This window comes from Periplaneta americana, chromosome 15 (assembly GCF_040183065.1).
Source record: "Periplaneta americana isolate PAMFEO1 chromosome 15, P.americana_PAMFEO1_priV1, whole genome shotgun sequence".
Taxonomy (NCBI): domain Eukaryota; kingdom Metazoa; phylum Arthropoda; class Insecta; order Blattodea; family Blattidae; genus Periplaneta; species Periplaneta americana.
The window spans coordinates 60,273,534-61,203,834 of record NC_091131.1 but is presented as its reverse complement, the minus strand read 5'-3'; the positions used below and the strand labels follow the sequence as shown (position 1 = coordinate 61,203,834).

The 930,301-nt window shown below is 36.7% G+C and overlaps 2 protein-coding genes and 1 long non-coding RNA gene across 17 annotated transcripts in view; 1 reads left to right on the top strand and 2 right to left on the bottom strand.

Annotated features, from left to right (window-relative positions):
• The window catches only part of RhoGAP100F (Rho GTPase activating protein at 100F), a 283,580-nt gene extending 174,721 nt beyond the window's left edge, over positions 1–108,859 (bottom strand). Inside the window, exon 1 of the mRNA XM_069847371.1 lies at positions 108,720–108,859. Coding sequence (XP_069703472.1) covers positions 108,720–108,803 — 84 coding nt within the window. The 5' untranslated portion in view covers positions 108,804–108,859. The remainder of the gene's footprint in view (positions 1–108,719) is intronic.
• A 140,559-nt stretch (positions 108,860–249,418) lies between these two features.
• On the bottom strand, positions 249,419–854,048 carry heph (polypyrimidine tract-binding protein 1 heph). Of its 14 annotated transcripts, none has more exons than XM_069847361.1 (17): positions 853,702–854,048; positions 729,616–729,748; positions 435,186–435,287; positions 404,182–404,331; positions 357,186–357,332; positions 324,547–324,684; positions 298,584–298,635; positions 298,447–298,505; positions 288,753–289,020; positions 282,653–282,751; positions 281,133–281,269; positions 275,568–275,601; positions 264,443–264,535; positions 261,370–261,586; positions 259,107–259,184; positions 258,847–258,910; positions 249,419–255,976 (listed from the first exon to the last, which is right to left on the bottom strand). In XM_069847361.1, the coding sequence occupies exons 2-17, from the start codon at positions 729,682–729,684 to the stop codon at positions 255,908–255,910; spliced, it is 1,776 nt and encodes a 591-aa protein (XP_069703462.1). In that variant the 5' UTR covers positions 729,685–729,748; positions 853,702–854,048; the 3' UTR covers positions 249,419–255,907. The 14 variants fall into 14 exon arrangements, with proteins under 14 accessions (XP_069703462.1, XP_069703460.1, XP_069703463.1 ...); XM_069847359.1 differs by lacking the exon at positions 729,616–729,748 and adding an exon at positions 648,858–648,954; XM_069847362.1 differs by lacking the exon at positions 853,702–854,048 and adding an exon at positions 853,502–853,695.
• Positions 788,727–793,465, top strand: LOC138714998 (uncharacterized). 2 transcript variants are annotated; one of them, XR_011336147.1, is made up of 5 exons: positions 788,727–788,864; positions 788,965–789,215; positions 789,480–789,605; positions 789,827–790,034; positions 790,290–793,465. It is a non-coding gene; the product is annotated as an uncharacterized lncRNA (long non-coding RNA). The 2 variants fall into 2 exon arrangements; XR_011336148.1 differs by having other exon boundaries at positions 789,827–790,087.
• Positions 854,049–930,301: the final 76,253 nt, after the last annotated feature.

The window sequence follows — 930,301 nt, the reverse complement described above, 5'->3', positions numbered from 1 at the left end:
AGGAGGTTGAAGATTAAATATTTTGAGATGGAGGGATTGTGTGGATGAGGATGCTTAAATTCTGTAGGAGGGATACCAAGGGACTGAGTGTGAATTGGCAAGAATGAAGGAAACCACTGAGGACCTGGACTTGGTGATATTGATTAATTAATTAATTTTATGCTCGACCATGCCGAAATGTAGTAATTATACACCTGGTAGCAGTCCTTTAATGTATGTCATTAAAGTACACCTACTCATTAAAGTACAGGTGTTTTCAGCCAATGACAACTCAGCTTACAGGTGTTCAGCCAATGACAAGTCAGCTTTGTACCGTTATAAAACCGCAAGTATCGATTATTCTCGGATATGCAATCGAAAGAGAATTAGCGAAAAGTCACGGAGGCTGGAAATCCAACACTGTCGCAGAAGTTTATGCTCTGTTACTGTAATAATTAGCGTTAATTGTAAATAATATTCAAATAAATTCAATTTGTCATCTCGTTTTACAATGTCGAATTCAATAATCAAGGTTATACCAAGTTTAACGGGATTACATCAAGGTCAATGACATTATTGTTCCTCGGAAAAAAAAAACAATACTTTCGCGTCTGCGCACATCTCACAATTCACGACCTAGAACAAGGTCACTTCCGATCTTGTCAGATACAAATAAAATGTATACATCTGAATAATTTCAAGTTAGAAATGTGGTCGAGCATAAAAAGTCGTATGAAACTCGCCTATAATGGTAATTAAGAAGCTCGTATGAAAATTATGAAACTCGCTTGTGCTCGTTTCATAAACATCCATACTCGCTTCTTAATTACTATCATTATAGGCTCGTTGCATAATGTACTATTAATATTTCGTTGCTTTAAATGTAGGGGTTACACATTTTATAACTAAAAGAAATATTTAGTATGCCGATATAATTTAATCGAAATGTTGGCAATAAATCTGCCTTGTCTTGCTCACATATCCACTGGAATTCGTTTTCCACGTTGAAGACTCGGCGCATTCCATTCCAAATACTTAGTAGCAACTCTGCCTTCGCCTGTAACCGGAGTCTGAAAATGTTGCCATCACCCTGCTGCCTTCTCTGTTGGAAAGCCAAGTTTCAAGACAGAAGACGGAATGCAGGATGCTGCCTGGATCACGGAGCAACGTGACTGTAAAGAACGCCGCGTGTATCTCCATTCCTTAAATCTCCACGAACGCTGGTTTTCTTACCCGCGATCAATAACATCGAAGCCCTCAAGAGCGGGAAGTTCATTCACTGCGAAAGCACATCACGCAGGCTGTCAACACGACAACACTGACTCTATTGCAATTAAAATCAACTTAACACCAATTTCCTTTTGTCAGTTATAGCAGTAGCACGACTTCATATCTTTGTTACGACACAATTGTTAAAACAGATTCTACAAAAAGCTCATAACAAGGCTCATTATAAGGTTCAATAGACTTTAAAATAAAATTTACAGCGATTTAAATTGTTTTTAATTTCAGCGTCATTACGTATCCTAGATACCACATAGAATGTACGAAAAGCTCATAACAAGGCTAACCATAAGATTCAAGAGACATTAAAATAAAATTTACAGCGATTTATTTGAGTTAGTTTTAGTATCAGCGTGATTTCGTTTCCTACACACCGTATATAAGAAATATAAAATGTACGGAAAGCTCATAACAAGGTTGATTATGAGGTTGAAAAGATATTAAAATAAAATGTACAGCGATTTATTTGAGTTGGTTTTAGTATCAGCGTGATTTCGTATCCTAGACACCATATACAGTTAACATAGATTGTACGAAAAGCTCATAACAATGCTGACTATGAAGTTCAAGAGACATTAAAATAATATTTACAGCGATTTATTTGAGTTGGTTTTAGTATGAGCGTGATTTCCTATCCTAGATACCACATAGATTGTAAGAAAATCTCATAGCAATGCTGACTATGAAGTTCAAGAGACATTAAAATAACATTTACAGCGATTTATTTGAATTGGTTTTGGTATCAGCGTGATTTCGTATCCTAGGTACCACATAGATTGTACGGAAAGCTCATAACAAGGCTGACTATGAAGTTCAAGAGACATTAAAATAAAATTTACAGCAATTTATTTGAGTTGGTTTTAGTATCAACGTGATTTCGTATCCTAGATACCACAAAGATTGTACGAAAAGCTCATAACAAGGCTGACTATAAGGTTCAAGAGACATTAAAATAAAATTTACAGAGATTTATTTGAGTTGGTTTTAGTATCAACATGATTTCGTATCTTAGATACCACATACATTGTACGAAAAGCTCATAACAAGGCTGACTATGAAGTTCAAGAGACATTAAAATAAAATTTACAGCAATTTATTTGAGTTGGTTTTAGTATCAACGTGATTTCGTATCCTAGATACCGCAAAGATTGCACGAAAAGCTCATAACAATGCTGACTATGAAGTTCAAGAGACATTAAAATAAAATTTACAGCGATTTAATTTGGTTTTAGTATCAGCGTGATTTCGTATCCTAGATACCACATAGACTGTACGGAAAGCTCATAACAATGCTGACTATGAAGTTCAAGAGACATTAAAATAAAATTTACAGGGATTTAAGTTGGTTTTAGTATCAGCGTGATTTCGTATCCTAGATACCGCAAAGATTGCACGAAAAGCTCATAACAATGCTGACTATGAAGTTCAAGAGACATTAAAATAAAATTTACAGCGATTTAATTTGGTTTTAGTATCAGCGTGATTTCGTATCCTAGATACCACATAGACTGTACGGAAAGCTCATAACAATGCTGACTATGAAGTTCAAGAGACATTAAAATAAAATTTACAGAGATTTAAGTTGGTTTTAGTATCAGCGTGATTTCGTATCCTAGATACCACATAGACTGTACGGAAAGCTCATAACAATGCTGACTATGAAGTTCAAGAGACATTAAAATAACATTTACAGAGATTTAAGTTGGTTTTAGTATCAGCGTGATTTCGTATCCTAGATACCACATAGACTGTAGGAAAAGCTCATAACAATGCTGACTATGAAGTTCAAGAGAAATTAAAATAAAATTTACAACTATTTATTTGAGTTGGTTTTAGTATTAGCATGATTTCGTATCATAGATACCATATACACTTAGTAAGTTAACATAGATTGTACTAACAGCTCATAACAACATTGACTGCAAGGTTCAATGGCCATATTACAACGATATACTTGCCAGATCAATTATTACCACGATTTCGTAATCGAGTTACCACATAAAATTATATATTGCATTAAGGACGCACAACAAGGCTGATTGCAAGGCCAAATTATAATTAAAATTAACTTAACAGTGATTTCCTTACGTTGGTTTTAGTATAACCACGATTAAGTATCCAAGCAACCACCTATCACGCACGAACCACGGGTCACAACTGCAGAACTTGGTCCAATTGATCTTGTTTGGCGTTTTTCGGATTGGCTAATTGCAGGTCGCTAGAGCTGGAAACGTTATGCTTCCATTTACCTGGGCCAAGAATTACGATCGTTGTAGTAATTGTATCTCCACTAAGCACGCAATAGTTTAATCAGGGATGTCCAACCGCACTGGATGTAGTGTTAACTCATATACAGCGATAGAATGACTGCATTCATGGTTGTAATGGGAATAGGATCCCCTTGCCTGAATTTATAGCAGCCAAGTAAGAGTTTAAAGAATATTGCCGTATACTTACAGTTTCATGGCGCTAGGAGTGATTTCTAACTTATGGTGCCGTTAGTTCAAGAGATATTAGCTCCACTGACGAAAAATAGATGTTACTTAGAGCTACGTGTACAAATAGTTCATCTGACATCAGATGACGAAGTGAGAGGAATAACGACAGTAAAAAGAGGAAGAGAGACAAATAAATATAGTAAAAACAGAGAAAGAGAGGAATGAAGACAGCAAAAATGGAGAACAGGAGAGAGGAATAACGATAGTAAAAAGAGAGGAAGGAAAAGGATTAAAGATAGTGAAAAGAGAAGAAGAAAGATGAATAAAGATAGGAAAACAGAAAAAGAGAGAGGAATAACGATAATAAAAAAGAGAAAAGAGAGAAAGAAAGAGAGGATTAAAGATAGTAACAAGAGAGGAAAAAGAGAAGAATAATGATAGTAAAAAATGAGGAACACAGAGACATAAAGATGGTAAAAAGAGAGGAATAAAGACAGTAAGAGGCGAGGAAGAGAGAGGAATAATGATAGTAAAAAAGAGGAAGACAGAGACATAAAGATGGTAAAAAGAGAGGAATAAAGACAGTAAGAGGAGAGGACGAGACAGAGGAATAATGATAGTAAAAAAGAGGAAGACAGAGACATAAAGATGGTAAAAAGAGAGGAATAAAGACAGTAAGAGGAGAGGAAGAGACAGAGGAATAATGATAGTAAAAAAGAGGAAGACAGAGACATAAAGATGAAAAAAGAGAGGAATAAAGACAGTAAGAAGAGAGGAAGAGAGAGGAATAAGGATACTAATAAAAGAGGAAGACAGAGACATAAAGATGAAAAAAGAAAGGAATAAAGACAGTAAGAGGAGAGGAAGAGACAGAGGAATAATGATAGTAAAAAATGAGGAAGACAGAGACATAAAGATGGTAAAAAGAGAAGAATAAAGACAGTAAGAGGAGAGGAAGAGACAGAGGAATAATGATAGTAAAAAAAGAGGAAGACAGAGACATAAAGATGGTAAAAAGAGAGGAATAAAGACAGTAAGAGGAGAGGAAGAGACAGAGGAATAATGATAGTAAAAAAGAGGAAGACAGAGACATAAAGATGGTAAAAAGAGAGGAATAAAGACAGTAAGAGGAGAGGAAGAGAGAGGAATAATGATAGTAAAAAAGAGGAAGACAGAGACATAAAGATGAAAAAGAGAGGAATAAAGACAGTAAGAGGAGAGGAAGAGACAGAGGAATAATGATAGTAAAAAAAGAGGAAGACAGAGACATAAAGATGAAAAAAGAGAGGAATAAAGACAGTAAGAGGAGAGGAAGAGACAGAGGAATAATGATAGTAAAAAAAGAGGAAGACAGAGACATAAAGATGAAAAAAGAGAGGAATAAAGACAGTAAGAGGAGAGGATGAGAGAGGAATAATGATAGTAAAAAAAAAGGATGACAGAGACACAAAGATGAAAAAAGAGAGAAATAAAGACAGTAAGAGGAGAGGAAGAGAGAGGAATAATGATAGTAAAAAAAAGGATGACAGAGACATAAAGATGAAAAAAGAGAGGAATAAAGACAGTAAGAGGAGAGGAAGAGAGAGGAATAATGATAGTAAAAAAAGAGGAAGACAGAGACATAAAGATGGTAAAAAGAGAGGAATAAAGACAGTAAGAGGAGATGAAGAGACAGAGGAATAATGATAGTAAAAAAAGAGGAAGACAGAGACATAAAGATGGTAAAAAGAGAGGAATAAAGACAGTAAGAGGAGAGGAAGAGATAGAGGAATAATGATACTAATAAAAGAGGAAGACAGAGACATAATGATGAAAAAGAGAGGAATAAAGACAGTAAGAGGAGAGGAAGAGACAGAGGAATAATGATAGTAAAAAAAGAGGAAGACAGAGACATAAAGATGAAAAAAGAGAGGAATAAAGACAGTAAGAGGAGAGGAAGAGAGAGGAAAATGATAGTAAAAAAAGAGGAAGACAGAGACATAAAGATGAAAAAAGAGAGGAATAAAGACAGTAAGAGGAGAGGAAGAGAGAGGAATAATGATAGTAAAAAAAGAGGAAGACAGAGACATAAAGATGAAAAAAGAGAGGAATAAAGACAGTAAGAGGAGAGGAAGAGACAGAAGAATAATGACAGTAAAAAAAGAGGAAGACAGAGAGATAAAGATGAAAAAAGAGAGGAATAAAGACAGTAAGAGGAGAGGAAGAGAGAGGAATAATGATAGTAAAAAAAGAGGAAGACAGAGACATAAAGATGAAAAAAGAGAGGAGTAAAGACAGTAAGAGGAGAGGAAGAGAGAGGAATAATGATACTAATAAAAGAGGAAGACAGAGACATAAAGATGAAAAAAGAGAGGAATAAAGACAGTAAGAGGAGAGGAAGAGACAGAGGAATAATGATAGTAAAAAAAGAGGAAGACACAGACATAAAGATGAAAAAAGAGAGGAATAAAGACAGTAAGAGGAGAGGAAGGGACAGAGGAATAATGACAGTAAAAAAAGAGGAAGACAGAGACATAAAGATGAAAAATGAGAGGAATAAAGACAGTAAGAAGAGAGGAAGAGAGGGGAATAATGATAGTAAAAAAAGAGGATGACAGAGACATAAAGATGAAAAAAGAGAGGAATAAAGATAGTAAGAGGAGAGGAAGAGACAGAGGAATAATGATAGTAAAAAAGAGGAAGACAGAGACATAAAGATGAAAAAGAGAGGAATAAAGACAGTAAGAGGAGAGGAAGAGATAGAGGAATAATGATACTAATAAAAGAGGAAGACAGAGACATAAAGATGAAAAAAGATAGGAATAAAGACAATAAGAGGAGAGGAAGAGATAGAGGAATAATGATACTAATAAAAGAGGAAGACAGAGACATAAAGATGAAAAAAGAGAGGAATAAAGACAGTAACTTGATTAAGAGAACAGATAATCAAAACAAGAACATGCGTTAAATTTTTGGCAGATGTTACGAGAACGCTGCAATATGATAGACGCGGAATTTGCAGGAAGTGTTGATAGACATCTTTGCACTCGCTAAACTCGAATTTCCCCGCCTGTGAACAACAATATTGGACCAATAATGCAATTATCTGTCTTCTATTTGCCGAAATGACAAATCAGAATATTTTAATTGTATTGTGGTGACAAGTCAGAGAAAATTCGATAGTGTGTAAAGTGAACTATATTCTAGAACAGCTTAGCCGCAACAAAATCATCAATTTTAAATTATTTTTTATCAAAAATGACGAACGAAAAATGTGCCAGGTTACTGCTTAAATAATGGGTTGAAGGACACGCAACTTTAACAACAAGTGATGTTATCTCAGAATTCTGATGGATAATATAAAAACCGTCAATAATAGTAATTTTCTTAAAATAAAACACATATTTTCTGTTCTGGTAACAATGGTTATTAAAGGAGAAAAATTCGTTCAAGCGCCGAGATCAAATTCAGATCCTTGGTTCTACGTACCAATTGCTCTAACCACTGAGCTACGCCGAAGTTCAATCCACAGCACCGGATCGATTTTTTCTCCTCTAATAACCATTGCTACTATAACAGATATATTCTACAGGACCAAAAATTAATCTTTACCTATATATTTTCTATTTTAACTGTGCATATTTTGTTATTTTAGTGCATATATTCTGGTTTATATGTGCATATATATTTTTCCCGTTTTTATTGCATATGAATCCGCCCCCTAATAATCACTGTCAGGCTCAGGTGTGGCTTAGTTCTCATAATAACCCTACTCTTTCAATGTTCACTGAAGTTAACGGAGTCATGTGTTATGCGAAATTTATACGAGTAGGATTTTCAGGCGAGTGAACCAATATCTGTAGCCAATATTGCTTCAGGTAGAGAAAGTAGAGTGACAAGTAAGAAGACGATTTGTGACGTAATATTCAGCTCAGTTTATTAGATGATGTTACAGTTTGTTCCTAAACTTTGCTGTCGACAACTCACCTCCCCTTATATAAGGACATCATTTTATTTTTACTTGCATTTTTATTGTACCTGCATTTCTGAATGTACTTCACTCACACCCCTTCACTAATGCCCTTGCTCCCGTCAGACACACAAACTTACGGCCGCTGTTGCATTCGAAGTCTTCAAGCAGTGAAGTAAACACTGCAGTGTATAGTGTGTTTCATAAATATGATTGCGTTTTCTATAGAAGAAAGAACCTATATTAATAATATCGTACTAAAAAATTATATTCAAGAAACGATAAATTCAATTTCATAGACTATGCTTCAAAATGTTTTTAATAATATGCGTACTGAATTGAAGCCTGCATTGTAATGAACGGCAACCATTTTCAGCAACTTGTTTAAAAATTCAGATTAGCTTTTTTTGAATTGAGGTGGCTAGAAGCAAAGGAATGCTAGTGACATTTGTAATAACATGAGTTAAGTGCATCCAGTGTAAGAAAAAGTATCTAAAATTTTAGTGGCAAAGGGATATTTTAATCGCATCACACATTAAATTTTAAATAAAAATTTCACCGATTTTACGAAAGCTTAAATATTTAAACCCCATTTTCTCAAAAGTAACTTAAGTGCACTAACAGCTCTTTACTTATGAGCCCCTCAAATTAAATGCACTCTCTATATTGTATGTTAACACCAATAATTAATATGCTAAATAAAGTAGACATTACATAACGAACATAGTCGCCTGAAAAGTTGAATTTTTGAAAAAAAAAAAAAAATGTTACTACTCTACTGTATTTTGATAAATTCCGTAAAAGTGATGATCAAACTGAAAATCGTAATATTATATTTCCCTACAACATAAATGGATGCACTACTTTTCTCTCCTCCTATACCCAGTAAAATGATTTGTTTACATATTGCACTAGTAACATCAAACTCCTGTAATGGAAGGGGGCAACAGTGTTTCCGAGTATAGCCAGGTTAATGTTAAAAATGTTGGTAAAAATAAAGTGATGTCCCTGTAGTTTTCAATAAGGCCACCAAATAATGTTAGTAGTTACCGAACAATTATAATGATAGAAACTAACTTATTGTTTTCAAGTTTAGAAAATAGTAAGTATTGTTTCTTCCTTATTCGTACATTCATGTCGTAGTCCATTCACTTCAAGCTTTGCTAAGATGGATCATCTTGCTCAATTTGAATATTTAATTAAAGGCAAAATTCAATTACGTCTTTAAAGAGAAAAAGGCAATGAGGTCAAAGATAATTATACAAAATAAAATTTCAGAACAAGTTATGCATTTTAAACACCTAGTGTCTGCTGTTATACATGGCGAGGTCATAGAAGTTACTGCTGAAATTCATAAATCTTATATGGCGTGCGATTTGATTAAGAGATCTTTTACAAAGATAGCACGGGAGAATATTCAATTGAAGTTTACAGTGTTATAACACTTCCACAGTTATTATGTGGGAACAAGAAAGGGGTACATGGAAAGGAAACAAAGAAATTGGACAGGACAGTTTTATGACTAGTAAAAAGATTGCAGGGCAAGTGTACAGCAAGTTAAAGAACAAACTCGAAGAGACAAAATACTTATATGGATGCTAAAACAGAAGATAGAGCTTGAGGTCTAGAAAAAGATGGTTACAGCCTAGGAAAGATGAAGCATAAATGGTACACGATTATGACTGAAGATACTATTATTATTTTCATCGCCACCATCCATATTCAAGGATCATTTGATTAGTTTTTTCCCCGACTTTATGCTGAACCAGTAGTAACAGCGAGCAGTCTTGCTCATCTTTTTATTGTGATACGAGACAATTGTTTAAGATAACTTACTAGTATTGTTAGTATGACGCAAGATTACCATTTTACCACTTAAGATAACTTCCTCATCTTGTTAGTATGATAATGATAATCATTTAAGAAAACTGACTTGTGTTGCAAGATTGCCATTTATGGTAACTTCCTCATCTTGTTAGTATGGTAAAGATAATAATTTAAGAAAACTTACTTGTGTTGTTAGTATAATGCAAGATTGCCATTTAAGATAATTTTCTCATGTTGTTAGTATGATAAAGACAATCATTTAAGAAAACTTACTTGTGTTGTTAGTACGTTGTAAGATTGCCATTTAAGATAACTTTCTCATCTTGTTAGTATGATAAAGACAATCATTTAAAAAAACTTCCTTGTGTTGTTAGTATGTTGCAAGATAGCCATTTAAGATAACTTTCTCATCTTGTTAGTATGATAAAGACAATCATTTAAGAAAACTTACTTGTGTTATTACTATGACGCAAGATTATCATTTTACCACTTAAAGTAACTTCCTCATCTTGTTAGTATGATAAAGACAATCATATAAGATAACTTACTTGTGTTGTTAGTATGTTGCAAGATTGCCATTTAAGATAACTTTCTCATTTTGTTAGTATGATAAAGACAATCATTTAAGGTAACTTACTTGTGTTATTAGTATGACGCAAGATTACCATTTTACCACTTAAGGTAACTTAATCATCTTGTTAGTATGATAAAGACAATCATTTAAGATAACTTACTTGTGGTGTTAGTATGATGCAAGATTGCAATTTAAAGTAACTTCCTCATCTTGTTAATATGATAAAGACAATCTTATAAGATAACTTACTTGTGGTGTTAGTATACGCAAGATTGCCATTTAAGATAACTTCCTCATCTTGTTAATATGATACAAGAGAATCATTTAAAATAACTGTGCATTTTTAACGGAAGGGAGGTAGGCTAAATATTCACTTTTCTGATAAGAAATCGAATCATGGCCGCTAAATCTGAAACCAGAAATTTATCATCTTTAACTACAACCGGTTATTATTATTATTATTATTATTATTATTATTATTATTATTATTATTATTATTATTATTATTACTGTATAAAGGGATTGCGGTAAACAATTTAGAGGCACGATTTACAGCGTGAAACTGGAGTTTCTCAGTGGATTGTGTCGGTGAGGACTTGTTGAGTAGAAGACAATTAACTATTAAAAATACGGCTCTGACCAACTTTCATATTGCGTGAGTCACGGAAAAACCAAATCCGGAGATGTTTCCGCCCGAGATATAGGCAACCACAACGTTCAACTCCTTTTAAATGCTACAGCACTAAAGAACTGCCTGCCAGGCGGTATCCTAGCAACGAACGACAGTTTCGCACAGAAGCTTTGCTCTGGACTAGAGTTTAACGAACTACAAACATCAAAAGGACGATTTTTTGTACGATTCTGTGCTACTGCTTAGTATTGCGAGCCTTTAAAACATTACCATTGAAATTCCGTTGTCATTTATTTACTTCGTGAAAATACGATTTATAGAACTTTATTTTACTTAAAGATATTTTAGAACCATAAGCAAGTTAAACTATGACTTGCAATATAGCTTACAAAAAAGCTTACTACGCTCTACATATCTTAAATTACTTTATCCATGACCATAACAAAAAAAAAAATGCCTTTACTGAATACTTTTGCGTTTGTAAAGGAGGCTTTCATTCAACATTACTTTATTCCAATAGTGAGATAAAGACTTTACCTCACAGTTTGAACTTTACCTCACAGTTTATTAATATTTTCCTAGTACCCGGGCACACACGTATACTTTTCCATTGAACTATTACTCAAGAAGTTAATATATTAGTTACTAGTTGTCACTACCTCTACTTCTTTATTACCATTTCTTAAATCTTCATACACTCAATCTCCTTCTCCTTTCTCTATCTATTACTACGTCGTAATTTGTGCATTGCATCCATATCCAATATGTATTTTTATTTTAATTTTGTAATAATTTATCTTTTGGGATACCAGGAGACTTTGAACCTGCGAAGTTGGGTCTATAGGATTTAATAAGAATTTAATAAGAACACGCCTTAGTCAACTGAGCTACACAGACACGATAATTGTTTACGTTTTAATATTCCTTTTAAGTTTACAGAAGTAAAATGTAAAATTATTTTAATCACATTAGTCCCGTGAACGCTTCTAAATAATCCCTGAAACTTCAAAAAGATAGAAATACACGTTTAAAATGAAAAAAAAAATATTAAAATTATATAATTAATTATAATTTGTTATTTATCAAACGCCTTAGATACCATTCTTCACTATTCATGGCCTCCTATATCATGATCTACCTAGTACACGTAACGATTCTAAAATCCATGTCGTGATATCTGATTATATGAGGACTTTATTTTCAACATATTTTCTTTTACTGTATAAAACAAAATTTTTGTTATGGTCATGGATAAAATTACGTGTGGTACTTGTGAGCGTGATCTTCATTGCGCTCGTGTAATTTAAGCACGAGGCTGACGCCTCGTGCTTAAATCTTTTCACTCGCGCAATAAAGATACACTTACCTCGCAAGTGCCATAAATAACTATTATTTCCTTAAACAAGATTTTAATGTCGCTACACCAATCGCAGTTTTATCTAGCGTTGGTGCAAGTGGTAACAGATTCGAGTCAAAATATTAGCCGCGGGCTTATATAACATTAATTCTACGGTTGGAAAAAGCAGGTAATCGGGACAAATGTAAACCTACAACCGAGCGTAGTTATGCAGCAGAAGTACCCCTAGCTACTTCTATGCCACGCCGCTGGCCCTTACATTATTAAAATCTGATGATATTAACATTTAAATAATATTAGAGGAACTTGACTAGTCTAAGTAACCACGCTTAATATAAAGTGAAATACCGTTGATTACAACTTGAAGAAAATATAGTTCAAAAAGAATAATTTGAAAGCCATCTCATTAAAACATGATTTGACACGAATATTCTTTCTATTAACATTGCTAGAACCTACAGTTATTTCTTTTTCATTAACTGGTAAATGAAATGTCATAAGGAATTGTGGCTTACACGCAGTTTATGCTGAAATCAGTGTCCGCCATATTAGACAACTTTTGTACATTCATCAATAAATGACATAGCCAGATTTCTCCGAGTACTTCGGTTCTTTCGACTTCCATTATGAAATTTACAGGGTCATCATTTTATTTTTACTAACATTTCTAATATTAACCTGGCTATACCTTTGGATTAACGATTGAGAACCGAAAACACCGTTTGCTACTCCCTTCCACGGCTGGAGTTCAATGATACTGGCGTAATATACAAACAAATCACTTTACTTGGTATAGGAGGGGAGAAAAGTAGTTTATCCATTTACGTAAACTAGGAAATACCGCGATTTTGAGTTTGACAATTTTCATCAGGTTTTTGTTTAATCAAAATATAGTACTGTATTAACAATAAGTGTTTTTACTCACGAACTGAGCTGTCCATGCGGACGTATACATTATGCAGTATATATTATACTGTCTACAGCACATTAGCGTACAATATAGAGAATAAAGTTAAATTGAAAAATAATCATAATATGGATATTTAAACACATTTTTGAAGATGGTGGCCGTTCATTTTGATAAAGGCTTCAGTTCTTTTGTGCATATTATCGCACTATAGAGTATTGCACCTAATTCCAATTAGGCCTACCAGTTTCGTCCTTCGTACTAATAACTCATGTTGAAATAATTCTGTACCTACTCTATAAAAGAGAATCTTACATACTGTAAATTCAATCTTCACTTCTGTTCGAACCGAAAAGATAAAATTACTCAGACATGCTATCCGCTGTCCGTCCAAGTGGTTTTGTCGCAGGGTCGTAGAAAGGGGGCAAATCGCGTGACAGTTAGTTACTTAACGAGGCCCTTTTATTTAAGTTATTTTAAACAGTTGCATAATATTACGTAGACGTCTAATTCCTAACAGAAATTAATGTTTTCAGGAAAGAACTAAGACAGCCCAGCCACTAGCCTTTATGGAGGGACGAGCAGAAGCGAGTAGGGTAAACTGGAATGCGACGTAGACAAACGGACGACAGTACCTATGCGAAAATATGATTCAATATTGAAAGCTCTTTCGTCACTGGAAAACGCGAACATGTTTCTGGAACATACTATACTAACTCAGTACTGTTTACTATGACCGTGAGGTGGCTTCGACTGCATTCACGGCCTTGGTTCTGTGTGGAGGACGATTGGAAGTTTACTGGTAGAGTGGGTGGGAGTGAAGTACATTTAAAAACTCAGGTATAATAAAAATTGAAGTAAAAATAAAATGATGTACTTGTAGAAATGAGCGTTGGATGTATGTGATCATGAATTTGGAGGCTTGTACAGTAGGCTGCGTTAGATAATGACAAAAAGTCGGTGAAGTAATTACGTTCCTTTGTGCTACTTGCTATCTCAGTCGCTCACACTCCTGTACAAGGCACTTCAAAGAAATCCGGACTTCCATTACATTTTCGGATTCCCATGTCCACTGCCCGAGTTAAAATCCGGTATGAGTAAGTGAGATCACCGTGAAGATGATGATGGTGATGAACATGACCGTGAAGATGCCGAATATTGATGGCTAATAAGTGATAATTCTTATCTGTAAATTTGCATGTGATTCAAATAACTGCTTTAAAATTTATTTTTTGCACGATAGTGTGTTTTCTCGTCGTTACAGCAGCAAAGGCCGCCACGATTGAAAGTTGATTTTACTGAAGTATATTGAAATAAGCTATTACAAATAACTGCTCTAGAGTTTTAATGAAAACCACTGTATTTATGTACGCTACAATTCTACAATACATGTAAAATTCATACGCAAAACCCAGTGTTAATTAATATACCTTATACGAAACAAATCACTGCATTTGAAAAGTATACTGAGCTTTATTTAAACAATTCCAACTTCACTTAAGGGGTTAGGTACAGCTTACAGCAGTAAAATTTTGGAAATATTCAATATTTTCTTCCTCCATTACTGTATCTTGTACAATAATGAAAATTAGTATGTGTAAAACACTGTCCTTATGCTATATGAAAAAAAATATTTTCACTATTAAAAAATATATATACTTTCAAAATGCAGTTCACTGTGCAGTGATGAAGCATTTTCCACATAACTCAAAAACTATCAAACATTCTGTGATGATTTTTTTTATATTTATTTATGCATGTCATATCTACAATATGATGCAAGATCACTTCTCTACCTTTAATAGATTATCCGATAAAACATAAATTCGTTAACAAAAATGGTCAAATATTAGTATTTTCTTCTAACACAAAATAAACAAAATAATTTATTATGGAATGTAGTTGAAAGAGCATGATATTATAAATATGAGTTTCAGCAATAAAATAAAAGAGAGAGAACATGAAGTTAACAAGTTTGTGAGTTATGAGGGAAACGCTTCATCACTGCACAGTGCACTATCACCATTATGAATTTTGAAGAAAAAATAATAATATTTTTTTTAATCGTAAAAATATTTTTTCATATAGCAGAAGGACAGTGTTTTACACATACCGATTTTAATTATTATACAAGATACAGTAATGGAGGAAAACAATGTTGAATATTTCCAAAAATTTTACTGCTGTAAGCTGTACCTAACTCCTTAACAAAACGAAATAAAAATTATTCCAATTGAACATGAAATATTACAAGTACCTGAATCATTTTTACTCCTTCACATTGAAGTTGATGGTGAAGATTGTACTCCGCTCGTTTTTCAAACTTTTCCTCGATTTTGTAAAAAGCACTTCCCAACCTTGTATCGTAATATACTATTTCCCAACTAGACAAAATTTTTATTATGTTTCTGCTTTGCAAGATCTTCTACTCGCGAACAAAATATTAGTTAAATGTTCATTTCTGTGAACATAATAAATGATGTAGTTAATCTAAATAATAGTTAATAGTCCACGGTCTTGCCAAAAATGATAGTTCACGTCGAATAGTCATGATTACTTTCAGAGAGAATAGGGAACAGGGACTTATTCTGGACCCATCACTCCGATTCGAACATCACACAGGTCAACCAGAAGAGTGAACCAAGAAAATAAAAATATATATGAGTCCACAATTCCCTATTATATATCCAAATACCATCTTCAGGAGCTAGAAGTAATCGGTTAATGGTTGGCACACGCGGTACCATAACTCAGTTCGCGGACAAGTGGAGGCGTCTCGATCAACCCATGAAGAACTTCCGTGAAATAGTGATTATGGCTCTACGAGATTCGATTTGAATTTTGAGGAATCATCTCTATATCTAAGGAAATATTTCGCTCAATAGAACTTATCAGTAATTATTTAAAAATCAATCACATTTACATATTTAATTATGATCTAATTTTCTTTTCTTTTATTGAAACCACTTTTACCTTGTCAATAATGGCAGCCTGTGAATTCAGGAGGTTGTTTTTCAATAAGACTATATATACAGGGTAGAAGGTAACCTTTTACAATTCTTCTGGGATATGATGTCTCGAATTATGACAAACAAAAAAGTCTAATAATATTTTGTTCCCAGAAGGACGATTTTCGAAAAAAAAAAAAAAAAAAAAAAAAAAGTCTTTTGTAACCTGAAATTATGATTAAGTTTTTCATGAAACTGCTCAAAATTGGATTTTTATCTCATGTAGGATGATAAAGTAAGCTATGTATGGCCATGTTACAGTAGTATTTGCATGGAAAATAACACAAATGTCGAATAAGTCGCGTTAATAGCCGTGTACACATTGCATGGGAACAGGGCTGTGACACGCTGGCAACACTGTTTCTTACGTACGCAAACCATGTGGCAGAGCTATGTGTACGGAGCGGACGATACGCTTACATTCACTTCGTCATTAGTTGCAGGCTACGTGCAGTTCGAAGCAGTTGAAACACAACGAGATGCCAGAGTTTTCTAATCGTGAGTATCTGGACATGTTATTAATTTATGGCGAAGCTGGTCATAATGCCGCTGCAGCTGCTCGCTTATACCGTGATAGATAACTGGATCAGGAGTGTGAAAGTTGTAGACATGCAAATGGTGGACACTTTGAACAACACCTTTAAAAGACACTGTAGAGAATGGTTACAAAATTTAACAGTGTACCTCACATAATGTGTATCATTTTCATTTAGTTTCAAAGTTGTTTATTTCTTCCAAACATTGTATTGTAATTGAGTTGGAGTGACATCAACTGTGTGATCCTCAATGTAAAATAATACTGTATTTAAAGGATTAATTTTCTTTTATTCATAATTGTTCATTCTACTGTATTATTGGTGAAATTACCTTAAAATTTAACGTGTTTGTTCGTACTAAATTTAGTGCTGAAACGATACAATAACGAACGTTTCATCATAGATAACGAATAACATAGTTCATGTAATTAACATGTTACGATTACATAAATTTTGATTTGACTGCATTCTCAATAGATGTTCTTGTTTACAAAACGGTATGTGTGTACATCATCTCAAAACCCCGTCAAGTAGATGATTGGAGCCGCATTCAGTATGCTGGGATGCAATGATCTCGCGAAGTAAACACTGCTATTGTCTACAACGTTGCAAAATTGCAACATTCGTTTTCTCGAATTGTTACAAAAACTATTGGTCGTATGAAAAAATATTATTTGACAAAACGTTCCAAATGACATGATCTGTTATGTGTGTGAAGGATTGTAAAAGGTTACCTTCCACTCTGTGTGTGTATATATACTAAATGATCACTTTTGTAGATATGAGGTTTCACATCTTAGACATCGATATGATAATGATGATAATGACGATGATGATGATAATGATTAACATGGCCGTGAATATGACGGCGCCGAACACGATGATGATAAACATGACCGTGGTGATAGTGAAGATGACGATAAAATTAAATAGTAATGGTGGTGATGGTAAAGGAACCCTTTCCGATATTAGGTAGGCTAATGCATTCCAAGTCCGCTAGTGAGTATTCAGAAAGTCCTGCAGTGCTCGATCGGCGAGACCAAAGTCTCGGAGACAAAAGAGGATGCCTGAAGTGTGCTCCAAGCTCTGAAGGGGCTCTCCACGCAGCAGTGGGCTGCACAGCAACAGCTACTGTCTACCCGTCCACGAGTCGGCCAGATTCTCGCGATTCAAAGTGTGATTTCTATGTTCTCTGGATGCTCCCGTTTCCTCTGCTACGTCTCCATGATTTCATTCCCTGTGACAGTCCATAAAACATGCATAATGTCGTACCGTTTCTGTGATCCAAGACTAACCCTGAAAAATCTGAACACTAGTGAACAATCAGCCATCTCCTCGCCCTTTTTTTCTCTTTTTCTTTGCCCATCTCTTTAACTCCTCCGTCGTCTTTTTATTTTATACTGTTTTTCTCTTTTCTCCCCTTCTAGCAGAATATCAAGACATTTTATTCTTCTCATCCCCCTCATATTTCTAAACTTGTGTTCATTCTCTTCGGCTCTTACTTTTCCCTTGGCATTTCTCGCTCCTCTTCATTCTCCTCTTCTTCCTCTATTCTTCCAGCTCCTGCTCTCTTCTCTCATACTCTTATATTTTCCTCCAACCGCGCACCCTATTCTTCTCCTCCCCTTCACTTTCGTGATATAATATTCTGTTTCAGTTTTTTTTTGCCTTAAACTTATTCTTACTACCGTCCTCCTTATTTTCCTTATCCAACTCTTCTCGTTCTTATCTTTCTACTATTCTTCTCTTTTGTACTATTATTATGTTTTCTTCTATTTGTTTTTCTTCTTCTCTACCTTTCTCATTCTTGTCCTTTTCCTACCCTTCTCATTCTTGTCCTTTTCCTACCCTTCTCATTCTTGACCTTTTCCTACCCTTCTCATTATTGTCCTTTTCCTACCCTTCTCATTATTGTCCTTTTCCTACCCTTCTCATTATTGTCCTTTTCCTACCCTTCTCATTCTTGTCCTTTTCCTACCCTTCTCATTCTTGTCCTTTTCCTACCCTTCTCATTATTGTCCTTTTCCTACCCTTCTCATTATTGTCCTTTTCCTACCCTTCTCATTCTTGTCCTTTTCCTACCCTTTTCATTCTTGTCCTTTTCCTACCCTTTTCATTCGTGTCCTTTTCCTACCCTTCTCATTCTTGTCCTTCTCCTACCCTTCTCATTCTTGTCCTTCTCCTACCCTTCTCATTCTTGTCCTTTTCCTACCCTTCTCATTCTTGTCCTTCTCCTACCCTTCTCATTCTTGTCCTTCTCCTACCCTTCTCATTCTTGTCCTTTTCCTACCCTTCTCATTCTTGTCCTTTTCCTACCCTTCTCATTCTTGTCCTTTTCCTACCCTTTTCATTCTTGTCCTTTTCCTACCCTTCTCATTCTTGTCCTTTTCCTACCCTTCTCATTCTTGTCCTTCTCCTACCTTTCTCATTCTTGTCCTTCTCCTACCCTTCTCATTCTTGTCCTTCTCCTACCCTTCTCATTCTTGTCCTTCTCCCACCCTTCTCATTCTTGTCCTTCTCCCACCCTTCTCATTCTTGTCCTTCTACCTTTCTCATTTTTGTCCTTTTCCTATCCTTCTCATTTTTGCCCTTTTCCTACCCTTCTCATTTTTGCCCTTTTCCTACCCTTCTCATTCTTGTCCTTTTCCTACCCTTCTCATTCTTGTCCTTTTCCTATCCTTCTCATTCTTGCCCTTTTCCTACCGTTCTCATTCTTGCCCTTTTCCTACCGTTCTCATTCTTCTCATTTTCCTATCCTTCTCATTCTTGCCCTTTTCTTACCGTTCTCATTCTTGTCCTTTTCCTATCCTTCTCATTCTTGTCCTTCTCCTACCCTTCTCATTCTTGTCCTTCTACCTTTCTCATTTTTGTCCTTTTCCTATCCTTCTCATTCTTGCCCTTTTCCTACCGTTCTCATTCTTGTCCTTTTCCTATCTTTGTCTTTCTTTTCTTTCTCCTACCCTTCTCATTCTTGTCCTTCTACCCTTCTCATTCTTGTCCTACCCTTCTTATTCTTGTCCTTCTCCTACCTTTCTCATTCTTGTCCTTCTCCTACCCTTCTCATTCTTATCCTTCTCCTACCCTTCTCATTCTTGTCCTTCTACCTTTCTCATTTCTGTCCTTTTCCTATCCTTCTCATTCTTGCCCTTTCCCTACCGTTCTCATTCTTGTCCTTTTCCTACCATTCTCATTCTTGTCCTTTTCCTATCCTTCTCATTCTTGTCTTTCTCATACCTTCATCATTCTTGCCCTTTTCCTACCCTTCGCATTCTTGTCCTTTTCCTACCCTTCGCATTCTTGTCCTTTTCCTACCCTTCGCATTCTTGTCCTTCTTCTACCCTTCTAATTATTGTCCTTCTACTACCTTGTCTTTCTTTTCCTTCTTCTACCCTTCTCTTTCTTGTCCTCCTACCCTTTTTTGTTCTATTACCGTTTCTTTCTTGTTTTACTCTTTTCTTTTTCTCCTTCTTGTCCATTCCAAGACGGTACAGTACATTTCTGATGTACCATGTGACACAAAGAAAGAATATTATATAGGCAAGCATGAAACGAGACACACTCAAAATTTATATAAGGATGCCCATACCAACACTGCTACACGGATTAGATTATTTAACTTTGAAGGAATAACGAAATCGAATAGAAGTTACAGAAATGTGATATCTTCCAGGAATTATTATCGGATACCGAAGAACAGATTGTATTGGAAATGAAGACATCAGGACTGAATTCAAGATCAGGGCCAGCTCGAGTTTCTTTCTGATGTTTGCTGAGTAACACATGTAAGAAGACATGTGAAAGACACAAACAATCAATCTTCGCTTCCATTTTTGAGCTCTACGGCAACCTTATTCTGCTGTCAAATTTTATCCTTCGGTTTTTCCAGCTTACTTTTCTGCCTTTCAGCCTGAGGTTTTATGTTTAAATGGAAATTGCACTAGATGTCTATCGTGGAAAGAAAGTTATTATTTATGTCGTTCTAGAAGACATTTTCAGAATAAACCATTTGTGGATTTTTATATTTTTTTATTTAAGTATGTTATTTTACGACGCTGTATCAACATCTCAGGTTATTTAGCGTCTGAATGAGGTGAAGGTGATAATGTCGATGAAATGAGTCCGGGGTCCAGCACAGAAAGTCACCTAGCATTTGCTCATACTGGATTGAGGGAAAACTGCGGAAAAAACCTCAAGCAGGTAACTTGTCCCGATCGGGATTAGAACCCGGGCCATCTGGTTTCGGGGCCAGACGCGCTAACCGTTACTCCACAAGTGTGGACCCATTTGTGGATTATTCGTTTATATTCGTATTATCTTATTTAATCAACTAAATTATACGAGTAATTAAGTAAGACAAATAGCATTAGAATTATTTCAGCATTTTTAATGCTTTCACTGTGAATTCAACAGGCATACTGTGGATTTGTATAATCTGTTTCCGGCGCCAGTAGGTTACTGACCAATCAGAATGAAGATGTCCTATGTAAACACATATCCACTCATCCGGATTGTTCAGAAGAAAGGAAGCAAAGGAATAACCATATAATTTAAATTAAATATGAGTGCCTTTTCATAGATTACACCTAATACTGCTAATAAGATTAATAATATAAACACACTTCTTCACAAATCAACTTTGCCTGTGTAATACTTGAACATCTCTCTAAAACTCTTCAAATTCAATTCAATTCAATTCAATTCAATTCAATTCAATTCAATTCAATATGTAATTGATTTCAGTCTACTGGTCGCAAATGTATCTTTTTGTTGATTTGATTCTTAACTTCTTTTTTATTTTTGGACATACATACAATTATAAAAGTTGTAATAAATATCTGAAATAGAATTCAACAAGTGAAATGTCATTCACTGATTCTACATCTAGCGATTTCTTTGCTTAGAAACCATTTTTCATTTTAAAAAGTTTTTCAATACAATCACTGTTCCACACAAGTTGTTACATTCACACCACTTGTTCTGAAATTACATTGAACTAGTGGAAAAGTTTTGCTTGCCGGAAGTATTTTTCTAAATTGCTGAATTGTTAAATTCACACCACTTGCTCTGAAATTACATTGAACTATTGGAAAAGTTTTGCTTGCCGGAAGTATTTTTTCTAAATTGCTGAACTGGTTAAAACATTTGCTGTCGTCTGTGTTTACATCTTCCTCAATCGTCAAAGTAATTCAATCTCCCACAACGAAGTAAAAGAATTTTAAAAAATCGAACACTTAAGCAAGAAAATCCCCCTTAAATATTCAGTCCATACTTATCGAAATGATCATAGCATTCAATAGGCTACTATCAGCGTCGTCAATCTTGAGAATCGCAGGACGCATGTAACGTAAGACCTACCAACTTACGAGAGATGAAATGCGGACGATAAGAATTTAGTAGGGAATATCCTTTTTAATAATAATAATAATAATAATAATAATAATAATAATAATAATAATAATAATAATAAAAACAGCAATGTGACAAAACGTAACATTGAATCAGTGGCGAAGCTAAAGTGTAAATACTGAGTAGGCTCAAAAAAATCTGCTTACCTTGTATCTTTTTATAGAGCAGATTTTATCGGTTTTTCTGTCAAAATATTTTGTGACAGATCCCACAAGAAGATGACGACCACTCATTTTCACCCCTAAACAGAATACAGGTATAACAATACAACTTATATGTCTCATAGCAACCTGCTGTTAGCCAAGGTTTTTGTCACACCATGAAAATTGAAAATTTATATTTTGTCTTACTCCATCCATTATTTTAATATGTAAATGTGGTGTCGATTTCTTATCTTTCTAAGCACATTTGTTTCATACGTCCAACTTGAAAACGGTTTTCCTTTTAATTCTACAAATAATGACCTCAAAGTTCTCTCAGTATGAGCCATTTTAAGCAAAATTAATATGTAACAGATACACACGCGAGTACTTTGGATTAAACTAAACTCAACAATGCAGCGCTTCGGAGAACCAATATAGTGCGACGTAATATTGTGACGGAAGGCTAGATCAAGAAAAATCCATTTTACTTTCCTTGGGCTAGTCTCTTTTCGTACTGAGATGTAGCGAATCGATACCCCCTCCCCGGTTCCTCCTCAAGCTTGCGAGTCAAGGTCGTAACCATGTCTTTAGAGGCTTTATGCCTTATGCCTCGCTGCTCGCACTGCTCTCTCCATACTGGAATGGCTGACAAAAGTTAACTTAATATATGGAAGAATCGGAGTGCAACCAAATGTAACGAAATATCATTATTACAAACTTATAGGCCTACTGTTACTAGGAATAATAATTCAAATTTTTTGGGTCAGCTAAGCCTCAAAAGCCTCTCAAGAGCATCGCCACTGCATTGAACAAAAAAATTATATGATCACATAAAAATCCCGGAGATTAGGTCTATATTGTTGTCAACTCGGATTATAAATATATCGCAAAGTTCTTCGCCTACAATATTTGGCGACGTCAGAAGTGTCTGGCGTACTCTAAAGGTAAGCGTTCACTACATCATATCGCACTCATCGGACGAATCGCACGGATCGGAAAAAGACTATCTTTGCTGTAATTGTTATGTAACCACGTTCACTACATCGTATCGCACGCATCGCCTCTCGGCAAATCCGTCTACTTTTCTCGGATGAGCAACTTTTCAGATGCGTGCGCTCATGGCCTTCTTTAATAAATCAATTTTAATTGGTCAACTCTTATTATTATGTTGTGCCATGTTCAGTGTCTCGCCAAAATGGCAGACGGAAAACTTATTTCGCTTGTAGAAAATTGCGAAGAATTATATAATTTGAGGCGTTCCCATTGTAGTAATCAAGTCATTTCTTACATACATATTATGTAACCAATATTTCTTTCGTTTCTTCCTCTTCAATTATGACGCATGAAGCAATTACAAATTCTTAATCGCTAACAGTCATAATTAATAGACCTAACCTCAACTCCTCTGTTTTCAGCAATGTCAATATCGTACGACGTCATGTTTTAAAAAGCTGATAGGAGAATCCAATGAGGCGATGAGATGGAGCCGTTACAGTGACCGCATTGCACTTAAAATATCCGTTGCGTGCGATTCGTACGAGGAGTGCGATACGATGTAGCGAACGCTTACCTTAATACTACATTCTCGTAACCACTAGAACATACTCATATTCGTAAGAATAAAGACATTCTACCTAACGTGAATATATATTCATCTCTACAGCCTTCTTGATCGTTTAAAAGTTAGTATGTACTCGTGTTACCTATCCTCTTTGACCACATTGCACCGTGATGCTCAGTTTTTTTTTTATAGACTTTCACATGCTATCCGCAATAATAAATTAAATAAACAAATAAATAAGTAAATAAATGAATAAATAAATAAACATGAAAAAGAGAGTGAATCAGATAAGTGACGTTAATAAACAGGAAAAAAGAAAATAGTACTGGGAAATCGTCATTACGGGATGTTGGATAGCGATTACAATACATTTCTAGAATTCCATTTATGCTAATTCTATTTTTTATTATAGAGAGTTATATATATATAATATACAGTATATGTAATTTAAAGTTACAAGTAATTGCATTTTGCAATTCAAATTTTACAAAATAAACTGTAATTGTTAATTATATTTAACAATACAATCTAACCTTATAATTTGATAGCCATTCATATTTTTATAGGTTATGTTTTTCATGAAGAACAAATACGTGTTTAACCAATTTCACATTCACTTTTGTGAAGTGTTAAAGGCTTCTGGAGTTCACGTCTTTTTCTATATTTTTGCATGAGGTACTACATCGTTCATAAATTCTGCCATTTGTTTTTTATTTAACTTTAAACTGAACACAAATCAACAAATATTCAGAATTGAGCCTGCTACAAACCATACTCAGAATAACATGAAAACGAAGTTATAAATATGAGAATATACTAGCTTTTATTCTTATCAAGCTTGAGTATATATTCTGTACAAGATGGGCACTTGAATATATTCTACTATGCTTCCATGTTATGAGTATGTAATCAAAAATGAGTAGGTACTCAAATGTTTTTATTCTTACTAACAAGAGTATATACTAAAAAAAAAGTCCAGTATATACTATGTACTGGGTGTTCATTTCAAAGTGTGTCATGACGTCACTGTTGTTGGGTCACCGATTTGAAGCGAGTTTCAGCTTATAAGTCAGAGAAGTTGCCTATTATTTAAGGCGTTCTTCAATCTGAACTTGAGAACGTGTACGGTATAACTTGAACGTCGTAGCAACAGATGGCGGTCTGTACGGTCTGTGTGCTACCATAACCTCTTTCGAACTGTGTTTTGCGCCGGCAAGTCGTACGCAGGGTATTTGTTATCATCGGTTGCGTACGGTAACATTCCACAACACAAATCAAATGCTCCGTGTCCATGTTGACCGTTGAAGTTAATGTCAACAAATACGTAAGTAATCATCTTAACCCTCTCCCCATATCCCGACAGTACGTATTTCCAAACAGTTCACATTCCTGCCACTACCGGCGTTACCGTACGTATCGGTACGTACTCTTCAGAATGAACGCCGTACTTGCTAGGCAACTTCTCTGCCTCATTATACACCTCTGCGGAAGTGTAGGAAGATTGAATTCTCTAGGCTCATCGGCTAGCCACATGACGGCATACAGCGAGCTATGACACACTTTGAACTGAACACCCAGTACTCATGTTTATTCTTACCACGGTATGTTTAACCTGAAGCTACAAGACACAAGTACAGACGTTTCTCATAAAAACTAGTATTAACATTTGGGGGTCAGTTCAGAACACTGCTGTATCCAGACAAGCGGTATAACTAGCAGTATTATCACGAGGTTTTACTATAATTAGCATCCGAAGTAATGTAAAACGTTCAACCTACTGACACTAAAAAATTCTCACCCTCGTATACTCGCCCTCTTCTTGTGATGTAACGTACTGGCAGATGGGAGGGGTTCATTACGCGGGTTGTGTTAGTCACGTGAATTAGGGATTCATCATCCCTTGTCTATAACATTCAGCAGGGACGACAACGCCGTGCTGCGGCTGTTCCGAATACCACAGAGGGTGCACACGTCGCTGTAGCTAGTCCGTCTTCGTCCAGCTACGCTGTTCGACACTTGTATGTAACCTATGTCACTTCCATTATCCCATTAACTGTGATCTATTGTTTTGGCTATTCTTTATATTTTTCTTTATGTTTGTTTATTAAGTACAGCGACACTGCAAAAAATCTTGAATTATTATTAATGTACAGGGATCTCAACTGAAACATTCAAGTAACTCACATCTGTAAGAAAGTATTTTCGCTGCTCTATTCTTTAAAACATTTGCGAAATTATCTGCCTATATTCATAAAAAAAACACTTTCGAATCGCTAGTGATGCCCCTTCTGATGACTGCGATTCTCTCTTCACAAATATAACTGTCAATTTAGCTGAGAGACTACAACGTGTTCATAATGTGTGTGTCCCTTCATCTACATTACTCGTAGATTTGACCATATAACGTCAACTTTTGAAACTATTTCATGAGTCAACCTAAGGGAACGGAGAATAATATATCCTTTGTCTGTTTCTTTTTTTAAATATTATTCACCTTTACTCCAAAAACCTGATAACTCGCTTTGAATCCTTACAACGTTTCGGAATCAACATCAGGCATTGTTATCAATTCCTCGTTATCGTACCTCCTACTCATCCCCTTTGACCGTGCTAGATTACCAGAGATGGACTCCTCATCTCATCATGTCAAGGATTGCCGAACGGCTAATCAGTTTAAACTAAGAATTAAAAATCACATACTTCTCCATGGAACTGATTTGTGAGTGTTAGCCGGTATTTATTTCATTTGTTTTATGTGTTTATATACAGTGTCATTAGACTAGCATAAAATAGAATTAGGATATATATAATTATCTATTAACACTGAAGTTGTAGTGTTACAACTCTATTTTTAAATTAAACGGCATATTTTATTCTAACTTGTTCCTTCTGTAAATTACTTATTATTCATAAGGAAATTCTCATGTTTAGTCAATATTTAATTATAGTCCTATGTGAGGTTATTAACCTGCTAGATAAAGATTTTATATTTAAGTATTGCTATTAATATTACTACTAGGCCTACTGTTATTATTATTATTATTATTATTATTATTATTATTATTTATACGCGTTTGTCCCAGAATATTTTAATTTTGTCACACATTATTATATTAGACTAATTTGCATTTATATGAATACTTTTCTTATAGTAGTACTATATTTCATGTGGTGTGGAACAGAAGACCTGGTGGCCTGAACTCCACCAGGCGAAGTAAATAAGTTACATAAGTAAATAAATAAATATGTAAATAGATAAATAAATGTATAAATAAACAGACAAATAAAAAGATAAATAAATAAATAAATATGTAAATAGATAAATATATAAATAAACGGACAAATAAAAAGATAAATAAATAAATAAACCACAGGGGACGGCTCTGTTTTTCAATATCTCTAATTTATCCATACTTGAATGTATTTTTGTGCTTTTCTTTATTCAAAAAAACTACAACGAATAGGAGCCTGAAGGCACTTTTTTTATTTAAAATTACATTCCATCTCTTTAAAAATTATTTTTAATGGAATAATAAGTCATCTGCTAAGAGTAATTAAAAGGCAAAACATTTTCACTTCTCTCATAAAAGTATTGTCAGAACCATGACGATGAACAACTACTTTTTTTAGGCAAGTTTATACTTTCTAAAATGTTACAATGGAATGCTCCTATTTGCTTTCTTGTTTCACAATTAATCGTAATTCTAATTTTTCTACGATAGTGCGTAAAGTTACATTTACCCACTGTTATCAGTGAATAAAATGAGCCTTTAAAACACTAGTGCCTAAAAGCAGTAAGTAACTACTTTAGGCACTGCTATTAATTATATGCACTGCCAAAGAAAATGTAATATTCAATATACAAACTTCATCCAGTAAAAAATTAATCCACTACCTCGATCTTTCATTACTTAAATATTACACGTAACAAAAATAAGTAACAAATTTAACATTCATATCATTTTAGCTTTTATTATTCTGAAGTTATATGTAGTACTGTTTGTAACAAGATTCTATCAGTCAACTGTTCCTAACTGCTTTGTTGATTATATAGCCAGTTCAGACCGCCATGAAATAGTGAACATGAATGGAACAAGCTACTATTACATGGATACTTAACAGTATTTCTTATTGATTCTGAGTTTAGACGGCCATGACATTGTGATCTTATAACCTCTCCAACTTGAAATATTTATTTCATGCAAATTTGTGCTATCGTAGAAAAATGTTGTATAGCACACGTTCGTAAAGTTATTTTTTTGGCCCTCGTGAGTTTATGAAACTCCGCTTCGCCTCGTTTCACAAACTTACACTTGTGCTAAAATGAGAACCTTTACGAACTTGTCACATAAATAATTATTTTACATGTTTACGTATCGCAATTCACATGATGTATTATGCTTATTTATAACCTTGCTATTACCGGTGTCTATTTGTTCATTTATAAAATAGTTATGAAATTACTGAGATTTCGAAGTAATAAAAAACATAAGTGTAATAGAGTGCCCAATCAAGTACAGATCAATTTCAAGCAAACACGTTTTAATAACAGAAAGAAAATTTTCTTCAGTTGTTGATCTCTCTGTGTATTCAGGAAATGTCACTGTTCGTGTATAGTATAATGAATTACGTCCTGTGTTCTGTATAGCCTGCAAAAAATTAGGGGTAAATGATTAAAGAGCTGCGGAATAGGGCTTGGAACCAGTTTATATTCAACCGATCTGAGAGCATCCGTCAAGGTCGACTATCCAACCTAATGTTCGACCTTGACGAATGTTCTTAGATTCGTTGAATATAAACCGGTTCCAAGCCCTATTCTGCAGCTCTTTGAAATTTCTAGCACGTCAAAGTATCCAGAGACAATTTATTACTGTCCTGAGAGGCTCAGATTTCGGCTTATCTCGGTGCGTGTGGATGTTCTGTTTTGAGGCTCATAAAATGAAAATGCTGGAAAGCATATGGCAAAGAATTGATTTCAGATTCTATGTTATCAATGCCACTAACGAGTCACATGAAGAGTTTTGCAGATGTATGTTAATTAATTACATTTTTAGTTACTCCTGCATGTCATGCAGTTTCATTTCCACAACTTTCCTACTTTATGCTTCATGATATGTTAAAATGTAGGGGGTTTGAACGGAACACGGAGTAAGTGGTATAATTACAAAGAGCCGACCGAGAGTAAAGAGGTAAGTGACATGGCTATATTTTAGAATTCAGAAATAGAATTCCAAATTAAAAGATAAAATAGTTTACCAGTCACTTACCCAATTACTCGGACCGGATATGACACCAATGCCGATTTCGGACGAAGATTTTAAGAGACGTGAGTACTCTGGACAACTGAATCTTGCTACAACGAAAGGAACGGAAAAAGGCGAAGGTGGAAAGTTTAGGCACTAATGAAGAATAATGGGAAACGGAATTACGAAATAGCAATAAAAATAAGCGTTTGAACATGTGTCCAGAAAATTTGGATTAGTTGGATCCACAAACAACAGGTTCCCGTATTTTCTCCCCCCTAAAACTGCCTAATGAAAGTAATAAATAAATCCAGATCGATACCAACAAGTTAGTCATGGTAATGGTTATAGTAATGTTGTTTTCGATTTCTAATGTGTAGTGTAGCTTTGGGTGTATTTTGTTTGAGTGTTGAGTGTAAGGAGTGACACTGCATAGGTACAATAACGACATACAATCAACTCTGGATATAGTGAACTCTGTTATAGTGAACATTCGGCTATAGTGAACCTAAATCGTTGATCCCGACCCGCAAACATTAAAAGTACATTAATATTTCCGTTTATAGTGAACCATCGCTTCGGTTATAGTGAACCTTGTATCCTGACAAATTCTTATTTGAAGTCAAACCTTCTTGTATAAAATTGAAAGAATGTATTGAGAACAACATTGTAAGTTTCTTACTCCTTTAGTCAAAGGACAAAGGTAGAATTAGTGATTCCTAGACAATGAGCTGTACTGTAAATCTAGGCAACGCGTGACGACCTTGTCTCACTCCACCATCGAAGGGTTGACATTCTGAGCGTATTCCGAATCTCAGCGCTGAGCAATCTGATGGCATCACGGTGTTCCGAATTTCACCGATGGCTTCACTGATGCTCCACCGGTGTCGCACCGGTGCCATCAGCTTGCAGAGGTGGTGGCAGTCTCCATCAGCCGCCATCAGTGAATCTGATTGGTTCTTGTATAGGGCGGGAATTAGCAGACGAATGACATCGTGCACTGTTGTGTCATGGCGGTGTGTTCTGCTTTAGTTCTGCTGTATTGTTTGTAATGAGCACAACGTAAAAACAATATTTTAATGGCTTATTAGCGAACATGTCAACGGACCAGTTATTACTACCGGTTCAAGAAATAAATTGTTTATGCTCTCTTTTCTTTGAACGAGATGGCAGTACGGAAATTTCGCAAAATTTTGCTAGCGTTGCACAGACAACTTATAAAGTTGGCATGACAGCCATCGATCCCTCCAGCAGTTGTGTTCTTATTTCGCCGCAGCGTGACATCATTGTTGTCCACCTGTCCGGTGAGATTCGGAATACGCTGTCTGTTATCAGACACTCTACTGTTATTTCTAATCCTCCATCGTCAAAGGGTTGCCTTTTGTTCTCAGAAACATTTCCGTTATGATGGATAGCATCGAAACATCGAAAAATAAAATTGCCTTCTTTCATTAAAATGGGACGGACATTATGTCCAGAGCATAAATGGAGATAAGATTTCGATGGCTTTCAAACTCCATCAACCCTCTCCCAGTTTCCATTAAGTGACCCGGGAAATTCCAAGGCTGAGTACGTAGTCACACTGTAACAACGTTTGCCATTTCTATCTGATCTAGTGTTCAAAGAGTGGATGTATTGTATAAAAATGTCGAAGCGTAAAGTGCTTTCTTTGGAAGATAAGACGAATATTATACGTGACATTGAACGCGGTCTTTCGCAAGCAGACTTGGGCCAACAGCATAGTTAAAGTAAATCAACTCTAGTAACAGTATACAGTATACAGTGTAATCCATTCCACAAAAATGAAATATTTTATTTTCTTGTTCACAATTCCATTCATTTATGTCATTTAAGGTTAAGGGAGAGACACTTCGGATATAGTGAACGAAATATGCAAGACCGCAGAGATTCACTATATCCGGAGTTGACTGTAATTAAAAATGCAAGGAAAAAGTTTTTGATGTCACTGTACTTCTTCCTTTGCTCTGTGACGAGTCCAAGAGTATCTTGTTTCTTCTCTTAATACAGGCTGAGTTGGTTTTATTCTTCTTCCATCTTTCCCAGCACATAATAAAATATTGTTACAGCTCGGCTGTCGTACATTTTATAGTTTTCTGTATGCTTTTTAACAGCTATTTAGGATTAAACAGAAGACATGATGGAAGCTCCTTTCAAGAAAAAAAATATATAAGAGTAGGCCTACATGTATAAGTCCATCAATTCGGAAAGAAAAGAAAGCACAAGCTTGCTTGGTGGCCTGTTTTAAACAACGATCGCTAATGGAGGCACGCCGAACTCACAGCATGACAGTTCCGATATAATCTAGTGTTTGCCAACTAGAAAAAGAAAGGAGCTTATATTTCGTAAGAGGATCGTGCCACAGTGACAGGTAGACACCGCCTGGTCGCTTCTCGTCCTGTCAGGTGAGTCTCCACGTGTCCATCCGTTCTCTTTGATTCCACATTGGTATACAGGAAATTTTGGGCGAAGAAGTGATATCGTGACTGCACTGATTGCTGAGAGTGTGCAGTCAATGTCTTTCTCCACTCGAATTTACAAGGATACTGGAATTTTTTTTGTTAATAACGTGATACATGCACTGTGTACAGGACGATTCTGAAGTCTTTACCTGGTTTTGGAGGTCGATAGAATAGTAACCATAACAGATATAGCGAAAACGCTTATATCAGAGGATAGTAAAACATAACAGATATAGCGGAAAGGCTTATATCAGTGGATAGTAACCGTAACAGATATAGCGGAAGCGCTTATATCAGTGGATAGTAACAAGAACAGATATAGCGGAAAGGCTTATATCAGTGGATAGTAACCGTAACAGATATAGCGGAAGCGCTTATATCAGTGGATAGTAACAAGAACAGATATAGCGGAAACGCTTATATCAGTGAATAGTAACCGTAACAGATATAGCGGAAACGCTGATATCAATGGATAGTAACTCAATGGATAGTAACCGTAACAGATATAGCAGAAACGCTTAGTGGATAGTAACCGTAACAGATATAGCGGAAACGTTTATAGCAGTGTATAGTAACGGATATAGCGGAAAGGCTTATATCAGTGGATAGTAACCATAACAGATATAGCGGAAGCGCTTATATCAGTGGATAGTAACCAGAACAGATATAGCGGAAACGCTTATATCAGTGAATAGTAACCGTAACAGATATAGCGGAAACGCTGATATCAATGGATAGTAACTCAGTGGATAGTAACCGTAACAGATATAGCGGAAACGCTTATATCAGTGGATAGTAACCGTAACAGATATAGCGGAAACGTTTATAGCAGTGTATAGTAACGGATATAGCGGAAAGGCTTATATCAGTGGATAGTAACCATAACAGATACAGCGGAAGCGCTTACATCAGTGAATGGTAACCGTAACAGATATAGCGGAAACGCTGATATCAATGGATAGTAACTCAGTGGATAGTAACCGTAACAGACATAGCGGGAACGCTTATATCAGTGGATAGTAACCGTAACAGATATAGCGGAAACGTTTATAGCAGTGTATAGTAACGGATATAGCGGAAAGGCTTATATCAGTGGATAGTAACCATAACAGATATAGCGGAAGCGCTTACATCAGTGAATGGTAACCGTAACAGATATAGCGGAAACGCTGATATCAATGGATAGTAACTCAGTGGATAGTAACCGTAACAGACATAGCGGGAACGCTTATATCAGTGGATAGTAACCGTAACAGATATAGCGGAAACGTTTATAGCAGTGTATAGTAACGGATATAGCGGAAAGGCTTATATCAGTGGATAGTAACCATAACAGATATAGCGGAAGCGCTTACATCAGTGAATGGTAACCGTAACAGATATAGCGGAAACGCTGATATCAATGGCTAGTAACTCAGTGGATAGTAACCGTAACAGACATAGCGGGAACGCTTATATCAGTGGATAGTAACCGTAACAGATATAGCGGAAACGTTTATAGCAATGTATAGTAACGGATATAGCGGAAAGGCTTATATCAGTGGATAGTAACCATAACAGATATAGCGGAAACGCTTACATCAGTGAATGGTAACCGTAACAGATATAGCGGAAACGCTGATATCAATGGATAGTAACTCAGTGGATAGTAACCGTAACAGACATAGCGGGAACGCTTATATCAGTGGATAGTAACCGTAACAGATATAGCGGAAACGTTTATAGCAGTGTATAGTAACGGATATAGCGGAAAGGCTTATATCAGTGGATAGTAACCATAACAGATATAGCGGAAGCGCTTATATCAGTGGATAGTAACCGTAACAGATATAGCGGAAACGCTTATATCAGTGGGTAGTAACCATAACAGATATAGCGGAAACGCTTATATCAGTGGATAGTGAACCATAACAGATATAGCGAAAACGCTTATATCAGTGGATAGTGAACTGTAACAGATATAGCGGAAATGCTTATATCAATAGATAGTAACCATAACAGATATAGCGGAAACATTTATAGCAGTGGATAGTAACGGATATAGCGGAAACGCTAATATCAATGGATAGTAAACCATTGAGGTAAAAGTTCTCAAAATTGAAAAAGAAATAAATAGCGCCAATTAAATTTTAATACAGAATTTAAAGAATTTTGGTGCACTAGTATTCAAATCATTGCGCACAGAATAATAGCAAATAATTTTAATTATGTTCACCAAACGCTACTCAGGTCTACGTAACAATATAAAAATTGACTATAGAGCTAAGCGAACATTAGATAATTACCACAAAATTGTATCAAGAACTTCATACAAATACCTTCTTCTTCTTTCTCTTCTTCTTCTCCTTCTTCTTCTTCTTCAATGTCGTCTTCAGTTCAAGATACCGATTTCACAGCTCTTTCCATTGCTTCCTGATATCGCCAGCCCCATTAGTTGTAATTATAAGCAATGTCAGTTAATCTGATATTTTCCATTTTTATAGTAAGCCCTATATGATCTGTCCATTTGTCTATATTTTACAGCTTTCTCGCTTATTGAATTTACTTGTATTCCTTACACAAGTTTTCAGAAGCTTTACTATATCCAACTCCTTACTCTACGTAAGAATTTCATTTCAGCTCCTTGTATTTTATTATATCCATTTTGTACTGGCACTCACGTTTAGCAGCCATAAAACCGTCGGTATAGCCATAACTTTGTAGAATTTTATTTTATGTCTTTTCTGACTTACATTCTGAAGTACTCTGTGAATTGTCCATAGAGAACTTGGACCTTTATCGTTTATGTAATAGTTTCAACAAATATTGCACACTCAAATTTGAAATTAACTTACTCAAATAATAATCACTATAGCGATATTTGGTTGAACTGAGATAGTATGCAAGATCTATTCTACCAAATACGGTACAATCAAATCTCTTCATCTATCAGTAGTGAAGAATCACATCCTGCCCGAGGTGACTACAGAAAGACGAAGGAAAATTTTGCACTCAATACGACACCCGACACCATCTGGCCGGTAAGAAACCCTTTTTTATGGTTCAAGAATGCACTCCACAATAGCGGACATACGGAGAAAGAAGTAAACCCTTAACCGGCATTATAGGCGGAAGTAGTGGCTACCCCACGCAGTTTGTTAAATGAGGAAGCGTGCAGTAGCGGCTCGCCGTAAAAAAAATAGGTGAAGTGCTGTTCACATACACAAATGCATGAAGAGTTTTACCAATATAATGAGTAGGTCTACTATTCGTAAACTACGTACAATTTTAATAGTTCTAAAACACATACAAACAGGAAAATTAATTTATTTCAGGACTTACCCAATTTCTTGTATACCAAATTAATCCTCCTACATTTTAAAGCAGCAAATCTGTCGATGATGTCTTCATAAAAGTCTGACTTTAACTCAGAGTGAACAGCATAATTATTTTTATGCAAAGCTATGGGGCTATATGTTTTACACGTAAATACGTGAAGTGACACTTCACCTACTTCACCTGAATAACCGCCCCTGGAAGCGTGTCTCTGCGTTTCAAGAATCGACAAGTTAACAACGGAGTACTCAACGAAAGACTCTGTTTTGGAAGAAACAAAACTCATATCTCAGAAAGAAATTTGAGGACTTATTGACTAAAATGAATCCTTCCCGTAGATATCGTATTTGTAGTTTCGTTTCTCAATAACTGAAAATTGTGATTTTTAAGTATTTTACTTCTATTTCACTAGTTTTGATATCTGTAATTCATTACTGTCGTTTTATAACAGGAGCTGATCATTAAAGTTTAATAACGACTCTTTTTTCAAGGGCTCCATACAATACAGAGACTTATCTGGAGGTAAAGCCCGGTTCAGACGGTGCTTGTTTTCTTGCGTGTTTCCTTGCTGGCTAGCAAGCTGGATGCCGTGGTGGGTACGATGCTGGCTCCCGTGTTGGCTACGGTGAGGTTTGTCTCACGGAGCTGGCGCTTTCCAGAGTTCAAATTGGAAAATCATCTGCTGTTTCATCTGTTGGCAACACTCATGGTCAAAAAGAAACTAAACCGTGAGTGGAAAACAACTAAAGTCCTACATTAACAATAGTAAATGTCGTAATAAGGTAATCAAGCCATAAGTACAAAACGGCGAAAGTCCGATATTTAATTGCTGTTTCTTAGAAACTAAAGAATATAGGAAAAAAAAAACAGGTTTAGTTGGAAAACAACGAACATGGCGACATGGTTTCAATGGGGATACTGTACCATCATCTTTGGTTCCAGCCTGCAAACCAGCACGAAAAATAGCAAGGAACCTACCCTCGAAATCCAGCAAGCTAGCCATCAAAACAGCCACCAGAGCGCATTACTTTCAGCAAGTGAGCACGCAGGGTAGCCATCACCGCAGCGATCTTGGAAACAAGCACCGTCTGAACTGGGCTCAAGTCTGTACACAGGAAAATCTCTTCCTGTATGAGCGAGAAGTATTGAGATTTTTGGCCTTGAAATAGTCTCCAAACTTCTGGGGCTGTTTGAATTTTTTAGACTGCAGCGCTCTCCAAATTTAGCGGCAGAAAAAGTAAACATAGAAACAAACGATGCTGCGAATATGTGATAGAGATTTCTTCGTCATTGTTTCGTTAAGCAGTTTTCTGTAGCGACATGGCGGCAAGATTTGAAATTAAAGATTTGAGAAACTATTCCTATGCATTTCATCAATGTATAATCATGAAGGAATAGTAAATAGTACTTCTCGAATTATCGCATTTCTCCTCGTAGAATCACTGATTTCAACGACCTCAAACGAGTTCTTTGTGAATTATAAATCTAGGATGTAAGGTTTAGTGTGTAGACCCTTAGACAATCATCCAATTCAAACATACGTCTCTGAGGTAAGTCTGAACAGAGAAGTCTCGATTAGTCTTTGCATGCAAGGGACCCTTGCATGAGCCGTTGAGAGCAGAAGTGGAGTAAGTCAAAAATGGGATGAGGGTTAAAGTAAACATTCTGTAAAATACATCGCAAAGTAGCAATTAATATTCAATTTATTTAAACTATTAGTAGTTAGTGGATAGAACGAACGACATATTAATAGCTACTTTGCGCTGTATTTTACATAATTTTTACTTTAAACCTCATTACCCAATTTTAACTTACACCACTTCTGCTCTGAACGGCTCATATGTTATAGCATTTAGATTTACTGAAATTTCCATTCCTGCAGAACTCAAATAAGTACCAGATAGCTAAAAATTATTAAGAAATCATGTAAATTTAGAATAAATTTATTTTCAATAAAAGACGGGAATTGATTTCATCATATTTCCGTAAAGAGTCGTGTGGAAAATGTAAACGCAAATGAAGAGTAATACACACACAGTGTTGCAAGCCCATAACAACAATGTTTGTGACGTGCGAGCTACAGTAACCATGACAACGACCCCATTTCTTGTGAGACTATATTTCGAGGAGGATTACTGCCCTGCTGCGTCCCTGATTCGTCACCGCCGGATTATTTCCTCCAGGGACGCATTCCTCATAACAGGGGAGTGTTTCAATTAATTACACCACTAAAGCCTGAGAACACACACTGCTATCCGAAAGGATAGTGCATGCTGCAGCCCCGGGTTCAAAGCTATGCGTGCCTAGATAATCAAGAAGTCTTCTTGGGATATTTCTATTTCCTCTGTCGCAGTTGTCGAAACTGTCGCCAGTCACATTTGGGCAAAAAAATGCTTAGTTTCTTACCTTCAATTAGCATCATGATATCATGATATTCCATAAGATAAGCAACCAACATGAAGACATGAGATTGAAGTCAAAGTCTGTAATTGACAAATAATATAATTTAATGCATCACTATGGTCCAATCTCATCTACAGTATTGCACTATACTGTAGTTTAATAAAGTGTAGCCTAATCTAGTCTAATGTATTATGATAAAATACAAAATACATACTCAAATCTAGGACAGCCTAGTAAAATCTAGTGCAGTTTAATCCAACACAGTCTAATCTAATTTAATATATCATCCATTCTAGTGTAGTGTAGTTAAAATTAAGTCTAATCTGACCTAATTGTATTGTGCAGTCGAATGCAGTAAGGTGTAGTCAAATATAGTACAGTCTAATCTAATTTAATATAGTGTCATCTATTCTAGTGTAGTGTAATTAAAATTAAGTCTAGTCTAATCTAATATATTGTCCAATCGAATGCAGTATGGTGTACGGTCCAATCAAATCTAGCACTATTTAATCGAGCATGGGCTAGTATAATCTAGCACTGTCTAATCTAGGGGGCAAAGGCTAATTGGGATTTCCCGGTCTCTCATCGGGTCAAAAACCCGGATATAACTGATATTTATTCCTTGCGGTGAATTTCGGTGAAGTTCGGAAGGCCTAATTAGTCAAATCCACTCTTCTCACCTCCACGCTGGGGCCCCCTGGGATCTTTTTAAGATGCGAAAAAGAGAGAGAGAGAGAGGTGTGCGGAAAGCAACAGGAAGCTAGCGCATTTAGCTATCTTCCCCCAAAAAAACTGCAAACATGGCATAATGAGTTTTTCCACGGTAAAAGATTCCGGACGTAAACTATACCCCCCCCCCAATTCGGATATCCGGAAGGAGGATGCTGGGGAAGGAAACATTATGAAGCAACCCAACAGAGAGGAAAGTGGACAGGCAGAATAAGAAATGAAACTGTGTTGGAAAGAATGGGTGAAGAAAGAATGATGCTGAAACTGATCAGGAAGAGGAAAAGGAATTGGTTGGGTCACTGGCTGAGAAGAAACTGCCTACTGAAGGATGCACTGGAAGGCATGGTGAACGGGAGAAGAGTTCGAGGCAGAAAAAGATATCAGATCATAGACTACATTAAGATATATGGATCATATGAGGAAACGAAGAGGAAGGCAGAACATAGGAAAGATTGGAGAAAGCTGGGCTTGCAGTGAAAGACCTGCCCTTGGGCAGAACACTGAATGAATGAATGAATGAATGAATGAATGAATGAATGAATGAATTGTTTAATCTAACATAGTGTAGTGATGTCAAATCTAGTACAGTGTAGATAAAATTAGCAGTCTAGTGTAATATAATTTAGTCTTGTCGAATCTAGTATATATAGTCTTTTAATGTAGTAGCCTATAGTTTAATCAGATCTAGTACAGATTTAATTTAATATAGGCCTAGTGTAATTCAATTCTAGTACAGTTAAAATTAGTAGCCAATTATGATATATTTTAGTCTAATCTAGTACAGTATAATTCAACATATTCTAGTCTAATCTATTCTAATGCAGTTTAATTTAAAATGTTCTATTTCAGTCTAATCTATCAATATTTGCTACTTATTTGTCTAGACATATATGAGTAGCTTAATATCAAAGACGGACATCTGACCTCAATCGAAATTTAGATAGCTGTGGTTTTTTATACAATTTTTCATGCTCTTTTCAGTTATAGTGAAACCATATGCAAACTCTAACACTATATTTATAAAATAACTTGTGTTAAATATTACAAAGAACACTGTGAATTAAAAAATTGCCTCTAGATCAAAATTATGGAGATGACAGATGTCCGTCTTTGATATTAAGCTACTCATATACTGTACATTGCATTTAACGTAGGCCTGCTATCTATCGATATACTTACTTACTGGCTTTTAACGAACCCGAAGGTTCATTGCCGCCCTCACATAAGCCCGCCATTGGTCCCTATCCTGAGCAAGATTAATCCATTCTCTATCATCATATCCCACCTCCCTCAAATCCATTTTAATATTATCTTCCCATCTACGTCTCGGCCTCCCTAAAGATCTTTTTCCCTCCGGCCTCCCAACTAACACTCTATATGCATTTCTGGATTCGCCCATACGTGCTACATGCCCTGCCCATCTCAGACGTCTGGATTTCATGTTCCTAATTATGTCAGGTGAAGAATACAATGCGTGCAGTTGTGTGTTGTGTAACTTTCTCCATTCTCCTGTAACTTCATCCCTCTTAGCCCCAAATATTTTCCTAAGCACCTTATTCTCAAACACCCTCAACCTATGTTCCTCTCTCAAAGTGAGAGTCCAAGTTTCACAACCATAAAGAACAACCCGTAATATAACTGTTTTATAAATTCTAACTTTCAGATTTTTTGACAGCAGACTGGATGATAAAAGCTTCTCAACCGAATAATAACAGGCATTTCCCATATTTATTCTGTGTTTAATTTCCTCCCGAGTATCATTTATATTTGTTACTTTTGCTCTCAGGTATTTGAATTTTTCCACCTCTATCGATATACATTATTTAATTTATGTCATCCTTCCATAAACCACATATTTTTATCTACATCTAATATAAATATGTGTTTTTAAACGTCTACCTCCCTTCCTATCTGCCTATTCACTTAGGCCTCCTGTTTCTACTTATTATGTTTCAATAATATTCATATAATGCGAAGGGTCTATTACTATTCTATCCTACAAGGAGGGTATGGCACTCACGATGACATGACGAAGGAGCCTGCTATTATTAATAATGAATGAATGGGAAGGACACAGTGGTCCAACGCTATTTATTATTCTTTTGATATGGTGATAAATTGTACGTACACAAGAGAAATCTTGTACATCAGTGGTTTCGTCCACGATAAACCGTTGCTACGCACAAATGCCCTAGTAACGTGGGACACACGTGCGCGCACTGGGTCACTGGGAGAGGCTACGTCGCGGGGGAATCGATTGGGGCTTGTTAACACTTCGCCCTTGCAAATAATGACAGATTTAGAGCATAGGGGTGGCGTGACGGCTCGAGGCGCTTCCTGATCGCAGGCGACATTTTTCACAATAATAAGCGGGCGTGCCGACTTTCGATTGTTCCTACTAGGCATGTCAATAAAATTGTTCCCAGTACCGTTCAGTTTATCCGTGATGTCCTAAGCACAGCAGGGATACTTTCATCGAAAATAAATGATACAATGATATAAGGACACGGTTAAATACATGCAACTTTTATTAAGTTAATGTAACAAAGAGAGACTATGATTAGTTATTACAGCCGACCATCGTAGAAAATCCACATCTGTCTCAATTTCTTCTATATAGATCAGCGGTGACCAAAGCGGGTTCGTGATTACATCGTGTAATCACAGACATTCAAACGGGTACGAGGAGTTTCCTGTACATTGCTGTGTGTTTCATTCACGTACTGAAGGCAAGCAGTGGCTGTATCATGTCGCTCTACAAACTCTGTCTCTACAAGCAGTAAGAGGTGGTTTCGTGAAGAATGAGAAGGAGAACTTCTTTGTTGTTCTGTCGGACAAAATGTAATATGTTTACTTTGTTCAACGGTTCAATTAGGAGTATATATAAATATTAATTGCCACGCTGAATAATATATTATTATTATTATTATTATTATTATTATTATTATTACTACTACTACTACTACTACTGACCACTAAGTATGTATTTCTATAATTCTTCCGTATGTGCACGAATATTAATATTTTTAGATCTTCTCCCTAGAAGGATAAAATTATAAGGGTGCTATTCATAGACATTTCGCAGCACGCGCTACGAGCGTACTAAGCTAGCCCCGGCTATCCACCGGTTACTTGTACAGAATTCAAATCATATCCTATCGCTAACACTGGTTTATGAATACGAAAAACACTGATCATCCACCGGAAACCAGCGCTAAAAATGTCAATGAATACGGCCCTTAGGTTTTATCTCAATTTTAATTTTCTTAATCTTTAGATGAGGGTAACTATTTATTAGTTATTAATTTAATAATAATATTGTAGAAAACCTGATTCAATATTATGTGTCAGGAAGAGAAAAATGAGATATATAAATGTAAGGAAGTCCACTACCGAATGGGGTTTGAAATATCTCGTGCTCTAAAGCCTTTTAATAGAACAGAATTTCTCAAAAGAGTAAAGATTGAAATAGCTTAAATAACTTGTCCACAAGAAGTTTTTGATTTTGAAAAACTACGAATTTCTCGACCAAGTATCGAGAGAAGAATTTAGAAAATTCCTGATTATATTCAAGAGGAAGGTTAAAAAAAGAAGCAAGAAAAATCGTATATTACTCACTGGCTCTTGATGACAGCAGTGACATTACTGATACAGCAAAGCTTGAGATTTTTATCCGCGGGACTGATCAAGATGTTAGTACAGGAACCACCACTGGCTCTAGTTTTCATGCCAAGTACCTTTCCTCCGTCTCCTTAATTCATAGGCTGTCTGTCGCATGTAATCACTGCAGTTCGAGTTTTGGTCACCGCTGGTACTGTCCAAATTTCACGAGAGGATCTCTGCGAGGGGAGTACGGTCCTTGCGGGGTAAGAGGATAGAGTTAAGCAGTAACTCGGCGTTCTTGAAGGAGCAGGTGGATGGGAGTGATGTCATTGGCCGGCTGGGACAAACAAGGCTCAGTCAATGGCCGGCCGGTTTCGTGTTGGGGGTAGGTTATAAGAGTGGGGGAAAAACATGCATTCCTTGCGCGGATCTTCTCGTGAAATGCGGACAGTATAGATTGTTGAAGAGGCCACACATGAGGAGGTTATACTGTATTTATGTTCTTAACTAATGCTGAATTGTTGGCAATAAAGCCATTAGCTCTTTTGTTTTCCAATATTTCTCACACAGTGGGTTTAGAGCAAAGGGTTGGATATCGCTGAAGACGATTCTGATCAGTTAGAATCAGTCAGACAGGCTAGCAGTTTGTAACGATCCCCACAGCAGGTTGTCACCTGACTACGAAGAGAGATCCACTTTTCGAAACGTTGTGCTACAATTTTGAAAATTAGCAATGGAAAAAGTCCAAACAGCTCAACCATAAATTTTAGGATGAAATCGAACTGTAATTTACACTCAACGTGGTGTGTGTATGTGTATGTGTGTGACTTATCCGGAGGTCACTGCATCAAGACCGCGAATACTTCTCCCATGGCTAGGTAACTACTTATTTGCCGTCGGCCATCATAATATGCGGAGTACATCCGAGTGGCAGTGAATATTCGCACATTTATTTCGTTTCATGAATTGATGCGAATGTACTGTAGAGTATGCAAAGAAAAGTTCCAACATTGTCTTGGTATATTACAGATTACTAGTTTATTTAGTAGCATGTTTGCATTTTGAAGCAAGAAAACACTTGTATTGTGGTGGTGTTAGCGTGTGTTGGAGGGAAGCTCATTGGTAATGACGTTCACATTGACTCGAACAGTAAATATTAGACTACTATCAATCCTAAAAACATGATATTTTAAGAATCAAGAACAAAAAGTTGAAGAAAAAACAAAATGTCACTACACATCATATTTCGTAGACAGAGATGTAGCTACAATCTGTATAATTTTGGCAGTTTATATCGTTCACACCTGTACAGACGTGACAAATTAATTATATGTACAATAGTGGCAAAAAAGCCGAACTGACCCTTGCAGCTGATTTCAGAGCCTTGTTCACTCCAGAGCACGATAGACTGGTAGCTAAGACTTTCGTGGTTCGAATCCTCCCTGGGAAGGAAACTTTTTTTTTTTTTGTTCCTTATTCAAATTTATTCCCAATACTTTTCGATTGCAGCGATATTTTACTACTTAATTAACTCATTATTCCCAGAACATGAATTTTACCAGCATTCGAAAAGTACTGGGAATAAATTTGAATAAGGAATAAAAAAAAAGTTTCCTTCACAGGCAGGATTCGAACCACGAAAGTCTTAGTTACCAGTCTATCGCGCTCTGGAGTGAATAAGGCTCTGAAATCAGCTACAGAGGTCGGTCTGATTTTTTTTTCTGCCACTACTGTACAACAAAGCTAATCGGCAGAAAACATGAACAAACTTTTTTTTTTTTTCAGAAATAATGAACGAGTCTGGAGATTACTACTAATTTGTGAACATTCCCTTATTCTTTATTAACACGTTGATTTTGTCAGGGATGCTGGAAACCAAAGTTTAACACTTTCTTTGAATATCAGCATCATTTAGCCAGATATCAGATAGTGCTTAAATGAGTCCATGTTTTGTTGTAAACCTCTTTGTGTTCACTTTCTTCTTCAGTATAGATCACAGATTTTCAATTTCGTTCATGTCCGGTCTTCTTGCAGGCCATGGGAAAACAGACTGTTGAATATCTTCTGCAGTATACAATTAAAACACCAGTAGTACCAATACAGCCAGACAAAATATACTTAACCATTGAAAAAATATACCAGAAGACGTAAATAATCAAATTTACAACAATAAACACTCTACGAAATGGACCATGCTAAGGACGAAGTTCACGGTAAGGGTCACGACATGAACCACGATAAGGTCCAAGACCACGATAAGGACAAAGACCACTATAAGGACCATAACAAAGAGAACAATATCACGATAAGAATCATGATAAAGGCAACAAGATAGTTGATATGACAAATTATATTATGTTTCCAAGAAAAACGTTTTAGTCTAATAATTTGTCCACTCTGTATATTGAAATTAAGGCTACAAATAAAATAACTCTTAATAATGAAACATTCATAATGATATTTAATTTATTTTTTACATTCCAGCACATGGGATTCTACGAATCTCCTACCATCTCTTTTTAATCTACATTCAGCTCTAGTAGCTGGTCACATAGCACAACGGTGATTCAGTAAGTCGTTAGAGGAGTTTATTAAAGCAAACTCAATAATCTTTACAGCTTTTAGCTGCAAGGGGATCAACGAATTTCTCAAGTTGATAACTTTGAGCACTGAGAAATATGATTACAACTTATTTATCCTCTTTTGCCGATTTTGTGACAAGCATATATGAATTGCTATTTCGTAAACCATCTTTTACACCAGTCGCTCGCATTTATTTTCATGGTAACGAGAGTACTTCAGAAATATCCACAGCAAATTAGTCCAAATGGCGTAGTATTGGTAGGCCTATATAAAGTAGGCCTGATATTTGTTTTTACCTCAGTTCTAATAACGCCTTACATGAAATAAGGAACAATTCGGTTTAAAGGTAAAATAACATTTAATCCTGTTCTATATAAAAAAGACATATCGCTACGTACTATGAATATCACACCTATTCAAAGATATAAAACAAAATACGGATACTTCCTTCGGTGTTTGTTGAGAACGTCGTGGGTTTCCATGAAAGGACACGAGGAAGCAAAATGCGTCCCTGATCGGTGCACGCTGAAGGTATGCGGGCATTGTTCTCGAATTCCGAGCGCTCCGTAGAGCTCTGCATACCAGAGGACTCTCATAAATCACGGACAGGTAGCGCACAAAGTCTGTTCTAAATAGAGCTAATTTAACTCTGAATTTGAGGCATTTGCAATATACTGCTTTCAAACTTTGCAAGATCGTCCTTCTTACCCGCCGACTTAAAAACCAGGCAGCAACTATTAAAATAGCACCAAGTTTGGACACGCATTGAAATACTCTGGTGATAAGCCGTCGTCTTCACTATCACTACCATCATCGTACAGATTATGCCTACGTCCATGTAAAACTAAAGTTTCTTTTGTCAAGTTTATTTATACATACTCTAACGTCTGTGATCATATCGCGTGTTAGGATCTGTGGGTATACCAGCAGACCGTTTTCACTATTGTTGAGTTTCTGTTTTCTATTGTGTGTTGCAGATGGCTTGTATTGATGTAGATTGTTATTAATGTTTATGATGTTGGTGATTGAGGTGGTGATGAATCATGGTATGTAAATTTCCAATCTGGCATTTGCCTTTGTTACTGAGGGAAACCATGTCATCATTAATAAGATTACCATGGTCATTAACAAATTACGACTGTCATCATTAGCAAGATTACTATGGTTACCATTAACAAAATGACCACTGTCACCATTAACAGAATTACCATGGTTTCCATTAACAAAGTAAGACTGTCATCATTAAGATTACTATGGTTACCATTAACAAAATTACCACTGTCACCATTAACAGGATTACCATGGTCACCATTAACAAATTACGACTGTCATCATTAGCAAGATTACTATGGTTACTGTTAACAAAATTACCATTGTCATCATTAACAGGATTACCATGGTCATCACTAACAAATTAAGACTGTCATCATTAGGTTTACTATGGTTACCATTAACAAAATTAACACTGTCATCATTAACAGGATTACCATGGTCATCACTAACAAATTAAGACTGTCATAATTAAGATTACTATGGTTACCATTAACAAAATTACCACCGTCATTAACAGGATTACCATGGTCACCATTAACAAAATTACCACGGTCTGGTCACCACTAACAAAATCACGTCACCAGTACCAAAATCAACACTATCACCAATAAATGACCAAAATCAACACTGTCACTACTACCAAAATCAACTACGATCATCACTACCAAAATCATTATCAGCACTATCACCAATGTTACATTCAATATAACCGTCATCTCTATCAATAAAATACCGTCATCATCACTATCATCATTACCACTACCACACCACAACCATCGTCATAATCACCATTAACAACGCCATTAATGTCACTATTTCCATTGTCACCATCATAATAGGTCTGTTAGCATAATTGTTATCATTACAATTTTACTAGCACAACCGTTGTCATTTATCATCATCGTCATTGTCATCGTCATCGCCACCGCAATATAATCTTGATAGCAATTAAAAATTTTAATAGTGGCTTATTATTAATATTCATAGTAATATTCAATTACATATCCACTCTGAGCCAGTCAAGTGACAGATTTCCTCCGGCAGATCTGTGTAATCTGATTGACCTGTAATTATTCCTCCACCAATGCTCCATTGCCTCTTCAACTACGGATAATCCCTTTAATTTAAGAGTCCATAAATAACAAGGGACACACATACCTACCTACCGACCACGAGGACAGCATGCCATGATGGAATACGGAGAAATGCGCTGCCCGAAGGCAAGGGCCGTTGCTAGGCAACCGACAAAAACAACCGAATAAATGAAACCGTCGGAGAAGCGACTCGCACCGGGGAGCTGTGATCGATCAGGTTGGTGCCGCGTCTTAATCACGAAATAGCCGACGTGCGTACACGCAGCGGGTCACGTGGCGAGGCTGAAAAGGACCGTTACATAAAGAATTGCTTTGCCTCCCTTCTGGCGCTATCTGACAAGACCCAGCGCCTATCTCAAACGGGAGCAGAGGGTGTGATATGAAGACAGCAGCACGATCGGCCCGGCAGAAATTAGGATCTTCACATCTTGTGAGGCCTAACAGAGGGTTGGCGGACATTTCGTCCAGACTTACTTTGTCCACGTCACTTTGTCCACACTATTTTGGTCAAGAATTTTTGTCCAATTGTATAGTGAGGGTTACATAAGAACAGTTCCTAAACAACAAATATTGCCGTCTTGTCAGTGTTGCTGAATTTAATTTAATGTCTCTTGCCAGTCGTAGATTACTTGCTGAGCAACTTTTATTGTATAAAACATTCAACGGTCTACTGGATAATAGCGAAATATTATCACAAATCCAGATTAACGCTAGAACATCACATTTAAGAAATCGTCAATTGTTATATTATAAAAAACCAAACACTTCAGCACATAAAAATTCACCAGTGTTAAAAATGTGTTCAAATTTCAATGAAATATCTAAAACACGGGATCTAGATTTCTGCATTTCTTACATGGAATACAAACATTTTCTTATTAATATACTGAAGGTAGTTATTTTATATAATATTGCTATTTGTTACTCTGTAAATTGCCAATTATAGCTACATTTTATATTTTTGGCTATGATACCTATATTTAACTATTTTTCATTTATTTTATTTTGTATTTTTCATTTATATCTATATCTGTGTCTTTTATTTAGGTAGTATCTATTTGTGTGTACTTTTTTTACTTTTCTCATTTTTCATTTTAATTTGTATTTACACTTGTATCTGTTTCATCTCTTTTTTCATGTTATATGCAATTCTATGTTTTTTTAACGAATATCTGTACTGTCTATTGTAATTTGGGCTTTTCCCTGTTATAGGCATAAATAAATAAATAAATAAATAAATAAATAAATAAATAAATAAATAAATAAATAAATAAGTAAGTAAGTAAATAAATAAATAAATAAATAAATAAATATCACTAAATGGTACTAAATGACTCATTTACTTGCCGTACTTTATGTTGGAAGGTTATTCTAAATAATTCAATAATTTGTAACATATTTTCGTAGGCAAGCTATACGAGAAATGGATAAACATGTCAAGTATTTTGTCTGGCAATACGAAATTTATTGGTTTGACTAAACAATTGATTCACGAGACCTAACCTAAAAATGTATTTTGTTTAACCACATGAAATTATTAGTACTAACTCCGAAAACTTACCTGACTATAGTCTTGAATTACAACCACAACGCAACACATAAAATACCGTAACTATTATGTATTAATATTAATACTGATATTAATTAATTATTAGTATGTTCAAATTTCACTAGCTTCCAGTAACAGGCTCAGAAATCTAGTACAATTTCAATTTCATGGAACTCCAATACCGAGAAATATTGTAGATATTTGTCTCAGCTGCCAGCATACCAGTTACAAAATCACTACCATTTGTAGTATTTGTCAGTATCGAAATTCGAAACGAAGTTGGCGGAAGAAAATTCAACCTGCAAACTAGAAAATCACCACAATCCACTAGCATATGTAGTAATGGGGGGGGGGGAAATGGCTAGGTTTCACCCTTAGGGTATGAAGTAAGCTGGCCCGAACTAAATACATTTCGTCCAGACCATTTCAGCCAAGAATTTTCGTTCGCACTTTATTATAATGCCCAATTTATTACGTAATATAATGTAACAAATAAATAATGTAATATAACAAAAATGTTGACAAAACATGACTAATGTGAATCTTATGATTCAGAGTCATGTTCAGCTGGATTAGTAACAACTTTGTAACCAAGTCCTCTCAGGTAATCCTCCACACAATCGTGTTCTATTTAATCCTACGCTGGAGGTTCGTTTGGGTTATCCTCCGCTCTGTTCTTCACTCGATTCACAATTTTCCGCGTCTCACATTCAAAGGAAGCAGAGTGTTGATATTCTCTCGTTCCATTTTCATTACTTTTATATTTTCCAAATCAACCGTTTGATCGTGGTTCATCTCTAAGTACTATGGAATGGCCGTTTGTTTATGCGGATGATTTGAATATGTTAGGAGAAAATACACGAACTATTAGGGAAAACACGAGAATTTGACTTGAAGTAAGTAACGAGATTATTTTTTCGGAATTTACTTCCAGACCTGTATATGATTATATTTTGTGCCCAGAACATACTACGAAATGGAAATATACAGTAAAAAAATCCTTTGGAGAGGTGGAAAATTTCAAATATCCTTTTTTTTAGTAGGTTATTTTACGACGCTTTATCAACATCTTAGGTTATTTAGCGTCTCAATGAGATGGTGATAATGCCGGTGAAATGAGTCCAGGGTCCAGCACCGAAAGTTACCTAGCATTTGCTCATATTGGGTTGAGGGAAAACCCCGGAAAAAACCTCAACCAGGTAACTTTCCCCGACCGGGGATCGAACCCGGGCCACCTGGTTTCGCGGCCAGACGCACTAGCCGTTACTCCACAGGTGTGGACTCAAATATCTTGGAGCAACAGTAACAAAAAATATAAATGACACTCCAGAGGAAATTAAACGCAGAATAATTATGGAAAATGCTTGTTATTATTCAGTTGAGAAGCTTTAATAATAATAATAATAATAATAATAATAATAATAATAATAATAATAATAATAATAATAATAATAATAATAAACAAATTTTAGTACCGATACTGATAAAGCACATTGTAAATCATTTAAATAATGAACTCCCCCCCCCCAGAACAAAATTCTGCATACGCCACTGGTTTGCTCTAAATAATTCTGAATTAGCATAGTCTGCAATGTTTAAGCTTTACGTAATTTAACTTTGCTCTATCCCTTCCCCGATCCGAAACAGATACATCAAAACTGGTGACCACAAATAATGAATATCCCCTCGTTGTCAGTATAAAATAATAAACCTATTAGTGTGCTATTCATAGACATTTCGCAGCACGCGCTACGAGCGTACTAAGCTAGCCCCGGTTATCCACTGGTTACTTGTACAGAATTCAAATCATATCCTATCGCTAACACTGGTTTATGAATACGAAAAACGCTGATCATCCACCGGAAGCCCGCGCTAAAAATGTCTATGAATACGGCCCTTAGTGTTTTGTTATCAGACAACACATATTTCCATTTTCTTTTGTTGTCACATTGCCATGCTGACTTAAAATACGAACGAGAAAAAAATGAGTTAAAATCTGCAGCGGTCACGAGTGGCATAAAGGAAACATGTCCGTCCGTTTTTCTGCTCGGCTTAATATGTCTCGTGTGGCTAAGCCGCACATCATCGTCACTACCGGGCCAGATTATCAGGTTACACAGAGATGCCACCACGCGCCGCTAGTGTCGCGCACCAAGATTTGACCCATATTTTTCATCTCGTAACTTAAACGCGGTGCCCGCGACACGGTCGTTCTGCATTCGATCTTCACGTGTCTCCACGATCATTCATAACTTCGCCAGATGTCTCTACTAACAGAAATATAGAGCTCAATTAGATATGTTAACGGTATTTAATTGTACTGTGTCCCGTGCCGTGGCGTCGCGGTCTCAGCCATCATGTCTAGGACTCGCATTACGGAATTCGCACTGGTTCGAGTCCCCATGGACCTGAGAGGATAAAAAGAAAGCAGGGAACACTCCAAGCAAATATGCTTGATATCGGTGCGACGGATATGACGTCAAACTACACCTTCTATGCCCCATAATCCTCCGCGAAATACCGCCAATCGCCAAATATTCAATTGCTACTATCGGATTCGGTCATACGTAAACGGTTTAGAAAGGCTGGAGGTAACAGGAGTATTAGCAGATTATTATATCAATGTATATTTCACTGTATATTTATTAAAAGTGTTACGTTTGTGACATGGACTGAACATTTCATTTCCACATTCTTTCTTTTATCAAGAAGAATGTTGGCACTCCTTCACATGTTAAAGCATAGGGGGACATATCAATGGACATATCCTACAGTTAAGCACAGCAGAATATTAGCTTATTTAAAAAAAAGTAACACTTGTTGAACTTGACTACACTTTTGAAATATTCACAACAACATGAAACAATTTGTAATCGTAATAATATGAACAAAACAGCTGATAAACACACCGGAAAAAGAGATGAACTATGGGTAATTTGACGGCCATACTAGTACACCTTTTTGGTTCCACCGTTTCAAGCTTATGGCCCAGGGTTGCCACAGACTCATGAAATTTCGGTCAGAGTATGGTACAGATACCCACCCAATATCGTGATGCATTCGTGGAGGTACGATAGGTAGCAAATGTACCTAAAATGTAGCCTGGCATCCCAGATGCAGTAATAAAAGCTTGTAATCATCTTCTAGCTCTGCCAATGACAGACATCTGTAATTTATCCTTAGTCACTGGTAAATTTCCAGAGATCTTTAAAGTAGCAAAAGTTTGCACAATTTTTAAGAAGGGAGTTAAACAAAATATTGAGAACTATAGGCCTATATCACTATTATCTGGGTTCTCGAAAGTCCTTGAAAAGGTTATGTACAACAGATTAGTCTCATTCCTAGAATATAATAATATACTGTCAAATTCTCAGTTTGGTTTTAGAAAAGGTAAAGGAATCAATAATGCTGTAATATCGTTTATCGAATCAATCCTCAATGCTAAAAACAATAAAGAACAAACCGTTGGACTTTTCCTGGACCTTAGCAAAGCATTTGACATGGTTAATCATGAAATTCTAATCTGGAAACTACAACAATTTGGCATAAGGGGATTAGCAGGGAACTGGTTCATCTCGTACTTAAGCAATAGGGAACAAGTTGTACAAATTGGCTCAGTCAAATCAAAATCCGTTCCTATGCCCCATGGTGTCCCTCAAGGCTCAATTGTTGGTCCAATATTATTTCTCCTATACATAAATGATCTCCCGTTAAATATAACTGAAGGGAAAACTGTCTTATTTGCAGATGACACAAACATAATACTGAGTGATAATAAGGAAGAGAACTTGCAAATGAAAATTAATGCAACATCAATGAAACTAGACAAGTGGCTAGCAAATAATAAGCTTAAATTAAATGTAAATAAAACTGTCTATGTATCTTTCAATCAATATCCAACTGACCAGATTCACATAGTTCTTAGTAATACCATAATTAAGGAAGTAGAATGCTCTAAATTTTTAGGTATATGGATAGATTCCAGTCTAACATGGGAAAAGCATATACAACATCTAACTGAGAAGCTGAGTCGCTTATGTTATGCTTTTCGAGTCCTTGCGAAGATATCATCCATGGATCTTTTAATATCAGTCTATTTTGGATATGTTCATTCAATACTATCATATGGCATTATTACTTGGGGATCTTCACCAAAAGTGACACAAGTCCTCAAACTGCAGAAAAGAATACTCAAAATTATTAAAAAAGTTCCTATTCGGACTGAAAGTATAAAAATTTTCAGAGAACTAAAAATCTTACCTGTACCCTGCATATATATTTTAGAAACAGTATGCTTTATTTATCAAAACATAGATTCCTTTAAAACAAATTCAACATATCATGAGTATAACATCCCAATACATACATCTGAATTACCACAGGCTTACCGGAAGTCTTAACAGCATATCACATAGAGGCAGCAATTTATATAATAAACTTCCACAGAAAATCAAAGAACTTAACATAAGAAAATTAAAAAAGAGGTAAAGAACATTTTATTGACACATATGCCATTTTGCACAAATGAATATCTAAATTTAAAATTTTAGAATTTAACGTTTCTTGATACTGTCCTTGACCATTTATGTTTCAGGTAACTCAGAGTTGAAGAAAAAACAGGGAAAAGCAAAAAGAGAAGATACTAGATAGAACAGTGGAGACTGAAGATCAAGCTTGTCCTATAATATTAAACTGTTAAATTTATTTAGAATTAAGTCTATTTTTGTATTATATTGTATGTTATGTCATTTTTCTTCTGTACTGACGACGCCATGAATGCTTGTAATTCTATTCGGCTAATAAAGATCTACTCTAATCTAATCTAAAATTCGTTTACGACAACCAGTTAAGACGGCTGAGGGATTATAGTGTTGATCACTCTATACCTACTGTCTGGTCGGATGATCTTTCACCTCTGCGGAAGAATGTGGACGTGAGGTCAGCAGAATAGTTTACAATGTTCATAATTCATTATAAAATTTTAATTACTGCATAGGCCTACCTTACATATAGCCCCTACTAGAAGTTTAAGTACACCCCTCCATAAGTGATATTTCACTCCTGTCCTAATACGTGAAACCCCCTGATACAGGGACCAAATGCCTGTGAAAAGTGAAGTTCTTACTGCAAACCCAATCTGTCTATCTTCCAAACTTTGGATTATGTAACAATTTTTCTTTACGAAAACGTTTTGAAAAATTAGGCCTACATATTTTGTAGGAAAAAAAAATAATTACTCCAGAATAGGTTGACTTATATCAGTGAATTTTGGGGTAGAGTTAGACATATCTGAAAGACTTCTTGTGCAATCATTGCTTTTTGTTTAAACAATTTTTGACAGGCATTGTAATCCAGATTGTTTTAGGAAAAATTGTCATTTTCTAACATTCTCTTGAGCTTGAAATTCGCGGAAAATCTCCTCTATTCACCCCTAAAAGTATCTAATAAAGTTCCAGAATCACTCTGTATATTGAAAGACTGCAATGAAAAGAAATGGACGCAATATTTACACATGATAACAATGCTTGCGTAAGAAGGCAAAAGAAAGTACGCGACAAAACATGGATTTTCAGGTTATGGTTATTCAAATACAGTATTTTATGTTTGTTTTGATGTTGGTATTCTCGAATTACAGAGATGGATAGTTGCGCATATACTCGATATTGAAAGAAGCAAGCTATACAGTTCTATGCAAAAGTGGAACATTCATCCTATCTCAAAACGAAGGTTTTGAACAACTTCCTTCTGACTTCTAAGGTAAGAGTGGTATATTCATAACAATTGACACTACACCGACTGATAGGTAGACGCGACAAGTAAGTTATTACGTTGAATCTTGAGGAATACCTGTAAGCCTCAAGATCAAATATGCAGTTCTTCGTGCAGGTGATTATGATGCTATTATACAAAGGAAGACAAAGATAGAAATTCGCAACATTAAGCTTCTCCCAGGCAGTTGACAAATTTAGGAATTTTCCTCGTTCCTTATAACGCTTATTTCATGATAGATCTAAAGCAGTTGGACTTTGGAGAACATGGTACAGTACAATAAGTTCCCGTAAATCCACTGCAATGGTGTTACAAATTACTGAAAATTATGGAAAAATGGTGAGTAATAGAGTTGAATAGCGATCGAGAAATTAAGACTAACAGCGCCCCAAAGCCGAAAACCCGCCTACATCGTTAACTCTTGTGAGTGAACGTTCAGGACATCGGGAATGGTTAACTCTCGAACGTCAAGTTGTTGAATCGTCACAATTGTTTATATCAGACTGAACTTTTATCTATTTTTGCAACTGTTATATAGGGTAAAGGTAGATAATATTGTGATACTAATAATACGAGCATTATGATAGTCTAGTTCTTTTTTAGAAATTTTTTACAATTTTACTGAGCGAGAGGAAGATCGTTTTTTTGCGCCAATGTATTAAGAGAATGTTTGTGGGCAAGTTTTGCACAAAACCGGTCCTTCTCTCGCTCAGTAAAATTGTAAAAAATTCTCAAAAAGAACTATCATAATATTATTAGTATCACAATATCACCAACATTTACCCTATATATATATACAATTAATTAGCCTATTCGAAACATCATCTCTACCTTTCAGTGTATAATAATCCGTTCCCCAATCTTTATTTAATTACTAGACCCTTATTAAAAGGCTAGGATTTTCTTTTCGTATGTTTGAGATCAAGTGTACAATCTCAAGTAAAAAAAATATATTAACGCTTTATTTAGCGTTATGTTTTATGTTTCTTAGAAATGCAAATTTATTTGAGATTTTTTTTCTATTTATAAATCATAGGTAATGTCTCATTACAACAGAACCAGAACATTTTGATTACTATGTTACTATCTTGTTTTGTCTTTTTGTATCAATTAAATGTTATTTATTTCAATGATGTATGTTATTCAAAGTTACGAAATCTTTCCACGTCGACCAAATGCTATTTCGAGAATGATGAGCAAGACTCGAAGCGCACGAGAGTTACGAGACGAGACTCGAAAGACAAGTGCAACGAACACAGCGAGCAAGAGCGGCAGTTAGTTTTGTTCATCTCTAGTGCGGAGATGGTAGGGGAAACGGAAGTACTGTATTATACTACTGTGAAACCTCGTCAAAATTTGTACTCAATTCTCAGACGTGGAAATGACAACGCTCTCTCTAACTGTTCAGCTAACACCTACGTCTTTTAAGGCGCGTCTCCAATATTAAACATTTAACAACAATATGTTAAATATAACATGAATTTAACATGTATATGGACATTTCAAGTCTCAATTGACTTAACATGTTAACTAAGTATGTTGAATTGAACACTTTTAACATGTTGGCGTGTTTTCCAGCAGAAATGGAAAACATGTCAAGTCAATTCATTTGCTCGTGCAGCATCGGTACAGTTCGGCAAAGTTCGTACAGTTTCCATAGCAACAACTATAAATTCCGATTTTGTGGCGCGTATCTTGATCATTTTTATACTATCATTGGTCCTTGGTGTTGGCTGTAAGTTGTTCGAAATAATGGAGTGGACGAAAGAAAATACATTGGAATAAAATTAATGCACTGATGGAAAGGCCTTGTTTGTGGGATGTGTCTGCAAAAGAATACACGGGCAAAACTAAGAAGGCCGACTGTTTTAGAGAACTGGAATTATTATTTAACTGTTCTCGAGAATACAATAGAGTTTTCGCACTCTCATCGTATGCTAAACGTTAAAGCTATGTTGACGTCAGTAATGGTCGTATTTGGTGATGTATGTTAACGTTCGTAAAACTTCGGAAAGAATAATAATACGATATTACCCACTCCTTTAACAGCTATCATGTCGTAGGTCCTATGATAATCAATCGCGCTGTAATTTTTTTTAATTGAGATGAAATGGCTGGTCTTAAATTGTGTATTTCTTTGATGTAACAGGAAGTATTTTTGCAGCACTATATTAAAATCGTGTTCTGACATTCTCAGCAAGTTTTTGAATCCAAATCGATACTGTATTCAACTTTAAGCTCGTTTAGAATGTATCCTGCATAGTGTCTTTTACTAAGATATTGCCGCATCCACTTTCTCATTTTCTTCCTTTTCAAAGCCTTGTAACAAGCAATAGAGGCAATTACAAAAGTCAGATCATCATCTGAGTCCATTGTCCAAGTTTTGAAAATAAAACACTATTTATATTAAAATCTCATAGACTGTTTATGGTGGACTATGCAAAGAAAGTCAAGTTTAACATGTTCAACAGTGTGGACAAAGTATTAAATGAAATTAGCATTAACATGTTCAATCAACATGTTGGGATGTTAACGGTAAGCAATTTAACATTCAACATGTTGTTGTTAAATGTTTAATATTGGAGACGAGCCTTTAGAGTACAAATTATTTGCTCTCATGCTTTGAAACCTTTCGCAATTACACCTATGTCCATAATCAAGTCGAAGTAGTTGAATAGTTTATCCATGTGTTCACTCGTGATCATAATCAAGGACACATCGAAGACGAGCGAAAATACTCAAATCGCGAGAAAAAGGCAACAAAAAGCGTACTTCCATTGAAAATCAGAGTTCAGTCCATGACAACTCCTTCCATGCAGCGATAAGGAGAATTTACAAATTAGTCCATCAGACGAGCCGCTGCTCACTTATCTCGTGGTTTCCATGGAGACGCTTTTCTCAAAGCACTGCGACCACACGCGCGTCATTTGTTTGAAATAAGCAGCTAGTATTAAGTAATTAATGCGCTGAACGCTCCGCGTGTTTTCGTTGTTTCGAGTAAGCCATAGCGCAGCGCCCCTCTGTTGCGTGTCGGCAGATGGAAACTAACAATTATGGCGTGAAATATGGCGGCCAGCTAATTTAATAGAGCAAACACAACCACGTTATAATTTTTGTTCTTCGTTTCCCCCTCCCCATTCACTTTCCCTCGCTTATTTAAGAACGGCGATTCAGCTGGAGTGACCTATAGAAATAACTGTAGGAGTTCAACGCAATCTGTTAATAGAGTTGTATTCAGTTGTCGAGGTATTATTTTTGCCTTTAGATTAGAGGCTTGCAGGTTCAAACTCTACCAAAAGCGATGAGAAGAATATATTCTGAAGAGATCTACAGCAAGACGCTCCATGTCTTAGATTTGCATAAGAGACTGAACAAGAAGGCTCCAGGTTTAATTCACGACTGTTTTCTTCCAACATCAACATTAAAAACTCGGTTCTTAGTTACCATCCTCGGGCACCACCATTCCACCCAAGGTAGTGAATTGGGCCTTACAAACGCTCTTATCTTAGAAATGCACGTCGATAATGTGCTGACGAAGTCAAGTGATCAACATACGGGTGATTCTACAATGAAAGATCAGTCTCATGTATCAGTTCCATAAAACTGTTCACAGTGCTGGCAGAGAAATTTCAAACAGTTTTCCATAAGGAAGGCCTACACATCTTCAGTTTTCCATAAGTTATCTTGGAAAATTACTGCAAATTAGGAAGAAAAACAATGAAAAACAATATATATATATATATATATATATATATATATATATATATATATATATATTAGTACGTTATTTTACGACGCTGTATCGACATTTTTATTTTTATGTTATTTTATTTAAATTTAAATATACAGAATAAAGAATATAATTACAAAACAAACAAGAGAAATAGAAATAAAATAATACAAGCAATATAAAAAGAAGATACAGTAGAATTAACAAAATTTGAGACCGAATGAGCAGCGCTCGTGTTGAATGAGATGAAGGTAATAATGCCGGTGGAATGAGTCCGAGGTCAAGCACCGATAGTTACCCAGCATTTGCTCATATTGGGTTGAGGGAAAACCTCGGAAAAACTCAACCAGGTAAAAATTTTACAGGCATTTTGGGTCCGATAAGTATAGTATCAATCAAATAATGTAAGTTCTTACAGTCAAGTAATTGACTGTAAGAACTTACATTATTTGATTCAACCAGGTAACTTTCCCCGACCGATATTCGAACCCGGGCCACCTAGTTTCGCCGCTAGACGCGCTAACCGTTACTCGTACAGATGTGGACTGGAAAGCAATATTATAGCCTATGTGCAATTGTCATTAGCATGGATGTCCCTCATATGGTCTGTTAAAATTCAAATGAAATATTTTCCCAAATGTCGTTATTTTTCTGAAGTAAACTTATGCTTCTTCAATACAGGTATAATAATTAATATTTGTTATAAAGAGTAATTTTTCCATCAATAAAAGAACAATGAGGAGCTATTAAACTTTGTCCCCCTGGTTCTATGCCATTAGCATGGACGAATTTAATTTGGTTTAATAGTACGTGTGGTACCACTGATCCAAGCTACATTGAGTGACAATGTGTTGTGAATGAAAATTGTGAGAATATTTCTACAAATATTTTTCTTCAGAAACTGAGGTAGTAGACAAATTTATCAGACTACACAGCATGATTAAATAATTCAAGGTGAAAAAATGTAACTGCAGATTTTAACAGCTTATTTCTTGAGAAGAGAAGAATAAAAAATTATAATCCATATTAGTCGCCCCCCCCCAAAAGTGTTAACACTGTTTTACTCTTTAAATACTATGCATACAATTCTGATTTTAACTTTATCATTAAAGAATACAGGGTGATTCAGATCACCCGTAACAGTAATTTATTTCGGAAACTAGTGCATTAAAATTTTCGAGACAAAAATATTTATCACTAAAGCACATGTGAACTTTCACTTGAGCTTGATTTCATCCAACAATCTTAATAGGAAGTAGGGTCAGTGGCGTATCACTTTAAAATTTCAAATGGGAGTAGTGGTCAAATATGGTACCATTTGATAGAGCTCTTCAAAACAAACAACTTTCAGAGGAAACGTTTTTATTAATTCCTACTCTTTCAATGAGAAAACGTACAAAAAAGCAATGGGTGATTTGGACCAACGTTGTCATTTATTTCGGAAACTAGTGCATTAAAACTTTCGAGACAAAAATATTGTAACTAAAGCACGCGGTCTTTCACTTGAGCTTGATTTCATCAATCAGCCTTAACAGGAAGTAGGGTCAGTGGCGTATCACTTTAAAATTTTAAACGGGAGTCGGGTCAAATAAGGTACCATTTGACAGAGCTCTTCAAAACAAACAATTTTCATAGGAAACGTTTTTAAAAATTCCTACTCTTTCAAGAGAAAACGTACGAAAAGATAATATCATTAATACTGAGTAATGTTACGAAAAGAAAATGTAAACTAGATAAGTACATTTAATATTAACATAGTACACACGCACAATTACCTGGCTGAGTGTAGACCTGGTGGGCGGCAGGGGTGAATACAAGTAAACTACCCCTTCCCCTTTTCGTATTGTAACATTTCTCAATATTGATGGCATTGTCTTTTCATACGTTTTATCATTGAACGAGTAGGAATTAATAAAAACGTTTCCTATGAAAGTTGTTTGTTTTGAAGTGCTCTATCAAATAGTACCAAATTTGACCGGACTCCCATTTGAAATTTTAAAGTGATACGTCACTGACCCTACTTCCTGTTAAGATTGATTGATGAAATCAAGCTCAAGTGAAAGTTCACAAGTGCTTTAGTTAAAAAATATTTTTGTCTCGAAAATTTTAATGCACTAGTTTCCGAAACAAATGACTTAACGGTGGTCCGAATCACCCATTACTTTTTTTTGTACATTTTCTCATTGAAAGAGTAGGAATTAATAAAACCGTTTACTTTGGAAGTTGTTTGTTTTGAAGAGCTCTATCAAATGGTACCATATTTGACCATTATTCCCATTTGAAATTTTAAAATGATACGCCACTGACCCTACTTCCTGTTAAGATTGATTGATGAAATCAAGCTCAAGTGAAAGTTCACAAGTGCTTTAGTTAAAAAATATTTTTGTCTCGAAAATTTTAATGCACTAATTTCCGAAACAAATGACTTAACGGTGGTCCGAATCACCCATTGCTTTTTTTGTACGTTTTCTCATTGAAAGAGTAGGAATTAATAAAAACGTTTCCTTTGGAAGTTGTTTGTTTTGAAGAGCTCTATCAAATGGTACCATATTTGACCATTACTCCCATTTGAAATTTTAAAGTGATACGCCACTGACCCTACTTCCTGTTAAGATTGATTGATGAAATCAAGCTCAAGTGAAATTTCACATGTGCTTTAGTGATAAATATGTTTGTCTCGAAAATTTTAATGCACTAGTTTCCGAAATAAATTACTGTTACGGGTGGTCTGAATCACCCTGTATTATAAGGAATGATTCATCTCTTTGCACTTTTCAATAAAATAGAAGTTTTCTTGCAAATTAATAAAAGGATTAATAAGTATAATTATTTCCCCGCCATTAGAAAGTCTAGCAATCCTACTGCAGTGACTAAGAAGTGGAATGCTGCTATTTGGACCTGAATTCATGAGCGATGCGCTGTTGCCAAATTATGCAGACTATCAGACTAATTTTCTAATTAACCATGCACTTCATTAAAATCGCATAATAGGTTTATGTATTTATTTTAATGTATTCAACTTCCCCCCTTCAATCTGCACAGTTATATGAGTTATATCACTTCCACTGTGTATAGATAACATTGCAGTGACATCTATCAGGAAAGATCGAAACTCGTTCGAAGGCAGGGTTACGTGCGGAAGGATTCCGTCGTATTACCCAGACAAGCGCTAACGTCACAGCTGCACGCTGCGCAGCCCTCGATCTTGTGTTGCCAAGCAACGATACTCGGTGTATCCCGATGATAAACATTTGACGCACAGATGATACAATAAAGAATTTTATTACCGACATTCAATGCATTTCACCCGACGTCATGATCTGCATATGCAGTCCCAGAATAGCGCGAAACATTCTGATATACATCAATTTAACAATAAAGGCCAATTTTACTTTAATTATTTACTATCATTCACTCATACCTTTCTGCCCAAGGGCAGATCTTTCACTGCAAACTCAGCATTCTCCGCATACGCTCCATATATCTTAACGTTGTCTATTATCTGATACCTTCTTCTGCTCCGAACCTTTCTTCCATTCACCATTCCTTTCATCGCATCCTTGAGTACGCAGTTTCTTCTCAGTCAGTGACCCAACCCATTTTCTTTTCCTCTTCCTGATCAGTTACAGCATCATTTTGTCTTCACCCACTCTTTCCAACACAGCTTCATTTCTTATTCTATCTCTCCATTTCAAACGCATCTAATCGTTTCTCTTCACTTCGTCGTAATGTCCATGTTTCTGCCCTCATACAATGCCACACTCCAAAGAAAGCACTTCATTAGTCTCTTCTTTAGTTTTTTTTTTGCATAAGTCTTCAGAAGATACTTCTTTCCCATTAAAAGCTTTCTTTGCCATTGCTATTCTCCTTCTGACTTCCTGGCAGCAGCTCATGTTACTGCTTATAGTACACCCCAAGTATTTGATGCCGTCCACTTGCTCTACTGCCTCATTTCGAATTCGAAAGTTTACCTTCTTTACTTTTCTTCCTATGACCATGGTCTTCGTCTTGTTGGCATTTATCTTCATTCCATACTGCTCACAGCTGTCATTTACCTCCAGTAGCATATCCCTTACAGTAGTATTGTCTCCTCTTCTGCTAACAACGCCATATCATCAGCAAATCTTATGTACTTTACTCTTCTTCCTCCTACTATTACTCCTCTCATGTTCTGAAAACAGTTCTTCAATAAATCTTCCAAGTACGCTAGATGTTGAACAGGGTAGGTGATAAAGGGCAACCTAGTCGTACCCCGCTCCCTGTTTCACTTCCTTCAGACATTTCTTCTGCTATCCTGACTTTGACTCGTTTCATATAAAATATTACTGAACAACCTAACAGCCTCCTCTCTTCCAATCCACACCAATTTTATTCAGGGTCCCCATCAGTTTATTCCAATCCACTCTGTCAAATGCCTTTTCTAAGTCCACAAATAATGTATACACTTCTTTATTCTTCTCGAAGTATCTTTCGCCGATTGTTCGCATCAGTCCAGTTTCATCTCTTCCTGAAGCCAAACCGCTCTTCTTCCAACTGTTCTTCCATCTTAGAATATAAACATCGATTCATTTTTCGCAAGAAAATGTTCGCCGAGTGCGATATCAGGCTAATAGTCCTGGACTCGTTACATTTCTTGACATTATTTTTCTTCGATATTGGAAACAACACTGTCTCCGTGAAATCTTCAGACCATTCGCCTTTCTCATACATTTCGTTGCATAATGATAGAATTTACTTCTTGTCTTCACCCAGGCATTTCACTAATTCACTGGGCATTCCATCAAGTCCTGTTGCCTTCTCATTCTTCATTTCCCTAAGCGCTGGTTCAACTTGTTCTCTTAGAATAGAAAATTTTTTCGTCTTCTGATACGACTGCTTGACATAATTAGGAACATTAACTCCAGACGTTTGAGATGGGCAGGGCATGTAGCACGTAGGGGCGAATCCAGAAATGCATATAGAGTGTTAGTTGGGAGGCCGGAGGGAAAAAGACCTTTAGGGAGGCCGAGACGTAGATGGGAAGATAATATTAAAATGGATTTGAGGGAGGTGGGATATGATGATAGAGAATGGATTAATCTTGCTCAGGATAGGGACCAATGGCGGGCTTATGTGAGGGGGCAATGAACCTCCGGGTTCCTTAAAAGCGCAGTAAGTAAGTAAGTAAGTGATACGGCTGCTTCATTTTCTATAGATAACAAAGACGATTCTTTGTCCCATATAGCTCTTCTACATATTTCGTCCATCTGTTCAGTATTCCTTGTTTGTCTGTTATTTAATTTCTGATTTAGTCCTCTATCAGCCACATGGATTTGCTGTTCTTATTTGTGAAGTCCAAACATTTTACTTCGCAGTACATTAATTCGTATCTTACTTTTTCTCAAGATCCTCTATTTCTTTACATTTCTGTATCATCCAGTCTTTCTTCGCCTAATCAGTTTTTCTTCTTAGTGTTCGTTTTTTATTTTCCTTTAGTTTCTTGCACACAGAACCAGTTTCTTCAAATTTCCGTATTATATTTATGACATATCGGTGACATGTTTTTTCTCAGGATGCCTCTCGTTGAAATCTCTAGCACAGCGGTCATCAGCACAGTACAACCTCGGGCTAGCGGCTCTTACTCGTAGATAAGAAACTGCACTATGGCGCTGGCTGTTGGCGGGTATGCTCTCTCTCTCTCACTGCTGCAAGACGGGGCATATCACGTTGCACTGTTTACACTTTACCCAGTTCAGCGAGTGCTGACGACCACTGCTCTAGCAGTTCTACGAGCATAAATAAATATGATTTCTGTTCTCTCTTGAAGGGTATACACCGTTTCACAATAATTTAATACACGAACACAACTATTACAAGAAATGTTCAATGGTATTGGTAGCTTTAGCTCTAATTAACAGTAACAACAATCAAGGTTGCCAGGCAACGATATAAAACAAAAGATACGAAATAAATGAACGACGTGTATAAACAATTGAATGCTCTTTCATATTTAAGTATAAAAATATAGGGGTGCCATCTGAAATTTCTAAAGGGATGAGGCTGGGGTGGGGGGGATGAAATATAAAATGTAATTAAGCCTGGTTTCAGACTTCCCCCTCAATATCTAAATTGACGTGTTTTTTGTTTAAATTGAATTCAATTTAAATAATTAGTTATTTAGACTGGAAAGTTTTGAAATGAAAGTCTTGTATATTATGAAACGAATTTATAATATTATAGTCTACTTCATGGCACGTGTCAGTGTTCAGGAAACGAACATTACAAAGGTGTTTCATACGTTATTTTAGTACGACAGTATTATAATAGTACATTATGCAAAGAGCCTATAATGATAGTAATTACGACGCAAGTATAGATATTTATGAAACTCGCTTGCACTCGTTTCATAATATTCATATAAGCGTCTTAATTACCATTATAGGTAAGTTTCATACGACTTTTTATGCTCGACCATATTTCTAACTTGAAATTATTCAGATGTATACATTTTATTTGTATCTGACAAGATCGGAAGTGACCTTGTTCTAGGTCGTGAATTGTGAGATGTGCGCACATGCGAAATTACTGATTTTTTCCGAGGAACAATAATGTCATTGACCTTGATGTAATCCCGTTAAACTTGATATAACCTTGATTATTGAATTCGACATTGAGAAACGAGATGACAAATTGAATTTATTTGAATATTATTTACAATTAACGCTAATTATTATAGTAACAGAACATAACCTTCTGCGACAGTATTGGATTTCCAGCCTCCGTGACTTTTCGCTCATTCTCTTTCGATTCCATATCCGAGAATAATCGATACTTGCGGTTTTATAACGGTACAAAGCTGACTTGTCATTGGCTGAACACCTTAAGCGGAGTTGTCATTGGCTGAACACCTGTACTTTAATGAGTAGGTGTACTTTAATGACATGCATTAAAGGACTGCTACCAGGTGTATAATTACTACATTTCGGCATGGTCGAGCATAAAACAATTAATAAAGAAATAACATACCAAATTTGTGATTAGAGACAGGCTGGTATCATGGTCTATGAAGAAAGAGGTTGCTATGACAACAATGATGTAATAAATATTATTGCATGGCAAATCGCTTCATAATAGGCTATTAACTTTATGGCACAAGTTGTGCCATCGTAATAGAAGTCATAATGTGTTAGTTGGCATGCTAATATTTTACGGCAATGGTACGATAATGTGGCATATTGTGCACTATTTACACTAACGATAAAGACTGTTTATAATGCTGAAAAAAAGATATATATGGTCTCCGCAGCACTTGGTGAATTTTTTTTAAGAAATTGAAATACTGAAACAAACAGATAATCAATTTATAGCACCGTACTATGAATAGAATAACAAAATATATGTACAAAGCGTAGTTAAAGAATAATAAAAGTGACGAATTTGAAGTTTTATAAAATATGGTAGAACTCTATTTGGTAAACATCGATTATAACATAAAATATTAATAGCGTAGGCTATAATGGTCTGTTGAAATTGTTAACATTACTTCCAATGAAGCGACGGACTAAGAAATTAGCAAATGCGAAACCAACTTAAAACAGATCAAATACGAGTAATAAAGCAGTCCGTTGCGATAGAAACTAACTACGAGCAGATAGAGCATAAAGAACAGAGGCAGCGAAAACAGATTCTCAGAAAAGAGAATAGGCCCTAAACGAGAAAGAAACCTGGGACGACCAAAGTAGAGGTGATCTGCACAACTTATAATAGTGTCGGAATATACAAATTATCTACGTGAAAGTAGAAGGTGTCAGAAATATTTCCTAAGTATATTATAACAAATCTATACTAATAATAAATCTGTAGACGAAATTTTTCTGGTAATTTTCGATTTTCCAAAAATAATTGGTCCTAACATATATAATTAACCGCCCTGAAACCGAAAGTCGCTTTTTTGAAATTTTTGTTTGTATGTCTGTCTGGATGTTTGTTACCTTTTCACGCGATAATGGCTGAACCGATTTATATGAAAATTTGAATATAAATTAAGTTCGTTGTAATTTAGAATTTAGGCTATATGGCATTCAAAATATTTTATTTAAAAGGGGGGTTATAAGGGGGCATGAATTAAATAAATTAAAATATCTCCCTTATTATTAACTTTCATGAAAAATATTACGCGACAAAAGTTTCTTTAAACATAATTTCCGATAAGTTTTATTCCATGCAAAATTTTGATAGAACTGATATTTAATGAGATAAATGAGTTTCAAAATTACAATAACAACGCCATCTAAGGCGGTGTAATGAAATAAAAAACAAATAACTTCGTCTATAAGGGGCCTTGGACAACAATAATCGAAAGCTATGAAACATACGGTAGCCTACAGAGAATGTTTCTGTGTTTGTATGAAGTAATATCGGAAGCTAAATTAACCGATTTGTATAATTAATTATTAATTCACCATTGGAAAGTGTAGTTTATCTGTATGGACATAATGCTATAATGTTATTACAGTAACTTCTGAGTGAATTGAGGACAGCTTCTTATGCACAGAAAACTTGATAGGCATTCGTTTCCTGTATTTCCTAAAATAATTTTTATGACCAAATGAGTGGTCTCTGGATCAAAATGATCGCATTTTAATTTTTTAATACAATTTAAATTAAGTAACATAATAAACGATTTATCTTTCTATCAAACACGAATGTTCCCTGGATCAAATGTCCTATTTTAATTCTGTAATTACTTTATATTTATTTCTAACGGGTGCAGCGGAGCGCACGGGTACGGCTAGTAAATAAATAAATAAATAAATAAATAAATAAATAAATAAATAAATAAATAAATAAATAAATAAATAAAATACATAAATAACTGAATAAATAAATAACTAAATAAATAAATGAATAACTAAATAAATAAATTTAAAACAAATCTCGCCGCGTCTGTAATCCAAGAGCTAGCGCGCTGATGTACCATTTCGGGGTTCAGGATTCGATCCCCGGCCGAGTCGGCTAAGAGCTTTAGCAGGACTTTCGTTACTATACCACATACCAAATGAAGAAATTGGCCAAAAATTCAACATAGATAATGTCATCAGGAAAACTCACACATTTAGAAATAACTGGAAGAATCATATACAGAGAATGTCCCTAGACAGAATCCCACATCAACTCCTACATTACACAGCAAAAGGTAGACGAGTAAGAGGAAGCTCAAAGAAAAATTGGAATGATCAGTTTTAACGGAACAGGCCGAGAGATCTAATCCATGAAGTTATTATTAATAATGATGATGATGATGATGATGATGATGATGATATGTGAATTAATGATGACAAAATGAGACCGAGATCCAATTCTGCTTCAATTGGTAGAGGGAAAAGCCCGAAAAAGATCTCCACCAAACAACTTTTCCCATCCAGGATTTGAATCCGGGTCCGCTAGTTTCACGGTCAGACGTGTTAACTGTTACTCCACAGCGGTTCTTATTTTTTACTTTGTTTCGACCTTTCACTAGACAACACACGATGCTCTCCAACGTTGTGATGATCTCCAACTGGAGTCCTCCATCCAGGAGAACAGAGACATATTCGCAATGAAGAAACACGTGAAATTGAATCCTCGACCATAATTTCTACATATAGTTTAATCTGTACCTCAGCCGTTCCATATAATATCAAGGGCAGATTGAGTATAATAACTTCAATGATTATTGTGCTTCGACTTGAAGTTTTTTTTACATCAGAGTAGTAGTCATTTACGAGGACAAGGGTAACAAGGCCCCCCCCGAGATTAAGATTTAAAACGACTATGAATTGAGTAATACTACTAAAGAAAAGAATGTGAGAACAAATGTACTTTTAGTATTAAAATATTCCACTTTTATAAATGCTTAAGGAATAAAATACGAGCTAGTTAATGACTTTACTCAAATGAAATCAAGGCGTTACCTTTTGCTACATTAGTGGTTGTTACGTATTGTAAATAAAAGTATAATTTTTAAAATTAAAATTAAAATTTCCTGTATTTATCAATAAAACTGTATGTGTACATTTGTTCGCAGCTACGTCATATTAAAAATAACTGCATGTAAGTCCTCTGAAGTTAAATATTTAGGTATAATTTTTGATAATAATTTAAAATGGAACCAACACATTAATTACCTTTGTAATAAATTACGTAAAATAATACTTTATTTTGTTTTATTGAGGAATTACTTGTCAATAAGTTTATTACGCACAATATACTTAACTTTCTTTCAATCGGTAATTATGTATGGAATTATAGGATGGGATAGCTTATTTAAAACCAATTTTAATCCACTTTATTTATTACAGAAGAAAATAGAATACAATATGTCTCATTTTCCATCTCAAAATTTTTTTTTAGACTTTAATGTTCTTAAAAGCAGACAAAGTATTATATTGTATTAATAAAATTCATACATAAAAATCGAAATAATTTTGAATTGTATTTTCATAGTTATGAAACAAAAGGTATTAATTCTTTAAGATTGTCTGAACCAAAATGCAATACTGCTACAGTATTTAAACATAGCAGTGATTTAGGCTCAAGAATATATAACAAATTTATATTTAAATATCATAATCTTGTCAATTCTATTAGTTCTAGTATTAAATTTAAATAGTTATGTATATGTATTTTATAAATAATGAAAAATTGTAAATTTAAATTTATATATCCTTATTGTGTAGTAGACATAAGACAAATTGTATTGTATACTTCTTAATTTAAATTCAGGAGTCCGCCCCCGAGTACGAGTTCTACTCTTTCAGGGGTGAGCTAAAGTTTTATGTCACAATTATTAGAAAAATAAATACATAATTATTTAAGTGTTAAATAAATTTAAATTTACGTATAAGTGGGATAGAAGTTAAAACTAGGCCTATGTGTGAGAAACTAGAAACGTGAGCATAAAAAATTAAACCATGACATTTGAGAGTTACAGTTATAAAAATTACTGAATTGGAGAAAAAATAATGAACTTTAAAAATGTTTTCAGTGGATCTCATACCATGGTTTAAATACCTTTTATAATGATCATGTTTATTCCAGTTCACGGTACGGAAATAGTTCATTTTAGAGGAAATATGAAGGGAATATCGGTACGCCACGCAGTATATCCTGTAAGAATAAAGTCTTCCTTAAATAATCTTGGCCACCCCTAACAGAAACTGAAATGACGGCCCTGCATACAGTGACAGTTCGACTTCGCACAGGGAAATTAGCGTACAGAAAATTAATTAATTTATTTATTTATTTATTCTGATGTAGTTAAGGCCATCAGGCCTTCCCTTCCACAACACCAGGAATACAAATACAATAATAGAAATAAATAGAAAAAAATACACTATATACAAAATAAAGCTACACAAGAAATAAAGAGAGAGAGAAAAAAACACTATAAACAAAGTAAAGCCACACAAAAATATACACAGGTTGCAGTCACACAAACTTTAAATGAGTGATTAAGTATCATAATTAATTGTATCCTAACTAATTAACTAACATAAATAAGAAACTTGCAATTTTAATCTAGATTAAAAAAGAAAAAAAAAACACAAAATCAACACTTCTAGCAATACCTAAAAAGCATTAAATAAGACAAAATTTTCCAATTTAATTTTGAATTGTGATAAAGTCAGGCAGTCCCTGACGTCATTAGGTAACGCATTCCAGAGGCGAGGTATTTCTACAGTATAGCAAGATGAGTATAAAGATGTTCTATGATGAGGGATAGAAAGAAGTGCTTGATGTCGGTTTCGAAGATTTGTAAGAAATTGAAAGCGCGATAACAGATAATTCGGAGTAGAAGTATGCATGATTCTAAACAGAAGAGACAGTGAATGTATTGTTCTTCGTTCCTTCTGAGATTTTTCAGCGTAAGCAGTATAGATACGATTGAGTCATATGACTAATGGTGTGCAAATTGCAATGAAAACTACATAAAATGCAGACTAAAAGTAATAAAAATCTAATATTAACAACAAAATAACAAATGGAGATCTTATATATCTATTTAATTTTTGTAAGTAATCATATTCGACGGTTTCTAGAATTTCCTTCACATAATACGCGTTTGATTCCCGGCACGTTCTGTAGGCTGCGCTGCTGGTCTCGTCTTCCCCGTTTCCCCTGTCCCGGCAGCGCACTCGCCCACGTCTCATCAATCTTACTCTTTCATTATTTGTACGGCAGTTTGTTTCGGGAACTTGCCACCAGAGGGAGGGCACGGCGCGCGGGATTAAAAGGGATGAGGGATGGTATAATGACGTCACGACGGGGGAGGGGTGGGGAAACTTGGCAACAGTGTAGTAGGGAGAAGCTTTTTCCCTGGCTCGGCGAGTCGAGAGAAATCAATGTGAGGCCCCGCTCCGTGCTGCTGCCTACCGCCAGGATAAAAACGCGAGTAAGATCCGCCTGTGCACACAAAAGCACGCAGCCATTCCTCGTAATTGCATAACACATGTTGACTGGCGCCCCAAAACAATTCGGAGAAAAAACTAATTGTCATGACAAATCAGAAGCGTTCTTGGCAATTCATTAATACCAGACAATCGATAACAAGGGAAGCGGGCGGCTGTATGTCTGAGCCGTGACACGGGCATTGTACAAGCCGTCACGCTAACCACACGCAGTACGAGTCGATCTAGTCTATGTAAACCATAATAAATGAAAAACTAAAACTTGCTCAAGTTAGACACTGTCAACAGCAACACCAACATCAACAATCAACAACACCAATACATCAGTAATCAACAACACAATACATACACAATCAACAGCAACAACAATGCATCCACAATGAACAGCAACACCAATACACCAATAATCAACAACGCCAATACATCAGCAATCAACAACACTAATACATACACAATCAACAGCAACAACAATGCATCCACAATGAACAGCAACACCAATACACCAATAATCAACAACGCCAATACATCAGCAATCAACAACACCAATACATACACAATCAACAGCAACAACAATGCATCCACAATGAACAGCAACAACAATGCATCCACAATGAACAGCAACACCAATACACCAACAATCAACAACACCAATATATCAGAAATCAACAACACCAATACATACACAATCAACAGGAACAACAATACATCCACAATCAACAACAACAATAACAACAATCAACAGCAACACCAATACATCCACAATAAACAGCAACACCAATACATCCACAAGGAACAGTAATTACAATACATCCATTGTCAACAGCAACACCAATACATGTGCAGTTACCAGCAACACCAACACAACCACAATCAACAGCAACACCAATATATCCACAATAAACAGCAACACCAATATATCCACAATAAACAGCAACACCAATACATACACAATCAACAGCAACAACAATGCATCCACAATGAACAGCAACACCAATATATCCACAATAAACAGCAACACCAATACATACACAATCAACAGCAACAACAATGCATCCACAATGAACAGCAACACCAATATATCCACAATAAACAGCAACACCAATACATACACAATCAACAGCAACAACAATGCATCCACAATAAACAGCAACACCAATATATCCACAATAAACAGCAATACCAATACATACACAATCAACAGCAACAACAATGCATCCACAATGAACAGCAACACCAATACATCAACAATCAACAACACCAATACATCAGCAATAAACAACACCAATACATCCACAATCAACAGCAACAACAATACATCCACAATCAACAACAACAACAACAATCAACAGCAACACCAATACATCTACAATAAACAGCAACACCAATACATCCACAATGAACAGTAATTACAATACATCCACTGTCAACAGCAACACCAATACATGTGCAGTTACCAGCAACACCAACACAACCACAATCAACAGCAACAAAAAATATATCCACAATAAACAGCAACACCAATATATCCGCAATAAACAGCAACACCAATACATCCACAATAAAGAGCAATTCCAATACACCCACAATGAACAGTAAGAAAGAGACTAGTCACTGGTTGAGAAGAAACTGCCTACTGAAGGATGCACTAGAAGGAATGGTGAACGGGAGAAGAGTTCGGGGCAGAAGAAGATATCAGATCATAGACGACATTAAAATATATGGATCATATGAGGAAACGAAGAGGAAGACAGAAAATAGGAAAGATTGGAGGAAGCTGGGTTTGCAGAGAAAGATCTACCCTTGGGCAAAACACTAAATGAATGAAGCCTTACGGTTGAGGAAAACCTCGGAAAAAACCCAATCAGTATTCAGCCCAAGCGGGAATCGAACCCGCGTCCGAGCGTAACTCTGATTCGCAGGCAAGCGCCTTAGCGGACTGAGCTACGCCGGTGCCTTGTAACTTCTTATAACCTTATTTTTTTAATTATTCAAACAAAAGTTGTCCTGTTTGATGAGGAAAGAAGCTAGAATATCTAAAGAAATTCCATTATTCCATTCAAAATATGAGAGCTACCCTTAGTACCCTATGAGTGGGGCCCAGAGGAATTCTGATTATGAAAATGTTAGAAAGGCCCCCCCTCTCCCTTAATGAAAATTGAAAAAAAAAAAAAATCAGCATTTAATTTTAAACTGGTCTACTTAAAAGAGAATCTAACTTATAACACTTTTTGTGGGCCACCTAGTGTATGTTTCGGTTTTTAATACTTGTTGTGGGCCAAATTGTATATATTTCGCTTTTTCTGTGAACACTAAACTCTTGCACATGGCGGGCCTCATTGACGATGTGGTTAGCACGATGCGGAGTCACCGCGGAGACGTCACAGGTCAAGTACAAGACAACGGATAAACACCCAAGCACGTGGAATTTAGATAAATCTTGACCTGTGCTAGGAATCGAACAGCGGAAAGCGCAAGCGTTATCGACAGCGAACTCTTCCGTAAGTGGTTTATTTACGAGGGAGAGTCAAAAAGTAACCTTAGTAATTGTTTTATTAATTGAATATGTACAGTAGTGGCAAAAAACCGGACCGACTCTTGTAGTTGATTTCAGAGCCTTGTTCACTCCAAAGCACGATAGACTGGTAACTAAGACTTTCGTGGTTCGAGTCCTGCCTGGGAAGGAAACTTTTTTTCGTTCCTTATTAAAATTTATTTTGATTGCAGCGATATTTTCCTACTTAACTAACTTATTATTCCGAGAACATGAATTTTACCAGCAATCGAAAAGTATTGGGAATAAATTTGAATAAGGAACAAAAAAAAAAAAGTTTCCTTCCCAGTCAGGATTCGAACCACGAAAGTCCTAGTTACCAGTCTATCGTGCTCCGCAGTGAACAAGGCTCTGAAATCAGCTTCAAGTGTAGGTCCGGTTTTTTTTTTTGCCACTGCTGTAGTCTATTACCTTTCGTCTCGTTTCTCTTATCTATACTCTAACCACGACGTAAATACCAGATCACTTATCTGTGGCGCGTTAAGTATACCTCTTCATAGGACATCTCGTTATTCATCATCTTTTACAGTATCCACCTCGCGACAATGGAATTTCCTGTCACAAAGTATTAGGGGCTGCAAGACAATAAACACTTTTAAAAACAGCTTAAAAGATAACCTCCTTAGCATTTCACTCAAATAATACTGACTTAATCTATCACTGACTACATTGTTACTCCTTCCTTTAGACATGCATCCTTATAGTGCTGTATTTTCAAAATTGTCTCATAATAATCTCTTTCTATTATCTAACATTATTTGAAATATATTAACATTCTATGTATTTTGGCTTATTTCTGCTACATAGTTTGTATTTTAGGGTTTAATTAATAGTTTATAGTATTGTGTTGTTTAATTCGTAAATAACTCTTGTATACATGTAACTCTTATCTAAATCAAATCGTTGAATTTTTTGTAAGTTCATACATATGTATGTATATTTTTTGCTGGTTGAGTGGAAGAGAAGGCCTTACGGTCTTAACTCTGCTAGCTAAAATAAATTATTATTTTTATTAATAAGACTATAAATAATTTTATCACTTTTCAACATAGCCCCAATTACGTTCAATGCAAGTGTTCCTGTTATACTATGTTAAAAGTGGTTAAGTGTTTGTAGTCTTATTGTAGACTACATATTCAATTAATAAAACAATTATTAAGGTTACTTTTTGACTCTCCCTCGTAATTTACATTAATTCTAAGGTATTGTCCAGGCTGCTGCATGGAAATGCGTCTTGTGCTCAATATAATTATAGCCTTCTCTTTAGTTTTGAGTGGTTGCAGTGCTGATTTATCTCGGGTATACTGACCGTGTCTGAATTCCGAGTACCTTTTTTTTTAGAACCGACCTTGTTTCTCGCTACGCCACAGCTCGCTAATTAGGATGTAGACTCGTCAGTGGGTTCGCCGTGTGCGTAGATGGAAGTGTTTCGTCTCCTGTTTGTCCGGTCGTCGCTGCCCAGGGGTGAACCCAGGCATCATAAAATTGTACAAACAGGGCCACGAGCTCGGGATGCGTCTGTGATGTCTTTACTGTCTCCGTGCCCCCTCTCCTCTGTCGACAGGAATAAAACATAATCTGGAATTACGACGCGTCGTTCAGGCTACGGTACACTGTATTATGGAATTATACAGTAGATTGAAAGTGGAGACATCGGATATTTCAAGCGACTTTGCTTTCTTGATTTGCTTGCGTGGTACCAGACGCGAATACTCGATGCCAACTCGAGGTTCTTGTGGCTATCAGCTGCGTAGAATGTTCGTTGTAGGAATCCTATGGAAGATGGTACAGCGCATTAGTTTCCAATTGCTGCTACATCGGTGGTAAGGACTACTGTGAAATGTGAAGAGGAATACTTGATCAATACCCGCCTCAACAATGTATCTGTCTGAAGCAGCCATAACTTCCGTAGGCTATATTACTAGTAAATTAAAACCTCTAATAAATTCTGAGACTCCAGGATATGCAGTTTATCTCAAATTTATTTTCACCTTAATAACTCTATATTTATTGAAGATTAAACAATTAAATATCCAACATTATTTTGAGTAACATGAAAACTCACACTCAAAATTTGTTTTTCTAAACAATAACTTCAAGATCAAAATCCAAAAAATTAACATTATTCATCTCTTATACCGGGGTACAATTAACTCTTAATCTTTATCAGTCTGTCAGAATAATCACAAATTTTAAGTAACTATTACAGCGTGCAGCTTTATATTACTAATTTATTTTCACAAAAATCGAATGAATTTTATAACTGAAAATCATATGCATAACACCAGAAGAAATGTCCCAACTCTTTTGGCAGAACCTAAATGCCACACTACAGCTGGATTAAGACACAGTAGGAATTATGGACCAGACTATACAATTCAGTATTGAAAAATAATCCAGACCTAAGCAATTTACGCATTCTTAAGTTTAAAAATAAAGTGAAAATGTTAGTATGGTATTTGTTAAATTTTATTATTATTTTAAGTGTCCTAGCATTATATGTTACTAATATTTATTGTATTCATCTGATGCCTGTAACCTATAAGATAAAACATTGTAATAAATATAAATATATCATTTTCTTAATTAATAACAATGTAAATTTCCAATAAATAATTTCTTAGCATCGCCACAGATACACTTGATTGTACTTGTCACTATCTCTGTCCCTAGAGAGTTCTTGAAATTGATATTTTCCCCGCCATTCATAAAATAATTTTATATAATACCTCTTGCACAAAAGGGGAGATCTTTAACTGAAACTTGATTAATATATTTTAGTATTATTTGTATTTATCCTAGTAATAGTGAACAGTTTAACTCGTAGACATTTGGTTTTTCAGCATTAACTTCCCATGATTGTATGAGAAGATTCGAAGAGAAAGTCAGGATGTAGACCTTCGGCTCCCCCCTACTACCAATAATGCATAACACAATGTCAATACGGCGGTTGCTGTCGTCTGCGATACGACGAACTTTTTTGTTGATTTTCGAGTTCGTTATTTTCTTTCTGGTTATTATATGCTTATTTAAGTTGTGTTAACTCTCGCTAAGTGGTTTTATTATTTTATTTTATCAGTCTTAGTATTTATTTTATTCTTGTTAATATATTTGTTTTATTATTATTATTATTATTATTATTATTATTATTATTATTATTATTATTAATTCATTAATTTGTATTACTATCTTTGTATTTCTCCGTCACGGTTATTCTATTATTATTATTATTATTATTATTATTATTATTGTTACTGTTATTTCTATCATCAACATTATTATTGATATCTGTAAAATTTATGTAGACTCTACTGGACTGTACCCGAGCACGAGCATATGCTCATTTCGGGTATCTATTCATATGTACCATTTCAAATGTAAATTGTGAATAAATTTGAATTTGAATTTGATGTGAATTCGTTTTAGCAAGCAAGATTTTAAGAACCACGGCAGATCTCCCAAAAAGAAAACATTAATTTAGAATTTAATAATTTTACGAAGTCCCAATGTACGCTGAAAACCTCACCGGGCTATGATCTAACAAGTTTGAGGAAAACCCAAAGTTCAGTTACCCAATTTACCTTTTCATAACTGGTTAAGATATGAGGTTACCGAGCAAGAACGCAAAGGTCTTTCAGGTACCAGCTGGTGCCTCGAGCTCTAGTCCACTCGCCACATACCCTGCCCGCTCCATCGAGCTGGCGGGGGCAAAAGGACTATCGGCGCTTCGCGGAGAAACGAGAAAACAGATTAAAATTTGCCACATCGGAAATCTTTTTTCTGAACGCAAATGCTGTAAGATTATAAAGAAACACCACTCAAATATGTCATTACATCTTGCCGGATTACAAAGAAAAACCATTCATACACATACCGTTACAAGTCTCATTTGACTTTGTTGGGACTTGAATCGATTCCTCACAACTGAAAGACAACATAGTTATGGAGGATCCAACGATAAGTGGAGTAGCTATACTGCCAGCCATCCAGTTTTGTCACAGCTGTCTTATAATATATATAATATTCCATTAAATAAACAAATAAGTGAAATAATGGACAATAAATTAAATTAACAATTAATAAAGGAACATGCAGAATGAGTGAAAAAATGAATAAATAAATAAAAGATTAAATAAGTAAAATAATAAATAAATAAATAAATAAATAAATAAATAAATAAATAAATAAGTAGATAAACGTTAAATATATTGCTCAAAGTGATCACACTTCGATTTCAAACATTTGTCGCACCTTCAGATAAAGGACTGTTCTCGAATTTTACTGACGGGGATGATGGGTAAAATTTCTATTTTCTACATTTTTCAAGTTACGTCCCTTTTTTTTAAATATAATCACGATGTGATAGCTAATGATGTGGTGGAGTTTCATTTCTGTGAGTCAATTAGTTTCCGAGTTACTAACAAAAACATTTAAAAAAATGTGCATTTTTCGAAATTAATTTTTCAGTAAAATATATTAATTTTTTTGCAAGACCAGTAGCATATTTAGAAAAAAACATTATCTATTAGTTTTCCTATGTCTTTACTACGAAAGGGGGGAAATTTTTATAACCACTACATTCCTAAAAATAAAAATCTTAAATTGCCACCATAAATATTTCATTTTTTATTTCAAAAAGTGTTAATTTAATCATAAAACACATCCGTTATTTTTTAACAACATGCAGTGAAAATTTCATGTTCCTAGCATCGAAATTGTAAGAGCCTTTACACTTTGATCCTGACGAAATGTGCTGAAAAAAAGGTGTGAGAAAACAGCTTGTAAAATTTCCGTAATTTTTACGCTTTCGAGCGCCGCAGAGCATTGAAATTTCCTCAAAATATAAATAACAGATTGCTGAATCATTTTCACAGAAAAACGAAAATGCGATTTTTGACTGAAGATGATCAAAATTTCACCCGTCTCCACCCGCAACACTTTCGTCGGTAAGTTTTTCGTTTACAACAGTCATTTTTTATTACACGCAGATTTCACAGATCTGAAGAAGTCTATAGGCGTATGATTGTGAATTATGTAGTGTTTCCTGATACTCTTATCTGTAACATCGCTTCTCTTTCTTGTAAACTTTCTTGCTCACTAAGTGTTCCATAATAAAAATTTTCTGTGTTACAATGAATAATATTTCAGAGTTGCAATGGCGCAAGGAATTTTTTTAAGCCTTGGATAAAGAGTGCAAACTTCAAATTGAAAGAAATTTAAAGGTTTATCCTTCGCGAGGCTACCAAAGTATAACAATAAATACATAACTTAATAATAGACCACTATTATTATTATTATTATTATTATTATTATTATTATTATTAGTGTTGTTAAAATGTTTCTTTTATTTCACTTCAACACATTGCACAATGCAAATTAACTGAAATAATAAGTTACGTCAGTGCGCCCAGACAACTATCGGACTTCATAGAATTTCACTTACATTAATGTAATGTCTAGACAGTTCGATAAAGCTTTTAAACACCCAGTTGGAATAGTTTGATTAGTTGAGTTATAGCTTCTATCGGAGACATCGCTGGAAAAAGGAACAAACATACTGGATGAAGCATGAGAAATTGGACAGGAACCTATGCGACTAATGAAGAAATCGTCACATATTTGTATTTCTCAGTCAGTACATCTTTTTCCGTACCTAGTTATGAACTGTTTGCAAACGACTGCTAGCGCTGCCCTGTGCATATGCTACAAGCTTCGGGAGCGTGTCAGAGAAGTTGCCGATAGAGCACGGCGCAAGAGGCAACGTACAAATTCCAGTCAATTATTTCGTACTCTTTTTCCGTGACGCCAAAGCCCTTGAAGGGACCAGACCGACCGACCAGCCGGCTGCTGGTCTGACGTCCACATGTCGAAGCAAAATTTCGTACTCTACTTTGTAATTAAAAAATGTCAAACCACGAAGTTAAAGATCGAATTAATCACGGTGGTGTAATGGTTATTATTCCCACCTTTCATACGGGAGGTCCGTGGTTTTTTCCCCAGCAGTCGGTTATACTGACTCGAGATTTTTGTGGTTTCCCAAGTCCCTTCGAGACCCCTTCATCATCACTTCTCATCTACCAGTTTATCATCTCCCCGCAATAGGCCTGTGACCTGTCCAACGCAGTAGCGCAATATGCAAAGCTTTTCCCAGTGGATATGACGGTAAATCACTGCATAGTGCAGGGCTGGGCACTGGGAGCGAATCCAAAGTCTAAACGGGGACGCTTAATCTTCATCCGTCACAGCATCAACGCTGCGCGGTGTTCAGAGGGAAAGAAAGGGTTTGAAGAGAAGTCATATCGCTTCCCGTGAGAGAGTAGAATTCGTTCATGCTGCCCAGCTCTGCCTTAGAGAATCGCTGGGCAAAGGATTCGTGAATCCCTGTGAGTCCTGACCTTCAAGCGGTGTAGATATACTGTACACAGAGCATACCTCCCTCCCTTGGTACCATTACTCAGTTTACGTGTGTACAAGCAAGCGGGAGCAGTGATGGAGCAATGGCTGTGTCTAAACCTTTCACTGCCAAAAAACGGAGATTTCTCGTGGAATGAGAGGAAGAATTTTTCTGTTGTAAGAAAGATGAGAGTGTAAAATGTCTAATTTGTAATGAGGTATTAAGTGGCTTTCTTCGAGCCAACATTAAACGACATTATGATACTTATCATAGTAACAAATATAAATGACTCTCGGAAGGAAATTAAACGCAGAATAAATATGGGAAATGCGTGTTATTATTCGGTTGAGAAGCTTTTGTCATCTAGTCTGCTGTCCAAAAATCTGAAAGTTAGAATTTATAAAACAGTTATATTACCGGTTCTTCTGTACGGTTGTGAAACATGGACTATCACTCTGAGAGAGGAACATAGGTTAAGGGTGTTTGAGAATAAGGTGCTTAGGAAAATATTTGGGGCTAAGAGGGATGAAGTTACAGGAGAATGGAGAAAGTTACACAACACAGAACTGCATGCATTGTATTCTTCACCTAACATAATTACGAACTTAAAATTCAGACGTTTGAGATGGGCAGCGCATGTAGCACGTATGGGCGAATCCAGAAATGCATATAGAGTGTTAGTTGGGAGACCGGAGGGAAAAAGACCTTTAGGGAGGCGTAGATGGGAGGATAATATTAAAATGGATTTGAGGGAGGTGGGTGTGATGACAGAGACTGGATTAATCTTGCACAGGATAGGGTCCGATGGCGGGCTTATGTGAGGGCGGCAATGAACCTTCGGGTTCCTTAAAAGCCATTTGTAAGTAAGTATCATGCATCATATTAACGCTCTTAAATCGAAAGCAGGATTCTCTCTTTCAGATGATAATCTTTCGGCACAGCAGCGTATAGCTGTTACAAAACATTACTCCACATTTTGAACGTATAGCCAAAGGTTCAGATCAAGACGATCTACTTCTACGACGAAAGAGTAGTGGAACGGAGAAAAATTCTCTGCGGCACCGGGATTTGAACCCGGGTTTTCAGCTCTACCCAAGAGGTGGAACTTAAACTCAGAGGATTCGATCCAACACCGGGATGGGAATCCGGTGTGGCTTAGTGGATAAGCTTCAACACGTAGACCTGAAAACCCGGGTTCAAATCCCGATGCCGGAGAGAATTTTTCTCCGTTCCACTACTCTTTCACCGTATGATGACGCAGAATATCTGCATGGAAACATCATATGTACTTCGGTACATTAAAATGATACGATCTACTTCTCTTTTTTATTATGTTTGCGCAAGGGGAAATTCAAAGACTAATTCAACAAACGACAGTAAACTTCTGACTGTATGTAATAAATTGACAGTTCGCTAATGTGCAATGTTGTATTGCCTATATTGATTTGCTTCGAATGAATTGTATCTGTTTTTATGCACCTTATATGTTCGTTACTTTAATTTTGCTCACCAGTGTAGTAGAGTGGGAAATTAACGTTCTACTGTCTCGGATGTTCAATATAATACTAATCCGTCACTGCAAACAAGAAACAGTCTGGACTCTACTGCCTTCTTCAGTTTTGGGGTTAATGAGCTGAATCTTATCTGGGTTGTGTTCACTATGAATTCGGCGCAAATTGTTTTCTGCCCACCCCTGCCTTGGACAATTTTGATGTGTTTACCACAGCAACCCTAAAACAAATGAAATATTGCATAAAAGTATGCTTTTTCAGATGATATTAAAAAACTACAGAGTGGCATGTAAAATGTTTTCGATGACGTCATAATTTGCACAACAATAGTCACAAAAATATTTTGTTCTCATAAAAATATTTCTTCCTAAATACTGGGTGTTCATTTCAAAGTGTGTCATCACGTCACTGTTGTGAGTCAGCGATTTGAAGCGAGTTTCAGTTTTTATGTCAGAGAAGTTGCCTATTAATTAAGGCGTTCAATCTGAACTTGAGAACGTGTACGGTATAACTTGAACGTCGTAGCAACAGATGGCGGTCTGTACGGTCTGTGTGCTACCATACTCTCTTTCGAACTGTGTTTTGCTCGGGCAAGTCGTACCCAGGGTATTTGTTATCATCGGTTGCGTACGGCAGCATTCCACAACACAAATCAAATGCTCCGTGTCCATGTTGACAGTCGAAGTTAATGTCAACAAATACGTAAGTAATCGTCTTAACCCTCCCCCATATCCCGACAATAAGAAAAAAACTCACCCCAGTACGTGTTTCCAAACAGTTCACATTCCTGCCACTACTGGAGTTATCGTACGTATAGGTAAGTACTCTTCAGAATGAACGCCGTACTTGCAAGGCAACTTCTCTGGCACATAGGTAATACGCCTCTGCGGAAGTGTAGGAAGATTGAATTTCTAGGCTTATCGGCTAGTAGTCGACCTGATTGGCGAGTTGGTATAGCGCTGGTCTTCTACGCCCAAGGTTGCGGGTTCGATCCCGGGCCAGGTCGATGGCATTTAAGTGTGCTTAAATGCGACAGGCTCATGTTAGTAGATTTACTGGCATGTAAAAGAACTCCTGCGGGACAAAATTCCGGCACATCCGGCGACGCTGATATAACCTCTGCAGTTGCGAGCGTCGTTAAATAAAATATAACATTTTATCGGCTAGCCACATGACGTCATACAGCGAGCCATGACACACTTTGAACTGAACACGCAGTATAAGGCTTGTCGTGTCTGAGCATTTGTCCCAAATCCACTCATTTAATATTAATTGCAATTATGCGTTACTTTTGAAACATCTTGTATATAATTTTTAAAATACCATTAACTGCAGACATAATAATAATAATAATAATAATAATAATAATAATAATAATAATAATAATAATAATAATAATAATTCTGCAGAGATGTGAGCTTGGTCATATCCTACCAAGCCAATACGCCACACCGGAATGAATAATTGTGATGGTACCATAGCAAAATAATACATCCAATGTGAAAATACAAATAACTAAATAAAGAAAAAAAAAAACAATTTACTGACATAACAAAATGATAACAATTGCCCCTTGAAGGCGCGGCGATAAGAAAAGAATAGAGGGCGCTGGCGGGAGGGTGGCACGAAAGAGATGGATATCAGCCGAAAACCTGGACAATAAATAGCTTTTAGCAGCAACCGTTTACACTTTATTCCGTGCAGCAATGCAGAGCCGCTCAAGAAAGCGGCACGTTATGTGGTTGCTAGGATACGAACTCGCACTGATACTAACTTACACAAGAAATCCCTGTTAAGTTCATTGTAATTACAATTTAACTTACAGTCAGTCTTATTATTACAATCTATGTTATTTATACCAGGTTTCTGGGATATCAAATCGTGTAAAACAGCAATGAACATAAGAAAAGTCCATTGTAATTACTAGACCTCGGATTTTTAGGCCTTTAAAATTAACTTTTAGGCACCTAAATTATCAAAACAGAGTTGTTGACACCTAAACATATAATATAAGACAGCTCAAAATAAGATTTTGTGCTCATAAAATGTGTTTCTATCCACTCAAACTAGAATAACTATAAAAATGCAGTTCATTATTGAATATTAAGCATTACGGTATACCTACTTACAAATGGCTTTTAAGGAACCCGCAGGTTCATTGCCACCGTCACATAAGCCCGCCATCGGTCCTTATCCTGAGCAAGATTAATCCAGTCTCTATCATCATATCACACCTCCCTCAAATCCATTTTAATATTATCCTCCCATTTACGTCTCGGCCTCCCCAAAGATATTTTTCTCTCCGGCCTTCCAACTAACACTCTATATGCATTTCTGGCTTCGCCCACATGTGCTACATGCCCTGCCCATCTCAAACAGCTGGATTTAATGTTCCCAATTATGTCAGGTATACAAGCATTATGGTATAGCTACTGTGATAAAAACAGTAAACAATTGCTGTGGCTAACTTTATTTTTGTTATGTCTTAAATTATGAAAAATTATTAATGAATTCATCGTCCTCATTGCTCTAGGGCTGCTGATACACAAGTGTTAATATTACAATTAAATCAATTAATTTACCAGAATCGGCCGGAGCTAAAAGGAATAAAGTCAAAATATGCAGTTTTTGGGTTATGCAACCATTTGAACAACGGATGTCATGCGCATCGAATGGCGGAAGAAGGAACTAAGCCAGACTTTTAAATGTTCTTTGGTCTTCTATAACATAAAGGTATTAATATAAAAATATATACATCTGTGTTATTAGTGGAATATTCTTTGCTTCTCCTGAAAAGTTGTGAAAAGTGACTTAGTTCCTTTTAGCTCCGACTGAATTAATTTTCAATTAAGCCATAATTCGTAACAGCATCTTTCTTTTTCGAGTGTGACCCAGTTATGATTTATTAATTCAGCAATATTATAATATGTATAGAGTAAAGAGGGGCAACTTGAATAATTTCACACGCTTTCACATTTTTCTCAGAATATACGCACATTATCGCTAATATTAATATGAACTGTTGCACTTATATGTTTAAAGAAGCAATAGACATTTTATAAAATGAAAATAACTATAATTGAAATCACAACTGAAGTATCCCGTTTACTCGCAAAGTTCTACAGGATTTTTAAAATGTGGGGTAATTTGGATATACTGTGGGACAATATGAATAATGCGAAATAAAATTAGAATATGTTACTTTCAAAATGAGTTTTACATCAATACTGGATAATTACCTACAAATAATTAATCAGGCCCAATCATACACAATAATGAACAGCAAACATAAATAAAAAAAATGTCTGTTTTGTTGCTGTACTGAAATCTTCTACACATACCGACAGCAAACGAACTGCTTTCTTCCTTCTGCTCCAACAGAACACTCGTGGTACCAAGTTCTGCAACTCTGACAACGAATCCATTTCCCCTTTTTGGAAGAGAGTTCAGAATAATATCTTCTATTGCAGAATCCACATTTCATCTTCATTACTCTCATGCCCTCAACCGTCATTACTGATTCTTCCATCACAAGATTCCTTATTCGCATGCTCTTGAGTGTGCTCTATTCTGGATCGTTATTTCTTTTTATTTTTTTTTTGTCTAAGATTTTTTTTCTTTTCATTCTACCTTGATAATAAAGACTGAGTAACTGATTATAAATTACTAGTAGTGTTGTAAACATGTTATTCAAATTGCCCCGTAAAAGACTATTCAAATTTCCCCGCTCGTCGACAGAACAGAATTTGATCATAGTACGAAGCTCATACACTAGAATGCGTCACAACTCGGGCTACTAACTGCTAAGACTTTCATCAAATGCTTACAGATTAACACAATTGTACTACATTATCATAGAAAGCAAATGAAGTAAAATATTATAAGCTGCCAATGGATAGGAATTCGCTACACGCCTTCCAATATATTTCCATTTCAGCTTGAAGGATCTGATTTATAGCGACAGGGTTCACAAAGACCTCCTTCGAACCCTGCGGTGGTCAGTGGTCAGACCTCTGACCTGTCACGCAGGCAGGGTTCGAATCCCGGTCAGGTCTGGGATTTTTCATTGAAAAATCCATAGTGACACTTATGGCGGACAAGGTCGCAGTTGGGGTTTTTCTCGGGGTTCTCCCGTTTTTCCCCAAATTAGGAATTTACATCATTCCGTCCCCGCCTAGGGACGAGGGGGATTGCCTGCTCGACACCTGGGTACGCAGTGAACCTTAGTGCAGTCAGCCGGTATGGGTTTGGAAATGTGCCTAACTTGAGGGTTAGCGCAATAGACCGTAACAGGTCGCAGTGCTGGGCGATAGTGCCTCCCTCCCGTAAATTCAATTCAATCCCAGATCCCCTTTTTTTCACTACCTATCATACTTCAATATGACGTCGCACGATTTGTCTTAATGCTGCCAAAACTTTCGCATTATCCATATTTCTCCGTTATTCAATTTACCCCTCTCTACTCTATTGTATTTGTTTAAATATCATTTTGAACTTTAACGGAGATGAACGTGTATTTTATTTATTTATTTTTTGTTACTATTACTCTGTTATGCTCTTGTGTTATCTTTCACTATACATTTGCATTTGTATTATTTAAATTTAAATAAATCTGAATTTGAAAACAAGAAAAAAATGACAATGCAATACATAACAAGATTTTTCTCTAAATGTTATCTTACGATATTTTGTTCTTTCTTAGACAGAACCATTTTATAAGCGAAAAAAAATCCATGCCTTGATACCGAAATAATTGGTGCATATTTATATCAACCAACATTTGCATTTCTGATTTTATTTTTAGGGAAAAGTACAATACATCCTCCCCATTGAACACATTCCTACCGGCCTGCTCAAATGCTCAACAATGCCAGTCATTTTCCAGGAACTTCTTAGTTCCTACAACCAAACTATTATAACAAGGCCTTTCACCCAGATCTACCCGTGAACTTCAAAACTTTCTCTTCCATTCCTACACGAAAAAATTAAAAACACACATGAAGAAAATATATAGTCATTTTTAGTCTCTAAAACCTTAAACAATTCAGAATGGGCAAAATAGGAATTTTAAACATCGTAAAATCTCCTTCAGATGTTTATATTTTTTTATAAAATGTGAGGTTATTTAACTAGTTTTATTTTTATCCGTATAAAAATAGGTATTTAATCTAAAATCCGAGATTTAGTAAATTTTTATTTTAAGCTGGCTTCTAACCACCAATAATGCTGGCAATATTTTGAATAATGACGACGGATGATAAGAAGAAAAATTCATAATGAGAACTTAAAAGAAAATCTAATATCGAACCAGAAGTGAAAAAGGCGAGGTTTAATTTAGGCTCCTTAGGCTTTGTGAAGTAAGCTTAGATAAGAGATTAAAACTTTGTGCTGTCGCAAGGAAACAATCTATTTCTGACGTGTCTTGTGAAGATACGTGAAAGCTACAGTTTCAGAGCACAGTCTTGCAGCAACCAGCACTAGGGCTGTGGCGCCTAGGAAGAAGAAGAAGAAGAAGAAGAAGAAGAAGAAGAAGAAGAAGAAAAAGAAGAAGAAGAAGGAGAAGAAGAAGAAGTACGAAATAATTGACTGGAATTTTGTGCTTTGCCTCGTGCGCAGTGCTCCTTCGGCAATTTCTGTGACACGCTCCCGAAGCTTGTAGCATATGCACAGGGTAGCATTAGCAATCGTTTGCAAACAGTTCATAACTAGCTACGGAAAAAATGTGCTGACTGTGAGAAATACAAGTATGTGAAGATTTCTTCATCAGTCGCATAGGTTCCTGTCCATGCTTCAACCAGCATGTTTGTTCCTTTTTCCAGCGATGTCTCCGATAGAAGCTATAACTCAAACAACTAATCAAACTATTCCCACTGGGTGTTTAAAAGCTTTATGGAACTGTCTAGACATGATTACATTAATGTGAAGTGAAATTCTACGAAGTCCGTAAGGTGTCTGGGCGTACTGACGTAAATTATCATTTCGCTTAATTTCCATTGTGTAATATGTTAAAATGAAATAAAATGTAGCATTTTAATAACAGTAGTAGTAGTAGTAGTAGTAGTAGTAGTAGTAGTAGTAGTAGTAGTGGCAGTAGTAGTAGTAGTAGTAGTAGTAGTGGCAGTAGTAGTAATAGTAGTAGTAATAATAATAATAATAATAATAATAATAATAATAATAATAATAATAAGTGGTCTATTATTAAATTATGTATGTATTGTTATATTTTGGTAGTCACACGAACGACAAACCGTTAAATTTCTTTCAATTTGAAGTTTTGACTCTTTATCCAAGGCTTAAAATTCCTTGCGCCATTGCAATTCTAAAATATTACTTATTCACTGAAATGCAGAGAATTTTTATTACGGAACACTTAGTGAGCAAGAAAGTTTACAAGAAGTGAAGCGATGTTACTGATAAGAGTATCCGGAAACACAAGATAGTTCACAATCATGTGCCTATAGACTTCTTCTGATCTATGGAATCTGTGTGTAATACAAAATGACTGTTGTAAACGAAAAACTTACCGAGAAAGTGTTGCGGGTGGAGAGGGGTGAAATTTTAGTCATCTTAAGTTAAAAAATTGCATTTTCGTTTTCCTGTGAAAACGAATCAGCAATCTATTATTTATATTAATAAAAATGTGTCCAGTAACCTATGTTTCGTAACAAGTAGTTCTATAGGTTATATCCAAGAAGCCCTCTTGGTTATATCTTATTTAATTATGTTCTTTGTATTAACAATCGACGACTTTCATATGCTCACAATGTGAAAAAAAAACAGCCAAATTGCATTGTGCAACTAAGGAAAATTCTTAATATCTTACAATACACCAAACATGAAATTCTCTGCGACCATCGCTATGGCCATGGGTTGATATCATGTCTAAAAATTATGAAAGCGAACATCACTAGAGCACGGTTTGACAGGTTTCTGTTCGTTTGGTGAAGACAGACGGAGAAGAAAAGTAAATCAGCGATGTGTTGATTACAGCTGAACTTTCAGTATTCAGTCTAGAATGCTGTTCCATTGAACTGTCTGATATACTGACAATGAAGTGATTGTCCAGTTCTTCTGAAAAGCCCGGCAATACTGATAAAAATCTTAAAACCAGAGTTTTGCTATTTTACTTTATCAAACCAAGTAACCGGCATGAACACCATCTTCCAAAAACAAACATTTTTTTTTCTATAAATTTTGATAAGAAAAAGAACTGAACCGTTATTTGAAATCTTATATTCCAAGGACTCTTATTACAATCTATACTAATAATAAATCTGTAGCCGAAATTTTTCTGGTAATGTTCGATTTTCCAAAAATAATTGGTCCTAACATATATAATTAACCACCCTGAAACCAAAAATCGCTTTTTTTGAAATTTTTGTTTGTATGTCTGTCTGTCTGTCTATCTGTATGTTTGTTACCTTTTCACGCGATAATGGCTGAAGGGATTTCGATGAAAATTGGAATATAAATTAAATTCGTTGTAACTTAGATTTTAGGCTATATGGCATTCAAAATACATTATTTAAAAGGGGGGTTATAAGGAGGCCTGAATTAAATAAATCGAAATATCTCGCTTATTATTGATTTTTGTGAAAAATATTACATAACAAAAGTTTCTTTAAAAATAATTTTCAATAAGTTTTATTCCTTGAAAAATTTTGATTGGACTGATATTCAATGAGATAAATGAGTTTTAAAATTAAAATAACTGTCATCTAAGGCCGTGTAATGAATTAAAAAACAAATGACTTCGTCTATAAGGGGCCTTGGACAGCAACAATCGAAAGCTATGAAAGATAGCCTACAGAGAATGTTTCTGTGTTTGTATGAAGTAATATCGGAAGCTAAATTAACCGATTTGTATAATTAATTATTATTTCACCATTGGAAAGTGTAGTTTCTCTAGATGCACATAATGCTATAATGTTATTACAGTAACTTCTGATATAATATAATATAATATAATATAATATAATATAATATAATATAATATAATATAATATAATATAATATATAATAAATAAATAAAAATAAAATAATGTAATATTATATAATATAATTTAAGTTATTTGAAGGGTTCACAACCATAGTGGGCCAAGCGCCATTTACTGAATACGTAGAAAACAAGAGTTAAAATTAAGTTATTACCATAATTCAATGGAAACCTATAACAAGTAAAATAAAATATACACATTAAATTTAAATTATGTCAATCTTCATTAAACTATGGTTGCATGTAATAAAAATTAAGAAACATGTTAAAGGAATTGTCATTGCAAGAAATGAGTGTCTCTGGACCAAAATGATCGCATTTTAATTATTTGGATGCAATTTAAATTAAGTAACATATTAAACGATTTATCCTTCTATCAAAAACGAATGTTCCCTGGATCAAATGTCCTATTTTAATTATGTAATTACTTTATATTTCTTTCTAACGGGTGCAGCGGAGCGCACGGGTACGGCTAGTAATAAATATTATTATAGATATCACGTAAATTAGGTTAATCAATCGTAACTGTAAATCAGAATGGAAAAGGCAATACTTCTTTATTAACATCGCAAAAATAACTCAATTCCAGGCATTTGATATCTCGGTATTGTGAAATCCAGGGCTGAGAACTTCTGATTGTAAACATTTCCATAGAATTTTATTTCCATCTCAGATATGATATATTTTATATTTTGAGCAAGTTTCAATGCTCTGCAGCGATCGAAAGCACAAAAAATTGTATTTCTTGTATGTAGATAGAACTACACCCGAACGTGAGCTTTGTTCTTACGGTGTTCCTGATTCTATATATATATATATATATATATATATATATATATATATATATATATATATATATAATTTGAACTGGTAATGGAAATTACGAGAAAACGGCTGAAAGGATTTTAATAAATGACCCCTAATTTTGTAGCTTGGAACCCAAAGTTTTTCAGAAAAATAGTAGTTTTCAGTGAAATATCAATTTTCCTACATTATTTTCCTATTTTTCAAAATCCATCTTTCTTCAGTTTTGAGAACTAATTGCATTTCAGCACGGCCGTGATTTCAGAATAAAACAAAACACACACTACAATAAACAAAAGCTATTACACGAAGGCCATGACCTGCAGGATTGCTGACATATTTAGAGTTCAAATTCAATTGGTTATTAAAAACTTCAAGACTTAGTAAAAGTAATTTACAGGTATGATTCTGCGGTGTGTAATTTTCTGAGTACAGCTGTTTATTGGATATTGAAATCTACAAAACTTGAAATGGTTTGATGACATTATTATCATTAGAAATGAAATTTCATTACAGTTAATGCCATGATGTGACTATTTTTCATTAATTATACATATTAATGCTATACTGATGATATGAAAGTGAAACGTTTTGGGATTATATAAATAGATATAGAGAATGTGTTAAATTAGATCTTCATTACTACAATTTGCCGAGTGGCAGCTATTATACTGTATATAAAACTACAAAACTTACGTAAGATAATAATATTGTTATTAAAAATCAAATATTTTTGTAGTTATTAATCAAGTGGGGTTGGGTCTTTTTTATATACTTAATGGCGGTGTGGTGTAGATACCTCTATGCGTCATTATCTTCGGTATTGGCTCGAGAGAGCGCAAAAATTACAGTTCCTAAAGAAAGACGGTATTACTGATAAAATAAGAGACCTACAAAATTTTGTAGTCTCTCGATCATTTCAGCAAGATCTCTTAGCAGGATAAAATGATTTTACCCTCTACATTTCAAGCTCTACATGCAGCAGCTATACCAAGGTGTTATGTCTATTGTTCGAAAGCATAGCAAACCTGACTTTTACAATCCACAATAACTTGAAATAGCTATTGCTTTACTCTCACATGAAAAACCCACTGATCGCCCTGACATTGTTACTTGCGTTTTCGCGTTAAAACTCAAGATACATAGGATACATAGGTTCAAGATAAAGTATTTGGCATAAAAACTATTGAGAGGGAGAATGTTTCATTATTATGGAAGCAAATAACTTTCAAAAGTCTGGTATTTTTCATTGAAAATAAATCTGAAAAATTTGTATTTGAACTTGTAATGAACTTAGTTTGCAGCATTTGCTGCACAAGCCACTAGTTTTATATTATTTATTATAAATAAATATCAATATATCGAATATCAAACGTTGAATACCGTTACAGTTTCAAATTATATTTTGCTAGTTCAATGCTTCCGCTTCTGTGTGATCTAGGACCTAAAGCTCAGGGAGATTCAGTGACGCTCTGAGCCATATTGTACGAGAGTAGGCTAATACTGTATAACTTAGCTCCTGTTCAAAACATCTTCTGCAATAGCTTACGATAACCATGAAACTTAAATAAGGGTTGTCATGTTAAAAGTAAGTTCATGATTCACGTGATAATGTTGTAATATTGGTAATGCTGGTGGGCATACACAGGAAGTTCAATTGAGAATAAAATTTATTTCAGTTCTCATATCTGAAGGACCCAGACCGACCAGCAGATTGCTGATCTGACGTTCACATGCCGAAGCAGAATTTCCTACTGTAGTTTGTAATTAAAAAATGTCTAACCACGAAGTTAAAGATTGAATTAATCACGGTGGTGTAATGGTTATTATTCCCACCTTTCATACGGGAGGTTCCTTGGTTTGTTCCCAGGAGTCGGTTAGGCCTATATTGACTCGAGATTTTTGTGTTTTCCAAAGTCCCTTCGGGACCTCTTCATCATCACTTTTCAACTATCAGCCTATCATCTCCCCACAACAGGCCTGTGACCTGTCCAACGCAGTAGCTTTGCCCAATAGATATGACGGTAAATCACTGCGTAGTACAGAGCTGGGCACCAGGAGCGAATTCAGACTCTAAATGGGATCGCTTAATATTCATCCGTCATTAAAATGCCCAAGAGAGGAAATAGTATGGTAGCGACTTAGCAGTAGGTATTTTAAATAGGGTATACATTTCAAAATGGTAGCCTGTTTTCGGAATTCGCACTAATCATTTCACGCGATCAAACGAAATACATTTCTAGGTTAGGTCTCGCGAATTGTAAATTGTTTAGTCAAAGCAATGAATTTCGTGTTGTCATACAAAATATATTTTAATATTAGAGTATACTAATCTACTAATTACCAACATAATGTGCGAGATTTTCAGGAGGAAAATATACTCTTTCACAAATTATGAGACCATTTAGAAAACACCTCCCAACATAAAGAAGAGATGTGATAAATAAGTAAATAAGCAAGACATTATCACTGTTGTACTACAATAATAATAATAATAATAATAATAATAATAATAATAATAATAATAATAATAATAATAATAATAATAATAATAATAATATTCTAATAATAATAATATTGTAATAATAATAGTAATAATAATATTCTAATAATAACAACAACAATAATATTCTAATAATAATGTTAATAATAATAATAATAATAATAATAATAATAATAATAATATTGTAATAATAATAATATTCTAATAACAACAATAATATTCTAATAATAATAAAAACAACAATAATAATATTCTAATAATAATAACAATAATAATATTCTAATAATAATATTATTAATATTATTATTATTATTATTATTATCATTATTATTAACAGCACATGACATAGTGACTTTACCCTCTTTGTTGATATCTGGTATTTGTTGGCAACACTGAAGAGGTTGCTAAATCAGTCTTTTAGGAACTACTCTTACATGATCCTTCCATTTATATGGAATCACAAGGACTCCGGTTTCATGATAAGGCGAAGTGCAAGAATGGAAGTGTGTAGATATGTTGAAGTACAAATCGTGGAGGATCTGTGGACATCGGGAATCGAAATGCAGGCCTCACGGATATGTGGCGACCGAGCCAGCGAGGTGTGCGGATCGATGGTGGCAATTATTTACGGAGCGCACGTGCGCCGTCGCGCAGTCTCTGTCTGTGTACACAGCCAGCAAATTGCCCGACGCCTCTTATCGGCACTACGACCACGTAAACAGTTGTTACTTGTACATGTGCGAGCGTGCAGAGACGCACGCTCAAGGACCTTTCATTAACGTGGCAGCTTACACTGAAGAATTAAGCACAGTAATAGACTAGAAAACTTCCTTCCATTCAAGCAGTAACATCACACTACAAAGCAGAACCCAAGGAAATTGAATGAAGTAGGGACACGATAATATGCTACACAAAATTGCGAACGCCGTTTATTTTGAGTGAATTTACGTTGAGTGTATCAGCGACAATGACAATCAAGACAGTTTAACTGAAGGACGATAATGTGAAAGGTATGCCAACCTCGCATCCTCTAAAAGTTGTCGAGGTTAATGAAATATTTATGTCAGTTCCAAGCCTCTTGACCACTTGTCTCAATCCGTGGTTCGAGTAAACTGAAAATGCAAATTTAAAGCAGAAAAGGTCGGAAAGAGGACGTAACTTACTAGGAAACGTAAAAGGGTAGTTCATAGCTAGGAATAAGGCCATTAGGCTCAGCTCAATAATTGTTCGCAAACAGTAAGATCTCTGGAAGTCATTAGCACACAAATTCTATATATTGATTTATTGATATAGTTCACAAGTACAAAACTTAATAATATAACAAAAGATCTATAAACAAATGTAATTCTACATACTAAATATACAATTTCCTAGACTCATTATTTTATCGCAAATCTCAATAATTTATTGGTTCAAACTTGCACTTACGTCTGGTTTTAGTGCATGTTTAAACCAATCGTGATAACCATTAAGACATTAAACCTTATTTTATCTGCTCCTTTTCACAATTTAATTGTAATTATTTAGGTCTTACTTTAATAATAACTTATTATTCCAATTTGATGATCAGATGTCGACATACTGTAAGTCATGAACCTGAATTAGCTGACTCGATACATTCTATATGTAGGTTGTCTTTATTTCTTACAATATTTCCTTGTCAGCAGAAACGTTTGCGTAACTTCAATGAAGACTACCGCATACCTGCTTAAAAACAAACTTGACAAGTTGCTTACATAATCAACCTCAATTTAGTTTCATTATACACACAAATTCTAACTCATGCGAATACTACATATGACTGCCGTAACACGGGATCTGAGAGTGTTGAAAAATTATGTTGCAAGATTCTGTGATGTGCAAGAGTAAATCTAAACAGGCTGAGATAGGAAGCCATGTTCCGGCAACGAATAATTACTATACCAGTGGATTAATATACAGCACTGAAAATAAAACTGAAACTGAAACTCATATTGTAACTCAACGCAATAAGCTTTATTAACATACATTTTTTACATTAAGCGCTCCAAAGTGTGATCTTGTACATTTATACACAGCGTAGATCTGCGGATCAGGTATCGATCAAATTCCAGCAGAATTAATACAAGAGAGTGGAAGCGCATTATCTAACGAAATTTACAAGCTTGTATTTGCTATTTGGGAAAGGGAAATTGTACCAGAACAATGAAAGTAGTCCATAATTATACCTATCTTTAAGAAGGGGGACAAGACTAACTGTAGTAACTTTCGAGGAATATCACTTTTGTTGACGTCGCACAAAATTTTGTCCAATATTCTTTTGAGAAGATTAACTCCATATGTGGATGAAATTATTGGTGATCATCAGTGTGGTTCTAGGCGTAATAGATCGACTTTGATCAGATTTTTTGTATTCGACAGATAATGAAAAAAAAAATGGAAGTATAGGAATACAGTACATCAGTCATTCATAGAGTTCAAAAAGGTATACTTATTACTGGGTTAAGAGAGAAGTTTTATATAATATTCTTATTGAATTTAGTAGCCTATTCCCAAAAAATAGTTCGATTAATTAAAATGTGTCAGTGAAACGTACAGCAGAGTCCGTATAGGCCCGCTTTAGTCGGATGCTCTTCCAATTTATTGCGGGCTAAAGCAAGGAGATGCACTATCACCTTTACTTTTTAACTTTGCTCTGTCTAGAGTATGCCATTAGGAAAGTTCAGGATAACAGAGAGGGTTTGGAATTGAAGGGGTTACATCAGCTGCTTGTCTATGCGGACGACGTGAATATGTTAGGAGGAAATCCACAAACGATTAGGGAAAACACGGGAATTTTACTTGAAGCAAGTAATGAGATTGGTTTGGAAGTAAATCCCGAAAAGACTAAGTATATGATTATGTCTCGTGACCAGAATATTGTACGAAATGGAAATATAAAAACCGGAAATTTATTCTTTGAAGAGGTGAAAAAATTCAAATATTTTGGAACAACAGTAACAAATATAAATGACACTCGGAAGGAAATTAAACGCACAATAAATATGGGAAAATGCCTGTTATTATTCGGTTGGGAAGCTTTTGTCATCTAGTCTGCTGTCAAAATCCTTAAAGTTAGATTTTATAAAACAGTTATATTACAGGTTGTTCTATATGATTATGAAACTTGGACTCTCACTTTTAAGGGTATTTGAGAATAAGGTGTTTAGGAAAAAATTGGAGCTAAGAGGGATGAAGTTACAGGAGAATGGAAAAATTTACACAACACAGAATTGCACGCATTGTATTTTTCATTTGAGATAATTAGGAGCGTTTGAGATGGGCAGCGCATGTAGCACGTATGGGTGAATCCAGAAATGCATATACGGTGTTAGTTGAGAGGCCGGAGAGAAAAAGACCTTTTGCGAGGCCAAGCGGCAGATGGGAGGGTAATATTAAAATGGATTTGAGGGAAGTGGGATATGATGGTAGAGGCTGGATTAATCTTTCTCGGGATAGGGACAGATTGCGAGCTTATGTGAGGGCGGCAATGAATCTCCGGGTTCTCTAAAAGCCATAAGCAAGTAAGTAAGTACATCTTCGGATTAGGGACTGGCAGGTTCACACGAAAATTACTGGTGTGTCTTGAATAACTTACGAAGCTGCTTCGATGCGGGCGATGAGTTGCTCTTCCACGTCGGTGCGGTATCTTTGCATTTCATAACATATAGATTCATATAAATCCTGTTTTTGCAAGTTTTTTTTGTCATAATTGCACGTTTTTATTTATTTAGTATGATACTGGTATGTTTTATTATATTGTGAATTTATTTCAACTCAACAATAGGATTTTATTCTTCCAACAATAATTCCTTTCTACAATTCACCTTAAACGCTCTCGTCAACAATAGGATTTTCACTCAACACAGTATTCGTTGTAGCGCACCACTGACGGCAATGACAATTTACTTGGACTATTACGAACAACAATGAACTGTTAATCTTAACTAATATTTACAAAGCACTATTTACAAATCAGAACTATCAGTTCTCAGTTCACAGTTCTTCTAGCTCAGTCACTCGAGTTCACAGTATCTCCAACCACAGATCTTCAGAGACAGTTCACTGTATTCGAACTCAGGTCCCTCCAACTGCGGTCCACTGCACTCGAACTCAGGTCCCTCCAACTGCGGTCCACTGCACTCGAACTCAGGCCTTCGGATGCTGACACAGTTGCGGACGCACACTCGAGTCGAACTCCGGTACACAAGACTGGCTTGCTTGCTCTGGCTTACTCACTGACTGAATAAACTGAAACTGCCAGAGTTCGCTGGCGTTTCTTCTTTTATAGCAAAATCATAGTTACGAGAAATTTCTACGGGTGTCCTCTCGAATTATCTGGCTATCTACACTTCGGACGGACTTCTCTAGAAGATTCGGGAGGGTCCGTCCCCCCTTCACTCCGCGAGTAGCAGCTGCGCGCGGACTCTCCCCTCGTCGCGTTGACGTAATACACCCCCTCTGCCCTTCAGCATGCAGATGCTCCCCGTACCAGCGTTTCGTCTGCCGCGCGCCCTGTCGGACGCGTGTTCAAACCCCGTTGCAGCTGTCACAATATTTTATGCTCGACCATGCCGAAATGTAGTAATTATACACCTGGTAGTAGCCCTTTAATGCACCTCATTAAAGTACAACGATTCATTACAATTCAGTTGTTCAGCCAATGAGAAATCACCTTTGTACTGATTGTACCATTATAAAACCGGAAGTATCGATTATTCTCGGATATGCAATCGAAAGACAATTAGCGAAAAGTCACGGAGGCTGGAAATCCAATACTGTCGCAGAAGGTTATGTTCTGTTACTATAATAATTAGCGTTAATTGTAAATAATATTCAAATAAATTGAATTTGTCATCTCGTTTTTCAATTCTAAATCAATTTCCAGGTTATATCAAGCCTAATCTTCATGTTATTCTCTAGATTATATCAAGGTCAATGACATTCGTGTTTCGGAAAAAATCAATACTTTCGCGTCTGCGCACATTTCAGAATTCAGGTCAGTTCCACTCCTCACTTACATAACCATAACATGGATACTTCTGAATAATTTCAAGTTAGAAATATGGTCGAGCATAAAAAGTCATATGAAACTTGCCTTATAATGGTAATTAAGACGCTCGTATGAAAATTATGAAACGAGCTCGTTGCATAATGTACTATTTCAGCTTTGTCGGTTTTTCCGTTTCGCAACGCTTGTTTCTCGGCTTTGGCAGGCTGAAGAGGATCTAACCACTGTTTTGAAGGGTCAAGGTTGCGGTATTAAACCCATTTTAATCATATTTTTAATTTTATTTTGTTAAAGGTTTGCAGCCTTTTTATGTTACAGTGCGAGGAAGTAAGAAACTGTTAAAACTTTGCACCATGTTGCCATCGTGTGATTTATTGCAACGTCAGAAAAAGAAAGAGATGATTGGCAAACTAACGCCAAATTACAGAGATCCGTAATGAAATTAGCGCTGATATATATCGCCATCAATTAAGACCTCTTTCATATTTCTTCCTGCTGCAGTAAACGCACGGGGGCATTTCCCTCTATTACCCGACCCCTCCGTGCAGGGGAAGCGCGAGACGAGATGGGGTCTAATTGTCGAATAAAACTGCCTCGAGTTCCTGCGTGGCTTGCTTGTACATTTCTTGGCGCTCTGCTCCTCTCATCTCCAGCAGGGGATCAGCTATCCGGCGCAGTTAGCTTCCCTTACAACGATCACAATTGTCGCGATGCTCACCCACGGAAAACATAAAATAATACTGCAGAAATTGCTTGGAGGTTATGAAAACAGAACACAGGTGACGATGGACCAAGTTTCAACCACCGACGTGTTTTCTGATATAGCCAAAGGTAGATTTTATCAGAATACTTAGGTTCCCAGTGTGGTATCATCCCTCCAACACATACGTAATCATCAGGCTCCGTATTCCAGCTACCTAAAGACTGAAGTTAAAGACACATTGGGTATACTGGGTGTTCAGTTCAAAGTGTATCATGGCTCGCTGTATGCTGTCATGTGGCTAGTCGATGAGCCTAGACAATTCAATCTTCCTACACTTCCGCAGAGGTGTATTACCTATGTGCCAGAGAAGTTGCCTAACAAGTACGGCGTTCATTCTGAAGAGTACTTACCGATACGTACGGTAACTCCGGTAGTGGCAGGAATGTGAACTGTTTCGAAACCTGTACTTAAGTTTTTTTTTCTTACTGTCGAGTTATGGGGAGAGGGTTAAGACGATTACTTACGTATTTGTTGACATTAATTTCGACGGTCAACATGGACACGGAACATTTGATTTATATTGTGAAATGTTGCCGTACGCAACCGATGATAACAAATAACCTCCGTACGACTTGGCCGCGCAAAACACAGTTCGAAAGAGGTTATGGTAGCACACAAACCGTACAGACCGCCATCTGTTGCTACGACGTTCAAGTTATACCGTACACGTTCTCAAGTTCAGATTGAACGCCTTGATTAATAGGCAACTTCTCTGACATAAAAGCTGAGACTCGCTTCAAATCGCTGACTCATCAACAGTGACGTCATGACACACTTTGAAATGAACACCCAGTATAGTACGCCGAACACAGGTGATGCAACGGATAAGGATATAAACAAACAGGTCTTCGTTTTGTGTTCGTGGAGTACAGTCAACTCCCGAAATTCTGAAAGAATACCAGAAAGAGTATGAAGAATTTGTAAGTTGACGGCAGGAAAATAAGTCCGAATGATGTCGGGTGAAGTTCTTCTTGCTCATCTCGGTTGAAAAAATAAGTCTAACGTTTATAAGTGTTCAACTCTGTGTTCAAGGATACCTATATTAAAATCTACTTTAGACGTGAAGGAAAATACAAATATAGGTAATTACTCTAGAGTGAAAGTAGTTCTTAAATTACAAATTGAGGGTTACAAAAAGGCTTCGTGTTCCATCTATCTAAAGTCTGAAGTTAAAGACACATTGGGTATATAGTACGTCGAACACAGGTGATGCAACAGATAAGGATATAAACAAACAGGTCTTTGTTTCGTGTTCGTGGAGTACAGTCAACTCCCCGACATTCTGAAGCTATACTAATAAACACATGCTTGAGCCTTGATGTTCATTTTCGTCCTGCTCTTTGTAGTGAATAATAACGTGCATTCGTAAGTTACGGAACTTGAACATATGCGGATGTCACTTGAAATGATTTTATATCGGAAGAAATTCTTGCAATAGGACATGACGTTATTGGTGCATGATGTAATACAAGATATTACTATTGTCTGATACTTTTTCATGTTTCATTAGGATATTGCACATGTCGCTCATCACTGAAAACCTACTAATTTTCTATGTATTTTTCTAGAAATCCCCTGAAACGTAGATTATTTAATTTATTAATTGGGACCTTGGCACTGAACATCATGATGGGTTACACAAATCCATGCTAAACGTCGAGTTAATATGCTAATAATTTTCAGATTTTGATGGTACTGAATCTTTTGGACTACGTTCAACACAATTTCGTGCCTTTTGATATAATTGCAGTGTCTTTCAGTGCACTGTTTTTGCCACTTTTAGGTTTATTTTATATAATTTATAAGTAATGTTGTTTATATTGGCAGTGAAAATATAGTTCAAATATCCTCAACTATGCCGTGCAATATTACATGCTTGAGCGTCTTACCTAAGGCGTTTTACCTCTGCAATGGACCTTGAATCAGCCACAAAGATGTAGTCATTTAAATAATACGACTAGTAAGAGCAGTGATCGATAAGACTACTCACTATGACTGCGTCCCGACTTTGACTTGTTTTAGAGAAAGGCAGAGAGTGCATGACTATTTTGTATACGAACATACCTATACCTGCGCGGTGAAGTTACATATACTTCGAATCAAGCAACTTCATTTGAGCTTATAGGTAGCTGAATTACGAAGCCTAGTAATCATTATTTGTCTATTTTCATTATGTAATGTGAACTTTACATCACTAATAAAAGTGTTGTAAACACATTCATTACGCAACTAGTTAGGTAATGGTACATCTATTACGCAACTAGTTAGGTAATGATACATTTTTCTTGGATTACCAATCTTCAATTTTTTACATACTATTTCACATCTTACGCGTGATTTCAATAGTACTAAACATTCAATTGCAGAATTTTCAGCATTTTCAATATAAGAATCCTCGTTTGAACTCATTTTAACAATGTTTGTTTATTTCTCCTAGTACTGCTGTTATTGTTATAAACAAAAACTATCGTGTTCAAAACTTGTTTGAGATTGAAGGTCACTGGTCTAATCGTTCGACTAATTGTGTAGGCCTACCCTCCAACATCTTCAATCTTCATTATTATTAAAGATGCTCGCACAATGAATAGTGCTGCTCTCATAAAAGAACAAGCCCACATCAGAAGAGCAACGCTTACTGTTGCCAGCAGAGCGGAAAAGTGCATTGACATATTGATACTATTTAAATAAGCAATAAATCTAACTATTAAGTCACTTGTCTTCCCTCCATGCCATTGTAATGCTTGTTATACGTAACATTCAAACACCTGTATCTCCATATACATTATAAATTGGACGCATGTTTACATGATTTTTCTTACTCATAATAGTCAATACTACCACCCATAAAATATTTAAGATTTCTTCTGAGTCACCCTGTACATCTGTATTATTTTTAAAAAGGATAATGTGCAATCTTAACGCTATGTCTTCACCGTTAATGGTAAAAAAAAGACTGGTAAATAGTGTGTTCAAAACTACACAACGAAACTGGTAGAACGTTGGGGTCTGCAGAGTGTACACTGTACACCCCTGTGTGTCTCTGTCCCGCAGGAGTGGCGCGGACCGGTCCGGTGAGTCCCAGTGGCCCTCTCGGTTATCCAAGTTGAGGCTAATATAATGAGCGATGCACCGGCTGACGTCACACGAGCTCCACACTCGGTCCACGGATCCTTCTGCAAAGGAATCCTATGAGCTGTAGTGCAAGCACTAGGCCTACTGTTTCTCTTGCCACCCTTAATCCAAAACTGCTCCGTATAATAGAAGAATATATCGATGTTGGAACTAATATATTGAGGTATCAAAGATCAAAGATGGCTGGCACTTCAATGCTACCAACCTTGAACCTAAAGCACTAATGTTGATAGATATCCATTGCTTGAAGCAGTAACTTCACACACAACTCGATACATGCAAACAAGACGAACACCATGGTTATCGGAAGGAAAATAAAGAAGGTAAATGTGCGAATTATAAATGAGACACTAGAGCAAATGGACAGCTTCAAATACTTCCCTACTTACCTTCACTTTTTCCTTCCCTTCTTCCCTCTTATTTTTCCTAGCCTTCTTCCCACTTATTTTTCCTATCCTTCTTCTATCCTCTTTTTCCTTCACATCTTACTTCCTCTTATTCCTTTCCTTCTTACCGCCTCTTTTTCCTTCCTCCTTCTCCTCTTTTTCCTCTCCTTTCATCCTTTTCTTCCCTCTTCTTTTTTCTTTCCTTTTTCCCTCCTCTTTTTCCTTCCCTGCTTCCTATTTTTTCTTTCCTATTTACCTACTCTTTTTCCTCCTTCTCTTCTTTCCTCCTATTTCTCCTCCCTTTCTTCCATCCTTATCTTCTCCCTCTTCTTTTTCCTTTCCTCCTTCCCTCCTCTTTTTCCTTCCCTATTTACCTCTTTTTTCCCTCTTTTTCCTTTCCTTCTTCCTTCCTCTTTTTCCTCCCCTTCTTCCATCCTTTTCTTCCCTCCACTACTTCCTACCCTTCTTCCATACTTTTCTTCCCTCCTCTTTTTCCATCCTTTTCTTCCCTCCTCTTTTCCCTTCCCCTCTTCTTTTTCCTTTCCTTCTTCCATCCTTTTCTTCCCTCCTCTTTTCCCTTCCCTATTTACCTCCTCTTTTTTCTCCCCTTCTTCCATCCTTTTTCCCCCCTTTCTCCTTCCCTCCTCTTTTTTTCTCCTTCCATCCTTTACTTCCCTTCCTCTTTTTCCTTTCCTTCTTCCCTCCTCTTTTTTCTTTCCTTCTTCCATCCTTTTCTTCCCTCCTCTTTTTCCTTCCCTTCTTCCCTCCTATTTTTCCTCCCCTTCTTCCATCCTTTTCTTCCCTCCTCTTTTTTCTTTCCTCTTTCCCTCCTCTTTTTTCTTCCCTACTTCCCTTCTTCGAACTTTTTCCTCTCCCCTTCTTCCCTCCTCTTTTTCCTTTCCTTCTTCCCTCCTATTTTCCTCCCCTTCTTCCATCCTTTACTTCCCTCCTCTTTTACCTTTCTTTCTTCCCTCATATTTTTCCTCCCCTTCTTCCATCCTTTTCTTCCCTCCTCTTTTTCCTTTCCTCCTTCCCTCTTTTTCCTTTCCTTCTTCCTTCCTCTTCTTCCTCCCCTTCTTCCATACTTTTCTTCCCTCCTCTTTTTCCTTCCCTCCTCTTTTTCCATCCTTTTCTTCCCTCCTTTTTTCCCTTCCCTACTTACCTTCTCTTTTTCCTTCCCTCTTCTTTTTCCTTTCCTTCTTCTATCCTTTTCTTCCCTCCTCTTTTCCCTTCCCTACTTACCTACTCTTTTTCCTCCCCTTCTTCCATCCTTTTCCCCCCTCTTCTTTCTTCCCTCCTCTTTTTCTTCTCCTTCTTCCATCCTTTTCTTCCCTCCTCTTTTTCCTTCCCTCCTTAACTCCTCTTTTTCCTTCCCTACTTTAACTCCTCTTTTTCCTCCCCTTCTTCCATCCTTTTTTCCCCCTCTTTTTCCTTCCCTCCTCTTTTTCTTCTCCTTCTTCCATCCTTTTCTTCCCTCCTCTTTTTTCTTCCCTACTTCCCTTCTCCTCACTTTTTTCCCTCCCCTTCTTCCCTCCCCTTTTTCACGCTAACTGATTTCTTTTCCTTTTTCGTTCGTCCTGTTCTCTTTTTCTTACCCTTCTCCCATTTCCTTTTTATTTTCCTTCTTCCTTTAACCTGTCGTTCTTTTCTCTTTTCGCATTAACTCTTCTCTCTTCTCCGACCACTGTCTCTCCCCTTTCCTGTACCCATCCTGCTCTCCACGCGCTCGCTAGCTTCCCTGTCTAATTTTATCGCCAATATAGCTACCTCCAAGGTAGGTAGTGAAGCCAGCGAGCGAAGAAATCGATTGTGTCATTCCATAGCTCAGCAAGAATTTGGATGGGCAGAGTTCAAATTATTCTTGGAATTCACAGTGTCGACTTAAGAAAAACAGCCGCCATTTTCACGAAAGAGTAGCTGCTTGTTTGTCGAATAAAACTTTTCCCGCAGGCATTTCAGCATTCATAGAAAGAGTGTAGCGTGAAATCCCAAATAATTTGTCATTGTTATCCATACAACTAATCATCAAGCATATGTAATGAATTCAGTAAGAGGAGAGACTGTTACTGTGGAGTATGTAAACAGATAATGCTCCCAAATACCCTACAACCAAAAGAGGCTGCTGTTCGTGTGCCACTACTGACATTACTGTCTCTCTAAGTCCCACATAGAGTGGAATCTAACAATTTATTGTTGCTCTCAGCTAAACGTTAGAGAATGCGTGAGAGTGTAATACTGTATTACTACAAAGACTCCAAACATAAAAATGACTGACATCTTTATACACGAGGATGTCCCTCTTCCTAAATTAAACACTATTTCTAGAGTTAATCCTGATTATGTCAGAATGGCAACAGACTATGTATGTATGTGTAGTTGGGGAGCAATTCTTAAAGCCCACAATGTTGTCTACAGTAATCTCACTAAAGGTTTTGATTTATCTAGAGAAAATCAAAACTTAAGCGGTATTTATCACACGATTAGAAGAAAGTATATAAAGATTAGAAGAAATATAGTACTCTAATATAATAAAATATTAATCGACTTACGAAAATACTAAACTTTCTTGAAATGTATTATTGTAACATCTCATCATTACAAATACTGTATTCCGCTAAATGACAGTAGTATGTTATGATGAGCTGTTCTCTTGTTACCAGTTGTGCCAACTATACAATCTTCATTGAACTCTATGGACGATTACTAGTCAAGAAGGTTTTGTTGATTCAGTTTCATTTTTATTAAAACAGTTGCAATCCATTTCAATTATATATATTATATTAAACAATCTCTGACACGTGACTATCCATAATCTCATACAGGACAAGCTATAACATAACCTAAATAATAGATTACTTACATTGGGAACAAACTTATGCGAAATTAAGTCCAGAAGCGTGGTCTGATAAAACGATCTTCGTGGGCGTTAGTTATCATTCTCATCATTAAATCCAAAGTCTCAGAACTTCAGACTCGGCTGAGAGTGTTTGATGTTTTAAACCAATAGAACACTTTAGCCTGATTCTCTTCAGAAGGGAAGAAAATCAGGCTTCCGAGTTGACACAGGTCTATTCAAAAGTGACGAAAGATTCGTAAATCCTTTTTGTTATGAAGTAAATTCAGAGAAACATAACAATAGTCTACAGTTTTATTTGTTTAGGTATAAGCCATTTTCTGAGAATACTCCACACTGTTGAGTAGCTCATCTGAGGTTGCCTAGCAACTTGATTCACACAACATGTTCCATAATATTCTGATTTTTGTCTAATTGCCTAGACTTATTATGGAACCACAGCAGCACCCACACCGTTTTCTACGGACTTTTGACTACTACGGGGCCGGTCTCTTCAAATTGTTAAAAGTTTCCACAATGACGACAAATTGCAGGATCCATACAGTCATAACACTGAATAAGCAGAATTCGCATTTGTAGAGGCAAAACCATTATTTTCTTGTACGAATTATTAAAAAAATACACTTGAACCCACTCGAGAATAGTTTAAGCAGCTGTTTTTATTTAATTTGTCGCAGCAATAACAAATAACAGTGAATCAATTGAAACATGTTTCTGTGAAAATGGTTTCCTGTGGTGGCTGAGTGGTCAGATCTCCGGCCCGGGTTCGAGTCCCAGTCAGGTCATAAAAAATCCAATTACATTTCTGGCGAACAAAGTCGCAGTTGGGGTTTTTCTCGGGGTTCTCCCGTTTTTTCCCATATTAGGTATCAACATCATTCCGTCACCATTTCTCCATTTCATCATTCCATAGTAATCCCCGATCGCCGGTTGGCGACGCACGGAGGGGGCTGACCTAGGAACGAAGGCGTTTCCTGCTCGAAACCTGGGTACGAAGCGAACCTTAGTGTAGTCAGCCGGTGTGGGTTTGGGAATGGACCTAGCTTGAGGGTTAGAGCAATAGATCGTAACAGGTCGCAGTGCTAAGCTATAGTTCCCCCTTCCATAATTCCATTCTGTGAAAATAACACCACTTCTTCAGTGAAGTTCATTTATACACACTTTTAACATCTGTGGTCATATCGCGTGCGTAGGATCTATATCAGTAGGCCGTTGACTATTGTACCCTAGAATTATTATTTTTTCTCGTATTATCGTGCGTTATACATGACTTCTGTTCATGTAACTGATTTAGATTTTGTTTTAATATTTATTCTATCCATAATTAAAACGGTGATGAATCATGGTGTAAAAATTTCCAATCTGGCATTTGTCTTTATAACTAAGAGAAACCACGAAAAACTGCAGTCAGATTGGCCGGTCAAGGGGTTTGAACCAGCGATCTCTCAAATTTCAGTCTCAAACGTAACCGTCTGAGGCACCTCGTCCCGTAAACCACATTCTTTTAAGAGCAAAATTGTATTATAATTTTTCATAAACCAATTTTCTTAACATAGAAGATCTTCAAATATTTCGTAACTTTTGAATAACCCTATAGATATATAGCGCATGAAAGCGTGTTATACCTGAATTAGTTCTATAGAAAAAGTCACTAGACAGTTATATTTATGTAGCGAAGTTGATGATAAAAGATGTCTCTACAAATCAATGTCTTATGGAACGTCAAGGTGACATTACAGGGTAACATAGTGTGAACTGAGGCCTCTGATGGAACAAAAAAACCTCAAATATGCTGGAATGTACTACTATTAATTATCAATAAAGTACACTGTAATTTAATCTTTTTTTTTTTCCTCAGCGAGTTTCGTTACATTAAAACAACGAGACATTTAAGCAATTTAATCCCATAAACAAAGTGATATATTACTGAAACAAACTAATGGACACTCCAAGTTTTGACAATGCCTATAAATTTTCAATGTGTTCCATTTATATACGATAAATATCGAGGCGACATTCCAGCTCATTTATCAATTCAGCTAAAATGTCAGACCTCCCACCTTCAACACATGCCTTTGCTTTTATTCGTAAAGTCTTCAAGTGGGTACGGGACGGGAGGGACATGAACAGTAGGCTATACATGAACAATATTCTTAAGATACACCACGTTGGTCAAAGCGAAAGATTTATGAGATCAAAATAAGGAACCTTCTCGCCCAATCAATTCTAACAACAGACAACTAGCTGTTTCTGTGGTTATTTTATTTATTGGTCTGACCCAATATTTTGGGTTTGCCCTGCGACACAGAATAGCTCACAATAAAATTTAAAATGAAAAATTATATAAACAGGTTTCAGACAAAAGTGATTAAGACATAAGACAAAAAATGAACCAAATATAATTTAAATTGAATGCACATCATAAAGATGCTGACGAAATATCGCTACAGAAAATTCTATTATGGTGGTGACGATGGCATCTTGAAGATCTCTCGTCAGCTTGTATATTTCCCTCCACTTGGCTTTCGGAATGGTGCCTCTCGCTCCGAAGAAGAGACCGGTAACTGTGATTTTTTCTATGTTGTATTTCGCCGATAGGTACTGAATCGTGGGCTCGTAGATTTTCTTTTTCTCTTCGTTCACTTCAGATGGTTGAGTGGCTGAGATTTCAAATCTGATTGTAGGATCAGTTATTTCGGCCGTCTGTTTATTTCTATTTATAGCTATTATATCGATCCTACGATTGCTTCCACCATCAGCAATACAATGAACTTCCTCGTGAAAGTCTAGATTTTTGGATCGATGTGCATCTGCGATCATAGAATGTATGATGTTGTAACGTTTTATTCTGAGTACTTCTCCCTGTGGGCAACTCCCAAGCACATGTGGTAAAGTTTCATACTCACTGCAGTGCCTACAATGGGTTGTGCCTGTAGAGCGACCAGGGAGAGAACGTACTGGTGCCACCATCGCAGTCATTTTTAGCGTATCTCTCCATTCAGAACTTGATAATCCTTCATGCTTGATGATCCACGAGTTGACTGCAGGTACTTCTTCAAACAATACAACTCCTTTTCCCTTTTGGGGGGTTTTAAATTCACGGTACCGAAGATGATATTCAAAAGTAAGTTCCCATTTTTAAATGGTAATAAGTTTGTCAAATTTTTGAATTTCACGAAAATAAAAGTGGAAAATTTATTCGTAAAGAAATGGGATTTTATTAAAACATGAAAAAATCAAATATGACCGCCATCGTGTTGTTCAATAAGAAACGGTCTTTCTCCTATGCTATAAACAGCATTAGCACATTCCAGGAATGTTTACAATTATATACGATATTGACTGTTTAAATTACTTACGTACAGGAGAGAGTCGGGTAGTATCGGACAGTGCGTTTCTTTCATCTACCACCATATGGTAGTACCTGAATGACATGGTTACGTTTCTCTATGCGACATCACATAAACGTAACCATGTCAATCATGTACTATCATCGTGTGATAGATGAAAGAAACTCACTGCCCGATATTACCCGATGTTCGATACTACCCAACTCTCCCCTAGTAGGTCTACTAAGAAATATCTTTTGTTTTAAATTATCCCATAGCCAGTAGTCGGCTACATTTATGTCTGGTGACCTAGAAGGCCAACTGTTCGGGAAATGCCTACTAATTACACGATCACCAAATGTGTTGCGCAATAGTGTTTTACATTATTGTGTATGTGAGGTGGAGCGCCTTCTTGCACGAAAACAATGTGTTCTATTTCATTATTCTGTAACGCTGTATTGCAAAGTCTTGCAACATTTGAAAATATCGCTGCCCGGTTACCGTCACTGTTTCTGTTTGTTCATTTTCAATTTCTCCATAGAAATACGGTCCTATTACGCAATGTGACGTAAAACCACACCAGACAGTAACTTTGATATCATATAAAAGTAAAAACATTATTAAAATTACTCTCTTACTGCTGTCTGTATTCTGAACAACAATTATTGTTTATATGACACAGTTACCATAGCAACAAAACACGCATCGATTAAAGAAACCCAAACCTTCTAAACAGTAATAGTACCTATATTAAATCAAACTGCTGATATGTGCAGCAGATATAGTTGTTTCAAAATGGAAACTTACTTTTGAATAACCTTTAATTGTAAGCTGAAGTTATTTACATAAAAATGTTAATTTAATTTGGTAAAAAAATCACTTTAGTAATAACTAAGGGGCGGATGGTGATGACCTAAAATCTACTTAAAATGATCATTAAAATCTTCTTTAAACTTCAAACCTTAGAAACTGCTAGGACATTCACAAAGAAATTTTGTTTACAAATATTTGAGCATTACTAATTTAAAGAGTTAGGCCTATTTATTCTACATCATCCAGCAACAGTTGAGAATTGTGCACCAATTAGTTACTCATTCATTTTCAACTTTAACACTGAAAATGTAAGATTTTTTATGTTGTTTGAAAAACTTATAAATTCTCTACAAGGACTAACAATAATCATAAAAATACCGATATTGCACTAAAAGTTAGTTTTTCTTATTCTTAATCAACAGTTAAAAAATTGTTAGTTTCTCTAATAATAATTTAAGGCCGGGGAAGCATTTTATAAGAATTATAAGTTGTCCCTAAACTTTCTGGCAACAGTGTACACGTAACAAAGCAGTTCCATTATGAACCTATTACGTAGCCTAGCCTGCCATGATTCACGCCTACTCCAATCGCAGCGATGGGACGTTTCGTAGTCTTCTGTATGTAGCAGTGTCTCTCAATGAACTCAGAATACAGAAATGAAACTTAGGTGAACACAAATGCGCTATTACCATAGCTACGCCGGTAGCCAAATCCATCATAATTTAGAATGATATACATATGACTCAACAGCTTACATGGAATTTATAAATTTTAAATATTTTATGCTAAAATTATCGCAAATAGTTTCAAATCAAATTAAAATACTTTAGTTGCATCTAAAACCCTCGAAAGTTGGAATTTTCATCTTCGGAGAAATTTTCCCTCGAAGTCACACCTTGGATTGACCACTGTGCCTGTGCCATGGTGCGGTAAGTAGATGGCAATCATATGTCTGAACATGCAACGTCAGTCACTGATGTCCCCACCGTTTTATGTCGAATTTCCTTTTTCCACTGTGTTATTCTATGGTAGTTAAGAAATATTCATATCTGAAAGTAATTTGAGCAGTATCTACCTTTCTCCGGCCGCAACACAACATGGCGGCGGCGCGCGCTACGTGACTCAACTTTCTGCGCAGCCGTCGGCGGGGCCACAGCATGGGTCCTGCTCCTGGTCCTGGCCCAGCTGCCGGCACCCGTCATACCAAGCTCCTGCTGCAAACATACATACGGAATAAGTCACATAATGGAAATGCAGACGTTAAGGCATGGGCACAATTTAGAAATAAACAAAAATAAGCTCTAAAAATTGGTGTTGAGACAAAGCAAGAGGCATTAAATGAGTCTTATCAGATTTAAGAGAGTAAATACAGAGTGCGTCAAAAAGACCTGACAGGTTTTGCAATGAGCGTATTCCGAATCTCAGCGCTGAGGAATCTGATGGCATCACGGTGTTCCGAATTCCAACGATGACGTCATTGATGCTCCACCAGTGTCGCACCGGTGCCATCAGCTTGCAGAGGTGGTGACAGTCTCCATCAGCCGCCATCAGTGAATGTGATTGGTTCTTTTATAGGGCGGGAATTAGCAGACGAATGACATCGTGCACTGTTGTGTCATGGCGGTGTGTTCTGCTTAGGTTCTGCTGTACTATTTGTAATGAGCAAACGTAAAAACAATATGTTAATGGCTTATGAGCGAACATGTCAACGGACCAGTTATTACTACCGGTTCAAGAAATAAATTGTTTATGCTCTCTTTTCTTTGAACGAGATGACAGTACCGAAATTTCGCAAAATCTTGCTAGCGTAGCACAGACTACAACTTGTACAGCCGCCATGACAGCCATCGAACCTTCCAGCAGTTTCGTTCCTATTTCGCTGCAGCGTGACGTCATTGTTGTCCACTGGTCCGGTGAGATTCGGAATACGCTGAATGCAATAGAAATCATACCTGCTGAATGTCGCTGCTGCAGTGGGTTCCTTGTGTTGTGTATATTTTGGAGTTCAGTTGAGATGGAACATTGGTCTACTGAACACCGCATTGCTGTGGTAGAAGTTCATCAAAAAAGAGTTCGTTACTGCTACGCAGCGTGGGTTTCGACTGCAGTTTGATACACGTCATGCACCTAGTCGCAATACTTTGGTATTGTAGGTACGTTAATCATGTCCGATGAAGCACGCTTCCACCTCTGTGGATATGTCTACAAGCAGAATTACCGATACTGGGCTCCCAACAATCCTCAGGTGACATTCTGATGCGAAATTTGTTCGGATGGAATCATTGGGCCTTATTTCTTTGAGGAGCAACAGTTACTAAACTCCAAGCGTTACATGAACATGCTGGAAACGCTTCTTCCGAATTTCGTCCGTGATCATCGTGAGTGGTGGTTCCAGCTCACACAGCTAGGATCTCCATGGCCATTCTTAGAAGACTGTCATGCAAACGAAGAGCAACAGCATGTCGCCGAGTTGACCGCCTGTTACTACGACGCACTGCTTCCCGAACCCGAACGAGGACGTCCTAGCGGCATGGTATCCTTTATTGACCTCTCTGTACGCCATTTTGTTACCACAATACCAAGGTATTGCGACTAGGTGCATGACGTGTATCAAACTGAAGTCGAAACCCACACTGCAAAGCAGTAACGGACTCTGTTTTGATAAACAACTCTACAGCAGCAACGCGGTGTTCAGTAGACCAACGTTCCATCTCAACTAAACTCCAAAACTTACATAACACAAGGACACCCACTACATCAGCGACATTCAGCGGGTATGATTTGTATTGCATTGCAAAAACCGTCAGGTGTTTTTGACGCACTCTGTATATAGTGAGAAAATCTAGAGATAAAGATTTTTCAAATTGTACATCAGATTCTTATCTTTTCAGGGGCCAAAAACGCTTACTTCCAGAATTTCACACCTAGTCGAAGTCTACACCAGATCTATAGAAAGAAAATAATAAAAAGAAAAGTGCTTCCAATTCGTACCCTAAATCCTACTTAACCATTAGCTATACGCTAGCTCAGACCTGCACAAGGTTTGCGCTCTCCGAGCCGGCTCAGAGCTCATGAGCGGAATGCAGATATTAGCTGCGCTCTATATAAGGGTGAACTGGAAGAAGGGGTGATCTCGTACAAAATATACACAAAAGGAAATATAGTACTAGTAAGAGTGTTTATGAAATGAATTCCCGTTCAGTGTTTGCAAAACTATCTTGGTAAGGTAAAGGTAAAGGTATCCCCGTAACATGCCATGAAGAAAACTATCTTGGACTATTATTAATGAATAAAGAAATATTTATTTTTCAGAAATAATAGAAATTCTATAGCTACTTAAATGTACAATATCATTTTGTTATATTTTTATTTATCAGTACATCAAAACGAAGTTTTATGTTGTTGGCAGCTGAAAGGAACAGTAGCCTACTGATCGTAATGAAACATCAGTTACAGATGTTCGATGTCTGCCTTTACTAAAGTTGATTATAGAAAACAGTTGCTCACAAATATAAATGTTGAGCCAAATATAGCGATCATTTTCACAGCCAGCCTGTGTAGGCCTAGTCGTGGATATTATTGCTAATGTTTAGTCTTGTAAAACTCAACCAGGCTAGTAGTATTATTCAAACGATCTTTAGCTCTTAGGTCACATTGAAGATCAATAAGTTCGAGCTGTAAATCGTTAAATGTTAAATGTTATGTTCCGTCTTTTAGATTCCTCCATACTATACTGTAGCAGAAGGTAAGCAACGTGAAACAGTTACTGAGAATAGGCCTACACACTGCACTCCACTAGATAACTGAGTGGTCGTTTCCCTCTCTACCTACAGCAAGTCTATGTCATTCTGACGTATCTTCCTCCCCGCTTCGGCGAGCTGTAAACACTGCTCTCCCGCTCCGAAAGAGCGCGCGCGCTCTTTGAGCGCTGTTTGTGCAGGTATGCGCTAGCTGATGCAACCTATTGTACAAACCACACTATTTCAGGAACCTGGACTCCTAACCATCACAAAAATGATAATAAAAGTAAATACAATGCAAAATACATTTCGAACATCCTGCTGCAACCAGCGATCATCCTTGATCCTAAGACGTTCTAATACGGATATAAACCAAGTCTGGTGCATGTGCAGACAAAGATATTGACTAAGGCTCAACTCACACGGCCGACAACTTTGCGATTATTTTGTAGTTGTGTGGTTGTGCTGTGTGTGGTCAGGAATTAGTATTGAATTATATGGAAACAGATGATGCTAACTCACACGGACCACAAACTGAAGTCATTGTCGACGTCTGTGCCACCCACAGCAAACTGCAGAATTGTCGCTGTCGGTGGTCGAGCGCAACTCACACGTGCGACACGCCGACCACACGTCAACCACTCGCAAACGACACCGTATTCTTGGAAACGACAGAAGCTTTTACACCATATCCTTGGAAACGATAGACGCTTTCTTGGCAAAATAGCAAGCTTGAGGTGTGGTTGTCTGGTCGATATGGACCAGAAAAAATAAGTCCGCGTGTGGTCGGCACAACCACACAGATACTGCAAAATAATCGCAAAGTTGCCGGCCGTGTGAGTTGACCCTAACGGTTTATGATGGGAGACATACTGACCCTTTGCACACTTAGGACACACAGTATATTTGAGATATTTATACGGGATAACGGGACTTCATGCCCACACTGTAGCCTACTGTATGAGTGTATTCCGAATCTCACCGGTGAGCAATCCGATGGCAACACGGTGTTCCGAATTCCACCGATGACGTCATTGATGCTCCACCGGTATCGCACCGGTGCCATCAACTTGCAGAGGTGGTGGCAGTCTCCATCAGCCGCCATCAGTGAATCTGATTGGTTCTTGTATAGGGCGGGAATTAGCAGACAAATGACATCGTGCACTGTTGTGTCATGGCGGTGTGTTCTGCTGTATTGTTTGTAATGAGCACAATGTAAAAACAATATGTTAATGGCTTATGAGCGAACATGTCAACGGACCAGTTATTACTACTGGTTCAAGAAATAAATTGTTTATGCTCTCTTTTCTTTGAACGAGATGGCAGTACGGAAATTTCGCAAAATTTTGCTAGCGTAGCACAGACAACAACTTGTACAGTCGCCATGACAATCATCGATCCTTCCAGCAGTTTTGTTCCTTATTTCGCTGCAACGTGAAGTCATTGATGCCACCGGACCGGTGAGATTCGGAATACGCTGTAAGGCAGATTTCCTAATCCATTTCTGTTTTCGCTGTTTTAGACAGCATTTTACCGGCTGATGCTCGATCTGTCCACCGGGAATCAGATCCCGTGCTACGGCAGCCATATATAAGATATTAAAGACCCTGTAGTAGTCCTAGTAGTAGTGTTGGTAGTAGTGGTAGTGGCAGGAATAATAGTGGTGGCAATAAGTAGTAGTATAGTAGTATTTTATGGAAAATCCACAAACGATTAGGGAAAACACGGGAATTTTACTTGAAGCAAGTAAAGCGATAGGTTTGGACGTAAATTCCGGAAAGACAAAGTATATAATTATGTCTCGTGACCAGAATATTGTACGAAATGGAAACATAAAAATGGGAGATTTATCTTTCGAAGAGGTTGAAAAATTCAACTTGGAGCAACAGTAACAAATATAAATGACACTCGGGAGGAAATTAAACGTAGAATAAATATGGGAAATGCCTGTTATTATGCGGTTGAGAAGCTTTTGTCATCTAGTCTGCTGTCAAAAAATCTGAAAGTTAGAATTTATAAAACGGTTATATTACCGGTTGTTCTGTATGGTTGTGAAACTTGGACTCTCACTTTGAGAGAGGAACAGAGATTAAGGGTGTTTGAGAATAAGGTACTTAGGAAAATATTTGGGGCTAAGAGGGATGAAGTTACAGGAGAATGGAGAAAGTTACACAACGCAGAACTGCACGCATTGTATTCTTCACCTGACATAATTAGGAACATTAAATCCAGACGTTTGAGCTGGGCAGGGCATGTAGCACGTATGGGCGAATCCAGAAATGCATATAGAGTGTTAGTTGGGAGACCGGAGGGGAAAAGATCTTTGGGGAGGCCTAGACGTAGATGGGAGGATAATATTAAAATGGATTTGAGGGAGGTGGGATATGATGATAGAGACTGGATTAATCTTGCACAGGATAGGGACCGATGGCGGGCTTATGTGAGGGCGGCAATGAACCTGCGGGTTCCTTAAAAGCCATTTGTAAGTAAGTAAGTATAGTAGTGTTTTATAGACCCTGAACTTCACAGATTATTCAAAGTGAAATACAACGTGAACAATAGAAGACCGACATGTTTAGCCTGGAGCTTTGTATTACTCTACGTTACGGGTCAAACGGCATTATTCTCTCTTGAAGGAAACCATGCTAAGCATCTTATCGTCGTCGGCCGAGTTTAAACCTGCGAATCTGGGAATCTACGGCTAGACTGATAGCCACAAGTCCGCCGGGGACATTTAGCTATGAGAGACAGGTAAGTATTCGTTACAGACAGCTAGCCATTCCGGTCCCAGCGCGGAATTGTCTGTATGCTGAATATTTGTGGCGAGGAGGAATTCTAACTGTACATTTTGCGACTTGTACACAAAGGTAAAACTTTTACAGGGAGATGTAGTCCTTGTTTGTCTTTATAAGCAGGCAGGAATGTGAATGGGAACTGAATTAAGAAATAAATTGTTGCAGGCACGTTAAGATATACGCGAGATGTGTGTTACCTTTAGGGCATCAGTTTTTCATTATTAAATTCTGAATTTAAGCGATGCACATTAAGAAGTTATATATTATTGGAATAACTCCCAGATTATTAGGCGGATTAGTTAACATTCCATGTTTCAATTTAACAGTGAATGAAGCACAAAAAGAATTGTTATTTTTGTTTACTCGAAATGCCTAACAGCAGTTTTTACGGCAAAATATTATGAAGGTCAACACAGCAATTTTCCAGTTATTTTAAATATTTTCATCAAACAGATGTATTTTCTAACAAAGAATATGTTTGACGTATAAATAAACAATTATATGCTATAATTTAACGGCCTAGAGAATACAGGTAGCCTACATAATCCGTGACGCTACAGCCCTTTAAGGGCCCAGACTGACCAGCCAGCTGCTGGCCTCACGTCCACATGCCGAAGCAGAGGTGGAAGATCATCTAACCAGAATAGCCTACTTAACAGAATACTAATTACAAAGAATAGCTTGCCTTTACATCCACACAGTAAAATGATCTAATTCTCATTAATCCACTCACATAATATTATAGAATATGGTAGAAAATTATGAGAAGACATTTCAAAAAGTTCATGTTTTACAGAATAAAGCAATTTGGTACTAAGCTCAATTGAAATATGATATGATATGATATGATATGATATGATATGATATGATATGATATGATATGATATATGATATGATATGATATAATATGATATGATATGATATATGATATGATATATGATATGATATGATATATGATATGATATGATATGATATGATATGATATGATATGATATGATATGATATGATATGATATGATATGATATGATATGATATGATATATGATATGATATATGATATGATATATGTATTTGTCAGCCAACTTTACAATTCATAGTTATGGTAGACCATCACATTTCTGCTTTTCGATCCACCACCCCTTTAATACATACCACCCTTTTCTATTAATATAATCATTTGCCAAGCATTTCCTGATTACCTCCTATTCTTCTGTTTGAAATGAATTGCTATCACTTCTTCCCTAGCTATCCTATTCTAATCTCTCTCTCATACCTAGACTGTCTCCCTTCCATTTCTCGCTTTCCTATTAAATATTGCATATTTCCTTCCTTAATAATTTACATTATTTATTTATTTATTTTATTCTCTATTCTAAACTCTACCTACTCTTAATCATTATTTTCCAGCTATTTTCTCCGAAATTATTTGTTTACATTTCCCGTTTCTCTGTTTTACAACACATCACTTACCCTCTATTTATTTACGTATTTAACTTTCTCTCTTCACTTCACTCCTAAATTTTCTCTTTTATTACCTCTTTCCATATATTTATTTCTATAATACTCCTATAGTTATAGTACCCCTGATACTACTCCCAACCCACAACATTGAAAAACATGAAATATTTAATTCATTTAATTACACTTCCAATTTCTCTCTCTTCCACTTCGCATTTGTTCGGATGTTCTTTCACTTTAATTTTCTTTTATTCGTTGTTTGTATGTCTATTTTAATCCACTCTTACACTATCTTCTTCACTTAACACTTTCTTCTCTATTTTTATTCTATCACTTTTGCCACCCCTGACTTTCTTGCACTCTTCTTCCTCGCCAATTCCATCCTCCTCACTATTCTGTCCTCTATTTCGCCATTTAATAACCTGCCAAAAGCCCTGTCTATTCTGTCCTCACAATCACTAATTTCTGGTAGTCTGTTCCTTCCTTTAAATTGAAATACTCGTATAATAAATCACGTAAGAAAGTGTTCAGAAATTTACACGTACAGTAGTGACCATTCCTAGCACACATCTCGGAACAATTATTCACATTCTTAAATTTAGATTTCCACCGCCACAAAATTCCGACTCACATGACTATTATAGAAGAGGGTAAGACTCTATAAGCTTGAAGTACTCGTACTTCAAAAGAAGCCTGCCTACCTATATGGGAATGAAATTGCATGTAATATCTTACCAGAAAATCTTCAAGCTTTTAAATATAATGTGTGTATGTATGTATGTATGTATGTATATATGTATGTATGTATGTATGTATGTATGTATGTATGTATGTATGTATGTGCCTATTTTCTTTTTCCTTTGCTCTAATAGTTTTTTTCATAAATATCTGACGTATTTTACGGTCTGATGTTTTATGAATGCTTGTTGATTGTTCTACTCGTATTAAACGCCAGTCAGTTTAGACTATACGCACGTCTTTCGATTACATGTACTTCATCATGAACACACTTTCTGTCGATTGAAGATCATTAACCTTGCAGTAAGCTCACTCACCAACATTCGACCTAATGGAGGATTCACTGATCCTGAATTAGTCAATATTCATTTTAATACTGTCGTAACTATCCTAAGTTAAGTTTGAACAAATGCAAGATAAACATTTCAAAGCCGTATGAAAGCTCAGGATTACCAAGTATCAATGTGAGTCCTGCAGACTTTGCACTTGAACTTAGAGATAGACAGTTCTACTGTTTGATAGGGAATTACGTAATGATTACAAAACTGCCTGTAACTCAAAATTCAATTTTTGGGAGTTACGACAGTATTATTCTAGAGGTGCGATATGTAAACGTGGCTGTGATATCCAATTCGTGGAATTCCAGATACGTAGACTAATGCTCGTTGCTGTGTATCAAAGACTCCCGGGACACAGGATCTCTTCGTCCTCAGATCGAGGATCGTGAACTGCAATGTGATGCTGCTTTCTTCCGTAATGTGACACGACTTCAAAGAAAATAGATCTACAATAGTTAAGAAAATATTAACCAACAGTAAGTTGTCAAAACACAAAGGACAAAATAATGTTAGGAATATGGCCTGAATACTGCTGACCGGTCTTGTCTTCACCGCTTTAGAGGTTCCTACCCGCTATTGACAGGTGGTAATTCGTGAAAGCAGTCAATAACCCTGTCAACATAGGCGTAAAAGAATTAGTCATGTAGAGGACAGACTTTGGACATTTTTCACCCTTCTTCCCCCCCCCCCTCATATTCTTATAGGGTGAACAGTCCGCTGTTACAAGGAGTTAATATTCAGTAAAATAATTTTGTACAATGGAGAATAAAAAAGTTTTCGAAGTAATTTTTGGAAAATATTTAATTTGTTTTGCGTTATATTTCCAAATTTTTATGTCATATTCTATTATTTCCAGAGTTTATAAGTCATAAAAATCCGAGCCCAAGTAAATTAGTGCAGTTAGGAATATATTATCCAGTCAGTTTATTGAGAAACCCCATTGCTCTACTGACCAATAGTATGGAATTTATTTCAATTCACAATGTATAAACCTATTCATTCATAGTGTTCTGCCCAAGGGCAGGTCTTTCACTGCAAACTCAACATTCTCCAGTCTTTCTTTTCCTCTTCGTCTCCTCACATGATCCATATATCCTAATGTTGTCTATCATCTGGTATCTTCTTCTACCCCGAACTCTTCTCCCGTTCATCATTCCTTCCAGAGCATCCTTCAGAAGACAGTTTCTCCTCAACCAGTGACCCAAACAATTCCTTTTCCTCTTTCTGATCAGTTTCAGCATCATTTTTTCTTCTCCAACTCTTTCCAACATAGTTCGTTTCTTATTCTGTCTGTCCAATTCACACGCTCCAGTCTTCTCCATATCCACATTTAAAATGTGTCTATTCGCTTTTCTTCACTTCGTCGTAATGTCCATGTTTCTGCTTCCTACAATGCTACACTCTACACAAAGCACTTCACTAGTCTCTTTCTTAGTCCTTTCTCCAGAATTCTGCAGAAGATGCTCCTTTTTTTATTAAAAGCTTCCTTTGCCATCGCTATCCTCCTTTTGACTTCTTGGCAGCAGATCATGTTACTGCTTATAGTACACGACAAGTATCTGAAGCTGTCCACTTGCTCTATACTAAAAGCCAGGTTATGAACCGATTAAACCGGAAGCAACGTTCTGCTGCTCTCTTTCTGAGCTCTATTGCCACATAGTGGCGCGAGATTCAAAGCATGTTCAGCGTTTGTCACCGATATGTTTATAATAACTACTGTATATAGTTCTCGGTAACACTATCAACAATATTAGTAATTAAAATTACTGTTTTTAAGAAAGCACGAGCTAATGACGCTGGTACAAAATGCGACTCGTAATGCACGTGATACTGCAAATTAACTGGGAAGTTTGGCTACACTGTCTCCGTGATTCCGTTGCCAGATTTTCGTTAGCAGACGACATTTTCACGCGAGGTCCAATGAAAAGCTCCGTTCTCCTTTTCCTCTCCAACACCCCACACTCAATGTGTCATCACTGCACAGGCTACCCCTCTAACCCGCACTTTCCTCTCGCCCTCCCAACTACTTCCTGTTTAGTCGGTTCATAACCTGGCTTTTAGTATAGTGATACAGACCTATATATTACATTGTATTCCTTAATATTTTACGGACTTGCGTATTAGATTGGCTAAATACTGTCTGTGTCTTCAACTGAAAGCAATACTCAATAATATAGGTCTATAATAATGTGTTGTGTAAAATATATATATATATATATATATATATATATATAATTTGAGTCCACTGGTGTGGAGTAACGGTTAGCATGCCTGGCCGTGAAACGAGCGGGCCCCGGTTCAAATTCTAGTTGGGACAATTTACCTGTTTCAGGTTTTTTTCCGGTGTTTTCCCCTCAACACATTAAGAGCAAATGACGGGTAACTTTCGGAGCTAGACTCTGGACTCATTTCGCCGACATTATCACCTTCATTTCATCCAGACGCTAGATAACCACAGCAGTTGATAAAGCGTCGTAAAATAACCAATTACAAAAATTATATTATTGTCGAGGTTATTTTGTGAGCAAGTTACAGAACAGCAGAACATGAGGGATAGCGCCGTTATATGAAGACGCGAGTTCGACCATGGATAGAGTCTTAAATTGCATAAGATCTCCACGGATACGCAGCTTCCAATCGATAGAATACTGAAAAAAAGACGGGCGGAGCGTGAAGCCCTACTTCAGAAGCGAAGGAGCCAACAATCAGGAGGCGATGTCGGCTTTTAATTATTGCCGGCGCAAGAATGGACGGGGGAGGAGGCGAGGAAATCGATATTTGATTATGGACGCTGCGAGGGCAGACAGCGCAGAAGAGAGTTACCAGGCAAGTCGACTGCGGGAACGAGCTTGCAGCAACTAAGCCAGTAATAATAATAATAATAATAATAATAATAATAATAATAATAATAATAATAATAAATAATAATAATCGTCATCCCTCTCGTAAACAGCTTGCATTACATTTCGAGAAATTACGAGAGTTAAAAAAAAATTAAGAAATTTACATTTTCCTTAGTAAAGACAAAGTATATGATTATGTCTCGTGACGAGAATATTGTACGAAATGGAAATACAAAAATTGGAAATTTATCTTTTGAAGAGGTGGAGAAGTTCAAATATCTTGGAGCAACAGTAACAAATATAAATGATACTCGGGAGGAAATTAAACACAGAATAAATATGGGAAATGCCTGTTATTATTCGGTTGAGAAGCTTTTATCATCCAGTCTGCTGTCAAAAAATCTGAAAGTTAGAATTTATAAAACAGTTATATTACCGGTTGTTCTTTATGGTTGTGAAACTTGGACTCTCACTTTGAGAGAGGAACATAGGTTAAGGGTGTTTGAGAATAAGGTGCTTCGGAAAATATTTGGGGCTGAAAGGGATGAAGTTACAAGAGAATGGAGAAAGTTACACAACACAGAACTACACGCATTATATTCTTCACCTGACATAATTAGGAACCTTAAATCCAGACGTTGGAGATGGGCAGGGCATGTAGCACATATGGGCGAATCCAGAAATGCATATAGAGTGTTAGTCGGGAGGCCGGAGGGAAAAAGACCTTTACGGAGGCCGAGACGTAGATGGGAAGATAATATTAAAATGGATTTTGGGGAGGTGGGATATGATGATAGAGAATGGATTAATCTTTCTCAGGATAGAGACCAATGGCGGGCTTATGTGAGGGTGGGAATGAACCTTCGGGTTCCTTAAAAGTAAGTAAGTAAGTACATTTTCCTTAGTACTTCGGCAACAGAGTCATAACAATAAATTTCGTTCAGCAGATGGGCCTGCTGAAGCTCGCATACGCCATGCAAACAATTTTGAGAGCAATTATCCTGGACACATGCCACATAAAGAGATGAGTCTTATACGAGACTGTCTAGACATGGAATTTATATCCACTAGAAGTTACGAAAGGCATCGAGTGTACTAGATTCAATGTGGTGTCCGTTAGGAGGGTTTTAAGACCACGTTCACACGATTCCGTAATCTAACAATATAGAAATGATTTACAATTATTCTGGCGCCTGTAGGCACCCAAAAATTTCCCGCCCCCCTTTTCCCTTAATATGTATTGCACCACTTTCATCCCCGATATAAGTTGGAATAAAAAAATTCTGCGCTGCATTAGGGATACACCGGCACATAGAATACGGCAAGCAGTTTCAGAAATGAAGCTAGTGTTGTATTGGTTAGAATGGTTTATTTCTATTTCGGTTCAGAAATGGAGACCATGGGTAGGCAATGTGACAGAAGTAATTCATGAAGAGCATGAAATATACAGTTTTGTAAGCCAGTCTCGTACTGTTTGGATGATCGTTCGCTTCTATTGAGGCATATGGACGTCTGGCCAGTAGTTTAGTTTCTTTTTGATCATGAATGTTGGCAACAGATGAAACAGCAGACGATTTTCCAATTTGTTGAATTAAAAAATAATATAGCCTATATTTTATTTTATTCTGGGACTCCAGGTCATTTTTAAATTTCGATTTAGTTTCTGGATATTTCAGGCAGTAACTGCATTTTTGTTTTGTACTTTTTGCTTATTTTATGTCGTTAAAATGTACCTCTAGTCATTACATTTTTGGCTTCGACATTTATCCAGGTAACATCTACGAAGCACGTCTTCTTTTCCCTTGGGTAGAAGGCCGGCGTCGCGTCGTAGCGACTCCACGTCAGGGGATTCCTATTGAATCCGCTTAGTTAAGTGAAACAATTTCCTAAAATATGCACCATTAATCAAGAGAGCTGACAGTATGAGACATATTTAACATTAAGAGCAAGAAAGTAATACGGAAAAAAGAAATGAAGAAAGGCGGACAGCTGGAAGAAGAGACTAGACTAGCTTAGACTGGGCAGAAAGGTAAGTAGGCAGATAGAACAGGACTAATTGAATTGATAAGATAGTGAGATACATTGATAAAAATATGTGGATATAGTCAGACTTGTAGAAAAGAAAAACCTAGACAGACAGGACGGGACAGGACAGACGGACAGATAATTGGTTACAGATAGGTAGGTGACTAGGTAGCTGAATGAATGAATGAATGAATGAATGAATGAATGAATGAATGAATGAATGAATGAATGAATGAATGAATGAATGGGTAGGTAGATAAGTGGGTAGGTATGTAGGTAGGTAGGTAAGTAGGTAGACAGGTGGATGGGTGAGTGGACGGACAGACAGAGACAGACAGACATGCACGCATAGATATACATACATACATACATACATACATACATACATACATACAAGGCAGAGACACAGACACAGAAAGACACAAAGAGAGAGAGAGAGAGAGAGAGAGAGAGAGAGAGAGAGAGTCACACACAGGGTCAAAGACACAGACAGGCAGACAGTGACACACACAGAGACAAAGATAAACACAGATATAGAGAAGAGAGGCAGACGGGCAGATATATATATATATATATATATATATACATATACAGAGATATAGATAGAGATATAGAGATAGAGAGATTCATACGTGTATATATATATATAGAGAGAGAGGAGGTAGAGATAGTGATAGAGAGAGATAGATAGATATAGAGACAAAGATATAGAAATATAGAGATGGATATATAGAGAGATGGAGTTAGAGATAGTGATAGAGAAATAGAGACAGAGATATATAGAGATACCGAGAGATGGAGATAGAGATAGTGATAGAGAGAGATAGATATAGAGACAAAGATATAGAAATATAGAGATGGATATATAGAGAGATAGAGAGTTGGAGGTAGAGATAGAGATAGAGATATATAGAGATACAGAGATAGGGAGGTAGAGATTAGAGACCTGCAAAACTGCGCACACAACCGGTTTAGATTCGTCCGGTCGGGAGCTCAACCGGCTACGACGAACATCGGGCCGAATAACTCGGTTGTCGAGCGATTACGCCTGATGTATTGCAGAGTAGACAACATCAGGCGCATTTACATGAAACTAACGTTTTTCGAGTACACAACCGGAGTAACAAAGACATTTTCGTTGTCTTATTGAAAAAAAAGTGTTTGCAAGTATTCTTACAGTTCTTTCGACACTATAACACATATATTTTCTTTATTATTCTGAACTTGCAGTAATTTTATAAGTATCGTTTATATTTTAAACTTTTAGAGTTTTACTAATGAAAGTTGCTTATAGATATGTTAAACAATGTTTTTCACAGAACAAGACGTGCACAAGCCATGTATATTTTTCTTACCAATAAACGCTATATAGCTGGCGTTTTTCCATACCAGTGTTAAACAGTATACGTCATAACTTCATCATTTGATTACGTCGTAACTCTTTCTCGTCACATATTGACTGAATCTTGTTCGATTTGTATAACCCAATGATCGATATTACATAAGTTCATGTAAGATCGCGAATTATTTAGAACACAAATCTCACACAGAAAGAAATGGTAAGGAGGAAGAAAATACGATCTCCAAATAACACCAGGTACATTTCATCATACAATAACTCTTTAACATTTTCTCAGTAGGCTATACAAACAGAGTAATAATATTGAAGGATATTTATTTTATTTAATTACAAAAATATGTTTGCTTCAAATAGGAATACAAATAATTTGACACTTTAATACATTTATTTTTGTATTTCGAACTTGCAGTAATTTGACTAGTAACAAATAAATGAACAATGGACACAGTGACATCGAAGGAAATAGACGTAATGTATAATTTGAAATATCATAATGTAAACATATTCAAAAATATAATTACAATTCATTATAAAACAAAATAGGAAATAAGTACATAAGTCCATTATGACGTTTGTACTTTAAACTAAAAAAAAAATGTATAAGCCTACCTCTAAAACAATAGTTGCATGCTTTTTAATTATTCTAATCAGTTGCAATATTATTTATTAAGAAATCAATTTAAAAAGATAAACAGTAATGTTATTTTCAACAATACGATTACTTTGGCTCCCAATGGTGGTTGTTCTGTACAAAATAACGAATAACAAAAGAATAGCAAGGTTTAGAAACAAATCATTCTGTATAGAAAAGATCTACTTCAGAGAAAACAAGTGTCATTCAAAGAACTATTTTATTACACACGTGCTAATATCAACTATTTGATGTTCATAATTATTATTAGGGCCTATTATCATAGACTTCATGATCAGAGTTGACTTCTTGTGTTTATGTATTAATAAATTTGTTTTACTAGTCTAAAGTTACGCTCGGTGGAAACACTTATTCATGGAATGGCCAATATTCGTTTCACAAGTGTTGCTAGAGAGGCTAGAGTTGTTTGGTGATCTTTCCATAAATTTAGTATTATAAAATGAAATAAGCATAATGTGTAATGTGAGATATAATAAGTAAATAAATCCAAAATAGAATTACAATTAATCACAAAACATAAAATTAAATAATTATTAACTCTAAATGCATTCCTCCAAAACAGTAGCTATTCATATACAGGGCAGAAGTGAAATAACCCTGCAGATTGTACGGGGCGATAAGGTTCACTTAAATGAATGGAAAACCTATATTACGTTGAATTCTCTAATCATAGTAAACATACTAAAAGCATTGGTTGTAGTAGGTTTCAGAAGATATAAAGTTATTTTTGTTTTAGTTTTACTATTGATCGCGTTTACTGTTTTTTAAGTGTGTCATTATTGTAATATTATAATTCAGTTTTCTAGTGTAAGCAAAAATTACAACCTTGGTAATTTGTGGATACCGAAAGTTTTTTTTCTGCAATATACGCTTAACAACGTCTGTAGTTTCACGCTGCATGCTGTTTGTTCCTCTTGATGATCCGCAGCTATAATATCTGGATGGTTCACTGTGACCTTCATTTTATACGCCAGAGCCGTCCACCCACAGAGAGATCGAATCAACTCGAATACACGTTAAACCGAATACTGAGGCAGTACGCAAGCAGATGTACTTCGCATACTGCCTATAAAGCCAGGCGTTCAGTAGCGCTATGCAAGTTTGTTCGGCTTTCAACCGGTTTTGCAGGACTCTAATTTCATCATACAGGAACTCTGATGACACACAAATGGAGTAACAATTGAAGGAAATTTAATTTTCCTAATTAAAAAAAAAGTGTTAGCTTGAAATTCTTAGGAAAATATTTGGGGCTAAGAGGGAAGTAGTTACAGGAGAATGGAGAAAGTTATACAACGCAGAACTGCACCCATTCTATTCTTCACCTGACATAATTAGGAATATTAAATCCAGACGTTTGAGATGGGCAGGGCATGTAGTACGGATGGGCGAATCCAGAAATGCATATAGAGTGTTAGTTGGGAGACCGGAGGGAAAAAGACTTTTGGGGAGGCCAAGAAGTAGATGGGAGGATAATATTAAAATGGATTTGAGGGAGGTGGGATATGATTGTAGAGACTGGATTAATTTTGCACAGGATAGGGACCGATGGCAGGCTTATGTGAGGGCGGCAATGAACATCCGGGTTCCTTAAAAGCCATAAGTAAGTAACTAAGTAAGTTAGCTTGAAATAGGATTATAATTGATTGGACACTTTGGTACATTTATCTTCATAATTAATATATAAATCAACTAATGGACACTGGTAACAAAGGAAATAATGCATAGATGAAATCTGACATGTAAACTAATAAAAGAATAAAATAAATTGCATTACTTACAAAATAGGAGAGCAAATATGTACACACTTACTATTGTAATATTCATACTTTAGACTCATAATACATAAGCTACCTCTGAAAGAATAGTTGTTAATATAGCCTATGTCTTTTAATTATTGTTTATTAATTATTAATTCAAATTGTACTTTATTTTTAAATTTATCATTGTTCCGTATTCTCTCCGCAATCATATTGTATTTTTAATTTAACCTCTGCTTTGTATTCTCGATCCTAGTGGTCAGCCGTAGATTTCGGCCAGATGTCCCAAATTGTGAAATTTGTTGTAAGTGGATGTATTATTATTTCACTAATAAATCATATTTAAGGAGATAAAAAAGTTATTAATAAAAATAAAAGCACTCTTAAGTCTAAATATTGTAGCTTCATGATGAATGCTGTTGCATTACCTGGATCAATCAATCAATCAATCAATGGGAAGAGAGAAGGAAATATCAATCCAAAGTAAACGATGATAATCGCGTCCTTGCAACGATTCTTGGAACTCCTGGATGGCTCAATATGATCTGTCTTTCGTGATCCAGAGCCGTCCAACCGAGTGAGACTCGGACATTCGTCAAACCGAATATTGGACTACTCCGCGAGACAGAAGAGCTTCGCATACTGTCTATAGCGCCAGGCGTTCAGTAGCAATATGTCTCTTCCTATCTCTTGTAACCGGTTTTGCATGACTCTAGTAGAGATAGTGATAGCGAGAGATAGAGATAGAGATATATAGAGATACAGAGAGATGGAGGTTGAGATAGTGATAGAGAGAGATAGATATAGAGACAAAGATATAGAAATATAGAGATTAGATATATAGAGATAGAAAGAGACGGACAGACACAGACAGACAGATAGACAGATCTATGTAGATGAGTAGTTAAATGCAGATGGATGGTTTGATATAGACCTATACAGAGACAGACCAGAAGATGGACATATTGAGATCCATGACTTGCAGTACGACTTAATAAGAATCTCCACCGAAGCCAGGAATCAACGATCAGTCATACAGAATAGCTGTACGTAACGATCCCAACAGTAGGTTTTTTCCTTTCTCTCCTTCCTTCCACCTGAAGACGAAGGGAGAACCACCTTTTGAAACGTTGTGTCTTAATTTTTGATTGTGACAACCAGCAATGGAAAAAGTCCAAAACCTTCACCTAAACATTGCAGTATGAATAATTATTATAAATTAACGAGATGGGTATTCATTTCTAAAGAAAGGGAAGGATAGTTAATCCCTGTTCCATGAGACTGTATGTATGCTGTGTTCCTTCAGGCGGTGACATTCCGCATTACAAGAGAGTCCACCACTTGTGGATGCTTATTTTGAATGGATACAACAGCAATCAAGGGAAGCAGTAGCAGAGTACAGCGCGTGATTTCTGTTAACGGAATGAGTTCCATTTGTAGCACATGCGAATAACTTTAAGTAAACAACAGAAAATGATTACGTTTCCTTAGCGTATTTCCGTTTATCCTGGCCTTAACTGTATAAATTATCAGGACGCAGATTATCTACCTAGCTATTTTCCTCTCACAATCAGCCGGCGGCGCCCGAATAACTGGACAGATAAAGCAATTGGCTACAAACTAGAAGATCAAATTGCGTAACGGTCTTTGGCAGATGCAAAAGGCTGTGGGGGCGTGATACCGACCATACCACCTCATTTTAGTGTCGAGGTTGCGGAAGTGAGCGGCTCTGCCTCCATGTCCCCCATGCGCTTTCTTGTTGTGTGAAGGAGATACTTCTACTGTTAATTTTTTATATCAGCCTTATCTGACCAGATATCAATGGTTCAGAACAGAAATGAAACTTAACACAACTCGACATTAACCACCACCACCACCACAACAACAACAACAACAACAACAACAACAACAACAATAATAATAATAATAATAATAATAATAATTGTTCAAAGTATAACACATTTAATTCATAGACAAACAATGGTGTTTAGGTGACAAGTGTAGCACCAGGATTAACACTGTTGACTAACAGTAAAGGCAGATAGATTAAAAATCAATTACACTTAACAGACAGTCTTAAGTGGCCGTAGTGTACTCTATGTTAACTATACGATTATGTGGTTCCCATTAATACGAAATTGTGCTAATAACACTGAACAACAGGAATTTTGCTCCGACTTAAAACAATGTGTCTTTATAGTTTGGTGTGCGCTGAAATCGAAAATGCATCTCTTTTCATCGTATCACGTAAGGTTTTTGAGATATACTTACTATGATTTCACTTTTCGATAAGCGCTCTCCCAGGGAACATCTGGCCCGAGTTGGGAGGTTGTAAATCAGAAAAGCTAATGCATTTTATCAGTATATGACTATTTCCGGTTTCTTATGGTTGTTGGCATGTTCTTTCGTACTTCTGATAAATAGACAGATATTGGTCCCTTCTATTCAGTAAATTTAATAACAGTTCAAAGTAAGGTTTACGCAATGAACAAACAAGGATGTGGTTTTCAGTATTTAAAAGAAAAGTTTACCAGTTTGAATGAAGGCGAATTAAAAGAGGGCATTTTCATCGATCCACAAATTCGCAAAGTTTTGGTTGACTCTTTATTTAAGGAAAAACTTTCCATTACAAAAGAATGAATTCTAGAGCAAACAACTACATAGAACTTGTGGAAACCATGTTAAGTGCATATGAAAAAATGGGGTGTAATATGTCTCTGAAAATACACTTTTTACATTCTCATTTGAATTTCGTTCCTCCTAACTTTGGAGCGGTAAGCCACGAGCATGGAGAAAGATTTCATCAAGAAATATCTGAAATGAAGAGGCGATATAAAGGAAGATCATCAGATTATAGTTGGTTCCTGGGTCTAGTTATAAACGGAAGTCATCTAGAAAATTATTTTATGTTCGACCATGCCGAAATGTAGTAATTATACACCTGGTAGCAGTCCTTTAATGCATGTCATTAAAGTACACCTACTCATTAAAGCACAGGTGTTTTCAGCCAATGACAACTCAGCTTACAGGTGTTCAGCCAATGACAAGTCAGCTTTGTACGTTATAAAACCGCAAGTATCGATTATTATCGTATATGCAATCGAAAGAGAATTAGCGAAAAGTCACAGAGGCTGGAAATCCAATACTGTCGCAGAAGGTTATGTTCTGTTATTATAATAATTAGCGTTAATTGTAAATAATATTCAAATAAATTCAATTTGTCATCTCGTTTTTCAATGTCGAATTCAATAATCAAGGCTATACCAAGTTTAACGGGATTACACAAGGTCAATGACATTATTGTTCCTCGGAAAAAAAAATCAATACTTTCGCGTCTGCGCACATCTCACAATTCACGACCTAGAACAAGGTCACTTCCGATCTTGTCAGATACAAATAAAATGTATACATCTGAATAATTTCAAGTTAGAAATATGGTCGAGCATAAAAAGTCGTATGAAACTCGCCTATAATGGTAATTAAGAAGCTTGCGCTCGTTTCATAAACATCCATATTCGCTTCTTAATTACTATCATTATAGGCTCGTTGCATAATGTACTATTAAATGTTACGTTCAAATTCCGAGATTTTTCTTATTATACACGTGAAATATTTTATTGTTATTGTGTTTTTTGTGTTTTAAACTGTGTAACATCATTTTTGTACCTAGTGTACATTTTTCAAGTATTATGAAGCATTTTGAATCCCTAGTCTGTTGTAATTTTATCAGTAGCAGTGAAAAATAAAAACAAAAAAGAATTCAATTCACTTTTCCCGGAAAATGGTACGTGATGGGGCAATTTTGATTTTAAATTCAGATTTATGGCACACATATTAGTAATATTCACCTATTTTTATTTCGGAGCAAGACAAAAAATAAAAATTTGTTGTTCAGTGTAATTATTAACGTTCTTTGTTATCCTTCCTTAGTCTAGCCCTGCTTGTAGCCTAGTTCAGTTTTTAAACACGTCATTTACAATTAATTTTCATTCAAGATTGTGGATATTTGATTGGTGTGCTTAGTAATTGAAGCGTCGGCTGGAACGTTATAAGTTACAAAATTTTCATTCGGCGTGTTTCCGTGTAATAATGTTGTATGTCATGTTACATTGCTATAATCTTTGGCTTGCAACTGTCCATCAATGCAGTACGTGAAATTTGTCCACTCAAACGTTTGCTACCCTATAAGAACAACGTTGTACGTGTACACATTTTTGCAGCTCCTGTAAATTTTACCAAATGTAACTTATAACGTTGTTCCAGCCGGCGCTTCAATTATTGTTTAATAGGTGGCATAGGACATTACATACTCTGACATCAAGAATTTGTGTGTCGTGTTTAGACCTACATGTATTTCCAGAGCGGATATAACAATACAAGAAATGGAAGACAATTTCCGTTAGTCGTCCACCGCTGTGGAGTAACGGTTAGTTTGCCTGACCGTGAAACGAGCGGACCGGGTTAAAATCCTGGTTGGGACAAGTTACATGATTGAGATTTTTTCCGAGGCTTTTCTTCAACCCATTAAGAGCAAATGCTAGGTAACTTTCGGCGTCGAATCCCGGACTCACTTCGCTGGCATTATCACCTTCATCTTATTCAGACGCTAGATAACCACAGTAGTTGATAAAGCGTCATAAAATAACCAATTAAAAAACTCGTTAATCATGTCTTGGAGAGACTACCTGAAGAGACAGGTCTGTCTAAAATTGCGGTATATACTGTAGTTACATGAAAGAAAATTAATAGGGAGAAAAGCTTAAAAGCCCTTACAAAACAACATGTTCGCTACTGTCCTGTTACAATATTGGACACATTTCATCAGGCAGCTTTACGACGGACAGTACTTGCTTTATATAAAAAGGCTATAAACCCAGTTTATACTATATTTTACCGGATGCTCGCAAAATAGGAAATATTACAAATTAAAATTCAACGTTCCGCATTGGTACTAAAAGCTATTGGATTCCAGTAGCACAGCAGAAATGAGAACAATAAGATATATTTTATGGAACGTGGCGACATTGTTACCCATCGAAACGGATTTTTAAGAAGAATGAGAAAAATCAGGGAATTAGAAATACCTATATTTTTTTTTTATAAAATTATATTTTGTGCAGTTCTGTATTTTACGTTCATATATTCATTTAGTTGAATTTTTTTTTCGCCAACTTATTGTTAGTTCTGAAGATCTTATACAGCAGCCCCGCCTCGAAGTGAAGGTGGTCAGAAATTTCAGCGGGAAGCTTCCCTCTGCATCAAATACGGAGCATCCAAAGAACTTATAATACTTACACTCTTTGCTTCTATTCATCAAAAAGTATACCGTATAATTATAAAATGTCTTTGGTAGCCATTGCAAACTATGTCGGATCTCTAATAATGAAATATCAATATGAAATTTCAGAATATAATATTGCAATGAACAAAATTCCGGACATTAAGCGTCCTGAAAACAATTTAATTTTTTTTACTGCATAGAGAACTGATTTCCTAACAATCCAGAAAAATTCCGGATGGTTGGCAACCCTAATTTGATTGTATATGTTTGTATAGTTTGGCTGATGAATTGTATATGCTTTTAAAATGAATACTCGTCTGTATAACTCTACTGATGAATTGTATATGCTGTAAATTGTATAGTAGTCGGTATAGCTCAACTGATGAATTGTTTATGATTATAAACTGAATTAATCTACTTGATATTAATTGCAGAAATTTGTACAGCTTAATGAAAATATGCTTGTAAATTAAATTAATCTGCTTACTTTGTATTGTATATGTTTGTAAAGTTTTGGCCGATGAATTTTATATGCTTTAAATTGAATAGTACTCTGTATAGCTCTATTGATAAATTGTTTGTGTTGTAATTTGAAGTAGTTTGTATATGTATTATCAATTTCTGTATATCACAACTGATTGAATTGTTTATGCCTTAAATTTAATTAACTTACTTGTTTTGTATTATACATATAGCTCAACTGATGAATGATCGTTTGCGTTTGTAAATTTCATAATCTGATTGGCTATGTATTGTATATTTTTAGTAGAGCCATCGATGTAGCTCAGTCGGCAGACTCGCTGGGCTGCTGATCCGGAGCTGCGTTCGGGCTTGTGTTAGATCCCCCTCTGATCTCATTGAATGGTTTCTTCCGAGGTTTTCCCAGCCGTGGGACTGAAGCCGGATGGTCTATGGCGAGTCAACCACTTTGATTTGATTACCTGGTTCGGTTTTTCCGAGGTTTTCCCCAACCAAAAGGCAAATGCCGGGGGTAATCTTTTGGCGAATCCTCGGACCTCACCTCATCTCACTACATCTCGTCAAAATATTGTAAAAAAATTGCAAAAAATGGTAAAAATGGTAGAAAATTACTAAATTTTAAAACTGTAAAAATTTTAATTGCGATATTGTAAAATTTTGACTTGTTCCACATCTTAAAGCTTCATTGCTCATGTAAGATCTATGGATTTTTTCAGTAGGTTATTTTACGACGCTTTATCAACAGCTTAGGTTATTTAGCGTCTGAATGAGATGAAGGTGATAATGCCGGTGAAATGAATCCGGGGTCCACCACCGGAAGATACCCAGCATTTGCTCATATTGGGTTGAGGGAAAACCCCGGAAAAAACCTCAACCAGGTAACTTTCCCCGACCGGGAATCGAACCCGGGCCACCTGGTTTCGCGGCCAGACGTTACTCCACAGGAAGATCTATGGAATAAAATAAATAAATGAAAAAAATGAAAATTAGGTGGCATTAGTGCAATATATGTATACTTTTAGTCTCATAATATGTGGTTGCTATGATACGGAACCGTGCTATTACTAAAACGGGAAAAGAAAATTAATTTTAATTACGTCTCCCTACAGATTTCTCTCGCCTGTTAAATTATACAAAAAGAACGTTTCTTAAAAGTAACATATGATATACAGAGTGTAACAACTTTAATGTTTAGAATTTCTGGAACATGTTCCCTGACACGTTCTACGTCGATTAAACCTAACATACCTATATCCAAAGTTCTATAGGTTTGGAGTATTTGTACCCCAAAGTTAAATTTCTGAGTTTAATTTTATGGCTGAATACTGAAAGAAGTAACACCAATTTCCGAAAGTGACATGTCTAGGTCATTATTTTTATTAGTACCATATTACATTTTAATATCAACTACTTGTGAGTATGAAAGAAGCAGTGCAAAGTTGAAAAAAAATGTCCTTAAGGTTCCAAACACTGTAATTCTTGAAATTTGCCAATAGGCATGTGAAAATACCTGTGCACTAGGAATCCTACGATTTGGGAACCGTGCTTGATATGCCAAAACAGCTGCTGTTGCATTGCCATCACACAGTCCATACACATAAACTATGTCGGCGTATTCCTGATGTGTGTACACAAAAGGCATGTTTTAATGGTCAAAACTCAATAATAAGACTAGTCACAATACGGTTTATTTTTCTCACAACTGTTACTTTAAATTGTTGTCTGTTTCGTTTCCTTAGCAACCTAAACAATTTTAATTTAATTTCTCTTAAAAGTAAAATTTCCTTCATTCATTGCTTTTCAAATGTTTCTTATGTATCTCTACTTAGTAATGCCATAAAATAGGCCTTGTATAAACGGTATAATGCTTGGAGCTGCAAGAAGTTCTATTTTTTCCAGCTCTGTTATCTCTGTAACCTCTCAATTTCGGATATAGGTATGTTAGGTTTAATCAACGTAGAATGTGTCAGGGAACATGTTCCAGAAATTCTAAACATTAAAGTTGTTACACCCTGTATAAAATACTATAGTGGTCACGAACTGCAGACCTTCTATATAGAGACAGACTTCAAAATGTTTCCTACGCCGACTAGTAGCGAAACAGGTCAGTGACTTCAATAACAGTCTGGGAGTAAAACGGATAAACCGGGTTAGAGGTGATAAATTCAGAAATATAGAAAAGTGTCTGGGTTCAGGCAGAGACCGCATTTATAATCCAATCTGATCTTTCAATATTCATTAACTTGGCTTCCTCGCGGGCATCTCGAGGTTCCGCTGCAGATCGCTCTACAAAACACGGCCAGGAGTCGAAATAAGGACGTCGTGACGCTTGAAGGTTAATGTGGGCGTCTCGACGCCGGCGAGTTGCCCCAGTTTCCCTGGCGACTGGCGCGTCCCTCCCCCCGGCCCCTCGCAGTGTTACACGCGGCTCTGTTTCGGTTCGGGTCTCGCTTGAACACTACACAGCAACGACTAGAGAAGTGAAGTATTCGGAGGAAACCTATTCCAGAGTCAGCTTGTCTACCTCATATAGTGACGAGGCCAGGATCTACAGGGACATCATTTTATTTTTACTAATATTTTTAATATTAACCTGTCTATACCTTTAGAGAACCGGAAACACCGCTTGCTCCCCCCTCCAAGACTGGAGTTCGATGATACTGGCGTAAAACACAAATCACTCTACTAGGTATAGGAAGGAAGAAAAGTAGTTCATCCATTTACGTAAACCAGGAAATATCGCGATTTTGAGTTTGATAATTTTCATTAGATTTTTCTTTAATCAAAGTACAGTACTGTATTAAGAATAAGTGTTTTTACTCACGAAGTGAGTTATCCATGCGAACGTATTCATTATGCAGTGTATATTATACTGTCTACAGCACATTAGCGTATAACATAGAGAAAGAAGTTAAATTGAAAAATAATCATGATATGAATATTTAAACACAATTTTGAAAATGGTGGCCGTTCATTTCGATACAGGCTTCAGTTCTTTTGTGCATATTATCGCACTATAGACTATTGCATCTAATTCCAATTGCCAGTTTCGTCCTTCGTACTAGTAACTCATGTTGAAATAATTCTGTACCTACTCTACGTACTGTAAATTCAATCTTCACTTCTGCCCGACCCGAAAATATAAAATTACTCAGACATGCTATCTGCTGTCCGTCCAAGTGGTTATGCCGCAGGATTGTAGAAAGGGAGGAAATCACGTGACAGTTAATTATTTAACGAGGCCCTTTTATTTAAGTTAAATTAAACAGCTGTATAATATTACGTAAACGCCCAATTCCTAAGAGAAATTAATGTTTTCAGAAAAGAGCTAAGACAGCCCAGCCACTACCCTTTACAGAGGGGCGAGCAGAAGCAGGTGGGGGAAATCGGGATGCGACGTAGGCAAACGGACAGTACCTGTGCGAAAATATGATTCAATATTCAAAGCCCTTTCGTCACTGGAAAACGCGAACATATTTCTGGAACGTACTATACTCAGTAACTCAGTACTGCTTACTATCTGCGGTCTTGGTTCTGTGTGGAGATGGAACTTCCTTAGTAGAAGGGGTGGGAGTGAAGTACATTCAAAAACTCAGGTACAATAAAAATTGAAGTAAAAATAAAATGATGTCCCTGTATTACTGATAATCCCGTATTTGACGGAGTTTCTTTAGAGTATTTCAGCCTGCTTTAGGAAACAAATTAAAAAACTTTATGTTATCAGTAATGAGGACTGGCAATAGAATGAAATTAAATCTACGGGAGGAAAGCACTATGCGACCTGTTACGATCTATGGACGGAACGATGTAGATGTGTAATATGGAGGAAAACGAGAGAACCCCGAGAAAAACCCGAACTCCGACCCTGTTTGTCACAAGTGTCACTATGGATTTTTAATTAAAAATCCCAGACAGGCCGGGACTCGAACCCGGAACGCCTACTTGACAGGCCGGAAGTCTGAACACTGTCACCGCATGACTGAGGATAGGCAAGATATTGATGAAATTAATAAATCGTTTATGGTGCACGGCAGGGTTGGGTCATTACGCGTGGAATACTGGTTTTGTACCTACATGTATAAAATATTGTACAATACGTAACATATGCACAGAATTATGAATTATGTAGAAAATTATAGTATTAAAGATTGTTTGTGTAATAATGTATTACAAGGAAATATAAATTAATACTTGTTTATTTGAATACCATGACATACTCTATACAGCACTAAATGCATCAAAAGGATTATTACTGTTTAGTTATTTTATTATTTAATTTAAAAACAGTCTAATGAATTTAAAAACAATTTTTTTCGAATGAGAATAAAAAAAGATCCGTCTATGCTTATCTTTAGAACAATTAACATAAAGTTATTTGTCACATTTTTGAGTTGAACGTTTTCGACTCGATTGAGTCATCTTCGGAAGCTATGCCCTTGAATAGATAAATCAGGGCCGGGCATGAGAGCGGCTCAGTCTAGTCGGCCAGAACTGCTCTCGCTCCGTAAGGCATTTCAATTCCAAGCCAGAGCAGAACGCTCACGCAGTGGCGAACTCGCATTACAGCTACCTTCCCTGCATTAATATAACAAGACCACGGTTGTTCTAGTCATTCAGTCTGTCAGTACATAATAGTTTATAAGGACATTACGTCAATCCATTGTACATTACAGAATTTATAACACTCTTATTAATTTAATGAAATAGACTTCGCTCTATGCACACACACAAATCATTAGGCTTATTTACATAACCCATACGCACACACTGCAATCTCCTCACCACGGTTCTACGAGACAGGCGTATGGCTTCCACTTCCCCTACTTTCTGTGGACAGAGTTCATCTGCCATTATATTTAAACATCGCTTGATGAATTCACCTTCGTTGAATGTTTTCAATTCCTTTGCAATTTCGTTGCAAATTTTGTAGCTAATTCTCATAGCCGATTCACTAAGTGCATTATTGTCATCCTGTTAATATAATATAATATAATATAATATAATATAATATAATATAATATAATATAATATAATATAATATAATATGTGATGCGATGCGATATATGATATGATATATGATATATGATATGATATGATATGATATGATATGATATGATATGATATGATATGATATGATATGATATGATATGATATTATATATGATATGATATGATATGATATGATATGATATGATATGATATGATATGATATGATATGATATGATATGATATGCTATGATACTACTACCTAAGAGACGAAGTAACACAATCGTACGTACACTAATTTCATAGAAGTGGTATGGTAAATTTTCTGTCTACTATTAAGGAAGGTAGATGTGCTAAATTAAAATCACAATATAAATTCTTTTTTATTAAACCTCAAAATAGCTTCCATTCTAAACTTAAAATGTCGATGCGAACAGATTATGTTAACATGTAAAATCCTCTTCACATTAAAATAACAAAGTTTTATAATTATTTCTGCAATATATTATACAACAAGAAGTAAACGGAACTAATGGACACATTACACTAAATAAAACTTAGCAATGATACGCAATAAATTTATAATACAATATTTCACTGAGCTCCATACACTGAAATTGAAAACCCGAACATACATTACAGCCTGGTCTAGATCGAAAAGGCATTGACTGTGCCGTATTTCGCATTGTTATGAAATTATAATTAAAGGATTATTATACTCAAGAATAGGACAATTTACAATTATTGTTTATTTAACGACGCTCGAATTGCAGAGGTTATATCAGCGTCGCCGGTGTGACGGAATTTTTGTCCCGCTGGAGTTCTTTTCCATGCCAGTAAATCTACTGACATGAGCCTGTCGCATTTCAACACACTTAAATACCATCGACCTCGGCCGGGATCGAACCCGCAACCTCGATCATAGAAGGCCAGCGCTATACCAACTGCGCTACCGAGGGCGATCAAATAAAAGGAAGCTTTTAATAGAAAGAGGAGCATCATCTGCGGACCTCTGGAAAAAGAACTAAGGAAGAGCAGTAAAGTGCTTTGTGTGGAGTGTGGCATTGTATGAGGCAGAAACATGGACATTACTACGAAATGAAGAAAAGCGAATAGACTCATTTGAAATGTGGATATGGAGAAGAACGGAGCGTGTGAATTGGACAGACAGAACAAAAAATGAAATTGTGTTGGAAAGAGTGGGTGAAGAAAGAATGATGCTGAAACTGATCAGAAAGAGGAAAAGGAATTGGTTGGGTCACTGGCTGAGAATAAACTACCTACTGAAGAATGCACTGGAAGGAATGGTGAACGGGAGAAAAGTTCGGAGCAGAAGAAGATATCAGATGATAGATGAAATTAAGATAATATGGATCATCTGAGGAGACAAAGAGGAAGGCAGAAAATAGCAAATACTGGAGAATGTTGGGTTTGCAGTGAAAGACCTGCCCTTGAACAGAACACTATAAATGAATGAACACGCAATAAAAACAGCGGAAACCCTAGCAGGGCCTCATAATCATATCCAGCAGGACTTTTAAATTGTCTACAACAATTTTAATGAAAAAGCACTATCCAGTATCCAATTATTCTAAAGAGCCTTTTTTTGTCGCTATTGGAAGTAATATACGTGCAAATGCGTTGTTATTTAAGAAAATTATATGTAAAACAACGCCCTCTTTACTTTTTTTTTTTTTTTTTTGCTCTAATAGATTTTCGACAAATTTGTCAGTCAAGTCTTTTTTTTTTTTTTTTGCCTAATGGCGAATACTTGACTGTTCGTCATTCACCCATAGAAGCCAGTTATTTATATCAAGTTACCGACAGAGTCGTAGCTCAGGGTATACCATAGGAGACTAAACTACGCTACACTCACAATCAGATGATGATGGAGATTTGTTCGGATGCCGCAAGTGAACCGGAGCTCCCGGAGAAAACCCCTGTCACCTGGACCATGGGCTTGCCCAATACAAGCTATAAATCGGGAGTACGCCGGGGACCGAACCAGAGTTTAAGCTAGAAAATGAATAATTGCTGCAAAAATACACAAATGAAAAATTATTTGTGCAAATTGCGAAAATCTTGTGCAATATTCTAAATAATTGTACATAAATATAAAAAATAAATTTACAGAAACAAAAAATTATGTTATTATTGTTTCTTGGAGTTATATTACTTTCAATCCATCTTACCGCACTCTAGATAATATATACTATGCGCCAAAACAAACAGCACTGAAATTATCACTCATCAGCTGTCCAAGTTGCCCTAGCAACGAACTATTTATTTATTGTATACATTAGTTTGACATATTGTGAATTCAGTTTTGTGTTGATTTATGCAATTATAGTTCCCACAACAGGGGAGGAGGTGTTTGTTGTCGAGCATTATTTCCGGTCATACGGAGTACTGAAATTACATACTCTGAAAATGAAGATAAGTCATTATAACATGCAAACCGAAGTAAAACTGATTTCGTATGACGGAACTTCTCGACGACAGCTAACATTTTTATGTTACAATTTTTATATGGTTCATGCAACTAAATTGTTAGGAGAAAATCCACAAACGATTAGGGAAAACACGGGAATTTTACTGGAAGCAAGTAAAGAGATAGGTTTGGAAGTAAATCCCGAAAAGACAAAGTATATGATTATGTCTCGTGACCAGAATATTGTACGAGATGGAAATATAAAAATTGGAAATTTATCTTTTGAAGAGGTAGAGAAGTTCAAATATCTTGGAGTAACAGTAACAAAATGTAAATGATACTCGGGAGGAAATTAAACGCAGAATAAATATGGGAAATGCCTGTTATTATTCGGTTGAGAAACTTTTATCATCCAGTCTGCTGTCAAAAAATCTGAAAGTTAGAATTTATAAAACAGTTATATTACCGGTTGTTCTTTATGGTTGTGAAACTTGGACTCTCACTTTGAGAGAGGAACGTAGGTTAAGGGTGTTTGAGAATAAGGTGCTTAGGAAAATATTCGGGGCTAAGAGGGATGAAGTTACAGGAGAATGGAGAAAGTTACACAACACAGAATTGCACGCATTGTTTTCTTCACCTGACATAATTAGAAACATTAAATCCAGACGTTTGAGATGGGCAGGGCATGTAGCACGTATGGGCGAATCAAGAAATGCATATAGAGTGTTAGTCGGGAGGCCGGAGGGAAAAAGACCTTTAGGGAGGGAAAAAGACCTTTAGGGAGGCCGAGACGTAGATGGGAAGATAATATTAAAATGGATTTGAGGGAGGTGGGATATGATGATAGAGAATAGATTAATCTTACCCAGGATAGGGATGAATGGCGCGCTTATGTGAGGGTGGCAATGAACCTCCGGGTTCCTTAAAAGCCAGTAAGTAACTACGCAACTAAATCCTAGCTCACCATTTACAGTGTGAGATGGAATTGTATCAATCAATTAGAAGGAATTGTTAACTGAATTTGTTAACTTACATGAATTATACCAACTCTTTGAAATCCATTCCTGAACATCTATTTCTCAATACCTTTTTGAATATTGCCCCTTACAGCAATATTTCATTTAAATTCAGATCCTCCAGAACTGATTAATTCATACACTTCTCTCATTTCATTTTCTCCAGTACTATCTTCGTTTCTCAAGTCCAATGTGGTTGTCGCATTTTTGCACATTTACATTAAAAGTTTGTTGCATTTTTAAAAGTTGAATAGCAAAATGCGACAAATGCGACTGTAGTTTAAACCCTGGATCGAACCCAGGTCCACGGGATAAGTCAAGTACGTTAGTCACCAGGCCACCGTGGCAGCTTGTATCACGTATTTTACGGGCTGAGGTTTTGTGAACGATCGTACTATGAAACGCCTGTCAGTTTATACTACACGCATGTCTTTCTATCGCATGTGCTCCAGCATAAACACTTTCCCTCAGTTATTTAAGGGTTATTAACCTTGCAGAAAGCTCACTCACCAGCACGTAATGGAAGGATTCAGTGACGATGAATTAGCCTATATTAATTAATGTACCACTACTGAAACATTGCATTAGCCTGTAAGTATAGTCAGTGCTTTGTAAAATCATTCATTCGTCCACCGCTGTGGAGTGACGGACCGTAAAACGAGCGTGTCCCGGTTCAAATTCTGGTTGGGAAAAATTACCTGGTTGGGAGTTTTTCCCAGGGTTTCCCCTTCAATCAATTATTGTTGTTTATTGTTAGTAAAATAACATGTACAAAAATACATGTCTTAATTTTTCCCTGAAGGAGTAAAAACTCGTGCTCAGGGAGTTATCTAAACAGATAACTAACAACAACGCTCCTGGTCTGAAGTATAAAGTACTGTGGTGCTGCAAAAAAAAAAAAAAGAGATTTCGAGACTTTGGCAAAAGTGGGTCAAGAAAAAAAAATTATAGAAATAAATTAATTTAAAATGCAATTTCGATTTTAACAATTTAACTCACACTAATACATATACATATTAAATCAATACATATTATTTAAAAATTAAATTCCTAATGCTATTTTTTAAATTTGTGACACTAAAAATTTCCAAATTTGGGTATTTTTCAATTATTTTATTATATAACCTTAGACCAAAGTAGGTACCATGGCTAAGAGCTGTGCTTGTGAAACACTTTGGTTCCTCTGGTCGTATAAAATCGGATCTTTTAGTTCCATATTTATGATGATACAATTTGAATTTATTGCGATTTTTATGTATGAAGTTTAATAAGGCAATATAATAAATTTGTTTAATTTTCAAAACATTAAAATCAGTGAACAAAAGCTCGGATGAGTAATTAATTGGTTTATTAAGGGATATTTTAATTATTCCTTTCTGAATAAGTATTAGTGGAGTGAGATTAGAATTACAAGCATTTACCCATCTTAAATTCCGTACTGGAGATTGGATTGAAATAAATGAGAGGTGAAATATTAACTGGTAAATATGACCGAAGTATAACAAATATATAAATTGTTTTACGTAATCTATTGCATAAATATGCAATATGTTTATTCAATCGTAAGTGTTGGTCGATTGTAACTGAAACAGAATTGCTAGGTATCTTTCAGCGTTGGACCTCGGGCTAATTTCGCCTTCATTAATTTCAACATTATCATTTTTCGATAGTTTCAGGTCGACAAAGGATGCAGAAGGATGTAGTACCGTGATTTACATGAAGATGGCGTTTAACTGAGGGCGCTGCACAAGTCCCAGGGGGACGGTGGTGCTTCCAAAGCGGACTCTGTCAGACTTAGATAATGTGCAGGTGAATCGATTGATGATACCAAATAGTGAATCACGATACCTACAGTAATGCGATCTTCAGATCAATATAGGATGCAGCAGGGATGTAGTACCGTGAATACTGCAATAATAATAATATTAATACTAATAATAATAATAATAATAATAATAATAATAATAATAATGACCATCATCTTCTTCATAACAGAACTTAGGAAATTATGCCTGTTACGTCTTCACAATGTTTCAGGCCCATCGTTTCCTTGGACGCCGACATCTTCCTATCTAGGGTATAGGTTTATGTCGCACTCCCAGTAAAATAGTATCGTAACTCGAAAACTGTGATTCGTAAAGATATCCTATTTTCTAGTAAAATACTGATGTAAAATATTTTAATAAATAGGAACCAAAATCTTTGATAATTTACTATTGTATTATTACAATTTCATACCTCCAATTAGTAAAACAGCGTTTGTAAATCATTTACCAAAGTAATATCTAATATGTGAATTTCGACATATCACAGTATTTTGCTGGGAGTGTGATATCTAGATACTAGGACTGAAATTCTTTCTTTACTCGTTCGGTTTAAATGAGTTCTCCAGGTTTCTATATATCCTTCTATTTCTTCGTTTAAACTGCATACGCTGAGCTCTTCTCTTGAGAGCTTCAATAAACATCTCGTAAAAAAGGAGGTCCGCACAATAAGCCTTACCCTGCGTTGCAAGCCCTCAGTAAGGGAAAAACCACTCGTTCGTTCAATTAAGGACACAAATTCAAACATTTCTTTCGCAAATTTCCTCGTAGTTGATAAACATAGCTCTATGTCCACACTCTCTCCGACTCATTTCACTAGTTAGCCACCGTTGTTTTATGATATCGGAAGAGATAAAATTTTGCACATATGCCAAAGTTTCGAAATTTTTTTTTTTTTGCAGCACCATAGTACTTTATACTTCACACCAGGGGCGTGCGCAAGGAGGGGAGGTTACCGAGTTTGAATCCCCCCCCCCTTTTTGAACTTAAAAAAATAGATGTTTAGGTTTGAATATATTCCATTATCCAGAATCGTTTTCTCTTCTCTAATGTTTCACTGTCAGAGTAACAAAATATACATCGACATAGGTCATAGTCCTCCTACCCCTACTTCAATATAATCTCTGTGCTTGGTGCTGCGGCACGTTCAAATTATAACAATGCTATCTTTATTACAGAAACCTATCGCGTAGTACCGACCTTGTAATTAAAAAAAAGCCAACACATAAGAAATTTAACTTGTAAAACATATTTAGAAGATTGTTTTGATAGTTATGCAGTGCAGATGTTGTTAAACATTGCGCATTGTCGATTTTAAACTCATTTAAGAGCGGTATCCACCCATTCGTTAGTTTGAGTTCCGATTTTATTGTAAAACGTTCGTCTAACGTTTTGTGCATTTGACAATTCGCATTTTAATAATAATAATAATAATAATAATAATAATAATAATAATAATAAATACATATATACATAAGTGTTCTACCCAAGGACAGGCCTTTCACTGCAAATCCAGCTTTCTCCACTCTTTCCTATTTTCTGCCTTCCTCTTAGTCTTCGCATATGATCCATATATCTTAATGTCGTCTATAATTTGATATCTTCTTCTGCCCCGTTCTCCCGCTCACCATTCCTTCCAGTGCATCCTTCAGTAGGCAGTTTCTTCTCAGCCAGTGACCCAGCCAATTCCTTTTTCTCTTTTTGATCAGTTTCAGCATCACCCACTCTTTCCAACACAGCTTCGTTTTTTTATTCTGTCTGTCCATTTCACAGCCTTCATTCTTCTCCATATCCAAATTTCAAAAGCTTCTATTCACTTCTCTTCACTTCGACGTAATATCCATGTTTCTGCCGCATACAATACCACACTCCACATAAAGCATTTCAATAGTTTATTCCTTTCTTCTTTTTTCCAGAGGTCGGCAGAAGATGCTCCTTTTTCTATTAAAAGCTTCCTTTGCCATAGCTATACTCCTTTTGATTTCCTGGCAGCAGCTCATGTTACTGCTTATACTACGCCCTAAGTATTTGAAGCTGTCCACTTGCTCTACTACCTCATTTAGAATTCGCAAGTTTACCTTCTTTATTTTTCTTCCGACAACCATGGTCTTCTTCTTGTTTGCATTTATCTTCATCCCATACTGCTCACAGCTGTCCATTTAGCTCCAGTAGCACATCCCTTAGTATCGTGTCCGCCATATCATCGGCAAATCTTATGCACTTTATTCTTATTTCTCCTACTTTCACCCCTCCCATGTTCCGAAAACAGTTGTTCACCAAATTTTCCAAATTGATGTTGAACAGGGTAGATGATAAAGGGCATCCTTGTTGTACTCCTCTCCCTATATCACTTAATAATGATGATAATAATAATAATAATGATACAATAATCATAATGATAATAATCATGGTAATAATCATAATGATAATAATACATAAAATGTAAAGCACCGATAATGTAAATTGTAAACAATTTTAATAATGATCCCACACCCTTGACAAAATTCTGTGTACGCCATGTTTCATAGTGACAAACTGAAAAGCGTGACTATTCTTGCTGTGGTCTAGTCACTGACATTACTTTCACCAAAATAGGCCTGAATTCTGTGCTTACTTATCCAAACACGCTCCTCGAATACAATGCTATGATCTGAAAGCATGTGATATAACCAGACTGTTTGTCAATATGCAATTTTGAATTGGGTCTCGCCCAGTATGCATCAAGAAGACAGCTCTTCTCTGCCGAACAATATATCATGAACCGCACATTGTGTAAGAGGAACTGTACACACTTGATGCAGTACCTTTGTGTTACGTGTTACAACCCATCGTAGTCTGACAAAGCTGCACAATGGCACATGCTTACACTCCCCCTCCCCTCCCTGGAACGAACTCCCAAGGATAGGCAGCATGTCGTCGTGTTTATCTACCGCCCATATTACAGGAAAAGTGAATTTGGAATTATTTGTAATTGAATTACGCCCAAACGATCGTATTTGCGAGGGCATAACGGAAGGATGATAAATTCTCGAGACGGGTAGACATAACCGTGAATTCCAGACCACTATTTTCAGTTGCCTCCGACAAAAAGAGCACGTCTTCTAAAAATTAATGTAGCTAACTTTCTTGCAACAATGAGTCCGGGCGCCTTGGAAACCGCTGCGATGAATGGAAGCGATGCTCTTCTGTCCGTTGCCAGATCGATGGCGATACAGACAGCGCCCCCTTCAGCCGTCCCAGTTCCAGTCGGCTTCAATTAGCAAACAGTTGACGGCTGCAATATCTCACCCGTTGATTGAAACAAAAGATGCCATGGCAACCGATCTAAAAATCTTAATACTTTCTTTATTTTGTATTGTATAACCCCGTTAATACACTCGTCAAGGGACTGTGTCCTTAAAACGTTATAAGCGGGACAGCGCTATAGTCGGGAAATGATTTATGGAATGGGGGGAAAAAATAGACAGTAGTTCTTAGGAAACATTTTATTGCGCATTAGTTACAGTGCAAAATGCAAATAAGAGCTCATCTCATACGAAAAAAAATCTTTGATTGTTGTTTGCCGTGTGCTTATGCTGCTATTATGAATGATATTATCGCCGCGGTCTCATGCTTAACAGTCGGCAGTTCTTTGAAATTTAATTGTATTATTGTTTTCAATTTCTTGTGCCGCCGCTCCAATCACTCGCCTCAATTTCAATGTTGCAACCAATAAGCTGCATCCATTATAAAATGACACCTTCTTGTCTAATCTACGTGGACTAAAACAATGTCTTGTACTGAGGACGAAAATTAAGGTATGTGATTAAAATTATTATTAAAGAGTTATTATTAAGAGTTAAGAATGTCAACGTACTCGTATATGAAATAATGATCATAATAATAATAATAATAATAATAATAATAATAATAATAATAATAATAATAATACGTTTAAGATGGGCAGGGCATGTAGCACGTATGGGTGAATCCAGAAATGCATATAGAGTTGGAAGGTCGGAGGGAAAAAGACCTTTGGTTATTTTACGACGCTTTATCAACATCTTAGGTTATTTAGCGTCTGAATGAGATGAAGGTGATAATGCCGGTGAAATGAGTCCGGGGTCCAACACCGAAAGTTACCTAGCATTTGCTCATATTGGGTTGAGGGAAAACCCCGGGAAAAACCTCAACCAGGTAACTTGCCCCGACCGGGAATCGAACCCGGGCCACCTGGGTTCGCGGCTAGACGTGCTAACCGTTACTCCACAGGTGTGGACCCGAGACGTAGATGGGAGGATAATATTAAAATGAATTTGAGGGAGGTGGGATATGATGATAGAGACTGGATTAATCTTGCTCAGGATAGGGACCAATGGGGGGCTTATGTGAGGGCGGCAATGAACCTGCGGGTTCCTTAAAAGCCAGTAGTAATAATAATAATAATAATAATAATAATAATAATAATAATAATAATAATAATAAAATAATAATAGACTAATAATAATAACAATAATAGCTATTTAACAATATAACAAACTAGTGCTTATTCTTATCGAGGAAGTAGACGTGACAACGTGACGCTTAGAGTGAAACCTACAGAGCAACAATCGGTTGGCAAAATGATGTTTTAAAAGCACACTGCACGTTATTGTATGATGCCTGCATGTTAAGTATGAGACCGCGGCATTAATACGAGTAACATTTTCTCTGCGGTTCAAGTAATTGCATAGAACTTCACATGATACACCGATAGGAGCAACACTAATGTAATTCTCCACTTATAAACTGTGATTTCAGCTTTCCATTTTGCACAATTAAACTTACTGCACACTCCACAGAATCAACAAAAAGAATGACTAAATTTTACAGAAAGGACAGGAATGTATTGACAAGGAGACGTTTAAGTGTTAAAATCATTTCATACAAAGAAAAGTACCGGTAAATACAACTTCCGACAGTGTTGACCGGAGCATTTTTTCATGTAGAGGGTGATTTTTTTTTCTTGCACTCATGGTGCAATGTTCCTCTGTACAGTCACAGCAATATATTTCTTCACCATGCCCTTAAAACTATGTTTCCGCAATTTATACAGAGTTTTTTTACTAATTTCCTATCCGAAAAAACCACTACAGCGGTATTTGATAGCGTTACAAGAGAATAATATTATGCAGGATTGTATCTGAAATGTCCAGGAACAGTATAAAACAGCGTAATAAACGGGAGCGTATTAACGAGCTTTTACTGTATTTTTGATACGATTTAATTTCAAAGTTGCTTTACAGCAAGCCAGTGACTATCAACATGGAGGACATGCCCTTATCCAGGAGATACATCCAAAGCAACGCATTACACCACAAATCTTAAATTGGAGTAAGTATAATGTAGTTTTGAAACAAATTTATTAGTCCGTATTATACCGAGTGTTCCAAAAGTCATTCATTGATTTAAGAAATGATAGAAGAGACCAAAACAATTTTTTTTACGCACGACTTAGGGTCTGCGTCGCGCCCTTAGCTCGTTAGACGGCGTTAGAGTTGGAATCACTGCATTACATAAAGCACGCCACATGGATAGAGCTTTTACCTGCCCGTTCACAGTTAGAGGAAGAGCTCAAAGTGAGTACCACTTAACTTTGAAGAGAAAGACGAACCACTGCCTGTCAGACTCTCTCAAAGATTCCAGGATAGCACGTATCGAGTCAGTTGCGGCCAAAATACACTAACACACTTATGTGACCTCATAAGAAGTCCAGGCGGATGAGATCAGGAGATCTTGGTGGCCAAGCAGCAGGTACGCCACATGACACTGTCACCGCACGTCTCGATGAATGTCGACGGGTGTCACGCCACGCAAGTGGAGAAACCCGTTGATAACACGCTGGTTTTGTAATGAGAACGTCGCCATTTGAAGTATTGAAAACGCGTAACTCTTTCTGCAGCCACTCGAGTTATGTGCATCATACGACGTTGTCATCTGTGCCTTGCAACCACAAAGACTGTCCGCATCTTTTAAGCTCAATCATATGTTTCTGTTACCAGTCTTGAGAAAAAAATTAGAAGACCCTAGAAATTGAACGCACCTTGGTGCAGGTAATTCTTTCGTAAGCTCGATTCAACAAGAATTCTGTCGCTGTTATATTCCAGAAATAATTTAAAATTCTTACATTTCAGAACATGAAACGGTACATTGTCAGAAACAAGAGTCTGGAACAAACGGATGTTGAAATTATTTGATTCGTTTTCAATAACGAAAGAAAAGAGTGACTGAACTCTGTTCTGTCTAGGGACACTGCCGACATGAGATAGGGATTCTTTGTACTGCCGCAAATGAGACTTTTTTCCTCATTTCACCTCTACATAACAAAAATAAACAAACAAATTAGTGAAACAAAAAATTAAACGCACTGGGTGTGAGGGATGCCATAAATGTAAATAGTTTTAGAAACCAGCCAGTGCACTGGCAGTGATAAAATTCTTTCTGGATTCAAATCCGTTGGTCCAGTATCAGACTAAAGGCATATATGCATGCCAATGTCGATACAAAATTGGAGAACAATTTTTCGGACTCTGAAGCAAGTATGATAGCCTTGAAAATATCACTTTCGGACTAACAGAACTTTAATCTAATACGTATAGCTAATTGTTACGGTGATGCTGATGATGTTGACGTTGACATCTTCATAAAATTTAAGTCTTAGGAGTTGATTCACCTCCACCAAAAGTCTACTCCACTCCAGACAATTAAATAAAAGTCGCGTATGTCCACAAGTTCTCAACTACACGTTCATTAGTCACAAAGACACCCCGACTTGGCACGAAATGCAACCCCGCTATTCATTCATTTCTTCGACGGAGATAAAAACTCGACGCGTCTTTGTTTTTATCCCCTCATTTAATCGCTACTGATTTTTTCCTTCCTCGTCCATTTTTCCCTTGATTTCGTGCCAAGATCTAGTCGTACTGTTCTCTGAAAAGGGACCTATTACTATAATCCGTTTCCTCTTAAAAATTACTAAGAAAACTTGTCCGCAGCCAAGATCGTGTTGCAATTATACGCACGATGACGACGACCAGCTATGATTTTAGGCATTAGTAATATATGCAAAATGCCTCCAGAACACGTGTACTTATATATTTTCATTCTTTATTAAAAATTAATCGCATTTTTTTTGTATTTGAATTCGCTGCAAAATGCGAAATAAACTAAATATAGAGGGTGATTCACGAGGATTTACTGTTCTTTACGGAGCTTATTTCCGAAGATATTCTGAGCAAAAAAATGTCATATAAACATGGGTGTTATTCTCAATATTTACAGAGTTGCGTTTCGTTATTGGAACGCATTGCTGTGAACGCGTGATCTTGGTCAGCGTGCAGTCAGCAGTCAGCGCGAGCGCTACGGAAATCAAAGATAGCCGTATGCAGTTACGTAGAGCGACGAGTGCCGTTCACAAGCGTGCGGCCAAGTGTACTCAAGCGGACGGCGACATTTTTTAAAATGTGTTGTAAACTCTTTAAGACTGTAAATTAGGATGCAAATAATTAAGTCGGTGGAAGTAGTGTGATTTGTAATAATTGTTGTGATAAGTGGGTAAGAATAATGTAATTTTCTAGTTAAAAATAGAAAAAGATGTCTTTACGAAACAACTAAGGAGTTCACAGTACATTTTTAGCTTCATAATAATTTCCAATTAAAGAAATGATACTTCTGAATGGTTCATTCTCTATTTGTGTTCTTTTACCTTCAAACTAAAGAAAAAACGTATTTTACAAACAACTTTAAATTAGTGTAACTCTGAAAATATTGAGAATAGGAACTATGTTTATATGACATTTTTTGCTCAAAATTTCTTAAAAAATAAACTCCGTAAAGGACGGTAAATCCTCGTGAATCACCCTGTATACAGGGCTTTCATTTCAAAACTTTCCAGTCTAAATAACTAATTATTTAAATTGGATTCAATTTAAACAAAAAACACGTCAATTTAGGTATTGAGGGGGAAATCTGAAACCAGGCCTAATTGCATTTTAGATTTCACACCCCACTCCCCAGCCACCCCTACTTTGAAATTTCAAATGGCAGCCCTATATTTTTATACTTAAATATGAAAGAGCATTCAATTGTTTATACATATCATTCATTTGTTTTCGCATATTTTGTTTTCTATCGTCGCCTGAAAAAGAGCAGACGAGATCTGAAGATATGGATATGGGATAGCAAGGTACTAATGGACAAACTGATGGAATTACAATCGTGAGGAAGAAGAATGGTCAACAGGAAAATAAAATGAAGCAACCGCAGTTATCGCACAAAATGGAAAGTATGGAAATTGAAGAAAATCACTGGCATAGATTAATACTGACCAGCCCAACTAAACAGAGGTTAAGAGAAAATAGGAATTCGAACTGGGACAAAAAATACGTGACAGGTGATGCATAATTTGTTCAATCCGCAACTGTGGTGGGAAGTAACTATCATAACAAGATCGTTGGCCAGATACGTGTAGACGGCAAAGAATTGGCTGAATTGCAGATCGCGCCGGAGGAAGCGAGACAGAACCTGGAACTGCTGAGATCAAGAATACAGAAGAAGAAAACATATGTGAAGAAATCAGATAAGAGAGGCTTAAGTATCACATGTGCAATAAAGTTTAGTGACACGAGTAAAAATTCAAGTGATTTGGGAAGAGATTTAATTAAATTAATGGGAAGGAAGGTCAGTGCCGAGAGGAGAAGTGAAATTGTTTCTGTGAGTGCAAGGGCTGAAATGGGAGAAGTGAAGGGGAGAAAAAGGAAGACGAGTTTATGACAGAAAAGTGTGAAGTGGATGTTTCTAGTCCAGAGATGGCTAAGGACATAGTAAGGAAAATAAATAATGAATTAGAGGAGTATAATAGGAAATTAATTGAGACGATAAAGATAATGAAAATAGGTGAGGAGTATGGTGGGGGAGGCTAGCTAGGAGAGTGAAGTATAATATGTAGAAAACTAGTGAGATCTGAAAATGGAATGTATACAAGAAACAGACATAATAACGAACATATTGGACAATGGTGTAGTAAAGTTTAGTAACAAGTATCATTAGAAACAGTGTATGTTCGATATAAGTGAACTGGAAATCAAGAACGGAGTTGTAAAAGTGTTAATTTTGAAAGATCTAAATTAAGTCGTTAAGTTTTAAAGGTAGGAATACTGATCAATTTAAATGTGGTCGAAGGTTAAATTATAAGAGCGTCTACAAAAGGTATAACTGTAATGAATGTAATTGTGGCACCGGACACAAAATTGTGAGGTCCACATTACATGGATGTAAATGTTGACATCAAATAAATCTCATATATCACATTCTAGCAGCGTGTACGTTTCTGATGTTAATTAATTCCATTTGTATTGTTACACGAGATCGTTTCCAACTTTTATGTCGTTAACATTTCACAGAAAAGCAAACAAAAATAATTTCGAGGAAGTCGGGCGTCGAACCGGCGACGATCGATCGTAAGGTCAACAAATCCGGGTTCGATCCTGTCAGCTAGGCGTTCTTTATGGATTCACTTCTACGCAGAGAATACAGCACAACAAGTATTTGAGACATTATTTACACTTGTGTATTCTATCAGGATTTTTGATAATTTTTTTTCGTCTTCAATACTAGCAACACTTACCAACCTGTATTGAAAATTAATATTAAAGCTACTATTCTCTATTTCTAGCTTCCATAGAAACATACAGTTATCACAATCCATTGAAGATTTCACCTACCGGTTTTTTGCTTTCATATCATCGAGGGGCGTTTATAGAAGGCTACATTGCTATACAAGATAGTATGATAAGTGCATTATAACAGAATCAAGGAAAAGTTGGAAAAGACGAGATGAAGTCGAATTTTTTCTGTTTTAAAGTTTCTGTTACGCACTTCACACAAGTGTATTGCATACTATTTTTGCAATAATTTTAGAATTGCAAATACTGTATAATTTTTACGATAATAATTTCTGCATTGAAAGTATAGAGTAAATTTATTTTTCAAAGATTTTCCGTATTGTTCATTGTAGGCCACAAAGTAAGTACGAGTAACTCCAAGAATAAAGTTTGTTGATGCTCCACCAATGTAGTCAGTGTAAGTATTATACATCCAAGGAAGTATTATTTTGCTAAAAAGATTAGTTAAAGTTGGTATTATAATACATCCGATACATAATAGCAGTCAAGATGATTAAAAGCGATGATTCTAACATGTCCGTGAACATAAATACTAGAGATGAACAACGATCGAGAAAGCAAGACTAACAGCGCCCGCAAAGCCGAAAACCCGCACGACAATGTTGTATACGTCGCGTCGTTGACGTAAAGACTGTTTGTGAGTGTTTCGAGACGTCGAGACTGATCACTCCCGAAGTCCCGAACGTCAAGCAACCTTGAATCGCTACAGTTGTTTATACCTGACTGAACTTTTATCTACTTTGGCAATTGTTATATAAACGATCAAGTAGCCTATTTGAAACATAATTTCTACCTTTCAATGTATAATAATCCGTTCTCCAGTCTTTATTTAATTACTAGGCCCTTATTAAAAGGCTAGGAATTTTCTTTTCATATGTTTGAGATGAAGTGTGCAAACTCAAGTAAAAAGATGTCAACGTTATGTTTTATGTTTCTTAGAAATGCAAATTTATTTGAGAATTCTTTTCTTTTTCTATCTATATAACCATAGGTAATATCATATGAGAGAACCAGAACATTTTGATAATCAAGATACTGTCGTTTTGTCTCATTTAAACATTTATAATGTTATTTATTTCAGTTATGTATGTTATTCAAAGTTACGAAATCTTCCCAAGCCGATCAAATGCTATTTCGAGAATGATGAGCGAGACTCGAAAGACAAATGAAACGAACACAGCGAGCGAGAGTGGCAGTTAGTTTTGCTCATCTATACTAATAATAAATCTGTAGCCGAAATTTTTCTGGTAATTTTCGATTTTCCAAAAATAATTGGTCGTAACATATATAATTAACCACCCTGAAACCGAAAATCGCTTTTTTGAAATTTTTGTTTGTATGTCTGTCTGTATGTTTGTTACCTTTTCACGCGATAATGGCTGAACCGATTTATATGAAAATTGGAATATAAATTAAGTTCGTTGTAGCTTAGATTTTAGGCTATATGGCATTCAAAATACTTTATTTAAAAGGGGGGGTTATAAGGGGGCCTGAATTAAATAAATCGAAATATCTCGCTTATTATTGATTTTTCTGAAAAATGTTACATAACAAAAGTTTCTTTAAACATGATTTCCGATAAGTTTTATTCTTTACAAAATTTTGATAGGACTGATATTTAATGAGATAAATGAGTTTTAAAATTAAAATAACGTCATCTAAGGCCGTGCAATGAATTAAGAACAAATGACTTTGTCTATAAGGGGCCTTGGACAACAACAATCGAAACAGGGGCTTTGGACATCAACAGACATCGGATTCTAGGGCAAATGCCTATTTTGTTTCTTTAGGAGAAAAGTAAAAATAATTATTAATATATGTGTTTCATGGAAATTGAAAGGTATTCAAAGAGTTTTATAGTGCCCTAAAATGCCCTAAAACGGTTATTAGAGCCTAATTTGTTAATATTCGCCTAAAAATGCCTAACTCACTGTAAAGTTTCGCATTTTACTCTTACTTTTTATAATTTATACATGCATTCACTGCGAAATTTAAGGCATTTAAAAAGTGGAAAGTTTGCTTCACACCGGCCATGAAACCATTGATAAAGGAAACAAAATGTTTTGAATCTCACGACACTCGCAATAGATTTCACCGAATTTAACATGTTTGGAGGCATAAATGCCGACAAAGAACCAACCTTAGTTTTGAAGCAGGCAACAATCACAACATGTGCTGCTACCGATTCAGAGATATACTATACTATAAAAATGACTGTTTTCGGTCTGAAACCGATTAGCTGTACTGCCCTTCAGAGTATCATAAAATCACAATTTTTGGAGAAAGAGTGTTTTTGAAATATTTATGAAAAGTCGTAAAACTGCGAATTAGTAGGGTAAACCGTTACAAAACATTTAAAAGAATGGCCCTCCTAGTGTTAACACTACCAGGAAATGCAACAATAAGTGGAACTTTGTATTTTTGTCCAATTGAATCTCAATAACGACGCTTCATTTGAATGCTCGTTAACAGTTGCCCTTTCCCTCACCTTATTAAATTTGTGTTGAGAAGTTTTGAGTGGTAGGACGTTTTCCTGTGAAGTTTAACGCGATAATGCCGAAAAATATAAGTGCAAAATCTACATTGATCCGGCAATGGCTAACAGAATATTTAGAATTCACTTATGATGGAAAAATAATATTCTGCAAGATTTGTAGCAAACAGGTATGTAACAATAGTTGAAATATATAAATTCTATTAATTTTAATGAGTAGGCCTATAATATTTATACATTGACTGAGCTATCCTGAGGTATAATTCCTTTTAAGACAACTACACTTTAACCTTTTAAATTCCGATAGTTAAAGTATTTGCAGGTCATTAAAATTTGATTGTTCGAACCCACTAACTTTGTGATAGAAATACGGCAATACAACAATTAGGATGTTATTTTAATTCAGTTTACTTTACATTTTTAGATTTCGCAAGAAAAGAAGTGCCACTTAAAGCAGCATGTGCAAGGAGCGGCTCATAAGGCTAAAGCTCAGCAGAAAAATCAACTGCAACAAACTTTACTAACACAGCCTACTTCATCCAATCTCAGCAGCAATTTCTATGCTGATTTAACCAGAGCGTTTGTTGCTGCTAACATTCCCTGGAATGCAATTGAAAATCCGGTTTTAAGACAGTTTTTACAAAAATACTGCAAACAAAATATCCCATCTGAGTCGACCCTAAGAAAAAATTACTTAGACAGAATATACAATGAAACTTTAGCTTCCATTCGGGAGGATATAGGTGATTCTTACATATGGGTCTCTGTGGATGAAACCTCAGATCCTATGAATAGGTATATAGCAAATATGGTAGTAGGAAAACTTAGTCCTGATGGACCTTCGATTCCACACCTCGTATGTGTTAAGGAACTTTCGAAAGTGAATAGCCAAGCCATTGCTTATTTTGTAAATAAAGGTCTACAGTCTTTATACTCAGGTAATATAGACGATTCTAAAGTTCTGTTGTTTTGTACTGATGCTGCCTCATACATGGTTGCTGTAGCTCCACTTCTTAAAACATTTTATCCTAACCTCACGCATGTAACCTGTCTAGCACATGGCCTTCACAGGGTTTCTGAAAAAATCCGGAATGAATTTCCTCTTGTCAATTCGTTTATTTCTAACACAAAAAAATGTTTTTGTAAAGCCCCATCCAGGATTTCAATATTCAGAGAGAACTTTCCAGATATCCCACTCCCACCTCAGCCGGTTGTTACACGATGGGGAACCTGGATTCAGTCAGTGGTGTATTATTCTAAGTATTTTAAAGAAGTGGTCACAGTTATTGATAAATTACCTGAAACTGATAGTGCAGCGTGTGTGGAAGCAGTGAAAGATTGTCTGAATGACTCACGAGTGAAAAACGATATTGCCTACATAACATCAAACTTTTCTTTCATACCTGCAAGCATTGAACAATTAGAACGTGAAAAACAATCTCTTTGTAGCCAAATAGCAATAGTAAAGGAAGCTCAAGTGAACATACATTCTGCTTTGGGCGAAACTGGGAAAAAAGTTAAAAATAAGTGGGACAACATATTAAATAAGAATGTAGGATTTTCATTGTTGGAAAAAGTATCAAGAGTGATAATGGGGGAAAGTGTAAATGTTCCAGTAAGTATTGATGTTTCTATTGTACCTAATTTAAAATTTGCGCCTCTCACATCAGTTTCGGTTGAAAGAAGTTTTTCTGCTTTCAAAATGATTCTCAGTGACAAAAGGCAAAGGTTAACTGTGGAGAATTTAGAAAAAATTCTGGTGGTGTACTGTGCAGATAAATATAATAAAGTCTGAGCATGGAACTGAATTTCAATAACTTAAAATGAGTAATCTTGATATCAATAATCATTATTTCATTAGTTTCAATATATTAAATTTGTGCAGCTCTGTTTATAAATATAATATAGTATTCCTTTTTAATGTTTAAACATACTTTTTTGTGCGTATTTTAGTGTATAACTAAACATTTCAGTGAAAGAAATAAGTATGATACCTTGATGTGCCTAAAATGCCTATTTTCATTAAAATAGAGCCTAATTTTACAAATTTTGAGCTTATTTTAGGCGCCTAAAACTGCAATTTTTAGTGCCTAAAAATCCGATGTCTAGACATCAACAATCGAAAGCTATTAAACATAGCCTACAGAGAATGTTTCTGTGTTTGTATGAAGTAATATCAGAAGCTAAATTAACCGATTTGTATAATTAATTATTATTTCACCATTGGAAAGTTTAGTATCTCTAGATAGACATAATGCTATAATGTTATTACAGTAACGTCTGAGTAAATCGAGGACAGGTGAGATGAAAATGGCTTCTTATGCACAGAAAATTTGATAGGCTATTTTGTACATTCGTTTTCTGTATTTCTTAAAATAATATTTATGTACGCTCATTTTAATCTCAGAGAATTAACGAACAACGAAAGTGTATTGATTTAGTATGCAGTAATAGTACGTTAGCTTAGCAATCCATTATTTTATAATTCAAATTTTAACTATGCTCAATTGAATCGTGTTAAAATACATAAAATATATATGTAATAAATGCAATGCAAAAAAAATTGGGTAATAAGCGAAGCAGATTATCTTGCGCTGTTGTAAAAGTTGTTCCCTGGATCAAACGTCCTATTTTAATTATGTAATTACTTTATATTTATTTCTAACAGGTGCAGCGGAGCGCACGGGTACGGCTAGTCTCTAATAAATATCCCCTTGAAAAGGTGTGGCAGATTGGCTGTAAATCACTGGTTCCTGAAAAATCTGCCTTAGTACTGTTATGCGAGTACTATAACAGTAAGTACTATGTAACAATAATCTTTTTTTTCTAGCAACCAGTCCAAGTGTTGTAAGTCCAGCTTACAAGGTCTGTCAACAATAGCGGCAAGTACAAGAAACATGATTGAGCATTTTTTCGCTTCCACAAGAACTAATGTTATGAATGAGTGACGTTTAAATTCTTTACTAGTTTCTCTACAGCAACTAATGTTACTAGTGACGTTTAAATTCTTTACTTGTTTCTCTATAGTAGCTAATGTTACGAGTGACGTTTAAATTCTTTTCTTGTTTCTCTATAGCAACTAATGTTACCAGTGACATTTAATTCTTTTCTTGCTTCTCTATAGCAACTAATGTTACCAGTGACGTTTAAATTCTTTACTTGTTTCTCTACAGCAACTAATGTCACGAATGACGTTTAAATTCTTTACTTGTTTCTCTATAGTAACTAATGTTACAAGTGACGTTTAAATCCTTTTCTTGTTTCTCTATAGCAACTAATGTTACGAGTGACTTTTAATTCTTTACTTGTTTCTCTACAGCAACTAATATTACGAGTGATGTTTAAATTCCTTTCTTGTTTCTCTATAGTAACTAATGTTACGAGTGACGTTTAAATTCCTTTTTTTTTTTTGTTTCTCTATAGCAACTAATGTTACGAGTGACGTTTAAATTCTTTACTTGTTACGGGTGACGTTTAAATTCTTTATTTGCTTCTCTATAGCAACTAATGTTACGAGTAACGTTTAAATTCTTTATTTGTTACGGGTGACGTTTAAATTCTTTATTTGCTTCTTTATAGCAACTAAAGGTACGAGTAACGTTTAAATTCTTTACTTGTTACGGGTGACGTTTAAATTCTTTATTTGCTTCTCTATAGCAACTAATGTTACGAGTAACGTTTAAATTTTCCTTTTGGTTCCGTTTCCATAGTAACTAATACGCTCGAGTCGCAGCGGTTAAGGCATGTTGAAGGAAGATTATAATTGTAGGTTCGAATCTTGTTCAGGGCATGGGTGTTTGTCCGTTATTAATGCGATGTTCTGCGTTATCTCAGGTGAAGACCCGGTGTCATGTTAAGCTTAATTTCACGTCACAAAAATCCTACTGTTCGTGTGTCTGTATAATGTTAGATTGTGAGAACTTCTCAAGTAGGCCATAGACCAAAAGGGCTGTCGAATCATTCATTCTTTATCTTATTTTAGTAGGTTATTTTATGACATTTTATCAACATCTTAGGTTATTTAGCGTCTGAATGAGATGAAGGTAATAATGCCGGTGAAATGAGTCCGGAGTCCAGTACTGAAAGTTACCCAGCATTTGCTCATATTGGATTGAGGGGAAAACCCCGAAAAAAAAACTCAACCAGGTAACTTGCCCCAACCGAGAATCGAACCCGGGCCACCTGGTTTCACGGCCAGACGCGCTAACCGTTACTCCACAGGTGTGGACTCATTCATTCATTCATTCATTCATTCATTCATTCATTCATTCATTCATTCATTCATTCATTCATTCAATAAGTGAATTAATTAATTTTATTACTGCAAGGAGCAATTAGTATTACCAGCGAATTTAAAATTCTTCTTTGTTTCTTTCTTGCACAGAAATTGACTGAAGTTTAAATTTGTCTTTTTTTTATATTCATTGCAATGTTTAAATTCTTTCCGGATAAATTAAAATTGTTCTATTTCTTTTCATAGTTTCATACCTTTTCTCTTCTTTTTCGATGTCATAGCTTACTATATTACAATAATTAATGTTAAATTCTTCTCCTGCTTTTCCATTTTACGGATACATAATTAATACAGTATTTACATTCTTCCCTTGTTTTATGTTCACGTAACAATCCATATTGCAACTAATGTTCAAATCCTTTCCCACAATTCCCTTGCAAAGCAGCATGCGTTACAATTCAAGTATGAATATTTACACCGACTTTGCTCCTTGTAAGGCAAATCCTTTGTACTAGCCGGCCTTTTACTGGCATTATCAAAATAACAAAAATTTCGGCTCCGGACTGCACATGGCCGTGCGAACTTGTGATGTGTTGTTGTGCAATTTCATGGCTTTCACTCATACATAATGGATACCGAGTCCGTGAGGCAGTTGTTTCTGAACGCTTTGCATGACGGACCACAATAACTTGTGACTATTTCGAGCCACATGTTGCAATTACATCTGGAGCGACAAACGCCACTTTTTAAGGTCTGTAATTGTGGCTATTGATCTGCATTGACAAGCCTTTATTTCCTTACCGTCTCTATCAAGCTCAACAAACATGAATGTAATCACTTCTTTACACCCTGTACTCAGCTTAGGGGCATAAGTGAATCATGTACATTTATGCCGGTACTGAAGTAATATGATACTGTAACGGTGACAGGGGGGTGAACAGCAAACGAGTTACTTTGAAAGCAGAACCGAGTGTAGACAAGAATATAATATATCGTGACAACATTAGTAGCGAGAGTGAAAAATAGTGACAGAATTTTATTTAACGTTATCAACTGCAGAGTTTATTCAACATCGAAATTCAACGTGCAAGACGATGTCTGACGTATTTTGCTTGCAGACCTTTATCAGGAAAAGAGTTCTTTTACTTACTACAAATCTACGATCTTTATTGACATCTCGATGCAACAAGTTATAAGTAATCAGAAATGTATTAATGTATTGTTCAGTCTACAGACATCTTGTATAAAACTCGACTGTAATTAGTCTCGTCAAACAGTTAAAATAATTATATAAGTGGAAAGGACGAACGTTTTCGCTGTTACGGCATCATCAGGTCATATATCATACAATATAAGAGCAGTTAATGTGACATTCGAACTTCGAGTATACAAGGGCAGTTAATGTGACAGTGGAACTTCGAGTAGACAAGGGCAGTTAATGTGACAGTGGGACTTCGAGTAGACAAGGGCAGTTAATGTGACAGTGGAACTTCGAGTAGACAAGGGCAGTTAATGTGACATTCGAACTTCGAGTATACAAGGGCAGTTAATGTGACAGTGGAACTTCGAGGAGACAAGGGCAGTTAATGTGACAGTGGAACTTCGAGTAGACAAGGGCAGTTAATGTGACAGTGGAACTTCGAGTAGACAAGGGCAGTTAATGTGACATTCGAACTTCGAGTATACAAGGGCAGTTAATGTGACAGTGGAACTTCGAGGAGACAAGGGCAGTTAATGTGACAGTGGAACTTCGAGTAGACAAGGGCAGTTAATGTAACAGTGGAACTTCGAATAGATATGGACAGTTAATGTGACAATGGAACTTCGAATAGACATGGGCAGTTAATATGACAGTGAAACTTCGAATAGACAAGGGCAGTTAATGTTGCAGTGGAACTTCGAATAGACATGGGCAGTTAATGTGACAGTGGAACTTCGAATAGATATGGGCTGTTAATGTGACAGTGGAACTTCGAATAGACATGGGCAGTTAATGTGACAGTGGAACTTCGAATAGACATGAGTAGTTAATGTGACAGTGGAACTTCGCTTAGATATGGGCAGTTAATATGACAGTGGAACTTCGAGTAGATTAAGGCAGTTAATGTGACAATCGAACTTCGAACAGACAAGAACAGTTAATGTGACAGTGGAGCTTCGATTAAACAAGGGCAGTTAATGTAACAGTGGAATTTCGAGCAGACATGGACAGTTTATGTGACAGTGGAACTTCCAGTAGACAAGGGCAGTTAATATGACAGTGGAACTTCGAATAGATATGGATAGTTAATGTGATAGTGGAACTTTGAATGGACAAGGGAATTTAATGTGATGGAATTTCGAGTGCACAATGCGAAGTACTGTGGCAGTGAAACTTCGGGTCTAAAAGGGCAGGTACCGTCACAAAAAGAAGTGCCGGGTTCTCTAACATCATTACTGCCATTTTATAGCAAAGTGCTAGGTGCTTCATATCTCATCACTGACCAGTTGTGTGAGCTTAAAAGTCATTGAGGTATAAAAATATAAAGTTAATTAGCCATCATACGAAACTCTAGTTCAGTACAATTAATCAATATTGATAGTGTGATGTTCACGATAAGGGACAAATCTAACTTTATAGGTTTCACATAAACTCTCTTACAGAACAGAATTCTACTCATTCCATGTTTCATTAATTTTGTTAAGAAATGTGAAGAATTATTATGTCTAATTTTCACTGTTATATTCTTAATATATTTCTAGGTACTGCTGACCTATTTTACGACCAAATCTACATCTACGGAAGTATGCTTGTGCCACTAAGTAGCCTTCATGTGTATCAAATTTCGTCAAAATCAGTTCAGATGGTAAGACTCGTTATATGACTGTGTAACACATATACAAACGAAAATTTATGCATATCCTTCCTCATAACTAACTAGAACAGTCTTCCCTCTATTGCCAGCACTGAGTCCTTTATTATAAAATCTCTGTCATTACTATCACCATCCCCTGTTATCCCGGGTACATTTAACTCAAGAGAAGCACGTTGTTTTTACACTCTAGCTGCTTCCACACTCCCCTAGCGCAGCGAACTTATTAAGAGTAATGAATTATGAGAGGAAAGAAATGTAATGAGCAGGTCGTGGGACCACGCGGTCTAAGAGTTGCTTCAGACCATGCGGAACATCGGTCGTGACTTCGAACCGCTCCTTGGACATGTATAATTGTTGCTCTTTGCTGTCTCAAGTACAGGTTTGGCATTGTGTGGACATTACGAAAAGTGACGCCTTATGTATGGTTATATTAGCACAAATTGACAAAAGACTGAAACCTGGCGTTGGGGGGGGGGGAATTAACCAAAAGTTAGAGAAAATGTATTGATATTACAGTGTCAATATAGGCCTAAGTAGTGTATGTGTAAGAGCAGATCAAGTTGTTGACTGTAACAAAGTTCCTATTTCAGTTAGGTTTGTAATCACCGTTTTCAGACGATTTATCACGTTTCTGCAGTGTCTGAAGCTTGGAGCTAACCTTCCATCCAAGCGGCCCGGGTTCGGCCCCCGTCCCAGTTTTGGTGGAATTTGTGGACAAAGCAGAATTATAGAGTAACTCGGGGTACTCCAGTTTTCCTATTTCATTCTACTTACACTCTTCTCTTCCCACTCATTAAGTCTATCATCTCCAACAGTTGAAATTAGGCAGGGGTGAAGTTTTGTCGATAGTATGGGCCTTCAATGCTGATGTAGGATTTAAAAGCTTAGGGCTTAGAGCTTCGGGCTCTGGGGTTTATTAGGCACTGGTCTGAGATTTGGACCTAACTCAGTCAAAGGTCAGGTGGGATGGTCTACTAACAGCATCGGACTCACGAATGTCACTCGGACCACCTGTCGGACTGAAACGATCATCGCACAATGGGATATAAAATGAGACAGTGTACGCCTAAGTGCCAGGATCCATTCTGTGTCCGATAGCAGGTAGAAACATAAGTACAGCAGATGTAAATACTAATGCCACTGCGATGAAAGGCAATGAAAATATGGGTCGTTTATTTCATATACCTCATATCACTAAACAATGGACACAAAGATATTATAGAGCAACAACTTCATTTAAAAAACTAGGATTCTTAGAATTTCGATGGCTTATACACACATACGAGTACTTGCATAAGAACGTATGTTCAGATTCTACCAGAAGTTGAAGGACATCCCTTTCAAAGAGATGTTGCACTCCTGCACTTATACTTATGTCAAATCCGCTATTATTTATAAGAGGACCAAATTCCTTTGAAAAATGAAGTTTTTTTTACTGCAAACCAATCTCTCTATCTTTCAAACTGTGGATTATATAACAATATTTATGCTTGACCATGCCGAAATGTAGTAATTATACACCTGGTAGCAGTCCTTTAATGCATGACATTAAAGTACACCTATTCATTAAAGTTCAGGTTTTCGATTATTCTCGGGATATGCAATCGAAAGACAACTATCGAAAGGTCACGGAGGCTGGAAATCCAATACTGTCGCAGAAGGTTATGTTCTGTTACTATAATAATTAGCGTTAATTGTAAATAATATTCAAATAAATTCAATTTGTCATCTCATTTTTCAATGTCGAATTCAATTTCAAGGTTATATCAAGATTAATGTTTAGATTATATCAAGGTCGTCGACATTTGTTTCCCGGAAAAAAGCAATACTTTCGCGTCTGCGCACATCTCACAATTCATGAGGTAGGCTATTGCACTGACTCACATAACAATAACATGAATAATTATGAATAATTTCAAGTTAGAAATATGGTCGAGCATAAAAAGTCGTATGAAACTTGCCTATAATGGTAATTAAGACGCTCGTCTTAATTACTACCATTATAGGCTCGTTGCATAATGTACTATTCTGATATGAAAAGTTACTGAAAAATTGCATTTTTTAGGAAAAAATCCATTACTCCAGAATAGATGTATTTAGATCAATGAATTTTGGGATAGAGTTAGATATTATAGCAAGTCATTCTCCCATATTCCAATAATATACCACTTCACGTCCATACTCCTGAATTGACACATTTTCACTCTTTTTCAAGGAAGAAATCTAACTTTTCCATACTATAGCAAACTCAACTATTTACTAAAATGAAGGAAATAAGCTAATTGACCAGTATTAACAACTCCCAATGTCATGATGTAAGTGGCAGTGGCGGTCCCGGGTCAATTTGCTGCGAAATTCAAACTCAGGAGAATTTTAGACAATGGCAATTTTTTCTACAGAAAATAAAGAAAAAATCTGGATTTTAATACGTGAACGAGGTGTCATAATTTGTTTAAACAAAAAGTAATATTTGGACAAGAAGCCTTTCAGATATTTCTAACTCTATCCCAAAACAGAACCATTCTGGAATAGTTAATTTTTTTCCTACAAAAATGTAATTTTTTCAGTAACTTTCTATAACAGAAAAATTTTACATAATCCGCAGTTTCAATGATAGAGAGATTGGATTTGCAGTAAAAACTTCATTTTTCACAGGCTGTCGCAGTATAAACATCAGGAGATTTCACATAAGTATGAGGACAGGATAGCAACATCTCTTTCGAAGGGGTGTTCTTAAACTTGTGGTAGAACCTGTACACACACACACACACACAAGCGCGCATAAATACATACATACATACATACATACATACATACATACATACATACATACATACATACATACATACATACATACATACATACATACATACATACATACATACATACATACATTATATATTGATACAATTTTCTTACAAAGTTTTCCTTTTCAGAGAGCTGTCTTAGCAAATATCAAGTCCCTGACTTTGGGATTTCAATGTTTCAGTGCAAATAGTGGAACCCGATAAAATTTCAAGCACACAAGTTCGTCACGTTGGCAGCACTGAACCGCATTCCCCCTGAAGCCTCATCGTGTCTCCATGACAAAGTTGAAGCAAGTGCCTGGAGGGCGTGGCGGCATGTGGCTCAGAGAGCACGACGACAAAGACCGCTGCTCCCGACTCGGGGGATGAGATGAGTCCAAGGGGTGACTCTGTCAATTAATGCGGAACATACTTCAGAACGCAATCACGTGATGCAGCATCATTGCTAGAAAATTTAATTCTATTTCCAACCGTGTACTAAATCTGCATCATAGATTTCTTCTAATTACCATGACAACAAGATTCAAATATTTCTCAGAAGGATTTCTTTAACTTGATTATTAAATTCTAAACGGATCTTAGCCAGAGTCTAAAATATTTTATAAAGAAAAAAAGCTTGCAGTATGACATTTATTAAATTTGCTTCTACTGCACAATTTACATTTTAAAATATTGTTATTATTGTACTGCATTTATTCCTACATACTACAATACAAAATGCACGCACGTAACAAACAGCGTATACCCGTCTGAGCAAGCTCGTGTTCGGGGGCAATTCCTATAAATAATAATTGAAGAGACCACTGCAAGAATGATGGATGTCACTTTCTTGTCGAAAATGAACCAAGACTGTCAATGCATAGCTTAAGACACACAGAATGTACATACAGAGTTATATGGCATTAACACTGATCGTCATTGTCCACTAATGATCGGAAAACCACAGTTAAGCTTTGAGCGCTAAGCATTGCAAACCTTCAATTGCTTCTCCTGCAAAATTTGTTCCAAATGACATCCATCATTCTTGCAGTGGACCCTTCAATTATGTACTAAAATACAGTATAATAAAAATTTAATATAATTACAAAATTTAATACAGTAATTACAAAACAGAAATTACTAGGATAGAAAAAGAGAATCAAATGAAGATTATAATATAAATTTGAAGTAATAAGTGTACCGTATTTGCTCGCGTAATTTGCGCACTGTTTAATCTATTTTGATTGTTTGAAAAATGGGGTGCGTAAAATATGCGAATTTTTAAAAGTAGACTTCTTGATCTGGATTTTATTCAAGTGTATAGTAATTAATGAGAGAGGAACATAGGTTAAGGGTGTTTGAGAATAAGGTGCTTAGGAAAATATTTGGGGCTAAGAGGGATGAAGTTACAGGAGAATGGAGTAAGTTACACAACACAGAACTGCACGCATTGTTTTCTTCAATCCAGACGTTTGAGATGGGCAGGGCATGTAGCACGTATGAGCGAATCCAGAAATGCATATAGAGTGTTAGTTGGGAAGCCGGAGGAAAAAAGACCTTTGGGGAGGCCGAGACGTAGATGGGAAGATAATATTAAAATGGATTTGAGGGAGGTGGGATATGATGATAGAGACTGGATTAATCTTGCTCACGATAGGTACCAATGGCGGGCTTATGTGAGGGCGGCAACGAACCTTCTTATAAGCCAGTAAGTAAGTATATAGTAATTAAGAATACAGTACCTTTGTCACCTAAGGCTATTGGTAATCTTGAATTATAGATAATAATTAAATTGGGTATATGACAATCATAATGAATGCAAAATACATAGCAGACGTAGCATTCTCAAAAGTAGTCTTTAATTGAGCACATTTTAAGAGTTTATAGGCCTGTAGGTGGTTGATCGATGCATTCTTCATGTTGCGGCGACAACTGCACGATACCTGTTAAACAGTAAAAGACGTTGTTCTAAAGTGTACTCAACCATTATTAATATACACTTTACCACCACGAGACAACACAATTTTACTCACAACACGCGCACAGACGTCTTTCCCTCACGACAGATCCAACTCGACTGACTGCGGTAGCTACAGCGCTACTCTGGTGGCAGGCGCGCCAATCTTCACCTATTCCAAGGCCGCTGCGGAACGGTCCGGCCGAGCTACGAACGCACTGTATATCTGAGGTACGGCAGACCACCACCAGACGAAAACTCTAGGCCTACGGATTTTACGGCTGGAGAGGAATGCGCAGTATGATAGATAGAGACCGGCTTAGCCGCGCAGCAAAACCGACACGCAACGAATTTTATAACGGGTATACAAAAAACGTACTTGGGCTCAAGTGCTTAGGGAGATCCATGTCCCGCCTGATAAGCACCTCTACTACATACTGTATTTATGACACAACCATTTACGTGTCTCTAGTACGTTTCAGAATAATGTACAGTTATCTGCAGATATCGCTATTTCGCACTGCAAACTACATTTACAATCGATAATGACTGTCAATAACTTACCGAAATAATCCATTATGAATTATACGTGACAATTAACCACATGCATTCATTTACGTGTTCGTAGCGAGTTTCATAACAATCGATAGTTATCTGATGTAGACATTGATATTTCGCACTCTAAACAACGTTTACAATCGACAATTCAGTACAGTCAACGCCAATACGCGCTAAATTGGAATATGCCTCAGTAATTTGGTCTCCACTTGTAAATCACATAGTAATAAAATCGAAAAAATTGAAAAACAATTTTCAAGGTAAGTTACTGGTATCTTTATTTTAAAAACAAATATCATTATTTGGCCTTCCATACTAAAATTTAGTACAACATTCTACTTACTGAATTTAATTTAATGTCTCTTTTTAGTCGCAGATTACTTGCTGAGCAACTTCTTTTGTGTGAAATATTCTACAGCCTACTGGATAATAGCAAAACACATGTATTATCACAAATCCAGCCAAACCCAAGAATATCAAATTTAAGATATCGTCAATTATTACATTACATAAAACCAAATACCTTATCACATAAAAAATCACCACTGTTGAAAATTATTTCTAAATCCAATTAATTATGTAAAATATGGAATCTACACTTCAGCATTTCTATTAAATACAAACTTATTCCTATTAAAATACTGAAGACATTCGATTTTAAATAAAATTCATATTTGTTACGGTACTGTTTAATTTTCATTTTTGAATTTTACATATTGTATCTATAACAGACCTGCAGAACTGTAGCTCTTGAGAGCGACTGCTTTCCTCCCCTTTCTTACCCCACCCACCTTTTCTATCTGTGCGGTCACGGCGTTCTAGTTACGCTCGGCTGCATCAATATTCATTCTCGCGGTGGAAGTCGATCATCCCCAATAGAAGTGGAGTGAGGCAGACGTCATATTTCCCCTACTTGCGAGTCCTGCAGGCCTGATCTATAACTTATCTGTATTTATCTATTATTTTCGTTTTCTTTTTAATTTTATAGCATTCAGTCATAGTGTTCTGCCCAAGGGCAGGTCTTACACTGCAAACCCAGCATTCTCCATTCTTTCCTATTTTCTGCCTTCCTCTTTGTCTCTTCATATGACCCATATATCTTAATGTCCTCTAAAACCTGATATCTTCTTCTGCCCCGAACTCTTCTCCCGTTCACCATTCCTTCCAGTACATCTTTCTGAAGGCAGTTTCTTCTCAACCAGTGATCCAGCCAATTCTTCTTCCCCTTTCTGATCAGTTTCAGCATCATTCTTTCTTCATACACTCTTTCCAACACAGCTTCGTTTCTTATTATGTCTATTCATTTCACAAGCTCCATTCTTCTCCATATTCAAATTTGAAATGCTTCTAGTCGCTTCTCTTCACTTCGTCCTAGTGTCCATGTTTCTGCCCCATACAATGTTACACTCCACACAAAGCACTTCACTAGTCTCTTTCCTAGTTTTATACTGTTTATAGTATAGTATAGTATAGTATCTGAAGTTGTCCACTTGCTCTACTGATTCATTTAGAATTCGCAAGTTTACCTGCTTCACTTTTCTTCCTATGACCATGGTCTCGTCTTATTTGCATTTATCTTCATTCCATATTGCTCACAGCTGTCATTTAGCTCCAATAGCATATTTCTTAGTAGCATCTCCTCTTCTGCTAACAACGCCATATCATCAGCAAATCTTATACTCGTACACTTTATTATAATAACTATAATTTTGTACTGTCTCCTGCAATTGGGGCTTTGCCCTATTATAGACAAATAAATAAGTCATAAATTATCTGCTACACTTATGAGAAGTTACTCCTTTGAGTTTCTTTCAAGATCCTTCACCTTCATTTTTTGGGGGGTTTTCTCCTGTCTGCCGTTAGACAGATATACGACAGGCTCCTAGGACTCAGGGTTAACACGACGCTAAGCTCCATCCTAAAACAGCACAGAACATTACATTCCCAAGGGATAAACGTCCATGTTATAAGAGGGATTCTAACCTATGACTTGGTCTCCACGAAGCAAATACAGCAGCGCGCATTAACAGTTGGGGCCACCCGCATCCGATACATTTATGATGCATACGAGCTATTCCATCTCAAATCGACCGAAATATAGAGAAAATTGATCTTACAATTTCTAAATACAATTAAACTTTTTTTGTACTTAGAGAACTGTGATACAATGCTTTGTGCAAAGTTTGAGGCATCAGAACCTCATACTGTTTACATTAAAAATATTTAAATTTATCGTTTTTCCATAAAATAGCAACTTTAAACTGTTGTAGCTCCGAAACCCTTTCACCCAATGATCAAAATCATGGTTTATTTTGATGCTGAGAAATTAAAGTTTATATTGACATATAAACAGATTTTCTTACTTTTTATAGAAATGGAGAAATTTAGATTTTTCCTCATTAAGACGCCTTTGCCCACGAAAAAATATTTTAAAAATATATACTCGTAGTTAGATTCCGCTTTGAAAGTACAAATAAACACATATTTTTTACTGATGGTATGTTGATAAGAAAGTATTGAAAATATCAAATAAAGAAAATAAATAGTACGCGCGTGAACTAACCAGCTGACTGTGAGACGGGAGGTAGCCGAGACAAGCAAGGCCAGGAGACAAACACGATGTGTCGTCTAGCAGTCATGGCTGTGCTAGCTTTATCACAGGTTTTCATAAACACAGGAGTAAAATGACGCCCAACGCTCGCTTATCTTCAGCTCTCGGCCAGTGCGTGCGGTACTGCACCGTTCAATCTATTTAATACCCTCGAAACTTATTGCCGTACCACTAAGCAAACAATACCGAATCCCTCTTAATAATGCAAGGTTTTTTCTCAAAGCAAGTAAAATCAGATTATCTGTCTCTCTGTGTACAATAAAAATAAGGATTACTTCTTAACATAACCTACCAAATGTCAGCTTCAAAATAAGCTCTCGTTCAATGTTCTGCAGTAAATGTTCCAGATTTCTGAGCGCTGAAAGAGGCTTGTTTTTATAAAATACGCTAAATTTGTCGCTCAATAATACGAAAACCGTTTGACTTTCGATAGTATATTTTTGAAAATACACTCCCCTCAGCACCTTGTATAAGTAGGGAAAAAATTAGAGTATAAAAAATGCGAGGTTTTTTACTGATCGATTTCATATGGAATAGCCTATATAATAATTCATGTGTCTACGGTAAATTTCAGAACTGTCTATAGTTATCTGCAGTCATCGATATTCCACGCTGCAAATATCGTTAACTATCGATAATACTTCGCAGCGAAAACAAGCGAGAGTCTGCAGGCTGATAAAGACTTTTTCGTTATAAGAAACAAACCGGAGCCTGGGACGGCGATGTTATTTCATCATCAAAACATTATTTCTCTTACAAGCAGCAAACTTTGTTAGGCTGTAAACCCTGTGAGACCCTCCAGATGGAGCAGAAACACAATAAAGCATTAGGAAGCCGCAAGTTTAGAACGGGCGAGGGATTTTGAGAGTAGAGCCAGTTTCTTCAAAATATCACATGATTGCCGTCTCTTTTCAAATCCAACTCATTTATTGCAATACGAGTCAAGTTGGTTGCCATGCCGACGCTCGCAACACAGCAGTCGACTGTTTCTACAAACTTCCACTCATAAAATTATAGCACGCGAGGTTGTACGAGATAAAGTGAGTGCTTTACAATGATTTCAGGTTAGCAATAAACAATCACGCCGGAGATCTGGGATCAAATCTTGGTGGGTGGAAAACAACGTTGGGGAAGTTTTCCTCGGTAAGGAAAGACAATTCTTTTTATTTTCTCGATATAAGAAGTATAAAAAGAAAATACTGCGACGCGCCAAGCAATCCATTTCAAGAATACACGTTTTCAGAGACCCTGACAAAAAACTGTTTCTGGTATGTCACTTGTTTGTGCATTGGCATTTCTCCTATTGGACATATATTGGTCATATTAATTAGATGGGAAGAGAAAATCAAAGCTCTAACGGAAATGGAATTATAAATGTTGAGTAGTCACACGATAAGGAACTACGAAGAGTAGTCAATGAAGTTAACAGAATAATTCTTAAGAGATTGAGCATAAAAAATGAGAAAGCTAAAGTAGGAGTTTTAAATACAAGAGCTATACTTATTAGTTATTATTATTATTATTATTATTATTATTATTATTATTATTATTATTATTATTGTAAACAGAGGATACTTATAAGTTCATTATGTATTAGTTTGTGTTATATTTGTATTGAGAGTGATGGCGGATTAAGAACTGGAATACATCTAATCCGCCATGACGTGATCAAAGATTGATGAAATAAATAAATAAATAAATAAATAAATAAATAAATAAATAAATAAATAAATATTGGTCATATTAAATGTATACGAATAAATTCATGCTAGAAGTATGTACAGGAGGGTGGAGTGAATCTATACATGAAATGTTTTTTTTTATCTTTTTTCTAAATGTAAAAGTTGCAATAATCTGTATTTTCACTTAACTTCGGAATGTGAAAAATATGGAGTTTCTATATTTAATTTTTGAGGTGCCCAAGGGCTTTAAAATTTCTTAAAATTATATATTTTTTTACCTCTTTGTATATTTGTTCTATTATTTTGTTTTTCATTACATAGCTAATGAATTGCTATAAAATCACATAGTTAAACTTTATTTGGAAGACTCTAAATTGGGGTTGCAGTATACAGTAATTTTGAGGGGATATAAAGAGACAAAATATATAGTATTTTACATAAAATATGACAAAAATTCCATTTCAGCCCATTTATTTTTTTAATTAGAATTTATTCTTTTTTTCATTTCTTTCTGAGTGGTAACTAAATCAACAGGTCCAATTATCATCCTTCTTTCTGTTCTTTGCTCCAGTAAAACATTCTTTCCTGTTTTGGAACACGGCGGTCTTTATCACAATTAGGTCTACAGTATTAATTTCTTTGCATTTGCAACTGCATATATCAAATAGGTAGTTTGCTTCTTCTTTCAATTTTGTAATGTTGTCATTTTAGTTGTCGTCACTATGTCGTTTCTTACAAGGCTTCATTAAGTTTGTGTATTGGTCATGGTAAGCACCAATCAGTTGTAATATTCTTGTATGACTGACTTTCGGAATTTATATTATAGATTTACTAATTTGTCCTACAGAAGAATATCTGTAATATTGACAATTAATATTTGAGGAGAAAAATTCGATCCGGCGCCGGGGTTCGAATCCGGGTCCTTGGTTCGGTCCGGGGCTGTGGGTTGAATTCGGCGTAGCTCAGTGGTCAGAGCGCTTGGTACGTAGAACCAAGGACCCGGGTTCGATCCCCGGCGCCGGAGCGAATTTTTCTCCTCAAATATTAATTCGGAATTTATGCCTTTACCTGGATTTCCTTAGTTTTGATAGCAACTCTTTCTGAAATCTCTCCAACAGTAGATTCTTTTGATTTGAAGTCAGATTTTAATTCATTTTTGACCCATAGATAATATTTCATTACGTCATCATAGTAGGTAATTGTGATGGGTTCAGCCCCTCTGGCATTGCGAATACAGAGTAGGTCAGATTTCTTGTATTAATATTAGAGATATTGTTTTAAATGTCCTGCAACATAAGAAGAATGAATTTCCATTAATTGTATTATATTACATAATATCTAAGAGTTTTCTGATTATTCCCAATTTTCTTATAAATTGAGGTTTCTGTGACTCTTCAGGATGAAACAACAGGGGACCAAAAATATGCAGTCTTTTAACATGTATTTTTTAACATGTTCCTGGTATCCTGTTCAGATTAAATCACTGGAGAATGTTCTCTCGCTAAAAAATTTGAACCTCAAAATTTTGTGAAAATTTCAAAATATGATGGTCTTGGGGCACCTCTAAGTATTAATCTAGAGAAAAAATATTTTGCATTGTTCTTTATGATATCACCCCACAACGTTTCCCTGGTATTACAATTTGATTCCATAAACTTCATATTTTCACTCCACCCTCATGTACAGTATATTTACCTTTAGAACCAAAAAAATAAATTCTAATGGCTAAATATTTAGTCTTGACATATTATTATAGTTGGGACTGAAATTGATCTGTTTATACCATAATTGAATTATTTCTTTTTTTGATAAAAAAAATACGCCTTAACAAGTAACCAGAAATAATTATAAATTTATGTAATCCCTTTTGAGATTCTTATACAGTATAACTTTTACATACAGGGTTAACTTTAATTGCTCATATATTCTGCATTTCCTACACAACCTTAAAAATATTGTCATTGACTTAATACAAGACATCGGATTTTAGGGTAATTGCCTATATTCTTCCATGTATTAATTTTAAAATTTTAAAATATGTACATGTTTAATGGAAAACCATGAAAATTTATAGAAATTTATAACATCCTAAAATGCATATTTGGGTTTTTAGTGCCTATTTCATGATTTTTATATCCAAAAACATTCAGTTTAAACATGTTTTATAGCATAACAATAGAAAACACAAACTCAACAATACACACTGTTTAATGTCTCTGCTGTCTACACCAGTGGTTCCCAAACTGGGGGTCGTGTAAAGAGGTAGGGGGGGGGGGTCACGAGATTTACGAAATAAAACAAAAAGCTATTTATTACAGTAACATACACTTACTATGTTTTCAGAAGCATAAAGAACATTTAACATAAAAAAAATTAAAAAAGTTTCAGTAGTTATACACAAAAGAAAAAAAATAATGGGGAAAAATGCGCCTGTTTTTCAGAAAGGATCTCTCAAATCTGGACTCTATTCGATAAACACATAATGATATCACTAGGCTTGTAAGGTTGGGACCGATTACACAAGTTGACTGCAGCACGGTACATAGGCCAGGGACGTATGCTAGGACAAGGAATTGACTTGGTTCTGCGATCGATTGCACGAATGAAAGTTCAGAAACATAGAAATTACCTACGTCGCGAGATGTGGAAGAATAATTATTGTCCAGGCATGTATACCAATCTGCAGAAATCCGAATGGTCATTAATGCAAAATATGAAAAATCTTCTTGAAACGAATCACTGGTTTAACGTGATGTGCCATAAATACACTATTATATTCACAAAGCTCTTGTTCATTTTGTGATACAGTAAGGAACACTGCATCATATTTCAGATTTGCCCCAGTTACGTCTTGTGACATAGAACGAACATTTTCGGGGTACAAATATTATTTTTCTGGAACAGTAAAGTACATTTTGAAAAACTGAAAATAAAATTAGTATTAATTGTAATAAGGCTGAATACATATTATTACGTATTTTGTTCGTTATTCTAATAAGTATGGATAAATTAATTTATGTTGAAAATTACGATAAATGTACAGTTCGATTCAGCGTTAATGGTCCCTGTCCTTGGTTGTTTGGCTAGTGAGCGAGCTGTACCTATGTTGCGTCATAAGAAAGAAATTTAATCACAAATGTGCATAGGAGGGGAAAAGGAAAGAGGAAGAATGAAAATAATATCTATGCTCGAAGCTGAGGGACACTCATGTCAAGAAAATATAAGCCATCACGACATTGTTTAGTGAACAGACGTAGTGGTTAGTAACAGGACGTGTGGAAAAATACTGTGTTTTATGATGGAATGTACCGCTGCATAATAAGAAGGAAGTGTTAGGTTTTATGATTGCGCGGCCTGACCTGTGTGACCCAGCCCGCCAGTAGTGATGAGTAACTCGCTCTTAGTCTATCTACTACTTTTTGCAGGGGCTAAAATTCCTGAATCAAGTTGTAACTGCCAATTATTGTTTTTTTTTACACAATGTTAACTGTTCATTTTGTTTCTGATTCTAAGGCCATGGATCATTGGCACAAAGATAAGTTTGCTTACCCGACTGTACATGGGCTATTCCATCTCAAATCGACCGAAATATAGAGAAAATTGATCTTGCAATTTTAAAATACAATGAAACTTTTTCTGTCCGTAGACAACTATGATACAATGCTTTGTGCAAAATTTGAGGCATCAGAACTTCATAGTGTTTAAATTAAAAATAGTTTAATTTATCGTATTTTCATAAAATTAGGAACTTTGAACTGTTGTAGCTCCGAAACCCTTTCACCCAATGATCAAAATCATGGTTTATTTTGATGCTGAAAAGTTAAAGTTTATATTGACATGTAAACAGTTTTTCTTACTTTTTATGGAAATGGAGAAATTTACATTTTTCTTAATTAAAACACCTTTGCCCACGAAAAAATATGTTTAAAATATATGGTTAGATTCCGCATTGAAAGTACAAATAAACACGTATTTTTTACTGGTGCAACGTTAATAAGAAAGTATTGAAAAATCAAATAAAGAAAATAAATATTACGCGCGTGAGCTAACCAGCTGACTGTGAGGCGGGAGCTGGTCTAGGAAAGTCAGGTCAGGAGCCATAAACACGTGATGTTTCGTCTAGTAGCGCATAGCTGGGCTAGCTTTATCACAGGTTTTCATAAACACAGGAGTAAAATTACGCCCAACGCTCGCTTATCTTCATCTCTCGGCCAGTGCGTGCTGTGTTGCGCCTTTCAAGTCTAGGCGTGTGAAAATAATTTATTTAATACCCCCGAAACTTATTGCCGTGACACTAAGCAAACAATGCCGAATCCCTTTTAATAATGCAAGGTTTTTCTCAATATTTTTTTTACATTTTTACAAATAGGCAAAAAGCCTAACAGTAAGTAAAATCAGATTATCTGTCTCTCTGTATACAATAAAATAAGGATTGCTTCTTATCATAAGCTACCAAATGTCAGCTTCAAAATGAGCTCTCGTTCAATGTTCTGCAGTAAATGGTTCCAGAGTTCTAAGCGCTGAAAGGGGCTTGTTTTTATAAATACGCTAAATTTGTCGCTCAACAATATGAAAACCGTTTGATTTTCGATAGTATATTTTTGCAAATGCACTCTCCTCAGCACCTTGTATAAATAAGGAAAAAATTTGAGTATAAAAAAAATGCGAGGCTTTTACTGATCGATTTCATATGGAATAGTCCACATATTTGTTTTGCTGGTTTTTTTACTTTGAGAGCTGCGCCACTACAGATCATTCGGTAGATATATAGCCCAAGTCCACACAACTTAACAGTTCTGGTAGGAAATTCTTACCTCTGGTTATGACACTTTCGTCCTACACTTCATGCAATACGAGAGGAGAAAAGAAAACTGGAGTCGCATAGACTGACACAAATATTCTCATTATAGCCTACGTTTTATGGTTTCGCAAGAATTCACTTCTTTTGCAATATTGTCAATCGTGTTCTCTTTTATAAGAGTTTATTTCACTGAGTTTATTTCCTTCAAATATCATTCAGAGGACGCACACAAATGAAATGATTTTCTCTGCACACAAATAAGAAGATATAATTTCCCTTTAAATTATTTGTGGCAATAAAAGATTTCTGAGAGCACATTTGCGACTTCGTCTCCAGGACGGCAAAGAACTTTTGTTCTGTTTTCATCACGGCTACAGTCACGTTCATTACACAAAGTGCGAGATTTTCTTGTAGATATGTTTCAGCCCTAATTAATTTTTTTCAGATTCAATGTGTAATTTAATAAATAGTAACCCTCCTGACAAAGGTTTTTCGTAACATGTTACTTAAACCATTCCATTTACACATTGTTTTACATATGAAACACGAAATATCGATATGACGAATAAAGGTATAGATATAGATAGATGTAGATAGATACAAACAGATATAAATAAAGATCCGTGTAATACACGAGACGCGATAACACGAACTGTCCTCATTTTACACCATTTTGTGCACCATTTCTTTATACTTCTTCCAATAATTAAAATCGCGAAATAACGCGAAAAAAAAACATAATTCAAGTTTTTTTTATCGAATTCTAGCTATACTTGTATGCGTGAAATCGTAACAATAGTGCAGCCGATTTTAAGTAAATTTCTGTCTTTTTTTTTTGTTCTGCCATTTTGTCAACAAGTGAATGAATGGAAATTAGTACCGTAGGTTACCTGTGATCCAAATCTTATGCATATTAGTGTATTAAAGGATACATACATACATACATACATACATACATACATACATACATACATACATACATACATACATACATACACACATACACACATACATACACACATACATACATACACACACTTTATATAATAAAAACTGAAAATCAACGATAAAAATTCTCCATGTAACATTCTTACCGTATTTAATACCTTCGAATGTTTTTATTCTTGCTATTTGTTTCTATCTCATTCAGTTTTTCTTTCAAGTAGCCTCTCTTTTTATTCTTAAGTGTACGACATGCTTCCCGTCTTTCATTGAAATAATGATCTCTCTTCTCCTCAACTGGATCCTGTAAGAATTTCAATTTTGCCTGTTTCCTTCTTTCTACTACCATACAACAATCTTCATCAAACCACGGTTTTTCTCTTAGTTTCATAATAACCTATGCTCTGCTCAGCTGCAATTTTGATACTATCTCTGATATTTTCCCACACACTATTAACATCTAACTCTTTTTCAACTTAGTTGGAACTTCCTAAAGTGGCAAACCTATTCGAAATTTCGACCTGATAATGTTGCTTAGTTTCCTCGTTCTTTAATTTCAGAATATTGAATTTACTAGTATTAACTTGTTGCTCTACTTGCTTGGCTACTGATAGTCTTTCTCTTGTTCTCCAATTACCAAATAATAGAATTACAGTCTGCCCCCCCCCCCCCGAAATTTCGAATGTCTACTATACTAGTATGCCTCCGTTTATCTATCAAGATGTGATCTATTTGGTTGTGTGTCAATCCATCTGGAGAAGTCCAAGTATATTTATGTATATCCTTACGGGGGAATGTACTTTTGACAATTAAATTTTTTGATCTGGCAAAGTTGACTAACCTAACTCCATTGTCATTACTACTTACGTGTAGGCTCTCTTTTCCAATAATCGGTTTAAAAATATACTCCCGCCCTACTTTAGCATTGAAATCCCCCAATAAAATTTTCCTAATGATATCTAGATAACTGATCAAAAGTATCTTCCAATTCCTTATAGAAGACAAAATTTATTATTATATGTATTATTATTATTATTATTATTATTATTATTATTATTATTATTATTATTATTATTATTAAACTAACATAAGAAGTACCGTACTGAGACAACTAATTAAACAATATCATTGATCAGTTCATTTTACGTAATGCAATAGTTTCAATTGAAGTAAACATTATTGTGTGCTATTCATTTCAAATAAAGATTCGTTAATTTATTTATTAACATGATTGTATTTCATGTGCAACATTCTCTCTTAAATTGACTAGTATATAGTGAACATGAACAAAATTCATGCAATATTATTTAGAATAAATCGTTAGACAGGCAGACAGCCGCTGACATTAGCATCTAGTAGTGATATCATGTCAGGTTTGTGAGAACATTAAGGTTTCTTACTTTATGATTTATTTTGGACTCAAAAATGTCATCCGTGATTGCGATCTTGCAGTGCCTATTTTCGTTGGGATCTAATATTAACGTGTTGTCGTTGTTGTTCTTCTTCTTTCTGCATAACGATAATAATGACAAATTATGTAAAGTTGCTGAACTTTTACATCTTACGACGGAACTTTATACTGTACACGATATCTTCTTTCTTCGTTCTCTACACATCCACAGAAGACTGACTTGTTACCATGGTTACGAGACATTACATTAAGTGCACAAATTAGATTTCACAACGGGAACGATGCTGGGAACAAATTAGTGAATTGCATGGAGAGCAGACGGCCTTTGCCCGGAATCGAAGAGTTGAGCTGCAGCAAGTTTTGGTGGTGGCTGTAGTCAGAGCAAACACCTTGTGAGGAGGGTAGCAGCAAAGACATGCTGAATAAGGGCGGCGGGGTGGATCTGCAGGGGAGCGTGTTGCCATGGTTACTAAGGAACACGGAGTGCCCTGCAAACGATCAGGCTGGGGCACGGATAAATACGGGGCATTACTGCTGCGAAGGCGACGACGAAGTGAAAAAGAAGCAAGTGGTATGAAGATGAGGAGAGGAGAGGAGAGGAGAGGAGAGGAGAGGAGAGGAGAGGAGAGGAGAGGAGAGGAGAGGAGAGGAGAGGAATAGAAAATAAATTAAATAAAACTGAGAAAGGATATGAAGATAATTGAAGAAAATAATAAAGGAAATAAACGAGAGAGAAGATTACGAACTTTCAAATTAAACTATTGTGGTAAGCCTACAACATGAATACATAAATATAAATTAATAATAATTACAGGAAAAATATGTAGCACGGGTATTTTCGCGAAAATCGCCAACATGCAATGACCTTACACATTAACACGAATGCAATGAAGAAGTTGATGATTTTAAATATCTATGGACATTAATAACTTGGATTAACAATGTAAAAGAAGAAACTGGCAATTTAATTCACTACGCAAACTAATGTTATTATTAGGATCCGGATGTTTATGACCTAAAAATTTTCGAAAAAATCTCTTAAATTGACCTAAAATAGTATAAAATATGATCTGATGAAAATTATCAATTTCTATAATTAATAATGGTTTAATGATTACTTTATAAGTAACCATTGCATAACAAACTTTCTTAGTGGAATTAGTGTATTACTAATGCAATAATAATCACATAGTTACTTCTATTAAAATAATACAAAAAAAGGTTAAGATTGCTGCAGATAAAATGTATGATACAGCTAATATAAGCACATGAGCACTGCAGATGGATATGGGTTAGTCCAAGAACTATCCGTAAGGAAAATGCTGACTTAAACTATAAAAATTACGTAAAAATTGAAATTTAACCACAGACAATATAAAAATGGCCTATACAAATCTGTGAAATGAAGAAAATAACTTAAAACTGCATATAAATGTTAAAAAAAGACTTCATTCTGAAAAACATGGAAAAATGCATTTTTATTACCTATGTATCTAACACATTTCTTGGAGAATATATTTAATTGCCACTATGTAAATAAATAAATATTTTCACGAAAATAAGTAAATAAAAATAAATATACTTTCTTTGGCTACTCAGAAAGAAAAGATGATTTTTTTATCAAAATCCGGGTCCTAGTTATTAGTATAGAGCAGCGTTTCACAAACTTTTTTGAAGTGGGGACCACTTTTTGAAGTCAGAACAGTTCCGCGGACCACCTTAATCTTGTTCCCTTCGAAAGCAAATTTATCACTTTCGTAGCATATTTTAATACCGGTATACTTATATTTTAAAATTGAATTAAGATTCGGTACTTTGGTCATCTGTTATGGATTCGGGTGGTCCCTGGCTGGGTTACAGACGCGGCGCCAGATGTGCAGGGAAAAGATGTCGAAAAATTCCATATATATAGTGCTTTAAATCCCTCTTTTGTTGCTGAGAGTAGAGTGGGAAGTCGATAGACGGGTAGGGTAATAAATTTCATAAAATGTCTGTACTGGGAGAAAAAGTGAAATTCGATTTCCATATATCATTTCCAAACTCTGAGATTTTAAGCTACAGTGTGATACGCAATTCGTTCAAATTTTATTTTTTCTTCTGTCTTTTTTGAAGGACCACAAGGACAGACCCCGAGGACCACAGGTGGTCCGCGGACCATAGTTTGAGAAACGCTGGTATAGAGACATGCAAAATATGAAATTTCATATTCTAAACCTTTCCTGCTAGCAGTTCGGAAAAAGGATTTTCAAGTTTCACCATGTTTAAAATGCCATTAACGCAAAAAAAACTATATATTTCATAACATTTCAGTAAAATTTCCGTAGTCAATAAAAATCTTCATAATTTTTCATAGCTTGTTCGATTTTTCCTTCTTCTGTCAATATTTCTGCAGCTACCACTCAAACGGACTTTCCAGATATTACGCGTATAAGGAGACAATAGATATTTTTTTTCCAGGAAGCACTTGATAAACCCAAAGCAACAGTATTCTGGGATACCAAAAAGCCAGTGAAATCTTAAAAATTTTTAATTCTCCTTCAGTCATTGAGCTCGTAGCGATAATGAATTCTGGAAACCAAAACAATATAAATGCATCCTATTCCACCTTTACTCATTCTTTACAATCCAATGAAAGCCTCTTCTGTGTAAATTAATATTTTAAACAGATTTCGACCACCAATTTTACTGTGTACTCGTCTGTAGTCTACTTTTTGCAAATTTTTTTTTTTTTTTAAATGTACAAAACAATATTAACTGACAGGAGGAGTAACTTTTCCCAGAAAATATAGAAAAGTTATTTGTATTGTATTGTAACCTGTGTTCAGTCCGACCAATAAGAACTTCTCTTTTTTGTTTTCAGTTTAAAAAATCGAGTTATCTATCGAGTTCAGGTGAGGACTTGATGAAGCTGAAAAATTGTTTAATTGTGCTACTTTATTGCATTTTATTTGGTAGCATGTTAAATACTATATACAAAACTATTAAGCTCTATAGAATTTTGTATATAGTAATGTAAATTTGCTCAAATGCTTTAGGAACGAAGATATTATATTAGCTTTGGAATATGTATCTCATATTTTCTACTAAAATAAATGTCAGATTTTGCCAACATTTTGTCCTCCACATTGTGTCCGTCTGAGTTACTATGTTTTGTTAAACATTTTCAAAACCAAATCAGTTTTAAGAAAGCGAAAATTTATTTATAAAAATTCTTGATTGCTCATAAGCTTATCAAATTTGAACAATTTAAGGGAGATACGGACAGAAACTAAAGACCTTTCAAAGTAAAATTTTGATCACAATATCTGGTGCAGTATTGTGACCTGGTAGAGGTTAGAATGGAGACATTAATAAAGGAAGGAGTTTACAGTCTCTACAGGCAACTGAATATAGCTGCAAAAATCAAAGGTAATAAGTTAAGTGGCTAGGATAAGTCGTAAGAGACCAAGAAGGAAACAAAATTCAGGGAGTTTTGAATGGATTATCAAGTGGACGTAGGTCACTGGGAAGAACAATACTACGATATTTAGGTAACTTATAGAAGTACATTAGAGCGTTAATTTTTTTTAATTTTATTGGGTTATTTTACGACGCTGTATCAACATCTAGGTTATTTAGCGTCTGAATGAAATGAAGGTGATAATGCCGGTGAAATGAGTCCGGGGTCCAGCATCGAAAGTTACCCAGCATTTGCTCGTATTTGGTTGAGGGAAAACCCCGGAAAAAACCTCAACCAAGTAACTTGCCCCGACCGGGATTCGAATCCGGGCCACCTGGTTTCGCGGTCAGACGCGCTGACCGTTACTCCACAGGTGTGAACTTCAGGGCGTTAGCAATTTGTGATTGAAATTAGACATGTACAGATGCAGTATGATGGCAAGGCTATAATCACAATTAAGCTACAAGCAGCAATCGACAAGTTAGAGTCAAGCCTCTTGTGTCGGTGGGGTTGAAGTTGGAGGACGTAGTTTCATTGCGAGTACGACTGAAAAACGAGACGGCATTAATGGAATCCGGTGAACTTTCTCTAATCAGGAAATGAAAGAAGAGAGAAAAATTGAGACTTGTATCGTGAGATTAGTCAAGACCAGGGGTGCAGAACTCACAGAGATAGGGGTGAAAGCATTGGTTCCCCTTCCACAGTCCATCGGCATTGAATGTCTTCTCCGTGATTCGTCTGCAACCATATGACGGATTACAACAAATCGTGCTCATGGAAAAAAAAACGAAAGTTTTTCCGACCACAATAATTATGACAATAAACTGTTCACAAATGAGACAACGTGCTTTGTGATTATTTTTAATACAGAAGTATTCATTTTCCCCATTCCTCTTTAAACTAGTACTTTCCGACCGATATTGCTTCGGTGAATACAAATAATCTTCTGTACCTTGTCATGTGGATGATGCGTGGCCTTGGGGAAAGGGATGAATGACGTAGTCCGGGTAGTGACGCATGCTACAATTGGAACGGAGTTCTATATCGCTGGCCAAGACTAATCCGAAAATGAATGTGAGATTTTAATTTCTGCAGTAAAGAAATAATAATAATAATAATAATAATAATAATAATAAAAAAGTAATAATAACATTCTGGAATAGTACATCACGATCAAACAGAATCCAGTGAATGCAGAGTGCAAAGGCAACACTCCTGACGATAGCATATTAAAAACGCCTGTCTAATGTTTTCGTCTTCGCTACTTTAGTACGAGGATCTGCATTTTTAAATACCCTTCTGACAACAATGCACCGTGGCAAAGACAGGACTACAAAGCTCTGCCTGTTGATGTTACAAGTTTGTGACGCTTGCTAAAACGGCTCGATGTAACTTTCTTTGTATGTTCAAACGTCTCTTTCCGGCACCGCTGCTAATCTGAGATCAAACTGATAGTACGTATTCTTCAGGCGTGAAGAACAGCATCTACGAGTTAATGACATCTCCCTCCCACGGCGCTGTTCTAGCCTGTTTGTACTCTGCAAGAGAACTCAGCCACGCAAGTCACTTCAGTCGCGCAAGTCGGTTCACTCACATCAGATCACTCGCATAAATCACTTCAGCCGCTCACAGGGACGCGAGTTAGTTCAGCCGTATAATTCAGTTCAGCAGCCCAAGGCAGTGCACGGATGTCAACCGGTTCAGACATGTATTAGTCGAGCCACGCCAGTCAGTCACGTAACTCCAGTAATCAAAGACAGTTTAGTGTTGTAAATCAGTTCAGTCGCATGAACCATTTCAGTCACGTAAGTCAGTGCAGTCGCGAAAGTCAGTGTAGTCGCGAAAGTCAGTGCAGACGCGAAAGTCGGTGCAGTCGCGAAAGTCAGTGCAGTCGCGAAAGTCGGCGCAGACGCGGAAGTCGGTGCAGTCGCGAAAGTCGGCGCAGTCGCGAAAGTCGGTGCAGTCGCGAAAGTCAATGCAGTCGCGAAAGTCAGTCCAGTGCAGCACGTAAGTGTCTGTGTAGTGCAGCAAAAATAGAGGACGAAACCCAGAATTACATTTTGTCACTTTCCCCAAAGATCCGGAAAAATTAACATTTATACTGTGGGGCAACGTAGAACTGCACGCATTGTATTCTTCACCTCTCATAATTAGGAATATTAGTAACAATTACATTATAAATTTGATCATCTCCAATTAGTGTGCCTGGTTGCCCAAGTTTGGTCATTAGAGAAGAGAGGATTTCCTCTATAAATGGGGTATGAACCCATTAGCTTATTTAGCTTACTTTTCTATCAACAATTATTATAGTAATAGCAACAATGCTATCAAAAGAACAAATTGAAGACCGAGAAAAAAGATCACCTTTTGAATGCGGATTTGATCCCAACTCTATTGCCCATGCCGGAGCATCAGTTGATTTAGCCATTTTTTCGTTACACCTAGCAGGTGTATACTCAATTCCAGACGTTTGAGATGGGCAGGGCATGTAGCTAGTAGGGCGAATCCAGAAATGCATATAGAGTGATAGTTGGGAGGCCTGAGGGAAAAAAGACCTTTGGGGAGACCGAGACGTAGATGGGAAGATAATATTAAAATGGATTTGAGGGAGGTGGAATATGATGGTAGAGACTGGATTAATCTTGCTTACGATAGGGACCGATGGCGGGCTTATGTGAGGGCGGAACCTCCGGGTTCCTTAAAAGGTATTTGTAAGTAAGTTGTATTATTATTTTTTTTCCTAGGCAAAGAATCTGATACAAATTTACGAGTTTGTGTCAGCTGCTCGATTCCGACACGGAAGGCAGCAGTGCAATCAGTCAGACCGCACTACAGCACAACTTCACAACGTCGCTCCCTTCCCGCGTGTGAGAGGGAGAACTGTCAATACCTTTCTAGTTTTGTATAGACTGTAGACGTTTTGACATTAGTGCTCTAATAGAAGAATTTGCTAGGAAGCAATTCATTAGGAAAGAATAAAATGCATTTTATCAAAAAGAAGGAGAATATTTTCATTTGAAACACTAAAATGTTTAGAGCCATTCTTTACAATGTGTGGAGAATCGTAAAGCACGCACTCACAATTTGTTTTATTTTAAGTTTGTGTTCACATTTATGTTTTCAATTTGTTAATTCTAACCTTTAATTAGATGTTAAGTATGTAGATGCGTTTTACTTCTTATAAAAATCAGGGTAGACAAATTCCGAACGCTTGGTAGCCATGGCGACTAAAAATTTTTATTTGGCGCCTGAATTGTTTGTCGAGTTCAAAATTGTTTATGATTTCTATTTCCCTTATATCACTAAGACTAATACATAATGTTAAGAAGAAATTCGAAAATGTTTTTCATGTAATTAATATTGTTACATTAATTGTCGCGCTTCTCAAGATATTGTCATTACATAGCTTCAGAGCGTCTCTGAGAGCGTGTGTTTGCATTGCATACAGTAGATATTTAAAGATACAACATTAATTATAGACAGAAACCAACCTGGCTCACGCTGGTCTGAACTCAGATCGGAGCAACAGTGATTACAAATTTATTATCTGCCATTCCATATTTAGGTATTGATCTCTTGCAATGAGTATGAGATGGTTTTGCCGTGGACAATGCTACATTAAATCGATTCTTTACACTTCACATTCTATTACCTGTTGTTTAATATATTTCAGTTAAATGTATCTTTATCTTAGCTAGAATGGTTTTCTCATTATATGTGCGGGAAAAATGTGGTGGTTCCTGAAAATAAAGGGGCTGGCTCCCAAAAATTGTTTAGTTTTGTCTAATCATAGTGAAAATTATCTTTTATTGCATATGTATTTATTTATTTACACTGCAAGTAGGCAAGCACCCAGTGGCAGTGGTATACACAATATAAACAATACACAATAAAATTACAATACACAATACAATTATACAATACACAATACAATTATATACACAATACAATTTAACACAATAATTACATATGTATAGGCCCTACATAAGTTTCAATAGTCTTTCACTTTACTCTCATCTCACTCACTGTAGTGGCAATATGACGCATTTCACTGACACTTCAGGACACATTTCACTGACACTATAGAACACATTTCATTGACGCTATAAATTATCACTGATCGGAACTATTCACTGCACTGTAAAACCATAACTTCACTGACTCACCTCGCTTCACTGATACAACAGTTCAAATAAAACAGATAATTACACCCTTATGCATACTTATAAACAGAACTACATTTAAGCTAAATATTTCTAGTCTAAGGCCCTCTTACACGCTATTTTTTTAATAATTTACAATTCAAACCAAGGGAGTAACTCGTCAGGCTAAATAAATACATGTCACCTTAAAGAAATTAAATGTTAAATGTCACCTTAATTTTAATTTGCACTTTATATACAACTTTTTAAGTTATTCTTGAATCTCCTTAAGGAAGGACAGCCCTCAAAGACCGCTGCAGGTAGGTCATTCCAATCATTTATAGTTCTATTTAAAAATGAGAATTTACCTACATCCGTTTTCTGTTTCCTACATTTGATTTTAAAATCATGATCATTCCTACCATAGTACGTTGGCTTTTCTAATCGAGCCGTTATGTCTACCCATGCTTTCTGACCTAGATGTGCTAAAGCTGCTTTCAAATAAACACCTTGTTATTATTATTATTAAGTCCAAGTTGTATTTTATACATTAGTACTATTTCTGTTTTTCATCGACTTATACACAAAATACACAAATAAACAGATGTTAACACACAGTACTGGAACGTGCGGGGAGATTGCTTTACTGCAGCCTCAACTGTTTACTCGCAACTTGCTCTCCGTATCAAGCGAAACTAGTATGATCGATGTACACCTAACTTGTATTCAAAGTAACCAAACTCAGAACTCTAGTTATCATTCCTCACAATTGAAGAGGTGGATTCCAAACTGGCCTAAGTCCAAATGACAAATTATGAGACAAATTACAAAAACTGATAAAATAAATTTGACTCCCTTAGATTCGTTTGAAAAAGCATGTGCAGACACTAAGCGAAGACTTCGGTAAGTCTGTTAAATAAACTTACACAGTTATATATACTATAGGCTTGAAAAGGATAAATTAAAACGTGAACAAAGCAAGTTAAAATCTTATAAAAAGAACTTAGGACACTTTGGAATCCACCTCTTCAATTTGATTTCTATGAATATTCGCCAAATATATCTAAACGCCCTTTGCACCTAGAGTTATTGGATTATTTTAATGAAATGTAGGACAGAATCCTTCAGAATATAGAACATTACAGGAACATGTCTCAGCATCGAAATCTAAAATGCATCTAACGGGTATGTATCGTATGCACATTATATATATTCCTAAAATCTCTACACGTCTAGACACACAAACAATAACTGTCGATGAACCTCATCAATAATACAACCTACTATTTATATTCCTCTGAAGAATTTACAATACGCAAAAAAATCATACTTCTTTGAAATATAATCAGTGAAACTGCACACAAGGAACGCTTTCAAAATTTAGTCTCATGTTAAAATAATAATAATAATAATAATAATAATAATAATAATAATAATAATTATGTCATAATAAATTATAAAATAAATCTCGTTAAAAATATTTAAATATTATCGTAGCAACATGGGAGCCCACGTGGCTCAATTAACACTAAAACAGAAATTATTTTATAAGCTTACCTTCGTTTATAATAGAAACATAGACATAAGAAAACTAATTCCGTTCATCCCCAAGTCGCCAATTCATTTTAAAGCTAATAAATGTTTATTCCTTCAAATGTAGGATATACAAGATTTTCAGAAATTCCCCCCAAACGCCGGGCAGAAGGTTAAAATATAGGACATGTCCAGAATTTTCCAGACACCTAATAATCCTACTTACAGCTTAAAATTCGGTAACAGCAAAGAATAAACAATTGGGGCTAAGAGGGATGTAGTTACAGTAAAATGGAGAAAGTTACACAACGCAGAACTGCATGCATTGCATTCTTCGCTTAACATAATTAGGAACATTAAATCCAGACGTTAGAGATGGGCAGCGCATGTAGCACGCATGGGTGAATTTATAAATGCATTTAGAGTGTTAGTTGGAAGACCTCAGGGGAAAAGACCTTTGGGGAGACCGAGACGTAGATGGGAGGATACTGAAGTGTCTTTGAGGGATGTGGGATATGATGGTAGAGACTGGATTAATTTTGCTCAGGATAGGGACCGATGGCGTGTTTACGTGAGGGCGGCAATGAACCTCCGGATTCTAAATAAATTTTGGTGCAGAGAGAGCCACCTTTCTTTTCGACCTCTGTTCCTCTCTCAAAGTGAGAGTCCAAGTTTCGCAATCGTGCAAAACAACCGGTAATATAACTGTTTTATACTCTGTACCAAAAACAGATAGTAAATTAACTGCAAGTTTTGTGACGCAAATTTTGTCTATTTCAATATCATTTAATCGTAACAATGTCCTGTGCTGAAGTACCATTTTCCTTGTAGCATGATATTTTCTTGGCATCAACTTTTATATTATCCAGTTTTTCTATAATATTACCGAAAACATTGGGATGAGATTTTTTTGCATTGAAATCTCTTTTTATTTATTTCCAATCTTTCTTGTTTTAATCTCAAGTCTGTCTATGTTTTGAGGTTACCTCCGTTAATGATGACGTCGTAATATAAAAAATGAATTCATTATAAAAGTCACTGCTTACATTAACAAGGCACATAGCCTTCGAAATTACGATTTTACTATGATTTCGAAGGCACTGATGACTTAATTTGGAATTAAATTAATTGACTTTATTTGAAATAGGTATTAGTTTGGTGAAATGTAAATGAATTAAATATGATTTAACTTCCGTATTTAAGTTAAATTGCAATTAGTTAATTGTGGATTAGTAACATGTTGGTGAAATTGGCCCTAAAAACATTTGACTACCAGCCGCGACTGGAAAAAGAGTTTTGGTGCGATTTTATTTATGAAGATGTCATATTTGGGACCTTTCCAAGTCTCTAGAGACATCCTCTTGAGATGGAACCTATTTGTAATCCAGAAAGGTAGGAGAAATCAGAGCTCAATACACAATCGCAAACTCGAAATCTTATTCACAGCAAAAGACAGAACCTCGCATCACCTAAATAACTTCTTTAAACTCACGACACTATTCAACAACTACATTAAAATGCTGCGCCTTTCTCTCTGAGAGAACTTAGAGGGGAACGAGACGTTATATTTGTACCTAGCATTTTTAATTAAAATTCCTGAGCGTCTCGCCATCTTTACCTACTCCTTCAGACGTGGGGAAGCATTTAAGATACGTTACTATGTTATAGGTTAACACACTACACGTTACCTTGGTTACGGATAAGCAAAGGCAGACGTCACATGCAGCGCCACAGGATGACGCGCCGGTTAACACACTCACCTGAAACAAATGAAACAGTACGTCACAATTTGTACAGCTGCGTTTAAAACGCAGTGCAAAAATATGATATAATCCCATATATTAATATACAAGTAGCGATTCACAAAGACCGTGTAGTATTCTAGCAACTGCCTGATATTATTGTGAAGAAAAAAGTTAATATATAGTACAGATACGGAAATAAAATTTGGAGCTCCATAATTGTGTTTCGCTTACAACACACTGCGCATGTGCAGTAAACAAGAGCCCCGTATATATGCTAATTGCGAACAGTGGTGCGAAATTGTTGCCTACGTACTATAATCACAGTCTACTATATACAGTCACGAAGCTTGAGTTTTGAGGGTGCTAGAAACAATAGACTGTGACTGTACTATTTTGCATTGCCTGTAATGAGGCGATATTAGCGATCGTAGTGGTGAGCAACTATCTAATGTTTGCATATTTACTACGTATTGAGCTTCGCGACTGTATATACTAGACTGTGCTATAATCACGACTCGCTCCAAATTTTAATTCCGTATCTGTACGTGTCCGATTTTGAATAGTTTTGGAAATAATCATGGTTTCTTTCTACCGTAACACAGATTCTTGTGAACTTCGCTCGAGTGTGCGTTCAGAATTATACTGTAATGCAAATAACTCAAATTACTTGAAACAATGGACTAAATATTTCATAAAATTTCACAACGAACTGAGAACTGGATCCACTATTGACAATTTTGTCTGATTTATTACTAGTATAAATACTACGTTGACGCGCGACTACGTGCATTGCTGTAGAAGATTGGGTCTTTGAAACCCAGCGTTAATACAAATTTTTCTGATAAATAGAAATATGAAATAATGAAAAATCTGTGGATTGTTTTACGCAATCTGTTACACAGGAAGGATATGTATGCTTGTCCCATTTTAAATATTGGCCAATAATTAATTATACTTAAATATTTAACTTTCATCACAAAACGCAACTTTCTTCGCAACTTGTTGATATGCATTTCATTTATGGAAGAGGAAAAGACAGTGGAAAAAAAGTTGCAAGATTTAATCAGTCAAAATATCATTTACGATGCCAACTAGCTTATACCATGTTCATGAGAAATCTCCAATGTTTGCAGGAACAGGTCGTCTGCAACCAAAGTTCAAAAGGATGGGCTTAAGTTTGATTCTAGCTGGCTGCACTAACATATTTAGGCTTGTAACTTTCAAATGGAATGTTTCCGGACAAATGTTCATATATGAAAGTTGTTCATAATTGTCTTCTCTATCATTCCTAAGAGTTTGTAACGTAGTCACAGAATCACCCTGTATACCGGTATCCTGTACATTCCGCCATCTTTCCATCGTTTTGGGACGTCTCTGGCTATTTGAAGGTCGTAGATTTCATTCCTTGGATATCTGCGTTCATTCCTCTCTTCTCTATTTTGGTTTCCGAAATATTTGATTGGATATCTCACATTAATCTAATATTTTAGTTTTTATAAGATCTCTCCTTTATCCAAAATTCTTCTTGAAATATTTATTTCGGTACTTTAACATAATTTTTACATTCTACTTATTTCGGGTCTTGTTTTAAATAGGAAGCGTGGCAGATTTATGTATTCTTGTTTCAGCAGGTTTCATTTGTATCTATGTGTTGTTCCATATACTGTATTATTAACTTAAGTCCCTTATTCTCTGGCGCCTTTTAGTGTCTGTTCTTTAATCCCATTATTCAAATCTCCCCAGGAAGTTATCACTGCACCCAGATAATTAAATGAACAAACTTGTTGAATGAATTTTCTATTGATTTTTAATCTACATCCCCGTGGGACTTTATTTATAGCCATGTATTTGATCTTATTCTTCTTCCTCTCAGGTACCGAGCCCACTGAATCACGATTTCATGCCACCGTTTATTTGCTCTTCCTAATGACCGTTTTCAAATGGGGGGGGGGGTCTTTTAATATTTGCTGAGGGTTTCTTCATCTGTCCATTTGCAGAGGGTTACATGCTTCTTCTCACTTTCTACGTATATTAATGAATGTAAATAATGTAGTTCTTTGTAGTATCAGCATTTTCTTTTATATCCATTCTGATACAAAGTGTTCGCAGTATACGTGCAGATATTTTAATATCCATTTTAAAAAAATGATTGTAGAACAACGTCCTATTTACTTTTTGCCTTGCTCTAATAGTTTTCCATAAAAGTGTCACGTATTTTACGGTCTGATGTTTTATGAACGATCGTACTATAAAACGCCTGACAGTTTAAACTATACGCGCATAACCGATGACCTGTACTCAAGCATAAACACAGTTTTTCTCAGTCAGTTAAGGGTCATTAACCTTGCAGAAAGCTCACTCGCCAACACTTGACTTAATTGAAGGAAGCTGAATTAGCCTATATTCATTTAATATATGGAACAATAAGAGAATCTGAAAACGTGGCAAGGGAGTTCTATTGGCTACAATTTCCAAATGGTGGGATTCCAAATAGTCAAATATTCGTCGTTCTGTACCAAACACTGCGGGATACAGGATCTCTTCGTCGATCGCAACGTGACATTATTTCCTTTCGGAAAGCGATAAAAACTTCTCTACGAAAAATTCTACAACAGTTAATAAAATATTGACTTCTGTCAACAATAATTGAGAGATTATTTTATTTCGCAAGCTTCTTTTATTTCCATAAAAACAATCTCTAAATGCGAATTTTTTTTTAATTCTTTAGTGATAGTATAGAAGTGAATTACACAACGTTTATAAAGCCTTTCTTATTCTGATCATTTATATATTACTTTCAATGCTTTTATTTCACTACAGTCTATGATTCTTTTGGGAATAAAAATGTAGGCTGTGTTCGAAATTCGAACGTATTACTATCAGCTCTTGTAAAATGGACTGCCAATACATACGGTTGACTAAAATTTCCCGGCCATGCATTCGTGACCCCGCTTATAAGATAACAGTCGAAGATGATAGGAAATAAATTGTTGAAAGATGTTTGCTTTCTGCACTTCGGGCGTCACTTATCAATGGAATCGGCCAGGTTATACAATGTGTCTTTTACACACGGATTTAAGAAACTGTCAGTCGTACATAGTGACAGAAAAATGGACTTTATCGACACATATTTTGTGGATGTCAAATCGCAGTAAGAGCAGCACTGTTGTTATTGTACAGTACACATCAATTAGTATGTTTTAAAACTTGGTTTGAAGTTCAATAACTCACAGCTGCGCGCATAACCGTACACAATTCGCTTGTGTTCTTGTGAAAGAAAACTATTTGATCAATCACTGAAAAAAGATCTAAAACGAAGTAATACAGCACTTGCAGTAAACAAAGAAAGAAGTAAAAGAATGAACCAATTATACGTAGAAGAGTCAATACTTTCGAGGACCGGCACTGTGGCACCTGCATGCATTGTATTTCAGAATGCAACTTACGTACGTATCAAATAGTGCTACGCACCAGAGTGCTGCAGAACAGCGCTTAGAACCGGTTTATATTCGACCGGTCGCAGATCAACCGGTGACGTTCGAATATCCGGCCTTGAAGCGGTTGCGTCTGGCTAGACAGATATATAGGACAGAATATCAAGCGCATTTAATCATACAGGAACTCTGATGGCATTTTGTAACTACACAAATGGAGTAACAATTGAAGAAAATTTACTTTTCCTAATTAAAAAAAAAAAAAAGTGTTAGCATGAAATTCTTAGGAAAATATTTGGGGATAAGAGGGATGAAGTTACAGGAGAATGGAGAAAGTTACACAACGCAGAACTGCACGCATTGTATTCTTCACCTGACATAATTAGGAACATTAAATCCAGACGTTTGAGATGGGCAGGACATGTAGCCCGTATGGGCGCATATAGAGTGTTAGTTGGGAGGCCGGAGGGAAAAAGACCTTTGGGGAGGCCGAAACGTAAATGAGAGGATAATATTAAAATGGATTTGAGCGAGGTGGGATAGAATGATAGAGACTAGATTAATCTTGCACAGGATAAGGACCGATGGCGGGCTTATGTGAGGTCGGCAATGAACCCGCGGGTTACTTAAAAGCCATAAGTAAGTTAGTAAGTAAGTGAGTGAGTAAGTAAGTAAGTAACTAAGTTAGCTTGAAATACGATTATAATTGATTAGACACTTTGGTACATTTATCTTCATAACTAATATATAAATCAACTAATGGACACCGGTAACTACAAAGGAAATAAGCGTAATGCATAGATCAGACCTGCAGAACTGTAGCGCCTGAGAGCGCCTTCTTTCCTCCCCTTTCTTACCCCACCCACCTTTTCTACATTTTAAATAATTAGGCCCATCAATAATTATACGTAAGTATTTAACCTTATTACCTTAATTAATAACTGAAGAATTGCAATTTACAGCGGAACGATGAAAATTATGCATTTTAATTTTTAGTGTAGATGAAATTGGTTTATTAACCTTTATTATTTAAAGAAAATGGGATAGCTATTGTTTTATCTTTATTAATTACAAGTGAATTTAAATCGAACCATATTTTTATTAATTTTAAGCCGTAATTTGCATTATAGCATCATCATTTCATTCAGACGCTAGATAACAACAGCATTTGATAAAGCGTCGTAGAATAACCATTAAAAACTATGGACATACTCTGTAGAGAGGTCGAAATATAATATTTTTCGAATAGAAAACTGAGGAAATGCAAAAATTGGAAATCTCAGATAAATCGAGACTACTTGAGACTTTATGTTTAATGATTGGGTACTGAAAACCAAAAATTAAGTCTACAAACTAATGAAGTATTTGAATCGGGGACCCATTCATTTAGAAATGAATTGAAAATGGAAAATTGTGCGATTTTCAGCTTCCGTACATGAAATCCAACCCCACAGTCTCAAGAATTATATAGCCGTAAAGTTAGCTTTTGCCAGCGTCAACCTTTATCGTGTGTAGGGGACGCGGTTCGGTTAAGCGACCTCGAAGCAGCCAGGAAGTATGTGCTGCTGTGTCTGACCACCAGGGGCAAAAATCCGGGACACGCCTCGATTGGGCTTCGTCCTACAGCTATCGCTCCATGGTCCGGACCCACATCACTGTCAAGGACCACAACAAAACTTCAATGTACAGTCACACGTCAACACACACACAAAACCGACATCAGACAGTTACCAGTGATAAATACTAGCTCAATCGTAGCCCAGTCTGCTAACGGCATATCATGAAATGAATCGAGATTCGATCCTGAAAGATTCTGCAATACTCACAGAAGACGAAAGATACTCTGGGGCAGACTTCTTCGAGCATTTCGTGTATCTGTAGCATTTTAATTCATCAAAAGTTGGTATAGCCTATAACAATATCGGCTTTAATCCTCAAGAATTCAACGATTCAACATGTTATATTCTTACTTTTATAAAAACTTGCACTAAATCAAACATACACAAGCAATGGAGCGTCCTGATTAACGTGTTCTAGAACTTCAAAGTTCTGTTTTCGGTTTTTCCTTCAAAATTATCTTCAGTCTAGTAGTCAAGACGAGTGGACAGTAGGATTTGGAGCTCGCATAACAACTCTCCAGTTCCGAAAACTGTCTATAGGCAGAAAGTCTACGTTTTCTGATCTAATAACAAAATGTTGTCCATTGTCGCCAAGTCTTATATATAATAAAATACCTTTTTTCTTTAGATTTAAGGATAAAAGAATATTACAAATAGAGAACGAACTATTCAGAAATATCATTTCTTTAATTGGCTAGTGTTCTGAAGCTAAAAGGTGTTGTTAATTGCTTTGTACTGATTTTGTTACTGAAGTTACATCATTTTTACGTATTTACCACAAAAACTGTGAAAAATCGTACTTCAGGAACTTGATTATTTACAGTTTAATTATGCATCCTAATGTAGAGTCTCAAATAATTTATAAGAGTTTCGTGATTTGTAACAATTGTTGTGATAAATGCGTAAGAAAAATGTGATTTTGTACTTAAAAAAAAGAATTTGTACGAAGAAGCTATGGAATTTACAACACTTTTTTAGCTTCAGAATACTAGTTAATTAAAGAAATTATACTCCTGAATAGTTCATTCTTTGAATAATTTCAAGGAAAAATTGTTCCAGGACCCTTCGCTTAGCGCACGAATGCTCTACAGATTGAGCTACCTCAGGAACTATAGACGACACCGTCACAATTTTTCCTTTTATATCCACACAACTCAAATGAGCTGATAAGACGCCAGAACCCAACTTAACAGGGCGGTAATGAACCTCCGGGTTCTCTAAAAGACATTTGTAATCATTGAACGCTTCACACAGAAAATGTTACAAGACAGTACCAGAGCGCCGTGACATAACGGCAACTTCTCCTATTTCTGTGTTTAGCATGTAGTCTAATCAGAGTGCTGCAGGCGTCTACAACAAAAAGTTTAATGATCGCATCTCTAAATGTTGTTATAGTAAAACCTGGGTTGAATGTAACCGAAGGAAAATCATTTAAATTACAATTCAGAAATACATATAAATAATGTTTGGAAATATAAGATCATTTTCGAAAGACTAGTAACCAGTTTAACAGAACATAGACAGCTGGGACCACTTAAGGTATTCTTTTAACTTGTCCAAATATGTTTTGATCAACGGCACGTGAGAACACTTCCGAGTTTTAATAATAAATGCACTGCCGTACATACATTTACTCGCACAATTAATTTTTTTCTGCAATCATGGAGACTTTAAGATATAAGGTATTATTATTATTAACTTATCATATCATACAAGTTTATTACAAAAATCTTATAATTTCAGTTTTTGTTTTGTTGGGTTTTACCTCAGCTTCTTTTCCAAATCTGACTTTGTCTTCTATCTAGTAGCTCTTTCTTTTAATGTCACATGATTTCTACACAGATACTGTGCTACTTGCATTATGTTTCCAAACGTTTGGAACATGTTCTGTGGGAAGAAGCTATGCTAGCATGTAAACGAAGCATGCTGACTCCGTATTCACCTGGGCTGTGTGAGCTCGCTGTCTTATCGGTACGAGTCTCGTAATCTTGAGACCACAGATGTAAACAGGCAGCGGTCTTCACTGTCAAGTGGTTTATATAGTCCCCGTATCCTGCAGTTGACTTTGAGGATTGTCGAAAATAATCAAAATATATTCAAAGTCATAAGATAAATTATGTGAAGTCAGATGAATTATTGATCAAAACAAACAAAAATACGTAAAATTAAAATATGATTTAAAAATTACTACTTACAAATCAATTGCGTAAAATGTATAATTAAGCTACTATATACATGTAATTAAATGTAGTTTTGCCAGGACCTGTGCGCAGTTGCGTACAAACCATGACTACGTAAAACTGGTAACATATAATTCAGGTCTTACTGTATTATACTTGTTATATTTCTTTACGAGACAGTTTTCGTGCATTCAACTATTCTCTATACTGTATAATTTCCTCTTTTTTATCTACACTACACCAGAATGTATTTAACAAGTTCAATCCAGTTGATAAGGGTTCGAATCGATGTAAGTGAATATTAATTTCCCTCCTTACAATAAATGGGTGTGTGCTCTCTGTTTTGTGATATTCTTATACAGTATAATCCTAAGCGAAGAGCTTGTATAATGTTAATCACAATATCAGCGAGTTCTCTCTGATGTTTAATGTTGGCTCATAATTAGACCTCGAATTTTATGTCCTTAAAAACTAACCTCCAGGCACCTAAAAAAAAGCTCTGAAGTTACAAAAATAGGCACTAAAATACCATTAGACACCTTAAAATACAATTGAGGCGGTATACGGAAAAAAGACATATGGAACTATGTGTCTGTTTTCCGCAGATCATTTCATTAAAACCGCCATTTTCCAGAGATTATAGTCTGCTAGTTTCATGGAGAAATCTTTAATATTGGGGTTGGTATGACCTGTTTCATGATATGGAAGAGCCCAAACTCACAAGGAATCAGAAGTCTACATATTTCAACAGTACTGCACCCTGAACTTAATGCATCCAAAGGGAATGATGATAGATCTCATTACAGATTCCTAACAAGACAAGACTTGGATTGAAAATATGTCGAATGAAGGTTAAATTCCCTTATACCAGTATGCTACTATGAAAGTGACCAATCGTACAAAGCATCAGAAGTGTTTTCTAACAGAAGAAGACAAAAATTGGATAGTAAAGATGTTCCATGAAGATTAAATTCACTTTTACCAGTATTATTGAGCTTAATAAATTATAAATGTTCTTGAAAAACTACATTTTAAATGATAATAATTATGTTATTTGGAAGAAGGGCACATACACCATTTAAATTTATTTCATTTTAATAAATTTATAATATTCTGATATTAACAATATAAACATATGCAATATTTTGGATGACGGTAAATAAAACAGTACTTTTTTTTTGTAAAAGGGACGGCGATATAAAAATTGAAACAATTAATATAACGTATTAAAAACTTCAAAAGCATTTTTCTCAGAATGCCATGTTGGACTATGTGGCCTTTTTCCGTACACCGCCTCAATTTCAGACAGCTAAAAATACGACTTTATGCAACTAATGTGCATTTATTAATGCTCAAACTACTATCCTACTAAAAATGCAATTAATTTATTAAGCATTACAGTATATCGTGACAAAAAAAGTAATAAATAAATTATTGTTGTTAGAAGCTTCACTTTTTACGCTTTAAATAAAATTATGAGTAATTATTAATGAATACATCCGCCTCATTGCTCTACGGCTGTTAAAGCATAATTAATAATATTGTAATTAAATTAATTAATTTACTAATGAATTTACAATTAACATATTATTCTTAACTTTTGGCGCTGCAATACAAAACAAGGATTCTCCCTTAATTTTCTGTTGCTAAAGTTTGCCTTTTCTTGGACAGATCCATTTATAAGCGGAAATAGATCTTTCCGATGGTACCGAAGTAATGGGTGCATATTTAAATCTATCAACATATTTCATGCCGATTCTTTTAGGAAAAAGTACATCCCACTCATTCATCACACTCCTACTGCCAGCTCAAGTTCTCAACAAAATCAGTCACTTTCTAGGAATATCTTCATTCGTACAAAACTAATACAAGGTTCTTTGAACAGAACGCACTCTATGATATTCAAAACTTTACCTTTCATTACTACACGAAAAATTAAAAACACTTATTAACAAAACATAAATAGACTTTCTAGGTTCTAAGACCGTAAAATAGGTTAAAATGGGCAAAAACGGGCTTTTAGGCACTATAAATTTCAGCAACATCATTCAAGAAATTAAATTACAATATCGCATAAAGAATAAATAATACTCTACAAAAACATCTCGACACACAAACAACACAAACAAATACAACCACACAGGCGGATACAAACTCAAATGCAACACCTGCAACAACTTCTATATAGGACAGACAGGCAGATCATTTCAAACACGTTACAAAGAATATATCACAGCCATAACAAAATTACAAAACACTTCCACATATGCAGAACACATCACAAATGCTAACCACACCTACAGAGACATCAACACAGACATGGAAATTCTACACATCTAACCAAAACGCCAGAAACTAAACACACAAGAACAATACGAAATATACAGACACACAAAAACACATCCAAATGAAATTCTCAACACACAACTCAATTTCAGAACACACACACACTCTTTGACTCCACATTACACTACACAAACACACCCCACAGGAAAGACAAACAAAAGGCGCCAAGACCAGCAACAACCAGTTCTGAAGATGACCGGTAGCAGGCTGAAACATGAAACGAGATAATATAACATTTAACACAAAAAAGACAAATAATACGTTTTCCGAATATAAATTCCCTTTCAAACGTTCATACTTTATATAAAACGTGAGGATACTTAACCAGTTTTAGTTCATCCCTATAGAAAAAAATAATAATTTAGCCAAAATCCAAGGTCTACAGTCATAACAGTGAGAACGGGAGAGATCAACGGCGCTGTAGTTTTGAACGAGATGACGAAATGTATAGACAAGCTGAAGGGAGAACGGTCAAAGAAACAGCTGCCTTGCATGTAATACTTGTCATGCTATTCGGAGTGGGATCGGTCGTTAATTATAGGTTCAATTCTAGAAACGATTTAAACGGTTAACATTTAATCCACAGAGTGCCATTACTACAAATATGGACGGAAAACAGAACATTAGGAGTATGACTGACATGTCTCTTTGTACTGCTTCAGACACACGTTTTATTGTCCAGCGCTCAGTCATGCTGCATCCAATTCATTTAAAATGCATCGAGTTAACTTCATTCCTCCACTGTGTTACGACAAGTTGTTACTTAGCGTTTAGTTCAAGCCTGCGCTTCACGAATGCGATTTTGAACTCCTAATGTGTACCTAGGTACAATTTATATGTCTTCAAGTTATTGAAATGTAGCAAAAGTATATCGATCACTTGGCCAATATCTGCGGAAAGTTAAAAAAAAACGTGACGCGTGGATTGTTCCGACACTAATGCATCCTATTGCATCTTATTAGTGTGCAAAGAACTCTCACTTGCTGCAAGAATATTTAAACCTTTTGTTGTTTTCACTTTATCCATCAGATGGCATAGCAGTAGCAGTGAATCTAGAGTTCTGCACAGACTCTGTGGACGTTTTCAATACCGTTTGCATAAAACGTGGCAATCTCATTGGTTCACATAAACTCTGTTTTATGTATGTAGAAAAATTGGAGAATGGATTCATAGAAAAGCATAGGACGGTCATAAAAATAAAATAAAATCGGGAGAGAATAAAATAAACAAAAGAGGTTTCGAATAAGTTTGCAGACAGAAAAATGACTAAATTTTAGCATGTAAAATGTACACAAGGCAGAAAATCGGATGAAAACTTCTTGAAATGGCGAAAAATGAAAGTACGAATAATACGAGACTAATTCATAAACATAATTTGAGTTACGTACTGTCTTAATTTTACTATTGATGCAATACGTTGCTAATCATACTGCATATATCTATATTTTCCGCCACAACTTTATCAATAGATTTATTACTGTTGCTACTTGTCGAATTAAAAAGTCGTAAAACATTAGTGTAACAGTATGGCAAAAATGGAGACTTCTGTATTAAGTTGTCAATTTTCTACACATACCACAAAATAAACGAGATAAAAGTGAGAGTTAAGTGGACAGCCACGGATACTCAAGTAGAAGTTCGGAAACATCGTTTTAGATACATACATACATACATACATACATACATACATACATACATACATACATACATAAATACATACATACATACATACACACATACATACACACATACATACATACACACATAAATACATACACACATACATACACACATACACACACATACATACATACACACACACACACACACACATACATACATACATACATACATACATACATACATACATACATACATACATACATACATACATACATACATACATACATACATACATACATACATACGTTACATAGTTATTTCTGATTGGTTTAGTCTGAATAGAATCATGTCCTCTAAATGCCATGTGGTCTTTTTTTAGTAGGTTACTTTACGACGCTGTATCAACATCTCAGGTTATTTAGCGTCTGAATGAGATGAAGGGGATAATGCCGGTGAAGTGAGTCCGGGGTCCAGCACCGATAGTTACCCAGCATTTGCTCATATTGAGTTGAGGGAAAACCCCGGAAAAAACCTCAACCAGGTAACTTGCCCCGACCGGGATTCGAATCCAGGCCATCTGGTTTCGCGGCCAGAGTGTTTTGGTCTTATCTGTAGATACTGTTAAGCCATATTTTACAGACTTTTTTAATTTAAGACTGTACATAAAAAGGCTGTAAGTGCCAATATCTTTGAAAATTAATTTTTCAAAATAGCCTATGTCTCTGGCTCAATACAGTAAGAAAAGAGGATAAGTTCTATTGTAGTTGTACTTAGAATTTCTCCAATAGATGTGCAAAATGTATGAAATTATATTTAAAGTTCCACAAGAAAGCCCTGTTTTCTAAGGGGTTTTCTCTCTTGCACATACTGTACAGCCTTTTCTATGTTCAGTATTCACTTTATGTATGGACTGTTGCAATGAATAGTCTGAATCTGCTCCCCTGAGAACGAGATCACTCTCTTTCAAGGAAGTGCTAGAATTTTTATAATAATAATAATAATAATAATAATAATAATAATAATAATAATAATAATAATAATAATAATAACAATAACAACAAGAAAAACAATTGAAAAGTTCAGAGCCATAGTGGGCCAAGCGCCATATATTAAAAACGAAGAAAAGAAGGTCTAAATTAAGTGATTACCATAATTTAACGAAACATATAGCAAGTAATATAAAGTATACACATTAAAACTAAATGATATGTCAATCTTCATTAAACTATGGTATTCAGTTAATTTTAAACCTTGCTTTCTCCATTGTTAATAAATGGCTCTGAACCCTTCAATTGCTACCAAGACTTGGTCAACAGCAAAAAGGGGTGTCTTAGAATCTAATTTTTATTCCCTTTATTTTACTGTCATTCCATACAAAGAAAAAAATTAATTAATACTGGTATTAAAGAATATTTTATAATAATTTATCATTAGGCGAATTTTAACAAATAGCAACTCATGTTATGTAGGCCTACATTTTATTTAATATACGGTGAAGAAGGTTTTCACATTTAAGTGTGTTTTAAATTTATTAATACAGCTGTAGGTACATCAGTCTCACTGCCTGAAATTCGATCCCGAAAGGAAAGGAAATGTCAGCCATCCTATAACTGCAATACAGTAGTAAGAAACGAAGAGCGTGGGGGCCCATGGCGACTATTCGTACTTTTAAACTATCTCTTTATACAACTTTTAAAAGTGAATAAAAATGAAGGACGATATCGACGTTCGTTGGAAGTAGCTGCATGTAACAAGAGTAACTGAATGGAAAGTACATTCAGCCCAGCGATTCGACTTAGTGGAGAATTTTTATGATGAACAGACAGGTGATGTTAGTAGACAGACAGATGGCTTTATTGAGTAATATTATGCTTACAGATGTTATATTATCATAATTATCTCTTAAATCCAATGCACGGATCTTCTGACCGTACGTGCTTTGTACCTAAAACAAGTCCTACTTTGTAGGTTTCACCCCCATCACCTATACTTACATCCAACCACTCTCCAAAAGAACACACAGATTAAAATAAAAATGGCACAAACAAAACACATTATATAATATATCCTAACCTAAAGGCATAAAAGTGTATAATTGAATATCCCTTCGTCAGTTCGCATCACAAACTTCAACAGCTGGAGTTCTAATCTGTCTCGCCATCAAGAGGAACAATCCAGTCTTTTGTTCCCATTCCCCATGAGGTCAAGACATGCAAGCGAACTCCTATTCTGACTTAGCATCGAGGGTGGTAGATATTTTTTCCGGATATGTTCCAATTCGACACGCTGTAATAAAATATATGTCCAGGAGTCCTTTTCTCCTCACAGTGGACAAAGGTGCTTTCCTTCTTCGTTGACAATTTTTGTAAGACAGTGGCTAGACGTGTTTCTCTTCTGTAGGGGCGTGAGCATTTATAACTATGATGTCGCACCATCTACCCTTAAGTACTAAATATGATAACCTGTCACTGATAAATTCGACCTTTTTTACTGCTGATTTTATTCTTTTATGAACAGAGAATCCTGTTCCTAATTGGTGATTATTGTTTCCTTCCCCATAATACAAGTAATCTCCTATTTGTGATATGCCATTCCCATCTAACCTAACCTCTTGTACTCCCACAAAGTCTATTCTATATCTAGCTAGTTCTTTTGCTATTAATGTTGCCCCTCCTGTTCTATAAAGACTAGTTACGTTCCAAGTGCCAAATCTCAAAACCTTATTCCTTTGCTGTGGTCGTGCCAGAGAATCAGTCCTATTCCGAGGCTTATTGTATGGATTCGTAACAAGCTGTTTTTTTACGGTGATGGGTTGTTAGCCCTTCGCCCAACCCCCAAGCTGGAGGACCACCCCTTATCGGCTGTCCACGACTGCTTATTCAATATATTCACAGCTACCCTCCATATCTGGAGGCCGTCTCCTCTATCCGCAACCTGAGGACGCGCCATGCCGTGATGGCAAAAAATCTGAAAGTTAGAATTTATAAAACAGTTATATTACCGGTTGTTCTGTATGGTTGTGAAACTTGGACTCTCACTCTGAGAGAGGAACATAGGTTAAGGGTGTTTGAGAATAAGGCGCTTAGGAAAATATTTGGGGCTAAGAGGGATGAAGTTGCAGGAGAATGGAGAAAGTTACACAACGCAGAACTGCACGCATTGTATTCTTCACCTGACATAATTAGGAACATTAAATCCAGACGTTTGCGATGGGCAGGGCATGTAGCACGTATGGGCGAATCCAGGAATGCATATAGATTGTTAGTAGGGAGACCGGAGGGAAAAAGACCTTTGGGGAGGCCGAGACGTAGATGGGAGGATAATATTAAAATGGATTTGAGGGAGGTGGGATGTGATGGTAGGGACTGGATTAATCTTGCAGAGGATAGGGACCGATGGCGGGCTTATGTGAGGGCGGCAATGAACCTTCGGGTTCCTTAAAAGTCATTTGTAAGTAAGTGGCTAGACGTGTGAGCAATAAAAACAATTATTCAGTTAAACAGTTCTATGAAAGTGTCGCCCTTGCACTGCAGTAATTGAAAGGGAGTAATCTTCAGAGTCATTCTGGGACATAATTTTATTGTACTTTAATTGCAGCTTTTTATAATAAATAAATACTTCGTGCTATGGGAACGTGGACAGTAGATAAGCAATAATTTCAGTACTGTTTATTTTGGCGCATACGGTATTATAGAAAAACAATCAAGAGTTGTCACGATTGACGATAAGTCAACATTATTGTGAGTTCTGTTTCGGATGCAATCGACAGCCAAGAAATATATTACATATATATTTATATATATATATATATATATATTTTTTTTTTTTTTTTTGCACAAGTACAGGACTCAAAACGGTATTCTGCAGTGGAGAACTTCATGTGAAGAAGCGCCAAGTCCTAATGAAAAGACCGCGGCTACTTCAATATCAGCAGATTGGAGGGGGACTGCTGCACAGTCTCTCCGGATATATATCAAGTCCGCCACCTTCCCGTCCGTGTCGGTAACTCCATTTTAAATTATATCACTAAGCACTGTACGCCGATAGCAAATCCAGTATAATGATAGGCAAGAATCACAATTCACAGCCCACTGATTCGAAATGTCGACTGTTAAGAGACCACAAGAGACATGAGAACACATCAAAACAGCAGAACGCATCAGCACAACCATTATTACTTCAACATGAATGAGAATTTTCCTTTTTCCGATTTCAGCATTCCATCTCTAATGTGAGCTAATGAATCTTTCTTCACAAATTTTATTTCTGTTAATTTAAATTGTCATTTTGGCGTAGGTATGTTACAATCGGGGGAACATTGTGAATTTGCAAATATACATAGGCTATATATATATATATATATATATATATATATATATATATATGAACCGTAAGTAATATAATTAATTTCAGGGGATTATTCTTTGAGACATTTCAAACGATAAAGTTTAATACAATTTCGACCGTTTTTGCTTTCTTTTCGAGACAAAAACTGTTTTTTATTAAACATTTCACAGGGTGTTTTGGGGAAGCCATTGATTTAATTCCCCATATTCTCAGTCCATTTAAGAGAGCAGTGTATTATGACGACAATAAATGATTAAAAGAATTTTAGTTTTGTCCTTTAAATTTGCCGAAATTTGATCCGAACAAATGTATCATTTCGTTTTCAAAATAAATTTTAAGATGTCACATTTCTTTCGATAAAATTTGCTGCACCTTTAAAGGACAAAATTAAAATTCTTTCCAAAATTGTATTCAACTATTTGTTCGAAATATCTAAAAAATAATAATAATATATAATAATAATAATAATAATAATAATAATAATAAAATAGTAGCTTCACAAAAATGATTTGATTTTTTTTACTAAACTTTACTTTTCTATACGTTCTCGGAAATTTAAAAGTCAGTGGATTCATTCAATCTTAAAATATCAGCCGCTATTAGCTCTATTAACTGTATTAAAAGTGCATAATTTTACGATATCCCCTTCAACGGCCTGATTTCATAGTGCTGTTAGTTAAAAAGATAACCAATCAATAATTAATTAATTACTTTAAGTACATATGTTATATTTAAGTACTCAAATAAGTAAATAGAAAAATATTAAAATTAATACAATATTTATTCATTTATTTATTTTTTTATTTATCTATTTATTTATTTACTTATTTACTCAAATAGGCTTGAATTAAACAATTTGTTACAGTCCTAATCTACTTTTGACTCCTCAGTATCGGCTGCTAAGACTGTCTTTTGTTAGTGATGGGTAGTTCATCAGGTGGTTTTCGTCCATTGCCTCATCTCGGTCACTCAATGTACATATAGGGCTTGGTTCGATGCCAATGTGGTGCAGGTGGTTTGTTACATTATCATGGCCTGTAGGCAGACGATATGTGTCTATGGACGAAACTCTAGTACACATCTTGAGGAATCTGAAACTCTTTTAACGGTTTCCTTGCATTCTTTCTGTGATGTCCTTGTTAAGAGTTGGTTTTCAGTGCTCGTTTTAAAGATTCTGTGAATATATCACTTTGCTGTACGCAATTTTGGTATGTTGCATATCTGTAAGATGACTGAAGCTTTCTTAGATAGAACATCAGCGATCTCACTATCCATGTATAGAAATGTCGAAGACAGACCTGTATTGGCCAATTGCTCCGTATTAGAAATGAATACCATATTATGTGATTTTGTGAAAAACATATTTTGTACATCTATTTAAACTATACTTACGGCTTTCAAGGCACCCGGAGGTTCATTGCCGCCATCACATAAGTCCGCCATGGGTCTCTATCCTGAGTAAGATTAATCCAGTCTCTACCATCACATCCCACCTCCCTCAAATCTATTTTAATATTATCCTCCCATCTATGTCTCGGCCTCCCCAAAAGTCTTTTTTCCTCCGGCCTCCCAACTAAAACTCTATAGGATGCATTTCTGGATTCGTCCATACTTGCTACATGCCCTGCCCATCTCAAACGTCTGGATTTAATGTTCCTAATTATGTCAAGTGAAGAATAAAATGCATGCAGTTCTGCGTTATGTAGCTTTCTCCATTCTCCTGTAACTTCATCCCTCTTAGCCCCAAATATTTTCCTAAGCACCTTATTCTCAAACATCCTTTACCTCTGTTCCTCTCTCAAAGTGAGAGTCCAAGTTTCACAACCATACAGAAGAACCGGTAATATACACTAACTGTTTTATAAATTCTAACTTTCAGCTTCTTTGAGAGCAGACTGGATGATAAAAGCTTCTCAACCAAATGATTTTTAGTCGGTTATTTAACGACGCTGTATCAACTATGTTATTGAGCGTCGATAAGATTGGTGATAGCGAGATGGTATTTGGCGAGATGAGGCCGAGGATTCGCCATAGATTATCTGGCATTCACATTACGGTTGGGGAAAACCTCGGAAAAAACCCAATCAGGTGATCAACCCAAGCGAGAATCGAACCCACCGCAACTTCAGATTGGCGGGCAAGCGCCTTAACCGACTGAGCCACGCCGGTCGCCTCAACCAAATAATAAGAGGCATTTCCCATATTTATTCTGCGTTTAATTTCCTCCAGAAGTATCATTTATATTTGTTATTGTTGCTCCAAGATATTTGAATTTTTTCACCTCTTCTAAAGATACATTTCCAATGTTTATATTTTAATTTCGTACAATATTCTGGTCACGAGACATCACATATTTTTCTTCTCGAGATTTACTTCCAAACCTATCTCTCTACTTGCTTCAAGTAAAATTCTCGAGTTTTCCCTAATATTTTGTGGTCTATTTAAACTATACAATTTGTAAATGAAGTTGGATACCTTACTTTATGGTATTATAAAAAAAAAACTTTTTTGTATAAACTCTAGGAGTCAAAAGTTTATGTCCTTATTTCAGAAAAATAGTAAACCATTTAATTTATGCATATCTTATGCATGACAGTTACAATAAAACAAACTGTCGAAGGGAATATTACAAAATGATAAATAGGCCTAAACTTAACTGTTGCGAAATACGTAAAACGTGTGAGAAAATGTGTCAGATTTGTGACACAGATTACATTCTAAACATTATTATTTGTCTAAAATATATGCACAAAAATAGGGTAGATTAAATTTAAGTAGGCCCTACCGGTATCTATATATATAATTTGAACTGGTAATGGAAATTACGGGAAAACGGCTGAACGGACTTTAATAAATGACCCCTCATTTTGAAGCTTGGAACCCAAAGTTTTTCGGAAAAATAGCAGTTTTCAGTGAAATTTCAATTTTCCTACTTCATTTTCCTTTTTTCCAAAATCCATCTTTCGTCAGTTTTGAGAACTAATTAATTGTATTCACGGCCGACTTGATGTTCGCTTCCTTAAGCGAAGTGAGCATCAAGTCGGCCGTGTTGCATTTCAGAATAAAACAAAACACACACTAAAATAAACAATAGGCTATTACACGAAGGCCATGACCTACAGGATTGCTGACATAGAGTTCAGAGGGCTTAGATTCTTTCCCATCATAATGCCAATATGTCGATCTTCATTTGTGCAATTTTTTTCATAACGTATAAAAATAATTTACAGGTCTGATTCTCTGGTCTGTAGTTTTCCGAGTACAGCTATGTATTGGATATTAAGAACTACAAAACTTAAGAATGTTTGATGACATTATTACCATTAAAAATGAAATATTATTATAGTTAATGCAACACATAATGCTATACTGATATATAAAAGTGAAACCTTTTGGAACTTTATGTAAGTAGACGCAGAGAAAGAATATTTTATATTAGATCTTCATTTCTATAATATACTGAGTAACGGCTATAGGCCTATATAAACTTATGTTACTGAAAACTATAAAACTTATGTAAGGTAACAATATTGTTATTAAAAATGAAATACTTTTACAATTAATAATCAAGTGGTGTGGGTCCTTTTCATATATTTAATGGCAGTGTGATATAGATATTTATATGTCTGATTCTCTAACTTTCCTTGGTAGTAATTGAGTCATGCTTCCTATTTTAGCTGCGTCTTTAAACTACATCAAAATTAATTTCATATTTCTTTGATTTAGTTGATTAGATTTGTGATTTTTATGGATTTAGTTTGCAGCAATTGCTGCACACGCCACTAGTATGATATACTGTCAGAAATATTACGTGCGATTGGACTACGATTATAATTACGTATTATGAGCATGTGACAATCGTAAACTGAAACAAAGAAAATAAAATCTAGATGATAAAGTTTTAGATTAGAGTCCTTCTAAGCAAGATTATTAAGCTGCTGCCGCAGCACGAAGAATAAGTGAAGTCGAGGGTGAAAGTGTCGTTACTGAGCGACTAGCATAACGCGATGGTACCAGCGTTACATTAACGCAGAAGGAGAGAGTAAAGATTTACAAAGTCCTAGAAGACCTAAAGGTCTGGAATATTGAGAATACACGCGGAGTTTTAGAAGAAAATCCATAAAAAAAGTAGTAGGGCTAATCGTAGGTTCTCACAGAAGAGCTTTGAGCTTCAAAACATACAATACATAGCCACATTAAGACGCTTAGAAAATCAGACATTGTATATTTGTACCACATGCATTGACACTTGAATAGTGGTTAGCTATCATCAGTTATCGCTGATCCTATGGATAATAGATTTCTCAGGAAAATTGTCACGTGATAAAAAAAATGTGTATATTACCACAACCCCGATATCTCAGAACAGTAGCTAAATTTCCGTCAGCCTTCCAAAGTCGTCGGTTCCGCCCCAAAGTAAATGTGTGTCTGGTGAAATGCTGAAGGAGTGATTCACTGTGAGTGTGTTCCAAAAGGACGTGCAGTCGATGCCGATCTGTATTCTCAACAATTACAGTAGAAACAGTTCCTGAAGTTTTGAGGTACCCGTCGTTAGTTAATCGAAGTACAATTCTCTTGGAACAGGATATTGCGAGGTCTCATACTCCTCGAACAACCCTGCAAAAATAAATCCAGGAATTGGGAGAAATTGAACAGTTATAGTCCTGATGCTGTGCGTAGATTTCCATATATTTCGATCCATGATCCACTTTCTGCGTGGAAAAATTTCCAAAACTGGGAAGCCGTTGAAATGGGTACCGTATCACGGAATTCTTCGCATCAAAAATCAGGAACTGGTCTTTATTTTGAAGATTAGATTAATTTCTTATCACAACACACCTCAACTATAGTGGCATAAGTCAGTTTCCACAAACATTTTTTATTAATTTATTGACAACTTACGGAACATCTGCTCGCTTGGGAAAAGAGACATAAGTATTTCTCCCATTACAATAATTCATGCAGAAGAAAATCAAATCGACATAAACCAGTGTGAAGACAGTTTTTTTTTCCTTCTCAAGTAAAATTAACATTTTTGACTTGTGCCACTTTTCTCGAGCACTACAGATATATTTCCCTTATGTTATGTAGGCTAACTGATTTTGATTATATGTAATTTCCTATTTTATTTTATATTCTCCTTATATTGTGTAACTGATCTTGACTATTTGTAATTTTCTACTATATTTTCTGTAATTTCTAAAGTGTCTTCTTTTGTGTTGTTTTGTAATCTATCACATAATTTTGTATTTCATGTAGGCTAAGATTGCCTATATCGCACCACTTTAGCATTTATAATTTTTATTGAACAATACAGTTTTTATTTTCTGCATTCCTTTACAGAGATACATTCCCAAAACATTTACCTTTCATGTAGAAAAGAATCCTTGAATTTGATTTAACATTTTTTAATTACAATGACATTTTCGAAACACATGTCAGTGGTGCCATTGAGGCAACTAGTATCCTAAATAGCACCTGCGGTTTCTTAAATCGCACCTCTTTATCTGCAGGGAACAGGATGAAGGAAAGCTTTTAATATTGAACATATTGAAGAGTATTTGAATGAATAATGTAATAAATGCAAATTACAAGTTTATTTAAATTAATGAAAGAGAGTAACGCATCTTCAAATGAAATTGACAAAATAGAGCGTAAATTACGTAACATTTAAACTTTCTGAATGCGTTTTTTTATTGTTATACATTTGCCATATGCTTCACCAGTCAGTTCAGACTGTACACTGCGTCACCTCTTCTCCACGATTATCTCGAAGCCACCTAAGAACTGCTTCATGATATAGCTGTCTGAAATGATTTGAAGATAGAAACATCTAAAGGCTGCGCCTATGAGTATTATGACGAGGAAGCTGAAACAGGAGCATACCATTTTCCCGAGATAATCTAGCTTCTAAATTTTTGGAATGGGTCGTATAGGTGGACATACAGAAGCAGCACTTTTTTCTATGGCGGTTTGAGTGGCAAATAAAATGTTTGAGCTATTCGACAAATAGTTCACTGTTAATGTAACCTGACTCAGAGCAAACAAACAACGATCCTGGAGGAGCACCAACTGATAATGAAGGATGCACTGTTTGACGTTTAAAAATTGTCACAAGTGTCACAAAATATCTGGTGCGCTTATACAACACACACTTGTTGTATTAACGCCCTTTTCACCACTTGATATTGCACCCACCTGATGCATTCCTAGTTCAGTTAAAAATTTTGGAGCCTTCTTTTATAAGGTTAAAATTGCTACAGTTGCTCATATCGCACCGATGCGAATTAGGCACCTACAAAGTGGTGCGAATTGAGAAACTACGCCATAAGTTATTATTTCCTTCATTCTAGCCTATAATCACCACATGTTCGAAAATCGTACTAAGTTAAATGTTCTTTAATATTTCTTTTAACCAATAACATCTTAAGATTATGGATTCCTTTGCATACAAATCCGTTATTTAGTTACAAAATGTTAGCTAAATATACATCCATCTGAGCGATTATATTAGATACACTATCACCATGCTGCTGGCACAAAGAAGTGGCAGAAATCAAGTGGCATGGTGGAAGTTCATATGGTAGATTGTAACAATACCACTAGATGCTACACTACTACAGTAACTTGTTTTAAACTAGCAGTGGTGCGATTTAGGAAGCGGTGCGATTTATGCTACTCTACCCTATATTATTGAAACCTGATTGAGTAGAAGAGAAGACCTTATGGCCTTAACTCTGCCAAGCAAAATAAAACTACTACTACAACAATTAAAATTTTGCTCCAAAGCTAACATTACTTATGTTACGGTATCTGTAAAAGAGCATTTCTGTGGATATGTGATAATTTATAATCTAATGAGAATGTATAAAGAAAAGCGAAAAAGTATATTAAATGTAATAAAAAATGTAAAAAAAATAGTAATCAAAGTTTTGAATTGCAAGTTCTTTTCAAGAAGGTTGTAACATCTCAAAGAAGGAAGGGCAATGCGTTCTTCTTTGAGTTCGTGTTTTCTATTAGACAGTTCTGTACTTTTCGCATCGTGATTTAAATCCAGCTTTCTGCATTAACATACAAACTATCTGTGCATGTGAATCGGTATTCCAGGGCATCGTATTTCACATTTTTGTCTCGAACTGTAACAATGACTCTTATTAGCCCAATAACCATATTCTTTGCGGTTGCATAACAATTAATCTACTTCAAAACTTTCGTCTCATATGAATAGGGAAGCCGCTTTATTACGTATTCATGGCGTGAGATTCCATTTCTCGTTGCCTGGGTTACCGCTAATCAGTCGCGCAACTGTAATCCGAAGAATCTAGTATCGAATCCCGAGACGACTGCTATTCAATGAATCTTACACTTAGAGCTACGATTTGCCGTGGTAATGAATCAAACATTTACACAAAGAACAGAATTTGTTAATGTTTATGCACAGTGTCATAATTGTGTTAGTTTACAATACGAAATCAGAAAGAAAGACTGCTAAAGTCATAAAATATACAGGATGGAAGTGAAATAATCCTGTAGATTGAAAGGGATGATAGGGTACACTTCAATGAATAGAAAGCCTATAGGTCTAATACGTTTTATGATTAAATGCACGGTTGATTAGAAAATTGAGTTGGAAGTTTCAGCAGTCTGGCAACATCGCCAATAACACAGTACTCTTTCTTCTCGTAATGAAGATGTAAGAGATCAAAACTCAGGTCTGTCTGCCGTACTAAACTACCTCCCATCTCTCTTTCTGACAAGCTGGTCGCATCGGTCAGTGACTTCAAATTAGTGTTTTTAAATTAAATTCACACGAAAACCGCCCATGCTATTGAAATACAGTACGAAAAAGGAGTAAATGATTCCTTACTAGATTTCCTATCGATATGGACAAAAATCACGATCCTACTAGCATTAGGTACCGAATAAGAGGGTGTTAAACATTTGGGGGGGGGAGAAACATTTTTTTTTTCTGAGAAAACTATGGACTTTTCACCAATTGGTATTACACATTGTTGTTACATATAACATGAGCAATTCGCTCTGAAAATCTGCATGGTTATTTCACTTCCACCCTACACAGGGTGTTTCCGAGGTGGTGTTACAAACTTTCAGGGATGATGGCGAAGGCACATGTATCAATTTGAGATAAGGAACCCTGGTCCGGAAATGACCGAGTCGAAAGTTACAAGCAAAAATAGTTTTGTGGAAATGAAATTATTGTATTCCTCTGTACACCCTATTTAGGTGTATTTATCTGTATATCTTACACATACTGTATTCATCTGACGTTATTTACGTTGGCTACTTAGAGTATTCCATTCAGTGCGCTGTCTGAGGGATGGGGACAGGAAACTACACTAAAGCAATGCAGATCTATACAGTGCGAATAAAAGTATGTAGGCTAATACTGTTTGTAGCTTTTCTATTTTAAAATTTTATGAAGAAACTCTATATACAAAAGTTGTAGGGGGAGATCTAACATAAGTATTAAAAAAACTACGTTTTTCATTTTACAAAGATTGCCAAGGAGTCTTATTTTAATTTCACTACGTATTTAATTTCCCATTTTTGGATTCTTCATGTCTTCAAACGTACAAAATACAGACACGTTATTTTAAAAACAAAGAATAAATTAAATTACAACATCGCATACAGAACAAATAATACTATACAAAACCATCTCAACGCACAAACAAATACAATCACACAGGCGTATACAAACTCAAATGTAACACCTGAAGAACTTCTACATAGGACAGACAGGCAGATCATTTCAAACACGTTACAAAGAACACATCACAGTCATAACAAAATTACAAAACACTTCCACATATGCAGAACACATCACAAATGCTAACCACACCTACAGAGACATCAACACAGACATGGAAATTCTACACATCCAACCAAAAAGCTAGAAAATAAACACCCCAGAACAATACGAAATATACAGACACACAAAAACACATCCAAATTAAATTCTCAACACACAACTCAATTTCAGAACACACACACTCTTTGACTCCACATTACACTACATATACACACCCCCACAGGAAACGAAACAAAAGGCGCCAAGACCAGCAACAACCAGTTCTGAAGAAAGCCAATAACAGGCCGAAACATGTTAACCAGGTATAGTAAAATCTAACACGAGAAAGACATATAATATATATTCCGAAGTGATATAGTGTTAAAAAGTTGTGTAATCAAGATATATATTAAAAAAACACGTTGATGGCTTACAAAATGGATATGAACCATTGAAATTTAACTACAATATTAAAACAAGGCATAGAATATAAAGAAAGAAAAATAATTAAAAATAATTGAACAATGTTCTAATTGTGTCAAGTTTTGATATCACTTCACAGAATATGTTTAAAATGGCTCCCACTCACTACCTAACAATGCATAAGTCTGTCTTGAGAATTTTTACAATTCTAATTCTTTGTTTTAGTTCTTCCTGGTCTCGTGATCGGTCCTGGTAGACTCTCCGATCCAGACAGCAGGCTAGTGGTGCACCTTCCCACTTAAAGTCGTCTATAAAATATGTATTTTTAAATGTGTTTAAAAGATAATAGGATCAAAATTTGTCATGTAAAATAATTATTTCTGGGAAATCTAAGCGCAAAGGAACAAAATAGTAGAGGAATGTTCCATACATAATATCCCCAGAAATCTTCCCTTTGAAGGAGTGTCATTGAACATCCTGTATTAACGACTTATTTAGAGTATCGCTCAGAAGATAACACTGACGTAATCATCTTAAGTTTTATGACATAACATCTATACAAGATGCAACAATTAAGACTTAGCGGGTAGCTATTTCAGTTTCTGAGGTAACACCAACACTTTTCTTCCACCTCCTACTCATTTCACTTATCATTTGCAATATTTAAAAATAAATGCTTAATTGAAGTCATGGGCGTACTAAGCATCGCCGATGCTGATATTATAACAGGATTTAAGGCTCGAGGTAGCGGGTCCTGGGATTTATCAGTTGTCGTCTAGGAATGGGACCTGGCTGTTTGAACTAGTAGCGAGGACTACAGGTAGAGAGCATCTACCTTGTAACATCTCTCTCATCAACATCCAAACATGTGTTAGGATACGTGGTTCGTTACGGACTCGATCCATCTTTTTGCGGGACGTCCTATTGATCTTTTCCCTTGCATTCTGCAACGGAGTATCATTTTTAGGATTCTGCTGTTATTCATCCCGTTGACATGGTTTATCCATTTTTTCTCTGTGTCCCTGTACATTCTAATACTGGTTTGATCTGAAGTTCATTGAGGACGTCTTCATTCCTCTTGTGGTCTCATTTAGTGTAGCCTGTCGTTCTCGTGGGTGCAATGCGTTTGCGCCAGATTTATTGTTTATTTGCAATTGAAAAGTATGGTCATATTTAAGGGTAATGAGTTTGCGTCAACGACTGTTTTGGGTAAGAATTTTCATTTTTCTTGAGTTGGTAGAGCTACTAGTGCACGATACCCACGTGTTTTGTTTTATTAGTATAATTGAGTGGTAGGATATAAACATTATGAGGGAGACTAGTGACTAAAGTCGACGGCAATTCGGAAGGCGGTAGTCTGCTAGCTTTTGCGTCGAGAGAGACACAGATAGAGAGAGCAAGGCAGCGTACAACATTGCCACATCGTACTTCACGCGCACGTGCAATACAAATAGCGCAGGAGAGAATTTAAATTATCAAAAGACAATAATGACCTTAGCTGTTAATTACTGTAAGCTAAAAATGTGTTCTTAATTGCTTTGTACAGATTTTGTTTTTCAATTTTTAACTAAAAATGACATTACTCTTCCACACTTATCACAAAAATTGTTACAAATCATACGACTTTAGGAACTTGATTCTTTACAGTTTAACTATGCATCCTAATGTACAGTCTTAAAGAATTTACAAGAGTGGCGTGATTTGTAACAATTGTTGTGATAAATGCGTAATAAAATATAATTTTGTAGTTAAAAATCGAAAAAAAAAATATATATATATATATTTTTGTACGAAGCAACTATGGAATTCACAACACATTTCTAGCTTCAGAATACTAGCTAATTAAAGAAATGATAGCCTACTTCTGAATAGTTCATTATTTATCTGTAATATTCTTTTATCCTTAAAACTCAAGAATAATGGTATTTCACAAACAACTTCAAGTTAGTGTAATTCTGAAAATATTGAGATTAAAACAAATGTTTATATGACATTTTTTGCTCAGAATGTCTTCGGAAATAAGCTCCGTAAGGGACGGTAAACCCTTGTGAATCACTCTGTACAAAATATTCAGTGATGATAATATAACGTCGTTCCTGCAATAACTTCCATGTGCAAAATATAAAATTGTTCAGTAGGAAGAAAAACACATTTATTCATTCTATGGCAGTAGTACATAGGAGGCTGTGAATTCTTATATTTTCGAAAGAAAGAAATATAGTTACATATAGGAGATTTTATTATTTGATGTATCACTATTTAAGTTATTTAATAGAGCAAAAATCTGAAAATCTGTCACATAGGCGTTATTGCAGGATCAACGACGATAAACTAAAATGCTATTGTTTACCCTAGTAAGTATAGCAGGTTTTGTCACTGGTCAGAGCCGAGACAGAATGGCCCGTCTGTCAGCATCAAACTTACAAACGGGCCACTTGTACTGGAATAATCATCGCATATAGGCTGCACAACAGATCAATATGAACTCAAGTGCATGGATGTATCTCAGGTCTGGACCTCGGAACGCCAAACAGCCGATGTATTTGCTATTTCTAATACGTAAAATTCTAGTTCTGTTTTCCATATAATTCGAAATATGTACACTATTTTTATTATTATATAATATTTCTAATGTTAACTTCAATAAAAGAAGAAGTAATCTAATATAAGCACTACTTACGTACTCATAATCTATTAGTTACGCCTTATAACTAGTAATCCTGAAAATGGTCTACTTGGTATGAGCTGTGATTTGGTACACTGCTAGTCGAGGTGGGTTGAGAACCCTTGATATAGACTCGTTGGTAACGTCTCTATCGGAATTCGGTTTTATTCCCTGTAGGAAGGTAACGATTTATCCCCCTCTCATCGGAAATGTATACACAGTCTGTGTGTATCCTCTAACTTGAGAATGCGGTGTCTGCGACATTCTAACCACATCGCAAGAGAGATCCGATATTTCATTCATTCATAGTGTCCTGCCCAAGGGTAGGTCTTTCACTGCAAACCCAGCTTTCTCCAATCTTTCATATTTTCTGCCTTCCTCTTTGTCTCAGCATATCGTCGTTGTTCCTGCAATAACTCCTATGTGCAAAATATACAATTTTTCAGTAGGAGGAAAAAATACATTTATTATCCTATGGCAGCCGTACATAGAGGACTATGAATTCTTATACAGAGTGATTCATTATTACGTGTAAATACTTTGTGTGTAATGTAGAGGTGAAACTAAGACTAAAACGTTCTATACAACTTTTTCTTAAAACCTTTAATTCCAGAGTTAACGCAATTTTTCGTGGAACGTGCGCTCCCAAACAAAGAAAGGATAACATGCCAAATGTAAACTAATTATTACTTTCGTACAGTGCATTTGGACTTCAATACAAAAATAACCAAAGTCACTAAATCCATATCCTCGGCAGTCCACTTATGCCAGTTTTGTGAACTAAAACCAAACACAGTAAAGAATATAAAGCAATTTCTTCTAGACTTTACACATTTGCACAATTCTTAGTGTAATGCATGTTCAAAGTGCTGTCCCTCAATTTGAAGAAGTCCAGAGGGTTCATGTCCGGTGATCTGGCTGGCCAAGGAGTTGGCCCTGCGCGGCCTATCCATTGACCTGGATACGCAGCATTGAGATACGCCCTTACGTTGCGGCAGTGATGCGCAGGAGCACCATTGTGCATAAACCATAAGTTCACTCGCGTTGGAAAAGGGATATCATGTAGCAGACCATGCAATTCTCATTCCAAGAATGCGCGGTAGATTTCCCCAGACAACCGCAGAGGTGAACTCGAGGTCCGAGTAACTGATTCCCCACAATGCCACACCAAATGTGTGGGAGAACAGTAATGCCTATGCAGTCACTATGACGTAGGTGCCATCTACTGGAACTCTGGAATTAAAAGTTTTGAGAAAAAGTTGTATAGAACGTTTTAGTCTTAGTTTCACCTCTACAATACACACACACACACACACACACACAAAGTATTTACACGTAATAATGAATCACCCTGTATTTTCGAAAGAAAGAAATATAATTACATATAGGAGATTTTATTATTTGCTGTATCACTATTTAAGGTATTTAACAGAGTAAATATCTGAAAATCGATAAATATGTCACATATAGTTATTGCAGGAACAACGACGATATGATCCATATATCTTATCATCTGATAACTTATTCTACCCCGAACTCTTCTTCCGTTCACCATTCCTTCCAGTACATCCTTCAGTAGGCAGTTTCTTCTCAGCTAGTGACCCAACCAATTCCTTTTTCTCTTCCTGTTCAGTTTCAGCATCATTCTTTCTTCATCCACTCTTTCCAACGCAGCTTCGTTTCTTATTCTGTCTGTCCATTTCACACGCTCCATCCTTCTCCATATCCATAGTTCAAATGCTTCTAGTCGCTTCTCTTCACTTCGTCAGTTTCAGCATCATTCTTTCTTCACTCACACTTTTCGACACAGCTTCTCCGATATTTATGAACGACTAACGTTGGTTCATAATCCTCACAAGAAGAATGGGGCAAAGAATTCAATCTTTAAAGTTAGATGACGATGATAATTGAAGGGTTCAGAGCCATAGGGGGCCAAGCGCCATTTATTAAGAACGGAGAAAGCAAGGGTTAAAGTTAAGTGAATACCATAGTCTAATGAAGATTGATATATGATTTAGTTCTAATGTGCACACTTTATATGTTTCATTGAATTATGGTAAACACTTAATTTTAACCCTTGTTCTTTCCGTTTTTAATGTATGGCGCTTGGCCCATTATGGCTCTGACCCCTTCAATTATGATAATGATTAGAGTTCAGATGTTTATAACATGTCATATTTTCCCCTTTTCTTATTTCCACTCTAAATTTAAATTATTAAGGATGTCTTAACATATTCTGATTCAAATTACATGCCTTTTATTGTTCATAAAGTATAATATTTAACCTCTTTTTAAACTTTTGTTATATTTCCATCACTTTTTATAATATACCGAATTTTATTCCCTTTTAATGCATTTGCTTACCAGTCGTCTTACAATGGATTTTGCATATCCCTGAATTGTAGTTTGTAGCTTCTCAGAAATGTATTTTAATTCAGTAAAGTGAATAGCTATCCTGACTAAAAATTGCAACAGTTAAAAAAAATCTTCATCAAAGCTCCACTACGAAGGCAGAGATTTTAGGAAATTGCCCCTACTGTACCTTTGCATTCCCAGCCCATCCCACGCGTTGGGAATCATGGCTTTAACTACTACTGCATCAACTACATAGGGTAATACAGGGACATCATTTTATTTTTACTTCAATTTTTATTGTACCTGAGTTTTTGAATGTACTTCACTCCCACCCCTTCTACTAAAAAGTTCCAACTCCACACAGAACCAAGACCGCAGATAGTAAGTAGTACTGAGTTACTGAGTATAGTACGTTCCAGAAATATGTTCGCGTTTTCAAGTGACGAAAGAGCTTTCAATATTGAATCATATTTTCGCACAGGTACTGTCCGTTTGCCTACGTCGCATCCCGATTTCCCCCACCTGCTTCTGCTCGCCCCTCTGTAATAGCTGGGCTGTCTTAGCTCTTTTCTGAAAACATTAATTTCTCTTAGGAATTGGAAGTTTACGTAATATTATACAGCTGTTTAATTTAACTTAAATAAAAGGGCCTCGTTAAGTAATTAACTGTCACGTGATTTCCTCCCTTTCTACAATCCTGCGGCATAACCACTTGGACGGACAGTAGATAGCATGAATAATTTCGAGGGAAAAATTGTTCCGGAGCCGGGTATCGAACCCGGGACCTTTGGTTTAACGTACCAAAGGTCCCGGGTTCGATATCCGGCTCCGGAACAATTTTTCCCTCGAAATTATTCAAATCAACTTTACAGGGAGTGATACCTGAAATCTTGATTTGAGTAGATAGCATGTCTGAGTAATTTTATATTTTCGGGTCGGGCAGATGTGAAGATTGAATTTACAGTACGCAGAGTAGGTACAGAATTATTTCAACATGAGTTACTAGTACGAAGGACGAAACTGGCAATTGGAATTAGATGCAATAGTCTATAGTGCGATAATATGCACAAAAGAACTGAAGCCTGTATCGAAATGAACGGCCACCATTTTCAAAATTGTGTTTAAATATTCATATTATGATTATTTTTCAATTTAACTTCTTTCTCTATATTGTACGCTAATGTGCTGTAGACAGTATAATATACACTGCATAATGAATACGTTCGCATGGATAACTCACTTCGTGAGTAAAAACACTTATTCTTAATACAGTACTGTACTTTCATTAAAGAAAAACCTAATGAAAATTATCAAACTCAAAATCGCGATATTTCCTAGTTTACGTAAATGGATGAACTACTTTTCTTCCTTCCTATACCTAGTAGAGTGATTTGTGTTTTACGCCAGTATCATCGAACTCCAGTCTTGGAGGGGGGAGCAAGCGGTGTTTCCGGTTCTCTAAAGGTATAGACAGGTTAATATTAAAAATGTTAGTAAAAATAAAATGATGTCCCTGTACAAGATGTATTTAATGGTTTCAATGGTGGCGAAGTGTCCTAAGAACTGTCTAGGCACTATTTTAAAGTACCACAATGCTCGGGGATCTCGCTTACGTGAAGTCAAATTTTAGCACAGTATCAACAAAATTACACAATTAGAAGGAACTGATGTTAACCTTTGTGATGGTTTTTAGCTTGTATAAAGTGAGTTAAAAGCTGCACTTGGTAGTTTACGTAAAACTACAAAATCAAGAGTACTCTATACTTTGCAAGATTGGTAACATTCTGTGTGATAAGTCGGCAACATTAGATGAAGATAAACCTTAATTCAATACTAGTGGTTTAATTTATTTCAAATTTGCGTCAATAATACCAATCTATGTGTCACAGAAAATAGATTGTTTTCATTTAAAAACTTTAAAATTTGTATGATTTGTATGATTTGTTACTGTAATAACAGCATGACATTCCGTCATTGTGTAATATTACTTTCACTATTCTACTCATCTCTATATTGAATATCAAATAAATGACTAATTTTAATGATGAAGCTAATATTTAGATAAGTATTGTATTTTTAAATCACTGAGTAAAATTCTATTCCGAACAAATCACAACATGTTTAAAGAGTCAGAAAATTTTAGATCATATATTATGGAGGGAAAACACTGGAATTTTACTTGAATATTGTTTTTTTGGAGATTTACTTCCAAACCTAAGCATATGATCATGTCTCGTGACCAGAACAAAGTACGAAATGGAGATATAAGTAAAAATTGAAAATTTATCCTTTGAAAAGAGGGAAAAATTCTAATATCTTGGAGCAACAGTAACAATAATAAATGACACTCGAGAGAAAATAAAGCGCAGAATAAATATGAGAAGTGCCTACTAATATTCGGCTGAGAAGATTTTGTCATCCAGTCTGTTCAAAAAAACTGAAAGCTAGAATTTATAAAACACTTATATTACGGAATGTTGTGTATGGTTGTGGAACTTGGACTCCCACTTTGAAAGAGAAACAGAGGTTAAGGGTGTTGGGGAATAAAGTGTTTAGGAAAATAAATTGGGGCTACGAGGGATGAAGTTACAGGAGAATGGAAAAAGTTACGCAACGCAGAACTTAACGCATTGTATTCTTCACCTGACATAATTAGGAACATTAAATCCAGACGTTTGAGATGGGCAGGGCATGTAGCACGTATGGGTGAATCCAGAAATGCATATAGTGTGTTAGTTGGGAGACCGGAGGGGAAAAGATCTTTGTGGAGGCCGAGACGTAGATGGGAGGATAATATTAAAATAGATTTAAGGTAGGTGGGATATGATGATAGAGACTGGATTAATCTTGCACAGGATAAGGACCGATGGCGTGCTTATGTGAGGGCGGCAATGAATCTGCGGGTTCCTTAAAAGCCATTTGTAAGCAGCAGCAGCAGCAGTAGTAGTAGTAGTAGTAGTAGTAGTAGTAGTAGTAGTAGTAGTGGTAGTGGTAGTGGTAGTGGTAGTAGTAGTGGTGGTAGTGGTAGTGGTAGTAGTAGTGGTAGTGGTAGTAGTAGTAGTAGTAGTTGTTGTTTAGCTTTGGTAATAGACTTTATCAGTGATACCTGACTATACAGGGTTATTCACGAGGATTTACCGTCCCTTACGGAGCTTATTTCCGAAGACATTCTGAGAAAAAATGTCATATAAACATGTGTCCTAATCTCAATATTTTCAGAGTTACACTAATTAGAAGTTGGTAGGTCTAAGGGAAAAAGACCTTTGGGAAGGCCGAGACGTAGATGAGAGGATAATATTAAAACAGATTTGGGGGAGGTAGGATATGATGGTAGGGAATGGATTAATGTTGCTCAGGATAGGGACCGATGGCGAGCTTATGTGAGGGCGGCAATGAACCTTTGGGTTCTCCAAAAGTCATTTATAAGTAGGCCTAAGTATTATGGTCATATTTTCATAGTTTTTACGGTCATAAATGCTCACTTTCATCTAGGATGATGATGATGATGATGATGATGATGATGATGATGGAAACTTCTATTTGTCTTCGTACATCGCAAACTGGAGAAAAATCAGGACTCCGATTGACTCTTTTATGACAGATACGAGGATTCACCGACATAACTTGTATTACTGCATCAAGCGATCACACTCGAGCCTATAGCAAATCGCATATAAAGGAATACTTGGGTGGCAAGACGCGAGCACTGTGGCTATTGTTGTGGAGAGTGCTGGAGTACCAGGTTCAATTAGTGGCTGTAGCACCCAGCTGACAGCACTCCACACTCGTCACCCGCACATGATTCCGAGCGACAAGAGGATAATGCAAGAAATGGAAGTAATGCTTTGCGGAGTTCGATTAGTGACACTGGCAAACAAACTATATCGTGTATACATTCAACGGTAGGGTGGAATTTTCCAAGGACACGCACTACTTTCCCATCACTAATCCGCAACTCTGCATCATAACAAGTGCCAGCCAGCACAACAGAACCACTGACACAGGTTAAGAGTCTTCATATCTCACGAGCTATTTGTGCTGGTGACAGGTTGATATATGCACCAGATTTCTATCCAAGATGCAACTAGGAAGAAGGTGTTTCAAATCACAGAAATATGCGTAGACCATTCCTATCACTGCCAGTAAAGTAGCCATGATTACGGGGTGGATGTTGTGGTGATAAAGAATATTTAGGTATTTTGGTCGCAGTTGTGATAGTGATAGTTATGGTCCCCGTTATAATAATGGTAACAATAGCATCCACTGTGGTGGTGGTGGTGGTGGTGGTGGTGGTAGATTTGTCGTGGTGATGATTATAATATTTGTCAAAATTGTGAAGATAGTCTTGACAAGGTGATTGATGGTGATCGTGTTTATCACGGTAATGGTGATAGTTTGTAAGGGTGATAGTTTGTAAGGGTGATTGTGATAGTGTTTGTCACGGTGATGGTGAAAATTTGTCATGATGATGGTAATAGTGTTTGTTATGGTGATGGTGACAGTTTGTCAGAATGATGGTGATAGTGTTTGACACAGGCAATGGTGATAATGTTTGTCACGACGATGGTGATAGTTATTTGTCACGGTGATGATGATAGTTATTTGTCACGGTGATAGTGATTGTGTTAGTCATAGTTATGGTGATAGTATTTGTTACGGTGATGGTGAGTTATTTGTCACGATGATGGTGATAGTGTTTGTCACTGTGATAGTTATTGTGTTAGTCATCGTTATGGTGATAGTATTTGTTACGGTGATGGTGATAGTATTCGTCACGGTGATGGTGACAGTATTCTTTACGGTGATGGTGACAGTATTCTTTACGGTGATAGTGATTGTTTGTCACGGTGATAGTGATTGTCTTGTCACGGTGATGGTGATAGTATTTGTCACGATTATGGTGATAGTATTTGTCACGGTGATGGTGACAGTATTCGTCACGGTGATAGTGATTGTCACGGTGATAGTGATAGTCTTGTCACGGTGATGGTATTTGTCACGATTATGGTGATAGTATTTGTTACGGTGATGGTGATAGTTATTTGTCACGGTGATGGTGATAGTTTGTCACGATGATGGTGATAGTTTGTCACGGTGATGGTGACAGAGTTTGTGACGGTGATGGTGATAGTCTTGACACGGTGATGGTGATAGTGTTTGTCACGGTGATGGTGATTGTGTTTGTCACGGTTATGATGATAGTATTCGCCACGATGATGATTGTTTGTCACGGTGATAATGGTAGTCTTGTCACGGTGGTGATGATGGATGATGATGACAGTATTCGCCACGATGATAATGATTGTTTGTCATGGTGATAATGGTAGTCTTGTGATGATGATGATGATGATGATGATGATGATGACGACGATGTTTGCCGCGGTGATGGTGATAGTGCCTCTAACAGTGATGATGGCAGTGGTTGTAATATCGCCGTTGTGGCTGTCATTACAGCGTGTAGTTCGGTGTGATGGAGGTGGATCAACTGCAAATGGAACAGCAGCGGAATGGTGCTCGTGGTCTCAACGCTTTCCGTTCTCGCGGAGATGTAGCAACGCGGCAGCGCATAGCGCGCGTGCGCTTTAGTATCGACACGGCGGCACGGCGCTGCGTCCAGAAGCACGACGAGAACGAATCAATCGCTGAGCGATCACAACAGTATCAGGCTCCGACCGCTTTATCATGTGGTTATTGGTATAAGATATCGTGCTACATCTGAAATTGGCTTCAGGAAATCACTCTTCATTTTAATTATTACAGTATTCAGTTTTAAAGTGAAGTCTTACGTTACGTTAGTAAAATCCATGTTAATGTTATGTGGTCACTAGGATACGAAACAGTGTTAATTTTAAAACTGCAGAAGGGCAATTGCCCTATTTAAACGTCACTCTGTTTAATAGCGTTATACAACACATACGTACGGCGTATCAGTGCACGTGGGAACGCTCCTATTCCTGAGTGGTTATACCACTGAGTATGAAAGTTAAGTGTCCACAATTCCCCATATAAGATTCAACGGAAGAACTTGAGCACTTTGCATGTCTTCGGTTCAGAAAAGAGCGCTCTGTTACCCAACAGGCAAGCGCTAACGTCGACTTTCTACACTGAAGATAAAGTTGAAATCTCGAGAAGTCCATTATTTAGAATCTGTGATGAACAAAAAAGTGATACCAATGATTTCTTGGAATGTCTATACTCGAATTAAATAATAAAATATATTACATAGGCCTACAATAAACTGTATTCATTCACAAATACATATAGATCCATTCACTTAAGCTCACACTGTGCGCCCTATACCAGGTGAGTACGCCTTATTTACACGAAGTTATGCAGTCCCACACATTCACAATCAATGACTGTGTCTACGATATCTTCCCATTTTATGTTGGCTACACCTATACAGTGTGTTCAAAAAAGTTTTGGATTGGCTTGACTGTAAAGGGCCGGATCTGGGACAGATCATGAACTTTGTGGCACAACAGTCCACTGTACGCACTGTAGATGCGATGACCTGCAAGTATTTTTGGAACCAAGTGTAAAAATGAAATTTCTCCAAGGCACATACTCACAAATTGTAACGGATCCGTTCGACGCGTTCGGATTTTTAATTTTTGCACTGTTTTAAATTGAGCATCACCCACTTGGCCGTATCGCTTCTGCCCGCATGGCCGAATTCCATCCAGAATTCTGGGCAGAGAATTCCAGATAGATTTCCGCACGGAGCAAGATAAAAGAAAGTCAAGACAATATATCTATTGCAAGTCTTGCAGTCGCTGCAGTATTCAAGACATAAATGAAATGGATGACACGAAACTTATTTTGTTTTTATATTCCAAATACATCCTCCTCAGATATACTAATTTTATTTCAGGTTTAGTCCAGAATACTACAAGGAAGTAATGCGCTCACTCTTGCGGTAAATAACAACACTATAATAATAATAATAATAATAATAATAATAATAATAATAATACGAGGCACGACAGCCCATGAAGGACCATGACCGAACAGCCGACAGCTGGCGTCACGTCCACATGCCAAAGCAGATATGGACAATCATCCAACCAGAATGAAGATATCGTGTGATTAGCACGATGATCCCCTCAGCCGTTATAGCTCGCTTTCGTAACCGGATTTCGCTACCTATCGTAGATCCCCAAGTGCATAACGATGCTGCGTGGACACCGGTCCCATACATTGGCCGAAATATCATGAGAAAATGTCTTCCCCCATGAAGACTCGAACCAGCGCGCATTCCGTAATGCGAGTCCTAGGCAGGATGCCTTAGACCAGTGGTTGCCCAACTTCTTTGATCGCGGATCCCTTTCGAGTCGAAAAAAGATTCACGGATCCTTAAGTTAAATGGAATTAACCGCTAGATTAATACAGATGTAAACTTAATACCGGTATGCCTCCAAATTTATATTCTATACGTATTTAACATCGACAGTATATCTACAACTACATCAATTACCATGCATAGCCATGAGTTCATAAACACATAGTAGTATTAATAAACTGCATGTATTTTTTTAGTAATTACATGCATAACTATAAAAAAAACCCTTCAAATTGCAAATATGAAGAATGGTAGTGTTTCCTCGTCTCACAAATTTCTTTCAAATTGGAGATGGAAGAAAGTTGAATTCTCATATCTGATGTGGCATCCAGGCAATGACGGAATTTTGATTTTGTTACTGCATATCGTGAAAATCCTACTTCGCACATATGTTGTTGGAAATGGAAGGAGTTTCGCCACTGCACATTTAGAAATTTCCGAATATTCCTGAAGTAGGCTACACCGTTCACCATTCCTTCCAGTGCATCCTTCAGTACACAATTTCTTCTTAGCCAGTGGCCAAGCCAATTTCTTTACCTATTCCTGATCAGTTTCAGAATCATTCTTTCTTCACCCACTCTTTATATTACAGTTTCATTTGTAATTCTGTCTGTCCATTTCAAGCTCTCCATTCTTATTCAAAACCACATTTCAGTCGTTTTTCTTCACTTCGTCGTAATGTCCATATTTCTGTCCCATTCAATAACACAATCCACACAAAGCACTTCACTAGTCTCTTCCTTAGTTTTTTTTTTTAAAGCTCTGCAGAAGATGCTCTTTTCCGTAACTTATTTCTCCTTTGCCAATGATATCCTCCTTTTAACTTCCTGGCAGAAGTTCATGTTACTGCTTATAGTACACCCCAAGTATTTGAAGATGTCCACTTGTTTCAGTGCCTCCTTTGAATTCGCATGTTTACTCTTTTATTTATCTTCCTACAACCATGGCCTTCGTCTTTTATGCATTTATCTTCATCCAATACTGCTCACAGCTGTCATTCAGACCCAGTAGCATATCCCTTAATATAATTCTTCTCTTAAAGCTATAACATCAGCAAATCTTATACATTTTATTCTTCTTCATCCTACTATGACTCCTCCCATGTTCTGAAGTAAATAATATAACCACTATATTAACACTTCTAATACGGTCTTGAAGATAGAATATACTTGAATACTATTCGTGTTGTTCACCGATTTATACACAGAGGTACACGAATAAACAGATGTAAACACATAGTACTGGGGTATGCGGGAAGACTGAACTGCATCGGGAACTGAGCCACCGACGTAGCTCAGTCGCCTAAGGCTCTTGACTGCCGATTCGAAGTTTCGTTCGAGCGCGGATTCGATTCCTTCGAGCTGATTACCTGGTTTGTTTTTTTCCGAGGTTTTCCCCAACCGTAAGGAAAATGTCAGGTAATCTATGGTGAATCCTTGGTCTCATCTCGTCAAATATCACCTCGCTATCACCAATCCCATCGAGGCTAAATAATATCGTAGTTGATACAGCGTAGTTAAATAAACAAGTAAAAAACTGACGACTCTCAACTTGATCTCCGTACCAAGCGAAGCTAGTATGATCGATGTAGCCTACATCTAATTTGTATTCGAAGTAACCAAATGCAGAACTCTAGTTACCATCACCATCCAGGGTTGCCAGATTTTAGATATAACAAGGAGGGACATAATTTTTTTGTTTAAAAAAAGGGAATAAATATTGTCCCTCTATATGCAGTCGAAATGACTAACATGAATCTCAAAATTGAAATTTTAATAAAAAAAACATATTGCAGGTACAGGTTTCCAAGTACAAAACAGTATTTAGCTTACAGCCAGATGAATATAATTTTGTACTTTTACATCACGTTTCTCTGGCGTCTTTCTGAAGGGCTTGTGGCAAAAATGTTATTCAAAGTTATTATTTTAACGACTTAATTCTGTCTCATAGATTTTACCAGGTGTTTATTATTAATTGTAAAGCACAAATTCCAAAAGATGTATCATATGTGACAAAATATTTAAATTCCCATGTTTATTAATTCATTACAGTGACATATCATTTGATATCTAAATTCATATTTATTTTGTGACTTAGCATATTAGTGCTCAAAACCCATCATTTGGCATATAGTATGCATTTTCAAAGTTTATATAGCCTACATAGCCTATTTATCACTGAACTTATATTTTCAACAACCTTCTTTCCATTTTTTGTACCATGCATTCCTGTTGAACGTCTCTTTTTAAAATGTTTAGAAATATATTTACCACTGAATTCGCTTTCACAAACCTTACACTTTCCAAAATATTCGTTTTTTTTTTTCAATGTACAAACCTACATTAAGAGAATTGATTTAAATTTAATGTAATTATTTAGGCCTAGAAGAAAACAGTTACTAGGTAACGATAAAATTATACAAGTGATGTTAATTTTCTAAAGGAGGGACTTTTTGCGTCCCGCCTCGAATCGAATCGGGACTCGGAATTTTTATATAGAAATCGGGACATGTCCCGCCAAATCGGGACATCTGGCAACCCTGTCACCATCATCATCGGCTTGTCAAGTAAGAAACCTACCGACTTGCTGTGGTTTCATTAAATCTTTTTAGGATCGACCACGGATCATTCTCCTCGGAGTAAGCAGCGATGTACTTGTTACTTTGGAAAGTTCCATCTCGCTTACATTTTGGAGACAATTACAACTGTATGCAGATGCTCAATTATAGATGTTAATTTCAGTTCTTCGGTTAGTAATTTGTTCTTTCTACTGCTCTACAAGTCAGCTATTTGCCTATGCAAACTCATTTCGGCATTTGTTATTGGTCGTTCATCTTGCTTTACAGACATTACTGAGTATTAGTCTTGGCAGAATGTTGTATGCTTTCGTTCTTGTGTGTTTCAGTCCTGTTGTAAAAGTTTGATTAACGGTCTTGAATGCTTTGTTGCAATTTTTAACTTTGGGTGACAAGTTTCACTCTTCTGAATATGGCACGGTACAGCCCAAATATTTTATGAACTTAACTCATTCCATACAAATTTAATTTTACCAAGAAAGGACTATGACATTAGTTTCGCAGTTTAAAATTCCACATGTAAAGTTCGTTCTCCGACATTATGGAACGTGCCAAGTGAACTCTGTGTTAGCAAAACGAAACTGGTCATCTGTACACAACAATGTATCTTAGAACTACGTTTATACAGACAATAAGAGAGACAGCGAAGTTTAGTCTTCTCGGACGTCACATTTTCTTGCCTTCCAATTACAATTTTGTAATACATTTACTGATAATACGAGTATATTACATTTATAAATTATGTGTATGAAACCATTTCGGATTTAATATGGTTACAATTTTCAAAACCTTATCAATAGTGAATAAATTTAATTTGACTTCCCTTGTTGAATTTTTTATCAATAGTGAATAAATTTAATTTGACTTTCCCTGTTGAAATTTTTATCAATAGTGAATAAATTTAATTTGACTTTCGCTGTTGAATTGTTTATCAATAGTGAATAAATTTAATTTGACTTTCCTTGTTGAATTTTTTATCAATAGTGAATAGGTTTAATTTGACTTTCCCTGTTGAATTTTTTATCAATAGTGAATAAATTTAATTTGACTTTCGCTGTTGAATTGTTTATCAATAGTGAATAAATTTAATTTGACTTTCCTTGTTGAATTTTTTATCAATAGTGAATAAATTTAATTTGACTTTCCCTGTTGAATTTTTTTTATCAATAGTAAATAAATTTAATTTGACTTTCCCTGTTGAATTTTTTTTTACCAATAGTGAATAAATTTAATTTGACTTTCCTTGTTGAATTTTTATCAATCATAATTTAGGATAAATTCCACAACAACACAGTTCTACCCTCGCAAGAGATATTTTGTTCTCGTGATAGCTTCTACGAGGGTCATACTAAAGTCATGAGCAACCCACTGTTATAAATCTTAATTTTTATTTTTAGACAAACCAGGTACATCATCTTAATCTACAGACTTTTCTGTCACTTTTCAACATAATGGACCTGCTCCCACAGTCTACTCTTCTTATACCGGTTACATACATACCTACTCTTACAGTATACAGTATACTTCCTCACATGGGTATTTAAAAAATGACGGGGGATTTGAGAAAATCCCTGATTGCTTATAACGTCTATGCATGAATTAGAGTAATGAAATTGGGATAAATACAGTTTGCTATAAGAGTTAAGTGTGTCTAATGAAAAGATTGAAATAAGCTACAAGTTAATTCTCCAGTACTGCTACTGCTATATTAAAAAATAATATACTAATATGAGTGTATGTAGTATTTGTGGACCTGGAGAAGGTTTTTGACAGAGTGGATTGGAATAAATTGATGGGGGATCCTAAAGGAAATTGGCATGCATTGCAAAGAGAGAAGACTGTTTAGTAATCTGTATATGAACCAACGAGTGAAAGTCAGGATAGGAGAAGAAATGTCAAAAGGAAATGAAATAGGGAGAGGAGTACGTCAAGGATGTCCATTATCAGCTACCCTGTTCAACATCTACTTGGAGGATTTAGTAAAGAACTGTTTTCAGAACATGGGAGGAGTGATAGTAGGTGGAAGAAGAATAAAGTGCATAAGATTTGCTTATGATATGACGTTGTTAGCAGAAGAGGAGATGATACTAAAGGATATGCTACTGGAGCTAAATGACAGCTGTGAGCAGTATGGGATGAAAATAAATGCAAATAAGACGAAGAGCATGGTTGTAGGAAGAAAAATAAAGATAAATTTGCGAATTCTAAACGAGGCAGTAGAGCAAGTGAACAGCTTCAAATACTTGGAGTGTACTATAAGCAGTAACATGCGCTGCTGTAATGGTCAAGGAAGCTTTTAACAGAAAAAGAAGTATCCTCTGAAAAAGGAACTAAGGACGAGACTAGTGAAGTGCTTCGTATGGAGTGTGGCATTGTACCCGCAGAAACATGGACATTACGACGAAGTGAAGAGAAACGAATAGAAGCATTTGAAATGTGGATAAGGAGAAGAATGGAAAGTGTGAAGTGGACAGACAGAATAAGAAATGAAGCTGTGTTGGAAAGAGTAGGTGAAGAAAGAATGATGCTGAAACTGATCAGGAAGAGGAAAAGAAATTGGTTTGGTCACTGGCTGAGAAGAAACTGTCTACTGAAGGATGATGCACTGGAAGGAATGGTGAACAGGAGAAGAGTTCAGGGCAGAAGGAGGTATCATATAATAAGCTTATACGACATTAAGATATATGGATCATACGCGGAGACAAAGAGGAAGGCAGAAAATAGAAAAGACTGGATAATGCTGGATTTGCAGTGGAAGACCTGCCGTTGGGCAGAACACAATGAATGAATGAATTATCCTCCCATCTAAGTCTCGGTCTCCTCAAAGGTCTTTTTCCCTCCGACCTCCCAACTAACACTCTATTTGCATTTCTGGATTCGCCCATACGTGCTACATACCCTCCCCATCTCAAACGTCTGGTTTTAATGTTCCTAATTATATCAGATGAAGAATACAGTAAGTACAGTTCTGTGTTGTGTAACTTCCTCCATTCTCCTGGAACTTTATCCCATTTAGCCCCAAATATTTTCCTAACAACCTTATTCTCAAATACGCTTAATCTCTGTTCCTCTCTCGAAGTGAAAGTCCAAGTTTCACAACCATACAGAACAACCGGTAATATAACTGTTTTATCAATTCTAACTTTCAGCTTTTTTTTGACAGCAGACTAGATGACAAAAACTTCTCAACCGAATAGTAACAGGCATTTCCCATATTTATTCTGCGTTTAATTTCCTCCTTGTGAAGGTATATGGAAATTATATGTGAAAAGGCGTGCAAAAGAAGTACCTACACCAAATGTCGTATGTGAAATGGACTCTATCAAAAGTGGTATGTGAAAAGGAGTACACAAAATGTCGTGTAGATGAATATGTGGTATACGAAATGACAGTTCGGTATGTAAAGTGATAGTGAGTGAAATGGCGTGTAGGTCAAATCCTGTATGTTAAAAGTCGTAGATTCAGTTTAACTACTATTCAAACAAACTACTACTAATCAAACAGCCTCTGACAATAAACAGAATTTATATTGAATAAGAAAGGATTATTGTACTGAAACACTGCAATTTCAACAATTAAATAGCCATAGACACTGTAAAGAATGGATACTGATTATTACAATACAGACCTCAAATATACACTACACTTTTAGACCTGCTACGAGGAAAAAATTGCAATATAACTACACAAACCAAATGAAAGGAATAATTGCATAATCTTTGTAAACGAGATAATACTAGTATTCATCGTCCCACTTAAATGGTTAATGTCGGCAAATCAAAGTGATAATACCTCGAAAAACATTAGTAGATCTTCCTTGCAACACTGGCTGATTGTTTTGCGTTTGTTACAAGTCATCGGATACGCGACACGCTTCTAAGGTGAAGATAAGACCTGGCTGTTGACCTCGACCTCGACCTCGACCTCTCCCTTCACTGATCCAAGAGACTCTGTCGTTATAATAAACAATTGGCTCGGCTAGTAAGAAATACACTAGTAAAATTAACAAACACGCGGTGAGCTGTGTAAACATGAGTATCAAAGGGTTGCCGATGTTTCAGTGCGACGATAATACAAAGAATTAAATTTGCAAATTCAGGATATTTGTCGAGAATATACAAAGAATTTTGAAAGAAAATAAATCTCTGAAAAGTAGATTCAACGTTTCGGAACAACGTGTTGGTCCACCATTGGGAAAGTACGTAAAGACGAACTTATCTGTTGCGTTACAAAGAGTAAGTTATCCCCCAGTCCTGAATCCAAGAGATATTTTCCAATACTCTTGTCTTCCTTGATGAAAGAGCCGATACAGGGCCTCAAAAATTTAATGCTTCTACTGTACGACGCGGTACAAAAACCAATCAAATTAAGTTCCTTATAACTTCAGGTGCTCACTCCAGAAATTCGTCCAGAACAGAGTATTTAGGTTTCCGATTACTTATTTTCTTTAACACTATTTAAAATGATTCTACGGATATTTCAATGAACAAGATATTTACTTCGATGATTTTCTGTTTCTAGTGTCAAATACTTCAGATGTGCCTGTTCTTATTATCACTTCATCCTGAACAACATAATAGTAACTTACTTGCAAGTGGTTTTTAAATAACCCGGAGGTTCATTGCCGCCCTCGCATAAGCCCACCACCGGTCATAGCCTGAGCGAGATAAATCCAGTTCCTAGCATCACATCCCACCTCCCTCAAATCAATAATAATAATAATAATAATAATAATAATAATAATAATAATAATAGCAATCCATGGCGCGACACCCCATGAAAGACCAAAGCCGAACAGTCGACTGTTTGCCTCACGCCCACATGCATCAGCAGAGGTGAACGATCACCTAGCCCGAGCACGATCCCCCAGCCGTTATAGTTGATTTCTGTAACAGAATTTCGCTATTATAGTTATCCAAATTTACCGCGGCAATAAAATAATAATAATAATAATAATAATAATAATAATAATAATAATAATAATAATATTATTATTATTATTAACATAACTAAAATCCATGGCGCGACACCCCATGAAGGGCCAAAGCCGAACAGTCGACTGTTTGCCTCACGCCCACATGCATCAGTGGAGGTGAACGTTCACCTAGCCCGACGATCCCCTGCCGTTATAGTTGATTTCTGTAACCGACTTTCGCTATCTACCTAAATTCACCGCGGCAATAATAATAATAATAATAACAATAATAATAATATAATAATAATAAAATTGATCTTAAAATTTTATGAGATATTTTCGGGGAACAAATTACCAGAGCAGAATAATGTAATAACAAATATCTCTCCTGCGAACTGTGCATTAACCAAGAAAACGTGTACTGCGAAATATAATAAATATTATAATATTGTATGAGAATTTCTAATATTTTTTCGTACGTACTTAGGTATTAAAATTAAAAATGTATAGATCGAGGAATCTTAAACACCTATGCTGTAGGTCCATGGAAGCAATGCATCTTTTAATATTAGCCTATATTATGTAAAATGAAATAGGCCTAAATTGAAATTTAAAAAGTTCCACCAACAGAATAAAATTCAAATCTCGCCAATATGCTTTCCATTCCACTAAATTTATCAGATGACAGACATGCTGTGCTCATTAATTTCTGTTAAAGCCATGAAATTGTTACTTCACGTATCGCTCTTGCGGAACAGCGTGTGCGAGACATCATGACCTCGACTGGTACGGAATATGCCGGGTGTGTACTCCACATATCGTACTATACACGAGTCCTGCCCAGCTATGGAATGGATGTTTGTTATGAATGTGAAATCCTGTGCTGTATGAAGAGCAAATAACTAGACATGGCAATCCCACCTTGGCTGTGTAATGTCAGGCTCAAAGAATCATCAAAATTTGGATCAAAGATAGAAAATTAGTGTGGTACATTAATTTCGAATGAATCTGTAGTACAATCTGACTAAACTCGCATATGGTTCCTGTCAATTCTACATGAAGCGATGCTGCCCTTGTTCCGGATGAACATATTTACTGAACGCACAGTCAGCCCTATTAGATTTTGTTTTTATATCTATCTGTTTATAAGATATTACTCTATGGATCGAACTAAGATAGGAAAACTAAGGGCATGCAATAGGCAAGAGCATAATTTAGTATGATGGAGTTATGTTATATAGCCTAGTCCTATTTTAAATGCAGCACAAATTAAGGGCATGGTTAACAAATTAATAAGATGCGCTATCTTCAGTTCTATTGCTTTCAGTGAATATTTACACAAACATTTTTCTTTCATATATTCAGTACTCGTATGTTTTACGATACATTCTATCGGCTCAACTCAATCACTGATGACATTCTGAAAGATGCTATGCTTACTTCGTCAGTCTCTTCTCCATCTACAGAGATAAACCTGTCACATACTCAGACGCATCTGTGCTGAAGAGCTTGTTTGAAAAGAGTAAAGAATATAAAGTTGAGAAATGGGTTTTTGGATTCAGTAATCAGATTACTTACGTATTATTTCATACCATTCAGCAGAACAAATATTCCCGCGTAAAAAGACGTATAGAATTCGATACCCAGAATCGGCCATATTCAATCTCATGGCGGGGGTAGAAAGCGTTGCCCCACTATCGTATTACACAATACGTAAACACAACTTCTGGTAAGACATCGATTAAACTAGGTCGCAATTGTTGTCTGTGGGCACACCATCCTAACCTTACTTCCACACACGCCGGACCGGGAAGTTGCACTGACAGGTGACCTGCCACCATACCGATCGGGTTCGGACCCCAGCACTACTCAAGTTGGACAAACACAACACTGACACTGAACTGAGCGTGAGCGTACTTGCCTTTCGAGTGTCATTTCAGCAGAGCAGAGGCACGTGCCGCGGGCGGGAGCGGGGGCCCGCCACCGTTCTCCATTGTTGTGGTCAACACTGATCGATTCCCACTTATGCACCAGCACCATTCATGGCGATCGCAACGCAAGACACGCACACACCACACTGGTACCCCCTCTCTTACCCCCCGTTTAGGTCGTGGCGCCCAAGGAATTACACATTTGCACTTGTACCCATGACGCGAGGCCCTCGGTTATGAGTAAAACCCGACCCAACCGTCCGGACGGGGGGCGAGCTTGCTTCTACTGACGCCAGATGGCACCACCGCACTGTGGCGGGGAGAGTGGAGGGGATGGTCATTGCTCACGCACGCAAGAGAGGGCTACTATACATTTTTTCGACCCCCCTTCACTTCCAAGCGTACAAACGCACTGACGACACACGCCTAGCTGCAACTCATTCATATTGTCTCGAATAGGCCGCGACGCTATGTTATAGAAGTCTCGAAGAGGGTGCCACGGGATGTTTCAGAGTAGACGATTAGGAGCTCCCAATACAAGAAATTGGGTGAAACTTCGGTATCTCCCCACACCACACAATTCCTCCACCTCATATCACTTAAATAACCCCCTCAACTAACCCAATAACCTTGTCACATACTTCGGCTTAATGTCACTTAGCTGTCCCCTCATTTAACCCATAAAGAAACTTAAATCAGGCGCCAGTCCCGTGTGGTGTGGGGCGATATGGAAGATTGGCCGAAATTGAAACATTAAAATCCTGCAAATCTTGAGTCTTGTCTTTTAATTAGTTGCAAAACGTAGCCACATCACACACATGATTACATATAAACATTAAGACTTACTGCAGAAATAATGAAAACGTAAAACTGCAGAATTCGATTTTTTATAATATGCTCCTAAATAGTAGGCCATTTGCTACAACGAAAATAATCATGGACATTGCGATACTTTTTCTCTGCTATTTAATTAACACAAAGGCGAAAGCTACTAGATTCACCTAAATACAGGCAGACTTATATAAAATTAATTTTATTTTAAATTTTCCTATGCCTTCAAAATTCTTGAGATCTTCTATTCCACTATTAAATTTTGTGCTAATCCCTAGGCTTCAATACTCAAATACAAAATTTGGTCTCATATGTGACATGGTATACAATGCTGGAGGATTCTCAAAGAGGGATAGGAGTAATTTGGTTTATTACGGCCACTGTACACATATATCCTCTACCTTCTCACACAAAATGACTGTGAAAACATGTTGAGAATCTGTTCAAAAGGATTGTACTTTTTTACTTGGTTATTTAACGACATTGTATCAACTACTGAGTTGTTTAGCGACGATGAAATTGGTGATAGTGAGATGAGGCCGAGGATTCGCCGTAGATTACCTGATATTCACCTTACAGTTGGGAAAAATATCGGAAGAAAACCCAACTAGGTAGTAAGCACAAGCGGGAATCGAACCCATGCCCGAGCGCAACCCCGAATCAGCAGGCAAATGCGTTACCACCTAAGCTACGCCACTAGCTTGTACTTCTTCCATCCAGATTTTTGAGGGTGGGGGCACCAGCTACTGTAGTATGATGCTTAGGGTTACCAACTTCCAGATTTCACAGGATTCGCCCTGCTTTTCTCTCTCTCGTCAATTCTTAGTGGACAAAAATGAGAAACCGTCTATGTCTGAGTCCATCAAAGGAATATTATGTTTGTAGAATTTAAACCTGTATATTGTGTGGATTGCCATTAAGGTATACAGTACATCGACTCTTAGGATAAAAATCCACATTAATGTCTTTCAAACTTTGGTGACATGATTCTTGGAAGTAAACTAAGAATATAATTCAAACTTGAAAATCGAATTTGGGGGCCAAAAGTTTTTTTTAATCAATAAAATTTTGGACCAACCTAACTCCATTAGAAATTGACCTAGGGTAAAACTGTTTTCGCAAAAATGATCCCCTACACATGGAGAATGTTACATATTAAAATTATTTATTTCAACCATTAAAAAGATATGCCACATTATATAAGCACTTTAGAAATCTATAATGAAATAATTATAATCGATTGAAAATAATTTTAGTTTACAACATAGTCACATGTTTAAGCTTCAATTTGGTACCTCAATGAAGTCTTTTGTCCAACTGGAAGTCTACTTTTTGTTAATCGGAAGGATAATAAATGTCGGAAAATGTTAAATAGGAGAAAACAGACATGGAATATGGCGTAAAGTATAGAAAGTATAGTGCGCTTATATTATAAATGTCCAAATAATTATGAAATTATTCAGATAATGGGTACAAGTTATATATTTTTGAAAATTAGAAGAAATGAGATTCCAGATGAGAAGAAAACATTTACCAAAATTTAAAAAAAATCTTACATTTCTAGAGTCGATGTATATCTTGAATATTTACTATTGCATGACGAATAACATTCCTTGTTTAAACAAAATGGATCAGAGAAGTACAACCAAGGAAAAAAAAGTATCTTGTTTATAGTCCTTACACCTAAATTGTTAATTTAGTTAATGTTCAACAGTTTTGTATCAATTTTATTGTACACTAATACTAGCAATTTACCTTGTTATGTATAAAATACTTATTCGTCACCTGTAACATTATGTCCTGTCTGTGTGTTTTTTTTTTTTTTTTTGGTGCAATAACCCGGTTCTTTCTTGGTAACCCTAATTTGCTAGAAGTGTATTTAATGTTGTGTACTAAGTATAAATGAATTTCAAACTATTCATTCTTTTGTAACACATTTCAAATATCAGTTACCGGTACTCTACCTGCATAATAACTTATCTAACATAATATATCCTTCAATGTTACTGAAAGCAATGAAAAATATTCATTTTAACGGTGGACATTTTTTTTCCTCTTTGTACAGAGGAGGGATCCGAAGGCTTACACTGCAGCCTGAGGCTCATTGTGCTCACCACTCCTGTTCTTGTGAATGATTGGGTAGCTGAATGGCCGTGCCTCACTGTGAACTTTACCCAGGCTATTGTATAGAAGATGATATGAGCCGTTCAGGGCAAAAATGGTGTAAGTCAGAATTGGGTCATGAGGTTTAAAGTAAAATTTCTGTAAAATACAGTGCAAAGTAGCAATTAATATTCAATTTATTTGAACTATTAGTAGTCAGTGGATAGCAAGAAGGACATATTTTACAGAATATTTACTGTAACCCTCTTTACCCATTTTTGACTTACACCACTTCTGCTCTGAACGGGTCATATGTGAATTAATGATGGCGAAATGAGTCCAAGATCCAATGCCGAAAATTACCCAGCAATTCTGCTTCAATTGGTTGAGGGAAAACCCCAACCAGGTAATTTGTCCCAATCAGAATTTGAACCCAGGTCTGCTTGTTTCATAGTCAGACGTGCTGACCATTACTCCACAGTGGTGGACTAACAGTGGACGTTACAGAAGCTAAGCATCATTTATTGGGTTCTAATTATTATAGGGCTATTTCTGATTGAGGTTCTGGCTAATATATATCTTCATTATCAGACAGCACATCTCACTTGACGATGTCAAAGGAACAACAATTATCTAGTACACTTTGTCAGTCTTGGCAGTTTTATAATAAAGAAAGTTTATAAAATAAATAAAATGTTACTAGTCAGCGATGTCTGCAATGGGGTTGAAGTCGTCAAGGCCAACCCAATTCTTTCTAGTTGTATTCAATGTTATCCATAGGCTAATAAAAAAAACTAATGATAAAGACCAGACTTTCCTGGGCATATGTTCAGGCTTTTAAGGGATTCAGGGGGATTTTCGGAAAGTTGATGTAGTCATTTCAACATACAATATGCCTTCTATACTTTTTAATGTTTCTTAAGAAGTAGGGTAACCTGTTTGAATACGAAAGATACAGTAAGGACAGTAATGAGCTGTAGTGGTTTTCACACATAATTATAAAACTTCCGCGTGTGCCTGATGCATTGGGAAGTGCAAGGGATACACTACAGATTTAATATAATTTTTATACATATAATTTGTTATAGCAAGTGTAGCATCATGCCTGAAAATAAACATCCATGTCTATCAAAATATCTTTGCGACACTTTTTTTTTAAAGGGTACATACAAGATGAAGCCTGGCTTGTAACATAGCTGGTCGCTAGGTAGAAAGTCAGGATGATCAAAATGAAGCTTGTTTGTATCTGCCAGTCAGTGTAGCTGAACTCGCTCTGTTCTTCAAAATTCTCTTTAAAAAACAATGAAAGTGTCAGGATGGACTGTATTGGTCTCCAGAATCTCCTAAATGTACCTTAGATGTTTGGGCACTTTCAATGTGGAAATAACCACGTAAATAATTCCACCTTTCTGGACAGCATCTCCTGTCACAATGAAAACCTTCCATTAAATTCCATATAGTTCATTCTGATGCAAGTAGAACATTTATAAAATAATATGTATTAATTGGCAAAAGGTCAATACCGATAATTAATCATATATTAAGTATCTATAATCGTCACTTCCTGTAAAATATCTATTTTTCATTTAGAAATTTGCTTATTATTGGTATCCATTTCACACCACCTCATTCTAGGTGCCGAGATCAAGAAAGCATGGGGCTCTACCTCCATGCCGCCCCCCCCTCCGAGTGTCTTTACGGCATGTGAAGGTGCTATCTTTACCTTTATTAGTATCCATTTCAATTCCTACTTCATCCCACAATTTCACAGTAAGATATCAGTTTTGGTAGTTGGGTTGCCTCGTTGCAAACATTTGAAATTAATCTTTCACATTCCATTATACACGTCGAATTGAATAGCAATAGGCATTTAGCATGTGGGGATGTGTGTATGGACTTATAGAACACATGCGCAGTACAGGCATTTACGTCACTGGTAGCTGGAAAAAATCAGGGGATTCCATCCTACCAGCTACCAGCAAACTAACAGGCTAGTAGCAATTTACTGAAAAGTCTTTGTCTTGAAGGCTTCCATTGCTTAACGTTTAGTCATTTCTTCCAGCAAAGTTAACCAGTCGGGTTTTGTCTTGTATGTATTCTTACTTTTGTTTTGGCTTTTTTATACCGTTATGTTGATGTTCTAGTTTCTGATTTTTGGCCTGGTAACCCTACATTATACGTATAATGTAATATTTTTTGCTCCAGCAATTTTTCACCCTTGTCCAAGAGATAACAGACCATCTTACCAATGTTGTGAAGTTTCAGCACCTTCTCCTGTTCCAGTCTCTCAGTGATCAGGAATAGATTATCAGAGCAGAGAGAAAGTAAAGAGGTACTATGTCTTGTTATTCATCAGCAGGAGTAAAGGGAAATATGAAGACCCTAAAATAATTCTAGTTCTTTTGCAGGGACTGAACTAACTTCCAGACTGAAACAACTATAGTGGAAGGATATCACTTATAGACTAATATTTTCATTATATTTCACCAATGCGCGTAATTTCAAATCCAATATCAGGAAAAAATTATGTGGTACACATAGCCCACATCTAGAAAGTGCTATGTCCAAGGGCTCGAAAAAAATGTTGCGACCTTCATCAAATAACTTATGCAAATCTTAAACAAATACTGCAACTGTAAAAGGAGTGGCATGTAACAATATTTTAATATAATATGCTATCACCTAAGGTGATACCTGTGAAGCAGAAAATTATCACAAGTGAAATACATTGATTTAAGGGTCACTAACCGCTACCATTGCTACTCTCTTTTGCACCCCTACTAATTTTCCATCCTGGGCCTAGGCCCATGTGAAAATACGGGCCTAGATACACACAGTCATATCAGTTTAAATAAATATGTAGATTGCAAGTGAAAACTTGAATTTGAGATGAGGAATGGCATAAAGGTTAAAGTCTGTTTAACCTCTTTCTAAAACTTCATATATTTTCAATGCAGTGTTCCTCCAATGTTCACATTGGGTTACATACGCAGTTCAAGAAGGTCTTCTAAAATGTAAGATTTCCAGCTCCCTCCTCATTTTATTTATTTATTTATTAGACAGGGTATTTAGATACTGCAAAATTGATAGGACATTTAAGACAATCCCAATGATTGCGAGAAATGAGTAGCTTAATATCAAAGACGGATATCTGACCTCAATCAAAATTTAGATAGCTGTGATTTTTTATACAGTTTTTCATGCTCTTTCCAGTTATAGTGAATCCATATGCAAACTCTAACACTACATTTATAAAATAAATTTTGTTAAGTATTACAAAGAACACTGTGAATTAAAAAATTGCCTCTAGATCAAAACTATGGAGACGACAGATGTTCGTCCTTGATATTAAGCTAGTCAAATGTTTTACTCGAACTGAAGTAAAATAATAATATCAGAGACGTATTTCAACACTGTAGTGTATTTTATTTTATATTTATGAGTATGCTACACACAACCCTATATTCAATATTTCTGTGTGGAAAATGTCGAGGCACAAAGTTCAGCTTCTTACACTTGTTTCCCTGGCAGCACAAGTGACGTCACCACGTCAGAGTGTATCTTTCACGTCAAAATAAGCACACAATAATTTCACAGTTTTTTTTCGTATTATGTAGAATAAAGCAATGAATGAGATGTATTGCATTGCATAATATTGACGAGAAAAAGAAGTCTGGTTAAGAGAAATTAAGCTCGAGACTAGATAGGTCTAGCAGGTATAGCAGAGAAGAGCTGAAAGGTCTCATTGTCCAAGGCTTTAAGATTGTTACACTCGGACTACTGAAGTAAGTTCTTAAAGGTTTAGAATTAAAAAGTTGAAGCCCAATATGCCACCAATATATTTCATTTGTATCACTTTTAAATGCTGATTTTCGTTAATGGACAAATATCAGAAGTGATTACAATATAGCTACAAGTAGTTATTTTATGTAGATGTGTGAGGTATTAATTAGCAGGAATTTATAGTTTAAGAAGTAAAATCTGTGCTATTTCATCCATTACTGGTATCTGAATTTAATTTTAAATTGTAGGCCTTTTCTTTGTAATGTGTTGGTTGCCAAGAAGAGAGTGAGTTAATAAATACTTATTTTATCCGCGATGGTTTGATAATGGCTACTTATCCATCATCATATCACCATGGCATTCATACTGCACTGAGTGCAATATGTAAATGATTATCGCACTGAGTCAACGATCATATCATGAACATATTAAATAAACGCAGATAAAATATTGTATGCAACTAGTGGGATGAGTATAATTACTGCTCTCATGTAATTACAGAACTCGGCTTATGCCTCGCTCTTGCAATACATTTGAGCGGTAATGATGCTCATATCCCACTAGTTGCATAAATATCTAACTATTATGATACAAATACGAGTGGGATAAGAGCAATATTAATATACGTGTAATCACATGTATATTAATAGGACGTTAACACGCATGAATTGTACAATATTTTATCTACACCCATCGAAAAATATAAAAAATAATTAACCAAAAAACCTAGATAGCAATTGAAATAATGTATTGTGACGCTATAAATCCATGACAACAACAATATTGTTATAAACGAGAAGTTTGTTTTTATTACAAGTTTGTAATTTGTAAGTTTAAGACGAATGATTCTGAAAGTTTGCCTTCAAATATTGAAGAGCAAGCTTTAAAAATCATATCCAATGTAATGTCGGTGAAGTCCAAATCAAAATATGAAATTGCATATGCCATATATGAAAAATGGTGTACCGGAAATATACTTGATGCTATCATTCATTCCTGAAAACGAGTGTGGTAATGAACTTCCTATCCCACTTAAAATGAATGGGATAAGACGCTATTATCTCATGGATCTAGATAAATACCAGTCATCGATAAATCTATTTAGTTAACCATAAATTTATAAGCAAAGTTTACATTTCTTAACTTAGGAGTGAAATCAAGTTAATTTTGTTAGGTATGTCCTTCGAATAATAATCCAAGAAAACAAACTAAAACCGGTAGTATCTTTTGCAATGTAATAAACTGAAAGTTGCAAAATGCGTGAATATTTGAGAAGTAGCCTAGGTCACCTTCGTAATACTCATTCTATTGTGCGGGAAGAGAGGAGGGGGGGGGGAAGGATTAAATGAGAAATATTACGGAAGAAGGGATAGAATTTTAACATAACTGAAGTAAATTAGTGTGTGACTAGGCCAAATGGTATTTTACTTTTATTAAACATAACTTAAACATGTCCTCTGGTTTTTCTCAGCTTGTTGGAATTTTTTTTTGCTTGTTTCAAGACTTTTGAGAAAGAGTTTAACAGGAAAGAGAATGTCATAGGGACTTGTCTTACCTACCTATCTATTATTTTCAGTTTTTTAAATACTTCAATTTTCAGAATCAAACTTTAACAGTGTTGACCGTTCAGTATAAGATTGAAGCAACAATAAAGATATAAAACTTGTGGTCTTGCTGAGTTGTCAATCGAGAATTTGATTAATTTTCCACTCTTAAGTGACTTTGTAGTAACAAATTACGTCTAACATCATTGGAAATATAGAGATCATCTTGATTCATTAATATACACATGAAGCAAATATTTTCCTTCCGGTAATTGAAAACACAATAGGGTGAAAAGCCCTTCTTGGTAACAAAAAAATAATTGTGCTTTCTAAAATGACCCTGCTGCAATCTTGGTTGCATAGCTCCATGTACGACCATGTATCATGAGGTTTTCCGAATTTCAATACATTTAAATGTGATTTGTTTCGACATACTTGTATCCAGTGTGGATTCTCTGCTTTCGGTCTTTTTGAAGAACAAATATAAAAGTAAATTTAATGTTGAACTGAATTTGTGGACTACCTACAATTGAACTAGCCTTCTCAAAACTAACAGCTGCACGGTAATATCAGGACGAATAGAAGAAATAGTGTACACACTCTGTAAGTTTACACGGATTTGCCGCAACGTGGCACCGCTACTGCTATGAGCATGACTCGGAAGAAGTTCATAGTACTTGTTATGCTGAATGTAGTCCTTTTAAAAGCAAATTTCTTCCATTTAACCTGGCTATTCGTAACTTAAGAAATACTTTTATAGTCCTTTATTCATAATTAATAGTCTTCTATCAGGTAATACTACTATGAACGTTCGTAACAGAAAATACAATGAGAGCTGAAGCATTGTGAAAGCAACTATAAGTTTAGTATTTAAATAATAAAATCAATCCTTTCGTAACAAGTTGCGAATTCAGGGATAGGAAACAAAACCTTCAAAACCCACAAAATGTTAGTATATAAAGAGTTGAATGATATTTTACGTGCCTATAAATGAATTAAATTACTCACCATGATTACTTACCTGCTTCTAATTGTAGTAAGTTATAACTTTAAGAATTTTAGCGAGAATATCACCTGGAGTAGCATTTCTGCTAGTGTAAATAGCAATTGATTGAATCCAATCTTGCATAAATGGCATAAACATAAACACTAATGCAGGATTTGCTAATTGTTCATTTTGGACATCAATCGTGAGATCTCCGAAGTCAACAAATTCATCGAATATTAGCACTCCGTAACGTTTATTTTCATATATTTCGGTAAATTAGGAAAAATGTGAGGTGCAGCTCCTGGTTGTAATTTTCAACACACTCGCAGTATTTCTGTCTTATGACTTTTTATAATAAAACAGTCTGATTTTATAATCATGTATTCAAAAAAATGCGCATATCAAATACGGTTATTACAGAAAGCTGCCTATTTTTCCGCGGAATCGCTCTGGCTCATTTCCCAAACTCATTTTTTTCTTTGGGAGATGATATGGCATTTTTGTAATTATTTTGTAAGCCACCACACAATATTCTTTTGTCACTGGTTAATTCAAAGCACAACACAATAAACTGAACATAACATAACTCTCAACAACAAAGCATATTAACAACCCCTAGAAATTTTCATCATTATATATTTTCGAGGTGTGTAACTTCAGACAACACAGATCCTAGCGATCGAAGCGCCACTAGTTGTCAAGTCCGCCACTGAAATTGGGAAAGCATAGAAATGCGTACACTATTTCTTCTATTCGTTCTGGTAATATCAACCAACCCATTAATACCCATACGTTAAATCTAAGAAACGGATTTCATTTTTCTAAGGTAAAAGTGAGAGAACATAAAATATATATTTGTATTTATGTATTTCCAGTTTACATTCAAAGGTTAAAACTAAATTTAATCAGTGGAACATGCTTATGGTCCTAAATTATGCAAAATATTTTAAGGGGTCGGCCAAAATGAAGTATCCTATGAACGTTAAGGGGTCCATGACCCTAAAAAGGTTGGGAATCACTGAACTAGGCCATCCTTGCATTAAGAATGCAAGCACCTCTCTTCTCAATGATAAAACTTCTTTCCCTCAGGCAATGAATTTATCTTTTCATATTCTTCTAAGGAAAGTTAATTAAAACTTAATGGCTAAATGGACTTCAATAACAGTCTTGTCCACACTAGATATCTTCTTCAGTGTTAAAATATAAATGCTTGTTTGAAGTTGAAATATTCTGACAATAGAATCATCTGATCCAACTGGGCTTACAAAAACTTCAGTGGTGTGTACTGCACATTCCTCCACTTCTTCAGACTGCTATTTGAAATCTGAAGGTCTGCACATCATTATATTTATGATCACCATAGTCGTGGCCATCATCCACTTTCAGGAAGTATGTCCTTTGTTGCCACAAATTAACAGCACTCTTGTGAAGATTATGGATATAAATCCGATATTCATGATCCTCAGGCCCATGTGGCTAGCACAACATTATACAATGTAAGGAGTCTCCAATTCTCTGCCAGTACCCAGCGCCTGCATCTGGTCCAGCAGCAAATGTGACAATTGGTCCATGTGAATAAAACCTAAGCCATTGCTAGTAGCATTAAACTTTAGCAATAGCATCTGTGTCTTAGCATTCAGCACAAACATTGGCATTTCCCTTTTTTGATGAATAAAGTTTTGCTAATGCTTAAAAGCAGAATCTGGAAAATTTCTAGCATCTGCTTTGTTGCATGACCTACTCTATTAAATTCTTTATAATAGAACATATTAAAATTGGTGCCAAGTCCAGTGTTGTGATCCTCTTTTGTTTTCCCTCTCAACCTCTTTTTCAAGTCTTCAATAAGTGAACAAGAAGCTGAAGTTTGAAACAAAGACAATCGTTAACTGGAATTCATTTCTCAATTGTCAAAAATAAAACTGATACATCTGCATCTACTCTAACTTTGCAATGTTTATTTCACTGAAGTCTTCGAAAATTTTATCCAAATATCTGATTTTTTCATGAGTTTGAAGACAACACTGGACACTGTTGGACAGATTGTTGTACAGTAAATTCCAACGTCTTTCCCTGCTCTAACCTGATATTCTGGATCATTGAAAAAAAAAATTTTCATCCTCTGGTTTGAGATTAAAGTTCTCCTGCTGATTTCATCAGACTGTCCAAGGAAATATTCTGCTAGTCAATCAACATGTTTCTCTCTAAACCTGAATAATTCTGTAATTTATTTGCATAAGATCAGGCATTTTTAGCAGATGTACTATAGTCCCGTCGCTCTAATTTCCAGCAGCCAATCGCGTTGCAGGTCGGCTACATTTAAATGTGTACGTCTTGTGATTCGCTGAGGAAGACGTTATTCATTTCTTAAGGCTCGATAAATACTTAATATAATCGCCCGCCATTTTGGCTCTTTCGTTGGCGTTCGCAGAAAGCACATGAAGACGTTATTTAACGCTCAATTATTTGCTGAATTACAGTGCGTTTGATTTATTATCATAGGAGCTACGACATGATAATGTTTAACGGTGTGGCAAATAGATTCCTCGTATGGTAGCTCGGCAATGGAAGAACAAAAATGGCGAACGATACTACCTACCTAGACTTTATAGAGCCTTCACTTCTTAAGACTTAAGCAAAGAGGAGGAGTCATGCTGGGAATAACAGCATCGCGACTATAATGTGAAAATGAAATGTAGCATGAATAGGAGTGAACTTGAAAATATTCGAGCAGTTGCTAGAAGAACTCAGCAGAACATTATTTTTATTCACTCTATTTTAAGTATATGCTAGAAACCATCTGGCATTTGGTTTTTTAGTAAAAGTTATGAGTTTAACTTTATTCACTAAAAGAGAAGCATTTGCTTAAAAAATTCTTGTAAAAGCAATTGCTAAGTTTTATTCACATGGCCCAGTGATTCATAGTAGGAGAGTAGGATGTGTATACGAGGATTTAAATAATAATATCAATAATGTAATAATAAAAACTGTGCCTGAAGAAGACAGGGAATGGTTCATGGGCAGCTATGATGGATCACATATCCACAGTGAAGTGTCCCAGGAAAATAGCGCACATGACTGGGTCACCTACTAGAAGACAGTGCAGTTTGTTTCCATATGCCAAACAGTCTGTGACCAGTTGCAGTTGACTTCACTCCAACTGGTCGAGGCGTGCATATGGCAGACCCAGGATTGTGTCAGGGCATGCATAAGGTCCAGTGGAGAGCAACAGGAAGTAAAGGGAAAGAAGGCCTGATACACATGCATGCAATGGACACACCCGTTTGTTGTAGACAACTCTGTTAGTTCTGTTAAGTAAGACCGGGCTTTGAACCCAATCATTATCGGCAGCCCCCGAAAACACCCACTACTCCTACACTAACATTCAATGCTGGATACTAAACATGTGAAGAAGTATACCGTAAGAAAGCCAGCAAAACATTCCAAAACCCATGTGACAGAGTCTGTGTGAAGGAAGGGCCAAAGTCAGGCAACAAAACATGTGGAAGAAAGAAGAGAAGCTAAAAAGTGAAGACCTAGCAGAGCACATGAACTCTTAAAAATGTAAATGAATTTCCCAAGAGTGAACATCAAATTTTTAGAATTTACTTGTCTTTTTAAGAGCTCACTTCCCCCAGGGTCCGTGTTTGGAGTCATGTACAAACTAGAGTATAACTCCAATACCACGACCGCGGGAATCTGTGCACAAGTCCTCCCTTTAGAAGCAATGCATAGCTTTTTTTAAATTGTATTTTAGGGGGGTGTTTAATTACAATCAAATACACACAATTATACATTTAAGATAGTAAGGAATATATAGCAACTATTTTCCATTTTTAAATACAGAAAGCATAAGTAAATAGATGTACTGTAGCCGTTTTAAAGTGGAAAATAAGAATTACTTGACTTTTCTAACAGTGCAAACAGTGAGAGAGAGAGAACCAAAACACAGTTGTAATGAAGATTGTCTAAAACTCAGCCACAGAGTAAGTAATAGTAAGAGATAAAGAAAGCATGCATCCATCTGCCACTCCACACTGGCTCAGCTCTGCACGAGACCACACAGTGCTCTCGTGCAGCAGAAGGGTCAACTAGAAACTCGAGACTCATGTTTCCTGCTCTGCAAATAATCCGGGAATACAGGAAACACGAACAAAAAATGAACAATTCTCACAAAAAAAAAATCCGTTTCTAAGAAACCCTTCGAGCTTACAAGAAATGGAATAATACTTTCTGTGCCATAGTCAACTAGACATGATACTCTATCCCATTTTACAGTTTTATCAAGATATAACTCGTTTAATTAACCAGTAATCATATAAAAGAAGCAGAAGAAAAATTAACACAACTTGGCAATTAAACTAAACTACTCAATGTATTATACTATTAACTAACAGCATATTGCACCATACTTGATTAATGTCGTGCTCTCACAAAAAAGTTCCTGGAAGCTAAACCATATAATCACTTGTTAATCAGTGATGGTACAATAGTTTAACAAGTATAATGTCCAACTATGATCACTAAGCTAGTGCTCCAGTGTGCCACACACACCTTTCTAAGATCCTCTGACGGAATACTCTGGTGCTACTAGACAAGTACCAAGGGTGACTATAAATCAAAGAAATAAACAAAAAGTGAACGAAACATAAATCGTTCTACACAGGAGAAAGAAGAAGCTCTGTATCTTCGTGTTTTTCACTGCCGTTCAGAATCCGGAGTCTGAAAGCCTCTGTACTCCTTGCTGCTAGGGCCTCTACAAGACAAGTTATCAGGTACCGATATGTGCGAACTGCTTTTGAATTTATACAACTACGACGAACTGCGACCCTAAAATTATCAATAGTAATACTCGGTAAGGAGTGCACAAGCGAGCTCCGTCACACACACATCGCACTTTTATTAGAGTCAACAGACACCCCCTTTCTCTCTGTGTTATGAAAAGCAGTGGTGGTGATACAAAGCCGACGATCATTTTCAGTTGTCACTACTTTCAAAAATAAAAAGTAAATCCCACAATAGGTTCTATGAGCCGAGAAAGTTGATCCCTTGCTACAACATTCCATTTCTGAGTTTACAAGTTGACATGAATACCACACACATCACGATACACCTCGTGTGGAAGTAAGAACAAGACAGATAGAGAGAGAAAAAGAGAGACAGAGAGAGTGAGAGAGAGAGAGAGAGATCAACAGACAGACACAGAGAAAGAGAAAGGAAACAGACAAAAGATATCGTCGATAACAGCTGTGACATGGGGCTAGGAGTATCGGGCACAGGTCCATCTAGACGATCCATGAAATCAAAGAAGGCGTCGAGTTACTCATTACAAATGTCATGTACACATACTTGATACTGTTTCACTTTTATTATGAAAAAATTATCAGAACAGGTTCTGAATGGTTCTTCCTGTTTAAATAAATGCACCACTGCAAAGATTACAAATACCACAATCATTCAATATAACCGTTATGCACAACTTGAAAGAAAAATCTCAACGAACACGACTTCAAATATGAAAATAATAGCAATAAAAACCTGTTCTTAAGCACAATGCTATTTAATATTCCATCCATAAAGGTACTTCTTGATTTCAAGTTTTAATATTTAATTTAAAAAATAACATTATTGGACACATTAAGAAATGAAACATGGATGGTCGGCACCATTAGAAATACTTAAATTGACATGTTTCATGTTTAAAAATACTCCATTTTTCCACTTAAATCTCTGATCAATATCAAAGTAAAGACCATTGTTCAGAAATTTAACTCTCTTTAATACTGTAAAAACGCCCACCTATATTTTCCTCTAATAAATATCTTGGGCGGTCAAAAATACCCTTCCTCATTTAAAGCAACAATCCATTCCAATAATCAATGCATTTGTTTGCAAGTTCCCCCTTAGTTGCAATGTCATAGCTCCAGAAATTTCATCCCCAGTTCTGAGAGTAATTCAAAATGCTGCACAACTCAGAGCGGCAGAATGTATGGAAGAGGACATTCTGCCACTCTACAAGTCAAATCATCGAATCTCTGCCAGACAGCAGATAACAAAATCATTTAATGATTCTTAATATAAGAACATGATTGACAGTTGTGAAGCTTTTGAAGAGATTAAGAAATACATGATTATAGTGCACATTAATATTATACCAGGTGACCAAGCACAGGTCTCAGATCATGTAGAAGGGAGAAAAATGCACAGAATATACATAATAAAAAAATCTTTAACATCCCTCTTGTGAGTAATAGACAGCTTAAGGATTTGGCATTTGTTTTCAGAAGAAAGGCACAGTACGATCTCTAAATCAGTTCGGACCCCAGTTCTCAATGTCAAACTTCATACACTTCTCTCTCTCTCTCTCTCAACTCTCTTTTGAAAGCTCCTAAATATGTTACCAGATTCCTTAATAATATGTGAAACAATTTTTTTTCTACACAATAGATGAGTCTGATATGTAACACAAATCCTATAGATCATAGTAAATCTAGAATACACCTTATTTACTCTTCTTCAGAGAAACTGCTTCCTTCTTTTGGAATAAAAAATAATGTCTCAGTACTTTCTGTAATAACATTTTAACCTACTCGATTTAAACAAACTCCCTCTCCGACATTAACCATAAAGTATAAAAGTATATGATAAATTGCAATTAGAATTACTTGTAAGCCTGCAAGGTCACAAAACCGTTCCACATATCCATACATTTCATCTATTGAAATTGGGAGCCCAAAACCTCATAGATGACACTTATATAAAGTTAATAAAATGTTAGTTGAGTCTACAAATATGGAAAGTGCAGCAATAAAAAGTTTCTTATAGAAACAGTGGAAGTTACCACTTTAAAAAATAATTCCATAAAATATAGTGAAACACTACAAGATTATAAAAAGATACATGAAACAAAAACATATTTAAGCTAAGCAACAGCCTATATGATCCATTATCTAATACTATTGTTATCACTACAGTTTTAGAAGATTTAGAATAATTAAGGGTGGGATTTCTGGAAGTAACTTTCTGAAAGAAACAACTTTCAATTCAACATTCTTCTGCAACCAACTTCTGTTTCTATATAATGAACAAATTGATAGGCCTTCTGGTTTTCAATATTTAAATCCTGTTTCTTTCAGCTAGAGAAACTGCAATCCCATCCTTAAAGCTATCAAACCCGATGCCAGTACATTCACAGTGAGAAGTGCAGTTGCTCTTGGGCTTCGTGTGGAGGTGCGAAAAAACAAACTGATACACAAGAAACAGAGTACAATCGGAAGGCACCATTGTAGGATATCGATCACCCAAAGTAAAATTTTGACAAATGTGTTTCTGTCACGTGGGCGAAACAGACTTTTTTTTCGCCATCCCTGGAAGTATGATTTAGAAGTGAAGAATGTTATTGTCGAATGAAAGTTTTTCATGTCTCATTTACGACGATCCTCCAAGGTGACAGATATAAGGCAGACACAAGATCAAAAGAAAGGGCACCAGGAAGATTCGATAGAAAGGGCAACACAAATACGTTGAATGGTTGAGCCCAGTCCTCCACTGTGAATATACGCTAATACACGACAGGTTATGAATGTAGCCTACTTAGATATGAATATAATAGCAATATACTATAGTACTGCAAATATCAGATAATATGAAGTCTGGTAGGACCCACTCTATGCAGCAAGTTGGGTTATTTTGAAACGTTAAAAACTTTTACGCATTGATCCCATTAACACAAGAGGCACAATTCCCTATATGATACTCATGTACGGTATAATATGTTAAATATTATATAAAGTGTGCTGGACTTATTGATACTTGTATTTCCCACGTTTCTGTATTTGAAATTTCAAGTCACGGTACTGTTCAATGCGGCAAATATTTTGTGTCTTAATCCATTTTTGTGGTAGATATCAAATTGCCCTCTGTGAAGTATCTGGTCATCTGCATGAATTTTTAAACAGATTTGGTGACTCTGCCTTATAAGCATGAAGTCAATGATCAAATTTAAGGTTACGATATAAAAATATGTGAGATGCAATCATGCACGTTTTTGGGAAGTGGATTTCACGAGATTGTTGTTTTGGTCCCAACAAAATTTCTAGACACTGCATGAAAATCAAGTCAAATGAAGTCAGTTTTGTGAGTGCCTCAGTGAGGTAGTGTCATCAGAAATCACAAATGGTCTCTAAAGTTTCGAGCACAATTTCATTCCTGGTCATACGATTACTGCAACTGACTACATCATAACACATTTACTCCCCATCAGCAGGGAATACAACTGTTCAAATTGACAAAATCTGCTTAATTACCAAAAACCTGAAAAATATAGTTGTGTTGACAACAGTTGTAAGAAAATGTTAATTCGGTGCTTACATTTGTGTTGTCTGGAGATTCATACAAATATATAAATTTATTTAATGGGAAAAAATAACTTGCTCAGAAACATGGTAAAAACGTGCATGACCACAAAATATAACAATTTTAGAATATCGAGAGAAAAGCATTAATAAACAAGTAGGAAGATAGTGATGCAACACAGTCCAGAGTCAAGTTCATCACAAGCTTGGGAGTCAGATAAGAGGGTCATCTTTGTACACTTCACAGATAGAATACCCAGCGAAAGAGTCTCGAATTTGGAAGTTAAGACGAGTGCAACATCGGCCAAACTGCACACTAGCTCCTCTCCCCACGCTCGCTTTTGATAGCTTATGATGCTGCTCTCCACCATGGTAGTATTTCCTCCCAATCAATCTTTTGTGGAAGGCACATATGTACCGCTTCTGGCTTTTTTTAGTTTGTCTCAAAAGGTATAAAAATAATTGAGGTCCTTGTGATATGTCACACATGTAACAGCGAGAGAAATTTCAATGAATCGCCCAAGCACTATTTTTTTGTTTCACTTTTTTTTGCATGTGTATGTGTGTTCCATCGGCACATTCATTTTTAATTCACTTGTTTTCCACATTTTATTTTCGGTGATGAGACACTTTCTCCCCGCGAAATAGTAACCCATGAGGTTGCATGGCAATTTGCAATTAAAAACCTCATTCAAAATACGTTTCAAAAGTGCACCTGTCTTCTAGCTGAACGTATTCAAGCCATGAGATTTTTACTGTAAATTGTGATTGTCAACTATGTTATAATATATATTTATAAACGTTTAGAAATATACCACCATAAAAATTGAAAAAGGAAGTTAATGAATTGGTCTAAACCAACCCTGTAGCTTTCTTCTTTTTTTTTTTTTTACCTCAATAAGTATAATATTAATTAGTCATAATGTAGTTAACTCATTTAAAGCTATGACAACAATACTGTTTCAAATATATAATATACTGATTACTATAATAATTATTAATTTGAAGATATCATATGGCTCACAAAGCAGGGTGAAGACGTGATCGGATGCGCAGGAGAGCTACGTTCTAACATGGAGAAGACACTCTGCACCACATACCTACTGGGTTGTCTAAACTAGTTCCAGGGGGGGAGGGGTAGGGTACACACAAGATGCTGGCAGTACTCGAGTTTCATCACAAGCTACACCACTCAACACATCACCTCTTTCGACAGGTTTGTTGGATGAACAGGCTAAATAAGAAGAAAGCAAGTATGGTTAAGACGAACCTACCTACGACTACAGTTTACTTCTACAAGTCCTCAACACTTAATATGTAAAAATAATAATAATAAAATAAAACAAACTAATCACCTAATGAATACTCATATCTTGCATCCTAAAAATGGACTGGCACATCACAATGTCCATAAGAAAACAATCAGGATAGAACAGCTATAAAAAGTCCAGTCCATTTCTTCTAGGATGTCTACATCATGATCAATGTCATTTTCAATTCTCATTTTGCACACAAAGGCCAGTTCATGATCCAAACTTTCGAACAGAAATCAATGAACAAACAACAGGTTTATGCCTCTGCTTTGGACTCGAGCCAGGTCTTGGAATGGTCTGACACAAGAAAAGGAGGGGTGAGGGTGGGGAAAGTGGGGGCGGGAACCTCGAATGTGTATGTCCTCTCTGTTAAGTAATACGAATTAAAATAATACTCTCACAGAAACATGTCTCTGCGTCCAGAAGAATACCATTTACCCAAGTCTCACATCATACTCTCTCTATCTCTCATCTTTCATTCTGCTTTAATTCTAAATACACAACATTTATTAAGATAATTCTGTTTATATCCTTTTCATCAATTGCTCTCTATATAGGATTGAACAAATGCAAAAATATATATATCCAAAAACTGGTTTGACAAACTGGGGCTTGTGAATCAAAGTTATGGCGTCATATAGTATAATATATGAACTTCTAAATATCTTCATGTTTCCAAAAATAGCACATTAAAAACATTTTTTTTGTGTGTGGTAATTCTTATCAAAGGCAAATGTTTGTATATCCATTTGCTTCCACAACTTTATTTATTTTTATTTATTTATTTTGTGTTTCCCTAAATGTTCAGACATGAAAGGTAGTTTTGTATGTAAGCTATACTTCTAGCATCTTGTAATGATCTAATAATGAGATGTAATGGATTGTACAAAGAGCTACCATCATATTCATAAAAAAGAAGAAAACGAATGTAGCATAGAACTATGAAATGGTTTCTCAGCAGGCAGAACGAACTAGATGGCTGACAAATTTTCTGCATCGTGATTAATACCCATAATGAATTATATTACTCTTTAATTTCTTAAATGATTGTGAAAATGGGGGATAAAAAGAATGCGTTCGATATGTGTTAGCCAATTCCCCCATTTTCCAAGTTCAGGGATTATCACTACCAATGACTATGTTTTGCTAATCTAGCAATCATTACCAAGCGATCCTGTTACTCGCTCCAGCCAGGGATGTCCCCAGGCCGGATGTGCGTTTGTCTTGTGCATCCATCACTTGGCAGTGTCTTTCACGGTTATATAAAAAGGTACTACTTCTCTCTTTAATCTAGTTCACAGTGTGGTCAAATTCGGTTTTCTTGTCCACATAATTACCTGCCTTCTTCATTTCCTGTCCCTTGCCATACTGTCGCTCCAATCGTATCATAATACATCCAATCATGTCATAATACAAATTAGGAAATGTGATAAATCTTCGTATGTTATCGATAAACCCTGTACATTTCCTTTGTAGTGTAAGCTCATAGTGTGTAAACAATGACAATGTCAGCCCAACTAACTCAGGCTGTGTAAAGTCTGCTATGAGCCCAAGATCACTTGCTTCCAAATAGTCACAGTTCCAAACTTCCCGTCTGATATAGGTCTGCAAACAATTGATAGGGACAGGGGAATGTCTGGAACTCAAAGTCACAAACTCATAGGGGGGAAACATGTCACGCACGTGGTCAAAAAATATATCAAAATTTGAATACAATTACAAATTCTAAAACCCCATTCAAGTTTCTTCATTCTTCATACCTTCCTGTTCTTCTTCTTCTGACAAAGCAGGACAAATGGCTTGCGTCTAGCTATCCACTGTAACTAGCTTATCCCATTTACTTAAGCAAATGATTAACGCAGCTGTAAAATATTTGTCAATCGATTTTGGTCTTAATAAAAATCATTACATGTTACTTTAACGCGATGAGGTTTATGCTAACCTCTCGCTCTTTAAATGTATATAGATGTTTACATGATGAATACATATTAGCAAAATGTTTGTTGTCCCTGATAGATATGCAAATACATTATGAATTTGATGAAAGCGCAAAAGAGAATATTGTATCCGGTGGTTCGGCAAATTCTCGTCTCTCGGTTGTAGTTGTTCTTGTCTTGTCAAAAGCAGCAGGCATGCAAGGCCTCCACTCCATACAGGAGCCGGAGAGCAGGTTAGATACTCGACTTTGAGAACGACACCCGTAAGTGGTTGGACTCGCTCAGCTGGTAGTTGTGCATCTTCTGTAAAGCAAATAGAAAGATTCTTAAGTGGAGATCATATTCAAATCAAAGAAAGTATTTTGCACAGGGATAACCAAGATGCAACCAAAAAGGGGTATACAACACGCTTCTCAATCATCAATTTCAGTCGTAAAGTCACAGGAAAATAATTTTTGAGATAAGTCTACCATCCTATAAAGATCTCGTACAGCAACAGTGCTTAAAGTCCAGATTTCTCATCTAACATGACTGTAAAAAAAAAAAAAAAAAAAAAAACAGTATTTTTTTAAGGAAAGCTACAATGATCTTTTGCTTCATTGATTCCTGTAACATATGAGTATATACGAGGTGTGTCCAGAAAGTAAGTTTCCCTAGTTGTTTATAGGGAAAAAAAAAAAACACAATTTCGTGGAACAAATACAGCAATTATTGAAGTATTTTTCAATATATTCCCTACCGGAATTGAGACATTAAATGTTTAAATTTTGTCATACTGTGGGATCAATAGAGAGGTGTAGATGGCTGTTACACACTAGTTCTGATCCCAAGGGGGCACAGAGATACAAACATTATTATTATTATTATTATTATTGCTCGGATTTCTATGGCATGCCATATTTTTATCTTGGTCTTTTTTTACAAACTTTAACATAGAGCATAACCCCGTTATTGTGCTCATCAAGGGACTGTGGCCTTCAAGCGTAACAGCGCTATAGACGGGCACTGTTTTATGAAATGGGGAAAACAATTTAGACACCACTTCATAGTGCATTTGTTACAGTGCAAAATACAAATAACAGCTCATTTGATATGTTTGCCTGTGTTTGTACTACTATTATGAATGATAACATTTTCTATTTGGTTCAAGGAACTACAGATTAGATTGCTTGGAGTAACGCTAATGTATTTTCGAACCACATTTACTTCTCTGAGGGCTTCGTTTGGTCTGGAGACACTTTCATCTACAGATTCAATTTCCTCATCACGGTCTTCATCTTGGGAGGTAGTAGCAGCATGATCTGCAACCACGTTGTCAACACCGCGAATTTCTGAGGTCACAAGATCAGTGTCAAAATGACACAAAATCCTCCATGTTGACTTCCCCCAACTTCTCCCCCATGGCAGCCCAATCCTCCTCCTCATCATCATCATCATCATCATCATCATCATCATCATCCATTATGAAAGAGGCATTCATTTCACAGCTTGTTATGTCATTTTGCACTGCAGACTTACTGCACAATCCACAAAATTCAAAGGTTAACTACATTTTATAGAAATGACAGGAATGTATTGACAGGGAGACTTTAAGTGTTATAATCCTTCCTTACAAAGGAAAATTCCAGTAAGTGGAACTTCCGACAGTGCCCACTGGAGGGTTTATTCATGTAGAGGGTGAAATTTCTTTCCTGTGCTTGTGGTGCAGTGACCCTCAGTACAGTGACATCAACACACTCGTATTTTTTCACAATGCTTAGAAAACACTATAAATTTCGCAATTTCACGGAATTTTTTACTTATTTCCGATTCAAAAAAAGTGCTACATGCAGTATTTGGAAGCATTAGAACTGGGTAAAATTATACAGGATTATATAGAAAATGTTCAGAGACTGCATAAAAAGAGCGTAATAAACGGGATACCGTTATAAGAAGGTGCGTATTAACGAGGTTTTACTGTATTTCTAGCTTTTCTGAACACAATGACACTGTTTTTATTGCATATTTTAGTCATATTACAATAATTTTAACAGTTCTCCACGTATTATTCACATGTTTTGGCGTCTATAATGTCAAGATATTTTGTTTGCATTTTGTTATTTATTTTGGATTTCCTTTCCTTACAAATGTTTTCTGGTTAAATGAAGTAAGTTGTCAAAACACGAAAGACAAAATGTTAGGAATATGACTGGATTGTTGCTGATCAATCTTGCCTATACCCTCCTCATCCCCCCCCCCCCCCAAACATAAGATGCTTAAGAGATTCCAATCTTGTTGTTGCCAGGTTGCAATTCATAAACAATCAGTGACACTGTTGCTTAAAATAATTAGCTATACAGAGGACAGATATTGGACATTTTTTACCCTACTTTCCCCCTTAGGCTTAACAGACTGCAATGGCCAATACAAGGAGTTAATATTCACAAAAACAATTTTGCAGAATGGTGAAGAATAAAAGATTTTAAACTAAGTTTTGGACAATATTTAATTTGTTTTGAGTTATATTTTGGTATTTTTTAGGAAATAAGTGCATGCATATTTCCAGATTTTTTAGATCATAGAAATCCGAGCAATAATAATAATAATAATAATAATAATAATAATAATAATAATAATAATAATAATAATATCTCCTACTGAATTCCCATCTCCCACATTTCACCTCTTGTAGGCTGGCAGGTCTGATGGTACACTCTATGACACAGAAAATGGTCAGTCTCTCGTAACATGAATTTGTCTGTCATTTGGGTTAGCGTGTGATGCATACAGGGCAATATTAAGCATCCAGGTCCGAGGATGAAATCAAGTCGTAGCAGTGACATATCTGTATGTCAAAAAGGACATATTCCCTACGAAGCCTTTATGACTTAGTGATAGAGTTCTTTCTTTTCATTACAAAGACTGTGCGTTTAATCTCTCTATGTAAAACGCATGCATATAAACACAGCACACACAATTATTCCCGAACTACTGCGAGATGGGACCTGGCCCCTGACCAGTAACCAATTTCCATGCCAAAGGGTGTACAAAGATTTGTCAAGAATGACATTAGACGTTTAATTCAGTATTCTGCCAATACAGCTGAATGCTTGGTCGCAGAGTAACAGCCAACATCTGATTTTGAGTATAAAAAAAATACTAAACAAATAATCGAAACAGATAAGACCACTTACTATGAGAGCAGCAACAGCATCGTCCATTGTTGGGAGTTGAATGAGGGCCATCTTCCTGTCCTTCCTGCAAGCGTAAAGAAACAACTACCTTCAGTCACAATACCCATGTAACAATAAATGATGGTTATGTGTATTTATAACGACATTATAGATTTATCATAGACAATCACTGTTGGTTTTTGTGTTAAGAAAGCAAAGAACCTAACATCTGAATGCAACAAAGGCTGTGCAGCACAACACCTGAATGAAATCATACTTACGGGAAGAACTTAAAAGCTTTGACAGGGAACCCGTTCTTTGTAAATGCATCCTTGATCTCTTCTTCAGAGACAGATGGTCTGCAAAACAAAATTTAATTGATGTTATACAATGAAAAGATAGCAATTCCAAAATAATGTTCACAATACTAAATTATTTCCCTATAATGTACCACTATTTTCATTACCCAGACAGAAACACTATCTGCTACGAACACAATAAGGAAAGTGGAGGAAAAAGGCATTCCAATTCATCTGTGGCTGCATCAACATAAAAATATGTAGAAAAAGACAAGATATGATGTACACAGAATCAACGAGAGAACTCGGATGAAAATACAAAATCCTGTCAACCAAAATTAATTTCTAAAATCAGTTACAAATATGAAACAATGCAAGAAAAATAATAAAGATTTTTAAAAGAACTAAATGTGATAGAAACACAGAACTATAACATTTAAAAATGAAACAGGTTGACTCATGTAAACAGCTTGACATCAAAATTCCATTCAGGGTGTTACAAGATGCCAAGTGACTTAATTTTGCGACCTTTCTGAAAATGTAACAATCTATAATTCACATCTGATTCATCATCATTTTCACTTTTCTCGTTAGTCTAGCTCAATGGTTCGAGGAAATACATGGTTACCACAAAAGATTTAGACAATTTCGCATTACAACACAAGAGACGACATTATTCATGCCAAAAGTTGATCACTTCGGGACATCAACAGAGATGGATGTGTTGATGGTGTACAATACCTTCCACAAGTGTGGCAAAAGGTGGCAAACATTGGGCGAAGGGGAGGGACGATTACATGGAAGGGATGTAAATGGCGTTTTCTCTGATAATAAAGCTGTATCTCTGTTGCCATCACTTTTTATCCAATCCTCGTAGTGAAGCAGAAGGCTGAAGCCACTGCATTAAATGAAGGCAATGTGAAGGAAAACAATCGAGTTCTAGTGGATGAAGTACCTGAAATGGACATTAATAAAGCAGTAATGGTTCTATACATCAATGTTCCATCTACATTGAATTTCAGTACCATGAAGTATCTTCAAGGAGAGTATCAGGGCAGTTTGACATATGAACTGAAGAGTGATATGCTGATATAAGTTTGGAAATTCGATGGTGCTAGGAAAAGGACGATGATAAGTTTCTAGCAAGAACTGTAACCAAACATAAAATCTCAATTCACTAGCATCAAATGAAACACAGCAATATATGGCATCACTTTCTCTGTCAAAAGACATCCGGGCATTGATTATGTCCTGGAGATCTTTTATAGACCAAAACAGAGCATATACAAATGAGTTGAAAAATGAGACGAGAGAGTATCTGTACATTCACACATTATAGTCGTCACTGAGTAGACAAGACCAGCAGAGTAAAAATCACTCCTTTTCCTTCTCAATTCCAAGTATGAGGTTTGCACAGAGTAGAATACGTGAGATATGACATTTTGACTGACACATCGTGGGTGATCTCACATGTGTGCCCAATAATATTTCATGACTCCCTTACGTCACTCATGGGTCATGGACTGCGATAGGGCAAGACAGCACTGAGCCTTCACACATGTGAGTTCACCTACATTATCAGTCACCACTTTATCACCCACTATAATGCCTCACATTACCTCCAGCCAAGAATGAAGATAGAAAGTGCTTTAAATTCAAAAGTTGTAGGACTGTAAATCCTAACTACAGGTAGTGGAGCTATAGTAAACTGTTAATATGGAATTTGTAAACAACACTTGTTACAACCAGCTGTAATTGAATTCTTATCGTGGATAAAGAAACCACAGTGAAAATTCACAAACCTCTGAGTGTGTGCAATTAATTAATAAAGAGCACTGAGTGAAAACTCCAACAGGACAAACTGAGCTTCATGATCTGTTGCAGTCACTAGCCCAGACATGTTCATGAAGTGTGCTTAATGCCATTATTCAGCAGAATCAGTGCATCACAAGCTGACAATGGCATCCATCACTCTTGCAGTGGACTCTTCATTTAGCTTGAGGATATGGAGTGCACGATTCCTGCACTTGTTTAAGAATGGCGTAGAGCTATACAAGTTTACTGAGATATTCATTTATACTGTGAGTAAATTTCAAAACTTTTGATAAGTATCTTATTAGGAAAAACGTGGGACATTACTTTCTAAGCAACCCTCATAGTTTTAATATTACAGTAATAGCAATTGGTCAAGTAACTCTCTGAAAGGTTCAATCTAGAATGCTAACTCTAATGATGGTTTACTTACGGAATGTTGGACAAATGCAGGGTGGCAGAAGGAGGGTAAATATTCTGGTAATTCTTGGACCCTGGCTTCTTGAAGCGGTGCAGAGTGGAATTGGAGTAGTCCTTGGTCAGTCCAGCATCTGGCTGGCCCTCCTTTGGCAGTTGCACAGTCTGGTGCTTTGAGGGCATCACGCGGATCTGCTTGCCAAAAACTCGCAGCTTGTCCATGTGAGTCATAGCTACCAACAGCACAAAGAATTACTTCACTCCTTATGTCCTGATGCTTTTTATCTTAAAAAGGAAATTTTAATGCGCTCATATCGAAACCTCCTCTCAACTTGCTTTGAATATAACATGATAGGGTAGTGAATCACAGACGATGAGGATGGTAACTCCCACATATTAACTAACACTCTATATATGTATTGTTTAGAGTTTAGAGCTTTGTTGATGGTGAACCCAACTAAGTGTTCAAAATGTTTGCAATACAGATACTAATTCTGAATCTTCTACTGATAATATAATGAATTTCATCATCACGTACATTACAGTGACACTACATACCCAGGCTTTTATCTGTCAGAGGCAAATATTTGTTCAGTTCTGTCCCGAAAAAATAAAGAGTCATTTGCTCACTAGAAGTTTCAAATGTTTCAAAATGAAGTCTTCACATTTTTAGTTTGAAATGTAATTTTACATACACCTTGTAACCACACACTTTGCGACCTGAAAATAATTCTTGAAGTTTTCGTCACATGAGAGGGCCTCAGTTTTGCTTTAGCAGCTCTATGATACGTGGAATACTGAAGTCTCTTCAGAAAATCTCCTTAATAATAACGATGATAATGCCTGAAATCTCTCCTTTCAACCTCTGTAAAGTGTGATCCTAAGTGTTCACAGATAAGGCATTCTGTTGTATCTAATTTTGTTTCTGATTTCTGAACAGCATTTTGGATGTACCTATATTTCGTCTACCACAGAAGTTTCAAACTGTTCTTCTGTATGCTTTAAATAAACTGTTTACTTCTATTTAAAACACAATGTTCCACTCTATTTATTGCACAAGCTAACACTAACTTCATGAGTCATTGTTACAGAAACAGTATAAATCTATAGGAGGTGAGGAAGATCTGTTTTACAAGGTTTACAGGATGTGTAATTTCCATTTAAAACTAAAAATGTATAGAAATTTATTAAGGAAAGTTTGGGTCCTACAGCGAAACGAGGTGGTCCGGGTTCGATTCCCGATCGGGACAAGTTACCTGGTTGAGGTTTTTTCCAGGGTTTTTCCTCAACCCAAAATGAGCAACCCCAGACTCATTTCACTGGCATTATCACCTTCATCTCATTCAGATGCTAAATAACCTAAGATGATGATAAAGCATCGTAAAATAACCTACTATACAGCAAATGAACTACTTTGTATTTTGAAAGTTTATTTTTATTTTATTGGGTTATTTTACGACGCTGTATCAACATCTAGGTTATTTAGCGTCTGAATGAAATGAAGGTGATAATGCCGGTGAAATGAGTCCGGGGTCCAGCACCGAAAGTTACCCAGCATTTGCTCGTATTGGGTTGAGGGAATTACCCCGGAAAAAACCTCAACCAGGTAACTTGCCCTGACCAGGATTCGAACCCGGGCCACTTGGTTTCGCGGCCAGATGCGCTGACCGTTACTCCACAGGTGTGGACTGTTGAAAGTTTATGAAACAGTAAGTTCGCAAAATTGCTTTACAACTTTTGTAGCAGCAGCTATTTGGGTTAAACAGTGATGGCGATGGTGTATAATGAACTTATTTTGAAAACACAGAATTTCACTTGTTTGATAATGTTCAAAAAGAGGAAGTGAAGACCTTTTTCGAGGATATAAAGAAGTTTTATGTAAGCAACTATGATAATTGGTTTCTGCTTATGTTTTAGCAAGTTTCTGAAGCAAGTGACTGATTTTATCGTGATTGAATGCTCCATCTAGTAATTAACTTATATATTATATTCAGAAAAAAATTGGTGTGGTTTCATTGTTGTGCTGATCCAATATTTTTCGATGGAATGCATGCGTAGATTCATTACTCATCTTTGCAACGTGAATTCTGTTTACGTTTTCGGAAGGACACACCACATGAGAACAATATTCGAAAGCAGTGTAAACACTTTGCGGAAAGAGGATGCCTGAGTAAAGATAAGAGCACAGATCATTCGAGCATGTCCAATGCCAATGTGAGGGAGACTTTTCAGTGGAGCCCAAAGAAGTCACTGGCTAGAGGTAGTCGAGAGTTGAAAATATCAAAAACGGCATTGAGAAAGTGTTGAATAAGCAGTTATTAACAGAAGTGTTCAAGTTGCAGAAGAAGAGGCATCAAAAAAAAAAAAAAAATGAGTGGCTCCTATTCCACCTTTGCTCATTTTTTCGAATCTAGCATAAGGTTTTTCAGTGTTGCCATGTCTACTTTATTTCTCCTCTTTTTACAACTTCATCAGTTTTTCGTCTACAAAACCATCTTCACTGACAGAAGTTATAATCGTTTGTCAGAAAATATACGAAAGTTACTTATGTTGTATTGTAAGCAGTGTTGAGTCTAGCCAGTGTAGGAACTATTTCTTTTTTGTTTTCTTCAGTGTACTTTTTTTTTCCTTCGTTATTTAACGACGCTGTATCAATTACGAGGTCATTTAGCGTCGATGGGATTGGTGATAGCGAGATGATATTTGGCGATTTGAGACAGAGGATTCGCCATAGATTACCTAACATCTGCCTTACAGTCGGGGAAAACCTCGGGGGGGGGAAAAAAACCCAACCAGGTAATCAGCCAAAGCGGGAATCGAACCCGCGCCCGAGCACAACTCCGGATTGGCAGGCAAGCGCCTTAACCGACCGAGCTACGCCAGTGGCTTTCTTCAGTGTAAAAAAATTAGTTACCTAGTAATGATTTGATGATGCTGAAGAACTGTTTAATTATGCAGATGTATTATATTTTATTTGGTAGTATATTAAATACGGACAAAGCAATTAATATCTGAAGGTTTATTTTGTAAATAATGGCGGAAAAGTTTTCTTCATATTGTGCCAATCCCTAGTTATTATATATACTCACCCAAGTGGGCCTGGTGTGGTTCAGACATTTGAATTAGAGCACTGTCCTTCTTGTTGTACAGAATCTTCACACGCTGCACATCTCCATACACGCCTGTTGGCAAACAACTACTTTAATATCTCACACATCAGATGTTACGTCCTGGAAATTCGGATCACATGACGCACACAACTAAGTCCAAGATCTTTCTACGCGATTCCCTGTTCACTGATTCAAGACACTGAGCAATCACTCATTATGATTCATTTCTATTAATGTGCAACTTTTAAATAGTGAATTTAAAAAATAAAGCATTCAGGATATAGTATTATTCAAAGAAAATACCTGTAAATGATTATAAACTAATAAACCTCCAAACTACTTCTCTCTATACAGTTTATCTGCAATTAGAATCGCAATTAATTTTTTTACGCATAACATCTTCTTAGGAATAGTTAAGACGACTTAAAAGTTTTTACCAGGAAAGTGTCTTCCCTTTTAAAAAAGATGGCAAAACACTGAATTCAGCATTTTCGAAATTAATTATGAAAAATGGGAAGATAAGCACTTTATCATAATAAGGGAAGGGGGAGGTAAATTATATATACAGTTTATACTATATACAGTATATAAATGTTGCAGGAAAAATAATTAAATATCTTTTAAGAATGAAATTAAGGACTGTCTAGCTTAAATACGTATAAATTCATCTTTCAGCCTGTGTTCTCCAACACAGGATTTCATCATCCACTGAATTATATTTTATGTCAGAAGTTAATAATGACACAAATTAATACAACTGCGGTAACTTAATATGAATTTCTTCTAGTACCTATCATATTACTGTTCACACAGTTCATAAACGAATAAAAATGTAAAACTAACTGAATTCATAAAGTCTTGTATGACATCTCAGGACTCTCCTATCCACTACAAAACAATACTGTATTAAATACAGTCTAGTTGTACTAAATTACGAGAGAAAGATGCTAGTAGTCAAATCGATTTTTGTCTCATAATGAAATGAACAGAACTGCATACAGCACAGAAAACAAGAACTGATGCTTCGAAACAGGCAACAACCTGCTTGCAAACAAACACATGCCAATACTGTCAACAATTCATCCCCAGAATGTTTGATCCATTTGGTTACATAAGTAAATATATTTTACTCCAAATAACCATCCTTTTATCTTTTCGTTATTTACAAAGAAGGCATCATAATGGTGCAAAATACACTGTCTTGTAAATACAAGTATTCAATACCCTTACACGCATTATATATATGATATGTACGGCAATTTATTCGTAGCTTTTACATACAAGTAACACTAGACTGTTATTTACTCTAAGTCGACACAAGCTCTCTTTTAATTTACTTTTTTTTGTGACGACTACAATGTCATAATGAAAAAACTTTTATGCAGAGCTGTTTCAAGACTTAAAAAGACCCAAGTGACACACAAATAATATCACAAATTAATTAGTAATACTTTATACATAGCAGAGTCACTTCATTGTAACTTTTCATCAAACTCCTTACAACTGATGAAAAGCAGATTTCTTAATACACATATACACCGAGAAAATTGTCTTTTGCTCTCTTGTATTACAAAGTTTTAAACATCATCTTCCTGTAGCTTCTGGTTGTATGAAATGGAAAGTTTTTAGGATTTCAGAACAGCTTCCAGGTACCATTTTTAAACGTAATAGCCTAGATCATATATACCCAGATTGTTCGGTGTTATAGGCTTTGACGGTAACAACTTTTGTCAGGTATACTATGCTGCCATCTAGTTGTTACATAAGGAGTCACATCATAACTCCCATTTGAATTCCATTAGCAACTGTACTGTCATCTCGTGTTCGTTTACGGCAGACGGGTGGTGATCCTGGCGGTTGTTCTCTTCAAAGTGCAACTGATTTTAACATAGGAATGAGCAATCTATATGTGATCTGGGGTAATAGGTAATAAAACCACATATAAAATACAATCATTGCAATTCACGTGATATGAAAGGATTACTGCTATGTTGGGTTTTGTATTAATGGAATATTATTTCTTGGTAACTTCCTACCAAACATTTTCTGTCGCAAATTCACAACCATTTCACAATTATACCGCAGATACATTACAACATTTGAAAAAAGTATCAGAATAGTGTTTATTATCGATTACACTGTACTCCAAATGTAAGTCTGTTAGTATCAGTGTGGATTGTGATGATATCTTAACAGTATATTCTTAAAATCTGTGAAGGCAAATCATTTTTACATTGGCTGTATGTCAAAGACCAATAAACAATCTGAAGTTTTTATTAATTAATAGTCTGATGACATTTTGACACTAATTTCCAACTTTTACGTTATACAGCATATTGCTTTAAATCAGTGGTTCCCAAAGTGTGCTCCGACGACCCCTGGGAATCCGCCAACACTTATCAGGGGATCCGCAGTACGTAATTTTGAAATAACATATAATAATGTTTTTCTCGGCGTGATTGTACAGTACTGCACTTGACCGTACTTGTGAAAGTTAGTATATTGACAAGGGTAGATGACCAAATCTCCCCTTGTGTGAGCTGACTTCAAGCTGTTGTAAACAACCACGACTTTCTTTTTTCAGTTAAGGTTGTCAATTCTATTGAAATTTTTTTGTCTGCTTGGCGAGGATGGCAAATTATTAGTTAGTTTTTATCTGCTTGGTGTGTGAATGGTTTGCAGTTTTTTCTCTCGAAACCAACAATGTAAGAATAAGTTTTTGTAAATGTGCTCAGAGACTTAATAAATTTGATTGACAATAAATTTTGACACGTATTTTTAAAAAGAAACGAATTTCGTCCATTGTTGTGTATGCATTCTCTTTCTGCAAACAGTTTACTTTTATTGTGCAAACAGTTTTTACTCATTCAGTATGCGCAGGCTTATGTGAGGTGTTCCTGTTGAACTGTGTGTCAATAACCACGTGTCTTTGACTCCGAATATAATAATATTAATTTAATATTACGAATAATTTTAATTTTTATATTATACATTGTCTCAATGGATCGGTGGCTTATAAGAAGCAATAAAAATGAGAGTTCTACAAATTCAGAAACCAGTCGATCACCTTGTCATGTATCACACCCCAGTGCTGCTAATTTAAAAATGGGTGGATTTACATATAGCTACAGGTAATACAATTGCTCTGGATGCCCTTTGTGTGCTATGTAACAAAGTGTTAAGTAACAGTTCTTTATTGCTCGCAAAACTGCATAAACGTTTGGAAACAAACCACCCCAAATGTAAGAACAAGAACATGCATTTTTTTTAACATAAACTTGAAAGTTTAAAACAGTGTCAGAATATGTTGGTGAAAAGTGTGGAAACCGACAATAAAAATGATACAGAGGCGTCATACCAGGTGAGATGTGAAACGAGGAAATAATACCATTCTTCACATTAGCAATTTGAAGATATTTTTTTATAATTATGCATGTATTTATTGAAAAAAATACACGCAGTCCAAGGAGTGAGGTCTCAGGATTGACGGAGCCACATAAACACTAATGCTTCTGTCCTGACTTACTTGAGCAATTTCTTGTAGAGAAACATTTACTGTATGAGCAGTGGCAGAATCCTGTTGAAAGAATACATAATTTCTTTCCATTTCATAATAGAGTGTAAAATGAAATTCACATAAGTATTAGCACTGTTTCCTATGGGGGAAAAAAAATATTGTCCGACAATTATTTTCCTGCTTACAGCATATCACATACAAACTTTCTCGTCATGAAGGCCAATAAACGTGTATATGGCTTCTTAGTAGACCAGTAGCGGTAATTTTGTGAATCTGCACAGCAGTGGAGATGAAACTAAGCCTCATCAGAGAACAAAAATAAGATACAGGTCTATTTCTCCACCATGCACGTTACTTACAACCCATTCACAAAACGTACATCTTTTTCCAGGATTGCCCACTTGTAGTTCATGACACACATTAATTTTGTATGGTTTGACTTTCAACACCCTTGGAACTCTATGTGCGGAAGAACAAGAAATTTCCATCTAATGGATTTTTAGAGGAATTTTACAAGTGGTAGCCAATGTCTTCCAACTTTTCTTCTTCCAGTCCCCTAACATTTACGTACTAATTTACGAACTGGCCCTGAGAAAACCCACACACAGCCCATGTTAGGCTGAAATCTTCCATCTTGCTGGGCTGATATTTGATATGTACATATTATTTTTCAATAGAAATCAGCAATGTAATTAACACAATTTTAACAAAACTTTGATTCTGTGGATAATAATCGTGAAAGTGTAAAATATCACCACCATAATTATGTTGTTGTTTTCTAATGCCAGGCGTTTGACAACAAAGTCATTTGACCTCTTGCACTCCAATATTTTTCAAAGATATTATCATGACCAGCTACAGAAACACAGATTTTGAGGTGTTCCGAATCCATTTCTTGGTTTCAGTTGCACAATGGACAGTTAGGGGACTGATATATTCCAATTCTATGCAGGTGTTTGGCCAAACAATCATGGCCTGTTGCCAATCTAAATGCAGTTACAGACGATTTTCGTGGTAAATCGGGAATTAACTGTGGATTATGATGCAGAGAGTTCCATTTTTTCCCTTGGGATTGTGTTATCAAATTTTGTTTGTTGAAGTCTAAGTATGTAGATTTAATAAATCTTTTCACAGAGTAATACATAGATTTAGTAACAGGTCTGTAAGTAGCAGTGCTGCCCTTCTTTGCTAAAGCATCAGCATTCTCGTTTCCCAGGATTCCACAATGGGATGGTATCCATTGGATTACAATTCTTTTATTGAGTGATATTAATTGAGAGAGCATTTTAGTTATTTCTGTTGTTTGAGATGAAGGTGTGTGTTTAGAGACTATTGATAGAATAGCTGCTTTGGAGTCTGACAATATAACTGCATTTTTAAATTTACTGATGTGGCATAGAAGATTCCTGAGACTTTAACTTATTGCAATGATTTCACCATCAAAACTTGTTGTTCCATATCCAAGAGATCTATAAAGTGAGAAGAGACAGCACGTAACACCTGCACCGACACCTTGTTCTCTGGAGATCAAGGATCCGTCGGTGTATAAATGAAGCCAGTTTTGTGGAGGGTACCTAATATTAATTGTCTCTAAAGACAATTGTTTCAGTATTTACTTCTGATTTCAGTATTTCTTGTGTTAAATTTAGATTATATTCTATATTTAATAGAGTTAAAGGGTTTGGTTTAATTTGTAAGTTTTCTTTTAAATTCGGGATATTGATTTTCTGTTTTAATTCTTGAACAATGGATATGAAACTTTTTTGAGTTTTCAATCTACAGAGAGGACTGTATGAATGCCAATTGTTTCCTGGTAATCTGATAAGTTTTTCATATTGAATCAGTGCTTTTTCTTCTATTGTCATTTTGATGCTGTTAATATTAGTGAGGAATCTCATAGAATCTATTGGAGTTCTTTTGATTCCACCAGTAATGAGTCTGAGAGCTTGGTTTTGAACGTATTCTATGTCGTTTATGAAAGGTGAAGTAATTAAAATTTCTCTGCAGTATGTTAGCACTGGCTGTATAAACATTTTGTATGTAGTGTTCAAAGTATTCCTAGAGCATCCCCATTTCTTTCCTGCTAGTCTTTTTAGAAGGGAGAATCTTTTACGAGCTTTTTCAGAAATGTATTTCAATTATTATGGAGTTTCGTCTAGTCAGCTGTTCCACCTTACAGAGAGATGTTCAGAATTATTTGCTCTGATGTTCAATCGACATATTTGTTCATCTCATAGCTGGAGGTCTATGTTGGTAAAGTATCATGGTATTTTCTAGATTCTCTTCTCGTCATGTGGTTATGTCATTTTAATTTGTAACCTTCCACCTAACTTGTTCTTTGATATATGTTGATTCTTTAAGATACATTTCTATATTTTCCATTCACTATCAAAGTCTTAATATTCCAATTCATACAACAAGAGAGTTACAGTCACAGTTTTATAAAATTTCTGAAGTGTCTCAATTTTTATTTTCCATACATGTTCTCAATGTGTTACAAAGAATTTGAAAAATTAACAAGTTTCATACATATACCATTAAAATTATTGAAACCTATCAATTTCCATAAAAATTAAACGCAATTGTGAATGATGTTACCAGATGACTGAGTAGAGGAACATAATGTCAGGTGCTATTGACTAGCTTAAAAAGAAACAAAGCAAGCAAAAATGTGATGAATATTGAGTAATGACTTTACAATGATGAATGTGATAATGGATTACACATGTTGATACCAAAGGAAATCAATGCTTCACTAAGAATGTACTATTTTATGTACACTATGTAACATTAAACAATGAGATGCTGTCAATTCTTCCCCCCTTACCCCACTAGACAGAATTTTAACAGATGATTTTGATCTTACAGTTTTGTAAATAAAACCGACAGCCATTACTCAACTACTTCATATTCCGTCTGTCTATAGCATCAATCCACGAGTTTTTCCATCTTGGAGACTGTGTCAGTAATATATCAAGAGATGAAGACTCTGTATGAGGGAATACGGAAAAGAAATATGACTGTTCCTACGATGAAGCATCAGTTCCTGTTACATCATTACCTCAATAAAACAGTAATTATAATAGCCTCCAATAACTATGATGATGAGTATAAAATCGTGGTGCATGTACCAAACACACAAACACACAGAGAAACAGCTAGAAGTCCAATCAACACTCACATGATTAGGCCTGCCCTGTAATGTCAATGGTCACCGTCATCCATAGTAGTATCAGAAGAAGCATGCACTTTCAAACACTTAAAAAACATAGCATCTGCATCAAGAACGAGTCGAATGTTCAAGAAATCACAGCGCACTTCTCAGAAAGGCTTGTTATTCCTTTGGCAGTTATATGGGAATGAAAGGGAACAACATTCTGCTTGTGTTCTTTGTTTTGGTGGCCACAGGGAAACATATACAGTAATTAATCGAGAACTGACGATACTTTTTTGACTTGTGGAAGACAAGAATGTCCACGGAAAGTAAATGTGAGAAAAAAAATGTCTAGTAGAATCAACATACAGTACAGAATCCACAAAAAGAAAACGAAAATGTTTTCAACTTTTTCATAAATAGATATAAATAACTACATTAAATGCACAGTTTGTACACCTTTTATTGTTTAAATCAATATGATTCAGGATCAATTACTTTGCACGAAACAAAGAGGGAAAAATGTGAAAAAAAAAAAGTGTGTAAAAAGAAGAGGAAGGTTAAGGAGATCATACAGTAGTGGTGCTGCAGACTATAAATCTTTCACAAAATTTTAAGTATCTCAGAGATAATTCAGTCGATCTTTCTCATTTTTCATACACAAATAAGTGGTATTTGAGCCTCTCATTGGCATCAACAAATTTATAATTATCATTAGTTTATTATTTTTATTTATACAATTTAAAGGAAATAATTTGCTGCTACATAAGAGAAAAAACATAGTATCTCTCCAACCACTTGTCACATTCTAAGTTAAATGAAATTTCAAATATGTATGGATTTATTACCGTCAGAATTACTTATCAATAATCAAACATTTAAACCATTAGGGGTGCTATTCATAGACATTTTGCTAGCCTGCGCTACAAGCGTACTAAACAGGATTCATATCATATCGATAACACTGGTTTAAGAATACGAAAAACGTTAGTTCGCTGATCATCCACCGAAAGCCCGTGCTAAAAATGTCTATGAATAGGGCCCTAGATTATTACAGACGTGGACAAATTATTAACAAAATTGACGATTTTTATGATAATTCTGTTTACAAAATTGACTTTTCAATTTAGACTACAGTTGACAATTTTGCATATTTCTATCATTACAGTAGTTAGAAATATGCAAAAATGTCAACTGTAGTTTAAATTGAAGAGTCAAATTTTGTAAAAATATATAATACAAATCTTCATGTTTTGCTAATAATTTGTAAATATTAAAAAATGTCAAATCAAATGCAGTCCAAATTGAAGAGTCAAATTTTGTAAAAAATATACAATACAAATCTTCAGTTTTGCTAATAATTTGGAAATATCCAAAATGTAAACTCTAGTCCAAATTGAAGAGTCAAATTTTGTAAAAATATGTAATAAAAATCTTCAGTTTTGCTAATAATTTGTAAATACGCAAAAATATCAAATGCAGTCCAAATTGAAGAGTCAAATTTTGTAAAAAATATACAATACAAATCTTCAATTTTGCTAATAATTTCGAAATACGCAAAAATGTCAACTGTAGTCTAAACTGAAGAATCATATTTTGTAAAACTATGTAATAGAAATCTTCCATTTTGCTAATAATTTGTCCACGTCTGTACATAAAATGGTACATAATATATGTAATAATCTAATGGTTTAAATGTTTGATTACTGATAAGTAATTCTGAAGGTAATAAATCCATACATATTTGAAATTTTATTATTATACTTATCGGACCCAACATGCCTTTGACATTCTAAGTTTCTTCATTATTTCAGACTCCAGAAATGCAGTGTTAAATGATGGACTGAGTGATCTTTATAAGTTATGAGGTTTTTGAACTACATTTTTTTTTTTTATTTTGTCATAAGGAAAAAGGTAATTTTTATTTTACATTATTTACTTAAAAATTTATGAAATTATGAAGGTAATAAATCCATACATATTTGAAATTTTATTATTATACTTATCGGACCCAACATGCCTTTGACATTCTAAGTTTCTTCATTATTTCAGACTCCAGAAATGCAGTGTTAAATGATGGACTGAGTGATCTTTATAAGTTATGAGGTTTTTGAACTACATTTTTTTTTTTATTTTGTCATAAGGAAAAAGGTAATTTTTATTTTACATTATTTACTTAAAAATTTATGAAATTATGCTCATGTCTCTAGGAAAGTAGTTCATCCTCTACAGTTTGAAAAATATCAGCAAATTATTTCCCTTAAATTGTGTAAATAATATAATAAATTAAATATGATAATTACAAATTTGTTGATGCCAAATGAGAGGCCCAAATACCACTTATTTGTGCAAAAAATGAGAGAAAGATTCACTGAATAATCTCCGACATATTTAAAATTTTGTGAAAAGTTTACAATCTCCAGCAACACTACTAGGTGTTCAGTTCAAAGTGTGTCATGGCTCGCTGTATGCCGTCATGTGGCTAGTCGATGAACCTAGAGAATTCAATCTTCCTACACTTCCGCAGAGGTGTATTACTTTTGTGCCAGAGAAGTTGCCTAGCAAGTACGGTGTTCATTCAGAAGATACTTACCGATACGTACGGTAACGCCAGTAGTGGCAGGAATGTGAACTGTTTCGAAACATGTACTGAGGTGAGTTTTTTTCTTACTGTCGGGATATGTGGAGAGAGTTAAGACGATTACTTACGTATTTGTTGACATTAATTTCGACGGTCAACATGGACACAGAGCATTTGATTTGTGTTGTGGAATATTTCCGTACGCAACCAATGATAATAAATACGCTGCGTATGACTTGCCCGGCAAAACACAGTCGAAAGAGGTTATGGTAGCACACAGCCCGTACAGACCGCCATCTGTTGTTACGACGTTCAAGTTATACCGTACACGTTCTCAAGTTCAGATTGAACGCCTTGATTAATAGGCAACTTCTCTGACACAAAAGCTGAAACTCGCTTCAAATCACTGATTCATCAACAGTGACGTCATGACACACTTTGAAATGAACACTTAGTACTGTATGATCCCCCCTTAATTTGCAATTGTTCAAGATGTGATCAATGAAGAGCTTTCAAGACTTTGCCAATTGGTGGTAACGAATTTAAATGATGAAGTGGAGGAACCTGGAAGGAGAAATTCAATATCTCTGACAGATGATAGGATATGGCCATCAAAATTCAATTTTGAAACTGACAGCAGGGATAACAGAAAAATTTTTTTTTCGAGCCTCCTCATTTAGAAATAGAATATTTTACAAAGGCAGCCAAGCTAAGGATTTTCAATAAAATCGATCATCTTCAGCTGGGTCTGAAACCAGCACCATCAGATCTAATGACATAATAACTTTCACCCAGGATGACCTTAGTGAATAAGATTTGATTGTTATGTCCGCAATATTTAACTATCCTTGAGGACACAGACACACACAAACACACAAGAGGCAGCAAAGATAGCGGGATGTATCTGTGTCCTGACAGTCGTTTTCCTGCAGATGTAAGATTGAATAGTGAAACACAGATGCATGAAAGACACGCCAATGCAACCAGACACAAAAACATGATATTCACGAAGCAAATTTGTGCAAAAGTTTCTTGGTGTATTGCGTGTTCAGTACACAACACATAACTACCACAAAAATAATAATGATAATACAGCTGACAAACACTGAAATATTAAAGACATTATGCTAATAAATTAATGAACATGACTGGAAAAAATATATAGGAAAACACACCACAACAAGTTATATAACTACAAGCAAAAGTTTGGACTTAGAAAATAGATATTACATGAACAAGCCAGTAAACAAGGAAATATGAATTTTGAAAATTAATAAATTAATGGGTTTATATCAAAAGCAAAAGCGAAGTGTTAACAATTTATTACTGGAAATGAAAAAAGAAGTTTCTGGACAAAGTAAACTAGTTTAAAAATTTCATAAAAAGAAATTATTTAATGTAAGAGTTCCCACATTAATAGATTAAAACATAACACTGAAATATGACTGAATTTAAATTAAAACAAAATTATAAGAAAAAAGTACTGGGATTAAAAAAATTGTGAATTTAACCACCCAATAATAAATTACTACTGTATCTCATATAATTATTCTAAAAACCAAAATCAAAAAATAAATATCGTATGCAAAAAAAACTTAATTTCAGTGATACAGTCTTTATTAAATGAAATGAAAAGTTTACATGCAGTTATGAATTTAATTACCCAAATAAATCCATTTACTTTTACTAATAAAAACACTGAAAAATTTTGATACAAAAAACAACTATATATGAAGTAAAAACACTGAGGAGAAAACTGCCATAGATGTATTAAAAATAAAAAAATATATCAATGAAATAATATTTAAATATTAATAGTAATAATAATAAAAAAGATTTGTGCATAACGTACCAAATAGGGTAAAAAGAGCATCAGGCGTGACCATCTACGGAGTGAGAGAGAGCAGAAGTAGATATTTTTGCGTAGATTGTTCATAGAGTTGAAGAGCAGTGGGAATTTTTGTATATTTTGTAGTTGAGTCCAGGGCAGAGGGAGGCACACCGCACCACACATGTCAGTTCAGGCGGAGAAGATTTGTTTGGAAAAAAAGAGAACAAAAAGAGACTTGAGAAAATTATAAATTATTATGATCAAATATGCTTGAGGAGGGAAAACAGCACGAAATGTAAAAGGAGGACTGTTCATCTGTTCTGTCAAGAGTATTGGGAACAGTCCAGCATTCGCTTAGTCCACAGGTAGGAGCGACTCCAACACTCCCACAGAGCCGACCGCTGCACTGAACGGAGAGGGTGCCTGCAAGCTAAGCTAACCTGCTGTCCAGTGCAGCAGACGGCAGTGCACAGAACATAGCAGACTAAGGTTTTCAAAGCTACAACATACAAATTGGTCCAGTTGCCAATAAGAGAGAAACTTAAGAAATCAAAATAAAACAGAAAGGGATCTTCACTGGCAGCTCTTTATATTTCTTTATTACGACGCAGTTACTTTGTCCTGCAACAAGAAGTGGAATGACATCACCATTGTTGTTCGTGGTGACATGCTGGGCAAGTGCAAGTGAGTGCACACGGCTCGTGGATCTGTGTTTCTTATAAGCTCCAGTGCTTGAGGTGGTATCTGACAACTTCAAATCATTTCTTTAGTACCTATCTCCGTAAAAGCTCTTTTATGCTGCTTTTGAATTTGTATTTTATTTCATTGTAAACTACACAAAAATGCCACGTGTCATATCTTAAAATTTTAGATATACGGGGCGATTCACAAAAATCGTAGAACATTCTAGGAACTCCTTCCTGATATCAATGTAAAGAAAAATGTTCACTGTATGTCCGATTTTAAAGTTCTGGAAATAATCATGGTTCTTGCTTCAGTAACACGGATTCTTGTGAACTTCATTCGAGTGTTCAGAATTATACTGTACTGTAAATAACTCACACTGTTTGAAACAATGGACAGAGATTTTCACAATAATTCACAACGAATTGCGAATTGGATCCACTGTTGACAATTTTGTTTGATTTATTAGTAATATAGGTACTATGTTGACATACACACACTCTCACACGACTACATGGATTGATATAGGGGTGGGGTCTTAAAAACCCAGCTTTGATGCACATTTTGGGGTCAGAAATAATGAGTGCGAAATACTGTACGACATGTTTATATGACCTTTTTCATCACATTGATATCAGAAACCAGTTCGTAGAGTACTGCACGATGTTCCTATATCACTCTGTATAAACACTGCGTTGGTAGAAAACTTACCACTGTAGTGTTACAGCATTATGCAAACACCAGTACTGCTCAAAATTATCAGTCTTTACATTAATTTTAATGGGTTAACAACTCACACTATGTACGATAACTGAAAGTGTTTTCCATGAAATTGCAATTGTATAGCTTATATAAAATGCTGATGGCAATGGTAAATCCGAAATATAATTAATTTCAGAAGCCCTTCATGTGTATGAATTTGTGTTTAATAATACCATCAACGCAATAGTCAGTCATTTGTTTGTTAATTCATTCATTTCATTCATCCGTCTATACATACATGCACGGGCACGCACTCAAGTACACTTGCAGACTAACATACAGAATGTGAAAATAAGAATATTTGTGCCATTCAAGCAGTAAAACTTCTTCAATGTTATCATCCTCTTCAAGCACTGGTTACAACCAAATGTAAAGATGAATGATAAATTTGGAAGAAAATAGTAAAAAATAAAAAAAGTACTGTACTGCAGTAGAAAATAATAATAATCAATGGAATTATGCTTTTGGGCAACCTGTCATGTCCTGGGAACTTAACATTTCCAATGTTTCTAAACTACATACACTAGATACACGTTCCATAACCAGGGTAAGACCAGAGTAAACGACCTCTCTGGTCTTACCCTGATGATGGAACCTGTATGCAGTTCCGAAACATTGGAAATGTCAAGTTCCAGGACACAGTAGATTACCCAAAAGCCTTATTCCCATCATTGTCACTGTGAAAGCCTAAAAACTAATAATAATCATATCTGAGAATTGATATTCCAGTTTTCTTTGCAGTCTGTAAGTGTGAGATATACAATTTTATGATTATGTAGTAGAGATGGTCTATCCTTTTTGAAATGTGCTTACTCAACAATAAATGTGGGAATAACAGCTTCACATTACAACTATGCTCATCTATGAGTATACCATACTCGAGACACATAAAAGATGCAAAAAGAACTATAACTGTAATCATCAAATTTAATATCACTTATAAACTACAGAGTAAACTCTATCCCACGGGTACTTTGGCCATCACTGACCACTGCACACAGATAGAATAAACAGATGGTAGCTCAGCATTGATCTCTTATCTTCACCTTAGAAGAGTGTCACATACCGGACAACCTTTAATTGTAATAAAGGAAACAATCAGCCAGAATTCAGCCATTACTATTATAATGAATAAAATGTTATTATCTGTAGTATCGATACAACAGACTGAGTCTTTTGGGGTAATTCCTCTCACAGAGTTCTGGAAATACCTACTGCAGCAACAAATAAGGGCGAGTCAGATTTACTGTCTTCCTCTTTGATATATTTATAAACAATGAAAATAACAAGTCCCACCACAGTGGTGCCACAAGTTTACGAACTGGTTTTTCTGCATCCTACAAGTGAAGTCTCTGTACTGTTACTGTTAAAGCATCCAGCTGATTAGCTTTTAGGAAACAGCCAGATAATTTTATTGTACTATTGCATAGTATTACCACCCACATAAGTATTGCAGATCATTTTGGTCCCTAAAATTTTAAATGCTAAACAAAGAAGCGAGTCACTAACCAACTTTATGTTGTCTCCCAACCAGCTGCAGCCCCCAACCGATATCCGCCTGCCATCGCAGTGACAGTATAAGTACACTCAGAACTCAAGTAAATAGATCTATAATGCCAATAAGTCACGAACACCAACTCTAATAAAATGTTACAGACTGCGTTTATTATTAGAAATTTTTTCCAGTAACTAGCACTACTGCTTTCATTGTAATTTGTTATTATCATCATCTCCATCCTATTCTCTATCATTGTGGCTTTTATGTATATAGGCAATAGTCTAAACTTTATGACTGATAGAGATGATATTCTTTGCCTTTCGATCAGTACACTTCCAGTCTTCTTACACTTGAACTCTAACCCTCTTAAAACACTCTTTAAACTAGTACTTCCCACTGAATGAGGGGCGATTTCACGTAGAATGGGTAATATCTTCGAAATTGTAGGAGAAATTTTGTGCAAAAGATAGAATTCGTGAATCGTTCGTCTTATGCATTTGTCAAAGTCATCGATATTAGTAGCGGTCTTTCATCATTGACCATTTCTTTCCTGGTGCACTCATTGATATTTCTTCAGCTCCATGTTATTTTTGTTCGGACAAAATCCTCTTCACCTTTGTTAGAGACACCTTGCTAGTCTCTGCACCTTACTTTTGACTACTCTGCTTATTTCCTCATAAAATTGTATGCATTGAGAATGATCTTGCTTGTTCATTCCCTTTTAGTAGACCTGCTATATTTTAGTTTAGTGACATCTCGCCTACAGATCGATTTCTTCTAAGCAACTGAGCATACTTTCTTTTAAAGTCATTACTTCTCCCTTGTCTACCCCAGTCCCTTTGCTTGACCCAACCCAGCACAGGCCAAAAAAGATCTGCAATGCTTATACCAGTAATAACAGTATTACTTACGAACACTATAAAATGGCGTTATTTAAATATGTAAGTCTGTATTTAAACATGTAAATCGTGAAGTTTTAATTTAAACATGGAAATCACTTTAAAAATTCGTAATGAAACACTCATTCACCTGCAGGTTTCCCCGGTATTAATAAGGCCAGTTACAAGATGGAGAAAGCTGTCACGTGAATATCAAAAACATCAGGTCTATGTTCATTTGCACACTATGAAAGGCTGCTGAATTATCAAAATACATTACCCCAAATTCAATTTTCAAGTTTGAATTAGGCCTATATAAATTGCTTAATTTACTCCCAAGAATCATGTCATCAAAGTTTGAAAGACATTATGGAAAAAATGTGGATTTTTATCCTGAGAGTCGATTTATACCTTAATTCTTGCTAAATTAGCAGAAAATTGTGAAAAAAATCTGGTGTCCCTAATAATAGTAATAGTAATAATAATAATAATAATTATTATTATTATCATCATTATCATTATTCTAGCATACATATGCCGCAATGATTTCACGTTTCTACTTCACTGGAATAAGTAATGACAATGAACTAAAGCTTGCAACACTAGATGTTTTCTTTATTACAACTCGTCTGATATGCGACACAGTTCCACGGTGAAGATGAGACCTGACTGCTGACCTCAGTCTCTCCCTCCACTGATCCAAAAGATTCAGTCTGTAGAGTGCATTTCAGAACAGTGAAGACATTATTAAATGTGGAAAATATAATATGTAATTGCATGTTACATTAAGAAATCTGACACATAACAAAGAATCTAACTTTCTAACAATCCAATCCTCTCCCCTCCCAAAAAGAGATCATGAATGTGGTTCGTAAATGATAACGAAACAGAGTTCTTCCTACAATGTATGATATGCACCTGGAGATGTTACTGAAATAACCTACATACACTCACTGAAGTCCTCATTTCCAACACAGATCCACGAGAACGCCACAGTGAAATAATTACATAATAATTTTGCATTAACATAAAAGTACTGAATCCACAATACTACTTTCATAGCGACAAAGAAGGACAAATAGGTAAAATATTCATCCTCATCAATAAATGCAGGATTTAGGTGCTGTAACAATTTTGAAGTTTCAGCAACCGAACTTCAAAAACACGATCATAAAAGCTAATGTACAATTCGCGTCTATTTTCACCTGGACTGTTTTCTTCGTCACTAAGAGGCCTGCTGTGCTAACAAGACTCAATCTTCATATGACTGGTAAAAGATGTGAAAATGTGGCAAGAAACAAGCAACAGATTGGAGAAACACTTTGTTACAGAATTCTTCCGACACTATAGCAGAATGCAGCAAGGAACAAACACTGTACATGATACTGCTCCCTTAGCAACTCGCTGCAGGGGTGGGCTCTAACTATACTGCATAAACTCAATTCTTACAGGAAGACAGTAAGCTCTGAAACCGTAATGAGTACAAGGTTAGCAACTAAGAATACACACAAAATTCAGGTACACAGTAGAAGTTCTCTGTCACAAAACTAAAATAGAAATGAGAGTAGCGACTGTATGTTCAACCTAACACAATCTTTGTTTTTTTCTGTCAACTACAGGGTATGAAGACACAGAAGAAGGAACCTTTCACATCAACTTCTTCTATACCAATGTTGGCTCCTTGTTCTGAGGCATCACACACAAAACTATCACTGTATCAAGACTGTACTGCAAGTTATGAGATAGCTTTTTTGTCCGACATACCTCCTCGTTCAGATTGCTGACCAGAAGAACACACCCTGTAGAGCCCATGGTCCCAGCCAGACGGATACCTGCTGCACTCAAGGCTGTGGTGGCAGCTGCGCCTGGCATCTGGAAGCCTGCGAGGGGCATCCCTGCTGCTGAAAACAGGACCAATCAGTCCTAAACTTAAGAACATAAATTGAACAATTCCTGTGTGCTTACCAGTCCTCTTACATCACTGGCCAACGTCACAGACACAGTCTAATTACAAGACTGGTTGACGTAGAATACCTGGCATTTGATTAGTCAGCTAATGAAACCTTCCAAAAACAAATTACAAAAAAATATTGCATTAATATAGGATTTCCGACCTTTCATAGGATTTTAAGCATAATCTGAAGCTGCTTTATCCTTCATGACAATGTAATGTGAATTAAAATAAACACTTGAAATCTCTGGTCAATTTTCAAAAAGTGACGATCATAATGTCTTACCACATGTTTCCTAATAGTTGAAACCTCTTATTATACAAGTCTCCTTGGCAGCAGTATAAAAAGTACATTCAATTTTCCTGAATATGAACTCAATTTTCCTCTGAATTGTCACAACAAACATATCCACACTCTAAAGAAAGGCCAACTGAAGAATTTAATGCAAGGCTATCCTCAACAAGGTCTCGCCTAAAACAACAGTGATGTGCAAGAGGACTAGTAACACAAGGCAATACAAGAGATCTGGACATGCTCGCAGTCACCCTTCAGGAGGGAGACGGGTGCTAAGGAGAGCAGAGTGCCAAGTGACACATCGTTTGAATGTAACTGCTCTGTTGCCATATTAACGTCCAGATTAAAAATTACAATTCGATCTAGAGAGAAGTAGGCAACTTCTTTCCTAGACACAACAAAATATACATTCCTACAACTGTTCATATGCTATGCATTTTCCTTTAGTTAAATCTATTGCTGTAAACATAAATGAGAAACACATTTTGAAAGCCAGTTCATTTGGAAAGGGCATCTCATCAAGTGACGACATCTTCAACCTTCAAAGTGTCGCGTTTTTCAGGCATGTTTACAGCAACATAAGTGATCGAAAGAAAATCCCTCGCATATGACGAGCTATCATTGCTTCCTCCCATCAATAAGAAACACATGCATTGTGGGCGCGTTCCCTAGTGTTCCCTGTCAACTACACGGGGGAGTTTACTGTTGTCAAGAAGTCACCAACACCGAAAGGGCAGCCCTCAGAGAAGGCACACAACAAATAAATGCATTAGACACAAAAATGCAACCCACGAGAGATCCACAACAGAAGACATCAGCAGAAGAAAGACTGTGCTTTCAAACGACAGATGCAAACTTCTCCACATTCTGTGCATCCCTCCTTCACGAATCGCAGTTCAGACAGAACTGTGATGCGCGACTGGAGTTCTGCAGAATCTGGGAAACGACGTCCATGCATCCAGGAGCAAAGATCAGAGAGAAAAGGAGGACAGCAGATAGAGAAGAGAACAGAACAGAAGAGGGTATTAAATTGCATACCTCCCATTCCGCCCACTGCAGAATTTCCATATGGTGATGTGAGCGGTGAGCCGAGGCCATGCATCGCAGCAAACGGCGACGCCAGAACTCCAGGGGCACCTGCATGCCCCACACAACAAGCTAATCATACACAACTCCAAAACTGGGAGACAAATTAACAGCTATCACAGGACCAACAAACTGCGTGTCAATGCAGCCCATAACACTAAAACAACCACTTGCCACGTGATAATTTTTGCTTTGAGTACAAGTCTTAACTATGGATGGGATGATACTAGAATCTCTCGATACTTGATGTGTTTTCCTCAACATTCACTAATAAGACACCCGAATTTTCACAAAATGAATGAGCAAATATTTTTTTCAGAAATATGACTGGTAACAATACAGAATTTAATTGGTAGATATATGCTTCTAGAAGAAATATGTGTATGAAACAAAACATTATACATTACAAAATAAATGTTAGCTGTCTATTACATATACAATGAAAATTATTTCACATTAAATGGAACATTCCAATGTATTCTAGAATTTCAACCCTTGCAAAATATATGCAGTACAGTAATCCATCCTGAGCCCATGTCTTGTTTTACACAGTGATGAGACCTGGCTATTTGAAAAATTACTATAGTCCGACCTGATTTCAGGGGCAAAGATAAAAAGATTTAGACAATGACAATAGTATCAGCAAAGTATCGAGATAACAAGAGTATCACCATCCCAGTCAAATAGGTACGTTCACATGTAAGGTAACATTTCACATGACAGTAGAAATTGCTGCAATATGGCTGACACATATGAAAGGTATGAAAATGGAAATCCCATTAACAATGCTGGGACTTGAACCCAGTTACTGAACTCAGCCTGACAACTTCTTTTAATCACTGAAGGTAATAAAATAACTTACTCCAACAAATTCTGTTTAATCCTATTATGAAGCTGACACCAAATTTATACGATTTCCAATGGTCAAAGTTCAGGTACAGATACATCAACTATGAATACTTCTGTTTCAAAGTAAGCACAGTGAAATGTCAGTAAACTGGAATAAAATAACTTCTCTACTTTCTTTCCACTATATATTACGTGCAGATGAAATACTGATTACAAAAACTTTTCACTATACAAAGAAAATACTCCATTAACACATTTATGTGAAGAAAATACAAGTCATGTTAAAAAAGAAAGATTCATATGATTAATTATACAACTATACTTCTACAATTTGAAAGCTCTTACTATGAAACATAATGAAAACATAATATTAAAACACTTCACATAATCGTAGGACGTTATGTAGACGTAATTAATGCAATGAAAATGTCTACAAATTAATGGTATTTTGCCAAGATTTTAGTTAATACTAACATGAAGAAATTAATAAGATTACCAAAATTACTTCCCTTTGCTGACATTTCTCTGTGTTGTGATCCAAGCAGAGTTAAAATCCCCAATGAAAGAGGAACAACGTGAGTGAAACACATTGCTCAAACAGATGCAATCTGAGGACAGTGTGCCCATAGCTACACCACCATGCTCATTAGTACTTGTTTCTATCACACTGTCGACAGTCTAAATATTGACATGGGATACACATCGAATCATTTAAAATGAGCTCAGAATTTCATATTTTAGTAACTTTCATTATAATACCACTGGTAGGAAAGGAAGACCGAAGGAATGAACGAAAGAAAGAAATTATGCGATTTTCTGGAGATTTCAGTTTGTTTTGTGACGTGGAAAAAACTACTCTTTATGTGCCAAAAATTGTTTTAAGAGGTCTATAATGAAAGGATTAATCCATTATTTTGGGAGAAGGAAGTTCAGGTTTTACTTCTTTGAACTCAAGTTCACGAGAAAAAGTGTATGCACACAAGATCCTAGACTAGAAAAGAATTACTGACTTATTACCATGGCTGACGTGATTTGGTGAGTCAAACACTCTTTCAATGATTGCAACGTCTACATTCTAAATATTTTCAAGTCTACTCAACACAGTTATTAATATACGAAATTTTCGAGCTCTTTTTTGATGACCCTTCACCCACATCTGTTATGTGTAAGGTACACATTCAATTGCTCAGTATGAAGATAGGGAAAACAAATTCCACTAAATTCTTAGACTAAGCAAGAACAGAAGCAAAGTCTTATGCACACTGAAGTCACCAATGTCCATAAAAATTGCATCTCTGGCATTTTGTTTTGAGAGGGTGGCGTTTCAGAGACCTCTACTGAATTCCACGGCTCCCCATTATTGTGGAGCTCGTCCCGTCCTGGTCCTGCTGCAACTACTGTCACTGTTACCAAGCACCAGACTGCAGCATCATGCCAGCATGCGGGTTCCAGAGTCAGTTAATTAACGCATAATTCATTTTTACAAGCATCCGCGTCTCATAACAGCCACCAGCATTCTAGCTAAAAACGAATGTTTTCATTTCGTTTGTGGGTTAGCTTAGTCTTTCACTGAACTACTTAAGACAGTTCGCTGCCTTGGATCTTCTAAAAAGACTGTCCCCAGCAACATTACATATTTAAAGCTTATAATCTACTTTCCGTTATCAAGTGAAAGAAGGGAGGAACATGTTGAGCTAATCATATTTCACGATCGACGTCTAGAAAAAATACGGACCAGCTTCCAATGACCAGCACCATACATCTATGTCACAAGCTCTTCTTCATTGGTCTCACAATGATACCGATCTGTAATTGAGCATCACATATACGTAGCTTGGAAACATCATCACACACAAAAGATTTTCGAGCCGGGAAATTTTAAATCTACATGTACCCACTCTTCTCAACAAAGATCTCCACAATCTTTATTGTGATAATGTATCTCAACAGACTGTAATACAGTAAAACCTGTTAACCGAACCTCTGTCAAACAAAAACCAGTTTAACCGTATTGTGTAACGATGAAAGAGTAATGGAATGGAGAAAAATTCTCTCCGGCACAAGGATTTGAACCCGGGTGATGATGCTTTATCCACTAAGCCACACCGGATACCCACCCCGGTGTTGGCCAGAATCGTCTCAGTTTAAGTTCCAACTCTTGGGTTCCCTCTAGTGGCCGCCCTCTGCACTACGTCATAGATGTCTATGAACGTAGGACTGAAGTCCACACATGTGCTGAGGTGCACTCGTTATGAGTGACTAGTTGGCCGGGATATGACGGAATAAGCGCCGTCAGCACGTAGAGAATTTTTCTCCGTTCCATTACTCTTTCATCGTATGATGACGCTGAATATCTGCATGGAAATATCATATGTACTTCGGTACATTAAAATAATACGTATTATGTAAGTTGTGTAACCGAATTTTTATAAACAATTTAGAAGTTATATTATGTCTGTATTTATGAAATACGAAATTTACGTACGGGTACGATATAATGTACATTCATAGATTTATTTTTAATTTCAGCACTTTAGGATAAAATGTAAGGGCAAAGTAGTTGTGGTCACTAAGCAGGTCAGAGGAATGTGTTCGAGAGCAATAACACGTCCTACTGCTTATCCAAGCCAAGCCGGTTAAACCCATCCCTACCAGTAAGCAGGTATGACACTGCTGCCAGAAAGAGATGCGAAGATAAAAACTAAAAGTAAATTTATAACTTTTCTTAAAGAAATAGTGAGGAATATTTATATTTGGTAATAATACTGTACATTTATTATCAGAAATTTTGCTTAGCAGAAAAGGGGTCAGCCCCTTTATTTCGGTTAACAGAGATTTTACTGTAGTAATGGCAAGCCTGGACATAGAATGTTGCCTTTATTCATGAACAATGGGTTTTTTTTAATTATAATAACTTCATGGCCAAAAGCTTTACTTAGCCATACTTAGAATTCTTGCCCTCAGGCTGACAAATTCGCGATATCTGGTTCCACAGATAAGCAGAGTAACCATTAGACCACCCAGAGCAACTTGAAGCACCTTCACCTTTTGCTTCATTATATCCGTAGTTCAAAAGCGTCTTTGAATGCCTGTGATATAGAGACATGGAATATTTCAGTTTCTAGACGTCGACCGTAGCACAGCATATTCAACAGATGTGTTGCAGATATAGTCAAAGTCTCTACTGAACAATGGGCAATGTCTCAAGAAGCGAGATAAATGGAAAACTCGTGCAGGTAGAGGAACAAAACATGGATATTTTAGCAATACATTCCCCAACATCAGCATTGCAGTGAAATAGTGCCACACTGAAGTATGGAACAATTAAACAAAATAAGAATCGATTTTGAATAAACAATCCAGCAACAGCAATTCACTGTGCTTCTGTTATCCTATTCTACTAAAATCTTTGCAATGAAGTTCAATTTATCTTAATGACTGTCTCTTCTGTCAGTGTTATGTTTCTAATTGTTCTATGCTGAAGAGAGAGAACACAGATTTTAGGGGTTGGCAGTTTTCAATTAAATTATCAAAGGCTTTGAATATCGTATAAAGTGACTTCTATTCCACATTTTTAATTCAGTTAATGGCATCCTACCTTCGGGATACACTTTTTTTTTATGACAAATCAATGTAATAATATTCTTTTCAGTGTTCCTTAATGACCTATTGTAAAAAACTGTATCTGTTGAGAACAAAAGCATTTCAATTAGGGACATGAAGTACACTTCTACAGAAACAAGATGCAAATCGGAGAGCTTTTCATTATCAGATTCTCTTCTCTCTATGTTTCTGGTAGCAATATACAATCAAGACTAATTAATGTATATATGTGGAAATTCAGCAACATCTGCACTGATTAATATCTAGGAGATGATAAGCAAGTGGATGATCATGCACTAAGGTAAGGAGTATTATCGCCTGAAAATGCCTCAAGTTGAGTAAATTATCTTACTATTGAAGTAAAACAGGATACATCACAAAAGATTAAGACCACCACCCCAAGCTCAAGTTACCGTAAAATACAAAACACGACAAAAACAGAATGAAAGAGATAGAAGAAAATGTAAGTTTCCACACTTTTACTTTAATTCAAATATAAAAATAACTCTATCATAAAAAGTTCACACTACTATACTACATATGTACTAGGCCTAGGCTTTCAACTTTTCTGCATGGTGTATCATGGGTATAAATAACACTTCCATTGTGAAGTGGAAAATATCTCGACCCTTTCAGATACCAACACTGGGACAAAGAGAAATGATTTATTGATGAACGAAAAACTTCATTTTTTAAGTAATAAGCCGTATGGCGAAAAAACTGGCAACATTTTGCTCAAATCGACAGGAAATGAATAAGTGTAAGAGTACTAACTTTTACGTCAGACCACTTTACCTCAGGAGAACCAAGTTAGCTCAATAGCATGAGTCCAAGGAATACGAACACTTGAGTTCTTATATGGAGCCCTCAATTTCATATCAAATTTCTGGCAGCACTTCACAAAACAACAAGTCTTCATGAAGACCAGGCCAGGATATCACCTGGTTCTCATCTCTTGTAAAACCAGTACCAAGAGAAGATTATTTTCAGAAACAGAGCAAGATAGCATGCTCGTTTGAAATTCATGTGGTATGGAATTTAATTTCAAAGATTTGCGCTGGTTTTCTTAGAATGCACTTTAAAATGGATAACTATCAACATCATGTAATAATTCCTTCCTTTCACCAAGTTACTATCACCTCATAATCTCAATAATGCTGAATAATTTCTGCAGTTCAATAATAATAATAAAAAAAAATTAAATTAAACATGAAAAAAACTTAAAAAATATTTAAAAGGCTCTCCCTCACAACTTGACGCATTTTCGTCAACAGAACATTTAAAATCATGCTTCAACCTGATGGAACAGTTCTAGCAAGGACGATGGCCAGCAGAGAGAAAAGAAATGGTGGGTTTCTCTTAACATGCCAAACATCCATGACACGGAACACAAAATACTTCCTGTCCAATAGGAAGATGAACTAATTTTGAACCCGGTTAAAGGTAAGCACACCTTCACCGTCAATGAAAGCATCTCTGAATAAAAATAAAATGTAAAGCTCCACCCCCTTAAAACTCCCTCCCTCATGCTAGCGCACCACCATCACCGTCACTGCAGTCTGGTCGAGTCACCACAGGAGCAGGCTGTCGTGTACGCTACCTGGTGGGGCTAGTCTTCCGGGCGCGGGATCCTGAGCGAGGCCTCTGTGCCGCCCCCCGCTGCCCCCGGCTATCAACAGCTGCGGGATCAACTCACCGGCCCCTAGCCCGGCCAGGGTGGCATCCAGGCCAGGGTCTCCCGTTGGCAGGTTAGGGTTCGTGTAGTCCCGACTCTTGTCGTTGTTGTACTTGACATTGAGACTGGTCAGCTTCGAATATTCAATGCGCAGAGTGCAGCACGAGTTGTAGATGTTCTGTCCGTCTAATGACTGCAACATCAAAACATTTCACCATGAATACTCATAATCTATGACAACATCAAGAAGGTCAATGTGCTTCAAAAACCTATTTCATACTCTCTTTTTTTTAAGTCTCAGGATATTAATCATCAACTGAACTTCTGTCCTTTTGATGGGAAGGCACCAGCTGAATGAACTACAATAAGGATGTTCTAGTGAATGAAAATGACATCTGTAATCTTCAAAGACAAAGCTGGGGCAAGTATTCTAATGTATCTCCTCTCTGCTATTAAAATTAATGCACAATTAGTTATAATCGTATCACCATTAAGGAAAACTATCTCATTGTATTATATCCGTAATAATCTAAATATTATTGGGTTCCTTACTGAAGTATGTTCAGCGGGACTTAACAATTATAAAGGTTACTTTTTGACTCTCCCTCGTACATAAAGGCTGAGAATATTTTCAACATTTGAACATGACTAACTCATCGATCACAAAATATTTTCGTATGTCGAAAATCCTCTCTCATTATCAATGTCTGAGACGCAGTGGCATACGCAGAATTTTGTCAAGGAGGGTGGCAGCGTTATTAAAATTGTCTAAGTTTTCACAGGAGAATGTGAAAGTAGTTCCGAGAAGAACTTTCGTAACAACATCATCACGCTAGCTGCGACTGCGAAGAAACATTTGCCAATGTGAAATTTTCACTAACCTAGCGAGAATCGCTATGCGACATTTTGTTAAAAAAAAATTGTAAAATTGAGCTTTGCGGTCGCTTAGACATACCAAAGAACCTGGAATGATGTGAAGTTCATATTAATATGAACTGTCAAATGCATAAAACGTTAACCAAATGTTTCACAATAAGTCAGAAATCAAACTAACAAAGGGAAGAATACCGCTCTTAAAGTAAGTTTATAATTGACAGTGCACATTACTTAACACGTTTCACAACAAGTTAAGTTTCATAATGTGTAAACTTCATTCTATTACAAGACTGGTACTAGGTGGTAGGTCTGTCTATAACAAAGACAGCATTGTTATAATTCGAATGTGCCACAGCACCAAGCACAGGGATAGTATTGAAGGAGGGGTAGGAGAGCTATGCCTTATGTCGATGTAGATTTTGTTACTCTGACAATGAAAAATTAGAGAAGGAAACACGATTATGGATAAAAAAATACTCAAATCTAAATATGTCACTTTTTTTAATTCAAGGGGAGGAGGGTTTCAAACCCGGTAACCCTCCCCTTGCATAAGTATTAATTTCGTTGAAATCAAAAGATTTCGCGCCATTTTGCGGTTAAATGTTCATTTTCTATATCACTTGCGTGCAATGTGTTTTTTTTTTTTTGCGAATACAATTAAATTTTCAAACATGTCGCGTATTTAATGCCAAAAAAAAAAAAAATCAGTCCCCTACTTATAATATTTTCTCATGTACTGAAAGCTACGTGTGTTCGTTGATACACATACTGAATGAGCGATTGTCTGGTACAGCATTCAGCTTGATGTCACACTACTTTCAAGCTCAACTAATTATTAGTTTTGTTTCACTTTTATAAAAAGCGTGTCACAAAGAAGCAAGCTTGGACATGCACAATTTGATTTGTCTGTAATTATCATCACAGAATGCAGCGCTAGCAACATGTCTACAAAGGGTTACTTTTCCAAGTAAATTAAAAACGACTGCTGGTATATGCAACAATTCGTGCCTCTATTTCAAATTCACGTTACAAGCACAACCAAAACAGCGTGCTTCCTATAAATACACCAGTGCCTCTTTTGGGACAGATCAGGCTGTCCTATCACATCAAATCTGTCACTTCGAATTCTACGGACTTACAGAAAACAGTATCTTTCGCATTATAAAAAACGAAGGTAACATCAACTTTCTCATCAAGTTTTAGAGCTTCAAAACAATACAGCTCATTCATTATATTGTAAATATTATTAGCATATTCCATTTACTGCATTGAACTATTATTCATAAAACTTAAGGGACACGCAACTGAGTTCTGGTCAATTTTAAACGTTTCTTTATTACATTTTTAAATATAGTGTCAAAAATCTACGGTGTCTTGAGGAATACTGCAGTGAAGATTTCATCGCGATATCTTTGTTAGAAATTTAGTTTAATCTATACAAGTGGTTCATTCATTAATAGTGTTCTGCCCAAGGGCAAGTCTTTCACTGCAAATCCAGCATTCTTCAGTCTTTCCTATTTTCTCTTTGTCTCCTCATATGATCCATATATCTTAATGTCGTCTATCATCTATTACTTATTATATTCAAAGTGCATGTTATAAACCTTCAAGTGAATCTATACTAATAATAAATCTGTAGCCGAAATTTTTCTGGTAATTTTCGATTTTCCAAAAATAATTGGTCCTAACATATATAATTAACCACCCCGAAACCGAAAATAGCTTTTTTGAAATTTTTGTTTGTATGTCTGTCTGTCTGTATGTTTGTTACCTTTTCACGCGATAATGGCTGAACGGATTTAGATGAAAATTGGAATATAAATTAAGTTCGTTGTAACTTAGATTTTAGGCTATATGGCATTCAAAATACATTTAAAAGGGGGGTTATAAGGGACCCTGAATTAAATAAATCGAAATATCTCGCTTATTATTGATTTTTGTGAAAAATTTGTTACATAACAAAAGTTTCTTAACAAATGACTTCCTATATAAGGGGCCTTGGACAGCAACAATCGAAAGCTATGAAAGATAGCCTACAGACAATGTTTCTGTGTTTGTATGAAGTAATATCGGAAGCTAAATTAACCGATTTGTATAATTAATTATTATTTCACCATTGGAAAGTGTAGTTTCTCTAGATGGACATAATGCTATAATGTTATTACAGTAACTTCTGCTATAATATAATATAATGTAATATAACATAATATAATATAATATAATATAATATAATATAATATAATATGTAATATTATATAATATAATTTAAGTTATTTGAAGGGTTCACTACCATAGTGGGCCAAGCACCATTTACTGAATACGTAGAAAACAAGGGTTAAAATTAAGTTATTACCATAATTCAATGGAAACCTATAACAAGTAAAATAAAATATACACATTAAATCTAAATGATGTCAATCTTCATTAAACTATGGTTGCATGTAATAAAAATTAAGAAACAGGTTAAAGGAATTGTCATTGCACCAAATGAGTGTCTCTGGACCAAAATGATCACATTTTAATTATTTGGATGAAATTTAAATTAAGTAACATATTAAACGATTTATCCTTCTATCAAACACGAATGTTCCCTGGATCAAACGTCCTAATTTAATTATGTAATTGCTTTATATTTATTTCTAACGGGTGCAGCGGAGCGCACGGGTACGGCTAGTTTATAATAAATCAGAGTTTTTTTTAACTTAGTAAACATAAGATATCTCCTAAGGGTGCTATTCATAGATATTTCGCTAACCCAGGCTACGAGCGTGCTAAACAGGATTCATATCATATCGCTGACACTGGTTTATGACTACGAAAAACGTTAGTTCGCTGATCATCCACTGAAAGCCCGCGCTAAGAATGTCTATGAATACTAGAGTAATGAAAAAAAAAAAACGCACGCGCGCGCACGCACGCACGCGCGCGTGCACGCACACACACACACACACACACACACACACACACACACACACACACTTACAACAGGTATATGCATGAAATGCTACATTCATGTACGATTATTATTAAGAAAGCGGGCAGTGAAGTTGAAACGAGTTATTTTACTAATAAAGTAGGCCTACATTTACCAGGAAAAACCAATGAACTATTTCTTTAGAGGGAGTTTTATCTTAGTTTTAAACTTATAGGAATTAGATTATCTTTATGCGAGACCTACATAAATGTCTACTAAAATAAAAATATATGTATACAAATTTTATGGGCATATTATTAACATAAAAATAAAAAAAGAAACTTGTGCACATATATTTTATCAATATCTAACTAATGTAAAATTTTGAAGGAGATACAATCATGACAGCAGAAACGGGAGTAATCAGATTAACCTGCGAAATACATTTTCATCCAACTTATAATCCGCCGAGATTTGAATCCTGTCTCTGACTATGCCTAGACGAAATTCCAGCATGTTAAAAACGCAAAATGCACATTCAGCTCATCGGAACTGCGCCTGCGGCAACGCGCTACCTCCGCAGCGACGAACCGAGAACTCCACAAATGTCCTCCAGCTTCTCATTATTTCCTTATCTCATAAACGTTCTCTTATAAAAAGAAAAATAATTACTGCTCCACTCTGCAAAACATTTACATTAATTATAATTTAATTTTCATTTCCGAAATCTCGGTCTGGCTGCACGCACTACATCATCGTATCATCTCGCAGAACCAACTACAAACAAAGACGGACAACTTGGAATTAAATTTTACGTCTCACTGCCAAGATTTCATCCCATTTCCTCCTTTGTACTGTGCCGGGCTCACTTCTTTTATCTTAAAACAACATTGTTCGGTTAATTAACGATATTTAACTTTGTGTAACATTAAGGGAGGGGAATTGCAGAAACGGTAAAAAGGAAACCAAGAGATACGAGATGGGGAGAAAAAAAATGTCGTTAATATTTGAAGAGTATTTTTCAGTGCAGACTTTCTAAACCCAGACAAGGGATCTGCGTTTCCTTAAAAATGAGAGAGACTCAAACCCGGGAGCAATAAAGTAAGGTTAGTACTGTTTTAATTTGGCAGAAATACGCGTAACTTCAGATACTTTCTTACAACATATCAGGCAAGACAGACATTTGAGTCTATGCACACTAAAAATGCAGACAACCCAAGAATCGTCAATACTAAAATATAACTTAAGAACTAGAATTAGGAAAAAGAAAAAAAATATTTACTACATGAAAAGTCATTCCGACAAGTTGAATGTTGGCAATCTTTTCTTACGGGAATTAAAATGTTTTAACTGCTTGAGTTAGGAAGGAAGGAAGGAAGGAAGGAAGGAAAGAAAGAAAGAAAAAGAAAGAAAGAAAGCTGACTGCAGTACAGATTTTTTCAAATTTGGTGAACCCTCTGCCTCTTTTTTTCGTTTTTCGGTAGTTTCCTAACTTTTGTGCGAAATTTGTGAAGCTCTAAGATAAAATTTTATTAAATATGTTTTTGGAAGTAAGGTTTTTTTTTATTTTTTTTAAACAAATTTTATTTTTTCCTGTTCTCTGATATAGCTACAAGTTTTCTAAAAAGTATTTGTTCGTTAGCGTATGCTGAATAGTTCACGAGATAATAAATGTTTTCACGATAGATTAGTGTGAAAATCACGATTTTGGCAATTTTCAAAATTTTTCGATGATTCTCTTACCAGCGTGTAGGCTGAGAATATTTCTTACTTTTAAAACTATGTGTCGTTCACTGCTCTAGTCGAAAAAGGCGCGGAACACTAAAAACAAACACACGGATAACGCGAAAGTCTTACACAGCGAGCGCCGAGGTGACCCAACCTACGTGTACCGAAATGCAAAACATTACGTTAAAAAATGCAATTCATGAACTGTTTCATATACCACCATATTACTTACTTACTGGCTTTTAAGGAGCCCGGAGGTTCATTGCCGCCCGCACATAAGCCCGCCATCGGTCCCTATCCTGAGCAAGATCAATCCACTCTCTATCATCATATCCCACCTCCCTCAAATCCATTTTAATATTATCCTCCCATCTACGTCTCGGCCTCCCCAAAGGTCTTTTTCCCTCCGGCCTCGCAACTAACACTCTATATGCATTTCTGGATTCGCCCATACGTGCTACATGCCCTGCCCACCTCAAACGTCTGGATTTAATGTTCCTAATTACGTCAGGTGAAGAATACAATGCGTGCAGTTCTGTGCTGTGTAACTTTCTCCATTCTCCTGTAACTTCATCCCTCTTAGTCTCAAATATTTTCCTAAGCACCTTATTCTCAAACACCCTTAACCTATGTTCCTCTCTAAAAGTGAGAGTCCAAGCTTCACAACCATATAGAACAACCGGTAATATAACTGTTTTATAAATTATAGTATGTGGTATCTAAAATTAAATCGCAAATCTTAAAATGAAAAAAGGAAATTCAAGACAAAGTAGAAGAAAAGCCTACAGGAAAAAGAAAACAGATACTGTAATGTACTCGCGACTAATGTTGATACGAATCGCGGAAATTCACACATCCTTTATCAGTTGACTTGCAAATCTTCAGTGGAGATATTATATTCAGTTACTTGAATGCTTTGTTCACAGTCAAAGTATGAGCATGTGAGCACTGCCACTGTCGCTCGCAATATGATAATATGATTGGTTAGTCGTTTTCATTACGATACAGTTTCCAACTACAGCGTCTGCTCTAATACTAATTACTGTCTTAAAAGTATAGCCACTTATTTTAAGGTTGTTCAAAACGTTTTATTTTTTTTTTTTCGTAATACATAGAAGAAATAATAAAGTTACATGCTGAAAAAAACGGTTTTTCTAAGAAAATGCATTTTTTGTTCATAAAATTAATTTACGGTTTCCTACTTGTACTCGTATGTGTTTATATTTTGATTTCTCCGAAAATGGCAGGATTTTACTCACAACTAGCGTACGGACAAATCCATATGCCAATAATTAATATGAATTATAATTTGTACTGACTAGCTAGCTAGTTAAAATAAAAATAAAATAAATAAATGCTTCTAAAAAAACTGCTTACTGAAGGATGCACTGTAAGGAATGGTAGTTGAGAGAAGAGTTTGACCCAGAAGAATGTATCAGCTAATAGACGACATTAAGATATAGGCCTATGGATCATATGCGGAGACTAAAATAAAGGCAGAAGATAGGAAAGACTGGAGAATGCTGGGTTTGCAGTGGAAAACCTGCCCTTGAGCTGAAAACAATGAATGAATGAATAAATAGCTTTTGCTAAGAAAAAAATGGTGACGTGAGCGAAATATGTTTTTAAATACAAAGCGATCCAGCTTTTCTTCCCGCCGGAAATACACGCATCAGAAATGCTTGCATGGACGACGGCGTATTTTTAATCGTATACTTGGATTACTAAACGCATGCACACAATTATATTCCTATTTCATAATGGGTACTGATCTGTATTATAGATGTTCAAAGTTCACAACGCATTACCGGTATCTTTTAATGAAATTGTTATTCATACAATAAAAAATAAGAGTATATAGAGATAACCTTCATTCCACAGACTGACTCAGAAACAATGTGAGAGAAATTGCAAATATTATGGAAATAAATAGAATTTTTGTATGTGAAAAACAATACTCCGACTATGCAAGCATGTCTCAAGCATGCGCGTGTTCCCGGCTGGAAGCCAAACTGAAGCTATTATCCTTCTTGAATTTTTTTCGTGCATAAACTGTCTTTCAAACGTTCGTGTCACAAATTATTTACTCGCTACAGAATTATATCTCCAACAAAAGTTTTTCTCACGAAGCTTTTAGGTAATCTAGACGAATTCCTCTGTAGCATTTACAGAAACGTAGTAATTACGAAAACAGTGCAAAAGAGTGTCGTCGAAAAATCTATTGCACAATGTATCGCCATTTATTCACCTATTAGTTGACATTACGAAGTTTATATGGCTCAGGATTGGAATGGACAAAAAGTAGCGAACTCTTTGTAGCATTGAAGTAAATCAAAGAAAAATATGCTACTCAATGACACTCATTTTGTATTTAGTTACGGAAAAAAGGAACAGTCAGCAATTTTCGTCCATGTAAAGTTAAGACCTGAAGTGAACATGGAGAAAAAAATAATCTGTAACGAGGATTATCCATCTGTGTTATACGGTTTTGTAGCAATGTAATTCTCAACGGTAGGTTGTACCATTTATATTTTACCGAAATAAAACCTTCGTTATTACCTAATTAGTCATAAAATATTTTAACCCTTGGAAGTTAAGGAATTTTACATGGAACATGGAGTGATCTAATATATCTAATGGTTACTACGCGTGCTAATAAATAAACCTGAAATTCGCGGGTTGAAACACGACAGACGATGATGAATTTTTTTAAGAACCTACAAACAATTCTTAGCAAAGTTACAGAAATAATTAAAGCGAAGGTTCGTACACTTCGACACAAAGAAATCTATCGCTGACTGAAGTTACTCGTAAAATTCTCGGATAGCTGTTTTTCGTCTCAGGTATTTTAATTGAAAATATGTTGAAGGTAAGACATCTTGCCTTAAACTCTAGGGGTGCTAAGCATAGACATTTCGCTAGCCCGCGCTACGAGCGTGCTAAACTAGTCCCGGCTATCGTGTGATTATTTGCACAGGATGAAGTGAAGAAGTTGGCTACAAACAGGGTCCGATGGAGGCACTTTGTGAATGCCCTATGCTCCTCATGAGGAGATACAGGAGTTTGATTGACTGATATATCATATATCATATCATATCATATATCATATCATATCATATCATATCACATCATATCATATCATATCATATCATATATCACTAACACTGGTTTATGAATACGAAAAACGTTAGTTCGCTGATCATCCACCGGAAGCCCGCGCTAAGAATGTCTATGAATATGGTCCTGTTTCAGCATGTATCTGAGAAGTGGAAGAGAAAATATCGAGTATAATGTAAGAGTGAATAAATGAAGAAAACATCCAAATGAAACAGATTAGTGATGCACCGTACCACATTAAGTTTTTAGGCATATTGTGAACAATGGCTGGCTAGTCTTAAATATAGATCAACGAACAAGGTGTCTTGAATTTAATTTTTATTTAGCTTTAAACTTCTGAAAACAGATTAGATTTATGGTTCTATAATTTGTTTCATTAAAATAACCATTACATAGTTGCAAGCCTTCTTTTTATTTTTCACTTTCATGCCTTCCAACGCAAATATAACATTCTTCCAAAATCTGGCAAAAGGGCGTGGGGGTCTTACTTTCGAGTAAATACGGTTAATACTCGTCAGTAAATCACTTATGTGAACCTTGAATAGAGGTCGGTTCCAATAAATAAATAGGCAATGAATGAATGAATGAATGAATAGTGCAACTGACACATTTTCTTCAACGTCCATTTATTCGAAACATGGGCCTACTAACAAAAAGGAGAATTTTATGACAAATATTAATAAACCCAACTTACTTCAGTTCGGACTCCATCGATAGTTCAATAAAACTGTCAAGAACAATCCCCAGGGTTGTTTATGCTCTTTTTACATGCGCACAGTTTACACCGTCGCAGACAATGAAACTTGGCAGCACAACTTCATAACAAGGACAGAAACGCCCCTCCCCCTACGTCACGACTTTTGGCTCTTATTGGGTTTCTCAGAGGCTCCGCGTATAAAATTAATCAACTGTACTTAGACTACTTCTAAACACCTGAAAGAAGGTACTGTACGTCAATTTTTGTAAAAATCAGTTACAACTCACCAGCTTGGCGGCCTGGGCTGTGACAACGTCGGGGTATTGGATCAGGGCCTGGAACGTGTCTGCAAACAGAAGAACATCCACATAAGCAAGAGAGTTTACGAGGGAGACCGGGGCCTACGCATTACCACCATACTTACTGTTCTTCGTGAAGGTCACAATCTTCAGCACTTTGCCGAACCTGGTGAAGATCTGCAACAGGAGAAACCAGTGTTAACTACAAGGCATATAACGCGTGTATGTGAAAACGTCAAGAATTACATACATATCGCTGAAGTAATTTTCTCAGTGTTGTAACTCCATAGTTTTCTAAAGCAAAATGTTCAGTAAATTTCTTAAGGGGACACTCAACTATATTTTGGAACTTTTTTCCTATTTGACCAATGTTTTTCAAATTTGGAGAAAAGGTTTAATATACACATGGAAAGTAACATGCAAAATCTCAGTTCATTAGATCCAATACTTTTCAAAATAAAAAATATTTCAATTTTTAATCAATCATTAATTGAAATATCACTTTTAATTATCATTTTTTATTTTTTGGCTTCGTGCATTTGACTGTGACTTCTCAATGAAAAGGGCAAGAATTCTGCGTATTGATTTAGTTCTGTCACGTAAATTAGTGTAGAAATTTAATTTTTCATTTCTATGACACTTTTTCTCCAATTTTTAAGTTGAGTATCCACTTAAATTTGTTTGTGTAAAAATTTTACAGTTGAAAATAAAACCTAATGCAATGAAAATATTGTTATGTACTATTAAGTATAATACTGGATACTGTGACGTGTAAATCAACCAAGCACGTAACAGCCTAATAAAACTTACATTCCTATATCTCTAGCTCCGCATTCCGAGACAGTGGTGACAGGCACCATCAAGACAAGGTGGAGAAAAGTGGCGAAATGTAAAATGGGTTTTAATATCCGCATTAATTCAAGAACCATAAAACCATACCTAGCTCCAATTAAATGTTCACTAGAATACTGAGTGAACACGAAATCGGAGACTTTTTTTCCCCCAGATTCTCAAGTTTCAATTTCAAACATTTCACCTCAGCACACTCGCCGTTTCACTTACATTTTCTTTCATTTCATATATCATTTAATTAAAATTATGTTACAGAAGTAGCGAAAGATCAAATGGAGATAGCCAGACAGATATGCTTATTTCATCGACGCCAGTGTCGAGGGAGGTCTGTGAGCCCTGGTGGGTGACCATCAAAATGTCTGATTAAGAATTCAACTTGTTTTCTCCCTTCATCTGTAACTTTCAAAGGTGTTGGACACAAGGGTCAGTGGTCGCAGTGCAAAATTTCCGTCCACCTCTGCACAGATTAAAAAATGGCCTTGTTGCAGTACTTGTGTTCTGGAATCTCCGCGTGCTAGGAACCTCAACTTCAAAAATTTCTTTTAAGAAATTAAAGTTTGCTACATGGATAAATATACTGTATGATGCAAAAGTTACTGAGTTTCCCGTAACACATGCTAGAGGCGCTAATGTAGAAATTGATCTTGCTGCCACCTGCTGGGCGGTGGAGAACTTATTACATCTAGCAGCGCACCAAGTAGCGAAAATAAAAACTAATTACTCCATGCATTTAGCAGCGCACCTGGTGACAAAAATGTTAAACTATGCAGAAAGTATTCCCTCCCACCGTCGTCACTATTCTCAAACTAACCCAATTTAAAATAAAACATTTACATTTTTATTCCTCACAGCATCTTCCACTGAAAATTCTTACCGGAGTCAACAGAAAGATAAAAGAGACGATCTATTTTACACTACCCAATTAAAATATAAACAGACAGAGACAAAATAAAGCAAAAGGTTAGATAATTGGGATTGTATTCTTTGGGTATTTAGTGTACAGCGCAATGGAAAAGTCTGCAAAAACTACTTAGATAGTTCAATTTATTATATTACTATTACTTTACAATACATTCAACAACACTATTTTTACAACCTCCATAAACATCACTCTAACATACACTGCTTATTCACACATGTAGTATCACTTTATGTCCACTTATTAGCAAGTTTCTGGCTGCCATCTTGTTTTCTCGAGGAACGTCTCGAACGAACGATTAAATAGAGAACTCTGTGTTTCGCACCCTATTATATTATATTCATCCATGTTTGCTATTTACATTGTAAATTGTAAGCTATCCACCAACGATTGTAGCAGACCGAAGTGACTATTTCACCCGCACTACTACTAACTATTGCGCATAGAATTAGAAGCAAGCAGTGTTGACATTTTCTGTCGTTTTCAAACTGCGGAATAAATTTAAAAATATATACAGTATATTTTTTTCCATGATATCGTTTTTCCGTAATAATTTTCCCTTTGACCGTAATTCCGTAATAATAAGAGGGGTAATCCGTCATAATTTCGGACAATCCGTAATAGTTGGGAACTCTGTTAACATATTAAATCCCACACATATTTCAAATTTTATCGAACTAAGGGCACAGAAGGTAATCTCAAACATACAACTCACATGGTTACCTGGACATAAACAAATTCCGGGCAATGAACAGGCCGACCAATTGGCTAAATTGACAACACTTGAACCAAACATCAACAATAACATATGCCCTCCTGCAACGGAAATTTGCAGAAATATCTTATCGGAAATCAAGCAGGCTTGGGCCACTTCCTATAAACTTTATTCTGAATCGGAAGGAGATATTATCACACAAGGACATATTCCACCAGATCCATGGTTCCACGCACAGAAACTCTCCAGACAAGCCATTAACATGTATCTTAGAATTCGATTAAATACAGCACTCACTCCATGTAAGAGGAAATTATATGGGCTTCAGGATCATAATCTTTGTGATTGCGGCAAGAAAGGAACTTTGCACCACATGATATTCGGTTGTTCCTTACAAACTGTAAATACAAATTCATTTGTCGAACTCTTGTACAAAACTGGATTAGTAGGCCCTTTGGGTATAACAGACCTAATATCTAACCCTAATGCACGTAAAGCAAGACTCATATACAATAACACAAAGAAGTGCAAAATGAAATTTTAGTATATGGAGATGAGCTCATACATCTATTAATTGTCAAATCATAATAGCGACCCAGAACATCGACGCTAGAAGTCACAGAATGAGACAGGAGCGTCGTTAAATAAACAATAACAAGAAGAAGAAGAAGAAGAAGAAGGTAATCTCAAGTAATCGGCATTAGGTTGATATGCAACACAATTTTCCTGCGCTGTCTCATGTAAACAGACTGTCCGCTAATGAGGTTAAGAATGGTCGCACTCCACACAAGATGCACCATTAATCTTACCTACAAGACGAGTGGAGAGGGATCAATCCTATATGCCAGGCCCAAGCGAGGTTAAGAGATACAGTCCCACCATATGAACTCGGAAGAGCTAATGCAGTCCTGCGAGGTCGAAAACATCGTGAGGACCCACCCCGCGGCGCAGCACCATGTACCAGCCTGGGATCGGGTAATTTGAGCATATTTCCTTCTCATCTTAGTTTTCTCCCCCCACGTCTCGCTAATCCTCTCGAGGGCACAGGAAGGGGAAAGGAGGGTGCAAGTAATGAGGATAAGTGACCGGAGAAAAGATAACGACACACTAGAGACCTCTACCTCCAGACGATTCGCAACTTTTCTTCTTCGCCCGCCGTCCTGAGGCGAAGGATCGCCTCCCCCATGTAAAATCGTGTTTCGAACGCAAATTGGTGCAATGCATCGGCGGGCCGCTATCTCCCGAGATTACGCGACATCTCCAGGCCTGCGACCACTAAATTCGGCGCGAGGCCAGGATAATGGGGCTGTATCAGATTTATTTCAGCTGTTACTATAATTAATGCAATCGAACATATAAGAGCACAGCCGATTAACAGATTAAACGGTATTTTGATAATTGATTCCTAAAGGTGAAATCTCATTCAGCTAAGAAGATTTCGTAATTGAGGCACCTGGTACACCAATTTAACGTATGCTACCGTTTATCCGTTTCCAGCATATATTGAATTCTTAATTTAGCACATCTCCCTCCTGACAAAATGTTATCTCTCCAACAAATACAGCGCCCTCTAGGAACATTTGAATATCGTTCCGCGCAAAGCTGTTGTTCCAGACCTCAAATGTGTGATGATGTACTGTATATTTCAAATTCCAAGATGTTTTTAGTTAAGTTCTTGTTCCAGACAACGTCTCAATTCTCTGTTTTCTGCTAGATGGAGGCAGACAAATATCATGCAGGCCATTGTAGCACTATCTGACCATACAATGTTAATAATAATAATAATAATAATAATAATAATAATAATAATAATAATAATAATAATAAGTTCTTAGAACGGTTTTTTTTTTTCATAATTTTATTTTGTTCGTGTAATTTCTTAATTTTGTTCCTCCTACTTTAAACAAAATTGGACACTCCTTTCTACTCCAGCAGCGTTTTTCGTGAAGATTACAAGCATCGAAAAAGAAGCATGGAAAACACAAGGTCTTTATTCATTCCTTCTGTAAAAACGTCTATTATTCTTCTGACAAGGAAAATGATTTGGACTAGTTTACTCAAAATAGTGCAGTGTAAAATTTATGTAGGTTTATTTTCTTCTTATATTTTACGAGCGAATTTAACTCCATGATCTGAGATCAGTCAAGGTCAGGCTAAAGGCATTGCAACTGATATACTCGTATCGCGGTATAAAGAAAAATTACAAAATTGTCCAAAATTAGTGAAAATTTTGTCTGTGTAACGTGTTAACATTGATTTGTTTAGGTCTAGCACATAAACTGTTTGACGTTATTTATGAGCAGACTAATAAATAAATTCTCGATATTTTGTAATTCCAAGGATTAGGCCTTTCACGTCTCTCTGCCCCCCCCCACCCCAGCTTAAGAGACTGTTTTCAAAACTTGGCAACTTTGTCATGTGGGGGCGACAATATCGCGACGATGATGAAATTAATGGAATGGTTGCAGAGGAGATCTGAGTTGATCCCCGCCCGCCATCAACTTCATCTTGAACTCGCCGGGATTTGAAGCTCGGTCTTAAGCACTTCAATATTTTAATCGGCAAGTTACGAGTTGCACGGTGATTTGTAATGGGTAAACTGTGTAGTGACAAACTGTAAAGAGGTAATTACGCCCGTCACGGCCCGTCTTGCCAACTCTGCTCCGATGCAGGTGGGAATTTAAATTAGACTCGTCACCGCTCGCGCGCGCGCGCACTGCCGGAATTCCCCAGACTCGTTTAACAAATCACTGAACTTTAGACAAGCAGTCTCCCTGTTGATTAGTGAGCCAGCCTCTGTCACCAATCCGAGAGGGGATTCAAATTGATGGATTATATCTGAGGGTGGGCAAGATACCTCCCTCGAGGTGAACAATGCACAAACTCCGAGACGGAACCTCCCACCCGGCCCCCGATGAATGTTTTAGGCAACGCGCTTCATTTGTTTCCATTCTGATGACGCAACAGCAGCACCAATGTCGAGCAATAATGCCACGGGTAGTGGTTATAGAGGTCTAAGATGTACGAGAAATGGTAGGAGAATTTTTCTTCTCTTTTCGTTAAAGGATCAGCTTCTTCAGAAGACCTGTCCGGTATAGAAGAACAACAAACCGAGGAAGCTTTCGTATCATACCCTAGTTCGGAGCGATGCATGTACTATCTTAAAAATTTCCAAGTTCAGGCAAGTTCTCGTATACCTTATTTTATTTCAAGGAGTGCAGTTCGGTGGCTCCTTTGAACACCCGCTTACAGATTTATGACTTCCTACACAAACAACTCTGACAATTTCATCCTGTCCCCTCGTCCCAAGATTGCACAGTTGCCACAATCCTGGTGACCATCGAAGTCAGACTGACGGGATTCTTGGAATTCGGAAAAGATGCGACAACTCTGCCTCCACGTGGATTTGAGGGGAGCCTGTCAACTCTTCTGAACAAAGGTTGTGATTGGCTAATAAGAAGAGAAGACAAAATTTCCGTCACAGTAAGGAAGACATTTATTTATGACAACCAATTAGTAGTGGGCAGTAGAAGGTCTGTCGGAAAAGTCCTTTCTATGAAACTGCACTCCATGAAATAAAATAAGGTATACGTACATTTACACGTTAGGGTATGACGTTGCGGTACTATCGATATAAGTACCTGTCGATACTTTACTTGCGATTCTGGATATAATAATATTGGATTCGATATTTTACTGGTATCGGTAGAAAAATAGCAATATCGAAACAAAAGTTTTGAAAGCGGCAAGACGACTCGCATTTGTAGTTAACCATAATAAGTCATTAGGAAGTATTTCTCAAGAAGAATTGTTCAAATAAAATGAATGCACTAGGGAATAATAGTGTATATCTGGAAAAGTCAATTCTGTTAGAACATTGAGATGTTATTCGTTTTCATTGACTTTGTAAACTCATCTTTTATTGGAAAGTATTTATTTAAAATATTTCATTGTAAAATTAAGGACTCTTTTGCCAACTGTAATATTAGGTAATCACTAAATGTTATTTTCTTTAATAAAAGCCCTGATCACATATATAACAAATTGCCCATCCCCATGTTAAAAATGGTAACATGTGGAAGAGAACAGCCACTAGGATCGCCACTGTCGATTGGTAACGACCGTTAGATGGAAGTACAGTTGTTTCATTAAATTCAAATGAGAGTTACGCGACTTCTGCAGTCGCTAGATGGCAGCATAGTGAAATTAAAAGTTGTTGCCTTCAAAGCCCATAAGGCCGATCAATCTGTTATATTATGTGATCTGGGGTAAAAGCAGTGGCGAAGATGAAGTGTAAATACTGGGTAGGCTGAAAAAATTTGCTTATCTTGTATCTTTTTTAATAAAAGCAGATGTTAATCGGATTTTCTAGAATTTTTTGACACAGACCCCAAAAGATGACGATGACCACTCATTTCCACCTCCAAACAGAATACAGATAAACATTTAATTAATCTCAGAGCACACTTTTAGCCAAGGATATTTCTTACATAATGATATTTGAAAATTTCCATCTTCCTCCATCCCTTATTTTAACACGTAGCCTAAATAAGCACATTGATGTTGAAACTGATCATAAAGAGAATATGTTGTCACTGGAAGGAATGGTGAAAGGGAGAAGAGTTCGGGGAAGAAGAAGATATCAGATGATAGAGGACATTAAGATATGTGGATCATATGAGACGAAGAGGATGGCAGAAAATAGGAAAGGCTGGAGAACGCTGGGTTTGCAGTGAAAGACCTGCCCTTGGGCAGAACACTATGAATGAATGAATGAATGAATGAATGAATAAGCACATTTTGTTTCATATGCCCAACTTGAAAACGGTTTCTCTTTTCAGTCTCAATGCTCTCCTGGCATGAGCCATTTACACAAAACTAATATGCAAAAAAAAAAAAAAAAAAAACACACACACACACACACACACACACACACACACACACCCCCGCGCGCGCATGCACTTTTGATTGAACTAAACTCAACAACGCAGCACCTTCCAGAGAACACCAATATAGTGCGACGTAATATTGTGATGGAAGGCTAGCCTCGTCCCATACGGAGATGTAACGAATCGATACCTCCTCCCCGGTCTCCTCTCAAGATTGCGAGTCAAGGTCGTAGCCATGCCTTCAGAGGCTTCTGCCTTTAAGCCTCGCTACTCACACTGCTCTCTCCGTACTGGAATGAGTGCCAACAGTGAACTTAATATATGGAAGGATCGGAATGCAACCAAGTGTTGCGATATATCGTTATTACGAACTTATAGGCCTACTGTTACTAGGAAAAATAACTCAAAATTTTTGGGTAGGCTAAGCCTCAAAACCCTCTTAAGAGCTTCGTCAATGGGCAAAAGTAACATTACTCTCTATTGACGTTTAGCGATACCAATCGATATTCTTTCGATATTATGGGAGTATCGATAATTACTGAATATGGGATCCAGTATCGATATCAAGTATCGCTTAAAATGCAGTATCGTGATGTCCCTATGTTAGGATTTAACATGTTACGATTCTCTACTTTCTTATTTTTCTTCTACACAAACTCGCATCTTACAATTAAACTAAAATATTAAATTAAATGTCTATGTACTCGTATTTCATATAAAGAATTTATCCATGGTATTTCATTTGTTACTTAAATTTCATATAGGAACCCATATTCGTAAACGTAATGATGTGTGTCTTGAGTGTTGGTGTGTATACTAACGGATCCAAGTAACACTGCAGAATAACTCATATGATTAATATCATTATGGACTTCTCTACCAACTGTCGCCCTCATTTAAAGATTTCCAGCGCTCATATTCCTAATGGTGTCAGAAGCGATTATTATTCTTGCTCAGGGTGTAAATTGAATATTTTCTCCAGGAGGGGACGTTAAATTGTTAATTGCCGATAAAATAATGTCCATAATCATTTGCAGTTTTGGACGGCTCGTAATGATGTTACACTCAACTTTATATTAAAGAAATGAGAGTGGTTATTATGTACTACATTCATAACACATAAAATACGGAAACTATAAATTATGCAGCTGAAAGGGACAAATGTTGTCCCTGGCAGAGATAAATTAACACCTTTTCAGCAGGGGATATCAGATTCTCAGAGGGGGGACGATCCCCGACATCACCTCGTCAATTTGCAACCTGTCCTTGTTACAAGATTCTCCTCCTTTGTGATCGGTGTCGTACAGGAAGTTTTTTCTTGCATTTTAATTTGCTCTATAAACAAAATGCACACCAGCAAGTTCACTTAATGTGAATTTTCCCACAGTACCAACAAACTAATGAAACAAAAATTGGTCTATGCACATACTGCTTAACCCAAATAAACCTAATGTCATACACAAAGGATAGATACGTTTTAACTGGAGTTTCAGTGCACTGGCCTTGAATTTGATATCAGTTGGCTAATGTAATGTATATTGTAAACGAATTTCTGTACAATGTAAGCATAAAGTTCGCAATTTTTACAAACTTCACCAGGGCAACATAAAAGTTAACGTTACAAAAAACACCAACACCATTTAATCGCTTTAAAATCAAAAGCTGCGGTTTACCAATATGATACAGAAAGCAACCTGACTGCATGCTCAGGCTTGGAACAACCAAAGGAAATGCTTCCGGAATGGTTTCCTGTATGAAAATTATTCACAATGATCATCTCCACCACCATTAAAACCTTATAACAATGTCAATGAAACATTCTATAGAATCTTTTGTATGTTCGCGCATATGATTTATTTTACCATGGCTCTTTAAGCACGTTAAAATCAAAAGGTACAAATAGGATAGAGAAAGAAATTTGACTACACACATTAAGGTGTGTGATTACCAAAGAAAATACTCATGGACATGGTTTCTATATGAAAAATGTTCATATTGATCACCTCTAGCAATATTAGAAGTTTGTAACAAGATCAAACATCCTGCAGAATCTTTCGAGTGTTCATGCATATATGATTTACCATAGCTCCTTAACCGCTTTAGGGAATCGAACCCAGGACTCCTTAGCTTGACCATTGACGAAGTTTCTGAGCAAACGAACCTGTCCAGCGAATTTTAACCGAAGATTTGCACATGAGACGGGTGTCTGCAGAATTTGTTCCTCGCTTGCTCAAAGATGACCAAAGAGAAAATCGCGTGAGAGTTTGCCGCGACTTGAAGAGTGAAGTGCAGAACGATCCGAATTTTCTTAAAAGAATTGTGACTGGAGATGAGTCTTGGTGCTATGGGTACGATCCAGAATCAAAGCAAGCATCGAGCCAGTGGAAAACTCCAAATTCACCACGACCCAAGAAAGCACGTCAAGTGCGATCCAATGTGTGATTTGTTTTTTTTTTTATGTGAATGGCATTGTCCACAAAGAGTTCGTTCCGCCAGGACAAACAGTGAACCAACATTTCTATTTGGATGTGTTACGAAGATTACGAGAGAGTGTGCGACGAAAAGACACGAAATGTGGAGGAATGGGAACTGGTTGCTTCACCACGACAATGCTCCAGCCCAGACAGTTCTGACTGACTGACTGACTGACAGTTTTCGACAAACAACATGGTGCTTGTGCCTCATCCATCCTATTCACCTGATCTAGCTCCGTCGGACTTTTTTTTTTTTTGTTTCCACGGATGAAGAAATGTCTGAAAGGAAAGAGATTCAGTGATGTAGATGACATCAAAGAAAACATGCTAACGGCTTTGAACAGTATCCTGCCTCAAGAGTTCCAGCACTGTTTTCAGCAGTGGCAAAAGCGTTGGGACAAGTGCATTAATGCACATGGATAATACTTTGAAGGGGACTAAAGTATTGTGAATGTAGAGTTCAATAAAAAAAAACAAACAAACATTCCGGTTATTTTTGGGTCCACCCTCGTATATATGACATGTCTGAAAACGTCTGTAGTAGGCTATTGATACGGAGGAGGAGAGCTCGGCCGGCTCTGAGGATCGGATTCCGGACACAGCTCAGTTGATTAAGAGCATCCAGCGCGTCAAGCTGATGGTCCTGGGTTCGATTCCCGGTGCCAGAATGAATTTTTCTCCGTTAATAATCGTATTTATGAATTTGATCACAGTGCATAAGCGCGTATTTACCCGCAGCGACAGCAAGAAAAATATGAGACAGAACTGCCTATTATATCTTGTAACCGTAAGAAATCTCAGCCGCAAACGGGTATTTTTATGTATACGAAGTGTGTGATAATTCTGTTCGCAAGAATTTTTTCAACCACTTCCTCAGAAGAACTCTTTTATGCATATCTGCCAGTGTCCGCGATCATTACAACTTACATATTTTAAGATTCTTTTAAGTTTATTTCACTTTTACCTGTATCATTACCACAGTCTTTTAGTCGTTAGAGAAGCTGGTAAGAAATTCTTCAGAAAAGCTATTGTAAACATAATAAAACCGCACGATGACAGACCAAGTTTTGTGGTATTAGTGTTAAGTTTGGTGTGAAAGTCAACGCAGTGCATATCATTCCGGACGTTAGGTAAATGTCACGACTCGAGCCACCTGTCAACCTATGTTATTTTCTATCATTATTGATCTCTAGGACTCGACAACACGGGCTCGCGCTTTGACTCCAACGAGTTATTTATGACTTCTACCGACCACTCTGCGGACAACTCACTGACAGTTCAGCATGAGACAACGTCACCACGCAAATTCATACATACTGTATAGATCCGAGTTCTGCAACTCCGACAGAGACTTTCTGCGCGCGGACGGTCGGTCTTAAGGGGCAATTCCCAGTAAAACCTACTGTTCAGTTCTGATATCTCCGTCCCTTGCAAGCGGTGAAAGAGTGGTTCGGAGGAGCGAGGAACAGCAGTAAGGGAGATGGCAACAGATTCATCGGAAGAGGTGCAAATCGCCATGCTATCAGGTTACTCCTGGTATCATTTTAGCCGTTTATGTCAATTATTATTCTATTACATTCGGAATTATACCACCTCTTGCCAAACTGTCTTAAGTTTTTGTATATGATTACAGAATCCAATCTAGTCTACTCCGGTAACTTGATCAATGACTTAGTCTTGTTGTTTCAGTAACTTGGTTAGTGAAACGCCAAAGCAAAAATACTTTCCGTGGGAGAAGAAATCTTTATGGAGAATTGAAAGACATTGATTTTAAGTGGGGAAAGTGTCGGTCCAAATGATAAATACTTATTGAGAAAGTACGTATTATTGACTTGCTGCGAAGGTATTTAATGGAAATGAAAACTTCTCGCGAACATCAATATTGGCAATAAATAAAAATAAGAAATTATTATTGTAAGGAGTGATGCAACTCTTTCCGTGAGCTTTATCTAGCGGAATTAACGTGTTTAAATTTCTTCTCTTTATCACATTGTTCCATAACGGAAGTAATAATTTCTCAGTCTTCACTATGAACAGTCGTTTTGACACAGCCCACTTCGCAACGTAATTTTCACTTTGTACTCACGAATAGTATATAGCCACTGGAAAAGCTCAGGGCGTTAGCACGTCGGCACTAAATAGCCTAGTAGTTGGTGCAGCGGCGTTAAATAAGACTAGAAAGTCAACTGAAGCATATGTTGTTTGCTGAACAGATGTTATGTTTGTTCAAGCTAACTTCTCTCCACACCGCTCCTTAAGAGGAGCTTAACTACCATATGCCGCCAATGCGTCAATGCTAAATTTGCTTATTTAATGACCCATTATCTCAGGAACTACTGAAGATACCATACTGAAATGTGTACAGGGTAAAGATACAAGGTTCATAAGCACACTGACGTTAATTTATCAGGAGAAAAAAGTTCCGAATTTTTTAAATAGTGTAATTTTATTTTGTTTATTTTAAATGCAAATGCCTCATTTTCCCACAAATTATAAACGACAGAAGCTGAAATTTTAAACACATATTAAGTGATGTATGTCTATTAGTTTGATCATGAAATATACTTTACATAACAAGTAACAAAATAAAATCAACATTTGACTTTTTTTTTTTTTTACATATTTTATTATTGATAAGTCTGAGTCAGTTTGTTTAGAAAACTTGTAATTTTATCCTGTAACAATCGGGGTATAATATATTCAGTAGTTCCGGACATATGAGGTAATTAAATAAGTAAATTTAACATTGACAGTGTAGGGCTATTAAGGGGTTAGGGACAGCTTACAGCAGTAAAATTTTTGGAAATATTCAACATTTTTTTCCTCCATTAATGTATATTGTACAATAATATGTACATTTGGAAATATTCAACATTTTTTCCTCCATTAATGTATATTGTACAATAATATGTACAATGTAAAACACTGTCCTTCTGCTATAAGAAAAAAAATATTTTTACGATTTAAAAAATTATTTATATATTTGTTTTTCAAAATTCACTTCATTTCACCTCCTTTGATCTGATTACCTGGTTGGGTTTTTTCCGAGGTTTTCCCCAACCATAAGGCAAATGCCAGGTAATCTTTTGGCGAATCCTCGGGCCTCACCTCATCTTACTACATCTCGCCAAAATATTGTAAAAAAATTGAAGAAAATTGTAAGAAATTGTAGAAAATTGTAAAATATTTTAAAAATTGTAATTGTGATCTTTTAAAATTTTGACTTTTTCCACATCTTAAAGCTTAATTGCTAATGTAAGATCTATGGAATGTAATAAATGAAATGAAAACACCCTTTTGTACTGATTATCTGATTTTTTCTTCCGAGGTTTTGTTCAACTTTAAGGCCATTGTCAGGCAGTGACAACAAATCCCTGGCCTCCTCTCACCAAATACCATCTCATTATAATTCTATAGACGTTAATCTAATAGTTCACACGACGTCGTTAAATAATTGAGTAAATATATTTGTTGCACCTTTAGTAGGTATCTGTAAGTGCAAGTCCGACTACATTCCCAGTCATTTTTGTAACGATTTCATGTTGCAGACGAAGGGAGTGTCGCAACGCAATGCGTCGGTTGGGCCACTGCTGCACGCCGCAGAGTGGCCCCCGGCAGAAGATGGTGTTTAAAGTAAACTTACACTGAAATCTCAAATCCCGCAACTTTCAAAGGATTTCAGCAGTGAAGTGATTGAATTATTGCTTGCTTGCGCTTTTCTTTAGTTCATCGCAGTGTGCGGCTTCTCAATCTTCGCGAAATGGCACGGGCCCTGCATTCAGTTAACCATCTCGTCTTAAGCGATTTTCTTTCGTTCGTTCATTCTCTGACAAAGTCAGAATCGTTCAAAGAATGGGAACGAAAGGGGAAATGGTAGTACCAGCAGGAAGATCCAAGAGCCACTTTGTGGCAACCGGTTTAGAAGAGTAACAATAGATATGAAGAGTTCGCGGGAAGAACGATGAATGTCACAGTTTTGTTAAGGTTGATGTCATTATCTAATTCAATGGATCACTACGAAATTTAATGTTGTTCTTATGAAAAATGGTAAAAAGGAGAATTATCACCACGAATACAGTAATCCTTTCCTTTATTTCCTATAGAAACAGCACTACATCTTGCAGTTATAGACTCAATTAGATCATTATTTAATCCTTAACAGAAATGTGACATTCATCGTTTTTCCCGCGAACTCTTCATATGTCTGAAGTCCGCTTCTAGCTCATAATACAGAGCTGGTCTGATAGGGTGCTATGCATAGACATTTCGCTAGCCCGCGCTACGAGCGTGCTGAACTAGTCCCGGCTGTCGACTCATTACTTGTACAGGATTCATATCATATAATATCGCTAACAATGGTTTATGAATACGAAAAACGTTAGTTCCCTGGTCATCCACCGGACGCCCGCGCTAAGAATGTCTATGAATATGGCCCATAAAGATTATACTTACTTACAAATGGCTTTTAAGGAACCCGGAGGTTCATTGCCGCCCTTACATAAGCCCGCCATCGGTCCCTATCCTGAGCAAGATTAATCCACTCTCTATCATCATATCCCACCTCCCTCAAATCCATTTTAATATTATCTTCCCATCTGCGTCTCGGCCTCCCCAAAGGTCTTTTTCCCTCCGACCTCCCAACTAACACTCCATATGCATTTTTGGATTCGCCCATACAGTACGTGCTACATGCCCTGCCCATCTCAAACGTCTGGATTTAATGTTTCTAATAATGTCAGGTGAAGAGTACAATGCATGCAGTTCTGCGTTGTGTAACTTTCTCCATTCTCCTCTAACTTCATCCTTTCTAGCCCCAAATATTTTCCTAAGAACCTTATTCTCAAACATCCTTAATCTCTGAATAATTTCAAGGGAAAAATTGTTCCGGGGCCTGGAGCTTCACCTGAAAGACTAGATTTGCATAATCCTTAATCTCTGTTCCTCTCTCAAAGTGAGAGTCCAAGTTTCACAACCATACAGAACAACCGGTAATACAACTATTTTATAAATTCTTTCAGATTTTTTGACAACAGACTAGATGACAAAAGCTTCTCAACTGAATAATAACAGGCATTTCCCATATTTATTCTGCGTTTAATTTCTTCCCGAGTGTCATTTATATTTGTTACTGTTGCTCCAAGATATTTTAATTTTTCCACCTCTTCGTAAGATAAATCTCCAATTTTTATATTTCCAATTCGTAGAATATTCTGGTCACGAGACAATCATATACTTCGTCTTTTCGGGGTTTACTTCCAAACCTATAGCTTTATTTGCTTCAAGTAAAATTTCCGTGTTTTCCGTAATCGTTTGTGGATTTTCTACTAACATATTCACGTCATCTGCATAGACAAGAAGATGATGTAACCCGTTCATTCATCTGTGGCATCAGTCAATTTTTCAACACGTCTATGTAGGTTCTTCCATAAAGAAAATGGTCCATTGATCTTGAAGCACATAAGACTAATGCATGTCAATGACTTCACTGACGCCATCCACACGACCAACGTGCCGTAACTTACGATTCAGGCACTAGTGCAAGTTAAATATACTGTAATGATTACTTGCTTGGTGGAGTTTTGTTTCCAACACCAGTGATGACTTCAAATTGTGACAAAACACTGAATTATAGCACAAACCTACAAGGAAAGAGTTCTACAAGAAAATCTACCTCTGTTCACCAAATTGCACTTGAATTTTCCGAAAATTTAAACATGAACTTCCAAAGTGGAAAACCTAAGCCCTAGCAGACTGTGCTCTTCGACCAAGAAAATGTAGAGAGAATTATTACCCGAATGTCAGAAGCAGAATGAAAGAGTCCTCGAGGATGTCGTGACGGGAAAGTACCTAGGTATAGTTCTATGTTATTATTTAAAGATCCTTTTACAATGTACAGATTGTTCACAGTGGATTAGACAATATGCAAAGCAATATCCAATCTGAAGTGAATAAGTGAACTTGATTATTCGTAGAACAATATCTCCCCCAGCAGATTTTCCCACATAAATCTCACAAGATCTGTTGGCGATCGAACCCGGGTCCGGCATCTAATAAAACAATGGCCGCTGTACATTTTATGTAGGTTAATGGGTACTGTTACGCAACCAGACCGATAAGAAAAAGGGAGATATCGCTCCCCTCACGCAATAAAGTCGTGTTTAAATATACTCGCTCTCGCTTGCCGTTTCTGCGCAACCACAGACGTTCCCATCAATTCACAAAATATCTGCCACAAATTACACGAAATTACGGCCTGTCAAGTATTGGGGAAAATGAAACTCGATACATAAAACAACACTAAAACTCCAGGAACGGGGTTTTATTTCGTGGTGGATTAATATTGTTTTTGCTCTCCAGGCGTGCTTCCCGTAGCCGATTGTGAGCCTCATCGGGGACTGAACCACGACTTGGTGAATGTCTAAACTGTACAAGAAGAACTAAAAAAGCGTGTTCTGCGTCAAAACTACATTCAACAATAAAAGAAGAAAGTAATGTAGTGGGAGATTTAAGGATATTAGGAATTGCATTTATTACGCGACTATGGCGAGAAGATAGCGAAGGATGCAGTACAATCGGTTAAAGGCGGGTAAGTTTTTCCAAAGGCCATAAGAATTTTTTTTATAGTTTCCTTCGGACGGGAGGTAAAGCCGGCTGTCACAGAATAAGAATCTACTCCTGCATCAGATAATTCGAAAAAAAAAATTATTACCCAACTGTTCTTCAACCAAAGTCGGTCACAATCTCATGGGATGCTCACCGATTGTATCGAGCAAAATTTTAAAACCAGGTGGACGTGCAAAAGTACTTTTGGCTAATAAACATAAACATGTGAGGGGCAATGTAACTATTATTATGAATGCATAGTGGAGGAAGGAAAGGGTGTTACTAAAACAAGGTGGTGACTCCTTGTATCCTTTCTGCCTCTGTTATAATTCTATAAATATTAAACTGGCATGTGCTCGAACCCAACCTAGTGCAAGTTTGTCAATGTCAACATGTACTATCCGGCAAAGCGAAATTTTGACGCGGAAAATATATGTAACAACAAACCTGTGTCGTCACTGTATCGTAGCAGTCACTTGGTCGAGTTCAGCGGCCTGATCTGGAGATCTAGAGATAAGTTGAAGTTAGGCATAAGGTATCACTAGTTGCCCCATGAAAGTGATGATAATTTTGTCTACTGGGATTAACTGGTCACATCAGCTCACTTGAAGACTAATAATTTCAAACACCGCTGCCAACTGTGAGCAACATGGAGTACATAACAATCTCAGCTATCTCTTCAGTGAAACGATGCACCTCGGGGGCGTGTTCAAGTGACCCATGCGCTAAAAACTTGCACAATAATTACTCATTAATCCTCCCACACCTATCGAAATGACGTTCCAAATAAATCTATCTCCTCACACCTCTCTCTTTAACCATTGTTTATAATCTCATATGAGATGCATTGATGCTTGTTGAAACTGTACTCCAAATTTGGTTGAAAAAGGACGACTCATTTACCGATATTTACACCACGCAGGAGAACTCTTATACCACACACACACATACTTCATCCTGCGGCATTTGTGTTGCGTCGTCCCTGTTCCGAGCACTGCGCGCAAGGGATTTCGATTGGCGGGTGGCAAAACTCCATCCTCCATGCTTTGTATCTCATTATGCAAATCGCGGACTCGGAGGAGACGACGAGCGGATGTAAACATCTTGGAATGAAACAAATCCTTCTTCACGGCGAAATCTTTTATAAGGATTCTTCAGACTCCATTACTGAGAAGCTATAAGATCAGGAGGATGGGTCCCATTAGCTCCTCTCGGAGGAAACAAAGCATACATGTAGGCAATTATACCTTCTCGGATGACAAGGGCTTCTCAGAGTACTTCGCTTTTCTTAGCGTACATGATCTCAATTTGTAGGGTAAAGGATCACATCTTCACATCCAAACGGACTACGCTCTTGCTTCTTAATTGTCTCAATCGTTCAACTGCCAACAATGAGTTTCTTTTCCAGCACCTGTTGCATGTGACGCGATACTTATCGAAATCAAGAGGAACGACGACTGCTAATTCCTCCATCCGCCTACGAAATCCCCCACCCTGGAGTATTTGGGAGCGTTTCAGTATCAACTCGCTGCCACTCAAGCAGTAAGCAATCAAAATCAATACAATATAAAGCAGGACAGCTGCAAAGCTAACTTATTACGGAAAAACGGCTTATCTGCAAATATCTTCGCGAATAAAATTGTTCCCTCCACTATCCCATGAAGATTATGAACATTAAACGTTATAAAATAACGATATTCCTTGGTCTTGTATTCAGCAAGGTGCAAGACCAACTGCAGAAGGTAATACTGAACAAAAACGAGTTAACGAACACTCCATCTATTGTACAGAACGATTTAGGAGGAAGACTAATAATTTTGGGGATGGTAGTACGGACTACTCTGAGTATAAAAAAGTTCATATAAACATTGCAATGTGTGTGGAGATACAGCTGTTCGGTTGTTACGCATGAAAAGGAAGAAAGATAAGTGAATTAACGATTACATTTATTGCTTATTTACACGATATCAGCATATTTCAACTGTTCAAAGTAAATGATTTTAAAATCCCGCCACCGGCTTCAATGTACTTTCCCGCTATATTAACAACAGTAATTTTTGCTCTTCTGTGAGGGACACACTATTCATGATGCAAGCGAATAATTCGTCCCTCATGCTTATTTTGTTTTTGTATACTTCGCATTTCATCCACTCCGAGACAAAAATAATAACAGAGAAAAGCGCACAACATGCAGAGTACAAGAGTTCAACTCTCGCTGTTGCAAAACTTTGTTATAGGCACTACGCGGTTTTTGCACTAAAGTACTCCGAGACAAAAATCAACAGGAGTGAGGTCTGGGGACCTTGGTGGCCAATCACAGTGACCGATCCATCGTTCGGGGAATATGAGTTGTAGGCGATGTGTCACCTCACGGTTAAAATGTACACGCTCGAAGAATATGTTTATTAGCCAAGGAACATCCTGCAACAACCGTGGAAGCTCGTTTGCAGAAAGGCAAAGTAGCTGTGGCCTGTAAGACAATTCGGTAACACAGGAGGTCAAATCAACAGAGTGTCGATCAAACCACACCCACATTGACAGAGAAGCGATGTTGATAAGTTGTTTTCATAATGCTATGTGGATTTTTGTTGAATCACTAATGTGAGTTAATGTGTTTATTGTCACGAGTGAAACTACCTTCATCTGTGAACAGTATCAATGTTACTAATTGGTGATTACCAATCATCCACCAACAGAATTTCAATTGTCTAAAATCTCTAGTTTCATCTCTTTCTTTCAAGGTGTTGCACCCGCCATTCATGAAAAGGATACATGCCGTACTGATGTAATTATCGCCATACTTTTGTCTGTGGAACACCCACACGTGCAGAAATTCGTCTGCTTGTTAAAAGATTGAAGAAAGCCTTCTACTTCATCCACAGTTCATTCATTTGCACGTTCTGAAGAAATACGATTGCTGGAAACTGTACCAGTTTCACGCCGTTTGTTATGAATAGTAAACACTCTTGAATTTGGTACTCTACGATTAGGGAATAATCGACGATACTTTCTATGAGCAACAAAATCACTTCCATAACAAAACCCATATACAAATACCATATCGGCATTTTCAGCATAATATGTGTGTGGCATTGTTAGAAACTCATGTATTCTAATACCAAACAGCGTAAGAACTAAACTGCAAACATGTTATTCAGAGAGTGCTCAACTGTTTAAGCGTGTTCGCATGGGATATATACAGGCTAACTACGAACAGCAGCTTCTTTACACCATTATGGGCAGCGGTGCCCTGAGAAGATCCCAGAACGACACGTACCAGTTCTTGTCCATAAGTCATTTGTCGTTCCTTCATACTACGTCATTTGCTATGCGTAACATTCAAACAGCTGCATCTCCAGACCCATTGAAAATTGAACTCACGAGTACTCAGAATAGTCTATCTATATACTATCAAACCCTTAAAACATTTTCTATTCCTACTGAATCACTCTGCAGAAAGAAAATACTCTCCTTGCCAGGAACAGAATCCAATCTGTGTATCCCATTCCATCACTTCTGATTCCTAGTCATCATATTTTGTAACAATCCCAACGAGTGGGATTCACTCTGCCCCTTCCCTCATTTCATCAGAAGACACAGTACATCCAACCTTCGAAAGGCATTTTCTACAATTAAACAAAAACGAAATATCCAATCTAACTCTCTCTATTCAGCACCTAATTAAAATCTATATACAGGGTAGGTTAAAAGTCGCTTTCCTCCAACACTTCCTTACATTTAATTGCATTCAATTGAGGGGATCAGAAGCAAAGGGGTGTAAGTGCACTTAAGTTATTTGTGAGAAAATGTGGTTGAAAGTACTTAAGATTTCGTATATTCCGTGAATTTTTTTATTCCAATTTTAGTGTGTGATGTAGTTAAAAGATGTATCCCTCTGCCATTAAAATTTTAAATGTTTTAGCTTACCCTGGATGCACCGAACTCACGTTCTTAGAAATGTCACTTGTACCCCTTTGCTTCTAACCCCCTCAATTTACATTTTACTACACATTCCTTTACAGATTTTGCTCAAAATGGAGACCCTATTTCTCGATACACAATTCACAACGTTTAGATGCTGATCTACAGAGGGCAGAACATAACTCACGATTTTCATCAATTTTCATGAATGACTGTTCGATCATCTGTCGCAACTGACGCAGATCCTGCGATTTCTGAGCAAAAGCATCATTTTTCAAAATACCCCACAGCGAAAAAGCACATGGCGTCAGGTCGCATGATCTGGATGGCCATTCTGTTGTGCCCCGACGGCCAATCCACTCATGGAATTGCTGGCTCAAGACGTCCTTCACTCCTACATCAAAACGAGTTGGTGCTCAATCTTGTTGCCATATTAACTGCGTTTAGGCTAAACGAGGGCTGTTTTCAAGTTCAGGAATAATCACCTCCTCTAACATCGGTCGCTGGTAACCGTTCCTTCTAGAAAGATGGCAACCCAACACAATAAAACAAAACAACAATAACAAGACATGACATGACATTGGAAAAACAGTTGACGCACGAACATGACTGTCAACCCACCACTTATTATACCAGCTATTCGTTTATTCAAGTTATGACATCTGTATAGCTTATGTGTACAAATATGAAACCTAAGAACGAATATTGGGGAAAGCGACTTTTGACCCACCTTGTATAGCTCACTAGCTTTTACTTTATTGAAACTTTTAGATATTTAAAAACGTTCCGTGAATATACTGTACATCAATTAGAGATACTATGTATAATTAAGCACTTCTACACTGTTTGGATCTATTGAGTTTTTTTTTTTATTAATGGCTTAGTCTGAAGAGCTGTTGGTGAGGAGAACGTAACGTGGAGGATACAATTCAGACTCCCACAAGCCGGCTGTCGCACCGCATTTAGTCTGTTGTTAATTGTAAAACGATCTTGTAGCTCTGTATTCTGCATAAACATCTCCAATACTTTCAAGCACAATACAGGATAGGAGGGAACATTATTCTTAGGAATATGACGAAGAAATAAGTATAACATATTGTTTCATTGCGGACAGTTTTCGAAAAAATTCGATAGCAGTAAAATTTTGATTACGCATTTCATTAAAAATCTTAAAAATTGGTCCACACTTGTGGAGTAACGGTCAGCGCGTCTGGCCGCGAAACCAGGTGGCCCGGGTTAGATTCCCGGTCGGGGCAAGTTACCTGGTTGAAGTTTCTTCCGGGGTTTTCCCTCAACCCAATATGAGCAAATGCTGGGTAACTTTCGGTGTTGGACCCCGGACTCATTTCACCGGCATTATCACCTTCATCACATTCAGACGCTAAATAACCTTAGATGTTGATAAGCGTCGTAAAATAACCTACTAAAATAAAAATAAAAAAATCTAAAAAAATTGTGTTAATTCTGTAGGATAGCGTATAAGAAATTATTTCTGACAAAGATTTGTAATCTAGTAATAAAAAGTACATGTTCCCATTAATCGCCCAAGAGGAAATTACAAATTTCACTCGTCAGCTGTAATGTAGCAGTAAAAAGCAGACAACACTGCAGCCTGAATATCTCGTGTACAATTACATCCACATCTCTGCAAATCAGTAAAATAAGATATGTAGTGCTATTTATAGTCTGCGGCGTTGCTTCAGGTTACATTTTATTTTCTCGAATAACTCGAAATTCTCAGTAGATTAAACATTCAAGTTTATATATTTAATACATAACGTTTCAGTTACATTAGGCATTGCAGCCCGAAAGAGCAGAAGGTCGTACTCGGGCGCAGTTCAGTTTAGTTATACAAAATTGAAGAGTGTAGTATTTGTGTTAATTGTCAATATTGAGTGTAATTAGTACCACTGCCATCGGGTATTTATCCATTTGCAGTGTGAATAAATACATCATTTGGCGAGATTTGCTCATAATGACTTGATACATAATACGTGTGAATTAATGTAACAAGTTTTCTCCCACCCTGTATATTATTTATTTAAAGATTTTCTTAAATAACATATTATTCACCGTCGAGAAAGACTGCTATCACATAGGACTATGAACCAATCAGTCTCTTAGCACTGAATAGCATCGACCTGCGAGACCGAGCTGCATTTCCATACGCAACGAGACGGAACGCGAAAGACAGCACCGTGAGAATTGAGAGGAGGGCAGCAGCGACACACGTGCATGCAGTCTCCTTAGAATGCTGTTACGTGGCTAGACCTTTCACTCAACGATTCACATTAAATATTACGAAATAATTTAGTAGTGTGGAGAAATAATGAAACAGTAGTGACTGATGAAACAAATATGAGCCACTAAATTTCAAAAGATCTTTCCGGAACCAAACCAGTGCTTAGTTGGCCTACAGGGAACTTGCGTTGCAGCGAATGTGGTATGACGGCTAGAGAAAAATGAAGTGACGACGTGTCAGTACTCTCATACTCTATACTGCGGCATTCAGAATGTAGGAAAATACCGTTCAGTCCGCGTTTTGTGACCTAGGTTCTTTGTGACGTCAAGTAATAATGAAGAGAAGATGACGATAACTGAGGAAATAAGATGCATCTATTCTGTAATTTACAGATAACAATGCAAGAAATATTTTCTTAATATTAAAATCTTTTCCCGAGTAAGTTTCAGAACTACAACTCTCTTAGCGATCGGTCACAACTTATGTTACAATGCTGGTGCTATAATGTGGCAACAGACAAAACATAGCGCCTCCGTTCTTGTGTCGAGCATGATGTCATTCTTCCACAACCATTAACTGATAACATGAGGAGTGGCAGAAAGGCATTTACATATTAAGATTGTCCGTAAATACGCTAACGTAGTAAAAAATAGAACAAAAGCCTACTATATTACGCTATCTAGAGTAAATCGTACTTCACAGGAGCAAATCCGTACTCTTCCATAGACTCAAGCTAAATTACTTACCCTTCCCTCCTGTCTTGACCAGTAGGAGCACTTGGATTCTGCGCACTTTGAAACATTTGTTGCCTGGCTACATCTGAAACTACTCTATTGTTTTAGGGTATATGAGGTTCTGGTTGATATGTACATCTCACTTGACGGTATGTGTCAATAGAACAACTTGTTTGTATGCATCTGAAGTCTGATTAGTATAATATATAACTAATTGGCATTGTACGCAATGGAGGGAGAAAGGAGCTGGACACCCTACCCCATTATCTCCTGGCCTAGCTGCCTTATAAATGATGGCTTCTTGGTATCACTTGTGAGGTTCAGACCTGATTTCGAACAGTTGACTAAACAACAACAACAACGTCGAATAGAGCCACAGGCATAGCTCAGTCGGCTAAGGCTCTTGCTTGCCTATCTGGAGTTGCGTTCGGGCGCGGGTTCGATCTCCACTTGGGCTGATTACCCAATTGGTTTTTTCCGAGGTTTGACCCAATCGTAAGGTGAATTCCTGATAATCTATGGCGAATCCTCGGCCTCATCTCACCAGGTACCATCTCGCTATCACCAATCCCATCGACGCTAAATAACCTAGTAGTTGATACAGCGTCGTCCAATAACCAAATAAAAAAGTGTAATAACTGCAGAACACATCCAGTGTTTCCTTGAAACGAGAAGATATAAGTGGTGTCCTACTGGCATCACTTCTGAGGTTGAGACCTACCTTCGGACAGTTGACTAACAGCCAGAGCAGAAAAATATACCCCAATCAGAGCCGCAAAAATCTAACTGTGTTTCAGAAATCCCATAATTTCTGGCCCTCTGCAGTAGGTGACGGTGTTATCAGCACCACGCTCTGGAAAAGGCCCGATAATAAATCTGATAAGAAGTTTATTTCTGAAGAATGTGGTGAGCTCAAACATTTTGCACCCATCCAGTTTTGAACCAGAAAATCTTCCACTACAATCGATGAATCTCGGTCCCAGAGCCGGATCTTCTCAAAGTGAAGTAGTCCACGATTCGTCACTCTGCTACGATCCGTAGTTGTGTCACTCTTGAGCATACCGAATGTTCCGAGCAAGAGGCAAAGTATACAAAATCTCAGTCAGTGGGGACTGCTCCGACAAATCAGACAGCCGTGACGTCAGTCGCAGAACGCGGATTTCGGAAGACTCTCTGATGAGCCCCAGCCAACCCAGTCACTCGTGAAGTTCCAGGGTCTATCCCAAGATCCGGCTGCCACTGCCCCATTCCGAACAAACAAAACACGCATATCTCAAGAAGCACCTTAACCCCGTGACAGAATGGCTCGCACGTTTCTTCAGTGTAATCGGCACGTCGATTTTGTATGAAGGCCAGACACACAGGCGCTAGAGACATCACAAGATACACCGGCCACAGCTATGGGGGTAGCTGAGTTTTTATTCTGAAACACTGACCTTTCGTAGCACTGTCGTGCTTCTCAAGCGTACTAACACTGAAATCTTGTCTACAGATATATTTAAACATAATCTTTCGGGGTTCTTTAGAATATAATTAAAGAAAAGAGTTTCGTGTCGTACTAGTTTTACGGCATGGGGAAGAATGAGAGATCTTGAGGCAAAATTACTGACCACCTAGTTTCTACCTTACGTAAAGTCTTGTTTATGGACAGGTATCTCTTACGGCCAATAGCTCTCGACTGAGATTGTGGATATGTCTGCAGAGAAACTTCTCGTGGGACCGTAGAGTCCTATGGCAAAGTAGGAGAGACAGTAGAAACGTGAAAGTTTATAAATTAAGTAAATATACTTTACGTGTATCCGGAGCTGGGAAGTGGAGAAGATGGGGCAGGACAAACATGCAATCTGTAATCAGAATCTGAAGGAGATTCAATGTCGCTGAATGCAGAGAATATAACACACCTATGTGCAGGTCCTACTCATCTCTATATTTCATCGGCAATGGAAAATGTTTAACTAAACATCCCCGAACAAGGTATCGTTGCTTATTCCTTTGAAACCATTTCAATTTTCAATTATTTGACAAAAAGTTCTTTATATAAAATTTTCACTCTGGTTATCAACCTAACAACTGTATGCACATCCTTCAAAGTAACAACGACAGCATTGCTGAGTTTTTCTAAACTATGTCCATTTCCTGTGCCGTAATATCATTACTTTCCCATAATTCACCGTCATCCGTATCATTTGCATTGCACGGACAAGGAATTACCGTACCACGCCATCTTTCCCAAGAACATATATGAGATCTCTTTGGTGAACGTTCCACCGAGGAAGCAACTATGGAATCTCTGTAGTTGGTATCAAACAAAAAAGCTATGGAAACACTTCTGCATTATTTGAAGTAGCTACAGTGTTACAGAGCGTGGTGTGTGTTCAAGTCCCGGCAGGTCTAGGACTGAAGCCTCTCATGCCGTAATTGCAAGGCCACACAAACAAATCAATACTGAGGTGGAACCAGGGTTACCAGCTGCACACACTTTTCTTTCAATTGCCTCGGGTATGCTAAATACTAGATCCACCACTAGTGCCAGTGCATCGACTTTTTTACGACGGCAATAGGGCTCAAATCCCGGGTAAGTACAAGGTTAACATGTACGCAAATGGGGGCAGATTCTCGAAGAGCACTTCCGTTCTCACATGGTTAATCAACAATATTTGCGTTATCAAACTCTTCTATAGCGGAGCGAATTCCTGGAACAGTGACGGAGCGTACAAAATCATGAAGAAATTATCTCACCTGACACAGCACCTCCAGGGTAACCGGGTATACCATGTGCTCGATGATGACTCTCAGCACAGTGTTAGGGCCGCCCTGGGTCTCGTTCTGGCCGGACAAGGCTGACGCCGCTTGCAACGCCGCCTGGGCGGAAGCGTTCTGAAACAAGAACCAAAACAAACTTCAGAACACTCTCAGTGATGCATTTATCAATCAGTCAATCATTACTTCAGATGGCGGCCCAACAGTCGACAGAAACTACCTTTTCTGTATAATACTGCTGAAAATGGTAACTTTAAACAATTTTCTGCAAAATCGCTATACCCCCGCTACAGTGAGGAAAAATGCTCATGAAGAAGGTGGAACATGTTTCCTCATACATTATGTTCATTCCGTAACAATTTAATTAAGTTATCAATTACATCACTGTCTACGTTAAAGAACGGATGACGGAATCTTGATGAAAAATAGATGAAAAGTGTGACTTTTTAAATTTTTCTTTTAAACAAATATACTATCTTCCCTCTTTCGAAAAAAAAAATTAAAGTTCGCAACTTGGCAGGACCTCTGACGTCACAGCCGTAATTCTTAAATGGCCAGGCAATTAAATACGTGGATTCGGTAAGCTCACTTCTTCACTGTTCCCTCGTATTTAATTTTTTTCACCATCCTTTGCATGCAAAATGCTTCTTTCCAAAACAATTCAACCATTTCTTTGAAATATTGTACAGAAATAAAAAAAAATTATAAAAATTATGCCTGCTTTTCTGCAGCTGCTAAGTATAAACACATAATTATTATTGTTTGAATTAAAAAAAAAACTAGAATTTTCGGTTAATGAAATTTAAAGAATTCCTGATGTGGCATTAACAGCCACAATAAATTTGAAAACTGTGTCTATGAGAAACCTTAAGAAAATAGAGAGACTTGATGAAAATTATTTCGTAGAGAACATTTTTATCGGACAATAAAAAAAATAACAAAAGTTATATTTTTCAAAACTACGCGACCAAATTGAAAAAATTGTTTGTACACTAATGAAAATTATTATGAAGGAGAATTTTTATCGAACAATAAAAACATTAACAAAAATATACTTCTAAAACTATTGGGGCAAATAAAAAATATTTTGTACACTATTACACAAAGACATAACGAATCCGTGGTATAAATTTCAAGAAGTTTGAAGTGAGTAGTTAAGTTCCAAAATTCAGTCATCCGCTCCCTTAAATAACCACATTCTCACATTATACTTTACATTCAATATCCAGTATCTTGCTCACCAAACATACATCCGAACGCACGCATAGACTCGAAAAAGTTGCGGCAAAGTTATGTCCAAGAACCCGTAATATTGAGGGATATTTCTCTCGTCACGATATTCTTGATAACAGAGATACAATACGCTCCACCCGCTTATCAACATCCTCGTATTTCTTTTCACAGATGTATGCCCACTTTCCGATTTCCCTATATCCCTCTGTGCTTCAGGAACATAAAACCCTTGTATATTATTTTACTTGCCCCTCTTGTGGTGGAAAATAATTTATGACAATGTTACCTAGAACGGTACGAAACATTCCCTGTGACGAAATGTATGATTTATATAACAGTATATAAGTTCATTTTCCTTGACCGTGACGAACTGTTCCAGGTATGACCTTACTTACACCTTAAACAATGAACGATCAATAAAATTATATGTTACTAAATCCTTGGAGAAGTTTGCATATATTTTCCTTATTTTTTTTTAAATCATTTTTTTTTTCCCCTAATCTGGCAACCCTACCTACATTTATTTCTTCTTTCACTGCTAATAATGCAGCTGTATCAATTGAAGTTCACCACTAATGCTACATGCTTATATGTTTGCTTCGCTTATTCAGTGATCGTAATCCTTACTCCTTCCTTCATGCCTGCGTACCTATGCCTAAAAAATGTGTTAGGTATTTTTTACTCTTAAAGATCACTGATGCAATAATTATTAGTGGTGTTTTTAAGCCCCAGAAAACACCCAACACCGTCTGTACAATTAATTCTCACTAGCGGTGCATTTTGGAGACTCCATGGTGTACAAGGAAGTTGGAATTTATTTTCTAACAGAGGAAGCGCCAAACCCTCCGCTTCGACAACTTGCGCTACAAATTATGGCTAACTTCCAATAACTGCTTGAAAATCGAAGATCCCGAGGAAACTTGAAACGATAATCGGAATATTCGGGAGCGACGCAACCTGCGTCTTCCGGACGAAGGAGCCATTGGCTACTGATTGTCCGAACTCAAGGAAAACTAACACCGCATCACAATGGAGCACATAGCGCACGAACTAATCTTGCAATGGACATTATAAATCCGTCTCACACATGCAGACTTACATACTTACCGGCCGCGATATGTGCATAGTTATAGCGAAGCTTTGCTGGGGTGTGGAAGTTACAGTTATTGGTTCACATTCTGCCTAGGATAGGAAAGTCCGTCGATTGTCACTGATAAGGCCTTAACGTCAATGCTGTCGTAGACAGAAGCTAACGCCGCGTTCTGAGTCCCGATGTGTCAGCTTCCTGTCAAATCGCAGAAGCCTTTAATGTGTGTAAATACGGCTAGGAGACTGTTCGGATCCCAGTTCTGCTTCCTGGGCCCATTTGTAACTACAACAGAACCGGGAAAGCCTTCAATGATTGAGAACTGCTCAACAGTGTAGGTATATTTCTTTTTAGATACAATTAACGGAAGAAAACACTATTTCGTTAACTCTTTCATTTGGTGTTTCGTTTCAACATTATTACGCTTCTAGTCTCGAAAAGGCATTCCTGTTATTTTTCTTAATCTCAGTTTCATCTTTCGTCATTTTCGATCGGCGACACTCTCAGATTTTCGAATTAACAACTGGTAATGTAATGGTGAAAAGCAATAGTACACCTTATTTATGCATTTCATATGTGTAGCCTATCCTAAAAATGCTTCAGAGTGATAACTACAACATTAAGCCAACTGATACTTTTTTAAAGGGACACTAGGACTGAATTTTTGGCAAAAATGGTAATATATTATGTTTTTTAAATATAAATAATTAGATACCTAATACATTTGTTTAATATTCTGTCCTACATTTAGCCCTCGCCTACTACTCTTAAAGGCCTGACGACCAGTTTTAAAATGCTACACACTGACCTTTTAAACCTACATGCACTAAAAATGAAGCTTTCTCAAAACTACGTTTTTGGTCAGGAATAAAATTCCTAGTGGTTACCGTTTGCTCCGATTTACTCAGCATACTCCAATACACAAAGCTGTGCATGGAATCGGCTCTGCACTGAAAAATTTTCATTATATGAACTTTTAATGTTTAAAAATTACAGAAAATTATCAAGCAAAAATTATTTGTAAGGCAATTTTTTATCTCATGAACCAATTCTCTAATTTAAAAATCCATGCGCAGTTTTCTTGATCATGAAATGTAAGTCCTTCACAGAGAATTTTTAAACGCAAAAACAATTCTGAAGGCATTAGGAGTGTTATGAATTTATGCATAATTTAATATCATAATATCTAAGGAACTAATGAATGAAACTTGATGAAATTTGGTACTGTCCTAGATCATATATACCCAGATTGCTCGGCCTTATAGGCTTCGACGGTAACAACTTTTGTCAAGTTTACTATGCTGTCATCTAGTTATTACATAAGGAGTCACATCATAACTCCCACTTGAATTGCATTAGCGACTGTACTGCCATTCTCCTGTTCGTTTACGGCGGACGGGTGGCGATTCTGGAGGTTGTTCTCTTCAAAGTGCTACCGATTTTAACATAGAGATGGGCTATCTATAATTTAAATGTGCAGACAAAACAAACCCGCCGAATTTGAAAGAAATTAATAAAAAAACTGTTAAAGTTCCGAAACTTAATCCTAGTGTTTCTTAAGTAATCAAATAATTTCCTTTAAGTTTGCAATAAATGTAAAGCTATGCATCCAAATCGCTTAAAATTGGGTGAGTATCTTTCTTTTAACCATCCTAATTAACACTAAAATAATTAAATATATAACAAAAATTGGTTAATAAACGTTTTGAACTCAGTATGGTCCCCTCCCCTTCTTAACATATAGTTAATTAAACAGTTTGGACAATTACGAGAGGGGGAAGGGAGAGGAATCTGAACGATACGCGATAATCTCTAGTCATATGAAGAATATCGAAACTAAAGTAATACTTAAGTGAGCTCCAATCCAGCTGTCCACTTTTGTGTCCAGTGTATGCGTCCTACTCAAGGGATTAAGATAATTTTGAAGAGTAAAATCTAAAAAGAAGAAGTAATCTACAAGTCCACAACAAAAGCAGTAGGCCTATCTATCGTTAAGAATTTGTTTCGTGAAGAACGGTTTCCTCAATCACAGGACTGGACAGCGTATTGTGGACAGAGCCATCTTCCAGTCAAAGGGACTCGAACAGTAACTCTTCCTAACTCTAGCTTTTGTAATCGAAGTCGAGGCACCAAAATCCACTAGCATAGAACGTTTTAACTGAGGGATGGGGAGCAGATTAATTTAAAGTAGAAAGCAAGGTCTCGGTTACGAGTCTGTTCCACGCTTAGAGCTATCAATACATGAAGACTCCTTCTAAACTTGGACCAACCTTCTGATTCGTGTTAATTCAAAGCAGTCATGTTTCCTTGCTGGATAGCACTATATCCCAAAATAGAACTGATATGTGAGACGACTGATGAAGTGCCGAAGTTTATTGCTCCCAACTTGAGAGCTGCAAACAAATTACGCGCAAAATGAGGAAACTTTACAAATGTCAATACGACGGCCGAGTCCCCATTTCAGTTTCGAGGGAAACCCAATTACCTGCGCAGCGCTTCGAATTAAATAAATTAAAAATAAACATAAGCAGCTTATCTTGACTGTTGACACCGTCTCTCGAGGCGATTTTACCAGGGATTGACTCCCCCACCATACATCGAATCATTACTTACGCCCGGGCACACCCATGCAAACATTCAGAGCCACAAACATGAGAGCATTATAGGGAATATCTTCTTCCGGCACTGTCCTCACAACGCCATACTTTATTCCGATTTATGTTTTCGGTTCATTCGCAATATGAGGTAAAACCGAGAGAGAAAATACTGACGGAATATGGAATAGGGAGCTCTCTACAATTTTTTTTTCTCGGAGGCGGGACCTGAGCGTGAGGCTTATTGTGCAATCTCCTTATTATGGGATGATTGCTGAAGTTCTTAGGACCGCATATCTGAGTACGTGAGTCACTGCTTGGTGCCTACTTATCAATTCAGCTACAGCATCAAAGTCTCACGGAACCCGCGTTAACAAGAACGTCTCTCGGTCACCCTGTTGTTATTCTGCACTCTCCTCAGATCGGTGGCATCTGTTCCCAATCTACATCGTACGTCCTGCTTGATCCTATATTTACCAGAAGATTACACCATAGATACTGCGGTTCACTATGGCGTCATCTGTCCGAGGGATCTACACTTTCTGGTCCGCCGTAGTCCTCTGTGGAAGCCCCTACACCTCCCTGGGATCTGTGCAGCTCACCCAGACGTCATCTGTAGGCGAATCACAGTAGCCTACCACGCCCGCCTCATCTCCTGACTTGAAACTATTGATGATAGATGAAGATGAAATTTAATGAAGGCCAAAATGAGTCCGAAGCCCAATACCGAAAGAAGCCCAGCAATTCAGGTTCAAGTGATTGAGGGGGAAAATCTTGGACAAACCTCCAAACTTGTCCCAATCAGGATTTGAACCCCGGCCCGCTCTTTTCACGGTCAACCATACTAACCGTTACTCCATAGCGAAGAATTTTCCTAAAGAACGCCTTACTCGGGGTCCAGAATTAAGTTCCAGCAGTGCAGCTGGACGCACGATCACTGTCAAAACCATATGTTGAAAACAGCGCTTTTACTATCATGCTGTCTTTTACCAGTACCATTTTACATAGCATTTCAACGTATCTGCACGTCCAAATCATTTCTTTTCGTAAGAAATAGAATACCGACCATTTACATTGTTGGGAGTTGTTCTCATAACAAGCCTATTTCGCATAAAGTGATCGCCATTATTAGTCACCCAGCGCAGAAATACCAGAAGACTAACATGTTAAGGTACATAGAACTCGAAACTCTGTACAATACGCAGTTCTGAAGTGACCCCCAAAAAAATTCAGAATCATATGAAACAACGCAAATTCGTATGTACAGATAGTGCTCGAAGTGCACGATATAACACGGCGAACAGCATATCGGGTGTTTTATACACCAATGTAAATCGCTTCCGAATGACGAACCATTACCGCATCTCCTACATGAATTGTCTCTGCTAAGCAGTTACAAACCCCTACATAAACCCACAATGTACTCGGAATACTTTGATGTACAGACAGCCGTAACTTCCTCCTCTGTACCGAACTCATCTAATTAAGATATTCCACAAAGAAGTGGTATCATGCTCGATTCTCCCCTCTCAATGAAGCGATAGTGCAACATGGCAGGGCATACGCCTGTGAACAGACGCGTTTCTGGTTGGCAGCTCCACTTCGATTCCTAAACAAGTTTCTTAATTGTAGTAACTTACAATAATTGTAGCTGGAGGAATGAAATATTCAAAATCTCGGTAAAATCACTTTGCTAATTTGTTACTGGCAAAAACGGTATTTGGAGATATTTCCAAGGATCATTTCTATTTCGCTTTTTTCATCAGAAAGCATTAAATACAGTGAAATTATCCCCAAGCGATTTTCGCCAATGCAGCATCTCGGGGGGGGGGGGACCTACGAACTGTCCTTGGGTGCAGGTCCTGACTTCTCTACTAAGATAGAACGGAAGAAATATAAATCCGATGTGAGTAAAGTATGAGACAAATTTCTATAAAAAAATGAAGCCAATTTCTTACTTATATTGGAGCAATGATGGCAAGGAAATCCACCTTCAAACACCAAGATGACAGAAGCTTATGTTCCTACTCAACGACGTGAAGTGTACAGCTGCACAAAGGAACAACTAACATTTCACAAAAGTCTACAGTACTCATTTATTTCTTCAAGAGACATACCCAATGACATATTTGTATTGTTTTCATTATTATGACTGTTCTGATTACATCTAAAACCCGGGCAAAACACAGCTACAATATCTTCTGTACCACGACGTTCCCGTAGGTATTTCTATTTTTTGCAGATCATCTAATTTTTCTTTCCCATTAGTCAAGCTGCCGATTAGGCTACCAACACAATTAGAAATTATTTTACAGCCACTCTTCCAATTTATTGTGTTAGAAGTTTGTTCCAATGTAGGCCTTTCTTTTTTAAAGTTAAATCCCGGTTTTCTGAACTGAAGATGTATCTCTGAAATAGATTTTCCCCCCTTTCTTACTTGGACAGCTGTGAAACCCATTTCGTTTGAAATTACGTCCTGGATTGTTTCATTTTCTGTAATAAGTCGGTGATACAGGATTATTTGAGAATGTTTTTCGTACTTATAACCTTAAATTTGATCGACAACACATTCCTTAGGTTTCGGATGGGGAAGAAAGCCATGTCCGATGCTCTTGTATTAACAAATGTTCTTTTCTGCATTGTTCTGAAATAAATACCTTCCATGAAACTCCTTCGTTCCTCTTCCTCCTTCTCCCTGCATCAACCGTTTGTAATTCATTCATAGAGGTCTAGTTTCTGTTCACTACATTTATTTTTCCTCTGTATTTGTAAGGAGCCGTTCAATTGTCAGTAAAGTATTGTCTGCTTCATTGTCAGTCATATAGTTCGCTCGCTGCTATGAGTGCTTTGATGCTCCTCGAAAAACATCTCCGAGGCATGTTCGGCTTTGTATTATATGTGTGGTAATGGTCAAGTCATTACATTGTCGCTAAAATATCCGTAAAGACGAATTTAAACTGAAATGAAGTTTGTTTCGTTATTCCCAACACTCTACTCGATAAATTTCAAAAGCATTATAGCTCCCAGTCTTTAATAATCTACATCCATGAATGGATAATAATGTACGTACGAGAATTACAGTTATAATTTTTTGTTTCCGCTGTATTCCTTGCACTAAATAAATAATTTTATTTCTTGTACTGGCATCTTTGCGCGTGTTAACCAACTGTTGCTCATTGTCAAGAGAAATGTATTACTGTTCAAGATTGACATTTTGAGCCATTAATTCTGCAGTGCTCGGGAAAAGTGACATTAAGTCAGTTTCCACAAATCTTTTTTGATAATTTATTGACAACTTACGGAACATCTGCTCGCTTGGAAAAAAATACATAAGTATTTCTCCCATCACAATAATTCATACAGAAAAAAAATCAAATCGACATAAACCAATGTAAGTTGTCAATAAATTATCAAAAAAGGTTTGTGGAAACTGACTTATGTCACTTTTCCCAAGCACTGCAGAATTATTATTGACAGAATAACCTCATAATTGCATAAATAACTCCGTGAGTATATAACTTCGAATGTTTTTAAATCAACGTAGAATAATGAGGCGACGAACGCGTCTTTTAAAATTATAAACATGAAGCGCGAATCGGGGTTCGAGATGAAACAGAAGAAATTTGTCTTATCGGAAGTTTTTTTTGTTTTTTCTTCATTGATAGCTTTTCACCATGTTGACCACATTATTAATAACTCCTTTAATTCTGATCCACATACAGAAAGAATGCGGCGGAGGCGGCGGTGGTGAAACCTGTCTAGAAATTTGTCTTATCGGAAGTTTTTTTTGTTTTTTCTTCATTGATAGCTTTTCACCATGTTGACCACATTATTAATAACTCCTTTAATTCTGATCCACATACAGAAAGAATGCGGCGGAGGCGGCGGTGGTGAAACCTGTCTAAAGCGGCCATCTGAAGTTATCTTGTAAAATTCCAATAGCCTATATCAAAACGATGCTAAGGTACATTCCTAATGGAAGAAGACTTGTATATCGACCATTCCGAAGATGGCAGTAAACCGTAAGAACCACTAGGCCTATTATTTGACAGGCAAAAGAATAAGATCATCCACTCCACTATAACTCAGGTGGTAGCATTTCTAACTAAAACTTGAGCGCGTTGTACAATTTCTGCTGAATATACTTCTTTTATCATCGAATGTGCATTCTATTTACGTGGTCTAACCAATTCTGTCTATAGTCACGGAGACATTGGCTATAGGGATCATTTTGAGTTCATTAGTTATTACTTCATTTCGTTTGTAATCTAAAAGAACGTATCCAGCAGTTCTAAAAATCTCTTCAGCAATTATCATCCATGTACGGTCTATGCATCGTTACCATAACAGAGCGTGGGTCTTGCCAGAACTTCATAAGCCTTCGATCTTGCGTGTTTTTTGAACCTTCATTGAGAATTCTGAGGCATTTGTTATAGTTTTGAATTTTGATTATTAAATCGCATTTTTAATGTGATGTTAAGGCATAACCTAAATATTTAAATGAGTTAACTTGTTCCAGTATTGAAATCTTAATACAAATACAAATTTTGCTTCGGATGGGTAATTTTTCTTGGAAGGCCATACGTTTTATTTTTGTTTACGAGATTCCCTCTAATTATTATTATTATTATTATTATTATTATTATTATTATTATTATTATAGCCGATCTTGTCAGATGTTCAAACTTGTTCCTTCTCGTGGGCCGCTAAGCTCAAAGCCTCATTCGCTCTCTTTTTATTTTCGAGTGAATAGAAACTAAATGGTAAACGTATCTGTGCGTAGTGGAACAGATTGATGCAGCCGGCATTGATTGGGTGGGAGGGGGCGGCTTGGTTAGGCCATTAGGGGTTGCTGCACAGAGTTGGGATGGCTGATGAAATGAAATGGTTTTGGAACTCATTTCTGCACGGAAGTTGGAAAACTGGACCTCATCAAATGACTTATTACGACCGTGTTCTATAGGGTCGCCCGCTCTGTACAAGCGTCTCCAGACACAATGGAGCCCACAAGATGTGAAGATGCGATCAGTATCCAAGAACATAGCATATTATTCGATTCGAAACAAATGTCTGTAGATTCACTCATTCATTTAGTGTTCTGCCCAAGGGTAGATCTTTCACTGCAAACACAGTTTGCTTCAGTCTTTCCTATTTTCAACCTCTTTGTTTCCTCATATGATCCATATATCTTAATGTCATCTATCATCCGATATCTTCTTCTACCCCGAAGTCCTCTCCCGTTCACCATTCCTTCCAGTGCATCCTTCAGTAGGCACTTTCTTTTCAGCCGGTGAACCAACCAATTCCTTTTCCTCTTCCTGATCAGTTTCAACATCATTCTTTCTTCACCTACTCTTTCCAAAACAGCTTCATTCCTTAGTCTGTCTGTCCATTCCACACGTTCCATTCTTCTCCATATCCACATTTCAAATGCTTCTATTCGCTTCTCTTCACTTCGTCGTAATGTCCATGTTTCTGCCCCATACAATGCCAATGTCTGTAGATAATGCATGATAACTATGAGCACGGCCCACAGAATAAGTAACAAATCATATAAGTAATAGAACTTTCCGCTCCCTTGCATTCCTGTCATTTTAAAAGGAGATGATATTCCATATTTGCCCGTCTGTGCGTGAGTGCGTGGGATTACACTTTAGTTTGACTTCGGTACAACTGAATGATGTGCTAATTTACGGTTTCTCCAGGAAAGAAATAAACAAGATATTATAATTAGATTTAATGCATTACGTAAGGCGTTAGGTACAAGATAAAAAAACCACAGACTACAGAAAATTTTCTAGCAAATTCCTACATCAAATGTTACTTTCTTACAAAAAAAAAAATCATTTTGGTGTGAAATCCAAAGAGCTATGTAACTACTAACAGCTATCAGAATAGTAATAAAACTAACCCGTCGAGTCCTACAGTGGCCTTCTAATACAAAGTGGAAAGTTATAAAAATCATTTACTTAATACATGATATAAAAATTTCAATCGGTGTTTTTGGGGGTTATTTTACGACGCTTTACCAATACCTTAGGTTATTTAGCGTCTGAATGAAAATTCGTCACCTGAATGCAAGAATTAGGTAACTCAATTTTTCCTATTTTGAGATATTGCCTATTTACTTATTTATTGTACTAAGGAATATGCCTTGCTATATTTTACCTATTTGTTATATTGGAAAACAGATGTCGCTGGTATCGTTCAATCCGTTACCTAGTTCTTGTATTACATTCTGTGCGATTTTTGCTATCCTTTAACAGAGATAACTAAAAAACGCAAATTTCGAGTTACCTAGTTCTTGCATTCACATGACGAAATGAAAGTGATAATGTCGGTGAAATGAGTCCGGGGGTCAGCAGCGAAAATTACCCAGCATTTGGTCATAATGGGTTGAGGGAAAACCCCGGAAAGATTTCAACCCGACCGGAATTCGAACTCGGACCACCTGGTTCCGCGGTCAGACGCGCTAACCGTTACTCCACAGATGTGGACTTTAATCGGTGTTCAACTGAAATATATTGTCAAGTACGAAATCAAACAATAGCTTTGCGGCCAGAGACTTCATAATGGGATTTACTAGGAGCTCATGGAATTATAATACTGTAATGGAAACGGGAGTACACACAAACAACTTGGTTATATTAATTCCATGCGCTACAAATTCGACTTGGGAAAATCATTATCGAGCCGACTGGCCTTCGTACAGAAGTTATCATTAGCACAAACCTCGACCAGCTCGGAATAGACTGTAAACGCTGTGTGCAGTTTCAGTAAGAAATTACTTCTGCACCCCAACGCGTCCAAAAATCAAGAGCCTCGGGACACATATTGACGACAGTTCTTGAAAAATAATTACACAGCAACTATACACCGGCCAATTTCAATCATTAATCAGTTGATAATTTGCAGTTCTGTGACCGCATAATTTTCAATACCACTGCATGTGCTTTCTGCTCGGTTCGTCACCAATTAGATTCATTAACAAGGAACGTTGCACATGTACACATAATTATTAAATTCATTGACTTGTTTAATGAAACAGGCCAAATCCACAATGAAATTCCCAATTATGATATTTAAAGGCGAGAGGGTTTCGATGGTTAGGTTAGGGGATGCTACCAAAACAAATCACGAGGCTGCGACTCACGCGGTCCTGGTCTCGACTGTTGGGCAGGGCAGTGCTATTATTAGTATTCTTGAATTATGCGTTTGTGATGATAAGGGAAAAAGGGAAGGGACCCAAGTATTTCGAGGAAACCTGTCGTTCACGCACGCACCACTTATCTTCCCAACCATCTTTACTGAACAAACGAATACAGGCCAGACATATCGAGATAAACGGCCATATCCATTATGTACAGTAGTGGCAAAAAAACTGGACCGACCCTTGTAGCTGATTTCAGAGCCTTGTTCACTCCAGAGCACGATAGACTGGTAACTAAGACTTTCATGGTTCGAATCTTGCCGGAAAAGGATTTTCCCCCCCCCCCCCCAAATTGATTCCCAATACTTTTCGATTGCTGGTAAAATTCATGTTCTGGGAATAGTAAGTTAATTAAGTAGTAAAATATCGCTGCAATCGAAAAGTATTGGGAATAAATTTGAATAAGGAACAAAAAAAGTTTCCTTCCTAGGCAGGGTTCGAACCACTAATGTCTTAGTTACCAGTCTATCGTGCTTTGAGTGAACAAGGCTCTGAAATCAGCTACAAGGATTGGTCCGGTTTTTTTTGTCACTACTGTACATAGGCACACCATTCACCTACGATTATGCATTTTTCTACTTTTGTTTCGAGCCGATATAATCGCTTTTTTTTTCTAAGGAGAGCGATTTCAGTAACAGATACTGTTGCGAGCCGAGGAAGTGCTACTGGGAAGAAGTGTGGAAGAAGAGGAATGAGTAGACACCTAGTTTTCACAAACAACGAATTCGCGAAATATACGGTTTTTCAGTTATAAAAGAAGTTTTGTGTCACAGCCTCCCAAGTCGGAACATCGCTAAGTTTATACTTGCGAAATTTTATCTAAATTACTATTTTTCATGAAAGTTTTCATTTTTTTTTTTTTTTTTTACAAAATTCGAACATAACGTGCGCGAAGATTGATATTTGATATTCATGTACAACATTTTAAATTTACTATTCAATCTCTATTTCAATATACAATTTTGAACTTAATATTTGAACCGAATTTCGACTTCATTCTTAAATATGAAATAGCCAATGTTTTGTGGTGCCTATTAAATGAATGAAAGAGTCCATTGTGTGCGGTGGTTGTACCTTGAACTTGATTAGTGAGTTTATACAGTTAGTTTTCACAGTTTTTTTGTTCTTTTTTAGTTGGTGCCCTAATTCACTCCCCGCGCTTGTTTCGGCGACACTAGACCAGTAGACTCCTACTCGCTGTTTGAAAGAGTCTGCCCATCTTCTTCTTGGCCTGCCTTGTGTCCTCTTGCCTCCGTAGAGGTACCACATTGTGGTTGGCTGCGCCCATTTGTCGTGTTGTAGCCTCGCTACATGTTCACCCCATTTCCATTTGGTCGATGAAGCTCGTTGCGCGATGCTCTTTGATGCTGTGATTTCTTAGTCTCTTGTTGAAGATTCTATGACTAACCTTCTCTCCATTTTCTGTTGGATGTTTCAATGTCTTCCCATTGTCTGTCTGTAAGGGACATGTTTGCATCCATACAGCAGCGCAAGGAAAAAACAGGTACTTCTAGTTTCAGCTTCCGGTTTAGAGTTTTATCCAATAGGATGAATTTAATGGACCAGAAGGCCTTCCAAGCTTGAGCTGTTCTCTTTATTCCTTATCCATTTTGGGTGTCTATTAGTTCATATTATTCACATATAATATGAGAGACTGTTAACAATTTTTTCTACACAGCATGCAAGTGCCGACGAAAAACTAAATTGTTAAAATGAACAAAGGACCTTAAAATTTCCTTGAGGATACAGATCTCTCGTCTTTGTATGAATATATAATATTATATTTTTCACGAGTAATGAAGTTTAATTTTTAAATCTGAAATAACAGATGTTTTCTTTTGTGCGAAGTAGCACCAAAATTAAGCAAATTAGTATATTGAAATTTAAGTATTCATTGTAAAACAGGATCCTTAGAAATGATCTCATATGCTACCAAAGATATAATTCTCTAGTTGCAGCCTTTACGTTGCCACCCATCATTTTTCAATATACTATAGCACAATATGAAACAAATTTCATTAGCGCTCTTCTTATATGATTTACATGAATTATTGCATAGTATAACTACATGTTAATAAAGTAATTTTAATAATTAATATTGCGAGTACGATTTTCCACGCTGCTTGTCTACTTATTTATTCTACATCCGGTAACAATTCACAGCCTACTATGAACACGGTGGACATTTACATCAGCAATGTATAATATTAGGACCACACACCATATAGTCCCGTGCCGTGGCCTAAGGCATCCTGCCTAGGACTCGCGTTACGGAATGCACAATGGTTCGAGTACTCATGGGGGAAGAAATTTTCTCATGAAATTTCGGCCAGTGTGTGGGGCCGGTGCTCACCCAGAATTATGATGCACTCGGGGAGCTACAATAGGTAGCGAAAATCCGGTTTCAAAAACCATTCTGGTTGGATGATCGTCCACCTCTGCTTCAGCGTGTGGACGTGAGGCCAGCAGCTGACTGGTCGGCCTTGGCCTTTCATGAACTTTAGCGCCACGTATTTTTACACACCATATACGTGCTTTTACAATGGTCAAAGATTGTACATGATGTCTGTTTTTGTCATCCTATACCACGTCGCGTGGTCACACGTGATTATTCTTTTTCTCGGACTGGTGATAAAGAGACACTGAAACTATATCCCAGTCCTATGAATGAATGAATGAATGAATGAATGAAAGAATGAATGAATGTGAATTTGTAGTGAAGTCCTCAAGTACATTTATGTTGCACTGATGTATCTCTTTTTCCTCCTGCAATACGCAGATACTAAACAGGTTACTTTCCGTAATGTAATTGTTTTGGTATGTGTAGGCTGCGGTGAGACGAATAATCATGACGTAAAGACGTATTTTTATCAATGGGTTATAAATTTCATTAGATAAACAATGTAAACACAGACTGTAAACTTAAAAGCGAATCCCTGCATTCTTGCAAAAAAAAATCGTGTGTCGATTAAATTCAGTTTGCATCTCTATAGTAGACAAACTAATAGACCTACACGAGTATCTAATCTAATATTCGTATAATGGACTTACAAAGTTCCTCAAAGAACTCTGGGAAAGAATGAAGAAACAAAACGTTGGTAAAGGAAAAACTATAAGAAAATAAACTAGCTTTCGTCGTCCAGACTCAATACTGCGTCTCAATAGATAATTAGCTCTACAATTTCTTACAGAGACTTCGCTCCTCGAAGGTGTGTAAAAATGACTGGATATTTTTCGCTACAATAGGCATGCTGAAACCATGCCATCAAATATTTCAGCACCCGAAATAATAATAATAATAATAATAATAATAATAATAATAATAATAATAACAACAACAACAACAGTAATCAACCCGACGTTTATGAAGTGAAACTATCCCTTCCAATCTGGAGTTTACGACGGTCCCATAACTGTCGCCATCTAACTTGGCGTAATAATGTCGCAGAAAGGAGGAGAGACACCGTCCCGGCTACAACAGGCTGATCCGAACTGCCTTCAAATTCAGATAACCTGAAATATAGCTAGAGACAAAAGTAAAGGTTTCACCTATCTCCCTGCAGTCATTTGATTCTAAATTGCATACGAAGTCTGATTACAATAATGACTTCAATACGACACCAAACTTACGAACTCAAGAGAGAATAGCTTGTTGGTTCAGTATTCGATACTCAAGGAGTCCGTTCCAATGGATATGAAATAGAACTTTACATTTCGCCAGTTATTACGGCTAAGACGTCAAGAGAAAGCCACGCTCGTTACGGTGATATCAGAGGTCAAATTAAAAAAAATAATATGCCTAAATAAATAAATAATTTGTATATTTTGTAAAGTAATTATTTGAAATTTTCTGCGTAATTTAAGACATAATTTATTGAAGAATTTTAAATGTAAGTGCTCATAATTACGTAATACGTTTTATGTGTCAAACTATTTTTTTTTTCCATTCCGCGTCATTGCATGAAAATATCTGGTAAAAAGGTTACTATTTAGCGTGTCTTGTAGCTGAATGTTTGTTTTATAAATTGATGGCATTGTTGAAAACTGTAATGGCAGACTTCGTTGTGAATTTTCAAAACAAGTTTAGTATTCTGTGTTTTTGAAAACGTAAATTTTTATAATGTTCGTACTTTGTAGCATATTTTCTGGAAAGTTAAAAATTTACCACAGATGCATCTTTTTCGCAGAAATTACGCTAGAAAGTTGACATTTTATAGCGAGCTTTAGTTTCAGATAATTTGGATAAAAACCTTGTCGTGCATAAAAATTAATGCAATTTCATTTTTCTTAAAATGTAGTTAGTTACAAAGAAAATCATAATGCACCATTTTCACAAAGTACACTCACTAAAAAGATCAACTTTTTGCGATAATATAGAAACAGCAGTAGGCCTACAATTTTCAGAGATATATCTGTAATATTTTCTTAGTACTTTAAGATTAATTATTAAAGTAACATTGATAAGTTTGATAACATAGGGCCTCCGAACTCAGCTTAAGTTTCAATGCCACATAGGACATGGATATTTGTTCTAGTCGATATAGTGTCCTATGTTGCAATGAATGAAGATTTAGCGTCGTGCTAGCCGCATGTAACGGCAGTCTCACAACGTGTCCCGCAAAAATTAGGTCCAAACATCCAAACATATCTTCTCTCGGTAAATCCCACAGCAATGACAAATTCTAAGTTCTAGATCCAGACTTCAAAGCAAAGAAATGAAACTATTAAAGATATGAAACATGTAAATCACTGATAAACTAAACTTCGATAATCGAGAATATGCGGTACAAGAACAACCAATTCATAGCTCTGTGTTCTACTCCGGTCTCTGATTTAAACGTCTGTCACTCTCTGTGTGGTCACAATTGAAGAGGTGGATTCCAAAAAGTCTCCCCCCCCCTCCTTTTTTTAAGATTTTAACTTGCTTTATTCACGTTTTAATTTATTTCTTCAAGCCTATATAATAACTGCGTAAGTTTATTTAACAGGCTCTCCTAAGTCTTGATTTAGTATCTGCATATATTTTTTTTCCAAGCGGATCTAAGGGCGTCAAATTTATTTTATCAGTTTTTGTCATTTTTATCATAACTTGTCATTTGGACTTAGGGCCAATTTGGAATCCATCTCTTCAATTATGTGCTGGCTTCATGTGGTAAGAGTTCCATCGTATGACGGTCTATGTAGATCGAGGCGGAGGACGTGAACATAGTACATCTAACAAAGTGTACAAGAAATTAACAGAATACGACAACATCATATAGTCGCCGCAGCCATTTAGTACCCTAATTCCAAGCTCTGCATTGGATGTCTCTTTTTTGCACGCATCAATACTTGTAATGCCACGCACTGTTACGTTTTCATTGCGAAAATTGTCCTTAGCGACAATTTTATCTTTATGCAGACATTAATAGATTGACTTCTATCAACATTATCCACATTGAATAAATTTTCATCTATATGGTGACTTTTAATCAAAACAAATTGAAATTACTATATGTTCATGAATTCATCAATCAAATACAGTATGACAACGTTGTTTTATACTCCACGTGGAGTTGACATGGGCACGAAAAAGCTACCGCATCAATGGTGAACGTATAACTGGTAGAAGTGAAAAACTTCAATGGTGAATCTATCACTGGTAGAAGTGAAAAACCTCGTAAGTCCTGAAAACCAAAATTTTCAGGAATATAATAAAATTGTTCTGCGTTAAATCTGCTAGACATGAACAAACGCATGATTCATAAAACTATTTCACAATCATTCACATTCATTCATTCATTCATTCATTCATTCATAAAATTTAACAAACAATTATAGCTAAATTAAGAAATCATGAAAGGTCATACACAAGTGAACAACCCACAACATAATTAAGAAGCTAGGTCTTCACAACACACAATGACATAGACCCCATATCTGAAGATGACACACACCGAGTGTCGAAAACGTTAATATAAATCCAAATATTAAGATAAGCACAGGTGGAAAACAAAAAATTGATATTATAATATTAACAAACAACAGTTTTGTTGCATTTATAAACATTTTGGTTCTCAGGATTTACGAGGTATTGCACTTTTGCCAGCGATATCTGAGAAGGCCTAAGGAATAAACAAACTCAAAGAAACCGTCCGCTTTGACAGCTACTGGGTATTATTTGAACAAGGATACTGTAACCATGTATTCGACTCAGAAGAGCACTATTTTAACGAGTTCCCTGCAATCGAAATAATTTTAAGTCTGCACTTCCCCATGTCACGCGAATAGCTACCCAACTTGCTCCTGTATTAGCGCCTTAATCTAGTTCCTCCAATTGCTACGGTTCGATTATCGATATCTGAAGAACGGGACTCAGTCTTAGATTTAGTCCCTATGATTCTGAGAAATGGCGCTGCCGGGACTGGCGATTTAGAATGCCGTGCTTCGTAAACTAGAGCTAAGCGATGGTTTCATCTGTGCTCTATTAGGCTACATCTTTTCTCTCTAAAAATAACCAAGTCTTATTATTGATACGGCGTACCTTGCAGTAAGTCTAGTGGCAAACAGACCAAATTCTTACAAGAATGAGAGATGCACATACCTTTACAGATTTTGACCCCTCGTAAATCCCCATTTCTCATGGCAGTAAACAATACAATTATATTATTGCGTCATTACTGCTTCATCAGTTCACAAAATTTTAAGGAATTGCCTTAAACATCATCCTAAGTAAGGGATTTGGCCGTATACTTAAGAGTGTCTAATGCAAAGCACTACGCAGTTTTAACACCCTGTGGAAATGGGTGGGGGAATCCTTGCCGCGCTACACCTGTTAGATTGAATTTTAAAATTTTAACAGGAATTATATGCACTACAGGGATGAAACTAGCGTCGAGAACAAGAGTAGCACATGAACCTGTGAGTTCGGCTCCGGACTTACGACATTCATCCCGGAGCCAACAGCAGCGCTGAGAAATTGAGTCCATTTGTTATTCCCTTTTCTCTTCATCTTCCGCACCTCCTGCCTTCAACATTCTTACTCTTTTCGTTATTTATTCAATCCCAATTTTCTATTTTCATTCACGTCTCATCTTTCTTTCCGTCCTTCAAACGTAGCTTTCTTTTCACGCCTTTGCTTTCTTTTGTCTACGGTTCTCGGTACTTTGTACCCAGCAAATAAAGAGTCCAGGTTCGATACGAGCCAATCTGTGAAGTTTGTGGTATCATAGGCGTGTTTGCTGCCCATTTCCACGTTGGTGACCCGCGTTAGGTTATCGGCGAGTCAGAATAGAATTTATGATGGAATATATGATGTTGCGAGCACATTTTCATTAGTGGTTCCATTATTATTATTATTATTATTATTATTATTATTATTATTATTATTATTCTTTCGCGATTCATAATCGTCTTAACACAAGGCCACCGGTATAGCTGTCGGCTAAGGCGCTTACCTGCCGATCCAGAGTTGCGCTCGGGCGCGGGTTCGATTCCCGCTTGGGCTGATTACCTGGTTGGGTTTTCCCCGAGGTTTTCCTCGACCGTAAGGCAAATATCAGGTAATTTATGGCGAATCCTCGGCCTCATCTCGCTATCACCAATTTCATCGACGCTAAATAACCTCGTAGTTGATACAGCGTCGTTAAATAACCAAGTAGTAGTAGTAGTAGTAGTAGTAGTGGTAGTAGTAGTGATAATAATAATTCTAACACTGAAATTACCATCCTGTATCATGTTTCCATGAGAACAATCACATGGAATTCTACGGAGAACATTCCATGGACTGAATAACAGAATGTGCAGGGATAGCTCAAATAAATGTGTGTGTGTGTGTGTGTGTGTATTCGGATATGACACTATGTAAGGCAATTACAGAGCAAATTTTCTACTTCACAAAATAACACTTTACCGTGACATCGGTGTTTGCAAGAACACATATTACCTTGAAGGAACAAACGAACGTGCAACTAAGATAATGATTAATTGGATTACAACATCTTCAGTCTCAAAAACAATGTCATGAAAAGGAGCAGACATTAAATGAGAAAGTAAATGTTCATGAATGTTTTTTTTTTAAGTTAAAATTAGCACTCCCCGCAACTTGTTCTACATCGTGTATCATAAATAATCCCTGAAAAAAAAACAGGGGATATTGCATTGCATTATTGCGAACTACAAAATAAGAATACTTACGTAGGCTACTACTACTACCAGTCTGCAATCGGTTTGCTTTCAAAGTTAATTTACCGCGCTCAACATGTCAGCACTGCACTATTTGAAAGTATGTTAAATCAAAGAAAACAATTCGGTCTCAACTTATCAACACTGCAATCTGTTTCGGATAGCATCTGAAATAAAAATACATTCGATTTCAACCAAGCACAATACTCTGTTATTGATAGCATTTGCAAGGGAAATAAATCAGGGCTCAACCCATCAGCATTGCTTTCTAAGCGTAAATTATTTTAGAGCACAATCAACTCTGCACTAGATTCTGAATTACATTTAATTGCAAGAAACATTTTTCGGAGTCGTACTATTAGTACTGCACCAGGTTGTGGAGAAGATTCACTTGCGAGAAAATTATTAATGGAGCACAACGTAGCAGCATTGCACTCGGCTCTAAATGACGTTGACTTCCATTCTAACTTTCATAGTATGCCATCAAATAAAACAAAATCAATGGCAACGAAAGGGAAGGAAACAAGCATGTTCCAAAACAGAAATTAATAGTTAAATAACGTTGAGAGATACACAGACAGACATCTCGATAATAGAATTCCAATAGCCGAAGTAAAAGGTGGGGATGGTAACATTAAAAATTTCATTACAATGAATTGCATTATTACTAGTGCTGTCGAGCGATCGAAATATTTAAACGATTAAAGATTTGAATTTAATCGATTAATCGAGCTTTGATCGATTTGAAAAAAATTAATATACTGTAATACACAATTATGTTTAAATGTAATTTGTGTTTGGTGGTAAGTATAAAATGTAGTAGGGGAGTAGTGGGTACAGTGAGACACAAAATATTAAGACATATGTATGCAAGTGATAATTCAAGTATTTTTAAAATCATGTGCAATAGAAATAGACTTTAAAACATGGAGTACAATAATACATAAACAAAAATGTTAATAGACAAATGACATAATATACAATATGTGTTTGTCAAAAAAATGCAAATGTCTCACTGTTCCCATTCAGGAGGGTGCAGTGAGACACAGGAAAGCTTGCTGTCTCTTTATCTTGACATGTTCTGTAGGCTTATTTAAAATCATTTTGATGTCTGACTTCGAAACCATTGAAACATCTGGAACATTTGGAAAAGTGAATTTTTCATGACATTTCGAACTTTTGCGAAAAAATGAAATGAATTTTTGGTGACAACAAAGCATATAATTATAAGAATTTAATTTAATTCTTTGTTATTTTTTAACATTTTCTTAAATTTTGTGAATAATTTTTTATTTATGAAACCATTAAAATGTAATGTATCCATTACTTTAAGCTATAGTTCCTAAATTAGTTACTAGTATGTTCATTTTTAATGTTAGTTACTGGTAAATGTATTATAATCACAGTTTGTTTTTGCAAATCATTGGTACATAGGAACAGTGAGACGTCTCAGTGTACCTTCAATGGCATGTCTCACTGTTCCCTTTACGCGTAGTTCGTTTAAAAATGACCCCATCACTTCAAAATTAAAACAAGAAAGACGAAACTTTGCCAAACATAACCTCAAATACCATAGTATTAGGTAACAAAACATTCATATGTATATCTCATTTGTATATCCAATATAACCTTCATTAAACAAAAGCCAAAATTTTACTTATAGAGTGAAAAATTACGAATTATTTTTTCATCACTCACCTTTATAACTAGAATAAAATCGAGTATTAAAATACTGTTACTTTACTCATGCAACATACAACTCCACTGTTACTAGCATCTCAACATCAAAATTTACCATCTAATAAAAAATGTCTCACTGTTCTCCCTGTCTTACTGTACCCACTTCTCCCCTATATATATTATGTATATACTGTATATGTTTCGTATCGTGCGCACCGCTTGTTCGACAGTATACAATTTACTCCGCGCATTACATGTAATGCCGCGTTACTGCCGCGGCGTGTCGTGTATTTCCAGCCTAACAGGTATCGAATGAGAGTAACAATTTACTTCCTCACGAAAACTTTATCGTGGACAATGCATAACATGAATTTGTAAGAGGGAAAGTATGCTCAGATTTCTAGAAGAACTGGAAACGATCAAATTTTATACGACTGTGAATGTTTAAGTTTCCTGGCATTACAATATAGGCCTAATATAATCATTGCAAGAAAGCCAAAACTGATCGGTAGTCATCCTAGCAGGATCTGTAGCATATCGTACAGGATAGCTACAGATATATTAGAATAGCTCAAAAAGCACACTAAGCCTGTGTATTCAGAACAGATTAACGGACAATTCCTTGAAAGGAGATTTTTTCATTTCGCGAATTAATTTTCTACGGGTGTCATGATTTGTAACCTATGCTGTCTGGTGACAATTCAACACGACCCTGATGTTGTAGTATTACGTCTTCTCAACAAAGAGATGAGCACTCTTATCAATGGCTCAGAAGAGCTCAGCGGAAATTTTGAACGAGTGAGCGAGTTTTCGCAAAATTATCCAAAATCAAATTTCTTGTAAACTGTTTGAGACAGCCTGCGCTGTGGTTTTGTGATTCGCAACTCGCAATCAGTCACACGCGGGGGTGTCAGCACTTGATTGCTAATCGACAAAATTTTGTTCAATTCCGAGCAGCGGCTGATTGACAATCCACTCGGGTCTAGTTTATTTTATTAACCTCAAACCAACAATCACCACTTGAAACATCTACATAGCCTACATGTGATGCCCTGTTCTAATGAGAATATTCAGTCACCGTGCACGACGACGAAACGAGAACGTGGATCTCCGTTGGAGAAAACCACACCGAAAGCATATACACGATCAGTTATGGAAGACCGGGACAACACAGTGTCTTTCAATAGCAGGCACGCGCACCCTTCGGGATGGAAATATCGTCAATTCGAGTACTTTATCAGAGCAAATAAAAATGAGTACGATATGTATGCTTTTCCACTTTGGCAGCTCGTGCCGTGGGGTTCACTCAATAAAGCCGCCATGTTGTCGCATTCCCCTGACCTCAGTCAGCTCTCCATCTATTGTATTTCTTGCGGCGCCCCATCATCCGAGTTCGTAGAGTAACAAGGTTCCATGTGCACAAGGACGTAACATGGACCAAAGTCAAGAGGGATCAAACTGTATACTTCTATAACGTTAATTTCCGACATACCGCGAGAGAAGACCATCTTATTAGACATACTAAGAATTCATTACTCATAAAAATTATTAAAACTATGATTAATGAGGCAGGAGAGTGGTTATTTAATCATTCATTTTAATGCTGAGACTAAGAAATAACGCTTAGTTTCCTTGATTTCAAATGTACGTCAAAATCAACAGACGTGTGTTAATACGAGCTTATTAACATTGAATAAAAATGCAATAAAAAAGGAGGAAGTATGGATACAATAATATAAGGCTTTAGGATACATCTGTGACGATAACTATTCTGCCACTCATACTTTCGATGCATTCGTCTGTAAATATAACTTAGCTTAGGTATTCATAATCTATTCTATGTCTTTTGGAATCAATTCTTAGAACTCCTTGATTAAGAATTTATCCTGTAAATTCGGAGATTTTTAATCTACTCTTCAGAACTTGCGGTTTTTAATCGATTCTCCAAGTTCAATTACTATTTCTCAATCCCTATCATTTTTTGGAACCTACTCTTTAAATCCTGTTATATTTAGAATCTATTCTTCAAGCTGTGATTTTTGGATTCTATTATAAGTTAATCTCTATGGGCCGTATTCATAAACATTCTTAGCGCGGGCTTCCGGTGGATGATCAGCGAACTAACGTTTTTCGTATTCATGAACCAGTCTTCTTAGCGATATGAAATGATATGAATCCTGTACAAGTAACCAGTCGATAGCCGGGGCTAGTTTAGCACGCTCGTAGAGCGGGCTAGCGAAATGTCTATGCATAGCACCCTATGTTTCTTTATCTTGACCTCCTCTTGTAGATCTTTGTCATTAAAATATAAATGAAAATTAACAAAACCCGACAACCGAGTAGAATTAACGTTGTCTATATATCCCAACATAGAACTTCAAGACGAAATATTAAGCCTTATACATTTTAATTTTTCTAGTATAACACAACATAGTACAATCTCACCTCAATAAATTAGTCTCCCTTGAGGGAATGAGCATGGGCTGGGGAATTCCCTCGCTTGTAGGCCGCTTCAGTGGGCTCACTGTACTACACGAAATGGAATGAGGTATATGCACTAAGGCCCCTCGCGCTACAGATTCTCTTGCGAGTCACATCCGAGCTCCCTACAGCCTATAGAATCCTTTTTACCTTTCCACGTAGCCAACACCACGGTCCCTCAATCCCGGTCCTACGACATACCCTGAGCATCAGGGGAGGGCCCACGGTACTTAGCACTACCACCAGCAACTGATGACCACATATCACGAGGTCCAAGTTCGGAGACGGCCGCAGCCGATTCTACTTTGCATGCAAGCCGAAAATATAGGAAAGAAACTGAGATAATGAAAGAGGGGAAGAGTTATGATAGTGAAATGAATCCGAGGAACTGCTGGTAACTTTCGGCGTTGGACGTCAGACTCATCTTGTCATTACACACTTCCCCTTGTCTCAACCAGGATTTGAACCCGGGCCGGCTCGTATCACGGTCAGACATCCTTACCATCACTTCACACACTCTCCGTTACACACAATCTCGCCTCTCGAACTACTACATAGAACAGTACAGTTAAAGTTTTAATCTTTAAATAATTACTCAGAAGAATTGTTTTTATGTAGTTTCATATACAGTAATAGCATACATCCTATACTTTCACATTGATTGATTCTTGGCAAATCTCGTGCCCCACGACTGCCACATACACAACTCCAATGTAGTCAAGAAACAATTTCACAAAGCTTCATCCGACTTAGCCCACTCCTGCGCTTGTTGTCAGATTTTCTTTCTTCACTGAAATTCCTTCACCAATCCGTCCCTTTTTCACTGTGTTTTATTTCCTCTCCTTCCTTCCTGGCAGCATCTTCCATACCAGATCTCCTCTCCTTTTGTAAACCACAAAATGGCAAAAAAATTGAAAAAAATAAAGGAATGACCACATCAAGGTAGACGCAGTCTGCGCAGCACAGTGCAACAACGTCTCATAATCACAGTTAATAGCGAGCGTGAGACTCAAAATCAGCACATTTATTGCCCCAAAACTGCGCGTAGTGCTACACTCCGCAGAGTGGATTTTGAATTCCGGTGGAGTGACACATCACATACCTGTATTTGGTGTTTGTGGACAAGGATAGAGCAAGACACTGTAAATTAACGTACTCAGAGGAATGTTAGCGAATTATGCATACGAGTATAATGAAAAAATATAAAATACAATCATTTCTCACATGGATTAGACATCTGGACAGTTCAGTTCTCAAACTGTATCCATCGGGTTTGTAGTAAAGGGCTAACTTGCGGTAAAGATCGCAGTTCATCTTTTCTACATGATATGTTCAATTTTTGTTACTGGTAATTATTTGCACTATATTGTACATTTACGTTTTACTTTCGACGAATGCCTTCATTCCTCAATAATATTTTTCCTTTTTGCTTACTACTGTCTTCTAGATTTGATTTGCATCCATTCTTCATTTCAGTACAAAAATGTCGATACGGCCATATAGCCTAATTCCATAGCGTATCTTTCATCGTCAACATCAACTTCAACAAATCATCATCATCATCATCAATGCATTGCCTAATCATCTTAAAGCTTTGAAGAACCATGAGAAAAGGTTTAGAAAATAATTAACAAAATTTCTACATACTCATACCTTCTACACAACTGATGAATTGTTTATGCTTGTAATTGAATTATTCTACTTCATATGAAATGTACAATTTTGTACAGCCCAACTAAAATTTGCTTGTAAATTGAATTAATCTGTTTACTATGCATTGAATATTTTTGTGTAACTTAACTGATGAATTGTATATGCTGTAAATTGAATAGTAGCCTGTGTAGCTAAAGTGATGAATTGTACAATGTTGTATAGCTTAACGAAATTATGCTTGTAAATTGAATTTATTTATTTACTATGTATTGTATATTTTTGTACAGTTTGCCTGATGAATTGCTTATGCTTTTCATTTGAATTAATTTGCATGATATGTATTATCAATTTTGTATATCTCCACTGATTGAATTGTTTATGCTTTTAAAATTAAATTTACTTACTTCTATGTATTATACCTATTTTATAGCTCAACTTATGTATAATTGTGGCTGTGGTTAGGCAGGAGTGGAACAAAATCCTAAGGGAGGCCAAGGCTAGACTACAAGGCCCGTAGTGCCGAAGGAGGAGGAGGAGGAGGAGAAGAAAAAGAAGAAGAAGTATAATTGTGTATGTTCGTAAATTTAATAATTTGATTGCTATGTACTACTATTTTTTTGTAGAGCCACCAACGTAGCTCAGTCGGCAGACTCGCTGGCCTGCTGATCCGGAGCTGCGCTCGATTTTGATTTGGATCCCCGTTTGGTCTTAATTGTTTTTTTCCGAGGTTTCCTCCAGCCTGGGTCGGATGCCAGTCCTCGGCCTCGCCTCACTTCATCTCGCCAAAAAACTGATATCTTGTAAAATTTTGAGTTGTTCCACATCTTAAAGTTTCAATGCTAATGTAAGATCTATGGAATACAATAAAGGAAATGAAACAAAAAAATGAAATATCGTCTTGACTTAAAGCTTTCAATACCAGCAACTCTTCATAAAATAATATCTTTGTTTCCTCTTGAAGTGCATGGAAACATATTATACTAGTGTCTTTTGAAAATAAATTTAGCCACTAGCACTGGTGTACGCGATATATTTACTTCTTTTATATTTATTAATATTTCCTTTAAGTTTGCCACATAGGAAAAAGTGGCCATATTGTTAGTACAAGAACTCCAAGCATATCTATGCTTTTTTTTTACTAATGATATGATAAATGCATTCTATAACCAACTTATTTAATTTTCCTGTGTTAGTTAAAACTACTATGATTTTTACCTTATTTAACGACTAGTGTCCGCTTAATTCCGCCATTTCAGATTTCTAGCGAGGTCTTACGCTTGTTTTCGGTTTATTCTTGTTGGCACCTTGGTGGGGGTGTGTTTATGATCCGTAGTGTTGTGTCAAAAATAGTATTTGTTCTGAAATTTAGTTACTCCCATTCTGAGGATGTGCTGTGCATGTACGTACTCGTATATTACATAATGTTATAGAGCGTTGTAGTTTCCGGCTTTCCAATGTGTAGGATTCCCATATCTGTTTCTATTTTGCTGTAGTTGTGGTTGATCTAGTTCTACGTACGTGGCAGTACTGTGTGATTTGATTATGGCTGTGATGTGTTCCTACACACTGAACCGAAAAGTCAGAAACCAAACACACTAGAACAATATGAAATACACGGACACACAAAAATATATGCACAGCACATCCCCAACACGCAACTAAATTTCAGAAAGCACACCCCTTTTGACAACACACCTATTATAAACACGCCCCTACCAAGGCACCAACAAGAAGAAACTGGAAACAAGCGCAAGACCTTACTAGAAATCTAAAGATGGCGAAAATTAAGTCGAAACTAGCCATTAACTAAGGAAAAGTAATACTATAATAGTTTCAATTAACATGTTATACAGTTAAAAAAGTTTTTTTTAAATAACAAATCAATAGTGATGTTTTAGACGTGTATAATCAAAATGTATAATTTTGAAATTAAAAATTGAACACTGGTATAGTTTTATAGGTAAACCACAAATGTGGGGTCCTAATTCCTACAAGAGGTCGAGGCCGAGGCCGAGAACGAGCAACAGTAGCAGCAGCAATAACAAGCCCAAAATGGAATGAAGTTACTTTCTGGCTCATTCCTGTCTCGTGTCCGAAGTACAAGACTCCCACCCTTCACTGTCTTTCTCCTTTCCTTTTGCTTTTCTGTATATCATTTCTTGACATTCGATCCGTATCCTTTATCAATTTGTATAATTTTCAAACTGGCTTCTTCAGTTTTACAATCTGTTCAAATTTGTTTTCAAAAAATTCATACGTGTAGCTTTAAAACTTTGGAAGTTTTTTCCTTTAATGGTAACTCTCGTCATGAACAAAATTCTTAAAATCATTTCTAGGAATAAGTTCCAACCAAACGACATATCTACACACACAAATTTCGATGTGATGAACAGGAAGGAAGGCGAAGACGCACTTGTGGATATTGTCTCGTCCGTTGCTCGCAGCAGCATCAATACTTCGTATGGTACAAAATTAGAACGTAAAAACTCCGTCAACAAAACACTGCGTTACACAAAATTATTAAAACACAAGTTTCAATTACGGTGTCCAACAATATTATCCATATTTAGTATCTACACATAATCAGTAAGAGCTATCTAATCAGTTGAATGTAATCAGAGAACCGGATTTCGGTCCTCGAAAGGTCTTTTGAGATCTGTGATGACTGGCGAGCATGTTTCCTGAATGTCAGACTGCTTCCCGTTTTACTAGGCCCCCATTATAGACATCTAAATAGTGCCTGTCTATACTATAAAACCGTACTAAGAGCAATACTGACTCTCACTCCAATCAAACAAGATCAAAGCGCTCTGGCGGAGCACCCTAACGTGTTTGCTGTGCTCTTAACATGTAGTACCTCAGTTCGAATCTCTATGGACTCTCACAGGACCACACAACACTGCAAATTTTCCGCCTCAGTGGCCCTCCAATAAACGATTTTTTAATACATCTATGTTTCCTTGATTATTCTTTGGTTGGGATACTCTCTCTCAAATTTCTCTGTGCAAAGAGGCTTTCAAAATATCCATAAATGAGTTTGTGTTCCAAATAATGAAAGTAAATTCCTTTTTCTGGGCTACACACAATTTTTTCCCTTCTTCTTTCTACATGAAACTGTGTTCCAGGTAAAAGAGAAAAATTGCAACTTTTTACATGAAGAGATTACACTAACGCCACTCGTAATACCATGGAAACAGGGATGTTAAAATGAATTTCGTGTCTATCTCGTTTTCTAAGCGGTTCGTCTCACTCTGTTCTCCATTTAATGCAACTCGAGATTTTCCACACAATAGTTATGGAAATATTGGGTATATGGGTTTTGTAGTACATGAATATAAAAAAATGCAGTATAAATGTTCAAGCAGGCCTACATATTTTATTTTATTACTTTAATTAGAGTATGCCAGTAGGAGACTTTCCACGCAATCAGAAGAAATTTCCTTAAAGCCACCGTCTTTTCTTCTTTTAAGCCAAAACATTCATCAGATGTAGCTCTTAGCTCTTAGAGGTGGGATTTGACAGCGTTTTGCCTCACAGCTTCGAATTTTTGTGATGGATGTGAAGTCAGCAATCGCCTGTTTAGCCTTGGCACTACATGGGTTATCTCGCTATGGATTATTTTTCAATGACACATTGAAATGACAAGAGCATCTGTTGATAATGTACTGACTCTGAGCCCATTTTAAATACTAATGTACCTATATAATTATACACCCCGAAAAAAATGTAAGCTATTTCTGGCAGACAATTGGAACGATAAGACGAGTTTTTAATTAATCTTAATTCTGTGAATTTCGAACAGATGGTGGTAAGAATAGTGATTATGATAGCAAAGCCATTATTATTACTATTATTATTATTACATTGCCTATGCCAGCTTACGTTTATTAGGGTAGTTCATCAAAGACCTAATCATTCTATTTTACAAACATAGAGATCACAAAATATTAATTTAAAAAAGAATGCGTTTGAAGGTATCTCGTCCAAGTCGTTACTACATACGAAGTACACTATCTACCAAAAAGTAATTGAGCACTGTTTTTGCCCCTTTAGAACCTCGTGGTACCACCTCTTGTTGCTATAACAGCAGCCATTCTGTCAGGCATGCTCTCAACTAGTTTTTGTAGGATATCCACTGGAATGCGTCGCCATTCCTCTTGCAACATGGCACTCAGTTGGACAATGGAAGTTGGCCGCATCTCCCGAGACCTCAATCGCCGGTCCAATTTGTCCCAAAGGTGCTTAATGGGATTGAGATCAGGACTCCGTGCAGGCCAGTTCAACCGGTGAACATTATTGTCTGGATACCACTGCATAGTAGCGGCCGAAACATGGGGCCAACTCCAATTGTCCAACTGAGTGCTAAGTTGCAAGAGAAATGGCGACGCATTCTAGTGGATATCCTACACAGACTAGTGGAGAGCATGCTTGACAGGGTGGCTGCTGTTATAGCAACAAGAGGTGGTACCACGAGGTTCTAAAGTGGCAAAAATAGTGCCCAATTACTTTTTGGTAGATAGTGTATAAACTAACTGGATTTACAGACATATGGAATACAAAATATAAATTAAGAAGGAATGAGTTTCAAGTTCTTTATTCCAAGTAAATTACTGCATTTCACTAGCTCTGAAATTTTCAGACTGTGATTTAAAGAAAGAAGTAAATGTTATCTGGGTCTGTATGCGCTGCTGTTCTTTATGTACATCATGACGCATTTCTTATAAAGCAAGATACAGTTTTTGAAAGCTCAGATTACAGTCCACAAATTCAGTTAACTTATCTAAATGAATCATATGATAGATAATTTGAATTTATCATATTTTTCACTCTTTGCATTCATTTCTACCTTCAATGTGTGGACTAATAATCCCCAAGTGCCTTGCGTAAAAAAGAGAGCTGTCCGAATTAGAGGAGTTTTTAATGTAGTTTTGGAGTACGTCAAAATTAGTTGAAAAAAAAAACTAATAAGAGGAGAATCTTTAGGAGTAAGTGGAGTAACAAAAATCATGTGTTGACTGCTAATATATTACAGCAGATTTCAGAAAGCTACGACAAGAACAACAAATAACACCGTCGAAGAAAACAGAATATCTTTTTTGCAGAGGAGCGTAGCTAAGAAAACAAAGTGTTAAAATTGTGTCTAACGTTAGATATTCTATCCATAAAGTAATCGAAAGTTCAGGCAGTTTAATAAGTATAAATCTTAATCACTTAACATCGGACGCAACCGGCGGAGTTGGATATATGGGCATAGAAATTAAGAATTACGGTTCACCAACTAAAGAGAAAATAAACAAATTAAAACAGAATTCGGTAAGATAGACGATTTTATACGTGATTTACTTCGCCGAACAATATGTGAACTGTACGCGAAAGAGATATCGCCAACAGCAAACCGTCCTTAGCAACCTAAATAATGACATTCACAGCAGTGCTTAAAAGTTTTCTAACTTACAGCAGTGAATTAAATGTTTTTAAATCACTCTACATGACAACCAACATATTAGCAATAGTAAAATGAATATATATGAACTTCTTCGCCAACAACACAGTACAAAGAAAAGCCCTACAATTTAAAATTAAATTTACATACCAGTAATGAATAAAATATTGTATAGCATACTAGAGTAAACAGATTTTATGCGTTCGTGGAAATTATCACCCAAGGCGAAGCTGATAAAATCTAACTTTACTCTTTTGTACTATAAATTCTATAACTATTCAATGATCACAGTTTCAGAAAATTTTACCAGCGCAACATTCTTAATTAAGTATAAAATTCTGGAACTTCAATAACATGAGAATTTAACACTTATTATAGAAGTCTGCATTTTTTTGTTTATTTAGGCAAAACATGTTAGTGTACATATAAATATAAAGTGTTTTTAAAATAAGTTTGTTCATTTTTATACCAATTTTGTTTTAGTAATTATAAATTAAGGTATATTTACAAAGATAATACAGTCTTTCTGAAAATCGCGGTTTTACGGAACACAGTTTGAAAAACGTACGCAAATCACAATGACTTCAAGAATTGGCAACTCGGCTAAGGGTTTATCCCTTGCGCGTGCCTGCAGTTAACTGGTGAAGGGGATGAGGGAAGGTCGTCATGTTTTCGTGCGAAGTATACAACACAATACAATAACATTTTGTGCAATGACAGTTCATATTTTAATATAAACTTCACATTATCTTTCCGGGTTCTTTGATATGTCTAAGCGACCACAAAGCTCAATTTTACAAGTTTTTAGCAAAAAGTCGAATAGAGATTCTCGCGAGATTAGTGAAATATATCTTCGCAGCCACAGCGTGACGATTTGTCGCGAATATTCTTTTCGGAACTAGTTTCACATCCCCCTGTAAAAACTCAGCTGACATAATAATAATAATAATAATAATAATAATAATAATAATAAACATTTTAAATACCGATAATATAAATTGTAAACAATTTTAATAATGACCCCCCCTTGACAAAATTCTGCGTACGCCACTGTTTTAATTATTATGTACTTACAGCATTGGAGTGAGTCTGGTCCGTCTTGAGCTCCTTGTGATTGGAGAACTGGACATAGACGGCTCTTCCGCGCAGCTGCGCCATGCAGCTGGTGAAATACGTCACCATGGTGGAGGCGGCAACCTCGTCCGCCATCTCCAAGAACGCCTGCAACACAAACACACAATCATCACGTTGGGAAGTCTGCAAGACAATCCTCTTCGAGCCTTTGGGTCAATTATTTCATCACAAAATCCTCTCGGACACAATGAAAGGCTCTTTGTTGTAGTTTCCCTACGTCTTAAACTGCACTTACAAAGTAGGCCACGACGCTTCTATCCGCACTGGAATTCACTGCAAAATTATATCGGTCGAGAATATGTGGCAATCTGTTCGGATTGTAAGAGGAGGGCTGTGAAGGCTTTTCAAGGAACAATACATACATTGGACTTGAAATATATATATTTTTTTCAATATATCAAACTCTTTAACTACCACCAAAGAGCGACATTAGTCTACAAATTTCCGCCAACAAAAACAGAACTCTCTTTGAACTAATCTAAATTACTACTGTAAGCTGTTTTTTTCTTTACTTTCTTTCTGTACTATTCAACTCGCTTTTCTAATACTGTCGATTCAAATGGTCTTCTTTGAGCTAATATTTTTTTTATTTAATATTCTTTCCAAAATGCTGCCATACTCGTACTGGAATTTCTTTTCTTTATAATTAATAAGTCTGCTGTATATGTTATAAAACAATAAATCTAAGTTTCTACTTGTATCTCCCTCCCTATTCTTAGATGTTATTTCCGCTGCTTGGATATTTCTATCCTTTTACGAAGACTGCTTTCGCTTCAATAAATTATTATTACAGGCTACAGACTGCAACAGTTCCATAAACTTTTATTAGTATCCGTCACGAGTTGTATGAATGTAAGCATGCCTGTATGAGGGATGTTTTAGATTTTCGTCGAAGTCTTGTCCTCAGAATCTCTCTTTCGTTCTTTTTCGACAAAATATTCCTTACTAATAGTCCATATATCGAGTCCACCTAAGCCAATATAGGGTATCTATCACAATGACAATAGTAATATGCGTTACAAGAGAGGTATGTTGACGTTTTCATGTTCGAGGAAAAGATTGAAAAAGCGAAACGTAGTTGAGCTTTTTTACTTTCCGAGAACATGAAAACAAACATACCGCTCGTGTATCGTACATTATTTTGTGCGAAGATCGTTTATTACATACCTGAAAGAGGAATTTCTAATTAGTTGCAATGAAATCTCCATCTTGGTTTCTGTTCAATGACGGCAACTTTGGAAAACAAATATATCTATCTTCAACATTGTCCCTATAAAATGTTTTGTGTTTACTATACTGCAGCAGGCCGTGATATACGTCTGTCTTTCCCCCCCCCCCCCAGTCTATGATGAGTCTGGAATCTTGTTGATTTTTTCACGGCTTCTTTAATATTACTTGCATTACAAATGCAGTAACTTTTGTGGTGTTTTAGAGTTTTACTTAATTTCTGCAAATATTTAAAAACAATAATTAACAGTGCAATTTAGGTGAAATTGCAGTGTTAAGTTTCCAATTTATAATTATTACTATATTGAACGTCTTTAAAAATAATATGTTAAAAGCCTAAAGCAGTAAAATGAATATGGCGCTTAAGCGGTAAGAATAGGGAAATTGTTATGTGTGTTACGTTGGGAATACTGAATGTGGAATTTCACACTTACCGCGTATTGGTTTTGTGCGGAAAGCAAGCAAATACGCACGATCTCGCACAAAATAATATATCATCATCCTTAAATGTGAATATGGAGAAGGATGGAACGTGTGAAATGGACAGACAGAATAAGAAACGAAGCTGTGTTGGAAAGAGTGGGTGAAGAAAGAATGATGCTGAAACTGGTTAGGAAGAGAAAAAGGAATTGACTCGGTCATTGGTTGAGAAGAAATTGCCTTCTGAAGGATGCACTGGAAAGAATGGTGAACGGGAGAAGAGTTCGAGGTAGAAGAAATCAGATGATAGACGACATTAAGATATATAGAGCATATGCGGAGACTAAGAGGAAGGCAGAACATAGGAAAGACTGGAGAATGGTGGGTTTGCAGTGAAAAACCTGCCCAGACCTGCCTTTGGGCAGAACACAATGAATTAATGAATACCATCTATGCCCTAGACAGGATTTGAGACCACGGGCGTTGAGACTATACGCCTTGGCTGCGTACACAGCGTTCAGAAAACAAGTTAGGCCTACATTCATTGTAAAAAAAAATCCAACATCCAATCGTATTTGTAGAAATATTCATTTTGCTTCATCTCTAACGTGTACTCATATTTACACGTTGGTTGTTCCGCCGTTTCTAAAGTACAGTACTACAGATTCAAAGTATGCGACAAGATGGTAAAGCAGCAATGATGGATTGGCAGTGACGTTCGAAACTGGAGTATTATGCTTGCACAATAATTCTAAGCAACACACATTTCCCAGAGCCCGGTCATACCACAATTAGGTCTCTACAGCTGCTCTCACACCACCATATGTTCGTAAGTTGTCTCGAATTTCTTCGACTTATAGATAGTTGTACAGTTCTGATATCCTTTAGTCTTTCCTACTCTTGTAATAGTTTTAAATTATTTTTTGTCTCTGAACGGTGGGGTAGCATCTACGAAGGACCTCGTCTACAGTATTCCGATAAAAACCTCGTAAGCCATTGTGCTCGAGTAGACGCTTAGCCAAGAAGGAAAACAAAAATCCCAACCCTCATGAATCACCACTGCACAGAATGAAACAGCTACTAGCCATATTTCAAAAACCCCTGTATTCTCTTTGTAGACTACTACTTGTTTAATTTTGTTGAAGTGTTTCCAGCATATTGTGACATCAGCGAGCTAACCTTCCCAGTAGGTGTATAATAAAAATGTCCTCACATTTCTCCATACTAAGAAATAATCAAATCATATCGAAGCACAGTTTCTTTTTGACGAGCCACAAAGGTAATCGATAAGTCACAGTCTGTAACAGTTCCTCTACTAGAAAATGTTTCGTCTTTCAGTGTAAACAGGTGTTCCTTTCATCGACTCCAATCTACTGTGAGCTCATACAATTTTAGAAAACTCATCTCGACGGGATCCGAACCCAACTGCATCGCTTAAATAATACGGCAGCCTTCTGTATCTCGATAGGTGAAGATCTTTTTACCTAGAGCAGTACAGACACATTCCTGAGCCGGATATTAAACCTCTGCGTATATTCATTCCGAACGATCCTTAAACGACTACAAAAATAAAACAAGGGAGCCATAAAAGCGTCAAGTCGTGACAACAAGACCGGCACACGGGAACGCTTCCCGCGGCGGTTATCATCGATAAATTCGTCAAATGGTATTGCTTCCAATTTTCTCGAAAAGTGTTTCTTGTAAAAGCAAGGTATCCATGGCGACCACTTAGTCTTTGACGTTGGAGTTTTCTGCCTTCTATTCGAAGTCAAAACACTACCGATTTTGGTACAGGACCGGTTGGTTGCACAGTAGGGTAGTGATTCTCTCTTCAGAAGAGTCGGAGTTCGATTTCCAAACATAGTGACAACACAGTCTAGTATACAGTAACGAAGCTCAATACGTAGTAAACAGTATGCATCCGTAGATAGTTACTAACCACTAGTATCGCTACTATCGTCTCATTACAGACAATGCGAAATAGTACCTGCAAAGTCTTTTGTTCCTAGTACTCTCACAACTCAAGTTTCGTGACTGTATATACTAGACTGTGGTGACAAGATTCTAGTCTTCTTAAGTTCCTGTTGAAGTTACCGACCATTCCCGTCCAAATTCCACATTATATTCACCTGCAATTCAAAGCTTCGCTGGAAATATTAAAGGACAACGATAAGCCGATTAGTCTACGACAGTCTTATTATACATGTCTTAAGAAAATTAATTATTCAGAATTTTCTGAATTTCTATTAGAAAGGAAAATGAGACACCAAATCTGATCGCGTTACTTTAGTACCAAATATTTCCTACATATAATACTGTACAAATGAAATATACCTGGTCACTCCGCCCATACCTAAATATCATTACACCATTGAATCGTTAAAATGACCAAGGAACAGAAGCATTCAGACACATTTAAAACAAAACGTATACTGCGGAGAGACATGATATCGATGTCTCTGTTACCTTCGCATGCTCCGGCAGTAATCTTACAGCACGTCCGGCTGCATAAACGTCATAAAAGACGGCTACCAACCTCTTCTAGTAAAATATGTTTAGTTTAGTTTACTTTTGTAGTAGTAGTAGCCTATAAAGTAGTGTGTGCCGACCAGAAGAACACGTCTGAACGACACTAGGGGCGAGGCGTGACGTCATACTATGCTACTACTCACTTAAAAAGCAACAATCAGGTACTAAATCGTAATGCAAAGTCAACAATATGAGAGCAATGTCTTCAAGTGTCATATAGTTTAGAGTTCGTCTTATCGTCAGCCAACCACAAATCTAGAATCCACCAGCGAATCATACATCCCCTTCGAAGCCTCTCCGTTATCGCACGATTCAACAAAATTTTAATCAGTCATCTACTCCTAATAGGTTCAGGTCCTGTGAACAACATCTACTTCAATCGTAGTCTTCATTGTTTCTCTGTTAATGAGGCCCATTACGGTCCAAATATTAATGTTTTACGTTCTTATTATCGCAATTCTCATCTCTCTCAGATTTGTAAGGAATAAAACTTATTAATATCGAAATATGATTTTATGCAAACTGTAATTTCAACAGGCCTATACTGAACAAGATATAATATACAGTGTCCCCGGGATCAACGCTACAGACATAGTTTTATAACTCAACAACCAACGAACTGACCCAAATGTCGTTTGCTGTAAAAGACACAGGAACTCACCAAATTCTTATGATCAATAAATCCATATGTATGGCTAGGCAGACGTTCAGACGATATTCGGTTTCCCGCGATGAATATAATAAGTGTCGTTAACAAAAAAATTAACATTTGAAAATCTAGTGGAAATCAATAAGAATTGAATTACGGTGTTGCCATCATAAAAAACTTGGTTTAATTCTTCTGCCCTCTACTGTAATCAGTATTTAGATATATTTATTAATTACAACGTTAAACTTTTAGGTAGTGCTCGTCGCGAACACCATGTAGGCCTATTCTAATTACACAATATGTGAATAAAAACCCTTCCAATAATTCTAACTATACTAATGCTGAGAACAAAAATGAATGAATTCTTTTCTATTATTATTATTATTATTATTATTATTATTATTATGCACCGTATGTCTCCAGTGTCATAATGCCTAATGACTCTCTTGATTCACTTTTAACACTAATACCAGAGCGGGTAAACGCTCTGCTAATACTATAAAGATGAGATTCTGTAACGTAACCAAATTCAAATCTACCACTGACATACTTAAATGCAGAGAGAAGCTATAGGCCTTATAATAATTAAACATTTACGAGAACAAAACTACAGTAACATATAGTTATCTCGCGATTTTCGTAAGAAATTGGATCCGCGATGATACAACTCAGGTGCATCGGTTTTCCATGCCGGTGCGGTGCAAGTTGGAAAATGCCAAATACATCCGCCACGGATACCTTGCTTTTACAAGAAACACTTTTCGAAGCTTTTCTCAAAGAAATTTACATTTCTAAGAAACACAAAACATAACATTAATATATTTGTACTTAAGATTGCACACTTGCTCTTAAACATTTAATAAGGGCCGAGTAATTAAATAAAGACTGGGGAACGAATTATTATACACTGAAAGGTAGAGATGATGTGTCAAATAGGCTGATTGTTTATACATATATAACAGTTGCTAAAGTAGATAAAAGTTCAGTCAGGTATAAACAACTGTGACGATTCAAGGCTGCTTGAAACTAGAGTACCAGAACACAACATGAACGCATGGAGTCGAGTTCACAAAGATCATCTGTAATGTGTCTCAATTTTATAAAACAATGTCGATCAGCTTTTAGCGTTCCAAGTCACAGTTAATCGAAGGGGGGCGACCTATCATTTTCAAGTCGCAAAATCTTTTTAATATGTAATATAGTTATACCAATATTGTACGCAAATTTCACACAACAATCACAAGTTACGAGAAATCTGCTAAATAAACTAGACATTTCGAAAGTTTATGAAAGAAATATCAGCTCATTTTCCAGCACAATGACTTAGTTCCCTGTCGCTCTCACGCATCAAGATGACGACAGACCGGAATCGGTCGCTTTTCAACCGGATCCTCCGCCCCTCTCGCTCTTTCGACCCTATAAAATCGTTTTTTTCAGCGCTTGGACGATCGCGTGGAACCTAGTCTCGAACCGTCCGGCGGGCAGCCACTTGTTGGCGACATTCGAGTCGTCTTCACAATTAACACGAGCGCACCACACTGGTACGAAATCCGGGAATAATTGGACCTAGAAGACAATCAAAGGCGCCTAACTCTTCCAAATAACTAGTAATAAACTAGATTCTCAGTTAATATTCAACACTCCTTTACCATTCCTAACGGACTCGTGTTATTAATCACCGTAACATTCGCATTTGATGCAGATATCTATAGACATGATCACCATGGTGTTAACGACATAGTTTAGAAAAATAATGGACACACACACACAGTTCCTACAAATGAAAGATGAATCCACATTACCACCACCACCACCACCACCACCACCACCACCACCACCACCACCACCACCACGACGTGTACCCACCCACAAAGTTTTTCGTAATTTTATAATAACTCGGTTGTGAAAGGAATTCTTCTAAAACACGTACTTTCGGATTTACAATAAAACTTCCAAAGCTTTATCTTACTTCAGCACACTCAATGCGTGGTATCCTTGACGTCACAGCGACCGTCCAGTCGATATACGAACCTTTGCCAACATGAGCCTGTCAGCAAGAGTAGTCGTATCTTCTGGTCGTCAACCCCGAATGAAGTGTTTACGGGGTCCACAGCTGTGGACATTATTATTATTATTATTATTATTATTATTACACTACTGTCTGTGAAAATTGCAACACCATGAAGGAATCATGAGAACTGAATCTTTTTTTTTTACATAGGCTATTACTAATATTGATGCAAACAAAAGATTAACGTTTCAGATGAATACACATGAGTACATCAGTATTTTGTGAAAGCTCCATGAGATGCAATCAGAGCTGCTATACGTCGTGGCAGTGAATCAAAGAGGCTTTGGCTCTCTTCCTGGGAAATGGCCTGCCAGGCTGCTTGTATACGTGCTCACAGTTCATTGCAGTTGGCGCCTGGAGGTTGTTGACGGACTACTTGTCGACCAACAATATCCCATACATCTATACTAATAATAAATCTGTAGACGATACTTTTCTGGTAATTTTCGATTTTCCAAAAATAATTGGTCCCAACCACCCTGAAACCGAAAATCGCTGTTTTGAAATTTTTGTTTGTATGTGTGTCTGTATGTTTGTTACCTTTTCACGCGATAATGGCTGAACGGATTTCGATGAAAATTGGAATATAAATTGGCATTCAAAATACATTATTCAAAAGGGGGGGGGGTTATAAGGGGGCCTGAATTAAATAAATCGAAATATCTCGCTTATTATTGATTTTTGTGAAAAATGTTACATAAGAAAAAATTCTTTAAAAATCATTTCCGATAAGTTTTATTCTTTGAAAAATTTTGATAGGACTGATATTTAATGAGTTAAATGAGTTTTAAAATTAAAGTAACTGCCATCTAAGGCGATGTAATGAAATAAAGAACAAATGACTTCGTCTATAAGGGGCCTTGGTCAACAACAATCGAAAGCTATGAATCATAGCCTACAGAGAATGTTTCTGTGTTTGTATGAAGTAATATCGGAAGCTAAATTAACCGATTTGTGTCATTATTTCACCATTGGAAAGTGTAGTTTCACTATATGGACATAATGCTATAATGTTATTGAAGTAACTTCTGAGTAAATTGAGGACAGGTAAGATTAAAATAGCTTCTTATGCACATGAAACTTTATAGGTTATTCTGTATATTAGTTTCCTGTATTTCTTAAAATAACGTTTATCTCAGAGAATTAACGAACAACGAGAGTGTATTCATTTAGTATGCAGTAATAATATATTAGATTAACATTCCATTATTTTATAATCCAAATTTTAACTATGCTCAATTGAATCGTGTTAAAATACATAAAATACATATGCATTAAATGCAATGCAAAAAAAAATTGGGCAATGAGCCAAGCAGATTATGTTGCGCTGTTGTAAAATAAAATTTGTTCCCCCTGAGATTCAAGTGCCCCCATAACAAATTAAAAACTTACTTATCGGAGTACATCCGTTATCAACACACTTTTTATATAATATAATATAATATAATATAATATAATATAATATAATATAATATAATATAATATAATATAATATAATATAATATAATATAATATAAGTTATTTGAAGGTTTCAGAACCATAGTGGGCAAGCGCCATTTACTGAATACGTAGAAAACAAAGGTTAAAATTTATTACCATAATTCAATGGAAACATATAGCAAGTAAAATAAAGTATACACATTAAATCTAAATGATATGTCAATCTTCATTAAACTATGGTTGCATGTAATAAAAATTAAGAAACATGTTGAAGGAATTGTCATTGCACCAAATGAGTGGTATCTGGACCAAAATAATCCCATTTTAATTATTTAAATACAATTTAAATTAAGTAACATATTAAATGATTCATCCTTCTATCAAACACGAATGTTCCCTGGGTCAAATGTCCTATTTTAATTATGTAATTACTTTATATTTATTTCTAACGGGTGCAGCGGAGCGCACGGGTACGGCTAGTGTTGAATAAGGACATTTCTGGCGAACGGGAAGGCCACTGAAGAAGATAAATGTTCTGTGCATTGAAGAGAGCTTGAACATTCCTGGCAACATATGGTTGGGCATTGTCTTGCTGGAATATAGCGTCCGGAGTGCGCTCAAGGAAGGGTATGACCTGCCTCTACGTCTTCTATGTACCGGTTGCTGTTGAGTCTACCCCAATACGTAGAAGCCGAGAACGTGAATGATACCCAATGCCACACCACACCATCACGCCTGGTGTTCGGCCAGTACGACGCTGGACAATGCAGTCTGGATGATACCGCTGACCACGATATCGTCTAATGCGTATGCGACCATCATTGTAGTCCAAGTTGAAGCGAGATTCGTCTGAAAACACCACGTGTTGCCAATCTGCACTCAACTCTGTGTTCACGAGCCCACTGTAGCCTGAGAAGTCGATGAACCAGGGTCAAGCGAATCTGCCGCAATGGAGTGCGTGCAACAAGCCTTCTGCGAAGCAGACATCGTCGAACAGTGGCAGCAGACAATGCTACACCTGTTACAGTGTTCCATCGTTGTGCTAACACTTGTCATGAAGCTGAACTGAACGATCCGTCATTATCATGCGAACGAAGTGTCTGTCATCCCGTGGTGTCGTCACAGATCGTGATCCACTACCGGATTTTTGTTAAGTGTCCGATTCTCTTCGGTCCACTGCTTCCACACTCGCATCAGTGTAGTGACATGATGTGCCACACGACTAGCAAATAAATTAATAACAAGTTTACATATAAAATTTAAAACATTACTTGGAACAATATATTTATGAAGGAACCATATCGCGATACGAAGATCCACCTTCACGCAGGCCAACCATTCGTCCCCATATAAACTCTGTTGTTTGTTCATACTGCGATCTTTTAGCACGAGAGGAATAGTGACCCTTACAGAAAAGTTTACTGCCCGTTGACTCTTAGTACACAACAGACCTTTATTTATGTGACTACCACGACAGTTCAGAGGGCACTGCTGGGTTCAGAGATGCAAAATCATTTTGAAATTCTACTCACTTGCTTGTGATACCCTGCATTATATTTGGTATAATTTTCATATGCCTAGTTATGTTCCTTCTTGGTGATGCACTTTTTACAGACATTACTGTATTATTTTCTCAAGATAAGAAAACTCTTCGCTGCTGAAATGACAATAAAATGCCATAATACTCTATTGTCTTCCAATCACACATTTTTAATGTAATGTATTCTTCCGAGTCATCGAAAGTCTTGGTCTTCCAAGTAGCCTGCTACCGTGCGGTAGTTTTTCTGAAACTATCTCAAGTTTGTTTTCTTCTGGGGATTTACTATATGTCCTAAACACTTTGGCCACCATCACTACATTAATTAAAACCATAATAATCAATAGAGATGCCACTATTACCGACTCTTTTAATGATAATAATCTACGAATGATGGGATTCTTCTCACACAGCGTAAATTGCGTTTAATATTATTATTATTATTATTTATTATTATTTTGCTACTAATTGTAACATAAAATATAATATATACAGAAAAACTTTATCTCGCCCCTGAAAGAGTAGAACTCGTGCTCAGGGGCGGATTCCTGAATTGAAATTAATAATTATACAATACAATTTGTGTTATATATACTATGCAATTATAATATATAAATTTAAATTTACAATTTTTCAATTTTTATAAAATCCATGCATAACTTTTTAAATTTAATACTAGAACTATTAGAATTGACAAGATTAGGATATTTAAATATAAATTTGTTATATATTCTTGGGCCTAAATTACTACTATGATTAAATACTGTAACAGTGTTGCATTTTGGTTCAATCTTAAAGAATTCATACCTTTTGTTTCATAACTATGAGAATACAATTCAAAATTATTTCGATTTTTATGTATGAATTTTATTACTACAATATAATAAATTTGTCTTACGTTAAGTACATTAAAGTCTAAAAACAAATTTTGAGATGGAAAATCAATAGGTTTAAGAAGACATATTTTAATTATTATTATTATTATTATTATTATTATTATTATTATTATTTATTATTATTATTATTATTATTATTATTATTATTATTATTATTATTATTATTATCATAGCCATCATCATCATTGTTGTAGATTTAAAATTCTACACTATTCTACCTCAAAGTCTCACATAAAGTGTAGAAAATATCGGCAATTAATGTTTCCGAATAAATAAATTCGGAAATACGAGTAATACATAAAAAGCAGCTAACACTGCATGGGGCAAAGATCACAAGAACGAGTCAGGGATGCTGCAAAACTCGACAACTCAACGTCCTGACGTTACCTGGCTGTAACGACGCACTCAAGACGCACTGCGCCGCTCCACAATCCTTTGTATCCCCTTGTTTCAATGTTCCGTCTGCTAATGACGAAACATGCCCGCGGGCGACCCGCTCCGCCAGTACAGTCGCTGCAGCCTTCGCCGTATTTTTGTGCAGAATGAAAATGTTTCCTTTCCTAGACCGATAGTTTACATTTTGTTACAGAATATTTGCTCCACCAATATTTAGTTTACACTCGTAATATCAATGTGTCGTCATACAGTACATCAAGACTCAGACGTCGATGTTAACACCAAAGACTTCCATGGTTATTTGTACACGAGTTAATACACTTTCGGGAACATCAATTTTGATGATACTGTTCTGGATAGTAGTTAATGACAGCTGTGGTAGCAAAAGTTGCTGTCTGATGCCGTTCGACTTACTAGAGGCCTTCCTTACTTATGGCTTTTAAAGAACCCGAAGGTTCATTGCCGCCCTCACATAAGCCCGTCATCGGTCCCTATCCTGAGCAAGATTAATCTAGTCTCTACCATCATATCCCACCTCCCTCAAATTCATTTCAATATTATCCTCCCATCTACGTTCCGGCCTCCCCAAAGATCTTTTTCCCTCTGGTCTCCCAACTAACACTCTATATGCATTTCTGGATTCGCCCATGTGTTACATGCCCTGCCCATCTCAAACATCTGGATTTAATGTTCCTAATTACGTCAGGTGAAGAATACAATGCGTGCAGTTCTGCTTTGTGTAACTCTCTCCAATCTCCTGTAGCGCCAAATATTTTCCTAAGCACCTTATTTTCAAATACCCTTAACCTCTGTTTCTCTCTCAAAGTGAAAGTCCAAGTTTCCCAACCATACAGAACAATCGGTAAATTTTAACTTTCAGCTTTTTTGAAAACTGACTGGATGACAAAAGCTTCTCAAACGAATAATAACAGGCATTTCCCACATTTATTCTGCGTTTAATTTCCTCCCAAGTGTCATTTATATTTACTCGAAGATATTTGAATTTTTCCACCTCTTCAAAGGATAAATTTCCAATTTTTATATTCCCATTTCGTACAATATTCTGGTCACGAGACATAATCCTTACTAGAGGTCTACTTCAAAGAAACCAAGAGGATCTCTTAACTCGAGACCTCTCTCTTACCATCTTCAAGCCAATGAATTGAATTACCTGGTACTGGCGGGAGTTAGAGGAGGCCAATGGCGAAGTGCATCAACCTCGGTTAAAAATGTAGTAACCATGAGTTACGAAACCACGGTTAAAAACCATGGTTAAAATATAATTTCTGTGCACCATTCATAATCACTGGTTACTTACACATGGTTAGCTTACACGTCATTTAACTAGGGTATAGTCTATGACGATACATTGTTTCTACAAAATGACGAAAGGAAAGCATTCATACCTCTGCAAGGATAATAGTCAACGTCTAAAAACGGCTACGCTTACTTCGTTCTACATCAAACGAACGTATCCTATATTTTAGCGTTGCATTTGTTTGCCTTTGGGGGCTTTTATGTTTGCGGGTTGCATTTCTTTATTTTTTCATTGCTGTTAGGTTAAAATCGTACAAAATGGAAAACTGAAAGCGAAAATGATTACATTCGAATCTTTATCTGAAGTATTGATAGATTCCATTACTAGATTTAAATATGGGGAATTATAAATATGTTATATGTTCCAATTATGCCAGAGAACTGTGCAATATCCTAAGATCCATCCACAACCTCTGTTCGTTCAGCCTGTAACACAGGAAAAGAGATATTTGCGTGCGAAATATAAGCTGTGGATCTGATCGCCATTTTGTTTTACTAAGCCCACTGATCACCAGTTATCTCCTTTAACAATTCGAATATGGCCGGTTAGGGATTACCGTGGTTAACCTCTTATGGAAGTCCTAACCGAGGTCGGTGCACCGTAGAAATGTATAACCAGGGATTAGATTGTAATTTTAACCTTAGGTTAAACCCCAGATCACATACGTATATATCATATTGGCCATTCCCATGTTATAAAATGGCAACATACAAAATAGAATGAATTTTTGGTAACGACCGCTAGATGTAAGTACTGCTGCAAGCTATTACTCCATATAGTTCCATCAGGGTTAATTGATTTTTTTTTTGCAGTCGCTTCATGGCATCATAGTGAAATTGATAAAAGCTGTCTTGAAAGTTGATTAGCCTGATCAATTTGTTATATATAATCAGGGATTAAACTAACCGACGTTGATGCACGTGGCCATAAGTATATTAATTTAAAAGGCGACATGTCGTAAATTTCGCTACCAATAACATGGCAACTTTCCAAAGTTAAATAATTTCAATTTCCGATACTTTCATATTATTAAATTTCGTAACAATATCAGCATAATCGGAAATAATAAAAGCATATTTTCTCCTTGGCAATGGAACGTAGATCATGCCGCGATTAGTTATGAGTTGAGTTCTGTACCGCAGTTCAACTAGCAATATCCTTTGGTTCGAAGCAACTCTTACACTACGAGTACCAGACAATTTTTCACATTTACACTAAGAGATGATCAAACGGTAGTGAAATAAGAATAGCAAAAGGAATCGAAGTACTAGTACATCTGTACAGCACTGCTTCTTGAACAAGTCTCACAAATGCCGAATACCGAAAGTGAACATGAAGGAAAAAACAAGAACAAAATCCGTGCTTGGAATAAGTTCTTGCATATAAAAAAACAATAACAATACCGTAATAATAATAATAATAATAATAATAATAATAATAATAATAATGCTTGCCAACACACGGATGTATTAATACGAATACATATCACTTCAAACGTTTCGCGTAACTCCATGAACGCTGACTACAGAACATGTGCACTTGTCCAGTAGCAACATTAAAATATATCGTTCTAAATACTGTACAAGGATATCCTATCTTATCTTTACATGTGTCTATAAATTACCTCGTAGAAGTGGTTTATAATGTAGCGTTCTCGTAATTCATCAATAATATTTCAGACCTCGAAGAATCAGCAGATTACAGTAAAGTGGTACGTCATAAACGTCTTTTTCTTTTTATTTTCAATTATTGAATATAAGTTCGGTGATATTAATGAAACTGCACCAGACGACAATAATTTGTACTAGATAGCAGCTTGACAAAAATCAGAGTCAACTAGGCCTATGGCTCCCTGTTTGCTGCTACCTATTCGGATATAGGCCTACTGCAATCTTCCGGCTTGCTGTGCCGACCATCATCCTATCTTTCATTTTACTTTGCCATGGATCTAGGCAATCTCACGACGAACTGCAGAAATATCTGTAGTCTCATTACGTCGTTACAGATCCCCCAATGCCGCAAAGAGTAGGCAAGAAATAACTGCCAATGAATTTTCTTCTAAGTGGGAAATGTAAGACAGATGATTCTCGACTCTACTTTTACTCCGAAAAAGTCACGATAAGGACTCATACCGTCCCTTACAAATCTATCGCACTTAACGTTTTTCAACCCATGAACTTCGAATCTAATAGCAAACTGTTATAGTTCGCGCAAGGAACGATTACCGAAAAGCAATGGTGACGTTGCTGTCTGTTTTGACGTGTGTATGTAGGCACGCCGAGGGAGCGAGAAGTGCGGGGCTATGAAAGTACTGTCTCTTCCAAGAAGATGAACAAATGAGGACATCGCTGTGAAAATAAAGAACGTAGCAAGAGAAGCTAATTAAAAGCGCAACATATGTTTACGAATGAAATAATAACACCGTGCCATACAAGACATGTATTCACATGCAATGGAACATACTAAAGTCGTAATGTAACTATCACAATGCAAGACTGATTCTATCGATGTCATTTCTCTTACGACTGTACTCTTGAATATCATTCAAGCTATTTCGTGACCTTTCCTGTCGCCTGCTCTTCCTTATCGATGTGTTTCATTCGCATTCCTTCCGTCGGCATTCCCTGCTTGCGAGACCTATAACTAATAGAGTATCGAAATCTGTTATATGGTATGTCCCATAGCAAATAACTCTACCGGCTTAGGCAACTCTACAGACAGTACAAACATTATGAAATGTGTATAGGTATGCGTCCAGTTCGAGAGTAAGGTTTTAAAAATAGCTTAGCTTAACAAGAGCGTGTTGAACGGATGAATTCGTAACAGTCAAAGTGAAATTTTCGGAATGAAAACGGCACTGAGAAAGATTTAATCGAAGTATTTCAGTTATCCCCATGCCACCACCAGTTCATCATTTCTCCATGGTTACTAATCATGCTTCTACTGGAGCATAAATGAAACTACAGTACTCTCTTATCACTTTTCCTAGAACTAGATGCTCGACCACATGGCATCCTTACAGTAAACGTTCCACGGAGCAAATATTCATGGAAATTCACTACGAGTACGTCGACGCCTGAGCATTCGCGTCATGGCACCATGCAGGAAACACAAAACGAAGTCGCGAAGTAAAATATAACACCGACATCCTCCAAAAGGTGTCGAGTTGTCGCTGCAAAGCAGAAGCCCAGCTGAAGAGCACTGCCGTTATCGATTTCGGCAGTCTCCGTAAAAAAAAAGCGACAGCTGTTAAATCTACCTTTCATTTACGAGAGGACGCCACAATATATCCAGGGCTCTGAGCTTCTAGACAGACTATCCTATGTATTTAGCATAGCAGCTGCTTACTGGAGATCGCGAGCTTATCTCAAGTTCGGTACAGCTGACCAAGGTGCCTGTGTACCTGGCGTAGACGTGGCACAGTCGCAATCAGTGAACACGACAGTATGCAATATGAAAAAAGTATCAAATCGGCACTTGGACTTATGATTGCTACCGATTCTCTTCTGCTCCTCCATTTCAATCTCTCTGCCCATAAGTCGTTTAGTATTTTGAGTGTTTTTTAAAGACTCTGCATCAACAGCTCGGTTATCTAGCATTTATGGAATGTGTAATGACGAGATGGTATACGGCGAGGTGAGTCCCGAAAATAGTCCTGGTGTTACCTGGAATTCGTCTTACAACCGGGGTAAAACTCGGTAAACCCTCTAACAAGATAATCAACCCAAGCGCAATTCATATCTTAATAAAAAAAAACAATTAGACAATTTAATGCTGAAGGTAACGATTAAGAAAAAATTTATTTCTTGAAGGAATAGGTAGAAGATGCTAGACTACGTTGTTGATTTAGGTCTTTAAAAATTCCAGTGAAAGAATCATGCAAATATTTTATTAGTTGTATATTTGATCATGTAAATGCTTTAGTGTTGTAAAAAATTTGCAAATTTGATATTATTTTTACAGGTAATTATTAGCTATATAAATATTCTGAATAATGTTTTATAAAATGTAATGTATGTAGGCTATACTGAACATGAAACGTTTTGTTCATTTAGCTTTTATAGTAGCTGGGATATAAAAAAAATGGACTTCGCTAAATTTTTGCAGGCCAATGGTGTACCTTCCCCCTTAAAGAAACACGGTACAGTACTCATAGTTTGGAAGATGTTAGTTTAACAAAATAGGGAGACAAATTATTTGGGAATTCCATTATCTTTAATGACGATTCATGATGTTTTTTTTTTAAATAAAACTGAATTAAGTAACAATGATTATTTACAAAGGGTACAATTATTACTATTATCAGTATTATTTTATCATCAGCTTTATTACGTCATGAATAATGTAAATACAATGCCGTATATTAGTGTATTAAGATACACGGTTGGGAAGTGTTTTTTTACAAAATCGAGGAAAAGTTTGAAAAGTGAGCAGAGCGAATTTTTCAATTTTGGAGATTTTGTAATGCACTTCACAAACGTGTGTTGTACAACATTTTTTGTAAGATCATATTTTTTTTAAATTGCAAAAAGAATACATATTTTGCATTTAAAAAATTTAGAGCAATATTATTCCAAAGCCTTCGCAAAACTGCGCTGTAATGGTAACTAAGTCATAATAGTAAGTACACTGTAATGGATCTATTTCAGTATAGTTTTACGACATTAAGAATGGTTTCCCTAGCAACAAGTTTCTGTATGGGAATTCTAATTTTGATGGCCTAACAATAGCTGTAAATACAGGAAAAAACACGATCGTGCAAAAAGGATTATTACTAATAATTAAGATTGTGTATGACATTACATGTGAAAAAATATGTATGTGATAACGAAATTTTCAAGAAATTACTGTCACATTTTTAACGGTAAGTGTATTTTAATCATTTTTTTTTTTCACGAAAATGTTTCAACATTTTCACCAAAAATCCCCGGCCCTAACAATAAAATAAGCAACAAAGTCTCGGTCAATATACACGTAAGTCCACAAACAGTTTGCGAAATAACGAAAGTTATGTGACGATCTGCCACTGACAACACTCATTCTCATAATCGACACACAATTTTTCATTGAAAAATCTATAGTGATATTTATGGCGGACGAGTTGGGTTGCCAGCTCGAAACCTGGATACACAGCGAATCTTAGTGTAGTGTGGGTTAGAAATGTGCCTAGTTCGAGGGTTTGCGCAATGTATCTTCTAGTGCTGTGTCACAGTGAGTCCTCCCGACAATTCAATTCAAACGTTATTGATCCCGTGTCGTACATTTACGACATTTAAAGAACCCTGGTAGATAGGCCTATGTAGCTATTTCTCTATCACGTTGGACATTCTGAAATTTCAGTTCCCCTCCGAATAGAGTTCTTTCAAGTTTATCTTGCAATTAAATTTTTTGATCCCAGTCGTTGAGATATTTAAATTATGTCTAATTTTTTTATCAAGACGGTACAAAAGATTGTAATCATTTAATCATCCTAAGAAAATTAGTATCTCCGTATTATGTAATGCAAACACAGAACACACAACAAACATTATAAACGTCGTTGGAGCGTTATTTTCTCAGGGTTTTCCCAGCTTCTCCATTTCTTCTGCTACTATGCAATCACACCATAAATCACAAAAACCGCGTGGCAACAAAGGACAATTACTGCACCGCAGCATATTCCATAATCACGCGCCGTAGTGTTGTGGTCTAAGCAGTGGCATTCAATCTTTTTTGCTAACGTACCCCCAAAGTAGTTTTTCAACTTCGAACTCCCACAATATATTGCAAATTATATAAGAAATAACAAAAGACTAAGACTGACCTTGTATGCAAAATAAATTATTATTATTATTATTATTATTATTATTATTATTATTATTATTCATACTGTAGTCACTGATGTAATAATAATAGTAATAATGAATTATGTAAAATATTATTGAAGCAAGGAAAAAAGAATTCATACTAGCTGAGAAGAAACTGCCTACTGAAAGATCCACTGGAAGGAATGGTGAACGGGAGAAGAGTTGGGGACAAAAGAAGATATCAGATGATAGACGATATTAAGATATCTGGATCATATGAGGAGACAAAGAGGAAGGCAGAAAATAGGAAAGATTGAGAATGCTGGGCTTGCAGTGAAAGACCTGCCCTTGGACAGAACAATGATTAAATGAAATTGTAAAAGAAAATATGGAATATGTAAACCGCAATAATTATCAACAAGAATTATTAAATGAAAAATGTCAGCATTTTTACATATTAGTCAGTGGAATATGGAACTTTTGAGACAATCCCGCGTACCCCCAAGTATACGAGTACCATAGATTGAAAAATCAACGGTCTAAGCCCTAAGACATGGGTTGGTTCGAGTCATGAGGAAGGAATTTTCTCATGAAATTTTGGCTAGTATCTATGGTACCACAGCCTATCCAGCATCGTGATGAATTTGCTATGTTACGAAAAGTAGCGAAATCCTATTTTGAAAACAAGCTATGATGGCTGGGGGGAGGGGGAAATCATCATGCTGACACCACGTTTTCCCCGTATTGATTGGATGATCTTTCACCTCTGCTGAGACATGTGTACGTAAGCCCATAAGTCGACTGGTCGGCCATGGACCTTCATGGGCTGTGACGCCAAGGACGGACCACATTCCTGCTCCCCACCCTGTTGCGAACGTCTAGGACAGTGGTTGCCAAACACTACGAAATTGTGACGTAATAGAAATGCAACCCGCACACCACTATCGCAGGGAGAGGGGTGGAGTGGGTATCTCCTCAGGTAATGCAATGAATAACAGTGCAGAGACGGACTGTGACCAAAAAACGAAAGCAATATAATATTCTTCTACTTATTAACTATACATACTTTTTTCCATGTTAATTTTTTATCCTCCTATTAATAATTTTTGTATTATTAATAAAATAAAATACATATATTTTCTTATATACCATAGAAAGAGCGTTTACTTTACATCAGCAGATATTTGGAATTAGAAAAACGTACCAGACTGGTCACGAAGTTGTAAATTACACTACATACTTCAAGAAAATGTTGAAGTATTTTATTCCGATTAAGACATAGAAGCCGATATTTTTATTGTTTATTTAGTAATGAAATATGCAAATTACACTCATACGTAGAAAAAAAACGTGGAAGTATTTTACACCGATTAAAATACAGAAGCCAATACTTTTTATTGTTTATTTATTAATGAAATATTCAAATTACACTACATATGTCGAAAAAAAACGTCGATGTATTTTACCCCGATTAAGTCATATAAGCCGTTATTTTTTATTGTTCGTTTATTATTCAAGTTACAGGTAAGGGCGTAGTAGTCCTCATAACAAGAAGAATAATGACATCGTGCATTGTTCCTTTATACTTCATTTAAAATTTTACAACAAATTAAGTATCTCATATTATTGCCAACTGCACAAAATAGATACTTTTCCTTCCATGTTCCTTAAAATTAAGTTTTTACTTACTGTTTTCGAAAAGACATCGAAACATATTATCCTGCACACTTGTAACATTACATGCGTACGTCCGCTGCTGACAAATGTCTTTACTTATATCGAAGTGATGGCTGTAAACAGAGGGTGGTGATATGATGTCATGGTTACGCTTGAGTGGAGACAGGGGCATGTGTCGCGACACAGCTTTTGGCGATCACTGGTCTAGGAGTACGAAGGATACAATTACAGAAATCCCGGCGGGATCCAAGAGCGTGTTCGCTTATTGGCATTTAACAGCATTCTGTATAAACAATTTACAAAACTGCGGGCGATTTCATCTTCAAAATACCGACAAATTCTAAAATTTAAAACTACTCTAGTAAAAGACACAATTTTTATTCAAATTCTTAAGGAGTGGAATTTATGCAAAATGAAAATTTATAGCACTTAAAGTAGGTTACAGCTGTTGGCGAAGTTATCTGCAGCCAACTGAGGCAATTCCCACACCCAAAAAATCTTCACGGTTAAAAATTATAAATATGGTAATAAATTTCTCCGCCATAATTCGTGTGATAGAAAATATCAGCTAACTGTAGTGAGTTCTTTGTTCAATGACCGCTAGACTCTGGCACATGTCCATGATAGTTTGTGCTCGGACAGGGTGATGATAAGGATCTACGGATGAGGAAAATTTTCGCTTGTCTATTTAACAATCATGACTTTACAGGAGGAATTGGAAGGAACTGCAAAAAGCGTGAGATTTTTTGATGACAGAAAGAATTTCTAGCAACTCCCTCCAGTACAAAAGTTTAGTTCAATATTTCTAGGCTTTCAGTGTCCGAGTGGAATAAAAATTTCCATGGTTATATAATCATCATTCTGAATTCAGTGATATAAAAGACAACTAATTAGTTTTGTACCTATCTAAGTGCAAAAGAAAGAACCTGATAACCTGTTTTCCCGCTTGGCTAAGTGTACCTCATTCTTCTGGTGCACATTACTTGCTAAAATCTTCACCCATATACCTTGTATTTTTTTTTAAGTTATCTAGCATACATATTGTAAATTCTAAAGCAAAATTAGTTAAATAATTCACTCCTAGTGAAACAGACAAAATATTGAACTTTAACTTTTTTTTTTCAATTTTTTTTCAAGCATATTTTTTTCTCGTGTTATCTGTGTGATATCCTTACACCCGTAGGTCTACTATGTAGAATACAGGCTACAGAAAACACTGTAAAAATTTCATGTAAATTGATTCAGTAGTTTCAGAGAAAACTGTACTTAAGTTTGAAAAATGACAAATTATGGAAAAAACTGCATTAAAAAAAAGGAAGATGTATGAATTATATGCACCGCTAAATTTAAAGATGCTATTTAAAGGGCTTATCTGCAGAAATACTCCCACAATATTTATATTGTTTTATAGAGCAAGTTTTGTATTTTTTTAAACAAAATAAAAAATTGGATTTTTTTACCCCTAATCACTACCTGGTTCCCTTAATTTTTCAGCAACAAAAGTAATGAAAGGTATCGTAAATTGCTTAGTATAATTTAGCGACATTTTATAAAGTCCCTCAGCGACAGGAATAGAAAATGTTATTCATTGATAACATAGTAATGCACTACGTTTTACCTATCCACTCTTTAAATACTGGCTCCGCCACTGATTACAATTTCCATTATCATTCTTCGAAAATTGGGCTTTTGCCGTGTTTCGTTCCCAATTATGTGATTGATTATTACTGCTAAATGTAATTACTAAACGAGTTTTTTCACACAGCACGATGCCATAGCATCCCTCAAACTAATATGTCTTTGGAACGGAGATAAACCGCACTGTCCTTTCGAGAAAAAAGTCCAGATTCACTTGACTTTAATACAAAAACGCTATCGCTTGAACCACAGCGAAGTACCCAAGTTGTAAATCAATACATACTGTAAATATTTTTACGCCAGTACAGCTCCAACATTACGCGAGTGTGGACAAATTTTGTTTTATTTACAAACTACATACGACAATTGCTGTAACGTTATATGAAATTAATTAACGATACCGAGACAAAGAAAGACTGCCCCTACATCAGCACATCACGTGACCGCGCGACGCACCAACGCAAGACTTCTGTTTGTTTACGCGTACACGAGACCGACCAGATTCCGCTCTCATCTCATCCTCGTGATGTATAATCCAGGCCCGACTAAGTGAGCTATGATGGATTAACCTCGCCTGGAAGTCTGACATGGAATCACATGCCGTGCAGATAATCTCTAAAGAAAACCAACTTCCCTAATCCAGCATCCCTCCCACTTTTCATGTGTTATCTTTTCTCTTTAACCCTCTTTCTCTTATATTTTTGCTTTGGAAGATTAACTGTTAAAATCGCTTGCCCTACGATCCGCTTGAAAAAACATGCGCGCGACCGCCATTTTCCTCAACTAATGGAAGTGTTGAGGCGAACAGTGCTGCTATTCGAATCCCGTCGCACTTTGTCTAACGAAAGAACTGTCAATGAGATAATGTCGAAGTCTCCTTCAAATCGCGCGCAGTTAGATCATAACAGATAAACATAAAAATTTAACGCCCATATTAACTCTATGCGTGTAAAATCTTCTTTGGAATGTTGCATTAAGAAACAAAGGCGTGTACTTGAAGAAAGAAGAGTTGTCACATTTCGTGAAGGAACCCTGGCGCGGGCAAGATCGTGCACTCAACATCACTATTGCCATTGCAGGTCGACAATTTTTTTCAATAAAATCTTTTATACTGTACAAGCTTTAATTTGCCAACCTTGTGGACAGTTTGAGCAACTAATTCTTTTTACATATATCTCTTGGGCTCAGTAATAGTTACCATCAACATTCATAACCGTTTTATGGCGACAGAATGAAATGTCATTTATTTATACAACGCACATTTGTTTTCTTGCATAATGGCATAGCGCAATACTCAGGCACAATTGTCAAAACCAGTTATTTGAAATATTACTTCCTGTTTCGATAAATGAAAACCACACAGAGCTTGGTGTGCACTCAATGCTGGAGTCTGACGATCTGTCAATCCACTTGAAGTATGTGGATATAAGGGGAAAATTGGACCGGAGCCTGCCTGGTATAGTTCCTGGGTAGCTCAGTCGGTAGAGCGTTGAGGCGCTCAGCCAAAGGTCCCGGGTTCGATATCCGGCCCTGGAACAATTTTTCCCTTGGAGTTATTCAAGTAAGCTTTACTGGGAGCTATACCCGAAAAAGCCAGATTTGTAGATTACTTACTTCGTTCAACGTCCATATTACCGTCAGTTGTCTCATGAACTGACAATAGAGATGAAATAACTTTCCATTGCTACTGCACCAATGAGAAGGATATTTATGAACGGATATAAAAAGGCGGGATTATGACACTAACAGACGGGAATACAGAAAATCTGACGCTACCCACCAACGTCGATCTAGTCCAAAACTACTTCCCCACAGAACTCGAGAGTTATATGGATTCCGGTCTCCAGCGTGGAAAGAAACCCGCTTCGCTAACGAAGCGCCACTAGAAAATTTTTACGAGAAATATATGGAATTTGAGATCACAGAAGTTTATTTTCATGTTACTCATATGTGATCGCAAATAAATTAATCGTGAACAAAAATAGAGGCTTCGCGCAGGGCGAAGTGTGGAAGTGTAAGTGTGCCAATTTTGCGGCCTTTACATTATACAAACACACCAAACAGCGCTGCATTATAAAACAAAATATGATTTTGCAGGAGAAAACGTACCAAAGATTTGGAGCATGCCCATTGCTCATGTGAGATTATCAGAGCTGGGATTTCTATGTAGTAAATGCACATCTGTTTATTCATTACCTAGTTAAAATGTTGTCTTTGCCTATATTTCCGAGTATACTACATATTTTTACACATTTGAGAAAAACTCTTATCTTTACATAATTTAACATTTCATTTTAGAAATGTTTCATATTTTATGTTTTCAAAGTTATTCTTGTAACAAAATTATTTAAAATTTATTTTACTGGCATCATCGTTATTTCAAAGTTGGATTCTGGTATTCTGGAAATTTGAAGTTGCGACCCTCTGAACGAGAGCTCGACCCCTTAAAATATGTAATTAATTAAAAATGAATTCATATTTACCAAATATGAAACTCTTACTTTCTATAAGTCAAGTACTAGCCTATCTTTCCTGCACATTGTGAGTAATGTGACAGTTGCAACTGGCCTGGTCAAATCCATTTACCATTGATATAGAGATATTCAGGTTTAAAGTTTAACTGTATCATGTTTTGCTCTGTAGATCAAGAACCATCAACAATTGTGTATGGACCTTGAGTGCGTCTTCAGCGTAGTGTATACTGTAGGTACATTATTTTGTTCATTCGAAGTATTAAGCAGTTAAAATGCCAGCAGATCGTGTCATCATAATCTGCGATCTTTGTATGAAATGAAAGTATTACAATTTGATACAATACAAATATTCTTTACATTATTTTGCACCATTTTTATAAAATTTTAATCATATTTTCTTTTTTAATTTTTCACCCAATTTTCAAGAACATATTATTTAGTCATTTTTATTACATATAAATCCTAGCACTGGTGATAATGATTACAAGTTCAGTCTTCGCTCGGCAATCTAAACGAAAATCAGCTGAGATTTTCTCGCTCATGTAAGCACCTAGCCATTGCAACAGAGACACGGCCGAGCGGCCTGGACTTGTGATCAAGATGGTTTCGAATTGCACTTGGACAGACAACCTCGTTGAGTCTTCCCCCCAACCCCCCCCCCCCACCTTTCGAGTTTTCACCAATTCCACGGAAAACCTTCGGGCTAATCTAATTAAATACAATCTCGCTCTCACCAATTCAACGACGCTAATGACCTGGAAGTTGATACAAGAGCGTTAGATAATCGATTAAAAAACAATAGCGGTAATACAAGAAAGTGATGATCTTCGAGTTCGTGTTTATCTGCAGGGAGGAATTAGATGAATTTTGATCTGATAATTTTCAACTTAAGACTCAACGTCAATGACAAATATGTCAACTGTAATTCCAATGGTTGTCCAGAAATAGGTCGGGGTAATGGTGTAAAGAAATCAGATAATCATATTTTATTCTAAGTAAAATATGTCCAAGTGAATCATTTTTATTAAGTCCGGTCCAAACGTAACAGCTTATTTGACGTTTTACTTGCACATGCAAAACGTTGCAAGTAAGGAGTGTGTGGACCGTAAAACTGAGCGATTTTTAGAACTGAATACTGAGTTGGAGACATTCGGTTTGAAAAATCGCTCAGTTTTACGGTCTGCTGATTTAGGAACTGAAGACGTGACAAATTTTTACTCTTCTCAGTCCTTTGTGTGAATTAGGAACTTTGTGCCTTCTTGGCACAATATCCGGGTCACGTCATCGCTTATGACTTTTCTTTTCATTTGTACGTTATAACATCTTTTGGGTGCCCTACGTTCTTTCCATTTTCATGTTTTTACAATTTGACAACCTAAGAGTATAATTTACATTAAATTTTGTTCCTAATAATTGCTTATCTGGAATACCCAATTACAAACATATTTATTGATAAAATAAAAAGCTGAATTCCTTCTATTATGTTTTTGTTCTAATACACAAATGTATATTCAGGTATATCGTTTCCGAGTACTTATTGAAAATTAATTACTACTTAAAAGTTACCTGCGTTAAGATATTACGGTCGAAAGAACATGAACAGTAATAATTGAACAACTGAGATCTTCGGCAGTAGGTTTTTTTTTTTTTTTTTTTTTTAAAGAATTTCTTCCCATAAAAGAAAAGAGTCAGTCGTCAATTTTACAAATTATGTGTGTAGTTCACAGAAAAAAATTCCAGCCCAAAAGGCGGTACAGGTAACTTAAAAAAAAAAAAAAGCTGTAAGCTTTAAAAATCAAATTAAGCATGTATTAGCGTTAAACTAGTCCTCTAAATGATAGGCCTAAATACAGTACATGATGGTTCAAAATCATATACGTATCTTAAATAGGATGCACGTCTGGTCAAGTGACGCTTTTGCGGTGGTCTGGAAATAGAACCAATAAACGACACGTTCAGTCGGCGACAACCTTCACCTTTAATCCCCCTCAAACAAGCGACGCCCGCACCATCAAAACCGCTCGCGGAAAATAAAATAACGAAAAAATAAAAGCTCTATTCCGCATACTCCTTCACTTCATAACCACAGGGTATTTGCAAAGCAGTTACACTACCTAGGAAAATCTCTTCATCGTCACTGCCATCTTATATAACGCCGAACGAAACATTATTGACGACAAAAAGAAATTAACAATTTACTTAAACTAATAATTTTACTTACTTCTTCTCCTAACTCTATTAGTATGATTTCCTGTGCCTCACAGTCTCAAGTATGATGGGGATGCCACAGAAGAAAATGAAATAAACATATAAGCCTAAGTAAAATTTATTACTTATATACAGATATACTGTACGTCCAATGAAGGAAAGGCCACGCGTAAATTTCTGCAAAAGCCTCAGGAAGAAGTCATTCTTAGACCTCACGAACTGCGTAAATATAAATATATAATCATATTTCGTCTACATCAACTTCTATAATATCGGCCATAAGCTCTGGCCTCGTGACCCTTTCCGATTTGACTACAGTCTAAACACTCTAAACTATACCGACCGCACCACGGGCGCGGAGTACGGTGTACACGTTTCTCCAACAGTCGGTGCCAGCCCGCCTGCCTATCACTCGCACCCTCACCTTCATCTTTTTGAAAACGCAACGAAAACTTCATTTATTTTTTACACCTCGCTTCCCGTCATTCACTTTATCTGGCACGGGAATACAACGCCCGCTGCATCACACGACGTCCTTTCGTTATAAACTTAGTAATAGTAATAATAATAATAATAATAATAATAATAATAATAATAATAATAACATGATCACCAATACTTACCACAAATTACTACAATAACAATTATTATCACCAATGCAAGACTAGTCTAGAACTAAACCTATAGGCTATAATCGCATAGGTGTTAACTCCATCAGGTAAAATAAATAAATTTATTATTATTATTATTATTATTATTATTATTATCGTCCGTGTCTTTTTACTTCACACCATAAGGGTGAAAACTAATCTACTTTCTTATATTACTACATACGCTAGTGAATCATAGTGATATTTCAGTTGTCAGGTTGAATTTTCCATTGCCAACTTAAGTTTCGAATCTCGGTACTAACAAATTATACAACTGCGAGTTACTTTTTAACTATTATGTTGACAACATCTTTTGCCTTTGAAAAGCTGCTAACGTTCATGAAACGAAAGTTACAACCTAGTGTTATTTGAAATTTGAGCGTAATAATTAGTAATATTAAATACAGTAACAATTTGCAGTTAATAAATGCATTTTAAAGTTGTATTCCATTTTCGGGAATTCGTTTCATGTGATCAAATAAAATAAATTTTTAGGTTAGATCTCATGAATCGTGAACTGTTTAGTTTTAAACCAATGAATTTCAGTTTCCAGATGAAATAAATCAACAAATAAATAAAACACAAATAAACAAAAACAGAAATAAATAGTATATTTTGTCACTGCATAGCATTGTGATTTTACCCGATTTTGTGATATCTGGTAACTGTTGGCAACATTGAAAATATTAGCCACTTAGAAAATCTTATATGAGACCTAGACTTAAGTGCGGAAGTTTTTACGAATAACTGAAAACAACACACGAAGTCAGCGCACAACTGGCTTAATGCATGTAATAAACTACCCCTTCAATGTCTACATCACAGCTTCATAACAGTCCACCGCTAACGGTTAGCTTGCCTGACCGTGTACGAGCAGGCCCGCGTTAAAATCCTGATTGGGACAAGTTACCTGCTTGAGGTTTTTCCGGGGTTTTCCCTCAACCCATTACGAGCAAATGCTGGGTAACTTTTGGCGCTGGACTCTGGACTCATTTCGCCGGAATTATCACCTTCATAACATCCAGACTCTAAATAACCACAGTTGATAAAGCGTCGTAAAATATCCTACTAAAAATCTCCTTAGAACAGGAAAATATATAAAATGAACGCTTGTTCAAATATGCGCAACGGAATCCAGTTCTTGCAAACTCTTTTCCTCCAGTCCATGTTTCTAACGTTTCATTTACCCGTACTTTAGAGACAAAATATCTAGCTATAACAGGCACTTTGTGGAAGAAAAACTTGTGTGATAGTGCCAGAATTTTAAGTGTAAACTGGAGATAGAGCTAAGCGTTCACTTTACGCAACCATGTTCCTCCGACAGGCAGGAAACATCGCATTTAAAGGGTAATTTTTGATAATCCACTAATAATGTAGAAGAACCTATTGTGATAATCCAAACGAAAGACTGGCAGTCAAAAACTGAACCCTCGTTTCACAACAGCGTTCAAAATAATTAAATCACAAAACAAAATCAACAGGAAACAGGTGATGCAAGAATGTGCAGGCATCCAGAAGCAATCGACTGGTCGGCCCGATTAACGGCCGATCACTGCAGGGAAGATTTAACGGGGTGACGAGTTTACAGCACGCAACAGACCACGATAAGTACCATCCAAGATTCGCCCATGCGTCGGTCACCAATCGATTAAAACTGCAGATGTACCGTTCTGTATTCAGTTAACTTCTTTGTATCCGGTTATGTAATCACACTGTTATCAAATTGTGACGCCGTTTTCTAACGAAATTCAGAGCGATATAGCAATTAAGCAGGTTACTTACAAAAGGCTTTTAGAAAACCCGAAGGTTCGTTGTCGCCTCCAAATAATCCCGCCTTCGGTACCTATCCTGAGCAAGGTTAACCCAGTCCCTACCATCATATTCCACCTCTCTCAAATCAATTTTAATATTATCCTCCCATGTACGTCTCGGCCTCCCCAAAGGTCTTTTTCCCCTTAAGTCTCCCAACTAAGACCCTATATGCGTTTCTGGATTCGCTCATACGTGATATATGGTCTGCTCATCTCAAACGTCTGGGTTTAACATGCTTTCTTCCGTGTCGCAACACCACATAAAGGGCCAACACAGGTACCTGTGATTAACACGATAATAACTCCAGCACTTACAACCGGATTCCGCTACTTATCGCAGTTCCTCAAATTCAACATGCTAGGAGCCACCGGTCCCATACACTGGCTGAAATTTCCAGCGCGTGTTCCATTAACGCGAGTCCTATGCATGACGCCTTAAAGAGTCCTCAGACCACGACGCTACGGTACGGGACGATATGAATAGTTTATATAGTCCTAATTCTCTGAAAAATCATTCATGTTTACCAGAACTCTAGTCTATATGCTATATAAAGTAAAGTTTACCGTACTAGCAAAGATTAGTTCAATTTGACCACATTCAAGCGACATACAATGACGTCATCACACAATTGATTTATCTGTTACTATAATTTATTTCACAAATCGTGAAATTAGACGCGTCACATCTGACAAATTAATGCTCATAATTATGTAAAATTCTTTCATTCACAAACATGCCATGATCACCAAATTCTAGAATTGAGCCAATTGGCACATTCCACATATCAAAGCAGAAGGTCTCCTGGTCCTTTGATAGGCATAGCGCAAAAATTACCGCTCTTTTTGGGAGGGAGATTAATATTCACTTGCCTTACCCGTAGTCAAATGATTAGCTTCCGCCTTTCATTGTGGCGAGCCGGGTTCAATTCTCGTTTGGGTTAAGGTGGAATTTGTGGTGGAAAAGCAGGTGCAGAGGAATTTTTGTTGGAGTTATCATTTTCTCTGATCATTATCATTATTCCACCAAGACTTCACAATCACCCTTCACTCTAAGAGTGCCTACTGAGCCAGGTCTCCAGAAAAAATAAAAATGGCAAACGGTGCACAATGTGTTTAATACAGAATTACCGATTTCCACTTCCAGAGTTTCCTGGATTGTGGCATCATAGTCTTCTATGATCCTCATTCACACTATTCCAGTAATTAATCGGTGTAAAATAAATTATGGATTAAGAATTCAGAAATTACATCAATGCTTCTGTCCTGTTCATATTTTAATGAATCATATTAATTGGTGTTCTAAATTAAGTCTCACAGCTCCACGTGTTTGCAGTAGTGATTCAACACTACAGGTTTGACAGATCTGAATTCCCTCTCCTTCAAAACGTTCTACGGAACTCGAGAATATGCATATTCATAGCCAGTGTATAATTACGCAGAATAAAAAATATACTAACGCAACCTCGTGGCGGAAATTTAATGCCGTAACGCCTCGTACAGCTGTAGTTCGATTCCTGGCAGGTATTCAGGTCTCCTGCATTATTTCTTAACATCACGTATATTCTAACAAAAAGCTAGATCCATTTTACTTAAAACTTATTTTTCTCATAAATGCTTAGGCCTACCTTTTAAATAGGCCTACTGGCTCAAGAACTATATCGCGAACACAACATTCAAAGGCGAAACAGGAGATTAAGTCCGTTGTTCATTTATGATGCCCACCCCGACATTCTACTGTATTTCCTACTTCGTCAAAGGTCCCACCAATCTCAGAATGTTCTATATATCGCAATCAAAACATGCCGACAACGACACCTATCAACAAAATAAGTCACTTCGTGAAAGAGAAATAGCTGACAGCAGCTCTTTCACTCAGCATTCAGAGAGTTGCAGAATAGGGTTTATAACCGGTTTAGATTCGATCGGTCAGAGAACATCCGTCTAGATCGAGCATCCGACCGAATGTTCGAATTTCAACCGGTTACCCCTGATGTTTTGCAAGCTAGACGGAACATCAGGCGCGCTTCATCATACATGAGACTGACATTTTCTGAGTACACGAACGGAGTAACAATTGCAGGAAATTTACTTGTCTTATTAAAAAAATGTTTTGCTTGAAATAGGCCTACAATTAATTGGACACTTCAACACACTTATTTTCATAACTAATACATAAACGAAGAAATGGACACCAAACAGCAAAGAAAGTGTAATGCATTATATGAAATCCGGTGTGTTAAGAAATGCAAGAATAGAATAAATTACAATTACTTACTAAATAAAAGAGCAAACAAGTACATACATTCTATTGTAACATTTGTACTTTAAACTCAAAATGCATACCTCTAAAACAGTAGTTGTTAATATATGCAGTTTATGTTTTGGTGGAGATGGAGTACATTTATATTTATTATTGGATTATTATTTGAAATTTCATTATGAAATTGGATTTAATTGTAATTTTTTGATTAGGACTTAGATTACTAATTCAAACAATCATCGTATGTATAATAAGAGGCTTATTATCACAAAGATTTTGATTCCCATACATCTTATTTCTAATTAATTCCTTTTAATTACTCTACGCAGCTGCATCATTTTTACATTAAGATAGTGTATTAACAAAAAGAAAAATTGTTGTCGCTCTTGATGATACCCAAATGTAATACCTGGATGAATGAATGAACTAATGAATCAATTAATCAATCAATGAATCCATGGATGAATGAATCAATGATGGATAGATTGATTGAACGAATGAATGTAACGATAGGTTATCAATTAAATATTAAGACTACACGATTATAATTGCATCCTTGCAAGGGCTCTTGCAACTCCTGCATGTCTCAATGTGATCTGTCTTTGCTGTACGCCCACAAAGAATGAGAAACAACTCGAATATTCGTTAAACCGAACACTGAGACACTCCGCGAGAAGCATGAGCTTTGCATACTGACTATAGCGCCAGGCGTTCAATAGCAATATATAATTTATATTTTTCGTAACCAGTTCTGCACGACTCTACTCAGCATTCTTTCATATATGTTGCGTATCTGTGGATCGGGATTCACGGCTTTAAGAAAGAACCTAGGTATCTATAAATCTCCTCCAGGATTCATAATCCGTATCTTGACTGTATTAACTCGCAAGTGTCTAAATGGCAGTAAGATAACCACTACACCACATACTACAGTAATTTGATTACTAAATAATTATGAAATGCCAAAACTTAGCAGGCTTTGCTAATTCGCGAAGCAAGAAGAACCAACGAAGGCCACCTTCAAGTCTTCATTACTGCCGACTGTACCTGACTGACCGTCTCGGTCAATTCGCAGCGGAACATCAATCGAAACATCCAGACGGAACAGTGCGAGGGGGGGGGGGGGGAGCGACCGGAAGAGTGATATACGTTTTCCGCTCGACCTGCCCGCTACCTTGCGGCGAAGAAGTGAAACTGCTCCCCGCGGTACACAGCGGTCCCACGCGGAGAAAGAGGACAGAGCACAAGAATAAAATATATGGAACAAGCACACAGACATATTTCACGATGTGCAAAGCAAAAATCTCACACCGAGCCTGCGACCGAAAGTGAAACATGTGTTCGTGGCGCGATAAGTTTCTACAAGAAACCGTTGATTCCGAACACTGCAAGCTGGCGTCAATGGAAATACCGGGGCTACGCGCTTGAACAACAAATGAAAAAATGCCAGTAGCCCTTTCAAAATGCTGAGTCTCAAATTGCTTCTTTCCTTTATAAACAAATCGCAAGTTTCAATTTATTGTGGAAAATAATTTCAGGAATGTGAAATAAGAATATAATCATACAGTTTCCAGCCTTCTCTAGAAGTATACCACACTGTAGTTTTAAATATGAAGTACTGCAGAGAAGCGAGTAGGCCTACTGTAACAATTCACGCATTTTAAATCGTCAACGCAGAACAATTTCAAAACTAGCAGTTTTGACTTCAAAACAAGAGAAAAAATCTCTTGGTCTGCGAAAAAAGAACGTACCTGTGTACATGGGAACGAGACAGAGGTAACGTTAGACACAGATCTATTTGTTTACCAAGAAACCAACGTCCCGATAAAGTTAGAACAAAGGTACACCAACTATAACAAAAATAGTTATACTAATCCTTGGCACTACAGCCCGTGAAGGGCCTACACTGACCACCCGGTTGCTGGCCTCACGCCCACATGCTGAAGCAGAGCTGGACGATCATCCAACCAGAATGGAGGTATCGTATGGTTAGCACTATGATCGCCCCAGCCGTTATAGCTAACAAAACTCGTTAATAAAATAAAAAAGCAAATTATGGGGAATTATACTACACTATTTACGGAAAACTTATATACTACATAAAGTTTCGAAATACGCTGCACTTATCTACCGAAAGAGAAAAAAATTATTACTACTGACAAAATAAAAATTAATTCAAATACTGCAGCACGTTCGCGAGTATTGCTCACGGCTGAGTACACGTGTCACAGCCGTCGATCATAATCCAACACAGTGACATAATTTTACCAATCTCTTTTATTGTATGGACAACTACGAATGGAAAATACGTACACCGAGGAAAACGGATCCTACGCCTTCTTTACCCAACAAAAACAACTGAATTTCAAAAACGCTTGATTGGAAAACTAAAACTGTGATAATAAGAACAAAAAAGTACGGGTAAATTTATTTCAGCAATTCGGGGCACAGGTACATTTTCTGCAAAATTAGCAATTTTTAAACATTTCTTCAGCAGACCGTACGACGAACAGAATAAAAATCTTTCTTGGCAATTGGGGGGCGGATTCAGATGCATTAAAAAATCGGAAAATATGCATGCACGTATGCACTTAAAAACCACGATACATGCACTCCTAAATGGAAAAAAACTTTTATTGGTGTTTTTTTCTGTTATACATAAGAATATTCAGACACCATCAGTTGCTAAATCGCGTCCTTCAACCCAATGCTTAAGCCAGGGCTGGGCAGCAAGAGCGGATTCTACTCTCTCACGGGGAGCCATATGATTTCTCTTCATCCCATTTCTTCCCCGCCGAACGCCGCGCTGCGTTCATTCAGTGACAGAGAATATTAAGCGTCCCTGTTTAGAGTCTAGTTCCGCTCCCGATCCCCAGTCCTGGCTTAAGCAGTACTCTTCTAACAAATTTTTCGTTAGGCATCGGTGATAAAACTAATTCAAAATTAATCATTTTCTTGCAGCTAAGCTGTTCTGAAATATAATGCACTCTACACATTGTCAAAGTTTCTAAGACCTGTCACTATAATTGAAATATTCTGATTTTCCACGTAGGTACGTAAAAAAAAACAATTATCATGCCTGTATTATTGTTGGTAGTTTCCGAAATTCGAGTTTAGCGAGTGCAATGAAGTCTACGAACTCTTTCTGTAACTTCTGTTCCAATCTTATTACAAGATCTCATGCAAATGCGGAGATGACTTCTTGTTTTCAATTACTGTTCTTTTAATCACAACCTTTATCCATCATAACATCCCAATATTGTAAATTTGCACAAAGTGAGCAATGCACTTAATTAAGTGCTTTGTTGATTGCCAAGGATTCGACCAAAATGATTCGCCAACAACAGTGCACTGTCTGCATGTTATATTGCAATAAATAAAATATAACTCTGTAATGTGTTTCAATATCTTCTTCCGTATTCAATTTTTTCCCCCGATTTTCCGTATTCGTAATCTTGGTTTAAGCACCACAATGCTAAAAAAAACAACAAAATATGCAAATATATGCGCTAAGAGCTAAAATATGCGCTAACCCTTTTAATATGTACAGTGTGTTCATATAGTCTGGAATCATAGGAGAATTACTATTTGGGAGAAGGAGCCCTGTGGAATTGGCACCAAGGTCACCAGACTTAAACCCTATGGATTTTCCCATTTGGGGGATTGTGAAAGCTGTGGTGTAGAGAATTCGGGATGTGGAACATCTCCGTCAAAGAATCATTGCTGCATGTGCTGATCTTAACCCACATATGTTGAAGACAATTCAAAGAAATTGTGCAAAACGTATGAAGACGTGTGTTGAAAATGGTAGCAGACATATGGAACACATTCTTTAATGTTAATATGCATGTATTTGTATTACGTCCTATGATTCCAGACTTTATGGACACACTGTGTGTGTGTGTGTGTGTGTGTGTGTGTGTGTGTGTGTGTGTGTGTGTGTGTATATATATATATATATATATATATATATATATATATATGCACTATAAAATCTTGGCCTTTGGTTACAAATAACTTGACATGCATTTATATAATAGCATATGATTTGCAACTAAGGAATAAAACATGCAAATATGCTAAAATCCTCCCCCTACTCATAATTATCTGAGCACCAACGTCTAACAATGGTTAATGGAAGGTTTTGATATGTGTGTGCCCTCCTGACGTATACCATTCCTGGCAGCAGTAATTTATTCAGAAGCTAAAGGCCACAAGTTGTCACAGTTTATCGCATCGATGGAAATTTAGTATGGAGGACAACAGTATATGCGACAGTAAAACATTCAACGGAATATAAACACACGAGCAATACACGATAAAATGAAGCAGATTCGGCTTCACCGTGGTTGGCCAAATCTATGCCAGGCGCGTGGCAAATTTCGTATATTAACAATCGCAATTATACAGTACAGAATCACTTCACAGTTTTCACAATAAAGCTGTCAAGATACAGAAAAATGATTCATGAAAACGATTCCACAATCACAAGTATGAAAGGACAAAGCAAAAAAATGCACATTTTAAAATTTAACGAGGAAATGAACAGTAATATTATCATCTAGAAGCGAGAAAGTGTTTCAATAGACAGTCGGAACAAAATATTGCACTGAAACATTAATATAGGGTAATCATATCAACAGGAAGCCTAAAAATAAGATCAAAAGCACAAAGCCTGTATTCATTAAAGATAGGGCTGGTGATAATCATCTCAATGTCAGCGACAAGTGGAGGCATCTCTGAGGAACATATAAATCCGTCGTGCCTTGTTGCTACCACAAGCGAACTAGTTACCAGTTAATTATTTGCTAATTCTTCAATTTGAAGTCGAGAAACTGACAGGCCACGCACGAACTGTGATTCTGCTGCACTACAAGACACGTGCCACTCTTGCTCGCAAGCCTCTTTCCTTCTTGCAGCTTCCGCCTTCTCCTCAACAGCGCGCGAAAACCTAACCCAAGTTTTCCGCTCTCTTGAACACAACCGGGGTAACATACCCCATATATTCCGTGTATATGCAGCGGAGAAAGCATATGAAAACCACCCCGGGCAGAGTGGAAGTAACGAAATAAGGGATAATTGACGCAAGGGAAGAAAAGCAGGAGATGATCTGTTGCAATCGAACAAGATCGACTAAAGATAATTGTGTTCTTATCACAATGCAAACTGTAGCTACGATACGTTTAATCGAGAATGCCACGAAACTTTTGATGGTGACATTGGAGTGTCATGAATGAATGAATGAATGAATTTAGCCTATAACATCCCTTGAGGGCTAAGGCCTCCCACCGGTAGGTGGGGTAGCTTTACGAGCACTCACTAAAGCGGGTGTCGGCACTCACTAGGCTAGCTAGGAGTGTCATGAATAGAGGTCAAAGTTAATTACCTAAAAAATAGCTGAAAGATGACCAGCAAAATGTCCTTACATTTACATGAAAATTCCCTTAGAAGCCAATAAAGTAAAGATAGCAGATTGCATAAAGACAGATATTGAACACAAATAAGCGGAAGTTTTAAAAATACATCAAAATTACTCTCTTGTTTCTTTCCGTTTTTCTTGTATTAAAAATTAATTCTCGATTAATACAAATTCAAGAACAAAATAAGAATGCGTAATGAAACGGAAGGTTAATTTTTTACCTCAATATAAAACGACCCATCATGAAAATTTAAGTAATACAAACATTAATGTATTACAAAATATGTGGCAGTAGTATGTTGTACATGAATTATGCAATATAGTTTACGTATACTTATATTTTCTACCACTGCAAACATAAACACTCGTCCTAAAACAATATTATTTTTACATAGGCCTATCTGTGCTGATCACAAGTTATAATTTTTACACCCTCCCCCCCCCCCACTGTTCTTTCTCTCCCGTCCACCCTGGGCCTCACTCTCGACATAAAACGTAATTTTAAACAACTTCCACGGCTTTGTTCTTACGCGCTTGCGGGTCTAGAACTCAAAAAACAGCAGTAAGGTGCAGTGAACTCTGTACTCGTATTTCCAGGTAATATCTGTCGCCACATTCATTATCAGCTTACTGCATCAGTTTCCTTAGTTTAGGAAAAGTTACACAAAACCAGCAATTATGATTTATATGGAAAAATTGCTGTAAATTAAAACGAAATTTAAAAAAAAATCTATAAAAATTAATAAGAATTGGAGATGATTCTTAACAACACCAAAATAAAAAATTACTAAAAATGCAACAAAAAATTACAAATTTTGTTGTTATAACAAAATGAATTACTGTATTAATGGACATTGTTTTAAAGATAAAAGAAATATATTTCAACAACATTCTGCCCTCCTAGTCATAAACATTATTCAATGAATAACCTTAACAAGTAAACTGAAACAAACTGATATACTAACATTTAATGTAAGGATATTCAGGTTAAATGAAGAACCGCCAACAAGAAGGAATTACATGAGCCACAGAATAGACATAGGATAAACTCGTATGAAGAAGCGTACCTATATGCAAAAAGAGATTTTTATGATTGCAAACTAAGCAAGGAACAGATGGGAAGAGTATGACATAAACTTATGACTTTTTTAAATATGGTATTGCGGACACGACAAAACCAAAAGAGGTCAATAATCTTCCAACTAAAGACTACTATCGCCTTCTAACGTTAATGAATTCTGGAATGGTATCGCTGCAATACTAGGACAAATACTTTAATGGGCTGTAATGAATCCAGGGTCGCGACATGGAGAATCTTCGTTATTAAAAACAGAGAGACATTAACGTATTTTTAATTATGGACTCCTATTCTGCACTTCTCGACACGGATTTCGAATGCATAGGTCATTACTAGAGAGCACTTGAAGCGTCGTGCTGACCACATTCCTTCCGTATCCTGCAGAGATTCAGAAACCAAGGAAACTATGCTGGTTTCAAGTACAGTAAGTCTCCATGACGTTTATACGAATCCTTCGTCTTTAATCATTCTTCCCCTTGTGCCTGCTGAGCAATTCTGAATTACAATACTTTCCCTCCACTTCGTTCACGGTGTGTGGAAATGGGCGTCACTTTAAATACGAACAGCAGCGTACACCTCAAGCGAGGCAGTGTCGTTTATCGGTAACAGAAAAGGGTTTGCCGTCTGAGGGACGGGTGGGATACGGGGCGGTGGTCTGCAGTAACTAATGAAACCTAGCTGGATGTCCCCGGGGAATAAAACTTAAGGTGGAACTAACTGTGAGGGTGGTAAAGGCAGAAGGAGCAGCAACCAAGCAAACTGCAAATTCGATTTAGCGGGCAAACCGCCAGAACGCGGTTACACGCTGCAGTCTGCCCAGGGCGCAATTGCTTGCTAAACTGTGTGTGTTCTCGGGGTATTCCCGTTTCCATTATCACCACAACAACCAGTAAGAAACGAAATCGCATTATTTGCATTAATACACAATCTGCTACCCCAGCGAAGATCTAAACACGGTAGTCCCAAACATACGCCTCTTTGCTATACTTTTGTATCTACGGTAAGTGAAGCTGAGAATTAACTACACAGATGAGGTTTTTAAACTTTTATTGTATTATTCAAATAATTACTTTAATTTACGTCAACGGAAATTAAACAAGTAATTATTTGAATATCAACAAAGATTTATCTGAACTATTCAATATGAATTGTAAATTTATTTTATTGGGTTATTTTAAGACGCTGTATCAACATCTAGGTTATTTAGCGTCTGAATGAAATGAAGGTGATAATGCCGGTGAAATGAGTCCGGGTCCAGCATCGAAAGTTACCCAGCATTTGCTCGTATTGGGTTGAGGGAAAACCCCGGAAAAAACCTCAACCAGGTAACTTGCCCCGATCGGGATTCGAACCCAGACCACCTGGTTTCGCGGCCGGACGCGCTGACCGTGAATTGTAAATATTTTATTGTATTGTACAGTACTTATTTACATTTCATAATATTCGTATATCGTTTCACAGCTAGAATATGGAACATGTCAAAAAATCTTAATAGTACTACAAAGTTTTAATTATAGTCACAGTCTAGTTGAAATATATACAGAAGAGTTTTACAATATACTAACACAACACAAGGGGTTAGTATCGATATTTAATACAATACACAAATATTCATGCAGCGTTGTTGAATGTCATAAATTCACCTACAGAGTAGGTGTGAGAAATTAGGTTCATTTTTAAATTTAATCATAAATAATCATATGTTTTGAATTTGATTCTTTACTCCCATAGGGTGGCTATTACAAATTGTTACTGCCATATAACGCACTCCTTTTTGATAGCACGATAGATGTGCCTGTAGTGTGAAAGTAATTTCTTCGACGAGTATTTATGCTATGAACAGCTGAATTACTTATAAAGTTTTTACGATTACATAGGAGGAAGTTTATTAATCTGATGGCAAAACATGGTGAATTTAGTTTGGAAGTAATTTATTTAACATAATTTTTCCAATTTCACATCGATTTGTAAGCCAAGAAATTTGGTTGTTGTTTCTATTATAGACCTATTGTTATTACGTTTGAAATTTGTGAGGATGAATTTGGGCAGGATTTAAATTGGATTATGTTAGTTTTGTCAAAATTTAATACTAGTATAATTTATTGGCTGAGAACCAAACATATTTTGAGAACTGCCTCGGGTTGATAATTAGAACTAGTTAGTGAAGTTTAGAATGTGTTATCTGTACGTGATACAAAATAAGACGCAAATCAGTTCTTAGAAATATTCTGACTTACGAAATTTAAACATGGCTGAAAATATATCTACTGAATGTGCTGAGAAAAAGGAAACAGAAGACAGACGTGGTAACATCAGACAGAAGTGTAAAATTCAAAGCGCTCGAGAATGGCAGTGGTAAGAATGGAACGATGGCATACGTGGCACCCAACAGAACTGTTATATCAGTACTAGACAATGCTTCTACAGGAAGGAAAAGCTTTAGAAGACATGGTAAGAAATGGTTCGATGTCATAAAACTGGTTATAAAACTAAAAATGAAAGAGTTATATATGGAGGACGGCGAAGACAAGAAGGCATTTTCTCTAAACCAACTAGCGTTGAAAAAGCGACTGACGCGTATCTGACAACACAAGCCGTGGCCGAGAAACACGAGTCCTACCTCAATGCCCTCTCATACATGTCTGCGGTGTGTTACAGAAATGGTTATCACTCTTTTTTACTTTCCCACCCTCATTTTAACGTGGATAATTGATAGCGAATATCTTCATATACGATTATAGTTTCCTGGGCCTTACTAGTGTTACGGCGTTATCAAGGTTTCTATCTGAGAGATGTGGCCAATTGGAAGGGGGGAAATCGAACTCACTGTTGTAGAAAATGTGATGGATGGCTAGTAAAATTAGTCAATTCTGACACGAACAAGAAACATCAGTAAAAGTTTGCACGCAGTTGCAATTTACAACTCTGCCTTTACCTTCCTTTCCAAAGAAGTCATGCACAATATTGCATCACCATTAAAAATACATGATCCTCTGTAAACTTCGGATCTAGTGACATACAGAAGTTTTCATCATTTCGGTGCGAAGTAGCTTCCAAGCATACCGCCCTCTCAAACAATTACCGTATAGTTATAGTTCATAATCTATCCACACATCATAATCTGTATACTCGGTCAGAACACGACACTCTATTGTCAGTCCCTCTCCACAGAACTTCCGCGTATTCTTCGTCTTTTACAGTGGAATTCATTACCTACAGATGTTAGGAGCTGCCCGCCCTTAAACGCTTTTAAGTTGAAAGTGAAATATTTTATTTTAGAACGCACAGTGTTCTAGGGTATATATTAGAATTCACAAATGTAATTAGTTTATTAAGTATGGTAATCATGCAATTTAATGTCATCTTCCATTATATCCCTGATTTAACAAATTAACCTCCTACCATATGCAAGACCACAGGTATCACAGTTGCAACCAAAGCCATTAGATTGATGGGGGAGTTCAATTTTTAGTTGTTTTCTTGCTTAGTGTCAAATTTCTGTTTTTCTTTGTATATATCTAATGTGTGTATCCTTCTATGTGAAGAGATTTCTTTTCTGTAGAAATTTAAACAAAAGGACAAATTCTGAAAAACAGCAACTCAACACACAAATTTGCTGAAAAAAAAAACACACACACACTCTAATTTTAATATAAATTCAAAATTATTGTAACATATTACTATTAAATTTAGTGATCATCAGTAAAGAGCGGAAAAATATGAAATTTCATATTTTACACCGTTAATGGCAAAGTTGGGAATCATGATTTTTGTGTTTCGTCATGTTAACAATCGAATCCCCCCCCCCATAATATTTCGTAAAAAAAGTCAGATTATGAACAATCTTCATATTTGCTGACATTTCCCAACATCGGTCTTCCATACAAGCATTTCCTATCTACTGAACATTTTTGGAGACACGCTTCGATATCTTGAAGGAACAGTAACATCGTCAAAACTGCGACCCTCGTTTATGGCATTTATTGCTATTTTCAGTTGTACAGTGAGATCGAAAAGTCTCTCCGCAGCTCTATTAGTTCTAGTAACGCTAGAATAGAACCCTGTAGAAAGTTGGCATTCCCCCATTCATTCCGGTTTGACCAACGAGTTAGAAAGAGAAGACTATAGAGTGGCCATGTTGTCCTGTACAGCGCTCTTTGCGGTGCCACCGCGAAACACGGCAGATCTGAGCTAAGCGCCCACCTTTGTAAAAATTCGTCTGCTTACAATGTTGTATAACGGAGGTAAGAAGTACAAAAAAACGAAGGAAAAACATGCCTGTTGTGTGTGCTGCATATAACTGCAATGTCAAAAGGAAAAAGACAACTGATATATCATATTTCATGTAAATTTTATGAAGTTAAGTCCATAGTTTTGTTAATTAGCAGCATTTTTTTTCATGCATAAATGTGTAACAACGCCCGGCATAAACAAAATAAATAGTTCACTGGTAATGTACTTAAACTAAATACTGATAAAACCAATACAATTCCGTTTCAGACCCACTGAAAAACAAATAGCAATACAATATTAAAACTGTATTTCGACACCGGCATCCTTATTTCTGTTCCTTCTGTCCTTACTGCTTATACAAGAAGACGATGAGCTGTAGCTTATAAGAAGTAGACCTATTTCGAAGACAAACGATTAATCAAATAAATGGTTCACTAGTAATAAAGTTAAACTAAATACGGATAAAACCGCTACAATTTCGTTTCAAACCTAGTAATAGCAATCAAATATTAAAATTGTATTTCGACACTCGCATCCAAAATAACGCAAAACTCTGGGGTAGGTCGTATTGTTGTTAGTATTTTGACTGGAAGGACATGAAAGAACATAATTGAGCACCCACGTGCAATAATGGGGTAAGTATGAATATATTTCGTAACTACTTACCCCATTATTGTACGTGGGTGCTCAATTATACACTAATAATTATCTGTGGTGGCACAGCCCTTGAAAGGCTCAGATAGACCAGCCGGCTGTTGGCCTCACGTTCACATTTCGATAATAATTATACTTTACTGTAACAAAAAAACTGAAAGCGTGTTTTGTCATGTTTCACCCACGTTACAAGCTTGGAGGTAAAGGTTGTTTACTACAGATAGGGCCTACTTTCATTCTATATCTTATGGTATAGTAAATAGTTTTGCAACGTGTAGAGACTGGGAAAACAATTTAATAAAATCATCCGAATCATACTCGTTCATTTTATAGGCAATCTTGCATGTCGCATTTAAAAGAACCTAGGAATATTAACATTTTCTTCAGTATATGTATTTGCTAGGACTTCTTGTCATACTACATGACAATTTTGCTTAGGTTATTCTTTTAAGCATTCCTTCTAGGAATAGCTCAAGTGTTTTAAATTTAGCGTACATAAGTTTAGATTAAGTTCCTAGCACGTATTTGACGAAATACTAGGTTTTTTCCACTTCAGTTTAACTGATTTATGCAAACGAAATTAAGACAGCTGACGATTCTAATGTCAGTTATCACCACGCCCACTTTGTTTTGGGCGCATAAGTTCATTACCGACGGTCGTTCAATTTTCTTCAAACATGGCGGCGCAACGACCACTCTATATCTTTCTCTTTCTAACTCGTTGGGTTTGACAACCTCACACCCCCAGTCCATCACATGCTTAGCGGCCAGTGTTGCCACTTGAATTCTCTGCCTAGTGGATTCTCGGCTACACAAGCACTGCGGAGAGACTTCTCGATCGCACTGTATATTTCTACTATGTGAATACCGCCTATTACCTAACAATTCCTGTATTCGTGAATTCGCCGACACCCGACAGGGTCTTTATTAAGTGTCGCCTATGCAACAAAATTAAACCGGTCTTACCCCAATAATTGACACCTGCAATACATCCGTCTTTCAACTTTAAAACTACAGCATTGGCCGTTGGTTCTTTTTGTTGTTTAAGAATAAGGGTTCTCTCTACCCTAAACCATTTCCAGATGTACCCCTTTACGAGTGGACTTCTACAGACACAATGGTTACAATGTTTTGCAAAAGTGACAATGAGATATAGATACGCGTGGAAAGAGCCAGTTTCTAAAATGGGAAGGGGGCTTATGTTCTCTTGCTATGTACCTATTTGCTTTTATGACAGCTTCTGGTTTCGAGCGTAGCTTTATTTTGGTACTGTATATGTAGCTGAATTTCGAGACGTTTGCAGCAGACTCGCTCGTGTTGAGGTTAGTAACGCTAACGGACGTTCATTTCGCCTCGTGTTTCCTACATTAGAATACACTGTTAACAGCTTTTTTATTCAATAAAATTGCATTCTCCCCACATCTTGGGAGTAGCCTACAGATTTAATATATTGCCTAAATTTTCTTCGCTTTTCCCGCTCTTTGTATACGCATACTTAGAATTGATTTTCTAAAAATAAATACGCATTTTTCCTGTACTTTTTTTTTTCTAATTTCACCAGATTGTGTTTCGACATTTCTGCTCTTCTATCTCGGCAATGACTTAGGTGTAACCCACTTGTGAGGTTGGGGCGCCTGGGAAGTGGATTTACATTACCCCGCTGCTGTAATTGGATCATGATTAGGGCCTGTACGGCGCCAGGAGAGGTCTTAAATCTAGTCTTACCCTAAATTCCAGATCGTGGACGAACATAGAAATAATCCCCTTTAAGAAAATATTCATGTTCTCTAACAGGGAATCGAACTCGAGACCTCATGAACTGTAACCAGAAAAACTGTCCACTGAGCACTGTGTGTATACAGCGATCTTTCTTCTCCGTTTGATTTCATTAGCTCTGCATTAGGAATTCCGATACTTTATACTGTACATTATGGACCTAAATACACTCTTCGAACTGTTAAGTTGGAGAGTAATCCCTAAACACTGAACACAAATTGCTCCAGCTATAATCTAAAACTGAATTATTATTATTATTATTATTATTATTATTATTATTACTACTACTACTACTAAATTTTCCTACATAGTTACATACAAGAAATCATATGTATGTAAGCCTATATCCTACAGCAGCCGTGGCGAAAATGCGACTCACGAGTACATTGTGGCTCGCAGTGCATTTTCCTTGCTTCCTACCTACAACCCCCACCCTCTCACTCACTGGAGTCAAACTACGTTCCATTTGTATTTGTCTCTGATCTATGAGTGGCGTATCGTCGCAATGTCTCTCTCGAAACAATGCACCTCTATAAAAACGAAAGTTTCAAGTAGGATGGGAGGATGCATTTTTTTGCTGACAATATGATGAGAATATTAAATGTATGATTTGTTCACAAGTATTACTAGGAAAACTGTTGTATAACATGAAACAGCATTATTAGTTACTACAATTTACTGATGAAACATTAAAAGGTTAAGTGTTGTTGTTGTTATTATTATTATTATTATTATTATATTATTATTATCATCATCATCATCATCATCATCATCTCTGTACGTCGATCCTTTTTCAGCAGATGTACGAATAATGCGGTTAGATCTTCAATTTAAACTCACAGATTTACAATGTGATGTTAAATGACTTGTAAGGACTTGACAAATGTAGAACTTTCAAATCTTTGGCAAAAATAAATATTTGAAGCTTCGTTCTTTCGCTTGCTCTGTTGAAGCCATGTTTGCTACAACCTACATTTGTGAAAAATTATTTTCAACAATGAAAATAGTAAATATCAAATTTAGATCACGACTGGCAGACAAATACCTTCGTGATCAACTATGACTGGCAGTAAATGGCATGATTCCTGATTTTGAAACTCTGCCGCAGAGACATTCTGAAGACAATTTTAGGTTGTGATAATGTGTCATATGTTTTCTTGTTCATTTCTTCCTTCGTTACACGTACTAAACATTAGTTTGTAGCCTTGTACTTTATATAATTACATTTAAGTGCTTGACGTAAGGAAAATGAAAAACCGTTAATGTCAGACAGTTGCTTCACTTCCCCTTCGGGTGTTTGCCTCCCTCCATAGATGCTGTGCACGTTGCAGCTTACACAGTGGCTCGGCGCACGATGGCATTTTCGCCACGGCTGTCCTACAGTATTATGAAGGTGAATGTGCATAGAATGTTACGACTGTCGTTATAAAATTATTATCGGATTGACTTCAGGCTGCCTGCGACAGGCAATCCCGTTTTCTAGGCAATCATCGAATTCGAGTAGCATACGGCATACCATTAAACATGACATTATAATGGATAATACTGTACATTAAAGCTTAGAAATAGTTTGTGAGGATCATGTCTGTACGTTACCGAATACAAAGCTTACAGTTTTACTTCCAGTTTAATTCCTTAAGTCGAATTTGAAAAGCCAAAACGTAAGGAAATTCTTTATTCAACAATGGACGAGATCACGCAAGAATGAAAAAAACAAAATTGGTCTTAAGCCTCTCTCTCAATAACCGCAGGGCCAACCAAAGTACAGGAAATGTTGCTATGACCTTGGTTTCAGTCAGTTATCTCCACGCCTGCAATGCCGTTATCGTTGGCAATTCAACTAGTACTACAATGTTATCAACGGGCGTTTTTACTTTTCCAAGCCAAGGAATACACTTTAGAATAAATTCATTTCACTGCGTGTTTTGCAATTTAATTGGTTACCGGTACTAATAAATGTGCATTACTCTCTGCATTGAAAAGAATCGCATTTTATTCCAGAAAATTTCACAAGGATTTCTGAGCAAATTTAATATTTTTGAAAATAGATTTCGAGAAAAAATATTTGGAGCGGTCCACGATCCAACGGCATGGCAAAAACCGGGAAAATTAACAGAAATGATAAAAATATCTGTCACATCTCTAGTACGTCAAAACAAGACTCTAAAACCTCAATTTTTTTCCTGCAATTATATCAGTAATAACTAAAAATTTATTTACGTATATATTTGGCGTTATAAGACATTTCTGCCAGTGTACGAAAATAAAAAAATTCTATATCCGCCCAGGGTTTAATGTTTTTTCATTGATCTATGACACGTTATGTCAACACTAAGTAATGAAATGCACGTTTTGTTTCCTTCCTGATGCCACTCTGAATAGACAGATTTCTGAATTTTCATACCCAATCCCCAGCTTAAAAAATATAGGTAACTTAATTCCACGTCCTACTCTTTACATAATTAGCAGATATGAACATGCCTCACTTCGTTCTTGGACATAGCTGGTGCACCATATTAATTTTATAAATTGTTCTAATTGACGAAGGATGTGCTACATCGAAGAATATCATGTCATAAAACTCTTCGCAAAGTGAAAATGGAATTTAAGTGTAGCTTTCTTCGAGGGGTTCTGCAAGTAATGAAAGAGACCCATTCCAAATACGAATTGTCTTTTCAGTTACAAAGTCAACCCCGTAAACTGCCAGCTTCTTGTGTGTAACAAACACTCGAGAACGTGTAAATGAATTCTACCGCATATAAAATAAAAAGTTAATCCTTGTTTTGTACCTGGTTCTTGCCCTTAAGCACCAGGACATTGGTGACGCGGCCGAAAGGGATGCCCAGGTGGATGATCTCTGCCTCCGTCACCTCATTGGGTATGTTGCGGATGTGGATAACCTTCGACGGCTTGCCGTTCTGGTTCTTGTCCAGCTTCACCTGAAGACAACAATACGATTATCTGAGATGAAACACAAGCAGCTCTGCAAGAAAGATATTATACAAAGTGTAACTTTTGCCCCTATTTATTTATTTTTTTTCAAGTTGTAATAGTCCAGCACATTTACAGACAGTATCGTACCTACAACTAACTGTTCCCTTTTTTATCAAAGTCACCAGTAGAGTAAGGATTAAAACCTCAGGATTGTGTACAGGGAGATTTTCCTCTACGAAGATCATCTGATTTTCAATGGCACTCCATAAAATACAGTGTTGCCTACATTCCGAAAAACAGGGACAAGATATACACCTGGTATAATATAACAACGATTTTCTTGACCTTAAATTACAATAAAATGTTACACATTTCAAGACTGAGAATAATCAAAAGTATAAAAAATATTTAAAACCCATTACATACAAAAGAACAAAATATTTCAAATAAACCGTTTAAAATAATAACAAAACAGATGACGCGGATATACCTGGCTACTTTCCAAGCTACGGTAAATTTAGCCTTAATCGACCAACTCATGAACAAGTCGAGATTATTATCCAAAGTAATGTCTACAGTTATCCGCATATTCTAAGCTAACAGTATCCACGTAATGAGCAATTCAAGTTATTTTTCGGCAAACTCTACAGGAAAAAGCTTACATTTCCACAGATATCTAGGATTTTGAGCATTTGGTGACTCGTCCAAGTCACATTCTGCTCTATGACCTCATTAGCACTGTGTAAAGACTACCTCATTTGCCGTGCGTTAACTTTACCGCACTATATGAAGTAGCTACGTAAGAATTTGGTGGCGGTGGTGGTGTTAGGATTTTAATTATGTTTTCAATTGCGGAAGACGTCTACAGAGTTGTTTCCGATCTCTGGAAACGACTTTTGAATGACGTCATGTGCGTCAGGAGTCACATGACAGCTGAACTGTGGCGAGAGGTAACAGACCAGTAGTGAGTGATTTCATAGAGTGCAAGGTGTATTACACCAGCAATTGCCAAGGAAATCGAGCTTTTTTGGGAGGGGTACATTACGACCCTTTCCAATGCCAAGTGCAGTTAAGTGAAAATAAAAGAAGCCTGCAAAGAACGTGGTTTCGATATTTCCAAGAAAGGCATCTTCTGTGTACTTAATAAAGCTCGGATTGGTTTAATTTGTATCATTTTGGGTGGTGCGGCTTGTGGGAGAGGGTGGATTTGCTTGCTTTATCCCCTCTGGAATTAATCCCATTCGAGCTTTGCCAGTCTTATTAAGTACACAAAAGATGCCTTTCTTGGAAATAACGAAACCACGTTTTTTGCAGGCTCCAATGATTTTCACGTAACTGCAGTTGGCATCGGAAAAGGTCGTAATGTACCCCTCGCAAAAAGGCTCAATTTTCTTGAAAATTGCTGCTGTGAGATACCGTGCACTCTGACTATGAAATTACTCACTACTGGTCTGTCACCTATCACGATAGTTAAGCTGTCGTGTGACTCCCGACGCAAATGACGTCATTCAAAATTAGTTTCCAGAGATCGGAAAAAACTCTCTGTATTCAACGTCGAAATTCAAACTAGGCAAGAAATTACTGAAATTTTAACTACAGGTATCTGTAAGGGTCAAGATTCTTTCACGAGCAGTAAATCTACGATACAAGACCACAATTTACTTCTCTCCAGGGGGGGGGGACATGCTAAGGATTACTGCCCTATAAATTCAATCGTCTTCTACTGGGTTTGACCCCACATATCTCGGATCTCACGGTTATCACGGTAACCATTAGGCCACGGAAGACAAATCTCAGGTTATTTAAACAATTTTACCACACAATATCTGAATTTTTGTTTTGTTTCGTATTTAATATTTACGCGAACGTTTCACATCGATATAGTATATTCCTCCAGTTTCTTTCTGTATTCTCATGGGCTCTGCTACTTGCCATCGTTGTGCAATGTTCACAGAAACCAGGATGAGGAGGAAGGCATATAAATCCCCATAAAATCAAGCGATTTTATTTCTCAGGATTCCTTAACTTAAACGCTACAGGACTATTACATAGATTCGATGGGACAATCCTTCAACAGAGGTCACATTGCATTCGGACAAAAAAAAGTTTCACAGCTGCTGTGGATGCACCTTACAAAAAACTACTAGAGATATATGCCCGGGTTCTTTACCACACAAAAAAATCATTATGCCTTAACGAAGAGATTGAATTGCAAATTGTGAAAACTGACGTTACTATGCTAGACGGATAATGCGATGGCATATGTTCATATACAATTGGAAAGCGCTGTTGCGAATCGGGCGAAATGTACATGAACTGGAAGAGGAGGGAGTGCGAGTTCTATCAACGTTCGAAATACAAGTACAAGAGTTTATTTTTTCTCTCATTAAGTACGGAATTAGAGTCACTTTCCCATCCTCATAAAAACTGTGAACAGAAATATATTTGCAGTTCTGCATCACCATAGAAACACCAGACAGAAATATTTGTAGTTCTCCATCATAGAAACTGTAAACAGAAATATTCGCAATTCTCCATCGTCATAGAAACCGTAAATAGAAATATTTGTAATTCTCCATCATCATAGAAATCGTAAACAGAAATATTTGAGTAGTTTAATATCAAAGACGGACATCTGTCTTCTCCATAGTCTTGATCTAGAGGCAATTTTTTAATTCACAGTGTTTTTTGTAATATTTAACACAATTTATTTTATAATTGTAGTGTTAGAGTTTGCATATGGTTTCACTATAACTGGAAAAAGCATGAAAAATTGTATAAAAAACCACAGCAATCTAAATTTCGATTGAGGGCAGATGTCCGTCTTTGATATTAAACTACTAATTTGTAGTCCACCATCACAGAAACCGTAAACAGAAATAGTATTAGTTCTTCATCATTATAGAAACCATAAACAGAAATATTTGTAGTTCTACGCAGTATACTTTTCGAATAGTCATCCCACATAGTTACATATGTTTCGGCCTATAGACGTGAATAATAGCAGATTTATATTTCGTAAGAGTCCTTGGCTTCCTTGCAAATTCTTGCAACCTGTACGTACACTCACTGCACGCATCGACAGACAAGTTCATTGTTAAAAGATGCAGAGCTATCCGCCATAAATAAATTCCTGCTACCTGCATTTGGCCAATAGAATTATGGTAACCTACCATTCCCGCAACTGTTGTAATCCCATTTTACCAGATGTTGATGGATTAATACGTGAGCAAGTGCGAACAACAACAGCTCCGGCTTGGAAGTCAGTGGAAGGCCGATAAATTCCAAAAGGAACTGCCGGTATGATTCAACCATTGGACGTATTCTTTTTCAGACAATACAAAACATATTGTAGGACTATATCGGATTATGCAATCAAGGACGACCATTTTCATTCAAAACTTCATGACAGAGATAACATTGTCACTCTGCATTCATTTCTCTACAATCAATTACAGTCACCGCGATTCAAAGACAACATTCGATGTGCATTTCATAAATCAGGATATACATTAATGATCCCATAGAGTGGTTTGAAGTGCCGAAGCGGTACCAGGAATTAACTTTTGCGACATTTGTGGAGGTTTTTTCTACATCAGGTTTTCATGGAGTACTTCGAAGTTCTATTTTGGTCACTTTATGAATGCTGTGACTTGCACTTTGCCCACTGCCGCATTTTTGCCCACTGACACTGAAAAATCAACAAATATGTTAATATATATTGATGTCTTTGAAGTTCACACTTAGAATTTGTACCTCCATTTCCCATGACCATTAGCAGCTGCAAGTATATCAATAAACTCTACCATTGCACACTATGTGTCAAGATATGTTTCATTCTGAAAACGCACAGGCGAACTGGTGAGGTCTACTTGTTAGTGTTCCGATTGATATTCTGTCAGATATTCAGTCTGTTATTGATAAACTGATGAAAGGTAAAAGGTATCAGCGTTGCTCTTCAGAACACGTCCAACACGAATAATAATATGCGACTCTATTATATTATTATAGTGTTCTGTATAGCATTGTGTTACTTACAAACTAACTTTCAAATACACCACTGGCGACGATATAGCCAGCGATTTGTTTTCATGCTATATGTCAACAGACTGATGTCCACTCTATCGTGTAGAGTGGGGTGGGTAAAAGTAAATATCTCACCCCTACTTGCGAATTTCGCATCCCTGGTTTATCAACTAGAGCACATGGCTGAGAAAATTTTTTCTGTTAGCGCCTCGAGAGGTCCAGGTAACAATCGAAGGGGTAACGGTATCGATGATATAATCGAAGGAAATGATGGGTAGTTAAGACGAAATCAGCAATATAAATTAACATTTTTCTATTTTCCTGTAGTTCTTCCTAGACCTCTGAAAGTGAATTATAGCACTGTGCATTCGACTTCAATGGAGGTGTTCGTCATGTGTGAAGTACAGGGCGGGAATAAATCTTGAGGAATGCTCAATATGGAGCTACAGCCGTGCTTAAGAAAGGTAAATATTTTTATATTTAAAGGTATTTTCAAGCGGAAAGTAAAACCATGTGTTTGTCAGTACATACACTTTACAGAAGGCAATTAGATAAACACTGTTCCTCCTTTGGTCCACGTCTTCAGATTACCAATGAAACGTCAATTAAGCAGAGTCTCCCATCTCAGAGAAGAAAGAAAGCAGTAGTCTACGTAGTGGAATTTGGAGTGAATTTCTACCACCTCCTTCGGAATTAGGCCTATATAATGTTAAAATATGGACTGACAGACTAGCTATTTTGAAACTCGTTTTTCTTATACGTTTATCAATATATTATTCACCTCTAGGTTCTGGCTGATACATACAGTTCCAGAAAAAGAAAGCCAGACTCTTCATGGGAGTCCACCTGTATGTAGGCAACACGTTTCGCACTACAGTCCACAAGTAACATATATACAGGCGCTCTTGTTTACTGCACATGCGCAATGCGTCGCATCTGGAACTTAGTAAGCCATTATCTCCTAGCTTAGTTTCCTCACGGCTGATGCAATATTGATGTCACATATGAAGTTCCAACTTGCCTTCGGACAGTTGACAAAACAATAGATTATTCGGTGATTGGAAGTAATAAGACAAAACATGCGTGCACAGTGGCGTGTAACGCTTCGGCTAACAAGACAACAGCGCTTGGAGGAAGTTGGGTAGAACAGCTTTCCTTAACGCCTTCATATTCCATCGTATAATAAATAATCCGTCACGTAGAGTATCAACGGCGATCAACCAATCCAAGAAGCAAGTGTAACCGAAGAGAGGGCGCGACACGCAACAGGTAGCCTATACAGAACCGCACAGGCGACAACCGAAAAAAGACGCGCCCGCCCATCTTACAAATCGATCCCAATGGCAACTATAGCGCTCAAGTACCTAATGAATACTGAGCATGGCGGTGCAGTTGCCGCCGCCGTCTCGTGCACAATTTGTACGTTTATTCTCCATGATACCATTCACATTCATTATAGCTTTGACACAAGTCAAGGGCTTTAAATTTCATTCCTTCTTCGATAGGTTAATCGCATCCAAAGATGGTATAAAAAGCAGAAATCTTGTCCTTTATTACCAGATACGATTCAATGAGAAATGCAGGCCGAGCTCCAATGACAGAGAATAAAAATAAAAATATATTAACTGTATTTTCTCACTCACAAATACACAGTTCATCCACATTTGTAACCGGTTCGTACCAAACAGTTGCTATAAGCATACTGTACAATAGACTTCGATGGGAGATCTCGTTCGTCGTACTTTCTTGAAGTAGCCCTGAATGACTAGACAACTGGCTTCCGAACTTTAAAGAATTTCTTTAAAACTTCTACGCTCAACACGATACATAAATTATGCGCAAGTACGGTGATTACACTGCAAAGAATTACAATGAAAAAAGACTTATACAGGGTGGAAGTGAAATAATCATGCAGACTGAAAGGAACGATAGGGTCCACTTAAAGGAATAGAAAACGTATATTACGTTTTGTATTAAATGCACGGTTAATTAGAAAATTAATTGGAAGTTTCAGCAGTCTGGCAACATCCCTGCTAACACATCCTTCTCGTAATACAGATGTAAGAGGTCAACGAACTCAGGTCTGTTTCTCTACGCGAACCTCCCTCCCTGGCTACGACGCGACGTTGCAATCTGTTCGCATGGTTCAGTTGCTTGAAATTAGTGGTTTTTAAATCAAATTTACACGAAAACCATTCACGCAATTGAAACAGACCAGAGCGATAAATTATTCTTTATTAGATTTTCTATCGATATCGACAAAAATCACGATCGTGCTCGCAAAAGTTACCGAATAAAAGGGTGTTAAATATTCGGGGGGGGGCATTTTTCTGAGAAAACTACGAACTTTTCACCAATAGGATAATACACTTTTTTGTTACATACAACATAAGTTATTCGTTCTGAAAATCTGCAGATTATTTCACTTCCACCCTGTATAGTGTACTTTCAGATGCAACGTTCGAGCCCTACATTCACTTCGTCCTCAAATTCTTTGTGGTGAAAAGTTCACACTTTGGTGATACAGCGGTAAATTCCAGTTAATAACAAACACACGTCCGAAACTCTGTAAATAATATGCCAGAATTTCGTAAATGCAATAATATTGTCAGCCACCAACTTAATCGACAATCTGTACTTCACTTGAAATCAAATTCGTTCAGTTAAAAGCAACTACAGATAACCACTAAATTAACTATAAACAGCCAAGGGTCAACAAGTCATTGAACGGAAAGATAACAGAATAAGCCGCTCTGATGGAAATAAAGAACGTTATACAAATATTTCTAAGAGAATCCCAGAATAATAAAGTGCTTATTTCGTTTGTTCTAGACCAGACGTGCTCACGATGTGCATTTTGCCCACTGTGTATCCGGAGCACTAGCTGTGCGTGTGCTGGAAACCAGCTCCGCATGTCAGCATACACTGGCTTCCGTTCAATCCTAGCGTTAATCAAGCAGTAACATCGCTGAAAGTTTGTGAAGTAGACATCTATTCATTTATTTGTTCATTCATTCATTTCTTTTTTATTACTCACATACTTATTTCGTTACCGGACTTATTTACCTACTTTTCTTTTTCTTTCCTTCCTTTTTATTTCTTTAAGCCTATTTATTTGTTTCTTTCTTTTTTATTTATTCATAGTTTTCTTTCTCGCTTTCTGTTTTTCCTTCTTTATTTGTTTCTTTCTTTTTATTTTCTTCCTTCCTTTATTTATTTATTTAAACTGGTAGAGATAAGGTCATCAGGTTTTCTCTTTCCCTCTACCAGGGGATTACAACTACAGTTACAATTATTCTGAGTAGAGGACTCTCAGCTATACAAACACTGCGAAGAGATTTGTCGATCGCACTGTATATTATAAATACATATCTCCAATTTTAAAATACATAATATTGAAATAAAGCGATAAAATATTATTGGCAATCCCACTAGCACAGTGGTTCTTAATCTTTTGAATCACGGACCTCTTCGAAAATCTGGTGAAAGCTAAAGATCCCTTCCTAGAACGACGTAAAAAGTGAGAAACAATTTTTAATACGTTTCTGCTGTTTATGTTGAAATAATATAATGAATATACATATTAATTTTTATGCGACTTTCACGGACCCCCCCCCCCCCCTGAAGCCCATTCAAGAACGTCCACTAGGAGATTAGCGAGTATGTGGCCGCCACTGAACTCCTTGCCTGCCCGATACATGCACACCTCGCCCAGGGCACGCCCGATTCCTGCCCACCGTGAGCGCCTATGTTCTAGACAATACTCCTCGAAGCATAAAGTATGACGCAAGACAGATGTTCTGAAATGTTCTGACGAAGTATAGGTAGGACAATTGAGAGTACTATGAGAAAAACCGAGTTGACATCGTGTTTTGTCGACTTGATTCGAACCCGGGTGTCTTAAGAAAGGCCGATGCATAGTCCCAGCGATGCCGATTATAAAAGGCAGCGTATTTAAACTTATCGATGAGATCTCATTAGCCGAAGACTTCACGTGCGCTTGTTCCAGTCTTCTCCCCATGCAAATGCGCAGCCCGAGTGTCAATAGTCGAATCCCCGACTCTGACTTACTGCTTGTAATTTCACACCTCGCCGCAGATCCAAATAAATTCCCGCAGTCAGCTGATTTACCTACTTCTTTCGCAAACAAATAAAGGAGATTCAAATCCTTCTTCCTTCCACGGATATATTTCTAAAACTTGACTGGTTCCTGCAGGGCATACAAAAAAGGTCAAAATTTCGTTCTACCGATTTTTCTTCAATAGACTTTCGTTACAATCACAAACCGCAGTAAGAATCACCACATCCCTCATGTGACGAGAATTTTATCTAATTCTTCCATTTTCCACTGATCCATTATCGCTTACAAAGGACCTGGAGTGTAATGAACAGAACAGAACAGAACCTGCGACACCTCACACTACTGCAACTAGTTTCGCTCAAGGACGATGATATGAGTTACTTAGGCTACTTACAAATGGCTTTTAAGGAACCCGTAAGTTCACTGTCGCCCTAACATAAGCCCGCCTGCGCAAGAGATATTACACAACAAAACTATCCTCCACAACAGTTTGCAATGGAACATGAGGCAGAACCGTGAGTGCGTATTGAGGTAGGAACAGGTCCATTGCAGTCTTCACCTCGGCATTATGAGAGGGTAACATCTTTCTAATCAATTAGCTCATCAACGCTACCGGACGTTACTAACACTGCTGCTGAATTCGCCTCCTTTGAACAGTGTTACCAGCTACGACTCGAAAATTTCCCTCAGCCAAACAGGTAAACATTTCCCCAAATTTCCTCATCATCTCCAAGATCTATCCAGTGGCGTAGCGTCAGTGTAAGCTAAAAAGCTCAGCTTCCCCAGTTAATAATAATTTCATAACAAACCTGCAGTTTATGAACAAAATTATTTATTTTAATACAATTTATATTTACGCGTTAAATATTGTGATGCGGCAGCTCAGGATGATTTATGATGCAGCAGTAAACATGAAGCCTGCACACACCAGCTTCCAATCCCCTCATTCTTTTGTTTAATCCACCCCGCAGATTTTCCATCCCTTTTTTTTAAAAACTACCCTGGTCGCAAGGCTCGCAAGAAGCTAGCTTTAACATTGAAAATAATTTAGTTTCCGAGTTATCACTTTCGTGAGTTGTGTTTAGTTGAAGTGTTAGTGTGCATTGTGGCTGATATAATGAATAAGGAGTGAAATAACTGTTGCTGACACTAATTTACTTGCATTTTTAGGACAATTCCATTATCAAGACTGACTTATGAACAAAAGTGTGATTTAAAAAGGAAACGACCGACTCCCTTGCTATCAATGAAGGACACAATCAAGACAGACGCATACTTATGTAATTACTAATACTGTATTTATTGACCGTTAATATTGTGATTTCTCTAAATATAACAGAGAGTGAGCTAATGTTAAATTATACGTATATGTGTCTATTTGTTAGAGATGTGTGTAAACCATGAACTAATAATTTACTACGTAACATTCGAGGTGATGCCTTATTGGTGTTACTTACGAGGTTCCAATCAATCTTCGGACTGCTGACTTGACATTGACTACTATTTATTTTAAGACTATATTTTTCCCATAAGTTATCTCATATGTACATGGAAGACAATTTGAGTTAGCTTCCCCTGCTGAAAATTTTTTGCTACGCCACTGGATCTATCCACATTTGCGGACTTTTGAGTGGTGTAGAAAATGCTGGGTAACAAACAGAAAAGAGGCATGGTTTGATCAGTAGCGAAACTGCAGTTTTGTCCAGTATAATACCAGTAAATCTTCCGTACTGCTCCAACGCTGTTTCATAATAAACCTACTTACGCTGCAAATTATGACAAGTGCAACCTAATCCAACATCTCAGAATTAATTTGAAGGAAACGGATGTTCACGGTGACTTGGGTCAGCTGGATGTAGCCCTGATCATTTTCTAAATCTATACGAAGTATGAAAATTCCCTTCTGAAGCTTGCAGACAACGTTCATATGACAAGCCAGTGGCATTTACTTATTTTTTTACTCACCTGTATTTGAAAAGCTCTGACCACGAATTGCCTTGCACTAATTAGCTTTTAGTAACAATAAGTTAAGATTAACTGGAATTCATTTCAACTGTCCTTCGCACTATATAATGCTAGTATTCCGATATGTTGATAACTGGCATTTTGATTTGCCGGTGATATATGTAGAGTAGTGGCAAAAAAAAAAAAAACCGGACCGACCCTTGTAGCTGATTTTAGAGTCACAGATTCAAATTTCGCTACTCACAAAATACATCCAGCTTCTATATTTAATTGTAACAACGAAGTTTATTGCATTTGTTAAATTCTTACCGTCTTTTGTTTCCTTCAGTGCCTCAAACTTACAGACGAAAAAACTTTGAGAGCTTTATTTTCATCTGGCATCAATACTGTATTTGCTCGCGTAATTTGAGCCCCCGCGCGCACCCTAATTTTTAAGGGATTATTTTGAACTTTATTTTTGCTCCGTGTATTTTGCGCACACATTTTACGTACATATTTTTTTCAGTTTAGTAGGGATTTCCCTTCCCTACAGTCCATCGTCGGTCATTCACCAGCAACTGAAGTACCTGCTTCAGAAAGAAACCCCAAAGTCCAGCTACTTTAACAATGCTTGTCCTTGGTAGAGACAAGTTACCGGTATAGAAAATTAGCCCTACCGTAAATACTTACCTGTACATATACTAATTGAGATAAACTCAGAACAGGACCTCTTATTTGAAAAATCCGCATATTTCACGCACCCCAATTTTTCAGTGGCCAAAGATAATTAAAAAGTGTGCAAATTACGCGAACAAATACGGTATTACATTTATAGCTCTATTCGGCAAAGATAACTGGGTTTTTTTACATTAAATGGCAGTACATACCTCTGGTTTCACTATCCATATTGAAATTACCACAGTTTGACACAATACACAGCACAGGATTCTATTGCATCAGCTACAAGGGTCAGTCCGGTTTTTTTGCCACTACTGTACATTTAGATGAAATTTATGTAAATGCTCGCCACGGTTGGATGTTGGTAATCTCATGACGAAGCAGAGGTCACAACGTCTAATTGTAAAGGACAAAACAGATTATAGCTCATGCTCAAACTTTCATACTCAATTTGCAATGGGGCCCTTTCCGCACTTTTATTAGAGTATACTATTATCTGCTATTCTCTATGATACAGAAAACTGTACAAGGAGTAACAAAAGCGGCCGTACAGTAATCGCTTTTGAATGTAAAATACTTCGAAACATTTCAAGCCTAAGTAATGAAAACACTGGGCCAACATGGAAAATCCGAAGCAATGAGATACATATTGTCTTCCCACTCTTCGGTCACGTGAGTTATTATATCAAACAGCCAGAGTTCTTTTCTATTTTGTCTATATGGTACAGACATACTCTGGGTAAGAGAGGCTTAGCACATTAAGCTCTACTTGGACTTGTAGATGGAAAAATACCTTTAGGTAGACCCAAGACTTCGTTGCAGAGACTAAACACTACAGGAACTTGAGCAAGTCAGAGAAAATGAAGGTACTGCATTGGACAGACAAGCATGGCAAAATAAAAAAAGAAGAAAAGTCTAGCTTTCAAATGGTGGTTGTAATAATAATAATAATAATAACAATAATAATAACAATAATAATAATAATAATTGTAAATTAGCTTTTTTCCCTCACTTTGTCCAACGCGAAGGACAAGAAAAACCCAACAAATTTTGCCGGGAAATGACTGTCACGGACCTAATCTACGACACGGGATCTACAGCTTCATTTCCCTCCCGGAAAAAAATCGCCGAGTACTTCACTGCCTTTCAAAAACGCATCATTCTCGGTAGATTTTGAGCCGTTAAACCAACTGGAAGACTATCAAAAACGATGATAAAATTGAATTGGATAATGGAGAGTTCTTATTGATAAATGGGTTTGCGACTTCGATGTTGGATTAAGATTTAATTTGGGTGTAGAATTTCAATTTGTTTAGGTCTGTTCGACCTTTAAAATCTTACATGATCCGAGTTCAGACCGGCGAGAGCCAGGTCGGTTTCTATCTATACTAAATTTTATATCTTAGTACGAGAGGACCAGATATTTGGAATAATTTTTTGTTTATGATTGTTATTAATTTTTACTAACGTCTTCCGAAAATCGCGAGTTCGGTAACAAAAAAAAAATTATAACATTAATAATAATGAAACCGTGAGACTGGCAATTCAGTTCTAATATGTAACTGTCCGGGTTGTTCATTTACATTAAAAATAGTGAAACTCTTTTCTTTGGAATTAAGTATTGCATATTGGGGTAGGCACTATTATGAAAGTAAATAACATTGTCAAGAAAGAAGGCAAAAATATATGAACTCAGTTTTAAGATCAATAGCATTATTTTAATGAGAGACAATGATATTCAGAGTGAGAAGACGTAGTAGAAACATCAATTACAAAGAATTTGCATGGCAAGAACTATAGTTTTTATTAACCGCGGTGTGAAATGAATCTTTCGCATCAAATTTTAATATTCAAGAGCAACTGCTTTGTAGAAGAGCGTTATCGATTCCTAGTTCAGTCGAAACAGGATGCTGAATACTATTTCTTTTAACAAACCACGATGAAGCTTCATTATTCAACACGAAAGTTATTATTCCTGTATGACAGAGAGGGCACAAAGTGCTTAATTTTATAGATACTGTAGAGATACACCACCATCTCATAACATTCAACTATTATTTACTAAAGAGATTTATGAAATTAATATACATGAAGTTATACTTCTTGTCAACATCCTAAATTATCAACACCGTCGAATTCTGGGGTCAAAATTTCACTATGGATTGAATTTTAAAAAAGTGTTAGATACCACAAATGTTTGATTAATTGAAGATAATATATAAACACTCCTTAAATACTTGAAGATCATTAAGAATCTTGATTATTTTCACTCAAATAAGCTGTAAAACAATCTCTTCGTAACTTATTTTACTCGTACATAAATCCTTCTCCATCAGCAGGGAGTTTCTATGAAAAAGAGGCAAATTTTGAGGATATGAAGAAAATGCTATACGTTTGATAATTTTTGGCTTTCATTTGAATCTACGTAAAAATGTACAGTGAAAGAACTGAAAATTAAATATTTTTACAGCGTGTGACTTACTAGCATTTAACCTAAGTCCGAACTTATTCGCCCATGAAGAAGCTTGATTCAAGTAATGATTAAGTTTGCCAACAGTTGCATCAATTTCTTCTGGTCGGGAGTGTATACAGAGTTATAAGTCATCTGCGTAAATGTGATACTTGCTGTAGTGTAAGTTTGTGGTCACGTCAGTAATACAAATGGAGAAAAGTAGTGATCCAAACATGGTACCTTGAGGTACTCTCTAATATATCGTAGCAAATTTTGCTTCAAGCCTAGATTAAATTTAGAATCGCACAGAAACTATATCGTGACATGTACAATTGTGTACTTTGTATGAAATTAATCGTCTTATTTCTCTTTATTTAAAGTAAAACTATTTTTAATGACAATTTTTAACTTCCTGTGAAATTTTGATATTTAATACATATTTTGAGGTTTTTAGTTACATATCTATTTATGTACATATTTTTAGGATCATTATTACTGGTACATAAAAACCCGGACTCTACTGATAACTTACACCAATTTAGCCTCTTATCTGTAATTTACAATACAGCATATTCTTTATTTGAAAAAAAAAAAAAAAAACTTTAGAGACTTATCACATACAGATTCCCATATTACATTTCCCTGATATCAAATGTGACTACTGTGGATAATACTTGTAAATTATCAACTTGGAAAGTAGTGGCATGCAAATAGACTTAAGTAGTTTACGTGGTTAACTACAGTACAGTCTCTGCGTATTGAAAGGATTGCACATAAATCAATTAACGACATTCACAGAGTACGGGCCAGGCTAACGTCTCACTTTTCTCTAGTCTGAATGCCAGATCGCTTTCCAACTACAAAGCCTAAGAATTCTTATCACAAGAAGTCATTAATGACAAGAAGTTTTAAATATGAACGCTTCGCGTGGTTCAAAATATTATACAGGGTGTTTCCGGGCTGGTGTTACAAATTTTCAGGGATGATGGGGAAGGGCATATGTATCAATTTGAGATAAAGAACCATGGTCCGGAAATGACTGAGTCGAAAGTTATAAGCAAAAATAGTTCTGCAGAAATGGAATTCTAATTTCGCACCACGTGCCCTCCTTCCCTTAACCTTTGGAACAGTCGTGGAAAGATGGTATGGGTCGGATGTTTCCTACGTGGGTACTTGCCCCGATACAATCTGTGAGCTTATCTACTGTTCCCATTGGGTCATCCGTATTCGAAAATCATGTCTGCATATTCCGCTCTCGGATACTCTGCTGTCTACAGACGTGCATATCAGGATCGACCATGTCCGTTACACATTACGCTATCTGCATTGCTTTAATGTAGTTTCCTGTCCCCACCTCTCAGACAGCGCACTGAATGGAATACTGTAAGTAGACAACGTAAACATTGTCAGATGAATACAGTATGTGTAAGATGTACAGATAAATACACATAAATAAGATGTACAGAGGAATAAAATTATTTCATTTCCACACAACTATTTTTAGTTGTAACTTTCGACTCCGTCATTTCCGAACCAGGGTTCCTGATCTCAAATTGATACATGTGCCCTTCCCCATCATCCCTGGAAGTTTGTAACACTAGCCCGGAAACACCCTGTATACTACTGTGATGTCGACAGAGTTCATATAGCTGCAAAGCGCGTATCGAGGCACTCGCAGAATCTTCTGATTCAAAGCAGTATGTTACATTTACGAAAATCAAAACTTAGGTGTAAATATCCTGTAGTTTAGATATCTTAACCCATGGACTCACGTAACACACGTTCAGCACTAATAAACCCAGCGGCGAATTAATTCAGCTAATCAATGGCAAAGCGAAAAGCACTCGGAACTTCATGTTCAACCCTTGACTCGGTCGCACGCAACTTGATTCATCTGTCTAGTGCATACATCAACGCGCATTCATCTTCCCTACAAGACAGGCAATTCACGGTGTTAGCATTTCGATATTCTTTTAGCATATCTGATATACACGACTTGTCATCCTCTTATTGATACTTAAAAATAAATTTAAGTTTCATTATTCTCCTCCAAATTCTTATGATTGTTACAGCACAACACAGACTTTGTCAATAATTTCAATTTCCATACGAGTAAGGACGGGACCGACAAAAGAATGTTATTCTTGCCAATGACGATTATGCTTATGATAATGATAATTTATTTATACTGGCAGAGGTAAGGCCATAGGGCCTTCTCTTAACACTCCACCAGGACACGAAGTATACAAGCAGTGAAAATTTAACAAAAAGTTACAGAACAGAATATTAACATATTACAAATAATAATAATAATAATAATAATAATAATAATAATAATAATAGCGTAACAAAATCGACACTAAACAACATGAAAATAATACCATTATAGAAAAAAGAAAGTAAAACACATTGGAATATAATAAAAAGCAATAGTTAATACGGAAAACGTAAGGAAAAATATAACAAAATGGAATGCAATAAAATAATAATAAAAAAGAAGAAAATAAATACGAAAATTAAATAAAATCCACAATAAAAAAGGTATGATAATAAATTCATCTGGTGATCAAGAGAACAAAAAAGGGGAAATGAAGGAGAAGAAATATATTTTTACAAAACTATCGCAGAGAAAAGGGCTTATAGCATAACTGAAAGAAATCTGAATTGAAAAAGTGCAATTTTAGTTTATTTTTGAAACTAGACAATGTCCGACAGTCTCTGACATATGGTAGAGTGTTCCAAAGACGAGCTGCAGAGACGGTGAAAGATAAAGAGTAGAAGGATGTTCTGATAGTGGTAACCTGCTGCAGAGACGGTGAAAGATCAAGAGTAGAAGGATGTTCTAACAGTGGTAACCTTTAATCCCATAAAAAAAACCTTCTTCCGAGAAAATAAACATCAAATTATTTCTGATACTGTGACCGACTGCAATTGCATGGTTGTTCCGATCCTGAGCGGCGAATTTAATTTCAATGTTTGGTAATGGAATTATGAAATGAAGACAATTCTTTCCATCACAATCAATTAACGTAAAACGTAGTCAGTTCGTATAAACATGCGTCATATTACAATGGCCTGTAACCTTTTTAGAAAATTACTCTACAATAATCCCAAAAATGGAATAATAGAATGCTGAAACGGAGTCGGATGCTTGCAGGAAACTAGTGTGCCTCAAGATGTGGAACACGGTGCAGTTGCTTTATCCATCACAATCAAAGGGTCAAACCTCAGACTCGCGGTGAGGAGAGGGCTGGTTACGCTTACTACAATGCATACAGTGAAGAGCTAGGGGATGCAGATGCGCGCGCATAACGCCCAAGACTTCATGCTGCTCGCAAGACAAGTTTAACGGCGGCTGTCGGCATCCTGACCATGCATCTCGTTAACGTTAACCAGTCTCAATGTGTAATACAGAGTTCTAATTCTATGTTGTTCTGAAATCAAGCATTTTAATATTACTCAAGTAACGTCAAATAGTTGCTGCTCATTAAAGAATAATGAAGGTATTCTCAAATATGAAAACATAACTTACTCCAATGCTTACTATTCTCTGGAAGGTGGGAGTTTTAAGGGCGCATCTAGGTGGGAAGGAAAAAAAAAAATTACATTTTTAGTTTTTGCGTTGAAATTGTTTATGGTCTAAGGAACCTCTATGGAAATTTTCACGCACTTATGCCCTTCCAATGTATATATATATATATATATATATATATATATATATATATATATATACATATACATGTGTTTATATCCATTTAATATTTCAAAATCATTTTTCTTCGTTTTTGTTTTTTGTACATTTTGCTTTGCTAAAAATACTATTTCTCCTACAAAATTTGTACTACATGTACTATTGTTTTGTGAAACTTCTTTGGTATGTGTGTAACAAAACTTACTTATGAGGATTTTCTTTAAGTCTCACATTGTTTTAAACTTTTTTTTTGTGTAAGTTGCTAATAATTTGGCCGTTTTTAGAGCTGACAATATATTTTTTTTCTGGGTAAAAGAAATTAAAAAAAAAAAACTGGATAGTAAGTTTTGTTTTGGGGAGTTTGAGAGTTATAAAAATGGAATTTGAGGCAAAATGTTAAAATTTGTTGTAATAATAATAATAACTGAAAAAAAAACTTACAAATGACATAATTCACACATTATTAAACCAAATTATATCAAGTTTGGTATACACATTATTTATAAGTACAACTGTATCTACAACATTCCAGACTTTACCTTGATAAGTTTCAATCAATCAATGAGTGCAACTAATTTGGAGCCGCAACAAGCCTTAAAAGGCTTAAAGCCTGAAGGAGGAGGAGGAGGAGGAGGAGGAGGAGAAGAAGAAGAAGCAGTTTCGAAAATAGAATTTCACTTCGGTGTACTCTTAATTTGTAAAGAACTGCGTGGCGTATGTTAATTATAATAAACAGATGGGCTGTTATTAATTTGTAAAATACAAAATTATACTCCTTACAAAAACATACTGATACGAGTGCTTCGTTTTAATAAATGTTTCATGCAACAGTCCAGGGTTGCAGAACTGGGGACGAAAGGGGTGGAAGCATGAGGAAATATTTCGTTCCCCTATCCACAAGGCCGGAGCCTTCAGTGACGTTTCTGTGACGTTTGGCAAACACACTGTTCTCTTTCTCTTCTCCCCCTTCCGTACAACGACGCGAGGATTGCAGGGAAGGAATGAGTTACGTGTTCCGGCTTATGAAGCGTGCTTCAATTGCAGCACAGTTTTGCAACCCTGCACTAGTCATCGGCAAAGATTTATACTTCCGAACACCTGAAAGTAAGAGTTCGTGAATACGAAGGGTTAGGGAGGTATGAATAAACAGAAGTTCATTTATTGTCGTAGAATGGTTCTTACAGTTCTAGTCGCAGCAGTCCATCGAACAGCTCTGCTTCCATCAATTTGGGACGCAGATTTAATAGGGCAAAACTGTATACATATATTGAACAACTGTACTTAATGGACGTCATGAAAAGCTTGCTAATTTTGTTCTGTTGCAATATTTGGCAGGGTTTAGTACCTGATCACATGTCTGAATTAGCATTTTCAAAGTGTACGAATCCCAAGTTAAGGGAGCACAGGGCAAGCGGGGCCGGCCGGCAGGTGGTTGCGAGCTCTTCTTGCTGGCATTGATCCTCATTGTGCTCCGTGCAGGCCAGTCGGCCAGCCAGCCAGCCACTGCGCTCCGCTCCATTCCACAACGCTCACTCTCTACGAGTGTACACGCTTTATAAAATAATTATAGACAGTGCATGTACTAGATTCCGCCCTCTTCTGACACCTCAACAAGGATCTTAGATGCGTGGATCGAAAAACATATTCAAAATGAACAATTGTAGCCTATACATAGAGTAGATATGTAATAAATGCGTTCACATCCAAGGGTGAAACTTGAATATAAATTATGCTAAAACATTTTCTTTTAATTTATTAGAATGTCACGCGGACAAAATAATAACAGAGTTAAGCAATTCTATGTTGTCGAAAACTTCTTCTACTCAGTGTATAGGCCTACGGCCTGATCTTTCCAGAGATTAGGAGTCTTTCCATGTTTTCTTTGGTCTTCCAGGGGACCTCTTTCCATCTACTGGTAGATTATCCCTTGCTATGCGTATCTGGTGTCATGCGAGATACGTGATGATTCCATTTCTTTCTTCTTCTATTTACCCAATCACCTATTGCTTGGATGTTTAGCTGCATTCTAATTTATTCACTTCTTCTTCTTCTTCTTTTCTTCTTCCTGTTTTCTGCATAATTTTCCTTAATACACTCATTTCGTTTAGTTCGATCCTAGGTAGTGACAGGATATTTTCTCGTTGCCAAACTTTCAGAACGGCCCCGAGGTTCACTCAGCCTCCTATAAAATTGAGTACCGGGTCTTTCCCGGGGGTAAAAGGCGGTCAGAGCTTGGTGCCGACCACACCACCTCATTCTAGTGCCGAGGTCATGGAAAGCATGGAGCTCTACCTCCATGCCCCCCAAGTGCCTTCATGGCATGTTACGGGGATACCTTTACCTTTTTTACTCATTTCGTTTGTTTCCAGAATCCTTTTAGTTTTTGAAGTACTCGCTCGTACTTCACAAGCATAGGTTGATATTGGGCGAACTACAGCTTTATACATTCTTACCTTGGTTGCTTTATTTAAGTATTTGTTGTTCCATATAACATCATTCATGCATCCTGCAATAATTGCTGCTTTATTTGCTTGGTGCATAACTTCATTTTGCAATGCCCCTCAAGCAGTTATCTCAACATCCAGGTATTTTATTGACATTACCTGTTCTATTATTGTCCTCTCTATTTCCAGTTTACATTTTAGGGGGAATTTGCTTCTGGTCATTATTTTTGTTTTTGTTAATGATATTTTCATGTTGTACTTTATACATCCTAGATAGAATCCATACACTAATCTTTGTAGATCATCTTCCGTATATACCATCAAAACAACATCGCCAGCATAGCACGAGATATTAAGATCTTTATTTCCCATTTTGTACCCATCCTTGAATTTAATTTCCTTTATTATTTCTCATTAAAAAAGTACCAACTTTCTGACTCGTCGTGTAAAGTGGTCTGTATCACCAACGGAATCTTAGGGTTCTTTGTATATTAACAATATTTACAATTTTTGGTCGAAAGTCACGTGTTGTGTACAGAAACTTACGTAACAATCTTTCATTCTGCGTGTGAATAATAATAATAATAATAATAATAATAATAATAATAATAATAATAATAATATGCCGAGGTTATATTAGTGTCGCCGGTGTGCCGAAATTTGTCTCGAAGGGATTCTTTTGTATGCCAGTAAATCTACTGACATGAGCCTGTCGTATTTAAGCACACTTAAATGCCATCGACCTGGACCGGGATCGAACCCGCAACCTCGAGCACAGAAGACCAGCGCTATACCGATTACGCTACCCAGGCCGTCGTGAATAATAACATAAACTAATAGGCACTACAAAACATTCAGACCATTTCTACTTTATATTTAAAAAATAAAGTCACTCGAATCCGGTTGGAATATTGGATTCAAAATAATTCCGTATTAAAATAAGATTTAAACATTAAATTAAAAATTGTATACATATACATTTTGGGCACATCAATTTAAAATTTCGTAAAAAAAATTAAAATATCTGGAAAAAACTAATTTCGAATAAATTATTGCTAAAAACAAAAAAGGATCGCGAGTTTAAACTTGACGATATTTTGACCCGAAAGGACTTCAAACAACATTTTTGATTTTATCAGCTAAAACCTTGTTATTTCGCGAATTCGTGATTCTCGAAAAAAAAAAAATACATACATACATACATGCATACATACATACATACATCTAATTATGCGGCATTTGCTAACAGGTCGAAGTATAACGCAAAGTTTCACAAAATCTTGTCACGCTACAATTTTAACACATCGAAGGTAGGACAACACGAACATGCACCGTTTTGTCTCTGTTGTTTCAGCGTTATTTAACATCTTATGTGAAATTCATAAAAAAGTAAGCATTACATACAGCAGTCCTTTCCCGGAAAAGTTTCAAGATTTTAAATGCATAAAACGTAGTTTATCACAGGATGTGGACTTGCGACGTTTTCTTTGAACTAAAACAGATAAAAAATTAACAAACGCAAAATAACCTACTACAAAAGGAGAAAGCTGTAGAATGTAAATGTATGTTCATTAGTTCATTACTCCAAGCAATAAAAGATAGATAAAATGTATGTCACAAAGGATTCTTTTAAACGGCGTAATTTTTATGTCGAATAGCAGGTACCCGACTGTTCCGTCATTCACTCACATGAAGCCAGTTGTGTACACCAATTTGCAGACAGTCGTTGCCCAAGCTGCGCCATAATGCTGGTCTACGCTTCATCCGCGATAGAGGAGGAGGAGGAGGAGGAGGAGGAGGAGATTTGTTGGGGCGCCACAGAGGAACCGGAGCTCCTGGAGAGAACCCTTGTTACCTGGACCACGGGCTTGCCCAACAAGTCATAAATAGGGAGTTCGGCAGGGATGGAACCCGGGTACACAGAATTTAGTCCAAAGCTCTACAAATTGGACGACCGCCGTGGCTACAAGCACTTGAGGTCAATATCCCTGTAGAATTGATTAAAAAAACTGAGTACATGGTAGGTAATCATATCTGATTTATTCAATAGCAAAAGAAGTGTTTTCACATAGGCTATGTCTCATTTGAAACTTAAAAAGTATTCGAAAAATAATTTCCCACAGACAAATCGACAAATCTGACACGTCCTATCAGGTATAAAACTCAAGTCTCATTGTACGGGAGTAGTAACCTGTTTTGTTTAACTACGCCTTTAACTGCGTAAGTCAGACATCGGCAAAAATGTAACCGTGCATTTTAGTGGATGTACCGGTGTTCGTCATTATGGTTGTTTATTTGCCGGTTTGTAACTAGCAGGCGAGAACGACATTTAGAGCTTCGTTAAATATATTTATTAGCTATGATAACCAATCGCACTCTAATTTTTATCACTGATAGGTCAATGTCTAAAAAGTATAGAAAAATATTCGAAATCAAGTTCTTTTTCGAAAAGTGACGGGAGAAAAATACTGACTTCGAAGTGGTCTGTTCAAAATACATTTACACCTTCAAATATTGGTCAGCGGCAAAACATTTTTCCACTTCAGATGGAGGGGGGGGGGAAGGGATTAAAACTTTTTTTAAAATTATTTTAGTAGATTATTTTACGACTCTTTATCAACAACTTATGTTATTTACCGTCTGAATGAGATGAAGGTGATAATGTCGGTGAAATGAGTCCGGGGTCCAACACCGAAAGTTACCCAGTATGATTAAAACAAGAGAAATGGTGAATAGGGATGGAAATTACTTTTAAAGTTGTCGATATTCAAAATGTTTACTGGTTACCGAGTTACAGCGAATTAGAAGCCGTTCCATCGTAGTTGAAGTGTGTCGTGGGCGACAGAACGTGGAAATCTTACGGAGTAGACGCATTTTCATCAATCCAAGGTCAAGCTTCAACCAGCGTGGAACGGCTTCTAGACATTTTCGCTTGGAGGAGGACAATATAATATTGTGTATGCATTGCCTGAACCTTTCCTCTGTTAAAGGAGAAAGAACGGGGGATTTTCATAGAAATCTTCGCGCTGATTTCTGTTTACAAATTGTTTACGATTTTTAGTTATTCATGGGTTTTTTAATTTAATACAATTATATTACACAACATCTATGCTTATCACTCGTATTACACATTTTGAATTTCAGAAGAATTAAACACGGGCCTACCGGCTTTGGTTTCCTCCCGGAGAACCCAAGCTAAGGGTTTCATTATCATTTAAAATCTATCTCGCTCGACCAACGAACCTCGGCTCCAGCGGCCAGCATGCTAACCGCAAAACAACCGAGGACGACGCTAGTCTGAGACAGATCACCCATATTCCTGATTCCTGGAGAAAACAGGATAAGCAACAGTAAGGGCCAAGGTTGCTACTATATTGAGGTATTCTGTGTCGCCTCGCCTCTCCGATCACAATACCAAGCTCGTGACAGGAACTGAGCAGAGAAGCAAGTCCCTTATGCCCTCCAGATGGGGTAACGAGACTATAGCCTGCTACAATACTTTACGTGAGCCACTGACAAATATTTGAAGACTGCAAAACCAATTTATGAAGAGCTGAGATTCTACTCACTTTCCTTTAACTCCATATACAGATAAAACATTTCGAAATCGATAAATCACTTCCACTTTTAAAACAGTATACTGTTCGTAGGAAGACGATAGTTTGCTTTTTCCTGGAAGAAATCTGCGACAACACACAGCTCACTATTCTAACGACGAACTTTATACAGTATTCGAATTATCAGTAGAAATCTGTGGTCCCCGTGATCCTTCGACCTGATCCTCTGCGATTTTTATCTCTTGTGTAAGTTCTAAAGCTAAGTGTATAACGATAATCTACATAACCCTGGGAAAGCTGAAAAATAGCATCCAAGAAAATGTCGCCCCCATATACGTAGCTACAATCACTTCTATGCATAGGATATATAGTTAAATGTTATTTAACGACGCTGTATCAACTAGTAGGTTATTTACCGTTATGTAATAGGTGATAGAAAGATTGTATTTGGCGAGTTGAGGCCAAAGATTCCTCATGGGATTACCCGATATTCACCTTAAAGTTAGGAAAAACCACGGGGACCCAACTCGGTAATCAGCTGAAACGAAAATAGAACCCACGCCCGGGCACCGCTCAGGATCAGCGGGAAAACGGAATACAGCCTGAGCTACGCCGGAGGCTCATACCATAGGATATATTGACTTTATATAATTTTCAAGGAGGACCTCTCGAAGTGAGAATTTTAATGACACTGTGAGAATTGAATTTCCCTTCTCCCAGTCTGCATAAAAACTTTGGTCTGTCCACCCCTGGGATGCTGTGGCTCAACCGGCGAGACAACTCCGACAGCCTGCTCAATTATGCAGTAGGACACGGCAGAGAGCTCAGGTCACACGCCTACACGTCCTGCGCACCGACACGTTCCGTTCGCGTGGAATTGAACCCGTGGCCTCCCAAGACCATTTTCCTTTACATCCCAATTTATTACGAAAATTACTCATCCCGAATTCACTATTTTTAAGATAAATAAAATACCTTACGTGACTCTCTTATGCGAAAAAAGGTAAAGCTGGAGAAGATCATCAAAGATCCGTGCCATTGGATTAAGAGAGCCGCACACAAACGTACACTGCTGTTTCAATTTCCCATAAATAATTTAATTTATATGCATTGAGATGCCAACAATCTTCGATTAATCAAGTCCTACTGTGTTATATTTTTCCAGTATTATCGAATGACCTACTAGTATAACAAATTTATGTCTCTCCTTAACCCCAAGGTCGTAAAATGAATGTAGAAGAGTACTAATAAGATTAATAAGACTGTACTCCACTGCACCCGTCTCCGAATGCTTATGTTAGTGCCAAACTCTATACGGGACTGAAGATAATGCTGACATCCGATTCCTGTCATATCATTCGCTAACCAGAATTCCGTCTATACTATCACTAGAGAGCGGAATTTAGGCAAAAACCCATTTTTTTTCCTTGATACTTACAGGCTTGAGATTTAATATTTATATTTTTCATGGACATACAGGTATAAATAAAGGGGTTTATAGTGCCTAAAAATGCCTATTTCGACGTTAGTGCCTATTTTTAAGTTTTTTTTATGTTAGTATTTTTGTAACTGTTTACTGTTTTTTTCTAATATCCTGTACCGTTTACATTCTAAAGACGGGATAATAACAACTCCTTCCTAGCAGTGAACAACACAATAGAGAATTACAGTACCTACGGGGCACCCATTCTCATTCTTACAATATTTCAATCCTAAATTTCCAACTTTCAGTCGGCCTGGATAGCGTAGTCGGTATAGCGCTGGCCTTCTGAGCTCGAGAGATTGCGGATTCGATCTCGGCCCAGGTCAATGGCATTTAAGTGTGCTTAAATGCGACAGGCTCATGTCAGTAGATTTACTAGCATGTAAAAGAACTGCGGGACAAATTATTATTATTATTATTATTATTATTATTATTACTATTTCTTCCTCTGTCAGCAACAATTTATCACAAACTCGCTGGACTGTACCGAATAAGCATTCTCTTACATTCCAAGACAGATAACAACCCCTTCCTTTTTTCTCAACATTTGTAAGTTCAGCAGTGAACGACACAATAGCCACAATAGGTGTTGATCATCTACTGTGAAGCAAACTATAGAAATGTGATTGGTGAGTGAAAAACGCTCTTATATTAGTGACATTATTTATAAAAAAAAAAAAAAAAAAAAAAAATTATTTTATAGAGCCTAAATAAAGGAGTCTAAGAGCCTATTTTAGGCGCCTAAAATTCCGCTCTCTAACCATCACTAACAAGAGCCGCACGCACCGAAAGAGTTACTCTCCCGAGAATGCCAGTCGCTTTTCCAGAGTCCATTCATGCGGTGTGGGCCAGTGAACGCACATGCCTTGAAAATAATGAAGAGAATATAAGCCTATTTCATTTCGTTCGGCTCTTGCGACGCTTGCAGCACACACCGGTGGAAGCTTACAGACGACATTACTTGTCAAAGACGATATCCGGAAAAATTCCACCTTATCTTGAAGCTCCCCTGAGCCAAGACCTCCGCTGCGAGTACGAGTGGGTCTCCAACGTATGCTACGCAACAGCTTCCCGAAGCGTTTCGACCAGAAGACAATTATTGACTCGCACAATATTTTTCTTCAATAAATAATACACACCTTCACTTTATTTTTCACATTAATTGAAGACATCGATCTCTTACTGAAAGGTCTAATGTTACGACCAAGACCAGGATTCATATGCAAATGTATATTTTTACTGGTCAGTTGAAAGTCCTGCAAAAACATTTGTATGCACGTTTTGAACCTCTGTGATGATTAGACAGGATTCCCATGGAAATGGATGTTTTTATACAAGCTTGCTACAGTTCTCAAACTTTGTAAATATCCGTTTCATGACTTAGTGATTCGAAATATGTACACCTTTTCCGTGCATATTTGCATGTTTTGGTCTTTTTAGTGGTAAATTCACACATAATGGATATTTTTTAGATTTTAAGTTTAATAATGCATGTTTCGAGGTTTATGTTGCATATTACGTCCATTTTTATAGTTTCATTGCATATTTTATATTAAATCGCATGATACTGCATTTTATAAATGTTGCCTCGTAGAGTTTGGTATTTCTGAGCTTACAATATTTGAGTATATGTATTGAAAAACAGAAGTGAAATGCTAACGATTTGCAGGGTTTCTACCTGAAGACTTTGAACCTTACCAGCTAATCTTCTCATTGTATTGTCACACTGGAATTCCACACTTCTGTTCTATACAAGTCTTACCCTGAGGCCAAAATTATTATTAGAAGGATGCCTCTTCTGCTCCCTCCCATACTTTGTACTTTGGCAACAATAGCACTAACATGCTTCCCCTAACATGCCTTTAATTTGGAGAGGCAGATAGGTAGAAGGTCTGTAATAGGCTACATTGTGAATTAGCTACTGTATTTGTGTTCTGTGGTGATCTGTGAAGTGTTGTAATGCCCTCGATTAAAAGTTCGAGAAGAGATCTTGTGGCACAGTGGATCAAAGGAAAAGAATATTTTAAAAATTTGGACAGACTGTTAGTAGTACATTGTGCCATTCGAAAATAAAATGTAAGTTTCAATTTTGATACCGCATATTTTCAATTTTTGTTTTCTTTCATTCTGCTTATTTGGCTATTTGATAGTGCATAGATACATGCATATTTTACGATTTGATAGTGCATGAAAATCCTGTCTCTAGTGATGACGGTTTGCAAAGTTACCAGTGCAAACTTTTGAATAAGACTAATATGGACATACAGTAGCATACACTCAGAATTTTGTTGCATAAACCCATAAATTTGAACTCAATGTAAAAAAAAAAATTCTGAATTATTTGGTTGTCAGCATATACTATTTTTTGTGTTAAATATAGTCTACTCGCTGCTTGGAAATTGCTTGCAGATGAAGGGTAGCCATGGAAAATCCAAAACAACCACTCCCTGCTTTTGAGTCGGGTACTGAGGACATTGAATTACTGCACAACAAGAATCATTCCCACATATCTCACCTATCTACCCGACAGTAACACCCCCTACACATCTTTTCTCAGTTGGCGCCTCAACAGTGTCAGGTGCGTGATTATGTTGTATCCCGTGGATCGATTTATGTGCGTTCCTTCGTGATACCTCCCAAACAGAACACATTTCACACGCACGATGAGGTTCTCAAGATGAAACTAGACATATTGCAATAATAAAAAAAACCTCTGGTTACAGCACTGTGTTCGAAATAAAAGCCTTGGGCCAAGAAAGTGTGGCTTGCTTGAACTTGAATCTTACAAACTCAATTTGTACACTAAAATTTCATGTATACTGTACGATTATTTTCTGCATTCAAACATATTCTTGCAGATAAAGTATGACAACAGAAAACAGTGACAATTTGTTCAATGTGTGTTGTAATTAAAAAAAGTACGGTAAACAAAGAAATAAAATGTACATATTGGACTTCAATATCAAATAAAAAAACATCTATACCTACCTGACATACGATTCACATTTTCTACAAAGATAAATATTGTACAAAACATTAGATTTTTGTATATTTTCCAGTATTTTCTGTCTCTTTGTGCATACAAACTCTTGCCCTAGTTATGACCATCTCCTGATAAGTAATACACCGTCGTCAAACTATGCGACCTTTACATTTCGGTTTAAAATTTGTCTTTCGTTACACTGATAACAACCTTCACTTGAACAGAAACCAGAAACACCTTCAAAAGATGGAATGAACGAAACAGCGCATAGAGAGTGAATTAAAGACCGCGGAAACTGACTGAAACAAGCAACTTGTAAATTAATGACGGAACGTGAGATGTGAAAATTAGGCAAATTGAAGCTCCTTCGTGAAGTGCAAATCTCAAATATTTTAACCAGCAAGGCATTTGCGCGGGTACGCTGGCCGACTTGAAAACCGCTGAGAGGACGAAGGGGATAATGCAAATCAATACGCCCATAATAAATTCATTGCAAGCCCGCTCACAATTAGCACCAGCGCGCTCATCGCTCACCTTTCGAGTTCTTTAAAGCTGGACCAACAACGTATTTCCTGTGTTAGATTATTCTTCAGCGACTATCTCATACGTAATATCACACGAACTAGCAGATTCATTTTTCCTTGGTCCGAAGAAATGTACGTCTTCCTAGCCTTCTCTAAGTACCGTACTATGATAATCGAATATTAATCTTTTTCATTTAACAATCATACAACAAAAGCTGTTAGTCTATGCGTCGAGATAATAACGTATTAAAGCCACCGGCATAGCTCGAGCGGAATTTTTTTTTTCAAGATTTTTTCCTCAACCTTAAGACGGATGTCGGTACTCTACAGTGAATTCTCGACCAAATCTCCCTATCACAAATTTCATCTTCGGTAAACAACTTAATTGTTGATAAAGCGTCTTTAAAGTAACAAAGTAGTGCAAATCTACTATAAAATCCAGCAGTCCACAATTCTCTCTCTCATCAACTTTTAAATACATCCATTTTTAATTTGTGAAACAGATTTAAGAAAAAGTCTTAGGAACATAACCTGTAAATTTTAATATTCTAGTGAACATATAGTAATGTTAATAAAATACTTCACAAAAAAATCTTGTAATGAATAACTGAAAATTAGACATAAATGCCCATTCTTCTCATGAACTTGGAGGGGGGGGGGGAGTATTTGAATGATTTTTACACAGTCTACATACAGAATTATTTTCCACGTTAATCTACGAATGAGATAATTTTTGGGGGAAACTTGAAAATTTGCGTTAATTACATTAATTTTCTAAATCCACCTTCCCCCCCCCCAAATATATCCCATTACCCATATTACCATAGGAAAATAATTATTCTAGTTACCAAAATTAAAGTTGTCTCTAGACTATGTAAAAAATCGTTCAAATCCTTCCATTAGTTCACGAAACGAATGGGAATTTATGGCTCATAGTTTTGAGTTTTATTCCATTATTTTTTTTAATATCGTATTAAAATAATTACATCTTCTACATTGTTACCTTAAATAAGCAACTAAACTGATACGGCTGTAAGAGAAAATAAGAGGGTAATTTCTCCAAGGCTTTCCCTAACCTTAAGGCGAATGTCAGGTAATCTATGGCGAATCCTTGGACTCATCTCGCCAAATACCATCTCGCTAAACAACCTAGTAGTTGATAAAGCGTCGTTAAATAACAGAGTTAAAAATACCTGGTACATCACTGTTGTTATTGCTATTTAATAAACTTTCCAAAGACAGGTGTTGCATTATAAATAAGTGTCTAAATGTCATTTTCGCGAAAATTGAAACTCTTTCCTTTATCGTTTTATTAGGCGTTCACAGATGGTGGGATGTGTATATGCCAATAGCTTAAACTCTCAGAAGCTTGAAAATGGCATTTGGACACTTACTCACTTCAAGTCTTAATTTTATTTGTGTCCCCCTCCAGAACGAATACGCCTCACTTGAACATTCTTTGCCGCAGAGCGTTACCTTTGATGCACCATGGGAAGTAGCATACAGCATAACAGTCCACAATGGAGTGTGATGAGTAGACTTCGTTGAATTGCCACACGCAGCATGCAATCAGGTTGCCGATGTACGGTAGTATAGAGGAGGTGAGCGACCGCCCCGTCTCGTAGTATAAGCAGTTCATGTTAAGAGTTGTGACCGGTCCAAATAGATAGAGCAGGTACAGCTGATGTATACTTATGTAAGCACTTGTTTTTGCATTACTGCGGTTGGAATAATCAAAGCTTAATATTTGTTCAGTGCAGACAAGAATTCAAACATACTACAATGAGAGTGTTGCTGTTCCAAACAATTGCCCCTGGAATACCCTTACCTCCGCAGCCAGTCTTGACCCGTTGGGGAACGTGCTTGGATTCTGTTAATTATTATGCAGAACATTACAGCAAAATAATGGAAGTAATTGATGCATTGGATAGCACAGACAGTTTCTGTTGCAGCTGTAAAATCATTGCCTTCTGAACAGCTATTGGAAGATATTCTGTTCATTGATTCTGATTTTAAAATCGTGTCCAAAAGCATCACCCTGTTAGAATCGTCTAAACTACAACTCTCAGAAGCCCTTAATATAGTGGATAAAATGTCACAAACCGTTATCCAAAATAACAATTCACTAATTTCAGAAAAAGTGAAATGTAAGTTGAGAAACATTATTGCTAAAAATTCTGCTTATTCACAACTTCGTATTATAAATAATGTACTATCAGGTCAGGACAAGACGTCTGAAGTTGGTGTGCTAAAAAGTAGTGACTTTCCGTTCTTCAAATATGGACCTACTACATCGTGTAATGTTGAACGCACATTTTCCAATATAAAAACTGTTTAAGTGAACATCGGAGGAGATTACTTTGCAGTCGCTCAAAATGTATGTAACTCTTCACTGTAATGCACATATTCAAGAATGTGAGTATCTTACATTGCATTTTAAGGGTTAATATATCTCACTATAAAATACTTGTGTATTTACATGTTTAGACATTTCCTACTTCAATAATCTTTCATTATATTTCTTGAATGCAGGATACAGGTTTTATTGTAACCGCAGTATACTGCTCAGTGTTTACATTAGAGGCATATTCCATTCGTTGCACGCGCCCTTCCCATAGTCTATACCGCGTGCGCAGTAAACCTTGCGATTCTCGTGGCAATTCCACGAAGTCTAGTGATGAGTAACTGGAGTACCCGCGAAAAATAAAATCTTTCTGCACAACACAATTCGAATCCAGGTTACCAGCATGGAAAGCAAATGTTTTAAATGCTCAACAGTACGCCTTCCCAAGTAGGGTAACTGGAGTACTCCGCGCAAACATACCACCGAAGTCTTTGCCCACCACAAATTCCACGTGGACCCACCGGGATTCAAATCCAGGTTACGAGCATAGAAAGCTAGAGGCTTCCGGCTAACGGCAAGCCTCCCCACGTGGTATAAAATCTCATGCCTACTCCATAAAATCTCAACTCTACTAACGGCCAAAATTACTCACCTTTTTGGCATCATTGTTGTTGTCCGAGTGGTTGGGCTGCGGGCTCATGACTGAGCCATTGCTCACAGCACCGCTCTGCGACAGCAGCTCGTCGGAGCCACGCTGCAACAAAAAGAAAGAGAAATTATAACTCAGGAAACATTTCTGGGGAAAAAACTATTAATATAATGATCAAAAAGCAAGAGAGCATTTCTTTTTTCGTACGACTGGAAGTGAACTTGCGGATTTGTTTCAGAGGTTAACTGTAAAGTTCGTGATCAGAAAAGTATTTTCGTCTGGGCAACCATTTATAATTATTAGAAATTAATGTATGTTTTCAATCAAGAAACTACAGATTAAATCCTTAAGGCTTGGCATAAATTAATGTAATATGAGAGAGAAGGATAGAATGAGGGCTGCAAGTTGTCTTCCTATACAAGTAGCAGAAGCAGCAGTTCCCTGGAAGCAAATTTCCAGAAAGTGGCTTAGAAGTCACCGCGTAATTGTATAATGAATAAATAGCACGCACTCTTCATGAAGTGGGAGCGGCACCGCAAGTCACACGCGGCTTGGCAGTGAGCACAGTATGTGGTATCTCGGAAAATAAGCAATCTCCTTCAATTTTCCGCTCAACAAACAGTTTTCCCAAAACTTTTCATAACTCTGGCTTCAGGAGCGCATTTCCCTAAGTAGCAATAAAAGTTTTCAAGCTCAGAGGGGATTGAAGCAACTTCCATCACATCTATCGAGATGAAAAAAAATGCACAAGCAATGTTCTTACGAAAGAAATCAACTGAATATGAGGTAGGGCATCACCATATAGAACAAGGTGTCTTCTCGATAAGGGATGTACACACGATCATGGTGTATGAATAACCGAAACGTTAAAGATTATGATCCAAAATCCGGGGAAAAGTTCAAATTTGTAAGGCTAGCAGGTTACTGCCCGTTACGAGAAATACGGTGCAACCAATATTCAGAGTGTCCAATAATTTAACAATTTCGTTGGCAGGAAACCGGCTAGATAACCTACGTAAATAATGACTGACATGACTATGTCGGCTTTGGTTCACTTGTGGTTATGCCTACTTATAAATGGACCTGAAATTAGCAAGGAAATATCATGCAAATCTTTTACCAACTATCCAACCCTTATGTAGGAATTCAAAGATTAAAACTGATTACCACGGTGGTCTACTTTCATAATAATCAACGTCAATCGAGAATACCACGAAGTTACGGATTACCATCATTTTAACAAACGTAACTGTGAAATAATGCAAAGATTGGTAGAACATGGTTCTTAAAACCTGAAAATGATTATTCGGACCCTATTTCACAAAAGTATGCATAGCATTTATATTTTTTTCCTTTCTACAAAATCATATACAGTAAATACGTTAATTTTTATTAGATGCGTCAGAAGTGGAATTACAATTCACTCAATAGTATGAGCAAGTCAATTACTATGGTCTGAACAAACAAGTATCGTTAACATAGTCCGTAATTTATATCTAACGTGTAAAAAAATCTTGAAACAAAATTAAAAACGAAACGAATAGACAATATTATACTCATTAGCTACTTATATATAACACATATACATTATTCTAAACGTGTTATTTCTAGACATTCAGAAAATTAAATGGAGGAATATGACCACCGATTTTCAATTTTGCGGAGTTCCTCCTGACTTCATTCTTGGAGGGTGACGATGTCTACTTCATAAAACTTCTAAACGATTCTTGCTCGTAATTGTTCCTCCTTTTGGGCCTCGCAATCTTTGCTATAAATATCACGACTGAATAAGATCCAAAATATGTTTATGGGAAGAGTCTGGAGATCATTAGGCGGATTATCTTCAATAAACTGGAAGTTGTGCGCATAATTGAATAAAGTCAGATTAGGCCAGACCAAAATTGTATCGTTGATAAAACGCAGCAACTTCGGTAAGCATTTTCGGATGTATATCCATTCACGCAACCAATAAAAGGTGGACACACGCCAACTGAAGAAATGGTATATCACACCATAATTATGTCTTCAAATTTGGTCCTTCTTTCGTAACCAACATTAGGAGTGTTTCCTACACCAGCACAGTAAAAGCTATTCTTTCTTTTCTGAATCATAGAAAAGTAAAATACTTCTCATATTCCATATGATCATTCTGTTGATAAGAAGTTTTAAGATCGATAGTATGCAGGAATTCGAGGAAGCTCACCTTGTGTACTTCGGAACCTATGTTCTCTTTCTAAATTTCAGGATACTTCGCTCTAGTTCCCGGTGTATAGTCATATATTATGTGAAACACTAAATCTTCGACTGAACTGCAATTTTGCTTTCAACAGTTTAAATTTCATCATATACAATAGGCTACATAACCCATGGCCAGTGCAATTCATAAGCCATTTTATACGCCTGATCAATAATTTACCTTGATAGTTTCATTGGAACAAGAAAGTACTACCAATTATAATCTACTTGTTATTTATTTAATGAATTTGAAATGTAAATATGATTTTGTCAAGACTTTGTTACATAGGTTAGATCCTATCTCTGCAGAGCGTTATGAACTACATGACATGTGTCACGCGAAGTTTCATTTCTGATATACGCAAAATACAAGGCTAAAATGAAGTTTCTTCTCAAAACAAACATTTTCCCATTATCTACATTACAGCTTTCATTAATGCTACTAGTAACATTAATAACGCTTTAAAAGTATCACTTCCATTCACTAGCCGGAAAATATAATGTACATGTTACGAGGTACTAAATAGTAACGATATTGTGGAATAGAAAATTTCAAACGTTTCACTTGTAACTAGTAAGTCTAAATTACCACAAAACCAAAGTACAAAAAAAATCTCTACAGTATTTTTTTTTTTTTCCGTTTAGTGTCACTAATAAATTCGTTTTCAAATTACTACTACAAAATTTTGTGCCCCAGGACGTATCACAGAATAGTAGAAACATATCGGGTAAAATATGTATGTATGCAATATTACTGTTGTACTTAATAACGCACCATTCATCGAGCGATTAGACTGTTCAACACGCTTGGCAATTCCCGGTTAGTCTGTGATAGAGATGAACAAAACTGCCGCTCTCACTCGCTGTGTTCGTTGCATTTGTCTTTCGAGTCTCGTCTCGTCATTCTCGTGCGCTTCGAGTCTCGCTCATCATTCTCGAAATAGCATTTGGTCGGAGTGGAAAGATTTCGTAACTTTCAATAACACACATCAATGAAATAAATAATATTATAAATGTTTAAAGGAGGTAAAAAGAAAAAAATGTTTTGGTTCTATTACATATTACCTATAGTAACTTCAACATATGTATGTTTTTTTTATATGTACTTTCAACTGCCTATTGCACAATATGCTCTGTATAGTGTTTTTTTGTTTATATAACTGTTATATAAACAAAAAAAAAACAATTCTCAAATAAATTTGCATTTCTAAGAAACATAAAACATAACGTTAATATCTTTTTATTTGAGATTGCACACTTGATCTCAAACATATTAAAAGAAAATTCCTAGCCTTTTAATAGGGGCCTAGTAATTAAATAAAAACTGGGGAACGGATTATTATATACTGAAAGGTAGAGATGATGTTTCAAATAGGCTACTTAATTGTTTATAAATTGTTTTTATTCATTTATCTAAACGATAACAGCTCCCTGTATTAACAGGCTGCCACAAAGACAGGAGCATATTGTGCAATAGGCAGTTGAAAGTATAAAAAACATAACATATGTTGAAGTTTAATGGAGTCTTACAACAATGACAAAAAATGACTGAATAAATAATGAGGTACTAATTAATTATTTGAAGATCACTGTTGACCGTAGAGATGCCGAAGTAGATAAAAGTTCAGTCAGGTATAAACTGCGCCGATTCAAGGCTGTTTGGCGTTCGGGACTTCGGGAATGATCAACTCTCGACATATACAAAATTGTCGTGCAGGTTTTCGGCTTTGCGGGCAATGCTAGTCTTGCTTTCTCGATCGTTGTTCATCTCTAGTCTGTAACATGTAAAGGGCATGGGCGTGTTTCCACGAGGTATTCGCGTCTCCTCTTATCTTGTATAATATTACAAAAGTTTTGAAAGCCCATTAAAAACTACTATGGGGAAAATGATAGCCAGTTTAGCTTGTTACAACTATCGGAATACAAGACTTGGCTCCTGTCGATGAGAAGAATTCTATTTCTAAGCCAGGAGAGCATACAGCGCGCAGAATTAATGTCCCCGATGGTAGGATGATGACCAGTGAATTAAAATCAGCTATCAGCAGGTAACCTCTTCAGTACAGCACTACTATCATTATATAACTTCCCACAGTCTGCAAAATTATTAGATGTGAAGCACATACAATCTATCCTCACACACAGCTGACGAGTTCGATTAGCTCGTAATAAGAGTGGCAGTGCTTACGCTACATCCGGCCTTGATTTCCTCCGCTTCCACCTTCCTTAGACTCACTCGACAATAAGAAAAGGCGGCGCAGAGACAGCGAGCGGAAGTAGGAGGAAGCGAACCAAGAACTAACAATAGAATAAAGAAGGCTAACAATACAAGACGAGGAAATTAAGCTGCGACGCGTCATGCCATTCTGACCACACGCAGACATAGATCAAAATGTACATGGCTCATTAGGCCAACTGTTGTAAGATACAGAGGTTCTCGAAAATTGTTAAAATTGTGTAGATAGGCAGTCCAATAAATTGTACAGGCGACCCCATGCACGAGGAGGAAACACACATCAACTAAGGTCTCTTGAAGTTATTAATCGAAATCAAACACTCGCAAACTGAGAAGCCATCGGCTCAGCTACGTCTGAGATAAACTTCAATTTAGTTTAGCAAAATGGTGTCCAATTATATCCTTATAAAATTATTCATTCATTAGACTAACAGTTTCAGCATTATACTGTACTCTCTTCTATCACTCTTTCTAGTACAACTTCATTTTTTTTATTATCTGTCTGTCCATTTCACACGCTCCATTCTTCTACATATCCACACTTCAAATATTTCTAATTGTTTTTCTTGACTTTGTCGTAATGCCCATGTTTCAGCCACAAACAAGTCCTATATAATGCCACACGCACTCAAAGCACTTCACTAATGTTTTTCTTAGTTATTTTGCTATAGGTCCGCAGAAGACGCTTCTTCCTTTGATTTCTGCATTATGATCGTTATCATTAATCACAATTGAGAACTCAATAATCTACATCTACAATCGGATTTACCGAACATATATAAAATCTCGGCTAAGACATAACTGAAAACATCTCTGAATAGGCTTCAGAATCTTGTACAGAACGTGCATGACGTCACTAAGATAGTGTTCAAACGGTGGTTATCGATAAGATGACAAGACAGCATTCAAAGGAATCCGATTCGATTACTGGCGAATGCAGTAAGCTTTTGGTGAATATAGCGGCTCAGTAATACCATGTTTCCATGTCAAAATTTCCTCTGCTCGTTTCGTTCAAACATTTACGCGAATTATCAGTGCAACGCCGCACAAGTTCAAAAGGTATGAAGATCTTTCTTGGTCAAAGACTCGTTTGAGAATGCTTTTCCGCTTCTGCCGAATTTCTAATCTCTATAACTAAATCGGACTGGAAGGCCCGGGGTTCGATCCCGAGTGGTGACGAGATTTTTCTCGTTGCTAAACTTTCAGAACGGCCCCGAGGTTCACTCGGCCTCCTATAAAATTGAGTAAAGGCGGTCAGAGCGTGGTCCGACCACACCACCTCATTCTAGTGCCGAGGTCATGGAAAGCATGGGGCTCTACCTCCATGCCCCCCCCCCAAGTGTCTTTGTGGCATGTGACGGGGATACCGTTTATAACAATGAAATATAAACAAAGCACGCCAGATTTTAAACGTGGAGTCTCAAGAGTCAGTGATGTCAGGATGAAGGAATGCGTTTAAGAGAAGATGGCTGCAGCACAGCATGCGTTACATCACAGCCGAGACGAGAGCGAAAGCAGACAAACCAGTTCGGCGCGCACCAAGGTCGCTCCAAGCAGTGCTAAATAAATTGCACATAGGCCTACTTCCTGATTTTGTAAAATAATCTCAAAAGCTAACTTCATGTCTTATTTCAAATTAACCACGTGATAGAACAATTTAATACGAGGTAAATAAATCTCAATTATAATACCGCAGTCGGGCGAAAGGTGTACCTAAACCCTACCTTGCTATGCTATAAAGATTAGGAATACGTGCTTTTATAACAAACCTTTCTGTATTTTGTGAGAACGAATCTACTAAAAATCAGCACATACAGACATGAACTGCTGTCGGAAAGTAAGGACATGCACCAACAGAAAACACTATTCCCAAGAATATTTACCTCCATGTAATGGTGTATAAATTATTATTATTATTATTATTATTATTATTATTATTATTACTCTATCATCAAGAGAGAACTTGGGAAGTTCCTTCCACGTAGGAATAATAATTTATTGACACCAGAAATTAGAAAACTAATTTTATTTCCAATGGCTGGTCAAATCTGAGGATACGAGAAGTTGTATTAATCTTAGGCGTTACACCAGGAAACTTTCCTCATCAACGGTTTTTTACATGGTTGTTTAACTACAGTAAAACCTCGGTTGTCCGTCACCCTATTAACCGATCGGTTGATTACCCGATTGTCTTTCTCTTTCTCCCTCCTTTTTTTTTTTAGCTGCAGAACAAAATATGAAGTCCTCTACATTGTTAGTGTGTATTTTTTCTAGAGAGGTTTATTAAATCTTTTACCATTACACAGTATTCCTCTACCGGCAACAGAAACAGTTACTTACGGGCAAATAGTTGTGAAATAGTTACTAGTTGCTTTCAAAGAAATTACCCCAAGAACTTCCAAGCAATTAAAAAACCATGCACCATTCATAGCTTGTCCTTACTCTTCGTATGTTCGTACTGTCTAATTCCTATGCAAAATGTCTTCCATGAGTGTCAAAAGAAAACGTGTTGTGCTAACTACCAAAAAAATACAAATAACTGAGAGGTTTGGAAAAGGAGGAACTATGAATCAAATCGTATCAGAATGGGAGACTGACTTTACACCTGTGCGCGATTTAATAAAAAAAAAAAACCAAGGATAAAGTGTATAATATAAGAGTACTGTACTTATCTACGACACGATACCTTTACTATGCCCATCTTTCGTCAGACAACCATTACAAGGATTTCCATTGGCCCTTAAAACCCTTCATTGACAAACGGATTTAAATTAGTGAACTTTTGATCCACTATCTGACATGTTAGGAAACTCAAGATCAAAGAGGAAATTACGAAACTGTAGGCCTGAGTATTATGAATTTAATTGATGAAAATCTTTTATAGTGCGGAATATCTGATTTTTTTTCGATTATCCGTTCAGTCCATCCCCTTTATTACCACGGATAGGAGGTTCTACTGTACTTGATTATTTTAGCGTCGATAGAAATGGTGATAGCGAGATGGTACATGGCGAAATGAGACCTAGAATTCACCATAGATTAGCCGACATTCGTCTTACGGTTGAGGAGAACCTCAGTAAAAAACCCAACCAGGCAATCAGCCCAAAAGGGAATCGAACTCACACCCGAATCAGCAGGCACACGCGCTATCGCAAGAGCCACGCCGGTGGATTCAACGGTTTTTTTGCCATTATTTCCTCTCAAAACTCGCCGTGATTTGAACACGAGTCTCCGGTGTAATATTCTGATATATAAGTCTTTCGCCTAAAGAAAAATGATACTGTGTTCCATAATTTACGAAAGAGACAAGCCATAAAGTAAACACGTGAGAATACCTCAATCACCGATCCACATTCTGGGTCACATTCGCCCGTGTGCTAATTTCACGTCTGGAGAAATCTCGGAACTGTCGATGCCGGTGCGCGTTGCAAAGGTGAGAACTTATGAATAATGAATGGGGGAGAAGTTGATGTATTTCTTGGTGACAACGAAAGAGCGAGAAGTGGGAGGCTGGATAAGAAAGGATCAAAAGCGAATATGTAGAGACGACGCGACCTGCCGGGGATGGGAACAAAAGTAGCTTCGAACGACCGACAAATCGTCAGACGTTCAAATAAGACACGCACAAAACTGAAAACACTCATTCACTGCCACCATTACCTGCAGTAGGTATAGGCTACTCGTACTTGGCATCTTTCTCTGTTGCAGTCCAGTGGCCCATTTTCCCAATTTATAACGTCGAAAGAACGGACGATGTGAGCCACATTTCTGAACTCTTCATGCGTAGCCCACCTTTTCCTCCAAGCAGGATGGATGAACTATAACATCTTTCTATGCCCTTCAGAATTCAATCTAGGCACTCCACCATCATGGCTTGCTGCTTTTACTCAGTTGTCAATGTATTTTGTAGTTTGTAACTAATCGCTATCTTGAGACGCAGAGCTCTTAAGGTGCATCTACACGGTTCAAATTTTCTTTCAACTTTACACATTCAAGCAATGAATGCAAGATTGATATTTCCATGGCTCAGAACCAGACTGTTCTAGGTCCAACATTTATAAGAAAGAAATCTGTGTTTCATTGTGTTGCAGTTCTTGTCTATCGAATAAAATTGTAAATACTTCTCTTCATAAGGTTGCTATGAAGCTAATCCAAATTGTTTCATGAAGCTTTGAATGTCAGGAGCTTAAAATAGCTCTCCTGAAAAAAAAAATAGTAAAATGGACTTGGAACAGTCTGGTTCTGGGCCATCGGTTTGATATTAATATTTTGAAGATGACGTTCAAAACAGCGCATCATATAGACACAAAATCTTCATGCATCTTAATTGAACGCTCGTTTTAAACTTTACTCTCACAAGATTCACGCGCATGGAAAATTGAATCGTGTAGATGCAGTTCTGCGAGAAATTTTTCTAATCTCTAACGTCTGGAAATAGGCCTAATTGTCTTTTGGTGCGTTTTCTTGTTATTGTACAGCATAAGTCTACGGTTCTCTCAGATGATTTACGATACAGTATGAATGTTACGGATGTCCACGTAGTTTCCGCACGCTGCCTAACGGCAAGCGATAAGAGCTAAAACCTTAGACTATTCCAAGCATTCTTAAGGCTGGTTCATAATAAACCGGAAACGGAAACGATAACGAGAAGGGAAATATTGTTAAAATAAATATATTTAAATGTATTCACAATAATTATTGTGGAGAGTTATCAGAATTTGTGGCCTCCATGTAGCCCGGATTTAACACCGTGCGACTTTTATTTATGGATACCACTTAAAATGTAGCACAATATGGATAACATTTTCAGCAACGAATATGAGCTAGGTAAAGTATAAATTCTTTTGAACTCATAACTGTGTATTGTATCAATGCGTGGGATGCCGGTGCTCAACCATACCATCGTCTAGGCCAGACAGGAATTCAGTACCTAAAAACACGGTTATTGTTACTCTATTTTATACAGTGTCCTAAAAGTCACCATACATAGGGGATGACAGTTAAAAACAGAAATGACATATCGTGCTCAATGTGGCGGCCTTCGGGTCAGGTACTGATCAATGAATGCGGTCCAACTAGTTCTGATGCAAACGCTGCAACGTATTCGTCGTCATGACAGGCGTCGACAATGCGAGCTTGCAGACGTCGCGAATCTCGGATTTTATTCTAATAGGCCTGCAACTTTAGGTGATCGTAGAGGAAAATGAAGGTATGTGAGATCTGGGCAGCGGGTTGGCCATTCTGAACACATTATTTTAACTGACATTCCCTGTGTATAGATTTTTGGGACACGCTGTATTTTAATATCAGGATATATGAATTCTTTGACATAGTAGGAACAACAATTTTAATATCAGGATATATGAATTCTTTGACATAGTAGGAACAACAGTTAAGCATAAAGATGAAAAAGCCTCCACAATTTTCTTACTACGTAATATTTCGAGGCTACGAATTTTACTCATTCCCAGCTCGGTTACAGAATACACCTATGTGATAATCTTGAAAACAGTCACAAATTCTCCACCGTGACCATCTTCATCTCATTCGTGCTCGCTCATAGTTCTTCCTCTGACTTACTCCTTCAGAGTCGGTCAGGTTCGAAATGTGAAGAGAAGAGCGTCTCGCAGAGTGCAACAACTTTGCTCTCAATGTATACATAATGCATGATCACCACTTTTCGAAGTCCAAATGCCAGATAATTTTTTAACGACTCAGATATAAGAAAAACTTTGAATCAAGTGCGCGGGCCTCTGTTTGCTCATGAATGAACGAACAAGTGACACAAACGCCGCTCTTTCCCACCGCCACGAACTGACAACACAAACAAAGGAAAGTGGCAGACACCAAAGTACTTGCACTGTTTCCTCGGACACAATTCGCTTCCAATTGCATGTGTAGAATTCCTGTTGACAACTGTAGTCTTTACACACAAGTTTAACCATTTTAAATGTTACAAGTTAGTTCTCCGACCATGTACTTAATATCCGTTATTTCACATTCCATTATAGAAAACTATTTCAAAAAGAAATGCAAATTCATTGGATTTCAAACAGAAACTCGAAATTATTTATCGCAAAGATGACTAATCCATCAAAATCATGGCATCCAATCCTATTTCAACATCAAATTTCGACAACGGCATACAATAGTTTAGAAAAAAGCAAGCTGGACTCGTCCTTCGAAACTGCGCTCGAATGCGAGTTCGGCTTGGGCTGCAAGTGGGATCACCCCTCACCCCCAAGGTTTCAACCAAATGTAAAGACTAATAGTTATCACGTGACTCCATGCCGTATTGAACTCATACAAGTCAAATGCTACCTCATTATCATCAATTCCACCGACACTAGTAAACAATGCACTTGATGCAGCATTGTTAAACAAATTAAAACATAATATTTCCTGTTGACAGTTATACACAACTACTCCTCCCTTCCGGTTGGCCTGCTCGGTCACCGAGCCTGAACCTCCTAGAATTCTCTTTTTCATTTCTATAATTTTGTAATACGTTCAGTAGGGTTCAATGTATTCTTTACCACAAAACTTGTATGATTTCAAGAAGAATTTTCAAACACCGTGATGGTTTCAGTACTGCAAAAAATCGTTTATCTTTCGACGTGTTGTGCGACAAGTGGCGCGCACATTGAATTAGAATAAGAAGGCTGTTCCAATTAGTAGATACACATTTTACTGTGCTAAATAATTCTCTGCCTTCAATAAATGTTCGTAATAAGCTCAGTCATTTTGAAACGCCTGAAATCAATTTTGAAGTAGCATTATATTCCTACTCCTTCCTGATTTATTGCTTCTTAAAAGACAGACCGGCTTCATTTATTAAAAAAACAGTTTTGCATGCATTCTGTTGGGTCAAAGGTGGTGACAGATGGTCCGGTCCATTCATGTTAACGATAATTAAATTTTTGTTTCAAATATTAGTTTGCTTCTCTGGGTAGATTTTATTCCATTCATACAACTGAAACCACATTCACATGCAGCTGTAGACACTGGCACTGTTGCATCAACTGACAATAATTCACGAGAAATCTTGAAATGATGAGGCTGACTTATTATTACAGGTATAACATTTTTGCTTTCGTCACTGCTTCAAAAAGTAAGAATTTGTATACTTGTTTTAACAAAAACCATTCATCAAGCAAGTCATCTTCACTGTATTTTGGACGGGAATCTTTGAAATGTTCTGGTGATTTCACTATTTATTTGCTTCCGACTTCAGCTAAATGACGTCAACGGATCATTTAGCTGTGTTAAAAACCTTCAGAAGGCGTATTAGTAAATCTTATTTTCAGATGGAATATGAGTAACAACGGGCGACTCTTACGATCTGTTAGGAAAAAGCCTCTCCTAAATAATAACTGGTATTACTCGACCGAGGCGAGTGGAGCCGCGGGCGTAATGTGAACTATCGCGATGCGGTATTACGAACGTAGGAGCAGTAGCGCCACGGCTCCGGGCTGCAGGACTCCTCTGGCCTTGGTCGAGTAATATCAGCTATATTTAACAAAATAATGAAAACCCGCTAAGTTCACGATACTGATTGTTCAGCGTTAGTTCCATTTCTTGTCATTTCTACTTAAACGCTATCTAGAGGTATTGGCGAAAGATGTAACTACGTACTTACTCCATTACCAGTCCACAGTGAAGAAAATTTTCGAAGCGAGCTCTAAGCTCTATAGGCTTAATAAATATAAGAGAAAACGTATTACATCGCAAAATAATACGAAGTTCTAAAAATCTGAAATATTCATTGTATAATGTAAATTTTAGGGGATTTTATTTTATACTCCGGGTCAGCTTACTTCATACCCTAATGGTGAAACCTAACCATTTCCCCCCCCCCATTACTACATATGCTAGTGGATTGTGGTGATTTTCTAGTTTGCAGGTTGAATTTTCTTTTGCCAACTTCGTTTCGAATTTCGATACTGACAAATACTACAAATGGTAGTGATTTTGTAACTAGTATGTTGGCAACCGAAACAAATTTCGACAATATTTGTCGCTACTGGAGTTCCATGAAATTGTAATTGTACTAGATTTCTGAGCCTGTTACTGGAATCAGTATTAATATTAATGCATAATAGTTATTTTATGTGTTGCACTGTGGTTATAATTCAAGACTATAGTCAGTTAAGTTTTCGGAGTTAGTACTAATAATTTCATGTGGTCAAACAAAATACATTTTTTGGTTAGGTCTCGTGAGTTAATTATTTTGTCAAACCAATGAATTTCGTATTTCCAGACAAAATACTTGACATGTTGATCCCTTTCTCGTACAGTTTGCGTACGAAAATATGTTACAAATTATTTAATTATTTAGAATAACCTTCCAGCATAAAGTACGGTAAGTAAATAAGCCATTTAGTACGAAGCATCGTGTGATATCTGGTAACAGTTGGCAACACTGACAAGACGGCAATATTTGCGTTTAGGAACTGTTCTTATGTGACCCTCACTATACATTCTGGTGCCAGTTTTATTCGTAGGCCTATCTTAGTTGTCCGCGAAAATAATTTAGACGCACGGAGCATGTGGGCGTCTGTTTATTTGTAAGCCTCATAAGAATTCGTGTAATCATCGTTACATCGCACAGTAAGAGACAGAACGTCCGATGCAGTATGTTGCCGGCCTTATACTGACAAACGTTTCCGCAGTTTACAAGCAAAGAAATACTGTCCCCCTCTGCAGTCGCCGCATCTGATTTGTCCAAGTATTGGGAGAATTCCTCCAAGCTAAGTGCGCTACTTGCTTTTCAATTAGACTCGATACTCAAAACAAGGCGGGACATCTGACTTGCAAATGCGGCGCGGAGGCATGATTGAGTGCTGGCTGCTGAGATGTATGCATATGTGAGCCGAGTGGATGTAGATAATGCCCGTGGGAACGCGTCTCTTCACATTAAATAATATTTTATACAAGTGCTAATAACGCGCAGACGCAGCCGGGAGTGCAGGTCGCCTGTGTCACTACGCCATCTGCATAATTTCCAAGGAGCGCTACTCACATCAAAGGGCGAAAATCACGACATACGTCACTGGGCCCACACTTTCACAATTTCCTTCTCCGTCTTTCACCGGTTACCTCACATTCTGGTAAACACGCGATGACAACAGGCAATGAAGAATGGCAAAGGAAAACAATGTTTTGGCTGAAAATTCGTGTATGAAAAATATGACGGTTATATCAGGTATCTAGACGTCCTCGGCTAAACACGCTGCTCATTTTTGTAATATCCTAGTTCTACTGAAATCCCTTTCATTTATCGTACAATGTCTCCTCTATTAAGCGAGCACGCGACTGTATCTCTACTGTCAACATCGATTTTGTTAATCTGCATTCCAGACCGAGTTACCGATGTAAAGTCTGTAAGTTGATACCTGGGTCACAGACTACATCGGCAGTGGGTGGGACATAAGAACAAATAAACAAGTACGAGTATCCGTGAACAGTCACCTCCAATAATTATGCACATACCGTTAACTATACAACTACAGTAATAATTAATACGTTGTTCTCTCATTTTGAACTAACCGTATCTAATATATTCTACATACTGAAAATCTTCCATCATTCATTCATATTCAAAACTCTTCCATCCCGGATATTCCTTCGTCTTCCATAAGCAGACGTCACAATACTCGTCACTGCTATTGCTGTCTAAGATTTCGATACCTACCCTCCACTTGAACCAAGTTGGTCTACAATTGAAGAGGTGGATTAAAAATGTCTTAATGCATAAGTAAACTGGAAGATTATGTTGTTAAAGAGTGGGACCAACAATGGAGGAATAGCAAAACAGGTTCTTCAACTAGGCACAGTGCTCGACTGATTGAAATATAGAATATTGGTATCTAACTTTATTTTGACACAATTTTTGTGGGCATGGTAAATGCGGAGTGTTTTGTAAGATTCAAGATACAGAGAAAAGGAAAGAGTAGGTGCGACGAGAAGACTCAAACCGTGAGACATTCTACAGTGTTTTCTTTCACACTGCGGCCAGCGCACGGCGACTCGCACACCGGCACCTGCAGCTGGGACTCCCGCCGAAACAGTTATAATATCCCCGCTACCGCTTAACGTTCTCATAATTAGTTACAATTACAATGAAAATATTTATATGGTTCCATAATTTTGATTCACTCTGTAGAATTTTAGTGTATGAAATGTGTATAGAACTTCAAGAGATCGACACAGTGAACAATGAACTTCAGTATACACAGTAACTCAACGTATCAGTTCAGTGCATATAGAGCATCAGCATATTAAATCAGTGTATATAAAACTTTCGTGTCATCATTCTTTGTATACATATATTACTTAAGAATTCCTAGATATTTTAATGATCCTCTATAATAGTGTTGTTAGTTATTTCATGTATTGTTCTTTCTGAACTTGTATAATCATATAGGTTTAGTTTAGTTCACTAGCATGTATATACATATAAATTGCTACAATGTCTTACGGCTCATTCACAATGAAAATTAAACATAACGTAAGCGTTAACTTAAGAACAGTGCCATGTGGTGATAAATAATCCTGGTGGTGCACAAATATTTATTATGATTATGATTATCATAATATTATTACAGCCTATTATTATTATTATTATTATTATTATTATTATTACTACTACTAACTATGACATAACTATTAGCATATGTTATATAGGTATAGATTTACATAATTTTGTTAGTCAAGAAATTGCAGTTAATCAGTTTCCTATGTAGATCCATTAATAGCAAAGTAAAGTGTTCAATTTCTATTGCAGCACACCGTAAATAATATTGTTTTCGCTATATTGCGTTTTATAACAAAGTTCACACGTTCACAAGCATTCGATACGTCTGTCGTCTCATCAGCCTTAACTGCTAAAAAGTCAGCAGCATTCTTTATTTCTTTGAAATGTCATCATGGCATACATCCAAAATTCGTTCTGTATAGTGTTTGATGTGCTCCTAAACACTAATGCTCTTTCTAATTGTTCCTTAAGGGTGCGTCTAATTCAGAATTAAAATTGACGAGGCCAAGAAAAATACGGCACTAGCGTTTAAAGATGAGTCTCCGTCATCGTGACCTCTTAAAGCCAACTCAAAAGCTCCACAAAACCGCACGCACATATCTGTTCTTGGTAACTTTATCATTGTGAAGTTCGACAGTCTAATTGAATCCAATTGTATCTGTACGTTTGTTTGACCCAACACTGCCAATGTAACATTATTGTTGATGTGTGCAGCTGAGGAACCGTGTTTCTTAATTCTTTCATTCATGTGCTTCAAATCAGCCATACCTGCAGAACGGTAATTAAAATTATTTAGTTACTACGCACAGTCCTAAATTCAAACAGAAAAATAAATAAAATTCAGAAAACGTACTTGTTTTTGTCAATGAATGTTCGCCACCGAACAATAGGCAAGGAAAACAAAATACAGCGTCTTTTATATTGCAGCTGCATATTGTATTTTTCGTAAGTCCGAATGTCGAATTTTCTTGCCACTTCTCTAGTACTGTTCTTCGTCACTTACAATTTTAATTCATGTGTACGTCTACCCATCTTCTTTATTTTTATCTTTTCGTGTAAAAGTCTTACAGAAAATTACACATTTAAAAGATTTTGCACACTATTCAATGCAATATTTATGATGGAACGAGCTAACAACTACTGTAGACAGCTTGAGAACACATCTGAAAGTGCTCCTAATTCCTCCTGCGCACACTGTACTGGCTCCCTACCATGCTCCAGAACCTGCCAGTGAAACACTACTACTGGGCATGCTCCAATGGAACAGTGTGCCGCAAGTGTCGAGCGGTAAACGTAAGTCCCAGGCGTCAACAAGACCAGTACACGTGCAGCGTTATTTTTACATAGTATTATAATAAAGAATTATGTCGCTCACATAGTCTATTGCAGTTCATTGATATAACTTTAAAAACATGTGTTATTGGAAGAGGTGGTGCACTGCTCCTGTGCTCCTTAAGAGAAATCGCCACTGCTTAAGAATGTAAACGTTACGGTAAAATCAAGAAGTCATACTATCATTCACGATGGGAACATAAACATAACAGCAAATATACTTGGTACCATGGAAACATAACAACGACGCCATTTCCTCATATTCTCTGGTATACTTCAGCGCTCCACGAGTGTGTTCTGTTTGCAAATCACGTAAGAATAAACATGAAAGTTTGGAATTTGCAAACTTCCATGTTAACGTCTTACGATAATGTTAATGTCAGTGTTTATGTGAATAATTATGAATGATCCCATTTGGTAGCCTGGCCGCAAACTTCTGTGTTTATGTTACGGTTATGTTTAATTTTCATTGTGAATGGGCCTTTACACTTAAACCCTAATGTACCTTCGGGTGAAATAAGGTTTCCCATACTGGATATACAAGCTTATAAATTTCGCTAGATAATGTGCTTCCACCTTATAGTACTAATTCTGCTGGAATTTGATCGAGAAGTCATATAAACACGAGCAACGATTTCTTGGCTCTGGCTATGCAATGTTTCTCATTTCAATTTAGAAAATGTAGAAGACATACTGTAAAATTATTGCGAACGAATGTCACTTACGGCTTGCTATTGAATCCACTCGAACTGTACTGTGGTTCATCGATATGTTTCATAATAATATGAGAGGGTGCTAAAATAGTACAAGCAACGACGGAGAGCGTTATCGCAAGTCGTTTATATAGGTAAGACAACACAGGCTTGTTCGCTGGGCACTGCCATCGAGATTTAATGTACGCCAAAAACGGTGGCTGCAACTGTAATAGCGAAAGCTCAGCACGGCATTAAGTATCCATGTGACATCACAGAAAGTATGTCCATGCGCGAAACGATATTCATGCTCAAAACCCTTTATGAGACGCACACTGACAGATATAATACATTTCAAATTAAAGAAAGACAGCGTCCATCGGTCATCGCCTGCTTAACTCAACGGAATTTACGTATAGCTGGCGAGATTAACAAGGCAATGGGGAGGGGGGGGGGGCAACATAAAATATTGTCCGCGGAGGAAATCTGCCTCAAGGGCTCCTAATCCAAAATGTATCTACAAAATGTGCTGATACACACATACATTAGAGATGAACGTGTCTCGGCAATTATACAACAGAGTGGTGGGAGGAGACAATTCTCAAAATTCTACCCCGCGAGTTGCATCTCAGACTATTCAAACAAGAGCACGACTGGAGCGAAGCAGTTCGGTCGTTGTGGGTGACGTTTCGTTGGAATTAGGAACAAAATGAAGTTAATAACGAATGGACAAAGAATTAAAGGAAGAACGAGGAAAGGAGTTTCCCCATGTCGCTTGCCGATATGGTCCGGCTGACAACCTGTGAACTAGAGCCCGGAATTACGCGGACTCCCGGGGAGCGATGACGACGTATCGGCTTCGTTCAGCTGCGCTCAGTTCTCAGCGGGTGGCGTCGCCTCCCAATTACCCAATCAGGCGCGTGATCACGACGCCTCGCCCAATCAGTTCTAAGCACCTCTCGCGTCTTCTTTCTTAACACATTCGGACTCTATTTATTACAAAATGGGAAAGCGGCGTAACACTCACGTGCAACAGGCGACTGCTCAATTCTACGCCTATATTACAATGTGCCTATATGCTTCGTGTTTCTACAGCTTCGGTTACAGAACCATATATTTTAGGAGACCCAGACAACTTCACCCCAGCAAATCCATTAGTAACTCCAGTACATATTCAACCATATAGTATCTTTGAGATATATAAATATCTTTGGATTTTTTGTTTGTTTTATTTTTCCACGGGTTTAACTGTTTGTTATTCACAATACTGGATGGGGAGTTGTCAAGAAAGAAAATAACTAGGATGAGATCAGCGTTGAAATAAACCCAAAAATATGCACAAGACTGCATTACAAAATGAGTATTTTTTTAGCTGGAGCACTGACAACGAATTGGAACAAAATTTCCCTTGTTACTGTAAAACTCAATTGTGATCAAGATGTTATATGGCGCGGTGAATGCAATTTCTAATCCGTTCGAGTGTGATAGTTGCACGCTAATTGTCCGGTGCATGTTTTGCAGATAATGCTAACTGCGTCCCCACGAGAGGCGCGGCCCCTGCAAACGACGAGAGAAGCGCCGCACAAGATACGTAGGAAAGATTCTTATCAAACCAATCGTATTTGTACAACAACTTTAATAGTCAAATGCAAATGCATGACGAATTATTCATCCTCGCCGGTTCAAGAGCAATTGCGTAACAGGCACTGCATTAATGCAGCGTCGTGGGAAATGAAAACAAATTCCCTATATACATTTTCTCGCGTAATTTTCTATGAGATTACTTCAAGTATACTTACGGAAACAATTTCTCTAATAGTACCTAATACTTATCCATAATTACAATCTAAAACTTCTGTAATTTAATGACAATTTTATAAAACAATGAAAATCACTCCGAAAGGAAAATCAAATGACACGATGCTAATTCTGTCACTTATTCTTTACCAGTCTTGCAGAACATCTGAGGAAGATAAGAGTAAGCGGGCAAGCTTCAGCCTAATTACTGCATTAAATTCCGTTCAACATGAACACATTTCGAAGGGGTTCTAAAATTACAAAGAAAATGAAATATAAATACAAATTAAAATGTGGATTTCGAAATAATAATTACCGACTAAGCGATACAGATGTATTAGACAACTACGATAACATAAACATGAAGCAACGACAATCAGATCCACAATCAGTGTCGATCCTTCCTCCCCTGCTCCATACTTTCTTTGTCCAGACATTATGACAAATTTGCCGCTCCATTTGCTTTGAAGTTATCAGCGAAAATACTCTGCGTGCAATGCGAACTTGCTAGGGGCGGTTTCGAATATATTTCAGCCTTCTTTCACACTTACTGCGGATCATGTATGTATGTATGTATGTATGTATGTATGTATGTATGTATATATGTATGTATGTACTTGCAGGATGAAGCAAATTATAACAATTTTCTTTACTGGTGGGTGACCAGGATAAACCGTAAGTAATGCCAATTTCAGGGAGTTATTCTTTGAGATATTTCAAACAAAAAACGTTTAATACAATTTTCTCGTTTTTTGCTTCCCTTATGGAATAAAAATTGTTTTATATGGAACATTTCATAGCGTATTTTGGGAAAACCACTGACTGAAATCCCAACATGGCCAGTGAATTTAAGAGAGCAGTGCATTACAATAAATGAATGAGAATAATTTTAGTTTTGTCCTTCAAATGTGAAGCACATATTTTGATCCGAACAAATGGAACAAGGAAAAATTCCTTTGCAGAACTGTTACATTGTTCGGATCAAACTTCTGCACATTTAAAGGACAAACCTAAATTCTTTCAATAATTTATTATCATAACACACTGCTCTCTTAAGCTGACTGAGCATATTGCGATTTCAATCAATGGCTTTTCCAAAACACGCTAAGATATATTTAATATAAAACAATTTTGATCTCGAAAAGGGAGCAAAAACGAGCAAAATGAAATCGTATCAAACCTGTTTGTATGAAATATCTCATAGAATAACCCCCTGAAATTAATGACATTACTTACGGTTAACGCTGCATAGGTAAATTTATTCCCTTACACGTCATTAAGGTACAGCTCGATATTTTCGTGACTTAGGCACTATCTTCAAAAATCACAATTAAATCCAATTTCATTTAAAATTACAATAAATAATCAAACAATAAATACTGTAGAATCCTAAATAGGTAACTGGAACAAAAAAATAACCATATGAACCTTATAATGTATAAGAAAAGTATTCTTTCAACAACAAAAATATCTGCACAACAGAATCTTCAATAAAAGGTTTTGAGTTTGTAGACTTCACGGCGAGTGTGAAAGAATGAGGCTTTTGGATATTCCGCCATATCCTAGAACTTGATATTTTAAACATTTCGGAACTACATAAACGTTCCATTATCAGGGTAAGAAAGATTAGAGAGGGGCCTAACTGTGTTCGGCTTGTTACGCCAGGCTAATCGGACGACAGATCTCTACAAGTTTCAGAGTGTATGGGGTGATAAGGTCGCGGTTATTTGCTCGACAGAATGTTTATCGTATGAATCTAGTATAAGTTTAGCATAGTGTAATTGTTTCTTATTGCAACGATAACATTTATTTATTTATTACTTTGCTAATAATTGTAACATAAAATATAATATTACAGAAAAACTCGTCCCTGAAAGAGTAGAACTCGTGCTCAGGGGCGGATTCCTAAATTGAAATTAATAATTATACAATACAATTTGTCTTATGTCTACTGTGCAATTATAGTATATAAATTTAAATTTACAATTTTCCAATTTTTATAACATCCATACATAACTTTTTTAATTTAGTACTAGAACTATTAGAATTGACAAGATTAGGATATTTAAATATAAATTTGTTATATATTCTTGGGCCTAAATTACTACTATGATTAAATACTGTAACAGTGTTGCATTTTGGTTCAAACAATCTTAAAGAATTCATACCTTTTGTTTCATAACTATGAGAATACAATTCAAAATTATTTCGATTTTTATGTATGAATTTTATTAATACAATATAATAAATTTGTCTTACGTTAAGTACATTAAAGTCTAGAAACAAATTTTGAGATGGAAAATCAATAGGTTCATGAAGACATATTTTAATTATTTACTTCTGTAATAAATAAAGTGGATTAAAATTGGATTTAAATGAGCTACCCCATCCATGTATAGATAATTAAGAAATACGAAAAAGTGGGCAGATGGAACAAGAAATGAGTACTTTGAGAAAGCTTTTATCTACCACGAAGTCCACTTGGTTTTGTCGTGATCTGAATTCCGATGTCTAGCGTGCAAAGCTGAAGACCAAGTCGTTACCAGCGTGTCCAATTACTTCGGACACCAAAAGTAGCTGTTAAAAACTAAATATTCAAACTTGCGACCTCCTCAATATAAAAGTTTAATCAACAAAACGTATGAAGTCGTAATTTCAAAGTATTGACGATACGGTAACTTTCATACTACACGATATTTTGCGAAATTTCGAAGTCATGTATGTATTTATTTTCCGGGACCGCGAGGTCTGCCTCAGTAGTGATGGGTAGACGCGACGCGATTCGCACACTCGTGTGCAGGCGCCTCGCAAAGCGTTTAACATCATGTTTTACATCGGCCGGGCTCCAAACGCGTCCATTTCGGGAACTCTCTGTGCAGGCAACAAGGGTGCAAGGGATGCCTCTCTCCGGATGCAGGAAAAAACGTCATCATCCTTATCTGCCGCTGACGGGCATGCCGCCCTCCATGCCCTTCTTGCCGAGCGGGCACGCGCGGCAATTGTGCGCCGCTGCAGCGGGGGCGCCAGGGGTATTATAACCATTTATCGTGACCACCGAGGACATCATAACCCATGTACGTCACCCGGCCGGCTCCATATTTTATATGGACACAGCAGGCTCGTATGTCATCGAAACCATGAGGCCGACGCTCAGCTGTTCGTCAGCGACACTCTTATCAAAAGCCACAAAAATGAGTGCTCACCTCAGTTTCCGCAACTACACTAGGCTGCGCTGTAAAGACAGTTTGATGCAGAGATACTAAGGGAGATACAATTTAAGGAGAACGCTTACGAAATCCAATCACTGGTCAATGCGGCTTGTCCTAAAACAAAAATACATAAACTATTCCTCAAAACATAGATTTCATTTGGGAGGACGCCGCTGTAGGCAAATGAGCTATGACTTCACCGAGAAAATGCAGATCTGCAGAAATAACTGAACATCTCACACAAAGAAATAGGAACTTCTGATTTCACTATGTGAATTAGTTTATTTAAAGCTGTATTAACGCATCTGTCCATTTATTCATAACAAAAAAATATATATCACAGAATAGATAATTATAAGCACCACATTTACATCAAGAACACTGCTGCCATCCAACATGGAGGAAGGATTTGATTAAATCATCAGCCCTCCAGTGAGGGTGACCACAAGGATCCAGAATACAGAACAGTTATGTTTTTAAGTCGATTAATTAAAAAAAAATACTAAATTTTGGATTTCGGATGCACTTGATGTCAAAATGTCATATTGATGAAATTACCTTTCTTGAAAATATAGATGATACTGAATGATATGTAAAGAGTCCCTAAGAATTTGTAATAAGACGTTTTGTATTTGAAAGACTTGGAATTTTAATTTCACTAATAGTTGGTGGAAGGGAACCTCTCGCTCCAAATAACACACCTTTGACGACCCACTGATTAGGAGGTATGTTATATTTAGAAGAGAGGAAAGGCAGGCATGGTTCATATATTTCTTGTTTTTTCCTTGTTGACCTCGTCCGCTTGTGAGAGGTTTCTCTCAAAGCGGATAGTTGGATCTAATACCATGGCCTTATCCTTAACCCTGTCGATGGCTATGATGACCGCGCGCCTGTTGGAATCTGCGGCCGAAATGCAGTGAACCTCTTCATGAACGTCATGTATGAATTATATTGTCTATTTATTTATAAACATGACATCTGTATCAAAAATACGATCACCAAGTTTACATCGTCAACATTGCTATAATCTCCTACACATGATCTGCAGACTTCCTCATTACAACAAAACTTCAGATTCATATTGTAATGATACAGAACAATTACTGGTTTGGATTATACATGAACAATTATTATGGTAAGGAATGTGTTTGAACGAATTGAAATTACAGTTTCATTATTTCATTTTCCCAAGCTTTAATTACATTCTGAACTTCAAGTTAAGTGGTAGTATTTACGACTACTAATCCAGCGTACAAATTCTAAACCAGTTCTGTTCTAGCGGGAAAGTTGGGATATATTATATCCCTCACATAAATTGGTGTGTCCTTATACTTGTCCTGTTGTACTACTTGCCATTCCTGCAAGAAGCCCCCCCCCGAATGTCTAATGCTAGTTGACAGTTCACCAGAGGAGTCCATTCGGAAGAGAGAAAATGGGCCCTACAGTGGAAGACAGTAGCTCGTAATCGTAATGTCTGTGATTGATGATAGTAGTGGTGGTAATAGAGTAAGAATATGACTCGCATAGCATTAATTACTCCTTCCTTGCTAACTTGAGACACTCGTGTAAGCCTTCCAAAGGAGAGTGGTATAATATAATTATATTAAAATAATAAATCTAATCAGAAACCGATTCTTTCAAAATATGTGATGATGTGTGCGACGGCCATGTTTATACACAATGGGAGCTGCTGCATCTGGGTCTCTCTTGCACGTAGTAAGTGCACGAGTGCCAATATTCCACGTAACGCACTGACATGCGTCACATTAATTGAATCATGTTATCCGAGGGGCGGGGGAGAGCTTCGTGTCACATGCCAATATCAATGTATACTCAAATGTCTAATACTTTCAAATATTAACATGACAAGCAGAAACCAACGTGATGGTGCAACTTGGCCAAACTTACAGGTGTGCCGGGGACATGAGGAAGTTGTAACTGAAAGTAACGTCCTACCACGAATTCAGTACGACTGATGTCTATAACATAACTGCAGTTAACATGAGGTCATTACTACATGCCCAGTCAGCTGCACCTCCAACATAGAAAATTCACGTTTTTAATTCTCAGATGAGACATGATTGTATTTTCATGGCCATGCTGCTCACATGCATAAGTGTGTTATTTATATACACCTATATTGAGTGTGTACATAAAATACTATATGATGCAGTCTAAATTCACAGAATCATCAATCATACGACAATACTCGCAACGTTTTCTTTTTATCGTCAGTTGAGACAGGCAAATTTTCAAGAACATACTGGAACACCACACACTTTCCGAGACTTGAGAGGTTTTAGATGACAGCATCATTTTCTGTAGGCTATAGCCCGCACGTTCCCAAGACTTGCAGCATGATTATTCTTTGGGGCGAACCCTTAAAAATAAACTCTACAAAAACGCTAAACTGGAGAATTACCACGGTAGCTTTGAACCGTGCCGTTACGTTTACCACCAAATTTAACTAAATACGCAATGTAGCCAACATAAGAACGACGTTGGTGTGTGGCGTCGTTGGAGGGAGAAATTTGTTTCTTTTCTCTCTCTGCCTCCTTCGTTCTGAACATTACTGAAAGATAGCACCACAGTTAGCTACAAGGTGTATTTGCGCAAATATATTGCAAGTAGATTACGTGACTTAGATGAGAGTCTCGAGACAAAACAGTTTAGCTATATTTCTTTTTTTTTTTTTCTCTCTATCTCCTTAGTTTTGATCAGTATTGAGAGATAGCACCACTGTTAGCGACAATGTGTATTTGCGTAAATATTGCGAGTAAATATGACGAGTGGCTTAGATGAGAGGCTCGCGACAGAAACGGTTTTGCTGTAGCGCATGCGCGGACCTCTCATGCAGTGGGAGCGTGATCCATACTTGAATTTATTTTCGCGTGTACATTGCAGATTAAATGATTGAGATCCCTTCTTGTTCCGGTTACAGATCTTGCACATACGAAGGTTGGGCTTGGTTAGTTTAGGTTAAGTTAGGTTGGGTTAGGTTAGGAATAGGGATAGGAAAGTGACAGGAGATTTTAACATGAAGTTCATTTACAAATTATGTAATATAAATTTTATTAATTTCATGTATTTGACGAAACTTTTTAATGTTAACATAAAATTTGATTTCATTCGTCCATATAGTAGTTAAAATTACGTACTTAACGCTTTGGCGAACATTAACCGGAAATTTACTTTCCGTCATTTGAATGATATTCCGTGAAACACGCCTTTTTTCCTGTTCATTTTCTTGTGATAACCTACTTTAAGATTTTACATCTGCATTTTCTTTTAATGCGTTCAAAACACCGCCGTTGTACTACATAAAACCTTGCACTTGACTAATGGAGTGAATTATTTAAGAATATAGTCGCGAATTTTACTACCATCATTTCGATTGTCTTTTGTTTGGCACGGCTCTTGTGCGGCCTGGTGACTAGTGGCCAGCGAGTAACGTTGACTATCGACATTGCTCTGCCGTGGGTATTATTCAGTTGTTCCTACAAAAAATAAGCTCAACAATACAAGTGAATTTAAAGACAATAAAACAAAAGAAATTACATGAATTGCGGAAAAAAAACTTTTGTGCCTGCATTCAGACGAACATAGTTATCTACGCGTATGAACTACTCCTGCAACACAGGTTACTACTTATTATGCATGCATGTTATCACCCATCACACTTATAATATGACTACAATAACATGGGAGGTTATGAATCGATACTGGAACAAGTTAGGTCGGCCACGCATGAACGCCCCATGAGGGCGCGATATGCCGGTAGTCGAAAAGGACGCACTGTAGAATGTGATAACTGTTCTCGACAGAACAGATATTTGATAATAGAGAATTAAGTATCAACGTTTTATACTTACGTTCTACCACAACAACTTATATGCGATCTAGCTCAGCCACCTATAATCTCTAGAAAAATTTCATATCGTTTTTGCACATTAAATCTACATACTAAATAATACCAGTACCGTATACCCACACATTAAGAATAATAATAATAATAATAATAATAATAATAATAATAATAATAATAATAATAATAATCCTGAGAACGACAGCCAACAGAAGCCAAGGTAGACCACCCAACTGCTGCCCACTCGTACTCATGTCTCGGCTGAGGTAAACGGTCATCAAATCAGTACACGGGTATAATGGGTTAGCACGATGACTTCCCAGCCATTGTAGCTGGTTCGAGGAAACTAATTTCGCTACCTATCGTAGTAAATTAATTTCCTTCTCCCATGGGGATTCGAACCAACGTTCATTCCGTAACGCGACTCCAGGCATGAATTAAAAAAATGAAATGGTAAGATGTTCGACAGCAATGATTCCTTCTGTGATTCAGCTCGTTCGATCCTCGGCAGAGTCTGCAGACATTGTGATTTAAAAGCGCAGCAGAGGTTAATCTGCATCCGAGGAGGAGTTTAATTGTTGCCGCATTACCGATTCTGCGGGCGACACGAGAAAGCACTCCCCGATATTATTTAACAACACGTGACTGACTCGCCATCATAATTTATGTGGGCTGCATGAGCCAAACCGCCGAGAAGCTGAGTTCGAGCAAATGAGCTCTCCCTTCTGCAGGTGCCGCAGATGTCAGAATGAACTTACGCTATCTACAGTATTTTATGGCACTGTAAGCACATATTTACTCAATGGATATCATTTCCAATATCTTCCTCCATTAAATTCTGGAAAAAGTTTAGACATATTTGTATGAACTGTGAACAAACTGCAATTGGAACAAAATCTGAGTAAAACTGATACGTAAATTAAAGGTTAAAATTGTTCGAATAAACGAAATGGTGAAAACATCGAAAATGTTCAACATTCCAGATCAGTTTGTCCACAGTCATGTAGTCCTTTGGTCCACATTTTTTGTCCATATTCAATATTGCACAGTAGTGGCAAAAGAAACCGGACCGACGGAATAATCAAAGTCCCCGAAATGAGCCACTGCGCATACCACGCCCGCATTCACAAGATAGCGAGTAATCTATTGAAATCGTTGTAGTTTCGACTGCTCACGTAGCCCATTTCGAAAGCCATTAGAAAATAAGCTGGTAAAATGCATGTTCGGGGAATAAGTTAATTAAGTAGTAAAATATCGCTGCAATCGAAAAGTATGGGGAATAAATTTGAATAAGGAACAAAAAAACAAGTTTCCTTCCCAGGCAGGATTCGAACCACGAAAGTCTCAGTTACCAGTCTATCGTGATCTGGAGTGAACAAGGCTCTGAAATCAGCTACAAGGGTCGGTCCGGTTTTTTTTGCCACTGCTGTACATTAATATCGTAGGTCCACAAATATTTTGTCCATTTTCTTTAGACCACATTTTTTGTCCATTTTTTCTAAAGTGGGTTTAAAATTTTATCCATACAACTAAATAAAATACAAGTTGAACTGCATTTAATAGAAAACAATTTCCTTTTTATTAATGTGCTTTCTCATGGTTTCCATAATAGTGAAATGCAATTAAATCTATGGTCAGAACTTTTCATGAGGAATCAAATTTATACAGTATAGTTTCAAAGACATTATAATGGCATATTTACTTCCTTCATCTAAAGGCAAGGATAAAATCTCTGGTCGGCGGGAAATGGCACCTAAGTCAAAAGGAATAATTTTTCAGGAGAGATTTTATTTTTAATTTACTCTTAACTGAATATAAGTGTAGTAATGAAATTCATGTATGTTGGTTAAAGTAAGGCACTTTTCAATTTAAAATAAAAGAAATATTATTTAAAAAATTAGAAAAAATACTAGATTTATGTGATTAGGTACAACAGAAAAATCGACTTTTTGACTTATGTGCCTTCTCCCGCCGACCAGAGATAATAGTTTATAACTACACGTTGTGGGGTTTCTGCTAAAATCCTGTAACTCCAATTTTGCTGAAAATGGAATTATTGTTATCTGAATATGTAAAATGTTATGCTCCCACTTACTCCTGCGAGGTATAGTTTTTCTCAGGTATATTCCTGGCGTCCTTTTGAACTTAAGTCAAGAACTACAGCTACAAAACTTCAACTTCTTTTTTCTCAGAAAAATGGAGTTATAGGGTTTTTGCAGAAACCCCACGATGTATCAGTTTCACTCATTCAGCAAAAATGGAGAATGATCGTATTCGCGGTGTGAAAATCGTTATTAGTTATTACATGTAATTCCCGTTGTGTCACAAATAGGAATATACGTATTCGTATTCATCTATTTATGGAAGGTAAACAAACACATGTTGGGAATAGAGCTGAAACTGGTGCGAACAACGTTGTGGCAGAAATGAAAAATAAGGGCAGGACAACACTCAAATAAACCTCTCGCAGCCGTAACAATGGAAGAAATTCAGGCCATTCAAGATGAGGAAATACTACTCAATTTACCAGAAAGAAATTCATTATTACATACTGTCAACAGAACACAAAATGTTCTCGAATTATATTTGTGTGTCTTCAAGTGCAGATTGAAATTGTACAATACCGAAGAGAGGGATGAAAAGAGAAATAGAAAATAATTAATATCCTATGTTATTTAAATTTTTCTTTATTTCCTTCTAAAATTAAATTTGTTGTTAATTTTATTGTATATGACTAAAATAAAGTCGCGTAATAGAATTCTGCAGCAAACAATATATTAATCCTACCTGGCCTAATTACCCCATAAGTGGTGCCTTCTTGGTAACACTTGTGAGGTTCAGACCTGTCTTCGGACAGTTGACTAAACATCAACAATGGAGCATAAATATTGTGGACTAAGAAATAAGGACTATATATATATATATATATATATATATATATATATATATATATATAGTCCTCAGACAAAAATGTCTGAGGACATTTCAGTATGGTGGACGAAATCATACAGTGGACGATTTTTTATAAGCTGACATAAATAGGTGAACAAAATTTTATCGATATGGATATAAAATCTCAACTGGACAAACATTTTTGGTGGACGTAATGTCACTGGGAACGTGTTCAATATCCAAAGACATAAGTCTATACAAAATATGTTTAACGAACAAGAAATTAATATCAACTGCACGAATTGCAAACAGAAACTTTCTAGTAGCCTATATTCATTACAAAGCATTGGTTCTTTCACATTTTAGGTATCTACATAAAAGCACGTAATCCATAGAAGCCAGAAGCGTCTACTATAACATCAGAATCCTGTGCAATTCTCTGCAGCAAGGCACTTGTTTTAAATAATGATTACCATGGTTCCGTGGAAAAGCACATTCTTTCAATGCAACTAACTGTACAAAGAAAAAAAAACTGTCTTCACCTTCAATCATAGAATAAGTTCACAAAAATTCGTTAAAATTTACACAAAAGTGAAATTTGAAAGTTCACAGACAAAAAAATGTAACATTAAGTAGATTGTATCTTTTACTAGAGATGTGCGAACCACAGTGTAGGAACCAGTGGCATGGAACAGCCCCAGTAATGGTCGTAGCAATAAAAGAACACAGACGCGAGGGTATGGATTTCGCATTAAGTTATTAATTCAGGGAGCAATTTACACGACAAAGATACACAGGGAAACAACGCGCTACCCATAGTGCACCTCGCGCCCTATTTACGCAATGTTGGAGGAAAAAACTCACTCGACCGAAGTGCTGCGATCGAATTTTACTGCCCCTTTGGGGAACAGAGAGGTGGGGCTGTACTACTCGAAGATGCGTGAAGTCACACGTGTTGATATCGAGGCACTCATTCGTTGTAGTCCTTAGCAGCCTGTGTCGAAACGCTGATGGTTTCTCAAGAAAGCCCCGGCACATTCGATAGGTCTGTTGCAATGCTTGTTTCATCGAACCACACATTTCTGCTGCAGTTCTAATTCCACCGTTTCGTATTCTAAATTATTGTTATATAATGACTCTGAGTAGCCTTAATTTTTAATAAACCAATTTCATACCAGATTCAATGCTTTCGAATATCGATGATTTAACCGACTTTAGGAAATTCCATCCTCGGGGCCAGCACTCTTGCCATTTTTACAAGGACAGCTTCTTCCGTTGGTTCGTGTTATTATTACATTATTATTATTATTATTATTATTATTATATTAGAAGAAGGAAAAGAAGAAGAAAAAGATGAAAAAGAAGAATGCCTCTCTTGCATCCATCCCATATTAAGTACCGGTAGTTTGGCGACAACAGCGCCAAAATGCTGCCCCTTACATATCTTTCAGTTATGACCGGTAGTAGGTCTGTAGTGATGTACGTACAGTTGTTTTGTGAATTGCTATAGGCCTATTTGTGTTCTGTTAATGGCTATCCCGAATATGAACTTGGGTGTTCAGTAAAAAAATAAATAAATAAAACGAATTTATGGTGAAAAAGTTGGAGACGGAATTCGGCGTCATATTGCCAGAAGTTTCATCATTTAAATTTGCACCTGTGACGTAAAGATGTCATTTTCTGTGTTCAAAAACATTCTGACAAATAAATGCATGAATTTAACTGCTGAAATTTGAAAATACTGTTAGCAGTAGCCTACATTGTGCCATTCGAACATAAAGTACAAGTTTCAATTTTGAAAATGCATATTTCTTACTTTTTTTCCCCTTCATTGTGCACAGAAAAGAACAAAAATGTCTTAATACGTACCTTCATTATCCCCCAGAACTGACGTATTCCGAATTTAAAGTATTTAATATCCATCAAATTCATCACAATGTATTACTGAATTTCGTACATAAAACCGAAAATATATTTAATTTGTATTCACATAAATATGAAACTAATTGATCAGACAACAAATACTTAACAGAACCTAAATGTACCACAACTGTAGCTTATAATCATAGCAGCAACTACGGTCCAAGATCTTTAATCAAGGTGTACTTACAAGCACAATCCTTATTTTTAAAAAATCAATTAGCTAAAAGTATTGTTTAGGGAGAAAATATTAAATTTAAATTATTCCAATAATGTGTTTATCTTTTTATCTTTTTACTTTTTAGTCTGTTAATTAATAAAACACTTATCTTGAAATTGTGTGGAATGCCTCCTGAGCAGGAATATTTAGTCTTTCTGAGGGTGATAGATTGATTTTTATTAAAAAAAAACTAATATGTAGCTTGTTCTAGGGATACACTTTTATTATTTATTTGATAGAGCATGAAATCGTGTCTCTAGCCATAATGTAGGAAAACTGATTAATTTGTCTGCTATTCATCTCAAATAAAAACTTGTAGCAGCGAAAAAACGCTACGAACATATGAGGGGTTCACAACAAGAGTGGACCAAGTCCATTTGGAATAGTTCTGAGATGTTGAGTCTTAAAGTTCCTGGCTCACGCTTAGCAACCTTCACCTTCCATAGGAAATGCTGCCCCCTGTGGAGTAACAAATGACTTATGGACTTTGTTTGTTACGGCAATGAATAAATCTAAGTTTTCTTCATCCGAGATTGTATTAATCCACAAACTGATCACTGGTGGACTTGGTCCACTCTGGTTGTGAGCCCCTCATATGCATTCACCCACTATTGGGCCTACATTGTAACAATAGGCTTATTATCACTACTGGTTGCTGAGACGTTATGTATTAAACTAAGCTCAACAAGTTATCTTTACTTCTGATAACTGATAACTAGACTTCGTTAAATTGCCACACGCAGCATGCAATCAGGTTGCCGATGTACGGTAGTATAGAGGAGGCGAGCGACCGCCCGGTCTCGTAGTATAAGCAGTTCATGTTAAGAGTTGTGACTGGTCCAAATAGATAGAGCAGCTACAGCTAATGTATACTTATGTAAGCACTTGTTTTTGCATTACTGTGGTTGGAATAGTCAAAGTTTAACATTTGTTCAGTGCAGACAAGAATTCAATCAAACATACTACAATGAGAGTGTTGCTGTTCCAAATATTTACTCCTGGAATAACCTTACCCCGCAGCCAGTCTTGACCCATTGGGGAACGTGGTTGAATTCTGTTAATTATTATGCAGAACATTACGGACAAATAGTGGAGGTAATTGATGCATTGGATAGCACAGACAGTTCCGCTGTTGCAGCTGTAAAATCATTGCTTTCTGAACAGCTATTGAAAGATATTCTGTCATTGATTCTAATTTTAAAATCGTGTCCAAAAGCATCATTCTGTTAGAATCGTCTAAACTACAACTCTCAGAAGCCCTTAATATAGTGGATAAAGTATCACAAACCGTTATCCAAAATAACAATTCACTAATTTCAGAAAAAGTGAAATGTAAGTTGAGAAACATTATTGCTAAAAATTCTTCACAACTTCGTATTAAAAATTATGTACTATCAGATCACGACAAGACGTCTGAAGTTGGTGTACTAAAAAGTAGTAACTTCCCGTTCTTAAGAAATGCACGTATTACATCGTGTGATGTTGAACTACAAGTTCCCAATATACTGTACAAACTGTTTAAGTGACCATCGGAGGAGGTTACTTTGCAGTCGGTCAAATTGTACGTAACACTTCACTTCAATGCACATATTCAAGGATTAAATTTTAAGAGTTAATATATCTCACTATAAAATAATTGTATATTTACATGTTTAGACATTTCCTACTTCAATGATCATTCATTATATTTCTTGAATGCAGGATACAGGTTTTATTGTAACCGCAGTATACTGCTCAGTATTTACATCAGAGTCACGCCCCCTTCTCATACAGTCTATACTGCGTGCACAGTAAACCTTGCGAATCTCGTGGCAATTCCACGAAGTCTACTGATAACCAGCTGTAGCAGTAGTCTATGCGGTACACAATTTCAAATACGCTGCACAGACATTACACATTTTGCGGCAGACGCACGGGACGCTGCAAACACCGCGGAAAACTCGGTCGTTCTCCTGGTGATCCCACTATAATGAATGGCAGCATTTTTTTTTTTCAGAGTGGAGCAGCTGATCTCGACAGCTAAATAAAGTCTGTACGGAAGGAAGATAACCTCCACTTCCTAGAACTCGCTTTCGCGCGGTTGGTAGCCATTCAGCCATAGAGGTATGAACATTAAATAAAATTATCATACAATATATGTTTTACTACAAACACGCCTGATCCAGCTCGAGTGTAATTAATAGCAGATCGAGCCACAGACTTTAATTCAAAACAAAATGAACATCGCGCAAATGTTTTACAGTAAATATGAACACGCACAAAGCCGCGCCGGGTCATCCGTCAGGTACAAAATTATTGACTTCGAAAAGCCATTAATCACATCCACACATGAATAAATGCGGCGACCGGCCATAAATCATCCTATGATGGTGTCACCCCTGAGAACGCAATCACGCAATGTAAAATCTGCACCAAGCTCTTTCTACGGAGTTTAAAAATGTATATGGGGCATTTATACTCTAGTCCACAGAATTAGCCGATTTAGTGGAAAATTCCGTTTCCCAGTGCACAACAGCACCAGTGCATCGGTAAAAACGTACCGACTCCGACCTTGATATATCTTGAGAAAATTCCATTTTAACGCTTTCGTTATCGTGCGAGCTATCTCCGGACTTCGCTTACAGTGCAGTAGTTCAAAAAAGTTCAATCGCGTTGAAACTTTAGTTTGAAACGTCGTCGTCTTCAATAATGCTTTAAAAATTGACAGTAGCCTATTCTTCTGTACCTACAATAACCATTAAATTATAATTCACGAAATTACTTCATATTCACGATATTTTCAACAAAGGGCAGATTTCATAGAGAAGGAAAGGAACTGGCCACCCTACTCCATTATTTTCTGGCCTAGTTGCCTCATAAGTGATGTCTTCTTGGTATCACTTGTGAGGTTCAGACCTGTCTTCGGACAGCTGACTAAACAACATGGAGAATTCGTACCAAAAATTACTCTTTCTTTCTTTTTTTTTTTTTTAGTGGGTTATTTTACGATGCTGTATCAACATCTCAGGTTATTTAGCGTCTGAATAAGATGAAGGTGATAATGCCTGTGAAATGAGTCCGAGGTCCAGCATCGATAGTTACCTAGCATTTGCTTATAATGGGTTAATGGAAAACCCCGGAAAATCCTCAACCAGGTAACTTGTCCCGATCGAGATTCGAACCCGGGCCACCTACTTTCGCGGCCAGACGCGCTAGTCTTTACTCCACAGGTGTGCATTCTCTTTATTTAAAACAAACATTGTAAATCTTCTTCATTACAAAAAAATACATGAACATTTCTACATATCTGAACGTTCAGCGATACGTAACTTACATGTGGTATCTGGCAACGATGTACGCATAGTTTCAGGGACTACTTTCAGAGAGCCACTAAAGCAGACAACGATCATTTCTCTATCTCGCAACAATTGCCTTCGTGTGATTTAAGGTAGTGCCGTCACCCCTTCACTGCCGAATGAAATTGAATTTTGAATTTAAATAACGATGCAGACAATGTTAAGTTTTTTGGGTGTGAAATATGCACGAAATTGCTCGTTTTTTCACCGAAATCAAACCATTTTAATCACCGAGATTAGGGTAAAATAATCACCATAAAATCACACCACTAATAATGATCTTTCATGAATGGGTCCAAGTCGGAGGTATTGTAGAGCCTACAGATTCCGCAGGACGCCACAATTTCCAAAATTGTCTCCCATATCACTGATGCAAGAACATGAGGAAAACCACTTAAGCGAGGAAGTCACGTCAAACGCATCCTGCCGGAGAGGACAACTTATAACTACATCGTCGATTCATTTAACATTAACACAAACTCACAAGACGAAATAGAGATATTGCAATAGCGCTGAAATAATATAACTCGACCACTACAAGCAATATTAGGCCTATTCAATGGAATTAAATCTCTTGACAACGCCAAGGTGGCCGAGGCCTATTCCTTTTTCCCCTCGTCTCTAGATCTTCTTAAGGATATCTCCCTCTTATGGGAAACGTAATGTAACACACCCTTACAATGACCTTCCTGAGTAGTGATCGGGTCAATCCTAACAAGAATAGTTTGTGTGGTAGGAGAAAATGCACACAGATAATTTGAAATACATAGATTAAATAACCTACTCTCGTTCCCACTGAGCATCTCTAGCAGTTTTCATTTCTTAATGTTACAACACACCTTACTTGTTTGGATATGAAGAAGGATAACTCCAAACAATATATTTTTTTTCCGGTGGATACACTACTGGAAAAGATATGTTTATACAGTTCCAGTTGCCAGTGCTTCGCGACGTATCTTGACGTTATTGCAGGCATTAACAGACATAATAAAAAGAAATTGTGTCCAGGATTAAAAATTCCCTTTCAAAACTGCAAACATCTCATACTATGTACGCAGGTTTAAACAATTCTTACCTACTAAGTCCCAACATTTCCTTCATTTCAAATCATGTCTAAGAGTTCCTCATCTCCAAACTTTCTAATAATAATATAGTTCCATCTATGGTCTACATCGAATTAATACAAATAAAGAAACGGAAGGCCATCGCCTTCATCACTGTTATCGACAAGCACATATCGTCGACTTACGAGTGTAAACCTGCTAACCGCCGAAAAGAAAATTTTACAAGGGAAGCAAAAAACTAAGTTTAAATTAACTCTGAAACTTTAGGACCAAATCCAAGGTACAGGTACAAATACCACCTGTACTTTGGATTTGGTTCCAAAATATCAGAGTTAATGTAAACTTAGTTTTTTGCTTCCCTTGTAAAATTTTCTTTTTGGCGGTTAGCAGGTTTACACTCTAAATTGACGATATTGGGCTCAGAAGTCTCTCACAACTCCTGTTGTAGCTTTGCAATCGGCATTATTAGCAGTAGGGATGCCAGTCCTACGTGCTTCTGAGCTTTACCTTCAGATAAAAAATCCCTGATAGGCTACTTATTTGTCTTACAGGCTAAGTCGACCCCAAGGCCATAGTGAGGTCGAAAAAACTTGGTCACTTGATAAAAACAATGCTCCATCCGGAATCGATATCGCGACTTTTGGTTTTGCAGCCCAACGCCTTCAGCACTACATAATAATAATAATAATAATAATAATAATAATAATAATAATAATAATAATAATAATAATAGAGTATAACCCCGATTTTCCGTCACCCTATTAACCGATTGGTGGATTATCCGACTGTATCTCTCTCTCGCTCTTATTTTTTTTTGCTGCAGAAACAATATGAAGTACTGTACATTGTATTAGTACGAATTTTTTCTACAGAGTGTTTTTTTACAAATTTTACTCTTGTACAGTATCGTCTACTCTTCGAGAGGCCTAAATTCTAAGCAAAATTCCTTCCACAGGTGTCAAAGAAAAGGAGTTGTGCTACGAAAAATAGTGCAAGTAACTGAGTGAATTGAGAAAAGAGAAACTGTGGTTCATCTCCCATCAGAATACGAAATAGGACTTACAACTGTGCACGATTCAATTAAAAACAAATACAAAGTATAATAAGTATGTAAATCTACAACATGAAATCTGTATTATTCCTATTTTTCTACAGTCGTCACAAGGAGTTTCCTTGGCCATTAAAAACCCGTCATTGAAAACCAGTCTTAAATTAGTGAACTTCTGATCCACTATCTGGCATGTTAAAAATAAAGACCATGGAGGAAATTATGAAACTGTATTATGCACTTAATTTATGAAAACGTTATATGATACGGATTATCCGATTTTTCCGATTAACCGTTCACTCCACACCCTTCATTACCACGGATAATAGAGGTTCGACTGTTGTAATAATAATAATAATAATAATAATAATAATAATAATAATAATAATAATAATAATCTGATGTAGACAACGTCCAATCATTCACAACAGCAGGGTACATCCCTCTCGAAAGCATTTCCCCACCTCCCCATTGAACTACTACTTATTAGCATAAAGCCGTTACTTGTTAATGTACTTTCAGTTTGGAACCGGTTCACTGAATTCTGGACCCATCACTGGCAGGGAAAACGGGAATTCTCAGATAAAATCTAAAAACACGCAAGTTCTACCTGGATTCGAGTAAAGCTGCTGCGACAGTCGCGAGCGGATCTCGCTGTACCAGCCGATGCTGGGCGCCGGCAAACTGTAATTTGATTTCCCTGGGAAACGGTCGGATCGAGGGGTGAGGCGGGTGCGGAGTGGAGGGGTTTCACGTAACCAAGGGGAGGCCCGTCCGCCCGCCGCTCGCTCGGTCCCTTTGGGCCTAGGGATCTGAAAGCGAAATGAAAGAAATAGACGGCACAAGAAAGTAGGAAATAAGGGATCAACGGATTTCTGCTAGTTACCGGCTCGTGTTGCAAAAAGGTACAGGTGTAGCGTACAGTCTCTGCTGTGATGCTGTCAACATCGGCACCCTGCGTCCTAGTATAGTCTTGAAAGTTACCATACAACTGATCTACGACTTTCCGCTCGATCAGGTAGCTCTCGTTGAACTATCAACCTTCTTAACCATCATTAGTCATGAACATGGCCGAATATTTATGGAGATCACGAAAATCACAACATAATACATGTAATAGATTTTTACTAATCTTTACGAATTAATAATATGCGGATAAAACAATCGCAACAAATCGCGAAATAGAGTTCTAATAGCGAAATATGAACACATTCGCGAATTATTACTATTGCGTCGTTTTATATCGAATTTCATATTCAGAGTTTTTTTTTTTTCGGATTTTTTTTTTCACTTGAATTTGTTATCTATATCCATGTAGGCTACATTATATGGTATTCCAGGTGTTCTGATTAAATTAGTGAACTCAAAAGACGGAGAATTCAACATTTCACTGATAATTTGAAAATGTTAATTTGAGGCTGCATTTTTTTTTCCCCCGATTTTAATGAATGTGTGTTAAATATAGTCTCAATCCAGCAAATATTGTCTATTGCCCATACCGCACCTTTATCAGAATCTAACAGACTTATAATGTTAATTATTTGGAAAGTAATTTTCATACTGAGTTAATAATAATAATAATAATAATAATAATAATAATAATAATAATAATAATAATAATTCTTTATACTGGCAGAGTTAAGGCCATAGGGCCTTCTCTTACACTCTACCAGGTTACAAAGTATACAAGCAGTATACCAATTCCAAAATAATTGTATTTTCCAAAATTTTCATTAATCTCCACCAAGAGTATAAATCAATCTCGAACAATCTCCGCCGCCGACACCAATATTAAAAAACACAATTGATAAAATTAATCTCCATAAATACCTGCCATGGTCATGAAAATTGCAAGTATTTTAGGCCAGTAGCCACGATCAGAAAGAAACGCTTCCTATCAGTCTATCAAACTGTCTTCTATCATCTGAATTTGAAACTGTATAGAGCTAACGATGGTGATTTTTTTTCCTCAAGACCGTAGCAATTCCCTGGATTGTACAAGAGAATACCATTAAGGATGTGACATGCACCCTAATTAGCTAACGAAACTGAAATTAATAGACCTTTAGGTATTCCATCGTGTCCTGGAAATTGACATTTCAACGTTCCGGAACTATATACAAGTTAAGCCTTGGTTTTTCTGAACCGACATATGCGAGGCACGCCTAGCAAAAATCCGAACTACACAAGAGATTGTGAGTGGTTTCTGCAACTGCGAAGTGCGAAATCTGCTACTCACTATCTCTCGCATAGTCCGGCCGCATCGCACCTCACCTCGCAACTCGCATGCAATGTTCGAATAGGCTATGGGTGACGCAACCAAGACATTACAAACTTCGTCTTATTTCACATAAAAAAACTAATCGCTAGATCTGCGCTAAAAACCTTAAGCGGTTAAAACATGAAGGTGTGGAAATGCAGGACAAATAATATTTTTATAATAAAGTGTAATAAACATGATAGGCCTCCTTCTGTAGAGAACACTGGCGAATATCGAACTTCACCATACTCGACAAACTTGTATCGAACATAGCGCCTGCAATGAACGTAGCTAATACAAGTTGTCACCAGAGACGATAGGTATGACCACACAGGTTGCCTATTCTGTTGGGCTCGTTACGTCTGGCTACCCTCACTACTCCAATCTTATTTATATTGAGAAGGATTATACAATAACTTTGTATCTCTACTCTCTCCCTCCCTAATGCATCATTATCACTATTCTCTTGCCCATTAGGTACCAGGAATTAACAAAAGTTTTTTTAATACGTTTCATTAACGCCAGTGTAATCCACTCTAATCGGTGCATGTTAAAAAGAGCAGTTAAACTAAACTGTTCTAATGCTGTGTATGCAACAAGTAGTGTTCTTATAGAATCAGAACTACAGCAGCTTAACTCGTTTAGAACTGCAGAATTTGTGTACGGGTAAAAAAAAATACTATCTAGATTCTAAAATAATTTCCTACTACTAATTAAAGACAGTAATCTCATATCTCAATAATGTAAATCTATGGAATTCCTCACTCATGAGGCAACTAAGGCAGAAGGGCCAGTTCATTTTCCCTTCCACTGCATATATCGCTGACTAGCAGCATATTCCACTAATCAGACTTCAGATGTAACTTACACAATTACTGTTCTTCCTCTAACTAACACATCATCAAGTGAGATTTACTGCCTGATAATAGATAATTTTCGTAAGTAAATAATTAAGAATAATTTTGTGATTTTCCTTTACACCGCTTTATGTAAATATTAATAGAGGTAGTCTAACCTTTACTAATCTCAGATCATGGTGCTAATTTCCCAAGAAAAATATTCGTGTCAAAATTAGTTAATTACGTAAAAAATAAAACGTGCGTGTATTTTACACCTCACTACTTTCGAAAGACAAAAATCCAGATCATCTTTGGAGTCATCAGGGAAATTTATAAATGTTTTCATTATAGAACGGATGAATAATGACCTTGGGTTTCCCTTATTTTTTTATACTTGGGATCTTCAAGGAAGATAATCTTAAGGGGAAAAGATATGTCCAATTTAGCTTAATGTAACGAGGGAAAATTACGGGAAAATACAATTTTGGAAAACGTCCTAAAAATCTAGAAGAGTGGGGATTACTCGAGAGAGAAAATTACGCGAGTAATACGATAATATAACATCTAAACAAAACGGAAAGTGAAAGCATTCCTAAACATGATACATTGTAAACTGGAGAGCAAAATAAAATGAGGACAACTACGAACCGAAAATAATAATACACTACTCAAAAACTAAATTTGGTCATGTCTTTAGCTGTTCATAAATTTAATACGTTATACGCACACATCAATTAAGAACTGAAATTAAAATCTTATTTGGTAACTCAATACACGACTTCATTTCACAATTGTCATTTTATAAAGTGGTCCCTACTCATAAACAAAATGGCTACGTCGTAAATTAAACGTCTTAATTTGGACATTGCCACCCGCAGTATGGATAACAGCTTCAAAACTTCTCCTCATATTTGTGACAAGGCGCCGCACGTTCACTTGAGGCAGACGTCTCGACTCTTCCGAAAGGGCTTGGCTTCTTCAAGGTCTTGTAGCGTTAGAGAAGATGGATTCTGATCCGTCGCTCCAGTTGTCCCCCAGACTTGTTTGATAAGATTCAATTCAACTTCTGGATGGCCACTCCATTCGTTGCACGTGGTGCTCTTGCAGGGATCTTCGAACGATGTTGGCATCATGAGCTCTAGCATTTACATGCATGAATAATGTGTTTTCTCCAAGTTACCTCACTTGCGTAATCACATGTGGCACTAAGATCTCGTCAATGTACAGTCTAATGGTTAAGGATCCATTTCGAATGGTAATGAGATCGGTTTTCGTGTCGAGACATGTCTGCCCACACCATAACAGATCCATCTCCATAAGCAATAATAGACTGGACAGTTTTAGGATGAAATCACTCCCCACGTCTTCTCCAGACTCGCAGACAACCATCGCAACCATATAAAGAGAAACGGGATTCATCTGAAACAGCACAGGATGCCAGTGTTTTAGCTGGTATTCAAGACGGTTTCTAGCAAACTGCATTTTCCTGTCACGATGCATTCTTTCCACTCCAGGTACTCGAGAGGCTCGTCGAGATCTTAAATTTGCTACTCGAAGTCTGTTTTCCACTGTTTGGTCACTAGCTTGTACTCCGGAAGCCTGATGTAGGTCCACCTGCAGTGTTCGTGCTGTAACTTGGCGGTTTCGCAAAGCTTGTAGACCCACAAAACGATTCTGGACTGGGGTTGTTTTCCTTTGGCGTACAATGCCAGGGCGCCTAGCAACACTTTCAGTTTCCACAGAGACCAAATCGTATTCTGAGCAATCCATAGCATTGTACCTCTGCGAGTAGCCTTCTTGAAGCAGCGTAAGTACACGAGTGACTTCGTTTGACGACAACTGCTTCCCTCGTTGCCTACCTCGGTCCTCACGACCAACCACAACTTGTAAACACTATAATCCACACAGCCCAGCCGTGGCGAAAATGTGACTCACGAGCACATTGTGACTCGCAATGATAGCTGTACATTTCTCTTGCTTCCTACCTCCCCCAACCCCCACCCTCTCACTCATTGGAGTCAAACTCTGTTCCATTTGTCTCTGACCTGCGAGTGGTGTATCGTCGCAGTGTCTCCCTCGTAACCATGTACCTCTACAAAATCAAAAGTTTCAAGTAGGATGGGAGGACACATTTTTTTAGTGTCAATATGATGAGAATATTAAATGTATTTCTTCACAAGTATTACGAGGAAAACGGTTGTATAACATAAAACGGTATTATACTACATGTTACTCATGAAACATTAAAAGGTTGTGTTATTATCATTATTATTATTATTATTATTATTATCATCTCTGTACGTAGATGCTTTTTCAGCAGATGTACGAATAATGCGGTTAGATCTTCAATTTAAACGCACAGATTTACAATGTGATGTTAAATGTAAGCTAGATGTAAGGTATCGACAAATGTTGAACTTTTAAAATCTTTGCCAAAAAATAAATATCCGAAGCTTCGTTCTTTCGCTTGCTCTGTTGAAGCCATGTTCTCTACAACTTACGTTTGTGAAAAATTACTTTCAACAATGAAAATAGTAAAAACCAAATTTAGATCACGACTGACAGACAAATATCTTCGTGATCAAGTACGACTGGCAGTAAGTGACTAAATTCCTGATTTTGAAACTCTGTCGCAGAGACATTCTGAAGACAGTTAAGAGATTGTGATAATGTGTCCTATGTTTTCTTATTAATTTCTTTCTTCGTTAGACGTACTAAACATTAGTTTGTAACCTTATATTGTATCAAATTATATTGAAGTGCTTGACGTAAGGAAAATGAAAATCCGTTAATAAGTCAGACAGTTGATTCACTTCTACTTCGGGTGTCCGCCTTCCTCCATAGGTGCTATGTACGTTGCAGGTTACACAGTGGCTCGGCGCACGATCACATTTTCGCCACGACTGACACAGCCCAACCTTCGCACACACTTTGAATTGAGGCACACACACCTTTCGACTGAATCTGAAACATCATAAACTTCCTGTGACAGTGAAGCCATCTTTTATGTATAAACCGGGAATGTTATTGCAGTAATACATTCAATTACCATCCCACTATGCATTAGTACAATATCGTTATGATATGAACATCTAAAGACATGCCAAACTTATTTTTGAGCAGTGTATTATCAATTTATCAGTAGGACTATCTACACAATCATGCGTAGAGACGAAGATAATAACTGGTGCCTTCTAAATTATCATCTTGCTATTATATTATTATTATTATTATTATTATTATTATTATTATTATTATTATTATGCTCGTTAAGATTTACTCTGCAACTATAGCATATATCATTGTCAAACATATATTTAAATAGAAAGAGCCAAGTATAACGGCCACAGCCGTCGTGACCAACCCTTTTTCCTCTCGGTCGGAACTACCCTGACAAGGGGACATGTAGGTATGACCGAATCTTCTGACAAATTACACATCATAAATGGAAGATCCAAAATCTTCAGAACTCAAATCAACGTGAAAATATGGAATTCCGTATGGATAATATGTTTATGCTACTGGCAGAATTTCAAAGAACTTGCCAGATTTGATGATGGGAAGAACAGGTTCTAGTCCGGGCGGCAATGCTCGCCTCCCATATCCACGAAATCGTCCAAGAAATGAATGTGAGCAAACTCAGCCGGAATGCGACGCTCGTGAAGCATATGATCGCATGACTCGCGTGCAACAGCCCCGCCGCTAGCAATTAAACGTCGGAGTCATTCGGAGAGCAGCAGCACACATCCGGCAAGAACGCAGCCACATGGCAACAGGGAAGACGACGAAACAAAGACAGGAAGCGGATCACGTGACCTCCAGCTCGACTGAGATTTAAACACCGCGGCCAGTGAATCATCCGAACCACGTGGACAGAGACAACAAACCTTTATTTTGTCGTGCTGTGAACAACTCCATTCAGAAAAAAAGGGGGGGGGGGAGTTTCCAGTTTTACACACTGTGTTTGAACGTAGCACCTCTAACGTTTGGCATCTGCTCACACCCTCTAATAGGGAAGGGGAGATTTTTAGATAATTTTAGGGAGAGAAAAAGACAAAATATTCACAAAACGTTTTTTGTAGACATGTAAGAATAATTCTGTTAAAACACATACTACTAAAATAGTCATTTTTTAAAAAGTTTAAGATTTTCATCGCTCTCCCTCTGTTACTGCACCATCTGGTGAACGTGGGTTCAGCAAACTAAAGTTGATCAAGAATCACTTGCGAACTCATAAGAAAAACCCTTAGCATCTAACAATGCCATCCACTGAACGTGAACTGTCTTCAAAGGTCAACTTTAGTGAGGTCATAAAACATTTTGTATCTGCTAAAGTGATACTATTCAAGATGCCGTCTACTTCCAAATCTCGATCATCATAATTAGATTCTGATTAAAGTAACCAGATTCTCGAGAGCTTCTATAAATGCGATCTTTCAGCTAAACCACTGTACCAATAATTCATTACGCTACATTACAATTACATAGTTATAGTTCCATATTAATTTTTCTTAAACTGATTGTAGGACATATTTATAAAGAGGTATTTTAATTTTTCTTGTCCTAGTATTATTTCAATTTCAGTAAAAAATAAAGTTGGTAAACACTGCAATAAAATTCTCTTAGATTATTGTCTTTGCACCTTATAAATTATACAATTTCAACTGTCATTAAAATATTGGCCAGGAGGGAGGGTAAAATCCTTACTGTCGCCACTAGGCCTATGTATGGTAAAATTTAGTTATTTGAACATGCAGGCATAACGAACCGAGGAGAGAAGGCGACCCTTCAGATCCGTTACGTACGAAATTAGTCCTTAGTACAGAGCTCCAAAGTCCTATACTCAAAACTTTTCTTCTGAACAATATCTCTGTAAACCCTAGAAGCTCAAAATACTGTATAACAAATCCAATAGCGGAAAAAGTATCACTGATATAACAAACGGGCAGCACAACAATGCTGGAAGTACTCCAGCTGAATAAATCTGAGAAAAGTTTCCTCAACCCGGATCCTGGGTGGTCAAGGTTTGCTGGTTTTTTCTGCGAATTATCTTCTTTCCGCTGACTAATAATGAATCATCAAATCTTACTCTCTCCTAAGTATTATACTCGTATACTTACTTACAAATGGCTTTTAACCCACAGGTTCATTACCGCCCTCACATAAGCCCGCCATCGGTCCCTATCCTGTGCAAGATTAATTCAGTCCCTACCATCATATCCTACCTCCCTCAAATCCATTTTAATATTATCCTCCCATCTACATCTCGGCCTCCCTAAAGGTCTTTTTCCCTCCGGTCTCTCAACTAACACTCTATATGCATTTCTGGATTCGCCCATACGTGCTATATGCCCTGGCCATCTCAAACGTCTGGATTTAATGTTCCTAATTATGTCAGGTGAAGAAAACAATGCGTGCAGTTCTGCGTTGTGTAACTTTCTCCATTCTCCTCTAACTTCATCCCTCTCAGCCCCAAATATTTTCCTAAGAACTTTATTCTCAAACATCCTTAATCTTTGTTCCTCTCTCAAAGTGACAGTCCAAGTCTCACAACCATACAGAACAATCGGTATAACTGTTTTATAAATTCTAACTTTCAGATTTTTTGACAGCAGACTAAATGACAAAAGCTTCTCAACCGAATAATAACACGCATTTCCCATATTTATTCTGTGTTTAATTTCCTCCCGAGTGTCATTTATATTTGTTACTGTTGCTCCAAGAATTTGAATTTTTCAACCTATTCGAAGGATAAATCTCCAATTTCGATGTTTCCATTTCGTACAATATTCTGGTCACGAAACATAATCATATACTTTGTCTTTTCGGGATTTACTTCCAAACCTATCGCTTTACTTGCTTCAAGCAAAATTCCCGTGTTTTCCCTAATCGTTTGTGGATTTTCTCCTAACATATTCACGTCATCCGCATAGACAAGCTGAAGTAACCCGTGCAATTCCAAACCCTGTCTGTTATCCTGAACTTTCCTAATAGCATATTCTAGAGCGAAGTTAAAAAGTAAAGGTGATAGTGCATCTCCTTGCTTTAGCCCACAGTGAATTGGAAAAGCACCAGATAGAAATTGGCTTATACGGACTCTACTGTAAGTTTCACTCAGACACATTTTAATTAATCGAAGTAGTTTCTTGGGAAAACCAAAATCAATAAGAATATTATATAAAACTTCTCTCTTAACCGAGTCATATGCCTTTTTGAAATCTATGAATAAATGAATGTACTGTAACCTTGTACTCCCATTTTTCTCCAATATGTGTCGAATACAAAAAATCTGTATTATACTCGTATATTCTTCTAAATTTCCTCTTACAGTATTTCAAGACATTAGAAGATATGCCACAGGTTAAAATGACATACGTTCCGGAGTTCAGTTACCTGTTCTCAGACGTCACATATGCACACAAACATGTAACACGAAGAGATAGAAATTGGAATGCTTGATTGACAGCATGCATGCGTGGCTTCGGAAAAGAAATTCTTCATTTCAAAGAAAACATTCACTAAACTTGACACGAGGATATAAAGAGCCTGTTAATATCAGGTGGCCCGAAAGTCTCGAAACATTTTGATGGGAAATGCTTAACAGCAGTGTTGCCTAACGTGAGACAACATTGTGTAATATCAAACATTCCCAACCAGACGAGATACAACAGATTCCCTTCCCTTCGATTTGAGATTCTTGAATTTCTTTACTTGAATAATCATGAAGTCTACGGTGTACTAGAACTAAGAGTTACAGCAATAACCGACACTTTGAATCCACGTCGAAGTCGAAGACATAGTAAGCATGACGAAGTTTTCAAGGCAAATGTGAAAATATGGAAAATATTCGGGACAGAAGATCTACAATAAATACACTCTAGATGGGCAAATATGACAACACATAAAGCAGTCACTAAATGATATCAGTTCCTTCATCGACTATATGACAATATATAAAGCAGTCACTAAATGATATCAGTTCCTTCATAGACTACTGTACATTATAGCGACACACCTTGTAAACTTATACACAACTCCTATTGAAATAGATAGCTCTCCCGAGAAAATCATTGCATGGTCTTGGTACAGGCCACCGTCTTCACAGTCTCTACACAACTACTGCTTTATAGACTGAAGTCTGCTAATAACAAAATACTGTACAAAGAACCCATATAATCGGGATAAGGATGATGATGTACAGCACGCTTTGCCAAGCGGCCCGATATCAGACAAGAGAGACTCCTTGTATTCTCGGAGTGAGGAGCCAGTTGGAGCGCGTCAGTTACCTGCACACAGTGCTGGATAGCAGAATACCCGACTCCAATTCCAGATCGCTTACAAAACAGTCCTAAGTATATAAAATATATTTTCAATATCAGTGGCAGAAAAAGTATTTGTTTATAGAAGAGAATGGTGATCCATTATGTCTCCTATGACTGAAATCGTTATTTATTTATTTATTTATTTATTTATTATTATTATTATTATTATTATTATTATTATTATTATTATTATTATTATTATTATTATTATTATTATTATTATGCATTTCCGGACACAAGGTGATATGTACTTTTGTGCTCCATTTTCAGTCAGGAATCACGCCCTGAAGTTTGTCGGTGGACTTAAAACTCACCCTGTATAAATCTGCAGTGCCTGGGAAAAGTGACGTATCAGTTTCCACAAACCTTTTTTGATAATTTGACAACTTACGGAACATCTGCTCGCTCGGAAAAAGAGACATAAGTATTTCTCTCATTACAATAATTCATACAGAAAAAAATCAAATCGACATAAACCAGTGTAAGTTGTCAATAAATTATCAAAAAAGGTTTGTGGAAACTGACTTATGTCACTTTTCCCAGGCACTGCAGAAATATAAGATCTATGAATTACATTCTGAGATGTTGGATTGAGCACATAATAGTTTGTTCGGTTGGTGGATGTGCAGGTCGGCTACAAGTAGGGAGGGTCAAGGAGCGATTTAAATGGTCCTCGTTTTCAAATGTTTTAGTAGGCCTATATCTTGTAAAATACTTGCCAAAAAAAAAACAAGAAAATTATTTACGTCTCTAGAATACCTTATGCAACCCGACAATAACATCTAAGTTAAACCATTATTTACATTAACATCCCACGGTATTCACATTTTTAAAACGCGATATTGCAAACAGCAATAGTATTGAATAATTTCAAGGGAAAAATTATTCCGGGGCCGGGTATCGATCCCGGGACCTCTGGTTGAACATACCAACTGAGCTACCCGGGAACTCCACCCGACAACGTCTCAACTTTTCCCTTTATATCCACACAACTCGCGTGGGCTGACGAAACGCCAGAGATCCACATCGAGTGCACACAAACTCTGTGTGACTTGGAATTGTATTTGCATAATATATACGTCACTGTGTACGTTAACAGAAAACCACAATTCCAAGTCACACAGAGTTTGTGTGCATTCGATGTGGGTCTCTGGCGTTTCGTCAGCCCACGCGAGTTGTGTGGATATAAAGTGAAAAGTTGAGACGGTGGCGGGTGGAGTTCCCGGGTAGCTCAGTTGGGAGAGCGCTGGTACGTTCAACCAGAGGTCCCGGGATCGATACCCGGCCCCGGAACAATTTTTCCCTTGAATTTATTCAAATCTACTTTACAGGAAGCTTTACCTGAAAGACTAGATTTGCAGCAATAGAATTATTGGCAACTCTATCTCCTTGCAAAGAGGAGTGACATACAACACTTTCAGCTGTCAGCTCTAAAGACCATAAATTTGAAGGCATCCCAACAGATGAGACTAAAGTTTCATCAAAGCATGCTGAACTGAACATCCAACGAGCATCCAAACTTCACTATCTGTGAACAGTTTGTATTCTAATATAAAGTACCTTCCACAAAGTACTTCAGCTTCCCCATAAAGTCTACCTATAATTTTATCACTAACATCGCATGAACGTCTGTTTTAATGGTCGTCACTTACGCACTATAAACAAACCCCACGGTCTGTTATTCTTGAGTAGCGGGTGCGGGTCGCTAATCGATTGACTTCTTGGGTACCACAACGCGACACAGAGGACCTCCAACAGGTGTGACGGACGGAACGACGACCTGTGACAGCGGGGCATAGTTGCCCGCACGCCACGAGCAGGCGCCGCCCCCCGCTGAGCGGCAAAATAACCTCGTTGTCACGTGGTGCTAATTACATGACTCGCCTGTCATCCTCCCGACGTCGAACTCAGGACACCAGCGCTACGTTTAAAGAGGTGCAGAGCACTCGATTCTTAAAAACAGATGCATAGCAGCACCTATATATAAAAAAAGTGTGAACATATATAGGTGAGGAGGCGAGACCTGGCATGTGAGCTGTGCGAGAAGAGAAAGAGGGTTTGTTTAATTAGGCCCATAGTTAATATTATGTATTCAAATCTACAGACTCGGAAGTTCATCTCAGACTCAAACCTATGTTCCCCCTCCATACTCATTGGCGATACAGCCGCGGTACATGGCAAGGTCACAGCACAGGTCTCACCTGCTCTACTATACCAAATAGGCAATACTGTGACATTTACAAAAACAAAGTTTTGAGATTTTGGCAGAAATAGCTTTAATTTTTCGGCAACTGAAACGGGATTTGTAAAATTGTCGGGTTATTTCTGTTAATATTCACAATTTTTGTATGTAAGTTTATTTGGAAAGCATTTTCCGGCATTTCACGACAAAATTATAATAGCTCGTTTGAAGTTGTTATGCAGAAATTAAAAAAAAAAAAAAATCCATTTCATATGTTTGCACTAAGTAACCCTCTATTATCGTTATCGTAGTAACGAATGTTACAAGTTAACAAAGGAGTAGTAGTTAGTGGAGATCTATTCGTAGAATTATGAGCAAAACACGGTAACCATTACATCATCGAAAACACACTACTCGTTCACATACTTTCTTAGAATTGTTTTACAAAAGCAAATAGAGAAGTGCAACTAAAATAAGAAATGAAAAAATGTCAAACTTTATTGGGACTACTTCCTTTCTAGCAATCCTCTAAAATATTCCTTAGACGCAATATCCCTAAGGACAGCTAATAATAATGTAAAAATGTTATGAGGAAGCATGTGCGAATAACACTGCAAAGTTCTTAAAGCAGTTTTTACACAAACTGTTCCGGGATACCTACAACAACTAGTAACATGCATGTCTGAACTACTGTATCAAGGGCACTGTCTTGACCAGAAATCTGAATATGTAATACTGTAGTATATTACGATACAAGGTTCGGAAGTGATAATTTCCGAGATTTTATAATGCACTTCACAAACGTGCACTGCATTTTTTTTTCCCCCGATCATATTTTTAAAACTGCAAATACAATATTAGAGCAATATTATTCCAAAGCCTTCGCAAATCTGCACTGTAATCGTAACTAAGTAACAATAAGTGCACTGTAATGGGGCTATTTCAGTGTAGTTTTGTTATGAAGAATGGTTTCCCTAGCAACAAGTTTGTGTGGGATTTCTAACATTCAAGGCCTAACAACAATAACTGTAAAACACGATCGTGCAAAAAAGATATTCACAGTATCATTTCCAGAATCTGAAATATTAGATGACGACCACATAACAGAAGGGAGCAAAGAACTACAAATTAAAGAAGAGTGAATGTATGAAGAAGATCTGGTAACAAAGAAAACAAATGTACGGACAATACGTAGTAGGCCTATATTTTTAAGTAAAATAAATGTCACTGGACAAAACATTTGATTTTAACAGAGACAGCAAGCTTCAGGTGAGGGTCTGGAATTATAAAGCAAGACGAGCAATAAAATAAAGACAACAGCAAGTTTGGAGTGGAGACGAAAAAGAACGAGAATATTTACAGTAAACACATTGTCAATATATCCAATCCAATGTTATGGTTATTGAAACAATGGACGTTTGTATTAACTAAAGAATGGATATTATCTAATGAATCGAAATATTCCATTTTAAATTGGACAGAGAGAAAGTGAAGTTTCTTTTAATAGGCCTATAATTACTTTTGTTAAATAAACAACGTTTAACTTTGTGCACTGTGCTATTATTGAAACTATATAACGAACATAGTTGCAATAATAAAACAGTGAAGTTAAAAAGCTATTTAACAAATATATAGATAATTAATAATAATTCCAAGCAGATTCTACATGGAGGATTTAGAGAAAAACTGTTTTCAGAACATGGGAGGAGTAGTAGGAGGAAGAAGAATAAAGTGCACGAGATTTGCTGATTATATGTTGTTAGCAGAAGATGAAATGATACTAAAGTATATGCTATTGGAGCTAAATGACAGCTGTGAGCAGTATGGGATGAAGATAAATGCAAATAAGACGAAAAGCAAGGTCACAGGAAAAAAATATACAGAAGATAAGCTTCCGAATTCTAAATGAGGCAGTAGAACAAGTGGACAGCTTCAAATAATTGGGGTATACTATAAGCAGAAACATGAGCTGCTGCCAGGAAGTCAAAAGGAGGATAGCAATGGCCAAAGAAGCTTTTAATAGAAAAAAGAGAATCTTCTGTGGACCTCTGGAAAAAGAACTAAGGAAGAGAGAGTAGTGAAGTGCTTTGTATGGAGTGTGGCATTGTATGGGGCAGGGACATGGACATTACGAAGTGAAGAGAAACGAATAGAAGCATTTGAAATGTGGATATGGAGAAGAATGAAGCGTGTGAAATGGACAGACAAAATAAGAAATGAAGCTGTGTAGGAAAGAGTGGGTGAAGAAAAAATGTTAAAACTGAGGAGGAAGAGGAAAAAAAATTGACTGGGTCACTGGCAGAGAAGAAACTGCCTACTGAAGGATGCACTGGAAGGAATGGTGAAGCGGAGAGGAGTTCGGGGCAGAAGAAGATATCAGATGATAGACGACATTAAGATATATCGATCATATGAGGAAACAAAGTGGAAGGCAGAAAATAGGAAATACTGGAGAATGCTGGGTTTGCAGTGAAAGACCTGCCCTTGGGCAGAACACTAAATGAATGAATGAATGAATGAATGAATGAATGAATGAATGAATGAATGAATAATAATTGCGTAATTATTCGGGCTTAAATATTGTGGGATCAATGATTATGCCAAGTCCAACACCCGAGGAATAAGAAACGACCTGGTGTGCACTAGATAGAAATTTCACCTGCTGCGGATAATTACCATGGCCTCACCAATAAACTTCCGAAAAAATCTGTCCTAATAGCGCATTCTTCGCACTGGACACGAGAAATGCAATCCTGACATCCATTTGGCTATCGTTCCCTCTTAGTTTCGTGGTGTATTCTTTGTACTCGGGTGGCTGTCTCCCGGATTAGGTCGCGTAATCAATAGAGAAGCTCTTTTCGTACGCAACGTCTTGTCACATTTCGTAATGGCAGACGCGCGCGGTGTCGCAACACCGCGAGGTGGCAATTGTGAAACGCTCTATCATTTACCTCGCTGCCTATAGTGCCTGGAAACGTGAGGCGCGCACTCGCCGTACGACCTTGCCAGTGCTTTGCACTGCGGTTATTCAAAAAATTAAATCCAGATGCCACTGCTGGTCTTACGGAGTAAAGCAGTCAGCAAAAATGTCTAGTCAAGGTATGGATTGAAAGAGATTCTTTCAAGACAATGTTTATCGCTCATATCTCCAGGGTGACCAGACGTCCCGTTCCAGTTTTACAGGGACAGTCCCAGTATTTGGTACTTTGCTCCTTTGCCCGAAAGTTTTCTCGGGACGCGAACATTTCCTGGTTTCCTTGCACTGATGAAAAGTTTTTGAGGGCGGGTTTATTTTCCCACGAAATGCAATGTGAGTAGGGATGGGGAAGACAGATGGAATTCAGACTGTTTTGCCCCTACGGCAGGTCTTTCACTGCAAACCCAGCATTCTCCAATCCTTACTATTTTCCGCCTTCCTCTTAGATTTCGCAATGATTCATGTAACTTAATGTTGTCTATCATCTGATATCTTCCGTGCATCCTTCAGTAGGAAGTTCTTAGCCAGTGGCCCAGCCAACTTTTCTTTTCTCTTCTTAATAGGTTTCAGCATTATTATTTCTCCAGCTACTCTTTCTAGCACAGTTTTATTTTTTAGTCTGTCTGTCCATTTCACACGCTCCATTCTCTTCCACATCCACAGTTCAAATGCAAATCGTTTCGCGTCGCTTCGTTGTAATGAAATGTGCTGTACATAAGTGTAAAAAAAAACTTAGTATTTCGGACAAAATTTTATTATTTGCCGAGTTTTTGCTATTTCTTTGGAAACAATGCAAGTCTGGAATATGTTTTCAAGCCTTATGGATATTTATAGCTCTGTGAAAAGAACCGTGCTTTCCTACACATAGTTAAAGCAACATTAAGTTATAGTTAAAACTCATTTTAATCTCTCTTGACTTCCACACTTGGATACAAATTCAACAGGATATAATATTATCACAAGTCCATTATTCTGAGAAGTACATGCGTCATAAATATTAAAGAGTCATCAACTTACTGTTTTTAAGGCATGGAAAGTTATTTGTATTGATAATGTTGCATTAATATTAAAATTATTTTTCCACAAATTATAGCAGACCATGATAAAAGAAAGGAACAGGGAACTACGGCCACAATATATTCTATTCTTACTTACAATGGGTTTTTAAGGAACCCTGAAGTTCATTGCCGCCCCCACATAAGCCCATTATCAGTCCCTATCCTGAGCAAGATTAATGCAGTCCCTACCATCATATCCCACCTCCCTCAAATTAATTTTAATATTATCCTCCCATCTACTCCTTGCCCTCCCCAAAGGTCTTTCCCATCAGGTCTTCCAAATAACACTCTATATGCATTTCTAGATTCACCCATACGTGCTACATGCCCTGCCCATCTCAAACGTCTCCATTTAATATTCCTAATTATGTCAAGTGAAGAATACAATGCGTGCAGTTCTGCGTTGTGTAACTTTCTCCATTCTCCTGTAACTTCATCCCTCTTAGCCCCAAATATTTTCCTAAGCACCTTATTCTCAAATACTCTTAACCTCTGTTCCTCTGTCAAAATGAGGGTCCAAGATTTACAATCATACAGAACAGCCGGTAACATAACTGTTATTCCATTCCCACTATCCATAAGTAATAAGAAATGCTAGAGTAAAAATCACAAAAAGATCACTCAAATGACAAAACCCTGCATAGACTTGTTTCATAACACAATTCCACTGGCCACCTATTAATATAGATACGTTTCTCTCCTACTTTCTAAGCCAATGATGATGGGTGGATGCTTATCACAACTGTTGCGCTCCTCGCGAGAATATTTTCATCATGTTCTAAGCCACTTCATAGAGGAATGTTTCTTCGTCATGAAACTTGTATGCTCCCGAAAGCACAGCAAAGTCAACTCAAATAGACATTAAGTGTGACAAAAGTGAGAGCAGTTCGTTGTATTACGAGCGTAGATTTAACGGCAACTCGAACAATGGCCATTTAAAAATGTCAGTCGAATTCAACCCATAAAATCTCTTATCGCCAGGCTTAGGATCCGGGACACTTTAGCAACCAATGTACGCACAACTTGACTAAAGAGTTTCTTGAACATACAGAGAGAGACATACTGCTAATGTAAACAACGACGTCAATGTGCTGCGTTATTTTCTACTGTTAATAGTACAATGTCGTAGGATACATACCTCACAAGTTTTCATGTCCCTCGGCGACATTGAAGTCGTTAGCGTTACAATGAACATGTAGTACATACTTGGAACTGGTTCGAAAAAACTGTTCACCCTATATTGAAAATACACTGTGATGGCCTGAGTTCGTTTCGTAGGGAGAGACTGAAGAATACTGTACCTCTGATCACGAACCGGATTGTACACTAACGCACAGGTAAACAAAACTCAACGCGTCACCTCACTCCATCTGTACTACGTAGCACTGTAACTTCATCTCATTCTTAAGTTGTCTCGGATACTAAGCCTGCTTGCAAATTAAGAAGAAATTGTGAAAAATAACTTACAACATTTTCTTGTGCATCATAAAAATAGTTTGGAATCACTGGAGTTTAAATTACACCTCCGGTATGGAAGGCCGACACGTAGATGTTCAGCGCAGTTTTATGAAAACGATAGCTGCTTGTAATCTGATGAAATTATTTGTAACAATTAGGTTATTGTGATTTTACGCTGAATTACATCTCCCTATTAATTTATTTTTCCTATCCGTATCAGGGCAATAAAAACATGATGTTATGTAGCATCTAAATCTATTAACTGATTCCTAAGAGATGTAATATCTCAAAAGTTGAATAGATTGGTTGGTTTAACGTTTTTCGATTCTCTAAGATACATAGTCATTGTACCTAGTTATTTTCAATTTAAGACATGGGGCTATCAGTGACTAATGGGAAATACTCCTTGCAAAGACTTCAAACCAATATGCAATAATTATTAGAAAAGAGACCCAAAAGAATGTGTGGATTAAGTTCCTCTGTGCTCCACTTACTCGTAAAAACGGGAGACGGTGGCTTAAAAGCAAACCCTGAGAAAACGAAAGACAGCGACTTCAAAGCAAGACGGCGGCAATGGTAGAAACCGGAGTGTGATGAAAATAATACAAAATTATCACGTGCTAGAATCTCAGTCCTTTTGAAATCGCTTAGTCCTTGAACTCGCGTTCTTGTTGGCAAGGTTTCAAGCAGCAAAAAAGCTTCGCACCTCTTAGCCTACAGGTAAGCATTTAACTACTACACTGCAATGTCCATCAGTTATATGACAACTCTTGCAGTAAACAACGGTCATGAAATACATTATACGAGTACAACACGTACAATTCGTTAACGAGCAATTTAAAATATTAACAATTATTCAAATGTTTTTCTGCTGGTGTAATGAACGGTAACTGTTTTGTAGTTATAACGAAAATGTTCATGCACGTCGGCAGGAAATGTTACGGCACAAAAGATCAAGAACCAATGATAGATTATGACATTTCACAACCGAAATGTTTCCATTTTCTTTCTCATGGATGTCTCCACAACATTGTTATGGTGGTGACATATTACCATGAGTTGAGAGTGAGTGCACAGTGGGATACAATTTTGTTTTCATTCAATTTTACTAATAAACGAAGGAATCCATAACACGGTCAAATGTGAGATGACCATTCGTCCCGATTTTTTCGGGACAGTACCGAATTTAGAGTCTTTACCCCGAATATTTGTGAGCATTTCCAGATGCCAAATTTGTCCCGGATTTTGCCGAGATGTCATGATTTATCCCGGATTAATTTTTTCTACATTCATAGTAATGTTTTTAAGAAATGTGAACTATAAACTTAGCAATATAGTCGGTTGCCACTACCGATGTTGGTAATACATTTCATTCGCTTCAAAACTCAATTCAAGACGGTACAATAGTCAATGAGATGAGATGGCAATGCCAATTCTCGAACACACTGTGATTTGGCTGGGAGAGATATGAGTCGTGTGATTGGCTGAGTGACTAAAGTTTTATTCCGCGTAGCATAGTAGCATGACGCGGTATTTTCTTACAAGTACTTTCCTCCTCACCAGCCGATCGTCGTTCCAAGAAAACATATATCGGTAAAATCAACACTTAACACTAACAAAGCAGAAAAGCCAACAGAAGAACAGTAAATTTTCCACCAGTCTCAAGAAAGCTGGATGAACTCAACTGGATACCGGGAAACACGCAAATGACGAAGCTTCAGCTCTTCTTACTGTACTCCAACCAGGATAAAGTCTCAGGGGAATGAGACGCAGCAGGGTGATGCTGTGAGTGAATGCTGATGTCATAAGGTCACACACATGGGTACACTCATCTCCATTGGCTAACTCTCAAAGCACAAACGATAACACTGATACACACATATTTATACTACCCTAGTTACAAAATTAGATCACGGTTAATCTCCTGGCCTTTTAGTTCCTCAATACAGGAAATAACATATGCAGGAGAGCGCATGTTTTTTAAAAAGACGTTATAACGGTAATATTATCTATCTACTTCGCTCCAATAGATGACGCAATAGTAAGCACATTCCTTTCACTGTTAATCTCCTGGTTGGAGAACAGTAAAATAGCCCACTATACTCCGAAGATAGCAAAAGAATAGAAAAGTGTATATCATCGCTCATCTCCCAGAGGTAAAGGATAGTCAAACCTTGGTTTGAAGATGAATGCTTCGAACAGAAAACAGGAACGATCACCTGTACAAAGTATGAACATACATCTCCGAAGAATATCTAAATCTCCATGCAGAGAAAAGGAAAAATAATATAAAAAGAAATTCTAAAAACCAAAGAAACTTATTTCATAGAAGAATAAGGAAAGATGAGTTAACAGATTCCTTCTGTACCCTTAGAATGAAGTCAATCAGCACTGCCACGGAGATTCCAATGGAATCTTAGGAAAACCATTCTCTTCAACAGAGATAGCCTAACCGCAGCATGCAAAGAGTTAAGAGCCATACGATATAGAGTTTACAAACATCTAGCTGAAATAAGAGCTATCTTTCATAGTGAAAGACAAGGAAACAAATTTGTAATGAAAATCACAAGGACACAGCAGATCAACTGACTCCCTTCCGGACCGATTTATTTAACAAAATTTGCACTTAATGCACTCGATATATATAATATTATTGTTCTCGTGTATTTTAGTGTGTTATTTTTATCGTGATTCTCTTTATTCTAATTGCGTATTTATTTATCGCCTAAATTCGCATAACAAGTTTGATTTTTTTCATTTAGGCTATTATCCCCACTTTGTGTGGTGTTCTGCTTAGGGACTTGGAAATCTGGTCACCTTAGTCAAAGACTATACTTTGTATCCGAAGAAGATTCCACCTAAAATATTTTTCGCATAAAAATTCCATTGTCTAGTCTAGTTTGGCATGAGGATTCAGACTCTGTAACCACTACCACCAAGAATGTAGCTACACACTTGGGACTGATATCACAGCAGTATTTTCACACATATTATACAACAATGTACTTTGTACAACAACACAGTTTCGATATCGAAAATCAACATAGGCACATCTTAGCCGTCCAAGCACTACAGCACACCACACACAAGTGGTATATCATTTTCTGTGCCTAGTCGGTCACGCGACAAAACAAAGCACTCGCAGTGCGCGCCGCAAATCGATAGACCCAAAGCCATCAAGCAAGCAACCGAAGTGAAGTGAGACGTACTGCAGAACGTGTGCATCAGTGGCGCAAGTACTATCAGATTCCTATCCAAAATTATTGGAACATCTCCGATACAGTTGGGTTACTCTTGCCCAAACAAGATTTCGTAATACTTCACTACTGTTTAAAATCTTGTACCACTGACAGCAATCTGATCTACTTTGTATCTATACGAATAGGTTTCAAGGATATAGAAGTAATGTCCCCACAACCGTTGTTGGCTGCTGACCTTGGGGAAAACACAAGTCTGCGAGCCACTAAATTAGAACCTGCAGCATCCCACACGGTATTTATCACACAATTCTTTTTTTGTCGGTAAGAGATTTTCATGTTCATTTCCCTTTCATTACATACATATAAAATGCAGCTCCATCCCGTATTTGATTACTAGGGCTCGGAAATTGAGGAAAAATACTTTTTGTTTCGAGTGTCCGAAGAAGAGGCCAATTTATGTTCATTTTGGGTCATTGTATGCCAGAAAATGGTGGGTTTTATTTGTCCTTTTTTTTTTTTTTTGCCTTTTTTCGGCTTTTTTTTTTTTTTTTTTACTTATTGATCCTTTTTTTTTTTTAGGTCTTAATGGCTTTTTTTTTTGCAACTTCAGCTCTTTCGACTACATTTTTACTGCTATTTTTATAATTCAAAAATCTAACACGAGGTCTCACTTGCTTTAAACATGCACCAATGACATACGTTGATGTGGAGAACGCTGTTTCGGAACGTGCTCTCAGAAAACCGACGAGCCTTTACACCTTAGGATCAGGATGTGACTATTGTGATATACTGCAATGCTAACTTAGGTACGGTTTCCGAAGTCCAAATTATGTAACCCTAGTGTGATTAAGCCAAATATGATTCTATTTACACTAATTTCATATCACCAGAATTTTGTATTTTTGAAATATTACATTCATTAAATATGTAATTGAAACTGAAATTATTAATTTGGATAGGCCTAACCTTTTTAAGTCTCTTCTTGCAGTTTTTAGGTCCTTTTTAGGATATATTTAGGTCTTTTTAGGCAATTTATAGATCAACTTCTGAGCCCTATTGATTACAATTATCATTTGCTCACAATGTTCCTTTTTAAAAAGGGACCTGAGGGTAGTCTGTTCGTGTGCATTCCGCAGACAAAATTAAGCATGCCTATAGTTTTCTCGAAATAAAGTTCGATTACACATAAACAGCCGAGGAATTGTGTCATCAAGATATAAAATATATTTTAAACACATTTTTAATTCATTTATAAATTCCTGGAGACGGTGATCGAAGCAAAATAAATATTTGAAATAACAGTTCATCAAAATTGAAAAATAGTTACGCGTGCACTAGAAACGAGGTACACCGCCCCAGCATATAGCCTATTTAAACCATTGAGAAATTATTAAGACAGTGATTTACAATTCGATGATTAAAATTCATTGTGGCCCCCGTGACTTAGGTACTCAAGGCAGATGATGATGAATCGATACAGTGATCGAAGCGAAGTATTCAAAGTAGTTCACAGAATTGCAAATTAATGTGAAGTATGCTATTATCTGTACATTTCGAACTGGTGGATCAAGGTCACGTACAAACGTACGAAAGCACTAACAACGCACGAGTCACTGAACTGAAAACTGAACTAAGCACTGGTAGTTCCGGCTGTCACAGCTGACTTTAGTTAAGGATAATGGTCCAGGATTGGGGAAGCACACATGGCAAATGCAGTTCATTGCTTGAGCTTGACAGCCAGTTCGAAATGCAAAGATAATAAAAACAGGGTACAATACTCCATCATGTTTTAAAAAGAAACCATTCACGAACTGCGAAAGACAGTTCTGGAAGCAAAAATACTGCAAAATGAAGTAACACATCAAGTAAACAATGCAAACAATGTATCTGAATTTCTAGACCTACACTATAGAGCAGCGGTGACGAAAACTCGAGCTGCAGTGATTTCATGCGACAGACAGCCTATGAAGTAAGGAGACGGAGGAAAGGTACTTGGCATGAAAACTACAACCAGTGGTGGTTCCTACACTAAAATCTTGATCAATCCCGCGGATAAAAATCTCAAGCTTTGCTATATCAGTAATGAATGTCACTGCTGCCGTCAAGAGCCAGTGAATAATACAGGAATTTGCTGAATTCTTCTCTCGATACTTAGTCGAGAAATTCGTAGTTTTTCAAAATTAAAAACTTCTTCTGAACAAGTTATTTAAGCTATTTTAACCATTACTCTTTTGAGAAATTCCACTCTATTGAAAGGCTTTAGAGCACGAGATACTTCAAACCCCATTAGGTAGCTGACTTCCTTACATTTATTTATGTCGTCTTTCTCTACCTGGTTATGACTTAAGACTTATGTCAATTTCTGACGTTTAAAAGTTCATTGGCAAAATTTTTCTACAATATTATTACTAAATGAATAGCTAATAAATAGTTACCCTAGTCTAAAGATTAAGAAGATTAAAATTGACATAAAACCTAATAATTTTATCCTTCTAGGGAGAAGGTCTAAAAATATCAATATCCATAAACGTACAGAAGAATTATAGAAACATATACTTAGCGGTCAATAATAATAATAATAATAATAATAATAATAATAATAATAATACATTATTCAGCGTGGCAATTAATGTTTCTATATACTCCTAATTGAACCGTTGAACAAAGTAGGCTAAACATATTTCTCCGACAGAACAAAAAAGTTCTACTCATTTTTTACGAAAACAACTCTTACTGCTTGCAGAGACAGTTTGTAGAGCGACATGATACCGCCTCTGCTTGCCTTCAGTACTTGAATGAAACACACAGCAATGTACAGAAAACTACTCGTGCCCATTTGAATGTCTGTTATTGGACGATGTAATCACGACACCCGCTTTGGTCACCGCTGCTACAAAACTAATGAAAACAAACTGAAAGACAATTTCAAAGAAAATAATGAAAGTAGCAAAGCTCGATCGCATCAAACGTCAGACTATAGACGGCAATGTGAAATACAGGAGATACGGAAATGGATTTCATGAAGGGAGGAATGGAATGCACGTGTACCAAAATGGCCGCTAACAGATACCAAGAATAGCAGCTGACAAAATATCCTATCGGAAACACGAGCCCTGGATGGAGAGACGCATTTTGATAAGACAGGCTAGCAGCCTAACAAAAGCAGCAGCAGCAGTAATAGAGGAATAAGTAATACGGAAAACTGAGCACATCACTCGGAACTCCTGCAAAGTCTCACGAAGTACTAAAACGAACATACGTTTAGTGTATGTTTAATTGCTTTTCAATTCTACCAATGACTGTACATGGCCTGCTATCGAATCACTCATTTCTTGGCTTCCTAATAATGTAACACCGCAGTGTGTTTTGCCGGCTAAAAAACAGTTGCAGTATGAAAGTGGCATTTCGCATTAATTTCCGAAACGTTCTGGTTCACTCTGCAAAGCTGCGTATATCGCACGCACATGCAAACACGCGCAAATGACATGGTGAGTGTTAACTCTGGAAAAGATGCGGGCTCGTGCAGCCAGCCGGAGCCACCTGACTGGAGGTGAGATAAGGCGACCCGCGGTTTTGTTACACATTGACAATTAAAACTCAACCCAACGACTCTTAAAAACTGGCAATCGTAAAAAGTTAGCCAAGTCACAGCTTTAAAGCACCGCATTTTGCCGTTTTACGGCACTCCAGTCACCGAAAATATATTAAACACGACCGAATTCTATGCCGTAATGGTCGTTGGCCGTTCCTATAAATAATATTTTACGTGTCAGAGCATTGATGGGCTTGTGCTGCAATTTACGGCCAGGGATGACCAAACCTTCAGCGTAAAATGGTACAATTATTTTACGCATGCCATATCGAAACTCGAGCCGGCAGATGTTACGAGTCTATTATAACAATACTAGAAAACATGGCGTCTAGTGACTTAAGTGCAACAGCCTTCCTGCCAGTATAACAATTTAACTTTGCACAAACTAAATGAATATCTTAATACAGTATCAGAAGACCGAAACGTAGTAATTGCTGGGGATCTAAACCTCCCGAAAATTAACTGGAACGGGATTTCAGGTACAAATCAGATGCACAGACCCTTGTTAATGAATTGATCTGGCGTAAAGATTTCACGCAGGTAGTAAATGGTCCGACGCGTGACAATGCCCTCTTAGATGTTTACCTACTAAGACCTGTCTCTCTCTTTGTCAACTCTGAAAGTCTTCATAAAATAAGTGATCACAATAGCGTCTTATTAGAAATCTTATGGGAAAACACAGTAAATCCGAGGTCAAGTCCAGTGTCTGTCTGGAATTTTAACAAAACCGATGTCCATGAATTACAAACGTTTCTACGACAAAAGCATGATGACTTTCTAAGGACTGAAGGAAATATGGAAAATGTGTGGCATAAATTTAAGTGTATAATTTTCGAGGCATTAGTAAAATGTGTACCTTCTAAAATAATTAAGAAAAATCCGGACCCAGAATATTACACTAATTATATTCGCTACTTAAAGAAAAAGACAAGGCGCGCATTTAGCAAACGTAAACGGAGCCATGAGCATTGGGAAAAATATGTTGAATTAATTAAGAAACTTGAGTGTGAAAAAAGGTTAGCTCAGGAAAATTTTCTAAAAACTATTTTAAAAGAAGATGAAAGTAACAACTGGAGACAGTTTTATAATTATGTACGCAGGAGAAAAGGGAAAAATGAAGGAGTAGTGCTTTTACGAAATCAGAACGGAGAAAATATAACTGATGACAAAGAAAAGGCCGACTTATTAAATTCCTATTTCATTTCGGTTTTCAATAATAATAATAATAATAATAATAATAATCCCGCTGATAGGAGTGGTTGTGTCACAGACCGTGAATGTGAACCAAATTCGACTTTCAAAATAACTTCCAAAGGGGTTAGAGAGAGAATAACGAAATTAAAAAATCGGAAGTCTCGAGGACCAGATAGTATTGCTACAGAGATTCTTAAATTAGGTTCCGAGGCCATAATTCCATACTTAATGCGTATATTTCATGTTTCCATAAACAATGCAGCTATTCCATGTGACTGGAAATCAGCTATAGTGGTACCCATACATAAAGGTTGAAATAAATTAGATGTCGGAAACTACAGACCGATTAGCCTTACATCTGTCGTATGTAAAGTCATGGAGCATTTGATATCGGATTATATTCGTCATGTTCTAAATGCGAAAGACTGGTTTTACAACCGCCAGCATGGTTTTAGGGAAGGCTTCTCATGTGATAGTCAAATTACGTCGCTGGTTCAGGATCTAGCTGAAGAGGTAGATAGAGGCGGAAGAATCGATGCAGTTGTGATTGACTTTTCGAAAGCATTTGATTTGGTGCCACATGACATATTAATAGATAAGTTAAGTAGGCTAGGAATAGATAAAAGAGTGGTGCTATGGATCCAAGAATTCTTAAAAGGTAGAACCCAGAGAGTTAGAGTAGGTCATGAAATATCGGAAATTGGAAATATAAGTTCAGGGGTGCCACAGGGCAGCGTTCTGGGTCCATTACTCTTTATAATATACGTAAATGACCTATGCCAGGATATTACATCAAATGTGAGGCTATTTGCAGACGACTGCATTATCTATAGAAAGATTAGAAATAATTCAGATGTAGATGCTATTCAAACAGACTTGAATGAAATTTATAACTGGGCGTTAAAGCATAGGATGAAAATAAATGGTTCTAAAAGTAAATCTATAACATTTTGTAAATCCCGAGAGGAAACTAGTCTTAATTACGAATTCGGTGGTGTTGTAATTCCGCAAGAACAATGTTGTAAATACCTAGGAGTGTATTTAAACTCCAAACTTTCTTGGGGAGAGCATGTTGATAATGTTACAGGCAAAGCATGGAGGGCACTTCACTTTATTATGAGAATCTTGAGAAAGGCTAGCCCCAAATCGAGGGAAATAGCATATCTAACATTAGTGCGAACGTTAATGGAATACGGAACTACATGTTGGGATCCCTATAGAATATATCAGATAAATTCCTTAGAAAGAATCCAGTATAGGGCAGCTAAATTTGTTAAAGGTAAAAGAGAAGATGGGAACGATACGATAAAAGAACTTAAATGGGAAACTTTGGAAAACAGACGTAGGAAAACTAGAATAACATCATTGTATAGAGCACATCTAGGTCAGAAAGCATGGGTAGACATAACGGCTCGGTTAGAAAAGCCAACGTACTATGGTAGGAACGATCATGATTTTAAAATCAAATGTAGGAAACAGAAAACGGATGTAGGTAAATTCTCATTTTTAAATAGAACTATAAATGATTGGAATTACCTACCTGCAGCGGTCTTTGAGGGCTGTCCTTCCTTAAGGAGATTCAAGAATAATTTAAAGAGTTGTGTATAAAGTGAAAATTAAAATTGAGGTGACATTCAACATTTAATTTTTTAAGGCGGCATGTATTTATCTAGCCTGACGAGTTTACTTCCTTGGTTTGAATTGTAAATTATTTAAAAATAGCGTGTAAGAGGGCCTTAGACTAGAAATGTTTAGTTTAAATGTAGTTCTGTTTATAAGTATGCATAAGAATGCAATTATTTGACTTATTTGAACTGTTGTATCAGTGAAGCGAGGTGAGTCAGTGAAGTTATGGTTTTACAGTGCAGTGAACAGTTCCGATCAGTGATAATTTATAGCGTCAATGAAATGTGTTCTATAGTGTCAGTGAAATGTGTTACAGAGTGTCAGTGAAATGTGTGCTAAAGTGTCAGTGAAATGCGTCATAGTGCCACTACAGGGAATGAGATGAGAGTAAAGTGAAAGACTATTGAAAATTATGTAGGACCTATACATAATTATGTAGGTTGTGTTGTAAAATTAGGTGTTTTATTTTATATGTATTGTGTATTCTTATTGTATTGTGTGTAAAATTGTATATGTGTTGTAAATTTTATTATGTATTGTAAATTTTATTGTGTATTGCTTATCATTTTAACTGTGTATTGTTAATATTGTATATACCACTGCCACCGGGTGCTTGCCCACTTGCAGTGTAAATAAATACATACATAATGAAAACCCGCTACTTTGGACTAGTTCGGAATTCGCGATTATTCGGAGAGCTTTTTCTTTTACACATAGCACTTGCGGGTTAATATACCACACTGAAAGTAGAAGCGAATGCAAAGAGTGAACCATTGTTGTGAATAAATTAGAATTATCCAACATGACAATGGCTAAATGATACCTCGTATCTGTGAATTAGCAGGTGAATCAGAAATCTGTACTAAAAAACTAATTTATCTCAAAATAGATCAACGTTTTATATACGTTTCTGCTTTACAAGATCTTCTACTCGATGATAAAATATTAGTTAACTGCGTCCAATCTTGCGAACATAATAATAATAATAATAATAATAATAATAATAATAATAATAATAATAATAACGAAGTTATTCTAAACAATGAAGTAGTTAAAATATGAGTAATGACCATTTTTGTAGATACGAGATGTCACCTCTTAGCTATCGATAAAATTCATTTAGATGCGTTAACAAACTGAATTTGTGTGAATTATAAACCAAACTCATTCCTTAGTTTAATTAATGTTTGTGTTGTTAACGCCAGTTGCAGTATTACTTCTTCCTGTGCAGTAACTGACTTGGACTAAATAACTGTAAACACACTTCTTTAAATTAATGTTTTGTATCCCATATTTTTGTAAACTAGAATGATTAAACACTAAGTTAGTAATTAAATAACTTTTTCCATACCGAAATAATTCTCTTTCGGTAAATTCTCTATAAAACAGACTTTCACTAATTCATACTAAATTTTCCCACATTTAGACCGAATTTAGTGACGTTCTACTGTATTCTCTTTTTAACCCCACATCAAAAATATACATTATTCTAAGAAGTGTGTATCTCGTACATAAAACTACCGTATCTAGAAAACAAAATGTTCTTACATAGTGTTTCCCAATTTTTTATTCTCTGTAGAATTTAAAAAATGTTGCGAAGTAACAGAACTATTGAGAAGTTATAATAAAATATACATTTATCAGTTCATATGAACATTTACATTAATTACTTATCGTATTGGAAGGAAGTATTAAACGTTCACAATATTCATAAAAATTTACCAATCCTACTCCACGCAAGGAAACTATCAGATTTCTTAAAAAATTGCACTAAAATAACTTAATTAAATACATGGTAACTAATTTTAGAAATAGGCCTATTGCCGGCTTTTCTAAATTTAAAAAGTACAGTAGTACAGTCTATTCTACGTATGTCTCTGGGAATACATTAATTTGAAGAGCTTCAAAGAAACCTCATTAAGTCAATGATCAACAATACGCTGGATCACGATCCTACAAATTATAAATTATAAAATTGAAATGTATTATTTAAATAAACCAACACTTATACTCAACAACAGTTATACACTCAGTTACAACCCAAGCATCACCAGTGGTCTATGGTTGTACCATAAATTGCATAGTCAATAGTAATATTTGTTCAGACAGTAAAAAAGATAAATGCTAGTTCTGAAACTTCAGCAGAAATATTAGAGTGGGTAAGATAACATGCTTCTTGTATTACTAGGATATGTAAAAACCCTATTCTACACTCTTGAATTTTCACGTCACACGTCACAAATTCACGAAGCAAAACTAACAGCATTTCCTAGAAAAAACTTGCTCCCCATGTCATTTTCGTCTAACACAAATTCCATCTGGATGAACAGATTTAAATTCCGGCCATCGAAAACCAACGATATGAATGTTCGACTTGCACTTACAGGAGTGTTGTATATACAGTATACAGTGGGCGAGGTAGTATAACTATAAAGAAAAAGTCAATACTCTGCGGCAATACACCAACCAAAACATTTTACAGCATCTATCGGGAAGTGAACCACGATTCCCTTAACAAAAAGTCGTCAGTGACAGAGCTACAACTGAGTCTCTATTTGACTGGAATTGGCTTGAAATCGCAAGCGCATGTAATTAGCGAGGGACCCACCTGTAATGCGTTCTTTGTACCAGGCTTTTATGGCGCACAAAGGAATTTAATCCAAATGCAATCCGTTCCTCTTCTCCAAGAAAGGTGAGCTTCAACAAAACCACGTGACATCTATAGGCGATATAAATGGCCTCGCAACATGGCCCGCCGCGCAGCGTCTTTGCGCAAGAGTGACACAATGTCTTTCAGAGACGTTCAGGCCCTGGTAAGTTCTGGTTGAAAATCCTTGTACGTACAATACATAACTGCTGTGCGATTATATACAGTGTTATGTGCTCAACCCATTCAACAGGGTGTATAATACGCCTATTTGGGCTGCAGTGCTTAAGCAACGATTCCGTCAGTCCCTGTAATGACGTGCCACACGCTATTATTTAGCGACCGGTCTTATTCAGTGAAGTGTTGACACGTGGAATCAAAGATGTTAAAGAAAACCTGTTTTACAGTATTTTTGTCTACAACCAATCTCACACAACAAAGCCTAAGAGGGAATCCAAATTCGTAAACGGATGTCGACGCCTGAGCAAGCTTTTGCGATCCAACTTACATGTAGCTTATGTCCTCTCTTCAGATCGTCTCCCCTTTCCGAATTGCGTGAAGTTTCTTCACTGCAATTTCTAAAACAAGTCAAGAGGTCATCTTCTTCTTTCTCTCCTGATTTAAGAATGTGGCACTCGGACACAAATGGCCCATCGTGCACCCCATGAGCTGGAAATCAACCCAGAAGACCTCAATGTGACACCAGCCTTGCGATGCTAAGGTCAAGGGGCCACTCGCCTAGATGTGGCCAATAGATCACTCGCATTGGAACAGTATTAGATCAGGTACGAGAACTCTTGATAGAAAGTGAAACTGCGCGTATTTAAGATATTTCTAACCGCACTGATTTTGTCACTTGTTCTTGTTGCCTGAGTGGCAGTATGACAAATTGCAAGCCAAGAGGTCTACATTAACATTTACATGCATAAACGCAAGCTTCGCCTAAAAAGAAAGCAGAGGCTTGCAAACGGGCAGATGTACAATTACACGGAAATGTGCTGAATTACGGTACAGTAAAGCGATATCGGCGGCGAAACACGATGGCCATAAGACGATGGGAATGTCATAATCGTTGAGAAAACGTACTTGAGGTGGGGAGCGAAATCACTAAGAAAATTATACCATCATGACAACTAATAACTGAAAGTGGCATGATCATACCACATAACTTTAAACCACAATGAAAGCATGCTCAAAACTCAGTAATTATGAACTGCGATCCAAGTAATAACGTTCTCAGCGGTTTCATCCAAATTTGTGCTGTCCCAAGTTTCCACACGTGTGCTATGATGATCCCTGAAGCTCATGAACTCGAAGGTTTCTGGCCAAATGAGAAATTTTTTTCTGTGTGTATGTACAGTGAAACCTCTCATTTATGGACATCGAAGAGATGTAACAAACTGTCCGCATCTGGGAGGTGTCCTTTATTGGGAGGGAGGCTTCCCAATCTAAGAGTAAATTTATAATATGCATTATGTATCCCTTCACGCTTTATATCAAATGTATTACTGTAGTTTATTTCTAAATAGTCTACTGTACTACAGTAAATTCTTTGCAAATTTGAACTACAGTAGATAAGACCGTGTGTACTGTGCCATGCAATTTTATTCTAGGTCTACAGTTATGCAGGACTGTCATTTACAGTTTTCAAATTAATCTTTACGTTCAGGTGCCATGTCTCTCGAAACAGTACAACAGATTGAAGTGAAGAGAATAATCCTATTAACCCTATCAAGTGTTGAATACAATTTCATGATCGCGGAAACCTTGGACCCATCAGACATGAAATTTTATGACTTTATCCACAACTTCCAGCTAACAGGGTGTAGCCGGCTGGGCTAGTGGTAACCTACGAGACCCTTATTGTCTTCTTTCATGTTAAAGAATTTCTGTACAGTTCTCAAAACTAAATTTTCCATTTTTGTAACACATTAATTAGGTCTTGAAATTCAAGTTCTGTCCGCAGTCAGGAGGTAAAGCAAGCTTTAGAACTGTCAAACAGCTAGCCGTGTCCGTGTCTGAGTGTGTCCGTAAACGAGAGTTACATGTATCATTATTTCTATATTATTTCAGTTCGGACAAATATCTTTCCGTATATAAGGAGTGTCCATAAGGAGAGGTTTCACTGCATCCATATGAACCATTACTCGCCATCATTTCAACTTCGAAAATGCTATTTTTAAATAACAGACAAATTAGTATCGCAACCATTGTTCCCCCCCCCCATTTCATTTAATACATTGTATCCAGTTTCAAGTTGTTTCTCTTCTCGCAAGGATTAATTCTCGTGCATCAACAACTAATTTCGATAAAGATTTTCTACTGTGCTGGAAGCTTTAGAGCAATGATTCACTCATAGCAAGTTATTTGTACGACATGTGCTTCTAGATCCCTTGGGTCCGTGCTGCGCTCAAGCTTCCTCTCGCCGTATTGAAAGCCTCGGCGTGTTGTGTAGCTTCGCCGGTTCACAACATTTGTCACCCGGCACGAACCAAGAATATTCCAACGGTGGCAGCAGGAAGTTAGCTACATGTAATATCGCTCAGATATTGTTGCGAGTCATCTCGTTGCTAAGTTAAGATTGATGATCTCGGCAGGCGGCACATTGCGAGTTCCCAGCCCGTTCTGTGGTTCCGCCGCGACACCATGCAAGTGGTTTCAATGCTAACTGAATACTTCCCTTTGTGCTATTCCGCATGGATAGCCAGCCCACTTCATCTGTTGCAGTTCCTTTGTTTTTCTCCTCTTAATTCTGATAAATCCCCTGATTGAGGCTCTGGCTGATATGTACATCTCACTTGACGATGTGTGACAGAGAAAGAACAATTGTTTGTACGCGTCTGAAGTCTAACTAGTGTAATATGTAGCTAATCGGCGACGTATGCAATGGAGGGGGAAAGGAACTGGCCACCCTACCCCATTATCTCCTGGCCTGGTTGCCTTAAAGTGATGCTTTCTTGGTATCACTTGTGAGGTTCACACCTGTCTTCGGACAGTTGGCTGAACAACAATTCTGATCAAGTGAAACGTATTTAGTCAAAAACTAGACATACAATTTCTTAGTAAAGTTGATGTCAATAAGCCTGTTCACTGGCTGCATTGAGGAAAGAGACGGGATCGCAAAAAAGACGGGAAACTTCTACATGCCACATGTCATATATGCATGTACGTAATGCTGACGTATGTACGTATACGTACGTATTTATGCATGTTACGTGTATGTTTATATATGCACTGGTTCTGCTACGTGTGCATGTAGCTATATAAAAATACATACTATTCCCGATGGAGAGAATTACAGAGAACTTAACGTGTAACTCAGTACGAGGAATGTTTTAACACAAAGAGTTCACATTTTACTAAGAAAAAAATGTGCTGGCGGCATACAATCGCGATCTAGCAAAATCTGACCATTTTTCTTCTATGTCATTTTAAAGAACGTGTTTGCAGCAAAACTTTTGACAGACTGAAAACCACGGTTGTGGGCTTACTCCCTTGTTGCTTGTTGGAAAGCTCAACTATTAGTGTAGTCAACTTTCAGAGTACAAGGTCATAATATAGTGACATGTTACGAGGTAAAAGAAACCTAAAATATCTAAGCAGGCGTAAAAAAAATCACCAAAGTGAAGGCGACCAGAATTAAAATTTCTTGGACTAGGCCTACACCTACTTCAAGGATTCTGGCTGATATGTACATCTATTATCAAGCAGTACATTTCACTTTACGATGTCAGAGAAAGAACAATTTTATATACAACTGAAATCTGATTAGTGTAATGTTACTAGTCAGCGATGTGTGTAATGGAGGGGTGAGAGGAACTGGCCATCCTACCCCATTATCTCCTGGCTTGGTTGCCTCATAGGTGATGTATTGGTGTCATTTATGAAGTTCAAACCTGTCTTCGGGCAGTTAACTAAACAAAACACTTCAAAGTTGAGGTTATGCGAGATGCTGGTAACTTCAAGCACAAAAAGTGTTAATTATAGGCCTATAATCATAGATATTTTAAATAGAAATCTAGACGAACAAATTGAACTTCCGACAAGAAATTCTGGGCATACGAGGAGATACTGAGAAGCCGGAACTATCATCTGCCTAGACCGTAACTCATAAAACTGTCATTGGCGCACTTCGCAACTCAACAGAAATCTGAGTACAAGGTCTGGAGCAAACCTGGAGAGCGGGATTACAGATGAGGAGGCGAGACCTGGCATGTGAGCTGTGCGATAAAGGAAAGAATGGGCTATCAGAGAGTTTGTTTCATGAAGGTTAATACTAGATGAATCTACAGACACGGAAGTTCATCTCACAAACTATCTTCTCCCTCCAATTCCCATTGGTGGTACAGGCACGGCACATGGTAAGGACACAGGACAAACTTGCCTCCTCTACTGTACCAGTCTTCAACGCAAGCATCGCTCGACGCTACGCCGTTGATATGGACTCGTGTTCTGATTTTATTAGGAGCGGAGTGGGTTGTAACTTTTGTTCCCCGCACCAGTAAACCATTTACACGCATTGTTGTAGGGAAACACCACAGCGCCTGGAGGCCGCGTTACCTCCCGTGCACTGCCGCACGGCGGTTAGCCGCACTGCAAGGGGTCGACATGAGGTCCGAATGCAGCAATGACCCAAGTCCACAAGAATTTTTATGTCGTATAAAGTAGAGTCCGGCAGTACACAATCTCCTAGACGGTTCTCCTAGAAGAGTTTCAGTATTATTTTTATTTAATTCAACCTCAATCCTGTCATATTTTAAAATAAGATTTTGTACAATTTCAGCGCTGCAGACAGCGTTGGCGCGATGACTGCAGTTCACAGAAACAAATTGATACCACTATCCAATAGCCGATGTATTACCTCATGAAAATTACACATGTACCTTACAAATAAGAAATACAAATCTTCGTACTACTCCAGAGGTTGGCAAGTACTTTAATATTCACGTGTCGTTATTGTTCCAGAACGCGGCGTCTATAATAATGGTCGCAAACAGTAATGTATAATAATAATAATAATAATAATAATAATAATAATAATAATGTTACACATTACACATGTCCCTTACAAATAAGAAATACAAATCTTCTTACCACTAAAGGCAATAATATTTACGTATTGTTATTTATTGTTCCAGAATGCTATAATAATGGTTGCAAACAGTGATGTAAATTATTATTATTATTAATTATTATTATTATTATTATTATTATTATATGAACCAAATAATTAAAGAGTGGAAGCAAACTCGCCATGGTTATATACAAATTAACAGACACCTTAAATTGGATTCAATTCTCTTTGCAGATGATTTGGTATTATTAGCACTTTCAGAAGACGACCTCCAAAGGTCAATATAATTTGCAGCAAGTAGCAGCCACGTACAATATGGACATTTCAACAGATAAAACAAAAATTATGGCATTCTGTGGGAAATACCCAAATACAAAGTAAAATTTGTCTCGATAATAAAATATTAGAAAGATGTAATAGTTTCTCATATTTAGGTTACAATCTTTCCATTTTTGAAGAATTGGACATATCACAGAAAATTAATAAATACACAAGAGCTATGGGCATTATAAATAGTGTGATGAAACCATCCTTGGTTCAATAGTGTGATGAAACCATCCTTGGTTCAGAAACACACCCGCATGTACGTCTCTACAACACATTGGCACGACCGATGCTCAGCTATGGCAGCGAAACATGGACACTGAGTAAAGCAGATAAAAGCAGAATAACGGCTTGTGAAATATGATTCATGCGAAGAACAGCGGGCTATACTAAATGGGATCTGGAAAGAAATTGTGAAATTTTAAAGGAACTAAAAACTCGACCAGTTTTAGATTACAATCTAATTGGCAACATCATTTGGAAAGAATGAGTAATAGTAAGACTCCCAAAGGCAATTTATAATCACGTGGCCAAAGATCTGTGGGTCATCCTGCTAAGAGATGGCGTGAAAATTTTATGTGAGACCGTAACAGGCCTTGTGGCCCATCACTTGTCAGGCAGAAGAAGAAGAAGATGATGATATTATTATTATTATTATTATTCCACAATGTGTTGTCATAACTACCAGGACGTGATATCCAAAATGCAGGGTCGATCGTAATAATAATTTAAGAAAGAAATGCTTATAGGAAGGAATGGAGTGTTTTAATTTCTACAAAGAAGTAACTGTCGTCAAGGGTACTGAATAACAACCTGGATGGTTTCGCTGTACGACAGGCATACGGGCAGTTTTCACCGTGCATCTATCTGACAATTACATATGACACATTATTCTTCTGAGCGTATCAGTATTGGAGTGTCTGGCGAAAGGCTGACACGTCAACAGCTAATATAGACCGCATCCTACCAATCTCACTTCGCATACGAAAAAATGAGATTACCGCGAACCGCTCGGTTTATGACTAATACACAGATTTCTATCAGTACGAGAGTGCAAACGTCGGCAAGGACGTGTTTGGAATTTATTTAGCCAATACATGTACCAACCGCATCGATTCACTGTCAAGTAACTTCCTCCTGCATTTTTATGATTACAACCACCTTCTTCTTTGACGTAAAATGGGATATGATTTAAAACCGGTTGGCCATTAACGAGATGTGATACGATGCTGCCAAGTCAGCACTCATTTGCATGCCGCTTTTGCTCGTTGCGGCTCGGGCACGCGAATCTGGCCGCCTCGCCCCTCGGTAAACAATAGAGGTAGCAGCAAGCATTGTAAACGCTATGCGCTGACCCACGCGCAGACAACAATACACAGAAAGAAGCGGCTTGATTCTCAAAGTCAGGCATTCTAACTTTCTAGAACGCTATAATCACATTTGCAAAAGGACATGAAGATTAAAAACTGACACTTTTTTTTAAATCAAACTTATGAATAAGCTGGAGGCAAATTTCAGTGAACAAAATCGAAAGTCCGGTCTGAGAAATATCTTGTAGTGGCCCTCAACTGACCACGACAGAATACTAGAAAATAACTATCTAACTGGACGATTAATTGACTATTTAAAATATGATTATAGATTTCCTCCAACTACATTCCAAGTAGACCTACCCACATTATAACGTTTGCACCAATCACTCCTGGTTCAACAGTTTATTCCCTATAGATTCGTGTAATGTACAGAATGATCAAGAAATGCCGTCGCATTATTCGAATAGACAACCCAATCGCGCCCTCAAGAATGGGTGCAATGCTCGTTTAACGACTTTTAACACTTAACTAATATAGTGAGTAGGCCTACATGCTTCAGTTACTTCATACAGGTAGGCGTTCGTTAACATCAGAACATATACCAAAAATATTACAGTAAACATAAAAGAAAATAAACTGACTATAACTCTCATCACCCTACACACTCCTTAAAAATGCACATAACATTACACGTGAGTCATGCGAGTACGCATACTATACTGTAACTTTGAAGAAATGAAATACGTTTCTGGAACATGCTGCACATGATTATTTAATTGACAGAATGTGTAGCCTATCTCTCTGTATAGTATTATGATTTTTTACGCTTGTCCACATCGGAATTTTCGTCACTGATTTTTCGTCACCCGTTGATTTCGTCACATATTACATTTTCTCACCGATTCAATTTTGTCGCCACCATATTTTGTCAATAAATCACTTTTGTCACCGCCATATTTTGTCACCAATTTAACTTCATCACTATTCGCCACAACAATTTTTGGCCCCTTCGTATCGCGTCCCTTCATGATACCTATATAAATTGATACGTATTAAAACAGAGGGACTATCAGGAGAATAACTTGAAGAAAGCGCCGAACTAAGAAGCCAGTTTCATTCCTTGGTTGCATTGGCCTTTGTACCAGAGTGTGCATGCCTTCGATATTCTCCAAGAAAATGTTATGAACTAACCCCAATCTTCGATTACTTTGAGGATAATTATGTCGTGGATCGTCGTACCAGGGAAAAACCTGCCCAGAACTTACTTGCGAAGCGTGACATAGACATCTCAATACTTTAATGGACAAAGCACAGCCCTCCATTTACTATATCCTTCAGTTGCTATAGAAAGAAACTGCAAGGATACATCAGGGCATTGAGAAATTATAAGCAGGTCAGTCTCCATCCAGAAAAAAGAAGAAATACACATCCTCAGTTCACAGAATTGCACGAATTGTCGATAGGCATGAAGGACATAAAACAGAAGATAACATCTAGTAGGTCACAACTTCAGTGGAAATTTTGGTTGAAGCTCCATAAAAACAATGAATGTATGCAACTTCAAAATCCATTTTAATACAGACAATTAAAGTAATTATACAGTGATGGTCTTGAGCTCATAATAAGAACAGCCTAAATATAATTTTCTGTATTATTTTGGTGACGAAATCCCCTCAGCATCCAATAAAATGATGACAAAATGTAGATGACGAAATATCTTCGGTGACAAAATCTCCTCAATGACAAAAAACATGACAAAATGTATTTGATGACCAAAAAGCTAATGACAAAAAATAGGTAACAAACTATAACGGTGACGAAATTTCCAGTTACGAAATGCCCTAGACCCGAAAGATGGTTGAGTGTTTTCTAGGAAAACTGCCGTTCGCCTTTCACCATTCCTCCTTTTCTACACAACCAAGTTATCGCTGTGGTAGAAATACAAAATATTGCATCGTTATAAACAGGGCGGGGATTTTCATAACCTAAAAATATATTTAAAACAAGCTATAAACTGACAGAAAAAGACTAACAAAATGGCCTGAAAACTTGAAAAAAAAATTACACAAAAATCTGCAAAAAAATTTACTCATTTCAATATTGTAAAAACGAACGTTGCCCACAATACAATGATGTAAAAACAATTATTGACATTTGCAATTCATACAAACAAAATAACTTAATATATGTATACTGTATTATCAGCTTATGCAATCCTTAAAAGTCGAAAATGCTTTAAAAGAAAAGGAAACATTGAACTATGTAGTTCTTTCTCAGTGCAGACTCGTCCGGAATAAAATGGTCGGAATGCCGTTACAGAAAATCTCTTAATTTCCTAATTTGCAAAGAAAGCGTAACTTCACTCAATTCTGTAAAATTTTGAGGACATGTCTTTGCTTGTGGATGCGTTTTACAAGAGTAATATGTGAGAAGTTTTCTTTTTATCGATATTCTGGATACCAGTAAATGTTCACCGAATAGACATCTTGTTCAACGGTAATTGTTTTCTCTGCTCCCAGCATTCACTCCACATAAAACTATCTTGCAGAAAAGAATTTCACCATCTGTAGAAAAAATATCCTCTCCGAATTCAGAAATAATTTGTCTCAAATGAGTACCCTTAGATGGATGACTATCTTTGACATTCTAAACACATTTCAAATGAATATTATGCACGCGAGGATTAATATTCCCATAGAAGCACTTTCAACTAGACTGAAATATGAATTTTAATTGTACCATTGTACCTACCTGGTCTAGTAGCTGCCCGTTACACCTACAAAAAGATCCGCTCAATGACAATAGCTACCCATTCCGCTCAATCACAATAGCTACCCATTCCAAATTAGTTCACAGGAATGTGAATTTCCAAAGAATATAGGTAAAGAATGTACATAGTTACTCTTATTTCTCAATATAACTGAGCGAAACTTCTGATGTTTGAGTATTGATGCTTTTCATAGATCCCATAAATATTAAAATATGTTACGCAAATGCATGAAAATGACGTAACATTTTAAAAATGACACAAATAATAAACAGCCTAAATTACCGGTATGGCATAGTTGCGCTCCGCGGTCAATTGGGAGGCCTAGGCATGGCATAATTGCGCTCCGAAGAAACCAGGTAGCAGAAGGGACATAGCATAGTTGCGCCTCGATGGACATAGTACATACGAAAGTGATTGTCATAATATAAACAAATTACTTACAAATATTACAGTGATAACTGCATTGAAATCAGGTAGGCTTAGCATATGATCAATTTTACTATTTAAAATAACACTTTTTTTTATCGACCACACACAATAAATTAACTGTATTTTTTTGTTTCTACATCGATATCTTAACCCTACGGTACAGGGTTTCGAAAATTGAAACTTAGAACCATTGTGAATTATAAACTCTTTATCCTTTTCACTAAACTTAACATTCATTTTAAATTAACCTCACTATACGCCACATACGGTGTGAAAATCGTTAATAAAATGTCAAAGACTGCTAAGCCCCCATATTCCAACGGCTCACTCATTTGAATATGTCAGTTAATAAAGTACTGCCAACTTCATGGTGTTCATTTTAACGGTATCGATAATGAATATTAAATCGCATAAGAAATCAATAAGGTTGGTTGATTACAAGGCTCGAATTTCCTTAGCGTCTTTTTCTCTACCTATTTCATCGGGGCGCAACTATGCCATCCCCTTTTCTCTACTTGATGGGAACGGGGCGCAACTATACCCACAAAACAGGGACCCTTTTTTATTTGCTGCATTTTATCTGACCGTGGGGCGCAACTATGCCCTGCCCTAAATTACAACAACAAAAATCTAATAAATAGGTATTTCTATAAACTCGGTGCCATGATCAGGAGTTATGCACAAATTACCGATGTCTATGACATATCAAAAGATGTCGTCAGAATCCGGGTCCTAGTTATACAGGGACATCATTTTATTTTTACTAACATTTTTAATATTAACCTGTTTATACCTTTAGAGAACCGGAAACACCGTTTGCTCACCCCTCCAAGACTGGAGTTCGATGATACTGGCGTAAAACACAAATCACTCTACTAGGTATAGGAAGGAAGAAAAGTAGTTCATCCATTTACGTAAACTAGGAAATATCGCGATTTTGATTTTGATAATTTTCATTAGGTTTTTCTTTAATCAAAGTACAGTACTGTATTAAGAATAAGTGTTTTTACTCACGAAGTGAGTTATCCATGCGAACGTATTCATTATGTAGTGTATATTATACTGTCTACAGCACATATGAATATTTAAACACAATTTTGAAAATGGTGGCCGTTCATTTCGATACAGGCTTCAGTTCTTTTGTGCATATTATCGCACTATAGACTATTGCATCTAATTCCAATTGCCAGTTTCGTCCTTCGTACTAGTAACTCATGTTGAAATAATTCTGTACCTACTCTACGTACTGTAAATTCAATCTTCACTTCTGCCCGACCCGAAAATATAAAATTACTCGGACATGCTATCTACTGTCCGTCCAAGTGGTTATGCCGCAGGATTGTAGAAAGCGAGGAAATCACGTGACAGTTAATTACTTAACGAGGCCCTTTTATTTAAGTTAAATTAAACAGCTGTATAATATTACGTAAACTTCCAATTCCTAAGAGAAATTAATGTTTTCAGAAAAGAGCTAAGACAGCCCAGCTATTACAGAGGGGCGAGCAGAAGCAGGTGGGGGGAAATCGGGATGCGACGTAGGCAAACGGACAGTACCTGTGCGAAAATATGATTCAATATTGAAAGCTCTTTCGTCACTGGAAAACGCGAACATATTTCTGGAACGTACTATACTCAGTAACTCAGTACTGCTTACTATCTGCGGTCTTGGTTCTGTGTGGAGTTGGAACTTCCTTAGTAGAAGGGGTGGGAGTGAAGTACATTCAAAAACTCAGGTACAATAAAAATTGAAGTAAAAATAAAATGATGTCCCTGTACATGTAAAATTATACTTGGAATAATTTAACATGGAAATACCTGGAGTTTGGGGCAACGCCTGAGTGTATACGGCACCATACAAGGAAGCAGAAACTGAACACTTAACAGAATCCCTGCTTTGGATTAGTCGCATTACGAGGAGACAAGCGCGACAAGGCAGGACAACACAACAAAGCCCACGGTAACTTCTTATACCGGTGCCTTAAATCTCACACTATTTCTCGGAGAAATAAACTCGAAAACGGCAGCATCTCTATATAAACGTACACCCAGCGTTTGTAACGTATGCGTAGATTTCCGAGAAAACTAGCGTTATGGACAATCCTATACCCTTGTTCGAGAGGACCCGAGGGCTGTAAAAATTACATTCCAGTCACAGATATTAAACCGCACGGCACAAACACGCCCGCCGCAGAAATGTTTCGCATAACATATGAATTTCATCTCCAGAAACGAAATATTACAGGGAATTGGAAAAAGTTTGCTGCCCCCGTGCTCGCCTCTACCAATAAAGCGTTCCGTTCCAATGGACGCGGCTATGGCCAATACCTCTCAGACACACAGACAGATGGAGATGTAATACGCAGAATGCCCGTAACTTTATGATGAAAAACTTTTTCAGCACACACTAACTGGATCCGGAACATCCATGGCAACCTCGTATTTCTATGAGCAGTAATAATAACTTCAATAGGAATGAAAATATTATAAAATCACGAACACCGTCACCGTTACCACTACCAGCACCAATATTCCTATTCACCTCTGAATATATGCAGCCCACTGGCTTTCCTCGTTTATCCCCAGAGGCCTAGCGAGTATAATTCGCGACGTTGCTCTGACCAGCTAATCCTTCCGGCGAAACTCGGATTGAGACAAGTGGCCAACAGGCTTGTAGCCGACGTATTCAGTTTTCTCCGCCCCAAATTCCCTTGTAAGGACACGTTTTCACGTATCTTTCGAATGTTTCTCCTCCCATTTCCCAAGTGAAATGACAACGACCCGCTGATATTTGTGTAAGAGGCATAATAATTGAATCACGCAAAAACTTACATATAAAACAATTCGGATTATTATTTGAAATTTTGTTATGAAATTGGATTTAATTGTAATTTTTTGTGACTAGTAAATTCCGCCAGAAGAGCTAGAGGATGGGTAAATACAGGCTGTTAAGAAAAAAGTATCCAATATTTTAGGTGATAGTATGCATCAGAACAAGAAACAAAATGTATAATAAACGTGGGTCCTACAACACATACTTTCTGAGATCTGAACACTTGTTCTTAGGAGGTGCTCAATGTGACGTCCAGTTATGGTAATGCATTTTCTGCCCTACAATACAGTTGACACCCCTGGCATGGAATCCTCATACGTCGCAAAGAATACTGAAAATAAAAGTTTGGTTGCGGATGAGCGGGGTACAGCATAGATGGTGTTGTGAATTTTCGTAATGAGCAGGTGTGGGCTGATGAAAATTTCCATGCAGTTGAAGAAATAAGGCATCAGCACCGATTATTCTCAATCAATGTATGGGTAGACGTTCTTGGCGATAGATTAAGGGTCATACGTGCTACCACAGAGATTAAGTAAATGGGCTCGTTATCAGGACTTTCTTACTAACGTATTGCCTACCTTGCTGGAGTATGTGGCATGTCAGCAAAGACTAAAGATGTGGTGCATGCGTGATGGCACACCAGCACATCTTTTCCGCAATAAGCGTAAACATCTGACGCAGACATTTTAGGACGCCTGGATTGATTGGGAGGCCCCACACCTTGGCCTGCTCGTTCCCCAAACCTGAATCCCCAAGACTTTTGGATATGGTACATTTCAAAGAGTACTTGATTCCTTACGCCGAAGGGCAGAGGAATGCACTGCCATGAATGGACTCACATTGAGCACCTACTATGAACAAATGTACAGATCTCAGGAAGTATGTGTTTTAGGACCAGGACCCATGTTTATTTGACATTATTTTCTTGTTTTGATGCATACTAATATCTCGTAAAATATTGGATACTTTTTTAACACCCTGTATAATATTCTTACCCAAGAATCCACGATATGAATTTTCTGTACCTTAAAATTCATCTTTGACAAGGTATGAACCAGTAAATGAAAGCACGGCAAATACTCTCATCACTTAGACGACTTCACAAACGTTAAAAATGCACAACACATTTCAGACTGAAGAGAAATTAACTGTCCTTGAGACTAATCTCACCGACTATAGCTGTTATCACCCGTTTGAACACAAAGTTAGCGCCTCACTTTAGACCAGACATTTCATCTCAACAAGGCAAGAAGAAATGCAAATACAATTTCTCAAATCAGCCACAGATGACAAGTGAAGAGCTTGTTTGAGGTTTCAACATGTGTATTCAGCCACCACATGTGAATGAACGAATGTGTGAAATGGCACTGAATGTTCCAGAATAGTATCAAGACTAAGAAATGTGTTACAAATGTCCCTTAATCCAGTGGTCGTCAGCACTCGCTGAAATGTGCAACGGGTAAGTGGTGCTGTCCCGCATGCACCGTCGTGCAGCAGCGAGAGAACCCGCTAGCAGTTACGAGCGCACCATGGTGCACTGCGTATTCCGCGGGTAAGAGAGGCTAGCCCCAGGGTGCTCTGAGCTGACGACCCCTGCCTTAATGGTTTAGTACGTACACTGGCCACTGACTTCATGTCGATTAGCACTCTGCCGGTAATTTGTAACACGCTTTTACCAACAACAGATTCAGTAAATTGTTTTTCCTGGGAGTTCTCTGAACAACTGAACGCATAGGGTGCATCGCCACTGATTCATATTGATACTAGCTTATATTTGAAGTAACGTGCTGCCTATATTCTATAGGGTCTCAGACTATCCCGCGGCTCGTTGCAAATCCGATCATTCCCGTCATCCTAGTTGCCATGGTTTTCTGAGTCAATCACTATCTCCCTATTAAGCCCAAACAGATATGCGAGATTTAATGGCTCGTCACATCAGAATACCGCGTTCGAAACCAGTAGACCATTCAGACAAAACAATATTGCGGGCTTACAAGTCCAACTAAACAATACAACGTATCAAATTGCATCCAGTATGAAGGTAGTGGAGCATGATTCCAAGGAGTACATCATTTCTGCAATATTCCAGAAGCTCTCAATCATTCTTATTTTGAAGTTCAGACTTCCATTGTTCCAATAAAGAATTTAGGTTTTTGCGTGTAACAAAAAGAGGAGTGAGGATATGTGTAAAGGGTAAGTCCAAAACTGAATTGTCACTAGAGCTAGAATTTTTATGTGCCAAATATTGCACAAAATTTATGAATTTATGCGCTACAAATCTAAAGTACAGGGACATCATTTTATTTTTACTAACATTTTCAATATTAACCTGGTTATATCTTTGGATTAAAGGTCTAGAACCGGAAACACCGCTTACTCCCCCTTCCAAGACTGGAGTTCGATGATACTGGCGTAAAATATAAATCACTTTACTAGGTATATGAGGGAAGAAAAGTAATTCATCCATTTATGTAAACTAGGAAATATCGCAATTGTGAGTTTGATAATTTTCATTAGGTTTCTGTTTAATCAAAATACAGTACTGTATTAACACTTAGTGTTTTTACTCACGAACTGAGCTATCCATTCGGACGTATTCATTATGCAGTGTATATTGTAGTGTTACAGCACATCAGCGTACAATATAGAGAATGAAGTTAAATTGAAAAATAATCATAATATGGATATTTAAAAACATTTTTGAAAATGGTCGCAGTTTATTTCGATACAGGCTTCAGTTCTTTTGTGCATATTATCGCACTATAGACTATTGTACCTAATTCCAATTACCAGTTTCGTCCTTCGTACGAGTAACTCATGTTGAAATAATTCTATACCTACTCTATAAAAAAAGTACCTTACGTACGGTACTCTAAATTCAATCTTCACTTCTGCCCGATCCGAAAAGATAAAATTACTCAGAAATGCTAACTACTGTCCGTTCAAGTGGTTTTGTCGCAGGGTCGTAGAAAGGGAGAGGGGAAATCACGTGACAGTTAATTACTTAACGAGGCCCTTCTATTTAAGTAATTTAAACAGTTGTATAATATTACGTAGACGTCCAATTCCTAACAGAAATTAATGTTTTCAGATAAGCAGAATTAATGTTTTCAGAAAAGAGCTAAGACAGCCCAGCTACTAGACTTTATAGAGGGGCGAACAGAAGCAGGTGGGGGAAACCGGGATGCGACGTAGGCAAAAGGACGACAGTACCTGTGCGAAAATATGATTCAATATTGAAAGCTCTTTCGTCACTGGAAAGGGCGAAAATATTTCTCGAACGTAGTATACTCACTAACTCAGTACTGCATACGAGGCCTTTGTTCTGTGTGGAGAACGGTTGGAAGTTTACTAGTAGAGGGGGTGGGAATGAAGTACATTCAAAAACTCAGGTACCGGTACAATAAAAATTGAAGTAAAAATAAAATCATGTCCCTGTATATACTAAGAACTAGACAATATGTGGCAGAAACAATGAGGAAAATAGTTCAGTAATGTCAATTTGCACATAGTGTTACATTCATATCTGGGCGTTGGAGTGTGTTACGAAGACCATTCTCAAAAGTCGGTAGTGAATTATTGACGAAATAAGCCTTACAGAGCGAATGTTCGTTCCACATCGCAAGTTATAAGTTCAGCAAACTTGAAGGAAGCCAAATGTTTCGCACTCACGTTTTCAGGAAGTGACGTACAATCTTCACTAACCAAGGCACTGGCAATGAAAGATACATGTAGTGTTGAATCCAGTATTTCCATTAAACAGAGCTGTGACTTCCTGAGTGTAGGCCTATCTACCTTCCTTGTTATTTTGGCGACAGTGGTGTTCACCTCTTGAACCGCGTCTGTAACACTGTTATGTGCGATATCCCAATGTTGTTTATTGGAAAAGCCAATTAGACGAAAAGTAGTCCAGAAGTCCAAAATGTGTAGTTTTATGCATTTTCGTTTTAAAAATGTGATTATAATACTTTTTTTTTTCAATTTAAAATGCAATTTAAAGACACAAATCCCTAAATATTTGCATTTTATGTATTTCTTCAAAATATGTGGTTTTATTGCAACGCCCTAAGTAAGCATTTTTATGAGAAATAGAACTTCGGAACTAGGTTCATAAACATGTCATAAATTATCATACGAAATTTCAGCGATGTCCAACATAAGAAAACGTATAGTTCATTTATATCATGGAGTGCGGTTTCAGAGAAAGGACTTTGCCGACAGACTGTCCCCTACTAAATGGTTGCCATAAATATCTTCCTCGCTGTGACGGGAAACCTGTCTTCGCCTGTTAGTAACCAATCACAACCCGCGTTTAGAAAAATTGACTCCCTTCATATCCACGTGAAGGGAGAGTTGCCACATCTTTTACGAATTCCAAGAATCCCGTCATCACGAGAATATAATTGAATGTGGCAACTGTGAGCATGGAAATGTGGGAACGGGAGGGGGTGGTCAGAGGTGTTTGTGTACGAAGCCGTAGATCTGTTAAGTGGACGTTCAAAGGAGCATCCGATCTGCACACAGTGATAGTGAACATACTTCATATTTCTTTTATTTTAGTTGGTTATTTAACGACGCTGTATCAACTACTAGGTTATTTAGCGTCGATGAGATTGGTGATAGCGAGATGATATTCGGCGAGATAAGGCCGGGGATTCGCCTTAGATTTCCTTGTATTTACATTGCGGTTGGGGAAAACTTCGGAAAAACCCCAACCAGGTAATCAGCCCAAGCGGGGATGGAACCCGCACCCGAACGCAACTTCACACCGGCAGACAAGCGCCTTAACCGACTGAGCCATGCCGGTAGCTATATACTTCATTTAAAAATATATAAATCCGGGCCGTAATCATCGTTTATAAAAATATGTTGGAGTGGATATTGCTGGCACCCCAGATCACATATAGATTGCTCATTCCTATGTTAAAATCGGTTGCACTTTGAATAGAACAACAGCCAGGATCGCCAACCGTCCGCCGTAAACGAACATGAGATGGTAGTACAGTCGCTAATGCAATTCAAATGGGAGTTATGACGTGACTCCTTATGTAACAACTAGATGGCAGCATAGTAAACCTGACAAAAGTTGTTACCGTCAAAACCTGTAACGCCGAGCAATCTGGGTAAATATTATGATCTAGGCTGACACGTAGAAATGATGTACAACGGATAGGCCTACTACAAGAGGAACTGAATTGTTCCAGATGTATTCACAGTGTAGCCAGTTCTGAAAGCGATCACGATAAAGATCTCAAGTTCTTAAAACTTCTTCGAAGAACACCAAAAAGTTTGGCGATAGTCCCATATTTCGCCAGTAACGATAGTTCTTCTCCACTGTGATTATGAACCGCAGAAATTCAATTTTAAACAGTAAACACTCAATACTTTACAAGAGTGCTCACAAATCTAAATGGAATGTAAACCTTAAAGATAAGGATATTGATTACACGTTTCAATATTGCCTTTTTCTGTATCAAACACGAAACTGTTACACTGCTTTGGTAAGTGACAAAGTTGAACTGATATTCTTTAACCGATCAAGAAAAGTTGCACAACCAGCACACTGTATTAAAACGGGAAGGCACTGCATGAAATTGGTACTTGAAGTCAGAAGTGCAGAAATTTCACAGAATATGCCTATGCCGGCAGTCGAACCTCTACCTAGCTGGTGAGAAGCTGGTATTTCACTCGGCCACGGCTCAGGAATGTTTGGACCACGATGTGCGAACCTCACCGCGCGCGTGTTTGTGCGCACGAGGAGCCCTCAAGCTAAATACCGTATCAAAAGCGATTTTCTCTTACCCAATTAAGGGTTGTAACAGTGGCTGGCTATACATAGCCAAGTTAGCTACAAGCAACATCATCCCCAGAACAACGGCAGAGCCGTAGATCGGGAACGGCTTCGCGCAACAGTGAGCCAAGGAGAGAACGCCTCCTTAAAGGCAATACTTTGCGCAGTCGACAGATGTTGCCTAGGATCTTTCGTTTCAAAAGATGTACTGAGGATCTCATTCTACACACTACCATAAAATACATAGACTGGTAATTAAATTCATTTACAATTAATTAATAAATAGACAATTATACTGGAGATTTATCCAGCATATGTAGTTAGGAAATACAGCGCACAGCTTAGAACAATTGCATTCGTATAAAAATTAATAACTGTTACATAGAAATTGAAAATTATTAATAAAATAACATAAGTCTAGTTTCCAATCAACGTGAACAGAGGAGTATGCATAGCTACGGATTGTTACCATATACAACTTATAAAACAGAGAAAAAGTGTAGACCTACAACATGGAGTTGGTTTTCCCTCAACCCAATATGAGCAAATGCTGGATAACTTTCGGTGCTGGACCCCGGATTCATTTCACCGGCATTATCACCTTCATCTCATTCAGACGCTAAATAACCCAAGATGTTGAGAAAGCGTCGTAAAATAACCTACTAAAAATAAAAACATGGGGTGCTATTCATATACATTACGCAGCACGCGCTACGAGCGTACTAAGTTAGCCCCGGCTATCCACCGGTTACTTGTACAGAATTCAAATCATATCCTATTGCTAACACTGGTTTATCAATACGGAAAACGCTGATCATCCACCGAAAGTCCGCGCTAGAAATGTCTATGAATACGGCCCATGGAGTTTAATGGTCTCCTGAAATTTTAAGAGCCAAATTTCATCACGCAGTATGAAATAAAATTGTATACAAGACAATAACATTTGCTGTGGATTACGTTTATCTATAATATATTTTGTTAGTAACAAGTGGCGTTGTAATTATTTCATTTATTTACGTCTCGAAAGTTCTCTGCGGTGGCTGGGTGGTCAGATCTTCGGCCTGTCACGACCACCACTTACAGACAATTCAGACACAGGTTCGTGTCCTTTTTTCCTCCCCATATTAGGCACGATCATCATTGCATATTCCGTTCGATATCCGCTCCGTTAACCATCCCATAGTATTCACGAAACACCGGCTGGAGACGCAAAGAGGGGGCTGATCTACGGACGAATGGGGTTGTATGCTCGAAACCTGGATACGCAAAGAATCATAGGCTCCGTTCACGGTACTGGAATTTGTCGAAACGGGCGAATATTCGAGTCGATTTCTTGTGGAGAGCTGTGTATACACGGTTCGATTCCTTCCCGTCCATATTGAAATTTAAGTTTTGCACGGAGCAAAAATCGAACCGTGTGTACCCTGTAGTCCGCACGAAAACGGTACAGGAATTTGTCCAAACGGGCATTTATTAGAATGCTGTCCACTCGAAATCGATTCGAATTGGCCGTTCCGAGAAATTCCCGTACCGTCTGAACGGGTCATTAATGTAGTCAGCCAATATGGGCTGGAAATGCGCCTAGTTTGAAGATAAGCGTAACAGACCTACTACATCGTAGCGCTGGGTCATAATGCCCCGTCCCATATACAATACAATATGTCCCCGAAATGAAGTTTTCTGAAATGTTGTGGTGTAATGAGGAGAAAGTGTAGTTAGTACCCGTAGTTCATATCTGGGTCCTATTTGCGGGGTTTTACAGCGTACACAATCTCTCATATCAAGTATATTTATTTTACTTCTACTGAAACTGATAAACTGGTATGAAAAGAGTGCTGAAAGAATATAATTATTTAAGTATACAGAAATACTTACAAATTTCCACCGCTTTCATCGCAGCTACTGTGTCACGTTTACATTGGCTAGCAGAAACTGCAAAATACTCAATAACACAAATCCTTTCTTTCCTCTAGTCGGAAAATCTCTACAAAATACAAGTTACTCAGGCCTATATTAAAATATTTACTTTTGTGAAACATACGCTATGAAAAAGTCACTGGGAACAATTAAGTATGGATTAATAAAATACAAATCAACGGGAAGATCGCGTAAAAATAGGATATAACAAATTCGCTACAATTTAAGCGTAATACTAAAAAAGCTACACCACAGACCTCAGATTACACGAAATCGCCTGAAATAGTAATGTATGGCAACGGCATTTATATTCCAAATAAAATAGTTCTTTAAAAACTACAAGCCGCACGAATGAGACTCCTTTAAGAACTCACGACCATTGACACGAAATTAACTTTGTTGTGGAAGCAACGTAAAAAGCAGGATTATGGATGGTGTACAATCATGCCGAAAGAGATAAATGTCCAGTAACACAGAATACAGCAAAAATATATTTTTAAAAGTATTCCAATGCAGGACTGGACGCAAAATAGATCCTGGATGACCTAACAGAAATAAAATGTTATACGTAATTCGTTCAGTATGCCGATTAGAGCGAACGGGTCAGAGATTATTATTATTATTATTATTATTATTATTATTATATTATTATTGTCACTAGGCTTATTATTACCATTCGCTGCATGGAAATGTCGACACGTGTTGCGTCTTCGTCGCGGCATCTACCGGCTCTTCCTATCTGCCGCGGTTAACAGGTTGCTGTTAAGTCCGATGGGGAATCGATGTCAGACAGATTGCACGGCTGCGCTGAGGGTGCGAAATGAAACGAATTCTCTGCTATGAGTGAAAGTAAGTGGAGCGGTGCCTGTCTATGCTATGTAGTAACTATAAAAAAGAAATCGACGTATGAGCCCAACTTCTGCAAGGAAGGTGGTGCACACGAGATATATGAACTGCGAACGTGGGAAATTAATTATAATATAAACGCCAAAGTTATATCATTTCTTAAAACTTCATCCACTAATTACGCACAAATAAGCCGGAGAAGGCAATGGAAAACTGGAACGTCTCATCACTAGAGGGCGCCTTTATATGCACTAAAACTAGTGAATATATGCATGCATAGGAAATATGCTCTAAAAATTGACAAAATATGCACCAAAAAAAGTGTCGATTTTCAATGAAATTCACAATTTTCTCATAAATTTATTCGAGTAATAAACACATTTAACTAATGATAAAACTGGAATGATATTATTCTTTCATTGAATTTATTTGGTAATTAAATTATAATTGAGGTAAAGTACCCAAATAAGAGACACTTTTTTAACTACTTATAAATGAGGATGGGAATAGACATTTTTAATCTGAATGAGTGGAATACATACAGCATTTCGTCTATTTTTAGAATTGACAATACAAATTTTGGTTGGTTTTTATTATTACTTCAAATTATATAAAAAAAGGTAAAACTGGGAAATACTGATGTTTTGAAAAGGGGTTCCAAATAAGAGATACTTGTGTTAAGTTTATTTTTGAATATGGACAAAAATTATCATCATTTGACTGAAAACTGAAGCAATATATAACATTGTGAAGTTATGTAGATACTTTAATAAATTCAGAAACATTTTAAAATTGAAGAGGTCAGTGCAACAGTGACCCAACTCTTCTCAACTGAAATTCTGTTGTTTATTTGGCATTTTTCCAAATGAAATTAAGATGGTTTACGAAAAGAACACAAAGTCGGTCAAATCGGACATGAATGTACTAATCTTATTTAGGCTACTATTGGTAACGTTAATATTTTGCTAGAGAAAGAAAAATGATACAATATTAAATTTCGATCTCCATATTTTAATTTTAAGTTGATTGCACTTATTTTGTCGACCCCTTTAATAGACACAAATCTTATTTCGCCGTATTGAGCAAGTTGGACAAACGAAAGGGTCATCATCAGTGCTGCAGTCTTCGTGTGCCCAACGACTACATTTTGAACACTGAATCTATTTCTCTCTCCTGAGCCCTGGTGTCATCTGAAAAAAAATTCAGTGCAAAACAAGCACTCTCCATCATCATAATTTTATCCATATTCCGAGTCACTGGAGTTAATTGCATTTCCACATCGGATTCCTCATCACTGGACGAACTCAAGCAGTGCTTCTTGGACTCAGTTTTTCTGTGATTTTTGTTGTTTTTCGAACAACTTCTTGCGAACTTCGTCTTTTCTTTGATTTTCTTTATCTAAACTCTCTCATTTTTTTCTGATCAGAAATGATATTATGATAGCTCCTTTTCCTGCCATGGATGACTTTACATCCGACTACCCACTGGGTGAAGCTTACGGCTCTTGAGGTGGTGATTGTTGCTGCTGCTTCTGTAGGCCTAACTGTGGTATAACCAAAGTCACCGTTTCTGGCGCGTGAAATAAGTAATGGGAACGTTCCCAAATAAGGCTTCTCTTATTAGGGGACGGGGTAAATAAAAATGAAATAGCTACCCAAAGTCATAAGTTATTATCTTCCTTATTAGCAATCTACTTTATTATATGCAACATTTTGCTAGCAATTTTATAAAATTAATAATACATTTGTTGTAGCTTACATTACCTGCTGTTCTCTTCCTCAACAAAAAACAGTAAAAAGTTCAAAATGTGAAAAATTACTTTCTTGCTCTCAGCTTCGTTGCTTACTTTCAACTGAGGTTAGACAAAGAACACGATGCCTTAGAAGCACAAACATTGATTTACCACAGTTGTCGAGAGCTAGCAAATTATACCGAAGAAGTTAACAAGGTATCTCTTATTAGGGCCCTGTCTCTTGTTTGGGTACTTTACCTTATGCCTACTTACATAATTCTCATTATGTCAAGTGCTCATGTCATTGATTATTATATTTACTATATAAAGTATCACTCACCAATCACTTCATGATCATGTGATCAATTGTTTTTGTTACAATACACAACTAAATATTTCTCCAAATCTTCTGGCAAAAAAAAAATAAACTTACTGTAAATAATATAAGAAAACTATTTACTGCAGAGTTAGCCTATATTGATATTATAATTTATGATATAATAAAGATTTATAATAAAATTAACTCACATTTTTGTCACAGATTTTGCAGAGGACAATTTTCCCGTCCATTGATAATGTAATATTCCCCTCTCTCCACTGTTTAAGCGAATATGTTATGCTACTTTTTTTTTCCTTCGGCATTATGTCTGTACACTCACACTTACAAAATAACAATGATCAAGAAACTGGCAAGAATTTAAACATAGAAACAAACATTTAAGTTAAAAGGCGAGTGCCGACCACAAATAAACGTCCATTGTTGGAAGCACAAAGAAATGCTGGTTTGGGTGTGAATGCCCTGAAACTTAAACTTGTTTTCAGTTTTATTAAATGTTATTCTCACAGTTATAGAACAATTTTGAAATTTCAACGATCACGAATGATCGTCGTTGCGTTGGAGCAGAGGGTTTCAAACAATGAACAGTTAATATGTAAATGTAGGTTTGAGAAGTCATGCATTCGTAACGATCTTCGGATAAAAAGTGTAATATATGCTTCCACATGGAAATATTTGAGGAATATGCACTAACCCCCTGAATATGCATTTATATGCACTATAAAACTTTCCCCGTTGATTCCCCATAGCATGAAACACATTCCTCTCATACATGCATATCTTTAACCTTCAAGGAATAAAACATGCAAATATATGCCAAAATCCGCCATCTACTCACAGACAAAACAATAGTGTGGCAAGAAAAGGGATATCTCAATCTCAGGCTACATTCAGAAATCAGGCATGAACGCAGCCTGAAGTACGAACTGGCGGGGACAACAAAACAAAAACAACAGACTTCTTTGATCCACGTTGTATCAAATTCAAACTTTGGCGTTTCGGAGCAGATTTTCTGAAGTTTTCGTTATCCATACCATGTCGTTAGTAAACAACGCCTGTACTAAACAACACACAAACCAGATTCTTCCATGCTTGCCACTACATCTACATTCGCGGGTTCAAAACCGTCGAGGACGACGGATTTCAAAGTAAGATAAAATTCTCAGCATGACTGTTTGAGAAGGAAAGGGAAGGGAATTAAATGTAAGACACCTGTGGCGAATATTTACAACAAATAAAGTAACCATGTCCATAAACGTGAAGGCTTCGGGCAAAATTTACCGACCATTTCTCGCCCACGTGAAACTCTGGAGGTCATATGATTTTTTTTTATTTTAGTAGGTTATTTTACGACGCTTTATCAACATCTTAGGTTACTTAGCGTCTGAATGAGATGGTGATAATGCCGGTGAAATGAGTCCGGGGTCCAGCACCAAAAGTTACCCAGCATTTACTCATATTGGGTTGAGGGAAACCCCCGGAAAAAACATCAACCAGGTAACTTGCTCCGACCGGGACCTGGGCCACATGGTTTCGCGGCCAGACGCGCTAACCGTTACTTCACAGGTGTGAACACATATGAATTACTCAGATACGACTGCGTTTGTCCCACCCTCCCAATGCAATTTACACATCATAATCTTTGATGACGTCGGCAGCGACATTCACGAGCTTTGACTCTTAATATATCCAGTCCTGATTCTCGCTAGGATTGTGGACAAAAATTAGACACTCACGCATAGCGCAATTTCCTAGCAACGAATGTCATTATAGAGCCAAAAGGGGGGGGGGGGAAACATGGATCAAGACCACCGCTAAACAAGATTAATAAAAGACAAGAATGCATATCGTCGTTGTTCCTGTAATAACTCCTATGTGCAAAATATAAAACTTTTCAGTAGGAAGAGAAAGCACATTCATTTATCCTATGGCAGCCGTATATAGGAGACTGTGAATTCTTACATTTTCGAAAGAAAGAAATATAATTACAAGTAGGAGATTTGTATTATTTGCTGTATCACTTTTTAAGTTAATAGAGCAAACATCTGAAAATCAATAAATGTCACATAGGAGTTATTGCAGGAACAACGACAATATATTCAGTACCTACTAATAGAAAAACATTTTACCGCGTCGAAAATCGAAGGTGGGTCCATTGCATTTGTAGCCGAAAGCGGTATGATGTAAGCCATGGCAAATTGAGGGGCGTTTTCACAAAACTCGTTATCTACAAAATCTTTTTTTCAAGACAACTCTTTTCTAAAATACACAACTGTAGATACAGAGTTTTGAAAAATCTCTTTTATTTCAAGATCAATTTACTGATATACCTACCAACTTTAGCTTAATTCTGATAGCACCATTGGATTCTCCTAACCCAAAAACATAAGGATACGCTGAAACCTCAAGATCGAAAAAAATGTAGATAACGAGTTTTGTGAAAACGCCCCTCAATTACAAGTTTCACAACTAAAGTACTAATGATAAATCATGTACACAGTTACACTTCAGGGCAAAACACAAACATCTAATATTAGTCTCTACAGTAGGCCTATAGTCGCCCCATGGCGGACACACGGGTTCAAATCTCTACGAGGTAATGGGTAACGACGGCCATGGGTTATGTTTCTCGGGCATTTCCACTTCCCCAAACTTGTGTCGCATGAGAAAGTGCACATGGCAGAGGTTCGCGTGCGGTCTCGGAGCGATGCAACTGGTCGGTGACCGCCGCAACAAGGTGATCCCATCCACGCGAGTGTGACGCGTTACGCTGCTGCGAGCGATATCCCTCCCGAGTGGGGATTAATGGCGGACGGAGGAACTGCTGCTGCTGCTGCTTCACAGTTCGGCTACAATGAGTCGAAAAAAAAACAAATTCGCAGAACAAATCTGAAAATGACGATTCTCGCACTTTTCTTATGCGACTGCATTCTACGAGTAAATACGATCATGTGAATTACACATAATTTTTCCCAATGTGCAATCCATGTATGGAAATAAATTTTTACAGAATAATACAACTAATCCTCTTCAATTTCTTAAGAGACAAATAGCAGTTGTTTTCTTTCTTCTATTCTACGATGTCTACACATGGGGATTTGCAATAACCCTTTCTTGTAATTATAAAAGTCTTTAACATCATCAAGACATGGGCATTCGTCCCGTTGCATCTTCAGTAAATTTGTAGTTCCTAATAATAGTTAATACCTCATGTTTATTTTATGATATACGATTAAAAACATGGGTATTTTTCATCCATTTTATATCTTGTATCAATATTCACGCAATTTACATTTCCGTGGCACTGGTTATCGTAAGTTTCTGACGACTTCACTTCTCTCTTGAACAAGCAGCATTACAACAATTACAGATCTCAGATAATACCGGGGGTTTCAAAATAAATATCGAGGTTTTAAGGCTTTGTAGTATTTATTACATTTAACGTACGATTATAAATCATACACCAAATGAAGGGCAACTCAAACAGTTTTGCTACAAGTGCCAATGTGAGCACCATTCGTCACACGGCACACATCGAGTCGATAAGCGAGTTCTTCCCAAACCTTGATCAGTGTGTCTGGAGTAATTGTTGCAACAACTACTTCAATCCTCTGTGTTAAGTCTGGTAGGTCAGCTGGTAGCGGAGGTACATACACACGATCCTTTATGAATCCCCAAAATTAAAAATCGCATGGCGTAAGATCTGGTGAACGTGGAGGCCATGCGAAACAAGCTCTGTCATTCGGCTCCTTTCGGCCATTCCAGCGGTCGGATACAACGTCGTTTAACCAATCGCGTACTTCCATATGCGTCTCCTTAAAATATTCCACACAGACGTCACTGAAATTGCTACTTCACGACTAGCCTTCCGAACAGATTTCTTGGGGCTACGCGTGAAAGACTCATTCGTTCAACGCGCTTTCTAACAGCAGACAGAGGAAACAGTACATGCGCGTACAAAACTGTTTGAGTTGCTCTTTCATTTCATATTTCAGGACGTTTACTTTTTCTGGAGAAAATACTTACTTTCATTACATATCCATAACAGTCATTTTCAGTTTCCTACATACACAAAAAAAAAAACCTTGTGAAAATTAAATTCCTACCAACACAAAACACCAAAACAATGTCTTCGGAAACAGAAGGGCTACATGTATAAAACATAGTCTACTGCAATCTTGTTTTACACAATGGAAGAGCATTTTAAATGAAAATAACCAAGAAAAGCTCATTACACGACGCCACGTGTTAGACACCGCCTCGCTTTCCGGTCCGTCGCAGGTGAGTTGTTTAGACCGTGGCATCGAACCCCGTTGGCGAGGCCAAGGCAGTAAGCAACCATAACAATCGTCTATACACTGCGTACCCACTTCAGCCATGCGTTAACCTATCAAACCGGATACACCGAGACAGGAGAAGATTAGCCATCATGGAGCAGAGACGATAAAAATCCTTCTAGCCAGCAAGTCTGAACTTCATCAAAAACATAGCTGCAGTAATTCCAGCTGGCCGGTGCACTCTGCGTGAACGAGCTATGCGTCTGGTTCAAGATGCCCCGAGGTGCTGAACTTTCTACAACATTCCTTGTAGATTCTTTCGTGTTTCGACCTCTCGACCTGTACTGGCCTCAAGCCCACATTTCTCTGTTAAAGCCATACCTCCCATGCTTACAGTTATTATTGTAGTGATGTCTTCAGTTACGTCTAAATTCATGTTCTTTTCTAAAAATATATATATATTTTTTTTCATTTTTCTTAAAGCTTATTATCTTCTATTAAATCATCTCACCTGGCAAAGCATTTTCTCTGCTTGAACTAGATTTGTAACTTTGTGAAATTAGGCATGAACTCTGTGAAATAAGGTATGACTGATATTCATATATGACGATAGGTACAATTATTGTCTTGAAGCAGAGCGTTTTCACATCTTTCACTTAAATATTTTCCTGCTGTTTCATACAAAGTTTGAATTAACGCATAATTGCATGGGCTCCCTATTGAAAACATTCTTTCGAAAACTCTCCCTTTATGTATATTTGTATGTAAAAGAAACAGACTTTACGTTTTTATTTTATTGTCATTAAGTTTCAATATGTACACTTCATTTCTTTATACTCTAACCATTTTTCAAGGTTCTATTGTCATACTCGGTCTTATCTGCAATCATATTTTTGAATGCTGAAAATGATCGTTCAACATGATAGGAAGTTATTGGATAAAACTTTAGTGTATAAATTGTGAATTTGCAATATTCTGGTTCTTGGGGGGGGGGGGGGAAACTCTCTTTACTTCCAATGGGCCACTGTATGTTCGAAACGTATTGTTAGACTGTTATACTTTCAACAATTTTGCAAGTTGCATCACGAACGAACGCACTTGCACAAACAGCACATCAAAATACAACAAAATCACGCACTTGACATTCGAACTGTTTGAGCGCCAGCTGAGAATAGATGAAAAAGAAAAGGCGACTAGGGGGGTATTAGGTAGATAGGGATGTTTAGAAATGCTTCTTGTTGTCCAGTCGTTCAATGGAACAAAACGCAGGATTGGTTTTATTTTTCCCTATCCTTCATATGCAAGAAATGTTCCGTCATCAAAAACATATTGTGATAACGAAACAATCCATGATCTTATTTTATTTCGAAACGTGTAACTTTGGGGTTTTATGCATCAAAAACCTGAAAATATGCTAAATATATGCACAATAGTGTATTACATGCAGAAACTCCTAAAATATGCACAATTAACTTTGCGTATTCATCACAGACATTCAAAATAATTTATAAAAATGTTTTTGCAAGACTTCAACTGGCCACTAAAAATATGTATTGCATATAAATCCTGGACCCACTTATGAGATAGTATCTGTATTTAAGGAACCATTGCTCTCTTTCAGTTATCTAGGATTCTCTTTTGTTACAAACTTCGAATGGTATAGTAGTTTGTTCAAATAAATAATCTAGAACTGAAATAAATCTGCGATTAGCCTCATGACCGTCAGAACGTCCAAAAAAACATTAAAGGAAAATGATGCCGGGATGGACAAAAGTACAATACATATACAGCTGTTAATAAGTCCTTTTTCACGATTTTATGTTATATATATATATGTTTGTACAAACAAAATAAAGCTATGAATACTGTAGATCTTGATGTCATGGCGATATTTGTATTCGTAGTATTCACATCCGTATTGTTACATAATAATAATAATAATAATAATAATAATAATTACTTACTTACTGGCTTTTAAGTAACCCGGAGGTTTATTGCCGCCCTCACATAAGCCCGCCATTGGCCCCTATCCTGAGCAAGATCAATCCAGTCTCTACGATCGTATCCCACCTCCCTCAAATCCATTTTAATATTATCTTCCCACCTACGTCTCGGCCTCCCCAAAGGTCTTTTTCCCTCCGACCTCCCAACTAACACTCTATATGCATTTCTGGATTTGCCCATACGTGCTACATGTCCTGCCCATCTCAAAAAAAAATAATAATAATAATAATAATAACAATAATAATAATAATGTATACGTCCATACCATCTACGTCCAGTACGAAGTCCATATTTGACGTCGCCAGGTTTACGTTATATTTTAGTTCCTATCATCTTTACCAAACCCTGATTAGTATATTCCAGGTGCGTGGAGGCACACCTGTGACTTCAGGAGTTATGATAACTACGAATGCCCGAGACAGCGGAATCATGCGCGCAGAAGAAAGACGCGTGCAACTGTGAACTGTGACATTAGATTACGTATCCTAGCAACGAGGTGAAACGTCGTAGCAAACGTTTCTTTGGTTCCACTGCAATTAATAAACGATCCAAGAAGAGCCTGTAACGGAGACTGGGCAACCCGCTTCAGTTTCACGATAAATAAAGACGAACAAACTGGCCATCGGAAGGTCGCCTGATAATTCGATTTCACATAAAAGCACATTACAGCCAAGTCCTGCCCAAGAGGACGAAGCAGAGTGGCCCAAGTGCAACAAGTGCACGTCAACCTCCGTCCATGGTCCTGAATTTCTCAGGAAATTCCATATCCACGAAATGATACAACCGAAATGGATGCTTATAATCTGCGAAATAAATTACTTGTTTACTTTTTAAGTGACTGTAAAGCGAGGAGGGTATTTCTAATTATAAGGTAGAGTATTGTTTTCGGCTCTTTATGCAAGTTTTGACAATATGTACATGCCTTCACAAATTACGTATATTTGTTTTTTTTTTTTTGTTTTTGTTTTTGTTTTTTTTTTCCTTCTCTCGGCAAAGACAATGAATGACACTGCATTTATGCACTTGCCTTAGCACTGTAAAACAGGCAGTTGAATATATTTCCAGGAAAAGTCCTCCTTGATTTTGAGCAGGCGATTCAAGAGGCAATTGGGGATACTTGGCCATCACCGAAAATTAAAGATTGCCGATTTCACTGAGGACAATACTTGTAAAGAAAAATGCAATCTTCAGATCTTTCCATGAACCGTACTATAAACAATATTCTGATGCTGGAAAATTATTAATACTAAGTTTTGGCCTTCTATTTCTTCCTCCACAAAAACTTGAACACGATTACATTTTTTACTTAATTTCCTTCAGCCCAGTGACGAAAATTGAATTTATTCATGAACACTGCTACATTCCTGCCAACAGTGCAGGCTGAATTTTCATCAACTGGATGGAGTGGCTTGACGAATGATCAATCCTGGCCAGAGTCATTCCATTCGAAACTGAACAGGATGCTTCCATGGCCAAATCCAAATAGCTACAGTATAGTTCCATACGTTCTAACGGAACTGCAAAAATTAATCCAAACACTATATACTTCGACTGCCTTTAATAGGGCAGCGCCTGAAGTCGGAAAGAATACTATTGAAAAAGAACAATTCTTATCAGACGAAATTATAGACCAATATAAAAATGCGTGTACTAAAATTGAATTTTTAAAGACAGTATTACATAGCCCAAGTTCCAACGCAATATTTAACCAGAGAAATTTTCAGGGAGGGATTATAATGCAAAAACATTTTTAACATCAATATGTCAGTCCTACGTTTGAAGAAAGTGGGAAGGAATTTATTGTTGTAAAACGATGTAAAATCTGTCTTGAAGGGAAATATAAATAATTTTCTGCCCGTATAATACTAAGTGGCAAAAGAGATAGTTTCCGTACTATATATACAGGGACATCATTTTATTTTTACTTCAATTTTTATTGTATCTGAATTTTTGAATGTACTTCACTCCCACCCCCTCTACTAGTAAACTTCCAATGGTTCACCACACAGAACAGAGGACCCTGTGCAGTACTGCATTACTGAGTATAGTACGTTCCAGAAATATGTTCCGAGTTTTCCAGTGACGAAAGAGTTTTCAATATTCAATCATATTTTTGCACAGGTACTGTCGTCCGTTTGCCTACGTCGCATCCCGGTTTCCCCCACCTGCTTCTGTTCGCCCCTCTGTAAAGTCTAGTAGCTGGGCTGTCTTAGCTCTTTTCTGAAAACATTAATTTCTGTTAGGAATTGGACGTCTACGTAATATTATAAAACTGTTTAAAATAACTTAAATAAAAGGGCCTCGTTAAGTATTTAAATGTCACGTGATTCCCCCTGCTTTCTACGACTCTGCGACAAAACCAGTTGGACGGACAGTAGGTAGGATGTCTGAGTAATTTTATATTTTCGGATCGGGCAGAAGTAAAGATTGAATTTACAGTACATAAGGTACTCTTTTATAGAGTAGGTACAGAATTATTTCAACATGAGTTACTAGTACGAAGGACGAAACTGGCAATTGGAATTAGGTACAATAGTCTATAGTGCGATAATATGCACAAAAGAACTGAAGCCTGTATCGAAATTAACGGCCACCATTTTCAAAAATGTGTTTAACTATCCATATTATGATTATTTTTCAATTTAACTTCATTCTCTATATTGTACGCTAATGTGCTGTAACAGTACACCGCATAATGAATACGTCCGAATGGATAGCTCTATTCGTGAGTAAAAACACTAAGTGTTAATACAGTACTGTATTCTGATTAAACAAAAACCTAATGAAAATTATCGAACTCAAAATCGCGATACTTCCTAGTTTACGTAAATGCATGAACTACTTTTCTTCCCTCCTATACCTAGTAGAGTGATTTGTATTTTACGCCAGTATCATCGAACTCCAGTCTTGGAAGGGAGAGCAAGCGGTGTTTCCGGTTGTAGACCTTAATCCAAGGATATAGCCAGGTTAATATTAAAAATGTTAGTAAAAATAAAATGATGTCTCTGTAGTATACGCAGAACAATGAGAACGGTATTCGTTACGCTGTTTTCGGATTACTGTCCGCACTTTACCGCAAAGAATCCAACATAATTGGCGCAAACCCCGTTGAGTTGATGAACTTTGTTCAAAGTCAGCACTTTGATCGATAAAAATCTGATAGGCTCTAATCGGGACTGAACTTCACTCGTGTAAAATGTTTGTATTTTTTTCAAGTACACAGAAGGTTAACAAGATGTCTGCTTATTCTTAAATGAGTTTCCCCATGTTTTAAGTAGATGTCCCATTTCTCTTCTATCAGACACTGTGTTAATTTTTTCTTAGATATTTATTTCGTTCATACGCTTTAAATCTTCCTTACATCTGGCTTTGCATTTTATGTATTTGAAGATGAAAATATACAAGATCTCTCTTTTCCACTCTGTTTTAGTTGGGATAAATTAAAAATTACGAGTATTATAACATAGACTACACTTATGAGAATCTCACCATTACTACGGAGACAAAACAGAGAATACAAAGACACAAGCATTCTAAGAAGCCTCATCTCGTTCTAGTGGAATAAACAATATTTCAAAGAAAATAAGAAGAGTGTGTACACCAACAGAAGAGACTGCAGATCGAATTAGAATAATGTATACATATTTTTATTATGGATTTAAGAAAAAGATAGATTGCTGTAGAAACTGAGTAGTGTATTTAAGAAGCACTGTAATTTCAATGATGGAAAGAAAAACTAACGAGGAAGTAAGAAGAATGAATGCGAAAAAAAAACAGTGGTAAACGGAATAGGGGGAAGATATTAAATTGGTTTGGGCATCTATATGGACGCGAGAAGATTGTTCCTCTAAAAAAAATATATCAAGGAGACCACTGGAAAAGAGACGTAGCCACGTGATCATGTTGAGAATATAGACGCCAGTAATCGAAATGCAGAATAAACTGTATTGGACGAAGGGTTTGGTGTAGAATGGCGGAAATATGGTAAGATACTGTTAACATTTGAATATTCTTTTATGCTCTGATTGTGCCTGAAATTATAGCAGAAATAATAATAATAATAATAATAATAATAATAATAATAATAATAATAATAATAAAAGCCTGTGTCTTATTTCAATCAAATCTAGAATTTCATATGTTGAAACAGAGTACCTACCAGTAGACCTTAAAATTTTGCTCACAAATACCCTATTCACATTAATTTGAATCTGCCGTTAAATTAAGCATAACTGAATCCAATGTCACACTATCGAGATTCCTCGATTAGCGTACGTTGTGGGTTCGCAGCGTCCCACTGATGCCGGAAATACGATGACGATCTATTCCAAGAAAAAGGTGGAGGTGCCCCCATACAAATGTGTACATTCGAACTCGAACGCAAAATTCAATTAAAGATAAAAAACGAGATTCAATTAAATTCCACTTCCATTATCAGTGTCGTCATGCTCTGGTATTTATTCCAATGTGACAAATCCTGTTACATTAATGACCTAACGCGATCGACCATTGGCAAGAGCGATGCAAGGGACACGACTCCTACAGCACGTGCGAAAACCTATGAACGCCTAGTTTCAATGGCTAGAGATTCATAGAACTCGGATGCATCTTAAAACTGAGGCTAAGACATTTATTCTTGGAATAAGTAATCCTTTGATACTGCTTCTCATATGCAGAGGTGCCAACCTTTTAACTGGATTATCACTGTTATCAGTATCTAATCTCACAGTGAGCATGGGCGTGCCCCCCCCCCTCCTTCTGGCAAAGCCAGATGTGAAACAAATTATCGTTTCTGGCCGGTGACCTTGTGAGTAAACCCAGTTCGCGAGCCACTGGAATTCTGATTACCCATGACTCCCACCCCATTAAAAATCCACGAGAAACCGTAGCGATCTCTGTCGCCGAGCTTGATGTAGGCAAGGTATGGTCTCGTGTTTACTTTCTCTTCATCTCTGTTATTTACATGGAGTACAGTCTTACGAATACTGATCTTGGTCTTGCAAGTGAACGAGAGTGGAGTGTTATGTTAACATGTGTTCCGTTCCGTTAAGAATGCCCATTATTTCAAAGCTCCTAGAGAACCTTACATGAAAAGCAAAGCCATGAAATAATTCCTGGAGGTAAAGGTAGCCACCATACATGCCATGAAGGCAATTGAGGCGGAGCTCTACGTCTTCTTAACGTCTGCACTAGAATGAGGTGGTGTGGTCGACACTACGCTCCGAACGCCTTCTTATACCTTTGAAAGACCCGATACTCAATTTGATGGGAGGCTCAGTAAATCTCGGGACCGTTCTGCAACTTTGGCAAAGAGGAAATCCGTCACCACTCAGGATCAAACTCCGGATATTCGAGTCTGTAGCCAGTTGCTCTATCAACTGAGCTATCCCGCCGTCGAGAAGTACGAGTAATTCTTAATACTGTATAAGCTTATATAATTTCAACAAGTGTGTTGATTGCCGCACAGCGACAATGATAATTTCTACGCGAATGAAGGAACTGTCTCTACTAGAATCTGTGTGATGTATCTTGTCTCACTGTGAAAAGAGAGAGAAAGGAGATATGTCTTACTTCGTCTGTATTGTTATGGCAATAGGGGAATGGAGTGATGCCTTCCGTCCATCCAGTGGCGGAAAGGACCAGCTGATACATTCTGTAGCGCAAAATAAAATTACAAAATATCTCTCTTCGTACTGTGTAGTTCCGTCACTGAGCTTGTCTTTCAAGAAAATGAGTTCCGGTAGCCTGCACAATAACAAGGTTTTGAAAGGTATCCTGAAAATTTACAACCTTCCTTTAATCTCCACCCTCATTTGAAGGGACTTAATTTTATTGCTACTGAGACAAGATAAACCTTACCAGGTATATTAACAAATTGTGAGTGATAATAATAATAATAATAATAATAATAATAATAATAATAATAATAATAATAATAATAATAATATTATTATTATTATTATTATTTCTCATGAAATGAATGAAGAAATATTTAAGGGAAAAGGGAGACCCGTCGGAAGAAAAATAATGCGAATGAGGCAGCAGAACAAGTGGATAGCTTCGAATACATACTTGGGATGTACTGTAAGTAGTAACATGAGCTGCTGCAAGGAAGTCAAAAGGTGGACAGCAATGGCAGGGCAACCTTTTAATAGAAAAATAAGAATCTTCTGCGGACCTCTGGAAAAAGAGCTAAAAAACAGACTAGTGAAGTGCTTTGTGTGCAATGTGGCATGGTATGGGACAAAAACATGAACAATACGAAGTAAAGAGAAGCGACTAAAAACATTTGAAATGTGGATATGAAAATGGATGGAGGGTGTGTAATGGACAGACAAAAAGAAATGAAGCTGTGTTGGAAACAGTGGGTGACGAAAAAATAATGCCGAAACTGATCAGAAGACGAAAAGGAATTGGTTGGGTCTCTGGCTGAGAAGAAATTGCCTACTGAAAGATGCACTGGAAGGAATGGTGAACGGGAGAAGATTTCGGGGCAGAAGAAAATATCAGATGATAGACGACATGAAGATATATGGATCATATGCGGAGTCTAAGAAGCAAAAAATAGAAATGATTGGAGAATGCTGGGTTTGCAGTGAAGGACCTGCCATTTGATAGAACACTATACATGTATCCTTAAAAAACCGCAGTTGCGTTGGTGAAATGACGATATACTGGTGAGAAGAAACTTGAAAAAATCAAGAGAAAAACCCCCTCGCACCCACTTTGTCCAACACAAATTCCATCATAGCATAGACGGGGATCAAACCTGGTCGCCACTGCGAGACTAATCACTCGACCACGGGCAACAACGGATATTTTCCTTGAAAACAGACGCTACTGCAGTGACGGAATTTTCCATATTTATTTAACATACTTTCGGTTCTTTAACGAAACTGTATCAACTACTAGGTCGTTTACCGTGGATAGAACTGGTGTCTGCGAAATGGTTTTTGACGCAACGAGGGAGAGGATTTGGCATGGGATTACCCGGCATTTGCTTTATAGTTTGGGAAAACCATTAAAAACTAATAATGTAATTAGCCCATGCGGGTACAAAACCCATGCCAGAGCAAAGCTCCCGATCAGCAGGCAAACGCGCCTACGGCCTGAGCTACGTTGACGGCCTCTCATTTCAAGTAGGCCTACTTTGTGAAAACCATTTCCGAGCAGCTTTTCTATTACAGTCTGAGAGTGTTATTTAATTGATTTTACCACGCTTTATAAACTGAGATGGGTATCCAGCGACTGAGTGAAATGAAGGTGATAATGCCAGCGAAATGAGTCCAGGGTTCAGCGCCGAAAGTTACCCTGCATTTGCTCTTAATGGGTTGAGGGAAAATCCCGGAAAAAAAACCTCAATCTGGTAACTTGGTTCTAACCAAGATTTGAACCCGGGTCCTCTCCTTTCACGGTCAGACATGTCAACTGTTACTCCACAACGGTGGACCTGTGGATCTTCAAGAAACGAAGAGCGGTTCCTTCGCCGAGAAGTTGTCAGTTACGGATGAACCACTACCGAGAGAAGGCCCGGAACCGAAGAACTGTAAGGCAAACAGTTGCCAGGCCCAAGACAGCAAAGTGCGATTTTGTGTAGAACGACTCAGTTAAATCATTTTAGTCTCGCAGGGCGGGCTGTCACTTCACACACTCACACAGACAACATCCTTGCTTTAATGCGACTGCAGAAAGAAGAAATACGAAACCGTTGCCACAATCCATTCAGTACTTCCGATCTATTTTAAGAATTGCAGCAGTAACGCAAGAGCGAAAATGTGTACTAACAATGTTATCTTCAAAGAAATCAAGACTTCCAACTTTGTTGTAATCAGACAGCATGTAACGGGAGAATTTTGGCAGTGAAATACTTCATTGTAGAAGTTATCGGACTCTCTCTGAGCCACGTTCCTTGATGGTGTTGTCATTAAGAGCTCATGATCGAAGATGGTGTCTTTATCCGGCAACCATCAGCAAAGTACTTCCACACTTGCTTAACGCTGAAAAAGTCATTACGCGCCAAAAATATAAAAATCAAGTGGAATACCTGAGTAACATGGAACGATCCTGTCAATTATTAAGGAGATGGTGAAGGTCTAATAGCCCAACTCACTGCAGCAGCAGAGGAGATATTGTAGACGTAGTAGACGAGTAGTGGTAATCCTAGTAGTACTAGTAGCTCCGGATCTAGTACCTACTATAGTGACAGATTTGCGGGGATTATGACGAATGCAGAATGTGTCTGCAGTATATAAGATAAGATCAGGCCTTTCCTGTGACGTTATAATGTGCCGTGGCTATGTCACCATAGGGTATGGAGGGGGAACATAGGTTTTAGTCTGAGATGAACTTCCGTGTCGGCAGATTCGTATAGTATTAACCATTATGAAACAAACTCTCTTTCTCCTCCTACATCGCACAGCTCAGATGCCACGTCTTGCCTCCCCAGCTGTACTCTCTGATTTACATATAAATGTAAACACTTTCAATAAAAAAAATACGATTATAATTTCTTCACCTCTGGAAAATTTCATTTTATATAAATTAATCTTAAACCTACATCATTTGCTGATGAGGTTTCGAGTATCTCGACCAAAGGACCAAGTTTAACAAATCGAGAATTACTATTCCACGATGTGAATTCTGTAAGTTGGTTGCCAAATTACCTCTGTTGCTTTTCGCAATACATCTTAAACCCACAATCGAATGACACTCCTGTGACGTAAGAGCACAACAACATTATTAATAGTGCTGTAGATCGATCAAAATATTTAATCGATTAACTATTTGAATTTAATAGATTAATTGAGCTTTAATAGACTTGAAAAAATATTTTAATATACTGTAATAGGCCTACACAATTATCGTTAAATTTAACTTGTGTTCGGTGATAAGCATAAGTATTAAATTTAATGTTTTATATCTGTATATATTGTATCGTTATATTACAAAACAACTATTTTAATTACTTACTAACATATTTATTATGAGGCTTATAATTTATCGTGTAAATTTCTCCGGGAATTCTTGAGACAAACATAAATAACAAAAAGTATGAAGACTCACCTAGTTAATACTGCTTCATCCATGATTTTAAACATGTGAGTGCATTCACATGCTTCGAATTAATTGCCGCTCTACGTTTAGTAACAATGTTTCCTGCATCACTGAACACGAAAAAACTTTTTTCTGTCAAGCACTTCTCCACGATCGTTCAATTTAAACCCAAACGTTTCACTGAGTTTACCTCTCAAATTCTCATATGACATAATGGAGTTTACAGATAACCGATTTTTTTCTTTATAAACTAAACACACAACCTTCATATACAAATTCAGTACAGAAACTGCAACTGCAAAACTACAGCGGTCGAAACAGAAGACTGGTCCCTATTGTAATCGAATTACCAGATTTTAAAAAGAGAAGAAGGCAATTAGGCTCTCATTTGCACACAGTGTAGACATGGCTATTTTAAAAGGGATGATGGGAACGAATCCCAGAAAAGTATGTATTTCATATGCTAGGAAGATGAGATGACAACAAGGTGGAAGTTTTCTTGAAAACCATAAACTTAATAAGGGTTTCGCATTGTGTTTCAACTTTCAATAGAGGTAGACTAGGTCACTGTACTCATATTTCCATCTCTTCCTGAAGTGTTTGTGCAAAGATTTTCCCTACCCTATCTGGTTTAGTTAGAAAATAACAGTACTATTGTGGTTTTAAGTAAGCAATTTCAGAGAGAGGAATATTGTCGGAATTCTAGTATGAGTTTGTATTAACAAAATAATAATTAATATCAACTACAACCGATTAATTTTACAACAGAAATTGATCGTTTAATCGATTAAATCCCACAACACTAATTGTTAAGTTTCAAATTGAGATAACATAGAACAATTGACAAAGGTGCGTTATTCTAAAACAATTTTATATCGGAGCAGTTCTTCCATGATCATAGGTCCTATTTTCCGCTTGCTTGAAATTCAACACACTCCAACAAACCGTTCAAATTATACCAAGTTCTCAACAGAAGAGCATGAGAATCGACAGCAGTAACTGAAGAAGTAATGTACTTACGCCAATTTCGCCCTTACACGCCTGCTCGTCAAAGTGGCGGAATAATAAGACAGTTCGACTGCGCGTCCTTTGTTTGGCAGCCATCAGATCACTTACCTGGAAAGAAAACAAGAGTCAGTCGTTCAGCAAGCAGAACATGTACGTGTAAAATCTACACCCTCCTGGCAACATTCAAACTCAATATGCATTATCATATTTGATCGCAGTAACCTCTAGTTACTCTATAACGACAACGCAAGTCGGAAGCCTTCCTTACGCCGAAAAACCTCATAAGCTCTTTCATTCATAAACAGGCAGCTTATCCTGGTCACTGTACTGCATTTGTAATACTTATTTTTATCAAATAAGTGTGTGCAACTTTTCAGTAATTTATTTTTTATTTTAAAAATGAATGTGTTGGTGGAAAAATGATGACGTGAAACAAGAGAACCGCGAACATAACCACTCAGTACTCGCCTTGTCCACCCTGATTCAGACTGATACCTAACCCGGGTCGCCATGGTGGAAGGCGAGAGACTAATCACCCCGCCATGGGCGAGGTTGTAATGTATTTTTTTTGCATTTTGCAGCTGTTCTTGTTAGGTCTTGAAAGTTATAATTCCCACACAGAAATTTGCTGCTGGGGAAACGATTCTTCGTAACATAAAACTATATTCAAATAGACCCATTACAGTGCAGTTTTGCGACGGCTTTGGAATAATATTGCTCTAAATTTTGAATGCAATATACTTTATTTGCAATTTTAAAAATATAATAGTGTAAAAATATTGTACAATACAAGTTTTTGAAGTGCATTACAAAATCTCGGAAACTGGAAAACTCACATATGCCGGTAGGCTAAGTCTTAAGTGTAAAAGTAGCCTGATGGTTGTAATTATAATATGTTAACACATGTTAGGTTTTTATAAATAAGTCTGATCTTGACATTTTGTGTCACAACCCAAGTAAATTAGTAAACTATGGATATTCCTATTGAGGCTGAGATTTAATAATAATCTGGTGTCAAAACTGCAAAGTCTATCAGTAAAAAATACTAACAGTTAACAAGAGACAGCATGTAGCCTATTTCCTGTTTTCGGTAGTCACGGTTCGATTCCAGATACTACCAATAAACAAAATTTGAGATGAACATGATACGGACAGGTATACCCTACTCTAGTTTTTCAAACTTTTCCTCGATTTTGTAAAAAGCATTTCCCAAATTTATTCATTTAAGTAGTTATTTATTCATTTAACATGCGTTCAAATTTCAAAATGAATCACTAGGAGATCAAAAATAGAAAATTAGGTTGGGGGGAAAAAGTGCTAAATTACATTTCGTTTCGTTATTTTGCTATCTATTTGTCAGAATATACTATTACTCGTTTAATTACAACATTCCACACTATAGGCTATAAATCATATGACTTTAAAACCAGAATAGATATAAAGAAGTTATAGGCGGAAAACATATTAATATATCTTTACGCAAATTTATTTAAACTAATTATGTGTTGGATATTATATCAGTAAAATTGTTAAGCTGGGAAGGCTGAATACTGTTGGGATACAACAGCAATGAATTAAAAGGACTGCTCTTTTCCTACAATATTTTGATAGTTCTGAATGCAGCCCGTGTACGGTTAACAGTAATGGATTGTTAAGACGTTGGGTATGTGTTATCTTTCTATTTATGTATTCAATACTATATCTTACAAGTCATGCAACTGAACTTGTCATAATTTGTGTAACTGCCCACTATTACATAAAATATAGGATATAGTGAACTTATTGTACCTAATAAATAAACAGAGCATTTTGTTGCGAAAATGAGAGTAAAATGTGATGAGGTTCAAATGCACAGACATGCCAAAGACAGTTTCTAGATTCGAACTTTCCCTCTTAACTACAGAGAACGTGTGCCAAAAGACCTGCCAGGGATTAAATCCCTGAATAACTTGACGTAACTCTTGTCGCCGAATTGTAAGACGACAGTACATTCTGAGTTCAAGGCGAGTGTAGGACAGATTTTGACAGTAGGAACCTAATTGTCTTCATTCCCATGCCATTTTTTCGATTTCAAAAGCTCGCAGCACAAGTCGGAAAACTTGTGCAGCTGCCACCATTACGCAATATTGCAGCAATGGCCATGAAACGCTGTGAAGGGTCCGCAACACGTGGTGGGCAGCTGGCAACACCCACGCTCCGCCGTGTGGAGCTTGCCCATGCCAAATCATCACAATCACTACTGCAAAAGTCCAATCTGAGCGACAAGTGCTCCCATTCAGTTGCCCGGAAAATCACTTGATAAAAGAAATCTTTATCACAACTTGCAACCTCTGAAGGCCGTTTGGGATACCATCATATTACAATCTCACTTCAACTTTGCAATCTTGACGGTTTCTCTTCCTTCCAGTATAGCTTCAATAAATGGGCCCTGTGCCTCATTTCCTCATAATTAGAGCCCGGATGTTAGGCAAAATGTTTTTTTAACTGACTATATGTATGAAAGATCTATTAGAGATAAACACGTTTCCGCACATTTGGGGACGATAGGCCCAATTTTTATTTTGCCTTTTTTTCCTATTTTAAGGTTAACTGCCTTTTTTTTTTTTAGCCTTTTACGTCATTATCGTACATTTTCTATATTTTAATGCATTTAAAATAAACCGCACATAAATTATATAAAAAAAAACAAAAAAGAACGGTTGTACAAATTAAAAATATATAAGTTATTCACCTCACATAAATATTTGCTGAGAATCTTATTCTCCAGCAATACATACGTTTCCAAGAAGTCGTAAACTTTTTTCGCCTACCGATTCCATATTTTATGTCACTTAACAAAGATGCTTGAACAGTATAACCCTCAGTGCTCAGATCACTTCGGAGTTTACCAGCGAAAGAAAGAGATGAGAGAAGTATTAAAAGCAAATCTCCAGATCCCGTTACTGTTGTCGCTTGCACGCACTACTTAGGTTTAAGATACAAATTAGATTTACTTTAAATGTTATTTTAAGTGATCGTGTTTCATTTAATTTAGGATGCTCCTTGTTAATATTATTATACTACTGTTATATTATTATTATTATTATTATTATTATCATCATCATTATTAAGTGTCATTAGTTACCACTGCCACCAGGTATTTACTCATTTGCAGTGTGAATAAATACATACATATGCGGAGACTAAGAGGAAGGCAGAAAATAGGAAAGACTGATTAATGCTAAGTTTGCAGTGAAAGACTTGCCCTTGAGCAGAACATTATGAATGAATTGTATTCTGCCTATATTACTTCGAAAGTGTATCTAAAGTCATTACTCTCCAAGTACTCTATGCATTGTTAATCTTGCGATCTAAAGTCATTTATGCTTACTGATAACCCTTGGCAAACTTTTCAGTAATATCCCTCATTTATTTAACTTGAAATAAGTCTGCTATCATCTTGTCTCTCATAAATGACATTTTGAAAATAGACACGAGATGGTGTTTAATCTTATCTCACTCTCAGAACGCACAATAACTTCAATATGCTATGATTATTTGATTCCAAGAAGTTTATTAGTTACCCATCAACGTAAAATCACATAGTTATTATATTGACAGAATGTTTGTTGAAACATTCTCTTGGATTGGATGGGATTATCATCATATACGAGGCACCGGGTATTACAGGAGGGGATAGATGAGTTCTAATGCATTTCGAGGTAGCCACGACAACGTTCCGGCCATATTTCCACGCCAACTATCAGTTAAAATGGATTCCGAAGCTATTCTCAAGTGAAGGAGGTAAAAAAAATCCGTCTCCACCTCCATTTTAAATTAAGTTCAGTTTCTTCTTCTTCTTCTTTTTCTTTTATATTGGTCGTAACCTGTTTTTCTTCACGCTTTATCCTGGAGATTCACTATATGTTGATTGCAGACCATGTTTCCATCTTTGTTGCGGTCTTCCTATACCTCTTCTTCCTAGGGTTTCATGTCCCTGATTATTTTTGCTATTATATCATCCCTCATTCTTGTAACATGATTATTCCATTCCTTTCTTCTTCCTTTCACAAATTTATTAATGTCTATTATGTCACACTGGTCTCTTACTTCTTTATTTCTCACCCTATCTCTTCTCGTCTTCCCTATTATTGATCTTAATGTATTCATCTCTACTGTTGTATATATCTGATTTATATTTTTGGTGGTGGCTCGTGTTTCGGCTCCATAAGCCAATATCGGTCTTACTATGGTTTTATATATTTTAACTTTTCCTTCTATACTTAAATACTTATTTTTCCATGTTACATCCCTTAAGTAACCTGATACTCGAGCTCCTTTCATGATCTGTAGGTTCAGTTTCATAAAGCTAAATGTTCTTTTTCAGAGTCTACAAAATTGTCCCAGTAATATTTTCTTTTCAATTTCGACACAACTCCAGTTTCAATGACTATCATAACTCTCCATTTCTTATCTATACAACTTTGGAAAGCGTCTGTACAATAGTTTCAAAGACAAAAAGATAGGGGGACAGTAGGACGAGATTGGAGGGGAAAACTAAGGTTCATCTGGGGATCGAACCCTACCAGCTGTTCTGCTGGCAGCTGTCCAGCAACCAACAGGTTAGCGCTGCGCTGCGCCGCGACGTCATGTAAACATCCGGTGCCCGCAGCCGTGTTCATGCAATATCGGGAGCCGCCGGCAGCTGCACGCAATACAATGTGACCCTCGGCAAGTAAAGGACTGCCTCTTCATTTATGTTAATACTAATTTCCTACAACAGAAAAACATTGCTCAAAACATATCATTCCGAGCAATTTCTTGTACAGGGACATCATTTTATTTTTACTACCATTTTTAATATTAACCTGGTTATATCTTTGGATTAAAGGTCTAGAACCGGAAACACCGCTTGCTCCCCCTTCCAAGACTGGAGTTCGACGATACTGGCATAAAATACAAATCACTTTACTAGGTATAGGAGGGAAGAAAAATAGTTCATCCGTTTATGTAAACTAGGAAATATCGTAATTTTGAGTTTCATAATTTTCATTAGGTTTTTGTTTAATCAAAATACAGTACTGTATTAACACTTAGTGTTTTTACTCACGAATTGAGCTATCCATTCGGACGTATTAATTATGCAGTGTATATTGTACTGTTACAGCACATTAGCGTACAATGTAGAGAATGAAATTAAATTGAAAAATAATCATAATATGGATATTTAAACACATTTTTGAAAATGTGTAGCCGTTCATTTCGATACAGGCTTCAGTTCTTTTGTGCATATTATTGCACTATAGACTATTGAACCTAATTCCAATTACCCGTTTCGTCCTTCGTACGAGTAACTCATGTTGAAATAATTCTGTCCCTACTCTATAAAAGAGCACCTTACGTACTGTAAATTTAATCTTCACTTCTGCCCGATCCGAAAAGATAAAATTGCTCAGACATGCTATCTACTGTCCGTACTTAACGAGGCCCTTTTTATTTAAGTTATTTTAAACAGTTGTATAATATTACGTAGACGTCCAATTCCTAATAGAAATTAATGTTCTCAGAAAAGAGCTAAGACAGCCCAGCTACTAGACTTTACAGAGAGGCGAACAGAAGCAGGTGGGGGAAACCGGGATGCGACGTAGGCAAACGGACGACAGTACCTGTGCAAAAATATGATTCAATATTGAAAGCTCTTTCGTCACTGGAAAACGCGAACATATTTCTGGAAGGTCGTATACTCACTAACTCAGTACTGCATACGCGGCCTTGGTTCTGTGTGGAGAACAGTTGGAAGTTTACTAGTAGAGGAGGTAGGAGTGAAGTACATTCAAAAACTCAGGTACAATAAAAATTGAAGTAAAAAATAAAATGATGTCCCTGTACTACTTCTAAGTTAGTATTACAATATGTTCTGGGATTTTCAAATATACATTTACGCATGTATGCCCTGTAAAAAAAAAAAGAGCCACTTATAATTTCATTACACTTCATTAAAACTACTTCTTCACTCCAGGCGCCTGTTCCGACAACAGTCGCTTCATAGCTCTCCATTTTTTGGGAGTGCTGTTTTCAATTCTACAGGTTTATATGTATGCAGTCCATCTCAATTACCATTTTTTTTCTAGTAATGCTGCATACCTTGAACTCTGATCTTATGCCACCATTTCGTATCTGATCGCTTCTGCAGCCCTCAGTTCTCAGGAATACCATTTCGGCTGATTGAATACTTTCTCATTTTGTCATAACCCATGTCTCATTGTCATGGTAATGTAGGAATGTATGGTATCTTCGTTGTTAATTTTGTTCAAATATTTATGCATATCTCTACGAATATGTCAATTTAAAAAAATATATAAAATCAGCATCATTTTTTTTTATTTTAGTAGGTTATTTTACGACGCTTTATCAACATCTTAGGTTATTTAGCGTCTGAATGAGATGAAAGTGATAATGCCGGTGAAATGAGTCCGGGGTCCAACACCGAAAGTTACCTAACATTTGCTCATATTGGGTTGAGGGAAAATCCCGGAAAAAACCTCAACCAGGTAACTTGCCCCGACCGGGAATCGAACCCGGGCCACCTGGTTTCGCGGCTAGACGCGCTAACCGTTACTCCACAGGTGTGAACATCAGCATCAATGAAATATACTGATATCTTAAGGGACAAACAAGCGAGGCTGCAGCTTATATGTGTTTTGTTATCAAAACATGCAACATAACAAAAAATACTACATTCCATTCATACAAATGCAATCGTAAGGGCCAGCACGTGACCTCTGCTATTCACGGTTCGCAGGATAGGAGTAACTTAAGCCAGGGACCACATGGAGCACAATGCGACGCAGTCCAGTTTAACGTTAGAAATAGAAGATCACTGCCACCATCCCTTTGACATGCCGCACCCGCATTTGCTTGCATGATCGCTCCTACCAGAAACGCGATGTTACACTCCTTGCCTGGCGAAGCTTTGTCACATCATGATGTCAAATTGTTATATGTGGCGCAATGGTGAATATTAGTTTCAACACTTTCTACACTAAATTTGGATATCTCGGATTTCGAAGTTTACCAGAAACAAGCTTATGGAAATAGTATCCCGTTTTGCGTTTCCAAGAAAATATCGAGGAAACTAATTTCGCCATGTCTTCGGATTCCTTCAAATTAGTTTCAGAACTACAGCTCTCCCCGCGATCACACCAAGTCGCAACAAAGCCGCCTCTTTTCCGGCATTTTTCAGCATTTATATGCGTCTACACAATTCTCTCCAAACATATACGCCTACAGCAATTTCAAAAAACGTGAGGACGGTTATTTACATTCTCTATTGTAGCTGATTAAAAAACGTGTATCTTAGTACAGTAGTTCCCAACCTATTTAGCGCCACGGACCCCTGGAAGCACATGTTTAATTTCTGCGGACCCCCAAAATATTTTTCATAATTTAGGCTAGTAATCATGTCTGTTCTACTCATTACGCATTTGTATAATGTAGTGAACAGAACATTCTCAATAAATTAACGATATTAAATTTCAGTTTTAGCTTTTGAATACTCGTATAATCTTAAATACATAGGCTAGTACTTGCGAAGTTATTTTATCTTACATAAAGTATTTCCTTTAAAAAATGAAACAATCTTTTTAGACTTGTCATAACGTTATCACTGGGATGGTTGATGTCATTGGTATTAAAAATTAAACCAGCTTTTCAGACTTACAAGATTTTCACTTATTCATGGGATTATTGATGTTGCTTTGCAAAGTATGATTCAATTGTAGATACTCTCAAGTCAAAGTCTACATCAGCGTTAAGTTTACTTCCATACTTGTTCTTCAAAAAGACCAGAGCAAAAAATCCATTCTGGCCCAATGCTGTTACAAATAGCATAGGGTTGCTTTGTAATTCGTGAAACATCGACATATAATTACGCGTGAAACCAAAATTAGGAAACACGATTTTTAATCTCGAATCAAAAGATTTATTCTAACAATTCTAGTGGCCCCTATTCTTTTTTTGATGGGCTATAATTTTCCACAAAGGAGAGATTATTCGTAAATTTTTTTCTTGCAGAAGTGTCAATGTCAATAAATGAAATAAAATATGTGTATACTTCCAAAATTATCGGACAAGGGTTCAATCATGTGTTCTTAGAAAGTCACAGAGTGGGAAATGAATCTAATTCTAGATTGATAACTTAGCGAGAAAACAAGTTTAATTTCTTTACCAATGTTTCATTCTTATCATGAACGGTAAACAAGATTGGACCCTGAAGATTAGAATTTAAAAAAAAAAAGCTAAAATATTCTAATACGTTGATAAAAATCGGAGAACGTTATGAAGTTAATATTACTGAAAATACTGTTTGAAAACACATATGGGTTTCTCGGACCCCTCTCAAATCACTCACGGACCCCCAAGGATCCGCGGACTACAGGTTGGGGAACCGATGCTTTAGTACTAGTACATCCACAGACTGAACTCTTGTCGTTTAATTCCCAAGAAACAAACAGTACTAGGTATAATAAGATTTATCATTCTTACGAAACGACTCCGTTTAAATGTCGAACCTGCTGCCAACAAGAAAAATTCCGAGCTCAGGCACACTGTTATTCATGGAACTGTACAGCAACCTCTTGTGCACGTTTACCTGTATTTTCCAACGGGTAACGTTTTAATCATATTTCACACAAACTCGCCATATTAGTCAACTACTGAGTCATACGGCTCGACGGTCTATGATTAGTAAACCCGGAGTATTTCACTCACCTGTGCCATTCGGACATCTGCTTTTCAAATTACGACAGACAGTGAAACTGTTCTCCCACAGTCTCTGCAGTACACACTAACAGCGGTGCTGCAGCCCTTGACGACAAGCGGGAGCCATTGTTCTGCAACTGACTTTTCCGTGACCTTGGCGCGCCTCGAGCCAGTAACCTCGCCGCGGAGGAATGTACGTGCGCAGCGCGTCCCGCATTCGGTTGGTACTCCATTATGATCTATTTACCCTCCAGAAATCGGTACTCCAGCTACCGACGCAACCCTGAAAACCGTACATACGTACCTAGCAACTGGTACCTTAAGTACAATATTCTTCGGGATCCAACATCAGAATGCCTACCAACACCTCTCCGATACCAGTTTCCACATTAATACTTTACTTTTCATCACGAGTCAGAAAGCAACTAAATTCTATCCAGAAGTACATTAACATTATCTACACAATATACGCACAACGTATAATGATTGTTCATATTATACCATCATTAAAACAATGTAGGTACCCAAGATTTAAGCTCTAACCAATGTGTATAATGAAACATTTCATTCATTTCTTTTATCTCTTTTCATTGCTGTAGCACTCATAAAACCAGGACTTTCTGAACTTCTCAGCGCTGACTAATTGCTTACACAAGAATCCGGCGTTATCTCTCATGCAGATGATAAACTAGAAGACTGCTGCTATTCCGAGAAACGAGACAACTGGGCTAATATAACAATCTCTCTGTGATCTCATTCGGGAACCTGCTCGTTTTCTTTTATTTAATTGCTTGGATATAGTTGTTATAATTATTCTTGCTATGTGTAAATTTACACTGGGAATTAAATGAACAGAACAAATTTATCACGGATCATAATAATGTTCACTTGTTAAAAGTCGACTTTTTGAAAAACTACTACACACAATCGCCGTATTGAAAAAGCAGACAAAAAAATGGTGGCGCGAAATAGTTCTCCGCCGTGAAGAAGTGGTAGACGCGGTGTAAATTAAGGCATCGCTTATGAATCGGAAAACAAAACATAGCTTGACGCAGCGCAGCCGTCGCTCGCCGCTCGGAGCACATTTATATTCCACCGGAGTGCACGTTAACCTTGATCCGGCAACACAAGTCAAGCAGGAATGCCAACGCGACAACGCCGACTGTGCCGTGCGTTGCAATGCATAGAACCTTTTAAACTATAGACATGGTATATTATGGCGGTTTTAGTGGGGATTTATCGGTCTGTTTGGGTGAAGTGCAGAGGTGTTCATTTATCATCCCTCTCATTATACATCTAGTTGTTTTTCACAGTAATTTACTAGTTATAAAGTTATTTATAATTGCTTTAACCGTACTGTGAAAGTTGTGAATATGCAATAACATTCATTTTCTGGAATATAACAAAGACGTTAAAATTCTGACTCATTACTGAATAGGACGTCTATAAATAAACTGTAAAGAAGAAACTACAGATATAATGCACAGCAAACGAAATCGAAATGACTGCAGAAAACCTTTTCCAACAATAAAAAAAAAAGGGCGCAGGCCATTGGTTGAATGTGTTCTCTCACGATCAATGCATTACATTTAGTCTATGATTATGAAATTCCAACGGTATACAGGTAATACCGTCAAAGAATTTCGGAATCGGCCTTAACCAATGTTGCCGCCAAGTCAGCGGTTTAGTAGCTAAATCTGATGTTTTCAGGAATGTTGTCAGCTACAGAATTTTGCCGTCAGCGGCTATTTATTTGGCGTTTTTTTATGATTCCGGCAAGGGAAGACAATATTTTTATTTTTTTTCTGTAAAGATGTTAGGCCTGTATTGTTTTTATTTATGTATTTGCGGACAATAACATTGGCTAATCATGAACCAGAGATTAATTTGGTATTATCACAACTTTTCATTGTGCGAGTATAAAATATCAATGTTTTATGTTAACTCGATTTTGTACAACTATGTCCATTTCCTGCCTCATCCATTATTGTACAAATAAGGTATGCCACATTCGTTTTCACTGCAAACTCAGCATTCTCCAGCCTTTCCTACTTTCTGCCTTCCTCTTTGTCTCCTCATATGATCCGTATATCTTAATGTCGTCTTATATATTATTTAATTTATCATTCCGCATTGTAGTTTATATAACGCGACATATTCAAAACTTAAAACCAGACTCTTTTGCTGGCAGGTATGTCTCCAACTCAGTGTGAAATCAGATTTCGAACGGAGTGGTGTGACTGTGAATGTGATTGTTTCCGAAGTATGCAGTATATTATTCTTGATCTACTTCATTCAGTTTTGAAGAAATATGCCACGTAAAACTTCATACGTACAAAAGTTTAGAGATGTGTGTGAGAAAAAAAAATAATGTGTTGAAAGATTGGATGGAAGAAGTTGCCGGTGATAGTTCGAAAGCTCGATGTAAATGATGTAAGGTGATACTGAATGCAAAATATTCCGATTTAATTGTCCATACGATTTTGCATAGAACATAGAGCCTACGAAGTGATACACACTTTCCATAATTTAGTCTACATTTTTATAAAATTCTCCAGATCCTAAAACTGTATAGTTTGTATTTCAAATTTGGAAGTGATATGTTAAGAAAAATCTGGAGTTTTTCGAGTACAGTTTAGCGGTTTTTTAAGCTTGTGCAGCGGTAAATGGAATTGAGTTGGCAACACTGGCCTTAAAAATGTACGTATTCATACAAAAAATGAAGTACTGTTGTATTTAAATAGCGTGGCCGGTCAGAACATTCTCCAACGTAAACCAGGCGAGTCCATTTGATACTGATAATAGAAATTGGGTTATATGGGTTTGTTGCTGTGCAGGTACTGTTCAATTCACTTATCATTATGTAAACGCACAGTATACTACTGAAGGACATCAGTACCGTAATGGAACCAATAAGACATTGTAGTTCACTTTACTGTGAGCGGAAGAGAGAAAAGAGAAGATTGCATGTGTTAAGCAAGAGTATTTGGATAGCAGAGAGTGGAAAAACTGGAATCTCCCATGGAGTGCACGTATGTGACCAATGTTTTCCAACATAGCTATAACATACGTCAGCATGCATGCAGTTCTCCTCCTTCCCCACTGAATATGCTGAGAAACTGTCTCACATCACCCCTATTCAAACGTTCGCGCATTAACACAGCTTCCTAAAAACAACAGAAACTTGCTAAAATGGAGTAAAATACCTTGTGGGGGTTCTTATAATCATTTTCTAGTAAGAATTAAAATGAAGACATGGGAACTTATTATTGTGATCTAAAATACTGACGCAGCAGAAACCTGAGTTATACACAAACCCAGTTGTACATAGCTCTGGTTTGTATGTAATTATCCACAGGTCCTGGCAAAATTACATTGAACTGCCATATAACTAATTGTACATAATTCGCTTTTTTAAGTACAGTGCGATCGAGGAGTCTCTCCGCAGTGCTTGTGTAGCCGAGAATTCAATTGTATTTACTAGAGAATTCAAATGACAGCACTGGCCGCTAAGCATATGACTGTGTCCGAAATGATCGATCTTATGAACTACTGTATCTTGCTAATTGTTAATTCAATTAATAATTAACTAGAGTTAACGAAGATAGCAAGGATGGTGGAAATCAGATTCCTGCTATTCAGAATGTGACCGGAGGACATCGGCAATGGCAATGCGACGCAGATAAAGATTAAAAATGCACAGGCAAAAGGACACTACATTAAGAAAATGTTGGTTTCAATACGCAATAACGAGTCCTAATTACACACTATTGTAGTTTTTTTTTTCCTGTACCCAAGTCGTATATTATTAAAAGTATATACGTACTGGTCTTATCTTTTGAAGAGGTGGAGAAGTTCAAATACCTGGGAGCAACAGTAACAAATATAAATGATAGGGCTACTCGGGAGGAAATTAAACACAGAATAAATATGGGAAATACCTGTTATTATTCAGTTGAGAAGCTTTTATCATCCAGTCTGCTGTCAAAAAATCTGAAAGTTAGAATTTATAAAACAGCTGTGTTCTTTATGGTTGTGAAACTTGGACTCTCACTTTGAGAGAGGAACATAGGTTAAGGGTGTTTGAGAATAAGGTGCTTAGGAAAATTTTTGGGGCTAAAAGGGATGAAGTTACAGGAGGATGAAGAAAGTTACACAACACAGAACTGCACGCATTGTATTCTTCATCTGACATAATTAGAAACATTAAATCCAGACGTTTGAGATGGGCAGGGCATGTAGCACGTAGGGGCGAATCCAGAAATGCAATATAGAGTCTTAGTTTGGAGGCCGGAGGGAAAAAGACCTTTGGGGAGGCCCAGACGTAGATGGGAACATAATATTAAAATGGATTTGAGGGAGGTGGGATATGATGATAGAGAATGGATTAATCTTGCTCAGGATAGGGACCAATGGCGGGCTTATGTGAGGGCGGCAATGAGCCTCCGGGTTCCTTAAAAACCAGTAAGTAAGTATATACGTATTGGTCACTTTACATATTTTGGCAATTACCTATATGTAACACTGATTCAGATTCTTAACACAAGTAAGCAATTTGATGTGCTATTATTTTACAGCACAAAAAGAAAAACAAAATTTGAAGTGTAAAGAAGCTTTTTCACGAAATAAACACTTTAAAGGAATTATGATTTAAAAGCAAATTGAAAATACTAACAAACAATTTTATGCGGAAGCGGTTTTTTAGATACGTGTAATGATTTATTAAAACCTTTTTAGGGTTCTCTTAACTGAAATTACTTTTTGTTTACTTTTTTAGTTTAAATGTTTACCTGTTAATTTTAACACTGAACGTGACAAATTAATTACAGCAAATCAAGTTAAAATTTCTACATGCCTCATTATCTGAAACGAATTTATCTGCAAACGCCCTACAATTTCCATACAAATACAAAAAATGCGAAATGGAACTGTAGTTTAGTGATAACCGACAAGACTGGATGCACTTTGGTAGCTTGATGGACTGAAATTGAGTTCGAAAGAACTGAAAGTGTTCCTGAACGAACTAAGAAACACCACGAAATTATGCAACCCACACTCAGCTGCCCATACACACGGCACACGCTGGCAGGAGTACGGAACTAAAATCGGAGTACACAAAATGGGCAGCCTGGGAGGAATAACAACAAATTTCAGGACATGATCCCGCTCCGGGTTTCCATGGCAACACTGATTAACGCGCTGACTGAGATTAGTCGATATAATAAGAATATACTACCCGTTCGGTCTTAACCATCAAGTTAATAAACTGCATCGCGGGTCCCGTACATCACAGGGCAGCAACGCTAGAAGAGTTCCAAGTAAAAACCGGTAACTGCAATGCCTGTTCGAAGTCCATGAGATGGTATTATGGCAATGCAGAATTGTAACTAGGGGTAGGCCATTCCGCGGTTATTAAATTTCAACAATTATAACCCCAGTGGATCTAAGCATCATCCACAAATAGACAAGGTGTTTTGGCTCCAAAAATATCTTGTGAGTCAACTGATGTCAATATTAATGAGCTACTTCGGAAAACATTAAGCAAGGATACAAATCAGACACAGAGCAGACCGTTTTCTGCAAATAATTTGGACTATCTCAACGAGAACTGGTTCCAATATCTTATCTATCATAAAATTAATCAATATCGAAACGTTGATAACTAAAGTTGTTAGAATTCCATAGATTTCTTGAGATTTGGTACCTTTGAAAGGGCTTATTCCACATACCTATTACGTTTCCTCCTACACCATTTCAGTAAAATGCGATTTTGACTTCGTGATGAGGGATCAGCATGAGTACGGAACTCCAAAGACAATAATTGAAGAAAAAAAAAAGGAAATCACGCACCCACCCGTGAGGTTAGTGGCATCAGTTCTCGTGAATATCATCCAAGGAAAAATAAAGCCGTGCGCCTTAATCTCTGTGTACAATGCGGCGGACTGTACCATAGATATGATCATGAAAGACTATAAAGAAGCGGTTAGAATTCAGCCCTGGACACCAAAAAATCTAGAGGGGGAAGTCAATCCCCCCCTTCTCTCTGTTTTACAAAAAAACTAGCTACATCACTGTCACGTATTTGTGGCGGAATTCATATCTTTAAGCCATCACAATTTCGTCCATAATCCACGAAACAGTGACTATGAAATCAACTGTTTTCATGTTTTTCTTTAGTCAGCACTTTATCCCACTCTTTCTAACATCGCTTCATTTCCTATTCTGTTTGTCCATTTCACGCGCTCCATTCTCTCCACATCCACATTTCAAACGCTTCTATTCGATTCTTTTCACTTCGTCGTAATGTCCATATTTCTGCCCTCTACAATTCCACACTCCATACAAAGCATTTCACTAGTCTTATCCTTAGTTCTTTCTCCAGTGATCCGCAGAAGATGCTCCTTTTTCTATTAGAAGCTTCCTTTGTCATTCCTATCCTCCTTTTGACTTCATGGCAGCAGCTCATGTTACAGCTTATAGTACATTCCAAGTATTTCAAGCTGTCCACTTGCTCTACTGCCCCGTTTAGAATTCACACGTTCACCTACTTATGGCTTTTAACGAACACACTCTGGTCTTCTTACGCGGCATTTTGCACTCACTCTCTATAATTCCGAATTACCTCAATTATTACTAATCTAACAGAAGGAGCATGGATGCTCACTCAAACTGACGGAAACAATTTTAAATACAAAACTACTAGTTTTATGTAAGAATTAGAAGTGATGTTTCATTTGTAAGAATATAAAGTACTTACAACAGAAATAGATCAAAGGCGTCGTTATATAGTGAGTGACGTTCGTGCCTCGAAATGACGACCTCCACTTGGGGTCCAAACAGCTTCTCGGAACGAGACACAAACCCGGTGCATGCACATGTGCGCGCAACCATTTATATTTCCCCCTCAATGAACAGTGCGGTTTTTGTTGCCTTTCAACCCCCGCAAACTAGAGCTCCGTTTTCAATAGAACGATCCAATATCCAAACCGAAGTGGCTCCTTCATGCAATACAATTCCGCAACATAAATCGTACCATCTATTAAACATGGCAACTCTAATGATATTTCGGTCAATACCTAAAAACAATTACTGGTTATTATCTTTCCAATTTTTTTACTGTGTTAAGTCATTTAGGAATTTACCTGGCGACTAGTTTCGAAGTGTTGTTCTTCATTGTCCAAAGCCTAGTGAATATCCTGCGTTATCTTCTGGTTTCCTGTTGTGATGGGGTGTGTTCATGATTGTGTCGAAAAGGGTCTGTTTTAAGTTGAGTTGAGTGTTCAGGATGTGATGTGGCTGTGTTTTTGTATGTCTGTAAATTTCATATTGTTCTAGTGTGTCAAGTTTTTTTTTCTCTCTTGCTGGATGCGTAGTATTTTCATGTCAGTGTCTATGATACTGCAGCTATGATTGGAGTTTGTGATGTGTTCTGCGTAGGTTGAATTATTGTGTAGTTTGGTTATGGCTGTGATAAGTTTCTTGTAATGTGTTTGAAATGATCTTCCAGTCTGTCCATTGCAGAAGTCGTTGCAACTGTTGTATGACAGTTTGTAAACTCCTGTTAAGTTGTATTTATGTGTGTTCTCTGTATGTTAAGATGTTTTTGTAGTGCGTTCTGTATGCAATATTGTATTTTGGTTCCTTGAATGATGATGCAATCTTGCATGTGTTCTTGCTTTCGTATGTTAGTGTGATGTATTTATTTTTTCTTGTGTGTGTGTGTGGGGTTTTCTTGTTTGCGTTTAGTCTTTCAAATGATGTTGTCTATTATGTAGGGGTTGTATCCACTTTCCTGTGCTATGTGTTTGATAGTGTGCATTTCTCGCTTATAGTCTTGTTGGCTCATAGGAATGTTGATGAGTCTGTGTATCATGCATGAATCGGAATGCTGCGTGTTTGTGTTGTGTGGGATGACTAGAGGTGTGTATGTGTTGCCGTGGTGGTAGGTTTCCTGTATATTTTCAACATGTGCCTGTTGTCTGTTTTTGTTATTGCGATGTCTCAGAAATTTATGGATTTCTTATTTTCTGTTTCTAGTTTGTAGTGTATTTTCGAATGTACGAGGGTCGTACTGAAAGCCATGAGCAATCCATTATTATAAACTTTAATTTTTATTTTTTAGACAAACCAGGTGCATTATCTTAATCTACAGACTTTTCTGTCACTTTTCAACATAGTCTCCATTTCTTTGCACATTTTTCCTGCCTTTAAGTTTGAAAATTCTATTGCTGTAGAAGTCAGTTTCATAGTCCCGAAGACACTGACGCACTGCTTTCCGGATGTCCTCCAACGTCTCGTAGCGTTGGCCTTGCAGTTGCTCCTTTACAGCACCGAAAAGATAGTAGTCGGAGGGTGCCAAGTCGGGACTGTAGTGAGAAATCGGAAGAGTTTCCCACCCAAATGTTCTGATTTTATCCACGGTGACACGATCAGTGTGAGACAACGCGTTATCGTGTTGCAGGATGATCTTTCCAGGGCGTTTCTCGCGCAATGCACGACGAGCTTCAAAACTGTCTTAATATATTGGACAGCATTTGAATCGCTTCATAAAGAAAGAGCTTCAGAACAGTTTAGCTAAGTTGTGAGAAATGAAGAAAAACTATCCGGACCGATGCCTCTTCCTTTACAAAACGGTCGCATTCCGAACACAATATCACGATGAAAGAAATATTGGACTGGTTTCTTTTCTTGATAAAATGATATGTTGCGCATTCACGATAGGGAAATTCAATTTTAACTCAATTTCGAAAAAAAATGTGACTGATACCCTTTCTTTATGAAGCGATTCATTTATGGTCCCTCCAGGTTCAGGAAATTCAATCAGAAAGCATCCCAGAACTCATCAACTCTTTTCTTGTTGCGTTCCGTGAAGGGTCATTCCATAGTGACACACGTAACATTTTTAAGTACCTAACTATGATCTTCACAGGATATTTAATTAAATACTTAGTAATTCATGAAAAAGACATTACTGACTTTTAACACAAGTATTCCTAAATATAAACAAAAATTCTTAATGAAAAGGAATAATTAATAATGCAAAAAATATTCAGTATTGTATGGTGTGGCACACGAACATTTTCTTGCCACTAGATTTATGACCAAAATGGAAAATGTTCATATTATTGTGCCAAATGACATAAATGCATTCAGTTGTTTTCCAAACAATTAAGACACTTGTGTAGTACATGTAACTGCTAAATCACGAACTTTAACTTATACACTATGCCTACAGTTCTTATTATACAAAACAACACTAGATTGTCCACACCTGTGGAGTAACGGTCAGCGCGTCTGGCCGCGAAACCAGGTGGCCCGGGTTCAAATCCTGGTCGGGGCAAGTTACCTGGTTGAGGTTTTCCCTCAACCCAATACGAGCAAATGCTGGGTAACTTTCAGTGCTGGACCCCGGACTCAATTCACCAACATTATAACTTTATAATTTCATTCAGACGTTAAATAACCTCGATGTTGATTCAGCGTCGTAAAATAACGAAATTAAAAAAACACTAGATTACACTAAAATACACTTTTAAATTTAAAATATCCACGGTTGTTTACAACCATATGTGGTGATATTTCCTGTGTAATGTCATGTGACGAATATACCAATATGTCAGCCATTTGTAGTACTTACCTTCCTTGGACATCACAGACACTTTAAATTCTTCGCCACCACAATATTCTGTAATTTCACATGTAGCCTATATTTTACTTGGTCATTTAACGACACTGCATCAACGACTAGGTTATTTAGTGTCAATGGGATTGGTGATAGCATAGAGAATTCGCCATAGTTTACCTGACATTCGCCTTATGGTTGGGGAAAACCTCGGAAAAAACCCAACCAAGTAATCAGCCCAACTTAAATTCTTGAAAATACTATAAAAAATGTTCAAAATATATTAATATTTATATCAATAGAAAAACTAATATAGATTTAAAAAGGTCTAACTTTTAGAATAAAATTGCTAAATGATACCTAGGGTAAATTAATTAATGTTATTAAATAAAACGATTTTAAATGAATATCAGAAATTTAGTACCATTTACCTAAAGTGCAAATAATTACACCAATTTATTTATACACAGGCCTAGTATGGTGGCTACCTATTTAAGATAAATGTACTGCATAAGCTTGTTTTTAATATGAAATAAATTAACATAAACCAATTTTTTAAGTTTTTAATTCAAGGAATTAAAAAATAATAAATATTTTATACGAGCTTTAGGCATAAATTGTCTTATGCTAATTTTAGGCCTACACACTATATTTTTACAACAGTTGTTGTTTAGTCTGTCCAAAGACAGGTGTGAACCTCACAAGTGATACCAAGAAGGCACCACTTATGAGGCAACTAGGCCAGGAGATAATGGGATAGTGTGGCCAGTTCCTTTCTCCCTTACAACAGTTATGGAACACATATTTTCAAGATTGTTTAACTTACAGTTTATATACTTTGAAAAAAAACGCACAGGTGCTTGTGCACGCACACACAATTATCTAAATCAACAATAAATATTTGAAATTCCACTACTAATTATGTTTAGACGTAAAGACTTCCAATAACAAAAATTGTAACTGGATTTTAGGATAAACTTTAGTGACACACGAACATAACATTTTTGTTTGTGTGTCACAGTCATTATGTTACGTGTGTCACGTGTTTTTCTTGTAGAATACGTACATAAATCATTTAACATACAGAAGTAATGATTTATTTGCCTTAAATGTGCATTCAAATATGTGATTTCTAGTAGATAATTTCGCGCTCTTAAACCACAGACTTCTTGGCGCTTTTTCTCCCACATACGTGTTGTTACACAATGAGTGTTATCAGATTCAAAAAATTCGGATCATAACGAAAAAAGACATAACAAGCAGAGATTCGTGAGATTTTTATTTTTCGTGAAAATGTCGCATTTTCTTGGGATGGCCCTGAAGGCAGTTCAAGGTGACCGCTACGAGACTCATCTTGGATGTTCTTGTTCCCGTCTTTGAAATGTTTCACCCATCTAACATAGCTGGCGCCCATGTACACATCTCCGTATGCATGCTGAAGTCTGATGTGAATTTCAGCAAAGATTTTTTCTCTTTAATAAGGAATTCAATGACAGCACGCTGTCGAAACCAATCATTGTTGTCGACCATTTTGCAAACATTGCCTGTGATCACGTGTTAGAAGCTAATAACGTCACAATACGTCAATACATAGTGTAAAGTCTATGGATTATGATCATTTAGTTGTTTTTGTTACATTGTTGAAACTGGAATTATAGTAATGGGTTGCTCATAACTTTCTCGTATTGAAGACCTGTTCGAGGTCTTCAATCTGCCCTTTTGTTTCCTTTGTATAGTATTAGTATGTCGTCTACGTATCTGTGCCAGTAGGCTATATGTCTGCGTGTTTGCTGTTCACCTTGTTTAGAATGTTGGAGATGGGTGATCCCATAGGTAGGCCTGAAGAATAAAAACAATTGGGGAAATCGCATTTCGTTTCATAATGCTCTCAGGCAACTTCGAAAAATTATCTTATTCTTAAATGTAGCAAGAGATCATGCAGACGTAATCTACTTCACTGCTACAACAGGAAAGAGCCGAGCGCCTGCCATCTAGTGATTAATAAAACAACTAACAGACGAGGTAGGAGTGCTGCGACTTTCCAAAGATATTAAACGAATTTTCTTTAACCGATCATGGAGCTAGACGAACGCCGTTCCATAACTTAACACCTGAAAAATTCCTTGGATACGGCTCGAAACCGAACTCTGGGCCTCTTGGTTAACCACTACACTAAGATACCGCCATGACAATATCATTCTGGGTAGTTAATGGTACTAAGTAGAGGCGGAAACGAGTCTGAAAGGAAACTCTGAGAACTAGGCCTTTCAGGATCAAGTGTAGGTAAGTGTCAAACTAAAAATCCTAACTGGAAAATGTTAGTTGTAGAGCTCAACGAAAGGTCGAGAACCAAGTTTCTCTATCATAGTACTGACGTGTGTAACGGTATATTTGATAACCTTTGTTCTGGAATGAATATTTAAAAAATATCCGTTGGCCCAACGACGCCTGAGCTTTTACGCATGCGCATCTCCCGGTCAATGTTATCTGCGCTAGTACTGTTAAAACTCAGGATCAATTGGAGGTTTCGGGCTTTCTGTTCAGACCTATGAAATCGAAGTCAGATATCGTTCGGGAAGAGTAGGATTTGAGATGACATTAGTGTGACTTTACAAGAGGAAGTCTTTCGGTCGTATTGAATCTGACCACAGTATAATTTCCTTAAATTCAAAATTGGGGGTACCTCTGGTGTCAGCCCCACCGAGAAGCATCCACCCCCCCCCCCATTCTTCACGCCGGAAAGTATGCATTTTTATTATGCCAGAGGAAAAAATTGAAGCAACTGTACTTTGTTCTGTACTACTGCTTTCAAATGAACTACGTATATTATAAACTGTTCACTTTTTTACTTTTCATATGTATTTAAACTGTGTATGTATTTTGACAAAATACCTCACAGAAAAAGCACGCTGAAAGACAGAGTTATTTTTTTTTAATAAAACATTTCGGTGGAGTGTTTTACATGAAAAGTAATTGTGAACATTGCAAAACACTTTTTCGCAAAAAGGAAAGTCATAAAATACAAAAAATAGTCAATACACAAAATTCGGATTAAGATTCATAAAGGAAGCCGAGATTCCTTAAGTAAGACAAAGGAATAGGTAAAAACATAACAAAGAAACGAAATTACTTCAACAAGTAAAGACATTCTATATAGGCCTATGATTCGATAAAATTTCTAATGAAAATAAGAACGAAATAACTAAAAAAAAAACCTAATTAGTGATAAAAAAGAAGAATGCAGACATATAGAACATATCCAACCAACGTGTGAAAAGACTTCCAAGATTCGCTTTTCAATCTATATAAACAAAAAGGCAGGAGCGACAACCTTTTTTGAAGAAAATACGGGAGGAATCAACAAAATTTTACATCTAAAATAGACAAATTATTCAGTTCATAGCTGGTGCATTTATTAATTTTCTCTACTATCACAGTCATTTAATATAAGCCTCCAAAACTAGGGAACTTGCTATGCACAACCCTGTAGTCTACATCCATTTCATCGTGTCAACGGGACTCGTGTGCTTCGAAACGCCGTTAAAAACTTCATTAAGATATTTTCTGCAAAGATGCGGTTCTGTTGCCCCTACCCTTTCTGTACAGGTGGCGATTTTCGATAATGGAGAAATAGTCGAGTGGAGGCAGGAGAAACACCTGTTCCGAAGACAACCCCCCCCCCTTCCCAAAGAATTAAACTTAAAATCGCCAGCATCATAGCTCCATTCTTTAACACGAAAAGCCGACATTCTATACTGTGTATTACAGTGCGGAAGTTATATGCACATCAGCTACAAAATTTCTGCAGTCGTAACATCAAAAATTTTCAATGAGCACGGAGACCTAGTAGTTTGCATGTTATACTTTGAGCACCTTCAGAAGTTTGCAGACACCCAGTAGAGGACACGAAAAGGGACGATATTTCTCATGCGAAAAATAAATAATGGAAAAAGATCGAAAACAGATTACGCATGTGGATGCTGACAGAGAATAAGTGATATATTCCAACAAAACCGGTGGAAACAAAGAAAAGACGCGACTCTGAATAAACGATAACCTTGGGAGACATTGCCGTCCGGACATTCGCTCATAACGCCTGTCGCGTAGAAATTTGAATAGTGGAGGACGTGGGGTTCAAATCATGCATACGTCATTTTAAAACTCGACTCTTATCCAATAAAATCACTAGTAGGCTACTTCACATCTGCAGAGAGTTTCGAAACAAAATTAATAATCCCTACGACTGCAAATATAATCAAGATGAGCTATCTGAATAACACAGTAAGTATATGGACGCATTTTAGTCATTCTGGAATATATATATTTACTAACCCCCTATCCCAAAGGTATCGTTACTTTCAACAACTGTTGGCTTGATTTAACGCCGTAATACACGGGTAGACTATGAAACACTAAGGGCCGCTAAAAGAATTAGATAAATACAGTCACACTATTAACCGACTGGTGGATTATCCGTCCGTCTTTCTCTCGCTTTTTTTCTGCAGAAATATATGAAGTACTGTACACTGTATTAGCACGTTATTTTTTTCTAGAGAATGTTATTACAAGACTTTACCCTTACACAGTATAGTCTAATGTTCGAATTGTCGTATTATACAATTTCTGTATAAAATGTCTTTTACGGGTGTCAAAATAAATCTTGTTGTGCTAAGTATCAGAAAAAAGTGTAAATAATTGAGTGGTTTGAGGAAAGAGAAACTGTGGCTCATCTCGCAACAGGATATAGGTTTGGAATGTATGAAGTACGTAAATCTACAACACGAGATCTCCGCTATTCATATCTTTCTACAGGCAGCCATTACAAATGGGTTTCCTTGCCCCTTAAAACCCCGTCGTTGACAATGAGACTTAAATTAGTGAACTTCTGATCCACTACTTAGCATGTTAAATACAAAGGCCATAGAGGAAATTACCAAATTCACTAAATTTACGAATTTTTTATGGAACGGATTATTCGATTAACCGTTCAGCCCACCCCCTTTATTATCACTGATAATAGAGGTTCTACTGTATCTAGTTAAGTGGGCCTTGTTGAAATGTCTATGCAAACATATGACCACCGAAATAACAAATTACTTAAATTTTGAAACGGCATTATTATATCTGAGGCAAAATTGCCAGAGCATATTGTTGACCATGTCAATTCATTCTACCACAGTTGTCAAGGTGTAGAACCTCTACCTTCAACCTAGTTCATATTCATGGCGTCTACTATTTAAATATTCCTACCACTGGCTTACCAATAGACAGCCTAGTAAAGTGTCAACCAGAAAATATAACTTTCACAAAATAACTTCTGGCAACCAAGATCGTAATAGGCAGACATGATGCAGCATAGGAAGATAATACTAATAAAGTACCAGAGCGTCCCAACGAGGTTTGTGCCACCCGCACGTCGTTGGAGGTTTCTCTACTAAGCGAACGAATCCCGATAAAGACAGATCAATGTTCGACGCCAGCTCAACAGCAAACGTTCTGATGGGGGCAGATAAAAAAGTTATTTTTTTTTCTTCCACCATGTTAATAATGTCAAAAGAAGTGCTTATACAAATTTTGGCCTCTCGACCGCAATTATGAGGCCGTCCAGAAGTGATTTTCCCTGGGGCCGTTTATAGAAAAAGCACAATTGCATAGAAATATTTATTGAAACAGATACAGCATTTGTTGCTATATTTGTCAACATATCCCCCACTGGAATTGAGACATTGGTCATGCCACGGGATCAATTTCTGTGTCGTAGAAGTCAGCCGCCTCAGATCGGAACCAGCGTTTGACTGCGTCTGCACCTCTCTCTGTCGATCCCATGATATGAGAAATGTCTCAATTCCGATGGAAAATATGTTGAAAAATAGCTCAACAATTGCTGTGTCTGTTCTAAGATATTTTTCCAATGAAATCATGTTTTCTTTCTGTTAACGGCACTTGGCGAACTTATTTTTTACGGCTCTCGTAATTGCGGTCGTGTGGCCAAAATTTGTATAAGCACTTCTTTTGACATTATTAACATGGTCGAAAAAAAAATAACTTTTTTATCTGCCCCGATCAGAACGTTTGCTTTCAGTTTGTGCTGGACTTATAGCGAGTTAACACGCGAGTGTCTTTCACATTATTGCGTATGTTAGTAACAAGTGAGAGTGTGTTAGTTTATTGCAGTTATTAGTTTATTGAAATGTCAAAATTACAAAGTACTCGAGAGACACTGCAGACAGACAAAAAGTTTGCCGAATTTTTGCAAGTATGCGACATCTGCACAATAATCAGTGGCGCAACAGCCCACTGACAGCCAAGGCCGACGAGCCGACCGCTGTCCATATAACTATACATACTTCACCAGCGGTGAACGATCACCTACCCAGTACAGAGGTAACGTGTGGCCATCACGATCATCTCCAACCGTTATGGCTGCTTACTTCCCAAAATTAATCACAATGCTAGATGGTCTGGTCCTACATATTGGCCGAAAATTCGTGAGAAAAGTTATTTCTCAATGAGAAACCTAACAAACGTACATCCGCATTGTTAGTTCAAGGCATGACGCCTTATCCCACGCCGTCTACATATTTGGTAGAACATTTTAAATGGAACATCGGAATCTACATGTAATTTAATGCTGATAGCAGGAGTGGCAGAAGATAGGCTTCATACGTCGTGGACCATCCTCGTACTCCAACAAGGATAGTGTTTGGGAATTTGGTCCGAAAATTTCGTAATCACTTTTATCGCCAGTACAGTGAGGAACTGTACACTACTATATTTTATTACTTTACCGAAAGACTAACACTGCGCACAAAAAATAACCACGTTGTTTCCCTAGCGTTGGGCTCGACACTCGGACGCAAATGCGTTAATTTCATCGTGGCTTTTGAAACCCTAGTTACCCCACCAACAACGTGTATTGATTCTCACTTGTTTCAGCGTTGGACACCGTCAACTAAGAGCATTCAAATCTCAGTCAAGTTTCCTCAAACAACGTAAACAATGTCATCTCGTCTGCTAGAAAAGTTATAAAGATAAATATGACGTTTTGTAAGAGCAGGTAGGTGGAAGAGAGGAGTGGAAATTGAATGCAAACACATGCTGGCCGGATCCGCCCAGAAGAGATGAGAAACAAGACGCGCAGTGCAACAGCGGCACATGGGACACGACTCCCCGTTAATGAGAATATTATTCTCTGCTTGTTAAAGCGAAGGTATGACGGGAGTTAAATATTGAAAATGTGATAAAATCGGGTGACACTGAAATGACTAGAACAATGTTATACATGTCAAGTCTAAAATAATACAAGATCGTATTTATATTAAAAAAAATACTTTGTTGAAGTCCGAAGTCACAACAAATTTCCCGGACTCGACTTGATTAACGATATTCACCCGACATTGTCTTTTAGGCGATTATTTAATGATTCTAGAGTCGGTGTAACTGGTGATATCGAAATGACACAGATGAGAACCAGATAAAGAACCTAAACGGGATTCGAACGAACTCCCGAGCATAGCCTGGAATCAAGAGATCAGCTCTCATCCCGAGATAGGGATCCGAGACGTTCCATTTTTAGTAATTCTGTCCTGGTGTTCCAACAAAGTCCAAAGCTAAATATCCCGTTTTCACGAAAGGAGCTGAGAGCGTACTGGTAGTTCTTAAATATTCGTCTCTCTCTAGCCCCCCCTCCCTTTTTTTGATAAGAGAGAATATTTTGCCTATGATACTTATTACAATGTCAGAAGTTATATTAAATATTGAAAGAGATTACATAATTGGTTCTGAGGTAATGAAGGCAGTAGAAAGCTTCCTGTTGAAAATTAAATCAAGAGGAGTAAGTTTCATGAACAGTGGTCTTCTTGAGATGGTGAGGAACCTAGAAGACGAAGCGGAGGTAACTGAAAACACTTTCAGGGAGAGAAAGTCGAGAACTTCCATTTTACAGCCTCAGCTGACTATATCAGAGTGGACCGCACCAATGGATTGGTTCAGAAAATTGAACTGGAACTCTCCTGAATGCCGATTTGGTACAATGTGAAAGAATTCTACAGTATGTTAATGGACACACTTCTTGCACTCAAGTCCCTCATCAATTTAGATAAACTTTTTGATGATTTCATCCTTTTAAAAGTGTTTGTAACTCAACAAAATATCAGAGAGTGGAAGTGTACATCTAATAGTGTTACTGGAAGATGAAGGAAACTTTTGCACACTTAAGTAAGGAAACCTTGACTTGGAATATTCAAGTATTGCTATTCTTCGGCTTGAGTCTTTCTAGTTCAGATATTTCCATTGAGAGGATTTTCTTATACTTTGTAAACCAAGACAATTAACAAGTAAATAACGTCAAGTTGTAATTGAACCACTTTTAGAAGGATCTTACTTGACTATAGTCCTTTGAAATTATATCTTGATATACTCTTGAACGCTGTTTATTCTTCCAAAAAACATCCTAGCCCTTCAACCGCCAAATCAACAAATTTATAAGACACTTAGGAGTGTAACCGCTCTATGAACCAACATGTCCTATGTCAATTCAATTCTGAGGATTATATCTAATTATCAGACAATTATAAAAATAAGCCTAACCAATATAGTACACCTTATACATCCTAAATTTAAATGTAAGCCCACGATATATGGAATGCCATGATACTAAAATATTTTGTGTACATAAAACCAAGTGTTCTTGTTTATTTTGAAATTCTGGGATCCTTATTCTATCTAGGCCGATAGCTTATGTTTAGGTATTCACTCACAAGTTGCTAAAATCTACCATCTCTAAAGAGATAGCAAAGGCAGCCAGTATTCTACCACCAGCACCACACAGATTAGTTGAAAACTCCGGTAATGGTACAGATAACAACGAAGAGAATAAAATTTTGCATTCCTAAGCTATTCATACTGTAAAAGCTAAGTTGCTATTCATACTGTAAAAGCTAAGCTAAGTGAACAAACTACAGTATTTGAAAAAAATGTAAGAATCTGTGTGATGAGCCCTTTAGATAGATTCTGATCCTTATTTTCACAAAAACATAAAAATGCCTCATAAAATGTAAGTTCACTCTTATTTCTGCAGAAACATATATTTCGTATTTTGTATTCAATTACGCATTTTATTGCGGATTAAAAAACTACACTTACTTTTCAAATGCCTTTTAAAGAACACGGACGTTCATTGCCGCCCTCACCTAAGTCCGCCATATGTTCTTATCCTGAGCTAGATTAATCCAGTCCCTACCATCATAACCCAACTACTTCAAATCCATTTTCATATTATCCTTCCATCTACGTCTCGGCCTCCCCAACGGTATTTTTCTCTCCAGATCTTCCAACGAACACACTATAAATGCATTTCTTGATTCACCCATATCCATACGTACACACGCTCTTAAACATGAAATTAATTATTTTGACAGCATATGGGTACATTTTACAATTATCATGATTCCGAAAATTGCCACCTCTGCTTACGTTATTTTAGCAGGCGGCTCTGCGTCATGCAAGCTACATAATCAGAAAATGCCGCAATTGCACGAATTAAGTTGAGTGAAGATTATACAAAAAAACATGAAAGAAGAGGTGGAGTAAGACCGACAGTCAAAACACCGGCACTGACAATGGTGGAGGTGGCGATGGTCTCAATTGAAATCGCGTAAATCTCTTGAGGACGCAAAAATGTCTCTGATGGAAAAAGTAGTAAAAGAAACTGAAAATGAGTAGTTATTGATAAAAGTGAATTGAGTAGGTTTTTGAAGAAGCTTATCACTAAACTGATCACGACGTTTCTTCTCTGTCGTGAGGGTCAAAACATAACTTTTTTAATAGCTTTAGAATGGGCTAATACTAAGAAAAGTGTGCATTTTCATATTTAAATGGGCAAATATGCGTGTAAAACAGTTCACATAGCGAAACGAAGTTATGTATAATCGTAGACGACAGCATATCTATCAATGAACATGATATTCTCTTGTCGCAGAATGTAACACACAACGCGCATTTTGCACTACTCTTTGCTACCATTCAGTACTTTCGATCTGTTTTACCACAAACCCAGACGCCTTACGACACACGCAGCACGTCAAACTGTTGGACTACTATTTTGAAGTAACTGGTAAAGAACTATTAAAATTATGTAAAAGGAATAGAATAGATTTGGCAACGTGTCTTCACTCGAGCCCGTCTGAAACTAATGACAGGAAGCAGCCAATGTTAAGAGCGCAGCGTTGCCACGTCGCACCGCCTCCCGCCCGACTCGTACGTGCAGATTGTAAATACAGTGATGACTTCATTGAAGAGTTGTCCGCCGCCATAGTGCACATCTCGAGTATAGGGGGCGTGGACTACAGCAGTAGGTCATGAACCCGGCTCATCATCAACAACAAATATTGCCATTATTCTATTGCAGCTACCTCAACGAATAAAACAAAAACAAACTCCTGTGTCTTCTCTCTCTCTAAGATTCTACCCTATATCTGAGTACGGAACTATTACTGCAGGCTATCTCGCAATATAAAAACCATGCGATTATCGACTGAAATACATTAAATTCCAAAGTAAACAAACGAAACTTTGTAGACTGGCCACATCCGCAAGAATAAGAGTAGGAGCGAGAGGGAGGGAAGGAAGAAGATGGAGCCTTAGTGCAGCTCTGTAAGGGTTAATAGTTCCACACACAGCACGCAACAGAGCGGGTGCCCTTGAATCTTGGAACGCCCCCCCTCGCCGCACTACAACTCTCTGCCGTCTGGCACTGCGCCCGACACAAAGAGGAAGTCAGGAAGAAGCCAGACTCCAGCGCAGACACAAATCAGCCCGCAAAGCTTGGAGTCGAACCTAGTCACCGCAGATAATGCGGCTATGAAACATGTTTCAACAGTTTCGATTTCTCATACTGCTACAGTTTACAAATTATCCATTTTCGGCCTTCGTTTCTCAAGCGAGTCACTGCCATTAATCACCGAGAGCTTTCGCTTTACTTGACAACTCGAATATACCAATCCACAACTAAACTGTTCAGCCAGTAGAGTTTATTATATTTTTGCATTATTATATTTACGTCCGTCGATAAAGTTCAGTTTCCAACGAAACGGTGAAACGGTCCAACGAACCGTCACAAGTAGTTAATTTGCTATGTTTCTTTTTCCAACAGTGAGAATTTAATCATATTTGTTCCAACAAACTTAATGTCATAAACGTATAAGAACCGTCTGAACTGAAATGTGAACATTGTTTATTCTAACGGCAATAAACAACAAAGGTGAACACGGGTAAGCGAGCGGAACCTATAAATTTAATCGTTCAACTTTGACATTTAATAACTTGGTGAATTGAATTAAAATTTGTCTAAAATTTGATCAGGTGACCATCAATACCTTACCTAACTATACAAAGGAATAAAAATTATGTTAAGTTGAGATCCATGAACGCAAAACATATTTGTCGGCTCGTAAGTGACACTTGCCCCCAGTGTTGGGGCTAGTGTAACCTAGCACCTTTCTGCAGCAAAGATCAGAATAGATATGAATCGGTCAGTGGAATAAGGTACGAAGTCCAGAGAAGTAAATTTTTCAGGAGACGAAAAAAACATCACATCTCCTAAATCATTAGACCAATACTAACAAAAATTTGCACAGTTGTAGGTCATAGTGCACCACTCTGACTGATAATGAACACTCACGTATGAATTTAATAGTATGGGTAATAAATATGATGATAAGTGGTGGACTTCGGTCCTTATTACATTCTTTTACTACGCAAGTGTAAAAGTCAAGCACAATAATCTGAAATAGTGAATTTTATTTACTGAATGAGTTGTATTTTCGGAATACACACATCACTTGAGCTGTCTAGAAAAAAAGAAGGATATGACACCAATATGAATAATAATAATAATAATAATAATAATAATAATAATAATAATAATAAAAAAACTATTTCATTGTAATGAGAAACTGCCTTCTGTCCTTAGTCACTGCCAACATTCTGAGTTCTGCTACCTTCCTCACCCTTAATACTCTGCAAGTACTGTTGTGCATTCTCTCATAGATATTTCAGGAGTTTAGATACATAAATGGGAGGAGTGATAGTAGGAGGAAAAAGAATAAAGTGTATAAGATAGCAGAAGAGAAGATGATACTAAGGCATATGCTGCTGGAGCTAAATGAGAGCTGTGAGCAGTATGGGATGAAGATAAATGCCAACAAGACGAAGATTATGGTCATATGAAGAAAAGTAAAAAAGGTAACTTGCGAATTCTAAATGAGGCAGTAGAGCAAGTGTCCACTTCAGATGCTTGGAATGTACGAATGTACTATAAGCAGTAACATGAGCTGCTGCCAAAAAGTCAAAAGTAGATTAGCAGTGGAAAAGGAAGCTTTTTATGGAAAAAGGAGCATCTTCTGCGAACCTCTGGAGAAAGAACTAAGGAAGAGACTAGTGAAGTGCTTTGTGTGGAGTGTAGCATCGTATGGGGCAGAAACATGGACATTACGACGAAGTCAAGAGAAGCAACTAGAAGCATTTGGATATGGAAAAGGATGGAGCATGTGAAATGGATAGAGAGAATAAGAAACGAAGCTGTGTTGGAAAGAATGAGTGAAGAAAGAATAATGCTGAAACTGATCAGAAAGAGAAAAAGTAATTGGCTGGTTCACTGGTTGAGAAGAAACTGCCTTCTGAAAGATGCTCTGGAAGGAATGGTGAACGGGAGAAGAGTTTGAGGCAGAAGAAATCAGATGATAGACGACATTAAGATATATGGGTCATATGAAGAGACAAAGACGAAGGCAGAAAATAGAAAAGACTGGAGAATGCTGGGTTTGCAGTGAAAGACCTGCCCTTGGGCAGAACACAACGAATAAATGAGTGAATAGATATATCACGATCTTTGCACTTTTAACGGCCCGTGATACAGCTGTGGTCCTGTGGTACATTGAGGTTGGGAGTCACGTTATTCTTAAGGAGACGGAAGTTGCTTATGACCATTCCGCTCATTACTTTACGACCTCTACCTGGTGTTTGTGCAAATGATGGTATGGGAAAATCTTGTATTTTGATACCTGAAACACTTCATCATTTTGAGATGCGCTTTTCTTGAAAAACTGTGTTAAAATACCCATCAAAGTCTTTGAAAACAGTGAGTGTAATTTCAAAAACTTGGAAGTGACGTTTAACAAGTTCAATCCATTCACTTGGGATATCAACTTTTCCACCTGCAGCGCCTCTATAAGACACTCTCCGAATCATACTCGTAGCTCAACCAATACAATAATGTCCGAAGTCCCGGACATCGGGCCTTGTTCCATGGATTGAAATTTTTAAGGCGCTGTAATATAATAACGGGCATGGATATCGATCATTTTAATAGTGCATAATGTGCGCCTTGCCTTTAAGAGTAAATTGCATTCAAAAAACCATTTTCGGCAAAACTTGGACTTCGGCCCTTAATCCACTGACCGCTTCATATGTCTTGGGGCAAGTGGATATAAAAGAACATTACATTCTGTATGGACGGAGAATTTTATATTTTGGGTATTTAATACACTGCAAATGTTAAAAAATGATAAAAAAGACACACAAGCTAAACATAATGCATCCTTTACGTACATAAGAAATTTTGCTGAAGACAAATTGAAAGAATCAAAAGACACATAGAATCAGAATTTCATATTTTGGACCCGAAAATATTTCCTCTCAAGAATATTATGTGAAGTAGCATCTAGTATCATGAACATTCGACAGTTGGCGCCACTTTACAAACTCGCCTTTTTACGTTTGCTGGCATGGGTTACACTTGCCAAATTTACACTTACCACGGTTCACATTATTGTATCATTGTTGCCAATAATAATAATAATAATAATAATAATAATAATAATAATAATAATAATAATAATAATTTATAAAGAAAGTAATATTAATATGGAGTAATATATTTTAAAATATAGTTACTGATTTAGAGATAATGGGCTACGTAGATAAAATGTAGACGCGTTATAAAAAAAATTAGGCCGATAGGAAAATACTAACTTAATATTCAGAATCAGCACACCAAAGAACATACGAATCGGTGAAAATTATTTAACAAAATCATTTTTGGCCAGTGTAATAAATTATATGCAAACTTCCCTTGCTTTTTTTCCCCCCCAACAAACAGAAAACTTCTAATAAAGCCTTTAAAACCCATTTCAGGAATATCACTTTCCATGCTGAGTTAGGAAAGATATGTTCGACGATCTTGGTTCTATCAACTTCGTTTTTGAAAATGATTTTTCTCCACTACAGTTTGAAACCATAAGTATTAAATACATTCTTTAATTGGTGCTACACCAGAATGAAGAATCAATTTTCGGTCTTTAACTATTTTGTTTGCAGCATTGAACCTTTCTAATATGTCACTCCAGAATATGACGAGAACTTCTAAATAGTCGAAAGGGATTTTCCTCGTGAATAAGTCCACACCTGTGGAGTAACGGTCAGCGCGTCTGGCCGCGAAACCAGGTGGCCCGGGTTCGATTCCCGGTCGGGGCAAGTTACCTGGTTGAGGTTTTTTCCGGGGTTTTCCCTCAACCCCAGCTGAGCAAATGCTGGGTAACTTTCGATGCTTGACCACGGACTCATTTCACCGGCATTATCAACTTCATCTCATTCAGACGCTAAATAACCTAAGATGTTGATAAAGCGTCGTAAAATAACCTACTAAAATAAAAAAAATCCTCGTGAATAGCTAAATTTTCAGTAGGATTTTAATTTAAACTGCACACAAATAACTTTGTTATCTAATTATTTCATGCAGAAAAAACTTTATTGTACAAAAAAGACAAGAAAGCATGGTCTACAATAGAAAATTACAGTTAATGTTTCGTTTCATGAGGGGATTACGGGGGTCCCTGTCTGTGGGAGCCCCAGGACGATTGCCCCCCCACCATTAAATCCGGTCCTCGACAGGTCCGCATTCTGAGAGTCTAATGTTAGTGCAAAGATATAACATCGCACTGGATAGCACACCATCCTAATCACCATTATAGTCGGACCATCGGATCTGTGCCCCAGTAAGATATGCGAACTGAACCCTAATTCCTTCTCAGCCTCGGTAATTCATTTCTCTCACTGCATTCTCTTTTTTCTATCTCTCTCCCTTTCTCTCCCCCACTACTCACAATTTTCAAACTTCTTGCGGGACAGTTTACAATATTTGCACTTGCAGTCCAGTGTTAACTCAACATGAATACTGTAGCACGGAGTGGCGAAAGAAATATTATTAAGCAAGTACGTAATAGCATTTTGCGATGAAGAGAAACAAACAGGTCAATATCTGTTTCCTATAAATCAGGCAACGAAAAGAGCAACTGATATCACAGGTGAGGCTTATTTTATTTCAATTGATTATGTATTAAAATTACTTACTTAACTAATACTAATAATACAATATTTTATGTAATTTATATATAGACAGGTCAGAACTCCTAATAAAGAAGATCAGCAGAGAGGGAGTTTGTGCAGGAGATGAAAAGCTAGAATCACCATAGAAGAACAGACCAAGGGAACCTTTAATTCTTGTAGATGATATGAACCGATGTATTTTAAGAAGATACAAGAATTTTATACCGTTCAGAAAGAAGTTTCAACATTGAAGAAATTACTGAAGCTTGCAAGAGAAGCAATAATTTCCAAGGTTAGAGAGAAAAACTACGGAAAGTGATTCGAGACATGGGATTTAGGTTTTAAAAAATGTAGAAATACAATATGTATTTTGATTGAAAGAAATAATATTGTAGCATGGAGGACCAGTTATTTATGACACCTTTTGACGGAAGTTTGGCAACATACCTATTCGGCAAGGTTCGTGGCCTGCTATTTAACGTGGTGGGAGGAAAGCGGTTGGAATGGAGTGATTACAGGCGTTAACTTTTCCAAGAACGACGACAGCGCTGAAGGGGCACAGATCCGATGGTCCGACAATACCATCGTATTTGCAATTATTTTGAGAATCCAACGCTATACGGTCCAAGATAAAACCGCGGTCTACAATTTACAGCTACTCCCTACTTATACTATTTCTATCTCCTTCTAACAAGTTAGAAGTAACCAAATACTGTTCTCAAGACAAAACTGCTGCCTGATAATTTTATCTGGAGCTCAACCAAATTATGAACTTAACGACGAGAGGAAAACCACACTATGGATTACCATCACCCCTTAAAATCACACTGTCCCACTAACCACTTAAGCTCACAAAGTACGGGTCCAATGGCAAGCGTTGCAGGTTATCATCTGACTACCGAGGACGCCATAATCTTGTATAATCTCATTCATAATAAGAAATTATGATAAATTATTGATAACCGGTCCAAAACTTCAGCTTCCATCTAACTTAAGTAAACATATGGTGATACACTCGTGATATGGGTCCAAATACACACAGTGGAAAAATATTCGTGCACTTCATAGGTGCTAACAAGTCGCAGCATGAAGGAAGTACACAAAGATGAGGATGGGTTTAACGCTATACCGTCAGTGATAACACTAGCTAAGCTATCTCTCAAAATGTTACTGAGATTAAAGTTCCTCCCATAAATATACAATCCGCAAATACGTAATAGAGGCAAGGTAACTAAATCTGCTACATAATAAACAACTGAATGCATGACGATGCTAAAAGAAAGTTCTCTCATTATGAACTGATTAGAAATCTGCAGCCATTAATCTTTTGATTCGCTCTCTAAAGCAGCATCTCATTCAAAACCGTTACATCCTATAGTTTCAACACTAATAGAGTAGCGTCCTACACATAACTCCGCATTTCTCCTACGGTTTGTTTCTATGCACTTTTAAGAGGAAGCACGGTGAGTCAAGGCCGTAAAAAGAATACTTGCATATTATGAATTAACTTACAAGGCACAAATAATACAACAATTTGATTGTAGATAAAATTTACATCTATACAAGACGTTAATTATGAAAGAAATAAAACAAAATAATATTACAAGTAATGGATAATATATACTTATAATACTGTAAAAACTTATTAAAGTAAATATTTGGATAACACTATAACTTGAACACCCTGTATCTTAAAAACACCAATCTGGAAAAACTACAGTCATTTATGGACTCAGCACCCTCGATATTCTATAAATTCGTTGATAAATCCTTGATAACAAGATTTTTTTTTGTTGGTCTGTGTAAATTATAGCTTGAGTCTTACTTGGATTAAGTGCGAGTCCGAATTTGGACGCCCAAGTGGAAACAGTGGCTAAGTCACAATTCAACGTATCAATTCATTCATTGATCGTATTGGGTCTGGAATGTATGTAAAGTTGTAGGTCGTCGGCATAGAGACGATATCGGCAATACGTCATTAATGCAGATAAGAGTAGTGGTCCTAATACCGAGATCTGCGGCACTCCCGCTTTTGTTCATGGCCATGGGAAGAACTAATAAATTATCAAGTGAAACACATTGTCTTCATCGATATCAACATAACTAAAGGCATTGCTGAAATAGAGAAGAGTTAGTGCCGCTTCTTCACCCCTATCCATAGCTTCACCGATGTCCTCAGACACTGTAAGTAGAGCTGTAGTAGTGCTGTGTCCAGGCCTAAAACCCGATTGATAGTCATCAAGAAGTTTGTGTTCGTCGAGATTGTTCGTAAGTTGTCTGTGTACAATATTTTCTAATGCTTTTGAAAGAGTGGGAAGAATTTATATCGATCTGTATTGGTTTACTATAGAAGATGTGTTAGATTTATGTAAAGGTTTTACTAATGTAATTTTCCAGAGTGAAGGATAGGACCCAGTCATAATAGATGCATTGAATATATGGGTAACAGTCGGCAGGATCACATCTATTATTTTACACAGGAGAGTGATATATATATATATGTAGTCTATACCTTGGGCTTTAGATTTCATACGTCGCAGCGTCTTCATTCCGTCAGTCGGGTTAATGTGTTTAAAGAAGAATTTATCCTGCACAGGTTGAGAGTAAGGTGAGGAATTCAAGAGTATCTTGTTTATGTAATGGTTCAGGTGGAGCAGTGACGAAATATTCATTTAGACCAGCGGTTCTCAGCGCAGAGCACCCTGGGACTAGAACACAGTGCACCACGGCGCACTCGTAGCTGCTATAGGGTATGCTCTCTACCTCTTCCTGCTGCACGACGGGGTACGCGGGACGGCACCGCTTACACTTTGCACATTTCAGCGAGTGCTGACAATTACTGATTTAGACTATTATTTAAGCACGACTTGAAGCAGACAAGTTTAACATGAAATCAATGTGGAATTAAAATGGCAGAGGTAATCGAGGAATTGGAAGAAAGTCTGTCGACAGCAATTACATCCACACTTTTAAACTATCACACGGAAATTTACCCCTAGAATTGAGAAGAGACTGGATCCCAAAAATGTATGTTACCGGCTATCGTGTTCCTGTGATCGGTCTTCATTTATTACATTCCAGCTCGTTGTCAGATAGAATCCTTGCAAAACTAATGAACCGAATGGGTCAAGCCAAAGTCGGAGCGACGAATGAACAGCTTTAGTAGGGATACCTGTAACTTTACATTTCAATTTAAAGTGTTTTCATAGCATATCTGTCAAAACAACGTATCGTAGTACAATTTATTGTTCCAGGAATGTGTCAGAACTACCCAATTATAGTACGAGAACAAGAAAAGCTCATTTCAACCATCAAACTCACCAATGCACATAAAGCAAAGAAAACATCCCGTATAATGGAACCTGTCCTCTCTCAACGATTATGAAATACGGAAGTCTATGTGCTATGCAATGGATGAAACAGTCGACACTTAAGACTAACATCAAAACTTGTATAGGCCTACCATTACGATGTGCTGAAAGCCCATGTTTTCTACACACATTCTGTAGGGTAAACCTTTGTAATTTCGTGACAGTGGTTATGTCGTGATAATTTTTTTTCTGGCTCTTTCGTGAACTAACCAACGGTCTTACGAGATTCAAATTTCCGCCAAGAGATTGCTAATGTTGTCCGGTTTCCAGAAACATATCGAGGGCTCAGAATGACAAGGTTCTATCTGACAATTTTAACGAAATTGATATTTTTGTTGCCTTGAATTCTGCTACTTCAAAGCTATCTCTACCATATAAATTATATGTTGACATCTCAATTATTTTTCGTGATAAAGTTAGTTTCAAAGGGTTCTTATCTGCATTGATTTTATTAAAAACCAAACTTTTAAAATGCTCTCCTGTAAAATTTACTGAACACTAGATAGAACCTTGTCATTCTGAACCCTCGATATAGGTCTACGTACGCTTTGTGAAGCAGCTACAACAGTTCACTAAAGTCAGGAAAAAATATTACGAAATAACCACTGCCACGATACCACTAAAATCAAAGCATAGTTTCCACACGGTAACATGATGCACAGGAAAACAAAGTCATTTTCTCACAAGTGAATTTATTAATATTTTTAGGAAATGAAACAAAATTACTGATATTCTTAAGGGACCCTAAGATTGAATTCTGAAATGTCATTCCCATTTCTTCAATTCTTTTAATTGTTTATTAGATGCATTAATAATACGAGTGAGTGCAGATTTTCAGTTCACTCGGACTGCTAGTTTCGAAGTTCATTGTTTTTAATTAGGCCTATGCAAATTAGTGATGGTTAGTAAAATTCTCCAGTCGCATTACTTAGAGACAGCAAACTTATATTTTTATACGGACTCTGATCCATGGACAATATTTTAAGGTTGAGAAATCCTTAATATTTTTGTTAGTTCAGGCACAATGCATTTTTGTAAAAGAGAATTATTTTTTCATATTTCTGACTTACATACACAAGATAATACTTTCATGAACACGTATATGAAAATGTTGATTAAATTTGGTGAGAACTGAACCAGCAAGGAGAATTTTGAACATATAAAAATATAGCTTCGAGAAAAGAGCAAATTTGTGAAAGGGGATGCAATACTTACGTATAAGGCTAGAGTAGGTCTATCTAACAATCGCGTCTGGGCCTCTCAAAGAAGGCGTAGATACAAAAGAAACCCTCCGGCTACCAAATTCTCTAAATGCCCAAGGAACAATTTTGTGCAAAAAAAAATTGACAAGTCCTAGTGTCTCATAATCTATGAAGACAATGACAACAGCTTGTCTCTTATGGCGGCGTTTCTCAAACTATGGCCCGCGGACCATCTGTAGTCCTCGAGGTCTGCTCTTGTGGTCCTTAAAAAAAGACAGAAGACAAAATAAAATTCGAACGAATTGCGTATCACACTATAGCTTAAAATCTCACAGTTTGGAAATAATCACATGGCAATCGAATTTCACTTTTTCTCCCAATACAGACATTTTATGAAATTTATTACCCTACCCGTCTATAGACTTTCCACTCTATTCTCAGCAACAAAAGTGGGATTTAAAGCACTATATACGTGGTGCTTCTCGACATCTTTTCCCTGCACATCTGGCGCCGCGCCTGTAACCCAGCCAGGTACCACCCGAATTCATAACAGAGGACCAAAATACCGAACCTTCATTCAATTTTAAAATATGAGTATACTGGTATTAAAATATGCTACGAGAGTGATAAATTTTCTTTCGAAGGGAACAAGAGTGAGGTGGTCCGCGGAACTGTTCAGACTTTAAAAAGTGGTCCTCACTTCAAAAAAGTTTGAGAAACGCTGTCTTGTGGTAATGAAATATGGATAATGATAAGCAGATAATAGTCTAATTCAACAAGTTTGTAGCAATAAACTACTGTATATTATTAGCAGAAAAGTGTGTATTAAGACAGGACCATAAGGGAGAATAGTAAGGCAATCGACAAGCGGTCTCAGAATCAATGCTTGACAAAGGAAAAAAAACTAAAAAAAGTGAATAACATTAGAAAATGGAATTCTAACGCTTAAAATCCATCGTAAGTAGAAATAAATTTTAGTATTGCAGAGTGTCAATGCCTGGCATACGGAAAACAATGCTAGCCTAGCCATTCACCAATATGTTTCTCCTTACCCAGTTATCATGGGTTGAAGATCATCTTTCGGGTGCGCACGACGTCGTTCCTTCACATAAGACAACACATGACACAATAGTAACAAACATCTCTTACCTTGGATATATTCCAACTCACGATCGTAGTCGCTATGCTGCGTCTTACCTCTTGCCCATGACAAACCTCTTATCTTACCTGCTGACTGACCGCACTTCTAGTGCCTTTGATTGTTAATATCTATACATATATTTTCTAGTCGCTACGCTCTCATCCTCCAATAGTAACGTGCTGCAGTTCCTCTTCAGTAGCATTATCAAGAATTTTACTGAATAACTGACGACCCAGTCAATACTAAATCAACGCCGTGATTCTTTCAGCACCAATGTAACATGAAGGCCACGTTACAGTCCAAGCTTTCATAAAAGAGAACACTTGCAAGATAGCAACGTAGACTCTGCGAAATGAAGCGTCGGTGGCATGAAAATACCTGATTGGATACAGGTCTGTTGTACCGTGAGCTCTTAGAACACAATGAGATGAGAGATCCGCAAGATGCCCATAGTTTTATTAATTTCACTCATACATTTATTCGTCGAGTATCGGACTGGGAGAGATGAAATCTACTCCTAAACCAGTGCAGCTTGCAATTTACATGAACAATACATATACCTGCCCGATGCTATATCGCAGCAGATCGGCCTACTGCTACCGCCAATTTTAAACTTACGGCTAATATCTTCATATCCATGTCTGTATGCAAAGCTTGTCTTTCATCATTAATCCAAAAGGCAGGAGTTCTTGTACTATGAGATTAAACCAATAAAAAAAAAAGGGGGAATCTCCGCTGCGACTCAAAATCAAGTGAAATGGGGTTTCTTTCCCTACCAATAACCAGAGATTAATAATCCTCTCATAGAGTTGTATGTCCGTCTCTTGTTTTGAGAACTGTCTGTGTACTTTTTCGTCGTACTGACCACACTGGCAGGAAGTCAAGCAGATTGTGAATGTCTGGAGTTAGTTCATAAATCTTAATAATGAGAATGAACGGGTAATGGGATCCAATTCTATGAGAAATATGAGAACTCGAGGAAGTGTTAAAAAGGATTAATTCGCGTCGATTGACGAAAACAAAAGTACGAAACTGAGACCAGATTCTACAACGTCTGAAAACTTCAGATCAGAAGTTATCCAAAGAATACGAGATATATATACAGCAGGTTTCTCTTCCTCCATTATGCAGTTTGCAGACGAGCGTGCTTGTACCTCTGAAGGTCAGCCAGTTCGCTCCGCGCTGGCTGGCATGACCTATCGCCCGGCCGGCGTCATGCAGGTGTGCCGCGCTCTCCAAGTATGTGGGTTACAACCAAGTCCGATGAGACCAACAGGTGTTTATTTTATTTCCGTCTACTTGTTTGTTCGTCTGTACGTCAATTTGTTACCTAGGCAACTTGCGAGTCTGTGGAAAGGGCCTGATAAATTCCTGGCGCTATCCGCACCCTCGTATCACTGCAGACAACTGATGATCGGCGTACCACAACGCATACAATCCGCTCATACAGAGAACACAGTTCTAGACCGTAGCCCATGGGATTTGGAGCAATGGTGGAATACCAAATGGGGTGGGAACAGAATTACTCTGTGAAACAGTCTTCACTGTATTACTAAAAGCAAAGTACATGTATTAAGTCTCACGAGATATGGCTGTGAAGCCGTAATACAACGGTCGCACTTCAAAACGTACGACTCCACGTAACGGCACTAGTGATAAGATTAGGACAGGAAAAACATGCGGCTTTGTGTTTTGACGGCGGCTCAGAGCTGCAATATGCTTTCTGTTCTGCGTTCATGGATCACGATATCGTCTACTGCCAGTCGCGTGATATTATTATTATTATTATTATTATTATTATATTAGCTGGGAGGATAATATTAAAATGGATTTGAGGGAAGTGGGATATGATTGTAGAGACTGGATTAATCTTGTTCGGGATAGGGACCGATGGCGAGCATATGTGAGGGAGGCAATGAACCTCCAGGTTTCTTAAAAAAGTTTTATTATTATTATTATTATTATTATTCCTTGTAAGCTATGAAAGTTCTCGACTGCTGAGTTTACAATACAGTAACACAGCAGCCTGTCCTGACAAACAATTTTCCAGTTATACATTTCCAAAATTTGTAGGTCCTCTTTCAGCTTGTCCAAATATCAAAGTCTACGCCTTCTCGGTATGTGTGTGTGTGTTTTTTTTTTTTTTTTTTTTTTTTTTTTTTTACCTAAAGGTGTTTCTGTGAAAATCCATCTTTTCCACTCTATTATTATTACTGTACTTCAGGAAATGGCCCTACGACCCAGTATTGCGAACTGATTATCCCTTGCGCTAGCCCTCGAAATGGGTGCATTCCCAGCCCACACTACACCAAGGTTCGCTGCGTACCAAGGTTTCAAGCAGGAAAAACCCACTCGCCCCTATGCCACCCTGAGTTCGGGAGATGCTTGAGAATTATAATTTGTCCCCGAACGGTCGCGCTCTTGTACGGGTACAGCGAGCTGCACCGTAAACAACCCGAACTGTGGTAATTATGACAATGACATGTGAATAAAGTGTGGCAAAATAAGTCCGAGGTTCAACACTGAAAGTTACGTAAGTACGATTCAACTGGTTGAGGGAAAACCTCGGAAAGAACCCCGAACAGCTAACTTGTCCCACCTGCTCGTTTCACAGTGGAGACATGCTAAACTTACGCCACTATTATTACTATTACTTACTTACAATGACTTTTAAAGAGGTTCATTGCCACCCTCACACAAGCCCGCCATCGGTTCCTATCCTGAGTAAGATTAATTCAATCTCTACCACCATAACACCTCCCTCAAATCCATTTTTATATTATCCTCCCATCTACGTCTCGGTCTCCCCAAAGGTCTTTTTCCCTCCAGCCTCCCAACTAACACACTATATGCATTTCTGGATTCGTCCATATATGTGTTACATGCCTGCTCATCTCCTGGATTTAATATTTCTAATTATACATTCCTAACTATTAATATTATTAATTATGTTGCATTAAGCTAATTTCACTATTCCGTAACTTGTATTTTATTCTTATTTTTCCTTGTTTGAGACGTGGATATAGACAAGAAAAATTAAGAATTGAATACAAGCATGAGATGAAATTCTGAAGAAAAATAAAAAGAATGCACTTTAGACCACACAAATAACGAAATAATAAGAGAAGAATTGAAAGTAAATGCAATAAATGAAGACATAAATCAATATAATTTAAACTACTGCAAAATTTAAACAGGATGGATAACAAAGAACTTCCAAAACAAATCTACAAATACAGAACAGTGGGTAAAAGAGATATAGGCAGACAATACAGAAGATGGAAGGACTGCTGTGAAGTCGAATCAAACAATGATGTCTAAACCATGGAATGAAGATGATTGTTAATTAAGCTATAATGATTTTAACTTGGTTCTGCCATTTGTTTGTAAATAGGTACCTACATAATCAGCTACGACAGAAATTTTCTTACAAATTACATACCGGTACCTTGACAATACTACAAACTATGCCATTTCAGGTATACATGCTAGTAGTAATTTTCAGTTGTGTACAAGGTGATTGTGAAGTTGGTCTTGCTGCAGATTAGGAAGAATGCAAATACTATGGACTGTTTTGAACCGTTCCTTTTTAGCGTGTTGTAATTTAAGTTACTATTATTAATATTATTATTATCATCATCTTGCATCATCACTATCTTCATCGCCATATTTCTTCTGTAGCATCTACTAAGAAGTCTTCTTAGGAGACTGGAAACTTCAAACCAACGATCTTGTCAAAATCGAAATTCATGTTTTGATATTTCATGACTGAGCATGCATTTGCGTTCAACATCAATGGACCTTCAGTTACTGGAATTTGATGCTCAACAATGGCTCCATTCTCCGGACATCTGGCATGGTGGGATTCACCGCTACCTCATCACGTGATGGCTTACAACCAAAGAGAGCGGGGTTCGATTATCGACAGACCATCCATTATTTGCAGTGGATGTTGCAGCTTATAGGCAGACATTCTCCAAGCACAGACATAATTATCTGCTATTATCATTCAATAATTTCTACATTTATAACAAAAATAATACATTTTGTCTACAAATACAGTATCGATTATCGGCAGACCCTACATTATTTGTAGTAGGTGTTGCAGCTTGTAGGCAGACATCTCTAAGGAGATATAATTATCAGCTATTATCATTCAATAATGTCTACATTTATATGGAATATACAGTATCTACAGTTCAAAAAGTACTCTTAAACAATTACCTAATTTTATTTTCTCCTTCGAGAGACTGATTTCAAAACATCGTTAACAACCTTGCAACACACGACCGTAACTAGGGTAGGTAATTTGTCTTTCGCTAACAAGTATGTCTCCTAGTAAGCATTTAGCTTAAATAGATGAACTCCTATCTTCTCAAGAATATTTTGTACTGGTTAGCACGAAGAGGAGTAGTTTTATTAATTAAAGTGGAAATGTCCCGAGCAAACCTGTCTTTGTATATTACATTGTCGGTGGAAACGTAAAATCAGGAATCTGGAATCAAAATCATGAAGTAAATTATTTCTATATCATTAATACGCGAGATGTTGGACACCATGTGCACTTTGTAAGGAGAGCTGAGGAAATGACCTGTCATTCTTCCTCTTCTTTTTCTGAGGAGAAATAAATGCAGTACATTAGTGTAAAATGTAACTTCACATTTGAATTCTTGAATTTTAAAAACAAACAAACACTCCAACTATGAAATTCTGGGTAGTTGTCCTTATTCAACCCAACATGCACTTGCATTCTAGTATGAATTTACATGGAGACAGTTCGCTACTTGGGAACTGCCTTGACATTTTCCGTGGTGTGCAGAACCACGCACGTGGCCCGGTGGTCTCCGCGCTCTACAGGTGTCCACAAGAGGAAGTGCGTGCAAAAAGAAAACAGGAGGTTCTCACCATTTGGACGTCCTCCACTTCGTCCTGGACTCGCTTTGTGGGCGTCGTTGTTGCCGTCGTAACTGTTGATGACGTAGGCGATGACGTCAAAGTAATGTTTGTCTCGTTCTGCTGCAAGAAGTGCTGGTGGTAGTGGTGGCTGCCAGCGGCCGGGGGGAGCGCGGTCGGTATGTTGCGATTCACTATCGATATGCTCGTGGTCGAGGGAGGATGCGGGTGATAGTGGTAACCAGGATGGTACGAGGAGTTTCGAGCAACAAGCACGCAAGTGCAGCACTGGTTGCAGCAACAGAAACAACTGCCGGCGGTGGCGGAGGAGGTGTAGGGGTGGGAGGCAAACGAAAAATAGGGAGGAGGGAAATACGAGTAGGAGTGAAAATACAGGATGTCGAATTTATTGCCGAGTGTCTGAGGAATCTAAGCCCCGCGCGCCAAGACGACAACCGGCTTCTAGAAGCAGCAGTCCAGCGGCATATATAGTTATAAAAATATCAACAAACACGCAACAACTATTTAAAAAACAACAACAAACGGATAAACGTCTAAATTTAAAAAAACGAACGAGCGAACTTGGTCACACTGGTCTACTCACGCCACACACTGTTACACTACGAAATAAATCACAGAACGTTCTCGGGACTTTCGGAGAGGAGGAGGTCGTAGGGGGTGCGACAGGAGCGGGCTCGGCAACTACCCTTAAAAGCGGCAAAAAAATAAAACAAAAAGGAGAAGCGGACGAGCAAGAGCAGGAAGGAGAGAAGAGCGGAGAGAAGACACCCCCTGGTAACGCGCGCCGCCAAACAGATAGATGAAGAAGGCGTCACCGCAGCTACCTGCCACAGGCCCAACTCGCTCGCAACTGCTGCCTGGGCTGCCAACGCCACCAAACCAGTTTCTGAACCTCCCTCCCCTCGGCACGATCGCAACCGGAGACGCACGAGCGCATCCGAGCCCCACGGCCAGAGCGTGACGGGCACATCCGACCGACTGTTGCGCTCGCAATTTCGGAGTAAATCCACGTAAATAAGCCTGCACGGGCGGAGAGCGGATCTCGCAGGACCGCCCCGCGACTGTGCATTACGTATGTCCGCGATAACAACCTCCGGATCAAAGGGCCTATCTGGACGGGACGCGGATCCGCAGGAGTCGATTGGCCCCTTGACTCGCTCTTGTATGCAACCCGGCAGGCACGCGCACCGCCCAGGTGAATTATCTCTGTTGCTTTTACCTACACTTCAGCTATTTTTTCATCCCTTTCGTTGAGACTACTTCCCCTCCCCCCATCTCTCTAATCCACGTTCCATCTCCTTCTATCATCGTTCATCTGTCTCACATTTCCTCCGGTTTTTCTGAAATTTTAGCTCTTTTTCTGCGACGGTTTTGGATATTCTTCCAACAGGTTAGGAAAACCAATTTTCCCTTAAATCCCTGAATCCCGTCTTTTGTGTACACAGTGAAACGAGAATTATGCTTATTTTTCGAAATTCCCCAGAGCAATAACATATAACTCGCGGAGAAAAATTCTGCGACAACGTATAAATTAAGGGTGTTATGCACAATAATCACTCCTCTAACAACAACTCATCACTAGCCCGTGGTCTTATTAGAAACTGGAATAAAAAAATCATGCGACTTAACTCTCTTCAGGGCTATTTGTGTTGATCATAAAGATTCATTAATTCAAACTTTTGACGCAGACCGATGGTAGAATTAAGTAATTTCAATGTCACAGCAGATAAGAGTTTAAACACCGCGGGAAATCTGGAAAGGTCAGAAATAATGTACTGTACTACTGGATGACGTGGAAGACACGACCTCCCAAGCCATCAGTCTAAGCTCCACGTACCGGGTATTAGGGGCCCATGATACATCAATAGGAAGGGAATCCACAGTCGAGGTATTAGCGTATGTTATCTCATCCGACCAATGGAAGCAAATTCTTTCTAAAGCCCTCGCTCCCTCAAGAAACATCTTCATCTGCCTTATTCCATCTCTGTCTCTCCATTTCACCTGCTGGACCAACCATCCAGGTTCTGAAAATAGGCCTACATCTGGGGGGCGTACCCCGACCGAAATGCTATAGAAAACGTCTGTTCCGAGCTCTCCTCTTCACCCCCGCCGCCCGCCGGAGCCAGGCTCTACAATGGCACCTGCGCAAACTCCCTCCTGCAAGCGCGAGCCTTGATGCAGCTAGCACTCGCACCCCGCGCTCCGCTCCCGCACGGTGACTTACCTATCATGCGCCCTCACATCATCCCCCTTCTAATTATATTATTATTATTATTATTATTATTATTTTATACCACTATCACCACCACCATAAATAACAATTTATTTCAAAAAAAGCTATAAACCGCTTGTGGAAGATTCATTCACCTTCTTCCGAAAAATATCTTTAGATCTTTGGTATTAATTTTTTTCTAGAGAACTTTCCGAGAATACTAAAAATTGCAAATAATGCAGCGTTTCGAAAATTTGTACTTTTCTGGCACTTTCGACAAGTTTCTAAGCCAATTTTTGTGGCGTATAGGTAGGGTTTCTAGAAATAGTAAAAACGTGACATTAGGCACGAATTTAAATAATTTAGCCTTGGTGAATATTTTCCATTGCGCTTATCCATATTGTCTTCAAAGAGATTAAAACAATTCAATTAAATAAAATTAAATACTAGTCTAATATTCAAAATAGAGTACTTAAAAATAAACTGAAGGTTTAAAAGGGTGCGTCAGCAACTACGGCTATACGCACCCTTATCAATAATTCTTTAAAAAACGAACAATACCGTAAGCTAAAATCCGAACACCATGTCACACTAAAATCAGGTACACAAATACATTAATAATAGGGTAATTTAGTTAATAATCATAAACATGAGCAATTATTAGACCCTAGGCGTCTATAAAAAGAACAATAAAAGAATAAAACACGTACCACCAGAAAACAAATCCTCTGGTGATTTCAAAACAACAAAACTCTTTAAAATATTCGGACGTAGAAGATTCGAAATGTCAAGTTTAATTATAATTAATAGCCAAATAAAAGAAGAGTAACCCCCGAATGTAAAGGGTCCAGGGAGTAAGCAACAACGGGTCAATAAAATCTAGACCACCTTGTCAAGAAGAACACAGTGTTATAAATCAGTCGCTCGTACAATACTCTTCAAAGAATTAATTTCTGAATTTCTTGTAACAGGTTTGTCAAGAAATGCAACACAAAGCTCACTGAAAAATGATTTCACAACAAACACTGAGTTTATTGTCTTTATTTCCAACTGTTTTTCTTGCCAGTCCACAGTGAGATCATGCGAGAGAACAATCCTCCAACATTTGGATTTGTACCAGGGATGGATTCATTTTTTTTTTTAATTTGGGAGCTCTTCATCAACACTTTCGAACAGAACAACCAAGACTTCATCTAAATATTTTGATTCAACAACTTCCTTCAATTCATTATCATCTTTTGAATTCTGAAAATTTTTCACAAATGATCTCATCACACAACTGAGATTCACCAACGATCTGGCAGCAGTTTGCTTCATAGTATGAACTGTTTTAAGAACACTGTACAGCCTACATTCAGTATCACCTCCAATGTTGCCAATATAGCGAATTCCAAAGTCACCAACAGTGATGGATGGAGGTTGATATTTGTATTATTATAACGAAACAGAAAAAGATATTTCCAGTTTTTGTTTTTTCTGTCACTAATTTTAAACAAGGGATAGAAACGTGTCCAGAGGACCTCTTTCGGGACAGCGGGGCACATTAGCGAAAAAAATGGACGTTCCCGTACTTTACAGGATGTATGGCAACTCTACGTAAAGACTTAATCAAGAGATGTAGGCCAATTAAAATAGTACTGCCCATTATAAGTGGCCACTGTCTACAGGAAATGAACATGCCTGGATTTCTGCAGATGTATCTAATGTTACGTCGATCTTTATTGTAACTAGACCCTGTAAACTTGTAAGACATGAAAACACGGCCGCAAATTCGATAGAAAAAACCCCAGGTGTTAATTTATTTAACTGTGAAAAACCATAAACTGTTGGAAACTATATTGTCTATATTCTTCCTAGATCTATGTCCGCGGCACACCTTAACATAAGCAGTGAGTAGAACTGCACTATGTTTATATGCAGTAAGATTAAGAAACTGGCAGAAAATTAAATACTTTCGAGACATTGCGAGAACCAGAAGGGGGCAGAATTCATGCTAGGCTATGAGTCTACGCAAGGAGAGGACAAGAGAATTTTTCAGTGTTACTTTGCTGATTATTTCAACAATTCAATGCGACTTTCCACGACAAAAAAACACAAACCATCAGTGACTTTTGAGTCACATACAGGCTGACAGCTCTACAACCCCAGACAAATTAGATAAACAAGGGTACATTGCTAACATGAAATGACATGTGTAAATGAAATAGAGAAGTTATAGGTTTTTGCAAAACAGGTCCAAACGTAAGGTAGACATTTCTCTCAGGCAACACTTTTTATAAAGATATGGTTAGGCCTACAAGCTGATTACAAACAGATATTTCTCTAAGACGACACGTTTTATAAAGATATGACTACAAACCGCAGAAAATTCTACGAATATCACTCCGCAACGTCGATCACTACGATGTTAACTTCACTGCTCTCTAAAACGTCCTACTTAAATCTACTATCAAGACTTTTTTTTTTCTAAAAAAATGGCTGTATGTTCCAGAATACATTGTTCGAATTATATAGTCTGTTAAGAATTTGAACTTGTGAGTTTAAAAACGTCCTAACTCCACTTTTTCGTGAAATTGACTTCATGGCATAAATGAATAGCTACTCTTGGGAAGCATGTTTTTACGTTAAGAAAAGTCCCATCTCCAAATGAAAAGTGCCTTTAAATCGTTAGTAAATTTTTGCATATTTCAAGAATGTACCAATGCACCCTAGTATCACACACAGATTCATTAATATGGGTTACAAGGCACTAAGAAGTCACAGTTTCCAAGTAACTGGAAACTTTCCATTATTCAAAAAGTGAAACAAAAGGTAGAGAGGATGGAGATGTATGAGGGTTGGATGCAATTTGTTGAAACAAAATTTGATGTCTGCAGACATGATACTAAACTTTAAAGATCAATTACAGAGATTTCTTTAAAACTTTGCATAAAAGAATAATCTGAATTTCAAGGTAGTTGAATACAAAACATTCCAGTTTCCACAGCTGCGCAAGTCTGAAGTATCGGCTACTATAGTCATGTCTTTCATTTTTCTAACATGCATGTTTCCTTTGCCCAAGAATAGTATTATATCAGAATTCATTTAAGTTCTATGTTATTCCAGGCAAATACCTGCGAAGTCAGAGAAAGTAAGAGACCTAAAAGAACTGTGTTTTCTTACATAGTTTCTCTTATCAATAACTTGAAAAATAACATAGATATGTCAACTAATGATGATTAGGAATGAAGTGTAAAAAATGGTTTGATATAAACATTAACAAGTTTCTTTGTGAATTTGCATTTTTCATGTTTCGTGTATTTTAAGAGTATCCCGACTCCACTCCATTTTGTAATTTTTTAGCACAATGTTAGGTGGACAGTACAGTATGCTATTATGGATGTGTTGAGAGCCTACTGCTTTATTGCATAAATAAATTTAATATTATTCCTATTCGGTCCCGACCGGAGACAGAAGAGGCGCTTTTATTAGATCAAAACCAATCGGTCCTCGCGCACGTTTTCCCTCTCTCTTGAAAAATTTAGTCTCCTGGAGTTGTGACGTTTTTGAACTCAAGTTAATTTCATTAAACTTAAAGTTAGTTCTCAAAGATTTTTTTTATAAATAAAATTCCTCGTCTTTTAAAATCCTTTCATTTTCTGCTTATTACAGTTAACACCAATGACGACTAATCTGTAAAAATGAAAACTTAATAAAACATTAATGAACATAAAATACAACAAAAAACCAACTTCGCGTTGTTTGGTTTCTTTCGCACACGACCTCGTCGCGCGATAGAGTTCATCGCTGCCCCCAGGACTGGTGAAAGTTATTACAAGAAACCATGTACAGTACAACAGGTACACAAGGGTCAACACTACGGCGTTGCCAAATCAGACAGCATTGTTGAGTCGTCCTCAGATACACACATTCTGATATCTGGCATGAGCAGAGTACTAACATACAGCACTTACAATGACGTCATATTTTTCAATGCGTTCAGAATTCTTTAAAAACGCAATCTGGTAAATTATTACATGGCGATGATAAGCAGCAAGGAAAACACTACTGTAACAAAAAACTAAATGCGACAAAATTGATCCACATAAGCTTTAGACATTAAAAGAGACGGACCGAGCCTGAAATCAAACTCTGATTCCTTGATGAAAAAATACTTTCAAATTCTGAAAATGTGAACAATTTATTAACACAAAAACAAATGTTTCCCTCAAATACCTTAAATCTCTTTCAATTCAATTCTCGCAATTGTTAATAAATATAAAGAATTCATTCAATCAGCTCCATGTTGATGTCAAGACAAATTCAGATAAAAAAAATGGAATAATGTGCAGAGGTAACGAAACGTCTGACCAAGTATACGTAGAAGAGCTGAAGTCAACGATGTTGAGATGAACTTCTGAAGTACAAATTGGCATTGTGATAGCATGATAAAATTAGGTCGTTCGAATCTATCACCCACAATGAACACGCAAAATACAATACAAAATAACAATATCCTCTGAAATTAGTTTAAAATATACCATAACACTGAACTCGCTGCCCCTTCAGTAGCAACCAAAGAGAGTGAAAAAATTTCTCTTAATTCGTTGAACTATAAATAAATAAATAAATAAATAAATAAATAAATAAATAAATAAAATAATTAATAAAATATAGGCGTATATAAAAACCGTGCCAACTGAAAATATCGCATTCTCAGGATGGAATTATAATAGCAAAAAGTAGAATTCCAAAAATTACTGACTGTGTACAAGCAACTAAAGCAGCACAGAGTAGCAACAATTTGGGAGATGGGATAAACTTGTGATGAAAAATTGTTAATTTCAGTCTTTCTTTGCAGTAATAGCACAGTCTAGTACATAGTCACGAAGCTTGAGGTGAATTTTTGCATTTCTCGCGATACAATGCTCCAATCGGTTAGCAATTGAGAGTACTAGCAACAATAGACTGTGCAATAGTAGCGATCCTAGTGGCTAGCAACTAAAGTTAAACTATCATTGGATCCATATCCCCTACAGATTGAGCTTCGCCACTATGTACTAAACTGTGGTAATAGGCTTCTATAGGATGAAAATAAATTAAACCGTAACAAATCAGTTATTTACAACACCAAATTCATGGAAGATGGTGATAACATTAACATATTCACGAGGCAACTAATCCAGGAGATAATAGGTCGGGGTAGTCGTCTCTTTTCTCCTCCATTTGCATACATACCGTATTTCACTAAATTAAACTTAAGATGTATGTAGTAGGGTTCTTCCTCTCACACATATGAAGCGAGATGTATTCGTATTGCCTGATGATAAAGAGTCTTTCAAAAAGAGTGTCCTTTTAACATACAACAGCTGCCGTATGTATGAAGCAGTCATATTTTTCCCATGGTTACAGTTGTTGTTGACAATCATGGAACGTTACACCATTCCACAACACGTAGAAATCATTAAAATGTATAATTAAAAAAAGACATCCGTACGCCAAGCATTCCGTGCATTACGTGAAGTGTACGGTGTGTATAAGATACCAGGGTATGGTGAGGATTATTTTTGGCCTCAATTGGAAGGTATGGATTTCAGCAACATCTCGTTTCAGCAAGATGGCGCCACGTGTCATATTGCTCACGTAACAGTCGACATTTTGAGGGAGAATTTCAAAGGCTTCACCATTTCGCGTGGTGATGACGTTGACTGGCACCCGGGATCATGTGATTTAACGCCGCTGGATTATAAGGGTTATGTAAAATAACGGATTTGTGCCAACAAGCCAGAAACTGTTAATGATCTAAGAAACAATATCACGTCCGTTATCCGTGAAATTGAGCCTGGTTTATGTTAGTCTGTTATTGAAAATTGGAAGACTCGTATACGCGCAACCCAATGAAGCCGCGGCGGTCATTTACCTGATGTTCTCTTCCATACGTAATGGCATTAAGTGTGCTTCAAAATAATAATTAAATAAATAAACCTTTTTCGTTTCTACAATGTATTTCAAATTAAAAGTGTGACACTCTTATTGAAAGACACTTTAGATGTATCAGCCAAAGCCTCGATCAGATGAAACGACAACATATCACATTAAATAACAGTAGCCATATTAATGAACGATAATACCACAATCTATTTTCTCATATTTATCGTTATACATGCTTTCAACATTGAATGTATTATTGCAAAAGTATATTTCCATTAGGAGTAAAGTAAATATTACTAAAATGACTATTTCAAATGAGTTTACATTACGAAAAGGCACCTTCATAACCGGGACAGTTTCAACTGATCAGCCGACTTCTGAAGTTTGAAAACTGGCGAGAGCAAATTATTACGGTGATTACCTGATTACCGGTCGTTTAATCGCCAATATAAGCTAGATTCGGGTACAGAATAGGAATTATTTCTCCAATATGTAGAGAGACATCTCAATTCATTAGAGACCGAAATTTATCCTCACCCTGTACAAAATTCGCCGCATCGCGCAAACCAGTCCCTTTATGGCGTCCGAAGTAAAACGACCGATAACATTCCTCGCGTCCCACCCGCAAAACTTCTCTTTTAGTTTGTGAAGGAAACCAGAAAATCGGAGTGAGGAAACCTCGGCCAGTTTGTTTCACTCGCTGCCTATAAAATTCCCAGAATGCATCATAGCTCACTGTGAAAAATGATGCGAGTGGATCCAATACATTCCAGTCCAGCTTCAATTAAATGTTACAACCGCAGAATTAAGTGTGCGATGCCAGACGAAATTCAGACCCTTCTTCGAGCACAATTTGGTCCAAAACTTTTATATTTTCCCGATAATTGATTTGTGAAACGTAATTCTATTTTCTGACCCGGCTTGAGATCGAACCCGAATCATCTGGATGGAAAAATAAGCGGTAAACTAAAGTTCTATGTACAGTAGTGGCAAAAAAAAAAAAAAACAGGACCGCCCTTGTAGCTCATAGCCTTGTTCACTCGAGAGCACGACAGACTGGTAATTAAGACCTTCGTTGTTTGAATCCTGCCTGGGAAGGAAACTTTTTTTTTTCCTTATTCAAATTTATTCCCAATACTTTTCGATTTCAGCGATATTTTACTACTTAATTAACTTATTATTCCCAGAACATGAATTTTACCAGCAATCGGAAAGTATTGGGAATAAATTTGAATAAGGAACAAAAAAAAAAGTTTTCTTCCCAGGCAGGATTCGAACCACGAAAGTCTTTGTTACCCGTCTATCGGGCTCTGGAGTGAACAAGGCTCTGAAATCAGCTACAAGGGTCGGTCCCGGTTTTTTTGCCACTTCTGTACAAGACATACAAAACTGATAATTTCCAGTGAAGCCACAGGCATGCCGCATCTGTAGTTCAAGTTACTAACGCTACAGACTATTTGAAACAGAGAAAGCAGACACTATTTTCCTATAAGTCAGCGTCACACGACGCATTTGATAAAAACCCCATACATGCAGAGATTTACCTGAAAGTAGGCATAAGTCTGTACCAATCTAAATTCACAGAAAATCCCCCCTTGTACATGGGCGAAAAGTAAGAGTATGAAGACTTTTGTCCTTGAGGTAAATGTACAGAGTTTTGCAGCTGCTTGAATTTTTCCGACTGTGGAGCTCTCCATATTAAGCGAGAGGAAAAATAAACATATGAATAAACGATAGTGCGAGGATGTGGTCGAAATTTCGTCGTTTCGTTTTAAGCTGTTACCTATACCTATAAATAAATAAATAATAATAAATAATACCGAAATGGCGGCAGATTTGAAAAGCAATTCTCACGCATTTTTATGAACGTAGACCCATGAGGGAATAGTATTCTCGAGTGATCACATTAATCCACGGGAATTACTGATTTCAACTACCTCGTGCGACTTCTTTGGAAACTATAGGTCTAAGAGGCAAGTCTGAGCGTGTATGGACAATCATCTAATTCAGACATACATGTACCTCCTCGAAGTCTGTACAGATTTTTATGGACGACAGAATCAAGTCACACCTGTTTCCGCAGTTAGGCCTACATACGAAAAGACTGTTATTTATCAAAACGAAAGACCGCATCGGATTATTTACTCTTGTTAGACTGTGGATATACAGTAAAATATTTAGGCTACATGTAATTGTCCTTTAGTATGTACTGTAGGTAAAATTATCTCATAGCTCCAACTAAACACTGCTGAATTAAAAATATGCCAAAAAGATGAATAAGTGAAATACTAATAGCATTTATTGCATTGTGAAGTGCATATTTATTTAAATTCGTGTGCCAATTTTTGTGGCCATCAAATCGTACTCTCTAATCACAATCACTGATTTGACGCAGAAAACATTTCCAAACCCTAGCAGCATATCTTCCCCAAGCTCCGTACAATGAGAAAGTTTGGCCCAACTACACCCCACAAGTGCATTAGGCAAGCCGAAACGATGCAGCTGCGATTATAATCCGCGTTGCCATACGGCATCCAGTTCCTCGTGCACAGCAACAGATGTCTCTGCGCAAGTAAGACAGCACTTTGGCTTCGAACGACAACAATTATTTACATCGAGCAATTCCGAATAAAATTGTAATAACGCTTCTTTTTTGCTTTTGTTTGGGACTCATGGCGTTTGCGATGTACTTGTAAATTCCACTATCATTCATTGGTGACAAAAAGTCTCTTGCAGCACATAGAGCAAAATACCGACACTACGAAAAAAGCGCCACGTTTACATTATTATTATTATTATTATTGATAGGGGCTGGATTAATCTTGCTCAAGATAAGAACCAATGGCGGGCTTATATGAGGACGGCAATGAACCTCCGGTTTCCTTAAAAGCCATTTGTAAGTCGTATATTATTATTATTATTTTGCTGTTATCTTCAGCATTCCAATCCATCCAACAAATGAGCAAGGACTGCAATGTATATCCATAATATATGTTACATACGTATACAATACATTTTTCTGGGAATATCCTAATTACCATAAAAATGCCGAATTCGTTATTTCGAAATACTGTACTCTCTGCCAGTCTGTCAGCATCATATTTCAAAAAATGACAGTCACTCGGCTCAAAATGATGTGTTTCAGGATGCTATTTCACTTCAGCGGTTTCTTAAAATGTACGTTCTACGAATTGTACATCAGTAGGGCGCAGATAATTCACTGTATTTCAGTCTTGGGCGACAGATGAACCTAGTTCCCAAATTATCATCTATATGTGTACGTCTTCACGAACAACAGAAATGCCAAATACTGTTTTAAAAAAATAATAAAATATACAAGGACATAATTTTATTTTTACTTCAATTTTTATTGTACCTGAGTTTTTTAGTGTACTTCACTCCCACTCCTCCTACTAGTGAACTTCCACCCAAGGCCGCATATGCAGTCAAAGTCGCCTTACGGCCACAGTATACAGCACTGAGTGAGTATAGTATGTTCCAGAAATATAGTCGTATTTTCCAGTAAATAAAGTTCATTCATTATTGAATCATATTTTCGCACAGGTACTACATCTGTTTGGTTACGTCGCTTCCCTGTTTCCAACATCCGTTTCTACTGGCCCGTCTGTAAAGACTAGTAACTGGGGTGTCTTAGCTCTTTTCTGAAAACATTTGCTGTCAGAAATTGGACGTCTACGTAATAATATACAACTGTTTAAAATAATTAAGTAGTCATACGATTTTCCCCTGTCTACGACCCTGCGACATTAACTACTTGGACGCACAGTACACAGCAATCTGAGTAAATTTATCTGTGCGAATCGGGCAGAAGTGAAGTGATTACAATACGTAAGTAAGGTACTCTGTTATAGAGCAGCTACAGAATTATTATTTCAAGAAGCACAGGATTATGCCTCCCATGTCGATTGACGCATTGCCCTATTTCTTTTGGGGTAACTGTAAATCAGTTGTATTTGTTAAATATCCTACACCAATAAAAAAAAAACACTAAAGAATTACATTCCAGAAACAATACATTCAATTTCAGAAGATATGCTTAAAAATATTTTCGATATTATGCACACAAAAGAACTGAAGCCCGTTATAGAAATGAATAGCCATCATTTCCAACAAATTGTTTAAATATCCAGATGTTGATTATTCTTCAATTTAAATGCACTCTCCATATTGTATGCTAATGTGCTGTAGACAGTATATTATACATCGCATAATGAATACGTCCGCTTGGATAGTTCAGTTAGTGGATAAAACAGTTATTGTTAATACTGTACTGTATTTTGAATAAATACAAACCTAACGAAAATTATCAAACTCAAAATCGTAATAGTTCCTAGTTTACGTACATGAATGCACTACTTTTCTTCCCTCCTGTACTTAGTAAAGTGATTGTATTTTACATTAGTATCATCAAACTCCGGTCGTGGAAGGGGGTAACATAGTGTTTGCGGTTCTCAACCGTTAATCCAAAGGTATAGCCAGGTCAATATTAGAAATGTTAGTAAAAACAAAATGATGACCCGGTATATTTCATAATGACAAGGAAATTAAAATAAGTAGTTATGCTAATTCAACTGCTATTTATAATCGGTCACTTGACACACCGACGTGACGTCTGGAGAACCCGAAGCTCTTTTCAAAAACGACCCCCGTCTATTACAGTTTAGCAGTTAGCTTAACAATATAATCTGCAAAACAAGAAAATTCCTATGGAAGGGAGAGCGGCGACTAGCACGTTCACGCATCTTGCAGACGCTCATTATGTTCCACGGCTTCAAGAAAAGTTGCAACTCGTAGATCGCTGACCCGTACGCCTTGTTCCGCGCTGAGAGTTTCGGTGGAGGTGTCGCATGACGAAGCACGAAGTCGTAACTCCGTCAGTTCACGGCTTCACCAAACAGCAGTCGTAGGGAGAGGGTTTCATCAAGTACTTCGGTTTCACCTTTCATCATCCTACCATTTATCTACTATCGTCAATATCAGATTTTTTTAACAGTTACAACGCCAGACGACTGTATTATTTACTTCAACATTTCACTATAAAAACTAATAACCATTGTGAAATACAAGAAGCGGAAGTGTGTGTACAGAGATTTTCACGGTTAACCGTTTACACCTTTTCCAGTTGTATTTCAGATTAGTCAATAGTATTTCAGATGGTATCAAATGTATTTCAAATTTGTCAATTGTATTTCAGATGGTATCAAATATATTTCAGATTTGTCAATTGTATTTCAGATGGTATCAAATGTATTTCAGATTTGTCAATTGTATTTCAGATTTGTCAATTGTATTTCAGATGGTATCAAATGTATTTCAGATTTGTCAATTGTATTTCAGATGGTGTCAAATGTATTTCAGATTTGTCAATTGTATTTCAGATGGTATCAAATGTATTTCAGATTTGTCAATTGTATTTCAGATGGTGTCAAATGTATTTCAAATTTGTCAATTGTATTTCAGATGGTATCAAATGTATTTCAGATTTGTCAACTGTATTTCAGATGGTATCAAATGTATTTCAGATTTGTCAATTGTATTTCAGAACGTATGGTTGGCACCTTATTCTCCAATGTTAAATCCAATTGAGATCATTTGGTGTAAAGTGAATGGCATACGTAAAAGCCCATCTTGGAATTCCTGACGTCATAGCTCCTGGTGTTGTAGGCTAATTTACCTACTGTAGAGAGTAAAATTGATGAAGCAACACACACAATATTGTTGGTGGTGATTGTGCTCGTGCAGTACAACACAGTACAATTCATCAAGCTACAGATTTAGCTATGGAGAATATGCTTGTCAGACGCGAAAATGCAATAAAGTTGAGGAGTCTTTAAATCCATTTTCCATTTTTTAAAATATATGTTAAAATCTCAAGTAGGTCTACGTTTATTTTGTGAAATAAAAGTGACTACGTAATCTTAAATGCATTGCATATTTTCCGAAATACATTTGATACCATCTGAAATACAATTGACAAATCTGAAATACATTTGACACCATCTGAAATACAATTGATGATTTCTCAAATACATTTGACAAATCTGAAATACATTTGATACCATCTGAAATACAATTTATACCATCTGAAATACAATTGACAAATCTGAAATACAATTGATAATTTCTGAAATACAATTGACTAATCTGAAATACATTAGATAATTTCTGAAATACAACTGGAAAAGGTGTAGTGGAACATTCCTTGTAGAAAACTCTTATGAAGTCGAACTCCTGAGGAAATGTTTCAGTGCATGGGCCAAAATGTACCTTTCTGCACCTGTGATAAAAATAGCTGAATTATAAAAAAAAATGATAACAGTAAAGAGTAATGAGTTGGTGACAGAGGAAATGAGGAAACCTATAGAAACCTCCTTCAAAACATCTGTCCACGACAAATTCCACTTCAACGTCGGGATTTCACTGGAGTTTCCAACGTAAAAATTTTCGTACCTACTTTTTCATCTGTTCCACGCTTTTCGCGAACTCAATTTCTTTTTCGTTCGTTTTCTGCATTGCTAAAGACTTGATCCATAACCCCAGATGATATGTGACTTCATTTAAAGAGTGGAAATTGTAAATGTTCTTGTGTCATTTTTATAAATTATAATTTCCAGTTCTCATCTGGGTTTTTTATATTGTGATTTCCAGTTTTCATAAACTTCCATGTTTCCTGACTAACAATCTTCGAAGGTTCAATTCTTGAGGAAGATGTGAAGATTATTAAAGGGCGATAAATATCAACATTTATAAAAATGGCACTTAGAACCTTCGTAGTTAGTACTGTTCATTCATGCATTGCGCGCTAAAACAAGATGTAAATAAATTTGCATAAAATTACATTAACTAGTTGTACGTAAATCATCGGTTAAAATAGTACTGCATAAGAAAAAAACGTCATTTAAAAATTATGTACGTATGTATGGAGCTCCTCGCTATACCGCTGTCTATTTTGGCATCCATACGGTTCAGGACTTAACAAAATTCACAACGAAAAATAGAAATCAGTATGTCTACATAATTTCTCACAGAAAAGTGCTCTTTTGCTGATACTAACATCGTCTCATTTGCCAGTTTATTACATGTAATATCTCTCCTAGTCTGGAATGCGTGTGCGAACTCTGTGATCAGCTCTGCGAAAGATATCACATAATAAAATGCAAGAAGAGAATAAAGTCAATTAGCGAATACAGCAAAGAATAATAACAAATCAACTCTTGCACACTTGTGCGCATTTCTTTTATTATTACATGTAATACAAAACAGCACTAAAAAAAATCGTAGTCCACCGTAGTAACGTGGATAACTGTTAGCATATCTGACTTGGTTGAGGTTCTTTCGGGGTTTTCACTTCAACCCATTAAGCGCAAATGCTGTGTAACTTTCGGTGCTGAACCCTGGACTAATTTCGCTGACAATATCCCCTTCATTTCACCCAGACGCTACATAGCCATAGCTGTTGATGAGGTGTCGTAAAATAAACTAATTACCAAAAAAGAAAGAAAATCGTGTCTATATTTCAAGTCATTTGTCATTGTGTGCTTTCAAATAATAAAAAAAAAAAGACATTTTACTACAAATTACATTCGTGTCCACTGTTTCTAGGTAAATTGACTCAAAGTTACTGTTCATCAACAGATAGTTAAGGATAAATAGCAAACATGCAGACGGTATATAAAAAGTTAATTTTACGGTAATGGGGTAATGTAAAGGTGTAGCTATATCGAAATTATTTTTATGCCATCCTAGCATTATAAACAAGCTGTTACTACATCAAATATCATTCATAATTGGCTTATTATGGCACGGGTGCCTACAAAAACAATGACGTATTCGCATATGACTTAATACCGGAACGCTTGGATCGGGACGCATGCATCTTGTCTGAGTATCTGTCTTCTATGCGCCGTGCAACAAGAAATGAAATGCAGGACACAAGGTAACGCATCATTTATTTCCAATTTTTAACAATTTTGTATCACTTTTGTAATATCACATATAACAGTATGAAAGTAATTCGAAAAAAAAAAAAAAAAAAAACAGACGCGAGACCAGGAATTCCACCCGAGTTTGAACCCGAGTCTACGGTGCTTTAAATCCGTCGAGTTCAAACGGAACCTTCGCATTTTAGAGGAAGAACGCTCCCAAAGACAACGAACCCTCCTACAGCGGTCACGGGTAGCGAACGTAACATAATTGCCTACTACTTATTGCAATTAAGCATTGAAATTACACGCGAATAATTAGATCCTGAGAGCAGGAGCTATCAACAATTAAAACGTCCATTCCTCTAGCAACAGATCGAGTTCCACGGCCATTTTTATGTATGTAACCTGGAAATGGTTAACCATTATTTTTAATAAGCGTAAACGTACACTACGCGTTCCTGCGTGGCACTGGATCGGGCAACCTGATACAGCCAGCCGCACGATCGACTGGAACTTGACTCCAAACTGATCTGTTTCAGCTTCATGCAGCATCCCGCCCGTTCATCATGATACAAATAGACACAGTAATAGTAATTAAGGTACACGAGCCAATTCTGCTCTCATAATTGACAAGACGGATTTCGGGAAATTGCAAAAAATGAAATTAGTTTTGTTCCAGTTTCCATTCTCAGTTCATGCGGGTGATTTTTGGCATAGAAAGTACCGTATACAGGCATTTATAGGGATGGCCAAAAATAACCGGTTATTTCGATAACCGGTTATTTTCATAGGGTTAACCGGTTAGTTACCGGTTATTTTTCCTTGCCGGTTTAACCTGATAACCGGTTATTTTCCTCAATAACCGAACGACCGGTTATTTTTTAAAATAAACACTGAATCAAATATATTTTAAGCTTATCTCAAATTTAACATCAGTCGAACATGGTTTTTTTTTATTATTCTGTACTCTACGTAATAAACTCTGTACAAAAATGTTGTCCCGTAGACCATTCCTAGATAGGATGGAGTTACTTCTGCCTTACTGCCATAGATGACAAAATGAAATTGGAGTTCGATTTAATGTCAATAACCTATGCCTATCTTAATCGCAGACTTTCTCTTATTGGCTTATAATGGAATACAGTATCTGCGGGTATTGGAGCATTTGAAACGGTGAGAAATTTTGACTTCAGTATTTATTGGTTATACTCGTAAGAGAATAGACTGCCGGAATGTGTCTTAATCAAGATTATTATTGTTACAATTATGGAGTTTGTGTTATTTTTTATTTATCTTACCTACGATACTAATGTGAGTGAAATAATTTAATAAATACAATTTCATAGCCTCTTATTTTTTTGTGTTTTGTTTAAGGACGTCACTGGTGATCTTCAGCACTTAATGACGTTCTTTCATCTACATTCTGGTTAGTTTACAATTGACTGCTAATTTTCATTTCATTTCTATTCTAAATAACCTCTCATTTTGTTTTCCAGACTAATTTGCTAACTTTAAAATGTTTACAAAAATAATTAACGTAAAATAATCGGTTAAATGGTTATTTTTGATCAGTTAATTTCCTTCAGGTTAAATTAATTTTAAAATAACAGGTTAACTGATAATCGGTTATATTCGAATAACCTCCCATCCCTAGTCATTTATCTTACACCGTTGGAGCATTTACCGTAGTTCAGCATTTTTCTTAACTGTGGTTCTAATAATTCTGATATTTCTATCACATTTTCAGTTAACCTACACTTTCCTTTTTCGACCAACACTTTGTAATCTCAATTAGTCCATTGTTTGAATGTTTCAGTGACAGTCCAAGTTTCAATGAAGATATTTTTATTCCTCTATGTTTACTTCTGTTAAATTTCTCAGAATCATATTAATTCCTTGAATTTCACTATTTTACTTTTATATCCATGTTTCGCTAACACATACTACACCCGTTATTGTCGTTATTTCATAGAACAGTGATTGTCAATTATACCTAGTTTTGTTAACTATATTTGAACGTTAAAAAACCCCCGGAATGCCTCACATATTTTTCTCACACATACAATATTCAATTGTAAGTTTTCAACAACTCTACTAATTATAGGTGCATTATTGACTATGAAGAGGCTCACATTTAGGCTCACATTTCATTACCAAACAAATATGGTTAACACCGGCCACTTGCAACGCATATTTGTGACACAAATTTTATATTTAAATATTTCACTAACTAGTCAATTAATATTAACACTACAAAAACAGCTGCCAATGTAATGTACTGCATCTTCTCTATCAATAATATATAATCTTTAGGCACAAAAAAAATTATCGACGGGTGCATACCTTCACTATGCTGAACATAAATATTTACTAGGAGAAAAACAAAACAATGACTACAAAAATCTGAATCATAGAAATATCTGAATATCACTTCATGTCAAAGTATCTGTGTTTTCACTACACACTGGCACTGGTGCGAATTTACACTCTCGTACTTTCATCGGGCCCTACACTCTCGTTTCTGTTCGCTTTCCGACATGTCTTTTCTCAATCTTTGTATCCTCGGCCACCCCTCTTAGTGCATTTCACCGGTAGCGGTGGTATTTTGCCGAATTTCTTGGGCATGTTCGAAAATTTCGGTGCTACTTTCACAAACTGGTCTCGTAATTCTAGTATTTTATCTCTCAGATAAACTGTATCTTTATCCACTGATAGCGTTGTCTTTAAGCTACAGAACGAGGTACTGCTCGCTTCCATATCTCAAGTCACGCTGACGCAATCCACCTTGACTCATCGTGGCGCCGAACCTTAGTCCTAAAGGCGGTCATTTTCGCCGCACCCACACGTCCTTCACGTATCTGGTCCAACAAGTTTACATATTGTTACGAAGCGATATATATCCTCTATATAAATATAAATACAATATTAATGTAGCTAAAATAGTTTCTGTGCAGTTTCATGAATTCTAACCTGTATAAAAAAATCAACGTGGTTACTGCAAAAACCATGGCAAGAATTTCAATTTTCGGGCAAACACGTTTTTTAGTAAAGACATCTTAGAATATACATACCAAGGGGTACAATATATCCTGATTTAACTTTGATATTAGTTATTTGGAAAGCTTTCAGATAAAGGAAGCATGGAATATGGGGCTTAATACTGCATAGGTATGTCTTGATTCCTTTGCGTTACGAGTAATGCTGAACACTGAGTCTTAAATCTAAGAGCTTCCGAAGTATGCTCCGAGACATTCAATCACTCGCTGCCAACGATAATGAAGGCTATGACTACAATTAGCTTCACTTCTATGAAATCTTGCCATCTCGCGACTCAGTGCGCTGAAATATCTTATGTACGAACACGCATATTCTCCACAACGACTTTCAATCTGGGTATCAAATCATAACCATAAGGTAAAAGACCCGGTGACTAGAGTGGATGCTGTAGTACCTCTCACCGTACCATCGCAAAAGATCCTGAATACGATGAAGCTTATTCTGTAGGTGAGAAGGATTTGGGGTAATCTGGGTATAAAAACAGTCTTTAGACACCCATAGCCTGTTACCACGATAAAATTTTCCAGTCAGTTTTTTTTTATATTAACATGTGACCTTCTAGAATGATTCCATTGCATTTTCAAGTATGTTGTCCTCTTCTTATAATAATAACCCTAAGTTTAAGTATATTCAATTTACCACTTGGATGGGAAAATTTGGGTATAATGTGTATTACTGAAGTAACGTATGCTTTAAAGTCCTTATAAAATCAACATTTCAGCCAACACTCAAGTTTCTGACAAGGCTTATTTTATAAATTTAAAATATCTATCACACTAAATGCGATGGTATCATTTAACTTGTCAATTGTAAGTTTGCTCAAGAACATACTTTCCGTCAGACAGTCTCACAACCAATAATTTGCTGGGTTAATGTCTGGTGATCCTGCAGGCCAAGTCACAGGAAAGCGCCTCATAACACGACCACCAGAACGAACAGAAAAACTCGTCATGGCGATGCAAAAAAAATCCCATTTATTGTGTAATAAGCTAGTGCCAGAATTTTTAAGATTATGTAGTAAATACGCTCAATTAAAGTTACCTTTTACTTGTTGACAACCCTTCCGAAAAAGAGATAACCAAATGTACAGCCTACGATATAATCATTCAGTTATATTTTGTCTGCATGGTTTTTCATTAACAGCTCGAACAGAACACAAACGATAACTGTCCCCAAAACAACTAGGAAGAAAAGGGGCTGTACGCAATTATGTGCTATGGAATTAAAGTACCTACACAAGTAAACTGTAACACTTTAAATTTAACTAGGTATCTTAGATTCACCACCAAAAGCCGCATGAAAGTTTCTCACAACTGACTTATAGAGGTTATAAATATGTGTGAATGTGCAGGTACGTGTGTATAATCCATGAAAGTATAGTAGAAATGCATTTCCATTTCCAAAAAACTTAGAAGTTGGCTTTGGACATAAACCACACTACTCTGGTTGTGAAGCATATATATTATCAAGGTGACAGTTTCAGCCATTAAGGTTTTGTCTAACTCTAAATCCCATGAGCGATAGATATAGTGAAAAAAATCAAAATATGACAGTGTTATAAAAAGAAGAGCATTTATCACATCCCAGTCTATACATGGACGAACTAAAGCTCTATTCAAAAAATCATCTCGACTGCAGAATATGATTCATTTAGTGACAGCATTCAGCAAATCAGGTCACGTGGCATTATGACTTGAAAAATGTGCAGTGCTGCATATTGAAACGTACACAAACTACAGAAACTAAGAACACAGAGGAAAATATATACATACATAAATATCGAAGAATAGTTGATATGATATATTCCTCTGATCGAGGTTCTGGCTGATATGTACATCTTTTATCAGTCAGTATATCTCACTTGACGATGTGTGTGTTAGAGGAAGAACATTTGTTTGTGTGCATCTCTAGTCTGACTAGTGTAATATGTAGCTAGTTGGCGATGTATGCAATGGAGGGGGGAAAGGAAGAGGTACACAACATTTTCATGGTGAAAAAACTATATATATATATATATATATATATATATATATATATATAAATTCTATTGAAGGAATAATAAAATACATAGGCATTGAGAATAATATTTTTAGCTTTGATACAATCATTAACACAATATGGAGTAATAAATTGGGGTGGAATAGCATCATCTGTACTTAATCCATTAATTTTATTACACAGAAGGTTAATAAAAATTTGTCTGACCAAAAATATGGATTACCCAACAAATTTAATTTATAGATTTTAACGTATTAACTGTTGAAGAAATTTATAAATATAGTTTACTAACTTACTACCACAGAAATCAAATAAAACATAAATCTAATCGACATGAATATCGAACTCGAAGACAAAGTCTACTTTCCCATTAATTATTGAGCCTAAATGTCATACAAGTGCAGCTCTTAAACATGGTGCTAGTTTCGGCCCAAGACTTTATAATAAAATTACAAACCATTTTCCAAATTTGAAATATTTTAAAATTGAAACTTTTAAAAAAGAAATTTATAAAATTATTCATGATATATAATATTAACAAATGTATTTTTTTACCTTTTATTTCTGTCGACTATATTCATGTTTTTATTGAATATTACTGGCTTCTGTCTGATTGTCAATTTATATTAAATGTGTATTTTTCTCTCCTTCTCTCTCTCTCTCTCTCTTTTTTTTTTTTTGCTCTTGTGTGTTATTTATTGGTCTGAATTAAGTTATTTACTGTATTTAGTAAACTGTCCTCGTAAATTTTATGTTATATTATTGACTAAGACCACACCGTACACGAGCCTGGCTCTTACGGTAGTGGCTAGAAACATTTTTGTTTTATAAATTTAATTTGTACTCATTAGCTAGCTTGTTAAATAAATAAATAAATAAATAAATAAATAAATAAATACACTTCATAGCCTATATATTTTTAATAATATCTTCTCCTCCAATGGTAGGCGTTTTTATTCTTCATCACGGCATCAAGTATCAAAATTGTAGGATATTGCATTTGTGCAGAAATAGTTACAGAAGTATCGAAGAATAGTTAACATGATCGTTAAAAAACAGTGCAATTTTGTGAAACTCTGACGGGGAAACTTGTAGAGGTATTTAGTTATTTCCTGCTCCAAAAATACCATCTTTGTCCACACAAATTTCACTCGCACTCGCAAGAACTTGAACCGTAACTCTCGCTCTAGCAGTTCGACTAACGATACGATTTAATAAAAAAAAAAGGCTTGTTTTATTTCCCCACTTATTAGTATCAAGATTTTACAGAAGTTCTACCGACTTCCGCCATATGATCTGCAAGATACTTGCATAGTCACTAATATCAAACAAAAATAAAATTCATAACTTTCTTTACAAATGTTCTACTCTAGATATTGTAACGTTTAGGGTCTCCTCCTACGGTTCTCTACTTCCAGTTTCTAACTAGATTATGACTAGGACAAAGAACTTCAGACACCTGGGAAATTCTCTACAAATCTCCTTTGAACATGTCGGGTGTATATAATTATAAAAAACAAACACTCTTCGTTATATAGCAGAAAGAAAATGAAACAAGCGTACTGTATGAAATAACATAAACAGCATCAAGGTGTAGTTCATCACCTCTTCGCCCTACAATCATTTTTGTTTTACAACGCTTCATCAACTGTGATGAGCGAAATCGTGATGTTAACGAAATGAGTTCAGGATTCAGCGCCTGAAGTTTCCAAGCATTTACTCTTAATAGGTTGAAGGAAAACCCCGAAAAAAACCTCAACCAGGTAATTTATTCCAACCAAAATTTGAACCCGGACCGCTCGTTTCACTGTCAGACACGCTAACCGTTACATCACAGCCGTGGACCCTACACTCTTGGTATATTAAAATACTAGCCGTACCCGTGCGCTCCGCTGCACCCGTTACAAATAAATATAAAGTAATTACATAATTAAAATAAGACATTTGATTCAGGGAACATTCGTGTTTGATAGAAGGATAAATCGTTTATTATGTTACTTAATTTAAATTGTATTAAAAAATTAAAATTCGATCATTTTGATCCAGAAACCACTCATTTGGTCATAAAAATTATTTTAGGAAATACAGGAAACGAATGCCTATCAAGTTTTCTGTGCATAAGAAGCTATTTTAATCTTATCTGTCCTCGATTCACTCAAAAGTTACTGTAATACCATTATAGCATTTTGTCCATCTAGAGAAACTACACTTTCCAATCGTGAATTAATAATTAATTATACAAATCGGTTAATTTAGCTTCCGATATTACTTCATACAAACACAGAAACATTCTCTGTAGGCTACCGAATGTTTCATAGCTTTCGATTGTTGTTGTCCAAGGCCCCTTATAGACGAAGCCATTTGTTTTTTATCTCATTACACCGCCTTAGATGGCGTTGTTATTGTAATTTTGAAACCCATTTATCTCATTAAATATCAGTCCTATCAAAATTTTGCATGAAATAAAACTTATCGGGAATTATTGTTAAAGAAACTTTTGTTATGTAATATTTTTCATGAAAATTAATAATAAGGGAGATATTTAGATTTATTTAATTCAAGCCCCCTTATAACCCCCCTTTTAAATAAAATATTTTGAATGCCATATAGTAAGTTACAACAAACTTAATTTATATTCCAATGTTCATATAAATCGGTTCAGTCATTATCGCGTGAAAAGGTAACAAACATCCAGACAGACATACAAACAAAAATTTCAAAAAAAGCTATTTTCGATTTCAGGGCGGTTAATTATATATGTTAGGACAAATTATTTTTGGAAAATCGAAAATTACCAGAAAAATTTCGGCTACAGATTTATTATTAGTATAGATTAAATGTAGAATTCCATAAACGTGATCGACATGCTCTATGCGGGTTACAGTGAAAGAAGAAACAATGGCCTAGCCAGTCTATACGGAATCATCTGTAATCTGCCTACTTCAGCTCTAGCCTATATATAATAACAAATACACACTCATAGTAAAGAATCTAAAGTTTTAGCAACGTGAGAAACAAGAATCTAAAATCGTGAAAGGAATCTGAGAGCTGAACAGCAATTACACTGCACTGAATTTATAATCCAGGACTGATAACACAGAGAAACAGAATAACATAATTGTATGACAAGTAACAACACAGCAGCATTTACTAATAATACCTAATTGCGGAGCTACAAATTACGAAATCGAATAGGATGATGCATTTATTCACAAACACAGGCATTCAAAATAGCAATTCAGAATTACGTGACACCGCGAAGAATCCAGAACATACTGTGCATTAAGAAATGAACTTATAAAACTACTATGCTACTAGACATATGCAACAATTGGTGACAAGAAGCACTACAGCAATATATATTGAATCGACATAACAAGAAAGAAAAATTATCATATCCTCTCTTTTAGACTTAGTTTGATAAAGTGAAATAGCCGTACTTTACGAAAAAATAATCCTGCCGATTTTTTTTGTAAAATATACTGGGACGAAATACAGTATATCCAATTAGACAGAGATGTTGTAAGTAACAAACGATATTTGATCATTCTAAACCTTCAAAATAGAAGCTATGATAATGATACAGCTTCTATTACAGCTGAAAACTTGAAGCAAAATACACAGAAAATACAAGTAAATATCAGAGGCTTGCTAAAGAGCTTTAAACGTGTAATCCTGAACAGCATTTTCTCTGAACGAGTGGGTATCGAAAAGCACAAAAATTGCTGTGAAGCTATTTCATTTTCTAAAGGAGAATATGAAGTCTAGAAAGCAATATTTTTAGTTGCAGATAATTTCTGAACAAGAATTAAATATGAAGCAGCGGTTGTGTTATGTTCCTGCAAATAGACGGAAAACAATATAATAAAAATTATTTTTAATTTCCCGTTTCCTCTGACGACATCTCACCTTTCCTTCATTATCATTAGAGCCCGAATGTTTAGGCATTTATTTTGGTTAAAATAGGCAGGCATATAGGCACTAAAAATAGTAAAAATAGGCAGGCATTTAGGCACTAAAAATAGGCAGTGAAATAAGCATTCATCAATCACGGAAACAGACAAACAATAGACAAATACTTAATAAACTATCCCATATGGTACTCACTTTCCTTGGTTACATGTCACAACAATATGCTTTTTTAAGTTGTCAACTGCCATAGTGAGAGAACGTTTTTCAGGTGAAAAAAGATTTCTACTTCTACTGAAGTGATTGGAGCAAACTTAAAACAACTTATTTCAGAAGGACTGTCTCTACTTTTTTTCAGAGGTCGGGAAGAACCGACTGTGTATTGTCTCAAAAGCAGGGGTATGAGAAGGGATTAGAGACTTCAAAGTACGCGTGATTTGTGCGTGCAAGCGACAACAGTAACGAGACCTGGAGACTTGCTTTTAATACTTCCCTCATCCCCTTTCTTTCGCTGGTAAACCCCGAAGTGACCTGAGCACTGATGGTTATACTGTTCAAACATCTTTGTTACGTGACATAAAAAATGGAATCGGTAGGGGAGAAAAGTATACGAATTCTTGAAAACATATGTATTGCTGGAGAATAAGATTCTCAACAAATGATTGTGTGTGGTGAATATATATGTTTAATTTGTTCAACCGTTCTTTAATGTTTTTTGATATAATTTATGTGCGGCTTATTTTAAATGCATTAAAAACATAGAAAATGTACAATAACGACGTAAGTAGGCAAAAAGGCATTTAACCTTAAAATAGGCAACGGGTGCTCAAAAAGGCAAATTAAAAATTGGGTCAATCGTCCCCAAATGTGTGGAAACATGTTTATCTCTAACAAGGCTTTCATACATATACTCAAATTTAAAAAATGCATTTTGCCTAACATCCGGGCTCCAATTATCATCATCGCCGTGAAAATTATATTTATCTCCCAAGCTCCAACACGGGTAATACTACGACTGAAAAATGATCTACTGGATGTTCAGTTCAAAGTGTCATGGCTCGCTGTATGCCGTCATGTGGCTAGCCGATGAGCCTAGAGAATTGAATCTTCCTACACTTCCACAGAGGCGTATTACCTATGTGCCAGAGAAGTTGCCTAGCAAGTACGGCGTTCATTCTGAAGAGTACGTACCGATACGTACGTAGTGGCAGGAATGTGAACTGTTTGGAAACACGTACTGAGGTGAGTTTTTTTCTTACTATCGGGATATGGGGAGAGGGTCAAGACGATTACTTACGTATTTGTTGACATTCACTTCGACGGTCAACATGGACACGGAGCATTTAATTTGTGATGTGGAATGTTGCCGTACGCAACCGATGATAACAAATACCCTGCGTACGACTTGCCCGCGCAAAACACAGTTCGAAATAGGTTATGGTAGCATACAGACCGTACAGACCGCCATCTGTTGCTACGACGTTCAAGTTATACCGTACACGTTCTCGAGTTCAGATTGAACGCCTTGAATAATAGGCAAATTCTCTGACATAAAAGCTGAAACTCGCTTCAAATCGCTGACTCACAACAGTGACGTCATGACACACTTTGAAATGAACACCCAGTATAGTTTCAGCGTATTACTCGTAAATGATGAAAATCGAAAGAACCTGTCACTGATGAACGAATAGAAATACTAGCTCGAGTCGTCGTCACTGTGCACAAATACCAGACAGGAAGCGCGGGGCTGCTCAGCACAGCGATTCAGTCAAGACAAGCCCTAGATGTGTGTACACTTCCACGTCTCATTCTGAACAGCAAAGCCGACTCTAAAGCAAATGGCATGACCGTTGCAATGGCGAAAATTCGCGTTTGTAAAGATCGGAGGGGTGCTTTCATTTAGCTCACTCATGAATCCGGAGCATCCTATTACTTCTGACCTGTGTTCGTCTCCATTCAGTCCCTAGCCTTTCACTCCTGAAGGAGTTTGGTCTTGCGGCTTTCAATTCCTGCATTTATAGCTTACGCCATCTCGAGATGACATCCGTCCTATAGACCACACGTCCCGCAGCATTGCGGTGCGCGTGTGCAACAGCGGAATAATGGACACAAGCAATTTCAATTCTCGGGTATACGGCTACTCAACGCTTCCACAGTACCAGATATTGAATCCGAATATTTGCTACTATTTTAATGGAAGGCACATACTGTATTTAGCTGATCAAGGGCGTCCGCTTTTCACATAGCGATCGGAGTTCACGTTCAAGAGAATTTTGTTGTCGACAAACGCTGATGGAGCAGTTATTTCACGGGTGTCATAGTTTCTCATCAATACAGACCAAATTCTCTTTAATGAAGACGACTAACAAATCAGGAAGCATTAAGAAATTATTGCATCGTATTATTTACACGCGAGGCCAATTAAATAACTCCAACGGTGAAGTTCCGCGGAGCAAGAAATCACAAGAATGCCTAAAAAAAAAAGCACCGACGCGACGCCTGAGTTAGTCGGAATGTAACAAGACGATTAAAAAGCCACAGGCGTAGCTCGGTCGGTTAAGGCGCTTGCCTGCCGATCCGGAGTTGCGCTCGGACGCGGGTTCGATTTCCGCTTGGGCTGATTATCTGGTTGGGTTTTTTCCGAGGTTTTCCCCAACTGTAAGGCAAATGTCAGGTAATATATGGCGAATCCTCGGCCTCATCTCGCTATCACCAAACCCATCGACGCTAAATAACCTCGCAGTTGATACAGCGTCGTTAAATAGCCAAGTAAAAAGAAAAGAAGATTAAATCTAAGGATAATGGATACGAATATGACACATCTAGTAAACAGTTTCAAAAACTGGCTCATCTTCGTCAGAGTAACAGGTCTATGATGACCAGTTGAAATATTTCATGTTTGCTTCGTGTTCAATCATGATACCAGGAGAGAGTGTGTGCGCTGAGAGCAGGAGATCCGATTAAAGTACTTTTTCTTTCCCAGCACAAAATCGTAATGCAAAAATGAGGAAATGTCGAGTACCCTGAAAAATTTCTCAAACGCAATCTTCGGAAAAATCTCTCAAACGCAATCTTCTTTATATAGAATTTCTACGCCGCTTGAATCAGTCTTCCCCTGCATGAGAGATTCTGCTAGTGAATTTTTGAACCCGCAAATTTACATTATTTTCCTATATCCACCTCCACATACCAAATACGTCAAGTTATATAAGCCATGAATCAACGGTAATTTCCGGGATACTCGGCTATTTGTCCACCAACTTACAATCATCTCTATTACAGAAATGAAAATAGCCTAGAAAATAATTTTCTACTGCCTGCATATCGATGATGTTCCATTGTGTACAGAAAAACTGTTGAACTGTCATTAGGTATAAGGAAGAGCCTTGGAAGTGTCTTTGAAAACAGTGTAGTGTGTAGTTTGAAAACAGTGTAGTGTGTAGATCACATTTGAATCCTGGGTCCCACAGCACTGAGTAAAAGTATAGCCTACTCGAGAATTGGTGCTCGGACCTTTACTGTTCCTGATCTATACTAATGACTGACTAAAATGATAAAGCATTGGAGATAACATATGTATGCTGACGACTTGCAAATTTATTTGCATTTTCATCCTGACGAGACTAGTGAAGCAGTAAATAAAAAAAAAAAAAAAAAACACTTTAATTCGATTTCACTGTGAACACACAAATTTGGGATTAAGGTAAGATCCAGAGAAATCGCAAGCAGTCGTAATGGGACATAACCGTCTACGTAGCACTCTTGATAGTAGTACCACAGTCTAGTATATACAGTCACGAAGCTTGAGTTGATGAGGGTATAAAAGTCCCGTCGCTCTTATTTCCGGAAGCCAATCACGTTGCAGGTCGGCTACATTTAAACGTATGCGTCTTGTGATTTGCTGATGACGATATGCATTTCCTAAGGCTCGATAAATACTTAATATAATCGTCCGCCATTTTGGCTCTTTCGATGGCGTTCGCAGAAAACACACGAGGACGTTATTTGCCGCTGAATTATTTGCTGAATTACAGCGCGTTTGATTTATTATCATAGGAGCTACGACATGATAAAGTTCAACGGTGTAGCAAATAGATTCCTTGTCTGGTAGCTCGGCAACGAAAGAACAAAAATGGCTAACGATGCTACCTACCTAGACTTTATAAAACCTTCACTTCCTAAGACGTAACCAAAGAGGAGGAGTCACGCCGGGAATAATAGCGTCGCGACTATAGGAACAACATACTGTGCAAGTACTATTTCGCATTGTCTGTAATGAGGCGATAGTAATGATCCTAGTGGTTAGCAACTATCTATGGATGCATATTTACTACGTACTGAGCTTCGTGACTGTATATACTACACTGTGGTAGTACTATACCACATATAACATTAAATGCGATTATTGTCTAATACAGTGAAACAGTTAAAAACCTTGGCATTTTTACAGATAGTGATCTAAGCTTCCAAGAAAATATTTTCTCTACTTCACTCCTTGTTTTATACGAAAGAATTTCTACCACTTAGTCTAAAAAATAATCTTATTCAGACGTTTGTAATGCCCCATTCTGATTATTCCGATTCCTTGCTAACTAATGTAAGCTCACTCTTGGTTGAGAGACAACGTGTTCATAATGTGTGCATAAGATTCATCTGCAATACCGGTACTTGTAAACTTGGTCATATAACGCCTTTCTTCCAGTTACTTTCATGGGTGTGTCTGAAGAAACGAAGAACAATACATCCACTGCCTTTTCTATTTAGAATCATGCATATTACTCCGAATTATCTGTTATCGCGCTTTCAATTTCTTACAACTCTTCGAAACCGGAATCAAGCACTTCTTTCTATCCCTCATCACAGAACGTCTTTATACTCATCCTCCTACTCTGTAGAAATACCTCGCCTATGGAATTCGTTACCTAATGACGTCAGGGACTGCCGGACTTTATCACAATTCAAAATTGGAAAATTTTGTCTTATTTCATGGTTTTTAGGTATTGCTAAAAGTGTTGAGCTGTGTTTTAACTCTAGATTAAAATCGCAAATTTATTGTTTATGTTCGTTGATTATGATACTTAATCACTCATTCAAAGTCTGTGCGACTGTAACCTGAGTATATTTTTGCGTGGCTTTACTTTATTTATAGTGTGATTTTTCTTTTATATTAATGTATTTCTATTTCTGGTGATGTGGAAGAGAAGGTCTGATGACCTTAACTGCACCAGAATAAATAAATAAATACAGTAGAACTTGGTTATAGCGACCTCGTTTTGTGCGTCTACCTCGCATATAACATCATTTTCAACCTCAGTTTGGAATACAATTTTCTAAGAACCAAAGTATTTTAAGAAATATTTTGCTGAAATCTGGCAAATCCTTTACTGTTCCCTTCTATCATGGACCTCTGGAATGCAGGCAGATTCCTCATCCCATTGTAACCTGCCCGAATTCATGCGGTATTAATGGTACCTGCATGCGGTCAGTTTCGACAGGAAGTTTTCACTATGTGCACGCATTTTATCGCAGTATGGCCACTAAAGAAAACAAGTGTGACACTTTAGAAGCCATTAGAATTGTGAACATTTATATGAAGCTAGAGGAGGGAGTATGAAGCTAGGAGAGGGAGCAGTGAAATTGCAACTGAAATAATGAACATAGAATTTAATTTAGATAGTGTATATTGGGCAAGTAGGAGACAACAGAGTAAAATGACTGATCACTTCACTCCTCAGTAAATAAGTTTGGTGAGTAATGAACAAACTGTTTTAATACAGAATACTGTATTTATAATTGTACATGTATTTTATTGTGTTCATGGTATGCTTAAAAGTGAATACATTAAATCTAAAATAAGCCTAATTGTTTATTATTTTTCATTTTCCACCTCACTAGACTGATAATATGAATCTCGGTTACTACGACACTCGTTTATAACAACATAATTTTCAAGGTCCCTTGGATGTCGTTATAACCAAATTCTACGGTAAATAATAAATAAATAAATAGGATGGGATGCCAACTAAATCAAACGTTCACATAGTTACTGGTTTCTGAACTGTGCAGAACTCTAAAGACCCATTAGTAAGAAAAAGAGCTTTCTGTAAAAAGAAAATAACTAATGGGACAATTCAGCAACGAAAACAGAACCACCACAATTAGACCTCAACATCGTATTTATACCACTGCAGTAACAGATAGCAAATTCAGCGAGAGCAAACATCTCTCGACATCAAAATGAAATGGAAACGTAAACAAATCATAACGAGACTGAAATAAATTAAAGCAACATAATGATGAGAAAACACCATTACTAGACGAGGTTTCACAACAGTTTCATTTTCGTACTTGTTCTCATAGAGGCTGGAGTGAATCAAGAAGTTCGTTCTCAACTTCATATCTTACAGAGGACTTCAAGTAAAAGTTTAAGTACTCACGTTCGTCAGTATCAATTTGTAAGCCTGAATTTCAATTATGCCATAATTTTCTCGTTCAAACCTGGCAAGGTACAGGACTTGATTACGAGAAGAGCGACAAACATGAGCACGCACCGAGAAATGTATGAGCGTATTTTCCAGGAAGAGAGTGTCAATGTTACCCTCAGACCTGTCACATCTAACTATAATATAGACTTGTTTATGTATGCTACCTTCCGAAGTCTGCCAACGATCGTGTGATAAAAGTTCAGTATACTGCTGCTAAGGTTGAAACAGCATTTTAAATTAATCTCACCTTTTCCATACGTATTTCAGAACTGGTCAATCTAATTTCAGAAAGCGTCATTTGTATTTCAGATTAATCAACTTAATTTCAGAAAGCGTCATTTGTATTTCAGATTAAACAACAATTTCAGAAAGCGTCATTTGTATTTCAGATTAATGAATTTAATTTATATAAAGCGTAGTTTGTATATCAGATTAATGAATTTAATTTCAGAAAGCGTCATCTGTATATCAGATTAATGAATTTAATTTCAGAAAGCGTCATTTGTATTTCAGATTAAACAATTTAATTTCAGAAAGCGTCGTTTGTATTTCAGATTAATCAATTTAATTTATATAAAGCGTAGTTTGTATATATGAGATTAATCAATTTAATTTCAGAAAGCGTCATCTGTATATCAGATTAATGAATTTAATTTCAGAAAGCGTCATTTGTATTTCATATTAAACAATTTAATTTCAGAAAGCGTCATTTGTATTTCAGATTAATCAATTTAATTTATATAAAGCGTAGTTTGTATATCAGATTAATCAATTTAATTTCAGAAAGCGTCATTTGTATTTCATATTAAACAATTTAATTTCAGAAAGCGTCATCTGTATATCAGATTAATGAATTTAATTTCAGAAAGCGTCATTTGTATTTCATATTAAACAATTTAATTTCAGAAAGCGTCATCTGTATATCAGATTAAACAATTTAATTTCAGAAAGCGTCGTTTGCATTTCAGATAAATCAATTTAATTTCAGAATGCGTCATTTGTATTTCAGATTAAACAATTTAATTTCAGAAAGCGTCATTTGTATTTCATATTAAACAATTTAATTTCAGAAAGCGTCGTTTGTATTTCAGATTCATCAATTTAATTTCAGAATGCGTCATTTGTATTTCAGATTAAACAATTTAATTTCAGAAAGCGTCATTTGTATTTCAGATTAATCAACTTAATTTCAGAGTCATTTGTATTTCAGAAATAATACATTGAATTTCAGAAAACACCATTTGTATTTCAGAAAGCGTTATTTGTATTTCAAAAAACTTAAATTGCATTTCATGAACGCATAATTTGCTATTTTCAAGATCTCTTCAAAGTAAAAAATTTCACGGTGGTGTTTCATTGGATCATAAAGTAACGGGTATGTCAATACAGTAATTTTATGAGGTCTGAAGTTTTTTTTCCTCGAATGGGGTGTTATTGTTTAAAAAGATATTTGTGTCAGTTGGACAAATATAAACATCAAGAAATCGGTGCATACATTCAAATGTTATTTCATTATGCAATTATCTGAATTTTTTTTAATAAAATTGACTCAATGATATACAAATGACTTTTCGGATATACAAATGATTTATATAATAATATAAATTATGTATTCCGAAATACATCTGCAAAAGGTGTAGTACCTGAGATAATCGGTAGATAGGAGTGGCTCTTCTAAAGTCCTTCTTTCTATTTTAAGTCCAATATTCGCTGCCGAAATGTCTATAAAACTCACAAAGTTATCTGTATAAATTAGCTCATTTAAGTAAACGTTTATAAATTACTAGTAGCGTAGTACGGAGTTCTCCCGTTTTCCCATGTTAGGCATCTACATCATTCCATCATAGAGGAAGCTGTCTATTCGGAACCACAATGCACGTCGAACCTTAGCGCGTTCAGTGGTGTGGGCAGGCGTCTAGCTGAAGGTATTTTACAACAGACATGGACGGTTTCTCCCTCAGATATCACAAATAAAAAATTATCAGTGCTCTGTTCACTTATTATACACTGCTGTTCATTTCTCAGAGTTAACACATGTTCACTAAAACCCAGTCAGGCTTCTTTCATCAACTTCCCTTCATGGACTGTATTCATTGCCTCGTTCCATCCTCACTGTTGTGACGATTAAATATTCATAAATAGATGATTCCCGGGCCATTAGTTAACACGGCGAAGGGTAATGCAGCAACATACTACAGGGCAAACATAGAATAAGGGACACATACAGTTCCAATGGAAGGGAAATTAATTTTTACTTCTCTTTCTGAACCTCGGGAAAACCAGAGAGTTCTCTGAATTCATAGGTGGAAACACTAGGCTACATATCAGAATGAAACTATTAAATCCGTATTAGGATAAATTCGGTGAATTACATCTCGAAATAAAGAACACGCACGCACACACCTGTGGGCGCGGTTGGAAAATGGAACAGTCAAAATGCAGTACGAGCAACCAGAAGAGTGTACGCTTGTGCGTACGTGAGCTGTTGCTTATCCCTGGTTTCAACTGAAACCGTGTCCATGGGGTAGCTTTAACTTTCGTAAAATCTTATGTTTTCTTCCAAGGCTTTGTCAATGACGGTCCCAAGTGCGATTCAAACACAAACCACTATGCGGCAAAGAGTCCCTACTCAGGGCAACGAGCTATGTCCATTACGGTACCGAGAGCACAGAAAACATTTTAATTCTTTTGAAATTTGCTGACAACTTGCAAAAATGTGTCCACATAAAAATAGAAAAAAATCTATTATAAAAAATTTGATTTGATCTCGTATTTGTTTTCATTAATTTCATTTCAGTTGCTTCGACATTTTATTCCAAGGCAACATATTAAAATCATTAAAACTATTATTGTATATAAGTTATTATAAATGAAGTTATTAAAGCTACCCTTTTATGGGTTACTAAGTTCTTCTTTCCGCATACGCCTAGTCATACCTAATAACGCTGGTTCAATTTCTGCATACGCAAATTAGTTTTATTCAATGTTATTGTGAGTGCAAAACACAATCTGTCAATACTCTACAATGATTTGATAAATATTAGTTTGAGATATGTGCCTTGAACTTGCTTTTTAATTTGAAGAGACATATTCCACACCAGATAAAAAAAGTCTGGTGGAACAAAAACCTTACAATATAAATGTTGCTACTGTTTTACAGAAAGTTCATAAATTATTATTATTAGTAATTCCAAACAACACATTTTCCAAACACCTTGCCTCCATGATCTCAAAACCGAACACTACCGACTCTTGAATATGGAGTTACCGATACCTTAAGAAAATTTACAAAAGACTGTATTAAGAAAATTCCTAACATTCCATAAAGCTCCACAAAATCTGAAAGAGTCTGTTAACTAAAGGACAATACAGTTGTCATATTATAATTTCATATAAATCACTTTCTACACAAATTTAATTATTCTATGAACGAAGCTTAATTTCTCTTTTTATGAAAAACATTTTAGCAAAGTCTCATAGATTTAAAATGTGTCTACATTTTAACAACCCTATATTTGGACTACAGAGGCGTATTGTGATGTACCGTATCTTAAGATGGACTATAAATAGCCTGTATTTTAGTAGATAGTGACCTATATGTCACTGTGATGCGCCAACAGACGGTCAACAGAAGGCGCAAGAAGCCTATCCATCGAACAGAATTACAATGATTAAATAGCAATATGGGTAAAATTAATCTAGCACTATAAATAATATCTTGCGTCGTAATGTGTATTATGAAATAATTATACAACATTTTGACAAGAAAAATTCTGGCATGGGACACTAAACTCCACAAGGCACAATAAGCTACCACACAAATTTAATTTTGAGATACATATTTACAACACAAACGGTATGGCGGTATTGGGAAATAATTAGACATAATCAACTCAATGAACTCAATCAGCGATTACAGAATTAAATGGAAACAGGATTTGAAGCGCCAACGAGTGCGTGATGTAGCGAAAAAAAAAACCGTGGTCCATACAAAAGAGGCAAAACCAGCACAGCATATCATCTGTGTTTGTTATACATAACAGCAAAACAAATGAACAAAAAGGAACGATTTTCTTACTGTGATTATTAGCTTATTATTATTATAGGTACTAAATATGAAGGAAATGGTAAGATGTATCAGATTTTCAAGAAAATGAACGTTTTAAGAACCAAGAAAGAAAAAGTTAGTTTTGGCATGCTGACTTTGTTTGTCTCTCTACAGCCTTTTCTTCAATGTCTCTGATGTGTTAAACACCTGCGAACCAATTAGTCAAGGTAGCCTGTAACCGAGTGTTAGATATTCTCACGTATTGCAACTATAATTGAATTTGAACCACAAAACAGCGCTTTATTCGAAATCATATGACACTAGTGTAGAATTGTGTAGAGGTGAGAGTAATGATCGTTAGTCACCAGAGTATGTCTACATCTGATAATTTTATCATCTAATTTTTCCAGAGTTTGCAAAGAAGCTTAAACAGATAAAAATGGGAAATTTAATTTAATAGTGTTATAAGGTGTACTAAAAAAGAAACTGTACATTCATACAGTAATATCTGAGGTTACCTACACTATTATAAGAGGAATATACAGACAATGAAATGGACAGAACCGGACATCAAGACAACGGAAATTAAGTTGTAAAAATGATGATAGGATACAGAATAATTGAAGAAAACTAAAGTGCGTACATCTAAATCCTATAGATTCCTCTACCTTGAATATTTTTCTTTGGGAACGGTTAAAATGCTATCAACTTCCAATGTTCTATCTCTTAAGACACCCTTCTACCCTTCTGTCCTATAACTTGGACATGCTAGACAGGTTTATTTCTGGTCTTTAATTTTAACGAGAAAATGATTTGTTTAGAACTGGTTAGACCTTATAGGTTCTACCTGGAGGATTAACTTGTACCTGTGCGTATACTGTTTAGATTTAAGTACGCTTTCGCCAGAACTTATTGTGGCATTATTTGTACAGCAAGGAAGGAATTTGCAAATTAAGATGCAGCGTCTCATAACAGAATTTTTCGGTAGAACTATGCGAAGGTGTATCTTCAGATGTTGTGATATCATTTGGACTAGAACGAAGGACTCTGCAAATTACAGGATGAAATTAAAATGCAGTGTCTCATGACAGGATTTATCTCTACAACTATGTGAAAGTGTCTCCAGACCTAAACAGTTTCAATCTAAATGAAAAATATTGGAAAAATGTTTTATGCACTCTATGTTCACGTCTAAACAGACGAGCACGACAGGTATTGCGATGGCTTTAAATGTGTTTGCCTCGAATTAATTTAAATAACGCACAATTTAGACAAAAACTTTACAGAATTTAAATTCAGGTAATTCAAGTAAGGCCATATTAACAGAATGCATGCACGCTATAAGAAGAGCGCACAAAGTATTTTTCAATCAATCCCAGGGAAGTAGGCAGAGAGGCAGAATCAAATGCAGATGATGGTACTGTGTAGATAAAGATAGCAAGATTTTTTTCTTCCATTTTTAATAGGTTATTTTACGACACTTTGTTAACATCTTAGGTTATTTAGCGTCTGAATGAGATGAAGGTGACAATGCTGGTGAAATGAGTCCGGGGTCCAGCACCGGAAGTTACCCAGCATTTGCTCATATTGGGTTGACGGAAAACTCCGGGAAAAAACCTCAACCAGGTAACTTGCCCCGATCCGGAATCGAACCCGAGCCAACTGGTTTCGCGGCCAGACGCGCTAACCGTTACTCCACAGGTGTGAACAAAATATCAAGAAATGCACAATTGTTAATTCGGAGGCAAGCTCGAAAGACTATAAGAAGTAGGCTGAGTTCCACATATGTGGAGTCATCTAAGAAGAAGAAGAAGAAGAAGAAGAAGAAGAAGAAGAATTGAAATAAGGAATAAATATTCAGATATTACACTATTTAGAACAGTAAAATCTTGGACACAACTCTTTTAAGTTTAACACATTCTGGTGAAACCGTAACATATCCAACTTAAATGTTGTACCTGTAATAATAATAATAATAATAATAATAATAATAATAATAATAAAATTTCTGTAAGCTGTAAGATTACCTGACAACTACAGACCAAATTCTCAGACAAGTCGGATATGTGTAACTGTGGATTGCCGCAGGCAGTAGAAACACAACGCATGAAGGATGATAAATTTGAGTGTGAACCACGTGACTTTTGAGTCCTACCTTCATTCCCTGATTGAGCACCATGGCGACAGAGAGAGTCCCACATAACACTAGCAACAACAACGCCCTTACTCACTATACTACCGCCGAGGAACATTCTACCACGCTGCGTGAGTCAGCGTCCCTCCGCCGCCATTGGCTGTTATGGGTGAAGATGGCAAGGGGACGAAAGCAAATCGATATAAAAACCAACAGCTGATGTTCTAGTCTAGAGGGTAGATACTATGGAAACCGGTTCCACGGCCGTTACGAATTCACAATACCGGCGTGGTCATGTCATCATGGCGCCATTTTTTAAATTTATAGTGTCTCAATTTTTCTGGAGTATCAGAGAAAGCTGAAATTTCAGGAAAATACTTCGAGACAGGTCATTGTAATTGTTTATATCTCAGAAAAATTCTCTTCGAAGGCCGCACTTAGATTAAAACTATAAGGGTGCTATTCATAGACATTTCGCTAGCCCGCGCTACGAGCATGCTAAACTATCCCCGGCTATCGACTGATTGCTTGTACAGGATTAATATCATATCATATCGCTAACACTGGTTTATGAATACGAAAAACGTTAGTTCGCTGATCATCCACCGGAAGCCCGCGCTAAGGATGTCTATGAATATGGCCCTAAGGGTTCGAACATCGCAGAAAACGAATAAATCTCTAATGTCTAATTGAAATGTAGTACTAACATAGTTTCTTTTGAAAGACAGGCAATAAATAGGCTCCCGTAACATACAAAGCTAGAGGGCTCAAAGTATAACGTGAACTCCGCTTATCACGTGGAAGTCGCACCAGTGTCGCCAACTTCAATTTGCGAAAAGCCACTACACGATTACAAAAACTCACCAAATATGTAATAAAACCCACCAGATTATCATTCCTATAGATTTTTGCACTTAATTGTTAAATAATATGCAGACAAGATATAATAGCATAAATAATGATTAAACGCTCAATATCGAAGAAATTCCATAGTCGTTTCTTCAGTTTCAGATAAAGGTTAGAAGATGAAGTTGAAGCATCTGCAGTTGGTGCTTTGTAGGCTTCACTGTCCTAATTTTTAATACGGTTGTGTTGAGGGAAATTAAAATTATAACAAGATATACCACTCCGTCTTAGTGCAGCCCTAATTTCAAAATTGACTGAAATTCCCATCCTATTTTTAATTTTGGTTTAATGACAATACTTTCAACCCACTTCTAAATTTCATCAAGCAAGACATAGCATTGATGGCGCGAACTCGGTAATATCACAGACTAGTATAATCAGTCACGAAGCTTGAGTTGTGAGGGTGCTAGGAACAATAGACTGTGCAGGTACTATTTCGCATTGTCTGTAATGAGGCGATATTAGCGATCCTAGTGGTTAGCAACTATCTGTGGATGCATATTTACTACGTATTGAGCTTCGTGACTGTATATACTAGACTGTGGTAATACTTTTAACGGGCTTGTATTTGATTTCTCTTTGTACTATAAAACTTTACCCAAAAAATCAGTAGTAATGCTGAATTCTTGCATTTCATTAAGTTCATCACGCGCCATCCTACTTAAACTTCTTGGGTTGTGTTCAATTAAGAAAACCTTGATTTGTTGTAGAACGTAATGGAAACTTAGACATTAACATTTTTCAGTATTTCCATACATTCATGAAGTCTTTTAAGCAGTTGCTTGATTGGAGGAACAACGAAAGAAACGCGCCGTCATCGAATTAATTTCTCACTTTGTGTATTAAGACTCTATTCTATTTTCAGTTACAGCCATTGGGTTGTTATGCTGTTAAGTGCAGAGTACATTGATAGTCATCTGATATTGCAAGACAAGTATTTTGAAAAGATAATGGTCATCGTCGAAAGAGTCGTGTTTTATAAGCATTCCGCTTTACAGATGTGTTTGAGAATTGAGGACGTAGCTGCAATAAGGGCCCATAAGCCCCACAGGGTTTTTTTTTTTTACGGAGAATGCATAAATCGATTCTTCGTAGTTTCTTTGTTATACCCACAAAGTTTCGTTGAGAAATGTTGAACAGTAATGATGATAAACCTGTTTATTTTAATATATTTTATAGGCCCTGTACTGTTTTTAAAAATTTCAACTCTATATATCTCAGAACAGCATTTTGGAGTATGGGCCCTTATTGCAGCTACGTCCTCAATTAATTATTGCAAAATCACTAAAAATTTCCACAGACATTGAAATAAACTAGATTTCCCACTGCCCGCTGTTTAATGAATTTTAGCCGCTGACAGAACAAAAAAAAAACTATATTTACTGGATAAACCACCGTGTTGGCAACATTGTCCCGCGCCTTAGGTGCGTGGTATACCGTAGGGTGTCATGCCCGGACTAAAATTATGAAATGAGCGTTAGTTCCAGTATTCATGGGAAAGAAATTATCGATGCCCATCCAATACTGAATACTGTAATCAATTTATAGTGCGTAGCGAAATTCGGTTTCGGAAGCCAACTATAATGGCTGCAGGATTTTCATACTAACCACACGTTACATCCATACTAGTTGAACTATTGTTCACTTCTAGTGAAGCGTGTGGATGTGAAGCCAGCTGTTCTCTGGTAGGTCTCGACCCTCCATGGCTTTCGCTCAACGGATTGTTTGTATTTTTTAAGTCACGTGAAGTACTTATTTTACAAATGTGCAATTACATCTAGTTAATTTCTCTATAAAAGACAAATACAGTAGAACTCCAATTATACGGACTAATAGGCGGTAGTATAATCAGGATATGAAGGAATCCGGATAATTGGGTCGAAAATGAAAAGAGTCTAGAAACAACAGTAAGCATTAAAATTGCAAAATGACTATAGGGCTACAGTTTGCAATAAACAAAGTTACACATATTCAAACAAAATAGAATTTTAAATGGATTAAAATTATAAGAACTTTTCATATTCCATACAGAACAGAACTTTACTCATGTGTGGAAGTACAGAACACGACATTAAAAATCTAAACATATTTAACTTTCTTTGAATAAACAATTTCAAACTGTCCTGAAACGTGATCCGGATAATTGGAGTTTTACTGTACTTAACATACGGACCTTGTCTCCTACTCTAACATCGGGATAAAGAGTATCATCTTTACAAAAGTCCTCATCTCTGAAATGGAATTCAATACTGACACACACGCAGAATTCATGAAATTCAATCGACGTCTGGCTTTTAAATATTGAACTCTCAATTTTACCATAGAATCTGTCTTCAACAGCAACCAACACTGCAGCTGACATTCAAGGCCATACCCATTTCATATGTTTTCAGGGTAACTTTCATTAAGATAATTTATCTCGCATTATGAAAATCCCTGGCTTTAAAATTCTTGATCATAAAATCATTATCCATGATAAGAGAGAATCGCCAGCAATTTTGAACGCGCTAAGCCTTCTAGCACGCCTCACATAGCCTACATTCTGAAACATATTAATGGAAAATCCTAATGACATAACCTATATGTGAATGAAACGCCGGATGCAGGTGCGGTGGTTTCTTCTGCATCGGTTTTCAATTTGCCCGCTCCCTGCGGCTACAAAGAAACGTATTGTAGCAGCAATCGACTCACGTTCTCTCTAACAGATGCCAATACAAATTACTGAAAATAAGAAAACGATACCAAACACACTTAAAATGGCAGCGCGAGATCCCGAGTTAATTCTCGAAGCTCAAGGAGAACACAACAGCTCGATGCGAGCCCTGAGCCATACTTCGAACGACAAAAGCCTCTCGTGAACTAAACATTACGAACTTCAAACTTTGCTCATTCGGTTCCTGTCAGTCGTACGAATAGTAGTTCAGAATGTCCAAAATAGTCTGAATATACAGCTAGCATAAAAGGCAGTTTTCCACGTTCACATGTGTAAAGCGTCACTTTACGTCTGTCTGTTTACAGACAAGCATTTTTAAATACAATAATTTACAAAAATAATGTCGTCTCAACGATGGCCTTTAGAAAGGTAGCCTATGTATATCACTTAGTGCAGCGTTTCTCAAACTTTTTTGAAGTGGGGACCACTTTTTAAAGTCAGAACAGTTCCGCGAACCACCTTAATCTTGTTGCCTTCGAAAGCGAATTTATCATTATTGTAGCATATTTTAATACCAGTATACTTATATTTTAAAATAGAATTAATTAATTAAAAATACCTTTCCAATTATATTTTTTGTAGCCAATCACAACTTATAACAAATTCTGTGCATTCTTGATTCATCGCTTGCCTGTTAGTAGTTACTGGTACACGCTAGTAGTTGTCCATGTTTCTGTTAAATAGTGCCCATTATAAATAATGGAAAACTGGCTTCGATCCGGATCTTTGAAAAGAAAGAAACATGATGATATCCTTCATTTAGGCAGTGCTAATGGTTCAGAAGCTGTGTGTAAAGTGTAAAGAAGTATATTCATTATAGTGCCATTAAAGGAATATCTAGTCCTAGTGGTAGCTATTAAAAAAATACTTTCGTAAATATGACAAGAGTTATTTGGAACTTGGATTTACTTGGTGTGGCAATGAGAGTGAACAAAAACCTCGGTGCGTTGTTTGTTACGAAGTGCTTTAAATGAGTATATGAAACCCGCGAAATTGAAACGGCACTTAAGAGACGAAACACCCCAAGTGTAAAAATAAACCTGTCGGATTTTAAAATAGAGTCTAAAATTTCTTATGTAGTCATCTGGAAAAGCAAATAAAGAAATTAATACAGAAACATACCCGATTTTCAACACGTAAAGATGCAATTTGGCACGTTCTGTTATTGGTGTACGACGTACAGTACGTGCCCATTTCAATGTGCAGACTGAATGTCGGAAAAACTATGAAGAAAGTCATCAATACATGAAAAGTTTCGGTACTTTGATCCTCTGTTATGAATTCGGGTGGTCCCTGGCTGGGTTTCAGGCTCGACGCCAGATGTGCAGGGAAAAGATGACGAAAAACGCCACGTTCATAGTGCTTTAAATCCCTCTTTTGTTGATGAAAGTAGAGTGGGAAGTGGGTAGTCGGGTAGGGTAAGAAATTTCTTAAAATATCAGTATTGGGAGAAAAAGTGAAATGCGATTGCCATGTGTCATTTCCAAACTCTAGTTTCAGCTATAGCGTGATACGCAATTCGTTTGAATTTTATTTTTTCTTTTGTCTTTTTTGAAGGACCACAAGCTCAGGACTCGAGGACCACAGGTGGTCCGCGGACCATAGTTTGAGAAACGCTGACTTAGTGTTGTCAGTTCAACAGATCACATACGATGTAGTTCTCCCTAACTACGAAACGGGCGATATTTTACAATACCCGCTGCCAAAGCCGGACACTTACTTAAAAGTCGATGAAAACAGGAAAATTATAGTTTTGTTATGGTAGTGTTGGTTACATTTCTGGTGCCTATCATTGCAGTCCTCTTGTTCCATATTCAGAATGGTCAATGATAATAAACCGCAGGGAAAATTGCAATTAATAAGTTACCTAATGTTGAAAAATATGAAGAACGGAAAAAACAAGAGTGTGAAACACGAGGTCCGCATGTGAACTTACAGTTAAACACACTGCAATACAATTTGGCTCCGTACCAGAATGAAGTTAAGTTTTATTACACGACGCGCATACCATGGATCAGGGGAGATAATTATACAACGTTACCTGGCGCGATAGCAGTTCGGGGCATCCACCACGACTTACTGGGAGCGTTGATGCACAGAAGCAGAATTTCTCGAAATTTCCCAGAAGCCCCTGCTGCTCTGGATCGGATGACGTCACCCCCGCAGGAGGATGATAAGTGATATCATTTATTGTGTCGCCATATAATGGGGCGGACGCGCGGCGGGGTGCAAATCATTAGAAGCACCCCCGCGCGGGGAATGAAACAGCGCGCTATCAACAGGTAATTTGTTACGCACCTGACAACGACACCGCGACGATATTAACTTGGAGGAGGGCACCATGTGCCACGTGGAAACTGACCCGTCCCGGATCGAACCCGGGCTCCGGAAGTGTCACACAGACTGCTGTTATGAATATTATCTGGTCGGAAGATAGTCTTGGACTCGAACATTTCCTAAATGACATGTAATTTTACTATGCGTCTCACTCAGTGACAAAAAAATTAAATTTGAAATCAAAGCACGACTTCACAACTGGGTCCATCCATCTCCCGGTCTCAATGTTGCACAGAAGTACTGTTGCCCGTTATTTTCCTTCAAATGGCATGTTCCTTCCAATGCGTCGGATTAATCTTCCCATTTACTCTCAAAGAAACGCACAACTTCATTTACGAAAATAGCGATAGGTCTACTGAAAATGTTCTGCTAAAAAGAGATCATCTCTCCCTACCATATAAAAAGAATGAAATTAATATAGTATTTTACACTATTACTCAAGTATCCCTTACTACATAATATTTCTTCGAACATCTTGAGGAGAGCAATATCCAACTCTCCGCTTTGCAAACAAAAGAATATGTTGAACTAACGACTTCCTCCTTTGATGCATGCCTCGCGAAATTTAACGAACACAGCAACAGAGCCGATTTAGTGTGTATAATTTACTTAACATATCTATAATGTTTACTCTCTTACTATTTCTTCTATAAACAGAGATAAAGATTTCAAACTAGAGAAAAAATTGTTCATAATCCCATAACTCATGACTAAAAACTCATGCTCATCGGATATCTTCAGAAATGAAAGGTTTGCGGGAAAAACGATGAATGTCACATTTCTGTAAAGGATTAGATAATGATCTAATTGAGTCTATAACTGCAAGATGTTTTGCTGTTTCTATAGAAAATAAAGGAAAGGATTACTGTATTCATGGTGGTAATTCTCCTTTTTACCAGTTTTCGTAAGAACACTAAATTTCGTAGTGATCCATTGAATTAGATAATGACATCAACCTTAACAGAATTGTGACATTTATCGTTTTTCCCGCAAACCCTTCAAGTGTTAAATGATGCATTTCCATTTCCCTGCATGAATTGGCTAAAGTTGTCTCTTTCATTCACTGAATGGAGTCAATACGTCCGTCATCCATTAAATTTCGGAAATCACCGTGTATTCCTACACACCACCCCCAATGTCCTTCGTGCTTGATCACACACCAAACTCTTTGATTTTTGCGTCTTACCACCAACTGGTGTATCATTATCCAATTAGCGTATTTCTTATTAAATTGTATTTGCACCTATAATACTTTCTTCACAATAAGTGGAGAGAGAAAGGACAGAGAAAAGACCGTGCGTTTGCTGATATGGGCTAAGGCGCTACGTTGTTTATATTTTATGCTGCTCCTGACTCCAGTTATAAGATCGCCTACAAGATGATAAAATACGCTCAAATGTTAATACTACGGAGAGAAAATTAAAATTTCCTCTTACATCTCGTTTCATGTGTGTTTCGCGAGAACTGAATGCAAAACTAACAAAAAGAACCATGACAGTGTCCTCTTCCGCGTTCCGTCTTACCTCACATTTTAGAACTGAGCAGGCGAAACTGTCACTAAGGGTCGTATTCATAGACGAGACTTTGGACCAAAGTTGACTTTGGAAAGTACAAAGTCACCATTTTCCTATTCACAGTCGACACTTTGACGAAAGTAAACTTCAATCGTTACTTTACTTCGAAGTCGCCGAAAATCTAGATTTTGACTTTGACTTTCGCTCGTGAACATAAGGAAAATGATTATTATTATTATTATTATTATTATTATTATTATTATTTTTTTTTTTATTTTTTTTTTGTGTACCGAAGTACATATGATATTTCCATGCAGATATTCTGCGTCATCTGACCGGCGTCGGAGTTGTATCCGGTGTGGCTTAGTGGATAAAGCATCAGCACGTAGAGCTGAAAACCCGGGTTCAAATCCCGGCGCCGGAGAGAATTTTTCTCCGTTCCATTACTCTTTCATCGTATAAGGAAAATGGCTGATATTTGGAAAATTATTGAATTTTTCGAGAATATTGAGGACATCCAGGAGATTATTAAAGCTGCTTATGTTCCTTTGCCTATTATTATAGATTATAAATTAAAATCAAGGTACAGATTTGATAAACAGACAGTAATAAATACCTCGTCATGTTTCAACTTTCATTGATGAACAATCAAAAAGGATTGTCTGTTCCACCAATAAATAATACAACTTACTTCATCGCGATTTTACGCTACAGGTACCGGTAAGGACTGATAGCTTAATATTGATTTTGCCTATTTAATTCTATAAAGAATAGGTTATACAGTTGGATATGCACTTAATTTATAATCCTGCTATCGCCATAATATTTTCTGCATATTGATTTCAAATAAAATTTAAGTAGTTTCTGCAGACAAGCAGGGAATAACTATGCCATCTGACAGCAGGATAATATGTCTCTTTCATAGTCTGTCATTGGTGGCATCTTCTTATCTTCTATATCTTCAGAATAAAATTATTTTACAGTGAAATAATTTGAGAGCTTAATGTGGAACTAATGTAACTACAATCGATGTTTTATTCTTAACAGGCAATACTATTTCATATGAAGTCTACCATCATGTTTTGTAGTTACGAATTGTGTTATATACAAGACTGTTCGAACTGAGTCACGATTTTTGTGGCCAAGTAGAACAACAAAATAATTATTATCGATTGGTGTAAAGACCTAAAAATGTCAATTTTTGTACTCAGTTTCACACTAAGCCCTTGAATAATTTATTATTCTTATGTAAAGCTGCAAGAACGGTTAACAATCGCTTAACATTTACCGATGTTCAATTGTTGCAATGATTTGTGACCACCTTTGCGACTCAAAAGATGGCTTTGATTGTGGCAATACCTACTCTATGTCAACTATCTATTAATTTAAATCGTTTATAAGGCAGTGATTTTTATTGCCAACATTAGAACAAGATCGTGAAATCTCGACTTACCAAAGTTAAAGTCAAAGTCTCAGAAGCATTGTCTATGAATAGGACTTTTAACGAAGTTAAACTTTACTACGAAAGTCGACTTTCAGAAGTCTTAATCCAAAGTCTCGTTTATGAATACGGTCCTAAGACGGCCAGTCTGCGGAGTGCAACACTGCTTCGTAAAGAGCAGCTCAGCTGGTGTCCACTGATTTGCAAATTGATCCGATGTTCTGGATACTAAATCAGCAATCCAGCCAGCAGTTTAATATGGTATAATTAAACAATAATGGAACGAAAGCCCCACTGTGAACTTAAGTATTCCATAAATAACGTAGGTTTGTTGATTGGTTATATTTCATTCGTCTCTGATTTTTTGTATTTCAGTTTTATTTCATTTACTTTTCATGCAATTACAGAACAACGGAATTTCCAACACATCGACTACAAATTTGCGAGAAAAAAAAAGATGGAGGCACGCTAACCCAACAGACGCTCTTTCCAGCTCTCATATTCGTGCAATACATGGCGAAACTAGCCTAATTCATTTGACCGAATCGTTGTGGGCCAAGGTCGCGACTAATCCGACAATAAAGAAGTACAGGAGGCAAGAAGGTGCGCAGAGTGAAAAGAAGTCTTCAAGAACGATATATCATCTTTGTTTACTGGGAGCGCCAACACGCAGCTGAAGATCACATATATGAACTTCTACGTTCTCTGTTCCAATTTCTATCACAGTCCACAATCTAGGAGGCACAGAATTAACAGCTGCCGCGCCACCCCTCTTAACACTCATGGGGCGGCACCGGGGGGTCGGAACAGCTTCTAAACCAACAAAAACGAGGGCTGTATGTCGAGAGGGAACTGTTATGAGCACCCCGACCCCTCAGAGTGCATCTGCACCCGACAGGATCACTCATCAGATTCAAAACCTACCTCCTATGATACTTTCAGTTCTAAATAAGCATTTGTTACAAACACACATTTAAGTAAGAATTGCATGTATTACTTCAACCAACCCACACTGCTGCTTTGATTTCCCGAAACACGAGTGCTAGCTGAAATAGTTTGGTTATGGTTGTGAAAGAAACGAGATTATGCTCTTAACCACAGCGTAATAACAAATCACAAAGGGTAATTAACATCCATCAACAATCGCTGGATAGCAGTCTAATACACGTAATTTTATGTTGTGCGTCTTCGAATGATTTCTGAACAGATATATTTTTATTCTGAACTGTTTTCGGATCAAGAGCTGGTCACGTAAGAAGTCCCCGTTATATTTTCAGCATATTTTGAATCGTCTACCTTCAACTAATTTTTTTAATTAGCTATTTTACGACGCTTTATCAACTGCTATGATTATCTAGCGTCTGAGAGAGATGACGGTGATAACGAATTTTTGGTCCCGAAACAGAACGTTAGGTGTGCGTCAGTTGCAGGGAGATCATTGAACACAATGCTACGCTTCCTCCGTACAATGTCTAGTCGCAGTTGTATAGGGACCGAAAATCCGCTGTCTGGTGATAATGCCAACGAAATGAGTCCAGGGTCCAGCGCCGAAAGTTACCTAGCATTTGCCCTTAATGAGAGTGAGGGTAAATCCCGGATAAAATCTCAACCAGGTAACTTCTTCGAACAGAATTTGAATTCAACTAACCTCTTGGATCGAATACAGTGTACTCAGAATCCGAACTCGAAGGGAAATTCCAAAAAAATTTGAAATATCCCAAATTCGAGTTAAAAAAAATTATTTATTTATTTACTTACTTATTTTTTTATTTTATTCATACCAGTAATTAAAAGAATCATATATCCGCATACCGAACAGTAATGAGTAATAAATGTACAATGTATTTTACCTTACATGCTGCACATTTTATCCATATCTGATGTCTATCATTTTCTACTAAAAATAACGTAGCCTACATAATACATGTCGCAAGTGCACCCATACACTCCTTCTTGCATGACGAAAAGTTGGAACATGCACAGAAAAATCAACAAGACTTCTATTGCGTTCATGCCTAACAATTCACGGAACGCAATAACTAAGTCGACCGACTTGCGCACGCGCACACGCACACGCGCACGCGCACACTCTCTCTCTCTTGCATTATAACTCTTAAGACTATACGAGCAAAATGATCAACAAGCATGAGTATGTGTGTCAGGGCATTAACTGCTGTCATTCATTGGATAATGATACGAAATCTGCTAACAGCAGCAACGACCTTTATCTTTCTGACTGTCTGCCGATCATTATGAAATTTAAGAGCATAATTTCAATTCTTGCAACAATAACTGAGATTGCCATGGGAATCTTTCAAGTTTTCTGTACAATTCCTAATAATAATAATAATAATAATAATAATAATAATAATAATAATAATAATAATAATAATAACAATAATAATAATACTTTATTGCCAGAAGAAAGATACATACTGTTTTTTATATAAAAACACTCTAGCATCCCCAGAAAGAGTAAGTTACATACTCGTGCTCAGGGGGCAATCCACATAGATACTACACCATTTTAGTTGAAACCAATGAAGTCCTGACTTCGAATTATCAAAGTGTAGGCTTCGAAAATTCGAATTAAATGTGAATTTTTAACATTGATTTTAAAAGGATTTTAGAGGGGAATAAACATTAGAATTGTCCAATAATTACAATAATTATTTAATGTCACGTTAACCAAGCTCTACTGTAGTAAACTTTCAGATAGCCTACTTTTCATTCTCAGAAAATATTCCGTACGCCTCTGATATTAATTTTCTACTAAAACTTCTCGGAAATTGTCTCATTTGTCTGAAGATATATCGTCTAGTCCGGAATTTCTCATATGCTGTCACAACAGTCGGTACCGGAAAATTGATGAATTATGGTAGCGATGCAAAGAGTATCCCTAAGGAAATAGCTGACATCGCCTTAATATAATACGATTTCCATTGGGCTCAGGATATGAACTCGAGTCTACGACATGGAAAAGCGACGCTCTAATCGTAAACATAATAGCTTACTTGTTCTAATTATCAGTCAGTCGTACTCCATAACAGCTCTCGACATTATCTACTGTACCTCACCTTCTCGGTTGGCACTATTGCACAATGAGACATTTTGTGGAATTGGTGGAATGGATAACGGCTGTTCAGACTGCTCACGTCCGAAGTAGACGTTTCAATAACAATAATTCGAGAACATCGGTCGTAGGACGACGTGACAAGCGTTTCAGTGCACGCTAAACTAAGCTCCTCAATTTAAGTAATGGATGTACTTATCTGGGATCTTCGCAACAAATTCATGAGATACGCGGCTATCTCCTTTCCTTTTCCTACTGTTTTCTTTTGCAGAAGTATATTCTAAAAGAAATTCCTATTTCGCAATCTAACGTACAATATAATAGCTCTTATACATATATTGCATCTTTCAAATTATGGAGGCCCAACTCCGTCACATTCTGTAAGACTTTCCGTGAATAATATGATTCATAAGTCGATTTTCTCCCACTGTTTTAGTTAAACCTGTTATCTTTCTATCGCCATTTTAGATGGTCTAGTGCAGGCCTGCACAAGGTTTGCGCTCTCCGAGCCTGCTCACTGCTCATGAGCGGAATGCAGATATTAGCTGCGCTCTGTATAAAGGTGGACTGGAAGAAGGGGTAATCTCGTACAAAATATACGCAAAAAGAAGTACTATTACGAGTGTTTATGAAATGAATTCCCGTTCAGTGTTTGCACAACTATCTTGGACTATTATTAATTAATAAAGAAATATTTATTTTACAGAAATAATAGAAATTTTATAACTACTTAAATGTACAATATTATTTGTTATATTTTTATTTATCAGTGCACCAAAACGAGGTTTTATGCTGTTGGCAGCTGAAAGGAACAGTAGCCTACTTATCGTAATAAAACATCAGTTACAGATGTTCGATGTCTGCCTTTATTAAAGTTGATTATAGAAAACAGTTGCTCACAAATATAAATGTTGAGCCAAACATAGCAATCATTTTCACAGCCAGCCTGTGTAGTTGTGGATATTATTGCTAATGTTTTGTCTTGTAAAACTCAACCAGGCTAGTAGTATTATTCAAACGATCTTTAGCCCTTAGGTCACATTGAAGATCAATAAGTTCGAGCTGTAAAACGTTAAATGTTAAATGTTATGTTCCGTCTCTTAGATTCCTCCATGCTGTATTGTAGCAGTAGGTAAGCAATGTGAAACAGTTACTGAGAATAGGCGTACACACTGCACTCCACTAGATAGCTGAGTGGTCGTTTCCCTCTACCTACAGCAAGTCTATGTCATTCTGACGTATCTTCCTCTCCGTTTCGGCGAGCGGTAAATACAGCTCTCCCGCTCCGCTGTTTGTGCAGGTATGGTCTAGTGGTTAACTCTAGAAGAACAAGGGAAATATAAGGAAATCAAGGAAAACAAAGGTAATACAGAGTGAACACGGGGACTGCACGGAGCAGGGAGATACAAGAGAATATGGAGGAACAGGGACAACACGGGAAATACAAGGATAACAGGGGAAGTACGAGAACAAGGGGAATACGGGGAGCAGAGGGATAAAAGGAGAACACGGGGAATACAAGGAGAACAAGGGGAATGTAAGGACGAGGGGAGGTTACATTTTTATATAGTATAACAGTCAATTCCGAATTTATCTCCCATACCTAGTAAGAAGTAAGACTTAGTCCTAAATCAAAACGGATAAGAAGAAGTATAAATAATAATAATGTTAATAAAATGGACATCATAATATTTAGAAGACTCACTGTATCTTCGTCTTTAGGTGAACAAAAATGAAGTGAGGAGAGCCAGTCCGCATATTTAGCAGTTTCAAAAGGCTCAAATAAGCAGAATACCCTTATAATCCCAATTTTCGTACACCTGAAGACAAAGTTATGTCAGTATTTTAAATAAGGGAACTTCCTTGCACATTATCAGCAATGGAGAAGTCCAATTTGCATCTCTTCTAAATAATTCACTACTGCTCCCTATCCCTTTCATATCAATAAAACATTGTTACTGAAATAATAACTAGTCAAAGATAGTTGAGAAAACATATGCGGTTCATGGATTTATGCAGTATAATGATGCAACATGTACGACTTACAATCAGGAAGAGACTCAGTCCGAATGAGAAGCGGATGATCGTAACATTCGTATGAGAGACCAGAAACTAGTACAAATCACCTAACTCGAAATTTAGATATTCAGAAGAGGTCACAAAGTCAAAAGCTGACATATTTCTGGCTTTAAAATGTAACATCCCAAATAATCATGCTAATCTATATTTAAAATCTAAACATACCAATAGTTCTTACGTAAACTCTGCAGTTCATAAAACTAGGATAAGACGAAGGAACCCCGGACCTCTCAAAGTTGTAGTGCTTCTGGCTCCATTACGCAGTGTTATTCTTCCATTTCGCAGTGAGCTCTTGTCGGACGGTCTCATCTCTCGTCTCGTCTCTTCTCGATTCTCATTTCCGGAGGCACCACGTCATACGTGCAAGCATTATACCACTTTCTTCGTATAATGTATTCACAGTACAATACAAAATCCCAAACGCAAACAGTGCCAATGAAACACTCCAATACAAATTCGGGCATATTTTGGTGCTTTCTCCTAAGCTCTTCCAGCAATGTAAGCCACAGCCTATTTCTACCCAAACAGTGCCCGAATATACTTATCACGTAATTCGTATCCTACAAACTTGATTGTTAACAACATGTAAATAATAAGAGCCCAAATGGGCGAACTCCAGACGAAGTGTGCAGAACAAATCCTTCTCAACCTGCCAACTCAAACTGGCCGTGTAATTCTATGCAATGCAATTAGAATAACATGTTATTATGTTTCACTCATCATTAGTTTGGCCTAGTGCCAAATCTCTGCGCGGTCTATTTACAAGAGACTGTTCTATGCTGGCAGTTGTTTGTCTGAGGCAGCCCACAATTCGTACTAACTACTGGGACTGCTGAAAAGGGGCGGAATGGACCACAAAAGCGCAGTAGTCCGCATTTCCACAGCTTCTACTCCTCAACCAATGGGAACGACTACACATAAAATGATCTCTGACAGCAGTCCCTCTCAAAACTGTTTCCATACACTTAATACGTGAGGTTAAACACTATTCACATTCTTAGCGCGGGCTTCCGGTGGATGATCAGCAAACTAACGTTTTTCGTATTCATAAACCAGTGTTAGCGATATGATATGATAAGAGTCTACTGCAAGAATGATGGATGTCATTTGGAATACATTTTGCAGGAGAAGCAATTGAAAGTTTGAAATGCTTAGCGCTCAAAGCTTCGCTGTGATTTTCCGATCATTACTGGACAATGACTATCAGTGTTAATGCCATATAACTCTCTATGTACATTCTGTATGTCTTAAGCTATGCATTGACAGTCTTGGTTCATTTTCGACAAGAAAGTGACATCAATCATTCTTGCAGTGGACTCTTCATATGATATGAATCCTGGACAAGTAATCAGCCGATAGCCGGGGCTAGTTTAGCACGCTCGTAGCGCGGGCTAGCGAAATGTCTATGTATAGCACTCTTTGAGACTCTCGAGGTTTAAGACGCAGCATAGACGGTGAACTTTAAGTCTGTCTTGAGTTGTGTTCTCAAGTGCAGCATTACAACCATATGTCCTCTTCGGTATTAGGTATAGACTCGGGATATGATGACCACGTGCAGGGAGTCCAACCGTGTATCCAGACCAGTTTCGATAACCCCCCGAATTATAGTTCTAGGATGAAAAATGCGATAGGAAGGCATGCTGGCAAAAAAAAAAAAAAAAAAAAAAAAACAATGTTTAAGTTAGGTAGGTAGGTGTGTATGTGGACAAACAATCAGATGTATGTTTGCATGTATGTATGTATAATTGAAGAGTCCACTGCAAGAATGATGACTGTCATTTGGGATACATTTTTCAGGAGAAGCAATTGAAAGTCTGAAATTCTTAGCGCTCAAAGCTTAACTGTGATTTTCCGATCATTACTGGACAATGACTATCAGTGTTAATGCCATATAACTCTCTATGTACATTCTATATGTCTTAAGCTATGCACTGACAGTCTTGGTTCATTTTCGACAAGAAAGTGACAACCATCATTCTTGCAGTGGACTCTTCAATTATATACTGCAAGCACGTACGCACCGCGCGCGCACGCAGACACACAGGGGGTGGGAATTGCAACAGAAATAAACTACTTCAACAAATTATAGAACAGCTTAAGATATCACTTTACATAGTTTTGCAAATACAATCTTGAAATTTCTTTCGAAAAGATGTCAATATGTACATCCTGTGATACAGGCCATATAATTATTAAGGTGGTAGTCGAATTCCTGCCAAATGCGTAAATAACAAAAGTATATTCATCAACACATTCAACAGCTGCTCTGATAGGACTTCACATGTTACGTAAATTAGTGAGAAGACGAATGGAAACCACGTCTTTTACATACCTCCAAAGACAAGTCATAATGTCTTTTAGGTCAGGGATTCTTAGTGACCAAAGTGTGAATGATTCGTTTCAAACTATTGAAGAACCAATTCAGCGTTGTGGAAGAATTCTATCAAGACTATCTCTATTTCCCAGTACCAATGGGGTATTGCCTCAACGTGTTACTACATGAAATTTTCAATGTCTTCACGCAACTGAGGCATCAACTAATTATAGGGGAATAGCCTAGAAAACTCCGTTGCGTCATGCGTCAATCTTAGAGACTGACACAATATACTATTCACCTCCTCCTTTCTAATTGTCAGCCAATAACGGGAGAAGGCGTTACTTATGTAGGCCTTCAATGAAGCAGAACATTTTCGCATTTTTTATACTTAATAATAACTCAAAAAGTAATAGTCTGATTATAATAAGGAAAAAAAAACATGTTGAAGAGAAATGATTGCAGATTTTTAAGATATTTGAGTCACCGCACTATAACAAATGTAAGACTTCTTACTTTTGATGTTTGTTTTATACTACTGTAGTGTAGGAAAATATGTTTTTGAAGTAGAAAAACGATCAGCGACAAACTTTTTTTCTTGAAGAGAAAAATGTGCAGTTGTAGTGTATGAAATCGTCTAAATACATTCTGCTTTATGTTGAAAAAAAAAAAACCATGTTAATAGGATAAGTCAACAAGTTATCATCGCTGTTAAGTTTATATCTGACTGCTCGCAGTCCGTCAATAGCGCGTACATAAACATTAATTTATCTTCAAAATCCAATCATGCTTTAAAAATAAGCATTTATTGTTTAGTCAGTTGTCTCCAGTCTTTTCAATTGGATTTCTGTGACAGAAATTGGTGCTTTATTAACGTAAAGGAACGATTGTGTCGCCGCCTTTTCGCAGAATATGGAAAAGGGAAGTGGAAGAAATGTGCTGAGCACGTTAAAAATAACGAACAATATTTTTCTAGTGCTAATGTAATAGACATTGAAACTGGGAGAATAATTTTGTTCGGAGAATGTTTAACTGATAGCAGTGATGCATCAGATGACTCGTCAGTAGCGACAACGGTTCAGATTAATGGAGGGAAACTCAGACGACTCCAGCGCAGCGGTAAAGTTCAGTAACCTCCTATAACGGAGTTTTCCCAGTTATTAACCTTTAATAACCATGACGAGATAAGAAGCCCCTATAACAAACTATCGGTTGTAGAATTTAAAGCTCCAGACATGTCCTTCTTGTCAGTCTCTTTGGACTGTGTTGGAAAGTAACAAGAACACTTAACTTCTTCATCAGAGACAAGCGGTCTTTGAACTCTTTTACACTTATAAAGACGTCTTGTTGTTCGAAATTCCTTGTGCCAATCGTAATTTCACTGCCCAGCTGATGGTATTATTATCTTAAACGTTTTCTAGAATGCCGCTGCACAGCAGTAACAGAATTTGTTTTGTTTTATTCAAGTACGCAAAAAATGCATTTGCAACGGGAGTGGCGGTCGTCTTACCGGAACGTGACAAGTCGATAATCGATAAACGATAAACGATATCGATGCAAATTTTCGCTACTGCTCAACAAAAATCTACAGATAGAATTTCTACATTTTTAATAGCCACGATTTATAACAGTCAGTTTCTGTCAGATGCGCTTCCAATTCAGTGTGGGCTAAAGCAAGGAGATGCACTATCACCTTTACTTTTTAACTTTGCTCTAGAGTATGCCATTAGGGAAGTCCAGAATAACAGAGGGTTTGGAACTGAACGGGTAACATCAGCTGTTTGTCTATGCGGATGACGTGAATGTGTTAGGAGAAAATTCACAAACGATTAGGGAAAACACGGGAATTTTATTTGAAGCAAGTAAAGAGATAGGTTTGGCAGTAAACCCCGAAAAGACAAAGTATATGATTGTCTCGTGACGAGAATATTGTACGAAATGTAAATATAAAAATTGGAAGTTTATCCTTTGAAGAAGTGAATGGATTCAAATACCTGGGAGCAACAGTAACAAATATTAATGATACTCGGGAGGAAATTAAACATAGAATAAATATGGGAAATGCCTGTTATTACTCAGTTCAGAACCTCTTATCATCCAGTCTGCTGTCAACAAACCCATCAAACGCAAAGCTGACTCTTGACAAAATGAAGCGAACCTCTTCCTGCTTCAAGAGTACGTTTCCGATATTGCGACATACGGCTCAGTTCACCCAGCTTGTCTTCGGTAATCGGAATTTCCTTTTACTGAGCATTATAGTTACAGTATTTTGGTAGTCGCGGGTTGTACTTTCGGAGCATGTCTTCGGAACTGCTCAGCTTGCTGCTTTCCCCGCTCATTGAAAATGCTAAAATTAACGCCTCCAACGTGAATCAAGATCGTAATCAGTAGTGTGACTGGGAACAGATTTAGTACGAATAGGCTACTGATGTAAGGCGCAATTATGTCATCTCAAACTCTAAATACGATGTGTACTTTTGGCAACTATTTTACTATCAGCAGAAATTTTGGAAAAATGTGACTGATCTACATAACGAAACAGGTCTATGTAAATCTCAGTTTAGTACTAATATTCTTTACTAGTATCTATTTCGAGTCAAGATTGTCATTTCAAACTTGCAGCATAAACAATTTCATACATAAATACTGAAAAATAGCAATCCATTTCTCCCCAAGAGTGCAGGAGACAATGCAGATGCATAGACAAAGGTCGTCTCCCCCTCTTTTTTAAAACCACAAACCTAATCACCGTGTGAGACTCAACGACATAATTTGCACAAATGTGCTGAGGTTGTCTTCACATTCGCGGAAACGACTCCTCCCCGCTTTGCCCCCGTATCGGAAAACTTAGCCGGAGTAATAGCCACTACGCCACCACACGGCGAACCACTCGAATCAATGAGCGAAGCTATTACCGTTTAATAACGTCTGTAAAAGAGGAAATCCAAGTCCGGTCTTTGTTATTCGAGAGGGCCAAGGTTCGCTTTTATTGCCTCTCAACTCTCAAGACACTTACATTACACAAACCCCCATTCTTGGGAAATCCACTTCAGATTTTTATAATGCAGCTGTAGTAATCATAACTAAACCAGCGAGCCGAGTAATGTAATAAATAGGAATGGGACACAGATACATTCCGATATCGAATAGCATCCATAACTTGCAAAGACATTCTTCATACACTCCACAATCCATTTAAACTCATTTTCATCACATATTCGACTTAATTTTCCATCTTCTTCATTAATGTCATCAGCATTATCACCACTTCATTAACGTAATCTTTAACGTACATGACCATCACTCTTCTCATCAACGTAATTAATATTTCGTCGTTGATTTTATGAAACCTTGTCTATGGCAGTATACAACAATTTTTCAGGAAGAAGAAAACATTAATTAAAAATCAATGGGCCTACATACGAATATGAAGTAAATCGGTAGAAAACGTTGGTGAATATGGTGAACATAAATGACATCATCGAAGATCAGTGCAGGCCTTTTGATATTTAATTAATTTTTTTCTTCCTCCTGAAAAATTATCTTTTCTGTACTGTCACTTAGGAGGTTTCATAAAATCAACGACGATTTGCTTCTTCATCGCTACCAACATCGTAAGACGAATTCTCGGCCTCATCTCGCCATGTGCCTTCTCGCTTTCACCAATTCAATCAACGCTAGAATAATCTCATAATTGATACAGTATATCGTTAAAATAACTAAAAATCATACTTATGGCCAAGTTTATAATTATGTAAACTTTATCGTGTTCATAATTATCTTATACAAGATTTTCATTTTTATCATCATCACCCATATTCCAAAACAGTTGCACGCTATGTTGTAAAAGATACGACAGAACAGTAGTACCCAGAAAAATATATCATAAACGTAAATCGTAAATCAAGAAATGCTATAATACTTTTCAGTATTCTTGCTCTGAAAGGGACTGTTATTCGAGGATATATGAAATTTCATAATAGATTAAATCAGAATACGAATAGACCCTAATTAGGACCATGTCTGTGCCTCATGCGTCAAGTGCTAGCGTGCTGGTCTTCCATTCAGGCGGCCAGGGTTCGATCCCCGGAGAGGTGTGGTGGAATTTATGGCAGATAAAGCAGACGTTGCAGAGGGTTTTTCACGAGTTACACCAGTTCAACTGTCTCCTCCTTCCGTTTATTTCATCTACCACATACAATGATCAAAACAGACTAGGAAGAGTCTTGAGGATATTACGAGTGTTCGATGCTGATATAAATGTTATGTTTTATTTAATATATCAGCGTCGCCGGATGTGCCGGAATTTTATCCCGCAGGAGTTCTTTCACATGCCAGTAAATCTACTGCCATAAGCCTGTCGCATTTAAGCACACTTAAATTCCATCGACCTGGCCCGGGATCGAACCCGCAACCTTGGGCATAGAAGGCCAGCGCTATACCAACTCGCCAAACAGGTCGACTGTGATGCTGATATAATAATAATAATAATAATAATAATAATAATAATAATAATAATAATAATAATAATAATAATTTAAATTTATTTTAGCTGGCAGAGTTAAGGCTGTAAAGCCTTTCCTTCCACTCAACCAGCAAAAAGTATAGGAATAGCTTGGGGCTCAGGGCCTTTCGGCTTATCCGGAACTCGTGTGAGAATGGAACCTGAAGCTTGTCAGGACAGGGTGCACAGATCAGTCCGACCAAGCCAAACTCTGATTGTGAAGACGCCATCGTCTGTCGAAATCACGTTTTCACTAGTAAGCTCATGGCTAATCGTTGGCCAGTACACGGACTTCTTTTTGGAGTTCGTGGTACCATCTCCAAATACATCCATAACCTTTTAAAATCAAAGGGATTCACATTTTACAATATTGAGAAAATCCTTAGAAAAATTCTAAATGACTCAATTCAAATTTTGCAATTTCATCTCTTTTTCAAGTAATATGATTCACTTTAATTTTCTTTTGAAATTTATTGTATATATTTTCATTGTAAACTTATATATTACAGTATTTGTTTTCTGGATCCTTGTGGTCACCCTTATTGAAGGGCAGATGGTCTTATTTCATAAATCCGATGTGTGAGCTTTGAAACTGTTCTTTTCTGTAAACATTTAAATCGATCCCTCGCAGCACCATTTTAAGTTACTTAATCTATATTTTACACAACAAAGTAAAACGCAAAACATTTACGTAAGTATATTAAAATAAAGCGAAACAAATCTGATCAATTCAACAAACCATAAATGTACTCTATACCTGTATGTCTCTCTTAGTCGAGGTTGTCTCGTTATCAAAAGCAGCCACTTACTGCTGCCTCCAGGGACAACTCCATGTTAACCCATGTTCCACATAATATAAAACTCGTGGTCCGCAGGGAACAGACTCAATTATGAAAATTTAATTGATATTTAAAGAAAACTTCCCCATCCGCCAACGACGTCTCAAGAGCATTCGGTCGTCAGCTCACGCCTTCGCAACCAGTAAAGATCGGCGAAAGAAGTCAACGAAATGCTCGCTAACGGGAACATGAAGGTAATATCACAGTCTAGTATATATAGTCACGAAGCTTGAGTTGTGAGGGTGCTAGGAACAATGGACTGTGCCGGTACTATTTCGCATTGTCTGTAATGAGGCGATATTAGCGAACCTAGTGGTTAGGAACTATCTATGGATGCATATTTACTACGTATTGAACTTCGTGACTGTATATAGTAGACCGTGGTAATATCTCAATTTTCACAAAAGGCAGAAACATTTATCATGTTGACATTACAACAAAGATTTTTAAGAGATACGAACAATTACTTTTTCTGTCTTACTTACGAAGTCTTTTCGCGTCCGATAGAAATGTTTCAAATTGTTCACTTCAAAATTTAAGTCGTCTCATGATTTCATTAAAATTACGAAGTACATATCAGATCCCATTCTCTACAGTTGGTAGGCCTAGTTCAATTTTAATTATGTAGTAATAATTAATTATATGTAATAAGTATGTGCCATAAGCAGTACCACAAAGTCAAAAGGAGGGCAGTAATGACAAGGGCAAGGATTCTGATGCATTTGCATTTTTTTTGGTGAGGGTTATACATTGCTCAGTAATGTGTTCAAGCGGAAAAGGATATTATCCATCCAACTTTGTTGTTGAATTTCTTTGCAATTTTCTGTCGATTTTGTGGTATACTGCATTTCTTTGTGGATTTCATAGCATATTAGTGCTTTTTTTAACAATTGTTACATACTATTTGGTATTTTTATGTGTTTTCGCGAGGAAATGTGCATTTATGAAAGGCAATTTACTTTTCTTATTTTTACCACTACGAAAATTGACTTGTACCTCCATTTTATGAAACGAATAAGGAGTTCCGCATCCCCCACTTTGCAACTGCAAAGGATCATTATGTTTCACAGTATGGGGAAAATAGTATTCAGCATGGATGGTGAAATATTGTATTGCAAAATATGCGACGTCAGAATCGGAGCTGAAAGAAAGTTTTCTTTGGATCAACTCGTGAATAGAGAGAAACACAAACGAGATCTACAACAAATTCAAGACGAAAAACAAGTGGTTCAAACAAGTCCTTCGGGTTCGCCTTTTCTTAATAAATTGTGAACTAGAAGAAGTGAATTTTTCAACAATTAGTGAAGTGTTTGATAGATCTTGAATTTATTATATACCCCAGTGTAATTGGATAACGTGTATTTTTAATTATAGTGCATTCTTGCATTTTCGTAATGCATTATTATTATTATTATTATTATTATTATTATTATTATTACTATTATTATTATTATTATTATTATTTGTATTTTATTATGCATTAAAATCCTTGCCCAAGTAATGACAAAGGAAGTTTTTAATACAAAAAGCAGCATCTTCTGCAGACCTCTGGAAAAAGATCTAAAGAAGAGATTAGTGAAGTGCTGTGTATGAAGTGTGACATTGTTTGGGGTAGAAACATGGACATTACGACGAAGTGAAGAGAAGCTAATAGAAGGATTTGAAATGTGGATATGGAGAAGAATGGAACGTGTGAAATGGACAGAGAAGAAGAAATTAAGCTGTGTTGGAGAGAGTGGGTGAACAAACAATGGTGCTGAAACCTAACAGGAAGAGAGAAAGGAATTGGCTGGGTCACTGGCTGAGATAAAATTGTCTACTGAAGGATGCATTGGAAGGAATAGTGAACGGGAGGAGAGTTTGGGGCAGGAGAAGGTATGAGATGATAGACGACATTAAAATGTATAGATCATGTGCGGATACTAAGAGGAAGCCAGAAAATAGGAAAGATTGGAGAATGCTGGATTTCAATCACAATTAGGTTTTTTCTCCCCCCCCCCCAAATGTTCGCCATCCTGTAGGATATTACTACTAGCGCTCTGTCGGTGAAATTACAAACTTTAGAACATGGTGTAATGGCGGCTGTTAATTGTGCACGAGATAAAATTCAGGAAATAGCTATTAATGGCCATATACAGGTAACTCTAAATAAAAAGTAACGACACTTTTCATATAAAATGTTGTATAGACTCAACTACAAAAATGTTATCTCCTTATCTTCTTTCTATTGTAAATTACACACCACATTTTTACCACACCCAACACTAGTGTTGAAAGTATTCAACTGCAAGTACCTTCACAGCTGGTCTGTCCCCTGAGCAGTTCACAGTTCCAAAGTGACATTTGGGATGCAATTACATCTTGGGGGCGAGGGGGACGAAGAAGTCGCATTAATCATATCAGGCGAGTACTAGGGCTGCGGAACTAGAGTTAAAAGATTATTTCAATGAAATGTAGGACACAATAGTTCAGAATGTAGGACATTACAGAAAAATGTAGGGCATTATAGAATAATGTAGAAGAAATGAACATAAAAAAAATTCTTGATACACGTATTCAGACTGGTTAAATTTTTGAGACACCTCTCAGAAATAGTTATAGCGTTTCTTCATATTTTTCTCCGATTACCACGGGTTAGTAGCTTAACAACTCATGATCTTTCGACTGCAGAATGTTCCGTATCAGTACTCCGGTCATCATTAAATATGGAATAATGTATACTAAGTTTTTGGATTTACTTTGTTCAAGAGACACTGCAGTCAATAAATGCAACAAGCAACATTTTATTTTCTTCTCTAAATATTACAACAAATGCTACTGCACAGATGGAACGAAGTGTGGTATGTCAGGAAAGAGGTCAATGACCTGAATTCACTTAAGTCTGATAATGTCCATATCAATAGCTGGTGTATATGACTAAGAGACGGAATTCGTACGTATTTTATCCTTCACTTGTGTGTACTTTGTCGTAATTATATTTTGTTAATACGAGTGAAAATTTATTTGAAAAAAGGTTCAAATAACCTCAGACCAAAACATGTACATAAGTACTGTCCAGAGACAATAATACTGGTAGTGGTGGCCGTCACCATCATAATTTTCTTCTTCTTCAAGGAGTACGGTAATAAGTTCGTTCCGTTCTCACAGTTATTGAATATTTTTAATAAATTTGTTACACTTACAAAGAGTGACGCTAGACCATCGCTTAAGGCAACATAGAATAAATACAAGAAACATCGGACAGAGAAACATTCACTTCTGTGACGAGAATCGAACCCGGACAGACTGTATTTGTACGTGACGCGCTACTCTCAAGTTGCGCTTAAACGGAAAATAACCACCTAATTTAGCAAACAGACTTTAAATTATTCTGCAACTGTTATCAAAATACAAATGCAAAGGCACTGTACGGATGGTCGACACACCAAGGTTCGAATACATACCTTGGTACCCAGCGTCGGCTGCAGCATGTCATAGCCTGCGGGAATGGTGGGCACAATCATGGGACAACTCATCACGAATGCTGCAAATCAGACCTACCTGCAACAAAGGCACAAGAGCCAACATCAGTGCACGTGCACAAGAAAGAGCAAGACTTGCCGACTATATACAGTAATACATTGCAGAAGTGCAGTTCAAATGGTTCGCGAGTAAATGATGCCCATTACGAACATCACAAATGACAAATCAGTAAAGACTACATACTACTTTATCTGACAACAACCATTACGTGTTACGTATTCTACTCTCCAGTGTAATACAAACATTTAAAAACGTACATTGGATTTTCATCTTATGCAGTGCTTATGAGTAATGAATTACCAAAATTCACAAACAGAAAATAGCATCAACACATAGTATCATGTAGACAACATTAAATATAAAAAACAAAAACAGAAGCAAAGAAAATATCAATAAAAATAATGATAGCGAAGTTGTTCACACTCCACTACGGAAATACACTACAGCAAATGTAACTGTAAAAGAAAGCGACTGACTGCACAAAACCTGTAATACATTGCCTCAAAGCACTAAATCAGTAAAATACAAACTATAAATCAGTAAAATACAAACTATCATAATTAAAGATGTAGCTACTGAGCCATCTATCCGCTTACATCCTACGACATCATCTTTATTCCACGTTCTTAGTTACTTTTCTAGTATCAATTTCTTTATCATTTTACAGCATTAATTTTATATTGATCACTATATTGTAAAATTCCTTATTTCTTATCATGTTTTATTCGATTGTAATCTTGTTTTCATTATTCTTGGCTATATGGCAACCTCACAGGTAGGTAGGACAAATTTCAGTTTGGAATGTTAAATACCTACCGTATCTACCTTTAACATAAAAGTTTTACAATTGATGACCTTTTTGCAAAACTTGCTCACTGCAAAATTTACAAAATTGAGATTTTGATGGATTCGTTAACATAAGACAGGCCTCTACATGATGTTCAAAGCGTCTTAGTAAAATTGGGTTATTTCTCTTCATTATAGCGTGTCAAAGTGTGATCGTTTTTTTTTTTTTTCAAAATTTGCTTTCTGCTATAAGTGAGACACAGCAAAACTTGCTTACTATAGTGTTTTGTCTCTCCTGTAAAATTTAGTTTTTTCAGTTAGCAAGTTTTGCAAAAACGGTCCTCAAGTGAAGATGTTATGTTTTATTTAACGACGCTCGCAACTGCAGAGGTTATATCAGCGTCGCCGAATGTGCCGGAAACAATTGAAGATCTCGGGAGTAAATAGTGATAACGCTCAAAATTGAGATATACAATTTTCTGGTTGTAAACTGTCTATTTGATTGAAGAATTATTAAGACAAGAGTTAAGGTATGATTGGCCTGTGGAGTAACGGTCAGCGAGTCTGGCTGCGAAACCAGGTGGCCCGGGTTCGAATCCCAGTCGGGGCAAGTTACCTGGTTGAGGTTTTTTCCGGGGTTTTCCCTCAACCCTATACGAGCAAATGCTGGGTAACTTTCGGTGCTGGACCCCGGACTCATTTCACCGGCATTATCGCCTTCATTTCATTCAGACGCTAAATAACTAGATGTTGATACAGCGTCGTAAAATAACCCAATAAAAAAAGAGAGATGATTGGATTATGGTCCTTAAAAAATAAGAAATCTTCTTGTGTTTACAGTAAAAGTAAAACGCCTTGTACACTACATTTACACTAGAAGTCTTCAATTATCAAAACGCACAGGTTTAAAAAAACATAGGAGACAACATAACATCTACATACTGGAAAGTAAAAAAGGAAATAATATATCAACAAAAAAATATCACTCGAAACAAACGAAAGATCTACTGCTCTTGCAATATAAATTACTGCAGGTAAAAAACAAATATCTCGCAACAATATCAACTACTCAGCTAGGGTAAGGCGAACAACAGTGGAATGAAAACGACAGGAAACCCGACATGCCCCATAACATACCAACAGTCTAATACCGATAGGATAGAATTTAGACACTTTCTACGGCCGGATAGGAAGAAATCAAACCATCTAGCGTCTGACAAAACGAATACGCCGAGGAAAGCCATAATTTTAAATACACAATGAAGCTATCTTGCCGCGCTCCCCGTATCCTGCTCCTTTTGACATCAACGAGTCTTGGGTATTTATCACACGGCGCAACTTTAAATACCTTCCTTGCCTTTGATTGCGTTAGTCGCTCTAATGACATCGGCATGAGACCGTGGCGAGCTAAGCCAACAGTCGGCACCGGCGCTTGCGTGCAAGAGCGACGTGCGCCCCAGCGCCAACATTAAAAATAAATACTATAGACCGAATTGTGATATTAAGTATCAGTTAAAATTATCTTCGTCTCCTTTCTCATCCACAAACACGAAATTTAATACTGGCCAACGTTAACGAGAAAATGCTGCAATGTGTAAAGCCACATTAATATTTACACTTTGCATACTGTATATCTACAGAGGGAAGGAACTAGCCACCCTACCCCATTATCTCCTGGCCTAGTTGCCTCATAAGTGGTGCCATGTTGGTATCACTTCTGAGGTTGAGATCTGTCTTCGGTCAGTTGCCTAATAACAACAAGTTCGTTCCAACAAGCGGTTCATGTATCAGTTCATGTACGAACCATGGATCATCTTATGCGCATGCGCATACGGGATTGAAACAGAACTGAATGTTGCTGGAACGCTTTTCGGATCATCGTACACGTACTATATCCACATATGCTATAATTGTGATTATCTTTGCCTGAGAAAGGCTGCTAAATTATTATCTTTTCGCAGCTAATTCAAATTCCAGAAAATAGAATTTCGATAATTTTCTATAAAACGATAACAAAAAATATGGAAGGCAAGAATTTCGCTAATTCGATGTCGTGTACTGGGCGACTCTCATCTAAAAGTAGTATTTTTTTAATTATTAATTTATATACTTTATTAGACTTTTAATAAAACTTGCAAACTACCACTACCACTACCACTACCACCACCACCACCACCACCACCACCACCACCACCACCACCACCACCACCACCACCACCACCACCACCACCACCACCACCACCACCACCACCACCACCACCACCACCACCACCACCACCACCACCACCACCACCACCACCACCACCACCACCACCACCACCACCACCACCACCACCACCACCACCACCACCACCACCACCACCACCACCACCACCACCACCACCACCACCACCACCACCACCACCACCACCACCACCACCACCACCACCACCACCACCACCACCACCACCACCACCACCACCACCACCACCACCACCACCACCACCACCACCACCACCACCACCACCACCACCACCACCACCACCACCACCACCACCACCACCACCACCACCACCACCACCACCACCACCACCACCACCACCACCACCACCACTACTACTACTACTACTACTACTACTACTAATAATAATAATAATAATAATAATAATAATAATGCTTTTTGGCTTCATGCAGCAGTTTAACCTATAGATTGAATTTAAAAGTTGACATTAATTCTTTTATTAACCGTGATTATGAATATTCACATTCAGAGTTCCTACGAAAATGATACAAGTCTGACAGCCAGGCTTTCCGGGTATCCCAATTTAGGCGGGATTCTCCCAATTTCCTGGTTGAGTCCCGATTAAAGCGAGTCGGGACTGACAAAAAAAAAACACGATTTTACAGATTATTATTTAAACAAATTATGTCGGTATTTCCTATTATCCGATATTTTTATTTAGGCCTATATATTGCTTCAAATGGTAACATTGTAAACATAGAAGTTACCACGGATATTTAGTAATTCTATGAGGTAGCCCAGCTGATTGCCGTAAGGCAACTAAACTCGCAAAATAATACCTACTTCTCCTAGTTATACCGCATTGTTGATTAATCCGTTTCGGTCCCTGGTCGCTGCTCTCACAATTATTAAATATTGTGTACTTTGAGTGCGTTGAGTGGCAAAAAAGATAGCGTTTTGATATCGTGTAAACAATTGCTGTGTTTTAAAATTTAGTAAACTATGTTTAAACATGGATTCATCGTCAGATAGTGAAACTGTTGCAGTAACAGTTACAAAGTTAATTTAGTAGCAAATGGTTAAAACATATTCGTGGTTAATAAAAGAAAAAATTATAATGTTCATTGTACTGTGTGTCCTTTGTATTTTAGTGTTTATCACGGAGACGAATAGGCCTATTACATTAAAAAGCACACAAACACTACTTTGCAGAAAACTGCTATAAATTTTATGGTAAAATGTTGATAAGACTAATGTCTTAAGTTAGCTTCTGATATTCCGATTTCCCTCGCAGAAAACCTAGCAACTCTGCTGACAGCAGAAACACGGTATTAAAGGTATCTCGCAAAGTATTGTTCCTTTACACAAAATCATTTAGCTTTAGGATACGCAATACACATATTTAAATAGCGGTTTCGAAATCTCGCGCGTTTTCTACCAAACAAATGACGGATTTCTGCTACTTCAATTTGGGAACATATTTCTCACTTCTCCGCTACGGCGTGGTAGGGGCTCGTTCCGAACCCGTGTCAAAAGTTTGTTGAAACGCCCGACTGCAGTACACGTTTCCGGTTCGGAACTGGTTTGGGGTGTGTTGGAACACTTTTTTCTGTACTGCGCATGCTAACGATAGTTACGGACTTTCCTGACTGTTATTGGAACGAACCTTACACATATATTTACTTATGAATGGAATTCTTTGTGCATCGCATCAAAATGATGACTTAAACCCGATACCGATACTAAGAGAGCGGCAAACAAGACTTGACCCTCGCACCACCAGTCACTGTTCTCTAGAGGACAACAAACTGATACTTATACGGATAATTTTTATGGATTATTTTACGACGTTGTATCAACTATACGGATAAAAACTTAAGCATTTTTCAGTCTTGAAAATTTTCAAATTATGGTTTATTTAACGACGCTCGCAACTGCCGAGGTTTACCAGCGTCGCCGGTGTGCCGGAATTTTGCCCCGCAGTTTTTTTACATGCCAGTAAATCTACTGACATGAGCCTGTCGCATTTAAGCATACTTAAATGACATCGATCTGGGCCAGGCTCGAACCAGCAATCTGGACCAAAGAAGGCCAACGCTATACCGACTGCGCTGCCCAGCCGACTTCAGTCTTGAAGATTTGTCTTCGGACTCGACATCAATCCTGTTCGCGTATCTGTGAGGGCTTTCCTTGCAGACTGTCTTTCTTAAATGTTTAAAACGAGGCCTGTTTCACACAACTTCTCAAACAATTCAAAGATATACTGTTTAGACCAGGGGGTCGGTACGCGGGCATGTAAAGTGCGTAGTCGTGGGGAGCAAGTGAGCTCTTTACATCATCTAAAGACTAGCAGTGGGGGGGGGGGGCTGATATTATACAACGTTTTGATGAAGCTATATATTTTACAGAAACGTGCAGTAACAGAAGATGTAGTGCGCGCACGTTATGCAATCATTTCATTTCAATTTTCCAATCACAATTATTATACAATAACAAAAACATTAAGTTAATAATAATATTGTTGATACCTAAAAATTCCTCGGTCACACAACGAGTTGGTCTACTACATACACCTCGAATGAAAATGATTTGTGTAATACCAACAATAGCCGTACTTTAATCGAAGGAGACAAAAATGCTATGAATTCTTTCATCCCTACCGACCCTGTAAGTCTGTGTCTGTAAGTCTGTGAACAACGAGAATAGTACTCATGTACAAAACACCACTTTAATTTAATAACAATAAAAAAATATTTATTTAAAGGCAGCTTACATGCAATAAAACATAATTTTTTATTAGTTAGACAAAACTAAAAATTCTTTATTTTCTGGAGCCACTACAGTCTGCCCGCAGATGCAATGAGAAAACTATTCGAGCTAAGATTATATATTTATTGAAATATATTAAACAGTATTAAATATCTCTTCAGTGCAAACACGCTCTCAGACACCCTCTCTGCTCTTCTCTGAAGCTGTAGTGACAATAATCTTGAGATGCGCAACAAATGTAACAGTATTAATCTAAGAATTTCTGCCTACAACCGCTTTTATTAACATTATACATTAGTCGTAGGGACATAAAAGATATCGAGGTCTTAAACAATTTTGAACTCAAAAAACAATTCGGGCACCACATAATGTTTACTCACCATGGGTACATACTGCTCGAAATTTTTCTACCCTGATTTTTACAATAAGTAAAACGTATTAAGATACTATAGATTTTGTTAAATGTTGAAATTAACAAATTCAAAAACATAAATATCAGCATAAACTTAAAATAAAACAAATTATGAGTGCGTGCTTTACGAGTCTCTACACATTACGATGAATGACTAACATGTTAAGTGGTTAAAATGAAAAATTTATCCTTCTTGCTGATAAATTACACGTTCTTTCCTAATGAAGTGCTGACTAACAATTTTTTTATTAGAGCACTGATCTCAAAGCGCTCAGCTTTGTTTTGTTTTTGCATGTTCACCGAGATAGGTAATAGGGTCGAGTGCGCCGATCTACACATCTACACTGTAGCGGGTCGCTTGGAGGCTTTAGGTAACCAAACACAGGGCTCTAGTTATGAATAATCTATAACGAAGATATTCAAAAAGTAAATCACAAAATAAACCCCCTTTCCCTAGTCGTGTGAACCAGACGCTGTCCGAAGTGGGCTTGGACAAATTCACGCTACAGGAAATCGTCATTTTTTGTATATAAGGCTGTACATAATGTGTGTATAAACTTAGAAAATTGGAAAATTAAATACACATAAAGAGAAACAACTTAGGAAAACGTAATATGCGTCTTTCACGTCATCACAAAACAAAATTACTTCACATACAATAACAAATATTACACTCAAACCCAAGGCCTACCCATGGGATCAACCATTTCCAGCATACTAGCAGAAATATTCATACACCACATAGAACAGACATAACACACACACTCTTTGACTCCACATTACACTACACAAACACACTCCCACAGAAAACAAAACAAAAGGCACTAAGACCAGCAACAACCAGTTCTGAAGATGGCCAATAGCAGGCCGAAACATGTTAACAAGGTAATATAAAATTTAACACGTGAAAGACACATAATACTTTTCCGAAGTGATATAGTGTTAAAAGTTGTGTAATCAAGATGTAGAAACAACTTACTAAAAATAATATTTTCTGAATTCAGTTTTGTCAGGAACTTTCAAACGCCTTTTTCTCAGGAGTAATATTTTTGACTTAATGTGTTTTGCTTGTAAACCGACGATATATTACTATACTCAATAACACTTCTCAACTAACACTTTGAAAAATACACGTCTTAATTGTGGCATTTAATTTTTACATCTCACAACGAAAATTTGAACTGGACACTAAAATAGTATTCCGAATTAGAAATGCATATGGAATGGACGTTGTCTGCTAATGAAACTGGGCTGTGATTCTCTTTCTACACAATGCTTGTAAGAACATCTTTTTGTCGTGGTTATTTCTTTTATAATATAAAAGTTATATTTCATCAAAAACATTTCTGGTCGCATTTGTTTTCTTCTATTCGACTCTCGATTTTCCATTCTATGTCACACATCTCTTCCGGTTGACAGAATGCTTCGTCTGACATAAACTTACAATTTCTCATATCAATCCTGATTCACATCCCAGGCCATAGTCTCCGTAATACCTGAACGGACTTATTTCGGAGTAATGTTGAACGAAACAGCCCAGACTTCAATATGCAACTTGGCTTGTGCAGGACATGTACTATCAAGAAAGAGAACTTGAGGGGTTCCGTTACCGCACGTTAAACAACGTTCAACATCTCTGACGTAACAAAGACGCGGTATCCCGGTTGTCCCAACAGTTGCTCTAGCAGGAGAACGCTACGGGAGATCTTGGAAGGAAATCTCTCCCGGGGGAACTGCCCTCAACGCAGGGGTGCCAACCCGCTGCATCGATCTGATGTCTCTGCCACTGAGGTCGAGGTATGCACTATGTCATGGAGGTCGAAAAAGCGCCAGTCCGGGTTTGTATCAGTTATTGTGTCTGGCGTTTAGGAATTAGATGGTGAACACAGCCGCTGAAAGAAAGTAAAAGGTGGTGTGATATGACTGACCAAGAAAATGTGTACATAACTTGCCATGCATTCAAATCAGGACTCTTAAGTAAAAAAAAAAGAAAAACCACTGGCTGTTTCAAAGAGATACGTCTGGAACAAATTCACCGTAGAATAAACAGCACAAAGCAGTACCCATCTATTACAATCAATTTGCGCGCAAGTTCAAATGAGAGAAATGAAAACTCGTGTCCACTCGTTTTCCATATGTACGAATATAGTCCGCTCTATCATTTGATCCCCAGGCGGCTTCCTTTTTCATAGATATTTTTTTCATAAGTAGTCCTCTTCCCACCTTGCTTTAATAATGTCAAACAGTACATGTGTGGGTACGTTGTTGCCACGTCTCCCATGATTTATAACATCAAGGAAGAATTATTACAATGTAAAGAAAAGAAAAAGTTTATTTCGATTGACAAATGCTAGTATAACATTTTAATTAGTGTGTGGTCATTTAGAAACTCAAGTCAACAACAAAAAATATTTATTCATTTTATATAGAATGATTCACGAGGATTTGCCGACACTTACGGAGCTTATTTACGAAGACATTCTGAGCAAAAAGTATCATATAAACATGTGTCCTAATTTCAATATTTTCAGAGTTACACTAATTTGAAGTTGTTTGTAAAATGCCATTATTTAGTTTTAAGGATAAAAGAATATTACAGATAAAGAATTTACTATTCAGGAGTATTATTTCTCTAATTAGCTAGTATTCTGACGCTAAAAATGTGTTGTGAATTCCAGAGTTGCTTGGTACAGATTTTTTTTCGATATTTAACTACAAAATTACCTTTTACTTACGCATTTATCACAACAATTATTACAAATCATGCCACTCTTGTCAATTATTTAACATCGTACATTATGATGCATAAGTAAACTGTGAAGAATCAAGTTCCTGAAGTATGAGTTGTAACAATTTTTGTGATAAGTGCGTAAGAATAATGTAATTTTAAATTAAAAATTGAAAAACAAAATCTGTACAAAGCAATTAAAAACACATTTTTATCTTCAGAACACTAGACAATTAAAGAAATGATACTTCTGAATAGTTCATTCTCTATCTGTAATATTCTTTTATCCTTGAAATTAAGAAAAAGGTATTTTTACCAACAACTGCAAATTAGTGTCACTCCTCGTGAATCACCCTGTATAAAACTTGTATTTACTTTGTACCACTGAGGTTTTGGCTGATATATGCATCTATTATCAAGCAGCACATCTCACTTGACGGTATGTGTCAGAGGAAGAACAATTGTTTGCATGCATCTGAAGTCTGACTAGTGTAATATGTCACTAGTCAGCGATGTATGCAATGGAGGGGAAAAGGAACTGGCCATCCTACCCAATTATCTCCTGGCTTAGTTGCCTCATGAATGATGTCTTATTGGTTTTACTTATGAGGTTTAAACCTGTCTTTGGACAGCTGACTAAACAACAATGTATTTACTTTGTTCAGTTCCTCAACATTCTTCTACAATAAGAATCCCAACCTCAAAACTTCATTGATTTATTGTTATGCTTCAAAGATTTTCCGATGGTATTGATGCCGCCTGCATCAAATGCCGAGGTAACTGGTATATTTTTCAGTTACATAGTCTATCTGTGGCTTAATATTCTGTACTTTAGGACTTTTTTCCTCTTGGAGACGATTTCATGGTTTTTGTTCTACTCTCCAGAGAAATTTATTAACACTGTGGATGTTATTTGGTTTTGCAACTTGTATTGTGATATACTTTCTCAAACATTTTGAAAGTACTTTCAGATTGTACCTTCAAAGTATAATCGATCAAGACTTATTCTAAGCATGAAACTTTTTTAAGTTACTACTAACAGTCCGAAAGATTAATCTCGACACAGGTCAAAAATCCATAGTTTTCACAATCCAATCGTCATAAATAGACTGAACTCTCGTAAATTCAACGACGTGCTCACAAAATAAACTACTTTCACTGCAACCACAAATACATAAACATCTGAGTAACGCTTGCCGCTGAGTGTTGTGCGGGCCTGACAGAGCAGCAGCGGGATTATCACGGCTAAACTCCGCCGTAATCCCCAAGTCAGTGACGTCAGACGTTGACAGATGCCGGCCTCGACGAACACGCGGGGAAAGTCTTGGGATCGATACGCGATAAGAGAGGTGTTAAAACTGCGGTATGCAGAGTTTTTATGTCAGTGGTTCGATTCCCAATTACGGTAACCTCTTCCTAAATCTCGTTATGTTAATACTATTCTCAGGTTGATAAACGCGTGTATCATCGACGTGGAAGAATTGTTGCATATAACAGAAACCACATTTTTTTTTCTTCCAAAATCAAAGGGCTCCATTACAAATATCAATGTAGCAAAATTGGTTTATACGCATTTGCATGCCGTACACCTTTACGTAAAAGCGAATAGGACCCATTACATTATTATTATTATTATTATTATTATTATTATTAATTTCCAACACGATTTAGACCGATTTGTCCTATTTCGATTGGGTTACACATATTTTCGTCTATCTCCTATACATCTCTCCGACTCTTGTTCTAATTCCCTACTGCGAAGTTCAAATTTATTACCCTTAGTTCCTGTCATTTCTTCATTCCGTTTAAATTGTAATCTGCCAGTCTCATTTCTGTAACTTCAATCGGTTGTTCGCATTTAGTGGTAAATAAATGCACACTAACCGTAGAGCAATACCAGAATTGTTTATTGTTTATTGTTAATAAAATAACATTGACAGAAATACAATCTTAGTTCTTCCCTGAAGGAGTAAAAAAACTCGTGTTCAGGGAGATATCTAAACACAAAGATAATTTTTTGACACAAACTGGGTCAAGAAAAAAAAATTACAGGATTAAATTAAATTTAAAAATACAATTTCAATTTTAACAATTTAAGTCATACAAATACATATACATATTAAATCAATATATATTCTTTAAAAATTAAATTCCTAACGCTATTTTTGAAATTCCTGATACTAAAATTTTGCAAATCTGGATATTTATGAATTATTTTATTGTATAACCTTGGACCAAAGTAGGTACCATGGCTCAGAGCTGTGCTTGTGAAACACTTTGGTTCCTCTAGTCGTAAAAAATCGGATCTTTTAGTTCCATATTTATGATGATACAATTTGAATTTATTACGGTTTTTATGTTTTGCCATGGTTCTACAAAATTTTACTATTTTTTTTATCTTATTTATCTTGCGAGGATTTTTTTCACAGTAAGTGTTATACGTTGAAATTTAATCGATAATTAAATAATTAAATAATAATCACATAGATTTGAATGTTTTGTAACATATTTCCCTATTTTTGCCCTTATTGGTTCTGTTTTTCTACAACTTACAACTTTTGTCTTGTTTACGCGTACAGTACAGTATTTCTCTAAGTTAACATTTTTTCATAAGTGAATTTATTTTTCGTATTTAGGAATAACAGCAGCTCTCTGTCTTTGTGAGCAATAACAATGCCTTCTGCATAATATATAACATTTTGCAGATTTATTATTATTATTATTATTATTTTCAGATCTGTGTTTATATTTTTCTGTAAGATATTTACGAAAAGTCTTTAGAATTGTCAGCTACAAAGTGCATTTTGGACTCCGTTTAGGATAAAAAAAATCATTAATATTACTTCTACGATGGTTTTCTACACTCAGTAACAAGTTTCCTCTACTATCACAGAATTCTTTTTCATCAAACTCAAAGATTCACAACATCGTTCAATTTTAAGAATAATCACTTTCTAAAGTCAAACAAAATGCTACTTATTCGTGGCTGAGAATAAAGTCCATTTTCTATGACCACAGAGTTGTTTAGTCAACTGTCTGAAGACAGGTTTGAACCTCATCAGTGACACCAATAAGTAGGGGTGTGATTTTTTGGTATTAACGATAAGGAAAATGCAAATCCCTTAACCAAAATACAAAATTAAGTAAACTATATTTGCGAATTTTCACGAAAATTGATATAAATTCACGAAATTACTTCTAATCACGATATTTTCAACAACAAAAAAACCGGTTTCATGGAAAATTCGCACGAAAAATGACTTTCTTCCAAATAAAAAGTGAAAAATTTCTTTGTTATAAATTATACATGAACATTTCTACATATTTTGTCGCTCAGCATTACATACGTATGATACCTGGCAATGATGTACGCATAGTTTTAGGAAGTACTTCCAGGGAGTAGCGCAAGCAGACGACCATTTCTCTTTCTCGCAACTGCTCTCATGTGAACAAGAAGACGGTGCCGTTATTCCCTCACAGTAGAACGAAACTGAATTATGAATGTAATTAATGGTAAAACAATTTTCTGTTTCTTTAGGATGCGAAATATGCACGAAATTGCCTGTTTTTTTTAACGAAATGCTCACCGAAATCAAAGCATTTTAATCGCCAAAATCAAGGTAAAATAAACCCCATAAAATCATATCTTTACCAATAAATCACAACTCATTAGGCCAAGAGATAATGGGGAAGGGTGGCCAATATCTTTGAATATATATTATTACAGTAAAATTTACACAATTAATTTAGAATTTAATTATATTTCAGACTTCAAAATGTTTGGCAATATACCCAAATAATATCACCTGCGATTCTTTGTTCAATTCATTGCATTTCAGTCATGAGATTGATTCGGTTGTGCATGGATTTGGAAAGAAGAAATAAATTGTTTTATGCTCAAAATGAAACCGCAAGTCATCAAATTAGTAACAAAACATAAATCTTACTCACTGTAGTATAGGACGATCCTACTTGCAACCGTATTTTAAATTTGGGTCTGGAAGAGATTGAATTCAACTTCGCTCACTGACAGCAAGTCTGGCAACAAAGTTCTTCCGTTTGAACAACTATAGGTATGCTGCTACGTTAAGGTCTGAAAATGTCTTACATAAAAATGTCCTAACAATAGCGAAGTTAAAACTGCTTAGAATGATAATTTACGTAGTAGTTTCTATGGGAAAATCTCTTCGATTTCTGAAAATGTTATGCAGATACAATAGGATGAAGAGTTCCAATTTGCTCTTTGTACGATCTGACCGATAATGGCTCAGAAAACTGGAGGTGAATGAATGTACACGAGGAATGCGATGCGTACAGGGACTCGAACTTTCCCACTCTGCCGTGTACGTCTTGGCCTTGAGACTCGAGTCGGAGGCGTTGAACCTTTCAAGGCTGAGGCTCGCCGAGTCTGATGTGTCCACAAATTTTGACTATCACTAGGAAACTCAACGATCGCGTTACTAACGCCGGGTTATGATTAAATGGAAGCTTTGCGTCGAGTCTGTACAGAGACACTCTTGCTTGTAGTGTGCTCCTTGGGTTCTCCTGGGGCGAAAGGTTTCATGTATGATTTGATTGGATTGTATCGATTTCCCACAGTGTACATAGCCCGGTCGCTACCTTTACCACAACGTTATAATTAAGTCAGATCATCATCTCAAACTAATGTTTTGTGAAAATTCTCTGAAGTCACGTGACAACTTCAACCGAAATTGTTGTTTTCCTTAAATAGCCGCACACTTACGGTATTAAATCCATCATTTTTAGGGGTTTAACCCCCGGTGCGATAAATTTCAATATTTTCTAGTATATTTTGAGCAAACGGATTGGAACTATTTCAACTTTTAATCTAGTAAATTATTTGTATAAACATTTACTCATAAAAACACCGCCTTTTTTTAAATATATTTCACAATTTTAGAACGTTTCATTACAATGTATTAACTTTATACGACTGGAGAACCTACGTATGTACAGTAGTCTTTATACGACTGGAGAACCTACGTATGTACAGTAGTTGCAAAAAAAAAAAAACCGGACCGACCCTTGTAGCTGATTTCAGAGCCTTGTTCACTCCAGAGCACGATAAACTGGTAACTAAAACTTTCGTGGTTCGAATCCTGCCTGAGAAGGAAATTTTGTTTTTGTTCCTTACTCAAATTTATTCCCAATACTTTTCGATTGCAGCGATATTTTACTACTTAATTAACTTATTATTCCCAGAACATGAATTTTACCAGCAATCGAAAAGTATTGGGAATAAATTTGAATTAGGAACAAAAAAAGTTTTCTTCCCAGGCAGGATTCGAACCACGAAAGTCTTAGTTACCAGTCTATCGTGCTCTGAAGTGAACAAGGCTCTTAAATCAGCTACAAGGGTCGGTCCGGTTTTTTTGCCACTTCTGTACAATGCGAACAGGAGATGACCCTGTCTTGACAAGCGACACTAAACGAGTTTGATCTTGCGAAATGGCAGTTCATTTAGACAGAAACTATTGAATATCGTCGACTTATAAGCAACATAAATTAGGTCAAAAATGTTACTTCTGAGAAAAATGCTTAAATAATGTTCAAAATGTATGTGTATAAACTTAGAATTGGATAATAAAATACATATTAAAAACAACTTAGTACTAAAAATAATATTTTGAGGATACAATTTTGTTCAGAACTTACTTTCTAATGCCTTTTCTCAGAAGTAATATTTTTCACTTAATAGGTTGTGCTTGTAAACCGACGATATATTACTTAGCACAAAATTCTCATACTCCAATAGACCATGATCTCATTATTAACAAACACTATAAATACATATTACGAAACCTATTTTACGGTGAACAATAACCTTAAATTTCGACATAAAAATGTTAATTTCGGTATTACTTCGCATAAGAGACAAATTCCTTGTTATTTCATATTTCAAAAACACAACTTTTGATTCTCGCAGTGCGAAATACATTACTGTATATCCCTAAAAAGACTAGACGTCTGTATCACAAGGGAGTCTTAAGGTTCTTTGTAATTTTAACAATACTTAAAGAGTTTCCTATCAGCACCTACATGTTGTATACATACATTTGTGCAACAGTCTATCTTGTGTGTGAATAATGTAAAATAACAGGCACAACAAAACATTCCGGCTATTTCTGCTGTATACTTAAAAATAAAGTAACCCGAAATCCGGTATGAATATTAGATTCAAAACTCCGTATTTAAATAGAATCTGAACATTAAATTAAAAATTTTGTACATAAATATCAGTCTTTGGGCACTTTAAATTAAATTTCCAAAAAAAAAAAAAAAAAAAAAATTAATGTGAAGTCAGAAACCAAGAAAATTTAGGTGGGTCATTTTTTTTCTGGAACTGAACATGTATCACAAGCCTACGAATAAAACGCCAAAGAACGTAAGTTCTGTCAGACGGTTAGCCCAGCACAAATCGATTTTATTTCAATTTTATATCTGAGTAAATTATTATCACATGAGATTGGCTTTTAGAATTGAATTATTTTCTGCTCAAAGTGATTTCAGTATTAATATTTCTTCAAAATTACACTGACATTGAAATAAACTGGTGTAACCGCCCGGGGAACAATTTTCAATGGATGCGTACCCTACAGTGGTGCTAATGCCGATTCCATAATCAGTGCACCACATATTCGGTATGCCCAAACTACCCATCTCAATTCAACATGCATTTGCGAGTGCATGACATGATTTTGAAGGGTCGATGAATATTAGTTCCAAATTCATATCAGAGACTTTGAACATTTCCTCTGAATATGTCTTTTATATTGTACGTAATTATTTTGGTATGAGAAAATTATCTGTTAAATGGATACGTGAACACTGGTCAGAAACGACTCAGAGTCACAATTTGAAAGTCGCTTTGCCACGTTTTGAATAGATTCTTCTAACTTTTGTACTGTATTGAAGTATAGACGAACCATGAATCCATCATTATGAACCAGAATCAAAATAATCGCCAGGTAAAGTTCTCGCATAAGTCCTCTTGGGTCTCTGATATGAATTTGGAACTAATTCATCGACCTTTCAAAATCATGTCATGCACGGTATAGACAAATTTTTGGAGTGGTCACAAAATCATATGCAACAAAATACATCTTTAGACTTCAAACAGCGGATCCTCAAACATATCGTTTCCTCTCATTTGCTAGAATTTCGTATACTCGACAGTCTTGTCTGACCATGCAGTCAGCATGGTGCATGGCTACAGGGTAAGACCAAACACAAATTCTTTCATAAAGATTCGAACCAGAGTCCATAACAACTGTAGTGGGAAAACGTTATCTGGTGGGACAGTATTTCTTCCTCTTGAAAAAATATGTATCTGGTCCTCGCCCCATAATTACAACCAAATTTATATGAGTTTCATAGTACTACATTCATAATTCCATATCAACTTTAAACCGCCAGTGAACATCATCCCATGCAGATTACTATGCGTTTTTTACCGACAAGAATAACAAATATCGATTCGCATGTTTCTCTTCTCACTGTGAGGTTTCCCCTCGGCAAAAATCCGCTGTTTTGAACTAATCGGGAAAATTTAAACGCTGTCATATGGTTGAAAAGGGGCAAAAAGTTTAACACAGGACGGAGTTTACAACAGCGCATTTTATCTTAATCACTGTAATGAATTCTAAGTCATGTTGATCTGATGTGCGACTTAAAAATTTGATAGTGTACTCTGGACATGGAGTTGCGTTTATCCGTCACGTCTCACATTATATTGTTGAATACAATCGTGCAAACGCAGAATCGCCGATTTTACACCTTCCCTTACAAGAAGGCATACGAGTGATAGCTGTACATTCAGTGCGCATACTTCAAGTGAGCAAATTAACTTTCACTATTAGTTTAGTATATTTTACATTTATCTAAGTAGATACTGTAGAACTACTATACAATCACCAAGGTTATTAATGTATCTTCACAAAATATGACATATAGCCAGCCACATTATATTTGCCTCTTTCGATAATGCATACCTCTCACAATATCAAATACCTGGGATGATACAGATTCTTTAACCCTTTGCAGCACAGTGGTTGTTCAGAAGAACCACCGTTTTCTTTCCTTCCAAATTTTATAGCACAGATATTCTACCAAGGAACCACCTCTTCAGTATACATAGAGGTGCCATCTACGTTTTGAAATTGTGTGCACAGTTAAAATGTTGAAAACAATTGATCAAAGCTTTGTTATGATCAGGCTTCGAGACTTGGAACCCGATACAATAAGTTTACTGTGCATGTACTATAGGTTGTTGACTCGCTGCAGGTAGTGAAAGGTAGAGATGTGTTGAGGTAACAAGGTTTCTATTTAGAGTAGAGTACAGTAGTATGGGGAAATACACACATATGGACATTCTGAAAGTAGAAATCAATTTTATGTAAAAATAACAGATATGGAACATTGTGTAATATAATGTGTAATATAAACAGCAAATTAGTGGACATTACACAATGACAATGTCAAAAGAATGTGAAAAGCATTTATTCTCCTGTCTTTTATAAGCGTATGTGTTTACTTTTACACAGTGTTAATGGTGGGAATAAACATTTAGCAATTTTAATTTCTTCATTTATCCTATTGGTCGTCTTTAGGAAGTGCAGTTACAGTACCGAATTGCAATGAACTACAAGATACATTTTCAGTGTCTCAAACGTAAATCTTTTTCGGTTATCTGCCAAACACAGTTTGTGCTGTGAAAAGCTGCGCTCTACGTCGCATGACGTGATAGGAGCAAAACGAAGAAACCCAACATCATTGCAGTCTCTAAGAGATAGTCTTTTATTCTCGGGTGACTCTTGTCCACTAATTTGCTATTTATATTACACAATGTTCCATATCCGTTATTTTTACATAAAACTGATTTCCAATTCTGTTTTACACGTTCAGTACCCGGTGTACTTGGTGTCTAATTCTGTGTGTCATTTCCTCAATTAATTTGAGGGCTTCCGGCATCTCTTGCTCTGACTTTCCTAACCGTGTAATAGTTTCAGACACAGTTTTAAAATAGATTTGTATGAAAACCAAATTATTCGTCAGAACCTTCAGATCCAGAGCGTTTTCCTTTGCGTATTTGTTGGCATTCATTCTACAGTACCCCCACCCATTGTACGCTTTTCCACTATACTCAGTACGCCGTTATGCGGATTTCCCACTGAACTGCTCTATCGGGTCCGAAGCCTGGTTATGATCCATGAAGTGAAAAAACATAAAATATTAATTTGTGCTGCAAAGAGTTAAGAACTGAAATCAAATAGCAAAATGTCAGTCAGTATGCAGCACAATAATTCAACAAGGAACTTAATAGACGGGGGTAGACAAATCCGGGGGCCAGGTCGCCACGGTGCCCAAAAATGTGTATAGGACGCCTGAGTTTTTTTTATCAAGTTCAATGAAAACGGTCCTAAGAAAAAGTTGAAGTGTGTAATGTATTTAATTAAATGTAGTGTGCAGTGTGTTTAATTAAATGTAATGTTGTTTAATATATATTTAGGAAATAATATTTCGATGACTGAGAACCAGACTATTCTAAGTCCAACTTTTTATAAGAAAGAAATCTGTGTTTCATTGTGTTCCAGTTCTTGTCTGCATATTACATGGACCGAACAAAATTATAAATATTCCTCTACATAAGGTTGCTATGAAGCTATTGCAAATTGTTTCATGAAGTTTTGAATGTCAGGAGCTTAAAATAGCTCTCCTGGGGGGGGGGGGGGGAAGTAAAATGGACTTGGAACAGTCTGGTTCTGGGCAATCGATTTATCTTAGCTCGAATGGCATATGTGGGTAAAATGATAATGATAATAATAATAATGATAATAATAATAATAATAATAATAATACTTATTTTATCTGGCAGAGTTAAGGCCGTCAGGCTTTCTCTTCCACTCAACCAGCAAAAAGTATACATACATATGTATGAACTTACAAAGAATTCAACAATTTGATTTAGATAAGAGTTACGAGTATACAAGAGTTATTTACGAATTAAACAGCAAAATACTATGAACTATTAATTCTGTCGTCGATTTGCAAAAGGGGACATGTGCAAAATCACAAAGTGTTCGAAAATAGCAAAAACTATAACTAAGTTAACAAATTATAATGTTCATATATTGTTTTCTAATTAGATCACTATGGGTACATGGATTCAGGATTCATGAACATTTTAATTTTTTAAGTTTGTTAAGGTTTTTTTTTTGCAATTTTCCAACACTTTGTTATTTTGGACGTGTCCCCTTTTGCAAATCGACGACAGAATTAAACAATGAAATGCGAACTATGTAGCATACTTAAGCTAATACACATAGAATGTTAATATCTTTCGAATAATGTTAGATAATAGAAAGAGATTATTATGAGACAATTTTGAAAATACAACACTATCAGGATGCATGTCTAAAGGAAGAAGTAACAATGTAGTCAGTGATAGTTTAAGTCAATATGATTGGAGCGAAATACTAAGAAGGTTATCTTTTAAGCTGTTTTTAAAAGTGTTTATTGTCTTGTGGTGGCTTCTGACAAAAAATGGGTTGACACCTGAAAATTTTTTTTAACAGATGGAACAAGCTCTCATTATAAGTATTCCTCTGATTAGATATGTACAGTTTTAGAAAAAAGATTTGTCTCACTTTGTCCCAGAAAGGACGCAGTGCGCATAATCAGAGAGCGTGCGACGTGTGTCACAACAGAAGGACTAGTTGAGGTAATAAAATTAGTTTTGTTTCGTTGTATGATCAAGCGCACTGCCTCCTTTCTGGGATTTATAAAGTATCTGTGCGACAAAACTTTTTTCTAAGACTGTACATCTATTATCAGGCAGTGCATCTCACTTGACGATATGTCAGAGAAAGAACAAATTGTTTGTACGCATCTAAAGTCTGATTAGTATAATATGTAACTAGTCAGCTGTGTGCAATGGAGGTGGAAAGGAACTGGCCACTACCCCATTATCTCCTGGCCTAGTTGCCTCACTTGTCGGGTCCAGACCTGTCTTCGGACAGGTGACTTAAACAATATTGTAAATACTGAACAATTGAAACAATCACTATTTTAGAAAATTTTTGTCGAATGACGATATCTTTGCATCTCTTCACCACCACTGATGGAATTTTTTTAATATACCGAGTGACCTAAGCCTTGCTTTACTGCCGCACAGCATCATCGTATACCGATTGCTGTGCTGCTAAAAGAAAAGAAAATCAACACGAAGCCACGAAATTAGTGAACAAACGTGTAATTACAAGTCTTTGTCGGAAGAGCATAAGGCAACTGGTTTGAGCACATCAAAACAATTATACGAATTATCTGCACTGACGTACCATAAGAGAAAAGATACGCTGATAGGCCTGGTAGTGAAAAAGCGATAATTTCGTTCGTCTTAAAACATAAGAAGAAAAGACTCCACTTTCACTAGCTTAATCATTATTTTCTTCAACGAAAAGGTATTTCAGTCTATTCTAGTCTAGTCTGTCATGTGATGGCAGCCCTATGCTCGACTGTCATAATCAAGCTGAGGTCTAAGTTAGTCTTGACAGCATATAACCAAAACTTAAGACTTGCATCACGGGGGATTTAACAGGCAAGTTGGCCATGAACAACATCGCAGTCAGCTGATATCAGTTGGGACTGTCTCGTTATTTACTACAATAACCGAGACCCGTCCTCAGGGCATGTACAGTCACTGTAATTCCACTGTGTGCCGAATAAATCAGTGTGCTTCCAAAGGTCTGGTCGAAATTCGGGTGCGTGCAGCTCCAAACAAGACAACTTGCAATACTAATCTGCTGAAAAATGCTCTGGGAACTGTCATAGAAAAACCACCTCACATAGCGCGCATGTAATTGGGTCATTTGCAGAATTTGTATAACAAATGACGTCCATCAATTCTTACCCTTCCCATTATTGCATTTATAACGGTAGTTATAAATTCCTAACAGTGAGTAGTTTCAATACTAAGTAGTAAACGTCACAAGAATTATTTCCTTCATGTGAAATATTTAACGAGAATAAAATAAAATTCTCATAGTAACAGCTAAAATGCTGTGTCCATACTAGTTAAGTTTTTAAAATGGAGCATGATTACGTCCAGATAAAGGTTTGTTTAATAATGTAATTGAGAAAAAAAATCAAAGAAATATTTGATATTATCAAAACTTATTCATTTATGTCTGAGTTTATATTTCCTTAAATTTACTGCATAATTACTCTAGTCCAGTAAGCCAGTCAGGTCTGTTACACCATTCTGTTCCTATGGATACACAGTTGAAAAAGAAATCCCACAGATGTCAGCACAAGCCAAGATGATGCACAAAGAGTCATTTTGATTTGGTGACATTGTGTGTCATACTCTTGCTTTACGTTTTAGTCTAAGCGTGCATTTTTACTCTGTCAGATCTGTTTGTGTTGTGTTTTCCATAAATAACAACATATAAAGCCAAGATCAAGAGGACATAATAGTGCACGTGTGCAGTAGTTAAGTTGCTATTTTGAATATTTTTAAGCAAAAAAATTTTAGGTTAGCACATGCTTGTTTGCTTTGTCAAGTCTGTTACCTGTCAGATCTGTTACTCCATGTCATGTCTTGTTACATCATTCAAAACAGTGCTGTAAAGCAAGGTGAGTGTACAGTGGCTGATTACTATGGCAGAGACATTGCACTATATTAATACATGCAGAATATGCACTAAATAGTACTTTAATTTTGACGTTCTCAATCGTCCATTTCTTATACAAATTTTGCAAACGACCCAATTACGAATAATTGTTTTGATATTATCACTACTTTTGTTGGCCTATAGCAAGTCTAGCTTGCAAATTGGTGTTTTGTAAATCATGGCACTGAAGAACTAATCCGGCGAACATTGGTTCCTACTCAAGCTAATATTTCCAACATTCGGTGCATGAAATTATGTAAATGACGCTACGAAGACACTGAGGACTTCGGACATCTCACAAATGAAAGCGAATTTTCACAATCCACGAAATTTGGACATGTTTGTCTACATTGCTACTCAAGCGGTAGCGTTACTTTCTACAGTTCCAGCAAAATTAGGTACGATTCCTGCAAGAAAGTGAACAATTAGTTTCATTCCATAGTTGTTTGGAACTGTAGCCTTATCATATTTTTTTTTATTTTATTGGGTAATTTTACGACGCTGTATCAACGTCTAGGTTATTTAGCGTCTGAATGAAACTAAGGTGATAATGCCGGTGAAATGAGTCCGGGGTCCAGCACCGAAAGTTACCCAGCATTTGCTCGTATTGGGTTGAGGGAAAACATCGGAAAAAACCTCAACCAGGTAACTTGCCCCGACCGGGATTCGAACCCGGGCCACCTGGTTTCGCGGCAGACGCGCTGACCGTTACTCCACAGGTGTGGACCTTATCATCTTCATCATATGTTGTCACCTTGTAATAATTCAGATAATGGATATACGATAATGACGAGTTCATGACATGTGAAAATAGAGAAAAGATGGAAGGGCAAAGGAGTTAAGGTAAAGGAAGAGAAACAAAAGAACAACTTGACGTAACGCTGAGCCGTCCGCGCTCCGTTAGTCCAACAGCTAGAACAAAAGCTCTTAGGAAGTTCTTAAACTTTCTTTCCGCTGCTAACCGGCAGTAGTTAATGCTCATTGTATAGAGTTCTGCACAGTTGCGTCGCGATAGCCCCCGCACTCCTGAAAAGTGGAAGCTCGATATTAGCACCCCTGCATTTCGGATATCACATACTTTTTTATTATTTCGTCTTTTTACTATATACTGTGCTGTGTACTAAAACTCTGTAACAGTCTGCCTGCATAATAAGAAAGAGCATACATGATTATACTTGTTAATGAGTTAGCTAACAGTAAAAAGTATTGTCGGATTGAGTATGAACAACAGGGAGGGGGACTGGAAATTCACTTGAGCCGTTTTTTTTTTTCTTTTGCTCACAGATTTCCGCAGTTTATAAGCAATGGTACAGCCAATACGTCAGTGCTCTTGTCGACACAGACAAGTAGACTTATATAACCAAAGTGAACCTAATTTGTTTCTTCATAGCATTTTACTAAAGCTTTCAAGAAAGACACTGTTATTTGAGAATCTCTTTTGGAGATATAGTTTAATATCAAGATAAGTTTAAATGCATAATCGTTATAACAAAGACATTTTCAATAATTTTACAACAATCATTACTTCATGAAAGAAACTAATATTTTTTTTTTTGTTATATATGGTTCTTTCCATCCATTTCATAAACTGTAATTAACGACTACTTCAAATATGAAATCAAGAAAAAGATCATGGATTTGGGAATACTTCTAAGAAACTAGCCCCGCTAAGGCCAAGTTTAAACTTATTTTAAGGCAGGTCAGTTACAAGTGGCCAACACAACTAGACTTAAGATCGTATTTTTAAAACTCAGCTACTGTAGTCAATTGAAACATGATGGCCCATGCAGAATAATCTATACATAACACGGAAGGAAGCTGACGGGGTTTCATTTGGCAAGAGGAACATTTTGCTTCTTTCTCATAGAATAAAAATAAAAAATTAATTACAATGAAATTTAAAATATATTTTTTATAATCTTAATCATTTAAATACAAAATTAATATATATATTATAATATATAAATATAAAATTAACGAATAGATAATGCAGCACCAAATGAGCGATATCATATAGAAAAAAATGAATAAGAAAAACTTGGTAGTTAATGATCGAATTGTATCCCTTTGTAATGTTTCACTGTTATTTAAAGATTTAAATTAAGAAAATCTTAATATCATACCTCAAGTAGTCAAAGAAAATATTTCTCCTTATAGGAATATTACAAAAAAATGTTTCCGACCACTTCAATATAAATATTAATACTCTAAAATAGGGGTCGTCAGCACAGAGCACGCTGGAGCTAGTCTCTCTTATCCGCGGGAAACGCAGTGCACTAGGGTGCACTTCGTAGCTGCTAGCGGGTATGTTCTCCATCTCTCCCTGTTGCACGACAGTGCACACGGGACAGCACCGCGTACCCTTTGCACGTTTCAGCGAGTGCTGACGACCACTGCTCTAAAATATACGGTTTCAGAGGTAAATTTACCGTGGGTTTTCTACTATGAAGTTAAGTACGTATACAAAGACTTAGGAGTTTTGAGATTCAGTTACGTCGTAAAGTCACCTTATTACCCCAACTCCTGTTCTTCCTTTCTCGTTCTTAATACCGGTACCGTGGAACTGCTTACCAAATCAAATCGAAACCGACTGAACATTCGCCTCTCTACCGTTCCTACAAAAACCCATTCCTAATGAACTATTGCTGTGCCAAAATGGAATAAAAGTGCAGTAGGGCAACTAACTTGGGCTGGTTAACGTCACGACGTTTCTAGCAGTTTTTTAGTAGGTTATTTTACGACGCTTTATCAACAGCTTAGGTTATTTAGCGTCTGAATGAGATGAAGGTGATAATGCCGGTGAAATGAGTCCGGAGTCCAGCACCGAAAGTTACCCAGCATTTGCTCATATTGGGTTGAGGGAAAATCCCGGGAAAAACCTCAACCAGGTAACTTGCCCCGACCGGGAATCGAACCCGGGCCATCTGGTTTCGCGGCCAGACGCGCTAGCCGTTACTCCACAGGTGTGGACTCGTTTCTAACAGTATTTACTAGATGTTCAATCTGATATCACACTCGGCGAAGATTCTCTTGCGAATACTAAATCGACATTTACATTCTAAGATGGAAAAACAGTTGGAAGAAGAGCAGTTTGGCTTCAGGGTGGCAAAAGGTACGAGAGATGCAATTGCACTGCTACGAACAATCGTCGAAAGATACCTAGAGAAGAATAAAGAAATGTATGTAGTATTTGTAGACACGGAAAAAGCTTTTGACAGAATGGATTGGAATAAACTGATGGGGATCCTGAAGAAAATAGATGTGGATTGGAAAGGGAGAAGGCTGTTCAGTAATCTTTATATGAAATAACGAGTCAAAGTCAGGATAGGAGAAGAACTATCAGAAGGAAGTGAAATTGAGAGGAGTACACCTAGGATCCCTTTATCACCAAACCTCTTCAACATCTATTTAAAGGATTTGGTGAAGAACTGTTTTCAGAACATGGGAGGAGTGATAGTAGGAGGAAGAAGAATAAAGTGCGTGAGATTTGCTAATGATATGGCGTTGTTAGCAGGAGAGGAGATGATACTAAGGGATATTCTATATGTGATGAAGACAAATGCAAATAATAAGACGAAGACCATTGTCATAGGAAGAAAAATACAAAAGATAAACTTGCGAAATCTAAATGAGTTCGTAGAGGAAGTGGTCAGCTTCAAATACTTGGGGTGTACTATAAGCAGTAAAATGAGTTGCTGCCAGGGAGTCAAAAGGAGAATAGCAATGGCAAAGTAAGCTATTAATAGAAAAAGGAGCATTTTCTGCGGACCTTCGAAACAAGAACAAAGGAAGAGACTAGTGAAGTGCTTTGTACGGAGTGTGGCATAGTATGGGGCAGAAACATGGATATTACGACGAAGTGAAGAGAAACGAACAGAAGCATCTGAAAAGTGGATATGGAGAACAATGGAGCGCGTGAAGTGGGCAGACAGGATAAAAAAAAATGAAGATGTATTGGAAAGAGTGGGTGAAGAAAGAATGATGCTGAAACTGATCAGGAACAGAAAAAGGAATTGGCTGGGTCACTGGTTGAGAAGAAACTGTCTACTGAAGGATGCACTGGAAGGAATGGTGAACGGGAAAAGAGTTCGGGGCAGAAGAAGATATCAGATGATAGACCACATTAAGATATATGGATATGAGGGGATAAAAAGTAAGGCAGAACACTGAATGAAGTTTGAATCTAGTCGAGTAATCTAGAACCGTCACAATAATAACTTGTTGGAGTGGACCTAAAACATGAAACGCTTACCGGTAAAATGAGAAAAACTGGCTCAAGTCGAAACACTTGGGGAAAACCTGCCGCTCTGACAGTCAGGAGAGGGGCGCGAAGGCGCTACTAATCCGATGGATTCTGAGCAGTATAGCTGGCGCTCCCGAGTTGAATCTGTCACGGAAGCGCCCGACAGCAGTTCCCGCGGGAGCCAGCCTCCTTATTAGCGCCGATAACTCCTGCTAGTCACAATCACGGTACACACAACTCCAGAAGCTCACACCGCGGTGCAACAACAGCAAACTACGAAAGACTAGATACTTGCTCGCTCATGAATTTTCATGGTAACTTTTACAGTATTTCGTAGCAAAAATTTGCATAACGAACAGCAATTAACGGTCTCACAATCACAGTGTTCCTATTAAATTGCAAACTTTGTACCAATTGTCGTATATTTTTTTAATACATACATGAGTACTTCAAGATTTTTGTGCGAGATCGTGCGTATTTGCTTGGTTTCCGCACAAAACCAATCCGCGGTAAGTCTAAAATTCCACATTCAGTATTCCCAACCGAACACACGTAACAATTTCCCTCTTCTTACCGCTTAAGTGAGATATTGATTTTACTGCTTTAGGCTTCTAACATATCATTTTTAGAGACGTACAATATAGTAATAATTATAAATTGGAAACTGACCAATGCAATTTCACCACAATTGCACTGTTCATTATTGTTTTTAAATATTTGCAAAAATTAAGTAAACTCTACAACGCCACTAAAGTTACTGCATTCGTGATGCAAGTAACATTAAGGAAGCCGTGAAAAAATCAACAAGATTCCAGATGCCGATGTTATTACTGCAATATGTTATATAAATAATATTCTTAAAATATCAAAATGAAAAATAAATCATTACATAACCTTACCGTTTGTTTTAAGTTCGCATTTATGGACTGGGGGGGGGGGGGAATACAGACGTATATCACGGCCTGCTGGAGTATAGTAAACACAGAAAACATTTTAAAGCAACAATGTTGAAGATAGATATTTTTGTTTCGCAAATATGCCGTCATTGAACACAAACCAAGATGGAGATTTCATTGCAACTAATTAGAAATTCCTCTTTCAGGTATGTAATAAACGATCTTCGCACAAAATAATGTACAATACACGAGCGGTATGTTTTCTTTCAATTCTCGGAAATTAAAAAAGCTCAACTACGTTTCGCTTTTTCAAACTTTTCCTCGAACATGAAAACTTCAACATACCGCTCTTGTAACGCATATTACTATTCTGGTCACAGATCTTAACACTGAAGTAGTACTGTCATGAACAAGTTGTCCAGTGTCTCCAGTACTTTTACATTTGTTGCCGAAATGGTTTACAATTTAATTATCTTATTGAGCACTAACTTGAAGAATGTTATGTCTTCACTTTATAGATTCACCTTTCGCAGGAGATGAAATGCAAACTCGTGAAGTCTTAGAAACAATTGATAGCGCGCGACTCTTGGTGGTGAAAAGTTGAAGTAATGAAGAGCGATTCACACCAGTATGTGTGCTGTTTCCTTTGAGTTTAAGTCTGTAAACAAGTGGAACAAATTATACCCAACACATGTGATTTAATACTTGGCTCGTCTTGCTGCTACAGAATGAATTACTATAGCCTATATCCCTAGCCAACAGTGTGACGATTAAACATAAGATAATACAGTCAACTCTGGTTATAATGAACCTCTGCGGACCAGCATATTTCGTTCACTATATCCGAGGTTCACTAAAACTGAAGTGTCTGTTTTTATACTACTGATGTTGCTATACATACAGTATTAATGTCCGCTTGGGTCAGACCACGTTCAATATCAGTACTAATGTTCGCTTTATCTTCCAACTTAAACACTTTACGCTTCGACATCTTGAATCTAATCTGGCCACGCAGGTAGTAGGCACTGATCGATTTCGCACCTCTTCCCACCAGAGATATGCTACTATTTACTCGGCCTTGGAATTTTCCCGGGTTCACTTTTACAAAGATGCGGGAGGAAGGGTTGTGGACCATTATACTGTAATCCTTCTTGTGTTTACTCTTTGGTCATCACTCAACTCCCTTTTACAAAAGAAAACACTTTATCTTCCTATTCTTCGAATAACCTCTTTTAAAGGAGTCAGAACTAATCCTTCCCTTATCTCTCACTGCGTACACTATTCTCTTTAACATGTTTCAAATTGTCCAGGAAGCCGAATGAATCCTTCGTCTTTCAATGCACTTAAGGAGTAGAAGGTTTGAGATTTTGTTCTGAACATATTCTTGTAAGTTTATATGACAAAGGGTTTCCTAAATTACCATTTTGGCCATTTCAAAATTATATTTCCTTGGGGAAGTTCTAGTTTTAAGTTCACTATAACCGAAGTGAGGGTTAATTGTGAACTAGCCTTTAGGGTTTCTCACTTGCGTACATCCTACATAGGCATAAACAAACTCTGAATGCTCACTATAGCAATTTCATTACAAGAGTTTAGAGAAAAAGATTGTAGATGAAAGCATCTTCAGACACGACAAAAACATTAGGAAAATATTAAAACACATCTTTGTCAAATTCTATATGAATCCTCTAGATTCAAAATCTTCTAAAGACCATTTTGTTCATAATTGAGTTATGCCCACATATTCCTTGCTAAGAATGAATTCTAATGATTTATACAGTTTTAATTCAAAACGCCAATAAATTTGAAGCAAAAGGTTTGTTAAAAGTCATTATTCGGTTGCAAATTCCCTCTATTTGCCATAAATTAATGTTAAAATCCTTCAATTTGTGAAAGTGGATATAGGGGATTTTGAATCTATGGGATTCATATAGTCTTCCAGTTTGCAGTTCGCTCAAAATAAATTTTTAAGTTACCGGCAAATCTTCACGTAAGACATCTGACGTAACTGATAACTCGTATGCATTTCCGGCAGGTTTGTAGAACACACTTTAATTAATTTTCAGTTCGCACACCCCAACCAAGCCATCCCGTGCGAGCGTGGCAGACTAAACACTTGGTTGCAGTCGCTTCATAACTTCAAAGTTTGTTTTTAAAACGGGAGAAGCCTCAAACATAGCCCACCCCAAAATGCTTCACAAATCCCCAAGCGGTTCGGAAAGCAGAGGAGAGAGGCCGGAACTTTCCACTCCGCGAAAACAAACAAGACTCCTCCGCGAAGCTAGATGTGACCCGGGCACAAGCAGTGAACGCGGTCTTTTTCGAAGTGCCGGTAAGTGTGACCCTTTCAAAATACGAAAGTTACTCAGCATCAACAAGATAAGAACACACAAGATTTACGGGGAAAATCTAAGTAGGGAGAATAAATCTTCTCTACTAAATCTAGGCCTATGCCAAGCACATACCTTACACGATTTGTCAACTCACGAATAGCAATATTACTAAGTTCTTTTCAAGCTTAACAGGTTATTGATAATGGCGGATGATGCGATATGACTTTCGTAAAGTAGTAGCGACATCATAGGAGCAGAGGAATCGTCTTAATGATCATCAAATATATTACCTCTTTTGTTGGTAATTGAGGCTGCTTCTGACGGTCTTTCAATATTCATTTTTTCCTTTTTGCGGACTTCACAATTCCACAGCGGTCCACATCTGTGGAGTAACGGTTAGCGTGTCAGGCCGTGAAACCAGGTGGCCCGGGTTCGAATTCCGGTCCGGGCAAGTTATCTGGTTGAGGTTTTTTCCGGGGTTTTCTCTCAACCCAATATGAGCAACTGCTGGGTAACTATCTGTTCTAGACCCCGGACTCATTTCACTGGCAATGGTTGTTTATGAACATCAAAATACATTAGGAACAGCAAGAGATGATCTAAGATCTGTACAGATCTCCGCGTACAAAACGGGCACGCATATGCTGTATGACTGCATACAGGCAAAATTTTCTTTTCCCCATACGATTAATTAAAAAAATTGTAGGTTCCCATACGATGTATGACCCCATTTGGCCTCTATGACAGATGCTTGTACATATCCTTAGAAACAACCAGATATAAACTCAATGTAAATTTTAACATTAAGGTCCTGAACAACCGGGCCCTGATCTTTACTGTCACCATAACCACTGTAACATCCCAACGTTGTCGAAAATTACAAATTCGCCCGTATCCACTAACTGGCGAGCATAAAAAAAACACGTGAGAATTAAATAATATCAGCCGATTTCATGTTATGAAAAAAAAATTTGAAGCTGTTGACTAGTGTAATCAATTAAGGGCAACCTGTTTCTCTGAACAGGCTAGCTTAAATGTGCTGTATAGCACTATTTATTACTTCTAAATCTGTCTTGTTCTCACAGAATGGTTATCTTTATCATTACACTTAAGTTTGTGGTATTTGCATTATCTTCGAATATGTGTCCGGTGCTCAATACACTTATATCTCTTATTATTTATTGCATTGTTTCCTGGGTTTCTTTTTAAATATTTGAATTATGTATTCTGTGTTCCATTCTTCCAGAACAGACCCATTATAAAAAAAAAATTAATTATGTTTTATTTAACGACGCTCGCAACTGCCGAGGTTATATCAGCGTCGTCGGTGTGCCGGAATTTTGTACCACAGGAGTTCTTTTACATGCCAGTAAATTTACTGACACGAGCCTGTCGTATTTAACAACTTAAATGTCATCGACCTGGACCCGGATCGAACCCGCAAACTCGGGCACAGAAGGCCAGCACTCTACCCAGGCCGATATATCCATATTTCCAACATACATCGACTGATGAACTGCAAAAAAGTCACCATATGTACATTTAAGCAATTCAATATTGAAGTTATTTTCACCGAGCACTTTCGTATTTTTTTTTTAATTTATTTAGCTCTATTTTTAGTTCTCTCATGGTTACAGGATCAGCATCATTGCTGTATGAAGCTAATATATCGTTTTCTTTTTTTTTTTCTTTTTTTTTTGTATGCAGTTCGTCGTAGTAATCTAGCCATTCTTCTACTAGAACTGGGTTTAGTGTAAGATTTTTCTTCTTTGTTTACTTCTTTCATTACTGAGTTTTCTTCAGAGCTTATGTTTTTACCAACTACCTCATTTTAACCTTATGATTATTCTTTTCACAAGTCCCAAATTTTCTTTTATTCCAGCAAGTCATCATTTCATACAAATCTGGCTTTCAGGTATAGGTCCCTGAGAAGCTGTTTTGAATAATTTCAAAGGAAAAATAGGGAGCTATACCTGAAAGCCAGATTTGTATAATACACGTCACTGTTCGTTAACAGGATATCACAAATTTATATCGCACAGAGCTTGGTGTGCACTCAATGCTGGGTCTCTGCCATCTTGTCAACCCACTTGAGTGTATGGATATAAAAGGAATAATTGAGCTTGGGTCTGATAGAGTTCCTGGGCAGCTCACTCGGTAGAGCATTGGTGCGCTCAGCCAAAAGTCCCGGGTTCGATATCCGGCCCCGGAACAAATTTTCCTTAGAAATTATTGAAGTCATCACTTCATTAATATGTACTGTGAAAATTGCAGATATGTTATTATTATTAATATTATTATTTTTTATGACGTTATTCCAAACATGCAAGCTTTTTTTTTCACTTTACATTCAATAATAAGATCAGTAAAAAAAAAAAAATAAATAACAGCGATTCATTTACACTCATTCTAAGAACCCAATTTATAGAAAATCCGGCTCTCTTAAGTACATTCCATCGTAAATTGTAATGAGACCACGCTGTACACATCACTTTTCTTTGTATATTACAAAACTCTGTGGAAATCACAAACTGTCACTAACCCAGACTTCAGCTTGGTCATTAACAGCAAATAATCACCTCTCACGCCTTTCATATCAAAGACGCAGCCCGCCCTGAAATATTCCTTTGAAATCAGCGAGGGTTGAATGAAAAGGAAGAATTCGGAAAATTCACTCTACTTACTCACTCACTCATGCGCAAGGGGAAATACCTATCACAACTGGAGGACGCAAACTTAATTAACAAGATTAAGTGATACTATTAACTATAAATTGGAGATGCGCCGCATCTCAGGGGTACCAATGCGTGACACAGACTCAGTTTAAGTAAATGTTTGCACATCACACTTGCAACACGCTCCCTCGTCTTGTAGAGCATATCCACTGCTGTTTGTATGAGCATTTTGTAACTTCAAACAGCGTGCACAACATACGTATATCCCATTAAATTAAGTTCCTTTGTACCTAACTGAATAATCGAGAAATATGTACATCAAATTAATTTTATTTATATATAAACATCATACTAAAATGAAAAGAAAGCAACAGAAATAGTATCAATATTTGGACAAATATAAACATTCAGACTTCTTTTTGCATATTACCAGGTTATAACATGAGACTCAGATACTTACAAAAATCAATACACAATTAGAAACAATAACGTCTAGCTATATTTTAAAAATGTATATTTCTAAATCGGAATCAATGGCTTGCAAAGGAAAGGACCCAATTACAAGTAAGCCCTAAGGTTATAATGAATAATAAAACAAATAAACAAATAACTTTTAACAGTGCTGGATGTACAATTCATACCGAAAAGATAAAGGCAGATAGAAGAATAGCAGATATTCTTAAAATCACAATTAAATTTTAAATCATCTCAAATCGAGACACATGTCAGATCAAAAATATCCTTTCATCATACCTCCACATTTATGTGGATGCATATGACCTTAAAATGTGGACAATAAGAGAACAAGATGATAATAAAGTTTAAAGACAGCATATATGAAAGGTTTACGAAAATTGCAAAATATATACGGCAAGCCTACGAGACAAATTAAGGGTCAATCCAGTTTTGGACAGAATTCAAAATTGTCGTTGTAATTGGACTCAACGCGTCGAACAGAGACAGACTACCAGATTTAATCCTGAATTAATACCACCCCGTGAAGAAGTAAGGTCTATCTCTTGAGAGACTTCTAGATTGGTCTTTATAACTTTGCAACAAACCATCACCATCAGGCCAACATCCCTGACAGCTTTATGGTGGAAATACTTGTCATTGCGAAGCCTTTGTACAGTTACAATTATTACAGACAGCAAGGGCGAACTATAAATGTAAGCGAGATATTGCCGATGTATTTCGCGTCCCTATTTTTGATAGAAATTTTTTAATAATAATAATAATAATAATAATAATAATAATAATAATAATAATAATAGTAATAATAATAATAATAATAATAATAATAATAATAATAGAGCAGGTGGTAAGTTCTGGACATCTATTAATGACTGTCACTTAAGAATTCTTCCTAAGCTAATTTTCCCTCGGTGCCGGTATTTCAATATTTGTTCAGAAATCTGCATCCTTTTTCTATATATCATTTTATCGAGAACGGGTAAGAATTCTAGTTATATATATATATATATATATATATATATATATATATATATATATATTTTAATTTCTTTTGCGATCTAAAGCTGTTTTCCATACACAGCGAACGAAGTCCAACAAACATGAACGTACAAAATAATTTACTCTATTTGAACACCAAAACGGAAGCAAACGAATGCGAAGCAGTATGTTCGTTCTGTTTCGCTGACGTACCGTGAGATGTCGATACATAAATAGATGTTCGCGTTCGTTCCCAGTCGCTGAGAACAGATATTCAGTTATTCTCTGAATCAGAACGAATTCACCTTGTTTCAATACAGTATATGTTTTCAAGTCTGATAAATCTTCCTGGCGTATAGTCGTCTACTATTGATAAGTTGTTTCACTTACGTACGCCTATGTTTTCTGCATAGATTTTTCTGTGATCCTGTTTCTAAATTTACATATACTGCACTTGCAAATTCCTCCGAACATGGAACGTTACCGATTGGAGAATGCTCGCTCAGTGTAAACACCTACAGTGACTGTGTTCAGCTTCGTTCGCTGTGTGTAAACGCAATATAAAAAGCATATCTAGTCGATCTAATAAGAGTGCCCATATACCTGACAAATTGCTCACTTCTGTCCCAATTCTTGAAAGCTTTATTGCCAACGCGTACAAACTACAATGGCGTACAGTAATAGTGACGAGTTCTATTTTATGCCGTGACTTTTATTCAACTCTGTTACGCTTGTTAATCAAGAAAAGTTGATTTAACAGCACTAATATTTACAGTAATTATCTGTCTCAAAATACTGATACTGAATTCTGAACGTATTTCAACGTATTGTCAATTTAAATTTCCCTTCTTTTCGACTACAATAAAAATGTCTAAAGTCTGTTTAATCATGAAATAAAACTATTATATCTGCACGAAAGTTTTGCCCCCTAGATTTTTTTCAGTAAATTTAATTGCTAGTCTTATAACAATTAAGTGTTTCTACGTGTTACATACACATCCTATTACTTTTCTACGAAATTTCAGTCATTTTCTATGCATTTGCACCATCTGTGAAGAAGACGCTGTATTTCACCACGATAATTCTTTTTGCTATTCCAGAGATCAGAAATAACACTTTGTTTCAGCTCATAATGATGGACCCAGGTTTAGGTTTTGTTTCCCATACCGATATGCGATTATAAAAAAAAAAGCGCATCCGCATAACGCTCCAGAAGCTTCGAACAAATGTCTTTTCGATCCTGTTTTTGCCCATCTGTCAGTATTTTCGGTACTCACCGGGAACAAACTTTACTGCAACCAAGCTCCTTAATGACTCTATGATTACTGAATCACAAAGTACACGATTTGTGTCACGGCTGTATTCTTTGAAGAATGCCTCGATTCGACATTGTTGAATTCTGTCACTGCCGTTGCTAGCCGGCCGCTTCGAGGTTTGTCAACAATGTTCATTCCGCTCTTGAAATGTCTCGCCCAGTGTCTAACTGTATTGATGTCTACAGTACTGTCACGTTACACGTTTCTTAGACGAGTATGGATCTCAACTGGATTAATTTTCTTCATAGTGAGAAATTCAATCACAGTCCTTTGTTTTGAACGAATATCGGAAACATCCACCATTTTTAACAGCTATTGCTTCGCTTTTGTCCCGCGCCGTGGCGTCGTGGTTTAAGGCATCCTATCTAGGACTCGCGTTACGGAATGCGCACTGGTTTGAGTCCTCATGGGGTAAGAAATTTTCTCATGAAATTTCGGTCAGTGTATGCGACCAGTGCCCATCCAGCATCGTGATGCACTTGGTGAGCTTCGATAGGTAGCGAAATCCGGTTGCGAAAGCCATCTATAACGGCTGGGAGAGGGGAATCATCGAGCTAACCACACGATACTTCCATTCTGGCTGGATGATCGTACACCTCTGCTTCTGCATGTGGACGTGAGGCCAACAGCCGGCTGGTCGGTCATGGTCCTTCATGGATTGTCGTGCCTCGGATTATTATTATTATTATTATTATTATTATTATTATAATTATTATTATTATTTCGCTTTCATGTGAAGTATCGCCTTGTCGCTCCTTATGGTAAATCTAGAGACATCGTGTGGTCACTAAATGAAAATCGAGACATTATGGGTCGCCAGATTTAAAGGAAAAAAGGAGGCATCACTTTTGCACCAACTCACGTACCGACAATACAAATTTTGCAAAGCCGCTGCTAATGATTATGAGAGAACAAAAATTCATCGGCCTGGTTTAACCAAGCATAACATTAAACTGAACACATGGGGCACGTGTGACCGCACCGACTCTTTATCACCCCTGAAACTCTATAATATATGAAATCGATATCATTCTCGGGGCCTCCTCGCTCCTTCGCTCCACCAACAGAACTAATTAATCGGTGTGGAGGGGGAGGCGAAAGAGCGCCCCTCCGTTCGATGCTCGCTACCTTCTCAAAAATTATCAGCATTCCTCCGACTGAAACAGCAGAAGAAGGTAACTTCTTAATTAAGCCAGTATCGCGCAAAAACATGACGCGCCGCGAAACAACCTGCTGCTGCAACACACGCAGTTCCCCTCAAGTAGCTGGCCAGACACCACGCTGCCTGCCTGGCAGTTTCATCTCTGCTTCATACGCCACGCAATGTATGGAGCTAGTGGCGGGTGTCTTTAGAATGTCAAATTTATCGAGTCACGTCACAAATTGAAATGCAACATGTTACTTTAGAAAGAGACAGATCCACTACTACATAAGCAATTATTTCCATGTCCCAATGAACTAACGAAGATTAGAGAGTATCACACATTAATACAGCATAATTATTATTATTAGAGTTAGCTCCACCTTAATAAACTCAGTTTAAGTGTATGTTTGGAGCAAGACAAGAATTGTTTAACTTCATTAATGAATGGGGACCAACTCAAAGAAATATAGCTACAGAAAACTGACATTTACTACATTTCCCTTGCAGATGACTAAATCCACTTATATATAACGAACGTTTACCATATTGAATAATTTGAATAATTTCGAGAGAAAAATTGTTCCGGGGCCGGGCATCGAACCCGGGACCTTTGGTTAAACGTACCAACGCTCTGCCAACTGAGCTCTATGCCCAAGGTTGCGGGTTCGATCCCGGCCCAGATCGATGGCATTTAAGTGTGCTCATGTCAGATTTATTGGCATGTAAAATAATTCCTGCGGGACAAAATTCCGGCACATCCGGCGACGCTGATATAACCTCTGCAGTTGCGAGCTTCGTTAAATAAAACATAACATTTTCCAACTGAGCTACCCGGGAACTCTACCAGACACCGATCCAATTTTCCCCTCTATATCCACAGACTTCAAAGTGGGCTGACAACCGTCAAGCAACCAACATTGAGTGCACATTAACTCTGTGTGACTTAAATGGTGGTTTTCTGTTAACGAACAGTGACGTGTATTATGCAAATCAAGCTTTCAGGTAAGTATAACTCCCTGTAAAGTTGATTTGAATAATTTCAAAGGAAAAATTGTTCCGGGGCCGGGCATCGAACCCGGGACCTTTGGTTAAACGTACCAACGCTCTGCCATATTGATAACATAAATTTTCCCTCCTTTTCTGATAACTGCCATTATACAGTAGAGATTGGTAAATTCGATTCTGAACAATGCGAACTATAGGATAATTAGAATGAATTATTAATCCCATTCAAAATCCTATTTAAACCAATGTTAAAAGTTCACATTTAATGCTAAATTTCTAAGCTTTTATTTGCATGATTCGAAGCCTGAACATCAATGAGTTCAACGAAAATAGTGTACGATCTGGAACTCAAGAGAAAGACAGAAGTTATTTTGTGCAAATCTTGGTAATATAATTTCAAGAATTTTTTCTTAAATAAAGCTAGGTACTTCCCTTTTATGGTAATGAGGAGCAACTGTCCAACAGAATATTTTGCGACTACTCTGCGAGTCACATGACGAAAGCCGGTAGTATAGTTACAACCTGTGAAAGTGACGCTCAACGGTAACGAAATCAAACACGCTCACTGAAGAAACCATGTGATATGGCAGCAAATGTGAAACTAATAGTAACTGAAATTCTGCAAAATTAAAATGTTAACACATTCCAAAGTTATACCGTAGTCCATTGTAGAAAAACTTAACAGAGAAAATGAAGTGTCGAAATTCGGACATCCATGTGCAGCTAAATGATCCTGAAACAAAAGTTAAACTCCATCTTGAATTTGCGTAGGAAAAAGCACACTTCTGTAATATGTCATTGAAATGATAAAGAACAATTAAAACGAAGAGTGATCGGAAAACTGTTGGAAATTTGGTTCGAAAAGATCTCAAAATGAATCTGAGTTACAATGAAACATGAGGATGTAGACACAAAGCTGTTCCATAGAATTGCCACTTGCGCTGTGCTCAAGTAGAGGAAAGTACCGACATAAATTACAATTTTAAGAACATGGAGCGTTTCCTTTTACTCACAACTTGCTTCTGCACACCTGCCCGCAAATCTGAAACGCGTACAAGCAGGTACGACTTGGAAAACTTGCTGCAACAAATCAGCATAGCTTACCAAAAATTAAAATGAAACTCCAGTCGCTGGGATCTCTTGCGATTAATATATCTCTCCCTCTATCAATGTTAGCTTATTTCACAACTGAACGAATTCTTTAATGAAGGTATAAAAACAAGAGAGAACCCATACGATCATACAAAAAGAAGGTAATAATTGTCATGGCAATTTAAAACGATGGAAAAGTTCTTTCCTCAAATCAAGACCTTTGTCATCCAAACCGTAGCTACTAAAACAATGCATTCTGCATGCATGTTTCATTATAATAATAATAATAATAATAATAATAATAATAATAATAATAATAATAATAATAATAATAATACCTTCGACATTTCACATTCCGTTTCAATAATGCACTTCGAAGTCCCATTTCAAGTCTCGTATATTTGCAATGGAAATGTTTTCGTAAGGTAAAATTTTTCTTTGCATCTTTCTATATAATTATGTTTTATTCGACGACTGCATAAGCTTATCTTTCATCGATGGGGCTGACAATAACGGTCTGTCCCGCCATGTGACGTTCGTTGCCTCGGCGATGACTGCTACACTAATCGCACGACCACGGAAGCCCACAATGTGTGCGTCTCTAGGTCAGTCCAAAGATAATACTCCCATACACCGAATTGGATTGTTAAGTCGGTATACAAAAAAAGATGAGAAAGGAAATAAAGATTACTGCATTTGTATCTTTTTCCTTTAACCCTTCATTTTCAGTTCAATTCTACTGTTTTATTTGTAATTAGATATTTTCTTGTGCAACCCTTAGTTTTTCTTCGGCATCTCATCCTGTGCTTTGCATTCTGCAGGAAAATCTCAAAGTGCCCCACTCTCTAACGTATTATCACAGTCTAGTATATAGTCACGAAGCTTGAGTTGTGAAGGTGCTAGGAACAATAGACTGTGTCGGTACTATTTCGCATTGTCTGTAATGAGGCGATATTAGCGATCCTAGTGGTTAGCAACCATCTATGGATGCATATTTACTACGTATTGAGCTTCGTGACTGTATATACTAGACTGTGGTATTACAGTAAACTCACATAGGCATTGTCTTCAAAAATATATATTATTATTTTGCAACTTATATTTTGCATGGTGTTGTTTAGTCAACTGTCCGCAGACAGATCTGAACCTCACAAGTGATACCAACAGAGTCACAGAGTGAATCATAATTGTGTACTATAAAGTATTGCAGAGTATTCTATACACCAAAACAAACATATTTTACCATATAAACGTATAGCCAATACTGCATTTTTATAAAGATATGGCAATATTGCGTTATTTCAAATCTAGTCTACCGATTACCTGTGGCTAAAATCGGAACTAACAGACGGTGTTGTTTTGTGGTTAAAAAGAGATGTATTCATAGTTGGCCATGGCTTGTAGTTGTAGTGATGTTTTGTTGATTCATGATGTTGAGTACTGTAACTGAGATTAATGTTTTTTTACTTTACTGAATTGCATAACATAACAGTTGGCACTAATACAGAATGGGAGGAACCATACACAAACAGTGAAATGACCTATATGATCTTGATTTACGGTAAAATAAACAATTCTGCTGCTGCTGTTCGCATCTACGCTGAACATTTTCCTGCTCGACGACACCCAACTCCAAAAACATTTGTACAAATGGACCATCGCCTTAGGGAAACCTGTGATGAAGAATGCCGGTAGACCGCGAAATCGCAGGACTGTTGCTGTTGAAGAAAACATTCTGCGTTCCGAAGACCGTTCACTAAGTACAACTACACGGCGATTAGCTGCACGTCATCACATGTCTCAGAAATCAGTGTGACGAATTGTACACGAGGCATTACTCTACCCATATCATCTGCAACCTGTACAAGAATTGTAAGGAGAGGTTGATTTTGAACGTCGGAGGAAATTCTGCGAATGGTTACCTCATTAAAATGAAGATGATCGATATTTCTTAAGCAACATATTGGTACTAAATGAGACAACATTCACCAGAAATGGTATCTTCAATCGCCACAAAGAGCATGTCTGGGCATACCAGAATCCAAATGCTATTGAAGAAGTACATTCGCAACATCAGTTCTCCATCAATATCTGGATGGTTGTAATTGGGGATATCCTACTGGAACCATGTGAATTTCCTGCACGATTAACAGATGCTGAGTATTTACACTTTCTGCAGACTGAACTAACCCAACAATTGGACGTCGTACCAATGACAACACGATTTAACATGTGGTCAATTCAAGATGGAGCACATGTGTATTACGATCGTGCTGTGAGACTTCATTTGGATGAACGGTTCCCAAGCAGATGGATTGGACGCAAAGGGCCTATTTTATGGCCGGCGCGATCACCCGATCTCACTCCCTGCGACTTTTGGTTGTGAAGCCACATGAAAGGACTAGTTTACTCCCAACGATACGCTACGAGACAGCAAAATTTGATATCTCGTAGAACACCGATAAAGTTTTAAACCACATACGAGTACCTTGCTTGTTTCGTGTTTCGTTCCACACACAAAGTAGTAATATGTTTCCTCTTACCATTATCACTTCTCTCGCAATGTCTACATCTCATTCCAAATAATTTGAACTAGCGGAATTCTGTCACCGATTCCTTACAGGACACTGTGTCCTGCACAGGATGGAATATAACACCAACCAAGCCTGTGCTCGTTCACAAAGAGATGAGTCTATAGCTCATCTGTTGTGCGACTGCAATGCACTCGCTCATCAAAGAGCTCTCATCTTTGGAAAACAGTTTTCAAAGCTTGATGCGCTATCAACTATCCCGGTCGTAGTTTGATTCAGTTCATCAAGAACATCAAATTAATGACTTACAAGATATTATGACGGGGAAGCGTAATAGATCTTTCAGGTCGCAGTGCTAGGGCTGTCATAGCCCTCCCTATTTAAATTCAATATTCAACTCTATTTCTTTATTTACGATTGCAGTACAGGCAATTACAGATCGCCTTTATGTGGAATTTTAATTCATAGTCCAAAAGTGGGCCCTTCACTGCAAACTCAGTATCCTTGAATCTTCTCTATTTTCTGTCTTACTCATAGAATCTGCATACGATCCACATAGGATATCTTAATGTTATCATTTGACTTCTTCTGCCCCGAACTTTTTTCCCGTTTACTATTCCTTCCAGAACATCCTTCACTAGGCAGTTTCTTTTTGTCCAGTGGCCCAGTCAACTTCTTTCTGTCTTCATGGTGAGTTTCAGCATTATTCTTTTTTCACCCACTCCTTCTAGCACAGCATTCATTCATTCATTCACGGAATTCATTTTAGTTTTCCACGCTCATATTATATCCCATTTTCTCCTCGTAAACCTTAAAAACAATGACATATTGTAGTCTCCTCTGTACACTCACGTTTCCCCTGACATCGATCAGTATCTCATTTCTTTCTGACAACTCAGAAAAGCGTAGGAAACTAATATATCGTACCATTCCGCATCAATGGACACCAACTCGAGAATTTCGGGTTAAATTCGCTTTATGGAGAAGAAACCGACCGGGAAGTCAGTACACAAGTAATATGTTAACACGTCGGTGATGTAACAGAGGCAACCGCAAGCTGCCAACAATGCGACTGATAAGATTTCGTCGGAACATGAATATTAATTATCGCAAGAGCCTGCATTCCGCACAAGACGAGGAATTCAGTTACAGTGCGAGTCGACGCAGCACAATAACTACAGTGCTATGAAAATGCCAATGATGTGATTCATATTCCTACTAAATAGGCTATAGTGTATCACGACACAAGGTACGTAAAACCAAATGGCCCTCTCCGCATCCGGATGGACTATGTTTGGGGCCTATATATATATATATATATATATATATATATATATATATATATATATATATCCACGGAACTGAGTCATAGCGTATGTCATTTGTAAAAATCAACATCTTACATATGAGATAAGTCAACACTTTCGACATTTTTGACTGCAAATTTATTTGGAAAAAAAAAATGTTAGCCTAAAATATAAAATTTATTGACAGACTATATTTTAAGGAACACGCATATATGTAGTAGGCTAATAAGAAATTACTATAGCCCGGAAGTTAGACAAAATGCCTTTCTTAACTAGGTAGATATACAAAAGAATTTAATAGAAAATAACATACATATTTTCGCACATTTCGGGATGGTAGAACCAGTTTTTATTTTGCCTTTTTTTTTGCCTATTTTACTTCTATTTTGCCTACTTTACTTCTATTTTAAGGTTTAATTCCTTAATTTGCCTTTTTTGGATTAGATATTTTCTGTTATTATGCATATTATATTAAATAATTAGTACTTACTGCTTTTAACCCGGAAGTCAATACCGCCCTCACATAAGCCCGCCATTGCTTCCTATCCTAAGCAAGATTAATCCAGTCTCTACCACCATATCCCACCTCCCTCAAATCAACTTTAATATTACTCTTCCATCTACGTCTCGCCTCCCAAAAGGTGTTTTCCCCTCCGGCCTCCCAACTAACACTCTATATGCATTTCTAGTTTCGTCCATACGTGCTACATGGCCTGCCCATCTCAAACGTCTGAATTTAATGTTCCTAACTATGTCAGGTGAAGAATACAATTGTGTAGTTCTGTGTTGTGTAACTTTCTCCATTTTCCTGTAACTTCATCCCTCTTAGCCCCAAATATTTTCCTAATTAGTACAAGGAAGATTTGTACGAACTTCGAATATATTACAAACATAAATAGAAATATTTTTTATTTCATAAATGAAGCACTTTTCACAAAAATTAATGTATATTTTTGCATAATGGAAATCTCTATTGAGAATTCTCCTACACATAAATACATTTAAATTATTTGTGGTGGCATGCCTACAAAGTACAAACAGCCCTACGCTGATCAGTCGCCCGAGAGAGCTCGTGGGACGAGTTACTGATATTGTATCTCACACTCCGAGGCAGTTGGTTTGTCTCGTCTGAGAGGTTCAGTTTATACACGTTCAAGTGGTTGAGGGGGAAAATCTCAGAGAAAACCCCAACCAGATAACTTGTCCAAATCAGGATTTGAACCCGGGCCCGCTCGTTTCACAGTCAGACAGGCTGAAAATCCACAGCGGTGAACATAATATTATTTACTCAGTAACGGAAAAATTATGTTGTAAACCCATATCCCCAAGAAGGTTTAGCTCCAGTAATTGGTTATTTATTAATCTTTAAGTAGATCCAGTAATTAAGTAAAATCTGGCCCTGAAAGAAAAATTCTCGTCATACACGAGTTCTAGATGCAATAAAAATAGCTGACAATCTTAGCTGGTTACTTTACACGCATGCCACTTAAATTCATAAGCATTGTTCATTGGACAAACAGACAACCTGTTTAACAATTAAGGGGCAATTTACACTGCACGGTCTATTCGTTTTGGATATGAAAAAGCATGCAAGCTGCTATCATCAGAGGCCGAGCAGAATAATCTTGCTATTAAAGAAGCGAGCACATCATACGCTTCCGCGACCTGCGGCCCCGAGCCAGGCGCCGAGCTTCTGGGCCGGTGCGCGCTCGCTCGAGTGTGATGCGCCCGGCAACTACCGAGTTCCTGGACTGCTGCATCAAGCACGATGAAACGGTATGACAGCCTTCCTTCGTAAAGTCGAATACCATCGACGGTGCAGATTGTTATGTAATTCATCATCAGGGAAAGGAAGTTCATGCCCTAAAAACGTGAAGAATATGTATGCATTTATGCCGTAAATATAGATAAATATGCTACAAAATATGCATTACCAGTCCGAGATTATTTTAACAGAATAATAAGGTATAGGTAACACGTTTAGTCTATGGATTTTGAAGTGCTTGCCTCATTGCTGAATGCTCCATTTATGCTGTTACAGTTCACAACTAAGCAGTGACGTTTTTCTGTTGTCATTCTTCGCCTGTTGTCTCTCAGCATAGCTTTGTAGCGCGAAAAACTTCGTTCTACGTCACAAGAAGTAAGAGGGGCTTGCACAAAAGCTGTGAGCTGTTCTATAGAAAATTTTGTTGGTTTTCGGGGACTTTTTCCTTCGAGAATATCTTTAATTTCTTTAGGTTGACAATAGCCAAGGTTTTTGGAAATAACATTTGCTGTTTTCTCGTTCACTTTATCTCCTACAGTTTCTGGAACTGATGTTAAACTGGATATTGTTCTATCGAAATCTGCTAAAGACTGCAGTAAAGGAAAACCAATTGCTAACTTGAGAGGCTCCCTACGAGGGCGTCATCGTCAAGTTCAAAATTCATAAACATAAATTAGTCGTGTTTACGAGGTTACACACTTTAAAAAATGAGGGAAAGACAAATAAACATACATAATATGCAGTTTCCCAATGCATAAATGTTAAAATAATATGATGATTTTATAAATAAAGGCAAAATATGCTCTTTAATGCACAATCAAAGTAATATCATTGTGTTCAGAAATTTGTGATTCATGTAGATAATCTTTCAGCATTTTCACACAACGACAGAGAACAAATATGCAAATGCACGAACTTCCTTTCCCTATTCATCATTAACTAATAGTGGCCGGTTATACCCACAATAAGAAATCAACTTGGCTAAGTACTAGTACAGAATGACAGTTCATAATTCACTTAGGAAACGTCCTTTTATTATTATTATTATTATTATTATTACACCTACTATTATTTACAATCTGACGCACGTGGTTTTGCCAAAAAACACAATAGCTTACTTTTTTCCGCTTTGCAAAGAAGATGGGTGCCTATATAACGAAGCCTTTTAAGGAAGAATTCCATTTTTATATAAAAAATAACAGCAGAAACAGTTCCACCGTTTATTTATTTGAAGAATTTATGTGCTTGTTGCAAGTCGTTTTAAAGTAATAAAACAAAAAGATAGCAGTTTTGAATATAAATACAGTAATCTAACTTTTTCTGCATTTATGATATTTAAACACTATGAATGTAAATGCTTTGTAACTACTAAAACGGAAAACTTTATAACTGACGTCACGATTTTCTTCAGGAAGTTTATATTTTTCGGTCATTTAACGAAAGTTCTTGATATAGTTCCTCTTGCGCCTATGGATAAACCTGTGACGGTAATATTATGAATATTGTATCTATTTGAAAGAAAGGGACTGTTGGAGTGTATACATATTTTTTCTTTATCCACAACAAATGGCTGGGAAGTAGTTTCCTCAAAATGAACGGAAGGTCAATGATCTCGACTTCAACTTTCTTTTTCTATTTATTGGAATAATACCTATTCTACGATTACTATCGCCATCCACTAGGCTATAGATTTCAAGATATTTATGTTTAAGCACCTTCACTATAACGGTTCTGTATTTTGCCTACCAGCTATTCCAATTCTGAAATGTATAATTTGTAACATGACTCTACTTCATTGGCTCAATACAGCAGAGCCTCGATTAACCGACGTTCTGTGTTAATCGAGTCCGATAAAAAAACTGTACCCCCCTATATACTGTACAGTATTGCATGTTAGTTGCTTTTTTTTAATGTATACGTACTGTATTTTTAAAAGCCTGAAGTTCATGTTAACCTAATTTGTTCATTCTATTTAGTCTGTAAAGAAAAGTGTTTGTTTAAATTCTAACCAAAACAGAATTTTTCAGTAACCATCCGTTTTAACAGAGTTTCTACTTATCTTATCTAAGGTAGTCTTGGCCCACAATAACTCGGATAATCGAGATTACTGTAGTTTAAATCACGTTTTCACAAAAAGACGCAAAACGTTTGACTACATTTATACTACTATATTGATTTAAATCGATAATTATTGTTGTATTGTTCCTGAAGGCTGGGAATTGGAGCATATGGAATATAACAATGGCTGCCACCTAGCGTCATATTCATTAAACAGCAAAACAAAAATAAACAATGGAGTATACGACTCAGAACCCAGACGAAATCTGCATCTTCAGAATAGTCTTGTTTGGTGTGCCATGTTTTCTGTCGAATTATTGGACCTTTGTTTATCGATGGTACAGTTAAAACTGAACATTATCTACAGATTCTGCAAAAAGATTTGAAGGGTTCAGAACCATAGTGGGCCAAGCGCCATTTACTAAAACCGTAGAAAACAAGGGTTAAATGAAGTTATTACCATAATTCAATGCAAACATATAGCAAGTAATATAAATGGTATGTCAATCTTCATTAAACTAAGGTATTCACTTAACTTAATCCTTGCTTTCTCCGTTTTTAATAAATGGCGCTTGGCCCACTATGGCTCTGAACCCTTCATTTTGTGCTAACTTTTCAAAGTAAGGGGACAATCATGGATGAGACATATTCAACAAGACACTGCACGACAGCGCACAGCAAATGCAATCCTAGATTTCCTGGATGACCACTTCCATGGTACAGTAATCTCTAATCGGTATCAGGAACGATTCATGGTCTAGGATGGACTTGGCCTCCCTATTCACCGGATTTAAATCCTTGTGATTTTCATTTATGTTTATTCATGTAATAACCAAGTCTACCAGAACAATCCTCTTCACACAATTAAGGAACTGCATTCAAACTGTTGTAGGCTAGAGGGTATTAGTAATGAAACTCTGAAAGTAATGGATAGTTTTCATCAATGATTGACTATAGTTGTGGCTGCTATAGGGTCACTATTGAAAATCTTTTCATATAGCATCAAATTCCCAACTTTCTGGGATACTTTAATACCATAACCATCGATGTATCTAATGTAAGAGCTGAAATATAATAATTTTAAAGTGTTGTGTCCTTTTGTGAAGACTCTGTATTAGAGCATACTACAGTATTTATATTTTACACATTTAATCAATGCTGGTTATGTAAAACACATGATTGATCAAAATCCACCCTTCACCATCTCTACGGCAATTTGTCCGTTCTGGATCCCTCTTGTTGCTGGGCGTTGTATTCATACTCTTCTTACTCCCGCATGTTAATATAAAAATGTTTGTTAGATCTGGTTGAAAGTCTACTGTATATCTTTTCCATTCACTTTTGTAATGGTCAAATTCGAAGTCACATTAAAATGTCTGGAAATATCGTGCAATGCAATTCGAAATCTGTTATATTTCTCTTAGGTTCAAATTATGTCTAACATTATACGTTTCTCTAGTTTATGTTGAGGCTAGTGCCGCCTTTACTAACATGTAAGCCGTCCTGGATAGTATGTTCAGTTGTTAACGCATTTGCCCCACAGGTTCAAACTTGGCAGAGATTTTTTTAAAGTGGAACGTTTAAGTGGCCATTTGTTCGAGAAAAATGCCCGCTGCCATTTCTTTATACTACTCTACGCGCATCTTTTGTCTTAGCGGGTGCTCGCTGATGCAATTCGCAATAAAGCACAAAGGCTAAAATAAAATAAATCTTAATGATTCAACATGCATAACGGCCTTAAATTATTGCATACACACCATAATCTACAAGCATCCAAATCCACACAACAACCAACCACTTAAACGTTCTACGCAATTACATGGACTCTAAAAATCCCCTGGAACTTTTTGTCTTTACCCTGAGCGTTTACACGAATTTCGCGTGGTTATTCACACCTACCTCTCGTCTTCCGGCAGAGAATAATATATTTTCTAAATATAGAACAGTTAAATCCTCAAAATCTGTATACTGGTTTGTTATTAATAAGCTACCTTATGACTATATCAACAGTAATCTCACTAGAGGTTTTGATTTATCTAGAGAATATCAAAACTCGAATGAGATTTAATTGATTATTACACGATTAGAAGAAGTATATAAAGATTAGAAGAAATGAAGTGCTCTAATACAATAAAATATTGACTTACTGAAGCCCTATTTCACTAATGTTAGCTTCACCAAAAAGTTTGAACGGAGAGCTGCCATTTTCAGTTGACTGCCTATGCTGTAAACAAATGACGATCGCAAAGCATGTTTTATAGTTGACACAATACACAGCACAGGATTCTTTTGTATCAGCTACAAGGGTCGGTCCGGTTTTTTTTGCCACTACTGTACATAAAAAATATGAACTATTTATAAAAGCGACAATACTGATTAGGACTTTTTCGGAAGGAAAGCCGCGCAGTATTGCAGATTTATGTTACACAAATCCCTGGTCATCCAAACATATTTGTGCGAGATCGTGCGTATTTGCTTGGTTTCCGCACAAAACCAATCCACGGTAAGTCTAAAATTCTACATTCAGTATTCCCAACCTAACACACATAACAATTTCCCTCTTCTTACCGCTTAAGTGAGATATTGATTTTACTGCTTTAGGCTTTTAACATTATTTTTAGAGACGTTCAATATAGTAATAATTATAAATTGGAAACTTACCACTGCAATTTCACCTAAATTGCACTGTTAATTATTTTTTTTTTAATATTTGCAAAAATTAAGTAAACTCTACAACTCCACTAAAGTTACTGCATTCGTGATGCATGTAACATTAAGGAAGCCGTTTGTTTTTTTTATTGGGTTATTTTACGACGCTGTATCAACATCTAGGTTATTTAGTGTCTGAATGATATGAAGGTGATAATGCCGGTGAAATGAGTCCGGGGTCCAGCACCGAAAGTTACCCAGCATTTGCTCGTACTGGGTTGAGGGAAAACCCCGGAAAAAACCTCAACCAGGTAACTTGCCCCGACCGGGATTCGAACCCGGACCACCTGGTTTCGCAGTCAGACACGCTGACCGTTACTACACAGGTGTTGACTCCGTTTGTTTTAAGTTCGCATTTATAGACTGGGGAAAAAAAAAAGACAGACGTATATCACGGCCTGCTGGAGTATAGTAAACACAGAAAACATTTTAAAGCAACAATGTTGAAGATAGATATTTTTGTTTCGCAAATATGCCGTCATTGAACACAAACCAAGATGGAGATTTCATTGCAACTAAGTAGAAATTCCTCTTTCAGATATGTAATAAACGATCTTCCCACAAAATAATGTACGATACACGAGCGGTATGTTTTCTTTCAATTCTCGTAAATTAAAAAAGCTCAACTACGTTTCGCTTTTTCAAACTTTTCCTCGAACATGAAAACTTCAACATACCGCTCTTGTAACGCATATTACTATTACCATTTTCCTCGCCTCAACAAGTTCTCTAATGAGAAAAATATATAGCAGAAAAAATTGTCAACAATAAATCAAAATTGTAAGACCAGCATTATAAAGATCCAAAGCACAACTAACGACTAAATTTGTAATTCGATGCTAGCCTATAAACTGAATTGTTGGAACGTATGAACAGGATGAAGTTTATAATGGATATAGACAAAGTTGAGTAGATTTTTTCAAGGTACTACAGTTTCCCTTTATGTCTTGGGACATGCTCGGTCTCCTTGCACTATACAACAGCACACTCGAGTGGCAGATGTGTTTCTCAGCACATCAAGGGGCTGGTGGCAGACCGCAGCGCGACGCGACATACGAAGCGTCTTGTTTGCACTGGTATGTAAGCCACACGTCTCCTCGGCAGATGCGGGATGCTTGTGCCGTCAGGTAAAGCACAGGATGCAGAAGTGAGCATCATGCTGCCCTGGGTGAATATCTCGTGTTAATATGTAATTACCAACCCACATACGAACAGTGATGACTGCACCGCGAATTTTTGGAAACTACCGTTATGATTAAACCAATATACAGGGTAGAAGTGAAATAGCCTTGCACATTCCCACAGCGAATAGCTCATGTTGCATGTAACAAAAAACTATGATATATTGGTGGAAATTTCATAGTTTTTTTAGAAAAAAAAATCCCCCTCCAAAATATTTAACCCTTAAATTGACAATGTATCCTATAGGATAGAACATGTTAATATAATATAATATAATATAATATAATATAATATAATATTAGTACATTATGCAACGAGCCTATAATGATAGCAATTAAGATACAAGTATGTTAGTTTATGAAACAAGCGCAAGCGAGTTTCATAATTTTCATACGAGCGTCTTATTCATTCATTCATTCGTTTATTTTATTCCATAGATCTTACATGAGCAAAGAAGCTTTAAGGTGTGGAACATGTCAACATTTTACAATATTACAATTACAATTTTTACAAATTTTTATAGTTCTACAGTTTAGTAATTTTCTACAATTTTTACAATTTTGTACAATTTTTTTACATTTTTTTTTTACCATTATAGGCAAGTTTCATACGACTTTTTATGCTCGACCATATTTCTAACTTGAAATTATTCAGAAGTATTCATTTTATTCGTATCTGACAGAAGATCGGAAGTGATCTTGTTCATAGCTCTTGAATTGTGAGATGTGCGCAGACGCGGAAGTATTGATTTTTTCCGAGGAACAATAATGTCATTGACCTTGATGTAATGCAGAGAATGTATAACCTGGAAATTGATTTAGAACTAAAAACGAGATGACAAATTGAATTTATTTGATTATTATTTACAATTAACGCTAATTATTATAGTAACAGAACATAACCTTCTGCGACAGTATTGGATTTCCAGCCTCCGTGACGTTTCCCTCGTCTTTCGATTGCATATCCGAGAATAATCGAAAACCTGAACTTTAATGAATAGGTGTACTTTAATGACATGCATTAAAGGACTGCTACCAGGTGTATAATTACTACATTTCGACATGGTCGAGCATAAAATATAATATAATATAATATACATATTATGCTATAATTTTAATACAATAGAAAAATATTGGTAGGAAAATTAAAATTTCACAATACTATAATATTGTACAAAACAAAATTTGATAACACAATCTCAAGGGAAAAAATGGAACTCTCTGCATCATAATCCACAGTTGATTCCCGATTTACCACGAAAATCGTCTGTAGCCGTATTTAGATTGGCAACAGGCCATGACTGTTTGGCCAAGCATCTGCATAGAATTGGAATATATCAGTCTCCTAACTGTCCATTGTGCAACTCAAATCAAGAAATGGATTCAGAACATCTCAAAATCTGTGCGTCGGTGGCTAACCATGACAATATCTTTGAAAAATATTGGAGTGCAAGAGGTCAAATGACTTCATTGTCAAATGCCTGGCATGAGAAAACAACAACATATAAAAATACGGATATTGAGATAGTTGTTTTCTTTACGGTCCGACAAGATTTAATAAACTAGTGTGAGAAATGAAGATTTCTAATTATTTTATTATGAATTAATTTCTTTGCAAAAACTTTCTGCGAAAAATCTTCACTTGAGCAATAAGAATGGGAGGGAAATCTTTAAATTATTTTAAGGGTATTTGTACGTGAACGACCACAAATATGATCAGAAAGTGCAGGCTTTAAATTTCTAAAATTTTATAAGGGAATGAATTCATAATAAAATAACTGGACAAAACTTACAAGGTACCACAACAAGACTTATTAGAACTTAAATCTATACGAATAATAAATCTGTAGCCAAAATGTTCCTAGTAATTTTCGATTTTCCAAAAATAATTGGTGTTAACATGTATAATTAATCATCCTGAAACCGAAAATCGCTTTTTTGAAATTTCTGTTTGTATGTTTGTTACCTTTTCACGCGATAATGGCTGAACCGATTTATATGAAAAATGGAATATAAATTAAGTTCGTTGTAACTTAGATTTTAGGCTATATACATTCAAAATACTTTATTTAAAAGGGGGTTATAAGGGGGCTTGAATTAAATAAATCGAAATATCTCCCTTATTATTACTTTTCATGAAAAAATGTTACATAACAAAAGTTTCTTTAAAAATAATTTACGATAAGTTTTATTCTATACAAAATTTTGATAGGACTGGTATTTAATGAGATAAATGAGTTTTAAAATTACAATAACAACGCCATCTAAGGCGCTGTACTGAAATAAAAACAAATGACTTCGTATATAAGGGGCCTTGGACAACAATCGAAAGCTATTAAACATAGCCTACAGAGAATGTTTCTGTGTTTGTATGAAGTAATATCGGAAGCTAATTAATTGTTTAATTATTATTTCACCATTGGAAAGTGTAGTTTCTCTAGATGGACATAATTCTACAATGTTATTACAGTAACTTCTGAAACATATAGCAAGTAATGTAAAGTATACACATTAAAACTAAATGATATGTCAATCTTCATTAAACTATGGTTGCATGTAATAACAATTAAGAAACATGTTAAAGGAATTGTCATTTCACCAAATGATTGCTCTCTGGACCAAAATGACTGCATTTTAATTATTTAAATACAATTTAAATTAAGTAACATATTAATAGTTATTTATGGTACTTGTGAGGTAAGTGCATCTTTATTGCACGAGTGGAAAGATTTAAGCACGAGGCGTCAGCCGAGTGCTTAAATTACACGAGTGCAATAAAGATCACGCTCACAAGTACCATACGTAATTTTATCCATGACCATAACGAAAAATTATGTTTTATAAAAGAAAATATGTTGAAAATAAGTCCTCATGTAATCACATACCATGGCATGGATTTTAGAATCAATACGTGTACTAGGTAGGTCATGATGTAGGATGCCATGATTAGTAAAGAATGGTATCTAAGGCGTTGGAGAAATAAATTATAATTAATTATAACATTTTAATATATATTTTTTCATTTTAAACGTGTATTTTCGTCTTTTTGAAGTTTCAGGGATTATTTAGAAGTTTTCACGGGACTACTGTGATTAAAATAATTTCACATTTTACTTCTGTAAACTTAAGAGGAATATCAAAACTTAATTAATCATCGTGTCTGTTTAGCTCAGTTGGCTAACGCGTGTTGTTTTAAAATCCTATAAACCCAACTTCGCAGGTTCAACTCTCCTCGCATCCCAAAAGGTAAATTATTACAAAATTTTAAAAAGATGCATATTAGATATGGATGTAATGTACAAATTACGAAGTAGCAGGTAGAGAAAAAAGAAGGAGATTGAGTGTATGTATATTTAAGAAATGGTAATAAAGAAGTAGAGGTAGTGACATCTAGTAACTAATATATTAACTTCTTGAGTAATAGTTCAATGGAAAAGTCTACATGTGTACCCGGGTACTAGGAAAATACTAATGAACTGTGAGATAAAGTCTTTATCTCACTAGTGAAATATAAAGTAATGTTGAGTAAAAGCCTACTTTACAAACGCAAAAGTATTTAGTAAGGGCATGTTTTTCGTTATGGTCATGGATAAACGATTTATCCTTCTATCAAACACGAATGTTTCCTGGACCCAATGTTCTATTTTACTTATGTAATTACTTTATATTTATTTCTAACAGGTGCAGCGGAGCGCACGGGTACGGCTAGTACCTGATAAAAGTATAAAAAAGTTTACTAATATTTTTTTTAGAATTCACTTTTTACTTCAAATTAAATTTTCCAAAATTCGAAAATTTTCATACATTATTTCATAGCTTCACAAGCATATGAGATAGAATTCTGAAAATTTGTACACTGATTCAGCATTCATTTATGCAAGAGATAGACTACAATAATGCCCATTTCATTGAAAATAGAAAAATTAGGTCACAAAACATTATGTAAACTTTAATATATTTTATATAGGACAAATAAAAAATTAAATGTATTAAAAAACTCTACATGTCTGAGAGTAGTCTACTTTTCAGAAATAAGTGTTTATTACATGCAGGAAACATACTAAAGATATCACAGAGATCATAACAATGTAACGGTTATCAAAAGATGTAACTGCAGAATTTTTTTGTTTTCTTTCTTCATACTTCGATAAAACTGGTTTGAAAAATATTATTAGTAACTTTTTTTATACTTTTATCAGATATTTAAGTCCTAATTAGTATTGTTGCGGTACCTTGTAATTTTTGTCCAATTGTGAGTTAATTTTCTTATAAAATTTTGGAAATTTAGAGCCTGCATTTTCTAATAATGTTTGTGGTCGTTCGTAGGCTACATATACCCTTAAAGAAATATAGTATTAGTTTTAAGGATGTTAGCTGCAAAATAATTGGGACACAAATTATTCGGAAATTCTATTGTTCTCGTTAATGTCCTACAAGACCAATGATGACTGTATTTGTGTACAAAACTGAGTTGTGTAACTAAAAGGCTGATTTACAAATAATAATAATAATAATAATAATAATAATAATAATAATAATAATAATAATATTATTATTATTATTAACAGCTTTACTTCGCCATGAATGTTGCAAATACAATGTCGTGTACTGCTCTCCAACCAGGAGAAAGTCTCAGGGGAATGAGACGCAGAGGGTAATGCTGTGAATGAATGTTGATGTCATAAGGTCACACACGTGGGTACACGCATCTCCATTGGCTAACTGTCAAAGCATAAACAATAACAGTGATACATATTTATATTAACCTGGTTACAAAATTAGATCACGGTTAATCTCCTGGTCTTTTAATCCCTCCATACAGGAAACAACATATGCAGGAGAGCGCATGTTTTTTAAACTGACATTATAACGGTAATATTATCTACTTCGCTCCAATAGATGACGCAATAGTAAGCAGAAACCTTTCACGGTTAATCTCCTGGTTGGAGAACAGTATAAGATTCTTGCTAAATGAAGTTTTACGATTGTCACATGTCTAATCGTAAATACGATATTTTTATTTTTCACGAAAAGTTTGAGAAATGTTCGATAAAAATAAAACCTAGCCCCGGCTATATCTTCATCATCATTATTATTATCAAGATAAAAATATTCCAGGAGAAAATACGCGGTTAAGACCAACAATGATTGCTGTTAAGAGCCGCGTCTGTGGCTCAAGTGCTAGCGTGCTGGTCTTCCATCCAGGCGGCTCGGGATCTGGCTCCATCACGGGCTGAGACAGGGTGGTCCACCCACAACGTCGGATTCACGAATGTTACCCTGACTACCTGTCAGACGTGGACAATCATTGCATACAGTGCGCACAATAGGCCTGTACGGACCCGTAAGCCAAGCCGAGACAGCTTGTAAGAACTTCAATTCTATTGCTTTCAACTTCTGTTAATATGGACACATGTCTCGTAACACTAGTAAAGTACATGAACTCAAGTTAATGAACTTGAGCAGGGTTTCACTCACCTGTCAATACGCCGACACAAATCTATATCTAGTCAACTGCTTTCCGCTTTCCTTTTTGAACTTGACCCTGAGAGCGATATACGGCCGGCGGGCGTGCAAGCAAGTTCATTACTACAGCCGCTCACGGGTAACGATAGCAACTGCGAGCAACTGTTTTATCTTGTAGTTGGCCATCAGACTTTCTTTCGCTACACATTTTACATCATCCGCAGGAACGTGAATGCCCGCAATGTAATGTCATAACGCGGGAAGTCCGTGAAAATACCGAGGCTAAGCAGGGTCAATTTGATGCACTGGACGACAATGGAATGACGACTGTTAAAATCGGGGAACACGGGTGAAAAAAAAAAGAGGTTAACTTCCTCGCTCTACTATTCAGATTTCAATGGATCCGATAGAGAAATCCTGTTCTGTGATGCACCGATTAATGAGTAAGGACAATCATTTTAATGGTCGGTTTGTGAAAAAACTCTTTGCATCGGCTTTACCAAACCACACAAACAGCCGAATGCAGTGTTGTGAAGATGATACATACTTCATCGCAAGTTTTATACGTTTCGTAAGAATTTAGTTTGTCACCAACTATATTCCTATTTGAATTTAAAGATATTAAGATATTAAGGAAACTGATATCACTAACGCATAATACATAAAATTAGAAATCAACAAAGAAAGACGACATAATTATCAAGAAGAATGTTATGTCTGAATTGTTCAGTTACCTTCGCTAAGCAGGTGATTAGACACAAGGAAAAAATAAACCCATTGGTGGCGAAAGTTAAGTACATTACAGTTAGAAGCAGACGGGCTTTCCCCACCATCACTAGAATGTATAATTCGTGGAAGAAGTTACCTTCTGTACAATCCATGTTTACAAGTTCCTTTGGAGTCAACGTAATTTAAAGATAGCATATACCTACAATATTATGAAAGTGTTACATGCAAAAAAAAAAGTAAAATTTAAATGGAAATGTGTAATATTTTAAACTTGAAGTGAAGTAAATATTGTTATTATGAAATCCGTAAGAATTCTTTATTACTTAAACTAAGTAAATGTACAAAATTTTTAAATGATTTTGAGCTGAGGTTTAAATAATATTTCCCAATTGTTTTCCTTCCTTTATTATTGCTTGTAATATTACCAAGCATGATTAAATTACATAAGTTAGGTCAGATGCAACAGTGTTCATGAGTAAGACAGTTATATATAATAAAAGTAATATAATGCAGTTATATGAACACTTTTTAATGATTGAATAAAACTAATAAAATCTGTTAAAAACCATATACGTTACGGAGGAATGCTCCTCCATCTTCAGTGGTAGTACCACGACGCTGGTACAGATGTTCGACCGCGTAACGTAGCTTAAGGAAGTCTTCCACTGAAGATGGAGGAGCATTCCTCCGAAACATGTATAGTTTTTAACTGATTTTATTAATTTTATTCAATCATTAAAAAGTGTTCATATAACTGCATTATATTACTTTTATTATATATAACTATATTACCAAGCATATTTTGTAAACTTGTAATGTACTCTGTTTTATCGCGTCTCAATTGAAGTGAAGCTAAAATGAATTTGAGTGGCTCAGTGTTGCCTAAACCACAAATTTTTTAGCCGTAGATTTCTGCATAAAATGACTGTAAATTATAATTTATATGTATGCCAAAGTAGATGTACTAGATAAATATTACATTATAGTAAATGAGAAATAATTTTCAATTGAGGGCATATAGTTTTAGAAACGAGGACTAACTTTTTTTTGAGTGTAAGTGTTGTAGGCAACTCTGGCACTGAGCCACTCATTTAATGTAATTGAAACGGAAATCGTTTTCTACATTCGTTAATGTAACGACAGCCTATAGTACATACAGTCACAAAGCTTGAGTTTATAAGGGTACTATAAACAATAGACTGTGCAGGTACTATTTCGCATTGTCTGTAATGAGGCGACATTAGCGATCCTAGTGGTTAGCAACTATCTATGGATGCATATTTACTACGTACTGAGCTTCGCGACTGTATATACTAGACCAGCGTTTCTCAAACTATGGTCCGCGGACCACCTGTGGTCCTCGAGTTCTGTCCTTGTGGTCCTTCAAAAAAGACAGAAGAAAAAATAAAATTCAAACGAATTGTGTATGACATTATAGCTGAAAATCTCAAAGTTCGGACATGACACATGGCAATTGTCTTTCACTTTTTCTCCTAATAGACCTACTAATATTTTATGAAATTTCTTACCCTACTCTACTGTCAACAACTAAAGAAGGATTTAAAGCACTATAAACATGGCGTTTCTCGCCATCTTTTCCCTGTATATCTGGCGCCGAACCTATAACCCAGCCAGGGACCACCCGAATTCATAACAGAGGACCAAAGTACCGAACCTTTTCATGTATTGATCACTTTCTTAATAGTTTTGCCGACACCCAGTCTGCACATTGAAATGGGCACGTACTGTACGTCGTATACCAATAATAGAACGTGCCAATTTGCATCTTTACTTGTTGAAAATCGGGCATGTTTCTGCATTAATCTTTTATTTCTTTATCCAGATGACAATATAAGAAATTTCAGACTCCGCTTATTTTAAAATCCGCCAGGTTTACTTTTTACACTTGCGTGTTTCGTCTCTAAGTAACGTTTCAATTTCGCGAGTTTCATACACTCGTTTGAAACCACTTCTTAACAACGCACCTAGGTTTTGGTTCGCTCTCATTGTAACAACAAGTAAATCCAAGTTCCAAATAACTCTTGTCATATTTACGAAAGTATTTTTTCTTTTAATAGTTAATAGTAGGACTAGGTATTTCTTTAATGACACTATAAATAATATATTTCTTCACACACAGCTTCTGAACTAATAGCACTGCCTAAATGAAGCGTATCTTAATGTTCCTTTCTATTCAAATATCCGGATCAAAGCCAGTTTTCCATTATTTTTAATGGGCATTATTTAACAGAGACATGGGCAAACTACTAGCGTGTACCACATAAGAAGTATTTCAAACAACTAACTGCTAACAGGCAAGCGATGAATAACAATGCAAAGAATTTGTTATAAGTTACTTGTGATTGGCTACAAAAAATATAATTACGAAAGCATTATAATTAATTAATTCTATTTTAAAATACAAGTAGACTATACTGGTATTAAAATATGCTATAAAAATGAAAGGAACAAGAGTAAAGGCTGGTTCACAATAAACCGGGAATGATAAACGACAACGAGAACTAGAAAGGAAATAATGTTAAAATAAGTGTATTTAAATGTGAGCGTTCACAATAGTTAATTGTGAATGCTCACATTTAACTACATTTATTTTACAGTATTTCCGTTCTCGTTCTGGTTTTCATTCCCGGTTTATTGTGAACCAGTCTTAAGGTGGTCCGCGGAACTGTTCTAACTTAAAAAGTGGTCCCCACTTTAAAAAAGTTTGAGAAACGCTGTACTAGACTGTGATGTAACTATAAGCCACTCTATACTAAGCCATTCTCCGTGACTATAATATTTTGCCTAGGCGCATGTAATATTTAACTTACCATAACTAAGAGCGATTGAGTTAACATTACAACTAGGCAACGTTACTTACGTGCGAATGGCTCGTTCTGTCTTGGACGAATAAAAGCCGCGAATTCCATGAACTAAGTCGCATGAAAAGGTATATAGCACACGGGTACCATCAACGTATCAGACATCCCAGGCAAGAATACTATCACAAAATGTTACACTTAGCGACGAGTTCATACAGTACTTTATAAAAACAGCTAAGTTTCGAAGTACTGTGAGCAGAACCGCTGTCCTGAAACTGTGTATGAAGAATCCGAACTGGTACGTTTCCTGCTATTAATATCTGTAAGAATCACCCCACCCACTCGTACTTCTCCAGTCAACCCCTATCTAGACATAACTCTCCTTAGTCTAACGGTCTAACCCAGCGTTTCTCAAACTATGGTTCGCGGACCACCTGTGGTCCCCGAGGTCTGCCCTTGTGGTCCTTCAAAAAGGACAGAAGAAAAAATAAAATTCAAACGAATTGCGTATCACACTACAGCTGAAAATCTCAGAGTTTGGAAATGACACATGGCAATCACCTTTCACTTTTTCTCCCAGTACTGACATTTTATGAAATTTATTACCCTATCTGTCTACTGATTTCCCACTCTACTCTCAGCAACAAAAGAGGAATTTAAAGTACTATGAACGTGGTGTTTCTCGCCATCTTTTCGTCGCAAATCAGCTGATGACATGTGGCTAAGTACATTGGCATATCTTCCAGATGTATTCTCAAAACTAAACGAACTAAATCTCTCTCTACAAGGTAATTATTTGACTGTTCTCAATGCGCATGAGAAAATAGTGTTCGAGAGAGTTCCGTAAAACAGAGGATTTTTTTCATTATTTACAACCCTAGTCCTTTTCGGTTGAAAATGGTTTTCGTTATTGGAAAAGAATTATGCAATGACATATGTTCGCATCTCGAAACTCTGAGGTCACAATTTGAAATTTTCCAGGTAAATATGACGAATTTTCATGGGTTGTGACCCCTTTCATTGCCATATTGAAAATAACAAACTTTCATTAGGTGAAACTGAACTCTCAAATGACACCAGACTTAAAATGAAATTCCAAGCGGAAGATATGGTTAATTTCTGGACCTCATCACAAGTGCAAAGAGAATATAGTGAACTGTACAATGGTGCTTCACAGATTATAATTCAGTTTGCTTTTACGTATCTGTGGGAGAAAAGGTATTCATAACTAATTCTAATAAAAACAAAGTACCGAAATCGACTCGATGTATGTGACGATCTCCGACTTAAGCTTACCAGCATACATCCAAATATATAACTGTGCAAGAATCGGCAGGCTTAACCATCTCATTAATGTGAGCACCAACATTTATTTTGTTTAGTTCATAACTTAAAGAGTATCCAAACTCTAATAGCCTTGATTTATTAAAAAACGAAAATGAATTTTCTTCTATTAACATTAACTTAATTAGTTAATACTAACATAAAATTAAATTAATTTTAATTAATTAATTGTTTTAAAATATAAATATACTGGTATTAAATTATGCTACAAAAATAATAAATTTGCTTTCGAAGGGAAAAAAAGAGTAAGGTGGTCCGTGGAACTGTTCAGACTTAAAAAAGTGGTCCCCACTTTAAATAAGTTTGAGAAACGCCGGTCTAACCGATGTCACGAATGCAGCACGGTCACAAAACTCTGATCCAACAACTTCAAAGAGCTTGATGGATCAGAACATGAGTCCTTGGAACACTCCTTACTAGTAGGTAATAAAGCATGAACGCTTAGTATAGCAGTGATAAGGCAGCTGCAGAGTATCGGTACTTCCTTTTATTTCAAGTCTTTCTTTCAGTCTGTGTCCATTGCGTTAAAACTTTTATGACAGTCAGTGGAAAGTACAGTATATAGTTTCAGAGAAGAGCAAGCGATTACGCAAGTAGAGAAATCTGTCGCTAGATGGCACGAGACTGTTGGTTCGTTTAGGAAAGTATGTTGAGGATCTTCAGAGCACTTACGTACTGTTCACAACAGATAAATGTTCACCGATGCCGTTAAGACTATTTTAACCACGCATCAGCTTTCCGCGCCGGAGAGAAACCAATAACGTACAATGATAGCATTCTGTGTTGCAACATTCTCTCAGCATACTATTTCCAATGCAGATATCCGGCTAATTATACAAGTGAACTTGTTCAGAATTCGAACCTGGTCTCCGGCGTGAGAAGGCGACGTTCTACTTTTCAGCTAACCTTGACCCTGGCAAAGAAACGTAAAGGTCTGCTTGAAACTTTCTTGCTTTTCTTATATAGTAACAGAGTCGTAGCTCAAATGTTTTAGTAGGCCTATTTTGTTGATTTGCCTCGTTACATCAGAACACCATCAACGCTATATTTAAAGTAAGTGTTAAAATATGTATGCCACACGGATTTCCCAAGTATAAATTCTTTAAATAACTTTGTGTCATGTCATCATGTCAGAAAAACAACAGAGAAAAATAACTCTTTCAAGGCCAGTAAAGACACGGAAAATTCGGCAAAATAAGAAACGATGACATACGAATGACTGTAGTTATAACTACAGCATAAAATGCGATATACTTATAATACACAATTTCCAAAAAGAGCCTGAAATTACGAATAAAATAAGACGTGAGATCGAGAAAGATCACTAAAATCGTGGGTACCATAACAGACTTATACCCTCTATGAAATATCATTATTATTATTATTATTATTATTATTATTATTATTATTATTGCTTGAATTTCTATGCCGGAATATTTTTATCCTGGTCTCTTTTACAAATTCAAGTTAAATAAATGCCTCTGATATGTAGCACACCTATCACAGCAGTGCACAACCCGCGGCCCGCAACTATGTTTGCTGCGGCCCGATAGTAAAGTTTCAAACTTAAAATTAAAAAAAATATATTTGAATAGACTTATATTAATATAATTACTATAAATTACAGCAATCACTATTAGTAAGACATTTATGTAAATTTTATTTATTATTGGAGGTTGTCTCCGGCCCTCCAAAAGATTTTTTTTTTAAATATTGGCCCGCAGTATTCATAAGGTTGATCATCCCTGATCTATCATAAGGCAGTATATCTCACTTGATGATATGAGATGTGTCGGAGGTACAAAAATTTTATACATTTGAAGTCTGATTAGTGTAATGTGTAACTAGTAAGCGATGTATGCAACGCAGTGGGAAAGCAAATGGCCACCCTACACCATTATCTCCTGGCCTAATTGCCTCAGGTATCCCTTGTGAGGTTCATACCTGTCTTCAAAACGCTGACTAAACAACAAGTTAAATAAACACAGCCCTAGTTTTTCTGAACACGACAGAGTGTATTGGTCATATACTGTATATTTTACCATATTTTTAGCATTGTCATAGTTGGACAAAAAAATTTTACACTCCAAGCATAATATGCACACGTTTTGTGTCAATAATGACAAGAGTTTTTTTTGTGTTCGGTTATTTACCCTGAAATTCCTTTCCTTAGAAATATTTTGTGGTTAAATGAAGTTTTAAGCTAACTTCATTCGCCAACAGTAAGTTGTCAAAATATAAAGGCCAAGAGAATGTTAGGAATATAGCCAAATTGTTGCTTGCCGGTCTCGCCTTCACCCCTTTTACACGTCCTAAACATGTAACGCTAGAGGTTTCAACCCCACTCGTCACTAGTAATTCATGACCAGTGACTCTGTTAACATGGCCATAAAGTATAAGTCACGCAGAGGGCAAACGTTGAACACTTTCACCTCTCTTTTCGGCCTTCTATAGCCAATACAAGGAGTTAATACAGTATTTAAAAAAATGTTGTAGAATGGTGAACAAAAGTTTTATGGGTAATTTTTGGACAATATTTAATTTGTTTTACGTCGCATTTTCAAGTTATGTCAATTTATTTTTAGGGCATAAGTGCATGAATATTTCCAGAGTTAGATCATAGAAATCCAAGCCCTAGCTATTATTTCTGTTATGTAGATATTATCTCTGAAGGTTATAAATAAAAGTATTCAGTATTCATCACAGAGGTAACAGAAAATATATTCACATTTGTCATTTGACTCTTCTTGGATACTTCATCTGCATATAATTTTCGGTGTGGTAAAATCATCGATAAAAATCACAGATATTTATATGCCAAAGTCATAGTTGATACAATTCCTTTTCTCTCTCAATGAGGGCAGGAGGGGAACATCCCTGTGCACCGCGACCTGAGGCCTATTGTGCGCCTCTGGGATGAGTTGCAAGCCCAACGATCCCACCTACGCCGAACCGACCTAACCGGTAACACCCTAACGACCAGTCCCGCCATTCTTCCAAATCTGTGTACCATTCCACCCCAACAGTCCCCCACATCCCCCCCTCAAACGGTCTCAAGTGTAAGCCCCATCTCTCGTATCCTCAGCAGTCTGAGGTGTAAGCCCCCTCTCCCGTCGGGAGGGGAGTGGGTTCCGCTGCTGGCCACACCAACTACCATGCTCGACATATCCACGGAGATCGGCCGAGAGAGTCAGGGCATCGGAGGGCCGCCGCAGGCACAATCTGAAAACCAAGACAAGGAGAATGATAAGGAAAGGATATGTGGGAGGAAAGGAAGTGGCGAGAATGAGTGGGGTTCCATACGCCTGGTAAAGTTACCTGGTAATCATCCATAGGAGTGAGGGAAAAACTCAGAAAAACCCTCACCCAGGCAACTCGTCCCAAGCGGGGGAATCGATATAAATACTTAAAAATATCGTTTAAGTGGAAAGTCCGCGAACAGTGAGTTAGGTACGTACCACTGCAGCGCGCATGCGCGGCGGCGCGTCGCTCTCATTCTCACTCTCCCACTTAAGAAAATTGGAGTGATGTCGCGCCGGTAGGGCATATATGAACTCCAGAACTACAATACGTCGAGCTGAGGTGACGGCATTACATAGAATTAAAAACAAATTCTTGCTGCTCAAAGTGAAGAAAGCACAGATGTTCCTAATTTCGATGTTTTGTTGGTTAATGCGAAGAAAACCTTTTGTTCTGTCATCCTCTGTTAGAGCACACTAGAACTGAGGATTTATTTAATGCTGATGATTATTATTTTAAAGAAAATGACATTAAATGATCTAATTACTGTGGACTACCCGTTGAACGAGGCCAAGAAGCTTATGTCAGGGTTTTACTACTCAGGACTCTACGGTCGTGTTATGAACACAGCTTCTAACATAACATGAAATCGCTGCTGCATCCACAGACAAAGCCTAGCATCTAAATAACTTCTTGGTGAATTACAAGTCTTTCTTCATGAAGCTGTTGAAATTCATTCATTCGTAGTTTTCTTTCACTGCAGTGCGATGTCATCAAACAATATCACCCGCAACGTTAGAGGAAACTTTTCCGAGATTTCCTAAATATCGATAAACATTAGATCAGTTTGTAAATAATAATATAATAGCGTATACATGGGTAATTTAGTCTCAAATATGGCAATGATAAACATTTGGTAATATAATTTATGGATAACAGATGCTGATAAATCCGTAAAATAATAATAATAGGTTAATAATAATAATAATAATAATAATAATAATAATAATAATAATAATAATAATAATAGGTTAATAATAGGTAAGATATCCAATATTTTCTGCGTATTAATGTTATATGACTAAAAAAAATGTACATTTGACGACCTCGATAGCTGATCATTCAACTTCCACTTTTAACATAGGCTACGTTTATGAACCGTGTCGAAGCAAGGAAGTTGATTATACAATAAATGTCAATACTGAAGTTGTGAGATCAGGAAATTTCTGAAGAATAGATTTAGAGAATGAGATCGACAGAGCGATCTCCTGGCTTGGCAACACTGTATTGACGTCATGCTATGAAAATGTTGCTCATTCGGTAAAACAACGAGCTGCACGCCGCACACGTTCAACCTTGAAGCTTCATCTCTTACCTAAGAACACTTCATTGTGGAGAGATCAAACAGTTAAATTTGTAAATGATCGACGAGAATGTTCGATTACAATTCAAGCATTTCTGTACCAATTCAGCATTTTTACAATGAAACTTAAGAGTAACAAAATAGCAAACACAAGCACACAAAATTCTACTCTCTTCCAAGCACGCAATACAAATGCACCGACCGACGACGCTCTGAAATGGGTAAAGCATTAAATTTGCATGGGAAAAAAAGTGTCTTGGGAAATCCGTGGGTGCAAACAATAAAAAATGTCTATAGAAAACGTGAGATTATTTAACAAAACAATGGAGAAAAGAGAAACGGCAATTTAGGAGGTCTCTTGCACTCAGATAAAAGAGGTAAACGACATGTCAAAGTCAGTCAGTCTTCCTTTTGTTTCAGCAAGGAATTCTCTACAAAGATGAGTTAACCACACAGACTGAAATGTGCATGTTCCCCCAGGAGTTTCATTTACAACACCAATCTGCCATTGGGGCTCGCTAATCTGTGCCTCCTTCATTCACTTGTCCTGAAGTACGAGTATTATTATTATTATTACTATTATTATTATTATTATTATTATTTCCTTACAATGTTTACTAGTACCCAGCCCGTGACAATCTATACGATTCTTAAGATCTAGTAAAATGCCTTCACATCGCACAACTTAAAAAATCTATGAAACTCGGAATCCGTTTCTTGTGGGGGTCTGTCGATTTCTTCCTAACGGCTCCATTAACTTCACGAAATAGAGCACCACATCTAACACGAATTTGGTCCCGTCTATTCAGACTCTAGTAAGAATTAAGTCACTCTGTCTTTTCTCGACGACTGACAATTGCTTTAACATGCTTCCGCAACCATCACTTCCAAATTTTCAAGTAGGTTTCTTCTTATTATTCGATTAGAACATATCGCAATGTACCACAGTAATAAATGTATTGCTTTTCTTATCTGTATTAACATTTACCAAACAGCTTACCTAGCATCCCTGATATTTAAATCGACGAAACATTCCGAAATATAAGAATTAACAATTATTTATGCTTCAATCAATCTTATCCACAAAAGTAATTATTTTCAGTACAAAATAATAAAGATATTTTGGCTGAATTAGCATTAAAAACTTAACAAAACAATCTTCACTACAAATCAACACACTGAACGCTGCATCTTACATACCACCTGGTGGGGTGTTGTGAATTTTTTGAGAGGGCGGTAAAAAATGGAAACATAAGATTTTTATATTTTCTCTAAACTATATAACTTAGGTACAGTAGAACTCCGATTATCCGTCACCCTATTAACTGATCGGCGGATTATAGACTGTCTTCCTCACGCTTTTTTTTTTTTGGCTGCAGAAAAAATACTGTACGAAATTCTGTACATTACGTTGTTAGTACTGAACGTATTTTTTTCTAGAAAGGGTTATTACAATCCTTTATCAGTAACATTACACAGTATGTAGTAGGAATACTTCTGCCATTGTCGGCAACGTAAATAGTTGCTTCTGGGAGGTGGTGTCTTCCCAACTTGTAAAATAGTCACAATCTGCTTTCAGAGAAATGTCCCCGAGAACTTCCACACAACTGCAAACCCATGCACCATTTAGTATTGGCCTCCAGTTCAAGTGTCTGCAAAATATCTTCCAATAATGTCAAAAGAAAACTTGTGCTAATTTATCGAAATAATGTGCAAATAATTGAGCGGCTTTGGAAAAGAGAAACTGTGGTACATTTCGCATCAGAATACGAGATTGGCGTTACAACTGTGGACGATTTAATAATAAAAAAAGGGGATAAAGTGCTACATATTACTGTACTTCATATAATATTGCACAGTGTAGTGTCTAGTATGAAGACATCAGTGGTTTCAGCACGGAAGGAACTTCAAATTACGTATGAAACAATATTATACACTTAATTGATGAAAATAATTCCTGGTACGGATTATCCGATTTTTTCGATTAACCGTTCATGGTGAACCACATTATCTAAAATGTCTCTCAATCTTCGAAGCTATGAAAAAATTCCGAGTTTTTTGGCTCGTTAATACTTTCAGGACAAAGACACGTATCTCGGAATCTTGAGAGCATAACAACGAACATTTGTCTATTTGCAATCAGACTATTAGCAAATTTTTGGCGATAGGGCTCCCTTGCCACGTTTGCAGATTCTTCTGCTGTTTCGTACGTTAAATGAATAAAGAATAAATCAGTATAAGTGAACCCTTCCATTACGTGAAGTGTTGTCAAGCGAACTTCCTGCAAGGTTAACAACCCGTAACGGAGACGACGTTTATCTGCAGTACGCGTGATCGAAAGACTTTCGTAAAGTCTAAACAGACAGGCGTTGCATAGTACAATCATTCATAAAACATCAGACCGTAATATAGACTACGTGACACATTTGCGGGAAAACTATTAGCGCAGGAGAAAAAATAAATGTCCTTATTTTATATGTATATTTTATTAAACAAATATTAAAATGTTTACATCCAAAATGGGTATAGGCTTATATATTGTTTACTGAATGCTCAGTAAAATTAAATTTTTGTCGAGTTTTCCACGTATTCTATTGTTATCTACTTTTCAAGTTGTTAAAAGTTAATTCAGTTTTCTGGCAATTGACATTAATGCACTCAATGGACGTAAAAGAGATCCCACTTCATTGAGAGCTTCCAAAAGTATTGTATTTAACAGCGTAATTCCGGCCTCCCCCCCCAATTATTTTTGTTTTAATTTGGAGGCGAAAAACCTAAGGGGGCATTACGCTATGAATACAAAGTATCAGGAATAAACTGGTCGTAAATATAATTTAACAATTCATATACTAATCAAATTAATGTTTAATAATAAATAACTAAAATATATACGTATATAATTTAAGCAATTTTGCACAATTTTGCAGCTTCTCTTTTTACTGGTGTGGCAGTTCTAATGCCGGTAGCCTATTCTGACTAAATTCGGATCATGCTGTATAACTTCGTGCATGTAAAATATTCTTATGAAAATTAACTTATTAATTACATAAAGATATTGATCATACATATATTTTACACTCTACTACTTTAATAAGAGAATAAAATACAGATCATCTTCCGAGATGTCAGAAGAATCATCGACTTTTTCATTGCATAAGAATTCAATGACCGAGTTCTCCATACATATTTTTACTACGTTTAGAATCATCCCGAACTGAACTAATATAAGTAATGTAACAAAAATCATTAAATTATATTTCAAATAGGAATTCCATTCACCACAATGCAATGCGCACCCGTCACTATTCCCTCGTACTCACCTGGAACAAACTTTTAGAAGGTTCCAGTAGCTACTGCTAGGACTATAATTCCGCCCGAAAACTGTACTTTGGGTTTGAATTACATGAGTTACGCACAGATGAGACATACCACACAACGTAATTTGTGTAGCCCGCGTCGTGAGCAACATTCCACAACAAATGGTTGTACATGAGCTATCGTAAACTATATTAGTTTCAAAACGGGTGCCTCCCAATAAAGATGGGTAATTGTGAGATACATAAACAAATTCTTGATGACTTTCGACATTCTGCACATCGCATCGCATTTTATCGATTGAAGTAAAATGGGGGTTGTGCTATTTAATAATACTTTCAAATGAAAAGATTATTCAGCAGAGAAATTCAATATGGACTATACATCACCAAACAATATTGGTTCTTAAGAGGAACAGAGTTCTTTTACGTTCCGTAAATCTACAAAACTAGATCCACAGCTGTATTTCCTTCCCGGAGAAAGCATGTTAAGGATTACATTAATCCTTAAAATTCAGTACCTTTGCCTGTGTCTGAACCCGCGAACGTCGGATACAAAGGCTAGGCTCCTGAGGACTGAGGTACACTGCTCCGCCGATTTAGTGGAATGCGTTCGAGTCTAAAGAAAGCAGCAAAACAATGTAGTCTGTTGTGACGACACTCCAAGCTCCCACATATCGGTAAAGCATCCAGTCACAAACACGTTCACGTTTGACTAATTCTGACAAAGTAAATATTATTCTACGCCTTAAAAACGGCGCAAATATTAAGGGTATTGCTGGGGAGTTTAAGGTAATAAGTGAGGCTATCATGTGCAAAATTCGCCTTATCCAAAATTAAAAAAAAAAAAAAAAAAAAAAAAAATGAGTTACATATGGGATGTTGTACTTCTTGCAGCTCTCTATCTACTGATATAGTCGGTTTGTGCAAATTTTGTCTAATTCCTCTTCCATAGAGCTCAGAAAATTACTAATCAAATGCAAAACTGTCCATATCCATAACGGTTTTTCCTATTTTCTGACAATTCACTTTAGCTGGATAAGGCGAGTTTTGCATTTGATAGCCTCAAGTATTTATTTTATTTACTTACGTATTTACTCGTTTTATTTATTATTGTATCTTCTGGGAAAAACGATCTTATAGTTTGAAACTAAGAAACTGCACATTCGTGGTTTTGGCATGAGGGAAACTATAATTAACATAATCTTCATCGGCGTAGCTCAATCGGCTGAGGCACTTACCTCCCGATCCGGAGTTGCGATCGGGCGCGGGTTCGATTCCCTCTTGGGCTGATTACCTGGTTGGGTTTTTTCAGAGATTTTCCCCAACCGCAAGGAGATTGTCAGGTAATCTATGACGAATCCTCGGCCTCCTCTCGCCAAATACTATCTCGCTATCACCAATCCCATCAACATTAAATGACCCAGTACTTGATACGGCGTCGTTAACTAAAAAAATTATCATAACCACTATCTTAATTTATACTTATATTAACATTCACAGTTATTGTTTAGTCAACTGTCCAAAGGCCAAGTGATACCAACAAGGCACCACTTATGGAACAACTAAACCTGGAGACAATGAGGTAGGGTGGCCGGTTCCTTTCCCCCTCCACTGCATACATCGTCGACTAACTACATATTACACTAGTCAGACTTCAGATGCATACAAACAATTCTTCTCCTTCCGACACACATCGTCGAGATGTACTGTCTGATAACAGATCATTCACAGTGAGTGTACATTATATTGGGACATACTGTATTAGTATAAGATGTGCCGAAACGACACAGCCTATCATTTTCTATCTATGATACAGTATATTCTCTATAACACACGTGTTAACACTAAACATTGTGAAAAATGTACAGATGTTTGCTAACTTAATGTAAAACAATAAATGCAGCGATTTATTACCACTGTTCATCACAACTGAGTTAGTTACTATGAAATATCAGAATTACTGACAACGCTGTATATACAAACAAGCGTTCTAGAGCGTGCACAGCCAGGAAGGAACTGCGCTGTCTGGGCAGAGCATTCAACTCAACGACAAACTCTAGTACCGCAAGACACAATATTCTGGACTCACAAGACTCCATCGGCTTCAATTCATTTTAAAGTTGAGTCTCATGACGTGTAAGCAATCTAGACTGTAACGCACGACCATGTATCAATCTCCGCGCACACAACTCCGAATACAGAACACAGCTTAGTAGAAATGATCGAAAACATGCACGACGCATCAACATTCCGATTACATTTTCCAGTTCTGTGAAAATATTAACAAGTGCTTCCAAAAAAGAGTCAAGCGATAATAGGGAAAATGAGAGGTGGTTTGCAGTTCGTTTCTGTTACCTTGCTGGTGAAATTAAAACTAATTCCAATTTGAACTAGCGCAGACACTTCCACAGATCGGCTAATGATTTTCTCTCGCCTGGAATATACGTTTTCTTCTTGCTACCGAAAATATCACATAATATATTAATTAAATATGCAGTTTTGGTTTCCAGATTCTTTATTAGAATTCCACCGGTAACTACTCTTTTTTGTCCGATTTTATTTCGCAACTGTGAGATCTAATAACGTATTTGAGTAATAAGAACACAATCGTGGCGCACACAAGTAACTTGCAGTATAATTGAAGGGTTCAGAACCATGGTGGGCCAAGCGCCATATATTAAAACCGTAGAAAACAAGGGTTAAATGAAGTTATTACCGTAATTCAATGGAAACATATAGCAAGTAATATAAAGTATACACATTCAAACTAAATATATCAATCTTCATTAAACTATGGCATTCACTTAACTTTAACCCTTGCTTTCTGCGTTTTTAATAAATGGCGCTTGGCCCACTATGGCTCTGAACCCTTCAATTAAAATATTGTACCATAGTTGCGTTCAACAGTTCTCAATTGAAAGCACAGACGTGCAGATATATTGTACATAAAGAACATTAGGTTCTACGAGATTTATGACACATTCTTTCTCATAAAATTTTCTCACGTTCTGTAACGATTCAGTTCATTTAAAGTGTTGTGAATGATGCTGAATTTGTATACTTTTTATTGCAACCATTCAAAAGGCACACATAAACGAAGTATTTAACAGTATGCACCAATGAAGATCCACTTTCCTTCTCTATTAAACACAGCACTAAAAGACAAGTGTTTTGTGACACTGTATGGGGCAGAAGCATTACATTACGATTAAGTGAAGAGAAACGCAAAAAGCATTTGAAATGTGAATACGGAGAAGAATGGAATGTGTGAAATGGACAGACTAAGAAATGAAGCTATGCTAGAAAGAGTGGATGAAGAAAGAATAATGCTGAAACTAATCAGAAAGAGAAAAAGGAATTGGCCGAGTCATTGGCTAAGAAGAAACTGCCCACTGAAGGATGCACTGGAATGAATGGTGAACGGAATAAAAGTTCGGGGCAGAAGAAGATATCAGATGATAAATGACAATAAGATACATGGATCGTATCCGGAGATTAAGGCGAAGAATAGGAAAGATTGGAGAATGCTGGGTTTGCAGTGAAAGACCTACCCTTGGGCAGAACACTATGAATGAATTTAAGCAGATATACCCAAAATTGATTTTGCACAAATTTATGTAAAAAGCTATCCCTACATTCTAATAATGGAGTATTATTTTTGCACTTTGCATGTGAAACAGGTAAATCTAAAATTACGCGTAGAAATAGGTCTTGTTTCAGTATTCACTGAAGCGGAACAAATCAGCGAACAACTGTTACAAATACATTAGGGGCAGTAATGCTCACAATAAGGTACTGTCCCGCTCAAGGTCTCGGTTACCTGCTGCTCCTCACCTGAGTGGTCGACACGTCCATAAAATTCGCAACGAAACTTAGAAATAATTCTGTGTGTTTGCAGTTTAATAATTTATCTCAGAAAGGAACTTTTCGATCAATAACTTCTGCATGTCATTCGTCAGTTCATTCCTAACAAAACAATCACAAAGAAAGTGACTTGCTGATTCTTGAAGTGGATTTTAATTTTAATGTCTTATTTTATGTATGAATCCATTACTTCTGTGCCACAAAATGTTACATTTCACGACTAAGTCAGAAATAATAATTGGTGCACGTAGACGAATGGGCGACGATAACTGCAAAACCTCTTTTTCGTTATCACTGACGCTGAAAACGTGTTTCTGCCAAAGTCTCGGAATCGATTTTCAAACATCACATTACTTTTTTACTTCGTATGAGATCTCCTAAATACATTTTTGGCCCAAACCTGAAATATAAGCCCGTTAATGCTGGCAACAATCAGTCATTCGTCTGTTAAGCGATGAATAAATTATACAAAACATCAAAATTGTTCTGAAAGTTTCATCTTCGAAACATATAGAGGCTTTTATTTATTTTTATTCCCCCCACCCAAAAAAAACAGTAACTCTTATACTCCGAAAACTGCAAACAAATATATAATAATGCTTTCTTTCTGACGCAAAGATTTCCGGACACATAATCTATGTTATTCACTTTTATTTTTTAAACGCGATGCTTAAAAAATGTTTCATGTGCACCATTCATGGATGAATTGACTCGCATATATTAAAGAACAATTTCAACAAACAGGTTTGGGAAAATTCTCGTACACACGTAAGACTACTTACACGCCATCCCAAATATAAATTCATGAATATTTCAAAATCTCTACTTTCTTCAATTGTCTTTTTCTTTATACTTTCCATAGTACGTAGAATTAAGAATAGTACGGAAATGTAATGAGTAAGGAGTTCTGGCGGTTACCAATAAATAAAGATTGAAGAAAAGAGAAGGGCTAAGGAAAATAGAAACAAGACATCTGAGACAGAAAATAAAAATTCATCCGGGACCTAAAACACCTAAACATAACGAGTACTCGGTATAATTAAAATGGGAGATTATTGCATTAATAAAGATAAAATGCAATGAAGGGTCGAACTACAAACATCAACGTCGTCAACAAGATAGTATCGTATGGAGCAGGGCAACCTGAGGTTTTTAAAAAATGAAATAACCCAATTACTGTTGCTTCCAATATATCATCCCTCCTCTGAAAAACAAGCGAAAGTGACAAGCGAACCTACACAGGTACAATATACAATTTAAATAGTACAATATAGATCTTATGCAGGCTTGCTAATTTGTCACTATCGTTCGTTTCCCAGAAGACGGATACCATTAGAACCTACAGTTCACGTAATTTTATTGTTTTAATCACATCACTTAGATGTCTGTTGTCCTCTATTTCACACACTCATTGCGTCTCTCTTTGAGAATTATCATCATTTTCTCTATTAGCGCAGGTACGCTCGTATTTCTTCGGTTATTCTTTCCTTCCAAGTCATCAACGTTCCTGGGTCTCGTCGCATAAGCTTCAATTTCAAGCAAACCTCAGAAATAAAGTCACGAGCTTCCAAATCCGGAGAACGTGCTGGCCACTGTTCGTTATTCTGCGATATAACATTTGATGAAAATTGGTATATTGTTGCTCTCGTATGAATCCAGCCCCATCTAGCTGAAACCACACAGCCAATTCTTTTTGGCCGCAATTACATTAGTACAAAACTGCGTATTGTTTCCATGTATCTTTCTGACGTAATACAGTACTGTACTTAATCTGCACCGTAATCATGCTTTAAAAAATCCTTATGGTTCAGAAGCAAGCTACTCCACACCACACAGTCTCTCTCTCGCTATGAATAGAGCATTCATGAAGCACTTTGGAGGTTTTTTTGGAATTAAATATCTAAAATTCTACTTATTAACAACTCCTGAAAAAAAAGAAAGAAAGTACGTTTCAATCGTCAGATTAAGATTTTTTCAGTGAGTAGGGGAAACATTCGCGAAATTTCGACTTCAACATCCCGCACATTTAATTGGTGAACAATCTCTATTTTGTAAGAATGAAGTGGAGCTTCTGGTGAATAATTGTGCGAACACTTCGCGATGAGAAACGATTCTCCTCAAATTTTAACATTCTCTGGTGATCGTGCTATTCGAACGGCTCCCGAAGGTTTCTTCTTCTGTGCAGAAGCCGTTTGACGAAGTTCCTAACCCACAATTTTGTGTTGGGACTAGGAACCGCACCCTGACGTGAAATTTCAAACTTTCTTCGAAATATATGTTGAGTTCTGATAACAAAACTTCCATTTTCGAAATACTTTCAGCACAAAACCACGATATTGTGATGTCCAAACTTTTATTACGAGTATTACTTAACCTCAACAATAATATAGGTGCCAATTTGGTTCGTAAAGTTTATGCAATCGGAAATAATAACCGTCAGATATCCCTGCGCCACCCGATAAATCCTAGTGTACCCAATTTCGAATAATAATAATACTAATAATAATAATAATAATAATAATAGGTTTACATGAAAGTCGAAAACATTCCGACTGACAAACATTCAAAAGCCTCGAAATCACAAAGCACTCTTATGTTCCGGGAAAACATACGAATAGGCATAATATAGTAAATAACCCTATGTGTTTTATTAATATTGAATATCAGAACGCCCTATTCGCAGCTAGTAAAGGATATATCCCACAGAATTTTATTCTATTTTACATCACGTAGTACGTAGAGATCGCAGTTCTAGAAACACTACCTAAAGAGATCCATTAGAACTAATTCTATTCCCCGTCCTTGCATGTCTCCGTCATGCATTCCAAGTTTCGCAACAAAAAGTAATCCCAATGGAGTTTTGTGTTTTCATAATTCCCTCCCCGCGCCACGGTCCCTGTTTTAAATAATATATTACTTCAAAAAAAAAAAAAAAACGAGGCAGAGGGAACAGTCAAATGTCAGTTGCCAGGCAACCAAACAGTCCAGAGTCCGCAACAGCTGTTGTTACTGTAGCGAGGTACAAGAAAAGGCGTAAAAAGTATTTGAAATATCGCGTTTAAAGAACAAGGGATTCCGCATGTCAAATCCACACAACACAGCGCTGCAGTCCCTATACACGAGGTCCGACATGATGTGCTCACGAAACTCTGCGAGACATTTTCGTCTTTTCGCTACAACCGCAATCGACATCATTTTTATTGCCAGCTACTCGCAGGAGCGCTGGAGACTCACATTATGCAAACGGCAGCATTTAAGAAGCCAAGTTACTAACTCACGAGTCTGATAACGACCGACTTCGTTAAAAGTGGAAACGAGGGACGTAACAAACTGTAACTAGGAAGTACGTCACTTCCAAGTTAGGAAGCAGTGTGACCCCTGCATCCCAACTTAAAACTTATAATGTAAATAGCATACTCTTTCTCACTATTAACTTGCTGCTTAACGTATTCGTTAAACTGTCGGGAAAGAGCGCTGTACGTCTTTCTGGAGGAAAGAATAGGACCGAGTCTTCTTCGAAGTGAATGCAGGTGAAGTTTGTTGGTGGCGAGGTGGTGAATACGTTGCTGCTGTGGTGGTGGTGGTGGTGTATATGTTCAGGTTTGTGGTGGTATATATGTTGGTTGTGGTGCATGTTGGTTAGTGTATGTTGTTATTGGTGGTGGTAGTAGTGTACGTATATGTTGATAATGGTGTTTATGTTGCAGCTGGTGGTGAATATGTAATTTGCGATGGTGTTGAATATATTAGTGATGGTGCATATGTTGCTGTTGGTGGTGATTGTGTACAGTACATGTTGTTATTGGTGGTGATGTATATCTTGCTCTTAGTCACTGTATAATTCTCTTCGTAATGCTGTAAGTTCAAAGTGTTCCTAATTATTGATATAATTATGACTGCTGGTGATTGTAGTCGTGATAGTGGTAATGATGATCGTGTATGTAGCAGTCAGTAGTCGTTATAATTGTGATGGAGGTGTTGATGGTCAAGGTGTCGTAGTTGCTGGTAGTGGAAGATCCGTAGATCATCCTTTGTCACATAACAGTTACGCATGAAGATTTTTGATACGACAGGCCAACCAATACTGGCCTCACGACCACATGCCTCACCACAAATGAACGATCATACGAGTATTAGGGTACTATGTGGTGGGCACGGTGAACCCCTTCCCCAGCCGCTGTAACCGGTTTTCGCTACCAAGCTTAGCTCCCCAAAATTCATGCTGGGTGTGTATCCGTCCCATGTAATGGGGGAGAAATTTCATGAGAAAATTCTTACCCCACGAGGACTCTTAACATGCGCTCATTCCGTAACGCTAGTGCAGGCATATCTTAGACCACGACGCTACGGAGCGGGGAGGAATAGATATATGACATCTAAGTTGGCTATACGAAGTATGCGACATGCCCAAAGCAGCTGTGAGATGCATCGCCGAAAATGCATTATTCGATGTTCATCTGAATGCAAACAAACAAACAAACAAACAAACAAACAAATGTAACTATAGCTTTGGTGCTACTTATTAATATATGTTGTTTTCGCTCAAGTCTCGATTCTTCAAGCAAACCTATACTTTCCTGAATATCAATATGAACCGAGGTCCAGCAGGCTTTTAAGTTACTCGTAATTTCGTTTCTTTCTCTGCGGCTTTACAATTCAACCGTCATATTCTTACTACCTCGTAACCAACAACAGGTTGCCAGTGGCACGCAGCTAGACTGCGTTCTACCCAATCGATTAAAACATTCCACACAACCTCGTCAACGAAGATGTTTTAAAATCCAACAAACTGCAGCCCCAAAACAGAAGGCAAGCAGATTCAGGCTGAAGTGGACCCCAGATCATTTCTGAAAGTTGAAAGGGAAACAAAAAATTGCGTGACGGAACCAACTTCTTCCCTGTACTAAATTTTAATGAATGCAATAAACAACAGAATGTCGTCACATCAAATTTTCATTCGGCTCTTGTTTTTGGCAATAATACCCCAAGTAAAGTCAAACTATGGACAATGACTTACCGCTTGCACACACCTCCAGTCCAAGTCGGATGCACACCCCATACTGACCTCTCACACGAGCAACAGATAAACTAGAAAATCACCCCACCACGCCCTTACACCGCGTACTTTAATTAATCAGCCCCACCCAAAACAAAGACGCATAGCATGCAACATCAACACTGAAATACACAAAGTTCCCATGGCGGGGAAGAGGGTAACGCCAATTAACTAGGCCAGTCAGTCATATGGACTCCCAACGAATATTGAAAGCCTGTGAAGTTCTTAGCTATTGCAGACGTTTCGGAAATATTACAGGTTGAATCGTAAGGTTTTATCGCTTCAGACTTGAATAATGTTTCTAAACTCAAATCGCCTTCAGGCCAATCACTGTAGAAGTCAGAAATCCCATATTTAACCTATACTTTCTTTCACTAATATACCGTCAATAAGAAATTATTATAGCAATGAGGATAACGTGACGATAGTTTGACCTAAAACAGGCGGGGGTTCGATTGAATGGGATTTACAGCTGCTTTGGTATTCTTTCTCTTATATCAACGTAAGTCTTGTCCCTAAATAATATCTTTCTTATTTATGGCTCTTACTTAAGGGGAGGCAGAGGTGAATATTTCAAAATCCACAAAATTTATCCGATTTGTTTGAAATTGATCATGGATATTAAGTGTGTTATTAGTAATAGACATACCAAGTTTCAACTTTCTAAGTACAATAGTTCTGTAAATATTAATAATTTTATACAACTTTATATCGTTTGATATAAAATGCTCAATGTACCATATTGTAAGAAATGTTCAATATTTCCTTTTATTTATATATTCAGAGAAGGTATATAAATAATGATAAGTATTAGTTTATTATGGGAATAATATAGTAATACAGTTATCTTGGTTTTAATTTCATACTTTTAAGGGCACAAAATAAAAAACATCGGAATATCAAAATAAAGATAATAAAAATGGAAAAAACCAAATTTTCATTTTTTCTTCAGTTTTGTTCGAAAATGTCACCTCTGCCTCCCCTTAAGGAACCCGGAGGTTCATTGCCGCCCTCACATAAGCCCACCATCGGTCCCTATCCTGTGCAAGATTAATCCAGTCTCTATCATCATATTCCACCTCCCTCAAATTCATTTTAATATTATCCTCCCATCTACGTCTCGGCTTCCCCAAAGATATTTTTCCCAACGTCCTCCCAACTAACACACTATATCATGGGTGTCAAAACACCTATAGAACCAGGAGATATTGGACGTCAAGCATGCCCTGCTAAGATCAATAACTTTCCATATTAAATAGTAAAAACGATCTTAAACAATATGCGCTGCGGGTTGCTTATGCCAGGGGTTACCTCGTACGAGTTACAATTGGACATCTAAGCTCTATATGCATTTCTGGATTCACCCATACATGCTATATCCCTGCCCATCACAAAAGTCTGGATTTCATGTTCCTAATTATGTCAGGTGAAGAATGCAATGCGTGCAGTTCTGCGTTCTGTAACTTTCTCCATTCTCCTGTAACTTCATCTCTCGCAGCCCCAAATATTTTCCTAAGCACCTTATTCTCAAACACCCTTAATCTCGGTTCCTCTCTCAAAGTGAGATTCAATTTTCACAACCATATAGTACAACCGGTAATATAACTGTTTTATAAATTCGAATTTTCAGATTTTTTGACCACAGACTAAATGATAAAAGCTTCTCAACCGAATAATAACTGACATTTCTGTGGTCGTGCCAGAGAATCAGTCTCATTCCGAGGCTTATTGTGTGGTTTCGTAAAAAGCTGTATTTTACGATAAGTTGTTAGCCCTTCGCTCAATCCCCACGCAGGAGGACCACCCCTTATCGGCTGTCCACGACTGCTTATTCAATATATTCGCAGCTACCCTCCATATCTGGAGGCTGTCTCCTCTATCCGCAACCTGAGGACGCGCCATGCCGTGGTGATAGGGATCCACAATACATGGTAAAATAATATCTGTACTTCAAAAATAAATATTCCATAAATCACAACTACAGTACAATACGGAAAATGTTGAATCAGTTCACCTCACGTTGTCTACAGAGACTTCGATAAATTTCATAAATTGACACTACATAAGAGACTCTGTATTACATTCTTCTCCGCTTTATGTAAAGACGGATACCAAGTATGAGAAATAACGCCTTGCTTTACCGCATGGTATAGCAGCATTCGATTAAATCCATCTAAATTATTTACTATTATAGATTTATTAATTTGTCCTACAGAATAATATCTATAATATTGACAATCAATATTTCGAAGAGTCCATATGACAGTAATGCGTAATTACTACCGTATTCTTACGTGAAATATTTCTATCCTAATTCAAAACACAAATAAACATCAGATTATCGTCCGATGCAAGTCAAAAGTCTTCAACAACGTAACAACTGTTTCAAAGTTATGAGAATACGCATACATCCTCATTAAACTCTACCGTAGGTATACTTACATAACAAAAAAAATTGATTGATTTTATGTAGTATCAACTGTATGGTTCTAGCAATAATGTAATTCATAATGATATTTAAGCTAGGCGAGTACGAGCTTGTCATGGAATTAACTGACATTCAGCTTACAGTTGAGTCACAAAAAAGTTCAACCAGGTAATCGACCCTGTAGAGATCCGAACCAACACATGAGCGCAATCTCAAAGCACGAGTCCAGCTCTCTACTCTCGACCTGCTCGTGACTAAAGACATCTTGAAAAAAAATCCAAACGTTCAATGTTTGTCAAATGTTTATTTTTCTATCGTTAACATCCATAACCTCGCATTTGTTGAATCGAAGTTGAAAGTTGAATATGAAATTTCGTTTCGCCAACCGAATTGGTCATTGGCAATTAGGTTACTACGCTGTCGATAAAATTGTGATATGGACAGTGAAATGGTGAAATGATAGTGGCAGGAATAATCTAGGCCAGGCCTGCACAAACAGCGCTCAACGAGCGCGGGAGAGCGGTGTTTACCGCTTGCCGAAACGGAGAGGAAGATAAGTCAGAATGACATAGACTTGCTGTAGGTAGAGGAGAGGGAAACGACCACACAGTTATCTAGTGGAGTGCAGTGTGTAGGCCTATTCTCAGTAACTGTCTCACGTTGCTTACCTACTGCTACAGTACAGTATGGAGGAATCTAAAAGACGGAACTTAACATTTAAAGATTTACAGCTCGAACTTATTGATCTTCAATGTGACCTAAGAGCTAATGATCGTTTGAATAATACTGTACTACTAGCCTGGTTGAGTTTTACAAGACTAAACATTAGCAATAATATCCACGACTACACAGGCTGGCTGTAAAAATGATTGCTATGTTTGGCTCAACATTTATATTTGTGAGCAACTGCTTTCTATGATCAACTTTAATAAAGGCAGACATCGAACATCTGTAACTGATGTTTCATTACGATCAGTAGGCTACTGTTCCTTTCAGCTGCCAACAGCATAAAACCTCGTTTTGATGTACTGATAAATAAAAATATAACAAAATAATATTGTACATTTAAGTACTAGCTATAGAATTTCTATTACTTCTGTAAAATAAATATTTCTTTATTAATTAATAATAGTCCAAGATCGTTTTGCAAACACTGAACGGGATTTCATTTCATAAGCACTCGTAATAGTACTTCCTTTTGTGTATATTTTGTACGAGATACACCACTTCTCCAGTCCACCCTTATACAGAGCGCAGCTAATATCTGCATTCCGCTCATGAGCTGTGAGCCGGCTCGGAGAGCGCAAACCTTGTGCAGGCTTGATCTAGGCTCTACGAGAAAAAACATACTACAGCAGACTTGACAACTACATACCCCACAACCCGCCTACAGTCGAACTCCTCTACGCTACAAGCAGGCCAGATCGTTCCTCTGTCAATTAACCAGTCGCGTGCATCATTTTGTTTCGCGAATCCACATTCTTAACGCCTCCCTAATCGGGAGTCAATTTTCTCAAAACGCACTCGAGGAGAGAGGGATGAACACGTCAGACATTTTCTCCCTCGCAGCAGCAAGAACAGACAGCTGAAGCGAGCGAGCGCGCTCTGCATTATGCAACACACCCGCGCCGAGCGGGGCTGCCTACCTGCGCGTCTGAAATATTCAATAACATCTGTTATAGAGAGAGGCTGCTGGCTGGGTGCTTCAAATACAAACACGGGCGCCATTACATACCTGGTGCTCCATGTCCAAGTCGTCGTTCTCGTCCTTCATGTAAGAGTTGGAGTCCACGGGTCTCTTCATCCTAACGTAACTAACGTCAGTAGGTTTGCTTATCAAAGCTAATGTAACAGGTTGTCAGCCTTACCTGGAACAAATCAAGAGGTACAATTAACATAGCGCTACAGAACCAAGCATGGCAATATGTACGAGGTATAACACTAAAAAGAAGTTGAGAAATGAGATCTAAAATTAATTTTGACATAATCGAATATCTGGTGACTGCTGTCAAATTCAGACACACATCAACGTTAACATTAAAACTGGTATAAAATACAAAATATTGGAAGAGGAGGGCATCATACAGGTAGCTAACAGCAGTGGCATAATTAGTAATGAAATATTAATTAATACAATAATTTCAATACGGTAGCCTATAATAATGGGCATGTATTTTGTATTTATATTAATACTGCATTTTGTGTTGTTCTTATTACTGTATTCTTTTTGTATTATGATTTTAATATACATTTGTATTTGTGTTGTAAATAAACTTATAAACGTGTACAGTAACTTTAACTTCTAACTAAAAGGTACGGAAGCAGTCGAACAACTGAATCCGGCATAGAGGGGAATTGGATTAATTTGTACCACGACTACTCTTATTATTATTAAGGTAAAGTACCCAAATAAGAGACAGGGCCCTAATAAGAGATACCTTGTTAACTTATCCGGTATAATTTGCCATGTCTAGACAACTATGGTAAATCAATGTTTGTGCTTCTAAGGCATCGTGTTCTTTGTCTATCCTCAGTTGAAAGTAAGCAACGAAGCTGAGAGCAAGAAAAGTAATTTTTCACATTTTGAACTTTTTACTGGTTTTTGTTGAGGAAGAGAACAGCAGGTAATGTAAGCTACAACAAATTCATTATTAATTTTATAAAATTGCTAGCAAAATGTTGCATATAATAAGGTAGATTGCTAATAAGGAAGATAATAACTTATGACCTTGGGTAGCTATTTCATTTTTATTTACTCCGTCCCCTAATAAGATACACCTAGGGGTCCTATTAAGAGATAGTATCTCTTATTTAGAATCCTTATTTGGTATTATTATGATACTCAAATTTGAGAGTTTAAGAAAAGCGTTAATGCTTCCAGTGATGTCAGTTTGACTGCCAGCAACTACATAAGAACCAATGAAAAATTAATTGAACTATTAATTAAAATTAATTATGAATTAGGTCAATCATTAATTATCCATTGTCCTCAATTATTCATTACAAAAATTACTAATTGAAATGTTTAAGTTATCATTATTAATGACTAAAATTAATTATTTATTGAGATGACAATAATATCAATAGCTGAAGTCAATTAAAATCAGCTAGTCCGACAATATTACCTTACTTAAAGATTAAAATGTAAGTGCTTAATTCGTAAAATATTCTCTATACATTTCAAATAAAAATCTTGTGTAATTATAAAACTATTAAATTTAATTGTGATTCCTGATTTCGAAAATTTCGTTGGACCTGTGTAAATATCGCCACTACAGCCAGTGCCAGCGTTTGTGGCACGTGTTCTTGAATAAAAAGCCAGTCAGTGAGCATTTGTTGCCAGTGTAGCTGAGAACGGTAACACCTAACACGTCATGTAAGCATTCTGCCAATCACAGTTCGTCCCTCCTCTGGCAAACTAGCGAAAGTGAAAATAAGCGCCCCTGCACTTAAGGTCTATATTGTACTAAGTAACTTAGTACAATATAGACCTTAAGTGCAGGGGCGTTTATTTTCACTTTCGCTAGTTTGCCAGAGGAGGGACGAGTTGTCAGTTTTGTTGCCCACTGACTGCTTCAAAGGCAAGACACTCGCACTTTGCGTTTCTGGGATGTGTCCTTGAGTACACTGACTGGTCAGTGTACTCAAAGATCTGTGGCATCTGTTGCTGTTGCCACTTCGGTTGAGAGTGGTACCACCTCCTAAACAGATTTGACGTAAGCAATCTGCGAATCACAATTGTCAGCTTTAATGCCCACAGGCAAATATAAGTTACTCGCTCTCAACGTTCCCATTACTTATTTCACGCGCTAGAAACGGTGACTTTGGTTATACCACAGTTAGGCCTACAGAAGCAGCGGCAACAATCACCACCTCAAGAACCGTAAGTTTCAACCAGTGGTTAGTCGCATGTAAAGTCATCCAGGGCAGGAAAAGGAGCTATCATAATATAATTTCTGATCAGAAAAAAAATGAGAGATAGTTTAGATAAAGAAAATCAAAGAAAAGACGGAGCTCGCAAGAAGTTGTTCGAAAAACAACAAAAATCACAGAAAAACTCAGTCCAAAAAGCACTGCTTGAGTTCGTTCAGTGATGAAGAATCCGATGTGGAAATGGAATTAATTAACTCTAGTGACTCGGAATATGGAGAAAATTATGATGATGGAGAGTGCTTGTTTTGCACTGAATTTTTTCAGAGGACACCAGGGCTCAGGAGAGAGAAATGGATTCAGTGTTCAAAATGTAGTCGTTGGGCACATGAAGACTGCAGCACTGATGATGACCCTTTCGTTTGTCCAACTTGCTCAATACAGCGAAATAAGAATTGTGTCTATTAAAGGGGTCGACAAAATAAGTGCAATCAACTTAAAATTAAAATATGGATATCGAAATTTAATATTCTATCATTTTTCTTTCTCTAGCAAAATATTAACGTTACCAATAGTAGCCTAAATAAGATTAGTACATTCATGTCCGATTTGACCGACTTTGTGTTCTTTTCGTAAACCATCTTAATTTCACTTGGAAAAATGCCAAATAAACAACAGAATTTCTGTTGAGAAGAGTTGGGTCACTGTTGCACTGACCTCTTCAATTTTAAAATGTTCCTGAATTTATTAAAGTATCTACATTAACTTCACAATGTTACATATGCTTCAATTTTCAGTCAAATGATGATAATTTTTGTCCATGTTCAAAGATAAACTTAAATAACACAAGTATCTCTTATTTGGAACCCCTTTTCAAGACATCAGTATTTCCCAGTTTTACTTTCTTTTTATAATTTGAAGTAATAATAAAAACCAACTAAAATTTGTATTGTCAATTCTAAAAATAGACGAAATGCTGTATGTATTCCACTCATTCAGATTAAAAATGTCTATTCCCATCCTCATTTATAAGCAGTTAAAAAAAAGTGTCTCTTATTTGGGTACTTTACCTTATTATTATTATTATTATTATTATTATTGTTATTATTACTTACTTACTGGCTTTTAAGGAACCCGAAGGTTCATTGCCGCCCTCACATAAGCCCGCCATTGGTCCCTATCCTGAGCAAGATTAATCCAGTCTCTACCATCATATCCCACCTCCCTCAAATCCATTTTAATATTATCTCCCCACCTACGTCTCGGCTTCCCTAAAGGTATTTTTCCCTCCGGCCTCCCAACTAACACTCTATATGCATTTCTGGATCCGCCCATACGTGCTACATGCCCTGCCCATCTCAAACGTCTGGATTTAATGTTCCTAATTATGTCAGGTGAAGAATACAATGCGTGTAGTTCTGCGTTGTGTAACTTTATCCATTCTCCTGTAACTTCATCCCTCTTAGCCCCAAATATTTTCCTAAGCACCTTATTCTCAAACACCCTTAACCTATGTTCCTCTCTCAAAGTGAGAGTCCAAGTATCACAACCATAAAGAACAACCGGTAATATAACTGTTTTATAAATTATAACTTTCAAATCTTTTGACAGCAGACTGAATGATACAAGCTTCTCAACCGAATAATAACAGGCATTTCCCATATTTATTATTTATTATTATTATTATTATTATTATTATTATTATTATTATTATTGAAATAAAATAACTTAAATTAAACAATTGGTGTACAGAAAAAGCTAATGAAACAGTACGGTATGGCATTTAACTATTACACAAATGTCTTCAAAGTTAAGGAAATTAAACCTCAAGAAGAGGAACATACTGAAGTGAAGATGTAATGGTAGACACCGTTTGAAGGGAATGAAAAAAAAAAATAAAAGAAAAATGCAGAAGCAAAATAAAAGCAATGGTGTTCCAAGAAAAATGTGCTTTAAAAATCTTCTCGAGTACGTGCTTTCAGTGCAATTTGACGAGGGCCGAGGGTGAGGCCCAGGTATACAAGAGAGGAAAACGATCAAGTATTGCACAGAGTGACCTACAGAAGTGGTCTGCGAAAATTAGGTGATCATTGATTACAAAGCCCGATATTCAGTATCATAGCTTTTAAATTATTTATATACAGAAATTTTGAATTAATTATTTTACAGGAAATCATTTCCCTCACCTCCATATTTTCTATGTAAATTTTACAAAAACAAATCGTATAGATGCTATTTGTAAACTCTAAAACTGCTTTCTGAAGATATTTCCAATCGGAAGATTTTTCTTTTAATAATGGCGAGCCATAGGAGGCTGGTCTAATTTACACTCGCGATAAGATTAGAGAATGGAGATTTGTTGAGATACCAAAAGAGAACAGGATTGTTTTACAGAAAATAAATTTGCTTTGCTTTAGTATTGGCAGGGGTTAAAAGTTATTTTATTATGCATATTTATGTAACTTTCGTTCAGAAGTTAGTGATTACAAAATGCACAGCATATATTTTATCTTTCCACCCTTGCACATGTGCAGCTGCGCTGTGCATTGCCACATCTGCCAACGTTTCCCTTCACTATTATCATTCCAACAATACTTCACAATCACCCTCATTCTGGGAGGTCCCGAGCTAGGCCTCCAGAACAAATAAAAATATAACTGGAAGTTGTACGCACTGTGTTTAATAAATACTTATTAAAATAACTTATAGGCATTTTCCTACCTGGACCAGTTTACAATATACAGAGGTGTGAAAATTATTAGAATAATCTTAATTTTAAAGGTTTTTTAATAGTTCCTTCACAAATATTCATTGAATTGATGAATATTGGTTTATATTACTATACTGATGTAGGATATATTTACTACTAACAATGCCGGAAAGCATTGTTGTACATTGGTATTTTTCTTATTTTACAATTTTTATGGGAATTCAGAAATTATTATATTATGTTGGCGGAATTGGAAACATAAAAAATTATATGCACAAAACAGATGTATACGTTCATTAGAACCTTCGCAACAATGTAAACGCAAAGAACAATTTGTTTAAATCATTTCTAAATTAATTTTTTATGTTTCCAATTCCGCCAACATAATATAATAATTTCTGGATTCCCATAAAAATTGTAAAATAAGAAAAATACCAATGTACAACAATGCTTTCCGGCATTGTTAGTAGTAAATATATCCTACATCAGTATAGTAATATTATATACCAATATTAATCAATTCAATGAATATTTGTGAAGGAACTATTAAAACCCTTTAAAATTAAGATTATTCTAATAATTTTCACACCTCTGTAATTATGCTCAATTTACAGTTTCTAACAACTTGACCTCAGATAGACACAAAGTGAAATTCTATGAGTGGTGCTGCCACAACAACCAGTTTCAATACCTCAAAACCCGCAGAACAATACTGAGGCAATTGGCAAATACCCATTGTCTATGCTGGATACGAACGCATGGTCACGGTTTCCCGCAGTGTCAAAACTATTCACATTATTACTACACTATTAATAATCATCTCCACCACCACAACAAGCATCATCATCATCATCATTATCCTGTCTTCCCGAGGTTTCATTAGATGATTAGACTAAGAGTCTTTTAATTAATATTTAATATTTTAGGAGATAGGCTATTATTTTGTAGGACAAATTAATAAATCTTTAATATTCTCTAAGAGTCTTTAAGTTTTCTGTATTACTGGTGATTTGTTATATTTAAGGGGGGGAAGTACAACTTTCGCCAGAATAATTTTACTATAATTCAATTTTTTTTAGTATCTCTGGAAACGAAAAGTGGCGTGCTTAATATACACTATCTGTACTTCAATAAATAATTTTAGTGTTTTTGAAAACCCAATAGTTTTTTTTAATTGTGAAAAAATGTTTACCTTTTTTTTCAGAGTTTTAATGATAAATTATTCAAATATTTAAATTTTGATATAATTCTTCTTTTTGATCTATTTTTAATAAACACGTCTACAACATACAGTATATACTAAAATCTGTAACATGTTAGTCTTAAAATATTTTAATTTTTTTATTTCATTTTATAGGTCTAATTTATTTTCAAAACATTTTTAATTTTTTTTTTTTAAATAAACTATTCATTCTAACTTAAAGATTTTACTGTATGTTGTTCACATGAGAGAACTTCACATGCATACAAATTTCCATTTAGATATCTTGAGTACGTTTTGGGTTATCATTTTAAATGCTGCCCGGCTGAAAAAAAAATCTCAAACATTTTTCATATATAAAGAAAACTATTGGGTTTTCAAAAACATTAAAATTATTTATTGATATACAAATGGTTTATATTAAGCAGGCTATTTTTTTTTATAAAACCTATAGATTCAGAGGGGGGAAAAAAAGTTGAAATATTAGTAAAATTATCCTAGCGAAAAGTGTACCTCCCTCTTAATACAACAGAAAATATCCTACAAATCCCCAGTATAACTTCTTCAATATTTTGGAAATAATTTAACTGAAGTGAAAATTAAGTTACTCATTTCCACCCAACTTTTAATACGTAGGTCTGCTGTACACACGCGCAAGGTTTCAATATTAATAGCACCTTTACAAATGATGAGGGGGGGGGGGATAAAGATAACTTACATAGCCTAACGTTATAGTATCATCTTTACAAGTTAAGGGGAAGGGTGGAGGCTTTTCGTTGGTGAAAAATACGTTAAATTGCTTCGTTATTATTTATCATCAATATGATTATCCATGCTACTTTTTTCTTCTGAACGTTCGTTTTCCTTAACTAATTTCTATTTTATTTATCTTCAATCTCTCATAAGTGTCCAGTTTCTTAAGGGCTTGTCGATTTAATCTCAATCACCAAACATTGTTAGTTTATGTTACGTACAAAATGAATGCCACATAAACTACAAGCCAGATAAAACAATTCTCTATTCTTGGTTAAAGAAATACTACGTTCAAATATTACTACACTTAACGCGTTTCTTTCAACCATTCTTAATTCTGTGCTTCAAAAATGACACCATGCTGAATCATCTCCTGCAAATTGGACGACGTCGAGCTGACCACTTACCTATGACAGTGCGACTCCACGTCTAGATTTAATAACATTAAAGTAAAGGTCAGATCGCGACGGGAGGATCCAATATACAAAGGGCCCAGGGGAGGGGAGAAACTCAGACCTCCCTCATGCCTTGTATCACACCTGGAGAAAATTAATTTTGTCATACAATGGGGTTAGTCGCCTTAACGGAGCGACGTTTATAGCAGTCTGCGAGGAAATATGAACTGAATAGAAAGCAGCTAGCGCCCCTTTGGGTCTGTGACGAATCCACCAAATTTGTAATGCGCCCGCTGAGCGGTGCAATGCAGTCTCAGGCACAATTCAAGCCCATCCTTTCAAACTACAGAGGCCAATCAAAGCACATATGAAATGAGAATTACATGAAGATCTGAAGTACTTTTCGAAAACCGTCGCAGAGACGTACACCTCAAATTTCACATCCGTATGAGGACTGGAACTGATCGCATTACTTTAACTAGTTCAAAGTACACACTTTTTCTCGAAGAACATGATAATAAAATTGTATCTACATCAACATTAATCTGTTACATCAATGCCCATAAGTTACTTACTTGTGTAATTACGAATTTTTAGGCGCTAAAAATAGAGAGATTTAGGACTTTATAAAATTCAATTGAGATTAATAAAATTAACGATTAATAATTTCAATTTGGTAAATATTCCATTTTAGTTGGAATGTATGTACACAGAACTGGTACTCACAATGACTGCTAACTCAACTGAAGACTCAAATTCTATCAGTGAAAGAGACTGATTGCTGATTAGCGAGTTTAATTTACCATAACGGAGTGCATTTACTCAAAAACTAATTTGTAAGCTCTCGCCTAATCCCTTTCATGCTAGAATGGATTCTTCAGAACGAACTTCGGATCCAGGAAATTAGATAAAATCTCCTTCCCTCTCCTTCTAAGACCAATAAGGAATGAAATTGCCAGACCAGTGTTTGTCTAATCTTTTTACATTTTAAATGGCATTTTTGCATTCTAGTACCGGTATTTATATTTTAAATATACGCAAAATACTAAAAAGGCGTTTTAGGCACAAACATAGTTTTTAGGCATTTACAGAACTTTGTGGTTCATTTAGGCCTTATAGGCCATGCACAATTTTAATAGGGATATGTAGCCTATATGAAACGTAGATATATTTGAATAAGATATGTCAAGGGCGTAGTAAACAAAGTACTGTAGGTACGGAATTAAAAATCCGTTCCCTAGTAATGACATATTCCAATCAATACTTGGGTGTTGGTGTCGACTTCAGGAATTGTCATGAAGTTGATGAAATAACACTCAATTCAAGAAATTATTCTTCTAAACCTATGCACTTAGGGCGCTCATTTTTATTTATTTAGGCATTTAAATTTGTAATGGGGGGTATTCTATTTTCATTCAATTTCAGCCATTTATGCAGTGTTTAATACACAAACAGTGTTTCATCATAAAAAGTGCAATATAAAAAGACATAAAATAAACGGAATACAGTTAATTTGATGAAGTAGAGTAGTTTAATATGTGTTTACATTTCGACTGAACGTGAGTTTCATTGCCAATGACCTTGCGGTCAATACACAACAGAGAAACAACTGCTTCAGCGTACGTATAGGGCAATGTAAATAACTGTCCATTCTCATTTTCACTAGAAACATTCTTTTCTGATAAAACCTTGACACTCGCAAAAAAAAAAAAAAAAAAAAAAAAAAAAAAAAAACATTTTTTCTTCAGTTATTTACTACCGAGAGTATTATTTTGACAGTTTAAATCATATACCCTACACCCTATTTATTGTGGTGATTGCTGTTCTCAAAATTTACGAAAATGGGCAATGAAAATAATTACATCATCAATTCATCACTAACCACGCAATTAGGTTAGAACCTGCAGTCTCTTTACGATGTATTTCCCGATTACATTTTCCACGCAATCTAGTGGTTTCTGGTGGTATTTGAGCGCTCTGTATGGCCACATGGAGTTGGTCTGGAAAAAATGGTACGCTACGGTAATTTCTCGTTGCTACTACAATGGTAAGATAATGCCAGCAAATTATTGAGAAATATTAGGAAGACAGAGATGCTTGCTTGCTGGTATCGCTCCGGTAATATTCAGGTGTCGATGCCAAACGTCAGGGATTCCCAGTATTCCTTATTTGCAGAACGCTTTTCTTTTGAATTCCGTTCAGTTCCTCTCTCGGGAAAGATATGGTGCAGAAGTTCCCCGCTGCTACTAGCTACTACGTCAGTTCGTGGCGTGACAGTCCATGGAAATCAACATAAATAATACATGTAAAGCATATTACGAGGCGCATCCAGAAAGTAAGTTTCCTGATTTTTTCCCCTTGAAAGTAAACGTAATTAGCCGTGTCAATTGCGCATGCGTAACAGATCTATGATGTATCAATCATATGCCAGCCGGACAGGTCCCGCCTGGTGCCAGTAGCGTGGCAGCAGTGGTCCGAAATGGAAGCTCTTATTCCTTCTCCCGCCGCCTGCGAGGTTCGATCGGTGATAAAGTTCTTTAATGCACAAAGCACTGCGCCAATTGAAATTAATCGGCAGCTCTGTCAGGTCTATGGGCCGAACATCATGAGTAAGCAGATGGTGCGTCGCTGGTGTAGGCAGTTTTCCGAAGGTCGTCAAAGTGTCCTTGATGAAGAGCGCAGTGGGCGACCGTCCCTCATCAATGATGATCGTGTTGAGCTGGTGCGGCAATGCATCATGGAGAACCGTCGCTTCACGATTACGGAGCTGAGCAGCCATTTTCCGCAGATATCGCGATCCTTGTTGCATGAGATTGTCACTAAGCACCTGCTGTTCAAAAAAGTGTGTGCCAGGTGGGTGCCGAAAAACCTGACACCCGAACACAAAATGCAACGTTTAGGAGCAGCACTGACATTTCTGCAACGGTACCATGATGACGGCGACGAGTTCCTCGACAGGATCGTCACGGGCGATGAGACTTGGATTTCGCACTTCACCCCGGAAATCAAGCAGCAGTCAATGCATTGGCGGCATAGTGGATCTCCGGTCAGGACGAAATTCAAACAGACGCTGTCGGTACGGAAACTGATGTGCACGGTGTTCTGGGACAGGAAGGGCATTCTGCTCATTGACTTCCTTCCAAGAGGTGAAACAGTGAACGCTGAACGTTACTGTGAAACACTGCGAAAATTGCGACGTGCCATTCAATACAAGAGGCATAGAATGCTTACTGCAGGTGTTGTGCTCCTCCATGACAATGCTCGTCCACATACGGCTCGGCGCACAGCAGCTGTTTTGACGGAATTTGGCTGGGAGTTGTTTGATCATCCACCCTACAGTCCTGAGCTTGCTCCCAGCGATTTTCAAGTTTTCTTGCACCTCAAGAAATTCCTGTCCTCCGGTGAGCGTTTTGGCAACGACGAACAGCTGAAGACGTCTGTCACACGCTGGTTCCATTCACAGGCGGCAGAGTTCTACGACTGAGGGATACAAAAGTTGATCCCATGATACGACAAGTGTCAATTCTGATGGTGGCTATGTTGAAAAATAGCTGAAACATTGCTGTACCTGTTGCCAATAAATGTTTTCCTTAAAGTGTGTGTTATTTTTTTTTAATAGGAAAACTTACTTTCTGGGTGCGCCTCGTATATTAATAATATTGTAAAATATGTGTGCGCTTAACTATGCACATTAACAGAACAATGATCCGATTTCTTGTGGCAAAAAGTATGAAATCTGCAGAATTTTATTCATACATATGGAAATATGGCACCAATTTTTGTAAGTAGATTCATGTTTATAAAATGTACAGTGAATGAAGTAGGGTACGCTCAGGAAAATCAGTCGAAATTTCAACATCAATTGCTTGAAAATGATTCAAGATACGTCGTTAAATTTAATTATAAGTGTGGGAACCGTACATTCAATTGGTCTCAACCGTCTGAAATATAAAACTCCTTCAAACTGAGAACCGAATGAGCTTACAGGTGAGAACGGAATGAGACTTACGATAAGCAATGGTGTGAAAAATCGGTTTTTCGGTGATGGAAACCAATTTCTGCAAAATGTGACGCGTGATAAAACGTGGATAAATCATTTCGAGCCAAAAGCCATAGGAATCGAGGCTTCCATCCTCACATGTTAACAAAAAATTTAAACCCCAACCGCAAGAAGGCAAAGTAATGACGACGCTTGTTTTGGAATATTACAGAGCTAATGAACTGCTATTTTTTGGTAGAAAACTGTATTACATCGATTTGCTCGACCGAGCAAATGTCAGAGTTACTGCAAAGATATCGAGGAATGCAAAGAAGGGGAGCCCTTCACGTAAATAACGCATATCTTCGTCCTGCCCATACCACCATCCAATGCCTTAAGAAATACTCTGCAAGAATTGTCACATTCCCCTTAAAGCTCAGATCTTGCAACATAAAACAGTCATATGTCTGGACTTATACAAGATGCTCCAGAAGAAACAAATTCCATCACAGTAATTAAGTGAGAAGAAAAGTGCAGAACGGGCTATACCAGAGTAAACGTTTTTCCTACAAGAATTAGCTTGTAGAGCGATGTGGTAATTGCATACATGTAGTCGGAATGTATATCAAAAAGTACTGAAAGTTATTCGTTTCTGAAATACATACTGTATTACTCTGATGTGTCTTAATTTAATGAACATGCTGGAAAAATATCGAACTGTCTAGAGAAAATGGCAGTAGCCAAATGAGGAGAAAAAGCTATCCCAACACCATGTTTGGCACCACATACCATTCGGGCTCTCTAAAATAATTTGAATTATTCAAATACGAAGAATAATAGTGCGACCGTGACAGCCTATCATATCACGACGAAGGTAAGCCACATGATCACTGTCTAAAGGACCCCGTACACTACCTGGAGATAGGTCTGTACAAACCTACAAACCTAAATCCACAGACAAAACTCCTCGTGTATTAACTCCTCGTGTATTATGTAAGACTTTTTGGCCTTTAAAAAGTCTCAGATTTCAGGGACTGCTAGAATTTTTCAGACTATATCAGTCTCCAAATTAAGGGGGAGAACAAGTGAACTTGGGAACAAACGATACTGCGAGCATGTGGTCGAGATTTCGCAACTGTTTCGATTTTTAAGCAGTTCACTGTAGCAAAATGACAAGATATACTCGTAGATGTACAGATTTGAGAAATCATTCTCACATATTCTTATGAACGTAAAACCATGAATGAATAGCACAGTGATTGCATTTCTCCTAGGAAACTGATTTCAACGACTTCTTTGTGAAATATAAAGAGATAAGTCTGAGAGTGTACGGACAATCATTCAATTCAAACATACCTCCCTGAGGTAAATATGTACAGATGTCTTCGTTAAGTCTATCCGTGTATGGTACCTTAAAAAATACGTCAATCCTAAGATTTTGCCTTAAGTTGCATAACACAGAATATGACACTACTCATAGGAAGATTGGAGAATAAAGAATAGAATCACGGATGGGCAAAATTTATGGAAGATGGTCTTCCCAACAATGCGAAGCCTATGCAGACACTATCTAAGAAGTAGTTAAAAACCACTCCACATCCGAAGCATAGCCTTGAATTTCATCTCTTCAAAGACAAAGACTGTTCATCGACACTACTGTCGAGCGTATTCGAACACCACCGCCATCAAACGTATTCGGATTTTACTACCTACGTAACCAACTTGGGCACTGCATTGATAATGCAATACAGCTCCTAAAAATAATTACGAAATACCCAGGAAGAATATTTTTTTTACTTTTAAAGATCACTGACGACTTTCTTCAGCAATTAGAATTTATAAGCACTCATTCATTCATACATAGTGTACTGGTCAAGAGCAGCACTTTCACTGCAAACCCAGCATTCTAGTTTTTCCTATTTTCTGCTTTCCTCTTTGTCTCCTCATATGATCCATATATCTTAATGTCGTCTATCATCTGATATCTTGTCCACACCTGTGGAGTAACGGTCAGCGCGTCTGGCCGCGAAACCAGGTGACCAGGGTTCGAATCCCGGTCGGGGCAAGTTACCTGGTTGAGGTTTTTTCCGGGGTTTCCCCTCAACCCAATACGAGCAAATGCTGGGTAACTTTTGGTGCTGGACCCCGGACTCATTTCACCGGCATTATCACCTCATTCAGACGCTAAATAACCTAGATGTTGATACAGCGTCGTAAAATAACCCAATAAAATAAATAAAATCTGATATCTTCTTCTGTCCTGAGCTAGCTCTTCTACCGTTCACCATTCCCTCCAGTGCAACCTTCAGAAAGCAGTTTCTTCTCAACCAGTGACTCTGCCAATTTCTTTTTTTTTTTTTTTTCTTTCTGATCAGTTTCAGCATCATTCATCCTTCATCCACTCTTTCCATTACAGTTATGCTATGTTTGCAGTTTTTCTTGGGAAAGATAAATGCGGTGACTTTATAAGCACTATCACCATTTATTCAGTCAAATGTTAGAAAAACCAAAACGTCTGTAACGCGTTCAATTTCGGTAGATTAATTCAGGCAATATTGTGGAACAGCAGCGTAACATGAATTCATATATGCGTCACATGCTTTATACGTAACGGTAGCGATAATGGTATTAATCAAGATCAATAGCTTTAACCGATATTTGGCCTTTATAGTGTTCCGTTATAACCCTTGTGAGAATTTTGATTCTAACATTTCTGTGGGATTTTTGTCAAATGATAACCAGCGGATGTATGCCTTGATAATTAGTCAACACGATGCAAGACTACCAAAAAAGAAGCCAACATAGGAAAGAGGAAAATGCAGATTAATGATTCCAGAACGATACGTCCATTCATACCATGTCCATACCACATATCGTCGTTGTTCCTGCAATAACACCTATGTGACATATTTATCGATTTTCTGATTTTTGTTCTATTAAACAACTTAAATAGTGATACAGCAAATAATAAAATCTCCTATATGTAATTATACTTCTTTCTTTCGAAAATGTAAGAATTCACAGTCTCCTATGTACCACTGCTATAGAATGAATAAATGTGTTTTTTCTTCCCACTGAAAAATGTTATATTTTGCACATAGAAGTTATTGCAGGAACAACGACTATATACTGTATATCCTCACATATTGATGTCCACTTTTATTTTCGTTCACTTTTATGTCCACATTTTTGGGTCCATGTGACCCCTATCCACACATAGTTATGTCCATTTTTATTTATGTCCATATTTATGTCCATAATTATTCCATTCTCATTATCTGAAAAATGTAACAATCTTCCTACATCTACATTAAGTATTAAATTACATAATTCTGATTGTTGTCTTATACAGTGTAAATATCCGATTATTAAAGAGTCCTCTGAAGTTAAGTATTTAGGCATAATTTTCGATAATCATTTAAAATGGAACCAACACATTAATTACCTTTGCAATAAATTACGTAAAATAGTATATTATTTTGTTTTATTAAGGAATTACTTGTCAATAAGTTTATTACGCACAATATATTTAACTTTATTTCAATCGGTAATTATGTATGGAATTATAGGATGGGGTAGTTCATTTAAATCCATTTTAATCCACTTTATTTATTACAGAAGAAAATAATTAAAATATGTCTTCATAAACCTATTGATTTTCCATCTCAAAATTTGTTTCTAGACTTTAATGTACTTAACGTAAGACAAATTTATTATATTGTATTAATAAAATTCATACATAAAAATCGAAATAATTTTGAATTGTATTCTCATAGTTATGAAACAAAAGGTATGAATTCTTTAAGATTGTTTGAACCAAAATGCAACACTGTTACGGTATTTAATCATAGTAGTAATTTAGCCCCAAGAATATATAACAAATTTATATTTAAATATCCCAATCTTATCAATTCCAATAGTTCTAGTATTAAATTTAAAAAGTTATGTATGGATTTTATAAAAACTGAAATTGTAAATTTAAATTTATATACTATAATTGCACAGTACACATAAGACAAATTGTATTGTATAATTATTAATTTCAATTCAGGAATCCGCCCCTGAGCACGAGTTCTACTCTTACAGGGGCGAGCTAAAGTTTTTCTGTATATATTATATTTTATCTTACAATTAATAGCAAAATAATAATAAATAAATATATGTCCACTCGCAGAATGTGAAATGTATATATTATGTATTTATTTATTTATTTGTTTGTTTATTTATTTATGCTGAGTTAAGGCCGTAATACGCTCCGTCAAACGAAATTGTACAAATACTGTGTACGCATCATTATTTATTAAAACTGTTCTTAGCTTTCTGTTTCATTGTCTATTGAAACTATTGATCGACAAAATTATAGAGTATACGAAATGAAATTCGACAATTATGTCAATTCCTTTTGTGCCACTGACAGACTTTCAGGTTGTTTATGATAGGCTTATAGATAACACCGAGTCTGAAGTATTGGATTTAGCGTTATACATAGAAAGAACTTATAGAAGATGAACACCTGCTCTAGGAATGAAAACAGAAATTCCAGTAATACTCCTACCTGAAATATGAAACACTTATAATGTGGTTGTGACAGGACAACATCGCGAAGAAGTAACGTAGTTGAAGGATCACACAATCGTTTCCAAAACACATCGTCACACACAACACATCGATCTGGAAATTCATGGAATTCACTAAGGCCAAAAAAAATAATAATAATAATAAATTATTTTAATCCAAGTGCTTGGCGAGGATCGGAATGTGCGACATCGAATTCAACGATCGCATCTGATAAATTTAACTTAGTGGAACAGATTGTTCAGAATTACATCCACTACAAGGAAGAAGGCGACATCTCTATTTACCTTCAAGCTATTAGTTATCGACTGAAGTTATGTGAAGGTGCAAAAGCAAACTACGACGAATAGCTAATTGGTTATGCGAAGTGGACATAATTTTAGATGGACATAACCTATTGGCCACTCATGCAGTGTACAGTACTTACTTACTTACTGGCTTTTAAGGAACCCGGAGGTTCATTGCCGCCCTCACATAAGCCCGCCAATGGTCCCTATCCTGAGCAAGATTAATCCAGTCTCTACCATCATATCCCACCTCCCTCAAATCCATTTTAATATTATCTTTCCACCTACGTCTCGGCCTCCCCAAAGGTCTTTTTCCCTCCGGCCTCCCAACTAACACACTATATGCATTTCTGGATTCGCCCATACGTGCTACATGTCCTGCCCATCTCAAACGTCTGGATTTTATGTTCCTAATTATGTCACGTGAAGAATACAATGCGTGCAGCTCTGCGTTGTGTAATTTTCTCCATTCTCCTGTAACTTCATCCCTCTTAGCCCCAAATATTTTCCTAAGAACCTTATTCTCAAACACCCTTAATCTCTGTTCCTCTCTCAAAGTGAGAGTCCAAGTTTCACAACCATACAGAACAACCGGTAATATAACTGTTTTATAAATTCTAACTTTCAGATTTTTTGACAGAAGACTAGATGACAAAAGCTTCTCAACCGAATAATAAAAAACCGGACCGACCCTTGTAGCTGATTTCAGGGCCTTGTTCACTCCACAGCACGATAGACTGGTAACTAAGACTTTGGTGGTTCGAATCCTGCCTGGAAAGGAAACTGTTTTTTTGTTCCTTATTCAAATTTATTCCCAATACTTTTCGATTGCAGCGATATTTTACTACTTAATTAACTTATTATTCTCAGAACATGTATTTTACCAGCAATCGAAAAGTATTGGGAATAATTCTGAATAAGAAACAAAAAAAAAAAGTTAACTTCCCAGGCAGGATTCGAACCACAAAAGTCTAATTTACCAGTCTATCGTGCTCTGGAGTGGACAAGGCTCTGAAATAAGCTACAAGGGTCGGTCCGGTTTTTTGCCACTACTGTACATAAAAAGAAGACATAAAATTTGTGTTTTTGGATTAAATGAGGACATATAATTCAATGAACATACATTTATGGTCATATTTTGTGCACCTTTATGTAATGGGCGTAAGAAAATGTACATTACATTTTTGGACATCAAAACTGGACCTCGTGCCTGTGTTTCAGATTAATCTCCATTTCCCTGTGGGGATTCGAAACTGAGTTTGCTAGATTCGTAACCAGAAACGCTACCGCTTGGGTCACGCCACATAATAATCTATTACCATGTAGACAATTTCTGTGGTTCCAGAATCTCGTATCCAATGTATTACAACGATCTGGGATCTGGTTCAGGCATCCCCATATTGACGTACTAAGATAAAATCTGCCACTACCGCTCGTCTTGAGGAGCGAACTACAGGTACCCACAATGTGACGTCAACACCGTTATTTCCAAAATTCGGGCAATGCTGGACAGGATGACAGCACTAATGAGGCGCGTTGTTCTGTCAATATCCTGCCGATAGGAAGAGACTTTGATTAAGCGAGCGCACAACAGATTTCCCAGGAGAGCTACGTGAAGGACAAACATTTTGTACCTGTGATTATCTTCCTGAGGGACAGCGGCTGGTCTTTGTGCGCGGCTGCACGGACACTAATTAGAGTGCGGCTGGGTCCAGATTCTGGGCTCGGCCGTATGAATGCGTGCGCGAGACCAACAGAGGCACAAGTACAACCCATATGGGCGCAACGTTCACGTTCCCCAATTACATCATTCCTGACGAATTAAGAACGATTTTTGAAGAAAAATGTTTCTTGAATGAGTGTGATTCAGTAAGACGTTGCATTAAAATTATCATAATTATCCTATTATTATTATTTCCATATTGTAAGATTAAAAGCAATTACTGAATTTCCCATCATTTTCAAAGAATGATGATTATTGTATCAATTACACATTGACAGGTATGTCACTGCATATTTTCTCGGTGTGGAAAGTATCTAGTAGTGTGAATCTTTTAAGATCGAAATCAGACGATATAAACCCATTATTTTATTGATTCTGATCCATGTTAACACTTTGTTTAAAAAAATTAAAATTGTTTAACGACACGTTAAAAGTGTTAAAATTTAAAAAAAAAAGGTTATGTACCTTAGACAGACGGCCCGTTTCGACGCCGGTTCTGCATCATCTTCAGTGTACATTATTTTAGTACCGGAATGGTGAAATACAGAATTATAGTTAGTGTATATATAACTTATAATTGAAATAATTATGAGCCATATACTCGTATGTACTGCGTTGAATTTCCTTAATCCCGCCCCCCTTACCTTTGACATTCTTTGCTGATTTTTGTGACTCATACTAATATAACATAGTTTCAAGACAAATTCATTTCAATTAGGAACACGTCTTCACTGCTGTATAATATAACGTCAAGTCTTTCGCATAACAGTACTATCGGTTCTATTTCATGATTATGTAGCCTATATGGATTACATATTGTAAAATACTTCATTAGATATATGATGTCTTCCAAACTAGCATTTCGCTCTTTTATTATGGCAATTGATGTATTTCGTATTTATTGGTGTGAGACAGTATCATTGAGTAAATTTTTCGACTCATAAAATGAAACCTGTAATAATGTAGGAGATGCAGCAGTAGCAGTAGTAGTAGTAGTAGTAGTAGTAGTAGTAGTAATAATAATAATAATAATAATAATAATAATAACAAAAATTCAAAATATACTGGGGCGTAGAAGTCAGGACCGCTAGAAAGATTCAAGACAACAGACAACAAGTAGGATAAAGTTACCTAATTCCGTGATACATTTTTTCTTCACTGAATATTACTGGATTTGGTATCTTGCTAGGAAGTTCACCCATGTCTCAGATGCACTGTTTCGAGAAAGATGTCTGGCGCTATGTTCGAACGGCAAAACTTTGACTGGCATTCAATTTTAAAAAAGTATCACGGGATTAGGGATATCACGGAGTTAGGCAACTTTACCCTACATGGAATTAGTCTCAGAAATCAAGAAGATGTGGAAGATGTGGAAGTCACCCGAGTCATGCATCCAGTAATACACTCACCAATGGCAACATACCGAAGACATTAGTCCAGCAGCTACACTTTATACATCTGCAGCATATTCTATCACTAATTAAAAAATCAGTAATTTTAGACACACATCACATTGTCCGACGTTTTCTGAATGCTGAATAGTTTGTGATACTTGATGTAAATCCGTATCATTAAGACATGTATAATTTTTTCCTTGTAGGAAAATGAAAAAATCTATTCATATAATAATAATAATAATAATAATAATAATAATAATAATAATAATAATAATAATCTCGAGCGCAGCCATGAAGAGCAATACACATCAAATGCTTTAAATATATGTACAAGAATTGATATTAATGCTGAACAACTTACTATTATTTTTGTATATTGCATTAAATGAATGCGATCGATGGAATTAATTTAATGAGTAAATATTCGCTAGTACAGTCCTGGGCACAAGAGGGAAGTGAAACGGAACTCAGAAACCCCGACCCATGTTCTTTTCGCTTAAACTGCCTTATAAACAAACACACAGTAGCCACTGTATATCAGTGATGGATTTCAGGCAACCAGCGAGGCCGAAAGTTCGTAAAAGCCTTATAAAATCCGTCACTGAGTAAGACTTACTTCCTATGTAATCATCTCAGCCGGGGAAGGTGGAGTGGGAAGTTAAGGAAAATCTACAGTCTCAATTGAGTTAATAGCGCCTAGGGCTGCGCTAGTAGAGAATTTTCCGGCACTAAAAGATGGGACACCAATAATTCAGATTTCTAAATCGTTTCTGGAATTTGTCATGGACAAAGTACGTAGGTAGGTTTTCTTGGATACAATTGTCCCGATGCCATGGAACACGTTCCATTGCCATCTCTCATGAATAAATTGCTTCTAAGTACAAACAAATATGGCACGTCACATAAATTCGAAGATAACAAAAACTCAACGTCTAAACCTACTTTAGGTAATTATACTGAAGATGAGCGAACATGTGATGATATAAAGACGTCATCCACTGTCGTCCACCAGAGACTCCATATGCATTTTAGCAAAGCAATAGCGTTACGGACTTTGAGGAGCTACAGTGAGTAGCGAAATCCGACTTTGTAAGTAAACTATAACGGTTGGAGAGATCAATATGCTAACCACACATTACTCCCGTATTGGTTGCTTGATCGTTCACCTCTACTGAAACATATGGTACAATGAATGTAAATCGAACTCGGTTAATTAATTATCCAAGATTTCGAATTAGACATGTTTCAATTTACTTTCTACGCCAGATGAATTATGATTCAAATACAGGAACACTTTTCGACAGAAACGGTCGAAACCAAACAAATTTTTGAAGCCCTGATAGGAATCGTACCCAAAACTACTTCATAAAAATAAAAAATTAATGCAATATAGTAAAAACGAGACTTATAGTTGAGAATTTACACAACATTGCCAAAATAGAGGCATTGGAAGTTGTTTAAACCTATGGTTGTGTTCTTTTTTAGCATTGTTGTCCTTGAATATAGCACCGGAATTCCTGGATGCACGCATGACACAAGAGATCTGTATTCCTTCTGAATCCTTTCTAATCTCCATAGCACTCTGGTTCGCGCTACATTACGGGCTGATTTTCGTATTTTTGGAACTGAATTTCTTTAGATTGAATTGTCCAAAAATTCGAATTACAGACGATTTGTTCACACTGGTTATATACCAGGCATGAAACAATAGCGCCACTTGAAGGCAAAATAGGACAAATAGTAACTGACATACTTCTTATAGGATGATAATAATAATAATAATAATAATAATAATAATAATAATAATAATAATAATAATTATTATTTTATAAGCACAGAAAGTGTAACACCTCGTAAATAACAATGGAACACAAATCGGGATCCACAACACCTCCCTGCATGGACTACGCTCCACGATACAACATAAATTGGTTCTAAATATAAGCATCTTACCATTAGAACTTAGAACCTTTCAAATTTCTTGAAAAATGATCAATACAATCTCAGAGAAGGAACAGTTTCCAACAATAAGACGATTTGGCTAATGCACTTGAATGACAATTGGTAAAATTAAATACTGTAGTTGAAATAGCCAGAAACTCCGCTAGAAAATACACAGGCAATTAAAATGAACGGAATACACGTAACTGTCTTCAGTAATAGATGTGGAAAGTGCAACAAGCATAATCAACCATTCCACGGTACTTTATAACAGGTACCTTACAGTACTAACGTCCTAAACTTAACTCAAATTGCAGATCATGGACGAACACAGAAATAATTCCATTTAAGAAAAAATCCTGCTCTAACCGGTAACCGAACCCGGGACCTCATGAACTATACCCAGAAGTTCATGACCATTTTTTCATGAGGCTGATCAATATACAGAGTAAATAGTAATTGAATAAATTGTGTTTCTGTATTGAAAATATTACTGTAAAAGAGAGAATATACTGGATTATGTAATATATGTTTTAATATACAGTATGTGCGCCGGAGATAGAGAATTCTAACTTTTATTGTAGAAAAGATTGTGACTTCTCATGCCTTTCGCAGAAACACGTCAACTAACATTATTTATAATATGATTCGCAGATTTTACATCCTTTAAGAGCTTCGAATGAAAGAAGCATCAAGATATTGAAGACGGTAATATAAATCTGTGACACTTGTAGCGGACAGGCATCTGTACAATCAGATCGTAAATTACCTAATTTCACTGAATCAAAAGTAGCAATTCAAACCTAAAGATGCATATTGCAGTTTCGATGACGATAATGATAATGAAATTATGGTGGTGGTGGTGGTGGTGGTGGCAATATTTGTGCAAATATTGGCGAACACCCATTTTCTTGGTTTGAATGTAGCATCAAAGCACTATCTTCAGGCGCTCTAGGAACAAGTTAATGTGAGGGTGCGGGAAGGAATAACGTAATTTCCGAAATCAATAGAAATCGGTTCAGGGTATCGTCAAAACACGCGATGAAGGAAGCGCCAACCCTTCCTTGTGAACGCGGGCGGAGAGGAGCGGCGCGCGTTTTTAGCCACCGTGTTAATTACATGCGATCCTCACTGTTTTGTTCATGTCAATTGGTATTTGATCCCCGTGCGAGTCCAGTTTACATTCTCTCCCCCGCACCCGCTCACTGCACAAACAGTAGTATCTGCATGCAGCAGCGGCTCAAGTGCCGCGCCGCATCAATTGGTCTGTCAACAAAACGCCGAGTTTACAGTTCGATGATCATTTACATCTGTTTAGACAACACTGTTGCTTCCTACGCTCCGCTATTTATTTAATTCCTATCATATTGCACAACAAGATACAGGTCCGCAATAACTAAATAGATCGCACGCAGAATCACACAGCCATTTTATAGAAACCCGCATGAGCATGCGCCACATTTTCATAACATAGGGCTAAGTTCTTGGAATTTTTGGATTGGAAAGCTTGTTGCTAGTGAATCGCTTCGGTAATTCAGATGACAGAACGCTGGGTTGCGAAGGATGACTATACACCTGAGTTCGAATCCCGGCAATGACAGAGTCGTTTTTGTGATGGGACAAAGGTCCCTGAAGATTCTTTTGGGTGTTTTCCCGTTTCCTTCCACTATTCTACAGTCATTCTTCATTTTACTGTCCTCCTATAACACTTTACAACAAAAAACTTCCCGAAGCAGACGATGTTAAATATTTAGGTATGCATTATATCGCCGATTAACATGGCGTAAACATATTGAAACTAAACGTAAAGAATTACATTTTAAAACATCAAAAATCTATTGGTTATTGGGACCTAAGCCAAAACTGTCATTAGAAAATAAACTTCTTGTTTATAAAGTCGTACTAAAACCAATCTGGACATACGGTATCCAACTGTGGAGAACTGCTAGCAACTCAAACATTGAAATATTGCAGAGGTATCAGTCTAAAACTTTACGTTCCATTGTCACTGCACCATGGTATGTCCGTAATGATGTCATTCATAGTGACCTAAACATTTCAACTGTGAAAGAAGAAGTAAATACCTGCACCGATTAAATCAACATCCCAATCATTATGCATTAAATTTGCTGGATAATAGTCAAACAATAAGAAGACTTAAAAGCACCAATGCTTTTGACCTTCCATTCATTTTTACTACAGCAATTTGAAACATTACTATTTTTCTTTTGGAGTGTTGTCATGGGATAACATCTCCACTCATGTCATATTCTTTTATAATATTTACTTATTGTCTACTGTAGACAGATTGTAAATGTGGAAGATGTTAAATTAAAAAAAAATCTTTATTTCAATATTAACTATAATTTCAATAGTATTCACCCAAAACAGTGATATGTGATGATATATTGAGTGTACAGTCAATTTCATCAAGTGTTTAAGTTATGTTTACAGTCAGAACTTCATACCAAGGTTTAAGCCATAGTCACACTTTACTACTTGACTTCTAAAAATGCAACAAACTTTGAATGCAAATGTGCAAAAATGCGACAACCACATTAGACTTCAAAAACGAAGATGGTAATGGAGAAAATGAAATCAGAGATGTGTTTGAACTAATCTGAATTTAAATGAAATACTAATGGCATGGGTAATGTTCAAAAAGATATTGAGCAATAGATGTTCATGAATTTATGCAATTCATGTAAGTTAAGTGAACAAATTCTTCAAATCGACTTATATAATTCCATCGCATTCTGTAAATTGTGACCGAGGATTTAGTTAAATAAATCTTGTAAAAACTGAAATTACAAACCGCCTTTCAGTAAAAAGAATTAGTATTCTGCTAACAATAGATCTTGAAGTGCATACTAGTAAAGAATTTCCATCTTTAGAGTGCCCATAAAATAACGTATTTTAATGTGATGTAAATTCAGCAGTAATTGATTCTAAACATACCTACATCTAATGATTTACTTACATAATTATGTCTAGGGTGTGATAAGATGGATTAAAAGTAATAAAACTCTAAGTAACAAATTACACAACTTTTTGTTTCTGCATACTTTATTAATTTTATCTTTCTGCACAATTATTTATAATACTGCACAAGCATTTCGCAATTTGCACAAATATAATTTTTCATTTGTGCATTTTTGCGACAATTATTTCTTTTCTCACTTAAACCTTCCCCACTGTTATGCTAGTAAGTATACAAAAGACACATAACATTCCTACGAGCAATGAAGTGCCACTGCACCTCTGAAAAGTTGACATAATATCGTAAACTAGTTTCTAATTGTGTAGCTATTACCCTAGCATGAACACCACTGAAACCAGGAATACACAATTCAGGCGAGGCAAGCCGCACGTGGAAGGTACGGATGGATGTAGAAGACATAGTTTCGTTGTCTGTAAAGAGCGAGACTGCATTAATGGAATCCAGTGTACATTAACTGTTCGAAGGAATTCAAATGTAATCAATCGCGAGAACCCCTTAGCGTTGTCATCTCAGTGTGGCTACACATGGTCACAATATTGTCGAAAAATAACTGCCTAGTTCTAAGCGAGTGTATTCACGGTGGAGTTACGCACCTGGCACGGTAGTCCCTACAAACAGTCCAATACATACCTGCACAAACAGCGCACAACGAGCGCGCGCGCTCCTTCGGAGCGGGAGAGCTGTGTTTACCGCTCGCCGAAACGGAGAGGAAGATACGTCAGAATGACATAGACTTGCTGTAGGTAGAGGAGAGGGACACGACCACTCAGTTATCTAGTGGAGTGCAGTGTGTAGGCCTATTCTCAGTAACTGTTTCACGTTGCTTACCTACTGCTACAGTACAGTATGGAGGAATCTAAAAGACGGAACATAACATTTAACGTTTACAGCTCGAACTTATTGATCTTCAATGTGACCTAAGAGCTAAAGATCGTTTGAATAATACTGTACTACTAGCCTGGTTGAGTTTTACAAGACTAAACATTAGCAATAATATCCACGACTACACAGGCTGGCTGTGAAAATGATTGCTATGTTTGGCTCAACATTTATATTTGTGAGCAACTGTTTCCTATAATCAACTTTAATAAAGGCAGACATCGAACATCTGTAACTGATGTTTCATTACGATCAGTAGGCTACTGTTCCTTTCAGCTGCCAACAGCATAAAACCTCGTTTTGATGTACTGATAAATAAAAATATAAGAAAATGATATTGTACATTTAAGTAGCTATAGAATTTCTATTATTTCTGTAAAATAAATATTTCTTTATTAATTAATAATAGTCCAAAATAGTTTTGCAAACACCGAACGGGAATTCATTTCATGAACACTCTTACTAGTACTGTATTTCCTTTTGTGTATATTTTGTACGAGATCACCCCTTCTTCCAGTCCACCCTTATACAGAGCGCAGCTAATATCTGCATTCCGCTCATGAGCTGTGAGCCGGCTCAAAGAGCGCAAACCTTGTGCAGGTCTGTTCTAGTATATACAGTCACAAAGCTCAATACGTAGTAAATATGCATCCATAGATAGTTGCTAACCACTAGGATCGCTAATATCGCCTCATTACAGACAATGCGAAATAGTACCCTTACAATCTATTATTCCTAGCACCCTCACAACTCAAGCTTCGTGACTGTATACTAGTCTGTGCTACAGGTCCCTGTTGATCCGATACCCTACTGTAAATGAATACGTCATGTCGAAAGCGTGTCTACTCTCATGGTGCTTGCCTCATTCCTTTGCTAGCACACGAAATCAGACCCGAATAACCCCGACCGACGCAAAGACAGAGATCTGCATAAAATTATGAGCTACGAGGTTTAAATAGCCGGACCATCATCTCCTACTTTCTCCATGCACTGTTCACTAGCAAGTTCACCTTCGCTTTGCTTGCGTAACCAGCTGACTACATCAATGCTCATCTCAAAGCACGGCACTAATAATTTTAAATTGAACCTGTAATTGCAAGCTGGACCGGCACAGGACTGAGGAAGGCCGCAAATTAGCTTCAATTAATCTCCTGTCCAAGTCGGAACGCGCGACGAGCCTCTCAGGAGAGAGATGCGTGGGCCGCACCGCCACGACGAATCAAGTCATGGACAGGCCGATACCTACTGTTGCTATTGTAACTTGCGCTGCGTTACTGTCTGAATTCTAAAACGTTCAATCGTTTGCTAATTGGAAATAACTTGATTTATTTATATTCTGTATTACTGAATTTATTATTTGCAACTAAACACCGATATAATTAAGAGTTAATTATATTAGTAGTACAATTAATAAAACAAAAACCTAATAATGGAACAGTACAGTAAATATACGTTAATTTAGATAAAACCAGAATTCTGTCTCTTTCTGAATGATCACTATAATTTTTTCTGGGTCTGAGATCCTGAACATATTTTCTAAAACTAATTGCCTTTGTTTTTCTCTTCAAAAGTTTTCCAAAGTATGGTATAAAATCTCAATTTACGTTAACATAGTATCGTCGCCTGAATGCAAGAACTAGGTAACTTGGTTTTTCATATTTTGTGACATTGCCTATTTACTTATTTATTGCACTAAGGAATATGTCTCGTTTTCTTTTACCTATTTGTTATATTGGAAAATAGATGTCGCTGGTATCGTTCAATCAGTTACCTACATTTTGGATTACATTTTGTGCGATTTTTGCTATGCTATAAAAGAGGTAACTAAAAAACGCAAATTTCGAGTTACCTAGTTCTTGCATTTACGTGACGATATATTAGTAGTACAATTTATTAAACATAGCCTAATTCTGAAAGAGTACAATAAATATGTGTTAATTCAGAAATATGTCTGTGAATCACCAATATTTGTTCTAGGTTTGAGATCCTGAACGTAACATTGAAAGGAAAACTACCCTAAAAGGCTTCGTTTCCTCCCCCCCCCCCAAAGCTTCGCAAAGTGTTGTATCAAATCTCAATGTGCGTAATGTAAATCTTCCTCACGTCATGGTCTAAACAATTCGAGGAGGTAGAAGCGGGGAAAAAGTCACTTTTTATGTGTAACGGGAACTATGGCATCAGGCTGTGATAAGGTAACAGTGCACCTGCAGTAGTATCGATATCGGACTTAGTCACGTAAACATGGAGATTTAAACATTTCTTGCACCTTTCCCTCCCCCACGAAAATCCTTACATCATTCAATGTTTCTTGGGTCACATTCCAAAACTCTCAATTGGTAATATGGCTGCAGCTATCATACCTTGACCCCGTTACTAATCCAAGTACTGTCGTATCATATTTTAGCGTTAATACTTCTATACAAATATCCCAGAAAAAATTAACGTTAGCAATTTCCAACATTTGTAAATTTAAGCGACGAAGTTAAGTGAAAAAGTTCAGTGATTTGGATCAGTCAGTTTGGTAACATCTTAACGTATACACAGTTGTAATACGGCAGAAATGAGGAAGATGTAAGCAACCCATTCTCATACACCAACAAACGTTTGCTCGCAATGGCCTTGTCCAGAACTGCTATCACTGTCCCACACTGACAATATTAGCTTTAGACATGTTTGCAAAACGTCTTCTTGTCTCTCCACAACACGCATTACTGCAATTCTACATTAGTATTTTTCCCTTTATTGTAAAGTTTTCTTCCACCTCAAGTCCAAGGCTACTTATTTTCTTTTGTAAACCTCTCTGTAACTTCTAGCACGCGTTTGCGTTCAAAACCGAATCAAATAATCTTAACACTTCTCTTTTTGAGAGAAATCACATTTTATCACTTTTTTTTTTAATTTCACTACACACATCAAAATAATTTCCTGTAAGTGATGGAATAAAATGCGACAACGAAAAAGTAATACTTGTTTCCAATTGAATTCTATTTTGTGGATGGGCTGTTTCATTCCTACAAATTTCACTTTTTCCATAGAGTCTGTAAATTTTTCCCAAGATAACATCAATTGCACATGCACAACCGATAATACATTTAAAGCTTATATCTTAAAATGTGTATTAGGCCTACTGCTACATAAAATTATAATTATCATTGTTATTATTATTATTATTATTATTATTATTATTATTATTATTATTATTATTACCATCATCATTAATCAATCGAAATTTTCAAAAATTTGAAAACGAAGACAAGAAAACATATTTTACGAAATTGAAAGAGTGCATTACATTATTAACACTGTAACATTAATTTTAGACTCCATATTCAACATCAAAACCAATTTCAGCAGCCTGTAAATGTTCTTACACTAGTTCAATATACTGTAATTAAATAATAAAGTAAGTGTAGCGTTAAAATAAAAGCAAAAGCAACAAGGGAAAAATAATATATTGTGAATGACAGTAAGAGAAATAACGAAATTATGAGCTCTACTCCCAAGGGGAGCGGGAGTAGAAAATCAGTTTCGTGCTACCTACGTAAACAATAGAGGCCTGATCTTACATTGGAAAGTACGGTCTATAATTTTTACTGCCTTTAATTAAAGTGATCCTACTGTTGCATTACGTCCACAATGTGGATACTGAGGGACAGTCCTGAAGATAATAAGCAGATGTATTAGTAAGTCCACTATTTGAGTGCCTCTAACTTCGTGATGCTAGTATTGTGTTTACGTCTACAGTGCGCATACTAAGGGGCGTGAGGAAGGATTAGCAAGTGTAGTTACACAATAGAAACAACATGTGACTCACTGGCAGCTGAAATAGCAGTTCATTCTAAGGACAGCATTCTGTTTTATGATATCTGAACCTCCTGACGGCTACACCACAAGAGTAACTTACTTATCTGCCTCTCGAATTCAAGTAAGGGTGGTCTTATAAGAAATACCTCGACATGTGATTCGTTAGTTGAAATCAACGCATTCAGTAACTCCCTCAAATCATACAGGAGTTCCACAAGGGAAAATAATTTTTCAGAAGGAAGAAAAAAATAATTAAAGATCAATGGACGTACATAAGGATATAAAATAATTCGGTAGAAAAAATTGATGAATATGATGAACATAAATGGCATCACCGAGGATCGGTGTAGGCCTATTGATTTTTAATTAATTTTTTCTTCCTCCTGAAAAATTATTTTCATTACTGACAGGAGTTTTCATAAAAAAACGACGATAGGCTATGCTAATTTAGCAAACTTCCTCTTATGTAATAAAGACCATTTTCCAACTAATTCAGCCATGCATAATATAAATACCCATTGAATGAATGATTTTCATACACCATCATCAAATTTATCATGCTATGAAAAGGAAGTACGTTACATGACAATAAATATTCACTAGTCTTCCTGGGGACATTAAAAATCATAACCAAAACCCATTAATATGTTAAAATAAAACTAAAAAATTACTTAATATCTTACACCTCCTATTCTGTAGATGAATTCTTGACATTTCACAGTACTGTATAAATATTAACGTAATCTCCTGTGTATACAGGGTGAATGTGAAATAACCCTGCAGGTTGAAAGGGGCGATAGGGTGCACTTAAATACATGCAAAACCTATATTACGTTTTGTGATTAAATGCACGGTTAATTAGAATATTAAGTTGGAGGTTTTAGCAGTCCGGCAACATCACCGCTCACACACACTTCTCGTAATACAGATGTAAGAGGTCAACGAACACCGTCAACGCGAGTCTTCCTCCCTCGCTACGACGCGACGCTGCAAGCTTCTCGCTTCATTCAGAGGCTTGAAAGTAGTAGTTTTTAAAATTAAATTTACACTAAAACCGTCCATGCTATTGAAATACGCCAGAGGGATAAATGATTCTGTATCAGATTTTCTATCGATATGGATAAAATCACGATCGTACTCGCAATACTGTAGTTACCGAATAAGAGGGTGTTAAACATTTGGGCTCCTCTGATTGAAGTTTTGGCTGATATGTACATCTATTATCAGACAGTACATCTCACTTGGCGATGTATGTCACAGAAAGAACAACTGTTTGCATGCATATGAATTCTGACTAGTGTAATATGTAGCTAGTTGGCGATGTATGCAATGGAGGGGGAAAGGAGCTGGCCACCCTACCTTGGTATCACTTGTGAGGTTCAGACCTGTCTTCGGACAGTTGACTAAACAACAACAAACATTGGGAGAAAACATTTTTTTCTGAGAAATCTATTTACTTTCCACCATTATGGTATTACACTTTTATGTTACATACAACATGAGTTATTCAATCCGAAGATCTGCAGGGTTGTTTCACTTCCACCTGTTTATCTTACATTATTAAATGGTAATCACAAGCTTACTGCACTGTAATACCGTTGTTATTAATGTAAGAATTCTCTGTACATATGTCAAATTTGCATATACTGTATGTTAAACATAAGATTTGGACATGATCTTTATTTCAACTGTAACGCAACTGTAAGGATATTATGGAACAAATAAATCTAGCTAGCAGGATTAATATTTACCATAATGACCACCTTTCTCTTTTATATCGAATTATGCACACTTCATCCCCCTATTATTTATTCGCTCGTTTTCATATTCTCTCTCGCTATCATAATATTAATACTCGATCACAACGCGATAACACGCTAGAAATTCCACTTCACACATCATCTCTGTATTCCTCATCTTTCACTGTTGCTACCTCTCGTCACTGGAACTCTCTGCCGCCTGAAGTCAAGGGTTGCCGAACAGTGAAATCTTTCAAATCCAAGTTAGAAAATTATCTTATGACGAGTTGCCAAACTAACTTACTATTATGACAAGTGTTGTATTGCACGTTTCCACGTATTCACATTTTTTTTATGTTCTAGTGATATTTAACTTATTTTATATTTTTGTTTTCATATTTTCCGATAATGGTATATCTATAATGTGATAAGTTGAGCTATATATAATCATAATTTTCCTTACTGTGTGTACTTAAAAATATTGTATTCATTGTATGCTTTGTACTGCACTATTTTATTACTATTATTATTATTATTAAAATTCTTATTTTTTATCATTATCATTATTATTATTATTAAAACTCTTATTTTTATCATTATTATTATTATCAATAATTGTGTTATTTTTTATACTTTGTATGTCTCATTTATTTTGACCTGCTGTTCACATTTTATTATGCTTTTTCCGTTCTTTCTTTATGTTATATATTATGTTTGATTTCTACTTACTTGTTGTTTACATTTTATCATCATGTTATTCAGTTATGTGTGCAAAATTGTAGTGTACTTTGTAAATTTGTAGTGTTTTTGTAACGCAGTTTTACTCCTGGTTGAGTGTTAGAGAAGCCCGTATGGCCTTAACTCTGCTAGGTTAAATAAAACATTATTATTATTATTATTATCATCATCATCATATGCTGTCTGTACCGCTTAATACGGAATTCGAGTGCGTTTCAAGAGTAACTCGATTCTCTCTGACTTCCGCAATCATATAATAGTGTACTTAAATGGTGTATTATCATCTCCTCGTATGTAATCGCACATTTTTGAGTGATGAAGACCTAACAATGATTGAATAAATAGCATGAGACTTTCAAGCCCCAACAGTCACAGAAACGAAGGACAAAATGGCATCATTGAGAGAAGTCGGCCTGAGGGATCGAATCCGAAGCGAAAGATTGATATCTACTGCCGCGTGCTGAAAACTTGCACAATTTCACTGCGGTTGATACTGCAAATCAAATCAATAGCGTCCAAAGCTGCGAGGCCGGCGGCCGGACGGCCCGCTCACGAGTCAAGCCTTTCAGTCCATTACTGCTGTCCCAAGTCCACGACTCTTGTAGCCATGTGCACAAAGCAAACACTCAAAAAGCCAGTTGAATGTAGGCACGTAACCATGGGTTCGAATTCCGCACTCTATGCGAAACATGTGGAATACGTCATCAACATGTATGATTTCTTCCTTATGCAGTGTGTGATTCTGCGTATATATGAATGTTTAAATGAACGTATAATTTACGTATAATGTGTATGAATGTATAATGTGTTTATGAATGTAAAGATTATGTGCATGCGAATTGTATGCACGGGGTTGGACACTGGGTGCAAGTGGTTTTGAAAGTATGTATTTATACAGGGACATCATTTTATTTTTACTAACATTTTTGATATTAACTTGCCTATACCTCTGGATCAACGCCGTTTGCTACTCCCTTCCACGACTGGCGTTCGATGATACTTGCGTAAAATACAAACAAATCACTTTACTAGGTATATGAGGGAAGAAAAGTAGTTCATCCATTAACGTAAACTAGGAAATATTGCGCTTTTGAGTTCATGAGTGTTTTTACTCACGAACTGAGCTGTCCATGTGGACGTATTCATTATGCATTGTATATTATACTGTCTACAGCACATTAGCGTACAATATAGAGAATGAAGTTCAATTGAAAAATAATCATAATATGGATATTTAAACACATTTTTGAAAATGGTTGCCGTTCATTTCGATACAGGCTTCAGTTCTAATGTGCAGTTCTAATCGCACTCTAGACTATTGTACGTAATTCCAATTACCAGTTTCGTCCTTCGTACTAGTAACTCATGATGAAATAATTCTGTACCTACTCTATAAAAGAGTACTTTACGTACTGTAAATTCAATCTTCACTTCTGCCCGATCCGAAAAGATAAAATTACTCAGACATACTATCTACTGTCCGTCCAAGTGGTTATGTCGTAGGGTTGTAGAAAGGGAGGAAATTACGTGACAGTTAATTACTTAACGAGGCCCTTTTATTTAAGTTATTTTAAACAGTTGTATAATATTACGTAGACGTCCAATTCCTAACAGAAATTAATGTTTTCAGAAAATAGCTAAGACAGCCCAGCCACTAGCTGGCGAATAAAAGCTGGTGGGGGAAACCGGGATACGACGTAGGCAAATGGACGACAGTACCTGTGCGAAAATGATTCAATATTGAAAGCTCTTTCGTCACCGGAAAACGCGAACATATTTTTGGAACGTACTGTTTACTATGACCGTAAGGCTACTAATGACTGTATATGCGGTCTTGGATCTGTGTGGAGGACGGTTGAACTTCATTAGTAGAAGGGGTGGGAGTGAAGTACATTAAAAAACTCAGGTACAATAAAAATTGAAGTAAAAATAAAATGATATCCCCGTGTAAGACTACAATGAAGTAAATTGTACAGTGCAACAAACTTTATTATGTGCAATTTAGTTATCTTGTTCACTTATAGAAAACAACCTGCCTTAAATGGCCCTTATGTTGGCCAGTAGATGCGGGTGGATTCTCGTAGACTGTAGAAAGACAAAGCAACAAATTACGAATATCATGTTATTACGAAATTCTTTCTGTGTTGTGCACATTGATAATGATAAATAATGGCTTTTAACAAATAATTGTAAACGTTTCTCAAAACCGCGACTGATGTCCAGACTCAAAGAGGCCTCAAAATTGAGTTTGAAGTTCCAAAGACGGAAGGATACTCAAACGGAACACGATTTTAAAATGGATGAACAATTTTCTTGTTCATGGTAGTGTCGTATTCTCATTTCGTGGTAACATTGCACGTTCTGTTTTAATGCCCCAAAATAATGAAGGAGTGCGAAATGCAACAGAAATGCGACAAGCTAGGCAAAACACACAACGGAATGCCTAGGACTAGTTTCAATGTTACAGATGCTGAAAACGTGTATTTTCGTGATATTTCAAAATAGTATAGATATTATGAAACAAGTTTATAATGTTATACATTTTGTGGCACGAGTCAATGTTTAGGAAACGAACTAAGAGAGTTTCCTAATTTTGACGAGTGCAATAACTTTGACGAGTGCAATAACTGTGTAACATAACTGTGTTTCGTACGTTATTTTTTGTACGACATTACACTACAGTACATAAAAAACCATCAAATTTGAGTCCTCTAGAATCAAACTGCACTACCGAAAAATCTGATTTGTCAGAAATGATGAAAAACTACTGCAGTTAAGGCTCCAAACGGTGATTTTAGCACTAAAGTTAAGGCAGATAAATTCTTGTTTCATTCCAGATGAGAAGTTTATCACAGTTCCTGCATAACTCTGCACTGAAACATACCTTAATCCCATATTTCATAATTCGGAGAAAGTACAGTTTGATTCTACGCAACTCATTTGTAATGATAGGTAGTTTGACAACATGGTCTATTAAGAAAGAGTTAGCTATGGCACAATGATGTATTAAATACAGCAGCGGTTCCCAAAGGGGGCTCCGCGAGTGATTCTCAGGGGCTCCGCCCACGGCAATTATGAAGATAACAAAAATTTCTTCTTCCATCTAGTCTCTAGCGTGAAAAACGCAAACTACTTCCATGAAGCGAAAATACTTTCTCAGAAAATAGTTCGCGTTTTCTTTCTAGATGGAAGCACCAATAATAGAGCTACTCGTTACTGGAACTATCTCGATCTTTCTTGCTTGCCAAGTAGGCCTACTTGATGATTCTCGAAATTTATTTTATATTTTACATACCAACCAGGCAGCGTTTATTAATTGTGATACGTGGAATCTACAATCTATTGACTGTTATTTTGCCTCAAACAATATATATATATATATATATATATATATATATATATATATATATATATACACCTGCATGTTAATTTGGTTGCATAAGTGTTAGCTAAACTTTCGTTGAACTATAACTATGACTTAAGACGCGCTACGTAATACCCGAGAGTCATCAGCTATCAACCAATGCTCAGTCAAAGGGGGATAACAGCAGCTTTAATCTTACTTTAAAAGAAGACAATGCGAATTTCTTGAGATTGAGTTTCGAATATGCTGAACATGATCCTGCTTCAGAGTCTGTGATACCTAGTGTAGAAGTACTGAAATGAGTTAAAAAACGAAAATACTGTGATTCATATTTGGACATGGGATTCCCTGAGTTTGCTGATGGACGTTCACAGTGTGAGATATGTAACAAAGTTTTGCCCAATAGTTCTATGTTCCCTGCCAAGCTTAGAGATGGCATTTCGAAACTCATCCTGACTTCACAAATGAAAATGCAGACAGGTACTTTAAAAGAAAAACTGACGAACTCCATGCAGTTCAGACAATATTTTTATCTCATGTAAAAAATAAATATACTTGGCTCGGAAACATGACGGCCTCTCTTCTTGGAATTGGTAATCTCTCATAAACCCCCATCCTCTACTCAACCCCTAGCCGCGTGGCAGAAATACAATAGATCTCAGCATTGCCAAATCTAGTAGTCATTGCCTCTACCTGTTAGGTTTCACCCATTCTCAGTGTCTTTGTCGACGTGTTGTTTTATACCGTTGTGCGCTTCAATATGTCTAATTTATTCCGGCCATGATTAATGAGTGTTGGAGCAGATGATCCGCAGCCAGGCTTCCTGATACACCTGAAGATCCAGGACCATCACGACAAGAACAACAAATAACACCGTCGAAGAAAACGGAATATCTTATTTGCAGAGGAGCGTAGCTAAGAAAACGAAGTGTTAAAATTGTGTCTAACGTTAGAAATTCTATCCATAAAGTAATCGAAAGTTCAGGCAGTTTAATAAGTATAAATCTTAACCACTTAACATCGGACGCAACCGGCGGAGTTGGATATATGGGCATAGAAATTAAGAATTACGGTTCACCAACTAAAGAGAAAATAAACAAATTAAAATAGAATTCGGTAAGATAGACGATTTTATACGTGATTTACTTCGCCGAACAGTATGTGAACAGTACGCGAAAGAGATATCGCCAACAGCAACACCGTCCTTAGCAACCTAAATAATGACATTATTCACAGCAGTGCTTAAAACTTTTCTAACTTACAGCAGTGAATTAAATGTTTTTAAATCACTCTCTACATGACAAGCAACATATTAGCAATAGTAAAATGAACTTCTTCGCCAACAACACATTACAAAGAAAAGCCCTACAATTTAAAATTAAATTTACATACCAGTAATGAATAAAATATTGTATAGCACACTAGAGTAAACAAATTTTACGCGTTCGTGGAAATTATCATCCAAGGCTACGCTGATAAAATCTAACTTTACTCTTTTGTACTATAAATTCTATAACTATTCAATGATCACAGTTTCAGAAAATTTTACCGGCGCAACATTCTTAATTAAGTATAAAATTCTGGAACTTCAATAACATGAGAATTTAACACTTATTATAGAAGTCTGCATTTTTTTGTTTATTTAGGCAAAACATGTTAGTGAAAATATAAATATTAGGTAAAACATGTTAGTGAAAATATAAATATAAAGTGTTTTTAAAATAAGTTTGTTCATTTTTACACCAATTTTGTTTTAGTAATTACAAATTAAGGTATATTTACAAAGATAATATAGTCTCACTGAAAATCGCGGTTTCACGGAACACAGTTTGAAAAACGTTCGCAAATCACAATGACTTCAAGAATTGGCAACTCGGCTAAGGGTTTATCCCTTGCGCGTGCCTGCAGTTAACTGGTGAAGGGGATGAGGGAAGGCCGTCATGTTTCCGAGCCAAGTGTAACGAGAAAGCACTGGAAGCGACGTACTTGATTAGTCATGATCTGGCTCTTGCTGGTAAACCTCACTCTTATGAAACCACTATTAGTGAAGGTAGTGAAGTGCATAGTGGACGAAATAGTGGAAACTTGATCTCCAGTGTGCCCTTATCAAATAACATTGTGCGTAGTCGAATACAGAATCTATCAAACGATGTTAAGAATATCATAATTTCCCGTATCAGTCAAATGAAATTTTCGCTACAACTTGACGAATCCACGGACACTGCCGGATTAGCTGTGTTAATGACGTTTGTGCGGTACGAATTTTCAGGTCCTTCATGAAGATATTTTGTTCTGCAAGCCATTGCCATCCTCTATAAGCGGTACTGAAATTTCACTGAAAACCTTGGGACAATTGCATTGACGTGTGCATAGATGGCGCAAAGACCAGACATGGTAGGTCCTGTTTCTCGCGCCGTTACAAGGATCAAGAAAGCTAAAAAAAAAGTACTAGTCATTGTGCACTACACCAACACCCTCTCGCAACGAAAAAAATGCCAGCGTTATTAAAGCAAGTACTACACAACGTCGTCAAAATGATCAACTTTGTTAAGGCACGACCTTTGCAGTGTTGGCTTATTCAGTATTCTGTACGAAGATATGGCAAATATAGGCCTACACAAGTTATGGTTATTACACATAGAAGTGCGATGGTTGTCCCGTTTACTTGAACGTCGAACGGAAGTTTCTTCACTTTTGAATGACCAAAACGTTTGCTAGCAGATTATTTGAATGATCAGGAATGGTTGTGCAAATTATGCTACTTGGCAGACATTTTTAAAAAATTAACTAATTCAACACATCCATACAAGGTAAACGGAAGACTATATTCGATGCCAATGACAAAATTGCCGCGCTGAAGAAAATGATAGCGTTCTACATAGAAAGCGTCGAGAATAATTATTTCAAACTTTATAGAATAAAATAACACAACAATGAATGACTCATTCATAGCAATAATAAAAGAACACCTTGACAATTTGCTTCAAAATTTGAATTCATACTTGCCAAGGGACACTCCGGAATCGATTCGAAAGAAATCTGAGTGGATTGTAGATCCATTTCCAGTGAAGTCAAAACCAGCAGCTCTCACTGCAGCAGAATATGAGGTCCTTATCAACATGGTTTCTGATAGCCACTGTCAGGCATCATTTAAAAGCAAACCACTTCCGGAATTTTGGGCTCATTTAGGGCAGGATCTTTTGATATTAAATTCAAAAGTTAAATTTATCTTACTGCCTTTTGGTACTACGTATCTCTATGAAACGTTACATGACTACAAAAACAAAATATCGAGCTTGTTTGGACGCAAAAGACGATATACGTCTTCAAACTCACTTCTGTGACACCGGACAGTGACAAACTCTGCGGCAAGAAACAGGCACATTCTTCACATTAACTTCAGTGTGCATGCAACATTGTAACATTTTTTTAAATATCTTAACTACTTGTTATATCATTTTGTAGATTTAAATAACATTATCTCCAGTACATATTTTTACTACTCTTTCCTTTATTAATATATCTTATTATTCACACTTTCACATACGTATCGTGTGTAATATGCTTCATAGAACATAGACAAATATAACTAAAAATTAAAAATTTCTTGGGGCTCCACGAGAAACTTTTGCTTCAAAAAGGGCTCCGTGGCTGAAAAAGTTTGGGAACCGCTGAAATACAGGGACATCATTTTATTTTTACTTCAATGTTTATTGTATCTGAGTTTTTGAATGTACTCCATTCCCACCCCCTCTACTAGTAAACTTTCAACCGTTCTCAACACAGAACCAAGTGTATACAGTCAAAGTCGCCTTACGGTCATAGTAAACACAAACAGTACTGAGTTAGTGAGTATAGTACGTTCCAGAAATATGTGCACTTTCAATATATTGAATCATATTCTCGCACAGGTACTGTAGTCCGTTTGCCTATGTCACATCCCGGTTTCTCCCAACGGCTTCTGCTCGTCCCTCTGTAAAGGCTAGTGGCTGGGCTGTCTTAGCTCTTTTCTGAAAACATTAATTTCTGTTAAGAATTGGAAGTCTACGTAATATTATACAACTGTTTAAAATAAATAAAAGGGCCTCGTTAAGTAATTAACTGTCACGTGATTTCCCCCCTTTCTACGATCCTGCGACAAAACCACAGTAGATAGCTTGTCTGAGTAATTTTATATTTTCGGATCGGGCAGCAGTGAAGATTGAATTTACAGTACGTAAAGTACTCTTTTATAGAGTAGGTACAGAATTATTTCAACATGAGTTACTAGTATGAAGGACGAAACTGGTAATTGGAAATAGGTACAATAGTCTATAGTGCGATAATATGCAAACAAGAACTGAAGCCTGTATCGAAATGAATGGCCATCATTTTCAAAAATGTGTTTAAATATCCATATTATGAGTATTTTTCAATTTAATTTCATTCTCTATATATTGTACGCTAATGTGCTGTAGACAGTATACTATACACTCCATAATGAATACGTCAGCATGGATAGCTCATTTCGTGAGTGAAAACACTTATTGTTAATATAGTAAGCTTACTGTATTTTGATTAAAGAAAAACCTAATGAAAATTATCAAACTCGAAATCGCGATATTTCCTACTTTACGTAAAAGGATGAATTACTTTTCTTGCTCCCTATACCTAGTAAAGTGATTTGTTTGTATTTTACGCCGGTATCATCGAACTCCAGTGGAAGGGGGTAGCCAATGGAGTTTCCGGTTCTGAACCTTAAATCCAGAGGTATAGCCAGGTTAATATTAGAAATGTCAGCAAAAATAAAATGATGTCCCTGTATTATAGTACGACAAATTGTTTCATATTAACCTTGTGGCAACAAGTTATGCCGTCATAATAGAAGTCATGACGTTTTAGTTGGCATGGTAATATTTTACGGCACTGATGATTTTCACTAAGAATAACAGATATTTACGATACAAGTGGGATAAGAGCATTATTAATATACACGTGTGAAAATTTGCACGACGAGTGCGTAGCATTTGTAACGAAAAGGTAACTTTTAACTTGGTCACGAAAAAGTCTCAATCTTCTTGTTCAGCAGAAATTAACTTGAATAACTGTAAAAACTGTGTTATTAATATCTACAATAAGTAGATAAGATATTTACGTTGTAATAGGCTATGTTATAATTAGTTTCAATACTTTTTTAAAAATATACTTGATAACATTCATTCCTGAAAACGAGATAAGAAAAACGAGTATAGTAATGAACTTAAAATGAATGGGATAAGACGCTATTACGTTACGGGTGTAGATAGAACTGTTCATTCTACTGGAGTACAAAATATGTATATGTCTACTAAATTCAAAACAGAGACCTAGCATCGTTCAAACTTGTCATGAAAGTACACATAAAAAATGTGCAATATATTTTGGGAGAGAATACGACACACCGTCCTCCGTACCCATGAGGCAGATCTAACCATATTTGGACCTCTATCCGACACCAAACGGGACATACGAGGTCTCAGATGACGCAGGATTACCATGATTCAGGCCACAACCACAACAAAGCATATGAATGACAATCATAACCAAGGTACGATTTGATCCTATGACAGGTGACTTCCAGACAATAATAAAATAGTGTCTTGTGACATGCCACGGTGGGAAAAATTCCGGAAAGAGAGCTCCAATTAGTCCCCATGAAGAGTTTCACGAGTCTCTAGTTCTTGCATAATGGTAGTCAGTCTCAGCATACAGAACCGTGCCTCGCTTTTGATTTGCTACAATAAGCAGTACTGCAAGTTCAATAGCAATATTATATGTCACAGACGCTTAGGATTTATCGAGGATCAAACACCTCTGCCATCAATTGAGTCGGTTACGGATTGCTATTGATTAGAGGGCATACAGGCACTAAGTGTATTCCCATTCATAATAAAAGCATTTCTAGGAATACTGCTAATACCCACAACAATTGCCACATTTAACGACTTGGGAGTCAGAGTCAATATAAAAACACTTAAATATTCTTTATTAAGAACAAACAATGCGCACAACTTTCAGCCAGTTCTTATTTTTGTTCTGGAAGCCAGGCTCGGAACAACGTAGAGCGAGGATGATTGTGAAGTATTAGTGGAATAATGATAATAGTGATGGCAAACAGTAGAAGCCTATAAAAAAAACCCTCGCGCTCGATTTTCAATAGAAATATCTTCCATAACCCAGACAGGGATCGAACTCGGGTCGCCACGGCGAAAGTCACAGAGGCTAAAGGCTAGTTCACAATAAACCGGAAACGGAAACGACAGCGAGACCGGAAATATTGTTAAAATAAATGTATTTAAATGTGAACATTCACAATTAACTATTGTGAATGTTCACAATTAAATACATTTATTTTAACAATATTTCCGTATTTAAATGTGAACATTCACAATTAACTATTGTGGATGTTCACATTTAAATACATTTTAACAATATTTCCGTTCTCGTTCTGGTTTCCGTTCCCGGCTTGTAGACCAGCCTTAACCAAAAGATGTAGAAGCGCCTGCACTGCATGCACTCAACAACCCGCAAAACATTTCCTTAAGAGTGATAATTGTACTGTATCTTGTTGAAAAGTTAATCTTGTTGGATTTATATTGCTTCTACTATGAGCACGTAATACAGGCGTTTTCACATCCCTGGGCGGCTAACCACTCGGCCACGGGCGAGGTGAGCTAATTAAGGAACGTTCGCTGTAGGTTCCCATTGAATTGCCTTTTGGTAAAATAATACAGTTCACTAGTTTTCCAACAGGAGATTAATTCGTCTGGATCTGAACCCTTGCTTCCAGTTCCGGAAGCCATTCGGCTGATGTGCTACGGCCGATGATCCAGTCCATGTTCGCCTTTTAAGGCTGGTCCACAAACCGGGAACGGAAACAACGAGAACGGAAATTTTGTTAAAATAAAGGTATTTAAATGTGAGCATTCACAATTAACTTTCACGTTCCCGTTCCCGGGCTCCGGCAATATCTTCGTTAATTGTGAATGCTCACATTTAAATACATTTTAACATTATTTCCGTTCTCGTTATTTCCGTTCCCGGTTTATTGTGAACCAGTCTTTACTCCCGAGATAGACGACAGATAGTGAACATCAGAGCCGTTCTGGGATGATATTCGGGCTCTTCCGGAGTCTGTCGTCCTACCGACAGAGCCAAAGCGGCTCCACACCGTTAATAATATAATACCTTACATATAACATAAATAATGAATGTATGTTAATACCAGCCCATGCACATGCGCGCAGGAGTTCGTTTTTGTCGCACACACGCAGGACGGCTGCTTTCCCTGGAGGGGCGCAGTCTGAGCAACTAAAACTTGCACTCTACTCAATTAAGGAATTCAGACTCCGAGTGGTCCTCCACTCGCCTCGCCTCCCCGGGGACTCACCGTCAGCTTCAGAGTTAAGATCTCATCTCCACTCTACTCAGAGTGTTTGCAAATCAAAACAACTACGCGTTTGTTTATAATATTAAGTCCTCATATTTTGAAAGTCACACACACAGGTACGCGAGCTAGAAAAGAATATCATAATGCAATAAAGCAATGTATAACACAGAAATACAGTAGAAGAGGTACAAAAGAATAGAGGAGAATACAATGGAACAAAATAGGGTTGAGTAAGGTAAGGGTATATAACATAAAAAAAAACAAAAAATAAAATAAAATAAACGAACAAAAAAAAAATTGGCCCTGACGTAAGGTACTTTAATTCATATCTTTTGTCTCCCTCGACTGTAAAGTGTATATTCTTGCGGGTTCAAAACCGAAAGAGTGCAATAAAAATCATTGCCTGGGGATACATCATCATAGATTTACGGCATGTAAGAGAGTTGAGTCCTGCCCAGGCGTAATATTACCAGGCATGTTTCGCCAGCATCAAATTAGCACATCCTTCCTATCAGCTGGGGGTAATGAATTCAGTCTTACAGGTGGTCTCGTAACACAATGGAATTCCTCACATTGCCAACCAAGCAGACGCCGCGGTTAACGAAGTGAAGCACAACCGATATAACAAAACTAATACAACACTACACAACCTTCAATCTGTATTAATCATTCAGGGGAAACCATACACTGAACAAAGCAGCACTGATCGAATGAGACGTCGGCCTCGTTGGCGCAGTTGGTATAGCGCTGGCCTTCTATGACCGAGGTCGGGGGCGGTAAACTGCACACACGTTTCAGGTATATGACCTAAAAGAAGGTAATTTACACACATGTAATTTGCACACACCGATTTTGGATATGTAATCTGCACACGCAAATAACCCAGGTAATAAAAACAGGATGTTAACTACACACAGAGCTACAATGGCATATATTTACTTTGAGCATACTCACTATTACAATAGTAACGTATTAACCAATATTTTTTATTGGTAGATGATATTTTGCTCGCTTAATGAATTCCACTCGGGATATATGCCCCTCATTAAAATCTTTTTATATTTCTCTCCATAGTTTCTTTCCTCCTTAAGGAGCCCTTATTTTTAACTTTTGCAGCAGTGGATATCCCCTGAATGTTCAGGTATGCGTCTTTTTGAAATTCAATTAACCCATTTGTAAAAGTATAAATATCTGGATGAGCAGAGTAAAATGCCTTGTTGAATCTAATATGAAAATACGTACAGGCATTAATTAATTATACGCTGCAAGCTTTCTGTTTTAGCTGCCCAGATTGAAGGAAGAAAGGTAGCGTCATCGTCTACAAGCTGTCTACTAAATAGTCACAAAAGTTATCTAGTCTTTCATCTTGTGGCTTAATGACCACTAAATCTGACACAAAATAGTCACCAACCTCATGTGAGTTAAAAAAATTGGTAGACTGAATACAAGTTTTAACCATTTGCCTATTTCAGAATCACGTTTATATTTCTTTATGGAAGCACATTTTTTAATCTGACGAAGCCAAAATTGACTTAGTGTATCTACATCCAATGACATTGGCCTCACTCCATACAACGTTTATTACAGCATGGATAGCACTTATAAACAACTGTGTTCAAGGGCCAATGCTTTATGTTGAACTGCTGCGTAACTATCCGTCCAAGTCAGTCTAACTCATATAGTATCTCTCTAATCCCATTACAAGCAGCCTAAGTGCTTGTCACCCATAACATAGGTTGACATTGTCTTCGATTTATATGTCGTTTATTAAAAAATAGCCCGACTCATGCTGTGTGTGTAATTTACATACGATCCCTACCACCTAGGTTTTGTTGTGTGTGCAGATTACATACCACAAGTGCATAGCAAAGGTATGGAAAAAAATATATACCTGGAAAGTGTGTGTAATTTACCTCCGCCCCCCGAGGTTGCGGGTTCGATCCCAGGCCAGGTCGATGGCATTTAAATGTGCTTAAATGCGACAGGCTCACGTCAGTATTTTTACTGGCATGTAAAAGACTCCTGCGGGACAAAATTCCGACACACCGGCGACGCTGATATAACCTCGGCAGCTGCGAGCGTCATTAAATAAGACATAACATTAACATCGAATGAGACTCACAAATGTCTTGCATTAAAACTCTGTGGTGGAATCAGTGGGAATCACATTTCCATAATTCAATAAATACTCTTTCTTCTTCTAAGAGACTGAACACGTTCGGGCTACGATAACACACCATGTGCATGATCTGTAATGGGACACTGTGGATGTAGACCTAACTCAAATACAAGTATTCGTGAACTGTAGATTAAACTAAACTGAAACGGGTTATACAGAATATGTGGGGAACTTTTGAGGAATGAATAGAGGACCTAAAAATAAGCAAAATCTATGTAAATATACAGAACGTTTCTGTGACTGTTACAGACTTTTAGAGATAATAGAGGAGGCAATTATGAACTATTTTCGTATACAGTGAATCAAAAAAATATCGTGACAATATTACTACTATTACGTACATATTGTTGTTTTGCGATTTATTTTACAAAAAAAAACACGTTTGTTCTAGATAATATGACTGCTATCGCAGTTATAACAGCAGCCGTGTCTTATTTAATCCAATACATTACAGTACCGGTACTTACTTACAAATGGTTTTTAAGAAGCCCGCAGGTTCATTGCTGCCCTCACATAAGCCCGCCATCGGTCCCAATCCTGTGCAAGATTAATCCAGTCTCTAGCATCATATCCCACCTCCATCAAATCCATTTTATATTATCCCCCCATCTACGTCTCGGCCTCCCCAAAGGTCTTTTTCCCTCCATCCTCCCAACTAACACTCTATATGCATTTCTGGATTCGCCCATACGTGCTACATGCCCTGCCCATCTGAAACGTCTGAATTTAATGTTCCTAATTATGTCGGGTGAAGAATACAATGCGTGCAACAAATTATAGCCTATCATGAGAAAATTATATATATATATATATATATATATATATATATATATATATATATATATATATGGAATTGAACGGGTTACATCAGCTTCTTGTCTATGCGGATGACGTGAATATGTTAGGAGAAAATACACAAACGATTAGGGAAAACACGGAAATTTTACTTGAAGCAAGTAGAGCGATCGGTTTGGAAGTAAATCCCGAAAAGACAAAGTATATGATTATGTCTCGTGACCAGAATATTGTACGAAATGGAAATATAAAAATTGGAGATTTATCCTTCGAAGAGGTGGAAAAATTCAAATATCTTGGAGCAACAGTAACAAATATAAATGACACTCGGGAGGAAATTAAACGCAGAATAAATATGGGAAATGCGTGTTATTATTCGGTTGAGATGGTCTTATCATCCAGTCTGCTGTCCAAAAATCTGAAAGTTAGAATTTATAAAACAGTTATATTACCGGTTCTTCTGTATGGTTCTGAAACTTGGACTCTCACTCTGAGAGAGGAACATAGGTTCAGGGTGTTTGAGAATAAGGTGCTAAGGAAAATATTTGGGGCTAAGCGGGATGAAGTTACAGGAGAATGGAGAAAGTTACACAACACAGAACTGCACGCATTGTATTCTTCACCTGACATAATTAGGAACATAAAATCGAGACGTTTGAGATGGGCAGGGCATGTAGCACGTATGGGCGAATCCAGAAATGCATATAGAGTGTTAGTTGGGAGACCGGAGGGAAAAAGACCTTTAGGGAGGCCGAGACGTATATGGGAGGATAATATTAAAATGGATTTGAGGGAGGTGGGGTATGATGATAGAAACTGGATTAATCTTGCACAGGATAGGGACCGCTGGCGGGCTTATGTGAGGGCGGCAATGAACCTTCCGGTTCCTTAAAAGCCATTTGTAAGTAAGTGTATATATATATATATATATATATATATATATATATATATATATATATATATGTGAGTAACATTTTTAGGCTTTTGTTGCATGAACCCACGTATTGCATATTTTGTAGAGAATAAAAAAACTCTAAATTGTTTGGTATCAGCATAAAATATTTTTGATTGCCTATTCGATGGTTGGAAATTCCTTGCGAATGAAGGATACGGTACTTGTGGTACCTGATTTCTTCCATTGAACTATTGCACGGTACTTGTGGTACCTGATTTCTTCCATTGAACTATTGCACAACAAGAAGCATTCCCAAACAAATCTGCCTCTTAATAATCCCTACCCACCTTTCCTCTGTTTCTTTCATTCTCAGCATGCCAACAATCCATGTGTCAAGTGTGTGATTTTGTTCTTTTGTGTATGGTTTAAGCGCGTTCGTTCAGATGCCAGATTACTACTGGAATCCGTAACAGAATACATTTTCTACAATTGCTACGTAGAAGGACATAACTGTGAGACTGTCAAGTTAAAACTATACAAAAAAAAAACTTGTTACATAAATGTGTTCAAAATTATGTCGAGATAGTGTGACTTACTTGAATCTGAATCTTACAAACTCACAATTTGTACATTAAAGTTTTGTCCAATAGCCTCATGTGATGCTGATAGATTATAAGCAATCAAAAATATACTTGCAGATAAAAAAAAGTATGACAACAAAGAACATTGAAAAGTTTTATAGTTGTGTTTTGCAATCAGAAAAAGGTAAACATAAATAAACGGGACATATTGTAATAATGTCAAGTGGTAAAACATACCTACCTGATATCATTCTCGTTTTGTTTTTATAAAGATTATAAACCCTACAAAAATTGAATTTTGCATGTTTTTTTTTTCCTGCACATTTCTTGCTTTATTATGCATATTTTAGACTTTGTGTACATAAATTCATAAGCATAAAACAGGATTTAAAAACAAATTTATCACTACCATTTGTACCACTGAACTTACAATTACTGAACAATACTTTAGAAACCTTAAAGATTTATCTTGCTGGAATTCCCAACAAAATTAATCAATGCATACAGATGACCAGCAAAATCAACTCCCACAAAAAAATGGAATTGACGAGTATAAATAATGACGTCGATCATATTAGCATGTAAACTTCTCGTTTACAGATCAACCGAGAAGACAGTTAAGAACGGCCCATGAAACCAACTATCAAGACGTAACAGATCAAATGGTTCAACCATTAAAAAATATTGATCTGTTGACATCTGCTTACAATTCATTGGACTGAATGTAATTTTATTGAAAACTTACTAAGACAGAAATGAAATGATGAGATATAAAAGCTCCAGAAATCTTTCGTGTCAAAGTAATCAAGTTACACACATACACCGGAGAAATCTTTAACAAACCGAAGATCCCATGGGAAAAAAAGAAAAATATATCCATATACTGTATATCCCTTGCACAACGAATGTTGGTCATCGCGTTGCAGACTGTGTCATCGTTGTGCAGCTTTCTCCAAACACTACTGCAGTGCACTACACCTATACACGAAGGAAGAAATCGCTAGTTACGAAGACAACGCACCGTGTCCGGTCTCGTTACGTCAAGCAGTTTACGCAATGAGTTATGATGCCTTTGTAATTAGCCGATAAACCAAGAAGTAACAAGGAGCGCCTGTTACGAAGCGTCCGTCCGGCATGCGAAATCCTTGTCCTGCAGTTAGATAACCACGCGCGACGTCTCGACTTCCAACTTTCCTCCCTCACCTTCGTCTCAAATGAATGATTGTTTAAAAAGTCACTTCCATAACCCGAAGGAAACTCAAGAGAAACTTGTGAAAATTGTGATTATTTAACAACGCAACGTAACAATACCGTAAGACGAATTTTAATCGAACTTGCTCTACAAAACTATGTATGTATAGTATGTATGTAGGCTATTAGAGTTGTCTGATTTTCTTATTTTGCGGAATTTCCGAAATTTAGAGAATTTGTTACCATTTCCCGCTTTCCAATTTAAAATATCACTTTCCCATTTTTTCCTTTCTAAGTTGAGGAGCTTTGTAAAAGTTAAATTTCAGCAGTTTAATATCGGAGAGTTCAGCAGTAGATGTATAGAAAGAAGATGTGTATGTGTTCATTTCTATCACAACAATGAAAAACTATGGACCACAATAATTGGAGAAGCTCATGGGCATAGTCCTGGCAATTCCTGTTTTTAATGCTCCTGTAGAACGTGTTTTTCTTATTTTTCCCCTGTAATAAATCGCAAATGTCAAACAGCATAAGAGCTCCACAACTGTCTTAATGAAATAAGAATTGCAAGTTTGTATTTAAAAAATGGACAGCCAAGAGTTTTATAACGTTGTAAAAAATATAACACTTTTAAAGATGCTACAACTTCAGAGAAATATAAACAATCTGAGAGATAACTTTGAAATTCTTTAAGTTTCATAAAAATGTACAGTAGTGGCAAAAAAAACGGACCGAACCTTGTAGCTGATTTCAAAGCCTTGTTCACTCCAGAGCACGATAGACTGGTAACTAAGACTTTCGTGGTTCGAATCCTGTCTGGGAAGGAAACTTTTTTTGTTCCTTATTATTCAAATTTATACCCAATACTTTTCGATTGCAGCGATATTTTACTACTTAATTAACTTATTATTCCCAAAACATGAATTTTATCAGCAATCGAAAAGTATCGAGAATAAATTTGAATAAGGAACAAAAACCGATTCCTTCCCAGGCAGGATTCGAACCACGAAAGTCTTAGTTACCAGTCTATCGAGCTCTGGAATGAACAAGGCCCTGAAATCAGCTACAAGGGTGGGTCCGGTTTTTTTTGTCACTATTGTAATTCTTTTCAGTTACCAGGACATTCATTTTAATAAACAGTTTCCTTAATTTGTTTTTTTCAAGCAATTTCCTTAAGTTTTTACAAAACTCATACTTTAAAAAAACCTTAGTATGCATGTACATCCTTTCACGCGGAAACTGTCGATGTTCAGCGACAAAGACTCACTTCGGAATAGCTCGGAAATCATCGTGTTCGCTGTGTTTACACGCATGCGTTTTGCATAAAGAGATTCGAAGCCCAGTCTTTGGAACGAAGTTAAGCCATAAAGGCTTTATAGGGAATATGTCGTTTCGTGACATACAAATACGTAGCTGCTACGACTGGGAAAATGAAACTCGAGCTCAACACACGAGCAGAGGAGGCACTTCCTACCTTCCGCTACAGAGGAGATGTCAACGAGATCTACTGCACATACCAGTTTGACTCTGGTTTTATCTTCCGATCCCGAGGTTGCGGATTCGATCCCAGCCCACGTCGATGGCATTTAAGTGTACTTAAATGCGACAGGCTCATGTCAGTAGAATTACTGGCATGTAAAAGAACTCCTGCGGGATAAAATTCCGGGCATACCGGCGACGCTGGTATAACCTCGGCAGTTGCGAGCGTCGTTAAATAAATTATAAACTTTTACATGAAGAACTACTTAGGCCTAAATGATAAAATCATCACATTCAACTTCGCAGATAATCGAATGTCTCATACAACAAGCGTTGCCCGCCGCTATAGTTTTAAATGAATAGAGCGTGCGCTTCCCAACCAAGCGGTCCATGGTTCGATTGCCGACGCGACATTTATCTCCATCCCAAGGGACAAGCCTCCATTATGAGGGAGTCTAGTGTTGATCCAAACACACCCTTCCCTATACGACATTGGACTGAGCGTCGATAAAAAAATAAGGTTACATAATAAAACACAAAAGAAAAGAAGTCTGGAATAACAGACGAACTCTGAAGAATAAATCACGAAAGACTATCCCATACAACAAAGGCAGAACTTTCATATATACGTGATAGTAAAACGTGGGACCGTTAAAGCTAAGATTAAAAGTGCTTGCAAAAACATTAAGGAAAAAAAAAAAGAGAGAGAGAGTAAAGGGGACATTAGTTTCTTCACAATTAGCACAAGAAAAAAGCGGGATTCATTACAATATGTAATTTAACACTTTAAAAAATGACTGTACCATTTCATTTACACAGAAAACACTGGAAAACTTCACAATTTGTCTCCTTGCAGTTTGAGTCGTATCTCTCTATCCATCTGCTGAAGAAATTTCTTGAAACAATACCAACTGACGATACTGCACAGACTATTTTCATTTATGTAAGTCAATCCAAGATTGAAGCTTCTTGATGTAAAGAGGGCAACCTACTCGTTATGAACGTTACAACCGCTAATTCAAATTCACTGAATTGAACGCAAAAATGAAGACTTTCTATATCTATCTACCTTTCGAAAATAATTTTTTAGACAGTCGTTTCATAATGACGACTTTCAGATTCTCATTTTAGTATCGAAAAGTCATTGATTTCCGCATCCTTAAACCAGCGTGCTTAAAAGTAAATTTCCGTGCCTTAATAGTACATTATGCAACGAGCCTATAATGATAGTAATTAAGAAGCGAGTATGGATGTTTATCAAACGAGCGCAAGCGAGTTTCATAATTTTCATACGAGCTTCTTAATTACCATTATAGGCGAGTTTCATACGACTTTTTATGCTCGACCATATTTCTAACTTGAAATTATTCAGATGTACTATACATTTTATTTGTATCCGACAAGATCGGAAGTGACCTTGTTCTAGGTCGTGAATTGTGAGATGTGCGCAGACGCGAAAGTATTGATTTTTTCCGAGGAACAATAATGTCAATGACCTTGTGTAATCCCGTTAAACTTGGTATAACCTTGATTATTGAATTCGACATTGAAAAACGAGATGACAAATTGAATTTATTTGAATATTATTTACAATTAACGCTAATTATAATAGTAACAGAACATAACCTTCTGCGACAGTATTGGATTTCCAGTCTCCGTGACTTTTCGCTAATTCTCTTTCGATTGCATATCCGAGAATAATCGATACTTGCGGTTTTATAACGGTACAAAGCTGACTTGTCATTGGCTGAACACCTGTAAGCTGAGTTGTCCCTGGCTGAACACCTGTACTTTAATGAGTAGGTGTACTTTAATGACATGCATTAAAGGACTGCTACCAGGTGTATAATTACAACATTTTGGCATGGTCGAGCATAAAGTATTTTAAGCACGCTAATCAAAAATACTGAAAACATAAAATTTTGGAAATTACAACATTTGGAGACTTGATACACACATTATTCATTTCTGAATCACTCATTTTCCAAATTATATTTATCGCTTTCGTTGTAATAATTGTATATTCCAAAATTACATGACAAGCAGAACTCCACTTCAACAACTTTCTAACTAGCAAAACAATCACCATAGCCTACTACATATCCAAAGGCCGTGAAATCTCTCTTTTTTCCATATGAATGTAAGAAGACTCTTTCGTCTTTAACATCAGAAGTTCGCCACTGCGAGAGAACGAATCAACAATTTTATTTTCTTTAAAATATAAATACATTAGGGATTCTCGAGCGACTGTCTAGAAAATCTTGTACGAAACACGTGCTTAACTAGCGTTTTACGCACTTGCCGTGTTGTCCAGCTTAAAGCGCTATCATTTCGAAGTTTGTTGCATAAATAGCTATTATGTAGACCTATATATTTACCGGGTGGAAATAGTTCAAATAAATATTCTTCCAAACAATAAATCACACGTTCCCTTTCTTGCAAAGTATGTCTTGTGTACAATAACGCTAAATTCCCGCACATATCTTTCGTCGAAGAAATGACATTCAAGGCAGAAGGGAGAAAAATGGGATTTGAATTCTGACAGAGATACGAGTCGATTTTAAATAAAAGCTGTTAACAGATAACCGACTTCAGATTGCGTAACGAGTCGGCTTTGTGCTCAAAGGTTGGACTGGCTCGCAATTCAATAAAGATCGCCGCCGCACTTTATTGAAATCGCCGGGTTAACACGGTAATCAGCCGTCGTCTTTATCAAACAAAGTGCTCAGCGGACCGGCGCGGACAATTAGCGAGCTTGTCCGAACACGACGCTATTTCCAAGATCAGATCTACCTTCGTCATCACGACAGGAGTGACTGGTCAACTGGAATAGTCACTTGTAGGTCTATATCACATAATGTGTATACCTCCTCGCTTGATGACAAAGTGAATCAACAACATAATACCATTCACTGGGTGGAGTCATTTCTTGCTGGTTCCGATCTCACGCCGGAAACCCGTTAATGTCCTCACTGGTAGTCCTTGTTACTTGGTAATTTTTAACCATTTTAATATTTTGTTCTGTCATTCATTCCACAAACTGTAAATTATAGCCCCTTGTACTATATTAATTCCCCTTTTTCTTAAAGTGGTAATTTTTTTCATCCATCTATTTTTGTTCGCAATTTTTTTAAGTTCAAAAGCCTCTTAAACCCTTTCAGGCCAGTTAGTCAAGATCAATGAAGAGTGTCTCAATTTATAAGGATCAGTATTCCTTTTTAAACATATTATTGTGTTGAGTGAACTGCTGAAATATAGGCTGGTAGAGTATATTTTAACGAGTATATAAACATTAAGAATATATCAGAATAAATAATGAAAAAGAAGTGTTACTTCACTGTTCAATGGCCTAATTTAGGAGTTCAATGCAGTAGAACGGAAATGTTCGCATGAAGTTTAGATAATATTATAGTTTCCCTGAGAGTTCACAAAATAAAATTAATAAATCGAAAACGAAACTATTACGTTTTCAATGTTCTTGCAATATCTAATCTTGAACCGAGGTTTCAGTTTTCAGGTTAGTTTGTGCTCTTTCTGAGGGGAAGAAAAAGAGCATGTCTGTGAATGTTTCCTTGCTATCGTTCTAACTTCTAACACTATCGTTCCTAACATTAGTGATTAACTGCTGGCATCACAAAGCATTTCATATTCCATATTCGCTCAATGTACATACTTCAAATTGTACATTTGCATTTTTTGCATTATCCTTGTGACCAACGGACTCTTAACTCCAGGTTTCAATACAAAACAACTAAGTTCAGTAAACTACCTATATGTGCAATTTCGGTGCAACGGTAGCCGAACGGACAGTGCCCCGACTTTCCACGCCGGTAAACTGGATTCGAATCCAAGTGGCATTTGTCGTATTCGGTAGTAGATTTCCGCGGAGTACTCTCGTTCCTCCTACTGGTGTTTCACTACTGGGTCATTCCATGCAAAAAAGTATGTTTTTGAACCATGATGTCTCAAAAGTTGAAAATATTGTATGTTCTAAATATGAATTTTAAGCAATACTATATTTATATCTTTCATAGTTTGGCAGCTATCAGAATTTAAAATATTGGTTTAACAAAGAACACGGTTTTATTCATTGAAGTTTTCTTACTATGTAAACTTTACATTGTAAAGGAAGGTGGAAAAGTGATTTCAATGCAATTCGAAAAAGGAGAGCCTTGTTTATAAATGCCCTTAAAATGAAATATATATATATATATATATATATATATATATATATATATATATATATATATATATAATTTTTGAAATAGTTACCCACCGTAAAATAAATTTAAAAAAATATAGAACACAAAATGCAATTCATTTTTACAAACGAAAAAACATGTGTTAATTCTTTAGAGTATATTGATTCCACTGTAACAAGTTGACTTAAATATGTCAATTTTTAATAAAAAAAATAACTCACCGGAACAAAGGAGCTCAGCAGGTAGGCTCTCCCGTATACAGAATGTTGCGCAATCAAGGTCAGGGAGACGGACGTTTGAGATTACTCATCGTTATGAAGTCTCGCGAACGCTGCGACCGCCATACATAGCAAGCTATTTTCAACCGTCGCGTCGGAACAAAAATTAATAATTTTATTAATTTAAATATTCACAGGTTTTTTTTAGATAAAGTCATAAAACTTGGGAGATGGATTAGGAATAAGATTTTCTTTAATACGAATGAAATTCGCATGAATTTAATTTGTTGCATTCGAATATAAAACTATTTCTTTTTTTTTCAACGAGGTGTTTTTACCAGCATGCCTTAATATTATTCGGATAGTCTTTAAGGGCCGTATTCATAGACATTCTTAGCGCGGGCTTTCGGTGAATGATCAGCGAACTAACGTTTTTCGTATTCATAAACCAGTGTCAGCGATATGATATATGATATGAATCCCGTTTAGCACGCTCGTAGCGCGGGCTAGCGAAATGTCTATGAATAGCGCCCTAAGGTATTAAAATATGGTTATTCAGGTTACAACGGCGTCTGTTTAGTTTCGATGACACTTCATATAAGATGTCTAGAATATTTTAAATTATGGATAACATGTAATTGCCACCCATTTTTCAGACATCCGTATGACTAAAATATTAATTATATGACGGTCATAGTTGGCAGTTTAGTTTATTTTCATAATAGCATTATTATACTAAAAGCCCAAAAAAAATTCATGACATCGTTGGTATATTCTTAAAATTTTGTATGGAATGATTCTATTGCTTCATTATCATACTGGTGCGCTATAACCATAACCCATGGTGCACCAATGGCAACACTTCGGCAGCCAAGAGTATGCTATTACGGTGGTCCCTCAAGGGAAAAGTTCAGGTGAATGATTAATAATTGTAAGTTAAGATCCCGCTATTGGGGGGAAAAATATTGTGACAGCGACGTGAGAATCGAACTCACGACCAGCGTCCCGCATGAAAGCAGATCGCACAGGCTCCACGGAACATTGAGTGACGTCGCGCGGTGGAGAGAAGAGAGAGGGTGTATTACGTCACGCGACGAGTTTGCGCGCGCATCTGGTGCTGGTAGAGAGGAGAGGGCCCTGGATTTCTCTGGAATGCCATCTCTAGAGACGGGTCGAACTTTCGAGGCTACGTCGCTGTAGTTATAAATTACGGTCGCGAAGGAACGACAGCAGTTTTCAGTTTTAGAGTTTTCAGTTATTCTGTCAGTGAGTAAGCCAGAGCGAGCAAGCCAGTCAAGCCAACCGGAGTTCGACTCGAGTGTGCGTCCGCATCTGCGTCAGCATCCGAAGGCCTGAGTTCGAGTGCAGTGGATCGCAGTTGGAGGGACCTGAGTTCGAGTGCAGTGGACCGCAGTTGGAGGGACCCGAGTTCGAGTACAGTGAACTGTCTCTGAAGGTCTGTGGTTCGAGATACTGTGAACTCGAGTGACTGAGATAGAAGAACTGTGAACTGAGAACTGATAGTTCTGATTTGTAAATAGTGCTTTGTAAATATTAGTTAAGATTAACAGTTAATTGTTGTTCGTACTAGTCCAAGTAAATTGTCATTGTCGTCGGTGGAGTGCTATAACGAATACTGGTTGAGTGAAAATCCAATTGTTGACGAGAGCGTTTAAGGCGAATTGTAGAAAGGAATTATTGTTGTGGCGAATAAATTACATTGTTGTTACTAATAAAAAGTCACAATATTTACAATTTCTACTTGCTGATCCGCGAGTTATTTTGCTGAAGAATCTTCCACATCGCACGTACTCAAAACTTCTTTAGGATCTCCTGAAGACTGCATGAATCATCACACACTTTTACACGGATATAAAAACAATTTCCAAATGTGATTTCTGGAATTATATTTCGGTAATGATTATCATACTTCATGTGAGTAATTACTTCGTATTAAACTGTAGGTATGCGATGTCATAACCAACTCCTAAGGAAGAAGAAAATTATGAGAGAGGAGGTAAAGATAATAGCGCGATGGTTACGGTGGTAAACCTCATTCACTAAGATCCGGAAGACTTACGATGACATCATGGAAGCCTTACATTACAGTCGTCGCAGTCAATACCGCTCAGCCAACAAGTGGGTAACGCCATCCATCGCCCCTTCTAATACATCGCTACTAAAGATGGGACAAAAACAAGAATTTTCCGATACTCGATGTCGATTCCAAAATTAAAGGTCCAATACTTGATATTCAATAGCCGATACTTTTTCCCAATCCGTCGCTAAAGTGTAAAAGTCGGGTCAATAATTAAAAAAAAAAAAAAAGTACAAGTTCTCATAAACGCGACCAATTTAATTGGTACAAGTATGATATTTATACAACTTAAAAAGGCGCTCTTCAATTGAAGGGTTCAGAGCCATAGTGGGCCAAGAGCCATTTATTAAAAACGGAGAAAACAAGGGTCAAAGTTAAGTGAATATCATAGTTTAATGAAGATTGGCATCATTTAGTTTCAATGTGTATACTTTATAATACTTGCTATATGTTTCCATTGAATTATGGTAATAACTTCATTTTAACCCTTGTTTTCTACGGTTTTAGTAAATGGCGCTTGACCCACTATGATTCTAAACCCTTCAATTCCGCTTCATATAAAAATGTGCTTTCAACAGTCTGCTGAAACATGGACATTACGACGAAGTGAAGAGAAACTAATAGAAGCATTTGAAATGTGGATATGGAGAAGAATGAAACGTGTGAAGTGGACAGACAGGATGAGAAATGAAGCTGTGTTGGAGAGAGTGGGTGAAGGAAGAATGACGCTGAAACTGATCAGGAAGAGAAAAAAAATTTGGTTGGGTCACTGGCTGAGAAGAAACTGGCTACTGAAGAATGCACTGGAAGGAATGGTGAACGGGAGAAAATTTCGGGACAGAAGAAGATATCAGTGATAGACGACATTCAGATATGGATCATATGAAGAGATTAAGAGGAAGGCACAAAATAGGAAAGATTGGAGAAAGCTGGATTTGCAGCGAAAGACTTGCCCTTGGGCAGAAGACTAAATGAATGAATAAAAAATGTCGCTTTAACAGCCTGTTCAGATTTAGTTTTAAGCACCAACATTAATGCCAATGAGAACGAAAACACAAGAATCTAGTCCTCCGCTGTCTCAGAGAGTCTAGTTCGCTTCCAGAGGTTCTCGGAGAGCGTTCCATGCCTTGTACTTACTGTGTTGTCTTTAGCGCCTAACTGATCATATCACTAGTGGTGTTGGCGACCGTGGTAATTTTAAATAAAGTGTCTAATTCGTATGGATTTTATTCATTAATTAAGTTATCGTGAAGGTCCTTAAGCTTCTTTATTAATAATTTTATTCCAAGTAGTGTTTTAAATTCTGTATGTAAATTTATTAACATTTCATTTCATAAAACGTAATATCGCGTTGAAATTAATGAATCTTGTTTAGTCAACTGTCCGAAGACAGGTCTGAACCTCACATGTGATACCAACAAGGCACTACTTATGAGGTAACTATGTCAGGAGATAATGGGGTAGATTAGTCAATTCCTTCCCCCTCCATTGCATACATCGCCGATTAGCTATACAAATCAGAATCTTATTGGAATAATAAATAATCCTAATATAGTACTCATGCAGTTTAATGACAGATAATGGCGGAGACGAAAATGAAAAATAATTAAAATCGATTTTGCATATTTAAAATGTGAATGGATAATTAAGTACATAAAATTTGGATTATATAACAACTTCGCCGATTCGTTCAGCACATGCATGAGAAGGCAGCTTCAATCAAATCCGTTATGCTATGTGTCACGTGTCGTGTTAACGTCTTTCAAGGGCCTTCCAAGATGGCGGCGTGCAGCCCCTAACTATAGGGAAGACCAGGTAACTTGATACCCTAAGGGTGAAACGTAACCATTTTTCCCCCATTACTACAAATGCTAGTGGATTATGGTGATTTTCTAGTTTGAAGGTTGAATTTTCTTTTGCCAACTTCGTTTCGAATTTCGATACTGACAAATACTATAAATGGTAGTGATTTTGTAACCGGTATGTTGGCAGCTGAGGCAAATATCGACAATATTTGCCGATACTAGAGTTCCATGAAATTAAAATTGTACTAGATTTCTCAGCCGGTTACTGGAAGATAGTGAAATTCGAACTTATTAATAATTAATTAATATTAGTATTAATATTAATACATAATAGTTATTTTATGTGTTGCGTTGTGGTTATAATTCAAGAATAGTCAGATAAGTACGAATGAATATAATATACTTGGGCGTAATAATGCACGTGGGTAATGGATAGAAATATTATTTCAAATTTTAATGAATTTCTTTCGTGTTTAGATTTTTATTACTATGTCAAAAAAATGAAATAGTGTTGCAGTGACTCCTCCAAGGAAGAAAATGTGTGGCATTCAGAGTACGCTTCAGAAATCTGTAGTTCACGTGTATAATGAGTTGAAGAAAGAAGATAATGAAGAAGGAATTATGCTAACGGAGACAGCAATTACAACCAGAATAGGACAATTATTAGGAGTAAGTATTCTTAAGCATACATTTCAAAGTGGTATTCAGTTTTAGGAGTTTGCACTAATAATTTCATGATTATGGTCAAACAAAGCAAATTTTTAGGTTAGGCCTAGATGTTTAATCAAGTCAGTGATTTTCATATTGCCAAACTAAATACATTTAAGATACTGTAATACTGCAGTAGGTGATAGCTTAAATACATTTACAAATTAGACGAACAAGTAATCAAACAGCACGAAAGTAAATTTCCAGTTTTCTCTTTTGGTATTAAATTAACCGTTCAGATCACAATTTACATGCCACATCGGCCGAAGAAAATACAAGTCATATTGTAATTATCAACTTGATATTGCAGCAAATATTACATGAATGTTGGCCTGTTATGGTGCTTAAAAATAATTCAATTTTATATAATAACTATATAACATACTCTATAAAGCATAGGAACGTTGACTCTGGCTGAATAATTTATTCATGACTGGTCTAAGTAATATTAAATATGGTGTTTCTTCAGAAAAGCTACCCCATCCAAAGTACTTGTTAAGATATAACACTCGAGAGGACGAGGACGCACTACTGGGAAACTAACCATTTCTCTTCGTCCTGGACCTCTCGCATGTTATATTGGTAATTAGTAACAAGTTTGAGGGAGAGACTACAACAGTGCATTAGAATATACAGGTAAGTGTCAAAGGATTTTTGTGCTGAAAGTATTTGTGGCTGTGAACTAAAACCACGTGTTTATCGCTATGTAAATATCACAGAAATCAATTAAACACAATAAAATTATGCCTTCTTTGATGTAGCTTTTCTGGAGAATTACCTAAATATTAGCCTACTTAAACCTATTATAGACCCAACCTAACATGTTCATCATTTTCTATTCATATAGCTGTAAATGTTGGTATCATGCATGAATTTTATGTTATAACAATTTTTAGAAGTGTTATGTTATTGTTTGTTATTACAGCTAGGAAAGTGATAACAAATTCACAGAAGGCGACCCCACTTGTGACATCAGGAAAACATAGACTACGTAAACATCCAGTGACTGATGCTGATGATTTTACGAAAGATGCAATTGCGAGATTTATTTATGACAAGTTACATAAAGGTAGGGAAGTTACAGGAATTATTGTGTTGATTTATGCAATGTAATTCTGATATTAGTCATATGTATAAAAATATGGCATAATTTTCATTTATTGTTACAGGGAAAGTACTAACAGCAGCAAAAGTTCTGGAACATATGAATGATGATTATGAAACATATTTATTTAGAGTATCCTTATCATCGGTGAAAAAAATTTTGAAAGAGATGAAATTTCTATGGAGCAAAGGGGATCCTTATACACATGTACGAGAAAGTGATGTTATTCGTTTTTAAGAGAATAAATAAGAAATGTGGAGCGTGAGAACCCTAAACCCGTAGTATTCTTGGATGAGACTTGGATTTTTATGAATGGTAAATTTCAATGTATTGTGAGACATTGAGTGATTGAATTTTTTACTAACAAATAGGTTAACACTTATGTGGAATATGAAATTGCAATTAATATAAGCTACTAGTAATGAATTCAGGTGGGAACAACATGTTTTGCAATTAATAGTTTCATATTATAACTAGAGGCTAGTTATAAAATTCTTGAACGGTTTTCCTGTCTTAAAAATTTTTGTGTCTCTTAGAGTGTCAATGTGAATTGCTTTTCTCTCTCTATTTTTTTTTAAGTAGGATCACCCACTTATTCATGAAATAAACCAGGTGAAGTTTCCAGTGACATGAATGGTGTTATTCGTAGACCAACAAATGAGGGTGGAAGATTAGATGCCGGAACGAAAGGTGGATTTATACTCGGTAAGTTATATTGATTTATATTTTACATAAATTTGGCAAGAGTAATTTTTTAAATCAGGGTACAAAAATATAAAAATTGGTGACTAAATAAAAACGTGGGAAAACCTTTCACCAAAGAGGATCTCATGTCATGTCATGTTATGTTATGTTTTATTTTCTTTATTTAAATGCTGTGAATTCATGTGACGTAATTATATGCCCAGGTATAATTTTTATTGCAGGTGCTGATTCAATTTTTTCATGCAATTGAAAGAAAAGTCAGGACTACCATAGTGCTATGAATAGCCCTGTAGTTGAGAAGTGGGTGCAAACACAGTTGTTAACCTGAGAACATTAGGGCAATGCGTTATTGTCATGGATAGTGCTGCATATCATAGCAGACTTGTGAAAAATCAGCCAACAACAAAATGGAGGAAAGAACAGCTACTGGTGATTGCAACTGAATATAATAGATTTGTTGTACTAAATGATAAGAGTTGATGGTATGAAATCACCTTTTGATATTACATTGCAATATTAATTTCCATACTTTACAGTCATTGTTATTATTATTATTATTATTATTATTATTATTATTATCATTATTATCATTAGTATCATTATTACTACTACTACTACTATTGCAACCGTTTCTCTTATTTCTCATAATTAGGCATACTTATAGATGCTACTTTTTTCTTTCAGGTGAAATTGAATCTACATAAGAATCCTAAAACAACAGAGCCTTGCCAATTACTGTTCTGAAGGGCCTTGTCTTATGTGTTGTGTCTATATACAATTAATTCTTTCAGTTTTTTTCCCCCCTTAATGTAATGAAGTTGTTGGTTGATTGATACCAAGTGTTCAGCAGTTGATATCATTTGTTATCTTGCACTCCAATATTTAACCAGATGATTGAAAGCTGTGTAAAGTTGGACAGTCAAGACAATGATCCATATCTTCATTGAGATTTCAGAAATGGCACTGGGAGATTCTGAAATATGAGTTCTTTGTAAATATTTGAAACAATCATGGCCTGTGATATGAGTACTGCCACTGTAGATTTTCATAGAAGTTCAGTTATTAAATTAGGTGTATTATTTTTACTATGTATTGTACTATATTTTTGTTTCGCTTAATTGATGAATTATATATGCTGTAAATTGAATAGTAGACTGTAGGTCTATAGCTTAACTGATGAATTATATGTGCTGTTAATTAAATAGTAGGCTGTATACCACAAGTGATGAATTGTTTATGCTTGTAATGTGAAGTAATTTGCATGATATGTATTATCAATTTCTGTATATTTCAACTGATTGAATTGTTTATACTTTTAAATTGAATTAACTTGCTTGCTATGTATTATATTTTATAGCTTAACTGATGAATAATTGTTTAGGTTTGACAATTTAATAATCTGAGTGTCATGTACTTCATATTTTTAGTGGAGCCACCAATGTAGCTTAGTCGGTAGACTCGTTGGCCTGCAAATTCAGAGCTGCACTCGAGGGTAGGTTGGATCCCCCATTTGGTCTGATTAGTTGGTTTCTTCTGAGGATTTTTCTCCATGGTGGAGCAGATGCCAGATGGCCTATTGCAATTTTTTCATTTGCTTTAGAATCATTCTGATTTTTGTTACCACATTGTCATGTTCTGATCTTGTTATTCTTTTAACAATGTGGTAAGATGCAGGTATAGATAACCTTACAGTAATTTTGCTACCTTTCAGCTACCTCATTACCTCCCACTCCATAAAGTTCATGGATCCACGGAAGTACCAGTCGTCGATGTAATTCGACCATTTTGCTTAAAATTTTAAAACACTGTAAAATATTGAGATTTCATGCTGTTACGTCCAATACTGCAGCAAGAATATCTGATTTTGAATCTGATAGTATGACAGCCTTCTCAGATTTATGAAGTTGATACTGGAGATTTTGTAAGCTTAAAAGTGTATCTAAATTTTCACTATCAAAATTAGTCGGTGTTTGAAGTTAGTTAGTTAGTGGCGTTTAAAAAGGGCGCGTCAGCTACTATGGCTATTTGCGCCCTTATCTAAAATCTTTCACTAAACACAATACAATAACCAGAATATTTAAAAGAACTAAAAAGCATTGTCACGGTTAAAATGGGGCAAACAAGTGTTTGAATATAATTCCCTGTAAAAGGGAATATACTGGTATTGTACTACAAACCACTACATCTATGGCTTGGTAAACAGGATCCATCTATAAAAATTACTGTATGTAGTCACTCACTGACCAGATCATTTATCGTTTCTAATGATTTTTAAAATGTCTGGAGAAGTATCACATTTCTTAACATCATCTGTTAAAGTTAACTTATATACTATTCATTTTCAAATAACTTGGGATTGTGTTTTATTAGTAAAGTTTCCCTTAATTGAGCAAGTTTGAGTTCTCCAAGTAGAGTCAAAAAGTCTGTTGGGATTTTGGCTCAGTTTATTAATATTTGTGGACTGTGATTTTTTTGTTCTAGACAACTATATTATCAGCAAATGATGAGGTTATCATAAGATCTATTTCTTTAGTTAGACCATCGACATTAATATTGGAAAATGTATTCCTGAAAACAACCATGTGGGAAGCCCAGATGAATCTGTCTCTATTTACATATTTGTGACAATGAATCAAATAATCAAGTCACTGACCCAGTGTAACACTTTATCATGGACACCCTAAGTTTGCAATTTCTTAAGTGATTTATATCTACAGAGCCATATGATCCTTGAAAATAAATTAAAATTGCTAAGGTGTTTTGTTTTCTGTTTAAAATGTCTTGACTAAAATTTAAAATCTGTCCATTTGTTGAATGTTATTCTCTAAAGTCAACTCAATCAGATGAAAGTTAGTTACGAGATTCCAGGAACCAATTCAATCTATGAAATCATCTCTTCCATAATTTTGGCTATCATACTAGTAAGTGGTATCTGTCGATAACTCGAAAAGATATTAGTTGAATAATTGCTTTTCAAAATTGATGTTATGATAGATTTTCTCCAGACAGATATTGTATTTTAGATGAGATTACAAGATAAAAGTAGTGAGTTTGCTTGTTTGCCAACATGTTTAAGAAAATCAGCATGTGTATTGTCTGGACTTGGAGATGTTTTGGGTCTTATGTTATTAAATTAATAGTAATATTCAGTTCTTGATTAAATATTGTTATATAAAGTAGATTGTAGATTTAATATTTCTTTCAGTTTTTGCTTAATAGTCTGACGTACACAGATAAAACTAACAACCACACCACCAACTAATCTAATAGAAATTAAAATATAATTAAATGTAGAAAAAGTAATTAAAATTATAAATACACGTAATAAACCATAACCCCCTAATTTCAACAATATACTATTTTATTCCCTTTTACAGCTTGTAGATAATTATTAATTATAGTTATTACTTATTAGCGTAATATTTATTGAACTTATTGGCTATTTCACTTCGTTTGAAAGATGTTATTGTGTACAAAAAGCATTTTTGGATGATCGTTTCATGCTGTATGTGGTGTATAAATGTATGATTTCTGGCCATCTGTTCTGTGTAATCCATCTTTTGTATAGAATTAATAAAATACTCTTTTGGTAGTAATTATTTTATTAATTGAGTACTTAATTTTCACCAACTCACATTTCTTGAATCATTTGTTTTTTCTTATTTAAATTTAGGACACAAGAGCCAAAAAGAGACTTCACAGTTATGTATCGTACATTTTTTCAATGACAGACGTGGAGTTGCAGAAATAATAAGTGTAAGTGTAACATTATTAAGCAATTTACAAACAAATGAAATCTTTAAAAAGGTATCTAGAAGTGAAATTACTTATGGCTTTTAAGGACCAAAATTATTTTTGTAAGTTGATTTATTATTATTTCAGTTTTAGCCTAGCTGTGTTATCCATTTCGTAAGTGTAACATTATTAAGCAATTTACAAACAAATGAAATCTTTAAAAAGGTATCTAGAAGTGAAATTACTTATGGTTTTTAAGGACCAAAATTATTTTTGTAAGTTGATTTATTATTATTTCAGTTTCAGCCTAGCTGTGTTATCCATTTCCTTACTAACTTCAAAAGATAATCAGAAGTTCATTCGAATTCCAACCAAAAGTCAATTGGTTATTAATTTATCTACCTTTAGGAAGTACAGTATATGTACACTGGAATCTTTGAAGTGAAGTGACAATAATTTAATTGGTCTTGGAACAGATTTGATTCTTGAATATTATATTATATACTATACTTTGTTGTATATTTACGTCTAGTAACCTATTAAAGCTAATACTAATAATAATGTAAAGGAATAAAAGAATAGAACATAGCAATACACTTCTCATGTGATTCATTTCCTCCATTTCTCATATAGTTTGCCTACGAAAATATATTAGAAATTATTATTGAAACTATTTAGAATAACCTTCCAACATAAAGGTAAAGTATGGTGAGTAAAGAAGTCATTCAGTACATATGATCGTGATTTTACTACATGTGGTGATATCTGGTAACAGTTGGCAACACTGACAAGACGGAAATATTGGCTGTTTGGGAACTGAACTTATGTGATCCTCACTATAGCTGGGGGCAGGTTCACACGCGCACGCGTTTACCAGACTTTATTTGACGCTGACAGGTTACTGAAGTTGTGACATTTTAATATTTTACAGAGAGTTCATGCCTACATATACCTAATTTGTGCCCGTATAACGCTAGAGCACTTTTAATTGGCAGTGCACGTTAGCTAAACCCAGCGCACATATTACAAACACATATTAGCCAACAAACAGCCACACACGTCATGTAGTGAGGAGGCACTTTTTCCACGTGGTTTTTCTATTACCTTTTATCGAGTTCACTGTTTGCGCGCGACAGTTTTCAGTATTTACTATTGTTTTGAAGCACGGTAATTTCACAGTTCGCTACAGTAGTAATTAGGCCCAGGGTTCGATCCCGATTGTGCATATCGCTGCAGATGAAAGGCTACAATATTGTCTTCACTTGGTTGGAAGGCCAAGCAATGGTCCTCTGTAAAACAGAGCATCTTACATTAGATCACATCATGTTAGCAAGTTAAGACAGAGAGTGATATTTGAACCCTTTCGTTTAGAGCACAACCGCTCGCATTTAAAGAGTATACTCTTTGCTTTGTTCCGTCTTCAACCAATACCAGACTGTCATAAGTAGCTTCACGCTCTGATTAAGTGGTAAGCAAGATCAAAGCCCAAAGACAAGAGACATAACCTACATTGAATGGAAGTAACCTCTACTTTCTGCTAAAAATGAAACCGGGTCTACTGAACATGTTGCTAGAAAGTTTACCCTTTTGGCAACAGCAAATAACATTTATTAAAAAGATCAGAAAACACATTCTGATGTTAACCCTACGAATATCAAGGTATTTCAAATATGCAGTACCAACGGGAGTGGGTACTCTGTATCCACTATAAAAATGTTTAATTTTGAACAATTTTTTTACATTTGTTATCAGCAAAGAGTATGTACTGTAATAAAAGAGAAAAATTGAAATGTTACTGTAAATTTTCGAACAAAATAAATGACTTCAACATAACAGTCTCGAAAATCTTACGCATTACTTTCTTCACACTCGTCCTCACATACTGATCAGACCACAGTTTTACTACAATTTTTAAAAAACTGTAATCAGCAAATAGTATGTACTATTAACAAATGAGAAAATTGGAATGCCATTGTATATTTTCGAACAACTACTTCAACAAAGGGGGATTTTTTTGTCCACTTGACATATTCTCGTATTTTAGTAAAACTATCAGTGAAAACGATTAAACAATAACACAATAAGATAGAAGGATTCATAACTGACAAAAAATAATATTTTCGTATTTTTACTATATCAATTAGGCCTACTACATTTGTAAATATAAATTTTGTAGAAGTGGGCACAAAGTACACCCCCCCCCCTCTAGGATTAATATATTGGAGGACAAATTACTTAACAAACGAAAAGAAAGATGAAGAAGAAAATGAATATATAATTTATATAATTATATAATTTATTTTCAAAAAAACATCTGCCCAGGCATCCTAGGTTGCCAAGAACACAATAACATTATGCATACAAGAATAACTGATTAGAGTAAGTAAAGACTCAAATTTGTGAACATAGAACATGAATTTTAGAAAAAATATACATTATACATATATTTATTACAATCACACACTAACGGAAAAAGATAGGTGGGGGGAGGACTATAGTATTCGGTATAAATGGTTTCTCAGAATTGCCACAGACCCTCTAATGGTTGAAGTGATTATTTTAGCATTGATGTCATGGATTCCAAATTGTTTAAGAGTGTTAACAGTTAATTATGGGATGGTGCCCCTCCTTCGATCATTAAACCATGAACTTCCCAGGTGCCATCCATCTGGTATTTTTCTCGAAAATAAGAAATAGTAGGTTCATAAATTTGTTCTTTTTCATTGTTGATCTTAATGATCAGTAGAATGAAGTGCAACAATATGAGAAAATTAAACAACCAGCGAAGGAAAGAGAAAAGACTGAATCCCTTTGAATAGATTATTTGGGAGGGGAACGGAAGATGTATAAAATAAAAATCAAACAATTATTCAAGATACAAGTGTTAAAAATGAAATTTTGTTTCGTGAATAGGGATGCTTACGAGACTTCGCTGTTGTAACCCCTCCACCCATTCTAAAAGCGAAACTTTATCACGTTAAAAGCAATCCCTTGTACAGCTCAGTGATAAAGCATGTGACTGTCGATTGAAAGGTCCACGATTCAAATTCGGTTGCCACGAAATTTTTACAGTAACATTTAATATTTAATTCTTAAATGTTTCATTGATTGTCAATAAAATAGTTGCTGAAGCAATTTATTTATGTATGTACGTTTCTAAACCAGAAATAGTCGTTTTAAAAGCAGACCTACCGTTGTTTGAATCGTTTTATTGGTCGGTTGTGACTGCTGCCGTGTGAACCTGGTAGGGAAACAACTGACAATCGTCGCAAACTACTGGAAGTCAGAGTTAAAAATACTTTTCGCACACTACCGTGTAAGTCAATCTTTAACATGTTTGTCTAGCGTTAAAATATCTACTTTTGAGAATATTTCAACCTGCCGTAATTTTGTCTCTGTTTAAATAAAGGTCACATATATTATGTCAGTATTATTATTATTATTATTATTATTATTATCTTGATTATTTATTTTTTTTGTAAAGTTCTTAAGGGTGATATTTATTGTGAATCTTTCCTAAGCAATATCAGTCTTCGTATTCCTGCTAAGGGTTTAAGATATCATAAAATGTTTTACAATAGAAATTCTAAATCTCTCTCTCCGGTCTGCAAATGTATAAGATATGCTAATTTGCATGGATCAAACTTGGATCCATTTAATGTGTAGTATATACTTTGAAATTTTATATCAGTTTCATTTATATCTCTTGTTTAAATATCTATTTTAATATTATTCTCGCTAACTTTTATATCATTTTGTTATTTATTAATTTACCTGATTCCATCCTTTCATTTTCAAATACAATTACTTTTAATCTCATTATGCTATGTAGTTTAGTCATCCATTTATCCCGTCCATTCATTGTCACTATTGTCGTTGTATTATAATCTTGTATATCTTTGTAATACTATTTTATATGATTCCATTCTTCATTTATTCCATTATTTCATTTGTAATTATCATTTTAATTAATTGGCATTAATTTAAGTATTTCTTTGTACTTTTCTAGTAAATTATTGCTAATGTTTTTGTTATATTGTTTGTGCTGAACTGTAATTGGCCTCTGGCTGTTGTACAGCACATTAAATATAAGTAAATAAATAAGTAAAATAAGTAAATTATTATTATTATTATTATTATTATTATTATTATCATTATCACTACCAAGTTTTAGCTGCGTTTGGTTCATTAGTAATTACTCTCTTAAACATTCATGATCTCTTTCGCCTACACAACCGGTAGGATTTTAAGAGATTTGGAATCGTATCTTTCATTGCAAAATTTTTTAGCTTTATATGCATCTACAGTAATTTAGCTCTATTTTCTGGACTGTAAATGAAAATACCTCCGTTGAAAAGAATTTTTATTTTATTTTCAAATCTTATGGTACTTTCCAGATAAATGTAGTTTTAACACCGTTGTTTTGAATTTATCACTTCCAGGCCATATTCGGTAAAGTGGTCGTGGTAGGTATGACAAAAAAAAATAAATTCTGAGCATATCGACTAGACAAACTCAATGGGATACATTCTCAACTAGAACTGATTGGTGACACAGCTATACCAAGTTTACTCTGCTGCCGTGTTTGTTAGAGCTTAATTTCCGACGGAGCTGTTATCCTTCGGTGTTCTTCCTGCGGCAGATAAGATATGGACCGTTTCGCTTGCAGTGGCTACTGAGAAGCAGAGATACAGAGGGAGAAGTATTAAGGAGGGAAGAGTTGGAAAACTTTCATTGACCACTATGTAGCCCGTCGCACTATTGCAATATTCTTATTCAGTTCCAAAAGCCAGCAAGTTACAGAACTCTAACGTGGAACTGAAGCTAAGCTAATTCAGTACAATCCATGCCACACATCACGCAGCAAACTTATCAATTCTGCGCTGTAAGGAAAACCACTAATAAATACTATGTTATTCTGTTACGTTACAGTACGTAAGCTGCTAATTTTTTTAGTAGGTTATTTTACGACGCTGTATCAACATCTCAGGTTATTTAGCGTCTGAATGATATGAAGGTGATAATGCCGGTGAAATGAGTCCGGGGTCCAGCACCGAAAGTTACTCAGCATTTACTCATATTGGGTTGAGGGAAAACCCCGGAAAAAACCTCAACCAGATAACTTGCCCCGACCGGGAATCGAACCCGGGCCACCTGGTTTCGCGGCCAGACGCGCTAGCCGTTACTCCACAGGTGTGGACTAGGCTGCTAATTAGAGAACGCTATTTAAGTGGCATATTATTAGTAAACCATCCAACTTAGGGTTCCCAGACGTCCTGTAAAATACGGGATTGTCCCGTTTTTCGCTAATGCGTCCCGTTGTCCCGAGAAAAGTCTTCGGGACAGCTTTCCGTCCCGTATTTTAGAGTTATAAACTGAGAAAAAGTGAAAAGTTACAATTTTATTCTACATCACAATACAAAAATTGCACTTCTATCATTGCATTGTAGATGGACTATTATGAAACAATTATTGTGAATTATTAATATCTCAAGGCGAGGGATGGCAACACCAAACGTTTATATTAAATCTGGGTGGAACTTTTAAAAGTACTGAAGGAGAACTCTCAAATTTGAAGAGGGTAGTGGAGTACCCTGGAACAAATGAATGGGTTATTATATGAAAGGGCCCAAGTCTTGAATACTAAATTGTTAGCAATTTAAGAAAAAAAACTGCTTACAGGCCGAAATTTTGAAATTAAGGCTGAAATAAAAATTGTATCATAAATTTTACTAAGCATTAGAGTGTGAAACTTAGTCCTCTTCATATCTAAATCGATGTATCTACACCCAAGGAGCAGTATTACATTACACATTCATTTTCACAAAATTATCGACTTAGGCCCTTTCATAAATAAGCCATTCATAATGTGTGTCGAAAGATTTTCTCGCATGAACGCTCTATGGACTGGTGAGAAAAATAAATTGCCTGTAAAAACAGTAAAATCAACGCTTGTTGTAAAATCATTCTTCAGTGAGGATTATGTTGCTTTTCATGTACGATTCCTCAAAATAAACAATTGTTAAGTGAAATTAATTCTTCCGAGAAATATTGCAAGGCCAAAGCACCTTGATTTATAGGCTAAGAATACTGTCACGTGAGAAGTCTACTTTGTAGCTATTTCTGTAATAACTTAGTAAAAACAATTTGAAGGCAACTTACATAAAGAAGCTTAAACTTAATGCAAATATGTTCCCTAACAATTTTGTTTACTATTTGTTTACTTACCCTTAGTAAGGTGTTTGTGTAGTCAACTTTACTACACACACATTTTGAAATATTGGCATATTTGATGGGTGCGCATACTAAATTTACTCTGTGAAAACTGAAAGTGTCCCATATTTTTTTCCCAATATGTCTGGGAACCCTAATCTAACTATACTTTGAGCCAACGTCGCAATATCCAATTGAATTAAAAATATGCATAAACTTATCTTTAGATAGCGTAAACCACCTAACCCGACATAAGAAATCAAAAGTGTTTAAATTGTCAATCAGCTAAGGTCTGGGTAATCCTACAGTTTACTCCTGAAAAATATCCTACTGAATTGCATGCAGTTATCATTTCGCTATTAGATGTCTGTACCGAATGCCTGTAGCCCTGATCACATATCAAGGGCATCATACCAGAAGGGCGTATCAACAAATGCAGGGTTATTAAAAAATTTAGTGTAACCTATTTATGTTTGAAAACAATCGTTCGGGAATTACAATGCGCAAGAGGAAGAATCAAAGAAAGTACCCTGTTACGTAGACAAGGATAGGAAAAAGTATTCTATATTTAAATCGCTCTAATGTAAGCTTGCAGTTTTGTTGATATGCCCTTCTGGCATGATGCCCCAGATATACAGGATGGTAACCTCTGTACCAAAATGAAACTGGTAGAGATGTCGCCATGTAATTTGTCCGCGAGGTGCGCAAATGGCGGAGGGCAGGCAGACGAGAGGGTGGAGCTTACAGCCTGATCAGCCGCATGTGAGTTGAGCATGTCTGAGCGGCTGAGAGCAGCATCGGGAAAAGGAGTATAGAAAGGAGCAGACTCCTATCACGTGACCTAAAGGTAAGAGTGACTGATCAGAAATTGGTTTCTGCGTAGCGGACAAACTACATGACGACATTTCTAAGAGATCACGAGAGATTTGAAAAATCTAAACAAGTGTTTCTCTAACGTTAACCATTTAATCATTTTAGAGGAAATCGTTATGTTTCTTTGAAACATTTGGTAACATCACGGCTACTGCAATAGCTCTAGCAAGCCAGGTCTGCACTTCTTACCTTCCCCTCCCCACTACCTTACCATCGTCGCAAATGGCTGTACTCAAGTCGGAGACACGCGACAATGCGCTGCGTTGCAAGGTTTATTTTAACGATTTTCGTAATTATTCAATTTAAATTCATGGCTAAACGGTTTCATTTGCAAAAATGATTCAAAACAACCAACCGTTCAGATTATTTTTATCTATCTGCTTATATAGCAATTAGCCATTCTCCTTGGGCCGTTACCGCAATATAGCGCTGCAAACATTGGGCAAAGACTATTTGAGTAGTTTAATATCAAAGACGGACATCTGTCGTTTCCACAGTTTTGATCTAGAGGCAATTTTTTAATTCACAGTGTTCTTTGTAATATTTAACACAATTTATTTTATAAATATAGTGTTAGAATTTGCATATGGTTTCACTATAACTGGAAAGAGCATGAGAAATTGTATAAAAAACCACAGCTATCTAAATTTCGATTGAGGTCAGATGTCCGTCTTTGATATTAAGCTACTCATTTTTTCCTGCTTAACGGTGCTTCATCGAAGAAGTATAATAAAAGTTTTGTTATATTTAACATGTAGAATCACTTCTTAAATTTTGGTGCATCGGTCTCCTTCCATCCTGTATATCTGATTGGCCATTCCTATGTTATGAAATGGCAATATAGGCTATAAGAAAGAGAACAACCACTAGGATCTCCTCTGTTGAAAATGAATTTTTTGGTAACTACGGCTAGATAGAAATACAGTTCCAAGCTATTACTCCATGCAATTCCATCAGTTATAATGTGACTTCTTTTGCAGTCGCTAGATGGCAGCATAGTGAAACTGATAAAAGTTGTCTTGAAAGTGCACTAGACTGATCAACCTGTTATGTGATCAGTATACTTCACTCTATTAATAAATAATCGAGTAAATAATTTCAAACTGTCTTCCAAATATACAACTTCCGTATATTCGTACATGTATGACTGTTGTTTAGTCAATAATTGTCCGAAGATAGGTCTGAACTTCACAAGTGATACTAACAGGTATATACTGCAATTCGTTTTATCACGATTTTTCTAGCAAAGCTTGAAATCATAGGAATCTAACCTCAACTTTTTTTTTTCGGAAGCTGACAGCTTACTCACAATTTAGTGCATTTAACTTATTACTATTAGAGGATCAAACTAATAGAATATGTAAGTTAGAGAAGTCTTTAGACAACCTCTAACGAGGACATTCCTGCAAGTATAGTTTACTAATAATACCATTAATGATTATAGAAATGTTCTTGCAATCAACCATAATAGTGGCGACTGAAGTAGGAAATGAAGCGATTGTGTTGGTGACGCGGAACAGACGTTCATCCTGCCGTGAAAAAAAAAAAAAATTGTTTGTATGACTGTACGTCGTCCGTGGATATCGTACTGTTGTCTTAATCAGTATCCCTTAAGTTTTCTCTCGCAATGAATTAGTGAGAATTTTGTCACTAAGCAACTATCCTTGCTTGAAAAATTAGCATTAATTTCGTAGAAGAAATGCCAGTTTTACCAAATATTTTCTTTTTCAGAAGTTTCCTCGTAAAAATTTGATATTAATATGTACTAAAAACAACCAATTTATGAAGTACTTTGCATTGGTGAGGTGTCTCGGCCAGTTGCTTCTGGAATATCATGAGGGAACAAAAAGCTGTCCACTGATATGGAGTAACGGTTAGCATGCCTGTCCCTGAAATGAGCGGGTCCAGGTTCAAATCCTGGTTGGGACAAATTACCTGGTTAAAGATTTTTCCAGAGTTTTCCCTCAACCCAATAAGAGCAAATTCTGGATGGACCCTGGACTCATTTCGCTGGCATTATCACTATCTCATTTCAGACTATATATAGGCCTAACCAAAGCAGTTGAAACAGTGTCGTAAAATAACCTATTAAAAACAGAAAAATGATTATTTTAACCAAGCTAAGTAGAACACAGAAATGTGCAACATGTTTACAGTTACGTCTCCTTTTCAGATTATCGTGTAAGAATTCATCACTGTATCTGGTGTTCTCTCCTGAGAAGTGCTGGAAAATTCATCACTCGTTATCCGGTTGTACACGGCAAAAATTGTCATTCTGCTTACACCAGGACATGAACAATATACTCAAGGCCGTAATGAGATGTCACGTTCAGCAGTTTCGTAAGGAAGACGTGACGTTTTTCACACAGGCTCGAGTCGTCGTATAAGAAAACATGCGACTAAAATATAGTCCGTCCTTATTCACTATGGAAAACAGATATTTGTTATTGCGTATCACTTATTTCGTTTAGAGAGCAAAGGTTATAATTTGGCACGTATTTAGTAGACAACAGCCTATTAGGTTCAATGAAATAGCGGAGAAATGGAGAGAAGCGAACTCAGAAAACGGACCACATAATTTTCTTACGATCCACCACAAATCTCACATGATCCACAATAATTCGTCTCGATGAGGAACCGTCAGCTGACAAGGGATGGATAAAAACCGGAAACGGAATATGTTAATGAAATCTGCACCAAACAGTACGGTCTAAAGATCACATTCCAAAAAATTATGTAGGGAGCGGATTTCTATGTAATTAAATATTCTTTTTGCGTGTGATAGAACACAATTAACCCAGATAAGCCCAAAAATTTTTTGTGATATAAATACAGTAGCACATTAGTTACTCTCAAAAATCGGTTAAATGATGTTGAAATAAACTGAACAAGGAACGTATATTTTCTAAAGCTAACAAATACTACCAACATTATCGCACAACTTATAAAATGTCCCTAACACCAACAATGACATAATAGCCGAAGGCATTGCAACTGCCCTTAAAAAAGGACGGTGGGAAAATCTAGGTTAACAAAGTTAAAAATTCCGAACATGAAGTTTCAAGTTTAAAACTCGAATTTTATTTCACATAAAAACACATATTTTCAGAAAAGAATTATGTAAATACATATTTTCAGGAAATCTGTTATAAACACATAAATCTTGGAGTTTTTTTACTTAAATAATTTTTACAAGAACTTTTAAATATTTTAAAACTAAATCAGTTATATCACTCAAAATTTTTTTTTTCTAAGCGCTGTGTGGTGTATCCGTGATCCATTTTCGTAATAGTATCGCCTCAAGTTGAGAACTGCTAGGCAGCATATCAATGTTATTATTAAGGAATAATTTAACATGGACAAGGAGGAGAGATCTTGCAACACATAATTAGGAATGTTTATTGTTGCTGAAGATGATTTCATTCCACGCTTTGTTTGTGAAACACAACAGATAAGAGCTGGGAATGAACATTATTTTATTTAAACAAAGCTCTCGCCTCTCGCTCATGTCTATCAAGTAAGGCAATACGTTTTGTTGTGATTCCCTATTATCGGGCTTCGTCAATCGATATGCTTCAAGATATACTGAAAGATGGTTGTTTAAAAATCAATTTGGCTTTCCTAATAGCTAATCTAAGCTTTTTGTGTGACACCATAAAAAAACTCGAAACATCCAAAAACCTGTTTTCTGAAATAAGGAGGTGCGTGCCGTGAAAATTAAACTAGACTCGCTACCAGGTTCAGAAGTACAAGTACTAAGGGACAAATTCCAGAATGTGTTTAGGGAAAAACAGTGGATATAAAAAAATGTGTAAAGTTGCTCAAGTATTGGAGGGTGTGCCTATAAGTGAAATTGACATTGTTTGTGTTCGTGACATTCCTCTCTTTAAATATGCACGTCTGACGTCCTGTCACGTGAAAAGATCGTTTTCACAGTATAAATCGTTGTTCAGAGATAATCGGCATGCATTTGTGATGGAGAATTTGGAGATGACCTTTGTTGTTCACTGCAATTCTCGGCCAACTACTTGCACTCAAGTGTGGTTGGTGAGTACCTAGTAACATTTTTTTTTTTTACATTATTTTTGTCATGTTTTAAAAAAATTATTTTTAACAAATATTTTCGTACTTTTTAGCACATAAAAAATAAATATATCTAAAATTTTTAGCACATAAAAATCCGCTCCCTAGTGATAGGTGTACCGTACATGGATGTACATTCATACAGTACAAAAAATAATACACCGTCATTAGACCCTCGACTATTCTTCAATCATCAACCGACCTGCCAAAGGAGCTCGTAGCGCAAATGGTAACGGGAGAGGACAGTATGCGTCAGACGTAGTAGATACGTTCGAGAATCAATGACAATAATTACGAACATCTGTATCAACTCGAGTGTTCTATAGGTTAACAACTGGGAAAACTCCGTTGTAGGAAATTACTAAACCTCATCGCTGCGCTGGAGGCGGAGTCGGAGTTTCCCTCCATTAATCTGAACCATTATCGCTACTGATTGACAAGTCACCTGATGCATCACTGCTATCAGTTAAACATTTTCCTAACGAAATTGTTCTGTCAGTCTATTACATTACAACTAGAAAAATATTGTTCTTTGTTATTTTTAAAGTGCTCAACACATTTCATCCACTTGTCTTTTCCATATTCTACGAAAAGGTGGCGACACAATCGTTCCTTTACGTTAAGTGAGATCCAATTTGTTACAAAAAAAATCCAATTGAAAAAACTGGAGACAACTGACTAAACATTTTAGACTGTTTCTTTAAGTAAATGCTTATTTTTAAGGCATGGTTAGATTTTAAAGATAAATAATGTTTACATACGCGTTACTTGACGGATCGCGAGCAGTCAGATATAAATTTAACTAGTGATGATATATTGTTGACTCATATTAACATGTGGTTTTTTTCAACATAAAGTAGAACCTTTTAGACGATTTCATACACTGCAACTATCCACTTACCTCTTCAAGAAAAGTTTATCGCTGATCGCTTTTCTATTTCAAAAACATATTTTTCCCACACTACAGTAGTATAAAACAAACAAACCTCAAGTAAGAAGTCTCACATTTGTTATATTTCGGCGACTGAAACATCTTAAAAATCTGCGAACAATACTCAACATGCTTTTTTTTCCTTATTAGAATCTATTACTTTTGAGTTATTAAGTATTAAAAATGTGAACATATTCTGTTTCATTGAAAGCTTACGTAAGTAACGCCTTCTCCCGTTATTGGTTGACAATTAGGAAGGAGGTGAATAGTACGTTGTGCCACTCTAAGATTGACGCATGCGCAGACCAACGGAGTTTTCTAAGTTATTCCCCTATATGAAAATGCCTGTGATGATACCTGTTCGATCTCCAACAGCCGGACATTGTTAAACACCACATGCTGTAGCATTAACTGTGACCCTTTCTCGAACACAATGTGAACATAGTGAAGCACTTTTCAAACAATTTCTGTTTAGCCAGTATTTCCTTCCACGAATAGTGACATCACGACTCTCAATCGTCCCTGTGTCTTAAAATGAGACTTCACTTTTCAAAATATCCGGTTATATACATAAGCAAATTAAACCAAACAATGGAACGGAAGTGGGGCTGGTCTCCACACATTCTATGACTCAAGGAATTACACTTAAACGTATTACGAAATGAAGGGAAGGATGGGCGCTGAAAACACAAAATAATGCTAACATCTGCGATTCTAACTACAAAAAATGGTAATGATTATTATTACTTGTATTATTATTATCTCATCATCATAATCAAGCTATAAGCTATAAGTACATTTTTGTTCTGCAACTACCAAAGATTAATTTTATCGGCGAAGAGATGAAGTTACATATTAGCGTGTTGAATAGCTATGATTGGCCTGTATGAGAGGAAATACCGCAAACTGACAGAGGACAATTCGGCAAGGGTACAACCTATGACCCCTAGGAGACTCCTAATGACAAATGTTCCATTTATTGTAACGTAGTTCCAAGTCCAATTCGTTCATTCGCAGCGCCTGACCTGAGTCAATATCGCGGGCCACCACCGCAGACGATCCATCTCCACTGGCTTACTTCGCATTGGTTAAAAATAGACTTCCGCCCACACCGTGACTATCAGCTGAGTGGCAGGCGTGCCAACAGAACATATTTCCCACATATTGTATGTGATGAGAGAAATGCCAAAACAATGAGACCATAGAAGTGCTAATGCAGCCCCACACTTGCACATTTACAAGCTTCACGCTGTGATCGCACTACCATTGTAACTCCTGATCGGTACAAAGTACCATCCAAACCTCTCGGCAAGGCACCAGAGTAAGTGTTGTAACCAACCATGCATTTCTATTTCACAGACGTGGTCACCTTTACTAATGTTACAATTTTCATAACGTGAACGTAATCGACACCTTGGGTTCAAAATAAATATTTTAGGTCCAGTAGTATAAAAGTCACTAACTATAGGTTATTTTAAGGTATTCGTCGACTCTTAAGGACGAAAGTCTACATTTTACCTTAACGTCTTTCAAACTTTGGTGACATTGTTCTTGGGAGTAAACAAAGCAATTTATATAATTCAAACATGAAATGCGAATTTGGGGGGCCCAAAGAAAAAATGCTTTTGGAAAAAAAAATTAATAAAATTTTAAACCGACCTAACTCCATTAGAAACTGACCCAGGATAAACCTTTCGCGAAAATGATCCCCTACATATGGAGAATGTTACACACCAAAATTATTTATTTATCTTGAACCATTCAAGATATTCCACATTAAATAAGCACTTCAGCAAAAAAAAAATATATATATATATATATATATATATATATATATATATAAAATGCTATTATACATATATTTGTATATTTATGGGGAAACAATAATTATAAACGATTGAAAATAATAGTTTTAGTTTACAACATAACCACATTTTTAAGCTTCAATTTGGTACCTCAATGAAGTGTTTTGCTCAATTGGAAGTCTACTTTTTGTCTGTAGGAAGGATAATAATGTCGAAAAATATGAAATAGGAGAAAACAGACACTGAAGATGGCGTAAGGTATAGAAAGTATAGTGCGCTTATATTAAAAATTCTCAAATAATTATAAAATTATTGAGAATGGGTGTAAGTTATATATTTTCGAAAACGAGAAGAAATGAGCCTTCAGATGAGGCAAAAACATTTACTGAAATTTTAAAGAAATCTGACATTTCTAGAGACGAATACCTTCTGAACATCAGTAAATAACTCCAGGTTAGTTTCTAATGTTGTATAAAATGAACTTAAGAACATGCAAACTAGGTTTAATACTTTGCAGTAAAATGTGTGACTTTTTAATTCTATTCCCAACTTCAGACCGAAGTAACATCATCTCCGAATGAATGTTACAATGAGTAGAATTTAATTAAATTTGTGTCAACAATTTTTTATTGTAGAGTGTTAAATATCGATAGAGATTTGCTTTTTAGTTTGTAATAGGCCTATAATTTTAATTAAATGAGCTAAAAATTAAGATTGATTACTAAAATCTTTAGGTACTAGCAAATAAAGCATTATTTTAACCACACTTGGCATTGTTTCACAATTCTTATCCCTATATCAACAAATTTATTTCATGCTGAAATTCCAGGATTTACTCACCAATTAATCGTGCCCCTACCTATCAAGTATTGAATGTAAAAAATCCGTTCAATATTTACAAAAATAGATTGGAAATTACTATGTAAATAGAGAGAGACACGCGTGAAAATATAGTATTTCGGTATAAAAGATGCTAAAAAAAATATCTGGAAGATTACTCGTATTTTCGCCGCCTTTGCACACAATTTAATTGTTTGAATAATTCCTATCATTTTACATTTCTTCCAGTCACTTTTAAATGTTTTGAGTACGCATTAGAAATTTATTTGAAGCTAGTGTATATAAACAAAAAAGTTTTATCCACTTCATTATGGTACTACCACAGTCTAGTATATACAGTCACGAACTCAATACGTAGGGAATACGCATCCTTAGATAGTTGTTAACCACTAGGATCGCTATTATCGCCTCATTACAGACATGCGAAATAGTACCGGCACAGTCTATTGTTCCTAGTACCCTCAACAACTCGAGCTTCGTGACTGTATATACTAGACTGTGGTACTACAGTGCGTATACTAACTGGCTCCGCAGTGAAGTAAGCGGCACCATTCAATACGGCCAAGGTCATTCACTCTACCTGCACGATACCAACACAACTCCTCGAGTCCCCGCGTTCTGCTTGCTACTTCTCCTGCGGAGTCAATTTAGTATACGCACTGTAGAATCCACTCGGCTTTTGATGGCTACAATCTTTACAAAATTACAATATTTCCATGGTACACCAAATTACTCAAGGAAAGCCTTTCCATCACATTTGTCCACAGAGTCAGGCTGGCACGTCGATAAGTTATTCCTTGTTATGGTTTTATGTGCAAATTAATCGAACAATGCGAAGCCCTGCGGCGACGAAGCCAGCCAACTCGCAGCAAGCGAACAGAGGTTATTCTTACAGCAGAGATTAGCACAATGCGAGTTACAGCGATTATGAAAAAAAGAGCAGAAATGCATCAAGCATTCCCATGAACTACAATGGAGTAAAGTCAGCATGATTCCTGTGCGTGGACTTGGAACAGAATTTAAAAGCAAGACAAGAGACGAAGAGCCCGCGTCAAAGTCTTGTGGGAAACTTATGAACACATTTCTCACGTAGGTTACACAAGAGTGACACAACAAAATACCAAACGTGAACCACAGCGAAATATAAGATCCGAGGAGAACAGGCCAGGCCTAAAGAGTTTCAGAAGGATAAAAATAATGAGAATCGGAGTAGAAGAGCAGAAGAAGAAAATGAAAATATAATAGCTTTAATATGACACAGGTTGTGAAAACGAAACAGGCCCAAAACAGTGTGGTGGTGGTGGTGGTGGGCAAATGTTAGTGCTGATAGGACTTCTGGTGGACTGTTTTCTCACGTACAGTGTGTGATTAATGACTTTGGAATTGCAGATAAATCACGAGTAATGACGAAGCCTGGGTGGTGAGAGGTCATGTAAGTAGCTAACAAACGAAAGTTCTTACATCATATCCCAAGGCTGTCTTCATAGAGCTTTAAATCGTGTATTACAGCACAGTTTATCAGAGTGCCCTTCTGCCTCTCTCTGAATCTTCCAAAAGAACACATGCCTTTCAAACGTTTATACAGAAGACACTATCGATAATTACTGCAACCAAATGAAATTTTACGTCTAGACTTTCTCATGCAGTTAATCTATCAGAGTGAATTGATTCCGACTACACTGTTTATCTACATTTTGTATAAGGATAAACAATATGATTGTTTATAGAATAATAATACTCTGATTGAGGTTCTGCTATTATTATCAAGCAGTACATCTCACTCCACGATGTGTCAGAGGAACTAATGACCGGTCAAGTCCAGAAATGAATATTTTACAGAAGATAAAAAAAATTCCACAAAAATTGAATGTGCATCAATTTCAAGCTGATTTTTTATACGATAATTTAGAAAATTTGTGAGCTTTTTATGTGAAAACCAATATTCTTGTTAGTTCTCTTTCGTCCTTAGAACATTTTTAAATTGTAGACTTGAATGGTTTTGTCCCGAAAATACAAGATTTCTTTGTCATGTTTCAACTTAATTTATTTCTTGTTTGAAACAAATCTACGAAACTTACTTCAGTCTCAGGTGAGTTTCTACTGAGTGGTTAATTCATGCATATATTACGTATACTATGTATGTTCAAACAATTATTGTACCACAGTCTAGTATATACAGTCACGAAGCTCAATACATAGTAAATATGCATCTATAGATAGTTGCTAACTACTAGGATCGCTAATATCGCCTCATTACATAACAATGCGAAATAGTACCAGCACAGTCTATTGTTCCTAGCACCCTCACAACTCAAGCTTCGTGACTATATACTACATTGTGATTTTACTATATTTTAAAACTTCAAGTGTTTAGTGCAGCCAATAAGAGTAAGCTTCTAAAAGTTTAACGACGCCGTATCAACTACTGGGTTATTTAGAGTCGATGAAATTGGTAATAGCTAGATGGTATTTGGCAAGATGAGGCCGAGGATTGGCCACAGATGATCTGACATTCGCCTTACGGTTGCGGAAAATCTCCAAGCGGGAATCGAACCCACGTCCGAGTGCAACGCGCTACTAATATCTGATCTTGGAGGACAAAACTGTAGTTAAAATTGGTATTGAAATATAGGACTGTAACGAAAGAATATTGACCTACTTTTCATCCAGCGGGAAGATGGTCTGTTTTTTTTACGTTAATCAGTGAAACAGTCAAGTCTTTTTCAACTGTAGAGACGTTACTAAAAGTCAGACTTGACAGATTCTTGCACAAGTGTGTGCAGCATATATTTTATCTATACATTGCATATTAAATGTAGATTTTGAAAAAAATTGAATTTGGTCAGTTTTAGAACCGAGGTTTTCAATTGTTTGTATACATCTAAAGTCTCATTAGCGTAATATGTTACTATTATCTGTGCATTTCGAACTGGCGGCTCAAGGTCAAGCAATGGACTTCATTTGCCACGTGTGCTTACTCCAATCTAGGAGCATTCTCCTCAACTAAAGTCATCTGAACATCCGGAATTATCAGTGCTTTTCAGTTCACAGTTTTCATTCAGTTCAGTGATTCGTGCGTAATTTGTACGTTTGTACGTGGCCTTGATCCGCCAGTGCAAAATGCAAATTATAACCTTTGCGATGTATGCAATGGAGGAGAAAAGAAACTGGCCACCCTACCCCACTATCTCCTGGATTAGTTGCCTCATGAGCGATGCCTTACTGTCTGGTCTGGTGTCATTCGTGAGGTTGAAACCTGTCTTCGTACAGCTGACTAAACAACAAGCATATCGTTCAAGGAGTGATTAAACCTTCTTCTTCGGAACAACCCACCTTTCAAGTTCATCAGCCACTACTCCACTTCTGCTCTTGAAAGGCATCAAAGTTCTACACTAGTGCAATTTCATTCTCCTGGACAAAGCAATTGAAGTTTCCATTATCAAATCATGGTCCCTACAAGATCTCTAAATTATCTCAGTAGAGTATAAACGAGTCCCCGCACCTGGATACCCCTGGACGGATCCCCGGGACACGAACACCTGAAGCCCCGTGCAATGTGTTCAGTCATCATACCAAGGAGCAGCCGGCGAGCAATATAACATGGAGGAGCAGCAGCAGCAGGAGAGGGCGGGGACAGGCTTAAACTACCCAATCACCTTTATTGCCTTTTTTGTAAGGCTTCTACTGCGAGCTTGTTGCTAACCCTCGGGATTATGTCTGCAACTACTACGAAACTATCGATTCGTGACGTTTTAATTCAGGGCCGAGATAAAACATTGACACCAAGCGCCTTGAGTTAAGAACGTCGCATACCCAATATACACATTCACGATGTTTTCAGTACCCCTGACGCTACGAAGAGCTTCTTTTTTATTAGAATTCCAGTTGTTTTAATGTTCTGACTGACTAGTAAATTCATCCGAACAGGAACAAGCACTAGAACAAATTTCTCTGCAAATAACAGCACAAAAGACCAATTACTTCACCGGCTGTAACAATTTTCTGAATTTTATGCTCAGAAGTAAAGAAACCCTAACATTTATTAATAATGTTCACAATATCACTATCAATATAAAAAATATTGCCAATAATGTTCAGCGTTGAGGGTCGATATTAATGGCTCGTCAATATAGTGGTGGATTAAATAAACTTCCATTAATATCTACAATACTGGCAGAATTTTATCTATATGAGGGATTATTTTGTCAATCTTTTTGTCACCACTGCAAAATTCATGGCCGAACTCATTTACGACTACACAAATATAAGTACTCCATATACTGTAATTTGTTAGAATTACGAGATCAAAAAAGAAACGATTATACACATAAACCACTTACGACACACTACTTCAAACAAAATAATAAACAAAAGATTAACGAATGTGGACGATGAAAAAACAAATAACATCCTAGGTCAAACAGGGGAAAGCGCTGGAAGTTTCGAGTTTATTAGTTTTTAGAAATACGACAAAAGTATCAGTCATCCATCAACGTAGGCTACACCGATTGCAAAACTGGTAACAGTACTGACCGTGTGAGATCAGAATTGAAAGATTTATGGAAAATAAAGCATTAACCGTACATATTATCAATAATATGAATCCTATAAGGCAACCTCAAGAGCCAGAGGTATAGCTCAGGTGGTAAGCGCATTTATCTGATGATTTGGAGCTGCGTTTAGGCTGATTACCTGATTGCTTTCTACCCAGGTTTCCCCATGCAAGGGGAATGTCGGGTAATCCCATGACGAATTCTAGGTCTCATCTCGCGAAATACCATCTCGCTATCACCAATTCCACCGACATTAATAAAACTAATCCTTTATACAGCGTGATTAAATAACAAATTTAGAGCGTCGTTAAAAAAGACAGTTTCAAAACAGGTGAACACATAAGTGTAAGACTATGCTCTATAATGTATAGCAATAACTTCATTAAGTATAAAAACAGACAAACGGTTTACGACAAAAAGTGCATACAAGTTTATGACAAATTAAGAAAATAGGTGCTGTACTTTTCAATCCAGTAAGCGACGTTATCACGACTAGCTTATCAACAGTCCCTACTAGTTTGTGCAAGCCTACAATTCGTTCGAGAACCATCCCACTCCAGTCTCTACTCAACAAAATCTGTTGGCGTAAGGGCAGTTCCGTACACTGGCGTGGGTAAACTTCGGCAAGGTGTATGTAAATACCGCCAAAAATTGTTTGGTATTTATTAAGGCCATACGTAAATTCCGTCAAAACCAAACAAAATTCATTCCCACTCATTAGTCCTGTGTCTTCGTTGGTTATAATTACAATCATTTCTTCACTTAGAAACAGTGTCCAATGTCCATGCATTTTCCGTGAATTGCTGAATCTAATATTTTGGAAGATCGTTCTGTAGTATCTTCTACTGCCTTTCTCTTTGCACCGATGCTTATTATTTTTCTCTTCATTTTATTTACGTCACGTTCATGTAGCCTAAATGTTGTGTTTCACTTCGCGAAATATAGTTGCTATATTCCGTAGCAGTAGCTATAAATTTTAGCGTTATACGACTTCACTGAACTACGATTTCAAAATACTTCGCCGTTCTTTGACACGTACTTTTTCCCTGTAAATGCAGCACTATTAAAACATTTCCTCTTTCTGAAGTGCACCTGTGCAGTTCTATGACGCACACAAACAGCCACTATGCTTATTGTAAATAACTGTGTAGCGAACAACTCAATAAGAAGTAGCACTGCAGGTGGTGTAGATAGGAAGTACAACAGAACAATGAAACATAACAATTTATCGTAATTTACATATATGACTTATAATATCCAATATATTTTTGTCGTAGTTTATACATGCAGTTATCGGGTATCCGAAATTGTTTGGCAAATTCCGCCGTACACGCTTCCCTACGCAGACCCGTCCCACTCCACCCTCCACCGCTTAGTTTCCACGGGACGGGTGATTTCCACTACTGTCATATAAACCGAAGGAACATAACTGCCTGAGACCGGTCTGTATATGAACGCTCTGTAACTTAAATGCACATAAAAAAAGAACGTTTGGCTCGAGTCTGTGCCAATAAAATGCATGCATGCTTCCAATTTGAAGCATGAAGTACACGCTAACCAATATCAAAATATAACTCTTCCCTTATACACAAAATACACGAGAAATTACTGTGACGAATGAATTACTAGGATCAATGCCACCCCATTATGATGAAAGCGGCCCCATCTCGCGGTACATCAGTAATGTGGAGTACATTTAATAACTAAGAACTGTGGGCATGAAGAAAAAAAAAATTGTTGGTACTAAAAGATGGATTTCTGGAAAGAATCTACGCCAACACCATACATTTTAAAATTCGAAATTAAATTAATTAGGCCGAAGTTAGGGCACAACATGCTATAGTGTAAAAATTTAAAAAGGCACGCTGAAATCATTGCTGGCGTAAGAGGATAACACTAATATAAATAGGAAGGTATAGTAGTAGAGAAAAGCAATGGTGTGGTTAATAGGCAAGAATGATGACTGAAATAGTAATATACGCTACAAGAGCGGTATGTTGAAGTTATCATGTTCGAGGAAAAGTTTGAAAAAGCGAAACGCAGTTGAGCTTTTTTAATTTCCGAGAATTGAAAGAAAACATACCGCTCGTGTATCGTACATTATTTTGTGCGAAGATCGTTTATTACATACCTGAAAGAGGAATTTCTAATTAGATGCAATGAAATCTCCATCTTGGTTTCTGTTCAATGACGGCAAATTTGCAAAACAAAAATATCTATCTTCAACATTGTTGCTTTAAAATGTTTTCTGTGTTTACTATACTCCAGAAGGCCATGATATACGTCTGTCTTTTTTTTCTCCCAGTCTATGATGAGTCTGGAATCTTGTAGATTTTTTCACGGCTTCCTTAATGTTACTTGCATCACGAATGCAGTAACTTTAGTGGAGTTGTAGAGTTTACTTAATTTTTGCAAATATTTAAAAACAATAATTAACGGTGCAATTTAGGTGAAATTGCAGTGGTAAGTTTCCAATTTATAATTATTACTATATTGAACGTCTCTAAAAATAATATGTTAAAAGCCTAAAGCAGTAAAATCAATATGTCACTTAAGCGGTAAGAAGAGGGAAATTGTTGTGTGTGTTAGGTTGGGAATACTGAATGTGGAATTTTAGACTTTCCGCGGATTGGTTTTGTGCGGAAACCAAGCAAATACGCACGATCTCGCACAAAGATTATCTCCAGAACTTGCCAAAAATCAGACTGAAGCAGCTAAAACAAACTAATTACTTAAAGACGTGAGATGGGTGTACAGAGAAAGACAACAAAACGTATTTATAAACAGTTCATCTAGACTAACGTTACTGTGCTAAATACTTAGCATGTCTCAAATCAAAGCTAACTGTACGAGTTGACCACAAAGTAGTATTGACTAATCACTGGGAAGAGATTCTATGGATAAAACACGGTCCAGCGAGAACCATTAATAGCTACCGCGTATAATGTACAAGAGCGTGTATACCCTTTTCACTGCACAGTTTATTTTTCCTCTATTTCTCTTTGAGAATACTGCAGTCTGTATCCTAGCAACGAAGCCTTAGTGCGGTTATTACAGACCGCGATGAGAAAGTGTCCCACAGTCCTCCGCGTCGGTGACATGAGCGAAGAGGAATGGATTGCCATAAAATTCGCAAACAATAGCTCGTGAAAAGTTTATCAAGTGCATTACCGCCTAGTTAAGTGCCTAATTCAATCTGGAGCTGTAAAACCGCGCGATCATAGTCTCGGCTGAGACATGCACACGCGGCAACACAGTCCAGGAAAATCTTACAATGGTTGTGTTACGACGTGGCATTACAGCAAGACACACTCCACATAACGTCACCTAATTCTTTTATACGCCTGGGATGCTTGGTTGGCAGAGCGCTAATTTACGATGGCTGCGGACCCGGGTTCGAATCACGGTAATGGTAATGTCGTATTTACGGTGGAAAAGTGAAGGTACCTAAGGGTTTTTCTTTTCGAGATTTTATTGTTTTCCTCCATTCGACCGTCACTCTTCATTTCATTATTCATTAATCGTTGCCATTAGAACAGCATTAACCAAACCGGTATCGGAGTGATGTAAGTGAACTGGCGTGAGAGGGAGAATGGCACTCTACTGGCTTTAGCCTAAATCGACTGAAAGCCAAGTCACAATATAAATAAAACTGCACTTCGACGCTCCATTGGAAGCTGCGGTGCTGGCCTTCGGACCTCTCTTCCTCACAAAAATCACGCGTTTGCGCCAACTTTGTGGTTATCGTTCTCACAGTCACTACTGGCCGTTGGCATTGCTGTTACACTCAAGTCTGTGAACATGTGGATAAAAATGTTATTACTAAGGGGGCGGATGTTGATGACCTAAAAATCTACTTAAAACGATCATTAAAATGCTCTTAAACTAATGGAAAATGACATAAAATTAAAAGAAAATGACATTTAAATATTATTCACCGTACTCGCACCACAACTTCCTAAAAATTAGTCACCTTATTTCAATGACTGCCCTGCAAATCTCGGAGAGCGGAGGCAACTTCCTGGAATTTGGCTAAGATAAAGGAAAAGAACATGCAAAAAATGAAGGTTTTAAGGGAAAACTATACATTTCAATAAGAGTTTACTATGTGTTTCAATCAGGGGTGGTCCATGTCAGTGCCTTCATTCTCCGCCTCCTCCTCCTTACCCGCTTCACTTTTGTTACGTTGAAATAATAACTGTGCTGTATCTGAATAAATTGAACTTTGAGAAGGGATAATTATGTTTAGGAAATAGTGTTGTCACTTCAGACCAATATACTGTAGTTCTGTTAATTCGGCCACAGAAGACGGTGGTATTATGTTAGTCATAAAGAGAATGAAATTCATGGCCGTAAAAAAATCCTGCTTGAAACCAACATCATAAAAGTAGCAAAATTTGATTTGTTATATTGAATTATTCAACATTACAATTGCTTGTTTGTTAAAATGTGTAGGCCTATATGATAACGTTACGCAATTTGTATTCTTTTGTTTCGTGTGTTTTTTGAAAAATATAATTTCAATTAATGTTCCGCCATAAATGTTGTAACTAAAACCTTGTGCATCCCTCGTGTTTATCGTACGGCTCGTCTTCCCCCCACACGCTACCTGCACTTTGTTTACGTTTTCATTGTGCCTAAACGAGACGCTCTACTGTATGTTAATGTCCGTGTGTTTTCAGCAGACATTAAATTCAGCATGTCAGGCATTTAGAATAGTAGGAGTCAGAATCGGAAGTGATTTGGATGAAGTTTAAGTTGAGCAAAAATATACAGACCCTAACTTCAATAAAATCTAACACTTCCGCTAATGTGTATATCGTCACTGCCTTAAGCGGCAAAACTATTAACTTGATGTGGAATAATGCTTTGCAAAATGACACCGGTACTTAGGAATACATTTCTGCTGTTGCTTGCAATGACAAATCTAAATACAAACGGTAACCCTAAAAGTAGCTAAATATTTTGTTTTGTGATGATTAAATATCCATTTGCTACTGCAGCATGCAACACAAATGAGCTATTTGCATACATTTTCCACTATATTTGAAAAAATGACAAGAGTGATGAATGAACAAAGTTCAGGTCATGAATGCGAGATGCGTACGATTGAGTACAGGGCACACCGTTCTGCAGTCCCGGAGCGTCAAAGTGCCAATTACTTTTAGCAAATTTAATCATACACTAACTATCAGGGGTGCATTTCAGGCTTGGCAGACACTTGCGGTGCGAGGGTACTATTTTTCGAGGGCGGGCGGTGCCAGGGCACTTTTTATTTTTTCCATATTGTAGTCAAATTTTGCATTTATAAGAAGTCATTTATTCATATTTAAACAATTTGATAATCAGATCTACCCCGCAGACGTAACAACCTTCATATCTAGATTCGAAACATGTACCTTCGTCTCATATTCCACAAGTGAATGGGTTATTTATGAAAGGACCTAGGTCATTATTTTGTGAAAATGAGTTTGTAATGTAATAACTGCTTTTTTGGGTGTAGATACATCGATTTAGATATGAAGAGGACTAAGTTTCACACTATAATGCTTTGTAGAATTTATGATACAATTTTTATTTCAGCCTTAATTTCAAAATTTCGGCCTATAAGCAGTTTTTCTTAAATTGCTAACAATTTAGTATTCAAGACTTAGGCTCTTTCATAAATAACCCATTCAAGTATTCCTGCTGAAGTGGTGGTGGTGGTGGTGGTGATGACCAAGGCAACTACTACCAGTACTACCGAAATCTCAGAGCCAAGAGACTTTTTTGTTTAGAAATACACCACACTACAGTAACTACACATTGTCTGTTATTGCACTGCTCTGGTGACTCGCTTCTTGAACTTGAACATTATTTTCTATCAGTCAACAACGGTTGCAGTTGCTCCGCTATTTTCCTCACAAAGATCCACCCCCTCCCCACCTCAAATGATAAGATGATACTATGTACTGTTTGCACCTGGGATAAGAACACTAAATTATGGTGGGATATTCAGAACAAACCTAGCACTACGACATAACAGTTGACAACAAATTCCATTTGGACTGCTGGGATTTGAACCTGGAATATCCCGTTTTGATAGCCTACGCTCTAGCCGTTCTGCTAACGGTGTGCAGCGTGTCAACATGCCGTGCAACTCGTTTGGATCCCACGCCGCGCCGTACGAGGCGCAGATCCTGCGTTATCTTTACAGCACCGCGAAGTCCAAACAAGGCTCCGGAAACGTGCAACGTGATGAACACGGGAAAAACGCGTTCCATTTTTATTGTTGTGGAGCTTGACTTCCGGAGCGGATCGCGTTACTTCCACGTTCCACGTAGCAACAGCTGCGCTCAGCGCTTTTTGCTGGAGCCAGACAGACTTGTAATTGTTTATTAAACGGATTTCACCGCCCAGCGACTGCTTCATCAGACACACGCTATTCTTCTCAATCCAGTTTGGAGTGAACTCCAACTTTAAGTCCTAATCTAAATGCATGATTATAACCAAAGCATACTTCAATATTGTTTTCATTTACGTTCTTCATTGGAGATAGTCATCATAGTAGTGAGAAAGGTCATTGTTATGGTTTAAAGTAAATATATCCATGAGAATACTGCCACTCTGATTTCCTAAATGAATCCTGCTTCTTTGCGGAAATGGAACTTGGAACATAGTAACAAGCGAAAGACGATTGATATTTGTTTATTGTTTCTTGATTACACTGAAAATATATTTTAATTATTCCTCTTATTATTATTCATAGGTTGAGATACACATGGGGACACGTGGGAACAATGCGAGATATCAGTTCCTTTTTCCCCCCCACAAAGTGGAAGTAAACGCATTAATAACAATGAAGAGCCTACTAATACTACTGTTCTCCAACCAGAAGATTAACCGTGAAAGGAATGTGCTTAATATTGCGTCATCTATTGGAGCGAAGTAGATAGATAATATTACCGTTATAACGTCAGTTTAAAAAACATGCGCTCTCCTGCATATGTTATTTCCTGTATGGAGGGATTAAAAGACCAGTGGTGTTATTCATAGACATTTCGCTAGCCCACGCTACGAGCGTGCTGAACTAGCCCCGGCTATCGACTGGTTACTTGTACAGGATTCATATCATATTATATCGCTAACACTGGTTTATGAATACGAAAAACGTTAGTTCGCTGATCATCCACCGCAAGCCCGCGCTAAGAATGTCTATGAATACAGCCCAGGAGATTAAACGTGATCTAATTTTGTAACTAGGGTAGTATAACTGTGTATCAGTGTTATAGTTTGTGCTTTGAGAGTTAGCCAATGGAGATGCGTGTACCCACGTGTGTGTGAGACATTATGACATCTTATGACATCAACATTCATTCACAGCATTACCCCACTGCGTCTCATTCCCCTGAGACTTTCTCCAGGTTGGAGTACAGTACGGATAATAGTTTGTCTTGGTGTATCTGTAATGTCGAGGTGGACAAATATGAAGCCTTCTACAGAATTAGAGATGGCACAATTCTGTAATTCACACAAAGACCTTAAAATCTTGTTAACAAAAATCGACAATATTTATCTGATATAATTAACATTTTGCTGTACTTAGCTAAGCAAGGTGTAAATTTCAGAGAATATAATGAATGTTTATTTTTTCATACGTATTATTTATGTATTTTTATGCATGTAAGCTCATGATATGAATACGTATTTATGTATTAGTTTATTATTTTTGTGCCCTCTCCCAAAGAAATCGCTCTATCTCCGCCTATGTTACTATATCTCCAATAGCTCCGGTTAATGATCTTACATTAAAAATCTGAAGCTCTTCATATCTGTGCTTCAAAAAATTAAATCCACTAATCAACTTTATACACTGCTTTATTGGGTAACATGTATTGTAATTCAACTGTGACAGATTTGTTTCTCAAATAGTCAACATATAAAAGCAGAAGTTTGTAGAGGGTGAGATGTAAACGATTAATAATAAGTTCGAATTGTGCAACAACAAAAAATCTATTTAATTTAACCTATGACTCAATTTTTCGGGTAAAGTAATTATATAAAATGGGGGAGTGGAAAAGCGATAGAGGTGTTCCTGGCTCTTTGACCTACAATCTATATCCGTGTCTGGCACGAGACTTCAAATTTTGCAACTTCCTTTTCGGATTAATTTGCTTCCTGTTTCCTGTAATTGAGGAAAGAGAAATTTCTGCGAATACACAAAAACAAAACACAGAACAGCACAAATAATTGAGCATCTTACCGCTATGTAAAAAAAACAGAGATGTAATTCTGTGTATATTTCTGGGGGGTAAAATAACTTCAAGAGATGATCATGAACTTCTTTCTGTCCCATTTGCTCTGGCTATTTATGAAATACGCATCTGTATTCAACGACACTAATCTCTCACATTAACACTACTTCCTTGTTAGGTAATACATGACATCAAACAACTATCATAATATATGACAAATCATGAAATGTGTTACAAAATAACATAAGGCAGCGGTTTCCAACCTGTGGTCCGAAAATCCACACAATTACAGGAAGTCGATTTGCGAGGTCGAGGAGAGAATCTGAACCGTGACTCGTAGTAATGACTCGTCACAGTAAGTCACGACGCCTGCACTTCTAGGAATTACGTGGCTTACTACTGCAGCAATCTGCTGGAGGGACTGAGAAAAACCACAAAATGCCATCATCATCGTGACTGCCAACCTCGGTTACGGAGACCCGGCCTTGACACTTCCATCAGGCTAAAGCGAGAACAGCTGAAATTCATCTCTGACGTTTGCTGGCATGTGGAAGTAAAAATATATACTGTATGAAGGTTAGAGAACAGCCGCAGTTCTCTCTTGTTTTTGTACGCGTTTCCAAAACGCTTCTATCGTACTACCAAATATAACCCTCAACTTTTTCTAGCATTACCATGTTCTTCTTTTACAGTCTTTCAGTATTAGGTTCATTCTCCAAAAGGTAACCAACGCGAACTGCCTGTGTTATAATAAAAGCTGTTTACATTACTTTTACAAATTTAAAAAAAATTATTTGTTACTTTATAATTACTACAAACTTTAAGACGACGTAAATTTTATTTGCATGTAGCTAATACAGGATGTACATAAAAGAATATAGCGATTTTAAATGAGTTTAATGATACTTTAACTAACTATGACAATAACAAAACTCATGTTAAATAAAACATTAACATCTCCAGTTTACATTTTTAGTCACCTCACTAAATATCATTTCCATATTACCAATTCCACCAATACTAAATAAAACTGGGGTTGATACAGCGTCGTTAATTAACAGATTTAAACGAGTAGGTAAACTGGTTTTAAAACTACCATAGTAACAATCCACAAACAATCCTGTGTACGACTGTTTAATAAACTTAGGATTCATTTAATTTAAATACTGTGAAGTGTCACAGAGCTTTACTATAGGACATACTCTATATTTATAATTTTCATAGATATCTGTACAAGTTACACGTATAAACAGTTATTTAAATTTTTTTGCACAAAGTAACATACCTGACTGCCAATCTCTTCGACATGACACAGACGCTACCTATAGTATGAAAAAGAATGGCATGAAAACAAAAGTTCCCAAAAGGAATGTTAAACCTTTCACGAGGGAAACAACTTCTCTTAAATTCAACTGTAATATAAACCAAAATCAAATTTGAAATAGTGTCAAATATCTTGGTGCATTTTTGACAGCAACCTTTCACGTTGATTTCATTCACAACTATGTAATTAGAATGTTGGTCATGATACGTGCAATAACTTACTTTCCCTACTTTGCATTTGAAATCGAAATTTCAATATTCATCTTCAGCCTGAAATTCTGTTACAAATGAGTCGACAAAGTCAGAAAGTAACCAACGCACAAACATAATATTGTGTTCATACAGATCTGCTCAGTGGCTCCAAGAATACGAGAAAAACTGTGATTTTCTCTCAAGTGTCACAGTTACTTCCCGACCTCAATATTCCGAAGCCCTGTTTTTGCACAAAGTAATGAAATAAATAGAATGTAATTTGTGAACCTTTTATAAACAACATTAGTTTTGTACTCCTATGAATGAATGAGAAGTATCCTATCGGTTAACAACAGTAATAAATTGTAACTGCTAGCCCTCGAATGAATTAAATCTCCATAATAGTAAGTTATTTAGCATACGTGTTATTATTTGTTATTGAAATTATTGTCCTAATCATCAATATACTCATCTATTACGCCCAACTGACTTAGTAAAAATTAAATATTAATTATTAGGTCTATTAAGTATATCATTATTACTATATTCGTATATCAATCAATCACTCAATCAATTTAGGGCATTTCAAAACCTAAGAGGTTTTTAGCCTCATTCACGATATATCGCCTTTCGTCTCTGTTCTCTGCATCTTCTTGTCGTCCTCCCACTGTAGAAAGATTATCATATACTTGGTCCTGCCAACGGAGACAAGGTCTACCAAGAGGTCTCTTACATCTTGGAGAATAGTCGAAAGCTTTTCGTAGAAGACAGTCTTCATCACGCTGTAGAACGTGTCCAAGACAACGTAGTCCGACTTTTTATTAAGGCTATTATGCCCGGATCTTTATAAATATCCCTTAGTTCCCTGTTGTTCAAAATTCTCCATGTGTTATTTTCTTGAATTGGACCAAAAATCTTCAAGATTTTGTTCTCAAAAGTAAAAAGGGATTTTGTTGTTTTTTTTTTTTTGTTAATATTCGTATATTACGTAATATTTACTAATTACTTACATAGAATGATTTTAGACTCAGCACCAGATCCAACTCCACGATTTTACTCTACATAACGATATTCTATGGGGTTAGCCTCTTGGAAACAAGAAACGATTGTGTACATTTCTTTGTTTTTGCACTAGTGACAAGTACGACCCGGAAGTTCATGCATTTGCATACTATTCCCGGGAGAGCATAATTATATAGTACTTAAATATCTATAAGAATTTTTCATTTTTGAGTTCATTAAACGCGGTTTTATGTTGCATATAAATGCATATTTTCGTCATTTTTATAAATGCATAATATGATCAGTAGTTTAAGACCTATATGGATATTTATATGTACGATATAAAAGATTTATTTCCTCGTGAACGCAATAAGCAGGGAGCTGCGTGGGAGACAGAATGTGTGAATTACCATGATGAAATACGAACACTCAAACATCACGTGCCAGGTCGCTGACTTGCACGCCTTCATAAAGAAAATGCCCATCGAAGAGCTCAGACCAATAGCATCTAATATTCTACTTCCACCTGCATCAGTCTTAACTAGATGAGGAACGTGGTTCGATGCAACCTTGTACTATGCTCAGGATCTACAAGCAGTTAAAGAGTGGTTCATTCGAGTAATGCTGCGTCTATTTAGACAGCTCAAAATATACTGGCTAGGAGTTGGAAGGAATCTTGTATTTAAGTCTACTCATTTTTCTGGTTACCAAAAACCAATCACGTCACCGGAAACTGTTGGCACTTCCTTACATGTGTCGTTAGCTGCTTTTTAAGAAACGAAATCTAAACTGAGTTCTGTTCCTGGCAAAAAAAAAAAAAAAAAAAAAAAAAGTGACTAACGATATTTTAAAAAATCATGGATACATTCTCGATGGAAAATCCTTTTCATTCCTTACTTACTTACAAATGGCTTTTAAGGAACCTGGAGGTTCATTGCCGCCCTCACATAAGCCCGCCATCGGTCTCTATCCTGAGTAAGATTAATCAGTCTCTACAATCATATTCCATCTCCCTCAAATCCATTTTTATTATCCTCCCACCTACGTCTCGGTCTCCCCTAAGGTTTTTATTTCCCTTTGGCCTCCCAACTATCACTTTTATATGCATTTCTGGATTCGCCCATACATGCTACATGCCCTGCCCATCTCAAACGTCTGGATTTATTATTCCTAATTGTGCCAGATGAAGAATACAATGCGTGTAGTTCTACGTTGTGTAATTTACTCCATTCTCCTGTAACTTCATCCCTCTTAGCTCCAAATATTTTCCTAAGCACCTTATTCTCGAACTCCTTTATCATACCAAAAGATTACCATCATTTAAATACGCCCCAATAACCTCGTGTCACGAGGAAATAGGTTTTCACTATTTAACAGCATCATCACGGACAACAGACGCAAGAAAACCTCAGCCATGGGTTGGTCGTGAAATTCAACCCTTCGCTGATTTTTAAACAGAACCACCTCTGCTTCAACTTCTAAGAAATACTCATTAGCATTCGTATTGTCAAAGAAATCTTAATTTCTCCTCATTTATTAGCGCATATTTATTGGCATACTTTAAACTTTTTACGGGCATTGTATGCATATGATATTTGGTATAGTTTTTAGTACATGACTTCCGGACCCTAGTGATAAAGATGGTTGTGAAATATGACAAGTATAGAAAAATTAGGGCAAGGAAACGAGTTCTTTGACAAAATATGTTCCAACACACTTTTAGTACATCACAAATTTCACTTGAACTTGAGTCTCCAGCATGCAAAGCCAACACTAGTCGTTCGATTGCAGATGTGCTGACACCACTAAAACTGTACTGCATTTTAAAAATTGGGTCCATGGATCATTCCGTTCTCATTTTCTGAACAATTTTAACCAATACTAAGTAATGACAACACGGCGCATTACCATAGCTTAAGACAAAACATACAACTAGTCCTACGAAATTGCGAGGTTTCCACTTCCCCATCTGAAATCGAACCTAGGCCACTGAATTTTGGTCAGTGAACAACAATACAACATAACAAAGATTTTTTTTAGACTTCAAATATTTCTCAATGTCGAGATACATACAAAGCAAGCTGTTTGTAATGACATCCTGAACAAGAAGCGATGGATATATTTATCAGTAATCAACAATACCTGATAAAATGAGGAGTTTCACTCGCTAGCACTGTTACACTACACAGTCACCAAGAGTAGGGCTAGACTTACCTGAAACAAAAGAAAAACCTCATGAAATAAAACTCGCACTCACACAGGATGCAGGGGGCTCGAAAATTACACCGTAATTGCCATGGAGAGGGCGAACATAGACCTAAAGTTTAGGCGAGGGAGCAGAGGCAATAAAATGTTTAACTACTGATACATCCGACTACTTACAAAATGCATCATTTACTTTATATCACGTAGGAATTAATTCTTAAATTTCTGAAATAACTCATACGCAGTGTCTACATTAAGTCATGCACTCCTGTACACACTAGAAACTGTGAATTTTAACATTGCATATTCAAGATTTCGGGCTGGTCTTATAACCTTCCAGACTAAAAGTTTAAAACTCAACCAGCTAGCTTCACATCAGTCTTCCTTTACTACGTACTTTCTTCTCAGAATTTGTTTCACATACATTCTCATTTTAACAACTGTGGCATGTAAATGGAAGAGGCTTAAAGTGTCAAACACAAAAATGTACAGGAACCACAAAAAAAACGGATAGAAACACGCACTTTCATCTTGCAAATTTTGTAAAAAAAAAAAAAAAGTCAACAGTCATGCTTGTGAGAGTGAACTAGCAGTAGTCCAACATCAACAGCACATAGAACGGTTTCAAGTGAAAAAACGATTATATCACAGTCTAGTATATAGAGTCACGAAGCCCAATACGTAGTAAATATGCATCCTTAGATAGTTGCTAACCACTAGGATCGCTAATATCGCCTCATTACAGACAATGCGAAATAGTACAGGCACAGTCTATTGTTCCTAGCACCCTCACAACTCAAGCTTCGTGACTGTATACGCTAGACTGTGATTATATCATATTTTGGCACTTACAGCCTTTTCCATTTACGTGCCACATTAGTCAAACCGGTTAAAGGTCAAACAAATTTCTTTATCAAACTTTCAGTCCTGTTGTGGTTCTTTTGTAATATCAAAGTTTCAGAACCAGAAAGAGTAAGGTTGGTTTGAATATACAGTAATCATAAATAGCATCAGTATCAAGTCTCGTACATTTGAAGAGTCCACTGCAAGAATGATGGATGTCATTTGGAATACATTTTGCAGGAGAAGCAATTGAAAGTTTGAAATGATTAGCGCTCAAAGCTTAACTGTGATTTTCCGATCAATACTGCACAATGACTATCAGTGTTAATACCATGTAACTCTCTATGTACATTCTATATGTCTTAAGCTATGCACTGACAGTCTTGGTTCATTTTCGACAAGAAAGTGACATCCATCATTCTTGCAGTGGACTCTTCATTTGTTAACATCTTGTTAATGTCATTATTCATTAGTTTTAATGAAAACTACTTACAATATTACATATTTATAATAGACAATTTAAGAGTCACAGACACATGCTGAAATGAAAGAAAGACGGAAATACGGAGAAAAACCTAACACAGATGTGTAAAACAGAGTAAGTCAGTCTAGAACGGGTGTCAAATAAGCATATACGTGCATATTAGTCTGAAGAGCAATCTGAACGGCACGTCGCCGAGCCTTCCGTGGCTTCAACACGGCGTCTAACCTGTGCCATATTCATCATTACGAACACAATGGTTGCTGACACAAGTTTTCATCCTAGCCTACATAATTCTTTCAAGAGAATGTAGGAAATAGGCAGTAATATGCCAACAGGCCCAAAACATAAAAAATACTACTGGTCGTAAAGGTGGAAACTGAGGTTTGTATTGGAGTGTTAATAGTTGTGATTCTTTGTTAACTCGGAGACTATGGTAGAAATGCATTTCCTTTTAAGGAATAGAATGTGTTTCATGTAATATACTGTAATCTTTTTACTTTATCTTAAATGCTAAACTTCCGTCAAGCTGACTACGTAACCATTAAATCTCTCTACCCGAGTATGTTTTTCATTACGAGGCAGTATTGGCGAGTTCTTAGCCTAACATGGAAAAAATTACTTCATTTAAAACTGAATTTTTATTTCAACATTATCACATTTAACTTTACACACTTCGCACAATGGTCATAAAATAATTCTAAGCCTTTAAGAAAAAATTGTTTGTCTAGGTCTTTAAAATCACTTTTCCACAGCACTTGCTACTGTTTCAGTCGATAAGTTCAAGGCGACAGTCTAAGAGAGGTTAAACCTGATGAATATATAAATTCTATCAATTTTCTACAACGCAATCAGGGACTTGTGTGAGAGCGCGTCCTGCAAAAACAGCAAGCCTTCGGATATTTTACCGCTTTTCTTTCCATTTGTTTTCTTCAAGTTTAGTTAATAATAAAAAATACGTTCCCGTCACTATTTTATTTTATTTAAAGTAGTTTTACAAAATATTTTTTTTCCCAAAAACTAATGTCAGAGCTTTCCTGCCGATTTTTTAATCCGAAATTTCTTTGGACGGACAGAACCAGGTTGTTTCCATTCTCTACATCAGGGGTCGTCAGCACAGTGCACGCTGGGGCTAGTGTATCTGACCCGCAGAAAACGCAGTGCACCATGGTGCTCTCGTAGCTGCTAGCGGGTATGCTCTCTATCTCTCCCTGCTGCACGACGGTGGAAAAGGGACGGCACCGCGTACCTATTGCACATTTCAGCGAGTGCTGACGACCACTGCTCTAGATCGTAATGTTGGATCCGTGTTTCGTCTACAATTACAGTACGATCCAAGAAATAAGAATGGTCTTCAAAACGGAGGGAAAGCGACCTTGAAATAGTCATTCTGAGGCGTTTCTGATCAGTGATCAAATTTTCTCTTATCCAAATCATGATATAGTAGGCTTATACGGTGTGAAAGACATGTTTTCGTCTCTGATATAAGTCTGGGTCCATATTCGTTGATCGTTATTCATCTCAAATTCAGCAAAGCAATTCCGGGCACCTCTTTAAAAAATAGATACTTTACCCAACGACAGATATCAATTTTATCAGAATTAATTATTTTATCTGGTAATTTCTTTAAAAATAAAAATATACAAGAAGTGGATCCCAGGCGATCCCCTGAACGCTGCGATAGTGGCACTATTAGAAAAGCAGATGATGAATTTCTTTAAAAACTCACATTATATAATTGACTGAAATTTTAATCACCAAACATGGAATAACTATTTTTTTAAACAACGAAATCATTTCATGGTAAACGCGTGTTTATAACGAAAGTCCAAGGTCAATATATACTACACCCCTTTTCATGCGACTTCGTTCATGGAAGAATCGGCTTTTTAGCCACCCAGAACACGAGTCATTCACGTCAAGCAACGTTCCCTAGTTGTATTGTTAAGATTTAGTCGCTGTTAGTAGTGGTAAGTTAAATCCTAGATCATATATGTAACAGATAGGTCATCGCTATGTTAAAATCGGCAGCACTTTGAAGAGAACCGCCAGGATCGCCTCCCGTCCGCCGTAAACGAACACGAGATGGCAGTACAGTCGCTAATGCAATTCAAATGGGAATTATGACGTGACTCCTTATGTAGCAACTAGATGGCAGCGTAGTAAACCTGACAAAAGTCGTTAACGTCAAAGCCTATAAGCCCGACCTATCTGGGTATATATGATCTAGGGTTAAATATTACATACGCCCAGACAAAATATTGTAGCCACGAAGAAAATGAGACGTATGAACTAAGTCTAGTAAAAACATTAACACCCCTTAGTATTTCGAGATCCCAATCGCTACCCAGCTTCCAAACAGCCTATACAATGCAGCCTACTGCCTTATTTTTTTATCTCTATCTTTTGTATCCGCCTCAAGCTTAACACTTTATTTCAAAACATTAACACCCCTTAGTATTTCGAGATCCCAATCGCTACCCAGCTTCCAAACAGCCTATACAATGCAGCCTACTGCCTTATTTTTTATCTCTATCTTTTGTATCCGCCTCAAGCTTAACACTTTATTTCCTATTTTGCTCTCCAGAGACTTCTACAGATTCACAAGGAACATATCTCAACTCGAAGTTGAATAACAGACACATTTATATCCAAAGCAGGAAACTTGGTGGGCGGAAAAGCACTAGCCAGTAATTTTGCCTGGAGCCCCTTCAATCAGGGACAGTCTTATGTTGTGTCGTAAATCTAAAATACAGGTTCCCCGGCATTACTTCCCTTCTTAAGAAAACCTTAAAAATCCGTCGGGATCGAACCCGCGAACTTAGAAACCAATGACAAGCATCATAAATAGATCCTAGACCGCCGAGAACGACTCCTGTGCGTAATAGTGTTGACACATAATCCTAAAAAAAACCAGAACGGAACTGGCCAGAAAAAATTCTAAATATCGTTGCATTTTGAAACGGCTTTCACGTTTCCAGTACACCTAATCAAATACCGAAGATAATTTTCATACGAGCATCACAGCCTACAGAAGTACGCATGAAGTAAAATACAACTCCTGTGTTTATAATTCAGGACATTATGGAAATACACACAACAATGAACTAATGTTAATAACCTCGAGCGTGTAATTAAAACCATAATTCCTAGTCTCCCGTGAAACTTTTAATTGATATCATGCGGGAATCAGCACAGGCACACATAAAGCAGCGGCAGCCATTGTTCTCGGCTATAAAGTGTGTAACTGCGCCGGTACCAACAGCTTCTTCTGGCCGACACGACCGCAATTTATATTCACGTCACCAATCAACACTCGCGGCCTCCTGAGACTCCCCGTCCTAAATTATGAGAAAGCAAGTGCGGATTCCACAGCTCCGCTATGTACACACTCGTGTCAACGGAATGCAGCCGAGAGCTGAGAACGAGACTGTCACACAATAACCAGTGTCAAATGCACGGCATTGCTGCAATTCTTCAGATTCCAAGCCACAAGGCTATTTAGCACCCCTCAGATATGGCAAGAAAGTGGTGAAATTAATTCGGACGATGCTCAATTTTTATTGAACAGAGCCTGCTAATTACAGAGAAAATTCTAAACCAGAAAATGACGCAATGATGAAACGGAAATGACCAGAAAACTTGGGATTACGACAGAAATTTACTCAATATTTCGCTTTCAAGGGTAATTTTGTTGTAACAGTTACATAGTATAAGATCCTTATTAGGTTACAGATTAAATTACCAACAATACTGCAATTTTTTTCTGCCACCAAGTCTAGCTAATTTCATTTTGTAGTGTTTGATGTGTTATCATCTTTAAGTTAGCAGTGAAAGGACCAAGAAGGAACATAAATTAAGTACCTATGTTTCCTTCTTCAACTTTCCTACCAGATAACGTTACTTTCGTTATTGTCAACATTACCATTATCAGTCACCATTATTGTTACTGTTGCCACTACCATTAGCACTATATAATAATATTATTATATTATATTATTATTACAAATGAGTTTCAGGGAATCTGGAGGTTCATTGCCACCCTCATATAAGCCCGCCAACGGTCCCTATCCTAAGCAAGATTAATCCAGTCCCTACCATCATATCCTACCTCCCTCAAAACCATTTTAATATTATTCTCCCATCTACGTTTTGGCCTCCCCAAAGGTCTTTTCCCCTCCGACTTTCCAACTAACACGCTATATGCATTTCTGGATTCACCCATACCTACCCCTGCCTATCTCAAGAGTCTGGATTTTATGTTCCTAATTATATTAGGTGACGAATACAATGACTGCAATTCTGCGTTGTGTAACTTTCTCCATTCTCCTGTAACTTCATCTCACTTAGCCCAAAATATTTTCCTAAGCATCTTATTCTCAAAAACCCTTAGCCTCTGTTCCTCTATCAAATTGAGAGCCCAAGCATGGATAGATATGTAATAGGTCAGCACTATCTGGCGGCGGAGGGCTGAAGTAAGATGATCAGCGCCCAACATCGTAGGTGGTGAACATTAGAACTACGTGTTGGGTACATTACCCAGAGTTCTCTATTTATCCGTTCGAGATATTGCTCGAAGAAACAAGATGGCAGACAGAAACTTGCTAATAAGTGTACATAAAGTGATACTACGTGTGTATAAGCAGTGTATGTTAAACAGTGATGTTTATGGACGTTGTAAAAATAGTGTTGTTGAATGTATTGTAAAGTAATAGTAATATAATAAATTGAACTATCTAAGTAGTTCTTGCAGACTTTTCCATTGCGCTGTACAATAAATACGCAATGAATACAATCCCAATTATCTAACCTTCTGCTTTATTTTTTTGTCTCTGTCTGGTTATATTTTAATTGGGTAGTGTAAAATAGATCGTCTCTTTTATCTTCCTGTTGGCTCCGGTAAGAATTTTCAGTAGAAGATGCTGTGAGGAATAAAAATGCAAATGTTTTATTTTAAATTGGGTTAGTTTTGAATAACGATGGGGGTGGGAGGGAATACTTTCTGCACAGTTTAACATTTTCGTCACCAGGTGCGCTGCTAAATGCATGGAGTAATTAGTTACTCTTTCCGCTACTTGGTGCGCTGCTAGATGTAATAGCGCCCCTCCTCCCAACAGGTGGCAGCAAGATCAATTTCTACAACAGCGCCTCTAGCACGTGTTAAGGGAAACTCAGTAAGTTTTGCATCCTATTATATATTCATCCATGGTCCAAGTTTCACAACCATACAGAACAACCGGTAATACAGGGTGGACCGCTCGAATGTACCTAATTTCAATTGTATGTGACTAGTGAACGGTTGAAGATAGAACCTTACGATAACGTTTATATGAAAGAAAAACTCAAGTTTCGAATCCTGTCGGTAGATGGTGCGCAGACACTGTTTCAAAATGGCGATACCGCAGATGAAAGCGCAAACTGTGTTGTGGTATGCGGAGTTTAAATCAATTGTTAGAGTTCAAAGGGAGTATCGGCGAGTGTTTAACTATGATGCTCCAACTAATAAAAGCATTAAGAACTGGCAAGATACATTTTTAGCTACACGATCGGTGTTGGAGAAGCATGGTGGTGGTCGTTGAACATCCGACGAAATGGTTGCAAATGTTCAAGCCGCGTATGAGCGAATCCCGCGGAAGTCATTAAGAAGAGCTTCGCGGGAACTTCAAGTACCAAAATCAACATTTCAACGAAATGTCCACTATCAGTGGGCGTCGTGCGGCGAGTGGTACCTCACAAAGACATCCGGATTCTGTCCGCAGATCATGATGTGGTGCGGTTTGTCACAGCAGCAGGTCATTGGACAGTTTTTCTTCGCCGAGAAAACTGTGTGTGGTACCACATATCTTGACATGCTGGAGCAGTTCTTCTTTCCACAAATTGAATACCTGCAGCCTAACATCCTTTTCCAGCAAGATGGCGCTCCTCCACACTGGTTAAATGACGTTCGTAAGACTTTAGACAACGTGTTTCCTGGCCGTTGGATTGGTAGGGAGGACCGATCACTTGGCCCCCGAGATCTCCGGATTTAACGCCGCTCGATTTCTTTCTCTGGGGCTACGTCAAAGATAACGTGTACGCCACCCCAGTCAGAGACCTTCGTGATCTTCGGGAGCGCATCATAGAGGCTATTAAGAGCATTCCAGAAGACATGATCCAACGTGCTTGGCAAGAAATCGTTCATCGCCTCGATATCGTCACAGTGACAGCTGGAGCTCACGTGGAGATATGATGATGTGCATATCGAAACTTGTCGTTTTCGAGTTTTCCTTTAATATAAACGTTACTGTAGGTTTCTATCTTCAACCGTTTACCAGTCACAATTGAAATGAGGTACATTCGAGTGGTCCACCCTGTATAATTGTCATAAATTCTAACTTTCAGTTCTTTTGAAAGCAGACTTGATGACATCACCAGCTTACATTTGTGCCATCAACAGGAAGACATGGACAGACATCATCTTGCAAAATGTCCTGTTCTGAAATCCTCCAAGGAAGCCAGAGCCTGAATGTTTTTGATTACTTAATTCGTAGTTTTGTAAATCACTTTCTTGTTTTCCCTCAGTCAATGATTGTAAATACCATGTACTAGCCATTAGACAAATATTAAGAAAATTTTGAAATAATTTTTAAAAATATTTTTATATCTTGTCCATGGTCTGCCTAGCTAGAGGTCACAATTATGGAGATGCTTCAAATAATTCCTTCATTTTTCTTTCCTGCAATACTAGCAACAAGAGTGATCTTAGTTTCTCCACAAATCAAATTGTACTTTTCTTTTCAAGTTAACATTTTGTTTTCTGTGGAATACAATAAGATACGCAGCTTTCACAGAAACACTTTTAAAAAGTTGTAACTCCAGATTATTTCTTATGCAAGAAATGAAATCAAAAATAAAATGGAGTTGGTTGTAACCATCACTTTGTGCTATTCTCCTCCCATTCATGAGCTTCAAATAAAGTACTATTCCAATTATACAAAAGCAAGAAAAAAAAAATCTTAAATTTCTAGACAAAGAAAGTGCACAAAGAGAGTAAAGACCTAAAAAATTTATACATAATATTTTCTTTAAAATGAGCAAATCAACATGACTTATTTGATTTATATATTTTTCCAACATTGTGCACTTCAAAAAGTGGTAACTGTGCCTACAATTCATCAATGTAGACTTTTAAGTTATAGAACTGCAAACCATCTCCCTCCTAGTCATGTCTACAGGGAATTCAGCTGAAGTTAACTGGCTCCCCTTCTCAAGCCAATGAGACATGGAGCCTGTTCTCTCTCACATCAAAGCACAAGGTCAGCTGCCAGTCTCAATGATATCTATTTCTAAATGAATCCATGTGTGTTCTGTACTGAAACCATGCTCTTCTCCCAAAATTCATCTTATAAGCATCTACCTATCAAATAAGTAAATTGAACGATTCAACATTCCTTAAGACTCACAGGATTAATTAAATTGATACAATCTTCTGCAGCAGTGAAATAACAAATGTGAACAAATTTTTTCTATCCCATACGAGCAGTAGGTACTTTTTCTTCTTCCTCCATTCATCCAACATCTGTACAAATCAGCAAAATTTTATACATACACACCCACGGACACAAAATCGAGTTCTACAAAATGTTAAGCCAGAATTTGTCATATGCTGCAATTAATAAAGGGATGCACTCACTTATCAGAACAGATCCATACAGTGCATACGGATTTTTATTCTTTCCATTATTTTAAATGGAGCATCACCCACTTGGTCATATCGCCTCTATCTGCATGACCGGATTTCATCCAGAATTCTAGTCAGAAAATTTTAAACGGATTTCCGTACGGTCCAAGATCGAGAAATAAAGAATGTCATGGCAAATATATAGATTTCAAGGCCTCAATCGCGGTAATATTGAAGGTATAATGAAATGGATAACGTGAAGCTTATTTTATGAAGTCCAACAGTATGAAGAGCTTTGTAATTTATGAAATTAGAATTACAGCAATGTAATATGGAGAAAAAACATAAATGAGATGAGATTGGGAAAATACTAAATTAACCAGATAACTTATGTACTTCATAGTTTAAGTTACAGAACAATTCATTTTATTTTCAGGTTCAGTTTAAACCACTACAATGAAATAATGCGCTCTAGCTGTAAATTACAACACTATTTGATTAACAATTCGGAAATGCGGACAAGTGAGCGATAATATAATAAAAATCCGAATGCAACAAACGATTTTTTTCTGGTAAATGTGCGCTTATCTTAAGAGTGCATTCTGGTTTCATTTGGAATGCCATTAAACATACTTCTGAATGGTGATTTCTTCAGATTGGCATTAATTTGAAAAGAGGTGTTGAACTGAGTCCTAATCTATAAAGTTGTGATAGTCATGAAATAACCCAATTGAAGACTAGGTGCATGTTCGCTTGTATAACTTCGTGTAAATTTAATTAAAATGAATCTTACATTGCATTTAAAGATCTCTAGTGACCTTCAGTACTGTTCAGAATTTTTTAATACTATTCAATTTAAAATCTCATGCACATCATAATCAACTTAATATCCGACATTAAATGTACAGGTACCGGTACTCTAAAACTGAATGTCATGTGTGTACATAATAATAAAGTCATCCAAATTGGTACACAGTAGTGCATCTGATCAACAGATCACTTTCATTTCCTGCATGATGTGAGAATTATTCTATTTTCCATCCTGTCGGCCTGGGTGGCACAGTCAGTATAGTGATGGCCTTCTGTATCTAAGTCTGTGGATTCGACCCCGACCCAGGTCAATAACATTTAACTGTGTTTAAATGCGCGACAGGCTCATGTCAGTAAATTTACTGGCATGTAAAACAACTATGAGACAGAATTCTGGCACACCAACGATGTTGATATAACATCAGCAGTTGCAAGTGCCATTAAATAAAAGTAATTTAAAATTTAATCAATCCTATTTCCCATAGTGAACTGCTGGCTTCATGGATGGCTTTATGCTATGATGACTACACAACCATGGAGTTCCACTACTAGTTAATTTCTCTGTTGATTCAAAAAGCTCACAAGAATGGGAGCAAAACAGAATAATAGGTTCAATCCATGAAAAAGAGACAAAGATAATAATTATGATGAACAAAAATCAATCATTAAATAAATTGTCTTTAGGGAAAATGCATGGAAAGCCAATAATATATTTTCACTGACGTTTTCCTCATATTCATTCCACTATTATTCCAGCTGTAATTCCAATTTTTATTTTATTTCTCATCCTCCATGTCTTCATAATCGCCTTTGCCATTGCATTGAATATGTTTTTCCTACAACCATTTTCTTCTTCTCATCTTCCTTCTCTGCTGCCATCTGCTTCTACACCATCACCATCACTACCAACATCGTCACACTCATATACAATATCCTCTTATTCACCTTTTTTTTTCCATTTTCTTCCATGAAGTAGTATTTTAAGTACACTACATATACTTTTGAAGACATTTTTCCCAACAGTAACATGCAATTAAGACGAGAAAAATAGAGAAACGTCATTTAAATATTTAGCATTAACACTTTTTAATACACTACAACTATTACGTATTACAATATTTTGCTTCTTCAATGTAAATATATTCTGCATTGCATATGAAACATAAGCAACAATGTAATAATGAATTATTCTTATTTACCAGGTAGGTTCTTTCTTTGTGACTGCTCATAGGTTTCCTGAATACACATTACAATATAAAAACGTTCACAGTGTAATATATTGGCACTCATTAGAGACTCCATTACAAGTTTTAAGTAACATGACTAAGTAAACTGTGGAACAGCTACCTCCATCAAATTTAACTGTACTCAAATTCAAGAGCAAAGCATGTTGCCAGGGAAGAACAAAGAAGCTAAGTGATTCAGATTTATATAATTCTCTACACAACTGGACTACAAATAATTACCAGAGATTAATACTTAGCAGATGAAAGGCAAATCCATTATTTACCCAAGTAAGAAACATCACCAATTGCAACAAATAAATCACACGTCCATTTGGGCACATTGCCCAGGCATCTAAACAAACAAACATCCCTGCCTCTTTAACATCAAAATGCATATTTTTATGTAGTGCATGCCACTGCCAGGAAATAATTACAAGAGTCAAATTGATTTAAAGAAAATGCAATGACATCAGCCAAATGTGCAGAAATAGAAATGTAAAAAGTATGCAAATTTTCTTAACCACTCGATTCTTTCATCTTTTCTGATTTAAGATAATGCTATTTAATCTACCTTTGGTGTTCCTACATGCGAAGTTTTCTCCACCTTCACCAAGTCAATATTGACAGCAATGTTACAATAATTATAAGTCTACTGAACAATCCATCACACACACAGTTTTTTCTGGCCTTATGCAATACAGACTGTGAACACAGGATTCATAACGACCATGCAGGAAATTGTACGGCTTTGAAAAGAAGGCTAATAAAATAAGAAATATTGTTCCGATTCCTAACAGTGATATAAAAACTTAAGACTTCTGTTTCTCCTCAAACCACATGAACATTTCCAGAATTAGTCTGAAATATTTCAAAATACAGCTGATTCAAATAATCATGATTAAGAAATTAAATACAGTAGTGCTTAAAACTGTAAAAGTGACGTGAACCTAACTATAACAATCAATAAATAATCTATGTAACAACTTCCAAGCAAATAAAGCGATCATTAAAGCCGCCTGGATTTGACTATAAGGTCGGTTCCATTTCCAGGACACTGAGCTCTATTTTTTCTTCGGTCAGCCAACGTTCTTCCTGTCTTGTGGCTCACAGCAATGTTTGAACTCGCATTCTATTTGCTTCCAAGATTAAAATAAAAAATAAAAATAATACATTAGGGATTGAAACTTCCAAAATACTGGGGGGGGGGGGGGGGGCTGCAACTATGGGTATACCCTACGAAGAAAAAATTACAGTATAATCACACTACGCTTTGCAGATAACCAAATACTTCTTGCACAGGATTTTGTCGATATTGAATATGAAGGGTTCAGAACCATAGTGGACCAAGCACCATTTACTAAAACTGTAGAAAACAAGGGTTAAAATGAAGTTATTACAATAATTAAATGAAAACATATAGCAAGTAATATAAAGTATACTCATTAAAACTAAATGATGTCAATCTTCATTAGACTATGGTATTCACTTAACTTTAACCCTTGCTTTCTCCATTTTTAATAAATAGCGCTTGGCCCACTATGGCTCTGAACCCTTCAAATATAATTCACAAATTCATCGCACAACACAGTAAATCAGCTCTGGAAATTAATATTAAGGAAACATATTACATGTGTATCAGTTTAATGCAAAGAACCTTATTCTAGAAACAGGATAACATATTCCACTCTGTACAAAATAACTTTGGAATCAAAATATCTCAGAATGGAACCTTAGACAAAATATACAAGAATGATACATGTCAAGTAAAAGAGTGATATTTTTATTAAGTACTATGCTACGGAACCAAAGCATTTGAAAAAGAGATCAAAGCATTGGATTTATAACATTTTAACAATAAAATATCATAATATATACCAGTGACGTTAGGTCACTGAGGGAAAAATCAGAGTGACAACTCTTAAGGTGTAAGTTAAAAATACTTTTTAAGGGCAGCAGAAAGATCTAGAAAAAAGAGTAAGAAATGATTGAATTCGAGAAAAATTATGGAAATGGAATGAATAAATGAGAAAATTGGAGAAGAAAGAAAAGTTACGCAATTGAGCATCCCTGCAAGGGAATTTTGGGCTGTGGGAAAGAATGATTCCCAAGCTGGTTGGCCACAGTCTTACTCAGTTTTTTCGCCATTCTGTTGTAGCAGGTTAGAAAAATTTCGGGGGGGGGGGGGGAAATTGGCATAACTTAATAGGACAAATATCAACAGCACAATCAGCAAGATGACTCAACAGCAGCAGTGCAGGATGCCAAATATGTTAAAGCCTAGGATGAGCAGGTGGTGAGAGGCAGACATTGATATCCTCACTACGCAAGGGATCTGAGCGAGTGATGGCAGAATAAGCACACCCAGAAGCACTCAGGGCAACACGTGAAATTCAAGGCAACAATATGTTAATGCTTTAATTTGAAAATTCAGACATTTATTCCAGGGAATATGTAGGTCCATGGCCTATTTCTTTCAGGGTTCATTCTGACATCTATCTTAGCACCTCAGGAAAACCACAAACAGAATGAAATGTCTCAATTTAAGAGGCTATCCAACTGGCTATATGGTCCTATCCACACAGAGAGCATAATGTGAGATGGGTGAGAATTCTAACAAATGTGGTATTGAGCATAAAGTTTTAGCTGAAGAGTGGTTAGAGATAGTCCATGTTTGTATCTTCAATCTGAAAATAATATTGAAATCAATCACTGATAGCAGTAAGTGTGCCATGTTGTATGCCGGAACATCCCCATCAACCAATTCCAGATTTACAAATAGGAGATGGGTAGGGACAAAGGTTAACTTCCTTGGTGTGTGATTAATAGTACAGAATAAAATTAATCTTGGAACAGAAGATCATAGTATTTCTGATGGAAGATAAACTAGGGATGGCACCCGATCAAGAGAGTCAAACAGGCAACAGCTGCTTGTCGCTTCTACAGTCATTCACAATACTATTCCAGGTCACCAGAAGTTGAATTCAGCTCCATCAGCTCAAACAGGACGAAGAAGGGAGACCTGGCTTAAGCTGAGTTGGTAGTGGGTCAAGTTTGGGGACCTCTTACATGTAACAATGTGTCACTGCCCTATTCCCGATTCTATATTCCAGGCAGCCAGAGGAGTTCAGTCCATTAACTCAAATCAGTAGGGTGTGAATTATGGGAAGGTGATTCCGGTTTAATTTGGACTAGGAGTAGGACGTAATAAAGGACCTGGAACAATGAGTGCTTGCACTTGAAGTCTCTCCTGATGCTTTATTCCAGGATACCATTAACAGAATTAAGCTCCATCATCCACACCAGTTTAGGTTTACAGAGGAGGGTTGGAGATCTGGCTTAAGATGTGTTTGGAATGAATTAGAATTGGAGCTTCATGCATGCAGTGAATAATATCACTTCCCTTGGCATTCCCATTGCTGTATTCTTAGATAAAACCCATCAACTCAAATTTGATGGGAGAGGAATTAGTAGTATTGGTGAATTATTATTCCTAATTATTTCAGTAGTAGGTGCAGTATTCCAATGGTTGGACTATGAGGTAAGTGATCAATGATCACTACGGAAACTAGGTGATAATGTTGGCATCCTTTTTTTTATTTGCATGTGGGATCAATTTCTGCGGTTAATGTAGCTACTGTGAGGCATGCTTGCAGATTAACCTGTGTTAAGTGACATTACAAACACATGACCCTTTATGAAACCCTACAAGAAGAAATTGTATGACCTCAGATATAGAAAACATGGTGACCAATACAGCAGTAGTTCATCCCCTGTAGCTGTTTGGCCAATCCATCACTGTGATAATCTGTTGATGAGATAACCCTGAACATCGTTATGGTAATGTGGAAGTAATAAGCACCATCCTGTTGAAAGATTTTCAGTATTACTTTTTCAACTACAGGGCGACTCATATTTACGTCCAACTTTTTATTTGTTTATCACAAGTAAATGAATTAACATGACAAGATCAAAGTAGCATGAACTAATAGTCCAGTCATTAGGATTGCTTAAAATTCCTCCAATATTAAAATTCGATGTAAGCACCAGCACTTGCTGCACATTTTTCCAAATGTGGCTGAACATTCTGTACTGCTCTCACAAGCATTTCATTTGGCATCTGGCCACACTCCTCTTGTCTGACCATAGAATGTGTTGCAAAAGGTTAGGTTCCTCTTGAATCCATGCTAGTAGAGACTCAGCAAACTCCATTCTGATATCACAGTCCTCACATGACAGAGCTTACACAAAGTGTGGCTTCCATGGCTGCCAATTCATTTCCTTTAGCAACCGCTGCACGACCAATAGGATACATCAGATTCCCGCTGGTACTGCTGAATGGATTTCTTAGGACTTCTCTGGAAGGACTCGGTAGCAGCTGCTTTGGCCTGCTCTGTGATCACTGTTTTTGGTCGGCTAGCACCTTCTGTTGCATAACTGAGCCAGTGCGAATCAAGTTGGCGTTAAGTCTCTTGATGGTCTTGTAGTCCAGCGTAGCATTTCTTTTTTTCACCATTCTCCACCACCTCTGCACCATAATTGGGGACTACCACACCTCCATTCGAGCAGCAATTCGTGTTCAATTGTACAGACAGTCTTGTTGCCATGGTTAATTTTTTTAAGATTTACGCTACTTTTTTTTTTATTACATCAAGTATTTCGGACCGTACTGAGAACACAATAAAGTAAAATAAAATAACAGCTTCTGTGCTTTTAATGGTATGGAACACGATACATTTTAGCAGTGGAATGGGTCGCTTAACCTGATTGGTTTTGCTACTACAGTGTAATAAAAAGTTGGACATAAATATGGATCGCCCTGTACAGAAGCCATTATTGAAGCATATCAAGGTATTAACTACTGTTACAGCGACTTCAGGTGAAGGGTTAATAATTTTTTTTATGGGAAATTGCACAAAAGACAATGAGTTTGAGGAAATCACGTTTATGTTCCAGGAATGTGTGGAAATTTTCTATGCTCCAAATCCTCATGTTATGTCTGTTCACCTATTCACCTTTCTTGACATGTGGAATGTTGCTTCATCATGAAAAGCTAACTTTTTAGAATACATATCCTCTTCCATCAGCTTGAACCAATTTCCACACAAAAATGCTCACAGACCTAAATCGGTGTTCAGAGCTTGCAGCAACTGAAGATGGTAGAGCTGGTAGACTCTTATTCACAAATGTTTTCACAGAACCCGCCACTCTGTTTTTTGCAGCAGAATACGAAGTTCTTGTCTTCTCAGAGGGTAGATTCTTGAGGGTTTCTTACAAAAATTGGGTGCATATGTTCTAGACCACCTTTCCTTATCAACATCCAGCCCTTTTTCACTTCAAAATACAACCCATGTCCTGAAATTGTGCGTACACTTCCAAACTGACCTACTGCTGGATCTATCCCAAATTTGGTCCCAAAAAGCCTTTAATGCTGACAATAGACTTGTTTGTATGAAAATCAAGAACACAGACTGTTGTATGCTTTCCAATTGCCAAAACTAATTTTCTCTTACCTATCTATCCTCAAAAACTGGTTATTTTACTCATCAGAACTTCTATGTCCCAAGAAATTAAGCTGAATGTTATTCTTTAAATATTAAACAGGTTACAAAGTGGAATCCACATACACAGAATGATTAGATAAAGTGGTGAAGCTGAATGACTGCTTGTTGAAAGCGTCGTTAAACCTACCTAGAGAAAGTATGAGGAACAGAATGTTCAAAGAATGAAGAATGTATACATGTAGATTAAAAAAAGAGTAGGAATCATGTTTTTAAGCTGAGTAAAACTATTAAAGAACACATTTCTGACAACTGTTTCTCGTTTCCATGCTCCTCTAGCTCTATTTCTACCTCTTATTGCAAATGAAATGATCTCAGTAGGCCTACCTCTGTTGGCTAATATTTCTCTTATTTAATAGTTTATAACTTTATAAGACACTCAATGCCAGAAAGGTTAAAATCTGTTCCAGACAAATAAAAAAAGCATAATAAAGAAAGAAGACAAGATGGCGATATGGCTAGTACGCAGTGGCTGGTACTACCACAGACAACTCCCTAGTGTCATGTTTTATATAAATTATTTCAGCTACAAATACTGATGTATTACTGACATTCTAAGTTCTCATGAAAGAGATTATACATCGTTTTTGCATATACTATTTATTATACTTTATCAGAATAATAATAGCGAGTCTACTCGTAACTAAATGTAAACTAGATCTAGTTTCGAAAAATGTTTGTTAGACACATAGTAGTCAACGATGACAACAGCCTGTTTTCATAAAGCAAGCAATGGGGTTTACCTCACCTCTCTACTTGACCAGAACAGAGTGTAGTGTATCAGCGCTCTGTGTAATAAAACCCAGTTTCAAAGCCAAATATGCTATGTACAAGATGGTGGCTACCAGATTTTCTCAAAGTATCACCATTCGCAATATAATCAAGTCTCTTTCATAATTCGTAAGCACCTCATCAAAGAAATAGAATGTAACAGAAACCCAACTGACTATACTATATGTATCACTAAGACACCAACACTCTGAAATTCTTAAAGAAAATATAGTAATTAAATAAAATATGGAAATCAGTAGGAATCTCTCTTAATGAAATTGGGCAAGATGCTCGGAGGAAGAAGAGAGAACCAGTACAAGAAAAAGGAGAGGAATATCAAGATAAGACAAGAATCCCAATAAGAAGAGAAGAGAATAGGGAAAAGTGATTTATAGATCAGCAGATGTTTGTACAATTAGTACGATTTTTCTAAATGGTTTTCACAGCTTGTACACAGAACCAGCAAGTTGTCAAAGAACAGCACTTACACATGTGGTCCCCTTTTTCGATACATTCGTATCTATAGCTCTGTTCTATTTCGTAATTGTATGTGATGCAATATGCTTAGCTATATCTAAAATTGTCGTCTCTGTTTGCACTGTGTCTATAAATATTTTAAAGATGTCCAAAATGTTAATCAATCACCATGGAACAACGTCCTCCCATTCCCCTAACTTGAAATAAAAGAATGAAATTACTAAAATAAAGAGGTGGATAAATTGCTTTACTGTCTTGATAGAACTGTCACCCTATCCAATAACGCTGTACCATATCCTTATTTAATAACAATGTTTACAAAAATTAAAAACACAATGGTAGACAGAATGGGCCACTTGGGATTTTAAAATTTAAAAGCAGTAACTCGCAGGGAAATTAAAACAACGCAGGAAGTGGAAATGAAGAAATATATACCACTGTCACATGTTCAACAGCTGAGGCAATTGTGCAGAACAAAAAAAGCAAGAGATGTCGCCTGGCCGCATTAAGAAATATGTTTGTCTCACTCCACATAAAATCAATAGAGAATCATTAGTGCTTTCTCTACGTCCAATCACAGAACAATACAGGCATATTCTCGTAATGTCATGCAAAATTCTCTTCTACAATATAATTCTAATATAATTATTGCAGAATGATTTAAAAATTAACATGAAGATAAAAAAGTAGCGGCAGTGCATCATGAAATTCCAGACCTATTTCTGTCACTGCTCCAGCTATCAAACTCACAAAGACAGTACAATATGATATTTTCATTACGGATCTTTAATTTTGCAACATACAACATTGCTACTTCGTTCAAAATTTTATTGTAATCGAAAAATTGTATACTTAATGAATTACTAAATTACCAGTAATTAATTTCTGCTACTGTAACTATCAAAATTATGAAGTTCATAAGTGTTACCATCACAATTTTACAATGAGCAATATGAGAAATCCTCAGCACCCCACACATTTCAGCTTTTAAATTAGGACTTAAACGAGCACCTCAATTACCTTCAGAAAGAAACACTAACACTGTAACCAAAATGTAATCCAAAACTTAACTCTGAACAGCACGTAATACTAATGTTGCATTTTGATTCAAATTACTGAGTGGATAGTGAACATTTATTTCTTGGCGATTTTTGTAACAAATGATATGAATAAAAAAAAACTTGTATTCTTTATCATCATGAAACATGATTGACTTCGGGGACTGTGATTATAAAGGCAATTAATTACTCGTCATTTATATTAAAGTATCTTTTTCAGGTGTCTGTTCAAGTGAACTATACCAAGTAGAATCGTACTTCTTTCACTATTCTATTCTATATCACATACATACACATGTCAATGTATGGTTCTTTCACAAAATGTTGGAATGGATGTTGAATACAAACTCAATTACGAGGTAAAAGAAATTAAGTTGGAAAAGAAGAAAAATACAAATTTGAAAAAGAATGAACAGATAGAACAGAAGATTGAACAGAAAGGAATGGAATATCACACAAGTGCAAAGGAATTCCTCCATATTCCAGACAGTCCCAACTTGGCACCCTGCGACCACCATCTTTTCGGTTCTGTAAAGCAGCGGCTGCAAGGCCAATGCTATGAGATGCTGGGGGACATCCGAAAAGCAGCGGCTGCAAGGCCAATGCTATGAGATGCTGGGGGACATCCGAAAAGCAGTGATTCAGTGTCTTCGGGAAGATGAAACTGACTTCTACAGCAAGGGAATTTACAGAACGGTAGGAAAAATGTGTGCAAAGAAATGGAGACTATGTTGAAAAGTGACAGAAAAATCTGTAGATTGAATAATGTACCTGGTTTATCTAAAAAATAAAAATTAAGCTTTATAACAATGGGTTGCTCATGACTTTCAGTATGACCCTCGTATGTGAACTGTTTCATTCCTTTTTACTTACACTGTATCTTATACAATAGGATCTAGTTTTTAAAAAGAATCTGTTTCAGTAGTCCAGACTTTTAATGTATGATACAACTTACAGACTGAGTAAAAGTGTGAAACACTGTAACTTTTTAAATTTTAGTTTTATTGAAAATGTTGTGCATAAGAGATATTTTAAGTAAATCAACAGATTTTGCAGAAGCTTGTAAACAGTAAATTTTCATTTTTTACAAAAGTAGGCAAAAACTTTTTTTAAAATTACATCCTACACTTTCCTCCCATTTTGGCATTCTCCAGGTTTAAATGTTTGAAATTATAAACACTGTTCAAAATGACCTCAATATCAAACAATGCACGAGTGTATCTTGGTAATTCAATACTTTCAGCAACATTACTCCACTGATCTGTTGAATCTCAGTGCTGATCCTCAGATCATCAGCTAATTTTTGTAGTTCCTTCCTTACAAATAACCTCATAAGGAAAATTTAATGGGTTCAAGATCAGGGAATCTTTGAGATCAATCAACCCTTCCCTCTTCAACAAATCCATCATCCTGGAAACTCTTGATTCAAGTTGTTTATAACCTCCCTTCCAGAATGTACAGGAATACCATTTTGCTGGAATCAGACATCTTTTTGGGAGTCATTCAATTCTTCCCCTTTTGCCCTTCTTAAAGCAAGTAGTTTATCATCTCCTTTCCAGAATGTGTAGAGGCACCACTTTGCTGGAACCAGGTATTTTCTTGAATAGCTCTTGGTACTCCCAGGAACAGTTGCACAAGCTGCAACAACCTCATTTTGCAAAAGGGCTCATCCCTACATACACTTAGTTGCGTCCTAATTCTACATATGAAAAGAGGGAGAAGGGGGAACTAAACTTCATGGCACAACAGCCAGGTCAAGCGAAGCACTTAGCAGTCAACTGCATTACTATCATACAGGAGAGGAGCAATGCATGGTCAGAGCTGCAAATTCAAGAGATGCTATTAACATACTTTTCTTTGACTGGAGGAATCTATCATGACTCTCCAATCTTCCAATCACATGGCTACAGTGAAATTATATCTCAGAACTTTTCCAAAAAATATTTAATTAAATTTTTGACAATACACAATCTCAGATTCAGGTTCTCACATTGAGTGGGTTATAAGGATGACAAAAATGATCTATTGAGATTTGATAATTTTAATCTCTCATATAACTACTTATGGGATCCATTTTCAAACATAAGTCGAAAACCTTTGGCGCTACTTACTTTGTTTGGGTTTACCAAACAATGCCCCAGAGTGGCTAACCCTTTCAGGTCTTAGACAAAACTACAGACTGAACCTTTTTTTGTGCATGTACTTCTCAAATGTTGACTTCATCACACTAGTTAGAAAATCCAAAGTCGTCTTCACAATATTAATGTTTACAATAAAATTGGCACTACAACTTAGTAATCAATTCAAACATCCACTTTCGGCAAATATGATCTCATAACAGCTTGGTTTTGGCAATTGAATGTTCGCCTAAGGGGCTGCGATTCGATTCATCAATACTGTGAGGGAGGAGCTACAATTTGTGCTGAGAAGGCTTACTTATAATTTTCCTCGTCAATATAAACTTGAAAAATTGATAATGCTCTCAGCCTAAAGGGGTCGTTAAATATCATTAACCCTAGAACACTATCCATGAGTAAATTTTACTCACTTCGCACGATTTCACTTTACTCGAGAGCCCTGATTACTTTGAATGTCCATTGTAATATTCTTCTTTTTGAATTTCATGTTCAAATTTACAGAGATAATATGCGTCAGCAATACAGTAAATACTGCACATAAATTGATGTTTGAATCTTGATTCACACAATATATCATGCTCAAATTTCTTACCCACATAAAAGAAACATGAAGGTAATCATAAAATACTCTCTTATGATTTTAGTGGTAAAAGAAAAGATAAAGGTATCCCCGTCAAATGCCATGAAGGCACTTGGGGGGGGGGGGGGGCATGGAGGTAGAGCCCCATGCTTTCCATGACCTCGGCACTAGAATGAGGTGATGTGGTCGGCACACACTCTGACCGCCTCTTACCCCTGGGAAAGACCCGGTACTCAATTTTATAGAAGGCTGAGTGAACCTCGGGGCAGTTCTGAAAATTTGGCAACGAGAAAAATCCCGTCACCACTCGGGATCGAACCCCGGACCTTCCAGTCCATAGCTAGCTGCTCTACCAACTGAGCTACCTGGCCGCCAAGATTTTAGTGGTGATTGAAAAATATGTGAGTAAATTTTACTCATGATTAGTATGCACGGGTGTAGAATATCATTAGTATTCTAGAGTTAAACATGGTTCAAATAGTCTGTGAACATAAAACATGAGATCAGACAACCACAATAAGTAACATTTGAAACTAATGTGACCAAAAGTCAACGAGAAATCATAACTTTGTAATTGTTAAGACTGCTCTAATGGTTGTCTATGAAACAAAACAAATGCCTGTTTCTAACCTAGCAAATATGAGCGGTCTATGACATTCTCTATGACACTCAGCGGGAAGCGGGTCTACGTCAGCACTTGTCCAGAAGTTTTTGCATCAAAATATTAGACCTATTATCTAAAATAGACTGTGTTTTAAAATCTGTCAGAGTGGTAAATTCCACCAAAGAAAAATCGATGCAAAGCTAGCATTCATTGTATGAAAATCTTCTTTATCATATGGAAGGAAGATACAGTAGCTTTCATAGGATAACCTGTTGAAAGAAGTTTTCCAATGAAGAGTAGTATTTTTAATCTACCAGTACCTACAAGACGAGAAATCGGAATATGCAAACCTATTTTCCAATTCTAAATACAAAATAAATTATGTTAATAAGACATTTTTTGTTTTATGTATTTTGAAAATAACCTCGCGACCCTCTCAGCTCTTTACACGACCTCCCCAAGAGGGTAGCAAACCCACTTTGGGAACCACTGCACTATATAATCCTAATAATGCTACATTAGACTTCCATATGGTCCAATAAAACGCAATGTTTAATAGCCTCACTCTGACAGGACGAAGATGCAGAGACTTGAACATTGAGAAAATGTGTGTATAATGTGAAATTGAATTTGTATGTATTGTGGGTTCCTATCGTGGACAGCCGATAAGGGGTAGTCCTCCAGCTTGGGGTTGGGCGAAGGGCTAATAACCGACCACCGTAGAAAACCAGCGTGTTACGAATCCATACAATAAGTCTTGGAATGGGACTGATTCTCTGGCACGACCACAGCAAAGGAATAAGGTTATGAGATTTGGTGCGTGGAACATAATTAGTCTTTATAGAACAGTAGGGGTAACATTAGTAGCAAAAGAACTAGCTACATATAGAATAGACTTCGTGAGAGTACAAGAGGTTAGATTAGATGGGAATGGCATAGGTATCACAAATAATATAGCCTAGAGTGTTAGTTGGGAGACCAGAGGGAAAAAGACCTTTGGGGAGACCGAGACGTAGATGTGAGGATAATATTAAAATGGATTTGAGGGAGGTGGGATATAATGATAGAGAGTGGATTAATCTTGCAGAGGATAGAGACCAATGGTGGGCTTATGTGAGGGCAGCAATGAACCTGCGGGTTCCTTAAAAGCCATTTGTAAGTAAGAAAAATAATAGCAAGTGAAAAAATAACCTGATATATGATTATGGATAATTTAATTTCCCAAATTTTAGTAGCATTCAAAATAATATCAGTCATTACTTTTGAAGTGAACCCTATTGAAACGCACCATCTGTAAATTCAGACTGTCCATTTGAAAAACAACGTAGTTGTCCTGAAGAATTAGTCTCTAATGTGTCATCAAGAGGGAAGTTCAGTCTGTTAATCTATATTTGTAATAATTAAAAAGCAACAGACCCCAGTCTTGCATGGTCTATCATGGCTGCCGAGTTAAACATAGAGTTCTGACATGCTGACAGGATAATTGGGATGTGCAGCATTATGGAATTTGACAGGGGCAGCATCAATATGCATATCAAGCCCACAGCCAGCACATATGAAATAGGTAAAAAGTGGTGCAGTCACATCCCTTACCACATAGCACTGGATTTAATTTCTGTAACCAACAGATGCACTGCTGGAGGCCATTTACTGTTGCTGCAAAATCAATGCATAATATACTCTGTTCAATTGCTCTGTCAAAGTACTGAACTCCCGTCAACTAAAACTGGAAGTTAATATGTATATGTTTCAAACGCCTCTACCTTATATAGAATTACAAACACAAACATAACATTTTTCTCTTTATCACGGTACCTACTTGAATACACACACTACCAGTTGCCAAACACAGGTTATGGATAAGAAGCAGCAAACACATAATGTAAGTAGCAAAGACAAAAGACTGCTCATTTTTTTAAATACTGTTCACAAAACAAAGCCACCTTTTAGTAACGAAGAAAAAAATTGATTTTAAAATAAAGTTCTCTGAAGGTTTATTACATCATACTACTATGTGTTGATAGTTTGTGTGCAAATTCTTTTTCTTCAATAAAATCCAGAATGCCATTCATTGGATTACTGTGGATTATTACAGCCCTGTTTCTGAAAGACAGAATTTTTTTCTGCGTCCTAATGATGCTTTCATTAAAGAAAGTATAGTCGAATATAAATTTTTGAAGTCTGGTAACCATGTAGCACTTCCTAATTTCGTTCCAAGTGACTGGTATTCCAACTGTTTAGAACATTTTAACGAAAAGTAGAAATTTACAATACTGTAAATAAACGAACAGTCAAACGACACGAAATTGGAAGTGGTACAAAATTATCTCAATTCAATGCCTGCTTTAAATATCTATCTTCCATCAACAGGAATTTTAAGTTTTGTTGCACTTCTACCGTAATAAGTCGCTTAGCTATAAATTTCCATGTAATATTTTCTACAAATTATTTTATTTATTTTTTTGTTTTTTTTTTTTGCAGATAAGCACGCCTAAATTCGGCATCATATTAATATCATAAATCTAAAAATCCGGAACAGATGCATTACAGGGGCCACCCTCATACATTATACGCAAAGAAAAAAAAAGGTCAGTGGAAGTAATGGTTCGATTAGCGTTTTTAGCATTCGATATTCGATAAGCATTAAATGCTATCAAATTAAAAAAAAATAAATAAAAAAAATTAAACAGTTTGTTACTACTGACGAGATTTTAGTCAGTTTGTATTATATTTTTGGTCCAAGGAAAATATATTTTACTATTACTGACGTTATTTCCATTTTGAAGTAGGCTTCAAGTCAACAATATAAAACTGACTGTTAATTTAGAAGTTGGCAACATATTTTATGTCGATTACAACAACAATACATATCGATAGTAGCATTCATACCATTCAACCAATAAGGAGATTGGCCCCTATAATGCATCATGTATGTATTTTGCCCATTTACACACCATTTTGGATTAAATCCGTAGTTTAAAAAAATTACATATTTGATACAAAATGACGCCATGCCCCAACCAATACGGCCGAAACGAGACTTTCATGAAAACCATAATGCTTCAGTAGGCTACTTACGATCCTTGATCATCGTCACGAATTCAACTATCAATATCAGCAGCTAATTAAAAATTTCTTCAGAATAACTTGGCTTTTACGAAAACACTTATTCATTGATTTTTAGGACTACCGTGAATCACTATAAATTAATCCACTTGCTCTGTAGATATACGATGCCTCTCCCCAAAAATATCTAATGGACTGACATCTGGTAAATGAATGCATTAGCCAAGAATATGGATGAAATAAACAGTTTATGATATGATTGTCTAATGTAGCTTATAATACAATTGTCAAATATATTAATACTGGTAATTAATAATTGTATTGTTCTGAATATACTTTCATTAACAAACCTTTTGCCACTCGTAACAAAGTTGCAAGGTAAAAACAGATTTTAAATACTAGAGAGGGGGGAAGGAACTGGCAACCCTACTCCATTACCTCCTGGCCCAATTGCCTCATAAGTAGTGCCTTGTTGGTATCACTTGTGAGGTTCAGACCTGTCTTTGGACAGTTGACTAAACAACAACCAATACTCGCGAAACTGATGAAAGTCCAATATACTACATTCTTTAAATCAGTCTTCGGACTGTTGACTAAACATACATTCCTTAATATTAAATGTATTAATATCGTAACTCATATCAATATTAATGTTTGATATTAATATCACTTGTATTAATATTTATTATAAATAACATCAGTCTCTAAAAGATCTGTCGGGGTCCAGACCTGTCTTAGAACAGTTGACTAAACAACAACCAACTAGGCTATTATGGGTAACACAACACTAAATTATTTTACAATCTGTGATACGCATTTTATGTCAATATTAAACCTACCTATATACACAGTGAACTTAAGATGTAGGCCTACACCTGCTGTAACTAATTATTAGGAAGGATTGTATATTAATTTGAGCTTCACCTACTAAAAGTCTAGAGACGCGATTTAGTGGATCTTGATAGTGCTAATTTCGGAAAATCCTTAAGATCTTGGTCAATAAACCTACTTGGGGACAGTTGGATAAAAACAGGGGAAAAAAGAGAGATGTTCTACTCTTTAATAACGGTCTCCTATTTCCTCATGTGGAAATAAAAAAGTTAAATAATTATATTGATATGAAGATAGGTCTATTTAATTTACAGTAAAGGAAATAAAGTAACGAAAGCTTTCCTTCCATTTCTGAAATCCAGAGACATGCAATTCCTTAGCACTACATTCTGTGTAACTTGCCATTATAATCATTCTCGACGCCAATGACCCCGAAAATTACATGTCAGAGCTTATTCATCTATATCAGAGCTTCAGCAACAGGTTAGGCCTAACGAGAAATTCGGAACATTTTCCCCTGCGAAGATGCCCACTTTAACTTAAAGAGACACGACCTGTTCGAATTTTTTTCTAACAAACTGAGAACGATGGCAAGAGAAGAGTAAAAGAGAATGAGAGAGGGGCTGGGACAGGGTGAAGGGTGAAACTGCGCTGGAAGAACCCAATGTCTATACTAGCAATTTGTACTACAATGTAACAAACTGCGTGCGCAACAACAGCTGACTTCGCTTCAAATGAACAAATAATTTAGTTCACCACACTCCGATATTAAAATGTAACTTCCGACGATTAATCCATTTTACTACTTATTATATCAGATAAAGTATATGAAAAAAAGTATAGGAAAGGCTACTGTTTATTAACATCTGTAGCCTACAGGTACACAAGGTTCGACAAGCCACACAAATAAGCCACTTCCAATTGTATAGTCCTTATAAAAAGTACATAGGGAAATAATCTTTGCAAGAAACAGGGTACCTACTAATGAGGATATCACAGAAATATCTTATGTATCTCTACCAAACTGATTCCCAAAATAAGTGAAACTCATAAGCAACCTGTATAATCAGAAGCCAAATCTCACTGCACACTTGCACAACGCAATGTAAGCTATTTCTTTTAACAAATAGGCCTACCTCTAACAAAACTATCCTGAAAAGTTATTTTCTTATAATCTCTACAATATCAAACACCGCGGGCACCCAACACCGCTAATAGATATAAATGAAATGATCATAAACAAAAAACATTCTTCTAAGGATGAGGATCCATGCAACTTCCGATGCCATTACATCCTATGCGCTTTAATGACCTTGAACTCTAGTATCGGATGCGACCGAGAAATAACATGGAAATCCACATAAAATAAATTTCCACACATTTAAATTATATTTCGCGTAACCAACTCGGCAATAAATAAAAACTTCAGATCCTTAACATTCTTTCCTAAGTGCGCGGTGCCGGCACAGTCAATTCTTGCACAATCCCTTTCGCAACACAAAGGAAAAATCAATTAAGTTTGCCAGCAAGAGTTTCCACGTGTGAAATAATACTATGTCCACTTCAATAAAAGCTTATTATTACTATAAAACTAAAGGCGTCACTATGATGCATCAGATACCTTCCTGTTCAAATAGTAGGGTTATGTTTTCTGAACGCAAGTAACAATGAACACAATGAAGCCGGAACACACACATTCCTTTTTTATGTAAAACCGAATACCTTTGTGAACAGGAAGTATCACATGAATTGTAAAAAAAATTCACAAAACCCATATCGCAATTTATCGTGGAATTTTACTTACCGAAGGTAGATTATTAGTCACTAAAATCGTCAATTTCTATGATTTACAACGTTCTACAACGCTTGATGTAGACACGTTTTCCACTACCACATGAACTAAGCTTTATCACTGTATCCGCACTCTGCTTTCAATAAAGATTATATATATTTGTTTAACTTAATATTTTCTAAGATTAGAATCAATTATATCTGTCTCCTTACCACGACTACAAATACAGCTACGTTTCTAATACGGCAGCACGGGAAACAACGCCACGATTAGAACACTCTCTTCTCAAAACGGTAAACAGACGACGTTCGTGCAGCGAGGGAAGCGTTTGCCTACTACACTATAGCGTCACCAACCGAACAAAACAAAATGTCTCTTCAAATATTCCCTTCAGCACTAAACGAAACAATAACAAGTGAACTTTATCCTCACAAACTGCTTTGGAACTAACTATCTTGCTTGTTACACTGCTCGTTCCGTGTTGGTATCTTCTTTGTTGCTTAATTTATTCTTTTCCCCCTACTAAAAAGCTTGCACAACTCCACACAACAATTTCTCTTCCCTCGGAAAAGGAAGAACGCTTCTCGCTTGTTCGCCTTCTTCTTTTCCCGCGCGTCATCCAGCCACATACGTCACGGTCGAGGTATCGGCTCGGAACGGCACGGTACCTTGCTTGTCTGGTGGGAAGGCCTCTACAAACATTCAGGAATATTTTCATTATAACATTTCCTTCACTGTAACATAAAGAATACAGCAATCGCTTTCTTAAAAGAATTACAATATTGTGATTTTAAGATAAACTCTATATGGAAATGAAAACATTGCTATGATATAAATTTACCATAATATATAAATTCGAAATGATGAAACAGAGACTACCTACTTCTGTCTTAGAGTATTTCATTAATATTCCCTAAAACATTTACGATAACGAAATAATATAGATGATTTTTTCATTCGCTTTTATTGAAAAAAATGTCGTTACAAAAACGAAAGTTACCTTCGTTATAATCATGCTACTCTAGAAACGCTAAATATTCATAGAAGAAAATGAAATAGAGAGGAAACTATTCAGCAGATAAATGACTGAAATTTGTTTCTCGGAAACTGCAACGCTTATATTGTTTGCAGAGGACGCAGAGAGTGGCCCTGGCACCACCGCACGCTAATCAAGCCAAACAAGTAAGCAAACTTTGGTTCCCAACGACACGGATCGGTTCGGTGTGCTTCAAATGTATGGCAGTACATTCATCTACAAAAATGTCTGCAACACTTGTAGCAGTATACTGCGACCCCGGCGCAAGCTAAATAATTCAGGGATAGTATATAAAACACCCGTGGGACGACGTTATAAGTGGTCTCTCATTCATATGACGAGAATAAGCCCTTCCAGATGGTATTGTAGAAGGCCTTGGGAAGAGTTATTCTCTTGATTCACAACACATACCACCGAATTGTATATTACATTATCAAAATCCATACTTCTTCGGACTCTGCAATGGTATTAAGTTACAGAAAACTCTAGTATAGAAAATAAATTAAATATATTCTGGACTAAATCCTGGCGTCTCATGGAAACTTGGCTCTTCACATCTCGATTGTTTAATCCCAATACTGTGCTTCATAAATTAGTAATTACAATTACACAGACTGTTCACGATCACAGAAGATAATGGACTCATGATTGTACGAATACAATAGGAAGTTACCAGTGATCAATGGAAACATGTTCAGCAACCGCACAGGTCTTAGCAAACATAAGTAATCGTGTATTTATTTTTTTAACATGCAACACTGTTTCTCGAATGTTTCTTAAGACCTCTATTTTCATTTGGTTATTTCAATTTTGACATTGTTAGGTGTTACTGCATGTGTTTACATAAATTGTAATCTACATCTTACGATGTTTGGTGACGTATATACGTCCGTTGATGTGACATATTAATGAATTTAAAAGTCGCAAGTTCGATTCCCGCTCGAGGTTGTGTAATTTTTCTTTCATACCATGGCATGATTATGACTATAATAGTATTTAAATTCATTACATAAATTCTTCACTCATTCTGTTATACTTCACACAATTTCAAACAAACAGTGGTCGAATTAGGCCGGTATGGCATACTGGAAGTAAAATAAGATGCCAAAAAGCATACCGGCAGTAAAATTTTTAATTTGACTGCTATTAGTGAAGCTGATCTCACAATCATTACGACAACCAATAGTGTACCTTCTCTTAGACATTTCTGCAGTGGTGCGTGATATACCTACAGTATATGTTATTCAGTTCGCGCGCGAGAGCAATGTCTCATTTATGAAACCCCCCAAAGTTGTACAAGACAAGTCTGTGCATACCGGCAGTAATTTATTTCCAATTCGGCCACAGCATACAAATGTTATTTTTTGCTAAATGAGGTCAAATTTTTTCAGGCAACAAATCCAAAAAAATTGTTCTATTATTATCTTCAAATCTCTGTTTGAATTGACTTGTTTCCACAATACGATAGCTTTTCTCTTAAAAATAGATATTTAATCAGTGGCGCAACAACGTAACTTTTTGGTGAGGGTAAGAATTTTGGCGTGTGCAATTTTCATGACAAGTCTTACCATAATAATTGTGATGGGGGGGGATTACAACAAACTTGAATTATACAAAAAAATTAAATACATATTATAAAGTTATTTGAAATATCAGTAAATATGTTTAAACATTATGTTAAATGTTAATTTTTAAACGTTGATTGTATACAGTTTTATTCGAAACAAATATCTGAAACATTACGTTCAATCTCTTATATTTACCTTTTTCACCTGATAATGGCTTTGGTAATTGTAACTGTAATCGTGTAATCGATAATCGATTACAACATTCTCAATTCCGATAAGGAGGAAGTAAAGAGTAAGTATATATATATATATATATATATATATATATATATATATATATATATATATATTTATTTATTTATTTATTTATGTTCTTATCGTTATCTTTCACTTGTCTTTTCTTTTGAAAAAAAAATTGTGATCTTGGAATTAGTGACGGGTGTCTTTATAGCAATAGTTTAACATTAATAATACTTCGATAGATAAATAAAAAGCACAAAACCTTGCACTATAAAACAAATTAAGTTTACACAAAGCAAATAAATTGAAGAATACACAAAACACGAAACAGCACGTTGATAACCCGATTTCAACAATGCTGAAACCGCTTATGAATTCATTTCTGTGGCACTTTAAACCACAGACAAGATTCGCCGAGGATTTGCCATAGATTGTCTGACATTCGCCTTACGGTTGAGGAAAACCTCGGAAAAACCCAAATAGTACTTAATTGTGAATAAAAATTAATCCTATGTACATCTGTAGTTCACATTCTTAACACTACAATGGCAAGTAGTGCTAGAGCATATAGAAGACCGTTCCAACGTAAGAAGTTCGATATGCAACTACATTAAAATGAATAAAAACGTTACTATTTTTATTTTATTAATAATGTTTATTGAACACTTCATTCACAAAATAATTCTAGCAAATATCATTATTGGATTCATCTTTTCAGACTATTTCCCTCGCGCTTCGCTTCACGCTTGTGGCATTAACAAGATGAAACTCGTCCATGGTATTACCACAGTCTAGTAGGCTATATGCAGTCACGAAGCTTGAGTTGTTGAGGTTATTAGGAACAATAGACTGTCCCGGTACTACAGGGACATCATTTTATTTTTACTTCAATTTTTATTGTACCTGCGTTTCTGAATGTACTTGACTCCCACCCCTTTCACTAATGTCCTTGCTAACGTCAGTCACACAAACTTACGGCCTTGTTGCTAGCAGTGAAATAAACCGTACAGAGTACAGTGTGTTTCAAAAATATATTGCATTTTCTATAGAAGAAAGTGCTTATATTATTGAATTTTATTTTCACACAGGTATCGTGTGTAGCATAATTGAATTTATCTGTGTGGACTGAGCACAAGTGAAGATTAGAGTTACCGAAAGTACGTTACCCTACAATATGGTACGGTACTTAACAGCATTATTTAAACAAGAGTTTTGTTTTACTGTTTGTAGATATGAAGGACGATGATGGAAACTGGAATTACAATATAACCGAATGTGAACAACAGTTTTTTTCACAATTTCCTGATTATATCATTACGGAATACTTTCGTAGAAATGTCATTAATCTGGTAGATAAATTTAGAGCAACAGAGTGTACAGAAAGGAAGAAAAGTGTAAGATGGCCAGCAAAGTTGACAGAAGATGCTGTAGAAGATGCTAGAGAAAGGATGCAGCGAGGTCCTAAGAAGTTAGCTGTAGAAATTGGGGTTTCTTACGGAAATGCTCACAAAATTCTTAGGAATAAATTAGGTTAGTAATATGCTGAATAAAGTAGACATTACATAATGAATATAACCGCCTGAAGAGTTGAGTTTGTGAAAAAAAAAATTGTTACTATTCTACTGTTTTTTTATAAAATACTGTAAAAGTAATGATCAAACTGAAAATCGTAATACTGTATTTCCCTGTAACATAAATGGATACACTACTTTTCTCTCCTCCTATAGCTAGTAAAATGATTTGTTTACATATTGCAATAGCAACTCCAAACTCCTGTAATGGAAGGGGGGTAACAGTGTTTCCGAGTATAGCCAGGTTAATGTTAAAAATGTTGGTAAAAATAAAGTAATGTCCCTGTATTTCGCATTGTCTGTGATGAGGCGATAGTAGCGATCCTAGTAGTTAGCAATTATCTATGGATGCATATTCCCTACGTATTGAGCTTCGTGACTGTATATACTAGACTGTGGTATTACTTATGATGATAGTATTTTTTTTTAGGATGGAGTTGATAACTATTGTTCGCTATATCCATTATGTACACCGAGTTGAGCACTATGGCCAGTTGCAAAGACGTTATTAATTTATGATCGGACTTTGATCGATGATTAACTGGAGTTTCACTGGCAATCAGTTACATTCCTGTTGCACAAACAACAATCTATATTTGATCGGCGATCAAACTGTCGTCAGGTTTGATCAGCAATTTTTATTGATCAAATAATGATAATCTGATCAAGTTCGTTCCACATGTTCTGTTTATAGATTCGATATTCTTTTGGAAAATATTATGCAATGGATTCTTCAGATGAAGAAATTTTTTTAAAGGTATGAGCAAGAAATACTGTTAAGACAACAGAACATACAAAAACGAGACGAGTTATGTTTTATGTTTGAAGGAAAGAAGTTTGAAAACGATTTAGGTTAAGTTAAGAATCTTGTTGTTTGGTGCTTCCAAAAATTGAAAGAAATATAATATGTAGACAAATTAACAGAAACTATCCTCTGTCTCCAATGAATCGGCTTCTAATTACATTAAGAAATTATGCAACTGGAACCTTTCAGATAGCCTTGGGTGATATTGTAGTGTGTATAAATCTACTACCGGTATCTGCAGAATGGTTGTATTGCGAGCTGATTTGGCACTGCTACCATATTCATTTCTCAGTCGAATCGACAATCTGTTGACTATATCCATCTGTCGTATATTAACTTTTCTGCAATTTAATCTATTAGTCAAGTAAACCAGACATCAAGTGATCTCCGATCACAAACTGATTTGATGTTTCTGCAACTGACCATAAATATGCGGTTTATTAAACAATAGTACAATACACACTGCCTACTTACATGGCCTGTGCTGCGTTCATTCGTAGAATCTTGTCTGCCTCAGTCGTCGTAGCCTATAACACGTTTTATAGTCGCTTGTGACAATTCTTCTGTCATAAAACTGCAGAGAACTCTCTGCTATGTCAGGATTATCTCGACAATTAAAATATTTCGTGGTCTTTGAATTTCGTGGACAACTGGGGTCGAGATATGTACGTATACCACACTCATACGTCGTGTTAGTGTATCTTATATTATTTACAAATGGCTTTTAAGGAATCCGGAGGTTTATTGACACCCTCACATAAGCCCGCCATTGGTCCCTACCCTCAGCAAGATTAATCCAGTCCCTACCATATATCCCACATCACTCGAATCTATTTTAATATTATCTTCCCACCTACGCCTTGGCCTCCCCCAAGGTCTTTTCTCCTCAGATCTTCCAACTAGCACTCTATGTGTATTTCTAGATTCACCTACGTGCTATATGCCCTGTCATCTCAAACGTCTGAATTTAATGTTCCTAATTATGTTAGGTGAAAAATACAATGCGTGCAATTCTGCGTTGTGTAACTTTCTTCATTCTCCTGTAACTTCATCCCTCTTAGCCCCAAATATTTTCCTAAGCACCTTATTCTCGAACGCCATTAACCTTTGTTCCTCTCAAAGTGAGAGTTCAAGTTTCACAACCATAAAGCACAACCGGTAATATAACTGTTTTATAAATTCTACTTTCAGCTTTTTTGAGAGCAGACTGGATGACAAAAGCTTCTAAACCGAATAACAGCAAGCATTTCCCATATTTATTGTACGTTTAATTTCCTCTAGAGTGTCGTTTATAGCTATTTGTTGCGGTTGCTCCACGGTAGGGCCTACTTGAATTTGTCCACCTGTTCAAAGGGTAAATTTCCAATTTTTATATTTCCATTTACAGAGTCTACAATGTTCTTGTCACGAGACATAATCGTATACTTTGTCTTTTCGAGATTTACTTCCAAACCTATCTCCTAACTTGCTTCAAATAAAATTTCCGTGTTTCTCTAATCGTTTGTGGGTTTTCTCCTAACATATTCACGTCATCCGCATAAACAAGCAGCTGATGTAATCAGTTCAATTCCAAACCCTCCCTGCCTTTCCTAATGGCATATTCTAGAGCGAAGTTAAAAAGTAAAGGTGATAGTGCATCTCCTTGCTTTAGCCAGCAGTGAAGTGGAAAAGCGTCAGACAGAAACTGGTCTATACGGACTCTGCTGTAAGTTTCGCTGATACACATTTTAATTAATCGCACTAGTATCTCGGGAATACCAAATTTAATAATATTATATACAACTTTTCTCTTAACCGAGTCATATGCCTTTTTGAAATCTATTAATACTCCCATTTTTTCTCCAATATCTATCGAATACAAAAAAAAAATCTGTATCTCAGATACACACCTATAATTCGCAGGCACCTATTTTCAACCTACTGTATTTATATGCCCACGCTTCGCAGTCACAGATCATAGTGGGACAGATTACAGACGATAAAGATGTATTTTTAACAATGCTGACAAGAGTGTTTTTGGATCAAGTAGAGGGTGTAATTGGATGATGTGTGAAAGAGCTGTTTCGACTAGACTATTATTCTGATCAAAATGTCCTTTCCAGTGACGGTGAAGCCTAAATATTTAACTTGTTTGCCATGGGCTGTTTTACTGAAGGGAGCGAGTGTGCTTTCATTGGCTTTGCCTGGGCCTTCTGAGAAGATTAAGGAAACTAATTTGTCCGCATCGATTGTGATGTGCCAAGTCTAAGTCGACAAGCAGTGACGCGTGATGGAGGTTATGAATGGTCGGATTTATATTAATAATAATAGGAAATGCGCACAAGTGTGCAGAATAGTTAGTCTATAGTGAGTTCAGTCACGGTTTTGGCATTCTTCTTGCAGTTCAGAACGTGATATTTGCCACGTTTTTCACCACACAGTTTGCATATGCAGTTTTCAGATACTTCATGGAATCTATCTATGCCGCACACTTTATGGTGGAATCCGTGTACCGCCAGTCTGGTAACAACGTTCCTCATTTGCTGATTTGCTCCTTCCCAGCTTCTGTCGGTCATGGCACTGGTGGTGTAAAATTCCTCTTCTACTTCCTTCCTCTTCTGCAGGATCTCGATTAGTAGATTTTCGTAGGCCTCCGTAGTTGGCAGCAGCAGCGAGTGTCGCAGGTCTTCGATAAGGTAGGGTTCTCTGGTGAGCAGGTATGTGAGTCTGGACTGTGTGTATTTCGACACACCGAGCACCTTCTGTAAGTAGGTTGCCTTGACGTTCTCCCAGATTTTGAGGTCTCTCTTTTTCAGGCGCTCCCATATCATATGTATTCCATATTGGGTACTATTTTTGCCTTAAATATTTTCATCGCCGTGTCAAGGGTGAGTGACTGTATGTGATTTACGTCATTCATTGCTCTAATTGCCGAGATCGCCTTTTGTTTGACGTGCATGTTGAACGTTGTTCCAGAAGTTTGGAAAGTCACCCCAAGGTACTTGTACGAGTTAACGATTTGTAACCTCCCGTCTCCAATCTGCATTATGTCTTTCTCTGATACTCGGCCACCTTTCCTGAATATCATCTGCGCGCTTTTTTCTTTGTTGATGAGGAGTCCATTTGTCTCGGCCCACTTTTGCAGATTATGTAGGCATTCCTGTACGTCTTCTGGCTTGCCGGAGGCTAATACCATATCATCTGCATATATATAAATTCTGGTCGGATTTATATTTATTTTGTGTTGCCTGGCCGATGCTTGGTCCTGAAGGAAAGATCGTCGTAGGGTCCAAGGTTACTGTTCATTGCAAATTTCTTGGAAATATTAATCATGCAATAAGGACGGAGTTGATACCTGTAAGTCGCTAGAAGCTTTCGCGCTACCTGAGTAAATAGGGTATACAGGCTAAGTTATTTCAGACATTTTATTCTCTACAATAATATTTACTATGAAATACAAGGTACATGAAACAAGTAAACATTAACGGTCTTACTAATAAACCGTGTATAGTTTTTATACGAGACTTATGCATAGTTGGGACAGAAAACGTTACTAATAAACCATGCATAAGCGATGGATGTATAAACAACTTGTAATTATACATGGGAATTGCTTTGCAGTAGTTATATACATGAAATCCCTTGCTTAAGCGTTAAATAGAGAAAAAATGGCCGTCCCTCTAACAGGTATTCATATCGATGTCATTTTATGATGATGATTGCCTTGTAACCACAGAAGAACAAACCAAATAGCACAGAATAATTGGAATAATTTTTCTGTAGCTGTTCTCTCTGACCAAAATATAGCGTGGTAATCGACTGGGCCCAGTTGTACTATCGATTCTTATCGCTATACACTAGCGCTAACTATAGGATGCAATAGAGAACCTCTGTTATCCTATTACCTTCTGTAGTGCAGTAATAACGAAACTATGACGTAGCTGTGTAACAGTTGTACTGTTATACACGACGTATGTAGTGATTATTAGTAAGAAATTTACACAAGTCTTATAAACGAGCTATTCATTGTGTAAGTATAAGACAGTTAAACGCCTGTATAAGAGTTTTTATTAGTAAGACAGTAAGTCTCCAGGAGATGTGAATTCAGGTGCGCCACTTGCCCCAAATTTATAGTAATACCGTAAAAACAGTAGACTACTTATAATAATATCTTAAATGCAAAATGGATCAGAAACATTCATTCCTCCTATGTGAACTAAATCTCTACTTAAAACAACATGCATACTGAATACAGCACAAGGGGAACACCTCTTGTCCCTATTTCAGGGAACAAAATCTCCACCTAAAACAACACGCACACTAAATGCAAGAGAAGGGGCCACCTCTTGTCCCTAAGTGAAAGAAATTATCTCCACTTAAGACAACATACGCGCTAAACACAAGACAAGGGTCACCTCTTATCCCTATGTAAAAGAAATTAATCTCCACTTAAAACACGCAGACTAAACACTTGTCCATATGTAAGAAAATTAAATCAATATAATACGCACACTAAACACAAGACAAAGGAACACTTCTTGTCCGTAGGTGAGGGAACTAAATCTCCAGTTTCAGGAATAGAACCCGGGTCTAGTAGATTTGTAGCTAGAAATACCGTCATTAGACTGAATTCTTCGATGTAAATAAATTATGTGATGCCACATCAAACACCCTGAGATGTGACCTCCACATTCTGCACACGTACACGTGTTCAATTTTTAAAACCTACATTCGTAAAGTTTTGCGCGTGGGGAGGACATCACTGCTGGCGGGTCGAACCCATCACTCCACCAACTGAGTTACTTAATATATAATATTGTATTTGCAGTTGCTAAAGTTTGTTTCTGTTTTGTTCACATGTGATTCAAAACTAACTAATTTACGATGTGTCAATTAGAACGGAACAAAGCTCAAATCGTGGCAAAGTGCCAGTTGTAGCAACAAATATGCAAGCCGAAGTTTGTGAGTCCGTGGTTTCTCCAAGGAACCTGTGTTCCTGGATCTTTATTCCCTATCTTTCTTTCTTTCTTTCTTTCTTTCTTTCTTTCTTTCTTTCTTTCTTTCTTTTTCTTTCTTTCTCTCTTTCTTTCTCTCTCTCTTTCTCTCTTTCTTTCTTTCTTTATTTCTTTTTCTTTCTTTCTCTCTCTCTTTCTTTCAGGGGATAAAACAACGGAGAACAAAACAAATAAAATGAATGAGAGGAAAGTAAGAGAAAAGAGAGATGGACTAATGAAAAAAAAAAGATAAAAAAATTAGGAAGTAAACGCCAGAGGGACGTCAACGGAGACCGGCGCACGACAACTGGCGCCCAACGTGGAGCCTAACATCGCTGCATCATCACCTCCCCAAAACCCAAGCTTCGGCCTTCTTGTCCCGTCACTCCCGTTTCCCCTCTCTACACGTCGACGACACGTCAGAGGGAGTCAACGGAGACAGGCGCACGACAACTGGCGCCCAATGTAAGGCATAACATCGTTGCATCATCACCTCCCCAAAACCCCAGCTTCGGCTCATGTCCCGTCACTCCCGTTTCCCCTCTCTACACGTCGACGACACGTCAGAGGGACGTCAGCGGAGACCGGCGCACGACAAGGAGATAAAAGGAATAAGGAAAGAAATAAGAAGGAATAACAAGGAAATTGAAAGGAAATAGTAAAGAAATAAAGATAAAATGCTAAGGAGACGAAAAGAAAATATAATAAGGATTTTTCAAAGGAAGAAAATAAGGAAATGAAAAATAAAAAGCATACAGAGATAAAAAAATAAGAAAATAATAATAAAGCATAAGGAAATATAAATAAGGAAATGAAAGAACATGAGAAAATAAAAAAATAAAAACAGTGAAGTACAAAAAGTAATAAGCAAACAAAAATAAAGAGAAAAGAAAAGACGATTGAATGAAACAGAAATGAAGAAAATGAAAAACACAAAAGACCGAAAGAACGGAATGAAGAAAATATAAAAGTGAGAGAAAAACAAAAAATGACAAAAAAGGAAAGAAGAAAACAACAGCAAAGGAATAATATAGGGTAAAGGAAGAAAGGAAAGAAGTGAATAACTTAAAAAGTTATGGAAATATATGAAGGGGAAAAATGAATAAGAAAAGAAAGAAAGAAAGAAAGAAAGAAGGAAGGAAAGAAAGAAAGAAAGAAAGAAAGAAAGAAAGAAAGAAAGAAAGAAAGAAAGAAAGATTGTGGAAGCAATATAATATTGCGAAAGAATAGGAAAACAGAATATTCCATAGGTACATTATTTTTATACTAGGCCTGTAACAGTCAATAACGTTGGCATCTGCTTTATGCATAACAGACAGAATGTTATTAAAACGGTCACGTAAAGATCTTATTTCACTCTTGCTTCTACACCCTCGCCTTAGTGTCAATTTCGCGTCGGTTTATCACACGAACGCTTAATATCATCCGCTTTAAAATTCACTGTTTTAATGTCTTACTTTAGGCATAATTTAAAAAAAATAGCAGTTATTAGGGCTTATAATGGCTTTACCAGGATTCAGCGTAGGCCTATGCCTAACCGAGAGATGTCCACACTGAGGTATGTGATACATTTAATAATAATAATAATAATAATAATAATAATAATAATAATAATAATAATAACAATAATAATAATATCGCTATGCTGTGAGACTTCACAACACAAACGGACAAAAAATTGGCGTCATACATTACAGTTTTTACATTACATTGAGTGTATCGTTCTGTAACAATTCTTACCACGTTACTGATTACATTCCAATTTGTGACGGACACTGTTTTTTTTTTTTCGTTTTCCTTCTATAACATCAGAAACTCATTTTATTGCAGGTAAATTAATAGAAAAGGGAATTAATATTTTAAAAATAATCTAAAGTAAATCCATGGCGTTATAGACCTTCGAATGGCCAAGACCGACCAGCCGGCTGCTGGGCTCACGTCCACATGCCGAAGCAGAGGTGGACGATTATCCAACCAGTATTGAGGTATCGTGTGGTTAGCACGATGATTCCCCCCCCCCCCCCCAGCTGTTATAGCTTGTTTGCGAAACCGGATTTTCGCTGCCTATCGTAGCTCCTCAAGTGTATCACGATGCTGAGTGAGCACCGGTCCCATACACTGGCCGAAATTTCATGAGAAAATTTCTTCCCCCATGAGGACTCGAACCAGCGCGCATTCCGTAACGCGAGTTCTAGGCGGGATGCCTTAGACCGCGACGCCACGGCGGGGGACATATTTAAAAAATACAGTAGATTATTTTCTTGGCATGCACTAGGCACGCACAAATGAAATCATATCCTGTGCACATAAATAAGAAGATAAGACAGCGGATTTTCGGTCCCTACACAGAGACAAGACGTTACGTGCTTTGGCGTACGGAGGGAGCATAGCAAAGAGTTCAATAACCTCACTGCAACTGACGTACCCTAACGTTCAGAATTGGGACCCAAAATCCGCTATCTGCTCATAACACATAATTGTAATTATAAATTGCACAGTTCACGTAAATTTACGCAATTCATTCAATACAGATTCTCAGGATACAGTACTACGTATATTATCATATTCGTTTCTGAAGATACTTTGCTCTTTGCGAAAATCTGTGTTGAAGAAAACTGACACAAATATAAAGGAGTAGTAGTTCTTTTTAAATTCAATTTTATGTTATTTTTAAGTAGACTATTCATTATGAAAACGATTTATCTAATAATGTTCTCAAATATATAAGTGATGTTTTATAAGTGACAGTAAAACGTAGGTAGTACCACAGTCTAGTATATACAGTCACGAAGCTTGAGTTGTGAGGGTGCTAGGAACAATAGACTGTGTCGGTACTATTTCGAATTGGCTGTAATGAGGCGATATTAGCGATCCTGGTGGTTAGCAACTATCTATGGATGCATATTTACTGCGTATTGAGCTTCGTGACTGTATATACTAGATTAGACTGTGGTAGTACTTTATTACAACGAGACCCATTCCAATCGAGGTGTCTTCCCTAAATAAATTATTTATGACGAGGAACAAACTTTGATAGGCATACACCTTAACATTATAGACTCAGTCCCAATCCATGATATGTACTACTTATCTCCAATCTCGTAATCCGCTGTTGTTGTTTCTTTATTCTATTTTCTTAAGTGCTAGAGTTAAATTGGTTTTGAAAATTAATTTGTGTAGATTTCTTAGTCATAGAACTGTCGTCTTAGGAAGTTTACAATAGATGTTATAACTCTGTACGTATTAAGCACTTTTATACAGAACGATGTTTATCTTTTGCCTCAACAGAAGATTCTAGTGTAGAAGAAATGTTATGTTATGTTTTATTTAACGACGCTCGCAACTGCCGAGGTTATATCAGGGTCGCCGGTGTGCCGGAATTTTGTCCCGAACGAGTTCTTTTATATGGCAGTAAGTCTACTGACATGAGCCTGTCGCAATTAAGCACACTTAGGGCTAAATGTCATCTACCTTGCCCAGGATCGAACCCGCAACCTCGGGCATAGAAGACCAGCGCCATACCAACTGCGCCAACCAGGCCGACAGTGTAGAAGATATAGAGCAGTTTTATAATGAATTAGCCAAAATTTTCGATAAACTACCAAATCATGATGTTTTTAGTTTCAACTACATAAGGAGATTTCAACGGCAAAATTGGCAAAAAAAAAATAGTGAATCCAGGAGTAACAGGAATATGTAGTCTATACGATGAAACAAGTGGCAATGTAGAAAAACAAATACAATTCGCTCAAACCAAAAACCGAGAAATTAGTAGGGCTAAATTTAAAAATAACTCATACTCCATTATATCTAACATTTCGAGGAATATTGTGAGGAAAACTTAGAGCCACGTTTTCTTAAAATTTTGTTTCCATGGTGCCATGAATGACGTCAGAGTAAACCTTTCGTGTAAAAAAAAAAAGGCTATGCTAAAGAATATGAGTGTATGTGTAAAAGCATTATGTTTTTTTTATTTTGTACACTACGGTCTAAAAAAGGAATTTTATGAAGGAGGCACCGGAATGCCTGCACAGCAGCCTGAGTCTTATTGTGCTTTAGCACTTCTGTTCTATGAATAATATTTTCCGCCGAACGATCGCACTCTTGTACGTATACAGCACGCTGCATCGTGAACTTAACCCGGGCCATAGTAATATTAATGATAGTAACGAGAAATTACAAATTCAAACAAGTAAAACAGACCTCTTTAACCAACGCTGGACACGCTGGATGAGTTAGGTAGATGGGCACTTGGAGTCTAAGAACACGTGAATTTTTCTTACAAGAAATCCTGTGGTTATACAGGAATCTGTATTAAAGTCGGTTTTCAAAGAGCCCACTTTCTGCAGCAATACACGTGGCCGCCCGAGTGTGAACTGCGCGCGCTGCATTCCCTAACTCCTGTTGTTCGAATGCTAGGTAGATACATTGTACCGGTGTTGAGTTATCTCTAACCGTGACCCTGATGCCACCAGATTTTGTGTCGCTGCTATCAGCTGTACTGTAACACATACAGCTCCAGACGTCCAGAGAGAGAAAGTTCACAAGAATGCGTGTTACGGAAGAAAGAAACGTGGTTTTGTCCGAAATTATTCAAAATCGGACACATGTTTATATGAACTTTTTTCATCAGAATTATGTCAGAAATCACATCCTAGAGTATTGGACGATCTTCGTGAATCATCTTGTGTGTGTGTGTGTGTGTGTATATATATATATATATATATATATATATATATATATATATATATATATATATATACACAGGACGTTTAAAAAATACGGGGCATAATTTCAGACATGTATTTCCCACATGTAGACAATCAAAATAGTTCATTACAACATGTGTCCGGAAATGCTTCATTTCCGAGTTATGGCCTTCAAAACATTGAAATTCACCGGAACGTTTTTCTTTCCGCAGGTCGTTGTCATTACAGAAGATGTTCAAAATGTCCACCTCCTGCTTGAATACAGACCTCACATCGATGTCTCGTTGACCTGCGAACACGATCCCAAACTCCAGGAGTATTGCGTATGTCCTCAGAACATGCCACAATTCGATTCCGAAGGGATTCCAAATCAGGCACCGGAGACGAATAAACCAATGATTTTAAATGGCCTCACAAGTAGAAATCGAGAGGGTTCAGATCAGGTGAGCGTGGAGGCCAAGCAATTGGGCCACCTCTACCTATCCATCGATCAGGAAACCTTCGATCCAAGTACCGACGAGCCGTACGACTGAAGTGTGCAGGTGCGCCATCATGCAAGAAGTGAATGTGTTGACGATTGATCAGTGGAGTGTCTTCTAAAACATGAGGTATGGTGTTTTCCAGGAAGTTTGTGTACGCCTGCCCCGTAAGTCTGTTTACAAGTACATGTGGTCCAACTAATCGATCACCAATGATACCGGCCCACATGTTGAGGGAGAACCGCACCTGGTGATGAGATGGAACAGTTGCACGTGGGTTTTCATACGCCCATACATACTGATTGTGGAAATTTGTTATGCCATCTCGTGTGAACTGTGCTTCATCTGTAAATAATACTAAGGCAGGAAAGTTCGGATTTACACCACACTGCTGCAAGAACCACTGACAGAACCTAACTCGTGCAGGGTAATCTGCTGGTGACAGGGCCTGTACACGTTGCAAATGATAAGGATACAATTGATACTCTTTCAACAGTCTCCAGACAGTCGTATGAGGAACATTGACTTGCAACGCTACCGTTCGTGTGCTGATAGAAGGAGTCATGTTCACAGCCTCCAGAATCTCCTCCTGTACTTCTGGAGTTGTAGATCTTGGTCGTCAAACCAGGAGAGTTAAATTTTCCATACTCGCACAGACGGTAATGGAGACGTACAAATGTCTTCCGATCAGGACATTGTCGCTGTGGGTACCTCTCCTGGTACAAACGACGAGCCAGCGCAGCATTGCCGTCCGCCTTACCGTACATGAAGTGGTGTATCTCTGCCAGCTCTTGATTTGAATACATGTCGCACAGTCTAACGCCTACACAACACTGAATGTAACCTTCGCCTCGGAATGAACTGTCAGAGTGCCCTCTTAATGTCTCCTTTGACGGCAACGAACTGCGGAAAGAAAAACGTTCCGGTGAATTTCAATGTTGTGAAGGCCATAACTCGGAAATAAAGCATTTCCGGACACATGTTGTAATGAACTATTTTGATTGTCTACATGTGGGAAATACATACTTGAAATTATGCCCCGTATTTTTTAAACATCCTGTATTATCACTTTATCGTGGACATAATCACAATTTGTTGCATAAGAACACAATATTTGTTAGGCTAATCATTATTTGCTGGACATGTTGGGGAAGTTACGCAGATGGACACCTGGGGTCTCTAAGGACCCCTGAACTTTTTACAAGAAATCCTGTGGTTATATATTATCATTTATTTAGTCATATAGGACATTGATCGCAATGTATAAGTACACTGAACAACAAGAATTTTGATCCGACTTAAATAACGCGTACCTTATGGTCTGATGTGCGCTGAATCCGAAAATGCATCTCTTTTCTTCGTATCACGTAAGGATTTTAAGATATATTATGATTTCACTTTTCGATAAGCGCTCCCTCAGGAAACATCTGGCGCGGATTGGGGGTATAAACAAAACAAAAGCTAATGCATTTTATGGGTTTATGACTTATTTCCGGTTTCTTATGGTTGATGGCATGTTCTTTTATACTTATAATAAATAAACAGATATTGGTCCCTTATATTAAGTAAATTTCATAAGAGTTCAAAGTGAGGTCTATGAAATGAACAAACAAGGGTGTGGTTTTCAGTATTTAAAAGAAAAGGTTACCAGTTTGAGTCAAGGCAAATTAAAAGAGGGCACTTTCATCGGTCCACAAATTCACAAAATTACGGCTGACCTTTTGTTTGAGGAAAAACTTTCCGTTACAGAAAGAATGGCATGGTGCGGTTTTAAAGACGTTTGCTCAAATTTCCTTGGAAATTCTAGGGCAGACAACTACATAGAACTTGTTATGGGAATCATGTTAAGTGCATATGACAAAATGGAGTGTAATATGTCTCTCAAAATACACTTTTTACATTCCCATTTGGCTTTCTTTCCTCCTAACTTTGGAGCGGTAAGCGACGAGCATGGAGAAAGATTTCATCAAGAAATATCTGAAATGGAAAGGCGATATAAAGGAAGATCATCATCCAGCATGCTTGCAGATTATTGTTGGTTCCTTATAAAATGCAGTCCCGCGTCTAGTTATAAACAGAAGTCATCTAGAAAATTATTTTAAATGTAAGTTCAAATTCCGAGATTTTTCTCATTATACGCATGAAATATTTTTATTGTTGTTGTGTTTTAAACTACGTAACATCATTTTTGTATCCAGTACATATTTTTCAAGTATTATGAGGAATTCTGAATTCCTAATGTGTTGTAATTTCATCAGTAGCAGTGAAAAATTAAAAGCAAACAAGTTTTTTCATAAAAAAAATCAATTCATTTTCCTCGGAAAATGGTACGTTATGTGGCAATTTGGATTTTAAATTCAGTTTTAGGGCACACATATTAGTAATATTCACCTATTTTTATTTCGAAGCAAGACAAAAAGTAAAAATTTGCTGTTCAGTGTAATTATGTGCTGGTGTCTTAAAAATTATTATACAGACAAACCAATAATTAAATGATAGTATTTCCATTGGGGTCTTCAAAATTCCCACGTGCCCATCGAACGAATTTTTAAATTTCAGAATTTTAAGATAAGAGAAGTGCCCATTTTAAATTTCAGAAAGCAATTAATATAATAATCAATAAAAAAAAATATATTTTAACGCTTATTACACAGATTACGTCATTCACTACAAATTACAAAACAACTCTGGGATCTCAAAAGACTCCATGTACCCATAGGAGGCTTTAACCATGGCAACAGAAATGTAAAAAAAATAAGCAAACTGAAAAACTGCTAAAACGCATTAATAATGAAAACAGACAACGAACGTAGTACGTAAAGCACACTTATTATTGGTTCTCTTATAAATGTTACAAAAGGCTCATCTAGTGTCTTTATTGCACTGCACTATATTTCTCAAAGCTTTACCTTCATAGTAAGATAAATACGAATATTACTTGGTTGACTTAATAATACTCGAGCATAAATTTAAATAACAACTTCAAGAAGAGGCAGTTATGGGACTGCTTTTCAAAATGTAACGTGGCTGACATGAAGCTGGATCGGACAGTGGATGCCGCAGCGACAGACACTGCTATTGCCTCATCCGGCACACCTGTCGCTTTAAGCAGGCACATCCTCCCATATCGCCGCATATGACACCTGAGCCGGACGGTCTTGATTCACATCGACTGCTTTTCCAGTACGGGTCTTCTTGGAATAATTTGTATCCCCTGCCAAACTCAACGACCTTCTCTCGTGGCAGCTTTGTTCTTCATGACGTAACTAGCAGCACACTCAATTCATGCAGGCGTTAGAAACTGCGTCACTATTCTTTTCTAACTTTTTAAATTCCGTCATCGCCTACAGTTTATCTGAGACTCTTCTAGGAAAGACCATTCTTAAATTACACGCGACGAAATTTAATTTTAATTATTTGGTCACACGTCGCTCTGTCATCTGAACGTTTAACCGAATGCACAACACCTCACGAAGTGATAGTTGAGTAAAATTGTAAATTATGCATCTTGATTATACAACTTTTAACACTGTATCACTTCGGAATATACATTATATGACTTTCTTGTGTTAAATTCTATCGTACCTGGTTTACATGTTTCGACCTATTATGGGTCATCCTCAGAACTGATCGTTGTTGGCGCCTCTTGTTTTGTTTCCTGTGAGGGTGTGTTTGTGTGGTGTAATGTGGAATCAAAGAGTGTGTGTGTTCTGAAATTGAGTTGTGTTTTGAGAATTTCATTGGGCTGTGTTTTTGTGTCTGTATATTTCATATTGTTCCAGTGTGTTTAGTTTCTGGCTTTTAGGTGTGGTTAGCATTTGTGATGTGTTCTGCATATGTGGAGGTGTTTTGTAATTTTGTTATGGCTGTGATGTGGTCATTTCAAACACGTTACAAGGAAACTTCGATTAAAAGTTTAATAAATAACGAACATTAAATTCATAATTATATAAAAAAACTATTTTTAGATGAGAGTCCCCCAGTACACGACACTGAATTAGCGGAATTCTTGCCTTCCATATGTTTTGTCATCTTTTTATAGAAAATTATCGAAATTCTATTTTCTGCAATTAGAATTAGCTGCAAAACGATAATAATTAAGCATCCCGTTCTTAGCAAAGATGATCACAGTTATAGCATCTCTGGATTTAGTACATACCGATCCGTGAAAGCGTTCCAACAGCGTCCAGTCCAGTTTCAATCCCATAGTTCATACATGGGCATAGTGCCTCACTTGAGAATTTGTACCTCACTGACCTTCACAGAGCTTATCGCTCTGAGTTACATTATCTTCACAGTCCCCGTTCCTCCCTCACATAGCTCCTAGGCGTGGGCAGGTTCTATATCAGTTTCATAAGCAATATCAATGGTGGCATAATGGCATTATCAAAGCAGAGTGTGCGCGTTAGAAAACGATTATTTCATGAGAAATGGGAGAAAGAGTTTTTTTGCTGTTTAAAAGGGGAGAACATACGATGTATGTTATGCTCGAAAATCCTATTAGGCATTAATACATTTAATATATAACGAGATTACTCCTTGTGTCATAAAGAACATGCTGAATTAGAAGGTAAGACAAATTAAATGTTATTTTTCGTACTATTCCAAAGAAAATTTATGATCTTAACATTTGTATAGTATACTAAATACGACATTATAACTTAAACACGCTGCATTAAAAGGTACGAGGAATTAAATGTTGTTTGTACGTATTATTTCCAAAAGAAATTTATACAAAAAATATCAACTGTGCGTAGAAAACGAAATATGATTTTCTGAAATTATTTTAGGTCGAGAACGTTCAAATCTATTAAGTAATCTTGAGAAACGCCAGAATATTCAAGAAAACAAACGTAGACAACGTGATGGAATGTTATTGGCTAGTTACGCAATTTTTCGCCTGAGATTTAAATTAATTCAATGGTGGAGAAATAGTAAAGAAGTTTATGATTAAAGCTGCCGAATTAATTTGCCAAATTGAATAAAAGTTTTCAAGTCTCTCACGTTAACCAAGCGCTTTCCTAATAATTCGCCACTGACAGCCTTAGCGATTACGATAAGGTGACGCAAGTCACAGCAGTTTATACTGGGTGTTCATTTCAAAGTGTGTCATGACGTCACTGTTGTTGGGTCACCGATTTGAAGCGAGTTTCAGCTTATATGTCAGAGAAGTTGCCTATTATTTAAGGCGTTCTTCAATCTGAACTTGAGAACGTGTACGGTATAACTTGAACGTCGTAGCAACCTGTACGGTCTGTGTGCTACCGTAACCTCTTCCGAACTGTGTTTTGCGCCGGCAAGTCGTACGCAGGGTATTTGTTATCATCGGTTGCGTACAGTAACATTACACAACACAAATCAAATGCTCCGTGTCCATGTTGACCGTCGAAGTTAATGTCAACAAATACGTAAGTAATCGTCTTAACCCTCTCTCCATATCCCGACAGTACGTATTTCCAAACAGTTCACATTCCTGCCACTACCGGCGTTACCGTACGTATCGGTACGTACTCTTCAGAATGAACGCCGTACTTGGTAGGCAACTTCTCTGCCTCACAGGTTATACACCTCTGCGGAAGTGTAGGAAGATTGAATTCTCTAGGCTCATCGGCTAGCCACATAATGGCATACAGCGAGCCATGACACATTTTGAACTGAACACCAAGTATTTCCCATCCTACTTTGCAGTCTCCTCTCCTAGTAAACAAACTATTTCAAATCGAGTGGCTCACGTAACCGAAAATTGTGCCCATGTATGCCATAGTAGATGCTCAATTAGCGCATGCGCGTAAGATGGTACAGGAACCGTACGTGAACTGATCCATGAACCGCTTGTTGGAACGAACCTACTGTTATGGATGGAATGGAATTGATTGGAGAGGGTCACTATAGCCCAGCACTGCGATCTGTTACGATCTATTGCGCTAACCCTCAAGTTAAGCGCATTCCCAAACTCACACCGGCCGACTACACGCTTCGTAGCCAGGTTTCGAGCAGGCAACCCCCCTCGTCCCTAGACCAGCCACTGCCGTGCGTCGCCAGCCGGCATCGGGGAATGTTATGGAATAATGGCGAAATGGTGACGAAATGATGTAGATGGCTAATATGGGGGAAACGGGAGAACCCCGAGGAAAACCCCAACTGCGACCTTGTCCGCCACAAGTGCCACTATGGATTCTTCAATGAAAAATCCGAGACCTGACCGGGACTCAAATCCGGGCCGCCTGCGTAACAAGCCGGAGATCTGACCACTCATCCCCGCAAGGGTATGCTATGGATGAATGATGAACAGTGAAGTACCCGCTACTAAGGAAAAAAATAATGTAAAACATAAAGTGATGTTTGTTCAGAAATTTGGTGAAGTCAAAAGACTCTGATAACGTGGAGGACTTCAACACAGCAGCTGAATATATTTACTGTACACTGAATAAGGTACTCTCATTCGTCTTAATCTCGGTGATTTTGACTTAATCGGTCTTTCGGGTACTTTTATTTAATTTCATCCTCCCTGACGTCCCTGAGCGCTCAGTAAGGACACTCCCACCGCTGATCCAAAAATGAGCTCACACTCTCATCCATTATTACGCGCCGCTTTCATGGTGATTGGACGTGAGCGTTAAAAATGCAGATTTGTCTCCTCGACGCAAGACGTGGGAATAATCTGAGCGATGATACTGAATTATTCAGTCGCGTTCCTCATTGTAATCAAATAATCTACTTTAAAGGAACTTGCAGGTTGTTAGTAGGGCCCTACTTCAGTCTTCAGTGCCAATCACATTCCACCATTACTGCGTTATCAAAATCCGGCGACAAATAACGCTGGCTGCTCAGAATAATAAATGCAATTCAACATAATAATAATAATAATAATAATAATAATAATAATAATAATAATAATAATAATAATAATAATAATAATAATGGTTTATTTAACATGGCAGAGTTAAGGCTATACGGCCTTCTCTAACACTCAACCAGGAGTAAAACTGCGATACAAAAAACATTACAAATATACAAAGTAAAGTACACTACACTTTTACACATAAAACTGAAGCAGATACTCATAATATAATGTAAACAACAAGTCAATGGAAAGCAGACATAATATATAACTTATAGAAAGAAAGGAAAATGCATAATAAAATGTAAACAGTAGGTCAAAATAAGTGAGACACAGAAAGTAGAAGTTATCAGATTATAGATACATCATTATTGGGAAATATGAAAACAAAAGGATAAAATAAGTTAAATATGACTAGGATATTACATACGTGGAAACATGCAATACGACACTTGTCATAACAGTAAGTTAGTTTGGCAACTCGTCATAAGATAATTTTCTAACTTCGATTTGAAAGATTTCAAAGTTCGGCAGCCCTTGACTTCAGGCAGCAGAAAGTTCCAGTGACGAGAAGTAGCAATAGTGAAAGATAAGGAATACAGAGATGATGTGTGGAATGGAATTTCTAGCGTATTATCCCGTTGTGATCGAGTATTAATATTATGATAGCGAGAGAGAGTATGAAAACGGGCCAATAAATAAGAGGGGGATGAAATATGCATAATTCGATATAAGATACAAAGCAACATACATACATACATACATACATACATAGGGGAGAGTCGGGTAGTATCGGACATCGGGTAATATCGGAAAGTGCGTTTCTTTCATCTACCACCATATGGTAGTACTTGAATGACATGATTACGTTTCTCTATGCGACATCACAGAAACGTAACCATGTCAATCAGGTACTATCATCGTGTGGTAGATGAAAGAAACTCACTGTCCGATATTACCCGATGTCCGATACTACCCGACTCTCCCGTACACATACATACATACATACATACATACATACATACATACATACATACATACATACATACATACATACATACATACATACTGTACATACATACATGCATGCATGCATGCAGACTTCTCCTTCCAGAGTATTTAATCTCTAAGCTCTTCAAAATCTGTATAGATTAAAAGCAGAACCCGGTGAGTAATTTTATCGGCTGAGCGAACTTTCAAACCACAGCGAACTATGCTTTGTCTGGCAGCTTGTGTGAAGCCTTGCTTTTTTCCCAACCATCTATTCACTATCGTTTTATCACCACAGCGACGTCATTTAATAAATAACTAAATTTTCGACATCATGCAAAACTGTAAGATCATCCGGGGTCCCTACACGAACTATGAAAGGGAGGCCTTGTAGTTTGTCGTAAAATTTACCCGGAATTTCAGCTACCTACTTACTCTTTATGAAACAAACAACCTGGGGAACACTGCCTAGTTTACTCCATAATGACATAATGCGTCGACATATATATACGAACTCTAACTTTGCCAAATTACACTCACTTTTGTATAATGACTAGGAAAAGACTCACTTGCTGTCTTGTTGCTTAGCATTTGTTGTCCTAACAAAGCACGTCACCGAACAATAATCTGGAACTGACGACTAAGTAACTTAATGTGAGTATAAACATAACCTCAACCATACTTAGAACTGTTTGAAAATTCAATGAAGAATAATAAATTATTCTGATCAAAACTAAAAAAAGTCATAATACACAAGGGCTTTCTTAAATTACAGATAACTCAATATATGATCATCACGATCATGACTCTTAAATAAAGAATTTAAAGATGAATCTTTTTGTCTGTAAAATGTTGGTTATACAGGATATAAAAGGTAATTTTACAGTTCTTAGTTTTATCATAAAGTGTTAATATGCAAACATTTCTGGAAATAAATAAAGTAATATTATGCCAGTGTTTAGGCAACAATTTACTCATGTATGCAGAGTGCCACAAAATACAGTATATATTACCTTAAATCCTATATTAATGTTTACATATTTGGAATATGTATAACATTTTAGTATGATGTTGTGTCGATTTTAAACCAAACAAGTTTCGAGTTTATTACATTTATACTTTTAATATTCTTTTCAGACCATCCTGAACAAGTTTTATGCTAGTTTAGCCGGTTATAAGATATTGAATGGACAGTTGCCACACTCACATGAAATGTTAGTGGCATATTTTGAAGAGTGATCCCCCAGTCTTCACGGACGAAGATATGTTCCACTCTAAAGTCTTGGTTTTTCTGAATCGACGCATGCGACAAATCCGGACTACAAGAGAGATAGTTAGTGGTTTCTATAGCTGCGAGGTGCGCAGATCTCGTACCTCGCAGCTAGAGATGAACAAAACTGCCACTCTCGCTCGCTGTGTTCATTGCATTTGTCTTTCGAGTCTCGTCTCGTCATTCTCGTGCACTTCGAGTCTCGTTCGTCATTCTCGAAATAGCATTTGGTCGACGGGGAAAGATTTCGTAACTTTGAATAACATATATCACTGAAATAAATAACATTATAAATGTTTAAATGAGACAAAAAGACAAAACAGAACAATGTCTTAGTTATCAAAATGTTCTGGTTCTATTATATATTACCTATGGTTATATAAATAGAAAAAAAAACAATTCTCAAATAAATTTGCATTTCTAAGAAACATAAAACATAACGTTAATATATTTTTACTTGAGTTTGCATACTTAATCTCAAACATATGAAAAGAAAATTCCTATCTTTTAATAAGGGCCTAGTAATTAAAAAAAGACTGGGGAACGGATTATTATACACAGAAATATATTGATGATGTTTCAAATAGGTTACTTGATGGTTTATACATATATAACCGTTGCCAAAGTAGATAAAGGTTTAGTCAGGTATAAACAACTGTGGCGATTCAAGGCTGCTTGACGTACAGGACCCCCCCCCCCTCTCTCTCTCTCTCTCTCTCTCTCTCTCTCTCTCTCTCATTCTCTTTACGTCAACGACGCGACGTATACAACATTGTCGTGCGGGTTTTCGGCTTTGAGGGCGCTGTTAGTCTTGCTTTCTCGATCGTTGTTCATTTCTACTCGCAGTTACAGAAACCACTAACTATCTCTCGTTCAGTCCGGATTTTCACACCTCGCAGCTATAGAAACCACTATCTATCTCTCGTGCAGTCCGGATTTTCGCACCTCGCAGCTATAGAAACCACTCACTATCTCTCGTGTAGTTCGGATTTTCGCACCTCGGAGCTATAGAAACCACTCACTATCTCTCGTGTAGTTCGGATTTTCGCACCTCGCAGCTATAGAAACCACCAACTCTCGTGTAGTCCGGATTTGTGCGAGGTAGGCCTCGTTCCTCGCACCTCGCATGCGTCGGTTCAGAAAAACCAGGGCTTAATAGCTGCGTTGTTACAATTGTAGAATACTAAGACTCATAATAACCACACGTGATACATAAGCACATTCATAATGTTCCTTCCGAAAGTGAGTACATGGTGAGGGTTAGAGCATGATCGTGTGTTATAAACATTTAGATGTAATGCTTTTACTCGTGCAGGAAAGCCACCGGCGTGGCTCAGTCGACTAAGGCGATTGCCTCCGGATCCGAAATTACGTTCGGACGTGGTTTCGAATCCCGCTTGGACTGATTACCTGGTTGGGTTTTCCGAGGTTTTCTCCAACTGTAAGGTGAATGTCAGGTAATCTATAGTAAATCCTTTGTCTCATCTCGCTATCATCAATCCCATCGACGCTAAATAATCGAGTACTCAATACAGCGTAATTAAATAATCAACTCTAAAAATTCGTGTGGGAATATGTGGGCACAGCTGTTTGGAGTAGCCAAGCATAACGGGTCCAATAGAGTAGGTGATCCTACAGGTCTCACTACGTTGCTCTCATGATGGAACCTGAATGTAGTCAAGAAACGTTGGACAAGTTAAGTTCCAGAACACGGTGGAATATCCTAAAGTTTTCTTCTCAACACAATCACCGTGAAAGCCTGAATTCTAATTAGATATGGTTTACTTTGACAAAGCTCATAATCTGTATCACATGAAAGATAGGAACACCGACACGAGAACAATCATTTCTCTTGACGAGATTCAGCGCTTCATTTATTGGATGGTCCAGTAAAGTGACAGCAGCAACACTTCGAAAGAATTTCATTTCATTTTATTCTATTATTTCCTTTTGGCTGTTGGATTTAAATATCAGTTTTCACAGACATAATATTACGTCAGTAATGGAACACCTACTTTTATTTCAGTTGATCGTTGGGTTTTATTTTTCAAAATTCTTCGAATGGTTTCACACATTCTTTTCAAACTAATTATTTTAATATCGACATCAATTTATTTTATATTATACAGTGCGATCGAAAAGTCCCTCTGCAGCTCTATTAGTTCTAGTGACTTTAGAATACAATCCGGTTTGACAACCTCACACCCCCAGTCCATCCTATGCTTAACGGCCAGTGCTGCCATTTGAGTTCTCTACCAAATGAACTCGAATTCTCTGCATAGTGGATTCTCGGCTACACAAGCACTACGGAGAGTCTTCTCGATCATAATGTACTATGTATGCGTATTACATACTAGTCACATACAGTAAATGAAGATGCCTGTTCCAGAATTTTATTATTCACAAGTAGTTCTATTTCACATCTTTTATGATATAATCTTGGGAATCACTGTTTTCGTTTTAACTGTAGAAATGTTAAGGTTATTATTGCTTCATCCTTCTTTGAAGTCGGTACGCTGACGTCTGTAGCTCATTTTCTGGCTTTGCAATGACTATCTGGTCATCAGCGAATAACATAGTGCTTAAGAGTGCATTAGACCTATTTATTTTTATATCAGCTGTGATTTTGCTTTGCCCGTTCTTCTATGGCTGTCTCTGTATAACGTTGAATTATGCTGGAGATAATGGACAGCCTTATTTTTCAGCTTGATTGACTACTGTAATTTTGTATGGATCCTGTTCTTTATTCGTATCAATATCTTCATTCATTCATTCATTCATTCATTCATTCATTCATTCATTCTCCCACCCATTTTATTTCTTTTTTCATTTATCTATCTACTTATCTATCTATCTATCTACTTATCTACTTATATATCTACCTATCTATCTATCTACTTATCTATCTACCTATCTATCTACTTATCTACTTATATATCTACCTATCTATCTATCTATCTAGTTATCTACTTATCTATCTACTTATCTATATACCTATCATCTATCTACTTATCTATCTACTTATCTATCTACCTATCTATCTACTTATCTATCTACCTATATACCTATCTACCTATCTACTTATCTATCTGCCTGCCTGCCTGCCCGACTGCCTGCCTGCCTGCCCGCCTGCCTGCCTGCCCGCCTGCCTGCCTGTCTATTTATTTATTTATTTATTTATTTATTTATTTATTTATTTATTTATTTATCTGGAAGAGCTAAGGCCTTCAGCATTCTCATGCACTCAACCAGAACCAACTACTACAAACAACATCAAATGATAAATTATAATGAACCAAAGGCTTTTCATAACCATCACCAGATGTTGGGTACCTTCGTCATCCATTATATCCCACAGTTTATTGCGTAATAGCTTGTCAAACACTTCCTCATAGTGTAAAACCATAATATATGTTGGAAGATTAAATACTATTATTTTCTTAATTTTAGGCCTATACAATCCGAACAGATTCGTTCTTCCTAAATCCGTATCGTATATCTCTTAATTTTCTTTCAGTAATTATATTCAAGCAACGAGTAATTGTTTTTGCGTACAGTTCATAAGCTGACTGTACATACTGCAATACTGCGAATATCGATTTCAAGACTTTCAGAGAAATAGGCCTAATTGTTTTCATTGTCACTGAAAGTAAAGAAATTATTTCTGTATGCAGTTTCTTTTTTTGTGTACAATTAAACTAACGGTACTGAAAAGATTTTGTTTACAGAATATTCTTCCTCTCTCTTCCAGTATATGTATTTTGGCTATTCCTCTTCTATACTCTGACTCTATGTCATGTCCATAGACTCAATAACTAAAAAAAAAACCGAAAACTGGCAGGGAAAAACATGACTAAATTATTTTCTCGCTAATATTGTAATTGCAGTCATGCGTTTTGAAAATGTGACACCCAATTGACAACGACTTTATAGTAAGGCTCACAATTTGTTTCCCAAATACAGGGACATCATTTTATTTTTACTAACATTAACGGTTTAAAACTGGAAACACCGTTTGGTACCCTCTTTCACGAGTGGATTTCGATTATACTGGCGTAAACTACAAACACATCACTTTACTAGGTATAGGAGGGAAGAAAAGAAGTTCATCCATTTACGTAAACTAGGAAATAACGCGACTTCGAGTTTCATAATTTTCATTAGGTTCTTGTTTAATCAAAGCACAGTATATTAACAAGTATTTTTACTCACGAATTGAGCTATTCATTCGGACGTATTCATTATGCAGTGTATATTACACTGTCTACAACACATTAGCGTAAAATATAGAGAATGAAGTTAAATAGAAAAATAATCATAATATGGATATTTAAACACATTTTTGAAAACGGTAGCCGTTCATTTCGATACAAGCTTCAATTCTTTTGTGAATATTATCGCACTATAAACCATTGTACCTAATTTCAATTACCAGTTTCGTCCTTCGTGCTAGTAACTCATGTTGAAATAATTCTGTCCCTACTCTATAAAAGAGTACCTTACGTACTGTAAATTCAATCTTCACATCTGCCCTTTCCGAAAAGATAAAATTACTCAGACATGCTATCTACTGTCCGTCCAAGTTTTATTTATTTTATTGGGTTATTTTACGACGCTTTATCAACATCTAGGTTATTTAGAGTCTGAATGAAATGAAGGTGATAATGGCGGTGAAATGAGTCCGGGGTCCAGCACCGAAAGTTACCCAGCATTTGCTCGTATTGGGTTGAGGGAAAACCCCGGAGAAAACCTCAACCAGGTAACTTGCCCCGACCGGGATTCGAACCCGGGCCACCTGGTTTCGCGGCCAGACGTGCTGACCGTTACTCCACAGATGTGGACTCCGTCCAAGTGGTTTTGTAGCAGGGTCGTAGAAAAGGGGAAAATCACGTGACAGTTAATTACTTAACGAGGTCCTTTTATTCAAGTTATTTTAAACAGTTGTATAATATTATGTAGACGTCCAATACCTAACAGAAATGAATGTTTTCAGAAAAGAGCTAAGACAGCCCAGCCACTAGCCTTTGCAGAGGGCGAGCAGAAGCGGGTGGGGGAAACCGGGATGCGACGTAGGCAAACGAATGACAGTACCTGTGCGAAAATATGATTCAATATTGAAAGCTCTTTGATCACTGGAAAACACGAATATGTTTCTGGAACGTACTATACTCACTCAGTACTGTTTACTATTACCATAAGGGGACTTTGACTGCATACGCGGCCTTGGTTCTGTGTGGAAGACGGTTGGAAGTTTACTAGTAGAGGGGGTGGGAGTGAAGTAGATTAAAAAACTCGGGTGCAATAAAAATTGAAGTAAAAATAAAATGATGTGTCTGTACTAGGCTCCACAATTTTAACATCGCCAAATATCGATGTCGACTTTCTGCACTGTGACGGCTTCTACCACATTCGGGACACAGAGGTCACTTTAATAGCGGCCGGTGTGGCAGAAGGACGGCTGCCCACCAGCACCCCGTCTGTAGTAATGATTTTTTTGAACAGGAATGTGGGGGCGACTCTCGCGTTCTGGGAAACGAGTGACGATCGCGTGAGAAATCGGAGTTGGCCACGGTTGCCACGGAGACCCGTCCTCAGACCTGACTATGATGAAGACCTTGGGTGCGCAACAGTTTGAGCCGTTTTTGAATAATCGTGTCGAACGTCCAATCTAAATTTGTGAAAATTGAAGACGCAATCACTCCGGTGCCATTTGTGTGTCATGCATTATGAACGTGATGTAAGAAAATTTGGATATTGCAGCATCCGTTACTGAAATACTTTTTTTTAAATACTTTATTCATCGATCAGCGCATTTAGCGCTATACAGATCATTTCTAAATAAAATATAAATACAATACAAGACACTGAATTGAGGGCAGCCTAGATTGGGGTCCTCAATGAACAAAAATAATTGTTAATAAATAATTATTTACATAGGTTGGTGTGATGACAAATTTTGATTGGAAGTCGGTTCTTGATTCTGGTGGGAAATGTGGACTTCCTTCCGAGAGAGTAGTGGATGGCGCCTGGAACATTTTCTAGGTTGTTATAGAACTTCTTAGCTTGTGAATGAATAAACTGTTTGATTGTGTCAATACCAGTTTCCGTTACTGAAATACTTTTTTTAAATACTTTATTGATCGATCAGCGCATTTAGCGCTATACAGATCATTTCTAAATAAAATATAAATACAATACAAGACACTGAATTGAGGGCAGCCTAGATTGGGGTCCTCAATGAACAAAAACAATTGTTAATAAATAATTATTTACATAGGTTGGTGTGATGACAAATTTTGATTGGAAGTCGGTTCTTGATTCTGGTGGGAAATGTGGACTTCCTTCCGAGAGAGTAGTGGATGGCGCCTGGAACATTTTCTAGGTTGTTATAGAACTTCTTAGCTTGTGAATGAATAAACTGTTTGATTGTGTCAATACCAGTTTCTCTGTGTAGTTGGCTGTTACGGACAAACCAAGGAGAATTGAGTGAAATTCGTAGGACTTTATTTTGAAATGACTGGATGTGTTTAATTTCACTTATTGCAGCTCCTCCCAGACAGGACAGGCATAAAGCAGTAGAGGTCGTAATAGAGATGTGTAAAGTAGCATGCAATTTTGTAGCTTTAGAGATGATTTCTTGTTGAGGAGCGGATATAATTTAGCGAGTCTTGAGTAGGCCAATTTAAGTTTGTTGTTGATGTGATGTTTCCATGATAGATGGCGATCTGAGTGCACTCCAAGATATTTTACAGCTTCATCCTTTGGTTTCCACGGTATCACGTTGGTTGAAAGATTTATGCATGGAGGATTAGCAGGACGACACAAAGTAAATATCATTGCTTCGCATTTATTGTAGTTTAATGCGATGCGCCAATTTTCAATCCAAGGGCATATAATGTTTAAGGCTTCCTGAAGGTGATTTGAAGCTATGTTAATGTTGCGATGGGTTGCAAAAATAGCTGTATCGTCTGCATACATAGCAATTTGTGCAGTCTGAAATATTTAACCTTATGTTTATACTCGCTGTGTCTGAGCATGCCTATGTACTTTCTATCCGAATCATGCAGTTTAATTTGACTTGCCGAATATCAGTGACCGCAGTACCCTCCATGAAGATTCACACATACATTTGTACAAGATTCAAAGTAATGCAAGCATTAAAGGAAGCTGGTGAGCCAATCGTAAGACTTCATGCCGTCAAATCTTAGACCTCATACAGTTCATGAAGACGCTATTAACAATATGCTAATGACCGATGAAGTACACTTCCATCTATCTGGATACGTTAATAAACCAAACTTTCTGTACTGGGCAACAACCGACCCTCATGATATGTATCAGGAACCATTGCATAGTGCCAAAGTCACTTGGACGGTTTCACCAAGCTTCTTTAAATCAGCACAAATTACATGTCAACAAACGGGTCGTTTAATTTTAACGACATCTTTAAAAGTTTGCTGTTTCACCAAACCTCGTTTCTTTAAAGTCAATATGCGTTTACTAACGTGGGGATTTCGTACTTGTATTTTGCATTTTATATTTCTCATACAACCAAAAAATCACGAACTTCATTGGTTACATATGATTACGACCGACTTGCATGAGGAATCAAACAACGAAGAGGATTTGAAATTGCACGGGTTACATCAGCTTCTCGTATATGTATGCGGATGACGTGAATAGGCCTATATTAGGAGAAAATCCACAAACGATTAGGGAAAACACGAAAATTTTACTTCAAGCAAGTAAAGCGATATGTTTGGAAGTGAATCCCGAAAAGACTAAGTATATGATTATGTCTCGTGACCAGAATATTGTACGAAATACAAATATAAAAATTTGAAATTTATCCTTTGAAGCGGTGGAAAAATTCAAATATCTTGGAACAACAGTAACAAATAAATGATACTCGGAATAAATATGAAAATGCCTGTTATTATTCGGTTGAGAAACGTTTATCATCCAGTCTGCTATCAAAAAGTCTGAAAGAATTTATAAAACAGTTATATTACCGGTTGTTCTGTATAATTGTGAAACTTGGACTCTCACTTCGAGAGAGGAACAGAGATTACGAGTGTTTGAGAATAAGGTTCTTAGGAAAATATTTGGGGCTAAGAGGGATGACGTTACAGGAGAATGGAGAAAATTACACAACGCAGAACTGCACGCACTGTATTCTTCACCCGACATAATATGAACGTTAAATCCAGACGTTTGAGATGGGCAAGGCATGTAGCACGTATGGGCGAATCCAGAAATGCATATAGAGTGTTAGTTGGGAGGCCGGAGGGAAAAAGACCTTTGGGGAGGCCGAAACGTAGATGGGAGGATAATATTAAAATGTATTTGAGGGAGATGGAATATGATGATAGAGAGTGGATTAAGTTTGCACATGATAGGGTCCAATGGCGGCTTATGTGAGGGCGGCAATGAATCTTCGGGTTCTTTAAAAGCCATTTGTAAGTAAGTAAGTAAGTAAGTAAAATCCTCCTGTACTGTATCATTGCCTCGCCTCTGGAATTCGTTACCAAGTGACGTCAGGGATTACCGGACACAGTCACAGTTTAAAAGTAAACTAGAAAAGTATGTTTTATTTCACGAAATCCGTTTCTGAAAAGTTGCTAGATTTATGTCGAAGTTTTTATCTTTAGTATTTTGGCAATAATTTCCTTTTGTCAAATTAATCCTTTCTCTTGTCTTTGTGCCAGGATACTAGAACAGCTTATTGTCCCTTAGTTAATAAAAATTATGCTGAGTGTCACTGTTATTTTGTGTCTGGATTTGGTGTATATGTTTTTACTTTTGGTTTGTTCTTTTTTTGCATCATTTAATATGTTAGACTAGTTTTTATTATTTTCAATTTTTATTTGTATATTCAGTTGTTTTTTTAATGTCATATTCATTCTGTCCCTCGTTATTACTATACATTAATTGCATTGATGTATAATTTTTCTTGTAGTTGTATTGCATTTCTGGTGGTGTGGAAGAGAAAGCCTGATGGCCTTAACTCCACCAGAGAAAATAAATAGATAGATAGATAGATAGATAGATAGATAGATAGATAGATAGATAGATAGATAGATAGATAGATAGATAGATAGATAGATAGATAGATAGATAGATAGATAGATAGATAGATAGATAGATAGATAGATAGATAGATAGATAGATAGATAGATAGATAGATAGATAGATAGATAGGCAGATAGGCAGATAGACAGATAGACAGATAGACAGATAGACAGATAGACAGATAGACAGATAGATAGATAGATAGATAGATAGACAGACAGATAGACAGATAGACAGATAGACAGATAGACAGATAGACAGATAGACAGATAGACAGACAGACAGAGAGACAGACAGACAGAGAGACAGACAGACAGATAGACAGATAGATAGATAGATATATAGATAGATAGATAGATAAATAGATAGATAGATAGATAGATAGATAGATAGATAGATAGATAGATAGATAGATAGATAGATAGATAGATAGATAGATAGATAGATAGGTAGATAGGTAGATAGGTAGATAGGTAGATAGGTAGACAGGTAGACAGATAGACAGACAGACAGACAGACAGACAGACAGACAGACAGACAGACAGACAGACAGACAGACAGACAGACAGACAGACAGACAGACAGACAGACAGACAGACAGATAGATAGATAGATAGATAGATAGATAGATAGATAGATAGATAGATAGATAGATAGATAGATAGATAGATAGATAGATAGATAGATAGATAGATAGATAGATAGACAAATAAATAAGTAAAGTAAAGTAAATAATAAATAAATAAACAAGTAAATAAATAGTAATTCAGCGACTTTTCAGAGCTGCTTAACGACTTTTTTTATAAATTCGGTTGGCAACGCTACTTCCATGTATTGCGATCAGTTTTGGCAAATTGATTAGGGAATGCTCACCATAAACTTTACAAATCACGTTTCTCCATAATTCAGAATCATCCTTATCACCGGTGCATTATCATTCCTCCAAGATGTCTACCCTGGGAAATCTATGAGAAACGAGAATAATCTCAACGGAATTTCCTTAGTCTGCGCCAACGCCCGAGTCATTGCTAGGTTTGGCACTACAAAATCAATTTCTGGAACTGTAGATGAAGTCTCAAACCAGGAATTGTACACGTTTAAATAAGACTTTACATTTACTTCCCAGTCTGCTGCCGGCACGCAGCAAAGCAACAAGATTCGATTCCCTGCAGGTTCGTTTTCTGTGAGTACCTCGATTCCCCTGCCACATAATCACCCGGCAGACCCTACGTGCACCTGACCACTAATTGTCTTCTTCCCCTCCCGCCGGCGCGTCGCTACTTCCGCAGCAACAGGCTGCAGCAGGGCTGCCACAAGAAAAAAAAGTAATAAATCAGGATTTCCGGAGGAATGAAGATAGAAATCCCAAGACGGGACGCGTCACGCGCGGCATTACAACAAAGGATTTGTAGCCATGCGACATATCAAATCCCACACCGCCTGGCTCGCGGTTTAAGCTATTAATCGATTTCAAATCTCACCTGTACCTGTGTACACACGGTACTAGGAAGGTCAAGTCAATACTGTCTGCATCATCCTTCCTGTTGAAGATGTTACATCATATCTATCAATGATAATATTCAAAGTAATGTTGTATTCCAATTAGCATGTACTTGTGGACAAACAAACTCCTCTTTCCCCAACTGTCAGCAGCTTAACACCTGGTAAAATCGGGTTTTGTAGGGTTGCTGCGTCTTTTGTACCGTATAAACGTGTTCTAAACCAATCGATAAAGATGGCTATGTCATTTAGAGCTACAATCAGTTATAAACTATGAAAATAAACGAATCATTAATTAATTTACATCCTTATTAGCAAAAAACGCCCCTTTTAGGGTCGTATTCATAGACGAGACTTTGGACCCAAAGTTGACTTTGGAAAGTATAAAGTCGTCATTTTCCTATTCACAGTCGACACTGACGAAAGTAAACTTCAATCGTGATTTCACTTCAAAGTCTCTGAAAATCTAGACTTTGACTTTGACTTTCGTTCGTGGACATGAGGAAAATGACTGATATTTGGGAAATTGTTGAATTTTCCGAGAATATTGAGGGCATTTAGGAGATTATTAAAGCTGCTCATGTTCCTTCGCGTATTATTAGATATAGATAATAAATTCAAATGAAGATGCAATTTGATAAACAGACCATAATATTAGATATCCTCGTCATGTTTAAACATTCATTGATGAATAATAATCAAAGAGAATTACCTGTTCACCCGATAACACAACTTCTTATTTCATCGCGATTTTATGCTATAGGTAAGGATTGATGAGCGTAATATTGATTTTGACTATTTAATTCTGTAGAGGATAGATTTTACAGTTGGATATGCAGTTAATTTATAATCCTGCGGTCGTCATAATAATATTTTCTCAATATTGATTTCAGATAATTTTCAAGTAGTTTCTGCAGACATGCAGGGAGTAGGGTAACTCTGCCAACTGTCAGCAGGATAATATGCCTCTTTCATAGCGACATCTTCTTATATTCCATATCTTCAGAATAAAATTATTTTACAATGAAATAATAATGATTCTTATATAAAGTTGCAAGAACGGCTAACAATTATTGCTTAATATGTACCGATGTTCAATTGTTTAATTGATTTGTGACTCAAAAGATGGCGTTGATTGTGGCAATGCCTACTGTATTTCAGCTATCTATTAATTTAATTCATTTAACAGGCAGTGATTGTGATTGCCAACATTAGAACAAGATTATCAAATCTCGACTTACCAAAGTCAAAGTCAAAGTCTCAGCAGTATTGTCTATGAATAGGACTTTTAACTAAGTTAAACTTTACTGCGAAAGTCGACTTTGGGAAGTCTTCATCCAAAGTCTCGTTTATGACGCAAAAAAGTTTGATATTTGCACAACCTTCACCGTCTGTTTCCTCAATTTCGCTCTTCCTTTAACAAAGTCCCTTTCTTGGTACGGATATTTTGAAACGAAGTATCAGAATTTAACTATTCCTATTCATCTCTTGGCTTACATACATACATACATACATACATACATACATACATACATACATACATACATACATACATACATTCACGGCCACCGGCGTAGCTCAGTCGGCTAAGATGTTTGCCTGCCGATTCGGAGTTCGATTCCCGCTTGGGCTGATTACCTGGTTGGGTTTTTTCCGAGGTTTTTGTCGCTGTTGGAAACTCTATAGAATCTATTAGATGCTTTATGGTTGTGCTAACAGATAAAGTTACTTGTCAACAATGTGACGCTGAAACGTGTGTTCAGGTTACTGCCCAGCGACAGTCCTGATGTATTTTTATATTTTTGATGATTGGTTAATTAATATTAACCCGGCACACTCACAATCACACTCACATTCATACAAATTTCCAGACTCTAGACACCCAGGGAATTCTTCTTCTTCAAGAAAAATTCACCGGGAATCGAATCCGGGACCTTCTGATCTGGAAGCCAGCATGCTGATCAACAGACCACGGAGGCAGTCTTCCCCAACCGTAAGGCAAATGTCAGGTAATCTATGGCGAATCCTCCGCCTCATCTCGCCAAATATCACCTCGACATCACCAATCCCATCGATTCTACATCGATGTAAATAACCTCGTAGTTGATACCATGTTCGTTAAATAATCAAGTAAAAAAATACATACTGTACATACACACATTTTTATTTAGAAATCTCCTATCCTTTTTCTCCTCCCTTCTTCCTCCGCATTCTTATCCCTTCCTCTCTCTCCCTCCCAAGCCTCTCCGTGATTAAAGAACTCCCTGCGAACATGATCACGGCCCCAGGAAGCTCTTCAGAGTTGAGCTGATGATGAAGCGGTCTGTATAAATTAGTGAATGCCAAGTAAGCGATCGTGGCATATTTCAATGCAACAAGGAGCAGGCATCGTGAGACGAACCTCGCCGCGCCTTGACGTGACTTCATCGCTTTGTTTGCACGCGTGACGTCACTACAGCGCCACTGAATGACGAATCTGCTTCGTGGCGTCAGCCGAGGAATTCCGAAGGAAAAGCTGCCATTATAGAGTGGCTGCCGGTAGATCTCGAGACCACGATCAGACTGTTGTCCCTTGCGGGGCCTCATTAAAATGAGGTAGCCGCAGGGCTCGGTATCTGCTCATGTGTTCTTAAACACACTTGAATTTGTTCATTTGTCATAATATTCTTCTCTACCTGGGGTCCGTCGGGCTTTATTTGTCTCTACTGCATGTATCTTTAATAAAAAAAGAAACTGAAGCGAAGACCTTCGCAGTCTGTGCTTCTTTGTCAGGCGAAAAATAGGAAAGACTGTGAATGAAGCAATATACAGTGAAAACACCTACAGTATATGAATATAATAATTAGGAATATAAGAATAAGGCATATAATATATTAAATCGACAATCTATCATTTAATTTTGTTCCAAAATATAAGGATTAAAATTGGTCTATATAAACCTTCAGATTACCCAACAAAATTATGGTGTATCAGATTTATGAAAATATATAAACGGATAATGCTGACTTAATTTCATAAAAATAAATTTAAAATTAGTTTTTATGATTACTGTATCAGACAAAACTGCAGTTTCTTTCTGAATAACCCAAATGCCACAGAACTGCTAGATTAAAACACAGCAGACATTTTGGGCCCACGAATATAGACATACATGACATACATAACATACATATATATACATACATACACACATACATACATACATACATGTGTTCTTCCCATGGGCAGGTCTTTCACTGCAAACCCAGCATTTTCCAATCTTTTCTGTTTTCTGCCTTCCTCTTAGTCTCCGCATATGATCCATACATACAGAGTGATTCACGAAGACTATGCAATACTCTAGGATGTGATTTCTGGCATCATTTTGGTGAAAAAGTTCATATAAACGTCATATTTTTTTTAAACTGAGTGAGTTACGTCCTCCTGAATGTTAAACATAAACAAAGATATTATGAAGGCTTAAGCATTTAAACTATTTACAACATTGTACTGGGTGTATTATAAATTCATTACAGTACATTCACGTTATTAATCACCTGAAAAATCTGTATTAAAGTCGGTTTTAAAAGAGCACACTTTCTGCAGCAATACACGTGGCCGCCCGAGTGTGAACTGCGCGCGCTGCATTCCCTAACTCCTGTTGTTCGAATGCTAGGTAGATACATTGTACCGGTGTTGAGTTATCTCTAACCGTGACCCTGATGCCACCAGATTTTGTGTCACTGCTATCAGCTGTACTGTAACACATACAGCTCCAGACGTCCAGAGAGAGAAAGTTCACAAGAATGCGTGTTACGGAAGAAAGAAACGTGGTTTTGTCCGAAATTATTCAAAATCGGACACATGTTTATATGAACTTTTTTCATCAGAATTATGTCAGAAATCACATCCTAGAGTATTGGACGATCTTCGTGAATCATCTTGTATATTATATATATATATATATATATATATATATATATATATATATATACAGGACGTTTCAAAAATACGGGGCATAATTTCAGACATGTATTTCCCACATGTAGACAATCAAAATAGTTCATTACAACATGTGTCCGGAAATGCTTCATTTCCGAGTTATGGCCTTCACAACATTGAAATTCACCGGAACGTTTTTCTTTCCGCAGGTCGTTGTCATTACAGAAGATGTTCAAAATGTCCACCTCCTGCTTGAATACAGACCTCACATCGATGTCTCCTTGACCTGCGAACACGATCCCAAACTCCAGGAGTATTGCGTATGTCCTCAGAACATGCCACAATTCAATTCCGAAGGGATTCCAAATCAGGCACCGGAGACGAATAAACCAATGATTTTAAATGGCCTCACAAGTAGAAATCGAGAGGGTTCAGATCAGGTGAGCGTGGAGGCCAAGCAACTGGGCCACCTCTACCTATCCATCGATCAGGAAACCTTCGATCCAAGTACCGACGAGCCGTACGACTGAAGTGTGCAGGTGCGCCATCATGCAAGAAGTGAATGTGTTGACGATTGATCAGTGGAGTGAGTGTCTTCTAAAACATGAGGTATGGTGTTTTCCAGGAAGTTTGTGTACGCCTGCCCCGTAAGTCTGTTTACAAGTACATGCGGTCCAACTAATCGATCACCAATGATACCGGCCCACATGTTGAGGGAGAACCGCACCTGGTGATGAGATGGAACAGTTGCACGTGGGTTTTCATACGCCCATACATACTGATTGTGGAAATTTGTTATGCCATCTCGTGCGAACTGTGCTTCATCTGTAAATAATACTAAGGCAGGAAAGTTCGGATTTACACCACACTGCTGCAAGAACCACTGACAGAACCTAACTCGTGCAGGGTAATCTGCTGGTGACAGGGCCTGTACACGTTGCAAATGATAAGGATACAATTGATACTCTTTCAACAGTCTCCAGACAGTCGTATGAGGAACATTGACTTGCAACGCTACCCTTCGTGTGCTGATAGAAGGAGTCATGTTCACAGCCTCAGGGAATCTCCTCCTGTACTTCTGGGGTTGTAGATCTTGGTCGTCAAACCAGGAGAGTTAAATTTTCCATACTCGCACAGACGGTAATGGAGACGTACAAATGTCTTCCGATCAGGACATTGTCGCTGTGGGTACCTCTCCTGGTACAAACGACGAGCCAGCGCAGCATTGCCGTCCGCCTTACCGTACATGAAGTGGTGTATCTCTGAAAGCTCTTGATTTGAATACATGTCGCACAGTCTAACGCCTACACAACACTGAATGTAACCTTCGCCTCGGAATGAACTGTCAGAGTGCCCTCTTAATGTCTCCTTTGACGGCAACGAACTGCGGAAAGAAAAACGTTCCGGTGAATTTCAATGTTGTGAAGGCCATAACTCGGAAATAAAGCATTTCCGGACACATGTTGTAATGAACTATTTTGATTGTATACATGTGGAAATACAAACCTGAAATTATGCCCCTTATTTTTTAAGCATTCTGTATATATATATATGGAGAGACTAAGAGGAAGGTGGAAAATCGGGAAGGTTGGAGAATGCCGGGTTAGAAATGAAAGAACTTCCTTTGGGAAGAATACTATAAATGAATATATAGAGACACACACTGGCACATATGTAGGTCTACCTGTAACAGACGAACAACTTTGTATGAATATTTTTAGAAAAAATTTGCTCCTGCTCAAATCGCTATCAATATTTAATTCTTCGCTCTTTTAATCCAGATTCCAGTCACAAACGGTACGAAATCATGTGCGTATGGCTCTCGACTGTGTAAGAAATTTCTTTCTGTCCAGTTAATTTCCACCGAAAATACTGTATGAATTCAATTCCTCAGAAGAAACAAATCCTCATACGGAGATTAATAATGGAAAGTATATGTGTTGTAAATACAGGGTGGTTTCACGAGGATTTACAGTCACTTACGGAGCTTATTTTCGAAGACATTCTGAACAAAAAATGTCATGTAAACATGTGTTCTAATGTCAATATTTTCAGAGTTACACTAAGTTGTTTGTAAAATACCTTTATTCTTTAGTTTTGAAGGTAAAAGAATATTATAGATAAAGAATGAACTATTCAGGAATATCATTTCTTTAATGAGCTAATATTCTGAAGCTAAAAATGTGTTGTGAATTCCATAGCTGCTTCCTTCGTACAGAATTTTTTTTTTTCGATTTTTAACTACAAAATTACATTTTTCTTATGAATTTTCACAAAAATTGGTACAAATCATGTCACTCTGATAAATTCTTTAAACTGTATATTAGGATGCAGAATTAAAATGTAAATAATCAAGTTCCTAAGTCGTATGATTTGTAACATTTTTTTATGATTAGTGCGTAAAAATGATGAAATTTTTAGTTAAAAATTGAAGAACAAAATCTGTACAAAGCAATTAACAACACATTTTTAGCTTCAGAGCACTAGTCAATTAAAAGAAATGATAGTTCTGATTAGTTCATTCTATAGTTGTAATATTCTTTTACCCTTAAAAACCAAAGAAAAAAGGTATTTATTAACAACTTCAAATTAGTGTAACTCTGAAAATATTGAGATTAGGACTTATGTTTATATGACATTTTTTTTGCTTAGAATGTCTTCGAAAATAAGCTCCGTAAGTGGCGGTAAATCCTCGTCAATCACCCTGTATAGAAAGGATCATATTCATGAATAATCTTCTGAATTAAAGAAACAGAGGAATTGTTGTAATCTGTCTCTTTTCTAGGAAGAGTCGGAATCACCAAATTTACCATAGGCGAGTCCGTGCGACGCAGCTGGTTCTTTCACGCAAGCAACCCACCGCGCCTTTTTCTTCACTCCGCAAAGTTCTGACGACAGTGATGAGTGTTACAGCCATGGAAAGAAATGGAGGTAGGAAAAAATCCGCCTTCGCTATAAATATTTTAGGAAACATAAATAAAAATGAGTGTCACTACGGTGACATATTTTCTCATGCGATTTACGAATTTCGCAACAATTAATTTCTTTTGTCATGCTGCGAATGATATCACTTAGCCTATTAATTTAGAGGGCGGATTTCAGTACCTATATTTTCATGTTTTTTGCCTTAGTTGCAAATCATATGCCACAATTATATCAATTAAATCACCCTGTAACTTGTACGATGTAAGTAGGCCTACATGTTAGCAAAACTTGAAGATGAATAAGGTGGAACTTGTCCAATACGAACAAATTCCTTGGTACTGACGGATAGACTAGGAACTATGTTATTTAATTTCGGCCTTACTAATAAAAACTCTATAAACAGACGTTTAACTGTCTTATACAATGAGTAGCTCGTTTATATGTCGTGTGTAAATTACTAATAATCACAACATACGTCGTGTAAAACAGCATAACTGTTACACAGCTACGTCGTAGTTTCGTCATTACTTCGTTACTTCTGAGGTTCTCTATTGCATCCGGTAGGGCGCTCTAGTGTGCCGTGTTAAGAATCGATAGTACAACTGGCTCTGATCGATTACCACACTATAATTTGCTCAAAGAGTACAAGCTACAGCAATATTATTCTAATTATTCTGTGCTCTTTGGTTTGTTCTTCTGTGGTCACAAGGCAACCATCATCATAAAATGACAGTCGATACTAACAGCTGTTAGAGGGGCGGCCATTTTTTTCTCTATATGCAACGCTTAAACAAGGAGTTTCATGTATATAACTACTGCAAAGCAATTCCCAATGTATTGTTAAAGCCTGTTTATACATCCATTGCTTATACATGGTTTATTAGTGAAGTTTTCTGTCTCAACTCTGCATAAGTCTCGTATAAAAACTATACACGGTTTATCAGTAAGACTGTTTGTATATTGCGGAATCTGTCCAAAGCGGAAACGAAAAGCAATATTTCAGAAGTTTATAAAAAAAAGATGCTTTTACAATGCGGAAGAAAATTAAAAACTGATGTGTTTTTGTACACTCCATCTTTTACCGTTTGGTCTGAGAATTAATGTCAGTCATTTAGTCATTGTTCTAACAAGTAGCTCCATACCATATAAAACAAAGAAAAAGCTAGATTATCTACCCCTCTGTTGTACCGAAAGAAAGGCAGTTAGGGAAAATGTCAATGAAATTCTTTCTGATGACCCTAATGGTTTTCTCAGAAAATCGTAGAGAATTAGGGAACAGGTAAGCAAATACAGAAAATCGCATTTCACTACGCACCACTGGAAGCTGAGTCTGTGTCAATGCCTAACGGTTAAAAGGGACGGAAAGAGAAAGACGGACAGACAGGCAGAGGGAGAGAAAGGAATAAACGTTTCCAATTTGTGGAAAAAAGTTATTGTCCAAAGTGCAGGAAGTTATGACAACAAATCAGGCCAATTCTGAGTTGTGACGTAGTAGCGTTGTTACCAAATTATTCATCTTATAAACAACAAAGTCACGCTTGTTCGCATTTTGTATTTCCTCTGCTGTGTGGCTTGTGCAAGCAGTTCCCAGCTAACGTAAACGAGTTTTTGTTCTGTTTTGTTATATAGTTGTTGTTGGTACTGTTGTAGTTTAATTAATACTGTATTAAAATCTATTTGTTTCGTTATTACTTTTTTTTTATAATTTTATTACCTGTACTTACTTTCGCGCCATGACGTTTGTTTAGTTTCGAAACACACCGACGCGCGCATGAATTATCGGAAGAGTGAAATGTATGGCAACATTGCTCTCAGGGTTTATCAGCTGGCGATCACAAAGCATTTTTAATCCACGTGTAAATGTATGTATGTATTTATTAACACTACAATTGGGTATACACCCGGTGGCAGTGATATATAATATACAATAATACCATTATAATTCTACAATAATTACAGCAATAAAATAAAAATAAAATAAATACAATAAAATAAACCTAAATTTATAAATAAATAGATGCAATAAACCTAGGACTATAAATAAAAACTATTCTATAATAACGCCTACAATAAGCAAAAGTAAACCTAACTTATAAGTACTTCTATTTCACTCAATTATTACCAATTTAAGTAATTACATATCACCTTAATTAATTACATACCAACTTAGTTAAATATCATCTTAATTAATTACATATCACCTTAATTTATTTACGTATCAACTAAATTACATATCATCTTAATTAATTACATATCAACTTAATTAATTACAAATCAACTTAGTTAAATATCATCTTAATTAATTACATATCACCTTAATTTATTTACGTATCAACTAAATTACATATCATCTTAATTAATTACAAATCAACTTAGTTAAATATCATCTTAATTAATTACATATCACCTTAATTTATTTACGTATCAATTAAATTACATATCATCTTAATTAATTACATATCAACTTAATTAATTACATGACACAACTTAGATATTTACACTGCACCTACAATTACTTTAGTCTAAACTTCTCAACCTTTCCTTAAATGTATTGATTTTGGCTTAAATGTATTGGTGTGTAAATATCTGTTGTAGCATAGTATAGTGTAATAATAATAATAATAATAATAATAATAATAATAATAATAATAATATTGTACTGCAATAATAACAATGCAGAACGTAAAAACAATATAATACTCGTATATTTCTTTTGTTTCGTGTCTGATGTCTCGACAGACACCATTAAATTGTTTAATAGTGATGCGGGGTTGTGACTAACGATTCTCATCGTTCTTCTCATGTGTATCCAATTGACGAAGGATAGGCAAAAACTCATACACATTCGAACTTCTACATCTGGAAACGCTTTCGGAAACTGATAATGCTTCGAGATATAGAAAATATGGTAACATTTTCAATACCTTAAGTTATGATTGATGACAAGTAGCTATTACCGCTTAACTTTCAATGAAGAGAAGTCGAGGTTGTCCATTAACAATTTCTTTTCTTTTCAGGATGACGATTTTAGCAATTCATAACAAAGTTTGAAAACAATGATATTAAAGACATGCCATTATGTCCTCACAGTAATGTTCATTTTGCTATACCGTTACAGTACAGATACATACATGCCTGTCATAGGCGGAGTTATGGGGAGGCATGGGGGGCACTGCCCCCCCCCCCCCAAACTTGTCTGAATTTTTTTTCTACTAACGTTACAAAATACTGAATTCAAAAGATCTTTTTTGCTTTTGTTTATGATTAAGTTTCTGTTCTTAAATTGATGAATGTGTCTGTAGGGGAGAGTCGGGTAGTATCGGACATCGGGTAATATCGGACAGTGAGTTTCTTTCATCTACCACACGATGATAGTACCTGATTGCCACAGTTACGTTTCTGTGATGTCGCATAGAGAAACGTAACCATGTCATTCAGGTACTACCATATGGTGGTAGATGAAAGAAACGCACTGACCGATATTACCCGATGTCCGATACTACCCGACTCTCCCCTACTATAATATTTATTTTAAATTTCTGAATGTATAAGAATTTCTACACCTCATTTGAGGAATGGAAGCGCTGTAATGTTTCTTTTGTAACAGCCTGTACAAGTCTGCAGGTGTTCAGGCAGCCACTTGGAGAAATATGAATAGCATACTGCAAAACAATGCAGAAAAAAGAAAAGTGATCCCGGTATTATGTGTAAACTTGAAGACGAGATTAAATAAAATAATTCGAGTTTGCATTTCATAACTATGATATCTTCAGGATGGTAAACTTTATATAAAAAAAAGTTTCTGTTAGCACTGTTGCGTAGTTTTATTGATGTATGCATGTATTTCTGCACGAGAGAGAAAAAGAGGGAGACTGTTTTAAGTTACGCCCTATTATAATTTGTAGTAAATCTACAGTTCAAGCCTTATACAACTCAGTCCGAAACATCGCGGATGTGGATGTAACATTGTAAGAAACATGCCCCCGAAAATACCTTTACTAAATAATCATATTCCGATACACTGTACCACGGTCAAGCTGTAACGGGGGGAAAGGAGGTAAATGATGTCCCCAATAATCTCGTTATATGGGGATTCTATGGTTTTGCTTTGCCCCCCCTCAAGAAAATGGTTCTCTCTCCGCCTATGATGCCTGTAGTGATTGCAAGGGTAGAATTAGTGTGGTACTATCGGGTTGATTCCTGGAGAACAACTCTTTCAAAGGAAGAAAAGTACTAAGGCTCAGTGGTTGTTAAAGTAATGGTATTTCATAACATTCATTCAATTTTATTTACAAATGTGTATATTTTTCATATTCACCTTAAAATCGAGTTAAAGAATATGTATTTCCTATTCTGAAGAGAAACATTCATCGAGATATCGAAAAAATCGACTAACAGAACTTCGAGACTTAAGAAAAAAATATTACATCTAAATTACATATGATTCTGCCAGGAAATTAAAACTACTTCGAGGTATCGAAAAATCGAGTTATAGAAGTTTGACTGAATTGAAAACGATCCATTGCCTTGACTGTGCATCCAAGCAGTGCTCGAAATGGACCTTTTCACGAACCGGAACACTCTTGGTATTTTTGTGAACATGGTAATCTTGATGACAACGAAGACTTAATTGCTTGATATGACAAATACAGTCGAACTTCTGTATCTCGAGGTAATTTTAATTTCCCGGCAGCATTGTATATAATATATGTATAAAAATATTCCGTAACTCGAAGTTCCGTTACTCGATTTTTTCGATATCTCGAAGAATATTTTATTCCTCAACCATAAGACATTATCTTCAACTGGAAGTTCGAGTGAAAATGTCCAATACTGTACAATAATACGAAAGGGATGAAGTACCGTTACTTCAGCTAGCGTTAAGTAGATCTTACTGCTTTTCTTTCAATACAAACGTCCTCAAGACGTGAACAATATCATTGTTCCTATACTGTGAGCTGGGGACAGAACTTAATGACTCCCCCACTTCAGAAATCCTATTTATGTTTTTAATACAGTTAGGTAGGAGCACAATAACTGCAGTATACACAATAGGATTCACTTTTGCAATGGGTTGGGAGGGACGTTAAGATATCGTCAACATTATTCTTTCAGAGCGATTTGTATTGAAAATTATAGGTAAAGTTTGTCTATGTTCTAATAAAAAGCAAATTCGTCAGCCTGAAAAGTAGAGATGCGGTCTGAAGTTCCAAAAATAGGCTACAACAGATCATAAGTTCATTGCTTTTATCTATGTAAGCTTTACAGTACATTGCAAACCCTAAGGCAAATGTTAGTTACTATAGGCATGCAATATTGTAGAACATTGGATATGATAATAAGAAGTCATAGTCATACTCATAATATTTTAGATTAGTCCAGTGTATTTGAAGTAAAGGAGAAAATATGCACGAAAACATTAAATTTATTAACGTGAAATTGAGTACCGACTTTTACGTATTCAATTCATAGCAGCGACAGGCAAAACCTCATTCAGGCCTGCCTATAACTGTTTACTTTCGTGAGTGGGCTAACGCACGGTATCGCTCGCCTGCCGTCAACCTTTCCTCTCAAGCAGGCAGACAGTGTGGTTACACGTGGTGGCATTGTTTGAGAGCACACTTCTCTACCCTTGACGGAGCCGGCAAACTGACGGCCACTTGCCTTTAAATGTGAATATGTTGCCATTGGATGTGATGGTGACGGTGCCGGATAGAGTTGCCATTTTTTTTTTTTTTTTAAGAAAATACGAGAGACAGAGAATCGGCAGATTTTCACATAGAAATCTGACAAATTATTCAGTTCGATTATTAAAAAAAAAAAAAAAAACAAAACATTATTCTACACTTTGACAGCTACGCTTAAAATAAGAGTATTTCGAGACAGGTTTTTGCCTAGCGTAATGGTTTTTAATATATACTGCATATATTTTACAAATTGAAAAAAAAAAACTGTAAGGTAAATTATTGCGATTTGCGGTTCTCAGTTGATTAGATGTGTCGCGCTCCTGTTTCAAACATTTGTCCACTTATTGTTCATGAGAGAAAACATCATCTCCCTCTCTCTCTGTTAGCATTATTACCTGGTAAGTTAGAACAAACTTCACCAGTTTTTCAAAATTTCCAATATTAACATTTTTTATTTTAACCTGGTCAGCATTGAAACCCATTTCTGCCAAGCATTTACCTTCTATAGAGACTGCACATTTTAATGCATCTCTGAAACAAAACAATTAACCATGTAAATAATCTTCATTCACGGCAAAATTAAATGTTTGAAATAAAGCTTCTACATTATGAAAAAATAAGGGAGCCAGGAGACTATGGAAAATGACTGCCAAATACGGGAGATCCCGGGAAATACGGGAAGGTTGGCAACCCTAGTGTCGGACCATGAGTTGACGTTCCGTATAATGTGAATCGACCTCAATTCCGAGCTATTGTTCAGAGCCAGTGTTGCCAATTTAGCTTTTTTCAAGCTAAATATAGCTTTTTATGTTTGGCTTAGCGGCAAAAAAAATTTCATCCCGCTTAGCGGGAAATCTAGCTTATTTCCTTCGCTTAGCTAGCGGAAAGCTTCGTTGGTTTAATCCAACTTTAGATAAATTTATTTAATATTGTATAAATATTAGTCTAATCTAAAATTATTCATGATATAAGCACGTAATAATATGTTGTAATGCAGAGATGAGTTGAAACATATTTAATCATGGCGCTGCTTATCATCCTTCCCTCCCAACTCTTTCCCTTTCTTCCTGAGATGTGACTCACGTGACCCATACAAGATTACATATTGCCAATTGATGTGACATGTAAAGTAGGAACCCTGCCTGCATACAAGAAGGGATCAAGTGACGACTCACCGAGTATTTCACATAGGCCTACATCTAATAGCAGATATATTGCCGCCACTGCAAGTATTTCTTCATTGCTACTGAACATTGAGGATTTAGGCATTGACCCTAATGATCCTGAGGAAATTTCTATTTATATCAAGTAATCATAGTTTTAATTACAGTATTCAATACTATAGCCTGTATGATGTATCTTGTCTCACTGTGAAAAGAGAGAGAAAGGAGATATTATGTCTTACCTCGTCTGTGTTGTTATGGGGATGTGGGGAGTGGAAGCGATACCGTCCATCCATCCAGTGTCGGAAGGGACTAGTTCATACATTCTGTAGCGCAAAATAAAATAACAAAATATCTCTCTTCGTACTATGTAGTTCCGTCACTGAGCTTGTCTTTCAAGAAAATGAGTTCCGGCAGCCTGTACAATAACGAGATTTTGAAAGGAATCCTGAAAATTTACAATCCTCCTATAATCTCCACCTTCATTTGAAGGGACTTGGTTTTATTGCTACTGAGACAAGATAAACCTTACCAGGTATAAACATGTGATACATAAATAGCAGTATCTATAAATGAAATTTTGAATTACTTCCTTTTAAAGTATTTTATAAAAATCTAGCTTTTTTAGCTCGAAAAAGGCTTATATTTAAGTTTCGTCTAGCGGGATTCAGTTATAGCCAGTTGGCAACACTGTTCAGAGCCTCGATGCCCAATGCTTTTGTTGCAACATATAAAAGGCATGCCACAAGAATATTATAAATCAGCTAGAGTTTACACGAATGGTATAAATTATAAGACAATCCCAGTGCCGACAGTGGTTCACTATCAGTAGGCCTATATTTAACAATTCAATTCACAGTTAATTGAAAAAATGTACTAAAATATCACATTAAAACAAACTGAAACAGACGATAGGCATTTCTTACGAGACGGAACGGAAGGTTCAAGAAATTCATGAACCGAAACGCCGTTCCTGTCCGCTCCGGTCTATTTCGACCCATGCATCCAAGACGCTCAGGTTTCCGTTCCCTCACCAACGAGAATTTCTAAGTGAAATTTATACAGTATTTATAGTATGATATTTTATGGATAAACTGTTTAGACCTACTATTTATATAACATTTACATTATAAACAGATCACATGTTGAGGTACCTGGAATACATATATAGCAATGTTGACTTTTCCATCTGGGATCAAGCTTTTGTAAACCACTGTTGTAGTGAATGCCAGTATTCCACACACAACGAAAACACGCGTGCGTCAAAATCCACAATGCTGTCACTCGACTTCAGCAGTTCAATAATTTATGTTACAGTGAAGTGTTACGAAATTTAATCACAATCAGTTCTAGCAGTAGAGTCAGATTAAAGCAGAAGTATATTTACAAAACTCGCACCGACACCAGAGCTCGGCTTTCTACAGGGAAGGCCTGTTCAAATCCTGGCTAGTGAAACATGAATTGGAGAGTCCACTGCAAGAATGATGGATATCATTTGGAATACATTTTGCAGGAAGTTGAAAGTTTGAAATGCTTAGCGCTCAAAGCTTAACTGTGATTTTCCGATCATTAATGGACAATGACATCAGTGTTAATGTCATATAACTCTGTATGTACATTCTATATGTCTTAAGCTATGCACCGACAGTCTTCGTTCATTTTCGACAAGAAAGTGACATCCATCATTCTTGCAATGGACTCTTCAATTTTTATAGACAAAGACGAAGTTGAGACAGGTTTTCTCGGCGTACAGCCTTCCTGCCACCATTGTACCATTATGCGCTTTTCACAGCAATCCATTATTTCACTCATACGGGTCATTTAGATGGGCGAGGGAGCAACTGCTACCTCTCGAGTTCAAGAATTAAAGAAATGAATAATTAATAGTACTACTAAATAAAAATATATAAGGACTGTACTTTTAATATTAAAATATTCCACTTTTATAAATGCTTAACAAATAAAAGACTTCTACAGGTTTGGCTGGTAGAGCTGTACAAGTTGAAGCTGTAGTGGAAGTTGGACTTTGTTGTATTTCTCTGTCCGAATAGTTCCTATTTTTTTAAAGAATCGATGGAGGAAGTAAAAAATTGTAGTCGCACTACTGTATTTTTTTTTCTGCATAGACCAACAAGGATTCCCAAAATTGCAGTCATCATAGCTGTATTCATCCTGTTTCTAGATTTTGTTTTAGCAAGGTTTAACTGTTTCAAAGGCATGTTGGGTTCGATAAGTATAATAATAAAATTTCAAATATGTATGGATTTATTACCGTCAGAATTACTTATCAATAATCAACCATTTAAACCATTAGATTATGACATAAAATGGTACATAATGACCGACGAACGTTTTCGCCATGAAGATGGCATACTCAGGTCACACATATGTTCTTAATTATATATGTTTACACTACCTATCATTTTAACTTTTTCCAAACATTTTTAATGATTGTATTTAAACCAGAAATTATAGGTGTTCATTATGTGTCTTTGCATCTATGAGACCTGAAAACGTTCGTCGGTCATTATGTACAATTTTATGTCATAATCTAATGGTTTAAATGGTTGATTATTGATAAGTAATTCTGACGGTAATAAATCCATACATATTTGAAATGTTATGGTTTAACTGACTAAAAATTCTTTCGACTTTTGAATTTGGTCAAGAAGAACAAATCTCGACATTATAAATTCTGATTCTTTAAATGAATTTCTATCACTAGCATCACGATAATTAAATACTTAACAGAAAAAAACGAGGGAATTGTTAGATAAAGATATACATCAAATTAGATATCAACTAGACAATATGAAGAGTCCACTGCAAGAATGATGGATGTCACTTTCTTGTCGAAAATGAACCAAGATTGTCAATGCATAGCTTACGACATATAGAATGTATATAGAGAGTTATATGGCGTTAACACTGATAGTTATTGTCCAGTAATAATCGGAAAATCTCAGTTAAGCTTTAAGCGCTAAGCCAGCGGCGGATTTTCAGGGGAGGCAAGGGAGGCCAAGCCTCCCCTAATATTTTACCAGAACACAATATGGCAGTAATAATTTCATCTGAATTAAGATCACAGATAAGTTATAGCAAATGACAAACATTTTTCTTTTATATTAATTTTATTATTCACTACGACTAAGATGTAAGTTACGTAAAGTCAACCACATTCAGTTGGTGATGCCCGCTCACTATACTGTAGATAGTACAAATAATTCGTACTGAAAAATAACAGCGCTGTAACCTGTATAGTCGATATCTAGCATCCTGCAGCGTCTATGCGAGAGCGGGAGAGAAGAGTCGGCTACATGACGCGATTCCCCGGTAACCATGACAACAGCAGTTCAACCAATAAGATAGCTGATTAGAAGAGTGTTTAAACTTGACTAGAACGCGCGAAGGGAACCGATTTGGAGACGTCCTACTCACCGCTGACAACTGTACTGCTTATAGTCACAGCTGGTTTCGGCTGTAATGGGAAGCTCTCTCTCTCTCTCTTTCTCTCTTCTTGGTTTTAGAAAATTGAGTCACGTGTTGTTAGTTTTCTCTCCCTGCGTAAAAGTTTTCATTTACGTTGTTAGATTTCTCTTGTTTGCGGGTGTTCTTGTTATTTTATTCTTTTGTGTTACGAGATGTATTTACTTATACATTATTTTAAATATATCGAGAGTTAGAAACAAATGCAGATTTGTCTCTAGATTCTTCTAGTAGCAGTTATTTAGTATGTTGTGATCTATTTGATCGGTTTGCGAAGAAGGATCGTCGAGTTAATTTGCTGTAAAATTAGACTATGTAATGAGCAAGCCACGGATTCTTAGGTTCGAATAAATTTTGTTGCTATCTCGTTACTCTCCAAATATTTCTTTTCTTATTCGTTTTATGTAGCAAAGTGTAACATTCTTAAATTCAATATGACCTAAAAGACCTAATTCATAGGTTAGGACTTAGAGTGTCCTAAAGAGAGGCAATCTTTACCAAGCCGTTGTAATATATTAACAGCATGTTGTTTATTTTTATTCTTTCCCCGTAAAATCATATAAATTCCTAAACATAAGATTTAAAATCCTAAAACATAAATTGGAAAACCTAATTTTAATTTCTTAAAATCTATAAATTCTGCGCTTGGTAATGAGGTACGTCACAGGCCTTATATTTTTATATTCTCATCATTCATGTCTTGGCCTCCTCAACTTTCAAACCCACCGTCCGCTACACTGCTCTAAGCATTTCAAACTTTCAATTGCTTCTCCTGCAAAATGTATTCCAAATGACATCCATCATTCTTGCAGTGGACTCTTCATATTTAAAAAAATACCAGATTTCCTACAGACAACTAAATGGCAATTTCTCAACTAAACTGCCATTAATGGAAAAAAATAGATTTAGTCGGAAAACAACCAAGCTGCGGTCTACACCTGTGGAGTAACGGTTAGCGAGTCTGGCCGGGAAACCAGGTGGCCCGGGTTCGATTCCCGGTCGGTGCAAGTTACCTGGTTGGGATTTTCCCTCAACCCAATATGAACAAATGCTGGGTAACTTTCGGTGCTGGATCCCGGACTCATTTCACCGGCATTATCACCTTCATCTCATTCAGATGCTAAATAACCTAAGATGTTGATAAAGCGTCGTAAAATAACCTACTAAAAAAAAACAAGCTGGGACCACTGGACAGCCCAGAGGGTGGATATTCACATCCGCAAATCTTTGAGCAAATATTAACTCTTTACAGGTGGTCGTGAACTTGCGCGATCGATTCTCGCGAATTTCTGGAATCTCAGCGGTTGCTTGTCACCAGGGAACGGATTTATATGGACTAAAAATATATGAAATATGTAAATATATATGTAGTTATTTTTACCAAAATATGGAATTAAATATGGATTTTTACCAAAATATGGAATTAAATATGGACTTAAAATTATAAAAAAATGACTATGTACGTTAAATATTGGTACATTTTAATCAAACTAAACAAAAAATATAATGGACGTACCTTATCTTCCAATGTAGTTTCAACAAAACACAATTTTTATTGTCTGTTACCATAACAATAGGTTACAAACATTTCTTTCAAGTGCTGAAAAGTGAATCTTCTTCTATTGTCTCTGAGGATAGATTTATACTGACTAAAAGAGCGTTCGACGTCACAAGAAGTAACTGGTACATAATTCAATTTCACAATGTCTGCTGGGGATAAGTCCAAGTTAATCTTCACTGTTGATTCACCACTCATCACAGCAACAACCTTTTGTAGTTCTTCATATCCAGGGTTTTTTGAAAGTACAGTGTCCACCTTAGCTCTTACTGCATCTGCAACTTTACCTCTACCACGATTCAGTTGTTCCACAGTACTATTTATAATTTCAAAACTTTCAGATAGTGAAAGGTGCCTATTTTGGAGACTTTTGAGCGTTTTTATGATGCATGAAAATGTATGCTGAATGTGAGCTAAGTCATTCTTCACACTTATGTCACAGGTAACTGTTTTCGCAGTATCAATTGAGACTGCATCTTCAGAGTCCAATGCAAGGAGAACATTGTTAATAGAGTCTATATGTTCGGCATAATATTCAACTGCTTCTAGCCATGTACCCCATCTAGTTAAAATTGGCTTTGGTGGCAATGGAATTTCAGGGTACATTTCTTTCAACACGTTAACTCTACTGGGAGCTTTGAGAAATACTTTTTTCACTGATGAAATCAACAAATCTACTTTAGGGAAATTGTCTCTGACCACTTCTGCCACACGATGAAATGCATGCGCCACACAAGTAAAATGAGTCAATTTAGGATATACAACAGATAATGCTTGTCCAGCTTTGACCATATAAGGGGCAGCATCGCTAATAAAGAATAACACATTATCGTACATAATACCCTTTGGCCACAGGATACCCATAGCTTCGTTGAACAGTTTAACTATAGTTTTGTTATTGCACTTTTCTAGAACATCACAATGTAAAAGAATTCGTTTAGAATATTGTTCACTTAACAAACCGATAACTACATTACCAACAAGTCTACCTTCTTTGTCGGGAGTCTCATCAATGGAAACCCAAATTTAACTATCTTTAATTTCATCTCTTATCTTCTGTATTGTCTCATCGTAGATGGATGGAGCATACGTCTTCCTAAGTGTTGACTCATCCGGGATTGTATGTTGAGTATATTTTTCAAGGAATTCCCTGAAGACCTTATTCTTTAGTTTGTAGAGAGGAATATCAGCAGAGATGAGAGAACGGCACAGGTCGATGTTAAACTCAGATCTTACATTCGATGTTGTTGGTTGTGTTAAAAACAATTGTCTCTGCTTGGAATTTAGTTGTTTGTTGGCCTGATGTTTACTAGTTGTAATGTGTTGTTGCACCAGGAACTTTTGTGTAGATGATACTGCACACTGACACAAATTACAAAATAATATTTTATTGTCAGTTGATAAACCATCTTCTTTAAATTCTGAAATGTAACTTGTTAGTTTTGATTTTAAATTGACTGAATGACGTACTTTTGGCATATTTACCGTCTTTATAGTATGATTTACAAAACTGAACCTATGTGTACTCTGACTGGCATTTAACTGTTGAGCTGCACAACTGAAGTCTGTTAAAAATTTTAAATTAAATTAATACAGTTTTGTAACTTACTTTCCCATTGTTGATAGGACTGCTAATTTTCAAATAACTCTGATGTTAAAGGGATTACTGAACATGTGTTTAAATCTCTATTGTTGAAATGTATTTTTAAAAGTTAATGGAATTTTGTTTTGTTTTATTGTTAAACCTAATATAATATGGACTGTTTTATATGAAATATGGAAAATATATGGAAATTAACGAAAATATGTACTAAACTCTAAAATATGGAAAAATATGGAAAATAAAAGTAGGATTTTTCAACCCTACACATTGTGAAACATAAAGATAATGCAAAATATAAATTATATTAGCTTTATAAGTAAATATGTATTTACATATAAATCCTTTCCCTGCTTGTCACGCATGCGCAGTTAACACGTAGGCCTACGTGGAAAACAACGCGAAGCCATTAATTACATCGTGAGATAGGCTTGCAATGTAGCACGCGCGTGAAGGCAAAACGCTGCTGCGGGCCGTGAGAGGTTCTTTTGTGATTCGCAGCTGTTCATTAGGTTCATGCCGACCTTGTACCGCGCGCGCCATCGCTTTTTAGAGCCATCATTATCATCTGCAAGCAGGGACAATGGCGGCTGATGGACGAGGCCCTTTCACTTCGCGCACACGGCCAACAATGCCGACTGCGCCGCTGTTAATTGAGCGGTGTGACGACGCCTCGATGCAATGACAGAGTTCTACATTTTAATAACGTGCACAACTCTGGGAGATAAATTGTTAAGTTGCAGACTTCTTAAATGCAATTTCACTGAAGTCGAAGAAGCAGAAGCAGAAATATCTCCATTCCGCTATCTCGCTAAACATTACCATGACAACAATAGTCTATTCTAAACGCGAGACGACCTATATGCCCAGCGACCGGCAACATTGAACCGGGGTGCGTTCACGCGCGGAGCGGAGAAGCACGGCGCTGAGCGGAGAGGCGCAACAATGCCGCCGCCGCATCATCTCTAGCTTACTCCTCTGTAATTCGTATTCTTCAAACTTTATATTGTTATTATCACACAGAGAGGGCAAAATTCACTACATGCAATACAATAATACCGAACTTTTACTGTTGTTCTTCTATTTCTTCAGGAATTCCTCATTACTTTCCGCCTTCATTAATGAATTCAAACTGTTTCTCGAATACTCCCACATGCACAAAGTGATTCGCTTCTAGAGACCTCAAACTTATCGCAATAAACTCATTACTAGAAGCCTACACAATATGAAGAAAGTTTTGCCAAAATATTACATTTGTTTTGGCTATATATAAAAACATGAAATAGATATATAATTTTTTTTAAATAAAAAAGTAAATTTAATTGCTCATATTTTCTTAATTTTCTACACGATCTGACACTGACTTATTTTACAAGAAATGAGATTTTTTTTTTCATCACTATGACGAGTTTATTTGTTTCTGATTGTTCTAATGGCTGTGTTATCAGTAGGCTCTTTTCTGTAACTTGACCTGCAAGATCGCCAGATATTAGCCCAGCAGATTATTGACTGTGAGGCTATCTGAAGGAAGAGTGTCCTTGAGTAAATCTATGTCAATTCAAAAGTTGAAGGACTCCATCGCACACATTGTGGCAGATATTCCAGCATTAAAGAGAGACTGTTATTTGTACAAGAACAAAATGGCGGACACAAACAATCTCCGAGATGAAGTTAGGGGAATGGCTGGTGATATTATACAGAATGTTTCCGAGGTGGTGTTACAAACTTTCAGGGATGATGGCGAAAGGCACATGTATCAATTTGAGATTAGAAACCATGGTCCGGAAATGACTGAGTCGAAAGTTATAAGCAAAAATAGTTGTGTGGAAATGGAATTGTAATTTGGCACCACGTGCCCTCCTTCCCTTAACTTTTGGAACAGTCGTGGAAAAATGATATGGGCCGGATGTCTCCTACGTGGGTACTAGGCCCGATACAATCTGTGAGCTTGTCTGCTGTTCCCATTGGCTCATCCGTATTCGAAAATCAGGTCTGCTTATTCCGTTCTCGTGTACTCCATTTCACTAGGACTGATCGACTGGACACTGCAACTTGTACACATACACTGCTGTCTACAGACGTGCATATCAGGACCGACCATGTCCGTTACACATTACGCTATCTGCATTGCTTTAGTGTAGTTTCCTGTCCCCATCCCTCAGACAGCGCACTGAATGGAATACTGTAAGTAGACAACATAAACAACGTCAGATGAATACAGTATGTGTAAGATGTACAGATAAATACACATGAATAAGGTGTACAGGGGAATAAAATTATTTCATTTCCATAGAACTATTTTTGCTTGTAACTTTCGACTCTGTCATTTCCGGACCAGGGTTCCTGATCTCAAACTGATACATGTGCCCTTCGCCATCATCCCTGAAAGTTTGTAACACCATCTCGGAAACACCCTGTATATTTTTAGAGTGTTAGTTGGAACACCCGAGGGGGAAAAAACCTTTGGGGAGACGGAGTCGTCAATGGGAGGATAATATTAAAATGGATTTGAAGGAGGTGGGATACGATGCTAGGGACTGCATTAATCTTGTTCAGGATAGGGACCGACGGCGGGCTTATGTGAGGGCGGCAATGAACCTTCAGTATCCTTAAAAGCTATTTGTAAGTAAGTAACGAAAATTCATATACACGTGTCTAAAAACTCTTGAAATAGATTTGTCTTCTCCGGCATCCAAGCACTTTACTACATACGAGCAATTATTAAACTGTGACCACACGATATGGTCGCTGTTTTGAGTTTGATAGTACTGGAAGCGCAGAATACTTAAGGTTGTATCTTGGGAAAGTTTCCATAATGATTTTGATGATGAAGCCTGTAATCGCCCCTTTACATCCGGTATCGTGTGATTAGTTTCCGTTCTTCTGAATGTTGATTGATAGGACTTCCTGTTGTCTCTAATTCTGCTACTAATTTCTGGATAGGCCTACAGCATTTTGAAGGTACACTTCGTCCATCAAGAGTGTTTCGAAATGTACTTCGGCACGGTTTAAACGAACCCGTCAGCCAATATTTACGAACGAGGAATACAAGCTGTTCGACTATCTGCTTTTAGCGCGCAACATTCAAGCTAACACCGAGTTAAACATAGAGAGTCAGTCACGTTAGAGGAAGAGCTCAAATCCGTACAAGGTGGCAGACATTTGTTTTATAAAGTTGGAGATATCTAGAGATGTAACTTAATTTCGAAAAGTTTAAAACTGGTAAGAAAATTACTCTGTATCGACACAAGTCACATTTTCCGTACTCTATTACCAGAGCAATGAAAATGAAGGGATCTTGTTAGGCATGCTAGAGCATGTCTTTTACAAAGACGGAATACACAGATTTTTAGTTCAAGCATTTATTCCTAAAAAAAATTCACGGATAATATTACATATAAGATAAGGCTTACATTTCACATTGGATATCTTCTGGGTATGTGACCAATTTCCAGGAGACATATTTTTTCAGATTCTATGATATTGTGTTTCCGAGGAGACGTTTTTGAGTTGTCTTGGGAGCCAATATATTATATTTCCAGCTGAACCAACAAATGAGGAGCCTAGTATCAAAGACGGACAAGATTCATTTCTACTATTTGTCAGTAGAGCCAAATTTTTGTTTCATTGTATTAACTTCTAGTATTAGGTATGAACATTTTTGTGTCATATTGATAACTTTATTAACAAAATTATTCACGTCTCCACTTAAAAATACTAGTTTAAAGCACTTTAAAACATACCTAAAAATGACGAAGTCCACTTATGAAACTAAGATTAGCTTTGTCTGTTTTTTAAACGAACGAAGATGAAAGTGTTCATTTTTTAAACTCACAACCCAGAATCAATATGCTGATGAGAACATCCTATGGAAATTATGATTTTATTCTAAAAAAACTAACCCTCAACTGGTATTTCTTTTTAAATGTACGTTAATGATACCTATCCATATGGGTCTATATTGACCCATAGATACCAGTTGAGGGCTAAGATTAAACTGGAAAATTAGAAAATTATATTTAGAATGTTACTTCTATTCAATTCTTTAGTTCTTATTTTACTGCAATTCTGTACAGATAACTTGTGGTTAATTTAAAGGGTATTCAAAACAATCACATTCATTATGAGTGTCTACATTTTTTTCAGAACTCTGGATTACATTACTATACCAATGAAGACTGGGGTTTTCCTTCCACTCGTTCCGAACTGTTTACTTAAGTAATAACTTCTGAACATCCGCAAGTTTCTCTGGGTTTACTTTGACTCCTACTTTAATTGGTGAAGAATTAATTTACAATAGTTTTTATTTAGCATGTTTCCATTATTCAGGATTAAAGTTACATTTTCTAGTCAGTTCAGGCGTACTCTCCAACGTATTGCGCTCCATATTGAACTCAAGATGCCCCAAAACCCTTTATTTTAATAAAATTTCGAAATGAAAGGGAACGTAACCATTAAAACATCCAAACTCGTCAGAATGTAAACATTAACTGGTCGCCATGGCAGTTTAAAGCCATTTCCAGTAATCTGATTGGCTGAAATGCTCATGTCTGCATTTGAAATAAATTATGCATGGAAGTGTCCGATTATGAATGTGGCAACATATTTTGACGTTCACAAAAGCAAGTAAGTACCAGTTTCTGAAATCAACGGGCCAGAGATTTGGAAAGAGCGCGAAAAATATTATAAGAACCGATGCTTTATGGCGTATGTTCGTCTTTGATATCAGGCTCCTCATTAATAAAGTTGTGACCCATATTTTAAAGTCACCAGATTTTTATAGATTTAAAACACTGTACTAAGCTTCTTAGCTCATAGCGTTTCTAACTGATCAATAAGGAGCGGATTCCTATGTAATTAAATATTCTTTTTGAGTGTGATAAAACACAACTAACAAAGTTAAAAATTCCGAACATGAAGTTTCAAGTTTAAAACCCGAATTTTATTTCACATAAAAACACATATTTTCACCAAAAAAAATGTAAATACATATTTTCAGGAAATTTATTATAAACACATAAATATTGGAGTTTTTTTACTTAAATAATTTGTTTACAAGACCTTTTAAATATTTTAAAACTAAATCAATTATATCACTCAGAAGTATGTTATCTTTTTAAGAATTCTTGGTTGCTTCGTGTTTTTAAGCGCTGTGTGGTGTATCCGTGATCCATTTTTGTAATAGTATCGCCTCAAGTTCTGAGAACTGCTAGGCAGCGTATCAGTGTTATTATATGAGAATAAATTAACATGGACAAGAAGGAGAGCTCTTTCAACACATAATTAGGAATGTTTATTGTTGCTGAAGATGATTTCATTCCACGCTTTGTTTGTGAAACACAACAGATAAGAGCTCGGGTATGAATATTATTTAATTTAAACAAATCTCTCCCCTCTCGCTCATGTCTATCAAGTAAGGCAATATATCTTGTTGTGATTCCCTGTTATCGAGCTTCGTCAATCGATATCCTTCAAGATGTACTGAAAGATAATTGTTTAAAAAACGATTTGGCTTTCCTATTAGCAAATCTAAGCTTTTTGTGTGACACCATAAAAAACTCGAAACATCCAAAAACCTGTTGTCTGAAACAGGGAGGTGAGTGCCGTGGAAATTAAACTAGACTCGCTACCAGGTTCAGAAGTACAATTAGGCCTACTAAGGGACAAATTACAGAATGTGTTTGGGAAAAACAGTGGATATAAAAAAATGTGTAAAGTTGCTCAAGTATTGAAGGGTGTGTCTATAGGTGAAATTGACGGTGTTTGTGTTTGTGACATTCCTCTCTTTAAATATGCACGTCTGACGTCCTGTGATGTGGAAAGATCGTTTTCACAATATAAGTCGTTGTTCAGAGATAATCGGAATGAATTTGGAGATGACCTTTGTTGTTCACTGCAGTTCTCGGCCAATTACTAGCACTCAACTTTTTTTTAAAGCCAAGTAAGGTATTTTTGTCATATTGAAAAAAAATATACATATTTTTTATTTTTAGCAAATATTTTCGTACTTTTAGCACATAAAAAATAAATATATTTAAATTTTTTAGCACATAGAAATCAGCTCCCTACTGATCAATCTGCAACATGCAGGTTGTAACGAAAATAGTGGGGGGAAAACTTGAGGTATGGATTCCTCATGCATATGGAAGAAAAAATGGTTATATCAACATGGGTCGGGAAATGCTTTGTTTCTGTCTAGGGCTTGCAAGTATGATCATAGTGCACTCCAGTACGTTTGTTTGCTGAAATTATTATGATGTATTCTGTTTATATTTCCTTAGATAAAACTGTTCAAAATTTAGTCCTTCTGCCTGGATACAGGCCGCAGTTGGTCGTTTCATCGCGATCCGAACATCCTTGGCCTCCACGATCACCAGATCTCAATCCATTGCACTTCTTTCTGTGGGGGCACTTAGAGTCGTTGGTTGTATTCGACTCCTGTGGATAATGGAGGAGCTCTTCGTCAGCGGATTCTGCAAGGTTGTCAGACAGTAAAAACTATCCCTGGAATTTGGGAACATGTTCAGATCTCGATGTTGAACAGTTCATCTAAAGATAGTAAACATAATGCACCAAAATAACTCCAGAAAACAAACATATTGGAGTGTACTCAGATCTTACTTGCAAGCCATACTCAGAAACCAAGCATTTCCTGACCCATTTTTATATAGCCTAACCATTTTTTCATCTATACAAATAAGGAATCGATACCAAAAGTTGTGCACTATTTTTTTTAATTACAAATCGTATATTAATAACCACACTCCATATATAGGCTCTATTCCGTCCTTTCCTCTATAGATATGTCAGGCTTATTGATTGTTGCAGTCCTAACTATATGTATTATAGGTTGATTTGAAAGTAATAATTTTAGTAAATGTTGTTCAGAGGTAGTGACGTTCACTGATATTCACATTATTTGTTTGAATATTATCATCACTATTATTATTATTATGATTATTATTATTATTATTATTATTATTATTATTATTATTATTTAATCTTAGACAGCCAGTTACAGTGCAGTAGCGCAGCTTTAACTCTACGTGAAAGCTACGGTCATGGGTTCCAACCTCCCTCCCTAGAGCATCTATTAGTCCGTCTAGAGGGGAGGGACACGGACTGGGGACTGCCCTCGCATGTAGGCCGCTTGGGTGGATCCATTGTACTATACGGAATGGAATGGTGTGCATGTCTGAAGGCCCCCCGCGCTATAGATTCCCCTGCGAACCGCCTCCGAACTCCCCTACAGCATGAAGGATCCTTCTACCTTTTCGCATAGGCATCACCGGTCCCTTAACCCTGGTCCCACGAGCTACCATGAGCCCAAGGGAGAATCCAAAGGAACATAGCACTACCACCAGCAACTAATGACCACTTATCCATGGGGTCCAAGTTTGGTGGCGGTCCGCAGTCGAATCTACATCGGTGCAAGCCCGAAATATGGGAAAGATACGGAGATGATGAAAGAGGATAAGTGTATTTCCGCCCTTACATAAGCCCGCCATCGGTCCCTATCCTGAGCAAGATTAGCCTAATCAGTCCCTAGCATCATATCCCACCTTCCTAAAATCCATTTTAATATTATTATTGCATCTACATCTCGGCTTTCCCAAAGGCCTTTTTCCCCTCAAGTCTTCCAACTAACACTCTATATGCATTTCTGGATTCACCCACATGTACCACATGCTCTGCCCATCTCAAACGTCTGGATATAATAAGGATAGCTGCGAATATATTGAATAAGGAGTTGCAGACAGCCGATAAGGGGTGATCCTCCAGCTTGGGGTTTGGACGAAGGACTAACAACCCATCAGCTTGTTACGAAACACAAACATAAGCCTCGGTGAGGAGTTAGATATTACAATAATAACGTGTGGGAAAATATGAGAGGTAGGCCTAATATCAAAATTGCAGCTGAACAGAGCATAGGTTATTATGAAACTATGAAAACGAAACCGTGGTTTGATGAAGATTGCTGCATGGTAGTAGAAAGAAGGAAACAGGCAAAATTAAAATTTTTACAAGATGCAGTCCAGGCGAATAGAGATAATTATTTCAATGAAAGACGGAAAGGCGTAGGGGAGAGTCGGGTAGTATCGGACATCGGGTAATATAGGACAGGGCGTTTCTTTCATCTACCACCATATGGAAGTACCTGAATGACATGGTTACGTTTCTCTATGCGACATCACAGAAATGTAACCATGTCAATCAGGTACTATCATCGTGTGGTAGATGAAAGAAACTCACTGTCCGATATTACCCGATGTCCGATACTACCCGACTCTCCCCTACATTTATGAATAAAAGAGAGATTACTTGAAGGGAAAACTGAATGAGATAGAAACAAACAATAAGTGTAATATGCAAAATGAGTCCGAAGTTCGATGCCGAAAGTTACCTAGCAATTCTTTCCGTTTCAATTGGTTGCGAGAAAACCTCGGAAGAAACCTCAACCAGGTAAACTGTCCTACCAGGATATGAACCCGAGCTCGTTTCACGATCAGGCATGCTAACAGTTACTCCACAGCGATAGACTCCCCTAGAGCATGGATGTTTCTTTGTTGTCGATGCGTTAACTTGTGCTGAGCGAGCAGAGAGCCGATGTCGCTCTCTTCACGCCACGGGACTTGCACAGTACGTTCATATATTCCATAACTAACAAAAATAAAAAAGGCAGAAGTGTGCACTTTGCGTAAATCCCGCCAGGGACAGGCTTAATGGGGATACAGGTCCATTTAAAAATAAAAACAAAGTTCTGCAATGAAAATGGGCCTAAGTTCTACACAGTTAATTTGCTATCTTCTGTGCACAACAGTAAGTACACCTTGCTGCACAAGCGGCACAGCTATGAACTCTGTCCGACTCACTGTGGCAAATCTTATAAGGTTATTCACAAGGGAAGGGTTTCGGCTCGAACAGGAATTTTTGGTTAAAAATTTGTACAGAGACTTACCTCACAATGGTGATGAAGTCCGTAAAAGCATTCATTTGTGTAACTCTCCGTTTGGTTGGTATTGGTCAATACACTTCTTTAAAAATGTACATGAGGATTCTCTATAAAATGCATGAAACAGCATGGAGCAGAGCAATAAGCACAACACGCAGAAGCAACACCTGAACAATCTTCTGAACCACACTCCAGTGCTGAAAAATCAAATGCCACCTGAATTACACTTTTGAAGTCCGAGACTTGTTCACGATTCACGTAACCAGCTAACTGCCAGGAATACTGAAGCATAGGGCGGTATACTAAAGCAGACAACTGGTTATGAATAACAGAGTGCATTTTCATTATAAACACTCGATTTTCCAAGTTAAGTTCTGGATTCTCAGCAAGAGTCCTTATGTAATCTGTTATCCTCCGAACATATATTTTGTATTGTCTAAGGAAATAGATATTCAGAGGCTGGAAATATTTAGTTTTTTTTTTTAGGTGGAATGATCATACATTCTATGTCCTAGCCCTGGAATGGTTCATTTATTAAGGTTGTGTCCTTGTGCGCATTCTGCGACTCACACAACAGTGTACATTTTTGATTACCGGTAGCTGCAATATTTTCTTAAATGGGCTTTAGACATTTTACTACTCGCACTAGCTTCTAGCTAGGCTAGGCCTACGGGTAAGGTGTCCCATCCCCTTAATTGGTGCAGTACTCTCCCCACCCCTCAACTTGTACAGTGCTGTAACAGACAAACCACACATTACACAAACGAATGCTTTTGGGAGCTTTACACAGATGTAAAGATGGGCCTGTATACAAATTTTGGATACGGAATTCCTGTTCGAGCCGAAACCCTTCCCTTGTCAGTGGCGTCAGCGTCGGCGTCTCCATAACGACGCCATGAACTACGTTCATCGAACCAATACCACCGCCACTACCACTTTCATCAGCTTAACGAATATGGGCAATCGGCAATCTTCCTTCCTTGTGTTTAATACCACTGAAGTAATTATACAAATGTAAGACTGGTCGTCACAGACTTCGAATTTTGGGTAAAAACGTATTTTAATCCTTAAATGATAAGTGGACAGCTGATCTAGGGGACGGTAACCCCAAAATCAAACCACCCTACATTGGACTAATCACCCATGTGGGGGTATTACTTTATATCCTTTTTAATTGTCATGTTCGCGCTAAATTGGAATATGCCTCTGTAATTTGGTCACCCACTTGCAAATCACATAGTAATCAAATTGAAAAAATTCAAAAACGATTCTCTATACATCTGTATTTTAGAAGATATCATTGTTCAGCCCTCCATAACAAAATTTCGTACAACAATCTACTTGCTGAATTTAATTTAATGTCTCTTGCCAGCCGTAGATTACTTGCTGAACAACTTTTATTATATAAAATATTCAACAGTCTACTGGATAATAGCGAAATGTTATCACAAATCCAGATTAACGCTAGAACATCACATTTAAGAAATCGTCAATTGTTATATTATAAAAAACCAAACACTTCATCACATAAAAATTCACCAGTGTTAAAAATGTGTTCAAATTTCAATGAAATATGTAAAACATGGGATCTAGATTTCTGCATTTCTTACATGGAATACAAACATTTTCTTATTAATATACTGAAGGTAGTTGATTTTATATAATATTGCTATTTGTTACTCTGTAATTTGCCAATTATAGCTATATTTTACATTTTTGGCTATGATATCTATATTTAACTATTTTTCATTTATTTTATTTTGTATTTTTCATTTATATCTACAGTATATCTGTATCTCTTATTTAGGTAGTATCTATTTGTCTGTTCTTTTTCCTTCTTTCCTTTTCTCATTTTTCCATTTTAATTTGTATTTACATTTGTATCTGTTTCATCTCTTTTTTATTTTTTCATGTTATCTATGTTTTTTTTTTTGTAAACGAATATATGTACTGTCTATTGTAATTGGGGCTTTGCCCTGTTATAGGCTTAAATAAATAAATAAATACATTACTGATTCAAAGACTAGCCTCGGAAAGAGATTTGGAAGAGTGGAAGGAGAGAGGTGAATCCGACGGATTGGAAGAAGAGAAGAAGAAAAAGAAGAAGCAGGAAGAAGAAGAAGAAGAAGAAGAAGAAGAAGAAATAAGTGAATAAAAAAACTTGCAAGTACACGTTTCACAGAAAATTATGCTTAACAGGAAATTCGTAAAAGCTTCAGTTCCGACAGCAGCAGTAAAGGCAGAACTCGGCGTCCCGAACTGAAACTCGAAGCTAACCTGAGGGTACAGGTAAACAGGTGGACTGGAGGGATGATCACACCGAGACCGACAGGTCAGTGGGTGAAGGCGAAATTTTTCAACAAACGGCCTTGAGTCGCCCGCCTCAGCCAAACGAGGATACGCGTGCATCGAGGAATGTGCCAGCAAGTGCTTAAGGATCCGTTCACTGTTCTCACAATAGAAATACTGAGACACTACTGTGATATTTAAAAATCGATTTTGAGATTTTTTCACTGTCTATCCGTGCCTGTAATTCAAGAACCTTTAAAAAAAATTCTTACCAAAGTGGATGGGAATCGAGCCCTGGCAGAGATGGATGCTGTTGAGCATTTCCTAGAGTACTTCATGTTTCCCTTGCAATTCTTACTCCAACATTGCATCCTTGCAACTAAACCACTACAATTAGTATCATCTCCATTGAGGAAATGGACCGTATCCGCTGGTACAAGTAGGGCTCAGATTTCTATGACGTCATATTTCTAACCTCGTCTCTTTTACAATTCTAAGTTAAATTAAATACATTTCTATGTTTCCTGAACAAGATGACAAGGTTTTTATTGTTCATATAAATTCACATTTTACTACATTTTAGCAGTAAGTCATATTTGACAAAAAAAAATAGTATAAAAGCATACTTTCTGTCCTATTACAATTATTCTTATAACAGTTCTCCAAGTATTATTTACACTTTCGTGCCAATAATGACAAGAAATTTTGTTTATATTTAGTTTTTTGTTTTGGATTTTATTTTCTTAGAAATACAGACGTGGACAATTTACTACCAAAATGTAAGATTTTTTATGGTATATTTTTACAAAATTTGATTCTTCAATTTAGACTACAGTCGACATTGAAAAGTCAAATTTAATAAAATTATATAATAAAATCGTCCAATTTTTTTAGTTGGTTACTTAACCACACTGTATCAACTACGAGGTTATTTAGCGTCGATGAGATTGATGATAGCGAGAGGGTATTGGGTGAGATGAGGCCGAGCATTCGCAACAGATTACCTGGCATTCACCTTACGGTTGGGGAAAACCTCGGAAAAAAACCTAACCAGGTAATCAGCCCAAGCGGGGATCGAACCCGCGCCCGAGCATAATAGGCAGGCAAGCGCCTTAACCGACTAAGCACGCCGGTGGCTAAAATCGTCAATTTTGCTAATAATTTGTCCATGTTAGTATTTTGTGGTTAAATGAAGTTTGAAGGTAAATGGAATCGCCAGAAGTGAGTTTTCAAAACGCAAAGGACAAAAGAATATTAGGAATATGGCCAGATTGTTGCTGGTCGGTCTCACCTTCACCCCTTGCAAGTATGCGACGCTGAAGATGATCTAACCCCGCTCTTGCCAGGAAGTATTTCATAAATAGTCAGTGTTCTTGTTAACATAGTCGTGAAAGAATTAGTCACGCAGAGGACAAACTTAGGATATTTTAACTCTTCTGTTCCCCTTTCCATTTGTATAGAGTGAACAGTCCGCTGTGTGCAATATAAGGAATTAATATTTAAAAAAAAAATGTAGAATGATGAATATAGAAGTTTTGAAGTAATTTTTGGAAAATATTTAATTTGTTTTGAGTCATATTTCGAAGTTTTTTAATGCCATATTTTGGTATTAATAAGCATAAGTGCGTGTCGTCGTTGTTCCTGCAATAACTCCTATGTGCAAAATATAAAATTTTTCAGTAGGAAGAAAGAACACATTTATTCATCCTATGGCAGCAGTACATAGGAGACTGTAAATTCTTACATTTTCGAAACAAACAAATATAATTGCATATAGGAGATTTTATTATTTGCTGTATCACTATTTAAGTTATTTAATAGAGAAAAAATCTGAAAATCGATAAATATGTCACATAGGAGTTATTGCAGAAACAACGACGATGTGTATTTCCAAAGTTTTTAGGTCATTGAAATTGAGCCCTAATAATAAGCATAGGCTGCGCATTTCATTTGATTAATGTTGTAATAAAAGCATAATCTGAGCCATGTATGAAAGAAAAATGAACTGTAGTTCTTCAATTAACGTCCACATCTGTGGAGTAACGGTTAGCGCGTCGAACCTCGAAAACAGGTGGCCCGGGTTCGATTCCCGGTCGGGGCAAGTTATCTGGTTGAGTTTTTTTTCCTGGGTTTTCCCTCAACCCACTATGAGCAAATGCTGGGTAACTTTCGGTGCTGGACCTCGGACTCATTTCACCGGCATTATCACCTTCATTTCATTCAGACGCTAAATAACCTAAGATGTTGATAAAGAGTCGTAAAATAACACACTAAAATAAAAAATAAATACTTTAACTAACGAATGCATTGCGAGTGGCATCGACGCAACTTTAATAAGAGGGAATATTGTAGTTTTGTTACAATTTTTCTCGAGTGGTACACGTTCCACGTTAAAAAAGTAAAAAATAAATAAAAAAAAAAACAAATGTTTGTGTGATATAAAAGTAGGATCAAAACGTTTGGAAAGACATGCATAGAACTTAGAACTACTTCTGGAGCGCTTATATTCGTATAGAAATTATTTACCTCACAATTCGTTCCCTATACATCACAATCACGTGTGTGAAGCGACAGAATCAGAGAGGGTGCTTGCAACGTTTGTGACATGCGTCGGAGTTGCTGTATCTAGGCGCCACTGATACACAAAGAACTGCCGTCTGATCACGACCTATAAAGCAACGAGCGTCCACACAGATTGTTGCCATGGTGATCCCATTGCTTAACAGCACAGGCAGATTAGATCTGCTGCTAATTTTCATACCCCTCCATTATATTGTTTTGTTTTAGTTCCTTCCTTCAGGGTTTGTCTTTTACTTTTATCGCAACTTTTTCTTATTCCTTTACAACTCTGTGTCGTATTCGTTTAACTACTTACTTTACTTTTTATTTATACAATTTCTTTCTCGGTGCGCCGTATTTGTCATATCTTTTATTTATCTTTCATACACTTTAATTTCCTGCAGCCAGCGTTGCGTTCCTTCACTCCAGTTTGCTTCGCTACGTGCGACGTGTCTCAGGGATGGACGTGGTTGCTAAGACAACCAAAGGATGAAAATGTTTCTAAAAGTTTTTATACGGGAAATTTCCCACACATTAATTACGTTTAAATGACAACTTATTTGTCTAGCAACAGAGTTTTAAAACATACATTAACAAAAGGATAAAGATATCACCTTTTATAATGATGAACAGAATTAAATGAACTAAATCTGCTCATATATATGTATATGTACATTTATTGTCAACAAAATCATGTAAAATTTGTGTATCATTCGTTAATGGTGGTCTTGTTACATTTCTGTTTTCCAGGAAACTACCCTTAACTACATTAACTATTACTATATAGTATTCCATAGGCCTACTACATACAATCATTCTAGTTATTTATTAACAAAAACTCTTTTCCTTTAATTAATATTTCTTATATACATTTGTTTATACCAGGATTTAAGCTAGAAAATAAATAAATGACGCAAAAATGCACAAATGAAAAATTATATTTGTGCAAATTGCGAAATGCTTGTGCAGTATTATAAATAATTGTGCAGAAAGATAAAATTAATAAAGTCTGAAGAAACAAAAAATTGTGTAATTTGTTTCTTGGAGTTTTATTACTTTCAATCCATCTTACCACAGTCTAGACATATGTAAGTAAATCTTTAGACGTAGATATATTTATAATCAATTAATGCTGAATTTACATCACATTAAAATACGTTATTTCATGGGCACTCTAAACATTGAAATTCTTTACTAGTAGGCCCTTCAAGAGTGCTAACTCTTTTTACTGAAAGGCGATTTCTAATTCCAGTATTTGCAAGATTCCTGCAAGTAAATCCTCACTCACAATTTACAGTACGCGATGGAATTAAGAAATTGTTCACTTAACTTAAATGAATTGCACCAGCTCTTTGAAATCAATTCCTGAACATCTATTCCTCAATGCCTTTTTAAACATTGCCCATTCCATTCGCATTTAATTTAAATTCAGATTAGTTGAAACACATCTCTGATTTCATTTTCTCCATTACCATCTTCGTTTCTGAAGTCCAATGTGGTTGTCGCATTTTTGCACGTTTACATTGAAAGTTTGTTGCATTTTAGAAGTCCAGTAGCAAAATGCGACTGTGGCTTAAACCTTGGTTTATACCTTAATTTTCCCTTCCCATTTTTTCTTTGCTATATACAAAAATGATCCAAGGTACCTCAGTTTTACTCCATTTATTGTTCTATACAATTCCCTATATGCTATTTCTACATTTAATTTTAGTAATGTCTCCTGAATAAACATTTTTCTCGTTCTTTCATTTTCTGGGCAAGATAGAAGAATGTGTAACGCGTCTTCATTTTGATTGCATAAGGGACATATATCTTTTCCTACGTCTCCTCTACTATTTTTTAACCTCCAAATTCTCAATCTTCACCACGCTAGTCTCATCCTTCTTTCCTTCCTTCCCTGTTGTTAATTTTTTTATATTCTTCCTGTCCCCATATGATTTTCATTTCTTCGTAATTTATTAATGATTTTAAACCATTTAGGCAAACTTGCTAAATATTTCCTGACTCACTATCTCGTTACCTCTCTCCATTATAATTTTGCGTATCACATTTATATTAATTTCATCAATTTCTTACCACAAACTGCTTACATTATTTTCTAAATCTTTTATCCAATTAGACTTAGTTTTCACCGTTCGTAGAAATTTTAAACAAATGCTGCTCATTTAAACTTTATACAGATAGGTCTTCTGTCTCATAACTAGGGTACGGATTTTTAGGTCCTTAAAATGTAATTTTATGTGCCTAAAATAGGTTTAAAAGTGTAGGAAATAGTCTCTAAAGAATTGAAAACAGGCTCTAACAAAAAATAATGTTTTCTTTAAAAACATGTTCCATATCATCAGAAATTAACTTCTAGAACTTAATAATTTTAAATGCTTATGCTCCATTACCACCACTACTACTAAAAGTACAAGAACAACATCTAACTAGTTATACATAAACTAAACAATTAAATGTAAAAAAATAAGTTTTAGACATAAATTCAGTACACAAACAAGTCAAATATAATCAATTTTTACCAAGCCTTGTCTGTTAATGTCCATAATTAGTTTCATAATAAATTACTAATACTTTTTCTAAATTTTCAGCTAAAAAGCAATGCAATCTGTCACTCAACACAAATTTATATGCTGAAAATGAACGCTCCACATCCACTGAAGTAACAGGAGCTTATCTCAATTTTGACACTAGTTAGACAGGAATGTTACATTGTAAATCCGTGTTCTTCCCTGCTAGGATATCTGAAGCAGTACGCAGGTCCTTCAGTCCTACATTTCTCTGCAGAACTTGCTCCAGTTTATCCCATAATTTATTTTCAACAGAACCAGGTACACATTTGGAATTTAAAATACAAATTTTCGAAATAAGAATGCATGTTTTGACCTATTAGAGATAAAACATACTTAATAGGTCAAAATAGGCTTTTTCGTCAAAATAGGCATTTTAGGTGCTATTAAAATACCAATTTTAGGCATAGTTTTATATGAAACGTGTACTTGCAAGTTTTTATGAACTTATCTTTTAAGGATTAAAATTTGTTTTTACCTAAAATCCGAAGTCTACTCATAACTAATGTCCGTTTTCAAGCAACATTTTAGTAGAAGTCTGTTGCAACAAAAAATAACCTAATCTTCAAGGTAAAGGCTATGTTTTTGAGCCAACTTTCAGCGACGTATATTATTCCGCGACGGTACCAGCATCTGGTTTTTTGATGAGAATTCAGTGATGGCTATCCATGTAAACGGCTTCCAAGTTTTGGACATTTCTTCCATGCAGAAAGTGGGTCGTGGATCGAAACAGATGGAGGCGCAACATCAGGGATATATGCCGGGTGTGATAGCAGTTCGATTTCTCTCGTTTCCTGGATTTTTTCCATGGATGATCGAGAGGCATGGATCTCACATTGTCCTGTTGCAAGAGAATTCTATTTCAATTAAATAATGCCAGGTATCTCTCTCTCAAAACTTTATGAACTCATTCTACCTGTTGAAAATAAATATCCGCATCGACTGCACATCCGTTTGGAACAAATTCTCTGTGAATCCCACCACACCCATAACATTACTTTGGGCCCGAACCGATTTTGTTTAACGACGACTGTACATAGAAGGAGTTTTGAACCAGTTGAAAATATGTTTTAATATACTGTAATACACAATTATTGTTAAATTTAACTTGTGTTCGGTGATAAGCATAAATATTAAATGTTCTATATCTGTATATATTGTATCGTTATATTGCAAAGCAACTATTTTAATTACTTACTAACATATTTATTATTATGAGGCTTATAATTTTGAGAATTTTTGAGACAAACATAAATAACAAAAAGTATGAAGACTCAACTAGTTAAAACTGCTCCATCCATGACTTTAAACATGTGAGTGCATTCATATGCTCCGAATTAATTGCCGCTTTACGTTTAGTAACAATGTTTCCTATATCACTAAACACGAAAAAACTTTTTTTTCTGTCAAGCACTTCTCCACGATCGTTCAATTTAAATCAAAACTTTTCACCGAGTTTACCTCTCAAATTCTCATATGACATAATGGAGTTTACACTTTTCACAAACCACAGAAAACTGATTTGTTTTCTTTATCAAACTAAATACACAATCTTCATATACATACTCAGTACAGAAACTGCAACTCCTGCAAAAGTACATCGGTCGAAACAGAACACTAGCCCCTATTGTAATCGAATTACCAGATTTTAGAAAAAGAAGATAGTTACGCTCTCACATGCACACAGTGCAGATATGGCTATTTTATAAGGGATGAAGGGGACGAATCCCAGAAAAGTATGTATTTCATATGCTAGGAAGATGAGCTGACAACAAGGTGGAAGTTTTCTTGGAAAACATAAAACTTAATAAGGGTTTCGCATTGTGTTTCGACTTTCAATAGAGGTAGACTAGGTCACTGTCATATCTCCACCTCTTTCTGAAGTATTTGTGCAAAGATTTTCCCTACGCTACCTCGTTTACAGTTAGAAAATAACAGTACTATTGTGCTTTTAAGTAAACAATTTCCGAGAGAGAAATATTGTCGAAATTTTTAGTATGAGTTTATATTAACAAAATAATAATTAATATCAACTACAACCGATTAATTTTAATCGACTCGATTATTCGAGTAAATATTTTTGATCGATTAATCTTACAACAGAAATTGATCGATTAATCGATTAAATCCTACAACACTAGTAAAAACAATACAAGTGAATGGTAGACTTAACAGAAATGTTAAAATAGTTTTATTCTTATGTTCCATATCTGTCCCTGGAATTTGTGAGAAAAATCTGGTAACCTTACAACAAGCTACACTGCACGCGGATCAAGATAATGAAGTAGTGACATAAGGCTCCTTTATTCACGATTCTTTTTCTTCTCTCATGAAATTCTGTGTCGATCAGCACCAGTAACATGTTGAACAAATCGTCGCGCCGCGCCGCCCGGCCTGGTGGCTGTACACGGACGCTCGCTCTTGCACAAGCAACTTCCCAAATGGTCCTCCCAACGCTCGCCCGGCCTTGGCATCATCTCACGTGACTTCACAGGCACCGGCAGGCCCTCCCGAAAGTCTAGCTGCCATGGCAACGTACGAATGAAGACTTCTTGCTTCCTGTTCGCTATTCTTCTGTTCATTATTTCAAGGGCGACAAGAGCATTCAGTTGCCAAGGTGACGCGAAACAATCGCCAACTCGTAATTGTGTCACGAAGTTCGGTTTCAAACTCTGCACCTCTTTTCTCTTTCGTTTTTCTTTTCTATCTTTTGTTTCTTTCTTTCCCTCTTTTTAATCATTCAGACCAATTTATTGCTTTGATAGATTTCTTCTTTGACTTGTAATTCTTTAATTTCTTTGGCTGTATGCTTTTCTTTTTTCCTCTTATTTCTCTTTCCTTTTAGCTTTCTATCTTTTCTTTCCGTCTAAATCACTACGTTTATTTGTTGTTAGTATCTATCTCTTAGTTCCTTCACTTCTATTTTTGTTTCTCTTGTTCCTTACCACACACCTTTTTGTTTCTTTCTATTGCTTTCTCATATTTTCTGCAAAGCTCAATTTCTTTGTTTGTATTTTCGTCCCTTTATTTCTTTGTTTCTCTTTCAGCATATTTTATCCTTGTGCAGTCATCTGTTTCTATTGCTGTTATTCCCCTTATTTCTGGTTCTTTCTATGTTGTAGATTATTTTTATTATTATTTTACTTCCTTTCATTCAGACACTAATCTCGATTTTTTCTCCTGCTGATTTTACTCTTGTTTTTCCCCCCAGAATGAATCCCTTTCCTGATTCGTTTGTTTCTGTTTTCACTTTTTCCGTTCCGCTTTCCTCATTATTTATTTCTTTTCACTGTTAATTTTTTATACTTGTTCCTTTCCATTATTCTATTCCTTTCTTCCGACTGAATTGCTCCTTTTGTTTCTATTTTGCTTGTTCCTTCCCTTCACTCTGAATTGTCTTGAATGTTGCCCTCGGAACACAAACGCCAGTGTGACATCACACTTTATAACAAATTATTATTGTGGAACACCGAATCGAAGTTAGAGAAATATGATTTACGGAACAGCGTCAAGATGGGAGGAGTGCCAGGTGCATTACGCGTGCTGATGTACTCAAATCGGAATTCTAGCACAAGCCCGTCTTCTCTTGCCTACATGGTAGTAACCATGGCCCTCTGAGCAGCTTGGCGCGACATCTCATTAGAGGGGCCGCGACCCGTGACGTCATCGGTGGAGCGGACTTTCGCCTGTTGCTTTACACCAAGGTTGCATCGTGACAAAACACCACAGATGATATTCCTCGCTTTATTGCCAGGATTGTCACAACGTGGGTCGCGACGGCGAGCTCCGAAATGTTGAATGTGAAAGCTATAGATCTACAATATGTATAGTGTGTTTCAGTGGGATATTCCACTTTTTAAATAGGTCTATTGTTAAACTAATAAAACATTAACGTAATAAAGTGTAAATGAGAAGGTTGCATCGTGACAAAACACCACACCACAATTTCCAGTTCGTTCTTACTGTCCTGAAAACTGTAAACATTCTTTCTCACCATTATCACAATCTTACACACATAATTATACATGATGGAAGTACTAATATATTATTTTAAGTTACTTATTTAATCTGGTGGAGTTACGGCCATCAGGTCTTTTCTACCACACCACCAGAAATACAAATACAAAAAAAAAAAGAAGAGAGAAGAAATAAATAAGAAAAGAAACAAAAGTACAAAAATATAAATACTAATACAAACAAAAATGAAAACAAATGTAAAAAAGGGAAGGAAAAAATATAAGTACAAAGATATAATCATAATAGCTACAAAAATTACTGATACTGTATGGGCTGTTCCATCTCAAATCGACCGAAATATAGAGAAAATTGACCTTGCAATTTTTAAATGCAATGAAACTTTTTCTGTTCGTAGACAACTATGATACAATGCTTTGTGCAAAGTTTGAGGCATCAGAACTTCATAGTGTTCAAATTTAAAATATTTTAATTTATCGTATTTTCATAAAATTAGCAACTTTAAACTGTTGTGGCTCCGAAACCCTTTCACACAATGATCAAAATCATGGTTTATTTTGATGCTGAAAAGTTAAAGTTTATATTGACATGTAAACAGTTTTTCTTACTTTTTATGGAAATGGAGAAATTTAGATTTTTCTTAATTAAGACACCTTTGCCCACGAAAAAATATTTTTAAAATATATGGTTAGATTCCGCATTGAAAGTACAAATAAACACTTATTTTTTATTGGTGCAACGTTAATAAGAAAGTATTGAAAAATCAAATAAAGAAAACAAACAGTACGCGCGTGAACTAACCAGCTGACTGTGAGGCGGGAGCTAGCCTAGGCAAGCAAGGCCAAGAGACATAAACACGTGATATTTCGTCTAGTAGCGCATATCTGGGCTAACTTTATCACAGGTTTTCATAAACACAGGAGTAAAATGACGCCCAAGACTCGCTTATCTTCATCTCTCGGCCAGTGCGTGCTGTGTTGTAAAGTAAGTAAAATCAGATTATCTGTCTCTCTGTATACAATAAAAATAAGGATTACTTCTTATCATAACCTACCAAATGTCAGCTTCAAAA

Coding starts and splice junctions, on each gene's coding strand:
- heph (XM_069847357.1), bottom strand. CDS start 541,718: ATGGCTGCCAAACAAAGGACGCGCAGTCGAACTGTCTTATTATTCCGC. Junction 435,288..541,634: donor CGTGTAAGGGCGAAATTGGC/GTAAGTACATTA, acceptor TTTTTGTTGCAG/CGTGGCTCCGACGAGCTGCT. Junction 255,977..258,846: donor ATGCTGTTGCTGCTCTCATA/GTAAGTGGTCTT, acceptor TTTGCTTTACAG/AAGATGCACAACTACCAGCT.